This window comes from Pleurodeles waltl, chromosome 8 (genome assembly GCF_031143425.1).
Source record: "Pleurodeles waltl isolate 20211129_DDA chromosome 8, aPleWal1.hap1.20221129, whole genome shotgun sequence".
NCBI lineage: Eukaryota > Metazoa > Chordata > Amphibia > Caudata > Salamandridae > Pleurodeles > Pleurodeles waltl.
In genome coordinates, this window is record NC_090447.1 from 1,007,128,860 (window position 1) to 1,008,036,509 (window position 907,650).

Below are 907,650 nucleotides of genomic sequence, written 5' to 3' on the forward strand. Positions count from 1 at the left end.
TGTTGTTAGTTGTGGGGGAGGAGGTGGGGTTCTGCCGCCAGCCCGCTGAATCACGATGTTGTGCCTGGAGACCCCTGAACACACCTTCCCCCGTAGGTCGTTCCTCCTGTTCCTGACGTCCTCCTGATTTCTTGGGTGCTGTCCCACTGCGTTGACCCTGTCGACGATTCTCCGCCCTAGCTCCATCTTCCTAGCTATAGAGGTGTGCTGCACCTGTGATCCAAATAGCTGTGGCTCAACCCGTACGATTTCCTCCACCATAACCCTGAGCTCCTCCTCCGAAATCCTGGGGTGTCTTTGGCGTGCCATGGGGTGATGTAGGTGATGTGTGTGGGGTGTATGTGGTGATGAGTGTGGTGATGTGTGGTGTTTTGTGCGTGGATGTTGTGTGGGTGATGGTGTTGTGTGCCTCTGTGTGGTGGGGTTGCCTATTGCTGTGCTGTCTCTCTGTCGCCTTTGTCTCTAATTTTTGGTCGTAGGGGTTTGTGGGTGATGTGGGTGTGTGTTTTATATTGTGTTTGGGAGTGGTGTTTGTATGTGTATCAGGTGTGTGTATTTTGAATTGTCCAATGTGGCGGTGTTTTGGAGATGTGTGTGTATATTGAGCGCGGCGGTGTGTACCGCCAATGGAATACCGCAGTTTAAAGATGGCAGTCTTCTGCACGGCGGTAAGCGGCTTTTACCGCCAATATTGTAATGACCGTCTTAGGGTCGCAAAGGGGATTTATGATGTCATCAGGCTCCCCTATTCGAAATGGGGAATATGTCATGAAATTGTTGGAAGCATTGCAGTTGCTTAAACAAAAAGCAGTGTTAAATTGTTAGGCGCACAGGAGTGGAAATGACAATGTAACAGTTGGCAACTGTTATGCTGTATTATGCTCATGGGTGTGGATCCTTTAATGGAGAATATGTAAGTGAATATGAAAATGAGACCAACTACAACATTTATTGTCAGTAGCTGAGACGTAGGAAAAAATGAAGAGATTGGAGGAGGAAGTACCGGAGGCACAACAGCAGGGTTGGGTCAGAGCAGGTTGTGTCAAAAGAGATGATGAAACCGGAGTGTCAGCAGGTGGAAGACCTGTATTGCTGGATAGCTTATTGTCTCCTTTGGCTAGACATTTTCATGGTCCTGCACACATTGGGAGGGATGTGATGGTCAGGCTATTTTGCCAGAATTGGTTCAATACTCAGTTCAGGTTGATGGCTTAAAGTCTGTCATAGGTGTGTTATGTGCCAGCAGATGAACGCAGGGAGAAGAACACAAGTTACACTGATTCCACATTCAACAGGATACAGCTGAACTTTATTGAATTGCCTGTGTGTAACGGGCTGAGATATGTCCTGGTGAGTGGGTGTATATTTCCATGCTGGGTTGAAGCTTACCCGACTAGGAGAAATTACAGCCTTACTGTAACTAAGTTTTTGTTGCGGAAACTGATTCACGGGTTCGGTTTCTCGACCTTGCTGTAGTCAGAGCGTGAAACTCATTTTAATATTGAGATCCTGAGAATGTTGTGCACAGCATTGCAAATGGTACAGAGATTGCACTGCAGCTCTCAGTCTGAGGCTTCTGTAATTGAAAGCATTTAAATGTCATGCTGAAATTGTTACCATGAAGGCTAGGGACTGTTATGTTTGCACTCAGTTACTTGCCTCAGCTGCTGAGGGGATGATCTACCACCACATTCCCCTCACATACAGCATCACTTGTAGTCTTTTATATGGAAAAGGGCATTTCCAATACCATTTTTCAAATTATGATTTCTGAAGTCCCTATGTTTTAACCCCCATAAAAATGCAAAGAAAATGGATACTGCTGGGAGCTTTTTCAAGGCTAGATACTGCTAATGCTTATAAGAACAATTTGGCTTGTACCCTAAATGAGATTGAGAAGACATTTTTAGATTCAGTGGAAGACAGGAAAAGAGCAATGGATGAAAGATTGAGAACAGGTAAACATCAAAAGTACAAAACAAAAAGGTTAAGGAAGAATTAGAGCATCAGGAGCCAGGGCTTTTGCCAGCATTGACTTTAGATTGGAGACGCAAGGGCAAGCTGTTTGTGCTTAGGGTAAAATCTGTGATTCACCCTTAGCTTATGGGAAGGAGTGATTGCAAACATATTTTTTAATATGGAGGAAATTGGGATCAATTTATAGGGAGGGCAATATGCTGTCACTCCTGGTCTTTGTTATGTTTGGGGGAGCATGCATAGTTTACCTTGCCCTAAGGTTGGCATGGCACTTGCTTTTTGGCCATAGTTTTCCCAAAGATTTATCACGTAGAGCATTTGATGACCTGGTGTGGGAATCATATGCTAGGCCAAAGAGAAGTAGTAATGCCTCCAAACTAGTATGAGATATATTTGGTGCAATGATTCCTTCTGTTTGAGTGATACTGAATGATCACAAGATTAGAAAGTTGTCCACCATAGTATATAAACTAGTTACTAGAACAGCTAGGTCACCATTAGCCATCAACAAGGAAATGATAGCTATCAGGTCTATGGTTAAGCAGAACCACCTGGTGTTAGACATCCTTCTCGCAAGGGCGGAGTCTGTAAGATGTTGAAATCCAACAATGTTGCACCTATATACCCTACAAGAGTGAGGTGATAAAGAAACTAATTGAGAACATTACTGGTTTGAAGAGACATCTGCAAGAGTTAGAAGCTATAGGTGCCTGGGAAGCAATCGGGAATGGATTTGCTGCAGTAGGCAAGTAAATTGGAAACATAGGAAGTGGAATATTAGGCTCCATATTGAGACTCCTTATCATAATTGTTATTTGTGCCATTTGTTTGTTATGTTTTATTGGTACCGGAGACTAGAAAAAAATGAGGGACATTGTAGGAAGTGGCCCGGTGTGTGGTATCCCCTATTAGTGAGGTGTAGACTGTGTCTAGGAAGCCAGGGCTTTCTAGAGGTAGCTGTGGATAAGCAGCCAAGACTTATCTAAGAGACATTCAAAGCTTATGCAATACTACTGTAGTCACACAGCACTTACCCACATGAAAGAATCACACAGTGGAACAAAATTAAAGGTACTTAATTATATTAACACAAATACTAAAATACTGTATAGGCAATAACCCACAAGGAGGTGAGTAAACGCACTATTATATACACATAAGAAGTCAGTGATTAGCACAGAAAGCAATAGCAAATAATTAAAACAACAGAAAATACTGAAGGCTCTAGGAGAGAGATCAATCCATATACTAAGTAAGTGGAATGTGAAAGGCAGTCGCCCACCCAAGGAAGTGGAATCAGTAGAGGGGAGCTGGAAAACTAGGAACCCCAAAGGTTAAGTATCAGGGTGCCCCCCAGCGACCAGGAGAGAGGAGGTAACTACCTGTTTTTTCCCCAAAACCCACAGGTGAACTTTGGAAAAGGACTGTGCAAGCCCAAGACAAGACTGGAAGGAACCAAAAAATGGATCCTGACAGAACAGGAACTGCAAAAGAAAAGGACCAAGTCCAGTTACAGTTGGAGAGTCCGGCTGTGGCAGGAGCCACTACACACACTCCTGCAGATGCAGGACCAGGTCAATGGTGGAAGAAAGTCAGCAGTGCAGCACAGGAGCAGAAGAGGAGTTCCAGAAGTGATGCAAGGTATGTTCCACATTGGCGGTCATGTTGCAGTCAGTCAGTGGTGCTGGAAAACCACCAATAAGCCTTACCAAAAGCAAGAGTTGGAGAAGAAGGTTTTGCAAGGCTGAAGAGGACCAGCAAGGCCCAGAAGACTCCACCCAAGGAGGGGAGTCCGAGGTGACCCTCAGCAGCTAGGAGAGTCACAAGAAGAGGAGGCAGCGGACACAGGCACCAGGCACAGAAGTCCCAGTGAGGCCCACTCAGCACACCTGGAAAGAAGTCCCACGTTGCTGGAGCAGCAGGCAGGAGACTGTGCTTTGCAGGGAAGAATGCTGGAGGCTGGGGCTACACTGAACCTGAAGATCCCTTGGAAGAGGCACAAACAAGCTTTGGTAGCTTTAAGAGTCACAGTGCACAGGGGTACAGTCCTGCAAGGAGAGGCAAGGGCTTATGGTCTCCCACGTTGGACAGCTGGTAGAGAGGACCAAGGCGACCACTCCAGACTACCACCTGTGATGCAGGATCCATGCAGTTCCAGAAGAGAGAGAATCCACCCTGCAGTTCATCATTGCAGTTAGTGGCTGCGGATGCAGAGGAGTGACTCCTTCATTACAAGGGAGATTAATTCCCGCTTTTTGTGCAGGCTGAAGACTTGTCACCCTCAGAGGATGCACAGCCAGTGAAACATTACAATTGCTGGAAGGAGCCAGAGAAACAATGTTGCAGAACGTAATCGTTACTGGAGTTGCAGATTGTCGGTTCCTGGGGGGTTAGTTGCAGTCCCGGTGGCCAGAAGATGAAGTAAACAATGCAGAGGTGTCTTGCTGGAATCTTGCACGTTGAATATGAAGACCCACCAGGAAGGGGGACCCTAAATAGCCCAGTAAGAGGGAATGGTCACCTAGCAGGGTGACCACCTAACAGGAGGGGGCTGTGATGTCACCTGCCTGACCTGGCCGCTCAGATGCTCCCTGGGGCCTCTGCCTACCATGGATCCAAGGTGGCAGAATCAAGTGGCCACCTAGAGGAATTCTGGGCACCACCGCTGGGGTGGTGATGGACAGGTGAGTGGTCACTCCCCTTTCCAATGTCCAGTTTCTCGCCAGAGCAGGGACAGCAGGTCCCTGGACTGGTGGAAACCGGTTTATGCAAGGAGGACACCAAATGTGCCCTTCAAAGCATACCAATAACCTTCCAAGCCATGTAACACCTATTTCCAAAGGGAGAGGGTGTTGCCTCCCTCTCCCAAAGGAAATCCTTTGTTCTGCCTTCCTCTGCTTGAGCTGGTCAAGCAACAGGAGGGAAGAAACATGTCTGAGGGGTGGGCAGCAGCACAGGCTGCCAAGAAAACCCCAGAAGACTAGCAGGAGCAATGCTGGGGGTCCTCTAAGGAGCCCCTAGAGTACCTGGAATCAAACCACCAATACTGGCAACAGCATTGGGGTGTGATTATGACATGTTTGATACCAAACATGCCCAGGTTCGGAGTTACCATTACGTAGCTGGACACAGGTAGCGACCTGGGTCCAATGCACGGGTAAAATGGCTTCCCCGCACTTATGAAGTCCAGGGAAATGGAGCTGTAGTTCGTAAGGGCACCTCTGCTCTTGCAGAGGTGCACTCACACACAGGTACCTGCATCCTGCTCTCTGAGCTAGGAGGGCCTGCCATAGGGGTGAAATCCAGTGATCTGGTGCAGTGATCTGTAGTGAAAGGGTGCAGGCTGCAATGGCAGGCCTGTAGACACATTCTGATAGTGAGGCATGCGGAAATTAAGCTGGCTGCAAACTCAGAGTAATAATGATCTAATGAGGCCTTCTGTTTATCGCCTACCAGGATGTTGGGATGTCCAAGGTTGAATGCTGCAGCCCAGGTTTCAATGAGATAGGAAACTTAAGGAAATGTGCTGATGCTCTTCACAGTCTACAATTCGGTTGATTCCTGGAGGTGTAAGGAGAGATAATTATGCTTTTAAGCCAACTATTATATCTAATTGGTGCTCCCATAGTTGGTTGGGCAGACTTTCACTTGACTCTGGGAGGGAACAAAAATCTCGCTTGCTGGGCTTTCCGAGAAGTGTAAAGCTTTATGCTTAACACTCTCTTAGTTTCCTGAACTTCTACCAAAGTTCAACTCCCTGCTGCCAACGTCTACGCTCCCTGTATAGAAATCCCTTTTTGCAAATCTGTCCCCTATCCATGTTTGGAGTAGAGAGGAGATGTTTCTTTATAGAACACCTGTTTGGGACAATTTGTTTTCAACTTATTGAGATATTTCAGTCAGTAAGTCATATTTCTGTATTTCCTGAACTCATTTTTTTTTCTGTTTATATACTGGACTGATTAAGATTCTAAAATAAATCCATTTAATCTTAATTAATGATACCTAGTTCTTATCGTGGGGTCAAATTTGACTTCAAAATCTAGAAATGTATTTCTGATGTTTTCTCCCTTACAGTGTTTCAAGTCAACTAATAAAAGTCCATACGACCAGTGGGAAAATATTTGTGATGATTTTATGAAATTATTAAGGTGTAAGTGCCAGTGCACCATCAGTATGTGAACTGCATACACTGCAAAAATGTCATCAAAGGCCCAAATGTACACCATCCTATCCTAGGTGAAACAATTACATATATCAAGATCTCATCCACGTGTGGAAGTAGACACTTTATATGAGCTCTGATTTGACCAATTCGATATAGATGATAAAGTTTATTTTAGAATATTAATCAATCCAGTATATAAACAGAATACAAATATGTTCACGAGATACAGCAATATGACTTGCAGATTGAAATGTCTCAATTAGATGAGCCGCAATAATATGACATACAGAATGGTAACAGCTAACATGAGAATACAACAAATACTGTATATACATGATCTTTTGTGCGGTAAAGGATACATTAGTGAAACTTCTCAGAAAACTGAGATGTGGCTTTCAATATGCAAACGTAACACAACTAGGAATTAAAAAAGGACAAAGAGTGCTTTAATGGATTCACAATGTCCATCATGTAAACCAATTCAGATTCTAGATCTTGAAAACAACGACTTCTTTCACACGTGGAACAGATCTTGAAAAAGCGATTTCAAGAACAAATATTTATTGGATAAACTGGCTCAATAACTTACAACCGGTGTAGCTTAGCGATAGGGTGGAAATAAAACTGGATTTATTGTCCAGTATGTTCCATGCCCTAAAAGAGTGTTTACCATGCAACCCACATCCACTGATAATTAGTTAAAAGTTAATACAGCAGAATAGACATGTAAAAGATCACATATGCAACTGATAAATATAAAAGTATTATGGCTTTACGTACACCTTATATACATGTGTTTATCAACACAATTTGTCATTCAATTATTTATTAGTAAGATGTATACGTCACATATGCAACTGATAAATATAAAAGTATTATGGCTTTACGTACACCTTGTATACATGTGTTTATCAACACAATTTGTCATTCAATTATTTATTAGTACGATGTATACGTATTTATTGAGCCACTACTAAACTAAAAGTAACCTTTGTTAATATACTGAGTTCAATAATTTTGTCAATTGTTATCTTAAGCTGACACATTAACCATGACATTTACTTTGATTCACCATGCTAATTTTTTCACTAATTCACAGGTACCCATTTAGTCGGTACACTTTGCTATGTGCCACATAATACCAGCCTATAGAGAAGCTGCTGCTGTTTAGCTGTAAAACAAGACCCTGCTACCACGTGCGACTCCAAGAAGGTAGATTCAGAGGCAGATATCAAATGTGATTGCGTGAAGTCTAAAAGCAGGTAAAAAAAAAAAACTTACAAAAACTTATTGCTTAACAACATTCCACAAATCCATGGTGACCCCCGGTTTCGGGCAATGTGACAAGCAGGACCACTTTGTCTCAGCTGTGGAGGATGGCGGTTGTTTGCCTCTGATGTCTCAAGGTCTGACCTTCTATGGCTCTGCAAACTAGGACAAGTACACCACCAAATACACCCCATCAGTGCGCCACTCAGCGGCAGTGATGCTGAAAAGACATTTTTCTCAGTGAGGTAGCGTGGGGCTGTTTCAAGCTCAGAAAACAACAATCATAAAAGAAAGCAATAATTTATTTTTCAGTCTAACGCTTATCTGTAATCAAAAAAATACATTAATACACTCAAACAAGAAACACTAAGTTACAATAAGCAGATACAAAACCTACTAGTGCGGGCCACTGTACCCAAGATTCCCTGTTTCCCCCTTCCATTTTTCTCCTAAACTCACGGTTGGATCTGCTAAGCAAGGTTTCGGGCAGGGACAGGTGCATAGCAACCTCCCTCTTTTAATGTTTATGCACTCAGTTACCCGTCTCAGTCCCAATTTGCATATCTTACCAAGGCGAGATCTTTGGAAAGTTCCCACAGAACTTCTCTGGTTCTTCCACACTCCACTGGGAGGAGCTGTGCTGACTGCGAGTGCTCTGAAACGCAGGTCCAGTCCTCGCAAGCAGAATGGGAGGCTGCCACCCAGAGTATATTCTGGTGGGCAGGATCCAAGTACATTGATGGTCTCCAGCAGCTCAACTCATAGGCCTGCTTATGGAAATTGGGAGGCTCAAGTGGTCAGGTCAATCAATCAATCAGGAATTTGTAAAGCGCACTACTCACCCGTGAGGGTCTCAAGGCACTGGGGGAATAAGGGGAGGTGCTACTACTGCTCGAACAGCCAGGTCAGGTGAGGGATAGAAACATGGAGCTGCCACAGGCACTTGATTAGGCAGTGCAGCTCATGGTAATGGGACAATAGTGTTGTCAACACAGGTTCAGGCAGTCGTCAAAGAGGCACAGTCTACTTCGGCCACAATTTCAAGTCTTTTAGTGGCTCGGTCCACTTTAACACTCTTCAGGGAATGGCCATGGTGTAGGCCACTTCAGGATCACAGCGGCGCATTCTAGTCGGACGCACCTCAAAGAAGTGCCAAGCTGCTTACGCACAACTTCAAGTTTACAGTGACACCGTCCATTTAAGCACACTTTGGGTCGTGCCACTATGCAGGAAACTTGGGCGAGAGAGCGCGCACATCACTCTTTCTTGAGTCTCTATGGGCAGACGGACCCTCTACTTCCGGTAATGTGCGTATGCTTGCCTCAATCAGTCACTGCTCCTGTATGTTTGGTGCCCTCTCTTCCCTTTCTTCCTTAGGCAAGTCAGCCTCCAAACACTTCAGGACAAGGAGAAGTTCTTGTTTCCAGGTCAGGTTCCTGTTGATGTCATCTCACCTCTGGAGAGCAGGCTGTCAAGGTAGACACAAGATTTAATTGCACATCAGCAGTCCTCTGAGTACCCTGTGAAGCACTCCTAACCCAGGTCTCAGAGAACTTTGAAATGGAACAAGTGCGCCGGAAGCTTCCACTTTTATAAAATCAAAGCAGACAGGGAATGCGTATTCCGTCTGCACTTTCAGAACCAGTTTCAGTTGGTTCTTTTTTCATGTGTACTTTCCAGGCTGTCTACCACACACAGCTTTATGGATAAAATCTGTTTATTGTTATTTTCAATTATAAACATTACATATGCAACGCATCAGAATAATACAATTGCTTTGATATACAGCATTCTCCATGCGCAGTGATAGAAAACCTAAATACAACTTCAACTTTGTTTCCCTGCGGCTGGCATGTCATACAACAATCAATCGATCCCAGGCCTCGTTCCAATGTAATCTTGGCCCTACGTATACATCTCTACTGCCCATTCGCTCCCATTCGCTCAATTCAACTCCAGAACCCTCAAATAGGCCGGACATGTCAATTCTGTGAACTCCGCAGACAGTATTTGTAAGAATGGTTGCCAAAGTTCCTTAAAGTCACCACTACGCTGCTGTGAAGTCAAAGTGAGCTTTTCCATAGCGAGGATAAACCACAGCTTATGGAGCCATGATGTTACTGTCGGGATCTTGTCAGTCCCCCACACGGCTAATAGCAGCTGTAGTGCCGCATTCAAAGCCAAGGCCATCTGCCATCCTTTCAATGATCTCAGGGGGAAAGTGAGCGGGTTAGGCAGGCCGAGCAAAGTGTACGCAGGAAATCTGGGGTTCTGAGTATCAAACGCCGCGTCAATAATGTCTATTATATTCTCCCAGTACCGATGAAGCTTAGGGCAATGCCATAGTAGGTGAACAAGCGATCCTCCACCCCTGCACCCCCTCCAACAAAGGCTGGACTTAGTGGGATCCCAAGCATGAATCCTTGCTGGGGTGTAGTACCAATAGGAGGCCACTTTATAGGCTGTCTCTGTACCTGCCGCATTGTAAGCCGTGTGATGTGTCCTGTAAAAGATGCTCTCCCACTCCTCATCAGAGAGCTCCCTCTCCAGTTCCCTCTCCCACCTCAGCTGACCCTTAGTCTTAGGCGAGCGGGCCTCCCCCGCAAGAGAGCATAAAGCACCGAAATCACCCGCTTATCGTCCTTTTTCACTAGAATCCATTTTTTCAAATGGTGTTAATGAGCTATCTATTAATGCTCTATTGGCTGGTAGCAGGGCCCAGTGTCGTATTTGATAGTACATCATCCAGTCAGCCTCGACCAAGCCATACTTCTCCCTCATCTGGTCAAAGGGGATCACCCCCTGCTCATCAAAAAGGTATCCTACCCTTTTACAGCTCCCTTCATGCCAATGACGCAGTGCCTCCGATTGCAGGCCCGAACCAAAATCAGGGTTCGCTCCTAGGGGGGTCATAGGGGACGGGAATGTCATCAAGCCCATTCTGCTGGCCACCCCGCCCCACACCTTCATCGACACTTCCGTGACCAGGGATACGTACAACCCCCGCGCTCTGTGACAGCGCCTAAGCCAGGGCTCCTTCCATATATGGGAGCCCGCCACCGCCTGATCCATGAAGCACCAATGTTTCTCGGAAGACAGGCGACTCCATTCTAATAGGAAACGCAATTGTGCTGCCTGAAAGTATGGTAGAAGACAGGGGACCGCCAATCCTCCCTCCTGCTTAGGGCGATACAACACCCGACGTGGTAGCCACGTCGCCTTTCCCTCCCAAATAAATCTTAGAACCACTGTTTGAAGGGTTGCTATCCTTCGTGGTGGGGGTGCCAACGGAAGTGCCTGAAACAAATACAGTACGCGTGGTAGGATGGTCATCTTCACTGCCGCCACCCTGCCCAACCAAGACAGTTTAAGTGTCCCCCAGGTCTCTAAGTCTCGCTGCACCTCCCGAATCAGTTTCGTGTAATTCAACGTCGCCGCACGAGCAACAGTGGACCCTAACTCAACCCCCAAGCACGGGAGCTTTGAGGAAGACCATATAAAGTGGAATCGGGCCTTCAGATCTCTTTCATGCTCAGCATTGATAAACCTGCTCATGGCCTGCGACTTTAGCATATCCATCCGGAATCCCGAGACCCGTCCAAATTCCTCTAGTATACCCATTGGTACAGGCAGTGAGGTCGCGGGTTCCACCAATGTAAGAATCACGTCATCCGCGTACAATGAAATGATGTGCTCATCTCCCCCAAACTTCACACCCGTGATCCGAGGGTTATCCAGAAGCTGCTGTGCCATGGGCTCCATATAGAGCGCAAACAAGAGGGGCGAAAGCGGGCACCCCTGCCGGGTCCCTCTTTGAATTGAGAATGGCAACGAGAGCGTCCCATTAACCCGGACTGCCGCCCGAGGCGCCTGATAGATACAGCGGATCCATGCCATAAAACCAGGGCCCAGCCCAAAGCGCTCTAGCACCCTGAACAGGTATGGCCAATAAACCCTATTGAACGCCTTTTCGGCATCGATAGAAAGGAAGAGCGCCTCCCTGCGTGAGCGATCAGTTTTATCCAATAGATGAAGCAGTCGCTTGGTATGATCACTACACTGCCTATGCGGTATAAATCCCGCTTGGTCGGGATCCACAAGGCCCGGCATGTATTAATTGAGACGGTGTGCCAGTATACCTGTGAACAGTTTGGCATCAATATTCAAGAGGGAGATCGGCATGTATGAAGCGCACTCCTCGGGATCCTTCCCTGGCTTCGGAATATCCACAATAGTGGCATCCAACATGCTAGACGTGAGAGCCCCCGTATGTCGAAAGGAATGAAAGAGTCGCACTAAAACGGGTACAAGTTCCACACAGAAGGTCTTATAAAAAAAAGTGCGGAGAAACCATCGGGCCAGGTGACTTCCCGACCTGCAGGCGCGCAATTGCTGATATGACCTCTTCCGCCCTTATAGGTTGATCTAACGAAGTCGCCTCCCTCTCGGTCAAGGAAGTAATTGCTATACCCTCTAGAAAGGCCTCTGGAGTTGAATTACCGGTCTCCTCAGCCCCATAGAGTTCCCAATAGAATTCCTCAAAGGCCTCCGCAATTTGGTCGCTCGTGCGCGCTTCCGCTCCTGAGGGAGAGCGAACCATTTTTATCATTGACGCCGCGCGCTGCACTCTCAACCAATGTGCCAGTAACTTCCCACATCTATTACTTCCTATATAGTACTTATGCTTAAGGCGAACTACCACATACTCTGCCCTGTCCCAATCCAACCTCGTCAACTGCTTCCTTACTTTCTCAAGCTCTCGCCATACTCTTGGTGCACCGGTGTGCTTATGTGAACGCTCCAATACCATCACTCGCTGTTCTAAATCCTCTCTGAGTAGTCTCCTTGCTTTATTATCCCTAGCGGACAGCGACATCACCTCAACCCTAAGTACAGCCTTCAGTGCCTCCCACAGCATCGCCAAGCAAGTAGTCCCGTCGTCATTAAGGCTAAGGTAATCTATTATTGCACTACGAATCGCCTCTACTGTTGCACCGTTCTGAAACATTGAGTCCCTAAATCGCCACCCCGATGTGCCCACGCGCTCCATGTTCATGTGAACCTCAACTGTAACCGGGGCGTGGTCCGACAGGGCTCGAGGCTCAATCACTGACTCCCTAACCCGGGAAAGAAACTCTTGCGAGGCCAAGAAAAGGTCAAGCCTAGCGTATGTCTTAGTCGCTGCCGAGTAAAAGGAATAGTCCCTTAACGTGGGGTGCGCCCTCCTCCACACATCCTCCAGGCCACACTCACTCAGCCACTGACGACCAGCCACCGTCATTGACCCCGTCTCCCCATACCGGTGACCTGAACGATCCAGATCACCATCCATCACCAGGTTAAAATCGCCCCCCACCAGGATGGCACCGTCAGGGGATTGCAGCAGCGGGGTCAAAGCCTGTTTTAGGAAGATTTCCTGCTGGGAATTAGGCACGTATAGAGAAGCAATAGTGAAGGGAAAAAAAACAGTCTCATTCTCATAGCTAGAAGCCTCCCTTGCACCTCATGCAGTTTTGTCACCACTTCCCCAGGGAATGAGCGCGCTAATAGTATCGCCACCCCTGCATGCTTTGATGGTGCTGAAGACCAGAACTGCCTGGGGAACCACTTAGAGCGCATACAATAAATATCTTTTGGGACGAGGTGTGTCTCCTGCAGCAGGCATATGTGACTCCCCGATCTCTCTAAGGCGGACAGGATGGCTAGCCTCTTGGTGGGGTTATTGAGCCCATGGACATTCAAGCTTGTACATTTAATAATCATACCCTAAAATGAGGGCAGGATGCATGAAGAAAAGGAGCTCGCAAGAAGAACACCCCCTGTGTCAAACTCTACACCACCTAAAACACCAAGGCCTGAGAATATCTCCACAAAAAAGCCAGCATCGCAGGGAAACCCAACAACATTCAACCAATACGCACAACAGGTGCACACAACAAAGAAGTCCTCGGGCATCCATCTTCGCGAGGAAAAGTCTCCACAGGGCAGTAGGTGCATCCATGTTTTGTCAACCAGGTCCATCGCCCCCACCGCCCGACCCTCGTCAATGGCCAACATGCAGTTACCATCAAGGCCAACCGCAGTTCGGGACCCCCCGCCCCCCTTCTCTAAGCTGAAGTTCCGGCGGCCACGCTGTTCAGAACAGATTCACTCTCCGACCTCAGCTCCAAAGCCGTTGGGCGCTGCAGCTTCCTTCTTTTCTCCTTTCGCCGCCAGCATGGAGGACCCCCCCCTCAGGCAAGGTCGCCTTCTCGCTCGCGTCCTGGCATATATCCTCCAGACCCAGGATCTGACTTGCTTCCGAAACGGATTTCACCTGCCGGAGCTGCTCCTCCCAGCAGAAGACCAGGCGGAACGGGTGGCCCCAGGAGTAAGACACATTGGTCGCCAGCAAGTGCTCCGTGATCGGTCTAAATTCTCTCCGCCTTTGCAAGGTCCGCACAGAGAGGTCGTGGAATAGTTGGAGCTCATGCCCTCTAAAAAGTACTTGCTGAAGATTGCGAGCCCGCTGTAGGATCTTTTCTTTAAGGACAAAATTGTGGAGATAGGTTAGAATATCCGGGGGGGGCGGTCTCCAGGGCCACCAGCGCGGCCGACACGATGAACTCTATCCAGGACTATCTCCAGAGTCTCGTCCGGGCCAAGCAGAGAGTGAAACAGGCCCACCACATAGTCCCCAATGTCCTCCTTTACCGCCCCCACCGGAGCCCCTCTGATGCGAATATTTTGTCTCCTCGAGTGATTTTCCAAATCCTCGACCGCTGTCTGGAGGAGGTCCTGCTGCTCTCAGAGACAGACTACCTCCTGTTGCAGGCCCGCCACCTCTTCACCACGAGGAATCTCACCATCTTCCAGCTGCGAAACTCGCTCTCCCAAGGAGGTAACCTCTCCTCGCAGCTCCTTCACCTCCTGGGAAATGTCCCTACGCAGCTCCTGAATGTCGCTACGAAGCGAATCAAACAGGGAGGTCAAAAAGCCCTTCGTGACCGGTGAACCCTCATCCGGATCCATCTCTGTCCGACCCTGCAGGGGTCTCGTCGCCGGTGAGTCCTCAGCCATACCACCCGATGTCAGGCGGGCCCCTGTCAGCATTTCTCTCACTGAGCGCTCTCGCTTGGATTTGGATGCCACCATGGCACAGTCTCGGTTCGCCGGATCAGCCCCACAAGTTTCTCTAAAAGCTCCGTCTGAGACAGATCACCAGGTGTCGCTGAGTCAAAGATTGCGCCTGGTCCCAGCACTTGGTAGCCTCCTCTTGCGAAGCTTCGCTTTTGTAGCCTCTGCCTCCTCATGCAAGGGCCCACACTTACTTATATTCCTTGTGGGTGAGTGTAGAGACCTTGGGGCAAAGCAATGGCCTCCATTATCTTCGCCCGGAACTTCAGGCCTCTCCTCCGTCCTGTAGAGGCCTGCTAGGGTGGGGGGAGCCGACCTCCAGCCCCCGACCAGATCTTGTGTACGGGGGCAGCCTCCACGCCCAAGGCGCCTGCAGGTCCTGGGGTCTAGGCCCCCACTGCGGTCCCGCTGCTCGCGGGGACCAAAACGTACCTTCTAGGCCTTCGGCCCCTCTGGCGCTGGGCCCAGGAAGCCGCCGGGGGAGGTCCCGCCTCGCGGCTCAGGCCGCCACCCAAGCCGCTCCACGGCCCGATCGCGTTTCGGGGCCGGCTGCTCTTCTCCCAATGGGGGCAGCGTAGCACGCCTCGGAGCCTCTGCCGGGCGGCCAACAACCCACGGCAGCGCCTGTCGCTTCGGGGGGGCCTCAGGGTGTCCCCCCGCCGGGCCAGTCAGCGTTGTTCCGGGCCAGGGTGGCGGAGCTCGAACAGGCACGTCCTAGCGCGCCGCCATTTTGGCCACGCCCCCACGTCCAGCTTTATGTAGAATGATGCTCCCCACAATAGGATAATTTCCAGTTTGGAGCACCCACAACAGAGGTACAAAGCAGTGTGGGCATTCTGCACTCAAAAGCCACACTGAGCAGTTATCAGGAAAAAGGCTGACCTCCCCTCCAAAAGGCTCCTTCACTCTCTGAACAAAAGAGACTGCAGTCCCGCCTCTCATCCCTACCATCTACCAAACAGCTGTGTTCAGAAAGACTAATCGGCGGCCACTCTTAGCAAAAGAATCTTATTAAATTTCCAAACAAGCCCAGTCTCCTCTTTCCCAATTGCATCTTTAAGTCTCCCCCTTACGGCTTCAGGAATGTCAGCAATACACTTTCATTGTCTGGAAAAACAACCTCACCACCATAAAATCAGGGCTAGTAAGTTTCTACTCCAGCGACAAAGATAAAAAGATCTGGACACAACTATCGATTCACAAAGCACGACATGCTGCAATCACCGCTCTATGTGCTAAAGCCATGACAAGGTCGGTAGTCCATTGTCAAACAAATAAAGATACGCCTGTCCAAGTCCAGGACTTCTCATACCAAGTACAAGCCTAGGTCTTTGTGTGCACTCTAGATTAGTGTGAGGCCCGCGCCAAATTGAAAAGCCAGGATACGAGATACTCACTGTTGGACACTGAGGGCAGGGGACACTCCAGTTATAACAATCATTTTTATACAGCGTTCCTACAAATGTTATGAGACAGTTGTTCAAGACTCACTGTCCTGTTGCAAGACAGATTCACACAACTTGCCCAAGCCACAGGTAAGAAGGTAATTTTATTTAGCCTTGGGCACCATATTATAAATAAACATTGAGTTTCTGTGGTTCTTTTAGAGTTTGTGTATTACAGAGATTGGTCTGCCAAATATGACAAAGGTGCTAGACGCTACCCATTATATGCCAATAAAGACAATACAGAAACGAGTCAGATCCCTATAAGATGCCCAAGCCACCAGGCGCTGGAAGTAGTGGTGCGGGAGGTGCTGCAGCACCCCCAAAAATAATGAGCAATAAAGATGCTTTTAAATTTTGTGTTTATCTTGTTACATTTCCTGCCAGTGAGGCCACTCTGGTTTGTGACAGATAATCTATCTTGCCTCACTGTGTATTCAAAAGAAGAGGTTGGCAGAACGGATATGCTTATGGAAAGCTTTGATGTAATGCTTTAAAGAGTCATTAATCTCTACTTTTCCTCCTTTAAGTAATCTTTGACTGCAGCTGGTGGTACTAATGCACGTAGCCAGAGTATGGTTGATATGTCTTCCTCTTCAAAAAAGATGACTGTAACTCATGATATATATTTTCAGTTTATGATAGAAATTTTCTTAAGGGTTTTTAAAAAAATAGCTTTTGTAAGGAGAACAATGGTGCCTGGTATTTTATGTTGATTGTTAGAAATGGGTTTCTAATTAGCAGAGGTTTGCGCTGTGTCCAAGTAGGGACCACAATGCTAGTCAGGGTAAGAAAGATACACACTATAAGTTTACCTGTGCTCACCCTCTGGTAGATTGGCACAGAGCAGTCAGGCTAAACTAAAGAGGCAATGTGTAAACTATTTGTGCCCACACACACAGTAACACAGTGAAAACACCATACAAGGATTCCACACCAGTTTAGAAAAATAGCCAATATTTATCGGAGTCAAACAACACCAAAACTACAAACATCCAACATACATAAGTCAAGTTATGAATTTTCAAAGATTAAACCAAAATGCAGTGCTTAGAACACAATAGCTCTAACAGAGGCTACCTGGTCGCGCTGCACCAGGGCAAATCCAAAACAGCAGTCTGACCACGATGGAGCACAGGCCAGGTACAGGAGTCATGCAGACCCGCTGACAGTACCTTTGTTGAGTCGATGCTCAGTGACAATGTGTTTTATCCAGAGGAGGGGATGTGCCACACTTGCAGGCGATGCATCGTTTCCTGATCGGGAAATAATGTTGATGTGTCGATGTTCATAAGCGATGAGCACTGGTTCTGATGCGTCAGCGCTGTGTCAGCCAAGCCAGGGCTGCGCTGTGAGTCGGGGGTTCATCGAGTCATGCAGTCGTGAGTAGTGTCTGCAGCTTTGGTACTGGCATCAACAAAGCAGTATTTCTGCAGCGAGATGCATTGGTTCCAAGTGACGTGCTGGTATTTTTGCATCAGTTCTAGTGTTGCAACACTGCACCCTCCTCCGAGGGACCAGGACAGAATTTGGCACCACTTGGTAGGGCAAGAATCACAGTAGAGGAGCCCAGGTTCTGGTAGCAAGGTGCAGGTGAAGTCTTTGATATCCCTGAAACTTCAGAAACAGGCGGCAAGCTCAGTCAGGCCTTTGGAGAAAGTTTAGATTGCACGATGTAGAGAGTTAGATCCAGTCCTCTTGCTTCCAGGCAAGAAACAGCAGGCCAACACATCAGAGCAAACAGCAAAGTGGCAGTAACTCCTGACAGCACAGCAGTCCTTCTTCATGGTAGAATGTCCTCAGTACAGAAGTGTTATGAGTATAGGGGATCAGAGTCCCAGTACTTATTCACAAAAAGGCCATGGATGAAGTGGTAACTTCAAAAGAATTCTCTGAAGTGCACAAGTCCCACTTTCAACCCAGCCCTGGTTCCAGACCACTAGTAGGGGGGAAATCAGTCCTTTGTGTGGGGGCAGGACCCAACCTATTGAGATGTTAGTGTGAAGCGCTTCTCCCTTTCCCTGCCCAGGATGACTATCAGTATGCTCATGTATCTCCTGTCACCCCCAGCCCTTCCGGTTTGTGGCTGTCTGGAGAGAATGCACAAATGTAGCTGTCACCTTAACCCAGATGTGTATTCAGAGACAGGCTAAGGCACAGAATGGTTAAAGTAAGAAAAAGCCATCTTTCTAAAAGTGGCATTTTTTTTTAGACCTGAAATTTAAAAAAAAAAACTTTCCCAAAATATGTATTTTTAAATTGTGAGCCCAGAGACACCAAACTCAATTTTTCTATCTTTTCCTAATTGGAAATTAAACTTAGAAGATGCTCTAAGGTAACTTCAACGTTAGCCTATGGGAGAGATAGTCCATGCAATAGTGAAAAATGAATTTAAGAGTTTTTCCACTACTTGGACATGATAAACTTAAAAGTACATGTCCAACTTTTTAAATACACTGCTCCCTGCCCTTGGGGCTACCCAGGGCCTATCTTAGGGATGCTTTACAAGTAATAAAAAAGAAGGTTCGGGTCTAGTAAGTGGGTACACTTTCCAGGTCGGTATTGCAGTTTAAACTGCACACACGGGCTCTGCAATGCAGGTCTGAGACATGTTTGAAAGGCTAGCAATGGCAGGCCTGAGACATGTTTGAAAGGCTACCGTAGTGGGTGGCACAACCAGAGCTGCAGGCCCACTAGTAGCATTGTACTTACAGGCCATGGGCACTTAACTAGGGACTGGTAAATCAAAAATGCCTTGTGCACTTAACTAGGGACTTACTAGTAAATAAAATATTCCAATCATGGAGAAGCCAATGTTCCCATGCTTTAGACAGAGCATATGCACTTTAGCACTGGATAGCAGTGGTAATGTGTGCAGAGTCCTAAAGCCAGCAAAAACAAAGTTTAGCACAGTCAAAACAGTAGGTCAGAAAGCATAAAGTCAGAGGAAACATCCTAAATTATCCTCAAAAGCACAGCGCTAGTACAGAAATACTTCACTTTGGGTGTCCAAGCACGCATGAATGCCTCTGCGAAGAATAGCTTCAACAAATTTGTCACTAGGTAGTTATAGTTAGGACCTAGTTTCTACAGGAAAAAGTGTCTTTTACTTGACTATATGTAGGAAGCTGGCTCTTTATATACTATATCAAAGTGAGATATAGGCCTTCATTATGACATTGGTGGCAAATGCCGCCTACTGCCACAGTGACGGGCGTCAACATATCGTCGCCGTGGCTACCAGCCGCATTATGACCGTCAATGGAATTCCGCCATTCCATCGACGGTCATGGCGGCGGGCGGCGGTTAAGTAGCGTTGCTGCCAGCAGCAGCACCGTGCCAGCAAAACACCGCCTACCGTATCATGTTCCATGATACGGCTGTAGGAAAGTAGCCTCTTTCTAGCCTTGTTACCCCCACTTTTGGCCTGTTTGTGAGTATATGTCAGGGTGTTTTTACGGTCTCACTGGGATCCTGCTAGCCAGGGCCCAGTGCTCATAGTGAACACCCTATGTTGGCAGTGTGTTTGATATGTGTCACTGGGATCCTGCTAGCCATGACCCCAGTGCTCATAAGTTGTGGCCTATATGTGTTCCCTGTGTGGTGTCTAACTGTATCACTGAGGCTCTGCTAACCAGTACCTGGGTGTTTATGCTCTCTCTCTGCTTTAAAATTGTCACTGCAGGCTAGTGAATAATTTTACCAATTCTCATTGGCACACTGGAACACCTTTATAATTCCCTTGTATATGGTACCTAGGTACCCAGGGTATTGGGGATCCAGCATTCTTATGTCACCCATAGGGAGCTGAGACAATTCTTACACAGGACTGCCACTGCAGCCTGAGTGAAATAACATCCACGTTATTTCACAGCCATTTTCACTTCACATAAGTAACTTATAAGTCACCTATATGTCTAACCCTCACTTGGTGAAGGTTGGGTGCCAAGTTACTTAGTGTGTGGGCACCCTGGCACTAGCCAAGGTGCTCCCACATTGTTCAGGGCAAATTCCCCAGACTTTGTGAGTGCAGGGACACCATTACACGCGTGCACTACATATAGGTCAATAACTATTTGTAGCGTCACAATGGTAACTCCGAACATGGCCATGTAACAGGTCTAGGATCCTGGAAGTGTCACCCCAATACCATTGTGGTGTTGGGGGGACAATTCCATGCATCCCCGGGTCTCTAGCACAGAACCCGGGTACTGCCAAACTGCCTTTCCGGATGTGAGTCACTTGGAATGCATGTGTGAATGAATTAATGTGAGTGTACGTGAATGTTATGTGTTGTGAATGCGTGTGTGCTTCAATGTATGTTAGTGTGTGTTGCGGTGTGCATGCGTGGGTGGATGATGGTATGCATGTGTGTATGTGTGTATCTGTGCATGTGTGGGTGTGTGGATGATGGGAGGTCTGGAGGGGGAGGGTGCGGGAGACCCATATCAGTGCCAGAGAGAGAATTCCCTGGCACTGATGGTGCCTATGCAATGGTTTTCGTGGCAGTATGATTGCCATGAACACCATGGCGGTAGGAGGGGTCATAATCCGAGGGTGGGATTATGACAGCCGCCTGGCTGGAGACCGAAGTCTCCAGCCCGGCGGCCATTACCACCCTGGCGGACGGACTGGTACATTGGCAATACCTTTCGCCAAATTACCGCCGTCAGCCAGGGTCGTAATGACCCCCATAGTGTGCACAGAGTCCAGAGGTTCCCCAGCAGATTAACAGAGGTTAAAGTAGTTAATACTAATGCTCTCTTTGTGGTGGTGTGGTCGAGCAGTTAGGCTTATCAGAGGGTAGTGCAAAGCATTTGTTGTATACACACAGATAATAGAAGAAGCACACACTCAATGACAACTCCAGACCAATGGTTTTTATATTGCAAAAATATATTTAATTAGTTTATTTTTAGAACCACAAGATTCAAGTTGTATATAAGTACCTTAACTGTTTCATATTTCACACAGGTATCAACAGTACTTTGTTCAAAATAGGTAAGTAATGCAGTTTTTCAATTATTGGCAAAAAGTGATTTTAAAATGGACACTTCATTTTTCAAACAGTTCCTGGGGGAAGAAAAGTTAGATCTGTTTATAGGAAAGTACAACACTTAAAGTCCCAGTCTCCGGGTTTTAGAAAGTCCACCGGTTGGGGTTCAAGTTAACCTCAAACACCCACCACCAAAAACACGGGGCCGTCCGGGTGCAGACGTCAAAGTTATGAAAATTTTGCGTGGGCTCCTATGGAGGCAGGGAGTACTCGGAATCCAGTCAACCAGCAGGTAAGTAACTGCGACTCAGAAGACAGACCAGGGGGGATTAGAAGAGCAGTGGAGGGGACACAAGTAGGCACCAAACACACACCCTCAGCGGCACTGGGGCAGCTGGGTGCAGGGTGCAAACAGGACTTTGGGTTTCCAATGCTGGTCTATGGAGAGACCCTGGGGGTCACTCAGAGGTTGCAGGAGGTGTCCAAAGGGGTGCCTCGAGCACACCACCGGTCGGACAGAGAGGAAGGCAGCCTGCTGAACGATGAGGTGCCAGGGGTCGGTTTCTCCAAGACCTGGGGGCTGCGGGTGCAGTGTGTCCTTTAGGTGTCGGATATCTTCGTCTGGAGTTCGCGGTCGGGGGGGGGTCCTCGGGATTCCCTCTGCAGGTGTTGTCATGGAGGGGTGCAGATGTCAACCCAGGGTGGGCACTTGCTCGCAATCGCCTGGGGACCCTCTCTTGCTGGGTGGACCACCTGCATACGGGCTGTGGGCATAGGGTGCACATAGGGCAAGAATCATGCATCTGGAGTGAGATGAGAGTCCTTAGTTGTAGGTTTCATCAGACAGAACCACTGTCCTCTGGTGTACTTGGCCCTTTTGGGTGCAAGGCAGTCCTCTAGAGTTGGAGGAGGTCGATGGGCCTGCTGGGCGCGTCGCTGGTCTTTTTGCAGGTTTTCTTTTAAGCAAGAGACAGGCCGGTGGGGCTGGGGCCAAAGCAGTTGTCGTCTTCTCCTCTGCTGGGAGTTGCAGCTTAGCAGTCCTTCTTGTAGGGCACCAGGAATCTGGTGAGCTGGGAGCAGGGAGGTCCTTATATCCTAGATTTAGGGGCGTGTTAGGGCTCAAAGGGCAGTAGCCAATGGCTACTGTGCCTGAGGGTGGCTACACCCTCCTTGTGCCCACTCCGTTTGGGGAGGGGGACACATTCCTATCCCTCTTGGTCCCTGTCCTCCAAACTAAGATGGAAGATTCTGCAGGGAAGGGGTCATCTCAGCTCTGGACACCTTAGGGGTGGTCCTAGCTGGGGTGGTCACTCCTCCCTCTTTTCCCACATTTTCCCGCCGGACTTGCTGCCAAAAGTGGGGCTTTATCCGGGGGGGCGGGCATCTCCACTAGCTGGAGTGCCCTGGGGCACTCTAATCCAAGGCATGAGCCTTTGAGGCTCACTGCCAGGTGTTACAGTTCCTGCAGGGGGAGATGTGAAGCACCTCCACCCAGGACAGACTTCGTTTCTGACCACAGAGTGCACAAAGGCACTCACCCCATGTGGTCAGAAACGTATCTGAAAGTGGCAGGTTGGCAAAGACCGATCAGTCCTACACTATTAGTTGGGCTAACATACAGGGGGCATCGCTAAGATGCCCTCTATGTGTATTTTTCAATAAATCCCACACTGTCATCAGTGTGGGTTTATTGTGCTGAGAAGTTTGATACCAAACTTCCCAGTATTCAGTGAAGCCATTATGGTGCTGTGGAGTTCATAACGACAAACTCCCAGACCATATACTCAGTATGGCTACACTGCACTTATAATGTCTAAGAATGGACTTAGACACTGTAGAGGTATATTGCTCATGCAGCTATACCCTCACCTGTGGCACAGTGCACCCTGCCTCAGGGCTGTAAGGCCTGCTAGAGGGGTGACTTACTTATGACACAGGCAGTGGTTTGTGGGCATGACCCCTGAGAGGGGTTCCATGTCGACCTTGTCTTTGTCTCCCCACCAGCAAACATAAGCTGCAAGGCAGAGTGCATATGCGGAGTGAGGGGTCCCCTAGGGTGGCATAATACATGCTGCAGCCCTTAGAGACCTTCCCTGTGCACAGGGACCTTGGTACCATAGGTACCTTTTATAAGGGACTTAACTGTGTGCCAGGGCTGTGCCAATTGGGTACAGTTTTAGAGAAGGAACACTGGTGCAAAAAGTATGGGGGGGTAACCATGCCATCAGGGGCACTTTCCTACACTATATCTTTGGCGCTGGTTGCTAAATCTTCACAAAACTTTACAAAAATAAAGATTTGCCAATCATGTCAGCTGCTGTCTGGAAAGTTTCGGGGTGATCCGTCAAGCGGGAGCTGAGAAAAAGGGGGGGGGGGGGGGGGCCCAAAACGCTTTTTCCACAATACTTTTTTCCATAGGAATTTTGAACAGCAATAGCGCCGAAACTACTGGATGGAATTACACCATAATTGGGGGAAAGTTAGGTCCTGATACAGAAAGCAATCCTTTTGTGATTTGATGTGGGTCCGGTCAGTGGTTTCTTGTAATTAACTAGAAAACAAATTTGCGCATATAGAGGGCCGCGGATCTGTTGCGACTCCTACACAAAGCGTTGTGACTCCACTTGCGAGATGGAGCAGTGTGATTGCTGGTCACAAGCTGTTCAGAAACTTGCAGCTGTCATTTTATCGTCTGGCAATGGTCATGGGGGGATGGATTTTGAGAGACAAATTAATAGAAGGGGTCAGGGTAGAGGTTTGTGAGCTACCTATTACAAGTTTAAAAAAATTAAAAACCCCTTTTTTTGGATGATTATAGAGTCGTGACTCTGTCACAGTGCGGCCCCCCAGTATAACATCATGACGGGGCAGCGAATCCTGTTGATAAAGAAAAAATATATATATATTTACATACTCATTGTTACACACACTGTCAGACCCACTCTGACACTCACAGATCCACTGACACATACACACTCACACACCCAGTCACACACTTATGCACTTACTCATAGACCCACTAACACTTATACACTCACTCACAGACCCACTCAAACTCTTATGCACCCACTCACAGACCCACTCAGATCCTCAAGCACCTACGCGCAGACCCCGTGACACTCATATACCCACTCACAGACCCAGTCACTCACAGACACACTCGCATATCCACTCAGACACTCAGATACCCACTCCAAGATGCAGTCACACACTCAGATACCCACTAACATACCCACTCAGACACTCACACACACTCACAGACCCACTCAGACACTCACATACCCACTCACAGACGCAGTAACACAGATACCCACTGAGAAACCCAGTCAGACACTCATGCACCCACTCACAGGCCCACTGAGTTATACACCCACTCACAGATCCAGTCACACACTGAGATCGCCACTGATAGACCCAGACACTCATGCACCCACTTACAGACATACAGTTATACACCCACTCACAGACCCACTTAGACTGTCATGCACCAACTCACAGACCTACTCTGACACTCATATACCCACTCACAGACCCAGTCACACACTGAGATATCCACTGACAGACCCTCAAACACCCACTCACAGAAACAATGACAATGATATACCCACTCAGATACCCCTCACAGACCAAGTCTCACACACACACACATATATATATATATATATATATATATATATATATAAAAACCTTACAGATTCACTGGAAAAAAACAAAGGTTAGAAGGACGTTATAAGTTAGGCTTATATTTCACTTGTAAAAAAACCTTTGAAATTCAGCAGTTATAGTTACCAGAGCTAACCATTACTTACCCCGCCACAATTCACTGCTTCTGACCTCACATATTACATCACTGATGACATTGTCAGGAAAACCTACCAAACCTGTGCATTTTTTTAAAAATAGACACCTAGGGGAATCCAAGATGGGGTGACTTGTGGGGCTCTCACCAGGTTCTGTTACCCAGAATCCTTCACAAACCTCAAAATGTGACTAAAAAACACACTTTTTCCTCACATTTCGGTGACGCAAAGTTCTGGAATCTGGGAGGAGCCACAAATTTCCTTCCACCCAGCGTTCCCCCAAGTCTCCCGATAGAAATGATACCTCACTTGTGTGGGTAGGCCTACTTTCTGCAAAAGGAAATGCCCCAAAACACTATCTGGACACATCAAAATTATCAAATACAAAACTACCTGTTGCGTTTTTGGTCCTGTGCTCAGCAGCCATCTAGGGAAACCTACCAAACCCAGACATTTCTGAAAACTATACACTCGAGGGAGTCCAGGAGGTGTGACTTGTGTGGATACCCCAATGTTTTCTTACCCAGAATCCACAGCAAACCTCAAATTTAGCTAAAAAAAATAAAAGATTTTACCCACATTTCTGCGTGGGATCACCGCACCGGGACACATTTCCTACCACCCAACGTTCCCCTCAGTCTCCCTGTAAAAATTATACCTCACTTGTGTAGTTTGGCCAGGTACCTGTGACAGGGAAGAGCCAAAACCTTGTCGAAATTGAGGGGGAACCAAAGCTGGTCTAAAAGGGCAGTTTGAAAAAAAAAAAAAAACATTTTTAGGCTGACAAGTGCAGCACAATTTTTATCGGTATAGATGAGACAATGCTGGGTGGTAGGAATTTTGTGGATTCTTGCAGATGCTGAAAGGTTCCATCACAAAAATATGCGAAAAATGTGTGATTTCCAGCAAAGTTAGAGGATTGCAGGGCATGGTGGGTAAAACAATGGTGCAGGTGCATGTGAAGCACACCATCCTGGAATCACCCAGATGTTTAGTTTTCAGATGTGTCTAGGTCTTGTGGGTTTTTCTACATGGCAGCGTCCCAAAGACCAAAAAGTGCAGCCCTCACCATTCCAAGTGGGCCGATTTTAAGCGTTAGCCAAGCTCTCATGGCCCAAATGTAAAACCAAAACCCAAAATAATCAATTGTCCTCTTGCTTGCCGTGGGATAAGATGTTTTAGTGTGCAGAGGGAGCGCTGAAGGACTGTTACCCCCTTCAGTTTGGCGTGGGGGCATAACCAGGCCCATTCTGGTTGGTAGCCACCAGCCCACTATTTTTTTAATTCCCTGGCATCTAGTATGCCTCCTGCCCCCCTGAGGAGTGAATCTGGGGTAATTGCCTCCTCTTCCCACCGGTGGGCAGTACAACTTTGGCCCCATTTATTTGGGGTGGGGGTATGGCCATACCCCCACGCTTTTATATTGGAAAACAAATCTTCCCTGGTCTCAGGTGGGCTTTTGGGCCGCCTTTGGGGGCAGACAGGCCTTCCAAAAATAGGCCGATCTGTCCCCAGGGGGGAGCAGATATGGCCAACAGTAAGGTGCCCCCTATTAGGGAGTGGCCCTTGCCTAAGGGGCTGCCCCCCCAAACAAGACATACACATACACACACACCAATCCCTGGTGCCTAAGTGGTTTCTGCCCCCCCCCGGAGGCAGATTGGCCTAATAGAAATAGGCCGATCTGCCCCCAGCGGGGGCAGTAAAGGCATAAAAATATTTTGACCCCCTTGGGGCCAAGTAAAACTGCCCCCAAGGGAACGACCCTTTCCTAAGTGGTCGCCTAATAAAAATGTGCCCCACAGTGGAACACCCTTGCCTAAGGGGTCGCCCCCCCTTGCGTGAAATTGCCGCAAAATAATAAAAATCCCTGGTGTCTAGTGGTTTCTGCTTCCCTTGGGGGAAGATCGGCCTAATAAAAATAGGCCAATGTGCCCCCAAGGGGGGCAGAAATGGCCTAAAAGTTAAACGGTCCCCAAGGAAACGACCCTTGCCTAAGTGGTCACTCCCCACATACATAAACAAAAAAAGAAAAAGATCCCTGGTGTCTAGCGGTTTCTGTCCCCCCAAGGGGGCAGATCGGCCTCATTATAACAGGCCGATCTAAATAGCCTAAAAATGAATTCCCCCCCCCTGGGGAGTGGCCCTTGCCCAAGGGGCTGCTCCCCTTATGAAATTTAAAAAAACAAAAAAAAATAACCATCCCTGGTGTTTAGGGGCATTTCTGCTGCCCGATCGCCTTGCAGAAATGCTGAGAGAGACATGAAAGGAGAGGAAAGGGCTCTCCTCTCCTTTCATGCCTCTCTCGCCCCCTCTACGTGATCGGGGGAGAAATCGATCCGTGCTGGAAGCTGAGCTTCCAGTGTGGTGGGGGCAACCTCTGAGGTCAGTGCCGATCGCACGCTGACATCATCAGACGCCACAGGCGGGGGGACCAGGTGGGGTGGGGGTCAAAGGGGAAGCAATTGCCCTTCGACCCCTGCCCAGGGGAGGGAGGTGCCAGGCTCTGGGGGGAGCACTAGCGCTTCCCCTGTTGGCCCCTGTCTGGACGTAACGGTTATGTCCTGGGCACCCAAGCGGTGCTGCCCAGAACGTAACCGTTACGTCCACGGCACCCGAGGGGTTAATAGCGTTTACATTTTGTTTTAATTAATACAGTCTAATAGTCTTCTAATGTTGACTTAAAACAGCATATCATTCTTCAAGAACCTTAACTGTTCTCCTGCAGGTAGATGTATGTTTAAGGTACTATAGAGAGATTAGTGATTCTTACCACTGTAAAATAATGATTTTTTATACAAGAGGCAGGTTTTGGTACAGAGGCAAATGCATTCTCATAATATACTACACACTGCTGTCTGCTAGTGGAGAGGGAAGTTCTTTTGCACATCTTCTTATATAGGATTGTCACTCTGGAGAGAAATTTAAGCACAGAGCTCTGTCTTTTTGTACACCATACTACACATGCATGTCCCCATAAGGAGTTGTCTGAGAGAGAAGCGAGTGTGTCCTTACATTCAAATGTGCACACTGGTTGTGCAGGACACAGTTGTCAACAGAGAGGATAATCCATTTTACACTCTACTAATGACATTCATTTTTATGAAGAGAGGTATGACAGCAGTCTCTACCCACATTGTATTTTGCGCATGTGTTACTATGTAGAATATCTTAAATAAGAGGGCAGTGTTTTTTAATATCATAGGGCCAGATGTATCATCACGGCCCTTTGCGAGTCGGAAATAGCGATTTTTAAGAAATCGCTATTTCCCATTCGCAAAGTGCCATGTATCACATTTGCGATTCGGTAATAGCGATTTCTTAAAAATCGCAAATGCTATTACCAAATTGCAAATTGCGATACCGGCCCCATTCGCAGCTATGGGCCTGTTGGCCCATAGCTGCGAATTTTTTGCATTTCCAAAATTGCGATTTCTGAACCAGAAATTGCAATTTTGGAAATGCAAAAGCCCAGGGTGCTGGGGGCCTAAGGCCCCCGCTGCTGCACCCCAAAAATGTTTTGGGGGACATGTAAGGTGCACACATGCCAAAAGGGCTTGTGTGCTTTACATGTTCAATTTAAAAATGCATTTTAAATGCATTTTTATATTTTGCACCAGGTTACCACCTGGTTTCATATCATGGTATTTTGCATGCGCAAAATGCCATTCGGCGAAAAATCTCAATTTGCGATTTTTTGCAGCATCGCCTTGCAATGTGGATTTTGCGAATCGCAAATTGCGACTCGCAAAACCAGGTCGCAGCGCAAGAAATCGCAATTTTTGCGATTTCTTCTTTGTGGTCTGCGAATACCTTTCATGCATTGCAGACCACTTTTTTGCACTCGCAAACGGCCGAATTTTGCGATTCGCACTGTTTGCGAGTGCAAAAAAATTTCATACATTTACCCATAGTCTCTATAGCTGTTATGCAAGATACACTTATAAGTATAAAGGTAATTTCAACTGCATATTTTATTTGCACTTCTTTCATAATAGGGAGATGTGTCACCACAAAGAATAAGCCACTTTTCACACCTTATCTTGCACAAGCATTACCCAAGAGACACATCACAGGAAAGAGGCCAGTCTACAACACACAATACTACACAGAGTTGTCATGCAGGAGAGAAGACAGTTTCTCCACACAGCCTAATTTGCATACCGGTCACCATTAGAAGAGGTATTATTAGAGAGATACTTTTTATTCAAATCCTACTAGAGACACTTCTTAGCCTCGTAAGATGGGTTAGCAGAGAGATGACTTCCTTCCCAGAGAGCACTACATAGCACTGTTGTTCTAAGGAGAGGTATGAGGACAGATGCCACTGGTTCAATACACCATACTTTATCTCCAAGTTGTCATGGAGATAGGTGTTATTGCAGAAGTCAAAGTTCCCCTACATGCGGCTGTATATATCAGCCAGGCTGGGGAGAGCTGTGAGTGGACAGGGAATCCATTCCTATAGAATAATAAATATGGTTATTTCCCTGGGGAGGAGTGTCCGTGGGGAGGCTAGTACTTATACTTAGTATAGAATAGTAAGGTCTTACGTGTGAGGTGAGTACCATTCCCACTCTACTATGCATTCTACTGAGCCTGGGAAAGGTATGAATGGAGAGGCAGTGTCTCTTCACACCCTTCCTACACATCAGTTATAATCATGCAAAGTCTCAGTGGAAAGGCCAGTGTCTCCCCATAGTCTAGTAGCGGGGACTGTAAGAGGTAAATATTGTAATGTAGAAACATTTAAATTCTTTCTCTACAGTATTTTTACCATCTCGCAAGAGTCTTACAGGATAGTATTAAAAAAAAGGGTATTGAAAATCTATTGCATTTAAATTATACCTATAGCAACTTGATATGCTCAGTGAAAATGCAAATTCTATTATAAAAGTATGCTCTCAGAAGAGGCTTTCAAGTGTAAAGCAGCAAACACTGCTCCCTCACAGTGGATGCGAAGGACTGTGCGCCTGGCTCTGGCAAGAGGCCTGCCAGAGCCAACCACGTTATTGTGTCTCACAAGAGACAACTCTTGTGTCTCACAAGAGTTATCAAGAAGACAAAATAAAGGGTATATAGTACAAAAACATGCATAATGATAGTACAGGATAGCTCTGAAAAGACCTTTTTCAATTAATATTTTCAATTACAGTATTTTTATGTTTTTTTTTTTTAACATTGTCAACTGTTTTTTTTTTTTTTTTAAAGAGAAAGATCAAAAACAAGAAACTGGGAGTGAAACAAGCATCTCCTTCCAAATAAAAACGACCCACTTCCTATGTGGGCATTTATGATCCTGAACAAGGCTGCCCCATGAACCAGTTTGTCTTAGAAGAAAAAATAATCTCCATGCATGAACAGCAAAGGGCTTTGTTCAGATATGCCAGGTTATTATCTGCTTGCGCAGTAAGTACCTGGGCAGGCACACTGTCACCAGGCTGGAAAAATGTGGACGCCCCTGAGGAGTTCTCAAGTTCTGCAGCATGGCCTAGCTCAGCCAGAGCATGGGTTCAGAGTGCATAGCTCTCAAATGTCGCCACATCTCAGTGGAACTCATGAAATATTGCCTGTTCCGGCTCCCCTGCTGAATTATTTTTTTGCATGTTACAAATTACATATTTGGCAGACACTTTATTCCACCAGGCCTCATCTGAAAAAATTGCCCGACCAAGGCTCCCTGGGTAGCTGACTTGTAGGAACAGGAGTAGGGTTCTCATCTGAATCGAATGATGATGATAGTCTTGTTGTGAAGCCATTTTAGTTATAGCTCCATATACGTTACTTTAGCAAACTAGGACCTAACTATATTTTATTTAGCTTAATTTATTATTTTAACAGTAGCCACATTTGCAATCTTGTTTTATTTCTCTCTATCTAGCTGTTCTCTGCCTAGGCCAGCACTGCGTTCTTAAACAAGACATTTCTTTCACTCTGTGCTTTTCTCAAGGCTGCAGTAAGATAGGTTGCCGGTAAACGTGGTAACGCTTTGGCTCTAGTGTAAATAAATACATACACATCCATACATAGGGACATTTTCTCAGAGCATCAGCTCTTTTATTATAAAAACACTTCTCTGTCCCATACACGTTAGAGGGGGATTCCAGCCAGATGACCACGACTGTATGCTGATTTGTGAGTGCTTCGCTACAGCTGCTTATGTAGACTACAGGCCTCTTGCTCAAGTATGAGGGATGATGTCTTCCCAGGGGAACCTAAAGGGCAGAACTAGAGCTTAAAATGCTGTGCTCTAAAATAGCCTAGGTAGGAATTATGTTATTGATTCTAGTGACAATATGGCAGCGTTATTTTTATGCTTTACTCTCCTTGTCACTATTTCAATCCTGTCATGCTTCATTGTCCTAGTTATTGCAGTACATGCTTTATCATCTAAGATGCAGTTGCTTCATTAACATTAAAACCTTATAGAAACATATACTGCCTAAGATTGTCCTTGAATATGTGAGACTAATGTAACTGAGTGAAACAGATGCAATCTGAGTGACCACGATTTCCCTGAGGAGTCAATTGTGTCATGCACTTAGCTGCCCAATCATCCCTGCTCTTGGGTGGAGAAGAGGCACTGCCAGTTAGCCGGAGCAAACCCAGATTAGGCCGACAGGTGTCACCTGTAGTGGGTTCAGACTCAGTCTCCCACAATGCAAGTGATTCTGTCACCCAAATCCAGTAGTCTCATTAGAATAATGAGAGCCTGCGCGACATGGCGCCGCCAACATTTGGTCAGACTCTAATTTTCGGGTCCTCTTGAGTACCTCTGTCTCAATACATACAAAGACACCTCAGTACTATATACAGAGACGTCTGTGGTATTGAGGATTTTTCTCCTCAGCTAAGCAGGGAGTACCTACCTAACACTGTAGGTTGTTCAAGCGTGAACAATTAAAAGGATAATCCCCATTTGGTGTGCTTGTCTCTGAACAGACTTTACCATTCGTTATGGCGAATCCACAACAGGTAGCAATTGCAGTCAATATGCGACAAACCTTACTGCACATTTATTACCACATGGCCTAACGGCCCAGGGGGGTCCAGTTGAGGCTCATCCAGCCCATATAACAGAAATTGTTTATTCTTGGGTCACATTTCCAACAGCTGATGGGAACACAAATACATTTCATCACTATACACCTGCAAATATATCTGCACAATACACAGCGTATGGATATCTAAAAATACCTCTATCTTATAAAGAACATAATAATTGGCTTGATGGCACCCTACCCCACACAATTCAACATGTTAGGTTAGGTCCTTTAAGTAATGATGGTCCTACCTGGCCTTTATTGGCCACATATACACCTCACCCTGCTGTAGCAAACTTAACAGCAGCTTAAGTCTGTCGTTTAGAAGCCGATCTGATGGCAATAAACAGATGAATAGTACAGTTTGTAATGCAAACATTAAATACAAACCCAGCACGTGCTGCTCCAGGGCAACCACATGCAGTAACACCAGGCATCAATCCTGCGACTATACATTCTATCATGGTTAAAGTACCTGCCAAACGAGAAGAGATTCCGTTTTGGTTAGCTCAAAAAATAAACGCACTGGAAGCACTATTTCCCCATACGGGACCTCAGGATAATCATAGAATATTAACTATGTGCTTGCCATTTGGGATGGTTCCCACTATAGATAACTGCAATACATGTGGCACAGTATTCGCACACGGTACACCTACACCGACACTTGCCAATTTGCCGGAAGTGTTGAAACATATTCAAGATGAATACAGGACTTTGGGATGCAATAATGAGCAATTTTGCCACAGTATCCTCAATTATATTAAGTAACCTTAAAGGGGAAGCAGTTGCACTAACAGTACGAATGCAGCTCCGGGATGTTCCTCCACAGGTTCAAGAACACGAGCTGCCAAAGATTATTGAGGAGACCTACTCTAACATTGGTCGAGATAGTCTGAGGGCCAGACCAACAAAACTACAATTTCAGGGTAAATCTAATAAAGATTCTACCAAACAAGCTCCTGAGGGTACTAAGAAACGCTGGGATAAAAAACAACAAACACCTAAAAAAGAAAGGGGAGAATCTCCACATATGGAGACCCCACAGAATAGATATAATCTCAGAAATAGAGATAATATAAAAACGCCTGACAGATATCAATATATTGATACACGCCAATCTCGTTCCTTTCAGGACTCACCGGAAAAACCAGTGAGAGGTAGGCGGTCAGAGCGAAGAACTGAATACGTGAAACCGAGACAGGAATCACAACGCTCAACAGAAGTTTCTATTAAAAAAGAAGAGAAACTTCCCCAACAAAAACCCCAATTTAAAAAGAAAAAAAGTAGCAGAAGATGCATTTCGTCATGCCACTTAAGAAGAGGGCTCTATAGAAGAACAAGAAGTGAGCATTAGCGCTATTAGACAGCGCAGCAGAGGTCACAATAGTTCGCCGAAATCATCTAGAGCATCTGGAGGTGAAAGCAACTGATGACTTCCTACAAGTAGAAACTGCAGACATGCGTGTCTCCACGCCTGATAGGGAGTACAAAGTAACTTTACAGTTAGGAGACATTGGACGCACAATCGACGCAATCTTTTGGGACAGCGTCGTAAACATATATGATATTCTACTAGCCCAAAGGGATTGGCCACCTGAATTTGTCCTTGCTTGTCCACATGGGGAAGATGTTAACAGACGTTCTTTCTCGCACTTTGTTCCCGAGGAGTTTGCAGAATCCTATGCCATCGATTGGGCATTGGCGCAGGCACCTGCGTTATATCGCAACCACGTACGGTGGGATAAAGATTCCACCTGTCATGTAATTCCTATTAAAAATCAACCCCAATACCCAGTAAAACATGATGCAAAAGCACCTGTGAGTGAAATCCTCAAACAACTGGAGTACCAGGGCGTAATCGAACCCCGTGTCTCACCAATGAATAATCCCTTATTCCCAGTAGCTAAACCTGACCATTCGTACAGAATAGTCAGACTACAGACATTTAAACAGTCATACATGCACATATGCTATACAAAACTCACATAGCACAGCACTCATGAACAACATAGTGTGTAAAAAATACAAAACACTGGACATTTCAAATGGTTTCTTCTGCCAAAATATAGTGCCCAGGACTGATGCGGCGTGTGAGACCTCAATATTGCACAACACTGACCCTGAAGCATTGTCCTATGTAGATGATATCTACCTCACGGGTGATGAATTACTGCAACATCTAAGACGGGTAGCCCGCATTGTTGTAGGATTTGCCGAATTCGGCTATAAATTCAACATTTCAAGAAAACAAAAATAGCCTTCCTGAGTGTCCTGTTTCTGGGACACGAATTATCAAGTGAATGAAAGAGCCTAGTGCCACAATCCTTGAAAAATGCACACAGTTACAACCTCCAAATACAATTAAAAAACTCCAATCCCTATAGGGTTTCCTAAATTTTGGCAGAACTTACTTACCAGATAATGTATCACGCATAAAACCCTTATATGACTTAATACGACCTGACTTTTCCAGTAAATTCTGGACAGTCGAAAACACGTGCATTCTTAGAGCTTTGCAAACAGACATGCTTGTAGCACAACATTTACACACCAGGGACAACTAAAAACATCTGGTAATCAGAGTAACTGGTGGTGCAATTGGTTTCACCTATGTAACTTTCAATGATGGTGAGACAGTCCTGATTGCATACAAATCACATTTGTATTCAGCAGCAGAACAACCCTTTGCTCCCACTGAGAAAATGATCACTGCTGTTCAGATGGCTGTCATTAAAGAAAGACCACTAGCCCAGGGAAAACGCATTGTTGTCGTATCTCCAATTCCAGCCTTTGAGGTTGTTACCAAAGTGAGCGTTCCGAACGCTAAAGCACATCGACGTTGGATTCAACGGGCAACGGTTTGACAGCCACTCATGTTGACTACATTTTTGACCCAAAGTTACAAGCTCAAGAATTTTTGCAATATGAACTAGAATACCCAGTTCTGGCAAATACACTATCTATTGATCAATATCAAAGAGTCATATACACTGATGGCTCAGCACAACCTGCAATAGGCACAAAACATCAACACTCCACTGCTTGAGCAGTCCTAAGTGGCTACATAGAGGATAATGAATTTTCTCCCCTGCATACATTCACGCAAACCCCAGGGGATTGCACAGCACAACTAGCAAAGCTAAAGGCTCTAGTGATGGCACTGGAATACACAGATCCTGCACAGCTAACACTGATCGTTATATTACTGTGTCCAGTCTTTAAATGAATATCTGCATAACTGGCACAGAATGGGTTCAGAGATTCTAAAGGCAACACCATCAAACACAGACTTCTGTGGGGAAAAGTAGCAGATCTGAAGGAAACGCTACCAAACGTCCATGTTGTACATACACTTGTATACCAGCGCACTGGAATACACGTTGCTGGAAATACACTGGCTGATGAAGCAGCCAAATCAGCAGGAGCTACGGCTGCTGTTGCTGCAGTAACTTATTCTGGAACGAAACCAGACGATGACATATGGGCTGCCGTGAAAGCTAGGGCTGAAGGAACGCCCTATCCAAAAGCATTTCCTGCTAAATATTCCTACTGAATGGCAGGCTTCCTTGACACCAAAGTAAAGATACCAGGCGTGGGAGTTCGAGTAATTCCCAATAAATACATGAGACCAGAGTTGATTAAAGCAGCGCATGAGGGGGTTGCATCTGCCCATGCTGGTGTGGCGGCTACAATATCATTATTGCAATCATGTTATTGGTGGCCAGGTCTATACAAACCTACCAAGCTGTATGTCTTTTGTTGTGACATCTGCCAACAAATTAAGGGTTCCACCGTCAAATGCCCAAATGACCAAGCAGACACCCCTCCTTATTTCAAACAAACCATCACAATGTGTGAGCTTGGACCACTGTGGTCCCCTATCACCGGACAGTGCATACAAATACATCTTAGTCGCTGTTGAATCTTGCTCCAGATTTCTATAGGTGTGGCCATAACACTCGGCTGACTGTTATTAAAGATTTGCAAGTCTTTATCTGCACATATGCAGTTGAGGCTTTCCACTCGGACCAGGGCCCTGTTTTTGCCTCAGGGACAATCAAGTATGCCATGGCTTCGTTAGGGGTCCAACTCCATTACTCGCCTCCATTGCATCCTGATTGAAATAGTGTGGTGGAGCAACAAAACCGTGATTTAAAGCAGTCCTTAACAGCCAGAGTATTAGGTATGGGTTGTAGTTTGCTTAACCACCTGTATGGAGTCCAGAGAGCACTTTATCTGCCTAGAAGGTCCCTGGAGTGGGTCGTGCTTCATACGAGTGCCTGTTTGAACCTTGAACGTATGTTCCAGATCTTGATGGTCCTGGAATGAAGGCAGCAGAAACACCTTTTGACATAAATGAATGTGTCACTGTCTTGCAGGAGTTATAACAGTTCAGTGAGGACAACGCTTCTGTCAGTGCTGCCTCCGCAGGAATTAAGGATGTACCAGTAACATCTACCAGCTGGATTCCGAAAGTTGGGGATCTAGTACGTGAAAAAGTTGCTGTGAAAAAGGAGTTTGGTCCTTCTTATCGTGCACCTGTCCCAGTCTTGGGAATACACGGTAACAGAACTATCATTCTACCAATGTTGGCTGGTGCTCAAGAAAACCGCTTTGTATCTATCAAAGTTACACCATGTGGCCGATCCTGCACAGCAGACCAAGAGGAGCAGCTAGTAGTTCCCGAATCCATCTCACTACTGGTCAAGACGTCCCTTTACAAGTTTTGAGCAGCAACGCTGACACCTCTCCGAGCTTGGGAAGGGTGGAAAATGATCTTTCATTAGTTCCACTAGCATCTGTTACAACAAACAAGAAATTAGTGATCGATTTGACACAACTTCAACACAGACGGATGGCGGCATTTACTGAGAACCACCGAGTGAGACCCCTACAAGTCCTCCTCCTACAAATACGGCTCCAGTTTTTGCAAGAACTAGTTCTGGATACTTTGTCGACATCAACAAACACTTTCTCTTACTTATTTGCCTCTTCTACACCTGAACTGGCAAAAACACGTAAGCTGATAAACTGGCTTAAAACAAATTACTTTATTTTCCCATGGAACTATCTGTGGCTTTCTTTGACTGTATTAGCTTTCCTCCTTTGGATTGGCTTTGTCATACCATTCTTTCTATGAATACATGGTCATTTTCTTCCTGAAAGATCAACAGCTGAACTGGTGGATAAGGTCCTAAAACCCCATTTTTCTTCTCACCAGGTCCGCAGAGACTTGTCTTTCATGAACATTTCCACTATACCAATTCCTGATGGGATTATTTGGGATAAAGTCACATTTGATATATACGGCCCCACGGAGGTCATTCAAATACCATATGTGTTTAAACTTTCAATGAACAATGTAATAATACCCAGAGTTGTTTCTGATGACTGGGATGTGAAAACAGTTGATTCTATGATGACTGAATTGCAATATTTTACTGTATTGAAAGTGAGCATGTTTATCAATCTAAAGAGAATTATGGTGATATGTTTTGCTATAATTACTATGGACACCATTTCATTCACAGAGCTAGTACCCCAAAGACTATTTTTAATTACACACAATGGGAACATTGTCCAACTCCACCACAAGGGAGTATTAAAAACTATTCTGAAAAACGTGCATATTTTTACAAATGGCAAAAGTATATAAATGCAACTGAAGATCAGCTCCATGAATGGGTTCAGAATGGCAAGTTTAATGCTTCACTGTCACGTCCTGGCGGGTAGTTATTGTGGCCAATAGATACCAATGGGTGTCAAAGGTTTAATAAACTCCACGTTTTTTTTTACAACAAGTAGGAGGGACCCTCGCTATGTGTCATCCGAACATGCGGGTATAGTAACAACATACAGTGTAGGGAAACTATGCCAGCAATGGCTGAAGTGTTCCTCACTAGATGCTGTTAGAGAACACCTCAGTCTCCTGTCTAATAACACTGACTTTCAAGGTTTCCTGTTAGGCCCCAGAAAACAATGCAGAACGCGCTTCTTATAGGCAGTCTATAATGAAATTTTGAAGCTTTCCCAACAAGAAACTTCTGCCCGGTTAAGGCAAATAGATCAGGAAAACTTACAGAAGGCATTAAATGATGTAGATAATGGGATTAATACCCTCTCTGACTGGATATATACCTTAAACAACATAGTTTCTTCTGCAAAAGACATAATACAAAGTGGCATGTCTTTGTTACACTATGGACAGAGTCAACTAAGGTCCATTATGCAGTTGGGTTGGAAACTACAAACACTGAAGGCAGGTGGTGTTCCCTGGCAACACGTTAGCGCAAGGGATATTTTTTCCACCTTGACTTTAAGGCGACAACAACAACTAACGGCTAAGAAGGAAGCCGACTTATGTCATGTTAAATATTGAAAAGTTAGAAAAGTTGCCTTTTACTGTGGGTGAAATACCACGTGCTGAGTGGTTAAGACACAGGGTCATTAATCTGCCTATTTCAACGCTTCAATTCACGTCCTGCTTAAAACACATTCCAGTAGGCAGATATGAAAGGCTAGGAGATAGTTACATACGTAGGGTGTGGGAGCTGACCTTCTTGTACAAATGTTTCAGTGGCATGAAAGAGGTCTTTCTTAGCGGCAGTCAATGCAAGACTTCTGTCAGCCATTCAATGGTTTGTAAACAGCTGTCCTTGTACGGGCGTGTAACGCTTCGGCAGCGAACTTAGCTTGTTATCTGAAGGGAGTTCCAGTCCCCTTGATAAGACCTACATTCCAGGTGCTCTCAAATGTCAGCTATGTCCTCCTCAATAGTGAAATCTGTTGTGGGATGTGAGCCAGTATATTCTATGTTGTTTTGGTTTTTAAGATTGTTACATGCTGCAGGAACTTACTTTTTCCTCCCACAAGACAGAAGGAAGTAGCTGAGATTTGGCCCCATATCGCTATTTCTAATGTAAATTTTGACAAGTTGAGCAGACTCAAGGCTTTATTGTTTCAAAAACATGTGGCACTCACATCTGCACGCGAGACCCATGTGCTTCAGGTGGCAAGGTCATCAGCAGAGATACAGTCCATTTTAAGTTTCTAACTTTCTGAGAAACTTTGGTGAGCTCATGGGATAAGTACTACTGGAATGGCAAATTTATTTAAGGCTGTTGGTTCTGGTTTCATTCACAACTTCTCCTCTATATTCGGTTTAATACCATCAGCCATCCACTTAATATTTTCCAGTATTTTCAGGGGATTTCCGATAACTTTGGCTATGATAGGTGGCATCTTGCTATTGGTACTTTTTTTCCGCAATGGTTGTCCCGTCGCAACAAGGAGGACTGAAAATGCTACCACCAGCGCAGCGGTGTCGTGAACGCATGATGCAGTACATTGGAGCAACACTCATGGAGCAATTGGAGTGTGACTGGTCCCTGTCATTCAGACCGGTTTTGCACTGTGTGCAGCCCATGTTTTGGTGCCTCTGGTGCTCGATCGAACATGCACTGTAAGTTTGTCTTACTTCGCAGTGCTTGCTTTCATTGGACGCTGATCTGTTGATGTTCTCGCTGATCTGTTGATGTTCTCGCTGAGGGCTCATTACCAGACATGCGCGATGAGGGTGCATTTGCTAAGGGAAGCTGCTTATGAGGTGCCCTTCATGGAGGATGCAGCTCTAAACTCATTGTTGGGCACACCACGGAATGCTGCTGCCTTGGCTGGAGCTCAGGCTTTGGAACACGAATGCTCCTTGGTTTTACTTGGCGATTAAGTTCTTACTTTACCACCTGCCGAAGTCGAAGTTTTCTGTCTTCAATTATCCCGGATTCGATTGGCAACTTCCAAAATGACTCTGACTCTTGAAATTCGTCCTTTTTACGCCACAGTTAACGTTTTTAAATTGTCCTTTTTAGACATGCTCAAGTGTCTTTTTAACTTGTCATCATTGACATTCTTATACATATGCCTTAGGTTGAATTTCAGTAGCTTTTAGATATAATTAGACTTTGAACCACTGTTGAACCGGCAAGGGGAGGGTGTTGTGTAGCCATTGTAGTTATAGCTCCATATACGTTATTTTAGCCGTTGTGCACTTCAACCTAGAAATATTTTATTCAGCTTTATCTATTATTTTAGCAATAGCCACATTTGCGGTCTTGTTTTATTTCTGTCTATCTTGCTGTTCTTTGCCTAGGTTAGCACTGCGTTCATAAACAAAACATTTCTTTCACTCTGTGCTTTTCTCAAGGCTGCAGTAAGATAGGTTGCCCGTAAAAGTGATAACGCTTTGTCTCTAGTGTTCCTAGAAACGTACACATCCATACATAAGGACATTTTCTCAGAACATCAGCTGTTTTATTACAAAAACACTTCTCTGTCCCATACACGTTGGAGATTCCAGCCAGAAGACCACAACTGTATGCGGATTGCTTTGCTTATGTAGACTACAGGCCTCTTGCTCAGGTATGAGGGATGTCGTCTTCTCCGGGGAACCTGAAGGGAAGAACTAGAGCTTAACATGCTGTGCTCTATCAAAGCCTAGGTAGGAATTATTTAGCTTTATTTTAATGCTTTACTCTGCTCGTCACTATTTTAATCCTATCATGCTTCATTGTCCTAGTTATTGCAGTACATGCTTTATTATCTAAGATGCAGTTGCTCCATTAAAACCTTATTGAAACATATACTGCCTCTGATTGTCCTTGTATATGTGAGACTAATGTAACTGAGAGAAACTGATGTGATCTGAGTGACCACGATTTCCCAGACGAGTCAATTGTGTCATGCGATCGGCTGCCCAATCATCCTGCTCTTGGGTGGAGATGAGGCACTGCTAGTTAGCCGGAGCAAAACCTGGATAAGGCCGACAAGTGTCACCTGTAGTGGGTTCAGACTCAGTCTCTCACAGTGCAAGTGATTCTGACGCCCAAATCCAGTAGTCTCATTATTCTAATGAGAGCCTACGCGACAGTCTGATCACAAAAAAGTAGCAAGTCAAGGAGGTAGCCAAGAAGGTTAAATCAGAGAAATATCTTATAGGCAAATTAGGCAACAAGGAAGGAAGTTCAAGTTACTTACCTTCGGTAACGAAATATCTGGTAGAGACATATTCTAGTTGCAGATTCCTTACCTTAGAATTTCCCCCGGAAATACACTTGGGCGTAGGCAGGTGGCATCGGTCGACTCCGCGAGCGTCGTTGGCATCGTAGTCGCCGTGATGACATCAGGAGTAGTATATAGACACCGCCTTCGCATAGTGACGTCAGTTTCTTTTAACGACTTCCCACGCCAAAGCGCAGAGCCACTAAGAACACTGAGATTGGTGCGCCAGAGCTAAGGACCTGAAAGGGGAATACATGGCCCTAGAAATCTGTTTGCAAGCGGGGAGGATGGGTGGGCGGTAAGGAATTGGCAACTAGAATATGTCTCTACCAGATATATTGTCACCGAAGGTAAGTAACTTGTACATCTGATAGAGAATTCTAGCTGCAGATTCCTTACCTTAGAGTAGATACCCAAGCAATGCCATCCTCGGAGGTGGGCTGCGAACCAAGATCCTACTAGGACATCCTGCAGGACCAAATGACCAAAGTAGCCATCCAGAAGGACCTGACTGTCCAGGCAGTAGTGTTTAGCAAACGTGTACAGGGATGCCCACGTAGCTGCCTGGCAGATATCCAGGACAGGAACTCTGCATGCTAACACAGTGGAAGCATCAGTTGCTCTGGTGGAATGAGCCCTTAGGGGGTTGCTTCTTGGCCAAAACGTAGCACATTTTGATGCAAAGAAGCACCGATTCCTTTTTTCGCACCAACATACCCAACAAAGAGTAGATCGTCCACCGGGAAATCTTTGGTACGATTAAGATAGAATGCCAATGCTCTTTTTGGGTCCAGACGGTGGAGTCTCTCCTCCTCATGAGAAGGATGTGGGGGTGCATAGAAAGTAGGCAGGGTGATGGACTGGCCTACATGAAAAGGCGGAACCACCTTTGGAAGAAAGGAAGCCTTTTTGCACAACACCACTTTGTCAGGGTGCACAGACAAGTATGGAGGTTTAGATGAAAGGGCTTGAAGCTCACTCACCCTGCGAGCAGAGGTTATGGCAACAAGAAAGACAGTTTTGAAAGTGAGGAGCCGCAAGGGACAATTGTGCATCGGCTCAAAGGGAGTACACATTAAATAAGTAAGGACAAGATTGAGGTCCCACTGAGGCATGATAAATGGAGTGGGAGGAAATAAATGGGTGAGTCCTTTTAGGAATCTACTCATAATAGGAAATTCAAAAAGTGAGGGCTGATGAGGAAACCTAAGGAAGGCCGAAATGGCAGATAAATACCCTTTAAGGGGGCTCAAAGCAGAGCCCTGCTGGGCCAAAGAAAGAATGAACAGAAGAACCTTGGATGAAGCGGTAGAGACGGGATCAACAGATTTGTTGGTGCACCATGCCACAAATGTATTCCAACGATAGGTGTATACAGTTTTGGTTGAGGGACACCTGGCTGCCAAGATAACATCACAGACTTCGGGTGGTAGATCAAAAGTCGTCAACTGCCGCCGCTCAATCTCCAGACATGAAGGTGGAGATCAGACAGGTTCAGAGGAAGAACCGTCCCATGTTCCTGCAACAGAAGATCTGCCCAAAGAGGCAGTCTGAGTTGAAGATCAATGGACATGCTCAATAGCTCTGGATACCAGACTCTCCGTGCCCAGTCCGGAGCCACCAAGATGACTTAGGCCCGGTCGTTCCTGATCTTCTTGATAACTCTGGGCAGAACTGGTATAGGCGGAAAGGAAGCCGGAGTTCCACTTGAGACGAAAAGCGTCTCCGAGCGTGTGTCGTCTTAGAAACTCCAACGCATAAAACAGCTGACAGATCTAACCAAGGCTCTCCTCACTGCTGAAAGAGACCTTGCGCCACTTCTGGATGGAGGCGCCATTCGTGATTGGCTGTGCATCGACGACTGAGTCCGTCCACTCTGGCATTGAGGGAACCCGCTAGATGTTGAACCATCAGGGTAATGCCCTGATGTTCCATCCATGTCCAGCAATGTAGTGCCTCTGACAAAGGGTCCAGGACCCTACTTCGTCCTGTTTGTTGCCACTATGCACCAAAAGTGTCACAAAATCTCCACAAAACAGTCCAAGTCGTTCAAAAAAAGACCATGGTAGCTCTTCTCTGGATCAGCACGTGGCGCAGAAAGAAAAGAACGGACGTCATTGCGCGAAGCCGGCGTCTATATACTACTCCCAATGTCATCACAGCAACTACGATGCCAATGACGCCCGCGGTGTCGACCAACGCCACCTACCGACGTGCAAGGCTATTGCTTGAAAAAAAATCTCCGGATCCAGTCTGACACCTGGGCGAAATTCTAAGGTAAGGAATCTGCAACTAGAAGCCTCTATCAGATTCTTTCGTTGTTAAATAAAGACATCCATATAAACCAATCACAATGCGTCCTTGGCATGTCTTTCCTCTTCCGGGCATCTCTCGGGTGTCTCTAAATAGGGCTGCGAGATCGTAAAATACAGAAAACTTACTTAATATCTCAAAAGCAACTATACAACAACAGTGTTTGTACTTTAAACAACACTTCTCATCTCTTACTTTCTTCAAAATGACAAAAATACACTGCGATGAACTTAATTCCATAAGTACAGCCCCCTCGCAGTGTACGCAGGGGGTTGTGTGTCCGGCTCCCACAATCATCTCGTGAGACCCGTAAGTCGGTAAGCAAAATAGTTAATACAACATACTGTACTGACTTTATTATTAAACTTCAGCACTCAATAATAACTGACCAGGTGAAAAAGAACTCTGTTCTGTTAGAACAAAATGTATAACTCTGCAATCTTGCAAGCCTCTCGCAAGAGAGGTCACACACCTTTAAAACTAGAAGTACATTGTGAAAACACAGTTTACAGTATGGGAAAACTGATCCGTGTCTTATTGAAATATAAATATGAAGTTTATATATAGATGCATACAAAAACTATGAAAACAATGCTGGGAATATTTCTCTATATGTGAGTTACAAAAATGAATACGTTGAGCACTCTCAGCACAAACAATTTTGGAATACTTAGTGTATGTATTTTTAAATATATGTTTATTATAAAGGACCTTCGAAATTCACTGAAAAAAAAAACAAGGGTTAAAGTAACGTTATAGTTAGGTGCAATAAAAATATGAGTTTTGATTAAAACAAATCTTAGCCATTCACTAAAAACAGCAAAGGTTAGGGTAACGTTATATTTAGGTGAATTTCTTAGTGACAACATTAACATTTTGAACTAAAAAAAAAGACACAGAAATTCAGCATAGTTAGCAGCACTAACTATAACTTGAGTTCCCCACCATGCACTGCTATGACTTCGCATATGACATCACTCCTGAGATGGTCTATGACATCATTTATGACATCACTGATGACATCTCAAATGATATAATTGATGAGATCATCCAATGAGTGTGCTAGTTTGTTTTACAGTTTACATAGTGGCAAGTAACTACTATACCAATTCTATGTAATTTTGTACAGCTTGGTTGCAGAAATGGGGCTAAGTGTTTACCAAATGTGTGTGCTCCTAATGCATCATAGCTATGTGGAGGGACTGAAATGTTATAAATGCTTTCACTCATTACTAACTCTGTGCCCGAGTGACAGTTTACTTGTATTCATTAGGCTCCACACACCTTTTTGCTTCTGCAGAAAACGCTTTCAACAGGGGAAATATTCTACATAGTAGGTACTAACTTTTCTAAGCAGCCTTGAGTTATTAGAGAAAACTGTGTCAACATGATAATTTATAATACCACATGGAAGAGTGTGTGCACCAGGTACTAACCCATGTATGCATGCTTGTTTAGCTTTAGAAGAACACCTCTCTGTAAAGTATTCATCACAGTATGAAGGGTGCAGGTGGCATTACCTTTAGCACCTTCAGATCTTGGTTAATTTTAGCAAATAGTGTTTTAGTGACAACTGTTGTATAGAATGTACACTGTTCTTAGTGATTTATTTTTAATACTTTGTGGTCTATTTTTCCTCATGAGAGTTTCACTGTTTGGAAACAGTGTGATAGAAAGCACTTTCTCCATAGAGCAAACACTGTTCACAGTACTCTGTACTCTACTTAATTCAACTTAATTTCTTAATCTAGGTTCAGTGTGTACTAGGGGTTTTCATACAGATAAAAGCGGTCTGTAATAGGGCATTTGTTTTGGAAGTTGTATTCACTATTCTGGCTTTCTCTGAACAGTTGTACAGAGACTGAACGCCATACTCTATGAGGGTTTCCCATATATCTGTGGTTGATTGTGCATGTCAACTATAGTACATGTAAAGCAACAGCAATTTATACAACAACTTGCAGGATAACAATGCTTGGATGATGTCATCAATGATGTCAGAATGGCAGAAAGGGGGTCATCAGACTAGACTGTGTACTATGCCACAAATTTCTTCCAACAACAGGCGTTTACCATTTTGGTGGAGGGACGCCTGGCCTGCAAGATAACATGACAGATTTAGGGAGGATGGTCAAAAGCTGTCACCTGCTGCTGCTCAATCTCCAAGCAAGAAGGTGGAGATTGGACAGGTTTGTGTGCAGAACTCTTCCTTGCTGCTGTCACAGAAGATCCTCCTGAAGGGGCGGTCTGATTGGAGGATCGATGGGCATGCTCAGCAGCTCAGGATACTAGAGTCTCCGCGCCCGGTCCAGACCTGTATGTTCCTGATCTTATTGATCTATTCTACTTTGGGTAGGAGTGGTATGGGCGGAAAGGCGTACTGGAGGCCTGAAATCCACTCGAGTGAAAAGCGTCTTTGAGCCATTGCAGCCTTGGAAAATTCAACATGGAAAACTGCTGATGTTGAGTGTTGTCTGCAGAGGGAAACTGATCTACGCAAGGCTCTCTCCACTGCTGAAAGAGACACCATTCATGATTTGCTAAGCATTGTCAGCTGAGTTTGTCCGCTCTGGTGTTCAGAGTGCCCACCTGATGCTGAACCACCAGGGACATGCCCTGCTGTTCTAGCCACATCCACAGGTGCAGAGCCTCTTGACAGAGTCCACAACTCCACCCTACCCTGCTTTCTGCAGTAAGAAATAGCTGTTGTGTTGTCTGTGAACACCTGCACTATCTTTCCTTTGAAAGAGGAAGAAAGGCTTTTAATGCCAGTCGCATCGCAACAGAGCTCTAACAGGTTGATGTGGAAGCCCATTTCCGCTGGGCTAGATGCCTCTGATCTCCACCTCTCCCAGTTGGCCACCCAATCAGGAGGGATGCATCTGTGATTACTGTCCGATCTGGTTGGGGAAGGGAGAGGGATCTGCCTCTGATCCAATTATGGTTTGTTAACCACCATTGCAGATCTTTTGCGGTTCCCTCCGGGATCTGGACCTTGTCAGAGAGATTCCCCTGGTGCTGCCCCACTGGAACTTCAGGTCCCACTGCAGAGCTCACACAATCCATCTGGCATGTGTTACCAGCAGGGTGCAGGAGGCAATGAGGCCCACCAGACTCAAAATCCTTCTCACCGAAATCCAGGACAGAGGCTGAAACATCAGTATCATTGCCTGAATATCCTGGACTCAGCGCTCGGAGATAGACCCGAAAGTGCAGTGTCCTGAACAGCTCAGATGAAAGGAAGCATCTGAGAGGGAGTCAGGTGTGACAGTGGCATGTTTATAGTGAGCCCCAGCCAATGCAGGAGGTCTGCTCTAGTCTGGAGGTGGGAGATGATAGCTAGGGGTGAGCCCGACTTCAACAGCTAGTCGTTGAGCTAGGGGGAAGACAAACACCTGATCTATGCAGATGAGATGAAACCACTGCCATAATCGTGGTGAACACCCGAGGGGCCCTGGTAAGGCCAAAGGGGCGCATGGTGAACTGAAAGTGCTTGTGGCCTACTGTCAACCCCAGGTAAAATCTGTGGGCAGGCAGGACGGAGAATAAAAATAAGCGTCCTACAAGTCCAATGCTACCATCCAGTCTCCTGGGTCAAGGGCAGATAGAACCTGAGCCAAAGTGAGCATCTGGAACTTCTCTTTCTGAGGATGAGATTGAGGACCAAAGGTCTAGGATAGACTTTTCTGTTTCTGTGAACTAGAAAGTAGCAGGAATAGCAACCACAGCCTACTTCTGGCACAGGAACCCTCTCTATGGCTCCCTTGGCCAAGAGACCCATAACGTCCTTAAGGAGAAAAGACAAAAGAACCTCCATTATCCAATCATAGGATGGTGGCATAGGACTGGCCCAAGGTTTGGGGAGGGAAGCAGACTAAGAAGGTTTAGAGGCTGCTGCAGGTGGGGTCTGGCGGACTGACCAGACCGCTGCCCATCTGACAGACATGGTCAGTGGGTCCCACACCTTCAGCCATGTAGAGGCGGGGCAGCATGCCTGGCACTGTGGCTGATCGGGGATGGGTGTGGTTGGAGGCCTCTTCTGTAGCCACGAAAGGCAGACTGGGGAGCGAGAGGCTGCCAATGGGATTCTTGAAGTGCTTGAGCACAGAGTCTGCCTTGTCTCCGAAGAGATGGGTGACATCTAAGGGCATGTCCATCAAAAAAGCTTGGACATCCCCTGAAAAGCCAGACGTCCACAGCCAGGTGCAGCGCCTCAGTGCCACTGTTAAAGAAACTGAACTCCCTAGTGAGTCGGTCATGTCCAATCGGCAACAAATGATGAACTTTGCCACGTCTTTCCCTTTGGCAACAGCGTGAGAGAATACAACATAGGCCTCATCCGGGACCTGTGGCAGCATTTGTGCAACGGTATTCCACAGTGTGTGGGGATAATGGCCCAAAAAACATGCAGTGTTCACGGACCACAAGGCTGGCAGAAGAAAACATCTTCACACCAAGTGAGACTAACCTTTTGGATTCCCTATCCGGGGGGAGCAGAAGGCAACATGCCCTGGGAGGTACAGGCTTGGACCACAAAGCTCTTGGGGTGGGGTGTTGCATTAAGAACTTAGGTCCCCGGGTGCAAGGCTACAGCAAACGGCAATGGTCTTTTCACAGGAGACCTCCTGCAGGTTTGGACCAGGTACTCCGTAGGACATCAGTGAGGGTCTCCTTGAATGAGAGCAAGGGTTCTGAGGTAGAATCTCCAGTTGTAGCACCTGTCAAGAGATTAGTCTTGATGGCCACTGAGGGCAAATGAAGGTCTAGGACCTTAGCCGCCCTCTCATGAACATAGCATAAGAAGCTCCCTCTTCCATAGCCATGGTAGGTGGAGAAAGCATGCCAGTATCTGGATAAGTATCCAGTCCGCTGGCCTCACCCAAGTCTTCTTGTTAGTCCATTTCTTCATGGGGCTAGTATTCTAAATGGTCCAGCGACCCCTCCCATTTATCACTGAAGTCCGTCCCATAGGAAAAGGGTTCTGGATCAGAGCAAGAAGGTAAAGTTCCTTCTGGATTCAGCATCGTACGACGCCCAGCAGCTCCATGTCAAAATCTGCAATTACAGTGGGTATGATGCCACCCGTGGGCACGGGTGGCGCCAGGAGGATCGTGTCGAGACCAGCGTCGTGGAAGGTCACAGTGGCATGACCAGCGCCGGTCCAGATCCAGGACTGGATCCCTGTGAGCACCAAGGCCAAAGCCGCCAGCACGGAACCTGAAGAGCCCCCCTCTGACTCTGCGGGCCCAAATACACTCCAGCAGGGTCAGGCTGCCCAAAAAACGAGCCGCATGGCCTCATAGAACCCTCAGAGATGGACAAGGGTCACTCCAGCTCCCAGAAACTCCAGGAGCCACAGAGTCAGCCCAGGTGCAGGTTCCACAGAACGAGGCCTAGAGTGTTGATGCTTCCTCGTCTTGTCAGTTAACAGACAGGGAGAAGTCAAAGAGCGCTTCGACTTCTTAGATCCTTTTTATTCATGCCTCGGCTTACTCGATAATCCAGAGGTCTTAGAGTAGGACGACAACAAATTTGGACTCCGCGACCGACCCAGGGACTTTCCTCTGAGCCGTGATCTCGACTTGAGCTGAGTCGAGCTTGGGGCCACCATCAGCTTCAGGGACCACTCCCTCAAAGCCTTCTAATGCATGGCCCGGCACTTGGAGCACGACTTTGGGTTGTGGTCATGCTCCAGACACCGAGGGTACACATGGACATGATCTGTCATGGACATAGGCCGATAACAGGATCCCCAGGGCTTGAATTCCATCTTCCTAGAAGACATCCCTCGATGCACCAGGAGTAAACTTGAAAAAACACTTGGCAAAATGTTTAAAAAAAAAGCCAGTCAAAAATTGACTGAGGGGTAGCTCTCTTTGGATCAGTGCTAGCTGGTGCAGAAAGAAAAGAACTGAGGTCAGCTCACCCGGGTGATGCCTATATAGGACCCTGCTCAAAAACATCTTCCAGATCCATTCTGACGCCTGAGAAGAATTCAAAGGTAAGGCATCTGCAGCTATAAGTCTGTATCAGATGCTAAAGGTCAAGGGTACAGAGATGGAGAGAGCGTGCACTGGTGGGGCTTGACATCGAGAAAGCATTTGATACATTGAAGTGGGAGTATATGTTGGCAGTGTTACACCGGATGAGATTTGGACCCCGATTTATTTGTTGGATAAAATTGTTATTTATTAGGCTGATGGTGCAGGTGTGAATGGGGGGATTGGTGTCCGAGAGCTGGAAGATGCAGAGAGGCACCAGAGAGGAATACCGCTGCCCCCCTTATGGTCTTTGATACCATGGAGCTGTTCATGATACACCTGGGAAAAAAGACTCTTGACTGCTATGGCGGGCACACAATATCCCCACGAACCTTATAAGGGGAACACATGTCCTAAAAGACTGCCCAGATGTGGTCATACAGGACTCTGATCTAGGAAGCCATGCTAAAAATAGTCTTACAGAGGGCGCTAAATGTTTGGTCATTATTTACTTTTCGCCAGTGCTATAGGTTATGTGCAGGAAGATGGATGCCATACTTTGGGAGAGTTACATAAAAGGGAATACTTTATCAATCCTGAAGGGGCCAGGCAGATTTTATTGTGCGTCTGGGTCAATTTCTTCAGTTCACCTAATTTTCTAAAACTATGCACGAGATCTCTACTGATTTTCCCTCCCTATCCCAGACCTCCAAGATCCTGGAAATAATGCTGGATGTGGGTACTGGCAGAGCTCTGGTCCTGTGCCTATATGGGGTCCAAAAGAGATTAGGATGAAAGCACTACTGAAGGCTAAGTGACAGTGGGGTACTGACTTGATGGAGCCCCCGAGGGAGGCTGACCTGAACACTGGTGCAGGAGGTGGCCTGTAATACTAGGTTTAAATTGACACATTTTATTTTTAATACATGTACCACACTTACTATTCACCTCTGCAGCTTAGTCAGATATACCCAACCAGATTGGCCCTCTACTCGAGGTGTGAGGCTTTAGAGCCACCCTTTCTACACATAACTTGGTCCTTCCCTCAAGTGGTGGAATATAGGCGTTCAATAGTTGCTAGACTTTGTGGAGTCACTAAAGAGAAAGTGACTGGATTCCAGACACTGGTTACTGGGCATGATAACCAAACCTAGGAAATAGTGTAAATACAAGAATAGGTTTGCATCCTAGAGTTGCAGGTAGCAACAAATCGAGCTACATACTGGCTTGCATCCACAGCTCCTAGGGTACAATTAGAAAGACTGAGCAGTTGAATGTGAGCTTGGTCTGGCGACAGCGGGCTGAAGTGACATGGGGGTTACTGGCTGTCTTTATGATGTACAATAATTGTGAAGAAAGGCATTTGGATGTAGAGTTGTGAAATAGGACTAACTTACTGCATAACCATGTGGCTGTATTCCCACCTAAGTTGACATTATAGTGCTCTTTTTCCAATAAAGGGATAGATAAAGAATGTAAAGAAAATAATTTTGAGCTTGTTCCTAATCTATTCCTAGAGGAGATTATCATTGAGAATAAAAAAAACTGTATTCCTGCAGTGACTAGAACTAGTTGCAGGATCTATTCTGTGGTATGGCAAGTATTGCCAGGAATCTGAACATAATATTAAATGAACAGGATTCAGGAAATCAAAGAATCTGTTAAATTGCCAAGCTCAGTTTGAGAACATGACCTGACAAATGGTATGCTTTCATAATGGTGTCTTTAAGTTCCCAAATAAAAATCCAGGTGGGGATCAGCATGGGCTTTTGTGTAGGCCTGGGTTTATGGGTTGTATTCAATGTATCCTATAAGGAACAATGTTCAAGGTCTGTATTTTCAGTGGGAGGCCCTTCAGCTCACCAAATGCCCACTCAAATTAGTGATCTCCCAAAAATGTATCAATTTATATTAAAATAGAAAAAATCTAGCAAAAAAGGTCAGAGAATAGTAGGCAACTCACACTCGTATTTGAAGGATCATATATCAATTTTTAGTAAAAAGATCTTCGAAAGGTCATGAAGCACAATACAACTAAGAATTCAGTACCTGATCGACGTTTATTATCTGAGAAAATAAAATTCTATTAAGGAATCATGACAAATACAAGAGGAGAGATTTACAAACTGTGACATCATCAGAATCATTTCTGTAGCGATAACATGCTAAAGAAGAAGGAAACAACTACCTATTAAATTATTTCCCTGTGCTTGAGCATGGAAGACAGTTGATAAGCACTATATTTTTTAAGAGTAATGATAACTACCCTGACACTAAAAGGAATTATGCTTCTTCAGTGGCAAAGTGATAATGCAAAGAGTGATCAACACTGAGAAAGAATACATTAAATACGGCGGCCTTGTAAACCTGGAATGCTTCCCATGTAACCTCTTAATTAATGCTATTGTTTAAAGTGTAACACTCGAGGCACATTAGGATCACTCACTATTTAGCAAACTAGTTGGAGAGAAACATTTAATTTTAAGGTCCATTTTAAAATGCTTTTGAACTGACTGATTGAAATATATTTCATGGTTATTTTTTATCACTATCATGAATTATTGTTGCCTTGTAAAGTCAGTTATCAATAATAGTGCAATATATCATACAATCAAAAGTGGATGAGCCAACAATGCAAACATCGAATTACAGACTGTAGAATGAACATCTGTTTCTGAAGTATGAAATGTTTTAAAGCGGATTTATAAATCTGACAATAAACACATTGCAGAAACAAAAGACCAGTAATATCTGCTCTTGCATAGAATAAATTGTGCAATGTAATAACGGCTTCCCCAATTTTTGACTGGCCTATACCGGCATTAGCATGTTAAAAATATATCCAACATATCTCCAGCAAACCCCCAATGAAACGTCCTGATTATTGTCAAGCTGTCGGAACTCCGTACACTGGCATTGTCAATAGGATCACTTATTTCTTGGTAGTTAAGTAAGCTAAATGTAGTCTTTGGGGCAGTGGGGTTTGACATAGCAAATGTGATCTACATAGCGAGGTAAAATAGCCCACTCAAGCACTAGATGCTGATTCATTATTCATCAGCCATTGGTTGATGGTAAATGTCATTAATAACGTATTACGTTTCCCCACTGCAAGATCATGTGGGCCATTGTATTGGTACAGCAGACAGATATGCCCACAATGGAAGGCTCCCTGGCTACAAGTCTCTGAAATATATCACTGCCTTAGTTGCGCTGTAGCAACAGCGAGAGTTAATCAATATTTGAGGATATTTTGTTGCTTCTCCCCACCTAACCAGTTAGCTAACTGCTTTCTATGTTAAGTGATTAATTGTGATTTGTGAGGAATATTAAAAAAAGAATCTCAAAAATCCTTAATACCATTCCTTTTCTTGCATACAAAGTTATAAAACTTTTCCATTAAAGCATATTAATATATTCCTACACTTCAGTGCTTAATTTGAGCCGGTGGTTGTGGGTTGGGCCAACCAGCACTCATTTTTGGGGACTGGCATTTATTTTTCCTCAATAGACGTCAATCTAGAAAAAGAAAGAGAAAACCTACAAAAGAAGGACAAAGGAGAAAAAGATAGATTATAAAAACAGTGAAAAGGGGAGAATGCAGAAGTGAAAAAGAACCTGTAACCGTGAGATAAAGGTACAGGAAGAGCCCGGTGGTGGATTAAAGAAGCGTGAGGTGGAAGAGAGACTACACAACTATGACGGTCACCATCCTACCATTTGACAATGCCGGCTGAGAACTTATGAGCAAACTTTGGGCTCCAGTAGGTATTCTTTTACAAATTATCTGAGCACACTTAAACACATGCGCACTGTAAGGCAGGATATCCTCTCACTCATCACCGTAGAAATAAATAAATGGATGCGGAGGAATACATCCAGCAGACTCAAAGCTGCTGGTGCCAACATCTACCGTTCTTGGCAGTCATCCTGCTAATGGCTTATTACGTACAGGGGTGAATGAGGCTCTTTCTCTGGCAGCCTTACACTAGAGTTCGAGTGGAGCGTACAGTCTAATTAAGTGTGTGCCAGCAGAGTGGTTTATAGAAAGTGTTAACTCACTGTGCAGTTCCAGTTCGTTTTATCAACATGCAGTGCTCGAAACACAGAAACAAAATGGAAGGATGTGGTCTACTCTATTTCAGCCCAAAAAAGGTCCTCTTGAGCAAATAAAACATACCGTGCTCCTGCATGTGAAATATGGCAGCTGTAATGTGTTGGACAGTACTCTAGGAGTGATAATTGCAAATTAATTCCGTTTTAAACTGGCTTCACGCTGCTGCACAGTTCAACCCACCCCTTGCTGGGACATCTGGTCTGGTGCTAATAGGTGAATTAAACCACCGTCTCCCGTTTTCTCTAGCAGGGCTGGCTTTAGGAAGGTGCGACCGCACCGGGTGCTGGCCAGGACTGGGGGTGCTGACCTCAGGGGGGAGCTGTGTTTAGCAACAACTTACCAAACTTACGATTTAAAAGCACCTGCTGAAAAGTTCCATGTGCGTCCAGCCTTCAGAAAGCAATTAAAATGTCGAGATACCTCTTGTGATTATTGTTCCTGTTAGAGAGAGAGATCGGAGTTTTGTGTAGAGGCAGCGTTGACTCGCCATAAAGTAGCACAAAGGGTTAAAGCCTACTGCAAAGAACAGAACTATGTTTTATATGGATAGCTGAGTGGATTAGTAAAAGCCAGCCTTTACCAGCGCTTTAAATCAAATTAATGTATGTGAGAGAAGGGCTATGGAGAGATGAGGGGCACATTTGCCAGGAGGTTGGGGGGGGAGTAATTTGGGGAGATAGTCATAGGGTGGGGGGCGCATAGGACGCCACCAGCGCTAAAGCCGACCCTGCTCACTGGCATCATACTGCTAATGAAATAATTTACTTGCTACCCACTTAATCCACAGTCTCTTGCTGGTAATAATTGATCCAGTCTCCTGTTGGCAATCAATTAATGTAACCGGTATTCCCTGCCCCACTTACATTATAAATATCTCTTTGTTTTCCCCCTCTTCTACGACTGTGGATGTAATGTGTCTCTACAGAGTTATTCTACATTTAGATGTGCATGTATGCTGTATGCGTTGAATGTCTGCATTTGTTGGAAGTGTGCCTAGGTGTCTGTATTTTGTTTGTGCTCTTATATGCAGATTATGAACGTCAGATGTGTATGCTTGGACCTGTGTGTATCACGTGCATATGTGTGTATGTATGCCTTGATGTATATAGTCTGTAATCACATATGTATGTGCTGGTGCATGCTCTATAATAAATCCAGACCTACTCGTTTTGTCAGTGTTTTCTACTAGAGTCAACAGTGACAGAAGCATAGCTAAATAAAAGAAGGGAACAAACAGGACTGCAGTGAAATAAATGGATTAAAACCACACGTTTTTAATCGGCTGTCAATATGTAATACATAAGCTATATTATGTTTTTAAACCACAGGCACATTTCACAGCTGGATAAAAAATAAAGTATTGCACTGAGATTAAACTTTTAAATAAAAACTGTACACGTTCAAAGAGAATGTTATAAATTAGAAGAGGAAACAAATATGAAATCATTACTGATTGTTCTCCGAATTGTGAGTACAAATAATAACGATGACAGTTAATGCTTATTCAGAAAAATGTCTTCTCTGAAGAAATGTTCATGTGTTGACAATACTTGGACAAACGTTCATCCTGTTTTCTGCTTCGGCTTTATGTACCAATCAGGAGCTTCTTTATTTGTCTACAAACGCAGAAGAGATGAGTTGTGTAAGAAAACAAACAAAAACGTGTGTACATTAACATATGTATTTTTGTTAAACACTATAAGCTTGTAAACATAGTGTTCTGTCAAAATCTATGTCGTCGATAAAAAAAAAAAAAAAAAAACTTTAATTATGTCCTGGTCATATTTGCTAGTAGAAATAAAGGTTCTGAAAGTCTAAGTCAAGTTTACATACGCTTATCAAAGATCACGCATATATCTTTCGTGAGGCAAGCAGAACAAAAGGTTGGTTAGCACATTAATTTGAAACACATACTTTTAAAGTTTGTTTCTTTAAAAAAATGATCAGGTTACCGATATTCTGCATTTCGAGGCAGAGTAAAATGCTGATTGACAGTGAGCGCATTTCCTTTACCTGTCTTCCAGCTTTAGCCCTAAGTGAACATTTCACACTTGAGAAAATGAAAAGAACAGAAAAAATACTTCAGCAAAACGTTGCATTGAATTTCCAATAATTTAAAGTTAGGTTGAGTTTTTTTTTAGGCTCGCCTGGATTAGATTTCAGTTAGTTTTGCTCTGATTTTCATGTGTGTGACATAAGCCCTTACAGCTCTGGCCAAGTAGGTGGAGCATCTTTATCCCAGCATCCCAAGCACAGAAATACTCCCGAAAGACCAGTTACAGGGGAAGGAGGCCAGATTTCCTTTGCCATCAAAACTATTGAGCCCCAGATACAACCATATTGCCAGTAACATTATTCTTTGGGAGCTGCTAAATACCATTTTGTTACACAGTTTGTATACAGTGCATGTTCTGCAAGTCCTTGGTCTCTTACCACATTGGACGTAGATCTCTTATAGATGGAATTTCAGATTACGTTTCCTGCCACATTGAGTAAGTCTGCTGCAGAATGAGGGTTTTTCCTGAGATGGCATCTGTTTTAGGGGTGAGGGTGGGGGGTTGCTATTAACCTTCCAAACCTGTGTAGATTTGATGTGTGCTTGAGCTCTCTCTCCTGGGTGTATATCAGAGAATGGGAACAAATCGTGTAATTCTATGTCAGGACCATAGGCGAGGATTATGCATTATTTCTATTCTAAAATATTGCCATGTAAAAACAACCACAAACTACTTTTCCCATGAGACAATGGGAAAGGAAGAAACAAACAAACAGCCAGTGGCGACAGTGCCAGTACAATAACTGTCTCTTGTTTATCTCAGGCTCCCTCTTTGTTTACTCCGCGGCGCCAATACAGAATTGCGGGTACTGCTGTACGGAGTGATGGCTACCGCCCACTAGAGGGTGAGTTATTTCACGCAAGATGACGGAGATGCGCTGTTGGCTTCTCTCCACGGGTAACCTATAGTTACTTTCCAGTATGAAAACAGAACAGCGCCTGTGGAGAGAGCTTTGGCCTGCACTGCCTGGAGCGTTACGCCAGCAAGGGTCTGTAGGAGGCAGAGATCCACATCATTATTTGCCCGGAGTTGACGCCTGCATTAGGTCAGTATTTGTGCTTTCAAGCATGCGATTATCACTGCTTGATGCCCCCTTGGGGTCTGTACTTGAGCAGGTGGGCCTAAGTAGATAGCCCATAACTAAAAGGGCATGTGTCCCAGGGCCTTGACCCATATTTCATTTAATTACTCTTCCATATTGCTGCTCGCAGCACCCAAAAAAGTCTGTGCCTTGCTACAGCCCACATTACAACTTGCGTTGATCATGCAGCGTTCAGAGGCAGATTACCTGGAAGAGGGTAATGGCTCTCCTTACATCTCTTAGGATGATGAGTTTTGTAACCGTACAACAAGCTGTGTGCTTCGCTATGGCTCCTTCGGAACAAAAACGATTGCTAATGGCTTGCCACTATTCTGACCCCTATATATTCAAGAGATTGTCTCAGGCTCTTCAAGACCCTCACACATCACATGTACCGAATTCCATACAAGGCAGGGAGTAAGCAAAAAACATGTACAGGGCGTGGAAGTTCAGGCATTCGACTTCCTAAAACGTGTTTCTGTGACAAGTCACTCCCTCAGCTGCATCTGACCCCAAGGTCCTGTCTACGGCCGACACAACTCCAGAAGATGGGATCACTTCTTCAGATAAGGCACATACCCTGATTAATGTGAAAGCTGACACATCCCACAGAGACTACAATGGCAAACCAAGGCCTTCCTGGCCATGGAGCCCATCCAGGAACACAGCAGTACCCCCACTCTCACGCCACAAGGTGAAGACACGTCTGACATGCCGGACCCAGATGAGCTCATACGCCCCCGCTCCTCGGAGCGGTCTCCAGCTGAAAAAGTAGTGACCTATGTCGCCACAAAGCTCAGGAAACATCTGAAGAAGGAAATATGAGCCTGCCTTAGAAGGTTCCTGGGTCCTCTCTCGAGGACAAGTTGGTATTGACCCCAGATACTGATTCTTGTATGGCTACCATCCTGTGTAAATACATTTGAGATCCCAAAAAGGGTATCGACTGATCATGCCAAGATAAGCTTTTAGATATCTAAGGACCGCTCACAAAGATCTTAGACCTGGTGGAAGAGACAAAACTATAGGGTTACATGATTGCTCGAGATGTATTTTCAGGTTGGGCGTAACAGGCCATCATCTTTGTAGGGAATGCAAATTGTGCCTTATTGACAGAGCGCAGAAGGTCTCTGCTCATCAAAGTGGACCCAAACTTGGGAGACCTTGCATCATCGGAGGCTGGCCCTATTGCACAAGGGGGGGACTTTTCAGAGACCCTTTTTTTAAGGAGCTCAGGAATTTCGTAACCACCTTCACTTCATTGGGGAAGGCCCAAAACTCCATCAAGCATATGTTCAACTCCTCAGGTTTTCTCTAGGGCCGGTTGTGGTAAAGGGTGCTTGGCTGCCTGGTCCCACTCTATTACCCCCTCCAGGGGCAAAGGCTCTCAGAGAGGACGGTGGCAGGACCAATCAAAATTTGGCAACTTCAACACCTCCAGGGGATCCTGGTTCCAGAGGACGTTCTCTCATAAAGTTCGAAGGTAATTCCTATGGTAAATGGTCTCCATTCTTCCCGACTAAAAGTGGGGGGAAGGCTGGGTCAATGTACCCACAGTTGGGAAACAAATCACGTCAGATACCTGGGTCCTTCAATCCACTCAAGGATTTCAAATCTAATTTTATGGAACACCCCATCAAAAAAGGTCTCCCCAGCCCCTCCGGTTCTCCGAAAAGAGGCTCTCTCAATTATTGAGGACATCGACAATCTGGTAAGGAAAGGGACTAAAACTCCTTCCGTCACCCACCCATGTGGTTTCATGGGCAACCTCTTCTTGGTGGGGAAGAGGGATGAGGCCAATGCCCCGTAATCAATTTGACAGCATTCAACGAGTAACTAGTGTATCAGCACTTAAAGATGGAAGAGATACACCTCCTCAGAGACTTTTTGCAACCAGGCGATTGGATGGGGCACTGGAATCTGAGAGATGGCTACCTCGCCATGCCTGTTTGCCTCCACGCCGCAGATTCCTTCAGTTCATGTGGGGCAATCAAACTTACAAATTCAGTTCTCTTTCCTTCAGCCTTTCCTCTGCTCCTCGGTGCTTTACAAAGATTCTGTGTCTATCCATGGAGGCTTTACAGGCCCCGTGAATTTATTTGTTTGTTTACTTACATAATATCCTTATCATGGAACAGTGTCCCAAGAAACTTTGAGAGCACCTCCAAACAGCGGTGTCATTGCTGGAATGTCTCAGGTTTATTATCAATGCCGAAAAGTCTTTGCTGATATTGACACAAAGAACAACATTTCTGGGTTTGATCTTTGATTCTTGTGCCACCACTGAGTCTTCAGTTGAAAAAGGTAGCATCATGCAACAACTTCGCAAGACACTCTCAAAGGAACAGACCTTGTTGAGAAAAAATGCCCACATTGTGGGATTCCAGTCCTCTATTTAGGCTATCTTGCAGTTCCCCTGAATTACAGGGCCCTACAAAGCTTGAAAGCTCACCATTTCCGCAGGGGCCTGACATATGCGGATACAATTCAGTTGATGGCGGAGGTAAAGGAACAAATCGGAGGGTGGCTCACGCACATGTGAGTGTGGAATGGGTGAGCGATATTTGGATCTAAATCAGATACTTCTATTGAGTCCGATGCCAGCACAAGCTGTTGGGGAGATCAGTACAGTGCCTTATCTACAGGAGGCAAGTGGTCTGCAGAAGAACAACGATTGCACATCAATTGTCTGGAGCTGTAGTTACTGGCTTCCTATGATCCATGTTGCAGAGAACTGAATTGTCTGGCAGATGATATGGATTACACTAGAAAAGCAGAAGACAGGAATTCGTTGAGGATGTTAGGAAAGACAATTAAATGTCAATTACACCCAAGAAGGTAAAGTAAGGCTAACAAACAAGCAAAAAAGTCAAACCTCTCTAATCATATTAAATAACCAATTAGCTTAGGAAAATCATCTCTCTTTTGTAAATGGTCTAGATCAATGAAACTAAAAAGCAGTTGTGTGAATCAACAACAATGCATGCACAAAGACACATTTTTTACTCTAAAATTCCAGCTCCAGAGCATTCCCGCACATTGTGATACCACCTCCACAGTCAGCATCAAGATCTCCAATGGAAAACTTGGGTGTCACCAGTCTGCCAGTACAGATTACAACATCTGATCGAATGGTTGGTCTGTGCATTTAAAGTATAAGACTAATCTGTGGCGTTGTATGGATCTGAACAACGGGGCTCATATAATATGGGGAATTTAAAGCTCATTAAAAAAATTCTTAAGAAGCTGCTATAGTTACCATTTAGTTCACCAATAGTCCCCTCTACTTTTGGAGTTGGGATGAGGGATGTTGACCAAGTTGCTAAGTTGAGACCACTTTTATACTGAGTTCATATATGGAAGAATACGACTTTGATTCCCTTTTATAAAGCTCTATGGGAAATTATGGATATTGCAAGTGCATGTATTTCTCTTGGGTTAGTTGTCTTCGATTCATGTTTGAATGACTGGATAGTTCTCATTTCTGGAATCATCCAGATTCTGTATATTTCTCATCCATATGCCTCGTACGACAGTCTTATCTGACTTTTGTCACACATGCCATTAAACAGGTGGTTTCAAGGAGTGGCTGCTTGCTCGCCAGGCTATATGGAGACTGTCAGCTGGCACAACGTAGTTTACGTAGAAAGGCTCTAGTGTTTTTTAAATTTTTACCCTGAGAAAGGAGTCTACAATTCTGGTCACTATCCTATGATTTGCCATCTTCTGTGTATGGTAGGTTAGAACATGTGATAGGTATACAAGAGATTTATGTTTTATGCTACAAGTGTGAGTCCTTGTGCAGTATGGCCAGTATCCTCTAAGGATAGAATGATAACTGCACAAGATGGAGCATCCCCTCGAAGTTGCGTTGTGGATCTGTGCTTGCCACACTTTTCCATCTGCAGTAATCCACAGCCATGACTGAAGGTGTAGGGGATCCACATCAGGTTTTCTACCAGGTTGAGCAGTGCTCTGTAGAGTGAACTAAAAGAATCATGTTTTCATTTTTAATACCTTTGGTTGGTCTGCCCCGAGGATGCTTAGCAATGAGCTGCCACGGAAATCCACGATATGCTTCAAGTCCAATCTGCATCCCAGACCATCTGCAGCTTTCTACCAAAGTGCCTTGTCACAGACAGTTCAGAAATTGTGGAGATCTCTCTCACTCCGGGAGTCTTTAATTCCTTCATGAGAGTAAATATTCTCTTGAGCACTAAACAAGCCTATTAAGATCCAAGTTTCTTTGGTCAGTTGCAACTGATGTTCTTACACCGAATTTCCCACCAGTGTCCCCAGGTCGAGGGTAGGCAGGAACCTTACCCCACCACTTTCTTTTATAAAACAGCTTGTCTCATGGGTGAAGTACCAAATTATCTATCTAGAGTAAAATACACGATCCATACACATTCTAAGATGGTGTGGAAATATCAAAGTTTAGTGCACATTGCATAATCACAGACTTATGTAGAAGAGTGCTAGAAATGTGTACATCTCCCCTATTTCTTGCCTACATTCAACAATTGAGACCCAATGTGGTTTTACCCTTTTGCCAAACTAACACAGCTACTCTTTTGTTTACCCAGATCGCAGCTAGAAGTCAAGTTGCAATTTAAAACTTTCAATCTAGGACCTCACAAACAGCACAATAACAAACACTAAAAACATATGGAACAAGTTACTTATCTTTGTTAAGGCTCTTTCTGGTGCATTCTTCACCTTGTGAATATTACTAGGCTCCTGTGTGCTGGCAGGTGGTGCAGTGTGGCTGCGGTTCTACCTCATTCCACTGTGGCATTGAAGAACAGAGTGACATAACAGTGCCAACCACGCACACTGACGTCTGTTTCTTTTGGAAGATTGTCTGCGCCCTCAGATGCAGAGCCCATCAGTGAATTGTAAGAACCAATGTGCAGATGCCTAAATTGGAACCCTTTTAGATGAAAAAAGAAGACCATTTCACAGAATGGGGAGGTGGGAGGGCAGTGAGGAATTTGCAGGTATACAGAAAAATCCAAGTGCAAATGTACGGAGCACAGACTGTGTTCCACTGAATCTCCTATAGACAAAATAGTATATCAGGACACGTTAAGGAATTACCGTAAGATGATTAAAGCAGCACGGACAGCACATTTATCTTTGACTACTGCTCAAGTAGGCAACTCCACAAAGGAGCTATACAAAGTGTAACAACTTTTTGAAACCCCAGGCATGCACAACTGCTATTCCGGCCTCCCAAAAAACTCTGCAACTTCCTAGTGGAATGTTTTGGAGAAAACATTAACATCATCAACAAGAGCTTCCCACCTAGCTCAGTAAGTTCAGCGATGTATGTTAACCAGAATCAACTGCACCTTGATGCCATTGCCTGTGTGGAATACTTTGGCTTTTGCTCCACTGAACAGGTCCTGATAATGCTAACCTGTGCCAAATCTGGTTTCCCCTGCGAACCCTGCCCCTCCCCCAACACTCTATCCAGCTTAGCACACCTCATGGAGCCTTTCGCTGCCACACTGATCAATGTCTCTATAGGTTCTGCGAAAGTGGCAACTAAATGGGAATGCATGCAAGTATCCCTGCTCCTAAAAAAAAACCTACTTTAAATCCCTGTTATCAAATTAAAGACAATTTTCGCTACTACCTCTGCTGGCAAAAATCCTTCAAAGCTTCATCATGGACTAATTTCCTTCTTGGAAGCTCACAAGAGCCTAGACTCTTCACAATCGGGTTTCCGAGCCCTGCAGGGCACGATATGGCTCTGCTGGCAGTCACATATACTTCCCATCTCTCTTTAGATGCAGGAACCCCAGTAATGCTCATATTACTGGATCTATCTGCAGCGTTTTACAAGGTCTCCCACTCTAGTCTAATCCATAGACTTCATGCAGCAGCCATCTACGTCACAGAACTTCATTGGCTGAGGAACTTCCTTGACAATCATACTCAAAATGTATGTCTGGGTCCTAGCAAATCAAGAACAATGCACACAAGCAAAGAGGTCCCGCAGGGCCTGAGTCTGAGACCTACATTATTTAATGTCTATATGGCATCTCTAGCTCAGATTATGAGAGCATGCAGCACGGAGACAGTGTCTTATGCATCAAAAACCCAACTTCTTACTCCAAGTATAAAGTAAAAAAACTGAGATTGTGCTATTTGGCAGAGACCAAGGGCAACGGTCAGCTGACTGGTGGCCCTCAGATCTCGGCAAAGCCCCCCTCGCCTAAGCATGTAGTGAAAAATTTGGGAGTAAAAATCGACCACACACTGTCTACGAGAGACCCAGTTAAATCCACATGTGGCAAGTGCTGTGCCACAATGAGGCTTCTATAAAAAGTTTGCCCCTGGCTGCCTTCCACCTCTAGGAAAAGCCTTTTTTCAGGCTCTCATAATCCGCTGCCTTGATTATGGGAATGCTGGTCGCCGCAAATGACACCTTGCTGACCAAGCTGAAAGATGTGCAGAACACTGCTGCTCGGCTTATCTTCAACCTCCCTTCACAGACTCCTTCAGCGCCCACCCTGGAAAAACTACACTGGCTGCCCATAAGAAAACCTATTGTTTTCAAATTGTGCTTTCTAACACACAGGGCTTTTTATAAAATGTTCTCCTCCTCTACCACATTCCGGACTCAGACACTACCATCCTCGGAGGCAGCTACGTTCCTCTAACAAGGCTCTGCTACAGACTCCTCGCATTTGCATGGCCAGATTCGGTGGCAGGTCCTTTTCCTATTTAGACGAATTTCACTGTAACAAACTGTCTCTTCATGCTCGACTTCCGGGCCTTCAAGAAGTTGCTTAAAACATGGTTGTTCTGAATGCACCTGCCCTTGCCTGCAACGCGGTGACAAGACACTCCTTCGAGAGTGAGTTGTGTGCTACATCAAGCTCAATAAATGGATAGAGATAAGAGCATTATTGAAAGTAAGTAAAGTATTCTGATGGATATATTTACCTGCAGAATCCACACGTTGAGGACAGATACCAAAGCAGTACCTCCCACAGTAGTGGGTCTGTAAAATGGATTAGATCGAAAAGTCCTGCACGACTGAATAGGTGAAAAGCCCTTCCCCAAGGAATTGCCTCTCAAGGCAGTAGTGTTTCATGTGTGCACTGATGCCCACATAGTGGCCTGACAGATATCCAGGGCAGACAATCTGTGTGTCAACGCAGCAGAAGCAGCCTTAACTCTAGTAGAATGAGCCCTCATGTCTTCTGAAGGCTCCTTCTTAGTCAAAGTGCCACAGGTCCTAATACAGACAACTGTTCGTCTGTACCGCCTTGACCTTCTTTGCACCATAAAACCGCACACAGAGCTAATCGTCAACCTGATGTTCCTTGGTACAATCTATGTAAAAGCTCAGCACCCTCCTTGGGTCCAAGCCATGGAGTTGATGAAGCTGCACAAAGAAGGTCAGAGAAGTGATGGCTTCTCTGACATGAAAAAGCTTCATCACCTTCAGTCGGAACAATGTTCGAGTCCGTAACACCTGCTTGTCAGGAAAAAAAGATGGTATTAGGAGGCTTTATGGAGATTGTCTGAAGCTCAGTCACTCAGCACAGCTAGAAAAAAACATATTTAAGGTGAGGAGGATCACAAGACAAGTTTAAATTGGCTCAAAAGGTGCACACATGGGTAAAAGTGAGGACTAAATTCAAGTCCCACAGTGGCATCATAAGGTGCTTTGGTGGAAACATACATACATACACTGCAAAACCTTTTAGAAAACACATCACACAGATGGTATATTCAAGGACAGCTGGTCCCGTGAACATAAAGGAATGGCAAATAATTTAACAGTGCTCACCACAAGTCCTTGCTGGGCCAAAATAAAAACAAACGTCAATACAACAAACAGTTCAGCCTGGGTCAAGTCAGTCTGGTGGGTGCCGCACCAAGCCACAAACTATTCCTAGCATCCTGCATACACCGATTTCGTGGATGGACACCGAGCTGCCTGTATCACATCAACGTCTTTAGGAGCAAGGCCAAAGGAGACCAATTGCTGTCACCCACTCTCCACGCAGACAGGTGAAGTTTGCTGAGGCCAGGGTGCAAGGCCCTGCCCTGCTGCTGTGAAGGAAAATCCTCCAGAAGCAGCAGCCCGATCGGAGGAAAGATTCTCACGCCCAGAGGTTCAAGGTACCACACTCTCCTAGCCCTATCCACAGCCACTAGTATAACTTTGGTCCATTCATTTGTGACCAAATTCAGAAATTGGGGTATGAAAGGCAGTGGCGGGAAGACTTACAGACATTCACTGCAGGCAAAATAAGATAGAGGGCCTATTTGGGAACTCAAAGCGCAAAAGTGTGCACGCTAAGCATTTTTGCCAGTGACAAAGACAGCAAGCCAGCATTCACCCCATTGCTGCGCCACCTCTGGGAGTAACCGCCATTTGTGATCCGCTAGGTATTGGCATCTAAGCTTGTCAAACAAGTTACTTACCATCAGGTAGAGACCATCTAGCCGCAGATTCTTTACTTCAGAATTATTCCCAGACATTAGACTGGATCTGATATTTTTTGTGAACAGTACCTCTGCGCACCAGTAGGTGATGTCATTCGGATCCACGTAGTATAATCTGCGTCAGAAGTGATGTACACAGTGCCTAGACTGGCACCACCCCAGCACGCTGACGTCAGTCCCATTTCACAACTTTTCACACCAGGAGCGTGGAGCCACTATACTGACCACTAGAGTGGAAAACTAGGGCTCTGAAAGGGAACGGCGTTGTCCCTAGAAATCTATACGTAGAGCGGGGAGGATGGGTAGGTGTAATGCTATCTTTATTTAACCACAGACTCCATCTTGACCAATGTCCCTATTTTGTGCTTAGCTTACATGCTGTCACATTGGTGGCACAGGTATTTTTCTACAAAGCTTGTTTTCTACATTAAACATGTTTTTGCTTCTTCTCACCAGCACCGGGTTACATTGCACAGGAACTAAACATGGGGGATGTGGACATAGGCATGATGAGAGAGTCTCAGCCTGGGAATGGTTTCAGTGTTTTCACTACCGAAAAGAACTGCTCCTCTGCCTCTGAAATGCGCATTGAGGCAGGGCCTGTTCCTTTGTATGTTTTTGATGCAGACAGAGTAAAGCAGCGCTTGAATTTCATACCTTTTGCAAAGGGAGGGGGAGTTTGCCAGAACCTTCCTCTTGTTAGGGTATATAAGGTGGGGAAGCTTGGCGCTGGGGCAGAAGGAACTTATTTTGGGGGTGGACGCACTGCCCAGAACAAAATCCCATTGGGGAAGGTTTCTCCTGTCTCAGCTGTCCGGGTTCCACAACTTGACATTGGCACCATGAAGATGCTGGATTTCATGCCCATGGTAATGCATTTCACACACACACACACACACACACACACACACACACACACATATATATACATATATATATAGATATATTCATTGTGATGCATTGTACTTTTTATGCCCGGCACTGAATTTTGGTATTTACACGTTTTATTGTATTCAAGTTAAATGCTCATGTTAATATTTTTGTGTACTTTATTTTGATATCTGGGAAGTGCCTTAATAAATTCATTACTCAAACTAGGAGTGCTGCATTCCTTGGCATCGTCTTCCTTTTTTTTAACCAAAGCAGAACAGTGGGGTGGGTAAGGAATCCGCTGCTAGATAGTTTCTCTACCAGATAAGGCGTTACTGAAGATAAGTAACCTGTTCATCTGATAGAAACTTCTAGTCGCAGATTCTTTACTTTATAATAAATACCCTTGCAATACCTTGCCCAGAGGTGGGGCTGCGAAACAAGTTCACACTAAAATGTCCTGCTGGATTGAACTGGCAAAATGCCCTTCCCTACAGACCTGACTTTCCAGAAAGTATTGCTTAGTAAACGTGTACCAAGATGCCACATTGCACGGCAGATGTCCGGGACTGGAACTCTGCGCACTAGTCACAGCTGTGACTTCAGTGGAATGAGATGCAGGCCTTCAGGGGGTTGCTTCTTTGCCAGTGTGCAGCAGCTTGTAATGCAGAGCACGATCCACTGGGAGATGGTCTGCTTCTGCAGAGCCTTCCCCTTCTTGGCTCTGACATACCCTGCGAAGACTTGATCGTCCACCTGGAAATCTTTTGTGCAGTGAAGATAGAATGACAACTCTCTTTCCTAGGGGGGATGTGGCAGAGCATAAAAGGTTGGAAGAGTGACGGGCTGGCCTATGTGAAAAAGAATGACAACATTTGTCAGAATGGAAGCTCTAGTGCGAAGAACAAGCTTGTCTGGGAAGATTGTTAGGTATGGTGGCTTAGATTATAAGGCCTGGAGCTCACTGACCCTCTGGGAAGATGCTATAGCCACTAGGAAGGCCGTCTTGATGGTCAGGCGCCTGAGAGGACAGTTGTGCAGCGGCTGAAAGGGAGGGCGCATGAGAAATCTAAGTATAAGATTGAGGTCCACTGAAGAATGATCAAAGGTGAACGCTCCCCTGCTACTGCAACAGAAGATCCTCCTGAAGGGGTAGCCTGATCTGAGGACTGATGCTTGGGTCACCAAACTCCCCGAGCCCAGTCCAAAGACACAAGGATGACCTGGGCTGGGCTGGGCTGATTGCAGCAGTGGAATGGGTGGAAAGGCGTTCAGGAGGCCTGAGCTCTACAAGAGATGAAAAGCATCTCCAAGTGAGAGCCGCCTTGGCAACTCCAGTGGGTAGAACTGCTGACATTGTGCATTCTTGGCGGTGGCAAATAGATCTAACCAAGGCTCTCCCCACTGCTGAAAGAGACCTTGCACCACCTCCAGATGTAGACGCCATTTGTCATCCACTAGGCATCTTCAACTAAATTTGTTCACTCTGGCATTCAGACAGTCTGCCAGGTATTAAACCATCAGGGATATGCCCTGACATTCCAGCTATGTCCAGAGGCACAGGCCATCCTGACAAAGGGTCCACGACCCCAATCCGCACTGTTTGTTGCAGTACCACATGACGGTGGTGTTGTCCATGAAAACGTGCACTAGCCATTCAGTGATGGAAAAGGTAGAAAGGCTTTCAAAATGCTAGGTAGATCACCTGGAGCTCCAGTAAGCTGATGTGGAGTCCGTATTCCACCAAAGACCAGAGGCCTCTGATCTCTACCTCTCCCAGATGGCCCCTATCCTGAGTCACGTAACTCTCACCACTTTCAGATCTGGTTGGGGAATGGAGAGGGGTCTGCCGCTGACACAATCGTGGTTTGTTAATCACCACTGCAGATCTGTTGCAGTCCCAACTGAGGTCTGAACTATGTCGGACAGATTACCCTGATGCTGCACCCACTGGAACATTAGGTTCCACTGCGGAGCCGCATGTCCCAACAAGTATGTGCCACAAGCAGGTTGCAGGAGTACCTAAGGCCCAGCAGCCTCAGAGTCAGTCTCACTGAAACAAAGGATAAAGTCTGAAACATCAATATCATAGCCTGAACATCCTGGACCCGCCGTTCGGCAGGATAAGCCCGAAACTGCATCATGTTCATAACAGCTCAGATGAAGGGAGCGTTTGAGAGGGACTCAGGTGTGACATCGGCACACTGATAGTGAGCCCCAGAGAGATTGCAGGAGGTCTACCCTAGTCTGGAGGTAGGAGACGACTGCCTGGGGCGAGTCTGCCTTCAACAGCCAGTCATCGAGATAGGGAAAGACTGGTACACCTGATCTCAGCAGATGAGCTGCAACCACTCCATCACCCTGATAAACACCCGAGGGGCCTGGTAAGCTCAAAAGGCAAATTTAAAGTGCTCGCGGCCCTCCAAGGATAGCAGGTAACATCTGTAGGCAGGCAGGACCGGAATGTGGAAATATGCATCCTGCAAGTTAAACGCCACCGTCCAGTCTCCCAGGTCTAGGGCGGGCAGATAGGACTTGAGCGAGAGTGAGCTTTTTGAATTTTATCTTTTTGTAAAATACATTCAAAGGGCGCAGGTCCAGGATAGGGTAAAGGCCTCCATCCTTTTTGGGCGCTGGAAAGTAATGGGAATAATGGCCATAATATATTTCAGGCATCAGCACCTTCTCTATGGCTACCTTGGCCAAGACAGCCACCACTTCCTGGCGGTGTAAGGATAGATGGTCATCTGTGAGCCTTCCACAAGTAAGTGGCATGGGTAGTCATGAAGGGGATTAGTAGCCCCTTCGGACAATTTGGAAAACTCAGCCGTCCGATGTGATCGACTCCCAGTGGTGCAGGTGATGGCGTATCCTACCTCCCACTGGTTGCCCATGATGTTTGGAGGGTGAACTGAGGAGATTTGGAGGCTGCCAGGGCAGTGGTGGGCTGCCCCGACCTCTGGCTACCCAACACATTGGCTCTGGGGGAGCCATGCAAAGGCTGGGGAGCGTGCGTGCCATGGTTGCTGGGCAGGTGACAACATACGTGGAAGCCCCTTCTGTGGCCATGAAAGGGACGAAAAGCAGACTTGGCTTGGAAAGGGGCTTTGGATACCTAGCTGTATCTCTGCTATCCTTTTAGCGCTTGAGCACTGAACCTGCCTTGTCTCTGAAAAGATGGGAGCAATTAAAGGGCAATTATTGGACATCCCCTGAAAAGCCAGTAATTCTCAGCCAGGTGTGGTGTCTAAGGCCACTGATGAAGAAACCAATCTGTCTAGCAAGTCTGATGTATCCAGCCCACATCTGATCGTGAACTTGGCTGAATCTCTCCTGTCTTTCATAGCTTGGGAGAGTATGGCCCCAGCCTCCTCTGGGACCGTGGGCAGCACCTGCGCAACCAAATCCCACAGACTACGGGAGTAACTGCCAAAATGCATGTAGTGTTAATGGACTAGTGCCAGGCTGGTAGAAGAAAATAATTTCTTGCTTATGGTGTCCAGCCTCTTGGATTTCCTACCCATGGGAGGGGTAGCGAATGCGCTATGGTTTTACATGTGAAGAGGAGGCTTGGAAAACCAAGCTCTCTGGAGTAGGGTGTTGCATGAGTAAATTGGCATCCCCTGGGAGCAGTTGGCACTTGTCCTGTTCATATGAGCCCTTGTACTAGCCTTGAACCAAGTCCCAAGCAGGACATTCATAAGGGCTTCATTAAAAGGGGAAAGCGGTTCTGAGGGGGCCACTCCTGGCTGAAGCACCTCTGTCAAGACAGTTTTGACTGTCACTGAGGGCAGGCTAAAGCCCACAACCTCAGCTGCCCTTCTCACCACCATGGCAAAAGAAGTTCTCTCCTCTGTAACCAGGCCAGTATCTGGAGAGGTGTCCAGTCCACAGGCACCTGGCAATTCCTCACACCAGTCTATGTTGGTGTCTAAGGGCTGGTATTCCACAGGGTCCAGTGGTTCCTTCTATTTCTCCCTAAGACCCAACCTGAAGGAATTGGGCTCAGGCTTCGGTCTGGAGGGCAACTCTCCAGTTTGCCTCAAGTGATGCCCTCCAGCTCTGTGTCAAAGTCAGGATGGAGAATGGGGACTGCCCCACTGGAGGGTGCCAGAAGTGTCTACATCGGGACCGGCATCGGGGATGGTTGTGGTTGTACATCCAGCACCAGTCTGGATCCTTCCATGGATCCTAGGGGTCCAACTGGTACTGGAGGGCGGACCTTCTAGCGGAGAACTAGTAGGTGTCCCTCCCAAACAAACAGGACCCGAAGGCGTGCCAGCGAGAAAGAGTCGCCCAAATATGAGGTGCATGGCTTCATAAAATTTCAGAGTTACGTAGGAGTTTCTCCAGCTCCCAGAAACCCGGGTAGATGCGGAGCCGGCCCAGGCGCATGTTAAACCACGATGCCAGGCCTTGAATGACGCTCTCTCATCGCTTTGGATGGGGTGAACTCGAAGAGCTCTTCAATATATTACTTTTCTTCTTTTTGTGTGACCTACCCAAACAACTTCAGTGACGCTCAATGGATATGCAACCGATCTCGAGATCTTCCTCACAAATGGGACTAAGACAGCTGTGCCATCATACATCAAATAGAAAGCAGCTCGAGGAACTGCTCCCTCAAGTACTTGAGGTGCACAGTGCAGCAGTTGTGCGGGTTTTTGCATCATGATTGCGCTCCAGGCACCAGAGGCAAGCAAGAGGTGGGTCCATCACCGCCATCTGTCAGTGACGGGCACCGCAGGGCTTGAAGCCAGTTTGACTAGTGGACATTCCTGGCATACCAGGAGAATAATCTCAAAAAACTTTGACAAAAAGTTATGAAAAGGTCAGTCAAAAAATTACTGGGGGTAGCTCTCTCCGGATCTGTGCAGACTATCTCGGAAAGAAAAGAACTGATGTCAGCGTGCTGGGGTGATGCCTACATAGGCACCATGTACCTGACTTCCGGCATGGATGACAACACATGGATGGAAACTACACCATCTAACGGACCGCAGGGATACTGCTCATGAAAAATTTCTAGATCCAGTCTGACACCTGTGAAGAATTCTAAGGTAACTAATCTACATCTAGAAGTTTCAATCAGATCACCTTGGTGGTTGAAGATCCCACCAGGTGGTTTACAGCTACAGAAATGCCCACCTGACTGCTCAGCTGTCTTCAGTGGCATAGAGCCTCCTGGTAAAGGACTCAAACCTCACTCTGCCCTCCATGCTGCAGTACCAAATGGCAGTGGTATTGTTCGCGAGAACTTGATCTAGCTTGCCCATAGCGATCAGTGGGAAGGCCTTCAACATCAAGGAAACTATCTGTAGCTCCAACAGATTAATGTGGAGAGGGGACTTATGTGTGACTTTGGCAGGTTCATTAAAAACCACAATGATAGCAGGAAGTTTGCTGTAGTATGGATGCAGTCTGCGACTGGTTGTGGAGAATAGGCCTTCAACGGCAAGTCATCGAGGTAGGAAAGACTCGTATCCCAGACTTCAGAAGATAGGCAGTGACCACCACCATCAATTTGTGAAATATTAGTACCTGTGAGCCTGCAGAACGACGAGGTGAAAATAGGCATCTTACATATCACTCACAACCATCCAGGATCCAGGGGAAGAGAACCTGGACCAGCATGATCATCACAAATTCTTCCTTGCGCAGAAAGACATTGAGAGGCTTAAGAACTAAGATGAGATGAAGGCCTCAGTCCTACTTCAACATGAGGAAGTAGTGGGCATAACATCCAGTCTACTTCTGTGTCTGGGACCTTCTCTATGGCTCCTTTGGCTAAAAGAGCCTCCACCTCCTGCTACATAATGAATAGATGATCCACTGAGAGCTGCTCTGATGTAGATGGCAGGTATGGTGGGTTGAAAACGAGAGGCAGAGCATAGCCCTACTGGATATTTGGGGGGGCCCACCTGTCAAATATAATACTCTGCCACCTTGACAGGAAGTGACTGACCTTAACACCTAACAGACTGTGTGCTACTAAGGGAGCACTAAAGAGGTTTGGAAATTGGTATGGGGCTTAAGATGTTTGTTGCCCCTGATAGACTGGTCATTGTCTGTTGGACACACAGCCCAGACCTCAAAGGGATGGGATGCCTGCTGTGTGGGTGGCAGGGTGCTGTGATTGATACACCAAGTCCTTGACATCCTTAAAAAAGGCAAAAGCTGAAGGATCGTTGGACTGGTGCCAAAAGGCCCAAGGAGCATGCTGTAACTCAGCTCTCTGTAAAATCCTCCACTTTTGAGTTCACCAAACAGGCGGGTACCACTGAAGGGCGTGTCCCTTAAGGGAGCCTGGACATTCCCTAAGAAGCCTGCTGAAGCACCATGCTTGTGCCAATGGCCCTTCCTAGGCAATTGTTGGTATCTAGGGTTGAGCGGACGACAAGCTTCGCTGCATCCCGGCCAACCTGAATGGTTTAGGCCAAGGAATCCCATAGATCTTGTGGGACTTCCAGTAACATTTCATCAACCTTGTCCTAAAGGAAGGTGTGTGTGTAATGTCCAAGAAGGCGGCTATTGTCAACCGATCTCAAGGCAAGGTTGGCCGAAGAGAACATCCATTTGCCAAACATTTTCATGCGTTTGGAATCTGACAGGAAAAAACATCAGAAAGGCGTTGGTCCCTGCTGGTGGATACCTGAACCATAAGACTCTCAGGGGTTCAATGCGATGTTAAAAGGACAAGATAGTCTGAAGTTGATCTATAGTGACTGGAAAGCTGTTGATTGACTGCAGGGCCAGAGCATGCTTTCACCCAAATGTGTGTCTTTGAGAGCCTTGTTGAAGGATAGAAGAGGTTCGACTGGTGCCTTCTCATGGTGAAGGGCCTCTTGGAGGACAGTTGTTTTCACCTCCATGGTGGGGAGGTGGATGTCAAGGATCTCAAGCAGCCCTCTCAATCACAGAGGCAAATGATGTACTCTCTTGCATAGCTGGTGCATGGTGGGACACCAATCCAATATCAAGTGAGTTACCTAACCCACTGGCATCCTGTAGGTCCATGTACTATGTGTCCTCAACATAAGAGGGTAAGAGGATGCAAACGCTTCCTCATTGACTCCATTGTCATCACCATATGTCTGCCTCTCATCTGAGTCTGAACCAAAATGTTGGTGTATTGTCTCTGTGCAATTGTGTAATACAGGAAGATGTCAGAGTCTGAGTGGTTAAATATTGGCTCCATCACATCCAAATCTAGGAGCCGTCAAGGTTGAGATGATCTCAGCTAGGAGTTAAGCATCACAATGGGTTGGATCCCTTCCAAGGTGAAGGTGCACCAGAAACAGCTGTCCGCATGGCCTCTTGAAAGGACTGCTGCAACTTTGTTGACTAACCTGGGTACTCAAGGTCATCAAAGCCAAAGATGGAATTGGTTCCTCAGTAGAACAGGACTGAGACCTGGAGGCATGGTGACATCCTCACTTATTACCTGGGGACAGGGTTTGAGTACCGCTTGAACTTATGTTTTTTCTTTGACTTCCCCTAAGAGTTTGACTGTGAAGATGATCTGCTGCAAGAATGATTTAAGGAGCAGTCCACACTCTCGACTTCCACCTGGAGTGGCATTTGTGTAGAGTCTTGCAATGCTTTGCAACATAAAGCTTCACCTCAAGTTCAGGAATGGTTTGGGTTCTTCTGGGTGTAGTCGTCAAAGGCCTTAGAGTCATGCCCGAAACACTAGAGACACACTTTTATTTATTTATTTTTAGAAATGGGTTATAATTATAACATTTATATTTGCCAGTGGTTTGTACCCTGTCCAAGCAGGGACCCTCACTCTAGTCAGGATAAGGGAGCCCCCCAGCTAAGATAACCCCCTTCTCAAGCAGTCAGGATTATCGGAGACGCAATGTGTAAAGAATTTGTGTGTGTGTACACACACACACACACTTTAGAAAGATAGCCAATATTTATCTGAGTGTACCAAAACCAAAATGACAAAAATCCAAAATCCACAAGTGAAGATACTAATTTTCAAAAATTCAATCTTAGTAGAGCACTTAGAAACACAATATCTTTAACTGGGACTATCACAGCGTCTTGACGGAGTCACCTCCAAAAGTCCGACGCCACTCACGAGGGAGTGTGGGCCAGTTATAGAGTCGCATCGACCTTGTGTACAGCACCATGGAGACGATGAGGAGACAAAGACGTTGCACGGAGTCAGGAAGGTGAGGTGTCGCTGGAGCTGCTGCGGCATTGGTTCCTTGGTGCTACCGGATCGAGGAGGTGAGGCGTTAGTTCCTTATGGTTGCAGCTGAGGTGATGCGGTGTTGGCTGCAAGGCGTTGGTTCCTTACAACAAGGCAGGGTCAATGAATCCAGTAGGTCAAGATACGAAGCATCGACTTTGCGGTGTATTCTTTACACCACAGGGCCACATGTGCTGCTGCAGAGTCAGGTGTAATGGACATCGATGACACGGTACTCGGGACTCACACTGTGGTGGGACTTCAGAGGCACTGCGGTGGTGTCGGGTCAGTGTTGCAGAACACGGTCATTACACTCAGCGGGGACCATGGCTGTGGTGAATGTGGCAGCGTGGAGTCGGAGAGTGGTGCTGGTTCCGAAGATGTTCTGGAGTCGATATGCTTAGTTTGTTCCTAGTTGCACCAGAGCTCACTTCCAAAGGCTCATGAACTGGATTTGGCACTACTTGGCAAGTGAGAATTCTCACCAAGAAAGCCCAGGCACTGGCAAGTGAAGTCTTTGACGGCCCTGAGACTTCTTAACAGGGAGCAAAGCTCAGTTAAAGCCCTTGGAGAACCTTGGAAAGCAGGATGTAGAAAGCAAAGGCCAGACCTTTCACTCCTAGCACAGAAGCAGCAGGCTAACACAACAAAGCAACAGGCAGAGTGGTAGTCCCTCCTACTGCATCTAGCTAGTCTTCCTGGCAGAATTATCTCGGGCCAGAAGGATTCTAACTATGTGAAGTCAGAGGTCCAGTACTTATACCTATTTCTGTCTTTGAAGCAGCCAAACTTCAAAAGATAAGTCTTTGTAGTGCACAAGACACTGCCTTTCCCTGCCCTTGCCCCAGACACACTCTAGGGAGTTAGAAACTGCTTTGTGTGAGGACAGGCACAACCCTATTCAGATGGCAGTGTCAGATCCTCCTACCACTCTAGTTTAGGAGGACCCACCAGCCTGGTGATGGGCCATCAGGATATGCAGGGCACACATCAGCTCCCTTTGTGTGACTGTCTAGAGGGAATGCACAAACTGCTTACCTGTCATCCTGGCCCAGATGTGTAGTCCACAAACATGCAGTGGCACAGAATGGTTAAGCAATAAAATGTCCACTTTCTAAAAGTGGCATTTTCACACCTACAATTCAAAAACCAACTTCACCAAAAGATGTATTTTTAAATTGTGAGCTCAGAGATCCCAAACTCCACATCGCTATCTGCTCCCAATGGGAAATTACACTTAAAAGGTATAACAAGGGAAACCCCATGTTACTCTATGGGAGAGATAGGTCTTGCAATATTGAAAAACAAAATTAGTAAAATTTCACTTGTCAGGATTGCTATCTGCTCCCAATGGGAAATTACACTTAAAAGATATAACAAGGGAAAGCCCATGTTACTCTATGGGAGAGATAGGTCTTGCAATAGTGAAAAACAAAATTAGTAATATTTCACTTGTCAGGACATGTAAAACACACCTTTACATGTCCTAACTTTTGAATACACTGCACCTTGCCCATGGGGCTGCCTTCGGCCTACCTTAGGGGAGACTTGCAGGTAATAAAAGGGAACGTTTGGGCATGGCAAGTGGGTGCACTTGCAAGGTCGACATGAGAGTTTAAAACTGCACACACAGGCACTGCAATGGCAGGCCTAAGCTGTTTACAGGGCTACTTATGTGGGAGGCACAATTAGTATTTGATTTACAAGCCCTGGGCACACACCATGTACTGTTCTAGGGACTTACTAGTAAATCAAATGTGCCAATCATGGAGAAACCCGTTAGACAGAAAGTATATGTACTTTAGCACTGTTTAATAGTGGTAAAGTGCCCAGAGTCCTAAACCCAACAAAGCCAGATGGAAAAACATAGCAGGAAGAAGGCAAAACATTTTAAAATAACCCTGCAAAAAGGGCCAGGTCCAACACACTTCATGGGGATCTGTCACAGACATCTGTTTGTGACAGTCTATACAATGCCTGTAGTCTTAGGGGGAGACATGTTTTTCAACACAGGAAATTTTTAGAAGGAAAATCATTTCACAAAGTTAAGGAAAAAGATGAGTGTAACTACGGGTTTACACCTGAAGGCACAGAAAGAAAGAAGTAGATGTCAGCGAGCACAGGGTGGCACTTGTATGTGGCTCTGTTTGCCACTTCCAGAGTTGAATGAGGTCCGCATGGAGATGCATGGCACCGCCTGCTAGTGTACGATTACACTGCATGAGTATCTGGATCCAGTCAGGATCCTGGCAAAATACACAAGCGGAGAAATCTGCGATTGGAAGTATTCATCAAAAGGAATAGTTTGGAAGCAAATTTGTGAAACTATTACTGATTTAATGTAAAATAAATTTGTGTAGTGTAAAATACCACAACTACCCCCTAGTTTAAATAAAGACAGAGAATCGCTATGCAGAGAAACATCTTTTTCATAGTTTTTAATATGTTAACTGCACTACTATGAATATTCTTGTAAGTTTTTAATATGAAAAGGGTCATAAGAAAGGATATAATAACTTTCTGTGCCTGAAGGACATGATGAGTTAAAGAGAAAAGACCACCCCTAAGTGTGGAAGATGGCTGCTTAACAGATCTATCGGTTGTGAAACACGTGGAAGGTTGGAAGTGTAAGGAGAAGAAGACGATGACTGATGGAAAAAGATTACACACTAATACATAACAATTTCATTGAAATGTTGCTTAAAAAGAAGCTTGTGAGGTAAACCTGGATAGCCCTGGGGAGTGGAATGTTCTGAGACATGACTATAGAGTGAGAAAGAGGTTAGTCTTCAGGATTGTGTGAGGATAAGTGTCCTTTTTGGACAGTCTTACATTCTAACTAAGTACTAAGCTAGTCCATCAATTTGAAAATAAACAAAGAAAGTCAAACATCAGGATACTTTTGTGAGCATACTATCAATGTATGCTCAAATATTCTTGACAATACAAGAAATTCTTCTACATGTGTGGTGCATAGTACTAGCACAGGCTTAATATAGACTGTGGAACCAAGAGTTTATTTTTGACTTAAAAGTTTAACACTGGTATGATTTCAACTTCAATAGTGTACTAGTGACTGGGGGCCAGATGTACGACGGAGTTTTGCAACTTGCAATTTGCGACTCATTTGCGAGTCGCAAAAAAATATGTACAACAGAGTACCTCACACTGTTTGCAATTCCCAACGGGGTTGCAAATGACCTACCTCATGAATATTGGGAATGGCTATACTCACAGGGATTGTGGCCTGCTGGGGACAGCAGACCACCATGTCTGTGTCTGCTTTTAAATAAAGCAGGTTTTTTTTTTGTGTGTTTTTTTTGTTTTTTTAAATGCAGCCCGTTTTTCTTAAAGGAAAACAGGATGCGTTTCAAAAACAAAAATGTAAAGTTTTCTTTCCATTTTTTCAGATCAGGCAGTGGTCCGTGGGGCCACTGCCTGCTCTGAAAAAATAATTTCGCTACCATTCACATAGGGGAAGGGGTCCCATCGGGATCCCTTCCCGTTTGCGAATGGGTTAGCATCAATTTGAAATTGGTGCTAACTGCGATTGTTTTATGAGCGCATTCACGGTCACAAAATAATCATACATTGCACTGTGACTCGCAAAAAGGAAGGGAACGCCTCTTCTTAACTATGACTCGCAAAGCTATTTTGCGATTCGGTATATAGATTACGGAATACTAAAATAGGGTTTGTACATACCAAAATGCATTTTTTCTTGTCACAAATGGCCTGATTCTATAAATCAGGCCATTTATGACAAGAAAAAAAGGTACGTACATCTGGCCCTTAATGTACAGGAGAAGGAAGCCCTTCCAAACAGAAGTCAAAGGAGGTGTGGATAAGTGGAATATAGGGTAGAGGCTATTATGGACCTGGGAATCTTAAATGTAATCAAATTAACTATATGAAAGGTGTCTTATAAAGAATATATAGTGGGCGTTGTTACAGGAACTTATGTCCACTGATAAACAGTAGGTAGTTTTCGCTGTAAAAATGTAACCAAAATAAAGGATTATCAATGAGCCCAGCAGTGTTGTCAGTGGGATTGACTGGATGGAGAACCATTTGGCCTACATGAATGTTGGACCTGGCCCTTTTACGTGGTCATTCCCCAGACTTTTTGCCTTTTACCTCCTTATTTGTCTGACCTTTGTTGGCTGACGTTATGACTCTGAGCACTTTTTTTACTGCTAACCCATGCTAAAGTGCATGTGCTCTCCACTGTAAAATTGGTATGATTGGCTTATACCTAATTGGCATATTTAATTTACCTATAAGTCCCTTGTAAAGTGGTATCCCTATACCCAGGGCCTGTAAATTAAATCCTACTAGTGGGCCTGCAGCGCTCCTTGTGCCACCCACTGAAGTAGCCTTTCAAACCTATCTCAGGCCTGCTGGCGTAGGGCCTGTGTGTGCAGTTTTCTGCCACAGGGACCTGGCATCTAAATATACTTGCCAGGCCCAGAACTTCCCTTTTACTACATGTAAGTCACCCCTAAGGTACATCCTAACTTGCCCTATTGGCAGGGTGTCATGTATGTAGAAGGCAGGACATGTGCCAGGTTGCGTGGCCTGTCGTGGTAGTGACAAACAGCCTAACTTGGCGTCTCACTGCTGTGAGTGCTGCCTTCTCATAAGATTACATTAGAAATGCCCTGCCTTATGTGTACAGGGTATTGATTTATGAGGGGTAGTGTAGGCATGTTTCGTATGGCTGTGATAGTGATAAGAAATGCTGCTTATTGGTATAGGTGTATTTTCTATTTCCATTACAGTAATGCCACTTCATAGAAAGTGCACATTTATCTGTGCTTATGACTGGTGTTTTTGCAGTTTGACTCCAATCCACATCTGGGCAGACTGACAGTTGAGGCTTTGTGCATACTTTTCAGACAGCCTGTACACAGGGAGGGTGGAGGTGTCACAGAGATGCATCTACATATTGTATAATCTTCCTGGGCTGAGAGAAGGGAGAGGCGGGCACACCTGCATTTTGTAAAGCCTGTGCCCTGGCCTCGCACAATAGGGTCGTTTACCCCCCACTGATGTTTGGAGCCTGTGCTGGAGAAGAGAAGGGGCACTCCCTGAACCAGTTGAAACTGGTTGGAACCCCCTCTCCTCCTCATTGTAAGAGACACTGCTACCTAGTATAAGTACAAGGGACTTTTCCCGACAAATTAGACATTTTTGGGACTCCAGAAAACTTACTTGGAACTGGACACAGGACGTTGTTGAAAGGACTCACCAGGCCCACCTTGGACTGCTGCTGCTGTGCTAACCTGTGACCAGACTGGTCACTAAGAGGAACCTCTCTGGTTCTCTGACACCCTCAAAGAATCGAAGAAAACATGTCGCGCCCTCGAGAAGGCCTGGCGCAAGGACCACACCGCCGACAACATGACTGCCCTCAAAAACGCAACCCGCGAACACCACCACCTGATCCGCGCAGCCAAAAGGAACTTTTTCACCGACAGACTGGACAAAAACAGCCACAACAGCAGAGAACTTTTCAGCATCGTCAAAGAGTTATCCAACCCCAACGCCAACGCCGTCACGCCCTCACAGGACTTGTGCAACTCCCTCGCCACCTTCTTCCATCGCAAGATCAGCGACCTCCACGACAGCTTCGGACACCAGACCCAACCAAGCATCACCGAACCCACACCCCCGGCCATCACCCTCAACGAATGGACCCACATCAACACTGAAGAAACCAAAACCACCATGAACTCTATCCACTCCGTCGCCCCATCGGACCCCTGCCCTCACTTCATTTTCAATAAAGCCGACGACATCATCGCCCCGCACCCCCAGGCCATCATCAACTCTTCTTTTTCTTCTGCTACCTTCCCCGAAAGCTGGAAACACGCCGAAGTCAACGCCCTACTAAAGAAACCTACGGCTGACCCTAGCGACCTGAAAAACTTCCGCCCCATCTCGCTCCTCCCCTTCCCTGCCAAGGTAATAGAGAAGACCGTCAACAAACAGCTTACCACCTTCCTGGAAGACAACAACCTGCTCGACCCTTCACAAACCGGATTCCGAACCAACCACAGCACTGAAACCGCCCTCATCTCAGTCACAGACGACATCAGAACCCTGATGGACAACGGTGAAACAGTCGCCCTCATCCTCCTCGACCTCTCGGCTGCCTTCGACACCGTCTGTCACCGCACCCTAATAACCCGCCTCCGCTCCACCGGGATCCAAGGCCAGGCCCTGGACTGGATTGCCTCCTTCCTCTCAAACCGATCTCAAAGAGTTTACCTCCCACCGTTTCGCTCAGACCCCACCGAGATCATCTGCGGCGTACCTCAAGGCTCATCGCTCAGCCCGACACTCTTCAATGTCTACATGAGCCCCCTCGCCGACATCGTATGCAAGCACGACATCATCATCACCTCCTACGCCGACGACACCCAACTTATACTCTCCCTCACCAAGGACCCCGCCAGCGCCAAGACCAACCTACAAGAGGGCATGAAGTACGTCGCAGATTGGATGAGGCTCAGCCGCCTAAAGCTGAACTCGGACAAAACGGAAGTCCTCATCCTCGGCAACACCCCGTCCGCTTGGGACGACTCCTGGTGGCCCACGGCCCTCGGCACCGCAGCGACCCCCTCAGACCACGCCCGCAACCTCGGCTTCATTTTGGACCCTCTTCTCACCATGACCAAGCAAGTCAACGCCGTGTCCTCCGCCTGCTTCCTCACCCTCCGCATGCTCCGCAAGATCTTCCGCTGGATCCCCGCCGACACTAGAAAAACCGTGACCCACGCCCTCGTCACGAGCCGCCTGGGCTACGGCAACACCCTCTATGCTGGGACCACCGCTAAACTCCAAAAATGCCTGCAACGTATTCAAAACGCTCGGCCCGCCTCATCCTCGACATACCCCGCAACAGCCACATCTCCGCACACCTGAGACACCTGCATTGGCTCCCAGTCAGCAAAAGGATCACCTTCCGACTTCTCACCCACGCACACAAAGGCCTCCACAACAAGGGACCGGAATACCTCAACCGTCGCCTCAGCTTCTACGCCCCCACTCGTCTCCTCCGTTCCTCTGGCCTCGCGCTCGCTGCTGTCCCTCGCATCCGCCGCTCCACGGCAGGTGGGAGGTCCTTCTCCTTCCTGGCAGCCAAGACCTGGAACACCCTCCCCACCAGCCTCAGGACCACCCAGGACCACTCCGCGTTCCGGAGACTCCTCAAAACCTGGCTTTTCGAGCAGCAGTAACCCCCCCTTCCCCCTAGCGCCTTGAGACCCGCACGGGTGAGTAGCGCGCTTTACAAATGTTAATGATTTGATTTGATACCATCACCTGCACCCCTTGTTCTGCCCTGCTGTTGGGCCTGCCAGCCCTGTACTTCCCCCCACGACTTGTCTCCAGGAGCAAGGTGCTGTGGCCCCTGACCCCTGTTCTTTCTCAAGGCCAGAGAAGTGCTGCAATTTTCCCCTAAAGCACCTTCTAGCACTTGTAGGGGGACGGGCGCGCTTCATCCGAGCGCAGTGTGGTGGGGAAGAATCACCAGAGATCGTGGGCCGCAGGAGGGGCCTGTTATAGACAAAAGCTGAAGTGGCCCCCGTTTAGCACATAGGAGCACCGGGAGCCCTACCTTCCTTTTCCAGGCACTAGGAGTGCCTTCTTCTCATAAAGAGGTACTCTTTTTGCGAAACATATTATTTCCCAATGTTCCTCCTATGGGCATTGTTGATATATGTTTTCCCTGACTTGCCATAGGTTCCCTAATGTTCCTCTTATGTTCATGACAAGTACATATATTTCTTTATTGTAATTCCTGACTACTGTTTATGTTGCAGAATCCTGAGTACTTACGTGTTCCATTGTGACAACTGCTTATTCTTGCATAGTATTAGTAACTTGTGTAACATTCTGACAACTGCTAAGGTAGCAGGGTATTAATTGACGTGTAATGTTTTGTCTAATTATGTTTTGTGCAATACAGTTTATTTTTACATAGCTCAGTGTCGTGGTTACTTTGTGGTGTACATCTTGCATCAGGTGTGTTGTGTGTTGTGGAAATGCTTTACACATTGCCTCCGGGTTAGGCCTGACTGCTCGTGCCAAGCTACCAAAGGGGTGCAGCAGGGGTTATCTTGGACGTGCAACTCCCTTACCCTGACTAGAGTGGGTGGGTTCTGCCTGGCTTAGGTGCATACCCTAGTCAACCAGAAACCCCATTTCTAATAATGACGCAACATAAGATTACACCAGTTCCTCAAGAAGTAAAGGACAGCGATTATGTGCACACATCATAACGTGCCCTGCGCATCAGGTCACACTGTGTGTGCTTGATTGCCCATTTTCTATGTGAGGAATTCATCGGAATTGTCAAGGAAGTGACTGGCTTGTGCAAGTGTTTTTGAGACCAACCCTGCGCAGTATATTACCAGCATACATTGTTTGACACTGGGACATACAAGTTACTTACCTTCGGTAACGATATATCTGTTAGAGACATATTCTAGTTGGAGATTCTTTACCTTAAAATTTCCCCCGGGCGGCAGACTGGATCCGAAGCAATACCCTTATGCGTTGGTAGGTGGCGTTGGTCGACTCCACGGGCATCATTGGCATCATACTAACCGTGATGATGTTGAGAGTAGTACATAGACGCTACCACAGCACAGTGACACCAGTTTCTTTTCACAACTTTCCACGCCAAAGCGCAGAGCCGCAAAGAACACTGAGATTGGTGTGCCAGAGCTAAGGCCCTGAATGGGGAACCCTGTCCCTAGAAATCAGTTTGCAAGCGGGGAGGATGGGTGGGTCGGTAAGGAATCTGCAACTAGAATGTGTCTCTACCAGATATATTGTTACTGAAGGTAATTAACTTGTACATCTGATAGAGACTTCTACTTGCAGATTCCTTCCTTAGAATGAATACCCAAGCAATGCCATCCTCGAAGGTGGGCTGCGAACCAAGATCATACTAGAAAGTTCTGCAGGACCGAATGACCAAAGTAGCTGTACTGACGGACCTGACTGTCCAAGCAGTAATGTTTAGTAAACGTGGGCAAGGATGCACACGTAGCTGCCTGGCAGATATCCAGAACAGGAACTCCGTGTGCTAAAGCAGTGGAAGCAGCAGTCGCTCTGGTGGAATAAGCGTGCAAGCCCTCAGGGGGTTGCTTCTTGGCCAAAGCATAGCACATCTTGATGCAAAGAAGTACCCATCGAGAAATGGTATGTTTTTCCACCACCTTCCCTTTTTTCGCACCCACATATCCAACAAAGAGTTAATCGTCCACCCGGAAATCTTTAGTACGATTGAGATAGAACGCCAATGCTCTTTTTGGGTCCAGATGGCGGAGTCTTCCCTCCTCATGAGAAGGATGTGGAGATGCGTAAAAAGTAGGAAAGGGGATGGACTGGCCTACATTAAAAAGTGTAATGACCTTGGGAAGGAAGGGAGCCTTAGAGCGTAGCACCACTTTGTGGGTGCACAGACAAGTATGGGGACTTTGAAGAAAGAGCCTGAAGCTCACTCACTCTGCGAGCAGAAGTGGTGGCAACAACAAAAACAGTCTTGAAAGTAAGGAGCCACAATTGACAATTGTGCATCGGCTCGAAATCTTTAGTATGCTTGAGGTAGAACGCCAATGCTCTTTTTGGGTGCAGACGGTGGAGTCTGTCCTCCTTATGGGAAGGATGTGGGGGTGCGTAGAATGTAGGAAAGGTGATGGACTGGCCTACATTAAAGAGTGTTAATCACTTTAGGAAGGAAGTAAGCCCTAGTGCGCAACACAACTTTGTCAGGGTGCACAGACAAGTATGGAGGCTTTGAAGAAAGGGCCTGTAGCTCACTCACCCCGCGAGTAGAGGTGATAGAGACCAAAAAGACAGTTTTGAAGGTGTGGAGCCACAATTAACAATTGTGCATCGGCTCAAAGGAAGTACACATTAAGAAAGTTAGTACAAGCTTGAGGTCCCACTGAGACATGATAAATGAAGTGGGAGGAAACAAATGGATGAGACCCTTAAAGAATAGGCTGACAATAGTAGACTTAAAGAGTGAAGTCTGATCAGGCAACCTAAGAACGGCCGAAATAGATGATAAATAACCTTTAAGTGTGCCCAAAGCAGAGCCCTTCTAGGCTAAAGAAAGAATGAACCTCAGAAAGAGGAGCAGAGAGGGGGTCAACAGATTTGTTGTCACACCATGCCACAAATTTATGCCAACGACAGGCATATACCATTTTGGTTGAGCGACAGCCAGGCGTCTCTCCATCTCCACACATGAAGGCGGAGATTGGACAGATTCAGGCGGAGAACCGTCCCCTGCTGCTGCGACAGAAGATCCTCCTGAAGAGGCAGTCTGAGTGGAGGATCGATGGCCATGCTCAAGAGCTCTGGATACCATACTCTCCATGCCCAGTCCGGAGCCACCAAGATAACTTGGGCTCGGTCATTCCTGATCTTCTTGAGAAGTCTGGCAGAAGTGAAATGGCATAGACGGAAAGGAGGCGAGAGTTCCAATCAAGATGAAGTGTCTCTGAGTAAGTGCCGCCATGGAAACTCCAACGTGCAAAACACCTGACATTGCGTGTTCTCTGCAGAGGCGAACCGATCTAACCAAGGCTCTCCCCACTGCTGAAAGAGACCTTGCACCACCTCCAGATGGAGACGCCATTCATGATCAGCTATGCATTGACGGCTGAGTTCGTCTCCTCTGGCTTTCAGAGAGCCTGCTAGATGTTGAATCACCACCAGGGTAATATCCTAATGTGCCAACCATGTCCAAAGGCGCAGTGCCTCCTGACAATGGTTCAAGGACCCTACTCCACCCTGTTTGTTGCAGTACCACATGGCGGTAGTGTTGTCCGTGAACACATGCACTACTTTCCCTTTAAGAGAGGGAAGAAATGCTTTCAACACAAGCCTGATCACCAGGAGCTCCAGAAGATTGATATGGAGCCTCTGATCTCCGCCTCTCCTATGTGACCGCCCCATTCCAGAAGTGACTCATCCATAACTATGGATAGATCTGGATGGGGACGTGAGAGCAATCTGCAGTTGACCCACTGCGAATTTGAAAGCCACCACTGCAGGTCTTTCGCAGTCCCCTGGACCATGTTGAACAGATATCCCTGATGCTGCGCCCAATGGAACTTTAAGTCCCACTGCAGAGCCCGCATATGCCATCTGGCATGTGTTACTAGCAGGATGTAGGAGGCCATGAGGCCCAGCAGCCTCAGAGTCAGTCTCAACAAAACCCAAGACAGAGGCTGACAGATCGGAATATTGGCCTGAATATCTTGCACTTGCTTTTCGGGAGGATAGGCCCAAAACTCAACTGTGTTCAGAACTCCAATGCAAGGATCTGAGAGGGAGTCAGGTGTGACTTAGGCACATTTCTAGTGAACCCCAGCGTGTGCAGGAGGTTCGCCATAGTCTGAAGGTGGGAGATGACTTTCTGGGGCGAGTCCGTCTTCAGCAGCCAGCCGTCGAGGTAGGAGAAGACTGAAACCTCCAACCGGCACAGATGAGCTGCAACCACCGCCATTACTTTTGTGAACACCAGAGGGGCGCTGGATGGGAATATGGAAATAAGTGTCCTGCAATTCCAATGCTACCATCCAGTCTCCTGGGTCCAAGGCAAACAGAACCTGAGCCAGGATGAGCATTCTGAATTTCTCCTTCTTGAATTAGAGATTGAGATCCCGAAGGCCTAGGAGAGCATGTAAGCCCTTGTCTTTTTTGGGCACCAGAAAGTAGGAGGAATAACAACCACAACCTACTTCTGGTGCAGGGACCCTCTTTATGGCTCCCTTGGCCAAGAGTGACACAAATTCCTGGCGGAGACGTGCCAAATGATCCTCCTGAATATGGCTGACTGATGGAGGCATGGCTGGTGGTGCAGATTCAAGGGGAGGGAGTAGCCCCTTCGAACGATCTGCAAAACCCACCTGTCAGTGGGGCAGCTGATGGCGAATCCTGCCGCCAACTGGACCAGAGTTAGGGGACGGACTAGGAGGGTTTGTAGGAGGGTTTAGAGGCCGCTGCAGGGGCAGGGGTGGACTGGCAGAGCTCTGGTTCCCTGTCCATGTGGGATTCTGCATTCCCGGCCACGCAGCGGCTGAACAGCATGGGTAGCACGGTGGCTGGGATAGGGACGCAACAGGGAGCCCCTTCTGTGGTGACAAAAGGGTGAAAGGCGGACTGTTGGGGGCAAAGGGCAGTGGAAAGGTCGAGGAACCAAGCTGTAGACCGGGAGTCCTTGGACCTCTCCAAAGCCGAGTCTGCCTTGTCTCCAAAGGGACGGGAGCAATCAAAGGGCATGGTCATAAGAGTCTGTTGGACATCCCCTCAGAAACCAGATGCATGTAACCAGGCCTCAAGGTCACTGTCGTCGCAACCGATTTACCTAGAAAGTCAGCCATGTCCAGCCCACATCTGATAGTGAACTTTGCCGCGTCTCTCCCATCTGTGACAGCTTGGGAGACAATAGCATGGGCCTCCTCTGGTATCTGCGGCAGAACTTGCATGCCCCCTACCCACAGATAGTGGGTGTAGCAGCCCAAAAGACATGCAGTATTCACTGACCGCAGCAAGAGACTGGAGGAACAAAACATCTTCTTCCCGAATTGTTCCAGACTTTTTGATTCCCTATCTAGGGGTGCAGAAGGGAATTCGCCCGAGGATGAGGATGCCTGGATGACAAGGCTCTCAGCGAGGGGTGTTGGGACAGGAATTTAGGGTAATTTGGGGCAGGCTGATGGTGGCACGCGATAGTCCTGTTCACAGGTGCCCCTGTGTTGGGTCTGGACCAAGTACCCAAAAGGACATTGGTGAGGGCTTCATTGAATGGAAGAAGAGGCTCACATGTGGAAGCCCCTGGTTGAAGCACCTCCGTCAGGAGATTAGACCTGACCTAAACAGTAGGCAGCTCAAGGCCAAGGACCTCAGCCGCCCTACTGACCACCATGGAATAAGTTGCTCCCTCCGCCGTAGCCACAGTAGGAGGAGACAGCATGCCAGCAGCTGGAGAGGTATCCAGACCACTGGCCTCACCAAACTCCTGTGCCCAGTCCAAGTTAGGGTCATCCTGGTATTCATAAGAGTCCAGGGACCCCTCCAATCCTTACCCGAATTCGTACCCATAAGAAAAAGGGGCAGAATCCAACCTGTGGTGAATAGACCCCATCGAAGGAGACGGCGGCGACCAATGCCGGTCCGAATCATCGGGGATGGATCAGGTCAATGACGATGGTGGGCACCACCAACGTCATGAATGTTGACAATCGAACCGTGCCAGGGAAGGTCTCAATGGTACGACCGGCGCAATTTATCTTGCTATTTGTATTAAAAATAAATACCCCTAGGGCCCGCTGCATGCCCCGTGGGCAGCAGGGCCCTAATCATTAAAAAAAAGAAAGAGCCCCGGGGGCCCTAACCATTAAAACAAATAATGCCACGTGGGCCCACCCCATGGCCTGTGGGTAGTGGGCCCTAATCATTTTTTTTTTTAAAAGAATGTCCCTGTGCCTGCCGTGTACCCCATGGGCCTAAAAGGGCATGCAGCAGGCCCAAGACATTTAAAAAATGTAATGCCAACCTAGGCCCGCTGCGTGCCCCATGTACAGCAGGCCAAAAATGAGCAAATAAATAAATGCCATCCTGGGCCCACTGTACACAGGGTACATGGTGGGCCCAAAACAAAAAAACATGAATGCCACCCTGGGACTGGCACGTGCGCGGTCAGCCCAAAAGAAAAGAAAAGACACAGTGTGCCCACTGTACATAGAGCAGGCGGCAGTCTCAAAGTGGCATTTCATTTTTAACATATATATTTTTTTTAAGTTTTGGGCCTGCGGCAGGCCAAAAACATTTAAAAAAGTTAATGTTAGCCCGCGTTGTGCCCAGTGTATGGCGGGCTAAAAACAAGCAAAAAAAATAGTAAATGAAAACCTGGGCCCGCCTTACATGGGGAACAAAAGGGGCCCAAAACATTTTTAAAAATGTATGCCACGTGGGTCCGCCATGTGCCCCATGTGCGACGGCCCTAAAAGAAAATAAATGCCACCCTGGGTCCACTGCACATGGGACAGGTGGCAGGCGCAGAGTGGCATTTCATTTTTTGGGGGGGGGCCTGCAGCACATGGGGCATGCAGCCAATAAAGTTAATGCCACCCCGGGCCCGCAGTACAGGGGGCATGCAGCGGCCCCAAAACAAAATAAAAATGAACGCCACTCTGGGCCCGCAGCGTGACCCATATGCGACAGGCCCAAAACAAAAGAAATACCACCATGGGCTTGCCGCACACAGGGCACGTGGCAGGCCCAAAAAATTTTTTTTTTTTAAAGAGTAAATGTTACCCTGGGCCCGCCGCATAGCCCAAAACAACAGTAGGCAGGGCAGGTGAGATGTAAATAAACAACCACCACCTGCCTGCTGTGAGACCCTCCTTCTATTGGCCCAATGGCAAACCACTGGACCAACACAAGAGAGGGTTCCCATTCCTGCAGATTTCATGGCCACTTTTGTAAAAAGCATGTGAAATTCTGGAGGGTCTGACTACTGCCCATTATGGTAAGGTGTGCAAGAGGAAGAAGTACAAGCTAAAGTATCTTTATAAGGGAAGAACTTGAGTGAGAGCGAAGGTGATGAGGAGTCTCCTAAATCAGAAAATGGAAAGAATTTACAAGAGAAATGTATTCAGATTATTGACGAGAAGTGCACAAGAGATAAACATGAATGCAGTTTGTCTATAGGTGGTGTTGCCATTAAAATATATGCGGATTCAGGATCACCATTTACAGTAGTCAACAAAGAAGTTTGGAAGACTAAATTTGTAGAGAAAATTGGCACACATTTCTCTCCACCTGATATTAATCCCAAAAGCTTTATTGGCGAAAGGATCAACATACTGAGTTTCAGATGGCTACCCTTTTCTTTAAAGGCAGACATGCAAGGGGAAAATCATATGTGGCTAAGAGGGGGGCATCTGTTCAGAGTTGGCAGGATCAAGGTAACCTGCATATTTTCTGGATCCAAACAGTGTGGAGAAAGTCTTGGTGGTGGATGATGGAAGCTCTGATAAATGCTATAACCAGGGCCCGGCTCCTACTAACAAGGATGAGGTAAGGTCATTACTAGGGATGGCAGAGTATTGTGCTAAATTGATTCTTAATTTTGCTGAAAAGGTATTTAACATTAGGCAACTGCTTAAAAAACATGCAAAGTTTACGTGGGATCCGTTGTGTGAAGAACAATTCTGTTATATTAAAAAGTTCCAACTTTGAGTAGCTTTGACCCTGGTTTGGAGAGTTTTATAACGACTGATGCCAGTAACAAAGGCCTAGGAGTGGTCCTAAAACAGAGAGATGCATTTGGGAAGGAGATGATCACTCTATTTGCATCAAGATCTTTGTACCCAGCTGAAGAGAGATAGCCCACCATAGAAAAAGAAGCATTGGCTTGCGCCTGGATACTTGAACATTTTCATGCTTTTGTATGTGGTAGACAGATTATCATTCGGTGTGATCACAAGCCCTTTCAGTTACTGACTACAGAACGGAGTGTTACAGCATCAGCTAGAATTGCAAGGCTGTCAGTGCGGATAAAGGATTATATTTACAGCAGTGTATATGTTTCAGGGAAGGACAACTTGGTGGCATATTGTGTGTCCAGAATGCCTCATCCTTTAGAAGTGTGTGAGGACGACCGTTGGGATGTTAATAAAATTGCTTTGGTTCATGTTTCAGGTTCACTGGCTGTCAAAAAAGCAGTTTGGGAAGAAAAACAGAAAGAGGATAAAAATTTGCAACTGATTCTGAAATACATTTGTGATGGCTGGTCTAAGAAAGAATGTTTGCCTGATGGTTGTAAACAGTTGTGGGAAATTAGGTCGGAGTTGTCTGTGGACAGGGATATTGTTTTCAGAAGGTGCAAAATTATTCCTCCACTTGGGTTGAGGGACACCATTGTGGATCTTTGTCACAAGGGCCATTTTGGTGTAATGAGGACCAAGGCAGTTGCATAGGAGTCATTTTGGTGGCCCTGAAGTTGACAAAGCAGTGGAAAGGTTCATTCAGAAGTGTGGTATTTGTTCCTCATCTGATAAAACTTTGAGTATGTTGTGACCACGCATGATTAAGGGCTTGATGCCCAAACAACCCTGGGAAGGTGTAGCAGTGGACTGGTTGGGTTCGGTTGGTCAGGCACATGAGTGTGTAATTGTATTGATAGATCTTTTCATCAAATGGCCTGTAGTTGACATAGTGGAAAGGGCAGATACTGCCACTGTGTCAGAACTCTTGGACAAGGCATTTTGGTTGGAAGGGATTTCAGCGGTACTCCTGAGTGATAATGGAGTGCAGTTTGTTCCCAACGCGGCTAAAACATATTTTGAAAAGGGAAAATGTAAGGCATAAAGCCACTGCTCTCTATAATCCCAGTGGTAATGGCAGAGTGGAAAGATTCAACCATGTGATCAATGGGGTTATACAGGGCACTGTTAAAGAAGGAGGTGGTCGGAGGATTTCTGTTAAAAAAAAAACAAAAATAGCATTGTGGGCTCACAGAATAACTAAGAATAATTTGATAGGTGAGTCCCCATTTGTAATAATGAGAGGAAGGGTTCCCAGATGTAAATTTACACCAGAATGGTTATGTGGAAGTACAGTGGAGCAGCTCGTGACCTCCAGGACCATCCTGATGGGTGGTGATTTCAACTGCACAGTAGAGGTGAATGGACGCACTGGGTCAGACTCTGTAGGGATGGATGTGACGTCCAGGCTATTGTTGGAGATAAGTGAGGCATCCCTGCGGGATGTCATCGGGATTATGGGGCCAAATGCCAGGAAATTCTACTAGAGTAGGCCTGATGGATCCGTACGTTCACGGATCGACTTCCTCTTCACCTTCCCAACGGTAAAGCCTGGGCGGAGTGCCATGGTCGCCATCCACTTCTCGGACAACAGAGCAGTCAGTTTTGAGGGGAAACTTACAGGGAAATGCCCCGCTGGCCCCAGATTGTGGAAACTGAACTGCTCGTTGCTGGAAAAGATGGAGTTAGTGGTTAACCTCAGAGTCGTGTATGTAGAGTGGAGGGACATGAGGGACCTCTTTCACTCCGCCGGCGAGTGGTGGGAATGGGTGAAGGACAGGTTCCTGAGCGTTTTCCAGGATGCAAGTTTAGGCGGCTGCTAAGAAAACTGCAGCGCCTGTACGAACTCAAGCACAGGGGATGGGATGTGGATAATGAACTGGAGGAAACCGAAAATGGGCTCGCAGAGCACTTAAGGGAGGAATCCAGAAAAATAATCTTCTGGACCAGAACCTCGAACCTCGAGAAGGGCGAGAAATGCAACTCGTTTTTCTTCAAGAACGTTCACTTGGCCCAAACCCCGCTGGTGGAGCTTCAGGACTCGGAGGGCAACCTCGCGAGTGAGCACTATGGAGAGCTTTACTTACCAAAGTCATCAGCAAGATCCCAGGTGGACTGTTTCCTAAAGAACATCCCAAAGACACTGGGTCAGGAAGAGAGACAGGGCCTGAATGCACCCTTCACCCTGGCAGAGCTGCACTTGTCCGCCATGACCTCCAAGAGAGGCAACACCCCTGGAAGTGATGGTCATCCAGTGGAGCTTTATGTCAAACTGTGGGACCTGATCGGGCCGGACTTGCTGGACCTCTACGAGGAAATGGTGGGCAAGGGTAGTATGAGGCAATCCCTGCGTAAAGGCATGATAACGCTTTTGTACAAGCAGAAGGGAGAGAAGGAGGACCTCAAGAACTGGAGGCCCATCTCTCTGCTCAATGTGGACTACAAAATCCTAGTGAAGGCAATGGCCAACCACCTAAAGAAAGAAATAGAAACTATAGTCCACACTGACCCGTCCTGTGTGATACCGGGTTGACAGTTCGCGAACAGCCTGGCCCTGGTTCGGGACACGACTGAGTACGTCAAGAGCCGAAATGTTCAGGCAGTCTGGGTCAGTCTAGACCAGGAAATAGTGCTTGACCGCGTCTAACATGAGCTCGTGGACCGGACACTCAGAGCACTGGGATTGGGTGACTTCTTTTGTGACGTGGTGACCACAATGTATAGAGGTACCTCTAGCACAGTGTTGGTCAATGGATGGAAAACCGACCCCTTCCCTGTCCTGTCAGATGTTAGGCTGGGCTGTCCACACTCACCCCTTCTGTTCATTTGTGTTATAGAGCTCCTCGCTGAACACATCAGACAGAACAGGGCCATCAGAGGAGTGAAATTGCAAGGAAGCAAAGGGAAGGGCAAAGTGAAGTGCTCCCTCGACGTGGACGACGTCTCAGTATTCTGTGCAGATGGGCACTCCATAAAAGAACTGGAGAAGACTTGTATCGAGTTTGGAAAGGCGTCAGGAGCAAAGATCAACAGCTCCAAGTCAGAAACCCTAATCCTCGGCCACTGGCCACCCACCCAAGACCCACTGCCATTCCCCATCAAACAGGATTTCCTAAAGATCCTTGGAGTCTGGTTCAGGAGAGAAGGTACAGCAGAGAAGTAATGGGAAGAAAGACTGGCGAAGACAATGCAGAAGCTGGGACTCTGGAGCATCCGGAAGCTGATGATCGAAGGGAAGTCTTTGTTCCTGTCCTGCGGAACAAGACCCTGCTAGTGCTCCAGTACGTCACTCAAGTGTGGCCAGTGCAGCCTCAAGCGGCCAAGGCCATCACAAGAAATATATTCTACTTCATCTGGAACTCCAAGATGGATAGAGTGAAGAGGGAGGTGATGTTCAAGAACCACGACAAGGGAGGCAAAGGAGCGCATGACATCGCCACCACCCTGAGGAGAACTTATGTGTGCCACTGTGTGCAGAACACCCTGATGACTGAAGATGAAAGCCATGTTGGCTTTCTGATGCCATTGATTCTTTCTGCTGCCAACTTGGATGCACTGTGGATGGGCAGAGGGGGAGATCGCCGTCCCCTACAACTGGGAAACCCCATGCTTTTACAAGGAAGTGTAGATGTGGTGAGTGATGGAGTCTGCAGCTTCTTCTTCCACACATGCTTGCAAGAATGTGTTATAAGGAGAGCCCACGTTCGCACTAAAGTGATGTGACAGGGGTCCCAGATAACATTTTTTCAGATTTTCTCTTACTTTTCTATCATACTACATGTCCTTTCAGAATCAACTCCTCAATACGTGTGGTTGACAGCAAACGGGTCCAGCCTGAGTGAGGTCAAGTGGCACCCAAGCCCAATGGGTGCGCTGCATGTCTGTCTGCCAGATTTTCAAGAGCGCTTCTAAGACTGTTGGATAACTGCAAATCAGTTAGTAAAGTGCAATCCTATTTCAGGAAGAGAATAGCGGCCTCCGCTCAACATCCTGTGATTCTGGGGCAACCTTTAAATCTCTCCGTGCCCAAAAAAATATGTGTAATGTAAGTTTGCTTTTCTATTAGGTGCTCCAATGCTCTTGGGCAAAGTTCGTGTTCAATACAACTGCCACAAAAAAAATAAAAAATTCACAAAGCTTTGTAATTCTAAATGTTAATCTTCACTAAGACCTGCAACTACAGACTTTAGAACTGCACACAACAATATGAAGGTCTTTATCGACAGTTTGGAGGAGTCAGGAAAATACTTTTGTAGCCGATCAAGACATAATTGTTTCTGTAAAGCCAAGGTGCTATGCTCCTGCTCGTGTCCTTAAATCATTGACTGTAAATGTCACCATAAACCACATTGGACCCCGGCAGAAGCACTTAGAAGAAAAAAGTGCAATACCATGCCACAAAACATTTGTACTATTAACTTACAAAAAACGTCTGGGGCTCTGTGCAGGTTTTGTAGTGCCTTGTGATCAACAAACAGGAATACCAAGGTCTTCTCTAAATTATGACTTTTGGTATTTTACTGGAAACACAAGACATTGTGCCAGTAGCTGGTGACAGATATACTTTAGTGGTGGCAATTTTACCCTTATTTTCCCACCAAATAAGATAGACAAATATTTTATCAGGTATTCAAAACTTTTCAGAAGCGTTTTGAGGTCCCTGCCTCTGGGGCACCATTAAACAAAATATATGACATGATGCACTTTTCCCAATAACATTCCACCACCAAACTGTCTAATTTAGAAGATGTATAAACTCAAGAAGCAACATTGTGTCCACACTCTGTTGCCCACACCAGATTCCTGTTTACTTGGCATACGCCACCGTGCTAGAGCAGATAAACAGTTACACAGATTTATAGATCTAGCATTTGTTGTTTTCAAACGCCTAATAGCAACACACTGGAAAGCTCCACACGTCCCATCCTACTCGTCTTGGCTCCGTGACTTACATAGCCGTTCGCAAGCTGAAGCCCAGACACTTCACTTATTGCAACACAAAGGTCTTATTCAGGAGGGCCCCGAAGTTTGGGACACTTTTGTGGTGGTAATAGAAGCGAGGGATGACATATACCCCCCGTAAATGGGGCACCATATATATAACTACTATAGTCCTGGTCGACACCGGCAGCACGCTACTCTGAGCTGGCCCACTATCATTAATTTCCATTATTAATATCCTCATCCTTCCCCTTAATGCAACAACGTAAAATATAAGGATGCTTCTTCTACGGTTAAGCCTTCACGCAACCCATACCCAGTTTGCTTATTATCAAACTAGTTCTTCACCCCATCACGCCCCGCAAAACATAATCCACACCCCAATAAGGACCTTCGTCATATTTATACACATTAGCTGTATTCCTTCCTCTTCCTTCCCCCACCTTCTGTCGGGGACAGCCAACACTAGCAATGACATTAGTGTCTTTATTTCACAATTAGCTATTGAACAGTTTTAAGTTGAATGTTTCTTTTCTTTCCCCTTTATCTCGTTTTACGCCTGCTTTTCTTGTTCCTCTCCTCTTTTTTTTCTTGACAACTCATTGTGTAATAGTGCTGTGCAAGTTTATATATGTAAGAAAAACAGATCACAAAATTATTACCAGCCAATGTACTGTTGAGTGAATTTTATGATTAATAAACAGATAAAAAAAAAGAAAAAAAGAAGCAACATTGTGTGTTGACAAGCCTAAGTTGAAGAAAAACAGATTTAAGCACATTGAAAATGGCAACCAGAAACTAAATAAAATGTATGTGTCTTAGTTAATTCCAATATTTACATTAACCAAAGGAAAAAAATAATAATAGTGAATTAAAAGATAAAATTACCTTTTCTGATCCAGAGGGACCGACAAGGGCAAATAAGCATTAATTTTTTTTAATCTTTCACTGAAAATTGTGGCAGATCTGTGAAAATTAAAAAAAAAAAGAAAAAAAAAGTGTGGGCTCCTGCGCTTGTTTTGAAAAAGGAGGGGGTGTATGCGGCCCGTTCCTGATGCTCTTGGAGCCCTAGGGACCACCACCTCCCCATGGCTTTATATATAAAAGAGGAGGGGTGCACAGGGACAATCACCTCCCCAGGACAAAGAAAACAGTAATGGGGGGGTTGTTCAGACCTCTGAGCACCGGGGATCACTACCTTCCCAGGTTAAATAAGGGGGGGTAGACTCCCTCCAGGGCCACAGGGCCCACCATATCCTTGGGGTCAAATAGAATGGGAGAGGGGCCATGCACCACCTTCCCTATCCCAATCACACACAGCCTGAGGACCACCAACTCCACAGAGCCAGCCCTGAACAGTAAAGGAGGCGGATCGCACAGCCCCACTGCTGGAGCCAATAATGGCCCTGGGGACCCTCACCCCATGGCGGGCTCCTGCTGTGGCCCAGGGTGCCCACCCCGGGACATATCTGTTTGTCAGCTCCCACCAAGCAGAAGCAAATACTCCGGTTCCATGCGGGTGTGAGCTGTCAAAGCGCTCCTGCCCACTGGAAGCAGAAGTTTCATCTCTTTCCCTGCCAGCAGAGATGCTATAACTATAATAGCTGAATTTCTATGGTTTTGTGCAAGTGAATTCAGAACCTAACTAGAACATCCCTGCAACCTTTGAATAAAAAAAGGTTGCAGGGACATTATAGTTAGGTTCTGAATTCACTTGTACAAAACCACAGATATATATATATATACACACACACACACAAACACATATATGCATTACCTACTAGGGATAGCCAGAAGGTTGTTATAGATAGGACCTAGTTTCCAAAGGCAAAGCATTGTTTGTTTACCCTATAACTTTGGCACAGTTTAAAGGATCTTCATGAAATTATCACAACTTGTATGCAACTCACATCAGCTGCAGTGTTGAAAGATTATGGGGTGATTCGTCAAGTGGGGGCTGAGAAAAAGGGAGAGTCCAAAACATGTCTTCCCCACGCAATTTCCCATATGAATTTTAGACATGATTACAGCCCGAAACGCTGGACAGAATTCCACCAAATTTGGCAGAAGGTTGGATCTTGGTCCAGAAAAAGCGCTTTTTATAATTTGGTGCAAACCCATTCAGTAGTTTTTGTCGTAATTAAGGGAAAAATAAATATAGATATCTAGGGATGTGGAGGGTCCACAGATCCTAAAGACCTCACAATGAAAACTGATTGGCTGCTACCACTTCAACCAGGAAGTGGTGGCAGCCATCTTGGGACTCTGACTCAACCTAGTCACAAGAAAAAAGTTAAAGCGCAAGGGTATTGCTTGAAGAAAAAATATCCGGATCCCGTTGGACACCTGGCGAAAATTCTAAGGTAAGGAATCTGCAACTAGAATATCTCTACCGGATATTTTGTTACCGAAGGTAAGTAACCTGTACATCTGATAGAGACTTCTAGTTCCAGATTCCTTACCTTAGAATAGATACCCAAGCAATGCCATCCTCTGTGGAGGGCTGCGAACCAAGATCATACTAGAAAGTCCTGCAGGACCGAACGACCAAAGTAGCCGTCCCGACGGAACTGCCTATCCAGTCAGTAATGCTTAGCAAACGTGTGCAGGGACGCCCACGGAGCTGCCTGACAGATATCCAGGACAGGAACTTGCATGCTAACGCAGTGGAGGCAGTAATTGCTCTGGTGGAATGAGCACGCAAGCCTTCAGGAGGTTGCTTTTTAGCCAAGGCATAGCACAGTTTGATGCAAAGAAACACCCATCGAGATATGGTATGATTTTGCACCGCCTTCCCTTTCTTCACACCCACATAGCCAACAAAGAGTAGATCTTCCACCCGGAAATCTTCAGTACGATTGAGGTAGAATGCGAACGCTCTTTTTGGGTCCAGACGGTGGACTCTCTCCTCCTCATTGGAAGGATGTGGGGGTGCGTAGAAGGGTGGCAAAGTGATGGACTGGCCTACATGAAATGGTGTAACCACCTTAGGAAGGAAGGAAGCTCTAGTGCATAACACCACTTTGTCAGGGTGCACAGACAAGTATGGAGGTTTTGAAGAAAGGGCCTGAAGCTCACTCACCCTGCGAGCAGAGGTGATAGCGACCAGAAAGACAGTTTTGAATGTGAGGAGCCGCAAGGGACAATTATGGATTGGCTCAAAGGGGGGTACACATCAAATAAGAAAGTACAAGATTAAGATCCCACTGAGGCATGATAAATGGAGTGGGAGGAAATAAGTGGGTGCGCCTTTTTTAAGAACCTACTCACAATATTTAAAGAGTGAGGGCTGATCAGGTAGCCTAAGAAAGGCCGAAATGGCATACAAATACCCTTTAAGGGTGCCCAAAGCAGAGCCCTGCTGGGCTAAAGAAAGAATGAACAGAAGAACCTCTGACAGAGGAGTAGAAAGGGAATCAACAGATTTGTTGGTACACCATGCCACAAATTTATTCCAACAACAGGCGTATAACCGTTTTAGTCGATGGACGCCTGGCTGCCAAGATTTCATTACAGACTTCGAGTGGAACGGCAAATGCCGTCAACTGTTGCCACTCAATCTCCACGCATGAAGGTGGATGTTGGACAGGTTCGGGTGGAGAATCGTCCCCTGTTGCTGCGACAGAAGATCCACCCGAAGATGCAGTCTGAGTGGGGGTTCGATGGATATGCTCAATAGCTCTGGATACCACACTCTTCGATCCCAGTCCGGAGCCTCCAAGATAACTTGGGCCCAGTCGTACTTGATGTTCTTGAGAACTCTGGGCAGAAGAGGGATAGATGGGAAGGCGTAAAGGAGGCCAGAGTTCCACTCGAGACGAAAAGCGTCTCCGAGCGAGTGCCACCTTGGAAACTCCAACGCGCAAAACAGCTGACATTGCGTGTTCTCTGCGGAGGCGAACAGATCTAACCAAGGCTGTCTCCCTACTTGAGAAAGAGACCTTGCGCCACCTCAGGATGGAGACGCCATTTGTGATCAACTGTGCGTCCGTGGCTGAGTTCGTCAGCTCTGGTGTTGAGAGAGCCCACCAGATGTTGAACCATCAGGGTAATGCCCTGATGTTCCAGCCATGTCCAGAGGCATAGTGCCTCCTGACAAAGGGTCCAGGACCCTACCCTGCCCTGTTTGTTGGAGTACCACATGGCGGTAGTGTTGTCCGTGAACACCTTCACCACTTTCCCTTTGAGAGAGGGAAGGAATGCTTTCAACGCAAGTCTGATCGCCCGGAGCTCCAGCATATTTAAGTGGAGCCCCCACTCTGACGGGGACCAGAGGCCCCTGACCTCTGCCTCTCCCATGTGGCCCCCCCAACCAAGAAGTGACGCATCTGTCACTATAGAGAGATCTGGTTGGGGAAGGGAGAGGGATCTGCCGTTGAACCAATTTGGATTCGAAAGCCACCACTGCAGGTCTTTCGCAGTCCCCTCTGAGATCTGGACCATGTCAGAGAGATTCCCCTGATGCTGCGCCCACTGGAACTTCAGGGCCCACTGCAGAGCCCGCATATGCCATCTGGCATGTGTTACTAGCAGGATGCAGAAGGCCATGAGCCCCAGCAGCCTCAGAGTCAGTCTCACCGAAACCCAAGACCGAGGCTGAAAGATCGGAATCATAGCCTGAATGTCTTGGACTCGCTTGTCGGGAGGATAAGCCCGAAATTGCACTGTATTCAGAACAGCTCCGATGAAAGGGAGCGTCTGAGAGGAAGTCAGGTGCGACTTCGGCACGTTTATAGCGAACCCCAGCTTGTGCAGGAGGTTAGCCGTAGTCTGAAGGTGGGAGACGACTGTCTGGGGCAAAGGCGCCTTCAACAGCCAGTAGTTGAGGTAGAGGAAGACTGAGACCCCTAACCTGCGCAGATGAGCTGCAACCACTGCCATCACTTTTGTGAACACCCGAGGGACACTGGTAAGGCCGAAAGGGAGCACAGTAAACTGAAAGTGCTCGTGACCTACCACGAATCGTAGGTAACGTATGTGGGCAGGCAGGATGGGGATGTGGAAATAAGCGTGCTGCAAGTCCAATGCTACCATCCAGTCTCCTGGGTCTAAGCCAGACAGAATCTGAGCCAGGGTGAGCATTTTGAATTTCTCCTTCTTGAGGAAGTAGTTTAGGTCCCGAAGGTCTAGGATAGGACGTAAGCCCTTGTCCTTCTTTGGTATCAGAAAGTAGTGGGAATAACAACCACACCCTACTTCTGGCACAGGGACACTTTCTATAGCTCCCTTGGCCAAGAGAGCTGTGACTTCCTGGTGGATAAGCACCAAATGATCCTCCGGAAGATGATGGAAGGATGGTGGCATGTGTGTTGGTGCAGATTCGAAAGGGAGGGAGTAGCCCACCTGTCTGTGGTGATATGTTCCCAGTGGGGCAGGTCATGGTGGATCCTGCCACCAACTGGGTGGGAATGAGGGGACAGACTAGGAGGGTTTGGATACTGCAGCTGGGGCAGCGATGGACTGGACAGACCTCTGGTTCCCTGTCCCACGGCCAGGAGGGATTCCGCGTCCTCGGCCACACATAGGCTGGCCAGCATGCGTGGCACGGTGGCTGGGTAGAGGACGCGACAGGGCGCCCCTTCCGTGCCCATGAAGGGACAAAAAGCAGACTGTGGTGTGCGAGTGGCAGAGGAAAGACCAAGGGACCGAGCCGTAGCCCGGGAATCCTTGAATCTCTCCAAGGCCGTGTCCGCTTTGTCTCCGAAGAGACGGGTTCCATCAAAGGGCATGTCCATGAGTGACTGTTGGACATCCTTCAAGAAGCCAGAAGTGCGTAAGCAGGCGTGGTGCCGTAAGGCCACTATCGTTGCAACCAATCTACCCAGAGAGTCGGTCGTATCCAGCCCACAACGGATAGTGAACTTCGCCACGTCTCTCCCATCTTTCACTGCTTGGGAGACGATAGCACACGCCTCCTCCGGTATCTGCGGCAGGACTTGCGCAACCGTATCCCACAGGGAGTGGGTGTAACAGCCCAAAAGACATGCGGTGTTCACAGACCGCAATGCGAGGCTGGAGGAAGAAAACAACTTCTTGACAAATTGTTCCAGCCTTTTGGATTCCCTATCCCGGGGTGCGGAAGGGAACACGCCTAAAGAAGAGGAAGCTTGGATAACAAGACTCTCAGGCGAGGGGTGCTGTGACAGGAATTTTGGGTCATTCGGTGCGGGCAGATGGCGGTGAGCGATAGTCCTGTTCACTGGAGCCCGTGTGTTGGGTTCGGACAATGTACCCAGAAGGACATCGGTGTGGGCCTCATTGAATGGTAAAAGGGGTTCTTAAGTAGAAGCCCCAGGCTGAAGCATCTCCATCAGGAAATTAGACCTGACTTCTACAGTAGGTAGCTCAAGGCCGAGGACCTCATCTGCCCTACTGACCACCATACTGTAAGTCGCTCCCTCTGCAGTAGCCACGGTAGGAGGAGACAGAATGCTAGCGTCAGGAGAAGTATCCAGACTACTGGCTTCGCCCAAATCCTGTGCCCAGTCGATAGCAGGGTCATCCTGGTATTCATAAGGGTCCAGGGACCCCTCCAATTCACCCCCCGTATTCGTACCCATAGGAAAAAGGGTCCGAATCTGACCTCGGGCGACTAGGCCCCACCGAAGCCGATGGCGGCGTTGGCTGACGCCGCTTTGACTCCGAGTCGTTGGGGATAAGAATTAGGGGAAGGTCTCGAAGGTGCGACCGGCACGCTGCGGATCTGCGCACGGATCTGGAGGTGACTTCGGTGGCTGGGGCCGAAGCCGCCAGCGCGGAACCCGCAGGCCCCGCAGCTGAACCCCTTGTGCCCGAAAGGCGCCGTATCAGGGTCGGCCCGCCCAATGGTGAGGCGCGTGGCCTCATAAAACTGCTTCCCTTGATCGGGAGTCGACCCAGACGCAGGCTCTGAGGACGGAGGCCTAGTGCGTGGACACTCGTCCCGCATCGCATCGGCTGAGCGACGGGGTTAAGTCGGTGAGAGATGGGACTTCTTCGACTTCTTCTTACCTTGACCCGAGGATTTTGAAGAAGACGAGTGGTGATGACTCTGCGACCGATCTCGAGACCTTCCTCTCGAGCGAGACCGGGACCTATGCGGAGTTGAGTGTCGGGCCGCCATTAGCTTTAGGGACTGCTCCCTCTAAGCTTTTGGGTGCATGGCCTGACACTCGGAGCACGACTTCGGGTCGTGGTCGCGCTCGAGGCACCACAGAAAAACGTGATGAGGATCCGTCACGGACATCGTCCGATGGCAGTCCTCACAAGGCTTGAACCCGGTCTTCAGGGACATCTCGACGCTCCTAAGTCACACACAAAAACTTCGACAGAACAGTCGAATTTGGTAAAAAAAAATAGCCAGGGTAGCTCTCTCCGGATCAGCGTGTGGCGCGGAAAGAAAAGAACTGACGTCACTACGCGAGGGTGGCGTCTATGTACTACTCCCGACATCATCATGGTGACCACGATGCCTGCGGAGTCGACCAACGCCACCAACCAAAGTGCAAGGGTATTGCTCGAAGAAAAAATCTCCGGATCCAGTCTGACGCCTGGGGGAAAATTCTAAGGTAAGGAATCTGCAACTAGAAGTCTCTATCAGATAGAGCCAACACCCCGCTGCGCACGGCCTAGGTAGGATAAACATATGGTAATTAAATATGTCACGTTAAAAAAAAAAAAAAAAAAAATGTAGAAATTCACTGAAAAAAACTAAGGTTACAGGGATGGTGTATACCTATCTACTTAATTACCTAACTATACCTGCTGAGTTACTATGGTTTTGTGTGTGTAAAATGTGAACCTAACTTTAACGTCCCTGTAACATTGTGGGTTTTTTGTGTGAATTTCTAAGGTCTTTAAAATTCTATTTCCTAACTATAATGTCCCTGTAACCTTAGTTTTTTTTGTCCATACACACAGACACACACACATACATACATACTTAATCCAGTGGTAATAGTGGTTGTGCTCCTTATGGTAAGGCAACTGGATACAACAAATGAATGCACAGAAAACAAAATAACTCTTACATACCTCAGCCACCAAAACTACAGATGCGTCCCTCAAACATTTCCATACGAAAAAAGAAATTCAACAAGCTCAGTATAAATGAGAAGCACAGTAAAAGCCAACAAAGCCTGAACCAACTTTCAATGGTGATTTAGCCATCATTACATATTCACTTTAAGGGGTACTGGTGAACCATATTACTAGTATTGCAGGTACTAATGGGAAACTGAGAAAAACAAAGTGATGATATTCTTCAAAGTCCATTATTGTCCATTATTTGTGTTTACTGGGCCACTCCAGAAATAAAGCCACAATATATAAAGCAGTCTTAGCACTGCCCCAAAACAAATGGGACAACCCAAACTGACGTCCCCCTCAGAACAGGAATACAAGCAACCTCAGAATGGTTTCATCCTCGTTGGGCCTCCTCAGTGACCAGCAGCTTGACTCCTACTGCACAGCGAGCTACAGAATCTGTAACTAGGCATGCCTGCTGAACCTAAGTGTCAAGGAGATAAACACATGATGAGAAGAATGTTTGACTAATCCCAAATGAGACTGCTACTCTGGGCCACAATTTATTCCACTGTCTCTGTTTTGGCTCACTGAACTTCTCCAGGCCGAGAGAAACGACATACAAATCAGCTTCGGCCCTGCTCCAAAAGAGCAGTCTAAACCGAACTGCCTTGCTAGGTAGTCATGGGTAAACCACCGTACATTTCAACTACATGTGGAGGTGACACCAGTGAGCTCATTTTTTAGGTGGAAAACTTCGACCCACACACATTAGCTTTAACACGTCATCTACAGATGTCACAGAAGGACAATTCACTTAACAGACTGATACACAATATCGTCTGTGGAAGCCATCTTGACAATTATTACTATTTTATCAATCAAACCACGGCCACATCTACAGTCAATTTCGATGCCCTAATCAATGTGGTCTCTTCAAATAAAAGATGGAGAAACCTGCAAAGACCGCAAGTGAAAGCATACACAATTAAAACAGAGATTTAGCTAAGGGTGTTGAAGAGCACAGGCTCTGCTGTGCAAGAACATTCTGAAGAACAAATGGGCAGATAAGAAGCCTTCAATTCAGGGCAAAGAGTTAAACTATTATTCAGCATCTGCACTTCAACCAGAATGCAAATAAAACAAATAAGAACCAGTCTCTATGATCAACTGGTCTGGGGTAGTCAGTAGGGGGTTCTTTCACAGTATACAATCTGCTTGTGACATGGAGGCTGAAAGAGCTGTGTTGATAGCAGTCAACACCAGGATGTCTCCGCTATAAATTCTATTGGCAGCACAGTCTGTGCATGTTGCTATCATTTAATTAAAACAATATTAAAAACTTTTTGGAGCATAAAATATCGTCTCCGCCAATTCTTCAGTGCAGGACGTTTGTACACAACAGAAAGGCTCTCTTCAGGGCTTGGTGCCCGAGCACCGCATCAATGACAAGAATAATACTCCTATTCACTACAATAATGATCTGCATTTCATACAGTACTCCCCACCCTACCGTTTCAAAGTAATGAGTAACAGGTGTTATTTATCAAATTTATGGGCAAGCATGTTATATAATTTGCAATGAGTAGGGGATTCGAACTTGTGCACGCACAACAACAATCACAACCCTAATGGCATGCGTTCCAAAGTACATTATTAGTGATTTATTGATCACCGTTCTGCCCAGTGTGTTCAGGGGAGTGTGAACATTTAAAAAATGTAAGGCATAAATATGTTCAGACTCTCCTGTCATTTGGTAAATATTGTTTTTTTGTTTTAAGTACATAGTGCCTGAACGGTGCTATCCATTATGCTCTCCTCCTCCCCCCACTCGTGCCTCGCCGCCAGCCTAGGGGCTTTGCTTGTGACTGATTCGAACTTGTGAACTTCACGTCTTAATCACACTTCTGCAGCGCGCACTTAATGTGCCAAGATGAGCCACCTTTATAAAATGGCAAAGCTGGCACCTGAAGGCGTATTTTGATGGTGTGTACCGTCACTCTCATATGTCCCTTCACATGTATTTGTGGGTTTAAATTTCGGCCCAGGAACTCTGAGACGCGTGTAACACTGTGGTCTGATTTTTCTCGGATCAAAAGGCATGGCTTCTGGTGCCACTTAACCTCAGAAAAAACAAATGATTAACTAACAATAACACCTTGCCGGCTTTGTAATGCGCTACTGCAGAGAAATCGTTCCTATTTATAAAGTGTTTCTCGTTCACTCTTACCTAAAGAGACATTTTCACTTATTATTTTTCAAGAAACTACACGAGGTTCATAGTCATTGACTTTCTGTTCTGTTGTCTGACAAAAACTTTATTGTGGGAGCTGCCAAGTCCTCACCTATTGTAACAAACATTGGCAAAGAGCAAAAATATTTTCTGGTCTCAAAAAGCACCCAGTGTCACAGTAGTTCCTTGCACTGAATCAAACTACTTTGTGTGCCGATATGCTGCATTTGAAAGAGCAGACTGCTATCACTCATCATTAAGCCAGCCGACAGATGAAAGAATTTTACTAAAAACAAAAGGTCTTGATTAACACCAGATCTAGAGTCACAGTGCAGATTAACGAACTTCATGAATTCACAAGAATTTACAGACCAGGTAATCTTACTGCTTGAAAATATTTGTGAACTGTATTTTAGCACAAGCAAATATGCATGTGTAGATTGCTTAAAAGTTTACTTTCCCTCTAATTAGTTTTTTCCCCAACCCTGGAAGAGGTTTTAGTTCCACCCTTGTCACAAGCAAATTTCCAATCTTTCTCAATATGGGAAAATATTTATAAAGTAGTAGGTTTGCACAGACTCAAAAAGGGCATTCCAACCCCTCAACTATTGCTTACTGCTTCCTCCAGGCCCACTATGTAGAACTGTGGAAAGCTGGCAAAACAAGGAAACATGCTAGTATTCAAGCCCTATTATAGTAGTAGCCCTGTGATAATCAGAGAGGCTAATATCAGAGCTTTTATATAACAAGATTGTTGCCATAATTTGCTGCAGCACCACATGGCACCAAAGGGACAAGTAGATTTTTTACAAGACGAGTAGATTTATGAAGCAACCTGTTCCATGGACATGCAGATATTTTATTAAATGCCATCCCCCTTGTTTCTTGACCACGAGGCCTAATTACTGATCTATGCCGGTGACAAACAAGTCTCTATTAAGTTCTCAAAATGCATGTCAGCATTGCCTGTGTCCACCCTCCCAAACATTTCCAAATCTGAGTCCTTTACGTTTGTAAAAAAGCCTATAGCTGGACATCTCGAATATACAGATTAATGTCTTTGTCACTCAAAGTAAACCTGAGCTGTAATCATTAACCACTTGATTCCACTTATGAGCACACATCAGTATCTAAAATGTAAGAGAAAAAAACAACAAAAATGTGATGTCTACTTTGATTCATCTGTAATACTGAATGTAAAATTAGGTGCAGAATAGGCAACTGTTTCTACTAATTCAAAATAATTAAGACAGATTACCCTGCTACTATCAAATCCTAGGGGATTAGTACTAATGGGAGAAGCAATCAATTTATGCCTTGATTACAGCAATACAATGAACAACAGTCAGTCAGTTTCCCAGATCCATCGATTACAGAAGGTGTGGAAAGCCACCATTTGCTCAGATTGAGAACTGGGGAAAACAGATCATGCCAACAAAATCAGGCAATATCTACAATGGTTTCCTTTGAATAAAATTAGTTTTACAACCAACTGTCCAGTTAACAAATATCTCAACAATCTGGTTCAGATCAGCCCTACAGAATTCTTCCTTGTTACCCTGCTTCGGAAATAAGACACAAAAATCTTTAACATACTCACCATTTAACGTGCTACATTTTTCATCAAGTTGGTAATAACATTTTCCTTCCAGAGTGTATTTTTGGAACTTGCTCCCTTTGATGCTTTTGGCAGTCTTGGACACTAAATCAGCTTTGAAAAGCCTCTCCCAAATTGCTTGTAAAAGATAACTGTTTTCTAACACTGGTCCAATAAACTTTATTAAGATAATTAGCATGTTAAGAGTGCACCCATTCACTTAGATGTTACTTACTGGTTATGGGTCTCATTACGGCCCTGGCGGCCGGCGGTACAGTGGCGGTAACACCGCCAACAGGATGGCGGTGTACCGGCAGTGTATTATGACCGTGGCGCATTAGCCTCGGCCATACCCCCGGCCCCTCCACTTGACCGCTAGGCTTCCGCTAGGCGGTCATAATCCCCAACCGCCAGCCTGTCCATGGCGGTAAACACCGCCATGGAAAGGCTGGCGGTAAGGGGGACTCAGGGTGCATGGCATGAGCAGTGCAGGGGCTCCCAGGCACAGCCCCATCGAGCATTTCACTGCCTGAATTTGGGGCAGTGAAATGCGCCACGGGTGCTGCTGCACCCACTGCACATCAATATTGCCGCCGGCTCTATAATGAGCCGGCGGCAATGTTGATGTGACTTTTCCGCTGGCCCAGTGGAAAAGTCATAATAGGGGCCACAAGTACCACCAGCACTGGCGGTATAGTGGCGCCCGTGGCTTCGGCGGTCTTTTTGTAAGACTGCTGAAGTCGTAATGAGGGCCTATGTCTTGTGTACTGGTACATAATCTTGACTTCCGGAGGCTGTGCTCACAGAACTGAAAATATTCTAGCAGATATTGTGCTGTGAAATCAATCTATCAAGTCAAAAGACCTCAGTATTTCAGACAATGAGTGACAGGTAAGAACAATTAAAATACTCCTGCCATTTTCACGGTCAGCACATCATGTTGTCGCGTGGGCTCTCATTATTCTAAATGAGACTACTGGATTTCTAGGTAGCAGGGTCTATAACGGTGTGGGGGACTGAGTCTAACCCACGTGTAAAGAACTCTGTCACCCTAAATCCGGTTTTTGCTCCGGCTAACTAGCAGTGCCTCATTCCTCCCATTTGGAAGGAATGATTTGGCAGCCGAGCGCATGACATCTTTGGAACTTCTCAGGGAAGTCGTGGTTACTCAGATCCAAACCAACTCTCTTATTTCCAATATGATCTCATATACAAATGACAAAGACAGTATAAGTTTTATATAATGTTTTAATAAAACGACTGTATTTTAGATATTAAGGCGTGAGCCGCAATAACCAGAACGATACAACACAGTAGGATTGTAATAGTTACCAGGAGAGTAAAACATAAAAACAAAGCTATCATATTGTCAAACAGTTTCTACTCTCCCTCTGCTTGTTTTATCTAGAGCACAGCATGTTAAGCTTCTAGCTTGCCTATTAGAATCACTGTGGATACATCAGCCCTCATACCTGAGCAAAGACCTGTGATCTTGGTTCAGCATCTGCAACTAGGCAGTCAGCGTCAAGTTGTGGTTCCCTGGTCGGAATCTCCCTCTTGCGTGTATTGGGACAAGGAAGTGATTTTATAACTAACATGTCATCGTGATCACAAAATGTCCCTACGCAGGAATGCCAAGTCTAAACTCTTACCACGTCTATCGGCAATGTACCAGACTGTATCCTTGACTGAAGCACAGAGTAAATATGTTATGGAGAACTCCAGTGCTGAAGTAGGCAAAACAGTGTGATATGAATAAAAAACAACACCGTAGAACTGGCTATTTGAAAAATAACAGTACGAAGCCTAATAAAAAGCATGTAGAGCAAAGTGCACAGAGGCTCTAAGCTGTCAGCAAATGAATAAAATATATTCAGGGCAAAGTGCACAAAGGCCTAAAGCCTGAAGCTAAAGCGCAATGAATACGTAAAACTAACCACACTACAATGTGAGATGTCCATCATTAAACTTTACAGCTATTTAGATATTCTAAACTACACAATCCCCATTCTCATCCAAAGAATTTCTAAAGGGTTTACTAAAATGGAGGCAGGACAGATTGTGTTGGTTGAATGGGAATATGAGCACTAAATGAAAAAGTTTATTACCTTTGGTAACGCTCTTTCGCGTAGAAACTCTATCTAGCCACAAATTCCTCACATTTTGAATGTACCCCAGGTGTCAGACTGGATCAGGAAATGTTTCAGCAGTACCTCTGTGGACCGGTAGGTGGCACTACATGCCTCTGCACTGACGTGGCTCTAGTCTGTGAATCACCTGCAGAGTCTATTTAGGCATCATTCCTGCATTGCTCTCAAGAGTGTCAGCCTCCAGATGCAGAGCCCTAAAAGAAAATTGGTGTGACCAGTGTGCAGATTCCTAGAGTAGGAATCTTATTACTAGATACAGCCCAACCACAGAATTGGGAGGGTGCTGGAAATCTGTGGCTATATAGTCTCTACCAGAAATAACATTATCAAAGGTAAGCAACTTCTTCTTCTGATAGAGGCTTGTAGCAGCAGAATCCTTACCTTTTGAAGAGATACCAAAGCATTACCTATTTGGAGGTGAGTCTGTGGATGATCTTAAACAAGAAAGTCCTGCAGGACAGAGAGGGCAAAATGCCCCCTTAGTGAACCTGACTGTCCATGCAATATATCTTTGTGAAAGTATGGAAGGACACTCAAATTGCTGACTGGCAAATGTCCAGGATAGGGACTCCCCAAGCCAATGCAGTGGTACCTGCTTTGCCCTAGGAGAAAGAGCATTTAATCCTTTCAGAGGCTGCTTTAGTTAATGCAAAGCATGATCCAGAGGGAAATGGTTTCCTTCTGCAGAGGCTTGTCTTTTTTTGCTACAAAGAACCACACAAACGGCTGGTCGTCTAGCCAGAGTGCTTTAGTACAATATACATAAAGGTTCTGCGCTGTATTGGGGTTCCAAGCAATGGCATTTTTCCTCTTCCTTAGAGGGGTGAGGTGGAGCACAGAACACCAGTAAGGTGATGTGTTGACCATCGCGGAATGGCGCCACATTGTTAGGCAGGAAGGATGGCTATGACTGCAAACCCAGTTTGTCTGGGAAGAAGATGGTATATGGAGAGTTCACTCCAAGAGCTTGAAGCTCACTCACACCAGCTTTATGGAAACGGGGAACACTATTTTGAGTGTAAGAAGTTTTCACTGAGGGAACCCCTGGTTTCCAAGATCATATCACCACCGGCAGAGGACAAAATGAATAACAAAACAACACATAACTGCCTAGAGGGGGTCTATCTGCCAAGAAGCGCACCAACCCACAAATCTGTCCCAGCAACAGGCATGCAAAGGTTTCGTCTAGGGACCCCTGATTGTCAAGATCACACCACCACCTCCAGAAGAAGGTCAAAGGTGTTCAGCAGTCGCTGCTCCACCTCTTAACATGAAGGTGGAGATTGAGAAGGCCTGGGTGTAGAACCCTGTCCTGCTTGTGACAGCAGATCCTCCCAGAGGGGCAGCCTGATCGGATGAGCAGATGCTCAAGCCCAGGATTTCTGGGTACCGTACTGCCTGTGCCCAATCCGGGGTAACTAGGATGACTTGGGTCTAGTTGGTCCTGACCTTCTTGAGAACTAGGGGCAAGAGTAGTATTGGGGTAAAGGGCATACAAGAGTCCAGAGTTCCTCTCGAGGCAAAATGCCTCTCCGTGTGAGAGGAGACTTGAAAACTCCAACACGCAGGAGTGATGACATTCAGTGTTCGCAGTTGTGGCAAACAGATAGAGCCAAAATTTGTGGAAGAAACCTTGCACCACCTTGTGATTCACTAGGCGCAAAGAGCTAAGCTTGTCCACCCTGCCACCCTTGCCCAATGATCCTGCCAGGTGCTTTACCACAAGGAAAATTCCTTGGTTGTCTAGCCATTTCCTGAGGCCTCCTGTCATAGGGTTGGTGACCCCCCCCAACCACCCTTGCTTGTTGCAGTACCACATGGCGTTGGTGTTGTCTGTGAGCACCTGTACCAGCCTCCCTTAAATGAGTAGAAGGAAAGCTTTCAACACCAACCGCATGCCCCTCAGCTATAGAAGGTTGATATGGACCCTGCACTCTGCCAGAGGCCTCTGATCTCTACCTACCCAGATGGCCACCACAACCCAGATTTGATACATCGATTACCACTGTCAAGGTCTGAGTGGGGAAGGGAGAGGGGTCTGCCACAGACTCAATCACGATTCAGTAACCACCACTGCAGATCTTTGTAAGGGTGGACGAAATGTTTAATTCCAACTGTGGAACTGACTGAATTTGGTGCCCCTACGTTAAAGTTCTAGACAAATCCCTTGAGGCTCCAGAAACAAAGCCTTGCTCCTCCTACCTCAAAATGTCATCAGTCGCTCTTAGGAGGGGGGCTAGCGGGGGGCGGCAAATCAGTGGAATGTGCAGTGGCAAGTGAATAAAACCTAGGGCAAATCCCTGCCAAACAATTTTCAGGACCCACTTGTCCAATGTTATGGCCTGCCAACCTGGCAAGAACGATCAGATTTATTTCCCTCAGGGTGGCTGTTCACTGCTAAGGGCACGTTAAAGGTGTTTGGTGGGTGGGGCTGCAGGGAAGATAGTGGACTCGATAACCGTGGAAGCAGTGTGCACCACAGCGTCAACAGTGAAACTGCTAGACACCTTCTGGAGGTTGGATTGGCTGCTGGTACTGGGCACCCCTCCTGAAGTTGTAAAATGAGCAATAGGGCTGATGTGGCTGGAGAGGGGGGCAGAAAAGCCCAAAGAGTGCGCCATGGCCGTGCTCTCCTTGAATGACTCGAGAGTAGAACCAACCTTGTACCCAAACAGACAAGCCCTGTCGAATGGTATGTCCGTGAGGGGATGAATAAACACCGCCTGAAAACCAGTGGACTACAGCCCAGCATGGCTGCAAATGGCATGCTGATGCCAAAGGCCTGCTCAATGGACTCAGCAGTGTCCAAGCCACAACATCCAGTACAGCCTGTGTGCAGACACATCAGAGATCTTCAGGAACACCTGGGAGGACCGGAGTCACCGAATACCAAAGAACATGGGAATAGTGTCCCAGCAGGTATCTGCCATTTATCCATCAAAGCACCAAGCTGGAAGACAAGACCACCCTCTTTCTGAACATAGTCACACATTTTAACTCCTTCTTGGAGGGAAGTAGTTTAGAATGTGTTGTGGTTAGTATTACTTGCCGATGACTGCTTTCAAAAGGGCGGGGGGGAGAGTGCCGAGCTAAAAATGCAGGGTCACCTAGGGCACAGTGTTGGTGGTGTCTTGCTATCTGGCAGTTGACCAAGGAGCCAGAACTGGGTTTGGCCCAGGCCTTCCAACAAAGTACATACAAGGCCCTTGTTAAATGTGAAGAAGGGCTCAGTGGATGTTTGCCATTGCTGAAGGACTTCTGTAAGAACACTGCTCTTGACCTACAAGGTGGGGAGCTGGAGATCAAGGACTTTGGCTGCCCCACGCATTGCCATGGCATGGTGAAGGAAGCACTCTACTCAGTGGCAGGGCCAGGGGGTGAGAGGAGGCCTGACTCAGGAGAGGTATCAAGGCCACTAGTAGTTTCTTGTAACTCATCATACCAATTCTCTTTGTGGTATGGATAGCCACTCATCACCCATGTACTAATCTATTGTTGAATCCATGGCGTGTAAAAGGCAGCATCGGCATTGAAGTTTCGGAAACCAACATGGACCTTGGTGTCGGAAGTGGAGTGAAACTAAAGCTGGAGGCAGTCCTGTGGTGGGTTTGGAGGGTTCAACTAGCGCCAAAGGCGAACATGCAGGTGGTATTCCAGATGGAGGCCCTCTCAGCTCCATAGATAAGAAGGTGCATCAGAGGGAGTCGGCAAGGGTCCGAAGATTCAGAACATGGCCTCATAGAACTCTCCAATCTGTTTAGAGGTGGTGAACAGCCCTAGAAACTCACATTGTACTGTACTGGAATGATTCCTGCGACTTATGGATGTGTAAAGAGGCGGGGATCAAACATCTGACTTAGAGGGCCCTGTTGTTGAGTCTTTCAGTGCCTGGTGATAGAGTCTCGACTTGCAGTCTTGTATGGCCTTCGGGTTCATTGACGAGTAATCACTGCAGGCCTTCCGTGTTGTTACTCGACCTCAAGCATAACAGTTAAACTTGATGAAGGTCTGTTTGCGACAGTCTCTAAAGGGTTTAAACATGTTGTTTTAGGATCTGACATTTCCCTTGCACACGGTTTTCCATTTTTTGATGTAAATAAGGGTCTCAGGTATGAGAGGTAGCTCCTGATTCGCATCTGGTGGTGGGGGAATAAAAAAACAGACTCAGCAAGTGGAGTCCATATAGGATCCGCATGTCATTTCCAGAGTGGAACGGGGTCAGTGCACAGCCCCACAGTGATACTGGGGCATAGAGGTACTGCTGAAAACTTTCGAAATCCAGTCTTACACCTGGGAAATGTTCAAATGGTGAGGAATCTGCAGCTGGAAGTCTCTAAAAGAAAAAAAAATTCTACAGAGGTTCCTAAATACATTCCGATCTTTTTCAATCAAGGATACAAAGAAAAAAAGCGCAAAGATAAATAAAATGTATAGTCAGATCTGATACAGTGGCTAAGTCAGTTTGAGATTCTGTATATAGTAGCACAGATATTGTAGCTGAGAATTTTATCTATTGGCAATGACTTCGTAAGGAACTAAATGTATTGCATAGTTATTCAAAGACAGCTCTTTTAATTTATAAGGAAACTATGGAATAATCTGGAACATGAGAATTCCTAGGGGATGGAATAGGCTGCATTATAACCAAATAAATTGTGCTGTTTTGAAGTACTGTCAGACATTAAACTTGTGAGCTGAGCGATATGGAAGTCAGTCCAAGAAATGCCGACAAGCTGAAGCTTAACAATATTCTAGAAAAACGTTGGAGCAAGGTAAGTGGTTACCAGTTAGCCCTAGACTTCAACCTCAAAGATAAAAACTCACAACGCACTTAATGATAAAGGATCGCACTTCATTAAGACAGATTAAGGCTCACACAGTTCTGGCCATCGTACACTTCCTACAGAAATAAACAAAACTTTACTCTCTCTAAACGAGAACAATTTTGTAGCCTGGAAAATAAAATGATATTCATGGGTGGGCCAACTAGGAATGAACTCTCTTGAGGACTGCAAACAAATATATTTATAGGGATAGAAAGCTTCTGCTGTTATTGTACAAGTCATTTATCTTTGGTGACAAAATATCTGGTAGAGACATATTCTAGTTGCAGATTCCTTACCTTACAATTTTCCACCGGGCGTCAGACTGGATTCGAAGATTTTTTTCCGAGCAAAACCCTTGCACGTCGGCATGTGGCATCGGTCGACTCCGCGGTTGTTGCATGCGTCGTGGTCACCGTGATGACGTTGGGAGTAGTACATAGATGCCGCCCTCGCGCAGTGACGTCAGTTTCTTTTAACGACTTTCCACGCCAAAGCGCAGAGCTGCTAAGAACACTGAGATTGGTGTGCCGGAGCTAAGGACCTGAAAGGGGGAATCCCGGTCCCTGGAAATCAGTTCGCAAATGTGGGGAGGATAGGTGGGCGGTAAGGAATCTGCAACTAGAATATGTCTCTACCAGATATTTTGTTACCAAAGTTAAGTAACTTGTACATCTGATAGAGACTTCTAGTAGCAGAGTCCTTACCTTAGAATAGATACCCAAGCAATGCCATCCTCAGTGGTGGGCTACGAACCAAGATCATACTAGCAAGTCCTACAGGACCGTCTCAACAGACCTGACTGTCCAGGAAGTAGTGCTTAGCAAACGTGTGCAGGGACGCCCACGTAGCCGCCTTGCAGTTATCAAGGACAGGAACTCCGTGTGCTAAAGCAGTGGTAGCAGCAGGCAAGCCTTCAGGAGGTTACTTCTTGGCCAAAGCGTAGCATATTTTGATGCAAAGAAGCACCCATCGAGAGATAGTACGCTTTTGCACTGCCTTCCCTTTTTTCGCACCCACATACCCAACGAAGAGTTGATTGTCCACCCGTAAATCTTTAGTACGATTGAGGTAGAACGCCAATGCTCTTTTTGGGGGCAGACAGTGGAGTCTGACCTCCTCATGGGAAGGATGTGGGGGTGCGTAGAAAGTAGGAAAGGTGATGGACTGGCCTACATAAAAGGGTGTTAATCACCTTAGGAAGTAAGTAAGCCCTAGTGCGCAACACAACTTTGTCAGGGGGCATAGACAAGTATGGAGGCTTTGAAGAAAGGGCCTGTAGCTCACTCACCCTGCGAGCAGAGGTGATAGAGACCAAAAAGACAGTTTTGAAGGTGTGGAGCCTCAAGGGACAATTATGCATTGGCTCAAAGGGGGTACACATCAAATAAGTAAGTACAAGATTAAGGTCCCACTGAGGCATGATAAATGGAGTGGGAGGAAATAAATGGGTGAGCCCTTTTAGGAATCTACTCAAAATAGGAGATTTAAAGAGTGACGGCTGATAAGGTAGCCTAAGAAAGGCCGAAATGGCAGATAAATACCCTTTAAGGGTGTCCAAAGCAGAGCCGTGCTGGGCTAAAGAAAGAATGAACAGAAGAACCTCGGAGAGAGGGGCAGAAAGGGGATCAACAGATTTGTTGGTACACCAGGCCACAAATTTATTCCGACGACAGGCTTATACAGTTTTGGTTGATGGACGCCTGGCTGCCAAGATAACGTTGCAGACTTCGGGTGGAAGGACAAAAGCCGTCAACTGTTGCTGCTCAATCTCCACGCATGAAGGCGGAGGTTGAACAGGTTCGGGTGAAGGACCGTTCTCTGTTGCTGCGACAGAAGATCGGCCCAAAGAGGCAGTCTGAGTGGAGGATCGATGGAAATGCTCAATAGCTCTGGATACCACACTCTCTGTGCCCAGTCCAGAGCCACCAAGATGACTTGGGCCCAGTCGATCCTGATTTTCTTGAGAACTCTGGGCAGAAGAGGTATAGGCGGAAAGGCGTAAAAGGTGGCCGGAGTTCCATTCGAGACGAAAAGCATCTCCGAGCGAGTGCCGCCTTGGAAACTCCAATGTGCAAAACAGCTGACATTGCGTGTTCTCTGCGGAGGCTAACCAAGGCTCTCCCCACTGCTGAAAGAGACCTTGCGCCACCTTCGGATGGAAATGCCATTCGTGGTCGGCTGTGCATCGACGACTGAGTTCGTCCGCTCTGGCGTTGAGGAAACCCGCCAGATGTTGAACCACCAGGTTAATGGCCTGATGTTCCAACCATGTCCAGAGGCATAGTGCCTCCTGACAAAGGGTCCAGGACCTTACTCTGCCCTGTTTGTTGCAATACCACATGGCAGTAGTATTGTCCGTGAACACATGCATCACTTTCCCTTTGAGAGAGGGAAGGAATGCTTTCAACACAAGCCTGATCGCCCGGAGCTCCAGCAGATTGATATGGAGCCCCCACTCTGCCGGAGACCAGAGTCCTCTGATCTCTGTCTCTCCCATGTGGCCACCCCAACCCAGAAGTGACGCATCTGTTACTATAGAGAGATCTGGTTGGAGAAGGGAGAGGCATCTGCCATGGATCCAATGCGGATTCGAAAGCCACCACTGCAGGTCTTTCGCAGTCCCCTCCGAGACCTGGACCAGGTCGGACAGATTCCCCTGATGCTGCGCCCACTGGAACCTCAGATCCCAGAAGTTGTAATAGTAACAAGACATTTTTTTAGCTCCCATAGTAAAAACTTTGAGCTCATATATCAAGGATTCTGGAGATCTTCTCAAGATTCTATTAAATTTAAATTGGCACAGTAGCTACTTGTTGGTTACAATAGACGTAGTCTCTCTTTACACATCTATAAAACACGAAATTGGGTTAAATGCTTGTGAATATTTTCTAAAACAGCATAATATCTCAGAGTTAGAGCACTGAAAAATGTTACTAGACATGATTGACAAGTGTCTTAAAAATAATATTTGTATTTTCAACCATGAGATTTATCACCAATGATGTGGTACTGCTATGGGGATTTCATTTTCCCCAAACTATGCCAACCTGGTAATGGGTTGGTGGGAAAGAGAGATAGTGTGGAGTAAAAACAATGAGAATTATGCTGAAAAAACATTACTTTGGGTTCGCTACATAAATGATCTTTTTATCATCTGGAATGGATCAAGGCAGGAATTTATGCAATATTTTGACATTCTCAATAATAATGAAGTGGGTCTCAAATTCACTTGTGATACTAGTTAAACCTCGATTAATTTCTTAGACATTACGATTTATATTGAGAATGACAACATTGAAACCACAGTTTTTTGGAAAAAGACTGCATGTAATAGTATACTACATGGGAAAAGCTTTCATCCCAAATCTTTGATCAACAGCATCTCCTTGGGTGAATTTATAAGAATGAGGAGAAACTGCTCCAGTGAAAAAGATTCATTGTCAAAATGCTATCAAACGTATGAAAGATTTAAAACTCGAGGATATAACGAGAATATTCTCAAGAAAAATCTTAATTTGATTCAGTCTAAAAAACAAGAGGATTTTCTGTTTCAAAATAAGGAAAAAGATTCAAAAGAATCAATCAGAATGATAATGCAATATACCAAAGAAAGTACTCTTATTAAGAACATTCTGTGTAAAAATTGGCAGATTGTAAGAAAGGACCCGGATTTAGGATCCCTAGTTGGCCCTATGCCTCTATTCTCCTACAGGAAGGCACCTAGCATAAAGGATATGATAATTAAAAGTCATTTTGTCTTGGAGAAAAGCCACATTTGGCTGGGGGAAAGGCAAAAGGGTTTTTTCAAATGTAATCATTGTAAAGCCTGTAAAATAGGACAAGCTCTGAAAAAGGTCATATTTTCAAATGGACAAGAACTGGTAATCAAGCATAAGATCACATGTGATACAAAATTTGTGGTGTATGTTATTGCGGTTCCAAGTATATTGGTAGCACAATTTGTGCATTAAAGAAGAGAATCTTGGAACATATAAGAGCAATCACTCACAAGGATTTTACATATGCCACAGCTAGACACTTACAAACCCACACACAAAATGATTGGAGAACCTTGAGGTATTATGGTATTGACCATATCCCTGAACATGAGAGAGGAGGAGACAGAGTTAAAAGTTAAGGCGACTCGAATCTAGATTTATAATACAGATGAAAACGAGGGCCCCCTTTGGGATGAACAATGATTAAGAACTTTACGTCCATTTGTAGGTCCAGCCTTATTTTATAATGCCTAGCGTTAATGTGGAATTATAGACCCTAGTACACTAACATTTGGTTTGACCGCCTTTGCAGTGAGTAAGAAGAGCTAATTTCTATCCAAGGTGACATATATATTCTTTTGAAACCATTGAGCGTGGCTCCTTTGTATCTGTTTTACAATCAATGGCTGAATTGATTTACTTGAAAACCGATATGGTTACATATAATTTCAATTTTTGATACATTAAGAAACCAATGCTTATGAAGAAATGTAGTGCTATTTTTGGTAGAGTGATAGCAATGGCTAGTTTAAAATCTAAAATTTAAATTGAAAGTTAAATTTAATTTAATATAATTTTCGTTAAAGTAGTACGCACATTGATATATGCATTTAATAACAAGTTGTTCTCTTTTTGTACACAGTCATTGAGATTAGAATAATGTTGTTTGAATAGAACTGACTTATGCCCTCTTTTGAAACGCAATAACATTTATATTATTATTATTATTTTCTTTTGCTTGTTTTTTGTTGTGACATAAGATGTAGTGTTTTAGAACCACAAGTCCCAACATGCATTGTAATCAGCATTGAATGTCACTATAAATAGAAGTTGTAATAGTAACAAGATTTTTTGAACTCGAAAAAGACCAGACAGTCGAAAACGCGTTGTTCGTTCCTTGTTTCCAGTTTGAAATTAAATAAATGCAAGATTTATCACCCCTAATGGAGTGCACTGCTAATCTTTGATTGACACACATATATATATATATATAGTTTTAGGAGAGTGATGCATGGTCCATGAGCAGTAAACAAAAAGTCACTTTGCTGCACATACTGTAAGAACAATGCAAGCTCAGTGGAGTGCGACTGTAGCCAAACTCAAGGACATGGTTGGAAAGAAACTACCTAGTGATCTCTTGGCCTTTCTCAATTGTAATGAGCAGTGGATGAGGTGGGGAAATTGCATACTACTGTTATACATTATAACAAGCACAATAATTACACATCCGAGGGTAGGGTAAAATAGAGAACAGATGTGTTGGGAATAAACTATGCTGATGATAGAAGCCTGGTGAAGTAGATTATGGTTAACCCTGGCAGTTCAGAAAACATTGTACTTCAAAAAATAAGTTATTTCTAATATCTCAATATTTAGTCTCTGTAATAAGTTATTTGGAAATTCAGAACAATGAAATGATTTGTCAGCAAGGAATATCTCATGACAAAGAATTAGCCTAAAGGCACTAGTTGATAGTCCCACACTGCACGCATTTGGTTCTAACATATAGGTCTCTAATGACTGACTTACAGAGGTAAGATCTGCAACTGGTGAGGAACCGCTGGTATGCAAAGTTTGCAGGCATGTTAATAAGGTCTGGGTCAAGACTGATTTGCATATGGCTGGGTCCAAACTGGGGTGGCATGGTGAACAAAAGAACAATGGATTAAACCCAGATCTGTGACTAAGGGTGAGTGTTAAACATTTTCAGCACTCCGTTCATTATCCTCTTGAGTTGCTAAAGTTGCCAGGGTATGCCTAGACGTGGGTCCCTTGCTCACTGTGCCACTGGATTCAAGCTAGCCTGGCTCATGAGGGGTGATACCCTGAAACCGGTCCCAGGATACCTGTTTCCGGTCCAGGGAGGACCTGGCCTGGCAGCTCGAGCTGGACTGTTCCCATGGGGAACAGGGTCATGACTGATTTGCATATGGCTTGATCCAAACTGGGGCGGCATGGTGAGCAAAAGAATGATGGATGAAACATAGATCTATGTCTGGGGGTGAGAGTTGAAAAGTTTCAGTACTCCGTCCATCATCCTTTGGTATTGCTAACATTAATAAGGTCTGTCTTCTAGTCACGTTATTGACTTTCCTCAAATGCACTCCCAAAGTAAATAGCACAGCTGTGGACTCTCCCTGTTGTTTCAGTTGTCACAGCTCTATGGTTTTATTGATACTATTGCCTAATGAAGAAACATGACTACAAAAATCACTGTGAAAAAGACTTAACAAAGGAGCTTTTTTCAGGCTTTAAGTCCAAATTACAAATGTACTTACATAGTAAGGTCATTATTTCCTAATCAGCAGGAGTATCATGAAACACAGAACGGAATCCCTGCCAATTATTGTTCAGAGGCTACAAATTAAAATATTGTACAGATATAATGTATGAATATCTAGTACTAGATTTTACTTGCATAAGCTAGTGAAATGTTCCTTGGCACCTAAAAATACAGTTTACTCATTCAATAAGATTGCATGTGCTGTATGAATCTATTTCTCCAATTAGCACATAATTACAGTTGCCTACACGCTCAAAGAGGTCTTTCACAGTTCCTAGAGAAACCCCCTGGACACATTCAAAGTGAATATGGAAGACCAGCTTTCTCATATGGGTTTGTTTTATGGCGTCCACTTCTTCACAAACAGTCCAACATTTCTTTAGAGACATACTGTAATACATTATTGGTCACTAAGCCCACAGGTAATTCTCCTTGTGGAACTAAGATTTAAAATAGTTTTTTTACAGTCTTATAAGAATTCTAAGCTCCATTTGTGTTTGCTACATTCACAAAAAGCAGTATGCCCCCTACTTCTGGTAATCATCCGGCATTGCGGCACATCTCACTTACAGTGGCCACATAAAATACACTGCAGCTGTCATATACGTCAGCACTGTCTCCACAGTTCGGTCCTGTTTATAGTATACTATTCCTTACAGCAGTTTACACGTGTCCTCCTCCAGACGACCAATATTTTTCTCCAATTTTCTGTTTTTTTAATACCACATCCAAGTAGTCCATTTACTTTTCACACTTACACACAATTTGACGCGGTGGAGTCAAAAACAATAAAACAATTACAGAATCCTAGGATAGAAAAGGGGGACAATATCATTGAGCAGCTCGGAACAGAGAGGGTACACCTATTTTATGGGCTTGGGATTCTTTTGCTACAAGGATCTATTTTTCTGCTTTTGTATCATACACACTTTGAAGTGACAAATTCCTTTTCCACCAAGTCACAAACCACAATTATTCAAAATCTCACCAGGCGGACTTAAGGCAGCCTGTATTGGCCGAATTGGGCTTTTCCAAACATCAAATGATTACTTACGACTGTGCTGCTAAGCTACTTTTTCGCTAGTGCGGCTTACAGAGAAAACATAATAAAGGTTGTTCTTCAGTCACTCTTTTGAACTTTGGAATGAAGTTCTGCTTCAAGGTGAGAGCGAACAAGCACAAGGTTATTCATTTTGTGGATAAGAGACACATTTGGAAAATTAATATCTTTATGGCTGTGACGTCAAGTGAGCAGTATGCTGCTTATAGAAAGAAACACAGCACTGTAGCGTTGGTGGCTCTCACCTCCGCAAAAAAAAAATAACAGAGTGCAATAATGAGATGATAGAGGATGTGAGTGGAACCTGACTCTAGCTTCAGGAACACTCCACACGTGTGGTTCTTCCGGATGGCCTTCTATGCACCTTAAATCGTTTATCCCTCCCCGACGATCTGTGTGTTTGACTACAATGAAAAGCTTTTGCAGAAATGTAGACTCAAGTTGCTAGCATGATGTCCAATCTTTCTAAATTTTGCTGTCTTCACTACTCAAGTTATCAGAAAGGTGTGTAGAAAAGGTACTTCACAAATGTCAGTGATATTTCTGGCACCAGCACACAAAGATATTTGAAAAACATGGACACACACATTAAAATGTCATAACTGATGTAGTTGATAATTTAGTGCTGTCCAGATGCACTGATAAGTCATTTAAACTACTGTTAGAAACCTTGGTAGTATCACTTATAAATCAAATGTTTGAAAGATTTAATTGATATTATGTTGTAATTTAGACCACAGACTAACAAAATGTATTGAAACGATATTGAATTTCTAATGATTAATGATCTAAATACATGTGCAAAGATCGAGAAATGCAGTTATGGGTTATATTGATTGAAATGTTATATTAATGAAGCATATTAATGTTGAATTCAGAAGTTTGCATATTAAAATGTGTTGATTAAATGTGTTGCTTTAATTCACTTTTATTGGTCTGAGTGAGGCCTACTAGATTTGTATTTCATGACTTTGCATAGAATGCAGATTCATTTTCATAAAGTGAGCTTTCTTTCAGATTTTGTTCCCATTAGAAGACTAGCTTTGGTAATAGACCCATATTGTTTTAGACATAGAGAGAAGTGAAAGTGTAATTGAATGTGGAACATCTTGAAATTGTGGACTGATAAATTATACAATTGTTTCAATTCTGTGTGGAGCTACATGGATGGATGAGATTCCTATGAGAGACCTGGGAAGATATGTTGATGTTTAAACCTGGACTGTGTGATTGAATATTAATGGATGATGTCCCTTCAAGGTATTGTAAGCTGTCTCTCAGAGTGAATCAGAATACTGTATGAACTTTAATATGTTGGTGACCAGGTGGATTTTGGTCAGGCTTTCCTCTGGGGAGAGATCTTCCAGAACCCTTGGTGGTGAAGAACCCTGAATGCTGAGCTCATTGGAGAGGTATCTTCCTCTTTGCTTTGCCCCTTTGAGGTGCCCCAGAAAGATGTAGAGACTTACTCCCTGACTTCTTCAGAAGACTGTTGGACTTTTCATCCTTGGCGTAGTCTCCCTTAACTTTTTGTCTCTGTTTCCCAGGTTGTTGATGTGTGCTGGACTCTGTTTTTGCTGTTTGTGTTACTCTGGGCACTTTACCACTGCTAACCAGTGCTAAAGTGTCAAGTGCTCCTTTACAAAATATGTATGTAATTGGCTTAGCCATGATTGGCATATCTGATTTACTAGTAAGTCCCTAGTAGAGTACACTAAAGGTGCCCAGTGCCTGTAAACCAAATGCTACTAGCGGGCCTGCAGCACTGGTTGTCCCATCCACATAAGTAGCTCTGTAATCATGTCCCAGACCTGCCACTGCAGTGTCTGCGTGTGCAGTTTTAACTGTAAATTCGACTTGGCAAGTGCACCCACTTGCCAGGCCTAAACCTTCCCTTTTCTTACATGTAAGGCACCCCTAAGGTAGGCCCTAGGTAGCCCCAAGGGCAGGGTGCAGTGTATGGTTAAGGTAGGACATATAGTAATGTTGCTAAATTAAATTATTATATTAAATATTGCTAAATTAGTTTTTCCCTGTTGCAAGGCCTGTCCCTCTCATAGGATAACATGGGGGCTACCTTTAAATCTGATTAAAGTGTAGATTCCCTTTGGGAGCGGATGAACATGTGGAGTTTGGGGTCTCTGAGCTCCCAATTTAAAAATACATCTTTTGGTAAAGTTTGTTTTTAGATTGTGTGTTTGAAAATGCCACTTTTAGAAAGTAGGCCGTTTTGTGCTTGAACCATTCTGTGACTCTGCCTGTTTGTAGATTCCCTGTCTGGGTCAGTTTGACAGTTGAGCTGTTTGCACCTCTCCTCTAGACAGTGACACAAAGGGAGCTGGTGTGTAGCCTGCATATCCTGATGAGCCATATGTGCTGGGAGGGAATAGATGAGTGATCACTTACACCTCAATTGACTGTGCCTGCCCTCAAACAATGCAGTCTCCAACCCCCTAGTGTGTGTCCTGGGCCTAGCCTGGACAAGCCAGGATCTTACAAACAAGAGATACTTTCCTTTGAAGTTTGCCTACTTTAAAGGCAGAAAGGGGTATTAGTAGTAGACCCAAAACCCCTGAAAATTAGAACACTTCTGGAATCAAGAAGAACCTCTGCCAAAGAAAAGAGCTGAAGAAAAGTGCTGCCCCTACCTGTGACTGTGCTTTTGTTGGGCTATCCCGCAGTTGCTGGGACTGCCTGTGAAAGGGGACAAAGGCTGGACTTTGCTGTGCATTCTTGCTTGAGAATAATCTCGAAGGGCTTCAACTGAGCTTGCCTCCTGTTGTTGAAGTCTCGGGGCCATCAAAGACTTCCCCTGCCAGCACCTGGACTCTCTGCTGAGACTTCTGCCCTGCCAAGTGGTGCCCTATGCAGTCCCTAGGCCCTTGAAAAGTTAAGTTGGCACACAAGAACTGAAAATCCATGCACAGAATGCTATGCGGGGAAATTTACAATGCACCTTCCGCAACGTGGCTGATAATTGACGCCCGCCGGCTTTGTGGCAGAAATCGCTGCATCGCCCCTGGGCGTCCAAGTCAACCCGACTCTGCACGGATCTGAGGTGCCCCGTCCAGAAGTTGACGCATCGCTCTCTTGCGAGGGAGAAAAATGATGCATCGCCGACCCGACCAGAGAAGGAAACAACGCATGGCTTCACTTGCGAGTAAGGAACTGACGCATCGCTGACTTTTTCGACGCACGCTCACCTGTGCAGCTTTAATTTTTACGCTAACCAGGTACTATGTGTAAAAGCATTCTCACTGTTTTCTAAGGATTAAGACTCTTATTCTTTTGAAAATTAATTTCTTGACTTGTGTACGTTGGATTTTTGTTGTTTTGGTCTTGTTTTGTTTATCTATATATACACCCTATTTCTTTAAACCTGTATTGAATCATTTTGTAGTGGTTCACTGTATTATTGTGTGTGTTGGTACAAATACTTTACACATTGCTTCTGAAGTTAAGCCTGTCTGCTCGTGCCAAGCTACCAAGTGGGTGAGTGGGGGTTAACTGAGGGTGATTCTCTTTCACCCTGACTAGAGTGAGGGTCCTTGCTTGGACAGGGGGTAACCGGACTGCCAACCAAAGACCCCATTTCTAACAATCACCTTCTATCTCCAGTAAACAACCTACAGCAGTTTCACTGGTTGAGGAAAACTAGAGTGAATAAGACTTTAGAGAACGTAGTCGGTAAAAAGAAATATATTGTACGAATGAGTAATTATGTCAACCCTAATGGTGGTTTTACTTCAGGCGGGAGGTTGGTTGAGTTTTATTAATTATTTGGATGCAGCTGAGTTAGGAGGCTTATTTGTTCAACAAAGGTGACTAATATCAATCTTCTTTTGTGCCCCACCAATCTCATTACCAAGCAACGCCTCTATGTGTTAACTTCTAAATAATAGGAAAAACATTTTTTGGTCTAGACTTTGTTATGCACTGCTCTAGAAATTAAATGCATTTTTGTTATTTATTCTGAAGGAGAACAGAATCCTTGTCCAAGGTTGTCGAACACTTTCATTCAAAAGCAGTGGGTGGCTGATACCTACCTGTAGTACATCTAAATTGAGCGCAGCTTGGTTTCTCAAAGATCAACAAAACAATAAAAAATATATACCACCCTCGCCCAAGAAAACATATTTTTGTTCATAAAAATGTTTGGCCTTGAACAAATAAGTTCGGTGAAATATGGCAGTTAATTTTTTCTTGAAGTAAGGATAGCTCTCACTTGCGAGTTGTTGCCATAGATTATTACGACTCTAAAACCTCTATCAAGCAGAAGGAACAGAGAACATATTGAAAAAGATTTAAAAATTCCCCCAACAAAGCACGAGCCCATGGCTTTAGGAAGCCTTGGTTCATTCACCAGAAAAATAGTTTATCAGTGAAATGATTATGCTAATAAATAATGCTTTACAAAAAAAGAGTTCAGTCGTGCACCAGTATGGCATTTATGCCATTGTCTGATTATGCAAATATTGTCTATTGACTGATGAAAAGGAAACGCGTAAGGTAAATCCCACTTACCTTTTATAGTCTCTGCCTACACCCTATAGACCAGGATTTCAACACTTAATTATGTCCCCACGTTCCTATTTGCCATAGGGATATGTTAAAAATATATCAGATTGAAGAAATTTAGCCAGACTTTCTGCGAGCATTTGGTCCAGAAGCCATACAGTTGATTGGGTAACGCCCCCACCAAAGCCCCCCTTCCACACGCCCCCCCAACCACCACCACCACCAATGACTTAGCATTTTGCCTCGATACTCACATTCCACAAGTCTGTGGGGTAACAAGACTTAAGGAAGTACACTAACAGACAATAAAAGTATACACTCCTATTCAGATTGCTGTATCAAACACAATAACCATATACTGCTTGAAACAGAATATGAAAGAACTATCTCTCTGAGCATATCAATAGATTTAAGAAAACATTAACAGGGCATTTAGTTTAAAGGTTTAACCTTGCCTGTGCACAAGCACACCACATGTAAAACTGCAGATTCAAACTCATTAACACTCTCTTGGTTATAAAAAAAAATGGTGTGTAAATAAATATTAACAGTATTAAATAAAAATAATTCTGGCCTAATGCAAACAGTATTATGTGATCTGCTCCATATAGTGCTTGAGAACCACAGCAGACCTCTGAGAACTATGAACTACGTAGATCATGTACTATGGGAGATGAGATCACGAAACAAATACTTTAAGGCCATTTGTAGTCAAATATTTGGCACTTGAAATTCGTCATCTCATTGTATGAAGCCCTCACAAATTGTTAAAGGAGAACGCATTTCTTACCTGTTGCTACTTTTAATCCCTCGAAATTACCAGATTCTTTTAAATTAAAGACCTTACATCGCATGGGGGAAAGTAGACCTGAAAGTTGGAGATTCAGGGCCTTAATAACAAAGGTCAACATGCACTCTGTAGTATGCTTACTACTGTTTTGGTATTTAAAAAAAAAAATAGTATAATTTTACTACTAGTAATTTTACAACTGTGGAGACTCCGCCCCGAGTGAGGATTCTATGCAGTCGTAAAATGACTAGCAGTAAAAATTACACCCGTAGTTTGTGAATACCGAAACAGTAGTAAATTTACTACAAATGTTTGCATTTGAGAATCAGACCCAAAGGCAGCATCATTACTAGGCTAGGACGTATGCACAGGGTGTACGGTCACGAACTGTACCCTCTTCTCTGCAGGGGACCGGTACAGCCATAACAAGTTATGTGATCTTTCATTTACCAAGCCCGCCAGATGTGCATCTGTCTTCTGTACTCAATGCAGTAGGCTCAAAAGGTACAACAGGGACGTAATGGCCACAATGTTGCCAAAACCCTTCCTTGTAGCTAAAATGTCAAGTGATGTTATAACCTTCTCTGAGGGAGAAAGAATCTGCACCCAACTTGCTTTAGCTGCATTCACCCTGATGCTGACTTTTTACCTGGTCTGGCAGCACCCCAATATAGCCGGCTACAGGCGGAGGATTGGTCTCGCCCTAAGCGAAGTCCTTGCCCGACCGATTGAACTGATGCTGCATAGGTTAGGTCTGTTTAACACAGTATCACCCCACCCCTCCGCTGTGGTCGATAAATACTTAGCGTTCCCCTTTCCACAGTTGTTTGTGTTGTTGGAAACACCAGCTGCTGAAAAGTTCGCCACTAGGTTTTGTTAATTGTAGAACCCCCTCCCCCCCCCGGTGTGCTGAAACACCTCGGCGGCACTGGAGATGCCAAAATATAACCTTGTGTACCTTCTGAGGCCTGTGTGCGTGGAGAAGGTGGTTATTGGGCAGGAGGTTGGGTGTAGCACAATCTGGTGGTACCCAGACCGGAGGTCCATTTTGGAAAACCACTTGGATCCTGAGAGCTCCCCGATGATATAGTCTATGGTTGGCGTAAGGTGTCTCCCCTCTTGATGGTCTGATTGAGCAGGCGCATGTCCACACAGATCCGGACAGCATCAGGTTGCTTGGGTTTCCTTGCAACAACTACAGGGACACCCAAGGGGTGGGGCCTGACATCTTTTCGATTATGCCTGCTCGCTCCAAAAGCTGTAGTTCACGATCCACTCTTGGACGCAGATGGAAAGCCACCCTGTGTCTGAGGGCAACAGGGGCTAGGGAGTCAGGTTCGAAATGCGCAATGATCGCACCTTTCAGCGTGTTGTACGTGTGATGTGTTGCTTCTGCCACGGACTTGGATACTTTGTGGATGTTCGCCCCTCCCAATTGAAGGAGTAGAGGTCTTTTGCACTCATCTTTCACATATAAAGCCTCAAAGTAGGTTTCGAGGGGTTCGACCCATGCTTTCCACCTTGCAGCTTGGGTGGGGGGTTCCAATGATGGTAAAAGGCTCAAGGGCAGAGATACCAGCCATATCAAGGGGTGCACTAGGCTGCCAGCAGGGTTCAGAGTGGGATGCCTCAGACTCCGTGCCCCGGGGGTGTGGGCTTGTGCAGTGGCCTAACTGTCTCCTCACCTTAGTCAGTGCAACTGGTTCACCTTCGGCTTGCCCGCCTCCCCTACTTTCTTCAGAGGCAGCCACCTTGTAGGGCAGATCTTCCACAGGGGCCAACGATAGCAGGAGCTGATTGTTTGCCGGTTGGAACACGTGGCAGGCGCTCCGCTACACAAGGCAGGCCACTGTAGCATGCGTTAAAGCAGCTCCGAAATGCGGCGTGCTGGAGAGATGTAGGAGGTGCCGAAAAGGCGGGGCCGCAGCGCTCCGAAACGTGGCCTACAGAAGAGCTCCAGGAGGTGCAGGAAAGGTGGGGCCGCTCGTGTGGGGCAGCAGGCAGCTTGAAAGCGAGCCCCTACACCAAGCGTTGTCAAAGAGCACAGCGAGGGTGTGTCGGGCCGGGCAGAGGTGTTTGGGCGGGGCAGCCAGGAAGTGTGCCGCCGTGCACACAGGCACAGGAACACCAGGACGGTGTGCACGTGCAGACAAACCATGTCGCTACCTGTGGGGCTTTTCTGCACGGGGATGGTGCGGAAGGTGGGTGGGCCCCTATCGTCGCCAATTGTAAAGTTGCCAGCTGGAAGAACCACACGCACTCGGGGTGAGTTAACATTACATTTATTGCAGCAACTATACAAGCTAAAATCCCTTTCCCGCCCTGGCTCATGATATGTATGCACACTTGGCCACACCATCTCAGGACGCGGCCACAATGACCATCTGGAGAGAGGGGGTGGGGGTGAGGGCCTCAACAAAACACCTACAAAGCCTCGCAGGGTGGGCTGACCCAAACACAGGCCAACACTACACCAACTGATTCTGCCAGGCTCCGGCGTGGAATGCAGGCCTGTTCAGCTGAGCCTCTGGACCCAGGCTGCACCATCTACACCCCATGACTGGCCCGGTGCGGAGCGGCAACTTGAGCCGGAACTGGTGGTGACCGCTTGTTGGACTAATGGGGGCCCACGAGGACCTGGGCTGCTGTCCTTGTGCACCTGGCTCCTCTCTGACTTACCAACTCTAGTATGGTGGGTCCGAGGGCTGGTGGGCATTAAGCGCCTGTCTCCTCACCCCACATAGAGAGGGCAGAGGTGTCCCGATTGCTGAGGAGTGATAGAGATAATTGCCCACAGGGCCTGTGCGATTGCGACTTTGACAGCTTATATGTTGATGTTTGAAAACCTTGGGGAGACGCAGGAGTTACCGGGGCACTGCATACATGTAGCAGCAGACGCCTCTCTGACACCTGAGAAGGGTGCAGGGAGCAGTGAAGGACACGTTGATCAAGGCACATAGGCCACAACTGTTGGACATCGGATTACCTGGAGGACGGGAGCTGTCCTGATTGTCTGATCTGCATTGTGCCATAAATCTAAGTGGCATCAAAAAGTGAACACGTTCTCGAACTGGAGTGCCCCTGTTCTCCTGGGACTTGCATTCCAAACTGCTCTGCGATACTTGCTCTCCTGAGGCCCTGACTGTATTGCAGTACTGTTATGCCCTGCCCGCCACCCCTGTGCCAGAGGAGCAACTCATGAGCAACGTGCGGGGCCCTTGTTTAGTGAGTGCCCCATATTTTTCCACAGGTACTTTCACCACAACTCACTGAGCGCTGCAGCATAAGACCCTCCATACCATAGGCAAGTACCGCTAGCTAGGCTGCGACATCAGTGCCACTGCACTGCCGGGACACCAGCCACCAGTGTGTGTGTGTGGGTTTGTGTTACTATCCTTGTGGGGACTTGGGTGTGATAACACACTCACCCTGTGGATCTTGACTGCACTGTGGGGACCTGAACATATATATATATGTGTGTGTGTGTGTGTGTGTGTGGTGTGTGTGTGTGGTGTGTGGTGTGTGGTGTGTGTGTGTGTGTGTGTGTGTGTGTGTGTGTGTGTGTCACATATATATATATACATATACACACACACACACACACATCACCAGGTACACCCAGTGCAATACATTGGACCGGTCACTGGGGTGAGGCTGATGCCTAGCTCCCTCAACTTCAGTTAGAGAGGATTTGCCTGCATCTCCTGTCTGCACCACCTACCAGGCTTCATCTATGAGCAGCTGTTGTTCTAAGTGTGGTATTCCCTGCTCCAGCCCTAAGTACGCCATCATGGGGCACACCAAACCCACATGTTTGTCCTACCAACAGAGCTGTGGGCCCTCACAAAGAAGTCACACTAATGGCTCCCCCACTCACACACTGGAAGACTGTATTCCACACACGAACATTGCTCCTCTACCAGTCAAACTGGATATGATACTGCACAAAATACAGGACTCCAGGTCTGCCATTAAACACCGCATTGACACTATCAGAGGACACTGGCATCCTACATGAGGACCATTGCAAAGTATCCGGCAAGCTGAAATGGCAGAGACTACGCTCTCACTGCTGGTCCCCCAGCAGGCCTCACATACAACCATAGCTGAACTCTAAAAGCAACTTACGGCCTTACACGAGAGAGTTTAGGACGCTCAGGGCCACGCATTCTGCAATAATGTATTCATCGTTGGGATGTCGGATGGTGTGGAAGGCTCTAACATAACATTGTTTATTCAACAGTGGCTTTGGAAGGTAGTCGTCACCAGAGCCTGTCATCCTGCTTACTGTAGAGCATGCACACAGGGTACTGACTCGGCGCCTGCCCCAAGGAGCATCACCTCGTCCCTTAACAGCAGGGATACTTAACTACGGAGATCAAGATCATCTAATCCAAAAGGCCAGGAAGGTGGCGCCTATAACTGTGGACTATGACGCAGAATCCCTCTTCCCGGATTACACACTGGTGGTGCAGAGGCGACATGCGTTCTTCCAGGCGGTCAAGAGGCAGTTGTGCACAGAGGGCCATACCTATGCCTTAATGTTCCCTGCAAGTTTGAAGATCCTACATAATCAACTTTCCTTATTCTTTGACACTCCAAATTCTGCATGGGACTGGCTGGAGCAACAGTACCCAAATGAGCATCGGCCACTTGGGGGAAGCTGTGCAGGCCTCCTCGACGTAGCATACAGGCACGATAGGCAACTTATATAGCAGTGCCATCACCTCACCAAGCCCTGGAGGGCAGACAGGCAGTAATGGCAATGATGTCATTAACTCACAATATAGACAACCCTTATCTAGCTCTTCAGCAGGCATGGATTCTGACTCAGACTCTAATACAAGTATGGCACTTTTTCCTACTGTAAAAGCAGACCACTGATACAATAATTTGACCTTTGTGAAGAACAGGGCCCTCTCTGGGCACTTCGGGCCTGTGCCGGATGGTTGGTCTACACACACCACCATTAGTGTCCCTCCCTCATTTGTCCTCTGAATATACACCCCCCCTTCTCTGACTATACACTCCCCTTCACCTTCATCCCAGACTATCCCCTTCCCCTCCCTCTAGCTGCTACACCATGATGTTCCTCTGTTGGAACTGTGCGCCCCCTCCCCACCCTGGTTCTAGCGCACTTATTTGCTACTATATATCTGCTGTTTCTCCCTATACTTATTGTCACCTGCGATTCCTGGGTTGCCAATGAGTAGTACTAAAGTTTACTTACCCCTGTACCAGTGGGCCCCAATCTATGCTGTACTTGAATCCTTCTTAAGCGATTGCACAATGTGTTGTTTGGTTATTATGTCTTGTTTGTTAATTTGGTTGAACAATTGTTTCTTGTTGGACTCAGTAATGGGGAAATGTTTTTTGATACACCATATGTGTTCCTATGACATACATGCTCTTTATCATATCTGCAGTGTCCCCTCTGTTACGATCTCTTATGTGGTGCCACAATGCCGTCTGTGCAGCAACATTACAAACTACTGACTTGTAACATCAGGGGGTTGGAGTCACTTCATAAGTGTAAGGAAATGCCTCCTTGGCATGGTTACCCCCTGACTTTTTGCCTTTGCTGATGCCAAGTTATGATTTGAGTGTGCTGAGGCCTGCTAACCAGGCCCCAGCATCAGTGTTCTTTCCCTAACCTGTACCTTTGTCTCCACAATTGGCACACCCTGGCATCCAAGGAAGTCCCTTCTAACTGGTACCCCTGGTACCAAGGGCCCTGATGCCAGGGAAGGTCTCTAAGGGCTGCAGCATGTCTTATGCCACCCTGGGGACCCCGCATTCAGCACAGACACACTGCTTGCCAGCTTGTGTGTGCTCGTGGGGAGAAAATCACTAAGTCGACATGGCACTCCCCTCAGAGTGCCATGCCAACCTCACACTGCCTATGGCATAGGTAAGTCACCCAGCCCTTACAGCCCTAAGGCAGGGTGCACTATACCACAGGTGAGGGCATAGGTGCATGAGCACTATGCCCCTACTGTGTATAAGCAAAACCTTAGATATTGTAAGCGCAGGGTAGCCATAAGAGTATATGGTCTGGGAGTCTGTCATACACAAACTACACAGTACCATAATGGCTACACTGAAAACTGGGAAGTTTGGTATCAAAATTCTCAGCACAATAAATGCACACTGATGCCAGTGTACATTTTATTGTGAAAAACACCCAGAGGGCATCTTAGAGATGCCCCCTGAAAACATACCCGACTTCCAGTGTGGGCTGACTAGTTTTTGCCAGCCTGCCACACACCACACATGTTTCTGGCCACATGGGGAGACTGCCTTTGTCACTCTGTGGCCAGTAACAAAGCCTGTACTGGGTGGAGGTGCTTCTCACCTTCCCCTGCAGGAACTGTAACACCTGGCGGTGAGCCTCAAAGGCTCACCCCCTTTGTTACAGCGCCATAGGGCATCCCAGCTAGTGAACATGCCCGCCCCTCCGGCTACAGCCGCCACTTTTGGCGGCAAGGCCGGATGAGATAATGAGAAAAACAAGGAGGAGTCACTGGCCAGTCAGGACAACCCCTAAGGTGTCCTGAGCTGAGGTGATTCTGACTTATAGAAATCCTCCATCTTGCAGATGGAGGATTCCTCCAATAGGATTAGGGATGTGACCCCCTCCCCACCGGGAGGAGGCACAAAGAGGGTGTAGCCACCCTCAGGGCTAGTAGCCATTGGCCACTAACCTCCCAGAACCAAACACACCCCTAAATTTAGTATTTAGGGGCCTCCAGAACCAAGCAAGATAGATTCCTGCAACCTGAAGACGAAGACGGACTGCTGACCTGAAGCCCTGCAGAGAAGACGGAGAGGCCAACTGCTTTGGCGCCAGCCCTACCGGCCTGTCTCCCCACTTTAAGAAAAACTGCAACAGCGACGCGTCCCCCAGGGTCCAGCGACCTCTGAAGCCTCAGAGGACTACCCTGCATCTAAAAGGACCAAGAACTCCCGAGGACGGCGGCCCTGTTCCACAGAAACTGCAACTTTGCAAAAAGAAGCAACTTTCAAAGACAACACGTTTCCCGCCGGAAGCGTGAGACTTTCTACTCTGCACCCGATGCCCCCGGCTTGACCTGCGGAAAACCAACACTACAGGGAGGACTCCCCGGCGACTGCGAGCCTGTGAGTAGCCAGAGTTGACCCTCCTGTGCCCTCACAGCGACGCCTGCAGAGGGAATCCAGAGGCTCCCCCTGACCGCGACTGCCTGCTTCAAAGAACCCGACGCCTGGGAAACCCACTGCACCCGCAGCCCCCAGGACCTGAAGGATCCGACCTCCAGTGCAGGAGCGACCACCAGGTGGCCCTCTCCCTAGCCCAGGTGATGGCTACCCAGAGGAGCACCCCCCTTGCCTGCATCGCTGAAGAGACCCCTGGGTCTCCCATTAAAACCTATTGCAAACCTGACGCCTGTTTGCACTTTGCACCCGGCCGCCCCTGTGCCGCTGAGGGTGTACTTTTTGTGATGACTTGTGTCCCCCCCAGGTGCCCTACAAAACCCCCCTGGTCTGCCCTCCGAAGTCGCGGGTACTTATATGCTGGCAGACTGGAACCGGGGCACCCCTATTTCCATTGAAACCTATGCATTTTCAGCACCACTTTGACCTCTGCACCTGACCGGCCCTGAGCTGCTGGTGTGGTAACTTTGGGGTTGCCCTGAACCCCCAACGGTGGGCTACCTTGGACCCAACTTTTAACCCTGTAAGTGCTTTACTTACCTGTGAATCTAACAAATACTTACCTCCCCCAGGAACTGTTGAATTTTGCACTGTGTCCAATTTTAAAATAGCTTATTGCCATTTTTGCCAAAACTGTACATGCTATTGTGATGATTCAAAGTTCCTAAGATACTTGAGTGAAATTCCTTTCATTCAAAGTATTGTTTGTAAATCTTGAACCTGTGGTTCTTAAAATAAACTAAGACAATATATTTTCTATATAAAAACCTATTGGCCTGGAATTGTCTTTGAGTGTGTGTTCCTCATTTATTGCCTGTGTGTGTACAACAAATGCTTAACACTACCCTCTGATAAGCCTACTGCTCGACCACACTACCACAAAATAGAGCATTAGAATTATCTCTTTTTGCCACTATCTTACTTCTATAGGGAACCCTTGGACTCTGTGCATGCTCTTTCTTACTTTGAAATAGTACATACAGAGCCAACTTCCTACAATAAGAGACATAGGATTTTGGAACAACTCCACCACTGCAAAACAAATATAGTATAGTTGCAGGAGACCGACATTTCCGAACCCCCCCAACCAACTGTTAAACTGCGCATGAAATAGAGGGGGGCAACTATTTGCCACAACATGTTCAAGGTATGCCTGCGGGGTGGCAACTGGCTAAGGGCGGGGTTCCCCTTCGGAGCACAGGTCACTAAAATTGACATACAGGGACGCTATGTCCTTGTTAGAGGCTACTTGATGGTGAGATGATAGTTCTGGGCAGTGTATATATGGCCAAACACCGTACAAGACATTTCTCTACAACATTTATCCTGAGATAACACCTCCACTAAGTAGGCTCTGTCCCTTTCAAACTGGCTCTCACACTAGTCTTTGACAGATATATGGAGGGCTCACAATAGTGGTCTGCACAAACACTCCTTCTGCCACCTCATGGCTTTCATTTCCGCTTGGATCGGATTCTTAGCCCGGCATACATAGTGGGGAAATTTACTAATGCAGCCTACTTAGGCAAACCCTTCTCAGATCACAATCCCTTTGAGATGGTCCTGTCGTGGAGTAGGGTCCTTTCTCAAATACCCACATGGCGCAAGCAACTGACACTTCTGGAGGAAGTAGTTTTCAGAGACACCCAGGGCTCTGCCATTAACACTTACTTTACAGAGAATAAGGGCACAGCCTCCGTGCGGAACGCCTTTACGTTGTTATTTGCGGGGTATCCATAGCTACTGCAGTGGGAGCGAGGCACTTCACAATCTACAACACATTGAGTCCCAATTGGGAACCCTTGAACAAGGGAGAGCAAAAGATCTGACATGCTCAGAAGCTCTGCAACAAGTTAGGATACAGTAAGTGGAAACTATAGAGCGCCTGAGGCTTACTGATTATAAAACATATACACAGAAGCTGCATGCTGAAGGTGACAGAGCTGGTACACTCCTTGCCAGCATGATCCAACCTCCAGTTTCCACCACGCCAATTTTACCAATAATCTCACCTTTGGGGACACCTTACACTACACAATTAGACATTGATGTCACATTTTGTTCTTACTACGCTGACCTATCGTAGGCTAGGCCCCCACCCATGCGGAGAGAGATAGATGTCTGGGTGGATCTCAGAGAATACGTGTGCATCCCTGAAGGCTCCCCTGACTCCAGAAGAACTGGGCAAGGCCATTAGGGGACGGTTCGTAACAAGACACAAGGTATTGATGGTTTGCCCATCGAATTTTATTCAGCGTTTGCCACACATCTGATTCCCTGCTTAGAGAAACTTCATAAAGGCATCCTTAGAGGTGGGATCCTTACCCCCAAACAACCTGTCAGGCTCTTATTACCTCCCTTATTAAACTTGGCCGGCCACCAGACGACCTCTGTTCTTACAGTCCACTTTCTTTCTTGAACTCAGAATACAAAATACTCATCAAAGTACTAGCCCAAAGGATGTCTTCTTACTCCCAGATTTAATTCATGTTGACCACTGCAGCTTTGTACCAAGCAGGAACACTTCACTGAACATAAGGCCCCTATACCAAGTTATGGAGGCAGCACGTGAAACATTCCCTAAGGCGGGCTGCCTCCCCCTGGACCTTCAGCAGGCATTTGACTCCCTGGACTGGGAATATATGATCTCAGCACTGCGGAAATTCAACACCCCTCTCGACATTTATAAACTGGACTACACTAACCTGATGATGCGAGCCAAGACGGGCATTCATATCTCCTCACAATACCGGATATCCCAGGGCACTCAACAGGGATGCCAGTTATCTCCCCTACTGTTCGTGCTGGTGATGGAACCCATGGCCCCGAAATTTAGACACAAGACCATGGGCTGGGACATCCTACATGGGCCTCAATCACATGCAGTATCACTATATGCAGATTACATGATTATATAAACGCAAGACCTTGGAATGGATCTCACACCCATCACTACATTACAGACGTTTGGTGATTTATCCGACTTACGAGTCAACCATGCCAAGTCACATACGTTTTCCTTTCAGGTCAACAGGACACAAGACATGATACCCTTAGGAACGAGAACTGTCCAGATGGCCCACAACACGTTTAGATATCTGAGCACTCAAATCTAAAGAATGCACTGATCTGCTTGACAGGAACTTACATAAGACCATCTCAGTGCTAAGAGAGCCCATATTAAATTCTAGGTCACCCTATCCCTTTCAGTGACAGGCCGATTAGACCTCTCTAAAACGGGGATGCTCCCTAAATTGTTATTTTTTTGTTAATCTACAAATATTTATTCAACAGTCCGTTTTTTAACTTTGGGCTCTCTTCTAATTGATCTATTATGGGGCATGGGACATCGCAGTATTGGTCTTCCTAAGCTGCAGCTGCCACTGAAACGTGGTGGGCTGGTCACCCCTGATTTGGGGTCTTTTTACATTGCAGTCCAATTACTGTGGCTTTCATGCTGGCTGGCAGGTCTTCACATGCAAGAGATGGGGTATACACTGTCCAGACTGCGCACTGGGAGTTTATATGCATTACTATTACCCAGGTGAACAAGGCCCTCTAACTTGCCCTTACTACAGCATAACGCTCTTACATACTGGAATGTTGCACTCAGGCTAACATGCACTAACAATCCCTATTACCTGATAATCCCTCTTTGTGGACTACCCTCCCCGATGGGCACCCTACCTCTACCAAACTGTTACCCTGGATGACTGTGGGTGTCTCCACCATTTGTGATTTATTAGAGGATGGGACACTGTAGTCACACTGACATTTTATATAATTACACGGCTCCCGGGACATGTTTTTCTTACACATGCCAACATCCTACATTACATACATTAGTACTGGTCACAGATCGGGTCACAACTTGACATCCATGCACTGGTGGTGGCAGTTTACAAAATGGGCACAGACAGGCATTTAGTTAAGTGGCTATACAAGGGCCTATGCTCCCATTTCCAAGTAATATTGACTTTACTGAGAGATCAATGGGAGGCAAACCGCAGTCGACCATTCAATGACAAAGAATGGCAGTTCCTTCTGGAGTACCCACAATACACGGTTCAAATTTAATCGGTTCACAATATTATACAGAACATACCAGACACCCTCTAAATTACATAAAATCTTCTCTCCAGTCACATCCTCCGGCCACAGATACAACACTGAAGAGGCAGATTATACTGCACATGGATGTGCCCCACCCTGTCCTCTTAATGGGAGGAAGTATGCAGAGCACTTAGGTTCCTCTCAGGCACCAATCATTGGAATACAGAGAAGCACTACATACTGGGACCATATCCAAGACTAAAGACTTCTAAGACTGAATCACGTTTCATTGACCTAGCACACCTCCTTACCAAGCATCAAATAACGTGGCGCTGGAAGTCACCCACTACGCCCCTTGTACCGGCCTGGCGTGTGGAAGTATATAGATGGGAATTAGCTGAGAGATCAGCACTTCAGAGGGAGGAATACTGTCAGCAATGCAAATGACCTATATCTATGGTGAGGGGCACTTTGCTGGAACAGTTCAAAACTCAAATGTAAGAAACTGACTAAATCAACAAGTGCTTCCCTGCACCACACACTAGTGTGCTCTGGCCCTTCGAGTTCCCTTGATACTAGCCAGTGGCACTAGATGCCGCACTCTCTGGTTCTCATCTACATAGGACACCCCACATATTTAGGTCAACAAATTGAGTTGTGGTCATAGGATCAATATCATGTGAGTATTTAAAGGGGGAGTTAGTAGATTTAGATGCCTTCTCTTGGATATATAATGTACCAATTACAGCAGCATGATTTTATGTGTTATGCTAGCTTTGTCAGTGTCCATTAAACATGTACTTGTACTCCTATCCAATTACCTTTGTACTAGTGACATAATAAGGACTTGCTATATATCGTATCATGCAATGTAGCACAATATTAATGTTTAGGGAAATGCAAAAAAATATGTTTAAAAAAATGCATTGTTTCATATCAGGTACTTCCTTCTTCTATAAGTCCTGAGGAGGCCCAGAGTATTAAGGGCTGAAATGCATCAACAGTTTGTTTTGGAGGAGTCATTCAATCTTGAATACACTTAAATAATCATTTGAGATACATACCTAAGAGACAGAGGACAGGACTGTCATCCGTGTGATAATACTTTAAAGGACTACCTCCTCGGTGGACTGCATAACAAATAAGGAGGACAGCCGTATTGCACAAACCTTTTGAAAGATTGAAGCAAGACTCTACTTGTTACATTTATTTTGTTGTGTGAAAATTTTGGTGATTGTTTTCCTTTTGTGTGTGTTTAATATGATGTTTAATTTTCATAACCAATAGGAGACACTAGGTATCAATATCAAGAGTAAAGATTATTACGCTACCAATAAGTAAAATAAATCATACATGCTAAAACCATACTCTTATGCCAGTGAATAACTGAAATATTCATTGAGGCATTAATTGATACATGATCTTTTCCCACAATATACCACATTTATATTTAGCATGTTTCATGCCCACGTGTAGTGGGGTCATAAGGGCACACCACTAGCTATTGATGTATAGTGCATTCTTGGGCACTGTCTGGGGTTCCCCTTGGAGACCGGGAAACAATGAGTATGCCTATCCTAGTCACAAACACTGCCAGAAAGTGAAGGACCCCAATACCAGCACCCCAAGTGGCTCAGGGGCCTGGACTGGTGTATCCAAACAGGAGGAACCGATTTATCTTGCCAGAGGCAGTTCCCAGAAACATAACAAGATTTGGAGCAAGTGGCAGGACTACTACAGACTAGGACTCTACAATTCAAGCAGTTGATTGTTTCTTGTGAACCTTGGGACAACTATGTACTGCATTTCACTGGATTTTGCTGCAATGCGCTGTTATTCTGTTGCTGTTGTATCTCTCTCACAATTACTAAAATCAATAAAAACGTGTTTGTGAAAAAATAACTCTCTGAGAGAAAGGAACAGAGGCAACAATCTACAGTGCTGGGGACAGCTCACGGTCTAATATAAACCCAATTTCTTGCCCTTCTGCACCAATGCGTATGTCTGCAGAAGTCAATTTAACACTAAGGTGTTGGTATTCTCCTCCCTCTACCCCTATCTTTTTTTCTTCACCTTTATTTTTAGTCAACTTTTGCACATAATGGCTGCACGTCTATAAGCTCTCAAGGTTCAGGAAGTAGAGGTTTGACTACAACCCACTACCTGACCATGAACTTTGTATTGTTCACTTAAGTATAGTTTGAAAAGCCCAAAGTGCGGATGAGAGTTACAAGTGGCCAGAAGCAGATAGAGGTCAAACATCAGTGCCAAGAAAGAGGACTTTTTCAGGAGCCAGCCGGCAAATGAGACACAATACGAGGTAAAGATGACATTTTGCAGCCATGGTTTCGCTTGCTAGGAATAGATTAGACTACTAGACCTTGGCCTCTCTGTTTACCCATGTACATACCTTCTAGATATAGCAGTATCAGTATGCCAACTACTTTGCCATCCAATTCTTTGCAATGGTCACCCAGGATGGACAGAATGACTAGTAGTTTCAAAGGCTTTGAAAGGATCAATAAGGATATTGTTTTCTAAAAACCTACAAAGATGCATTGCAATGGCTGCCTCAAGTAACTCCCCTGGGGAAGGGGACATTAGAAACAAAACAGAAGTTGCTCTGATGCTCAGGTCCAGGGACATTTCTTTGCATGTACTTTTGCCAACAAAGCTTCTGTTGGTTGTGATACAACTCCGAAATTTGATTAACTGCCTGTTAAAGCAAGATGCAATGGAAGAGGATAGTGTTTTTACATGCTTGGGACTCTAAGTGGAACCACAACAATTACGGCTTTCAAGAAAAAACATGTCTGGTGGTGAGTGGTTCAATTGTATCTTCTCCTTCTTCTACTTATTATTAGAAATGTATAGAGTGCGCGGCTACCCGAAGGCCTCCCAGCTCTAATGCAGGACCATTAAACAGACAAAGCTGACAGACTATAAAGGAAAAAGAAAAGTCTTCAGCTTTTTACGAAACAAAAGTTCTGAGTTTTCTAGGCGGAGCTCCAATGGAAGAGAGTTCCATAGGTTACCTGCTTTAAAAGCAAAAGACCTGCCTCCCCATCTTGCTTTCTTGGCACATGTATATTAATCAGGAAAGCGGATAAGGATCTAAGTGATCTTTGGACTGTATAACTCGTAGATTCAAGAACCCCAAAGAATGAAACCTCATGAGTGGTCTAAACATGTTTAACCATCAAAGTTAACTCTCAATAAAAAAAAGTAGTAAAAGCCAATACATATGGCTTTTGTATAATGCAAGAACATATATGAAGAAACTAACACTACTACATCGATAGGTTTTTACAAGCTTCAGCAGATATACAAAGTCCCATGCAACCAGACCATTAAACATACAAGCATCATGCACACACAGTCCAACCATCATAAATAACCCTGTGCGGAAGGGATCATATGGTACTAGGCTTAAATGGACACAGAATTAACTACAACAGCAAAGCATACAATAATGCACACATGGGGAGTGCTGGATGATGCTCCTTGGAGGGGCTCTGGGTGATGTGTCTCAGGACAGGGCTGGGCCATTGGTCCCACAAAAGCGGTGGGGTAGGCGCAACAGGGAAACATGACCCAATTAATATTCCATAGCAAACACACATCAACCATCCTAAGACAATAACAGGGTCGCATTCTAGGACTTAAATTTGTTAATTATAAATACAGCATTACAATTAGATGTTGTCAAAGAAAAAAATAGTGGGATCAGATAAGTTACTCGTGTTTAATGCTTTGGAGACAATTAAGAGGCCAGGGGTGCGGATGGTAGATAGCGATTAACTTGTACGCGAATAAGTGCTGGAGCCAGTGCTTAATTTGTGCTTGTTGTTTCCGGTGCGGAGCACTGGAACTTCTTTTTGAGGGCCGGGACTTATTCTTCTGTCTCAAGCAGTTGCTGCGAGCAAAAGGCACATATGGGAAAGACGGAAGAAGGAAAAAAATGAAGAAGAGTCACAAAGGGAGACAGTAGAAAGCTGCAAGAGTGAGCTGAAGGGCAGGGAGTGGCTTTACATGGATTGATGAAGCCAGAGATGGCTTCAGGATTATGCTGCTTCAGTATTCCGTACTCGCACATTTAATTGTAGCAGACGCGTGTTTAAGAGTAGGGTTTTGGGCACCGGCACGTTTTTATCTACAAATTAAGCACTGGCTGGAGCCCAAAGTTTTGCTCAGAAGCCGGCAGCCGGCACTACTGAACGTCTGAACTGAATGAACACTAGGGGCCTTCAGATTACATCACTCCTTGAATAGCCCACAAAGCGTAACCATCACCAGTACACCTAAAAACAGCTTGGTGCAGATTGCCTTTGGGGTCGAGACATTCTTTGATCCTTCATAGCAATTAATAGGCCGAGCTCAGGGTTGAGTTTGGTGATGAAGCTAAATGAGCACCAAGTGAGAAAATATTGAACTTTTTTCGGTTTCTGTGGTGAAAAGGGCTATGGAGCAGGTTTTCCCTAAAAACAAATACCTAGGCCATGAAATAAATGTAACTGCTGTCCAATATGAGAAGGGAATCCTGGGACGGATTCTCTTAAAGGTCATTAACAATCGCTGACTAGTTTTATCTCTGAAAGTGACCATTCTTGAACCCACCCTCAGCAGAGAGCTTACAGGAACAGACAACTCTGTTGCTGAGCTGAAGATATCCGGACTACAAAACAGAGGCTTTTGAAAAGATTTGTCTCCCGTATTTTTCTTGAATCTCGAAAGTGTGGCCTGTCTGGAAGAATATCACTGGACCACTTACAATTGGAAAGTATTCCCGCCTAGTTCTATGTATCTTCTCACAAGGACATGGGGAATGCAGAAAGTCCTGTGAGTAATGCAAGTGCTGCACAGAAATCCGAGGAACTCATTAGAAACGGACACTTTGCTGTGGACCAACACTGAGGTTATGAAAAACACCCCAGCTACTCAAATCTGGTGACGGGCTTTTAAAGTTAAGTTACTGAAAACAACTTTTTTCCAAAAGCTGTGACTTAAAACAAATAACTTCTCTGGAGAATATAGACAAGGGGCCATACCTACTCAAAACGCACACCAGCTCAAACTTGTGATCTGGTTGTACTTCTGTTAATGTTGATCAGAAAAAGAGGTCAGTACCTTCCTTTCGGAGACTGACTCTCTAACTCTATACCTTTTGCCCATCATAAAGCATTTGGATTCCAAAGGAAAACTTGGCTCTTTACATCACTATAAAAACGTACAGTCCTGATCCTTCAAGCTGCTCACAGCACCATGAACCCAATTTGGTGGTTGGTGAGCATTACTGTATGTACACGTATAGCAGCTTAAACTCCAGCTACTTGGAAGATTACCAGAACAAAATCGCCACCAATCCCCAATTGTTGTCTTCCCTGTGTTGGCCCTAAAAGAACTGACATTCTACTAGGCATTTTAATAAAATCCTGTACAGTTGAATATTTTAACCCAAAAACCACAGGATTCCATTCTGCTTAATGAATACTGAAATACATGCAAATCACCAATCTAGGGGCCCATGATGAATGAACTGAAGTGTGTGATGAACCTTTTGTTCAATATAACAATACATGACAGTGTGGATATTAACATACAGTTAATATGTAAAAAGTTAACTTACAAATAATGTTGGCTTCGGAATGTATACATTTTCTTCTTCTGGATGTTGTGGTAGCATTTTAACAGGAGATTTAGGTTTTGATCGTGCAGTCAATTTTTTTTCTTGACCGTGAGTCGCACCTGGCCCAGCAGAGCGCTTGGTATGCAAACTAAGAAGAACCTGCTTCATAACTGCTAATTCCTGTTGGAGAGAAAATTATGAAAAATGACCAAGTTATTTCCTACACATTATACATGTTTTTATCGTAGATAGAGTTCATTAGAACACGGGGGTGGGAGATCAAGCAACACACTAGTAACACACTGCTCAAGACACATAATTTTCATGGCAAAGATGCACCACACCTACCTACCACATACAAGCCTGTCAATATATCACAATAAAGAACAAATGTGTGTTACAACTAAGGGTTGAACTTCAGACTAATGTAAAAACATTCTATATTCTTTGGAGAGAAACCGTGGCCAGAAATATAAACTCATTTCCTATGCAATCCATAGGCAGTGCAATATGCTTCCCCTCATCCAAAAGGCAATTCCTGTAATACAGAAACTAAATGGAGATCTTTTTGAAAATTAAGTTTAAAACTGAACTTGACAAATTCCATCTTCCTGTGGTTGTACCTAAGCTGTGGAACATTTGTTTAATTTGCATTTAAGTAGTTACGTAGAATTTCAGGAAAGTTATGCAAAATTATGCATTATGAAAACTGGCATTAAGTGGTATATTTTGAGTCTCTGAATGCAAGCATTCATTTTGCTCTAAAAAAAAAAGTGCAAAAACACAAGCGTGCTGCAAAACGCAGGCACTCTTATTCTGATCTTTCACATTGTTCCTATATGTACATGCTAAATTTTTGCAGAGAATGGCACATAATTATATGGTGTAGTGTAATAGCATGACTTCAGGAATTTCAAGCACAGAGCGAAATTACACTAGAGTACACTAGCGTAACATGAATTTCACCCAGGCCTAGTGTTCTCTTCAATTCTTTTTTATTTTGGATCTTTGGATTGTTCACCTCTGTGGTGAAATGAGACCTCCTGTCCAACTGATATCCTCTACCGTCAATCTGTGCAATCTCTTAAAATGAGGGTAAACTACCGCTTTAGGATAGAGGTGTCGGCTAGTAATAATTAGTTCTTTGTAGGTTATCCATAGAAATTCAGGGGATTCTCTTTTAATATGTCTAACTTTGTATGTGAAATTTTATAACTTTTCCACTCAATCGTGCATTCTCAATATGCTGTGTGAAGTACAGGCAAAAAGTTGACAAACTGTCTATTACCCAGATCTCTTACCAAATATGCAGTCAGGGCTGGTGGGAGATATATTTTGCATACTTACAGAGTTAATGTATTTTTATCCACTATGTGCAAGACTAAATACTGAATTTAATTAGCTCTTACAGGGGGGTTCGGGGGGATGGATTTGGGCAAACAGACACCCGCACCAAACAGATTAAGGAAAGAAAGTGTGATACTATTTTTCTGTGAACTAATAATTAAGTACATAAGGCCCATGCAGAGAGATCATCAAAAGAAATATTCCATCATACCAAATCAAGATCAGTGCAAATGGTATTTTAAGGTCTGTGCTCTCAGATGCGTATCTGATAAAATTAGTTCTACAGAGGTTCCAAAGAAATTCAGTCCCATAGTTATCCAGCTGGTCTAACACGGAGCCTAGTGCAGCCATCTTGCACCTGTCCAAAAGCCTTACTGTATGTAGTCTTTCAACTGAGCACATATTAATAGTACTAAATTGGGATAATAACGATCTACTGGGTGGTCCCTAAATGCTTGGCAGAAAAAGGTTCATCTCTCAATGATTTGCAGAGCACGTATAGTGTCAGAGCATATAGTATTTAACAAGTGAGTAATATTTAAGGCTATGGTAAAACGTGTTTTTTCACTCATGTTTCAATATGTTTTCCACTTTATCAATGCAATAATTGAATGGTGGACAAATACATAGTGTCTTCTGCAAAAAATATTCTCTTGGATTAGAGAAGAGACTTCAACTTTTGCAGAACCCGGTTGATAGTATGTTTTTTCAGTGAAATTGTTAGTGTACTATCGCCATTTGAGATCCCAAAAGGCAGATTTCATCAGGTCTGCCCACACAATCATACCTCTATCCACAACTAGAGAATACAAGAAGCCCTTTATATAGTGGCAGTTTTTTGCCAAATGTAGTGCAAACAAATTCAGCAGTTATAGGTATGGTTAGCTGAAGTAAGTATAACTCATGCCCTAGGGTAACTATAACTCGCACCCCCCAGCATGCGTTTTCTTCTTTAATAAATTTACAGAAAAAATTACATTGATATTATCAATGATGTTATCAAAGATGTTATGAGTGTTGTAATATGTGGGTCAATTTTTTTGGGGGTGATTCGGCTAAAGCTTCAACCAGGAAGTGTTAGCAGCCAATTAGATTTCTGCATGAGATCGGAAGAATTTGCTAAGTGCTCGCGCCTCTGGAAATACAAATTTGGTTTTCATTAAATAATTCAAACAACTGAACAGATTTATACCAAATAATTAAAAGGGTGTTTTCTGGACCAAAAGCTACCTTTCTGCCAAATTTGGTATAATTCCATCCAGTGGTTTGGGTTTCAGTCATGTCTAAAATCCCTATAGGAATTAGCATGGGAAGCACTTTAAAAAAAAACAAAAAAAACCAAAACGTTTTCACAGCACCCACTTGACGGCTCACCCCGAAAGGGCCCCATGCACCCCAGGCACCACCACCTCCCCGGGGAAAGATATTACATAAATAAGAGGGCTCACCCCGAAAGGACCCCCCTGTGCCCCTGGTACCACCACATCCATAGGGCGGTATTTAAAAAAAAAAAAATGATTAAGGGGTCTGTAGACCACCACCTCCCTGAGGCTACAATAACAATAAAGTAGGGGGTCAGTCACGGACCAACGGCCCCAGGGACCTCCACCACCCTGGGGCCACACTGAAAACATAGAGGGGGGGCCCACACAACCACCCCTCTTGGAGTGATACATGGCCCTGGGGACCAGTGCCCGGCTCCTGCTACCTCCCAAGGAGCCCACCCTCATAAGGTAGCTGTTTGATTTTGCTTAGCAGGAGCCGACAGCTTCAGCCAAGTAAAAGAAAACACTCTGGTTTCAGCAACCAGGAGCTGTCAAAATGCTCCCAATTGCTAAAAACAGTTTTTATTTCTTTCCCTGCCCACTAACATGCTGACAGAGAAAGAGATGAAAACATTGCTCAGGTGCAAAGGGAGCTGCTATTTGGCGGGGAGCAGGCTAAGACTGTGGGGGCCTTAAGGCTCCCCATGCAGTCCCGTCACTTTCTCTCTCTATCTTCCACCCCATAATGGGCTGGAAGAGAGTGATAAATTGTTATTGTAATGGTCTCTCCATACAATGACTTCAAAGTGTCAAACTAGCAAGTTGTTTGGTTGGAATGTTATAGTTACATTTTGATGCATAGCAGAGCAGAGTCAGCTCTAGTCTACTGGTAAAGCTCTTGTTACGTGACAGAGCTACTTCCCAATCTTCCTCCCTAATATCCATTTCACAATCTATGCTTCCTTATGGCTATTACCAATAACTTTATTTGTACCACAAAGGAAAAAAGCACAGGTCATTTCACTCTGCTTCTAGTGTTCTTTTACTAAGGTATTCTTAAACAAATACAAACAAAGAGTACACATTGCAGACCAAAAATCTCCATTTTACATGGAAATATATCCCTTGCTCGAGCACACAACCCCTCCCACTAGCCCTCCAAGCATTATTAAACAACACTGTTAAATACATAAGGAATTGCAGGGCACTGAGTGGCTTCTGTTGTTGTGTAGTGCAGCTAAGCACCACATGTTGCAACATGAGCACTGTTGCATTATGGCTGCAATAGTGCTCGTTCTGGAAGTTTTCAGCACTTTATTCTGTTTTTTTGCTTCCATTTCTGTTTTTCACCCACAGAAGTATGGTCTAAACTTGAGAACAAGTGCTGCGGACTGCCGTACGGATATTTACTATGTAAGACCATCTTCACAACTGTTTTCACAGCTTCAGGCAGTGCACAGGCTGTTCTGTTGAAGCAGAAAGAGCCTGTCCTGCTCACTTACTATTAAGTATTTGCATAACTCTGCCATGTGTGGTGGCATGTTAAAACAGATCAACTGCATGGCAGCTGTTGGCTGAGACGCATTGCTGATGCCAACATGTTACTCAAAGTGGTAAACTCTGCAAAGATGTTGCCAAGGGGATGCATAGACAGAATTTCTCGATGAAAATAGCTCAGACAAGTATATTACAAGTGGCACGCTCCATCCTTAGCAATTAAATGACATGTGAGCAATGTTGTGACATTGACAGGGGATATTATTTATACATCAAGCCACTTCTCATTCAGATTAGTAATGGTGCGCGAGAGCAGAAATGCAATGGCTACTTTGTTTTAGTTTTTATAATATGGGCACTTCATGTTAATAAATTTATGTAGGTACTTATATTTATCTTTGCTGCTTAGAAAACAAAGGAAAAATAAAAACAAATCTTTCTGTACCTTTAATCATTTTGGTAAAGTTTTCAATGGAAACCTCAGTACACAATACTTAGTATCCTAGTTTCGGTGTGGTCAACCTCTAGTAAATCCAAAGTATCTTTTATCATAACTACCTTCATAAAAAATGTCCTCAAAACATCTGTACGCCACATGCAACACCTATTTTTCAAGACTGAAGGATCCAGAAGCTTGATGGGAATGGACAGGAAAACATGCCGACTCAATTTACACAACCTGGGCTCTATGATTAACTCTAATCTCACACACCCACTTTACAGTAATTCAGGGAAAATTTAGGACTGATTCAAGATGTGCCCGTTCACATGGACACAGATGCTATACTATACCGTACACCACATTGTCTTTCTCACTTTACCCTTTCCCACACACTATCCCACCCCATATTGATGTAATTAACATATTACTTGCATAATCAACAAGGTTAAGTTAGCCTCCTTGTGTGCTACTTGTAAACCTATGCAGCTTGCGATAGACTTCCATGTTGTAAGTAAAAATCTCATCGACATACATCTTGGGACCTGTTCCACATTGTTATGCATCCATCCATCCATATCTCTCTCTCTATCACACTCTCTCTCTCTCTCTCTCTATATATATATATATATATATATATATATATTACATATGCAAAGGCACAGAGTGCAATATGCAATGTATTACCACTGTTGATTGTGAGGAGAAGCCCTGACACATGAAAGGCGAAGTGCCATGATGTCTACCCCTCAACAATGGTAATAAATGTCAGACTGAACTGCAGATCTGCATATATGGTTCATGCCCTGTCATGTTTTCAGGTGCATTTATTTAAACGAAAAGTTTTTCAATAAAACCAGGATGGAAGGGGCACAATTTGTGTAGTACAGTAAAATCCCAATGAAGAGACCTCAAAGCTGTTAAGAGTATGGTTTCAGTGTGTAAAGCATGTGCAAAGATGTAATCTGTGAAATAGGAAACAGTGTTTTTGCCCATGTCAGTTTTGCTCTACTGAGGTAATAAAGTGGAATTTGAACGTTGCACTGAAGTAATAGTAACAAATGAGACCAATAGTACATCTTAATCTAAATAAGATATACATATATATTGGCATTACAAACATTGTGCCTGGTGTTTGTGCCCCATTCTTCTCTATGGAGGAAACTCTGGTAGCAATTGACAGTCTGAAACCCTTAAAGGTCCATGGCCTGGACTGTATTCCTGGGGATTTATACAAATCGGAACACAGACCATAGACATGGTACATAAATACCCTATCAAATGTAATATCTGGAGTGGGCATGGTGCTGGACACTTGGAAAGGGGCTAAAATCATCCCAGTATTAAAAAAAGAAGATGCTAGCATTCTTGCTAATTGTCATCCCATTAGTCTACTGGATTATCTCAAAAAAATCTTTGCGAGACAAGTGCTTGACAAATTACTGATGTGGGCAGCCACAGAAGATGTGTTCTCGTCTCTGCAGGCAGGCTTCCGGACTATGATTAGTACTATTGACCAGGTATTCAAATTTTCTGTCCTTTACTGAAAACATGTCCTCCTACGACAGCAGAAGCTATATGCAGTTTTTGTTGATTTGCGAGCTGCCTTTGATTTGATCCCGAGTGATCATTTCTAGAGGGTCCTGAGGAAGATGGGCGTCCTGAGTGACCTTGTAGATACTTTGACTTGATTGCACACTGAAAACTATGCTAAAGACTGTGTGTGGGGGGGGGGGGGGATAGAGGGTGGTACCGGAGAACTGATGTCCAGAATCCCTACTGGCTGTGGTGTGCGCCAGGGCTGTGTGCTGGCCCCCACCGCTCTTCTCTCTTTACATGAATGACGTTGCTTAATACCTTGGGCAGTGTGAAAACGACTCCCCCACTATAAATTGAGGGAAAATTCCAATCCTTCTATTTGCAAATGATTGCTGCTAATCTCTAAATCCCAAATGGGGCTTCAAAATCTGCTGATAAGGTTTAGGTTGTTCTGTGAAGAGAGAGGACTGGTGATAAACTGTGGAAAAAATTAATTTATGGGTTTTGGCAAGTGCCCTGCACGATCGAAGAATGTTAGAGTGAGCAAGGTGTTTTGATTATCTAAGTTTCACTCTGTCCGACAATTTTAAATGGACCCCTAAATTTTAAACAGTTCTTTGATGCTGTTGTATAAGTCAAACGCCATTCTGCGTTTTTTAAGAACGACTACTCTATTTCACCCGTTCTCGAGGTTTACTGTGCTAAGCCTTGTCTGCCACTGAAATTTGGGGGTATACTAAATCACACAACCTAGCAGTAGCTGAAAATAACTTCTTTAGGGCGCTAGTAGCTGTCCCAGTAATTACACCACTCACCCCACTGTGCTATGATTTGGGTTGCAATGGGGTGACAGACCTTGTCCAGCTAAAAGCCCTTCTCTACTGGAGTTGTATTTGGTCCACCCCGGAACTGGCCTCATATAGAGCCGGTTTAGGCCATTTACTAAGACTGGATGCAGCCTTGAAAGTCCCCTGGAGTTTCATTTACACTTGGTGTAAGAAGCTGAAGATCAAGGCATTTTGGGAGCATCCTGGCCAAATCTGTAATTCAGATAAACAAGCTGTAAAGAAGGCATTTTGGCACCATATCTCACAGCATCAACAATCAGGGGCCAAGCATGGCCTTTTAAATTAAATGTTTATGGTGATCAAACCAAATGCCAAGGTTTGAAAATTGTTTAGATACTATAACTCCCCCAAGGGTGAAAAGTCTTTACCTGCATATTAGATATGGGTGTCTATTGCTGAATGCTTTTTGTAGTTCTTGGCACAAAGATGGCACACACGTTTTTTGTCTGTAACTCTGTGCCTGAGACAACAAATCATGTTGTTGTTGTATGCCCAGGGTATCGAGACATAAGATGGCCCTGGCTCAGGCCCATTTGTCTAGTTCTGGGAATTAGGGGTTACCAGGTGGCAATAAGCATATTCACAACAAACACTGAAGAGCCCATTGTTTATTCAATAAGTAATGTTCTTCTTAGTGTCTGGCATAAGCCAGCTAAGATAGTCAAGAGTAGTTAACCATTGGCCAATTGGGGATCAGGCAAGGTATTACTACTAGCCTTATTTATAGTGAAGGGATCTGGGGTTTTTATATACTTGCTTTGCACGCACCCTAGTGATTATTTTCATTAAAGGCTAGGGCAGGGCAAGAATGAAGGCAAGGCGGTGTTTAAGAGATTTTAAGGCTAGCATTATCTGTTTTTATTATTAATCTTGGCTCTTTATACAAATTTTCTGTGTACACAGGCTACTGTGGTGGGAATGAGTATTCTGTTGATTGGACCCTAAATGAATGATAGTTTCCCTTTTTTGATATACTGTTTTTACCCAGTGATTATTCATATATGCTTAATGATTATAGGGGCAACTATGGTGGAAATGAGTGTTCTTGCTGGGCCCCTGAACGGATGTTTGTCTTTCTTATTTACTGTATTTTTACCCAGCGACTATTTATATCTGTTCACTGCTTTTACTGAATTTTTATGTAATGGAAGATGCAATACTGTTTAAAAAAATGTATGTGCTTTTATTGCCATATGTGCAGAAATAAAGATCAAGAATATATATATATATATCAATAATACTTCTAAAAAAGAAGACAATGTCGCAGCCACTTACTTGCTACAGTCCAGATATCTTTAATCAGGCAGACAAACAGAAATGGCAAAAATATTCTCTAACGTGTTTCAGGAGACTCTGCTCCCTTGCTCACAGAGATATTCTAAACCCCTTTTCCCTTTCCATTATAACCAACACCACAAACATAAACACAAAAAACGGACAGTGGTGGAGTAAAAGACAATGTTTTAAAGGAATTTGACTTGATAGCCCAAGAGAGATCAATGGGCCAAGCGGAAAGAGGAAGAGAAGTTCAGCCATGACGAGGAGAGGAGGAAGACTAAAGAGAGGCTTCAGGGAATTAAAAGAGGGCTCAATGGGAGTACAGACAAGAGGTCAATCGTTAATGAAGTAAAACAAAAAATGACAGTTGTGAATCTCTCCAACAGAAATTTCTCTGACATAGAACGTGAAGTATTATCATTAGGGCTATCGTTTTGCCCAGTTATGCAATTTGATTACACACAAAGTCGTATTGATTTTTTTCATTTTGTGAGAAAATTAAAGTTGAAAAAGTGGTTTGAAACAAAAGTGAAGGATTGAGATAAAAGTATTATGAATAGGCCATAAAATTTAGAAATTGGAGATATTGGACTGTTACACACGTTGTGTGAACTTGATGAGAGTACAGTGGCTGAACAAGATCTAATTATAAATTTATCTCAAATGGGAACTGAAATTGATGAGAGATGCCAAAGTAATTTCAAACCTAAATCAACTTTTTCAACACCAGTAAATTGTGATGCAATTAATGTCTTTGAGAAGGGTGTAATTGGAAGTTTGAAAGCTTTAAGGTATATGAGGAAACCAAAATATGATAACTTATCAAGAAACATCGAAAAGCGATTGAGTCTTTACAAAGTGATGACAGCATAATATTTAAAAAGTCTGATAAAGGGGGTAATGTAATTTTATCTAGAGAAGATTACTTAAAGGAGGAATTAAGGCAACTGCAAGATAAAGAAAGCTATTCAGTGGTGGATAGAAATGAAATGTTAATAGCTAAGAAGAAAGTGTTCGACAGATTAGACAAATGGAAGGAATTAGGACGGATTGAATGGGAAGAATATCAGTTTCTGAAGGTTGAATTACCTAAAACAGCGGCAATTTATTTTTTACCTAAGTTACACAAGAATGCTAAAGATCCACCCTGGAGGCCCATTGTATCTTCCATGGGGAGCCTGCTGGAAAATGTCTCAAAGCAGGTAGATTACTTTTTGCGTCCCTTTGTGGAGGCTTTACCATCTTATATTAAAGATACAAGAGATTTTTTTATGGATAATTAATGGAATAGGATGGGAGGAGGATTACCTTCTCTTAAGTCTAGACGTGAATAGTCTATACACATGTATACCACATGAGAAGGGCACTGAGGCAGTGACACATTACACAAGGGAGAGCGGATGGGAGCAAGGGGAAAAAAACCAAAACCGCACTCGGCTCCCACAAGAACACAATCACAAAAAAGGGGGAGTGCGGGGTTGTATATAAAGTGGGGGGGTCAATAGTGTACTAATTGTGACGCTAGACCACTCGTAGTCCTCAACTAGAGGTGAAAATTGGGTGGACTGTGTAGTTATGTTAGGTCTGGGGGGAAGGAGAGGAGCAAATTCCATAGGTGGATCTGCAGAGTTTGGCAATTTTTTTTATTTATTTTTAAAGCATGGTCTCTTGCGCTTGTTCAATTAGCCTCTTGGTGGGACAGGACCCGGGGGAATTGCACAAATTATATTAAATGGAGGGGGCACGTTCTTGCTCTCAACTCCATTGTAGGCGGATAGGCTGCCTGCCTGTCCACTCCCTTCTCACTGCTTTCTCCTTGCCCTCAGCCCTATTGCGCGTGTGCTAGATGCCTGCCTAGCCCTCCTCATCGCTTTCTCCAGACTCTTAGCCCCATTGTGTGTGGGCCTAGTGCCTGCCTCTCCTTCCTTCTCGCCTTTTTCTCTGTGTTCTCAGCCCCGGTTTGTGTGACAATGCTGCCTGCTTTTCCCTCCTTCTCACCGCTTTCCCTGGCTCTCAGTCCTGGTTTGTGTGTGCCTTCTGCCTGTCTTTCTCTCCTTCTCATTGCTTTTTCCTGGCTATAAGCCACGGTTTGTGCATGCCTGCCTTCCCCTCATTGCTTTCTCCTTGCTCTCAGCCCTGTTTTGTGCGTACCTGTTCCTTGACTTTCCCTTTTTCTCACCTCTGCCCTGCTATCCATGAGGTTTCTGCTCTTACTGTTTTCTTCCGCAAATCTAGGAAACAAGATTGTATGCACATGCACCAGAGAAAAAAACATTCCCAAGGTCAGAGAGACACTGTCCTCCCGCACAGTTCTCCTTCAAAAAGCAGTGCGCGTAAAAGTGTCAGTGGAAAATATAGAATGTGGCAAAATGAGAAGAATACGAAAATAATTATGACCACCTAATTTTTCTCAGAAGATCGTGGTGCTCAATACCAAAACTGTGTAGTCCTGATTCCCTCTCATGCATCTTTAATCAATCACCTGACACTCCCTCTTACATTCACTCCTGTACTTTTGCTTTCACCTGCTTTCCCTCTTATCTGTTATCTCTCTCTTGTTCTGGGTCAACGTATGACGAAGAAAAAGTAAGTGCCCATGCCCAAAAATAGATGTTGTTGGGCCCAACAGCAATATGCGACTCAAGTTAAGCATTGGGAGAGACGTGGTGGGTGCCTGAGAAAATACACACATTTGCAGCTTGAATAAAACATACAATGGGAGAAACATCAAATACATCATGTGGGCGCTACTCACGGTTAATCCCAACTAACTTCTCTGAAGCTAACGCATGCATAGAAAAATTAAAATAAACCTAATGATCCATGATCATGTCAACAAAAAAAATGGTCTGTTGTGGAAACAGGGATGTGGAATTCCTATCGCCCGACGCCCGGGACATCTTGTTTGGGGTCAAGGGCAACAAGTTTTTATCTTTACTTTGTCCTTGGGACAAGTAGGCCCAACCCTCTGCAGCACAAACCCTTTGACTGCCTGTTTACAGAGAGTGGAACTCTCTACAGTTGAGGTAATGTGTTTCCAAAAGACAATGCTGTTCGAACTTGTATTTATGGTTCATTATTTGAAAACCTTCATTATTAGGGTGAGTGCTGTAAATAAATGTTTTAAGGTCACACTTCACTACTGACGTTGGTTCCAGTACAAATAAAAAAAACGTGTATACACATGTTTGAAAAGTTTAGGCTATGAGGCTAAGTATAATGCTCCCAGAATGCTCTCTGATTAGATGCAAATGAGGTGTCATTTAGTAAAATGTTTTGATGCATGCTAGTATTTCCCAAAAATATTTCTAATGGAAAATCAGTGTAACCATTTTCAACACGATTATGGGAAGCATGAAAATAAACAAACACTGACAAAGCCAACTGATCTGACATATTTTTATAAGTCTTTTAGTTTCATCAATGGGTGTCTTGTTTTGATATGGCTTTTGTAACACTTTATTGTTGTGGGAGCTACCAGGCCCTCAACATTTTAACAAACACTGGCAAAAAAAAACCAAAACGTTTTTGAACTCTAAAAGCACACGTTGCCACCAGTGGCATAACAAAGGCCACGCAGCCGCCCTCCAGGGGGCCCCTTCAGCACAGCACCTGCCCTGAGTGAGTCTGGAGAGGGGGCTCCTTCATGTTCTTTGCAAAGGGGCACCCTCCAGTTTCGTTACGTCACTGATTGCCACTGTAGTTCCTGACACTGAACAAAACTACTTTGTGTGCCAATATGCTCCTTGTGGAAGAGAAGAATGCGATCACTCACAGTAAAGCCAGCCGAAAGAGAGAGAAATAGAAGTTTAATAAAAACAAAATGTCTTTAACACCAGACCTAATTAGGGACCAAGACCCACATGTAGGTAGCTTTTTGCATTTCGCAAACAGCGACTTTCGCTGTTTGCGACGTGCAAAAAGCACATTGCGATGCACAAACCCAGTTTTGCGATTCGGTAACCTGGTTACCGAATCGCAAAACGGGTTTGCGACTCGCAATTAGGAAGGGGTGTTCCCTTCCTAATTGCGACTCGCAGTGCAATGTAGGATTGTTTTGCGAACGCGGGCGCAAACCAATTGCAGTTTGCACCCATTTCAAATGGGTGCTAACACTTTCACAAAAGGAAAGGGGTCCCCCTGGGACCCCTTCCCCATTGTGAATGTCACTGTAAACATTTTTTCAGAGCAGGCAGTGGTCCGCAGGACCACTGCCTGCTCTGAAAAAATGAAACGAAAACGTTTCCTTTTTCGTTTTTGTAATGCATCTCGTTTTCCTTTAAGGAAAACGGGCTGCATTACAAAAAAAAAAAAACTGCTTTATTGAAAAGCAGTCACAGACATGGTGGTCTGCTGTCTCCAGCAGGCCACCATCCCTGTGAGGCCGCCATTCGCAAGGGGGTCGCAAATTGCGACCCACCTCATGATTATTCATGAGGTGTGCATTTGCGAAGCCCTTGCGAATCACAGATTGTGTCAGGGACACCATCCTACATTCGAATTTGCGACTCGCAATTTGCGGGTCGCAAATCTGAACCTACCTACATGTGGCCCCAAATTCTTAAAGAAAGTCACAAAAGTGCACCCATGGTATATGTCGTACCCCTATAAAATATTTGTGAACTGTATTTTAGCATGGGTAAATATGCATGTGTAGATTTGCTCATGTGAAAATCTATTGAGCATTTGCAAGTTCATTTTCCCTCCAGCCACTTGCTTCCCAACCCTGGAAGAAGTTCTAATTCTGCCATTGTCAGGAGTAAATGTCCAACCTTTCTTATTATGGGAAAATATTAGAGAGAAGCTGGTGAAGATCTTTAAAACATGCAGGTTAGTAGGTTTGCAGACTCAAAGGCATTCCAGCCCTGGAACTATTGCTTACTGCTTCCTCCAGCCCCAGTATGCAGATCTGCAGAAAGGTGGAAAAATAAGGAAATTGCTACAGTAGGGATTGAAACTGCAAGTATGCAAGCCCTACTATGGTAGTAGCCCTGGCATAATCAGAGAGGCTATTATCAGAGCTCTTACATAATGAGATTGCTGCCATAATTTGGCGCCACACTACATGGCACCAAAGGGACAAGTAGATCTTTTTACAGGACAAGTAGATTTGAGAAGCAACCTGTCCCGTGGACAAGTAGATATTTTAATAAATTCCACACCCCTGGGAAAGGACCCCTCTTTGCACACTGATAGACGGAAATGTGCGTAAGAGAGGACATACATTTGAGTGTAATTTATAACAGTGTTGTTACTCAAATTCGGCACTACGACATCTGTGTGGGCATGTAACATTTTTGATTGTTGTGGATTTAGGGAAAGGGGCCGTGATGACTGGATATGTCTACCTGAAGTGATCAAACATTTCATGCTTGCTAAAGTGTCTCATGGAAATAGCAAATGTATGGAGCCACACCTACTCATTCACACACCAAAAGTCACACATTGTTGGAAGACACTAAAAGAAGGAAACTCGTGTATACAGGAGGCACGATATTATTCCCCAAGTCTACTCCTGGTCACCTTTGCCTTGAGACATCTTGGGGGCCGGTGCTAGGAAGAGATCATGTTTCAAGTCAATTTGTATGGCTTGACAATTCTATATTGCACAATGAACATCAGTCAAAAACAAGCTAGCACATTTTATTAGGGCGGCACAAGAACATACAATCTTTTGAAGTTAAAGCACATGACGCAGCATGACTTCAGGAGACTAAATGACTGCCAAAATATGCCATGCGCTAACGTACCTTGATTACCATTGTTAAGATAGTGGCTAACAAGCAGAAGGGAGTCAGGCGATATGCGGAGAGAGGATAAGCACGAGAACTGCGGTGGAAAACAGATGACTTACTGTATGTGACTGTTGTGTGTGTGTGTATACATATATTCACAAAAGAAAAAGAAAAAAAAAAGGCTACTGAGACGTTATAGTTAGGAAATAGAACTAAAGAAAACCTTAGAAAATCACTAAAAATCAAAGGTTACAGGGACGTTGGAAGTAGGTACTGAATTTACTCACACAAAACCGTATTTTAACTTAAGCAATGCCTTAGTATGAACCTTTAACTCACAAAATGTTTTTACACATTTACACAAACTAGATGATGTCATCAGTGATCTAATTATGTGAGGTCATAAGCAGTGCATGAGCTAAAGTTACAGTAAGGGCTGGTAACTATAACTGCTGAATTGCTATGGGAAATTCAGTACTTAACTATAACATTCCTATAACCTTCTGTTTTTTATTATATAATGATCCCATGACATGTTCTATGACATTCATGAGAACACTCTGCATGCAGGGGCACAAAATATACTTACTTACAAGTAACATATGCAGTCTTTCTATAAATGCAATGCACCAAGTCTTTCTTTTTTTTTTTTATTCGTCTTTGCACACATTTAATAATAAATACACATCTAATACAAATATTAGCTATCGTAATTTCCATACGTGTATCAATGGCTGTGTGAGTGGCTACATGCGTGCATGAGTGGGAGTGGCTTTGTGGACGTGTCAGTGGCTAGGTGGATGTGGGAGTGGCTGAGTGGGTGCGAGCGTAGGTGTGTGAGTTTCTGTGTGAGTGTTATTTTGAGTCTGAGTGAGTATTTGAGTGGTTGTATGGGAATGTGAGTGACTGTGAGGCTGAGTGGGTGCGAGTGGTTTTGTGGGTCTTGAGTGGGTGAGTGACTGTGTGGGTATATGTGAGTGGCTTTATGGGTCTGTGAGTGGGTGTGTGAGACGTTGTGTAGGTCTGAGTGCTTTTGTGGGTCTGAGTGGGTGTGTGAATGGCAGTCTGAGTACGTGAGTGGCTGTGTGGGTCTTTGAGTGGGTGTGAGTGGTTTTATGGGTCTGTGATTGGGTGTGTGAGTGGGTATGTGAGTAGCTGCAGGGGTTGTGACTAAGCATGTGAGTAGGTGTCTGGGTCTGTGAGAGGGTGTACATTTTTTTTAATTGGGGTCTGAACCTGCCCGAATCTGAGGATCCGGATGGATCCACGATCATCATGAGCTCAAAAAATATATATATTTTTGAACATTTTGTTGCCCCTGAGGGCTGTCTTGCAGACCCCTCTATCAGTCCACTGACTGATATTGCTCCCCCAACTCCCTCCTCCCCCAGTAACAGTATTGTGATGCACAAAGCGACAGCTGCAACTTTCCTCTCAGGTTGCGGCAGGCCAATCATGGAATACTGTTGGCACTTGGATCCACGTCTTTATATATACATTAAGGCCCTCATTCCGACTCTGGCGGGCGGCATTCTAACATTCCCGCTGGGCCGGTGGGCGCTAACCAAGTTAGCGCCGGCCGGCCCAGCGGGAATGGGGGCCGCAACACAGGAGCCGGCTCCGAATCGAGCCGGCGGTGTTGCGACGGGTGCAGTTGCACCCGTCGCGCTTTTCACTGTCTGCTACGCAGACAGTGAAAACCATCATGGGGCCATGTTAGGGGGCCCCTGCACTGCCCATGCCAGTGGCATGGGCAGTGCAGGGGCCCCCAGGGGCCCCAAGACACCCGTTCCCGCCAGCCTCTTCCTGGCGGTGACAACCGCCAGAAACAGGCTGGCGGGAAGGGGGTCAGAATCCCCATGGCAGCGCTGCCGTGGCGGATTCGCCCAGCCGGGGGAAAACCGGCGGGAAACCGCCGGTCCCGGTTTTCTGACCGCGGCTTTACCGCCGCGGTCAGAATGGGCATGGAAGCACCGCCAGCCTGTTGGCGGTGCTTCCGTCATTCGCGACTTGACCGCCAGGGTCAGAATGACCCCCTAAGTCTTTTGACCTTGATAACTCCAGAACTACTGAACAGATTTACACCAAATTACAAAAAACACTAATTCTAGACTGAGATATAGCTTTCTGCCAAATTTGGTGTATTTCGAGCTGCAGTCATTTCTAAAATCTGTATGGGAAAGTGCATAGAGGGGAAAAAGGATTTTGGGCCCCCCTCCCTTTTTCTTGCCCCCGCTTGACAGATCACCACAAAACTTTACATTCAGCAGCTGAAGTGACTGGCAAACTAGTGTCAAAAGTTTTGTTAAGATTTGTCAAACTCCTCTAACGTTATCAGCAAAACAAAAGGCTTGTCATACAGAAACTAGGGGCCAGATGTATCTAACAATTTTACATTCGCAAACGGTGCAAACTGCAAGATTCCACCATTTACGAATGCAAAATAGCCTTTCTGGATTTATGACAGGCATTCGCAGTGCAATTTGAAGGAATCGCTAAAATAGCGATTCCTTAAATAGGAACTCGCAAACAGGGAATACCTATTTGCGATTACCTATGCACATGTATCATGCATTTCCTAAATACAAACTGGGCATTAAGGAAATGCAATTACCACCAACTTCAAGTTAGTGGTAACTATGTGCAATTTTTGAATATTGCATTAGAAATGCATTTTTAAAAGTGTCATGTAGCGCACACATGCCCTTAGGGGCACATTTATTTTGGGGGGTGCATCAAAAGGGGCTTTAGGCCCCCAGCACCTTTGGATTTGCATTACCCAAGCTGCAAAATCCTAACTGGAATTCGCAAATTAAGAAATGCAAGACCATTTGCACTTATGGGCCTTCAGGCTCATAGGGATGAATGGAGTGCCATTCTGTAATAGTGATTCCCTAACAGCGATTGCAAATTTTAAGAAGTCACTTTTAGGGATTCGCTATTTTCATACATAACATTTTACATTTCTCAAATAGCGATTTCATAAAATTCGCTATTTAGGATATGCAAAACAGTACTATGATACATCTGGCCCTTGGTCCTATAATTACAGAAAATATATATATATATATATATATATATATATATATATATATATATATATTAAATGTTGGCCTCTGGCAATGGGCCCCTGGGGCCTCAATGAGGCACCTGCAGGGGAGATATGCGTCCTCCTCCCCTTCATTTTTCACAGCAGCCGCCATATCATTTTTTTTTTTTTTTTTTTAACCCCTTAGCTGCTGGGCCTTTTCCCCCCCAGTGCTGAGCCCTTTTTTGGCTATTTGGGGTAGTTCGCGCTTAGGGCTTCATAACTTTTTGTCCACATAAGCTAACCACGCCAAATTTGCGTCCTTTTTTTCCAACATCCTAGGGATTCTAATGGTACCCAGAGTTTGTGGTTTACCCTGGAGGAGACCAAGAAAATAGCCAAAATACAGTGAAAATTTAGTTTTTTCCAAAAAAATGGGAAAAAAGGGCCGCCGAAGAAGGCTTGTGGTTTTTTCCCTGAAAATGCCATCAACAAAGGGTTTCTGGTGCTGAAATCACTATCTCCCCACCTTTCAGGAACGGGCAGACTTGAATCAGAAAACCACATTTTCCAACACAAATTTGGCATTTTACTGGGACATACCCCATTTTTACTATTTTTGGTGCTTTCAACCTCCTTCCAGTTAGTGACAGGAATGGGTGTGAAACCAATGCTGGATCCCGGAAAGCTAAACATTTCTGAAAACTAGACAAAATTCTGAATTCAGCAAGGGGTCATTTGTGTAGATCCTACAAGGTTTTCCTACAGAAAATAACAGCTGAAATAAAAAAATATTGAAATTGAGCTGAAAACAACAGCCATTTTTCTTTATGTTTTACTCTGTAACTTTTTCCTGCGATGTCAGATTTCTGAAAGCAATATACCGTTTTGTCTGCTGGACTCTTCTGGTTGCGGGGATATAAAGGGCTTATAGGTTCATCAAGAACCCTAGGTACCCAGAGCCAATAAATGAGGTGCACCCTGCAGTTGGTTTTCATTCTATACTGGGTATACAGCAATTCATTTGCTGAAATATGAGGAGTGAAAAAGAGGTATCAAGAAAACCTTTGCATTTCCAAAATGGGATCAAGATAAGGTTTTGAGGAGCAGTGGTTATTTGCACATCTTTGAATTCCGAGGTGCCCATACTAGCATGTGAATTGCAGGGCATTTCTCAAATAGACGTCTTTTTTACACACTCTCTTATATTTGGAAGGAAAAAATGTAGAGAAAGATAAGGGGCAATAACACTTGTTTTGCTATTCTATGTTCCCCAAGTCTCCCGAAAAAAATGATACCTCACTTGTGTGGGTAGGCCTAGCGCCCGCGACAGGAAATGCCCCAAAACACAACGTGGACACATCCCATTTTTTCACAAAATACAGAGCTGTTTTTTTGCAAAGTGCCTACCTGTGGATTATGGCCTCTAGCTCAGCCGGCACATAGGGAAACCTACCAAACCTGTACATTTTTGAAAACTAGAGACCTAGGGGAATCCAAGATGGGGTGACTCGCGGGGCTCTGACCAGGTTCTGTTACCCAGAATCCTTTGCAAACCTCAAAAAGTGGCTAAAAAAACAAGTTTTCCTCACATTTCGGTGACAGAAAGTTCTGGAATCTGAGAGGAGCCTCAAATTTCCTTCCACCCAGCGTCCCCCCAAGTCTCCCGATAAAAATGATACCTCACTTGTGTGGGTAGGCCTAGCGCCCGCGACAGGAAATGCCCCAAAACACAACGTGGACACATCACAGAAAACAGAGCTGTTTTTTGCAAAGTGCCTACCTGTAGATTTTGGCTTCTAGCTCAGCCGGCACCTAGGGAAACCTACCAAACCTGTACATTTTTGAAAACTAGAGACCTAGGGGAATCCAAGATGGGGTGACTCGCGGGGCTCTGACCAGGTTCTGTTACGCAGAATCCTTTGCAAACCTCAAAAAGGGGCTAAAAAAACAAGTTTTCCTCACATTTCGGTGACAGAAAGTTCTGGAATCGGAGAGGAGCCTCAAATTTCCTTCCACCCAGCGTCCCCCCAAGTCTCCCGATAAAAATGATACCTCACTTGTGTGGGTAGGCCTAGCGCCCGCGACACGAAATGCCCCAGAACACAACGTGGACACATCACAGAAAACAGAGCTGTTTTTTGCAAAGTGCCTACCTGTAGATTTTGGCCTCTAGCTCAGCCGGCACCTAGGGAAACCTACCAAACCTGTACATGTTTGAAAACTAGAGACCTAGGGGAATCCAAGATGGGGTGACTCGCGGGGCTCTGACCAGGTTCTGTTACCCAGAATCCTTTGCAAACCTCAAAAAGTGGCTAAAAAAACAAGTTTTCCTCACATTTCGGTGACAGAAAGTTCTGGAATCGGAGAGGAGCCTCAAATTTCCTTCCACCCAGCGTCCCCCCAAGTCTCCCGATAAAAATGATACCTCACTTGTGTGGGTAGGCCTAGCGCCCGCGACAGGAAATGCCCCAAAACACAACGTGGAGACATCACAGAAAACAGAGCTGTTTTTTGCAAAGTGCCTACCTGTAGATTTTGGCCTCTAGCTCAGCCAGCACCTAGGGAAACCTACCAAACCTGTACATTTCTGAAAACTAGAGACCTAGGGGAATCCAAGATGGGGTGACTCGCGGGGCTCGGACCAGGTTCTGTTACCCAGAATCCTTTGCAAACCTCAAAAAGTGGCTAAAAAAACAAGTTTTCCTCACATTTCGGTGACAGAAAGTTCTGGAATCTGAGAGGAGCCTCAAATTTCCTTCCACCCAGCGTCCCCCCAAGTCTCCCGATAAAAATGATACCTCACTTGTGTGGGTAGGCCTAGCGCCCGCGACAGGAAATGCCCCAAAACACAACGTGGACACATCACAGAAAACAGAGCTGTTTTTTGCAAAGTGCCTACCTGTAGGTTTTGGCCTCTAGCTCAGCCGGCACCTAGGGAAACCTACCAAACCTGTGCATTTCTGAAAACTAGAGACCTAGGGGAATCCAAGGAGGGGTGACTTGCGGGGCTCGGACCAGGTTCTGTTACCCAGAATCCTTTGCAAACCTCAAAAAGTGGCTAAAAAAACAAGTTTTCCTCACATTTCGGTGACAGAAAGTTCTGGAATCTGAGAGGAGCCTCAAATTTCCTTCCACCCAGCGTCCCCCCAAGTCTCCCGATAAAAATGATACCTCACTTGTGTGGGTAGGCCTAGCGCTCGCAACAGGAAATGCCCCAAAACACAACGTGGACACATCACAGAAAACAGAGCTGTTTTTTGCAAAGTGCCTACCTGTAGATTTTGGCCTCTAGCTCAGCCGGCACCTAGGGAAACCTACCAAACCTGTGCATTTCTGAAAACTAGAGACCTAGGGGAATCCAAGGAGGGGTGACTTGCAGGGCTCGGACCAGGTTCTGTTACCCAGAATCCTTTGCAAACCTCAAAAAGGGGTTAAAAAAACAAGTTTTCCTCACATTTCGGTGACAGAAAGTTCTGGAATCTGAGAGGAGCCACAAATTTCCTTCCACCCAGCGTTCCCCCAAGCCTCCCGATAAAAATGATACCTCACTTGTGTGGTTAGGCCTGGTGCCTGCGACAGGAATAGATCACACAACGGTCAATGTTGGTCCTTACGTGAGGCAGCTGTTGACCCTGGGGTGATCCATTCCTGACACAGACACTAGGTGTAGGCACTCAAGTGGGGTAGTGTTTTTATCAGGACAGGTGAGGAGTCACTGGGTGGTAGGAATATTGTGGATCCCAGCATATTCCTGTAGTTTGTGTGACAGAAATGCGAGAAAAACTGAGTTTTTTTTTCAACATTTCAGCTTTGCAGGGTATTCTGGGTAAGAAAACTTTGGGGAAGCCACACAAGTCACACCTCTGTGGACTCCCCCGAATGTCTAGTTTCCAGAAATGTTTGGGTTTAGTGTGTTTCTCTATATGGCCGCCGAATCCAGGACCAAAAACACAGATGCCTGCCTTACAAAACCAGTTTGTTTTGCCATGGATAATTTTGATGTCTCCACAATATGATTTGGGTGGTGGAATTTGGGGCTGAACTAAATTGGGGAGCTCCCAAGAGAGCACTCTCTCTCTGCTTGCCGCCGCATTCACCTGCTCTCTGGGTTGACCTAACCCACTATTACCCAGTTGCACAAACAGCTTGCGAAGGGACAGCAGGACTGTCCTCATCACCTCCCTCATAATGTACTGGAAGAGGAGTTATCAAATGGGACTCCTCTGACTGAAAAATCACTCCCAGAGTCTGCGCCATTGTCCTATCCCTCAGATGCTGTCTCAGTATCTGATGTCTCAGTCTCTGATCCTATGTCAGAGCGGTCCTCTATAACCCGAGTGTAGGCAGCAGTCATCCATCAAGATGCCATCTCTGCTATTGGCTAAACTGTTGCTCTAAAACACTAGCCTACGTAGACAGTCACAAAATCGATGGTGTGTGAGATACGTGCAACAGTAGAGGCCACCTTACCTGCGCTTCTTCCCTCAATCAGCACGTACTTTCAAGACACTCAAAAAACACCTTGTCACATACCATTCGTCACAGTCTTTAGCAGCTCCTGCGCCCAGTCCAACAATCATTATTGGTGCTCCCACTCCCTCCTCCTCGGATTCCCTCATTACCACCCAGCAAAAGTGCCCTTCATCTCTCCATAGACTTTGCTAATGTACTCAGCTATTTACATAAAATACAGATTTGCTCTTTGCAGTAGGCATATAAACCTTCTGCGCTTCTTTATGGCACTAAAACTGCCACTAGACAAGTCGGACCCTTTTCCCCCCAGGGAAACCACACACATATTGACAAAAGTGATATATATATGACAGCCAATCACCTGAAACTCAACTCAAGCAAAACCGAAATAATCCTCTTTGGCCCACACAAAAACACCTGGGACCCCTCATGGTGGCCCACCACGCTAGGCCCTGCACCCACCCCCGCCAACCACGCACGCAACCTCAGCATCATCCTAGACTCCTCCCTCTCGATGACCCAACAAATCAACGCTCTCACCTCCTCATGCTTCAACACACTCCGTATACTGAAAAACATTCAAATGGATCCCCACAGAGACCAGAAAAACTGTCACTCACGCACACATCAGCAGCAGGCTTGATTACGGAAACGCCCTCTACGCCGGCACCACTCTAAAACTCAAGCGCAAACTACACGCATCTAGAACTCAGCAGCACGACTCATCCTCGACCTCCGCCGACACGAACACATCTCTCCACACCTCAAATCCCTCCACTGGCTCCCCATTGACAAAAGGATCACCTTCAAGATCCTCATCCTCGCACACAAATCACTCCACAACACAGGCCCTGCCTACCTCAACGAGAGTCACCTTCCACACCCCCACACGAAACGTCCGCTCAGCTGACCTCTCTCTCGCCTCTGTCCCCCGCATCAAACACACCACCACCGGGGGCAGATCCTTCTCCTACCTTGCACCCAAAACCTGGATCGCCCTCACAACCCACCTTCGCAAGACCCAAAACCTACTTCTTTTCAGGAAGGGCCTCAAAACCTGGCTTTTCGAACAGTGAACCTCCCAGCCCCTTTCCCTCCCCCGCCCCCCCCCAAGCGCCTTGAGACCCTCACAGGTGAGTAGCACACTTTATAAATCTCTTTGGTATATATAGATCTACCTCTATATATATATATATATCTATGTACATAGATATATCTATAGATATATCCATGTACATAGATATATCTATCTACATAGATATATAAATATAGATCTGTATATAGATCTATTTTTTTTAGTTGTTGTATGGTTTCCTTGGGGGCCAAAATGGCCACCAGGGAAACCCTACAACATCTAAAAAAAAAATTGCCCCCACAGGGGGTCACCCTGCCCACGGGCGACCCCCTGTCATTTTTTTATTTCCCCAGGGGGCACCTACCTTTTTTTTATTTATTAATTATGCCCCCGGGGGGGGGGGGGGGGGGCGGCCCGTTTTCCGAAGGGGCCGCCCCCCCAAAGTGAAATCCCTGGCATCTAGTGGTGTTTCCTGGCCCCCGATCGCAGCTGTGCTGCGATCGGGGGCCAGGAAACACTTTGAGAAGGCCTCGTAAGAAAGGGGAGACTCTCCCCCTTTCTTACGAGGCCTTCTCAAACTGTTTCTGGCCCCCGATCGCAGCACAGCTGCGATCGGGGGCCAGAAACAGTTTGAGAAGGCCTCGTAAGAAAGGGGAGAGTCTCACCTTTCTTACGAGGCCTTTTCAAAGTGTTTCCTGGCCCCCCGATCGCAGCTGTGCTGCGATCGGGGGGCCAGGAAACCTGAAAGTGTTTCCTGGCCCCCGATCGCAGCACAGCTGCGACCGGGGGGCCAGGAAACACTTTCAGGAAGGCCTCGTAAGAAAGGGGAGTGTCTCCCCTTTCTTACGAGGCCTTCCTGAAAGTGTTTCCTGGCCCCCAATCGCAGCTGTGCTGCGATCGGGGGCCAGGAAACACTTTCAGGAAGGCCTCGTAAGAAAGGGGAGACACTCCCCTTTCTTACGAGGCCTTCCCGAACGTGAGAAAGGCCGTTTTCCCCATCAAAGCAGGAAGCGGCCGCAAGGCTGCTTCCTGCTTTGATGGGGAAAACACCTTTGCAACGTCAGCGCGCCGCGAGGCGCGCTGACGTCACAAAGGGGTGGGTGGGGGGGCGGGGGGAGACACGGAAGCTTCCGTGTCTCCCGGGGGGGGGTTTAAAAAAATAAAAAAATCCTCGGGTGCAACGCACCCGAGGATTTATTGATACCCTTCCTGGTGTCGGCCACTGGTCGTGACCCGCACCTAACAGGTTAATTTAGCATTCTTGTGGGATTGCAGCTTTAAAAAAAATATTTTGGACTCAGAGGGATCCCTCTGCCCCCACACAAATAAGGCTGGCTGGGGGGGGGGGGTAGGATACCCCTGTCTAAACATATATATGTTTATACACACACACACATACATATATACACATATATATATATATATATATACACACATACATATACACACACACACACACATATATATATATATATATATATATATATATATATTTTTACGTAGCCTCAGGGGACAGCCAATTAGAGCAATTAGAGCGCTCTTTCCCATGGAAGCCTGAATTCCGTGGGAGCAAATTGGCCCAAGAGGGAAAAAAAACTCCCTCTGGGCCAATCAGAACTCTTTATTATTTCTTTTTTGGGGTTCAACTATCCAAATATTCTTTAACCCTTGTTTCTCAAAACTACAGAACAGATTTACACCAAACCACAAAAAGCAGACTTTCTTGACCACGGTCTAGCTTCCTGCCAAATTTGGTGTAATTCTGTTCAGCAGTTTTTGTGTCAGTGCTGTTCAAAAAGGTTTATGGAAAACACATGGGGATGTTGCGTTTTGGAACCCCCTCTTGTCTCCGTCCCTTCTTGACGGATCATCCCGAAACTTTCCATGCACTGCACGGACTAGTCAAAAAGGATCACTTTTTTCTAAAGTTTTGTGAAGCCTCGTCAAAAGCAGACAAAATGTTCGATTTCTTTGGAAACGCTGACCTACCTACAGCTATCCAAGTGGCAACTGCCACTGGGGTGTGTGAGTGTGGAGATATATATATATATTACCAAGTAGGCTGAAGCATCTGTAGAGTATCATCCAAGCATTTTATTGAATAGTGAGCAACAGCTTTTACCGTTTCCTGACACGTTTCGGCTCCAACCGCCGTGATCACAGGTGAAATAATCCAGGTAATCACAAAGCCAGTGCTTTTAAATTGCTGATTACGTGACCTGATAATCACAGACTGCGTGTCTCAAGACGCACCATTCAATGTTCTTAGACTCCGAAATCAAGCACACCGTTCTAAAAAATATTGCAACTATGGTGCCTTTAATGCTATTTTAAGTAGCACTAGGATTGAGAACTTAACAGCTAGAAGGGAGGTATAATACCTCCCTCCCATCCCTTGCTCATCTCCGTTCAACGTCCTGTCTTGGATAAATGCAGTAATTCTCATGAAGGCAAGCATGTCAGGCCACTTCAATAAAACTTATGCACAACAAGATATACATATATATATATATATATATATATATATATATATATATATATATATATATATATATATCTTGTTGTGCATAGGTTTTATGCTCAACACCAGTTATATTCCCACATGTGGTTGCGACTGGGTTGAATAGCTTTTGCACGGAGATGTTTTTTGGTTTGCTAATAAATTTGGCATTGTTAGACGAATCTTTCAAAAAAAAAAATTAATTTCAGCCCCTTCCTCGAATGTTTGGGGGTGATGATAGCTCAAGCAGAGCTGAGAAAACAGGGGAGGGTCCTAAAAGCAAAATTCTCCATGCATTTTCCATACACTTCTTTATGCAGTGCTCCCACAAGAACTGCTTGAAAGAATTACACCAAATTTGGCAAGTAGGTAGATCTTTGTGAGCAGAATGTGCTTTTTGTGATTTGGTGTAAATCCGTTTAGTAGTTTTTGAAAAACAAAGGAACAAAAATATTTGTACATCTGGACCATTGGGTCCGAGGGACTCCTGCAAGTCTCGCAGAAGCGCCAATTTAAAAATAAAGTGTTCTGATCGGCTCAAGGAGCTTTATTTTCCCTTGGGCCATCTCACTCCTGCAGAGTCAAACTTCTGCGGGAGCCAGAGCTAAGACTGGCTACCACCAACATGAAAAAAAATGTTGCTGGCAACCATTACAGGGACATTGCCCCTGTCCTAAAGTTTAAATAAAATATGATAGAAGGGGCAGGGTAGGGATACCCTTTCCTTCTAGGCCCATGGGGGTGGGTGGGGGTGTGGGGACTCAGAGGGACCCCTCCCCTGGGAAAATTAAACCAAAAAAATTAGGCAAATTTTGCCAAGTTCCTGCACAGTCCAAAAATATATAGAAAGGGAGATGTCAGTTGGGCCCCCAGCCCATTTAGGTCCCCCAGGACGACATCATCCAGGGCTGTCACTTTAAACAAAAGGGTGGGGGATCACGCAGTCTCCTTCCCTTAACATTTAAAAGCCCTGGGGATGCCATCCTTTGGGGCCAGCTCACTTATTGTGTCCTGGGGAGCCCAGGCCTATAACACTGTAGTTCCCCTGTCTGCACTACAGTGGGCAGGGAAACATGTTTGCTCCCATCTGTCTGCAATATTTTTAAATCACCTGCCAAAGAGGAGAGAACAATAAGTTCGCTCTCAGCCGGAAGGAGATTTAAAAATGCTTCCGCTGGGTGGAAGCAGGCTTTGTTCCGTATCCCTGCCTATAATGATGCAGGCAGAGAAGCAGAACCCATATTGCGCCCACCCCACCCTCTCACGAGTCTCTCACAAACTCAACCGTATAGATATCTATATATTTTTTAACCTTAATTTCCCGGAAACTACTGAGTTAAACCAAGTCACAAAAAGCAAAACCTGCGTACCAGTACCAAGATCTAGCTTCTTGCCAAATTTGGAGTAATTCCGCTCAGCAGTTTTTGCTGTACTCTTTCTAAAGAAGTTTAAGGAAAATGTATAGGGATTTTGTGATTGGGGAAACCCCTTTTTTCTCAGCCCCCACTGAACTGATCACCCCGAAACTTGCCATGTATTAACTCGTCAAAATTAGTACTTTTTGGAAAGTTTTAGGAAGATTTGTCAAACCAGGCCAAAGTTATTAGCAGTTCTGTGTTCACTGAGCCACTGGATTCAAGCTAGCCTGGCTGATGAGGGGTGATACCCCGAAAGAGGTACCAGTATGCTTGATTCCGGTTCAGGGAGGACCTGGCCTGGTAGTTCAGGCTGGACCGTTCCTATGGGGAGCAGGGTCAAGACTGATTTGCATATGGCTGGGTCCAAACTGGGGTGGCGTAATGAGCAAAAAAACGATGGATTAAACCCTGATCTGTTACTGGGGGGGTGAACGTTTGGTTTGTTCAACATTCTGTCCATCGTCTGTTCTCTTTTTCCTTCCTTTCTTTTTAGGGCAACACCTGCACGCCCCTTTTGTTCAACAAGGAATAAACATCTGACTCCAAATAAAGGTATGAATAGGACAGCAAATGCTGATCTAAGGGGGGTGGTTTGGAGGGGAGGACCACAAAGTTGAGGTATAAGCCTTGCATATTAGCTGGACATGTTCCAAATGATGCTGAAATTTAAGTTCTTCTCTCTGCAGAACGTTGGTAGCCTGTAGGTGGGAGCCAATGAGAGTTTGAGGCACCAGAGCCAGTGGAAGATGGATGGACTGTAGCTGCTGCTGTTGATGGTCACAGCATTCCTTAAATTCACCTCTGCCCCAGAAGAAGCAATATATATTTTAGGGTGTTTGGACTGGCTGCGAAGGCAGGAGCTGATGGGAATCTTGTGCCTTAGATCAACCGTGAAACCTTCTGTACTTCTGGTGGAATTATTTAGCTGTAGATGCCAGGCCTTTTGACTGTGCTTTGGATCTGCTATTTTTGAATTGACCCATAGAGGATTTCTCTCCAAACGGCCACTTGCAGTCGAACGGCATGCTCATTTGGCTTACACTTAGCAGAGGGAGTCTCAGTTACTAGGCTCCCCATTCAGGAACGAGGCTAACAATTTTGGGTCATAAGGTGCAGGACTGTGTTCTCAAACAATAGGTCGGTGGACTGCCGGGCCTGTGAAGGGCTTCTCCCAAGCAGACAGTATATGCTCCAGTGGTGCCTTGTTTAAGAGTAGAAGAGGCTTGGGGGGGCGTGGCCAAGATGGCGACCGGAGCGGAAGCATAAACTGCAGCTCCGATCCCTGGCCCACACAAGTATCCTGAGATAAGTGTCCTGGCCCCCCCTTTGCGTGGAGCGAGGATCACCTAAGGTGCCGTCGGGGGCCGCAACGCTGTCCGGTGCCGCAGAGTTTCACAAACGGAATCAAGGAGGAAACTCAGAACTGCTACCTCCTGAATGCGAGGTGAGCGCCTGGCCGACCGCGGCCCACACCTGACCTGTGCCCGGCGCGCTCGTTACGTGCTTGATGGTTGGTCCTCCGCGAACCGAAGTTGCTGCTCGGGATCGCGTTGGACCGCGTTGACGAACTGTCGGTGCCGGAACCTCATCGGAGGCAGTAGCGGCGCCGACCGCGCTTTCCTTGTGGCGGCGCCGCCCCTCTTCCCTCGCGTCTCTCCCGAGCGAGGCCACCAGAGATCTGTCTACCCCCCCGGACCTCTACCCCGCCTGCCGGGGGCTATCTTCAATATTGCGGGCGGCCGGGAGGCCGCGCCGCACACACAGCACTGCTGTGCGGCCCAACGAGCTGCGGCCGCCATGTTTTTTTTAATTTTTTATTATTATTTTTTTTTTTTTTTTGGGGCTCTAAATATCTGAATTCTTGCCCGGCGGAGTTGTCGGACCCTGCTGCGCCTGCTCTAACACTAAAGTGAAATACCCTACAAGGTGTTACACTGTACCCGGACAGTACCCCAACTGAGGTATCTCAAGGCATGATTGCGCAGCGGTGCTGACCAGTGGCGGTCCCACGCCCTGCATGACGAGGCCGCAGGAGTTGATATGCAAATTTAAGCTCCCTAAATTCGAGGACTCGCGGATTGTGCTGCGTCATCCTCTTGCCAACGAGTCGCGCTTCACCTCAGGAGGGGTGAGGCAACAAAGACTGGAATAAAGCATACGTAGAATTCGGATGTTTGTAAAAGGTGAGCCCTTCAGCGACTTTTATCGAGCTGCAGTGCGCCGCCGCGCTAGTCCTCCCCCTGCGTCCTAGGGCAACTGGAACCGTTATAATTCTCAACAAACTCTGCAGGGTTTCGCCTTCAACCCTATAGCACCATAAATCATTACCAGCGTCTTAGCTTCTAGGCTTTGTAAGCAGCATTCAACGCATTAAACTGTTAATCTTCCATATCACTGTCCTGCCTCTACCTCACTTGACCTCAACGTCCAGGTCAGACCGGTGTTACGCCTGACTCGTTCGTATACACTGCTAGGTGCTTGCTTGCTGCGCTTACACCCACGTATTCCTGCACTTACCAAATGGTCAAGCCAAAGACCCCACGTGCACCTCCTACCAAAATGGACCACACCACTTCATCCTCCTCAGAGGCCCAAGCCACCACACAAGCGACCTTGCAAAAGCTGGAACTCACCCTACAATCACATACGACACAATTTGATAAGATACTGCTAGCTATCCTGGACACTAGGTCCACCCTAGAAGCTAAAATAGGCTCGGTAACAGAAGAACTCAACATACTTCGCACTGACCATCGCGTTCTAGCAGAGGGTGGCCGAACTGGAAAAAGACACTGCAACTCTACCCCGGTCTGTGAATGATCTCCAATCACAACTAGCGCACCTATCATCAGAGGTGGACTCCTTAAAACGCAGAGCCAAAGATGCAGAGAGCAGGTCCCGCCGCAATAACATTCGGTTGGTGGGTCTCCCTGAACGTGTTGAGGGCTTAAGCGCTGAGTTATTCATAGAGCAATGGCTCACCGATACAATCCTCAAAGGCAACATCCCGAAGTTCTTCTCGGTTGAGAGGGCTCACAGGATCCCCGGCAGACCCCCCTCACCTGGTTCACAACTGCGCCCGCTCATAGTAAAACTCCTTAACTATCGTGACAGAGATCTCATCCTTCAGTTATTCCGCAAATCTGCTCCGGTAAGCTTTGAAAATGCGTTGATCTCCGCTTATCCAGACTTCACAGCAGAAGTACAGAAGAAACGTAATTCTTTCTACTGTGTTAAGACATGTCTCCGCAAACACAGCATCAAGTATGCGCTGATGTTCCCAGCCAGACTCCGAGTGCAGGATGACACTCGCTCTTTCTTTTTCACCACTCCGGAAGATGCCTGGACTTGGCTACATGCCAAAGGTCTAGCCGACCCTCCAGACACAAGCACTCCGGACGACAATAGTTCTCGCCCTACTCCGGGCCGCAAACAACGCAAAAAACGGGGAGCTAAACCTTCGCCTCAACAGGCACAATCCGAGCGCTCCCGGCTCCTGCAGGCCACATCCAGCTTCATTAATGCATCGCCCACCACCTCACTAACACAAATGGATGCGGTTCCGGAACAGGACGTAAACTCAGAGTCAGCGGACTCCACGCGTGGTCCTTCTCTCACACCACGAGCAGCGGACGACATCTGCTAGGCAATTAAGCTCCACCTACTCCTGTTACCTGGATACGTTGTAGCGTCTCCCCCTTTTTTTCTGGCTACCTCGTGGCTAACAGATGTTATCACCACACTCCTAACTGCGGCGCGTGGCCCGTGCGTGCCCTCCGGGCGGTATACCTTGCACCTTGAACCATGAGTAACTTGGGCAGGGTAAACCCATGCCTCTACACCAATGCCCTCTGGCACCCCCCTGTTCCATATGGACCATTCTCTCAAGCCGGCAATTGCCGGAAATGTTTCCTATCTGTTAGTAATTTTAGTGTTGTTATATTTCGTTTTAGTGTGCACCTCTCTGGTTGTTGATTGGTTTTGTTACAGCTCAGCTAACTGTAAATGCGGCAGCAAACGCACATGTCATATATATTTTAGCAATAGGGATACAGCTCACAGTGTAGTAGTCATTGACTGGCCAACCCTAACGGGTAGGCACCATAACACTCCCACACTGGTGATAGCAGATATTCACCCCTCCGGTTATACGAAAACCACAAAAATACTATGGCCACCCAAACGCACCAAGGTACCTTGAAATATAAGATACTTACATGGAATATTAGAGGTATGGCAACCCCACGGAAACGTCAAAGGGTTTATGCCTTTCTCAAGAGGCATCAAATACACATAGCTCTATTACAAGAGACACATCTATCTAAATCCACACTGGAAAGCACACGCTCAAAATGGAAAGGTCAACTCCATGGCACCACTTCCTCGTCTTTTGCCCGTGGTGCAGCCATTTGGATTGCCCCTGGGGTCCCATTTGCCCTATCTCGTACACAGTGCGACCCAGGTGGCAGACACGTGTTACTCGAGGGTACCCTTGATGGATCCCCCTTAGCCCTGATTGCACTATACTCCCTAAATGTAAATCAACGTTATTTTCTATCCACGCTTTCCACCAGTAATCTCAGTGATCCCACGCTAGAGTGCATCTGGGGGGGGGAGGCTTCAATAGTGTCCTCGACACTCACATGGATCGCTCGTTCCCCCCACTCGCCACGACCCCTTCCAATCGTGCCACACAAGCTCTAGCAAGCTGGGCATCAAATAATGGTCTGAGAGATATATGGAGGGTGAGCCATCCTGTCCACCATGAATACTCTTTCTACTCCCCCGTACATCAGCTACACACCAGAATAGATATGTTCTTTGTATCTGCAACCGTAATTCATAAAGTATGCAGCTCTGAGTACTTAGCGCGCACTATATCAGACCATAACCCTCTATGCATTACAATGGCATGGGGCCACACGCACACGCGTATACCAACATGGAGACTGCAGCCAGAAGCTCTTTTAGACCCACACTTCCAAACAGACATATCCAAAAAACTAGCTGATTACTTTCTATTGAATAAGAACACAACCTCATCCTGCGCAATAGAGTGGGATGCCCACAAAGCGATGATACGCGGACACTGTCTCGCGGCCACGGTTGGGGTGAGAAAAACACTTACCAAAGAATTACAAGAATTGGAGGCAAAACTTTGCGAAGCAGAGAATGAGAACGCCGGCGCAGAGTCCACACCAACAATATTGAACACGCTCAGAGCTGCCCATAAGGAAGCAGACAACAGACTGAGCAAACACGACTATAGACATTACATGGCAAGACAACATGCTGAGGGAGACAGGTCGGGCAGGCTACTGGCCTGGCTGGCCCGACAGCCCTTACAGCTCACACCCATCGGTGCGATACGTTTAAACCCGAATGTCATTGTTAATACTCAGGTGGGCATTAACGACGCTTTCTCTGCATACTACCGCACCCTTTACACGTCTCCTCCCCCCCTCCGGAGCGGCACCTCACTGACATACTACACTCTGTCTCTCAAAACCAACTTATCCTTGACAATACCGCTACCCTAGATGGCCCTATTACTATTGAGGAGCTGCGTTTAGCTCTATCCCAAATGGCACGCAGCAAAACCCCCGGCTCAGACGGGCTACCGGTAGAATATTTCAACTTCCACGCCTCCCACCTCCTACACCCACTCATAGAGGTATTCAACGAAGCACACCACAATTTACAGCTGCCAGACTCTATGCGCGAGGCTTTGATAGTCGTCCTCCCAAAAGCGGGCCGCGACCCTCTTGATGTTAAATCATACAGGCCGCTCTCTCTACTCAATACAGATTGCAAATTATTAGGGAAAATACTCGCAAATAGGCTCCTCCCCTACCTACCAAGCCTGATACACCATGACCAGTCTGGCTTTATTCGTGGCAGAAGCACCTTCTTAAATATCAGAAGACTCCTACACATAATGCATGGCAACACAAACGTTGAAGCAGTAGCCCTCTCCCTAGATATTGAAAAAGCGTTTGACACGCTAAGTTGGAATTATCTCCTACGAACACTTAAAGCGTTCTGTTTCGGTGACGGCTTCATCAGCTGGATCGAAACGCTCTATTCCAGGCCCACAGCCTGTGTCAAAAATGGTTGCATTATCTCCGAAGCATTCCCTATAAGTAGAGGCACCAGACAAGGCTGTCCACTATCTCCTTTGTTATTTGCTATTGCCATGGAACCATTAGCAATTAAACTACGTAGTTACGCACACATATGGGGCATCCCGGAGCTGAATGCCTATCACATTGTATCCTTATATGCAGACGATGCCCTAATATACTTGCGCAACCATTCGACCTCTATGAGAGCGGTATTACAGTTGATGGACTCCTTCGCCCTCTCCTCTGGTCTGCATGTCAATTGGTCCAAGTCAAGCATCTTCCCTCTGACCTCTATCTCAACTGACTGCGATAGGGTACTTCCACAGTATAAATTACCGTGGTCACATACAACCTTTAAATATCTCGGAGTGCAGATATACCACTCTATCACAGACTTAAAAGAGGGCAACATCGACAGGGTAGTGGGCTCTACCCGCAGCTTATTACCTTTTTGGAGCTCGCTCCCCTTATCCCCCATCGGCCGTGTGGCGATTGCCAAGATGCTTATTCTTCCTAGGTTTTTATATTATTTTACTGCCCTCCCGCTGTGCCTACCACGCTCGTTTTTTACCAAACTGCAATCAATATTAACCAACTTACTTTGGGGTAAAGATAGACGCAGGGTAGCGTTGACTATAACACAACACTCGCAGGAGACGGGGGCTGGGCATGCCTAATTTTGAGAGATACTACGCAGCGGCTCAGTTGTCGTGGCTGTCCGCATGGCTTCAAGAGACTCCTTCTGCTGAAAGCACAATGTTGCAGACATATATAGCCCCACAGAAGTTGCTGTCTACAATGCTATCGGGCCCTCCCCCCCATTCCCAAAACTAATACTGTTGGAAGCAGCTCGGTTCTGTTGGCGCAGATACGTCCAAGGTAAGACTTCCTCTCCCACTTATTCACCTTTACTACCGCTACTCCAATTGCCGGGCACCCAAATCCTCTCAATACATCACGACACTCGCGAAATAAACACACTGAAGATAGGCGATATATATTCTAGCTCTGTGATGCACTCCTTTGCGGAACTGGTATCTGCCGGAGTGTTGCACAGCGGGGCCTTCTTGACATACAGCGCCATTAGGCGACTACTTAATGACCTCTGGGGGCTCGGTAGCGCTGAGCCTCCTGAGTCCCCATTACTTACCATCATCCTTACCATGGGCTGCACAAAAGGCATCATAACTAAATTATACAAAGCATTGCGGGCGGCGGTTTGCACCACCATGCCGCATGCTAAGGCACGTTGGGACTCCGTTCTTCCCTCGCCACTACCTCAAAAGTCCTGGACCACAGCTCTTGCAATGATCAAATCAACATCCCGGAATCCTCGCCTGCGCTACACCCAATTCAATTATATTCACCATTCATATTTATCCCCAGCCCGCATTCAAAGAATATATCCGAACACAACTCCGACATGCCCAAGATGCGCCACCCTGGCAGCTGACTTTTACCATATGGTTTGGAGCTGTCACTCAATAAACTTGGCCTGGCTCCGAGTTACAGACGTCACAACTGACATTTCATCTCACACCCTGTTGCCCACACCAGACTCCTGTTTACTCGGCATACGCCACCGCACCAGAGAAGATAAACAAATACACAGATTCATAGATTTAGCATTCGTTGTTTTCAAACGGCTAATAGCAACGCATTGGAAAGCCCCACACGTCCCTTCCCACGTGTCCTGGCTTCGTGACTTACACGGCCGTGCGCAGGCTGAAGCTCAGACACTCCGCTCATTGCAACACAAAGGTCTCATTCAGGAGGGCCCTGAGGTGTGGGACACATTTGTGGTAGCAATAGAAGCCAGGGATGACATGTACCCCCCGTGAGTAGGGCACTATACACACCTACCATGTCTCTGGCTGATGCCGCCAGCGCGTCAATTGAGTTGCTCCAATTTGAATTATTCTCAATTACACCCGCCATAAACGCCCTCACCCTTCTTCATAATGCAATCTCATGTCACACTAGGATACTCTTCCTGCGTTCAAACTCACATGTAACCCATACCAAGATTATTCAAAATCACCTCTGCCCTGCAACCTACCACACTCCGTTAAACATAAGTCACTCCTTAGTTATGTACCCCGTCTTGTTCATACATAATAGCTGTATCCCTTTGCTTGTGTTGTTTTTTTTTTTTTTTCCTTTCTTACCCCTCATTCTGTGGGGGATCACCTACACTAGCAATGACATTCCTAGCGATTGGCTGCATCTTCAATTAGCAATTAGTTAAGTGCATAATTTTCAAGCTGAATGCTGTTCTATTCTCTCTCTTTCCATCTCCACGCTGTTTTATATCGGCTCTTTTTTCTCCCTGCTCCTGTGTTACATTATTGTGTGATAATGATGTGCAAGTTCATATAAGCAAACATACAGATCGTAGAATCATTGACACTCAATGTATCGTTATGTGACTGTTATGCTTAATAAACAGATTTAAAAAAAAGAGTAGAAGAGGCTTCAAGACTTCCCATCAAAAAGTTAGATTTTGTTCCTCTAGTGGGCAAGGTTCATAAAAACATCTCTGATGCTTTTCATAGGATCAAAGTGAACAAAAAGACTTCTTCTGAACGGGGGCCACAGGGCCAAAGTGTTGCGCCTTCTGGAAATAGATACAAACTACTTGCACTTTCTAAGTCCAGTGAAAGACCAGCATCTAGGTTTTAAGAGGGAGTGTGGTTATCTGCTTCCAAGTCGTCATCCTCTGTGCAGACCTAATCTTTATTTGGCATTGCCAGGGCATCGCAGTCTGACCAAAGGAGTTACTCCATACAGGTATACACCTGGCTAGGGAGGTATTATGCCAACGGTTCATGCCCAACTTTTTTCTTTGTCACCTGGATAAAGGGTTACAGCTTCGATGGTTTTGAGGGCAATGCTGAAAACAGCTCTGAGTGCAGCACTGGCAGTGTTGTGCCCACAGGGTGAAGTGGCACTTTGTAGTGCTCAGGCTATATTAGAAGCAGTGCCAAGGCCAGAGCTTGTGGAGGTGCGGAAGCACAGTCTCTAGGTGTCATGATGATAGCTATGAGAATTAACAAACCTTCAGGGGCAGCCTCACTCTTTGGTAGCGGTCCAAAGGGTTACTTAACAGACCTGAAGATAATTAGCCTGTAGGTCTTGACCTGCACAAGGATGGTTGATGGATTTGGGGATGCAGGCTTCATCTTTCTAAACATCCTAATTAACACCAACGCCGAGTAAGACCATGGCATTGTGAAGTGCCATAGGCACTCTAAATGGCCTCAGCAGCAGGACCCTTTCATAGAAGAAAAAGAAAAGGATTTCTGCTTTCCGTGTTTTTTTGTGCGGAGGTCTGCTGGGAGATCATTCCCCAATCAGGGATCTTAACTTCAAATGAATGGAAACACTTTTGCTCTTCTCTCTGGGGCGTAGCTAAAAAATTGCTTGGCCTCCTCTTTCTGGAGGCGTGTTCATTAATTAACAGGAGTCGTCTTCTCAAACAAGACGCTACTTGTCGATGTTGTGTGAGTCCAATGTGGCCATCATCTTACAGAGCATTCTACCGGATCTGAAACTTCACAAGACATGTGAGCTAGTTGCTGGTAAAATGCGAGGCATTTTGTTGGTGAAAGCAGCACAGACAGGATAAGAGTTTCAATTGCGGCTTCAGCTTTTACTTATTTTATGATCAGTCTTCGAATCCGCGCAAGATATTCTCGAAAGCTACAGTTAAACAAATCATGAAGTTGTAAGGATGCATGTGGGTGAAAGTCAAAACAATGGGAACCGCATTGAGTGTACCTTCCACTGCACTAATGGCAGCCCCAGTGTGTCTGTAGGCTAAAATCTCTCAAATTATCCCTTGGAAAAATTGTCTCATGCACATATTGATGTCACAATTTCGTGATATCACAAGTGCCCATAGCTGTGTGTGATTTGAGATGCTATAATGGCATGTGATCGCGTAAGTAATGTAATTTATTATGTAATTTGAGACGTCAGGTAGAGGAAAGTGCAATATCAGTCACCAATTTAAATGTATGTGCATTACATAAATATATATTTTATATAAGTGGCTTGCGATAAAGCATTTAAGTGCTGCATGAATGGAGGTTGTGCAACAGAGTGTAGCAGACATAAAAACACAAGGAAGGAAGCGGTGTTGCAGGCACGTCAGTGGGGCAAATGCAGGACATAATGAAATGGTCAAATATCAGGGAATGGAGTAATGAGTTGGAGTAATGAGTTAGCATAATGAGGACAGAGAGGATGAACGGGCCGTGTAGCAGGAGAAGAAATGGAGGAAACTGTTGAGAACACGTCTTTCAAATTGATGGTTACAAGAAGATGAGGTGCTACTTGAAGACAAGGGTCCTCAGCTCCTGTTGGAAATGCGGAGGAGCTGCTACTTGGTGGGTCTAGACTGGCACAGAACTGCAGACCTATACAGCACAGCAAGAGAATGGTAGCACTCTGCATCTTTTCACATTTCTTCCAGACCTTCTCAAACTTTACCAACCAAGAAGCGCTGCTGTTGAGAGTCTTGAATACTCCACCAGACGGCTTAATCTTGGTCACCGGGTACTGCGGGTCCCAGTGTTCACCTTGTATATTACGAAGTAGGTCTTGGACTCATGAAGGCAGAGTGTAGATGGGTGACTAAAACCATTCAAAATAGTTGCGAATTCTCACATGGTTTTGCTTGGTGCGGCTGAAACATGATGTACTGGGTACCAAGATCCATTTACAGGCATAAATGTGAAATTCGTTAAATCAGGATCTATGGAGTTGCACACAGAGACTTTTGAACATAAAATAGTACAACAGGATAACTAATTTAGATATTCCTAAATGCATTTGCGAATAGGCCCTAAACAGTTTTCTGCAATGAGTGTGGGACCTCATGATTTGGAAGAGCGAAAGGCAGGTTGTGTTAACAGTGGTGTAACAAAGGCCCCTGCGGTGCGGGGAAGGGGGGGGCGAGTTCCAGGGGGCCCTCAGCACTGTGCACGGGCAGCAGGCCCCTGACTGAGCCCAGAGGTTAGGTGGCCCCAACAGGTACTTGGCAGTGGGGGATGGTGGCTCAAGGTTCGTTATGCCACTGGTTGTGAACTTACAACAAAATAGCCAGTGAACTTTCACCTTGAAGTTACCAGTACCACCCTTTGCACTGAAGAATTATGTCTTTAGTGCATGTGTAAATCAATAGATCAACTGCAGCCACAACTCCGCTTCAACCTTGGAAAAGGAGCACTGAATATATTACAGAATAAACATTCTTTCCTACTCTTTAAATTACAAAGATCACAAAATAGCATGCATGCTACCAAATAGACATTTTTATTTTTAGAGTAATACTACAATTAGCGTCATCCCTTGACCTAAATAAATCATAGAAGAAAAGGGTTTCTGCTTTCAGCAAAGTAAAAGGTCAATAATGTAATAAAAGACTCCTTATGGTAAAATGTTAAGTAGTTTCTTATCTTTATGATATATTTACATAGAATTTGCTACCCATGTAGTACCTTAAAATTATATTGACTTTATTGGAACGCCCCACCCCTAAACAGCCCACCTGAAAGACGGGCACTGTAGGTAGTTTATAGAAAGTTTGAAGGACATGTATGTATGACTAGCAAGCACAGTTTGAAAGGGCAAGAATGCAAGCTTGTACATCATAAACAAAGACAAACATTCGTGTTTTCTTTGTTACTAGGGACACATAGCGTTTAAAGTAACCGAGCGCCCCGTGTATATTATAAGTATGAATCGCCCGATATTTGTATTGCCCCGCTGTAGAGGAATGCCTTAAGGCCTGATTACATTAGTTAACGCATTATTTATCGTCAAGGGAGTAGCCAGAAAATTAATATACCCCCAACTATGAACCAAGCTCTTATGGCACCAAGCAAAAGAAGCAAATCATCACAACCCTCCACCGAAGAGCTCTCCTGCCTCTCCCTTCCATGCATCTATCCATTCATTGTTTGTCATCCTTCCATCAATTTATCTACTATCTCACCATTACATTATTTCACCTATTCCTTCTTACATCCATCAATTCTATCCATTCAAGCCTATCAATCTATCCAAATCTATCCAAAGCTATCCATCTATGTTTTTTCTCATCATCCATCCACCCTTTCACTCATCCATCCACCCTTTCACTCATCCATCCATCCTATTCACTCATCCGTCCATCCTTTCTCTCGTCCATCCAGCCACCATCCTTTTCACTCATGTATCCTTTCTTTCTGTGATCCATCCTTTCATTCATCCATCCATCCATTTACCCATCCATCCTTTCACACACCCCACCTATCTAACTTTTCACTCACAGCCATCCATCCTTTCACTCACTTTTGTCTGCCAATTTGAAGACAGAAGAGGCCTATCAAGAACTTCACCCCGCTGTAGCTGCTAAAGTTGGGTGTTCATGATGCCCCAGCATCCATCCTGTTGCTCACCCATCTATCCACCCTTTCACTCTACCCAGCCATACTTTTTCTCAGCCATCCCTAATTTCAGTTACTCATGCATTCATACTTTGATCATCCATCCTTTCATCCATCTATCGTCCCTTTCATTCATCCAGCTATTATTTTACTTGTCCATCCATTGTTTTAACCATCAATCTTTTCACTCTTCCATCCTTTCACTCACTCATGCATCCATCTATCTATCCATCTACCCATCCACCCTTTCACTTACCCACCAATCCACCCTTTCAATCACTCAACAAAACACCCACCCGCCCACCCACTATTTCAACAATATTTATAAGCCTTTGCCTACCAAGTTGCAGGAGGAAGAGGCCCATAAAGAGCTTCACGGGGGTTTACGCATGGGTCGGAATATCACAGCCAAATCGTAATTAATCCCTTAGAGCCGGATTACCAATTTAGGCATTATTTACCACCCCTGATACATAACGATACCACGGGGTATGTTATTTATCAGGTGCGATAAATAAAACTACTATGAGTTTATGGGGAATAACATGCAGATTTTGGTATTAAACACACCAAAATCCGCATCCTACTGTACATACTATATGTTTTTCCGTCTTAAATTTCGGCAAGTTTGACCTACCGGAATTTAACAAAGATTGCGTTATTTTGGGCATTTGCGAACGGGGATCTGGGATGCGTTAAACACCTTCAAGCTCGTGATTTAGACCCATGTGTAAACAGGGGTTAAATCATGGGTCAGAATACTACCAGCCACTGGGCCATAGTCTCTTAAATGCTGTCTCCTTAGATGGTTTATAGCACACAGACCAACCTAACAGATGCAGTTTGTGGAAGAAACAGAATATTTCATTGGGACTGAATGTTTTAGCCTAACTTGCTAACACAGCCTAACAAATCTGACCTTAGAAAACAGAAAATGTTATTGCCTTTTAACAATGAAAAACTGATTTGCAGAGTTCAAAGATTTATTACATATGCAATTAAGCACTCCCACCTCGTGACATGGGTGAATCACCGTCTTTTCATTTAGTTTACATTATTCTTGGAGAACATTTCAAGTGAACAGAATGGAATCCCACTGCTATCTTAATAAATACATTTTTGGTTCTGTTTACATTTTGAGGTACTCCACTTCTCTGATAATATGCATGCCAGTGAAACACAGGTTTACACAGCTGGAAAAGTCAGCAGCGCGCTGTGATTGAACGATTCATAGCTATTATTGCTGAAAGATTGCATTCAATCTGTATTCAAATATTTGGAAGAACTGTCCAGAAAACGCTTCTTTTTAAAACTTGGCTAATACTTCGGTAAACTGCATCAAGCGGAAAAGCATTTGCAAAAATCTGATAGTTATATTTCTTTTACAAGAAACTCAGATGAAGATCAATTTCTGAACGGATTTTAATGGTAAAATGCATGCATTTTTGTATGAGCTTTTTCTATGCAAGTGTGCAAAACCACAAAAAGAAAAGTTACCTTCTCGAAATCAAAAAATACACATTCTCAAGTTATGGTGTATCCCGTGTCATGTCACTAACGTTTTTCCTAATTTCCACAAAGGACAACAAAACATTTACCCATTGTGTTGAGATGGTTTTATCATCCCGCTTCCACCATAAATTCAGAAAAATACAAAATCCAGGACAGGCCATAAAAAAATAAGTAAAGTAAAGTTCGGACAATACCAGAGAAAGCGTATCACACTAAAAACACTATTGTGAACAACACAGTGATGTAAAAGAAAGGTACCAGCGACAGTAACTCGGGCTCACTTAATCCATATATTGTATGTGGCTTCCCCTGGAAACCAATTTCAACCAATATCTCTTGCAGAAAAGCAGGTCTCAGAGCTACTGTCAGCCACAGTGAGCAGGTAGTTTGGCCCTCGGGGTCGGGCATCCGTGGAAGGCGAGAGATGCAGGTAGGATGCTAGGTATTGAGTGTTTTTTATTTCGGATGGAGTAAGGTCCTGAGGGAGGCTGGAGAGGTCAGATGTAGCTTAAAAAGGACTTGTTGGTGTAGGAAAGAGGCAATATACCAGTTACACTTTATTACAAATTTGTGTTAGATGGGTTACCAAGGGAGACGGGGTGGGGGTCGGAGGGAGGAGTGTTCAGTAGCTAAGTCTGTGCCCAGTCACAATGGATTTGGTACTAGTCTTTTGTTCCCCAGCCAAGCTAGGACCAGGGCAGGGAGGCAGGAAATTCCAAGCACCTCTGGGGGTGGAAACCTTCAGAATCTTCTCCTACTTCAAAGCTGGCACCAGGTACAACAGACTCAACACCTCAGTACACCACTGGACCTGTGGAATACTCAGAAGGACTACCCTGCTGCAAGATGGACTGCTACTCTGTTGCCTGAGTGAGGAGGAATGGACCTGCATCTTGAACCCAGTACCATTCAAGGGCTGGCCTCCTGATCAAAGCCTCAGAAACAGAAAAGGCTCCAACCACCTTGAATCAAGCACCTGGACTCTGTGCTGTGAGTTTGGCCCCCTCCCTGCCATAGTGCCACCCTAGTCCTTGAGCCTAGGAAAAGGGCCTGAAGGTGCTTTGCCAGTCCAGCTGTGGTTCTGTGTGCGGAACCGATGCATCAGAATACATCTCACCGCAGACCACATCAGAACTGCTACTACAAGACAGCCTCAATGCAGGACCTCCCATTTCAGCCCTGCAGCTTCCTCTGAACCACAGCTGCATGACAAATGCTCAATGAGTGATCTCACAATGCTCCGCAACCAGGATTGAAGGTTCTTTGTTCAGCAGACCTAACTTGGTTCCTGTATCTGCCCCACGCTGTACCATGGTCAGTCTGTACTTGTGAATTTGTCCTAGTCCAGCACAAACAGTCAACCATAGTTAGCACTTTGTGCTTCTTAAAACTTTAAAATTGTACATATCTAGTACTACTGACTGGATTCTTGTCATTATTGTCTCAAATAATGTATTACTTAATTTTTCTAAATAGGAGTAGGATTTTTCTTGTGCTGCGTTTTGTTTTTACTTTATTACGGTTTGAAGTGCTGCAAAAATACTTTACACATTGCCTCTAAGTTAAGCTTGACTGCTTTGTGCCAATCTACCAGAGTGTTAAGCATTAATTTGGAGTCTGCTTGTGTTTCACCCAGACAGAGATTGTGGTTGTCACCTGAACCAGTAACCCGATTTACTACTAAGACTATTTACAAAAAATGTGGAGTCTGAGAAACTGGTGGAAGTGTGGCTTCCCATGGCTCTGCTGCCCTTTTACAGAGATTCCATGGGATCTTTTAGCAGTGAGGTGAGTGAGTATGCTTGTCGACGTATTCACAACAATAAACTGTAGATTGGTACTAATAGCAGGTAGCGTTCAACTTATAGGTAGTGACATTATATATAACTGCAGCGTCACTGTCAAAGATGTTACTTGAAGCCCTTGTTGAAAACAACTGCATTCATGCATTCATCTATATTTGTTTCATCAATTTGTTAGACTCTAATATGGCATTGAAGTGCGCACAACAAATGTACAATATCATTTTTACATTTAACTGATTTTTATTGAGGCCAAGAAATTACAGTTCTCAAATTTACATATTAGTCATTGCTCAGTTTCAAAATATCACATCTATGTAGTGTTGTATAGCTATTTTAGCCATTTTTTAGACACGCTGTTTTAGCAAACTAGGCCTGCCGTTGTGCACTTTAACCCAGTTAAATTTTATTCAGCATCGCTTTATTTTTCTAGCAATAGCCACATTTGCTGTGTTGTTTTATTTTCTCTATCCCATTGTTCTTTCGCCTAGGAAAGCATTACATTCCTAGCAGAACATTCCTTTCAACGTGTACTTTCTTAAAGGATGGAGTCAGATAGGGTTGTTCGCAAAAGTGGTACGCTGTGTCGCCAACATTCACAGAAAACACACATATTCCTACGTGGGGACCCTATCTTAGAATGCCACCTGTTTTATTATAAAAACACTCTTTTGTCCCATGCACATTAGAGGGAGATTCCAGCCAGATGACCACGACTGCATGCTGATTGCTTCGCTACAGCTGCTTGCTTAGACTGCCGAACCCCTTGCCTACATGGGGCCGGTGTCTCTTTAGACTACAGGCTTCCTTACTCAGGTATGAGGGATGATGTCTTCCCAGGATGGAAACCTGAAGGGCAGACTAGGGCTTATTATACTATGCTCTAACAGAGCTTAGGAAGGAGAACTATATATTGCTCCTAGTGACAGTATAGTGGGAATGGTTTTGTGTTTCACTCTCCATGTCACCATCTTGCTTTTATTTTGTTTTATCATCCTGGTTATTGCAATACACACCATTTTATCTAAGATGCAGTTACTTCAATAAATCCTTTTTAAACTATATTCTGTCTCTGTATGTCCTTGCCTGTGTGAGAATAATGTAACTGAGGGACAGGGACGAGATCTGATCGAATACAATTCCCCTGAGGAGTCTTTCTTGTGATGCGTCTGGTTGCCACAATAATCCCCGTTCTTGGACAGAGGTGAGGCGCTGCTAGTCAGCCGGAAAACCTGGATTAGGCTGACATGGGTCACATGCTGTGGAATTGTACTTAGCACCCTACAATCTATGTGATTCTGCCGCCCAAATCCAGTGGTCTCATTATGATAATGAGAACCTATGTGACAGTAGAAAAGAAAGTGTAACCAAACAAGCAAAACAAAATATTCATCCACATCCAGTCAAGCTATAAAAAGAAAAGGAACAAATGGAAGAAGTGGATTTGTACTAGGGAAGTGTTCTACTTCCAATATCCATAGACCTTCCATAGGCTATATAGGATACTTGGAGACCAGGCCCATGCCGCTGTGTTCTCCTTCAACATGGAAAAAGTATTTGATAGGTTGTCCCGGACATATTTATTTAAGGACCATTGAAGCATGAGATTTAGGGGAACTATTCTGTCATGGATCTATGTCCTATATTTTAGCCTGACACCCGGATCAAAACAGGTAGAGAGACTCTGAATCAGGACAGTTAAAAGAGGCACAAGACAGGGTTTGCATTCTCTCTGCTTCTCTTTGCTGTTACAGTGGAGCCATTGGTCAGCCAGGTATGCCAGACTGGGGAGAGGCATGACATGGTTAGACCTTGCATTCTTGTCGTGGTTTCCACTAACTTTTTGCCTTCAGACCCGTTTTTGCTGACTTCGTTTTTGCTGGCCTTAAGACTCTGCACACTCTATCACTGCTTTCAAGTGCTAAGGGGCTTCTGCTCTTTCCCTAAAATGTGACAAGATTGACTTATCCCCAATTGGCATATTTAAATTTCTCATAAACCCTAGTAAGGTGCACTACATATGAACAGGGCCTGTAAATTAAATGCTACTACAGGGCCTGCAGCAACGATTGTGCCACACACTTAAGAAACTCTTTAAACATGTCTCAAGGCTGCCGCTGCAGGGCACGGTGTTGTACATCTAAAAACTGAGTGTGGGCCTGCGGTCTATTTATTATACAAGGGAGCCTCGATCCAAGCACATAAGGAACTCCTGAGACAGGAATAGGTGTGCAGGCGGCCGACTACCCTTGATGAAGTAAGTGGGATGGGGGGTTGGTTTTGGGCTCTGTGCCACATTAACAGTATCCTTTTGTAGACTTACCCACTATTTCTCCTTGTTAGTCTGTGACTACAGGGCTTGCCCCTTCTGGGGCTCCATGAAGCACTAAGTTACTGCTCAAAAAGTATGTAACGTATTGTTGACATGGCGCATGATTTTGGCAACCTGGTGATGGGGGTGTTTCCTACCATGGAGCTATATTTGGCTAACAAGAAACGATAGGCACTGATGAATAGCATAACATCTTGCATGTTTTGACTATACAGTATATGTGAACCTGACCATGGTGTAACACTTGGTCACACCTAACACCGTAACTCTTCATAAAGTCTAAAAAATTTGGGAATTCTTATGTCTTGAGCCACATAGGGTTATTTACATGAGGTGATTTTCAACACCAGCTCTCAGTGGCACACCTTAGGTTGCTCAGAGCATGTGATACATCAGAGAGGAGTGTGACTTTATGCTGTCAGTTCACAGCGTACACTTGTGATGGTGATGATGTAAGAGACTACCACACAAGAGAATAAGGCAGAGTTTTCTATTCTTTTCCACAGAAATACTCTAATGGAGTGAAAACACAAAAAATAAAATGGTAAATGATTAATTGTTAATCTTTCCGCATGCCTTAAGGTGCATGCCACTTAAGTCCTCAAGAAAGCCGTTCTGAACCCCATGGGCATCAAAGAGGATTTGGCTGAAACATGTCGAACAGAACCAGGGATGTGAGAGGACACTGATCCTCTGAGCACATCAATCATTGTTTTTAAACCTGTCATAAAGGCACCAGGATTAAAATACACCACACTGGTGGGTGCCCTTAAGACTATTTTAATTCACTTTTTGCACTGACTCTTTGAAAAACTTACTCTGATGTAATCAGGTGTCGAAACACACCCGAGGTGCCAAGCATCAGAGGTGGGATCCCTATGATGAAGCATGCCACCAACCAAGTTGGTGGGTGAAGGGTCTTTCAATAAGTACAAGGTACTTATATCACTAGGAGAAGAATAGTTAGGTTATTACTTCACTTAGATTCTGTGGTATGGTACCAACTCTATTTTGCTTATAATTAATGGGGAAACTGAGCGAGCAGATTTCTCACTCTCTGTTCTGTTGTTGTGTATCTAAAAAGTGCCCCAGTGGTGAAAAACTCTTAAAATATTTTTTCAATACTGCAAAGCCTATTTCTCCCATAGGAGAATATTCGAGTTACCTTATCACACCTCATTAGCGTAATTTACAAATAAGAAGAGATAACCTCTCCCAAAGTTTGGTGTCCGTGGAATCACAATTTAAAATCCTAACTTATGGTGAAGTTGGATTTTAAATTGCAATTCTGAAAGTAGCACTATTAGAAAGTTGGCATTTTCTTACTTTAGCCATTTGGGGCCTACTGCCTGCTTCTGATCACTCCTGAGGTGGGTGACAGCTGGCCTTTATGTATTTCTGCTAGACAGCCGCAAACAACGGGACTTTAGGTGTGACTTGATGGGCCATCCTGGGCATGATGGGAGAGAGGAGCTGGGCACAACCTCACTTACACCTGAATAGGCTGTGTCCTTTCCACACACAAAGGGCTGCATAACCCCCTGCAGTGAGTCTGGAGCCAGGGCACGAAGGGCAGGCACTCAGTGCACTTCAAAGGCATGTCTCTGAAATCTCTTCCACTTCAAAGACACAACTGGGTATAAGTACTGAACTATCTGACACCACCACTTCAGTACACTTCTGGACCTGTGAATACGCTACCAGGCAAGACTGCTGTGCTAATGAAGGCCTGCCATTCTGCTGGACTGCTGTTTACTGGACTCCTGCTTTGCTGTGCTGACCTGTGCTTGCTGCCCTCTTACCTGGGAGTGAAAAGGACTGGACCTGCATCTCTCCAGCTCAGAACCCAGAGTGACTCCAAGGGCTAGTTGGCTGGCCTCATGATCTGAAGTCTCAGGGACAGAAGAGACTCTCAAACAAACTGCTCCTGCACCTGGACCCTGCCCTCTGTCAGTCTGTCCTGCCAAGTGGTGCCACCTCAGTACTGGACACTTGGAAGCGACTCTAAGGTGTTTGCTCCAACAGAACTGATGCATCCTCTGATGCGCAAGCAGAATCGACATGTCACGCTGTTGCAAGGAATAGAGCCAATGAATCACCTCTACTGTCTGGGTCGGAAATGATGCGACCAGACTTGCATTGCCGATGTACCTCGCAACTTGGAACCAGCACACTGCCTTTGTAACCGACACTGCAGCGCTTTTCTCTGTGCAAAGTCCTCGCATCCCCATCAACAGCAACCTCAATGACAATGCTGAAAATCCGAATCGCAGCCTCTGCACTCAGAGTTGATGCATCATCTCGACTGCATGATGCATCCTCGACACTGTTCTTTGCATCGCCAGCCCTTTGCCTGGATCCTCCTAGTTGAAGCATTAGGAACTTGCACCCAATCTTGGAATTGACACATGACTGCTGCTGCATGGAGCAGAACTATCCTATCACCTGTGCTGTGTGGTTCGGAACTAGCGCAATATTCCGCAACAAGGATTTAAGGTACTTCGATTCAGCAGGCCCAGTTCAGTCCATGTAGCTGAACCGTGCTCCATTGCAGTCGGCCTTAACTGTTGACTTTGTCATGGTCTGGCGTGACCAGATATCCCCGGTTGGCGCTTCGTGCTTCTACGTGCTGCTTTACAGTTTATTCTTGAAAAATTCATAACTCAAGTTCTACTTACTGGCTGTATATCATTTTGGTATTCTTTTGTTTATTATATCAAGCTCTATTTTTCTAACCCGGTGTGGGATCCTTTTTGTGTGGTGTTTTCACTGTTTTACTGTTCGAAGTGTTGCACAAATACTTGACACAGTGCCCTTAAATTAAGCCAGACAGCTCTGTTCCAAGCTACCAGAGGGTGAGCTCAGCTTAATTTGGTGATTGCTTGTGCCTTACCCTGAGAAGAATTTCGGTTGCTGCTTGACTAGGGCTCACCCCCAGTCAACCAACAAACCAATTTCTCACACCTGGAAATAATGGGGCACAGCTATTCCATCTCTATATAGGTGAATGAGGTCCTGATAAAATGAAATAACATAGCTATAGTATCAGCACCTATCCTTCAGGATCCTGGAAGCCTTTGGTGAGATGTCATGATTGGTGGTTAACTGAGCTAAATCCAGCATAGTCACCTTAACAGATTTTTGTGCTGTGACACTGAACTAATTGAGGATCACTAAAATGTCCACAGAACTACAAATATTCAAATACCTGGGAGTCAATGTGTACAGACTGATGTCAAGGTTGGGAATCTGGACAGGGTCCTGACCTCAACCAGGGCCTCATCAGAATTCTGGAAGCAGCTTCAATTATTTTAACTAGAGCATATTGCTCTCTCCAAAATTGTGATTCTACAGTGGCTGTTGTGCCTCTTCTCCAATCTGACGCTCATCCTACTTAGACCTTTGTTCCATGATTTCCACTTCAGACAACCACACAGCACTCAAGGATGCCACACGCAAACACCACCAACTCATCAGGCTAGCAAAAAGATCCTTCTTCAAGACCTGGCTAGAAAACAACGCCCACGACTGCAAAGAACTTTTCAGCATCGTAAAAGAACTCTCCAACCCAAACGCCACCATCAACGACATCACCCCCTCCCAAGAACTATGCGACGCCCTAGCAACCGCCTTCCACCGAAAAATCACGGACATCCACGACAGCTTCAGCTACCCCACCCACCACGAACTCCACCCGCTCCAGCTGACTGACCTCCTGGACCATCATCAGTGACGACGAAACCCGCAAAACCATGAACTCCATCCACTCCGGATCACCATCAGACCCCTGCCCACACCATATCTTTAACAAAGCAGACACAGCCATCGCACCACACCAACGGAAAGCCATCAACATCTCCTTCGAAACTGCAAGATACCCAGAAAGCTGGAAACACGCCAAAATCAACGCCCTTCTCAAGAAACCAAAGGCGGACCCCAAGGACCTGAAAAACTTCCAGCCCATCTCTCTGCTCCCTTTCCCGGCAAAGGTCATCGAGAAAATCGTCAACACTCAGCTCACCCGGTACCTCGAAGACAACAACATCCTCGACCCCTCCCACTCCGGCTTCAGACGCAACCACAGCACCAAAACCACCCTCCTCGCCACCACAGACTACATCAGAAGCCACCTCGACAATGGAGAAACATCAGCCCTCATCCTCCTAGACCTATCAGCCGCCTTTGACACCGTCTGTCACCACACCCTAAAATCCCGCCTCCACACAGCAGGAAACCAGGACCAGGCCCTCGAATGGACCGCATCCTTCCTCGCCGGCAGAACCCAAAGAGTCCGCCTCCCCCGTAACAATCCAAAGCCTTCAACATCATCTGCGGCGTACCCCAGGGCTCATCCCTCAGCCCGACGCTGTTCAACATCTACATGGCCCCCCCTCGCACAAGTGGCCCGTCAGCACAACCTCAACATCATCTCCTACGCCGACGACACCCAACTCATCCTCTCCCTCACCAAGGACCCACACACCGCCAAAACCAACCTCCACGAGGGACTAAAAGCCATCGCCGACTGGATGAGAGACAGCCGGCTAAAACTGAACTCGGACAAAACAGAGGTCCTCATCCTTGGGCGCACCCCCTCCGCCTGGGACAACACATGGTGGCCGACCACACTGGGTCCCCCACCGACAGCGCACGAAACCTCAGCTTCACCCTTGACTCCTCACTCTCCATGTCAAAGCAGGTCAGCGCCATCTCCTCCTCCTGTTACAACACCCTCTGCATGCTCCACAGAGTTTACAAATGGATCCCAACAGAAACAAGAAAAACAGGAACCCAGGCCCTCATCAGCAGCAGACTCGACTACGGCAACACCCTCTACACCAGTATCTCATCCAAACTCCTACAACGCCTCCAAAACGCCTCCGCCAGACTCATCCTCAACATCCCTCACCACTGCCACATCACCCCCCGACCTAAGAGACCTTCACTGGCTCCCCGTCAACAAGAGGATCACCTTCAAGCTCCTCACCCACGCACACAAGGCACTCCACAATACCGGACCAACATACCTGAACAACAGACTCAGCTTCTACACCCCCCCCCAGCAACTCTGCTTCGCCAACCTCGCCCTCGCCTCCATCCCCCGCATCCGGCGCAAATCTTCCAGCGGCAGATCATTCTCGTACCTCGCCGCCAAGACCTGGAACACCCTCCCGTCAGATCTACGACAGACCCAGGACATTCTTTCCTTCAGAAAACTCCTCAAGACCTGGCTCTTCGAGCAGTAGCAGCACCCTCCCCCTCCCACCCCCTTGAAACCCTCACGGGTATGTAGCGCGCTTTACAAATTGATTGATTGATTGATTGATTGACTGTCACTTACCATTTGGTATGTGTGACCACATAGGTGTTGCTGAGGGGACACCAGTTTTTCAGTCACCATAGTGACACTGGCACCTATGTCCCTGTAGGCTTCAGCATCAACACATTTGATTGAGGGGTGCTGCCTGTACTTACCCATATTAAGGAGACAGGCAGCTGGATGGCAAAGTCAATGCCCCCATCAGTGGTCTTCCTGACTAGCCCAGACCTCACTAGAGTCCCCAAGGTGAGCCCAGCTACACTTTTGAATACTATTATGTCACCAGGGATATGCCCTGATGTTCCAGCTGTGTCCAAAGGTGCAGAGCCTCTTGGCAAAGGGTCCACAACCCACTCTGCATTCTTGTTGCAGTACCACATGGTAGTGGTGTTGTCCGTGAACACCTGCACCACTTTTACTTGGAGAGAGGAAAGGAGTGCTTATAATGCAAACCTGAAAGCCCTGAGCTCCAGAAGACTGATGTGGAGCCCGGACTCCGCCGGAGACCAGACGCCTCTGATCTCTGGCTCCCCCATGTGGCCGCCCCACCCCGCGCATCTGTCACTACTGTCAGATCTAGTTGGCTCGTGATTGGAAAGCCACCACTGCAGATCTTGTGCAGTTCCATCGGAGATCTGGACCATGTCAGAGAGATTCCCCTGTTGCTGTGCCCACTGGAACTTCAGGTCCAACTGCAGAGCCTGCATATGCCATCTGGCATATGTCACCAACAGGCAGCCATAAGGTCCAGAAGCCTCAGAGTCATTCTTACCGAAACCCAGGATAGAGACCGAAAAATTGGTATCATAGCCTGAATATCGTTGACTCACTTTTCGGGAGGCTAGGTCTGAAACTGCACTGTGTCCAGAACAGCTCAGATGAAATGGAGCGCCTGAGAGGGAGTCAGGTATGACTTTGGCATGATGATAGTGAACCCCAGTGAATGCAGAAGGTTCCCCATAGTCTGGAAGTGGGAGACGATATCCTGGAGCGAGCCCACCCTCAAAAGCCAGTCATCGAGGTAGAGGAAGACTGAAGACCAGTGTAGATGAGCTGCGACCACCGCCAATACTTTCATGAACACCCAAGGGGCACTGGTAAGGCCAAAGGGGAGCACGGTAAACTGAAAGTGCTTGTGACCTAACACGAACTGCAGTTAACGTCTGTGGGCAGACCACGTAGGTGACCTGCAAGTCCAACGCTACCATCCAGTATCCAGGGCAGATAGCACCTGAGCCAGAGCGAGGATTTTGAACTTCTCCTTTCTGAGGACAAGATTGAGGCACTGGAGGTCTAGGATAGGACGGAGGCCAATGTCCTTTTTGGGCACCAGAAAGTATCAGGAATAACAACCGTGACCTACTTCTGCCACAGGGGCCCTCTCTATGGCTCCCTCGGCCAAAAGAGCCATAACTTCCTAGCGGAGAGGTGCCCGGTGATCCGCCATCATCCGATCATAGGATGGTGGCATGGCTGGAGGGGTAGTCCTGAAGGGGAGGGAGTGATGGATTCCCAGTGGGAAAGGTGATGGCGGATCCTGCCACCAACTGGTCCAGGATGGAACGGCAGACTAGGAATGTTTGTAGGTTGCAGAGCGGGCAGTAGTGGACTGAGCAGACCAATGGCTCCCTGATCCAGGAGCACGTGGGATCCCATGTCTGCAGCCACACAGATGCTGTGCAGCATGCACACAGAGGAATGGATGCGGTTGAGTGCCCTATCCATAGCCACGAAAGGGGCAAAAAGCGGACTGTGGGGGGAGAGGAGAAGCTGCGAGGCCAAGGGACTGAGCCATAGCCTTGGACTCCTTAAAGCCTTCATGCGCCAAGTCCGCTTTGTCTCTAAAGAGACAGATGCCATCAAAGGGCATGTCCATGAGTGATTGATGGACATCCCCGACAAGCCAGATGTCCTCAACCAGGTGTAAGTCTGCTGTCGATGCAACTGATCTGCCCAGTGAGTTGACTGTGTCCAGCTCACAACGTATAGTGAACTTGGCTGCATCCCCCTGTCAGCAACAGCTTGGGAGAGAATGGTCTGGGCCACCTCCGGGACCTGTGGCAGCAGGTAGGGCATGGAAATAGCAGCCCAAAAAGCATGCAGTGTTCACAGAATGAAATGCCAGACTGGAGGAAGAGAACATCTTCTTCCCAAGATGATCCAGTCTCTTTGATTCCCTATCTGGGGTGCGAATGAGAAAGTCCCAATGAAGAAGACGCCTGGATGACAAGGCTCTCAGGCATAGGGTGTTGGTAAGGAGTTTAGGTTTGGCACAGGCCAGTGGTGGCAGACCATCGTCCTGTTCACAGGAGCCCCTATGCTGGGGCTGGACCAGGTACCCAGAAGGACATCAGTGAGGGCTTCATTAAAAGGTAAGAGGGGTTCTGCGGTTGAAGCCCCAGGCTGAAGCACCTCAGTCAGAAGGTTAGCCCTGACTGCCACAGAAGGTAGCTCGAGGCCGAGGACCTCAGCCACTCTTCTCACCACCAGAGAATGTGATATTCCCTCCTCCGTAGCCACGGTAGGAGAAGAAAGCATGCCATTGTCAGTAGAGGTATCCAGACCACTAGCTTCACCCAATTCCTGTGTCCAGTCCATTTTAGGGTCTTCCAGCTGGAATTCTGAAGGGTACAGTGACCCCTCTACCCTTTCCCTGTACCCCTACCCATAGGAATAAGGGTCAGGATCGAACCTGGGGAATGTAGGCCCTGTCGAAGATGGAATCTGTGTCGAGAAAGGTCAGTCCGTCTCCAGGTTGGAGTCAGGTGTAAGTATGGGTTCGAGGTTGACTGTGGGCCCGACCAACATGGGAAGCGTTGACGTCTTTGCTGGCACCAGGCAAGGTGTCTTTGCACGACTGGTGCCGACACTGATCTGACAACTGATCCCAAGGGGCCCTCCATAGCAGGGACCAAAGCTGCAGGAACAAAATCTGAGGGAGCCACCTCTGACCCAACTGAGCTCGAAGGCTTCACGGAGGGGCCGGTCTGCCCAAATATGAGGAGCATGGCCTCACAGAATTCTTTGAGTTGGGCAGCGGTGACTCCAGCTCCCGGAAACTCAGGGAGGTGGAGGCGCAGAGTTGGCCCAGAAACAGGCTCCGAAGACAGAGGCCTACAGCCTCAACAATCATCCTGCTGTGCATCATCCGAACAACAGGGCAAAGTGAAAGAATATTTGTTCTTCTTCGACTTCTTCTTGTGACCCAAATGACAGCACCTCAAGCGGTCTCGTGACCTTCCTTTTGATTGGGAGTGACACGGAGTTGAGCACTGGTCTGCCATGAGATTTAGGGACCACTACCTCAAAGCCTTTGGGTTCAGGCCCCCACACTTAGAGCACCACTTTGGGTTGTGGTCATGCTCCAGACACCACAAGCACACGAGGTGCCTATATGTTACCGACATCATGCGGTGACAAGAGTCACATGGCTGGAAACCGGTCTCATGACATTCTCGATGCACCAAAAAAGTCCCCAAAACTCGACAAAATGGTCAAAGTGAGTGAAAAAAATGGAGGGCGGCTGTTTCCGGATCTGCACGTAGCTGGTGCACAAAGAAAAGAACTGATATCAGCGTGCTGGGCTGGTGCATGTATAGGTCCCGCTACATCACCACGGCTAAGACAATGCCAATGACACACGTGGAGTCGACCGACGCCACCGGATGGCACGCAAAGGTACTGCTTGAAGAAAAATCTCTGGATCCAGTCTGACACCTACGGGAAATTTTAAGGTATGGAATCTGCATTTAGAAGCCTTTATCAGAAAGTCCTTGATGCAGAGTGCAATCCGGCAAGAGAAGATCCTTTTTTCACTCTTGTGAACCCGACAAAGAGCAGATCGTCCACACAGTGTTCTCTGGTACTACCGATATAAACGCTCAGTGCTCTTTTAGGGTCCAAGTGATGCGAGTCTCTCCTCTTCCTTTGAGGGGTAAGGCAGAGCAGCATGATGGTTTGATTGATGCAGAATGCCATCATATTTTTTTGCCAAGAAAGAAGCTTGTGTCTGAATAACCAGTTGTTCCGGGAAGAAGGTGGGTGGTATACACAAGACTGATAGAGAGCCTAAAGCTCACTCACTCACCATGCCAATTTTATGATGACAGAAAACACAGTCTTAAGAGTAAGAAGCTGTAAAGGGCAGCTGTGACGTGGCTCACAGAGAACACACATCAAATATGTGAAGACTAGGTTTAGGTCCCACTGTAACATGGCAAAGGGAGGGAAAGGACATAGGAAAGTGTTGCAGGCCTTTCAAAAAATGCATCACAACTGGTGATTTAAATAGTGAGTCCGGGTCCTGCAACCATAAAAAGATAGAAAAGGTGGAAAGATACCCATTAATTGTTCCCAGAGCAAAGCATTGCCGGGCAAGAGACAAGACAAACAACTGAACATAAGATAACTTGGCCTGGAGGCACTAAACCACAAACCTGTTCCAACAGAAGGCGCATGCAGGTTTTGTTGAGGGACGCCTGACTGCTAAGATGACATTAACCACCTCAGGAGAAAGTTGAAGGTGTTCACCTTCATGCTTGGAGATTGAGTGGCTACAGCAGAGATTGTGAAGACCTGGGTGCAGAAACCTGCCTCGCTGCTGTGACAGCAGTCCTCCCTGAGAGGCAGCCTGCTTGGAGGATAGTTACTCCTTGAGCTCTAGATACTATAATCTTCATGTCCAATCCTGGAAAACTAGGATGACTTGGGCCCAGTCGGTCCTAATCTTCTTCAGAACTCAAGAGGTATCGGTGGGAAGAGATACCAGAGTCCCGACTTCCACTCTAGGGGGGAGCGCATCTCCTAGTAAGAGATGCTTTGGAAACTCCAATGCACAGAACTGTTGTCATTGTTCATTCTCAGCTGTAGCAAAGAGATCGAGCCAAGGTTCTTCCCATTCGCGAAAGAGACCTTGCCCATCTAAAGGTGTAACTGCCACTTGTGATCTGCTAAGCATCAATGGCTGAGCCCTTCTGTCCTGGCATTCAAAGATCCTGACAGGTGGTTCAACACCAGGAAAATCAATACCACAATTCTAAATGGGGTTGTACTGTCGATAAACATCTCAGTAGGCTTCCCTTGATGGACTTAAGGAAGGCTTTCAACAGCAAGTGGATAGCCCTCAGCTCCAGAAGGTTGATATGGAGCCAGGACTCCGCTGGAGACCAGAGCCCTTTGATCTCCACATCTCCTGGATGGCTAGCAGATTGATAATGAACCCCTAAGATGACAGAAGGTGTGCCATAGTCTGGAGGTGGTTGACTACTTGCTTTTGAGCCCAACTTCAACAGCCAGTCTTTGAGGTAGAAAAGGGAAAGAATGGGACCCCTGACGTCCGAAGATGTGCTGCCACCACCGCCTCACTTTTGTGAACCCCGAGGGGCACTACTGAGACCACAATGGAGCACCGAGAACTGGAAATATTCTTGTCTCACCAAGAACTGGAGGTAGCACCAATGGGCCTGCATGATGGCTACATGGAAACAGATGTCTTGCAGTTTCCAATGCCACCACCCAGTCTCCACTGTTAAGGGCAGACCAGACCTGCGCCAGTGTAGGCATTTGAATTTGTCCTTCTGGAGGAAGCCACTGAGAGGACATAGGTCTAAAATAGGAAGAAGGAATGTAGGAATCTGGCTCCGTATATAATATACCAAAGTAAGGTATAGAATGCACAGAGTCCAGTGGATCCCCTGAGGCTTAACAGAGGCAAGATAATAATAATGCTCTCTTTTGTGGTAGTGTGGCCAAGCAGTTAGGTTTATTAGAGGGTAGTGCTAAGCATTTGTTGTAGACACACAGGCCCTCATTACGACCCTGGCGGTATAGAACCGCCAGGGCCGCGGCACGCGGGAGCACCGCCGACAGGCCGGCGGTGCCCCGCGGGGCATTCTGACCGTGGCGGCTTAGCCGCGGTCAGAGAAGGGAAACCGGCGGTCTCCCGCCGGTTTCCCGATGCCCCCAAGGAATCCTCCAAGCCGGCGCAGCTTGCTGCGCCGGCTTGGGGATTCCTACTCCCCCTCCCGCCATCCAGTTCCTGGTGGTTCTCCCGCCGGGAACCGGATGGCGGGAGGGGGAGTCGCGGGGCCCCTGGGGGCCCCTGCAGTGCCCATGCCAACGGCATGGGCACTGCAGGGGCCCCCGTAAGAGGGCCCCAAAATGTATTTCACTGTCTGCCTTGCAGACAGTGAAATACGCGACGGGTGCAACAGCACCCGTCGCACCTTCCCACTCCGCCGGCTCGATTACGAGCCGGCATCCTCGTGGGAAGGGAGTTTTTCCCTGGGCTGGCGGGCGGTCTTTTGGAGACCGCCCGCCAGCCCAGGGAAAAACTCATAATACCCTCCGCGGTCTTTTGACCGCGGAGCGGTATTATGGAGGGCTGAATTCTGGCGGGCGGCCTCCGCCGCCCGCCAGAATCAGAATGAGGGCCACAGTCAAGAAATGACACACACCCAGTGACTGACTCCAGGCCAATTGTTTATGTATCAAAAATATACTTTGTTATTTTATTTCTGGTACCAAAAGGATATTTGTTGCAGGGAAGTACAGTTTCAAGAATGTATCACTTCCAAGTATCAAATTAATTTGTTTAGAATTCACAGATAAAACAGTTTACAGGTAATACTTTTCAGTTTCAAAAGTGGAAACAGTTCAATTTCTCATTAAAAAAAAAATGCAGAGCTAGGGAAGGAAAAGTAACAACACAATTCACAGGTAAGGACTTGACTTACAATCCCAGTCTTCAGGGGTTAAGGTGCCCATAGGGCAAAGTTTAGGAGGACACGAATGGTGCACCACCAACAACACCGGGCCAGCCGGGTGCAGAGGTCGAAGTTGGTGTTGGATGCCAAATGGAATCCTATGGAGGCAGGGGGCGCTCAGAAAGAAACTGCTTTCAGGTAAGTACCCACGACTTCAGGGCACAGACCAGAGGGGTTTATATCAGCACTGAGGGGGAAGGTCCACAGGTCAGCACCAAATACACAACCTCAGCGGCATAGGGGCGGCCGGATGCGGGGTACGCAAACAGAGTTGGGTTGCCAATGCTTTTTAATGAGGGAACCCCAGTGGACAATGCTGGACCATTGGTTGAGTCATCCAAGGCAAGGAGGCTGGGGGTGCAGGGAAATTTTCAACTGAGCCAGTCACGGTCTGGGGGTCCTCTGGATTAAGGCTGCAGTCGTTGTCATGTTGGTCAGGAGGGCTTGGTCCTTAGGTAGGATCCAAGGCAGTTCTGGAGTCCTTCTTAGAGGTTTCTTTGTGGACAGGGCCACTATCCTCAAGAGAGCTTGGACCCTGGGTAGGTAGGGAGTCCTCTGGGGGGTTATTAGAGGTCACTGGCCCTGCAGGATGAGTCATTTTCTAGTAGCGGGATTCTTAAAGCTGCAGACAGGCCGTTAGGGCTGGGGCCAAGTCAGTTGGAGTCTTCTCTGCTGGTGCCGTTCTTCAGTCCTCCTTCTTGTTAGGTCACCAGGAATGTGAAGAGCAAGGATGGGGGTGCCTCTAAATACTAGATTTATGGGTGTTACAGCGGTCAGAGGGCAGTAGCCAATGGCTACTTTCCCTGAGGGTGGCTACACCATTCCTGTGCAGACTCCTTGTGGGGAGGGGGTACATTCCTAATCCTATTAGCTAACACTCTACAAGGCAAAATGGATGATTCTGCCAGGAGGGGTTCCACTCAGCTTTGGACAACCTAGAGGTGGTCCCAGCTGGGGTGGACACTCCTCCTGGTGACTACTAATTTTGCTGCCAGATCTGAAGCCAAAAGTGGGGCCCAATCCAGGGGGCGGGCATCTCCACTAGCTGGTGTACCCTGGAGCAGTGTAACAGGAGGCAGGAGCCTTTGATGCTCGCCGCCAAGTGTTGCTGTTCTGGCAGTGGGGAGGTATGACGCACCTCCAGCCAGAGGAGGCTTTGTTCCTGACCCAGAAAGCGCAAAGGCTCTCATCCAGTGGGGTCAGAAACGTGTCTGTTAGTTGCAGGCTGGCACAGACCGGTCAGACATACACTAAAGGGTTGGGTGAAATACAGTGGTATCTGTAAGATGACCTCTGTGTAATTTTTTTTTATAAATCCAACACTGGCATCAGTGTGGGTTTATTGAGCTGAGAAGTTTTCAGTGAAGCCATCATGGAGCTGTGGCATTCGTAATGACAAACCCCCAGCCTATGTACTCAAAATGGCCACACTGCACTCACAATGTCTATGAATAGATTTATAAAATGTAAAGGCATATTGTTCATGTAGCTTTGCCCTCGCCTGTGGTATAGTGCACCCTGCCTTAGGGCTGTAAGGCCTGCTACATGGGTGACTACCTATGCCACAGGCAGTGGTTTGTGGACATGGCACCCATAGAGGGATGCCATGTCGACTTTACCTTTTTCTCCCCACCAGCACACAAAAGCTGCAACGGCAATGTGCATGTGTTTGGTGAGGGGTCCATTAGAGTGGCATAATACATGTTGCAGCCCTTAGGGACCCTCCCTGGCCACAGAGCCCTTGCTACAACTGGAACAGGAGACTTAGCTGTGTGCCAGGGGTGTGGTAACTGTGGAAGCAATGGTAGAGTTTAAGGAATGAACACTGGTGCTGGGGCCTGGTTAGCAGGATGCCAGCACAGACTCAGTCAAGTTAGTATCCGATATCAGGCAGAAAGTGGGAGTTAACCATGCCAAAAGTGGCACTTTCCTACAAGGTCTCCGTCCTCCTTTGGCCACAGGAAGTAGCAGGAGCAGCAACCACCACCCACTTCCAGGTCCCCACTCGACAGCCCCTTTGGCTGACAGGGTTTGAACTTCCTGCCATGAGGAAGACAGATGGTCCTGCATCAGTCATTCCGAGGATTGCGGAAGGCGTGGTGGAGCAGCCAGGAAGTGTAGGGCATTGTGTATAATTTGCAGGACTCACCTGTGTGATATTATGGTATGTCAAACTGGATTTTGCTGCCAACTGGGTGGCTGCACCCCACCAAGGGCAAGCTAAAAGGGTTTGTCAGGAAGGGCCGCATAGGGGCAATGGACTGACAGACACAGTGTCCGTGATGGTGGTGGGTGTTATGGCCTTAGCCACAAGAGTACTGGGCACCCTGCCCTGCTGAGGTTTAAGCAGCTGGTTTCCCTACCAAAGCTTCAAAAGGAATGAATGCGGCTGGCATGACATAGCAAACAGACCCTAGAAGCAGGCTGTGGCCCTGCTGTCTTTAAAGCCCTCAAGGGCAGAATCATCTTTGTCCCTAAAGAGACAGGTCCCTTCAAAGGGCATGTCTAAAAGGGACGATTGCACATTGTCCGAAAAGTCTGCTGACCGCAGCCAGGCATGGCGGCTGATGGCAACGGTAGTGCCAACTGCTTGCCTAACTGAGATTGTAGGATGGAGGTGATATGAGGTTATATTCAGGAGAGGTGTCGAGAACACTGGCATCCTGGAGGTCATCATACTATTTATTTTCATGGTACAGTTGGCTAGTTTCATCACTTGCATCATAGTCATTAGCGGAATCTGACCCAAACAGGGAATTTAGCGTGTGGGTCCTGCCTTGTGGAGGGGGACACTAAATGGTTACAAGGTAGAAGACTGTGGTTCGGCAGAAACCAAGCACGGTTTTAGTCAAGGTTGCAGCAGCGCAGTCTCAAAACTGGAGATCATAATGGGCACCTTCGGCTTCGATGGAGTCTGCACTGGCGCTGACATTCCAGAATGGGTTGTGGAGTAAGAGGCAAGTGCCAGAGAATGCCCGATGAAGTGTTCGGAGAGTCCAACTGCCACAGAGGATGAACTAGTTGGTGGCATCCCAGATGGATGGCCTCTCGGCTCCAGGGGTCTCATAAGCGAGCCAGAAGGAGTAGGAAATGATACAGAGTCGGATCATGGCCTTGCAAAACTGTTGGATTTGCGCAGATGGCCCCAGAAGCTCAGGCTGTGCTGGTACAAGTTCAGGATGGTCTTGGATGCTGACCGACTTAGGAGCTAGAGCGAGAGGCTTGGGACCACTCATATGCCTTCCCAGGTGTGCAAGAGTAGCATGACGGGTACAAATCCTGTTTGGAATTTCATTCTTTAAAGTATGAGAAGATTTGGTGCACAAAGATGATCAAATTAAGAAATGGCTTAGACTGCGAAAAGTGACCGAGACCCACCTTGGAACTTGGTCTGGTCAAGGTATTAAGGGGGTGATTCTGACCCCGGCGGTACAAGACCATTCTGACCGCGGCGGTTCGGCCGCGGTCAGAAGAGGCAAACCGGCGGTCTCCCGCCGGTTTACCGCTGCCCTTAGAATCCCCCATGGCGGCGCAGCTTGCTGCGCCGCCATGGGGGATTCTGACACCCCCTACCGCCATCCTGTTCCTGGCGGTTCGCCCGCCAGGAACAGGATGGCGGTAGGGGGTGCCGCGGGCCCCTGGGGGCCCCTGCCGTGCCCATGCCAATGGCATGGGCACGGCAGGGGCCCTCGTAAGAGGGCCCCGCAAAGTATTTCAGTGTCTGCTAAGCAGACACTGAAATACGCGACGGGTGCAACTGCACCCGTCGCACCCCTGCAACTCCGCCGGCTCAATTCTGAGCCGGCGTCCTCGTTGCAGGGGCATTTCCTCTGGGCCGGCGGGCGCTGTTTGGAGAGCGCCCGCCGGCCCAGAGGAAATGTCTAAATGGCCGCCGCGGTCTTTTGACCGCAGTGCGGTCATTCAGCGGCGGTACCTTGGCGGACGGCCTCCGCCGTCCGCCAGGGTCATAATCAGGCCCTAAGTCTTCAAATGCTTGGCGATGCACAACTTCATGTCGTGGCTCTGTATGGACTTCACGTTCATTGATGCACAGTCACTGCAGGCGTTAGTCGTGGTTCGACCCCAGGCACCAGAGGCAAACCTGATGAAGATCTGTTCCATTTTTTTTTTTTTTGCGACAGTCCTTACAGAGTTCGAATCATCTTGTTTTGGAAGGTGACATTTCCCTTGTACATTGTAAAATGTTTGGTTGAAAAACTGTCTCAGAGATGAGCGGTAGCTCTGGATACACGACTGGTGGCACAGAAATAAAGGAACCAACGTCAGAGCAGGAGTTGTGCCTATGCTCCCTGCTCATAGCTTCAAAGAGTGGAACGGCGTCAGTGCGGAATCATGCGGTGCCACATATAAGCGCATAGAGGTTCTGTTCAAAAGTTTCCGAATCCAGTCTGACACCTGGGGAATAATCAAAAAGTGAGGACTCTCCCATTAGAAGTCCCTATCAGAAAGAGGAGTTGCATATGTTGCCACAGTCTGACAATGATCCCAAAAGGCGCTTGAGCTACAAGGCCGAGAATTCTAGAGAAAGAATGGTGTGGGACTTTATCCTGCTGGCACTAGCCCTAATGTCTGACAATAAGCAATCATAAAGTCATTCAGTACATGATCACAAACTTATACATACCAAAGGATATCATGTATTGCGATTCACCTAGCCTAGCTAATCAACTTGCCACTGGTACTTGCTGTTTTGCGGACCCAACCATTACAACATTAATGTGGCTGCACAGCAGCTCCACTAGATAGACGTATTTGTCAAAGCTCTGACATGGGATTTGATGTTAAAGTGGTCCTGTCCATCTGGCAACTATTCTAATCTGTATGACTATCTGTTCATTTAATAAGTGTTGGAAAAATGTATCACTGTAGTTCTGATTGCTCTGAAGAATATAAATGACCCAATAAAGAACAATTTAAAAAAAAGTTACAGAATAAAGGTTAAGTTTAAAATGTGGGAGTAAAGTACAAAAAACGAAAAAATTAATTTAAAAAAGCCTATGATTCAAAAATGGCAGAATGATTTGGGGGGCACACAACTTTAAGCTACAGATTAAGAAGCGTTTCCTCGTACTACAGTACTTAGGAAAAATGGTCAAAATACATATAGTAGGCTTAGTAGGTTTTTCAGCAGCATAACAATTAGCATTTAAAGGGTACACAAGAGCACAGTGATGCGCTCCCTTATTTGAATGCCCTGCAAGTGAGGTTTTTGAACTAGGTTTTCTTAACATTCTTTACAAACACGGTGTCTCCAACCACTGTACAGTGCCAGAGAGGCCATATGTAGGAAATAATATGAAACATACATACATGGCAGATTCACTGTGTACAGACTACTAGGTTAACAACTCAAGCAACAAATGAGTTCACAAAATGTTTTGGTTTCAGGCAATGACATTAGGGTAAAAGGGTGTAAATACACTGGGAAATGGGATACAATATGGCAGAAAGGCACAAATACTTCTACTGTGGGGTACGTGCACTTAAAAAGTCACTAACTACCGAGTACAATGCATCAAGTCTTTCTAGAATAGATTGTTAGAGAATGCAATATACATCACATTTCTGCAGTTTACTACTCACAAAGTGATTTCAGGAAAAGTAAGAAAACTGGAAAGTTAATAAATTATTGTAGGTGTGAAGTAAAGTTTAAATTCAGGAACAAAGTTATTAAAAGAAACATTTTAGGTGTAACATGAAAAGCCATTTGAGATGTACAGCATAAACAAAAGGCACTGGTAGAGTCAAGGGGTCTCAAACACGAGACCTATAGATTTTGTCAATTTTTTCTATAAGCATTTTTCATGAGAGATTTCAACTCCCACGAGAAATGTTTGAAAAGGACAGTGCCAGATGGTGCATTTTACAGCACATATTACTTATAAACCGAAGAGGGACACAGGTAATGCAAACACGTTTTTAATGTTGGGAAAATTAGTGCAATAACATGCAGAATTAACATGTAGGCCTCAAGAGATTTTTTTCTTTAAATTGCAAAGGTATGTACAAGACAGGCATAGTAACGTATATTAGGATTAAATAGCAGTGTTTTAATGACAAACTGATCTAGTTCAAGAATGTGAAATGTTATGTTTTCTGACCTTCACATCGGCATATTTTACATAAAATAGAGTTGTTGAATTAAAATGTCATTTAACCCTGCAAATGTTTCTGCTTACACAAAAAACACTGTATAATTAATGAATAGGTAGCGTGCATTTTAGTGAGGTAATGTAAATAATGATACTTTAAAATGAAATTTCATAAAGGCAAATAAATTGTGATAACAAGCTGAAGCCTGTACAATGTATTTCCTAAAACTGTTTCATTTAACGTTGCTGTCAGAGGACTATTGTATTCCTGGTGAGAAGACAAAGGAGTGTTCTTGTTCCCAAAAAGACACTGAAAGGTGATTGGCTGACTGAAGAAAGAAGAATCAGCATGTTGCAAAAGCTTAGATTATACAGTCTATAATAGTGGGTGTTCCTAGAGTAGGCCAACACTTGCTCTATTGCATTTGCCACTTTCCCCCGCCCGCATTTATGCTACTCATACTGAGACTCTGAGTTTCTTGGAACTTTTTTTATGGGAAGTTCTGCTTTGATTGATTTTGACTTTTGATAATGAATGTTTATGCTTTGATCTTTCTGATTGGAGCTCTTTATGGGTCCTGACACCTTTTTCCTCTGATCCCCTAAAAAGCCTAATTTTTAGAGCAGGAATTCTTTCCTTTAGGGATACGCTTTAGGCGTTTATTATTAATTATTGATTGCTTATTTTTTGATCACTGAATAAACTGACTCAATAAAGATGAGCTACTAAAAGATCTGGTGAATGAAGCTTTTAAACTCACATCCACTCTCATTATTGACTGAGAAGAAATTGTAATTGTGATGATAAATTAACTTATGTATAGCTTCTGGTTAATCTCATTTATCGCCAAAGACCCATGCGGCCCAGAAAGTGATAATTTCTCCCTAATGAATAGGTAAGCCTTTAAAAAAATATATATGTTTATTGCAAATGTGTATAGGTAACATATCCACATCTTGCATACAGTAACAACACTCCACAATGGAGGAAGGAAGTCAGTTACATTTCGATCATATTTGCTCATACCATCACCCAATACAACATGCATGGGTTTCCTGCTCCCACCACAAAGATTCCAAAAACATGAGGGGGGCAAGCATACCCAGCTGGGATAACAATAAGTAGCCTGTGACAACTGGATATAACCCCGTATTGCAGGAGTAAAGGTTACTGCAACACACATTCACTTTTCAATATCAACAATACAAAAGGAAAGAAACAAACGTCAAACACAGCCCAGAATCACATGTGTGGTTTCCTCCATCCCTCACCCTGCATCCCCTAATGCCCCATGCATTACCCAATCACATGTCAGAGTGTTCTTTTAGCCAGTGACATTGTGGTGCCCCTCAAGTCATGGTCAGCACACACGTCTATTGGGCACCATGCCTATTCCAAGCAGCAAACGACTGGGCAAGCTAAGTGTTGTCCCTGCGGCTCCCAAAATCGCACAGTGAGTGACAGTACAGGGTCATTTGTGCTTGCCTCCAATTTCTCCAAGTAGGTCTCCCAGCATTCTAGTGGATCCACCTCCCCTCCCAACTATGCAGCCAGCGCCCATTTGCGCATTTTGGTCCGCCATCATTGCAGAGGAGGTTCTGTGGCCGATTTCCATGTATATTGATGCAGTGCTTAGCTAAAATCAAAGCTAGGTTTTGAAATCTCATCAGGCCCTTCATTTTCCGAGTAACCTGCCCAACATCTAGTATCCACCGAACAGGGTGTAGTGGGAACAGGCATCCCGTCACCTTAGACACCATCTGCATGACCTGCAACCAAAAGGGGGATATCACCACACAATGTGTATGAAGTCTGCCTCCTCTGTTCCGCACCTGGGGCACTTACTATTTGCTTCTGCGAACATTGTCCCAATCCTCTGCATGGTCAGATATGCATGGTGTAGATACTGAAACTAAATGAACTGAACTGAGCATTGAATGTCACCTGCCTTACCAAATGAAGGCACTGGTTCCATACTTTGGCTGGGATGTGGGTTACATGGCTGTCTTCCACCAGTCTTTCTGTTTCTCAGTCCACCCCTGCGGTGTGCCACGGCAGTGTGGAGTTTAGGTGGGTGATGGTCCTAGTGGAGTTCTCGCCAATTAAAACAGCTTCTAAAGGGGACCCCAAGGCCAGAGGTTCACGGTCAGACCCCCTCATGTCCGCCGCATTGCCCTTCTAATGGCTGAGTACAGAGCCAGCTCATCAAAGGTGCGGCTTTGGAAGCACCTAATCTTTCCTCTTCCAAGGGAGCATTTAACTTGTTGAGGGCCACCTGTTGCTGACCGGTACCCCGTATCAGGTTCATCAATATATCCTGCAGCTCCCTAAAGAATGACGTCATTATGACCACAGGAATGGCCATGAAGAAGTACAACAATCTGGGCAATACCAACCTTTTGGAGATGGCGATCGTGCCCATCGGTGACAGCAGCAACCCAATCTGGAAGGGGAGTAAACGATGTATGGAGACCATCGCCCTCCCTATGTTTCCCTCCACCAGGGCATTTTCCTCATAATATATTCGCACTCCAAGATACTTGATGGAGCAAACTGCCAGGTCAACCCTCTATTCTGCAGTGCCTCCCTCTGGTCATCAGTCAGTGGCATCAAGGGAAACAGGCAGAACCTATCCCAGTTAATATGGAGTTCTGAAACTGTTCCAAAATTGTCTAACACTGTCATATCTCTCAGCAGCAGTACAGTAGAGTCTGCTTACAGGTAAACCAGCGTGTCATCCACATACGATATGATCTGCAGATGACCCTGTATTGCGAGATCCCATTGAGCTGCATGGTCCCGCAGAAAGCATGCCATTGGTTCCATGGCCAGGGCAAACCGCAGCAATGACAGAGGGCATCCCTGTCTAGTACCTCTAGCCACAGGGAATATGTCAGAGATTACTCCCCCGGCATGTACCAGGATGATGGGCTTAGTGTACAAAAGTGTCACTCAACTACGGAAAGGCGGTTCAAACCCCAGGTGTCTCAAGGTCACCATTAAGATATGTCAAAGCACAAGAAGAGGGCCAGTGGAGATTTATAGATCACCTGGTGTGTTGTTCCAAGTCTATGACGTTCATTCACCAACACCTGAGGGTCCTGAGAAAGCAATGAAATATAACCTAACTGATAGGGGATATTCCTTTTAAAGGATGAATTCCCTCACTCACCAAAGGTGCCATGCTTCATCATTGGGAATCTCTCACACTGTAATAGCTGATCACGGTGTGGGCTAAAACTCCCTCATCGAGAAGGAGGAGCACTGCGGATGTTTTCTGAGATAACGTAGACACTCTGTGGTAAGCTCGGTATAGATGTAGAGCATGCAAAAAGTGATGGTGAAAACTGAGTACCGGTGCACAAATGATTATAAGTGCGCACACAGGTCAGGACTAAAAACAGTTCAGCTGTCTATTAACCCTTCCTATGTGTGTCACAGAAATAAGGGGTGAACATGTTTCTGCCACTTCTCCCTCGAAAGAGGTGTATCGGCATTCATCAGGACCAATAAGGATTTGCTTCTGCTCAGAAAATACTCATGTGAGAAAATACAAAACCAAAAGTGGCCCACTGTCAAGGTCAAGAAGGATTCACTATCAAGCAACCCACATTTGTTGGGTGTGATGCAACAACTTGGGGAACCGTGATCAGCTGTCAAGGTGTGAAGAAATTCCCAATGATGAAGCATGCCACCTCTGGTGGGTGAGGGAATTTGTCCTTTAAAAGGAATATCCCCTTTCAGTTAGGTTATCTTTCATTGCTATAAGATATGGCCATCCTAGGGTGTCAAACGGCTTTTCTGTGTCAAGGGTTGAAGCTAACCTCGCATCTCTGTATGTCTTGCACAGTCCCTAGTGTGAAATAATCCCCTCAGGCTGAGCAATATGTTATGCCCTGGCATACCTACATGACCCCATTAGCCAACATTTTTAGATCTCATGGACTGAACATTGTTTCCTACGCTGACTACACCCAACTCATCCTCTTACTATCTGAAGACCCCGACACCATGTTAAAATACTTCCACAAGTGCATGATGAACATTGCTGACTGGATGAAAACCAACTGCCTCCAACTCAAAACAGACCAGACGGAACTACTAATCCTCAGACACACCTCCCAGTGGAACAACAAATGGTGGCCCCCCGAACTATGAACTTCACCAACACCAACCAGCAACGCCTACAACCTCAGCATCTTCCTAGATGATAGACTTACCATGAGGAAACAGATTAATGCAGTCGCCTCCTCACACTTGGCATGCTCCACAAGATTTTTAAGTGGCTTCCCGTTGACTCCAGACGCACAGTCACTCAAGCCCTGATCACCAGCCAACTGGACTACAGCAACGCACTCTATGTAGGGATCACGGCACAACTCCTAAAAAGAGTGCATACTATACAGAACTCGGCAGCCAGACTCATCGTCGACCTCTCCAAGCAGATCCACTTACCCCCACCTCAGAAAGCTCCACTGGCGTTCTGGGTAGAAGAAATGCCAGTTCAAGATGTTGATCCACGGCTTCAAAGCCCTACACAACCAAGGACCTGAGTACATTAACCACCAAATGAATTTCCACCTCCCCTCCCGACACCCACGCTCCACCTCCCTCTTCCTCACACGCAAACCCCCCGCATATGTCGCAACAACAGGGGAGGACGCACTTTCATCTACCTCACCACCAAATCTTGGAACAACCCCTCACTTCACTTATGGACCTCACCCCCCTGTTGGAATTCAGAAAAGGACTCAAGTCCTGGTTGTTCGAGTGAGCCCAGGCAGCAACAGGCATCAGCGCCTGGATACCCTCAAAAGTGATTAGGCTTGCTTTATAAATGCATCTGGATTTGATTGGATTTAAACCATTCTTGTCTGAGTGCACTAATGAGGGAACTACTTCAGTCAATTGATTGGCTAGGATCCTGCAAAGAATCTTGTAATCCAGATTTAAAAGGGATAAAGGGTGATAGGATATTATGTTCAGAGAGTCACAAGCAGGTTTAGGGAGCACAACTAACACTGCTTCTATCATGGAGTTCTTGAGTGACCCACAGTCCACCGCCTCCTCATATACCTTCAGTAACCTAGATGCCAACTGGCCTCAATAGTGAGCATAGAATTCAATTGGGAATTCATTTGTGCCTGGTACCTTCCCACGTGCTACTACCTCTTTCACTTCCTCCAAGGTTACAGGGCTATCCAATTCTTGCCTTTGGATGGGGCTGACCATGGGGGTACATATACGTGCTAATCTACCATCACCTCTGTAGACTCACTGTACAGTCCCCTATAGTATTCCTCAAACTCCCCCTTAATCTCAGTCTGTATGTTCACCACCCTCCCCGTTCGGAGTGGCAGAGCAGCTATTGAGCAGCTGGGTGGCTTTAATCTCAGTAACCAAGCCGATAATAAGCCGGCTTTATCCCTTGTTTGTGCTGACGTTCGATGTGAGAAGCCTATATTCCTCTAACACCTTTAGTGGTGGAGGCCCCAGGTGGAGGTGCAGGGGGGGACAGGGGTTGGGGTGGGGGGAGATGAGCTGTTACACATAACACACACATTTATTCAAACACAAACACTACCCTGCATTCCCTTTCCCAGGCCACCATGTAGTGGTGCTGCATAGAGCCACAAATCTTACAAAGCGTATGCAACAGAAAATAAAAGTCCCATGGATTATGTGGGGGTAGTGCATGGTAACTTTTACGTAAACTGAGGAGGCCAATGTTTCACCAGCGCCTCTTCCAATGCGAAGCCCTCCCCACCTCGCCGGAACTGCCCAAACATCGGCCAAGGAGATGTTCTGGAGGATGTCCCCTGTTTTAGAGTCCTTCTGTCTCATCATCATGGAGTTGGCTGAGTTGCAGTGAGATCCCCATCCTCATGTGCTCCCTACATCCTCAGCAAGTGAGTCTTCTGTAAGGCTTGTGCCAGCCCCTAAAACACCTTATAGGCCCCGTCAGATGTCTAGGTGCACTTGCAGAGGAGAGAACAATCGCTCCATTAGGGATGAGTCTCAGACCTCACTTGTGTGCCAGCATCTGTGTATGAATATGAAGGTCAGAGGGGATCACAAATATTCAGTGCTCCACAGAGGCAATCAGCAATGTCCTCTCAATACTCTTTAGAAATGGTAGATATCACCCATTTGGGGTTGGCACCTCCATTCAAATCACAGTCAATGCAGCAGTTTGCGCTTCATATGTGGGGGCAGATGTGTGCAAATAAACCAAGGAGGTTGGTGGGAAGGGATGTGGGGGGTCCCTGTCCTCATCACCTCCCCTCTGCAGGATTAGGGCCCAACTTGATGTGGTTGTTGGTGTTCCTGTAAGTCCTCTTCCAAGACTCCTCAATTGAGAGAAGTCACTGATATAAGGAACAGGGAGACCTACCCGATCCCATTACAGCCCAAGTGTCTGTGTGCCCCTCTAGGGGTCTTCTGGAGGTATGTGCTCTTGCTCCTGAAGCTGAGCTGCAGGCTTCCTAACCCCAGGGTCAGCTGACCTCCCTCAGTGTGGATGAGCTCTCATTAATCCCTGTATACAACCTGGCCTGGTGGTGTCGATAAAAGGGGAGGGGGCTGTCTCCCTGTTCTCCACCGTGGCCTCAGTGATGCTGTCCCACAGGGTCCGCAGGCCTCACTAATTGTGGGCTGTTTCAGGAGGCCTCCGCACACAACCGAGCTGTGTGGTAGCAATAGCGGGGGAAGGGTCAACTGACACTTCCAATCGCGCCCTCTGCTATGATTTCTCCCAGGGCCGGCAGGCCGTTCTCCTGGTGGGCACTTCCCCGTTGGCCACAGCAGGCAGCCAGGTGTGGTATTGTCAGCAGGGGGGGGGGGCAATTCACCGCCCCCAATTGCGGCCTAGCTGCAGTTCTCCCCCGATCTGCATGCTTGGCAGCTCCCCATGCGGGTGTTCTCTAGCCGGTTGTCACAGTCAACAGGCCTTGTGGTAATGTCAGTGGTGGGAGGGAGGATGCACCATTCTACGATGAAGCCTTTCCTTTTTCTCCAGCGCAGTGCGGGCTCCTGCCTTGGCAAGGTAGCTCTCCCCGATCTGCGGGCCGGTTCTCTGCTCCGTCCTCAGAGCTCAGGCATGCCTGCAGCGATCAATCACGGCGCAGCCTTCTGCGTGTTCAGCATGGCCCAGCTCAGCAGTCTCCGATATGTTCAGGACACCTACACTGGCGGCCCCAGTCCCTCTGCAGACCTGGTATGCAGGGGCCCCATGCTTTTGTATATTCAGCATGGTTGGAGAGGGCAATAAAAGCATGAAATCACAGGATTACTGCTCCTGCCACCATCTTGACCATGGCCTCCTGAGTTGGTAAGCCTTACCACATAAACCGCTATATAAACTGAGATCGTGCTCCAGCAGTAAGAAAGTGAAGAGCAGTACTCATGCATGGCATCAAGACGGAAGGGGCCAGACTCTGAAATTAGAAGTCAAAGGGACACAACAATGAACGGGCTGAGGAGATGGGGCAGAAAAGGGCAAATACATTCCTCACATCTCCTGTGTTTCAGTTCAGTTGGCCTCTCATTACAAGATAGCAAGCAGATATTTGTATAAAGAGAATCAAAGTGCACCCATTGCACTGAATGGGTGCTTAGTGAGCCAAAATGGGCAATAGATACACTCAGGTCTCCAAAGCATGAAGGGTGATTGCATGGCCTAAAGTTATGAGGAAGGACAGAGTAATCAATGTGGTCACTTACTTACGTAGACTTATTCTTCATGGTGTGCCATTGAGGTAGAAAAGAAACCATTTGACTACTGCAAACTAGCCTAGGAACATTGTCAATTTGTACCCTTCCCTTACATCCTTTTATATAAAAGCATCTCTCTTCAAACTATAGGTCATTGTAGGTTGTACAACAAACCCAAAAACATGAATCGCAAAAAGTGGTGGAAAATCACTTAAGTCGGTCGCCCTTAGTAAGAAACACTACAAATTTAACTCAAAGAACACTTTCATAGGTTCTATAATCCACAAAGGACATGTTTTACTCATTCAGGACAATCAAACATTTTAGCATCTCTTCTGCCTGCACTCGTAGTCCATTTGGTTTACAAAGCATCATCTTATTGCATACATAAGAAAGTTGAGTTTATTTTGTATGTGAAAAGAAATATAACAAAAAGCAGTGTGGACAATGTCAGCTCTGTGACAGGAAAATGACTCTGGCAAATGCTAGGTGTGTGGAACGTATAAATGTGTTCTTGAAATTTCATTTGGGGTGTGTAGCTTACTTACATTTGACCACGGTCGGTGACTGTATTGCGGCTTAATGCATACCCAGAATTCACAATTTTGTCGAGGTACCCAGATGTATACCTGTCTTTACTCTGTATGTTAACACGTGATAACAATGCCAGGCAGTTTTAGCCTTCCTCCAATCCCTACTGACTGACCTTAGGCGATATGGCAGAGTTCTCTCTTCCGACCCCAATGAAACATTGTTACAGTAGCAGTGCTGTATGTCCCATGTGAATAGATTGGGAGATAGCAAACCATTTTAAGCCAATTCCTCACTTATTATGTCCACGTTTGGGTATTCTTCAAACCTTTTCACAGTAACAATAGGTACACCTTGCATTTTTCGCACTGTCATCCTCAAAAGGAATCCCCTTCTAGTGTCCTTATGTACAAGGCAGGAAGAAGACAAATGTATTGTTCAGAATGAAATACCGAAGCATTAGTGATTCTTTCCCCTATGCTTTAGGAATAGAAAATAAAAAAAGAGAAAACCCATTAGGACATGGCTTCAGCTCCACCAACGATGTCTCTGGGAGTGTCTATTAAGCTCTTCAACACATTGCAAAGTTTGTTAGCTGTAAAAGGTTCCTAACTTTCTAACTGTTTAAAACATTCTTTAAAAGAATGTATACAATACAAATGGCATTAACACTTTTTTAAGTCTAGGTTACAGACTGTGGGGGTCATTACAACCCTGGCGGTCAAAGACCGCCAGGGCTGTGCTGGAGGAAGCACCGACAACAGGCTGGCGGTGCTTCACAGGGAATTACGACCCGGGACCGGCGGTTTCCCGCCACAGTGGTCCAGGCGGTTTTAATCTGCCCAGGGGATCAAGACTCACCTTACCGCCAGCCTTTTCATGGCGGTTTGAACCGCCATGAAAAGGCTGGGGGTAAGGAGAGTCGTGGGGCCCCTGCACTGGCCCCCTGCTACGACCCCATGCAGCTTTTCACTGTCTGCCATACAGACAGTGAAAAGCGCAACTGGTGCAACTGCACCCGTCGCACGTCCGCAAAACCGCCATTTGGAGCCGGCTCCTGTGTTGCGGCCAAGATCCCCGCTGGGCGCAAACTCCTGATGGCCGTGGCGGGAGTGCGGCCGCATTGGTGGCCGCCCGAGGTCGTAATGAGGGCCTGTATGTTTTAATACATAACATAGTTTTAGAATTGGGTCTCTGCTCTTAACTTTATGGCTTTCCTTCTTATTCTTGCGCTTATTCCTTGCATAAGCATTTCGATCTCTGTATTCTGATTGGAAGGGACGTATCCTTCCACTGCTGACTTGAGGGGACTTCAGTGCTTAATTTGAGCTGGAGGTTGTCGGTAGGGGCCCACACATTTTTGAGGACCAGCAGTTATTTTTCCACATCAGTCATTTACAGGAGCAAGAGAGGGAAAAACAAACAAGCTTCGGTAACACTTTCTTGTTAGAGACTCTAATAGCAGATTCCGCACCTTAGTATATTCCCCAGGCATCAGACTGGATCTGGAAAATCTTTAGCATTAGCTCTGCATGTTGGTAGGTGGCATTGATCAGCTCTATCTTGGCATCATCCGTGTCAGAAGTGTTGTTCCAGTGACCATATGACCACCGCTGAACTGACATCAGTTTCTTTCGGAACTACTTCTGTACCAAAAACGCAGAACCACATAAAAACCAAAGCTTGACCAGTGTACATTGCCTAACGGGATCTTTAGGGCAAAGAGCCCAGTTTGTAGAGCGTGGAGGATGGGAGGGTCGATGAGGAATCTGTTGGTAGATAGAATCTCTCATAGAAAAAGTGTTAGCAAAGGTAAGTAACTTGTTCTTCTGACAGACTTCTAAGCGTAGATTCCTCACCTTAGGACAGATACCCAAGCAGTACTTCCCTGGAGGTGGGTCTGCAAACTGGCACAGACCGCAAAAATCCAAAGGACAGAATGAGCAAAATGCCAATCTTGACAGACCTGACAATTCAAGCAGTAGTGCCTTGTGAACATGTGGAGGAACGCCCACTCAGCGGCTTTTCAGGTGTCCAGGGCAGGTACCCCGCATGCCAACACAATGGCGGCATGCGTCCAAAGGACCAGGGTGTGAGGGAAAAAGCTTGTGTATGTAGGATGAACTGAGAGCTTGAAGCGGACTCTCCAGGCCAATGTAATGGCCACTAAACAGACCGTTTTGATAGTCAAGAGCAGCTGAGAAGATCTATGTAGGGGAACACTTGAGTATTATGAGAACCAGACTGAGGTCCCATTGGGGCATCACAAAAGTGGTAGGGGGGAGCATTTGTTGCAAACCTTGCAGAAAACGAGCCACAACTGGTGACTTGAACATAGAGAATTTGATCTGGCAACCGCAGGAAAGTCAAAATAGCTGATAGGTAGCCTTTAACAATGCCCAATGCAAGGCTTTGCCGGGCTAAAGACAGAACAAACAGATTCTGACTTCCACTCAAGGCGGCATACATCTCTGACTGAGAGCCTCTTAGGAAGCTCCAATGTGCAGAAGTACTGACACTGCAAGTTCTCGAAGTTGGCAAACAGATCGAGCTAAGGTTCTCCCCCTTTGTGAAAGAGACTTCATGCCACCTCTATGCGCAAGGCATCATCAGCTGAATTAATCTACCTTGGAATTCAATGAGCCTGCCACGTGCTGCACAACCAGCAAGATGTCCTGGAACTCCAGTTAAGTCCAGAGCCGCAGAACCTCCTGGCACAGGGTCCAAAACCCTACCCCACACTCTTCACTGCAATGCCGCAGGGCAGTTGGGTTGTCTGTGAATACAACAACCAGCCTATCCTTGATTGATAGGAGGAAGGCTTTCAATGCAGAGCGAATTACTCTCAGCTCTAGAAAGTTGAGAAAAGTTGGAGCTGAGATCCTGCCTGAGACCATAGTCCTCTGACCTCCACTTCTCACAGGTGGGCGCCCTATCCCAGAAGTGACGCATCAGTCTTCCTTGGTCATCTCTAGGTGGGAAAGAGAGAGGGGTCTGCAAAGGACCCAATTGCAGTCAGCCAACACCGCAGATCTTCTGCAGTCTCCTTTGAAATCCGTACCAGGTTGGAGATATTACCCTTGTGCTACACTAACTGAGTTTCAGATCCCACTGCAGAGTCCCCATTAACCATCTGTCATGGTTCACCACAAGGATGCAGGAAGCCATCAAACATAACAGCCTCAAAGTCTGCCTAACAGAAATCCAAGATTGAAGCTGAAACATCAGGATCATTGCCTGAATATCCTTGACTCTCTGCTCTGTAGGACAGGCACGGATCTGCACTGTTTCCAGAAAAGCTCCAATGAAATGGAGCTCTGAGTAGGAATCAGGTGTGACGTCCACATGTTGATAGTGAACCAAAATGAGAGCAAAATGTTTGCTGTAGTCTGGAATGGGGTGATAAATACCAGGGGGTAGCCAGCCTTCCGCAGGCAGTCTTCGAGAAAGGGGAAAACTGGAACACCCAACCTCTGAAATGAGCTGCAATCACTGCCATCACTTTCATGAACACCCAAAGGCACTGGAGAGGCTGAAGGGGACAACAGCAAGCTGAAATGCTCATGGCCCACCGTGAACCTCAGCTAACGCCTGGAGGGATGCAAGATGGGGATGTGAAAATAAGAGTCCTGCAAGTCCAGCACTACCATCCAGTCTTCGATCCATGGCAGACAAGACCTGAGCCCAGTTGAGCATCTTGAATTTCTGTTTCAGTAAAAAAAGGCGTTGAGAAGGTGTGGATTTAGTATAGAATCACGTACTCCTTCCCTTTTCAGCCCCAGAAAGTAGTGGGAATGGCAACCACGTCCTACTTCTTGCGCAGGCACCCTCTTGATGACTGTTTTTGCCTGCAAGTCCTGATGGAGTAAGGAGAGATGGTCCTCCGTTACAATTCTTGGGATGGTGCAAAGGAAGAGCAGTTTCCACGAACGGAGGGGCATTCATCTTCTGCACAATTTGGAAAACCCACTTGTCACAGCTAACTGCAGACCTTCAGGCATCTAGTGCCTGTTCCTGCCACCAACATGATGGCTGTGCTGAATGGAGGGTGGATTAACAAGGCGTAGACGCTGTGCAAGCCAAAGGGGTGGGAGACTTGACAACATGCTAGGTCTGGCTCCTGATTCCTCTTTGGGATTTGTCTGCTCGTCCATGAAAGGAATGGGCAGGCTGCTGGTACGGCTGGTACTGCAGACGCCTATACGTGCCCTGACCACAGCTGTGACAGGGGGTAAAATGACTTCCTGGGATAGATAGCTAGAGAGAGCTCGAGAGACTCAACGGTGACCCAGCTCTCCCAAAAGAAATTGAGAGCGATCTCATCTTTATTACCAAATAGACAAGAGTCACTGAAGTGCATGTCAATCAAGGTTGCTTGGATATCCCACAGAAAACCCAGAGGATTGCAAATGGGTGTGGTGACACAGTGCCACCATAGAGCTGGTGGCTCCACCAAGGGAGCCTGTGGTATCCAGCCCACACCTGATCGTGAAATTTGATGCACCCCAACCATCCACTAGGATGGCTTGGCTCTTCTCAGGAAGCATTTGAAGCAGCTGCACAATCAGTTCCCACAACACATGAGAGTATTGGCCCAAGAAGCATGCTTTATTCACTGATGGCAAGGGTAGGCTGGTGGAAGTACCCAAAGGTGTCCAGCCTCTTGCATTTCCTGCCCGGTGGAATGGAAGGGGCCAATATTTCCATGTGCTGTGTACTGACCTTGGCTTTGAGGCTTGCATAACCAGGCTCTCAGGGGAGGGGTGCTGGGACAGGAATGCTGGGTCTCCTGGGGGAGGACAGTGGTGTCGGGCAATCATGCAATGCACAAGAGCCCCAATACAAGGTTTTACCCTGGCCTCCAGATGAAAGTCTGTGAGGGCTTCATTGAAAGGGAGCAATTGTTTAGCCGAGCCAGCTCCCAGTTGAAGCACTTCTGAAAAGGCATTGCTTTTGATCTCCACTGCCGGCAGCTGTAGGTCAAGGAACTCCAGTGCCCTCTGCTTCTCATATGAGTTGTCTTCTGGCTCAGGGTCCTACTCTAGGGGATCTAACACTTTTTCCCAATCTCCCATTCAGGTAAGAAGGATCTATCTAGGCACTATAAGACCAGGGGTTAGGTAGGGCATGGACAGAGCCCCCATCAATGTTGAACGTAGCTGGCTCAGGGATAATGATGGGCTTCTTGTCGAGCGGCGCCAGTGGCACAGGGGATGGTTCCGGATGGAAAGGAAGCAAGGTGGAAGAAAACACCTGTTGCAGCATCAGTCCATATCTGGGGATGCATTCAAAGGGCCTGGCTGGTGTTGGCGGCAGACTTGCTGGCGGTAATTCAGTAGGGTCACCTCTCAGCTCCATGAGGCCTGAAGACGGATCAGAGGGAGTCGACGGCCCAAAGATAGCATGGCTTTGTGAAACTCATTCAACTGAACAAGAATAGCTCCAGTTCAATGAAACTCAGAGAGGAGCATGGCCAAGCACTGGCTCTGCAAGTGGAGTGGGGCCTCGAAGAATTGTGTCAGTCGGGGGGAAGCAGAAGAACGCTTCAACACCATTTTTTTTTTTTTTTTTTTTTTAAACTTACTGGATTTCAAAGAGGATGTTTTTAAGCAGGAAGACAAGCATCTACCGGCTCCTGGAACATCACAGATAAGTCCCTCAGGAACAGTGAGGGGTCTTTTTTTTGCCATGCTAACAGGAGCTTCACTGACTGCTCGCAGATTGTCTTGGGGTGCAAACACTTTCACTCGATGCAGGACTCAGGGTTGTGACTTTAGCCCAGGCACGAGAGTCAAACCAGGTGAGAATCCAACACTGACATTTGTCTGTGGCAGTCCCTACAAGGTTTAAACCCACTAGGTATTTGAAGTAACAAGTCCCTAAGCACACTGGGAGCAAATGCTCAAAAAAGTGTGAAAAATTTGAAAAAAGTGGTAAAAATGCCTGAGGTAGCTCTCCAGATTTGTGCAGCTGGCACAGAAAAAGGAACTGATGTCAAGGTGAAAGGGTGGCGCTTGTATGGGCATCATAACATAATTTCCACTGCGGATGACACCAGTGCCAAGCCAATCAACGCCACTTATGCAGAGATACTGTTTGAGATTTTCCGAATCCAGTCTTACGCCAGGGAAATATTCTAAGGTGAGGTATATGCAGTTAGAAGTCTATCAAACACAAAAATGAAAGTCTGAGCAAGAGAACAACAGAAGAAAACTTCATAAAGTAATAGAGCAGGAATGTGCTGGAGTGAGTTAGACAGCAATTGGCTAATGGTGGATTAAATCAAATCAAATTAGATTTATTCAATTTTTTTTAAATCATAAAAGCACACAAAAAAGACAATTAAATATTTTTAAAAAACAACAGGTCTCATACAGCTTATAAGTATAAAATCTACCTCTCAGTCTTTGAAAGAATTTAACTTCCTATGTCTAAAAATGGCCCATAAAAATTTAGACATGATATTACAGGTATATATGGCTGGCAGAGACTGTAAAAAAATAAATAAAAATAAGCTGGTCAACACTGTACCAAGTCCATAGATCTCATTGGCAGCAAAAAGGTCTTTCTTGACAAGCTATAAAGTGTACAGAATAAAACTGTATGAAAAGTACTTTGCTCAGTAACTTTGTTGCACAGTCATTTAGCCACAGACCTCGACCAATCATTTGTGGTTGGAAAGCTCACCCAATGGTGTAAGAGGTCTAGCCTAGACCTGGTTAAAACAAATCTATGCTGTTCATTGCTCACCTCCTTTATATATAGTTGCATGCCGAATGAGGATTAAGATCAACTGATTTTTAACAACATTTGGCTTAAGCAGTTCAGCAGATAGACTTAGTTCTTCTAACAGTGGCAAACACTTTTTTCAGGGTTTTTCTTGTAACAACTTGTAGAGTTTCTGGTTTATATTAATAATCTTGATGCCCCAGATCACTCATAACATTTTTACATATCCTAACCATTGCACACTTCCTGTATGGGAGGACCTAAGACAGTCCCCTATAATTTCTTGGTTCAGCTTTTTTGTACTCGGAAGTCCATATCTTGTGCCATAGTGGGATCGGTTGTATTTTAACTAGGTTTGAAATGAGCGGGACTCCTAGTTCGGATTGACATACGTGTGATGGGCTGCTCTGTGGGAGAGAAAGAAGATACGTCAAGAAGGCGTTCTCTATAAGCTGTAGGAAGTCATGGTTTACATGCCCCCAAAGGCCTGACCCAAACAGGGCCATTGACATACATTTGGCCTTTGTATAGTGTTAGTAACTCCCTAGGGTGTTTCTTTCCCTCCTTGCAAGCAAAATTGTGCAAGGCTGTAACAGTTTTCTGAAAGTGTAGCCCTCTAGTTCTAGTTGACATCCTCCATGACCCTTTTTAATCGAACATGATCCCAGGTAGGTGAAGGATGTGACGTAGTAAATTCTAGTGTCTTATCATGAAGCTGAGAGTTTTCAATATCACTTTCCCACACCTCATGGCAAATGTCTTACTTTTGTATTAGCCCAGTTCCTCCATGTAGGACACAAAGAGCGTTAGTAACTGTTGCAGTGCAAGGGGAGTTTGTGCCATAAGAACAGCGTCATCAGCATACAGTAGGGTAGGAATGGGCCGGGACCCAATTTGGGGCAGGTTGTTACAGTCAGCAGATAGTACATTATCCAAGCTATTAATGTATAAGGAGAAAAGGAAGGGTGCCAGAACACAACCCTGCCTTACTCCCCTCTCTATGCTAAATGGCTGGGAACATACGCCCATTAAGCCATGATACACTCTGGCCCTGCACTCAAAATATGTTTGACAAAGGAATTGTACGGTCTGTGGATCCACACCAATGGTGCCCATAGTATCCCTCAATTTACTATGGATTACGCAATCAAATGCAGCAGTTAAATCAACAAAGACCAAGTACAATCTACCTTGTTTGACAGTGGAAAATCTCTCAGTCAGCATGCTTAAGTTCAGGCCCTCCTCCACGGTCCCTACTCCCTCCCAGAACCCATACTGTAAGTCTGATAAAACATTCTTCTCCTGGGCCCATTTCTGCAATCTGTTCAAGACAACACGACCTGCCACTTTCAGCATCGATCTAGGAGAGAGATAGGACGATAACAAGTAGGGCTATGTCTCTCTCCCTTTTTAAAAACTGGCACAATAATTGATTCCCTCCAAGACCTCAATAGGCCAACTTGACAGCATGCATTCAGGAATTGAGTAAGCAATGGCTCCCAAAGGGTAGTGTTGGCTTTAAACAGATCTACAGGGATAAAATCTGGGCCCAGCGCCTTGCCGGTTTTACTTGCGTTTAGGGAAATAATGACCTCTCCAGGGTAAATCCAAGCTTGATTGGGAGGTTAACGGGGGAAAGAAAGTCACTGTCAGGCTTCTCATCTTCTGCCAGGCTTAACCTATCAGTTGGATTTGAATAAATGGTTGAGAAGTGAGAGAGGCAGTCTCCCTAACTAATGACCATTTCAAGGAGTCGTCCGGTGTCTGACTGGAGATGGAGCGTATTAATTACCCGCCAGAAAGCTGCAGAATCCTTACTATTGCTGGCTTCTTGCAGTTTGCCCCACTGCATTAAAACATACTTGTAGTTTTCCTGGCAGGCCTGACTTCATTTACACAGCGTGGACGTTTGTGTAGGGCTAGTTTCAACAAGCTATGGGCCTTGGTACAAGATTCATCAAGCCATCCCATCATCCAGATATTGCTGCTGCCCCTACCTGTAATCACCAGTCCCTCCTTAATGTCTCCAGCAATCTTTTGAAAACTCTTGATGATATACTCAGGATTAGTACCCAAGTCTAAACAATTTTCGAAAGCATGCATACATCCACAGACCAGCCTTTTCAGGAACTTTTGGGGATCAATATACCCCTTAAGCCTTTTAATGTCCATATCACCCACCGTGCAATAGTTGGGAAGTGGTGCATGGGATCAAAAAAAACCTTGACGCTACATCCAAATCTATACTCAGTGAGTAGTGGTCACTGCATGCAATTGTATGGGTGATAAAGTTTCCAACCCTTGCGGCATGTCTATTTGTGATCAATATGTTATCTATCACGGAGTCTTTTTCCTTGACCATTGAATGTGGTTGAAATTGGGTTAGGTGGGCAGCAAATCTTATTGCAGAATGCATGGTCAGTACTAAATATAAGCTCATTCAACTGCTTCCCAAGGATGGAGTGTGCAAAGTGTGAGTGCCCAGCATTCCAGCTTTCACTTAGACCACAAATCTTCTCTGAACCCCTAGTTCCACATTCCAGAATGCTAACCTTATCTTCCCCTCAGGAACAATATTTTCAGAATTGGCCAGTTGGTCCTGAGTGGGTTGGTGGAGTCTGTCTATTGGGGGGAGAGGGTATTTTTAGGGTCAGCAGTAAAAGAAACACCCAAACCCAGGATAGTTATATCGTTTGGGTGGAGTGGTAGATCAACAGGGGTTTCAGATGGCACTCCGAGTCAGTCGCTCTCAGTTAAGGCAGAAGGGTTGCCTGCTGAATAGTTGGAAAACCTGGCCCCATGACACAGATAAAGCCTGGGATACTTACACTGAATACGGGAGTACCCTGGGGCGCTTGTTTCTGCATCTAGGGCCACCAGATTATCAACCAAGCTCCTGTCTCCAAGAGTCGGCTCAATCGTATCATAGCATGTGTCGGGGTCTGGCCTTCTAACTGCATCAATTATGTCCTTGCGTATTACGGAATAACAGCCCCTCACGTGGCGGATCCAATGGATTGCCTTGTTTCTAACAGAGTCTACCCCTTCCCTTTGGATCAAGAGATGTAATTTAGGGACGTTAACCATTAAGACAGTGTTGTTAGATGTGACCGGTTGGCAACAGACTGTCCAGCACAATTTGGGACATTATTTTTCATTATTCTAGAAAGTTGGTGGTGAAGTCTTGGTTTCTCGCCCAGGTTTAGACTATTATGTGTAGGAGCCTGACAAGAGTTCTCAGACCAACCGCCTACTGGAAGGTAGCCAGCACAGGGCACAAGACTGGCAGAGACAGGGGAAGGGGCGCAATTACTGTTCTTATTACTGGTGTTCAAAGGCAATTTGGGCAACTGTGTTGGAGGACCTGAGGGATTAAACGTGGAACTACAGTTGTGGTCCATAATGGACGTCACATCTAAAAATTTTAACTGTTTGACCATTGCAATTAAAGAATTGACCATGGATTGAAGCTCAGTCACCTCTTTCTTTAGATCATGTATACAAGAGATATACTGAGCATTAGGTAGGTCTGGATTTACATTTGTGTCTACTATCCCACCCATCAGGGCACTTAGGTCAGGATCATCGTGTAGGTCTGATGGATCGTTTAGAGGGCTGAAGCAATTGCTGCATTGAAGAGTATCACTATCAGCAGATGGTAGCTCACTCACTGATGCTAAGGGAATGTGAATAATAGCTTTTCTCGCTTCTCCCTGCCCTGTAGGAACTAGAACCTATGTCCCGCATTTTTTGTTTAATTTTTTTTTTTAACATGTCTGGGATTTTCTTATGGCCTTCACTTTGCCTAACTGGCTCGCTCTGGATACCTCTGGAGGCTCTATCCGGGGAGGAAGTTAAAATGTCCTCACAATCAACCAGGAGATTGTCAATCCTATCCATTACACAGTTGCTTCCTGCATGCTTCAGCCTTTTTTCTGTGTACCACCCCAGCCCCACCCTCGGTCACTTTACTTTTGCCCATCACAAATGTTTTGACAAAAAGATGGTCCCTTAAAGGTGAGATAAATCAAAGGAGCTGCACAAAGAGGCTGCAATAATACAGATGCACCAACAAAGCCTACTTGAAAATAGATGTTAGGGAGGTGGCCCGGCCTCCTTTGTGCTCAGACAGTGTGAACTGGCCCGCCCTTGGCCCGGGCTTTGACCAGGCGTGCTCCGGCCATGTCCCGTGCTGCGGTGTGCCCCCTTGCGCTTTATAGCGCTCATCGGAAAGGCAAGTGGGAGCAGATGATGCAGAAAATGGCCGCCTCCTGGGGCCACAAACCAGTTTGGGATATGTAGTCCCTCTTAGCAAAAGTTAGCGCTTCCCCTTTAGTAGTGGATTAAAGAGATATGAGGTGGATTTAGAACTACACAGCTTTGGTGCTCAGTGCATTGACATTCAATTGAACAGGCCACAAGCTACTGAGCAGAGCCCTGGGCACCAGTACTCTTTCTTTTTCACAAGATAACCCCTAGGGGACTCTCTCTCTTTCCCTTTCAGCATTCCAAGAGTCGCCCGTTTCCTTGTTCTTCATGCGTCCCTGCTCTTTCTGCTTTTTAAAACCCACAACCATTGCTACCTCATTCCTCTTTTTATTATCCAGTGATCCTGAAGGTGCTCCATTTTCTTTTTTTTTACACTCCAAAGCTCATTTGTTGCTCCATAGGGCTCTGTGATCCAGTTTCCTGTCCTGCTGCCCCTTTTGAACTGTTTATGTGTTTATTTTTAAGAGGGTTGTGCAGCTGCAAAATGCTGCTGGGCTGCTCACTATCTTTTTCACACTACTGTGAACTTCCTTTGTTTACTTTTACATTACTGCTATAAAATTAGTCAGCCATGTTGGAATGGTAAATTATAAGTGGCATCCGGTGTGTTGCATCACATGTGTATACATAATTAGCCATTTTGGAATGACTTTTCTTTAATACAAAACATTTTTCAAGGTAAACAACTACTGCAACGCACTAATGACCTTTGTGGAGTTAGTTAATGCCAACGCAGGAAGGCACTGGCAAAGCTAATAACTTATCCTTTTAATGCCAGGACCTACTAGCTGAAACTATGCTTGTTAATCAAATTGTTGAGGGTTTGTCTACGTCCCCACAGTATTGAGAAATATGAGAAACTGGGTTACTGGTTGACTGGGGTGTGAGCGTTGGTCAGGCAGGAACCACAATCCTTGTCAGGGTAAGGCACAAGCATACCCCAAATTAATCTGTGATCAAGCCCCTGGTACAGAGCAGTCAGGCTTAACTTAACCAAATACTTTACACAGTGCCTCTTAACACTTCAAACAGGAAAACAGTGATTACACCACAAAAAAAGCTCCCACACCAAGTTAAAAAAAAACGGATAAAATCGAATACATAAAACAAGATCAAACCCGCAAAAATCCAATCAGTAGAACCGGAGTTATGAATTTTTAAAGAATAAAAATAAAAATAGCACTAAAAAGCACCAATTGCAGCTATCTGGGCGTGCTGGGCCGCGTCACTGTCAAAGGTTCAGACAGACCGCAGCAGAGTACGGGTCATATACAATCCCCGATTAGTTCATCTGACGTTTTATCTTCTCATGTTTTCTGTCAAGAATCTTGTTGGCGCTGCAGAGGGTCACGCGAGGCAAGAAAAGTGTTGTGGGCAGCTGTAGGCGTGCGGCAAATATCAGGCTGGGGGTTGCTGAATGGTGGGTGCTTTGCGTTGGAAGTATCTCACAAGTGGTTGATGCCGCTGTGAGAGGAGATGTGCTGGTGGCAGCTTGTGCGGAATGTTGGTGCGAGCAGCATGGTCTCAGTGCAAACTGACCCATTTGCAGTGACAAAGAGCCCAAAAGCTTGCTTTTAAGAGCCTGTGAACCACACCAAGGGTCCAGGACCTAAGAGGCACCACCGGAACTCGCTGTAGCTGGGTCCAGGAGCTATTTGCCGAGCCTTTTACCTCCTTGAGGCTCAGGTCAGGAGGCCAGTAAACTAGCCTTTCGAGTCACTTTGGGGTCCTGAATTCAAGATGAAGTTGCAGGTCCAGTTCTTCTTCTCCAGGCAAGAGGGCAGCAGGTCAGCGCTGCAGAGTGGCAGCCCTTGTAGCAGCACATCAGTCCTTCTTCCTAGCAAAGTATCCACAGGGGGTATGCAGAGCTTTGTGTGGAGGCAGGACACGGTCTATTGAAGTGTAAGTGGGGCTGTGCTCAGCTCCTCCCTCTCATCCTGCCAGTGATGGCCCATTCAGTCACACACTAGGCTCTTACTGATTGTGGCTGTCTAAGAAAAATACACAAAGCTCAAATGTCACCCACATCCAGTCAAGTGACCCAGAAACAGGGTGCAGGCACGAAATGACTAAGGCAAGAAAATGTCAAATTTCTAAATAGGGTACTATATTATAGGGAATTACAATTTTGTAATCAGACTTCACCGTGAGTTAGGATTTTAAATTAGGATTTCAAGGAAACCAAACACGAAAATGTTAGCTTTTCCCATTTGGAAATTACACTTTTAAAAATGTAATAAGGAAATTCTAATGTTATCCTATGGGAGAGGTAGGCCTTGTTGTAGTGAGAAACAAATGTAAGTGTTTTTCACTACTTAAAAGTACATGTCCACCTTTTTAAATACATTGCATCCTGCCCTATAGGCTGTCCACAGCCTACCCTAGGGGTGAAAAGGAAGGATTGGGCATTGCAAAAGGTTTACTTTGCCATGTCGAAATGGCAGTTTTAAACTGCACATAGACAGGCTATAACGGCAGGCCCGAGACATGTTTAAGGTGCTACTTAAGTGGGTGGCACAATCAGTGCTGCTAGTCCACTAGTAGCATTTCATTTACAGGCCCTGGGAACAAGTGTGCACTTTACTTTAAGTAAATTAAATATGCTAATTGGGTATAAACCAAGTCTACAATGTTTTAAGGACAGCACAGAGTTCGAAGGTCAACAAAAATGAATTCATCAAAAATTTGTGGAGTGAAGGCAAAAGCTATAGGGATGGCCCTGCAGAAAGAGCCAGGCCCAATAAGAAAGATTACTGAAAAGCGATAGTTTGTGAAGGAAAGCTTATTAATCAGCCTTGTACAATATAGCAACAATGTTGGTAAGTTTCTTTATAAACAAAATACTGAAAATTCATAAATAAACACACTTTTAGCAAATCCTTCTCGTCCATGCATAGGCCCTACAAGATGCAGCTGAAGGCCTGCCTGAGCTCTAAATGTACCTATTTCATTCTGCCTGCCACGCATATCTGAGTGTTTGCAAGCAACCCCACCATGCCCAAGGGAGGAGCCACTGCCAGCACCAAGCATAAGGCAGTCAAATGGCAGAGCCGGGAACTGTACGAATGCAAACGCAGCCAGCGCTGCATCTCCATTTTTACGATTCCTACATCTCAGGCTGCAGTCGTGCAGTGAGCCTAAGGGGACTATCACACAATGTCCATCATGCTGGAGACAGTTGCTTGAAGGACAGGAAAGACTAGTGACTGTTATTTCTCATGAGGGAACAGCCAGTAACTGGCTCAGCTTACACAGGTAGGGTATGTGGGAAAACTGGCACAAGCAACCTACTGGACATGTACGAGGCAGGAAAAAGCAGAGCGATACCTGCAAAGCAAGTACTCATGCTCTGCACAGGGCCCATGACCCAAATAATGCACCAGCTGACAAAATCAAGATAGAATGCAAGAGAGACAAAGTAATGGAGCTAAATCTTGGAACTAGTGTGGGCAGCCATAACTTGGGGTCGCACTCCATTTTTTCATGGGATCAGGACATCACACTGTCATCTACCGCACATGGCAGTCATGCCAAAGCCTGGAGAGATGGAAACAAAAGCCAGGGACATGTTTCCCTTGATCGTCAAGACAGACACAGGCAGAATTTTCGTACATTTAACAGTCCTGAGAAACAAGTGCCAGTAGAGGTCACCTGTAATCACAGGCATAAATTACGGACAGAGTTCAGTGATAGTAATGAAAAAGCCTTTATCAAATTGTTCAAGCAACAAATTTGTCCGCAATTCTACTGCAAGTTTCACATTTAAAGACATAGGCCTTGATTACGACCTTGGCAAAGGGGATTACTCTGTTCCAAATGTGACGGATATTCCATCCGTCGTGTTACAAGTTCCATAGGATATAATGATGATATAATGGAACTTGTATTAGGCAGGCGTGATATCCGTCACATTTGGGACGGAGTAATTCCCTCCGTAAAGGTTGTAATCAGGCCCAGAGTTTCCATTATAACACATGGGAAATTATGTTTTGGCTATTCAATTATCTTTCTGCCCCATCAAGTTAATACCTTGATTAATTCAGCATCCCTTTTGTCATTCAAGAATGATATAGGTATTTATGTTGATGACCTGAAGTCTTGAATTACACAGTCACAAACAGTTTTTCTGAAAAATGCATCAAGGCAGAAGAACACAGAAAATGGCCCTCATTATGAGTGTGCCGGTATCAAGACCGCTGCACTCATGGATTGCGGTTGGACCGCCACAGACAGGGCGGTCCAACCACCGGCACCGCCAGGTTGCCACCTATCAACAGCATGGCGGTTTTGGCAGTTGCAATCCAGGATTACGAGTCCCCTTTCCGCCAGCCTTTGCATGGTGGTCTTACCGCCATGCATAGGTGGGTGGAAAGCAGATGTCGGGCCGCATGGGGACCCCTCTACTGCCCATGTACTTGGCATGGTCAGTGCAAGGGCCCCCATGCCCAGCCCTGTCGGGCATCTCACTGCCCAAATTACGGGCAGTGAAATTTGCAATGGGTGCCATGGACAGCCCCGTCGCGCATCTCACTGCCCAAATTACGGGCAACCCGATGCAACACAACATTGCCGCCGGCTCTTTCACGAGGCAGCATCAATGTTTTGGTGGGTTTTCAGGTGGGCCAGCAGGAGGAAATGCTATTTTCACACAATGGCCCAGCGGAAAACTCCTAATAGGGCGGGCAGCATACCGCCAGCACTGGCGGTATGCTGGCTGCAGCGGCTTCAGCGGTCTTTTAAAAAGATCGCCGAAGTCGTAAGGAGGGCCCCTATCTCTCTGAGCCCAGGTAGTATAAATGTATTTTATCTTCCTGTATTTATTAACAGCTTCCTACCATCTAGTCTGTAGGAATTGTGCCTTGTATATTCTCTGGCTGAGTTAAGAAATGTGAGAGACAGGAAACTTAAATGTAAGATATACATACATTTGTTTCAACTACATTTGTATTTTCAGCTCTATCGCCTTATGGTCCCTACTTTTGTATGCCATACACCCAAGGCATGGGTCTATCATTCTGGAACCTAACAAGCTCGGTGGGTCGAAGTAAGAATTAAACAATTCTCCGCTCCACTCCCAACAATCATTCTTTTAAAGTGTAAAACCTTTAAATACGTAGTTAAACTGAAGAAAGACAACTCTCAGAGCAGCAAGTAGGGAGGGACATAGCCTTGCTGCCCATAATATCAGCATATGCCTTTAGTTTGCACCTTTCTAAATCTAGGATTTTCCGGTTCAACAGTGGTTACAGATTACATAATGTCAGCCTTGTTTCCCTTTAGCACCAGTCTAATTATTTAGTGGTAATTGTGATTCTTCTAGCCTAGTTAAGTTTTACACTATACAATACAGACTAATAAGGGGCAATGATGTTTGCCCTTTTTCACCCTTTCCCAGAGAGTATATTTGAATTTCCATATTTATATTTCCAGAATCTTAAATGTCTTAAGTGCTAAATCTTGTAGAAACCAGATTACCAGGAGGATCTCTAAAACAGGAATCAATAAAGTTCCAAAGAACATATAATATGTAGTCCAGTACACCAATATTTATATCACATTTATTAAACACAAGAAGTCATAAAAATGAAGTTCCTGTCCTTATACATAAACCAAAAAGTCCAGTGTGGGGTTGTCATTTCTTAATACAATCCTCCGACTAACAAATGTTATCTCTGTTGGATGGATATATCTAAGACTGCCTCAGAGCTAAACCATTAGTCTCAGTCCTCTTCATATTGTAATGCTGATAACGCACTGAGGACAGCTGACATGGCATAGAGGATAATGCACCTCCAACACTAATAGGAATACTGGATCCACTATGCCCAGGTGGAGAAAGTATCTTAAAATAGATGAAATACCTCCATAAGAGTGATTAATATACCAAATGAGATTATGAATATGAAGAGGACAGTGAGGCTAATGGTTTAGCCCTGAGGAGGTGTTAGGGATATTGGCCCAAATGATGAAAAGCATGTTGGCTGTGGGATCTTTGGAAGAAATAATATCACACTTTACCTCCTGGTTCATGCAGAAGAAGATGAACAGAAGTTTTATGGACTTCTTGCATTTAATAAACATGATATAAATATTAGTGTGAGGGTGGTTATATTGCTAGTTAACATTCTTGGTTAGTCACTGTTCCAGTGCCATCTGTCATAGCTGTCCTAATAGGTAGCTGCCCAGGGGAATGTGTTCGGCTTTCATTGCAATGGCACTAGCCCTGCCCGCAAAGTATTTTCATTCTCCAGCAGTATGGCACTTTATACACGGTAGAGATGAGTTCTAGGATTATGTGACTTGCTTTTGTAGCATTGTAGAGGTGACAGTGTGGAGCAGACACTGTGGCAGCAAATTTGTCTCCTCAAAACAAACCTAGTTTTCTATGTCTAAGATATCTGAAGTGAGTTAGCGCCCTGCATTAGTTTAAGTGTAGGCATTCAAAAGGCATCTCAACTTCACTCTTTACACTTTGAAGCTGGGCATGATAGACTCCAGGACGCCTTTGAGGAGCCAGTAGATCGGATCGTCTTTGCTAGATTTAACAGGTGAAAACTAGACAGGCACAGTTTAGGGTGGCTTTATTTCCTTGAAGAACATGAGTGTGGCTATGTTTACCAACAAGTCAGGAAAGTGAGCCAAACGCAATTTTCAGTAGTATGGAATAGCTGAATACGCATTTGTTTCTGAAATGCTTTTACTCTCGTAGCTGCCCCAACGTGGAGCATCATGAAATCAGAATGTACTGTTCTTACTGCAAGCCTCTCATATGTTTTGTGAGCAATTCTTAACAAATTATTGCAATAAGCTTCAGCACAGATCTAGACTCCTTTTATATATGTGCTTTTCAAATGTTTATCTCCTTAAGCCATCCCCTACCTTCCACGAGCGTGCAAAAGTTGCAAGCTTCTCAGTTCCACAATGCTCTATCCTTTTGAAAGTGCACCCACCTTCAGTTGAATATTAAAAAAGGCTCTTGGGTCTTTCATATTGTTCCTGGAAAAATTGCTTTAAGGGCCAGTCACCTAATCCATTAGCAATAATCCAGTAAACGGATCCTTCTTTTAGCATGTCACTGAGGACATTTACAGGATTTATGTTCACATGCCAATAATTCACACACTGCTCCTACCCAACCCTACAACAGCCATTCGGTTTATGCATCCACTAACTACTGGGGACTTTTATAATAACACTGTAAGACAGAGGACTGGTAATTATTGCTATGAAACTTCAAATGTTGGCTAGCTACTTGTTACTCCTTACATCTTAGAGAGTTTTTACAATAAATACTGCAAACGTGGCCATGCAAAGAGCCTCTAGTACATAGACATTGGATCTACTTGAACATGTTTACAAAAAGTGATACAAACTAGGAGCTATGTTCTATAATAATACTTTTTTAGTTAGGCCTTATCAGTTATGATTTAGAGTGGTGTTTTTGCCACTGTTACTTGTGTATTCCATGACAATGGCTACCTCGCGTGGAAACCAGGCAGACTTTCTCTCGTTAGACACCACATGGACTCGTTTACGGCCTGGGTAAACTAAAGGAAAAACAGTGATCTAATGACAGTCTTTAAATGTCATTTGACCTTAAATTTAACAGGTCCCGCTAACACAGAGTGGTGTTAAAGTATGCCAAATATGATTCTGTTCCATATGCCTATAAAATACAGAATGCAATAAAGATATTTACAAAAAAACAGACTAGGTCTGATTTTTCAGACTAGTAACAATGTGGCAAATTATTTTAGAGGTCTTTAATACAAGAAATATTGCTCTGATGCAACATTTCAGTATAAGTAGACCAACTCCGTATGTTATGATTATATAATTTATATTGCACACAAATCACCCCAGAAGGGATAGCTTGGGGCCATTTTGCCACACAAATAAGGAAGACTGCAGAACACAGTCTTGAGAAATTTCCAAAATTTTATGTGGTCAGTGCACACACTGATATAGAGTACTTCTGCATCCCATTAAAGAGGGGCTAGGTATGAAATGGTCCTTACCTCAATCAAGACCTTCTGATCCATGGAACAATTAGCAAAGTTTTAGCGCTGGAGCTTAAAGATCTAACTGGGCAATAATGAGTGAGCTTCGAAGTTAGATAACTGTGCTCTTTCTTGATCACTGAGTTGTGTGTCAGGCAGCAGATTTTAAAAATAATACTCTTCCAGAGAGGCAGCCAATGAAAAGTGTGTAAAAGATGCTGTCCCCGCAGGAAGACTGCAAACGAGACACGCAACAGTATTGTGAACAACTTGTAATTTAGATAAGTGTCTCATTTGCAGAAATCAGTAGTGCATTTCCATAATCCAATCGGCTTATGACCATGACTTGCGGCAGAGTTTTTATCACTGAGAGTGAAAGGAGTGAGAAGATTCTTCTCAACAGCCGCACTGTATGGAAACAAATACCAATGGTACTAAGAACCTGTTCTTTCTTTCTTTGTATTATATCTATGATATAATACACATTTTAATTATTCAGTCAATGTATCTGTAAAAGGAACACAGAGCAGATAAATAAATAACCTTCAAGAATTATGTTTGGATTTCCAGCATTTAGGAAAATCTACACACAAATACCAGTAGATGGACATAGACCACCTTAGCAAACCTGCGCCTACTTACAATGTAGATTAGTTGGGGAGCTCGTCTTATTTATGTGTTCCAAGCTATGAAGCTCTAAATTCCACACACAAAAACATTCTTCAAAACTTCAAAAAAAACTTTTAGCAGCCAACTGACTAAAAAAAAGTTTGGCTACCCTCAAAATGCAGTTTAACGCCTCATAATTTGCTGATTGATTTATAAAGCAATATATAATCTAGTTAACACATGGAAACATGCTTAGTTATATAAAAGAATTAATAGCATAAAGTGACGTTAAATGGCGACATTAAAACAAATCTACCTCACGGTGATTTAACAGTCTTTCCAAGTCAGCCGCCATTTGATTTTTCATGCGCAGCAGGGCGGATTTTTCCTGATTTAAATCGCTGTAAGAAAAGTACAATTTTATGTAATAAAATCAAGAACAAACACGTTTTTTGTCTGGATTACAGAATAGGGATATTATTACTATATTTTTCATGCAACGGTTAAAACAAAATTTGCAGAGTGGTAAAGGTTAAAAGTCCTGTCCATCCTATCCTAGGCGGGACTTCCATTAGCTGGCAAAAGATATGGAATAGTTCAGCTGCTGTCACAGCAGATCCTCTTCCTGCTGTCAAACAATTCTTCCAGCGAACTCAACAAGCATTTATCACTATACTTGGACGCTGGAATGACCTAGGTAGGGCTATGTAATCATCCAAGTATTTCAAATGTAATTTAAAAAATATTTTTGAATTATCTCATTAATACGTTTTCGGGTTCCATCTGTTGTCGAAAGGGATGCATTTATTGTAGTTTACAATAATCGAACTGTCATTTAAATATACAGTAATGTTTATACTGAAATGGAAGGGTCTTTCTACTGTCCTCAGTGGAGTGGGCTCAGATTCCATGATTCCTAACATGAAAGTCATCTGAGGCATAACCATGATTAAAAAAACATCCTTAGACTGGAATGATTTTACAGCTATTGACACGGGAGTACCCAGTACATGCCATGGGCAGCTGTAAGAAAATTTGCATTTGGAGCTGGCGCCGACCCTGAGGTAAAGCGTTTCAGCTGATATGCACAGAGTATTTCTACCTGCTTTTCAGACTGTTCACTAGGCAGGGTTAGTTAACCAAAACCGTAAAAGTGTCTCATCACTTTACATGGTAAACAAAAAGAAGGAAAGCTTTCAATTAAATTGAGCACAGTCTGCACTCTAACAGAAGTGGATGGTGTTTATTTTTAGTTTCTCTAGAGGTCAACATTAAGCAGATGGAAGCTCGTGCAATAAAATGATTATTTACAGAAATTATTGCTTTAACGCAACTGGCTGTTGAATGCATAAATATCAAGGGACTTGAGATATGATTGTTTCAGTATAATACTATATCCTACATATATTATAAGGCACCCTTTGTCAGTTATTTTTGACAAACATTCATATATATACATTTTATATTATTCCAACAGCAGAAGGATGTTCTCAATCAAATTATTTAAGTACTGTTTTCAACTTAATATCTCAGAAATAACAAATATTTGAGTATGTCTTTATTTAATTATGCAGCAAGTTTTCACGTTTTTATATACATATGGCATTTAGAATGTACCCACTTTATTGGACTTTGTCGTACATGGTTTCTGAGTTCTTCATCACTCACTATAATTCTTCATATAAGGTTGAGGCACAAATGAGAAAATCCAGTATATTTATTTACAACTGTATAAGCGAAGTTCAACTGAATTGTCAAGCTATTTCTGCACTCTGGATAGTACACATAAGAAGGTACTGATTTATATGCTCCTGAGTTAAGGAGTTTGTAGCTTAGACAAAAACGTAAACATGCCCAGTTAACAGGGCAATGTTCCCTGTACGTCTTCAAGGTTTCAAAAAGGACCCTCACTGCCCACCCGACACACATAGACACCACCCACCCACCACGAAAGTGGCAAAAAAGGGGATTATATCTTCACTCATAACCTGATCAATCAAAAGACTCCAAATTACAGCTGAGAAGATGGAGGTTAAGAGGTGATGCACGTTTAGATCACCATCCTAACCAAGAAAAAAATATAAATATAAGCAGCCTCAAAGCTGAATTTTGTGAGGCATGATCAGTTACTGTCAGTATGTTAAATTCAGTCATAATTGTAAAAAGCAATGATTTCCAAAGCCTTGCAGCTGAAATTTGACAGCTTCCCATCATTAACATACGTATATAATTCAAACAAAGACTAGGGCAACTCAAGATCTTACTACCCGGATCTTTAATATCTATACATGTTTGCAGAAAGTTTGCACAGATTAGAACAGTATTACTACATGCTGAAACCAGCATACTAATACACATTTTTTGAATGTTCAGTTGTTTAATACAAATTATTCTGTGTCCGAAAACATGATACATTAAGAACTACTTTCTTTGTACTCGTTTAAAAACTGCTATTTGGCTTAGTGAATGTTCATGACACTATTGGGAAGACTCTCCTGATATCATTTCTGTGGGGCAGTGTATTCTTTTATTTTTAGTTCAACTGCTAAATATATAGTATGGCTGGTCAACGCACTAACGGAGTTTTATGCATGATAAAAATTGTGATTGCTGAAGAAAATGGTAGTAAATGGATAATGAATATTTTTAGGGTTGTATTTCTTATATGATTAGCTGATTGTGAGAAATGGGTTATTGGTTGCAGGGGTGATAACCCTGTTCAAGCAACAACCACAATCCTTGTCAGAGTGAACCACAAGTCATGATATTAACCCGGCTTAACACTCGGGTAGCTTCACACAAAGGCAGCCAGGCTCAACTTAGAGGCAATGCGTTAAGTATTTATGCAGCACACCAACAGTAATAAAGTGAAAAAACACAACATAAAAAAACGCACACCAATCAAGAAAACTAGTGTAAAATGTAACAAATTATTTGACACCAAAATGATTAAAAAACAATCAGTAGAACTTGAGATATGCAATTTTAAAGATTTAGGTAAGAATATTGTTTAAAGGAATACAGCGCATACTTGTAGTCATCTGGTCATGTTAGACCGGGGGAAAGTGAAAAGATCAGGCTGACCGCAACACAGTGCTGGACGGATCCATGGACCAGTTTAGTCCTGCTGAAAATGTTGCCTTCTCAAAATCCAGTCCAAAGTGTCCAGTTCGTGATGGGGAGAGGTTGTGAGAAGCAAGGAAAGCATAGCTGGTGGTTGAGAGCAGGCCAGGTGTTGCTGTAGCACGAAGATCCTGTCAGGCATTGTGGATGGTTGTTGCTGTGGCTTCGCAATGGCAGTCACTGCGGACTGTCAATGCTGGAGCATGAAGTGCAGATCTCATGTTGCTGGCGGTCGCTGTAGCATGAAGAGTTTGGTCCACCAGAACTTTGTGCTGGCACCCAAAGCTTAATTACTTGTTCTTTTCTTCTCAAGAGGAGATCAACTGATGCCAGCCAAGGGTCCAGGACCTGGGCAGGCACCTGCTGGGGATTAGGAACTCACTCCAGCAGGGCTCAGACAGGTATAGTTGCAGCTCCAGGCAGGTCCCCTGCAGCAGGTTAGCTGAGCAGTTGCAGGGAGCTCCCTGGAGTGTGTTGTATCCCTGTAGCGCAGAACACAAGGTCAGCCACCTGACCCTTGGAGTCACTGTCTTGGATGAATGGAACAGGTCTAGTCTTCCTTCTCAGACAGCAAGGCAGGGCTCAAGCAGCAGGGCAGTCCTCTGGCAGCAGGGCAGCCCTTTCTCTGTAGTATCCGCAGGTCCAAGAATGTACTGAAGGGATGGTCTGGGGGTCCTATTTTTATACCTGCTGACATCTTTGAAGTGGAAAAAAGTCTCTCCCCACCCCCCTCTGCCCCAGAAAGTTCTGGAATTTCCCACCTTTGTCCCTGGCTACACATAGTGTGGGGCCACAAAAGGCTAGTCTGAAGTTAATTCAGGAGCCAGACCCTACTGAAGTATAAGTGTGGTAGGTGACAGGTCCAGTCTCCAGCCAATCTTGTCAGGATTGCTCACCCTGCCCACATCCAGTCTCCCTTTGTGACACTGTCAGGAGAAATAGACAAAGGCCAACTACCAACTATATCTAGTCATGTGACCCAGGGCATAGGCTGCAGGCAACAAGTGGCATTTTCAGAACTGTGACTTAGAATTCAACTTTACCATTAAAGAGTAATTTACATTACAATTCCCTAGAGACCAAAAGATGATATTTCTACCTGTTCGCAAGCAAAGGTTATCGTGTATTAACTGTTATAGGGTAATCCGCGTTATCCTATGGAAGATATAGGCCTTGTAATAGCGAAAACTAATTTAAGAGTTTACTACCATCGGAACATGTAAAACTTAAAAGTATATGTCAACCTTTTAAATAAAATTCACCCTGCCCTATGGATACCTTGAGGGTGACTTATAAGCATTAAAAATGAAGGTTTAGGCCTGAAAAAAGGTTTGTTTTGCCAGATTGAATGGCAGTTTAAACTGCAGACAGGCTGCAATGGAAGGTCCAAGACATGTTTAAAAGGGCTATGCTAAAGTGGGTGGCACAATATGTGCTGGAGGTCAATTAGTAGCATTTAATTTACAGTCACTTGATACAAGTTGTACCACTTTACTAGGGATTTTAAAGTAAATTAAATGTGGCTATTGGGTCTATGCCAATTTTACCATGGAGTGAGCACTAGCACTTTAACATTGGTTGGCAGTGGTAACATGCACCAAGTCCTAAGGCTGCTTGCTTGCGGTTGGAAAGAAAGGATCTAATCTATTTCCACCCAGTGCCGACAATTCCTACTTTTTCCACTTTTTGCAGAAGAATGTCATGTGTCATCATGTCAAAAGCCGCTGATAAATCTAATAGAATCACAATGCTATTAGTGCCCAGGTCAAGGCAGGTTTTGATAAGCTCTGTCACCTCTATGAGTGCTGTCTATGTGCTAAAACCCCATCTAAATCCAGACTGCGAGGGATGGAGCACATTTTTCGGCTACATAAAATTTGTGCTCTGGCCATTAAAAGCAGATTCCAACATCTTCCCACAAACAGGAAGAAGTGAGGTCAGTCTGTACCTGGCAGAGCATGAGGGGACCAGATTATTATTATTATTATTATTATTTTTTAAAGAGAGGAAGGACCAGCACATAGGCACTGATCCAGTTTTAAAAGAAGCTAAAAAGAGCATTAATCTGTGGATTTAATGCCAGAGACGCCCTTGTGAGACTCTAAGGCAGGCACAGGTCAAGTGGCAAGACAGAATGAGCTTTCAGTATCAATCTCTACTAGTACTCGAAGGAGATCATTAAAAAAAAATTTTTTTACTATTCGACGTGTGAGAGATTGGTCCCAGGGTGATTAGGGGGGGTGTCTTCGGTATTAGGAAGCTCTCAATAAATTCTGAATAAATATTAAACGCCTTGTCGTGAAAGAAACCTGATAAGTTGTCAACAAAGTCCTGTGAGGCAGGTGCAGATTGATTTTAAACCAAATGTTTTACCAAGGAACTGACAGTTTTCAAAACTGTACATGGTACATGTTCTGCCTCGTTGATTTCTTGGTGAAGAAAGAAGTTTTGTCTTTTTAAATATTTTGTCAGGAACTGTTTGAGAGCACTTTTATACCTAAGTTTATCTTTCTTTTGCTTTTCAGCTTTAAGTGAAGCAGAGAACCAGAGCACAGATGTAGAAGTCCTTCTGTTTTTGCTAACTCTAAGAGGTATGAAGTCGTCGAAAGTGGTCTTGTGATTCAAATTGAAGGAGGATACTGTTGGCTCTGTCTATGCGTTGGTTAACCACTATTTGGAAGCATACCATGCTTAAGATGGAATCATCAATAGAGTGCCACCGGCGGTAAAACGATGGCTTCAATGGTTTAGGGGTATGAGAGAGAGGTAGATCTAGAAGACTAAAAAGGACTGGAGAGGGGTCAGTCCAAGCTAAAGGGATTAAAAAGCCAACTTCTAGAGCGGGGATTCTAGAAAAAATAACATCAAGTGTGCACCTCCTCTTATGCGTAGGACCCTTGAGTAGTTGTACAAGGTTAAGGTAAGACAAGGTTTCAATAAGTGGTCCTGCAGCTTTACATTATGATCATCAACATTTATGTTGGAGATGGAGGGGCATGACTGCCATGGACAGCAGATTGCGTAACTTGGTGTTGGGGTTAGGGGGACGATAGATGAAAAACAGGAGAAGGTATCTGAGATTGTAATAGTAAAAAAGAGAGCCTACGCACTTTGTGATAAGTCCAGGGGCTTACTGGTGAAGAGGAACTTGGACCAGTAAGTATTGGCTAACCCACACCCCATGACTACGCTATCTAGATAGAGATAAGGTATCCATTGGGAATAGCAAGAACAAGGTTGTGGCATGAGCATGAATTAAGTGAGGTTTCTGAAATAAAGGCCACTTCCAAGTAATTATGCTGTAGGATGCTCCATATCTTGATTTTATGTTTGAGACGTGATCTTACATTAATTAGGCATACTTTTAAAGTTCTATTTTTGGGCACCTTAGGATTAAGAGACTGGTCAAAGTTTAGGTCTTTGATGCTCTCAGGAAACGGGGAAGGATCGCTAGAGAAGGAAAAGCTGCCAGCATAGCATGAAAAAAAAACTGCCTAATTCCGGAAACCAGGCAGGGCGCTGTACACACCTGGATGGTTGCCTGCCAACCATGATGGAGGACATCTTTTTTTTATAAGAGATCAATCATACCTGATCAGGAGGTGAACAGACAGCATGTCTGATGCTGGTTGCAGCCTAGGCATGGATGGGTGCAGACAGGCTTGCCATAGGTGTGCCCACTTTCAACAACTAGAGTTAGCAGAAGGAAAAGCAGAGCTATATTAGACTCAGTTTTTCCACTACGAAAAAGTCAGCTTGTGGATAGGATATAAAGTATCTCAGTCCCCCGAAAAAAAACAAGTAACAGAACGTTTGTTAACATTCAAAAGTCTCAGGCCCCCAAAACTAAAATAATGCTGCAACATTAAACTGTGTACAAATTTAAAAATACAATCTTGTAGGAGCACTTACTGTCACTGTAGCATCCGCGCTTGTATGCCGATCTTATAGAAGGAGGTTGGAAAAAGGCCCTGCCCACTTCAACAACTAGAGTGGGCAGAAGTGGAACCCTAACAGACTCCATTATTCTGCCATGAAAAAGTCTTCTTGCAGACAGGCTACAAAGTACCTTAGCCCCCGAGAAAAAATGAACAAGTGCAAATATTAACGGCGCGGTTTGTGCAAGTCAAAACAAATAATGATCAGCCCCCCAAAATTAAAATGTCGCTGTAAGGGTTAACATGTACAAAAATTAAAATATAATCTTGTAGGAGCGCTCACTATCACCTTCTACTTTATGAACATACAAATGATGTCAGGTGTACTGTCAGGAGAGCCGGTAAAGGGAACGGTCAAACCAATAAAGAAATTGCACGGTACTCCCAAATACCCGCTTTGCTCTAAAGCAAAGGTGGGAATAAGACCTGTTAGTAGGTAGGTAAGGAGGGGGGGTGGTGGTGGTGGTGGTGGTGGTCTGTCTGTCTGTCTGTCTGTCTGTCTGTCTGTCTGTCTGTCAGGCCAGTCAAAAAACCTGGTAAAGACATGCAGATTTTGAAAGACCTGATATCTACTAATGCTGCTGAGATAACTAGTTTTCCTGCTGTGCGTCATCTTGTATCCCAGTCACTGACAAAAGGTTTACAGTTGTGGATGCTACCTTACTATTCATATAAATTCAGATAATTTGTTTTCCCATTTTGATTTTTGGGTCTAATTAACGTTGAGTTGACTCCCCCAGGGGTTTAATGAGTCACCATACCTTTTCTCTTTAGCCCTCAAGGATCTATTTTGGATGAATAACTCGATGAGTTATTGGCGGCAACTGACTCATTCGACGTATGCAAAACTGACTCACTGTACCTCCTTACTGAATTAGCGAACATGGGGCACACAGCTTCTAGAAAGGAATTACATTTGTGCCGTTCCTATATTTGCTAGTTAGGTCATGACAGAGGGGTAGGCACCTGTCTGCTGACCAAATTGGAGCCATCAGTGAGTTGGTCAAACCGGTCACTGTCCCTCAGGTACATCCTTTGTTGGGAATGTTGGGCTATTGAAGACAATGGATACTGTGATATACAATTATTGTTTTAAACCCCTCCAAGACTAGACAGTGACAAATGCCCTAGAGCCTTTGCATTGGACCGTGGAGTCAGAGAAGAGCATTATCATCTGTTCCTACATTAGGACAGCTCGATTATAATAAGCCATTTACCTAATACTGCCATGAAAAAATGGCTTTGTGTCAGGGGTGTTGTTACAAGATTACAGAGATCACACAAAACCTGTTACCTGTTACTCCACTGCCCTCGATGCAGTGGCGGTAGGATTCTGCCCTGTTTTTTAAATGTGGGAGCAGCTGCCATTCTCATAAAAACCTCTGAAAATATGGTCCTTGGCTCCACTCTCATAGTTGTACCTCATGCTCTCGCTACCCTTTTGCTCACCACTAGCACCCAACAATTGTCCATGGTGAAACAGCTGTGATATGAAATTATCTTGCCTCTTGCTTCCCACATTACTTAAATGGGGTACCTTGTCTTAACTTGTTTCACAATGCTCAGGATGGTGAAACATGATTGGCTCACTGTTAACACCCACCTGTCTAAGCACTGTATTGATCTCTCTGATGCACCAATACTCAATTGTGACCTTGTATTATGTTGATGGATCATGTCTCAAAAATGAATGTATGTCATTAGTGACTGGTTATGCCATATGTACTCAGTGTTAGGTCGACGTGTATCATCAGGCACATTCCGCTCAAGATGTTGAATTGCTCACTTTTAACAGTGCTTGTATTCTTGCTGCTCAAAAGATCGTTACCATATCCATTGATTTGAAATATACCTTTGAAGTAGCCCATGATTTTGGACTCCTCTGGATACAACAGGATTTCCTAGTCAGTCCGGGCCCCAATCAAAAGTGTTATTTATGTTAAAGGTTTGCTTGATGCGCGTAACATTGAAAATCACATTTATAAAATGTGCTGCACATCAGTCTTGTCAGACTATCTGTTCTAGGGGGAATGCTTTTGTTGATCAAACTGCCAAAAAGGATGCTTTATCACCAGGTTCATTAATCACTCTCTATGTTTCTCAAACTGTTGAGTCTTCCCTGCACACTGTCAAAGAGCTGCCTGAATTGCAGGAAACTGCCTTTGGGGTGGAGAAACAGATTTGGGTGAAACATAACTATAAAAAACGACCATAATGGAGTTTGGATGGATAGCAGCAGGAGAATGGTTGCCCTAAAGTTTGTCCTCACAAATTTTCACCCGACTTTACTGCTACATTGCCCACATCAGCAGAGATGTCATGGGCCAATGCTGCAAATAGGCAGTGGTTTGCTTAATTTTTCCTCTTCTATTAAACGGTATGGCCACTCTTGAGCTACATGTCAAGCTCACAAAATCATGAAGGTAACAAAAACCATCCCACTGCCTACCCACCCCTTCGGGCTCATTTGTCCACATCCAGATGGACTTCATCCAAATGTCTAAATGTTGCTCCTATAATTGTTTTAGTTTTAGTATGCTTTTTTTCAGGGAAGGTTGAGGCTCATACTTGCTCTCATGTGAGCGCAATTAGAGCTGCGAAAAGGATGGTTACGGATTTCATAGCTGTCTCGTTCAGCTCTCTATTTATGGAGATTACATGACCTTCTTTCTGAGAAATCCAGAAGATTGCCTTAACTTAATAATGCTGGAACTCATAAGATTTGGAGCCATATCAGGTGTAACTATTAATTGGACTAAATCACAAATCTTCCCAATTACAGCCAATATAGTCAGAGTCACACTGGAATGGTATGAGGGCTCCCTTAATTATCTAGGGATATTGAATAACCGGAACACTGAACTAATACTCAGGGAAAACTAAGGTGTCACCATGGATAAACAAACCAGATCACCTGATGGTAACCCCTTCTGCTGTCATTGGCAAGGCAGATAGCCCTTAAGGAAACAATTATTCTCCTGAAACTCCTTTAGCCATCTGTGAATATGTCTATCCTACTTAACAGATCCTTAAACCATACACTCAGGATGCTATTGATTAGGGTAGAATGCGCACAAGAACAATTTGCTTACCTCTGGTTCCACCTCCCTAACTGCCTCACATCACTATTTGATATGATAGTGCAGACCCTATAACACTACAATCACTGATGGGGAACCTGCACCCATGATGGGTGACATCTATAGACAATAATGCATGCATTCAAGGCCTGGGATGGTATGCGAGGGAGGGTTTATCTAGACGTTATATACTGCCCTGTGCTTTCCCTGCCTCATCACCCATGACTGCAGGACACACAAAGCAAAGGTGATTACACAGCTGGGGGAGGGGACAGCAGATAAGGTGTTGATGTTTTGCTGCACACAGACTGGCCTGCACTCCCCCAAGTAGTAGGCTCCACATAATCCTCTTTGAATTGCTGCACCTAACCTACTAAACCCCCATGAAACTAGGGAAATTTGATCTTAGAGCAGACTGAAATTGTACCAGATGTGGTACCCTGGAGACAGACTTCCTTTACTTGGCCTGGTCATGTCACACTGTACAAACTTACTATTTAGCAGTTGCTTCTGCTATAGCTACTATGACTGGATGTGAGATATAAATGGACCCTAGGACTGCTCTACTGAACTAGTTTAGGGGAATGTCCAATACTCACAAACGATTAACTGCTCTTGAGTAGTTGTTGGTCAAAAAAATTGATAAGAATCCCTCACACATTTTAAGGTGCAGATTGAAGTATATGCAGAGCATATGCCACCCACGTCCAGACTCAGTGATACGCGTGGACCCCTAAAATCATACATACTAAGCTTACATCTATAATCATGCCTGCTGGACCGCCTTCAACTGGGAATGACATGTCCATATTCTAATAACTGTCTATCGCTCATGCTTATGAGCTTCCTGACGAACAAGTTACTTACCTTCGGTAACGATTAATCCGCTATAGACATGTTCAAGTTGCAGATCCCTTACCTTAGAATTTCCCCCAGGCGTCAGACTGAAACCGGAGATTTTTCTTTGAGCAGTACCCTTGCGCGCCATCAGGTGGCGTCGGTCGACTCCATATGCATCGTTGGTGTTGTGGCCACCGATATGACATCGCAGTCATACATAGGCGCCACCCAGGTGCACTGATATCAGTTTCTTTTCACGACTTTCCAAGCCAGCAGGAGCCACGAAGAACACTAAAATTTGTGTGCAAGAAATAAGGGCCTGAAGGAGGAATCCCTGTCCCTAGAAATCAGTTTGCAAACGGGGCCGATGGGTGGATCGGTAAAGAATCTGCAACTAGAACATGTCTCTTCCAGATAGATTGTTACCGAAGGTAAGTAACCTGTTCATCTGATAGAGACTTCTAGTTGCAGATTCATTACTTTAGAACAGATAACCAAGCAATACCGTCCTCAGTGGTGGGCCATAACCAAGATCATACTAAAAAGTCCTGCAGGGTCGAACGACCAAAGTAGCTGTGTCTGCGGACCTGACTCTCCAGGCAGTAAGGTCTTTTGAACGTGTTCAGGGATGCCCACGTTGCTGCCTGGCAGGTGTCCAGGACAGGAACTCCACGTGCTAAAGCAGTGGTAGCAGCAGTTGCTCTGGTGGAGTGAGCACGCAAGCCCTCAGGGAGTTGCTTCTTTGCCAAAGCGTATCACATTTTGATGCAGAGCAGTAGCTATCGCAAGATGGTAGGCTTCTGCACTGTCTTCCCTTTCTTCGCACCCACATATCCACAACGAGTTGATCTTCCACCCACAAATCTTTAGAACTATTGAGGTGGAATGCCAACGCTCTTTTTGGATCCAGATGGTGAAGTCTCTCCCCTTTACGAGAGGGATGTGATGGGTGCAGAAAAAGTAGGGAAAGTGATAGATTGGCCTACATAAGAAAGCGTAACAACCTTAGGGAGGAAGAAGGCTCTTGTATGGAGCACCACTTTGTCAGGATGGACAGACAGAAATGGTGGCTTGGAAGGAAGAGCTTGAAGCTCACTCACTCTGCGAGCAGAGGTGATGGCAATAAGAAAAGCAGTCTTGATTGTTAGGAGCCGCAGGGGACAACTGCGCAGTGGCTCAAAAGGTGCACACATAAGTTAAGTCAGGACCAGGTTCAAGTCCCACCAGGGCATAATGAACATGGCCGGAGGAAACAAATGGGTGAGTCCCTTAAGGAACCTTCCAACAATGGGAGACTTGAATAAGGAAGGTTGGCCTGTCAATCTAAGAAAGGCTGAAATGGCCGATAAGTAACCTTTAAGGGTGTCCAAAGCAGAAACCTGCTGGGCCAAAGAAAGAATGAACAAGAGAACCTCAGCTAGAGGTGCAGAATAGCGAATCAATAGACTTGTTGGTACACCATGCCACAAATGTATGCCAACGACAGGCCAATACCATTTTGGTGGAGGGATGCCTGGCTGCCAGAATAACATCACAGACTTTGGACGGAAGGTCAAAAGTTAACTGCCACTACTCAATCTCCATGCAAGAAAGCGAAGACTGGACAGGTTCGCCGGAGAACCGTCCCCTCCTGCTGTGCCAGAAGATACTTCCGCATGGCAGTCTGATTAGAGGATCCTTAGCCATGCTAGGTAGCTCTGGATACCATACTCTTCGTGCCCAGTCCAGAGCCACAAGGATTACTTGGGCCGGTCGCTCTTGATTTTCAGAACGCTGGACAGAAGTGGTATTGGTGGGAGGGCGTAAAGGAGACCCAAGTTCCACTTGAGACAAAAAGCATTGCAGAGCAAGTGCCGCCCATGTCTAGAGGTGCACAGCCTCTAGACTGGGTCTGCGAACCAACTCTGCCCTGCTTGCTGCAATACAACATGGTGATAGTGTTGTCCGTGAACCCTTGCACCTTGCTTTCAATGCAAGACTGATTGCCCGGAGCGCCAAACTACTGATGTGGAGTCCGGACATCGCCAGAGACCAGAGACCTCTGATCTCCACCTCTTCTATGTGGCCGCCCCATCCCAGGAGTGACGCATCTATCACTACTATCAGATCTACCAGGGGAAGGGAGAGGGATCTGCTGTTGATCCAATTGCAATTCAAAGCCATTACTGTAGGACTTTTGCAGTTCCTTCTGAGATCTGGGCCATGTCGGAGAGATTACCCTGAAGCAGAGCCCACTGGAACTTCAGGTCCCACTGCAGAGCCTGCATATGCCATTTGGCATCTGTCACCACAGGATGCAGGAGGCCAGGAGGCCATGAGGCCCACCAGCCTCAAAGTCACTCTCACCGAAATCCAGGATAGAGGATGAAACATCGGAATCATAGCCTGAATATCCTGGACTCGCTTTTGGGGAGGATAGGCCCGAAATTGCACTGTGTCCAGAACAGCTCCTATAAAAGGGAGTATCTGAGAAGGAGTCAGATGTGACTTTGACACATTTATAGTGAACCCCAGCGAGTGCAGAAGGTTTGCTGTAGTCTGAAGGTGGAATACAACTTTCTGGGGCAAGTTTGCTTTCAACAGCCAGTCGTTGAGGTAGGGGAAGACTGAAACCCCTAACCTGCGCAGATGAGCTGCAACCACTGCCATCACTTTCGTGAACACTGAGGGACGCTGGTAAGGCCAAAGGGGAGTACGGTAAATCGAAAGTGCTCGTGACCTACCACAAATCACAAGTAGCGCTTGTCAGCAGGCAAGATGGGTATATGGAAATGAGCGTCCTGCAAGTCCAAAGCTACCATCCAGTCTCCTTGGTCCCAGACAGACAGGACCTGAGCCACAGTGAGCATTTGGAACAACTTTTTCTTGAGGGAAAGATTGAGGGCGTAGGCCTCTGTCCTTTTTGGGCACCAAAAAATAGCAGAAATAACAACCACAACCTTCTTCTGGCCGAGGGACCATCTCTATGACTCCCTTGGCCAAGAGAGCTAATTGAAAATGCTTGTAGAATGGCTTGTGAAACACGAAACAGCAGCACCTAAGTATGCCACAGCAACAGTGGTGTGTCCCTTGAGGCTAATCTGATTTCAAACTTTATCCTTATTCTGAAGTTCCTTAAGGAGCCCAGTATTCTCGCTGCCTCTCAAACAACTTGAACAAACTAGTACTTATTTTGGAAGCCTGATTTCTTTAACTCCGGGAATAGGAGCAAAGGTCACGCTGAAGTTATTCTTGGGGTTCTGGTATCAAGGCTGGGAGCTAGTCACACTAAGGGCTAAATAGGAGGGATAACACCCTTTCCTGGTAAAGATTTATTCCTGATACTAACAGGTGCAGGGACTACCTACTAATATCAGAGGTTTTTCCAAGGTTGCAGAAAAGATGCCAGAGAAAGTCAAAATGGAGGAGAGTGTCAAGTGAGGCTTATCATCTAAATGTATTTTTTAGGGTTCCACTCATAAACTGGCTTTGTTGAATATCTCACCGGAGTCAGTAACTATCAGAGTAAATCTCTGCGTCAGTCAGCTTGGTTCTTCTCTGGTCCCCAGGAGTAGTCAGTCCTCTGTGTCTTTCCTCTCTTCCATGTTGGTTATGATGGCACCCTCATCCTTACTGCTCTCTGGGAAGCCTTTGTCCCACTGCTGACTGAGGATGCCCTTCATGGTATCTTCCTCCTTATCTTCTTCCTCGGTTCACAGTAACATTCTGATGCCTGGTCTCTGCTCCATCTCTTCCAGAAAGTGAATCTTCATTTTATGTCACAGTCAACGAAGACACTGAGGACTGCAGGGACAGCAGACTTCCATTCTGAGTGAGGAAGTTACTGCCTTTGTAAATACTGCTGCCAGGTTTTAACGTGCCTGATAATCCTAAGCCTTCATGTCAGGAGAGATAGCAGAGAGTGAGTTATTTACTTTGCGAAAGCCCAATAACCAGAAAGCCAGGAATACATTTTTCAATGAAAAGACGGCATCCCACGCCTCACAGACATTAATGATATCCCAGGATCCTCTGATTGAGATGGGGTACAGCACAACACGAGTACCACAGATATCCTGAATTAAATATAATATAATACTGTATTTTATTTCACAAAGGCTAGAGGACTGAAAACAAGAATATTTGCCAACATAATGTTTTTTGTTCACTAACCAATCATGAACAAGATACTGTAAAAAAAATGGGGGTAGCAATGCACTTGACAAAATCCTGTTATTTTGTGTTTATGGCATACCTTTACTGTTTGTTGTCCTAATCATTAACACTAGAAAACTGTAAGAAACAAAATAAACACAGTGAAAACTGCTAAGGAAAAGACCCAATAGCTCAGTACAATGGGTACATTTCTCAGAATTCAGTCTTCGAAATAATGAATCTGGAAAACATGGTCAGACTCGCCATTCAGCCAGTCTGGCATTATCCAGGTAGGCTACAAGCTAGGGGACAGTTTGAAAGGCAGGAGGGGCTGCCATGACCCAACCATGCCCTCATGGTTCCATACTATTTGGGGGGCCTCCTAAGGTGTGAACACTTATACCAAGTCTGATTCTGGTTTCCAATCCAGCCCTAACCTGGAAGATTTGATCTCTGGCACTCGGGTTAGTGTTTGTCTGTCCTTTAAAATTAAATATGTGTCTATCAATGGGAACTCAACTCGGTGAAGGAGGACAAGTTGGCAGTCTGATAGAGAGGGCAAATGAGTTACTGTCTCAGAGTTATGTTATGTACTCTGTAGAAAGACCAAATCCTTGAAGCAGAGTACATAAAATAACTCTAGTAGCATCAAAGCTCTGTTTCTAACCTTGGCATGGGGCCCCAGACTAAAATGCATAATACGTGGATTGGGGCATCCTGAGATAATTTTAAGATCAAGATCCTCCACCCCTTTTCATTAAAGTACCACTCAAGAGCTCCCTTGAACTAACGAGGTTGAGCCCACCCAGATACACTTTTTATATTTGTAGCGAGGACTCGATGATTAGGCATGCCACTGAGTTAAAAAGCCGTTGGTAAGAGCCCTTAAAACAAAACCAACAGGGTTGCCAAAGTGGGTCTCAAGAAGAAAACATGTCCCATTAAGACATTGTTTCTCCTTCTTGATGTAAATGATACAGTGGAGGCAGAGCGAACCCACGTTTAAGCTTCTACCTCCCCCTTTGTGATTGAAAATGTATGCACCATTCAGTCAGCACTCAAGGTCTCCTGCACCTGCAGATATAAATTCCTCCTTCTACTCTCCTCTGGTCAAGTGAGAGAGCCCACTCTTAGATGTATTTATTATTTTGGTGCTGTGTGAAGATGGACATGCAGCCTTGATGTTGTTTCACTGCTTTTGGAGCAACACTGTTCAGAAACAGGCGATGGCGATTTTTTAATCACACCCAAGGTATCACACTGAATCTTTTAGGAAGATGCAAGCTGTAAGAGTGTGCCATAGAAGCTCCATTATGGGCTGCTTTGGCTACAAGTGGTATCTGAAGGATGGAGTGACGCCTGCACATTGGATGATACAGAGTGGTCTCTTCAACGTCGTTTGACTGAAAAGGGTGCTGTTGCGATCCTGTTTACAGTCAAAGAACTCTTTGAAGATGGTTGTAATGCCTTCCTCAGTCATTATGGGCTCTGTTGAGACCTCTGGGACTGGTCTGGTTCGTTCCCTCTAGCAAGGATTCCAAAATATTAAGGGGATCTTTACACTATGTTTCTAGGTTTTGAATCCAGAAGGATAGGCTGGACCAAATGTCCCAAGCGTGGCTAGCGTACACAGATATCATTTGTCAATGTGCCAGCAGTGAGTGAAATTCTTTCAAGGCTAGGGCTAAGTGCTTTACTTGATCAAGCATTTTTTTTCTTCAATGTTCTTATTCATCAAATAAAAATTATTAATTTGTCCTCTTTGTACTACCCACGATAGCTGTGTATGTTCATCCCCCTCGGCTGTAATCAGCACCCGCTCAGCATTTCACAGAATATTTATATATTTATTGTTTTCCTACTAATAGGACATGGTAAAAATCATTCTCTCTTGATCGTACACAAGTGAATCACTGCAGCTCAGGACAAGGATTCTGCTGAGTCATGTTCTTTCCATAAAGCCTTTATACAAGCCACAAACGCTGAGTGCATGAGGAAAATTGCTTTCAGTGAATTCTTTTATTGATGGGAATGGCCTGAACTTGGGAGATGTCTGATGACTAAGATGCTTTAGACAAGCTGATTTTTATTTTCTGTACTAGGATGTACTTTTAAACAATTAAACTGGACTGTTTGAGGAAATTGCAGTTTTCACATCACAAATCTAAAGTCTCTGCATCCCAAGGGGAGGGACAAGAGTAAAACAAAAGAGTCCTAACTGTGAGATAGTAGCACCACACACACACACACACACACACACACACACAATGGCTCATGAATGACCACCCCCAAAATGAAAGAAAACTCCTTTGACATTAATGATTATGAAATCAATGTGAGGAACAGAACTACTCAACAAATTCTTGTCAGTGAAGGATTTTATAAGCGGCGGTATATCTATTTTGACTGAAACAAGAGGGTCTAATGCCTCCTAGTTGGTTCTGTGGAACAGAATCTGCCTAAAAGGGGAAATGAGTTGTTTAGCATTTCTTAATTAATCAAAAAAGCAATAAACACACCAACTTCTTAAAACGCGAAAAAAACACCAAATAACCATTTTGAGTCACAAACTGCCATGCATTCCAGCGCTGTGATAGTGGCAACAATTTAACAGAAACTATGTTTATGGGTGCACGAGGGAAGGCCGTCCTTCATCCCATGAAGACAGAGCATATACCGTATTTATCGGCGTATAACACGCACCGGCGTATAACACGCACCTCTTTTTAAGAGGAAATTTCAGAAAAAAAAAACATTAAATTTTATCGGCGTATAACACGCACACATCATTTGCCCCCTATTTTCAGGGAGAAAAAGTGCGTGTTATACGCCGATAAATACGGTAATGAGCAATAATCTTATGAGCCTGTAGTACCTTATGTGCAGTACTCTTTATGTCTTTTCCTGTTCATGGAGTGGTACCGTGTGAAGAATCTATACTACAGTCTTATGATATAATGTGAATGGAATGTTGGTCTTTGAATATTGACTGCTGATGACAAACTGTGGAGGAGCTCCTGGGAGAGTCTTCTACAACTGTGAGCTATATTGTAGTACATGGTGCGCCCACTGGTAAAATGTTTTTTTTTTTTTTTAAATCGTTGTGGATAGGAATTGAATTCACATCAAAAATACCTTTCAGAAACCTAAAGGCAGGTATCAACAGATCTGACAATATTTAGGTCATGCATTCACTGCCTCTAACAGGATACTCTAAAACAGCTCCAAATTGTGTATTTCTTCAGAAAACCCTAAAAAATCCAATCTCTAACCTTAACTGTTCTATGTGTAACAGCTTCCTTCAAAGTTGGATTTTGGGTAAGCTACGGAAGTCCAAACTTCTCAATCCATCTGAGGAGTCATCATGTACAGTCTGAGAATAGCAGTTCACAGTAGTTACAAAATGAAATAAAGATAAGGCTACAAAGTCAATGTTTTCTTTGGCGAATGCTGTGGGGTTTAACAAGCCAAAAATGCTCTTCTACAATGTTACTGATTTCTCATAAAAATTTGCAGAACCTTCAGGCTTAATTCTCATTTTACAAATAGTTTAATCTTCTCATGTGTCCACAAAAGCAGCACAACTGCCAACTTGGAGAAACCTGTGGAATGTACTCACATGGTGAATTATGTTCTGTTTAAAGGCTGTACGGTGATGCAATTAAAATGGCATTTATCTTCTGGTTAACACCCAAAATGAGCAATCGATTCAAATGCCAGAGCACAAAGAGAAGGACATGTCCCAAGAAAAGTATAATTAAGAAAACAATTATTCTAAATTTTCTTCACTCCCAACATAGTAATTAAACAAATATTCGATACAAATAGTTTTGATTTCAGTAAAATACGTGTTTTCTGAATATGCAACGACTATTATAGTTAGTTCCATACGATCGATGCCCTTTCTAACTTTTCTAAGTTTTTCAAGCAAGAGAACTTGTAGCAGTTGATGGAATATGGTTTGATAACTTTGAGCTTTTGTTCACTGCACCCTCTTGCCTTCTTTCTAATAAATACTGAAGTTTGTGGATGACCTCAAACACAGTTTGTTGTCAGATTAGTACTTTGGCCGTAAATTATTTTTTGCTCTACGATCTGTCATTATTTAGCATTTGAATTTACTGATGTTTGTATGCTAATCAGCTGACTAAGTCACTTTCCATGTTAACGTTTGGCTAGGATTTTTTTTAATGGAATAAAACGGTGAGTTTTAAATAAACATGTGGCTGATATACTATAGCCATAAGTTTTACGGTGACTTTGAAGGGACGTATTTCAATTCTTTGTGGTCTGGCACGGTACTCAGGAGTACTAATTCTCTGCAGCAGCAAGTCACCTAGGTGCATGTTAAAAAGAAGCAGATTGCTGCTTTTGGGGCTAGGCAGTGCTGAAAACACCTCTAACCCATGAAAGCATGGTTTGATTAATATTTCGACTGCCAGAAATAAATCATTAAACAAACGTCTTAACTTAACAGAATTTGAAATTAAAACCTTAAACGAATCCATCGAACACTCCACGGGCTCTCACGACCTCACAAAACTGTGCAAACTACAATACGAATATAATCAAATATTAAACAAAAAAACGCAAAAATGGGTGGAGATCTCCAACATGAAAAATCGACCAACAGACACAGAGCTGGAAAGGCCCTAGCAAACTACTCGAAATACTCCAAAAACAGACCTACCATCTCATCTATCAAAAACAAAGCGCGTCTCACTCTCACCACCCCACAGGAGATTCTGGAGGTTTTTCACAAATTCTACTCCAACCTATACACTTTAAACTCACGATAAACCCGGAAGCCTGCATATCATATCTGAACTCTTGCTCATGCCCACCAGCATCCCCAGAAGACAGATCCCTCCTCAACGCCCAAATCACAGTGGGTGAAATCTGTTTAGTCAAAGTCTCTTACATAAGGAAAGTCATCTGGTCCAGATGGGTATTCTGTGGAGTTTTACAAAACATTCTCTGACCTCCTATCTGACCCACTCCTAGCCCTCTTTCAATCATACACCTCCATGGGGTTGTGTCATCGGCACGGGCTCTGAAGCCACTATAGTGGTCATACCGAAAGAGGATAAGGATACTACGGATGTTAAAAACTATAGACCAATATCATTAATCAATAACTACTTCAAATTATACGCCAACGTTCTAGAATGATGATTAGAAAAGGTGATCCCAAAACTCATCATTCCACCCCAAACTGGCTTCCTGAAAGGCCGTCTAGCCGCAGATAACATCTGGGTCTTCTGCCATTCACTTGATAAGGCTCAGTCCTCACACTCACCAACTGCCGCAATACCACTCAACGTGGAAAAGGCCCTTGACAAAGTCTCCTGGCTTTTCTTGCAGAAGATGTTCGACAAATTCTGCCTAGGCAAGGACTTAACTCGCATGGTTATGGCCATTAATGCGGAACCAGTAGTGAAGGTCAGAATAAATGTCAACCTGTCAGACTCATTCTATTGAAACAGGGCACCAGACGGGGATGCCCATTCTCCTCACTCTTACTCCATCTTGTGATTGAGCAGTTTCTCTTTTCCCTGAAACAAAACTGTAATATCAAAGGTGTTCAATTTCAATCGGGCAAACAACTAGTCGTGGCCTATGCCGACAAAGTGCTAATCTTTACAGAAAATGCAGATACAGCAATCCCCCACATCATGTCAAACATTTGAATATACTCCGGGGTTTCTGGCTACACACTTAACGGTTCCAAAACAAAGTATTCCCTTGAACATCTCTTGTACACCTTCGATTTAGGGCAACTCCGGCCCAAAACAGCAACCTGTTGCACTCCAATACCTTGGCATTTAGTTCAGAAAGAACCTACAATTTTCCCTCATAATCAACGAAAAGAAGACACTAACAAAAATCAAAGACCTTCTAAGCTTATGGTCTCCCACACATATAACTTGGTGGCGTAGATCAGAGACCTTGAAAATGATGGTTGCACCGCTGACCAACTTCCTCTCGTGTATGCCCCCCATAAACTTATCCACCTCCTTCTTCAAAGCAGTGTGCAAACATATCTTGGATTTTCTTTGGAAAGGGAAAAGGGCCAGGATCGCCGGTCCCATCCCTAAACTGAACAAGAAAAGGGGCGGCCTGAATATGCCCAACTTCCACAGATGCCAACACGCTTTCTTAGCGGCACAGGGCAGCTGGTGGTTTGGAAAGATAGATGACCTCTCCCCACTGTGGCTCAAAATAGAGTCCCATTTGCTATCTTCGTTTCCTCTGAACTCCACACTTACCATCAGAGGACTCCATAAACTTCCACTGCCCCCCTCGCTCTGCATAATAATCAACATAGCCTCTGCTCTCCTGCAAGTCAATGAAATTCTGAAGAATTGCCTCACTGATTCCACTCTACTCACCCTTTGGCATAATCACAAAATTAGATTAGATGGAAGAACCATGTTCTGGGAACAATGGCCAAAAGGGGTATAAACTCAGTAGGAGACCGAGGCACACCTGTGAACCCCATTCCGTTTGCTGACTTGAGCTCTTGACAAGACTCCTCCCCCGAACCTGATTGAATTCTAATTCTATAACTTTCTAAAACTCAAAACAGCCACTAGACCGCCTCCAAAACCACATTTTTAACCCCCCCCCAAGAACACATCTTTTCAAGAACATGAAAAATAAATGGTCCCACCACACATCTCAGAGGATCTCACATTACACTTTATGGACACTATCTGGAATAGAACCGGCATTCACCCTCCCTGGCAAAACTTAAACCTTCAACGGTGCAGACTAGGTTTTAGACGATAAACAAAACACACTGGATCCCCTCCAGACTGCACAAACTAGGGTACCTACAATCAGATATCTGCTGGCGTTGTGTGGAATCCACCGGAACCCTTGAACATATGTTTTTCACATGTAAAATGGTCATCCACTCTGGACTAGAATTCATCAAACGATTTGTGACATCTTTAAGATTCAGCTCACACCATCCTTCCTAACCTTCGTGCTTGGGCCTTGTGGCACACCCATCTAACATGGATCTCCCTATACATGATTCACTATGATTGGACCGAATGCTTGCCCTGGGCTCTAAAACAGTCCTGTTAGAGTGGAAATCAACTTCAGTAATTCCCTTTAACAAATGGTGGAATACCTTATGTACCACCTGGAGTGCAGGCATCGTTATGTACAATTAATTACATAACATCACACATTCGCTGCCAATGGAACATACTTGATTTATATCTACAAAAAACAGATCTCGGTAAGCCCAACACCCCTCCTGCTCGCACCATTTAAAGCACCAAGTCAGGCGTATACCACCAATATATGCTTAGTAGACCTGCACTCACTGCAATCCCTTCTGATCCAGTCTCCTCTTGCCTCTCTCTCTTCTTACTCTTTCCTCTTCCTCTCTCTCATTTTCTCTTTTCCCCTTTCTATCCTCTGTTCATTTGCCTTCTGCACACTCAGGGACCCCGACTACCATCATTGCAGGGATCTTAAACTCAGCTCTCTACCACACTAGATATGTTTTCAAAGCGCCACCATGCTTGGTAATAAATAATATATCCACTATTACACAAATGCACTTATCTAAAACCAAATATCCCAGATGCTTACGTACGAGGTCTTATAAGGTCACCTAATTTAACCTTTAGTGTACCTTCACTACGTGTTCTGTATTTGTTTTTTTCTCTGTAATAAAAGAGGTTTGGAAAATAAATCACCCATCGGTCCGCAGGCCTACAGACGATAGTTTGCTTTGTCCATTGTGGCCTCTGCTGTAGTGTTTTGAAGATTGTGTAAAACGTTTACATTTTTCCTCCTACGCAACTAAAACATTCCCTACTGAACTGTAAGATGTGTGCTTCATCTGTCTTACTGATATCATCTGGAACGTAGTGCTTACAAGAAAACGGTATCTTCGCACTTTCATTTTAAATTGCGTTATTCGTTAGTATGTTAAACCCCAACTTTAAAATCACTACAATTGAGCCAGCCATGTCTAAATACTTCAAAGCCAGTCAGGAGTCAATGCGGCACACTACTCCAGTTTCTCGAAACCAGGTCAAAACTTAATATGTGATGCCCATGACTAAACACTAGAGTTAATATTATGGAGGGTGGTACCAGCACCAGCAACATAGACAGGACCACTAGAATAATTGAGCAGCGGACGACCAATTTATATAGCAAGAAATTATGTAGGAGGGCTGACTAAAATATGTGGCAAGAAAAGGAAAATTATGTGGTGCAATGAGGCCATTTTGTGATAGCATTACTTTCTTATATTGTCACTTCTACACAGTTTAACACAGTCTGGGCAAACCTTTCAACTATTTAGTACCAATTTAACACAAAAACAGTATGAGCAACAGAAAGGGGACCAGTCAACATTTGTAAAGAGCCTTCCACTGTGTGGCAACAAGTGTAATTGTGTACTGGTACTAGTGAGGTGAAATCTTTGCCCAGGCAGTATAATCATGTGTGCACATTACAAAATAATGAGCTAATATTAAGAAAGTTGCATTATGCTGCATAAATTTGCCTTGCTTGGTGCATAACTTAGTCAACCTTGCCGCATAATTTGGTGCTCTCTTGCCACGTTTCCAGTGGCGAGACTATAACAAATGCTGTTAAATGCCGTAATAGCCTGTCAATTGTACAGTAAAAAGTGTTCGATTTACTTTCAGAGTTCTGCCTTAATGTGTTAGTATGTTAGGTGGTCTTATAGTATGTCTTTGTGGTCAGTGCCTTTTCTGAGCATGATAATGCCCAATAATTTAGAATATCTTTTATGTATTATGTAGACGTAATGCCTGTTATGAGTGGTTTCTAATGCATATTGTTGTACGCACATTCTTACCCAACTATAGAGCGCATCTGTGTAGTACTGAACATGGATGCACTGTTATGAATATTATAGTCTTTTTTTATTCTGGGTATTCGCCAGATTAAGTTCCATGCAACCAAAAAGTGACTATATAAGATTAATAACATGCTGGGTTAGCCTTGACAGCCTGCCTGAAGGTACTTCTACTGGGAGCCACTAAGAAAGTATGTACATGCTACACTTTAATAAGGACAAGATGGTCTTGCATTTTGATAACAGTAGCAAAGCAGATCATATTGTCTCTACAAGGGACTCAAGCGCTACATGGATGCAGAAATTGTAATGGATTTTGGATTTGAACAAAACGTAAAAATTATAGAAATTGGGTTTCTAGTTGGCAGAGGTATGCACCCTGCCTAACTGTCCAAGAGGGGACCACAATCCTAGTCAGGCTAAGTCCGTAACACTCTCTAAAGGAGCTTGTTCTCATCCTCTGGTAGCTTGGCACACAGTAGGCAGGCTTAACTTGAGAGGCCATGTGTAAAGTATTTGTGCAACACTTAAATTACAGTAACAGTGAAAACACCGCAAAAAGACCCCACACCAATTTTGGGGAAAAAAAATATATTTTTATGGATGTATCGTCATTGAGCTGCACAGTCGATGTGATGTCCTCGAGGTGTGGCGTTGAATCCCGTATGATGAAGACAATTCCTCATTGTTGAGCCGCGCAGCCAGTGATGCAAAGGTGATGCTCCAGAGCTGGTGGTGATGCATCGATCCTGAGCCATGCAGTCAGCGATGCAAAGTCCTCAACCTGAGCAGCAGCAGCAATGCATCGAGGTGGAGCCAGGATGCAGCTGCAGAATCCCCTTTCAAGGCCCAGGACTGGATTGGTACACCTCTTGATAGGGCAGGAGTCACAGTTGGCAGAGTCCAGCAGCTGAGCAGAGTTATATGAAGTCTTTGATGGCCCTGAGACTTCAGAACAGGTTCTATATAGGCACCACCTCGGCACACTGAAGTCTGTTCTTTTCTTTCCATGCCAGACACTGCTGATCCAAAAAAAGAGCTACCCCTAAGTCATTTTTGACAGAAGTGCAAGCCATGAAAAACACCAACCACAGGTGCGTCAAAACTAGGGTCCTGAAAGAGGAGTCCTTGTCTATAGGAATCAGTTTGCAGAGCAGATGGGTGGGTCAGTAAGGAATCTGCAACTAGATATGGTCTCTACCAGATAACGTGTTATCAAAGGTAAGTAACTTATCCATCTGATCGAGACATCTAGTTGCAGATTCCTTACCTTAGAATAGATACCAAGCAATACCACTACCGCAGGTGGATCTGCTAACTAAGATCATATTAGAAAGTCCTGCAGAACCAAACAGGCAAAGTGCCCAGCCTTTCGGACCTGACCGTTAAGGCAGTAGTGTTTGGTAAACATGTGCAGAGATGCCCACGTTGCCACCTGAGAGATGTCAAGGAATGGCACTCTATGTGCTAATGCAGTGGTCGCAGCTTCAGCTCTGGTAGAATGAGCACACAAACCTGAGGGTTGCTTCTTAGCCAGTGCGTAGCACATTCGAATGCAGAGTACGACCCATCTAGAGATGGTTCTCTTCTGCACTGCCCGTCGCACCTACATAACCAACAAAGAGTTGATCATACACCCAGAAGTCTTCAGTGTGATCAAGGTAGAACGCCAACGCTTTTTTTGGGGCCAGGTGGTGGAGTCTCTCCTCTTCCTCTGAAGAGTGCAGGTGTGTGTAAGAAGCAGGAAAGGTGATGCATTGGCTTACATTGAAGGGAGTAACCACTTTCGGCAGAAAGGAGGCCCTAGTGCGAAGCACCACTTTGTCAGGTTAGATGGAAGGGTAGGGTGGCTTAGATGAAAATGCCTGCAGATCACTCACCCTGCAGGCAGATGTAATAGCCACACGGAAGGCTGTTTTCAAAGTGAGAAACTTGAGAGGACAATTGTGGAGAGGCTTGAAAGGATTGCACATCAGAAATGTCACAACTAAATTCAAATCCCATTGGGGCATAATGAATGGAGATGGAGGAAAAATGAGTAAGGCGTTTAAGGAACCTATTTTCAATGTGAGACTTAAACTAGGAAGTTTGATCAGGCAACCATAAAAAAGCAGAAATGGCAGACAGATAACCTTTGAGAGTGCCCATAGCACAACCCTGCTAGGCCACAGAAAGAGTAAACAAGAGAGCCTCAGAAAGAGGGGCAGAAAGGGGGTCAACAGACTTGTCTGTACACCATGCCACAAATGTCTTCCAACAACAGTTGGAAACCGTTTTGCTGGAGGGACGTCTAGTTGTCAAGATTACATTACAGACTTCAGGAGGAATGTGAAAAGCTGTCAATTGTCACTGCTCAAACCCCGCACAAGAAGGCAGAGACTGGACTGTGACAGAAGTTCCTCTCAAAGGGACAATCTGACCGGAGGATCGATGGCCATGATCAGTACCCTGGGATACCACTCTTCATGCCGAGTCCGGAGCCACAAGGATTACTTTGGGCCCGATCATTCTAGATCTTCTTGAGAACTCTGAGCACAAGTGGTATGTGCGGAAAGGCGCACAGGAGGCCTGAGTTCCACATGAGACAAAAAGCATCACCGACTAATTGTCGCCTTGGAAATTCCAATGTTCAATACTGCTGATATTGCACGTTCTCTGTGGAAGTGAACAGATCCAACCATGTCTGTCCCCACTGCTGAAAGATACCTTGCACCACCTCCAGATCTGTGATCGACTAAGCATTGTTGGCCGAGTTTGTTCGCTCTGACATTCAGAGAGCCAGCCAGATGTTGAACCACCAGGGAAATGCCCTGTTGTTCCAGCCACGTCCGGTGGTGCAGAGCCTCTTCATAAAAGGTCAATGGAGTGGGATGACGAAAAGGTGGGATTCCTTGACCGATCTCAAGACCTTCCTCTCGACAGAGATCAGGACTTATGCTAAGTCGAGCGCCAGGTCGCCATCAGCTTTAGGGGCCATTACCTCAAAGCTTTCGGACTCATGGCCCGGCACTCGGAGCACGACTTTGGTTCGTGGTCGCGCTCTAGACACCACAAGCATCAGAGGTGCAAATCTGTTACGGACATCGCCCGATGCCAGGATCCGCGGGGCTTGAAGCCGGTCTTATGCGAAGAAATCCTCGAGGCACCAGGAGTAGTAATTACTCAAAGCAGTTTTGACAAAAGTAAAAAATAAGACTAGTCAAAAAGTGACTGAGGGGACAGCTCTTTCTTTGGATGTGACTTTGGCACGTTTATAGTGAACCCCAAAAATGCAGGATGTCCACCGTAGTCTGGAGGTGGGAGATGACAGCCTGGGGTGAGCTCACCTTCAACAGCCAGTCGTCGTGGTAGGGGATGACAAACTCCTGATCTGTGCAGATGAGCTGCAAAAAAACTGCAACACCTTAGTGAACACCCCAGGGGTGCTGTTAAGGCCAAAGGGGAGCACAGTGAACTGAAAGTGCGTGTGGACTACCGTGAACCATGCGTAACATTTAGGGGCAGGCAGAACAGAGATATGGCATACGCATCCTGCAAGTCCAACTTTACCATTCAGTCTCCTGGTCCAGGGCAGATAGAACCTGGGCCAGAGTGAGCATTTTGATCTTCTTCTTGAGAAATAGATTGAGAGACCGAAGGTCTACGATAGGACGGAGGCCCTTGTCCTTTGTGGGAACCAGAAAGTAGCATGAATAGCAACCACGGCCTACTTCTGGCACAGGAACCCTCTCTATGGCTCCCTTGGCCAAGAGAGCATAACTTTCTTTCAGAGAAGCCCCATATGGGGCAGGGACCCTGCCAGCGCCGGAGTTGCACGATGCCCATTTGACTCCATGTCAGAGTCAGCAATGAGGATGTGGGTGCACCTCCCGGGGTCACAAGCGGTGCTGGGAGCATCGACATTGGGGCCAGGGCAGGGAGAGGTGGAATGGGTACGACCAACATTGGTCCAGATCCAATAAGGGATCTATGGGTGCCACACGGAGCTGAGGATGAAGCAGCCGGTGCGGAACCCGATAGGGCCCCTTCTGACTCCGCAGGGCCCGAAGGGACACCAGCGGAGTCAGACTGCCCAAAAATGAGGCACACAACCTCATAAAACTTGAGTTGGACCGGGTTTGCTCTGGCTCCCGGAAACTTGTGGAGGCACAGAGTCAGTCCAGATGCAGGCTCTGCAAACAGAGGCCTAGAACGACAATGCTCATACTACTTCATCAGCTGACGGGCAAGATTAAGTCGAAGAATGCTTTCTTCGATTTTTTTCTTATGCCTCGACTTCCCCGATCATCCCAAGGGCTTGGAGTGGGACCACGAAGCGGGGGGACTTCTTGACCGATCTAGGGACCTTCCCCTCAACCGAGATTAGGACATACGCTGAGCGCCGGGCCGCCATCAGCTTTAGGGACCACTCTCCCAAAGTTTTTGGATTCGTGGCCCAGCATTCGGAGCACAACTTTGGGTCGTGATCCAAACACCAAAGGCACCCGAGGTGCAGATCCGTTACGGACATCGCCAATGGCAGGATCCGCAGGCTTGAACCCCTCAATGCACCAGGAGTAGTAATTACTCAAAGCAGCTTTGACAAAAGCTGAAAAAGGACAAGTCAAAATGTGACTGAGGGGCCATCTATGTACTACTCCTGTAGTCATCACGGCGACTACGACACCACCGACGCAAACAGAGTCGACCGACACCACCTACCAACGTGCAAGGGTATTACTCGAAGACAAAATCTCCTGATCCATTCTGACGCCTGGGGAAAAATTCTAAGGGAAGGAATCTGCAACTAGAAGTCTCTATCAGATACTAGGAAATTACAAATAAATCAAATATATCAATTGTGTAAATCCCAATAACATCATGTGTAGAGTACAGAGCACCTGCACTTTAGCACTGGTTAGCAGAGGTAAAGTGCTAAGGATCCTAAAATCAGCAAAAATGAAGTCAGCAGAACAGGAGGTCAAAAGGAAAAAAGTCGGGGGAAACCACGCCAAAGATGCCAGGTCTAACACTAAGGGCCATATGTAAGAACACATTTTCCCATTGACACAGAATGGGAAAAACCCTTTGATACATCTGGCCCTAAGTGTGCACATAAGCAGGCATGAGCCTTCCATAAACTGTGGGTCTAGTTTATAGGTAAGGCTCACCGTTTTCCGTTTTTACAGATGAATACAGACAGATAACACTGTGTTTACTGCCTGTATTTATTTTTAAAAGCAGAAAAATACTTAAAATTTGACTTTTTGTGAGAGACTCCCTGCGATGTATTTTATGAATACCAGGCAAAAGCTGAATAGGTAGATAGCTTCAGGAGTTAAAAAAAAAAAAACAGGATAAGGCTTCCTTAAATACAGGCATATGTTAACATACATTTGTAGTACAACTCTAATATGCACCTGTGGGTGAAGTGTTTTGTTATATGTGGATGCTTAATTTGCTAAAGCGTGACAGGCATCCACGTATGAGTACACATCTAAGATTTAAATAAATGTAGAAATATTCGATTTTAAGACTTCATTTACTCTCAAAATACAAAGTAAACATGGATAAATACCAATAATATGTCCAATAAATAAATATGGATAAATGCAAACGGAAATGTTAAAAAGATAAACTACCATAGAACTGGGATTCCTATTTATAAGGCATTTGGCCAAGGACTACAGGAAGCTGCAGTGCCAATATCAATTGTGTAAATCCCAGGGCAAAGCCAGACACCCTGCTCCAGCACAAGGGGTAGGGTATTCAAATGGATCTCTTCTGGACTTTACTATGGGAAATGTGTAGGCAGCCTAATTGGTGGGGGTTGCTGAAACATGGGTGGGCTGTGAAGGGGGAAGAGTGTTGGAAGTGAGATTATAGTATTGTTGGATGGTTGTGTATTAACAGATGGGAATGTCCAACTATGAGTTGTAAAAAAAAAAAAAAAAACTGCATTGAAATCAAAGATTAGCAAATGTGAATACTTGCAACATTTTGTTTTACATTGCAAATTCCTTCATTTTAGTGGCTATTACAAATAATTGCCTGCTTAGATCCCTGGGGAAAACAGTAAACTGCATTTTACCTTAGATTTCAAGTTGATCCATGTTAGATTTGAGACTCTATCTAGTGGTCCGTGTCACAAGGACCACTTTTAGCTAGACGTGGCTTTTAATGCAACAGCAGTATGCAGTAGAGGCCTTTCAGGCCTTTACTTGTAAAGAAAAAGTAAAACTACAGTTCCCAGAGAGCAAGGGTGCTGTTGGCTAAAAAGCCATGAGTGGTTTTCATGACATAGCATTTTGGCTGTCACAGCATACTACATACTGATGTGATTTAAAAAACGAAGACCTATGGTTATCCAGTATCTTATTTGGGGCAACTCTAGGTAGTTTGTTACCCAGCTCCCAATTGCCCCTGTCGCCTAATAAAGAGTCTAGCCTGTATACCACATATGAGCTCCCTGAGCATCTAATTCTTGCTGCAGAATTTCAAATGCTGCCTTTTTTGTGTATAGTTATTTAGCCAAAAAAGGGCTTATCCCCCACATCCCCACTAGGTTATCCCACTGCAAATTTCACTGTGGCGAGAATCTACTCATGTCACGGTAAGTCACATTATTATCACCTCTACCATAGCATACTCATCCGGATGCCCTCCAGCAAGAAGCATCCAGGGCAAAGTGTGATTCCCTGGGGAGACTTCTTTGTTTCGACCTATTTGAATCAAAAATGGCGACTGACCTTTAACTCTGCAAGTGTATTAGGAAATGAGACACTATCCCCCTCGTTAAGAGAGGCTCAGAAATCCACTGGTAAATCCACACCAGAGAGTTTACCAATAAAGGGCTCACAAACAACTCCAGGGCACTAAGATTACCAGGGAATAACAAGTGAAACCTTGAGATTTATTCTGAGGAACGTGGAATTACTGGGTTTCAAGGGCAATCAGTAATTCCGTGTCCGATTTACCTGGTAATTACTCACTTGTTCCTAGATTTAATGCTAGAAAATTCGTCTGCTTAAGAAAACCTGCTAAATCAGTGGACCTTGAAATCTTTTGGGGGTGGAAAAAGGCATTACACACCCTATCAGAATGTAGGTCAAACTCTGTCCCCTCATCTCTATCCCATATGTATCCTAAACAAATCACCCTCCTAAATGCACTCCCACATACAACCACACTTTAAAGTACAAAAGTCATTCCATAGACCTAATTTAAATCAAGAATAATGACCTACCGTCCCAATGCCACTCATCCATTACTGGTCCATTTCTCTCACTCATGCTCATCAACGCCATACTCACAGCCATGTTAATCAACTTATATTAATGCATTACGCACAACCCTGACATTCACTTTGTTTAAGACCAGACTCAAACCCATTGCTGTGCTATGTTCACACAACATATCCCTGATGGGTACACTATCTCACACTACCAGGCAGTGTTAGACTAGCCATCACTAATAAATCCACACTTCAGTTCACAGTCCTTCACAAGCTAACACCCTCCTTGCTTTAAATAGCTCACTTCTACGTATTCCTCACTCTCTTCTCAGAACCTCACCTTCACTTTCAACCCAATCTACCTTCCAGCTGGTTATAACACATCAGCGTTTGGGGCCTGGAAACAGCAGTACTCAAGACAGAAGAGCAAACTTACCAGAGAAAATCAAATGCGGACGGGGAAAACTGTAGAAGTGGGAAAACCGATGGATACAGGAAATGAGACTTAATATGCATCTCTAAGTTAGGAGATATGCTTGTTATGTTATGTTACTCCGTTTAATAAAGCACTTCTACACCCAACGGTTTCATGGAGCTGAGGGAAGCCAAAAAGAGGCACTGGGCAACATTGTTAATTATGAAAAGACTTGCCTGAAATGCCAGGTTTTCAAAGCTTTCCTAAATGTTGAGTAACATTGGCAGATCTTATCTCAAAGGGAAAGCATTTCATAGTTTGGGAGTGACTTCTGAGAATCTAGCACCGCCCAATCGATTTTCCTTAAAATTGGGGACTGACAGCAAGCTCAATTGGACAGAGCGTAAAGGACACTGGGGATTTCTGGATTAGGGAACCGATAAAAAAAAGGACTGTTGCTGTGAAGAGATTGAAAAATGATGCATCCAACCTTGAAGGTTATTCTTTGTTCTATGGGCAGCCAATGTAGATTTTCCATCAGAGGGGTGATGTTACTGTGTTTAGGTTGTTTATGGATCAGGCGGGCTGCCTCACTCTGGACTACTTGCAGCCTTTCGTTGAGGCCTTTCAGAAGGCCCGTATGGAAGGATTTAGCGTTATTCAGCCTTGACAACACTAGGGCGATAACAGCCTGCACAAGAGCATAAAAAAGTGAGGAATTTGGCAATGTTCTTAATTTTTACAGAGCTTAAGGAAAGAAGAGGAAATAACTGCTCCAATTTGAGGTTTCATGGATAGATCCGAGTCAATGCTGATCCCAAGACTTTTTTTTCTTTTTTTTGAGAGGGGAAATTTTCTCTCTCTAAGTTAGGAGATCTGCTTGATCAGAGTTCACTAAAACATTTTGCCAGACACAGATTATAACTTAAGCCACATGGAATTCTAGAATCCTCCAATTGCAACATCCCCTGTGGAAGTATTCCACTAAGGGTGAAGAGGTTCTTCAGAGCCTTCACCAATTAAGCCAAGGTGGCGATGGAAAATATCTCAAAGCAAGAGTCTTATGCTGCTCATGCTTACTATAATAGGCTTTCCCTGAAACATCACACCTCTTACAGCTAAATCAATCACCCCCCCCCCCAAAAAAAAAGACTTAGACTCTCACAAATGCTGCAGCATAGGCTGGTCTCTAGACCACCCTCTTACAGCTACCACAGCACTGGCCTCTACCCTAACCAAGCAAGTTGACTGTCAATAGTAAGCCCCCCCACTCCACAAAATGAACAGGATACTCTTTACTAGAGTATCAGAGAGGAATGGGAGAGCAGTTTTGCTCTCCCATTCCTCTGTGTCAGAGACCTTGTCCTACACCTCTGCATTGCCCACAGACAGGCAGTGCAAACTTTCTTTCAACCTAAGGTTTTGCTCCATGACACATGGCCTGTTCTTGTCCTCTGTGAAAGAAACAGACTCAGAGGGGGGTCCTCAATAGACTGGTAGGTTTCAAAAAGAACTGGGACAAGCACTAGGGAATGCCACAACTCTGTCACTCTATTGCAAGGCAGATAGGAAGGAATACTTCACAGAAGGTGGACTTAAACAGTAGTAAAAGGGGAAGGAATAAAGGTAATTTTTGGCTGCAGGACGCAGAGACGCCTTTATTTGCATTCCTCAAAGGTTAATGAATGATTGCTAAGCCTGAAACCCTGAAGGAATTTGTAGAGAGCCTCAGAAACATTAAACTGTGCTCTCAATATTTTGGAGCATGCATTGCATAAACAATATCCCTTAAGTTTGCTTTATGGATTCTTCTTTGGGTTCTCCCAAGCCAAGAAGGTTTCTGAATCCATCAACTTCGAGGCATATTTAAATTTGACTATTGCTTCTGCAAGGTTAACATTCATGTTGAGGTCCTTTAAAACTTAGGGCCCAATTTAGAGTTTCGCACATAAGGTACTGAACTGAGGGTTTGGTGAATGAGTAAACTATCCTCCCAATCCGTAGTCCACCTACCTAATTTTGAGACAGGCAGACCTTACGTTTTCTGTCAATGGAGCACACATTGGCTCCGTTAACTAAAATTTATTTAAAAAGCCTGATAGAGTACGGGGTTGTAATGCCCTTCCTCAGACACCACACTCCTTTTTTAGGGTTGACAGTGTAATGTCCTTTTCTTGGCTGTCATCAGCTGGAAAAAACGAGCAGGGAGAGACAAAAATAATAATGATCCCAGGTAATGGAAAAAACCACAATGGTGTGGGTGTGATTAGATTGCTTTCCATAAACACACTCCCACTTTGGGAGTTTCTTTCGGAAAAACAAAAATGTACATGTTTTTGAGGAATGGTCGACAATAAAGACTGAGGCCATCCACCAAATGTCTTATACACTGAAAGGAACTGTCATGACTGAGGTCATTCCCAATTTGCAGAGATGACCGCTGGTCCGGCAGCCATATTTAAAGTTGACAGATTGTAGTCTTCCACCACCCTGACGGACTATTTGTCAAACAGTAAATCAGGCCCATAGAATTCTTTATATCACACTTCCTCTTTTGATGTTCTACTTTCCAAACTCTATTCTATGAGTCTTTGCCAGGGATATGGTAATTAAAAGCTGTTGATTTAACAGAAGTCGAGCAAGACCTCCAACTGTGTCATCCGTTTCAAGATTGCTATCTCGGTCTTAAGCTACCGCGCCCCTTCACCAGGTTGTTTATCCTTGAGAGTAGCTACAGTGATCATATTTAAATTAAATTCAAAACAATGTGGGTGAATTGAAATATGTGCTGCTCCAAAAGAGTGTCTTTATAGGATACAAGATCATCAGAGAGCAGGTGCCCGCATGGTGTAGAGCCACCCCCCGCTTCTGCTAGTTCCAGAATTCCATCTGTAACTCAGGTTAGACAACATGGCTTTGCCTCTTGCCTCTAAGGCTGTTCTCAGCTAGGAATCTTCACGTCTGGGTAAGATGAAGAAGAGTAGCATGATAATACAGAGTTGAGTGGGAGTAAAGGTTAGAGAAGCCAGCGGGGTTATAGAAAATAAAAATCAGGTTTTAAGTAGTATTTCTGTATTGAATGTCACTACGTCGGAATGCCAATCGGGTATGTTTGAAATGCTGACAACTTCAAGCACAGAAAATACCGGTTTATGTCAACGCAATGGTGCCAACATTAGCAGCTTTAAAAAAAAAAAAAAAATCTGACTTTCAAATACGCTGTGCACTGTTCAAGAACTGTTTTGAAATCATTTTAAATGTTCATTTGCTTCATTTAAATAGTTTTTAAATAACCTGAAACGCTTTCAGTGCTGACCGAGTAGAGGATGATGTTCAGAACTACTTTCACTATATATCAGAAAGATAAGGCTATCCACTGCGACCTAAATTATACAAAATTACTGGCGTTTCAGAAATCTATTCTTCACACATCACTTGAGCACGTTAAAGCTTGTATACGTCTGAATATTTTTACAATATAGTTTGAAAACTATCAATTGACTCGCGTGGAAGATTAGGGTGGCAGGAGCCATGCAAGATTTCATTATGGTATACATTTAAACTCAAAGTCTAGGAGTAGACATTTTTGATGAAATAATGCACAACAGTTTCAATTGTAGTTCAAGATTACAGTTAATGATTACATATGTTTACCCTCTAAGCTTTGATCTTAATTACATGGCCAGTGTAATGCTAAAAGATTACAGGCTAAACGTAGGTGTGTTCGCTCTCACACGGTTCATTAACGACTGTTTAAGCTTTCGTACAAAAATTAGAGCCAGTATTACTGGTTGAAAACCACTGGCAAGTTGTTTATGCGGATTGAAAACTGATACAAATTGATTTACTTCTACTGTATCGCTAGGGTGGGTACCTTATTCCAAGGTATATTTTTAGAAACCGTAAAGACTAATCAATTATCATCTGTCTCAGGTTCACGCTTCTCAAACATATATACTACGTTATGCTGCTTACAGAGGCGTAACACAGGCCCCCTACAGAGCAGCCCCCCCCCCCCCCACCCTTCACAAGCCTTCAGGTACCGCCAAACCCTTCAGAAGGGCCCCATTCCAGCCAAGGGCAATTAATATGCCGGAGATATGTGAGCTCCTGGTCACGTTCTGTAGGGGGGCTCCAACATTTTACCTTCCATCACTGGCTGATGAGTTCCAAATAAGGCACCAAACATATGCGATAGTTAAGCACTCAATTGAAACAAGTCTTTAACAGGCTATAATTTGTTACATATACACAGTGGCACATCTTGGGAAACAGTACCGCTCTGAAAGAACATCTAAGTCAGAGAAGTGGAGCATTTTGAATAGACTGCTGAGTATCCATGCATTTAGTTCCAGTAACTCATTATTTGAGCCAGTGCAAGTGTGCCACCCCGAAGGCTTTGTAACAATGTGATGTTCTTCAGTGATGTAATTTGCTAAGCCAAACTTGCCTAGGTCCACCACCTCAGAACAGTGTCAGACCATTTGAACACTTCCAATAGAGTGGAATGGAAGGCAACATTACAGGGCATACATAACATAGGAAGGACTGGATCCCCTGGTCCAAGATAGCCCCCGTGCATTCCCCACATGAATGTGAGACAGAGAAGCTGGAACTACATAATATAGTTTGGGTGTACACATGTGCTTGAGTAGGGACACACAAATGAGAAAGAGATATAGACCAGGGTGTAGACAAAGGCATACTGCAGGCCCACCTGCTCTATCGAGAAGAGATAAAGGCCTAAAGTTCCTGCTACAAATAGATACACAATACCACTTACCAGTTAGTCGACAGATCAGCCGTGAGGTTTTAACATATGAGTGTAAATAAAAGTGGGGCTGACAGTAAGCACAACGAAGAAAGTGGACTGGGGGAAGGTGTGAGAAAAAAAATGAAATGTGCAGTCACAAAAACTCAAGAGTGGCCAATAAAGAACCGCAGAAAGCTTGGCCAATAAGGGCTCACATTTTTTAGCCCTCAGTCCGACTTTAAAATGGTAATAAAATCTCTTGTGCTGTCAAGACTGGACTCTGAAAATTCTCTTCTTTCAGGTATTCTAAAATTGTATCTTGGAACCCTCAATGCAGCCCTGCAAGCAGAAACCCCACTGGCGCTTCGAGTGATCATGAGTTCAACCTCATCTCACATACTCCAGTCACTCTGCAATGGCTCCCCACAGTAGCATGGTACATTTCTAATCTGGCTTCCATTATTCCACGGCAATATTGAGGGCAGTACCCAAGCACTTTGCCTGGAAACTAACTGTTTTGGATGGTCAAAATGTCAAAAACTCAACAGCAACCCTTCTATGAAAATTAACCTAAAGTATTTTAACTCCAACCCCTCCATGTATTAGGCCAATTCCATTCTACTTTGTCAAAGAAAGCAGTAATGTTTAGAATAGGTAGTGTGATAGTTGATTCCTCATCCACCCTAGCAACAGTCTCTTCACCCTATATTATTACTCATATATTATCACATAAATGTAAATGTACAAGTTAATTACCTTCAGTAACAAATTATCTGGTATAGACATATTCTAGTTGCAGAGTCCTTACCTTAGAATTTTCCCCCAGGCGTCAGACTGGTTTTCGGAGATTTTTTGTTCGAGCAATACCCTTGTGCGTCGGTTGACTCTGTGGGCGTTGTAGTCGCCGTGATGACGTCAGGAGTAGTACATAGACGTCGCCTTAGCACAGGGACATCAGTTTCTTTTAACAAGTTTCCACGCCAAAGCACAGAGCTGCTAAGAACACTGGGATTGGTGCACCAGAGCTAAGGACCTGAAGGGGGAATCCCTGTCCCTAGAAATCAGTTCGCAGGCGGGGAGGATTGGTAAGGAATCTGCAACTAGAATATGTCTCTACCAGATATTTTGTTACCGAAGGTAAGTAACTTGTACATCTGATAGAGACTTCTAGTTGCAGATTCCTTACCTTAGAATGGATACCCAAGCAATGCCATCCTTGGAGGTGGGCTGCGAACCAAGATCATACTAGAAAGTCCTGCAGGACCGAACAACCAAAGTAGCCGACCCAACAGACCTGACGGCCCAGGCAATAATGTTTAGTAAACCTGTGCAGGGATGCCCACGTAGCTGCCTGGCAGATATCCAGGACAGGAACTCTGCGTGCTAACACAGTGGAAGCAGTAGTTGTTCTGGTGGAATGAGCACGCAAGCCCTCAGGGGGTTGCTTCTTGGCCAAAGCGTAGTACATCCTGATGCAAAGAAGCACCCATCAAGAGATGGTACGTTTTTGCACTGTCTTACCTTTCTTTACACCCACATACCTGACAAAGAGTTGATCGCCCACCTGGAAATCTTTAGTACAATTAAGATAGAACACCAACGCTCTTTTTGAGTTCAGACAGTAGAGTCTCTCCTCCACATGGGAAGGACGTGGGGGTGCATAAAAAGTAGGTAAGGTGATGGACTAGCCTACATGAAAAGGCGTCACGACCTTGGGAAGGAAGGAAGCCTTAGTGCGCAGCACCACTTTGTCAGGGTGCACAGACAAGAATGCAGGCTTTGAAGAAAGAGCTTGAAGCTCACTCACTCTGCGAGCAGAAGTGATGGCAACAAGAAAGACAGTCTTTAAAGTGAGGCGCCGTAAAGGGCAATTGTGCATCGGCTCAAAGGGAGTACACATTAAGTAAGTAAGGACAAGTTTAAGGTCCCACTGAGGCATGATAAAGGGAGCGGTAGGCAATAAATAGGTGAGACCTTTAAGGAATCTATTCAGAATAGGAGATTTAAAGAGTGAGGGCTGATCAGGTAGCCTAAGTGGAGGATAAATACCCTTAAAGGGTGCCCAAAGCAGAGCCCTGCTGGACCAAAGAAAGAATGAAAAAAAAGAACCCTCAGATAGCGGAGCAGAGAGGGGATCAACAGATTTGTTGGTACACCATGCCAACGACAGGCGTATACAGTTTTGGTGGAGGGACGCCTGGCAGCCAAGATGACATTGCAGACTTCAGGCAGAAGATCAAAAGTCGTGAACTGCCACCGCTCAAGCTCCATGTATGAAGGCAGAGATTGGACAGATCCAGGTGGAGAACCGTCCCCTGTTGCTGCGTCAGAAGATCCTCCCGAAGAGGCAGTCTGAGTGGAGGATCGGTGGCCATGCTGAATAGTTCTGGATACCATACTCTCTGCGCCCAGTCCAGAGTGGGATAGGCATAAAGGAGGCCGGAGTTCCACTCGAGACGAAAAGCGTCTCTGAGCGAGTGCCACCTTGGAGACTCCAACGCACAAAACAGCTGACATTGCACATTCTCTGCGGAGGCAAACAGATCTAACCAAGGCTCTCCCCAATGCTGAAAGAGACCTTTCGCCACCTCCGGATGGAGACGAAATTCATGATCGGCTGTGCATCGACGGCTGAGTTCGTCCGCTCTGGAGTTGAGAACCCAACAGATGTTGAACCACCAGGGTAATGCCCTGATGTTCCAGCCATGTCCAGAGGCAAAGTGCCTCCTGACAAAGGGTCCAGGACCCTACCTCGCCCTGTTTGTTGCAGTACCACATGGCGGTAGTATTGTCCATGAACACCTGGACTACTTTCCCTTTGAGAGAGGAAAGAAATGCTTTCAACACAAGCCTGATCGCCCAGAGCTCCAGAAGACGGATATGGAGCCCAGACTCTGCCGGAGACCAGAGGCCTCTGATCACCGTCTCTCCCAGGTGGCCGCCCGACACATCTGTCACTATGAATAGATCTGCCTGGGGAAGGGAGAGGGATCTGCTGTGGACCCGATGTGGATTTGAAAGCCACCACTGCAGATCTTTTGCAGTCCCCTCCGAGATCTGGACCATGTCGGAGAGATTCCCCTGATGCTGCACCTACTGGAACTTCAAGTCCCACTGCAGAGCCCGCATATGCTATCTGGCATATTTCACTAGCAGCCTCAGAGTCAGTCTCAGCGAAACCCAGGACACAGGCTGAAAGATCAGAATCATAGCCTGAATATCTTCGACTCACTTTTCAGGAGGATAAGCCCGAAACTGCAATGTATCCAGAACAGCTCCGATGAGAGGGCGTGTCTGAGAGGAAGTCAGGTGTGACTTCGGCACATTGATAGTGTACCCCAGCGTGTACAGGAGGCTCACCGTAGTCTGAAGGTGGGAGACAACTTTCTGGGGTGAGTTCGCCTTCAGCAGCCAGTTGTTGAGGTAGCAGAAGACTGAGACCCCTAACCTGCGCAGATGAGCTGCAACCACCGCCATCACGTTCATGAACAGCCGAGGGGAGCTGGTAGGCTAAAGGGGAGTACGGTAAACTGATAGTGCTCGTGACCTACCACGAACTGCAAATAAAGTCTGTGGACAGGCAGGATAGGAATGTGGAAATGAGCATCCTGCAAGTCCAATGCTACCAGCCAGTCATCTGGGTATAAGGGAGACAGGACCTGAGCCAGGGTGAGCATTTTGAATTTCTCCTTGAGGAAGTAGTTGAGGTCCCAAAAGTCTAGGATAGGACGTAAGCCCTTGTCCTTTTTTGGCACTAGAAAGTAGCGGGAATAACAACCATGACCTACTTCTGGCACAGGGACCTTCTCTATGGCTTCCTTGGCCAAGTGAGCCGCGGCTTCTTGGCGGAGAACTGCCAAATGATCCCCTGGAAGTTGGCTGACTGACGGCGGCATGGCTGATGGGGCAGATTCGAAGGGGAGGGAATATCCCTTTCGAACTATCTGCAAAACCCACCTATCCATAGTGATGGTTTCCCAGTGGGGCACAGGTGATGGCGAATCCAGCCACCAACTGGACCGGAGTGAGGGGATATACTAGAAAGGTTTGGAGGCTGTAGCGGTGGCAGGGGTAGACTGGGCAGACGTCTTTCCTGTCCCATGCCCACATTGGATTACACGTCCCCGGCCACGCAGCAGCTGAACAGCATGGGTGGCATAGTGGCTGGGTGGGGGACGCGACAGGGAGTCCCTTCCGTGGCCACGAAAGGGGCAAAAGGCAGACTGTTGGGGGCAAGGGGAAGCGGAAATGCCAAGGGACCAAGCCATAGCCCAGGAGTCCTTGAATCTCTCCAAGGCCGAGTCCGCCTTGTCTCCAAAGGTGCAGGAGCCATCAAAGGGCATGTCAATAAGAGACTGCTGGACATCCCCCATAAAAACAGATGTACGCAAACGGGCATGGCGTCTCAGGGCCACCGTCGTAGCAACCGATCTGCCCAGAGAGTCGGTTGTGTCCATCCCACATCCGATCGTGAACTTCACTGCATCTCTCCCATCGTTGACAGCTTGGGAGATGATAGCAAGGCCCTCCTCCGGTATCTGTGGCAGGACTTGCACGACCGTATCCCACAGAGGGTGCCCAAAAGTTATGCGATGTTCACGGACCGCAGACTGGAGGAAGAAAACATCTTCTTCCCAAATTGTTCTAGCCTTTTTGATTCCCTATCCGGGGGTATGGAAAGGAATGCACCTGAGGAAGAGGAAGCCTGGATGACAAGACTCTCACGCATAGGGTGTTAGGACAGGAATTTAGGGTCGTTCGGGGTGGGCTGATGGCAGTGTGCGATTGTCCTGTTCACAGGACCCCCTGTGTTGGGTTTGGACCAAGTACTTGAAAGGACATCGGTGAGGGCTTCACACATATACACCCGAAAATTATTGTATTATATTTTATATTTATCTTACTTTTATGTTGTTTGTTGTCTTATGTTAAGTGCACCATCAACCACTTGGTCTTTTGTGCGATATAAGGATTCTCTAGTAAGTAAATACCAATACAATGAGAATACTCATAATAAAGTATTGCTTGTCACAAAATAGATTAAAGGGTGTCCCAGGGTATAATGATCATGTATTCTTGTAAACCCTAATTAGAGAGTGTCTCTCCATTAATCTTTAAATTGCACAGTACTAATAATCCGGTGGGGGTATTAAGAGCTATAAATCCCAAACAATTTAGCTTGAAAGGTCTCTCAACAGAAAGCAAACTCTCTCACAGCTATACAATCGAAAGATCACTTAGTTTCGGAAAACAATAATAAAAAAGCATTTTTGTTATTGCTTAGTAAATTATTGTGTAAAGATTTTGTACACATTTTGTGATACATTCGTAGTTTTGTCGAAAAACAGTAATCCAAATCATTATTTATATGATGCAAAAATACATTCAATGAATTATATTTCCACAGCAACCCTTGGCAGAACACATTTTTGTGATCAATCAAGTAGGAGGCAGCAAGCTGCCTTTTTATTCTGACTAAAGAGGAGAGATTTGTGTGACTGGGGCAAACCATCTTAATGTCCACATACTGCCGCGCACTGGGCGCTTTTAATTACATTTTGCTTCCATTATGGGCCATTCTGTGGTCACTGAGTGAGAGACGTTCAGTAGAGGTCGTTAGCGGATATTAATGCCCACAGCAGAAGGGCAGCGACACTTTAAAGTGCAGGCTCACAAACAGGAGGAAGAAATAGCATGTAGGCCCTGTGTATCTTTATTTCAGATAGAAAACAGTACATTCAAGTGGTTGGTGATAATGCTCACAAGAAAAATTATATATACTGTGCCACAATGGCATAATACCTCCGAGGGAAAGCCTACTGGCACACAACAGTATCCCAAACAACATAATTTACCATAATTGCTTTCTAGACTATCATACCTTTTGGAATATTCCGATGGACAGACATATATAAAACAAATAGTTGAACAAAGAAAACATTGAAAGGAGGTTGCTGGTGTTCGCAACCAAACTGAACTACTGTAACCACAATGCAATACATAATCCTTCTTTCCCACCCCAAAAAAATTGACGTGCCTTTCTGGGTCCTTCTCACGCTATCTTATGATACTAGTAAAGCAGTCCTTTTCAACACTTTTATTGGTACAATATGTCTGAGCTGTCAATGTGTTCAATGACGGATGTATGACACATTCAGTGCCCTTCCTGTGTCTACACGTGGTTTAGGCAGTTAGTCAAAGATCGACTTTTTGTTTGAATGAACGTGTTTCACAATAGCAGAAACCTTTTCTTCTCAAGTTCCACCGCATGACTCACGGGGTTCCCACAAAAGCCGCACATTCACTCAACCTGCGTGCAGAGATACCTGTATTGGCAGTTAAGCACATTTTATGATTCCATTTAACTATTTCATTGTTTAACTTCCACGCACGTTATCCGGATATCCCGCCCACTCTCACATACACCAACTGCTCCTTATCTAATGCACTGACGCAACAGTACCTGTAGCTGCGGCAACTTCTTTATACAGGATTAGCAATATTCATGGGATTAGGTAACTAGGAAATAAAATGTTAGAACAAGAACTGTACCTTGCTAAACAAAAGGATAATTTATTCCGTCGTCTACAACTGCAGTGGTATTTATTGTATATGTTTCTCGAACTGGAAAGGCGGAATAAGACGTGTACCCTCAAATTGACCGTTCTTTTAATGCATTCATATTATCTACAATCATTTTCGAAACCGTATTTGCTGCAGTTGTTAAGGCAATGTGTGTTTATAGTCAAGACATAAGGACTTACAACCACAGCTTAGTTTCTTCGTTTCAACGTGCATTTTTTGTTATTTTACCTGGACAGGAGCTGCCAAACTTGAATGACTAGGAAATATTGTGTCTGCTCTACACGTAATTAACAAGCCTCTCCCTCAACTGTAGCTCTCTCCCCCTATTCACGGAATTTTAGTTAATTTCACAGGTACCACCAGCAAGTCACTTTGAAAGAGATGGCATAAGCTCTGGACTTCTGGAGGGGAATCTAGGTAGCAGAGGAAGCTTCCGTTTTCAAGGGTTAAAAACAGCGCACTACTTTCTGTAACAGCCGGTAAAACATCTGCTCAATGCTTGTAGGAGTGACAAAAACAGGACTTCGTTTTTCTGTCCGCCATACAAAATTTTACACAACTTTTGGAAATGACCGTCCCTGCATGGCCACCCACAAACCATTTGCCTTTTTCCTCCACTTTTTGCTGATCTGTTTTTGTTGGCTTTAGGACTCTGGGCAATTTACAACTGCTAACCAGTGTTCAAGTGCATGTGCTCTTTCCTTAAAACATTGGTGCAGCCACAATTGGCATATTTAATTTACCTATAAGTCTATAGTAAAGTGTACTATATGTGCCCAGGGTCTGTAAATTGAATGCTACTATTGGGCTTGCAGCACTAATTGTGCCATCCCCTTACGTAGCCCTTCAAACATGTCTCAGACCTGCCAACTGCCGAGCTTACATGTGCATTTTCCTTGCCATGCCGAGCTGGCACTTAAAACCTCTTCCCAAGCCATAAGCTCCCCTTTTATCACACATAAGACACCCGTAAAATAGGACCTTGGTAGCACACAAGGCAGAATATGGTGTAAGTAAAAGGCAGGACAAACACTTTTTATTTTTACATGTCTTGGTAGTGAAAAACACCCACATTGGTTTTTCACTACTTGAGGCCTACTCCTCTCACTGGGGATTGTGTAATGCATTTATTAAGTGTAATCCCTGATTGAGAAGGAGTAGGATTGTCATGTTTGGTACATATGGACTTGTAATAATAAATCCTCCTCAATGTTATAAGTTTGATTTACGAGTACAACTTTAAAAAGGCTACTTTTAGAAAGTTGGACTTTTTCTGATCTTAAAGCAGAGTTGCCTGCTACCTGCCTCCAATACACGTCTGGGTTGGATGACAGCAGGCTCTGTGCATTCCCTCTAGAAAGTCGCACACAAGGGGAACTGAGGTGTGCTTGATGGGCCATTCAAATTCGGATGGCCCATTACCAGGCTGATGGGTCTGCCTGAGCTAGATGGGAGGGTGTAGTTGACACTTGCACCTGAATAGGACTGTGCCTGTCTCCACACAAAGAGCTGCACACCCCACTGTAGTGTGTCTGAAGCCAGGGCAGGAAAGGGAGGACATGTGTGCACTTCAAAGTCCATCTTTGAAGTCATCCCTACTTCAAAGGCACCAATGGATAGAACTGGACTTTTGACCCTACCAAATCACTAAATTTCTGGACCTGAGGATACTCTGCCAGGAAGGACGAACGCTGTGCCGCTGAAGGTACTGCCACTCTGCTGGAACTGTTGGACTTGGCAGGACTTCTGCTTTGTAGTGTCTGCCCTGCTGTCTGCTGCCTCCCTGCCTGAGAGTGAGAATGACTGGAGCTGAATCTCTACATCCCAGGTAAAAAGAAAACTCTTAAATGTGTTTTTCACTAATGCAAGGCTTATCTCTCCCATAGGATAACCCTGAAGTTGCTTTATTACATTTTAAAGTGTAATTTATAAATAGGATTAGATAATCAGATGTGTTTGGTGTCTCTGGAATCAAATTTTAAAATCCTAACTTATGGTTAAGTAGAATTTTATATTGCAAGCCTGAAAACACCACTTTTAGAGAGCTGGCATTCACTTGCCTTAGCCATTTATTGCCTGTCTCTGGTCGCATGGCTGGGTTTAGATGACATTTGAGCTTTTTGTAGCCCTCCTAGACAACCACACACAATAGGAAGCTTAGATGTGCCTGGATGGACCATAAATGGCAGGATGGGACAGAGGAGCTGGGCACAGCACCACATACACTTAAATAGGCTGTGTTCTGTCTCCACAGAAAGGGCTGCATGCCCCCTTTAGTCTGGAGCCAGGGTGGGGAAGGCAGGGAAACCTCTAGAAGCTTCTTCCCCACTTCAAATGCACAACTGGGCATATACACTAGACCTAAAGACCCAGTTTCTCAGTACACTTCTGTACCTATGGATTTACTCAGTGATATAACAGGCTTCCATCAACCTTACATCTACACCTGAATTGCACGATCTGTATGTCTACCCTGCCACGTGGTGACACCCCAGTCCCAGACCCTTGAAAGCTTTTATGTTGCTCTGCCAGCCTGTGTGGATCCAGCAGAACAGACTCATCTACTGGTGCAACCCTGAGCAGAACATCTCCTCTGCTTAGTGGATTAGAACTGTCTCAAAGACCCACATCACATCGCAGCTCTTTAGAACGATTGCATCGTCCCGACTGTATGATGCATTCTCAGTGAAGGCCCTTGCAACCATAGGCGATGGCAGCCTCGACAGCAACGCCGGACTCTGCCTCGTACCCTTGCAGCTCTTGGTAAATTACGCATTGCCCTGACCGTGCCAACTCCTTGACGCTGGCTTCACCTTGCAAGCCCCATTGACAGATTATCCATGATGATGCAGGCCCTTGCATCACAGCCTTGCCACATCTCGGAACTGATGTATTGTTTCAGCTGCACAACGCATCTTCGATGCAAATGCACACAACACTTCACAAACTCTGATTCAGGGGACTTTGTTAGAGGGACCTAACTGGGTCCCTGTAGCCAGCCTGCGCTCCTTCGTGGTCGACCTGAACTCACGACTTTGTCTCAGCCTTGTACGACCAGATATCCACAGTTTGCGCTTTGCGCCCTTTAGCTCTACTTAAGTCTTTAAATTTAATATCTCCGGTTCTGCTGGTTGGATTTTTGTCACTTTGTTTTTTGATTTATTTATTACATTTTTCCCTATTTTTCTAACCAATAGTGGGATCTTTTTTGTATGGTATTTTTACCATTTTACTGTTTGAAGTGTTTGCATGAATAATTCACACGTTGACTAAGTTAAGCCTGACTGCTCTTTGCCAAGCTACCTGGGGGGCATGGGGGTTGAGCAGAGGTTAATTTGGGGTTGGCTTGTGCCTTAGCCTGATAAGGCTTGTGTTTGCTGCTTGACCAGAGCTTACACATCAGTCAACCAGAAAGCCAATTTCTTATGTCTATCAGTCACATATTTATTTTTCCTAAACATGATTGGTTGGAAGAGTGGGGTGGGGTACAGCAGACCAGCATGCAGTGCAATGTCGTAAAGTGGAATAACGTACAGTGGAGTGCCATAGTGTAGAGTGACATACAGTGGCATAGCATAGATTGGAGTGGCGAACATTGTAGTGTTGTAGAGTGGAGTGGTGTACAGTGCAGAGTTGTAAAGTGGAGTAGCATGCAGCGGAGTGACATACACTGGAATGAAATACAGTAGAATAGGGTAGAGTGAAGTAGCATGGAGTGGAGCAGCATGGAACGGAGTTCATGCAGTGGAATAGCGCAGAGTGAACTAGTGTACAATGGCGTGCCATAGACTGGAATTGCATTCAGTGGAGGGGCACACAGTGTAATAATGTGGAGAGGCTTCGACTAGAGTAGCATGGTGTGGCATACAGTGGAACAGCGTTGAGTGAGTAGCATACAGTAGAACTGCATAGTGTGCAGTGTTGTACAGTGGAGTCGCATACAGTAGAAAAGTGGGGAGTGGTGTACAATGGAGTGTGGCACCGTGCAATAGCGTATAGTAGCGTAACGTTAATTGTAGTTGCGTACAGTGGAGTTGGGAACAGGGTAATGGCGTCCAGTGGAGTGGCATGGACTGGAGTAGCATACAGTGGAATAGCAGAGAGTGGAATGGCATAGACTGTAGTGGTATAGCATAGACTGTTGTGGTGTACAGTGGAATGGCATAGAGTGGAGTAGTGTACATTCAAGTGCCAGTGCAAAGGTGTATATTGGAGTGGCCTAAACTGAAATGTGTACTGTGGAGTAGGGGGTAGAGTGGAATACCATACAGCTGAGTAGCATACAGTGGAGTGGTATACAATGGAATAGTGTAGAGTGTAGTGGTGTACAGTAGAGTGGCATAGCATAGAGTGGATTTGGCCACAGTGGAATAGCGTAGAGTGGATTTTCATACAGTGTATAGTGGGGTGAGTGAAATATCATTGAGTGAAGTGGCCTACAGTGTAGTGTGTAGTCAAATAGAATAGAGTGGAGTGGCATACAGTGGAGTAGAATAGATTGGCGTATAGTGGGGTAGCATACACTGGAGTCGCATAGAGTGGAGTGCCATGGAGTGGCATTCAGTGGAGTAGAGTGACATAGAGTGGGGGTGGCATAAAGTGGAATGGCATACAGATGTAGATTAATTTTGCCAGGAATGTAGAATATGGTGTGCAGATTAACGTAAGACTGCGATTTCAGCTGCCTTGCATTTCTCCCAATTTATAAAGCAACGCAGAGCTAAGCATAGTGGCCCTCTGTTGCTTTGTAATGTGACTTAAGTATTGTCTTGCCCATGTGAAACCATGTGTGATGCAAGGGTAACACAGTGCAATAATACATGTCCCTTAGTTATATATTGTGCCATGATATACCATGGTAGGTTTGCAGCATATGGCGATACTTGACGATGAAAAGGCAGTATATAACTGGTTAATGACTGTATTGACAAAATTAAAAGGGAGGGATGTATTATTTTAATGCCCCTTATCTTTGTTCTGGGTTAGGACCTTAAATATGGCTAAGAAGTAGGTTTTGTTGTTAATTCCTACCTATTGCCACTTTATTAATGTGGTAATAAGTAGGAAAACAATTTATATTTTTCTGTATTTTATTTTTAATAACGTTTACGAAGTACTGCGCTGGTACCTAGGAAGTACAATTTATTTAAAGAAATGTAACTAATTTGTGCTTTGAAGTTGTGCTATACTTTCTCTGTATTTATGCTGTACTCCAGCCACTTTTTAAAAATAATTAATTAAATATGTTAAAAAAAAAAAAATATTTACTACACTGCATTTGCGAAATATAGTAGATTAGTCTTTTTTTTTTTTACATATGTCTTAATATATTTAAGTAATGCAGTACCTCCTTGGAAATACCGTGGTACCTCCTTGGAAGTACTGCAGCACTCCATGACAATTCTTTCAAAACTATATGGAAACTATATATAATTTTCCCTTCCTATTACCATTTTAATTAAGTAGTAATAGGTAATGGAATATTAGTAAACCTAATACTTACCTGTATCTAAGCCCCTAACCCAGAACACATAAAAATTGGGCTTAAAAACATGGCTACTTTTAGCTTTTCTAAAGGCAGTCATTAGCCGATAATGTAATGACCTGCCATCACTAGATGCCTCTGTACTTTCGTGAAATACTGTTAAATTACACCAACACCTGATATCGCTAAGTTAAAATAGTGTATACCTTAAAAAATACTTACCCTTCTTACCTGCAGTACTCAAAAGGATCATGTACACACCATAATCTATACTGCTGAATTTCATTCAACTCCATCCAGCCGTTTTCGAACTATGCATAAATCCAAAGTCTATGAGAAATTAATCTTTGACAAAACACGTTTTGGTACCCCCCTTTTTTCTTTGCACCTCCTTGATGAATCTCCGTGAAACTTTGCATACTCGCCAAAAGTAGAAAAAGGAATAAGTCTGCAAAGACTTGGGAAGATTCGTCAAATGGGTGCAAAGTTATTAGTGACCATTCCAATTAATTCTTATACCTGTAAAAACGAACTTTAGCTACAGAGTGGGAACCACTAAATATATATGACGGGGGTGAGTGTCTGCATTGTTCAGCACTCCGTCAATCATCCTTTTGTGTTGCTAAAGTTGCCATAAATGGGAAGGGTATGCCCAGACGTGGGTCCCTTGCTCACTGTGCCACTGGATTCAAGCTAGCCTGGCTGATGAAGGATGATACCCTGAAACCGGTCTCAGTATGCTTGTTTCCGGTCCAGGGAGGACCTGGCTTGGCAGTTCGGGTTGGACTGTTCCCGTGAGGAACAGGGTCAAGACTGATTTGAATATTGCTGGGTCCAAACTGGGGTGGCATGGTGAGCAAAAGAACAATGGATTAAACCCAGATCTGTGACTAGGGGGTGAGTGTCTGCATTGTTCAGCAATCAGTCAATCACCCTTTTGTGTTGCTAAAGTTGCCCTAAGTGGGAAGGGTATGCCCAGAAGTGGGTTCCTTGCTCACTGTGCCACTGGATTCAAGCTAGCCTGGCTGATGAAGGGTGATACCCTGAAACCGGTCCCAGGATGCTTGTTTCCGGGCCAGGGAGGACCTGGCTTGGCAGTTCGGGCTGGACTGTTCCCATGAGGAACAGGGTCAAGACTGATTTGCATATGGCTAGGTCCAAACTGGGGTGGCATGCGAGCAAAAGAACGATGGATTAAACCCAGATCTGTGACTGGGGGTGAATGTCTGCCTTGTTCAGCACTCCGTCCATCATCCTTTTGCTTTGCTAAAGTATTTTTTTTTGGTCATATGAAGCGCCCCCTAAATGCTCCGTGACAGTATTAACCAGGTGACATTAATGTCCTTTCCCACCTAAGTTGTAGTGCAGCACTCATCTATTCCTGGGATTTAATGAACTGACATAAAATGCAAAAATGAGTCTATACATTTTTGTATTTTTCTGAAAAATATTTTTTTATATCGCTGAGCACAATTAAAGAAATAAAAAGACTAATATTTTCAAGGCATTCTGTCTATAACATATTGATATGTGAAATTTAATTTTGGATTTGGTTAATGTGATATGTAACTTGAGTTTGGGGGATTGAAAGAGCTTGAGTTGTGTTAGAAATTGGGTCTCTATTTGGCAAAGGTATGCACCCTGTCCAAGTAGGGACCACACTCCTATTCAGGGTAAATCATATACACACCTTAAATTAAACCGTGATCACACTCTGGTAGCTTGGCACATGAAATGCAGGCTCCACACCAAGTTAGAAAAGTAGATCTTAATGTAATGAACAAAACAAGACCAAAAAGACACAAATCCAATAAGTAGAAGTCGAGATCCATTTTAAAAAAAAGAATATCTGCAGTTGTAGTGCTTAGAAACTTAAAGCACCGATTGGGGCTATCTGGTCGCACTAGACCTGGGTAAATTCAAAGTTCACGCCGACTGGGATGGACTGAGGGCCAGATACAGGGACCAACTTTGTCCTGCTGAAACAGTACCTTGTGTGGAGGGTTGCGTAAATGTTGAGGATCTGATGCGAGGAGCAGAGGATGCGATGCGAAGACGATGCGTTGGATCCCAGCCATGCAGTCAGGGAATGCGTTGTTGTTTTGCCACGTAGCCGGTGATGTGAAAGGTGCTGGGCCGATGGAGGTGTGTCGATTTGGAGCAGCGCACTCAGTGATGCGGAGTCCTCATTGTCAGCAGAGATGTGTCTGCGTCACGGAAGGACAGGGAGGTTACCACCAGCGCAGTGGCAGCGATGCGTCAACGTCAAGAGTTGCAGCACAGAAGAACCCACTTCCAGTAGCCGAGGACTGGATTGCTACCACTTGGCAGGGCTGAACTCACAGGTAGCAGAGACCAGGTTTTGTAAAGAAGATGCAGGCAGTCTTTGAAGTCCCTGATACTGCAGAACAGGAGGCAAGCCACAAGCCCTTGGACATGTAAAACTTAAAAGAACACATCCTACATTTTATATACATTGCACCCTGCCATCTGGGTAGTCCAGGGCCTACCCTCGGGGTGACTCATATGTATTCCAAATGAAGGTTTGGGCCTGGTGAAAAGGTTTATTTTGCCAGGTCAAAGTGGCAGTTAAAACTGTACACATACAGGTTGCAATGGCAGGCATGGGACATGTTTAAAGGGCTACTTAAGTGGGTGACAGAAACAGTGCTGCAAATCCACTAGTAGCATTTAATTTACAGGCTGGGCACACGTAGTGCCACCTTACTAGGGACTTATAAGTAAATTAAATATGCCAATCAGGTATAAGCTAATGTTACCATGTTTAGAGAAGGCTAGCAAAAGCAAGGTCAGTAAAAATGGAGGAGGAAGGCGAAAACGTTTGGGGGCAGATCACCCCAAGGCTGACAGGTCTAACAAAGTCTAAACGGCACAGAAATAGACATATGCTAACCCTTTGAAGCCCACTCAGAAACCTTTAATCAGTAACCGCTGAAGAAACTAAAAAAAAAAAAAAACACACTTTCTAATTGAATTTCTATTTTCATGTCAAGTCTGTTGTCAATCCATTGAGTGGTGTTCCTATGTCTTTTGGCACATTTACTTTTTTCCTAAGAGAGCTAAAATGGGACATCACTCACTTTTTTGTCCGCCCATTTACCTTTTTTTTTGTGAGATTACATAGTTTTATGAAAAACTGCCCACTGGGTTGGGTCAAAAGTTATAGGCAAATGAATAAATACATGTTTAATGGAACAGAGAGAGAGACCGAGAGAGAAAAAGTGTGTGTGTCTGTGTACACACACACACACATATATATTTATATGTATATCAATAACAGAGTGGTGGCCATCTGCAGATATAGTTAGTTACCAGATAGGAATTCCTCCAATATAATAACTTTGCACCCATTTAACGAATCTTCACCAAAATTTGCAGTCCTATTGCCCATGTTACATTGGTAGAGGATGGAAAGTTTTGCCGTGTTTGATCAAGGGGGCGCAAAGAAAAACCGGAGGTCCCAAAACAGGTTTGGATCTCAATGCATTTAACATAGAATTTTTGTATTGGACGTAGCACAAAAATCTTCAGTCAGATTTTGATTACATTTGACAGTATTTAAGATATGATGTGCAGAGGATCTGTTGAGGTTGCAATTAAAAAGCATAAGTATTTTTAGAGTTATCAGCTTGTTAAACTAGTGATGTCTGTGGGTGCTGTAGATTTGAGGTAGTTGCAAAGCAGTACTGCAGTACGTAGCAATGACGAATCATTATCTGAATGGATAATAACTGTCTTTACAAAAATTGCAAGTAGCCATGTTGTTTTATGGCCGCTTTGATGGTGTTCTATTTTAGGGCAATACATATAGGTAAGTATTAGGTTTCATGTGCTTGCCCTGCCTATTATCACTTAATTTAAGTGGTAAAAGGTGGGGAAATATAATTTTAACTTTCTATATTTAAAAAAAATATATTACCGAGCACCAAGGTACTACATAGGTATTACCTAGTTAGTACCACATTACCTTAAAACAACAACAATTGTACAAACGTTGAGAACACACGAATACACAATATTTTACAAATTTAGGGGGTCATTACAACCCTGGCGGTACAGGACCGCCAGGGCTGAAATGACAGAAGCACCGCCAACAGGCTGGCGGTGCTCCCCTGGTCATTACGACCGCAGCGGAAGCGCCGCGGTCGCACCACCAGGGCCGGCGGTTTCCCGCCACAATGGCCCGGCGGTAGTAATCCGCCAGGGCAGCGCTGATAGCAGCGCTGCCCAGGGGATTACGAGTCCCCCTACCGCCAGCCTTTTCCTGGCGGTTTGAACGGCCAGGAAAAGGCTGGCGGTACGGGGAGTCGCGGGGCCCCTTGGGCATGGGCATGGGCAGTGCAGGGGGCCCCTGACAGGGCCCCATGCGGCTTTTCACTGTCTGCTCTGCAGACAGTGAAAAGCGCGACGGGTGCAATTGCACCCGTCGCACGGCCGCAACACCGCCGGCTCCATTTGGAGCCGGGTCCCATGTTGCGGCCCAGCGGGGATGTCATAATGGGCACCGCGGGAGTGCGGCCGCACGGCGGTTACAACTTGGCGGGCGGCGGATGCCGTCCGCCAATGTTGTAATGAGGGCCACAGTGTACTACAGTGTCTTTACATTTTTTTACATATTTAATTATGTCAAAAAAGTCCATGCATCACTGCGGCAATATCTGCAAATTACTGTGTTACTTAATTTTTTTTTACAAAAAAGGTACATTTTGTAAATAAATAAAAAACAGCACAGTACCTACTAGGTACTGAATAAATGGACCTGTTACTTACCTTAGGTAATGCATTATCTGGCAAAGACTATGGGCCTCATTACGACCTTGGTGGAGGGGATTACTCCATCATAAACTTGACAGATATCCCGTCAGTAGTATTGCAAGTTTCAGGCTGTATGCCTCCGTAATTAGGCCCTATATCTAGTTGTAGGTTCCTTACCTTATAATTCACCCCAAGCAACAGACTGGATCTAGAAGATCTTCGTGAGCAGTATCCATGCATGCCGGTAGGTGGCATCGATCGGCTCTGCATCCGTCATCAGCATTGTCCACCCCAGAAATGGCATTGCAGGTCCTATATAGGCACCACCCAGACAGGCCAACATCAGTTTCTTTTCACAACTTTCCACGTCTGAAAAGCAGAGCTATGAAGAACATTGATTACAGCTGTAGAAAGAACTAAGGCCCTGAAAGGGGAGCCCATGCCCCTAGAAATCAGTTTGCAGAGTGGGAAGGACAGGAGGCTCAGTAAGGAATCTGCAGCTAGATATAGTCTCTACCACATATGGCATCACCAAAGCTTTTTCTTTTTCTTTTCGATCTGTTAAAGAACAAGATGGGTCATCAGCAGCTTTACTTGAGCCACCCGAGGAAGTTTGGACAGGGATCCCGATCATGCCACATATGCTCGAACACGCACGGACTGATTTTGAAGTATGGTTTGAATATGTGCTGCAAGTGTTTCAGGCAGTATGCCAAAGATATCGGCTTTGTGAAGTTGGACTAGCTAGTTAAAAAAAATGACAGCTGCGTGGAAGTCTAAGGGAAGAGCGGCAAAGACAAAAGCTATGGATATGCACAAAATGGACTATGCTCCCACCATGTTCACTTAGCAGTTGCCATACCCTGCATAAATGACAGTCAAGATATAACTGGAATGAAGAGGATACTTTTTGCTCCTTGAGCAGATTGGAAATACATGGTTGCAGTCTTAAAAAAAATAAAAAAATAAAAAATTATTAAGCCATTACCAAAGGTAAGTAAGGTGTCCACATGATAGAGTCTTCTAGCTGCAAATTCCTTACCTTTGAATAGATTCCCAAGCAATAACATCACCAGCAGTGGGCTGCGAACCACTTTCAACAAAGAAATTCCTGCAGGACAAAACAAGCAAAGTGCCCGTTCCTACAGACCTGACTGTCCAGGTAGTAGTTAGGTAAATATGTGCAGAGATGCCCACATTGCCACCTGACAGATGGCAAGGACTGGAACTCCTCCTGCTAACGGAGCGGTCGCAGCTTTAGTTTGGGTATAATGAGCAAGCAAAACTCAGGTGTTGCTTTTTGGACAGTGTAAAGCAGATCTTAATGCAGAGAAGAAGTACGACCCATAATGGGGATGGTCCGCTTCTGCTCTGACCAACCTTTCTTGGTACCTACATACCCTACAAAGTGTTTGTCATCCATCAGGAACACTTTTGTATGTCCAAAGAAGAACAGAAATGCTCTTTTTGGGTCCAGGCAGTGGAGTATCTCCTCTTCCTTAGAAGGATGCAGGGGTGCGTAAAAAGTAGGCAAGCTGATGGATTGGCCTTGATGAAAGAGCGTAGCCACTTTTGGCAGAAAAGAGGCCCTAGTGTGAAGCCACACTTTCTCAGAATCGACAGAATGGTAGGGTGGCTTAGATGATAAGGCCTGCAAGCTCACTCACTCTGCGGGCAGATGTAATCGCCACAAAAAAGGCTGTTTTTCAATGTGAGAAGCCCGAGAGGACAGTTGTGAAGAGGCTCAAAAGAAGCGCACATCAAAACCAAATTCAGATCCTATTGGGGCATAATAGATGGGGACTGAGAAAAAAGAGGAGTACCACCTTTGAGGATGTACGACAGGAGACTTAGACAAAGAAGGTTGATCAGGCAACCTCAAAAAAGCAAAAATAGCAGGCAAATATCCATTAAGAATGCCCAGAGCAGAGCCCTGCTGGTAAGATAAAAAGGATGAGCCACCAGACCACAGAGAGGGGGGCAGAAAGGGGGTCAACAGTCTTGCCTGTGCACCATGCCACAAATTTCTTCCAATGACAGGCTTAAACTGTTTGGTGGACGGAAGCCTGGCTTTCAAGATTTTGTTACAGACTTCGGGAGGAAGCTCAAAAGATGTCACCTGCCACTGCTCAATCTCCAAGCAAGAAGGTGGAGAGTAGACAGGTTTGTGTGAAGAACCCTCCCCTGCTACTGCAACAGAAGATCCCCCCGAAGGGGCAGTCTGATCAGAGGATCGATGGACATGCTCAGAAGCTCAGGATACCAGACTCTCCATGCCCAATCTGGAGCCACAAGGATTACTTGGGCTCAGTCGTTCCTGATCTTCTTGAGAATTCTGGCCCCGCCGGAAAGGTGTACAGGAGACCTGAACTCCATTTAAGACAAAAAAGTGTCTCCGAGCGACTACCGCCTTGGAAACTCCAACACACAAAACTGCTGACATTGAGCGTTCTCAGCAGAAACGAACACATCTAACCAAGGCTCTCCCCACTGCTGAAACAGACCTTGCATCACATCTGGATGGAGACGCAATTCATGATCCACTGGGCATTTTTATCTGAGTTTGTCCTCTCTGGCATTCAGAGAACCTGCCAGATTTTGAACCACCATGTAAATGGTTCCAGCCATTACCAGAGGTGCAGAGCCTCCCAACATAGAGTCTACAACCCCACCCTGCCCAGACTGTTGCACTACAACATGGCGGTGGTGTTGTCTGTGAAACCTTGCACCATCATTCCCTTGATAGAGGAAGAAAGGCTTTCAATGACAGCTAGATCACAGAGTCCAGTATGTTGCTGTGGAGTCCTGTTTCCACCGGAGACCAGAAGCCTCTGATGGCCACCTCTTCCAGATGACCACCCCATCCCAGGAGTGACACATCTGTCACTACTGATAGATCTGGTTGGTGAAGGGAGAGGGATCTGCCTATGGCTCAATCGCAGTTTGTTAACCACCACTCCAGATCTGTCACAGTTCCTCCGAGATCTGGACCATGTTGGAGAGATTCTCCTGATGCTGCGCCCAATGAACCTTCAGGTCCCACTGCAGAGCCCACATATGCCATCTGGCATGCATCACCAGAAGAATGCAGGAGGCCGTGAGGCCCAGCAGCTTTAGTCATTCTCACCGAAATCCAGAATAGAGGCTGAAACCTCGGTATCAAAGCCTGAATATCTTTGACTCGTCGTTCGGAAGGATCAGCACAAAATCGCACAGTGTCCAGAACAGCTCCAATGAAAGGGAGCAAATGAGAGAGAGTCAGGGGTGTCTTTGGCATGTTTATAGTGAACCCCAGCGTAGTCTGGAGGTGAGAGACGACAATCTGGGGCGACCCCGCTTTAAACAGTCAGTTGCAAGTTATAATAATTTGAAGGTGGTGTGTAAATTCTAAATTTAAATTATAACTGTAACTTTAGAATTTCCAATGTTTGTGTAGTTTAAGTATTGTTTTTATGGAAAGAATAAACAAAGTTTTCCTATCGATAACTTATCTCCCCATCCCTTGCCCAAAACAGTTAGTAATTTTTTTTTGTTAAACTCAGTGTCAAGTTAGGCCAGGCACTTTATATTAAGGACCACATCGGCACTATTGGTGGCATCTGTTTTTCCACCATGCAGCTACTTATGAAAATCTCCCCATGGCTACCCATTTCATCAAGGAAAACCCTTGTCTAAGACTTGATCATGAGCCGCCTGGACTATGGCAATGCACTGCAAGTAGCAGAAAACAAGACTACAACTTGGCCAAGCTTCAAGTTGTACAGAATACTGCAGCCTGACTAATCTCCTCTCTTGTTCACCTGCTGCTCCTAACTTGAAAGCCCTTCACAGGATCCCGATCAGAAAATGAGCCATTTTTAAACTGTGTTGCCTGACCCACAGGCATTAACCACACAACTTCCCTTATACTTGCATAACAGACTCAGGCTGTACCAGCCCATGCACCTGCTTAGATCTTAGAATCAAGCTTTTCTAAAAATTCACTAAATCTGCACTTCCAGATTTGGTGCCAGATCCTTTTCTTATCTTGCCCCTCTCCACTGTAACAAGCTTCCTTTGCAAATTCGAAGAAGCCAAGATTTAGCTACATTTAAATAACTTCTAAAAAAGTGGTTATTTTAATGGGTCTACCTGCACTTGCCATTGTCTGGTTGCCAAGGTCGAGATACACCTCTGGGTGTGAGTCATTTTGTGCTATATCAAATGGCAATAATCCCTAAACTTTGATATCGGTGTATATTTTCAACAACAAAAAAAAACAATGGTGACAGGGACATTATAGTTAAGAAATAGAACCTTAATTTTTTTTTTTAAACATAGAAATTCACTTAAAAAACCAAAGTTACTCAGACGTTATAGTTAGGTTCTGAATTTACTCGCACAAAACTATAGAAATTCAGCAATAAGATGTTGCATAGCACTAATATATATGGGTTGTGGCCAAAAAGGTGTGGCTTCTAGGCCATTTTTCATACTTGCAGTTTTTAAAAGAAAGAACACAACATCTGGTCTCAGCATCAGATGACATTAGGTGACAAGAACCAACTCATCACATTCATTACATGAGATATTGCAGTCCAAAAAAGCAAGTATGCAAACACCTCCATCAAGGTTTACTCAATTTTGCAACGTGGAAATGCAGGAAAAGACACTTGCTTTGCCTTGACCATGCGCAAGAAATTAGGATTATTAGTGCTTTACAGAAGTCAAGCTTCACGTTGGGCACCTGCCTTGTTTAATTATATCTATAAGTGCTTCCCATTGAGGTATCATTTCTGTGACAATCATCATGCCAGAATGAATCTTGCCTTGTGTATTTATCCAAGAGGCTGCTATTTTGTGCAGGATGTCTACTCAATCAAAGTATTTTCTTCTGGCTAATTAGTAAGTGCTACCTTGTTGGGTAAATGTATAGTGCATCTCCTACACTACAGATGGATAAAGGACGCCAAGGCAGTCTCCAGTGACCCTGTGTGTCTGTACCTTTGCCAATGTGACTGTTCCTCGAGCATCATCATCAGATAACTTATCAAGGACGGAATTACATCAAATTTAGCAGAAAGTTAGCTCCAGAATCTGTTTAGTAGTTTTGGAGATATTTCAAGTTTAAAAATATAGATATCTAGCAATGTAGACTCTCTGCACATCCGAGATTCCCTGTACTGATATCTGATTGGCTGCCATCTCTTCAACGAGGAAGGGTTGCAGCAATTGTGGGATTTAGACTCAGCCAAATCCCCCAAATAAAGTACAAAATAAAGAAATGAAGGCAAGGTAGGAATATCCTGACTCCCTAGGCCTGGTGCTGGGGGACCCCAGGGGCTCCGCCAGGGCCAAATAAATGTTTCCCCCCACAAAACCACAGAGGACCCATGGATAAAAATTATTATTATTTTTTTAAATAACTAATGCCATTTCTCACGCTTGTTTAAAGCTTAGTCCCTGGGAGGGCCAGGTCCTGGGGGCATGCAAAGCTAATATTTGTGTTGAGAGGGGCACATGGAGCCCCCCGAGGCTTTTGAAAGCCCTGGGGACCACCACCCTTGCAGGGTTTTATTTATGAATTGGAGAGGAGGCGTGCATCTCGAGGCTTGTTAGAGACCCAGGGACCACCACCTCCCTGGGGCTTCTTTACTAAATTGGAGGATTGGTGTGCGACACCCCTTCTGGGCCCTGTAGGGCCCCGGGAGCCATCACCTCCCAGAGTCACAAATATCAAATAAAAGGGGGAGTGGGGCCACCCCCCCCTTCTTGAGCCATATATGGTCCCAGGGACCATCACCTCCCCGGGGCTGGCCCTAAAAAAGAAAGGAGGGGGTCCGTGTAGCCTCCCTCCTGGAGCCATTTATTGCCCTGAGGATGGCTACCCCCCAAGAGTGGCACCCTATGTCCTGAGGTGCCCCCATCCTCAAGACATAGTAGTTTGCTGGTTCTTGGCAGGAGGATACAGGTCCTGCCAAGTGAGAGCAAACTATACGTTCATCCCAGCAGGCAGGAGCAGGGAAACTGCTCTCACTCGCTGGAAGTGGACTTTTCATCTGTTTTCCTGACCACAGTCAAGTGAGCATGAAAACAAATGAAACCATTGCTCCCGCACGCAGGGAACAGCATTTCTTGCTCCTCCCTGCATGCGGGAGCAATGAGATTATGGGGGAATTCTGTCTGTCCCCTCGGTGTACATCGAATCTGGCACCAATGCTTATGTATCAGTGCTGGATTGGAGCACAACCTTTTCTGCAGTGACTCTCACAAGAGGGATCTTACCTGACCTGGTGAGAGTGAGAGTCTATCCTTCATTCTTTCAAATATTACAAGCATGTAAATGCGCAAAATGGCTTAGAAGCTCTGTCTGGCTCCACCCCGTACTGCTTAGTGGTATGCATTGGTCCTCCCGCCTATTTACAGCATGATGGACAGCTTACCAAAAGGCCCGCGAGCATTCGTCATGCAGAGGAATATTAGCACATCTGCACCAAACAAAGAATCACTTATTTGATATCTGTAAGAGGCAGTATCTTTGTTCGGTGGAGATTCAATTCTTTGTAGACTTGCTATCTTCTCTATACCAGCATTCTTGTTAGCACAGGTTTCAGGAGGAAGACCCTTGAGGAACAGTCACATTGCCAAAATTACACCAGACATGGTCACTGAAGGAATTACTTTGTGCTCCTTTACACAGTGGTAGAGTAGAATGTGAACTATGCATTTACCCAATGAGGTAGCACTTACTAATTAGGCAGTAGAAAGTACTCCAGTCATGTAGACATTTTGCACAAAACTGTGGACTCTTCTTGAATAAATAAGCAGGTGATGATCCTTTCTGGCACCGATGCTCATTTAACAGAAAATAAACCTCAATGGGAAGCACTTACAAATACAAACATAGCAGGTGCCCAAGGACAAATCCTCCCAACTTATTGAACTTATCCAGCACAAATGAAGGGTGCTTTCTCTGCATTTCTATGTTGAAAAAAACCTGCGGCCAACCCCAGCTGAGCACAGGCAAAGGCTGTGTGTGACCTGAGTGCCGGGGAGGGGAGGTTTGGGGTAGGGGTTGGCCGCAGGCCATGCCCAGCGGCCAACCTCTGCCACAAAGTATCTTTGAATTAACATAAGGTAATTTAACTTACTTAATGTTAAAAAAAAAAAAACTCAGAAATTCACAGAAAAAACAAAGGTTACAGGGATGTTAAACCAAAGGTTAGTGGGACGTTATAGTTAGGTTCAGATTTTACACGCACAACACTATAGAAATTCAACAGTTATAGTTATACTCATCTCAAGACACTATAACTCGTGCTCTAAGGTAACTATAACTCACAACCTGCCATGCACAGTTTTCCAAGGGCTGGCTCCTGCTAGTGGGAGTTCGCTGTTTGCTTTTGCTCTGCAGGAGCAGTGACAGCTCCCGCCAAGCAAAAGCAAACACTAACTCCACTCCCAGCAAGCAGGAGTATGAAAACTGCTCCCGCTTGGTGGGAGCGAAGTTTTCATCAGTTTCCCTGCCCGCTGACATGCGTGCAGGGAAACAGAAGAAATATTGCCATGCATGCAGGGAAGTGCATATTTAGCAGCTCCCTGTGTGCGGGAGCATTGCTGCCTCCCACAGGGGGCTGGGAGCGGGCTGTGACCATGGGGCCCTTGAGGCTACCCCTGCGGTCCCTTGCACTTTTTAAGTAAACAGTGCCCTTAAAATGGATAAATAAGCAGGTCAGTATTCATTCTGGCACATTGGTCATTTCACAGAAATTAAACCTCAATGGGAAGCACTTACAGATCTAAACAAAGCAGGTGCCCAAGTTGAAGTTCTACTTCTGTGAAGTACTAATCATACTAACTTCTTGCGCATGGCCACGGGAAAGCAAGTGTGTATTTCTCTGCATTTCCACCTTGAAAAGTTTTCTGTAATCCTTGATGGAGGTGTGACTAGTGGGTTATTTCTTGTAATCTGCTTCTGAGACCAGAGATCATGTTCTCCACTTTAAAAACTACAAGTATATAAAATGGTGTTGAAGCCCCTCCCATTTGGCCCTGCACCACTTACATTAGTGTTATGCAATATCATTCCACCCTTTTCCCAGGATGATGGACAGCTTACTAAAATCCCTCCACCCCCGAGCGTGTTTCCCACTGATTTTGGAGACACGTTCTTGATGCACATGAATGTGATCTGATAACCCCCAAACAAAGAAACACTTCATGAGTGGCATGGGAAGTTATAGAAGGTAGGCCAGGCCCTGCGGTCAATCCCCACCACATGCGGCCTAAGGTCGTGTGTGGGAGCCTGCGACCAACCCCGCAGCGCAGGGCCAAGGGCTGTGTGCTGCTATGGTTGGACTAACAATTAAAATTACTTAACGTAAAAATAAAAATAAAAAAAAAGACATTCACGAAAAAAGAAAGGTTACAGGGACATTATAGTTAGGCTCACATTTCAAACATACAAAACTATACAAATTCAGCAGTTAAAGTTAGAGTTATCACAAGTAACTGACTCATGCGCTAAAGTAACAATAACTCGCTTCCCCGCCATGCACAGTTTCCTCTTTAATAATTTTACTGCTAATGTTATATCGAAATTTTTAATGATGTTAAAAAAGATGTCATCAGTACTGTAATATTTGGATTAGTAGTGCATGGTGAGGGTGCAAGTTCAAGTTACCTTAGGGAACGAGTTATAGTTACTTGAAATAACTAACTATAACTGCTGAATTTCTATGGTTTTGTACATTTGAAATGTGAGCCTAACTATAACGTCCCTGTAACCTTCGTTTTTTTCAGTGTGTGTGGAAATATATATATATATATATATACACACACACACACATATATATTTTTTTTCTCACAGTGGAAGTCTCCACTGTGTTCTTACTAGAGAGAGTGTGTGCATATATAATATTAATATTTTTTATGAATAAATCTATATGTATATTCGTTCATTCACAGTGGCAGTCTACAATGTGTAGTTATTTTTCAACCACATTTGCCATTGAATGCCATTTCTTCCTTTGCCAGTAACTTTGGCATCCATGGACAGATCTGCAACAAATTTGGCGTTTACAGAACATAGTCCACTGAGGTCTGACAGCCCAAATTTTCCTTCTGTTCCAAACAGGGGACAAAAAGTTTAAAGGTGGTGGCTGTTCAAAAAAAGATGCATTTTCCCCATTTTGTTAAACAGATTCAAACTAAACTTGACATGTAAGTACAAAATTACTCAAAACAACACTTCAGTAAGCAATTTGTTTAAGACAATAATATTTGAAAAAGGTGCATGATGGGCTTTGAATGGTAACACTTTTGTACTTCCTCTTTTCTACTACCGGGTCCAGAAACCACCAGCAGACATTCAACAAGGCAGTTTTTAGTTTCAGTCATCCATTTCAAGTCTGTACACCAAAACTACAGGCAGTGGACTTGAAGGCTCCAACAGTCTAACCACAAGAGAAAATTGTATTGTGGCTACCTTTACAGGATGTGGGTCATCCAATAAATGATAAAAAAGTTAAATAAGGGGCAGGGTGACACCAATGCCACACTGGGACACTACAAGAAAAAAAACAATTATAAAAAATGACTGTGCATATTAGTCAGCAAACAATTTCAGAAGATAGTGGATTTGCCACACCTAAAATGGTGCCCATAGTTAGCAGCCTTAACACCAGGCGTAAACTGTAAGTAAACAATGGCAGCTTTTACACATCACATACACCCACTCCCACCCCCCCAACCCCTCCCACACACATCTATATCACTGACAAAAACAAGGCAACATGTTACTTACCTATAGTAATGCTCTTTCTGGTAGAGACTATCTACCCGCAGATTCCTCAACTTTTATTTATTTCCCAGACATCAAATTGGAACCGGAAACTTTTCAGCAGTGCTTCTGTGTGCCTTTTGGTGGTGCCGTGTGGCTGCACACAAATGCCATTCCGCTCAGAAAGGACGTGCAGAACCTATGCAAGTGCTTCTCCTACAAGCTGATATCAGTTGGGTTCAAGAGTGTCCGCTGTCCAAGATGCACAGCCCCAAAACCAAATTGGTGTGACCAGTGTGCTGCTTCCTAGATTTGGAATCTTATTAATGGATAGAGTCCAGTCACACAATGGGCTTTGCACAGCCTTGCTTTTTTCACTGTAGAGAACCCCACAAAGAGTTGATCGTCTACCTGGTGCAACAGAGCTGCCTTGGGGTCCAAGTGATGGAGTCTCTCCTCATCTTAAGAGGGGTGAGGCGGAGCAAAGGAATGTCATCAAGGTGCCGTTTTGACCGACGTGGATCGTCGTCACAATTTTAGGCAAGAAATACGCCTGTGACCGTAAAACCAGTTGGTTTTGGAAGGTGGTGATTTAGGGTGGACTGACATAAAGAACTTGAATCTCACACACACACACACACTATGCCAAGCCAATGTTATGGCGATCAGGAACATCATCTTGAGAGGCAGAAGAAACAGCTGTGAAGCAGCTCGGAAGGAGCGCACAACAGAAATGTGAGGACCAAGCTGAAGTCCCCCGGTGGCATCACAAATGTAGTAGTAATCTTTATTGTTTAGTTAATAAAAAACCATAACAATCAACGCATTGTATACAATATATAAAATTCTGTAAAAAGAAGGCCAAACAAAAAGAGAGAACTCTGTAAAATCTTTGAAATAAAAAAACCTTTCATACATGAATCTGTTACCATATATATACAACTAAAGAGCAATGTGCCGGATTTTTTGATAGCTACAATTCTAAAGCAGTCGAGGGACTGGACTGACCATTAAACTAACTTTGCAAACACTTAATGTCCGTGGTGCGGTTGATGTTACATACTAACTGTTAGAAATGGGGTTTTTGGTTGGCAGTCAGGTTACCCTCTGTCCAAGCAAGAACCCTCACTCTAGTCAGGGTAAGCCACACACAATCCAAAATTATCCTGTGCCCACCCTCTGGTAGCTTGGCACGAGCAGTCAGGCTTAACTTAGAAGGCAATGTGTAAAGTATTTGTGCAATAAATCATACAATAACACAATATAGCACCACAAAAATACACCACACAGTGTTTAGAAAAATATATAATATTTATCTGGATAATCGTAGGTCAAAACGAATAAAGATGCAATGTGAAATTGTAGAGTTATCACTGAAAAGTGATATAAAGTGTCTTAAGTCTTTAAAAAGCAAACAAAGTCTCTTTCAAGCACAAAGTACCTGGTTTAAAGTGGAAAATCTCTGCAAAGGGCCGCAGAAGAAGAGATACGTGGAAAAATGGTGTGTGCGTCGATTTCTCCCCTGCACACACGGACTTGTGTCATTATTTTTCACTTGGAGAAGTTGTGCGTCGTTTTCCGACGCACGAACAGTCTCTTTCTGTGGGTCGCGGGATTACCAGATGTGCCAGGGTCTGTGCGTGGATTCTTCGGCTTGTTTTCCGGCTGCGCGTCGTTCCGGGAGGCTGTGCGTGGAATTCTCGGTCTCACGGCAGGCGTCGCGTCGATTTCCCCTCTGGAAGTCAGGCGGCGTTGTCCCTGCGAGGCCATGTGTCGAAGTTCCGGTCGCCCGAAGGTGTCGCGTCGATCAGCATGGTGTGCGGAGATTTTCTCGCCGCGGAGCAAGCTGTGCGTCGTAATTTTCGGCGCACAAAGAGTCCAAATGAAAAACAGAAGTCTTTTTGGTCCTGAGACTTCAGGGAACTGGAGGCAAGCTCTATCCAAGCCCTTGGAGAGCACTTCTACAGCCACACAAGAGTTCAGCAAGGCAGCAGGGCAACAGCAAGGCAGCAGTCCTTTGTAGAAAGCAGTCAGGTGAGTCCTTTAGGCAGCCAGGCAGTTCTTCTTGGCAGGATGCAGGTTCTGGTTCAGGTTTCTTCTCCAGCAAGTATCTGATGAGGTAGGGCAGAGGCCCTGTTTTATACCCAAATGTGCCTTTGAAGTGGGGGAGACTTCAAAGAGTGGCTAAGAAGTGACCCAGTTCAATCCTGTCTGCCAGGGTCCCAGTAGGGGGTGTGGCAGTCCTCCCAGCCCAGGAAGACCCATTCAAAATGCAGATGTGTGCAAGTGAGGCTGAGTGCCCTGTGTTTGGGGTGTGTCTGAGTGAATGCACAAGGAGCTGTCAGCTAAGCCCAGCCAGACGTGGATTGTAAGGCACAGAAAGATTTAAGTGCAAAGAAATGCTCACTTTCTAAAAGTGGCATTTCTAAAATAGTAATATTAAATCCAACTTCACCAGTCAGCAGGATTTGGTATTACCATTCTGGCCATACTAAATATGACCTTCCTACTCCCTTCAGATCAGCAGCTATCACTTCAATACTGTATGAGGGCAGCCCCAATGTTAGCCTATGAAGGGAGCAGGCCTCACAGTAGTGTAAAAACGAATTTAGGAGTTTTACACTACCAGGACATGTAAACTACACAGGTACATGTCCTGCCTTTCACCCACACAGCACCCTGCTCTAGGGGTTACCTAGGGCACACATTAGAGGTGACTTATATGTGGAGAAAGGAGAGGTTTAGGCTTGGCAAGTACTTTTAAATGCCAAGTCAAGGTGACAGTGAAACTGCACACACAAGCCTTGCAATGGCAGGCCTGAGACAAGGTAAAGGGGCTACTTAAGTGGGTGGCACAACTAGTGCTGCAGGCCCACTAGTAGCATTTAATCTACAGGCCCTAGGCACCTATAGTGCACATTACTAGGGACTTATAAGTAAATGAAATAGTCCAATCAGGTATGATCCAAGGTTACCATGTTTAAAGGGAGAGAGAATATGCACTTTAGCACTGGTTAGCAGTGGTAAAGTGCACAGAGTCTAAAAGCCAGCAAAAACAGTGTCCAAAAAGTGGAGGGAGGCAGGCAAAAAGTTAGGGGTGACCACCCTAAGGCTGTCAGGTCTAACACTAACTCAATGTGTACAGCCCAGGGACCTGCTGTTACGCCTACGGGCTTCTCTACCATGTTAGAAGTGCGCCTCTTTTACCTTATTAACTGAGTCATCTTAAAATATGTCCTTCCACGTGCTATAACATTGTCAAAACTTTGAAACGCGACTAATAAAATAACTGAACGCTTAAAGTGAGCCATCTGTCAGCTAAGGTGTGTCCTAAATAGCAAGTTTACGTTTATGGTGTGGACAGTCAAAATTTTGATGAATCTGCAGACTGACTGCAGATCGTGAGGGTCAAACATTGACATCACTGCTGGCAGACAAGAACGAGTCCCATTCCTCTCAAAAACTGGTTTTAACAGTTGTTGTCGTGCTTCTTTTAAGGCCGGGCAAATACAAATCAGGTGGACCATGTCTTCCTTGGGACCTTGACATAACCTACAGGAAGTTTCTCCTCCATTCTTCCAAGACGGTTGGTCCGCTCTAGATGGTAGAGCTCCTAGACGAAGAGCCAGCAAACGACGTTTGATATGTAGTGCGAAAGTTGAGATCAGATATTGTGATGGCGCCAAGGTGGTATAAGTGTGCATAAGAAGCCAGGAGTGCGAGCGTTGTGCAAATTTAGATTTGTCAGCCAGAAAGTACTGCAATCCTATTTCCTTTTTTTAGCGCTCGACACAACAGTGGATATGAGATGTTGGAGTCCCACAGGTGCATCATTTCTGTCTCTTGCAGAGAATTATACAGATACCTATTGTATACTCATTTTGAATTGTTGCTCACTGAATACCATAAAGCCACTACTACGGGGCTAGTCGTGTTTTTACTTATTTTGTACCAGGACTTTATTGTATGCGCTTTCCTGCCCAACTGCTGTTGTATTAGGCCAAATTCTAAACTGACCTGTGCGGGAGAAGCGGAGCGAGGAAGTTTAAAGATCTGCTTGTAGGTTTTTATTTGTTGCTGGTCCAGTAGCAGGGCGTCTTTCCCATATAGAGCTGCGCTTCCATATGTAGTGGCTGGGAGGAATTTGGCCAACATAACAGACAGTAACTGTTTATAAGATGGGCCTTTTAATCTTTTTGCTAGGGTACAGAAAGCAAACGTTAAAGCTTTGCACTTCTGTGCAATGTAGTGCTTCTGCGGCGCGAGATTGACCTTATTGTCTATAGTGAAGCCAAGGTATTTGTAGCAGCGAGTTGTTTCAAGAGTAATCCCGTTCAACTTTATATTGTTTGCTAGATTCAGAGGACATCCCATGGACATGTTTTTTGTCTTTGAGGTGTTAACTTCTAATTTGTTTGTCATTGCATATTCACCTAAGGTACTGACCAACCGCTGCAGCCCTATTTTCGTGTGGCTTAGCAGAACAATATCATCAGCGTATGAAAGGTGTGATAGGGACAGACTTCCCATCCTTGGAGAGTGTGAGTCGGTTGCGCCCAGCTTCAAGGAAAGATCTGCAGTGAAAAGGTGCGGGCCAAAACACAGCCCTGTTTTAGTCCTATATTTTTCGGTATCCTCCTAGAAATTTTTGATCCATCTGCTACCTTGACCTGCACCCAAGTTTTGTCGTATAGCATATCTATGCATCTAAGAGTTCACTCTTGCAGGCCCCATCTTCGCAATTTGCTCCAGAGAAGTGCTCTAGCCACTCGATCAAAAGCACTTTTGAAGTCCACGAAACATAAATATAGTTTTTTCTTTTAGCATTTTGCTCGGTTGGCAATGTCTCCTAGTGTAAGAATGTTAATCACTGTACCATATCCCTTCCGAAAACCAGTTTGATTCAGAGGAACCAGGTTATTTGAGTTTGACCAATTGAGCAGGTCGGCCAGGACTAAGGTGGCAAATTATTTGGCCTCGCTGTCAATTAGCGCTATCAATCTGTAACTGGCTGGGTTTGCTCTACAACCCCCTTTGTATATTGTAGAGCAAACTCAGCCAGTTACAGATTGATAGCGCTAATTGACAGCGAGACCAAATGTGGCATCACGAATTTAGAGTGAGGAAACAAATGTTGTACACCTTTCAAAAAATACAAAACAACTGGATATTTAAACAATGCAAGCTGATCAGTCAACCCCAAAAAGGCCAAAAGAGCAGAAAGGTACACTTTAACTGTACCCAGAGTAAATCATGCCGAGTTATGGATAAACAATAAATTTGTCAAAGGGCGTGAGGGGGGGTGGTCTATGTTTCGAGCACCACAACAAGCGACAAATGTGTCCAAATGACAGGCATATACAGTTTCTGTCAAGGACTTCAGGACATCAAAGGTGTTCAGATGGTGCTGCTCAATGTCCAAGCATGAAGGTGGTGATGGCAAAGGGACATGCGCAGAACCCTGACCTGTTAATTCAACAGTAGGTTCTGCCAGAGGGGGCAGCCTGATCAGAGAACAGATGCTCAAGCCCAGGAATCCTGAATACCATCCTCTCTGTGCCCAGTTCAGGGACATTAAGATGACTTGGGCACGGTAGGTCCTGATCCTCTTGAGAACTCAAGGCAGGAGTGTTGTCGGCAGGAAGGCATACAGGAGTCCAGAGATCCACTCATGGAGAAACAAGTCCCCAAGAGAGATGCCTTTCAAACTCCAATGCGAAGAAGTGCTGGCATCTCGAAATCTCTGCCATGGCAAACAGATCAAGCTGTGGTTATACCCATTCACATAAGAGACCTTGCGCCACCTCCGGGAGTTTTTGCCACTTGTGATCTGCTAGGCGCCTACTGCTGAGCTTGTACACACTGAAATTCAATGATCCTGCCAGGCTGTTCACCAGCAGGAAGACCCCTTGACTGGCCAGTCATTTCCAGAAGGTCTTCCTGGCAGAGGGTCCATGACCCCGCTCCACCTGGTTTTATGTAGTATCACATGGCAGTGGTGTTGTTCATGAGCAGCTGTACCAGCCTCCACTTGATGGATCCAATACCAAGCTGACTGCCCTCAGCTACAGAAGGTTGAAATGGAGCCAGGGCTTCACTGGAGACCGGAGGCTTCTGGATCTTCAGTCACCTCTTACAGATGGCCATCCTAACCCAGAAGGAATGCACTGGTCCTTACTGTAAGCTCTGGGTTGGGAAGAAAGAGGGGTCTGCCACTTACCCTGCTGCAGACCAGCAACCACCACTAAGGCCTTTTCCAGACTCCCCAAAAATTTGAACATGGTCAGAAGTCCCATTGATCTTAGGTCAACTCAGACCGCAGATACCACTGCAGAGCCCACATAGGCCACCTGGTGTGCTCGAACAACAGGATGTAGGAGGTCATCATTCCCAGCAGCCTCAGAGTCTACCTCACTAAAATTCAAGACTGAGACGGAAAGGTCGGGATCATAGCCTGTATGCCCTGGACTCTTTTGCACACATGAAATGCCTGACACCGAACCGTGTCTAGAAAGGCTCCGATTATGGGGAGCATCTTAGAAGATGTCACGTGTGACTTCAACACTTTACACTGGATCGGCAGTCAACTTTGAGCTTCACTGTCAGTCTGGAGGTGGTTGACAACTGCCTACGGCGAGCACACCTTCAACAGCCAGTTGTTGAGAAAGCAAGAGACTAGTACCCCCTAACCTCCGAAAGTGTTCTTCTACCACTGCCATCACTTATGTGACCACCCGAAAGGCACTAGTTAGACCAAAGGGGAGAATACCAAACTGAAAGTGCTCCTGTCCCATCACTATCTGCAGGTGGCACCCATGGACCTGCAGGATGGGTATATGGAATTAGGCATCCTGTAGGTCCACCACCCAGTCCACATGGTTGAGGGCAGACAAGACCTGGGCCAGTGTAAGCATTTTTAATTTTTCCTTTCGAAGGAAGGCATTGAGAGGGTACAGGTCTAAAATAGGATGAAGCCCTCCGCCCTTCTTCAGGACCAGAAAAAAGTGGAAATAACAACCACAACCTACTTCTGGTGTGGACACCTGCTCAACAGCCTCTTTTGCCAAAAGGGCTTGCACTTCCTGCCACAAAAAGGCTAGATGGTCTTCCGACAATCGTTGAAGGGGCAAGGTAGGTGCGGGTTGCAAAAAGGAACATTACAGTTTGCAGAACCTTCTTGTATGATGTTATGGCATGCCAATCTGGCAAGAATAATTAAATCCTGCCTCCCACCAGGTGTCTGTTTCCATCAAGGGAATAGTAAAGGGGTTTGGCAGGTGGGGCTACAAAGGGGGATGGTGTACTATGTGGCCCATTAACCTTGACCATGGGGGCAGTGGACATCACTTTCTCAACTGCCAAATTGCTGGATGCCTTTTGGGGGTTGGATTGGCGGGGGTACTGGATACCTTTGCTGAAGCAGCAAAAGGAGCAGTAGGGGTCATGTGGCTGACAAGGTGGGGCAGACAGGACCTGCTCTCCTTGAACTGCTCAAGAGCAGAGCCACATTGACCCCAAAGAGAGGAGTCATGTTGAATGGCTAGTCCATGAGGGACGACTGGACAGCGCCTGAAAAAACAATGGACTGCAGCTAAGTAGGGCAGAGAATGGCGACACTAGTGCCAATGACTTGCCCAGTGGAAATGGTGGTGTCCAAGCCACACCAAATTGCAAACTTGGCTGCATCACGATTGTCCTGTATGACATGGTGACTTGGGCAAGAATAGGTTAAGGATCTTCAGGGATATCTGGGAAGACTTGAGCCACCAAATCCCAAATGCTGTGGTAATAGCACCATTGCAGGCAGCTGGCATTTACTGACCAAAGCGTCAAGCTGTTGGATGAGAAGACTTTTCCCTAATTTCTCCATTCGTTTTGAGTCACTATCAAGAGGAATAGTTGGGAATGTGTTGGGTTAGTTTTGCTTGCAGAAGCCTGCACCACCAAGCTTTCAGTTGAGGGGTGCTGAGATACAAACGCAGAATTGCCCTAGGCAGGACGGTGGTGGTATGTGATCTGACAGTTGACTTGGGGAGGGGAGGGCAGAGTAACGTATGGGTCAGGCCCCCAACAAAGTATCTCTATGGCCCTTGTTAAAAGTTAAGAGGGGCTCAGTGGATGCTAGCCCTGGATGATGGACTTCTGTAAGAACATTGGTATTGATATTCAAGGTGGGGAAATGAGGGTCAAGGACTTCAGACACCCCATGCATTATCATGGCATAGGAATCACTCTCCTCTGTCAGAGGGGTGAGAGGTGCCCCCACTCACAGGAGTTATCAAGGCAACTAGACTTCTGCAGGTCGTCATACCAATTCTCCTCATATGTTTGATCAAACTCATCACCTGCATCATAGTCATTGCCCTCTATCTGTGCCAAACAGGGAACCCATGGCGTCTGTTCATCTTTGTGGAGGTGCATCAATTGGAGCCTCTATAGTTTCTGGGCACGGCCTCAGTTAAGGTCGAACCTTCACCTACTTGCAATCAGACAAATGGAGTCTCGTTATTGGACAATGATGGAATCAGTAAGGGCGTGGAGGCACAGGAAACCAAAGTGGACCGTGGTGCCAGAGGTAGAATCAAGACTGGAGCAGGAAGCTGCCCTGTTGTGGACTTGGAGGGTCGAGCAGGTGCCGGCGGCAGAAGTTGAGGTGGAGAACTTCTCAGCTCAACATGGTTCGGCAGGGCACCAGAGGGAATGTGCAAAACTCCAATGAACTGGAATACTGCTTCGAGAAACTCTTTGATCTATTTAGGAGAGGCCAATGGCCCAAAAACGTTGGTTGCGCTGGAACAAATGACTGGATCTGCTCTGAAGTTGAACAACTTCTGGAGCGGGATTGAGACAAATGGTGTCAACCTCCACCCTTTTCTCAGGGGAGTGTGAGTGGCAGAGCCCTGCTTAGATCTCTTGTGTTTTTTTCTTTGACTTACCGGAGGACTTAGATTGAAATGAAAACCCACCTCTGGACCAAATCCTGCAACTTCTGGACCTCAAAAGGGACCGGGATCAAACGTTTAACTTGGACTGGTCTTGTCGCAAAGTCTTCTTGTGCTTGCCAATGTAGTGTTTCGCTTGGCTGGCTTGTTTGGCCTTTCGGTTTATTGATGTGCAGTCACTGTAGGCCTTAGAATCACGGCTGGATCCCAGGTACTACAGGCTAATTGATGAGGATCTGTTACAGACATTTGTTTGTGTTTTTTAGTCCTTATAGGGCATAAACCTGTTGTTCTGGGAGGGGACATCTCCCTTGCACAATGAAAATTAATTTTGATCGAGTTAGGGGTCTCTAAGAGGTATCTTCGGATCTGTGTCTGGTGGTGTGGAAAGAAAGGAGCCTACCTCAGTGTGTGAAAGTTCCACCTATATAAGGTTCTGCACATCAATTCTGGAGCGGAATAGTGTCAGTGCAGACCTGCACGGCACCACCTACCAGCATGCAAAGATGCTGCTGGAATGTTTTCAGATCCATTCTGACACCTAGGGAATATTCAAAAGGTGACGAATATGCAGCCAGAAGTCTTTATTACAAATATGTTTTAAACACATGAGAAATTGATTTAATTACTGTTATAGTTACAAATGAAAAACAAATAAAGACAATCAAATTCCAAAATTATGGTCATCTTTGCAATCCATAACTTGCACAAAAGCCACGAAAATCATAACAAGCACACTAAATGCAATACTGAAGATGTAATTACAGATGTCATAAAACAATATTACAGATTAAATATTGCACTACCCTTAACAGAATGTGAGGAGCAAATAGTAGTGTAATACAATTTGGTGATTTAAGTATGTGTCGTTTTTTCATCTATGTTGTGCCTTTAGTTACCACTTATAGGTATAAATATTGTGAGGTCATAAGAAAGTGCTGTGCCTTGGGCTGTACTCAACAGGGACTGGACACAGGTCCATAGGCCCAACATGCCACAGGCTGACAATCTAGGATGCCCACAGACTTGTGCAGAGGAAATCGGCTGTAGGGATTGAAATCTGGCCAACCCTCAACAGGCAGGAAACCCTCATTCCACAGGGCCTTGAGGAGGCCAAGCAGAGGGCATACTCCAAACACACAAGGGCTCACAGGCCCTGCTGGAGGTCCAACAATGGCCCACAAATCCAAAACAGGAGTTCAACATGGAACCCAGAGCACTTGCTGGGGTTCACAAAACTTGCAGCAAAATGTACTTTGTTGGAGATGGCCCTTTTGTGAGGATTTCCCTGAAATGTTTTGCTTTTTCCTCTTGGTCTTTTGCGGACTCTCTCTGCGTGGCCTTAGGACCCTGGGCCCTTTCCCTACCCTTTACTGCAGTGGGAAAGTGGCGTTCTCTTCCTACATTTGCTTTGAAGGGGTGCTTACGTGATTGGTTCAGGTGCTGTAGCCTGGACTGCCGTGTAAAAAGGTACACCACATACCCAGGGCAGGTACAGCCCTGGCCGCTAGTGGGACATTGCACTGAGTGTACCACCCACTAGAACAGCCTGTTAAGTAAGCATCAGGCTGTGGAGGGGCAGTTGCGTCTGGGCTTAGGTTGGTAGTACTTATTTAGTAGCCAATCCTTAGAGGACCCTCCATTACGCAAAGAGCACCCCCCGAAGGGTGGAGCAGGTGGTAGAAGGAAGGCTGGGCAGGTACACACAGGTGTCCCATACCCGATAGTGAAGAAGCCCACATAGGTTGCCCTTACTCAAGGGGTCAGCTCTTCCCGTACGTTTTTGACAGTTCCCTATCCGGTGACCTTAGGGCCCTCAGCACTTTCCCACTATGAATGCAGTGTGAAAGTGGGCACGCCCTCCTACATATATGAGGAAGTGACACTGGCCAGTGCATGTGCACGTGCCCACTGATGGTCCAAATGCATGTTGATTCCCCCTTAGTGGCCTTAAGACCTGGGCACTTTCCCACTTTAAGTACAGTGTGAAAGTGCTTGTGCGCCTTCCCACATATGTTGGGAGGTGGCACTGGCCTGTGTTTTTGATATGTAACTCACCTGGCTTAGCAGGCCTGTGTCCGCACTTGCACTTATGGTGCTTTTAAACATGTGTTCGGCCTCCCAATGCAGGCTTGTGTGTGTGCAAGGGCATATATGTGTTTTCACTATATATGAGAGCTGCTCTGCTCATCTCTTAACATGGGGGGAGTGTTAAAATGACTCCTAGCTGCAACAGTGGCTTGCAGCAAAGCAGTCTCATAATGTTTACTATCAATGGATTTGTCCTTACAAACCCCTTTCTATGGTAAAGGTGAAATGTCAATAATCATGGAGAAATGCCACTTCTAGAAAGTGGACATTCCTCTGCCCTCAAATGCTGCCTGTGCCTTTCAATCTGACTCCAATCCACAATGGGGCATGGAGGAGCACACCTGTGCATTCCCCAGAGACAGCTATAAAACTTGGGCACACAATTGGAATTAAGACCTCTGACATTTGTGGGCCTGGCTGGGTAGATTGGAGGAAGAGGTTTTGACACTTGGCCTCTAGGAGCAAAAACATGGCCCCACTAAAGATTAGGATCTGCATTCCACAACCCCATGACACACAGGACTACAATTTAAGAGAAATATCTGTGGTTCAAAGGGGAAGCCACTGAACCTAACAACTTTAAATGCACACAACAGTATAACTATAGGTGCCAAACTGCAGCAAAGTAGAGATACACTTGCAGGAACGTGGGACGGAGACCCTGGACCATGTGGTGCATTACCAAAAGAATCTGTTGTCCACAAGGGGAAATTACCTCCCTAGGAAGAGACCGCACACCTTTCCTGCATTGTGATTCGCAGGGGCAAACTGGTTGCTGCGGTGTGGCACTCTAAAGTGTGTGCTCTCCAAGGCCTTTTTGGCTTGCCACCTGCACTCGGTGGAGGTCTCAGTGACATCGAAGACCTCCCACGAGTGCCCTCTTAAGTGCCTACATTGTCTGCTTGATGTAACCTGGTATCGGTGGTGTGAACGTGGAACTAAAGACTGCCCTGGAGTCCCAATTTGCCTGGTGCAGAGCCTTCAACATACTGCCCGCATTCAATGAGTGCAGATCTTCATTGTAGGGCCACGACATACATAAGCATCTTGTTGGTAGTGAGCAGATTCCCCAGTTGCGGGACCCTGCATGGATAACTTTTGTCAAGCGTGCCGCATTTCTCTCATGTGACACCCAACTGCATGTTCATTGTGTGTGGTGTCCGTTTCACTGGTTGGGACCCTTGGAGGTGGGGGCGCACCCGGACTAGTGTCACATTCTACCTTGTGCGGCACCGCTGAACTTCCATCTGTGTGTGTGTGAGATCGGATTTGATTTGTGCGGCTTCAAGTCATCAAGTACCAGATGTACACAATTGGTAATTTTCTGTGTGTGTTCAGAATTGCCTGGTGCGACTCAAGCCATCGTGCACCAGGCGTTGTGCCTCATTCCAGGAAGGTGCAGATTTGTTAACTCTCCGTGCACAACAGGGACTGTCCAGGGCGACAAGTCATTGCTCCCCAGATATAATGCCCCCTTCCAGGAAGGTGCCGGAATTGATAACTATTTGTGCATTGGAGTGCCTAGCTGTGGCCAAACATCCATTTGTCGATGGTGCCTGATAAGCCATTATCTCTTTCTTCCCCTCACCTTTGCCCCGGGTTCTTGTATAAGTGTGACTCTGGCCGCGAGCAGCCTAGTATCCAGGGAAAGGGTGCTTTCATCTCCAGGATGTGGGGGGGGGGGGGGGGGGGGGGAGGGGGGGGGGGCAGGGGGTAGCAGAAATTGATTGAAGGGTGGAGGAAGGTTTTGACCCATAGGGGTCTGTGAGCACAGTAACCACTAACCTGCCAGATATCAGTGCACCACATTAGGGTGCTGGGAGCGAGTGTGTGCAAGTGCATGTTATACTAGCCTCCCTTATCTCAGTGGCTCCGCATAGAAGTGCAGAGCGAGTGAGTGGGAATGATTGCCTGGGACTGACCACACCGCAAAGCGTGTTGCCATACATGTTGTTTCTTTGCCAGAGGACTAACGGTTGATATTGACTTTTACCTCTGCAGCCTAGACCTCAAAGCTATTTAATAGTGCTGCAATTCTCTGTATGTAAACATTGCTGCTATTGTTGTGGATCAGACTGCACCCTATAACTGTGTGATATTGCAATGGGGTAATCGCTGGGGTGGGTTTTGGGCTGACGTTTTAGCACCACATGAGGGTGCTGGGAGGGTCGTTCTAATACAGTTAGGCCTAGTACTGCTCGTGATATTTCTAAATATGGTTGATGCCCAGTTTTACATGATGTTCACGTGTTAACTAATGTGTGTGTTGAATACATACTTTATTTACTTACACCTTGTGTGAAGTCTCTTTTGTGAAATCAGTGTATTTGTTGTGTGGTAGTGCTGTGCCAATGCTTTACAAATTACCACACTGATAAGCCAAGCTTATGATGACTACTCTTTGCCAAGCTATCAAAGGGTAGTGCAGGTTACACAGTGAGTGTAATCACCCACCCCTGATGAGAGTGTTAACTTCTTCCTGGCTAAGGTCTCACCTCAGCCAACCAGAATGTGCCACCTCCAACATACTTGTTTTAAAAAAAAAAAAAATTAATCTAAGAGAGGGTTCAGTTAGTGCCCCTCAATCTGCCTGATGTAGATGGTCAGCTAATGCAATCCCTGACCCTTAATGGCTCTCTTTACTTTTTTCAGGACATAGAGACTGAGCCCCTTACCCTATAATGGTGGCCAAAACCATTTTTGGCTGTTGCAGACAGCCAATCAGAAATGGAATGTGAGGGCCCAGGGTGAAAACCTCTGTCATCTACTAACAGTCTAGAAAGCTCTACTTTTTTAATCCTTTTCAATCCATACTGAACATTTTTATTTACATTTTTCAAAATCTGCTTAACGGATTTACATCAGATCCAGAAAAGGCTTGGCCTTGAGTAAAATTCTACTTTCATGGCAAGTTTGATGTAATAGCGTTTAGGATTTCTTCTGTATGGAGCAAATAATTATATGGGAGATAAAATGGGAAAAGTCACTTTTGACCACACCCTTTCCCCTTGATAGTTCTGTCCTAAACAGTATGCTGACCACAAATCAGATACACTTTCTTTGGGAAACTTACATGCAGATCTATCAAATTACAAGTTATTAAGAAAAAATCCGGCATTTTCAATTAAAGGTCTGTCCTGACCATAAATAGTCATTATCAAAAAGAAAATGAAGTATCAGGTGGTACAAACACTAACATTTCTATGGAGAAAAAAAGTTATGAAAATGAATGAAAAATACCCACTTACAGTGACCAAAAACCTCTTTAGAGTCATTAGCTCCTGCCACTAAAAAATCATCCTCTACACCTTTGGACATGCATAGCACGCTTTGGGCACAGCAAGGTATGGCCACAAAGTGCTCACAGTGTATTGTGGTTGGCTGTGCAGTGTTGCACAGTGATTTTTGTTTTTTCAATTGTTTTCGTGACTTCCCAAAAATATATGGGGTGGGGGCATACTTTTTTTGTGTTTGAGGCAGCATCTGCCTTTCGAGGGACAAACCTGACACACACACACACTTTCTCCCTAGGGTTTAAGTTGGTATGCATTTAAGTATGTGGTACTTGTAAAGCATGTAATGTACCTGTCCAAAATGCAACACACGCACGCACTGTACAAGTCAATGATGAGAATAAAGTCAACGAGTGATAGCAGAGGTAGCTGGTCTGTGGATTACTATTGCATTGTGTTGGCTATTCTTTAAAGAAGTGCATCTCAACTCTTTCCTAAATTGGAGCAACAATGGTGCCATCCTGATGGATACGTGATGCTGTTCAAGATCCTTGATGCATAACTGGACAGGTCCTGCTGCTGCCTTCTTTTTTTCCTTTTTACACTTCTTAGTCTGCAGCCTGATGGTTGCAGATGTGCAGACAACCACCAAAGATGGTGAGCTTGTCTGCATGATAACCAGGGGTGCTGGTCTTGATGGCTTTGTAAATGATTCACCTAGTTTTGAAGATGGTGCAGGCTGGCAAAGTACGCCAATGGATTTCCATTGGATGTTATGTGTATTTGTAGAGCGCACTATCACCTGCAACAGTTTCCTGGAGCTAAGCAGGTGTGTGTGTGTGTGAGGGGGGGGGGAGGAAGGGGGGGGAAGAGAGAGAGAGAGAGAGAGAGAGAGAGAGAGAGAGAGAGAGAGAGAGAGAGAGAGAGAGAGAGAGAGAGAGAGAGATATATATATATATATATATATATATATATATATATATTTATGAATGATGTGCGATGGAGCACGTAGGATGCCCTCAAGGGGTACCAGTGTGGAATCTGGAAGGCCAGGAGCAGGGCGTTAGCACCATCCACATGCTGAAGTACGAGGACTTAAAAGCAGCTCTATATGCAGTCTCCTAGCAGAATGACTGTTACAGTGCTTTAGAGGAAAGTGTAGCATTGTGGTCACCCAGGACTCCTTGTTTTTTTCTTAGCTGAGACCCACACCCACCTATCAAAAAAGTTAGGGACGTTCATTTTCCAGAAGAGTGGAAAACCATTGTGCTCTTCATTCAAACAGATGAGCATTACCATCAGGGTCTTGATCCTGTGGCACATTCCCTTGGTACTCCAGGGGCTGCCCTGAGTGAACTCCTGAAGCAGCGGCAGGCACTCATTTGACAGATATCTGGGCACCATGCTCAGCGGCAGCAGGTGGTGCCCATGCCCCAGCCCATGGGGTTTCCTGAGGAGTGCTGCTGAATACTGGTGATAGTGATAGTATTTTAACTAAATTCACAGAGGCTCTTTATTCTGGAACTTAACTAAACTAAGCGTGGCGAGGAAATACAATTATATTACACCAATTCTAATAATAAGAATAACTTCAGAGTCCTACAAGTGATCCGTCCTCACCAGTGAGTGCACTTTATTAACAACTAGCTTTGGCATGAGGTTCAGGCTGGATGAAACGAAAACTCCAGAGTCAAAACCCAAACAGCTTCATAAGCTCTCCAACACTAGGTAACTCTCTCCTACGAGACATCAAGCTCTCAAACCGTTATGTTCACGTGCCATAATGCAGTCCAAAAACACATTTTGCAAATGAAATAAACTGAGAGACACCTATAACCTTGGAATTGTTTTTTCACTCCTGATTCCTTTGCTATCCTGTTGCGATATATGCCTGGTGTTCTAACTTCTACATTGCTCCGAGTTGCTCCATACTTTCAAAATGAATTGGTTTTGCAACACATGCTACAGTTAACCAATAAAAAGCAAGTAACTGTGCAAGGGACTGATTAAAGTCAATAGTTGGCCTGAAATACCCCAGTCTCAGGCTAATGCACTAGCTAACCAACGTGACACTTCAACTGTGTTTGTAAATTACTGCAAGAGTGGAATGCACTTACCTGACTTGCTTTTCAAGCTGCGAAATTCGTTCATTCAGGGAACTGATCTGAGTATCCCGCTGACGAACAGATTCAATAAGATACCTGTATGGCTGCTGTGCTTCATTCAACAAAGAGTTCGCCTTGTCAAGCTACAAATGACAAAAATGTTTATTTTGAAGAAGTGTTCACATCAAAGAACCAATGCAGAAGTTGCAAACTTAATTTTTGATATTTTTATCAGACATATCAACAACCAGACCCCAACAAGGTTATCCCCGTTACATGACAAACGTCTTTCAGTCCCTCTTGTGCATGAAAGAAGGTATTCAAGTAATTGTATTTTTCTGTTTTATAAAGTCCAAGCATGTCACTTTCTGGCTACTTTGCTGGATTGTGTGCGTCCCCACTGGTATTTCTAAGTAAGGGTGTTGACTTTAGGATAGGCAGTGTCTGATCACTTGTGGTGAAGACGCCAACCGGATTATTTAGGACTAGTGTTTCATCAGGTCTCCGATGACACTGGCTGGATTAGTCTAGGGAGAATATATGCGCCATGAAACTCTTTCCTCAGAAGAACTGCTTTTAGGTTCTTCTTAGAGTGGCCAAGTTGTGGAAAGCTCTCAACTGTGTGACCAACAAGTTTCAAAGTATGCAGAACTGTATCTTGAAGGGCTTGTCTTTGTGTTTGTATTGATAGTAGATCTTCTGGATGGTAGATCTTCTGGACTGCAGTGGCAAGGGAACATGGGTGAGTTGTACAGGGTCAGGTCCCAGGGGTAGTCCATCAATATACTACAATACATTTTAACATTAGACCTGGGAGCTAATCCTGAGATGAACTTGCAGACGTTTTAACTGCTAGTGAGGGAGCGTAGCTCTTATACTCAAAATTAACATGAAATATGTTTATGAACTAATGCATAATAATACCGCATAGAAAATGTATTAATGTGTTATTACTAAACATGCACTTGAAATGTGCCCAGGGGGAGTGGCCGTTAATATATACAATGATTAATGAAGCTGACTAATAATGAAATAATGATACGTTAATGTATGATTTTACACTAATATTAAGAGTTATATGTTAAGGATTTGTTAATAAATCATTAGGCCTTAGTTAGCATGAGTCGAAGCATAGCTGCCCGGTTTCATATTAAATGTGTTTTTCTAACGTGCAGTGTGCTGACTTGTTGAAGGACATGTACTTGTACTTTTCCAAAGCTAAAAGATGAGTGTAACCATAGTAGATCCGTTCTCATGAAATTCGACTTGCTCAAGGAGACATTTTTGCTAAATGCAACAGTGTAGACTAGTTACAGGTACAAGGTCGCCTAAACCGGTACAGACAATGGACCTACTGACTGAGGATGCGAGAGGACCACAAGAGTATGAAATCATACCGGACATTCTACCCGCTGGAGACGTCAATCACAAGAACCAATAAACTACGTGAGAACTGTTATGGGGTGACAAATTTGATAGTACCACTGGAAACCCATTGGATGGAGATAGTGGGATGCCAAACCTACACAATTAGAAATTAGGGGACTGTACAACAGAAAAGGGATAAAAACCTCTGACATGAGAAGCCATGGGGAGATGCCATTGCAAACATTTGCTATGACCCATACACTTTGTCACTCTGCCTAGAGACTTTGCTGTTTGGTTCTTCAAACCATCCTCGCCCTTATATTGCCTGTTCTATACTTCTCCTCCTTATGAGGGAAGTGTCCTTTCTTACCCGTCTTGCTGAATTCCCTGGCTGATGGCGAATCAATTGATGTCCTGAGGACGAAGACTGACTCTGTACGCTGACCCATTACGAAGGGTAACTATATGATGATGAAATTGTGATTGTCTGTTTGCCTTTCCTTTCTAGGTACCAACTGATTCTTTTGGCAGAGACAATAGATAGATGTTTTCCAAATTCATGTTGCCAAATTGTTTTGCATGAAGCCCAACATGCTAATTCATGCTAATTCGAGGTTAGTTAAGGGGTTCACTAAACAGACGCAAATAGACAAATGACTGAATCAGTGCTTTGTTGAATGATGCACTAATGATACTCTGCTAAGGTTAATTTATGTTGAAGTCGTGTTATGTTCTAATGTTCGTGATCTTTGCTTTGATGAAATCTTATTTGAGTTGCTATATTATGACAATGCTCTTGTGTTTCATGGTTTTGAGACTAATCAACTTACTAGTAGAATTGTAATCAATAGGGAATAAACATCACAAAATCGTACTAAACTGGTGTGGTTATTCATGACTGAAAGGTCATGGTGGTTTCCGAGTCTGATTGATAACGTTATTGAATTGTTGATTGACATGTTGATTAGTTATCTCGTCCTAAGGTGTCTTCAATCAGGGTCAAAAGATTCATTGGCCTAAAACGAGTCCCAGAGTGAATAATTTAACTAGATTGGAACGCGTTATCACTAGCATGGCAAAGGATACACTTTTACCATACTGACAGATATATTTATAGATCCATGGCTCCAGGATCCATGCCATGAAAACAGGCTTCTTCTCATTTCCTCAGAAGACACCTGCTGCTGGTGTGACAGAAGCAACCTTAAGAAATAAATATGTAATGGAAAGTCTACCAAGACCAATTAACATTGGTGGAATTGTCAGCAGAAATTAGGACACCGGAAATCAACCCCCAAAACTAAAGAGTACATTTCTACCACTCACATTTAAAGCTCCATCCCCTGCTGCAGATTTTCTCTCAGCATATCGGGCACAATTCCACTGAATATTCTACATGGTGGTTGTTAGAACTGGCATCCTTGTGGTGGTATCCCCTAATGTCTTGCCTCTGCTTCCCAGGTTGTTTTCTGTGTGCTGGACTCTGTTTTTGTTAGTCTGGGCACTTTACCACTGCTGACCAGTGCTAAAGTGCAAGTCCTCCCTACGTAAAATGTACATGTAATTGCCTTTTCCATGATTGGCACATTTGATGTACTAGTAAGTCCCTAGTAATGTGCACTAGAGGTGCCCAGAGCATGTAAATTAAATGCTACTACTGGGACTGCAACACTGGTTGTGCCACCCACATTAGTAGCCCTGTAAATATGGCTCAGACCTGCCACTACAGTGTCTGCAGTTTTAACCTGCTACTTTGACTTGGCAAGTGCACCCACTTGCCAGGTCTAAACCTTCCCTTTTTATTCATGTGAGGCACCCCTAGCCAAGTAGGCCCTAGGTAGCCCCATAGGCAGGGTGCAGTGTATGTTAAAGGTGGGAAATGTACTGATGCGTTTGACATGTCCTAACAGTGAAATACTGCCAAATTCGTTTTTCACTGTTGCAAGGCCTATCTCTCTCATAGGTTAACATGGGGGCTACCTTTAAATATTTCTAAAGTGCAGCTTCCCTTTGGGAGCAGATAGAAATATGGAGTTTGGTGTGTCTGAACTCACAATTTAAAAATACATCTTTTAGTGACGTTGCATTTTAGATTGTTATTTTGAAAATGTCATTTTTAGAAAGTAGGCATTTTCTTGCATAAACTATTCTGTGACTATGCCTGTTTGTGGATTCCCCGACTGGATCGGTTTGACAGTTGGGCTGTTTGTGCATCTCCTCTAGACAGTGACACAAAGGGTCCTGGGTGTAGCCTGCATATCCTGATGAGCCCTGCGAGCTGGAGTTGAGGGAGGAGTGGTCACTTACACCTTAATGGGCTGTGCCTGCCCTCACACAATGCAGTCTCTAACCCCTTGGTATGTGTCTGGGGCCAGGCCTGGGCAAGGCATGCTCCTGTAAACAACACAGACTTTCCTTTGAAGTTTGCCTACTTCAAAGGCAGCAAAGGGTATGAGTAGTGGACTCAAAATTCCAGATTTTTCAAGATCACTCCTGGAATCAAGAGGGACCTCTGCCAAGGAGAAGAGTTGAAGAGTTGTGGAAAAGTGCTTTTCCTGCCTGTCACTGTGCTTTGCTGGGCTATCCTGCAGTTGCTGCTTCTGCCTGTGAAAGAGGACAAAGACTGGACTTTTTTGTGCATTCCTGCTGGATGAAGAATCTCCAAGGCCTTGGAGTAGAACTTGCCTTCTGTTTTGAAGCCTCAGGGACAGCAAAGCCTTCACCATTCAGTTTTGAGTCTTCATGCTGTGGATTCTAGCTTGTCAGAGGGTGCCATTCCAGTTCCTTGGCCTCTGAAAGTGAATTTCTGGAGAAAAACCCGTCTAACAATGCTAGACGACGGCGTGCGACTTCTCTAAGGACGCCGCCTGCCCCGAAGCTGTGGACCTCGCAGAAGTGTGATGACCCCAACAACTCTGCAGGCCTCGCATCACCGCAACCGCTGATCCCGCACGACCTCGCTGAGATCGGAGTGCCGCAAGTCTGAGGTCCGTGACATCCGATGCCATCGCAGCACCTGCGGCCGTGTGACATCATCACGACCCCGTGAGGTCGCCCTGCAGCATTATGACTCTGCCGGATTTCATCTCTTCCGGAACCAAGGGACCGCCACCTTGCAACCGACGCAGCCTCACCTCCACCGCTCTGCAGTAAGAACTCTAAGCCGCTGCACGCTGCCTCTGCTCCTCTAGCCTGTAGCACCGGAACCGATGCCGCATTGGATCCAGCTACGCCTCACTCCCCGACTCTGGGCACTGGCCTGTTTTCTACTTGTTTTACTAAGGTACTGTACCTTGGGGTCTGTACGACTCCGTAAACACCACCAGTGGAGTCGCATTGTATGAAACGACTCCGTCACAACGCTGCTTTACATAAGGTTGCAGCATTTGTGCCTCTAGGCACTATTTTTTGTGCATTTAAGTGCTAAGATCATATTTCTAATGGTGTATTGTGGAAGTTTATCGTATTTGGTTTTGTTTATTTAGATTAAATATTTTTCCAAACCTATGCTGTGTCATTTTGTAGTGGTCCACTGTATTACTGTGTGTTGATACAAATCCTTAACACATTGTCTCTGAGTTAAGCCACCTACTCTTGGCAAGCTACCAAGGGGCTGAGCGGGGGTTTACTAAGGGCGATTCACCTTTACCCTGACTAGAGTGAGGGTTCTTGTTTGGACAGGGGGCAACATGACGGCCAACCAAAGACCCCATTTCTAACAGTGGTTTTCCACAATGGCGACAGTATTTAAACTGTTGAATCATAATGTTCCTATTGAGGGACCAGGTTAACGCAATTTCCAGCAGTATCACCACTGACAAGCTGATTTCCTGATGTCAGCGCTAGATGCAGCCTTCCCTCACCCATATCTTAGGTATTCCATATTAGGTGATATACAAAGTACAATGTTTTGAAAAATATATAAAGGCTATTAAGACTGGCAGGGTGACCAGGATATTTGAAGGTTCTTTATCTGAAATGCAGTGCTCTGGTTTATTGGTGACATTAGTCGCACATTCATTAAGAACCTTGATGGCAAGTCAACTTTGTTGTGAGTGCCTGGATTGGTGTGATCAGAAAAATCCACCCTTCTAGTACTTATCAGAAAAGCTTTTCAAAACGTGTAGCCAGCTATATGCTACCTCCTACAGAAGAATGGATCTCTTTCACCATTTGTCAAGGAAGTCTGCATTTGGCTATTCTCTCCCTCATTTTTGGTTTACCCTTCAGTGAAGTGGTTTCAGTGAGCACCATGCTATAAAAATGGCATATATGCCATGGAAATTCCAAATATCTTCACCCTCTGTTTCAAGTATGCTGGAGGGGGCCTCTTCTCTTGGTATCTACTAGGCAAGTGTCTATCCAAGTTAACTCTATTTCGGATTACTTAGATTTTTTATTTAAATTCATGCATCTTTTATCCTCTGTGCTGCCACTGTTCTCCCCTTACTGGTATTACCGCATCCAATTTGATTTAGGTCTGCTGCACGGATTAAACCACATCAGCCAGTGCAACTACATAATGATCTTCAGGAGGTTGGACCTTTCGTTAGCATCCGTATGTTTCCTTGTATAGTTCTACCTCTATTTCTAGAAGAATAGTGAATCAACAGTAGCCTGCTGGAGACATTTTAGACTTTGGTTCATAGGTCCATATCTGTATTTTGACCCATCAACAACTCCATCCTAGTGCATGCATTGTTTAGTATAGTGTGTAAACAATTATCAGGACCTAGGAATCAATTCCAGAAAGGACCACAACCATTGGAATTAATCAGTATAGTGGCAATTTGTTTGGAAACTGAAGGCTATTTCCAACCATGTAATTAATAGCCCAAATAAGCAAGATTAGATATAGAGGATTAGAAACTTGCTAATTAGGCAGAATTACTCTCCGCTGTACAGAGAAAATCAAGCAGGCATCAATTCAGTGTGGCTGAAAAAACCTGGGCATACATTTTTAGATCCACATTTCAGGGTGATGGGGTGTGTGCATGGAAGCAGAATGAGCAGTTTATGGAGGGAGGGGTACCTAAGGAAATTTGACAGTGTGGTGACACTGGAAACACATTATGGCCTGGCACAGGGCTACCAGGGAACAGCAGTCTTGCTTTACAGGGGTTATACACATATGAGCAGAAAGACAATAAAGGATAAACCATGTAGAAGGGAGAGGTCTCCAGGCCTCTTGGAAGGTGAAAAGGAATTGGTTATATTTTTGAGAAGTGTTATCCTTTTGATGACTACGTGGCACAGATGTTATGTAGAAATTGGTTAATTAAATATAAAAATGGTGATATATACTGTGCCAAGTTGGAAAAACAATAAATATTTTTAAGTGATGGGTGGTGCTTTGCTCCATAAGCAGTGATCCCTTTACCTTTAAGATATAAACATATTGTCACTATCCTAAAATGCTATGTTGATTTCTGTCCTGGAAGACTGTGCCAAAAGAGGCCATGGGAATTAGGATAGTGTCTTACAAAGTTTATTATTGAGCTAATTAGGGTTTGAGGTCTTATCACGACAACAAGAGACCACAATAATTTTTTTTTAAATACGGGTTGAGGAACTCAAGCTTCATGAGAGGCCTGAAGCAGAAGCAAAATGAAAAAGGCTCAGGGAGCGTAATGAGTTGGCACCATTTAAACAAGAAAAGCTAGTAGCCAGAGTTAAATCAGCTCCTATGACAATTGAGATTTTAATTTGGAGCAAATCAAAATAGGTGTTTTTTCTACGCTTAATGGAACCCTTTCCCATAGCCCTCTGACTTCCTGACATAACCAGCAAATTGAATGTGTCAGGTGAGCACTGGAGTTATGATTGAATCAATACTATTCTTTAAGTATTACAATTGGCACTAACCTTTGGGTTAGAGGTTAGGATTTGAGGGGTTGCAACTGCTTATTTGTGTAAGTAAATTGTGCTTATTTTCAATAAAACATTTAAAGCCAAAAGAAATGCTGATACAGTCTTCAAACAGATCAGATCCCCATATCAAAGGAACTTTGACACTAGGGTTTCATGTACAACGATGGAAGGTTGTGGTGGAGAATCCAGTCTTGAAGCCTGGAGAAGAGATCAGGACTGCACAGTACCTTTATGTTAGGCCTCTTTTAAATCTGGAAAGAGATCCAGGAACCACCCATGCTTGGCTATTTTTGAGTGATCAGAAACATCCTTGTTCTGGAAATTTTAGGGGTGGGATTAGGGACTCAAAGGCCAGCTCTTAAAAAGAGCACTCCCTCTCGACACAGTTTTGTGGGAACAGGGAGCAAAGTATGGCAATTTTTTGTTATCTTCATTTGCCAATTAGTTCGGCTGGGGAACAGAGCACTCTCGAGAAATGTTGTGCGGGACTGTTATTTTGAACCAAACCATGGTTATCTTGAAAGGTTCTGCTTCCACTTTTTACACACTGCACAGTGAACAGCTTCCATGCTACAAATCAGTGTCAGCTTTGAATTTAATCAACAGGTTCCTTAACCTACCTTGTCCCTCCTGCTTTGTTTAACCCCCTAGGTGCGGAGGTGTCCTCAGCAGAACCCTTTTATATTTGGTGCAGTTTTTTCTTTCTGACATTTTTCATATATAAGATATCCAGGGAGGAGTGGCTAAGGGCGTCAAGATGGCGGACGCACTCTAGAAGTGCTCCGGACCCCTCCGCCATCCGCCCTGTCAGGCTGGCCGCCCCAAGATGTTCTTTTGCCCTGATCGGCGCTCCGTGCGTCGAGGAGCGGCGGAGGTGAACGGCAGGCCAGGGTCCCTTGCGGGGGGCCTGGGTGCGTGTCTTGCTTGCAGCCTGGGGTCGGCACCCAGGGCCTGCCGGGGAGGCACGGGGGAATGCGGCGCTCCTGTAGGGGGGCGGCGGCGCTCCTGTAGGGGGGCGGCGGCCCTCGGGCGGTGCGGAGGCACCTTCGCGCGGCGTCCCGTGTCAGCGGGGCGACACGAGAGAGGAATCCGTGGCTGCTGCTCACCTTCCCCCGCTGGGGGAGGTGGCAAAGAGATCTGCCAGGGCCGCGGGAAGCGGTCCGTGCCACGGCCCGCGCCACGTGTGTGGTCGGACCCCTCTGGTTGGCTTGCTGGACCTGGCGGCCGCGCCCGATTAGTTGGGCAGGCAGCCCCCCAGGGAGTGTGGGGCTCTTTGAACATGGCAGCCTGGGGGAGGGGCGCAGAGGACAGTGCCTGCTCCCGGGCGTCCCCCACTCAGCGGAGAGAGGCAGCAGCGGACCCGGGGGCGCCAGGGCCCCCTCTGCCCCCGCCATCCTCCTCCTCCTCTCTCCCCCCGGAGCATAGACAGGGGCTGGGGGCTGCGTGAGACCTGAGGAGTGGGGGCCCGCGCCACAGGGCACGGTCGGCCCCAGGCATTCTAACTTCCGGCACAGCCTGGGCAGAGGAAGGCCTCGCCACGGCACCAGTGAAGGACAGGCGAAGTGAGGCAGTGGCAACGGCAGGTTTGGGCCGGGTCCAAGGGCTTTCTGACCCACAGTCGAGCCGGAAGGCTGGTGTAGTGGCGGCACAATCGGGCAGCGGATCGGGGGCTGCGCCCTGAAGACACCGGCGTGGAGTGAGGCGCAGGAGTGAGTGGGGCTGCTGGTGCTGCGAGAGGAGAGACACAGAGGTTGATCGTGATTTGGGTCGGGACCTGCGCCTGCTGGATTACCGCCAGAGCGGGGAGGGGTAGGACCCCGAGGGGGCCACAGCAGCCAGGACTGACCTGGAGTTGGTCCCTGCTCCCGGGAGCAAGCGGCCATCGGCTGGGCGAACAACGTTGGTGGCCTCTGGTGAGTCGGGCCTGACTCGGTGGAGGTCCCGGGGCTCTGTCTCGGGGTCTGGGATAGAGCTTGGCGTGTTTAGCAGCCACTTACCTGGAGACGACAATGGGGAAGGACAAAGCAAGTAAACAGCCTCCGGCGTCCCAGCAGCGTATAGACCATTTTGCCAAGCAGATCCCCTCGCGGGAGGTGGGCGCTGCGACCCCCGAGACGACGGTGGGGGGGGGCCATCCTGCAACCATCCAATCCTCGCAGGACGTGTGCCTGCTGTGGCAAGATCTGTGAGCCACGGTGGGTGGTATCAAGGAGGTGGAAGGCGTGTTTCCCAGGCCGAAGATGAGATCACAGAGCGGAAGACGTGGAAAATCGGGCCAGACGCAACAACCTGCGTTTTGTGGGCTGTCCCGAAGATGCAGAGGTAGGAGAGTTGGATAAAGTCGTGGGTCCCTGCTCAGAAACTCTCCCCCTGGTTCGCCATTGTACGTGCGCACAGGGCCCTGGTGCCCCGGCCCCCGCTGGGCGGACCCAGAGGCCAATTATTGCGCGGTTCCTCAACTTCAGAGATCGAGGCGCCATCCTTCGAGAGGCGAAGGCGCAACCGGACCTTCATTGGGACAATCATAAGATCCTCATATTCCCCGACTACACCCGGAAGGTGCAGGCCAGAAGGCGTTCATATGAAGGTGTCAAACAGAAGCTTCGGACGATGCAACTGACGTATATGCTCCTTTTGCCCGCTCGTCTCAAGATTCTCACCAGCGGAAAATCCTTCTTCTTTGAGTCCCCGGAGGCGGCCTGGGACTGGCTTACGGAGGAGCACCGAGTGGCCTGGAAGGTCTCCTAAGGGCCGAACGGGGAGAGGCGGGCGCCCGGTCCCAGTGGCTCCCCCGGGGACCAGAGGGGCGCAGGCAGACCCGGTCCCGCAGGAGTAGGAGGAGCAGCCTGCGTAGAGGGTCGACAGAGGAAGACCGGATGGGCCTGAACCAGCCATTGGAGGGGGCAACGCCAGAGGTCTTTGGAAGCGAGGGTCGGGTGCCGGCCCAGGAGGGCGAGTGCCTCAGCCAGTCTCCTCGGATTTCCTGTGGCTGATCTCTTGGGGCTCCGCGCCGGCGGAGAGAGTCTGGGCGTCGATGTTTGTACAACATTGGACTTGGGGCAGCAGAGGGCTGTATTGCAAGTCTCTGACATACAGGAGGGGTCCACCACTCCACGCTTACGATTGACAATCTGTATTTACAGTTTTGGGCGAAAGATGCTTCGGGGTTGGAAGTATGGGGTGGGGGGCACTTGGGGGGCAAGGTGGGACTGTTCCTACATTGTTGCCTACAGTTGGGCGCATATTACGTTTTTCTATGTTTGGTCCACTGGTCACAAAGGGAGGTTAAGTAGGGGCACTACACGGGAAGTTATTACACAAGTATCTACGCTGGAACAGTCTAAACAGGTCCTCTCATGGAATGTGAATGGGCTCTTAGATAAAATTAAACGGTCTGCAGTGTTTTCCTCTATCCGTAGGTCTACCCCGTCCATGGTTACGCTCCAGGAAACCCATCTGTTGGGTACTAGGTGCCCGGTGCTTATGAGGGGGGTATGATAGAGTCTATCATGCCGGATTTTCCAGGGGCTCGAGAGGAGTGGCGATCTTGCTGCATCATTCCTTGCCGCTGGTGGTGGCGGTTTCTGAGTCTGACCCGCAGGGGCGATACCTGGTGGTGCCCGGTCTGCTTGGAGGGTGCCAGATTAATCTCTTAAGTGTTTACACCCCTCCGGGGGCGCAAGAGAAGTTTTTTGTGTCCCTTGGGAGGTGGTGGCAGGACTTCCCCCGGGTCTGACTGTGCTGGGTGGGGACTTTAACTCTGTCGTGGACCCTGAGGTCGATGTCACGGGGCCCCCGTCCTTTCAGTCGTAGAGTGGGGGCATCAGGTTTGCGTAGATGGATGGATGGTCTGGGTCTTTGGGATGTGTGGCGGGTGTGGCACCCCCTTTTGCGGCAGTATACACATACGTCTGCAGCGCACCACACGCACGCGCTAATTGATCTCTTTCTAGCACCCACCCTCGACATACCCTGATTCACAGGAGTAGAGATCCTTCCGCATGGGGTATCAGGTCACGCACTGCTCCTCCTTCGTCTGGACGGAGGTAGCCCTGGAAGTCGACCGGAGTGGCGACTCAACACCTGGTGTCTGCAGGACGGCGAGTATGCCCAGGAATTGGGCGACCGACTTTCAGAGTTTTTTAAGCATAACCTGGGATCTGTGGCCTCACCGGGTATCCTTTTGGGGGGCCTGTAAGGCCACAGTTAGGGGGCACGCCAGGCAGCTCCTCAGAGGAAGAGAGCGCGCATGTAACCATAAAATATCGATACTTGAGGCGTGGGCGGTGCGCTTGGAAGGCAAACTTGACGGGTCTGCGGGGACGGAGGTGGCCCGGCAGTTGGTCCGGGTGCAGATCAAGCATGTAACGCTTGAGACCGCGAAGCATATGTGGCGGGCCTCCATAGCCCGTGTGTACGGGTGGGGGGGACAAGAATGGCAAGCTCCTGCATTGGATCGCCACCAGACCGATGGTTGACAGGGTGGACCCGGAGATAGTCGACGAATCGGGCACTGTCTTGCGGACCCGAGGGCGACTGCACAGAGCTTCGCTGCCTATTACCAGAGACTCTACGAGGTAAGGCCCAGACCTCTTGCTGAGAGGCCCCATTGTTGATGGAGGTGACCCTCCCCACTGTTTCCGATGTGGAGAGGTGTGAGCTTGATGAGCCCCTCAGTCTAGAGGAGGTTGAGGCAGCAATGACAGAGCTGGCGACAGGGAAGACGCCCGGCCGGGTTCCCCGCTGAGTTTTACCTGAGGTTCCGAGAGACGTTGGCCCCCCACCTTCTGGCAATGCATGAGGAGGCCGAGGATACAGGGGGCTTCCCTTTGGAATTGGATAAGGCCACTAATGTGGTGATCCCAAAGACTAGGCCTCCCTCGCGGGACTGCTCAGCTTACCGCCCCATATCGCTCCTCAACACAGAGCTCAAAATTTTCTCTACAGTACTGGCCCGGAGATTGAAAAGGGTGCAGCCCGCGTTGGTTCACCAGGATCAGTGCGGTTTCATGCCAGCCAGAAGTACCCGTCACTGTATCAGGCGTTTGCACGGTGCCCTGGCCCACAGGGCTCTTCTTAGCCTTCCACTGGTACTTCTGCTGGTGGGCTTTGAAAAAGCATTCAACACAGTTGATTGGTCGTACCTACGTTGTGTCCTCGCGAGGATGGGCTCGGGCCGTGGTTCCGTGCGTTAGTAGGCCTCCTTTATTGTACCCCGTCAGCCTGGGTGCAGGTCAATGGGGCAGTCTCGGATCGGATCCCTATTTGCAGGGGGACCCGCCAGGGTTGTCCCCTCTCCCCGCTCCTCTCTGGTTTGGCGATGGAGCTGCTGGCGAAACTAATTCAGGAGGACCCCCAGGTCGAGGGATGATCGTGGCCCACCGGGAGGGAGGACCATACAGCGTTGTATGCGGATGATGTCATTTTGTACATGGCTAACCCGGCCAGCAGTGGTCCCAGGGTGATGAGGCTTCTGGGACTGTTAGCAGAAGCGTCAGGTGTAGTGGTTATTCCTAGTAAATCTTTATTGATCCCGCTAAACCACTCTAAGAATTATTACGACTGGCAGCACACCATTCCTATCAAACAAAATAGCTTTCGGTACTTGGGGATCCATATAGCTCTGTTGTCGGAGTTGGCATGGGCTCTGAATGTCAAGCCTCTGTTCAGGCGGGTCAGGTAGGACCTCCAGAGATGGAGATCCCTTCCGCTCAATACCCTTGGGCGGATCGCGCTTTATAAGATGATGTTCCTCCCCCGGTTTCTTTACCTACTTCAAAACTTCCCCTATCACGTACCCGGTGATTCGCCGACATGGATGCAGCGGCATGACAGTTTTTGTGGCACAGTTCCCATCCACGCTTGGCGCTTCAGGTCTGCCAGCGGGATGTCTACGAGGGTGGAATGGGGATGTCCAACCTTCACCTTTATCACTTGGCAATGCACCTGCTGGTAATTAACGACTGGATGGGGGGTGGATGGTTGGACCCCGCCTATCAGCTGGAGCTCATGTCCATTGGTTTCCCGGCCTTGTTCGGGTTGCTCTATGGGGCCCCTGTATCCCGTGGGATTCCCGAGGTGACAAGGGTGGTGCTTATAGGGTGGTGGGCGGCGCAGCGCACGTCGTGGTGGTGGCGTCGGCTTACCCAACAAACCCCATTGTGGCAGGGTGCTTGGCTGAGGGAGGTCTCAGCGCTCCGGGGGTTCCATAGGTGGGATCTTATCGGCATATCAGTACACGGAGACATCTGGACGGGCACGCACATGCTGTCCTTCCAGGAACTTCAACAGCAATAATCGCTCAGCCAGACCAATTTCTATAAATACTTGCAGCTCCGTCATGCCCTTCAAGTACACCTTCAGGCAGGGTCGGTTCTCCCAGAATTTAGTCCTGTGGAAACCAAGACACTTATGGGACGCCTTGGCAAAGGGGGGGGTTGCGTGTATATACCGCATGTTGACTACTAATATATCGCAGCCACTTGACACGCTTCGTGCCAGATGGGAACACTGGGTGGGTCCGATGAGGGAGGAGGATTGGAGAGATGCCCTGATGGCTCTGAGACTGCTGACTATGTCTTCACGATTGAGATTGGTGCAGACTTATTTTCTTCATGCAGCATATCTCTCGCCTGGAAGGCTGCACGCGGCCGGCCTTAGGCAGCAAGCGGAGTGCCCACGGTGTACGAGCCAGTGTGCAGACTTTTTTCATATGGTGTGGACATGGCCCGAGATCATTGCCTACTGGCGCGCAGTGTTAGCAGAGGTGTCCAGGGTGTCGCGGGAGGAGATGGAGCCTGCTCCCATACCTGTCCTGCTGGGGGTTCTCAAGGGAGTGGGCTTCAGCAGGGCTGAACGCACTTTTGTAGGGATGGCTTGCTTGGTGGCCAAAAGGGACATAGCCTCAGGCTGGAGAGCGGCGTTGGCCCCAACGCTGGCGAAGTGGCGCCGAGGGATGGACTGGTGTGCCTCTCAAGAAAAACTGGTGTACGAAGCACGAGGCTGTCCGGCTAAATACGAGCAGGTGTGGCACACCCAAGACTTTATGCAGAATATATGGGGATTGTAAGTCCAGTGCAATTGATTTATCCGTGTAGTGCTCATTCAGAGGATGTGTACTGTGGCCAGTGGTGTTCTGCCATGTTGGCTTTTTGTTCAGTAATGAAATCAATAAAAAAAAATATTAAAAAAGATATCCAGGTCAAATGTGTGCCCTTTGTTCCCCACATGTTGGGATTCTAAAAGTATCCAGAATTTGTGGATTCCCTTGGACGGAACCAAGAAAATTTGCAAAATGCAGCAACATTTTTTTAACTGAAAAATAAGAAAATGGTGTAGTGCAAGAAAGTGTCCAGGTTTTTGTCTAAAAACCACTTCAACAAAAGGTCTGCTTTTGTAAGATCAACCTATTCCCAGCTTTCTGGAATAGGCAGTGCTGGAAAAATATTTTGTCCACCACTGTTGTTTTGAAGTGGAACTCAATATTTCCTATTTTTGCAATTTCTGCACCCTTATAGCTTTTGGGAAAAAGAGATGTGGAACTAATGGGTGAACTTTGAAAGCTGTATATTTTGAGAAGTAGACAATCCTGAAGTAATCCAGGGGGTGATTAGTGTAGGTAGATCAAGGTTTTCCTACAGAATCTAGGTGTTGAAATCAAAAGTCAATGAAAGTAAGTAGGGACGAAATGGAAACAGATTTTGTTTTTACACTTCTCCTGATAATAACAGCCCAGTTGACAGGAAAGACCCCAGAATGCAACATGGAGACAACAAGATTTTATCCTCAAATTTCAATCTTTTGATAATGTAAGTAACAGCTATATTTGGGCACAGTTTCAGCCAACGTCCACAGACATCTACCACACTAGACGTTTCTGAAAACTACAGACCCAGAGGAGTCCAGGGTGGAGTGGCTTAGATGAATACTCCCACTTTTACTTATCCAGTATGCCCTGCAACCACCAACGTTTAGCAGAAATCACAGATTTTCTGCACTTTTCTGACGGAACATTTAGGAATTTGCAGGGGTCACTAAAAGTCCAACACTTCTAGCAATAAAAATATTACAATGTGTGGGAAGGCCTATCACTCACAGCAGGCAAAGCCCCAAAACACAATGAGGATATGTTAGAAATTGGGTCTCTAGCTGGCGACAGTATGCACTCTGGCCAAGTAGGGAACACAATCCTAGTCAGAGTAAGTCAAATACATAGCCTAAATCAACCTGTGCTTACTCTCTGATAGATTGGCACAGAGCTGGCAGTCAGAAGGCAATGTGTAAAGTATTTGTGTGCCACACCTGTAGCAACCACAATGTAAACACCACAAAAAGACTCCACACAGTTGTATGAAAAATAGAGATTATTTATCTGAGTCGATCAATACCAAAACAATAATCCAATGAACACTCACCTTAAAAAGATGTCAAGAGTAAGAGCACTTTGTACAGGGCTCGTTTTAGAGCCTTTATCGTATTTTGGAAGAGTATGTGTATCCCTCTGTGAAGAGCACAGCGAACACCTGTCGGAGCCATTCAGGACCGACCCGAGCACTGAATTCAAATTCAGAAGGTGTTTGTTTTTTTAATGCAGGGAGTGCAGCAGAAGCTTTAAGGCCACTCGGGCCTCCATTGTCAGGAAATGCACTGCCACAGCCGTGGGTTAAAGGTGAGGCTTATCAAGGCAGACCAGCGCTGTGGCTGGAAGCACTGTTTTCCCCCGAGCGGGATTCACCAGCCGGTGAAGTGTGCAGCTGGTCTTTGTTACCTGGCAACACAGGTGGCAGGCTGAAAGGAAGCCACTCCAAAGTTCTTGCAAAAAAAGTGGAGGGCTGGAACGAAGCCCCTCTGATGTCCTGGCAAAGCGGGCAGTAGGCTGCAATGGAGCTGCTCTGATGTCCTGGCAAAGCGGGCAGTAGGCTGCAATGGAGCTGCTCCAAAGTCCTGGCAAAATAGGCAGTATATTGAAATAAAGCCACTCTGAATTTCTTGGAAAGCAAGATGCGGGATGAATGGAAGCAACTATGAGGTCTTGACGTCCCTGAGACCTTTAGCCGAACCAAGGGCTACTCAGCAAGCCCCTGGAGTCACTCTGGAAGAAGTTATTTGTTCTTTATCTGCAGGGCAGATGTCTGCAAGCAGAACAGCAGCTCAGCAAAGCAGGACAGCAGTTCCTTGAATTTGTCAGGCAAAGCAAACTGGCGATCATCCAGCACCGCAGCCTTCACTCCTGCAGAGTTCTGTCTTGGTTCCAGAAGTGTACTGATTTTAGGGGGTCAGAGACCCAGTACTTATACCAAAAAGTGCTGTTGATGTGGGGGATGACTTCAAAAGATCTCTCTGAAGTACAGAGGTCCCCCTTTCAGCCCAACCCCAGCTTCAGACTATCAGTGGGGGTAATCAGCCCCTCTGTGTGGGCGCTGGCCACTACCCTTTGAAATGTAAGTGGGAGCCCTTCTCAACCTCATCCCCAGGAACGTCCATCAGTATGCAGATGAATGCAGATGCAACTGAGTATCCTGTGTTGAGGCTGTTTGACGGGAACGCAAATGTGTAGCTGTCACCTAGCCCAGGCAAGATGTGTATTGGAGACTGGCTGTGGGTACACAGGGCAGTGAAAGCAGAGAAATACCCACTTTCTAAAAGTTGCATTTCTAAAATAGTAATAATAAATCTGACTTTGCCAGTTCAGGTTTCATCATTACGATTTCAATGATACTAAAAATGAAGCCGCTACTCCCCTCTGATCAAGAACTATAGCCTAAAGGTATTTTGAGGAATTCCCAATGCTAGCCTATGATAGGGGCAGGTCTCACAGTGATGAAAAACGACTCTGGAAGTTTATCATTCCCAGGGCATTTAAAATTTAAAAGTACATGTCCTGCCTTCTTCTTTCATGGCACCCTGCCCTACGGGTTACCCAGGGCCTACCTTAGGGGTGATTTTTATGTAAGAAAATTGGAGTACAAGGCTTGGCAAGAGGCTTTAAATGCCAAGTCAATGTGGCAGTGAAACTGCACATGAAGCCTCTGCAGTGGCAGGCCCAATACATGTTTACATAGCTACTTAAGTGGGTGGCACAAACAGTGCTGAAAGTCCACTAGTAGCATTTAATTTAAATGTCCTGGGTAAATAGTATACCATTTTACAAGGGACTTGCAGGTAAATCAAATATCTAAATTGTTGACACACCAATGTCACCATCTTTAGGGGAGAAGAACATACACTTACGCACTGGTTAGCAGTGGTAAAAATCTCAGAGCCCTAAGGCCAACAATAAGATACCACAGAAGGTAAAAGGCAAGACGTCTAGGGTCCGATCACCCTAAGGATGCCAGGTCTACCAGGATACTTAAAGATTTTCCAGTGGAATTTCATTTTTTCTGGGAATGTGGGTACCTGGGGTATTTGGGCTCGGGTATGGCTGGTATACAGGATCCACAAAAGTCCACAACCCTGGACGCCTCCAAGTCTCAGAAGTGCCCTTGGTTGGTAGGATTCCCTGGGTGACAGCTGGCCCAAGCCTGAATACTGCTTTTAATGTTTCTTGGGGTAGGTTTGACATCTGGGCTAGCCCAGAGGGGCTAAATAACCCATTTTGCCTTCCCTTGAGGGCAGAAATTCCCTATGGTGTCAGGTGGGTAGGGCCAACACCAAGACGGTCAAGCAACTAATTCCATTCCTTTTCTCAGGACACCTGTATTTAAAAAAAAATCCAGGGCATAAATTACATATTGGATGCACTTTCAGTGCGCAGCAGCTGACCTTCAGTTAGGGGGTGCCTGGCACAGATTGAGATCATGAGCTCACCTGCAACAAAAAGGTAAAGATGAAACTGCAGCTCTGTCTTCCTTTGAAGAGAACAAAAGGCATCCCCTGAAGGCATGTGCAGTGAATTACTGCACCTGCTTACATGGGTAGGCCAGGGGAATCCGGTGCTCACCTCCCAAAGGGCCCACTGGCTATACACCACCTCAATGTGGCACAGAGCCCATGTGCCCCAACAGTTTTTTTGTCTCTGTGCTTGCATCTAATACGATGGAAGCGCAAAAGCAAAGTGATGCCTCAGTTACATGAGGCCATGACTGTATGGCAATGAAGGAACATCCCTCCGTGACTGCGTTGATACAGGATGGTATCTGCAGCTTCTTCTGTAATACCAAAGTGGATGGCCGTGACTAGTGCACAGCACATTCTCCCATGAACCACACCCCCAGTTTTCCCTAGAAGATGATGAGGGTGAAACCCCAAGACTGAGGGTAGATCACCAAGGGTGTTTTGGTTGCAGGGTTGAGGGGTGTGACCGGATGCCAAGGCAAGCTACCCTACTAGCCCGCTTTTCTTTCACAAAACTAACTGAGGTGTCTATTGTGCCTTCAGCCCATATAGGGAGAGTGGTTCAGGGGTAAATCCCCTAATCTGGCCTCCAGCAAGAGAAAACAATTATTAGGGCTTCAGGGGTGGTGGAGTCTATACATCAGTGATTCTCTAACAGGGTACCACTAGGAAGAGGTATCACTGGAAAGGAGAGTGCCCCTCCCCCCCCTTTCCAATGATACATCTCCAGTTGTGATCAGCCATAAGGTGACTGAGCTGCACCCCCAGCATTGAACAGCTACTTTTATTTACACTTTCTAAAGTTATGTCAGTGCATAGACACTGCATGGGCACTGATCATCACTTACAATAAAGCTTCAGGCTGTTGTGGAAGCTCTTCCTCCGCAGATCGAGCTTTTTCAGTGGGAGGATATGACGATAATGTCACCAGAACTCTAAAGGTAGTGCGGAGGACATAAGCATCACATCATCCAAACTAAAAGGGTTAAGTAATACATTAGGGTCTCTCTGGAAAAATATAGAATTGTTGTAAAAGGAGGGGTATTAAAAGCTCATAGGCAGAAGACTGCCCTGCGCTCCATAAGACTAGTGTCATAAAACGACCACGTTCTGAATTCGAGTTCTGTCAATTTGGAGCTGTTGGCTTCCCATACCACTAGAAAAATATCTTCAGCAGCCTGTAAAGGCAGCTTCTGGTTGAACTGAGGTCGATGGGGTAAATTAAAGTGCTACAAAAGACATACTCAGTTCGTCCTCAGTTTCCAGAGAGTTGGCACCCTTGATCCTAGAAAAAAGAATAGTGGAAGTGAGAGGAATTTTAAGGGACAAGGTTACACCTGCCCAATGAACACTGGAAATGCAAAAATTAAACTAGTATCTACTCATGAAGCAATATGCTGTAGGTTAATGCTTTCTCCTCTGAGTAAGAAAAAAATATCTTAATTATCCACGTCGCTCCACGTGCTGTATTCCCATAGCTAAACAGGCTAGTTCTGAAAGTTTGGTTTGTTTTACTTAGGAAAAACATCAACCACAAACTTTCATACATTATAAGAACACCAGGAAGTACTTCCTTCTAACACTGGTTGCCATCATTCATTATAATCAAACATAGACAAGTTTTAAATAAACAGGGCATTGAACTAAGCCCTAGAGCAAGTGTATATTGGCATTATTTGGTGGTGGAATTGAGTTCTGATGCTCTTTCAAATAGTAACCACTTCCGGTTTGCAGGTCTCCTGTCTACTTAACAGAAACTCTTACCTAATATCCAAGGACAGTTTAAGGAGGAAATTATAGAGAAACTCCTAGAATACCAGGACTGCTAAAACTGACCACAGTTCATAACACACTTTAGGAGTCATACTAGTCAGATTAAAATAAAGAGGGCCTAATGCTTTATAAACGGGTCTTCTGCATATATTTTTAAGCATTTGTGTATGCCCCATATAGGGCAAAATCCCTGCCTTCTGCTAACATTTCACCTCCATGCCCAAATGTAGAAGCAGGCTTGCAATTAGGTGTGACAAAGCAGCTTACCAATAATCCAAGTCTGCTTGACTCAGTGTTTCATGAAGAGCAGAGAAAAGTTTTTTTTTGCTGAGAGTCTTAGGGCAAGAGGATTCATGAACAGAGTCCAAGTTATTTTTCGCATTACTAAAGATAGTAGAGACACTGCTGAAATAGTCTCACATTCTGATAAACAGCTGTAACAATAAAAACGCATTAAGCCACTGAATAGCAGCAAAGCTTTACTGCATCTCTAAAGAAAAAGGCATTTCGTCAATGTGACGAAAGACTTTCCTCAAGTAGTGTGGTGCAAATGGCTCTTAGATAGTAATTTATTTAGGACTAGAATTAAGGAATACCTCGGCTTCACCTGAAGCCCCAGAACGTAAATTAACTTAAAAGCTGTTTGTAAGGCTTATTGGCTGATCATATAAATAAATTACATACGACTGTAAATAAATATGTTCTCCCTTTCCAGATATGCTGCTCCCACATCCATGTATCAGAAAAAGCATATGGCAATAACTTTAGGCCAACAGGCATGACTGTCTAGGTTTGTGCCGCTCACAAATCATAGAAATCTCAAATAGTTTATTGCTATTGAAATGTGACGCTACATATCCTGTAGATTTATTTGATACATCATTTTGGACCCTTACATAGTGACGTACAAGCAGGCTCACTTTTTTGCTCTTTGTACTGCAATTTTGATTTGTGAGAAGAGTACAAATTTCCCAGCAGTAAGCCTTCACGAGTAGTATTCCTAAAACAGCACTTGCACTTACTATTTTGTTTACTTTGTTATTTTTCAAGTTGGCTTTAATAGGGAGAGTCTTAAACCCATTGATAAAATGTCTCACGTAAACGCCTAGTCTTATATGGCATCCCTAACGGCAAGGTCACCAGAAGGATCCAGCTGCGGCGGCAAGCATGTTGCTCCACACAGAGGTACACCTGTGGGTTTGCAAAGCTTTGAAGGGTGATGGGGATGGTTGTAATCACTTTCAAGTTTCTCGTTTTTTAGATCTCTCACTTGGGGGGTGTGGGATGGTCATGTGAAGGAGCCGTAGGCTCTGTGTTCGTGGTAGGCCTTCTCCGTGACTGATTTTGAAGTTGCAGCCATGAGCCAGTCTCGAATGCAGGACACCTTCTGGAATATTCTAGCTTGCTGGATAGTCTGATGTCTTCAAAACACTCATCAGAAAAAGGACACTCCTTTGTGCTGTGTGAACCAGGGGAACATGTCAAAAGAAGAGTCTGTGGGGTCTTTACACTTGTTTTCCACTATAGAGTGTTGCATGTCACAAAATGTAAAGGCAGCCTGCATGAGCGCAGCAAAAAAAGGGCAGAAAAAATAATTTCATATTAAGATTTGAAAATAAATATCTTGTCACGTAACGAAGGTTTTGTAAAGGTTGTTATCCCAGGGCTCTCAAATGCAGGAAACTGCCACAGCTGCGCATTATGCAGTGGAGGATTCCTGTTTTTTTTTTTTTTTAAAGGAACAGTGAACCTGATGTACAAAATAGCAGGTCGCAAATAGTGGGTACAAATTACTCATCAGCCTTTTGTGATTTGCTTTTCATTTTACATTGCAACCTATGTAATAATAGGCTGCACCACAAAATGTCCCATGGAGGGGGGTTGAAGAATGACCTGCCTAATATGAATTAGGAATATTGCATTTGTGACTCCCTGTCATTGGCTATAAACAGACAGCTGGTGCCCTGCAAGGTCGGGAAACCACCGTTGCTGTGTTTTACATTTTTAGGTTTCACTTGCAGACAGTGCTTGCAAAATATTTTGCAGACTTGAATGCTTAATGGGTTGTTAGAGCCCGTCCATTACTTACCATCACTTACCACTGGTTTCACATTTGAAATCTATGTGGCATTAATAATTTTAGACATATTGCACAGCAGCACGGGCTGCTGTACAACATGTCTTAAAATGAAACAAAGCGCTATGATGCGGTCAATGAACTACGAAGTGCTTTTTGAATGCCCTTGATAACATGATGTTGAACTTTCGTCAAACTATAAATATTAGGTCAGCTTTTCACTGACCATTTCAAACTCAGTTTATCAAAGAAGGATACATGTCAAATGTGACTGGAATCAAGTACATTTCCGGAGTATATAGTTAACTTGCTAAGGTGTCTTGATTTCATAGGTAAATAGAAAAAAGGTGTGCAAAGAGGCAGAAAAAAAACAAGCACAAGAAGACTGGTATTTTGGAGCAGGGAACATAACGGATGACAACGCAACTGCACTGGGTCAGCAACAGGAACAACAGTGAACATGAATAAAATCCAATAATCACACACCAAATTCAGAGCAATTCACCTGATGGTTTCACTTTCGTTTTAAGCAAATTCCATTGCTCGCGTTCTGGCACTGCTGGGTTCTGTAAGCTTTGGCGCTATTTTGGCTATTTCTTGGTACAAAGGATGTTCTCTTTTGCAGCTGACGTGATTGTAGTTTTTTGTGCTTTACCTTTGTCTGGTTTTGTTTTGGTGGTGTGGTTGTTTCTGGCACTGTTGCAGATATTTGCTGACATGGCAGGGGTTCCGCCTGGTATTGTTATGGCACAAGATAGGCACTGTCGTAGTAAATTTCCGACAAGGCTGTTTGTATTGCCAAGGTACTTGTGGTCCTTTTCTGGGACTGCGATGGCTTTTGCCTCACACTCGAATGATATTTGTATACACAGCTAGGTTTGCTATGACATTGTGCTGGTTCTATTATGGCTCTACGGTTCTGTTTAAAACTGCTATGAGTATAGGCGTACTGTTTTATTATTCTCCTTTTTGAGGGGCTTGTATTCTGCTGTTGTTACTATGTTGCAATGCACGCAGTCCCAACAAACACATCACACTTTTCTGTTTGCAGCCCTGTTCTGGTTCCGATCTTGTCTTTTACAGGCTGTGTTCTCTGCTCTCTCCCTGTCCTTAGATGGTACAATTATCCTCCTGTCGACTCACAGACTAGCTTTGGCAAAGCCAATACGTTTCACCGATACAAGATCTATAGGCTTTGTCAAGGCTTTTTTTTAGACATATTGCACAGCAGAGCGTGTTGATGTGCAACATGGCTAGAAGGGAAAAAAAAAATACTATGATGCAGTCAATGGTGGCCGCATCATATGACGTTTTTTATGTGGAATATAATTTTAAAAAAAGGAAAATTAAAAAACCGAGTCAGCTCTGTATTAAGTTCCCATGATACAGGGGGTCATCTTACAAGGGGTAAAAATCCCTTCATGAATTGATTATCCTCCGGGAGAATAATGATGAAGGATATTCCGCCTATCTCCTAAACTTAGAGACCAAATGAACTTTGACAAAGGAATATTTCACACCGTTTTTGGCTAGCTCAAAGTAGTAGGGCACCACCGGATGGGGCTCCATGGATACTGCACCAAGGTCTTTGTATTTGCACCACACGCAATACTTCCACTTAGAGTTAAACATTGTTCTTGCTGATGGTGTGCGTGCCTGTGACAACACTTCTCTACAATCCTCTAGGATGTGCAGATGATCAAAATCAAAGTGATCAGGAATCGAGCTGTCAGGCTGAAGTTATGTGAGATTGCGATTTAGAATTTCTAGACTGTGTCTAGAGATGAGCCTGGGATGGATCTTAGGCTATATTGAAGCTTATGCAGTCAGCATCACCAATCATTCACTGTATCAAACTTGACGTTTCCATCCTGTAGAACAGAGAACAGTGTCTAGCTTTTGTCTTCTTCAGTACTTTGGTAATGAGGAGAAATGGCAGAAAGCCGTAAGCTAAGACATTCAACGATGTAATTGAAAAGGCATTGCCCTTGGGTCCATGTTGGCGGACCCTGCTGGCAAATACTGGCATTCTTTGTTCCATAGGGCTGTGAACAGATCTAGCATCGCTTGGCCCAATTTCAGAAAAAATGTATTGAATTTGGTCTTAATGGAGCTCCCACAAAGTCTGGGAGTGTGCAACTGAGCCTATTTGCCAGTTTCCTGTGGACACTTGACAGATGTTCCACAAAAATATTCACCTTGTTCGCTATTAATCAGACCAAAAGCCTCTGTGTTTCTTCTGACAGAGAACAAGACCTTGTTCCTCTTTATTTTGCGATGTAATACATACATGTTGTGTTGTCTGTTCTGATCAACAGAGAGTGGCCAGCTAGCTGTGCAAGTAAAGCTTCCAAACCTAGCCTGATGGCCAGCAACTGGAGAATGTTTATATGGAGTATTTTCTTTGTTCCGAACTAGAGAACTCTTGTTGCTATTTCTTGCACTTAGGCTCTCCCATCCTTCCATAGATATGCCCATTCTCACTGTAATTATGTCCAATGTATGCTGGAAAGTGAGACCTGAGCTACGATTTAATGGAAATTTCCACCATATTAAAGCTTATTAGTGCCTCCTGGTAGCTTGTACTGTGCTGTTCCAAGAACCCACCATTTGCTTCCACTGCAGAACCAACTCTTGCCGTATCTGGCTTATTCAGATCCTACAGAAAGGGATTAGGTTGATGCACGATGACGTTAGGCCCAGCAGACATAGTTACATATTTATTGAACTCCTTCTTCAATCAAAACGCATTCGCCATCAAATCTGTTACCCTATCTGTTGTGGGGAAAGCTTTTCCTAGTTGAGTGTCTAGCATGGCTTCTGGGAATTGGAGTCTTGTGACCAGATGGATGAAATCTTTTGAAGATTTAGAGTCAGGCCCAGTAGATACAAAAGGCTGATGCAAGTGGCTGTACTGAACTAGGAATCTCCCCTGATGGAGCCTTCATGAGCCAGTTATCCAAGCATGGGTATACTTGATGTCTGTGTTTGCTCAGGAAGGCAGCTATTGGCGCCATCCATTTTGTGAAATTCAGGGGTATGGATTTTAGTCTGAAAGAAAGTGCCTTCAAATTGGTAGGGCTGAACCACCAGTAAATATCAGAGATAATGTTTGGTATTTAGGTGTGTTCGAATGTGGAACTATGTAGCCTGAAGTCCGATGGAGGTAAGACACACCCCTTTTGGCAGCATCAGGAGTTCCTGCAGGGTAATCATTTGTAAGGATTATTTTCTCAGAAACTTGTTTAAGTCGCAAATGTTATGTACAAACCTCAACTTTTCTGATTTATTTTTGACAAGGAAAAACCTGGAGAAAAACTCTGATTCTTCTGGGACTTCATCACTTTCTCTGTGGCTCCTTTCAAGAGAAGGCAGATAATTTCCTGTTGCAGCTCCTGCAAGTGCAGATGGTGTTTTTTTCCAGGGTGGATGTATGGGAGGCTTCTGTATGAATTCTAGAGTGGGTAAGATTCTATTATCCGAAGCACTCACTGATTTTGGATTTTCGTTTTCCAAGCCAAAGTAAAAATCAAATCTATTCCCCCGTCAATGTATTAGTCTACTTGGAGGTCAGCTTGAAAAGTCAAGTTTGCTTTTGGTTGTGTTGGAAGCACAACTGGCTAACCCAATTTCTCTTTCCAGATGCCTTGCTGTAGCCATGACATTGTTCCTTGCCAGAGGAGTAACCCTGATTGTATCCCATCCTTGACCCTATACTGGATAAATCCTCCTTTGCAGGCCTTAGTGTGTCTACAGCCACAAAAAGGAGCAAAAACAGTGCACCTTATTGCAAATTCCCTAGAAAGCATGCAGTGTTCTGTTTTGTCCACATGCTTGCCAAACCATGTCTAGCTGTTAAAGGGCATGTCCAGGAGTATGGCCTGCAAGTCCAGTCAAATGGCTATGAACTGAAGCCACTGTTGTCCCTTCAGGACTGCTGCTTCTCAAAGCTAGCAGAAACATGCACTGATACATCCATTGCAACTTCACTAATGGTGGTAATGTATCCACTTATTCCTTTACAATGGCCGTGACCTCCTCTATTCTGTCAGGATAGGGCATAGGTCTCTTCAGAGACTGGTCTTTAGGGGAAGATAGAGAATCAGCACTTCCACGTCATAGGCTTTTGGTTGTTTCAAATGAGGTAGATGTGCTACTAAACTACCACGTTACTTACCTTCGGTAACAATTTATCTGGTAGAGACATACTCTAGTTGCAGATTCCTTACCTTAGAATTTCCCCAGGCGTCAGACTGGATCCGGAGCTTTTTTTTCAAGCGGTACCCTTGCATGCCGTCAGGTAGCATCGATCGACTCCGTGTCTGTCTTTGGCGTCGTGGTCGCCATGATGACTTTGGGGTCATATATAGGCGCCGCCTCGGCGTAGTGAAATTAGTTGATTTTTATGACTTTCCACACCAAAGTGCTTAGCCATGAAGAACAATAAGAATGTGCACCAGAACTAAGGCCCTGAAAGGGCAATCCCTGCCCCCAGAAATCAGTTTGGAAGTGGAGAGGATTGGTGGGTCAGTAAGGAATCTGCAACTAGAATATGTCTCTACTAGATAAATCGTTACCGAAGATAAGTAACTTGTTCATCTGATAGAGGTTCTAGTTGCAGATTCCTTACCTTAGAATAGATACCCAAGCAATACCATCCTCGGTGGTGGGCTGCCAACCAAGCTCATACTAGAAAGACCTGCAGGACCGAACAACTAAAGTAGCTGTCTCTACGGACCAGACTGTCCAGGCAGTAATGCTTTGTAAACGTGTGCAGAGATGGCCACATTGCTGCCTGACAGATATCCAGGACAAGAACTCTGTGTGCTAACGCTGTGGTAGCAGCAATTGCTCTGGTGGAGTGAGCAGGCAAGCCCTCAGGGGGTTGCTTCTTAGCCAAAGTGTAGCACATTTTGATTCAAAGAAGCACCCATCATGAGATGGTACTCTTCAGCACCCCATTCCCTTTCTTTGCACCCAAAAATCCAACAAAGAGTTGATAGTCTACCTGGAAATCTTTGGTACGATTGAGGTACAATGCCAACGCTCTTTTTGAATCTAGACCGTGGACTCTCTCTTCTTCATGAGAAGGATGTGAGGGTGCGTAAAAAGTAGGCAAAGTGATGGATTGTCCTACATGAACTTTAGGAAGGAAGAAGGCCCTCGCACGGGGCACCACATTGTCAGGGAAAACAGACAAGAATGGGAGTGTAGAAGAGAGAGCCTAAAGCTCACTCACCATGTGAGCAGAGGTGATGGCAACAGGAAATGCAGTATTAAAAGAGTGAGGAGCCACAAAGGACAGTTGTGTAATAGCTCAAAGGGAGCACACATCAGATAAGTAAGAACAAGATTGAGGTCCCACTGAGGCATGATAATTGGAGTGGGAGAAAACAAATGGGTAAGACCCTTAAGGAATCTTCCCACAAGAGAAGACTTAAAAATAGAAGGCTGGTCTGGCAACCTAAGGAAGTAACCTATAAGAGTGCCCAATGCAGACCCTGTTGGGCTGAAGATAGGATGAACAAAAGCACCTCAAAGAGGGGCGCAGAGAGGGGATCAGGAGACTCGTTTGTACACTATGCCACAAATTTATGCCAACGACAGGCGTATACTGTTTTGGTGAAGGGATGCCTGGCTGCCAAGATGACCTTATAGAAATTGGGCAGAAGGTCAAAAGCCATCAACTGCCACCTCTCAATCTCCGCACATGAAGGTGAAGATTGGACAGGTTCGGACAGAGAACCCTCCCCTGTTGCAGCGACAGAAGATCCTCCCAAAGAGGCAGTCTGACTGGATGATTGGTGGCCATGCTCAATAGCTCTGGATACCATTCTCTCCGTGCCCAGTCCGGAGCCACAAGGATTACTTGGGCCCCAGTCATTCTTGATCTTCTTTAGAACTATGGACAGAAGTGATATTACCTGGAAGGCGTCAAGGCGGCCCGAATTCCACTTGAGACGAAAAGTGTTACAAACTCCAACGTGCAAAATAGCGGACATTGGGCGTTCTCTGCAGAGGCGAACAGATCTAACTGAGGCTCCCGCCATTTATGAAAGAGACCTTGCGCCACCTCTGGATGGAGACGCCATTCATGATCGGCTATGCATCGACAGCTGAGTTTGTCTGCTCTGGCGTTCAGAGAGCCCGTCAGATGTTGAACCACCAGGGAAATGCCCTGATGTGCCAGCCAAGTCCAGAGGTGCAGAGCCTCTTGACAAAGGGTCCAGGACCCTACTCCGCCCGGTTTGTTGCAGTTCCACATGGCAGTAGTGTTGTCTGTGAACACCTGCGCTACCTTTCGCTTTGGGAGAGGGAAAGAACATTTTCAATGCAAGCCTGATTGCCCGGAGCTCCAGAAGGTTGATGTGGAGCCCACACTCAGCCAGAGACCAGGGGCCTCTGATCTCCGCCTCTCCCTTGTGGCCACTCTATATCAGGAGTCACTACTGTCATATCTGGTTGGGGAAGGCAGAGGGTTCTGCTGTTGACATAATCCTGATTCAAAAGCCACCACTGCAGATCTTTCGCAGTCCCTTCTGAGATCTGGACCATGTAGGAGAGATTCCCCTGATGCTGCCCCCACTGGAACTTCAGGTCCCACTGCAAAGCCTGCATATGCAATCTGGCATGTGTCACCAGCAGGATGCAGGAGGCCATGAGGCCCAGTAGCCTCAGAGTTGTTCTCACCTAAATCCAGGATAGTGGCTGAAAGATCTGAATCATAGCCTGGCTATAGTGGACTCGCTTTTCGGAAGGATAGGCCAGAAACTGCACTGTGTTCAGAACAGCTCTGATGAAAGGGATCATCTGAGAGGGAGTAAGGTGCGACTTTGGCATGTTTATAGTGAACCCCACCGTGTGCAGGAGGTTCGCCGTAATGTGAAGGTGGGAGACGACTTTCTGGGGCAAGTCCGCATTCAACAGCCAGTCGTCAAGGTAGGGGGAACACTGAAACCCCTAGCCTGCATAGATGAGCTGCAACTACCGCCATCACTTTCATGAACACCCGAGGGGCGCTGGTAAGGCCAACACCAACATCCAGTCTCCTGAGTCCAAAAGCAGACAGGATCTGAGCCAGAGTGAGCATTTTGAACTTCTCCCTCTTGAGGAAGAGATTGAGAGCTCGAATGTCTAGAATAGGATGCACACCCTTGTCCTTTTTGGGCACAAGAAAGTAGCGAGAATAACAACCACAACCTACTTCTGGTGCAGGGGCCCTCTCTATGGCCCCCTTGACCAAGAAAGCAGTGACTTCCTTGTGGAGAAGTGCCAGAAGATTTTCCGGTAAGGGGCCATAGGATGGAAGCATGGCCGGTGGGGTAGTCTCAGAGGGGAGGGAGTAGCCCCTTTGAGCAATCTGGAAAACCCACCATCCGTCATGATGGTCTCCCAGTGGGGCAGGTGATGGTGAATCCTGCCACCAACTGGTAAGTCAGGGTGGTAGGGACTAGGAAGGTTTGGAGACTGCAGCAGGGGTGGGGGTGGACTGGGCAGACCTCTAGTTCCCTGTCCCATGAGCCAGAGGGATTCTGCATCCCTGGCCAGCGTGGGTGGCTCAGTGGCTGGAAAAGGGACGTGACAGAAAGTCCATTCCCTGGCCACGAAAGGGTTGAAAGGCGGACTGTTGGGGTTGAGGGGCAACCGAAAGGCCAGGGGACCGAGCAATAGCACTGGACTCCATAAACCTTTAAAGCACCAAGTCTGCCTTGTCTCCAAAGAGATGGGTGCCATCAAAGGGCATGTCCAGAAGGGTATGTTGGACTTCCCCTGAAACACAAGATGTCCTCAACCAGGCATGGCACCTCAAGGTTACCGTCAACGCAACCGATCTACCTAGAGGGTTTGTTGCGTCTAGTCCACATCGAATCATGAACTTAGCCGCATCTCTCCCATCAGCAACGACTTGAGACGATAGCCCGGACCACCTCCGGGATCTGCATCAGAACTTGCATGATCATTTCCCACAAAGAGTGGGTATAGCGGCCAAAATGGCATGCAGTGTTCACCGACCACAGCGCCAGACTAGAGGAAGAAAACATCTTCTTCCAAAGGTGGTTCAGTCTCTTTAATTCCCTATCCGGGGGGAGCAGAAGGGAATGTGCCAGATGACGAGGATGCCTGGATGACAAGGCTCTCAGGCATGGGGTATTGGGACAGGAATTTAGGGTTGTTCGGGCGGGCCGATGGTGGCAAGCGATTATCCTGGTCACAGAAGCCCCTATGCTGGGTCTGGACCAAGTACCCAGAAAGACATCAGTGAGGGCTTCAATGAAGGGGAGGGGAGGCTCTGAGGTAGATGTTCCAGGTTGAAGTACCTCCATCAGGAGATTCGTCCTGACCGCTACAGTGGACAGCTCTAGGCCAAGAACCTCAGCCGCCCTAGTGACCACTATAGAATAAGATGCATGCCAGTATCTGGAGAAGTTTCCAGACCACTAGCCTTGCCCAATACCAATGCCCAGTCCAAATCGGGGTTATCTAGCTGGTATTCTAAAGGATCCAACGTCCCCTCCAACCCTTCCTTGTATTCGTACCCAGAGTAATAAGGGTCTGAATCCAACCTGGGGTGAGAAGGCCCCATCGAAGTCAGAAGCGGAGATGTTCCAGCTCCGGGTTGTCAGGTATAAGCATCAGGGCTACGTCTATCTTGGGCACAACCCATGTCGGGAGCATAGACGACCTAGCCGGGGAATGGTACGACCAGCGTCAGCACAGATTCGGTAGCAGAACTGGAGGGACCCTCGGAAGCCAGGCCGAAGGCACTAGCGCAGAACCCAAAGGGCCCCCATCCGAACCCCCAGGCCCGAAGGCACCGTAGAGGAGTCAGACTGCCCAAATATGAGGGGCATGGTCTCATAAAACTCCTTGAGTTGAGCAGGGGCGCCCCGGATCCTGGAAACTCAGGAAGGCATGAAGCGGACCCAGAAGTAGGTTCCGGGGACGGAGGCCTGGAGCGTCGACGCTCCTCCTGCATCACATCGGCCGAGCGACGCAGTGAAGTCGAAGAATGCCTAGTTTTCTTCGACTACTTTTTCTTACCCGAATGACCCTAAAATTTTGATGACGACGAATGCTGGTGACTCGGCGAATGGTCTTGAGATCTTCCTCTCGAGTGAGGCAGTGAACCATGAGGAACTGAGCACCGGGTCGCCATGAGCTTTATGGACTGCTCCCTCAAAGGCTTAGGGTGCATGGCCTGGCACTCAGAGCACGACTTCAGGTTGTGGTTGCACCCCAGACACCACAAATAGACCAGATGCCAATCCGTCACTGACGTCATTCGTGACATGCCCTGTAAGGCTTAAAACCGGTATTCGGGGACATCCTAGACACACCATGAGTCACCACAAAACTCAACAAAAGCGTCAAATTTGCTCAAAAAATGACCAGGGTAGCTCTTGTCCGGTTCAGCGTATGGCGCAGAAAGAAAAGAACTGATGTCACTACGCCGAGGCGCACCTATATACGATCCAGACGTCCTCACAGCGACCACGACGCCAACGACGGACACAGAGTCGACCGATGCCACCTGATGGCACGCAAGGGTACAGCTCGAAGAAAAATCTCCAGATCCAGTCTGACGCCAGGGGAAATTCTATGGTAAGGAATCTACAACTAGTAATCTCTATCAGATAAACTCTGTTGTTGGGCCTAAGGCCATTTTGGCCCTTTTCACAGTTCAGGTTTCCAGGGATTCTCGGCCTGATGTTTGGAGAATGATTCAAGCATGTTAAAATTGAAAAATTCAATGCTAGAGAAGTAAACAGAGTAAAAAACCCATGCTCCTATCCTCCAAGGACGACACATCTAGGGTCCTTTGCTCAACAGTACATGAACCCTTGCCTTTAAAGTCAAGGTGTATCAGGGTTAACATCCTGACTTGTGGGCAGTCTGGTGAGGAGAATAGAAAGACTATGATAGTCATCCCAAGTAAGCAGAAGCACCCAATAATCCACTATGATTGTCTGTAGATTGGCGGTAAAGTAGTAGACAATCCGCCCACTAGAACCTGAATGAGAAGAAAAGAATCAAAGACAGATTGATTTGGTTTATCCAACAAAAGACAGGGGCGCTAGTGCCATTGCGTCCCTTACGTCCCTAATGTCCATCTGTGCACAAAAAGAGTAAAAAAGCCTTAGGGTCTGGGAAGTTGCCCCTCATGGGGAATGCCTTAAGAACATTACAAAGCAACAGTACTTTCGGTGTAACTGCTTTGCTAATGAGGTCAGACACAGCAAGCGCAGTGTGGTGCGACTATTTAAAAAAAAGTTCCAGTGAGGAGTTAGACTTGTACCAAACGAGATGCTCACTAGCAAATGACATGTCCCTCAATGCCATCTGGGTATCTTCTAAAGAGCCTGAGGTGCACACATCTTGGTATGCTATTGTACGGTGACGGTCATGGCCATAGACCAAGTCACTGAGTAGGTGGGGCAATGGTTTGTAGGAGCCCACACCACTGCTGACCTGGTCAGAGAAGGGCTTCTTCCTGTGGTCAGGGAGACTAAAATCGCCCATACTACTCAATTCTCTCAAGGCACGGGCTTATTGACCAAGAACACGTGTGACATTTATGGTGCAGAAATTTAGACTTTTCTACGCTTTGAACAAAAGTATTTTGGATTTAAATACTGATGGGGAAGGAGTAAGGAATTATCTTTGCAGAAGAGGCTTGTACCACCAAACTCTCCAGTAACAGTCTCGTGGACAAATATGTAGGGTCAGATGGCACAAGTCTATTGCATGGTATGATTTAACTGTGGACTGCTGTACTTGATTTTTGAATGCTTACCGAGCTGCGGATGATGGCTTTATAATGTAAAATGTAAAGGAACACACTTCATCTAAAGGAAGACTCAAGGGGAATAATGTTCCCTTTCGGAGCCACCTTCACCTTAAACATGCAGCCATGGGACTCGAAATCAAAGCATTCTAAAATGGCCGAGGAGGGGAAACGAGTTCCTTTTTTTTTTTTTAGGTGGTTCCTATAAAGATTTTCATCTTAGCTTTATATTTAATTTTCCTGTTTTGCTAAGAGGAGTGATGCCCATATGACTATGCGGTACATAAAAGGAAAAATATCACCCACTGAGGCTGCTACCTAAAATGAAAGCTTGCTCGGCGCTCACAAAATGAAAGCTCCAGGTCAAAGGACAGCTATGCCTGCATAACTTTAATATTTACACTAGTTTCTGGGGCGAGTGTGTGTGGTTATAATTAATAATAAGCATATATTTGTCTATTATTAGGTCAAAAGTTAACTTGTGCATGATGTTACTACAAATGTTGGAAACAAAAACAGGGAAAAATGTACTAGCACTCAGCATACCATTTTCCTTTAAACATCTTTATACATGCATATTTTTCTCTTCTAGGTTTTTCAATTTTATTTTGAATATTGACTTTGAATTGCGCATTTCTAGTTACTTGGCGATAAAAAGGGCATTTCAATACATAATTACAAAATATTAAGAAGAGACATTTATCTGAAATCACATCACTGCTACCCAAAAATACTAGCAATGTCTTTTTTAAAAGCAGCTCAAGAAACTGACTTAACAACAGGAATTGCAAAATCGAGTTGTTTATTAAGCGAAAAGCCTTCAAGCAACATGTGGTAAGAGATCTATCTTACATCAGATTTGTTTAATTTGGTCTTCAAATAAATATGTCCTTTCCATGGCCACTAAAAAAGTACTGGAATGTCAAAACTTCTGTTAGCAATCATTCTTCAGTCAAGTGTCCAAAGAGCAAATGTGCAAGTTCCCTGCCTGGGCAACATGGGGTTCCGAAGAAAGTTAGATTGTTATCTTTTGTCTCTAATATTTAGCTAAAGGCTGGATCTCGCTGCAGAGGTTGGGAACGGTCCACTCACTTGTTTTCATCCCGAATTGTTATGTCAGCAATAAACCATACCATACCGTAAAACTATCTTCAAACGCTGGATAGTCTCATGCCAGATAACTTTAGGGCAGTCTGAAACTGACCTTTACAATGTCCAATCAAAGCATCTAAATCAAAGGTCACGAGTCTTGTAGTGCTAGTGCTACACATAATTAATATACTGCTCTTAAGGCATTCTATCAAAAGTGTTTACCCAACTTCCCCTGTCTTTATTCTTAGGTGTCAAACACTGTAAAATAAACGAGCAGTCCTGTTAAAGAAAATGCCATTGTATTAAAGTGACATTCAACGCTCCTCTTTGTATCAGTTGTAGACTACAATAACCCTTCAATCAAGTCCTTCATTAAACAGTAGCACATATATATCATTAGCAAATTAGTTGAACACTTTGAAAGAACACCTTAAATGCAACTTAAGAAACTAATTACACGTGATATTTACTGTATTATCTGTGCAAAATAGACGAGGAATTTTCTCGTGATTTTTATTTTATTTATGTGACAGTTTTATGTCACGTCTCTACATCTTCAAAGTGAAAATGTTTTTAATTTAATGAACATATTCAGGAAAAACAAGTTGAGCTTGTATTATGATGCTCATATACAGAGACTTACACCCACACAAACCTTTGCTTACAGTTCACAAAATCCCCTTGAAAAAAATAATACATTTACTCACAGATTTAGAATACAGTTCCGACTTTAGAACTGGAATTCTGAAAATAATTGCATTGGCATTCTGGGATATCGGCTCAAGTGCAAGCTTTCCAAGAGTGCTCGAACGCGCAGTTATTCCACATGCAGAAATCAAGGAGACAGGTCCGCGAGCAAAAATGTAAGACTAAAGTACTTTGAACCTAGAATCTTTTGTTCCCGTTGCAGCTCCATTAAGCTTGGGAGCGGGACAAATGTGTTACTTAATCATTCCTTCCTAAAGCAAGTTTGCACACTGCCAGGGAGGGAAATCTATATTCAAAATGTTGGTGAATGCCTACAAACAAGCAGATTTGTAGGAGTTCACCACTTTGCAGGCAGGAACATTAAAGATCTCCTACACAACCTACTAGTGTATCAGCTCAGGTGGGAATTCATACCATCATCCAGAATTTCTGCATTCCCGCAAATAAGCTTCCTTGTCCTGCCTAAGTTGTACTTGGACAAGCAAAATCATTAGAGAATGGGCTCCTATGTTGTATAGTAAAACCTCAATCACTATAACAACAGAGATGTGATGAGAAAAACTGACTATAAATACACTGGTTTATTTAGGTCCTTTAATCCTGGCATAACAGAAACAGCTATCTACCCCTCCGGTAAGCCTCCTCACCTTTCAATAAAATGGAGTGGGTGCATGCAGACATCCATGCAAGGGATCTGCTAGTGCCTCAGGCTTAAGCTACAGTAGACAGACCTCACGAAAAGAGACAGAAATACATACATACAAATTCAACCCAAAGTCTAGCTTTGATGCTCAAATAATATGCAGCATACAATTTAGCATACATCTTACAAAGACTCGAACCGGTGCAACTTGCAGTAGAAAGCACAAACAAAATATATATATATCAATGACTTCCCAAAATATATTGGAAACTACTAAACAATCAGATGAAAAATGTAAAAGTAATAACAGTGCAGACAAGAAGCTTGTGCTTTCTTTTTACAAGACAAGGAAGCTTGCGAGCTCCTATATACAAATTCTCGAACTGCTGTTTGAACCCCTGGGTCCTATAATATTCAAGTATGATCTCTAGATTAAGCCCCTAATGAGACAAAACGTTGATGCTGTTAAAGACCAGCAAATCCTGATACACACATAGGAGCTTAAGTGGAGACATATTCAGAGGAGAAACCCCTGGGGTTTAGGTCATTACACTGGTGTGCTGTATTTGTGCCCTGGATTGCATCTTGTGGGCCTGTCTGCTCTTCCCGGCATTGCCATTAGTCAGTTACAATGACACAGTTTGTTCGCTGCACACAGAAAATTCCCAAAAGAACAGCATAAACCAGGAGGCACTTGTTATAAACTGTTCTGCAAGCCACACTGAAGATAACCTTGTTTATCCCAATGTGCTGATGTGTTACTTAAAGAGAGACATTCTTCATTTGTATAAAGGTAGAAAAAGCACCTTTAAAGTAATGTTGCTCATTGTCCCAGATTATCCTTTTTAAGTGAAGTTTATAACCTAAAGAAGAACTCAGCCTTATCATGACCACTTTCCTCCAGCCATTGTTCTTCTAAACGTGTCACAAATGTTGCTTGTGTACCTTCTGGTTCGGGCTTTCCCGAGAAGTTCAGGGGACACTTCTACCTACCATGAAGAATGGACAAAGTTATCACCAGCAGCTGAAATAAATTCACGCAACTGCTCCATCACCTTCTTGTTTGATAAAATATATGAGAATAATAAAAATCCAGCAGAAACAAGTAAAGCTACTACAAAATAGTGCATCCAGGCTAATATTAGGACTTACGATGCAATGTAATTCCAGTCTTAAAAATCCTACACAAGAATTGATTACATGAAACTCGAGAAAATAGCCCTTGCACAAACGACCACATCTGGTGGTAGAAAGCTGCACAAAAATCTCAATCCTCATATCAGGAGCACACTCCATGACCAGATAAAATATCAACCCGCCATTGGGTAGGGTATACTAAACATTCAGTAGGGAGTACTATACATAGAAATGTTCCCCTTGATATGGCTGCAACAAGAATAATAGCTTTTACTAGTGGGTGACCTCTTATTGCTTTTAAGGATATTTCCTTCTCTCCAATGTTCCAGGGTTGTGAATAATGATTTTTACATATCACTGAATAACATGTCTAGTGGACATTGCTTGAAAACCCATCTATACTTTTGCATAAGGATTTATGAACACTCCTTCATAAAGGCTCATTGTATTGTTGGACTGTGTTGTGCACCTACATTTCCCCTACCTATATTTGCCAGTCATCCCAGAAACTAGAAAAAATCCAGGGAAAGGGCAGTAAGTCACGAAGAGTGTCCACCAGAGGTCTCTATGCAGATACTGTTGTCCCACAAACACACTTAAAATGCCTTTTTACACCTCCGGGAGGGATTTAATGCACCCTGCGTAGAAAATAATCGTGTAATAAACATGACCACATGCAAAATAATGGTTGTAGGAAACACATTAAGTGTAGGAAATATATTTTGTCTTATGAGGAAGGAATTAGAACAGGGTTGTGAGTTCAAGTATTTGGTAATTTGTTTCTGGGTGAGCAACTCAACTCCTAATTTTAAATAATGCAAAGCGGTCAACTTTTACCAGTCTGAGTAGCTTCTAAGGAAATATGGTGGATCTGCAGTGACTGTCGATCTGTATACAATGCCAAAATGTATCCTATGTCATTTATGAGGCTGAATTGTGAGGGTTTAAAATAGTCAAGGAAATTTGCAACAGTTTTATTAAATGTCCGCCGATCCTCTCTATATCCACCCATAGGTCAGTCCTCCATACAGAGCTGGAATACCATAAATAGCCTATATATGGCCTTTTTGTACTGAATTATACTGTGGATTAACCCCAAATTGGGGTGTTTACAAAGAATTCCTAAAACAGTTGTTTGAATTAGACAGGGCAGGAACACTCCTGTGGCTGAGACACAACACAAATATCTGCCATCCCTTGTGTCTCAACCCTCTCTGGTACGTCACAAACTTCATTATCATATTTGACCAGAAGTTGGTATGGAAAAGGTTCAGGTAATATGTAAACAGTTGAAAATTGGGAGCAGTCAGATTAATGATAATATCAAATCATTTCTAGACAAGGCTGTCGTTTGGACAAAATACAGACCCTGCACTGGCAATATTCTTGCACTTGTGCCTTAGGCTAAGCATACTTCATGCAGCGGCATTTAATTTAATACAAATGTAGAAAAAATGCCAAACATTGGTTGGTCTCTTTATTCGATGAAGGCAGTAATGAAACAAACACTTTCTTATTTTTTGCTCTGTATGACTGTCCTTTTCCATTGGTACTGATTTTGGAAAACGATATATGCTATAGGCAGTCTCTTTCACCAAATCAAAATAGTGCTTGCTGCACCTAGTTTCCTCTTTTGATCCTAGTGCACAATATGTGGAGCATCCAATTTGTAATATCCATTATGCTTTTTTTGTCCTTTTAAATGTATGCATGGCATTCATTTTTTTCCTTTTAAAAATTAAAATATTGTGTGCCATTCTTAGGAATAACATTTTTAAGTGCAGTACTGATTTTATGGACTGGAAAACCAAAACAAATCGACTGATAAGACTGCAGAAAACCTTGTGCCACATGTAAGTATGCACGCTTTTATTGTTTCTTGGTATTTAACACCATAACAATGTAACAAGAAAAATTAAAATAGCTAAAAAGGGAAAAAAAAAAAAAATTACAAATGACCAGTTCAGACCGTACAACTGTCTATTCAGTGCATCATAAACAGCAACCGTCATTCAACTCCCACATTCATAAAATTACAGATTCAGGGACCACTGCAAAGAATAAAGTATGCAATCTTTACATCCTTTCCAAAGAAGTAAAACAATATATAATTATTACAACCTTTACAAATCAACAGTTAAATCACAATGTTTAATAAGCTTTTAGTAAAATAGAGCACTGTTCTACCAACTCAACCGCTTCACAGCACCAAGTGCGACAGGATTAAGAGCATTGTACTTTAACCCCTTTGCTGTCAGGCCTCCCGCCCCCCCAACCCCCTCAGGTGGCAGGCTTTTTTATGGCTATTTGGGGCAGAAATAGGTGTGAAACAAATGCTGGATCCCGGAAAGCTCAACATTTCTGAAAAGTAGACAAAATTTTGAATTCAGCAAGGGGTCATTTGTGTAGATCATACAAGGTTTTCCTACAGAAAATAACAGCTGAAATAAAAAAATATTGAAATTGAGGCGAAAACAACCCAGCCATTTTTCTTCATGTTTTACTCTAACTTTTTGCTGCAATGTCAGATTTTTTAAAGCAATGTACCATTACGTCTGCTGGACTCTTCTGGTTGTGGGGATATATAGGACTTGTAGGTTCATCAAGGACCCTAGGTACCCAGAGCCAATAAATGATCTGCACCTTGCAATGGGTTTTCATTCTATACCGGGTATACAGCAATTAATTTGCTGAAATATAAAGAGTGAAAAATAGATATCAAGGAAACCTTTGTATTTTCAAAATGGGCACACGATAAGGTGTTGAGAAGCAGTGGTTATTTGCACATCTCTGAATTCCTGGGTCCCCATACTAGCATGTGAATTACAGGGCATTTCTCAAATAGATGTATTTTTTTACACACTGTCTTACCTTTGGAAGGAAAAAATGTAGAGAAACACAACGGGCAATAACACTTGTTCTACTATTCTGTGTTCCCCCAAGTCTCCCGATAAAAATGGTACCTCACTTGTGTGGTTAGGTCTAATGCCTACGACAGGAAATGCAACAAGGACACATCACATTTTCCCAAAGAAAACTGACATGTTTTTTGGAAAGTGCCTAGTTGTGGATTTTGGCCTCTAGCTCAGCCGGCACACTTTTTCCTCACATTTCAGTGACAGAAAGTTCTGGAATCTGAAAGGAGACACAAATTTCCTTCCACCAAGCGTTACCCCAAGTCTCCCGATAAAAATGGTACCTCACTTGTGTGGGTAGGCCTAGTGCCCGCGAAAGGAAATGCCCCAAAATACTATGTGGTTACATCAAAATTATCGAATACTAAACTACTTGTTTTTGCGGGGTGAGGACCTGAGTTTTTGGTCCAGGGCTCAGCAGCCATATAGGAAAACTTACCAAACCCAAACATTTCTGAAAACTAGACACCAGAGGGAATCTAGGGAGGTGTGACTTGCATGGCTCCACCAATGTTTTCTTACCAAGAAACCTCTGTAAACCTCAGATTTAGCTTAAAAAAATAAAATAAAAAATAAAAAAAAAATCATCGCATTTTTTCCACATTTCTGTGTGGGATCACCACACTGGGCAAATTTCCTACCACCAAAGGTTCCCCACAGTCTCCTGGTAAAAATGATACCTCACTTGTGTAGGTGGGCCAAGCGCCTGTGACAGGGAAGAGCCAAAAACATGTAGAAATTGAGGGGGAACCAAAGCGGGTCCAAAAGGGCAGTTTGGAACCAAACAAAAAATTTTAGGCTGACAAGTGCGGCATAATTTTTATCGGTATAGATGAGACAATGCTGGTTGGTAGGAATTTTGAGGATTCCTGCAGATTCCGGAAGGTTCCATCAAAAAATTGTGGAAAAAAATGTGTGATTTCCAGCAAAGTTGGAGGTTTGCAGGGCACTGTGGGTAAGAAAATGGTGCGGGGTTCATGTGAAGCACACCACCCTGGAATCACCCAGATATGTAGTTTTTAGATGTGTCTAGGTCTTGTGGATTTTTCTACATGGCAGCGTCCCAAAGTCCAAGAAGTGCAGTCCTCACCATTCCAAGTGGGACAACTTTGAGAGTTAGCCAAGCTCTCATGGCCCAAATGTAAACCCAAAATAATCAAATGTCCTCTTGCTTGCTGTGGGATAAGATGTTTTAGTGTGCAGGGGAGAGCTGAAAGACTGTTAGCCCCTTCAGCTGGGGTGGGGGTATAGCCAGGCCCAGACTGGTTGGTAGCCAACACCCCACTATTTTTAGTTTGTTTTTTAATTCCTTGGCATCTATTGGACTTTCTGCCCCCTGGGGTGTGGATATAGGGTAATTGCCCCATATGCCCACTTATGGGCAGAACAACTTTGGCCCCATTTATTTGGGGTGGAGGTATTGCCATATTACCACCTTCTTATTTTGAAAAATAAATCTTCCCTGGTCTCAGGTGGGCTTTCTGCCCTCCTTGGGGGTAGATGGGCCTTTCAAAAATAAGCCCTGGGGGGGTGGGGGCAGATATGGCCAAAAGTAATGTGCCACCATGGGGAGCGACTGCCCCCCCCAACAAAACACACACATACACACACACACCAATCCCTGGTGCCTAAGGATGGCCTAATCGAAAAAGGCCGATCTGCCCCAAGGGAAGCAGAAAAGTCCTCCCAGGTGAGCGACCATTGCCTAAGGGGTCGCTCCCCTTGGTGAAATTGACGCAAAAAAATAAAAATCCCTGGTGTCTAGTGGTTTCTGCCCCCCTTGGGGGTAGATTGGCCTAATAAAAATATGTTGATCTGCCCCCAAGAGGGGGAGAAATGGCCTATAGACAATTTGCCCCCCATGGGAGCAACCATTGCCTAAGGGGTCGCTCCCCTTGCGTGAAATTGGCCCAAAAAAAATAATTCCTGGGGCCTAGTGGTTTCTGCCCTCCTTGGGGGCAGATCGGCCTAATAGAAATAGGCCGATCTGCCCCCAAGGGGGGTAGAAATGCCTTAAAATAAATTTGTCCCCCAGGGGAACGACCCTTGCCTAAGGGGTCGCTCCCCTTGCGTGAAATTGTCACAAAAAAATAAAAATCCCTGGTGTCTAGTGGTTTCTGCCCCCCTTTTGGGCAAATTGGCTTAATAAAGATAGGCCGGGCAGAAAAGGCCCAAATACAATTTGCCCCCCAGGGGATCGACCATTGCCTAAAGGGTCGCTCCCCCTATATAACAAAAAATAAAGTAAACATAAAAAATATATATCCCTGGTGCCTAATTTTAATAGGCCGATCTGCCCCCAGAGGGGGCAAAAAAGGCCTAAAAATATTTTGTCCCCCTGGGGAGAGGCCCTTGCCCAAGGGGCCACTATCCCCTTATGTATAACTATAAATAAAAAACAAAATTCCCTGGTGTCTAGGGCAGATTAGCGTAATAAAAATAGGCTGATCTGCCCCCCTGGGGGCCAGAAATGGCCTAAAAGTAAATTTGCCCCAAGGGAGTGACCTTTGCCCAAGTGGGTGGGGGGTGGAAAGGAGATGGAAGGGGAAGCGATTCCCCTTCCATCCCTGCCTGGCGGAGGGGGGTGTGAGGCCCCGGGGGGAACGCTACCATTTCCCCATGGGCCCTATCAAGACGTAACCATTACATCCAAGGCACCCAAGGGGTTAAATACTTGCAAAAGTTGTTGGGAGTTGCTGCATCACCAAGGAAAGGGAATCGTCAAATGACACCACAGAGCCGTTGGTACACTGATTTAGGCATTGCATCAAGAACCACCATTAATAGGACCTTTGGTACTAAAGACTTTAATCACCAAACAACAAAGCATAAGACCATAATGGACTGTACGTTGAGTGGCATACACACGGTTTCCAATCAAATTCATAAAGTGCATTTTACAATGTCAGAGGGCACACAAAACCCAACGTCATTCATCTCTGCACTCAATAACAGAAATACCATCAATACTTTTCACTGTGGAGTTGTAAAACTATAGAAAGATGGGACAGCGGGTGGCTGAGCACACACTGACACATTTTTCTCATTTCTGTACCCAGGGTACACAACCATAGCACACCCAAACAATATTTTGTCACTATTCTGATTTAAACAATGATTCGTTATCTCCAGGTTCTCTGTATATTGAACTATCTTTGGGGTCTTAACCCATTTGGGTTCACTTTACATATGATGTATTCAAAAGAAACTTTTTTGCATAGTTTTAACTTGAATTTGTTTGGTGTCTCAGATATTGCAGTTTATGGTTACACACATTCCTATACAGATTGTTTCCAATTGAACAGTCTGCACTGGGAATCGGAGAGTTGCAATATTATTATTTTATATTATTAATATTATTATTGTAATATTTTATAAAGGGGAAAAAAACTGTACCTATTACTGCAACGCGTAACTAAGAAGAAAAAACACTCGAACACGAGAATGCAGGACACATGAATACAAGAACTGTATTTACAAGATACAAGACCGAAAAGGGGAATACATTTCAAAGGTGAACAGAAGCACATATACCATGAGTTCAAACTGAAATAGAGGTGTTAAAGTAAGTTGTCAACAGCAACACAGTCTATGCTAGTGTACAAACACAGTACTTTCACTCTTTGGCCCCAGAGTATAGCTAATGGGGAGCAGAGATGTGGGAAAACAGCCACCAACTATATTTGCAGATTAAGCAATCGAATTCTGAAGTGATGGTGGAAAAATAGACATTTCATCTTTCTTTGAAGAGTTTGGAAAAGGGCTTTATCTGAACGGCCAGTGTGATAGCTTCACACCTTATTTGCATTCCCAGAGAGGAATGGCAGAAGATTTCTTTACCTTTTACCTGCTGAGAAATCTTACTGTGTTACTGTACCCTGAGAGTATCAGTTAGTTTCAGAACTAATTAATTTAGTGTCTCAGAGTGGAGAGTTTAGTTAATAATATATGTCATGTTTTGTATTCGCGTGGCCTCAATTCGGAGCCATTTCAATGAGATCAAGACTTGAACAGTGTGGTTGAATTTTCTAGAATCAGTGTCAAGACTAGCCACAATATGCAAGGAAGCCTTGAGATGACCTAGGTGTAATTTTTGGATTCTGGTGAATAAGATGTTTCCATGGTCTAATCTAGGTAAGCATACTGACTGGACTATCGGATCAGAAATCACTTGATTCCTCAAACCAGTCTGATTAGGAACTGCACATCTTTTGCTAAAGAAGTAATGCAAACTTGGAGTTTGAGATTCTAGTGAAATGAGAAGCAAAGTATTTGGTATAATTAATTATGGACAAACTATTTCCCAGTGTGTTCATTGTGCTTATCCAGTTCTGCGGATATCTGTGAAGCATTTGAGAGAAGTGATCAGCAATAATGATGCTTTTAGCGGGTTTCATTTGAGGAGGTGGTTTTGAGTCCAGAACTGGAGTTATTTTCACAAACTCGATTTGAGAACAAACTATCATCTGGGGAGGTGACCTTCATTTAGAGCAGAGTGCTTCAGCATAGAAGGGAGAGGACATGCAGGCACTGAACTGAAGAGCTCTATCTACAAGCGGAAGAAAGCTTCAGGACAGTTTGAAATGAGTATATTCCTTTTTGTAGGGTAGAAATAAAAGATAATTTGAGACTTTTATAAATGGACTTTATTTGCCCAGGTTTAGCGGAAACCACTAAGTACTGAACCTTGCATTCTCATTCTTCTATTGAGGATTTTTAAGAGTACAATTGGTTAATCATGCCAAACGCCTCAGACAGGCCAAAAGAGAGGAGAAGGCATGAATCACCTTTCTTCAAGATGTGGAGAGCGTTGTTGATAATTTGTAGCATTGCAGTCTACATTTTGTAAGCTGGCCTAAGACCATTTTCAGGAATATATTTTGTTTTAGCTTTTTCTCAAAAGGGCTTTACTGAAAAGTAAACTGGAAACATAGCCTAAATTAATTTATGTTTGGAATCTGCTCACTTTTGTCTTTCCAACATATGTGTAACTTGACCTATGTTTAGGCAGTCTCCTTGCATGAGTTAGACATGCTTTTAGGCTAACCCAGTGGTTCCCAAACTTTTTCGATCCCCGGCTCCTTTGACCTATTGGCCGTGTTGGCCACGGCTCCCCATTATGTTACTTTTTTTTGGCGGGTGGGGGAACGTAATCCCAGCCTGTACCTGTACCTACACTATTTACAGTTTGACTTCTTTATTCTCTCGTTCAGGTTCCTGAAAACCATTTATTTTAAACTATTTCTTTTCTTTTGTCATAGGGATATTATTAATGGTACTCTGGCGCCCTCCGCTGGTCACAATAATTAATGCAGGGGGTTTTGTTTCCAAAACCACGATGAAAAGCTACCGATTAAAAGCACCTCCGAGTGGTTTCCAGACTGTGTGCGGCGCCCCTGGCTAATTTTTACGGCGCACCAAGGAGCCGCGGCGCACAGTTTGGGAACCACTGGGCTAACCCACAATGGTGTCAGAGAGTAGTTGATATCTTTGATAAAGAAAGGAAGGATGGCCTCTATGAAGTTGGAGGATATCTACTTATGCAATGGCTATGAGCAACTCAGTAGATGATGTCTGTGGAGGTTGAACATGTTTACAAGATTTTCTGTATTGGAAGACTAGCTTTGACATGAGGCAGCTGAACAAGGAAGAATCTTTCCATCCTGTCGCTTTTCTCTTCAAAGAAGAGTAACAAGAAATGTTGACATTTGTCATTCTTTTTTACAATAGTAACATAAACGGGGCAATAGATGATTGTCTGGTGGGATAAAACACTTTTAAGATTGATTTTATCTCTGATAATCTCATTTCTAATACATGATGCTTAGGCCTTTGGTATTTTTCTCTCTCTCAATAGGAAGCTTATTCAGATTTTTGAACTAAAGATTAACTTCAAACTGACTGTCACTTCCCACAATGATGTGAATGGCCTTGGACCTTGTTGCTTCAAAAGTCAACCACATCGACTTTTGAGTCGAAAATGTATCTTGCAATGCTAGTGCATTTTAGCCCATTTGTGTAAAGGGCTATGACTGGAACTGTTTTAAAAAAAAACTTTTATTAAAGTATTTAAATGCTCAGAATACAACTCATCATTATATGGATAACAATTTGTTTTTAGATGAAAAGGGTATAGTATTTCAATCTGACATATTAGCAAGTTAGTACATTTATTGTTCATCATTCAATCCATTATTGATCATATATCATCAGAAAAAGTTCCCAATCAATGCTCCAATGTGTTCCATGGTATTGCCCTATGACGTGTATGTGGTCCTAGACCTCTATAGCTACGCCAGTGGGACCAGATTTTAATCGTACTTCTTGGTACAGCCCCTGCCTTTATAAATCTCCTGTTCGACTAGGTGACACCAATCTATGTTATGTTTCCATTCACTAACCAACAGGGTCCACTTGCTACCCTTGTTTTGGCTATGTCTCTTTTGGCCATTTGCGTTGCTAGCCTCAAGCATGTTCTTTGGTGTCTGGGCCAATTTTCCTATGCTGTGATATTTAGGATAAGCCAACTGGCCACTAGCAGCACCTCTAGGCCCGTCACTCGGGTCATCACTGCTGCTACCTGGGACCAGAAATCCTGGATGACTGGGCAACTGCACAAGGTGTGAAAGAAAGTCCCCACTAGGCCACAGCCTCTGCTGCATAAATTAGTTACTGCGCCCTTAAGATGTAACAGGGATTTGGAGTAATATGACCTATGCAAAAGTTGGATAAGGCGAAATCATGCCCAGATCATCACTTCACTAGGGCTCTGTAGGGCTTTCTGACAGTCATTGTCTCTAATGGGACCTATGTCTCCTTCCCAGGCCTCTCGGAGTGTAAGCAAAGGATCTGGGGTGTTATTCAATATCTTTTTATAGATCACTGATACTGCCTTGCCTGGAAGTGGCTCCAATAGTAATCGGTTCTCTAACGGGGATGCCTCTCGGGGTGATTCCCCTTCTTTTATGTGTCGTCTGAGTGTATGTCTCAGCAGTATATATCTATATCTCTCAGAGTCTGCCATTGAGAATTCAGTGTGCAGCTCCTCAAAGTAAATACATCTCCCATTCCTCCACACATCTCCCAGCCGCTCTATGCCTATGGAACTCCATCTAGTAAAACCCCCCAGTTTACCTAATTCGTTCAATTGGTCTCTAGTCCAAAGTGGGGTTGCATTTGTCAGTATGTTCTCCCATCCCAATACCTTTGTTGCCTCTCTCCATGCTCGTACCGTGGCTAGGGTATTCGGGGGGAAGGGTGTCGGGGGTAGAATGCCTGACTCTTTATTCCTATTATACAAGATTGCAGGGCATCCACTTTCTCCCATTTCAGCTCTATCTACCCTGTACGCTGGTTCTTCCCCTTTTGCAAATACCCACTCGCCCACGGTGGTCAACTGGGATGCCCAATAATAAGCTTGGATATACAGGATCGCCAATCCTCCCTCGTAAAACCCTCTCTGAAGCTTATGAAGGGCAATGCACAAGCTGTCCCCGGCCCACAGAAGGATGAGTATTTCACTGTTGATTTTGTTAAAGAACTGTTTGGGCACTTGATATGAAGTATTTTGTAGAACGTACAGTAATCAAGGGAGGGTCATCATTTTAAACAGAGCTGAGCGACCCATTAGGGATATCTGGAGTGTCCGCAAGTGTGACACATTGTTCCGAAGGTAATCTAGTTGTGGGTAGAAATTTCCTTTAAAAAGGCTTCTGGGCTCCTCATGACATATATTCCCAGATATGTAAACCCCTCCTTGATCAGGGGAATCTCACATCTGGGTGGCAAAGTTTGTTCGCCTTCAGTCAGCGAGAAGGCCCGGGACCTATCCCAGTTTATTTGGTATCCCGAATATTGTCCAAAGGTATGTAGAATGTGTAATAGCCTGTCTATTGAGCAGTTTGGTTTTGTGACAAATAGCAAGATTTCCTCCACATATAGGGAGATCCATGCTTTCCAGTTGTTCCCCTCTCGGATTCCCCATCCAAACGGATCTTGTCGTATCCACACTGCCAATGGCTCTATCACCAAGGCAAAAAAGAGTGGGGATAATGGGCATCCCTGGCTCATGCCTCTGTAAAGCGCAAGTGCGATATGTTTACGTTAACCCTGGCCCTTGGTTCATGACATAGTAATTGGACCCATGAGCAGAACTCTGTGTCGAATTCTAGTCTAGTGAGTAGAGCGAAGAGGAAAGGCCATTCTATATTTCCAAGGCCATTTTCACGTCCAGTGATAGTACCATAGTGGCGTCCATGCCAGATGCCAGTGTTGCATGGAGAATCCCATATAGTCTTCGAAGCTTAAGTCTGGTGCTCCTATTTGGCATAAAGCCCCACTGGTCCAGGTGCACCAAGCTTGTTATTGCTAACTGGAGTCTTTTACATAGAATTTTCTCCAGAACCTTTGCTCCTATGTCAATTAGTGATATAGGCTGGTAGGAGCTAAATGCCATTTGCGGCTTGCCCTTTTGTGCATCACTACAATCGTGGCCTCTCTTTGGTCTGGTAGGAGGGACCCCACCGTTTTGGCCTCCTGAAACATGGCTAGCATGTGTGGGGCCACTATGTTGGCGACACATTAATACAGCTCGACTGGTAGGCCGTTAGGACCCGCCACCTTGCCCGATTGCAGTCCCCCAATGGCTTCCTGCACCTCCTCCACTGTCAAATCCTGATCCAATGTTGCTCTATAATCTGACAATAGGATCTGAAGCTAAAGGTCTCCCAGGAGTTCCCCACAGTTCCACTGTGTGTGAACCGTCCTGGAGGTGAATATCTGCTTTTAGAAAGAGGCTAATACCTCTGCTATTTCTGGCCCTGAGGTGAGCCTCTCCCCCTCCTGATCCTGTATTTCTACCACAAAGTTGTAACCCATATCCCTCCTATGTAACCACACTATCAATTTGTTGGCCTTGTCCTCCACTTCATATAGTCGTCTCTGCACTAACAGAGCATGTCTCCTAGCTGCATTTTTGGCCAAGTCTTTGAGCTCTTGTTGTTTGAGCCGTAGTCGGTGACATTGGTCTGTGATCAGCTCTGCACCCATTGTCGTCATTTTTTTTCCCGGTCCGCGATCTCTTTCTCTATTCTGTCATATTTAATTTCTTTCACTTTATTTACTCCCCCAAATGCTGCCTGTGCCTTAATACTGCTGTAAATGCTTCCTAGAGGGTGCCGCTGAGTCTACAGAACCCATGTTTTCCATGAAGTAGTATTCCGCCCTCTCTCTAATTCTTTCTTACAGTTTGCTATTCTTTGAGGTGCCATGTAGCTATGCTAGGAGGTAAGGTTGTGACTTTCAGGGCTCCTGTTAGTATGACAGCCACTTGGGAATTATCTGAGGCACCCTGTGCCAAGTGTCTTGCCCTGTGGAATCTTTCCGTATCTGCCACATGTGTGAATAAATAATCCAGATGGGAAAGGCTGCTGTGTGATGTTGAGAGGTAGGTAATCTGTCGGGCTTGGGGGGTGTGGTCTCTCCACAGATCCACCAGTCTCATGGAGTCAGAGAATGATCTCAGCTGGCTTATGGAAGTCAAGGACTTAGCTCTGGTCAGTCTGTCACATTCTTGGTCGATGGTGTCGTTCATGTCACCCCCTCAATAGTAAGGTGCCAACTGGGATTTCCAGCAGTACTGTTCCCAGAGCTGGTGGGAAAAAAAAGAAGGTCCAGTTTAAGCTTCCTGTGTAAATGTCAGTTCACGGTTATAGTTACTTTTCTTGTGGGAGCTCAATTTGAGGGATTGGACCTTGGTCCCCCATGTATGTAATCCAACTTGTTAGAGGTGAGGTTTCCACTTTATTATACTTTTTTAAAGCGTCAAATCGCCATCAATAATATATAAATATAAATATACTTCATCCTTTAAACATGCAGTATTCCAAGTTGTTGTGTAAGAAAGAATTCTGAAACAATCGCCCAAGTTATGAATTATAGTGCTTTAATCTCAAATGATAGAGATGGTAATGAGCACAAAAGAAAGCTCAGCCAACACGTGTTTCGCCCTCTTGTGGCGAGTCCGCCTAGGGCTTTCTCAAGGCTGTAGAGGATGAAAAAGAATAAAGTAAGTAAAATGGAACTTAATTTTTAAAGATGTGCATACCAAGAGAGGACGAAGAACCCTGCCGTGCTAATAAATTAAGTATCATCATAGAGTGAAGATATATGATAAAAAGAATACACAAAGTGAAGGATGCATTATCAGAAGAGATCCTTGTGAAGTTAGTATGTTTAAAAGATCATGCATTATCGTCTATAGAAGTAGCTGATGTTTATAAAGATATGACCAAAATGGTAGCCGAAAGGAAGTAAGTAAGATGATCATACATAAGAGAAACATTAGAGAAGCAGTTGTTGGTGCTGGCTTTCACTTATTAAATCCATGCCTACGATAATTTTTAGTGATCTTGGGCAGACAATTGTGTTAAATAAATGTACCAATGAGGATTATTTTGCGTAAATAGACAGCTTTTACAATATTCCGTTGGAGAAATATAACAAAGCAATCTGAAACGACAAATATATACACGAACGTTTCATGTTTTAACATAATAAAGGTATGCATGGGTTAGAATGTAACATACGTTCTTCGAAACTGCAAGTTTCAGAAATATGTGTTGGAGTACCAAAATATTATTATAAAAAAAGGGGGCAAAATCTTGCGGTGAGCTGGTCTCAGTGAATCTAGAAGAGTCCTTGAATCACATTGCTCTTGTGCTGGAAGGCCATTTGACCAATCATAGTAGAGTATTAATTTAACTCATAAGAAAAGAAAAAGAAATAAAATGAAAAAGACCGGTCCAATATATTTACACTTAAGTCAAAGGTCGATAAGACCTACCCGTATTTGGGAATCATAACATGCTGGTAAGTACTCCGATTTCTCTTCTGTCCCGTCCTAGGCCGCTGCCATATTGGTGAACACCTAGAACATTCATCGGCCTACTTTTATGTTGTTGGTCTCCTCGCCAGGAGTCCTTCTTTTATGTTTGGTCAATCATGACCAAAAGAAAGGAAAAGTGAAAAGAGAAATATTGGCGCCATCTTGGAAGGGCTATAAGCTAGTCCGCTTTAAAAGCGTTCGCTTAGCGAACTCGGAGTTATGTTGTTGTAAGACATCGCAAGCATTGGTTATCGGGAAAGAATGTATGTCTAAGACAGATTTTTGAAAAATTATATGTGATGAGATAATAGAGGCGTACAGTGGCATGTAATATGTCAATAAACAGTGTAAACTAACGTACTACCAGTGTCCAAGGACTCAAATAGGACTCAAAACATTCTAATATATCAAAGGAAATGTTATTGATTTTGCTTATAGTGGTAATTAGCACCTCTAAAAAGTTTATAAACCTTAGTGACTTGTATCAATGGGTCAGGCTAAGATATTGGTGTTATAGTACAATACTCAATAGATTTATAATATAGACAATGTAACACTGGAAAAAGATTGACAATGAAGAATAATGAACCAGAAAGAGACAATAAACAATAGAAAGATACTGTAAAGTGATAAAGGAAAACAGAGTGGTACGATCATGTAAAGTTGTTAAAGCACCCAATAATGCCATTCTGGGTCTTTGTTAAGGCCATATCGTACTGTATCACAGCGAATGATCATACAGCTTTCTTCTTGGCGTAGTCTCAGTTCTAGATTGCCTCCTCTTGGCTGTGGTTTAAGTTGTAGAAGACCAAAAAAAGTGAAGGTATGTTCCTGTGGATGGTGTTCTGTGAAATGTTCTACCAGAGGGACCTTGAGATCATTCTTTTGGATATTCCGAAAATGTTCTTGAATCATAATTTCTAGAGCTCTAATGGTACTGCCTATGTATACCTTATTACAAGGACATGTAACAAGGTAGACAACATTGATACTCACAGTTAATTAAGTCATTTATTTTGTGGAATTGGTTTTACTCATCAGAGATTTGGACTTGGATAATCCTAGTTTACAGACGGAGCATTTGGTGCAGGTGAAAAAACCTTTAGGTTTAGGTGGTAGTCTTTGTTGAGGAGGCCTGTCTTGAAAGAAGGATGAACATAATTTGTCCCAAAGGTTTGGTGCTCTTCTAAAGCCAATTTGGGGGAAATCAGAAATGTGTTGGTTAATGGAAGGATTGTTTTGTAGGAGATGCCAGTGCTTTTTCAAATGTTTTCGAATTACGTGATGGCCATTATGATATTCGGTTATGAATCGAATTACCATATTCTTTTTAGATTTTGTCGATTTGTATAGCATGGTGTTACAATCCACTTTTTCCAAAGTTTTTATGGTTTTGTTCAAGGTATTTTGGTTATAGCCCCTGGCTAATAGTCTTTCAGTCATTTGAGTGGAAACTGTTATATGGTCGGATGGGCTGCTACAATTCATTTTTGCTCTCGTATATTCCCAGAGCTGGAAATGTTTCGTTCTGTAGCTTAGGTGCCACAAATACTGGGCAAATATGTAGTGTCTGATCGTTCCAGGTGCCAGTCTGTGCCACAAAGCGGCCCATTTTGTCAGTCCAGACGTGACCTGGATTGAATGGTGTGGATGTTTTTAATTCCTGCTACCCTTGAATTAGAGGTAAATCCCGCGTGTGCCAGTAGAGAGTATCCCATTCGGTTTAGCGCCCTATGATTATTGCCTTTTAGGTGGGTTTCCTGTAGTAGGACTATATCTGGGGCATGGCGTTTAAGAAATTGAAGGACTAAGGTACGTTTAATCTTGTTGCCAAGTCCACTGACATTCGATGTCATGGCCTTCAGGTGCCATCTGTTAGTTGTCTTCATAGCATGGGTGTCTGTATGGTGAGTCCCTTAGGCTGATATGATAACAGAGCACCACTTTCCCTTCCCTTTCCCCCTCAGTGCGCAACCCTCCATATAGCAAAGTTGACCTGAGTAAGAAATAATGAGAGATATCAACAATGAACATTTCCCAATAGAACTCCCCCCTCCCTGCAACCCTGCTTAGTAGGCTTGGAATTGCCCCCTCCCACTTGCAGAGCGCCTGTGGCCCACTTTCTAACATAAACTATACTAAGGGTTGGTTTGCTCTGCCTATGATAACTAAGGGATAGTTACTGAGATGTGTTGATTAGTTGGCAACTGGTAAATATCTACAACATGTGAGCTTAACAACTACACAGTGTTTGTCAGGAAATGCGGTCTTTCTGACTCAAGTAGGCATTTTACCATGTGAGATACCTCTAGTCTCTCTTCCCCACCACCCCATTATGTCTTATCTTTATTATGCGATATCCTGGGGTAACTTTCAGCCTCTGTCCCTGCATCATCTGCGCACTGTGTTGTGGGATTGTCAGATCTTCGGGTGTCATGTTCGCTCATCACCGTCTCCCCTCTTGGGGTTGTCCAACTTTCCACCAGCCTTCGTTCCAAACCCACGCGCAGCCTCGCTGGAAAAAGCATCATGTATTTGCTTTCTTTATTACACAGGACTTTCCTAACTTGCTTGAAGCTACGCCTCAGATTTTGGACCTGGCGTGTGAAGTCTGGAAAAGTTCTAATTTGGACATTTTCATAAAGTAGGTCCCCTTGAGTACGGCCTGCCTGTAGGATGGCGTCTCGGTCTCTGTAATTGAGGATCCATGCTATAATTGTTCTTGGTGGAGCCCTCTGTTTCAGCGGTGGGGTCAGTGCCCGATAGGCACTCTTCACTGAAAAGAAGTTGGATAGGCGCTTTGATCAGTTTGTTAAGAATAAGATCCTCCAGGAAGAGATCCACACTAGGGCCCTCTGCCTCTTCCAGTACACAAACCACTCTGATGTTATTCCTTCTTGCTCTTCCTTCCTGGTCTTCAAGCCTGGCCTCCATGGCGGGCTGTTGCTTGGTGAATAATTGGACATGCTCCTCTAAACGTTTGGACGTGGACTGTAGGGCCTGAATATGTGTTTCAGCTCTGTTAACTTTCTCTGTAATTTTTTGAAAGTCAGCTCTTAAAAGGAAGACATCTATTGTCATTGCGTCTAGCTTGAGGTCCAGTGTCTGTTTCAAATCTGAGATGGTAGCCTGGATTGTGCTTAAGGACGGTTCAGGTGTTCCAATGGTGTCTGGGGTTGAGATTTCCAATGGGGCCGTTACCCTCAGTATTGCGTATTGGTCTATTTGTCCATTTTATTAAATTGTGTCTTAGTCTGGCCCTTAGGTTTGACAATGTCTACCGGGATGCTCATGCACCTCTTGGCGGAGACCAGGGCGTCCTGACTCACTCCTCTGAGCCCTTTCCCACACCCCCAGTGCTCTAGATCAGAGGGGGGGGCACTATGCTTCAAGTCCAAAGGTCACCAAGGGGAGTTAGAGTATTCACCGCTGCTCCCATGCAGTGTTACCCCTGGAAACTCAGCCTCCGTCACACATTTCTCTGGATGACCTTCACTTCAGACTCTTTCATAGGACCATGTCCAAGTCTATCGTGGGGTCCCCTCTCCACGGGCCCGTCCAATGCTGCTGTGCCCAGCCACTGTCTTCCCCTCTCTGTCTGGTTGCCCCCGGGCCTCCCAGGGGTTTTGTGGGGTCCAAATCCTGTCTCTGGCAGCTCACCCCCGATGCTCCACTGCTGTCGCTGTTTGAATCTTGGCTTCCCCCACTGGTCCAGTTGGCTCCTCTCGGCAGTGTGGGAGAATCGCTAGGGGTGAAACACTCACCTCTCGCTGCAGAGGAGGCCCCTCTCAACCTCTCTTTTGTGGTCTCACCTGCCAGCCCAGATTGTTCATCTGTGGCAGGTACCCAGCTTGGCCTACTCGCAGTTCCACCGTTATCTCCTCCACCATTCACCAACCGTCCCGGCCTGGTCACGGCAATACCTCTCCACTCGAGTTGCCGGTCCAGTCGCCTCTTTCCCACATGGGAGTGAGAGTTATGAATGCCTCTCCTCCCGCCAATTTCTGGCCCCGAGCAGACTTCTTCCCGTAGCGGCTTCTTCGTGCTCCTGTCTCTGTCAAGTCGTGCGCAGACTCCTCAGTCTAACCCGGGGGCGCTCCTCGATTGTCCCGGATCTCAGTTTAGATGGGGATATCTTTTCCCCAGTCACCACCAGCAACTCCCTGCCATTTCCACAGGTGCTGCCTTTAAATTGTGCTCATAGATGCCCTTGGATTAAGGCCGGAAGGTGGGGTTAAGTATTTAGGCTTGCCACGCTTCGTCAATGTGCGTCCATTTTGTTGAGAGCTAAGCCACAACCCTATGACTGGAACTGTTAGTCTCAAATTCTCAGGTCAGGAGCACCAGCAATTCACCTTCCTCTACACCATTTACAGAACCGGGACCTTCCAGGTCCAAGATCTTGGGGTGTCGGTGGGCATAGGACATCATATAGGGGAGGAGGTAGAAGGAGAAGCACCAATCACATTTAAAACCTTTGCGTTTCGAAAATTTACCATACAAACAAAAAGGGCAAAATTAGTCTTACTTCCTGTATTCCAACACACTTGATTTGTACATCAAAACCATCCGGTGAAGTACTATCCAAATCCTTTACCAAATGTGTATTCATACAAATGTCACCCATCCTCAAATGTATTCTCATTCTACTCTCTCATTTTCTTACACCAGCTCCTCTTGCCTCTCGATGTCTATTATCAAACACCCCAAGTAGCTGCAGTACACCACGGTTCCTCTTATCTGATTCTATATGCCCACCCATACTGTTATCTGTCTCTTAATCTACATGGCAAAGTCCTTTTCCACCAATGTACTTTGGGAATGACCTATCCATCTTTAACAGAAAGCACCTAACTTCATCATCATCAAAATTCCTCACCCAATCATTAGAAAAGATCATACAAGAGCAGAATAAATATGTAAGGACATTCATATTAAAATTCACACAATAATATAAATATGATTCAAATCAACAATAAAAACAATCTAGCACCCAAATCAAGTAAGCGGATTTAGAATAGTAGTCTGTTATGAAAGCAGACAGCAGATTTAAGAAAGCAACGAACTTTCACACAAATCTAATGCAGGGAGCATGTGTAATTAAAGCAATGCAGGTCTACATTTGACAAATCCTAGCTTCTTTGCAACTGGGAAAAGATACCTCCTTGAAAAAGGAGGATACATTAACATAAAACAAAATGAAGCACGGTCTGGTGCGAGTCTATCACAAGGGCATACGCAGACCGATTCCAAATTAAATTGACCCAATGGAAAACACAGCTGCCTTCTAATAACACCCTATCTAAAGCTGGTTAATAATGTCCACTCCCATGTATGATTAACATATTTCAAACATCGTTCATGCCTGACGTGGTCTTTCTGAATATATAATTTTTAACAGACGGTATAATGAGTTCTACAGTCTCCCATGGACGTCATTTAGGGGTCGCAGGTGTGACCCCTGGCTTGACCCTTGTGACGCCTATTACCTGTATTTGCGACCTAGGGCCTCAGAGGGGACAAGCTCAATGCCAGGAACAATGGGGCTCCTCGCCCTCATGGACATCGGTTGGGGCTCCAATTTTCTTATTTTTTAAAATCTTTTTATTACAGTAACAGTGAGTAATTCTATTCACTATTATTCTAATAAAAAATGAAGTCCAATTAGCTGGTATGTGACCCTTCCTAACAGCTGAGGTAAGTAAGAAAAGCTTTTAAATGTATGTTGTGTGCATGTGAGAGACCATTTATGTGAGAGAGTGTTTGCATGTGTGACTGGTTATGTAGGTTTGAGTTTGTATGTGTGATTGGGTGTGTGTGTTTGTGTGTGGGTGTGTGTGGTGGTGTGTGTGTGTGGGTGTACGTGTACATGAAAGGGTCAAATGGTTCTGTGATGTCACTTTTGCTTTCCCTGGCCTTTCGGGAATTGACATTCATGCAGTCTACCATTCAGCAAATCTAACCTTCAAGAAATTCACAATGACCAAGGCCTTATCATTAGCAGACAACTTCTCAGGGTCAGTAAACAAAGCAGGTCTACCATGGCTTGCTATGGTGAATTTAATATAATGAAGGTGAGGAATAATATGGCCAAGATTGCATGAAAAATAATCCCTAATAATTTTCCTATTCAATTGTGTAAACTTATTGCACCATATAGAAAGCGATTTGATGCCGTCCTCAAACCCTAAGCCTAATTCTTCATGAATAGCATGATTACAGCTACTCAGAGGAATGCCCAAAAAGCATCGACAGACACGATTTTCCGCAACCTACAGAGAACTAGCCTCACAATATCCCCATATTCCAGCCCCAAATGTTAATAATGGCAAACACTTATGTTTGCAAATCTCCATAAGTAGCAAAAATATTTTTTTGTAGCTATGTTTGTCGCCAGGGAAAAAGAGGAGCCCAGATCTCCAATAAAGTGTTTTCTCCTGGCAAACAGACAAGAGTCTAAGTGTATCTTGGAATGAAAAGTAACTTCTAAGTAAGGGAAGAAAGGAGTTTTCCTAATGCTTTTACCCTTGATAGTTTAAGAATGATACTTCAAATTTTTAGTGTCACACCTCATGGTAAATTTCTTGTGTGAAATATGTCTCCAAATGTAGGTCATCCGTAAATTGCACAAATGATCATAGAAGCTTCTTCAGTCCCCATTAGGGATTCTAGACATCATAACTGCATCATCCACATACAAGATGACAGCCAACTTAAAAAAATGCATTTTCTCCCCAAAAATCGAATTTCTTTGATCTGCAAAACCACTCTCTTCAGCACCCCATTGCACACAGTCATTCTATGTCCAATCGGTTCTATAAACAATGATGAAAGGATAGCCCTCTCAATCCATTCCTAGATATACTATTCATAGAAAGAAACTTTTTAGATTCACAAACATTTACAAAGAAATGGCACAAATTTAAGTGTGCCATTTATATTTAGAACCTGAAGGGACTGCATCGAATTTACACCACATAATTAGTCCCTTTGCTCAACAACACAACAGATAGATAAAACAATTTGACAAAAAACAGATGCCTTAAAAAGCTCTAAGATTATGTGAGACTCGAGTGCTAAAAATGTGTCCGCTGAATCTGGTTTCAATGAAAACGAGTTGCTTTGTCATTCAATTATTAGATGAACAAAGATATATAATAAAGAAAACAATCCTATAATTTGTTCTAGATTAATGCTTGCTTGTTATATTTGTAATATTTGCATCAGGACCTTAGGTATCAGGTGATAAATTTACTTTAGACTAACATAAGGCAGGGGGGTTCAACCGTCTTTAAAAGTGTCTTTACTACAAAGCTAACAGCTCACCGTTCTAGTGATTTACCCAGTGGTATAACATCATCCCACACAGCCCCTGTGGTGTGGGGAGGAGCTCCAGGGGGCACTTTGTCACCTTACACTACATTAGGGTGACACCATGTTCATAAATTACATGAACTGTTCATAATTTCAGTCTGATATGTTCCTTAGTTGATAATTGACAATTTTGACACTGTCACTAATAGCTTTGTAACATGTTCTTCAATAGGCAGCTCCATGCAGATATCAGAACTGGCTTTCAGTACAGCGTCAAAGGGTTTTGAGCTCTGAAATCAACTCAGATAGTTTTACCAGCTCACATAACTTAGGGCATCTGAAAAGTTCTAGCCTCTTGCTTGTGTTTTTTTTCTGGCTTGAATTATTAGTATTTTCCCATTTCTTTTCTTTTTTTACTGTTTTCCTCACATATAATTGAACCTTTATTTACATAGCAGGTTTGCATTTATCTTGAGTATTTTTATGTTTCCATTATTATTGTTTGAGGTGGATAGGTGATGGGATTGATGGATGGGTGGATAAACAGAGGCATAGGTTGAAGAGTAGGTGGCTAATAGATGAATGGATGAATAGTATGGGTATGATGTGGAGGGTGTAATAGGAGGATGGCTGAATGGAAGGTTGCGTTAGTTGGGAGGATGGACAGAGCTTGATCATAGGTAGAAAGAGGAATGGATTGCTAGTAAGATAAATGGATGGACTTACCAGGGCACCTGTATGGGTGCATGAGCAGATGGACAGGCAGATTGACGAATGGGTGGGTTTATGAATGGAAGGATGATGGGACAGGCGTTTAGGCAGATATGTGAATGAATATAGGTAAATGGAAAGATCTATGTGGGTGGATGTATCGATAGATGGATGAATGAATGAATGGATCTTCTACAAGAGCAGCAGGCTCCTGGCCTGAGAGCTCCTGGCTTGGTCCGGAGGGGAGGGGCGCTTCCTGTACTTTGCAGGCCCCCCCTCACGTTTCGTTACACCACTGGATTCAACACGTGCTAGATGGAGTTGGGCCCTTCGATAAATAAACCACTTTGTTATATCATAGGAAATGTTTAATTGGCTCCCGTTTTTTAAATATTTATGCCTACATTTACCTGTATTTATTTTTGCACAAAATATCTGCATTTATCAATTACATTTTGTTCTTTAATGAAGTTGCACCTGGTATATTTCCACATGTATATGCATTAAATTAAGATTTACACTGATGCGTGTTGATTTTTACCGTAAACGCATCTCAAAAACAATCACTTTTGTGCAAGAAACTCTGTACACTTACAGGTTTGTCATTTTGATTAAACAATATCTCCACTTGTATTGATGTAACATCTATTCCCCCTCCTGCACACTTTATTCTAAGAGGCTGGCTTAGCCGTCGTAATTTAAAGCACTAAATGACACTAAAAAAATAAATAGTTCATTTCTGTTCGCATTAAAAATCCTACAGGGAAACATGGTTATATGTTTAAACCCGTCAGTGCATCGGACGGCTGGGAGCATAGTGCTTGTGTGGATCGGATGGCTCCCAGTCCTCCATGCACATGGCACAGAAAATCCCTTTGGTGCAGGCACCAGAGGGTTTCCCATCTGAAAAAAAACAGCCTCAGGAGAGGGGAAAAGCTTCCGATCTCCTGAGGCTGTTTATTTTGTTTCAGTGAAATGAGCAGATTGGCTCATTCCACTTTCACTGCCTCAGTGCTCAGGGGGCTATCTCAGCCCTCCGAGCACTGAGGCAGATGGGAGAGGTAACTTTCCAATGGTTCTCCTCCCTAGTGAGTCCTTGCTCAGAAAGCCCTCTAGGCAACAGGGATTTTGTTTTTTTGAAGTTTTACAGGCCCCCACGGCACAGATGGGGATTATTACCTCTGATCTGCCCCATACGTGGTCAGAAAGTCCCCGAGTCACCAGGGAAGCATTTTATTTATTTATTTATTTTTAAACAGAGGGTTCCGGTGCTGGTAACCACCATGGGTATGGTTATGCCCCCAACCGAAGGGGGCAGTCTTTCTGCCCCCCTACAGAATAAAGTATCTCATTCCAATGACAAACAAGAGGACCTTTGACTCTTTTGGGTTTTGATTTTACATATGGGCCAAGATAGCTTAGTTAACTCCTAAAATCGTCCCACTCGCAATGGTGAGCGGCTGCACTTTTTGGACTTGGGTAAGCTGCCACCTAGAAAATTATACCAGACCCAGACACTTCGGAGAACTAAATATCTGGGGGAATCCAGGGTGGTGTGCGTCACATGCACCCCACACCACTTTCTTTCCCACAATGCCCTGCAAACCTACAACTTTTCCTAAAATCATGCATTTTCCATACATTTGTGAGGTAAGCTTCCAGGATCCGCAGGAATCCACAAAATTCCTACCACCCAGCCTTGCCCCATCTATAGTGATGAAAATTCTGCCGCACTTGTGTGGGTGCCCAAAGCAGAGTCAGCCTAAAAACATAAGAAAAAAAAACCTGCCCTTTCGGACCCGCTTTGGTTCCCCTCATTTTCTACACTTTTTTGGCCCTTCACTGTTGCAGGGACTTGGCCCACCTACACAAGTGATGTATTCATTTTTTATTGGGAGGCCAAGGAGAATGCTGGGTGGTAGGAAATCTGTGCCAGTGCAGTGATCCCACTCGGAAATGTGAGGAAAACATTTTTTTAGCTAAATTTGAGGTTTGCATGGGATTCTGGGTAAGAAAACATTGGGTGATCCATGCAAGCCAGACATGCCAGACCTCTAGTTTTCAGAAATGTCTGGGTTTGGTAGCTTCCCCTAGATGGCCTCCACGCCCCGGGACCAAAAACGCAGGTGCCTGCCCACCCACCCCCTCACTTTGCAAAAATAGGATGTTTTGTGATAGATAATTTTGATGGGTTTTGAGCCCTTCCCTGTCGCAGGGACTTGGCCCACCCACACAAGTGAGGTAGCGTTTTAGGGGGAACGCTAGGTGGTAGGAAATTTGTGGCTCCCCTCAGATTCCAGAACTTTCCATCACAGAAAAGTGAGGCATTTGTGTTTTCTAGACAAATTCTGAGGTTTGCACAAGATTCTGGGTAAAAGAACCTGGTGTGAGCCACACAAATCACCCCATCCTGGATTCCCCAGGGCACCTAGTTTTCAGAAATGTACAGTTTTCCTAGGTGCCGGCTGAAGTAGGGCCCAAAAACCACAGCTACCCACTTTGCAAACAAAGGGGCAGTTTTGCGTGGAAAAGTTTCATGTATTCATGTTGAGTTTTGGGCTGTTTCCTGTTGCAGGCACTAGGCCTACCCACACAAGTGAGGTACCATTTTTATCTGGACACTTAGGGGAACACAGAATAGTAGAACAACTGTTTTTATCAATTGTCTTTCTCTGCACTTACACCTTCCAAATGTAACACAGTGTATAAGCAAGACGTCATTTTGAGAAATGCCCTCTAATTCACATGCCAGTATGGGTAACCCCTGCTATACTCCATATCTTGTGCTAATTTCGGATATAAATAGATTTTCTTGATACCTATTTTTCACTCTCTATATTTTACCTAATTACTGTATACCTGGTACAAACCTTTGCAATGTGAAGCTCAGTTATTGGCTCTGGGTACCTAGGGTTCTAGGTGAACATACAAACCCTATATATCCCCTCAACCAGAAGGGTCCAGCTCACGTAATGGAATATAGCTTATGAAAATCTGCCATAGTCAGAAGTTGATATAGATGAAAATGTAGACACAAGTGGCTGTTTTTTTCAACATAATTTCAATATTTTTTTAAATTTGAACTGTTACTTTCTTTGGGTAAACTTTGAAGAATCTGCACAAATGGCACCTAGCTCAATTCAGAATGTGCCTATTTTTCAGAAATGTAGAGCTTTTCAGGACCTACCATTGGGTTCACACCCATTTGCACCACTAACTGGAAGAAGGTTAAAAGCGCTAAAATAAGCAAAATGGGCTATGTCCCACTAAAATGCCAAAAGTGTGTTGATAAGTGTGTTTGTGTGATTCAATTCTGCCTGTGCATCCGCAGAACTACAGCCGGCGGTAGATCATTCTCGCACCTCACGACCATCCACCTGTGCCAGACCAAAGATCTCTTTACCTTCAGGAAACTCGAGACCTGGCTGTTCGAGCAGTAGCAGCATCCCCACCCCCCTCATTTTCAGCACCTTGAGACCCTCACAGGTGAGTAGTGCGTTTTACAAATTCCTGACTGACTGATTGATTGATTGTTCCGGAAAGCTGAGAAGATGCTGTTTTTAGCCATGCAAACCCTTCCTCGATACCATTGCATAGAAAAAACAGATGCTTTCTTGTGCAGCACTTTTTCCCATTTTCCCCCAAAGACTCAAAATATAAGCTGCATTTTGGTTAAAAGACACACATTTGGCAAGGATAGTTTATATGGACAAAAGGTCAGGGGGGCCCAAGCGTAAACTACCCCAAATAGCCATATAAGGCTTATCACGCGTGGAGGAGGCGGGGGAGGCTTAGCAGTAAAGGGATTAAAGATCAGTGAAAATTGTGAGCCTTAAAATTGCACAGCACATATTACAACGACAGTCATTCATAAGTAACACACTACCAATTTTGTTTCTCTACTGAATTAATCCAAAATACAATTGTGCAATTATTTATGGTCTTACACCTACGTAACAAATTTAAATGCATATTATATAATTTTTTTTTTTTTTTTTTTAGTTCAGGCACAAAGATTTATATAGTAAACGAGTCCTCTAAATTCCTAGTTTAGATATTCCACCACAGTTGCCTCTTCGAATCACCCTAAAGTTCAGAAGAAGGTTCAATTTACAGACTTAAATGCCATGGCTTGATTTACGAATGTAAGGAATTCACAAAAAATAAAGTTGTCGATCCATAGCTTTATCTCACAATGACGTAAAAGTGTGCGCATAGATAAATCATACTCAAGAGGCCAGCACTAGGCCTTTCAGGGCGGGCATGCCCACAAACATTTGTGATCCAGCATTGGGCACTATTTCTTAATCCAGAGTCTGATGATTTTTTCTACTCTGTTCCAAAGGGTGAGGAGACAACGCATCAAATAATTCAAATAAATTACAGTGTAACTCGATGGTCACACATTCAATTCCAGAGACCAACTTATATATAAAAAGCCTTATTTCTGACTAAAGGTCAAACTTAAATACATGAGTCTCGAAATTATAGTATAAATGTACAGAATAACCACTAATTCAGAAGCGAAAATACAGAAAATAAGGAAAAACAACTGATGCATTGAGTTTGAATCCATGTTTTCCTGCTTAACCATTTGATCTAAAGTCCTAACTATGCTAATATACTAAAGGTTCAGGAAAGTAGTCAGCACAACAACATATCTGTAGCCATTTCCATCAAGAGAGGTATGTGACCATGAAGCCACATAGGAATTTAAGTTCAAAGGATGTATCTAAGCAAGATTCGCTCTCAGCTAAAGACAATGGAAATCTGAAACTTACTACTAACTAAACCACACTTAAATCTTGATTGAGGTTGTTTATATAGGCAACTATCTTTCCCATTTCAAAAACAGTCACAAATCATAAGTTGCTAATTGACATTTGAGCCTTCAGAAGTTTCACTGTTGACCTTGGTACACCCTTGCACTTTGGAATTCCACAAGAGTTACAGCTGCCAACCCAGGATACTCCTATCATCCTCGATAAGCGTCCCTCTGGCCTTTGCTTAACTTCCGAAATAATTAGCTCCCTATTAACTCGGTCTCAGATCCTGACACCTGGAGCATTAGAAAAACATTAAAAAAGCAAGCTTCACATTGAAGTTTAGAGCACAGAAAAAAATATGGGCCTTCACTCTGGCCAAACTAATTAAGCATGAATACACTTTAAGGATGAATACATTTTATATGTCTCTTATGTCAACTATATAATGATTATAAAGAATAACATTTCTAAAATACTATAACAAATTTTTTTTTTCAAAACAATAAAATCTGGCATACATGAAACATTGCATTTATCTGTGCACTTTACTCATATGTCTCCTAGTGCAGCACGTTTAACTGAAAACATGTCTTACATTAAGCATAAAACAACCACAGCTTCATTTCATGTTTTAGAAGACATAATGACACAGCAAAGTTACGCTCTCTCAATCCTCCCCCGATGACTTTTAAAGTCATGATGAACCCCTTTCAGTCTTGAATGAGACTCTCTAAAACCTGGCTGTTTTAAACAGTTTTTGCCTTGACTCCTTTTAACGCTTCATATAATCATAATATTTACACTATCTTCCAATTCAACTTCTGCTCTCTCACTCTTCTGACCTCTCTGGATTTTCCTTTTCTGAAAGATTCGGTATCCAATCAACAAAACTATTCCCACTATTAAAATAACCAACAATGGTCTCAACACAAAACCAACAATTCCACCTCCCAAATTCCTACAAATTGCCTACAGCAGAAAATCCATCTGCAATTGCTTCACATGCACCAGTCGCTTCAATTCCTTCAAATCCTTCGTCAACCCTGAAATATTCCTCCAAATCCTTACTTTTATCCAAAATAAAGATACGACATTGTTGAACCTTCAGCATTTGACAGACTTCACCCTCTTTTGCGAGCAACAAATCTAGTGCAAACCAATTTTGTAAAACTATTGATTATATCGCAACCATCTCAGTGTTTACCAACAAAAAAGAATTTGCTGTGCTAGAAGCCAATTTATCAACTATTGTAGGCAGCTTTCTGATCTTCAGATCCTTAAAAACCACTCCCACTGATGGAATCAATGCACCAAAGATATCTCCCACTATTTCTGCAGCACTAGCTCCTCGTCTAGTTCTGTGTTTCATCTTCCACACAGGATCTTCAAGATGCTCCACATGATAGATCTTTGGAAACACTATTGTTAGATCACACATGCCATGCCATCCTTTCAGCAACTTACAATTGCATACTGTCCACAGATAAAATATACTCCAGGAATCACAGGATCCTTTCCATCCAAAAAGAATTCACTCTCTCCTCTGACATCAAAAACATACTCACAAATCACTCTTCCCTATAAACAAAGGATCTATATAACTTTGATCAATGTGCATGCACAGGTCCCCTTTATGCTGCTAGTCTAAAGTTAAAGCTGCTAAATTCCCTTGCTCTTGATGTTCTATTTCTTCCTTCTGCCATCTGTGTTGTGCTGATAGACCTTTATCTGTTTTGGATTCAGTTTTTAATTTCCTCCTTCGGTCCTCCACTAAATTCAAAAATGTATTTTCTACTTCAGTCATTGAACAGGTCAGATTGTGTCTATGTGCATATGCAGTATCTAAAGATTTTAATGATCCGAAATATTTTCCTGCAATCTCTGCCCCTTTAACCTCTTCGCTGCCAGGCCTTTTCCCCCTCCTGTGCCAGGCCTTTTTTTTGCCTATTTGGGGCAGTTCGCGTTTAGGCCCTCATAACTTTTTGTCCACATAAGCTAGCCAAGCCAAATTTGCATCTTTTTCCAACATCCTAGGGATTCTAGAGGTACCCAGATTTTGTGGGTTCCCCTGCAGGAGGCCAAGAAATTAGCCAAAATACAGTGAAAATTTATTTTCTTTTTTAAAAAATGGGAAAAAGTGGCTGCAGAAGAAGGCTTGTGGTTTTTTCCCTGAAAATGGCATCAACAAAGGGTTTGCGGTGCTAAAATCACCAGCTTCCCAGCTTTCAGGAACAGGCAGACTTGAATCAGAAAACCCAATTTTTCAACGCAAATTTCACATTTTACTGGGACATACCCCATTTTAAAAAGAAATTGTGCTTTCATCCTCCTTCCAGTCAGTGACAGAAATGGGCATGAAACCAATGCTGGATCCCAGAAACCTAAACATTTCTGAAAAGTAGACAAAATTCTGAATTCAGCAAGGGGTCATTTGTGTAGATCCTACAAGAGTTTCCTACAAAAAATAACAACTGAAAAAGAAAAATATTGAAATTGAGGTGAAAAAAACATCAATTTTTCTCTACGTTTTACTCTGTAACTTTTTCCTGCAATGTCAGATTTTCGAAAGCAATATACCGTTACGTCTGCTGGACTCCTCTGGTTGCGGGGATATATAGGGCTTGTAGGTTCATCAAGAACCCTAGGTACCCAGAGCCAATAAATGAGCTGCACCCTGCAGTGCGTTTTCATTCTATACAGGGTATACAGCAATTCATTTGCTGAACTATAAAGAGTGAAAAATAGCTATCAAGAAAACCTTTGTAGTTCCAAAATGGGCGCAAGATAAGGTGTTGAGGAGCAGTGGTTATTTGCACATCTCTGAATTCCGGGGTGACCATACTAGCATGTGAATTACAGGACATTTCTCAAATAGATGTCTTTTTTACACACTCTCTTATAATTAGAAGAACAAAAATGTAGAGAAAGACAAGGGGCAATTACACTTGTTTTGCTAATCTATGTTCCCCCAAATCTCCCGATAAAAATGATACCTCACTTGTGTGGGTAGGCCTAGCACCTGTGACAGGAAATGCCCCAAAACACAACATGGACACATCACATTTTTCGAAAGAAAACAGAGGTGTTTTTTGCAAAGTGCCTACCTGTAGATTTTGACCTCTAGCTAAGCCGGCACCTAGGGAAACCTACCAAACCTGTGCATTTTTGAAAACTAGAGACCTAGGGGAATCCACGATGGGGTGACTTGTGGGGCTCCGACCAGGTTCTGTTACCCAGAATCCTTTGCAAACCTCAAACTTTGGCTAAAAAAAACACATTTTTCTCAAATTTTGGTGACAGAAATTTCTGGAATCAGAGAGGAGCCACAAATTTCCTTCCACCCAGCGTTCCCCCAAGTCTCCTGATAAAAATTATACCTCACTTGTGTGGGTAGGCCTAGCGCCTGCGACAGGAAATGCCCCAAAACGCAACGTGGACACATCACATTTTTTTAAAGAAAACAGAGGTGTTTTTCGCAAAGTGCCTACCTGTAGATTTTGGCCTCTAGCTAAGCCGGCACCTAGGGAAACCTACCAAACCTGTGCATTTTTTAAAACTAGAGACCTAGGGGAATCCAAGATGGGGTGACTTGTGGGGCTCTGACCAGGTTCAGTTACCCAGAATCCTTTGCAGGGCTCTGACCAGGTTCAGTTACCCAGAATCCTTTGCAAACCTCAAAATTTGGCTAAAAAAACACTTTTTCCTCTCATTTCGGTGCCAGAAAGTTCTGGAATCTGAGGGGAGCCACAAATTTCCTTCCACCCAGCGTTCCCCCAAGTCTCTCAATAAAAATGGTACCTCACTTGTGTGGGTAGGCCTAGCGCCCACGAAAGGAAATGGCCCAAAACACAACGTGGACACACATCACGTTTTTTCACAGAAAACAGAGGTTTTTTTTTGCAAAGTGCCTACCTGTAGATTTTGGCCTCTAGCTAAGCCGGCCCCAGCGGGAGCAACCCTTGCCTACGGGGTCACCCCCCCTGCGTGACATTGGCGCCCAAAAAAAAAATCCCCGGTGCCTAGTGGTTTCTGCCCCCCTTGGGGGCAGAATGGCGTCGCAAAAATCGGCTGATCTGCCCCCAAAGGGGGCAGAAATGGCCTAAATACAATTTTCCCCTCCAGGGGAGCGACCCTTGCCCAAGGGGTCGCTCCCCATCTGTAAAACAAAAAAACAAAAAAAACAAAAATCCCTGGTGTCTAGTGGTTTCTGCCCCCCTTGGGGGTAGATCGGCCTAATCAAAATAGGTTGATCTACCCCCCAGAGGGGCAGAAATGGCCTAAAATAATTTCCCCACCCCGGGGAGCGACCCTTGCCTAAGGGGTGTCTCCCCTTGCATGAAATTCACATAAAAAAACAAAACTCCCTGGTGTTTAGTGGTTTCTGCCAGATTGGCCTCATCAAAATAGGCCAATCTGCCCCCAAGGGGGGCAGAAATGGCCTAAATATAATTTGCCCCCTAGGGGAGCGACCCTTGCCTAAGGGGTCGCTCCCCACACCTAAAACAAAAAAGTAAACAAAAAACAAAAAAATGATCCCTGGTGCCTAGAGGTTTCTGCCCCCCAGGGGCAGATTGGCCTAATAATAGGCCGATCTGCCCATGGGGGGGGGGGGGGCAGAAAAGGACTTCCAAAAAAATGCCCCCCCTGGGAGCGACCCTTGCCCAAGGGGTCGCTCCCTTATGCCAGTTTCAACCAAAAAAAAAAAAAAATCCCTGGTTTCTAGTGGGCTTTTCAAAAGCCGGATTGCAAGCAATCCGGCTTTTGAAACGCCCGGAGAGACTTCAAAGGGAAGGAAATACATTTCCTTCCCTTTGAAGCCTCTCCGGGCCTCCCCCAATCAAAAGAGAAATGCAAAGCATTTCTCTTTCGATCGCGCTGGAAGCTGAGCTTCCAGCGCGATGGGGGAGGCTCTGTGATTGTCCGCGCGCGCTCGCGTGCTGACGTCACAGGTGGGGGGGTCGGGGGTTGAAGGGGAAGGGCTTCCCCTCCCATCCCTGACTTGGGGGGGTGGGAGGAACCCCAAAGAGGGAGCGCTAGCGCTCCCTCTGGGCTGTGTGCCTAATACGTAATGGTTACGTCCTGGGCACAGCAGCACTGTGCCTCAGGACGTAACCATTACGTCCTGGGCACAGAACCGGTTAAAATACAGGTTCTTCTTTAAGTGCTTAAACAAAGGAACATCGGGCAACACTAAGTCATAATTCGAAAAATAATACTGAAAACATCCCTCATTGCAAAATATACTCAATATAAACTACAAGAAACACCATATGTTTTGTATATGTGATGTCTTCTGACACAGAAGCAGGTAACTGCGTACAGACATAGCAGACCCTAGCTTTCACTGTATTTACACATTCGTACAACAGCTTAAAATATACATTGTCTGAATAATCTCTACACTCATCTAAGTTTAATGCTTTATCATCTAACATATAAACATTATTATCCTTAACACTAAGAGTTTGTGGGGGAATACTAGGAGATCATTTTCTTCTCTTCAGAATGTCTAAAGAAAAACACTCCTATTAGCAACACTATTAATTCTATAAGGGAAAAAAGCAATAAGACACCAATTAAGCATCTACTCTTACTTTTCTGACTTGGGTCCATTATGTCTCTAGAATCAGATCTATTATCAAATTAAGTACTACTGCAGCAGCAAAATATATCTTTGTTGATTTCCCCAATGCAAACAGCAACAAAGTTCAAAGTTTGTTAAGCAATAACGTTTTATTCTTCATGGGACTTCCCTAGCCCTACTCTGTGTTCTTCCAAATGGCAACCCTCTTTCTTCTTCCATTGGAGCCTAGGAAATCTTCAAAATTCACTATCCCAATCAATAAAATTGTCTTTAATATTTACATAAAACAAGTTCATTGATAGCAGCAAAAATTCTAAATACAACTCAATCCAAATGTTCAGTTCATGGAGGTTCAGTCAAACCAGTATGTTCATACCAACATTCCCAGAACTTTTTATCTGTAACTGTCATTTGCGACGTAAGTCCACTCTGGTGAAGAATATGTACAACTAGGCACTCTTGTTCTCTTTGATTGTCTTATTGTTACACCTCCGTCATCTCTTTCACTCAGATCGGAGCTTTCAGTTTTTTTGGCAATCATTGGTGACACACGTTCTTTAGGCTGACTCACTTTCACACCACTGATTTTTCCAGAACAGGCACTGTCATGTCTAGGGGACACTCAACTCTGTGGGAAGCATGTATCCAGTTGGGGAGACCTCCACACTTTACAGCGGTCATTGTCACTTGAATCACCTGGTAAGGCCCACGCCAAGGAGGTTTCAAACACTTCTTTCTGACATGTTTCTTCACCAAGACCCAATCACCAGGATTAAGATCATGGCATTGTTCTTGATGCTCAAGTGTTATGGCTGCTCCAACATGATGAGACACAGAACGCACCAGAACATCTATATCTTCAGTAATATTCCCAAGTTCATTCGCAGGAATCGCTGGCAGACTCATCACTATCCCTATTATGATCTCATGGGAGGGACAGTCCAGTCTTTCAATCAGGTACACTCCGCAGACTCATTAACACAAGAGGCAAATCAGGCCATTTCAATTACTTTAAAGCAGGCACTTTTGACAGTCTGGATTACAGTGTGCCATTCACCTGCTCCACAAGACCCAAAGCCTCGGGTCTATAACTGTAATGTAATTGCTGCTTCATTTGCAAAGCTGCACACAACATTTTCATAACCTCATTGTTGAAATAAGTTCCTCGATCTGATTCCAAAGAGGTTGGGATACCAAACGTAGGAATGAGTTCCCTCAGTAACAGTTTCCCTACAATGAAACTATAATTTCTCATGGCTGGGTAAGTCTCAACCCAAAGGGAAAAAACACACTACAACCAGAACATCTCAATCCATTGCACACAGGCATCTCAATGAAGTCCATTTGTAACCTATTAAAAGGTCCTCCTAACATTCCTATGTGACTCAATGTAACTGCAGTTTTTTCCCAACAATGCTCTGTTGACAAACAACACATCTATGACACAACGCTTCAGCCATCAAACTGAATTTAGGGTTGAACCAAGTCTGCCTGAACAATCTCACCATAGTGTCCCTTCTAATATGAGCTGGACCATGGAAATGTCTAGGCATAGGGGGTAACAGACTACTTGGCAACCCCGGTCATCCATCCATTGAAACCCAAATGCCATCATATCTCGACACAACTTGCCCTGACCCAACTTTGTTGTTCCTCCTCAGACACTTTCCCCTGAAGCCTCTTCACTTCATCCCAGGTATCAACTATTGTCAACAAGTGGTTATAGTTAGTCTTATCCATTCCTTCATTTGTGAATTCACCATCAAATTGTACAACCACTGTGTGCACAGCATTTTGCAATCTCATCTGCGTACCTATTGCCCAAAGTCACATAATCATCTCCAGAACGATGTGCAGCGCGCACTTATCCACTGCGATCTGCTCAGGCAATTGTAGTGCATCAAGGAGGTTTCTCACTTGTTCATCGTTGCGGATCAGAGATCCTTAAGAGTCACAAAGCCTCTTTGAGACCACAGTTGTCCTAAGTCATGAACAACAGCAAAGCCTTACTGACTATCGGTAAAGATTGTCACTTTCAATTGATCAAAAACACAACATGCTCTAGTGGGAGCAATGAATTTGGCTACTTGGGCAGAGAACAGTCCTTGAAGCCAGGAAGATTCAACAACTCCAGAAAGAGTACAAACAGCATAAACTGCTCTCATACCTCATCCACTGTCTCTTAAGCATGAACCATCAACATAGAGAATATAATCAGATTCAGGTAATGGTTCATCTCAAATGTTTGGTTTCAGATTGGTGCACAGTTCAGTAACATCAAGACAATCATGGTCCCCTTCACAATCTTCAGCAATTTCCTGATTCTATATTGGCAACAGAGTGGCAGGATTTAAAATGCCACAATGGTTGATAGTTACATTCTCTGAAGCGAATATCACCTGCTCATATTTGGTGAGTCAACTGCGTGTGAGATGCTGTGTTCTTGTTCTAGTCAACAAAAGGTCAAGTGTGGCACGTACACAGTTAATGGGTGAACCATGACAATATTTTCACTCCTCTCTAGCTGATAGCAGCTACAAATGTAAGGCAGCTGGGCAATGCAGAGGCAACAGGATCTAATGTGGCGGAAAAATACACCACAGGTCTTTTAGCATTTCCATGTGTTTGAGTTAGCACAGAGACCACAGTCCTCCCTCTCACTGCAGAAAAGTGCAAAAGATTTGTTATAATAGGGCATCCCTAGAGCCGGGGCACTACGGACATTCCTTCAGGCCTAGAAATGCATCAGGACAGTTGTTATCCCATAGTAGCAGATCAGGCAGGTCCTTGTGTGTCAACCTCTGTAATGGCTTGCCCATCAGGAAAAAGTTTGGTATTCACTGTCTACAGTAGCCCACCATTCCCAGAAACATCCTGACTTCCCTTTGTATAGTTAGGGGGCTAATTTTCAATATGGCTGAAATTCCCTCTTGTGACACTTTCCTCACTCCCTTTTCAATGTGGTGTCCAAGATATTGGACTTCTTTTTGACAACTATGTAATTTTCCTGGTGATACCTTACGTTCATTCTCAGCCAGGTGGTTCAGAAATGCAATAGTGTCCTGTTTACAAGCTTTGTGAGTATTCAACACCACCATTATGTGATCTACGTATTGGATCAAGACTGAGCTGCAAGGAAAGACTAAAGATACCAAATGTTTGTTTAAAATCTGTATTAAAATAAATTGAGGTTCAGTATATCCTTGTGGGGCACAACACCATGTTAAGACCCTGTTGCCAAGCCGGAATGCAAAAAGGAACTGACTGCCCTCATGCAACAGTATCTAAAAGAAGGCCTGAGAAATCTATGACAGTGAACCACACAGCCTCACATGGATTCTGGAACAGTATTACAGCTCGTTTCGGTACCACAGAAAAACAAAGAACAATGTTATTTATTATCCTCAGGTCCTGTACAATCCTATATTTGCCACTTGGTCGCTGAAGACCCATAATGGGAGAGTTACAAGGACTTCCCATTATCTCTTTCAGAATTCCCTGCTGTATCATGGATTCAATCACAGAAATTATTCCAGCATTCATTTATGGTGTCAAATTATACTGTAGGATTCTTAGGAAATCAACATTAGGCTTAACATAAATCTGGACAGGTTCCATATCTGTAATCAGCCCAATATCCTTTCCCGCAAAATCCCACACCTCATGTTTGACAGCTTCTCTCAAGTCTGGGAGTAAATCATCAAGTGTTAGCAATGTCAGCATCATGCAACATGGTTCCTTTTTCATTAGTTTAAAGACAACATCCACATCATGGGTTTGCACTTTATTCCTGCAGGAGTGCAAAAGATAACACAACTTAATTTTTAAAGTAAATCTCTTCCCAAGATATTCACTGGACAGTAATCACATATGATAAACTTGTATTTATTCTCAAAAGATCCCACTTTCACTTTGACTGTGCGGTCCCAGCACGCGCTTTATGCTGTGATTCTCTGGCCATGAACACAGTCAGAATCAATACATAATTTTATGATGTATGAAAGGGATAATAATTACTGATGTTTATTTCCACCCAAAACGTAAACTGCTTGCAATCTGGTGGATCTAAGTGATTGCGAACCCTACCCTCCTATACTATCCTCCCTGGTGATTCTAACTTACATCTCCTCAGGTCTTCTTCTGATGAAGCAGTAGCTGCCCAAATCTCATGTTGGGACATTCTATCACAAGGACAAAGCACATGGGGACGTCCAACAAAGACTGGGAAAGGGCTATTGACCGACCGAAGCACCTTAACTTCAGAGCCCTTAAGGGCAGGTTTCCCAACAATTAACCCCCCAGTAGCCTCCTTTTACTCTTCAAGGGCCCAAACAACAATAGATTATACCTTTGTCTCTTTACCACTCTTCCACTGAGTTGCCTCTTATTGCTTGGGAGACAAAGGAGACTGGGATCACTGGCCTCAAGAAATTACACTGATAACAACCAAGACCATTCTTGGCCGGCTGCCAGTGGCCCCAATCACTGTCTACACAGTCAATTATAAAAGGATAAAGCTTGCTCAGGCGAAAATAGAGCAACTATCCAAGTCCATAATAGCGCTCCTTTACGACCAAGGTACATGGCCGCAAGCAACCTAAGAATGTGGGCGGCTTCCACCAGCAGTCTTGCAGAACAGTTCGCTTCAGTGCCGAAAATCAAGGCCTGAAACGCAATGGATGAAATAGGGTATATCTCTACAGTACACTGGATGGAGATAAGGTAACTTAAGAAATCCATAACTAGCATTCTAGGATCCATGCAACTTCACCCAGAGGACACTTCGCTTCGAGTTGCTCTATGTACGTATAATAGAACGTTAAAGAAGCTGAACTGGTCTGCAAACCAACTACAAGAGGATGACATCTGGGCAAAATTGCTTGCTGACACAAAACATAATGACGGGGCCCACACCTGGAGAACAATAAATAACTGGTGTACCTATCACATGGGGGTATATCATTGCATAGAGCAGAAGAAGACTGGGTGAAATTTGTATGGGGCAACTTCAATCAAGGAAGCTATGCCACCAGGGGGCATGGGGCAATCAGTATGGGGCTGCCCAATACGGTCAGAAACTCTTCCCTGCCTAAGGGGAACCCTCACGTACATCTATCACGGTCAGCAAGCGGGCAAGAGCTGATCCCCAGGTCCGCACATGTAAATGCAATCAGACGGCACATAGGCAATGGAAGGAAGCAAGGGGCACCGGGGCCCAATATTATTCCTCCAGCCCTTTTCAAACACAGAGCTGACTTGTGGGCTGAGGACAGAAATTCAGCTCACATACACAATCCCAGATTCTTGGAGAGTATCACTAGTATCCCCAATTCACAAAAGCTGGGACAAGTCGCTGCTAAAAAATTACCACCTAATTGCCCTAATTGATAACCAGGCGACATATTTCACAAGGACGCTGCTAGAAGACCTGCAGACCTGGGCAGAAGAAAAGTAAATAATTCCATTAAATCAAACCGGTTTCTTAAAAACATCCGTGACAACCACCAATATTATGACCACTGCACTACTTGCAGACAGGGCTAAAGCCACAAAACAATCACTTCACCTTTGTTTTATTGACTTCAAGGTGTCCTTAGACCACATGGACCATGCCAGGATGTGGAGCAAGCTGGGGGGATCCCACAACTTCTCCTAGATGTGCTAATTGTCCTGTGCGCCGACACATGAGTTCAGGTAAAGCTTAGGGATAGATGCACCTCTCAAGACGCATACAAACGACTAAAGGGCTAAAGCAGGGGTGCGTCCTCACCCCACATCTTTCAATCTGTTCCTGAACGATCTGATTACAAAACTTGAAAACTACAATTCTCATGCCCCAAGGCTGGGCAGCCTGTGAGTCTCGAGTCTCCTTTATGCTGATGATATAGTTCTCATTAGCCCCACCCCAGTGGGACTACATCTTCTCTGCACAGTACAGAAATTATCTGATGAATATAGTCTAAGTATAAACTTTGACACAACACGTACTATTCTTATGAATTACAACCGGAATAAGTCGCCAACTCATACTGGGGAGGACAACTATACTGTCAGCTGTGGAATACAAATATCTAGGAGTACTAGTAGACAAAGAAGGCAACTTCACAACACAGAGGGAAGTGACAAAGAGGAAAGGCCTGTCTTTGGCACTCTCACTTGGGACCTTGAAGGCAAAGTTGAATGGGCCAACATTCGCCATGCTTCTTCAGGTACTACAAGCGAAGCTCCTACCAACATTAACTTACGGTAGTGAACCCCAAAGAGGCAGGGATACAAGCATCCTAGACAGCTTAGTAGCAAAAGCCTACAGAATAATATTCAGCCTGCCAAAGTACATGTCTCCAGCACAAATTAGGTTAGAGTTTGGTTTGACAAAACAGGCCCTGGCAAAGGAAGGAGCCCTCATCTTCTGGGACAAAGCAAACAGGGCACCACCTGGCTCTTTCATTCACTATCTAAGGCAGGAGCTGCAACAGAGAAAGTCATCTCCTGCCAGCGTCTACCTAAACAACTCGCTGCTCAAGTCTGGTCTAACTGAGCTGTAGAAAACCCCGATCAGCCACAATGCGCTAAAAAAAAAGTAGTGTGGAAGACCACCAGGTTCAAATCACTGATGGAAGATAAGTCAACCACCTCGGCTAGAGCCCACACCTGGATGGTCTTGCACACTTACTCCAAGTTAGCAGCGCCCAGAAATATCTAAGTTTGGGTTTCTCAAAAGTGATGAAAGAAACATTCTTGAAATATCATCTGGGTCTGTTGCCCTGCTCCCATCATTTTCCAAAAAGGCAGACAGCTAACATGACAACAACCTGCAGACTCTGTGGCATGGCCCTGGAAGATATGCCACACATATTGTGCAGCTGGGTGGGTCTGACAGACGATCTCTGCTAAAAAGGAAAAACTCTTTAATTTAAGGAGAATTCGTTCCTGGTGGCAGACCCCCAACTGATCTGTCAATTTATAAAATACCTCTTGCAGGTCTCCAAGAAACTGCCAAAGATGGTCAGTTGAGCGTCCTGACCTGGTCTCTTGCAATTTTCACCTGTCTGCAGTGGCAACTCTATATGTGCATGTCACTCACACCGCTGCCACCCTACATGTGCTTTGCACATCGGCCTGGGCCACTGAAGTTGTTGCCATGAGAGCTCTGCACTAGTCACTTTTCCCCTCACATTTCATGTTGCACTCCCCGCATTATGTGATGCATATCCCACCAAACCCTTGCCACTACTCACACCGCTGCCCCAACACATGCACTCCACATTTTGGCCTTGGCTACTCCAGTAGCTGCCATAAGAGCTTTGTATAAGTCATGATATCCTCATACATTTCATGTTGATCTAACTGCATTATGGGATGGCCATCAACACGAATCCCCGCCACTAAACTTTAGGCTTACAAGGCCTCTGTAAGCCTAGGTGCAGGAGCAAGTTACAAAGAATTGATGCTGGTCTAGACTTGTTTGGATTGTTAAAAATATGAATTTGTTTTTAAAAGGTGTTGCATCACATTGCAGGGTGTAACATTGCATGATATGAATTGTATGGGATTCTTTTGTGCTATGCAATGGTTTTAAGCAACTATGCATTAAAATTTACTACTACTGCTACACTTTGACTGAACCAGTTTCTTGAGCAGCCCCCACCAACAACTTGAATTGTTTTTTCCGAGAGGGGTAGGTTTGGAATTTCTACTGTTCTCAAAGTAGAACTGGTGGCACCAGTATCGACCAAGAATGACACAGGATGGCCATCGACTTCACTGTATAAATGGTCCACTCTGGTCCACCTCTAAGGCTGCGCCAAGCACACAGTCGACCCAACAGCGTTTTGCTGTGGAATCGGAGGTTGAGGAACTTGTATTATTGGAGCTTGAGGCACATTCAAATTTTGACTTCTCTTTCTTTGCACATCCTGCATCTGATTGGAATTATTATTCGGAGAAGGTACAAATTCGGCATTTTGGACCTGATTAGCTGGATTTAAATGACATTCCTGCTTCCAATGTCCCACTCTATAGCAGTTGTGACACAGAGTTGATCACTTTAAACTATCCCTGTACCCAAATCTACAGTGACTCCTCCAGCTCTATCTTGCATGATTTTGTGGTTGCTGGTATACACCCTGCATCGTGACCACATTACTTACAGCTAGGGGCGTCTGCTAGGTTTTTGAGCTGCTTTCATTTGAGTGACCATCAGTTTTTGCTTAAGCTTTTTATGCTTCATCTCGATCTCATCAAGGTAGTATTTTGCATAGCGCAAAATTTCACCAATAGACTTATTCTGCCAACAGATCAAACGTTGTTCGACCATCATACTTATTTCTGGCCTCAACCCTGTCACAAACCGTGACACAAAATGTCTCATATCCTTTGCTACTCATGCTTCCATACCACTGTATTGCCTCAATGTCTGCAACAACTTCTCATAATACATCCAGAGCTCTTTCTCTTGGTGTCAATGGAATTGTTCCTGGACTCACCTCGGTACTTGTGCCCTCTTTAGATGGGAGTACTTGCATTAAAAAACTGTACCCATTTGTCTGTCTATTTTGTACTAATAGATCTACTGGAATCTTAGGTGTGGAATCATTTCCCTGAGCACCATTCCCCAAATTCAAAGGCGGTTCCCATACAGGAGTAGCATGAGTGGGCATTTTCTGATATGTACCTATTGAAGTACATCCTGACATATTCAAAGTCATATCTGCACTTGCTGCACATGGAGTGTTTACAAGTGTACCTAATACCTGAATATTTGGAGCATTTGTTGGTCCTGCAACACTATAGGGTACTGCCAAATTGTACGTACTTCTCGCAGAGCCTTATGGTTTATACATAGGGAACTACCAGACCAACAGTAACTGGTACTGTGTACTGTGAGAGCATCAACAGTACTCACTGTGGAATCAACTGGGACACATTCTCTCAAACCCTAACTTCTTAATTCGCAAGGCATACTAGTAGGAAAAGGTCCCACAGGACTAAGAGCCTTCCTATTCAGGGCAGTAAGGAAGATAAATATGCCACTGCCTCCAATAGTAGTGTTCCCACCCTCACCTCTGGCTTCATTATACGGGAGGACGTTCAGATAATACCACATCCAAAAGGCTATGTCCAGAATCATCATCACCGTCCATGCTCCTGTCATTGTGCTCTTTCTTCTTCTCCTTTTGTTTTCTGGTAGTCTTCCTTTTCCCTTCTCCCCCAGTGACATCTGTGGTCATAGCGGGATACAGCTAAACGCCTTCTATCATATCTGTTCCCCACCTTTTCTGCTCAGCATCCCATCTGCATTAGAACGCATAGCTTTCTTAACTCTACCTTGATCTCTCTCCCTTTTCCTTGCATGGGCAGCATGTTACCAAGCATTAAGTGCTTCATATTATGCAGGTCTACTGGGTGACTTACTTTCGTACAGCAAATTCCTAAACATTTTGATAATTCTGAAATTAAAGGTGCCGTATTGTGGGAATTTCAATGGGATATCCTTTTCTGTGATCTTGCACCACTGACCAAGCCAAACATATATGAAGTCCTACATTAATCTCTATATCATGACCAGGAGCACCTTAGGGAGGGGCCACTTCACCCTCTTGTTATAATGTATTGTGCCTTTATGATTAGAACCTTCGAATATTGTTATGGTAACGGTGACATTCTACCTCAGCGGTTGCAGGGAGCTGGCTGAGGTGGAAGTCAGACCTACATCCCGAACCTAATAAAGCAACGTCTTGGATAATATTGGAATTAGTGCATCCTTCACAACATAATTTTGGCGATGAGGGTGGGATCAGCTTCCATTGTGAAGGAGTTGTGTGACTTTTACCACGAGGACATCTGGTTGGTCTATGAACAAGCGGTGACTACCGTGTGCCGAGTAATCTGAAGCCTCTTGATGGCCCCTGGGAGCCACAGGATCCACCAGGGAGTTCGCAAGATCAGCTGATTATTTCATGCCAATTCCAGACGTGAGTTATGTATCGGGATCCACAAGTGCCCGTGAAAGCTTGTTACAGCGTGAGCCTTAGGATTCGAACTACCTTCAGTTCCGTGCACAGCTACTTGAAATTTCAACACATGTGGAATTCGAACGCAGGGTCAATGCAAGATAAGCAGCGCAGATAAGCAGTGCAGCACATTACCGTGATCTGGTTCACTCTGGGAGTTTTGTGGCGAACTAAGGAACTGCTTCCGAGTACGCTGTCATGGATTAAAGGACAAGTACTTCCGAGGCAGATACGTGAATGAACAAGGTCTGGCTGTCATCAGATATACCGGAAACAATAATGAGACGACAAAACGCTTTGTTGCGCACGCCTATTGTTTGGTTTGTTTTTCTGTGCACGGCTGGAGCGAACTGGATGCTGGTGCTGTCATCAGATGTACCGGAACCGTTGCTGAGATGAAGAAACGCTTGGGTGTGCACCACTGGTGCTGAGAACTATAGTGTGTACTGCACAAGCGTTCAATATACAGGACTTTGTTGGGACAGTGAGATGGTTTTCTGATAAGAAACATTGTATTGTATTAGTTGGTTTGCTGTTGGTGGGAACACTTTTTTTTTATTTTTGTTCCTAGATTTTGGGGGGTTTAGTACATAGACCACTGACAACATGGATTTACATGCCATTGCACCACCACCTCCATTTTTAGCTCAACCGGGTGAGCCATCACTTGAGTGGGAGGAATGGTTGGACATGTTTGATAATTATTTGGAAGCGGTAGATGGGGATCATTTTTCCCATAGTCGGAAAAAGGCAATTTTATTGAATGCTTTGGGAAAAGAAGGCCAACATATTTTTAAGTACCTATCTGCATTACCCATTCAGGAAGGTCAACCCGATGTTGATGTGTATACTGAGGCTCAAAAGAAATTAGAAATGTGTTTTGCAAAGGGTCGGAATATAGTAATAAGACGTCAAATTCTATACCCAGCCTCAACGTCCAGGGGAGTCAATTGATGATTTTGTTACTAGATTAAGATAATTATCCTTAAAATGTCAGTTTGGTTCAATGACTGAGGAGATGATATGTGACCAGTTAATTGTACAGTGCAGCAGTCGTAAAATACAAGAGAGACTGTGGGCTGCAAAGAATCCTACTCTAAAAGATGCCATTGAGATTGCTAAAGTGATAGAGGAATCCAAATACTGCATGAGGGAGATGGATAAGAGGGAAGAAAAAACTGGTGTGACAGTTGTTGAACAAGCAGATAGAGTGTTAATAACAAAAGAGGAGTAAGTATGAATAAAAGTAGCAAATGTGGTCAGTATACAAGGGTAACCAACAGGATGTGTAACAACTGTGGCAGCTATAATCACAGTACAGGAGCGAGAAACTGTTTTGCGAGAGGAAAGGATTGTAGGAAGTGTGGTCAAAAAGGACATTTTGCAAGGATGTGTCGGGGTATATCAAAATCAAAAGTGGCAGTATTGTCAGAAGAATCAGATGCCGCTTTGGGTTTGTGTGCAGATAGAGTGTTAATGGTAGGTCATCAGGAGAACAGAAGACAAAGACCGACTGCCGAGTTCCTTGTAGGGGGGAAAGAGATTCATCTTATGGTTGATTCTGGGTCTCTATATACCACTGTACCAAAGAAACTGTTCACAACAAACTGGCCTGATGTCAAATTATTGCCAAAAGATATCAATCCAGGTGGCTACCAGGGTGAGAAAATTGACATCATAGGATATATGGTTGCTGACATCACGTTTGGAAAAAGGAAGGTCAAGGGTAAGGTTTATGTTGTAGAGGCAGGTCCACCGATTCTGGGGTGGGCCCATCAATATGAATTACATATTGTAATAAATCCTTGTGCTCAAAATCCAGTTATGGTAGTACAAGAAGTGACGATAGAGGATATTATTAGAAGTGCGGATGAGGTGTTTCGTGATGAGATGGGTGAGCTCAAAGGTTACACGCACAAAATCAAGTTGAAACAAGGGGCAATTCCAATTCAACATAAGCTTAGGAGGATACCAATTATGGTTAGAGAGGAGGTCAACAAACTGTTACAAGAGATGTTGATGAGTGGGGTAATTGAACCGATAGAGACATCAGATTGGATATCTCCAGTAGTTATTACTTGTAAGGATGATAACAAGTTGAGGTTTTGTGTGGACTTGAGAAGTTTGAATCAATGCGTGATTGCGGACAATTTTCCACTCCCCAACATAAATGAGCTTTTGACTCTATTGAGGGGTGGGAAATTTTTCACAAAGTTGGATTTGAAACATGCATATCATCAAATCAAGTTGCATGAGGATTCCAAACCTCTCACAGCATTCATAACCATGGAGGGTATGTTTCAATTGACCAGAATGCCTTTTGGGTTATGCTCAGCTGCCAGTGTTTTCCAGAGAGTAATGACAGATGTTTTCTGAGATTTAGAAATTGTAATTTATTTCCAGGATGATATTTTGCTTTTTGGAGACATAGTGGAGAACCCCGACTTTATTTTGAAACAGGTATTGGACAGAATTTCAAACGTGGGGTTGATGTTGAGGCAGGAGAAATGTGTATTTCTAGTCAGAGAGATTGAATATCTTGGGCATACTCTCTCAGCGGAAGGTATCAAACCTTAGAATAACTTGTTAGATGCTATTAAGCTGGTTCCACCACCACAGGTTAAAGATCAACTAAGATCCTTTTTAGGAATGATTGAGCATTATTCCAAATTTGGGAAGAACTTTGCCTCTAAGACAGAGAATCTAAAAGTGTTGCTGAGGAAAGGTGTAAGATTTGTGTGGTCCAGTATGCAACAAAAGTGTTTTGAGGATATTAAGGAGGAGGTGCGTGATGCTGGAATATTAACCTCTTTTGATACAGGAAGGAGATCTGTAATTACGGTGGATGCGAGTGCATGTGGCATAGGAGAAGTGTTTGCGCAAATTCATCCCACTGGTGAAAAAACGGTGGCATTTGCTTTGCGTTCCTTAACAAATACTGAGCGCAATTGCGCAATTATTCGGTCATTGAGAGAGAAGCGTTGGCTGCTGCATGGGAGGTGGAGTACTTTAGAATTTACATTGGGGAACTCCGGTGACGCTGCGTTCTGACCACAAACCTTTGATGAAGATCTTATCTTCGGGTGGTGCTGGCAAGGGTTCGGCAAGACTAGCTCGGTTAGAGGCAAGGTTGCAAGAATATAACTATGTTTTAGAATGCAAACCTGGTTGGAGGAATGTTCAGGCAGATTGCCTATCACGCCTATCTTTAGACTGGAAATCAGTTGATAAAGAGGCTGTATTAATGTATGAGAGCGAAGGAGCAGTTGCAAGTGTTCATGATGTGGTTCACTGGACATTGGGGGCTGTAAGTAAAGAAGAGTGGGAAGATGCCATGTCACATGATGAAGTGTTAAAAGGAGTATGCAAGATGATCTTGGAAGAAGGAAGGAGAGAGAGTATGTTACCTGCAGCTCTTAGGACATTTGGGAAGGTGTTGGATGAGTTGTCTATTTTGAGCGATAAAGTTTTGGCACGGGGGAAAATTTGATACCAGCGTTGGATATCAGGAAAAAATTATTTGATATTGCTCTTGAGGGGCATCTAGGACAGACCATGTCCAAGAAACGTCTTAGAGCTGAATTCTGATGGCCAGGAATGGACGAAGATGTAGTAAATTGGGATGAAATGTGTTCTGAGTGCATGGAGAGTGAGAAAAGGTTGAAGGTGGGCAAGCAAACCTTGTGTGGGACCATTAAGGATCCAGGTATAGCATGGCACAAAGTCTGTGGAGACTTTATTGGTCCGATTGCAAGTGAGAATTATAATCATAGGTTTGCTTTTGTCTTGATTGATGTCAATACCAAGTGGTTGGTTGTGGAGTTTATGGCGGAAGTGACGACTACATCCACAATAGGAATTGTGCCTGAAATCTTTTGTAAGGAGCGATATCCGGACTGTCTCGTCACTGACAATGGTACTCAACTCACGTCGCATCGGATGAGACAATTTTTAAGTGAGTGTGGGGTGAAACATTCATGCACTTCTCTTTACAATCCCCAAAGGAATGGTGCTGTGGAAAGGGCTAACAGAATGATTAAGGGAGTCATTTAACTGGCCTTGGCGAATAAGCTGTGTGAGGACGGTTGCGAGTGATTTGGTGTGGGCGTATCGGACCACGGAAAAGAACACACTGTTGTCTTCACCTTTTGAGTTGATGCATGGTCGAAAGCCAAGTACTAAGTTGATGCCGTTTTGGTTGAAAGCATTGTTGGAAGGAAAAGGGCATGTATAGGAGAGTCAAGTGGAGACAGGGAAACAATAGTGAGATTGTGCCTGGTGATTGGGTAAAAATTAAGTCTGGACGAAGTTTTGGAGGGTTAAACAAGTTTCAAGGGCCTTTTCAAGTTAAAGAGGTTGGAAAATGGCATGTTGTGTTAAAAAATGGCGAAAGATGGAACTTTAGAAGGATAGCCAGATTTGGTACACAGAAGGATGGGTGTGATGGGTTTGTGATGATTGAGGATGAAGGGTTTGTCTCAGACACTGAAGAAAAAAAAGGTAGTGTCAGCCTCTCAGACATCTGAGGTTGAGACCGCTCGACCCATTGCTAGGGTTGTTCAGAATTTGGATGATGATGTGATTTCAGACTCTCGGGATTCTGGAGAAGAAGCAGTTTCAGCCTCTCAAACATCTTTGGTTGAGACCGCGCAACCCATTGCTAGAGCTGTTCGGAATCTGGATGATGGTTGTTTTTCAGAAAGGGGTGAGACAAAGACGTTGTCCCTTGTATTTACACGATTATATAAGATAGTTATGTTTATACCTTGTTATGTCTTAATGTTTTGTGCCTTCATGATTAGAACCTTTGAATGTTGTTTTTATTGTGTAAAGAAGGAGGATATGTTATAATGTATTGTGCCTTTATGATTAGAACCTTCGAATGTTGTTATGGTAACTGTGACATTCTACCTCAGACGGTTGCAGGGAGCTGGCAGAGGTGGAAGCCACACCTACTTCCCGAGCTTAATAAAGCAACGTCTTGGACAATATTGGAATTAGTGCGTCCTTCACAACACCTCTCTATTAAGAATATGAACATCACCTCTGAACAGGTCTCGCAAAACTTTAAAACATTTCATTTTTCAACAACTTTCACGAGACTTCAATTCAATAAAAACTATGTGGTAGCCACAATTTCTTGCTTGAACGCAACCACCAATCGCAGCATGGCACTGTTTTACGTTGCCCACAAATAGCATTTTGACACTCACCAACCGACCTATATCAGCACGGTATCCTGGGATGTAGACCTTACTCCTCACTCTCCTTTACAATATGCACACAACATGCTTGTTATGCAATGTCACACGCACACACAAAATACAAAACCTTGGTCTGCTCCACTAAAATGAATAGTTTCAAACACCCAAGAAAGTTTGCAATCACTTCAGAAGAAACCTCAGCCTGCAGAGCTTCATCAAGACCAGTACTGCCTCACTCTGCGCATTAAGATCCACTACACAAATCGCCTCACATTCACACAATTAAGTCCCTATCTGAACTATGCAGTTGATGTCTCACAATGACACAACCTCTGAGCAGACAATATAATACAGAGTCTTCAACACATTTTAAACTACCCTTGAATCTTAGGCCATGTCGAACCCAATAAGCTCTTCAACCTCTTCATAAATCACTGCACTCACACAGCATGCAAAAACATCTCTACAAGACACCACTTATTCACACAATCACCACAAACTAAACGCAACTGCTGCAATCTGCAACCCTATTAATACTCACTCATCTGCCACCAGTACAACTATCCTCTGAATCAACACGATGCTGCAGCTGTTCCACGTCTGAATACGAGCATCTAAATTGGACATTGGGGACTGACTGTTCTAAAGCCTAATTGCAGTTTGTCTCATTCTGGAAAGAGAACCATCCTTGTCCAAGCCATCTGATTTAGCACCGTGCTCTATTTTTAAATCTGGGGTCTGATGAATTTTTCTTTTCTGTTCCGAAGGGTGAGGAGACAATGCGTCAAATTAATTACAGTGTAGCTTGATGGTCACACATTCAATTTCAAAGACCAACCTATAGTTCAAAGGGCTCCATTTCAAACTCAAAGTCAAACTTACATATATGAGTCTCAAAATAATAGTATAAATGTACAGAATAACCAGAGGAGAATCAAAATGTTGCACAATATGAAATTTAACTAACATGTGAAGGACCACTAATTCAATAGCAATATTGCAGAAAATAAGGAAAAACAATTGATGCATTGAGTTTGAATTCAAGCTTTCCTGCTTAAGCATTTGATCTAAAATCCTAACTATGCTAATATTCTATAGGATCAGGATCGTAGTCAGCACTACACAGCTTCTGTATACTTTTTCATCAAAAGAGGTATGACAGCATGAAGCCACAAAGCAATTTAAGTTCCAAGGGTGTATCTAAGTAAGGTCCACTCTCCGCTATGGGCAAAGGGAATCTGAAGCTTACCTCTAACTAAACCACACTTAAATCTTGATTCTTCCAAGGGTGATCTCAAAGGCAAATACCTTTCCCAGTTCAAAACCAGTCACAAATCATAAGTTGCCAATTGACACTTGAGCCTTCAGAAGTTTTACTGTCGACCTTGGTATACCCTCGCACTTTGTAATTCCACAAGAGATGCAGCTGCCAACCCAGGATACTCTTTTCATCCTCAATAAGTGTTCCTCTGGGCTTTTCTTATCTTCCCAAACAATGAACTCCCTATTATCTCGGTCTCAGATCCTAACACCTGCAGCTTTAGATAAACATTAAAAAAGCAAGCTTTACATTGAAGGTTAGAACACAGAAAAATATATGGGCCTTCACTCTGGCCAAACTAATTAAGCACAAATACACCTTCAGGTTAAATAAATCCAAAACGTCTCCTAGGTCAAATATATAGTGATTATGAAGAATACCATTTTTAAAATACTATAACAAACATTTTTTCAAAACTATGATAAAATATGGCATACATGAAACATTTAATTGATCGATGCAATATACTCTTATGTCTTACAGTGCACCATGTTTGAGTGAAAACATTTCTTACATTAAGCAGAAAATAACCACCTCTTCATGTCATGTTTTTAAGAGACGTAATGGCACAGCCAAGTTACGCTCTCTCATGTGCAAACCACCATAATCCTAAGCACTTTTGCCCATCAATTCTCAATATGGAAAAGGATACATTCTCCTGCCAAGGATTGGAGTAGACTGCTTTCCAAAACTGAAAATGAACACCCAAAACTGCTGGGTGGTATGGCTGAAGGGGTATCTCAAGAAAGGTGCATGCATTTTTGTACACTGTGTGCAATTACATAAGCAGAAAGCCCTTTGCCCGGTAGTAAGTCATAAAACATTTCCAGGGGCACTCTTGAAAACCTTTGTGAATGCCATATATTTGTACATATGTACCAATAAAATCACATACAGGTGTACGTGCAGATTTACCCAGATCATTGACAATCAGGCCCAAGTATTTACTGTGGTTAAAGAAATCCACTGTCATAGTATCCTCAATAGCATTTCCATGTAATTAGGATGCCAACTATGTTTCACCTCACCAGATACACCACTCTTGCATGATATACATCACATGTAAAAAATACCACATGCTGACCATCAACGTAATCTACTAGCAGCATAAGTCAAGGTAAGTAGAAGTGGAATTAAGAAAAGTACATCTATACTGTCCATAACGATGTAGTGGTAGGCAGTGTAGTGAAGACAATATTTTTCTAGGTCAATAATAATGACATTGGTATACTGTGACACAACCCTACACCAGATAAGCCATTATACATCAGCCATGTCCCAGAGTAAGTCAAATGTATACAGCTTACATATGCCCTGCACAGAAATCTCACTTATATAGCAGTCTGTATCATTATGTTAGCCATTTTCCTATAGCTCACACTGCAAAGATTTGCTCTCAAAACATTCCAGCAGGAAGCAAACATTTTACATACAGCTCAAGTTCAAACTGATTAGGAGAAACAGAGTGTGAAGCTAAGAAAAGTTTCACATGTTTAGTAGGATGAAAGAACTTGAGGTTGGATTATAAAATGTCTCAACTTTAGAGACTCGTGGATGCAAATTGACAGTCACCTTCAGAGGCAAGATGCACTCCAAGAACCTAAAAGAGGAACACATTGAATAGCATACATTAGGTAGGCGTTTCCCTATTAAGGTATTTAAATAAAAGACTGCCAATATAAAGTCTAGCACCTGCCTCTGTTAGAAACAGTTCATTGAGCCAAATTGTTTTGTTATAATTGTGTATGCTTTTCTCAAAGTCGTCAATCAAGTAGGCGTATAATGAATACTCTGCACAAAAGTTATTTATTTCTGCAGAAACAATTGTTAAACTAACTACTTATTATCAGCAGCGCCCCCCCCACCGTGTTTAGTACCCCCCTATCCCCCATATTTAATGTTAATAATTTACAGGCGCTCTGCATTTTCTTTTTTATCACCCATGAGCCTGGTTGCTTAGTGATGAGCGGGCGGGGCTAAATACTAAACAGACTCATCTCGGTTGTTGACCCACTCGCACTTCAAAGTGCGCATGTCAGGTTGGCCGACTGCCTTTCTGCGGAATGCGCACTAAAGGCCTATCACAATCTATGCATAGTGAGGGGAGGAGGAGGGCGGCTGTAGCTCTTTGCACTCAGAATGAGCGCTGGGTTCACCTGCCCAATCCAATCCTGGCGCTGCTCTCAGCAATGGAGCAGCGTCTGGATTGGCCAGGACTTGCTTGCACACAGAGTCCGTAGAGAGGCCAGTCCACCAGTTTCTTCCTGACCGAAGGCAGGCCTCTCTGAGTCAGTGTGAGATGCCCACCACAACTGTGTTAAAAATATGAGGTAATTTAAGGCATTTTTTGGCTGAGGTGGTAATCGGGCACTGTCCGGATGAGTTCTGCAGTGTTTCACTGACACGTCTGCACGCATTTAGTTTAATCGTACATTTCCATTTTTTCATGCTCCGGATGCTCAGCCTCACATTACTTCCTAGAGGCATTTCACCAGTGCCCGGCATGTGGTTCAAGGAGAGCAGCGCCAAGAATCTGTGGCACTGGGACTTCCTATCACTCAGGGCAGACCTTAGCAAGCTCTACCAGTGCGGGGAGGGACAGGCGGCTAGACATCAAAGGAACCCCACGATCTCTTCCACGCCAACAATTTCCCCTTGACCTTCATCTACTGTTCAGCCACCCTTTATCCACCCAGTCACTCTCAGTTCTCCCAACACTCCTCTCATCCAACCACCAGTTTATTCACCTGTTGTGTCCACCCATTAATTAATTTGTTGCAAGTTCGTTCCATCAGTTATTTACCCCTCCATTAATCCACCTGAGTATACACTTATGCACTTATTTATCCATCCATCCATCCACTTGTTCGTACACACATTGGACTTGCGACTCATTGCTCCGCTTGTTCTTTTGTTTACTAATGACTCATGCATTCAGCTCATTTGTTAGCATGGTCCCCTTTCTGTTCACTCACTGAACAAGTTAATCATCTATGTCCTTAATAATTGATACATCCACTTGTTAAATAAGTTTTGTTATCACATTGAGCCATCCACTTAGCTTATTCGCTCTTTTGATCAGTGATGAATTCACCCAGTCGTTCATGTCTGCCTTTGTTTACCTGCCTCTTTCCTTACCCATCTCTTCTCTGCCCTCGTTCGATCCACCTGTTCATCCTTCACCCCCTGAGCACCCATGTTTAGCTGTACAATGCCTCCCATTCCCTCATTAAATCCACGTAATCCTGCTTTGAAATGTTTACTCGTTGATTCCCTCGTCCAACGTCTGTATACTTTGCCAATCGCGTATTCATTCATTTGTCTGCCACTTCAGTCTCATTCGTTCACACCCTGAGCAGCGATAGCAGCCATTCATCCGTGGCACATTTTTCAATGATTTCCCTTACAGGTTACGAGTTCCTAGGAGTTCAGAGCACCGCACTGAATATTACAAAGTAACCTGGTCGCATTTCCTGGAGACACGGAGCCCTGCAAAGTAAGAATGGTGTTTCTGAGTCGGTTTCATAAATCTAGAGAATTCGACCCTGATTATTAAAAACCTTGGGCACTGCATAAAACGTGCCTGCCTTTGGCTTCAGAAAGATGCTTACTTAGCATGTTCATATGCCTACGATTATTGAGTCATGATTCATTTTCTTGGACCCAGGGGTTTTAGGAAAGACTCTGCGTGTGTATGTATGATGGAACAAGGCATCCGATTTGTCACAGATACAATGCATGCGGCATTGAGTGAGCAATTATGTGAAGGGTCTGTTCAAGTGACTTCATGAAACAATCAGTCATGATAGTCGGCAATTGGGAGTGCTACTTCTGCCTAGCGTTGTGTAAAGGGATGTAAACTAAATACATTTTAAACTACATACATTTTGTTATGGGTGCCCTGCATCGAGAATTCACAGACTGAGAGGGATTCTTGGTTTTGTGTAGGGACCCCGATTGGAGGTTGGCGTGGGAGGGGTGAGTTGTGCATGTGGAGTATTCAGGGGTAAACATACAGACATGTCTGTTGCTTTTCTTTTTCACTCATTTTGGCACCTACGCATTTTTTCGTATTCCTTCGAGTTTCATTCATAATGGTCACTTCACATGTTCACTCATTGTGCTTTACATCTTGCATCGGAGGTGGCGCCTCTCCGTATTCGAGGCTTGCTTTTATGTCCAGAAGCGTTCAAGCTAAATTATCATTTAATCCATTCATGCTCCGTATGTTTTTATGTCCTCTACATACAGTGCCCTAAACGCCACGCAGTGGTTCACTCATGCACAAACGGTTGCCTGACGTTCTGAATACTGAATATTGTGTATTAGAGATTACAACTTTGTACCCCCATTACGACTCTCAGGCTTGCTCGCCACAAGGCACTCATACCAAACTTATACACCCCACCACTTTCAAATGTCACAAGCAGCCACAACTTATTATCAAGGAAAGTCTATTTTCTGGTCTGGCCCAGAGTCAGCCTTAGCTCTCTCGAGAGAGCCTAATGTAATTAAAAAGAATGCAGATTGGCTAAAGTAAAGGGTCAGCCTGCTTACACCAGTGGCTCTCTTGTACTGCGAATGGCAGCGGATTTCTTAGTCACACGTGGACTTCCACCTCAAAAAAGGAGTGCAATTCAGTGTAATGGCTGGTGTTCAATACTTTTGTTTTGAATTCTGTCCTTTTTTTATTTTTAACTTTTTTTGCAAATGTTTTTCTTTCTATTGTTTAATAATATGTTCGTGTGATCGGATTTAAAACCAAAACGGGTTTATTTAACAATTATAAGTATACCTGCCTGACTGAAATTACTAGTCTATTAAAATAATATGCAATGGCTATTTTTTTCTATTTAAAATTATTTATGCAAGCATATGGCCACCACGTTTAAGCGACTGTATGTTTTCTTTTTCTGATTTTTATTTTTGTGGCAGATGCATGCAATATAAAAAAATAGCAACTGCAACAGCTTACCAAGACTAGACCAGACCTGTTGGCTGTACCTCTGCCTGTTAAAATAAGGAGACAAAATGCTGACTGTTTTCATAAATTCTAATAGAAATTACATGATTTCACTAATTTGCCAATTAGGCTCATCAGAAAAAGTGCTTCCAACAAGATTTAGCATAGGTTCGCAACTTTGTGTGAATGACGGATCTGCAGATTGGTGAAAAAGGAACTGAGTGCTAAGACATTTTAGACCTAACAACACTGTGTTTGTTTCACACCATCTGTGTTATAAGTACTTACACATTATCCAGGCCATAATGCCTAAGAGGCATTTTGCAATTGTAATTAAGAAACAATGGATATTCGTCACCACGTGGAAGATGGCGTTATAACCCACACTCAATTAAGGATAAAACAAAAAACAATCATGCAAGTTAATAGTCCTAAGGATCTCAACCGAAAAAACATAGGGGCTATGTATTTAATATAGTCGGGCATACAATGTAAGCATAAATGCGTTGCATAAGGCAGTTTTTGGACAAATCCAAGATTGTAAGTGCTACTCCATTGCAATGAAATCCTCAAAATTGTTTAACAAACTTATTTAGCTCTAGCCCAGCCCATGTAGGCTTCAATTTAATAATGCTCACATAGAACAAAGAGCATGCCAATATATAACCATATTGATTGGTTAAACGGAGAACTCACTAGCATAAACTATCAAATGTTAACAGCCATGATTTGGGTTATTCTAAAACAAAAATAGCAGATGCAGAGTTTCCAAAGCACAGGGAAACTGTAATCAAAGAGAAACAAACAATTATATTTTAGAAAAAACGTATATAGCAACGTGGCAACCCATCCAATGCAAAATCATCCACGGTGAATCTTCCTGAAGGCAAGTGTGCAAATCCATGTATAATTTGGAGAACAAGTGTGAAACAGACGATTTACAGTTATTTCTCATATTTAGGAACCTACTAGGAATGGTTAACCAAATAGATATTAGGACAAAGTAAAGCTTTAGTACAAATTAGTTCTACAATTAGCAGAAAACACACCCTTAAAAACTGAAATGCTATGTACCATCTGGCAATCTGCAAACTCTACACTTGTCAGGTAATTGGCTTCCACAAAACAATCCTGCCAGGTAGTGCAACAAATGATCATCTTGTTCAACAATTAACTCCGGGAAGTGTAGTAGACACCACTTCAGTGTGTGCTGGCGCGCACACACAGACAGATACACATGTTCAATTTGTTCATGAATCACCTTTTTTGACATTAGGATGGTGATACAAGGTACATGGTGATGGCGTGTATCTCATTAAATATAATAACAATTGGAGATGTCCGGTATTTTTTTCCATTTAAAAAAATCTACCTTAGATTAAAAAAATTGTGGAAAACACGTTTACAATTGCTGGGGCAACTGCAATGGAGAGGATGTAATTTATGTCAATATGACTGAGCCACAAAACTAACATCCGAAAAAACAATGCCAAAAGGAGTACTTATACCTAACCCTTATTAGCACATGAAACGAAGATGTAAAGGGATTAAAACAGATATAATGCAACAGTCAACAGCTATCTCCTAATAAGTGAAGCTGAAGTCTACATATTGTAAAAAGGGACATGTACTTGGGAGCAAGACAATGGCCAAGACACGAGCTCAATGACAAGGGAATGTATGAACCCATTACCTTGGGGTAGAAGAGAGAGGAGGACATCTCAATCCTCTTACTGAACTTAGTATTGCATCTCCACCCATAGAATAAATGTGGGAATCAGTCCAAGACAGCAGAAAATGACTTCAGAGAGCATGTGAAACAGCCCTGAACTTGTAATCTAGGCTAGGGCATGTTAGTTTATTATTATTATTGTAGAATATTATTAAAACATGTTTCAAGAGTTCAGAAAACAAATGTGCTTTTTGTTCTGAACTGAACTTTATTTGATGTTGAGGTTAATTTGGGATAATCATGGCAGGGGTTAAGGTATGTCTTGTGACTGTACAACAGGCAGGGAAGTAGATGTTCATGTGTATGACATTTGACTCGCATTCCTACACTTCGGATGGGCAAAGAAAGTCAAATAATTGGATTTGCAATTGTAAAACGTCATTTTCCACTGTCCAGAAAGGCGAATAATTCTACTTAGAGCAAAGTTAATTTATACAACCAGGGTCTGCTCCCCACTACATAATACTGTTACGTTCTGACATTATGCAAAGCCCCGACACATGAGGACAGCAAAAATGGCATGTAAGAAGCTAGCTCTACATTTAATCCAGCCAAAATTCTGCATCAGCTCAGGTGTATATATATATTTTTGTGTGATGATATATATATATATATATATATATATATATGGTACCAACGATCCATCAATGTAGTTGTCTTTTGCACAGTTGTTTAAATAAAAGGAATTAAACAAATATGTGTGTGTATATATATATATATATATATATATATATCAGACCTTAGTTCCAGTGAGACACCTTAATTATAACAGTGAGCAATATGGGACAAAGACGTCACTGTCTTCCAAGAGTCTGCATACATACTGTAGCTTAGGCCAGTATGTTTATGTTCCTGCACATTTGGAACTTTTAGATAATGGCAGGGAGCAGGAAGGAGGAATTTAATGCATAGCAGGTGTCCACATGCACCAGAAAATGCTGCCGAAATTGCGGGCCACAATACTTAACAGATTCTCTGCTTTAGCAAATGGAGGAATGTGCCCTGTGTGGCTAAGCAATACGTTTGAAAGATAATCTGGGTGTAGCATGAATGTCCTGGAAGGACCATGCATTTACCTGCTAGAGGGATTAGGGAAAAAGCACTTGTTTACCTTCTTTTGAAGCAGGTCATAATTGTGATACATAGGGTGAACGTTGAATCCATACACAATGCATTGAATTTAAAGTTAGATGGATATATATTCTGAAGGGGGAGATGAAGGGGTGTTAGTCTATATATTACCCTTAATAATGACTTGTGAAAATGAAAGATTTTCAAAAACCACGAGGGCTATCATTGCATTTGTGATTGAATCAAAAACAGGTAAAACACATATCAAATACAAATTGAGTGATGAGTTTCATTAAAAATATTTAAAGTCTTTCTTATTTTCAAAGACACGTATCTGTTCTGTGCACAACTTGAACCTTGTAAGTAGATTTGAAATAAAGCGGTGGGAAACGTGGGGGCCTGACCTGGACATGAAGATCTAAGAGTATACTGTAGGTGATGTTCCAAAGAATAAAGCAGAGTGTATTGAAGCTGTCCAAATTGAATCTTGTCAGGCTGGAGGAAAACAACGGAGGACTTCCCTAAGGAGCCATAGAGATCAGGCCCCACACTCAAAAGACTAAGCAGGATGCACATACTCGACAGGAGGAGAGCATGTGGCAAAACACTCAACAAAGGCATGCAGGAGCAGGACATTTACAACTCTTTTGTTTAATTGTATATCCTGAAATTGGTTGGGAAACCTTAAGAATTATACATTTTTCACATAATCTTTTACAAATATGTCCAGGAGCACTCATATGAAACTAAGGAAGATAATCTTTTGAGCTTCAGGTAGAAACTAAAGACCTAGTTGTTTCTAGTGGTTGAATGCTAGCTATATATAGTCGAAGCCAGAAACATGTTTGATGGCCTGTTCTTGGAACCAAGATACTCAGTGTGATGATAGTCTGAGCTTCACAAAAGAAATACACATAAAATGGATACCTGTAACATTTGGCAGAACCTGAAATAATAACTCTGTTCCAGGATAATCATCCAATTCTCTTCATTTTGAGGTTATGCATAGACAAAAACGAAGCATCAATACACATTACATAACTTATAAGTAATAATAACCACTCGTTAGTGAAGCCTTCGCGTTGGACAAAGAAATAACTTTTGAAATCTTGTAAGCACATCCTAGTCCACAAAAGTGGATTATAAAAATGAGAAAGATTTAATCAACTGAATTCCAATGATTGTTTAAAAAGCCAGAAATGATACCAGTGATGTCTTGCAGCTACAGGACCACCTTGTTTGGAGACGCATCTCGTTACAACAGAGGCACTGAAAACATCAGAGATACAATTATCTAAAGGGATATGTGGATCCTTCAATCAGACAGACACACTAGAGAAGTCTTTCAAAACAAGACAGGTGGAACCTTTACTAATGGAACCATTTTACGTATTAGAAGAAATTACTATAAAAATCAGTTAAAGAGCAATTACAAATTGTAGAAATTAGTCTGTATAGCTTCACCAAGGTCCTCTTAGCAGTTATGTGTGAAATTCTTAAGCAAATGCCCTAATTCTATCAATGTATTTTAATTTGTTTAAGATTTGCTGAACCCTACTTAAGGGTCCTATTCACATGAAAAATCCTAAATGCTCAATGCGTAAACTGTGACTGCATAAATATGTTTTGGGAAAATGTGCATTTGAATAAATTCTTATAGCAATTGTTCTACAAGTGAAATGATCAACTGGCCTACAACTCTCTAATAAATGGACGTAAATGGATGTGTTGGGGGGCCTTTCTACCATAATTGAACCATTTACATCTGCTTTAGTTATGCCTAAATCCGTAATCTGTTAAGTGCAGGAATAATATATCAAATGTTTATTATATCAACAAAATTATGACTGTGGAGTTCACAAATTTACTGTTCACCTTTTCCCACCCTCAGACTATATTGTAGTATAAATTATATAGTGCTTGTTTCCCCTATGTGGGGCACGAAGCACTTGACCATATTGGTTGTGCGCTACATCGAATAGGGGGTGTAGTTGGAAAGGCGCTGTCTTTGTTTTGTCATACGTGGGAAAGTATTTCCATGTCACGCGTGATGACCATCGATAAGTGGTGCTTGTGTTATGGAACGCAGTACTGTTGTGTGATGGATAAAGAAGAGTGAGAGTAAGTTTACATTTTTTAGTAAGCTGGCAGCTTTGAACAGCTCTGCAGGTCCCTTTATCATATCTCTTAGGATCATACTCCACCTAGCTGGTTAACACCTGGAGTTGTTGATTCTGATCATTTTAGTTTAACACTTAAGATCCAGAACAATCTTAGTTAGTAAGAAGAGTTATACTATATAGCTAGTTGGAACTCGCAGTGGTGTACTATATTAGAGCCTCCGTTGCCCAGCGGTATGTGGCGAACTTCTTCAGTTATTCTATGCCTATTTATTTGGTGATGGGTAGTTTACTGCTGGGGACCAATGCAGTACAGGGTGGGTAATGGCCATGACCCATAGGTGGATCTGTCTAATGTGAGTGTAAAACAGTTAAATAGTGCAATCAAGTTATTATGCAGCCTGTTAGAACTAAGGTCAGCTGCATTACTAGGGAGTGTTATGCTACTGATATTAGTTAAGGCCAGGCAGGTTTTATATGACTTGACATTGCTATCTCATAACCAGGCTGAACATAGGTCAGTCATTCATAATTATCCTGACACAGAACATTGTGTAGACTAAATTATACTTGAGATAGCAATTATTATTGTGAATTATCTACCAAGATTACAGGATGATGTAGTTATCTTTTGAACAGGGATGGCTTCATCTCTCTTCTAAAGTGTAAATGCTCCTTAATACTTCCAATTTTGGCTAGCAGTGAGTTCCAGAGCTGTACTGAGAAAGATGATCAACCTATAAGGTAATGCAATATGTTATTTGTATTGCCTGAATTTAGCTTGTATATATAGTGGTCATTCTCCGTGGGAGTCTCAAGATAATGCAGTGCCTTCAACAATGCTCATCTCACTATACATTGCCAGTGGAGTTCCTGCAGGACTGGAGTTGTGCATTCTCTACGATGGAAGTGGATGAGAAGCCTTGCAGCAGAGGCTTGGATTAGTTATATTTTGCATAAGATAAAAGCGGGGGCTCCAAGGTGTAGGCTGTTGAGAAAGTCAACCTTGGCAATTGTAAGTGTGAGGAAAGCTTGTCATTTTTGTTAGTATCCAAGATATGGAAAGATACGCTGCAGTGCTTTCATTGTGAGGTAGCTGCTCCTTATGACCTTGTTGACATGTGGTATCAAGGACAGGTATGAATCAATGGTTACCCCTGAGCATCCTACCACTCGATGTCGTTGGTATGGCCTTAAGGTTCTTTGGGCATATGGCAGTAGGCTGGTGTAATTGTCATTGTCCACAGGCCAAGATCTCAGACTTTGTGGTATTGAGCTTTAGGTGGTTACTCATCATCCTTGCATTTAAGGCATGAGAGCAGGCGAGGTTTCATCTGTAGAGATGTTTAAAATGATTTGCGTATCAACTGTATAGTTATATCAGGTAAGTTTGAATGACCTAATCAGGACCAGCATGAGGGTTACGCAGATGTTGAATCACAATGCTGGAGGTGATTGGCTGATAAGAAACATTGACTGTATTTGAGGTATAAGCCAATCCATTTTGGACCCTCCATGGATTGTGGTTGACACCTTGATACCCTGGCTCCTTCTCTTTGAAGTCAGAGGCAGGATAGGGTTCCAATTTGCTGTTTCATGCTTGCGTTTGGACTTGGACTTAGCGGACAACTGATTAAGAAGTGGAGTGGTTTGGGGAACAGCTCCATTATGAGGACAGAGATGGGACAAGCAACATGGAATGAGGATCTACGCAAAAGCATTAACTACATCTTGTGTTGGGCAGCATACAAGTTCGCCTCCTGGTCTTGAATCACCGTTAGGTGCATGAGGGTGCCCTTATGTGGTTCAGTCATGTCGTGAGCCCAGGCACAAAAAGCACACCGCATGCACATCTGGAATACTGTCGTTTTAGATGGGGACACTGTTCCTCTACACACTGAAAAATATTTGGTGTTGTGTGAGAAGTTGAGAGCCGAGCTCAAGATCCGCACAGGAAGGCGCAGAAAGAAAGGAATTGATCACAGGTTTGGTACCTATATACAGCTCCACTCAGTGACTTACAAAGCAGTATTTTGAGGTGCATAAGAGTACTGCAACAAAAACATTTAAGGATCCGGTCTAGTACATGAGGGATATTCTAAGGTGAGAAATCTACGATTAGATATCCATCATTAATTCAAAAATATAATAAGAGCAGAACAATTCAAGTAGCTCCCCTACTTTGGAGATGCAGGAGACAGGGGCCCATGCACAACACTACAAATAACCTTGTAGGAGACAGATACTAAGGATAAAATTTGGAGGTTCTGTAAGCAATTGGTCAGGAAGGTGGGGTCAAAGACGAGGTACAGGTTTGGCAGAATCAGCACAGCATAAATCTAATACGTCCACATTCATGCCAAGGTCAAGATGTATAAGGAGCACACCAATCACTTGGCCGGCTTCTTCAAGGGCACAGTTTCAGATTTCAAGTTCTAAGACAAATGGGTCACATAACATGTTCCATGTGAATGCTGAATTTTAGCATTAAAGAGTGCGAAATGCAAGGTGTGATTATAGTGCCACTACTTCTTTTCTAAAATATTAAAACACAGCATTACGTTCGTCAACAGGTTTGTAGTTGCCACCTACCTACAATCAAGAGTTTACCTGAGAATGAGTGTTGCAATGATGTGGTCATCCTCCAGAAGACCCACCTCTTGTTGACAAATGCGGAGAAGTTCCAATGCAACTGGGTGGTGAGGGTGATCCACAATAGCCGTCCGACCTCACTGCCAGATGGGACTGTGCAACCCCGCAAATACAGAGTGGTAATCCTCCTGGGGAAATCATTGGCCCTTATGGTGCTCAAGACGTGGACCGATGAGGAGAGTCAGTAGACTTTCGTGAAACTTTGCCTTGGCAGTAAGATGCTCCGTGTGGGCTCTGTCTACGCCAATGGGACACAAACAACAGTTTTTTGCTTTAGCTAAGTCATGACCATACTGGCCCGCATGATGTGGGCAACAATGTGGACTGGGCCCTCATGGGGGACAACATGGCAGATCATAGTCTCATGGACGTCTGGCTTCTTTCTCACTATACGGATCAGGAGTATACCTTCCTTTCATCAGTACATGGCACGCAGTCCCATTTACATTATTTCCGGGTCTCGCAACCGTTGGTCACCCTCTCCCAGGAAGCCCTGATCCTTGAGGGAGCTCTCTCACACCATTCTGAGGTGCTCCTTTTCCTGGAACTGAGGCTGACCAGCCCAGGCTGTAAGACTTTTCTACCTCAAAATATCCCAGTACCGCTCCCCTTCGGGCAAAGCACAGCTCTGGTCTCATGCCACTAGGTAACTGGAGCACAACCAGGGATCTGTGGCCTTCCCAAGCACTTTGTGGGCAGCGGCTAAAGCGACCATCCGGGGTCAGCTGATTCTGCCTTTGCTAACAAGTAGCGTGCAGACATTCAAAAGGCCTGGGAAGCTGACATTGCCTCTCTCACCCACCTCTATAAGGAGGCCCCCTCAATTCCACCCCGGTGCCACCTGGAGGAAGCCTGCATGGATCTTAACGATCTGTACACCTCTAAGGTGGAAAATGTGGGCCCTCACTATGAGCAAAGGGAGAAGGTGGGGAGGCAGCTGGTGGCACAACTGCATCAGCAGGAGGCTGCGCTGGCCATCCCAGTCCTTCGGTCTATCGCAGGACAAACCCTTACTCTTCCCCAAGACATTGCGGACTAATTTGCAGCTTACTACTGGGATTTATACAACTCGGTGTTTTCTTTGATATAGTGCACCTCCTCGGCAGGGGCCTTTCCCGACGTGGCCCTTGCCCTCTCTTTGGATGTCAAGCAGGCATTTGATAGGATTGAGTGGGGCTTCCTCTTCGCAACGCTTCGGCAAAGATTTCATAGCCAAGGTCCACTGAATTCACGACTCGCCTTCCGCACAGGTCAACTGCAGGGGATTCCTTTCGGACCCTTTCCTGGTCACAAATAGAATGTGACAGGACTGCCGATTATTGCCACCTTTTTTTTTCCTTCTGGACATAGAACCTTTGGTGAGCCTCCACCAGTTCCCATCACTGACAGGCATCCCCTTTCCCGGGGGAGTGTTGACCCTTTATATTTAAGAGGACAACATTTTGCTCACACTTTCGGACCTCCCCGGTCACTTCAAACTTTTATGACCATCATATATGACTTTGTGGTGATTTCAGGGCACAATCAATTGGGGCAAGAGCGAGGCCCTACCGATCTCATGAGAGAAGACCTGACCAGGAAGTAACCATTACCCATCCAGTGGAAGCCCGCCTATCTCAAAGACTTGGGGATTTACCTCAAACAGGGACTGGAACTAATTGTGGTGGACAACCTTGACCGACTTTTGGACTGCACACAGCTAGACTATGAGAAATGGTCCCACCTCAGCCTCCTGTTATACAGCAGGTGGTCAAGGTGGTAACTGCTGCGCTTTACCTACATCCTTGGCATGTTAACCCTGCTTGTGCCCCTTTTGCTCTTGAGCTCCGTGGACAAGGACATCAGGGTCTTTGTGTGGGATGCCTCTCAACCTCGACTATCCAGCAGCCATTTGATGGCCCACTGCTCATATGACGGCCTGGGTTTGCCCTAAAGGAACATTATACCTTGGCCATGCACCAGGTGCAACTTGCCTACATGCTTCCCCAGACCCTGGAGACTCTGTTGTGGCTCTCGATAGAGCGTTTTCTCCAGGGTTGCCCCTGAGGGCTGTACACCAAATACCGCAACCAAACCTCTGTTCTAGAAACCAGATGATTCAGGACATGGTTAAGTCTTGGTCCCGCGTCCCCCTCCTCCTCCTGAAAGACGCCCTCCTCCACAACCAGACACCCTTGTGGGGCAATGCGGGTCTCTATATCAGGGGTGCGGTGCTTGACTGGGGTGTGTGGTGTACAGAGGAATAATACTCACCCTTTAACAGGTATGTGCCCATGGCACCATCAAAATCTTTGAGGTGTTGAGGGAGGAAGTTGGCCTCCCAGCCTGGCTAACCCTGGCAGTACCTGCAGTTGTGACACTGTCTCACCCTCAAGCTCTACTTGTGGCCCTGGGCTCTTCTGCCTTCACTGGTACTCTTGTACCTGGAGATATGAGGTCACTTCCAAAGGGCTATGTCCGGCTTCTACGGCCTCTTGACCCATCATTTATATTCAAGCACCCCATCTGGACAGCATTATAACCGAGTGGCAGGCCCGCCTCCTGGTGAAATACGAACCAGAGGACTGGGCAGAGCTCCTGGAGGCCCTGGGTGGCAGAGCCAGGAAGGCTTGGCTGAAGTTCTGCCTCTTCAAGTTGCTTCACGACTGGCACTGGTCTCCAGTGAAGCTGTAGTCAGCACGGTTGCTTCCCCACTCTGATTGCTGGCACTGTGCTGATACTTTTTGTGATCTGGTACATATTTTTTGTGAATGCTTCACTGTTCACACCTTCTGGGAGGCATTTGCAACACACTTGGCGAGGCGCTGTTGATCCCTCTTCCAATGTCTCGAGCCACGATCCTTCTTCATGACTACGCGTGTTTCCTGACACTCTCCGGATGTGAGTGCTGGCTGCATCATAGAGGCGGCAACAGCTAAAAACTGTTTCCTCCAACACTGGCATTTCCCCCAACCCCAAACACACAATGGACTGGCTCATGGCTATGTATCAGACGGCCATATACAGGGAGTGCAGAATTATTAAGCAAGTTGTATTTTTGAGGATTAATTTTATTATTGAACAACAACCATGTTCTCAATGAACCCAAAAAACTCATTAATATCAAAGCTGAATATATTTGGAAGTAGTTTTTAGTTTGTTTTTAGTTTTAGCTATTGTAGGGGGATATCTGTGTGTGCAGGTGACTATTACTGTGCATAATTATTAGGCAACTTAACAAAAAAAAATATATACCCATTTCAATTATTTATTATTACCAGTGAAACCAATATAACATCTCAACATTCACAAATATACATTTCTGACATTCAAAAACAAAACAAAAACAAATCAGTGACCAATATAGCCACCTTTCTTTGCAAGGACACTCAAAAGCCTGCCATCCATGGATTCTGTCAGTGTTTTGATCTGTTCACCATCAACACTGCGTGCAGCAGCAACCACAGCCTCCCAGACACTGTTCAGAGAGGTGTACTGTTTTCCCTCCTTGTAAATCTCACATTTGATGATGGACCACAGGTTCTCAATGGGGTTCAGATCAGGTGAACAAGGAGGCCATGTCATTAGATTTCCTTCTTTTATACCCTTTCTTGCCAGCCACGCTGTGGAGTACTTGGACGCGTGTGATGGAGCATTGTCCTGCATGAAAATCATGTTTTTCTTGAAGGATGCAAACTTCTTCCTGTACCACTGCTTGAAGAAGGTGTCTTCCAGGAACTGGCAGTAGGACTGGGAGTTGAGCTTGACTCCATCCTCAACCCGAAAAGGCCCCACAAGCTCATCTTTGATGATACCAGCCCAAACCAGTACTCCACCTCCACCTTGCTGGCGTCTGAGTCGGACTGGAGCTCTCTGCCCTTTACCAATCCAGCCACGGGCCCATCCATCTGGCCCATCAAGACTCACTCTCATTTCATCAGTCCATAAAACCTTAGAAAAATCAGTCTTGAGATATTTCTTGGCCCAGTCTTGACGTTTCAGCTTGTGTGTCTTGTTCAGTGGTGGTCGTCTTTCAGCCTTTCTTACCTTGGCCATGTCTCTGAGTATTGCACACCTTGTGCTTTTGGGCACTCCAGTGATGTTGCAGCTCTGAAATATGGCCAAACTGGTGGCAAGTGGCATCGTGGCAGCTGCACGCTTGACTTTTCTCAGTTCATGGGCAGTTATTTTGCGCCTTGGTTTTTCCACACGCTTCTTGCGACCCTGTTGACTATTTTGAATGAAACGCTTGATTGTTCGATGATCACGCTTCAGAAGCTTTGCAATTTTAAGAGTGCTGCATCCCTCTGCATGATATCTCACTATTTTTGACTTTTCTGAGCCTGTCAAGTCCTTCTTTTGACCCATTTTGCCAAAGGAAAGGAAGTTGCCTAATAATTCTGCACACCTGATATAGGGTGTTGATGTCATTAGACCACACCCCTTCTCATTACAGAGATGCACATCACCTAATATGCTTAATTGGTAGTAGGCTTTCGAGCCTATACAGCTTGGAGTAAGACAACATGCATAAAGAGGATGATGTGGTCAAAATACTCATTTGCCTAATAATTCTGCACTCCCTGTATGACTAATCATTTACAACCCGCAAGGTAACACAGACATTTATTCACACTTAGGCACCTTTCCTCCAGGGGCCCAGGAGATGAACGGTGGCAGGCACCCTGGCAGGACCATTGGGGTCACCCGGGTCCTGTCGTAGTACCCTGGGCCTCCTCTTCTTCTCCCCAACTCGGGTCTCATTCTCAGTACTGCACCTACATCGACATTCTACATTCACCCACATTCATCTGCATTCTCTGCTCCTTTGCCTGCTCCCGCCCCACAGTCCAGTTCCGCACTACCTTCTCGCCGTGCCCTTTCTTTCTTTCGTTTTTTTTTCTTTCTTTCTTTCTTTCCCTTTTTCGTCCTTGCTGCCTCCAACTGCTAACCCCTAGCATCCTCGGACCTATCCTCCCCTTTTGGCCCCAGTCCCCGGCTTGCACATCCTCCCTCGATTGCTCCGAGACCAGACCCGCTGATTGTATCTTGCACTGCACATCTACCATTTGAGCCTTGTATTTTCTGTTGGCTACAAGCAGCCGGTCTGGATCATTGCATTGCCTGTTGCACTCTATTAGCACAACCCCTTCACCTCGTAAACTTTGAATAAAGAACTGTGAAACAAAGCAGAAGCAGACCCCTGTGGCGGACTGGGTCTTAAAGAAGTAAGTCAGAATATTTAACCTTTGACCAGGTTGAACCTGGTGAGTCCATCCAACCTGCGCTTCATTGCAATCAGTCTAAAATTGCTCCTAGGTCCTGGTCTACTGCGACCTATGCCTATCAAGGTGCTTTGAGTTTTTTGGCATTATATCTATTTATTCATTAAAAGTTACTTTATGTTTCTAATTTGATTTACATTAGGACTTTATAACTGTTTTAGGGCTGCATAAATACTTTACACATTGCCCTAAGTTAAGCCTGTCTGATTTGTGGCATAGCTACTAAGATCCCACAACAATAATGTGTTACAAAAGCCATGTCAAAACAAGACATGCATTGAAGAAACCAAGACTCACAAATATGTTGAATCGGTTGACTTTGCGAGTGCTTGATTATTTTCATGCTTTCTATAATCTTGTTGAAAATGGTCACACTGATTTTCCATTAGGAATATTTTTGAGAAATACTAGCATGCATCAACACATTTTACTAAATGACGCTTCAGAGAAATTGCACCTAAAATTTCATACTAGCTAAACATATTTTTTTCTACTTGCATTTTTTTCTGAAAATTTTGGCGGTCATTCTGACCCTGGCGGTTGAAAACCGCCAGGGCAGAGTGCCGCGGAAGCACCGCCAACAGGCTGGCGGTGCTTCCGGGGGCATTCTGACCGCGGCGGTAAAGCCGCGGTCAGAAAAGGGAAGCCAGCGTTTTCCCGACGGCTTCCCGCTGCCCCAGGGAATCCTCCACGGCGGCGCTGCAAGCAGCGCCGCCATGGGGATTCCGACCCCCTTCCCGCCAGCCTGGTTCTGGCGGTTTTCACCGCCAGAACCTGGCTGGCGGGAACGGGGGTCGTGGGGCCCCGGGGGCCCCTGCAGTGCCCATGCCACTGGCATGGGCACTGCAGGGGCCCCCTAACAGGGCCCCACATTGATTTTCAGTGTCTGCGTGGCAGACACTGAAAATCGCGACGGGTGCAACTGCACCCGTTGCACACCAGCAACTCCGCCGGCTCCCTCGTTGCTGGTGCTTTCCCGCTGGGCGGGCGGGCGGCCTTTTGGCGGTCGCCCGCCCGCCCAGCGGGAAAGTCAGAATCACTGCGGCAGTCATTTGACCGCGCTGCGGTGTTCTGGCGGGGGAACTTTGGCGGTCGGCCTCCGCCGCCCGCTGAAGTTAGAATGACCCCCTTTATTTTGAGAGCAAAGAATCATGACTCTTTCTTACAAGCTTCTGCAAATATAGGCATCAAATCAGAGAGCATTCTCGGAGCATTATACTTGGCGTCATATTGTTAAACTTTTGAAACGTAGGTACACTTTTTTTTTTTTTTTTTTTTTCTGGAACCACTGTCAGTACTGCACTGTGATCTTAAAACGTTTATTTACAGTGCTCACCCTAATAATGAAGGAATTTCATTAATGAACCATAAATACAAGTTCGAACAGCATTAATATATGGGCACACATTACCTCAACTGCAGACAGTTCCTTTCTATGTAAACTGGCAGCCAAAAGGTTTGTGCTGCAGGTGTTTGGGCCTACTTATCCCAAGGACAAAATAAACATGAAAACCTGTTGCCCTTGACCCCAAACAATATGTCCCCGGCGTTGGGCAATAAGAATTCCACATCCCTAAGAGAAGAGAGATTAGGATGACACCAAACTGCTGGAAAATCCTTGCAGACGCACCCAAGCACAATAGTAGGGGCCCGAAACCCATGACATGGAGGACTTCCTGGAGGTATTCCTAGTCCACCGTGCCAAAGGCCTTTACCACGGCAATGGCCACTAGTGCCATTTCCTCCTCCTGGCGGTGTACCTCACGAAGGACATGAGATAATCAAAGCAGGTTCATTCTGGTGCTACAACGCGGTACGAAACCACACTGGTCCTCAGTGACCAAGCGAAGCATATAAGCAGCCAGTCGATAGGAGAATACCTTACAAAGGATCTTCATATGAGTAGATCATCATTTGGGGCCTATAAGATGATGGGTCAGACTCCTCCCTACCTGGTTTAAGCAGCATGCATATCTCCCCTTTTCTCATTGCTGGGGGCAGGACACTGGCATCTCTGGCCTCCAGGTAGACCTCAAAGAGTTGGAGTTAGCTATGTGCTGATAGCATGTGGGTCAATTGATTCTTTCAAAGACTTTTTAAAGAGGTACATCGTAAAAGTGGGGCTAAGAAGTCTACACTTATTATTAACAAAGGGAAACAACATGAATTCAAGAAACAAGATGCCAGAAATTAAACATTTTTAACAACCTTTTACAGACATTGTTTTACCTAACATCAAAAATGTGGTTAGGGCACAATAACACAAACATTTTCAATCCATTATCTGTAACCATTGAAAATGTTTGTTTTTTTACTCTCCTTTCTGCATAGCCAGCTGCTATCAAAGTAGATACAACGTCAGAAAAACAGACAAGAAAGGGCAAGATGGACACAAAACCACCAGCTCAGTTTCCCAACAAGAAGCTAACTGGAGACACCCTGTTATAGTTTTATGGCAGAAGTTGCTGTTACTAGTTCTTCTAAATAAAGGATCCTTGTGGCAGCCTTTTCTGTAATATGCTTTGCCAAATACATTTTTAATGACTATTAAAAGCTTGCCAGATATAAAAAAAAAAAATCAAGATTGTTACATTGTTTTGTAAAATTAGAAGCAACAAAGGGACTGTACAATATGTTTTCTCTTATACATTACAAGCTATAATTAGGTGAAACAAAGTTTTGCTGGAAACTGTGATTTGACGATCTACAGATACTTATGTGCAGTACAATAATACAAAAGTACATGATGTGCCATTAAAGTGGCTGTTTGTCTCTATAAGGAAAAAGCATATCTGCAATAGTACACACACGGCAATATGAATGTTTGTACAAACAAATATACAGAGGTGTACAGTCTCTAGGATCATATTTAAATTTGCTATGACAGAATAAGTCAGCCTGGCCAGTTTAGGAGATTGGTAACTTGGTCCTACACAGGTCGTAAAGAGGTAAGAAATGTCTCAATTGCTGGTATCAATTCATGGTTTACACAGGTTTGTTGTGATGTTGAAAATAATTTAAAATTGCCTTTTTACCATGAGAGGCGGATAAAGATTACCAGAGAACCAACCATTCTCCTGCTTCTCCTACTGCACTTCAGCTTTTCCAATAACACTTTCACATGCATTTTACAATTAATAATTGTGGGCAATGGACTGTCATCACTGAGGAACACCATGGTGGAGCTTGCAAAACACGCTATGATTTAAAGGACTCAGGCTCACTAAGATGTATCAAAAGTGAACATGGTTAACGCTTCACACATTTTTTTGCCACAAGCGTCCCTCTTTATTTAATCTGTCTGCTCAACCACTTTGATGTCCATTGTTTTCTGTATTATTTCTTGACTTCTTTCTTGGCCTGTTTTTGTTGTATGTTTTTTTGGTTTCTTTTTGTTATGATTAAATAAACTTATTTGGAAATACACATGCTTTGCAAAGTATGAGGGCTCCACAGGAAATATAATACACTTAAATGAGAGCTACAAAACAAATTTAACATATAAAAAGGTATCTAATTTTTTCACTACTGATACCTTGTTTTATTATAGTTTAACCAAGTAGCTGGGAACAGGAAAAATACCCATAGTCGATGTAATCTAGCATTCCTAATATGGAGCCTTTTAGAGCTCCTTTGAACAGCATTAAGCACTATTCTATTAGTTGTCCTATTCTAAGGAAAACAGAATGAACTGTTAAAAACAAATGAAACGGAAATCTACATATAGATGGATTTCCAACTATACCACTATAGTCTCTACCAGATATGGCATTACCAAAGGTAAGTACGTTTCCATCTGATATAGATCTCTAGCTGCAGATACCTTACTTTTGAATAGATACCCGAAATAATGCCATCCGCGGAAGTGGGCCTGCAAACTAGAAAGTCCTGCAGGACCAAATGGGCAAAGTGCCCGTCCCTAGGGACCCGACTGTCCAGGACCACGTTGCTGCCTGACGGATGTCCAGGACTGGAACTCCAGGTGCTAACGCAGTGGTTGCAGCTTTAATTCAGGTGGAATGAGCATGCAAGCACTCAGGTTACTTTTTGGCCAGTGCGTAGCAGATTTTAATGCAGAGTACAACCCATCTAGAGATGGTCTGCTTCTGCACTTCCCAACCTTTCTTCGCACCCACATACCCAACAAAGAGTTGGTTATCCACCCAGAACTCTTGTACGATCTAGGTAGAATGCCAACACTCTTTTTGGGTCCAGGCGGTGGAGTCTCTCCTCTTCCTTATAAGGATGTGAAGGGGGGGGTTGCAAAAAGTAAGCAAGGTGATGAATTGGCCTACATGAAAGGGCATGAGCACTTTTCGCAGAAAAGAGGCCCTAGTGTGAAGCACCACTTTGTAAGGATAGCTAGAAAGGTAGTACAGCTTAGATGACAATGCCTGCAGCTCACTCACTCTGTAATGTAATAACCACAAGGAAGGCTGACTTCAACATGAGAAGCCTGAGAGAACAACTGTGGAGAGGCTTGAAAAGAGCGTACTTCAAAAAAAGTCAGAACCAAATTCAAATTCCATTGGGGCAAAATTAATGGGGATGGAGAAAAAAGATGTGTAGGACCTTTGAGGAACCTATGTACAATAGGAGACCTAAATAAAGAAGGTTGATCAGGCAAACACAAAAAAGCAGAAATAGAAGACAAATATTCTGAAAGAGCAGAGCCCTGCTGGGGAAGGGACAGAATGAACAACAGGACTTCAGAGACAGGGGCTTAAAGGGGGTAAACATATTTGTCTGTGCACCATGCTACAAATTTCTTCTGACAGGCATATTTCATTTAGGTGGAGGGATGACTGGATGCCAGGTTTATGGGTTTATGTTACAGACTTCGAGAAGAAGGTCAAAGGCTGTCAACTGCCGCCGCTCAATTTCCACACAGGAAAGTGGAGAATGGACACGTTTTGGTGCAGAACCCTCCCCTTCTGCTGCGACAGAAGATCCTCCTGAAAGGGCAGTCTAATGGGAGGAATATTGGACATGCTCAGTGGCTCGGGATACCAGACTCTGTGCCCAGTCTGGAGCCACCAGGATTACTTTGGCCCGGTCGTTCTTGATCTTCTTGAGAACTTTGAGCAGGAGTGGTATGGACAGAAAGGTATACAGGAGGGCTGAACTCCACCCGAGACAAAAAGCTTCTCCGAGTGATTGCCGCCCTGGAAACTCAAGTGGGAAGGGTATGCCCAGACGTGGGTCCCTTGCTCCCCATGCCACTGGAGTCAAGCTAGCCTGGCTGATGAAGGGTGATACCCTGAAACCGGTCCTATGATGCTTGTTTCTAGTCCAGGGAGGACCTGGCTTGGCAGTTCGGGCTGGACTGTTCCCATGGGGAACAGGGTCAAGACTGATTTGCATATGGCTGGGTCCAAACTGGAATAGCATGGGTGGCAAAAAAACAATGGATTTAGGCCCAGATCTCTGTACTGGGGGTGAATGTTTGACATTGTTCAGCATTCCATACATCACTTGTTCTTTTTGCAACTCAATGCACAAACCTGCTGATCTTGTGCGTTCTCTGCGGAGGCGAATAGATCTAACCAAGGCTCTCCCCAACACTGAAAGAGACCTTGCACCACTTATGCATAGTAACGCCATTCATGATACGCTAGGCATTTTCGGCTGAGTTCATCCGCTCTGGCATTCAGAGAGCTCAGGAGATGTTGAACCACCAGGAATATGTCCTGATTTTCCAGCCACGTCCAGAAGCGCAGAACCTCTTGACAAGCCGTCCACGTCCCCACTGAGAACACCTGCACCACCTTTTCACTGACAAAGGAAGAAAGGCTTTCAGTGCCTGCCAGATCGCATGGAGCTCAAGCATGTTGATGCAGTCTCATTTCCGAAGATGACCAGATGCCTCTGATCTCCACCTCCTCCAGATGGCCGTCCTATCCCAGAAGTGAAACATCTGTCACTACTGTCAAATCTGTTTGGGTAAGAGAGAGGGATCTGCCTCTGATCCAATCATGGTTCGTTAACCACCACTGTATTCTTCGCAGTCCCCTCTGGAATCTGGACCCTGACAGAGAGGTTTCCCTGATGCTGCACCCACTGGAATTCAGGACCCACATGTCATACGGAATGTGTCACCAACAGGATGCAGGAGACCATGAGTCCCAGCAGCCTCAGAGTCATTCTCACCAAAATCCAAGACAGAGGCTGAAACATCAGTATCACAGCCTGTATATCCTGGCGTTGCCGCTTGAGAGGATAAGCCCAAAACTACACTGTGTCCAGAACAGCTCCAATGACAGGGAGCACCTGAGAGGGAGTCAGGTGAGACTTAGGCACATTTATAGTGAACCCCAGTGAATGAAAGTGGTCCGCCTTAGTCTGCAGGTGAGACATAACAGCCAGGGGCGAACTCGCCTTTAATAGCCAGTGGTTGACATAGGGAAGGACTCAAACCCTGACTCCGCAGATGAGCTGCCACTACTGCCATCACCTGGTGAACAGCTGGTAAGGCCAAAGGGGAGCACAGTGAACTGAAAGGGCTCATCGCCCTCCATGAACCCCAAGTAACATCTGTGGGCAGACAGGATGGGGATAGAAAAAATAGGTGTCCTGCAAATCCAACGCTACCATCCAGTCTAGTGGGTCTAGGGGAGACTAGACCTGAGCCAACTTGAGCATCTCCTTCTTGAGGAAGAGGTTGAGGGATCGAAGGTCTGGGATAGGGCTAAGACCCTTGTCCCTTTTAGGGACCAGAAAGTAGCGGGAATAGCAAACACAGCCTACTTCTGGCACTTTAACCCACTCTACAGCTCCCCTGGCCAAGAGAGCAGTAACTTCCTCGCATAAAAGGGACAAATGATCCTCCGTCATAAAATTGTAGGATGGTGGCATGGATGGAGGAGTAGTCTCTAAGAGCAGAAAGTAGTCCCTTCGGATTATCTGAAAAACTCACCTGTATGAAGTGATGGATTGCCAGTGGGGCAGGTGATGGTGCATCCTGCTGCCAACTGGTCCTCGTGGTGGGAGTCGGCGGGGGGCAGACTAGGGTGGTTTAAAGGCTGCTGCGGGGGAAGGGGTGGTGGACTGACCAGACCGCTCGCTACCTGACCCATGAGGTCAGTGGGTCCCATGCCCTCGACCACAGAGATGTTAGGAGGCATGCGCAGCCCGGTGGCTTGCCGATAATTGGCACAACTGGAGACCTCTTCTGCAGCCACAAAAGGGGTTCAAGGCAGACTGAGGGGATGAGGGGCTGCTGCAATGCCCAAGGACCTGGCGTAGCCCAAGAATCCTTGAAGTGCTCAAGCGCCGAGTCTGCATTGTCTCCGAAGACACAGGTGCCATCAAAGGGCATGCCCATCAAAGAAGACTGGCCTTCTCCCAAAAAGTCAGACATCCTCAGCCTGGCGTGGTGGCTTAGGATCACTGCTGAAGAAACTGCTCTACCTAGCAATTCAGTCGTGTCAGTTCTGCAACTAATTGTAAACTTTGCCGCAAGAGTATAGCGCGGGTTTGTCTAGGACCTGTGGCAGCACTTAAACAACTATATTCCACAGTGTGGGAATAATGGCACAAAAGGCATTCTGTGTTCACAGACCGCAATGCATGACTGGAGGAAGAAAACATCTTCTTCCTAACTGAGTTCAATGTTTTGGATTCCCTATCCAGGGGAGTGGAAGGAAATGCAGCATGGGAAGTAGAGGCTTGGACCACCAAGCTCTAAGGAGTGGGATGTTGCGTCAAGAACCTTGGGGTCCCAGGTAAAGGGCAATGGCGGCAGGCAACCGTTCTGTTCACAGGAGCCCCTGTGTTGGGTTTGGACCAGGTACCCAGTAGAACGTCAGTGAGGATGTCACTGAACTGGAGCAATGGTCCTGATTTTGAAGCTCCCGGTTGCCGCACCTCTGTCAAGAAATTAGTCTTGATGGCCACCAAGGGCAGCTGAAGGTCCAGGACCTCAGCTGCCTTTTTCACCACCATAGCTTAAGAAGCTCCCTCCTCATTCGCCACAGTAGGGTAATAAAGCTTACTAGTATCTGGAAAGGTGTCCGGTCCACTGTCCTCACCCAACCCTTCACACTAGTTCATTTCTTCACATGACTGGTATTCTAAAGAGTCCTGTGACCCCCCTCCCATTCATCCCTGAAGCCTAGCCCATAGGAGTCTGAATGAGGAGGCAAGGCATCTGCCAGAGTCGTACGCGCCCATCCGGCTCCATGTAGGAGTTGGGAATTGCAATGGGGATGGCGCCGCCCATGGGCATGGACAGCACATGGAGCTTCATCATCGGTGAAAGTCGAGGTGGTATGACTGGCACCGGTCTGGATCCAGGACTGGATTCCTGGGAGTCCGTTGTTGCCAGAGCCGCTAGCATCTAAAAAGGCCCCCTCCTACCACGCGGGGCTCAAAGGGGCTCCAGCAGGGTTGGGCTGCTCAAAAACGAGGCGCATGACCTCATAAAATTCTCACCGTTGGGCAGCGGTCGCTCTGGCTCCCGGAAATTCAGGGAGGTGCGGAGTTGGCCCAGGCACAGGTTCCTCAGAATGAGGCCTAGAGCGTTGAAGCTCCCACATCTCGTCAGACGAGGAGAAGTCAAAGAGCACTTCGAGTTCTTGGACTTTTTCTTATGTCTCAACTTACCTAATTGTCCTGAGGACTTAGAGTGAGACAATGACAACTTTGGACTCCGCAACCAGTCCCAGCACCACCCTCTCGACCAAGACCTTGACTTGTGCGGAGTCTCATGCCGGACCACCATCAACTTTAGGGACCACTCCCTCAAAGCCTTTGGATGCATGGCCAAGCACATGGCGCACTAATTCGGGTCATGGTCACACTTCAGACACCAAAGAAACACAAGCTGTGGATCTGTCATGGACATCGTCCGATTACAAGATCTGCGGGGTTTGAATCCTGTCTTCTTAGAAAACATCCTCGACACATCAGGACAGTAATCCCTCAAAAAGACTCGACAAAGTCAAAAAAGGCCAGTCAAAAATTGACAGAGGGGTAGCTCTCTTCAGATCAGCGATGACTGGCGCAGAAAGAAAAGAAATGATGCCAGCATGCCTGGATGGCACCCGTATATGACCTGACATTTCCGGCACGGATGCCGCCGACAATGGAAGCAGAGCCAGTCGACACCTTTACCGGTGCGCAGGGATCTTCCGGATTCCAGTCTGACACCTGGGGAGATTCCAAGTAAGGAATCTGCAGCTAAAAGTCTCTATCAGATTAGGTCAACACTATCGCTAATATAGGTGTTCGCAAGGGGAACAAATTACTTGATCATGGCATCTATGCATCAGCCCAGAGGTTCAACAAAGAAAGCCACAGCCTGAAACAATTGGGCGGTCGGGGAGGTCAGAGATGTTTTTATGAATATTTAGTAGTACACAGACCACTTGAGTTCTGGGGTCAGTTCCATTAAGAAATAGATATTCCAGATTAGAGATCATGCCTTTTCCAGAACTGACTGAGAAACCATTTCGATTAGTTACTGAACTCGCTGTAGAGGCTCACCAGGGAGAGGGAAATAATGGTTAGTGCAGGCAAGTTTTCACATGATCTCAGCACCATATCTGGCTTCATCCAGGATCAAAATGCCACCTCCCTCATCTGCTGTTTTAATAATACGATCATTGTTACTTTTGAGATGGATTAAAGCTTGTTTTTCTTGGAATTAAAGGTTACACGGCACATATTCAAAGCCCTGTCTACGCTGCATTATTTATTTTAGTACCAGGTTTTCAAAGGTCATGATCTCGGGTGGAAGAGGGAGGGTTGAAAGTAGGAGGCTTAAAGTGAGTAGTGCTAGCCATCAAGTGCGAGGTTTACCTGCAAGAAAATATTGAAGTCTAAATCTTCTGAAAAACTTCAAAAAGTCTTCATGGAGTCCAAAAAAAGTCACTTTCGCTATATAGTGCTTGTTATTCTGGGTAACGTCATTTGTAGAACTTCAAAAGGGTTTGTCGCTCACCTGGATGTTGTATCGGAAATTGCTTCCTCGGCCACGACCTCTTCCCTGATCTAAATAAAAACGGTTTGTTCGTGTTTGTTATGTATCTGAAAGTGTGCCGGTGCATCTGCCCTTGCCACGATAATATAAAGGAAGTAGTTTGCAGTAAAAAATAACATCTAGCCTTCTGCCCTCCCAGATGAGGAATACTGAGTTTCTCATTCCTTTCTTATTCTACCTTTTTCCCATTCTAGCGCAATGACACCTCGTTCCCTGAAGCATCTGTAAAGGTAACACTTTTCATTGCTCGAAGTTTTCAAACAAAAAAAAAATCCAAAATAAAGTTGTCATAAACTGCCTCTGATTATTTTGAGGTCTGTGTCAAATGGTAAGCAATTGAGCTGACAGGCTTCTGATGCACAAAACTGCAACTCCTAGCTTAGTTGCAAGGTTTTTTCCTTCACAGGTCTGAGGTACACAGAATGCATTAGGGTTTGTCGCATGTTTTGGGAAATGTCAGACAAGGTTACAAGAGACAGGTAGAATTTCAGGATTTTTTATTTTTTGGCTTGCCAGAACCACGCCAAAGACATTTATGCGACCTTTAAAGGATCACCTCCCTAGTAAATAATGTGATTATGTGTTTTTCACATCTTAATGGTTTGGTGGCATGCAATGAGATTTAAATTAATTGTATTTCTTTTCTTTTGTAAGGTCAATGAAGGCTCCACTTCAGAAGACTAAAACAAACACTGAACAGGTGAAGTGACATTTTTAGCCAGGAGATTCAGATCTGCAAGGAAGGAGTCTGCACTTTAATTTCTCCAGGCGATCAGTTCCCCAGCACAGGATTGCCCAGATTTTGAAGCAAATGTTTCTTGGTGGCGGGCTCTTTCAACACCTTGTCACGGGTAGTAAGCGCTATATAAATGCAATTTCAATACAGCTATAGTTTGACCACCTATTCACACAAAAGAACACTTCGTGAGCTCGTTTACAACCTGAGGTATTTTTCTTTTTAACCATCCATAAGCCCCTCCTATAATGTCTTAGACCATCTCTTGCTTTACATGGGCGCCGTTAGACCCCCCCACATATAGAGATCATCACCTCTAGTACGACCACACTGAACCTAACTGTGACTTTACTTTCCAATACAATGCACCAAAGTTGTTTTCAGCGAGGACAGAAAAACGTAATTAAATACAAAAGATCATTGGACACCCGAAGGGTCGCCAACAACATTTCTCGAAACGACAGAACCGGTTTGACTGGTTGGTCGTTTTTGCGTCTCACCCATGTTTGTGTTTAGTCTGAAAACCAATCTCTCCTTTGATCTCACATGGATTTACAAAACAATATAAATGCAGTGGAGAGGTTTAACATGAAAGCGTTTCGCAAAGCGATGGGTCATTTTGAGAAAGCCAGGAAATACAACTTAAGCTGCCTTTGGGAAGAAAGGAAAATAATCTTTCGAGGGATTGCCCTGTATATTTATGTCATCGCGGCACTTGTAATGTCTTTTTTTCGTTCAACTCAGTTACCTCTTGTGAAATCTGCGCGGCCTGGCCTCTCTGTTGTTCCAGGTCTTTTACAAGCAGCGAGTTCTGCTTTTCTAGCTGCAGCAGCCGTCTTGCCAAGTGAACGCTGTGCCAAGAGAAGAAAGCGAAGAAGTGAAGCGCGTCGTATTCCAAAACGTGCAGTCGTAAACATGCGCTCATACTTGCATGGCCAGGGCTTACGCAATGGTAAAAGAAACAGACAGGATACGACTTACATGGTACCACAAGGCCTAAACTGCGAGTCTAGACTCAAATGGTAAACAGTGGAAATCAGGTGTGAAAGAAAAAGGCAGGTTAACATGGTATTTATCAACCCCTTAGATAATACGGCATTATTCAACTCTTCCGCCATAAATGTAATCAGCCACAATTACTCGCGAGTGTATTTTAATTTCTACTTAGTTCTCCTGTCATCCTGTAATGTAATACGACTTTAAATATTTGCTCATTATGGGTATATAATGTTCGTTAGAAAAACTTTCTCTCCACTACGCGGTAACTTCCGCATTGTTTTGTCCCCGATTTTAAAATATGTGAGACTATTGCCACCTTGTGGGCAGTACTGTGAAATCTGTCAAAGTTCATGTGGGAGAGGAAATGCCGCCCACTCACTGCATCGAGCACGTGCATCAGGGTGACACTCAGCTCCCAAGATCGCTCACTATTACATAATTGTGACATGGCAGGTGCTGTGGGGATTAAAGGCGGGTTCTGCTAAGGGAGTTGAAAGCTTTAGGCACACAAGTTACGCTATTATGTGAGTAGTTTTAGCAGTGGCGTAGCGTGGGTTGTCAGCACCCGGGGCAAGGCAAGTAATTTGCGCCCCCTAAACCGTGGATTTTAGCACTCGCGAGTGCGAGCGCGAGCGCGCCCCCCCCCCCTCCCCCCCCCCAGATGTTGCACCCGGTGCGGCCGGCCCCCCCTGCACCCCCCACGCTACGCCACTGAGTTTTAGTGAGTGTGGATTTGTTAGGAATAACTCGCAAGCATCAAGAACTGGCAATTTCACTAGGTCTCGCCTTTGAGACCTATTGGCTTTTTTGGTCAGGCTGCACAGCATCCCCAATTCTGGCCGAAGAATTACAAAAAAAAGACCTTCGGCGCGCCGAGCCGCGAAGGACTGATGGTGTTAAGATCGTGGCTTTCCAGTTTACCACTGTACTGCTTAAAAACATGTCAGAGATTTGGTGGGGACTTTGTGGGACGACGAGTATAATTCAGAGAGTATTTGTGAAATCGGCCTTTATGTAAGATTGTGTTTCAGTGTTGTGTTTACGTTAAGATGAGCGCTGGGGGTGTGGACAGTGCTCACTTTGTTTAAAAAAACTAAACTAATTTTCTGTTCAGAATCCCGCAGCTGGCACTATTTAAGGACAGTGGGGCAAATACCAAAGCTTCATAGTATTGAATCCACCTCGTGCCTCTTTAATCCACCACCAGTCCCCCCCCCCCCTCACTCTTGCACGTTTTTCCTTTTCAGCTTTCTCCATTCCTCCCCCTTTCTGTCATGTGTTTTTCTCCCTCTCTTCCTCTGGAGGGAAGTGTAAGTGCTGGTCTCCAAAAGGGGGAGCCGGGGTGCCACGCCTGCAACCACCACACTAAAGCGCTGGCTGCGAGTCTAGCTCTAGCACCCTCAGTGCTGCACTCGACGAGGGGTACAGATTGGTAGCTTTATGAACTGTCCTGGTGCGCTCAGTGTTTGAGCTGTTAGATGAGGAAGGAGATGAGTGACTGATATTTGGGGGAGAGTATGTTGGAGAGTGAAAGGTTGCGTGTTTTGGGGTAAGAGGGGGCGGGAGAGATTCCGAAGAGGTGAAATAAGATTAGAGTTTAACTGAAACTGGAAGTGTTAGAGAAGTGGTGTAGGAAAACGCACCATTGCCTGACCTCCAGATGAGGTGGGGCATGGCGAGGGAGGGAGGTCGACAGGAACAACCACTTTTTTTTTAAATAGCTTCAGCAATATCAGCCACATTTAAACCAAGCGTTGAGTTCTTTACATTACAGACTAGCTATCGAGATGTAGGTTCCCGTGATTTCTTGTATTACCAGGTCATACAATCGCACAACTGTGGGTACTGCCAGTGACATGGACAACACTTATGGGTAACTAGTGCTAACAATGAATTGCCGTTTGGTACTCGGACACTACCCTTGCAACCCCTGGTCCATTGACTTCAGCATCAACAGAACGTAAACAGGACTCTAAAAGGATACAGCACAATATGGGCAAGTGATGATTAGACAGAACTCCCATAGGCACGGAGAATTACACCGGTTGCTGACAAGCAGACCAAGGCTAGAAACAATCAAAATCAATGTAGAAATCTAGGTAGACAAGAAGGTCCACAAATTGTCAGGGTTCTAAAGTTCATCAGTGCAGCCAGCTGTTCTCTGCGTGGATCTACAAACAGCATTGCTCTCTAAAGTTTTATTTAATTTTTGAACCAGATTTACAATTACCTTAATTTTCCTGGCATGGAGTGAGATGTGTACGATTATCACTCAGCACCAGCCGGGGCTTGGAACATCCAGCACCCCACTACCCTGTCTGATCCTCAGAGTCTCGTTGTGAGGAAGGAAGGCATCCATGCACCTGCAATGGAGTTCCCGAGAATTAAGCACACCAGGTAGCAACCCCAATGAACCAACAAAAGAAGATCAAGGTAAATGCCGCCACTAGCCATTTGGAGTCAGCGAACCCAGATGCCTCCACCTGAACAAGACAGTCCTGGTAACCTGAAAGAGTGGAGTCCAAGCACGGGGTTTCCTGCAGCAGATGAGAGCTTTCCAGAGCTCTTCAAGTAAAAGAGGGAGAAAAGCGCAATCCGAGTGGCAACCCTTAGACCCCCCCCAGGCAAATTAAATGAGAGGTTGATGGCTAACAATACTGCTATGTCTGCCTTCCCAATGGCCCTATTAGAGATTGCGTTCACTCCTGAATAGCAGAGACTCCTGTTTCCTAAGGCCTGGCTACAGCAGCATGCAAACACATCTTCATTGACTGGATTGGTGACTAAGGCATCCTTAATCATAGTCTGGGAAAAAATAATTCCCATCATCTCCATTGCCATCTCCGAAGGCTGGCTGACTGATCAGTCAGGAGTTGGACGCTGTAGCCGCCACCTACCAAATTGTGGTTGAAATATATTGAGCTGGAATGAAGGGAAGAGTCACATGAGGGTCAGGTCCGAAGTCCAGCAGATCCCACATTTAAAGGAAAGTGATGAGGACGAGAAAGAGCAGAGCTAACTCACACATGGAACAGGGAGGTCATACGTGAAGGCCTTTGAACTGACCATCTTGGAACGTTGTCCTGAAGCTGGTAACTCCTGAGGGGCTTAAAGAGACCATAAAAGGTGGAGGCAAGCACTATGTAGGCAGTTGCAGAGTTCCTTTTGAGGAGCAAGCCCCACAGCCACAGTAACAATAACTGTGGGCAGGGTAGGCAGATGATGGGCCCCACAGCTTCTTGTTGTGTAGTTGCCCCTAGGCAAACGGGCTGAGACTGATGGCTACCAATACTGCTATGGCCTGCTGTCCTAATGGCCCCATGACAGATTGCCTTCACTCCTGAATACCAGACTCCTGTTTCCTAAGGCATGGAAATAGCTGCATGCAACACGTCTTCATCGACTAGATTTCTGGCTAAGGCATCCTGCTCCGTGGCCCAATCGTTACTATGCAAGGATTACTAGATATGTCCCTTAAAGCATGCAGAATAGGCTTGCGTCTTACCAGCAACACACAATTTAAGATTGCACCTTTTTGTCTCCTTTGAAAAAAATAATCGTCAGCTGGCATTTCAGTCAGCAGGTAGTCTGTACTTGTGTCAGAGGGAACAAGAAGAGGGATCCTTCTGTTAAGGACTTGGTGGGCCTCAGAAGCAGGGAGGATGATGCCCTGAACTCATTTTCACCACTAGCCAAGGTTGCATGGCAAAAGGGGATCTCAGATATGGGTAAACGTTTGCCAAACTCATGGATTCCTTCTTCCATAAAGACAAATCAAGTGAACTAGACCATTGCAGAACTCAAGGCACGTGTGGAAGAAATCTAGATGGATGTGACAGAAAAAGGCAGACATGCTGATGACCTTAAAGGGGGGCTCAGAGGAATAGGCACATAAGTGGAGGATCTTTCTAGACCCAAAAAAGCACATCAGCCATGAGGAAAACCAGGAAGATTTAGAGAACATATCAATACAAAGTGATACTGAAATTCCAGGCCTCCTGCTGAGAGCAGATAACATAGCTGGAGACCCACAGAGCTTCTTGAGTGTCATTAATAATAAACGTGATCTGTCCATCCAGCTTAACTGAACCCATAGGGTTTTGTCATTCAGAAAACAAAAAGATCTCCCACTGGATATTCTTAGAAGGGTACATTTCTAGGAGGAGAAGGAGAATCATATAATCAGAAAACGGTCATTTTACATGAGAGGCACCATCTGCAGCTCTCCCGGGACCTCTTGGTGTGACCCTATGCAAAGTCTCACTTTAGAGCCTAGCACTGACTTTCTTTACCAACAAGAAAGGCTGTATCAGTTGGGTCTTCTCTTTAGTCCACTTTGCACTGGGCTTGTGCGACCAGTACTCAGGGTCATTCCTGATGTAACTTGCAGGGTACAGGGTCCTAACTGTGGAGATGGGCATAACGGGACGTAGACTTACTGTCACATTCATATAAGCTACCAATACAAACACGGAGACCTTAATACGCACAACTATCTGGCTTACTGAGAAAAACAGAGCCCTCACAGGGGGGTATAAAAGCCATCCAACAAATGGAGAAAGGGACAGGACCACAGCTAGGGACGGATTGGCTGAAATTCACGGGCCTTCAAAATATTTGGAGACTGCAACACAAAGAAGCCAAGGACTACACAAACTATTGTCTGGCAAAAAAGTATGCAAAACTTAATCACTTATTAATAAGGGATGACCTAACCGTCTCTTCTTGAGTCATATTGCCCTTTCTAGCCATAATCATGATCTAATGGAGGCGATTTCCAATCCCCCAGTAATCTGTCTAAGGTCCTGGAACTCAACGACAATCCTATTGCCTATCCATCAGCCGCGAGGGAACTGTGGAAAAGAGTTGCACACCAGGTATCTAAAAACAAAAGTTAGGGGTGGACAGTGTCATTGTATGGGATGTGTTGAAGGCCATCCACCTGCTATCATGCCAGGCCATGCTCTGTTATTCTGTGGCACATACTAAACTCTGTGTTGATCCTTAAAGAGAGAGTGGACCTTGTCATGACATGAGATGTGTTGACTGCCATACACCTGCTATCATGCAAAGCCATGACACTGTTCCTCTGTGCCACATACTGAACTCTTTGCGTTGGACCTTAGTGAGAGCAGTGGATTTGAGCTGTATAGTTTTGAATATATTTTACATCAGCTGAATACTGAGGTAAGTGATAGATAAGCTGGGGACCACCTAAGAGCAAATAGCATCTTTAATTAGGACAGATGGTCAGACGAGGCAGCCAGATTCCGCATCTATGACTCCTGAACATTTGCCTTGAATCCTGACACTCACTGGTAAAGGGCAATCCTGCATATAATGGGAGACGGAGAGGATAGTTTTCTAGAAATAAGTATTAGAACATCTTCACATATATTGTGAACTTGAAGACCCGACCAATCTTTACTCACCTAATATCCCAACAGTGCCTCTCCCTTGGGAGAGCAGAGAGGAGACTGGGAGGGGGAAACCCTATTGTGCTCTTCATCCAACTGAAAATGGGCACGAAATGATTCCATTAATCCTAATACTTCGGTGATAGATATTTAATCATGTCACAGGACGGGTTGGGGGCCTAATCGAATTGCTGTTAACACATGACCCATGAAGGCCCTGTAGGCCCAATAAATGCTTTCTCTGCATCAAGAGTGTGGATAACAACACTGTTATTTGCTTGTTACTACCGCATTGTCTGAGTTCCCGATACAAAGCATACTGGTTCAGGGTCTATAATGAGTGTCAAATAAAGATTTAAACAAGACCCAAATAGGCCTGTAAATATTTTCACTTTGTTGCTGAGCAGAGTAATGGGCCTGCATATATCACATTAAGTTGGTTTCCTAATAGGTTTGGGGAGAATTGTAATGACGGTGTTTTGCACAGTAACAGTGATAGATACCATCTCCAAGGCCCAGTCTCCAAGAATGAACTGAAGAGATCAGTGTGGGGTGCGGCCAGGCTGCCACAAACCTTTTTATAATAAAAGAGCACTGTAAATGTCAGACTCGGGGCCCTTATCCATCTTAAGGTTTGAGATGCTGCACATCACCTCTGATATTTCTCAGGCATTTTCCAAGACCTCAGTTTGGAATGTCACCTTTATGGTCAGTCCTGGGGTGTTTAAGCAATCTGCTACTGCCAGATCACCAGAGATGTCACAGCACAGAGACCCTAGAACTAACAGACTTGGCACGTAGTTCGGCTATAAGCATGCACCTGGACCTTTTTGCCTTCAACAAGTATTTCTGTTTAACATGCATGGACACAAACTTAATTTTGCCCCACTGCAGAACCTTGACTTTCACCCTTGATGCCAGAATTTGCCTCTAGACACACTATGCTTGTCCTCCAATTGTGCCAGATTATTAGTGAGATTACAGCATACATTAAAACCTCTGTTTATCCACGAAAAGGCTCCATAAACTCTAGTATCTACCTGAGATTATTCCAGTCTCAGTTCCAGCAGCAATCGTTAAGCACATCACCATGAGGGAAGACTGGTGAAGCCACTTTTATCAACCTTCTTCCACTCAGATAGCTTCACTTATCGGTTGAATACTGTTGCATGGAGCTTCACTGATCATACTATAGCTGGAACCGCTTTGTGGCCACTCATGGGATTGGAAAAGAAATGTAGGCCAACAAACCTGTCTCCCCTATTGTGCAGGCACTGTTGAGATTGTGTGACAGCACTGGTGTCATGAAGGGACACATACCTTTTCCCCTGCTCTAATCACACGGATAGGCTCAAATCTTAATGTCACTGCCACTCTCCTTGACAGAGAGATTGAACTAAGGAAAGAAAGAGTGGCTCATGATCAAGTATCTTATTGACAGGAGTAGGATTCCACCTTTACCACAGGTGCAACCACAGATAAACCATAGCTTATTCTAACCCAAGTCTGATTTTACGAGCAATCGAGTAATCAGAGTAATTAATATTCATTGCTGTGGTCACTTGCCTCTAAAGGACTTATCCTTGATAGACCAAGTCCCTAATTGTGCCTTCATTGCAAGTAGAGATTTATGCCCGACCAATTGCTGAGATTTTGCGATGTAATCTTGTAATATAAACGAATATATAGATATAGATATATATATATATATAGATATATATATATTTTTTTCAGAAAACATCTTTCTGTTTTAGCAAGAGAAAACCGCACTCTGTCGTTGTGCCAAAAATACCTTAACTTTTAATACATTAGTGAGATCATAAATAAACAAACAGGAATCCCCTGACGCGTTTCGGTCTCACCGGACCTTGTTCACATATACATATATATATTCATTCACTGGAAAAACAATGGTTACAGAGACCTTATAGTTAAGTGTGAATTTAACTCACACAAAACCATATAAATTCAACAGTTATACCTAAAGTTATACTTATGTTAAGAAACTATAACTTGTAGCCTAAAGTTACTTTACTGCACAAGTTATAGTTTCTTTAGACACCATGCCATCTAAGTTTGGACCCAGCCATATGCAAATCAGTCTTGACCCTACTCCAATGGGAACATACCAGGAAGAACAGCCAATCTAGGTCCTTCCTTAACCAGAACTCAAGCAACCCAAGACTGGTTTCATCATAGTTTGGGCTCATCAGACAGGTATACCTTGTTGTCAAGTAAGACTGTGCACAGGACCAACCTCTGGACATACCCACCCCACTTAGGGCGATACACTAAAGTATACAAAATAGTAACTGATGAAATGCTTGAATTAATCTCACCAACTGGCAATAACTCGGAGCAGTTCAGGCTGGATTGTTTCCACTGGAGAAGAGTCAAGGCTGATTTGCATGTGGCTGGGTCCAAACTGAGGTGGTATGCTTTACAAAATAAAGATAGATTGTGATGCGGCCCGAGGGTACCAAGTAAATATAGCTCTTGTCTACTGAGAGCATCAAAGAGTGCTCTTACCAGTTCACTAATGTTCTTGATGATGTTTTCCTCGCAAAAGTGTGGACTTGGTTGTGTATCTTAATGGTGAACATGTCGACATAGGATGGGTTGGACTAGAGTGTGACCACATTTCTGGCATTCAAGTCCTTGATATAGAATGTTCGGACATTAAGTGCTTTGAAGTTGACTGCATGAGCTTGCAAAGGCCTAAGTAATACTTATGTTTGTCTCACTTCCAAAGTGGTCTCAGAGAGCGATCAGATGGCAACAGTATCCACTAATCTATCATTGTTAGCAGACAGGCTCTGAAACATTCGCTGCCCCAGCGTGCACTTTAATATTCTCCTGAGAATTTGGTTTGAGGAGGGACACTTTCCACAATGTGTGAATGGGTAAGTCGAGGTCAGTTTTTTTTTTAGTTTTCATTGTCACTTCAGATTCACTTCCCCAACAGTAAAATCATAATGGCTGTGAAGTAAAAAATACAAGTGCAATAGGAAAAATCTCTAAAACCAGCTGAACGTTAAAGGGACACTGCAAAAATAACTAATGAAGTTAAAGTCAGTCAGAAAAAGTGGTTTGGAATTATAACTAGGCAGAGCACAGTGTTCAATGACCTGGACAGATAAGCAGAAAACCGAACTGCATCAGATTTGTAATTGCTGTGGTCGCTGGGTGAGTGGAGAGCATAACAGACCTTGAGAAAGACCATTCCAGGTTAACCATGGCCCTCAAAAGCCTTAATTATAAACGGAAGCACCTGCTTTGAGAAATTTCCTGCAGAAATATAGAATATATAAATATATAATTATAGAATAAGCACAGCAGATTCATAGGTTTCCCATTTTAGCATTTAGTTGTAAAGGGCAATCCCTGCCCTAGGTTTGAAACACACAAGAACTGAAAAAAGCGAGAGCGATGGCACTCTTGGACCACTGATCGGCTGGTTATTCCATTACTAATTTTTCTAACAATACGCGTTGGTGTCACCCCAAGAGCAGACGTCTTATACCCCAGCAGTGCTATTTCCTTTATAAAGATGTGACAAATGAATCCTGTTAATTGCCTTACCTTTGTTTTAATCGTCTTTTGGCTGTTGTGGGCACATTAGCTCCGTAGCCGTACGAAAAAAGAACTCTTTCAGCTTCATCTTCGCTTTCCACTGTAAAAGAAATAGTATGTTACCTTAATGTTTTAAAACTAACAACCAAAATCGCTCAAAGTATATATACTCAAAAGTAATCTACAATCTATTAGAATATTCTCGTTTGCTAATTTTGTAGGGGCCTTAAAACTGTACTCAGGTCCCTGCCTCCCCTGGCTCATTTTGCTAAAAAAAAAGAAAAGAAAAAAAAAAAGTCATATTTTTCAACAGGAGCAATAATGATAACATACCTAAAAATACACATCCTATTCTGGACCACTGACCCCGGCAGTCCAGGGAGAACAGCGACTTTTCCTCCCCTCCTCACCCCTCCCCTGTTAAGGAACCCCCCCACACTCCTCCTCCGACACAGAGCCAATGCTCTAGCACATCTAAGAATTAACAGATCCCCAAGAGCAGCAGGATTCAGAGGTGACGAGCACAATTAATCTAACAACACAGTCTTGATTCAATGCGCAAGTATCCTTCAAATTCAAAAGATTACCCATCAATAGGACACCCTGCTGCAAAGCAGCGGTGCCAACTGTCAGAGGTGTGAGTGTTAGCTCCACCCGAACTCTATCTACCTGAGGTAGCAGGAATATTTCCTGCTAGCAATAAAGCCCATTGCACTCTTGACACGCCTCCATTCAAATTACTGAAATGCATCAAGTTTAATAAATTCAGTATCGTAAGAGTATTTACTGCACACGGTTAGTCATATTTGCCGTGTCAGCCTTAGGGTAGTCTTCCGCAAAACGTTTTTGCCTTTTCCTCACCTGTTTTGCTGAATTTGTTTTTGCTGACCTTAGAACTCTGTGCACTTTACCACAACTAGCGAGTGCTAAAATGCTTGGCTCACTCTCTAAAACATGGCAAAATTGTCTTACACCTGATTGGCATACTTAATTTACTTATATATTCCTTGTAAAAATGGTATGCCATTTACCCAGGGCTGGTAAATTAAATGCTACTAGTGGGCCTGCAGCACTTATTGCCCCACCCACCTAAGTAACCTCTTAAAACATGTCTCAGAGCTGCCATTGCAGCCTGTATTCAGTTTTAAACAGCCAATTCGACTTGCCAAAATAAACCTCTGGTGAGGCCTAAAACTCCTTTTTATTACCTGTAAGTCATCCCAAAGTAGGCCCGAAACAGCCCATACAGTAGGGTGCATTGTATTTTAAGAGCAGCACATGTATTTTCTAGTTTTGCATGTCCTGGTAGTGAAAAACTCACATTCATATGTCACTGCTGTGAGGCCTATTCTCCCATAGAATAACATAGGGTTACCTTACTAGATTTAATAAGTGATACATTTTGTTTGGGGATAGGTAAAAAGTTCATCTTTGGTGTCTAAGGAATTATAATTTGGAATCCTCTTTAATGGTAAAGACAGATTTTAATTCGTAATTCTGAAAAAGCCACTTTTAGAAAGTTGTCAATTTCGTGTCCTAACCAGCCTGTTTCCTGTGTCACATGACAGGGTGTAATTGTCAGTTGGCCTTTAGGTAAGCCTCCAAGATCGCCACACAATAGGAGGACTGGGTGTCCACTGCAAAGCTGTCACCAGGTATATAATAGGGACCCTTAGGCATACTTCTGCACCAGCTAAGTACTTCAGAGGGTTGTTCTGCTGAACCAAGAGAACTGCCCTGCTGCCTGAAGCCTGCCCTGTGCCCTCAAAGGAGTGTCCTGCAGCTTCAGACCTGCTATTCTTCTTGAACCTAGGACTTATAGAGTGACTCCAAGGGCTAGTTAGCCAGCCTCCTGATTAGATCACCAGAGACACAAAAGGCTCCAAATATCTTGAATCCGCACCTGGATACCCACTGAGTGAGTCCTGACCCTCCAAGTGGTATCCCCCACTCCTGGACCCTTGGACATAGTGCTAAAGGTGCCCTGATAGCCCAAATCCAAACCTTGTGACTCAGAACATTTTAAACTAAAAAGTGCTCTGACAGCCGAGAGGAGACCAGGATTGTACCTGCTCGTCGATCCGGCCAAGGTGCATCGCCACTCAGATTGACTTTGCAGTAGCTCCCACTACATTCTTTTCCGCAGCATCAAATCCGGTTCAGCGACTCTTGTCCCGAAGGGTATCCGGCCTTATGGAGCCCAGGGCAGCTACAACCTGCAGCTTTGTCACGCTGAATATTTTCAACTTCCATAAAAGAGACTAAGACCAATCGCAGAAATCTTCACCATGACTTCCTTCTGCAGCTCCAAACAACCACGCCTTCTTCTCAGACACCGCTGACTGCCTCGCCGAACGTTTTCTTCACATACAATTATTTTCCCAATGTTTCTTCCAAGTTTGAAGAGAAGCGGGGCCTGGGCCAATCGACTTCGGATCTGAACCATGCTCCATTGTTGTCGGCCATATCTTTCGAATTTGCACTGGTCTTGTGTGACTAGATGTCCATGACTGGTGCTTTGTTCTTTTAGGCACTAGGTTTCACCTTAAACTTTAAAACTCATAACTCAGGTTCTACTGGTTGGATTTTTGTCATTTTGGTGTGAAATAATTTATTAAAATTGCATCTATTTACCCAATCTGGTTTTCTAATGTTGTGTTTTCACTTTACTGCTGTTTGTGCGCTGCATAAATAGTTTACACATTGCCTCTATGTTAAGCCGAGCTCCTTTTGTGCCAATCTTCCAGAAGGTTAAGCACAGGTTAATTTAATGATTTTTGTAGTTCACCCAGTAAGGATCGTGGCTGCTGCTTGAAAAGGGCTCACCCCTCTCTGACCCCCCAACGAAGAACCCAATTTATCACAGTTGTTTACAAACTTACGGCCAATTGAAGGTCTTTTTTCACCAAAACTGTTCTACAGAGAGACTGACAAAGGGATATTTGGAGGGAAGGCAAGCCTGCAAAGGTGCTAGAAGCAAAATGCTTGTTGCAATTTCATTCTAGCCACATTGCTCCCTGAGAACACCTAGAAATAAAGCTGTGTGGCTTTTGGTAAACAGTAAAAATGTGTATATACCCTTGAGTCTCAATTCTTCACTGGGATGGGCAGAAAATGTTTTTTCCCGATTTATGAGCAATGTACATCCTGAAAATTAGCAGGCCTAAATTACTCAAAAGAGTTCTGAGAGAACATAGTGTTTCATTATTGACATACTCCAGTTATGTCAGGTGGTTTCCAGAATGTAATTAATAGGCACAAGTACCCATTCTGTTAATCCAAAACAAGCATTTGACAAAGCAAACACTTCTGGCCTTATCATGCCTGCAAGTTTTTTCTTTCAAATATATGCAACATGCAGGGATGTGGAATTCCTATCGCCCCACGCCCGGGACATACTGTTTGGGGTCAAGGCCAACAAGTTATCATGTTTATTTTGTCCTTGGGACAAGTAGGCCCAACCCCATGCAGCACAAACCCTTTAGCTGGCAGTTTACAGAGAAGGGACTGTCTGCAGTTGAGGTAATATTAGTGCCCATATGTTAATGGTGTTCCAACTTGTAATTATGGTTCATTAATTAAAAACCTTTATTATCAGGGTGAGTAGTGTAAGTAAGTGTTTTAAGGTTACACTGCACTACTGACAGTGGCTCCAGAAAAAAAAAAGTGTACACACATTTGAAATATTTCACAATATGATGCTAAGTATAATTGGTCCCAGAATGCTCTGATTAGATGCAAATGTTTGCAGAAACTTGTAAGTAAGAGTTATGATTCTTTGCTTTCAAAATAAAAGGTTCAGAAAAAAATGCAAGTTGGAAAAAGCGTTTCGCTGCTATGAAATTTTAGGTGCTATTTCTTTGAAGTGTCATTTAGCAAAATGTGTTGATGCATTCTAGTATTTACAAAAAATATTCCTAATGGAAAATCAGTGTAACCATTTTCAACAAGATTATGGGAGGCATGAAAATAAACAAGCACCGGCAAAGCCAACCGATCCGACATTTGTTGTGAGTCCTTTGGTTTCCTCAATGCATGCCTTGTTTTGATATGGCTTTTGTAACACTTTATTGTTGTGGGAGCTGCCTGGCCCTCACCATTGTAACAAACACTGGCACAAAAGTTTTTTTGGTCTCAAAGAGCACACATTGCCACCAATGGTGTAACAAAGGCCCACGGCCCCTGCAGTGCACCTCCACGCCCCCCCCCCGAGAACCCCCTCAGCACAGCACAAGCGCCGAGTGAGTCTGGAGGGGAGGGTGGGCTACAGTTTCAAGTTTCATTACCCCACTGATTGTCACAGTAATTCCTGGCACAGTACAAAACTACTTTGTATGCCAATATGCTCATTGCAGAACAGCAGAATGCAATTACTCACAGTAAAGCCAGCCAATAGATAGATAGAGAAATAGAATTTTAATAAAAACAAAATGTCTTGATCAACGGCAGACCTAATTAGGGACCCAATTCTTAAAGAAAGTTAGAAAAGTGCACCCTTGCAATATGTCTTTGAATTAGTGGCTTTCATGAATTCACAATAACTTACAGACGTAGACCAGGAAATCGTACTCCTAGAAAATATTTGTGAACTCTATTTTAGCACAAGCAAATATGCATGTGTAGATTTGCTCATGCGAAAAACTATGGAGCGTTTACATGCTCACACTGACTCCAACCACTTTGTTCCCAATCTGGAAGAACTTCTACATCTGCCAGAGTTAGGAGTACATTTCCAACCTTTTCTCTGTATGGGAAACGATTATAGAAGAGCTAGTGAACATCCTCAAAGCTTGGTATTTAGTTGGTTTGCAGACTCAAAGGCATTCTTGCCCTGGAACTATTGCTTACTGCTTCCCCCAACCCCAGTATGAAGATCTGCAGAATGGTAGCAAAATAAGGAAATTGCTATAGTAGGGATTAAAAATGCAGGTATTCAAGCCCTGGCATGATTAGAGAGGCTATTATCAGAGGTCTTACATAATGAGATTGCTGCCATAATTTGTCACTGCACTACATGGCACCACAGGGTAAAGTAGATCTGTTTACAGGACAAGTAGATTTAAGAAGCAACCTGTCCCATGGACAAGTAGATATTTTATTAAATTCCAGACCCCTGAACACATATATGCAACAAGCATTAAAAGTCTTAAAGTTATATCAAGTAAACCTGCTGCCAGCTCAAGAGCAAGTCCATGTTTGTAAATAAATAAATAATGGCCGATCACAACAACAAGTTCACTAAAAAACATGAAATGAAAGCACACATAAAAGCAGAGATTGGCTTGCTAGCTCTGGTACCCAATTGCAATATTTTTAACCAGATGTGCACCAGCAAAATTAAGTCAATCACACGGAAGAGAGCCCATGGACAAAGCCATTGTTCAATTTTTGTGGAGGGTGGAAGCACAATATGAATGATAGATGAACAAACCAATCGATGAAGAGGGTTGACCGACAGCCGCTGTGTTTATATGTATGATTATTATCATTACTTAAACAGGAGCTTGAAAAGAAAGCCAAGTCTGTCACTAGGTCAGACTTAAAACAAAAACAGATGGCTAAGGCAGAATCACATAAATAATGTTTAGTACAGGTAACAAAACTGTGAGCTACAACTTTGTTTTAAAAGCCGTAGATGCAAGTACATGACCATTTTTAATGGTAATTATAGTGTAACATGAAAAAGCAAAAAAATTAACACAGTTTTAGACAAAAAACTGACTTCATTCTCTTGGTGTATTTATGCCATTAGACTGAAATGTAGTTTATAGGAAATTCTCACAAACTTTAGGATTATCCGTGCCTTGTGCTTTTACAGTTTATTTTAGATGCATTTTTGAGACAGATTAACACACCACACTACGCATGTTGTATATATCCCTAGCGATTTCAATAATTTTCCCCATTTAATTTTTTTATTTAAGTGTTTATGTGCTACAAAGGTTTGATCAATCCCACAATAATAATTAAGGCAATTAGAAACAAAATATAATAATCAGAAGAACTGCATTAACATAGCTTGTCAAAATACACATCCAATCTTTTTCGTATTGGACTGTGCATTCCATTTAATTGTAAGCAGACATGCAAAAAAGTGCATTCCAGAATCTCCAGAAATGTATGTGATCTGGCATCCTCGGCGTGGTTTCCCCTAACTTTGTGTCCTCTAACCTCCTGTTTTTCGGACTCATTTTTGCTGGCGTTTAGGATTCTGGGGTTGCCCCCTATTTCTGCAGTCTCAGGGACATCAAAGACTGCCTGTAACTCTCCTGGTGCTGCTGGACTCTGCACACTGTGAGCCCTACCCTTGCCTGAGGTGCCCCTCTCCAGTCCTGGGCCTCGTGAACTGGGTTCTGCAGTAGTCTACTTCAAAAATTGATACATTGCCCAGAGTGCATGCAAAATTCAAATGCATCGACAGCCTGCACGGCCCAACGATGATGCTCTGCCTGGCTTGATGACGCATCACATTCATTTCAGTGGAGCCCGACGACGACGCAGTGACCCAACTGCATGGGAAATTTTGACAAATCGTGTCCTCGACGTCAATGCATTGCTCCATCCCAGGTATTATTTTTGGCAGACCCTGCGTTGGTCCTGTCTTCAGGATCCCCTCTATCGCAGTTGGCCTGGATTCTGGATTGAAGTAACCCTTTGACCATTGTGACTTTGAAGAACTGTTTTCATATTAAATCTTTAAAAATTCAAATCCCGACTTCTACTGATTCGATTTGTCTCGTTTTGGTCTTGTTTTACTCAGATAAATATTCTCTATATCTTGCACTTTGTTACTGTAAATTAAGTGTTGCACAAATACTTTACACATTGCCTCTTAAGTTAAGCCTGACAGCTCTGTGCCAAGCTACCAGAGGGTGAGCACAGGTTAATTTAGGGTGTGTATCTGACTTACCCTGACTTCGATAGGGCGCATACCCCTGCCAACTACAGACCCAATTTCTAACAGTATGTAAGATGGCGTACGGCAGGGACTACATGCTCAGCTTCCGCACAACACAGCTAAATACAGAATCAGAGCCGCCTGGAACAATCCTCTTTTTCCTGAAAGGTTATACACTTGGGCAGGTGTATCAATGATTTTCTTATGATTTATAGATAAAGTGATTTGGAATTAAAGATCTACCATGAATGTTTTAATCAGAATGATTATAATGTGAGGTTGAGTTTTGCGTTTGGAATATCATCATAGAAATCCACATCCAAAAATGTGATCTTGTTATGTTGAGAATTGCATTCTTCAAACTAGAATGTTTTGGAAACCCACTTCTGTTAACACTGTTACATGAACATTCTGCACATGCACAGAAACAGAATGGCAATATACCTTATGAAGAATTTTTAAGGGTGAAGAGGAACTGTAGTAATACATTTGAATATAGGAAATAGGAGGAAGTCATCACTAAGAAATTCACACAGAGAGGTTATAAACCCAAGGTTGTGAGATAATGTAATACCAAAATGGAGAGAGAAAAGTTGACGTTTACAATAAATTACAGTTATGACATTTTCTCTATGGTTGTCTTGCCAGACATTGATAGATACTTATGTTAGATGAGGAAGAAAGTACTTATCAGATAAACTACTGATTACTTATTCAAAGGCTCCTCCCTTTAGGAACATTTTCAGTCCAAGTGATACTATCAGGTTTAATAAGGTTAAAATAAAAGATATTAGGTGGCTGCCTAATATTCCAAGTGCGGGTTATACATGTGCTAATTGTAATTGCTGTTAATATGTTTTGGATGGAGCCAAGGTACTTGCTGATAGAGAAAAAAGGCAAGAAATATCAGATTAAATAATTTATGAACTGCAACTCTAAAATGTACATTTATTTGATTATTTGCATCTGTGGGTTACAATATTGTGGATCAACACTCAGTAAACTCAAAGAAAGATGAAGTGAGTGCTTCAGAGCTCTTAAAAATAGAGACGAAAAATACCCTGTGGGTGTACATTCGCAAGAATAACAAGTGCTATGTGCTGAGGATACCTCCAGTTAAATTATTGGACATTGAACATATTCAAATAAATAGACGTGGTAGTGATTCTGAGCTGCTTTTACGATCCAGAGAAACAGTTTCCATAGATACCTAAGAACTGTGGCTAAGGGTCTTAATAAGGATGGTCAACTTTATACTTTATTATAGTTGACTCACAGTTGCCTTTTTCAAGCACGGTCTCCCTCCTCTTAAAAAGGATCTATATATGAACTAAAGGACTTGGATTAAGTGTAGAGGCAAAGAAGCAGGCTAATCTATCACAAGATGAGCAGGGTTTCTAACTCGCAGCCAGCGATTGTGTTCAGTTAACAATTTATGAGTTTTACCTGTGGATGTAATGGTAACGCAGGTACAAAGGAGGCAATCAAATGATCAACTGCATAGCCGGTGTCCAGGGAAACCTTTATGAGAAATTATATATGGCTACTTTAATTCAGTAAAGATATTCACAAGTGAAGAATCACTGACAATATAGAGGTACAGGATAGTAGCCTAGGGGGTATGATTAAGATTTGTTAACCACGGAAGTACATGGGTTTGAGCCCGTAGTCAGGAATTATGTTTTGGATTACCGATCATTATTAATTCCTTTATTTATGTTTCTTTTTTACAATGCCAAAATTATTAATTAATATGGCTACAACAACCACAAGCTCTGTGACAATAACGTAAGTATAGAATGTAAGGAAGGAGTATACAGTTTACTTATGTTTTGTGTTTATTGTTTAATTTTATTAGTTGTGAAAATTATTAAATTTGTAGGTATGATAAATGGTTATTTCTTTGATAATGGCTTATAAAATTTGAGTTTTCGAATATTTTAGAAGGATTTGTATGTACTGGTAGTTTTGGGAAAGGTTTATCTGAGATAACGGACTAAATTTGGATCTGTTTTTTGTAACATGACTTCCCCTTCCGGATTGTCAATTGTAACAACTCAAGAATCTTTAGCGGGCTCATTTGGCAATCTTATTTAAAGGTCAGACTTTGAAGCGTAGGATTTCAGACTCTACTGTGAGAGCCTGTTTGAGACTGGGAAATACAGTGAAATGCTATTGGTGAGTAGGGAAGATGTGGGTTTTTTGCGCATAGCGATTTGGTTATGTGTTGTGATTAAAAGATTTATAAATCCTATATTTGTAAAGTGGAGGGGAAGCGATTACTCCAGGACTTGTTTATTAATCATGTGCGTTTTGAGCTTGGAGTTGGTTATGTGTTGTGGAAAAACAATCTATCGATTTTTAGCTTTATTTCATGTGCCAGGTGAAGCTGGGAGAAACACGTGGTGGCTGTGTGGATGTATTTTAATTCTTGATGCCGGATTGATTTTAAACTGAAAAAGAATAAAGGAAATAGAAACATGACAACAAGGGTGTATATTGTTATTTAGAACATTTTTAGTTGTGTTGTATGAGAATTCTCCCATTAAGATATCATTTAATTTGGACATCACCAGTGAGGGTTTGATGTTTGAGGAGTGGTGATGGGCAATTATTTCCCTGACTCTCTGTATCTGTGGATTTATAATTACAGTACAACTCGAAGCATAAAAAGTGTCACCATCTAACGCAAAAGAATGTATAAAAAAGCACCAACTTCAAAGATGTTATGAGGAAACAAAGACACAGGACTGATCAGTGGGTGAGAGTAAATGCTTCTTGCAACATAGGACACAGATAATCAAAGACAGACATGAATCAAAGTCCCCTTATGGTATACTCCATTACCATCTGTTAGCTAGGCCGCGCTCAATGCCTAAATGCTCTATGAAACACAGCATATCAGTTCAACTAAAGCAGGTGCCAACTACATTAGAATCCTGGTCTCCAGCATGCATTATATTTTCATGATAGAGTAGGCCACAAGCTAGCGCTTATTGTTTTCTATCCATTAACCAAAATGCTGATACCATAAATAATCAGCTGAGGTTCCGCATTCTATCAAGGTGCTGCTCCAGGCTGAAAGCGCACATTGCATCTCACCATCATGAGCCAATTTGAAGATGGGTCTGCCTTTCGTGTGTATTACCACACTGTCAACTAAAATGGTCTCGCCATTCTCATGGCCACAGCATTTGTAAAAATACAGAAAGTTGATCATTTATTTTTTTTGGGCTGGGGTTGAGGGGAGCCAACCTGTACTGCACACATCATATTTTTGGGTTACAGTGAATACCCTTCGTATGGAATTGTTGGAATTGGTCTATTTCACTCCCTTTTCCTCTTGAGTACACCACCAGCACTTGTAAAACCAGGAAAGATTAAAAACAATTTCAAGACACATTTGAAAAACTCCCTAGAACCTCTGGCTTTGGCTCAGCTCTCAGAGGAGAACTTGCCTCATTCTTGAGTATGTTCAGCTCAATCATAGGGTAGAGTAATGACATTCCATCCGAATAATTGAGTGGCTTCAGACCAAGGGTTCTAACATTCTAATAGCCCTGTGAGGAATGTGCTCTCATTCTGTTATTTTGCCTGTGCTACCCAAATGTCTATACAATAGGGATGACACTAGCCACATGAGGGTGGGTGTGATTTTCTCCAAATATGCACACAAGAGCAGGCTTTCTAGACAAGACATGTAGCTGGAAAAGGGTACTACACATCTAGGCAAACATTTGTGTGTAGAATTACAAGGTTGAATGTGAGGTAACAACTGCACAGTAAAATAGAAACTCTCCTGAACAGGTTTTTACGTTCCACTTTATGGAAGTTGTTAAGTAGCAGTGTACGATCTGATTATTTAAGGGGCTAAATAATTTACCCAAAAGTAAAAAGGGGTACAAAGACTGCCTGCTGGGTGCAAGCTTAGGTTCTTACTTGATGCTACTAAAAAGCATTACATAGGCACTTACGTGTACTCTGCTAAATTATTGCAAGCATTTTACTAAAAATTGCGTCTTGGCATTGACAATTAATGAACAAGCTATTTACCTTTGGAAAAACTCTTTCTGATTGAGATTATCCAGCCACAGAGTCCTTACCTTTTGAATATTTTCCATCTATCAGACTGAATCTGGAAATCTTTCAGCAGATTCTCTGCATGACCGTAAGAGCGTCACTAGCTCTGCACAGAGGCTGTGCCGCTCCAGAAATGATGTGCAGAGCCTATGAAAGCACCACTCCAGCATGATGATGACAGTTGTTTTGAGACTGTCTGCACCCCCAGACACAGAATATCAAAAGTAAATTGGTAGGCCAGTGAGCATATTCCTGGACTTGAGATGTTTTTGTGGATAGAGTCCAGTCAAAGAACGAGAGGATGGGAGGGTAGGTGAGGAATATGTGGAAAAATATAATCGCTACCAGAAAGAGCATTACCAAAGTTACTTATTCTTCTGATAAAGACTTCTAGCCACAGATTATTCACCTTCTTAATACATACCAAAGCATTACTTAAGTAGAGGTGTGCTGTGCATGGACTCAAACCACAAAGTCCTGTAGAAACTAGCGGGCGAAGTGCCCCTCTTAGCATACCTGACTTTCCAGGCAATACTGCTTTGTGAACGTATGCAGGGATGCCCAGGTAGCCGCCTGAAAAATATCTAGGACAGGGACTCAACTTGGTTGCAGCTTTGGCTGGTAGAATGACTGCACAGTCCTGCTTTTTAGGCAGTTCATTATGTGTACATAATGTGGTATACAGTAAGAACAAATAAGCCAAAGATAAAGCAAGGATGAGCCTATTATTGGCTCCCCACCTCCACTCCAAAAACGCTTTGCGCAACAAAATATTTTACTTACTGAAATAGAGGTAATAATCCACATTCCTGTTCATTTATCCCTCTAATGCGATTTTTTCTTGGGGACTACCTCGAATACGGTCTGCTACTATATGACAAACCATCCTTCCAAAAAATATCTGGAAGGGTTGACAAAAAATTGTTTGTTGTAAATTTTGTGATGTATAAATTGTGGAGTGTTATGTGTAACAGTATTGATGTTTCCATGCCTATGTTTCCACATGTAAATACCAATATCTACAGAATAAATGAACTGAGGGACATGGATTATTATCTCTTTTAAAGTAAGTAACAAATATATTGCACAAAGCTTTTTTTTTTTTTTTTTTTTTTTTTTTAAGAGTGGAGGCAGGGAGTAAATGATAGGCTCATCCTTACTTTAATTTTGGCTTCTTTTTCCCTACTGTATACCACATTATAAATACATAGTGTTTGTGACACAGCTACAGTAGGAGGTATATGGGCATACACCTCTTTTAAAAAATAAAAAAAAGATTTTAGGCAGTTCATAGCAGATCTTAATGCAGAGCATGATCTAATCTAATGAGAGATGCTTCTTTTCTGCACAGCCTTACCTTTTTTCGCTCCAGAGAACCACACAAAGAGCTGATCGTACACCCGGTTTGTAGAAGCTCAGAGCTCTTCTGGGGTCCAACCAATAGAGTCTCTCCTCCTCATTAGAGGGGTGAGGCGGATCATAAACACCAGCAGGGTGATGGTTTGACCGATGTGCAATAGCGTCAAAACCTTTGACAGAAAGATGCCAGACTTCGCAGAACCAGTTTGTCTGAATAGAAGGTGGTGTATGGAGGGTTGACACAGAGCCTGCAGCTCACTCACATGCTGAACCGATCTTATGGGGATATGATGGTCATCAGTCCCAATAGCCTCAGAGTCTACCTCACTGAAATCCAGGACCAAAGCTGAAAGTTTGGGATCATGGCCTGAATATCCCAGACTCTCTTTACCGGAAAAAAGGTGCAAAAACAAACATTGTCAAGAACGGTTCCAAGTAGGGGAGTGTCTGAGACGGAGTCAGGTGTGACTTTGGTAGAGAACCCAAAAAGTGACAGGAGGTTCTCCATAGACTCGTGGTTGACGACTGCCTGGAGCGAACCAGCCTTCAACACTTGTTGAAGTAGGGGGAAGATTGGCATTCCCTGATCTCCAAAGATGTGCCCAAACCACCGCCATCGATTTTGTGGTCGCCCGAGGGGCACTGGAAAGACCACAAGGGAGCACAGCAAACTGAAAATGCTCCTGTCTCACCACAAACTATAGGAAAAGTCAGTTGGCTGGCAGGACAGGTATATGAAAATAGGCATCCTGCAGGTTTAACGCGACCGTCCAGTCTCCAGGGTCTAGGGCAGACAACAACTGGTCTAATGTGAGCATTTTTAATTTTTCCTTCAAGAGTAAAGTGTTCAGAGTGTGCAGGTCTAAAATAGGCGAGAGTCCTCCACCCTTTTTGTGCACCAGGAAGTAGCAGGAGTAGCAACCACATTCTACCTCCGTGCAGCCATCCTATCAATAACCCCATTGGCCAAAAGGGCTTGCACTTCCTGGCCCAAAATGGAAAGATGTGGACTGGTCGTCTTGTTGACCTTGAGTGTGGAAGTGGTGGGCACGACTGTGAAACTGCTGGAGGCTAGGCTGGGGATGGATCGGCTGCAGTACGGAATACCACTGTTAAAACTGCGAAAGGAGTGATAGGCCTGATGCAGCTGCCGAGGTAGGCCAGATAAGCCCAAACAGCGTGTTTTAGCTTTGCTCTCCTTGAAGCGCTTGAGAGCGGAATTTGCCTCGTCTCCAAAAAGGTGGGTCCCATCAAACTGCATGTCCCTGTGGGACGATTGTACACATACACAACATCCTGCAAAAAATGCAGACCTTCTGCTGGGATTCCATGAGTCACGTTTGAGAGAAGACTGTTTTCTCGTTTTCTTGTAAATGTTATGGAAGATGCTCCAGAACATAAAATGAGAGCATATTTTCTGTAAATTCACATTATCTTTCTCAGCCATGTGAGAATAGAGTCTGAAATTCTCAGTAAAATATGTACTTTTATCAGGAGCAGTTAGTTGATTCCCCTGTGTTCTAATGCAGCCTCCCAGAGTGTTCTAAAAAACAACTACAGCGCTAACAGTCTTACCTATGACAAAAGTGTGGCACAACTGAAGCTATCATGATTGAATCAAACTGATAAAAATTAAAACATTTACTTTAGTAATGAACAAAACGAGGGGGTTCATTTTGTCTTAGAAATTATGGATAGTGCTGTAGAAGGCAAAATTAGGTCACATTTTAAATGAGTTCTCAAATATCTTACCCTTCTTTTTCATTAAAAAATTCTGACATGCAGACTGAAACATCCACATTCAATAGCAGCAGCAGACTGCCAGTTAACTCCCTGGTAATCAGCAGCTTTACTACAGTGTTCTAATGAGCAACTAGAGAGCTAACATTCTGAATTTATGACAAAAGTGTGGCACACCTGAACATTATGCTGATAGAAGTGAAGTGGAAAAGTGAAAGCATTTTGTACTGAGGATGCTGCAGTAAATGAGGAAATTAGCTTCATAACAAAAAAAGTCTCTGAAGATGGCCACCAGAGAACATCTAGCACAAAATTCACCGAAATGTAGCCCAAGTCTTCCCCCAATGACAGAAGTGTACAAAACATTTTGTTTGCCTTTTTTTAGTGCGGACTTGACCAAAAGTTATCTGAGTGATTTACATGAGCATCAGTTACATTACACATTCATTTTGGTTTTAGGCATGGGGAGATTACGTGATTTCTCCAGAATCACAGATTGCTGAGCAGATGCCGAAACCCGAACCTGGCTCCCAGTTGCAAAGTCGGCAGCTCTGGCTGTAACGCCACATCCTCTCCCCCAATTGCAACAAATAATCAAGTGATCAACTGGATAAAGAAAACACAAATATAGCAAATAATTTAAAAGTGTTTTGTCGCTATATGAGAACTCAGAAAATGTGTCCTCATTTTACTTTTTTAGAGCACTAACCATAATTTCTAAGGGGAAACACCCTCATTTTAATGATTTTAGATTATGAGTTTAGATTACATCAAGATGACTTCAGGCGTGCCACACTTTTGTAATATATATATAGAATGTTAGTAATCTAGTTATTCATTAACACATTGTGGGGAAGCAGAGGCCATGGGCACGGACTTGGACAACTGAGGGTAGGGAGGATGAAGCAAAGGCCGCAAGTTGACCATGCTAGGCAGGCAGGAGGGGAGGTGGCATGGGAAAGGATGGGCAGGGGCAACAAACCAATTACATAAGACATTCAAGTGAGGCTGTGGCAATACAACAGATTATTGAGGGTAGAAGGGAAAGGCAGTGGCACCACAATCATACATGCCAACAGACCAGATTCAGGCAGGAGACTCCCAATGTTTTTAAGTCCAAAAGGGCTTTATTTTAGCCGCCTACCACCGAAAACCTTCTCTTTTTCAATTTAAGTCAATGGGGAAAATCCATGCCCCAGATTTTATTTCCAAAGTCTCCCTCTTACCAAGTTCAAAATGTTGGCATATATGGTAGGGCAGGAGGAATGGGGTAGAGATATGGATTTGGACAACAAAGTGCAGGAGGGAGGTGGGCAGGGGCACCAAACTGACCTTCCAGGGCAGGCAACAGAGTGCAGTCCAGCACAACAGACATTGGAAAGCAATAGGGAGGGGACAGAGTCATGCACATGGACAACAGAGAGCAGAGGGGAAGAGGCAAGGGAAGCACAGCGACCATACCAGATAGACAGAAGGGGCAGTTGCAGCACAACAGACCATGAAGGGAAGGGGGTGAGGGCACTCCAATGGACCATGGAAGTCAGATGGGGGGATAGGGGACTGCACATGAAAGAATGGTGGGCAGGGGCCAGAGCAGGAGCAGCAAGCTGACCATGCAGGCCAGGCCAGGTGGATGAGCACTGGAAACAGAAGACATCATAGAATGCAACAGGGAGACTATAATGGCATACACACAGAGAATGGAGGGAAGGAAGGAGGGGTGCAAGAGTAGCAAGCTAACCACATAGGGCAAGTGGGAGGGGTAGTGGCAGCACAAAGTCCATGAATGGCAAGCACGAGGGTTAGTGGCAGTGCAACTGCCATGGTGGGCAAGAGGGAGGGGGCAGGGCCATGCACAAAGGACCATAGAGGGCAAAAGGAAGAGGAGGGGCTAGACAAGAGAGGAAAGGGGGCAGGGGCTTCACCACAGACCACACGGGATGGGCAGGAGGAGCAGTTACAGCACAACAAAGAAGTATGCAGAATAGAGTGGCAGCAAAACGGACCATGGAAGGCACGAGGGAGGGGTAGGGTTATGGAACTCCGCTAACGGAAGGTAGGGTAGAGGGGGCAGGGACAGGCAACAGCCATATGACCACGCTGGGCAGGCGGGAGGGGCAGTGGCAGCTCAACAGACCACTCAGAGTAGGTAGGATGGGCAGTGCCAGGCCAATGGAACATGGTAGCCAAAAGGGAGGGAGAAGGGGCGTTCACACAGACAGGGTAGAGGAACGAAGGGTAGGAGCAGCAAGCTAAGTACAGAGGTTAAGCGGGAGGGCAATGGTAGGGGCACAGACTCCGATAACACAGGGCAAGATGAGTGGGCAGGGACATCAAGCTAACTGGAAAGCAGTGGCAGCACATCAGACCATGCAGGGCAGCACAGAGGGGGTAGGTGCATGGACCTGGGCAACGAGGAGGTGGGTAGGGGCAGAAAGCTAACTGTGCAGGGCAAAGTAAAGTGCAGCGACAGAAAAACGGCCACACAGGGCTGGTCGAGGAGGCATGGGTATGGACTTGGACAAGGAGGGGGCAGAGGCAGCAAGCTTGGATGGGGGAGGCATAAAGGACAATGCCAGGACAGACCCTGTTCCAGCCCCCCTGCCGTGCATTAAGACTGACATCTTACTTTACATTTAAAAAAAACGAGAAATTCACTAAAAATAAACAAAGGTTAAAGGGATGTTATAGTTAGGTGAAAATGTCACATAAAACATACCATTTGAAACTAACAAAACCACTGAAATTCACCACTTATAGTTATCTCAAGTAATTAACTCGTACCATAAAGTAACTATAACTTGTACATACACCATGCACTGCTTTTACCCTTGCATATTAAATCACTCATGACATGTTCACTGACTACATATATACTATCTCTAATAACCTCTGAAATGCTATCACTGTTAATATTACTGTGCATGGCGTGCGCGCAGGTTATAGTTACTTTAGGTTTAGGGTATGCGTTATAGTTACTGGAGAATCAAAATGACTGGTGAATTTCAGTGGTTTTCCAAAGAGAATTGCTTACTTTGTTTACATTACTGAAGGCGGTGCTTCAGCTATCTGTGTCCCTTTTTGCTCTGGACCGATACTCAATCAACGACTTAGAAGACTCTTTAGTTCATCTGTCATTACAGAAGTGGCAGTGCCAATCTAATTTGGCCACACTTTGCTTGTACATAACTGATGTTACTATTACCTAAGGGAAGTCTACGTCGACCTGGTTGAGAATAAAAACTGGGATCTGCAAATGACTGCGTTTCCGACTGGCAGCCATTTTATGTCACTAGGTCATCCTGCCAGCAACAACTAAATAGCTCGTTTAATTAAAAGTTTGGGGTTTAAGGGAGAACGCGACGGTAAGCTGGACATATGGGATATGGTATTAACGCCACATTTCATTAGCTTCATGAACATCTCACGATGCATAAAATATATCAACAAAAGAAAAGTACTTCTTATTGAAACATTGAAATGCATTGGGTAAATGTTATGTTCCTCAGTTAATTAGATTTGAAGGTTAGCAATTTCCTTTGTTTGATTTAAGTAAGCTCTGCACTGAGAACAATGAAATCTAATGTGAATTGATCATTGTTTTGTACTCTACTGCAGTGCACTTCAAAAATATTGTACAAAAATTAACCAAATACCGAACTCAGACGTTTTAACACCATGATAAGGCTTGGATGAACAGCGACTGCACATATGTTGACATTTTGCTTAAAGCACGAAGCAATGATGTACTGTTATACCTTTACGTTTTAAAATGTGCATACATTGCCAGAGACATACATACTTTCTGCAGCTTGCATGATTACACTATCAAGCTCTTGTTCCAGTTTTTCGTATGTTTCTAGTCTTGCCTGGTACTCTGAATTTTGAGCCTGGAGTTCTGTCACTCGCTTCTCGGTGGATGCTTGCAGAGTATAAATTTCCTTTGTTAACACCTATACATGAAAACAGAAGAGGGTACAAACATGAGTTTTAAAATAGGTTCAAATACTAGACAGTAAACAGTAACCTACTTTACACAGGGTACATTCTTAACTGTTGAACTGTTGGAAGAACAGAAACCACAGTCATTGGGGTCTTCAACCTTCTTAACCGTTCTCCTCACCGCCTAATTGTGGAGGAAACTCAAGGTAAAAATGTATATCAAATGCCTTTTTGGTGAACCTCCTCTAAGACTACACCAATCGCTGACACATTTCCAGCTTGTTTTCACTAACTGCACAAAGCCAAAACAAACAGTTTCGTTGCCTCTGCCTTGACTATCCAACTATAGACATATTATTTTTGCTCACTAAAACACTAATGCAGCAGCAACTTTTCTAACGGCGGCCATAAATGTTGCATTAGTAGAAGGATCGGTGTCAAGCAACCTTAACACTCTATCCAACGCACTCTACAAGGTCAATGCAACATTCTATCAAGAGTTTATTAGGCAATGCAAACTGCATCATCACAAGATATCTAAGATCATCCGGTCACTACTTTTATTACTCTTGTACCACCACTGTATTAAACAGCCTCTCTGCTCAGGACTTTGATTACTTTCACTCTAAAATTATCAACATCAAGTCCATCCAGCTTCTCTACAATGCTCACTGCCCCTCCCCCCACGTTGCCTCATCCCACAAAGACACATTCTGCATCTCTCACGGACTTCCACACATACCCTCCTGAAGGTATTTCTACCCTTAAAACGTCCAGTCATTCCCGCGCCAAACCAGATCTTTTTTTTTTTTTTTTTTTTTTTTTAACTCTTTCATCATCAAGCCACAGGTGCTCTCCTCATGTATTCTTTCCTCAACCACTTAACCGTGTCACAATTCTCTTTCCTACTGTACTTGCATCTAGTGCCTTAAATTAACTCGGAGTCCATCATCCACTAATAAAAACATCACAATTATTGTCCCACACCATGTTTAATATCACCAACCTCATAATTAGCTCCTTTGTCATGAGTAGATTGGACTAGGTCAAAGACCTGCTAGTAACACATGTTAAGTAGTCTTCTCTGCCCAGTATCATCGCCATTTAAATATCACACATTTTTCTCTCAGTCTTCTGCCGTCGCCCTATGTTTCGGGTACTGCTGTGTAGCTGGCAGCTAATGGTAAGGTTGGGACCAAACTTCTTACCTAGCAGTGAGCCCATCCATTGTTTTTCAGCCATCCAGAGGGGTAGAGACCCCTTTAAAGATACACATTCTGCTTACCTGTACCTTCTTACAGGACTTCAAACCCTCTAATCCCCTGTGTCCATGCTCACTTCTGCTCATGTCATCAACTCGAGCGTCGTCAATAGAATGCTCACCCTTTCAATGTCGGTGCTATAGGCGGGTGCCACCTGGCACAGAAAACACCCTCTTGGATTAACAACCGAAGGGCACTTATTAACTTAATAATAATATGATTCCCCTGGTTTTGACACTGTTTTTGCTATTCATTGTGTTGATCGTATAATCACTTGGCACATCTTTCTATAAGGTGGAATTACGCTTTATGTATCACGTACTTTCAGACTCTACTATGCACTTAAGTTAACCAATGGACATATGTAAGAACATATCTGTCCGAAAAACGTATGTTCTGGTGATGTACAAAATAGAAAAATTTAATTAAAAATAAAGTCAATTCTGACTTTAAAACAACTTAAAGGTACTCACGAATTTTAGAACATAACCCTAAATGCAAACTGAAAGACAATGAAAAGGTATTCAGGATCTTCACAAAGGGACCCCGAATTCCAAATGTTGTCACAGCTGCAGAGTAAAAGTTCAGTGCAAACGAAGGGTAAAATGTGGAAGAGCTAGTATTATCTTAGGGGAAAACAGTTCATTAATATTCACCCCGAGCACGAAACCGACAAGACAGCACCTGGAAGCACCTTCTAGCCAAGGGCCCAGACCTTCACTAGTGTGAGCTGATAGCTGTCTCATTAAGAAAGGCCAACTAGCTTTCATCACTCTGACTGTGGTACTCCATACTCCAAAGAACCATGTTTTCAAAAGAGCAAGATTTTTTTCTAACACCTTCGAATACAAAGCCTATTCTGCTCTATAATATGCTGAGAATTGAGATGCATTTATAATCACTCCATAATAAAAGGCAACGGTCAAAGAAGTAGGCATTCTCACTTTATACAACAAGTTTTTATATAGACTGTCTCACCTACATTTTTATCATGAGTCAGTAAACGCAACTACACCTCATTTACAATCTACATAAATATTGGGGGTCATTCTGCTGACCCTGGCGGTCCAAGACCACCAGGGCCGGGGACCACGGAAGCACCGCCAACAGGCTGGCAGTGCTTCCCAGCCCATTCTGACCACGGCAGTAAAGCCGCGGTCAGAAAAGGGAATCCGGCGGTTTCCCGCCGGATTTCCCCTGCATGGGCTGAATCTCCATGGTGGCGCTGCAAGCAGCGCCGCCATGGAGATTCCGACCCCCTTTCCGCCATCCTGTTTCTGGCGGTTTTTACCGCCAGGAACAGGATGGCGGGAACGGGTGTCGTGGGGCCCCTGGGGGCCCCTGCACTGCCCATGCCACTGGCATGGGCAGTGCAGGGGCCCCCTAACAGGGCCCCATAAAGATTTTCACTGTCTGCATTGCAGACAGAGAAAATCGCGACGGGTGCAACTGCACCCGTCGCACCCCTGCAACTCCGCCGGCTCCATTCGGAGCCTGCTTCATTGTTGCAGGGCCTTTCCCGCTGGGCCGGCGGGCGCTACTTTGGCGGGCGCCCGCCGGCCCAGCGGGAAAGCCAGAATGGCCGCCGCGGTCTTTCGGCAGCCTGATTTTGGCAGGCGGGAACCGCCGCCCCGCCAAAGTCAGAATGAGGGCCATTATGTCCTAGGGACTGAGTAAAATTAATACATTACATATATATATTTTGTCAATCAAAATTTAAATTCTGTGAATCACGGAAAGCAAGATGGTGACGCTGGGCTGAGTTCTTTGTGTTCATGTTGATGAGGTTTGGAAGTAGTCTGGCTGCGTAGCAAGCTAAAGCGGAGGATAATGTATAGGAGAAGATGGTAGTTACCCCTAACAGACACGTTTGCATTGGGTATCCTTAATGTAGATGCTACTTATGATTCAGGGCCGATCTCGATCTCTCTGTGGCATTCAGCGTGCCATGTCCTCATTGCTCAGTGTTTCCAAGACCTTTGCTTCACAGAAGGGCTTGGTTCAGATGCTCGGCAGAGGTAGGAACACTAGATTTGAGGAGGCCGCTCCACCGGTAGAGGTGCCTCACTGCGGCAAGGCAGGGAGACAGGATGTCCAGCTTAAGGTCTTGTTGGCTCCAGATCAGACACTCCTTTCGAAGCAGCACCTCTTGTTAAGGTGCTCAAAACACCCAAAACAGACAAGGTGTCCTATAGCTGGGAGGTGCCTCTAGGAGCCGCTACAGAAGATGGAGTAATGGCGGTTGAGGAATATACAATTGCAGGATAGGACGCAGTGCAAGCAATGACTGAAGTGACACAGAAAAAAGGCCAAACACTAATTAGTTTTACATGCAGTTTAGTGAGAAATCTGGGCATATCAACACTTCCATAGGCCCCCTGAAAAAGAAATGGTTGATAATTGTAGTCCCTCAAATACAAGGCCTAAAGAATTAATGCCCCCATAGGAAAAAACTGCCTTAGACAGACCAGACACTAGTCAATATGATGATCAAATTACCTTGGAATCAATAACTGCTACAATTAATTGCTGCATTTCTAACATTCCCTCTGACCTCCCTGTTGCTAGTACCGTTGACACTTGCTCCAGTAATATGTTCACAATAGACACTGCTGTAAGCACAGGTTTCCTTGTGGAGGCCGGGGAGAATATGTAGCCTGCCTCTGCCTTCACACAGATTTCAGAATACGAGATTACAGCTAGGGACACAAGTAACAGTATTTGTGAACCCAAAGTTGCAAAGCCTAGAAAATTAGGCAGAGATATACTCTCTGAGGCTCCCTTAGCTGATACTATGCCAATTCGATTATAGTTGGATGATAACACTGACTGCTGGGGCTCATGAAATGCAAGAGACTCTGAAATCCTTCTTTTTATCTGATCCACCTCGGATTAAGACACTTAACATGGCATTGAAATTGTATCAAAGAAGAAAAAAAATGTCAATTCTATGATAGGTTCTGGATCCCGCAGCTTAAGAAAACTGAAAGGCAGGGTTAAAAATGGGGCAAATAAGCAGGTCTTTGGAACAAATATATCAAACTGATAGCTTTGGAGTTGTTGGTACCAGTGATTTGCTGATAGTGGCAATACTGTTGGCTCCAAAAAGGACAAGCTGCTCTGGGTCCCCCGGAAGGTATTCAGCTGACCTTCACTAATTATCAGAACACAGACGTTCTCCTTCCCCATTCCCATGTGAGTTGGAACCCTAGAAGTTTCTCTACGATGCCAGCGCATCCTCTTCCTAAACAGGTTGGGGGAATGCTGAGGCAGATGTGGGGGCGGAAGCTCCCTTTCTTCGCTTTATGAGCTACTCCAATGCCACAGGCTGGAATACAAAAATGACCCTATGGCTTTATTGCTTTAAAGACATCTCACCTCAAAACGCAGTTGGCATTGTACACAATGTCTAAGCACATGGACATACTCTGTAGTCGCCTCAATGACACTGGATCATGATCAAGTGTTTTAGAGTCGGCACAAGCAACTCAAAATCAGGTGGCCCAAAATGAAGTAAAACTGAGGCATAAGGCCTACAAAATGGAAGACAGAATTGCATCCAGCCCAATAACCTTCTGGTTGTAGTTATTCCCAAGGGGAAAGAGAGGGACGATGAAAGAGCTTACATTGTATATTCAGACAGTCCCATTTATGAATGCAGGGTAGAGAGACTTTTTAAGGTCGGATTTTTTCAAGAGACAGCAGAATGGATATGGTGGATGTGCAAGATGACTCCATCTTTCCAGAAACATATTCCAACAAGATCTTGCAAAACCACAGGACCTTCTCTAACAAACAGGGGCACAGTAGCACTAATGATTCACACCCTGACTTACAGCCTTTGTCTGAATGTTTGAAGCATATGGCAGAAAGCTAAAATTGAGGAATATGTTTGGGGGACTTTTTTGCAATATGATATTTATGCACATAACATACTCCATGCTGGTGGGTTTTCATTTTTTCTCTTTTTACTCCTTTATCATACTTTTATTTTCTTGAATTCTTTGGCAGCTGCACCTGCCGTGTTGGCCACGGTAAACTCTCCTTAAAACCTGAGCACAAATGGGTACATAGGGAAATGGTTTCACTTTGATGGTTGAAATTCCCTTTTCCTGTCGGAAATCCAAACTGGAATGGTCAAGGGAGGGTGCGGAAGGGAAGACGCATTGCAATACGATCTGGGGTGGTGAGGGAGGTGATGTAGGATCACTAACTTAGTGTTTTTCCTTAAAGTACAGTATTCTAATGCCTTGTCAAGGGGGGAGAAAAAATTAGAAATGCTAATTTATTAGGTCATACGCAGTTAACTCAAGCTAATTTTAATGGTAGTGTTCAACTGTTTGGTAACTAGGATGTGCATATACTAAGCTGGAACATAAATGGCATGAGAGCAGCAGCTAAGATCAACTATAATAGAGAGGAGGTGAATACACTTAGCCCTCATGTCCTCTGTTTGCAGGACACTCATTTTACTATATAGAAGTCTCAAACTGAGAAGTCTTCCTAATAGGACACTTGTGATATCTGGTATTGATGTGCCAAAGCAGGGGTTTGCACTACTGGCCCAGGAGAATGATTAACGCGTAACATAAAAATTAACAAATCGGGCCATTGGCTGACAGCCCATCTAGGGAGGTGTGGTCTACATTTAACAAGTTGTGTTATTTATGCATCTAATATGGATGTTCCCTCACTATTCAGCTTCCTTCTTCCCAAGCTGAGTCAATGGCAGGATCCAACCCTTATTTGTGGGGATTTTAATTTAAATATGCAGCAGTGTCTCACTGGAACAGCTTAAAACATAATTTATCATCATATGAGGGAATCTAGGTCCACTGTTAAACAAATCATTTGAGTCACATGCCCTTGTAAATGTCTGGCGAGCATGCAGCGGACGTGAGTGCAGGTTCACTTTTTTCTGCCCTGCATTGTACGTCTTCTTATAGAGGCGTGTTCCATGCAAAGTATACCATTATTTCTGCTTTGGACATCAAAATTACCCAAGGATTGCATTAGATCATAATGCCTTATCACCCTTTTTAAATGTGAGTCTTTTTTTCAAATGATTTTTCCCCTCTCCGGTGGGCCTTTGATCGTTAATTACTATTGGACAATGCTTACTTTAGCTTCATGGGTGGGTGTCTATGTACTAATGCTGGCTCAACAGCTGTTACGGTGGTATGGAACAACTTAAAAGCTTGTGTTTGGGGTCAGACTTCGAGTTATGATATCTGGGAGAAGAAAAAGCAAAAAGAATGGCAGAGGCGAAGCTACAACCTGAACTTGTTCAACTTGAAGGTGAATACTTACTTAGTGTTAGAGAGCAATGGTCACCTGATAGTGTGTTTCTAATATCTGATCAGCTCGCTAATTTGTGCATTCTACTTAAAAAGGATTTGGTATAGGTCCTGTTTAAAGTATACGACTAAGCAGGTTTCCTTCTTTGAAAATAGCTGGGAAATGTGAAGTTTATTACCCTTCCAGATAGATGATAGGAGTAGCAGAAGTTCAATATAGGGCATCAAAGACTCTTCAGGGAAGACTGTAAGAGGGCATGGGGGCATCTTGTCGGTATTCAGGGAATTTCATTCTGTTCTCTATCAGGACGACTGCATGCCCTCACAGGAACTGGCCAATAGCTATCTTCAAGTTGTAAGCTTAAATCATTTAACAGAACAGCAACAAGAGATGCTAGATTCATCAATCACATGAGCTGAGATAGATAAAGCCATACTTTGGCTTACTGGCCACAAAGAAGCTAGCCCTGATTCAAATCCTACTGAATTTTACAAAGTGTTTACTAAAATAATCACACTGCTGGTGTACAAACTATTTAAGTACTCACCATTTAAGGCTTCTGTACTATCTTAATGTGGGGAACTTCTATTGCAGTCTTCCAAAAGAAGACTAAAGATCCCTTTAATTGTGGCTCATATCGACCTATTTCTTTGATTTATTCGGACTCTAATTTCTATACTCGTATGGCATATAATTGTCTTTCCAGCATTGTTACTGCATTAGTAGATCCTATGTAGCATGGATTCAGTCCCTCACAGGACACTACTCCCTCATATCAGTTTTAACATAACTACTTTTGAGGCTTCTAAAATACTGACCAGGCCTTTAGGGATGACTCTGCTGGATGCCGAAAAAGCCTGGGTCCATTAAGACAGACATGGGCTTTCATTCTTATTTTTTAACCAGCACCAAAGCTCTAGATACCACTTTCACCGCTTGAGTTGTTTTATTGGTGGTTTCTCAGATGTTATCCACATTAACTGGGGTACTGGGCAGGGTTGCCCCTCCCCCATCCACTTTCTGCCCTTCACTTGGATCCATACAATCAAGTTTAAGATTATCAATGTCAATTCCTCCCTTATGGTTGCTCAAACTAGAAGCCAAACTCTTAGCTTATGCAGATGATGTACCAATGATGACATTTTCCCCTGTTATTGCTCCTACAGCAACTGAATATGCCACACTACAATATGGTCACATTTCAAGATGCAAGCTGAACATTGAAAGGACTTGAGATACTGACAAGTATGCTTCCAAAATCACGGATGCCATTTTGTTAGAGATGTCACTTTTTTAGTTGTTTGGATCTCAATGAATATAGAAGAAACTATCAATCTTAACTAATAAGCACCTATTACTAAAACTCACTTGCAATGCTCTGAAAATGGGATAGATTACACTTGGGGCTCATAGGTAGATGTAATGTTATCAAAATGGTCATTATGCCTCGATATTTGTACAAGTTATTTACCTTTGGTAACTAAATATCTGGTAGATACATATTCTAGTTGCAGATTCCTTAACTTACAATTTCCCCCAGGCGCCAGACTGGATCTGGAGATTTTTCTTCAAGCAATACCCTTGCGCGTCGGTAGGTGGTGTCGGTCGACTCCGCGGGCGTCAATCGCCGTGATGACATTGGGAGTAGTATATAGGCACCGCCTTAGCGCAGTGACGTCAGTTTCTTTTAACGACTTTCCACGCCAAAGCACAAAGCCGCTAAGAACACTGAGATTGGTGCACCACAGCTAAGAACCCGAAAGGGGAATCCCTGTTCCTAGAAATCAGTTTGCAAGAAGGCAGGATGGGTGGGCGGTAAGGAATCTGCAACTAGAAAATGTCTCTACCAGATATTTTGTTACTGAAGGTAAATAACTTGTACATCTGACAGAGACTTCTAGTTGCAGATTCCTTACTGTACAATAGATACCCAAGCAATGCCATCCTCGGTGGTGGGCTGCGAACCAAGATCATACTAGGAAGTCCTGCAGGACCAAACGACCAAAGTATCTGTCCCGACGGATGGACCGGACTGTCCAGGCAGTAATGTTTAGCAAGCGTGTGCAGGAATGCCCACGTAGCTGCCTGGCAGATATCCAGGAACGGAACTCCGCGTGCTAAAGCAGTGGAAGCAGCAGTTGCTCGGATGGAATGAGCACGCAAGCCCTCAGGGGGTTGCTTCGTGGCCAACGCATAGCACGTTGTGATGCAAAGATGCACCCATCAAGAGATAGTATGTTTTTGCACGGCCTTCCCTTTTTTCGCACCCACATACCCAACAAAGAGTTGATCGCCCACCCGTAAATCTTTAGTACGATTAAGATAGAACGCCCATGCTCTTTTTGGGTCCAGACAGTGGAGTGTCTCCTCCTCATGGAAAGGATGTGGGGGTGCGTAGAAAGTAGGCAGGGTGATGGACTGGCCTAAATGAAAAGGCGTATCCACCTTAGGAAGGAAGGAAGCCTTAGTGCGCAATACCACTTTGTTAGGGTGCACAGACAAGTATGGAGGTTTAGATGAAAGGGCTTTAAGCTCACTCACTGTGCGAGCATAGGTGATGGCAACAAGAAAGACAGTTTTGAAGGTGAGGAGCCGCAATGGACAATTAGGCATCAGCTCAAAGGGAGTACACATCAAATAAGGACAAGATTGATGTCCCACTGAGGTATGATAAATGGAGTGGGAGGAAATAAATGGGTGAGTCCTTTTAGGAATCTACTCACAATAGGAGATTTAAAAAGTTAGGGCTGATCAGGTAACCTAAGGAAGGCCTAAATTGCAGATAAATACCCTTAAAGGGTGCCCAAAGCAGAGCCCTGCTGGGTCAAGGAAAGAATGAACAGAAGAACCTCGGATAGAGGGGCAGAGAGGGGATCAACAGATTTGTTGGTACACCATGCCACTAATTTATTCCAATGACCGGCGTATACAATTTTGTTTGAGGGACACCTGGCTGCCAAGATAATATCACAGACTGCGGGTGGAAGATCAAAAGTCGTCAATTGTCGCTGCTCAATCTCCACGCATGAAGGCAGAAGTTGTACAGGTTCGGGTAAAGAACCGTCCCCTGTTGCTGCGACAGAAGATCTGGCCGAAGAGACAGTCTGAGTGGAGGATCGATGGAAATGCTCAATAGCTCTGGATACCAAACTCTCTGTGCCCAGTCCGGAGCCACCAAGATGACTTGGGCTCTGTTGTTCCTGATCTTCTTAAGAAGTCTGGGCAGAAGTGGCATAGGCGTAAAGGAGGCCGGAGTTCCACTCAAAATGAAAAGCTTCTCCGAGCGAGTGCCGCCTTGGAAACTCCAACGCGCAAAACAGCTGACATTGTGCGTTCTCTGCGGAGGCAAACAGATCTAACCAAGGCTCTCCCCACTACCGAAAGAGACCTTGCGCCACCTCCGGATGGAGACGCCATTTGTGATCGGCTGTGTATCGATGGCTGAGTTTGTCCACTCTGGCTTTAAGGGAACCCGCCAGATGTTGAACCATCAGGGTAATGTCCAGATTTTCCAGCAATATCCAGAGGTGTAGAGCCTCTTGACAAATGGTCCAGGACCCTACTCCGCCCTGTTTGTTGCAGTACCACATGGCGCTAGTATTGTCCGTGAACACCTGCACTACTTTCCCTTTGAGAGAAGGAAGAAATGCTTTCAACACAAGCCTGATCGCCCGGAGCTCCAGAAGATTGCTATGGAGCCCAGACTCCGCCGGAGACCAGAGTCCTCTGATCTCCGCCTCTCCCATGTGGCCACCCCAACCCAGAAGCGGCACATCTGTCACTATAGAGAGATCTGGTTGGGGAAGCGAGAGGATCTGCCATGGACCCAATGCGGATTCGAAAGCCACCACTGCAGGTCTTTCGCAGTCCCCTCCAAGATCCGGACCATGTCAGAGAGATTCCCCTGATGCTGCGCCCACTGGAACCTCCAGTCCCAATGAAGAGCTTGCATATGGCATTTGGCATGTGTTACTAGCAGGATGCAGGAGGCCAGGAGGCCTAGCAGCCTCAGAGTCAGTCTCACCTAAACCCAATACCGAGGCCGAAAGATCGGAATCACAGCCTGAATGTCTTGGACTTGCTTTTTGAGAGGATAAGCTCGAAACTGCATGGTGTCCAGAACAGCTCTGATGAAAAGGAGTGTCTGAGAGGGAGTCAGGTGTGACTTCGGCACATTTATAGTGAACCTCAGCGTGTGCAGGAGGTTCACCGTAGTCTGAAGGTGGGAGACAACTTTCTGGGGCCAGTCCATCTTCAACAGCCAGTAGTCAAGGTAGGGGAAGACTGACACCCCTAACCTGCACAGATGAGCTGCAACCACCGCCACCACTTTTGTGAACACCCGAGCGGCACTGGTAAGGCCGAAGGGGAGCATAGTAAACTGAAAGTGCTTGTGACCTACCATGAATTGTAGGTAACGTCTGTGGGCAGGCTGGATGGAAATGTGGAAATAAGTGTCCTGCAAGTCCAACGCTACCATCCAGTCTTTCTGGGTCCAAGGCAGACAGAACCCGAGCCAGGGTGAGCATTCTGAATTTCTCCTTGTTGAGGAAGTAGTTCAGGTCCCGCAGGTCTAGGATAGGACGTAAGCCCTTGTCCATTTTCGGCACCAGAAAGTAGCGGGAATAACAACAACACCTACTTCGGGCACAGGGACCTTTTCTATAGCTCCCTTGGCCAAGAGAGCTGTGACTTCCTAGCGGAGAAGTGCCAAATGATCCTCTGGAAGGTGACTGAAGGATGGAGGCATGGCTGGTGGAGCAGATTCGAAAGGGAGGGAGTACCCCTTCCGAACTATCTGCAAAACCCACCTGTCCGTAGTGATGGATTCCCAGTGGGGCAGGTGACAGTGAATCCTGCCGCCAACTGGATGGGAATGAGGGGACGGAGTAGGAGGGTTGGGAGGCTGCAGCGGGGGCAGAGGTGGACTGGACAGACCTCTGGGTCCCTGTCCCACGCACACGTGGGATTCCACGTCCCCAGTCACGCAGAGGCTGGACAGCATGGGTGGCATAGGATCTCTTCAACTTCTTCTTCTTACCTTGACCTGAGGATTTTGAAGAAGACGTGTGGTGATGACTCCGCGAACGGTCTCGAGACATTCCCCTCGAACGAGACAGAGACTTACGTGGAGTCAAGTGCAGTGGTGGAACTCGAGACACCACAGACAAACCCGATGAGGATCCGTCACCGACATCGTGCGGTGACAGTCCTCACACAGCTTGTATTCGGTCTTCAGGGACATCCTTGACGCACCTAATAACTCACTGGAAAACTCAACAAAATGGTCAAATTCAGTCCAGATCAGCGCGCAGCGTGGAAAGAAAAGAACTGACATCACTGCGCGAAGGCGGTGTCTATATACTACTCCTGATGTCATCACGGTGACTACGACGCCAATGATGCCCGCGGAGTAGACTGATGCCACCTACTGACACGCAAGGGTATTGCTCGAAGAAAAATCTCCGGATCCAGTCTGACGCCTGGGGGAAATTCAAAGGTAAGGAATCTGCAACTATAAGTCTCTATCAGATATACCTGTTTAGATATATCCAATTTTGCCTCCCAAAAGCAATTTTAAAAGGGTTGATTCAAGTTGTGAAAACTTTATTGTGCAATACAGAAAATCACAATTTGCCATATGCTATTTGCCCCTTCACCAAAGTATGGGTGGTACGCGCTCCACTATGCCGACGATCTGCTACTGTATCTAAAGGATGGGCACAACATACCTGACACAGTTGCTCTGATGCTGGGCCGCTTCGTTGCCCTCTCTGGACCAACAGTTAACTGGGCAAAACTATGTCTATTCCCCTTTACAGCACAGTTGCCAAACCCAGATCTCCCTTTCAATGGCACAAAAATACTGTTGCAGCCCAGAATGTTCAGGTATCTGAGCGTCTGAGTCTATCATTCTCTGGTGGACCGGCTCAATGGCAACCTCACACATACAGCTACCTCTATTAGGTCTCAGCTGACCCTTTGGTGGGCATTACCATCATCTGTAGCAGGTCGGGTAGCCCTCCTAAAAATGGTGGTCCTATCCCATTTATTATATTACTTTGCCAATCTACCTCTGCATACCCAAACTAATATTTTTTGCTCTCTCGAAAAACGCATAAGAGATTTCATCTGGAACAAATCACATTGTAGGGTGGCACTAACAAAACTCTACTCATCCCCGGATCAGGGCGGACTTGCAGTACCAAACTTACTACCTTGAGTCTCAACTTCAGTGGGTATAAGTGGGTATCTGGCTTACAAATGACTGACCCCATCACAACATTGCTAGTCTGAACTCTGCCCGAGACCCTACACCTGTTTCACCCATGCACCCGAGCAAAAACACCTGACCGTATGCTACTGTGTGTGGCGTTTCGCTGTTATCCCCAGACCCTTTATATTATGTGAATAATAGTTTATGATTCACAACCTCTATCCCTATTGGGTGCATCCAGAAGCCTCAATTTCACCTCATTAACAGAACTAGCCACTTAGCATGAAGCTGGTCTACATACCTTAGGGGATCAGGATGGTGCCCTCATCCAATATGAGACACTAATGGAAACTATAAACCTACCAACCAGTCAATTTCTATTATATAAATCAGTAATCATGTCACTGACACACAAGTGGGGTGACAACTCAAACAACTGACCCACCTAACAGTACAGTACCTTCATGTAATGGGACAAGGCCAATACTTAATACATTGGTTTACAAAGTCATTGTAAATTCATAACACACCACAACTTACGGCCTTGCTGTTGCTGGGAAGACGATTTGGCCCAGCCCTGCACTGACAAGGAATGGACCACTGTGTTGGAAAGCCCCACATGTACTTTACACAATGCTATTTAATTTTTCCTTCTATCAGAGCCTACCTCACTCCTGCCAAAATCAATCTCTACTTCCATTGTATAGATGCTGCGTGCCCCTATGTCAGCTGGTTGGTGCAAAAATACTTCATATGATATGGGCTTGTCCATCTCTCCCACCCTACTGACAAGGTATCACAACCAGATTGTCCTTCTGCATAGGGTGACCAGCACTACACAAGTGTGAATTATTTCTTTGTGGGTCACTACCACAGAGACAAAAAAAAAGAAGGGTTACTTCTTTTTTTCTTGATCTGGGATTTTTGATGGCAAAACACTGCATCGACCGTCAATGGAAAGCACCCGAGCTTCCAATACTTGTGGCATGGCCGAAATCTCTGCTCACATGGGCACAGCCAGAAAGGTAACCAGGGAGGATGCCCTGGGACTGCACAAATAACCTATAGCCACTAACTGGGATATTATCCTGATAGATTTTTAAGTTACCACACAGCAGGAGCTTGGGAGTCGGGCAGTTTCACCAGGTGGTGGAGGAGATGGAATGACAGTTGTTCACACCCCTCACTAACTGGCTGTCATCCGCAGAGGTCTATCAGCCTCCCCATAGGCGTTCTTTCCAGTTCTTCAACTTGTATGTTCTTAATTGTAATTCACGTGCTCTTCCAATTAAACATGCTGCGTGCAGGAGGTGGAAGAGGGACTACAGTTGAGGTTTCTTTTCGTTCAATGCTGTTCTCTGTCATCATAATAGAACTGTTTTATCCAATTTTATCAACGTATGCAGCTGGTCTCTAAATGGGGCCAGAATGATCATCTTATGTCTGTTTTCTTATGACATGGTGTTTAATTCTGACAGAAATGAATAAACTGTGATATGCCTGATTAGCCACTAATATGTTATATCGGGGCTGTAAATGTGCTTGATGATGCTGCTCAACTATTCGTTTGCGATGTAATAAAAGAAAATCAATAAAAATATTCAAACCCAAAAATGGATGGTATGTGCTCCTCTCACTTTTGCTACACTATTTTATTTATTTATTTTTTAGTCTTTGTTTCATTGTTATTTGCACGCGTAACTGGCATATGGGGAGGGTGGGCCTTGCTTCCAGACTATCAATCTTAAGTCAATTTATTTTGCCTGAGAAATGTTTGATAAATACAGCTTACTTCAAACATACAAGATTTAAGACACTTCACAGCTATCATAAAATCTGACAAGTTATCAGGACTTTGTGTCACTTTTCAAGTCTTCATCAATATACTTGAATGTACCCTGAATTTGCAGTTTTTTGTGTGCATGCCAGTTACTTAGGTTGTTGGCCCGACTTACAATTTCAGACATTATGCCACTTGTATAAAGAACTATACAGTCATCTGAGAAGTTACAAAACAAATACGGAATACCTAGGAAAAAAATGTGTGAGATACTTGCAGTCAAGATACTTAATTCAACGCCTTCCAATAAATGAGATACACCTGATTACAATGAACTCTGAAGCAAATGCTGCTCGTGTGTTTGCTTCTTGTACAATTATTGTGCCTTGTTGGATTAAGGTGTTGGGCCGCCTTAGTAGCGTGTTGAAGACAAATAGTTGTCTTGAACTCAAGACTCTTATGCTGGGCTATTTGCCCAGTATGCCGCCTCATTTGATTGGGTCTCCTTTATCAATATTACTGTCGCCAGGCTGGGTATTGCGCATCTTTGGCTATAGAGGGAAGCTCCCAACAGATGACCCTCGTGAAGTGCTTTTTGAAGTTTCATTTTCCAATCTGGATCTTCTTACTATTACTTTTTGATAATTTCCTAATAAAAAGTAAACAAATAAACAAACAAATGAATAACTAAAACCTCAGGATCACTGGTTTCATTTTCAGACGGATACACCAAGGTAAACCCAGAGCCTTCATTTGTATACTCAAATGTCATTAAGAGTCCATGCGTATACAGTTCCTAAGACTGTTTGTTTAACTTCTCAATTGGATATTTTTTTAATTTTGCTTCGTAAAAGTTCTTCATAAAAGTTACGACATTAACTCTGCTTAAAGCCACATAACCCTCCTATGCTACAGGCAATAATTATGCTTCAATTTTGACTGTACATGTCGGTCCACTGTCTCTCTTTACCATTAGCACATCGGTCCCTACTCCTCTTCCGTGGGGTGATTCACATTTAAGTCTCAAAGGAATGTGTGTAATACAAGTAAAACATTTAATGGATTTATGCAAAACTAACTGAATTGCTTGGCAACGTGTGCAACATTTTCAGAGTCCTGTTGAAATGCAAGCCACTCACATAAGCCGCCTCCTGATACAAGAGGAAACAAAACTTTGACGGCAAACTTACATAATGTGTAAAGTCACTGCTACTAATAAGTCTTAAAGCCAGAAGGCCAGGCTTTCTTATCATGCATGCAAAATGAGAACAAAAGTGCACAGTGCCTCAACCAAATCACAGGCCAGTCAGTTTTAATTGACATTTATTGTAGTCAACTTTTCTTTATGGGTTCCAATTTTAAATACGTTTGTTAACGCTTTACGCTTTAATGTGGGTATCAGCCACAACATTCAATAAATTCGCTTTCTCCCTCTTCCTTGTCGAGCCGAGTCTTCTCTGTCTGGAACGTCAGTCAATCAGTTCTGTCACCTCTGGAGATCTCCCCATAATTCCCTTGGAGAAAATAAATACTGCACTTAAGAAGTCACTTGCTGCCACTATCTTAAAGTTCCACCACATTTACATCTGAGTAGTATTCTCACCAGTGTATGTTTGAACGCCATGCTCATCTGCTTTTCCTCCTTTTGTGAAATCCACAATTCTACCTTTCCCACTGTGCCACGATTTTCATGTGCCAATTTTGCTTGGGTTAGTCTATACCCAGTAGGCCACCCATAACCCTCCTACTACTTGCATGAGGCCACAGTTTGGCGCTGAAAATGTGGCTTCAAGGGACAGAGATTCTCTCCTACTAGTGTCTGGTCATAAATGTCTTGTTTGGTCAGGCATCTGGAGCTGGATTGTCTCTCCTGCTGTGGACCTCTGGTTTTCCTCCTGAACTCCTCCATTGCTAAAGTTGGCTTTTCCCACTGCCCTTACATTTGTCTCTGTACACCTTCCTTCCATTGCTACTTGCAGAATCCTCTTCTCTCCAAGTGTCAGCTCCTTGTCCTGCTTGGCTCATATCCTAATTAGTTCCTTTCGTATCACTTCCACTTCCTGTGTGTTGGTGCTCTCCTCTAGCCATCTCTGTGCTGTCTCCTTTCTACTTACACAAACATGGAAAGACATGGAGGAGAAATGTTTGTGTGAATGATAACACATGATGGATGGATGCGCGTGACTGATGTTGATGATCAAGCAAACTGACGCCTGAGGGTGTATAAGTGGGCATATGGGGGAGACTAAATGATGGGCGTGGATGGACGATGGACATTGATATATATCGGTGGATAAGTGAATTAGTGAGGACAGAAAGGAAGGGATGGATGCAATACCTGGTGGGCTGGTGAGTGGATTGATGGATGGATGGATGGATGAGGATCCTGCAATGGAGCAGTTGTATAGCTAAGGTAGTTAAATGCCTGAGCCTGGGAGGATAAATCACTGTATGTGGGCAGATGGATCCAGGGTGTGGGCAGATGAATTAATGTTTGGGGCTAAATTCTTGTGAATGTATGGAGGCATTAGTGTATGGATGTATGGGATTAGACAGATGGCTAAACAGTATTTATCTTATTATGAACAGGTAACATGTCAATTCAACACATCATGAAACGTTTCCTATTTGGCCAGTTAATGTATGATACTCAGTTTCCTTTATTCCCTTTTACCACATTCTTTACAGTTTCTATCTTATCCTCGTTTCTTCCTCATAGCCAGTTAACAATATTCTCACAATCAGCTTCCACCTTGCCCAAGTAGTACGTCGTGTTCCGTCTCCATCACAAATACTTCATACATAATTGCTTGCTTTCACTGTGTTCCCTTAGCACGTGCTGTGCTGTTCCAAAAAGCCAAGTTAGCACATCATGGGCATAGTTAATCCTTTTGAAATTATTATTTATTTTTAATTTGGGGGGACCGTGGGGAGCCTCAAGGAACCGAGGGAGGCAGGAAGAGCAGGCGGTCTCCAGGGCCATCTATGGCTTCACAAGGGGGGCTGCGCGGCTCCAACCAACCCCCCCCCCACCTCCCGCCCCATCATTTAATTTAACTCATTTAACTCCAGGGAAGAGGAGGGCCCTGGGGCTGGGGTTCTGTGACAGACCGCCACCCCCCACATGTATTTTAGCCTCGGGGAGGTGGCGGTCCATGGGCCTGTGAGGGGAGAGGGCTGCATGGTTTATGTGACTGCATCTACCATAATGGAATAGGGAGAACTGTGCTGGGATGTGAGGTAGTGTGCTCCCAACCCCTCTTCTGTTTAAAAAGCTCTACTGAGCCAGCAAGCTGATGAGCTTTGGAGATGTGCCTGTGAGTGGTACTATGTCCTGCGAAGATTTGGGCAGCATTTCCAGCAACCCCAGATGAAATTTCTTAGCTCTCTACTGATGAAGGATGAAACCCATAAATGTATGCATGTGTCTAGAGCTATACAGCACAATCTGCACCAACTTTGGTTTGAAACTGCAGTCAAATTTGAAGTTAGAGCTAATTGTTTACAGCCTTTACCATAATGGAAAGGGGTAAACTGTGCTGGGATGTGAAGCAGTGTGCTCCTAACCCAGTTTCTAAGTAAAAGTGAATATGTTGCTCAATGGCAGCTAGTTTATCATGAAGTCCTTTCTATTTGCAATGTTTTCAGAGACGACAAATTCAAAATTAATGAACCCTTGTGAAGCTGTTCCTCACCACAAACTTGTGGTAAAGAGAGGGAACATTTTAATCAACATGTTGCCAGCCTTCTTCATTTCATGTAACAGCAGGGAGACCCCTTTGATATGACTGAGCCTGTGCGACTACACAACTTTGTGACCAAGCAATATCTGGATAACGATATAAAGACACGTCTACTAGATTTCCTGGAATAGGGATCGAAACTATACGCAGAACTTAACAGGAGAGATTTGTATTGAAAGAGAAAAAGCTGTTTGCCATAATCCCTAAAGCTAAACTTCCACATTTTAATAGCTATAGTAAGAGTTTCGTCCAATCAACTGCTGCAAAGCAGGTTACAAAAACAACAACTTTTGCAAGCAGAGAGAGAGAGATGGATGAAGCAAAAGAAAGGGGTAAATTTATCATGGACATTCTGTTGCATGATCTCCTCTGAACAAACACATTATTTGATGGAGATGCTGCAACCAAACCATTAAAGCACAAACTCGTACAAGAGCTCGAAAAAAGATTTTCACCTGAAGAATTTCAATTCGAAAAGGTGTCCTCATTGAAAACTTGTGCTGTTGTAGACTATGTGACATCTGTTCTACAGATATCAAAGTCAGTGTGCACCTTGCAAGAAATGCACATTGCGTCTGACAGTTATCTTGAACTATGTGTCAAAGAATGTGACAGAATTAGACAAATGTCTACAAGAGGAACAACTGAACTTGCCTGCATCAAAAATTCGAAACCTATACCTGTGCAACTTGATAAAATTCTGGTCATCAACATCGAACAAGATGAACTTGGAGATGTTAACTCACCAAAATATTGCTGATGCTTCAGTGAACACTGAATTTCCAATTACTGCAAGTGGAATGATTGTCAATGAGGAGTTGGGGCCTGCACAGATATATTCAAAAGGTACAAGACATATTATTCAAGAACTTAGCAAATTGGAGGAAGCTGATCTTCGTGTTGTGCCACATGCTGAGTGGGCTGTTCAAAATGGTTCCAATCGAGTCATTGTACTGTCAAATGACACAGATGTAATTATTGTGCTACTTAGGTTTGTTGTAATGTTCATAAGTCAGGGATTGTCAGAGTTATGGATATGTTATGGAACAGGTGGGAATAGATACTTAATCCCGCTTCATATTCTGTACAAGAAACTTGACCCAGAGGTGTCCAGTGTTCTTATCTAGGCACATACTCTTATGGGTGATGACACCGGGAGCAAAACTGGACCAAAGCTTGGAGCTTCAACTGCTGAATCTGTGAAGTTTCTAAAAAGATTTGCTGAGAAAGAAGAAGAATGAGACTTTAAAGATATAGAAAAATACATGTGTGCATGTGCGAAAATGAGTTCTGACTATTACACATTTGGCGATCTTCGGTACAGTGAGTTCAAGAGATCAGTCCCGCTAAGTGGCTTTCCACCGACGTCATATTCTGTGCATTGAAACATTAAAAGAGCATTCTAATTGATCAGAAAATGCACAAATGTTTTGGATCGTGCATATAAAGAGAAAGATGTGTGTGAATTCGGTTGGGAAGCTATTGATGAGGTGCTAAACCCTTCAAAATTTCTAAAGCCGCCCACAGAACTCCCACTTACATGTGCTAGCGAAACCTGTTCTACAAAAAGATGTCCCTTTAGATATGCTCTTCTCAAATGTTCAACATTCTGCAAATGTACCACAAGCAATTGCTGAAACAAATAAAGTGAGCTATGAAACTATGTCTAGAAAAGATAAACATTTTATTTTCATATTCAGATCATAAACATTGTTTGGTGTATACTTGAAAGGACAAAAACACTAATATTAGTTTCATTTCTATATGTTTCTTTTTCCTCTATTATAGCCACCATTTTGGAAAATAGTGGAAGAGCTGCTCTGAAGCGTCATTTTCTCTATAAAACTACTTGACCCCCAGAGTCAAAATATAGACACCAAAATCAAGTATATATGTCTCATGGTTCCTGAAATATTACATCATCACTGCAACACATCCAACATTTTTTAAAATGTCCTCCAGAACAATTCAGCCAGGATCAACAATGTCTACCCCAAGCTAAATTACTTCTCTAATGATCCAAAAACACAAATCAAAAATGAAAATCTCTGGAAAACATTTTATTTTTACAGAGGAACACAAGGTGGCTGGGATTAAAAATGGGAGACTGATGCAGTCTATTTAGGGGTCCAAATATGTGGGACTGAGACAGATTTGATAGACGGGAATATTAACCCAGCTACAGCAGTGTTAAAAGTAGGGACAATTGTTAGGACTACACTGCTCTCTCCGTGGGAGTGAAAGTTGCCCTGTCAAAGATGGGAGCACTGCTCAAATTATACTCCTTTGCAGTGCCACGAGTCAGAATATCAAAATAACTATTTCACAACATACATGACTTACTTACAAACCTGATTTGGGGGACAAAGAGACACAGAGTAGCATTGACTAAATTCTGCCTATATGCAAGATGGTTGTACAGCTGTGCTTGATTTTGATCTCTTATCTAGACACTCAGATGGAGTGGGCAGTAAGGCAGCAGGATGAGTGACATTCCATTATAGCGGGAGAAAGGATTATACCCCTTGACAATAGGTCTCTCCCACATATTGCTAAACACCAGGAAGGGAGCCAAAGGAACATCAACCGAGCTGAGAGTGATTAAATACTGTTGGACATGCATTCTGCTGAGAACACATATGCACACACTATTGTGCCTCTGAGATACACTTAATAAGCACACAGGCCCTGCAGTGTGTGGAAGAACTTAGGGGAAAAATATTGTGAATAGAGATGGGGTAGCAAGCCTGGGGAACCTATATGAGGATGGGCATCGAACTATTTTAGGGACTCAGTGGGAGAATTTGGACTATGAAGGGGGCATTTCCTGTTGTATGGCTCAACAAGCGCAGTATTAAACAAGGGCTGAAAAAGAGGTCAGAACGAGCTACCCAAATACCAAGGATAATATGCAATACCAACAGTAAAAATAGGGTGATTACCCTTATGTATGAAGCATTTGTCAAAGCAGTCCAATTAATTCATGCAAACCTTAAAAAAAATATTGGGTCCTAGATAAAAGGTAAGCCCGTTAATGACGAGAATTATGGGACGGAAGATTGGCAACAGATTTATACGCCTGGCTTTAGAATTAGTAAAGAGACAACTTCTAATGAGTTGAAAAACAATCAAAGGCGCTAGTCTGACCTGATGAAATTGTGAATTAATACAATGCACTGCAATAGAAAACACTGGCCTGGACATGAAAACCAAGAGAGGTGTGAGAAAACTTGATTTCTTAGGAATATGGTATGCAATCCTGTCTTCAATATCTGAGGCGGAGCCTGAAGAGGGTTTATCAAGCCCACATTGATAGAGTAAAGGAAATAGAGTGAGGTAACTAGGTAGTAGACCCAAAGGGTCAAATCAGTGGGATCCCTGCACAGGTGAGTCAGGGAAACCCTTTGTCCACAGTACTCATCATTAAGATGCCAGGTTAAGTGGCTATTTTATACATGACTAGCGAGTGCATAGTGGAGAAATGATCCATCTATGTACTAAAATAAATCAATGTCAATGGTAATACACATGGAAGAAGATAGAGGATTTTAATAATATACTAAATGCAATACTAATGGTTTGAGATGTATATTACATCAATAAAACATTTAAAAAAACACACACGTCTAGAGAACGGCAATGACGTCCACTCTAGCTCTTTCGGGGTGCGCTCAGTCAACTGATGGAAGGTCTGCCCAATGCAAAAATTACCAGTCAGATGCAAGATGTAAACTATTTTCAGTGGTGGTATAATCCATTTTCAGCAGCATTGCCAGCAAAGGCTATCAATAGATCATCTATACTCTGTTCTGTCCAAATACAAATCCTGGGCCCAATTCACAAAGTGTTTCTGGAACTTCAGGACCATACACACCTCCTTCAGAACTGAGCCACAATTAGTCACAGAAAAGGTTTTGTGAATATGGCTCCGTTAAACCGGTTGGCCTTAGGGTGGTGCTCTCCTCAACATTTTGCCTACCTCCTCAACTTTTCTGATCTCGCTGGCTTTATGACTGTGCACATTACACTGCTAACCAGTGCTAAAGTGCTTGTGCTCTCTCCTAAAAACATGGTTGAATTGGCATATATCCAACTGCCACATTTAATTTACTTATAAGTCCCTAGTAAAGTGAACAACATGTTCCCCCAGCCTGTAAATTAAATGCTACTAGTTGGCCTGCAGCACTGATTGTGCCACCCATTTACGTAGCCCTTTAACCATACCTCAGGCTTGCCATTGTGAAGCATGTGTGTATAATGTTACACTCTTATGTCGACTCGGCAAAGTAACCCTTCTGGCAGGCCCAAACATTCTCTATTCATACATATAAGTCATCCCTAAGGTAGGCCCTGGACAACCCAGAGGGCAAGGTGCAATATATTTAAAAGTCAGGGCATGCACTTTTAAGCTTTACATGTCCTGGTAGTGTAAAACTTCAAAATTCATTTTTCACTACTTCAAGGTCTATCTCTCCCATAGGGCAACAATGGGATTACCTTATTACATATTAGAAGTGTAATTCACAATCTGAAAGAGAAACTTAAAGTTTGGTGTCTCTGAAATCACAATTTAAAATTGTAATTATTAAAATGGCACTTTTAGAAAGTGCATTTTCAGACTATTGCCATTTGGTGGGTGCCTGCTGCCTGTCTCTGATCACTTGTCTAAGGTGGGTGAATGCTGGGCTTTCTGTATTCCCTCTACACAGCCACACATAATGGCAGCTTAGGTGTGGCTCGATGGTCCATCCTCAGAGGAAAGCACTGAATGGAGCCTCACTTACAGTTGAACAGGCTGTGTCCTGACCCCACGCAAAGGGTTGCATAAACTCCTGTAGTGAATCGGAAGCCAGGCATGACATCTGTGCACTACAAAGGCCTGTCTTTGAAGTCTCCCCCACTTCAAAGGCCCAAATGGGTATAAGTACTGGACCTCTGATACCACCAACTCAGTACGCTTCTGAGTCGGTGAATACTCTGCCAAGAAGAAGGGCTGCTGTAATGTTGACGGACCTTCACTCTGCTGGACTCCTGCCTTGCTGTAGTGCCTGCTGTTTCTCTTCCTGGATGAGAAGAACTGGACCTGCTTCACTTGAACCCAGAGTGACTCCAAGGGCTAGATGTCTGGCCTTCTGATCTTAAGTCTCAAGGACATACAAAACTTCCAAACACTCTGTTCCTGCACCTGACTTCACCATCTGCGAGTATGCACTGTTTAGTGGTGCCACCCCAGTCCTGGATCCCTGGAAGTGGGCCTAAGGTGTTTACACCATTAGAACCGACATTTTCTGCTGAGGGAGCAAAATTGACACATCAGCTTCAAAACCGACAGTGCAACGGTTTTTCCAGCGCAAGGGCCTCGCATTCCAGTTGAAGGCAGCATCGGTAACAGATCTCTGCATCAAAGCTTCTGCACTCATCGGAACCAACGCTTCGCCTCGACTGCGCAACACATCCTCGACCCTGGTCTTCGCAGCGCAAGTCCCGGTTCCTGGAAGCTCTACATGGACACTGCAGGAACTTACACCCTATCGCCTCAGCATCTCAGAAAAGGCGCATCGCTGGCGTTGCATGGAAAAAATCAACACATCACCTCTACTGTGTGGTTCGGATCTGATGCAACGCATCACAACCAGCATTTAAGGTACTTTAGTTCAGTTGGCCCACCTGGACCTCTGTAGTCAGCCTGTGCTCCATCGCAGTTGGCCTGAACCTTTTACTTTGTCCCTATCCAGCGTGACCAGATATCCCAGGTTGGCGCTTCTTGCTTCTAAGAGCTATTTTACTGTTTAATCTTTAAAAATTCATAACTCTAGTATTGCTTACTGGATTTTTTTCGTTTTGGTCTTGCTCTGTTTATTAAAATAAGTTCTATTTTTCTAACCAGGTGTGGAATCTTTTTGTGTGGTGTTTTCAATGTTTTGCTGTTTGAAGTGTTGTGTAAATAACTTACCAATGGCCTCTAAGTTAAGCCTGACTGCTCTGTGCCAAGCTACCAGAGGGTGAGCACAGGTTAATTTAGGGTTTGCCGGACACCAACCCTGACTAGAAATGTGGCTGTTGCTAGACCAGGCTCATACCCTGGTAAACCAATAATGTCTATAATTTAGTGTCCTCCCGCAAGTCACAAAGTCATCAAAATGTGACAGTCTATGCTTTATGTTATTCAAAGCACAAATGGTTAAAAGCAGAAATTGTAGAGAGACGTTTTTATTAATATGCAATCGTTTCTATTGCACAGTTCGACTTAGGTGGTATTAGGTATACATACTGTACCACAACTAAGCATAAGTGTTGTTTATGCTTAGGTGGCATTTGAATTCAATTACATGTTAAAAGAATTACATCGGTAATACAATTTAGACTTTGGACTAAGAATATATTGAAACAATATTGTCACAGCCTGAGGTCTCTAACACCTATAGACAAGTCAAAGACATGTGGGCACAACACCATGGTAGGAGGGAGATTAAGTTTAGCCATAGTGATGGTGTGTCTTTGTCGCATCCTGCAAACTTTTACTTGGTTCAAACCTAATGGATTCACAAATAAATGCATATGCATTTAAAAGGGCACTTCTGAAATTTAATATAGTCCGATTTGTAGAAGAAGTTACTGAGGCAACAGCTGTGTCCGGTTCTGGACTAGATCTCGTATTGCAATTTACCTTCAATGTTTCCCCATAGGCGACTGATATCAAAATAATCAAACTGTTATTAGTCTGTTTAAACATAAAAATTAACTATGTTATTTCATCAAGTAACTTTGCATTCTTTGTAAGAAAAACAGTTTTGTTTTTCTCTTCAATTAGAAAGACATTACTTGCACAGGCCCTGTTTTACGAGTCAGCATATATTGCTGGAGGTAAATTATTTAACTTCTATTTGGCAGCATATTTTCTTACCTACTGGTACTATTCTATATTCAGGGTGGCTGGCCCTGCTACATCCACTCATGCTCGAGTCCCACAGGGTTCCGATCGCTGCTGCAAATGCAGGCATGAAATCAAGTAACCCAGCACTTAACCTAACGATGCACTTTGCATTTGTGCTGCTCTCAAGACCGTGAGACTGCCTATAAGACTGGTGCGCAGAATAGAACGCATGCAAAGAGGCCTGGTACCAGTGAGTTTTACTGCGATTGCACAATAGTAAGTGTGGAACCGAGGCAGTCTAAACCCGTGCAGCAAAACAATTTGCGTAGGAATGGAGACACAACTTACAGCCATGTAAGCAAGGTTAGCAAAAATAGAAAGACATTTTATAGTAAGTTTTAAACTGACAGAAATATGAGGACTTTGGGTTTCGGCAGGCCAGTCTGAATTATGGGCTGGCCTGGCCCTCGTCAGCTTCCCCATGACTACGGCCCTGAATATCTGAGGGATGCATACCCCTTCCTGAAGATACACTGTTTTTTCGTATGTGTGCCGTAGAAACAACACATACACTTTCTTTACGACTTCAGAAACGGTGGAGAGGCCTAGTCTACTCCACCAACTGCTCCACTTACGCCTTCACGGGGTTGGTGAGGATCCAAGCTGAAGTCCCGTTTATAGCAGACAACACAGATAAAGAACCGCACGGCTGCTACGTTTTCGTTGAGGGTCGGTTAGAGGGCCGCCGGCTGCTACTTGGTGTAGTTTACGCTCCCCTCCTAACAGGCAGAACTTTAGCACAGAATACCTGGGTTGCTTTTATGCTGGAGCAGTCTCCCATGCGTGACAGGAGGCGATTGTAATAGTGTACTTACACAGAACAGGACAGATCCTTTCACCCCTACCCCGCACTACTGCCACCTTGAACGTACAGGCATTAACAACCAGCTACAGCAATGGCACCTAACCGATGCCTGGCGCAAACCGAACAGACACACAAGAGTCTACTCGTTTTAGCCTCACAAATTAGACGCACTAATGGTCCGCCGTATCACCACTGTGGACATAATACCCCATATATCACACACATTGACTACCTGGGCAAGACACACATTGACTACCTGGGCAAGACACACTCAGACCACAGCCTACAAGCACATGTGCTTAAGTTGGGACCACGGTCCTTCACCCATCCCCACGTGGTGCCTTCAAGCAACTCTACTTGAAGACCCACCATTCAGGGCTTTACTAGTCAGGTGTATCTCCTAATACTTTGACACCAATATAGATACCACCTCTTTCCGCCTTGTTGAGGGGACACCTTTACCTTTAAGGTAGTGATAAGGGGACACTTTCTGGGGAATCCCCTGAATATGAGACGTCAGCTACATAAAGTCAAATTGGGTCTCTTTCCGTTTATGCAACTACATCAAACCCTGCCCTTCAAATCAATGGAGGACACAGCTACAACCTATCCCCCATGGGAATTACTCTGCATATTACACTTGTTCCAACCACATACCAGGGTGCGGTCACTTATGTTACATGTGACTTACGGCTGCTTTAAGAAGTCTATTTATCACAGATCGACTCCACCTTATGCCCCAGCTATACCACTTGTAGGCATGCCGCGTGGTGTTGTGGTCACATCACTGCAAGAACTGGGCCACTGGCATGAGATGGGGATGCACACGCTGGGTGATCTCTATTGTGATGGTGCACTCCTCTCCTTGGAGGAACTCATTACTAATACTGGCATCCCCCCCGGGGCAGTTCTCACTGTACACTTCCATCATGCAGTTGTTGAGAGCACAATGGGGTGACCTACAACAGGAACCAGACAAGGTGGATAGCTAGCTCCCTGCACTCGCATGTTGCCACATCCCTAGCCATGTTGCAACTTAACTGGGATGCTGACCTAGGCTGACCCTACACTGACAAGGAATGGCAATGCATTCTGGGGTATCCTCCACTGGTATACTGAAAGCTGTTTCAGACTTTTACAATATTACATATCGCACAGAACCTACTTCACCACCCCCCCACCCAAAAGCTCAACTCCCATTTACATCACACTGACTGCTCCCGCTGCCATACACTAAACGCTGACCTTTTGCATGTTTTTATCATACCCATTCCTCTCCACTACAGGCAAGAAATAATCCATCTGACACATTGCACGGCTCACAATACATTACATACCTGGGAGGTGTGCCTGCAGGGTTTGCTCAACTGCATTAATAAGACCAAAGCAAAAACGCAATTCATTTACCTAGCACTTCTCCTGGCCAAGTGTCAAATTACACGCAGGTGGAAATCACCTACCCCTCCCTTGTTCACCAGCTGGGCCCTCTCCATGGATGCCAGGGTGCAGGATGAAAGCAGGCATTGGGCCTGGCATCCTTAGGGTGGTCTTACCCCAGACTTCATGCCTTTTACCTCCTGTTTTGTTGCTGTATCTTTTTGTTGGCCTTAGGACTCTGATCACTTTACCGCTGCTAACTAGTGCTGAAGTGCATGGGCTTCTCCCCTAAACATGGTAACATGGGCACATTTAATTTACATGTAAGTCCCGTGTATAGTGTTATACCACATATACATTGCCTGTAAATTAAATACTACAAGCGGGCCTGCAACGCCAATTGTGCCACCCACATAAGTAGCCCTTAAAAATGTCTCATGCCTGCCACTGCAGAGCCTGTGTGTGCAGTCTCACTGCCACCCGACTTTGCATTTAAAACCTGTTGCCAAGCCTTAAACTCCCCTTTTCTTGCATGTAAGTCACCCCTAAAGTACGCCCAAGGTAGGCCATAGGGCAGGGTGCCATGTAGGTATAAGACAGGACATGTACTTTTAAGTTTTTCATGTCTTGGTAATGAAAAACTCCTAAAGTCGTTTTTCATTACTGTGAGGCATGACCTCTCTCAAAGGCCAGCATTGGGAATTCCTTAAAATACTTTTAAGCTGAAATCTCTTATCTGAGAGGAGTAGCTGCATCATGATTCATATAATTGGAATAGTAATTGTCAGAAATGGGGTCTTTGGTTGGCAGTCAGGTTATCCCCTGTCCAAGCAAGGACGCTCACTCTAGTCAGGATAAAGGAGAATCACACTCAGTTAACCCCCGCTCACCCCCTTGGTAGCTTGGACCAAGCAGGCAGGCTAAACTTCAGAAGCAATGTGTAAAATATTTGTACCAACACACATAGTAATACAGAGAAAACACTACAAAATGGACACCACACCAGTTTAGAAAAACAATACCAAAACAACAAAAATCCAACATACACCAGTCAAGATATTAATTTTTAAGAGTCTTAATCCTTAGAAAAAAGTGAGAATGCTGTTCTTACACAAAGTCCCTGGTAAGCGTCAAAGATAAAGCCGCAAGGGCGAGCATGCGTCCATTTCCAGACAGAGCACCCCGGATCCATGCAGAGTCAGGTGGACTTGGAGGCCCAGGGACGACGCGTTGGATATCCGGTCGCACAGTATCAGAAAACCGAGCCGTGTGGGGTTTGTGTGGGTATCAGCCTCTGTAAGCGGGTGTTGCGCCTAGTTTTTCAAGCCACAATGCTTCGATCTCCCAGCCGCAATGCAGGTGGAGCGTCACTTTCAGCCGCAAAGTGGGCGGCCAGTCGTTTATCAGCCGCACTGCAGAAGGTGCATAGAAAATTTTCCAGCACAGCGTTCTGTGCGTGGATTTTCAGTTCTTGTCTGGCAACGTCACCTTTCAAGGGCCCAGGGACTGGATAGGGCACCACTTGGCAGGGCAGGAGACTCAGCAGAGTCCAGGTGCTGGCAGGGGAAGTCTTTGATGGCCATGAGACTTCAACAACAGGAGGCAAGCTCAGTTCAAGCCCTTGGAGATTCTTCTTAAGCAGAAATAAACAACAAAGTCCATCCTTTGTCCCCTTTCACTGGCAGAAGCAGCAACTGCAGGATAGCCCAACAAAGCACCGCCACATGCAGGGGCAGCACTTCTCCTCAGCTATTCTCCTTGGCAGAGGTTCCTCTTGACTCCAGAAGTGATTTAATTTTCAGTGGTTTTGGGTCCGCTATTTAGACTCCTTTCTGCCTTTGAAGTAGGCAAACTTCAAAGGAAAGTCTCTCTTGTTTGCAAGTTCCTGCCTTGCCCAGGTCAAGCCCCAGACACACAGCAGGGGGTTGGAGACTGCATTGTGTGAGGGCAGGCAGGTGACCACTCCTCCCTTCCCTCCCAGCACAGACGGCTCATCAAGATATACAGCCTAGACCCCAGCTCTCTTTGTGTCACTGTCAAGAGGAGAGGTGCAAACAACCCAATTGTCAAACTGACCCAGACAGAGAATTCACAAACAGGCAGAGTCACAGAATGGTTTAAGCAAGAAAATGCCTACTTTCTAAAAGTGGCATTTTCAAACACACAATCTAAAATCAACTTTTAACAAAAGATGTGTTTATAAATTGTGAGTTCAGAGACCCTAAACTCCATATTTCTATCTGCTCCCAAAGGGAACCAGCACTTTAATAACATTTAAAGGCAGACCTCATGTTAACCTATATGGGAGGTAGGCCTTGCAGGCCAGTGAAAACCGAATTAGTAGTATTTTACTGTTACAACATATAAAACACATAAGTATATATTCTACCTTAAACATACACTGCACCCTGCACATGGGCCTACCTAGGGCCTACCTTCTGGCAAGCGCAAACACTTGCCAGGTCAAATTGACAGTTTAAAACTGCACACACAGACACTGCAGTGGTAGGTCTGAGCCATGTTTACAGGGCTACTCGTGGGTGGCACAACCAGTGCTGCAGGCCCACTAGTGGCATTTGATTTACAGGTCCTGGGCACCTCTAGTGCACTTTACGAGGGACTTACTAGTAAATCAAATATGCCAATCATGGATAAACCAATCACCAATACAATTTATACAGAGAGCACAGGTTAGCAGTGGTAAAGTGCCCAGAGTCATAAAGCCATCAAAAACAGGTCAGAAAAAATAGGAGGAAGGAGGCAAAAAGATTGGGGATGACCCTGCAGAAAGGGCCAAGTCTAACAGTAATGCTAAATCATCTTTATTGTTATTAGAAAGTGGGCATTTCTCTGCTCCCACTGCTCTGTGTGCATGCAGTCTGTCTCCAATACATGTCTGACAGGGGCTAGGTGACAGCTACACTTGTGCATTACCTCCAGACACCCACAACACAGGATACTCCACTCCATCTGCATTAATCTACATACTGATGGGTCTACCTGGGGAGGAGGTTTGGTAAGGCACACACTTACACTTCAAAAGGTAGTGACCAGAGTGCACACAGAAGGGCTAATTACCACTCACTGATAGTCTTGAGTGGGAGGACCTGTGCACTTCACAGAAACATTCTGAAGTCATCCTTCTCATCAAAGATGCTTTCTAGTACAAGTACTGGGCCTCCAACCCACTCAAATCATGAATTGTAAATAAAGTGCTGTATCACTGACTACAGTGCTGAGGTTAATAAAGAACACCAAAGGCCGATAGGTACCACACAAAAAATACCAATAGTATAGATCCATAGGCAGTTCACATATAAACTTGCTACTCTACAGCTGCCTACACCCAGCTAGTTAGCGGGCCAAGATCCCAGCCCCTCTGCACCGTTTTTGTCAGCTTTTTTAACTTGTACAAGGCAGTTTCCATATGCTACGTTTCTAACAGCCTTTATCTCCACATGGAAAATGTGGAGGGATAGGGGCTCAGCCACTCTGATGTTATAAACAATCGGGCGACAGCCGAGACTATGAATGAAAAATATGATTCCTGCCTAAGTGCTTCACCATCATTTGAACTCTCAGGCACCCCAAAACCAACAGTGAAGGGATAAAACAAAAATCCATATGCAATACTAAGCCCCAAAATCTCTCCATTTCCTGCAGAAACTGTGTTAATTTTGGACATGTAAAAAACATATGAATTATCTCAGCATCCACACTGCCACAACAATAGACCTTACAGCAAGATCTTCCCCACCACTTAGCCACTTTAACCGGGCCTGGTACAAATTAAATGTAGTTTTAAAATGTTGACTTTTGAGATTAGCCGTAAACAATGACCTTTTACACAAATCAAGGGATTCTTGAATCCATTGGCCCTCCCCACCCAGCTTGGTCTCCCATTTCCTATTCTGAAGTTCTATATCATCAGCAGAAGCCTGTATTAATAACTCATAAAGCGATCCAATCTTTTCTTTACAAATGACTGTCTCAACTAGGGGAATTTTCAGTAAAGCATTAATATCACTAATAGACTTATACAGGAAGTCTTGTAATTGAAGATATTTAAAAAAGTCACAGGTTGACAGCCCATCGACTGCCTGCAAATCACAGTAAGACCGAAGTTGTCCATTGCAGTACAAGTTACCCAAAACCAAGAGACCCTTATTAGCCCACTTAAACATGACTGCATCATGGAACACTGGTGGGAACATAGTCGGGACAGCCAGAGATGTATAAATTAATTTTAGAAATTAATAATTTTGGGGCGGAGCTTGCCTGGCCACAAGATGGCCGCGCTGTGAGAGCGCTCCGTCAGCCACTTAATATATGATCCTCTATTACAAACAAGGTAAGAAACTTGATTAAACACTGCGGTTGTCGGCGCGGCTGTCCCCGTGGTGGAGAGCGAGGTGGCAGCTGTGGGGATTGCCCGCGTCAGACGTAAACTGGACTGGGGCCTAAGGGGACATGGACTCCAGTGTGCCCGGGAGCATGACCAATCTGGGCGGCTCCTAATCTGGGCGCTAGTGGAGGTGTGACGGCATCCCACGGAGGCGCGAAGGAGCCGCAGAGGGGACCGGCAGCTATCACGGCCTGGGCGTCGGCCGGGGTCGGACACCAGATCGTGGTGTACCCTGAGGTGGCAGCGGCGGCGTCCCGGAGGGCGGCTGCTGCATGCTCTGCCTGGCTCCCCCAGCACCCCTTTGAAATCTGCCTTCCGGGGCTGGCTGTTCTGGGGCCACATTATGACTGCCTGTAGGAGGCTGGCCTGGTTTGTAGTGGGTACCAAAGGGTACTTACACTCTGCACTAGGTCCAGGTATCCCTTATTAGTGTAGAAGAGGTGTCTAGCAGCTTTGGCTGATAGAAAAGGGTAGCTTAGCAGAGCAGCTTAGGCTGAACTAGGAGACATGCAAAGCTCCCACTATACCACTAGTGTCATATGCACAATATCATAAGAAAACACAATACACAGATATACTAAAACTAAAGGTACTTTATTTTTATGACAATATGCCAAAAGTATCTCAGTGAGTACCCTAAGTATGAGGATAGCAAATATACACAAGATATATGTACACAATACCAAAAATATGCAGTAATAGCAATAGAAAGCAATGCAAGCAATGTACAGTCACAATAGATTGCAATGAGAGCACATAGGTATAGGGGCAACACAAACCATATACTCTAGAAGTGGAATGCGAACCACGAATGGACCCCAAACCTATGTGAGCTTGTAGAGGGTCGCTGGGACTGTAAGAAAACAGTGAGGGTTAGAAAAATAGCCCACCCAAGACCCTGAAAAGTGGGTGCAAAGTGCACTTAAGTTCCCCAGAGAGCACAGAAGTCGTGATAGGGGAATTCTGCAAGGAAGACCAACACCAGCAATCGAACAACAATGGATTTACGGATGAGAGTACCTGTGGAACAAGGGGACCAAGTCCAAGAGTCACACTCAAGTCGGGAGTGGGCAGGTGCCCAGGAAATGCCAGCTGTGGGTGCAAAGAAGCTGCCAACGGATGGTAGAAGCTGTGGTTTCTGCAAGAACGAAGAGGACTAGGAACTTCCCCTTTGGAGGATGGATGTCCCACGTCGTGAAGAAGCTTGCAGAGGTGTTCCCACGCAGAAAGACCGCAAACAAGCCTTGCTAGCTGCAAGGGTAGCGGTTAGGGTTTTTGGATGCTGCTGTGGCCCAGGAGGGACAAGGATGTCGCCAATTGCGTGAGGAGACAGAGGGGGCGCCCAGCAAGACAAGGAGCCCACTCAGAAGCAAGCAGCACCCGCAGAAGTGCCGGAACAGGCACTACGAAGAAGAGTGAACCGGAGCTCACCCGAAGTCACAAAAGAAGGTCCCACGACGCCGGAGGACAACTCAGGAGGTCGTGCACTGCAGGTTAGAGTGCCGGGGACCCAGGCTTGGCTGTGCACAAAGGAAATCCTGCAAGAGTGCACAGGACCTGGAGCAGCTGCAAATCACGCGGTACCCAGCAATGCAGTCTAGCGTGGTGAGGCAAGGACTTACCTCCACCAAACTTGGACTGAAGAGTCACTGGACAGGGTTGCTGAGTTCCAGGGACCACGCTCGTCGTGCTGAGAGGGGACCCAGAGGACCGGTGATGCAGTCTTTTGGTGCCTGCGGTTGCAGGGGGAAGATTCCGTCGACCCACGGGAGATTTCTTCAGAGATTCTAGTGCAGAGAGGAGGCAGACTACCCCCACAGCATGCACCACCAGGAAAGCAGACGAGAAGGCGGCTGGATCAGCGATACAAGGTTGCAGTAGTCGTCTTTGCTACTTTGTTGCGGTTTTGCAGGCGTCCAGAGCAGTCAGCGGTCGATTCCTTGGCAGAAGGTGAAGAGAGAGATGCAGAGGAACTCTGATGAGCTCTTGTATTCGTTATCTAAACAATTCCCCAAAGCAGAGACCCTAAATAGCCAGAAAAGGAGGTTTGGCTACTTAGGAAGGAGGATAGGCTATGGCATTGGGGTGACAATTCCTTGATCTTAGACATGTTACATGGCCATGTTCGGAGTTACCATTGTGACGCTGTACATAGGTAGTGACCTATGTACAGTGCACGTGTGTAATGGTGTCCCCGCACTCACAAAGTCCGGGGAATTTGCCCTGAACAATGTGGGGGCACCTTGGCTAGTGCCAGGGTGCCCACACACTAAGTAAATTAGCACCCAATCTTTACCAGGTAAAGGTTAGACATATAGGTGACTTATAAGTTACTTAAGTGCAGTGGTAAATGGCTGTGAAATAACGTGGACGTTATTTCACTCAGGCTGCAGTGGCAGGCCTGTGTAAGAATTGTCAGAGCTCCCCATGGGTGGCAAAAGAAATGCTGCAGCCCATAGGGATCTCCTGGAACCCCAATACCCTGGGTACCTCAGTACCATATACTAGGGAATTATAAGGGTGTTCCAGTATGCCAATGTGAATTGGTGAAATTGGTCACTAGCCTGTTAGTGACAATTTGGAAAGCAAAGAGAGAGCATAACCACTGAGGTTCTGGTTAGCAGAGCCTCAGTGAGACAGTTAGTCATCACACAGGGAACACATACAGGGCACACTTATGAGCACTGGGGCCCTGGCTGGCAGGGTCCCAGTGACACATACAACTAAAACAACATATGTACAGTGAAATATGGGGGTAACATGCCAGGCAAGATGGTACTTTCCTACACAACCCCCCCAAACGAAGGACAATAAGACTAGCCATGACCTGATGAGTCTTCATTGTCTAAGTGGAAATATCTGGAGAGTCCATCTGCATTGGAGTGGGTACTCCCAGGTCTATGTTCCACTGTATAGTCCATTCCCTGTAGAGATATGGACCACCTCAACAATTTAGGGTTTTCACCTTTCATTTGTTTTAGCCAAAGTAGAGGTTTGTGGTCTGTCTGAACAATGAAGTGAGTGCCAAACAGGTATGGCCTCAACTTCTTCAGTGCCCAGACCATAGCAAAGGCCTCCCTCTCTATGGCAGACCAACGCTTTTCTCTAGGGGTCAACCTTCTGCTGATAAAGGCAACAGGTTGATCCTGGCCCTCAGAATTGAGTTGTGATAAGACTGCCCCTACCCCTAATTCAGATGCATCAGTTTGGACAATGAATTTTTTGGAGTAACATGGGCTTTTTAGGACAGGTGCAGAGCACATGGCCTGTTTCAGCTCCTCAAAAGCTTTTTGACAGTTAGCTGTCCACAATACCTTTTTAGGCATTTTCTTAGATGTGAGGTCATTAAGAGGGGCTGCTATGGAGCCATAGTTCTTTATGAACCTTCTGTAATACCCAGTGAGGCCCAAGAAGGCTCTCACCTGGGTCTGAGTTGTAGGAGGAACCCAATATATATTAGTTTGGATTTTCCCCTGAAGTGGTGTAATCTGTTCTCCACCTACAAGGTGTCCCAGATAAACCACTTACCCCTGCCCTATCTGGCACTTTGAAGCCTTGATAGTGAGGCCTGCCTTTTGCAGGGCCTCCAAAACTTTCCATAGGTGGACCACGTGATCATCCCAGGTGGAGCTAAAGACAGCTATATCATCTAGATATGATGCACTAAAAGCCTCCAACCCATGCAGGACTGTATTCACCAACCTTTGAAAAGTGGCAGGTGCATTTTTCAAACCAAGAGGCATTACTGTGAATTGGTAGTGCCCTCCAATGGTTGAAAATGCAGTTTTTGCTTTAGCATCCTCTGATAACTTGATCTGCCAATACCCTGCAGTCAAATCAAAGGTGCTTAGATACTTGGCAGATGCCAGTGTATCTATGAGCTCATCTGCCCTGGGTATAGGGTGAGCATCAGTTTTAATTACTTGGTTGAGACCTCTGTAATCCACACAAAATCTAATTTCCCTTTTCCCATCTTTGGAATGAGGTTTTGGTACAAGTACCACAGGAGGGGCCCATGGACTTTCAGAGTGCTCAACCACTCCCAGTTCAAGCAGTTTCTGAATCTCTTGTTTTATGCAGTCCCTGACATGGTCAGGCTGCCTATAGATCTTACTTTTGACAGGCAAGCTGTCTCCAGTATCTATAGTGTGCTTACACCAAGAAGTGGTGCCTGGCACAGTAGAAAAGAGTTCAGAAAACTGACCCAGGCGATTTATGCAGTGGTCTTTCTGCTCAGCAGTAAGACAATCTGCCAAAACTACACCTTCCACTAGAGCATCTTGTTCTGTGGAAGAGAAGAGATCAGGGAGAGGGTCACTCTCTTCTTCCTGTCCTTCATCTGTTGCCATGAGCAGGGTGAGATCAGCCCTGTCATAGTAGGGTTTCAGGCGATTGACATGGAGCACCCTAAGGGGACTCCTGGCAGTGCCTAAGTCAACTAAGTAGGTAACTTTTCCCTTTTTTTCAACAATAAGGTGGGGTCCACTCCATTTGTCTTGGGGTGCTCTTGGGGCCACAGGCTCCAAGACCCACACTTTCTGCCCTGGTTGGTACTGAATCAGAACAGCCTTCTGGTCATGCCATTGCTTTTGCAGCTCTTTGCTGGCCTGAAGGTTTTTACTGGCCTTTTTCATGTACTCAGCCATTCTGGATCTTAGGCCAAGTACATAGTCCACTATGTCTTGTTTAGGAGCTTTTAAAGGTTGTTCCCAACCCTCCTTCACAAGTGTTAGAGGACCTCTTACAGGGTGTCGAAATAGGAGTTCAAAGGGGCTGAAGCCCACTCCTTTTTGGGGTACCTCCCTGTAAGCAAAAAAGAGGCAAGGTAACAGGACATCCCATCTCATCCGGAGTTTTTCAGGGAGTCCCATTATCATTCCTTTGAGAGTTTTATTAAACCTCTCAACCAGTCCATTTGTTTGTGGATGATAGGGTGTGGTGAATTTGTATGTTACACCACATTCCTTCCACATGGCCTTTAAGTAAGCAGACATAAAGTTGCTTCCCCTGTCTGATACCACCTCTTTAGGGAAGCCCACCCTGGAAAAGATTCCCAGGAGGGCCTTTGCCACTGCAGGAGCTGTAGTGGTCCTTAGAGGAATTGCTTCAGGATATCTGGTGGCATGGTCCACTACCACCAAAATAAACCTATTGCCTGAAGCAGTAGGAGGGTCAAGGGGACCAACTATGTCAACCCCTACCCTTTCAAAGGGAACCACAGGTAGTGGAATAAGGGGAGCCTTTGGTGTGCCACCTGTTTTGCCACTGGCTTGACAGGTTTCACAGGACTTACAAAATTCCTTTGTGTCCTCTGACATTCTAGGCCAATGAAACAAGGGAACAAGCCTGTCCCATGTTTTCATTTGCCCCAAATGTCCAGCCAAGGGAATGTCGTGGGCTAGAGTTAGGAGGAACTCTCTGTATGTCAGGGGAATCACCAATCTCCTGGCTGCTCCAGGTTTTGGATCCCTTGCTTCAGTATACAAGAGGTTGTCCTCCCAGTAAACTCTGTGAGAATCACTGACATCCCCAGTTTGCTGTTTGACAGCTTGCTGTCTTAGACCCTCTATTGTGGGACAGGTCTGCTGTGCCACACTCAGCTCCTCCCTGGCAGGCCCCCCCCTCCACCCAAAAGCTCAGCAGTGTCTGCTTCCAGCTCCTCTGGGGAAGGTTCTGCACAGGGGGGAAATTCTTCTTCCTCAGAAGTTGAATCTACTGTAGAGGTAGGGATAGTAGGTAGGGATTTACCTTTACTAACCCTAGCTTTAGGGAGCACTTGGTCCATTGTTCCAGGATCCAAGTCACCCTGTCCTTTTTGCTTTTTGGCCTGAGCCCTGGTCAAAGCAAAAATATGTCCAGGAATGCCCAGCATTGCTGCATGAGCCTCCAACTCCACTTCTGCCCAAGCTGATGTCTCTAAATCATTCCCTAGTAGATAGTCTACAGGTAAATCTGAGGCAACCACAACTTTCTTTGGACCAGTAACCCCCCCCTCCCCAGTTGAGATTCACAACAGCCATGGGGTGGCTAAGAGTGTTGTTATGAGCATCAGTCACTTGGTACTGGTGACCAAGTAGGTGTTGTTCAGGGTGGACCAGTTTCTCTATTACCAAGGTAACACTGGCACCTGTGTCCGTGTAGGCCTGAACCTCAACACCATTTATTAGGGGAAGTTTCTTGTACTTATCCATATTAAGGGGACAAGCAACCAAGGTGGCCAAATCAATGGCACTTCAGAGACTAACACAGCCTCTGTGGTCTCCCTAACAAGACCAACCCCAACTAAATTACCAAAAGTGAGCCCAGCTACTCCCTTGGATTGGCTATTAGTAGGTTTGCTCCCACCACCACTGCTATTACTAGGGGCACTAGGTGTAGCAGTTGGGGTAGTAGCGGTGGGAGGCTTGGTGCTTTTCTTTGGACAACTGGCATCAGTTGTCCAATGGCCTTTTACTTTACATAAATAGCACCATGGTTTCTTTACTTGATTAGAAGAGGATTTGAACCCACCACCCCCACCAGAGTGTTTTTGTGGGCCTGATGAAGACTCATTTTTAGATTTGTCCCCACCCTTGTCTGAAGACTTGCCATCCTTGTCTCCCCCTGTATGAACTTTTCTGTTCACTCTTGTTCTGACCCATTTGTCTGCCTTCTTTCCCAATTCTTGGGGAGAGGTCAGATCTGATTCCACTAGATATTGGTGCAACACATCAGACACACAGTTATTAAGAATATGCTCTCTCAGGATTAAGTTATACAGGCTTTCATAGTCAGAAACTTTACTGCCATGTAACCACCCCTCCAAGGCCTTCACTGAATGGTCAACAAAGTCTACCCAGTCTTGTGAAGACTCCTTTTTGGTTTCTCTGAACTTGACCCTGTACTGTTCAGTGGTTAAGCCATAACCATCTAGGAGTGCATTCTTTAGAAGTGTAAAATTATTGGCATCACTTTTCTTCACAGTAAGGAGCCTATCCCTACCCTTTCCACTGAAAGATAGCCATAGGATAGCAGCCCACTGCCTTTGAGGAACCCCCTGTACAACACAGGCCCTCTCAAGTGCAGCAAACCACTTATTAATGTCATCCCCCTCCTTGTAAAGGGGAACTATCTTGTGCAGATTCCTAGAATCATGCTCTTTTACAGGATTACTATCTGTAATACTGCTGCTGCCACCATGGGGTCCAAACCCCAACCTCTGTCTTTCTTTTTCTAAGTCAAATGCTTCCCTGTCTAGATCCAGCTGTTGCTTTTTAAGCTTCAGCCTGGACTCTTCCACTGTCAATCTATTGAGTTCCCTTTCTAACACTCTGTCATCAGGGTGGGTGGGTTGGGCATGCCTAGACACAGAAGAATGGTGTGAATGAACAGAGGGAGACCTGTCCCTAACAGATGGCACTCTAACAACCTGGCCTAAAGGAGTGACATCCGTACTGTGATGAGAGCTCACATTAGTACCAGCCCTCGTAGGTGGCCTGCTAAGGGGCAAGTTGGGAAGATTCTCATCTAACACTTTTGCTGGGACTACCCCAGAATCAGAGTGTGAACCATCAGCTAATCTGTCACCTGATGTGCCAGCTAAGGCCTTATCATCTTCTATGAGCATATTAACTAACAATTCTCTAGAGGGATTCTTCCCTACCCCTAAACCTCTATCAATGCAGAGACTCCTTACACCTTTCCAGTTAAAGTGGTCATAAGCTGTTCTGGCCAGATCCAGAGTTTGACCTGTACCAGACATGATAGAAAAGAGTTTAAGGGACAGAAAAAGAAAGAAAAAGTTTCAGGACTTTTTAAGGAACAGGAAAAAAAACTTTCAACTTTTTAGAACTTTTTGAAAGTTTTACAGGTACTTTTCAGCACTTAGCAATAGAGTAAGAGGAGAAAAGCAAAACTTTTTGTTTGGTTAGGTGTACATACACTGAACTTGTTTTGTATATTTTTCTCTTATGAAAAGTACAAAATGACAAAGTGGTAAGGAGTTGCAAGTACTTATCCCACCGCTGCACAACCAATGTAGGAGGCTAGCCTGGTTTGTAGTGGGTACCAAGGGGTACTTACACTCTGCACTAGGTCCAGGTATCCCTTATTAGTGTAGAAGAGGTGTCTAGCAGCTTTGGCTGATAGAAAAGGGTAGCTTAGAAGAGTAGCTTAGGCTGAACTAGGAGACATGCAAAGCTCCCACTATACCACTAGTGTCAGATGCACAATATCATAAGAAAACACAATACACAGATATACTAAAAATAAAGGTACTTTATTTTTATGACAATATGCCAAAAGTATCTCAGTGAGTACCCTCAGTATGAGGATAGCAAATATACACAAGATATATGTACACAATACCAAAAATATGCAGTAATAGCAATAGAAAGCAATGCAAGCAATGTACAGTCACAATAGATTGCAATGAGAGCACATAGGTATAGGGGCAACACAAACCATATACTCTAGAAGTGGAATGCGAACCACGAATGGACCCCAAACCTATGTGAGCTTGTAGAGGGTCGCTGGGACTGTAAGAAAACAGTGAGGGTTAGAAAAATAGCCCACCACAAGACCCTGAAAAGTGGGTGCAAAGTGCACTTAAGTTCCCCAGAGAGCACAGAAGTCGTGATAGGGGAATTCTGCAAGGAAGATCAACACCAGCAATGCAACAACGATGGATTTACAGACGAGAGTACCTGTGGAACAAGGGGACCAAGTCCAAGAGTCACACTCAAGTCGGGAGTGGGCAGGTGCCCAGGAAATGCCAGCTGTGGGTGCAAAGAAGCTGGCAACAGATGGTAGAAGCTGTGGTTTCTGCAAGAACGAAGAGGACTAGGAACTTCCCCTTTGGAGGATGGATGTCCCACGTCGTGAAGAAGCTTGCAGAGGTGTTCCCACGCAGAAAGACCGCAAACAAGCCTTGCTAGCTGCAAGGGTCGCGGTTAGGGTTTTTGGATGCTGCTGTGGCCCAGGAGGGACCAGGATGTTGCCAATTGCGTGAGGAGACAGAGGAGGCGCCCAGCAAGACAAGGAGCCCACTCAGAAGCAAGCAGCACCCGCAGAAGTGCCGGAACAGGCACTACGAAGAAGAGTGAACCGGAGCTCACCCGAAGTCACAAAAGAAGGTCCCACGACGCCGGAGGACAACTCAGGAGGTCGTGCACTGCAGGTTAGAGTGCCGGGGACCCAGGCTTGGCTGTGCACAAAGGAAATCCTGCAAGAGTGCACAGGAGCCGGAGCAGCTGCAAATCACGCGGTACCCAGCAATGCAGTCTAGCGTGGTGAGGCAAGGACTTACCTCCACCAAACTTGGACTGAAGAGTCACTGGACTGTGGGAGTCACTTGGACAGGGTTGCTGAGTTCCAGGGACCACGCTCGTCGTGCTGAGAGGGGACCCAGAGGACCGGTGATGCAGTCTTTTGGTGCCTGCGGTTGCAGGGGGAAGATTCTGTCGACCCAAGGGAGATTTCTTCGGAGCTTCTAGTGCAGAGAGGAGGCAGACTACCCCCACAGCATGCACCACCAGGAAAGCAGACGAGAAGGCGGCTGGATCAGCGATACAAGGTTGCAGTAGTCATCTTTGCTACTTTGTTGCGGTTTTGCAGGCATCCAGAGCAGTCAGCGGTCGATTCCTTGGCAGAAGGTGAAGAGAGAGATGCAGAGGAACTCTGATGAGCTCTTGCATTCGTTATCTAAAGAATTCCCCAAAGCAGAGACCCTAAATAGCCAGAAAAGGAGGTTTGGCTACTTAGGAAGGAGGATAGGCTAGCAACACAGGTAAGAGCCTATCAGAAGGAGCCTCTGACGTCACCTGCTGGCACTGGCCACTCAGAGCAGTCCAGTGTGCCAGCAGCACCTCTGGTTCCAAGATGGCAGAGGTCTGGAGCACACTGGAGGAGCTCTGGGCACCTCCCCTGGGAGGTGCAGGTCAGGGGAGTGGTCACTCCCCTTTCCTTTGTCCAGTTTCGCGCCAGAGCAGGGCTGGGGGATCCCTGAACCGGTGTAGACTGGCTTATGCAGAGATGGGCACCATCTGTGCCCATCAAAGCATTTCCAGAGGCTGGGGGAGGCTACTCCTCCCCAGCCCTGACACCTTTTTCCAAAGGGAGAGGGTGTAACACCCTCTCTCTCAGGAAGTCCTTTGTTCTGCCTTCCTGGGCCAAGCCTGGCTGGACCCCAGGAGGGCAGAAACCTGTCTGAGGGGTTGGCAGCAGAAGCAGCTGCAGTGAAACCCTGGGAAAGGTAGTTTGGCAGTACCCGGGTCTGTGCTAGAGACTCGGGGGATCGTGGAATTGTCTCCCCAATGCCAGAATGGCATCGGGGTGACAATTCCATGATCTTAGACATGTTACATGGCCATGTTCGGAGTTACCATTGTGACGCTGTACATAGGTAGTGGCCTATGTACAGTGCACGCGTGTAATGGTGTCCCCGCACTCACAAAGTTCGGGGAATTTGCCCTAAACAATGTGGGGGCACCTTGGCTAGTGCCAGGGTGCCCACACACTAAGTAACTTAGCACCCAACCTTTACCAGGTAAAGGTTAGACATATAGGTGACTTATAAGTTACTTAAGTGCAGTGGTAAATGGCTGTGAAATAACGTGGACGTTATTTCACTCAGGCTGCAGTGGCAGGCCTGTGTAAGAATTGTCAGAGCTCCCCATGGGTGGAAAAAGAAATGCTGCAGCCCATAGGGATCTCCTGGAACCCCAATACCCTGGGTACCTCAGTACCATATACTATGGAATTATAAGGGTGTTCCAGTATGCCAATGTGAATTGGTGAAATTGGTCACTAGCCTGTTAGTGACAATTTGGAAAGCAAAGAGAGAGTATAACCACTGAGGTTCTGGTTAGCAGAGCCTCAGTGAGACAGTTAGTCATCACACAGGGAACACATACAGGGCACACTTATGAGCACTGGGGCCCTGGCTGGCAGGGTCCCAGTGACACATACAACTAAAACAACATATATACAGTGAAATATGGGGGTAACAATCCAGGCAAGATGGTACTTTCCTACACTGCCCTACAGACTGAGGGGCAGTAACATTGGACGCACTCCTTGGGCAGCTGGTGATGCAGCACATCTGTTTGGAGCAAGGCTTGAGACAAATCCTGGTGGTGATGCAGCACTGCTTGACTCAAATTGATGGAAAGATAGACTCCCTCTCCTACTGCATGGACAGAATGACTGAACACTTGGACAAACATGCGGAGAGGCTGGACCAGTCGGAAAGGCGTGTATCCGAGGTAGAGGATGGTCAGATGGAATTGACTACTGGGCAGACTAAACTGAGCAAAAGTGTGAGCTACTTACAGGCCAAAGTGGACGACTTGGAGGCCAGGTCCAGGAGTAACAACTTATGGATAGTAGGTAACACGGAGTCCACAGTGATAGACAACATGGAAAGTTTCATTGAACGCTTGCTTGTCCAGCTGATGAGACGAACCACCTTCTCTGATCTGTTAGTGGTTGAAAGGGCCCATTGCTCCTTTGCGACCCGTCCGCCTCCGGGTGCCCCTCCACACCCTATCATAGAGAGACTGCTAAACTACAGGGACCGGGACGCAGCTCTGCACCAAGCTAGGGAACTAAAGACACTGCAATATGAGGGCATGAAGATCTCGCTCTATCCGGACTTCACACTGCAAGTGCAGGAGGCGAGACAACAGTTTATTGCTGGTAAAAAAAACAACTTAGAGACCTACATCTGGAATACCGCATGCTTTACCCAGCCAAACTGCGTGTGGAGGTGGACGAGAAACCGTTGTTTTTTTTCTGACCATAAAAAACCTGCTCAATTTGTTGAGCGTAGAACGGCAGGCAGTGGGGATTGTGGTGGTGAAGACATCGACTCGCAGGCAGCTGGTGATTGAATTGTCCATTTCTGATGTGTCTTTTGGGGGGGCATCTATAGCGTCATAGTGTAGTGAACTATGCTGTTGTGTTTTACATGATTTGCTGAATACAGGTGGGCAGTTGTGGAACTTATGCTCTGCTGGTTGCCGTCGGCACCATTGGTGCTTTTGCATTTTGTGGCGATAATGGAGGAGCTTTCTTGATCCTTGCTTATCATTTTTTTTGGAATATGCTTCATTCTAATGCTTGCTAGTTTGTTTGTCATAACTGTAGATGGCTGACACATAGGTGCAGTACGAAGCGGCTGGGTAGAATCCTCCTAAGCGTGTACCACACTTATTGAAGGGAACGGGGTAGTTTACTTAAGTAAGGGAGGGGGGGTAGTTGAGAGTTGGATGTCAGCTAGGCGTGTTGGGGTAGTGCCTGCTGTGGGAGGGCGGGTGGGAGTTGAAGGGTATTTTGTACTTTCACTGTAGGTATTGTGCTGAATGTATCCAATCAAACGACTGCAGACTTATGGGCAGGATGGGTCTGACATGCTATTGTGTTTGCTATGTAATCAATGACACATAATTATTTGCACCTAGACCACGTAGGGAGCCCAGGCCGTCTCAGACTGGTCACGTAAAATGTAAGAGGCTTAAATGATGCCCGAAAAGTTCAGAAGGTGGTTGCCTACTTACACAGACACAAAGTGGATCTTGCTATTTTGCAAGAGACGCACTTAGCGCCCCATGCTCACCCCTAGAAGTTTACAGGGGCAATTTGTAGCAGCAGGTTTCACTACTCATGCTCATGCACGGGATGTACTGATCTGGGCTTTGCGGTCCTCAGGGGTGGGCCTCAGGGAGGTTGTGGCAGATCCAGGAGGTATATATATAGAGGCACAGTGTGGTAGGAGTGCTGCTCCATTCTTGCTTGTGGGAATATGGGAATATATGGCCCAAATTTTGACAATCCTCCATGGTATTACGACTTGGCTGCTAAAGCGGGCTATTGGGGTTGGAGGGGCGGGGGGGGGGGTTGCCACAGATATGCGGGGGAGACCTCAACTGTAAGTTGGATCCTAGGCTTGATAGATCGGGCGGAGGCGACCGTAGACCGGCTGCTGCAGCTAGAGCAGTGACGGAGGTGGCATCTGAACTGGGATTGGTGGATATATGGCGAAATAGGCATCCGGGCGGGAGGGTACACACACTACTCGGCTGCACACAATTTACACACGTGCATAGATCTGTGGCTGGTTGCCAGAAGTCTCTTGGGGAGCTCACACCCAGAGGTTCCATGGCCGAGGACATATTCCGATCACTCCCCAGTCCCATTGACTGTGACTGTAGGTATGCAGGTGACCCCCCCCCCTTTCTTGTGGAGGTTCCCTCCCTATTCGCTATTAGACTCAGTCTTCCGAAAAGAGCTTGCCACGACGATCAAAGACTTCTTTCAAATCAATAAGGGTTTGTGGCTAGTGTGGGTACGGTATGGGAGACATTTAAGGTGTGTATCAGATGGGTCACAGTTTCCAAACATGCTGGAGTTCTGCGGTCGCTCAGGGGGCGTCTATGCATGCTGGATCAGAAGCTGGCGCAATTAGAGCAGGAACAGGTGCATGGTACTGAGGGCCGGACTCCGGGTCGCATACGTGCTAAATTGACTGAGTTTCAGGACACGGCCCTTACTGAGGTTCAACATCTGGGGAAATATGCCACGGGTCGAGCACATGGAGAGGGGGAGAGACTGGGATCGGCGCTGGCGAACCTGATTCATCCCAACCAAGAAAGAAACATGATTATAGCGGTGCAGGCAGACAATGGTAGCGCAATTTGTGATCCAGAGTTAATAGCCAGCAGATTCCGTGACTACTAAGAATCTCTTTACACTTCAAGGGTCGCTCCGGATTCGGAGGGATTGCGGGATTACCTAGTACATATTGAGCTGCCCAGATTAGTAGACGTAGACAGAGTCCCTAAGTGCACCCCTGACACCAGAAGAAATGAACAAAGCGATAGGGGGCATGGCAGATGGGCTCACTGTGCGGTTTTATAAAGCCTATAAAGACATACTGTTCCCCCAGCTGAAGGAGGTTTATTAAGAGATGGCAGTGAACAGATATATGCCCCCTACAATGCGCGAGGCACTACTGATCACGCTACTCAAACTGGGTAAGCCCCCAGTGCAGTGCTCATCTTATTGTCCGCTATCTTTATTAAATGTGGATGTTAAAATTTATGCTAACATTTTGGTGGACCGGTTAGCCAAGCTGCATCCGAAAATGGTGCCGCCGGAGCAATCGGGGTTTGTACTGGGCCACAGTCTCACTATGAATCTCCGAACACTGTTTAAGATCATACAGAATATATACTCAGAGCTTAAGTCTGTAGCGGTTTTCTTAGACGCTGAAAAGGCGTTTGACTCGGTGGAATGGTGCTTTATGAAGGCGGTTCTACGGCGGTTTCGTGTGAGAGACATTTTTGTCTGGTGTCCACACTGTACGGGGAACCATCGGCCAGATTAAGAATCAATGGGATAGTTACTGACGCATTCCCTATCACTAGGGGCACCAGGCAGGGATGCCCGCTGTCCCCTCTCCTTTACGCACTCGTTGCTGAGCCCATAGTGTGTGCCTTACGGGAATATCACAGTCATCGGGGTCTCCGCTTTTCCAAATATACCCTCCTACTCTCGACCTATGTGGAAGACACATTACTATATACTAAAGACCCGCTGCGCAATGTTGCTCTGGTCCTGTGGGAGATCGCGCGATATGGTACCTTTCCAGGCCTTAAGGTGAATTGGGGAAAATCCATTATGTTCCTCTTGACACCAGTGACATCACAAGTAGTGGGAGGCAGGCTCGGTCAAATACCTGGGCATCAGAGTCCATACGGACCCCAAGGTGGTGGTGACAGATAACTTCACGGTCGCTCTTGAGGTACTGGCAAGTGACAGAGAGGTGGATTAGACTCCCACTCTCGTTGATGGGCCACGTTGCTCTTATGAAAATGGTAGTGCTCCCTCGATTTCTTTTCCCATTTCAGAATATCCCTAGGTTATTACCGAAAACATAATTTGTGGCTTTGAGAGGTTTACTTATCAAATTAGTATGGGCGGGTAAACAGCCCTGAGTGAAGTGGTGCACCCTGACACTCCCATATGAGCTGGGTGGCCTAGGAGCTCCAGACCGGGAGACCTACTATATAGTTGTGCATGCTGCGATGGCTCATACCTGGGTCTATGGGTACAGTGACATCCCGTTTCTTCAAATAGAGTGTGAACTGGCATCCCCGGTACCGTTGCAGAGTAGGATATTCCATACTCCATACAGACGTTGTGGCGAGCTAGCATCTGTGAACTCTGTGGTGCACGCTTGGCATGGCTTACTACATAGGCAGGGATTAGCTCTACTATACTCTCCGCATATGCCCTTGGGGTGGTGTGCTTGGTTTGAGTTGTGGCGGGATAAGAGTCTAATACAGGCTATGGGCACCCTAGATATCACCACTATGGGGGATATGTTTGAGGGCGGTGTTATGAGACCATGGGAAATGATAGAAAAACGGATTGCTGGGCTGACTGCACTGCTCCAATATGAATATTACAGGGTGAGACACGCAATGGCAGCTCACTTGGGGGAGGATATGCGGGAGTCTTCAGATATGCTGGCCTTATCCATGGTGCTAGTGAATGACCAACCCCGGAGACTTGTATCAAGTTTATATGCGCACATACAGAAGACACGTCTCAATGAATTGAACAAAGCACAAATTGAATGGCAGAGGGATTTGGGGGTGCAGCTCACTAATGATCCGTGGCATTATTGCTGTTCTTTGATTTTCACAGTCTCCTTGAATGGTCGACATCGTCTGATCCATTTTAAATATCTAAACAGAGTATACTATACTCCCCTTAGACTTTACAAATATGGCTTGCGCATTAATGCAACATGTCCCAGGTGTAGTGAAGACCACGCGGGTTTTCTCCATATGTCTTGGGCCTGTGCCGGGGTGCAGCGATTCTGGGGGTCAGTTTTCAGGGAGCTGGAGGCGATATATGGACAGCAAATCAGTTGTGAGTCGATTTTGGTGCTTCTGGGTTGGGAAAGAGACTTACCAAAACCAATCAGACAATTGGTGGCTATTGGCCTGCTGCTAGGCAAGCGTCGAATTGCCATGCATTGGGATCGTGGTCCGGTGCTGACAGCGGAAGAATGGCACAGAAATATGGTGTATTGTAACACGCAAATGGACGTTTATAGCGAACTACTTCCACCAACTAATAACTCAGCAAAGTATTGGGACATCTACAAACAATATTTAATTGGTAAAGAAACAGCTAAACCAGAGGGCGTACGTGATGGCACTTGAGGGGAGAGTGGGGTTTGAACTGTGACGGCATGAGCTTGGATATGGATATTAATAGTAATGTGCAGGGCTCCTGTTAGAACTGTCTGGACAATATTGGGACTGTCTGGCTCTGATAATTGTCAATTATATTGTGATTGGATGCAATTGCCTTTTTTGCCTTAACTGTGTGTGAAAGTGTTTAAAAGCATAAATAAAATAAATTTTTTTTTAATGCATAATTTCCGCTTAACTTGCACCCCTACCTTAAAAGATGCTTTAATAATCTTGAGCCTGGTTTTCTTGCAATAACTTGGCGCCAGGAATTTAACCAGGCATCGATCCCAAGAGCCATCTCATAATTTGTTGGGCTTTCTGCTGCAATAATCCTAGTAGAGCCACCATCAATTAATATATGCATATGCTAAAGCATTCATGCCCAGTAGTAGATTAGCAACAGACTCCCTCCCATGACATCTCAGAAGAACCAAATATTTAGCTGCCCGCCTTGGACTCCTATATCCCCACATAAACCTTAAACATGCATTCTTTAGGCTAAGAAGCCAAAGCTTATTAATTTCCAGTAGAATGGTCCTGAAAATATAAAGAACTTTAGGGAGGATCAACATCTTCAAGATATTACACCTCCAAAATAGTGATAACATGGGGATCACAAAGTCCCGTCCTCTCGGTACACATGATCTGTGTTTTACCCTGTTTGTTCAACTTGTAACCAGAAACGGAACCAAACACCTTAGCTAGGTCTTAAACTGTGGGGAGCGCTGCCCGCATGATCAATCGTAACTACCGGTATATCATCAACATAGACCAAGCCTCGATATTTCACCTGGCTTTTAACAGCAGGTTTGATATACAAGCTCTTCTCAAGCATAGATCTAAATGGCTCAATAAAGAGGGCGAAAAGTAATGGAGAGTAAGAGCACACCTGTGGGGTCGCCCTTGAAATAGTTACCCTGTCGGACTTTTGGCCCATTATACCAACAGTAGGTCTTGGCGACTTATACAGCCCCTTAATGAAATGTTCCCCACTGCCCTTCCACTCCATTACTGCACATAGATATCCCCATGAGACTATCAAATGCCTACTAAGCATCCTGAAATGCAAAAATTATAGACTGCAGCCACATTTAACCATGTGATAGCCCTCTTAATATGATCAACTGTACTGCGGTCAGGGATAAAGCCGAAACTAAGGGCTCAATAACCCTGCAGAGTTTACTTGCAAGAATTTTGACATATATCTTCCAATCACCATTAATTAGAGGGATCGGCCTATACAATCCTGGAAGCTCTGCTGTTATATCTCTCTTTTTAAAGACAATTGATTTATAAGTCTCCCAAGACGGAGAGATAATCACTGATTGTGCTTGACGAAAGGTCTGCAGCATATCCTGCCTAAGTATACCAAAAAATGCTGCATAGAATTCTAAAGGGATATTATCAGGACCCGAGGCATTCCCTCTCGCTAGGGATTAAACTGCCTCTGATATCTCCTCCAAGGTAATTGGGGCATCTAACATCGCTTGATCATCTTGACTTAAAAATACTGTATCTAAATTATTGAGGAGGGTATCATAGCCCTCCCTCATGCCTCCCAGCTCTTCAGTTTAGAGCATTTCATAAAAATCTTTAAAGACCTTTAAGTGCCAGAAGGAGATTCATATAACCGCCCCTGATGATCCCGCATAGCAGGAATATTGCTTTCAATAATCCTCTGTCTAATGAGTTTAGCTAGCAACCGCTCTGTGTTCTCACCAAATTCATAACACTCTGATCTAAACAGAAATTTTGTAGCAACTTCCTTCCCCAGGTTTTGGTTAATTTTAGCTTTTCATATGGCTCGTTTTTGTTGATCTTCCTTAACATCTGATCCCTTGAGTAGCCCTCTAGTTAACTCCTCCTCAATTACAATAAGCTGGTCATAGAGAGTCTGACTTTCTTGATTTTTTGCTTCTGCTGATGCAGGCTATATCTCAAAGTCTCTCCTCGGATCCCTGCTTTCAGCGGGTCCCATACCAGCATATGCAGTCCCTTTAATAATTTTTAGAAATTGTTGAATCCACCTTCGCATATGATCTTGATGCATTACATCGGCTAAAAGTTTTCTGTCAAAAGGCTAATATCCAAGTCGAATGGGCTATGATCCGAAAGAATCATAGGAAAAAGCTCAATAGGAGGGACTCAAGGAAACTCTGCTGGAGTAAAGACTGCTGTGCTGGAGGATCACCACTTTGTGGTGCCTGACTGTTTCAAGGAACTTCTGTCCTGCTGCCTGCTGATCTGTGCCCTGCAGCCCAAGAATTAACAATCACCCCCAGATCGACTACAAGGGCTTGCTGGTTTGTACCCAGTACTATGAAAGGTCTCTGGGACATCAAAGACTTTCAAAGCGGCTTCACTGCAGCCTGCTGCCTGTTTTAGCAAGCCTTCAGAGCGGCTGCATTACAGCCCGCCCCCATTACAGCAAGACTTCGGAGTGGCTTCATTGGAGCCTGCCATACGTTTCATCACGACTTCAGAGCGGCTTCACTGCAGCCCACCACCCATGTTGCCCAGTGACAGAGATGCGCTAAACACACTTGCAGTTCCCCAGCTGATGAGCCATGCTTGGTTGCAACCCTGCTTCCTGCCCCCGAGCCAGCCCACCTCGAGATAACCTCGCCCATAGGCCACAGCTGCGGCTGTGGATTGCCAGACAACGGAGGCCCAGAGCCTGCGTGGCGCTCTCTGCATTAGAAAGGTAAACCCCCGTATTCCATACCCGGGCCAATCCCGAACAGTCTTGATCAGTCTTCAATGCGCACCTCGCAGAAGAACACCTTTACTCTTAAAAAATAATGTAAAAGCTCTAAAACGAGCCACCATACAAAGTGTGCTTATTCTTGGCATCTTTTTAAACAGGATGTTCATTGGGTTTTTGTCGACTTGGTCTTCATAATCTCTGTTTTTTAAAACATCTGTGTGGAGTCCTTTTTGTGGTGTTTCATTGTGATGGCTCTATGTGTGTTGCACAAATGCTTTACACATTGCCTTTTAAGTTCAGCCAGCCTGCTCTGTGCCAAGCTACCACAGGGTGAGCACAGGTTAATTTAGGCTGTGCATTTGACTTACCCTAACTAAAATTGTGGTCCCTACCTAGACAGCAGGTCACAAAGTTGCGAAGATACCAAAGGCCTGTGTAATGAAAAGAATGGCCATGCAAACAGTAAACCAAAATAGAAAACATTAAGGTCAAAATAATTTGCTCACAAAATATAAATTTCATTTCACTGCCTCTGCTTTTGCTAAACGTGAATCAATTATGCGAGTCCCACAACCTAGTCATAACCAAACTACTTTTAGAACAATGATAGAAATAACAAAAATCACTAAGTGTAGGCCAAAATTGCTGCATGGATGTCTACTCATATGAACAGGGTGTGCAAGGTAATATACTACATGCAGAATGAAAACCCCTGAGTGGTTCACATAAATAATATTTAAATCACTTGGACAGATCATCAAATCACTCTAGAGCAGTGAGATAGTTGTAATTTAGGAATTCTGCTCATTTTCACCTCCCGACCAGATGTGTTGGTAATATACGTTCTTACATCATCGAGGTGCCCATTTCAGATGTGAAATCATGTTTACTCGAGGAGTGCATTTGAAGAATAAGGCCGCGGGGGGAGATGGGACGGGTGCCAAGGAACCCATTGGAAGGTAAGATTTAAATTTAATAATCTATTACCACTCACTTCAAATGCACTTTTTTAATAAAATACTGTCTGGAAAACATTTACTCTTGATTAGAGAATGTACAATGAGAAAATTCCACTTCGCTATATTCCATGTAAGGCTGTGCTGATATTTCAAAGTGGGGCTGTCACAACTGTGTTTTGGAACCAATACATATGCACAAATGTAGAAAATAAATGAAAATGGTTTAGAGACCGACAGCCTGCGATCGGCAAACTCTTGGCATACCTCTAGTTTTTTCTGGTACTTCTCACATTCCAGCTGACACTGCATGAGGTTCCTGGCAGTTTCTTCTTCCACCATATGGGCACGTTCAGCCTCAAAGGCTTTCAGTTTCGACTGATGGAGAAGTTCAGACACCTTGCTCTCTGAAGTGAGTTGAAGTTGTCTGTACCTGTAATGACATGACCAGGGGGATAGTAAGCGCAAAGCAACAACGGGACCTATCTAAAATAGTGAAGCACTTTATTAAATCAGTGTGACGTAATATCTTAGCGACTTAACTAATAATAATTTATCGTCTAGAAGCTTCTTCAAAAACTCAACCAATACAAAGCAAGTGTTGCTTTCTATTCAAACGACAAAAGGAGCCTCGTTCCTCAATGCTATTTTGCGCTCTAATGTCCTTCCCCACCCACCTTTGAATGAGTTTATGACATGGCCAGAGGCAAGAATTATGTTTCTAAATTTCCAACTTAACAACATCAGTGGCAAAACAAAACAATCTTGAACTATAAAAACACTACATTTCACATTATACTCGCAGAAACGAATTACAAAACAACATTAAGTCAACATCCAATCATCACATCCAATCACCAATACAGTTCTTTTTCTGCCATCTTATTGTGCTTTTTGTCCATTATGTCAAGTTTCTAGATAGGTTGGTGGTACCCACCTTAACACTATCTCACATATACCTCACACATCAATTGTAGGTACTGAACAGATCACATCACGACTCCCTGATAGCTACCTGCACCCAACATAACAGACACCTCTGGTAATTATCCGCTCCTTCCACCTTTCTAAACATGCTAGCAGATGCTATTTCCAGAGATCTTCTGCATGCTTGTTAGGTACATACACACTACTGCAAGCAAACCTTTGGGATACCTAGACCCACCGTCCCACAAAACAACTAAAAGCACGTCCTCCGGCCATGGCAGTCATTTCTTACAAGTACCCACTTCATCATCCAACACACCTGTCTGTGAATTAAAAAATCCTGGCACTTCACTCATCCCTTAAAAGTATTGACATCCACACAGCCTCAATATGTGTTTGCACCATCCATCTCACAAATAACTGGTAGCCACCCACTTGTGCCAAAAACGCAGCCCTCAAAGGTGCCCCTACCTGTCATTCTTTGGTCAGTACCTGCTCTGAACAACTAAGTCTCCTCAGTTCAGCTTTATGACATCTTAGTATTACTGTTGGTATTTGACCTTGCTATGTCATCTTTGATAGGCACCCTCTACTTCTGCAATTACTCACACTCCTTGAAGTTACCTGCTTCTATCGCTCTACACATCTGCGACAGATACCTGTGCCAGCCAAACATCTCTGGTAGGTATCCTCTCCTATTCAGTGCACATCTTTGATATACACCAGTTCCTCCCATCTCTCACATCCTTAGTCAGCCTTCAAATCTACCATCTTGGTAATCTCTTGTCTGTACCCACACTCTACTCCCAAATCTCTTGTAGATATTTGCTGCTTCCATCTCACACTTCCTTTGTATATGCGTCTCAGGCATCCCCATTACTAGGCTGCTGCTTTTGGCACTTTGCACTTCTCTGACAGATACCTGCTGTCCCATACATTCCTGGTATTTACTTGCTCCCACAATCACAGTATTCCTCTCATGTTCAAGCGCACATGTCTAAACATCCCTTTGAAGTACTTGCTCCTGCTATCCCACTAACCCTTGGATAGGTGTCTCTTCCTGCTTTGCCACAAATCCTGCAAGACTTAATTAGCCTTCAATGCAGAGGCTGTGTGTTTGTAACCTGCATGTCAAATTTGAATTCTAATGGGGCAAGCTCAGCTTCTTAACCTTCTGAAGTAGAAAAATGGTATGCCATTATACTGTCCACTCTAGAAAAAACAGCTGTTTACAGCTCTTAAAAACAAGAGTTGGCTATTCTGAAAGGGATCCATTACAGAACCTGTACAGTCTTGTTGACAAATATCGAGTGCCACCACAAATTCTGGCCTGTCTATATGCAGATGCCCCAGCACTACAGTCGAATGGTTTAGCAAGAAGCTAGTCAGCCCACTCCTCTTACAAACACCCTCTTACTAATATTAAGAGAGAATCAACTGAGTAAGTGCTTTACAAATTCTCATTTAAGTTTTTGTATCGGGGTGAGAATTTGTCTACATTATCTTACCTATTTCAGTGTAATGTGCTGTGTGTGGATAGTCAAGTCTAGTATGAGTGTGTCTTGAATTCTCAGTTTCTGAGAGACCAGAAGATTCGACACAAATGCTTTGAGAGGTCAATGAACAGGTTGGGCTCTCTATAGCCCAAACCTGTTCTTATTGAGGTCGAACACACAGTTACCACACCTCTTCAGTTGGCAACCAGACTAGGAAGAAACAGAACTTGAGGCCTTTGTTCAGCACTGAAGCTGAGGGACCAATTATGTCTTACCTCATGTTTATTATGATCTTAAAAGTAGTGGTGCAGTCACACAGCAGGCTTAAGAGCTGATACAGATAACATCAAATCACCAAGTTGGAGCTCAAAGGTTAGTTACTAGTTATTCTAAAACTTCTTGAAATTTTCAATTCCTCTTCCTGAATTTCGGAGGATCCTTTTGGGGCCCCAGGGAGAAGTATATCTATCTACGATTGTGAGTAAACTTACTCCAACTAAAGGAATGTTCGTATGTTCTAAGCCTGCTGGCAAGTTCTGGACATTTCACAGCAGGATTACTTCTTCATGTAACAAGCAGAGGCAGTTGGCACCAACGAAAGGTAAACATGTACCTGGAGTTGATGACGTTGTTGTGTGGCAATAATGGTATAATCCCCATCCTCAATCTGTTCTTGAATTGCCAGATGGAGACATGGTCAATAAGATACCATTTTATTTATACCTGCTTTTGGCTGGCCAAGCACAAACAGCGGAAGTGTGAGTGGGGGAGCCCAATTTGGAATTTGTGTGCATCAGATTGTCAAGATAGCAGTGTAGGTATGTGCAGTTTTGGGAAGGTCAAAATTCTTTGCCAGATGCCCCCAAATGAGACCTTTCAAGGAAGAAACCATAAGCGAGATAACTTATATTAACTCATGTAAAAGGATCTCTGATGTTTGTGCTTCAGCATTTAGATAAAGGAGCCTTTACTACAGAAAGGAATAATATTTACAATTTCTGAAAGGGCTAAATCCAACACACATTCAGTATCTTTATCAAACAGGGTTACTGTGCCAGATAGATCATGCACAAAGTGAAGACAGGTGCTACCATATTAGGTGCCCATCTGGTCAGAGATTTCATGTCGTCAAGGTCTTTAGGGTCCACTGTAGGCCGGACGATATAAGGCACCATTAATTTTAGGGGAAGATTTTAGTTTTGTAAAAGATGAGATAATGGATAGACGTACCTCTTGCTTCACTCGGTTAAGGTAAACGCTAGACTGGCATGGTTTACTTAAGCAATGGGTAAATAGAGGGTAAATGGAGGGCTTCCCATGTGAAAGATATGCAGTTCTCCTTTTAAGACTTAATTTTAACAGTGACAGTTGCAAGAACAGTACTGGGTGGTCTGAATACTTAACAAGAGGAATTGCTTGACTTTCTTTTGATTACAAAACTGTCATGATCCTCAACCAGATACAAGACTTAACGGATGCTATGTACTTATCAACTGAGTGATACAGACAATTAATTGTTAATTACCAGACAGCTTCCAATATTTTGAGAAAGGCATAGGTTCCCGGGCCTCCAATGTATAAATATAGAAGGCCTTTAAACCTGACTGGGGGTAAAGAGGGTGGATGTAAGAGACTGAAAATGATGCATATTAGTCAACCAGATTTGTTGTAAAAAAAGAGACAGAAGTCCAACGTTTAAGTGCACTAAGGAGACTACATGATACAGGAAACAAGGCTGGAAAACTGATGCCTTTGCTGAGTAAAAATGATGAAGGTTTGGGAGAAAATGCAGAGGAGTAGGAGGACTAGTAGACAACTATATCAGTTGGCAAGCAGTGACGTACACTTTGGATTAATATTTTCAGACATTTTACAAGAAGCAAGAATGATGTTGAGGACATGGTGAAATTTAAGGATGTTGGTGCAATGCCAAAGCTTGATTCTGAGTCTAGTTCGGTTATAGAGGAAGAGATTACAACGTAGGTTAAGAATGCTAACACAACTCCAATAGGGGAAAATTTGGTCCAAATGGTTTGGCAATTCCATTTTTTTAAAACATGTCTTGTACTGTCTCAAAACATGTTAAATACGTTCCTTGAGGCTTAAGAGAAGTAGTCGCACCCCTAGACCAGAGATTAGCCTTTATAACACTCATACAAAAGTAACAGGAATAATACAGATGAGCATGCTTTCTATCGAAAGCTCCTTTATTAAACGCCAAAAATTAAGAGTCACAAAATGTTAAACAGATTACTATCAGTTTTCAAGGATTCAATCAATCAATCTGGGTTTATTCCAAAACAATCTATGGAGCCAAATTTTGTAAGTTAGTTCAAACTGCTCTATAGTAATATGGAGGTCAGGAATGGAGGAAAAGGCACACAGTCATTAGTATTCAAATTAGGTAGTGGCACAAGGTAGCAATGTCCTCTTTCCCAGTTTCTATTTGTGTTTGTAGTGAAGTTTTTAGCCTTCAAGACTAGAAATACTTCTGTAAGAGGGGGTTTGTGGTGATGGCAGGATATCCTCGAAAGGGAAAGAGATACCGCTCTACGTTGCATATCCAGATAATGAGTTGTAGGTGCTAATGAGGTATGGGAAATATTTGGATTTCAAAATAAACTAAGACAAATCTTCATTTTTTGCTGTGAAAGAGTGATGCCCAGCCTTTAGATCTACTGGCATACTAAAAATGTAGAAAGACGACTTTACCTCATCATATGGCTATCAGGTAGCATGGACAGGTTTTAGGAATATAACCTGGCCGATAGCAACAAAATGACGTTACAGAAGCTGCGTAATGGAAAAAGGTCTATCGTTTAGAATGATTTGCCATTTCAAGAGTTCTTCAAGTGCACATGAATGCATGTGTCAAGGTGTATGCAGATGTATGGCTGTCAGTGCTGGAATGGGTTTTCTATTCAAGAAAATCCATTTTATGATGTGTATGTATATCTCGTGGCAACTGCAAGTTATGATGCATGTGTGTTGTGCCAAATGCATTATGATAAGTGGCACACGTGTGCGCAAACATCATGGCACATGGCAGCCATTTTTAATTTACCGTATTGACATGGTGGACAGCCGTGTTAGAAAGGAAATGAAAGTGTGAAAAAAGTGCAAGTGAAAGAAATCAATCAGCCTGGTAGCACTCTGCAGCCTCTAGCCCCTCAAAAATGAATTAAAAAAAATTACATTCCCATCAGGTTGGGAAGCAGGACAGCGAACGTCAGGGAGCACAGGCATGAGGCAGGAGATAGGGCATGACAGTGGCTGGGAGATAAAGAGGCAAAGGGAGGAGGGAGCATGTAAAAACGTGAAAAACCATGGAGTGCTGAAAACAATAAAAGAAAATATGTTCCTCAAGTATGCCATGGAAGGATACAACTCATCTAACCAGAACACTAACATCAAAATGCTCCTGGGCAGGACAAATAAAGAGGAGAAAGAAAAGTCATCAAATCAAGAGCAGAGTACTGAGACATACAAAAAGAGGTGTCCACCCTAAGTCTGTCTAGAGACTGAAGAGATCTGACCAAGTAATTAATATGGTAGGTCAGAACGACCAGTATATCACTGTAGATAAATATGAAGAGGGGAGAGCACTGACAAATGTCTAAATAAATGACCGGGCGTTTGTTTCCCAGACAGACCCAACTTTTACGATTTTATTTGGGATAGATTAGTACTTGCAGGAATTGCATAGAGAAATTGAATAAGCTCAAATGCCAGATGTGATGTGAACAGCTTCAAACCACTAAAGCGGTGCACTGGAAAAACAGGAAAACCAACAAAAAAGTGCCACTATGACTGGGAGGATAAAACAAGGATAGTAATTGTGATCTCAACCTTGGGGAGCAAATAAGAAAAGCAAAATTAGAAAGTTTGAAAGCTACAAAGTGAAGTCGAACAAGATACAAACTTTGAGGTTCTTGCAACTAAGGCATGTCACTACAAAAAATATATATATATTGCTAGAAAGGGATATTTTGGACACCTCTCAATTAGAAACCAACCTCACATGTGAACATTTACAAAGGGAGGCAGTTTTGACTAATTAAATTACTTCGGGGAGCTACACGCGAGCCAGCTTGACAAAGTGAGATGAGATAAACATGTTGGGCCGCCTGATGATGAGTGGAGGGAGGAGACCCTAGCACATGCTTGAGACTTTTCATGCAGCTGGGCTCCATATGATACAATTTAAAATATTGCATAAAATACTTTACACCAGAATACCGTTCTTGAAGTTTGGTAGAGTGATGCGTGCTTGTGAAATGTGGACAACCGAGACCCTTCCATCGTACAATGCAGGAATTCCAAAGATTTATTTTTTTGTGGACAAATAATGCTAAAACTATTGAGTGAGTGTGTGTGTGAGAGAGTATATCAACAGAACTAGAAATCCCTACAAAGTTTCTGGGTAGCTGGATGACCAGGTATTGGCAAACTACTATTAATTATTTGTGAATGTGTGCCTAGTTCTGGGGAGATGGGAAATCACACAGAGATGGGGCAGTCTCCGGATAACTATAAGGGAACAAATGGTGTAATGTTGTTAACTGGTGTGTGGAGGCTGAGAGTGTTCTTTTGTTTAAAAAAGGTGCTGTCCTCTAACACTTGAGAAAGTGGTGGGTAAGTAAGTGTAAGTGTTGTCAATAAAGAGGGTACCGAGGTGGGGGAACTTTAAAGGGACTGGATTTGGCATCTGTAGATTTGCTGCCACGTGGGTAATTAGCAGTATATACTGAGTGAAATGGGCTGCCAAGGGTCCATGGAAGAGACTGAGCGTTACTTTTTCTTGAACAGCGGGTCGTGGAATGGTTTATCAGATCAAGTATATTTGTACACATTTTCCATGTTTAATAATTTAATGAAAATATGAGGCATGACTTTTAACGAGTTCTTGTACAAACAGGTTAGCTAATGTTTTGCCCATCCATGACCCCCCCCCCCCCCCCCTTTATTTGTTTGAAAGCTTGATAAACCAGCCTTGGTCAAAACATAAAATTTAACGGTTTAATAGGTGAGAGCTAGGGTGTATTTGGTATCCATGTTAATGCAATTAACCGATAAAATTAACGCGAAAATTGCTTAGCAGCGAGACCAACATGTAATTTAGTTCATTTATCTGGAGAGGGGTATAATAAACAACAGATGGAGGCTAGATTGTGTTGTAAAAGCAATAAGTATGAACTGCGTTTGTATTTACATTTCCCTTAACGTGAGCAGAATAAAACCAAATAGCTTAAATTACCTAAATATATCCTCGTGAAACAAAGATTATAAATCTTGAGTCAACGGACACGTTTTAACAGGCAAGCCCTCGCCAGGTGTTGCAGATGCCTGTTGGCAAGAACTGGATGTACAGTAACATTTTTACAAATTAGCCCAGATCAACCTGTTTTCTGTTATTTTTGGTTTGTCTGGAACCACGTGGGTATTAGGAAACCTCTGTTGCAAAATTCAAAACTTTTAAGGCAGTTGCTTCCTGGGTCCCTTTTCCGAGATCAGTAGGTCACGCTTGCTGCACCTGGAGCACTTTCTACCGGTATGTTTATAATGCGGCACCGAATTCAGGCTGAACGGGAAAGGCGTGGCTGTTCCAGCTGACCATTACCTCAGGGTCATTTCACCACAATCAAGAGTACTGTATTGTTAACCGAGAACGTACTGGAGGGCTTTTAAACAGAAAAGTTAAACCATTATGCAACTAGACTTTGTGGCAGAACGCCCAACATACAAAATAATTTCTCCCCAACACACAGCTGATTCTTTTAGTCTATCTTCTCACAAAATTCTCACTTGAATTCAATCAGAACCCTCTGGGCCTCATTACAACCTTGGCGCAGGGGATTACTCGTCCCAAACGTGACGGATATCCCGCCCACAGTATCACAAGCTCCATTATGTTCTATGGAACTTGTGAAACAGAGAACGGTATATCCATCACTTTTGGGACAGAGTAATCCCCTCCACCAAGGCTGAAATCAGACCCTCTGAGTGTCTCCATCACAGTGGTGTTTACCTCTGATCAGAACCACTTACCTCGTATCCCTCATTTGGGAGGATCTGAACATACAGCAGTAATACAAACAGTTAAATACCTTCTGAGCTCCAAAACACACAGAGCTAAAACTATACATCTTTCGACGGACATGTATTTTGTATTCTAAACTGAAGCCTACCTATTATGATCTCTCTCTAAAACAGTTTCAGAAACAGCAAGCACTGGGAAAGCCAACAGATTTCACTATTTTTAAATAAGAAATGACATTCCTATTTCAAGTGCTTCACAAGCTGCAGCCAGCATTTTAAAGATGCAAACTGCAGTATCTTAAGCCATAAAGACAGGCCCCAAAAGCATAACTTGAGCCTTTTCATAAAACCACCACTTCGGTAAAGGACTAAGATCTACACACTGCATACTTGGGCCTATGGTAGGTAGATATGATTGTAATGGTAGATGGGTATGGTAGGTTATGGACATTAGCTTAGGTATGGCAGGTACGAAATAGTAGGTACAGTAGGTAGGTAGTTATTGCAGGTCAGGAAACATAGGTGAAGTATGCTATATAAGAAGATATTGTAGGAAGCTTTAGCAGATACACAGGTGTGATACGGTAGGTATTGTAGGTAGATATGGCACAGTAGGTTTTGTAGGGTTGGTATGGCAGGATGATATTTTATCTGATATTTAAAAGTTTACACTATCGTTAACAAGGCGTAATAATAATGATTAAATGCAAAATGTTCTGCATGTAGATTATTTTTAAATATATTTTATGATGTAATTTATCTGTGTGTTTCTTGCTATTCTCTGCATGAAATATACACTTCCCGGCCTATAGCAGAACAAACAGAATCGTGTATTAATAGAATGAAGATGCTTTTCCCTAATAAAGTAGCAATTATAACAGTAACATGTACCATTATTGCTATTATAACCATTAATATTATCATTGATCATTTGGATGAACGTAGTGCATTAGCAGAATTAAATTGTACCTTTAAAGAAGAATGTTATGAAACCGAGACAGAAAATTAAGTTTTTATTTTCTAAGTGGTGAACTAGAAGGCAAACGCTGCAAAATATTGCAGAGTAGTCAAAGGTCCCAGATTTCTCTTGCATCTTTAAGAATGTCTGCCGCTCATCTTCACTAGTAGTAATCTTTATTGTTTAGTTAATACAAACCATAACAATCAATGCATTGTATACAATATATACAATTCTATAAAAGAAAGGACAAACAAAAGGGGAAAATTCTATAAAATCTTTGAAATAAATACACTTGCAATTCTAAAGCAGTCGAGGGGCGGAGTGCCCATTAAACTAACTTTGCAGACACTTGATGCCCGTGGTGCGGTTGATGTTACATGCTAACTCAATGTGTACGGTCTGAGAACCTGCTGTTGCGCCTACGGGCTTTTCTTTTACTTTTTTAACTGAGTCATCTTAAAATGTGTCCTTCCACATGCTATAACATTGTCAAAACTTTAATATGCGACTAAAAAAATAAATGAACACTTAAAAGTGAGCTAACTGTCCGCTAAGGTGTGTCCTAAATAGTAAGTTTACGCTTGCGGTGCAGACAGTCAAAAATTTGATGAATCTGCAGATTGACTGCGGATCATGAGGGTCAAACATTGACATCACTGCGGCCGACAGGAACGAGTCCCATTCCTCTCGAAGACTGCATAGCACCAGCTTGGGTGCAAGATCCTTTCCATGGGTGTAACTTGAGGCTCGACATAATGCCTGCTGTGGTACCCGGGGAGGCTGCTGCGAATTGTGTGGCAGCTGCGTGCAAAGTGGTGGCTTGGCAAGGTGATACTTGGGGCACAAGTTGCTTCTTGTTCTTACCGAATAGGGTGGCGGCTGATGCCGCTGCGTGTGGGACGTCCTTTGGTCTTAGTATTCCAGCTGTTATTGACCATAGTTGGTCCTTTATCGGTATTGGAGCGTCTGATTGGTTTGGAGATTTTTCGCTACTCATGTGAGTTTTTTCCATTGGGCACCTCTGTCGGGGTGCCTGGTCCAGAACTTCCCTCACCCTCAACTCCAAGGCGTGCGGGTTAGACGGAAATTGTACTGTCGACTGAGACATTTTGTGTACAGCTGACTTTGGTGAAGTGGCAGTTGGTGACGGACCTAAACCCTTGACTGCCCCATCCCTTGTGGCTTTCCCATGATTTGGGGCCTTCTGATTCCCTGAAGACCCAGAGCCTGGGGTTTGTGGTTTCTGGAGCACCGAAAATATTGGGTAAAGATTATCATTAACTGCTTTGGCACATGTTTGTTTCCTTGCCTTCCTGGCTCACTTTTTTTGTCTCTGTCTCGGTTTGCGAGCTGGGCGCTCATTTGTACACTCAGAATCAGCAGGCACTATTTCTTTCAGCTGTGACGATTCATCCGTACTAATTGAGTATATACACTGGGTATTTGCCTCTTTTTTTGTAGGACTACGTGCCGCTGAGCCTGGTGTCTTTTGAATTATGACTTTATCACCTGAATCGTGGTTTGTATTATTGAAAGTTGCTTCATCGATATTGATTGTTTTAACTTTCTGCAGTATTTCTTCACTATGTAAACAAGAAAAAGCTGTAAACCTATATGCTACTATAACACCAAAGCAGATTAAGTCTAAAGGTAGATTAGTGAATACCGTTATTTAGTGCAGGCTTAGGCATGCAAACAGCAAGCAGTAAAAACATCAACCAGTAATTAAAATGTTGTACCAGCAAAGGAAACAGATCAAAAGAGCACAACTGGGCCTCGATTTCAAACGGCATGCCATGATGCTCTAGCAGTTTTACAAAATAATCCCTTAATTCTATCAAGAAAAGATGCTATGAACACTATTGGGACAACGCAACCAGCCTCAGAATGTCATGGCCTTGATGGAAAGCCCATCCAAGCAATGGCAAAGCATGTAAGCACATGTAAACGGATTACTTAAGAGAGCTGATCCAAAGCCCACTCCCTCCATATCATTCTCTATGCCTCCTACTAATATATTGATGACAAGAGCTCTTGCAATAGACAGCCAAAGCAGTTTCTAGCGAAACCTAAAAATGTAATATATTTCCTATTTTCGATTGTGGACTAACAAGCAGTACATAAAACGAATTTTTGTTAGGGTTGAGATTAGAGTTGATATAGCTAAAAATCAAAAATATCTCTGCTAGTGGAAGAGTAGGCACACACTACACCACCAATGGAAATCTAGACTCTTACCATGGGCACAGCTGAGCAAGTCCCTGCTGACGATCAGCCTACCAGCAAGACTGTGTGGCAGATCAACATAAATTAACACACACAGGTGCACCCAAAAGAAAATCAGTCCAAAGACAATAATTCAAATATTCTTGCCTTTTGATATCCAATATGTGGAGTGCCTGTCACGACTTGAACACTGATCATGGTGTCACCATGTGATATAGCCAATCTGAGGCATGTGGGTAGGATTCGTGAATGACTGAAAATTAAATTGGGATCAGGTCATAAGATGGAACTGACTGGAATATCACTATGAATTATGACTACTGAATTTGTGCATTATTTCCCGATTTGAATTTGGAACGAAAATAGATTGCTTGGTGACAAAATCGCTATGAGGAAGTTCCACGATCGACTGAAATGCATTGGCTGAGGCTGTGGTTGTTCTAATCTGTGTGAAGTTAAAGACTTTGGAAAAAAATAAAAGAAGACACAAGAGTATTTGAACTATTCTCTTTGTACTGATTTTCTTTTGAGCGCACCTCTATGTTTGTAAATTTATGTTGATCTGCTATGCATTAGTAACCATTAGTGGCTAATACTAAATAGTGTGTGCACTAAACTTATTATTGGAGAACAGGGTATGCGATTTGGATTACCTGGCCGCTGCTCAAGGGTGTTTGGAAGACTTTGTGGCAGTAAGGTGCGACTTTGCCTTGAAAGGAGAAAAACATCAAATGAACCAATATGCCTAGGGCTTAGCGACACAGCAACAAGTTATGCAGGGTCAGATACTTTACATAAATATTCTCACCTTGGAATGCAACTATCTAGCCTTGGAAGGAAACTTTCAGGAATCAAGATCTCTACCTTCACAGCAAAATGAGCACCCATTTCTCCCACTGTGTTGCTCTTAATGTGAGAGAAGGTCATCTATTTTGCAGGACACCACTTTAAAGGTCATCTTGATCAAAGTAATGTGGTCCCAACGTTTCTTCTCATGTCCAGCAGCAAACAATGTAGCAACAACCTATACTTAACATTAAGGGCACCTCTGAAAACAAATCTACAAACTGAGTTCAATATAAGCAACGTGTGAAAATGGTGATCAAGGCATTAACTCGAGATAAAGGTTAGCTTACCTAGAGCACCCACAATTCTGGAATCTTTCTAATAACGAAAGCACACACATCACAAGATGTTCAGCTGGTGAATAGGTAAAGCACATTACATGGCAGGCTTTCTGGCCCATTCTCCCACCAACTCTCCCTTTCTCTGGATAGAAAAGTTATGTGTTTTGCATTCATTCACAATAGTGACCAGGCTCTTGGACAATATTATGCTGTAGGGCATGCCACTGAATGTAAGCATCTTTATTGCATAAGCAGCTTCTGCTCTGCAACAGTTTTGTTGGATCAAAGCAAAACCACAATTATGTGTGAGAGAATGTGGATATTAGGCTTCCAGGTGTATGCATAGTAACAAAGGTGAATTTTAAAATCAGGAAAGCAAGTTCTTTCTGAATCTTAGTCTGCCTTAGTTGTATAAATTAGCAACAAAACATAATGCATTTAAAATAGAGCGGACTAATTCTGGCAAACCAGCCCAGTGTTTATTCTACTCTCCCGGTCCTTATGAGTTGTGGTAACTATACGGGAAACAAGTGAGGGCTTACCAGCACTGGGATTACACAAACGTCACCTCAAATTTTACAAGATGGAAGCTGCAATAAGGCAGCACGCTAAAAGTCGACATCCTCCATTCATCCCAAGAAAAATAAATGGTAAGACGAACGTAGGGCCCGGAAAACTCAGAACCTGAAGGAAGGAGTTCTGTTAATTCATACTACAGAGCTAGAGAAAGGTTAATTATCACCAACCACAGCTTAAATTAGTTCAGCACTTCCTGTAAGCTTATTCAGATCATCACTGGATTTGTAGGGTAGAAGCACTGGAATCAGTTAAAGTCAGATCTCAACTTTCTGTTCTCAAAGCACAGACCCACTCATATATAGTCTCTTGTGACAAGAATAAAGCAGTCAGGTGTTCAGCCATGCCCAACACTAACAGGCAAATTAGAATTACTAGCTTCCCATTTGTCTAGCGCAGGTGTCTCCAACCAGCGGTAGCTTACAGACACCTTCTCATGGCCTTAAGTTTATTTTCAAATAAGCAAATAGTCACGTATTCCTTTTAAAGCTAAAGGAAGGCTGTGATTATTTTGCATTATTATCATCAGATTGCAGATGGCAGGGCATGATATTGACCAGTCCTCAATCAGATGTATGACTCAGGTTCTTGTTGGGAGAGAGGTGAATAAGTGAAGCACTGAGATATTTAACTCATAAAAGTTCTTGTCAACTCAATATTGGAATGTGAAAATAAAATGATGTTGCTGAATGCTATCAAATGGGAGAAAATGAAAAGTTACCTTAATGATTAATTTGACTCTTCATTTTAATTTTCTGCCATTTCAAAGTGTCAGATTTACAAACAGCAGGCCTCTTGCTCCCAGTGGGCAGTAGACACTGTGCCATATGCAAAAATTAAAAATACATTTTTTTCTTTTTTTAATGGGAGAAATTTCAAGCGCAGAAGAATGTCCAATATTTTCAACAATTTTGCAGAACCTTTTTCTAAACTTTAAATTTCTCATTTAAAAAAAAAATTATGTTTGTGTTATACGTGTAACAGTGCCATATATGGTGAAAACTGTGTCCTGTGCTGCCACAGTACATACAACACAGGCTCTGAGTCACCCATACACATATAGCCTATTCTTACGCACAAATATTAATACATCCCCAGACACCATGTTGTCATTGACACATATGGCAGCACTGTCATAGTGCCACAAGTCAAAGTATATTGTTCAAACCATAATATCTGGCTCTATGGATGTTAGACTTTTCATCCTTGCCGTGGTCTCCCTTAACTTTTTGCCTCTGTTCCCCAGGCTGCTGATGTGTGCTGGACTCTGATTTTGCTGTTTTTGTAACTCTGGGCACTTTACCTCTGCTAACCAGTGCTAAAGTGCAAGTGCTCCTTTACAAAAATGTGTATGTAATTGGCTTATCCATGATTGGCATATTTGATTTATTATTAAGTCCCTAGTAAAGTGCACTAGAGGTACCATGGCCTGTAAATCAAATGCTACTAGTGGGCCTGCAGCACTGGTTGTGCTACCCACCTAAGTAGCTCTGTAATTATGTCTCAGACCTGCCATTGCAGTGTCTGTGTGTGCAGATGTAACTGTAAATTCGACTTGGCAAGTGTACACACTTGCCAGGTCTAAACATTCCCTTTTCTTACATGTAAGGCACCCCTAAGGTAAGCCGTAGGTAGCGCCAAGGGCGGGGTGCAGTGTATGGTTAAGGTAGGACATATAGTGATGTGTTTTATAAGTCCTGACAGTGAAATATTGCTAAATTCGTTTTTCACTGTTGAAAGGCCTGTCCCTCTCATAGGTTAACATGGGGGCTACCTTTAAATATGATTAAAGTGTAGATTCCCTTTGGGAGCGGATGGACATGTGGAGTTAGGGGTCCCTGAGCTCACAATTTAAAAATACATCTTTTATTAAAGTTGATTTTAAGATTGTGTGTTTGATAATGCCACTTTTAGAAAGTGAGCATTTTCTTGCTTATACCATTTCTGTGACTCTGCCTGTTTGTGGATTTCCTGTCTGGGTCAGTTTGACAGTTGGGCTGGTTGCACCTCATACTAGACAGTGACACAAAGGGAGCTGGGGTGTAGCCTGCATATCCTGATGAGCCATCTGTGCTAGGAGGGAGGTGAGGAGTGGTCACTCACACATGAAAGGGCTATGCCTGCCCTCACACAATGCAGTCTCCAACCCCCTGGTGAGTGTCTGGGGCCTAGCCTGGGCAAGGCAGGATTTCACATTCAAAAGAGACTTTACTTTGAAGTAGGCCTGTTTCAAAGGATGTATTGGGTATAAGAAGGGCGCCCAAAACCACAGACTTTAGAACAGTTCTGGAAACCAAGAGGAACCTCTGCCTGGAGAAGAGCTGAAGAGTTGAGGAAGAAGAGCTGCCCTGCCTGTGCTTTGTGGAGCTATCCTGCAGTTGCTGCTTCTGCCAGAGTAAGAGGGCAAAGACTGGACTTTGTGTGAGAGAAAAACTCTCCAAGGGCTTGATTTAGAGCTTGCCTCCTGTTGTTTGTAGTCTCAGGGACAGCAAAGACTTCTCTCTGCCAGCACCTCGAGTCTTTGGAGAGACTCCTACTCTGCCCTGTGGCGCCCATCCAGTTCCTGGGACCCTGAAAGGAGAAGCTGGAAGCCTAAGAGGAGGAGATCCACGCACAGAGCGTTATGCGGGGAAAAGATCGACGTGACTCCGATCTGGGCCTGAAGACGACGCACCACCGGCTCTGTAGCTGAAAATCGACACTCGCTGGAAACACGACTGAAGAAGCGACGCACGGAGCTGGAGAAACGACGCGGAGAAGGAAACCTGTGCTGCGTGGTTTTTTAATCATCGTGCGGCTGGATTTCCGACGCAAGTACTGCTGGGCGTGTAAAAACGCAAGGCCTGCCCGGACCAGAGAGTGCTGACCAGATCGACGCATCGCTCTCCTGCAGAGAGCGAAGAAACGACGCGCCCGACGAAAGGAGAAACGATGCAAGGTCCTGCTCATGAGTGGAATCGACGCATCGCAAGCCCTTTTTGACGCACACTTGCCTGTGCGGGGTTATTTTTGACACCCCCAATTTACATTTACACGCTAACAGTGTTAGTGTGTGTTTTAAACTACATAAAGACTCTTTTTGCTTTTTAATTGATAACTTGTGTATTGTGGATTTTTGTCATTTTGGTCTTGTTTTGTTTAGATAGATATTATCTATTTTTCTAAACTGGTGTTGTGTCATTTTGTAGTGTTTTCATTAAGTTACTGTGTGTGTTGGTACAAATACTTTACACATAGCACTCTGAAGTTAAGCCTACTGCTCTGCCAAGCTACCAAGGGGCTAAGCAGAGGTTAGGTGAGGGTGATTCTCTTTTACCCTGACTAGAGTGAGGGTCCTTGCTTGAACAGGGGGTAACCTGACTGTCAACCAAAGACCCCAATTCTAACAATGCACTTAGGCTTAAAGTCAATGAAGCTGGCTGTGGGAGCATCTTCTAACAATGAGCGAGTTGTTCAGCCTTCAGCAGTTCAAGGATTTATTGATCAGATGTAGCTCTCACTACAGAAAAGGTTGAGGACTCATGGTCTAGTATAATACAAGAATGCATTGCAAGCTTTTCACCAAAGATCCGCACCTCAGCAGCTGGTAAACTGAAACTAGATGAAACCGTATCCGAGGCCTTTGCTAACTGTGAGGCCCTCATCTCAATCTCTGGTACCTCAGAGAATGAATGAGTGAATGCACCTTTTAGAACTCAGTGTCTCTTACATTCCTTTAATGGGAAATATGCTCCAGACAACCTAACAAGAGAAGGCAACTAGAAAATAAAATTCAACAAATACTGTGAAATATAGTACCAAATGAAGCAACTGTTATTATATACGCACATTCGCGAACATTTCACTGACAACAGACGTAACTCCCGAAATCACTCACAAGCAGAAACTGAGCTGTTTCAACTGTTATAAATCAATGGGCGCCACAGGGAGGTGGGAATAAGCAGAATAACGGCATGTCTATCCAGAGTGTTTTAAAAAGGAAGTTCGGTCTACTCTTCATAATATAACAATTTTTAAATTTAGACATTTAGAAGAACTCAGCAACTTCATAACAAAACTTAATTACCAGTCAGATCTTGTCACCATAATCATACTGACAGGCGTGCATGCTTTCATCGATTGCAAAAATTAATACACACTCAAAAATATAATACGTTCGAGAACACGGGCATTGTATACTCTCACAATGGAGGTGCACTTTAACTGGAGTATCATTTCAGGGTCACATACTTTCACAGCAAGGAAAGCCCTGCTTCACAGCCTGCAAACTGACACGCAATGTTATCTCTTTAGAATAATAAAAGCCATAATATGAAGAAAAAAAAACCAGCACAGTATAAATTAAACCTTCAACACTGTGCCACAACTGATGCTGTACCAACTAAGAGCCACAAAACCATTTATATCCCTTTAAAAAAATATACATAAAAAGATAAATAGGCTAAACAAACTGCGGTAATCATTTTAACTTTCAAAAGCAAATTTCTTTCAAGCAGGGTATTTATTTATTTGCATTTCCGTTGCCAGGTCACAGCCACCACATACATCTGCCACACAGACAGAGAATGCAGAGCATTCATCTTTCATTTGCAATGCGCTCTATATATAAAGGCGGAATTCCAACCATGTCCCTCTTCTTCGTTAATTATATTAGGAAAAGCGCGCTGACCTGGCACTCGGTTGTCTAACCGCTGCCACCACAGTGTGCATTACTGCGTGGGCACACACTTGTGCCTAGAGTAGGATGAGAGGAAGCGCTATCAAACGACTTTTCTTGCCGACAGAAATTCACAGATGACACAATTTTCATCTCCAATGTGATCATTCGAAAGGAGTTCTCCCAAAATCCTTAACTACAATCTTCTAGACAAGCTGTAAAATGTGCGTCAGGTCAGTCACCAAGCACCTTGGCTGCAAGTCGAAGTATGTTAATGTGTGTATGTTTATTTTGAACGCTGCAGGCCGACGTCCGAAGAGCTCCCGAGACCACTTTCCGTGTCAGCTGTATGTAGGCCGGCATCTGTCGTTCTTGGCTTCACAGATCGCTCTCCAACGAATGCATGCAATCTGGTTTCTGCTTGGTTAAAAAGCGACGAGTATGCCCAACAACTGTACACTGGATCTGCGAGAATGCCAGCCATGCATAGGGAGTAATTCAATGCATCCCGGTCCGCGAATGAACAAATAAGGCATGAGATGCCCAGCAGACCGCCCCGATGACGAAACCATTCGTCGAAGAGCTGCTCTTCACGGGACGTTTAAGTGAGCGCAATAGCATCAGTTGGCAAATACTAGTTGACAATGTAAAAATACTTTAGAAAGATCTTGCCCTGACTGGTGCATTTACATCTGAAAGTAAAAGTCCTGCAAAGACAGAGTCTGCAGGGGGCCTGCACGTGGGGCTTTCACTGCAGTGCACACAGGCGAACATAAAGTACACACATTTCTGCCACAAGCTTCAAAGGCCTCTGGGGATGTTACAACCCTTCAGATCACGCGTGTGTGTACCGGCCAGAGTGCACTTACAGCCATACTCCTTCTCAAACAGAAATACCCCATATATTACCAGGATAAGATCATGTAACAGGGGCTTCATCAAAACAAAAACAAATTGTTTAAAAGTAAAATTTACCTTTTCGTCTTAAAAGTACTCACAGCAGTCCTTGGCACTGAAATGAACTACTCAGTGCGTGGACGTGCTCCTTGCCAAAGAAGCGAATGCTGTTGCTTGGAGTGAAATTAGCTATTGGTTGAAGTGAACAGATCCACTGCCCTGTGCTGTATGTTGTAGTGGGTCGAAACAAAACCTTAATGACACAACAATATTATATCAGCAGTTTAACTAAAATGAACAGAAGGTGGCTAAAGCAAGTCATACAACAAATAAGAGTATTTCCGTACTCATTTGTGCAAGGCATTCCCTAAGAGGTGACAACTTTTGAAATAACAAGGTTGTGTGGGCCAGGACTCTTGACTTTCTCGGAAGTGCCATTCCTGGAAATTATATTTTTTACGTAGGACTGCGGAAACTAGTCTACAATTAGAAAATGTCTCGTTAACGTGTTTATAGCACAATACCAAAGTTCCCAAGAAGTTAACTAATCTTTAGTACATGGTCCCTTATTTCACAATTCTTAGTTATGATAAGGGCATAAGTCACGTGGTCGCAATTGCAAGTTCTCCTTGAGACCGCTATTAGCAGGCCGCCCGCATTGAGCCACATGCTTCCTTCACAATGATAGGAATAGCCTCAACCTGCTCTCCCTTTGGCACGAGGGCACTCTTTAGGGCTGGTGTTAGCCACAACCTTTTGATTTTTCTACAATTATGTGTATAATATACTTAGTTAAAAGGGGTTTTCAAGCCATTTCTCTTCCACTATCGGTCTGTTTTTGCTTCATTCACATTTTGCTTCCTCCCATTACACACATAAAGCATGGGGATATGGCCCAGCCTACTTCATCCACTGGTTAACTGCACTTTGAGCGACTGCATTCTGCTCTTTCCCAACAAGCACATCCACAAACAAGGTAGTTCCTGCAGTGCCAGGGTTTTTTTTTTCATTTTACTGTTCCGTGTTGCCTTTGTGTTTACAGCCGGATGTGACAGCAGGTTCAGTGCACTTTCCAGCTTGTTCCTTTCCTGCCTCCTGCTAATGCTGGTGTAAATGTCTTTTCAGGGGCCTTTCTTTATCTAACATGCTTTTTAACAGCATACGAAATAGTGTCGCTTTGTAAATGCTCTTTATAAAGTAATCCTCTTTTTAATACGCATACACTGAAGTGCATTTATAACCGCACTCGTGTCATGCAGGTATGTATTTTAAATAATGACTACGATTAAACTTGTAAAATAATTTAACTGGTTTGTCATACCTATAAGGCTTTCAAGATTGTTTTCCGTGCTCCTGTAAATCGGGCTAATATAGACATTTAACTATTATATTACTAATTAAAATTGAACTGCTTATTTCAATTTTCCATCTATCTTTGCAACCCTGTCTGTCTACCTAACTCCCACTCTATTTATCAGTCCTATCTGTCCTTCTGTCTATCTATCCACCTGTCTGTTTACCTACATGTCTATCTAGCTACCTGCCAGCTTGTCTACATACGCGTCTATGTATCTGTTGGTCTGTTTACCTACCTGGACATGTCTGTCCATCTACCTATATATCATTGAAGCTCTATCGGTCTGTCTGCATGGCTATCTGTATATCTATCGTCGCAACCCTATCTATCTATCCATCTCTCCATCAATCTATCAGTCTTATCTGCCTGTCTGTTTATCTACCTGCCAGTGTATCTATTAAGCTGTCAATCTATCTACCCATTGGTGTTTCTACCTACCTATCTGTGTGTCTAGCCACTTATCTGCCTATCCATTTACCGGTCCACCTATCCACTTATCTTCACAGCTGAATCAGCCTTCCTGTCGATAGATCTATCTATGCAACACTATCTACATCTATCTTAGAAACCCTAGCTAGAACTATCTTTACAACCCTCTCTATCTATCTGTCTATCTATGGATCTATCTATCTATCCTGTATCTAACTGTTTACCATCTTTCCTATCTACATGTCAGTGTTTCTACCTATCTGTCTATATACCTGTTGGTCAGTTTGTCTATCTAGCTATGCAACTCCATCTGTCTACCCATGTATCTGTCTACATCTGCCTATCTTAGCAACCCTATCTATCTTTATTATGACAACCCTATGTATCTACAATCTATCTTTTCAGCTCTACTTCTTTGCAAATCTATCTGTCTCTCTTTGCAAGCCCTTCTAGCTGTCTTTTGTTGCAAGTCTCTCTATCCGTCTGTCTTTGCAGGCCTATGTCTGTCTGTAATAAAGATTTACAAAAACATTACAAATAAAGCATTTGCAAAGGCAAGATGCTATGCTGGCAAACTACAATAAAATGATTGGCTTTTTAAAGTCTGGAGTGTATAACATAGTTATAGGGGTTTTCAGTCATACTTACTCCATTAGTCTGTCAGTCGTTCACATTTTTATTTGACCCACTCCAACATATGTCATGGGCAATGGGTCAGGCCACTTCAGCCGTTGACTAACTTCACTGTGAGTAATGGCATGCTTCCCTTTTGCAAGGAGCACATCCACATACAGTAGTTCCCTTCAGTGGCAGCGATTTCTATAGTAATTTGTGCTTTTTTGAGACCCAAAAATATTTTTGTCTTGAGCCAATATTTACTTTCTTTTTTTTTTTATAGATTGATGAGGGTCCGGCAGCTTCTCTAACAATAATGTTTTGCAAAACCCTGAGAGAACAAAATAAGAATTGTCAAAAGCGCCACACCTATTGGCTTTGCAAATGCTTGTTTATATTTGCTTATTGAAAGGTTTTAATACTATACATATCCGTTCAACATCTGTCTGACATAGTTCTTGCTTACAATCGCATCAGCTGTAAACGTACAGCTCTTTTTTTTTTTTTTAAATGAGAAAGTTTAGAACGGAGCAGCCAAGACGCAAATATATGGAAAAGGAAATAAGGAGACTTCCAAAGTGTTTTATATAAAAATACCTGAAAGGGACAAAGTAGAGACAGTAAACACACCTAGAGTACACTTTTGTAAATAAAATTTGTTATGGAAGTCATTATATAGCGTGTACTTGACTATGCTACATGCACTCTCAAAAACAGGCAAAAAATCAGTGATGATCTGTACTGTCAGTACATCTGCCAAAATGACACTTTCTTTCAGCACCATATTCTTCCTCAACAGCTCACTGAATGCTGAGTTTTTTGGACGCTTACTTTCCAAGCAATCAAAATAAATATCCAGTGTAGCATTCTGTGCTACAGTTTAGGGACAGTTTTCTGCTTGGGGGTCATACATATCACACTGGGGCAGGGGCAGAGCCAAGCAAGATGGCGGTACAGACGTATGCTTGCGGAGCTCCGGCTGGCCTGCCTGCATTATCCTTGCTATGGCATCCACGCAACAATAAATACCTTTCCCTAAGCAGGCCTTCGTCCCTGGTGGCCACTGGGGGAAGATGGGGAGGTAGGGTGACCACCTGGCATTGATGCAACTTCTGGACAGGACTGCAAACAATTCAGGGCAAAGGGTCAAAATTCAGGGCAAAAATTCAGGACAAAGGGTCAAAATTCAGGACAAACATTCAACAACAAACGTCAGTTTTACGCAAGAGAGACAATGCATCACAATGTGCATTTATACACTCTTTTTTAACATAGCACTATCTATTCACTGTGCTCTTTTTGTGATTGTCTCCTGGTATGCTACATTCAGGTGTCACATTACGTCCTTGTTCAGTAGTAAATTAATGCCCTTCAGTACTGCAGCAAAGCCACCCCACCTACCCAAATCTACCCATTCTTTCTTGAAGAGAAACTAACAGCAAATTTTTGATTATGTTTCTGAGCATTTTAAAACGGCTGGCATAACAGTTTAGGAAACATTAGGGTAATTAACCTTATGTTAGTTTAAACAAATTGAACAAAAACATCTGGCTTACCCCAACCCCCCATGGACTTTCAACCTTAAAAAGGCAGGGCAGATGGTGTGGGCGACAGTCTCACACCTAATGTCAGGATGTGAGGTACCCACAACTTGTCTGTAGTCTCACAGCACTAGAGTGTATGTCAGAGACTCTACATGTATCTTACATGAGTCTACTTTGCAATCTATGACACTGCATCACTCTGCATTACTGCACTATCTGCCACTCTATTGTATGCCACTCTATGCTACTTTATCCCATGCCACTCTATGCCTCTGCGCCAATACACTCTAAACAAATGCACTGTACGCCACTGCCCTCTTCTCTGCATCACTATACTCTATGCCACTGCTCTCTGTGCCACTCTACATCACTGCACTGACACTCTACTCTGCAACAATGCACTCTCCGCCACTGTACTGTACACCAATCTACTATGTACTACTGCATTCTATGCCACTGCACTCTATGCCACTGCACTCCATGCCACTGCACTCCATGCCACTGCACTCTACAGCACTATACTCTGCACTGCACCACTCTGTACTACGCCATAGCACTCTGCCACACAAGTGGACTCTGCCATCTATGCCACTGCACCACTCTACACTGCTGCACTCTCTGCCACTCTATTGTATGCCACTCTACTCCATTGCACTCTGTGCCACTCTACGCTGTCCTACGCCACTCATGCCACTGCACTCATAACCACTGCACTCTATGCCAGTGTACTCTAAACAGCTGCACTGTACCCTGCACCACTGGGCACTACGCCACTGCTCCTATGCCGCTCTACTCCAGTCCTCACCACTATGCCACTAACTTTTAGCCATGAAAAGCAGCTACTCTGGTGTATAACATGGCTAAAACACATTGGCAAGGCCAATAAGTCTTGCATAGACTAGACCTACTGGCTTTGCCAATGTTTGTTAGTTCTATGAGGTTCTGAGGCCCCTGAAAGAACTGTGAATGTATAAGTCCTTATTTTAAACATGCATATGACGCCTCGTCAGGAATAGTAAGCGCTATATAAATACAATTACATCATACATAGGCTGCTACAAAATGCACAAATACATTTTGGTTAAATAAAAAAAAAGTGCTTCTCAAATACAGATTTGAATAATATACAGTTTATACCTAGTACTAACATTTTTTATAACACTCCATTAAAACCACACACTCCACAACTCACCTTGGAACACCATTGCAGTACCTCTCTAAAAGAAAATATATTTGCCATTAGAAAGCTTCAAGTGACTCCTTTGGTTAAAGTGGGTTCGGGTTTTCAATCCCCTTTATATTTGCAGATTTACCAGTTGCCCACATTTGCATTTCTTTAGGGAAGGAGACACCCTGGCAAGAAGGTCTGTTTCTTATCTGTCTGCCCCTCCCTCAGAGTACAGGAGACTCCCTGAATTTCACTCCAGCTGGGGAAACTAATCTGCCTGTAGTTTCGCCCTGGCCGTCCTTTGTCCTTTTGGCGAAAGGCTAAAATTACGCACAAATACAGTCCGTTAAGCCTTTCATCACGGACAACGGATGGCAGGGCGAAATTACGGGTAGTCCGTGAAATTTACGGACGGGTGGTCACCCTATGGGGAAGAAGAGTGTATTGCTCTGAGCTTGCTGGTGCATGCCGGCGCCTAGTGACTCATGCGGCTCAGAAAGTGGTCCTGCTGACCCAGATCATCCTAAATGAAACTCCGGTGACAAGCTGGGCCAAGAGGCCCAGTGCAGATATCAGCCTGAGGAGAGGAGGCTTACCTGGTGAGGCACCCACTGAGGCTGTTTGGCCGCTGTGCACTGGGTATGTAACTGCGGCGGGCTGGACCTTGTGACCTGCGGTGGTGTGGAGGCCCGGCGCTACTGAGAGGAGCGAGACCTGTGGAAGTGACCTCTGGACTAGGGACTGTGGAGGAACCTGAGCAGTGCCTAATGAGCGGCGGGGAGTGACTGTTGGGGGGCAGGGGGCCCTGATTGCTTTACTGCTGGGGTGGGGATCTCCAGCCCTTTCTTCACCTCAGGCGTCTTCGCTGGGCCCCCACTCAGCTTATCAGTGGGCTGTGTGCTGATGTGGAACTGTTGGACCTGCTGCAGAGCCCTGAATTCCTATGGGGATAAATGAGAGGATCCTTTTCTTCTGCTTGCGTTGCAGTCGGGGTACGCTAGGACACCATAGATGGGGGGCTTTCTATCCCCTGGATGGACAGTGTGCTTGTAGTGCTTACCTCTTGGTGAATGGTTCCTGAGGGAAGGCGATACTGTGTGGGTGGCAATGCCACTGCGTGTGAGGAAGTGAACTGATCTACATCTGGAAACACTGGCGGGACCAGTGTGCGATATTACCCTAGGTGAGTGGAGTCGTCACTTGTCGGATTCCCCCCCCGTCCCCCGCCCCCCGCCCAGCTTGCTCTGGTCTCTGGGAGCTACTGTCTGCACATATTGCTCTGTGTTAGTTGCCCTAGCGTCAAAATCTCAAACTTCCCAGGGAACTCATCATGGCTAAAGATAAGCCAGGTAAGCAAGTGCAGTCCAACAGGATTGATAATTATACCCACCCGGTCACACCAAAGGCAACAACAGGGACAAGTGATGCGGTCCCTACCCCGGCAGATATTATGGTGGCCATCACCAGCTCCACAGAGGCAATGGTTGTAAAAATTGACACAATGGCGGTGTAGATGGCCCTACTTCATGCTAATCTCCAAAACAGGTCTGAACAAGTCACTGTAACTTAGGACCAGGCGGCCGAGCTCCAGCAGTAAGTTAATGTGCTGAAAAAAACTGTCACTGACGTACGTGCCACTGCTTCTAAGCTTCAGGACTATGTGGAGGACGCAGAGGTGAGGTCACAAAGAAATAATTTACGCTTCATCCGATTCCCAGAAGGGTCAGAGGGGCAGTCTGCCAAACTGTTCCTCGAGGACTGGATTACAATGGTATTGAAACCTCGTAAACTCTTTAATTTTTTCACATTTGAAAGAGCCCACCATGCACAGGGTCAGGAACCCCAGCAAGGAACACCACCACACGCCCGTTTGTTTAATGATAGAGATTGGGACTCCATCTTGCAGCATATCCATGTACATGGAGCCCTGAAATTTGAGGGGCAGAATATCATGATTTTTCCAGATTACACACGGAAAGTGCAAGACCTCTGCAAAACTTTCATGTTTGCAAAAAAAAAAAAAAAAAACGCATCAGAGTATAATATGAAGGAAAAGCCTACTTCCTTGACACCCCAGAGATCAACGAGTGGCTGGACATGTTAGGAAAACCTCGAGAGACTCCATCTCAAAGACTTAAGAGTGACCATCCTCCTGCCCCCTGGCGTGGTGCTACGGCACAGAAGAAATCTGTGCAGCCTAATCCCTCACTGAGGACAAACAAATTGGTTGCATAATGGTCCTTCCTAAAGGTTCACTTGCGGAATCAGACTATGTACCAGGCTCTGGAAATTCTCTCCTCCAACATAGTGGCAGCAGCGAGGACATTAGTGACAGTATAGATGGGGGGGGGGGGCTTAGCGCTCAGGTTGGCCGTGCTCGAGATGTACTTGGGCTATGGATTAAAGCCCTGTGGGTGCCCTGAACTCATACAAAATAAAGGCCCATTTGTGGGGGTTGAGCGGGTGCATCACTGGCCTGGAGAGGGATGGACAGTCTTAAGGGACTTATGAACTGTATCCTTTGTCCTGCATTATCTAGAGTTACATATTATCTAGAGCCACCTAGCCTAGGGAGTGGGAGGTACTGAGAGTTATGTGTACATTTGCCTATTCCTCTATTAGACAGGGTGTTTTGCTGCTACTGATACCATGGGTTACTGTTTTTCTGATTAACCTTACAGGTTTCTTCAGTGAAATTAGCAGCAGCCGGCTGCCTCCTGGAGGTTGAGGAAGAGTTAAGAGGGGCGAGGTCGTGCAGGTTCAACTTTGCTTGCTCTTGCTGGCATGAGGTTGAGCTCTCAATAAGGCAACGCTATGGTTGTTGTGGCTACTGCCTCACTAAGGAGGGTGGGGCGATGGGTTTGGAGTTTAAGCCTTAACCTTCAGGACTATGGTTATTTGAACACATTGCCCGGGGGTGGGGGGTGCATTTATGGTTTTTCTGTGAGGGATAATGTTCTTGGGAAGGGATTAGAAGCTCTACGTCGTTTGCCATGACATTGATTGGTTGTGTGAAATCATTAGGGAGCATCAGGAGTTATGTTTACCAGGGTGCTCAAATGGATTTTGACTGGAAGTGCGTGACCTGGAATGTGTGAGGTCTGGGACACCAACCAAACACTGTAGGATCCTCTCATATGTTAAGAGGTATAAGATAGCCATATTGCTCTTGCAGAGACTCATACATAAGGAGACTGCTTTGACCATCTGCATAGGCACTGGAGGGGAAAGCTATATGGAACATCTTACTCTAGTTATGCTACAGGGGTGTAATCTGGGTGGCTCCGGGTGTGTCCTTTACGGCCTTCAGGGTGTTAATCGACATTGAAGGTCGTTATGTAGTGGTGTCTCGCTCCCTGGATTCAAGGGCTTTGAGCCTTGTTAATGTCTGTGCCCCCAACCTGGACGACCCAAACTTTCTTTGGGGCACTCTTTAGGGCAGCCAATGGATACTTGGACTACAAGGTAATGCTAGCTGGGGACCTAAATTTCATGCTAAGTGGTGAATTAGATCCGTGACTCAATTAAGGTAGATATAAAACCTGTTATGACGGGAGTGCTCCAGACAGTGATGCAATGATTGGGACTTCGAGATATCTGGAGGGACCACAGTCCACTAAAACACTGCTATTCTTGTTACACTCCAGCGTCCAAGACATACAGCTGGCTGGATTACGGTTTAATTACTCACCCACTGGCCCTAGACAAAGTAAATGTGGCATACCAGGCATTGTATTTATCTGATCACTCACCCCTGTTGTTTTCTTGTAGGACAAATAGGAGAATCCCAGGGATTCCTTTGTGGAGGATGAGGGCTGAGGCCTTAACTGACCCAGCTTTTGTGCAGACTGTTGATGAAACTGTAAATCGTTACTTTGAGGAAAACTGGGAGAGCGCTACTAGTCAAGCGACTGAATGGGATGAGATGAAGGTGGTGTTGAAGGGGGAATGTATGAAGGTGACGTGGCTTGAAGACGCAATGGATGCAAATGTTGGACCTCAAGGGACACCCGAAGAAATTGGAGGAGGAGATGGTGGGTTCACCGCATAAGCTGGGTGAATGGAAGGACATGAAGAAGGAGCTATTGGATTCGTGGGATAGGCTTGACAAATTCATGCGGACCACACACAGGCAGCCTCTCTTTGTAGAGGGTGACAGGGCCAGCAGAATTCTGGCTCAGTTAATCACTAATGAAACTTGTGGACAGCATATAGCAGGGGTTACAGATGAATCGGGGCGGGTGGCGTCATTGCAGCAGGGGATTGCAGAAGTATTTGTTACCCACTTGTGTAAGGTCTACTCACAGTTGAGCCCTCCAGTTTGACTAAGCTTGGGACCTACTTGGTGGGTCTGCAGATTGCTAGCCTACCAGCATAACACAGGGAGGCCCTCAATGCGCCAAACACTAGGGAGGCGATTGTTGCAGCAATCCGTACTTTTCCTACCTCAAAAGCCTCTGGGGGTGATGGCCTACCAGCCGAGTTTTATCATAAAAGGGCCAAGTGCCTTGCAAAACGACTACTAGTGGTGTATCAGGAAGCCTTGCAGAGAGGGATATTACCAAACCCGATGAGAGAAGCCATCTTAGTGTTAATGCCCAAGCCAGGTAAAGATGCTAGCGAGGATTCTTCTTACCGTCTATTATCTATGATCAATGTGAACAAAAAGATACTCAGCAAAATCTTGCCCACCAGGCTCTTAGCCTATATACAGGCATTGGTCCATAAGGATCAATGCAACTTTATAACTTGCATCACTTACGTAGGTTGTCGCTGGTGCTGCACGCACCAGAAGTGTGGGAAGACCCCTGTGCTTTGGCATTGCTTGATATAGAGCAAGCCTTTGACTCCCTTGAATGGGAATATTTAGGGCTTGTCTTATGTAGGCTGGGAATAGGTCAAGGGTTCATCAAATGTTTTCAGCTGCTTTACCGTGAGCCTGTGGGGCAGGTGTGCGTGGGTAGAGCGGTTTCTGCTCAATTTCAACTACAGCGCAGGATCAGACAGGGGTGCCCACTACCCCCATTACTGTTCGCGCTGGCAATGGAACCCCTTGCCTGCCAACTACGTCCAGTGATGCAAGGATGTGGAGTGACAGTAGGTGCCACTACACATGTGGTTTCATTATACGCGGATGACACACTGATATACTTGCATCAGCCGGAGTATTCTGTCCCTATAATACTAGCATTATTGGGAGAATTTGGGGAAATTTCAGGCCTTCATATTGATAAAGCGAAATCTAAATGATTTCCTTTGGAAATCCTGAGCAAGACTTGCTCTTGTTTGCTCCCAGAACGGCCCATTCTGTAGGAAACTACGGGTACCAGCTATCTAGGTATTCAGTTAATTTCCTATGCTTGAATATGGGATACATCTTAGACTGCCTACGTTCCTCCTTTCAATTTTGGAACACCCTACTCTTATCCTTAATGGGCAAAGTGGCGCTTGTCAGAATGGTGGTCTTACCTCAATGTCTCTACGTCTCCCACAGTGCGCTTTGTGATTTCCCCAAACGATATAATCAGTAACTTGATAAGCTCATGGTTGAGCTGTTATGGACTTCTGGTAGAAAACCTGTGAGTCTAGCTATATTAAGAATACTCTGGAACCGTGCTGGTTTAGAACTGCCGGACTTAGAATTAGATTATCTTGCGGCCCAGTTGCAACATGTGGTGCACTGAAACACCTGCTTTAAGGTGTGCATGGTGCCACTCCTCTTCCAAAATTCCTCATGTTGGGGAAGAGGGTACAGACTGCTATGCTCTTTGTGATTGGTCAGGTAAGTCGAGCATGAGAGTGGGCGGTCAGAAGAGTGCTTAGGAGAGTGCCATATGCCCCTCACCTACCTTTATGACGCCTCAAACGCTTCCTCCAAATAACATGATTTATGGCCGTGGATAACTGGTGCGCAGGGGGTTGCCACACACTCCGGGATCTATACCCGAACGACAGGTTCGTCACACTACAGGAGGCAGTAGAAACATTCCAACTTGTTATGGGGCACTTGCAACAGTTTGCTGAACTGGCTGCTACTGCATGAGGTATATGGCCATCTTTTCCCAAGGCCCCAGCAGAGTCTAACCGTCTGCTTACTAGGTTATATTTGAAGGTGGGCAGACGCCCAGTTTCCTTTCTGTATTGTGCGCTCCGGGAAGATAAGCCACACAGCCCACTGCACGTACAGGAGAAGTAGCATGCAGTGTTGGGCAAACAATTCACAGATAAGGAGTGGGACGGACGACATTCAGCTGTCCAGATGTCTACTGCAAACACCAGATTCAAATTGATCCAATTTAACACACTGCACCTTGTATACCAGACCCTGGCTAAATTGAGGGTGATATATCCAGGATGCACCTCTGCTTGCCCTAGATGCTTAGTGTAATGGGCGGACTTCTTCCACATGATCTCGATTTGTGCGTCACTGGATTCTTAATGGCAGACTGTAGTAGGCAGCTTAAATCTGGCCACAGGTTGGACTTTACCTACGGCTCCTAAATTATGTTTAGTTGGCCTACTTCCCAACTAAAAGAAAGAAGTGGTTGATTAAGAAGTTTCTAGTGTTGGGCTTGATTTTGCCGTAGGGAAGGATTGCAATCAGCTAGTTGGCACCGTCACCCACTGAAGCAAGTGGGTGGGTGAAAGATATGGCCAAATGGGCAGTAGCAGAGGAGTGTCGTATGAGCTAATGTAGGAGGGATGACAAATTGGCTAATGATCTCCACGCGTGGGCCGCTATGCTTGTGGACTTGCTGGACCCAACTGCCGGGTACTAGACCCCTGTAAAGCATAAGCTTGTGGGATGACTGCGTGATCGACTCTCTGGTTGTTTCGAGCAGACTTGAACTGGGAGGCCCACACAGTTGGGTTGGCATAATATGATCTAAGCTAATTTGGTATCCGATTATGTTCACATATGGAGTGGAGCAGTTGTGGAGTAGGATACACAACTCTGTTGCTCTATTTTGTTTTTGAATTGACACTCTTCTTCACTGAAGTAGCACCTGGGTAGATTGGAGGTGGGGTGGGAGTGAGGGTAATTGGACCCTTGTTAGATTGTTTATAAACTGCTTTTGTGACAGATTTCTGACACGTTCAAATGCCAATAAAAATATTTTAGGTGACGAGCAGAGCACAGGGTGGGGTGTTTCACTACTATCCTTGCTTATCAATATTTAACGTTCTGTTCCAAATGGATTTAACTTTTGTGGTTTCACGAATTGTAAGATAGGATGAATATGGTCTGTAATGTTGCCTTTTATGCAAAAGGTGCATGGTGTTAAAATGTCAATAAGAACATGTCTAACAAACACTGGGGCAATGTGTCTACAGGAGGTGGATCAAGACTATTTGTCAGAGTTTCATTCAGAGAATTTCACACAAGAGCTGGAAATGCACCATGAATATAAAAATGTCACAAAAAGGAAGACTGACACATGAATCCTATGTCACCACAATCAAACATGTATTTCTGGGTACCTTAGCAGTTGTGGTATAAATACATGGACAATGCACAGCATGAGTACTGTCAGTTAAAGAAAGCAGGACCTCAACACGGAATGAAGAACCTAGTTTTTAATGCTTCCTCACAGTTGAGTGATTGGCTCTCAATTCACTGTTAACCCCTTCCTACCTTCTCTTGCTTATTTCTTCTTATTTACATGCCACTCTCCAAAAGCTAAAAAAAAAATATTCCCTTCAGTACACTCATTGAATTTATGATCACTTGGCTCAACAAAGATGATAAAAATAGACTTCACTGCGTTTCAACATCAATGGAAAAAATCTAACAACTAACTTGACAAAACTTGTTTCAAGTGACTTAACCCAATCTTCAACAAATTGCCTACCAAGACGGCAAAAGATGCCCCTATTCCAACTGCTACTATCTATGATACCAAAGATGCTACTGAGGAACTTCTCAGAATCATCATGAAATTCCACATCTCATGGAACATGATCTTTTAAAACCCATCCTAACCATCCAATCTCAAGCTTGTTGTAACATCACTCATTATCTTGTTTGAAAATTAAAGATGCAGGAACACTAGAACAGAAAAAAAGACTGCCATCCTCTTTGCTCAGACCGAGACAAAGTAGCTTATATCCACCAACAGACTACAGGCTCACCTTTCTCAATGAGCTCCTGGTCTCCAAATTTCAAGGATGAGACAAAAAAAAAGAGCTAGCTGGTTCACAGGAAGAACCCTGTCCTCCTCAAACCTTCAAGGACATTCTAATCTCAGTGACTTTTCCACCCCTGCAACAACCCTTGACAACAGGTCTCTAACATCAGGAATCTATCACTTTAATGGAAGGATTCCTACACCAGTCTACTAATGAAAAAGAGTCATCTAGCTAAGGCCCACCTCTAATGACGAACTCTTAGAAATACCGATGAAAAGAGCACCTGTCACCCAACTCAGTTAATTGCAGGATGAAGGCGGCTTATTTCCTGATCATCAAACTGGGTTCAAGAACAGAGAGGCACAATCTGACCACATAATCACTCCCTTCTAATGATATGAGGGGAAACACAGCCTTATAAGGAACCATCCTTAATGCTCACCCTCCTTGTTTTGACATATCTAGCAGAATTTCACTGCTGCCATTTATGTCACTATCCTTTCAGCGTATATACACTGACATACATCAAAACTATTTTCTCACCTCTTCGATTCTACTAAATTTCATAAATTCCTCCACCTTATCTTCAACCTACCTTCTACATATATGTTGATGACACTCAAATCACCTTAGATCTAAAATACCTAAGGTACCTTGAGTTCTCAGTATGAGGTCTCGTCCTTTCAGCTGTCAACCAGTGGACATGAAGTATTCACCTTAAATAAATTCTTCCTCAACAGAGATACTTACTGGCAGATAACATAACTAATTTCCTACAGCCATCAAGCATCAGGAACTAGGCCCCTTACCAGCAACATTGACGAAAGCAAGGTATCTGGGAACTACCGAAGATTACAATTTTTCCCTGATCCTATAAATGAATAAAGAAACAAGACGCCATTTCTACAGCATGCACACTCTTCAGTGCCTCTTCCTTCACCTTCGTTTCCCACAGAATCTGTAGGCCACCAACATCCTCACGTCTCGTCTAGTCTATAAGTGCTGACTGTATCTATAAGTCTACTAATTCTAATACAATGAATTCAATGTGATTCAGCAATACAACTGCTACACATGGCGTATGGGCCAGCACCTCACCAGCCTTACAAGCACTCCACTGCCTATCCAGAACCCCATGCAGTGTCTTTTAAGGAACTCTGCATTGTAGTTTGGTCCAAATCACATACTTACTCTTCATTCAAGTAAAACTTAATAGACACTACCAAAAAACACCACTGTACTCCAGACTGCCTCCTTGGCTAAGCATCCTCACTCAGAAGAAGAAATTAATCAGTAATAACTCCTGTTCAGGCAGCAAAGCTATGACACAATCCCAGGAAAGGCAAGAACCCTACAAAACTACCTGTGATTCAGTAAGGCAGTAAAGACTTTGTTTTTTCCCAACGGATTATGGAAGTTTGCATCAATTAGCAAAAATAACTATTCAACATTGTAATGAGTATGGCTCATGCAGACACAAGAATCATCTCTGCACTGGAACCTATCTCCTTCAAGTTTAAAGGCAGGAGCACATGCAAAGGTATCACTCACTGTACCTCGTTTCTATACGCGCACAACAGCAAAACACTCCCCTCAAAGGTTACACTGCATTCACTCAATATTCCAATTAAACAAATCAACACCTTATAATCTTAAGCATCTCATCCTTCACATCACTAAATGACAAAAGATGGAGACCAATAACATAACAGTACAACATTGATCCATCAAACATGACGCCCCATACAGGTCACTCTATGAAGCAACCCCTTTCTCAACAAGCATGTTCCACAAAGTAGCGTGCTGCTTGTCCATGAAGCACTACAGAGCCTCATCAGTGGTATGAAATGGTATATAAATGAAAGCACAATACAACAGCGCTCCTTTCATGTCACCAAGGACCTGCTAAAGCAAAGGGTTTTCCTTTGTTAATTTCTGTTTTTAAGGGTGGTAGTCCAAGTTGATTAAACTGATGAAGTAATACTTGTTTTTATTTAGAGTATGGCAGTGCACTTCTTATTTTAGTTGTTGTGGACACAAGATTTCACTACTGCCCAAACGAATGGTGCTCACTTTATCACCCTCTTATGGACGAAGGGCTGAGCTGACCTTACTATTTATCTTATCACACTAAGAGGAGTTATGTACTGTTTTCTTGATCCGAAATGTTTAAAAAATATTTTACTTATTTATAAAGGCATAAGTTGCTGATGCCTTCCCCCTACACAATATTATTATTTTTTTAACTTGGATTGTTTCTCAGTCCCTTATTATCTGTGTCTTATTGACTTCACAAATATTTGTTCCGTTTAACTTAAAGTGATAAAAAATTAAAATTAATGCCACAAAACGCTATATTTTTTTTTTTTACAACAGGACAACTTCAGATATTTATAGTGCATTCTACAAAGACAAGTTTACTCAGTCAGTACCACAAGGTCGGACATGAAATGCTACGGCTTTTATCAAATGTAAAACAGGGATTAAATATCCTAGAAAAAGCCCTGGTGTATCAAGACCGCCATGCCATAATGCAAAAAAGGAAAATGCCCCAACCCACAGTTGGGTTTAAAAGCCAACTATAACTAGAGAGCAGGGATCTCTCACGCCCCTGGGCTCAGGTGCCCCTGCACATGCCGCATTAATGATAAATAATACTCTCTACTGAGAACAACCTGGAGCTTTAAAAAAATAGATCTTAAACTGATGTACTGTAATTCGTATGTTCTCCAGGACAGTTCCTCAGACTGCTACATTTCTTTTGATGTCTCGGAGCCACAGATAAAAGCATCACATAAAATGGTAATGCAGCATTCAGTGACAGAGTACATGTTCTTCGAACCTAACCTACAGCTTGCATCAGTGCCCTCCATAAACTTGTCCAAATACCTTTACACACAATATTGTAAAGTACACTATCTCAAACTTGAGATTTCAAAAAAATACATGTCCCACTGAAGAAACCTTTAATTACAATTAACTTCTTCCGCAACGCAAAAATAAAAATAAATAAATAAAAAACAAAGAGGGAATCATAAACTTTGATAGTTCCCCAGTTAGTAAGAAGTCCTAACTATCAAGGGCGGCTCCTCCGCTAAGGCGGAGGAATGTCACCCCACTGGATTGAAGGGAAAGGAAAATTAAACTGATAATAACGCTACGTTATTATTATTATTTCATTTTTCTTTGGAGAAGGGGTGGGAAGGAGCTGGGCTGGAGGGAGAGGGGAGGAGGAGGACTGGATGAGGGGTATGTGCAGCACAAAATGCGCATTTCTGTTTGGACAGCTGTGTTGGGCTGGTCAAACAGACATGCACACTTTGCATGTTCTCCACCCGGCTGTACTGCACAGCCGAGTGGAGAACATGCCCAGGCTCCCACTCCCAGTCTCTGTGGTGAAGCAGGCCGCTCAGATCAATCACGACGCTGCTGTCATGCTGGCGACAGCAGCATTGTGATTGGCTAGGAGACTGTGTGCACCCGGGAACAGGAAGAGGACTCCCCCCCCCACACACTGTCCCACCCTGCCAACCCCGTTGAGTGGCAGCAGCCACTGCTATATATGCCCATGATGTACGGGGTTCTCCAACATTATGCTCGCCAACTAAGATGGACATGCAATGCTCTTTTTTTCCCCAATTAGTGCTTCACAAAGTATACATATTTGAAAATACAAATATTAACAGCCCCAGATTACATTACACTCTCAGCAATTAATAATAAAGAAACGCTGGCAAAACAATACATGATTACATGTTATAATAGTAAAGTGTTAGATTGCTTAGAAAAAGTAGTCTTAATATTTTTTTCTCACATTGTATTGATTATGATCTGCGAAGAAATACTTAAATCACAATTGTTTATGAAATGAGTGTGCATTGCGTGTCAGAGTGGAATGGCGAAGAGTGGAGTAAAGTGATATAGAGTGGAGTGGCAGAGTGTCATGTACTGGAGTGCAACAGTGTGGAGTCGCATAGAGTGGCATGCCCTGGAGTGGCACAGTAGAGTGGACTGGTGTAGAGTACACTGCTGTAGTGTTGCAGAGTACAGCGGCGAAGAGTGCAATGACATTGAGTGCAATGGCATTGAATTCAGTGGCATACAATGCATCGTAGAATGCAGTGGGGTAGATCAGAGTGGTGCATAGTAGAGTGCAGTGGCACAGAGTGGAGAGGCGCAGAGTGGAGTGGCGTAGAGTCCCGTGGTAGAGTGCAGAGGGCAGTGGCACCAAATTGAGTTGAGTAGCATAGAGTGCAGTGGTGTACAGTGCAGAGTAGAATAATGCGGCGTAGAATGCAGTGTGAAATTTGTGAATTTTGCGATGCCTGGATACGCTCTGTCGTAGTCACATCGCAAAATTCACAGATAGCTGCTTGGACACCACCGCAGAAAAATTTGTTTGAAGATGGGATTTGTCTCCATTGTTTGAAGAAGCTGACAATTACAAAGACAGAGAATACAGGAAGTCTAGATCCCAGTAAATGTACAGAGAAAGAAACACCATTAAATGTTCTAAGTAGAACTAGAAGAAATAATTAGGGGATATTTAGGATTTTGAATGTGTGAATCAATACCAAGAAAAATAGTGAATCTATTTGAGCAAAGAAATTTGTAGGCGCGCAGCAGCTACACATTATAAATTGACAGAATTGGCCACAAAATATGAAGTCAGTCTTTTGAGAAGTGTCCCACTGCAGAACATTTCAAGGTACAATTAGATGATACAGCAGATGAGACTATGCGTTCTTCAGGGTTGCAATTGCACATTACTGAATTAGTGAAATGCATTCGTAAATGGAGTGATTTTGAGAACTTAAAGCGCAATTGGGCAAATAAACAGAAATAAAACTAAACAATCATAGGTGGCTGAAGTAACAGGAAAGCCACCTCAAAGTCCACCAGATGAAAGCAAAGCTTCAGCTTAGCCATTGAGAGAGATACCAGGTGGAGGGTAAGTTCATGTGCCATGGAGTAGAGAAGATCTTGCAGCATTTACAATTTCCCAAAAGTGAGAGAAAACCCTATGCAGAAGTGGAAAGATTTGTTAAACTTTCCTAAGCACTGTGAATGGATTTCAATACATTGCTTGAAATTGTTGTTGCAAATGATTTATGGGCTGAAATGTAAAACTGCTGTACATTGGATAAATTCAGAGTCATTGAGAGGTAGCCACATTATTGCATCATCTCCTGTCATGATGGATAAATACAATGAGGTGATTACTTTCTTGAAAGGCAGAGCTCCTCCAAAGGATTTAGATTACGCGAGGATAAATGGAAATCATTGAAAGGTGAAAGAGCCAGTGCATGACTATTATGAAAAATTGTCTGAGGCATTCAAGCAGCACACTGGTCAATCGCATTTTGGGCCGAATGATGTGGGATTTTTTTTATTTTACAGGATGATATTGGATTGAGAGATTAGTCAGCATATGAAACAGAGTGCTTTGCTGGCAGACAGTCACTGGATGAGATTCTGAAATATGCAAAGTATTGTAGTAATGAACAGGAGATGAAGCAAAGAAAGCTTAAGAAAAAGTATATGTTATCCAAGACGAAAATGGCATAAAAAACATTTCCAAATCAGGCATTTGCAGGAAATGTCAGTACTATTCAAGGGAATGGTTGTCAAGCTGGACTTCAAGGGGCTCAAGGGGGTATGGTTGGTTCTCAGGGTAGAAGTCGAGGAGTTCAGATTGAGCCAAGTTCTGGTGTAGATGTTGTAATGTTGAAGAAAATTACTCCTCGTCATTTTTGTAACAAGATTGGGCAAAGGAAGAGGGAGTATGGACTAACTGAAGACTGAATGACTGAAAATAACCAAATGCAAAGAGGAAATAGGTTTCAGATGCAGAATGTACCGTTGAGAAAATGCAAGTACCATTGCAAACACTGGTTCCAATGATGCAGGTGTCAAAAGCCCAGATGACTTCACAGAGTGTAGGTAATTTCAGATTTAACATGAATCAGATGACCTGAGTTAAATAAAATTAATTTCAGACTCCAAACCGGAACCAGTTTCAACATTTCCCTTTGTTCTACAGTGAGAGCTTCGACTCTGACAATTCGCAATGACGTTGCCTGAGGAGGGAGGAGGATTGAGTACTTGGCACAGTCTTAGAGGTAAGCCAGAGTGGACCATTTGTAGAAGGTGAGCTAAATGGCCACCAAGTTTCATTTCTTATTGACATCGTAGTGACCTACTCCACTGTTGGAACAGCAGAAGTCCCTAACCTACCACCTCTCAGGCAAGAAGATTCAAGTTGTAGGATTTACAAATAAACAGATCACAAATCCAGTTTCAGAAAAGGTTCCTGTAAAAATAGGCTAATTTGAAGAGCAGCACCAGTTTGTTAAGTGCGACTCGAGTCCTGTAAACCTTCTACAAAGATATTTGTTGTACAGGTTCAATTGTACAATCCATAGTAGTTCAGCAAAAGGTGTTGAATTCCAAACACATGATGAGGATGTAGAATTTAAGTTAGCCCAACAAAAACGCTGGAGGACTGTATCCAATGAGAACAGTAGAGGAGTTGCCCCCCGATTTGAGAGAGACTGTGAACCCAGAAGTATGGGACCTTACAGGAAAAGGCATCAGACTAATCAAAGGTGTAGAACCAGTTCAGATCACAGTGAACCCCAATGTGGTTTCTCAGAATACACCACCATACAATTTGACCCCAGAGACAGTGGCAGAAATAACACAATTAATTGAAGAAATGTTGAGAAAAGGAATGCTGACTGAGATCGCTGGGAGCCCGGGTAACTCAAGAATTTATGGACTTGCAGAAACCCAACGGAAAGTACAGAATTGTACAAGATCTCAAAAGAATTAATGATATTGTTGTTCCATGATGGTCTGTGATACCAAATCCAGTCCCCCTCCTTTTCCAAATTCTGCGAACTTCAGAATGTTTTAACATTGTGGATCTTTGCCAGGACTTTCTCCATCCCACTGCATGAGGACAGTCAATGTTTGTTCTCTTTCGTGTTTCAAGAGAGAGTTTTGACATGGTGCCAGTTCCACAAAAGTATGCTGAAAGTCCTTTTATTTCCAATCAAATTATGAAGAAAAATCTTGAGTCTCTGCAAATGTCTTGTGATTCAGTTCTTGTACAGTATATCGATGACCTACTTGTTGCATTGAACACTATAGATGCTTGCAAACAGGATACCATTGCTTTGCTCAATCATATAGCTGATAATGAACAAAGTGTCTGCGAGCAAACTGCAATACTGTCAAAAAGAAATCCAATACTTGGGGTATAGAATTTAAAAAAAACGAGAAAGGTGTCACAGGAAAAAAATGGAGGCAATATGGAGGATGAGTCCACCCAAAGCACAGAGAGAAGTCAAGATCTTTTTGGGAATGGCTGGCTACAGTAGACAGTGGCTACCAAACTGTTACCTAGTGGCTAGGTATTTACTGAGGCTGACACACTAAGATGTGCCTGACATGCTTCCAGGGGACAATAAGTGCTTGAACACTTTCCTAGAGCTGAAAGTCTGTTGTGCCTCTGCACTATGAATGCTAGATTACTGAAAGATGTTCACATTGTTTTGCAATGAGAGGAAGGGTTGTGCTCCCTTCAGTGCTTACTGAGATGCATGGAGATTCAAGAAGACCCATGGCATACTTTTCACTTGCCCTTGCCCGATTGTCTTAAAACGGTGGCAGCTGTTAGCATTACCAGAGAGAGGTATGAAAGCATAGTGATAGGACATCCTGTAACTGTTAAGGTCCCACACTCTGTGAGGAAACGGCTTACAAGAATGTAAACCCAGTATATAACACATTTTAGACTTACAAAATATGAACAGCAAATTCTTGCTTCAGAGAACATCATTTTAAAACAATGTCAGATTGTAAACCCATCCACTTTACTCCCGTAGCTAGAAGGTGAAGTAAATAATTATGATTTTGAGCATGATTGTCTAAATGTCAAAGATGTATGCACCAAGCCAAGGCCAGACATAAAAGATTAAGCACTGATTGAGCCTTATTATGTAATCTTTGTGGATGTCTCATGTCTGAGAACCAATACAGGTGTCTTAAGAGCAGCTAGCGCTGTCTATACAATTCAAGATGTTGTAGAAGCTTCATGGCTTTGGAAGGGTCTGTGATTTTGGACACTTATGGTCCAAAGGACTTTAAAGACTTCATCTGGCTTGTCTATAGGAAATGGTAAATATGTAGGTGATTGTAAGAAGCACTGCAGCTTCCAACTGAAGTTGTTGTTGTTAAACGTGCAGCTCACAGAATTGGCAAATCAATATATCTCAGTTGGAAACACATACGCTGACAAAGTTGGATGTTATTGTGCACTTGTGGCCTGCGCATTTAATGTGACTTACACAGACAAATCTAAAGAGGACTCTGTTGTTTTCAATATCGATGTCTATAGCTGACACATGGGAAGAGCTCAAGAGATTGCAGGAAATGTTTTAGAAGCTGAACAACAAGGTTTGGATCAGAGCAGGATGTATGAAAAACACAAATTACATTTTAATTTAAGCAGATGGAAGTCGAGTGTTACCAAACAATCTATTGTCCCCCATGGCACAACATTTCCATTGCCTCACACATCTAGAGAGAGACGCAATGGTGAGCATATTTAGACAAAACTGGTTTAACCCAGAATCAGCAAGTTTACAAAAGAATTGTGCCACCGTTGTGTAACATGCCAACAGATGAATGCAGGGAAAACAATACCACACCGAGTCATGTAGGGACATCAGGTAGTCCCTTCAACAGGCTGCAGATGGACTTTATTGAGATTCCCATTTGTAAAGGGCTGAGCTATATCCTGGTTACAGGATAGATGCAGAAATGACAGCCTCACTGTAGCTAAATTGCTGTTGAGAGATTTAATACCCAGGTATGGAATGGTCGTTTCTCTGGAGTCAGATCGCAGGACTCATTTCAACAATAAGGTCCTTAGGATGTTGTGTGCACCATTACAAGTGGAGCAGAAACTGCATTTTAGTTATCGTCCAGAGGCATCTGGGCTTGTGAAGCAGCTCATGGAACAATAATGTCCCGGCTTAGGATGATCTGTGCATCCACTTCATTGAAATGACCTTATGCTTTGCCCTTGGGTCTGATAAAAAAAAGCATGTAAGGAAGTCCTGTATGGAGCCTAGGTGGAAAGGCCCCTACAAGGTGATTTTAATCACAAATACTGCAGTTAAATGTGCCGGAGTCCCAAACTGGGTGCATGCATCACATACCCAGAGAATAAGAGATCCATAAGAAGAAATAGTGTTTTTTGAACCATACACTAGAGCACTGATGACAGTAACACTGCAAATTGTACGAGGTCAAGGAGCAACACCACAAGAGGCAGAACTGCGGAGAGTCGCACCAGTCCATATTTCTGAGATCTCACAAAATTACACTGACGCTTCTAGTGAAGGAGAAGAAAGAAAAACAAGAGCTCAACCTGAAGCAGCAGCTGAGTTATCACCAGAACAACTAGAAGATTCAGGTGAAGGAACAAGTTCTGGATCAAGAAAAGTTACTTACAAGGCTGAATTGCCAAGAAGAATGTATATTTGAAAGAAATTGAGACCAAGTGTGTCAGTTGAACGCATACCGCCAAAAATGGCTCGGGAGACAGAGTCAAGCTGTATAAGTGACACAGAAGGAGAAGATCAACAGACACCCAGGAGATAAAAACAATAAAATCAAGAGTAATTTGTCAGAGGTATTCTGCACCTGAATGAACCTACTACGCGAACCAAGAGTTAAATGTCCCAATATCAGATTTGCTTGATTTGACAACAGAGCTGCCTGAACCACCTTAATGTCATATTGAGTCAGTAATTGGGAAAAGCTGCTGAAGAAGATTTCCGAAAGAAACCAGAGTTGCCCAAAAAGCTCTACTAAAAGAGAAATGCAGGAGACTGAAATATAACTATTAAGTTGCTAAACAAAAAGAATTAAGAAGATTTCCTTAGGTTCAAGGCAGCAGTAGAAGAGAAGTGCTAACATTTTAGAAGAAGACTGAATAGAGTGAAGGATGACTAAACGAAGATTGCTGTAAATAAAGGTAAAATAACTAACAGAACCATAAGAAAAGAAAAGAAAAATTGAAAGGCAGTGCAATAAAAAAAAACATTGAAAACAAATTATTAACGTTTTTGCTGCTACATTTTCTATTTGAAAAGATCTGACTTTAGACAAATGTGTTTGCTAGCCAGAGCTAGATGCAGGATTATTATGGACTATTAGTAGTAGTATTGGAAGCCATAGAATTATTGTTAGTGATACACTTTACACCAGAGAAAGGTAAATCTTTATTTGCATTTTCTAACATGACATCTGCAAATGTACTAGATGAGGATAAATTGAAAGCTTCATTTGTAGATTACATGAAAGAAGATTGCAAAACTAATGATTATTGCAGATTAGATAAAAAAAATACACACAATATTTAGATGCAGAGGACTGTTATGTTTGCGCACTTACATTTATCAGAGGAGGTGACAAACCATTGTCAGATGCTATTACATTTAGTATTTTGCTTAGTGTATAAGCAAGAACAATCTGCATATCATTATTCTAACTTTGACATGATTCTTTCAAAAGTACCTTTATAGAAGAGCATGAATTTACATCCACAGGCAAAAGACATGGAAACAGATTGGCATTTCCTTTCTGCATACGAAAACAATTTGACTTAATAAGAGCATTAAAGAAAACATTTAGCATGAAGTTAGAAGAAAGGAAATCACACATTTCACGCAGTAATAATAGAAATTAAGATGTTTTGAAAAATGTTTGGAAAAAGGAAGATGATGAATAGTAAAAGAGAATGATTTACCCAAAATTTAAATTAGACAGAAGGGAAAAATATGTGTCTTTAGAAGAACTTGCCACTCGGGAATAGTGAACGTGAACAAACATTTAAATTATCAGGAGGTTTATGGCAAATGTTACAAGGTGACGAATCAGTTATTCCTTCAGTTAATTTAATTTGTGGACAAGATGCTTATTTCTAATTACCTGCTGACTGGGAGGGTATTTGCCATTTAGATTTGCACTTTCCAAAGATGTATCACGTATATAGTATGTATGCTTTGACGATGACAACAGCACACAGACATACATGTGGTACTGGTGAAGGAACATAATTAGTGGGAGATATTTTTGGTACAATTATCCCACCAATAGGAAAGATTTTAAATGATGAAAATATCAGAAAGCTTTCAACAGGAGATGACAAATTAGCAACTAGTACTTCTGGAGCTTTATTAGTGGTTAATACAGAACTAGTAGCTGTTAGATCAATGGTTTTGTAAAATCATTTAGCTTTAGACATTTTACTTGCAGAAAAAGGCAGAGTTTGCAAGATGCTGAAAGCTCAACATTGCTTACATACATTCCTGTTGAGAGTAAGAACATTTTAGAATATGCAAAGAACATTACCGACCTAAAACCTGAATTAGAAGCTTTAGAAACAACTAGTGTTTTAGAACCTTTTAGCAAAGGAGTTTCTGCAATTGGCAATTGGGTTACAACAGCTGGAGGAGGAATTCTCAAAGCATTACTAGTACCCATACAAATGTTTTTGTGTGCGTTTCCTGACCTCATTAGGATTTGATAATGCTATCAAATGTTATCCTGAGGAAAGAAAGAACAGATGGAGAAACAAACCGATATAGAAACCATCAGAAGGGGTAGGGTAATGACCCATTTTTAAATATTTAAAATTAATGCAATAATGTGTAACATTAACATGCAGGTTTTAAATGTAAAACAATGCCTTTTTAATTCAAGTAAATGCAGTATGCTGTCACATACACGTATTAGGCCTGAATAGCTGAAGAAACATTTTCTGAAAAACTGACCTAGGTTAAGAATGTGAAATGTTTAATTTCTAACAAGCTGGCATATGGTGAAAGCCATGAGTTAAGGTAAAAGGAGTTAGTTTTGATCATCGCGTAGGCATATTTTTAATAGAATGAACTAATGATAGTATAGAAAGACGTAGTATAGAAAATGAATAAGTAGCTTGTGTTTTAGAAAAATGATGATGAAGCTTAACCATAAAACTGCAGTTTTCCTAAGAAAAGTAAATGATGAGAACCCTTGTGGATTTGTACAAAGTGGTTGATAAAAGTGATTCACTTAAACATTGCTGTCTACGGACTATTGTTTTCCCAGTGAGAAAATGACAAAATGTTCCTGTTCCCCTGTTCAGGGATTCACAGGCAACCACTATCGTTGCCACCGGGCAATCACGCTGGTGGCCACTGCCACACACCTGCGGTTCCCTTGACGCTTTCTTTGACATTCCGCACTCTCATCCACACTTTAAGCACTTGCACCCACATGGCCTTCTGTACACACTTTCAGTTCATCACAGTCTAGGGCATATAGAGAGTAGAGCTTGACACCTTAGGTCACCTTCTGGGCAAAACATTAGGGGATATGTTAACCTCTGTCTCAGATTTTACCACATGCCTTGGAAGCAGGCCTGAATACTGGTGAGACATTCACAGCAACATGAGACGGGGGTTGAATACTGGTGAGTCATCCTCAGCTGCTGAGTCATCTGCAACAACATGACACAGGTCTCCCACAACAACAGTGAATTATACTTAGCTGCTGAGTCATCACAAAAACAACTTGAGGTGGCCATCTTTAAAGATCCGAACTATAAGTAGTCTGGCTTCTGAACATTTCATGCCTTGCATCAAGGAATCCAAAGTTGACGCATCGCCTGCCCAGCCTACAAATTTGGATCACACATCTTCATCTGGATACAATAAGAACTCTATTTAGATATTTGATCTAACTTTGATATTAGTCCTGCAGCTGCCGCACTCATTAGTATGGGCTTTGTTGCCTTGCTTGGGCCTCTGGCCATAAACCTGGAAAAATGAAAGCTGGGTTCCTCTCCTGCCAGTGAGAACTCTGCGTATTCAAGCTGCCGAACATTCTAAAAACAGCTACACTAGGGTAATTTAGCAAACAAACACAAATGATTGACGGAATGCGGAACCAATCAAACATTCAACCCCAGTCACAGATCTGCTTTAATCCATCCAATCTTTTGCTCACCCCGCCACCCCAGTTCGGGCCCAGACCCATGGGAACAGCCCAGCCCGACCTGCCAGGCCAGGCCTTCCCTGGACCGGAAACAAGCATCCTGGGGCCCGTATCACACTTCATCAGCCAGCCTAGCTTGAATCCAGTGGTACAGTGAGCCGGGGACCCACGTTTGGGCATACCTGGAGCACTTAGGGCAACAAAAGCAAACTAACACAAATGATGGACAAACTGCAGAACCAATCAAACATTCACTCCCAGTCACAGATCTGGGTTTAATCCATCAATTCAGTATTTAGCTGCACAGCTTAGTTTGTTGTTTATTGTGTTCTCTTTCAACCTTCGTAGGAACTCTTAATTTTTGTGTAATCTGGTGTGCTATTGTGTGAGGAGAAACCCTAAACATCGGTGTATACTTTGTGAGCATACTAGTAAAGATCATGCAACTACTAGGTACTAAGGATGATACTTTACACGAGTTGTGATATATAATGTTGAGCTGTATCAAGCAATGTATGTGCACTTGTGATATTCATGTTTGTGTACATAATCGTGAGGTCAGTGTGTTGCCCCTCGCCGAGTATGCCTGATCAGCAGATGCAATATCTTGTTTCCCCCATTAGCAAATGCCAAGCACCGTTTTAGGTAGCATCTATCTGTTTCCGTTTTGGGTAATGTAACTGTCCTGCTATCTGTACTAACATTTTCCTTATGATTACTAGTTCTGTAGGTCCAAGAGGGACATCTGGAGGATAGTGAATCTTCACGTTTGCTTTTTTTGGTAAATTGTATTAGCCTTTTATTGCAGCTTGTTATTTTAGTTTGTTGTTTGTTCTCAAACTCCTTTCCCTTGTGTTCATCCCAACCCAGCGCATTCTTCTTCTACCAGTGGTGGTGCAGTGGATGCAGGGGAGAGATGATGCATGCTGCTCCCGCAACAGCTTGTGGATGTTGACCTAAAACTGCAACGGGCTCTGACATTTCCATGAAGACACCAAAAACTGATTTGCTTACTGGTGGAAGAAAAAGAAGCATGTTGCAAAACTTTAGATTGCCATATTTATATTAGTGGGTGTTCCTAGAGTAGCTCCACTCAGACACCATTGCTTCACTACATTTTCCTTGCCCAAATCCATGCTGCTCTGAGACTCTATTGAGTTTCTTGAACTTTTTTTTAATGGAAGTTATGTTCTGATTGATATCTGATATTTGTCTCTAAAGCTTTATGCTTTAACCTCTTTATTTGGAGCTCTTAATGGGTTCTGACTGATACATTTTTTCTCATTCTACCCAACCCATCTTTAATCCTAGAAAATTGATTCTTTCCTTTAAGGAACAACTTTGATGCACTTATTCTGAGATACTGATAGCTTATTTTGATTTATTAATTAATGATCAGTAATGGTGACATCACATGCAGATTTCAATTATTTAATTCACGTACAACTCTTTGTTTATCTCATCTTACGTCAAAGGCCCACTTGCTTGAGATGCAGGGATTTCTCCCTAATGAGTTAAACCAATATTTAACTGAGATCCTCGCTCCAGAGCCAGGGAGCTTTCGTTATGGGTATGGATTACTGGTAACCCAGGTTCTCAAGTAGCTGCACCTTCAGTCCGAATTAGTCAAAATTCAGTCTCAAAGGTGTCAGAGAATCTAACAAGAAAGTCACTATAAACATCCAATCTGATTTAGAAATCAGATACTTAAAGGCAAGGCAGGGTGATTTGGTTGCAAGCAAGTTCAGATGGCCACAGAGAAGCCAACACAGATTGGATGGCAGCTGAAAACCAAATGGACAAATATAGCAATAAAATGAGGAAAGTGATTCACTGGTTAAGCATTAGAAAGGAAGCCTCTAGACATGTAGCTTTGATCAAACTCTGATGAGAACTGGTGGTACGAGACCCTCATATTGCAAACTAGCTTGCTGGTTACTAATAGTCACTTTATGCCACAATGGCAATGTGGGACATGAAGGAATTCCATCAACGCCTCACAATAAAGAGACCCACTGAAAGAGGAATGTTATAGGCTCATCCCACCTTAGAAGAATGGATGGCTGAAGTCCTGGAGTTGTAATTAGGCAACATCCCTACTCTGAATTGTTCCCTAACAGAATCCTTCAAATTGCAGAGTAAAGAGTCAGGTATACACACACAAGAGGGAGCAAACTTATAGACGCTGTTCACACAGAAGCCCTCTCTCACAAGCCCTGTGTGAAGAAGTCATACCTGAGATGCCCAAGGTTTGGGGATTAGAGTTCCACATGTTATCACTGTAATCAACAGCGAAACAAAAATCCTTCTAAATGCCCCCTCCATCAGGCTATTACAGATGGTCTGACGTAAATGGGTTCATGCACGACACCTGGACCAGGCATAGTGCCCTAGCTATCTCTCACAAACCAGAAGTGGCCCTCAGTGTGTTACCTATAGGCACTGGAAACCATTTTATAACCAGTTCCTAGAACACAGCAACATGTTTTATGCACAGTCCACTGCTGGAATTACAGTAGATGGTGTGTTGTGACACTCATCCTTGAGAGGTGGGTGAACCTGACAGAATTGACCCTGCCACCTTTCCACTTACCCTAGTGATAAAGTTACTTGCAGAGTAGATTTAGCAACATATCCTGAGGAGGTATTTTCAATTGTGACCAAATATAGTGGAATCTCACTTTACCAAGACAACATACTTCTATAGGTGGGGTGTTGGCGATGGAGGGTGCGCAGATTAACACACAATCAATATGGCACTTTATATGGCCTGAAGGTAAACTGGACTAGAATGGATAGCTGACCACAGAAAATGTCTGGTTCGTGTTACAAGCTTTGTTAATATTCGGTCAGGCCATGGCCTTTGCCTACAACTACTGATACATATGGTGTGAAAGCATTTTAACTAATTTGAATTTATTAATCATTAACATGTACACAATGCTTAGTAGGCCTCAATTAAATACTGCATTTAAACATGGCTTTGTATTTGAGGCTTGCACAGAAATGTGTATTTAGTTTGAACCACTAACAAGAAAAAACTTTGTCCTTCTCTCTTCTTCATTTGCTCTTTACAATTTCTGACCTGTGTCATGGTCATAAGTGTTTATCTTTTCATGACATAATTGTCTTATTGTTACAAAGAATGAATACAGACAATGTAAGGTCTTAGCTTTCTAACCCATTTGACCTATGTAAAAAGTATTGCAATGTTAGCTTAATCTTAGAACGTAGTTTCTTTATGAATAGGTTCGGTCACTAAAGGCATAGGAAAACAGGAGTGATCTCACTGTGGAATGTACCGTACTTAGACCATGACTTGTTTTTGTCTTACAGAGCGTAACACTGGGAGAAAAGAGAGAAATAATTATTATGTTGTAGGATAGTTAAATGTATCATCTGTTTAGGATGTTCTTTGTTAAACTTGAGAAATCAATGAAAGCTGTCATGTTCCCATGATGACATCATCCCATTGGTTGGAATCAGAAGCTCTCTCCACGAGACTCCAAAATGCTAGTGACTGAAAATGTATAAATGTGTGTTCCTAGACTAGAGATAGGAAAGAAAGCCTTTGGAGGGAAGGAGAGTCTTACTAGAGTGAGAGTCCCTTTCCCGGACTTACTAGAGAGCACTTTGACTCAGATATATTCTGACTTAGACTCTTTGCTGATGCATCTCAGATTCACTCCGGGAGAAAATTTTACTCTTATTTGAATATATGCCATTTCTCAAACCTCTCTTTATGAGAAATTATGTTGCAGATTTTACACTCTCACATCGAGGCAAGAGCCTGCTATGAGTTCTACTGATGCTTTCCTTCACTCTAAAATAGCTTAGAATAGGGATTAGATTTTATGGAATGAGCTCATTGCTTTATTCTGGAATTGTATTTCAAACGTAACGAACTGCTAATAAATAATTCAAATAATAAAAGATAAGAAATACTTTAAAACCTAATCAACTCTCATTATTGACTCCCAACAAATACAATGATATTTAAGTGCTCATAAATTGTTTGAGTTGCAGTTACTGATTAATTTCTATCTACCTACAAGGTATAACCTCTTGGGCCCAGTGAGCTGCGGGAACGTCATGTTTCCAGTTGAAAGAAAATTATAAAAGATTCGAGTTTCCAATAGGCCCCCTTTAGCAATGGTAAAGAACGGAACAAAAATGACCGGAAAAGGCTATAGGGAACATTGAGTAAATGTGGTCACACTAAACTCTTCGCCCTTCAGTGGGACAGCCACTAATGGCCTTGGTGTTATTCCGTTCTGTAATTCCAGAAACAATAATGGACATTGGTCATGGGATAAATCTCTAAAGCTTATCTAATTACTAATCACACAGTAGGAACTGTGGTAGTTACTTACATTAATAAACTATCAATGAGTCTATGGTGTCATCAGGGGCCTAACTGCCCTAGGATGAACTCCCATTACTATTGGCTATAAACTGATACACCCTTTTGGCAACAGCATGCAGGTTCTCAATTAGAATGGAGCTCAGTGGGAATTGCCATGGGTCAGAGAAATTTTGGGGTAAGAGGTTACAGTTTGAGATCTTGAAAGACATTAAAATGTTGAAGCTGGTGCTTTTTAAACTTCCACATGGCAGTTTGCAAGCCTATCTTGCCCCCTGCTAACCTTTTCCCATCATGTTGTCATCTTTTCTCATTCAGCAGGGAAGGGGATTCGTTAAGGGATGAAGCACAAAGATACTTACAATACTTTATAGTCCCTGAATTACAACATACTGGTAAAAGCAGAGTGATAAGCGATCAAGCTCTCATTCTATGGAAGGAACTGCATTAGCCACAGGCCATGATGGTACAGTGTAGCGAGGGGTGGGAACACCAGTCATCTATTTTTGTCTTGGGAAGGTCCAACATCTTGGGGTCTGACTGCACCTGAATGACCTTGGTATGGAGCAATGCCATAGTCTTCTTTTTCAGGGCACCTCAAAGTTTACATCAGGAGGCCTTTGGACATTTGTTAAGATGAAGTTCTACATCCCGCATTTTCCAATTTAAGCAGTGATTCTTGAAAGTGGGGCTTACTGCAATGCACGGGGAGATCTTTTCACTCCTACAATCTCCTGAGACATACTATGCGAAAACATGAGCAGATGAGCGCTGCTATTCATCTTTTTCACTGAAATTAGACTGCTGATATACTACAACTGTGAAGATGTACAAATAAATTGCTTGTTTTTTAGCCAAATTGCCAATAGTAGAGTTAAAATGCATTTATGTACAGTAGTCAACATTTAGGAATAAAGATATGATGAGTGGGAAGTGATGCAATGAGTTCCTATTACTCTTTTGCATACCACAGAGGACCACGTGACTTCACAGCTTGAAACTCGCTAATGTGCTTGGAGTAACTGATTGAGGCTGCACTGGCAATCTTCATGAGAAAAAGCCCATGCTGCAAGAAGCCCTGGGCTCAGAGGTTTAAATGGAACTGCCAGAACCAGATAGAAGCCCCAACTCACAACAAGATGCCTAACTGGTGAAACAGGCATTATTACTGCACACATAAATGGCTGTAAGTCAGCTCGATCCCACTACATGTTGGAAAAGAACGATACTGTCCTCTGAACTAATATGTGAGCTGATTACCTGTGGTAGGGCTCAATAGCAGAATATCAACCATTTCCTGTTCTACTGTAAGTTGTCAAGAAGACATACTAGCAGCCACCAGTAGGATGATGTTCTTGTGGGTGGTGATTGGTGGGAGTAGGTGAAGGCGATTTGGTTTGGGGGTGGTTAAATCAAAACCAGAATAAAAATAATGACAAAGCATTAAGCCTTGCCATTTTTCAAGTGACTCTCTGCAGGGGGTAAAGGAGGCTGGTGAAACAATGCAGGGGCAGTCTCTTGCGAGAATGAGCAATTGAATTGCTTCTCGTGTTGGAGAAGCAAACTTAAAATTTGAACAACTGCACACATCCCAGTGCAGTGAAGTCATTTCTGACGCCACAAATAGACTCATCAAAAGACTATTACAAACACTAGATGAGTGGCAACAACAGACAGTCTGGAGTTTTTTTTAAGGCTACCCTGAAAAAAGTGCTGAAAAGTGGGGCAAAGTAATAGTCTATGAAGTGAAGAGTAAAACTTCCCAATGAAGCAATGCTTCAAAATGTTGTGAAGATGAGAACACATAGTGCTGTTCTGAGACCTAAGCCAAGACACCCTCTCAAGGAAGAGAACATACCTGCAGGTCAGCAAATCACTGGTGCTCAGGGACATGATACCCTTTGCAAGCTTGCCTGTGATGCAAAAAGTAGAATACTAGCAGAAGAAATAAACCCTAATACATGTGAAGGCTACTTGAACATCCACGGAGAACCTGAATGTGAGAATAGCCAACATGTGAAGACTTCACAATGTGGGGTTATCTGTGGAAGCCAAGCAGCACTGGTCTTATAATATAAAATAAAAAAAGGAGATCCAGTGAGCTAGCGTGCTCATTGTTCAATTTGTCCTCTGTTCCTACTCACCTTTCAGGTCCCATCTAGCCTCCTCTTATGTTCTATTCAGTTAACAGTAAATGTGAGTGTCTCTAAAGTACAAATAAAGGTTTTTATGTGAGTGTTGTACATAAACAGGCTGACATCGATGTTTTATAGCAGGTTATTGTGGTCCTACGAATTCAAACTAAAAAGATTGAATTATAAATAGGGAACCTAAAACTATGTGAAAATGTTCGCAATGCATGTATTTTAAATAATTATTATATTATATTATTTACCTTAACATACACATTTCACCTGAATGCTTAATTTTGTGCAAACGGATAAATTACGTGTTTTTAGGTTGGTCTCTATGTTTAAGTAAAAGTCTAGGAGTTACATTTGACGATGTCCTAACTTGATGCATCAAGAATCTATGAATTGGCAAGGAACTTGTAACTGGCAAGATGCACACCAATCCAGTTCAAGATCAAGCTAGTCCATTCAGACATGTTGGAACTAGTGGGGCATATCAGGTTTGCTCTAAACGAATAGCTCTTTGCACCCCTAGCATAAGACATAGAGAACAATCAATATATTCACAATTAAATCATTCCAATTTAACAATATGACCAATGTGGCCACACAAGGAAAATCCAAGTCAAATACAGCTACAGGGTTTTATTACATACTTAGACTTAGGTTAGTATAAACAATGCTCAAGATAAAAACTATAAAGATACAGAATCACCATCGGATGTCTAAGTCTTGGGAACAACCAAAGCTTAAGTAACATCCAACCGACTAAAAGTTCTAACAATGCAATACAAAACATAAGCACCAGAACCTGGTGTCCTGAGAATAAACTTTGACCAGTTCTTCTATGTATGAAGGAAATATAAGCAATCCAGTTAGTAGATCAAGCAAAAAAATACATAAAACTGACAAGCCACTAATTGACGAGCTGGTTTACAAAGCATGAGGACAAAAAGTAAACAAGCATTTGCAATGCAATGGGTCTTGTGCTTAGGCGAGTTAAAGCTATTAGCGTTGTGAACTCCTAACCGGACGTTTCTTGCCACATTAACTGAAAATGAAAAGTAAAACAGTTTCATATAAGCGAGCCGATGGCCGTCACGAGCGCAAAGCAAACACACAAAAGGAAACAGAAGTTTATTCGCAATGAAACTTATTGACCAAAGTGCAATTCTCCATGTAACAGGGTTGATGTCATATAAAGCGCTCTACTAATGCAAGCTTGCGCTGCCTACGAAATAAAGAGAAAAAATAGTGGAGAAACCATACGGAAAACATGGAGCCTCGTATGTTTTCAGTAGATGGCCAGTGCGCTCGAGGCCGGCTAAACACTGGAAAAGGCATGATGTATGCATCCCTTTCACTAATTAAATCAAGCTAATTTTAGCAGGCAATCCCACAAACCAACCAAACTGATGGACTTGACATGGGGGTGGTTAAAAGCCCTCAAAGAGATTACAACAGGGACAGAGCACTTTACTATCGACCTTAAAAAGGAAATAAAGGCCAAAAAGAATTTTAAAAAACAACATCTTGCGCAGGATAAACCTAACTAGAGTAGGCAAAAAGCAAGTAAAAGTGTCAGCATGTAAAGTCAAAGATGATGTATTAATCCATCACACCACGTGAATTGGAATGTTTAATTGTCTAATCATAGTCCATCAGCTAACATGCATCTGGAACATGAGGGAGGATTCTCATTACCAACATGGGAAAGGCAACCATCTTTCTCTCCTGTACAGTTTGAAACAATTGTATATTGTCCATACCCACAGTTTCTCAATGTGTTCCGATTCCAAGGTTACTTTTGCAGGCTCTCTATGCATAGAACAATAGAACATCAATTTCCAAACTAACATTATATGGTAACGAAGCCTGAAACAAATGTGAAAAAGCTATTTTTCTTTTGCCAACATGTCATTTCTCTCAAAATTAAAGGCCTAACAAATCAATATGGATGAACTAAAGCAAATGATATGAACATGGCATATTTATTCACTTTAAACTAAACACATAAAACAATACAACTGCAATGCCAATATTAATAATCCTTGTAAATGTTCATGTTAAAGTAATTCAATAACTATAATGAATAACTACATTTTCAACACTAACGTATAACATTTAAAACATTTTCTTCTAGAAATTAATTCCTGTTTTAGTGAAAATTATTAGTTCTCATTAGGAATCCCATGGAATCAAAACAAATGATTATACTTAGATTAAAATAACTCTACAGCATCATATTAGGTCACTGGTCTACAGTGAATGCTCCTTAATGGAGGCTTTCAGGGCACCAGGTCACAATTAACTTATTAAAACTTCAAACAATATAATGCAAATATGGCCACATATAGATGGTTCATGTGAGGTCAAAGGGAGCAATAACATAATTTCAGCTACATCAGAAGTCACAACCATGTCGGAAGCAGAGACCACTTCTTCCAAAGAAAGGAGTAGTCCAAGGTAAATCCTAAGTAATGGAGGCTGGAAAGATTCACTGACGCATTTACTGGTGTGGAAGCTTGGACTGCACTGGAGGCACAAGTAAAATCTCTCAAGACCAGAAATGAGGTGGCTAGCATCATGTGCTCCTCAATCCAATACTGCTGAGCATCCAAGTATTGCGACTCTGAGAACAAATGAATCCTCTGCAGGAATCTGTATTTGACCCCATAGTCACAGGTTTTAACCATGGTAAGTCCATTCAAGTCTTTTATCCAAGATTGATAAAAGAAATACCACTAAATTTGCTAACAATAATATTTGTTTTTAGTCAGCAACTCCAAAAGACCCTGCGGGAATTAAAGTGTTCTTTACAAATGCACCTTTCGAGTTAATATCCCTACAAGTTTTCTGATGGTTTTTCAACCAAAAACTTGGACTCTGAGAGGACGAGAGAATGGCTGTTCTGCTCCTTATGAGTCCCGTGCCTCAAAGAAAATTAAGACAGGCTTTTTTTGCTCTCTTTATTACTAGGTCGATCGACCGTCAATTTGTCTGCCTAAGCCAATCAGGAACTAGGCTCAAAGAGAGGCAGAATATGCCAGAGTCAGACAGGTATCATCAAGCTGGGAATCTAGCAGAAGGTGCCCCCCGAAAGAGTAAGGCCTTACTCTCCAGTGAAAATTCCAAGAGCTACCAGAACAAAATGTTGCTGAGACCCATAACGTGGACTGAGGGATGCAGACTCTCAGTGCAAGGAGTCAACAGCAAGTGCTAAAATGAGAAGGGCTCAATTCCCTGGTATAATGGTACCCCATGACCTTTGTGCACCTTTCTGGCTGATGGAAGTTTAGTCCCCAAAGGACCCTCGCATCCTATACACTTGGCATTTCTTCGATGAGCCCTTGACAAGCAAATCAGACTTAAACAAGCCGTCATGTAGCAGGGAAAAATCATCATGCAACCAGGTTATTTCGCCCTCATTAGGATTATTCAAACCACCAGTGTAAAGCAAGTGAAGGTGAATTACACACAAAAGTAAGATAGTCTCTGGCTAGGATACCTCATCGACTGAACAGTATCAGTACCATGCCCAGTTTCAAAGACGCCATCCTCACTTTTTCACTGATCTTCCAAGTGATTAAATCAAATGCTGCCAATAGAATCGTGTTGAAAATGGCCTTCTATGCAGGGTCACCCCCAAACATTTTGCCTTTTTCCTTCCAATTTTGGCTGAATTCTTTTTTGTTGGCCTTAAAAGTCTGTGCACTCTACCGCTACTAACCAGTACTAAAATGCTTGTCTCTCTCATTTAAACATTGTAAAATTGGCAAATGCCCAATTGGCATATTTAATTTACTGCAAACACACAAAGTGTGTGGGCTGGTGTAGGGGAGAACAAGTCTCTTATGGCCTGTTCAATGTACGCTGGTTAAGCGCTTGCCGTAGTGCAAGTGGACGCATGGGTGTGACGGGTAGCTAGACCTATGAGGGAGTTCCCTTTACAGACTAGGTGGTCACACACACATTATAGTGTCATGCTTCATTATATGACCACCTAGCCCCACCTATGCTCACCCTCTGGTAGCTTTGCACAGATTAATCAGGCTTAAATTAGAGACAGTGCGTAAAGTAGGTGTGCAACACTTCAAACAGTAATACAATATTAACACCACACAAAAAGAAACTACACCGTAATTTCTTTTTTAGGCCATCTTATTTCCTTTTTAGGCCATACCCCTTTAATATTTCCAGGTAGGCCTATTTTCTTTGAGCACTTACCTTTCCTAACGAGCATTCAACTCTGCTCCCCACCTTTAGGGATCCTTGACCCTGATGAATGCCCCAGACCTTTTTGGCTCTTAGTGTGGGCAGAAACATGTTGGTCCCCATTTTTTAGACCCCTTGAGTCATCATACTCAAAGGAGTCCCCATCCCCATTTTTACTCTTACCTACAAGCACCAATATTACATTTCTTAACTAAACAGGTGATTTGTAAGGTAATTTTATCTTTCACTTCTATAATCTGGATCCCTAGTATTATCCAGCAAGATTCAATCTCAGCACTCCCTCTGAAGTTCTTTTAACAACGAGGTTGAGTCCGCCCAGGTAGTATCATCTTACCTGGGTAGGGCTAGGTGCTTCATGATGAAGCATGACACTATAATGTGTGAGAGACCACCTAGTCCGTAAAGGGAACTCCCTCATAGGTCGAGCCACCCGCCACACCCATACGTCCACTTGCACTACGGCAAGCGCTTAACCAGCGTACATTGAACAGGCCATAAGAGACTCGTTCTCCCCTACAACACCCCACACACTTTGTGTGTTTGCAGTCTCTAGCTTAAATGGGAGATAGTGTGGGGTTGGGTTACTCCTGATACTCTCTCTTTGTGTTGTAATAATATTTAATTTACCTACAAGTCACTAGTAAAGTGCACTATAGTTGCCCAGGGCCTCTAAATTAAATGCTGCTTGTGGGCGTGCAGCATGGATTGTGCCACCCACTTAAGTAGCCCTTTAAACATTTCTCAGGTCTGCCACTTTGGAGCCTGAATGTAGTTTTGAACTGACATGTCGACCTGGCACAGTACACCTTTTGTCAGGTCCAAAGCTTCCTTTTTAATACATGTTGGTCACCCCTAAGGGAGACCCTGGACAACTTAGAGGGTAGGGTGCAATATATTTAAAAGGCAGGACATTAACTTTTAAGTTTAACATGTCCTGGTAGTGAAAAACTCCCAAAGTAATTTTTCACTACTGCAAGGCCTATCTCTCCGATAGGATAACACTAGGATTACCCCCTTGATGGGTCTTACTGGCAGGATGGGAGGAAGGAACTGGCCACAGCCTCACTTACACCTGAATATGTTGTGTCTTATCCCCACACAAAGGGCTGCATAACCCCTGTAGTGAGTCTGGAGCCAGGGCAGGAAGGACGGGACCTCTGTGCAATTTAAAGGCCTGTCTTTGAAGTATCCTCCGCTTCAAAGGCCCAAATAAGTATAAGCACTGGACCTCAGACACCACCAACTCAGTATGCTTCTGGACCTGTGGATACTCTGCCAGGAAGAAGAGCTGCTATGCTGCTACATGGGCTGCCACTATGCTGGACTCTTGCTTTGCTGTGCTGACCTGCTGCCCTTTTGCCTGAGTGAGAAGGAATGGACCTACATCTCTACAACCCAGAACCCAGAGTGACTCCAAGAGCTAGCTGACTACCCTCCTGACCTGAAGTCTCAGGGACATAACAGACTTCTAACCACCCTGCTTATGCACCTGGACTCTTCCATCAGTGAGTCTGTCCTGCCAAGTAGTGCCACCCCAGTCCTGGTTCCTTGGAAGTGGATCTCAGGTGTTTGCTCCAGTGGAACAGATGCATTCCGTGCAGCGTGGGCAGATTCAACACATTTCTGCCATTCCATGGGCAGAACCATCATCACTGCTGTTGAATGGACCAGAAGCGGCGCATTGCCTTTGTAACCTTACTGCGGCACTTTCTTCGGTGCAAGGTCCTCACGTATCTGTTGAAGACCGCTTTGATAATAACAACACTGTGCATCAGAGCCTCTGTGTTCATCGGAATTTTATGATGCATCGCGTCAATGCAGCCGGAATCAGGACCCGAACTCCACCGCATCTCGTCACTGATGCATCAGCATCGTTGCATACAGAATATCAACGCATCTGCTTGACTATGTGGTTCGGAATCAATGCAATGCTTTTGCCACCAGGATTAAGTTACTTTGGTTTAGCGGGTCCAACGGGATCCCTGTAACCACCCTGTGCTCCATCGCTGTCGGCCTGAACTTTTGACTTTATCCAGGTCCTGTGCAGCCAGATATCCCAGGTTGGCGCTTTGCGGCTAAGCGCCATTTTAACGTTTATTCATTATAAATTCATAACTAAAGCTCTGCTTATTGGATTTTTGTCATTTTGGTCTTGTTTTTATTTCTTAAATTAAATTCTATTTTTTTTAACCAGGTGTGGTTTCTTTTTGTGTGGTGTTTATATTGTATTACTGTTTGAAGTGTTGCACAACTACTTTACACACTGTCTCTAATTTAAGCCTGATTACTCTGTGCAGAGCTACCAAACGGTGAGCATAGGTTAATTTAAAGTTTACCCCACACTTACCCTGACAAGGATTGTAGTTGATATTTGACTATGGTTCATATCTCAGCCAATAAACTGAATTTCAAACACTGGTGATCAGTGGTGAGGACAGGACTTGGGCTTGTGCAATGCCACACAGTAATTAGTGTCACTATTATTGCATACCAAAGACCAATTTGAATTCTTTTCAATTTTAACTGACTGACATTTTTTTTCTTTTCCTAAATCATATTCCCATGTGGAGCAGGGTCAAGACTGATTTATATATGGCTAGGTCCAAACTCGGGTGGCACGGTAGGCAAAAAAAAAAAACGAGGGGTTCAAGACCAGATTTGTGTCTGGGGGTTATTGTTAGACATTGTTCAGCATTCTGTCCATCAACTGTTATTTTTGCATTCACTATTATTCAAGCACAGCACTCTACAATTGTGAGGTTACTGTTAATTCGCATTTCCGAACTGCACAATCTGAGATTACTGTGGCGTCGCAGCACCTTCGGGAGCCTTGCAGTATATTTAAAGCGGGTACTACCAAAAATCACTGCACTTCAAAAGCTTGCAACTTTAAAAACAAATTTCATATCAAGCTCTATATCAAGTGAAAAATGATTGAGCAGCACTCTGCAAATCATTACTTTCTGTCGAATGTCTGCCACATTTAAAGGGCCTAACTTGTGAAACGTCCCCCTCTTGAAAGCAACCACTTCCGTTCCCTGTCATCAAGATCAATAATTTTAGCATCTATTCAAGCATTTATTTAACGATGTGTCAGGGGGTACAGAATAGTTCTGTGGTGCCACACGCCTCAGCACGAATGCATTCTAACAACGAAGGCATTATATTTACCCTCCAAGCAACGGCAAAAGATCATTCATAAGGTTCAGTCTCGTTCTCATAAACGAAATATTACTTTTAAACCTTAAGTAAGAGTAAAGTAAAAACAGGACTACACTGGGGTAAAGCCGATCACGACCTCTTACCCTGGGGAGGAAGCTTTTAATCTGAGATGACAGCATTCACAACGTGCACAACTGCTGAAAGGCATGAGCCTGTGTCATGCCGCTAACAATCTGCTTTTTCTTCTCATGCCACCTCCAGGCGGTGTCACTTGTCACTCTGAAAACGTCGCAGCTGTGTTTTCCGCGAGATTCCACTGCGCTGCGCTGAAAACGGAATGTCCAGGCACGTGTTCGGTAAATGATCTCACTTGCTATTCTAGACCCATATTTTTTTTTACTTCTTATTTTTCTTCTATTAACACGTTCAAAGATAAACAAAAAAAGCAGTCCCCCTCTGCCTCATCTCCTGCTGGAAAGCAGTATTGGAATATTGTGTTAAGTACAAGTTGGGATCCTCTGGGAGGCCGGAGACTTTAAACTCCATAAAATAATAAACCAGCAATAATGATGGAGCTGAAGACAACAAAGACGAGTGAAGATGGAAACACGAACTGCACTGTAGAGGGGCCCGTAAAAGAATGGAAAATAAAAAAAACGCAGATTCGACAGAAAACCACCCAAAACATCAGAAACTAGGAAAATGAATACACGGAAAGGCCCATAATGCACAGCCAGCCGGTATTTCACATTACGTTTTAGCTTGGAACTGACCCGTCGGCGTGAGGTTGTGGCCCGCTGTTAGGCCTGGAAAGGTACGTCTATTCCTTATATGGTACTGTTACACTGCATTCCAGTCACATTACACAACAGAGCTGATCCAAATCCATAGTGCTTTTTACACCACTCTGTTACATCTTGTTTTTAACAGCTGCCATTCTTTATAACTCCAAATCGCATAAATCTTTAATACGTATTTAAAGTAAGGATTAAGTATTACAGGTGGCATTAAGTTTTCAAGTTGGCACATACCAGGGTTTCTTTACATCGCCGGGTAAATTGAAACTGTTTACCCAGTTCGCAATTGTTATACAAGGAATAAAAAGGAGTTGGAAAAAATGTGGCAACCAGGTATGGGTCTCATCTACTCACTTCTGTTCTCCCTAGTCTCTACTGAAACACAGAGCACATAACGAAAAGTGATTTGGAGCAACATTTTGCATGCCAGGACTACACCATTTTAGGTCGAAGCCTGCCAGACAGCACAGATCCCTGGTTTGCTAACATCATCTTGGGGACATTCGGAAAAGCTTCCCTTGGAATGCATTCTACACACTGCTTACCACTGGCTTTGTGGTTTGTAACTCACATTTGTTGCCCTTCTACTTGCTGTCTCTGTTTTAGGTTGTCCAGCTTGAGTTTGTGCCTTCTGCTAGCCAAACCCTATTTACAGTATTCTTCCACCAGTGCCCAATTTCCACAATCAGGCCTTTAAATCATGTTCTTGTCATTCAAAGACAGAGGTAAAAAATCAGACTGTGTCTTCCTGGGAGCTTAGTGTTTACTTTCTCAGATGACAAAGTAAGAGGATTTTTGAAACAATTATGCTGGTTCATTGGGGTGGGCCTGAGGAAGGCTGTACGATGTTATTTTTTCCTAGGGCATAACAACATTTAAATGTCTGTAAATGAACTGTGCAGATATTTCAGCATATATCAAAAGTAGAAAAGCACAAATGAAGCACATTTTTTGGGAATTCTTAAGTGTGGCGGAAACATATTTTAATACAATCAAACCAACTCAATAAATTATGTGATGACATTTCCACAAATTACTGTTTGTGTGTTGTATACTTTTAACAGAAAAAATGTGCAAATGTAATGACCCTTTCAGTTGTAGATGTGTTTTCTGTAATGGCAGTACCCTACCATAGAATATATACTTCATTTTACCCCACTCAACTCTACAACACTCCACATCACAGCAATATACTCTACATTGCACCATTCCAGTTTACACCTTTCTACTCTACACCACTGCACTCTTCACCACTGCATGCCACACCATCCCACTATGCACCACTCCACAACAATGCACTCTGTGCCAGCGCACTCTACTCAGCACCACTCCACTCTATGCCAATGCAATCTTTGCCACTGTACTCTACCGTGCACCATTCTACTCCACACCACTCAACACTGCACCACTGCACTCTACACCACTTTGCTCAAAACCAATACACTCTGCGCTAATCGACACTGCACCACTGCACTCTATGCCACTGCACTATATGCCATTGTACTCTACATCACTGCACACCAATGCACTCTACTAGACACCACTGTACTCTGACAGTCTACTCTGCACCACATCACTCTATGCCGTTCTACTCTGGAGCACTGCATACTCTGCCAATAAACTCTATGCCAGTGTACCCTCACTCCACTCTACACCAATCAACTCAAAGAAACTGATCTACTCTTCTACTCCACCACACTGCCCTCTGCCACTCTATTCCACTCTGCACCATTCCACACCACTCTCTGCCTATGCACTAAACAGTCCTTTATTCAAAACCAATACATTCTATGCCAATCTACTCTGCACAACTGCACTGTTCTCCACTACTCTTTAACACTCTTCACTACTGCACCCTACACCACTCTTCTCTACACCATTGCACTGTAGTCACATTACTCTCCACCATTCTACGCCACTGCTCTCTACACTAACGCACTCTACTCTGTCTCTCTACTCTGCATCACTCTACTATACGCCAGTGCACTCTACCCACTTTACTATGCACCACTGCACACTTTTCCACTGCACTCTACACCACATCAATCTACTCTATAGCAATCCACGCCATTCTACAACCCCGCACTCAATGCCGCTGCACTCTACGCCCATACACTCTATGCCACTTCACCCTACTCTGAAACAATCTACTCTACGCCACTATATTATATGCCACTCTACTTTAAGCCACTGCTCTCTACGACAGTACACTCTACTCTGAAACAATCTACTCTACTTTACTCTGAAACAGTCTATAGTCTATGCCACTACACTCTATGCCACTGTTGTTCTATGCTACTGCAGTCTACTCTGCACCACTCGATGCCACTGTGCTTTCTGTCACTCTACTCTAAATCACTCCACCCTATGCCACTTCACTTTATTCTGAAGCAATCTACTCAATGCCACCTCACTCTACGCCACTGCAATCTACTGTGCACTGCTGCACTCCACGCCAATATACTCTACGCCAAATGCACTCTACACCATTTTACTCATAGCCAATGAACTCTATGCCACTGCATTCTATGCCAATTTACTCTGCATCACTGTACTTTATGCCACTTCACTAGTTCACTCTACGAAACTCTCCTGTACAACACTACTCAACTCCATTAAACTCTATTCCACTGTACAAAGCTCTACACAACTCCTTCTATGCCATTCCATGCCACTTTACTTCACTCTAGCCTATGACATACTACTCCACTCTTTGCCACTCCAGTCTACTGTATGCCACTCATGTCTACAACCCTCTGCGCTCCTCTATGTCATTCCATTCTCCTACACTACTCCACTCTACAACAACCTACTCTAGTCAACACCCTTTGCCAGTCCACTGTGCTCTACACTACTCCACGACAGTACTCGACTCATGACACACTACTCCACAACACTTTACCCCCTCCTTGATACCCCACAACTCTACACCACTCCATGACACTCCACATTACTCAATTCTGCACCACTCCACGCTACTCCTTAATAATAATGCCACTCTCTTACCCCACTAACTTTTAGCTGTGTTGAACAGCAGCCACACATGATGTCTAAAACATTGACAAAATCAATAGCTCTTGCGTAGACAAGACCTATTGGTTTTTGCCAATGCTTGTTTAACACCCTGGGAGTTGGCGTCGGCCACTAGCCCATGACCCGCACTACCTCCCTCGTGCGGGTCATGACCAGTGGCCGACACCAGGGAGGGGGTTAAAAAAGATGCAACGGAGGATTTTTTTAATTTAGAAAACCCCTGGGAGACACAGAAGATCTTTCTTGCCTCCTCCTGCCCGCACCTTTGTGACGTCAGCGCGCCACCTAGGGATTTTTTTTTTTTTAAATGGTAGATTTACCCCTTTTTTGGGGGGGGAGGAGGGGGGCTGAGGGGGCGACTGCACTCCCTCACAGGGCTTTAAAATTTTTGTAAAAAGATCTCTCTATATATAGATCTCTCTATATACATATTTAGATGTCTATATATATATATATATATATATGTATATATATATATATATATATATATATATATATATATATATATATATATATATATACATACATATATAGTGATCACTTTTGTCAACACGTGTGTGGTTTCCCTGGGAGGTGCGATCGGCCCCCAGGAAAACCACACCCCATATAAAAGTCTCTTTATATATTCGCCACCAGTTCTCTTGCAGTTGCGGCTTCAAAGCAATGTACATACTTCAACTGATGCGTTTCAGATGTAGCTTTTAGGCAGCAATAAAAAAAGTCAAGTAAGTCTTGTGATTATGTTTCTGCTACAAAATGATCTGACTTTTGTCTAGTGGCAGTTTTGATGCCATAAAGTAGCGCAGAAGGTTTTTATGCCTATTGCAAAGATCAAATATGTATTTTATGTAAATAGCTGAGTAGATTAGTAAAGCCAGCCATTACCTGCACGATAATACAAATGAAATGTATGTGCGAGGGGGGGTATGGAGAGATGAAGGGCACTTTTGCTGGGTGGAAGTGAGTGAATCGGAGGCAAGGGGAGTGGGAGCACCAATAATAATTGTTGGACTGGGCGCCAGAGGTGCTAAAGACTGCGACGATTGGTATGTGATAAGGTAAAGTAACAGTGTGTCTTTTTTTGAGTGTCTTGAGAGAACATGCTGATTGAGGGAAGAAGTGAAGGTAAAGTAACCTCTACTGTTGCACGTATCACACACACACACACACCAGCAATTTTGTGACTGTCTACGTAGGCTAGTGTTTTAGAGCGACAGTTTAGCCAGTAGCAGAGATAGCATCTTGTTGGATGACTGCTGCTCAAGCCCTCACTCGGGTTATAGAGGACCGCTCTGATGTAGGATCAGAGACTAAGACAGCAGATTCTGAGGCAGCATCTGAGGGAGAGGACAATGGCATAGACTCTAGGAGTGATTTTTCAGTCAGAGGAGTCCCATTCGATAACTCTTCTTCCAGTGATTATGAGGAAGGTGATGAGGACAGTCCTGCTGTCTCTTCGCAAGTACAGTCTGTGCAGCTGGACAATAGCAGGTTAACCCAACCCAGAGAGCAGGTGCATGCGGCGACAAGCAATCAATCAATCAATCAATCAATCACATTTATAAAGCGCGCTACTCACCCATAAGGGTCTCAAGGCGCTGGGGGGGAGGGGGTCAGTGCTCGAAGAGCCAGGTCTTGAGCTGCCTTCTGAAGGGGAGATGTTCGGGTATGGCGCGAAGGTGACTGGGCAGGGAGTTCCAGGTCTTCGCTGCCAGAAAAGAGAAGGATTTTCCTCCGGCGGTGGTTTTGCGGATGCGGGGAACGGCTGCCAAGGCCTGACCGGTGGAGCGCAGAGTGCGCGGAGGGGTGTAGAAGGAGACGCGGGAGTTGATGAGTTTGGGTCCGAGGTTGTAGAGGGCTTTGTGTGCGTGGGTGAGGATTGAGACAGAGAAAGAGACAGTGCTCTTTTGGGAGCTCCCCAATTTAGTTCAGCCCCATATTCCACCGCCCAAATCATATTGTGGAGACATCAAAATTATCTATCACAAAACAACCTGGTTTTGTAAGGTAGGCACCTGCATTTTTGGTCCTGGGCTCAGCGGCAATATAGGGAAACCTACCAAACCCAGACATTACTGGAAACTAGACACCCAGGGGAGTCCACAGAGGTATGATTGTGTGGCTTCCCCAAAGGTTTCTTACCCAGAATACCCTGCAAAGGTGAAATGTTGAATAAAAACTTAATTTTTCTTGCATTTCTGTCACACAAAATAAAGGAAAATGCTGGGATCCACAAAATTCCTACCACCCAGTGTTTACCCACCTGTTCTGATAAAAACGCTACCCCACTTGAGTGCCTGTACCTAGTGCCTGCATCAGGAATGGATCAGCCCAGGGTCAACAGTTGTTCTCATGTAAGGACCAACATTGACCGTTGAGTGATCTATTCTTGACACGGGCACTGGGCCTACCCACACATGTGACATACCATTTATATCGGGAGACTGGGGGGAATGCTGGGTGGAAGGAAATTTGTGGCTCCTCTCAGATTCCAGAACTTTTTATCACCGAAAGGTGATGAGTGTTTTGTTGCCAAATATTGAGGTTTGCAGAGGATTCTGGGTAATAGAACATGGTGAGAGCACCACAAGTTACCCCTATCCTCGGTTCCCCTAGGTGTCAAGTTTTAAAAAATACACAGGTTTGGTAGGTTTTCCTAGGTACCGGCTGAGCTGGAAACCAAAATCCATAGCTAGGCACTTAAAAAACAAAAAAAACGTCAGTTTTCAATGTCAAAATGTGATGTGTCCATGTTGCATTTTGGGGCATTTCCTTTTGCGGGCATTAGGCCTACCCACACAAGTGAGGTACCATTTTTATCAGGGGACTTGAGGGTACACAGAACTGCAGAACAAGTGTTATTGCCCCTTGTCTTTCTCTACATTTTTTCCTTCCAAATGAAAGACAGTGTGTAAAAAAGAAGTCTATTTAAGACATGGCCTGTAATTTATATGCTAGTATGGGCACCCCGGAATTCAGAGATGTGCAAATAACCACTGCTTCTCAACACCTTAACTTGTGCCCATTTTAGAAATACAAAGGTTTTCCTGATACCTATTTTTCACTCTTTATATTTCACCAAATGAATTGCTGTACACCTGGAATACAATGAAAACCCATTGCAAGGTGCAGCTACTTTATTTGCTCTGGGTACCTAGGGTTCTTGAGAAACCTGCAAGCCCTATATATCCAGAGTCCAGCAGACGTAACGGTATATTAGTTTTGAAAAAATGACTTTGCAGGAAAAAGTTAGAGAGTAAAACGTGGTGAAAAATGAGTTTTTTTCACCTCAATTTCAATACTTTCTTATTTCAGCTGTTATTTTCTGCAGGAAAACCTTGTAGGATATACACAAATGACTCCTTGCTATATTCAGAATTTTGTCTACTTTTCAGAAATGTTCAGCTGTCCAGGATCCAGCATTGGTTTCACACCCATTTCTGTCACTAACTTAAAATTGGCTAAATGCACAAAAGTTTTTTAAAAATGGGGTATGTCCCAGTAAAATGCCAAAATTGTGTTGAAAAATGTATTCTGATTCAAGTCTGCCTGTTCCTGCAAGCTGGGAAGCTGGTGATTTTAGCATTGCAAACCCTTTGTTGATGCCATTTTCAGGGGAAAAAAAACACATGCTTTCTTTTGCAGCCCTTTCCCCCCATTTTTCTGAAGAAAAAAAAAGAAAATTAGCTGTATTTTGGCTAATTTCTTGGTTGTCTCCAGGGGAAGCCACAAACTCTGGATACCTTGGGAATCCCTGGGATGCTGGAAAAAAAGGACGCAAAGTTATGAAGGCCTAAGCGCAAAGTACCCCAAATAGCCAAAAAAGGGCTCAGCACTGGGGGGGAGGGGCAGGGGGGAGAAGGCCCAGCAGCTAAAGGGTTAAGTATGGCATGTCTCGCCACTCATGTATCACAAAAAGCAATGCAGACAAAATACATATACACAGAGTGGCTCTTGCCTAGCCCTATTCATCCCATTTGACTCTTCAACTGTGATTCACATTTAACTTCTTCCCACCCCCTATAGCAAAACTGAATGGGCGGTGGGTCAGCCCATTTCAGCTACGGGCTCTCTTGCACTGCGAGTAGCAGTAATTTGTTACAATCACATGAGCACATCTACTGAAATATAAATGCAATTCAGTGCTGGGGCTGATGGGTTAATGTGTTACTTTGCCAGATGTTTTTCTTTTCAGTTCTTTCTTTTTTTTTTTTAACTAATCCTTTTAAGTTTAAAATAGGTGCTGACTGCAAGAGCTATTGGCGTTTTCAATATTTTTGAGCCATGTTGTACAACATCACAGCTGCAGTTCAGAATGGTTGAAAATAAAGCACTATGACATGGCAGTGCTCCATATCATGGCACTTTTTTTTCAAACTTTCAGCCATGCTGCTGTATAACATGACCAGAATGCTTTAATGACAGATAGCAATGCTGTTCCAATTTTGTGGCTGCTGTGCAACATGGCTGAAAGTTGTGGAAAAAAGACAGTATGACAATGAGTACTGCCTCGTCATAGCATTTTTTTCTCTTTCCGCCATGTTGGAACAGGGCTAAAAAAGTAGACTTGCTCAATAGATCTCGTAGGCAACACCCAGAGCAGCACATGTGCAGCGTCAGGCGAGACATAACAAGGCATTCTATGCCGTTTTACGTATATTGTCTGCAAGGAAGCATCCGTAATACTCTAGTAAAATTCTATGTTATTTTTTTTTCTAATTCAAAAAAATTCTAGCAAACATATGTCTGCCACATTTAGGAGGCAGCATGTTTTTTGTGGCACCTGTTCTCAATAAAAATATAATAAGTAAAAAAAAAAAAAAAAAAAAAAAAAAAGCTCGGCATGTTGTCTTCGACTATGCCTGTTTAGAAATGGTAAAGATACCCACGTGAGCACATATGTTTTCGCAGACATCGAAGAAACAACTAATGTTAACTAAACAAATGATCTTGGAAACTAAATAGTGAGGAGACATGCAAGGTTTTACTAATGGCACAGGTACAGCGTGGGCCGCCACACTGCAAGCGGTTACAATACAAGTTGGAGCTTACCGAAACGGTTTAACTTTTCAGGTTGTATGCAACCAATCAAGAGGGTGGGGAAAGCTCGGATGTTAAGCGAGTTCGCCTAGCTCTTGACCCAAGAGAACATTTTGAAAGGATGCATAGTTTGACCAGTTGTGGCTGTCTCTAACTTCTATTTATAGTGATACCAGAGGTGTATGTGCTGCAAACGTTTGAATAAGAACTCAAGGGAATTATCAGTTAAGGAGGGTACATTGATATGATACCTTTTTCATATATTGACTCAGCTGTACAATGTTGTGGAGAATGATTATGTATGTCTGTGATCTGGGTATAAGCCAAACATTAAGAACTTTTTTTATGTACATTAACCTCCAAGGTTGAGCAGCTAACACTTCACTAAGAGATTCTTCGTCCGTCAACTATAATGTCTATCAGGAGAAGGAATACTGAAATAGGTTTGTGAGGAAAGTTCCAACAGGTCACTCCTGAAAGACAGAATACCCATCATGAAGAAAGCTCATCAAAATGTAAATGTAAAAATGAGGCCTGCTGTTGCACCTCAAAGCAGATATGCTACTTCAGGAAGATAATTTCAGGTAATTTGAACACCCTATCTCTCCACCCAGAAACCTGACCTGAGCAGTAGGATGCGCATATGTGCTGAAAAGGGGAAAAAAGGGGGTCACCTAGCGATCAAAGTCTTTAATTCCTATGGAGAGACAGTTAGTGCGTCAGACCTTAATAATTAAACTTACAAAGGGACGCGAATAGGTCGATGAACCTTTTGACTTGCAATTAAGAAGTTCTTACCATAGCTCCAGTACAGGAAACAATTATCAATACACAATAATCAACAATCATTAGTAATCAATGACATCAATAATCAATGGAGTCAATAATTGTCACGCACCATGACTTTTCAGACATGAATATCCACACCTTTAGTAAAAGTTTTGAATGTTTATTTGCCTATACTAACAATGCTAAGGCCATGTAGATTAATCTCTAAATCAAATGAAGCACACTGGTTGTCCAAAGCGGTTTAATCTAAATCAAAGCTTGAACTACAACACATTCTAAAGTTACAATGCAAATCAGTAGCAAAGTCAGCTGCGTCAACGAGATGAAATACATGAAGTTAAGCAGAGAAATCCATCAAGCATTAGTCTCTTTTATCATAAATCATAATCCTCAACTAACATCAGATTAGCATCAGCATGTTGGGCTTCATGCAAAACAATTTAGTAACACCAATTTGGAAAAACATCTATCTATGGCAGAGCCATAGACAAAACAGCGCAGTTGGTACCTAGAAAGGAAACGCAAATATGCATAATAATCACATTTCAATTTATACCTATATGGGTCAGCAAGCAGAATCAGTCTTCGTCCTCAGGACATCAGTCAGCAAGGCATCAGGCTCTCAGTCAGGGAATAGGAGCCCAATGAGCCAGAATATTGAAAGAATCTCTCTCTCTCTCTCCAAAAATCTCTCAGAATCTGCAAAAGTCTAAAGTCTTTTCCCTCTGCAGCATTGTTATATCAAAGTCACCTAAACTATCCCCTTATTTGCTATTGGTCAGTTAATCGTATGTTCACACTGTGTCCAATAAAACTACTATAGCAAATCTATGAATTCTAATATTTCTCCATTCTCATATTGTTGATTGGTTTGTCTTATGATGTTCTCATCATTCGGTTTCTCAGGTAACAATATTGTTGCAGCTTCCACTCTAGTCAGTGTCTTCATTGTTCTTGTCATGGGAAAGTCAGTTTCACACACATTACACATAAAATGTTGTATTAGAGAGAACATCATCTCCTAGCAGTCGGTTCTCACTAAAAGCTTCCGTTATGAGCACATTTAGACAATACAATAAACATTTCACAGTTTAATTCTCTTGGTCAGCATTTTCATTAAATGTTAAGAAACACATCTCCTGCATGAGGCCTGGCAAAATAGGCCAAGACAATCTCTAAGTTAAGGCCTACAATTAATAAAGCTAAAACATACTTCATAGCCCTTAATATGATATATTACTGCATTAGTCTAATACATATTCAATAAGTATAAATCATTGATTAGTACATTTCATTAACATTGGTGGCCACTCTTCGAGATCACATTTTCAAATGTGTGCATTATTTTTCTAAGTTATTTCACTTTCTACATAAACTTATTATTCAAAATACATAAACACTCATTAATCATTTTTATTAGAACACCTGCGCTAGCAAGACAGAACCATGCCCTGGTCCTGAGGAGACCACAGAATCCCTGGAGAGTGTAAAAGTGTCAAATAAAATCACTGGGAGTGAAAGGTGTGTAAAAACAACCAAAGAGCACTTACAAAATGTCTTTAACTTACAAAGGTTTGACAATCAAGCGCTTCAAGGTTATGTCCTTGTTAACACAAATGTCGTAATTAGAAATTATTAATGAATGTTTATGTGTTCTGAATAACGAATTTGGTAGAAAATGAAAAAAAATAATGTGCACGTTTGAAATTGTGACCTCGGAGAATGGCCATCAGTATTTATGAATTGTACTAAATGAGTGATTAACATACATGGAATATTGAAAATGTATTAGATTAATGTAGTAATATGTTATATCGAGAGTTATAGCCTATGTTCTGTATAATTGTAGGCCTTAACTTAGTGAGTGTCTTGGCCTAGGCTTGCCAGGCCTCAGGCAGAAAAGCTGAATTTCTTAACGTCTAATGGAAAAATGCTGACAAAATGAACTGACCGTGAACTGCTCTTTGTTTTAATAAAATTCTTAACTAGAGCTTCTATGGGAACCGACGGACAGGAGATGTGGACTCCTGAAAGTATCGAAAAGAGTATAATGTGGGCTAGATGTACTTTCCCAGGACTCAAACAATGAAGACACTGACTGGAGAAGAAGATGCAACATTTTTGATACCTGACGAGCCGGATAATGAGAACTTCGTCAAGCAGACCAATCAACGACATGTGAACTGTGAAATATTAGAATTCATAGATATGGTACACAGACATTACTGGTTAAGATAATAACGTACGACTAATTGACCAATTGGAAATTAGGGGATAGTCTGGGTGACTTTGATATAACAACAAGACAGAGGGAAAAGACTTCAGACCTTATTCCGATTTTCTGAAGCGATATTGAGAAGAGAAGAGATTCGAGGGTCTGTCATTGGGCTCATACTCTCTGATTGAGTGCCTGATGTGATGCTGATCGACTGATGACCCTAGGACGAAGACGGACTCTGTTGTTGACCCATTCCGTGGATAGGAAGATATGACAATGTGTCTGAAATGCATTTTTGTGCCTTTTCTTTATAGATACCAACTGCGCTGTCTAATAGTGTTTTAGCTAGATGCTTTCCCCAAATTCTTGTTTCTAAATTGTTTTGCATGAAGTCCCACATGCAAATTCTAATCTGGGTTAGTTGAGGGTTTCCTTACATAACATTGACAGATTACCGATATAAATGGTTGACAGACTGTTTTGCTGAACTTCATGACTAGGAAGGATTATTTGTCTACGATTCTCTTATTGACCTATGTTAATGCTATGGAATGTACTCTGATACAAGCTTTGATTAGTCTATGCTCGGTTTTAATCAAATTGAATTGCATTTGAATTAAAACTTATGACTCAGTATTGTAATCAATAGGGAAATAAAGTTACTAAAACATATACTGAGGTGTGGTTTATTCATGGCTGAAAGGTCATGGTGTGATGTTTATTGCTCATTTTGACTATTGATTGATTTTTTGACTCATGTTTATTGAACCTTCTGCTTCTATTACCGAGAACATTGGTCACACCATAGCTGGGATACTCCATGCGAATCAAAAGGTTCATCGACCTATACGAGTCACCTTGTAAATGTACTTATTAAGGACCCACGCGCTAACATCCTCAGTCTCCCTGTATTAACTATACATCAGACAGCTGTACACTACTAAAAGTGCAGCATTTTGATTGGTTCCTAGTTGGTCATTATCTATCGAGGAGATTCATAACTAATGCCTGAGACAAGCTCCATTACATATCAACCTACATGCAATTACCCCCTTGTCCCATAACAGCAGCCTGTAAAGCTCACAGTGTTCTAATGAAGAACTAGAATGTTCACCTACCTCACAAAATGTGCCTGCACTGGGAGACATACTGCTGGAGAAGGCAGCTTTACAATCATTCATGTTTTTATGCAAAAGGCTCACTATGCACATGGAAATGGTTCTTATGTCAGCTACTACACGTTCCTGAAGGAAAGGTGTCCCCAAAATTATATTTTTCACTTTATTGTAATTTAGCGTTAAAGTGTTCCAAGTCTTGTGTGGACCAGTACAGTTTTGACTAAGTTTTGAAAAAGCAGCCTCAATGTTCTGCCAGATTTTAAAATGTTACTTAATTTTAAATATATGTTAATTAATTTGTCTTTGAATTTAATCATTTACAAGGTATACTGTGCAACACGTTTATGGACACTTTTTTAAATGTGTTTATTAATTTCATTACATTTAACTCACAATAAAAATAATTTTAAAGCCAGTGCACACTTGTGTAGGGAGATGGAACTACTGTCAAAGGGAAGAGTGGGGAAAAGTCAAAAGATAAATTAAATGTCCAAACAGCAACTTCGTAAGTGAACACAAATCTATTCATTTTTAAATATGAAAGGAGAAGGCCAGTATTTCTCATGTTTTTAAACCCCCTTTTTACACGCCAAAATTATCATCATTAGTATGCCACCACCAACAAACTATTTATGTTATTACTAAAATCTGTTATCATTCTATCTGCACCTTTTAGAAGCCTCGAAGCAAGACTGATTAAAATGGTTGTTAACAGGACAAAATCTGCAGACTTATCACCCACAAATTCCAAAAGCTGTGGTTGTCGTCATCTTCCTCCTAAATTGTCTTATGAAAAATACACCATCAAAAACAATTGTGTGAATTTCTCCCAAAATTTTAAGGGTCTGATTTACAGTAGCAATATTGTCCAAGGGCCAAGGAACTATCAGGTAGCTATGAATGGTGGTGGATTAGGGCCCTCAAGTTCACATTGGGACCCTCTGACTCTACCAGGGTCAGTAACTACTTGGAAGTGCCCTCTCTCTTAGATGACATAGCGTAATTAATACAATGTTTCATAGATTTTAACTGATTATGTGGACAGGAGGCAGAATTACCACACATAAAAATGTGTGCATGCACTTTTCTTTTTAAATGTTTCTCAATGCTCAACATTTACTAAGCAAATCACTTTCTTGGGGGTGTTTCCTTTCATCAATGCCTATATTATTATTGATCATGATGACAAGTTCTTGTGAATGATTACATTACCTATGCGCTGTTGCGTGGTCAAGCAATGTGATGATATAAAGCAGTTTTGGTTTGTAATGCACTGTTAGAATATTTTTTGTAAGTGTGTGGCAATATGTGATCACTAACAATATAGGTGGTGCAACTGATTAAAACAACTGTCCCTATCAGAGATCTTAATTTAACACATTATCGGGGGCAGGGGTAGGGCGAGGTCATACTATATGCATCAGCATCACTGTTCTTTTTGGGCACCAAGAATTAACAGGAGTAACAATCATTTCCCCTCTCCATCTCTGGCAATCTTTCTATTGCCTAGCCACTTTGTCCAGAAATGACTAAACCTTTTTTACAAGGATGGAGGCATGTTCTGCTGAGATCTGAATAAGATCAGGAGCAATAGTGTGGGTGAGAATTGACAAAAAGGGAAGGGCAAAACTATGACAACCTGCAAGACCCACTAGTGTGAATTACTACCACATAAGCTGTGCAGGTAAAAGTGTGTTCTGAACACACATGCTCTGAGCCTGCCACCCCCATAACTCCCCAACACACCCCTCCCTCCAAGCTGCCCTCCTCCCCCCCAAAAAACCTTGGGTGACTTCTGAAACAGGATTCAGGGCAGCTTGGTGAAAGTAGCTGGGGACAGCGAGCTGAGAACTGGTCATGTTGATGGTGCCCTGTCATCGGCCACCAACACTCCCACAGGTGCCTAAAAAAGGCTAGACATGCTGCTGCAGAGGCTGAGATGGATGCACCTGGCACAAATGTGGCCCCATGAGTAACCCTTCAAATGGCAGACCAGACAGAGTAAGACCAAGGATCAGGCCATTACGTGGCTAACATTAAACCACTCCTAAGACGAATCCACCTTGTCACCAAACAGCCTGCACCCATCAAAAGGGATAGTCATGGGGTGCCTCTATGTCCCTGGAGAAACCTACGGCACCCATCCAGGTACAACCATAAATCACCAAACCAGAGCCTACATCACAGCCTACACAGGCTGTGGTGGAATGTTTGGCCGGCAAAATGTAATGGCATGTGTTCTATTCGTCATGGACTGTTTGTGCAAAGGAATTTTGAAACTCCTTATGAAAGGCAGGCAAGATCTAGACCACATTCAGAGATCACAATACAAACCTGGCAGAGGAGAGCACCCTCAATCCTCGATCAGGTGGGGCAGTAGGGAAGACATTCCGGTTTATTTTGCTCATCAAAGCCTGCATCACAGGACTGTACTATCTTGAGTGCTGAGTCAAGAAGGCAGTCTCGCTCGAAGTCGGCCTAGGGCACGTAGCAATGGAGTGAATTAACAGTACCGTTAAGCTAGGCTGCATCCACGCCAGAGTCTTTCGGAGCCTCATGGAAAGGTAGAAAAGACTCAAGTTAAAGGGCCAGGTTGCAAAATTTTAGTAAGCAGATTTGTCTTAGTTTCCAGAGTAGGCAAATGTCGTTCCAACACCGCTACTACCCTATTTACTATTATAGCAAAGGAGGCACTTTTCTGGATGTGGGATCCTAACAGAGTCCAAAACCACACTGTTGAGTTATCAACACCACTCGCGGTTTGGAATCTAAATAGTCGTAATATCCTCAGCGTAGTGAAGGAGCAACAAAATGTCCGTCTCCTCCACCTCACGCTCTTCCCCCTGTGAAACGTTCTGCTAATCTTGTACAGCATCTTTGGGTCAGCAGAATAAGACAAGGAGTTGAAAATATTGATTGTCCATGAGTAAGAGGTGTGATAGGTTTACCTGGATCTTCAGAAGATGAACTGGCCTGATGCCCATTGAGAGCGGCATATGTGTGGTTCAGGGATGGCTTGTAGAGAAAAAGGTTACGACATTAAAAAGTTGTTAAGTAAAGAAAGTCTTGTCACACTGTGATCCCCAAATGCATGGCCTACTGCCTCAGTTCCAGTAGATGGATTGTTTGCATGAACCTTAGTAAGAACACTAACATGAAACAGAAGGAATGTATTTATGTGTTTACCTACAGTAGCGTCATACACATGCAGAACGGACTTTGATGAATTAACGTATGAATTATACTTTGCATTTCTGTCGATTACACTATGAACTGAGGGGAACGTAAAATGATTATATATGTTACAGTAAAAAATGCACGAAGATTTTCTGAATTGAGAAGCACTCACAAAAGCATATGTGCAGTCACCTTGCTACTTACATACTTTTCAACTTGACAACCGGCTCACGCCTGCCAGTTGAAGCCAAAGGAGAGCATTGCTTGTCTTCAGAAGCCCATTGTCTTGATTACCGTTCAGGTAGAAAGTTGATTAAGATCAGCGCACCAAAAACACAAAACAACAATTGTTTACTGGGAACATGTCCTTACATATTATTTGTTTGGGGCATGCCAGATTACTGTCTGTCCACTGAATAATATAAATTGCACCACAGCTTAATGTAGGCATGTTTGGGAATCCCATCGTCGAGCCTGGTGTGCAGTTTTCAACATTGGGGGCACCACTTCATCCAAAACTGACATGAAAATACACACACGGGCATCACAAGAATTAAAAAAAAAAACATGCAACAGAATGAAACGATTTACTATGAAATCATCAATACTTTAGAAAAAAAAAAGTCAAAATGCAGAAAACCACAGAAAGCAGAGCAATGAGAAAAAGCAAATGGCGGGATAAATAAATAACAGACGCCATGCATGATGGTGTGATGAAGTTCCAGAAATAGGAAGGGACTACAGGGAGCTATTCACTGTAATAAGAACCCATATTTGGGAAATGTCACACAAGTCTGATAAGATGACACCTGTAACCACAACGATCCCTTGCACCTCTGGCCATTAGGAAACAGCCGAAGCTTCATTTCAGCAGGCTTCCAAGGACAATCTACTTAGCAACTCTGTCCAGTAGATCGGAAACTAATCAAAAACTCAACACTCATGATACTATTAGCAATAATTATCAGCGTTTGCCTACTTTTGAGAATTTAAGAGAGAAAAAAGAATCTCTAGAATTTAGCAGTGGCACCGCGCAAGCTACTTACAAAACACTGCAAAATCTTTATGGGGCATCCGCAGGCATCACTGCACCGAAAGCACAATGGACAATACAAATGTGTATTTATGCTAATATTATGAGTCTAATCCCGCTTGCTTCTCCACAACCCCCTTTAAAAGGCTTTAAGCAGGCTTCCTGACTAACTTAAGGACTCTACATTTCACACGACTTTAATATCTTAGCATTTTTTATCATGGTCATCACTTCTCATGAAGTAACTACTCATGATGAGTGAACATTTGGTCCACAGGAAAATCTAGCTTTTTGTTTACACCAGTTGCTTTCTGAATTCGAAAAATATATTTGTTGCAAAAGGCAAATGTCTGAAAATGACATTAGCTGGTCTCATACATATTTAATACGTTGTGGTATGATGTGTCGACCACTTACAGGAAAAGGCAGCAAGTAATCTGGATACTGGAAAATGCTAAAAGTTTAATGAGTTTATTCAGTCGGAATGTAGATGTGATGGAGTTTGATAAAATAAAAGGCAATCCGACTGATCGGCAATTACAATGAAAACGTTTAGTGCTCTATGCACACCTCTGAGCAGGACTGCACAGTAAAAGTTTGATACTGCAATAAACTCACTTCAGTTGAAGTGCATCTTGGCAAGACATTTGACAGAAGATGGGTCTTTATATAACTCACGACTGCTGTTTTCACTCATAAGTCGGGAAATACAAAAATTTCCCTTAATGGCTTGGCATAACATCAACAGTCTTAAAGGCGCATACCACTGTTGTCCAATAGATCATACAGTGTGGTTATGACCTACAACTAAACTAGATCACAAAGAACAAATTACTTCTCTTCAGTAACTATCTTTATTGGACATACTTTATCTATGTGCAGATTTCTCAAATCTTGAGTCTCACCCAGGTGCCAGACCAGATCTGGAAAGTTGATATAGTTCCTCTACTCCGAATGGTGTTGGATGACTCTGGCATCTACTCCAAATTTTACATCAGGAGTCATAAGATGAAACCCTGACATCAGTTCTAGTTCTATTTCATAGATGAGACCAATGAGACTAAAATAATTTGTGGTTCACTAAAAGTAATCTGGGACCTTACTAAAAGTCACATGACTTCTCCTCAGAAAGAGGGGAGCAGGTAGAATTGGCGAAGAACTTGCATGTAGCTAGAGTATCCAACATAAATATTATGCTGTAGGTAAGTAACTGTTCTTCTGATGGATACTTCTGCCTACAGATTTCGACTCACTTGAATCAATACCAAAGAAGTACCTCCCAGATGAAGGGTCTGAGAAGACAGTCAAACCAAGAAGTCCTGCAACACTGATCTGTGAATATGGCCCTCTCTGCGGACTTTTGAGTCAAGACAGTAAGTACTTCCTGGAGAAGGTGTGGACACAAAGCAGTCCCAAGTTATCCAGAACAGGCACAACCTTAGACAACGCGGAACAAGGGACCTTCACGGGAAGGGCTCTGATGCCCTTTGTAGGTGCCTAACAGCATAACATATGTTAAAACACAGCATAATCCATGGGGAAATTGTCTGTTTCTGATCATCAACCTGATACTTGTGTGTCTTGTCAACGTAGACATAAAGGCGATACAAGAATCTAAGTATTGTCGTCTGCTATGTGATGGGATTTGGTGGTAGAAAAAACGAGTGAGTCCACTGGCCCAAGTGAAATGGGGTAACCAACTTCAACAGGAAGGAAAACGTCGGTCGAAGCACCAGACTGTCTTGGAGTAATGAGGTAACAGGAAGACCAAAATATAAAGCCTGCAGCTCGCAAAGCAAAGGTAATGGCAATCAAGAACACAGGTTGTCAGGGTAGTCAGCCACAAAGGCCAACATGCATGGGTTCAAAAACCAAATCCATCAGGGGCGTGCTTTAAATGATAGCGATGGTGCTGCAACCCGATGAAAACTGGGGTCGTTTAATTATAAGCAAAAAATGTGTTCTCAACTGGAGAAAAAATATCTTTAGCCTCTTATCTATCGACATAAGTGTTGCTGCATACTTTTCAAGTTCACCCTTCTGCTTTTTAACCTTCATAAGGTATTAGTCACCCTTATAACTATTAATCGATGCCATAAATACCACTAATTTGTTTACTTTCATAAAATGTTATTGAACTCTGCTAAATTCAGTATTACAAAAATACAAATACATAAAAGCATTTCTCCATTCCATATCTAGAAAGTCCTTTTAATGCTTTTCCACCTAAACACCCCCTTTCTCAGTCTGGCGTTTTTGTGTGCAGATAGTTGAGGTTTTATTAAGCAAATGAATTTAATTTGTTCCTTGCCCTTTACGTTTTAACTGGCAATCAACAGTAGTTCCTTTTTCTAAAAAAAAACCCTATCTGTGTGATATTAACGCTTTACATCCATTAATTAATTTAAACGCCTTCTCACGGTAATATTACAAGGAACTGTTTGTCGAAGTTTTTGCTGTCAAAATCAATACTGTTTATATCTAACAAGTAGCATATTTAGTACATTTTCACTGGTCTCTTTTGGACACCCTTTGCTGTCATGTCTTCCTCCGTCATTTATTATTTCTAGTGGACCGTAATAATGGTGCCTATATATAAAATAATGTAGTCCTTAAGTGCAGGCAGTTTGTTACTGCTGCAGTCTGGATCTGAAGGCAAATCCCAAGCTATGGACCAGTGAGGCATGACAAAGACAGAAGGAGGGAACAGAAAGGTCTACCCCTTCAGATAATACATATCGGTTGGAGACTTTCACAATGAAAGGCTCCCACAAATCAGATACATAATTCAGAACTACCTGTACCTGTAACCTCAGACCTTCAACTACTCGCACCATTCTGTCACACGTGTCTTATGGGCTGGTGGAACCCCACGGGTTTTTATTTGCCAAGTGTACACAGGGAAAATACGATGCTGTAGATAAAGCATTTTATTACCATTTCAAACCATATTAAACATTATATTGTCAAATTATGTAGATGATAGATGTACCTATGCATTTCCATAACAACGCTTCCAAAGATATGCCCCAGGAAAAGCCCCCGAAATTGCACTACTGCCTGTGAAACTGGTAAGCAGGGAAGCCATAGCTCCATCTTCCTTAAAACACTACAGTGCAGGCTGTCTTCTCCACAAACAGCCAAGCTCCATTAAAAGGCATGTCCATAATACAGGACTGCACATCCCCTGGTAAACCAGTGGAAGACATCCAAGCATGGCGGCAGATGGCAACTGAAGATTCCACCGATCACACAATCCACTGTATCCATGCCATAGCATCCTGCCCACAACACTCAACTGACAAAATAGTCACAGAGGTGGTTGAGGTGGTTCAGTGATCATTTGCACCATTTACCATAGGGTGTGGCTTGAAGTCAAGTCACGTTCGTGGAGTGAACGGCACACCTCCGCAAAGAAAATACCTCATTTCCCATTGCCTCAATTCTTTCTGACTTTCTAGGTACAGGAGTACAGAGAAAAGGGTCAGGATTCTGCTTAGAAATGGTGGAAGCCCGAATTTAAAAAACAAAAACTTCTCTACAGAGAGGTGAGCAATCAGAAATTGCTGGTCTTTAGAAGCCATACAAAAAAAAGTTCCTCAAGCCTGCCAGCATACTCGTGTGTCAAAAGCCAGTAAAATGACATTTCCTCCATCAAGGGTTTTCTGGTCTCCTCATCTGATCAAAGTGACCATCGCCTTAAAAAAAAAAAACTGCCACTTTTTTTAACTCAATTGAAAGTGGCGCTGGTGGCATCGAAGACTGCTGGCAGCAGAGCAACCAGCAAGGGCTATGGGACAGGTTTGACTAGTCAGGGCTCGAAAAATCTGCTCCACTCGCACTGGCGAGTCGTATTTGATCAGGTCGAGCTATTTTTAAAACATACTCATCCCTGCTGGCGAGTTGACACTGAACAGATGTTCTGTTCAGTTGAAAAGCGGAGGGGTAGTAAAAGATGCCTTTAAATCTTGTTCTTATATCACATTTGGTCGGTGTTCACAGAAAGAGGTCAAAAGTCAGTTTTTCTTACAAATAATTTTCCTTCGGATTGCAGAGTTCCAGGACTTTGTAAGGTGAACTGTGTGGCCTGCTGCTTAGAATGTAAAATAAAATGATATAGGGTGTTAGGTTTTTCCTAACACACAACATTTAAATGACTAAGTCAACTGTCCAAACATTTCAAAATATATTTCAGTAGTTGTGAAAGCCCTTTTTATGAACGAGCGCAAAGCTCTCCGTCCCATTCTGTAATCTCTCTCTGGGCTTCAAACCACGTCCATGTCACGTCAGTCACTTACATCAGTTTGTGGGCTTGACCTTTAAAATCAGCTTGCTTTCATTTGTGAAAGGCATGCATATGTCATGCCTTTTCAGGTGTTTAGCCCACCTACACAGAACCGGTAAATTACTAAAAACATGCGAGGCTCGATGTTTTGAGCATGGTTTCCAGACTACTTTATCTGTTTATTTTCCATGCAGTATGATTGCGCTGCATTTTACATAGCTTTTTTTTTCCTTTTAATTTGTGTGGCAAAAAAAGTCCGGTTAGGAGTTTACAACGCTAATAGCTCTAACTCGAGCAATGCAAAACCTCTTGCATTGAAAATGCTGGTTTATATTTCTGTATGATGAAAAAATATTTTAGTAGGATGAAAACAAATCAGAATACTTTACATGTTGATGTGCAAAGGATATGTTTTATGAAACCCAATTTTTACATATTGTTAATACACTATATAGTTTTATCAGTAAAGCTGCAAGTTAGTGGAGAGGTTTTTGGACATTTCTTGAAAAGTTACTGTGTGTAGATGACAATATGTTACCACAGAGAAACACTCCTGTCCTGATGGCAATGTTGTTAGTATACTAAAAGAAGTCCTAGGGTATGTGGGCTGGACCTCATAGTTATGTGGACTAGATTCTTATGATGCACGCAGCAAACTTTAATCTACTTAGTCAAACAAGAGGTTTTTTTGTACTGCAGAAATGCTGAGCTCACTTATTTGAAGGAGCAATCATATGTGAGAATTAAGAAAAAGGCAACTCTTTAAACTATTTGCCTAGGATCACACAATTTGAGACCCGTTTATGAGTCAAGTACATTATAGTTAGGTCGAGTAGATTATGTAAGTTACTTGACCTGCAGGTTTAGTAAGATTTTTATGATTTTTTGAGCCCTGCTTGTGCATTAACATGATTAGGAAGAGGCTGAAAGGGGTTGAACGTGGACAAAGCCACTGGCAGAGACTGGGTCAGTAACACCAAAGACTCCTTGGTACTCTCCTGATTACCATAGGGAGCTGAAATGAAGTTTAGGCGGGGGCACCATACCCTGGAAAAAGATGTAATATGTTGTGGTCAGCACCAGGGACTGAAAACCTCGAAATGGGAGCAAGGATCAAATCCACAGCAGTTTACTCACTGAAGAGACTCAAAAAATGACTAGGCCAGAGCCAGGAAGCAAGGCAGTTTACTGTAAGATCTACCCCCAGCAGTGGGAACGATGTTGAAAAGCCAAGAATGAGGTCTTAAGAGGTTTCTTGTGCTTGTTCTTGGAGGGCTTGTTTTTCAAGTGGCCTCCTTCAAAGATATGCACAGGACCTAGGGCGATGAAAGGCTCGGTTTTCGTCAAGAGCCCACCCTATGAAGAGTTCTGCTTCCCACTTCTTGATGGCCAATGTGATCATGATGACAGTTCCAACACAGTGTGTTTAGGCCACAGACACAGGTTTGAAAGTAACTTTTATTTGTGACAGGACCAACCCAATATAAACTCTAACATTTTCAGGGGACACACACTGTCAAAAACACTGCAAAACACAATGTGAGGAAATGGTCCACAGAGAGGAACTCCAGATCCATGATTAAGGGCGTGAAAAAAAACGGAACTGATGTTAGTGTGCTGGAAGCTTATAGGACTTAGCAATATCATATTCAGGGTGGACCGAGAACATAATGGGAGCGGAGGTTCTAATTAGCAGCACAGGAAGGCTACTTCAAAATTTCGGATCGAGTCTGGTGCCTGGAGGGGATGAGAGGTGAGGAAACTGCAGGAAGAAGTATTCATTAAACAAATTATATAAATCATGGTACTCTAAGTGTATTTATCCAATGGACCTTATGGGAAGGGAGGCAATGCTCACAGAACCAGCAAAATCAGTCATACCTGTACATTCGTTTCCTCAAATACAGTCATTCCTTTTTTTGCGAAAAGAGCACCTTTGTAACTTTTCAACAGTCTTGGAGGCAGGCACCGATGGAGCCATCTTTTCTATATGTAATCTCACTGGTAGCATTTGAGGGTGGTGTTCACCGGACTCAAATATGCATGCCTTTGAGATATTACTGAAAATCACATCTTGCCACTGATTTTGTGACTCGTGCTTCTGCTGAGTCACAGCACCCAGAAGTTGATATTGAATTTACTGTGGTATGACAGGTACCAATCAAATCGGAAGAAGGTGAGCACCTTCCTCAGCATCACTACTATTACTTAAGGTTTATTCAGAAGCACAGCTAACAAAGAGCTGAACAAAAAAAATGAAAGCAGAGGGCCAGATTAATAGTTACAGTTACTGGATTAGCACTCTAGTCTGACAAAACACAAACAGTGGATGCCACAGACCCACTGTCCCACGGGCAGTGGGTTGAAGTGGTAGCTGACATTGAAGAGGTGCTCGCAGCTAGGAAAAAATGAGTTTTTTATCCCATGTATAGCCACAGAAAAAAAGCAAAGAATGACTTAATTATTTAATAGCAACTTTAACCAATACCGTCATGAAGTATCTGATCATAAAACTTCAGTTGGATGATGTGCCATCCTAGCACTTCTTTCTAAGTTCCATTGTTCCATAGGACAAGACCCAAACACTGGAATACTAACATCAATTGGCAATATAATCTAGTTCTGACATCTTAGGCTTCCATCAGTCACCAAAGTAAGCCAAACAGGGGTGAGAGAGTGCATAGTTAATAATCTCCGAATGGTGGCTAATAGGGGCAACATCATGACCCTGGTTTTATTAAATCTTTCTGCCTCCTTTGAAACAGTTAGTCATACGATCTTGACATCAAGATTAACAAAAATTGCTATCAGAGGTTCTGAACTGAGATGGTGCTGTTCTTAATTGGAAAACCCATGGTTAGTGATACATCTACTACTATTATGATCATATCTCAAGGCCAGTAGTTTTTTTTTTGTTGGGGGGGGGGGTATGTTGGCCCAGATGATATGCAGCCAGGGAATCTCAGTATGAGTTACAGAGATGACACTCCGCTCTATCATGTCTTCGGACCACTTTTCGCCAGGTATTTTTGAGTCTTTCTACTCCTATATACACAACATTACACCGTGGCTCAATCAGAATTCCCTTAAATGTAACTGGAATAAGACAGAGGTGCTATACTGTCCCACTAGAAAGATTGCCAGACCACTGATGGCTGGGTTTTGGCCTTGGCCCATGGATGTCTCCCTTGTGATAGTTTCAGCTGTCATAAGTCTGGGGTTCTAATTTTGTACAGACTTACCTTTGATTTCTCAGGTCAACAAATGGTATATTCTTGCCTTGCCTTATTGATAATCTTAAGCAATACATTACCTTTACTGCCACAACATCTACAGTCATCGACTGTCCAGGCAAAAATCTTGAGCAGGCTCGATTACAGAAGTTCATTGTTTTTAGGGGTCCATAACCACTTTCCTAATCACCTCTCCAGAATACAGACCACATCAGCTCACTTGTCTGTGTCCCTTCTCCATCTGGCCTTAGCATCTACTGCCTTGGCCAGGTTACACTGGTTTCCTACGTCCAAAACAGTTGTCTGTAAATCACTCTGTTGGGTAAACTGAGCAATACATCGGATTGGCACAAAACTTCTATGTTATCACCCTAGTCATCTGTTGAGCTCCGTTAATGTCTGTCTTTTGATTATAACAAAGTACAAGCACACATGCATTGGTGACGGGTCCTTTAGGGTCCAGTCCGGTCATCTGTGGAACAACTTGATTCATCACAGATCTACTGAGATTACCAGAGACTTGTCTTTATACCTGTTAACAATGCCTTTTTTGGTTACAGTATCAATATAGAAATAGTTAATGTAACACAGTGACATTATAGGTATGCCTTACCCTGCAGGTCTTTAGCTTCCGAATAATTACACATTCATAGTCATCAGAAGGTCAAGTGCTAAAAGACCCTAGGATCATTCTTGAAGTTTACTCCAAATTTGTATCAATAACCTTCTGTTGTTAATCATTTAGATGAGTTCATTATTTAACTCATTGAAGATGTGCATGTCAGCAGCACTAGGTTGCAGTTTTTGAACAGTGGACTGATTCAACATTTCATGCTTCTCAGGATGCCTGAACACATAATATTAAGTAAAACACGTTAGATGCAATATCAAATGTAATCTGCAGTTTATACTTTACCAATAGTCCATGCCATAATCTTTCATGGATCTCAATTAAATAAAATATATCTACAGAAATAGTAGGCTCAACATTACATCAGATGGGAAGGAAACAAAGGCTGAGTGAACCATAACACACTGATATTCCCATTCAACGGGCAGTCGACATTTTAAAAATTATTCCATTCAGAAAAATACGTGAACATAACAGCAAGAGAGAAAGGGACATGAAGTCCAACACTGCATTGTCAGTGCTTCAAGCTGTACCTAATGAAATAATCAAAAGAAATGAAGACAAATGGTACCAATTCAAGTACTAACAAAACTTTGATGCCCATGGGTCTTTCCTAGCCTACGTAAGTAACACAAAAAACGTTAAACGACATACAAGTGAACCTCTGTGGTGAACTTTTATGATCATTGCAAATTACGGATTGGGAATAAAAGGGACACAAAGGAATGATACTAATTAACTCTGAGAGTTTCATGAAATTAACAATTAGAATAAGACTACCACCGAAGCCAATCAATATTCAGCTAACAGTTCACCTTGGATTAAGTTCCGCCAAAAGGCTACCTAGCTGAACGGGAATAAACGTAGGTGCAAAGTAAGTCCCTCCCCCCAAGACTGCACACTTTCGACCTTGCTTTCTCTCTGAAATATAGCGAAGGTATTACTCAACTACGAAACCAGTGAAATAGGGGACAGTAACCACACTTGGCAGGAAACTGAAGTATCAGCTCTGTTTCTTACAAGAAGCTTAACCACCGTTCTGGGAAGACAGCATTCCTTCTACTTTCCACATGTTCAAAAGGATTTGTTTATGCAGAATGCACATGCAGTAAACTTGACAGTGACTCATTCTCCTTCCAATGGAACACATACAACTTAAACATTACTATGTGAGGGAGATAAAAACAAAAATTTAGCAACAAACAAATCAATCATTTAATAACCAACTTACAATAAACCAACATTTCAAACAAATTACTTTATTCAGCAAAATAAGGAAAGCTTTTCGTTTCATTGCAGTATTCTCTTCAGAGGTGAGCGTGGCGAAGAGTTGAAAGCATGGCATGGTATACTCATTGCAGCATACATTTGTAAACTCATTACAACATATATTCTGAAGGCGGGGAAAGTTAAAACTTAACAAACGGATGAAATGTTGCATTAAATTAAGTCCTAAGTTCTGCTGTCAAACGTTTTACAATTTTCAGTTGATTAATACAATGTTACCACGCCGGCACATACATTTATGCGCAGACCAATGATGTCCACTGAAAGAATTAGTCATAGATACTCATAGAAAAAATTATCTGCATGTAGCTACTCTGAATATGGGGATATCCGTTATTTAAAGGGGATAGCTTCAAACAACTGTATCTGTATAAGAGTACAGCGAAGAAGCTAGTTATATTACCCCAACAAAGGAAAGTACCATTAAATTACGTTTCCATCACATTTCAGTGGAAAATATCATGGTATGCTTCTTCTTATTTACACCCATATCCCAAAATGGACAATCATGCTACAGCTTATGAGCATATTATAATTCTGCCAATCGATAGTAACCTAAGTAGGAGAAAGCTAATTCGGACTTCTTTATTGCAAGCTTAATTATTTCCTTTTTTTTTTTTTTTTAAAGGAGCTTACTCCTAAGTGGGGTATATATTAAACAACTTCTCTATAAAGCAGGCAGATATGTCTTCTTCTACTTACGACGCGTAAGACAAAATGAGCCAGACTCTGTATTACAGTGTCAATCACTAAAAAACATCATATATGACAAGTATATCCTTCCCCGTAAGATGACAAAAATAAGCTTTATTAGTAGTTATAGATATTATATCTATTGACACTTCGAAACAGTGCTATCCATTGAATGCTTTGACCTTTCCTACACTCCAAATTATACCACAAGCAAAAAGAGACTGGAGACATTTAAAAAATAGTTTCCAATTGCAAATAACCCTTTCATACCTCTTGATCCTTAGTACCACCTACAGATCTAGTCTAGATATGAAAACTGTCAATCCATACACCGAAATATATCAATTTGGCAGAAGCACATCAACATTCTTTTGAAACCTCTTACACTTTGGGTTGTTCTGGGTATTGTAGCTGTCCAGTAGAAATGTTATATCAAAATACAATAAGCTTTAAAATGAGTTGGAAAACCTTTTTTTAAAATCTAAATCCTCAAATGATTAAAAGACACAATGTAAGACATGAGACTTCGTTAAGTCTACATGTTTGTACAAATTGGTGGAATCACAACTGAAATAGGGAATACTGTATAGTTATATACAACAGACTATAATTTATAATGCCTGCACCGGTATCCTCTTGAATACGCATTCTTAAGCAGGTTGTGTACTTGAAAATAATATTGGGCCATGACAGGGACTACATGAAGGCCTGCATCAACACCATTCAAGCATGAATGCCAAATTCTTCCTCAATTGAACCCCACCAAGATAGAAATTGCATTTGTCACCAATGGTTGTAAACCAAAAGTGGAACATGGCTTTTAAAGATGGACCTGGTTGATTTTCTTCATTATTGCACAGATAGGGCAATGTTCTGGACAACCACACTAACACCGAACTGAGTTTTAAGGTTCACATTGCAAACACATTTAAGTTTTATTAATTTTTGGTGAAGGTAATGTCTCATTGACCACTAGACTGAGAGCCACGCTTGACACCACTGAAAAATGCTGGATATGCAGCAACCCATTCCAATAAGGCTCTTCATAAACATAACAGAATAACTCCAACAACTCAGATAATCCAGTGGCTTCCACATCCTGCATGCATCACATTTAAGACCTCCTACACTGTCCATAAGACAAAACGATCCACCATACAACAGCAGCATCACCAAACTGGCAGAATACATACTTAAAACACTGCTTTGTTTTGTCAAATGCTTCACACTGACCCATAGATAAATGATACAGAATTTGTGATCGGCTAATTTTAAATGTACTTACTGTTCTAATATCTGATCATATTTTGCCAAGGCATCTTTTTCAGCTACCACAGCTCGTTCTTTTTCTGCCACTGCGTTTTCCTTTGCCTCCCTCAGATTTCTACAAAAAATAAAGTGTCATGGTGTGAAAAAGGGGAACAGTTGATCTCTAATATACATTTTGACTCGTAGAATATCATACATATTGCCACTAAAATGAAGACAACTGAACCTCTCTGGTCTGAGATTTGGAGGTCAATTGAATGAAAAATAGTAAGCAGCAAAGCAGATAAAAAGTTATATTAATATAGATAGTAGAATGTTGCAATCAAGTGTTTCAGTTTATGTAAAAGTTCGAATATTTATTTCCCTATATTAACAATGCTAGGGTCACGTAACTCATTCTCAAAATCACATGATAAACATACAGAAACAGCACTGGCTGACCGAAACGGCGAAATAATCACAATCTAATCAAAGCTTAAGTTATTACACATTCCCAAGTTACTGTGCAAATTAATAACAAGAATAGCTGTGCAAACAATATTACATACATTTAGTTTCAGCAAAAAAACAGACATCAGCTGTTATTTCATATAGTGAACTTCATCAGTGAGAACCCTAACTAACACCAGATTAGAATAGCGTGTTTGGGCTTCCTGCAAAACAATCTAGTCACACAAATTTGGAAAACATCTAACTATGGCTATATCAAAATAGCGGTTGGTACCTAGAAACAAATATATATAGCAAACAATATCATAGTCATTATACCTATCCTCAATTTTGATCAGCAAGCTGTGACCGTCTTCATCATCAGGACATCGGTACAGTTAGCTAGACATCATGATTCAGCATCAAAGTTTAGAAAAGGCAAAGTCTTTAAGCGGTAAAGTTAAGCACGTCTCTTCTCAAGACAGTCGAAAAAATTATTGTGCAGTCTGGCTAAGTTAGATTTCCTAAAACTACTTCCCACATCCTAATTGGTTCACGAATCGCATGTTCACCCTTTGTCCAATAAAACCCTCAAATCTAAATTTCAACTAGCACATGGTTCCCATGTCGATGATTGGCTCCTCTCATAAACCGGCTGGTCAGGTAACAATATTGTTGCAGCTTATACTCCAGTCAGTATGGTCTTTGTCTTCTCTTGGGAAAGTTAGCCTCACACACATTACTTTAAACAATGTTGCATTAGCAAGTACATCATCTCCTAGCAAGCAGATCTCATGAGAAATACTTTTAGCTACGAGCACATGGACAGTACCGTGGAAAATCACAATTTAATTCTCTAGACAGCCATTTTATTAAACGCCTAAGAAATGCAGCTTGACATGAGGTCGGGCAACTAGGCCAAGACCTCCGCTAAGTTAAGGCCTACAATTAATAAAGCTAATACATGATGCTTAACCCTTAATATGGCATATTGCTACATTAATCAAACGTAAGCTCATCATTTCATATTAATGAGCCATTAATAAGTACACTTCGTGAACATTGGTGGCCACTCAGGTAGTCGCACATTCAAATGCGTGCATTATTTTTCCCTACGTTATTTCATTTTCTACGCAACTTCAACACTGAAATTACATGAGTATTCATTAAGAACTCCGCGGTAACAGCCACCCAAGGAACCTTCATACTGTCTCCTTTGCTGTGCGTCCGGGGTTATGCCCATTTCAAGAATATTATTAACAAGACATCTAAACCACTAATATGGCTTACCTCCTTCCTCCAAAATGGAACTTTCCAAGTATGTGAGGAAGTCAGAAATTCGTTCCCTAAAATGTAGGGTCCATCAGGGCTCCTCACTGAGCCAATCTGTATGTCCTCCATTGGTAAAAATCATAAAGGATCACGGTTTCTCCTCAATATCCTCTGCTGACGGCACACAGATTATCGTCTCCCTTTCTCATCACATGGATAGGATATCCATCCACCTGAGCAACAGGTTTAAATATGTTACAGACTGGATGGGAGCAAGCAGTTTTAAACTAAATGGGGAGAAAACTAAGGTGATGGTGGTGTGAAACAATCCTGCCAGGTGGATAGAGATGAACTGGCCAGATTATCTTGGCAGCCAACCCACCCCTATATCGGAGGTCGACAGTTTAGGTTTCTGGCTTGACAATAAGATTTCTATGGCAACCCAAGCCAAAAAACGGGAGTCAGCATGTTTTGGTACACTAAGGACTTTGCAAAAACTTCTGAGATGGCTACCTGGCCCCTAGCGTAGAGTAGTGGTGCAAAGCTTAGTCTTATCACGACTTGACCTGGGAAGTCACACGTCTGTAATAAAAATACTCCAGGTTACACAGAATGTTGCACACCATATACTGTTGAAAATTCCTAAACACCAATTTGCTTCCACTGCCCTTGGTAGCATGCACTGGCTACCAGTGCTCAAAAGCATTATTCATCGAGCAACCCAAAGACTACTAACACGCTAGGATCCTACAAGAACATTGTGCTCCACCAACCAGCAATTGTGTGCAGTATCCAGGACGAAGAAAACTAGGAGTGAGGACGTTCCTTCACTTTCCTAGTCCTCAAGCTCTGGAATGCTCTCCCACAGCAAATAAAAACTACAGAGTCAGAACCAAAATTCGGAAAACTGCTAAAAAAAGCCCTGTTTAGCTCACTAAACTCAGCACTGATTACAAAAAAAACTGTAAGCTGCCTTAGCGCTGGAGGCCCTTCTGGGTAGCCATGCGCTCAATAAATTCTCATGAATAGAATTTAAGACATTGTGAGTACACGGAGGTGACTGTATGGGTTGTGATTAATTGTTTTCCCACCACTTGTTATCGATGTTAGATCAACAGGTAGAGTGGTGGATCAAGAGTGATCTGCCTTTCCTTGCTTACTACTGTTATGAACTGTTCTAACATTTGGAAGCTCTGGTAGAAATTATTTTCTATTAGGAGTCTTCTTTGGACATTGTTATGCTCGTTTAATTTGTAATGTGCATTAATCAACCCGGGAGGGGTATCTCAGCACCACGCAGATCACAGACAGGTAATCGAACTAAAAGGCCACAAACAACACTGTTTTGAAGCGTTTCCTAAATTTACAGTGGTCTGTACATTGACGTATATGGAGTGGAAGCTTAATCCAAAACAGAGGGGCTAAATATGAAAAGGATCTGTCTCCTGATCTAGCCTTCCTAATCCGTGGGACTGCGAGGAAGGCTTTGTCACTTGACCTTAAAGATCTGCCTGGCTGATAATAGACGAGCTTTGTTGATAAATAGCTCATCCCTTTCTGTTCAAGGACTTGTGTGTCAGACAGCATACTTTGAAAACAACACTCATATAGATTGGCAACCAATGTAGAGAAAGCAGAAGGGGAGAAGAGGCTGTCCTAGCTGGAAGATTGTTGATGACACCTGCTGCTGCATTTTTAACAACTTGCTGTTTACTCAAGACTGTCGCACTGGTAGAGGCCAATAAAACATTGCAGTAATCCAAACAGCTAATAACCAATGCTTGGGCCAAGGTCTTCCTCACAGAACGTGGGAGGAGGGGAAAAACTCTCTGTAGGAAATGCAGCACTTGAAAACACATGCCAATTGTAGTCTCAACCTGTTCTTTCATAGTAAGAGATTTATCAAGACGAATGCCCAAGTTTTTTTTTTTTTTTACTACTAATTTAGGAGTTGGAGCTGGGCCCAATTCGGAGGGCCACCAGTCAGGTGTCCAAAGCTGTTATGCATTGCCAAACAGCATAGTTTCTGTTTTATTGGCATTCAGCTGAAGACAGTTATCTGTCATCCAAGCCCTAATAGCTGTCATAGCCGCTGAGAAACAAGCCTTACATTATTCAGATCTTTATCAAAAATGATAATTAGCTGCGATATTGACTCCCTGTATTGAAACTCGAACTTTGGACTTACTTTATTTTACTAATCACCTTAGTTTGTTGTTTTATTTTAGTAGTTTATTATTTTTGCAGACTAGCAGATGTGTAATGGGAACTAAATGGTGACTACTAAATGGTCACAATACCCTCCGTTCTTGAATGAGGCTGATGAGCCACTTCTTCCTTGCAAGAGGTGGACGAAATTATTTGACTCCCACAAAGTGGCCACTGGGGAAGGGTGCTTTTTTTGTCTATAAGTAAACAAGGTGTTATACTGAATAGTTTGTGGCTTGAAGGGTGGCACATTTATAACAGTCAAGATGAGATCCCAGTTGGGAGAAGGGTTGGTGGACCTAATGACATTTAGGGAAACATTTTGGTGCTCATATTAATGTTGCTCCAGAGAGGCATACATTTCTTTCACGGCCACAGTCAAAGACAGAAAGGGATGGAAATTATGTAGCCAATATAAAGAATCTCTCTAGAATTTGTGAGTTTGGTGATCTCACACAGATTCTTTTATAAGAGATCAGCTGGTGGGAAGCACAACTAACCCGTGTGTACAAGAGAAGTTACTGGCAAAGAACCCGTGTCTGAAATACATAGTTCCCATTGTTGAAGGAATGGAGCATACTATGGGATGAGTCAAGGAGATGAAGAGCGACAGTACTGACAAGTTTGATGTGGCCAGGGTGAGGGAATCCATGGTTTAAATTAATAAGATGGAAAGATGTACTGTTTCTTTAAAAACAAGTGGGAGCAAGTTTACAAGTAGGAATGGTAAACATGGAGCTAATAGTACGAACTGTCCTGTTAAAAATGCTGTGTGTAGAAAAGGCGCAAAAAGGGCCACTATGCTAGAGTATGAAAGAATGGGGAGGAGACGGGGTGAAGTGAAAGCGTGGTACTTCGACAAATTCAGGATGTTCCGGAGCACGAGAAGAAATTAGTGTTTCTTATCATGGGTGTGAATACCTTGAAAGATGTTGAGTGTGAAGTGGGCCCTATTAAGATGCCGGAGTGTAAAATCACGCTTGATGATAAAGTAATTGACATCTTAGCTGACTCAGGATCACCTTTTACTTTGATGGGTGATGAAAACTGGGAGAAAGCATTTGGGGAGAACCACATAGTTTTGAAGAAACCTAATATAAACCCAGTAAGTTATGGTGGGAAACTATTTAATTAGTTTACACCTATGAGGATTCATTTCTGAAGAAGAGAAACCTTTGGTAAGGTTTACGTTCCAAAGTAGAGTGACAATTTGCTGAGGTGGCGTCACGTGGAGATAGGAAACCTAACCTTAACTCCATCCTATGAAGAGACTCCATTTTGTGCCACTCAACCAAAAAAGAGTGCAGAAAACAGAACTATTAAGTATGTGCTACGCCCTGAGTTTCAGTACATTGATTAGTTACAAGGAGCAGGCAGAGAAAGAGCACAGACAGATCCATGAAACAGAACAAGTTATCCTAAAGCAGCAGAACGCCCCCAGTCCAGGGAGTGTATGGCATCACTTACAAAAAAGATAAAGACTAAAAAAGAAATCACATGATTAACAGATGTGCTTTCCGAATAATAACATATGCATCAGATAATATATTTAACGCCTGCTGATCTTTGAGACCTTTCCTTATACATGACTTCGCATGCAGCACTACAGTGGGTCTCCCACCCATGAAAAAGTCTATTCTGAGAACCCAAGACGGAAGGCTGTGGCAATTTCCAAGGGTAGAGAGAGGGAAATTGTCAGAGCTGATACTGGTGAGCCAGCCAGGAGACCCCTTGGAGCAGGACCTGTCTGGCCCAGGGCACCACGATTGATGCCTCCTCTCCGGTGATCAGCACCCATACAGGTAAGCAAATACCAGCTTTTAATCAATCTGCGATTGGGGAGGGGTGCGGGGCTCGCTGTTCGGACAGACGAGTGATCCCAAGGCGGCCTCTAAAGTTTTAGAACTGTCCTTGTTTTTCCTTTCCTCGAGGGTCTTATAAGGTTAATTAAAGTGCATATTTTGAGGTGGACTATGAGTCGGATCATATTTGTTTTTATCAAAAACGTCCAAGTGTCTGCATAGAAGTTAGTCATAGGAAGCAAACCCTTTTGCGTCATTGAGGTTAGGCGGAAAAAAAGTGCCACTAGAGACGTAGCAGGAGTGTAAACAGATGAAGGAAGAATTGAGATATCCTGATTTATGTTGTGTTATAAGTGAATGTGTATTTTATGAGACTAATATTATTTTATTTTTATACAACTATTGAAGATGTCCTCTCCTTTACAACACATATTAAAAGTATTTATAGGAAACTGGAAACAGAATTGCTAAACATTGTGAGGAATGGTATCAAGGGACATGCAACAGTCTGTACCAATAGTCAAAGGAGGGATCATTTGATTCAGTGACACTTAGTCACTTGCAAGCATATATCTACGGGGCTTCTAAGGGTAAAACATTAAAGAAGCAAATTACGTCTTTTTATTTTTATTTTTCTAAACTGTTTTTATTGAGTTTTGGTAACGTAAAACCAACAAAAGCATACATACAGTGCAGATAATAGCAAGACATTACATCATCCTCACATAGGAGCACCGGAGGTTGACAAGTCCAGATTCAAGTCAAGTCATGTGAAAGACAGTACCCTCTATTCTGCCATCCGAACCCAGAGCATTGTGTGGCCAAACATTAAACGCCTTATGTAAACAGGAACATATCCATACCATAGTTGGCCGCCCCCTTTTCATATAGCTCAGAGGGTGCCTCCATCCCCCTCATCTTCTGCACTACTTTTGAAACTTGTGTCCTCCCCCCCCAGTAAACCGTTCCAGCAAGGTTCCCCAAGCCGCTACATCAGCGAGTACCTTTTCATCTCTCCGTGTCAGGCGCATATGCTGCTCTCCAGCTGTACCCCATTCCAATAAGTTCCTGAGCCAATTGGAGACCAATGGGCTCCGGGAGCTCATCCAGCAGATTGCTACTTTACGTTTGGCCAGCACCAGCGCAAGCTGCGCCAGTTTATATGGAATGCTCTGACCTCGTGGCTTTCGTAACACTCCCAGAAGATAGGTCATTGGCACTACTTGTAACCCCAATCCAGTGGCCCCCACAATCGCTGCCACCACTTCCTGCCAAAAGTCATGTACTGCCCCGCAGGCCCAAGCCAGATGAAGGAAGGAAGCATCAAACATACCACACCAAGGGCAACACACTCCACGGTAAGGGTCGATCCTATTTGGTCGACTTGGTGTAAGATATGTTCGATGTACAAAGTTAAAATGTAGCAGCTTAAATCTATGATTGCAGGAAACCGCTCGCACCAAAGAAAGAGCCAGGTCCCAGTCAGCATCCGCCATGGGCTCCCCAAGGTCAGCCTCCAACAACTTGCGTCCCACACTAATCACACCTGGTTGATCATCGCGTAAAGCTTTATAAAATGGGGTAATCAAATGCGTCCCCTCGCCCGAGTTGATCAGACCGTTCAGCACCGATGAGGCCTCAGGGGCAACTGGGAAACTACTCCAGATCTCACGGACCACAGTCTTGATTTATACATATTGCAGGAATTGACCCGGACCCAGATCAAACAAATCTTGAGCATCCACAAAAGAGAGAAACTCTCCATTAGGGTAAAGATCCCCAGCCACCTTGCATCCTCCCTGTCTCCAAGCCTCTAACAACATTAACTTTTCCATGTCCCAAAATGGGGCTAAGTCCCACAACTTCAGCTCCCTATCAAAGGGGGCACATCTAAGTACATTTTTAACTAGCTGCTCCCAAATCCCAGCAGAGGTCTTAACTATGTAGAGGGCAACGGGGTCAGATCTACCTCTGACATCAACATCTGCACCAATGACCACCCGTCGCACGATCCTGCATACAGTCTCTTCTCCCAATTGTCAGTGTCTGTTATCCACTGAGCAGCATACTGCAGGCTTGCTGCGTAATAATAGTGTCTAATGTTAGGGATCGCCAACCCACCCCCCTCAAGATCCTTCTGCTATACCGGCAGCGCCACCCTACTTCGCCTACCAGCCCAGACCAGAAAGCTTAGCAGACTATCCAAACGATGAAAGAGCCGGGCAGCCAACGGAAATAACGAGTTCTGAACCAAGTATAGACACCGTGGCAAGAACACCATCTTAGCCACCGCAGGCATGCCCATCACAGAGAGAGGAAACCTGTTTCAGAAGGAGACCGAGTGGTCAAGGCCAGCTACTACTCACTCGGCATTGTGTTTCTCTTGAACAGGCATAGTATGAGTGACCCATATGCCCAAATACCGAAAACTCTCAACCTCCCATCTAAGTCCTACTCCAGGCAGGTCAGAACACGAAATCCCACGAAGAGGCCCCAAGGGGAACAGAAGCAACTTCTTTCTGTTGACTCTAAGACCAGAGACAGTTCCAAATACCTCCAGCCTCCGCAGCAGCATCGGCACCGAGACGCGAGGATCCCGTACATAAACCAATGCGTCATCCGCATACAGGGAGATTACATGTGTAGACCGTCCCACCTGGATCCCTCACGGCTCCATCTCCTCACAAAGCCAAAAAGCTAGTGGCTCCACCACCAAGGCAAACAAAAGAGGCGAAAGCGGGCATCCCTGCCTCGTGCCCCTCCCAATCTCCCAGGAATTCGAGAGCTCTCCCCCCACCCTTACTTGTGCAGTAGGAGCAGTATACAGCAGACGTACCCTACCACCGAAACCGGGGCCGAACCCCATGCCCTGCAAGACCTCTAAGCGGTACCCTCTCAACTGTGTCAAAGGCCTTTTCCAGGTCCAAGGACACTAGCGCCAGCTCAATCTCCACATCTTCAGTCTTGTGTAGGATATGTGCCAAACTGCACAAATTATAGGGCGTACTGCAACCAGGGATACATCCACATTGGTCCTCGTGCACTAGACTCCTAATCACCCCCCGGAGACGGGTGGCCAAGATCTTACAAAGTATCTTAACATCACTGTTTATCATGGTAAGCGGGCGATATGAGGAGGGGTCTCCAGGATACCCCCACCCGACTTAAGCATCAAACAAACAATACCCTGACACATGTAGTCCGGCAACCTACCGCACACTCGAGCTTCCTCAAAGACCTCCAGGAGCCTCTCCCGTAGAGACAAGGAAAACGTTTGGTACAACTCAACAGGAAAACTGTCACTACAAGGGGATTTGGACTTAGTCATTGCAGAAACTGCCTCACTCACCTCCTCGACAGTAATCGCAGTCTCGAGGGCATCCCTACTTTTCAGGCACAAGCGCAGAAGGAGCATCTGCTTCAGAAACCCCCCCCCACACACCCTCCTCAGATGAGGCAGCACCAGCTCTCGAAACCCTTTGCAGGTGCGCCGCCAGTTCTCACAGACGTCCTCGCGCTTCGTGAGCAATTCGCTGTCAGCATTCCTAAAATGCAGAATAGGAGGGGGTCTCCTCCTCCCGTTTCACAATGCACGACAGAAGTTTGCCAGATTTATCTCCCTCACGGTGCAGACGCTGTGTATACCCTCTAATAGTGATCCGGCTTAAAGTATACCAACAACTATTAACCTCCTTGTACAACGTAAGTGCCTCCCGTTCTTTCATGTTCACATCTGGTGGTTGCTGTTGCATAACCCTCAATTTCTCCTCCAATGCAGTAAGATCCTGCTCCAATTGTTTATGTACCCCACACGCCATGCCAATACACCCCCCCTTATGACTGCCTTCATAACCTACCATTACAGGCCCCCAGTCTGTGTTGTGTTCCAATTCAATTACATATACTGTTTAATGGCCTCACCCACCCGTTCACGACACCCCGCATCCATAAGGAAGGCCGCAGGTATGTGCCAACTATGCACTGGAGAGGCAGCCTCTGCTCCCCACTGAAATTGTAACCGCACCAGTGCATGATTGGACAAGAATCTACACCCATATGTGTAACATCTAGTATTTGTGAGCTATTAAGACCTCCCAGTAGGAACCTGTCCAATCAGGTATGCGTATTATGTGTTCTGGAATGACAAGTGTATTCCCTCCCCTCTCGGTGCAGCTCCCTCCAACTATCCCATATTCCCAAATGTGTCATCACCTTCCCAAGGGACTTCAGCATCAAGTGCTTAGTTCCCTACCTTGGTGGGAGGAGGTCCAGATCACCGTTCAACACACAACTCTAATCCCCTGCCCAAACCAAGGGCCCATCTACACTGTCCCCTAGGATCTTAGGTATTCTGGTGTAGAAGGAGGGATCATCAGTATTAGGATCATATGTGTTGGGGATAACTATGTGTATGACATGCAGCATACCTTCCACCAGGACATACGGCCCTCAACATCTACTTTGCTGTATATGTGGGTGAACGGAACCCCCGGTGCTACCCATACCAACATTCCTTGTACATGGGAAGAAAAGGAGGAAAAAACATCTGACCCTGCCACTTCCTAGACAGCTTGTGTGTTTTCTATTTTGTCAAATGTGTCTCCTGGAGGATTTTATGTCTCCTCAGAAATGAGGGTACCCTATAGCGCTTCAAGCCCCAAACAGGAAACCATTTGTTGTTAACCCCAATCCCATGAGGAAGAACACAATGACACCCTAAACCTCCTGGACCACAGTTAGACCTGCACAGGAGCCCCCCCCCCCCCCAGGCTCCTCACCCCAATCCCAACACCTAGCCAAACCAGTAAACACTACCGCCATTGTTCCACCCTGTTTTATCTCCACTCTGTGACTGGAATCCTGTGACAGCCCACTAGTCCCGCATCCGTTGGCTGACCGGTCTCACATGATCTCCAATCCGGGCTTTCCGCTCCAGAGACCCAGGGAGCGACACCTCCAGCCCTCTCTGTCCTCCCCAGAACTGCCTTATCCCTCATCTGCAGACATCGCCACACCTCCTCCAGGCAATCGAAGAAGTGAGATCTCCTGCCTGAGATCACCTTCAAACGTGCCGGGTACAGAAGCATATATCACACGTTCATGGCTCGAAGTTTTGCCTTGACCTCCATGAATCCTTTTTTGAGAACTCTGCACCTTGTTTGTGTAATCAGGATAAATGGATATCTTGCAGTTCTCACAGATGGCCCTGTCTGACTCACGGGCGGCCCTCAACACACAGTCCCGATCCTTGTAGTCCAGAAGTTGGGCTATGATAGCCCTGAGCGGCACAGCCAGGCCGCGGAGACAGAACAAGGACCCTGTGTGCACGCTCCACTACAAAAACCTTGGACAGCCGAGAAGGCTGCAACACATCTCTGATCCAGTTTTCCACAAAGGATTCTGAAGCAGACCCCTCTGCATGCTCCGGGAAGCCCAGCAGCCTGACATTGTTCTGCTGTGACCTCCCCTCTGCATCCTCCAACCGCGCCTCCAGCCGTCCAACCGTGGAGTTAGCCTGCACCATTTATTTCCGCAGAGCCCCATCTCAGTCTATAGCTCCACAATGGATCCTTCCACCACTTTGACCTTGTTGGGCACCTTCTGAAGGTCAGCCCAAAGCAGGTTCACTGCCACAGTCTCTATCTTTCCCTCCAGCGCCACCCGAGAACCCTGGATGGCCGCAAGGAGCTCTGCACGTGCGGGCTCCTCAGGATTCGCAGGTGCCCTCATGGTATCTCCCTTCTTGTCCGATCGGGCCGGGCGCTGTGGCAGGGGCACCGGGATAGTATAGTGCTCCATAGTGTTACCCTGCGAGATATCTGTTCACTTGTGCCGCCACATCCCGTCCTACTTCCGGGGCCCCTATCTAGTCCCTGTTGCGGCAAGGGGCCACCAGTGAAGGCCGGATCACGAAGTACCTCAAAAACTTAGTCCGCCACTCTCCGGGACGTTAGGCACCACCATCCACCACCATATCCCAGAGCATACAGTGCAGGGACCGCAGGTACTCCGAATGGGAGAGGATTCCTCGCAATGTACTCACAAGTATGAGCCAGAATTCTAAGTCCAGGGGCCTCCTCAGCTCACGCCCGTCCGGGCACGCGCCATCCAGCCACTGCAGTCCTCCAGTACTCAATGCGACCCCAACGGGGCATGGCCAACTCCCCCAGCGCCTCCACCAGGCGCCGCCTCATATCACCAGGTCCAGACAGCTAGTGCCACATGCCGGGGGCCACCCGGCCGACAGGCTCGTCCAGGCCAGCAGTATGGGAGATGCTGCCCGTCCCCAGCAGCCGCACCCAACAATAGGCCAAGCAGCCAATCCACATGCAGCCCAGGGAAGGCCTTCACCATGATCACCACTCACTGTAGGCCCCGTGAATACTGCCAGGACCCAGCCATCACCATCGGGTCCGCCAGGGGCGTCGCTGCACTCCCCGCAGTCCAGGGCGTCCCACGAGCAGAATAGAAGCCGCTGAGTCAGAGAGCCCTCCGCGCCGCGGATGCGGCCGCCCGCCGCTTAACTCGAGCTCCCTGGGCCCATCTGCCGTCTCCAGCCCTGCCCAAGAGGGGCGCGCGCTCCCGGCTCCGCTTCATTGCCAAAAGAGGAAACCATGCAGTGCATGACCTCTCGGCACTACCTCCGACTGCCAGAGAGGGGTTCCCACAACCTGAGGCACCCCACGATCATTAAAAGAAGTCGCTGGGCGCGGGAGCTCACTAGGAGCGGGTCCTGTCGGCCATGTTCCTTGGCCATGGCCCCCAATTACGACTTTAAACATGTGGCAAGCATTTCAGCCCAATCAAAAGGAGCAAAAACCAAAGGATACGTGGCCCCTGTGGCATACAGCACCTCCCCCTTATTAGGATACAAAAGACCTGAAAAACCCATATCGAGAGGTAAAATATCATTAAAAAATGCAGTTGTGGGCATGCATACTCTAGGGAAGCCACAGGATCTTCAAATACCATCATAGGGGAAACCTTACCAACCCATTTTCCCAGAGTAGAGGGTACAAGTATTACAGATAGTAGTTTGGCTGAGGCGTCCGTGAAATCAGTACCTCACAGACAGACCGAACCACAAAGATGAAGGCACACCACTAAAAGGATATGCAGGGCATGTCGAAGCTACGTTTACATTAAAGTTAGATGACAATAAACAAGAAGGACAAGTTACTTACCTTTGGTAATAAATTATCTGGTAGACACATATTCTAGTTGCAGATTCCTTACCTTAGAATTTCTCCCAGGTGTCAGTCTGAATATGGAGATTTTTCTCAAGCAGTACCCCTGCGCACTGTCAGGTGGCGTCAGTCCACTCTGCTTCTTTCGTTGGCATCAGTGTTCGCCGGATATGACAATGCAGGTTGTATAAAGGCAACCCTGACGGGCTGACGTCTGTGTCTTGTCACAACTTTCCACGCCAGTAGCACAGGGCTATGACGAACACTGACCCTGGGTGCATCAGAAGTAGGGCCCTGAAAGGTAGTCCCTGCCCCTGGAAATCAGTTCGCAGTAAGGGGAGGATGGGTGGGTGGGTAAGGAACCTGCAACTAGAATATGTCTCTACCAGATAATTTGTTACCGAAAATAAGCAATTTGTTCATCTGATTTCAAGTTGCAGATTTCTTACCTTAGAATAGATACCTAAGCAATACCATCATCACAGGTGGTCTGCAAACCAAGATCATACTAGGAAGTCCTGCAGGACGGAACAGGCAAAGTACCTGTCCCTTCGGACCTGAGTGTCCAGGCAGTAGTGTTTGATGAATGTGTGCAAGGATGCCCATGTTGCTCCCTGGCAGTTGCCCAGGACTGGAAGTCTGCAAGCTAACACAGTGGTTGCAGCAGCTGCTTTGGTGGAGTGAGCGTGCAAACCCTCCAGGGGTTACTTCTCAGCCAATATATAGCACATTTTAAAGCAGAGATGGTTCTCTTCTGCACTGCCCTTCCTTCCTTCACACCCACATAACCCACAAAGAGTTGATCATCTACCCAGAACTCTTTGGTACAATCACGATAGAACACCAACGCTCTTTTTGGGTCCAGGAGGTGGAGTCTGCCTTATTCCTTAGAAGGATGTGGGGGTGCGTGAAAAGTAGGCAAGGTGATGGATTCGCCTACATGAAAGGGCATGACCACTTTAGGTAGAAAGGAAGCCCTCGTACGAAGCAACACCTTATCAGGATGGATGGAGATGAAAGGCGGATTTGAGGAAAGATCCTACAGCTCACTCACTCTGCGGGAAGAAGTGATGCCTAAAAGGAAGGCTGTCTTCAGAGTAAGAAGCCGAAGTGGGCAGTTGTGAAGTAGCTCAAAAGAAGCATACATCAGGAAAGTAAGAACTAAGTTCAAATTCCATTGGGGCATTATGAACAGAGAAGGCGAAAACATATGGGTGAGACCCTTCAGAAATATACCCACAATAGGAGACTTAAACAAAGAGGTTGGTCAGGTAATTTCAGGAAAGCTGTAACCTTTGAGGGTGCCCAACGCCGAGCCCTGCTGGACCAGAGAAAGAACAAACAGAAGGACCTCAGATAGAAGGGCAGAGGGGGGGGGTCAACAGACTTGTCTGTGCACCATGCCACAAATTTGTTCCATTGACAGGTGTATACCCTTTTGGTGGAGGGACACCTGGCTGCCAAGATAACGCTGCAGACTTTGGGTGGAAGGTCAAAAGCTGTCAAAAGCTGTTAATTGCTGCTCAATCTCTACACAAGAAGTTGTGGACTGGACAGGTTCGGGTGGAGAACCTCCCCTGCTGCTGCGACAGAAGACCCTTGCAAACAGGTAGGCTAAGCGGATGCCTCTGCTCTCCGCCTCTTCCATGTGGTCGCGCCATCCCAGGAGTGACGCATCTGTCACTTCTGTCAGATCTGGTTGGGGAAGGGAGAGGGATCTGCCTCTGACCCTATTGCAGTTCAAAAACCACCACTGCAGACCTTGCGCAGTTCCCTCCAAGATCAGGACCATGACTGAGACATTCCCCTGATGCTGCGCCCACTGGAACTTCAGGTCCCACTGCAGAGCCTGGATATGCCATCTGGCATGTGTCACCAGCAGGATGCAGGAGGCCATGAGGCCCAGCAGCCTCAGAGTCATTCTCACAAAAATCCAGGTTAGAGGCTGAAACCTCAGTATCATAGCCTGACTATCCTGGACTTGCACCTTGGGAGGATAGGCTTGAAACTGCGCTGTGTCCAGAACAGCTCCGATGAAAGGAGGTGTCTGAGAAGGAGCCTGGTGTGACTTTGGCACATTTATAGAGAACCCGGCAAATGCAGGATGTCCGCCGTAGTCTGGAGGTGGGAGACGACAGCCTGGGGTGACCTCGCCATCAAAACCCAGTCATCGGCATTCGAGCTGATGCAGGATGCAAGAGGTGTCTGGCTCCCGAGACTGGCTTCTTGCATCTCGCATCGAGCTGTGCAGCGCTGCGTGAATACAGCCGGCGGTGTTGCGGGCTACTGAGGAGATGACGGGACTCCTAATGCCGCACACCGTGCCATGTCGAGGGGATTTATCCGCGCATCGGAGGCTGGTGGGACTGCTGCTGCTGCTTGCCAAGTGTTGGGTCGCAATGTGCTTGGAGCAACGGCGGGCCCCCCGTTGTTGTGACTGGTTACAGGATGCTGCGTACTGTCAGGAGCAACTACTGATATACTGGGAGCATGCCTGAGGATTCCCAACTGAGAGATATATGGCCCCGCAATCTTATTTGGAGTCCCATGTATTGAACAACATGCGGTTGCCAAACGCTTACCACTGATTATGCATTAGATGCGCTCCCCTTCCATGCCATTCAATTACTGCTTACATTCCAGTTGGTGATTTGTGGCTACGGTGTTCGGTTATCCCCTTCATTCCTTCCTTTTTTTTCCCTCCTATTTTCTCTTTTTCCCTCTGCCTCCTCTTGCTCTCTGCTCCTCCTCCTCTCTAGCTCTCCTCTTGTCTTTCATTGATCACATCTGGATGTTTTAATGATGCAGCTCTGTTTACACATCGCCTCGCAGCAGTATGCCGCCTTCTCCTTGCTGTATACTCCTGATGGTTCTTATGTCGCCAGTTGTGAATTGTACTCTTTGCTGACTTTCATCTGTCTTGGTTGGCTTTAGAGATTGGCCCTGTTTGGGTTTTGATATCAATAACTGCAAAAAAAAATATATAAAAAAACAAAAAATAAAATTAAAAAAACAGCCAGTCATCAAGGTAGGGGAAGACTGAAACCCCTAACCTGAGCAGATGAGCTGCAACCAATGCCATCAATTTGGTGAACGTCTGAGGGCACTGGTAAGGCCAATGGGGAGCACAGTAAAATGAAAGTGCTTGTGGCCTACTGTGACCGCAAGTAACGTCTGTGGGCAGGCAAGACGGGAATATGGAAATAAGTGTCCTGGAAGTCCAACGCTACCATCCGGTCTCCTGGGTCCAGGGCATATAGGACCTGAGCCAGAGGGAGCATTTTGAACTACTCCTTTTTGAGGAAGAAATTGAGGGACCAGAGGTCTATCATAGGACGGACGCCCTTGTGCTTCCTGGGCACCAGAAAGTAGAGGGAATAACAACCATGGCTTACTTCTGCCACAGGGACCCTTCTCTATGGCTCCCTCAGCCAAGAAAGCTGTAACCTCACAGAGAGGTGCCAGGTGATCCTCTGTCATCCGATAGTAGGATGGTGGCATGGATGGAGGAGTTGTCTCAAAGGGGAGGGATTAGCTCCTTCGGAATATTTGCAAAATACTGTCTGACATGATGGATTTCCAGCGGAGCAGGTGATGGCAAATCCTGCCTTCAATTTGGCTCTGATGGGGAAGCATTAGACTAGGAAGGTTGGAGGCTGCAGCGGGATGGGTAGTGGACTGGGTAGGCCGCTGGCTCCCTAATTCACGAGGACATTGGATCCCACCACTCCAGCCACGAAGGGGCTGGACAGCATGCGCTGCACGGTAGCTGGAGGGGAAGGACGTGGTCGGTGCCCCTTCCGTAGCCACAAAAGGGGCAAAAAGCAGATTGGGGGGCAGCTGCGAGGCCCACGGACTGAGCTGTAGCCCAGGAGTCTTTAAAGCGATCAAGCACACAGTCTACTTTGTCTCGGAAGAGATGGATGCCATCAAAGGGCATGTCCATAAGCGCTGCTTAGATATCCCCCCGAAAAGTCGGATGTCCTTAACCAAGTGTGGCGCCACAACGCCACCGTTGATGCAACTGATCTGTTCAGTGAGTCTGTCATATCCTGCCCACAACTGATTGTGAACTTAGCTGCATCTTGTAGTAAAGTACCCTCTTTTTGGCATGGTTACCCCCATGTTTTGCCTGTTGTCAGTATGTGTTGATTGTGTTCACTGGGATCCTGCTAACCAGGACCGCAGTGACTGTGCTCTCTCTTTATATTTGGTTGCTGGGACTTCACACACCCCACATTTGGCATACTGGTGCCCCCATATATGTCCCTAGTGTATGGTACCCAGAGAATGGGGGCACCAGGGTTTCCCCATGGCTACAGCATGTATTATGCCACCCAGGGGAGCCTGTGTAACATGGGGGTAGCCTCCCCAAGCCACTGGTATGCTTTGAAGGGCACATTTGGTGCCCTCCTTGCATAAACCAGTCTGCACCAGTTCAAGGACCTCCAGTCCCAGCTCTGGCGTGAAACTGAACAATGGAAAGGGGAGTAACCACTCCCCTGTCATCACCACCCCAAGGGTGGTGCCCAGAGCTCCTCCAGGTGGCCACTTGATTCTGCCATCTTAAATCCAAGGTGTGCAGAGGCATCTGGGAGCATCTGAGTGGCCAGGTCAGGCAGGTGATGTCACAGCCCCCTCCTGATAGGTGGTCACCCTGCTAGGTGACCAATCCCCCTTCCAGGACTATTTAGGGTCTCCCTCTTGGGTAGGTCCTCAGATTGGACGTGCAAGACTCCATCAGGACTCCTCTGCAATGTTTACTTCGACTTCTGGCCACTGGAACAGCAACTGGACTCCATAGGAACCTACAATCTGCAGGTACATGAACGACTCTGCTCTGCAACATTGTGTCTCCAGCTCCTTCCAGCAACTGCAACATTTCCTCGGCTGTGCATCCTCGGAGGGTGGCAAGTCTTCAGTCTGCACCGAGAAGCACAAAGGAATCTCCCTTGGAGTGAAGCAGGCACCAACTGCAAAGGAGCCTGGCTGCGTGGATCTCCTCTCTTCCTGAGCTGCGTTGATCCTGCAGCACGGGCGGTGTCTGGAGTGGCCCCCTTGGTTCTCTATGCCAGCTATCCAACTTTGGAGATGGAAAGTCCTTGCCTCTGCACGCAGAACAATACCTCCAAGCCCCACGCCTCTTGCAGCTACCAATGCTTGTTGGCATTTCCTCTAAGGGATCTTCAGGCTTACCTCTTCTCCTGGTCGCTGGGGGGCACTCTGGTACTTACCTTGTGGGTTTACTAGTTCCTCCAGCTCCCCTCTACCGATTCCACTTCCTTGAGTGAGGCCCGACACTCGCATTCCACTTTATTAGTATATGGTTTGGTCCCCCAGTACTTACTATTGCTTTCACTGTTTTCTATTATATTCTCTGCTAATTTCTGACCTCTAATGTACATATATTAGTGGGTTTGACTTACATCCAGTTGGGATATTGTCTATATAGTATTTTGGTATTTGGGTCACTAAAACAAAGCACCATTATTTTTGTAACACTGTGTTGTTCTTTCATGTGTGCAAGTGTTTTGTGACTATAGTGGTATTGCATAAGCTTTGCATGTCTCCTAGATAAGTTTTGGCTGCTTAACCACAGCTACCTCTAGAGAGCCTAGCTTCCTAGACACTTACTACACCTCATTAATAGGGGATACCTGGACCTGGTATAAGCCATTGGTACTCACCACACATCAGGCCAGCTTCCTACACATCTCTTCAGTCAACAACAGCTTGGAAGAGAATGGCCGGGGTCTCCTCCAGGACCTGTGGCAGCACTGGCACAACCACGCCCCATAAAGTATGCGAGCAGTGGCCCAAAAGGCATGCGGTGTTCACTGACCGCAATGCCAGACTGGTGGATGAAAACATTTTCATTCCAAGCTGACCCAGTCTTTTGGACTCCCTATCCGGGGATGCAGATGGGAATGCGCCTGAGGATGTAGAGGCATGGATAACCAAGCTCTCATGGGTTGGGTGTTGGGTCAGGAAATTTGGGTCGTTAGGAGCAGGCCTATGGCAGCAGGTAATTGTCCTTTTTAAAGGAGCCCTTGTGCTGGGTTTGGACCAAGTACTCAGCAGGACATCAGCGAGGGACTCAACGAAGAGCAAGAGGAGTTCAGAAGAATAAGCCCCAGGCTGAAGCACTTCAGTCAAAAGATTAGTCCTGGTGGCCACCAACGGCAGCGGGAGGCCCAGGACCTCTGCCGCTCTCCTCATCACCATGGAATAGGAAGCTCCTTCCTCCGTAACCACGGTAGGGGGATAAAGCATGCCAGTGTCAGAGGAGGTATCTGGCCTACTGGCTTCACCCAAATCCTGAGCCCAGTCCACAGGGTCATCAAGCTGGTATCCTTAAAGGTCGGGCGAGCCCTCCCTACCCCTCACTGTACCCAAAAGAATAAGAGTCAGAATCCAACCTGGGAAGCAAGGTCCCTGTCGAAGTCAGAATTGGTGTCCAGCAACGCCGGCTCGGCTACAAGTCAGAAATAATTATGGGATCGATGGCGACCACAGGCCTGGGCGGCATCATGAGCGTCGACGTCTGGAAGATTGTCGAGGAAGGTTGCGGTGACACAACCGACACTGGTGAGGATCCAGAAATGGATCCCTGAGTGCCCTCCGGAGCCAAGGCTGCCGGTGTGGAACCTGAGTGAGCCCCTGCCAACCTCCCAGGGTCCAAAGGTGCTCCAGCAAGGCCGGACTCCTAAATATAAGGCACATGGCCTCATAGAACTCTCAGAGTTGGGCAGGGATGGCTCTGGCTCCCGGAAACTCAAGGAGGTGCAGAGCCAACCCAGAAGAAGGCTCCGAGGAGGGCGGCCTAGAGCAGTGATGTTCCTTTTCCCACATTGTGTCATCCGATCGACAGGGTGAAGTTGAAGAACGTTTGCTCTTCTACAACTTCTTGTGCTTACCTGAGCTTCCAGAAGATTTTGAATGGGACGACAAAGAGTGTGGACTATGTAAGTGGTCTCGGGACCCCACTCTCGACCAAAACTGGGAGCCATGTACATCCGAACGCCGGCCTGCTAGAAGCTTTAGACGCTGCTCCCTCAAAGCCTGCAGGTTCGTAGCCCGACACTCGGAGCATGACTTCCGGTCGTGGTCATGCTGCAAACTCCAAAGACACACGAGGTGCGGATATGTCACTGACATCATCCGATGACAGGAGTCGCAGGGCTTGAAGCCGGTCTTCTGTGACAACATACTCGACGCACCAGGATGTCAAAAAAGCTTTGACAAAAGCCAAAAAAAACAGCCAAAAAGTGACTGTGGGGTAGCTCTTTGGACCTGCGCGTTGGCTGATGGGGAAAGCAAAGAACTGACGTCAACGCACCATGGTGGCACCTATATATGACCCGTGATGATATAGCCGGTGAACACAACACCAACGACGGAAGCAGAGTCAACCGACGCCACCTGACAGTGCGCAGGGGTACTGCTCGAGAAAAATCTCCAGATCCAGACTGACACTAGGGGGAAATTCTAAGGTAAGGAATCTGCAACTAGAAGTCTCTATTAGATCTACAGTTATAATCACAGTCACATATGCATACATTCCTCAATGAGAGGATATTGGAATCCCCACAGATGTCACACAGCTATGGGGGGGGGGGGGGTGACAGTCATTTTGATGGGAATAGATTGGCCTTGCCCCTTGTGACCTTAAAGGAGACTATTGATCCTGTGGGATTGGGGGCGAGTTTCTATTTTCTATTTCTCTATATTTGTTGCCTTTGTGTTGCTGGTGCTTACCCTCCTAAAGGATAAGGACCCGCTAGGTAGTCAAAAGTTGCTGCCCCCCCCCCCTTAAGAGACAATGGTCTGCCAGGTAGTCTGATTAATTAAATGCTGTTGACCCCCCTCTTTTAGAGACAAGGGTCTGCCAGGTTGTCTGATTAATGAAACACAGCAATTACCAGTATCCCCTTGGGAACCTACAGATGCAACCGACAAATTATTAAGGTAAAAAAGAAAAAAATCTTAACACTCTATGCATCATTTGTGGCACCAGAACATGTGGTACAAAAGTCCACATCCAACAGTTACAGCACATTTCAATGCATCATACTTTGTTTGTACCCTCATACCACATGCTGTTGATATTCAAGAAATAGGAAGGGTTCAAGAATGCCCGTTCCCCAACACTGATGTCATGTTACATAAAAGGAAGAAGGCAATTTCATGGCTGGAACTTTTCAACACCAAAATGGAATTCCTTAGCAATATTAGAGGAACAAGCTCAATCAATGTTTCAGGATTATAGTCAGTTTGAAAACTCATGAATTATCAGACAACCAAAATCAATACTTAAAAAAGTGGCAGATGCAGGGCAGAAGATTAGGAAATGTAATAATTAGAGGGACTCCACATATGAACACTGGCCTCAGTTAACATTCCAGGCCCAGGCTTATGTCAGGGGACAGTGGTGAGGGAATATGATGCTGGACAGCCCTTTAAAGGTGTTAAAGGAAAGGTACAATGATGATAGAGCATACAGTTAATGTACCCATATACAGGATTCTGAGGTAGTCTCATACACCTTTTTGAATCCAGTTCCTCCTGCTACTTACATTTTGTCTTCCAAATTAATAAGAACTGCAAACAGATTATATATACGACATCCATACAGGAGGGCCTTGCAGCATTGATGGATACCTATTGGGTATGTGGTATATTTGCAAATGTCCAGTTACCATATAGCTGAAAGGGCCTGTGCTCTGTTAACATATTGGTGCCCCAGATATTGATAGTTCCACTACATGACAATATAACAGTGGAAGATATCTACGCACATGTACAAGAGCAACCACATGCATTAGAATATAGTTGGACGAGGGATGTACGCCAATACTTTGCTCTAGATGTACAATCAGTGCCGGATGAGTACAGGTTGTAGAATGGAGCTGAGGTATGGCTTGGTAGCATCTCTCTGGGAGGATTGATGCCTACCCCACAATCTATAGTCAATGCTTTTTGGTTACAACTGACCAGATTATGAGTTAATGCTACTAGTAAATGGCACAGGGTGAATTCAATTCCTTCAAAGAGCAGCTCTGGGCTATGAGCATCACAGTTATGTAAAACAGGATGGTGTTCGACATGCCAACTGCCTTTGAAGGTAGGGTGTGTGCCAAAATTGTTATACGTTCATCCCTGGAAGTGACGCAGAACACTGACCAAGACTATTCAGGCCTTACATACTTTAAGGGACACCATGATGGGAGCACAAGGCCCCCCAGTGGTTGGTTTTCCAGCTGGTTCTCATAGATATCATCCTGGCTATCAGGCCTGTTAAAAGCCTTATTACCGACGGACCCTGCGGTTAGCAGTCCCCGTTGTCTCCACATACATAACCTTTTTGGAGATATTTCTGGTCTTCAGGTAGACCCGAGTAAAACGGTGCTAGTTCTGTTGGGCTTGGGACGGGACTGCTTTGACTGGGAAGAGACCATCCCTATACAACCTCTTAGCTTCAGGTACCTGGGCATCTGGGTGATGCATCACCCGGAGCTCACCTGGCTGGTCCCTTAACATGGAATCACTAACTAGAAAGGCAAAAGATAACCTTGATAAATGGAAAGCCATTCCATTAAATGTGATGGTCCGCATTGCCTTATACAAGATAATGATCTTACCAAGATTTCTTTACATCTTCCAGAACTTCCCCATCCCAAGAGCCTGGCTCCATGGTGTGAGAAACTGGGTTGATTGTAGAAGCCCCCAAACCTTTTGCCCCCGTTTGTCACTCATGCTAGTATTTTTCTGACTCTGATGGTGCCCTAGGCACTGCCAACCAGTGTGTGCTCTGATTAAAATGATTATGCAAATTAGGCTACGTATAATTGGCTGTGTCATCCTACCTATAAGTCCATATAGTATATAGTAGGGCATGCAGGTTTAGGGACCCCAGCATAGGTAGTGCACCCATAGGTGCACTGCTGTGGTGCCCAGGGTCATTTTATAGGCAAGCCTGACTTGCTGGCTGCTTTTAAGTTAAAGTTAACCCCAAATTCGACTTTGGAATTAAAAGTACTTCTAAAGTCTTAAGCTACCTGTTTTTGTTTCACATATATCTCACCCCTAAGGTGTGCCCTAAGTGCCCCTATGGCTGGGTGATATGTAACTATAAGCAGGGACTTTATAAAACAAATATGTTTTATAAGCCCTGGTGATGGAAAAATAACCACATTAGTTTTTCCTTCACTGTAGTGAATGAGCTCTGTAGGCTAACTTGGGGAGACTTTATTTTTAATTAATAAAGTCCCACAAGGAGCTAGATATGTCAAGTTTGGAATCAAACTTTAAAAAAAAAAAAATGTTATTGGCATTTTGAGGATTTTTCAAGTCATGGAAATATATAAAACTTTGTTACAGCTATGTCATCATGAGCGTACACAACCTTCTGTTTTCATAAATGTTCTTATACACAGAGCTCAGCTCTTTGCTACCATATATGACTTCTATGCAGAGACTCTAGCTATTATGGTCTATAGCAGTATGTGAAACCTCTACAAAATTTCCCAAGTACTTGATGTCATGTCCTCGGGTGGGGGCCGCCAACTATCCAGAGCACACCCATGCCATTTCAATCCATACAGGAAAATAATCTTTATGTGACTAAGGTATAACTCTTCAAACTAGTTAACCATGTCCTAATAGTGTGCGATCTCTAGTGACTCTGTGGTGATACATGAGCAACAACTGCTCGTCTGTCCCCGTTGAGCTGGCAGACATAAGTTCTATCATGCAAGCACAATTGTCTTCCGGGAGGACACCCCAGTCTTAATTTTAGGATCCTACCCCAGACCCTCCTCAATTCTGGACTCTGTATGGGCGTCACAAGGGAAGTCAATAGCCTCCCACTCCTTTGCGATTTCAGCCCAAAGATGCACTATATGTTGGTGTAGAAGCCCCTGGGATTCTTCTCTCCTCAAAGTCCTCTCCTCCACCCTGGCCCAGCCTGTGACTTTGTGTACCGATGTAGTTAGCCAGGATCCCTCAGGTATTTTCCAACCTATCACTACCCTACGCCACACTAAAAACTAGAGCCAGATCTATAAATCTGTTCCCTACTTCTTTAGGGGGTGTCCTGACCAGTAGGCCCAATAAGCAGACCTCTAGGGTCCCAGGCAGGGTCCTATCTAAGGGGAGGTTAAGCTGCGCAATTACTTCAGCCCAGTAAACTCCCAGGATAAGGCACCCCCAAACCATATGCCCGAAATCTGCATCCTGGGCTTGGCATCTAGAGCAGGCCTGGGGTTCCCCACCATGAATGAACTGAAGTCTGTGTGGGGTAAGATAGGTCCCATGTATGAAATTGAACTGAATCAGTTTAAGGCGTGTGTTCCGTGAGACATGATATGCATATGCAACTACCCGTTCCCATTCAATCTCCGTCAGTTCCCTGCCCACATCTGCCTCCCATCGAGCGTTCAGGGAATGCGGAGGCCTACTCGTCATTCCATTCAAAGCCGTGTACAGCCATGTCAACAAGTGGGATCCTCCACCCATCTAGAGCATTGTCTGGAGCACTGCATGGGTGGGAGGCTCCTCCGTGCCCTCCCCCCACAATTCTCGTACCACTCGGGCCACTGCCTCGTACCTCAAGAACTGGCCATGTGTGGGTCCATCCGTTCCAAACGCTCTGAGAAAGAGGACCACTCACCCTGGGCATAACAGTCACCCACAGAAGTCATCCCCTCCTCCATCCAGGGAAGCATCTGTCTCTATGTAAGACAGTGAGGGGGTCCACCAAGTGGGAGTCCCTCCAATGGGATCGCAGGGGCATAGGGTGTCTGGGTCCCAGTGAACCTAATCGCTCTACGCCAGGCCTTGTAGGCCGCACCCATGACAACCCCATCTCCCTGGGAGAGGAGTCTCGGCTAAAAATAATCCAACCATCAGTTTGTCTGTGTGCTGTCCGCCGCCTCCCAATGCAGTTTAGTCAACCCCTGAATATTCAGCCACCATGCCAGTCATCGCAGCTGTGCTGCTAGATAATAGAGCTTGAAGTCTGGGACCCCCAGCACTCCTGCCTCCGGACACAGACGGAGAGTGGCCAGTGCAACCCTGTGGCGCCCACCGTTCCAAATTAGGACTCTGAGAAGAGTATCTAATAATCTAAACCAGTTTACCGGAACAATTACCAGCAGATTAACAAAGAAATATAGAAGCCGGGGAAGCATAATCATCTGGGACAGTGATAAACGTGCCATAAAGGGCAAGTTAAGGGAGAGCCAAAAACCTTCCCCAGTTCTAAGGGATCGCAGAGTTTTGCCCAGATTGCCCTCCAGAAGGTTGACTACTTTGTGGTAAATTTGAATCCCAAGATATTGGCATGCACTAGGGGCCCATTTAGCATCTGCTGGCCAGATGAGGGGGCGGGATACTACCCACAGCAACCAGGAAAACTCACATCTTCCCCCTGTTAAGGTGTAACCCCGAGTAGGTCCCAAAATCTTCAAGTGTCTCAAGCGCCCAGAGCAAGGCCCTCTCCCCATCTCTTAAATAAATCAGCAGATCGTCAGCGTACAACGATATATGTCCCACTCCTCCCCTACATATCCCTCTAGCATGCCCTTCCTTCCTCAACCACTCGGCCAGTGGCTCCATAGCCATGGCAAAGAGCAATGAGGAGAGCAGACACTCCTGTATGGTACCATTATGTATGTTGTATACGTCGGAGAGCTGCCGCCCAGTTTTGACTCTTGCGGTTGGGGAAGCATATAGCAGCCTGAACCATTTAAGCCATGCTTCTCCTAGTCCTAACCGTCGCAACATAACTTCTAAGTAGTCCCATCTCACTGCGTCGAAAGATTTCTCAAGGTCTACCAACACTACCACTGCATTTGAATCCATTGGGTGGGGGAGCCGTATAACACTGTGTACAGTTTATGGAGATTTTGTGAGGTGTTCCTGGTAGATATGAACCCGCATTGGTCGTCCTAGATCAGGTTCTGCATATATGGCAAGTGCTCAGTAGCCAATACCTTACTCAGAACTTTACAATTAGTATTAAGCATGGAAAGGGGCTGGAAGATTTTCACCTCCCTATACCGATCAGTAGTCATAGGGAGGGGGACCACCAGAGCTTCCCTCAGTGTCACAGGGAGATCGCCCCGCCTATAGTCTTTTGCATACATTGCTACTAGCCTTGGGGCCAAAATATCTACAGTCAATTTATAAAATTCTGGGGGGAAGGCCATCCATCCTAGGAGTCTTATCAGTCGCCCAAGTCTTTAACTGCCAGTTTCAATTCTCCCTCCATCACCTCTGCACCCAGCAGGGTGGCGGCCTCTTCAGTGAGGGCCCTCAGTTGCATCCCAGCCAACAGGTCACCAAGCATGTCTGGCAACGAAGTCTCTGAGGTGGCATACAGCGCCAGGTAATAGTCACAAAATGCTGCATTTATATTGAGGGGTTCATGTACCAAGGAACCAGCAGGCAGTGTAATCCCAGTAATCTGGGTCCCTGCTGTGTGAGGGCGAACCACCCAGGCCAGCAACCGTCTAGCCCTGCCTTCCTCCTCGTGTACCCTGCGCATATACCCTGTATGGTCATGACATTTAAGTTTCTCAAAGGCTACTGTGTATTCCTCCCAAACGTCCGATAATCGGCGGATAGCCTCAGGGCCACGGCCCTGCTCACTGTCTAAAGCGTGCACTCGATCTTCGAGATGTAGGAGGTCTCCCTCCAGTACTCACTTAATGCCTGTCTGGCGTATACAGTGACCCTGTACCACCACCTTGAGGACCTCCCATTCCACCCCCCTCTACGATGCTGAGCCCTCTTTACAGGAACAGTACTTCGCCACTGTCACGGATAACATGTCTCTAAAACTGGCATCTCCCTGTGCCACCGGTTGGGGGCGCCATGTTGGAATAGGTGGTCGGAGCTCTGCCACTTGCATATGTATCAGAAGCAGGCTGTTGTCAGAGAATGTGCGGCCGAGATACTCTGAGTAGGCCTTATCTGCCCACAGTTTGACTCACTGCATACAAACCTATCTATTCTAGTATGAACCTGGTGGATATGGGAATAATGGGAGCAGTCCTGATGTAATGGGTAATGTGCTCGCCACACATTCTCCAAGGAACAGCTAGTCAGCCAGGTGGCCAGCCCCGCAGCTATCCTAATTGAGAGAGCTCCTTGCACCAGTGGGGAAGAACGGTCGAGGTCGGTGTCTAGGACCCCATTAAAGTCACCCCCAGTGAGGTATACCCCACCACCCCCGGGAAGTCAGCCATGTGTGCAGTCAGGGTGTGAAGATAAGCCACCTGGTCCTGATTAGGTGCGTACCCAAACACAATGGGTTTAACATGTAGGTGCCCTTCCACAAAGACAAACAGACCCACATCATCGACCACCACCTTTGTTGCTTCCAAGGGCACCCCCGCCCTAACCCTGATCAGTGTACCCTGGGCATACGCAGACAAGGTAGCCCCGAACAATTTTCCTCTCGAAATGCCGGCGGAGGCGCTCAGCTCCTGTTTGTGTGAGGTGCATCTTTTGCAGCATTGCGATGTGTACCCCGCAAAGTATTAATTATGACAGAATTTTATGTCGTTTAGCCATAGATACTAGCCCCCGGACATTTCAGGTGATCACATTAAGTACAGACAACTGTACAGGCATTATGTAACATTACTCGTTCGTCTTCAGGAGCCAGAACCCCCAGCAGCCCCACCACCTCTGCCACTCTCTGCAGAGAAATAGGCACATTCTCACCGGAGATCACTAAGGACAGAACGAATAAACAAAACCCCAACTCCCGTCCCAAGGACAGTCCAGCAACAGCTGCCGCCCGAACAGACCTCAATAGCCATAATAAGTGTCATAAGATACCGCCTCTACGAAGATGAAGAGGCAGGAATAAGTGGGAGGGCGAGGCAGTAGTTGAGACATTGTCTCTTAGTCCGGCCCAATCTTCAATAACTACAAACAGCCTATGGAATCGACAGCAGCTTCAAGCAATTCAGTGAAATCCATTTAAATGATGTCTTCAGATGATTGTGTGGTCACATGGGGGAGATCTTCTTGTCCGAGTCGGAGTCTGACATGCAGGTTTCTGAGTCATGATCCTGACCTTTTCCGGCCCCTACCCCATCCGAAAGTTCAGGCTCTGTTAATGAGGCAGCAGCTCGAAGCGCTAGCTACTTCCACTCCTCTGACTGGGTTGGGCGAAAGCTTGGTGAGCTGGGGTTAGCGGGCCTGGCTCCGGGATCATCATCTTCTCTTTCGGCGCTGGGCTGTCACAGCCACCTCTTTTTGGGACCCAGAGGTGCCCAAACTGTAATGTTCCAGTCATGCCCAGTCGGGGTCTTGGCAGAAGTGTGCAGTCCCATCCACCATGAGTTTCAGCCGGGACGGAAAGAGTAGCACATATGATATCCCTTCCTCTCTGAGCGCCCTCTTTACTACCGTAAAGGTGGCCCTTCTGGCCTGCACAGCCACTGTAAATTCTGGGAACAGACTTGTCTGGCCTCCTTCCACTTTGAAAGGTACGACCGTGCAGGCCCTCTGCAACAGCAGGTCTCCATCACAGTAATGAAGAAGTTTGCCCACAACAGGCCGAGGCGGCCTACCAGGTGGTAGTCTCCACACCGGGATGCGGTGTGCCCTCTCTAGGGCAAAAAAAGGGCGCAAGGCTATTCTCGCCCATAAGAGCACGCAGCCATGGCTCCAGGAATTCCACAGTGTTTCTCCCCTCCACTTATTCTGGCAGCCCGACAAAGCGGACATTGTTGCGACAACCGCGTCCCTCCGCATCTTCCGCCATTTGTTCCAGGCAGTACACTCTGTCCGCTAAATGAGATACTTGAAGTTTCAACGCCTCATGGGATGGTTGAAGGTTTGTGACTGGAGATTCCACATCACGCACTTTATCTGACAGTTTTTGATGGTCCGCATGAAGCGAACCCAATCCAGTCAGCGCCCCACGCCTCTGGCTCCTGGAAGTCCCACAGGCCCGGACCTCTAACCTCACCTCCTGTGGCGATGCACCTTCCCTGCGTGCAGGCAACAATACTATGGGGGCGTCCTACGGCCTTCCATCGGCCCGCCCCGCTCATCGAGGCCTCTGCCTCACTCATGCCAGTGCACGTCACTCGGTACCGGGCCCCTTCTCCTGTAACTGCAGGTCTCGCGCCATGCACTGGTTCCTCCGACAAGGGAGACCGTGTTGCGTGGAGACTGAGAACGCTCCCCAGGGCCCTGCCATCAGCTCCCCAAGTTTCCGGCTCCTGGGAGATTAGCGCAAAAAATATAATCTAATTTTATAAATTGGTTTTGGATTTTTAAACTGTTTCCTATGTTTTATTTTATTACTGTTTTGGTATTTTGAATGATGTCCACACTGTGTCTCTTACGTTAAGCCTTGTTGCTCACTGCCAAACTACCAAGGGTTGAGCCAGGATTAATTTATTGAGACCCTGACTAGACCTAAGTGGGGCATTGTGGCCTATTGGTAAGTGTAGGTACTGATAACCCACTTTTTAACATGTGGCCTAGAAAAAACAGCAACCTCCTTCCTCTGGCGAGGATCTAGGTCCCACCTAGCGATGACCCACTGCCGACAAAGCTCGTTCTATGGTGGTCTGGGAATGACTCATCTGTACTTATACTATGTTGCCTCCCAGCTGCTAGTGGTCCATGACTAGTTCACCAGGGGTGGTCCAACCCAGCCTCCCATTTGGAGGTGTTGACGTTGAGGTTCCCCCGGATCCCAGCCTTGCTGCATGGTTTCCCCGACCCCAGTCCCAACGGTAACAGGGTAGTCTTTCTTGCGTGGCAGGCATCCCTGCGACACACTTGTTGGGATGGGTACCTCACCCAACAGACTCCCTTTTGGCACAGAGACGGGCTTAGAGAGGTGGCAGCGTAGGAGGGTTTTAGGTTTTAGGATCTTTTTGGCATAACCCTACCCGTAGATGCGTGGACCGGGATCCATATGCACTTCTTCCTGGACCTCCAAAGTGTTTACACGCTAACAAACATGCAATTCTATACATACCTACAGCTACGCCATGGTCTCCAGACACACATGACCAATGAAGACCCTCTCCCTGAATTCATTCCACTAGAGGTCAAGCTCCTAATGGGCATGCTGGGCAAGTGGGGAGGGGGGGGGGGGGGGAGTATCCCAAATTTACCATACCCTAGTGTTTAACTCCCTGGGGGTCACTCGATCATCCCCAGACTCTCTGGATAGCTGGGCCCAATGGATGATGAAGCACTGATGGCCCCCCGGGGCCCTCGCCATCTCCTCCAAGCTGCATCTGATACAGACATATTACCTCCAGCATGCATAACTGGCCCTAACTTGGTAATTCCATGCGGGAATCCTACCCTCCCCCACTTGCACTCGTTGCAGGCAGGTGCCTGCAGGCTTCTTTCATATGGTGTGATTCTGCCTCAAAATCCAAACCTACTGGACAGCCGTAGTGCCAGATTTGAATGACATTCTGGGATTGGAAGTGGAGCTCTCGCCCTTAATTATTTGGAGGGCACTGGTGATTTGAGGGCAGGTAGGTCCTTTTTGGTAACAGCGCTTCTGCTAGCCAAAGGCGACATTCCTGCCGACTGGAAAAATCCTGTTTGTCCAACTTTTTTGTATAGGTGGCGGCTGGGGGTGACTGGTGTGCCAAGAAGGAGAAACCTATGTACGAAGCCCGTGGCTGTCCAGAGAAACACGATTGAGTCTGGAGGAAGCTAAACTTCTTGCACTGTGTACGCTGCCATCTGTACTCCTCTTGTCTCTGTGGCTGCCTCATCACGGTCTTTATAATGCTCCATATGGTGTTACTAATTGCATGTCATGCAAAGCACTGTGGTTGTGTTCTTAAAACTCAATAAAAACTTGTTTAAAAAAGCCTTATTACCAATAGTCTTATTATTATGATGCTGCTGCTGCTTCCAAACAATTCTGCAATGCTGCCAGAAAGGAGTAACAAAGATAGGCACTCTGGGAAAGAACATTTTAGAGGACAGAGGGATAGATCAGAAGGATACAAGTGTTGAAAATTCAAGAAACGGGAGGAATGTGGAGATAGGAAACAGAACCTTATCCCCATCTTGTGAAGAGACTCTGCTTTGTGCCACTCACCCAAACGAGTGTACAGAAAATAAACCTATAAAGTATGTGCTATGTCCTAATTAGTTACAAGGCGTAGGCAGAGAAAGAACACAAACCATTCCAAGAAACAGAATGAGTTATCTAGAAGCATCTGAAAACCCCCAGCCCAGGTAGTGTAGGGCGTCACTTAAAGATAAAGGCTGACAAAGAAATCACATGACTAACAGATATGCTTGCTGTATTGTAATGTATGCATCAGCTATTGTATTCAATGTCTGTTGGAGTGTATAAATAATGGACAGAGTCTGATGATCTTTGAGACTCTCCCTTGTACGTGATTTTGCATGCAGCACTACAGTGGGTCTCCCGGCCGTGAAATAAAGTCTATCCTGAGAACCCAAGATGGAAGGCTGTGATAATTTCTAAAGGCAGAGGGAGGAAAATTGCTCAGAGATGACAATCACCAACATGATTTGGGTAGTACATTAAACCTGAATGCTCCGGACCAAATAATGATGATCTCACACATCAGTGAAGACAATGATGTTGTCCAGTTGTTTCCAGGTGTGTTTTGGCAATGTGCCGGGACTGTTGAAACATTCTGAGTGCAAACATTTACTCAAAAAGGGTGTCAAACCAGTTTTCCTTAAAGTCAGGAAAGTTACTCTTTCAATATTGGAACCTTGGAAATGTGAGTTGGAGAGACTTAAAAAGCTGGGAGTAATTAAGTAAATAGAACGTTCAGAGTGGCTGACACCTAAAGGTGGTGGCAAAAGCATCTGCATGTTTGTGGACTTGCGTGATATCAATGAGTTTATTTAGGTGGACAGACAGCCTCTACCTAATCTTTAGGAAAAGCTCTCTATTCCCAACAGTGTGCAAGTTTTAGTGTGATGGATCTGTCATTGGTATACTATGAATTTGAAATAAGTGACGAGTACAAGCCTTTAACCTCGTTCACCCCACTTGGAGCGTATTGCTTTGTGAGGATGCCACTTGGGACGGCATCTGCTGCTGCATGTTTCCAGAGGACAATGGGTTGTTGAGAGTGCAATGTTTTCAAGATAATAATCTTGTTTATGGGAAGGACCAGATTGAACATGAGACATTGTTCAAAGTTTTAAGAGAATGCAGCTGTACGAGTTGGCTGTTGAGAGAGAGAGAAAGGCCTGTTTAGATTGGGCACATAAAATATTCCGGATACACAATTTCTGATGAGAGAATTAGCCCTAAGGAAGATCTTCCTGAACTGACTGTTCATGCAGCAAGTTCCTTGTGACAAGGAGCAGTGAGATGTTTTCTTGGGCTGGTGGAATATCATTGTAAGTCTGTTAATAAATTTGCCTCTTGGGTTCAGACTTTGAAGTCACTTTTGAAAAAAGGTGAGAAATGTATTTGGTTAGAAGAATATGCTATTGCATTCCAGCAAGAAAAAGACCAGCTTGGAAGCAAGCCCACATTGGGACATTTTGATGTGCGGAGGAATACCATTCTGACAACAGATGCCATTTTTAAAGGTCTAGCAGCAGTTCTTTCTCGTGTTGATGATGGTTTTGAGGGCTTTTGCGTCCAGAGCCCTTAGGGGTGCTGAAGTCAACTATTCTGTGACTGAGCAAGAGCCTTTAGCCTGTATATGAGCTATAAGGAAGTTCAAGTTCTTTCTACGGTGTTTGCCTTTTGTTGTTAGGAGTGATCACAAGCCACTTGTTCAGGTCTCTTCCTGCAACGATAATCAGTGTATCACTCCTAGAATTGCTAGGTGGTCCGAAGGTGTGGATGAGTTCAGTTTTGAGGTTCTGTACTTACCCGGATTGAAAAATGTTGTAGCGGACTGTTTTTCAAGGTTGCCACCTACCCAGTTCAGTTTTGCTGGAGGTATTGGTGTGGATAATTACGGGATATCTGTGAATCTGAATGTGTGGGTGCAGTCAGAGGGGTGGAGGGGAATGTGGGGTTGGAAAAAGAAGAACAGTTAACAGCAATGCTAAAACTATAAAGGAGTATATCGTATATGGTGGCATTCCGAAAGGGAGAGTTGTGTGGTAATAAAGTGTCACCGAGAGTTGTACTTGTTGGACTATGTAGTTTGTAGAGGGAATAATAAAGTAACACCTTTAGCAATCAAAAGCAAATTGGTCAATTTGGTCCATGAGGGGCATTTGCTAGAAATATGACCACAAGACTCCAAGATATGTATTGGTGGACGCCTTACAAGGACAGTATGGTTGAAAAGGTTGTCAGGAATTGTTATCCTGTGCTAGGTCAGATAAGTCAATATGTGTTCAGAGGCACCTTTGTCATTGGTGTCTCTTCCTTTGGATCCGTGGAGGAAACATGGACTTGTTATTTTGGAACCTTTTGATCTTTTACAACAGAGTAAAAGGTATGTCATTGTGTTGATTGATTATGTGATGATGTGGATTTCCATCAAATGTGTTGGTTCCACTACCACACTTTTTAGTCTTGGCTTTCGTAAGGAGGAATTTTCCAGAGAAGGTATCCCAGAAACGATCATAACAGACAACAGGCTAAAATTTGTTTCTGATGAACTGTGTGCAATCCTTAAGGATCTAGTAATAATGCATTGGTGTATGGTGTTGTACCAACGTCAAGTGAAAAGACTGGTAGAGGTTATGAACAAGTTGGTGAAAGCCAGTGCATAGAGAGCTTTGCAGGATGGGTAGCTGTTGAGCAGTGTCCTTAGAAACATGTTATGGGCTCATAGGGCTACTCCCGATCAGGTACCCTAAGTGGCTCCATTTGAACAAAATGTTGAGTCCCATACTTACAGTCCCAGATGATGTCCTTACACATTTATGTTGCTGTAATCTCCCACTGCAGGACAAGTTACATAGCAACTCCATTAGGTTTTCTTGGTCTACATGTCACAGTAGACAAAAGCTCAATCACTGGGCGCATGGCCAGCAAGTTGACGGAATGGACGTGAAGCTGCAGGGCTCCTTGCAGACCCTACTTAAAGTGGCTATAATTCATTAAGCAGCCCCTCAACCCTAAGGCTCAACCCACACCAAAAGAGGAGTGACTGGTGGGCCGGCCCGGAGGGCATTACTGTGAGAGGTACAGCCCTCTGAGATCTTTGGTGGCCGGGTGGCATGGTAGGTGACAGGGTCTGGGCATTGGGCTGCCATCTTGCAAAGCAGTAGACTGAGACCACATTGTACATCAGCTACAAGAAATGAGGTGGAGGAAATACAGGCCTGGGGCACTTTAAAGTGGGGGGGCATGTCACCTGGGCCTGACTTGGGGCAAGGAAAGATCCCTACTAGAAGCCTTGGCACACCGGATCAGGGACTGCCATCTTGTGAGGAGCTGCAATGCTACAAAGCTGAGTCGCATTCTGGAAGAGCACTGGACCTGGCTTATAGCGATAAGGCCTATATTTGGGGAACATGCATGTTAGCACCCCTCCCCTCCTCCATAACAGACTCCGGAAAAACACAGAAAAAACAGTATGATGCAGCGAGCCCACGGCAGGGAGGACAGGCTCACAGCAGCCTAGAAATGTCTATTGAGGAGAGATCTGCTAGGCTGTGGGCGCTTCCACGTTAAGTCCCAGCGGCGCCTAAGATCGTACATTCAGTTCTGACTGGTGCACAAACATGCACAGAATAACAAGGCAGAGACATTAAATAATTTGCTCGGGGAGCCAGAGGGGTGCAAATGGCAAATGGCCAATGAGAGTAGCTAACACAACCTTGCCTAAACATTCAACAAAAACTTCACGAATATGCTGAAGACTCCATTACGATCTAAGGTAAAGTCCTTGACACCAACCAAGGGTGAGTATTAAAGTAGACAAAAGGAGAAAGCATTAGATAACTATATAGCAAAGGCCACAGGCAGAGCAAGGAGGGAAGACTCAATTCATGACATGCTGGACCTCTAAAAACAGCAAATCGGACAAAGGAGATAAAAGGCACACACATGAAAGGCTCTCTCCAGAAAGAAGACAGCTGTGATGTGATGCTCAATATTTCCCAAAAGTTCCTCCAACAGTTTTTACAGGAAATCGAGGGGGAAGTGCAATGATCAGAAATGATTTGAAGGAGTATCTAAAAGACATGCACAAGGAGGTGCAAGATCCAGGCAGCCGTGTCGATCTCAAGGTCACAGTTGATGACAGAGCAGAGAAACTGCATTATCTTATCAAAACGTGGTGTCATTTGAGGAATATTACGAGAAGCTGTCTCTGAAACAGTAAGATAGAGAAAATAGATTTGTTAAAACAGTATTGGTATTCCACGCTTGTTGAGGTGTGCAGAGAAGACTTACACCTGCACCTGTTTACAACAGCTACTACACCGCTCTTTTGACTGGCTGGGTGACCCTCTCATTCGAATTAACCAAGCACACAGGTGGCAAATACCGGTAATGAAAGACAAGTCTTACCAGTGTCTATTGTCCGAATCCACTTGTAGGAGGAAAAGGAAAAAATCATGGAGAAGACCTGTAATGGTAAACCCATCAAATTCAAACACAACAAATTCCTCTTCTTCAATGAATTGGCGGTCAGTACGCTTTGATGCCAGAGGGCGTTTAAACCCAACAAAGAGCAACTGAAATCCTACAAGATACCCTATCAATGATGTCATCTCTTCCATCTCCTATTCACCTGGAACTCTCAAAGAGAACAAACCAGATCATTAAAAGAAGCAATGGAAATCCTAGGTCTCCAAGGAGACGATATGCAGCCAAAGTCTGGCCCTTAGCCAATGGTAGTGGATGTAAAGTTGTCTGAAATTAAAGAAGGGGGCATCGTCCACTGCATTGAAAATAGCACAAGCCAAGAAAGATGCAATCACAGAGATGGACAGACTTCAGGACTGTGTAGAAGCAAATGGAGAGGAACATTGTGATCCGGGACATGAGAGGGGGCTGCTGGGGATGTCAATGGCCATAACAAATAAATTACCTGTTGGGTGCATCTCCAGGGAAGTAGAAAGGGGGTGGCAACTGAGCTTACAGAGAAGAGGGGGGAACCTCCAACATGTAACGACTAAAGATGACCCACCCCACGGATAAAGGGGACCAAACCGAGCATTTCATTTCAGTACAATTGGTGTTTAATGATGAATATTTAAAAGGTTTTTTATTTACTTTTGTGTGGGGGGATTGAAATCCTGGCATTTTCAAAGATTTAGCAACAACATGGAGGAATCAAAGGTACTCATCACTCCTATATTTTATCATGGGCTTACAGGTATGGTTGCCAAGCACACTACACATGACAGGGTACTTTGAACAACACGCTGAAGAGTACCAGTCTTAATATCCAAAGCTTAAACTCTCCCCCGAAGGCAATTAGAGGTATTACATTTCTTAAAAGCAACAGATACAATTATATACTTGCTACAAGAAACACATCTTTTGCTTAAGGACCAAGCCTGACTGTCCTCTGAGAACTTCCCAGAACAGTTATTTTCTGCTTCTGGTTTGAAGCTGGCGGGAGTTGCTAGCCTGTGTACTAAAAACTTACAGAGACACAGTACAGCACTGCACTCAGATAAGGCCGGCAGACGGGTGGCAGTTTTGTTTTCCATAAGGAATCACAAATACACAGTGGCATCAATATATGCATGTAACTCCTGATAGGAATCATTCCTTAAAAGATCCATCTCAGAACCATTCACTCACGCTTAAGAGGACATAGTAACTGGAGGACATCTGAACATGGCCCTGAACCCCAGTGTGGATCGTAAACCAGGTTCCTTTCTATGGAAGGTCAAACACCCTCCATGGAGTGGAGGTGAGCCTGATTGATGGGTGTGGACACTCACACCCGGACTACACATTATATTCAGAGGCCCACAGATGTAACGCTAGGCTTGACAATTTTTTGGTATCCGACACACTTAAGGGTCGGTTGAAACAACAGACACAGGCAATATAACAATTTCTAATCAGGCACCCATCCATGTACACCTTAACATTTGGAACCTAATTTAGAACTCAGCAGACAGGTTGCTCAGTCACAGAAATGGATATAATGGGTTTTAGATTTTGGTGGACAGGATATTTGTCACCATTGTGACAGAGTAACCCATTCCCCAAGTACTAAATCAGGCCCTTAGTGTACAGGGAATACACTCAACCACATAAAAACTCAAGGAATTTGTATTTCAAGATCCCATCATTAGAAAGGAATGGGGGCTAAACTCAAGGAATAACTGACCACGCAGATCTCAACTGACACCCTTTGAGATGCATTTAAAGCAGTCATAGGGAGGCACCTCATAGCAATCGCAGCAGCAATGTGAGACAGAAAGAAGAAAGCTAGAGTTGCAGCTAACATGGCTCCAAAGCCAGCATTAAAAAAGGTCCAATAAAATATGGAGGGAAATGGCAGCAGTACAAGAGCAGATTAAAGCTGTGGACCATGATAAGGGTAAATATGAGTTTTTACAGTGTGCTTCTATGCCATGGGCACCAAAGCAGGCAAGCTCCTACCTCCCCAACTGAAAACTAAAACTACATCTACAAGAGTGTAGGACATCAAAGATGAAGAAGATTGTCTAATGGAGACTGAAAGAGATCAACAATGCCTTTAGCCACTGCTACTCTATACTCCAAGATGGAAGATAAAGATGCATCAGAGACGGAGGTTTACCACCAACTACAACAAATGCAGCCTGTCCCACAAGCTTGGAAGGACAAGCTAGATAGATCCATTGAGACAGAAGAGGTGATTAGCACCGCAAAGACTAAAAGTGCATGAGTCCCCAGGACCAGTTGGGTTCACAGGAACCTTCTACAAGATGTTTTGTACCTTGATTGCACCCTCCATCACCAAACTATTCAACAGAACAGGCAAAACAGGTTATATAACTGTTTCCATGAAAAAGGCATCTATTATGGTGATCCCTAAGCCCAGCAAAGATTCATCAAAATGTACATCATATATACTAGCATTCTTGCCGTTCGGTTACATCAGTCACTGCCAGTATTATTCATGCCCATCAATCTGACTTAATTTCTGAAAGACACTGTGGAGATAATACTAAAAATTGACTACCAATCAATGAAAATTCCCAGAGGAGACTCAAAAATCTTTCTTCCTCCCCCTCAATGCTGAAAAAGCATTCAGTAGAAGGTATTGGGGATGGAGGATGGGGGTCGAGCAGCCACTGGGATTGGGGCCTCGGTCTTTGAACTGGGCACTGGCAAGATGTAAATCACAGAAGGCTTTCATTAGGGTCAACAGCATAAACTCAGCGCAATAACCAACAAGCGTGGACAAAGCCAGAATGTCTCACCTATGGAAGCAGTACTGGCTTTGACAATGTGTTTTAGCCATGTGGCACACCAGAGTGTTCACTGGTCAGCATGGCTAAAAGTATGTGGCAGAGGAGAGTAGCATGGAGTATTAGAGAGAGACATAAGTTGGCACTGAGTGGTATATAGTGGTGTGTTGAAGAGTGGAGTGTCAGTTGCAGTATTGGTGAATGCAGTGTCGTAGATTAGAGTGGTGCAGAGTAGACTAGAGTCGCCTGTAGTTCATTGGCGTACAGTGCAGTCGGGCACAGTAGTGTAGCACAGAGTACATTGGTGTAGAGTGCAATGACGTAGAGTGTCCTAGAGTGCAGTGGCGTAGAATGTCGAAGAGCAGAGTGACGCAGAGCAGAGAATCATACAGTATCAGAGTGCAATGCCCTAGAGTGTAGTGGCATACAGTGGTGCAGAGCAAAGTAGACTGGAGTTCTGCAGAGTACAGTGACGTAGAGTGATGCAGACTGGAGTGCCATAAAGTGCACTGGTGCAGAGTGCAAGACAGTGGCATAGAGTTGAGTGGTGCAGAGAAGAGTGCAGGGGAATAGATTGGCGCAAAGTAGAATGGCACAGAGTGCAGAGGTGTAGTGTAGAGTGATGCAGAATAGAGTGGCACAAAGTACAGTGGTACGGAGTAGAAAAGAGTGGTGTAAAGGTCACTGGTGTAGAGTGCAGTGCATAGAGCAGAGGTGCACAACAGAGTGGAGTGGCACAGAGTGGAGTGGTGTAGCACAGGGTGGAGTGGTGTAGCACAGGGTGGAGTGGTGCAGCACAGGGGAGCGACTCCTTGGGCAAGGGTCGCTACGGGGGGGGGGAAATCATTATTAGGCCATTTCTGCACCCCCTGGGGGCAGATCAGCCTTACAATCTGCCCCCAGGGGGAGCAGAAACCACTAGACACCAGGGAATATTTTTTGTGTGGGCTATTTCAATTAAGGGGAGCAGCCCCTTGGGCAAGGGCCGCTCCTCGGGGGCAAATTATTTCTAGGCCATTTCTGCCCCCAGGGGGGCAGAAAACCACTAGACACCAGGGCTATTTATTTTTTTGTTTACTTTTATTTTTTTATGTTTGGGGAGCGACCCCTTAGGCAAGGGTCGCTCCGAGGGGGGGGGGGGGGGGCAAATTATTATTAGGCCATTTCTGCCCCCCCCCCCGGGGACAGATCAGCCTAATATAATTAGGCGGATTGGCCCCCGGGGGGCAGAAACCTCTAGACACCAGGGATTTATATATTTTTTTATTTACTTTATGTTTTTATGTATGGGGAGCGACCCCTTAGTCAAGAGTCGCTCCCCTGGGGGGCAAATTGTATTTAGGCCATTTCTGCCCCTATTGGGGGCAGATCAGCCTATTTTTGTAAGGCCAATCTGCCCCCTTTGGGCCAGAAACCTCTAGACACCATGGATTGTTCTGTGTGTGTACGTGTGTGTTTTGTTTAGAGGGGCAGCCCCTTGGGCAAGGGTCTCTCCCCATGAGGCACATCATTGTTGGCCATAACTGCCCCCCTTGGGGGCAGACTGGCCTATTTTGGAAGGCCCATCTGCCCCCAAGGGGGGCAGAAAGCCCACCAGAAACCAGGGAAGATTTTTTTTTTCAAACTAAGAGGTTGGGGGTATGACCATACCCCCACCCGAAATAAATGTGGCCAAAGGTATTCTGCCCACCAGTGGGCAGACTGGGCAACTACCCCCGATCCACACCTCGGGGGCGGACAGAAAGTCTACTAGTCTACTAGATGCCAGGGAATAAAAAAAATAAAAGAAAATAGTGAGGGGTGGCTACCAACCAGTATGGGCCTGGTTATGCCCCCACATGAACTGAAGGGGCTAACAGTCTTTCAGCTCTCCCCCGCACACTAAAACATCTTATCTCATGGCAAGCAAGAGGACAGTTGATTATTTTTTGTTTTTGTTTTACATTTGGGCCATGACAGCTTGGTAACTCTCAAAATTGTCCCACTTGAAATGGTGAGGGCTGCACTTTTCTTTTTTAACTTTGGGACGCTGCCATGTAGAAAAATTCACAAGACCTAGACACATCTGAAAACTAAACATCTAGTTGATTTCAGGGTGGTGTGCTTCACGTGCACCCCGCACCATTTCCTTACCCACAATGCCCTGCAAACCTGCAACTTTACTGGAAAGCACACATTTTTCCCACATTTTTGTGATGGAACCTTCCGGAATCTGCAGTAATACACAAAATTCCTACCACCCAGCATTGTCTCATCTATACCAATAAAATTTCTGCTGCACTTTTCAGACTAAAAATGTTTTTTTTCAAACTGCTCTTTTGGACCCAATTTAGTTCCCCCTCACTTTCGATGTGTTTTTGGCTCTTCCCTTTCACAAACACTTGGCATTTTTACCGGGAGACTTAGGGGAATGTTGGGTGGTAGGAAATTTGTCCCTGTGCAGTGATCCCACACAGAAATGTGGGAAAAAAATTATTTTTTAGTTAGATTTGCGGTTTGCTGAGGATTCTGGGTAAGATAATATTGGGGGATCCACGCAAGTCACACCTCCCTTGACTCCCTCGCGTGTCTAGTTCTCAGAAATGTCTGGGTTTGGTAGGTTTCCCTAGATGGCTGCTGAGACCTAGCCCAAAAACGCAGGTGCCCCCCGCAAAAACAGGTAGTTTTCTATTTGATCATTTTGATGTGTTCAGATAGTGTTTTGGGGCATTTCCTGTTGCGGGCACTAGGCCTACCCACACAAGTGAGGTACCATTATTATCGGGAGACTTGGGGGAATGCTGGGTGGAAGGAAATTTGTGGCTCCTCTCAGATTCCAGTTCTTTCTGTCACCAAACTGTGAGGAAAATGTGTTTTTTAGCCACATTTTGAGGTTTGCAAAGGATTCTGGGTAACAGAACCTGGTGAGAGCTCGACAAGTCACCCCACAACTTGGATTCCCCTAGGTTTCTAGTTTTAAAAAATGCACAGGTTTGGTAGGTTTCCCTAGGTGGCAGCTGAGTTAGAGGCTAAAATCCACAGGTAGGCACTTTGCAAAAAACAGCTCTGTTTTCTTTGAGAAAATGTGATGTGTCCACGTTGTGTTTTGGGGCATTTCCTGTCGCGGGCACTAGGCTTACCCACACAAGTGAGGTATCATTTTTATCGGGAGACTTGGGGGAACATAGAATAGCAAAACAAGTGTTATTGCCCCTTGTCTTTCTCTACATTTTTTCCTTATAAATATAAGAGTGTGTGTAAAAAAGACGTCTATTTGAGAAATGCCCTGTAATTCACATGCTAGTGTGGGCACCCCAGAATTCAGAGATGTGCAAATAACCACTGCTCCTCAACACCTTATTTTGTGCCCATTCTGGAAATACAAAGATTTTCTTGATACCTATTTTTGACTCTTTATATTTCAGCAAGTGAATTGCTGTATACCCGGTATAGAATGAAAACCCACTGCAAGGTGCAGCTCATTTATTGGTTCTGGCTACCTAGGATTCTTGATGAACCTACAAGCGCAATATATCTCTGCAACCAGAAGAGTCCAGCAGACGTAACGGTATATTGCTTTCAAACATCTGACATTGCAGGAAAAAGTTACAGAGTAAAACGTAGAGAAAAATGGCTGTTTTTTTCACCTTAATTTCAATATATTTTTATTTCAGTTATTTTCTGTAGGAAACCCTTGTAGGATCTACACAAATTACCCATTGCTGAATTCAGAATTTTGTCTACTTTTCAGAAATGTTTAGGTTTCTGGGATCCAGCACTGGTTTCACACCCATTTCTGTCACTGATTGGAAGGAGACTGAAAGCACACAAAATCGTAAAAATGGGGTATGTCCCAGTAAAATGCCAAAATGGTGTTGGAAAATTGGGTTTTCTGATTCAAGTCTGCCTGTTCCTGAATCCTGGGAAGCTGGTGATTTTAGCACCGCAAACCCTTTGTTGATGCCATTTTCAGGGAAAAAACCACAAGCCTTCTTCTGCAGCCCTTATTCCATTTAAAAAAAAAAAAAAAAAAATCTTCACTGTATTTTGGCTAATTTCTTGGTCTCCTTCAGGGAAACCCACAAAGTCTGGGTACCTCTAGAATCCCTAGGATGTTGGAAAAAGAGGACGCAAATTTGGCGTGGGTAGCTTATTTGGACAAAACGTTATGAGGGTCCAAGCGAGAACTATTCCAAATAGGCAAAAAAAGGCCTGGCACAGGAGGGGGAAAAAGCCTGGCAGCGAAGGGGTTAAAATACTAGTTTCCACCACAATTCAGAATTACAAAAAAAATTGCTTTATTTGCGCTTTCGTATTTCTGATGTATTCTGAGGTGTCTGCACAGATCATTAAAGACATTTAAACTTTGTTGTGTGCTAGAAAAAAAAAGCCTTTTACAGCAAGATTGTCACATACATCCTCTCACTTTAAAGTCAGAGAAAGAAAAGTAATCACCAAGCTCACTCGGAAGACAGATTCTGATATTTGACCCTGGTCTCTGAATGCACAACAAATGTGACAAAATAAGAACAAGATGTAAAGGCCTGTTTATAGAAAGGGGGCAGTTGGAAGGATACAATAAATAAGGAATGCTCTTTCCAACGGACAAACTCAAACTAGACAGACAAAAACAAATAAAGCCAGGAAACATAAAGCAAGCAAATGTGATTTACAAACCACAAAGTCAATGGTAAGAAGTGGGTGGAATGCATTGCCAGGGAGCTTTCTGAATGTCCCCAAGATGTCTTTTGCAAACAGACAGCTGTGCTGTCTGGTAGTGTCGTAGTTGGACTCTTGTTCTGGGAAAGACTGCTGGTTTAGGGATGACAGCCCTTATGTTTGCAGGCGACTAGGCCAATCCTACAAGTTGTGACTGTCAGCCCAACCCTCTCGGCTCACAAGCAGTACCTCACCAAAAACCCAAACTATAAAAGGTGATCTCCGGCAGCCTTGACGCATGGACTCAAGAGTGTGTCATCTCAGGGGAGTCGTGGTTAAACGGAGATTACCCTTTTCTCACATGAGCAATAAGTCTCATTCACACACAGGTAATGAAGGAGATTCAGTAATGTTTTCAATGAGTTTTATTAAGAAGACTGCAATCTACTGTAAAATGCATGAGCTGTAATGATTAGGATAATGAACAACGCAAGAAGCAGAATGGTAAAGATGAGTTGTGAATACAAAGACACCCCACCATATTGCAGTAACATGGAATGTAATATATCCCTAAACCCTAGCATGGAGAACCTAATTTCTAACCTAAAGAGAGTGAGGTGTGATAAACCTAATTTGCCAGTACTGTGCCCATGAGAAGCAACCCCCCAACCCTCGTTAGCTTGGAATGAGGTCTCTAGATCAGACTGGGGATATGAAGGCTGGGTTTGCATAAGGCGACATGTAGCATAGATAGTCTTGATGGCATCTGCTAGGAATCTCTCGGATAACCTTGTCTGCGTGACATGTATTTATACAGATCTTGTGGGACCCCTGACGCAGGTATGTTCCCAAACAATAGATAAGAAGGCATGCTTGGGGCGGCAATTACACAAACAGTTCCTTCCAAAGGTACATTATGTTCCTATCACACGTAAGTGGGAAAGGGATATGATGTGAATACCTACGTATATCACTTGTCTTTGACTCTGATTGTGACGTCTTCACAGAATGTCAATGATAATGTGAAATCAGAACATCTTCCTAACTATAAACATAGCAGTCATCTTTGAAGAAATAATTAAATAAATGTGCTAAAACAGAGGAGGCTAAGCAGGTTGAGTCACTAGGTGATGGGGGACAGGCCTGGAAGCCAGAAGGCTAAGCAAACTCCTGATTCCCAATAAAACTAAATAGGATCCACTACACCCTCCCCATTGTTGGAACAAGTATGACACCACAGAAGGTGGTAGATCCCAAGCTAAAAATGCTCTGAACTAAAAACAAGCTAAAATATTATTAAAATAGTACTAAAATCCTATGAAAAACTAGTTAAAAATAGCAAAAACATACAATGAGATAAAATGTCGACCATGACGAGCAGAGCAGGTCAAAGCTAATTCGGTCAAAAAGGCAACTTTTGGCATGACTATGACATTTTAGAATAAAGCCAACTGTCAAATTTATTTAGTAGTCATGATCTTAGAGAATGTCTCCAAAGTCACCAAAAAGAAGGACATCCAGGAAATAATCCACATCATCAGGTGTCAGATCGATTACAAGATTGGCAGATGGATCCATGGAGCAGTAGTGTGCAGCAGCCTCAAGGACAGGATCACCCGTGAGAGCAGCACCATCCAAAGTGACAGAAGGGACCAGATAGTTCACCTAGGGTGGCTCATAAGTGGCCTCGCAAATCAGCCTCAGTCTCATGAGGCATGACTGCGAATGAACCCTCACTGGGAACATTAGCAGCTGTTGGTCCACAGGAGGCACTGGTGGAACAACAGCAAGGCACACCGGAGGCAGATGCTCGAAGAAGCACCAGGTGCAATAAAAGACTGGTTGCACACACTATAAGCCTGGTCGCAATGACAGTGACCAATCATGCTCCAATTCTTCCATCAACGGAGCAGCAAAGAACTGTACCATGCAATCACGGCACAGCTGGGATGGAGGTAGTAGCTCCATCACCCCGCTTAGCTGGGAAGGAACAACCACTGCATTTCAGGTATAGCAGCAGCAGTATCCCGCCAATCAATGACAAAGTCATAGGAAAGCTGCCAAACACACTCAAAAAGAGTGAATGGATGGCTGAAGGAATGACTCAGAAGACAGTCTGGAAGATGGACACAAATCCAGACCCGACAGCCTTAAAGAAGTGCACAATCCCTGGAGTGCTTGAAGCGTTGAATATTCTGCATAAAGGCTCTCCAAAGTACTTGGAGAAGTTTGTATTTAATAGGGATTGTATCTCAGCTGATGATCTTGCTATATGGAGAGCATACGTCTCTCTAGCTGCTGTCAGCGCAACTTGTTTCTGAAAGCAGTAGCTCCATTTGTCTGCTCAGCTTGGCATAATTTACATTAGTAGTATCAATCTGAGGCCACATTTATGGCTCTCTTATCTCTTGTGTGAGGGGGTTGCGGGGGGGGGGGAGTACAACATGTCTGCAACAAGTCACAATATTTAAGACTGAAATTGCGTAGGCAATTCCTGGTCTCATACTGCAACAGCTATGTTCGTTCAGGACCACAACTTCCATTCGAAAGTATATGAAGTGCTGGATGTATCAAAGGGATGGGAGTACCCTTTAGAAAACAGGCCAAGTTCACGACCGCCGCATTGCAAAGGACATTATTAAGGGACAAATGTTTGCAAATCATAGAATGACTAACAGTAGTCTCACGTTTGCTTCCGCTGAGAAAGACCTCTGTTTCGTTGTTGAGATATTTATATTCAAAGGGCACCTCCCACTCTTCTTTAAAAAAGCTATCTCCTAGCTGCTCGTATCTGCCCACAGCAAGATGTTTCAAGCATTTAGTGAAACTAAAAGTGTAAATAGGTACATTTATAATGCCAAGTACGAGCCATATTGTTGATGGACTTTCTGCAACTGTGAAAGGCAGCTTTTCTAATTTTTCTATATGAAGCATGGTGAAACTCGCTTCTTCCCTTATAGCCATTGTCTGTTGTTCCTTGGATAAATTAAAGGCAGCAAGCAGGTCACTACTGTTTATGTATTTTGATGGACCGCGGCCATTCTTCAGAATCTGTTGCGTCCAGCCTAACTGCATGGCGGATCGCAGCTGATTTTGTCCATGATGTAGAAGGGACATGTCATTCTGAATTATGTCAATCGCAGATGACACTGTTATTAAGGGAGTATATTCTGTTGCACAGAGTATTCATGCCATTATCGACAACAGCTAAAGCCTTTTCAAAATCTTCCTTAATTATCTGTTTCAAATGTGAAGCCACTACTATTTGCGAAAGCTTCCAGTTCTCTTTGTGTATGGCGTACCAGAATCTCTTATAGCAAGGCTTTCTGGGACCTAGCAAAAAATCCTTCAAGTACATTTCCTCTGAAAGGAGATGAAGATGTTCTTTATCTGCTGCTAAGGTGTTCGGCTGTAACCATTGTTGGCACAGTTTACCCACAGCTAATCTTGAAACCCCTGCGGAATTAAAAGAAAATGCACCTGACACCCATTTGTGGCCACAATGACCACCCACTAGGACTGGAAAGTGAAGAATTATAGGTACCATCCTGAACCTTTGCATCTAATTCTTCCTCAGTGATATTTACCAAGGACTGCCAATAGGTAAATTTGGGCAGTGTGAGGATACTGGGTGCATTAATTACCATAATTTTTGCTAACCTTAGGCAGGACGTCTGCTGAAACAATATGTCTGCTGAAAAAATATAAAATGAATGGGAATAAGGTATACTCTAAACCAAGCTTCCCTTCCATGAATTTCTTGTGTCCACCGTACAATTATTACACCAATAGTTTTCTTCCAGTATTTGTATCCTTCAAATGCAATGCGGGAAACAAAGAAATCAGAATACATTAATTTAGTGTTTGTTAGCAAAATCTACCTAATTGTTGAAGGTGGTACCTTGAAGTACTGTAACTCTGCATTTTTAAGGTCATGCCCAGAAAAATATGCAAATTTATCTGAATAGTGCTTTGGGCTCCCCCACAGGTGGAGTTGAACAGTGTTCCCATTGTGTGTAATTAAATACTGATCTCTATCTAGTGACTCGGTGCGGATAGTACATTTCCACATAATTTGTTCTTATTGTACACATCATCACTTTCAAGCACTCCAGCTCAGCAAGCATTGAATCAACTGTTTGAACATCCCAGTCATCAGAAACAACACCAGGTGTAATCACATCGGTCATCAAAATTTTAAATACCTATGGAATTTAAATGACCTCAGTAAGCCCCAAAATATCAAATGAAGCTTTATCCCAAACAATCCCATCTGGATTTGGTACTGCTGAAATGTTCACAAGGGACAAGTCTCTTCAGACCTTATGTGAGGAAAGATATGGAGTTAGAACTTCATCCACTGGCTCGACAGAAGAGCGTTCAGGAAGATAATGACCATTTATCAAGAGAAAGAAATAGTCACTAAACCAATCCATAACAGAAAGGCAAGCAATGTTTGAAATATCCACAAATAATTCCATGGATAAACTAAATAGTTATTTTTAAGTCATATGTGCAGCTACCGTGTCTTTGAAACAGTTTCAGCTGCAGGTTAGGACGAAGTTGAAGAAAAGTCATCAAGGTCGATGAAGTAACCAGAAGCAGTCTCTGCAAACACAGGAGCCGGTGCACTACTAGTGGATAAATCCGTTTCGCATGGAGGTTCATGGTAGATGGTATTGTCTGTTTGTGTTGAGTTGGAGAAGAAGACAGCCACATCTTGGGCTGGTGTTGTCAGTGAAGTGTTAACTGGAAACAGCAAAGGCTCGTTTCCCACCCTCCCCATGCTCAAGGAACCATTTGTAGCACCGTTATACATGCTGGTGTAGTTAGAAGTGTTATTATTTCTTCTTTGAAGATGTATGTCCTGTTTGGTGGTGAGAGGGGGCCAGGAACTACCCAAGGGACCTCTGGGTCTACTGTGTAGGATCAGTTACGATATAAACAAATCTGTTTGCTTTAGAGCCTGCAACGATGGTAAGATGATTGTTCTGGTGCATTGAATTCCCAGGACTGGGACCGGTGCTCTGTAGGATGGGCCAAATTCCTTCTTCACAGCAATCTTCTCACAAACCAGATCCCCGACTTGGGGAATCCAGCCTGTAAAAGTTGTTGGAAAATCCCTTATTCCTAACGTGGCAGCACTGGCAGATTAATTATCACAAAATTGCTGAAGCTCCTGTAAGTCGGTGAGACATTCATTTATGTCAAAAGGTTTGTCTGCTGCCACCAAACTAGGGCCATCTAGATCTAGGACATACATAGGTATCCCAAAGAGGAACTCATTAGGAGTGCATCCTCCCAAGGCCCTTTCTGGCAGATTGTTCAGTGCTCTCTGGACCCCATATAAGTGATGAACCTAAAATCTTAGCTGTTAAGGCTGCTTTAGATCTTGATTCCTCCTCTCTATGACCAAATTACCCTCAGGATGATAGGGTGAGGAGTAATGGAAGTCAACACCCAACGTCCTCATGGTGTCCCTGAAAGCCTTCGAGGCAAAGGAGGGCACTGGCCCGAATGGAATGTTGCAACCGCACATGTACTGATAAAGATCAGCAAGTCTTTTATAACAGTTTGAGCGTCAGCCAACCACTGTGGCCATACCCACAGGAATCCAGAACAAGAATCTACAGTGACTAAGACATATTTGTATGCACCATCAGGTTGTAAGGGACCAAAAAGGGCCAGGTACACAAAATTTAGAGGCCTGCTGGACACTAAGAGGGATGTCTGCGGTGGTCATTTGATGTTCGAGCCCTTATATTCTGGTAAATGTCACAGCAAAAGACGGATCGCTTGGTCTGTTTGTATAGACCTGGCCACCAGAAAGGTTTCTGCAAGAGTGTTATTGTGGCTACAACACCAGCATGAACAGATGTGACACCCTAATGCGCTGCTTTGATGAGATCAAATTTCTGGTCTTCGTTTGGGGACCACTCAATCTCCAACCCCAGAAATTGTGGCAAAGGCAACATTATGTGCACTGATATGGTATGAATATTTTGTCAGGTATGGGAGATGCCTGCCTTCAGCCGAGGCTTTCACAGCAGCCAAAATGTAATTATCCAATCTCATCTGGGAACGAGTCACTGCAGCAACAGATACCGTAGCTACTGCGGATTTGGCCACTCCATCAGCCAAAGTGTTTCAAATATCGTGTACTCCTACATGTTGGTGACCCAATGTATGGACTAAATGAGCATCAGGTAGCTTATCCTTAAAATCAGCCACCCTCCCCCGCAGAGTTCTGTGTTTTATGGTGTTCTCCTTTGAGTCTCTGAACCTGTTCAACCGTCACTGATTAAGATAAACATTGTAGAACTGGACACAGTAGTACAAATCACACACTATCAATGTAAGGGGTCTTTGATCCGTATGTTCCAGTGCCAGGATGAGGGCTTTGTGTTCAGCAATTGTGCTGTGCAGTCCCCTAGGTTCTACGTGTAGGTGTTGTGAGGGTGGAATACACTATCCTTCATCACTTTGCTCATGGCTGCACAAGCGGCTGAATATTGATGTTTTGTACCTACAGCTGGTTGTGCTGAACCATCAGTGTAAATGACAGTGTGGTATCAGTCAAGTGGCAAGATGTTAAGAGGTGTGGGGTACTCCTGTTCGTATTGGAGAAATTCTTGTCTTTGAAGTTTTGGATCAAAGATGTATTCAACATCAGTGGCAGTCGGGGAAATTGCCCATTGAATAGAGCGTGGATGTAATGCTTTAGCGTTAGGAATACTTGCTTTGGTGACAGCCTCTAAGGTTGGCACTGGGGTAATGACAATAGTGCACTTCCCTTAGACAAGTGGCCTTTCCTTGATGACAGCCATCTGTACTCAGTCAGAATTTTTTCAATGGGTGCAAAGCGTTGTTCTGCATTGGAGTATAAAAGTGATTTATATGCTATGGGCACCGTGTCGCCTTCATTTAAGGTGACATACGTGAAGCCAATGGCACCAGCAATTAATCCAATGACCAAATTTGTTTTGATGTCAGGGGTGTTTTAGTGTTTTGCTCCTAGCATGTCCTGCTGGAATTCTTTAAGGATGCGTGTGTGTTCAACTGTCTAGTGTCTGTTTGAGAAATCTGGGTGTCTTGATGCTTTGCGCATAGTCAGTGATGTAAGTTATGCCAAAATTGAAAAATTGCAGGGCCAGGCTCTTGCCTTTATTTGATAGCTCATACCTCAGGAACAATACACTATTTTAGTTTTCTTGAAATTGAATTTATGGGCAAGGGCTGCTAATCCTAGAACGATCTGATCTACCCTAGCAAGCTTTATGTTGAGATTGTCATCTGTGAGATAGATGTCATCCACATAGGACAACGCCTCGAGGTCAATATCATGCAATATCGATGTTACACGTTGTAAGACCTAGCATCTTTTGGCATTTCCCTTCTTTTTGTCTTCTGAACTCCTGCTGGAGGAGCTGACACGTACACCTGAAAGAGCTGTGCCTGTCCTCATACAACGCAGTCTCCAACCCCCTGGCGTCAGAGTCCTGGCCTTCGCAAGGCAGGATCTTGTCAACAACAGAGACTTTCCTTTGAAGTTTGCCTACTTCAAAGGCAGAACTGGGTATACGTAGTGGACCCAAAACCCTCGACTGGTAGGACACTTCTGGACCAAGAGGAATCTCTGCCAAGGAGAAGAGCTGGAGGAGGAATGCTGCCCCTTTGTTGTGGTACTTTGCTGGGTTGGCCTGCAGTTGCTGCTTCTCCCTTACAGAAGACACAGATTGGACCTTACACTGTGTGTCCTGCTTGTGAAGTTTTTCCAAGGGCTTGAAGTAGAGCTTGCCTCCTGCTCAGAGTCTCACAGATATCAAAGACTTCAACGTCATCTGCCTACAGCACGGTGAAATGTGCGTTTTGTGCTGCAACAGAAGAAAAAACACTGCAACGCCATTGACTGCACAACCCTTGTATCACCTATGTCACCACCTGACGCCATCACTGAGCCGCTGCCTGCACCATGGCCTGGGGTCCCGCACTGCGCATCGCCCTGCTCACACCCCAGCCTTGGCATCCCCTATGATGACACTCCACAGTGACACCGCTGCCTGCATCGTGGCCTGAGGTCACCGCTCGTGAGGTACACTACGCACTGTCCCATCCCGCACCACAGCCCCGGTCCACCGACACCACCGCCATCAACTCCAGTGTCAACAGATGCCCCTGTCTGCACCACAACCCGTAGGTGCTGCACGGAACCCGCCCCGTGCCACGCTGTTGCATTGGGCCTACCAAAGACAGCGCTTCAAGAACAACAATGCTGTTGCCTGCACCATGACCTGGAGACACTGCACATCGCAAGGGCCCGCTTCACACCGCAGCCCTGGTCTCACCAACACCGCACAACACTGTCATCGAGCCACTGCCTGCACCGTGACCTGTGGGCACCGAGCGTTGCATCATCCCACTGTGCACTGGAGCCCCGACGCCATCCACGCCAGCGCCTCTGACTTAGTCATCAGCCCGCAGTTCAGTCTGCAATGCGTGTGACTTTTAGGGCCCGACTACCCCCACACCGACCTTTGGAACCAACACCCGAGATGCTGCACTCCGGATCTCATCGCGAGGATCACAATGCCCTACATTTCCAAGGTACTGTTTGCAGGACTTCCCAATAATGTAGCTGGTCCACAACGCCACAGCCAGCCTGAACTGTTGTATTTGTTGTTCACGACACTGTGATAGCCGCAGACGGAGCTATCGACTTCAAGGAACTATATTTTTTTTATGTTAATTCTTGCAAAATTCATATCCTTATTACTGTATGTTGGATTTTTCTCATTTTGGTCTTGTTTTACACAGAAAAATATTGGCTATTTTTCTAAAACTGGAGTGGTGTCCTTTTGTAGCCTTTTCACTGTATTACTAGGTATTATGTGTATATGCTTTACTAATGCTTCTGAGATAAGCCTGGCTGCTCATGCCAAGCTAACAAGGGGGGGAGCAGGGGTTATCTCAGCTGGTTATCTCCCTTATACTGACTAGAGTGAGAGTCCCTACTTAGACAGGGTGCAAACCAACTGCCAACTAGAGACTCAATTTCTAACAAGAGCTGAAAATAACCCTGGCTGTTCTTGTAGTCTTAGGACAATAGACAGAAACGTTTTTGTGAGCCAAATGAGAATGCACTCAGGTCTCGACATTCATGTGTTAAGTTCTGGTAAACAAAACGTTGGGAATATCCAACATTATTTTGTATTTTTTTTTACACATTATGTTGTTAATTAGTGCGGTGCTGTGTGAATTTTGTATTGCCTATATGTGTGTGTGACTGTTTAAGTGTCAGTAGTCTAAGACTATTTTATACGAATGGTCAGGTTTTGCAACTGGGAACAACAGGTTATTCATTGCAGAGACACAGGGCTCAATTACACCCTGGTACTCAAGCTAAGTGAGGATCTCCCTCACTGGAGCGTTAGCTTTGTGTTTAACAGGATATTGGGGCTGGGGTGGAGACCTAATCCGTGTTACACGGTAAGGAGAATCCTTATCCCAACCTACATGGTTCGCTAAAGCCCAGTTGACAGAGTAGGCTTGTTTAACCAGGTCTGGAAAAAGATCAGAGAAAGACTACAAAATGTCTTCCCCATGTGGGAGCTTGTGGGCGTGTTCAGGAGGCCAGTCTCTTTCGGCCAATAGGATAGCACAACTAGGTTTATCCTAGAATATTACACTAATGGTGCATTCTATGTCTCCCTCAATTTGGATATTTAAATCATAAACCCAATCGGGTGGGAGAATGCGCCCGTCCGCAGTATCAACTGCAATACCGTTGCTAGTTGCTGTCGCATCCAGATCTGTCAGACACTGGCGACATATTGTGACTTCTGCCGCACTGTCTAGCAGGGTCACTGCCCACACCTTGTTCTTTAGCAGTGTTCTCAAGTTTGCAGGCATTTTTAATTGAAAGTGCTGCCACCTTTTCCTTATTAAATTGTGGCTTTTATTATGGGGACTGTCTTCTTTCTTATCAGAAGACCACTGTGAGTCTTTCTTCTGTTCCACATAGTCAGGACATGAGGACCAGTGGATTTACAAAATTCTGTCCCTGCAGCATGTACCACATAATCCATTGATTGACAGCATTTGCCATATAATTTACCGCAGAACTTGCAAATTTCAGAAAAGATTGCTGCTGCTAGCTCAGATAAAAACAGTGTCTAAGAACATGTAGCAACATCTATTTTTCACTACTTAATTTAGATAACCTTGCCACATTCTCCTCCAACGCCACATAACTCTAGCAGCTCTGACAATGCTAACATTCAGCAGAGCAGTTTGAAGGCTGATGATGAAATCCATCAGGGCACAAGCTTTTGTGAATCATGAATTCAGTTTTTTTCATTTAAAATGTTACATTGTCACTGAAATTTTCATCTATGACGTCACTTTAACCTTTGCTTTTCCAGTGGATATCTAGGTTTTTTTTTGTTGTTTTTTTTTAATGTAAAGTAATATTTTATTACCATCCTGCAGGAAAGCACCCTTTTTGACATGGTTGGCCCCCACTTTTTGACTGGTTTCTGGTGTGGCTTTGACTGTAAGTGCCCTGGGTCCGTACTAACCAGTTCCCCAGTGCCAGATCTCTTTCTCCAAAACTGCACAGTTGTTTTGCACAATTGACAAACTCTTTAGCTACCACTTTGAGTCCCTAGTAAATGGTACCCCTTGTACCTAGGGGCTGGGGTACAAAGGAAAAACTCAATTGGGCAACCCTCAGAGGCCCCTCACGAAACCCACACAAGTGCTGCCATTGCAGACTATATGTGTTGGTGCATGTTAAATTTAAAACATGACCTGTCACACACACCATTGTGCTAGGTCCCCTATCACTACATGTGCCAGGTGTAAGTCACTCCTAAGGCAGGATGCATCCAGGCACATGTGAGGGCATATATGCATGAGTAGATTCTGAGACATACTAAGTGCACAGGGAAGCCATTTGAAATGTATGTGGTGGGCACTGGTCATTAATAGTTCCCCGGGTACATGATGGCTTCTCTGAATCCAGGGATGTTTGGTATCAAACATCTCAGAATAATAAACCCTCACTAACCCCAGGGATGGATGTATTGAAAAATACACACAGAGTGTATCTTAGAGGCTCTATCTGAAACCTACCAGCTACTAGTGTGCTGACTGACTGGTCCTGACCACCTCAGCGACCACAGACGAGTTTCTAGCTCCCCATCGTGCGAGCAAGCACTCTAAAGGGCCTGAGACAAAGGCCAGCTCTGGGCAGAGGTGTAACCGCCTCTCCCAGGCACGATGGCCATTCCAGGGCAGGGAGCTTTAAAGGCCTTGCCCCCTTTGTAATGCGACCCAGGTCTCTTCAGATAGTAGAAATGACCAACCCCCTGTCCTGACCAGACTTGTGGCACCAGCATAGGTGGGAAAATGAGTTAAATTAGGAGGAGTGCCCAACTTCATGGCAGTTCCACCCCTAAGGTGGACAAACTGATGTGGACACTATTTTTCAAATTCCTCCATCTTGCTTGGAAGGAATTAGGCCACTAGGGTTAGGGATATGCCCACTTCCTAGTGGAAGTGGTCATAAGAAGGGTGTAGTCACCTTGAAGGTGGTCAGCCCACTGGTTACCACCTGGCACTCCTGGTAACGTCCTGAAATTGAGTATTCAGGTGGCACCCTTGAACTCTAGAACTCAGATTTTGACAACTAAGAAGACCCGTACAAACAAGAACTGCACCAGCAGAAGAGGAAAAGAATAAGCAGCTGGCCTGGAACCAGCCCCTCTGGCCTGACTGCTGACCTCGAAGGATCCTGCACAAGAAGCCAACTCGTCCGACTTTCAATATAGACCCAAAGTCTTCTGTGGGCAGTGGACTTGCCATGCAACAAAAAACTCCAAAGAAAAGACTCTGCAGCATCTGGAACCCCAGAAACCAGACACCAGAAGTGACCACTGCACCAAATGTCCACGACCCAAGGTGAAGCAAACTGACGGTGCCAACACGGGGCCTCAGCTGCAGAGAGACAGAGTCCAGTGTGGTCTCTTGAGGGCTTGTGGAGAGAGAAAGTCTGACAGATGCAGCAACCACTGCACCCCTGACCCCAGCTGAGGTGGGTCACCAGTGCCAACGAAGTGCTCCTAAGAGCTAGAGTTCCCTTGCTGGACTCCCCCATGACACCTACAGCCTAAACACACAGGACCCCATGACCACTAGTGCTCCTGGACGTGAAAAACTGATGCCTAAAGACACCCCTACATCTGTCGCCCCCTGGACACAGAAGAAGAGGGCCAAGGGTGCACCTATGTCGCCGAGCACCCCAAGTCTACAACCTACCTGTTTGATGTCCCCAACTGGCTTCCTAGCCAGAGCCTGCAGCCTGTTTGTCACAAAGTTCAACTCTGGCAGGAAACGATTGGGCACAGACTTTTTACTGCACTCGGCCGCCCCAATGCCGCCCGCTGTGAGCTGTTAGTGTGGCTCTGATCAGTGCCAATTAAGTTAACTCCCTGAGATTGGCTTTGTAAGTCACTGTTAACCCTGTGTTTGCTGAACATTGTTTTTCCTTCAAAGGATAATATTGAGTGAACTCTGAAAATTGCACTGTCTATTTTTGAAATTGTAAGGTATTTATACTTAAGTCTACTTGCCTGACAACGCAGTTCTTGGGTTTGAAATATGTATAAAAAGAATTGTTATTTTTCTAAATTGGTCTCTGATTTAATCATTGAGTGCGAGTCTGATGTATTGCCTCTGTGAGTACAACAAATGCTTAGCACTACCTTCGGATAAGCCTAACTGCTCACCCACACTACCACAAATAGAACATTAGTCCTATCTACTTTTGCCTCTGCAATAGCAATTGAGGTTCCACTGGACTCTCTGCACAGTGTACTTCATTTTAGTGCACCATGTAGGGAGCCAGCTTCCTACTCATAAATACATGTAATCCCTGGCCAGAGGACCTGGCCTGTAGAGAGGCTCTGTGACCAACTTCCCGCAGGCAGCCAACCCCACGCAAAGCGCGTGCTTCAGCCATGACCATTGTAGGGTTGCTTGAAGGATGTGCGGTTGGGTACAGGGCCTGGTCTCCACCCGGGCAATATGTCCAACCCAGTAGCGCCACTCCCTCGCCCCCAAGCCACTTTGGGCTAGAGTATTCTTTTTGTCCAAATAGGGAGGGGGATATGCCCCCCTCCCCAAGCCACTAAAGGCCCCATCCCGTGGGGCCTTGTTTTGTTTTTAAATTATTAAGGGGAGGCGGCCCACAGCCTCCCCCCGACCACCAAAGGCCACATTCCTCGGGAAGTCTGAAGCTATTTCCTAAGGGAAGGAGGGTGCACTGCCCATTCCCTGAACCACAAGCTGCCCCAGGGATTCCACCACCCGAGCCCAGGGCCTAAACTGAGATTTTAAAGGAGGAGGGGCATAGACATGCTTTCCTGTAGACAGGGAAGGCATGTCTGCTTCCGCCCGGAGAGAGCTTTGAAAATGCCCGGGTAGGGTGGGTGCAGACGTGCTTCCCTGACCATGCTTTTGCAGGCAGGAAAACAACTCTGTCCGGGGGATGGGCTCCCTGGAACACAGTACCTGAGCCAGCCCCGGGGGATGGGTTGCTTGGGGTTTGGACAGGCTGAGGGAAGAGGGGGCAACATGCTCCTCTCCCCTGCAGTGACCTGCTGACCCCAGGTGATGGGGTACCCAGGGATCATTGGTGGCCCGTAAGGAGGACCACGTGCCTCCCCCACCCTCTTTTTTTCCCATGAAGTGGTCCTGGTGGAATGGGTTCCCCCCGGGCCGTAGCTGTGCCCCCTCCGCTTAGTTGTTAATGGCAGACCTTGACCGTCATTTCATATTTTTTCTTTACATGCCACAATCCCACAGGATCCTAATACATATATATAAAATATATATTGACTCAAGGTGGCATCCCTGTGGGAGCTCCATCGTACCCCCCCCCACCCACCCACCACAGGGCCAAGACGAGAAGGATATCCATTCCTCCTTAAATTACAGTATTTATAATTAACTCAGGACTAAGTCTGTGAGCTCTGTAATGGCTGCCTACAACATTTTGCTTCATGTTGCAAGCAGCCAATCAGAGTGCCCCTCCTGCTAGAGCATAATCTCCTGTGGGAACAAACTGGGCGAAGGCCAAAAAAAAAAAAAAAACCTGAGACAAAACGCTCCGTTTTTTTTTTTTTTTTTTAAACTGGGTTTGAGGGATGCTCACGAGGGTCCCTCAAACGCAATCGTAGAGATATACAAATTTTGCATCCCTAATAGAAAACCACTGAACAGATTTACACTAAATCACACAAAACATGATTCCTGGACCACTGTCTAGCTTCCTGCCAAATGTAGTTTAATTCTGTTCAGCAGTTTTCACAATATCACTTTCCATTGAAGTCTATAGAAATGCAATTGCAGAGGAAGATGAATTTGTAAAATACAGCAGAGAAATCAGCAGAGATTCCAAAACAGAAAATATCCCAACAAAGTCATCTGAACAGTCATCTGAAGATCGCAGAACAAAAATGACAAGAAATACTTCTAACCAAAAACAAAGTTATGGATGACTAGGATGATAATGGATTCTTCCACAGTACTAAACAAATAAAACACCATGAGGAAAAACTGTCATATTCTCACATCTGAGCCATCCATCTCAGCTTGATAAACAGCCATTTTATAGATCCAGAAGAGAAAAAAAAGCAAATGGAGTGGTTAACTACTAATAGATTCTGGAAGTCTTCTAGTTGGAAAGCGAATTACATGTCAGTACAAAGGAGTTTACAACTAGAAAAGGACAACTAAGAATATTAAAACATAATTTAACCTGCAAAATCAAATTTGTGGTAGATGTGCTGATTTGTTCATGCAATCTGAAATATATCGGCAGTACAACGTGCCAAATTAAAAACAATGAATTCTAGAGCATATATGTCCAATCACAAAAATTTACACGGAAGCTATGCCATAGTGAAACACATGGAGAAAAGCACTGAGGAACAGCATAAGAATAATTGGTAAAAACTTTGGTATTTCACAATTAACATTGCAACAAAATCGGTAAAGAGGAGGAGTTTGCAAAAAAAGGATTTGCCAAATGAGTTCCAGATATATAAGTGAATTAAGAAGCAAGACTCCAAGAGTGCTTAATCAATATGAAGAACTTTATGTTTTGTTTTCATTTTTTTTTTTTTTTTTTTTTTTTTACATAAAAGAACAGCATCACAACAACTCAAAAATGAAAAGAAATTACTGTTTAATCTTGGCAAATGAAGCACATTCAAAATGTTCAATAATTCCATCATACAAAATCGGACACATGGGAACTCTACCAAGTAATATTTACCATGAGAAAAAAGTAAAATGGATTGTTTTGAGATACATAACCAAGCAAAAACAAGCCCACTGGAATGCATGAGTAAATAACTGAATGAAATCAAACACTGCCTGAGTAGATGCCCTGCTGTAATAATTTAATGAGCATTCCTCAATAACAATCACAATTAACTTGGCTAAATAAGGATTCACAAATAGCTCATGTCACGCATAAACCAAACACTGTTCATACATTTGAAAAGTTGATTCTCATCATTGATTGAAAATATAACAATGAGAATACCTTTTCCCGTGTGGTATCTATAATAAATAAAGTAGTAACAAATATATAGTGAGATACTAAAATGCATTTGTAGATAGACACATTAAAATGAAATATTGTCCCCAAATGCAGTGCATTGATCTCAAGAATCATAAAAATAATTCTGGAAATGAATTCATTGAATAAGTGGAACAAGGTTGCCCACAAAGCAGTGCGTGGAATGCGACCAGGACTTGAATCATTCATTGAGAACTGAACAAACTGTAAATAAACTAATAGGATCATTTAAACAATGACTTGTAAGTATGACAAACTACAAAACGCTACAGGAGGGCAATCAATTTATTGAGCAATAAATAACCAAATAAAGGATGCTTTGCATTTTTCGTTTTTAAACAATTGACCACAAACACAAATTTCGCCAGGTGATATTGAAACCAGAATTCCCCTGGCACTCTAGTTTCCAACAAGAGTGGATGTTTTCACAAAAACTGTTTAATAAACTGAGTGGAAAGACTTCAATTGATGTCTCGTGATCAAGGCTGCAACAGGTCGAAACTCATCTGGGTTAGGCAGTACTGTGTAATGCACTAAATAAATGAATTAATCTCCACATGAGTGCAAGGGTTTGTTGTTTTCCAAAGAGCAGCTAAAATTTGGACAAGAGCGGGTTGGCTCTTAAAGAGAAATAAATATGTATACCAGAGGGCAAAAGTACATAAACAGAGGAAAACGCATAACAGCGAAAGGGAGGGGGACCCATCCACAGAATAGCGATGAAGAATTCCTTGCGCTTTACCTCTTTGTTAGGTGGACTCACAACAATTCCAAGATGCTGATTGCTATGTCCATGTGACCTCTAGGTTGAAAAACACAATGCACATGTTAAAGAATATCAGCTAAGGGAGCTGTGGGAATATGATGTCAAATGACCTGTGGGTTGGACTGTCACTAAAACGTTTAACAGAGAGAACTCACTAGTGTATGGATGTATGACAATATCTGCTTTTATCACACTGTTACAATTGTGCATGGAAAAGTCCCTATTTAGCTTTGGTGCAGGTTTGTTGGTGCAATTAATCTGCACGCTTTGCTAAAAAAAAATACTGATATTGATATTATGACTTAGTCTGAATTCAAGCGAGGGTTCCATTGTGCATACTACATCAAAATCAAGTTCAAGTTCCAGGAGTCTCCAGTGATTTGAAGTGATGTGTGATTTATGCTGAAAAATACTATAGTCAGTTCTGCAAGAAAATAAAGTTTAAATATTATTTGATATGTGACACACCTGACTTGTTTGTTCAAATATTAAAAATTATATTTGAAAACCTGAAAGAAAAATAAAATAAAATGTGAGGAGTACGAAGACAACCCTAACAGGCCAAATAAAATCCCAAGTGACTAAGGGCCACATGTAGCAACTTTCAGATTTGCGACCTGCAAATTTCGAGTCAAAGCGACTCGCAATTTGCGAGTCGCAAATCCGAATGTAGGATGTAGGATGGTGTCCCTGACACCATCTGCGATTCGCAACAGGGTCGTAAATGCCCACCTCATGAATAATCCCTCACAGGGATGGTGGCCTGCTGCGGACAGCAGAACACCATTGTCTGTGACTGCTTTTCAATAAAGAAGTTTTTTTTGTTTTTTTTTGTAATGCAGCCCGTTTTCCTTAAAGGAAAACGAGATGCATTACAAAAACAAAAAATGAAAGGTTTTCGTTTAATTTTTTTCAGAGCAGGCAGTGGTCCTAAAAATGTTTACAGTGACATTCACAATGGGGAAGGGGTCCTATTGGGACCCCTTCCCTTTTGCGAATGAGTTAGCACCCATTTGAAATGGGTGCAAAATGCGATTGGTTTGCAACCGAGTTCGCGGGCACAAAACAATCCTACATTGCACTGAAAGTCGCAATTAGGAAGGGAACACCCCTTCCTATTTGCGAGACGCAAACCCGGTTACCAAATCGCAAAACTGGGTTTGTGCATCGCCAAGTGCTTTTTGCACATCGCAAACAGCTAAATTCTTTGTTTACGACGTGCAAAAAGCTACCTACATGTGGCCCTTAGTCCCTTAATGACATGAAGCAAAACACCTGTCAAATTTCAGTACCAAATGCAAGAAGTCATCCTCCAAATACAAGCTAATACAAACAGGTCGGCACTGCTTTTATAGCCCAAAGCATACTGGATTAGATGTCTTGATACCATCATGCCAAAAAGTCTAAACAAAAGCCTTGATTTTAGTAAGAAGTTAGTTTTATTTATTTTGCAAAAGCTAAATACCAATACGCAAGATATATTAACTTTCAAACATGTAGTCACAAATATACCCAAAAACCTAAATGGGCTTAAGACTGGTGGCTAATGTAGACATTTTATGGCATCTCCATGATGCAAGGGAACAACGTTCTCTGAAATGTTATTCATGTTAAAGAAGGTGCACAGTAATCTTTCAATTACTATGAAGACAGACTGAAAATCAATTATTGTTTCATAATTTTTATTTGTCATGGTTCTTCTTGTTGTGTTGTCTTTTGTTAGATTATAACAGGATTTGATTACAGATGGTTTGGCCTCCAAATTATGTGCACGAGTGCACAAAATGCATCAAACAAATATTAATATGACCATCTTTCAGCAAATGCTCAAAAATGAAAAATGTTTTCAGATGTAATTCCAAACGAAATATATTCATAAATTCTCAGAAGGCATGGAAGGAGCAAACCAAGCAAGTTGGTGGACGTAGCTTGCTAGGGCACCACAACGTCTCACTAAGCCCATAAAAATCAGATGAATGGAAGCAGCATCGCCTCTGACAGGATCCAGCATGCACGGCTGAAGAAGCACGCAGGAGCAAGACCGGGAAACAAAGCTGAAGAGGCTCACTAGGATGCAGAGAGAGAGTGTTGTGGCCTGACTGGCCTACAGCAGGAAGCATGAATGGGTGCAAAGCCAGGACTGCTTTAAGGAGAAAAGTGGGAAGCGCAGCTAAGGGAAGTAAGAGGTGCAGTAGCAAGACAGACAGGGAGAGGTGGTGACAACAATGAAGAACCGCCAAAAAGACCTAGGCCGATGAGTGGGAGAGGCAACAAGAGGCTCGGTAAGTGTGGGGGGGGATGTCCACAGGGAATCGTGAGACTGGGGTAGATCACAGGGCCAACAAGATGTGGGGTCTTGTGTTCCAGGCCCACCAGCACCCTTCCTGTTCTGAAGAGGCCAAAGACAAATGATCTCGCAGTGTATAGAGCCCAGTAGGAAGAGAGGTTTATAACACCAGGGCAACAAGTAGTGCAAGGGGTGAAGATGTCTGCTGCAGGGCCAGAGAATCCCACTGAGCCGGACAGGCCTGTGACATAGGGGTAGAAGAAAAAGGCTCAGGCAAGACTGACTGGAAATACAAACCTCCCCTCCCAATGTGACAATATGAGAGTCCCATGGCGGGTGAGAGTGCGGGGCAAGAGCTGGGGGACACACCCTCTGAGGCAAAAAGCGAAAAAATCCTGGAGAGAAAAGTTAACTGGAAGAGTCTTTCCAGGGACTGAGACAAGCCGTTCCTGAGTTGCAAGAGAAAGGTCCAAGGCACAGTCATGCATCTCAGCCCTTTTGCACCCACAACAAGAGGAGGGTGGGAGACACGCCAGTTGAGAATGAGCATGGACAGAAATGCTTACTTGAAACAGCCAAACAAACAACTGATCGGACTGCCTGATCTGCCTCAATATAAGACGTCCAAACACAGAGATGCAGGGAGGTACACAGATAGAAACAGAGTAGGGAGAAGCACTGGGCCGCAGCATAAAGGAGTAGCCTATAAACTAGTGCTGTGATGGCAGGGGGACAGGAAGATCAGTCTCCTACTCCATCAAAATCAAAAACCACCATTGCCAGCCCCAAGAATAAGGCAAGACATACCTAAGATATAGACATGACAAAGGATAAAGAGGGGCATACCCCCAAAAACAGGGGAAATTCGAGAAGAACACTGGAGCTCGAGAACTGCCAGTGAGAAAAAGAAGCTTGAACTGGTAGAAACAGGGACCCGATAATGGACACTACTTTGCAGGTGATAAGGGAAACAAGGCTGGGCCTGGAAAATAAAAATCAGAGAGGTAGACACAAATGTCCAACAAGGCCTGTGGAATGCAGCTGAACAAGGTACAGTGGAAGAGGGGAGAATATCCAACTCGGACTACAGATTAGGAAACCTGAAGAGGAAGCTGACAACTACTGGTGACCACTAAAGCACTTGAAGGAGAACAGAGAGGGGGCACCCCGAGGACATTAAGTCTGCTGGAAGGAATGGAGGGCATCACTCTGAACTGTTTCATGAAAACTAGCTGAATACAACAGTGCTTATAGGGGGAACTAACACAGGGCTTCGCGGTGGAGTGAATGCAAAGATTTCTGCTGCAGAGGCCTCCTCTTAAAGACTGATTCTTGCTCCCAACAGACCATTCATTGCCAATTGCCATTAATTTTATGTTGCTGCCCTCCTTACTCCGCACATGCCTGGTCTGGTGTTCTCCTCAGAACGAGAAGTCGGGTGCTTCAGCATCATCTTCATAGAAAACCTGCAACCTTGATGTTCCATGGCCTTCATGGCTACTTGAAAAACACATGTCTGATACCAGAACTCCGAGGGTGGCCATCTAATGAGGGTTACCCCTCTGCAGGCCCAGTACTAAGAAGTTCCAAGGAAATTCTTCGCCTCCAGGATCCCTCAGTAGGTCCATTCATCTGCTGTCCCTCAGAGGGTGTAAGAGACCAGCGCAATTAGCTCTGGAGGGATGAATCCACAAAGTCCTATCCAGGCTAAATCCAAGGAGCTCCAGCACCCCAGAAAGGAGTAAGACAGACTTCAGGGTCCTGAGAAATCCATATTTTATCTCCCTCTCTCATCCATGCAGAGGTTTTAAGTGGGGACAGACATTTCCAAGAGGTAGGCACTTCTGTTCAATTATCAGATTACACATCATCATTCCACGACTGCTACAACTCTTGTACAAAGCATTTAAAAATATGTTTTAACGGTGGCTTGAAGAAGTATTTTGAAAGGCCTTTGTGAGAGCCTCAAGCCACGCCATTAAATGCCACAGATGCCTGGTCCCTTCCCACTGAAATGTTAAAGGAGCGCATCTCCTGTGATTGACTCTAGACTTAATGGGCTTTCCCATTCGTCCTCCTTGGCAGTATTCTTTCCAGCCCTGGTGCTATTTAAAAAGTAATTATAGCATACAGAGTCCATCACCACCCTTTCATGTCCTTGAAAAAAAAACAAAGCACCTTCAGATGGTCTTACTGTGTATGGAGGCTTTTTACTCTTCAGCAGGCAAGCAGAACTAAGACCTTGGCCCAGCAGGGGGAACAAAAGTGAGGATTCTAATTATGAGCAAAATCTGAGAAATGAGAAATCCTCATTTGCCAGTGGGAATCGCAAAAGTGTAACTTAATCTACACCTGGAAGCAGTTTTTCCCCTATGATCAGTGAGTCACATTTGTATTTGAGGGTTGACCGCCCAAGGTTTCCTTGCCTATATACTCTTCTTAACATTCATAAGGAGCTCCCCTTTCCTCTGGGTAGACCAACTGTATCTGGAATTTCAGGACCGACAGAAAGGCTATCTGAATATGCGGATGTGTTTTTACAGCCTTTGGTTAGTAATCTTCCATCTTATATCAAATATACAAAGCACATATTGGGTTTGCTTAGTGTTGTCCAGTGGGAGGTGGGTATGATGTTGACACTTGATGTAGTTTCACTATACACTAGTATTGGACATGAGGTGGGACTACAAGCACTACGTCATGTCTTGAATAGGAGATCTGCAAGTTTGTGGGAACATACAGAAATGTTGTTGGAAATGACCAATTTAATTTTGGATAATACTTTTTTTCTGTTCAACAAGAACCGGATTAAACAGAAACAATGAGTGGTGACGGGCTCCAGTTTTTCTCCTTTCTTTGCTAACCTCTTTATGGGTTGGCTAGAGGAGAAGTGGATCTGGGGACCGGGATCTATACATCAGTAAACATATATTCAGTTCTGGGGCCGTTACATTGATGACTGTCTGATGATTTGGACAGATAACATGGAACAGTTAGAAGATTTTTGTAATTATTTGAATTTAAATTATGAAAAATGTTAGATTCACCTATCAATGCAGTCAGAAGAGGATTGAGTTCCTTGATGTTGAATTGTACATTGAGGATGACAAGATAAAGAATAGACTTTTTTGTAAACCAGCCTCTTGTAATTCAATTTTACATGCTTCAAGTGCACATCCCAAACACCACATTCGTGCTATACCATTTGGGGAAATGCTTAGGGCCAGAAGAAACTGCAGTAAAGAACATGAATTTAAACAATGTATCGGGAACATGGGTCAGCAATTCAGTTTGAGAGGGTATCAAACTCAGGACACTGAAATAGCACAACGAGTAACTAGATGTCTAGACAAGACACACTGAAGCCCCTTCCCACTAACGTGGCTGATAAAAAGAAAGATAAAGTGAGGATGGTGACTGATTATACCGAGGCGTCTGCTGCTCTGAGAAGGGTGATGAGCAGTCATTGGAGAATTTTGTCTCAAGATGTTCATCTCAAATAGACCAGAAATTACGTATCGGAGTGGTAGATCCCTAAGGATCCTCCTCAGCCCCAGCTATCCAATATATCAGTCACAGGAGCATTGATTCTCCGAACATAAGAGGGCTTTTTCTTATTATTATTATTTATTTATTTTAAGTGTGGTCAAGGCGGAGTCTGCAGTTGGGCATGCCATGGCAAGAATGAGTTTGGGAATGCTGGCGGTCGTGTTTTCAAAACTGAATCTAACATCAACTGTAATACAACTTTTGCAGTTTATTCTTTACTTTGCAAGTACGACCGTATATATGTAGGTAGTGCAATCCCCCCTCTTAGAGTCAAGATTAGTGAACATCTGAGGGCCCTTAAACATGGTGACGACTAGTACCCAATGGTACAGCATATGACAGCATGTGAGGAACAAGGTGGGAGTAAGATCTTCACACTTTTTGTAATTGAGAATGTATCAATAGTTCCCTGAGGTGGGAACAGGGAACTGGCTCTTAGGAAGAAGGAGTCATTATGGATCATGCATCTAAGATCTGAGAGCAGTTGAGGATGGGCTGAATAGAGATCAAGAATGGAGTATTTTTTAGGAAATTAAGAATATATTTCACAATGTGGGAGGATGGATGGTTATATGGATTCCAAATTGAAACGATTTTGAGGGAAAGTAGAATCACTGATAATCAGATCGGTCTAAGTTGATAGTGTGGATGTATATATTAGTAACAAATGTGTTTTGGAACTATGTTAATAAATTTAATGAATGATTAGAGGTGCATACACATGGTTGAAATGACTATGGAGTTTACAATTGTAATTTCAACAGAGTTCTTTGTTTATGTTTACTAGGGGTTTGATTATACAATAGTTCGATGACTGCACTATGGTACGCTTATCATTGTGTTTATCATAACAGCAATCATTCCACAGGTAAGGGATGGTTACCCGTGGGAATCCTGGACATATGAATTATGTCTTTGGGGTGATATAGGAGCTATGAGTGTGATAACTTTGTAAAAAGTAAACACTTTTGTGAATAGACCTCTTGCAAGTATGCATAACTTGAACTGCACAAAGATGGCGCCTGCCCTAATCCAGAGATCAGGGGTTAGGTAAGTCTTTTGTTTTTGTCTACTACTGTAGTAGAGAATGGGATAGCAGTCCTCTGTTTGTGTTTACTTCCTGTATTTAAGGAAGTAGTGGAAAAGGCACTATCCTTTGAATAGATATTATGGCAGAGTACTCGCAGCACATGGAGCTTTACTTCCCTCTGGGAGTGCTGATACTAGGGTAAGCATTTATGCCCTCATTACAACATTGGCGGTAACTACCGCCATGGCGACGGCCGGCAACATACAGCCGCTGTGGCTACCAGCCGTCTACGTGTATCATGACCGCCGACGGTATACCGCCAGAATGCTGGCTGAACACCGCCGACTGTCATGGCAGCGGACGGCAGCACTGCTGACAGCAGCACCGCCACATCAGCACAACACAGTTGACCGTATCATGTTCAATGATACAGCCTGGCGGTGTTTTTGCTGGCAGACCGTCTCCAGCCGGAGGACCCCCCCTGCAAGGGGGGGGGGGGTCTGGGGTGATTAGTTACTAGGATTTGTCTAATATTGAATTAGTCTTTTATCAGCTGGTACTATGTGATAGCGCATTATGTTACTCACCAGTCACAGCGGTGGTCACAATGGGTTTTTATATACATCAACTAATTTCAGATTAAAATGGTGCACATGGATGCATGCATTTATATGTTCCAGATAATGGAACTTTTGCAGGAACGAATCGTGTTTGGTTTTCACGCTCGCAATAGTTGGTGATGAAGTGATAAATCTGTTTGATCATATTCCTGAGGAGGTTGTTTTAATGATATTTTCAGCCCTGACGAAGTTGGCTGATCGGAGGCTGATTTGAAACCGATAAAAATCGACTGAACTGCACTGAAGGACTGGAGTTTCAATTTGTGATAGGCCGAATTGAATAGAGCCTATTGGAGTTTGGATATGGAGCTTAAGTGTCATCGGATGAATGAACATTACTTTATAAATGGACTATCCACAACATCAGTGAATAATGTCTTGGAATTGTGTGACTTAAATGTAGACTTCACATTAGTCTCTAGGCCTAACATGGTGAGATTTCACCCATAATGTATTGTAATGTTAAGCATTACAGACTTACACAGTGAATGCCCATTCACATTATACAGCCTCAATCAGGTCAGCACCATCCCCTGAAAGTCTCTTCTGCGTGCAGATTCCAAGCTGAGCTGGACGTTAGTCTGACTTTCTAAGCGTGCACAAGTGTGTGCTTGTGTCCACATGTAGCAACTCCAGAGTCTCCAACCCAAGCTGCGCAGCAGCAGGCATGGTTTTAACAAGCAGATTGCGGAGGCTAGCAATCTCAATTCATTTTAACAGCGTTTACATTGATTGAGGCTCAGTCAGATTTATTAACCATAAATGGTCAACAACAGGGGAGTCCAAATTAGAAAAATCCAGGGGATCTATTTTTCTACAATAAAGTTTAAGTCGGCCCCTGTAAAGTGCTCCCCTGATTACAGGACGCAGTGGAAGGCCTTTGACAATGTGAGAGGAAACTAAAAGCCAAGCAAATACAATGTATACTAATATCCTTGACCAAAATAAAAGTACTTCCTCGATCAAGACTTTTCTTCTTCAAGACACACAAGGAAGCATGGGAATGAGAAACAGAGAGAAGAGACCTAAATAAGGTGAATAGGGAAAAGTGGGAAAGAGGCGGGCTTTAAGGAGGCAGGAACCAGACCCAAAGAGAACTGCAAAAGTGAAGACTGAGTAGAAGAGCAAGAAAGAAATGAATAACAGACCAAAGGTGATGGAAACATTGGAAGAACGCAGGTTGGTGGGAATTGGGGGGTGTTTGGTGAGAAAATCCCTCTCTTTAAAAATCACGGAAACACAGGTATGCATGAATGGCTAGTACACAGTGGCTACGGGCACATGGGAGAGACAATCATACATAATTATTAGTGTCTACACCTCCCTCCGACTGCACTCCAAGAGAGAATATTGGGGTAAGAAGGTCACACACTGCTAGAAACACCCGAGACTCACAAGCAACTGTAATAAAATGATGGACACCACAAAAGATAGAACAGAGTGTCCAAACAAGGAGAGGGAGGAGACAAAATTAGCTACATTTGTGATGTATTTTGTCGGACAGACATGTGGAGATAACTGCATCTGGAAGAAACCCAATTTCCTTGGCAGCTCACTGCTACCAGGATTATTCATCCCAGGGATGGAACTCCCAAGGATTTTAAGAACTGAGTACAAGGTGAGGAGAATTTCTGACCACGTTGCACTGACTTTTACAATACAAACAGTCTAAAAGAAGAAAGGACTGGTTCCAGGAGGTGCAGAGCAAGGACTGCACTGAGAGGAGGGACGAGCAGGGAAAATGCCCAGGCCTCTCCATAGTTTACTAAAACCTATATGGTACTAGAGGGGAAACAGCTAATCAGAAGTCGAGGTTTTCTAATGAATAGTACTACTGAGACTCACAGAAGACCTTAATGATTAGTAGGAAAGAGACCACTAACATTGGAAAAGGTGGAGAAAGTGATAAGCTAAACAAGGACGGACAAGATTCCAAGACAGAAGGGTCTGGCGGGGAACTAATGAAGAGGAGTTCCTTCACACCAGGGACTCACTTGCTTAATATGTCTTTAGAAGCCAAGAAGAACAAGCATTTGCAATGCACTAGGGTCTCGCATTTGTCGGAGTTACAACTGTTCACAGTTGTAAACTCCCAACCGGATTTTCCCTGCGCTAAAAGGAAAAAAACAGCGCGATCGCGCTGTACAGTTTACCGGCAAAAGTGCATTAACGAAGCGCTCGACTTCTGCCCAGCGAGATCGCGCTCCAAAAATAGAGAAAAAGTAGTCCACAACCCCAGCGAGCCTCGAATGTTTTCCGTACTTGGTCACTGCGCTCGAGGAGGGCTAACCACGGAAAAGGCATGACGTATGTGTGCCTTCCACTAATAAAAAGAAGCAGATTCTAACAGGCAAGCCAGCTTGCCAATGAAAGACACTGACGTGACGTCGATGGGGCTCCGAGCCCTTTTCTAATACCTTAAGCTTCTCGCTAGCGCATGCGACGCAGGCTCGACCCCAAAAAGGCAATCTAGCCGATGAGATCTGAAGAGCCACAAGAGTGCGGGTCTAAAAAGAAGGTAAATTGAAGATGAATGCTCTTCCTAACCTTCAATATCTATTTTAATATGGAAGTGAAAATAATAACCAAAAGCCTGGCAAACACACTCATTACCTCACTCATCCTAGAGTAACTGTCACGCTTGACAATGGCTAAAGACTAACTAAAGGTTACCATTAAAAATACCTAAAAAATAATTGGCTACTTAATGCTCATTTACCAGAGAAAGCAGCTGCATACACAACCACAGAGCTACTTCCTATATTTTAGGTCATATGTTTAAGAAAGAAAGTCCCATAAAATGTAGTAAACATTCAGATATTTGTAGAGTCATGAAATTACAAATTCAAGTATTTCTTCTCACAAAAAAAAAAAAACCCTGCAAGCTGCATAAAGAAAAGTACATGAATGACATTATCAGTATTTATAAGGCTAGAAGAGCTATAACCATAAAAATAGGTATGTATGGTAGGAATTTAAAAGAGCTCTTGAACTGTAAAATACTCCATAACTAAATGTCACAACGTTAAAGTCAGTCAAACGCTTTTACACATACTCGTAAATCCTTTAAATGATGGCTCAAGTTATGCATACTTGCAAGAGGTCTATTCATAAAAGTGTTTACTTTTTACAAAGTTGTCACCAAGAATTAAAGGAATGTTGGCGGCAGAGAAACTTTTTTTGTCTGCCTGCACACAGAAATGTATTTCTGACGTCTTTAATCCCACACCTCCTTGCCCTCACGTCACTCGCCAACACACAAGCGTCAACCACGTGATGTTTTGCTAGCCTTTTCCTAACAAATGCAACCTGCTAGTTGCAGCATTATTTTTATGTCACTGTTACTCAATGTAACTAATGCTGTGTTTTCAGAGAAAACAAAAATAGTGACAAAAAAGCAAAACATTCTTGTGAGGTCTGAGAAATGATACAGAAATAGCACGCAGGTGACGTATCCCCAGACACCTGTGTCGCATTTGTTGGATACACAGCATTTGACTGAAGAGCTAGCGAACTCAAAATTATCGGTGCCATTACGGAGGGCTCAAAGGCAAATGTTGCAATTTGTACAATAAAGCTGTAACAATTGTTGCGAGGGACACAGCACATATATCGACCTGGCACCTCTAATGTGTCACAAAATATGCCCCGCACTCACTTGCCAGCTAGGCCACGTACATATTTTTAGGTTAGCAAACAATAAACCGTTTGCTGGAGGTGCACCGGCACAGCACAAATGTACATTTTAAAATAACAAAAGCGGTACTTTAATGTAGCGCTCTAATTGCCCTAACATAGACTCTATAAACATATGGTCTAATAATGTACACCTCCTATTTCCCCCCCCCAAACATTTCAAATGTTGTTGTTCCCCTGTCCCTAACACCATACACTCCCATAGTCAAATTTCAGATCGTATTATTTCGTTAAACCAATTTCTGACCTTTGTGTTCCAGAAAAATTAAGAAATGGAATACAAACGTAATGTTTTTCCGGAAGACAAATTCTAGAATTCATAGCTTCTTTGCTGACCAGGTGTTATACGCTAGGAAGTGCTATTGATCTTAAATTCGGTGCCTTTCTGTATTCAATTACGGTCGTTCAAAAAAGATTTAAAACAATGAAAAATCATTAAGAATACATACTATAAAGAAAAGTTACAAACGCAGGGCTGCATGCTTTCTCCACATATCATGACGTCAAGGCCAAGGAAACGTAGGGCAGATGAGCCTACTGCTCGACAGCGGAAAGAGTCTAACAAGCATTGGCAAAGCAGACAGACCTCGCCTATGTAAGAGCTATTGGTTTTGACAGTGTGTTTTAGCCAGTATCTACACTAGTGTGGCTGTTGTTCAGAGTGGCCTAAAATTAGTGGCGTGGTGTGAGGTAGATTGGGGTGGGGAAGATTGGAGTGGGGTAGATTAGGGTAGAGTGGAATGGGGTAGAGTGGGGTAGATCGGCATAGAGTGTAGCAGGGGTTGAAGTGGGGTAAAGTGAAGTGGGGTAGATTGGCATGGGGTGGAGTGCAATAGATTGGAGTGGAGAAGATTGGGGTAGATTAGATTGGGGTAGATTAGATTGGGGTAGATTAGAGTGGGGTAGATTAGAGGAGAGCAGATCAGGGTAGAGCGGAATGGGATACATTGGGGTAGAGTGAAATGGGGTAGATTAAGGATGAGTGGGGTGGATTGGAGTGGAGTCAGGTGGAGTGGAGTAGACTGCAGTGGGGTAGATAGAGGTGATGGGGACCAAACTGGGATGGAGATTGGGTAATAGTATAGTGCAGTGGATTTGGGTATATTGGAGTGGGGAAAATTGGAATGGAGTGGGCAGATATGAGTAGAGAGGAGTAGGCAGTAGTGGGATAAATTGGGTGGATTATGGTAGGGTGGACTAGAGAGAAGTGGAGTAGTTAAGAGTGAAATAAATAGGTGTGGGGTAGGTTGGAGTGGGGTAGATTGGAGTTGAGTTGGATAGGGTGGTTTGGTTTAGATTGGGATGGGGTGAAGTAGACTGAAGTAGGGGTAGACTGGGGTAGGGTGGGGTAAACTGGAGTGGAGTAGACTGGAATGGAGTAGGTTGGGGTAGATTGGAGTGGGGTAGATTTAATGGGTAGACTGCTGTAAGGTAGACTGGGTGGAGTGGGTAGGGTAGATTGCATTGGGGTGGAGTGGGGTAGACTGAACTGGAGTGGGGTACATTTGGGCAGCATGTGGTAAATTAGAGTGAAGTGGAGTGGAACAGAGTGTGGTATACTGAGTGGGGTAGATTGGGAGGATTAAAGTAGGGTAGACTGGAATGGAGTGGGGTGGAATGGAGTGGGGAGATTGTAGTGTAATTGGATAAAATGATGTTGGGTACAGTGGATTGGAGTGTGGTAGACTGGGTTAGGGTGGGGTAAACTGGAGTGAGGTAGACTGGTGTAGGGTTAATTGGGGTGGAGTGGTTTAGATTGGAATGGTGTGGGGTAGATAGGTGGCACAAGGTATATTAGAGTGAGGTGGAGTAGGGTAGACTGGGCAGAGTGAAATGGAGTGTGGTAGATTGGGTAGAGTGGGGTAGATAGGAGTGGAGCAGAGTGGGGTAAGGTGTGGGTTGGAGTAGACTGGGTAGAGTGGGGTAGACTGGAGTAGGGTAGATTGTGGTGGGGGTAGGGTAGACTGGAGTGGATAGAGGTAGATTGGGGTGGGGTAGACTAGGGTGAGATAGAATTGGGTGGGGTAGATTTGAATAGTATAAACTGGGGTGGGGTCAACTGGAGTGGGGCAGACTGGATGGGGTTGATTGGAGTAGGATAGTGTGGGGTGGAGTGGGGTAGGGTAAATTGGAGTTAGATGGATTAGGGTGGATTGGGGTTGCGTAGTTTAGATTGGACTGGAGTGGGGTAGATTTGGTTGGCATGTGGTAAATTAGAGTGAAGTGGAGAGGGGTACATTCGGGAGAGTGGAATGGAGCTTGGTAGATTGGTATAGAGTGGGGTGGGGGTAGTTTGGGTGGAGTTGAGAGGGGTAGAGTGGGTGGATTTAAGCAGGCTAAACTGGAATGAGTGGGGGTAGACTTGAGGGGGTTAGAATGAAGTGGAGTGGGTTGGATTGGATTGAAGTGGTGTAGAGGGGGTGGGGTAGTCTGCAGTGGGGCGAAAGGGGTAGAGTGAGGTAGACTAGAGTGGAGTAGATTGGAGTGGAGTAGATGGGGTAGATTGGGAGGAGTAGATTGAAGTAGGGTAGACTGGAGTGGGGTAGACGGGGATGGAGTGGATTAGACTGGAGTGGGTTGGATTGGGGGTACACTGGAGTGCAGTGGATTGGGGTTGATTGGAGTGGACTGGGGTAGACTGGGGCTGACTGGGGCAGACTGGAGTAGATTTGAGTGGAGTGCAGTTGATTGGGGTAGAGCGGGGTAGATTGGAGTAGAGCGGAATGGGGTAGAGAGGATTGTAAAGTGCATTGGGTTAGAGTGGAGTATGGTAGATTGGGTTAGAGTGGGGTAGATTGGGATGGGGTGGGTAAACTAGAGGGGAGTAGATTGGAGTGGGGTGACGTAGCCTGGAGTACACTGAAGTGGCGTGGGGAAGATCAGAGTGAAGAGGGGTAAGAAGTGTGGAGTGAAGGAGTATAGAGCAGAGTGGCATGTTGTGTTGTGGAGTGGGTGATGTAGACTGGAGAGGCGTGGTGTAGAAAGGAGTAGAGTTTAGCAGAACGGAGTGGCGTGGCACAGAGGGGAAGGGCATGGATTGGAGAGGCATGTGTGCAGTATGCATCATGTGGCAGCACACTGCTGTTACAGACAACACGTTTTCAATTGAAATGACCATTAGATTCGCACAGAAATATGGTTTTTACTGCACACAACGATAAAGTGTGCAAACATCATCTCCTAGTGCATTTATGTGTTTTGATTTTATTCAAATATTTGTTTGTACCACACTTCAGAATTACAAAAAAAATCTGTTCCTTTTATTTGTACTTATTCTGAATTATCAGCACAGTTCATTTTATTTGTTGCTGTGTTGTACGAAAAAAAAATCCTCACCCTCTTCTCTTACATGGATCCCCAGCAGGATTGTCACAAATTGTCTCACTTTGAAGTCAGAGAAAGAAAACTAAACACCAAGTTCCTTTTAAATAAAGAGCTAGACACTTGACCCTGTATTTGAGAGCACAGTAAATGTGACAAGATAATAAGTTTTAAAGGCCTGTTTACTGAAAGTAAGTTTGAGTACGTTTGTGAAAGAATACAGTAAACAAGGTTCGGGCAATGGGCGGGGTGAACTGAAGCTGAACAGTCTAAAGCAAATAAAGCCAGCATACGAAAGGCCAGAAAATGCGCCTAGTAACAAATCACAAAGCCAATGGTAATCAACAGGCAGAATGCATTCCTAGGTTAGCTTTCTGAATGTCGCCAATATGTCTTTGGCAAACCAGACATCTGTGCTGTCTGGAAGGCTTCAACCTAAAAGGGTATATCACGTGCTTTTTAGGGGCATCGTTCTTTACAAACATTTGAATTAATAAATAGCTGCAGTTTTTCGCTCTGGGGTCGGCTGCACCCACAGAAACCTACAAATCGCAGACATTTTTGAAAACTGAAGAACTGGGGGAGCCCAGCGAGGTATGCCGAGCACGAATCATGCCACCATATCTAGTGTCCTGGAAACATAGAATGATAGCTAAACATACAATGTCAGAAGAAAATGAACCTTACTGTCAAATGTTGTATCTTCTACTTTCACATTCTTTGGTTAAAAAATGTGAATGCTCATGGCTTGAGAGAGGGAAAGGGCAAAGCCACCACCATGTAAAGGGCATTTTGGAAGCACCTTTGCTATGAAATCTGGCTTGTGGATTGACTACAATTTAGCCCCAAGGACACCCACAAGCAAAGGAAACCTACCAAAGTCAGACTACTCTTAAACACCAGAGATGGAGCCTAATGCAGAGTTATGTGGATCTCATTACATTTGCTAAGCCAGAATGACCAGCCAACTCCACACTATGCCTAAAAAATCAGATTACTTCCTCACCCATATGTGCTGATACCAGCAAATGTACAGTTATGCCGTCTATTTAGGCTTCTCTTAATAAAAAAACTGAACCATTATGTGCAGGTGGAATGAGTACATTGGAGAATAAAAGGACTAAACAGTGTTCCTTTTAAGTCAATACCCATACAAAATTACCTTGATATGGTTGAGGCTTACGTAACTTTCTCTCCCACACGATGTGCTCACCAACATGTGGTGTACTCATTTATATAGAGAAGTACAAGAAGGAAGGGTGGCATTTTATTTGGTAGGACATTGTTTTTATAGCAAACACACTTGTAGGTACATTATTTCTACTCCTAGTTTGTCATTTGTAGGGCAGTATAGTTGAGGAAACTTTGCACAATCCATATATAAAATATCTTTAGACTCTGCTTGTCTCTTGTGTTCAACAAAGAGTGGGGAAGGTATGTCTGAAAGGTAAACATGGAAGCAAAATCCCTAAATATTCAACTAGTCAAATTCTAGGAATAAAACAGAAGAATGTATCCAAAAGCAGCTCATAAGTTATTGGTCTATTCCTAAGCCTTGCTGAATACTTATTAACGTAAGTCAGGTATACTGTTTTTCCAGGGGCGGTTGGAAGAGTAAGATGAAAGAAGATTTGACACCGGTAGGTCATTCTGGTGCCTACCATTACTCAAATGTGAGGAAATAGAGCTTTTTCAAAATATTTGACATTTGGGAGCTATTAGGGCAAGCAAGAATTGTACAATTAACAGTGCTTAATTTGAGGCTGTGGGCGCCACCGGCACTGACTTTTGGGGACAGGCACTATTCTTCCTCTCTAGACATTTCCTAAGAGCAACAAAGAAAAAAACAAAGAAAGCGGAAAGACGAAGGAAGAGAAGCACGGGAAAAACATCCCAACAGGAGAAAGCGGGAACCCACAATAGTGAGATAAAGGTTCAGGGAGTGTCTAGCAGTGAATTAAAGAGGCCAGGTGGGAGGGAGAAAGGTTACGCAGCCTTAGCATTCAGCGTGCTGGCATTTAATAGCAATTGCAACACGTCCGGTGGGGTTCAGGCAAGCATCCATGGGTGTCGGGCAAATCCAGAGCCAAAACCAACAGATATCCCACTAGCCAGATTTCAATAAAAAGAGTACCTCTAACACTAGCTAACATAACCCCATCATCAGGCTTTTCCTCTCCTTTGGGATATGACCCACCTCACATTTGGGGAACCATTTTATCGGAATGAGTGAGGAAACACAGAACAGAAGAATACTTGCAGTTGCTTACAAATACTTGCAAATGTTATTATGTGGCACTACATACATCTGAGAACATAGTGTCAACTTCCCCCAGCAATATTTAACACTTTCGAAGCCTTACAGGCAAGAAAGCTTGCACATTTCATCCATTATATACTTTTTTTTTATTTTTTTTAAAGATTTGCCAAATTCGCTCCTCGATACAATTATCTGCTTAGTTTTGTGGGAGTAAGGGAGCACTGAACCAAAAACTAGAGAAATACCTTTTACCAGATCTCAATGACAAATCTCACATCCAAAATGCTATACACATGGATAAAGTGTGTACCTCATCATTGCTGTATAGTCTCTCCAACTTATGGGCCATTTTGACAGAGTGAGATGTGGAATAGAGGAGTGGGAGGTGTATTGCTGTGAGTCTGTGCGCGCTAGGACTCTTGCGGTTCTCAGCAGCCTTCAGAGTGCAATTACATAACTTGCTGTGAGGTGATAGGGTGTGATTATTAACAATTATGACGTGATCCAAGAACGTGTGATGGTATGCTGAGGAATAAAGGCGTGTGGTATAGAGCTCCATGTGTGGCGTGAGCCTTTACATGCTCCAAGGCTGGGGAGAACGCTAAATTAGGCACAATCAAGTCAGACATCTATCACAGCACTGAAAATTCCCAATTCAGAACAAAAATAGATTATACCTTGTAGTTCATGGATTTTGCTTCCTTAGACTGCAGGATGGGAGGCAAATCTCATCTCCTCACTTAAGGGAGCTCAAATACAGATGGTGGGTAGAGAATGGTAGGCCTTTCGCCAGGAGGCCCAGCTCACCATTCTGTTTCCACTTTTTTGTCTGACAAACAGTGCTCTCCAGAGGCCAAGTGTCTTTTCAGGTCCCCTCAAGAGGCAAAGAGGAGTAGAATTTAGGCATGGGTAACAAATGTTTTCACAGAGTAATGGTCAAACAAAGAATCCAAAACCCCCAGAAGTTCAGTGTCCATTCTCACTCCATTTTATGTATAATAACAGTGGATAGTGTAACTCTCCTCCTGGAGGAGTGAAAGGCTTTGAGAGCCAGTCCCTAGGCTGGACTTGGATCCTACAATATAACCCTATACATATTTTTAATTTCCAACCCAAGTCCAACTGAGTAAGAATAGCAAGCATGCAGTACCTCTGCAAAATGCAATGTTCTCATCCAGCATAAAGAGGATTTCAAGACTTCCAGCGCTACAGCTCAACAGTTCTCATTGAGGGGGAACAGTCATTTACAAGTGCAAACAGAATAACTGCATGAATGGGCAATTAAAGGCACTCAAACATATTAAGTGAACTTCACAGCACCTCCACCAGACATCTTGCTGATAGCCCTTGATGGAAGACCTTGATGGCCCATGATTCAACTCTTGTGGAAGAAAGGGCTTGTGAAAGGAAATCAGTAAGATCAAATAAAATATGTAGAATTGTATCATCAAAATGTATGGCAGAAGTCAAAGGCCCTGTACACATGGTGTGGTGAACCCTTCTTCATTGGAAGCCAGTCAAGGGCTCATTCCAAAGGTTATCTGTCAAATGATGAGCTTGTAAGTTTTTATCCTACAGAGGACCATTCACTGACACAGGCAGGAGGACAAAATAACTGAAGATATGTATGAAACTGAGAGGTTTTCTACTGAGCAATGTCTTATTACAGAGACTAAAGTGTGTATGTTCCAGTGGTTTGTGATCACTGAAGAACTGAGGAGTTGTCGTCTAATGGGTAAATTGCAAACTTAAGGAACAGAAGTTCTTCGTCTGAATCACTGAAACCTGGTTTCACTGACTGATCATACTGTGTGAACCTGGACAAAAGGCCACTTCATTGTGTTTCCTTTCTCTTATTTGCAAATGAGCTGTGGACACCTGGTGGAAATTCATTTTGCTGTGTGCCATGCATAAGAAAAGGACTTCATTCATTTGTACAGCCTCGATTTTAGGAGGAAGGAGGTCGATCAAAAGGGCATCTCAACTATTTATGGATCATTCAAACAAAATGACCTATTGTGCAGCCAAGATGAAAGTGAGAAATTCCCTTTGTGTTTACAAAGAATAAAAAAAAGGCCTAAATGTTATTGACACTTCCAGTAGAAGTATATTACCAAATGAAAAACAAACTTATGAGACAGCAACAGAGGGTCACTGACCATAAATTAAAAAATGCTTTAGAAGTATTTTCAACCCAAATGTGTTTTTGAGAAACAACTACTATAAGTGCTAACCTTATTGTATGCATAGTAAAGCTCCCACCATGGGAAATATTGTTGCTAGGACAGGAATGTCCTGTGCATTATTTACAGATATGTTCCCCTGTCCTAAATGCCCAAATGCATATGTATCTAGTATCCTGACTTACTTTTCGTCCTGGTGTCATACTAGCAGTGGCATATTGGCTATGCCTGACCCTGAATATATTCAGGGTCTTTATTTTGCTTTCTAAACCTGTTAGGGTTGTAACTCAGGATCAACTATTAAGCAGTAACCCCTTCGCATAACATTAGTCCCTCCACTCTGACTTACAACATTTACAAATCAAATAAGAGGCGCAACACGTGGCAACTCTTTGTGTGCCAATGTAGCCTCTATTGCTGACTGTGTCCTGCCTTAAATGAATTCCCCTCCCTTCCACCACGTTACTGCTGATCTCATCCCACCGCCCCCCTACTCTCAAGTTCCCCTCGTGCTTCTCCACCCCGTCTGTTTACTCAGAGTTACAGACTCTTATTGCTACACATAGTGGTTCACAGAGATTCAGACCCTTCTACCTTGTGACATGCCATATTGTGCTCTGGAAGAAAGTGGGCAACCACCTGTCTTCTCTTTCATCTAACTGCATCACAGAGTTAAATGTGTAAAGTGTATGGTATACTTGATTTCCAAGTTATGTAACCTTTACCAGAAAATGCAATAAAAACTATTTTACAAAGAAAAATATTAAAAAGTAACCTGCTGTCACATTCATACTCAATTGCTCTTGCTCACACAAGTCTGCTTCCTCTTTTTACCTCTCCTCAGTTTCTTCCTATACATCTGCAACCCAACACTCAAATTGTTCAACAGAATTCTTTGCCATTTCAAAAAGAAACTTAAATTCCACACATTATGGATGAAAGGCTCCAATGAAGTACGTTGACAATAACTATCCTCATATTTTAATAAAATACTATTTTAGTGTTTGTACGCTACCTTGTGTTGTTTCACTTGCCTGTCCAGTATATGTACTAGCAATGCCTCATGCCGCTTTTTAATTAATGTGTATATTTTTGTATTGAAATACTCACTGAACACAGTGCCGAACGTAGATGTCTCCTGATCACCAGTTTCAGAAATGTATTTCCAAACCGAGATTTTAACACATTTCTCCATCTGCTAAACATGACAAATGATGCTATAACAGTGATCAGAATTTGATAAACAGGAATCAGTCTTTGCATTTAAATGAAACCAATGTAAGCCATATGCTCTTGATATTCTTTTAATCAGAATTTCAATGGGAAGAAGACAGCGAATTACATTTGTACTGTACCTGTTCTCTCTTTCATACATCTCCTTTGATGCTCCCCGGAGCTGATCGATTTCTTGATTTGTTTTCAGTCGGATTTGCTCTAACTCATCACGAAGCTTATTTTCATACTCAGTCTTGTATTGATCTCTGCAAAAAATTTAAATTTATAAATTGTGCACCTAAACGACTTAATATAGAAAATGATGTCAAAAGAAATGGCAGAAAAAGCAATGGTTGCTTCTGAGGCACCAAATGTATATTTTTCTGCCACAGATAGAAATAATAAATTCTTGCATAGGTTTGTAAAATGGGTAAGAAAGTGCTAATTGTCATACAGCCCCTCCCACCCCCACATCACCCTCTTTACTTAGGAGTGTGGTGCTTTTCCTATTTTAATTTAATTTAATAGCCCTGTCACCCAAGCAACAAACCACAGAAGAAGAACTCTCACTCTTGCAGGTTGGGTTAAGATGCCCTTCCACTGTGGTGGGAATTATTTCTGAGGAGATGGGTGTCATTACAAAAAAATAAAAAAATAAAATTCTGTGAATTAGCCTGCCTACAGATCTACATTTAACTTGAGCTTTTGGTTAGAATTTCTTATAACACTGAAATTAACTTAAAAAAAGAACAGTTAAAGTACAGTTATGTGTATAGGCACTGCCTGTGGGGTCCGCAAAACAACTGTAACAGGAACTGGGAGAGTGCACTGGAGGTGTTGCAGCACCAGACCCCGATAACCAGAGAGGTTGAGCAAGATCAGCTCAGACTGTTAAGAAAGCCAGTAGCTGCTGGGACACGCTATATAAGGTCACACTTCGATAGTATAGACAGTGCCCCGATAAAGGAGGGAGACAAGCTTGGTAAATTACTGGCATGGGTCCTGAAGCGGGAAGCTGAATCTCCTCCCATCCTACGCACTGAAAACACTGAAGGTGTGCAGGTTACTAATTGCAGAGATATTACTTTGGTCCATAGAAGAGCATTTGCAGGATGTGTCCAGTGCTGGTGCGCCAGTCCTGGCTTCTGGCTTAGGAGAGTTTCTGCGGCGGATGCGACTTCCGCGGCTGGAGCCAGAGAGTATGGAAAGTCTAGAGGCAGAGATAACAGTTGAGGAAGTGGGTGCGGCGGTGGAGGCATTGTTGGAATCTAAATCGCCTGGTAGGGATGGTTTCCCGATCGAGTTGTACCAAACATTTTTTCTTCATTTGAGAGAGAGGTTGTTGGCGGTGTTTGAGGAAGCCCAGGAAGGTGGGTATTCTCCCAGAGACCATCCTTCAAGGCGTTGTCTGTTTAATGCTTAAGCCTGGTGGGGATTCTGATAACCCTTCCTCCTATCGCCCGCTCACTACACTCAATAGTGATGTCAAGATTCTGTGTAAGATTTTGGCTAATCCACTGTGTCGAGTGATTTGGGGATTGGTACATGATGATCAATGTGGTTTTATTCCTGGTCGAAGTACGACTTACAACTTACGTCATTTGGCACATGTTATGCATGAAACCCTGGGGGCGGTGGACAAATTGGTTTTTGTATCGCTGGATCTAAAGAAGGCTTTTGATACGGTGGAGAGGGACTACCTACTGGCAGTGCTGCAGGGAATGGGATTTGGCCCCCATTTTTGTGCTTGGGTTAGTTTGTTATACACTGCTCCCACTGCAAGAGTTCGGTAAGCTGAGAGCTTTTGGAATCCTGGGTGACTAGGCAGGGATGCCTACTGTCGCCACTCCTTTTTGCTTTAGCTGTGGAACCACTGGCGGTCTGGCTTCGTGAAGAATTGATGTCCTGGGGCATTCAGGTGGGACAGGTTACTCATATCATCTCCTCATGCGCTGATATACTTTTGAGAGCAACACATTTTCGTCCCTTTGTTGTTACAGTTGTTGGAAGAATTTGGGGCTATATCTGGTCTTCGGGTGAATAGGAAAAAGTTGCTCCTATTTCCTTTATTGTCTTTATGTGGTGCCCAGTTGGAGGATTTGCCGGTGGTGGGGCTCAGGTGGGAGCGCAAACATTTTAGATATCTGGGCATATGGGTCACTCATACGACGATGGCACATGTGATGCACAATGTTGAGTGGGTGGTGACTGGTCTGGAGCGCTCTGTCTCGTTCTGGAATAAGCTGCCTCTCTCAGTGATGGGAAGGGCGCAGCTGTGGCCAAGATGGTGTTCTTGCCGCGGTGTCTTTAACTTGTGCAGAATTTTCTGTTTTAATTGGCAGCTCGGCTTTTCAATCGTCTAGACAATTTGTTGATTTTATTGGTCTGGGCTGGCCGTCGCAGCAGGGTGGCGTTATTCGCATTACAAAGGGGCATGGAAGATGGAGGCTTGGCACTCCCTAATGTTAGACTCTATTATTATGCAGAACATTTACAACATGCTCCAAAGTGGATTACTCAGTCGGGTAATTGGGAGAAGCGACTGTTCGCGAGCATGTTGGGAGGAGAGGCGTTGGTGCATGTATTGATGACGGGTGGTCATTCGGAGACTGATGTCCCCTATCTGGTCAAAACTACTGCAGGGATCTGGGAGCAAGCTGTTAAGAAAGTACTTAGACGTGCCCCATTTGATAGGGAACTAAAGATTTGGAATCTAGCCACCTTTAGGAATAAGGGCACTTTAAGGTCAATGGATGCTTGGAGAGTGGGAGGCTGCCTGGTGGTGGGTGATTTATACCTCAATGGGGAGTTTATCTCCTTTCAAGAAGCACAAAATACGTTTGGATTAAGTGCTGGTCAGTTTCTGCAGTATGCCAAGATAGAGAGTGTGGCTCGAAATCTGGTCTGGGTTCCCGATGGCCCCCCGACATCAAAGTTGTTGAGTGGGTTGATAAATTGGGGTGAGGTTTCCCACTTGGCTATCTTGTTCTATAAAGCGCTGAGTACGGAACGTGCAGGAGTGGAGTGTGCAACGGTTTGAGGCTCAGATCAACGCCTTTGACTTGTCTATTAGGTGTACTATGGAGACCACGGGGTTGGCGAGTCCCATATAGATTTGCACAGCTCGCTATGTTGCTGGTTAAGCGTAGGGTAGCTATAGGCTGAATGAGTACACGCAGTCCATCCTTTTCTAGCTGGATCCATGATATACTGGAATGGGGTGTTTCTGAAGAGCAACACATGAGGATGACACATAGGGAGGACGGGGCACGTGTGGACATAACGGCTTGGAGTACACTATTAGAACGCTTCACAGGGGTAGAGGAGTCCAGCTCTGATTGGAGAACTGATGATGATTGTTGACAATGGAATGTAATGCTGTCCATAAAAGGTGACAGCCAACTGTGGTGATATTGTAACGCTGGTAACCATTGTATCTGAACGAATTGGTTACATGCTAGGTCCTTGGGTAGGGGAGGTGGTGTTATCTATGATTGCAATGATTGGATATGCTCCATGTTTCTGTCTGTATGTCATCTCCCTCCGTTCAGGGCATCAACAGATATTGTGGTATCTCGCAATGATATGCACTGCTCTGTTTTTGTCTTTGTTGTTTTATATTAGAAACTCAATAAAATAGAGTTATAAAAAGAAAAGTACAGTTATGCAAGAGCAAAACACAAACAATCACATAATGAAATTCAGTCATGGATGCCTCAGTAATGCATTACCAAGATCTGGTTTGCGTGGCTGTTTTGTGAGTTATGGATAGTGGTTTAACATAAGTTACAAAATTCTGTTTTCTTCTGTTTTAATTGGTAACCAAAATGCACTTTGACCGTGGTCTTTAAGTGAATACACAAGTTTTTTTTTAACGTAGGTTGATGTATGTAATGGCAGGTTATCGGCCACCTCAAGACATACACCATTTTCTCAGACAAGTGTATTTCTTCACTTCTATGCCTTTGGCTTGCTCAGATTCAGTATTAATATTAACAATACATCTGTTTAGTAAAAAACATTTATACAAAGAGACAGATTCAAGTCAGTTACGCATGGTTTACTTTCCCACATCAACCCAATAAAAGATTTTTAGAAGTCTAGGGGAAACGGAGTTACATTTCTAGCACTTCATTCGTAAAAGAGAAACATCACTTGTGTTACAATGTACTTTTTTAAGCTGTTTGGTAAATACTGAGTTACCTACAGTAGATCACCTCCCAACCCCTTAGGTGCTATGGAGGTGACTTCTATGTCCACAGTGCTCACAACCTGGTGCACTGAGGTTACATCCAAGCTCCAGCTCTGGAGCAGCCGCTGTTGTGGCTGCTCCGGTGATTCCACCCCACCTCCCGTATGTCACATCCTCGAGTCGGAGAGGCCCAGGTGACACCACAGCCGGCTTTAGGGCAGTGCGACCCGTGCAGTTGCACTGGGTACTGACCTGGAAGGGGAAGAGCACTGACCTCAGAGGGGCGCTGTGATGAGCAATAACGTACGATTTGAAAGCACCAGCTGCAGAGTATCCTTGTGCGTCCAGCTTTCAGGCAACAATAAAAATGTCAAGATAACACTTGTGATTAATGTTCCTGCTAGAAAGAGAGAGGGATGGAGTTTTGTCTAGTTTGTTTAGACTAACCATAAAGTAGCGCAGAGGGTTAATATTCCTTCTGCATTGAATATATATGTATTTTATGTGGATAGCTGAATGGAGTAGTAAACCCAGCCTTCACCAACGCTTTAAAACAAATTCAATGTATGTGAGAGAGGGGCTATGGAGAGATGAGGGGCACTTTTGCCCAGTGTTGGTGAGGGAATCAGAGGAGGAGGCCGTGGGAAGTACCAAAAAAGACTGTTGCACCAGCAGTTACCAGTGCTAAAGCTGGCACTGGATGTGACGGTCCTGCAAGTGACTCGATCACGTTAGTGATGTGATAAAGTCAGTTATATGACAGGCAACCAGGAATCGGTTTCCTGCCTTTCATGCAAGTGTGAAGAAGGCTAACATTCCCTTTCTTCGCATTCACAGGGAACAGCACCCAAAAGGAGGTTTCACTGGAAAGCTGAGAAACTAATCTTTCCAGAGGTACTGCTCTTGGCCTGCAAAGCCCCAGGCGATCACAGTGGAATGTGATTACCTGGTGCTGCCACTAAAAACGAGGACGTTTCTGACAGAAGGAACAGCCCCTTGAGCAGGAGCCTGTGATCCTTCAAACATCCCCACCCACCCCAAACGGCCAGTATTTTCAGTTTTTCTGCCCCCTGGTGGTCCAGAGATAGGGTTTTTCCCAATTTGCCCCATGGGGGAGGCTAAGAAAGCCAACTGGATGACAGAAATATTTTTTTTAAATTAAATAATGGGGATCTTTCCCATCTTGACACCTGGTGCCACCCATATCCAAAAATTATATACAGTAGTTCTGCTTCCCTGAGGACTAAAACATCCCCACCCATATAGTAAGAAAAAAACAATTTTGACTCTTCGGAGCATAGTTTTGACACATGGCCCACCAAAGTAGGGGTAAATCCCAATTTCATTCTAGTTGGCATGCTGAATGACTTCACTTTTCGGGCTTGGGGTCAGCTGCCATCTAAAGAAACCTACCAAACCCAGACATTTCTGAACATTAGACACCCAGGGGAGTCCAGGGAGGTGTGCCTTTCGTGGATCTCACAAGGTTGTCTTACCTACAATGCACTGCAAACCTCAAACATAGCCTAAAGTCACTTGTTTTCCTAAACAATGCATAGACATCAAATATTACAAAGATACTCTTTGCTCACAAACAACCAAACACTGAATGTACATTTTTTTTTTAATATTTTTTTTTTTGGACCAAATAATTTTCAAGGGATCTAAAGGAAGACCCGGAACATAAGGCATAAAATTCTAAGCTTTGGCTCTGTCCTCGTGATAACAAAATTGGCTACATTAAGCACTGTCAAGTTGGCAATATCCATGCCTGACCTTACACAGTGGTTCATGTCAAATGTTCCCTATGAGTCAAGAATTCAGCCAAAAAACATTTTGTTCTAGCTAAAACTTAATGTTTCTGCATCTTTTCATAGTTAAGCAATTAAACTTGCTAAGGAAAGTGTTTTGGTGTCAGTCCTTATTGTTCACCAATATGCTGTAGAGGGAACGGCATCACACACCAAATGCAGCCATCACCGCTCTACAGGGACCTAGTTTCCTCCTTGTCAGCCTAGATCCATTTGGTGAGGCAGCCATCGCCACAGCCTGTGGTGGGAGACACGCTCCCTCACACATCTTACGGCCCTCTGGTGAAGTGCCTTTCTCAGATTGAAAATGATTGTGAGCCTGCCCTGGAGCTGCAAGGCCCCCACGATTACCAAGGATGGCAGAGTTTCTTTGAATGAAGGACTAAGACCTGCCTAGTGCAGACTTTGTGCTGCACGGTTTATCGCTGGTGGCCAACTGCACCTCGTGCATACCCACGGCAAACACCAGGGCCCGCCCTCTGCAAAACATCAGAGTAGGATGAATCAAGCCTCTTATTGGAGAGTGTACTCCAACAGATCCTGCCAGGCGCCTCTATTGGAGCATCTGTTCTGGGCTCCTGCTCTGGGCCTTGACCACCATCAACCTCCCCCGCTGCAGTAGTGACTAGCTCAGCTCCAGGTGGCCCTGTATCACTGCTCTGCCACATTGTACTATAGTTGAAGTAAGCAACAAATGGACCTCAGCTGACAGAGCGTGCTGTTCACAGTACCTCCAAGGCCGATAAATATGCAGTGAAACTTAAACTGGTGCCCTAGTCCCACATTGTTTGGCCTCCCCATTTCTCCCCAAGCACATCACCAATGGTATTTTGTCCTGTTGTAGCCCTGCTATTGATCGACAGAGGTTCTGAGGTACCTGTATACATCCACGACCACTGAAAATATCTGCCTAAATAAGGTTTTGATTGATCGACCTTCCCTCCTCCTTACTTACTAGGCTGATCTTACCCCTGGTTTAGTCGACTATTGCCAAGGCCAGGCCCTCAAATGGGTGTGGCGGGCCAAATTCTCTTTGGAACCAAGCAGGCACAACTAATCTTGTACCTACAAAGGCCTCTCACTACTCTGAAGTGACCCCCATCATTAAACGAAAACATTTTGGTACTGTTTTTGTAAAATAGCGCATGTGTGTCCTCCGTCCTCATGACACAGCATCCAACAGCAAGACCGTCTACATCACTGGATGTGAAGACCAAGCATTACCCGCACATTGTAACTAGAGGATCAGCAACAAGGGCCCTCAGATACACACTCGACAATAATGCAGGATCCAGAATCCCTCCTGATTGCCCACGAGCCACAGAGAAACACTCCTCACAAGCTGGAACTGATAGTAACGGCTACCGCTGAAGCTTGCACGCTCATGGAGGCCAAAGTGGTTATGGGATGTGTATTTGTATAGTGCATGTTAGACCTGGCATCTTTGGCGTAGCTTCTCCAGTGTTTTTGTGTCTGCTTCCTGTGTTTTTTGACTAAGTGCTGGACTTTGTTTTTGCTGGTTTTTGGTACTCTGGGCACTTTACCACTGCTGACCGGTGCTAAAGGGCAAGTTCTCATAGTGTAAATTGTGATTATGATTGGTTATATTTGATTTACTAGAAAGTTCCTAGTAAAAAGCACTTGAGGTGCCCAGGATTTATACATCAAATGCTACTAGTGGGTATGCAGCACAGATTGTGCCATACCCTGTAAACATGTCTCAGAACTGCCACTGCAGTGTCTGTGTGTGCAGTTTTAAAGAGCCAATTCGACCTGGCAAGTGTACCCACTTGCAGGCCTAAACCCACCGTTTTACTACATGTTAATCACCCCTAAGGTAGGCTCTAGGTAACCCCATAGGCAGAGTGCAGTGTACTTAAAAGGTAGGACATGTACTAGTGTGTTTTACATGTCCAGATAGTGAAATACTGCCAAAGGTGTTTTTCACTATTGCAATGCCTATCTCTCCCATAAGTTAATATTGGGACTGCCTTTAAATATCCTTTAAGTGCAATTTCTCATTGGGAGCAGATAGAGACCTGGAGTTTGGGGTCTCTGACCTCACAATTTAAAAATACATCTTTTGGTAGAGTTGTTTTTTAGATTGTCTGTTTAAAATGCCACTTTTAAAAAGTGGGTGTTTTCTTGCTTAACCATTCTGTGCCTCTGCCTGCCAGTGGAATCCACGTTTGGGTCAGACTGACCGTTGGGCTGTTTGTGAATTCCCTCTAGGCAGTGACAGAAAGGGAGCTAAGGAGTGTCCTGCATACCCTAATGAGTCTCCTGGGCTAGTGGTAAGGGAGGAGCTGACACTTACACCGGAAAGGGATGTATCGGTATTCACACAATGCAGACTCCGACATCCTGGTGTATGTCTGTGGCTAGGCCTGGCAAGGCAGTATCAACGGAGACTTTCCTTTGAGGTTTGCCTACTTCAAAGGCAGAAATGAGTATAAGTAGTGGACCCAAAACACCAGACTTTTAGAATACTTCTGGATCAAGAGGAACCTCTGCTAAGGAGAAGAGCTGAAGAGCTGGAGGAGGAGTACTGCCCCTTTGCTGTGTGTGCTTTACTGGGTTGGCCTTCAGTTGCTGCTTCTGCCTTAAAGATGGCAAAGACTGGACCTTGGTGTGTATCCTGATTGTGAAGATTCTCTAGGGGGCTTGGACTGAGCTTGACCCCTGTTTTAAAGGCTCAGGGCCATTAAACACTTCATCTGCCAGCACCTGAGATCTCATGCTGAGACCCCTGCCCTGCCAAGTTGTGCCACATCCTGTCCATGAGTCCTTGAAAGGAGAAGCTGGTGAACCCAAGGTAAAAATCCACGTACCAGAGCCCAGCAGCAGAAAAAAAATTAAAAAAAATAAAAATAAAAAATGCAGCGTCTGCACCGTGGCCGAAAAATTAATGCATCGCCGGTAAAATCAACGCATCGACAGTTCAGAGCGTACTCTTCACTTCTGTGCGTCCGGATTTTCCACCCATCGTCCCTGGGCATCAAAACCTGCAACGTCACCACGCAGACCGGAGGCAGCTTGTCCGGAAATCGGCGCATCTCTTCCCTGAAATGAAAGAATCTACGTATCCTTCTTCAGGCCCAGAATACCTTCCAAGGCGAGTTGTGCACTGTTAGAAACGGGGTCTCTGGAGATATATATATGGAAAATGTCACTTACCCAGTGTACATCTGTTCGTGGCATTAGTCGCTGCAGATTCACATGCTGTGCACATCCCGCCATCTGGTGTTGGGCTCGGAGTGTTACAAGTTGTTTTTCTTCGAAGAAGTCTTTTCGAGTCACGGGACCGAGGGACTCCTCCCATTTCGACTCCATTGCGCATGGGCGTCGACTCCATCTTAGATTGTTTTCCCCGCAGAGGGTGAGGTAGGAGTTGTGTATGCTAGTAATAGTGCCCATGCAATGGAGTGAATATGTATGTATATAATGAATTTTAAAGTAATATATTTACAAATGTACAAATGTTCAAGATCTACTTCTAAACGGCTACAGGCTCCCAGGGAGGTGGGTGGGCGCATGTGAATCTGCAGCGACTAATGCCACGAACAGATGTACACTGGGTAAGTGACATTTTCCGTTCGATGGCATGTGTAGCTGCAGATACACATGCTGTGCATAGACTAGTAAGCAGTTATCTCCCCAAAAGCGGTGGCTCAGCCTGTAGGAGTTGAAATAGTTTGAAATAATGTTCTTAGTACAGCTTGACCTACTGTTGCCTGTTGTGCAGTTAACACATCTACACAGTAGTGCTTGGTAAATGTATGAGGCGTATACCATGTTGCTGCCTTACATATTTCGTTCATTGGAATATTTCCTAGAAAGGCCATGGTAGCACCTTTCTTTCTGGTTGAGTGTGCCTTTGGTGTAATAGGCAGCTCTCTTTTAGCTTTAAGATAGCAGGTTTGAATGCACTTAACTATCCATCTAGCAATGCCTTGTTTTGAAATTGGATTTCCTGTATGAGGTTTTTGAAAGGCAATAAATAGTTGTTTTGTCTTTCCATTTAGTTTTGTTCTGTCAATGTAGTACATTAGTGCTATTTTGATGTCTAATGTATGTAGTGCTCTTTCAGCTACAAAATCTGGCTGTGGGAAGAACACTGGTAATTCTACCGTTTGATTCAAGTGGAACGGTGAGATTACTTTTGGTAAAAATTTAGGATTTGTCCGTAGAACTACTTTATTTTTGTGTATTTGAATAAATGGTTCTTGAATGGTAAATGCTTGAATTTCACTCACTCTTCTTAGAGATGTGATGGCAATAAAAAATGCAACTTTCCACGTTAAGTATTGCATTTCACAAGAGTGCATGGGCTCAAAAGGTGGACCCATGAGTCGTGTTAAGACAATGTTGAGGTTCCATGAAGGAACTTGTGGTGTTCTTGGTGGTATAATTCTCTTTAGGCCTTCCATAAATGCTTTTATGACTGGTATCCTAAATAATGAAGTTGAATGCGTAATTTGCAGGTAAGCTGAAATTGGAGTAAGATGTATTTTAATGGAAGAGAAAGCTAGTTTTGACTTTTGCAAATGTAGTAAGTATCCTACTATATCTTTTGCAGATGCGTGTAAGGGTTGAATTTGATTATTATGGCAGTAATAAACAAATCTTTTCCACTTATTTGCATAGCAGTGTCTAGTGGTAGGCTTCCTAGCTTGTCTTATGACCTCCATACATTCCTATGTGAGGTCTAAGTGCCCGAATTCTAGGATTTCAGGAGCCAAATTGCTAGATTCAGCGATGCTGGATTTGGATGTCTGATCTGTTGTTTGTGTTGTGTTAACAGATCTGGTCTGTTTGGTAGTTTGACATGAGGTGCTACTGAAAGGTCTAGTAGTGTTGTGTACCAAGGTTGTCTTGCCCATGTTGGTGATATTAGTATGAGTTTGAGTTTGTTTTGACTCAACTTGTTTACTAGATATGGAAGGAGTGGGAGAGGGGGAAAAGCGTACGCAAATATCCCTGACCAGTTCATCCATAGTGCATTGCCCTGAGACTGATGTTGTGGGTACCTGGATGCAAAGTTTTGGCATTTTGAGTTTTCCTTTGTTGCAAATAGATCTATTTGTGGTGTTCCCCAAATTCGCAAGTAAGTGTTCAGTATTTGGGGGTGAATTTCCCATTCGTGGATCTGTTGGTGATCCCGAGAGAGATTGTCTGCTAACTGATGCTGAATCCCTGGAATAAATTGTGCTATTAGGCGAATGTGGTTGTGAATTGCCCAATGCCATATTTTTTGTGTCAGGAGACACAACTGTGTCGAGTGTGTCCCTCCCTGTTTGTTTAGGTAATACATTGTTGTCATGTTGTCTGTTTTGACAAGAATGTATTTGTGGGTTATTATGGGTTGAAATGCTTTTAGCGCTAGAAATACTGCTAACAGTTCTAAGTGATTTATATGAAACTGTCTTTGCTGTATGTTCCATTGTCCTTGGATGCTGTGCTGATTGAGGTGTGCTCCCCAACCTGTCATGGATGCATCTGTTGTTATCACGTATTGTGGCACTGGGTCTTGAAAAGGCCGCCCTTGGTTTAAATTTATACTGTTCCACCATTGAAGCAAGATGTATGTTTGGCGGTCTATCAACACCAGATCTAGAAGTTGACCCTGTGCTTGTGACCATTGTGATGCTAGGCACTGTTGTAAGGGCCACATGTGCAGCCTTGCATTTGGGACAATGGCTATGCATGAGGACATCATGCCTAGCAGTTTCATTACCATTTTGACCTGTATCTTTTGTTTTGGATACATGACCTGTATTACCTTGTGAAAGGCTTGTACCCTTTGTGGACTTGGAGTGGCAACCCCTTTTGTTGTGTCGATTGTCGCCCGTAAGTACTGCTGTGTTTGGCACGGCTGAATGTGCGACTTTGGGTAGTTGATTGAGAAACCTAGTTTGTGTAGGGTTTCTATGACATATTTTGTGTGTTGTGAACACTGTATTTGCGTGTTGGTTTTGATTAACCAATCGTCTAGGTACGGGAACACATGTATTTTCTGCCTTCTGATATGTGCAGCTACTACTGCCAGACATTTTGTAAAAACTCTTGGCGCAGTTGTTATTCCGAATGGCAACACTTTGAATTGGTAATGTATCCCTTAGAAAACAAACCTTAGGTACTTTCTGTGTGAAGGATGTATTGGTATATGGAAATATGCATCCTTTAGATCCAGTGTTGTCATGTGGTCTTGTTGTTTGAGCAGTGGGATTACTTCTTGTAATGTACCCATTTGAAAGTGGTCTGATTTGATGTATGTATTTAATGTTCTGAGATCTAGTATAGGTCTTAGACTCTTGTCTTTTTTGGGTATTAGAAAGTACAGTGAGTAAACTCCTGTGTTTAATTCTTGTTTTGGTACTAATTCTATTGCTTCTTTTTGGAGCAATGCTTGAACTTCTAATCCTAGAAGATCTATATGTTGTTTTGACATACTGGGTGTTTTCGGTGGGACTGTTGGAGGGAATTTGAGAAATTCTATGCAATAACCATGCTGGATAATTGCTAGTACCCAAGTATCTGTTGTTATCTCCTCCCAATGTTTGTAAAATTGGCTTAGTCTCCCCCCCCACAGGTGTTATGTGATGGGGATGTGTGACTTGTAAGTCACTGCTTATTTTGAGGAGTTTTGGGGCTTTGGAACTTTCCTCTATTTTTGTGGAATTGTCCCCCTCTATATTACCCCCGAAAACCTCCCCGCTGATATTGGCTTTGGTAAGTGGGCCTTGTTTGTGATGTTGTGGTTTCTGTAGGTTGCCCTCGAAACCCTCCCCTAAAAGGTGTTTTGCGAAATGTGCCTCTGCTCTGCGGGGAGTAGAGTGCGCCCATGGCTTTTGCTGTATCAGTGTCTTTCTTGAGTTTATCAATAGCAGTGTCGACTTCCGGCCCAAACAACTGCTGTTCATTAAATGGCATATTTAGCACGGCTTGTTGAATTTCCGGCTTGAACCCTGACGTGCGCAGCCATGCGTGCCTTCTTATTGTTATTGCAGTATTTACTGTCCTTGCAGCCGTATCTGCTGCATCCATTGAATACCGTATCTGATTATTAGAGATACTTTGTCCTTCTTCCACCACTTGTTGTGCTCCTTTCTGGAACTCCTTGGGTAAGTGTTCTATGAAATGTTGCATCTCATCCCAGTGAGCTCTATCGTATCTTGCCAAAAGTGCTTGCGAATTGGCAATGCGCCATTGGTTTGCTGCTTGTGCTGCAACCCTTTTGCCCGCAGCATCAAATTTGCGACTCTCCTTGTCTGGAGGTGGTGCGTCCCCCGAGGTATGAGAGTTCACTCTCTTACGAGCTGCCCCGACAACTACTGAGTCTGGTGTTAACTGCGTTGTAATATAAACTGGATCTGTTGGTGGTGGCTTGTACTTTTTCTCCACCCTTGGAGTTATGGCTCGGCCTTTAACAGGATCCTGAAAGATTTGTTTTGAATGTTTTAGCATTCCTGGGAGCATAGGTAGGCTTTGGTATTGGCTATGAGTGGAGGATAGCGTGTTAAACAAAAAGTCATCCTCAATTGGTTCGGAATGCAAGGTGACGTTATGGAAAGCAGCTGCCCTTGCGACCACCTGTGTGTAAGATGTACTATCCTCAGGTGGGGACGGTCTGGCAGGGTACGAGTCTGGGCTGTTGTCCGATACTGGAGCATCGTAAAGGTCCAATGCATCGGGATCATCTTGACTCATTGTAGTAGGAGTTGGGGAGTGCGTCAGTGGAGGAGTTGCTACCGGTGATGTGTGCACTGATGGTGGTGGAGACGGTGGTGGAGTTGTTTTCCTTGCTACCTTTGCCTGTGGCTGCTTGTCTTTTTCTTGAAAGGCAAGTCTTCTTTTTATTTTAATTGGTGGAAGAGTGGTTATCTTCCCTGTGTCTTCTTGAATGTGGAGCCTTCTTTGAGTATAGTCTGGCTCTACTGCTTCAAGTTCCTCTCCGAATCTATGCTTTTGCATTTGGGAGGACAATCCTTGTTCCTCTGTATAGGAACCTGTTTTCAGCTCCGAGGCTGGATGTTTCGGAACCGCAACTTTTTCGGACGTCTTTTTAGGTTCCGAAGAAACCTTTTTAATTTTCAGCGTGGTGGTGTCTCGGTGCCGAACTTGTTCGGTGCTGCTGTCCCGGTGCCGAAATTTCTCTGAGCCGATGTCTCGGGTCCGAGATTGCTGTGTGGCGGTATCTCGACCGGAGTCGGATGACTTCGACACAAGCGTGCCCTTTTTCGGTGCTTTGGATCGGTCACCATTTTTTGGGTTAAGCCATGGCCTGTTGGCGGTGGCTTCCCCTGGGCTTTTGTTGACTTCTCGTGAGTCTTATGTTTCGACGTCTTACTCACGGTTTTCGGCATTTCTTCGTCCTCGAGCTCTTCCGAGTCCGACTCGTGGATAGAGAAAGCTTCCTCTTCCTCCTCGAAACGCTCTTGTCCTGTCGGCGTCATCTGCAGTCTTCTGGCTCTTAGGTCTCTTAATGTCTTCCTCGACCGAAACACTCGACAGGCTTCACAAGTATCTTCCTTGTGCTCTGGAGACAAGCACAAGTTATAGACCAGATGCTGATCTGTATACGGATACTTGTTATGGCATTTTGGACAGAAGCGGAATGGGGTCCGTTCCATCAGCCTTGAAGTCACACGTGGCCGGGCCGACCAGGCCCCGACGGGGGATCGAAAAAAAACCCGAAGGGCCACCGGAGCTCTTCAAAATTCGGTGTCTATCTGTTGTAACTAACCCGATACCGAACACAAACAATACCGACGTTTTTTCCGAGATTCTAACTAACTTTCCGACCCGAAACACGGAGCGAAAAGGAACACGTCCGAACCCGATGGCGGAAAAAAAACTATCTAAGATGGAGTCGACGCCCATGTGCAATGGAGTCGAAATGGGAGGAGTCCCTCGGTCTCGTGACTCGAAAAGACTTCTTCGAAGAAAAACAACTTGTAACACTCCGAGCCCAACACCAGATGGCGGGATGTGCACAGCATGTGTATCTGCAGCTACACATGCCATCGAACATATATATATATATATATATATATATGAGAATAAGAGTCTGGCTGAGCATAGGCGTCTGGTAGATTTGTGAAAGTTTATACGGTAGGTGAGGTATTTTGAGCCAATGTTGTGCAAGTCTTCGTATGTGTGCGTAAGGAGGTTGAAGAGTGCTCGTTTGTGGTCTGAGAGCCAGTGAAGCTCCGATGTGCGGGGTGATGCGAGTCCCGGGTGAGAGTTTGAGGGTGAACCTGGCTGCTGAGTTATGTATTGTCTGCATTATTTTGTTCAGTGGTTCCCAACCTTTTGACTTCTGTGGACCCCCACTTTATCATTACTGGAACCTGGTGACCCCCACTGAATCTTTATTGGAATCCGGGACCCCGACCACTGAGTTCTTACTGGAAGCTTGGTAACCAGGCCCAAACATGGTCGATGATTTGAACTGCAAAACAATATGTAAAAAATACAAAACTAACCTATTAAACACATACAAACATTATAATTTATTTAATTTGCATAGAAATTAAATAAAAAAATACACATTTTAATTTATTAGGAAGGCTGGAGCATTTTGAAATTCAATTGAAGCCACACATCATCCATACTATATTCTGTTTGATGCACCTGCACTGTTCCCTTGAATCAATCTGAGCATACTAATTAAATTTTTATCCTCCAATTTTCTTGACATTTATGGTACGTTTTAAAATGTCCAGTAGTACATTTAGAGACTTTATTGATCTTCACTTTATTAATCTGTTAGTATGCATTTTCTAAGCAGCCGCGGACCCGCAGGGGTCCACGGATCACAGGCTGCGAACCACTGCTTTTGTTTACTTCTGATTCAAACACAGGGTGCATTAATTTTTTGATGCTACTGGAAAATCAGCACAAATTGCTGGAAAGGGTCACCAACAACAAACTTATGCTGGATGAAAAATGCCCCAATTCTATTACCCTCCTGAGGAGAGTTGAATCTCTGATGGAAAAAGTGCAATATATGGCAAGCAGATTGGACGACTCAGGGCACTGAGGGCCTAAAGGGCAACAATCCTACCTTCTACTTTGAAACCTGGCTGAATACCAATATTGCCCTCGAAACCCTCCCAGAATACTTTGCTGTACAACTTACAGTGGTGGCAACCAACCAGAGTGCAACCACCTTCTGACTCTCTTCCATGCCGCATTGTGGCACGCATTACAATCTTCAGAGACAGAAGTATCAGATTAATTGCAGCCAGGAAACTGGGCCACATTTGTCTTGAAAACACTCACATAATGTTTTACCTGATTATACACTTTCACCCATTGCAAAAGGTCCTCTTTCGCACAAGGTAACTTCTTGTGTGCTACCGACATGTTGGAAACATCCATAGCACCAGCCCTCATGTGCTGAGAATGTGTCCAGGACAGCCAAGCATACACCTGTGAGGAAATAGCGGATGTTCCCCGGCCACATATCTTCAGCAAAGATGACAGAGGAAGCACTTCCACTGCCACCTCGACCCCTCTTCCATCGTAAAATGTCAGCACATGCACAGCACGCCAACATTATCATTACTGGAAGACATTTGCTTTGGCCAGGCAAGGTGAGAATGAGGTGGGAAGAAAGACAGCAGCAGCAAGGGAAGAGATTTTCCTCTTCCTTGGTTTCTCTCTTCAGTGCATTCTTGAGTACATTTCTGCTGTGAGATCGCAAGTGGAACCCACTCCCAAAGCAGGAACGCAGCCAATAGAACCCAAAGGGGCTGATAGGCTTAAAAACAGCATAGGGTTGGATCCCACTAGACACCAGGGATACATATAATAAATATGTTTATAAAGATTAGCCCTTTAGGCAAGGAGGCAAGGGTCGCTCCCCTCAAAGGAGCAATTTTTGTTTCCACCCTATGAGGCAGATTGCAATTGTTTTTCCAGCGCTCTGCCCCTCCAGGAGTGTGGTAACCCCCTAGACACCAGGGAATGTGTTTCTCTATGTGGAGGGAGCTGCCCTTGGGGTAAGGGTAAGTTCCATTCTAGGGTGCCAATTTTTTGCCTTCACTTTGTGCCCCGCTTCAGGATAGATCAGGATTTTTTTAATACGATCTGCCCCTCAAAGCAAACTTTGTGTTTTATAAAATGTGCTGTTTTATTTACTATCATGTGCATTTGTGACCCTAATGTTTTTTTCTTTTTATTGCAGTGCTAATCTTTTGCTTTTCATTGCATCCTGTTTGCGGTTTTGGAACAGCAAGATCTCCAGTTTGTATAGTTTCATGTGTTTGGTAAGTAAACTCTCTTTTGCAATTTTTACTTAAAATGTTTATCATTGCTCTGCTTGGATGTGTTTTACTGTTGTAATAAATTTAGCATATTTTGCTTAGGCTTCATTGCCTTTCAAATAAACATTTGGATTTGTGCAAGATCTACAAGGTGTTGTCTTGTATGTATTTTTTTGTTCTTACTTTCTAGTGTGATATTTTTGATGCTTGCTATATCTATGCAGAGTTGGTGCAGTTGATCCTCAGACTGTCGTGGCATATAAAAAGTATCTGGGTAACTTTATATAGTAGTTCATTGTGTGATTTGTATTGATAGTTTCTTTCCAGATTGTTATATTTCAATTTAGTGTTTGATGCAGATGTGAGTGCTGTAGAGTTCTAATTTGATGCAGTTTGGTGACTGACTGACTATACATTAGAGGCAGAGGACCAAGTGCACATTTCTGGCGCTGAATTTTCTGTCAGAGAGAAATCATCTGATGATCAATCTACTATTAGCGTGGCTGAAGTGCCTCATTTCGAGGAGGACATGGACGTGCCTGTAGTGCAGCATGACCAAGCTGGACTGCAGCCAGACACTGGAAGGCTTCCCATGGTCACTGATGAACCACGGGTTGCCACTGGCAGAGGGCATCCTGTTTTGACTGCCTTTAGTGTTGTTGCAAGGTGTAGAGTTAATACAGAGAACATTTTGCTTATTAATTTATCCCAGCTTTTTATTAATTATGTGTTTTTGAATAATATTGTTGAGCAGACCAATTTGTATTGAGAACCGTTTTCACGGCACAACAGTAACACAATTCATTCTCACTCTAGAACTACCAGTGGACTCCTATTAATCTCCATGAGATAAATCAGTTCTCTTGTTCAACATTTTTGATGCATCATTGTCTTTATATCCGTCTACTAGTCCCTTGACAGCAAGTGCTATTTTTCCAGTAACCATGAGCAGAGATTGTTATTTCTTCAGCAGTGGATGCTGCATTTTGTTAACAATGCTATAGCATTGCCACAAGATCAATCTGATTGTGACTGTCTCTTCAAGATTCAGCCTGTCCTTGACTTTTCAGTTGATCGTTTCTCAGAGATCTATGTTCCAGGTCAAGATACATCTGTGGATGAGTCTCTGGTCCCGTTCACGAACAGTTTGGTTTTAAGAAAATACATAACCAGCATGAGAGCACATTATGGTATCAAGCAATATGGTGAGTGAAATTGACACTGGAAATCTATATGAATTCAGGGAGTAGACAGGTAGGTAGTCCTCAATTGACCCTACCCCCGTTGTCTTTTCACTTTTTAAACCAGTTAAACAATTGTGTGGGAGATCTTGCCAGAAAACTTTTTCACAAAAGGTCACCATTTATACACTGACAATTTCTACACAGGATGGGATTAAGTGAAGAAGTATTTAAAGTGGGGACTGTGGCATGTGGCACAATTTGTTCTAGTCTTAAAAATTACCCTAAAGAGCTTGTGTGTAAGACTCTTCAAAGGGGACAGGGGAGTGCCTTGCATAGCAAGGAACTATTTGCGCTGACATTTTCAGACAGAGGAGATGTCCACATGCTCACAACTACTCATGAACAAAGCACTTCAACTGTGACTGCTTGGGGTCAGGTAGCAAAGTGCACAAATTAGTGTGCATTCTAGAATACAACAAGCACATAAGAGGTGTAGATAGTGTAGACCAAAAGTTGGAGCCTTACAATGCTGTTCAATAATCATATATCCAGTATAAGAAAATCACTGTTCACTTGTTTCATTTGACATCCTTCAACGTTTATGTTATTTTCAAATATCGTTTTCCGGATTCAAACGTGACTTTTGTAAAGTTTCAGCAGTCTTCCAATACAGCAAGCAAGTGTTTCTAGAATTGGAGTGGTTAAGGATGTGGCTGGGTTGAAAGATCACCACTTTCCTGAGTATATGCTTCCAACAACCAAAATAGACTTTTCTTTTCAGAGATGTGGTCTGTATCCGAAAAGAAGTACAAACGGAGGGTCCTACGTACTGTCCTAGGTATCCTTCTAATCCTGACCTACCCATGCCCACATGTTTTAAACTGTACCATATTCAACCCAAGCACTGGGAGCAACCATGAGAGTAAAAGGCAACTGACACTATGGTCTATGTTGCTTTATATTTTCGGTTTTGACACCTGTTGCTAATTGTTTGAGGTGTTTGGTAACACTTGTTGCATATTCCAACACAGTTGGTATTTCATCTCCTACCAACAGGTGGGTTATGATAATTTTGAAAACAAAATTAAAATGAATGTGCTGTCTGAGTTTGAATATTTTTTTTCACAAGCTTTGTGTGTAATATGTTCATTCTGGAAGTTTTTTTAGAAATGAAAGCGGCATGGAGCTGCCTGGTGGTGTCTCAGTGGCAGCTGATGGTGTGTGCGCGTGCTGGTGGAAGGCTAGAGGTGTATGTAGTGGGGTTGACTAGTGGTGCGTGTGTAGCGACTTGCTACTGGTGCGTTTTTAAGTTGGTTGACTGGTGGTATGATCAGTTTGTGCCATTCATGGGCCCTTCACTTTCATATGCCCACTGACAGTTTGTTGATTTGAGTGTTGTGATGTGTTGGGCCTCCAGCTGGTGGTGCGAAAGGCATGTACTCCTTGATCTCACTCAATAAAAACTACGAGAACAATGGGAAGCCCAAATATCCTGACCCTTAAACGACAAAGAATGTATTAAAATACTTGAATATCTCTCTAAGATGTTGCGTAACACGTGTTTTAAATTGATCCGGTTTTATATACTTAATAGAGCTTACTTCACACCCTGAAGATTACACAGAATATTCCCTGGGATATCCTCAAATCAACCCCCCCCCCCAATTGCAACCTGCCAGATGCAGATTTCCCTCACATGATGTGGTCCTGTATCTCACTGCAGCTGTATTGGGACTGGGTCACAACTGCACTAGCACAGTCCACAGGGCACAGAGCACGAAACACTCTTCAGACGTCCATGTTGGATTTATTTGCACATCCTATAAAGATGAAGCATTTGGTAGGTTTGTAAATTAAGCTTTATTATTCACACAACGTACCATTACTATGAACCGAAACAACACCTCTCCCCCATCGGCTGTAAGTTGGCATACCAGGGCTATTAAATGGTTATAGATGGAGTGCACATCTTTATTGCCCAAAGCAGGGATCCTATGCTTGATGGCTTCCAACTGTACAAAACAAATGTTGATTTGCCCCGCGATAACTAGTACACAAAACTTATCTTTTACGCTGGTTCTACTTTTACTACCTACAACTTACACTGGGGAGAGAGCAGGGTAAGGGAGGGAAAAGGGTGGGGAGAAGAGAGGGAGAGAGATGGGGGGGATGGGAGGTGGCTGTGACTGTCTTTACAATGTTACGTTTTACATGACATTTATCTTATTGTAAGCTAAAATACGAAAACCCAGGGTTAGAAGTATCCTGGTCCTAAATTATATGCACATGCAGTATAATGGGATGCGTTTCTATAGGAAGGAAAACAAGTAAATGTATATTTGTAGTGTTCCTTGTTGCTTTCACAACCAATAAATGCATTTAAAAAAAGAAATCACTAACCAGGGTGATTACAGCATGGATCTGCAAAGTCCTATTAAGGGTCCTATATGGCTTTTTCTTTAGGAAACTCTTCCAGTCATGCAAGGATTTGCACCCAAAAAGGAGAGTGGAAAGAGATACTTGACCACAGAACTACTTTGTGAGTACAGACATGGTGATCAGTCCTGAACGTAATTCAACTTCAAAAGGTAGCGCTTAAAAAATGAATATTTGTTTAAAAAAGCATCACTCACCTGGAGGCTACATATTTCTCATACATTTCCTCTCTAGCTTTTTTTGTATCTTCGAGCTGTGCCTGAAGCCTTTCCAGACGATCTTGTTCATGTGCACAACGAACGCTTAGCTCCATGTTTTGACGATTTAGGTATTCTTTATCTTTTTGGAGCAGAGTGACAGACTGTTGTAAAATTGTCACCTGGTTAACACATAAAAATACGTTTTTATGCAAAGTGTACCCATATTTGTACAAATCACTTCGTTGTAGAAATTACAGAAGAAAAAGAATAATTAATTTATGTGCATGCAAATAAAAAGATACTCATTCAGAATTGCATTTTAATTTGCTTACACTCCCACCATCTATTTCAGACCATTCTTTATTGTGATGGTTCCACAAAACATATAAGCTTTCAGCATTGTAATACGTGTAGATTACCATAATATGGACTGTCCTCATGAGTAAATTGGAATTTAAAAAATGGGCTAATTTCAAAAGCTTTATCTGATTTAGCAAAATGTATAAATCCAAAATACAACGTACAAAAAACAGACAAATGTGAATCCTATTAGCATAAAAAACAGGGCTAGTAAATGGGTTTCTTCATCCACCAGTTGGACACTGCTAAACCATTAGTAAAGTGCTCATCAAGTAAAAGCACGCCATACTGACCACGTTCACTTGAGCACTGAAAGACAGATCCTGGTCAAAAATGTCCCCAAAAGATTGTTCTTCAGAGGCGAGAGAGACTGGCAAGAATGCTGGCTCTTGCTGTTCTAGCTTGCTATTAGCAATAGTTCCATCAAATTAGCGTTGTGTTTAAGGAAGTTATGGATAATCCACTGTTCGAAGGCCAATAATTATTTACTGAGGTTGAGCTTGTTTGCTTAGCTAGATAAAATGGCTGCCATCTACCTAAGACAGATCCTGTCAGCCAGAAAAAAAGATTGTACAAAGGCCTCACACCAAACATTGAACATGTTGATGGACAGGGAAAGCTCTGCTGGAATCCACATTAGATAACCAATCCCTTGAAGTGAGAAAAGGAATGCCACTAAAACTGACCTTCTAAAAATACATTTAAACCAGAACAGAATGATCTCCACGATTCCCACTTTTGCAAGTCTGTGCATCATTATAAAATAGGCCATATTTTCAACTGTGGTAGAGGGGTCCAAGCAGTAGATTACTTCTACCACTTCATCCTCTTAAATAGCTCTTATGTCATCATTAATTGCCAGAGAAGTTTCAATCACTTTTCCAGGACGAAAGGCAGAAAGCAGACTTGGCTCTAGTTTCTTTCCCGAAAAGGAAGTGTTTGGAAGAAGGTAATCACAAGATGGTAGTTAACGTCCCCTACATCAAGACTGGCTTTTTAGCAAAGGCATCAACCACTCCTTTCGATGTGGCAGGCACATGCCCCAAACGCAGGTACCTACCCCAAACAAAGGTAAGCATCTATCAAGGCCATCCATGTTTATACAAAAGTCGCAGAACAGCCTGTTAAACGTAAATCTCACTTTTAAGAATAACTCAAACACTTATTCATCTGTAGGCTACTTGTACTGTCCATTTCAGAAGGATTAAAGACTGAATCGTTTTACTGCAATGATAATCTGTGACCTAGAGGTTACTCAGACAGTGGTAATAGATGTATTCATTCACTCCCCTATTTTACACTGACAAACACATAAATAGATTGATTAGCACTCCCACAACAGAATTTAAACATGAAGGAAGTGGAATCCACATTTTTTTTTTTTTGGATAAAGAAATTTTTATTGATTTTGCATGAAAACAGTAATAAATACAAATCAACATGATGCCAACGGGCATTTAAACAATGATGGTCGAATCCTAGGTCCCCCCACACACCTTGTTGATACATACAATATACAATCTTTAAACCTAAAAGCCTGCCGTGCCCTCCCACCTCCCCCATATCTTGTTATGCTTATTTAAGCAACCTCTGGCCTCATATATAAAAGTTTCTCACGCTGCGCACACCAATCCACCCCCCGTCTCCACTTAATCAGTGTCGGCGCATTCTTTGCCTTCCATTCTGTCATTATATCCCTCTTGGCCACCAGGCATGCCACCCCTAAAAAGGTCCGGTCTGATCTTCGCAGCCCAATGTCACCCATGACCCCCCAGGAGGAGGGGCACTGACAACCTCTCCACCTCCTCTTGTAAGACCCCAGAAATCTCCTGCACAACCGCACCCCAGTAGGCCGCTATTATCGGGCATGCCCATACCATGTGGAAGAAGTCAGCTGTGGGGCTCCCACAACGTGTGCATTCCGCCGAGGAGCAGAGGCCCGCTCTGTGTAGTTTGTCGGGCGTGAGATATGCGGCATGCAGAAAGTAGGTTTGTATTAATCGGAGGCGAGTGGCCATTGTAAGAGAGCGCGGGGCCATCAGTGCTTCTGTCCAATCCATGTCCTCCATGGGACCCACCCAATCCTCCCACCTCTTGCGAAGTCCTCCCAGGGGGCCCGCCGCAACGGTAGTTAGGGTGCGATATATCTGGGAAACCCCTCCTCTGCCCAGGTTTCCCATCAGAGCCTTGGCTTCCATGGGGCTATGCTCGGGGATGATGTCCCCAGTCTGTACGTGGACTAGTAGGGCATGACGCAACTGAAGATATCGGTAGAACTGTGTCTTGTTCAAGGCGTATTGTTTCTGGAGGTCCTGAAAGGACCGCATATGTGACCCTTCCCAGATATCACCCAGAGTGGAGATACCTATGTTGTCCCAGGTCTGAAGGCCCTCCAGGCCTGCCACATGTTCCAGCTGCCTCCCGTGCCATAGCGGGGTCTGTTGGGTAAAGCGTCCCCACCACCCCGTCACTTTCTGAGCCGTCCGCCATCCCTGTAGTACCACTTTGGTTACATCTGGGGTATCTCGAGGGATCGGATTCCCATAAAGGGTGCCGAAGATCTGTGGGTAGCCCATTGTTTGTAGTTCTGGTTTGTATGCGGGGTCTGACCAACCACCTACCACCCAGTCATTAATTACAAGTGTATGCATCGCTAGATAGTAGTATTGGATATTAGACATGCCTAAGCCCCCCTCGTATATGTCCCTCTGACATGTTTTAAGTGACAATCGTGCGCGAGTTCCGCCCCATATGAATTGGCGCGCTAAGGAATCCATCTCTCTGAACCATTTCGTGGGGACGGGAAGTGGGAAGTTCTGTAGGAGGTATAGGAGCCTGGGGAGGATCATCATCTTGTACAGCGCTATTCTGCCAAGTAGATTCAGGGGGAGCACCTTCCAGCGCAGGAGGTCGAGCTTGATTTTCTTTGTTAGTGGCGTGATATTAAGTTCCCACGCTAACTCTGGAAGAAGTGAGATATGTATTCCTAGGTATTTGAAGCTGTTTCTCCGAACTGGGATGTTTCGTTGCCAGTCTATACAGTCGCGAGAGCGGTGTAGGGGGACTAGCAGGGACTTGGCTGGGTTCAGGATCAGTCCTGAGGCTTCTGCGAAAAGTCTCAGGATTTCTAGGACGCGTGGGCCGCTTTTGGGTGGGTTGGAGATATACAGGAGAACATCGTCTGTGTATAATGCCACTCGGTCTTCCGAACCGATGGGCCAGTGCCAGCCCTCAATCAATGGGTCGCTTCTCAGTAGTATCGCCAAGGGTTCTATTACTAGCGCAAAATGTAGAGGGAATAGCGGGCATCCCTGTCGCGTTCCACGGCCAAAGGGGAACGGGTCAGAGACTACTCCGTTCACCCGGACTCGGGCAGTCGGATTAGAATATAGGAGTTTCACTAATCCTCTGAATTTCGGTCCGAGCCCATTTTTATGCAGGACCTGTTCGAGGTAAGACCAATCCACTGTATCAAAGGCCTTTTCAAAATCAAGTAGAAGTAGTGGCAAGTATTTGTGTGACAGAGTTTTGCGGTGCGCCAAAGCCAGATGTAACCGCCTGATGCAGTGCCTGGTACTACGGGTAGGCATGAAGCCACATTGGTCAGGGTGAACCAGAGTGTGCATTACCTCCTTTAGTCTGGAGGCAAGGATCGAGGAGAGTACCTTAATTTCGACATTTAGGAGAGAGATGGGCCGGTACGCTGAGCAGTGTCGTGAAGGGGGCTGGGTTTTGGGGATCACCACAATTGTCGCTTGGTCAATCTCAGTGGGGAAGCGGCCTTGGTTTTCAGCTTCGTGGTACATGTTAAGTAGGTGGGGACCCAGGATGTCACTGCATTTACTATATAGTTCTGCTGGGAAGCCGTCCGGGCCTGGGGTTTTGCCCGTTGCCAGGCTGGATATTGCACTGCTAATCTCTGCAAGGGTAATGGCCTCCTCCAATCTATTTCTCGCCTCTGGGGACACCCTCGGAAGGGTAATATCGTTTAGTAGTGGGGTCTCTCTCTCAATGGGGGGGCGTGGGTGCTTGGCATATAAACGCGTATAGTAGGAGGCGAAACTATGTGCAATTTCTGCAGATGTTTTAACAAGGGAGCCCGAGTCCTCTAGGATCTCGGGTATAATTCTGTTGGCCATGGGGCGGGTGGCTAGCCAGTGCAGCAGTTTCCCGTTTTTATACCCCCATCCATATATTCGGGCTGCTGAGGCTCTCCACATGTGTTTGGCCGACTCCAGCATCATATGTTTGATATCCTCTCTCACCCTAGTCAGTCGACTCATGGTAGAGGCCGAAGCCGAGTTTACATGCTGGCGCTCCAGTCTTAGGGCCTCGGTTTCCATTACAGAGATCTGGGAGTTCTGGTCTCGCTCACGGGACCGAAGAATGTGTTTTGCGTGCCCTCTAAGAGTAGCCTTACAAGCGGCCCATATTATTCCCGGGGATTGAACCGAACCTACGTTAAGTTCAAAATATTGACTGAGGTGATTCCTGAGCTCCTGCGTGTAATCTTTATCCTGCAGGTGCCAAGCGTTCAGGCGCCACATAGGCCGCTTGGTGGGGTCTACTCCGCCTAGTCGGATACGTATTGGCGCATGGTCCGAGACCCCTCGGGGGAGAATCTCTGCCCCGGTGATGTTTAAGAAGTCCAGAGCGGGCATAAACACAAGGTCTATTCTGGATTGCGTCTGGTGGGCCGCGGGCGTGTGCGTGTACTGGCGCTCTCTGGGGTGCCAGGTGCGCCACACCTTGCACAGGCCAAGGCTTTCCGCCCAATTGCTTAGGGCTGAAGCCCTCTGAGATCTATTGGTGGTGATTTCCCCAGATATGTCCAGAGTTGGGTCAAGGACCGCATTGAAGTCGCCTCCCAGTAGGGTGGTCCCTTGGGGAAGTCCTGAGGTCACTCGGTGGAGCGAAAGTAGGAAGGTGTCAAGCCCCGCTGGAGGAGCGTAGGCACATACAAGGTTTAACGGGTGCCCCTGAAGAGTCCCTGTGACTACTACGAATCTACCCTGTGGGTCGGACTGCGTGGCTGTGATCACCATGGGTAAAGATAGGTGTAGTAGGATAGCCACCCCTCTAGAGCCTCTGGAGAACCCTGCGTGGTATACTCTATCATATCCTCCTCGCGCGAGCATAGGGCATCTGGATCCTAGGAGGTGGGTCTCCTGGAGGAGGACCACGGAGGGGGAATATCTACGGAGAGTGTGGAATACTGCTGATCTCTTGATCTTGTCTAATAGGCCATTTACATTCCAGGAAAGGACTTGGGTCATCGAGGGCCAAGCGTGAGGTGTGTAGGTGTTACGCCAGATTTAGTGTGCGGGTGTAAACCCAGGGACGACCATTTCAAACAATTTGGCGAAATCTTAAAGTTACAAACCAGGCTGACTAACTCGTAGCCCTTTAAACCCAACTCAAACTCCCCCCCCCCCCGATCTCCCCCCCTCCCCATACTCCCACCCCGGAAGCATCTGTCGCCCAAAAACTCAACCAAAACCAGACAGCCAGCATTGCTGTCGTTGGGGTGGAGTGGTGGATCCCTCCTTTCTTTCGGATCAATTGCAATTAGCGGTCGCAAAACGAGCATTCAACACCATACTTTAGAAAGTCTCCGGTGTCGTCAACGGCAGTCCCACCGGGGCGTGCCCGAGCACATCAGGCGCGGCCAGTCTCTTCCCGCGTCCAACGAGGGGGCCGCACACGGCTTGTCAGCCGAGCACCGGAGATTGACTTAGGCGACCGTCTTCTGTCACTAGGGCCGGTGTCTGAGGCCCCGGAAGAGCGTCTGTTGTGATCTCAGTCTGTGAGCCTGAGTCTTGGGCCGTCTCACCGTCCGCAGGAGTGTTCAGGTCTTTCCGCCTACCTCTCCGAGATCTGGTGCGTCGCCTGCTCCTCCGGGGCCCCTCTGAAGAGGGGGGTACGATACAAGGGGTTTTCCCGGCAGCCCCCGGGGGACCCCTCTGGGCCCCGATGCCCTCCTCCGTCAGCCAGTCCCACGCCTCCTCAGGTGATTCGAAGAAGTATGCTTTCCCAGCCATGAGAACTTTGAGGCGAGCAGGGAAGAGGAGCATGTACGAAAGTTGCATTGCCCTGAGTTTTTGCTTAACCTGCTCATACGACCTGCGGCGGGTTTGGACCTCTCTGGTGTAGTCCGGAAAAATTAGGATTTTGTGATTTTCCCATTGAAGATCTTCCAACCTCCTCGCTTCTTTAAGGATGTTGTCTCTGTCTTTAAAATTAAGAAATCGTGCGATCATTGGGCGCTTCGGGCCGCCCGGAGGGGGGCGAGGTGCGAGTGCCCTGTGGGCTCGTTCAACTGCGAACAGGGGCGAGATGGATTGGTCCGGCATCCACGTTTTGATCCATCTCTCTAGGAACTCGGAGGCCTTGTCATCTTCTATACCCTCGGGGAAGCCGATAAAGCGTAAGTTGTTGCGTCTTGCCCGGTTTTCAGCATCCTCTGCACGGCGGTGAAGCTCGTTGGTTCGGGTCTGCAGTTGGGCCACTTTGATTTTGAGGTCAGACAAATCAGTATCATTCTGAGAAACTCGGGATTCCACCTCAGTGATTCGGTTTACTGCATTTCTAAGGTCTTGTCTGATGAGGCCCATATCCACTCGTACTTCTCCGATCTTGGTTTCTACGGCTACCTGCGATGATTGAATAGCTTGGAGAATGGCGCTCACTCCGTTCAGGGTCGGACCCCCGCTGGCTGTGTCTCCCCCTCCCCGCTGGCCCGTCGTCGTCGTGAACTGATCGATTTTTTGTTGGGAGGGTGGAGGCTGTTTGTTCGACTTGTCCTTTCCCATCGTGGTGCCCGGGGCGGGGGCCGGGTGTGTCACACTCTCCGTATTTATGTTTTCAAGCCCAGGTTTTCAATTTGTTTTCCGGTGTCTTGGACCAGGGAAGGTATCGCTGTGCCGCTCCGCGCAGGGACGGTGGGGTGTCACTGTCTCAGGGGCGTCGTCTGGACTAATTTACTCTCTCTTGGGCTCTGTGGAAGCATCTTTTGCCGGTACCGTTGAAAGACCTGGTCGTTGGCTCCCATCCGGTAGCTCCCCTCTTCTCACCCTCTGCCTAGGCGAAAGGGACTCACTATAGATCCGGGCTCAAGTCTCACCACACCCAGGATCTGGTGTTTCCGTAAAGGGCCCCGTTTCGCCACACGCTGGCCTCTACTTCTCAGATCTGTCTCGACAAGGATCAATTGTCTATAGTTCGAGGCCTTAAAGTTCAGACTGTTTTGGGGTGTGTGTCTCCACTTCTCGGATCCTGGTCTGCTACCAGCTCTAGGTGTGGGCCTTGGCAAACCCCCTCTGGACGGAGATCTGAATGGGATCCGGAGGTGGGCCACTGCCTGTCCCCTTCACCGTAGCAATGACAGGGGAGGGGGGGGGTTCACGACTCGTCGACCCCCTTTCCTTCCTTCTCCTCCACTCCTGGGCCCCGGATAGTGTCTTCGTCCTCCCGGGCGGACCCGCCCGACCTCCAGTCGAGTCCCGACCCCCTGCGTGGCCCCAGCCCCTATTACGTACCAGGAGGGGGCCACGGGGGGAACAAGCAGCGGCGGCGGTCTTCCCGTCCTCGCCCGGCCGCTTCACTTCCGTCTCGCGGGCCAGGCAGGATGGATGGATGGATGGATGGATGGATGGATGGGGGGTCCAGGCCTCCCGGCCTGCAGCCGCAAGTCAGTGCACAGGGCGGGGCCGCTCACCTGGTGCCTTCTTCCTCGGCCGCCCGGCCACAGGGATCCGCCGCCGGGGCCCGGTCCAGGCCCCCCCAGGGACTCTCTCCGTTCTTTCAGCCTGCCGCGCACGCCATCAGCTCAGCTATCGGCCTGGCCTCGGCCCAGCCGGGCGCGTCGCAGTCGCCATCTTGTTTTCCCTTCCCGGGATCGGCCCGATCTCCGCGCGGGCATAAAATGCAGGATCTCCGGGGTTTTTTGCCGTGCGCGACCCCCGCGAGACCCAGGGTCACAGGGGTGTCCGAAACGGCGTCTTTCAGCTCCCTTGGACCGCGCTAACTATGGGCGGATGACGGAGGGGTCCAGAGCACTCTCAGAGTGCGACCGCCATCTTGACGCCCCGGAATCCACATTTTAAGTCGTAAGAATAAACCATAACGCCATTACTTTCAAATGTGGAACAACTCACTACCTAATACATGTAATTAGCCAACACAGAGCCACAAACGTATAACCAATCTCAGTGATTACATTTTATATCAGACGTACTGTTGTCATGCTTTACAGTAACACAACTTTTTTTTAAACAAAATTGTAGCTACTATTCTAGTGTATAATGTTCTATAAAGCATTGTTCATCATCTCAATATTTAATAATTTCATCATATCAATTTGTAATTGCATATCTAGTTCGCAGTATATTGTCCATGATATGCAATATAATACTTTTAGGGAATAATGCAATAATGCATACATTTGCAGTTGATACTCTTCTGTGTGGTGGTAAAAAACTTTTCCATCAAGCAGCCCATATGTTAGTGCACTAACATTTTAAAGTAGAATTATCGGAGAGGGTTGGTTATCATTTAAAAAAGAGGGGGTTGGGCAGTGAGAACATCTAGATTAAGTTTATATAAATTCTGTTCCAAAAAAGTTGTGAAATATACGGCATAAAAACAATACTTTTTGATTAAATAAAATAAATCATTAGATTGGTTAAAGGTTTGTGGCTATGTATTGGCTAATTACATGTATTAGGGGGTGAGTTGATCCACATTTGAAAGTAATAGAGGGTGACTGTTTCATCTTGCAACTTAAGGTTTTGACTCTCCTGGTTGGTTCCCCATATTGGTAATTACAGAGGTCTTTGTTGGATACAGAAAGAAGGGTCCATGAAAGGATGCGGGTATAATCAAACCTTTCATAAAACCAGTGCTCCTACAGAATCAAAACCAATCATATACAGCTGTAGTTATACTGAAGAAAACTACAGCTCAAACATATACACTTGATATTGTCAAATTCAATAACAGAATGGAATTAAATAGGCTGCTTAATGGAAAATTGCACATTAATATTACTTAAAATAATTGATTGGCCTAGTTGTGGACATCCGATCCTCTTTTATTACCTCAAATATATATAATCAGGTATAAAATGTTCAATGCCAGTCTTTCAAAAGTAATATCAACAGATAGAAACTCTGGCAAGGAAACAAACTATCCTTTGATTAAGACAACAGTGACCTTGAAAAGGGCAATCTTCGGTGAAGGAACCAGACATGTCTGCCGATCTCTTCAAATTACATATGAGGGATGTGATCCAGGGCTTTTAATGAAAAGATTGTGTGGTGATCTCATACATTCTACAATCCACGCTATACATGGAAGGTGGAATGAGAGATCCTCGGGGAGGGGGGACATTCTAGCGGGGACAGTGGTAGAGAGCAGTCAGACCGGTTAATGACTGTGGCTAATAAAGATCCAACTTCATTGAACTGATCATCGGTGTTCATTCACATTTTTATCACCACAAATTATGGCGACGAGCTGGCCACAGTCAAGAACCCACTTCCAGTTTTTCAGGACCTCGAGGGATTCTTTTTCATTGAGCGCGAAGAGCTTGTGGACTGCGCTACCCGGTTTCAGGCCAGTTGCTTGTTTTTGTTGAGAAGTTTTGACAGGCTCCGCATCAGAGACCCGTTATCTACGTTCATTTCGCTTAAATGTTACACCTTTATATGTGATTGTTACTTCCACTCACCAACGGTCTCCTCCGTGCGCTACCTGGCCTCACACACGTCCAGCATCACCTGCATTGATGGGGTTTGGGCCCAGATACATCCACTGGGTAAGACTTCTCTATAGAGAGCCGCGAGCTAGAGTGAAGCTCAATAGCTGCCTCTTCTGGGAAATTCCAATTGAGTGAGGGAGGAGCCAGGACTGCCTCCACTAGCCGATGCTTTTCACGCTGGGGATGGAGGTGCTGGCTGAATGGGTGCGCATAGATGTGCAAATTTGGGGATGGACCGGGGGAGCGAACTAGGGGGAGTGAATATCACTTTGCGTAGATTATATACTTTTGTATCTCAAAAACCATGACCCGTTGCTTGCCATATTGCAGGATATCTTGCGTATTTATGGGAGATACTCCAGCTTTATGATCAACTGGAGTAAGTCTCTGCTGTTCTCTAATGGCTGGTTGGGCACAAGACGGCCAGCGGTCCCTTAGGGTCGAGCCCTATAAATTCAAGAATCTGGGTATTTGGGTGACCAGGGGAGCTGAGACTCATTACTGCAAAACTGGGGCCACTGGTAAAGGCACTGGGGAATGTTGTTAGACAATGTAGCACACTACCGCTCTTCATCCTAGGTTAGGCAACAATGTTTAAAATTATTGCATTCCTTTAGGTTCCCCTATGTGTTTCAGAACAGCCCCCACTTTATTACGGATGCCTTCTATACCAAGCTGTAGGCCCTGCTTAGAATGCTTCTGTAGGCATGAGGGTCGCCCCATACTGCTATGTCTGTGCTGCAGCAATCAAAGTTTGAGGGAGGTATAGTGCTGCCAAACGTCAGGAAGTATTGTGAGGTCTTCCTGGTTAGAGCGGTGAATTACTGGGAATATGCACATGGGGACAACCTGGCTTTCCGAAGGGATAGAAGGGAAATGGGCGATAAAAATTACTTGCATCAGTTGTATGGTTAGAACGTAGCTCCCACCGACTGTCCAGCAACGTTGACAGTGGTGTCAGTGTGGCGCAGACTGAATAGAGAAACAAAGTGAAGTAAACGGTTGACCCCAAACACCCCACTGTGGGAAGGGATTAGGCTGGGGCCTGTTAGGAAACAAAGACTTCCAAAGGTGGGATGACATCGGCCTTTTGATGCTGGCTGATGTGTGGGATGTAAAATAGATTGCTCCATTAAAGCTCCTGCAAAGGGTGTATCAGATGTCCAGGACGCAGTGGCTTATGTATTGGTAACTGAGACACACACTCCAGGGCAGTATTCTTAGGGCGCAGGAGACATTAGAGGGCTCTCTGTTGGAAAGGAGGTTATTAGATAGACACCTCAGGGCCATCTTAGTAACATATGGGATTCTGCTAAGGAATACAAGGGGAGCTGGAACAACTGAGGGATCGCTGGGAACAGGTCTTATGTGCGCTAGACAACGTAGACTGGCAGTCAGCACTGGGCTTCCCTGTGGAAGCAGCAATTAAGGCAAGTCACAACTTAAGGTCCTACATAGGACGTACAAGACTGGGTTGTTCAAAATGGGGAAGGTGGGACATGCGGGATGTCTCAGACATAGTGGGATGGAAGGCTCACTTATGCATACTTTGTGGTACTGTCTGCAACTGAGAAACTTTTGGGAGTTAGTTGCAAGCTTGCTAGAGGAGGCAATTTAGACTCGCACAGAGTTAAAACCCCAACTCGCTCTGCTTGGTATTCTGACACGCTATGAAAAACTCCTGGTTAGCATAGGCTGAATGATGGCTATTAGTGATATCGCACACAAATGGGGGATTGAGACAGCTCCCAGGGTGCAAGACTGGGAGATGGGTAATGATAGTTGCATGCTGTTGGAGAGGGATGTCTACAAGGACAAGGGTTGCCCACACAAGTCTGATACGATATGGGGTGGTGGGGGAACAGGAACTGTAACTAGAGGGGACAAAGGTGTGCCTGGGGACTTCGTAAGTGGGGATGAGAAAGATGTTTAGGGCTGTTCAGTTAATACGAGGTGGTAGAGATCACAAACACAATCTCTAGGTCAGGAGAGCCTGGAATCTGGGCTTCCTGACTGAGGGCCTGCATAGGACACTGCTACAATGCTTGACTGATTGGTTTTGCTGCAAGGGGACGGTGGGATTGAGACAGACTGGGGAAGTTCTGAAGGATGTGTTGTTGTATGGTTATAATCTGTGTTTATACAAAACAGTAAAAAATGTTTGTTTATTTTTAAATATATATGAAGTATGGATCTCACCATCAAAGGAAGACTGAAGTTAGCACAGTGCTTCTAGGGAACAGGTTTAATTTCTAGGGCACCTCTGTCTTTAAAAACAATTTTAATGCCCTCATTATTTGTCCAACTTGATGTGCTACTTGAAACCATTAAACAATACATCATGTGTGGCAAATGACTGATGTTGTAGAAGGAAATCTGCATGAGGAATATTATCAAGAACTTCCAAAATGGATTAAAAAGTTACTTTTTTCAACAAAAATGAAATGCAACTAATTCCAATTCCAGAGCAGACTTAGACCACTATCCGGGCGCATTTCATTGACAAGCAATTGAAAATAAATTAGGAAAGGGGGAAAACAGTTACTAAAGGAAATGCAAGTATTGAGAATGTTAGTAATATTTTCCCAATAGAAAGCACAGTAGCTTTCTAAAATTGGGTTTTAAAGGAAGAATAAAGCATGCAACTTTCAGGCTAAGATCTCACAACTATTTTTCCTTTTAAAGCAGAGATAGGCAGAGCTACACTCTATGTTTTCAATATCTTTCTTCGGCAAGTTACTGAAAACTTTAAGGTACAGAATTCTCGACATGTTTTGTTTTTCTTTGTAATAGGAAAAATGAAAATTATTTGGCTTGTAGTCCAAAAGCCACGCCTCTCATGTCACCCAGAAACTAAAACCACTACTACGTTCAGTGTAATAAGTTGGAATGAAAATCTCATTGTAAGAGGAAGAATGTGAAAAGGGCTCCCGTTTAAAACGAATGGAGTAGATCTTTCAGAAACGTTAGCAGAAGCTCTTTGTAAGACCTTCCTACATAAGAAAAAAAAAAAAAAAATGCTCTCTCCTACAGAAATATTGCTGGGTGGGAAATTATTTTTGTGGTAAGCACTTTCCGAAAAGAAATACTGAAACTGGAAATCAAAGGTAGCTGGCGTGGTCAAGCAAGTTCCTAAATCACCCATTCCGTGCAATCAAGAATCAAATACTCTTAGTATGCCCTTTAAGTTACTACAGCAGAAGTATTGATCAGGCTTTTCAGAAGATCAAAATTGTATATATTGAAACACCTTTCCTGGATCGAAGGCAGGTGCACAAAGTCCAAATGGTCAGACAACCTTTTGACAACTTAAGACAAACAATCTTCAAATAATATAATATATTCATGTAATACATGAACTCCCTCTAATGCAGCATAGTGAACTCAAGTCTACGTATTATGCTGAGGATACACTTGAACAATTACCTTTGTAATCACTATCCCACTATCAATGGTGACAACTGCACCCTTAAAAATCAGACTTAAGCTGGACACGTATTGAAAAATAAAAAATGAAAGAACTGATGGTAGATCCTAAGACCTTTCAAAACTGATGACCACGTTGTTATTCTGCATAGCATATGATACATGATTTTTTTCATTTGCTTGTATCATCTTCTTATTATGTATTTACTTTCCTCTTTATATATGACATTGAACACAAGGATATTCAATAACGTGATATTTGCATAGACTGATATACACTCTTGCACTATTTGCGGACAAGAAATGTTGCCAAATAAATATTTCCCTTGTGAGTTGGAGGAAGCTTCCCATTCCCAGGGTATGAATGGAGGAAACAGGACTGGCTGGTCTAGTTATGGGTCTGAATTTCTCAAGACAACCTTATATTCAGATTGCTTTTCCCACGGACACCAAACTAGGTGAAAAGTGTGGCAAGCAGATTCCTGGAATACTGCCAAAAGTTTAGGGATACAGATGATGCTGAGGACTACTTTACCCTTGATGAAGAGGATTTGGAACCCACAGTAGGGAAAGTCACAACTGGTGATAACCAATCACCCTAATGGTAATCACTAGGCTCAGCTTTATGATCCCTGTTGTGTACCAATCTAATCTAATTTCTAATGTGTGTGGTAATTTATTTAGTTTATTTAATAGAAGGCAGGCCAAGGTAGCTCAGACATACTTCTGAAAATAAAACACAGGTTCAAATCTACAACATTCGCTGTAGATTCTGCATGTCATTTTTAGACGATGAACGGCTGCCAAAAATGTGAAAAACTTTTCTACATGTTAAATGTATCCACGGCGTAGGGGCCTATAAGTGACAAAATGTTAACATCATAACATTATGAAAGATGCTAACATACTAGAAATTTTCAGTTAGAAAAATAGTATTTATGTAATAGAAAAGGAAAAAGAAAAAAGGAAAAATCTATTTGACAGCTCTGGTGTTATAAATTGGGAACATTTAGTAAGGAGCACAGGAATAAACAAACAACTGAGGGTGCAGCCTTCCACCTCTTGGGACAGACCAATGTACCCTAGGGCAGGAGGGGAACAATAGGCCTAAATGATACTAATCAACACATCACTGTCCCAGTTTGAATGTCAAAAAACCCTGAACAGAGAAGTTGCATGTAGGGAAATAAGATTTTCAAAGAGTGGGACCCTGCAGTCACCATATGGCCAAGTAACCTTGTCTGCCATCCATTTACCATGATCTACACAAGTAAACTTGTTCAGAGTCCTCAAGCAGGAAAGAAATACTTGGTTGTGTTAATCACACTTCAAATGCATTTCAAAAAAATATTATTGAACAAGGTACATGTAAGTCACATTCATTGTCTAGATGGTCCCTAGAAGGGTCGGGCCAAAAACTGTAGAAGGAAGAACAGCTTTCATTGCTCATTGCACTGAGTGGGATACAGAACTAATTTATTTATGAGCATCTTCAAACATAGGTCTTGCAGTAGGTAGGAAACACTTTCCTTCAAATGAATCTTGAAAAGTCAGGATCCCAAGCATCAACATCTCAAACTCAATAGTGGTCCAACGTTCAGGAAGATTTATACATGGTCCAATAACCATATTGCATATCTAATAACAAACTTTTTCACCCATTCACAGTCATTTGTTGACAAACCGACAAATTGAAGAGAGCTCCAGGATATCAGATTTACACAAAGCCAAGTCAGACAATTGAATCTGGAATAAACAGTTTGTGAGCACATGAGGACAACCCATATTTAAAACATTTTGAGAATCATTCTTAAAAGGCAATGCTGAGCAGGCGCTAATCAGTAAATTGTGAAGATGAAAATCCTTGTCTAAGTATCTTTAGTGGTCTTTAGACTTTCTTAAACTCCAATACAGAAAATCAATAACACTGCTTAAAAACTGAAATCAATTAGAAATGTAAAAAAAAACCACTAACAGTTGAGCACATGCAATGAAAACAGTGGAAATCTTTCTTCTTTTAACATAACTGGAGTCTATAGCAAAGAGATATGCAATACAAACCATAGCTCTGACATTGCACGAAGGAGATTTCTATTATGTTAGTCTAAGAAAGAAAGTGCTAAGATAGCAGTGAAGTAGAGCTGAGAATATTAAAACACAGAGCATTTTATAGAGAGCGAACGTAAGCCCTGTTACGTTAGTTTTCATCCATTAGCTCAAAGAAGACATTTTCCAAAAGATGACTGTGATACAGGCCTCAAACTAGATGCTAGAAAATAACAGAACACTTGAAAACTCACCTCTTTTGATATCTCATTTTTATCTTTCGTTTGTGCTGTGTGTGAAACTTCCAATATTTCAAATCTCCTTCTAAGTTCTGATAATTCATGGTCAAATGCATCACGTTCACTGTTAAAATATAATTAACCATAATAAAATACACAAAACATTTAGTGATTGCTTATCTTGATAAGAAGGCTCTGCAACAGTGTCTAGCCCAGATAACATATTGAAAAACAAAACGAGAACCAAATATTTGAAAAATATATTTCACTTAAATATGAATAAAGAATGTATACTAGTAGATTTGGGGATAGGGGAAGCTTCAGGTTCAGAGTTATTGTAAAATTTAGGTTCAAGCATAGGCTTGGTTCAAACGGATAAAATAGCAATGGGAAGCAAAGCATGATTCTATTTTCCCTGTGAAGGAAGAGATATAAAAACTCTGTCCAAAGCTACGATTATATTACATAAGGTCTGGGCAGCAGACAGTTACAAAGAGGATGGGGTTAAAGGGTAGAGACAGGGTAGAGATTCTTAAAAGACCCATCTGTGGTCAGGATCCAGGACTTAGGAAGTGAATGGACTGAAGGGACATTGGAAGTGGGACATGAGGGGATATCTACATAGAGTGATATGCTAGATGGAAAATAAATCATATTGTTGTAGTCATGAACACAGAGTTTATCGAACGGTCAGGCATGTCTTGTTAGTCCCACTAAAGATACAGGCTGGAACTACAAGAACCTTGGAAAGTGATCATACAAATTAGTCTCAAGACTTTATAGGTGAAGTTTCTACAGAAAATATATTACCACAGATCAACGTTTTAAGCAGTAGGGCTCATCTGTATTTGAAGTTATAAAGGGGAAGGGTATTTTTTTTTATATCAATTAGCAGCTGTGCCATTGTACGGTTATTTTGGGAAGAGCTGGGCTGTGAACTGCTCATAGGCTTGCCCCCATTTCTCTCCAATTTGTCAACAAGGCACGATTAGTGACAAATACAAAGAGACACAAATAGTATCTCTATATTCATGGCTTAATACTAACTCATAGATACATATCTCAGTGTGGCAGGTTCATTCAAAAAATATATACACTAGATGGAAAAATCTTCAATTTATTAAATAGTGAAAAAAAGTTCTGCAAAGGATTTTTGCCAACAATGACTGATAAATGAACTCCTAAAAAGGTGTTCTATTGCTGTTCCTGTTGGGGTCACACTATTTAAGTACCTTCACATGCAACAGAACCAAATGCCCAATGACACAAAACGAAAATTAAGAAAAATGTCCCCACCTTGAAAATGAAGAGTGCCAATACCTTTTATATTGCAACAGATGAAAAAAAATCTCCCATTTGAGGGAGTAGCATCTTCTTGTGGAAGGTGTTTCCAATTTTTCAGGATGCAAAGTTGATGCAGACTTGAGTATTTATAATATAGGACACCAGAAGCCCGGATCCCAATTTCAATGATGTCAACCCCCTTTGATACAATAGCTTGCCTTAAACTAGATGGAAGAACTGGTTTGCTTGTCCGACACCAATTTTGCCAATCTAAATTTTGCAGATCAGCATTGGTGTGGCTTAAACCTCCACCCCAGTTTTCCTTATGCATTAGAACAGTGGTTCTTAATCCGAGGTCCATGGAAGCCTAGGGGTCAGCAAGGCCCACTCAGGGGGTCCACAACTGTTTTACAAAATTAAATATTACGGTTAATACATTAACATTATTAAAATATATACAAATAGAAGGCAAAATTCATCATGTTAAAACTTTCTATATTTTATTGTGAATGTCTATACTTTTTTTTGTATTTTTGTGCATCGTTTTGAGCTTCAAATCATAGAAGTTGCTTAGGCAGGAGGTCCCTAGGGTCCTAATGATGACTTAGTGGATGTCCCCTGGATTCCAATAATGATTCAGTGGGGGTCTACAGAATACCTTTGTAAGTCTTGTATTTGAAAAATGTGAACTAGATAAGAAATTTAAAACATTGGAAATATGTATTGATTTCAGAATCTGTGAACTCTAGTACATCCATAACAGGTATTGTTTTCCCCTCTTGTGGCCAACAATACACTTGTCAGGGTGAGCTCTAGCTTCTTGTCTTTTTCAGTACTTTTTTTGAGTCTGTATCATGCCACCACTAGTTCACACAGAGTTCAAAATGAGCTAATGAAAGAAAAGTAAACTACAGCAGAGAGCACAGATCACATCAAGATGTAATGAAATAGTTTGGAAGACCCATACACCAAAAAACAACAACAAAAACTGGATCTACTAATGTCCGAAACAACACAATTCAGCTACCCCATAGGCCCCTACAGCAGACAAGACCTAAAAAACCAAAGCAATTGAAGAGGGGAAATAATGTTTAGAGGAGATACATTTATGTGGTTGTGCTTGCCTGCCAGACTTGGATGTGAGGTCAGCCTGCACTCAAAGAAACCTACCATTCAAAGACATTTCTGAAAACTAAAGACCTGGAGAGTCTGCGGGAATGGCTAGCTTGGAATCCTCTGCAGTTTCATAACCTAAATGTGCTGCATATGTCAAAATTGATGTGAAATCACTGAAATTCTTAATTCTGTGAGAGGAACTTCTGAGTTTAACAAAAATGCTACCACTTATAATTCCTGCTCTTCTCTCAATAGAAACAGTACCCTCTTGTGTAGGTGGGCCTACTACTTAGGACAGTAAAAAGCCCCACAATGCACTGTGAAATTTCAAAAACCTTTTCCTATTACAATTATTCTTCTGGAGTATCTGCAGTATTTGGGCATGGGGTCTGCCAGCAACAAGAGAAACCTACCAAGACCAGCAATTTCTAAAAACTAGACATGCGGAGGAGTGAAGAGGGGTGTAGTTCTATGGACCCAAATACTTTTTTCTTACCCTGAAAGCTCTGCACACTTTATAGTTATGCTGGGATACATATATCATACTACGTTGACATCCCCTGGGTCTCTATTTTTTCAGAAATGCCTAAGGTTGGTAGGGTTTTAGAGGTGTCAACGACACCAGACCCAAATACTGTAGTCAGCCTTCATGGTAAATTAGTTTTATTTTTTATTTTTATTTTTTACATATACTGCTGATTTCAGGATATACACAGAAAGACAATATGCAGATTTCTATGGAAGCCAAACTACCCTCAATTGTCCCAAGTCTGCATTTTTCAGAATTGCCCAGGGAGAAGTGGGCTCACCTGGCTGATCTCAAATCCAGATACTGTAGCCATCCATTTTGGAAACTGAGAAGGAATTCACAGCAGTTAGGATAGGTTTAGGCACTCCAGTCACTGACTACAACCTGTCCCACAAGAGGCAGAAAGACTGACTGTGCCCTGGGAGTGAGGGCTTGTGGGCTAGCACCGATCACCGATGGGGACAAAATGTTTTATGGCCCTAGAAAGGGATGGGAGGAAACAGTTCATGCAGGTAGTACCCCACCCAATAACACAATTCCAGTGGTATCCATAACCCCATCTGTGGACCTGAATAGGGATAATGTCACAAAATGTGCCACCAGAAAAGACTGTTGGTGCCGATGGGATGAAGTTGTAAGACTCAATTACAATCCAAACCACCATTGCCCACCTTATACAAACGGAAAATTAAACTAACCCCTGACTTCTGAACCATGTGTGGGCAAATTGAGGTCACACTCTGCCGTCACAATCATCCCTGGGGTCTAGTGGATGGAAGCCGGCGTGGGGGACGCCCCCCTGTGGCAACCGAAGAGCAGGGATACACCAGGATAAGATACCCTTGGAAAGGAAAGAGCCTCCTTATATCACCAATATCTCTCCCACTGCAATCAGAACTCATGGGACTGAGCTGTGTTCCCTGAGCATCACAAAGTGAAAGCAGAAGCAGCCAAAAAGGGTCCTTATACTTGCACATTCTGTAGTCATTACATTACAACAGGGTGCATGGTGCACTGATCACTAGTACCAGGAAAAAAAACAAATCACGCTGCAGAGAAAGCTCTTCCCAGCCTCTGTAGAGGGCTGTATAAGGAAGCCCTCTGATGTGAGCACCAGATGGTTACCATGCTCTGGGTGAGATGGCCCGATATCCCCAACATCTGCCCTCTAGACATTGTGTGGAGCACATGGACATTCAGTTCTCTGCACTGAAGGGGTTAAGCTGAGCTGGAGAAAGGTCATGATGGCTGCAGGCTCACTCACACCAAGTTTATTTTTTCACTTTCACTGCTGTTCTCTTTGCATCCATGTGCATCAATGCTACAGTTGGTGGTCTGCTAGGAGGTAGGATTTGTTTAATATGTGGGAGTGTTTTATTTTGATGCTTCAGTTAGGGGCTGGGGATGAGTTGAAAGGCGTCACTTGATTGAAAGCATTGGTTAATTTCTATTCAGTATGTCTGAACATTCTAGTCCCTGTAACAGGTGAAAGGAGAACAAACTTGTATGCGTGGATTTTGTTTAAGATCTATAAAGGAGGATCTGCAAACCTTCAGTTAGTTGACTTGCCTTACAGTTAAGCTCCTTTTGATGATAAATTCATTAAGACCTAGTTGGAAGACTAGAATGATGGATCAGGAAAAGCAGATTATCCAGCCTGTGGCCTTTTGAAAAATGCGGTTGTTACTCTGGGTTAATCCCATATTTTCAACGTCATCAATAATTCCTTGATCCCACAATGATTTCCCTCTTCAAAATGGAGATCTAAGCAGAGCATATAGTATGAGAGAATAATAGGCACTTCTCCGTCGTTCTTTGCAACTGTACTTGGCTATGGTGTTCTCGCTTTCAGGAGGAATGTCCCCGATAACAGGGACCAATACATCACTGGATCAGTACTAAAAAAGCAACTTGGCATGTGAAACTGTTGATGATTAGGGCATGCACATGTGCTACATTTTTTATTGCAGACCTTGCATTCATTTATATATGTGGGTGGGGGGGGTCTGTCCTGTATCTTAAGGTATGGGAGTAGGTGGAGGGTTCTAGGGGAGCTAAGGGCAGTTGTTATGGTGTAGTAGGCACAGCAGTTTCTTTTTGTTTAGAGCATCCCAGCAGGGAATTATCTAATGTATCTGTTTGAGACTTCAATGAAATGTGGTAGAGCGAGAAATGGCTTTGTGGAGCAGGAAGGTGGAAGGGGGGGTGGCGGGGTCCACGGACCAACTTGGTTCCAATCAGGATCCTAGTTGGTGCCATTGTCTCTGGCCATGCAACTTTAAACCTTTGTCTTATTTCCCATAATCATTTAGAGTTGGGGTCTGGCAGTCACTATAGTTGAAGGTTATTTCTTCTTGACTGTTCATGTCAAGATGATTTGATCTTCCACTCCAAAGAATTTTGAGTGACTGCATAAATTGTTCATCACTCACTGACAAAGATGCTTGGTTTTCTTAAGTCATAATTTTTTCACTTGTGTAAATATTCATGATGAGTGCATGTAGTTGTTGATATGACAACCCGCAGGTGACACACAGGGATGGCATTACATAACCATATAAGAAAGGACTATCTGAAGGTCACATCCCAAAAAAAGGTGGAGGTTAAGTTACAAAATGCAATCAGTGTTCAAAGACCCCTGAAAATATACACTTAACGTATCTACACCAGAGTTTCTTAACGCAAAAGAGTAAAAAAAAAAAAAGTATAAATAATAATAATAAAAATGGCACACCGTACTGAAAATTATAATCCAAACCAAGTAATTCAAACAATTTTAACACCTGGAACACTGATAAGTGCACATTCCATTCTCCTTTACGTGTGGTGTGGTTATCTCTCAACATTGTATTAGGCCAGCAGAGGTTTTCTTGCTGAACATGTTGCATCTCATCTAATTAATGCAAGATTTTGCAATTTAAAATGCCGGTGACATGTGGAACATGCATTCTGTTAACTGAGTCATCCTCCCAGCTGAACTTGTTGATCAAAGACCTAAATGTGTTCTAGAGACTGCTTTACACAATTTTGAGAATTTACCTTTGTAGAATGGAATACTCAGAAATGAGAGTAGAGCCTTTGCATTGGATATACAAAGCACTGTATTTCTTGTCCATGGGAAGACAGTGCATGGCCCCCGGTGTTGAGTGACTGATATGCCTATACTTTGACAGGAACGTCTGGGTTGGAAGAACGTTAGGGCGAGCTTTAAATTGACTACTAACACATGAACACTGCTGAACACCAAAGGGTACATCATGATTCTGGTTTTCAAGGTTTTTTCTTAAATAAATTATCTAGCTGAGGGTGAAAAGAAGTCCTTCAGTATAGACAAAGCTATACTCCTTTAGCACGGATAACCTCTTTCAGGTTTATCATTTATAAGTAGTATCAATCTGCTATTTTATCACATAATGTGGAAACACTTGATCTCTAGAGAAAGAATGTAGTACCTGAAAGAAAGTGGATCCAAGTTTCTATCCTGAGACCGGTTTTAATAAATCTTCATCTGGTTTAAGTACACCCAGGAATCTGGCAATGTCACATAAAAAGGACTGATCAATTTGTGGAACAATATGTTAGACGATGGATTGGGATGCGGACGGACCAACTGCCTGTGCCAAGAGTAATTCAAGCATTCCATCCATCACCTTGCTGTTTTAGTATTTGCCACCCTACGTTACCTGGGTATGCCCAGACATGGGTCCCGGGCTCACTATGCCACAGGATTCAAGCTAGCCTGGTTTATGAGGGGTGATACCCTGATACCAGCCCCAGGATGCTTGTTTCCAGTCAAGGGAGGACCTGGCTTGGTAGTTCAGGCTGGACTGTTCCTATGGCTGAATGATTTGCATATGGCTGAGTAAAAACTGAGATGGAATGGTGGGCAAAAAAAACAATGGACTGGGATGCGACACCAAGAGATTGCCAGTGGCTGAGATTAATTTAATCATTCCATCACCTTACCGTTTCTACAATGTTAGACGGTTACTGGGCTAAATTAAAACGGTTTCAAGAGAGAGAGACCCATTATAAAAAAGTACAAGTACTGCCAGTAGTATTTGAGAAAACAGTGGTGCTAAATTGTTATCCAAGTTGGTTTTAAAAGAGTAAAAAATAAAACACTCTCCTTAGGAATGACCTGACACGGCGGGAGGGTGTACCTCTATCACTCCCAATGAAGGCAAAGGTTTTTAATGGAGGAAAAAATAGAAGGTGCTAGATCTTGAATTTATAGCAATATTCCAAGCAATCTATCTGATGCCTATCAGACTCTAAGGAATAAATCGATCCAAACTGTTTGCTACATTTTATTTATGTTGATTTCATATTATGAAATATCCATAAATATGCACCTGAAAAAGAGAAATATATACAAGGAATAGATCATGCACAAGTATAAAATACTTATGAAAGCTTATAAAACAATTCAGTAGTCATACTTTATATCACGCTTAACAGAATTATAACAAATTCTCCAAACTATAATTAAAAACAATGATATGGCGTGAATAAAAAGAAAGGAGACATCAAATTTAAACTGCCTTAGCTTGAGCTCCAGGCTATCGTATCCAAGACTTGGCAGAATATATATATTGTTAATAGGATTCTTATTACCAAACAGGGTGCATTTAATCTCGGCATCTGGTACTTTTCTGCAGTAAGTTCCTTTGTTCCTTTTAGTACCAGGTGAACAAAAAAATGTCACATATCCTGTGTGCGACTGAGACACCAACTCTTCACATGGCTAAATTTGGGGTACTAAGTGAGTGATCTTCAAAACAAAATTGTATAAACTTGTATTCTATGGTGACTAGGAGAGATATGGCTTGTACAAGGTGCAGAGGCAGAATTCTCTTTTTGGACAGATGGAGAAAGGATAGATACTGGTACATTACCAGGAAGAAAGGGTCAGGGCTGCCCGAAAAAAAGTAGTCGACTTGGGAGATGCCAGAATGTGATATGGATGCCAACTGGCAGACTATTTGGTCACAAAACAGGAATGGAGCTCATGCTTGATTTCAGTTTATGTAGACATGTCGTTTGAACCATGATCTGCTTCTACTGAAACTAACAGATCATGCTCTTTCACACTAAAAATGCCCCCATTGTAAGTTTTCAATAAAATGAACGCAATCATAAAAACATTTAAAAAATAAATGAAAGAGCGAACGTGATGAAAACTGAGTGATCCAGACACAGCTCGTCAGAGTTGGGCTTCTTGGAAAGTGTGAATTTGTTCTGACCATGTTTTGCAGAGATTTTGTATGTGATAACAGTCCCATGTCGTCTGCAGTGGTGGAGAAAGTGGGGGAAGAGAGGGCAATGTAATTTCGGTGTATCTTGATTGTTATGATGTGAAATTTGAATAAAACAGATTAAAAAATATAAATGAATAAAAGAGCAAAAAAAAAAAAAACACCTTTAACCACTTGCGTGCATCTGACAGTCTAGAGCCGTCCAATGCTACAGTACTCATGCGAGTCGGACAGCTCCTGGCCGTCCAGGCACACAGTACTGGAAATCTCTCTGGTGCCAGCACCAGAGAGATTTCCTCTCTTACAAAAAACAGCCTCGGAAGACAGGGAACAGCTTCCCCATCTCCCAAGGATGTTTTTTGGTTGTTAGAAAATTGGTGGCACGCTGACATAATTTCTCTGAAACCTAAAGTGAAATGAGACGATCAGCTCATTTCACTTTCTCTGTATTGGTGCTCATAGAGCTATCTCAGCCCCCTGAGCACCGAACCAGACGGGAATCTCCCCTTTCCAATAGTACCTTTCCCAAGTGGACCCTTGCTTGGGGATTGCCAAGAAGGGTGATCCCCAAGCAGGTATCCACTCCACTCCACTAGACACCAGGGATGGGGAGTGGCCCCTTGGGCAAGGGCTTTTTCTACCCCAATACTTTTATGGTGCAATTCAGTCTTTCTGCCCCCGCAGGGGTTCAAATGGGAGCAACAGCTCCTGATCTTCCTTGGGGGAGGTGGGCAGAAAGCCCACTGGCACACCAGGGATTATTTGATTTATTTGCACATCAGGGAGTATTTCATTTACTTAGTGATGGGGTGAGGGCTGCTCAAGATGGGAGTGTCAATGCCTGCTCAGGATGGGAGTGTCAATGCCTCAACACCCATAAAAAAAGGGCACAGTCTTTCTGCCCCTGATCAGCCCCCCGGGAGCAAAAAGCCCAATAGGCATCATGGACTATTTGTTTTATGAGTGTGGGGCCTTCCCCACTTGTGTGGCTGGGCCTAGTGCCAGCGACAGGAACAGACCGAACCGAGGTAAAAAAAAAAAAATTTAAAAAAAGAGTCTCAATGCAAGGCTTCTTATTGTCCTTGGTTTGAACCGTTCATGTCATGGCATTGGGCCCAGCCACATATGTTGGGCAGCATTTTTATTGGCGCAGGTGGGGCAATGCTGGGTGGTAGGAATTTTGCACATTACCTGCAGATTCCAGAAGCTTCCATCAGAGAAATCTAAGGAAAATGTGTGATTTCAGGAAATGTTTGAGGTTTGCAGGGCACTGTTAGTAAAAAAAAAAAAAACTAATGAGATCCACGCAAGTCACACCATCCTGGATTCCCCTTGGCATCTAGTTTTCAAACATTTACAAGGTTGTTTAGGTTTCCCTAGCTGCCAGCTGAGCTAGGGCTCACAATCTAGATACACCCACATTGGAAAAAGAGGGTTAGTTTTTAGTAGAAAAATATACTGCATACATGTTGTGTTTTGGGAATAATTTCTGTTGGTGGCACTAGCTCTACCCACACAAGTGAGATACCATTTTTACCAGAAGAATTGGGGAATGCCGGGTGGAAGAAACTTTGTGGCTCCCCACACTTTCGGGAACTTTCATTCAGAGAAATGTAAGGAAAATAGGATTTTTTGTCAATGTTTGAGGTTTACAAGGGATTCTGGGTGAAAAAAACGTGGATAGAGACACACAAGCCAGCCCACCCTTGATACTCCGAGATGTCTAGTTTTAAAAAAAATGTACAGGTTGGGTGAGATTCCCTAGGTGCTGGCTGAGCTAGGGTCCAATATCGAAAGCTACTAACATTGGAAAAAGTATCAGTTTTCTCTGGAAAAACATGATGTGTCCATGTTCTGTTTTTAGCCGCTTCCTGTCGAGGGCACTAGGCCTACCCACACAAGTGAGATACCATTTTGATCTGAAGACTTGTGGGAACATAGAATAGTAGAACAATTGTTATTACCAATTAGATTTCGCTGCATTTGTGCCTTTCAAATGTAAACCTGTGTATAAGAAAGATGGAATTTTTAAACATATCCTCCAAATCATACGCTAGCATGGGTATCCACAAATTCAGAGATGTAGAGATAACCACTGCTCCTAAACTCTATATCTTCCGCCCATTTCATAAATACATAGGTTTCCTTGATACCCATTTTTCACCCTGCCTATTTCGCTATAAGAATTGGTCTGTACTTGGTACTCAATGAAAAACCATTTTACGGTGCAGCTCAGTTGTTGGCTCTGGTCACCTTGGGTTCTTGGAGAACCCGCAAACCTTACATATCCCCGCAACCAGAAGCATCTAGTAGATGTAATGGTATACTGCTTTTGTCAAGCAGCCATTTGTGACAAAAAGTTACAGAAGAAAAAGTTGTTACAAATGCCTCTTTTTTTTCCTACTCATTTTCAATTCTTTTTTCAACCTTTATTAATTTCCTTGGTAAAACTTTGAGGGATCTACACATTTGATCCCTTGCTGAATTTGGTGTACCTTTCAGAAATGTATAACTTTTCTGGATCACCTATGGGTTTTACATTGGTTTCCACCACAAACTGGAAGTCGGTTTGGAGCACAAAAAAATATGGCAAATAGGCTACCTAGTAGAAAAATTCTAAAACTGTGGTATTTTTTTTTTTTTTTTATTCAGCTCCGCATGTTCCTGAAAGATGGGAAGATGGTGACTTTAGCACAGCAAACCGTTTGTGGATGTCATTTTCAGGGGGGAAAAAAGAAGACATTCATCTGGAGCACCTTTTCCCTATTTTTCTCAAAAAACTCAAAATTTTGCTTCACTTTGAATAAGCGTTCTCCCAGCAAAAGTGTGGTAAAAAAACACTCCTGTGATGACAGAAAAGGGTTATGTTCTGTAGGGAACTCATATAATCTACTGTACTCAATTGCATTTATTACTGCCAGGAGTAAATGTTTAATTTCAAGCATTATTTAGTTTAGTGACAGAAAATTCAGTAACTGAAGACAAAATGTTCCACTGGCTACTTATTTTTTTTTTTTAATGATCCGTGGCATTATTGCCACAGGTGGAATTAATGTACTGTTGGCAATAATCCGCAATTACACTACCACAGAAGTTACCACTCGGTAAACTGGTAATCTGGACAACTGTCAGTTTATCACTGGTGATATTTTCCCAACTACATGACCTCTGGAAACTCATGCAAGGCTTCACCATAAAATGCTCAGCTAGTTATCATAAGGTTACCTTTTTATACAATCCGAGAAGAATCACACCTAAATCAGTCGGGAAAAAGTGATCCTGATTCATGAGACACAGATTCACTCTGACACCTATACAAAGATTCTGTGTACAGTATAAGGCTATATTAGATGAGGCGGGCAATCGCTTATGAATAGGAAAACAATTACATTACTTTCAACCAGGGATCCATAAGCTTTGCGGTGTACAAACTTTGCTATTCTTTGAACAATATCCATTTCTCAAGATCAGCAAAACAGTTAGATGTTGATGTTTACATTCATTACAGTAGCTGAACCTACTGCTATAACAGAAGGGAGGGTGCAATGCACCCCATTGTTCCAATACTCACCTAACATGCTCCCTAAATTCTTGCACTCTGCTGCCTTACATCAAGATGGATTCTAGAGGAAGCAAGCTATCATCAAGACAATATAAAAAAGTGGGGAAGGGCTAAAGACTAGAAGGATTTTAAAATGAATGTGACACGGCCACTAACCAGCTGAAACTTACACAGTACATGGGCAACATAATCCGCCGACTGTAATGCATGGCAATCCAGTTTCTGTATGTAGGGACCACACACTTTCTAACCCGAGGACAAATAGTGCAAACCAACAAGTATTACTTTAATTTCTTGAGAGGAAATAAACCAAAGGACGGAAAATAAAGTGGGCAGCTTCATTTAACAAAAACAAACAAAAAAATAATATCTAAAAACATTTCAGTCTAAGTGGTCTGTTTTAAGAGCATGTTTGCTCTTTTTCCCCTTTTTACTAAGAGTTCAGAGGTGTACAGCCTTACTGTTCAAGCAATATAACTTTGCCTTTGTTAGTAGGTGGTGCCATATTAGTCACTAGTTTTGCTGTTGTTAATAAGGGGGGGTGGGGCAATGACTGTGCACCATCTCTGTGGTGCACAGTCTATCAGCCTCCCAACAGTTTCTCTACCTCTGTGCCCATGTCTGTAACTTAGTGCGGGCATAAAGGCTAAGTGTTCCCTCATTGGCAGGAGAATCACACCAACACGCAAGTGAAAGAATGGCCCCCACCATGACTGCGATGGCACAAAATGTGCACGGGCTAATCTATATTACAGAAGGGGCCACACAAGCAACTGTTGCACCTACTATAACACCAAAGTGCAACAGAGGTGCAAGAAGAGGGCACAAATGGCTGTTGAACCCTAAGGGCATTTTTAGTAAAATGGTATTAGGTTTAAACCTGGTTGATGTGAAACAATCTACAGAGTGTGACTCCAGTATTCATGTTCAATTACATTACTTTCTACTTTCAGGGACGACCTTGATGCATGATTAGAGGTCAACTATGCCTCTTCTAGATTATTTCCGTCTCATGCAGGTTATCTGGTAGGAAATTAGGAGGTTTATCATGTTATGCAGTAAGACCTTCTCATATCTGGAGGAAAACTTCAGAGACGTTAACTACTTTAATGGCAAGGCACATCATCATGATATTTTCATGGATATTTTGATGGACTCTGTCCATTTGCTGTGTATCAGGGGAAAGGAAAAAAAAAGCTGCAGAATTTAATGAATGGGTCTTGGCCACAATGATAAAATGCTTGGGTAAATAGTTACTGTACCTACGTGTTATCATCCAATTTGACCACAATATAATCAATTTCTGCTGAAACTGGATATGGATAAAGTCATGTATTCGCATGAGGGTGGGTTCGTGAGTATTATAAGACAGTCAGTTGTTAAATAAATCCCATAACCAATCCCACAACTCCCCATCATCTTGAGGCTAACTGTCCATATAACACTCATATTTGTCATTCTCACTTCTGTGTCTCCCTTTAGCAAACGGTACATTTCATTTTGTTTAGCCTTACATGAGGTAAAACATATATATATTTTTTTGAAAATCTACCAATTCTACAAACATTCATCAGAGGAGAAAAGGCACCTTCATCACTCTTGCAACGTTTCCCCTATTTTGGAATTCTTTCAGGGTGTAATGCAACTGATTAATGATAAGCTCAGTAGTGACCATGATGGCATGGCACACAGACCTCTGACAAGCAAAGTTGTAAAGCTTGGGAAATTCTGCCGCAGGGCGAGGCAATGACAACTTCAGGAGGAGACGACAAATTGTCTTTGAACAGTGACAGCAAGGGAGCAAACTTCCGATTGACAGAGCATGCAATGACATTAAAACTGTGGCACCATTTTGCCTGCCTGACCTACCATCTTCTGGCTTTGCGTTTTGTGCCCTGGGGTCAGTTTCAACACTTATAAATTTGCGAGAGGAGCTGGAAAGGCTCCTTACCTCTGAACCCAGAGATATAGCACTGCATGTAAGCTTTTTTGGTGAAATTTCTAAATTAAGGTATTAATTTTATTCATTTTAATTAATAGAGGTATTTTTCCAAATAATTAACAGTGGCTCAAATGATATGCAAAATTAAATCAGGATCACAAACTTGCAAGTGAGACAGGGGCTCCTTTGACCTTCAGACGGACAGGGTTGGGTTTGAGCAGATGTAGGAAGTTGGCTCTGTATGCACTATTTCAAAGTAAGGAATAGTATGCACAGAGTCCAAGGGTTCCCCTTAGAGGTAAGATAGTGGCAAAAAGAGATAATACTAATGCTCTATTTTGTGGTAGTGTGGTCGAGCAGTAGGCTTATCAAAGGAGTAGTGTTAAGCATTTGTTGTACATACACACAGGCAATAAATGAGGAACACACACTCAGAGACAAATCCAGGCCAATAGGTTTTGTTATAGAAAAATATATTTTCTTAGTTTATTTTAAGAACCACAGGTTCAAATTCTACGTGTAATATCTCATTTGAAAGGTATTACAGGTAAGTACTTTAGGAACTTTGAATAATCACAGTAGCATATATACTTTTTACATAAAACACAATAAGCTGTTTTAAAAGTGGACACTGCAATTTTCACAGTTCCTGGGGGAGGTAAAGTAATGTTACTTTTTGCAGGTAAGTAAACCACCTACAGGGTTAAGATTGGGGTCCAAGGTAGGCCACCGTTGGGGGTTCAGAGCAACCCCAAAGTCACCACACCAGCAGCTCAGGGCCGGTCAGGTGCAGAGTTCAAAGTGGTGCCCAAAACGCATAGGCTTCAATGGAGAGAAGGGGGTGCCCCAGTTCCAGTCTGCCAGCAGGTAAGTACCCGCATCTTCGGAGGGCAGACCAGGGGGGTTTTGTAGGGCACCGGGGGGGACACAAGTCCACACAAAAAGTACACCCTCAGCAGCGCGGGGGCAGCCGGGTGCAGTGTGCAAACAAGCGTCGGGTTCGCAATAGGATTCAATGGGAGACCAAGGGGTCTCTTCAGCGGTGCAGGCAGGCAAGGGGGGGGGGGCTCCTCGGGGTAGCCACCACCTGGACAAGGGAGAGGGCCTCCTGGGGGTCACTCCTGCACTGAAGTTCCATTCCTTCAGGTGCTGGGGGCTGCGGTCTTTTCCAGCCGTCGGGATTTTAGAGTCAGGCAGTCGCGGTCAGGGGGAGCCTCGGGATTCCCTCTGCAGGCGTCGCTGTGGGGGTTCAGGGGGGACAACTTTGGTTACTCACAGTCTCGGAGTCGCCGGAGGGTCCTCCCTGAGGTGTTGTTTCTCCACCAGTCGAGTCGGGGTCGCCGGGTGCAGTATTGCAAGTCTCACGCTTCTTGCTCCTCTGTAACAAAGTTGCAGTCTTTTTGGAGCAGGTCCGCTGTCCTCGGGAGTTTCTTGTTCCTCTTGAAGCAGGGCAGTCCTCTGAGGATTCAGAGGTCGCTGGTCCTGGAGAAAGCGTCGCTGGAGCAGGGTTCTTTAGAAGGCAGGAGACAGGCCGGTAGGACTGGGGCCAAAGCAGTTGGTGTCTTCTTCCTTCTTCTGCAGGGGTTTTCAGCTCAGCAGTCTTCTTCTTCGGTAAGTTGCAGGAATCTAAATTCTTAGGTTCAGGGGAGCCCTTAAATACTAAATTTAAGGGCGTGTTTAGGTCTGGGGGGTTAGTAGCCAATGGCTACTAGCCCTGAGGGTGGGTTCACCCTCTTTGTGCCTCCTCCCAAGGGGAGGGGGTCACATTCCTATCCCTATTGGGGGAATCCTCCTTCTACAAGATGGAGGATTTCTAAAAGTCAGAGTCACCTCAGCTCAGGACACCTTAGGGGCTGTCCTGACTGGCCAGTGACTCCTCCTTGTTTTTCTCATTATCTCTCCTGGACTTGCCGCCAAAAGTGGGGGCTGGGTCCAGGGGCGGGCATCTCCACTAGCTGGATTGCCCTGGGGCATTGTAACACGAAGCTTGAGCCTTTGAAGCTCACTGCTAGGTGTTACAGTTCCTGCAGGGGGGAGGTGTGAAGCACCTCCACCCAGAGCAGGCTTTGTTTCTGTCCTCAGAGAGCACAAAGGCTCTCACCGCATGGGGTCAGAAACTCGTCTCTCAGCAGCAGGCTGGCAGAGACCAGTCAGTCCTGCACTGAACAATTGGGTAAAATACAGGGTGCATCTCTAAGATGCACTCTGTGTGCATTTTTTAATAAATCCAACACTGGCATCAGTGTGGGTTTATTATTCTGAGAAGTTTGATACTAAACTTCCCAGTATTCAGTGTAGCCATTATGGAGCTGTGGAGTTCGTTTTTGACAGACTCCCAGACCATATACTCTTATGGCTACCCTGCACTTACAATGTCTAAGGTTTTGCTTAGACACTGTAGGGGCATAGTGCTCATGCACATATGCCCTCACCTGTGGTATAGTGCACCCTGCCTTAGGGCTGTGAGGCCTACTAGAGGGGTGACTTACCTATGCCACAGGCAGTGTGAGGTTGGCATGGCACCCTGAGGGGAGTGCCATGTCGACTTAGTCATTTTCTCCCCACCAGCACACACAAGCTGGCAAGCAGTGTCTGTGCTGAGTGAGGGGTCCCTAGGGTGGCATAAGACATGCTGCAGCCCTTAGAGACCTTCCATGGCATCAGGGCCCTTGGTACCAGGGGTACCACTTACAAGGGACTTACCTGGGTGCCAGGGTTGTGCCAATTGTGGAGACAATGGTACATTTTAGGTGAAAGGACACTGGTGCTGGGGCCTGGTTAGCAGGGTCCCAGCACACTTCTCAGTCAAGTCAGCATCAGTATCAGGCAAAAAGTGGGGGGTAACTGCAACAGGGAGACATTTCTTTACAGCAGATGTAAAAGAAAAGGCTGTTCCATTTTTGTGGGCAAGTAAAAGAATTTTCGGAAGAGAGGTTCGGCACAGAAGAGGAATGAAAACAAGACTAGGTTGAGAGGCAGAACATTACTAGATGGAGTATAGGCAAAGACAACAGAACAAGAGCATGGACAAGAACATGTGTCGTAGTTGGACTTTCGCTCCTTAGTGAGACTGCTGGTTTAGGGGTGACACCACTTTTGTTTGTAGGCATCTGAGTCACTCCTGCAAGTCGCAACTGTCAGGCCAACCCTCCTGACTCTCAGAGGCAGTACCTCACCAAAACTCAGAAAGTAAAGGTGATTTCTGGCAACCTTACGCATGGACTCTAAATTAGACCTCTCAGGAAAGTCGTGGTGGAAGAGAAGTTACCCTTTTCTCTTGTTAGCAGTAAGTTACATACACACAAAGGCAATGAAGGAGATGCAGGAGAGTTTTCAATAGATTTACTGAAAAGAGTGCAATCTACGACATAATGCATGTACTGCAATGATTAGGATAATGAACAGTAATAAAATCAGAACGGTGAAGATGAGAGTTGTGAATATAAAACCCCCAACCATCTTACAATAAACATTAGATATAAAATTCCTAACCAAGGAAGCCTAATCCTACACCTAACGATAGCTGGGTGTGATAACCCTAATCTATCAGTACCATGTCCATGAGACGTGCTCCCCAACCCTTGCTATCTTGGAATGAGGTCTCTAGGTCAGACTCTGTGGTGACACAAAAGCTGAGTTCTGCAGCAAGGTGACGGGCAGCATAATGGCACCTGGAAGGAACCCCTTAATGACCTTGTCCATGTGAGATGTATTTATACAGATCATATAGGATCCCTGACGCAGGTATGTTCGACTTGTGTCAGCAATTGCATAAACAATCCCTAACAAGTGCACATGATGTTCCTATCACACGTAAGTGAGAAAAGGACAACAATACCTACGTGTTCACAGATAGTGACCCTGATAATGACACCTTTTCAGAATGGCACTGATAACGAAAATCAAAACAATCCTTATAAAATGCAAGCAATGAAAAATCTAAACGAAATAATAAAATTTATGGAATAAAACAGAGAATGCTAAGTGGGTTAAAGGTCACTAGGTGACTGGGGGCACAGGCCTGCAAGCCAGAGGCTACACTTCCATGTCCCAGGGGAAAACTAAAATGGATTCACAACACATGACCACAGCTTAAAATGATGGAGCAAATGAAACCAGTTGAGAGTGTAATTGTATGGAGAGAGGAGAATCGCGTTCATCCTCTGAAGGCGTTTCATTATCATAATAGAACATAAAACAGGAGCTCTTTCCTAGCTCTCTTTGGAGTTGTTACTGAGAAAAGGGTAGTGATTATTTCATAATTTGCAACATCAGGGGTATGCAGACAGTCTACATTTGGATCTTGATCAATAAGTTACTTCTGGCCATACCATCTAGACTCTAAAAAAAGTTTTTCAAATGTACATTGGATGCTCAGCCTTGACTGAATTCCAAATATAGACTCTTCTGTGAGAAGTGGCACTGCTTGATGTGGCAGGCATCGCGGCTACGTCAGGAACCTCTCTCAAACTTTAAAATGCATTTCCAAGTGTTAGAAGCAACAAGATTTAGCTCATAATGACAGTTGCTGTTTTCTTTTTCAAATGTAGCAGACACTGTTTTCCGTAAGAGCTTACAACAGGGGCTTTCAGGATGAGGGGACCATTAGCAGCTAAGCTGATGCAGCCTCACTTTGACACACATGAATCACAAACAGACCTTTTGTTAGGTAATATGTAATTTCCAAGATAACAATGTCAGTTTAACATGAATTTAGTGATAACATTTTGTTATATCCTATATCCAGGTGGGAGCGCGAGAAGGTGAACGTGAGAATGTGTGTGCTGTGTGTGCGCGAGGAAAAAGGAATGGAGAATGGTGAGCGTGGGATGGAATGGAAGGTGCGTGAGAGGAGAGAGTGGACGGCTGCGGAGAGAGAGGGAGGTCGGGATGCTTTCTCTACGGAAAGAATTACTGTTTCTTCAATAAACTACACGAGTTACTTCTGGAGCTGTGTCCTGGTTTTACGTATGCTTCGATATTACACATTTTCAAACATCAATGTAACAGAATATGATGGAATATAGCACTGACCATGCAACTATGCATACCTTTTGACTTTATCATAGTTTTCTTGTTTGTAGTCACCTCGTTTAATTAATTGTTTTGTGTCTGCCAATTCCAGTGTTAATCGCTGACATCTAACTTCCAGGTCTGAACGGCTTTTTCTTTCATCTTCATAACCCTAAAGCAAAACTCACTTTGTTAACAATGTTTTCAGAGATAATAGGATTATTTAGACAACAAACAATGTCGCTGCTGTGTTTCACAGCTTTAAACTGAACAATGATCTAAAATAGTGTTTTAAACTGAAGAACGATGATCTAAAATAGCACTTTAAACTGAATAACAATGATGTAAAATAGTGGTTCTTATCCTTTGGTCAAAGTACCCCTGTGGATCTGCGAAGCCTACTCACCGTTTGTGACTACTCTGAAAATGTAACAATATTAACAGATTAATAACGTGTATATATAACCAAAATAGAAAAATGATTTTTTTAACATTCTGTAAATGTAAACTGGAGGCTAAAAATGAATTTGGTATACTTCGATTGATTTGTGGGCATCAAACAGAATATAGTATAGCGAAGGGTTACCCTAATTGACTTATGAAAAACTCAAAGCTTCTAATTACCAAGATAATTTTTTTGTATTGTGTTTGTGAATAAAAAAAAAACATCATCATTTGTGTATTGTTTTCCGGTTCAAATCAATGACATTGAAGGTCCCTCAAGTAGTAATAATGACACAGTGGAGGTCGTGGAGTCCAATAATTATTCACCTTGGGTCCCGAGACTCCAGTATTAAGTGGTGGTTCACAGAAGTCAAAAGGTTAAGAACCAATGAGCTAAAAAATACATTCCATGTTACTCTTGATACCGCCGCCTTATTGCTGTGGTTCGCTCAGCTCAGCTATATTTTAGGAGAAAGGGCAAAACGCAATGGAGCTTTCTCGCAGTCAATGCTGACAGCAGCTTCAATTATGCTCCAGATGTGAGAAAAGGGGCCCATTTCTGTGTTGACAACCCGACCAAATAATCTGCCCTTACTACAAACAATAAATTGAGCCTTCGCCGCAAGAAACTGTTCCAGACAAAATGCGGAAAGGCCGGGACACACACGTGTGTGTCTCAGCAACTGCGCCATACAGTGTCAGGACAGCACTGATCACATGAGACCAGATGATCTGACATGGATGTGAGAAAACCGATTTCGAGATTTTCCTGACGTTTCCTTTTGTCACTGGGGCGTCTACCTGGTACTGCCCTGCATAGTATAAAATACAATAAAAACATTTAAAAATATAGTTGACTGCTTAAACCAGTTGTCTACTAGTGTAAAGCACTTGCTTGGTTTTCTTCTATTTTAACTTTGAGATGCACATGCTGTTGTGCCCGAGCACAGCGCCTTAGGGTGTTACTGTGCGTTCGGTATTCCCACTATTCCAGAAAACAGCCTTGGTTAATATAGCGAACACAACAGGGGCAGCTGGTGTTCAAGGGCTAAGGGGCTGCGCCCCTAGCCTTTTCTGGCCTCTCTAGTGAAGCATATATTTAATTACATGATGAAAGTAAAACATTTTCTGCACAACAGTTTCCGAGTGAAAGTTGTGCACTTTCAAAAGCCCCACTGCGCCTGCGTCAGTATGTGGCTGAAAGCTGCACAGTAGGGCTGACAGGGCTTGCCCGCGCAAAGCCCTTACGTTTTCTCAGAACGCAGTGACGTCCCTGGCTCATCACCTCCTCCACCAGAAGGCCTGATAGTAAACAACCTGGAGCGTTTTTTGTTCAGCCCGGGTTTCTTAAAACTGCATGCCACTCCGATATTATTATCCACCCTTTCCTAAAACTCATATGGTGGGGTGTGATCAGAAGGCCTTACTGACCACACCCCACTCTAGCATGTTATGTACCAGAGGTCACGTTTTATTAAAAGAATGTGGCGTTGGGCAAACAAAATCCCCTTTTCCTGCATTACAAGCAGTCTGTGGCAGATTTTGAGAAAGTAGCCTCTTTCTAGCCTTGTTACCCCCACTTTTGGCCTGTTTGTGAGTATGTGTCAGGGTGTGTTCACTGTCTCACTGGGATCCTGCTAGCCAGGGCCCAGTGTTCATAGTGAAAACCCTAAGTTGTAAGTGTGGTTGTTATGTGTCACTGGGATCCTGCTAGCCAGGACCCCAGTGCTCATAAGTTTGTGGTCTATATGTATGTGTTCCCTGTGTGATGCCTAACTGTCTCACTGAGGCTCTGCTAACCAGAACCCCCGTGGTTATGCTCTCTCTGCTTTTTAAATTGTCACTAACAGGCTAGTGACCAATTTTACCAATTCACATTGGCATACTGGAACACCCTTATAATTCCCTAGTATATGGTACTGAGGTACCCAGGGTATTGGGGTTCCAGGAGATCCCTATGGGATGCAGCATTTCTTTTGCCACCCATAGGGAGATCTGACAATTCTTACACAGGCCTGCCAGTGCAGCCTGAGTAAAATGACGTCCACGTTATTTCACAGCCATTTACCACTGCACTTAAGTAACTTATAAGTCACCTATATGTCTAACCTACACCTGGTGAAGGTTGGGTGCAAAGTTACTTAGTGTGTGGGCACCCTGGCACTGGCCAAGGTGCCCCCACATTGTTCAGGGCAAATTCCCCGGACTTTGTGAGTGCAGGGACACCATTTTACGTGTGCACTATACATAGGTCACTACCTATGTATAGCGTCACAATGGTAACTCCGAACATGGCCATGTAACATGTCTAAGATCATGGAATTGTCACCCCAATGCCATTCTGGCATTGGGGAGACAATTCCATGATCTCCTGGGTCTCTAGCACAGAACCTGGGTACTGCCAAACTGCCTTTCCGGGGTCTCCACTGCAGCTGCTGCTGCTGCCAACCCCTCAGACAGGTTTCTGCCCTCCTAGGGTCCAGCCAGGCTTGGCCCAGGAAGGCAGAACAAAGGACTTCCTCAGAGAGAGGGTGTTACACCCTCTCCCTTTCGAAATAGGTGTGATGGCTGGGGAGGAGTAGCCTCCCCCAGCCTCTGGAAATGCTTTGATGGGCACAGATGCTGCCCATCTCTACATAAGCCAGTCTATACCGGTTTAGGGATCCCCCAGCCCTATTCTGGCACGAAACTGGACAAAGGAAAGGGGAGTGACCACTCCCCTGACCTGCACCTCCCAGGGAGGTGCCCAGAGCTCCTCCAGTGTGCCCCAGACCTCTGCCATCTTGGAAACAGAGGTGTTGCTGGCACACTGGACTGCTTTGAGTGGCCAGTGCCATCAGGTGACATCAGAGACTCCTTCTGATAGGCTCTTACCTTTCTTACTAGCCTATCCTCCTTCCTATGTAGCCAAACCTCCTTTTCTGGATATTTAGGGTCTCTGCTTTGGGGAATTCTTCAGATACCAAATGCAAGAGCTTACCAGAGTTCCTCTGATTCTCCCTCTTTACCTTCTGCCAAAGGATTGACCGCTGACTGCTCAGGATGCCTGCAAAACCGCAACAAAGTAGCAACGATGACTACTGCAACCTTGTATCGCTTCATCCTGCCGGCTTTCTCGCCTGTTTACTGGTGGTGCATGCTCTGGGGGTAGCCTGCCTCCTTCTTGCACCAGGAGCTCTGAAGAAATCTCCTGTGGGTCGACGGAATCTTCCCCCTGCAACCACAGGCAACAAAAGACTGCATCACTGGTCCTCTGGGTCCCCTCTCAGCACGACGAGCGTGGTCCCTGGAACTCAGCAACCCTGTCCAAGTGACCCCCACAGTCCAGTGACTCTTCAGTCCAAGTTTGGTGGAGGTAAGTCCTTGCCTCCCTACGCTAGACTGCATGGCTGGGTACCGCGTGATTTGCAGCTGCTTCGGCTCCTGTGCACTCTTCCAGGATTTCCTTCGTGCACAGCCAAGCCTGGGTCCCCGACACTCTAACCTGCAGTGCACAACCTTCTGAGTTGTCCTCCGGCGTCGTGGGACTCCCTTTTCTGACTTCGGGTGGACTCTGGTTCACTCCTCTTCCAAGTGCCTGTTCCAGTACTTCTGCGGGTGCTGCCTGCTTCTGTGAGAGCTCCCTGACTTGCTGGGCGCCCCCTCTATCTCCTCATCCAAGTGGCGACATCCCGGTCCCTCCTGGGCCACAGCAGCATCAAAAAACCCTAACTGCCACCCTTGCAGCTAGCAAGGCTTGTTTGGGGTCTTTCTGCGTGGGAACACCTCTGCAAGCTTCTTCACGACGTGGGACATCCATCCTCCAAAGGGGAAGTTCATAGTCCTCTTCGTTCTTGCAGAACACAAAGCTTCTTCCATCCGGTGGCAGCTTCTTTGCAACCTCAGCTGGCATTTCCTGGGCATCTGCCCTCTCTCGACATTGTTGCGACTCTTGGACTTGGTCCCCTTGTTTCACAGGTACTCCGGTCCAGATATCCACTGTTGTTGCTTTGCTGGTGTTGGTCTTCCTTGCAGAATCCACCTATCACAACTTCTGTGCTCTCTGGGGGTTATAGGTGCACTTTACACCTACTTTTCAAGGTCTTGGGGTGGGCTATTTTTCTAACCCTCACTGTTTTCTTACAGTCCCAGCGACCCTCTACAAGCTCACATAGGTTTGGGGTCCATTCGTGGTTCGCATTCCACTTTTGGAGTATATGGTTTGTGTTGCCCCTATACCTATGTGCTCCTATTGCAATCTATTGTAACTTTACACTGCTTGCATTACTTCCTTTTGCTATTACTGCATATTTTTGGTATTGTGTACATATATTTTGTGTATATTTGGTATCCTCATACTGAGGGTACTCACTGAGATACTTTTGGCATATTGTCATAAAAATAAAGTACCTTTATTTTTAGTATATCTGTGTATTGTGTTTTCTTATGATATTGTGCATACGACACCAGTGGTACAGTAGGAGCTTTGCAGGTCTCCTAGTTCAGCCTAAGCTGCTCTGCTATAGCTACCTTCTATCAGCCTAAGCTGCTAGAAACACCTCTTCTACACTAATAAGGGATAACTGGACCTGGTACAAAGTGTAAGTACCCCTTGGTACCCACTACAAGCCAGGCCAGCCTCCTACACAGATAAATTGAATAAATACAATAAATAACTCGGTCCAGGGCTCTCTAGGAGACAGGAGTGTGACCTGAAGACCTCAAGTCATAAATATGCCAAGGACAACCCTGCACACAAGTAAGTTGGAGCTCTATCTTTTTTTACAGACAATAAGAAAAAAATCTGTTCTCTCAGCTCCCTTCATTGCCACTGTAGGTGATTTCGTCTCTCAAAGGCAGTAATGGTTCCAGTAATTTGTCATGGCTAGTTATGCTCGTTTTATTTCTTCTGCAGACTAAAGACGTGATATGTCATATTAAACATGTAATCTGCAGCTCAAATAAAAGCGCAGCTTTTATCACTGAAACTGCTGGTACTGGATGGGTGAGGCAATGTGTGTTTGTTTGAATAAGTGTTTGCAGGGCTTGACTTAGTGGCTGAGAAATGTGGGTGTCTGTGTATAAGAGTTGTGTGAATGGGTAGGCGACCAAAGGCAGTGGATGAGTAGGAGAATGGAAATACGTGGGTAGTGAGGCTCACTCACAAGGTGCAATTCCGTGTTGTATTTGTGCCCCACCACTGCTTTCAGTCACCAGCCACCACTGGAACACAACTATAACAGAACTTTGTTCAAGAAGTCAGTCCGTTTAGGGGCCGTACAAACCTCCATCAGGCTCTTGAGTTGACGTTTACAATCACTTAATTCTTCCGACAGGTTGTTGTTTTTCAACTTAAGGTCATTAAGTTGATTTCGTAATGGGTGCACCGCTTCAAAGAATCGAATCTACAACAAGGAATACAGAATGTCGTTACATTAAAGAAAAGCATCGAATACATTCAGAACAAGCTTCACTTTCAGCTAAAACGTTTTCTGAAGAGACAATCTGAATCAGATTTATGGAGCATTTAGAGATTCCGATTTCAGAAGATTAAAAAAAAGCACACATTCCTCGGGTAACAGTTATAAAATAATGAACACTTTAAAAACATATTTAACAGTAATACTGCTTACAGTGCCAATTTCCTGTTATGCAACATACATGCACTTTAAGGGCTGGTGTGAACGTTTGCACAAGTGTATTTATCTGAGCTCCTGCAAGCAGACCCTATGGTGACTGTGAAGTTCGAAAGTCAGTGGCGACGCCTCTTAGTTGAGGCCCCTGATTCAAGACTACTCTCACTAGGTCTGTTCTCGGAAACTTACGCTCCTCCATTGCATTGACATTTCTTCTGGCCTTCCAGAGCTACCCAGACCGGGACCGTTTAGGGCAGGTGGTTGAAAAGTAAGTTGTGCTAAGGTGCTAATAGGCTCCTGTGTTCCGTTTTCTCAAAGGCTACTTAATCTGTATAGGTGAACATAGCCTACCTTATTACCAATGGTACTCCAAGTTCATTTAACTGAGCCTATGGTTATTGCGTTGGGTCATCAGTCCTTGTTATATGTGTAACCTTTTAGGTGCGACAATTGTCTTGTAAATAATCATGGCCCTCCGCCCCACACATCACCACGGCACTAACAATCTATCCTAAAATACGAATACCTCCAGAAAAAAAAAAAATCAAGATTTACTCAAAATACCATTTTAACAAAACAACTAGTCCTTAATCTTCTCTAAGACTGTTGATGCTTTCTTCTACAGCAAAACTGCTCCCTAGTACAACGTTCAAGCCACACTGTCTTCCACCAGCACCACTAGCCTTCAGCCCCCCCTCACCTATCATCCCTTCTCCTAGCCCTTTATGGATCACGCAACTCGAAAATCCTGTATCACCAGAAGCTATCTCTGCACTCCTCGTTCCATAAAAATGCTGACCTGGCCATCTCCCTATTAAATAGAGGTGATAATAGGATTCAGGTTTTTGAAGATAACCTGAAAATATCTGACTAACACTGGCCAATTATTCACCTTCTCAATGGTCCTTTCATAAGCCCAACCTTTTTCACTATTGCTTTTCTACATAATTATTTCCTCCAGTGCTCTTAATCTCAATAACTGCACCACCTTTCACTCTACACCCTACCACTACTTCTTAGTAATATGACTGCTCTAGCCTCTGCAACCGCTAGCAACATTATCCCCAATGCTCTAACTACTTTGTCTCATATCTCCTTGTCCACCTCCAGGCAGTCATATAGTCATCTTTTAATTGCCAAATGCTTCATTCAACCTTGATGCCTCCAGTGACCACTACAGTTTGACAACTCAGCTAAACCAACTCCTCTCAAACATGCCCTTTCTGCACACTTCCACAACACAATGGGATAATATACCCCAAATAATTAGATTCAGTCCACTGCATCATCTACAGAAATGCCTGCAACAAGGTGGCTAGATATGGAGCCAGATCCAGTTTTGACATGTAAGTCCCAGACACTCAACAATAATCTACATTCATCTATGAACAGGCACTAACAGCATAGGTCCATCATATGACAACTGTTGGCATTGTACACTGTGCCTGGAAGGTACCAAGATCTCTTTTCTTACAGATGTCTGATCTCTCGAACAAACACCCCGCCAAGTGTTCTCTACCCTTTGCAATCACACCATACACTTCTTTTCAGCTATCATATTTCAATTTGTCTCAGCTCTCAGACATTCAAGCCTTTAATTCAGCAAGGAGAGTTGAGCACAACATCATACAGATCTCACTGAGCTCCACTCACATTCGTAGCTTCAGAGTGGAGGGCTATTCAGTGTGATATCTCCCGCAAAACTGGAGGCCAGCTGTCAAATATAAAAGAGACTAGTAGCGATGTAACTCGGAAATTTTGTCCCTTATCTGTATAACTGTAAACTTATAAAGCACTATGGATTTCCTACTTCACAACTACTCGGTCATTTGTTTGGACTATTCAGCAGACCCTCCAGCTTCTAGCTATTTCACAAATCACTATTTTATTGCCAAATATGTGGCGGTATGTGATGGTCGCGATTTCAGAAACGTTGCTAAAAAAAAATAAAGAATAAACAAACAGCCTCCGTGTGCTGTTTTTAGATCGAGGGTAAGCTTTCGACCTCATGTATATTTATGGTATGCTTCTTATGGCTTCAAACAATTTAATTTGTTGGTTGCAGTGTCCTTAAAAAATTCTTGCTCGCTAGTGATTAATTCTGCTTTTTTCTCCCTCCTTTTTCTGTTTCAGAGCAGTGATAAACTACTGTATTATTCCACTTTAGTTTCTTTATCAGTTGCTTTTACAGACTATTACCTTTGCTGCTCCCATTTTACTGTGGGTGATCAGGCTGATAGCTGCTTGCATTTTATTGCAGTATTCCATCCCTGCTACTTCCTAATTGGTTACCTTTTACACTGCTCATTTAAGCCGAAGCTTTTTGTGGTTTTGAGCGATTTCATAAAGTTTTCCTTTTTCGACATGTCTACTTGAAAAGCTTTAAGATATATACAAAACTTTATTGTCAGTACGCCGCCACAGAGTGAAGTGTTTGCGAGTCGTGAGCCAAACTCAGTGTAGTGACCACTCCTGCAGGTGCAGCGCTCCCATAAGCTCAGAGCACGAGCAGTCCAGGCTGTGCTTGTCAGTGTCAATCTGCACTTACATTCCTCGGCTCTCTGGACCCACAGGGGTTAACGTGCTTGCAGCCTTCGTGAAGTGTTTGCGAGTCGGTCATTAATTTGCGATTTTAAAATGGGTGCAAACCTTATTCGGAACATAGGGCCAGATGTAGCAAAGGTTTTTACCCATTCTGTGTCTATGGGAAAAAGTGTTCGTACATATGGCCCATAATTACTTAAAACTTATTTAACATCGTATGTAACGTCGTAAAGTCAGTTTGTGCTTGAGATCAGTTTATAAATAAATTTTTTCGTATCACATGAGTGCACATTTGAAAATTATTTTATTAAGTTTAAGCTTTTGTTTTTTTAAAGACTGCTTCTGGGAGCTTGGTCTGGCGGGTTTGAAGAGCTGTGAGGAGGCTGATCCCTCTAGGAAAACTCTCCCCTGCCATAGTGTCAATGAGCTGGGTGATGCTTGATGCCTAAGAAAGCAAATTAACCAAAGCCTTTCTCAATCTGGAGGGTCTGTTGACAAACTTCGAGGACCTGGCTAATTGGGAGTTCACGTAACATTAAGTATTTCCATATTGCTTAGAAACTGAGTTTTACAAAGCTTCGCCTGTGTGGTTACAAATGTAGCCTTTTTTGGGCTCTGTCATGTTGTTTGCTTTTTTATCAAAACACGTTCATTATTTGGAATTTTCACCATTTCCATGCAATGTGAATAACGTTTGATCTGCTGATTTTTTATGGTAATAGTCATGTCCTAACACTGCAGTCTATAGCATAAGCCTTTATGGAGTTGTGTAATACGAGCTGCATTTCGTGAAGGAGAGGGACTTTTCTTAAGTACATGCACTTTGTATATGAAAAGGCCTGACTTGCTCCGAGTGCCGTAGTAAACAATGTAGTAAATCATGTTCTACGGCCGGGGGATGATAATGAATTCGAAGTCCCATTGAGAGACTCCAGTTCATGGATAACGGCAAAGCTGGAAAGCTTTGCCCTGGAGGAAGGGGTTAGAAGTCTGCCATAGTGTCATATGTGCACTCAACACATTTCTTTTCAGCAGCGGCACGGCACCCCAGATAATGTGCTGCAGAAGGTAAATGGAAGTAATTTAGTTATATGCAGGGCCATTGGAATTATGTGGCAGGAAAGGACCAAATTATGCGGCAAGTTTGACCAATTTATGTTGCAAAAAAGTCCAGTCATGCATTTACAACGCCAATAGCTTTAACTCTCGCCAAATACGAGATCTATTACATTGCAAATGCTTGTTTTCTACTTGCTACCGTGTGTTTAATGTCTTAACTTGCATGTGCGTGCCACACAGGACAACAGAAAGGGAACGAAAATTCATCCCATAAGCAGTTAATCTAAGGGGTATCAAAGTGTCATGGAACAGGCATGGAAACCGACCGTTCTTACACTTCCTTAAACTGCAATAATCCATTTGTCTGCCTGAGGTAGGTACCTAGGAGCACAGAAAGCTGAGTTTTCCTAAAAAAAAAAAAACTAAAAAAAAAAAATGTCTTCATTGAGAATCAATGGGAAGATGGTGGTAGGTGACGATGTCACAGCTATAGAAGAAAGAAAAAAAAGACTGAGAAGAGGGAAGATTATGAAAAAGAATGCATATCTATTTTGACAGGGCAAATAAAAATTAATTAATGTCCTACTTTTAGGTATCTAACCCCCTTCATCTTCTCCCTACATTCTTACTTTGTTCTTGTGTTTTTAACTACAACACTTACAATTACAGCCTTACGTCACTGCTGGGGGTGGAAAATCAATAGTTGCTGACATCCTGAAAGAGGTAAAAGTTCAGACCCTTAGAACTCAAGACCACTTTAGCAGCAGCGGTGAGAAGGCCCTCAAAAACCCAATGAATAAGGAAAGTGCACAAAATGTAGAGGATCCCCCACACAAAAGCAAAAATCTCACTGAAAACCACTCTTCCGGACAGGAAAGGATTTCGAGCAACAGAGGGTAGATCATGTCTCAGCACACAAGAACTAGGATCGACCATGGGCGGATCGAAGGAATCAGTTGCTAACAACTCAGTAGTGGAGGAAACCTCGCTCACGAAAAGGGAAAAGAACAATGGAAAGCACTGAAAAAATCAAAGGGGATCCAGAAAAATAGTATATGGAAATCATTCGCTAAATTCAACTGCTTGCAGAATAAGGAATCAGGAAGAACAGATAATAGTAACAAGGTAGCAAGCAGGATAAAATCCAGACGGATGAGGGAAGAGCAGCCGGCTAGCGAGGTCAAATCCACGTTTGAACTAAGGGCTCCTAGTAATCAATTAGTATTACAGCAACAGTCACCTAAAACCCCTTTTTTCAGCGGTGAGCGGGCGGTAGCCCCTCGTATGGTGAGGTGGCCTCAAGAGAATCACAGGGAAAAAGAACAAAAATTATTTGTCAGTGCCCTGAACAGGGAATCCAGCTGGTTAATGACAGGTTGGAAACTGTCAAACTCCGGGAATATAACCTACAATGTGCAAGCACCGAACATCATACGATCTCACTAAATCAGTCTGCGGGAAATAATAAACAGATTTCAGATCAAGTTTACTACCCTTGGCCAGATAATTGCACAATCAGTGCGGCACAAACAAGAATTCTAGGACTTCAGACATCGTATGGCAAGGTGGCTTCAGAAGACAATAAATTACTTCTAATCTCTTGTTATGATTCGAAGGGGACATTCAACATCTTAAACAGAGGCACAATATTGAAGTTAATAAAAGCGATTCAGCCCCTGGCTCATATCCCAATGACAGAATTGATGACTGTGGAGTTCTCTCCACATCCGAAGAATAAAGACAAAGAGGAAACACTGACATCCTGGGCCATGCCTGCCATAATAGACCAAATTCTAGTAAATCAAGACACGTTCAGCGCATGGGGCATCGCTCTGCAAAAATTAGAACCGCTTCAATATCCCAATCTCTTGATACTGGAAAAAAAGAAGGGCGGCTTGTTTTTAAAAGGGGCGGTGGAAGTAGAAACTTCCACAAGTAGAAGGGAACATTTAACAATAGTAAAGCACCAAAGCATGCTTCATCATGGCACGTACCAACAAGTTTTCATTGGTATGCCCTCATCAGTCAATCTGACAGAAAGGTAAAACTTAAACGACAACAGTCGCAACTGGTCCTGATGAAAATCCAGTAAACATCCACATATGATCCTGGAACGCTCATGGTTTAAAAAAATCTGGTTACTGACGAGATGGTTTTGAGCTTCTGACAGCAATTCGAAATCACCATGTTCCAGGAAACATGGTGTCTGGAGCCGATTCAAATCCCTGGATATACTGGGATAGACGTTTCCACAAAACAACCTCAAAGATACCGACACACCAAGGGTGGCCTCACAACATACTGTTCTATGAAAATCAACTGGATGATCAAACTGATAGACATGGAAATCGACTGTCTGCTACCAATAAAGTTGGAACACCGGGTTTCATCAGGCACCAACAGTACCTTACTGTTGATCAATGTATAGAGTCACCCAAACAAAACTCAAGACAGTGAAAATACGGAAACATTGATCAGTATTTTAAAAATGCTGCAGAAGCGAAATAAGGATGCTATCCTCATTGTGTCCGGCGATTTTAAACTAGATTTGAAAAAAGGCAGCACAATAGCCTTCAACGAAACACATCGGAATAAAAGGCTAGAAAATCCTCTAAGTACCAGGGATCATTTTTTTTTTTTTTTTTTTTTTTTTTAGAGGTGGGGAGCGACCCCTTAGGCAAGGGTCGCTCCCCTAGGGGGCAAATTATATTTAGCCCATTTCTGTCCCCCTTGGGGGCAGATTGGCCTATTTTTATGAGGCCAATCTACCCCCAAGGGGGACAGAAACCACTAGACACCAGGGAGGTTTTTTTTTCGTGAATTTCACGCAAAGGGAGCGACCCCTTAGGCAAGGGTCGTTCCCGTGGGGGGCACATTTATTTTAAGCCATACAGCCTATTTTAATTAGGCCGATCTGCCCCCAAGGGGGGCAGAAACCACAAGGCACCGGGGATTTTTGTTGTTGTTGTTTTACAGATGGGGAGCGACCCCTTAGGCAAGGGTCGCTCCCCGGGGGGGCTTGGGGGACATATTTATTTTAAGCCATTTCTGCCTCCCCTGGGGGCAGAAACCTCTAGGCGCCAGGGCTAATTTTTGTTTTTTCTATTTATTTTTTTTAGAGATGGGGGAGCGACCCATGAAGCAGGGGTCGCTCACCTGGGGGGCAAATTTTATTTAGACCATTTCTGCCCCCCTTAGGGGCAGATCGGACGATTTTAGGTCAATCTTGCCCCAAGGGGGGGGCAGAAACAACTAGGCACCGGGGTTCTTTTTTTTTTTTTTTGGCGCCAATGTCACGCAGGGGGAGCGACCCCGTAGGCAAGGGTGGGGTTGGGGGGCAAATTTATTTTAGGCCATTTATGCCCCCCCTGGGGCCGGCTGAGCTAGAGGCCAAAATCCACAGGTAGGAACTTTGCAAAAAACACCTCTGTTTTCTGTGAAAAAATTTGATGTGTCCACGTTGTGTTTTGAGCCATTTCCTTTCGTGGGCGCTAGGCCTACACACACAAGTGAGGTACCATTTGTATCGGGAGACTTGGGGGAACACAGAATAGCAAAACAAGTGTTATTGCCACTTGTCTTTGTCTACAATTTTTCCTTCCAAATGTAAGGCAGTGTGTAAAAAAGATGTCTGGGGCTCTCACCAGGTTCTGTTCACATTTAACTAAAAAAAAACAACAACAAAAATAACACACATTTTCCCCACATTTCTGTGTAGGATCACCACACCAGGACACATTTCCTACCACCCAACGTTCCCCTCAGTCTACCGGTAAAAATGATACCTCACTTGTGTAGGTGGGTCAAGTGCCTGTGGCAGGGAAGAGCCAAAAACATGTTGAAATTGAGGGGGAACCAAAGCGGGTCCAAAAGGGCAGTTTTGGAAAAAAACATTTTTAGGCCGACAAGTGCAGCAGAACTTTTATCGGTATAGATGAGACAATGCTGGGTGGTAGGAATTTTGTGGATTCCTGCAGATTCCAGAAGGTTCCATCACAAAAATGTGGGGAAAATTTGTGATTTCCAGCAAAGTTGGAGGTTTGAAGGGCACTGTGGGTAAGAAATAGGTGTAGGGTGCATGAGAAGCACACCACCCTGGAATTGTCCAGATGTTTAGTTTTCATATGTGTCTAGGTCTTGTGGATTTTTCTACATGGCAGCATCCCAAAGTCCAAAAAGAGCAGCCCTCGCAATTCCAAGTGGGACGATTTGGAGAGTTAGCCAAGCTCTCATGGCCCAAATGAAAACAAAACCCAAAATAATTAAATGTCCTCTTGCTTGCAGTGGGATAAGATGTTTTAGTGTGTGGGGGAGAGCTAAGACTGTTACCCCCTTCAGTTGGGGCGGGTTTATAACCAGGCCCATATTGGTTGGCAGCCACCACCCCACTCTATATTTTTTGTAATTCCCTGGCATCTAGTAGACTTTCTGCCCCCCCCCCCCGGTGTGGATCTGCCCATTTGGGGTGAGGGTATGGCCATATGGCCATACAGCCAACAGTAATGTGCCCCCATGGGGAGCTGCCCCCCAAACAAAACACACACACACCAATCCCTGGTGCCTAAGTGGTTTCTTCCTCCCTTACCCCCCTCCCGGGAGCAGATCGGCCTAATATATTTGCCCCCAGGGGAGCGACCCTTGCTTAAGGGGTCGCTCCCCATACATAAAAACAAAAGTAAATAAAAAAAATATATATCCCTGGTGTCTAGAGGTTCCCGGGGGTGGGGGGGGGGCAGAAGAGGCCTAAAAATAGTTTGCCCCCCTGGGGAGCAGCCCTTGCCCAAGGGGCCGCTCCCCTTATGCGCAAGTTAAAAAAAAAATCCTGGTGTCTAGTGGTTTCTGGCCTAAAAATTACTTGCCCCCCCCGGAGCAACCCTCGCCTAAGGGGCCGCACCCCACATATAAAAAAATAAATAAACAAAAACAAATTATCCCTAGTGTCTAGGGGTTTTCTGCCCCCAGGGGGTGCAGAAATGGCCTAAAAATAATTTGGCTCCCCACATATAAAAAAAAAAAATCATATCCCTGGTGGCTAGGGGTTTTCTGCCCCTCCCGGCCCCCCGATGCGGGGGCAGAAATGGCCTAAAAATAAATCGCCCCCTGGGAAGCGGCCCCTTGCCCAAGGGCCCGCTCCCCTCATGACAATTACCCCTGGTGTCTAGTGGGCATTTCGGCGATCGTGCAGCGCTAGCTCCCCCCAATACATGTACATGTTATTCGTTTGCATGTATAGAGTTCGAAATAAAAAAAAGTATTAGTCTGGACGTTGATCTATTGTTCGAACTGTTTGCACTTTGAGCTATAAGTCGTGTTCACTTACCTTAATCTATACTGCCCCCCAAATCCCCGTGATGGAGCCTTTGACTGCTTGCCCACGGCTACCACTGGAGTCAAGTGCACAAAGGGTACTTGGCCCAGGTCCTCAGGATCTATAGTAAGTCAGGACCAGGGACATGAGAAGTAAAAGGCTTCAACCACCAGGTTTGGGCCCAGTCATCCCTGCGTGCCCGTGGTCCTCTGAAAGGTGTTTTGACAGCATATGAAATTATTTTTTCAAAAATAGATTCTGATAAGCTGCACAAGGTTATTTTGTTGTAGTCAATCAAACATGACTTTATGTTCAAGTATAATCTAACCCGACCTGTGTTAATTAGCTCAGCTGCACACCATATTCCGTGGGCAGAAAAACTTTGTGCCCTAGCACTTCAGAACTTTTAGTTTGATAATATTTGTTCTTGCCTTAACTCGGTCTTGGCTTGATGTTGTTACTGTTTGCTTTTGTCATCTGAACCCTTGGTTCAAGGATTTTCTACATTTACACATGCAGACTGCAGTAGCACAGATCAATCATGCATTTAGTTTAGGGTGCTGGTTCTAAAAGTATTTAGTGTTGATGTAATGCTACTTTATAGTGCTATATTTTGCATGAATATCACTGAGAGCCCAAGTGATAAAATTAAAGCAATATGCATAGTTTATGTGTGGTGGCCGGGATGCTCTTCTCATCAGTATAAAGTTTAATGATCAGAAGATCAGGCAAGCATAGGAAGCCTTCTTTTGTGAAGCCCGAGCATGGAATACTATGGTCCTTATCTACTGGTGCGAACTCAGCAAGAGCTCACAAAGTCACAATCAGTTCAGACTTCATCGGACTGAAGACACTGTACAATTTCAAAACACAAAGTCCTTTTGCTAGGAGTTGCTAAAGGTGTTACTAGTAAGCACTTGGTCGGGTATTTAGAATGGATACCATAGGTTTCAAATGAAATCACAATTCATAAATATGAATAATTGATGATTAGCAATATCATAAAATGATGTACATTTGCCACAAAAAAAGCAACAGTGTGCCGCAAATTTTCAAAATCCATGCGGCAACATCCTGAGCGGTCTTAATTTAAGAATGAAATGGTAGTTGGGTGGCAGTGAACGGCAAAGACTCCCTGCAATTCAAGAACACTGTTAGTGAATCTTAGTTCAATTTCCTATTCATGTTGGTACAGCTGAACTCTGACCGCTCTTATGCCATTAGAGTTAACATCATATCAACCCCTTGGTGACAACTCCACAGTAGTCAAGGAGTGAACTGAACATACTGCCTCCACATTCATTCTGTCTACCAAACCATGTTTTTCTGAGATATCAACTTATATTGCAGTGACCAGAGACACAGCTTTATCCCATTTTATCCCTTTCCAGCAAAATTATGACCTGGTTCAACACTGCATAAATCCACTTAGGATAAGGGGTTTCTGCTGGAGCTCATCAGCTCTACAAGTGCAGTGTTTGAGCTGAGGATCCCATACCACTCGACTGATCAGAGCACCTGTATTTCTCAAAATCATAGCTAACATACAAAACAAGAGGCTCAGTAGGGTCTCGCCCTAGCCCCAGCCAGGCTCTCAGGCCCCACACTCTACAGACAGTTCATCAATAAGGAGTCTACACAGGTCCAAGTTCAAAAGCAGGTCAGAGAGATACTAGGCAGTTTATATATGAAAAGGTGGGCAGTTGGTAGAAGACCAATGCCTAATTAGTACTAATACATCTTTTCAATCCAAATGTGCCAGGGCTCTCTGTCAGAAGCACTCATCATCCTTCTTTCTAGTACTATTCATAAGTTATGACAAATGTTACAGAACATATTTGGGAAAACAAACTAAAAGTACAGCTACAGCTGCATGTTAATGTTGACAAACATTTCAGTTAATGTAATAAAATACACATGAAAGCATAGCTTCTGCCTGTGAAGCCTCTGGACTTCAATTTACACATGCAGACTAGAAGTTAGCTCCCAAGGGTGCAACGGGGCCGATTAACACTACGAATCAGCTGGAGCAGCAAGGTCTCTGTCGAGAGATGAACCCCCACTAGGACACAGGACAGGAGAGCAATGGCACTCTCACTGGATGGCTTAAGAAAACAAGAGTTTCTGTTCATCTGTATACCAAACTACAAATTTCTATCCATATATGGCTAGATTCCAATCCAATTTGGAATGCAAGTGAGAGAGCGTAGCTTATATAATCTATATTAACATGACATTTTTATGAATTAATGTGTGATAATGCTGCATAGAAACTGTAATAATAATTTTGCCTAAACGTGCACCTGAAATGTGACCACTGGGAGTGGCCACCAATGTATCCGTGGACTAATAATGGTGATTAAGATGTTTATGTATCAATATATTAGATAAGTTTATACTAATTAGCACTAATTGTGTTATTGAATTTGTGTTGAAATCCTTATAGGCCTTAAGTTAGCATGAGTCGAAGCTTAGCTGTTTGGCTTTCATATTAAGTGTATTTTTCCTATCTCGCAGTGTGCTGACTCACAAAAGGACACAACCTTATTATTTTTTCCTCCAAACTAGAAGACAAATGTAACTATGCTAGATCCGTTCCCATGAATTTTTCCTTGCTTGTAGAATAATGTTAAAACAAAATGAAACAGTGTAGATTAATGTAATGTACAAGGTCATTCAAACCGGTGAAGACAATGGAGCTACTGACCAAAAGATGTGCAAAGAATTACAGAAGGATGAAATCATACCGGACGTGCCACCTCTGAAGACACCAAATAAGAGGACCAATCAGAGACTTGTAAATCAATATGGGGTGAAAGAGTAGGTGACCTAATGTGTTTTCTGATAGGTTAAAGATAGTGGGGTATAACAAATGTCCAATAAAAGTTTGGGGGAATGTACCACGAAAAAGGGATGAAAACCCATGACACTGGGAGCCATTGGGAATTAGGTAGGGAATGCTATTGATTTGATCCAGAAACTTTGTCACTCAGTTCGGTGACTTACTTGGTTTACTTAAACCATCCTTGCCCTTAGATTTGTCCATTTTACACTTTACCTCCTTATGAGGGAAGTGCCCTTTTGCCCCACAGCCGAGTTCTGACAGATGGCGATTTGACTGATGTCCTGAAGATGAAAACTGAACCTGTGCGCTGACCTAAACTTTGGAGGGTAATTATGACAATGCATTTGTGATTTGTCTGTTTGCTTTTCCTTTCTAGGTACCAACTGCTTACTTTTGACAGAGACCATATTTAGATGTTTTTCCAAATTGGTGTTCTAAATTGTTTTGCATGAAGCCCAACATGCTAATGCTAATCAGTGGTTAGGACAGGTGTTCACTAAACTGACGCAAATAGACAAACGACCAAATCTCTGCTTTGTTAAACTGACGCGTTATTGACACTCTGCTAAATTGATGTATGTTCAGGCCCTGTTATGTTCTGATGTTTGTGATATTCGCTTTAATGAAATCTTATCAAAGTTGCCATATCGTGACTATGCTATTATGTTTTGAGATTAACGCACCTGCTCTTAGATTTGTAATTAATAGGGAATAAAACTTATAAAATTCTACTAAACTGGTGTGGTTATTCATGGCTGCAAGGTCATGGTAGAATCTTGAATTGATTAATGACTTTGACTAAAGTGAAATATGTTGTCGTGATAAATATTGATGACATTATTGACGTGTTGATTGACATATTGATTAGTTATCTCGTCCTAAGGTGTCTCTCAACTGGGTCAAAAGATTCATTGGCCTAAAACGAGTCCTGATGTGTAATAAATTATCATAGAGGGACACGTTAACACAAGTTTGTCATCGGAAACTACACAAAATTTTTAATAGTGCCTTGACAAGCATATTAACCTACACACCAACATAAATATAGTGATTAGGACTACCGGATTCGATTTTAAACTCCTCAAAGGAGTACAAAAGGACATTTGTGAATACGACCTTAGATTAGTAGTACAGTTCTTAGTGTAAAGGCCCATCTGATGGCTGGAAAATACAATAATTTTTCAGTGTCACACAAATTCTTAAAACTAAAATGACTGCATATTAACGCCAGGAGCATTTAAAAATGTCCTGCTTGGCTGCATACTGGCTGCCCTAGTGCCTAGTGCAGAAACTGAACAATTCAGGGAAATCTTCTTGCAGCAGCACATATACACTCCTCTGGCGAAAACAGGCTTTAAGAAGACTCCACCACAGAGCAATCATTACAATGGTGGGCAATGAGAATCGGGCATTCCCTCCCCCGAAACTCAAGACCTAAAACTCTTCCCAATCGGTTGACAGCTATGTAGGTGCTCTTAATAGATAGTTTTATGCCAGGTATGTAGCTGCTATAAGCTAAACCTCTGGTTCCCAAAGATGCTGCTTCATGGCACATTTTTGCTCACTGTTAGACAGATGTAACCTACACGTTATTTGTGTATAACATGGAAGTGTGCATATTAATAACTTAGTATTAATGTCAGCTAAGCATATGTTACTATTTGCATGGTTCTTGCTGAACAAAATTATAAATAAAAAATAAATACACATATACAGATAAATTCCAAACCATCCATCAATATTTCTTAAACAAACTTCTTCCACTGCTGAAAGTTGGCCACAGGTGGCACTACAATAAATGCAGCTGTAAGAGTGCACTAACATTTATCTTTGCTTTGTATGGGTAGTCATCAAGTAAAAGTATTCTGTGTCGAGCAATTGATACAGCTTTGCAGAACAAACCAAGCAAGTCCTTGTTTTAAAAGAGCACTCAAACTACACTGAAAAATAGTATATTGGCTGATAAGTTCCAAAGTCACTGGCTTTTTACAGAACAATAGCATCCTCAAACAAAATTAGCAATTAAGCCTTTCAAATATATTGGGAGGAATGGCAAGACAGGTAAGGTGTTAAAGACAGCAGACATGGCAATGGCTACATCGTCCACCCATCAAGTACATTTCTATCCTCCCTGTACATCTTACCAAACCCCACAGTTCTACTGCAGTGTGCCATCCTTATACCTCACCTACCACACACATCTCCACTCCTCTTTCAATGGTCCACAGTTACAGAAGACGAAATGGAAACCATAGATAAAATGGAGGAAGAGGCACAAGAAACAAATACAATGGAGAGAGAAAATAAAGAACAAAAATAAAGGTAGGGGGGTAGAATGGAAATGAAGAAAATTAGAAGTAGAAGGTAAAAGGGATAAGATGTCTGAAGTTGCGGGCTCTGAACCAGAATGTGTGTTACAATACTAGGGACCGGGAGGCGTGGCCAAGATGGCGGCCGGAGCGGACGCCTGATTCAGGAGCTCCGCTCTCGGCCCACCGATTATTAAAATATCCTGATCCCTGATGCGCAACACCGCAAGGAGGCTCCCCCCTGTTTTCTAGGGGAAGCCCAGCACGCGAACGCCCTGGACCGGCGGCGTCTCTGATGCGGGGAGCGGAGCGGGAAGGGCGCGAGGCTTCCGGCACCGAGAAGCGGCCGCACCGGAGGAGGTGAGGGGAGGAGAGCGCCGCCCGTGGCCCGCGTGGTGTCCGCTGCCGCCGCTGCGGCCCCGATGCCTGACGGGACCCGCGGGGGCTGCGCGCTGCCTCCCGGAACGCGCTGATCGCTTCCGACACCCTCTGCCCCGGTCACGGTCGACTGGGGTGGTTTCAGCCCGGGGCGCGAGGGGCGGACGGGCCGACCCCCGGGCAGGGAGCTGCGACCCGCAGACCTCATTGTCTTCATGCGGGGGTGGCGCGCGGGCCCTGGTGCCTCCGAGGGAAATCGGGCCCGGGCCGCACGCGCGCCCAGCTCTGCCCGGTCGGGGCCGCTCGCCCCTGGAGTGGTGCTGAGCTGTGGAGGGCCGTCTGCGGGGGGCCCGGGCCCCCAGACACTCTGCGGCGCGCCCCACACGGACCGGGGCGGCCTGAACTTTGTTTTTTGGGCCCGCTACGACTAGGCCGGAAAATATGGCCTACCTGAAGTGACTGCCCCTCCCCCCACACCGAGGAAAACAAGAGGGCCTGTCCACGGCCTAGGATAGCAACAAGGAACGAGCAAATACAATCCTGAGGCGGAGTCCGTGGGTGCACCAGGACTAGTCACAAAAACTACTTTGGAGAAACCCAAAAAACAAAGAAAAGCACGAAAGGACAAAAAAAAAAAAAAAAAAAAAAAAAAGAGAGTAAAGGTGAAAAAAGGAAAAAATCTTTAATTAGATACCAGAAAAACAAAATTCCTTAAGTAGTAAGTACTTGACTACAATAAACACCTCAGGGCGACTTTCCACAAAGAACGATATCGCATATATCAAACGACTCACTCTCAGCATGCATCTGGGGTGGGGATATGAACTGCGTCCCACAGATAGACATGGATAGATCACACACCCCCATAGCGGCCACCCCGGTAGCTAAAAACTCTCAAATTCTGCGACTATGGATGTCGGATCACCGCTTGATAGACTCTTGGAGACATTTACATCCTCAAGACAGAACATACTCCTATTACTCCCCAGTACATCTTCTACACACTCGCATAGATCTCATTCTCACTACACAAGACTTGATACACAGAATCACAAGCACCGAATACACTGCCAGAGTAATTTCAGATCATTCCCCACTTATTGCACATATCAAGTGGGGCAAGCCACGCGCTTGTATCCCAACTTGGCGCCTGCAAACACAGTTATTACAGGACCCGCCATTCAGAAAAGAACTAGCCACACATATCTCCTCCTATTTCACTCACAATGACGGATCAACGAGCACAAGAGCAAAGGAATGGGACGCCCACAAAGCAGTTATAAGAGGTGCTTGCATATCAACAACGGTAGGGGTACGCCAAACATTGTTACGTGAGCTCCGCAAGCTCGAGGATGAAGTCCACTCCTCGGAATGTAAATTTGCCTGTGGCACAATTACCCAAGCTGAGCTCACCAGAACGCGTACACAATGGCATGAAACGGATAAGCGACTAAGGCGCTTCGATTTCAAACACGACACGGCGCGTGCGCACGCGGAGGGAGATAGGTCAGGCAAACTCCTATCATGGCTCACGCGTTCCGAACCAAGGAATTCTCCTATAGGGGCCATCCGCCTCGACACAGGACTAATAGTAAACACGCAAGTTGAGATAAACTGCGCCTTCAGAGAGTATTACAGTACACTATACAAAGCTCACCCACCACCTCCCACAGAATCACTGAATTAGTTTTTTAATGATTTCACACTGACCTGCCTGACCGCCCCACAAACAGCTGACCTTGATAGGCCAATAGACATTATGGAAATACAACAGGCTTTACAACAACTATCACAAGGCAAGGCTCCCGGCAGCGATGGGTTACCCCTAGAATATTACAGCACGTTCCCGACTCAAACATTAACTCCATATCTCGCTATGCTATCTGAAGCCCTGAAGCGCGGCCACCTCCCTGACACTTGCTGGGAGGCTCTAATAGCGGTACTCCCTAAAACGGGCCGTGACCCACTAGATGTACGATCATACAGACCACTTTCGTTACTGTAAATTATTAGGTAAACTGGTACTCACCACCCTCATTAATGAACTTTCATGTTTTCAATCCAGAGCAGACCTATGCTGGGATGGTGACTCGTTACTCCCTGGACATGCGGAGTACTGACTGTAAAGGCATGATTGGTGACCCTGGAGACCCCTACCTGGTTGATTACTGCCTCTCGCAAGTCAATGAGAGTGTGAAGACACCAGCCGCCTAAGAACACCCTGGGCAGTCTTGGGTTACCCTAACACGTCCCTGGGGAACTCAACCGCCTAAGCAGCAACAGAAAAAATAGAAAGTCACAATATTTAGGTCGCACTGTGGAGATTAGAGGCACAGCTGGAGAGGCTGCATGTTAGGTGATTGTAGCGCATGGTCTTTAATATATATAATAATCCCCTTACAGTAGCTATCAAAGCAGTTTGTGTGCAGCCAAAATTGCGCTCTGAACACTGCAGTCTCAGCGCTCGCCAACATGGGAAAAGCAGACAAGCACCATTCATGCTTAACGTTTTAGGATAAATGTGCATCCAAGACCCCATGCAATAAGTCCCCTGAGGCTGAAAATGATGGTCTGGCGGCAGCAGGGGCCACCTTGGAAAGCATGCTACTTGCTATGCAACAAAGCTTACAGTCCTTTGATAGCAAAATCGACTCATTAAACCTACGCATGGACCAAATGGAAACTAAATTAGACCAACAAGGCACTCACATATCATAAGCTGAACAATGCAGGTCAATGGCAGGAGACATGCTTCACAGTACGAGGGAACCTTTTTTAAACATGGACAAAGTCCTTGCCCTCATTCAGGCTAAAAATGAAGACCTTGAAGCGTGATTGAGACAAAGAAACATACAAATTCTTGGAATACCAGAAGCCCCTAACACTGGCAAGATGGAATTGTATGTAGACCAGCTACTCCGAGATGTTTTTGGTGCTGAACATTTCTCCAATTTTTACTAGTAGAACATGCCTATCATCTTTGGGGGCTAAGCCCTCTTCTGGGGCACTGCCAAGGCTGGTCATTGCCAGCTGCTCAACTATAGGGACCAGGATGTGGTGCTGCGGCTCTCCTGAGAGAAGATAATTCAGTACCAGGGCATGGAGACTGCATTTTTCCTGGATTTTACTGTGGCAGTTCAAATGGAATGGCAAGAATTTACTACTGTGAAAAAGAAAAGAAACCACAGCAGGCAGAGCTTTGAGACCCTATGGGTGATTAGCCACATTATACAAATCCTTGATTGATTGGACTGTCTTATGCCATGCTGTACCTGGCCTGGTTGGGGCGGCCAGGCTTGGGAGTACTGGTCATTATATTTGAGCACTCAGGTGTGGTTGACAATGGATATTGTGGTATTTACTATGTTCCTAAGGTATACTACATTTATAAATGGCTGGGTCACCCCGCTCATTGGGTTGGTCGACTGTTTCTGCCCCCCAGGGGGAGTGTCCCACGTGTTCCGGCAGCACCTGTAGGGTGTGAGCGCGGCGTGGCACATTCATGTTCTGTTTGTGGGGGAAGGGGTATGTGCCTTTAGTAAGCAGGTTGTGCTAAAGTTGGAGGTAGGAGGGAGGTGTTGGGGTAAGTTGTTCTGCCCATATCTGTGTGAACCTTGCAATACAGTCTGCTCAGGTCCTAACATGACATTGTTTAAGTTTGAGAAAGACCGCTTCCTGTGAGTCCTGAAAGCAGTCCAAAGGTTGCCCTCTTAGATTCCTAACCTGGAACGTCAAGGGACTGAATAACCCAAAGAAGATTAGGCAGGTTTTAGAATATCTAGAAAGGCAAAAGGCACATTTAACTGGGCATGCTGCGGAGATATTGGGGACCCGATGGGCAGGATTTCATTTGGCCTCCTCCAACTCTACATATGTGAGGGGAGTTACGATTTTGGTAAAAAGGGAGTGCAATTTGAGGTGACATACTCTGAAACTGATGAGCAAGGTCATTACGTTATAGCACAGGGCAGACTATGCATCACCATGGTTACCTTACTGAATTCCTTTGGGCCTAATGTGGATAATCCAGACGTCTTTTAACATCTATGGGATCGCCCACATGCAGAGACCTCAATATATGCCTAGATCCTGCATGAGATAAGTCGGCCCAGGTGGAGGGTAGAATAAACATGCTGCGAGGTTAATTAGGGAATCCATGGCTCAATATGGTGTTTCAGATGCATAGTGAGCGCACCACGCGGGCTTTAAGAAGGTACCTATTTTCCTCCAGTACATGGCTCATGGTCGCGCCTTGACTACTGGTTGACTTCTGATGAGGTGCAGAGATGGGTACAGGGAATCCGACATCTCCCACGGAACCTTTCAGATCATGCACCACTACATATGACTGTACATGTCCCCACCTATATCCCCCATCAGCATTCACCTGGCGTCTTCGCAATTTAGCCTTGCTTGATTAGGTATTTTGTAACACAGTCAGGGAGGCCACAGAAAATGTCTCCTCTTAGATAAAGAATCAGTACAGATTGTAGGTGTCCTGTGGGATGCACTGAAAGCCACTATAAGGGGATATGTATTGAAGCGCAAGCCAGTATATTAAAGGCTCTTCGATCTCATCTGCGCTCACTGGAAGACTTCTTGAAAGATCTTGAAAGGGATCATGCTTCTGCTCATTCTGTAAATCTACTGGCGTGGATCAGATAACATGTATCTGAATATAATGAAACTGCAGAGTAGGAGGTTCGACACCTAGGTAGATGGCCAAAGTGCTTCATGGCCACCAAACTTAGTTCGCCTAGAGCTTCGACCCACACTGTATGCATTATCGGCTCGGAAGGGGAATCGTGATGAAATAATTACTCTATTCTAAACAGTTTGTTTCCTTCTATTCTGCACTGTGTAGACACAGGTAATCCGCCACAGCGCCGGAGAGAGCACCATATTTAAATGAAATTGCGTTAGCGTGGCTATCGTCGGGCCAGAGAGAATTTCATCGCCAGACATTTACCATAGAAGAGGTTAAGGAAGCCATTCGTGGGCTTCCTATTGGCAAGGCCCCAGGTATTGATGGGATACCAGGAATATTTTACAAGGAGTATGCCGATCTTCTAGCCCCCACATCTCCTGCTATGTTAGAGGAAGTGTACACAGAAGGACGGCTTCCACCCTCCTTAAGAGAGGCCCTAGTTGTTACATTGCTTCGTATCGACCATTGTTTCTTATCAATTCGGACACTAAAATCCTGTCTAAATTGATAGTGATGCGTCTGTTACCGCTGATGCCCAAAGTGGTTCTCCGAGATCAGGGAGGGTTTGTTCCCTCATGCAGCACAATCTTCGGACCATCTTTGCATTGCTCCATCTTCTATACCCATCTTTCAAAGCTGTTGCACTCCTTTTAGACGCTGCCAAGGGGTTCGATTCTATTGCCTGGACCTATGTGTTTACCATTCTGCAGCAGATGGGCATTACCACTGGTTTCCTCTCCTAGATTCAATTATTGTACACGGATCCAGTCGCCAGGGTATGGCTAAAAGGAGTGACCTCCTATCCATTTCCTGTATACAGGGGCACCCGTCAGGGCTACTCCTTATAGTCACCTTTGTTTGCCCTAGTTTGTGAGCCCCTAGCAAGCATCATTCAACAGCGCCATGCAGCACCAGCTCTTCGGTTCCGGCTGCACCCTCCAGCCACATCCCTCTATGTCTATGCAGATGACATGGTATCGCATGTGAGAGACCAGAGACTCACTTGGATACCCATGTTAGTGAATATTTGAGATTTAAATGGTATTCTGGCCTGAGTATTAATTGTGAGAAATCTAATGTGTTCCCACTTACGGGTAGCACTACGTTAATCCACAACAAATTCCTGTTACAATGGTGCATGGACCCAGTGAAGTACCTGGGTGTTTGGGTGCACAGGGACCAAGAGATAGTCCTCTGACGTAATTATGGTATAGCAGTCGCTAAATTAGAGGACCAGGTGCAACCCTGGTCTCGCCTTTCCTGATCCCTAGCTGACCTCTTGCAGTGATAAAAATTGTATTATTGCCACAATTCCTCTACTTGTTAATAAATATTCTAATCCCTCTATCCCCACACTTTTAAACATTGCAGTCCCTGCTGACGACGTTGACCTGGAAGTGGACTGGTCGATGACCTCTGTATGCTCCGGCGATGCCGCTGGCACAGCACCCTAACCTCTCTGTTACACAAGAGTCGAGAGCACTGGCTATGCTTTAAGACAAGGGGTTGCGAACACTTGGGGACTTATTCCCAGATGATAACTTTGTAGTATTCTCGAACGTGCCACAGGGCAGTAGGGAGTCTCCCCTCATGCACTTCACATATCTGAGATTACGGGCTGCTTTGAAGAAGGACTACCCTTCCTTTACGCCTGATCCCCCTGTATCCGGCGCTCTCCAGGCAATAGTGGTAATCAGACCTGCACGGGAGCCCTTAGAGAGCTAAGGGCTCCCGCGCAGGTCTGATTACCAGTCTTTATAATATAGTGTAAATAGAGGCATGTCGCTGTACTACGGGGCCCTTGGACAGGTGGAATGCGGTGCTCTACCCCCCCACTGACACGTTCAGAGTGGTCATTCGGCTCCGCTTTGACCAGTAGACTCACAGCGAATGGAAACTTGCGCATTATTAATTTTAAGTTTCTGCAGCAGATGTATTATACGTCTATGCAGCTGGCCAGGTATGGGTTCCGGCAGAGTGACTGCTGCCATCGTTGCAGGGCACCAGGTGCAGATTTTTGATACCTTGCTTGGGGATGTCACCAAATTGATACATTTTAGAATTCTATTTCACGTATACTTACTGCAGTCATAGCTGAACCGGTCTCGTGTGACCCTCGCATATGTCTTTGAGGGTATGTCAAATTGCTGCAACCTCTGAATCAAAAGCTGGCAGAAATGGCTATTCTGCTGGCCCAACACACAGGGGTTTGGGGGGGCGGGGTGGGGTGCATGTCTGACTGTAATGCAATGGTATCAAGACATTGCTTATTGTAAGAACTAATTGGAAGTGTATGCAGAGGAGTTACCTCCAGTGTCACACCCGAAAGAGTACTGGGTGCCTATAACGTGGTATTTGATGTTAATACCTGTGGGGGGGAGAAAGAGAGAAGAGAGTCCAGCCGAATGACTTCTTGAGAATGCCAAAATTGTGGAGAGGTTGTAGGAACTACAAACCGGAAGGCCTGGACCCTTAACCTCCCAATAATTACAGTACTAGGTTAATTGGAGGTGAGTTCCCACATCAAGAATCTCTATTGATAAGCACTATGCATAGTATTGGTGAATATTTAGCAGTTATTTATTTTAATTAGGAAAAGAAATCATGAGTAGCTACAAGGTAAAACATTGCGCTAAATTCCACAGTTGCCAGGGGTTTCGCTGATTTAGAGCCCAGTTGGTTCTTGACAAACTTGAAAAATGTTAAGTTCCAAGGATCGGCAAGATTACAATCCAATAGAGTAATGCCAAAGTTGGAAAGAGATCAGGTAGCAGTGTTCGGAGGAGTAGCAGCCAACACGTGTTTCGCCCCTTTAGCGGATAAGCAAGGGCTTTCTCAAGGCTAATTCAGTACACATTGAAAGGCTTCTGACATCAATTGTCACAATTATGGGATAGATCTGACGAAACGGGAACAAGTAAATACAGCCGAGAAATCCCGGCGCATCCTGCGGTGAATCGCGATTCTTGCCGATCCTTGGAACTTAACATTTTTCAAGTTTGTCAAGAACCAACTGGGCTCTAAATCAGTGAAACCCCTGGCAACTGTGGAATTTAGCGCGATGTTTTGCGTTGTAGCTACTCATGATTTCTTTTCCTAATTAAAATAAATAACTGCTAAATATTCGCCAATACTATGCATAGTGCTTATCAATAGAGATTCTTGATGTGGGAACTCACCTCCAATTAACCTACCTGTGGGGGGGGTAACGGGACTACACTGAAGTTATGAACGATATACTGCTCAATTGGGCTCACATGTAATTTACCAGGCATGTTACTGTTAGTTGTATGATATATAAGGATATCCACATATTAACTTTTGTAATATGAGTAGAGGCTACTATGTGTTGTATGTTACTGTTATGATCCAAATGCCAATAAAAAAAACACTACATTTGTGAGCTAGGGCACAACCTGCAGACCTGCTGTTTTTTCCAGAAGAAAGGTGAGTTTAGAGCCTACCTGTAGTTCACACTCTGTAAAACATAAAAAGTGCACTGGTGTTTTTTTCTGAGAATTCACCTCTGCAGAGGTGAACAATCCTCCTGCTGGAGAGCTTCAGGAAGGACTACAACTGTCACCAGACCAACGCTGGCAACTATTAAGGGGACCCTGACTGTTCTCCTACACAATGACCAGTCAAAAACTGGTGTCAGAAAATCCCACTTCAGGAGAAACTCCGCTACCTCCAAAGTATAAGGATTAATGAGGTTTACAGTATGAGACAACTGTTTGCATTGCCAGTGATGCAATTCATGGAGGGATGAGTTTCTGAGGCAATTGGTGCCTTACACTATAATGAAACTCTTTGAGAGCGCATTCCTCTCCATCCCTTGACTGCGGTGTAAACAATCTGGCCGTGGAACTTCAAGGGAAAAGGACATCTGTGAGTACCAGTGGCAAAGCAATGGTTGCCATCTAGTAATCAGCTATCTGCAAACAAGATTGACAGAAACTAAGTTCATAAACAAATTCACTTTAAACACATTTGCAAATTAATTATAAAGGAAGACTCTCTTTCCAAATATCTTGCATCATGACCATTAAAGAGCACTGAAAAGCAACGTTTACTTGCATTTGAGAAATAGGTGGTGTTCAGTTTCCATTTCGTCAACAGACGTAATTGATACTTGGAAGGAGTCTTACACTTTATGGTAAGTGATGCAACATTACAGAAATCTCTAGGCAGTAGACCCTGAGGCGAAATACAGAGCTGACAACATCGCAGAAATCTGTCGAAATGCTGCATTGCGTGCCGTGGTGTACCTTTCACAGACTGGGACATCAGACTGTGAAGAGTCTGCCTTATTTCAGAAGTGTAGCACGTTTAAAGGATTTGCAGTACACCTTGGAAAAATGTGCACGTCACTTGTGCAAAGGTGAAGTGGCACAGCATGATTATGATGTACTTTGAAGTTCTCCGCTGAAGGCATTACAGTGCCAATATAGACATTTGAAGGTGGATAATGGCATTGATAGGGCACATATCCTGGCAGTCCAGAGTAGACAGAGTTGGTGTAGTTCAGACTTACGCTTACAAGAGAGCAAAATTCTACTGAATAGTCCTTTGAGGGGGTGCGTGAGTAGATTGAGGAAGGTTGCTATGTTCTGAGCATCAAAACTAATTTGTAAGGAAAGGGTGGCGTCTCTGCTTTTCAACTTGAGAGTGAGGGTAACTGAGGAGTCTGGGATGAGGAAGAGAGCATGATTCGAAGCAAGTTCGGTGCCAAAGCAAAGCTCTTAAAAGCTAGAAGATCTGCCTGTATGCCTCAAGCCACCTTAAGCATTTTCGGATTTAAAAAAAAGAAAGCCACCTTAAGCATTTTCAGATTACAAAAAGATACTGACTTAAAATGCAGTTTCTTACACACCGTCTAATGAGTCGAATTAAAAGTCGAACCTATTAAGACGATACCCACAGAAAATCAGATAGTGCTCTTTGGTCATAAAAGGGCCTCATAAAAAATTACTGAAATGTCGCAAGGTTAGGCATTTTTATTTCCGAGCAGCAGGCCTGCACCATTCTTGTCAACCTTCAAGTACAAAGATCATCAATCAACCCACGAGCAGTTAAAAAACGAAACTTAACATATCTTTCAAAATATACAGGTATCCTGCAGCATTTTTCTGTTTCTGAAAGACCCCTTATGATTTTTAGGTATTCTTTTATTTTACTTATAGTTTTCAAAGGAGGTAGGTAAAACCGGAAATCACAGTTCTAACAAGTTCTTGAGCCTTATGAGGGAGAATATACGGCACTAGTTCTGCATTTACCAACAGGAGACTTTAGTTTTATGTGCAACAAAAAGGGAATACAAAAAAAGTGCAGTATTTTATTTCAAACAAAATTGTCATGTATACACACCATCATTATGGATCTCTGAAGAATTGCCCGTGGTGAATTACACTAGGGACAATTACAGGTGAAAAACGTAGTCCTATTTACTTTCCTTGGGCACGTTTATTCCCGCAGTGGGACAGGTTTAATATTTTAGGCACTTTATTTTCAGGACACACGTGGGCCCGGTCTACCGAAATATATCAGGCCGTTTTGGAAAATCAACACATTTTATCAGCAGTGGCGGTCCGGCTGCACTTCCGAGTGCATCAGGGTTTGTGGCAGTGGCAGAAAGTGGTCAGTGATGTTTAGTTTGGCAGACACTAAAAAATACCTTTCAGGACCAGAAGCAGAACACGTTTTCTTCCGTCGACGAATATCCTTCTCAGATAAACTACGAAGAACCCTGCAGCACGCTTGAGCGCTAAAGGTCTACTGAGGCAAACGTTCGCGCATCGTTTTCTCAGAGAGAACCTCTCATCTTTATCCTAAATTCATATTCGCTGAATACCCAATGACCATACCTAAAAAATAAACAAGAAAGCTGCAGGAAACGCATACGTTTGGAAAATACTTAAGTATTTTTTTCCCCCTCAAAATAGGGTTCTGAATGTTAAAGGAGTTGCTTCTCGCTGACATTGTTAGCAATTCAATACATTTTCGTACCCCATCAGCAACATTTTCTGAAGAGCTCATCTGTTTCATGTAAAAACACGACCTTAAATACATCTTTTGCATGTAACCCACAAAATCTAAATTGGCAAAATGTCAACTAAATAGAACTATCTTCTTCCCGACAACGTTCACAAGCTCTTAATGACAGGCTACCCGTGAACCATATGACTGTTCGATTTACTAATCTACCTCCGCCATAGCACAATTGAAGGCAAGTGCTTACTAGTGCAAGTGGGTTCAGGGATACAGATACGCACGCTACAGATTCTGGCAGCCTATGCTTTAGAATCTGGCTTCTCACATACAGCCCTGACACCACACATACACATACTAAGGAACATTCGAAACATAGCACTGCAGCAACGCGGAAGACAGCCTCACACACAATTACTCAACGATGGAACTATTTGTAAGGAAAGTTACTGCTCATTTTAATCATGCAGAAAAAGTTCGTTTACAAAAACCACAGAAATATCATTAGGCTAAACTGCTAATTTTCTAACACGAAACTCAAAGGCCACCACCATTTGCTAATTATCGTAGGCTACAATAGCTTAACTCCTAACATGCCATTCATTACTCAGGACTGCATGCATTACCATCAAGGATGACATCGCACTGACATTGATGAAGACATGACTTACATACGGTTAGATAAGTTAGAACTTAGATTTTAGTTAAGCTATTGTTCATCATACCTGTATATGTTAGAACCACCTAACTCACATTATTTGAAGCACGAAGAGCAGCAAAATGGGCTGTCATTTATTTTGCCATGAAAAATTATATTATCCATAGAGAACATCTCAGGGGTCTAAGTGAATGATGATTAACACGCATAGAATATTCTGTATGACCAAAAGAACTGTATACGAGTAAGGGAGGGGTTCCATTGGTTTCACTAACCAAACTGCTGTTTTCTAACGTACTGAACGAAAAAAAATCATATACATATTTTTGCCATGACGGTGAAAGTAAATGTGGCCCAATACGCGATATCAACTGTACGACTAAATTCATATTTACGCATTTATTATTCCAATGCAAAAGTCAATGTCGAGTTGATTACAACAGTCCAGTAGCACATTTGCTGCGAGGCAGTAAAATGTGCGTTTCCAACGTCAGAATAACTTTACACATGGAATAGCTCGTACAGTGACATTTCTTGGGTATAATTTTACCTTGCTGCGCACATTTATCCCCTTACATTCTGGTTTTGGACAAGTACATTAAAAAATACACAAGAAAAAAATACAATGGCCTAGAGAAAATATGCAGATGTGCAGAAAGTATGATGTGCTTTTATTTTTACCATTGTTGTGGGGGGGGTAGGGGCATTATAATTCATTCAAGGCTTAGCCTCTCATGAATCACGGGACCCTTTCACAGTAATCATTAGTACTAAATAACATATCACACTCTGCCCACCGGCATCCATATGATACTTAGTACGCAGTGGCCACTTAGTTATGGTTAAACCACCCTTTCTGTCAAAAAAAACATTTTTGATTTGCCTCTAACATTGGATTCCTGTAGGAAACTGGCACTTGTTGCAGTTACCCCCTCCCACTTTTTGCCTGATATTGATGCTGACTTGACAGAGTGTGCTGGGATCCTGCTAACCAGGCCCTAGCAACAGTGTTCTTTCCCTAAAAATGTACCATTGTTTTCACAACTGGGACACCTCTGGCACACAGCTAAGTCCCTTGTAAAAAGTACCAGTGGTACCAAGGGCCCTTTGACTGGGGAGGGTCCCTAAGGGCTGCAGCATGTGTTGTGCCACCCTAAGGGACCCCTACCTAACACATGCACACTGCCATTGCAGATTGTATGTGTTGGTGGGGAGAAAAAGGCAAAGTCGACATGGCATCCCCCTCAGGGTGCCATGCCCACAAAACACTGCCTATGACATAGGTATGTCACCCCTCTAGCGGGCCTTACAGCCCTAAGGCAGGGTGCACTATACCACTGGTGAGGGCATAGTCGCATGAGCAATATGCCCCTACAGTGTCTAAGTCCATTCTTCGTCATTTTAAGTGCTGTGTGGCCATATTATGTATATTGCTGGGAGTTTGTCATTATGAACTCCACAGTTCCAGAATGGCTTCAATGAACACTGGGAAGTTTGGTATCAAACTTCTCAGCACGATAAACCCCCACTGATGCCAGTGTGGGATTTATTAAAAAATGCACACAGAGGGCATCTTAGAGATGCCCCTTGTATTTTACCCAATCCTGTAGTATAGGACTGACTGGTCTGTGCCAGCCTGCCACTAACAGACGAGTTTCTGACCCCGTGGGGTGAGGGCCTTTGTGCTCTCTGAGGCCAGAAACAAAGCCTGCTCTGGGTGGAGGTGCCTGACACCTCCCCCCTGCAGGAGCTGTAACACCTGGCGGTGAGCCTTAAAGGCTCAAGCCTCATGTTACAGTGCCCCAGGTCACTCCAGCGAGTGGAGATGCCTGCACCCCCAGACAAAGCCCCACTTTTGTGTGTGTTTGGTGCCTACTTGTGGCCCCTCCAGTGCTCCTTCTATACCCCCTGGTCTGCCCTCCGAGCCGTGGGTACTCACCTACAGGCGGGCCCGATTCAGAGTACTCCTGGTCTCCATAGAAGCCCACATTAAAATTGCTCATCTTTGACCTCTGCACCCAGCCGGCCCCGTGGTGCTGGTGGTGGGTGTTTGGGATTAACTTGAATCCCAACCAATGGACTTCCTAAAACCCAGTGACTTAAATTGTAAGTGTTGTACTTACCTTTAAACCAATCAAAATGTTCTCCCCCCCAGGAACTGATTCTGAAAATTGCAGTGTCCATTTTTAAAACAGATTTTTGCCAATATTTCAAGAACTAGATTACTTATCGATTTCAATCAAAGTACTGTTGATACCTGTGTGAAATACAAATCTTTTAAAGTACTTACCTGCAACTTGAATCCTGAGGTTCTGAAAATAAATTAAGAAAATATATTTTTGTTATATAAAAACCATTGGTTAACTGCTCGACCACACTACCACAGGAGAGAGCATTAGTATTATCAACTTTAGCCTCTGTTAAGCTTCTGGGGAACTCCTGGACTCTGTGCACACTATCTCATTTTGATATAGTATATACAGAGCCAGCTTCCTACAAATCCTAAAATGATCTTAATCAAAGCTGGCATTGACTTGGCATAGCTAGTTAAGATTCAGCATTCCAACTTTCATGACGATCAGTACAGTGGGGAAAAAAGTCAAAACGATGGGGTGGGGGCATGTCAAAACATTTGCATTTTTTAATTTTAGTTTTAGCACTAATTATTCTCATGCCTATTACCAAAATTTAATTGTAGAACAGATTTAAGTCCAACTTGACAGTAAAGTAGAACCTTACTTGGATACCACGGTTTCCATTACAGTAAATCTGCTCAGTAGTTGTGGAGATATAAGCATTTATAAAAGATGCTGAGTAAGCTTTGAAGAGAGAACAATGTGCTGTTTAAAATCACAATTCAGGAAAGTCACAAAAATGTCAACTACATTTGAATTTTTTTTAGGACAAGAGATAGGCTTATGAAGGGGAATTTTTCCAGCCATCTTGAAATATGTGCTAAAAAAAAGAAAAGAAAATCACAGTATTTAAAGTATCCTACCCATCTGCAGTGGTAAAAGGAACTAAGAGGTGTAGAAAATGTGACAAAAAAGCTTTGAAAGTTCTAGTGAGTATAGCAATCTTTCTGCTGCCATTAGGCAAGTTGAAAAAAGGTACTATTTTCAGTAAACTGCAATTTTTAATAAGATTTCGAATTTTCACTAAAGATAAACTATAGGACAATAATTTTCAGATGAAAAAATAAATAAGGAAAAACCAAAGGCAGCGTGTAGCAAAAGATGGCTACCCAGGGGCCATGTGCAATAGTGACTGGCTGCCAGTGGTGGGTTGGGCACAGGTTGTGGTCCTTACAACAACTTAGAAATTTGTAGCCATCACTGTATTTTAACTTTCTAAGGTATTTCAAGCCTATGTTAATGTGTAACAACCAAGGCTAACCACTTTAACCTGTTTTCCCTGTGCAACATATTTATAATATATATATTTATATCTTTCTTCACTGAATAAAAAACAATGGTATGTTATAGTTAGGAAATAGAATTAAAAAAAAAAAACAGAGGAACTCACTTAAAAAAAAAAAAACCACAAACATTACAGGGATGTTATAGTTAAGCTCACATTGTAAACGTACAAAACCATATAAATTCAGTTAGAGTTATTTCAAGGTAACTCTAACTCACGCCTTTTCCATGCACATTTTTCTCCTCAATATATTTACTGCAAATATTTCATTGATATTATCAATTATGTTACCAAAGACGTCATGAGTGATGTATTATGTGGTGTAATTGGCAGTGCATGGGGAGTTGTGTAAAGTAATTTTAATTACTATACTTAAATCCAACCACCACTGCCTGAGGCCAGGCCCTGCAACCAAACCCTACAACCACTCAACCCCGCATCATGCATGGTCAGGCCCTGCATTCAACCCCCTATAACTACCCAACTCCTTGCTACTCAGAATTAGAAATGTTCTGAAAAATTTGAAAAAAAATTATTTGACAAGTAAAAAGAGTGAGATCACCTTTCTGTATGTACCTTAAAGATTTGAAGTTGAAAGGAATTTAAAGATGAGAAATGACAACTCACACACACTCAGACTGGAACCCTCAACCTTCTGTGTAAGGGTCTGAGAACCTAACCACTAGGTGACAGGTGACTCCTTACTACACACTGTCCTGGCATCTATGAGAGTCAATCCAAAGATGGTGATGGGAAAAAGACGTAAATGTTCCATCACTTGGAATGTTTAACATTTAAAACAAAAGTAAATAAACAGATACTGCCATGAGATACAAGGTCTTGAACCTTCAACCTACTGAGCGACAGTCCAAAAGCTTTACCAGTTGGCCAGAGGTGACTCTGTTCTGCTGTTCATTAAAACGTAACTATAATATTTGTACCTAACATCTTGCTGGTGTGACCCTTTCAAGTCATTGTTTTGAAAGTCCATTGCACTAACAATCTCAGTAATAATCTCTCTCTCTCTCTGTTCCATTCTATTAAGAGGCAGGACCGCGGGGGGAGCATGAAGGACCCCCGCCTCAGCAGGCATTGCTCTAGCATGCAGGGAGCTGTTGCAAATAGCAGCTCCCTGAGTGCGGGAGCAATGTTTTAATCTCTTCCCATGCTCACATGTTAACGGGCAGGGAAGAGATAAGCTGTACATTTTGCCCCTGGGAGGGAGTGGTCCCTGGGGCTTTAGTAACCCCTCCTTAATATTATAAAAAAGTATAACCCCAGGACCTGGCCTACCTGGGACAAATTTAATAGCAAGCACAAATTTCACTGTGCAAGTGAGACTCTCACCTTTGTTGTTACATTCCATTTCAAATACTAGGTACTCTTTGATTCCATATTACAGGATTGGATAGATCTAGATATCGACCAGTGCTCTCCTGCCCCAATGAATGTATTAGCCCTATAGTATCTGGCCTGCTCAGTAATATAGGCATAGAATTATAACAATGTCATTGTCTACTATAACGTCATCTCCTAACTATTACTTACAAGTGCATTCAATATACTTTTAGGAGAATATTTACTTATAATATATCATCTTCATTCAGATTATTCTCAATGACCCATAAAATTGACTCTGTTTGATTAACAATATTAGGTATGATTTCTCTTTGCTATACTTACTCCCGGATGCTATCTACTAACCTATATTAATGAACAAATAATAATGGGATAACAATTCGAGTTACTCTCTGCCAGCACCATTCTCGCACATCTGGGTGGCAAAATTCCTCGTGCATGAACCTTTAACACCTCTTGACATGAATTCCTACTTATTAACTCTTCACCACACTGTGTTAGATCACGGGACTATTAGTTGGGAAAAGATTTTCTTTCTAAAGACCAAGTGACTTTCCTTTTCCTCCTTCTTAATCACCACACTTAACTAACGGGCTATAATCCAGTATTTCCTCTAGTTACCCAAAACTATGGCACCCTCACAATTTCATGTTTCACTACTTGTTTCTATTACTATGTATTATTTACAGTCTTGACAAAGCTCCAGGTGAATCCACCACGAGGGTGTGAAACACGTGTCGGCTGTCCCTCTACATGTCAAAGAAACTATTTTTAATAAAAAAAGACATCAACAAGTGTCCTTGATCCCCAGGCCATATGGGCATTAATAAATGCACTTGGACTTAACGTTCTGACTCGTTGTATTAATTCACTGCAATTTTGATATTTTACAAATAAGTGGGTTTTCAACCTTCTTTTATCTCAAATTTCTAACCTGGGGTAAACCGGTCCACACCCCTTTTGACAACCCACTATATGGCAGATAACTGGGCATTCTCTAGGAAGGGAGAAGTGGACCTTATTAACTCTGCTGTTTGAACGAATTTCACTGTGAATATTTTTTTTAAAACTTTTTTGCTCTGGCAGAGTATCAGGGGTACCCCTGCACCAACGCTAGGGGGTTAGGTTAGCGGTTGTCTGCAAGGGGGGGGAGAGGAGTGGTTAGCAACAGGATCTGGCTGCAGACCAGACACAGTGGCCAACCCCTGCTCTGTATAGGCAAAAGCTGTGTGCACCATTCAGCCAAACCCATGACCGAAGGCTGTGTGAGGCGTGGGGTTGGCTGCCCCTGAGAGGGATGGCCGCAGAGCCTGGCCACATGCCAGGCCTTGGGGGGGAATGCACAATAGCTCACAACCAAAGGCAATACATGGCAGGAGGTTGGCTTTACGTATGCTAACAAAATATTACTTTAAGTAAAACAAAAATCTAGAAATTATCTGAAACAAACATAAAAGTAAAAGTGACATCATAGTTAGGTGAATAGGTCAGTGCCAACATAACGTTTTGAACTCAAAAGCCACAGAAATTCGGCAGCTAACTATAATTTGCGCATCCACCATGCACTGCTTATGACCTCACATATTGCATCACTCATGGTATGTTTTATTACATCATTTATGACATCATTCAAGCTTCTTTTGTACACATTACTCTATGAACGAGTGATAAGCATCATTAATGCCATCACACATACAACCTCCTTAGGTGAAGCACTCTTCTGTTACAGTTCACCTAACTAGAACGTCACTTTAACCTTTGTTTTTTTTCAGGATTTTTATATATATATATATATATATATATATATATATATATATATATATATATATACATACATACACACACACACACACACACACACACACACACACACACACACACACACACGGTACCACTACCATAGATGTGATGCTTGTACAGCGTGTACTGCTGTACCTAAAAAGATTTAAAAAAAATAAAAAATACAATGCGAGCTGGGTATCTACAGAGGATTTGGGGCAGCGCCTGTCTGTGTGCAGCAGGGTATTGACAGCCCGCAGAAGGGTGGGCCACACAAGCTGGCCTCCAGCAAGCCACAGCTGTAAACAACCAAATTTGGGAGGGGGTAACCGGAGTCGATTTTGGGGGGGAGGGGGTGGGGTTTGAGTGCAGGGCCTGGCAGAAAGCCATGTTCTACAGCTAAGCCCCGCCTGCCGTCCACACAGGGGTGCTGGATGCAAGATCTGGCTCAAAGCCAATACCTTACTACCAAATGCCATATGCCAGGTCCTGCTGCAAACCCCATGATGAGTGCAGGCAAGGCTGTGTGCAGATGAACTGTGTGCTGGTGTTAGGGCGCAGGACCTGGCCACCTACATGAGGTTGGCCACGTGTGAGGTTGTTGGCTGCAGGACATTTTCTAGCTTTTTGTTGGGAAAGGTGGTTCTATCCAGAACCTTAGTGATTTTTTGGGCTTTTCATTTTATTTTTTCTCTGTATTTTTTCTTTTTTGTGTGAGTTAACTGAAATTATTTTTGCTAATGGCTTTGTGATCAGCCAGCCACTGCATGTCGCAATCTGCAGCACACTTTTCTACTACACACAGTAATTTGCACAAACCATAATCCAATCTTTGAGTAGAACCAGTTTAGATCCGTATGTTGAGCACTACAACTGTTGAAATACTATCGCCAGCTTGGAGATTCTTGAGAGCCACGGAAGTTGTAGAAGGTTCCTACTCTTCATCATGCCTTTGTTTGCCATGTTGAATTGGTGGAAATGTCATGCTCTGAGATGGTTGAGCATTCCATAAGTCGTGAATGAATATTTTTTTATGGTCTCATGACTAGAGTCACTCTTCCATAAATTGTTAGTCACAGCTTTGGCAGACACTTTCTTCTCTCTTCAGCGGTAGAGAAGAAATCCCACACTACAGTTTGAAGCATGGTCCTCTCCCTTAAGTATTTTTGCTGAAGCTATCAATGTTCTCCTTGGTTTCTTCATGATGCTATAATTATTCACCAAAACAACTACCAGAAAGAGTGCAATAGATGTGAACTCTCTCAAGTGCATATCTGTAATCAAAGTGATGAAGTGGGAACAATGTAAAGAGGAACAGAGACCATAACAATCAATAACAGAAAGTTTTGCTTCGAGTTGCGTGTACCACAGCACCATTTTTATGCTCCGACTTCCCTGAATAGTGGTCACCAGACAATCATGTGAGCATTACTAGAGAGGGTCTTTGGCTCCACCTACATGTTTTTATTAGACAGAGGTTGTGTGCTTTCATTAAACAAAAACAAACAAAAAAAAGAGTATGCCCTCCATGTAGCTTTGATCATTTTGTTATATGTCCATCTGGCTTGGCTTGAACTTTAAGGGCACATCCATGACATTTTAATGCTATTAGTGTGTCTTAGATAACTAGATAATTTATGTTCTTTTTGTCTGGCAGCAGCACAAATGGGAGGAAGGCAGTTGTTAAATTACATGGATTTTTAGATGTAGCTAGTACCTGATCTTTAAACATACGCCAGTATTACTCAACAGTTCTTTGCTTCCACACACATACATTCATATTTCTATGTTACTTACTTGTAATGTAGCACAATACTGTACAACATTTCTTTAAAGCCAGAACTATTTGCATTGCCAGTGCTTGTCAGACATTGTGGCACATACAAACTCACAAATTTCACAAACAAATGCAACATATGCCTGGGGGGAATCCCCTAGGCTCAAAGTTTAAATAAAAGGACCCTTTCACATGATACCTTTTAAAAATGTTTTTGGACCCAGAACAAGATGGAAAACTCACGTGGTATTCCTGCTGTACTTTCTTATTGGCTCTAGGGATTCCACTAGAGTGCTGCACGACCAGTGGGAGGTCAAAAAAAGGTAGTGCACAGCGGCGGAGTTGGCTGAATATAATCAAAACAATACAGAAATTCCATTAAAAAAAGGTTAAAGTGTCTTTACAGTTACTGAAATAAGATAAAAATTAATAGTTAAGGCTAGGCACTTTGGGGACAAACCGGTATTCCATAAATGGGATCTCATTGGAATTGTAAAGGTAGGAGACCTATGGACACGAGGTGCCATCATTCCATTCACAGACCTACAAGCTGATTAGCAGTTTGCGTCTACTAAAGCTTTACGGTACCTCCAAGTCTGCCATGCACTACAAAAGGTATTGCCAAAGGGAGTGCCCCCCGAACCTTCCCCATTCGAGGATAAACTGTTGATTGAATTTGGTTGAATATGAACTCCAAAATAGCAATTCCCCTTACATATCGTAAGCTAATTAACAACTTACCAGATCCACTAGTAAGCTTAAGAGAACACCGGAAGCATGACCTTGGAGAGCTGGACAACAATGAGTCGCTGGAGGCCCTGGCCTCCCCGCAAACAGTGGCCATCTATTCTAGGTTCAATTTACTGCAATTGAAATTCCTCCATAGAGGTTACTATGCCTGCACTACTCTAGTGAAGATGGGCAGAGCAGCCATACCCCACTGTCCTCGAAATTGTGGGCAAATTAATACATTTTACCACATGCTATGGAGTTGCCTGGTCTTACAGGGGTACTGAGAATCTGTGATGACTTGTTTAAATAATGCTTGTGGGAGCACTGTTGAAAATGGTGTTTGTTAAATAGCTGGGAGAAAACTGATCTCACCCGCATGGACCAAACCTGGATGACTTTGGGGTTAATGGTGGCAAAACATAATAGTGCTCATACTTGGAAAGCATAACTGCCGTCGGAGTTGGTGGATTGGAAGCTTGATTTAGACTGGTACAGGTTAGCTGAAAGGGTGCTATAGGCGGGTAGGGGCTGCCTGGAAAGTGGACCAAAATCTGATGGAAATCGAACGACCACAGAGGTGGACTGTGTACCACACCTGGACTTACAGGAGCTAATGTTCATTGCCAGGTACAAGCTGATGCTACGGATAACTTAACTCGTATGCGGGCTGGGCAGAGGGGCGGAGAATTACAAGACTACTGGGAAGAACAATGTTGATGTCTTGTGACTTGAAGTTGTCAACTCCGATGCTGCAATATTCTGCCTTTTTCTTTTCTTGAAATAAAAGAAGAAGTTGGAAAACAAAAAAACACTGAAATGCAAATGTTATAATTTACTGAGCTACCTATAACTTTTGCCTTCACCATGCACTGCTAATGACATTAAATATTACATCACGCATGACATGGTAAAGGACATAATTGATGACATCACTAGCAAGACCTGAAAATAAATCCATTACTAATGCCACCTTTAAATTTCAAAAGTTCATTTTACTCCTTTGACAGACTTTTTGGAAGGGTCCAGTAGGTCCACAGACACTGCTACAGGGTCACACGCTTCCCCCACCATAGCTTGCAGTGCTGTCATTCTCACATGGGCACAAACTGCAGTGACCGCGATCGTAGAATAGTTACCAATACTTTTTCATTGGTTTCCCATTCCAAAATGGCTGACACATTGCTTGTAAATGGGTCTGTCATCTTGGAACACAAAACAATTAAATAAGTACGGTTAATCGTTCAACAATCACCGGCCCTGCTTATATTTGTATAGGTAGCAACCATTCTCACTTGTTGTGTTATTGTTGCAGAATTGTGGCGTAAAGATAGACCTATTTTTCTGGTGATGGCCATCAGAATGTTAGACTTCATTCACATTCATTTCACTATGAACCTAAAGTTCTCAAAAACGAATTGCCTGGTACACTACAGTGTATCAGAGGTCCTCTGCCGCTGAAATGTTTTCATGAAAATTCATTTAACCAATGCATTAAACCCGATTTGCTGATAATATCAAACGGAAAAATTCAAATTTTATTAATTAGATAACACATGCATTCTAGAATTGTAGTAAATATAACAGTTTTTCATTAACCTTTTACCCACATTGAGGAACTGATTTTTTTTTATTTAACATTTCGTGATTATAAAGAACAACTAATTACATGACAATATTATCACAATGGACAGATGGAGCGGGGAGGAGTCCCTAGGTCCCTGATCCCCACTTTGGACGTCTGATCTTAGCAAGAAAAGTAAAAAAATAAAAAAAAAAAAAAAAAAACGCAAAATCAATAACAACCCCTAAAACCAGGACGCTAGACTCCGTTCTTTGCTGACCTGTGCACTATGTTGCTTAGCATGCAAAATCATATTTAAAATGTGCAGAAATCTTGTTTAATCCCAGTTCAGAATCTTTATGTATAATTTATATACTAGTGCCAGCACTTTTATGCCTTAATTTACAGTCTGGTTCTTTTGTTTTGATACTGTTATCACCCGGCCAGTCTTTTCTAGCTACTGTCCAACACGGTATGCAGGGCCTTGTCAGTAGTCTTTGGTAACCGGAATTACGTTATTGGGTCATTCCTTGTCCATTGACTTTCTGGATATCAACATATTAAAAAACAAATTATAGGCAATGTGGCTGGCCACGTCGCACGTAGTGCGACTATAGGGTGGACAGCTTTCTAGCGTCGCTCCCCTGTCCGTTAGAAAGATGGTCTAGAGGGGCCTCTGTACTCGTGGAGGGTGGTCCACCTGTGGTTTACGGCCCCCAAGGTGTGAGGAGGGAGGAGTGAGGAGTGAGGCCAGAAGGTCTCTTAAGGGGTGACCTGGCAAGGCTGGGCCTCTTTGGGGTAACGGCGATCGACCAGTGCAAGCCTGCGAGAGTGTCTCCAAATCAAAATTTCGGCACCGGACCAAATCAGCACCGAGATGAGTCGGAAGAATTAGGGTCAGGGAGGGGGATTGCCCTGACACTAGGTAATAATGTTAGTGCCCGGACTGCCGAATAATTAAAAAACAAAATAAAAAAAATTATTAATTCAAAACATGAGAGTAAAGTTTGTAATAGCATTGCGAGCGCTCCAATCATGGTTCTGTAAATCTGGATTGTGATTTACCACGAATAACTCCAAGGATCAGGCCCTATATGATATATGTACATGCCACAGTCCTAATTATTTGGAGGAAAGTAAGTCGGCCACAGCCTAAGAATGCCATACAGGAATTCAACTTGTGTAATCCATTATGAGATAATGTAGTTAAATTAGAGTGATGATGAAAACATCCAAGTACATTTAGAAGATATCGCGCGAGCGGGTATATGGCCGTGCCTGGCTGCAACGCGTAGACGTAGGTTTCCAGGAGTGGGGGGGGGTATGTCAGAGTGACCAGACTGAGAAGGGGCAGGCACTCACTAGAATCCCGTGGCATGCGATCTAAGCGTGCAGAGGGGTAGCCACCATCAAGTCCCGCCGGCGGGTAACACAGTAATATGTGGCTGAAGCTGGCCCCGCTCGCTTCCACATGACGGCTGAGGTAGCGGCCAGGAGGTCAAGTAGAGAGCGGCACCGCTGAATTGGCGCTGGGGGCAGATGGTTGGCTGGCATGGTCAGCCTTAATGAGTAAAAAAACAAAATGAATCAGAATAGGGGAACGGAAATGGGGGGAGCGCTCAACTAGCTAGGGCTGCATTGCCAAGGACGCGATAATGAAGGTGTCTTATCTTATTTGCAGACCTGCACGCATATCGGCTACGATGGAAGTCCACGGTTCCCCTTCACTTTTTTCTGCCGAGGAGAACCAGGAGGAGGCGGAGATCTGGGCGAAATTTATGGCCATGGGGCAGGCGAATGGTTTGGAATGGGCAAGGAAGATGGTGGCGGCGCAAGGAGCACAGCAGCAGTTGGAAAACACCGGAGTGACGAATACTAACGAGGTGCAGTCATCAGACTCAGGCCTCTGTCTCCTAAGAAGGGAGAGTGTCGTAGCGCCTGCCAAACGGAAGCAGCCGGCAAGGGCCATGGTGGGGAACAAACTCAAAGGGGCCAAAAAAGATGCGGCGGACAGCAATTTAGCGGAAGGCCCCGCAGCGTCGCAGAAGGACAGAGGGACGAGGAGGACTAAGACAGACATTCTGGAACAAGAGGTGGCTGGTGCTAGTGGGGAGCACCGATTAGCTGGGGCGTCACGCCACGGTGGCGACCATGCGTCCCGAGCAGTCGCAAACTGGACAGCACGCAATGAACCTGTCCTGCGGCCCCGCCCCAGGAGCATGGGTTGCAGGTGGAACTGGGTAAGATGATGGAGGCGATGCACAGCTTCATGGCGTCAGCAAAGGCGCTAGCGGGTCTGGGCACGGATGACCAGGGCTCTAGTAGCAGTCGAGCATGCGCAGGGCAGGTGTGGGGCCAGGGCTCGAACTCTCCGCCGAAGGGGCAGGGCGAGGTTCAGGTGCAGGGAGTCGAGGGGTCAGTCGGGCCTGCGACAGACACTTTAGCAGGTGCAAGTGAAAAAAGGGAGATTGTTAGGCCGGATCCCCCCTTGTTATCCGGGAGGTCATCACTGGCTTGGAGGGTCCCTTTAGAAGCCAGGGAGAGAATATGGAACAGGGAATTCACTGTTATTTTCTCTCTGCTCACATCTGCCAAAGAGGGCGCAGACATAACGGTACCCACCAAGGAGGTAGAGAAGCATAAATGGAAGAGTAAGGTTAAGCCAGAGGAATCAATAGAAAATTGGCTAGAGGCGTTCGCAATGCTGTCCACAGTGATCATGGAGAAGTTCCCCGAACAGGGACCGGCTCTATGCAAGTATAACCGTGTCATACGAGGAATATACCCGCAATGGGGACACAGGGTGGCTGAACTACGACAGGGAATTCAGGCAAAAGATGGAGCAGGCACCAGAGATGGCATGGGATTGCCGCGAAATTGAACTCTGGGTGCAGTACATGGGCAATGGCAGCAGGCCAGCGACCAGCGATCCCCGTTTCGCTAGACACAAGCAAGCAAGGCCGTACTATTTTAAACAACAGCTGAGGCCCTCCTTTAGAGGGAAGCCCCCGCAGAGGGGGAGAGGAGGTCATCAGTATAGGTTCAAAAATACTTTGTGCAGGCTATACAACGCAGGGACATGCTCATGGGGTCCTGCCTGCAAATTCACTCACAACTGCTCCAAGTGTAGCAAGGGGAGCAAGTCCGACAAGCCAATGGCGACCTATGCCGGGGCCAAGCAGCACTAATTATCTGCAGTCACATCACACTTCATTAGCTCCTTCTCCCATAGTTTTTAACACCTTAGCACGTATCCTTAAGGGCTACCCAAGAACAGCCGAACGGGAGCTTCTGTTCAGGGGTTTCAGTGAAGGTTTTAGGATCCCTTACTCCGGCACGTTAGTTACGAGGGGAGCTAATAACTTACGGTCAGCCATGGAGGCCCCTGGGGTGGTGCAGGAGAAGCTACAGAAGGAGCGTCAATTGGGGAGGGTGGCTGGCCCCTTCACCCAGCCTCCACTTCCAAATTTCATTGTGTCACCACTGGGGATTGTGCCAAAGAAAGAGCAGGGCAAGTACAGGTTAATCCACCATCTATCTTTTCCCAAAGGGTCATCAGTGAACGACTACCTCGAGGAGGAAACGTGCTCAGTTTGCTATGCGTCATTTGATGAGGCCGTTGACCTAGTTCGCGCAGTGGGCAAAGGTGCGCTCATGTCGAAGGCAGACATTGAGTCCGCGTTCCGCCTTCTCCCATTCCACCCAAGTAGCTTTCACCTCTTAGGTATGCAGTGGGATGGTCAATACTTTTACGACAAGTGCATGCCCATGGGTTGCGCGGTGTCATGTTCCTTATTCAAAACCTTTGCCTGCTTCTTGGAATGGGCTCTGAGAGAAAGCACACCCCCGGGGAGCTCACTGCACTACCTGGACGACTTCCTATTTATCGGCAAGGCTGATTCAGGCGACTGCAGGGCAACCTTTAACGCATTTGAGCACCTCAGTCAGTCACTGGGTGTGCCACTGGCTCCTGGAAAGACTCTGGGACCTACAGTGTGCTTGACTTTCTTTGGCATTGAGATCGATTCAACGGAAGGGATGTGTTGATTGCCGAAGGACAAGGTCACGGCTCTGAAGGCCGACATCAGGCAGGTGCTGAGTAAGGATAAGGCAACGCTAGCCACAATTCAGAGCCTACTGGGCAGGCTCAACTTTGCAGCAAGGATTATACCAGCGGGCAGAATATTTGCCAGGCGGCTAGCAAGGGCTACAGCGAAGGTGAGGAAACCCCGACACATGGTGCGCCTCAGTACAGGCCTGAAGGAGGACCTGCGCATGTGGCTGTCATTTTTGGAGGAATTCAATGGTTCCTTATTGTGGCGCTCGGCATGGTGTACCAGTCAGCAACTCCAGCTCGCCATCGATGCTTCAGGCAGAGAGGGGTTTGGGGTCATACTAGACCGTCAGTGGTGTGCGGCGAAATGGCCCAATGCATGGGTTAGGCAAGGGCTCACAAAGAACATTACCGTAATGTCCTCTCTCTCTATTTGTGGCTACAAGTGTTAGCCAACAAGACGATTACATTCTGGTCGGACAACATGGCAGTAGTGCAGGCCATCAATTGCCAGTCCGGGAACTGCCCACTATTGTTAGGGCTGTTGAGGGAGCTAGTGAATGGTTGCCTGTTGAGAAATGTGGACTTTCGCACGCGACATGTGCAAGGGGTGAAGAACCTGGCCGCTGATGCTCTTTCTCGTTTTCAGTGGGCGAAATTCAGGGTGGCATGCCCCCAGGCGACGGAGGAGATGACACCGTTCAAGGCAGAGTGGTGGTGCTTGGCTCAGTGGATCAAAGGATAGGGGCGCTGGGAGAGTTATCATTGGCCCCTGATACCTGAACCAAGTACAAGGCGTGCTTCGACAGGTTCACATCAGTAACACAGTCATGGGGAGTTGGTGACGCCCACCCGACGGCCTCAGGGGTGCATCGCTTCGTACTATGGGCGAAGGACAACGGGAAATCGCACGCGTGGGTCTCTAGGCACTTGGCGGCCATCGCCCATTTCTCAAAATTAAGTGGAGAGGGAGACCCTACGGCCGGTTTCCCGTTGAGGGCAGCACTGAAGGGATGGGCCAGACAAGAAGAAAAGACACCCGACCATAGGGGCCCTATTGATCTAGACATGCTCAGGGGCTTGGTGGGGGCACTCACAGCCATTTGTAACACAGTACGAGGAGCTGTTATTCAGTGTCACATTTTCCCTAGCCTTCTTCGGAGCGTTCAGGACCTCAGAGTTAGTGGCAAGGTCGAGGAGCGACGCGTCCGATAGGGCACTAATATGCGGTGATCTCAAGATGGGCCAAGAAATGGCTGAACTAAAAGTTCGGCGCTCAAAAACTGACCAGAAAGGGGATAGGTGTGGTGGTGCATTTGAGAGTACTAGGGGACCCCAAATGTTGCCCAATAGAACTCATCAGGAGGTACATGGCATGCCGTCCCTCAGTACCAGGATACCTATTGCTCCACCATAATGGCCAGCCTTTGACACAGTTCCAATATAGAAGGGTCTTGAGATGGGCAATCGCAAAGGCGGGGTACCAGGGGCGTAAATGGTCAACGCACTCCTTTAGAATCGGTGCGGCCACCACGGCCTATGAGGAAGGCCTGCAGGCGGAAGCCATTAAGAGAATCGGAAGGTGGCAGTCAGGAAGATACAAGCTGTACATCCGGTCCTTGGATACTAAGGGCTGTTAGCATGAGAGCACACTTCGCCGGGGGGTGGGAGGGGGTGCTAGGGTGCAAAACGTGTTGAGTATATTGTAAACGTTATAAAACCGTAAACGTGTGATCACGGTTGTCAATAAATAGTGTGGTAATGCTTACCTTCTTGCCCGTCTAGGGGCTAAGACAATCTGGGTGATGGGCCACTCATTGGTGGACAGAGCAGGACACTGGGCCAGAGAGAGTGGTTGGAAGCACGGTTTCAGCAACATCAAACTCGCCTGGATGGGGACCACAGGAATGACATGGGCCATGCTGGAACCTAGAGTCCGCCAGCTGGTGGGGGAGAGAGGGCTTAAGCCGGACATTCTAGTAATCCACCTGGGCGGGAACGACCTCACTACTTGTGGGAGGGGCCCACTGCGGCAGGCCATGTCACAGGGCCTGGCCAGATTTGCCACCCTGATGGAGGGCGGTGAAATAATTTGGTCTGAGTTTATCCCAAGGGAGGCGTGGCAGGGAGCCAGGTCTCCTGCCGCGATTGAAATGTCCAGGAGGAGAATCAACCGGTCGCTTCAAAAGTTTGCGAATCAGCACGGATTTGGTTTCATCAGACATACCCTGCTGAGTAGACGCCTGAGCGGTAATTTTGAGGCAGATGGGGTAACACCTGTCAGACGCAGGCGCAGATCTTTTTCTAATGAATATCAGAGACGCTCTCGAGAGAGAGCAGGCTGTGATTAGCATTTAAAGGGGGAGCACAGGTGGGGGGCCCGGTCATCGCAAGATGCCATCCCCGAGGCTTGGCGGAGTTAAAGGGCGATCCTAAAGCTTTAAAATTGATTAAAAGGCCTCCAAATGGTGATTCCTGGAGCCAAAGATATTCCTCAGGGCACTGGGAGCCTTTACGGCGGGGCCTGGGATGATGCGACGGCGCTCCTTAATCCCACAAGGGACAGTTGGAATCCTGAGCAACTGTGGAGACTGGCCGGGGTCTCGCTCTGACTTGTCAGGAGCATGACAAACTAACAAAGTGGTAAACCACGATAAAGGAACGAGCTGAGCTGTAAGATGCTAAGCACGTTGGTTCAGAGAACACCAGACGGAACAGCTCTAGCTTTCTGAGGATGGGTGTCGCCCAATCTTAATAAACTCATCTCCGACACCGGGATTGCCCGTAAGCTAACCCTACCTGTGTAATCAATAAACTTGCAACATATTATACCCACAAATATTGTCCTGGCATTATTATGTTGCATGCATGGTATTGTGATAAAACGCTAATTGTACTCACCCTAAAGGGCTAGGGGTAGCAGCGCTAAGATAACTTCACACCTACACATCAGTGCACAAAAAGCAGCCTTGGTGAAAGCAGTCTCACTTTGTTATTGCTCTTAAAATAATGTATACATAGGTAAGAGGTGACTAATTTCGAAGGTGTTCCAAGCTAAAGCCTCATACGAAAGAGCAACCAGCCACAAACTTGGTTCTTGTAGACGCTTTCAAACTTTTTGCAAGTAGATTAACACTCAAACTGTCTAAAATCTACTGAAATCAAGGTCTGTTATCATCCTCAGCTATCAATCAGGCCCGGTTCTAGAGTGTGGGCAGGTCCTCCTAAAATAACCCCGCCGCCCACTCAAAACCCATTCTCAAACGGAAAGCCATAATCTGTCCTTTTTCTTAATAAAAAAAAAAACATATAGACCTGCAGGATGGCAAGGCACAACTGTGCAACTTTCCTCTCTAACACCAATGCATTGGGGTACATTAAGTGCATGGAGACAGGAGTGAGGTATTGGGGCATGTCTCCTATTACTGCGCAAATGTAAACAGAAGGGGCAGCTGAGACACATCTGATATATCGAGAGGAGAAGCTACTGTCACGCAGTAAGAGACAAAAACAGTTCATGGCAGAAGCAGTGTGAAGGGCTTTGCCACTGCAAGAAAGTAAGTGAAAATAAGCATACAACCATCGTAGTAGTGATTTGTTATATTTTCTTTCCGCCGTGACATTATTACTAATTTATGGCTAGGGACACTGGAATTATGGGGTTTGGGAAAACCAAAGTAAGTGGCATGCTTGAGTAAATTATGTTTCAAAAATAGGCAAATTACTTTTCATAATGTGGCATATTTTCTGATACTACTATTTAATTATTGTTACACATGTACAAGGACTCGGAAAAGGTTAAACCCCCTTAAAACCAGTTTAACACTGAAATACAGCAACAGGCAAAATGAAAGGTGGCCAGTCACCTTTACCATGGGCCTTCCACAGTGCAGCAGCACATGCTGCTGTATTTTTAGTAACTTTTAACTAACTTTTTGTTTTGTTAAAATCTGTAAATTATGCAGATGAATTAAGTGACAAATGTGGCAAATCTATAATTAGGAGGGAATTACTGCCGCAGCAGAATCATATAACCCCAGTGGTCCTGCTTATGGCACTATATTAAGCAAAACAAAACACTGATAATCAAAGTTTTGACTCAAGTGAAAGAAACTGTCAAGTTATGGTAATTTAATACAAGGTACAACATGGAAAGGAGCAGCGCAAATGACTATTAAACAAAAAAGCAATGTCAACAATTCCAAGCCAGCACTGGCAACATATGCTGCCACCATCCTGGTCACTCAACTTCCTGAGGTTTACACAGAAGGCGGATCTCGACAATATAATTAAAAGTAACCGTAACCCCTTCGCTGCCAGGCCTTTTCCCCCTCAGGTGGCACGATTTTTTGGGGCTATTTGGGGCAGTTTGCACTTAGACCTTCGTAACGTTTTGTCCACATAAGCTACCCATGCCAAATTTGCATCCCATTTTTCCAATATCCTAAGGATCCTAGAGGCACCCAGAGTTTGTGGGTTCCCCTGGAGGAGACCAAGAAATTAGTCAAAATACAGCAAGTCTTTTTATTTTTTTTCCTCCAATGGGGGAAAAAGGGCTGCAGAAGACAGCTTGTGTTTCTTTTTTCCTGAAAAGGGCATCAACAAAGCATTTGTGGTGCTAAAATCACCATCTCCCCAGCTTTCAGGAACAGGCAGACTTGGATCAGAAAACCACATTTTTCAAAACCGTTTTGGCATTTTACTGGGTCATACCCCATTTTTACTTTTTTTCTGCTTTTAGCCTCCTTCCAGTTAGTGACAGAAATGGGTGTGAAACCAATGCTGGATCCCAGAAAGCTATACATTTCTGAAAAGTAGTCAAAATTCTGAATTCACCAAGGGGTCATTTGTGTAGATCCTACAAGGTTTTCCTACAGAAAAAAACAGCTGAAATAAAAAATAACATATTGAAATTGAGGTAAAAAAACAAAAAAAAAATTCCTGCGATGTCAGATTTTCAAAAGTAATATACCGTTACGACTGCTGGACTCTTCTGGCTGCGGGGATATATTGGGCATGTAGGTTCATCAAGAGCCGTGGGTTCCCAGAGTCAATAAAGGAGCTGCACCTTGCAACCGGTTTTCCTTGTACACCTGGTATAAAGCAATTTATTTGGTGAAATATAACGAGTGAAAAATAGGTATCAAGGAAACCTTTGGTTTCCAAAATGGGCACAAGATAAGGTGTTGAGAAGCAGTGGTTATTTGCACATCTCTGAATTCCAGGGTGCCCATACTAGGCATGTGAATTACATGGCATTTCTCAAATAGACTTCTTTTTAACAGCCTGTCTTACATTTGGAAGGAAAAAATGTAGAGAAAGATAAGGGGCTTGTTCAGTTATTCTGTGTTCCCCCCCCCCAAGTCTTTCGATAAAAATGGTACCTCACTTGCGTGGGTAGGCCTAATGGCCGCGACAGGAAACGCAACTTGGGCACATCACATTTTTACATTGAAACAATGTGTTTTTTGTAAAATGCCTAGCTGTGGATTTTGATCTCTAGCTCAGCTGGCACTTAGGGAAACCTACCAAACCTGTGCATTTTTTAAAACTAGGCACCTAGGGGAATCCAAGATGGGGTGACTTGTGGGGCTCCCACCAGGTTCTGTTACCCAGAATCCTTTACAAACCTCAGAATTTGGCAAAAACACTTTTTCCACACATTTTGGTGACAAAAAGTTCTGGAAGCAGAGAGAAGCCACAAATTTCCTTCCACCCAGCCTTCCCCCAAGTCTCCCGATAAAAATGGTACCTCACTTTTGTGGGTAGGCCTAGTGCCCACAAAAGGAAATGCCCCAAAACACTATGTGGACACATCACATTTTGCAAAGTGCCAAGCTGTAGATTTTGGCTTCTAACTCAGCCGGCACCTGGGAAAACCTACCAAACCTGTGCATTTTTTAAAACTAGACACCTAGGGGAATCCAAGATGGGGTGACTTGTGGGGCTCTCACCAGGTTCTGTTACATAGAATTCTTTGCAAACCTCAAAATTTGGCAACAAAAACAACACTTTTTCCACACATTTTGGCGACAAAGTTTTGGAATCCGAGAGGAGTTACAAATTGCCTCCACCTAGCATTCCCCCAAGTCTCCTGCTAAAAATGGTACCTCACTTGTGTGGGTAGGCCTAGTGCCCGCAAAAGGAAATGGCCCAAAACACTATGTGGACACATCAAAATTATCAAATACAAAACTACCAGTTTATTATATTGGGGGTGGGGGGGAAGAGAGGTGGGGGCACACCTGCATTTTTGGTCCTGGGCTCAGCAGCCATATAGGGAAAACTTCCAAACCCAAACATTTCTGAAAACGTTCCCAAGGGAATTTAGGGAGGTGTGACTTGCGTGGATCCCCCAGTGTTCTCTTACCCAGAATCCTCAGCAAACCTCAAACTTAGCTAAAAAAAAAAAAATCACACTTTTCCCACATTTCTGTGTGGGATCACCGCACCGGGACAAATTTCCTACCACCTAACATTCCCCTCAGTCTCCCAGTAAAAATGATACCTCACTTGTGTAGGTGGGCCAAGTGCCTGTGACAGGGAAGAGCCAAAAACATGTTGAAATTGAGGGGGAACCAAAGCGGGTCCAAAACAGCAGTTTGGAAAAAGACATTTTTAGGCTGACAAGTGCAGCAGAATTTTTATTGGTATAGATGCGACAAGGCTGGGTGGTAGTAATTTTGTGGATTCCTGAAAATTCTGGAAGGTTCCATCATAGAAATGTGGGGAAAATGTGTGATTTCAAACAAAGTTGTTGGTTTGCAGGGCATTGTGGGTAAGAACATGGTGCAGGTGCATGTGAAGCACACCACCCTGGACTCACCCAGATGTTTAATTTTCGGATGTGTCTAGGTCTCGTGGATTTTTCTACATGGCAGCGTCCCAAAGTCCAAAAAGTGCAGCCCTCACCATTCCAAGTGGGACAATTTTGAGAGTTAGACAAGCTCTCATGGCCCAAATGTAAAACCAAAACCAAAAATAATCAAATTTCCTCTTGCTTGCCGTGGGATAACATGTTTTAGTGTGCAGGGGAGAGCTGAAATACTGTTATCCCCTTCAGTTGGGGTGGGGGGATAACCATGCCCATACTGGTTGGTAGCCACCACCCCAATATATATATATATATATATATATATATATATATATATATATATATATATATATATATATATATTTTAATTCCCTGGCATCTAGCAGGCTTTCTGCCTCCCCGGGGAGTGGATCTGGGGTAATTGCCCCATCTGCCCACCGGTGGGCAGAACAACTTTGGCCCCATTTATTTGGGGTGGGGGTATGGCCATACCCCTACCCTCTTTTTTTGAAAAAAGAAAGTCTTTCCTGGTCTCTGGTGGGTTTTCTGCCCCCCTTCGGGGCAGATGGGCCTTACAAAAGTAGGCCGATCTGCCCCCAAAGGGGGCTGATATGGCCAACAGTAATGTGCCTCCATGGGAAGCGACCCTTGCCCAAGGGGCTGTCCCCCCCCAAGCAAAACACACACATACACACACACACACACACACACACACACACACACACCATTCCATGGTGCCTTAGTGATTTCTGCCCCCCTCTGGGGCAGATCGGCCTAAGAGGGGCAGAAATGGCCTAAAATAAATTTTCTCCCCAGGGAAGCAACCCTTGCCTAAGGGGTCCTCCCCTTGCGTGAAATTAGCACAAACAAAAAATCCCTGGTGCCCAGTGGTTTCTCATTCTAATAAAAATAGGCTGATCTGCCCCCAAAGGGGGCACAAATGGCCTAAAAACAATTTGCCCCCCAGGGGAACGACCCTTGCCTAAGGGGTCACTCCCCACGTCTAAAAAAAAGAAAATAACATTTTTTTAAAAATTATCTCTTCCATCCCTGCCCCTTTGGCTCATAGGGTGAGCACTAGCAACACAGCAACCGTGGTCGAGGGCGAGACCAGCTTGTCCAAGGCACCGTAGGGGTTAAGAACAGACACCCCCACTTTGGGGCAAGGGTGACTGCATTTATTCTCTCTCTTCCAACAAAGTACCCCAATTTGTCACATAAATAAACAGAAATGGATTATAGTGAGAGCCACTGGAATTATGTGATTATATGCATAATAATTATGGGTGTCACATTTGCCACATAATCCATCATTTGGGCATAATTTGCATATTTTAAGAAAAAGCCATCTTAAACTTGTCAAAAGTTACTAAAACGCAGTGACATATTGCAGCACAATAAAAGGTCATTTCGCAAGGGTTAACAGGTCAACATTTTGCTACCCATTGCTGTAGTTTTAAACTAGAACTAATAAGATGAAACTACTTTCCAGACAGTGTTAACATATCTTTAAAAAAATGACAAAAATAAGAAAGTAATACTACACTGCATTACACTGCATAATTTAGTCAACCCTGCTGCATATTTGGCACCCCCCCCCTGGTTGTTTAATTCCAGTGGCCCTAATTGTAGTGCTGCTGTTACTCCTTGGGTCCTAAACTGCTAAAATAATATACTGAGGCACATGTTAACATGTTGTGCACTTGAAAGGGATGAAACCGGATCAGATCACAATTCTTGTGTATCATGTATCTTTGTCTTACCAGGTATTTCACTCATTTTTTTGTTGTAGGTCAAAGGCTTGCTTTTTACATTACTTTAGGGTTAGATTTGGAGGACACTAGTCCTTTCCATAGCACATTTCCTTCCCTACACACCATCATCTATAAGAGTCCAAGTTTAAGGTGGTTGAAGAATTAAGCCATCTTGGAATCACCATGATACAGGTTTGGGCCTGCTTACAGTAAGGCAAACAGAAACTACTGAAAAAAGTTGGGAGGCAACTTTTATCCCACCCAGGAGTCACCCCAACAACTAGACAGTCCCAGCCATAAATATGGCACCCCAAGGCACTATCCTCAGAAACTATTTGGATCCCGTGGAAGATAGAAGAGGGACTAGAGCTACTCCATCATGTCAGCTGGCAGAGCGGTTTGGCTACAGGGACAGACCAAGTTGCAAGAGGCCTTTTCCTTAAAGTGCCCAGCTGACCAGTCCCAGCAGAACCTCAACTAAACTTTGCAGTTGGTCTCTGAATGTCACAGAGTCTCTAAGCACCTCCCCCCCTCAATGTCCTGGGGGCCTAAGAAGTGTTACTATGTGGTTGTTTGGGCACCAGAACAATTTGGAAACTTCTGAAAACTTTACCTTCAGGGCTCCAGTGTGATCCGCTGATGTAAGTATTCAACTGGGACTTCCACGGCATCAGACTGAATTTCAGCTTCATCCCCTGCAGAAATCACTGCACAGCCCAAAAGAAAAAACTAACTCCATTCTGAGTTGGAATTTAAAACATTTTGAACAAGATATCTCAAAAGCTTAGGACATCAACAGTGGTAGCCTGCTTCAGGTATCAGGTTCGCTGGCAGCAGTTACAGTTTTAGCAACACCTGAAGGCAGAGGAGTTTCCTTTAAAAAAAGTGACCCAAGTCCCTTTCTGAAGTGGAACTTTCAAACCTTTTTGAACTTTGACTTCCAGACTTTCACCAGAACCAATTGACTTGGTTTAATTGGCCAGAGCTCCACTGTGGTTGACCTCAAATTGCATCTAGGTCCCAGTCTACTGCAACCATTGAAACTTTGTGCTTTTGGTGCCATTTTCATTTAAAAACTTTAGAAACTCATAATTACAGTTGTCCTTGTTAGATGTTTGACGTTTTGGTGTCATTTTGCTTATTACATTTTACTTTATTTTTCTAATTCAGTTTAGGATTTTATTCCTGGCTGTTTTGGTTATTACAGTTTTGGCATTGCATAAATACATTACATAATACTACAAGTTAAGCCTGTGTAGTGTCACTACCAGGGGGGATGAGTTAAGATAAATTCAGTGACTGATTGTTCTCTTTGACAAAAAGTGTTGGTATTCATTGAGGTGGGCAGCAGCCCACTATAAATAATCAACTTTCCTACAGACTACAAGAAAAAAAAATGTTGATATCAATATCAAAACTGAATTGCTAGATGTCCCTGATCTTCAAAATAACACTTATTTGAGCTACAAATAAATGTGATGCTTTGGGGCATTTTGAAAGGTAGACTGCAAAACTCACTTATAACACTAATGATGTTAGTTAAAGATTAACTCACAGCTGTGGTGTCATTTAATTGGGAGTCCTGAAAAACCCAGGGTCACCTTCAGAACCATGGCTCGAATGGGTAGCAAACACGATCAAAGATTCTAGAATCTTGACAAGAGGAAAAGAGGATTGGTTACAGAGCTAAGAGATAGAGGTTGATTAGAGGACAGCGTGAGGACTGAAAAGATGAGTAAGCTAAAAAAGGAAGGATAAGGCGAAACCGGTGAATGAAACAAAAACGAAGAAGAGATAAGGGAAGAGAAGAACTATAACAGAGTTGATTAGCACATAGTGGGGGTGATGACATCAAAGTAGAGAAGGTGGTGAGAGAAATGGATGAATGAGGATAAAAAAGGAGTCTGAGGAAGTAGAATGGATGGAGCAGGGTATTGATGAGCAAAATGAGTGGCAAGAGTAGGGCGATAGGTAAGCATTTACTGAGTTGGGCTAATAAGAGGCAAGCGGAGGGAAATTAATACAGAAGGGTGAAGGTGAAAGATAGCACTTGTGAAGGATGGGATGATGATAAAGGAACTTGGTCACATAGAAGGATCACATGCAAATGATAAGTTGTGGGGGAGGATCCAGAGAAGGAGTGTGAAGAGATTGGTTGGTAGAGGCAGAACAGGAAGCAAGAGAAAATGATGGACAGGGAGTGTTATGTGTAAAAAAAGGGGGCAATGGATGAAGCACGCCAGTCATTATTTGGAGAGAAAGTTCAATTTTGAGGTACTTACATGAGCTGTACGTTTCCTCATAGTTCCCATTTAGATACATTCTGCTCAAAAGACTGACAACAAAATAGTGGTTGAGAAACTAGCCATTGAATTACAAGACGTCAACCTCAGAAGTTGTACTCTTGGCACAGTGGGCAGATGGGGTAGAAAAAGGCCCACATTTAATTTCTGGTTTGGTTTTATTGCTCAAATTGCCACCTTTTATTGCTCTTCCAAATGTTACCTTGCTTACTTCGTTAAAATAATCATAGCCTCAGGTCTTTATAGATATTATGAGTGCTCATGAGTTGGTGCTAAACAGTGCAATAAAATATAGGCCTTATTGTTTCCAGTGTATAGAATATGAAAGCTACCAATGAAGAACAGATCCAGAGACGTGCCAGACCAGATTTTGCACACCCTAGCACCCACACACGCAAATGCACACCCCTCACTTATTTACGTGCACAAAGTCATTAACTATAGGCGGCAGTAATGAAGGAAGGCCTGACAGAAGAGAGTGAGGTGGAGAGAGATAGGTGAGGTGAAGAGAGGGGAAGTGGGAGTAGAGAGACAGGAGGGCAATAGGGAGGAGACCGAGGGAAGATGGTGAGAAAAAGGAGAATGGTGAGCGGGAGAGGAGGATGAGTCAGAAAGACAGGAGAAAGACAGGAGGCTGAGCAAGAGGAGGGTGAGTAACAGAGGGGAGGGTAATTGAGAGAGAAAGTTGAGGAAGAGAGAGAAGGGTGCAGTGGAGAGGGAAGGGTGCAGTGGAAGGAAGGGTGCAGTGAAGAGGGAAGGGTGCAGTGGAGAGGAAGTGTGCAGTGGAGAGAGAAGGGTGAAGTGAGGTGAGAGTGAGTTGAAACACAGTGAGGGGATGGTGAGGTTAGGAGAGAGTAAAATTAGGGTAAGGCGGAAAGTGAGGGTGTGGTGAGAGAAATCAGGGTCAAGTGGAGAAATAATGACACAGCAGCAAAACAGGTGGATAAGTTGGAGCGAGATTAGCCATTAGGATGAGGCGAAGTGAAGTAGAGAGTGAGATGAGTGGGACAGTAAGGTGATGTGGAAAGAAGAAGGGTGAAGAAAGGTGAGATGATGGAAAGAGAAAGGCGTAGAGAGCAGAAAAGATGCGTATACAGAACCAGGCATTAGGTATAGTATGCAGCTGCTTGAGCGCCCGCGGAGGTCTTTTTCCCGCCTCGGGTTCAGAAACCACAAGTGCTCTGGTGAGACACCGTTCCTTATCCCACCTATTAGAAGTCGACTAGATCTTTGGACTCAGCGAGGAGTGTGGTAATCAGATTCATTCAACGCAAATCAATAACATAAAAAACATTAAAAAAATTCTAGACACCATGAGGGATTCAAACACAAATCAAACTCCAAACTGAATAAAGTTTTAAAGCTTTATTACGATCCCAAAATCAATGTAACATATATGGTGCACAAAACTACGTTATAAACATACATGAAAATCATTGGCTGACCAAAATGTTTAAAGAGATTAAGTCTACTAAACATCAATACTGTTAAACAATCCAAAAGAATAACACCAAATAGCAAACTATCATGTGCACATTAATATCTGATTTCAAAGCCAATGATGGTGACATCAGTAAATCATTGAAATTCAAATTAATAATCAGTTTTCAGGGCTCGCCCATCCTTATCACTAATACGAATTTGGACTTGCATGTGTGGGGTGGAGCTAACGCATGTGGGCAAAACAAAAGAAGAGACAAAAATAATAAGGAAAAATCATCTAACAAGGGTAATTCACTATAAAAATACACTGGTGTAACCATCTAAGCTGAAAAGGAAACAAAACCACATTAAAGATTATACCTCTCCTCATGGGACAGCAGACAGGAAAGTTTTGTCAAGCAGAGCTTTCACAGTTTCGCATCAGTAGAGAGCAACATCAGGACAGTGCAGATCATGGGCTGCACATAGGATACGTCAGCAGTTCAGAATTATTGGGTATATTATTACTGAACAGCCTTAATAACGGAACATATAAAATTAAAGGAAACTATTAACATAAAGACTAAATATGGCAGAAGAGTAGAAGAGACAAGAAGTGACAACATCAAAACCCAAGAAAGAACTCCAACAGACTCACTAAAAGTTTCAAAAGTCTCTCCCCAATTAGAAATGTCCACAGGTTTCTGATTGGTCTTCCAGGTGAGCTCATCTTGCTCACGATAACTAACATCCAATGGTAACCGCTGACACCATCAAATTTGCAACTATTCCACATTTTCTCAGGGAAGATGTGAAGTCATCTTCATGGATTTTTACAGTTCCGTCAAAATAAGATACATATTTGTTTACTGCAACTTTGGGATCCTTTCCCACAGTACACAGGATGAGTTAAGCAATTCTCATATGAAATTAACAAGGCCTCCTGTCTTCTTCGACAGCTAGAACAAATACTGTTACATTTGTTAACATCGAAACGTGTTCTTGGTCTTTAATGCAATAGGACATTCACCAATACATCAGCAACCTAAGATTTAATTCAGGTCAGAGGGAACAGGCAATTTTCCTCTACTACTGCAAAACTGAAACGTCAGGCCTAGTTTAGCTAAGAAAGCCTTAATACATATTAATACAATTAGTACACATAAATCCTATTGTGTACCTTACAATTTGAATCTAATATGCAAAGCAACTTATTTAGACTGTAAACGTTATTCACAACATATTAGGAACAATTTAAACGTGCATTTATTTTTCTGCACATAAGTAACCTGTAATAATAAAACCATCTAAGTCAATGTAAGTATGACAAGCATATTATGAGTATTAAATGAACATGAGCTAGTCATATCTACTTATTTCACTAAATAATGCTTTTAATATTAATTCATGTCAATAGCTCACTGAAATATAAATGCACAACATATTTCTTAGCAAAATGCAATGTCAAATAGGAATGGAGGCCACATTATCCACCATAATTCAAATGTGCATATTTTATATTTCCTGTTAATTTCTCAGTTAGGCTTTTAAATGAAAGTTTATAAATTGCCACATGCTAAATTCTATACCACTAATGTATTAGTAAAATTTGATCTCCATCACAGCTCACATCCATTCAAGAACATCCTGCATTCCTCAGCACAGATTTCAAGACAACTGAGAGACTATGGACAACCACACTCATCTTTATGGCTCATCCATGATTCTTCATAGGCCCCAGACCAACAGTCATGAAGCCAGGTCTACAGGAAGCATATTTTCACTTCTTTTGAATTTCCGTTTCATAAAATTAAATTATAATTCAGTTTATTTACAGTCATTTTATATTCTTTTAAACGTGTGCAAGAAGGCAGGTGAATTGTACACGTCATATCTGTATATCTATAGCTGCTTACACAGAAAATAAACGGAATGCAGGTTAAAACGGCACTAGATACCTCTGCGATTTCTGTCTGCAACATGGTCAACTTTTAGACAACATTTTCCAAATCTACTAAATTTAAATCGCAGCAAAATACTGCCACCCAGTGGATGCTAACATAAATTCGCGTCGTTATCTAAGAAACCTAATCACCTCACCATTTAAAGCAAACTAAACATTCACATAACATGCAACATTTTCATTTAATGTTTCGTCACGTACAATAAAAATATACAGTTAGGTAAATATTGAGTCAGAATTATTCAGACAGCCGCAAATGCTGCTCCCCACTTACACACCCGGTTGAAAAAACAAACAGAATTAACTGCCTCGCATTTGGTTTCCTTCCACTTTGAGGCACTCTCTTCAACCAAAGTGAAGACCTTTTGAGCTTCACCTGCGCTACATGTTATGATCAAACACCATTATCCGCTAAAATGCATGGATTTTCGCCAGTTTTGGTGCCCAAATCTTATTTTACATTTTAAATGTGTACCGACATTGGATAAACCAACTGTTTTAGTGAAAGCCGAGAACAATCCTTCTCCATGAGTTGAAGACTCCTGGCTAACTTAGAACAATTTTTTAAAGTTCTTCGTTCACAATGTGAAATCGGTTGAGCAATTATTGGATTTCTCTGAGTCACATCTGAATTAGATTTCTACCTACAAATGCATGGTTACTTTGTAGAACCGTGTCTATGTCTTCGCTGAAAACTTGGTAAAACTTATCAAACACTAAACCCTCTAACCATTTAATGGATCCCATAATGGGAAATCCCACCAAAGACTTGCCTTTTCAGGTGCTGCCCCATTGGGCCAATCTAGTAATCCTATCGCTAAGAAAAGCACTGGCAACCTCAATAGGTCTGGCTTTCAAAGAATGTATGGTAATGTGAAGCTTTACAAGTAAACAGAATGGGAACGTGATATGTATTTGTGTGGAAGCCAAGAATTAAAAAATGATATTATTTAAGGTTAAAAGGTCAGGAGGCAGTTGTATTGTCAAGCCAGAGCTAAAAAAAAAAAAACATGCACATTAATGACTCGTCCCATCGGTGCTGCTGCCAGAGAAAAGAGCACTATATTATCTAGGTATCCAAGACACTTTAACAGCTTTACAGTGGCATGTATATGGGCCCGAAAGCTGAAGCTCAGGCAGCTGGATAAATACAATGATCACAGCTATGTGCAGGGCAAGCACTTTTTGTGGAAGCACACAACTCCTGCTGCCCAATCCAAACATGTATTCCTGACTCCAAAACAAGTGGGAGGATCCAAATCGTCTCTCTTGTAATGCTCCCATAATTGTCTGTCGAAAGCTGTGCTATCAAACCAGACAATAAAATGGAGAGCCCCTGATTGCCTTAAGATTGACCTAGTCAACTCACTTCTGAAAAAGCCCTCCACCAACACTGAAAGCAGCACGCAAAGTACCCAGGGACACCTTGCACCCGCTCACTCAGTGTTCAAATATTAACAATCGCAAATATAAACCAAAATAAAACATACAACATGCACTGTATCCCTGAAAAGCTTGCACCCGCTATTACGCACAAATATTTTAGACAAGAGCTCGCTTTAATTTGATTACAGAACGCCTTCAGCCAAGTCCAGAACACGTCCAACTAACTTGAACTAAAATATGCATACAATTTCCTTATTTCATGAAAAACATAATTGTTCATGAAAACTATCACCGTAACGCGCTTGTAATTCACGCTAAAAATCCTTCTTAATAAAGTGCCATTCTAAATACTACTAAACTATCATATTAAAAACAAAAAACCTACTAACGACCAACATAACTCCAACCCTTCAAACAGACTCCTCACTTCTGAAAATTAGAAGACAGTCACAAAATAAACAACATATCCATCTCCGTAGTAAATACAAAAAATGAGGCACTTATCTGAACAGGAGCAGCATTTAAAAGAGGAGGACTGTTATACTACTCTGTTACTAATGGATTGTTAAGATTCTAATTCTGGAATATGTCTTGGTCATGTAAATGCTTTAAAGATGCTGCTACAGGAGTGGCAATTAAAAGGTTATACATAATGGTAGCCACAGGTCTTTTAATTAAATTATGTCACAACACAACGTACTAAACACATTCTTAAGAATTTTCTCTTTAATGGCTGACAGGTGAGTTTTACTCAAGGTTACAGCATGGAAACTACCAAGCTCCAGGTAGTCTATACATTAAACTGCACATTACCGATTTGGTTGGCTCCTGTGTCCTTGTCCTTTTTGGCAGATAGGCTGCTTTTGATTATGTGAATTGCTGTATGCCTACTGAAGCCCTCAAGAAATCCATGGAGACTGATTATGAGGTCCTCCAGTAGCTCACCTATTAATTGATAAACAGGTCATAGCGAAGCAAAATTGACTTGTGTCTTTCAAACTCATATGCTTTCATTCAGTAGGGTTCAGAACTGAGCCTTGTGTCCCCGTGTCTTTAACGTCTCTAATGAATTACTTGAGGCCATACTAAAGAAATCTATGATTTTCTATTAATAATATGTGCATAATACATTGGAACATCTTAAAATCACCTCCCAATAATGGTAACAAGTTTTTCCTCATCCTTTGCAGGACTGAAATCCCCTCCCGATGGGATCTTTTGACCTAGTGAAGTGTGGTAACCATACACAACCAATTTAAAAGCCAACAGCAAATTTAAAAGCCAACAGCAAATTTAAACACCATAACCCAAGTGGCCACAGTAGAATACTCCAATCAATAAAAAGTTTCAAAACTTTATTTTATAACCACAAAGTCACGTAAATAGTGCTCAAAATCAAATTCTAAAGGTAAATAAACACCATAGGGTGCTACATCTATGAAACAAGTTTAATCTACTCAACTTCAACACCATTAGACATTCACGAAGAATAACGCTGTTGATAAAGCAATCACTTAAGAGACAGAAACATGCTTCAAATCAGACTGTGAATACATTAGTCAATGCCAAATTAGGAGAGGCATGTGTGGGAACAGACTAACACATGCTGGCAAAAGTTAAAAAGAAAGCAAAAAATAATTTGGAAAAGCATCTATCTCTGGGTATATAAAAATAATCAAAAACAAAAGAGGCAAGTGTCAGCATACTAACTTCTACTCAGAAAAGCAGGGGAAATAATATTTGCATTAGGATACACCTCTCCTAGGGTCACCATTCAATTCACTTTAGTCGTCAAAGTATGTGGATCATCAGCAAAGTCCATTAGCAAGCACCAACAGCAGAAAATGCAGAACACAGGCTGCACAAGGAAAATCAGGAAACATCCAAAGGGCAAGTTAACAGAACAAGATTCTAAATGGGACTGCCTCAAACTTAGAAAGTCCTTCCCTACTTGGGAATACTCAAAACAGTTCTATTGGTCAATTTGATGAGTCCACATTATGCAAAAGGGGCAATATCCAATCAGATTATTAGCACAAATCCAGTTTGAAACATCATGTTAAATTCCAAGGTTTGGTGAGAAGTCAACTCTCCTTTCCGGGGTGAATCTACTAATAGAACACTTTTATACATCACCTGTTGCAATCCATATTCATTCTCATGATACAAGATGATTTCCACAGTTCACATGAAAAACGTTGTACTGAACAATGGCACTGCTTCAGCTTTCAGTCTTCAGGTCTTGATGTACCAGAATCAAGGTAATTGGGAAACAAATCTTACACATAATACAATAGGGCTCTTTACTATTCATGAGAAACAGCGTAATAGAAAAAATCATGTTAGATGAAAAGAAATCATTCAACACTTTTACATGGCTGCAAATATGAAAACTTCAGGCCTAGTTATGGTAAAACAAGAAAAATAATACATTAATATCATCATTAATAAAACACAAAATAAGCAAAATTATAATTTCAGCATTAATAATATATTATCAGAATATGTGAAAGCATTTCATTATTTATTGCAATCTTTAAGGCATTACATTAAGTATGACAGAGAAGTGTATTTAATTTTATGCACATGTAACCTTATACTAGTAAATCACATTAGACGTTATAAATCAAATTAATGTGACTACTAGCAGTTACCCTAGTGATTAAAATATACTTGAACATTGCTTCAATCATGTGAGCACATTGTCAGTTCTGGTAAGCACAATGTCCATCGTATATGTGAAACGTGAGCACTTTTAAAATACGTGTCAGTGCAACTTTTTCTCTACATTAGGCTTTTTAACATGGATATAAATGTCACCAAATGTTGACATTTGGTGCACTAAAAGCATGACTAAAATTTACGCTCTGACAAGAATGTCCAGTACTCGTCTTGCTCATACTCTAAAATGTGGTCAAGACTGGATGGCTGTTAATCATCTAAAATTAAATCCATAAAAAATGAGTTTATCCTTAACTCATCCTCCTAATCACCAGTCCCAGTTCTGTTGGGTTGGCAAACCCAGTCAAACTACAATGCAGACAAGCACAAGACCATGCTGCTCTAAATAACACATTGTCCAGGACTGTAAATATAGTATGGGATGAAAGCAGCAAATGACATTTCAGAACTTGCAGACCACAAAGGCTGTGGCAGTTCTAACCAAGTACAATTCATCTGAAGTGGAACACTAATGAGGTGTTTTCACAACAACCTTGTGTATCATTTGTAGCTTTAGCAAATATGATATATGCCCGCTAGACAGATGGTCGGTAAATAAACCAAATCCAAATTATATATATATATTTATTTATATATATATATATATATATATATATATATATATACACACACACACACACATACATACATATATACATATATACATACACACACACACACACAAACAAACACATACATACAAACACACCTTTTCCAATTCTTCTATTCAACTTCTGGTGGAAAACATTTTTGTAAGCAAAAGGCCCTAATCATAAAACAAGCACTATAACAGACATAGTTTCAATGTCGTGACATTATGGATCAGTCTAAATGTGCTGAAACTGCATCTGTGGAATCAATGACTATTGTGTGCCAAACCACTCACTGTGTACAAAAGGTTTCAGATATGGATTTGATTTTCTGTACCACACTAATGTTCAGTTTTCGGATACTGATATCTTTTCTAACACAGGGTAAGAATTCCTTTGAACACTTCTCCAACTCGACAATACCTCCTCATCCTCATAGATGAGAGTTCAAGCTTTCTGTGCCAAGCACATCTACTTAAAGGTCATTGCTCCAGCACTCAGAGACTTTTAAAAAATTGGGACACCTAAAAACGTACAGACTCAATTCTTCCTGGTCAAAATGTATTTATGGCTTTTGTGAAGCATGTGGGCTTTCACCCAAGGATTCACTGTTGTCTAAGGCCAACAAGACTGGTGAACATTAAAGGGTCTTGTGCACTGCCAAGTTTGCATGTGTAGGGTGGTCTGCAAAATCCTACAGGACCACAGGTACACATGACAGCACAACTGGACAGTCGATACACTTACGTTTGGTAGGGTGAGAAAGGTATGGCTTGCCCTTGTAGACGAGTCTAGGTGCCACTCCACCACAAAGAAGTTAGACAAAAGGATCAGAATAAGAAACCAAGAATGAAGTCAAATGCAGTCAAGAGAAGAGCCAAACCATCATAACTGTGTTAAGGAGACTTTGTGAGGGCTAAGGTGAAGAGCACATATAAAGAAGACTCACCTTTTCTACATAACCTGCACACTGTGATCAACTTTAGCAAATCCGTTTTCAGCACATGCAGCAAACTAAAACTTTTTTACCAGTTTTTCAGCTTGCTTAACAGGGCTCCGAATATAGAATCATTGTAGAGTGAGGAAAAAAATTTATGACTTCCTGAACATGATTTGCAAGTAAATGATTTCACATCTGATTCACCCAGCTCACCACCCACACCCTTCCTCCCCTTCAGTCCTGAACCATCGGTATCTCATGACAATTACATCATTACCACCCCTTCCCTGAATGAGTCATTTCGGTAAAGACTAAAACACATATTGTAATTTGTTTAATAATGTGTGGATGGGGTGATGTAGTACTGTCATTTACGATGAACGAGTCTTTGACGCATGAAGCAGTGGGCGGGTTACAGACTGACTGACTGCAGAAAAGAGCAGCCACACTCCAAGATGCCCCAGCTTTATACTGCGATGCAATAAAAAGTGGCATCGCTAGAGGGGAGCCAACAGTGGCATTGTTAGAAGGGAGCTGGGTGGGGCAAGTACCCCAGATGAAACTGTCATGATCCCCCAACCACATGGCCCCTTCATAGCAGATAAATGCTGCTGCAAGCACACTGTGCAGAGGCCTATTCCGAATTCTAGGAAGTGTTTTACCAGAATTCACATCGGCAGCGGGGACGGCTTGCTTCCCGCCAGCAAGGCTCCCAGCGCTGGAGTATAGTGGCTTGTTTCTGGCCAGTCTTCACGAAGTTCATTCGTTCACCTGCTCAGATGAGCAATAACACTGCAGAGGCTAGCAGTGCCATGATGACCACTTGGAGACAAGATCCGCAGCATCTCCATTTGTAATTTGCAGTTGCTCTAACTGCAGGTGATGCTGTGGCAGAGACCAGAGCACCGTCGTCCTAGCAGTAGGAAGCGCAGAGCCACCAAGAATGGGGATGGTCTTATGGGAGAGGCAGTTGGCAGAGAGCCCCAGGAGATTCAGTGCCTGCATTGGGAGTCTAGAGTGAAGAAATGTCAACAATGGGGACTTAAGGAGTAATGAGTGCTGACAGAGAACCAGAAAGGCGAGCAGAAGACTGCAAGGTGTGTAGTGTTGGCACTGGGGATGAACGGGAGGCGTACACTGGGTGTCCAGCACGAGGGGTGGAGTTCTGACACTGGGGCCTAAATAGAATTTGTGCCAACATTGACTAAGTCAAAGGAATAGAAAGCTGAAGGGATTGTGCGCTCAAACGAGAGAGAGAGAGAGACTTGACGGATCATGCAGAAACTTTTCATCTACACCAAGAATCACCAGCACGCTTTCGCTTTATCAGGATTTTTTTTTAAAGATTTGTCAAATGGTGACAAAGATATAGGCAAGTCAAGAAACTTTTTTTTATGGAAACACGGTCCTAACTATAACTCCACTAGGTAATTATTCAATTATACGTGTGTAAGTATATATCTCAGTGTTTATTACACAAATCAACGGTATGCAAATCTGCAATTACAAGTTTAAACAAGTTTACAGTGTTAAATATGCTCATTTTGGCACTGTAGCTGGAAAAAATACTCTGGCTATATAATTCATATATTTAGGGTACTCTGAACTAAAGAAAAGGGATGCACAAACACGAGCCTCAAAAAAAGTTACATTTGTAGTACATATGTGCTTAGCTATTACAGGCCCCCCGGGAGATCCAAAGGATATTTGTAGCCAAGATGCGCTAATCGATTCACGACCCAGGAGAAAAAATAAAATATACGATTTAGGATTAATTAAGGTCAATTACGCGTGCTGGCTTTGGTGTGTCCCAATAAACACGGGGCTATATTTGGAGATGTGAACTACAGATGCACATATTTCATATGCAAACTTGTAGCACCATCTAGTGGACAAAATATATTGGAAACGATTGGTCATTAAACTTGTTTAGACGCCATACATTAAAATTAAATCTTGACTAAAATAATGGTGCATTCTCCCAGACCTAAACTGCGACAGATCACTATCGGAAATATGTTCACATAAAAGGACAAGTTAACAACAAAACAGTAAAGAGTTGTTTTTGCGAGGTAACGTATTGGACAAGCCTCGTGCAAGTCTGTGGCCGAGACACTATAAAAATAGAAAGCATATTTCTGTTCCAAAGCTCACTTGAGAAAACACATCACTTTGATATCAAAATACCAACAATATATGCAAGATATTGAGTAGCATAAAGACGCAACTAGGTTTTTCTTTTTCCAACCAAAAACCCTTGATCAGTTATTTCACGGACAGTAGTGGAATGGGTAAATAATTTTTCATGTAATTACTGCCACCCCTTAAAAATTGGTGTACCTATATTCTGCATTACAGCACAGATCAACACAAAAAAGTACACGTGTGAAAGTTTAGCAATCCAAAGCCCAGAATAGTATTTGTGTACAAGGGTTAAGCAATGAAGAGTGCAGGGTAGACGCAAAACGCAGCTTTAACATCAGGAAATATTACCCCGCATTAAAAGTGCAATGTTCGGCAGACGTCAATATCACTTGTAAAGGCCAGTCTGAATGAATACATAAATAAATAAATAAATAAATAAATAAATAGGTCAAGTGTATATTATCAAAAACATGAATTCTCCCAACTCACCCACTGTCCTTAAACTCACTTTGCCTTTCACAGACTCTTTAAAAAATGTGCACGGTCAGGGGGAGTTCAAACAGAGGCAGACACAGGGCCTCATTACGAGTTCGGCGGATATCCCGCCGCCGTATTACAAATTCCATTATATGCTATGGAACTTGTAAAACGGCGGAGATGATATCCCTCACTTTTGGGACGGAGTGATCCCCTCCGCCAAACTCGTACTGAGGCCGCCAGTCTTCTGATGTTATGTTAAAAAAGGAACACTGACAAGTCTATGTCACACCATGGGAGATGTTAGAGAGGTTTAACCAGCAGAACGTCATCCCAGCCACCGCAATATAAGGCGTTCATAAGTGGCAGAGGCTCTGTACTTGTCCTAGACCCGGAGGGGCGCACTAACTGAACTACTCATACTGACAGCTGCACTACTGTTGCTGTCACGGATTCCACATGTATAGCACGGTGGTGGCAGTATAACGTGTTTTGTAGGGATTATAGTCTGAACAGGCCTTTTCCTCGGTAACACGTGAGCGGGAGTCTACCGGTCCACTTGCCCAAAATTCTGCTGCTCAAGATGAACCCCGAATCATGGTACCAAGATCCTGCGTGTGCATGCATGCTAGCGGCGTGGTTTGCCACTAAGAGTGAACCAGAGTGACACAGTCTTGTGGGTTCCATTTCAGAAGTCCTCGGCCTGTTTGTAAGCACAAGATGAAAGTGATGTTGCTTTACCGGACAGTGAAATTGTATTGCCGATATTTCTGGGACAGGAGGCAGAGAAGACACTGAAGTGTCAGCTGAATAGTCAGCACACTGACGGCTGGTGATTGGTCTTCCTGAAACTGTCCTTTGGTGAATGTCAGGAGTGAGGTCTAGGCATACACTCTCTCTTGTCAGCGTGTGAAGTGTCCTTTGGAAGTGGAGCAGCTCTGCCTTCCAGATTGTGGTCGCTAGTCAGGGTGCAGACTGCTCGCTTCTTTGTGCCTCTGCTGTGAGTGCTCCAGCCTGGAGACAACACTACTGAGAGGAGCATCACCCAAGGCGAAGGTGGATTCTGGAAGACAGCCTGGTGAAGGACACATACAGGGAAGTGACCAAAACCGGTTCTGAAAAGGCACATATCCAGTCTACCAACTCTGTGTAGAAGTGGGCGAAGATGACCCACTTTTAGTTCCATTTCGAAGGTCTCTTTATCCAAGGAGGGGGTACTCTGCGGAGGACTCTGTGGACTATTCTCTGACAGGCAACCAGTTCCCAAAAGATGAGAGGACATCTCCTGAACTCAGATCTGAGGGAACAATTGCTAACATTTCCTGGGACTCAAGGATCCTTGCCTGAGTAAGAGACACGGAAATTGCCAACCCTGCATGAGAAGCAACTGTTTGGAAAGGCCTGTAACATGCAACCTAGGTGCAGGGGTATATCCAATGGAGACTAGCAGCCTAAATATTGACAGCGGTGAAGAGCCTTGATTGGTTGAAACAGCTTCAATAGAGAAACTGTGGCACTGCCAAAGTGTACAAGGCATTCCAGCACTATCCTCTTCGTGCCACCAGGGCACTGTAGCTTGTGCATCCTTCTAACTGAAGAAGGGACAGGTATATAGGTCTGTGGCATCCGCTGTGCATGTGTCAGTAAACGTGGCCAGTGTGACCATAGAACTGTCAGCTTGTGTCTTACAAATATGACAGACACAAGGCAGTAAAGACTGTAATCTAAGACGTGACCTCCCAAGTCACCCCTCTGTGAAAAGAGAACCTGGTACAGCCTCAGGCATGCCAAGGAGCAAGCCTTACTCCTAAAAGCCTAAGTCATTGCCTTGTGGCTCTATGTGCCGAAGATGTGATGCCGGAAATCTCAAAGCCCAATTGGGGTACTGCCAATAAGAACCAGGGCATCAGAATCGCGGGGCTCTGCATCTGGAGAGCAGATCTACTAACCGCCCCCACCCACAGAGGCTTCAGAATGACTGGTAAGACTCACAGGAGTGACTGCACCACACCTGCTGAATCCTCGGTGCTCATGGAGCACTACTGTCAGAAACCAGAAGTGGGCCTAGGCCTGAAATATCTACTCCTGCCTCTCCAGGACACACCATGCAGCCAGCAGCTGCTCACCAGCAAAATGACTGGTGCATGCTGTGTGGGAAGGCTCTGCCCCCGCCATAGAACACCCGGCACCCCTCACGTCCCCCGGACTACATGAAGGTTCTGTGCTGCTCCTGAGTCACACCAGCAGACCAGTGTAAGACTGAAACAGGCCCAGAGCCCTTGAGCCTGTATTCTGAAAAAGGTGGAGGGGGGAGGGAGGGAGAAGAACTTCTCCCATACTAGATACTACACCAATTAACCATGAGAACCACCAGAGACAAAGGGATGAGTAGCGTGTTGGGAATTGGGGTGGGGTGGGAAAAGGGATTGGAGGGGAAGGCAGTTGGTTGAAGTCCCATTTTGATGTATAAGACACTCACACTCTCAAGTAGAGTATTCCAACATTATTGTTGTGTATAGTTTTTTGATTGTCTACTAAGGTACTAGTCTCCTATAAAGAGAAGCAGTGCGCGGGACAATTATATCATTGCGCTTTTGTGGGTGGGGTTGAGTGTGGAGCCAAGTAACCCAACACGGAGCACCCGAAAAAGCCTGACTGCTCATCATCGCCATCACCGAGGTTCATGTGCTGAAACTGTTGTACTTGGCCCAGTTTATTTATCCATAGTAGAACACGTTCCGGGAAAGCAGAGGAAAACAACCGCAGCCCCAATGGCTATGGGCCAGTAGCCCCTGCCAGGTCCTTCGTCTTTCAAACAGGGTCTGACAGACATCTAATGAAACCTTTATAAACCCAGGGTGAGCACAGTAAACCTCAACCGTACATGACTGCTAAGTGGGATGTGTGGTGGGGAGTTTGAACCTTTTTTTAAAGGGGAAAGTAAGGCCCACGGTGAAATCAAGCACCTGTGCCCTCTGAAGAAAATCAGTTTTTACAAGGTTACAGGACCAATCAGGACTGAAAACTTCCAAAGAGACATCCTTTCTAAATGGACACATCTGTCTGAGTGAAAAAGTAGTAGCCCTAAACACAAAGCTGTACTGCTTACATACCCACTCCATAACTATGTCGTCTAGCATATAAAGAGCATCCATATGCAATGGCACTGTCAAAACGGGCAATCTATTAAGAGTTAAACTTGGCGGACAACCTCAGTTATGGTGTGTGTTTTGTACATTGCATACCATAACTGGCAAATTTAAGTGGTTTTGCTCGTTTGAACTAAAACCAAACTAATTTATGTTTTGAAAAAACATAACAATATGCTTCCCCTTCATTGGCTTAGCCACCATATTCAGATGTGCTTGTCTCAGCAGAATTTCAATCAGATATCATCTATCAGAACATTATTAATGAGAATGTCTTAATACCACACAAACAGTCCAAACGCCGGCCTCTTCTGGTCTCCTGAACTGCCAACTTGATAACAAAGTAGCACTCAGCACTGGTTCCAGAGTAGAGGGCAGAGCAGCTCGGGTTTATGCAGGGAAGATGCTGAGTGTTAGAGGCTCAGTAACACAAACCAATACTTAATACATCACTATCCCGTCAGTGCTTTCACTTTTAAGAATGAAAAGAGCCGTGTAGTACTGTGTAAGTTATTTAGCTGTAGTTTACTTGTTGAATCCACGACAGACATCGACACCCTCACAGGTCCAGAGCCAACCTCCAACTGCCTTCACACCAAGCTCCAGAACCCAAGGGCACCGATGTCACATGGAACTTAGAATTCATGAATATTACAGTTCTAAAGCAGAAAACAAAGAAAAGCCATACAGAGAATGCATGCGTCATTGAACAAATCCCAGACCCAATAAATACACAGTTAAGCAATAAATACAAAGTAAACACATATTACATTATCTTCCCCCTTCACAACAAAAACGAAGTAAAAAAAATAAAACAAAAACAAGAATTATTCCAAAACAAAATCGTTAAATTTGGAAGGCATTTTAGTCATCCGTTTACTCCGTGTACTTTCCAAACCTTAAGAGGTAAGAACATCCCTGCTACAATTATTGTTGATAATATGAGGAAACACCTCACTCTCACTAGAGACATGTGGAGCATTAATTTCTGATCTGTCTTCACTACCTGATTTGGTCACATTTGTATATGGGAGCTCATGAAACATAGCATGACTAGAGATGTCTACCTCCCTATTAGCATAAACCCCTTTGAAGATGTCAGCTTGTGTAGCAGAAATAGGAATGACACTGTTTCTGTTCCACCACCCTCTGCCTTCCAATAGGACCAAAGCCTTGGTTACTTTCAGAATTCTAACAGCAAGAGAATATTTAGATTCTCATTTAGAAACTTTCTGAGGTTTTTTAATTAACACCCAATCATTAATATTTAACTCAGTTTCTTTAACTTTGTTCCTGGAGTCATAATTCTCCTTTTGCTTAAATTGTTTCTTCAATACTTGTTTTCTCAAATCATCCAATGTCACATCCGATTTGCCCAATTTGTTAGGTAAGTAGTCGGTCAACCATGCTGGCACAAGTTTAGACCTCAACTCCCTCCCTCTAAGAAGAGCAAAAGGGGAGACCCCTGTGGTGGAGTGAGGAGTATTGGATTAAGCCCAAACCTTCTCTTTGAGAAAATCATGAACACTGTAATTATTGGCTAAAGCTGTTTGAATGCCTTCTTTTAAAGTTCTATTGGCCCTTTCTACTAAGCCATTAGAAGCTGGACTATAAAGAGCTACCTGTAAATGATGAACATTGAATTTCTCCAAGAAAGTTCTCATTTTCTTTGAAGTGAAATGTACCCCATTATCAGTAACAATTACTGACGGGGCTCCCTCCAGCATAAACAAATTTGACAAAAATTGTATTGCAGTGTCCGTATCAGTACTTTCAACAAAGGCAAAATATATCCACTTTGAAAAGTAGTCAATTACAACAATTAGATATCTCATATCCCTAGACAGCATGTTGAAAGGCCCAGAAAAATCCATGGCAATTTTTTCCCATGGTTTACATGGCAAAGGAACACTGTATAAAGGTTTCACACTGCTTTTCCAATGTTTATCTGACACTACACACGTTGGGCATTTATCAATAAAGTCTGCCACTTGTTTATCAATGTTGGGCCACCAGTATTTTTCTTTTAAAGTCTTACAAGTGGCAGAAACACCCAAGTGACCCTCATGCGCAATTTTAATCAATTTCGATCTCAACACACTAGGTGGAACACAGACAGAACCTCTCATACAAAATCCATTTTCACAAGATAATTCCATGGCTATCTGTTTGTACGTGTTCATTTCACCACAATATTTTTTATTATTAGGCCAACCATGTCTAATGTAATGTAAAACCTGAGATAGTAAGGTGTTATTAGACATGGCCAATTTCCATTCTTCCTGTGTAAACAAACCATCAGATGCCGAGACAAGATCTAAAGCACCCACTACACATTCTGTGTATTGGTCGTCATTAGAATCAGTAGAGTGTGGTAGTGGTAATCTGGATAAACAATCTGCTCTAATATTTTTCCCACCTTGTACATACTTCACCTCAAGATTATACTCTTGTAATTTGGATAATAATCTGACAAGTCGGGCAGAGGCTTTACCGAGACCATTACCACTCATTAAATACACTAGTGGTTTGTGATCGGTGTAAATCTCAAAATGGGTTCCCCATATGTATGTTCTAAATTTTTGGACAGCCCAGACACAAGCCAGAGCTTCCCTCTCAATAGTGCTGTAGTTACTTTCAGCATGAGAAAGTGTCCTGGAAGCGAATGCAACTGTGTGTTCTTGGCCGTTAAGCCATTGTCCAAACACCGCTCCTAGTCCTTTGAGACTAGCATCCACTGTGATAAATGACGTGGCAGTGGGGATGAAAGATTTCAATGTGGGTGCAGACAACACCACTTGTTTGATGTGCTCAAATGAATCATTTACATGTTTATCCCAAACATATTTGCTACCCTTCTTTAACAGTGATCTAAGGGGTTGTACTAATAAGGCAAAACCAGACACAAACCTCGAATAATACTCGCAGAGACCAAGAAAGGAACGTAGTTCATCTTTGTTGGATGGAGGAGGAGCCTTCTTTATGGCTTCCAAATTACACATTTTGGGTTTGATGCCTTCAGCTGAAATAGAATGGCCAAGATATTCCACACTGTCAACCAAGAATTTGCATTTCTCAGTTTTGATAGTCAGACCATAACTTTGAAGGATACTAAACACTTCATCTAAAACTTCTTTGTGCTTTTCAATGGTTTCAGTATGTATTAAAATATCATCCTGGAATGCACAAACATCTCTGATATGACCAAGCAATGTATCCATCATTTTCTGAAATACGCTAGCAGCTGAAGCAAGACCAAAAGGTAGTCTGAGGAACTTAAAAGCTCCATAAGGAGTAATGAACGTAGTTAATTCTTGAGAATCTTCACTAAGGGGAATTTGATGGTAAGCTGAATGCAAATCTATGGTAGAAAAGAATTTAGAATTTCCCAAAGTGGTTATAAGTTCTTGTATGTGGGGTAGTGGATGGCAATCTACCAGAATGTTCTTATTAAGTGATCTCAAATCAACACATAGCCTAAGGTCACCATTTTTTTTCTTCGTAACCACAATAGGAAAAACCCACTCAGAGGCATTAGTAGGGGCAATTATTTTGTCAGAAACTAATTTATCAAGCAATGCTTTAAGTTGATCTCTGATAGATAAAGGAACAGGCCTAACTTTATGTGAAACAGGGTAGCTCCATCTTTGAGTCTAATGGTGTGTTCAAACCCTTTAACTGTACCCACTTTATTAGCAAAAATATCCGGAAATTTTAACGTAAAGTGTTCAGGAACTCCTTTGTTGGGTGTGATATGTAAAACAGAATTACCATCACTGAGGAGAGGCATCTGACTTAAAACAATGGGATTCTTCCGACCAGGACATAATATAATTCCCAACAGTCCTAGGTCTTTCCACCGACAATCTTTCTTCCTTTTACAGCTACATAAATTTTTGTATACACCGTCCTTCCTAAAATCTCCAAAGAAGCATGGAAAAATCCTAACAAATCAATGTCTTGATCGCCAAACGCTTTAGGTGCAATGTCCGCAGTTTCCAACTTTCGTTTACCTTCCCACAAATTAAAGAAAGTTTTATTGCCTAAAATAGTAACTGGTGCTCCAGAATCAGCCATAACCAGGACTGCCTTGGAATCTATTAAAGCTTCACAAAATGGGCCCTTAACATGTCCCATGTCACAATTTTTTATGTTATCGCTTGGAATATTAACTGTGAGAATCATGTTGGATAGACTGCTAGAACAATGGATTAAACCATTAGAATCAGGCGTGTACACATTACTGATTCTCACCTTGTTCCCGGAATTAACATTGTGGGTAACCTGTCTACAGACTGCCTGAAAGTAACCTATTTTGTGACACTTCAAACATTTTTTCCCAGTCGCAGGACAGGTAGGATTGTTACCAATGTGATTGTGGGAACCACAACGGTAACAAAACTTAACTGTTTGAGAGATAACTTTCTTTTGTTTAAACGATCTTTCTTTAACATAATTAACTCCTAGTTCTTCACTTATCTGTCCAACATTCATTTGTTCATTTGGCACACACAAAGCTCCCTGTCCACTCACAACTCTAGAAGTAAGAATAGATCTCTCGATGGCCTTAGCTAAATCCACCACTTCATCTAAAGATGGGTTGCGACAAGCCAAAAGACGTTCTTGTATCTTCTTTGAATAGCAATGAAAAACAAATTGGTCTCTCAGATATGTATCTACTATGTTGCCAAAATCACACCTTGCTGCAAGCACCCGTAAATTAGCCAAATATTCATCATCCGACTCATCAGCAGATTGTCTGCACATAGCTAAATTAAACCTCTCAAGCAAAACATTTGAGTCATCTGAATATTGTTTTCTGAGTCTCTCTTTTCCTTCAATGTAGACGTCCCAAATAATGTCCTCGCCCCCGGGTGGCGGAATAGTTGGCAAGTTGTCAAACACACGTTGACCAGCAGTTCCAAGATGGTTAAAAAGAAGAGCCAGTTTTCTTACCGGTGGATATCTCATAGCATCTATCGCCGATAGATAATTTTCAAAAATTCTAAGCCACTCATTCCACTTTATTTCCGGCTTATCAGCTTTTTGCAGGAAAGGAGGCGGTTGGACTACTAGTTGGCTCGTTGACATGTTATTTTTTTTAATGACGCTTAATTTGCAGCAATAAATGTACGAACCTTCAAATGTATTTCGTTCACATAAAATTGTACATAAAATATATATATATTTTTAAAATTTTTATATCATTATATATAATGTTTCCATTTTTGTTGTAAATGTTCCCTTTAAATGTTCCACTGTCGATGTAAGTGACACTTCCTGGTGTTAATCTGTTTAATCTGCAACCAAATTTGCCAAGAAAAAAAAATAACACGAAGTTGTCGGCCAAACGGACTTTTAAAGACAAGAGGTTGCTATGAAGTTGCTAATAACAAAGCGTCTCCAGAGAATAACCTGAGTCCAAGGTCGCTGGGCAACGCGATCAGCATAAACTGGGCGTGGCGCGCTCACACAGCTCGCACGCGTCTCACATTAAGAGAGTGCGCACAAGTGCACGCCGTCACTGCTAAGCAACGCGCCTTAAACGTGCTCGCACAGTTCCTGTTACGGATTTCTCTTGAAGTGCGCTAACTTCGCGCACAGAATGTCACGTGCGCTAAGAATGGAAAAACACTTGAGCGCTATGCGGTTTCTTTCTTTCCCAAAAAAGAGGCTCACCTTGTCAAAACATGAAACGGAAACAGAAAAGAATAATACACAGTCGATGTCAAAATTTTTCTTTCTCTTAGTCAGGAACACAGGAAATTGCTGATGGGTCGCATCCGGTAGGTCGGTGGATCCAAACAAAGACTACCCCACTCCTGGTACCAAAATTGTAGTACACAGAGGCAGAAATAAAAGCAAGGGATTCCACTCACACTCCTGTGTAAGTTATTTAGTTGTAGTTTACTTGTTGAATCCACGACAGACATCGACACCCTCACAGGTCCAGAGCCAACCTCCAACTGCCTTCACACCAGGCTCCAGAACCCGAGGGCACCGATGTCACTTGGAACTTAGAATGCATGAATATTACAGTTCTAAAGCAGAAAACAAAGAAAAGCCATACAGAGAATGCATGTATCATTGAACAAATCCCAGACCCAATAAATTCACAGCTAAGCAATAAATACAAAGTAAACACATATTACAAGCCGTTATTTCAAATAGTACAAAATACCATGCACAAATGACAACTATATACAGACCTACTGGTGTAAATGCCAATGGGAGCGCCTCGTGAACAGTCACGAAGTACGGGTGACTGGGAAAGACGACAAGGAAAGGACACACGCTTCAAATAACACCCTCATCGTGGCAAAGCAACCTCTAACAGTTTGCCCACCAGCAGACCCCCCACCCTCAGAAACACCATACCCCCACAAGCGCCAAAACAACATGTGTTGTGCAGCCATAATTAGTCAGGCCTTATAGTTTGTCAGGATAGCTCCACGCAGTCATTTTTCAGAACTTAACTCCTTTAATAATTAAACATTTCACTAGCCTAACAACCTTTAAGATGGTACCAGAAATAATCGATTATTTTAACTTTGATTACCATGACTTTACTACCATAGTAAATAATAAAACACTGACTTTTTAATTGAAGAGTCTTAATTCTACCTTAACTAGGCTGCCTTGCTGCTACTAAGGCCCTGATCACAAAAGACACAACAAAGATCCACACACCCCAGAGCCTCTGGATAAAAGCACCAGCTCCAGGAGTGCTTTATTATCAAGAAAAAAAATATCACTGCAGGGTCTCTTTCATCCGACTTAAGGAGACTCGCTTAGTAGTGCAACTGCTCCTTCTTGGGTACCAAAATACATATGCAAATTAACACCGCAAGGCCCTCTGATGAAGCCACAGGCTGCTGCAGTTTTTCTCGTTTCCTTTTGCTTTGACAAGGCAGTGTAAATTAGGGCAGCAGAAGATGCTTTCTGCATTTTTTGAGGAGATCCACAGCCCAAGTGGTCAGTCTCGCTACCCCCTCACCTAGCACATTCCTTAATGGCGCCATCAAGCAGGGGGAGCCATCTTCTCCCACCTTCCTCTCTTTCTGCTCTTCTCGACCAAGCACTGTGCTGCTGCCACGGCAAGTGATGGCATCCTATCTCCACTCTCCCAAGTCAGGGAAGCAGGGCACAAGCATGAGGCAGCGTATACAGCGCGGGGGAGGTCCCCACACTCACAGGGACATTCCTCAGACACTGGAGCGTCTAATGCCCCAACATGGATCATGCCACTTGCCCCTATAACTAGTGAAGGAAATTTACAAAATGTAGTGGCACTTTGCTGACGTTTATCCAGATCTCCCGAGGGAAACCAGCACCTGATATCTCCCGACCCCTCAGAACCACTGGAGAATATCTGCAGAACCGCCGAGCCTAGTAGTGATTTACTGGTCCCTGCAGCCCCAGGATGTACTGCAGATAAATAGCTTGGCTTTGGGACACATTCAATGGGGGTTCCTGCTGCAGACTTTTGGTTGCACACTTCAGCCAGCAGAAGTATAATTTGAGGGCCTCCTGGGACCTAAAATGTTTTGCAATTATGCTTTCAAGAAATATTGGGACCTGCCCTTCTGCCCCACAACCCATGGTAGACTCTTGGCCTCAAATCTTCTAGTAAGTGTACCTACAGCCCTCATGGCAGACTAAAGTCCCTGCCTGCACTCCCAAGGAAACAAGACTTCCTAAGCACTTGCATGTCTTGCAGGAGTCTGGCATACCCCTTCCAAGGGCACCTTCAGCCAGAACTAGTACACAGAAGCCCCAGCAAAAACCATCCTTCAGTGTTCCATCAAGTGCACCCTCTACTGTTCCCCAGAGGGAATGGGAACCCTGTACCATTGACCCTAGATTAAGATCCCCATAAACTCCAAGGAAAACAAACCCTGAGCTGCCATGCTCCAGGCAGGAGTTCGTTGGTAAGCCAGTCCGTTCTTACTCTTCCTTGCTTCCACTATTGTAAAAGTCTCTTAATCTGTAGAGGGCTTTAAATGGAGGTGAGGAATTCACTAGAATGGGTAGGTGGGTGTCCCTACCCAATCCGGAGTTGCCACAGCACTCCTAACTTACCTTTCTGGGAGCAGACCTTAGGCTGGCCCACCCCCTGTACAACTTACTGGGATTTTCCAAGATGACAGGACAGAGCTAGGACCTGGAAGACCTTTTCCTTGAGCTTTGTTCAACCCACCCAAAACTGTTTTCTCCCTGTGAGAAAGTAGCCTCTTCCTAGCATGGTTACCCCCACTTTTGGTCTGTTTGTGAGTGTGTGTCAGTGTGTTTTTACTGTGTCACTGGGATCCTGCTAGCCAGGACCCCAGTGCGCTCAGTTTGTGGCCTAATATGTATGCCTGTGTAGTGCCTAACTGCGTCACTGAGGCTCTGCTAACCAGAACCTAGGGCTTATGCTCTCTCTGCTTTTAAATTTGTCACTGTAGGCCAGTGACTTGATTTACCAATTTCTACTGGCATACTGGACCCCCCTCATAAGTCCCTAGTATATGGTCCCTAGGAACCCAGGGCATCGGGGTTCCAGGAGCTACATATGGGCTGTAGCATTTCTTTTGCCACCCATAGGGAGCTCAGACAAACCCTTACACAGGACTGCCACTACAGCCTGCGTGAAATAGTGCACACACTATTTCACAGCCATTTTCACTGCACTTAAGTAACTTATAAGTCACCTATATGTCCAACCTTCACTTGCTTAAGGTTAAGTGCAAAGGTACTAAGTGTGAGGGCGCCCTTGCACTAGCAAAGGTGCCCCCACATAGTTCAGGGCCATTTCCTGGACTTTGTGAGTGCAGGGGCGCCATTACATGCGTGCACTACATATAGGTCAATACCTGTATGTAGCTTCACAATGGTAACTCCGAATATGGCCATGTAACATCTCTAAAATCATGGAATTGTCCCCCCATTCCAAATCTGGTATTGGGGAGCCAATTCCATGCATCCGGGGGGCTCCACCATGGATCCCCAGTACTGCCAAACCAGCTCTCTGAGGCTTGCACTGCAGCTACAGCTGCTGTCACCTCACAGACAGGGTTCTGCCCTCCTGGGGTCTAGGCAGCCCAGTCCCAGGAAGGCAGAACAAAGCATTTAATCTGAGAGGAGGGTGTTCCCTTTGGAAATAGGTGTTACAGGCTGGGGAGAGGTAGCCTCCCCCAGCCTCTGGAAATGCTTTGAAGGGCACAGATGGTGCCCTCCTTTCATAAACCAGTCTACACCGGTTCAGGAACCCCTTCTCCCCTGCTCTGGCGGGAAACTGGACAAAGGAAATGAGAGTGACCACTCCCCTGTCCATCACCACCCCAGGGGTGGTGCCCATAGCTCCTCCAGTGTGTCTCAGACTTCAGCCATCTTGCTTTGCAAGGTGTGGGGCACTCAAGAGGGCTCTGAGTGGCCAGTGCCAGCAGGTGACATCAGAGACCCCTCCTGATAGGTCCATACCTGATAAGGTAGCCAATCCCCCTCTCAGTGCTATTTAGGGTATCTCCTGTGGGTTCTCTTCAGATTCTGCTTGCAGGTTCCTTCAGGAATCCTCTGCAACAACGTCAGACTCTTTTGACCTCGGATCAACTGCAGCCTGCTCCAAGAAATGCTGTAACTGCAACAAAGTGTCTAGAAGAGACACTTTTCTTCAGCAACCTCAGCTCTAAGTCAGCAACTGCAACAGTTTCCACTGTGTGCATGATCTGGGGACCCCCTGTCTTCATCCTGCACCAGAAGAACTGAAGAAATCTTCCAAGATAACGACCTGCACCCTGGGACTCCTCTCACAACCACAAGCTTGCTCTTAAGGACACAGAGGGTGGACATCATCGACATAGACTGTCATGAGGTCCTGCTGACGCAATTTGGAGGAGGTAATACCTTGCCTTCCCCGAGAACTACGGTACCCCTGTGTACTGTGTCTTCTTCGCCTCCTGAAGCCTCTGTGCACTCTTTGCAAAATTCCTTTGTGCACAGCCTGGCCCAGGTCCCCAGCACTCCCTCCTGCAATGCTCAACTCGCTGAGTTATTCTCCAGTGGCGTGGGACCTTATTTTGTTGTGCTGCATCAACCACATTTTGCACCTCCTTTGAACCCAGATCCTGCGGCTTCTGGGGGTGCTAGCTGGCACCCTCAGGGCTTTTCAGAGTGCTGAGGGCCCTCTCTACCTCCTCACACAGAGTTGAGGCCCCCAGGTCCCTCCTGTGTCCATTCAGCGCCGTTTTGACAAAAAAAACACTTTTGTCGTAGCCAAGGCTTGTTGGCGCCTTCCAACACGAAATCTTATCTGCAACGATCTTCACGCTGTGGGACATCTTTTGCATCATTTCTGCAGTCTTCATCTAACCAGGGACTCTTCTTTTGCACCCTCTTCTGGGTTGGCAGGGGCTCCTGTCCTTCCTGGAACTTCTTTCGATGTCTGGACTTGGTCCCCTTCCTTTGCAGGTCTTCAGGTCCAATAATCGAGCAGTTGTTCTTTGCAGACTTGGTTGGCTGCTGCAAAATCCAAAAAACTAGGTGTTGTGTGTCCTAAGGAAACTTGCAGTACTTTACTCCTGCTTTTCTGGGCTCTGGGGTTGGGTAATTTACTTACCTTTACTGTATTCTTACTCTCCCAGCGATTCTACACACACTACATTTGTCTAGGGGGGAATTCGTGATTCACATTCCCATTTCTTAGTATATGGTTTGTGTTGCCCTTAGACCTATTTTCGCCCATTGCATTCTATAGGATTTCCTACTGTTTGCATTGTTCTATGACTATTTACTTGTCTAATTTTGGTGTCTAGTGTATATATTGTGTATAATACTTACCTCCAGAATGAGTATTGTCTCTAAGATATTTCTGGTACTGTGTCACCCAAATAAATACCTTTATTTTTGGTAACCCTGAGTATTGTCTTTACTTGTGTATAAGTACTGTGTAAATATAAGTGGTATTGCAGGAGCTTTGCATGTCTTCTAGTTCAGCCTTAGCTGCTCTGCTAAAGCTACCTCTATCAGCCTAAGCTGCTAGAACACTACTGCATTCACTAATAAGGGATAACTGGACCTGGTGTAAGTACCCAAGGTACCCACTACAAACCAGGCCAGCCTCCTACACTACCCCACCCCTCCAAAGATTTTAAAATGAACTTCTAGGGATTGGGGCCAGAGATCTGCTTTGTCATCCCTTTTGTCTGTGAGAAAGTCATGCTCAGGCTTAACAGAAAGTGGCAGCTAATCACCATATGCAGATTCCTTCTCTGTACCCCTCACTTTTCCAAACTTTAGAAAAAGATATTGAGAGACAGTTGAATAAGCAGTTGGAGAATGAGATACATGGCACACCCAAGTAGGTTTTATAACTATGCACGGTACAGAAACTCCATTGGTCTGAATTGTAGTTAACTTTAGGATGCCGTTGGATAGTGGAGGCAGTGCAGCACTGATTCTACTGGATCTTACTGCAGTATCCCACAATGTCCTACTCCAGTGACTGAAGACCTCAGGAGTGCAAAGAAAAGCTCTGCATTGGTTCTCATCTTTTTTTATCTCACAGATCTCAGCCTGTAAGAATGCTATCTTTAAATCCAGGATTTGTAAAACACTGCAAATCACCCCTGATGATACCCTACCCGCAAGGTCCTGCTAAATCAAATGCATTTCATGGGAATGCATGAAAAAACATTTTTTAAGAGCAGGCAGTGATCCAAGGGACCACTGCCTACTCCTAAAAAAATGAAAATAAAACTTAATTTTTCTTTTTTAAATGCATCCTATTTTCCTTTAAGGAAAACGAGCTGCATTTTTAAAAAAAATGCCTTATTTAAAAGCAATCACAGACATGGTTGTCTGCTGAGCACAGCAGGCCACCATACCGGTGATTTTCAAGTTTCCTATTGGGTCGCAAATTGTGACCTACTTCAGTAATATTAATGAGGTAGGTCAATTTGCAAGCCATTGGGAAATGCTAAATGAAACTCCTCGAGTTTCATACATTCAAATAATGATTACCTAATTGTGATTCACATAAAATTACAATTAGGTAATTGCTATTTCAAATATTGATACATCTTGCCCTAAGTGCCAGGTGTTCAATGGTGGTAGTACGAGTACCCCAAACAAGGGTCCATGGCCTTGGGGACCAAACTTGGAGGGCCAACACTCACTCCAGAAGGGTCTAGAGAAGGTCCAATTAGCACTGGTCAGGTGGCCGGTTGTAGAAAAGGACTCTTATAGCTTGTTGTGTCCCTGTATCGTGAAAAGGAGGTCAGCCTTAGGACCACTGGAGTCTACATCTTTATCCTGCGAACAGCAGAAAATAGGTCCAGTCCTTTACAAATTTTCCTAGGTCACTGACAGAATTGGAGGAGGACACAACCTGCTTTCACAGGTTTAGTAATGTTTTGAAAGGGTACTCTGGATGTCACACATATGTCTGGCACCACCCTTTGGGTGGACAGGACACCTGGTCCCTCTCTAAACAATAAGATAAAAGATCCCACGGATAACCTACCCGGTTTTGCAGCATTTCCTGTTGGCCCTACTACAAACACTTGTACAGTGCCCGTTGCTGACCAAATCCAAAAATTGGGAAACCTTTCTCCCACTGTGCAGAGCCTATACGACCAACCCAAACAGATGTGTGGCTAGGGAAATGAGCAACCCTCCTCCTCTGTAGTTACTCTAAACCAGTTGTGGCGGCGGTCGCCTTCCGCTATGATTGCAGCCTGTCTAGCTAGAGGAACAAATAAGGACTCAGTCTGGGTGCCAGCTAAGATTGGCCTGTGACAGTGTAGGCCTTCTTTGAAGTTAATCAAGTTCCTGGGCACAGCTCACTAGTCATTGTGCTAAGGCAACAATAATACTTCCTCACACCCAAGGCCTTTGTCTCTGCTCTGGAAGCAGTTTTAACACTTCATAAAGGGGACTATTCAGTTGCTGGGTGACAGTTGGAGCTTGTGCAAATGGGCCTCTAGAGGCTTTAGGCATGGAAAACTTAACTTTCAAAAAGTACATTTTTCTTAATAATTCTTTTTTTTTAAATTACAGTTAAAGTGTATTTTAGATAACTATTAAAAAGAGTCCTGGAAGAGTGCATAAAGGCTACTGAACTTTCATGAGCATTCACACACAGCCACACACCTGGTGAAGCCCAGAAAACCTCTGCCCAATGGGGGTAAATAACAGTTGGGAAGGAGTTACTGTGATGCTACCCCAAACTTATAAGTGCACCCAGATCATGTAGAATTTGGGGGGAGTGCCAACCTGTTATTTTGGTTAAGCAAAAACAAACCGTGAAAAAATGTTTTTTAAAAAGGCCTTGAATTATATTCCTAGTTGATTCCTAACCACAAATTATCGTCATTCAAATGTATTAATGTAACTCAGTGTTCTCTAATGGAGCAGCCAGCCTTGCTACAATGAAAATAGTTTTTGGGACCTTTTCTTTGTAAGGACATGTTCGACAGAAAACTGGTGGAAATAAGGCCTACCTGGCAGTCACTTATAAAGTTTTGAGCTGGCAAAAGGGATTATTTTGACAGGCTGAATTTTCTGTTTTAAAACTCTTCTAACAGTCAGGCTAAAATGGTAAGCCTAAAGCTATGCTTATACTGTCACTGTACTGGATGGCACAATGGGTGCTGCAGACCACTGGTGACATTTAACTTACAGACCATAGGTACACTTGCAAACAGATACTTGGGACTTACACGTACATTAACCATGCCAATTCGAGGTATACCAAACCCATCATGTTGAAAGGGGGAGCACAGACACTTTACCACTGCTTATCATGGTTAAAGTGCACAGAGTTCTACAGTCAGTAAACATAATTGAGGTAAATATCTGGGGGTATATCAAACAAAAGATAGTAATTACCTACAGCTATCAGCAACATGATGTGTTCTACTGCAGAGAACTCAGACCTGGCAGGGAGGATGAAGATGGGAGATCTTGGCAAACAGTAATAATAACAACTGACTATGGGACTTCAATTTTTCTTATAAGCTTTAATATGTATTCTTAGCCCCCAATTAAGAATTACGACCACAACAAAAAGTCAACAGCTCACCTTTTCTGCAAGACATGCAGTCACTCTTTAAATTTCAATTAATCAACTAGGAGGTTAGCTCAATTGTTTCAGTCTCCAAATGTCACCTAATTAGTTTAAAGCAGAGTCATGTCCTGCATTCTCTATGCAGATAAAGCCTCTCATGCAGATGGTTGGTTCAGATAAGTCAAACACACATATTTGTAAAATTATAGCACTGCATGGTCCTGTTCAGATTTTTTAAGTGATTGCATACTTCTATTACTCTTCAGGTTTTATTATCAGGTTATCTCTCAGTCCTTCATTTTGCGAGGGTAAAAACTAAACCTGTACAAAGATATTTTTCTCCTCGTTCCCACTGCACCACCAACTTAAAGATTTAAATCTTCATGAGTGGCAAATGTGCGAAAGGATGCCCCCAAAAATGGACACAGATCTGGTGTGCACTGCAGACACAAAGGGAACCTTGAAGGTAGCGGTGGATCTAAGTAAACAAGTTAAAAAGATTGAGGGTGAAAGAGGATGGTGAACTCTGTTAGGAGAGAACTTCATCTTTGGCATAAAAAAAATGTGGACTGTTGTAGAGAGGTGTCTGTTTAAGACATTGTTGTTTTATAAAAGAGGTTAAAAAAATTAAAATGCTAAAAAATGTTTTTAAAAAAACCCTTTCCCATGTCATATCTCTTTGTTGAAACGCACAGCCAATTCTAAACGTGAAGGTCTACCACTAGTAAGTAGAAAAGCATTTTGTAAATCTCCCGTTGATAAGCAATAAAAATGGTATATAAAGTCCCATCATCAACTTTGCATGACTTAAATCTATGTATTCAATGACATGTTTATCCAATTTACCTACAAAAGATAAAACATTACCTCGAATGACCAATTAAATGCAAAGAACTGAAATGTTCCCAAAGAAAATGAGAATGGAGTGCTGAAGGACCAGGGCTTCCAGGAAAATCTCACATTTAAAGGTTGTAGCAAACCTCTACTAATGAAATGTGGCCAACTGTAGAGGTAAATTCGGGGAGACATTAGTTACGGATGGCCAGCAGGATAGTACTTCTAAAACACTGCTACACACCTTTTAAAATATCAGGTCTTTAACAGACATCGCAACAGAAAGAAAATACCATAGTCAGTTCTAAAATTATGCCCTGAAAATGCTCTGGATTGCTAAAACTTGGCATTTCTTGAAGCAATCTTGATAACAACTAAACGTCCTCATAAATGTGGTAACATAAAATCCTCGTGCTCAAGTGATAGAAAAAGGCTTGATTTCAAGACTTTTGTCAATCCGAAGAGCAGCAGGATATGTAGCACCAGTCAATTTGTATGTTCTATTAGCAACAGAATCATTGGCACACCGATCATAACTGAATACTAAGATTAAGACCTCTTTTAGAGTTATAGGAATTTGTTTTGCCCAATATTATCAATAGGTTTTAAATCAAAATGTAATATCACCTTACTGAGCTTAAGAACGTTGGAAAATAAACAGCAGCTAAAATACCTAATTTGGTTTATAAAAATCGAGAAATGTATTGAAGAACATAAGTCTGACCTCAAAAAATATTCATGACCAGTCTAACTCAAAATAATGCATTTTTTGGCATAGGAAAACAAATCCGAAACAAATCTTAATTTAATACTTTGAGGTAATTGCCCAATAATGCAGCACTCTTATAATATCTGGAAGGATATATCACAGAAATCACAATACCCTCACAGCAATGGCTAGTTAGGGGTATCTGCAATGTACGGCAATAGAAAAGAATCTTACTGTTCAATTACAGAAGTAGTGGGAATTAGAGATACTACTGATTTCTACCAAGGTAATATGTGGCCCTTATATGAGCTATTAACTGAAACGGGCACGTATTTGAGCACATTCATCTATATGTAGAACTGGGATTTATTGTGAGGCAGCTTTACAATGCCAACTAAGAATGCCTTCTTTGAAAGGGCACTAATGCAAATCACTATTATAGAGAACACTATTTTGGAAATTATGCAAGTCTAATGGATGCGCTACAGGGCGATGAGAACTTTACATGGGTGTGGGGCTAATTTAAAGCTTCTCTTGTAAGTTAGGTACATGACAAATTGTATTAAATAGTTCTTATTTTGATCCAAATGCAATAAACATTATTATTGTGCCAGTCTTAAATTGTATTATGAACAGGGACTAAAGCCATCTGAATATATATCGGCAAAATATCAGGGAACAAATAATTAACATACTGGAAAGAAGAGGTAAAGCAAACCCATTCTGAATTTCTTTTGTTTATTTGAAGAACTGGTGTTTGCGGGAAATGTATTTATTACTCATTCACCCATATCGGCAGCTTGAATTCAAATTACATCTTTAAAGCTGAGCCAAAAAGACAGCCCAGCTCTCAACATTTGATAAGGTCAGCTTCAATCTATAGTGAAATATGAAATGAAGAATACTTTTAATTAGCATGCTGGAATACAGGGCTGGTATACAGGGCTTTAGTCTGCACTATTGACATTTAACTGCCAACTATAAAATAACTTGGGAAAAGAGCAGTGATTACAAAATTCTGGAGGAGGTAGTACTGCTGCCCTCATTGACTAGTACACTATTGTCCATTATACTGATCTTGTGTCAATGGAATGTTAGTAACTCATCATATGTGGTCACATTCAACATCTTACTCTTTCCGTTTTGAACATGCTGTAAGAAAGTGAACATGATGTAAGATCTCAAATCTATTTCTGTTCTTATTTCTTCCTTCACCAATTACAGGAGGTTTTAGGTTGGATAAAGCAAACACACATTTTATTTGACAGAGCAAAAGTAAACTCCTATTGTGAATCTACTCCCATCCCTCAAAGAATATCTGAAATTGTAACTTTTTTTTTTTTTTTTTTTAAGACAAAAGCGTTTCACGATTAAAAGGATACCTCTTAAGACTACAAATAATAACATTTTTGGACATTTGCAAAATGGCAAAAGGGTTATTATCTTGCATACAGAAAACCTACACAAAATAGAATTTGGAGTAGAAATCCAACAATTACTCACAGAAACATATTCAGGTATGGAAAGTTGCTCATCGGGCACAGTCTTGAGCTCCTCGTACTGATCCACCGTTAACTCCAGATCACGCAACGTACGACGGATATCACCTGCACGATTCCTTAATTGTTGATTTGTTTCTTCCAATTGCTTCTGCCTCATCAAAATGGTTTCCATTTCTTGTTTCATTAGTTCTTGATGTTTTCTGTGCCATAAAAAATGTGTATAAAAATAAACTGCCGATAACCAACGGAGGTAATGAGTGTTTGCTCCAGATCACAATCACACGAGTCTTTGAAAACAATGAAAAAAAAAAACCTCTCACTAGCTTTAGGTAACAATATTTCACCATTGCTCTTGGAATGACAAAAGACATACTGTCCCCTTTTTCACTGTATGTTTCTTCCCCTCTATCTATCTCAGACAGCTTTGTTTTTTACTTTTGGCATCAGAAGGCTTTACGATCAGCCACCAGCAGTGACAGAGGTAAGCAATGATGTAAATTACCTTTTTATCCTACGCCATTGTGATTCATGGTGCCAAACTTCAAGACACCAAGTGCATTGAGCAGGGGAAAATGGTTTCTAAAACAGTTGAGTCCCTTCGCCACTGGAGTAACTTTGTGCCTCACCCTTGTCTCCAGTTTTGCCGTCATACTCAGACACATTTTTTGTTCTCAAAATGTACCAGCAGGACAAGGCTGAACACTATTTTTCGACGACGAGCTCCACGCGAATGGATACCTTCATAGTGAGACTGGCCCTACTGAAGCCATTTTTTCATGATAAAATACTCTGAGTGGAGCTGTTTGACCTTGAGTCCGCCAGACAACCACAGTTGACAATTCACAATTGTAAAACACAAATATTTCGGCACACAGATTAGTTGAGTGAGGTGATGCATAACACTCCTAGATTTGCAGAGGATCGTAGTTAGGATGTCAGGCAAGGTAGTTTTACTGATGGATCGGAGATGGGGGTTAAGGGAAAGTTATATTGGTTACTTTGTGTGTGCCTCCTTCGCTTTTTGTCCTTTTTTGTTTTTAATTATTATTGGAACACTGCTGTTTTAAATTAGTACGTGACATGCTCTCCCATAAGCTACTTGCTGTGAAATTGGCTTACTACTGTATTACCATGAAAATAATTTAAAAAAACATAATATTCTAGGAAGGCGGAGCCACTCTATTTTCCCGATATGAGAACAGGATTCTCTCCTGTAAGAAAGAGAGAGTAAGGTGTAAGAGGGCTCTTATGATAAAAAAGCCAGGCCTCAACTTATATCTTTTGTGTTAACAACTGTTCCTGCCCACTTCCATGTGGCGCATCCAAGACAAGTGGTCAGTAATTGTCCAACCTTCGCCCCACTCAACTTTTCCTGCCTTTGGAAGTTTGTCTACCTGGTTGAAAGCATATACATAGCTTATTTTAACGCTAAATATCTTTCAGGCAGCACAAAGTATGTTGTTTCTATTTTTTTTTTTAACTGTCTTTCCACCACATATCAAAAATCTACCTGAACCACAGAAAAATATGATTTTTGATTAATAGTAAAAAGACAAAAATAGCAAGAAGTAAACTAAGCACGTTTCTAGCATTTTCCTGGCTAAAACTGGAGCCGAGTGTGATGCTTTTTGCGCGTTTGTGGCACTTTTGTGCCAGGAGGGATCACAGATGTTTGCACAGCCCATTCTGTAATAGATTGGACTGGCGCAATGTAGTGCTGCTGCAATCTCAAGGGGGAATTCTCTTAATACATGGGCGTGGTTCCCATGCAAAAGAGGTACACTTTGCTTCTGTGCAATACTATAGACACATCTGCGGGGACAATGGAGTTGTGAGGGGCACACTTTGGAAGAGAGGACAGGGGTTCTATTAAACCTCTAAAACAGTTTTCTGCAGCCAGGAGCAGTTACTTACTGAACCCACTTGCAGGGGGGATCACTGCCCACTTTTAAAATGAAAGCCAGGTTGCTGCCTGTACAGTGAAAGGAGGACCAGAAGCTTCAAACAGCTGGTCATTCTTTCACTGAAGCTCACCTCGAGAGTAAGCACAAGCTTAGGGATGCATTGAAGACAAAACATTTCTTGTGAAAGGGCACGTTGACTCGGTCTTGAGCACGTATTTAACTGTTTGCCCTGGGGTAATGTAGACCCAAGTCTGCATAAGAAAAAGCCGTTTTACTTTGACATTGAAAACTGAATTTAGTCGCCACTGAGACTAGGGTTATAGGTCATTTTGAAATCTTCTTGTCCAAGCGACCAAATGCTACAAAAAATAATTACACGTCCCGTAAAAAGATCGACTTATCCACTCTACGGTCCAAACAAATTAGATGGGCTGTCGATGCTACTCACTATAGGGTGATATAAACCCATTCACTTCAGGTAGACTCATAAATTCGATACCCCTTCCCTCCATTATTACTGTATAGTCTACATGCCCTTCACTCTCCATTTTCTAACTAAAGTATCCATGTTCGCCACCTGCTCTCATACAACAGACTACGTGCTCCCTTTATGTCATTCTCTTACAAGGCAGCCTTCCACTTTCCCTTCACTCTCCAACAGTTTAGAATACAATTCTTGCACTACTCATTTTCAATTCGCAGGCTCCTGGCTTGCCCTCCAACTACCAAACAACAGGCCCCAGTTCCACTTGTCCTCCAATCTTTGACTACAAGCTGGGTCCAAAGCCTACTGATTTCAACCGCCAATCACAGCTTAGAGTGCAGGCTCAGGCTTTCAGCCAATCAGAGGCAGTCTAACATTTCCGCTTCCACCTTTCCTATTGGCTGTGAGCATAAAGATGTACAATGCTAGTTCTGCTTCCCGTAATTATGGGCCAAAATAGGTTATTGACATGGACTGTACAAATTGACAAAACTCACAACCAGTTGATGACAGCTGCAGGAGAGACTGTTAGCTTGTCCATCTGACAAAACAATGCTTAAAATGTGTTGTGCCTTACAACATTCCATATGGCCCATATGAAGCATGACAGAAATGCTACAACCCTGCCCAAGGAAATATTTGTCTTTAATGTCATACATGTCTTGCATTCATATATTAAGCAACCAACTGTGAGGGATGGAGGGCAGAATTAGCTGTAAATTATCTACTGAATAAACATATCGTTTTTTTTCTTACATTGCAGGGCATGCTTCTCGGAAATGTGGTGCTGCAGTCTTTTAAAATGAAGTTAATCATGCTACAATGTTATACATGCAGCCATATCTCTTCATAAGTGTGGGTGACGTAAATATACACTGCAATCTGCAAGGAACTTTCATGTCAGTTGCACTTTCTGCACCACCATACTTTGACCTTAATGAAAGGTTGAAAATGCCAATTTGTTGTAGTCAATTTTTCCTCATGTGATAACGACACAGCACAAGCACTGTGGCAAAGAATTGCAGAGTCATAGTCCATAGTATCCAAATATCACCAAAACATTCTAAAAAGTGAGGAAACCACTCTCATACACGGCCTTTCTTTTACTACTCCCAAACGATGCAGTAACGGTCCATGGGAGTCTGGAGAGGATGAACTGATACCCTAAGGCCACGATGGGGCAGTCAGGCTTGCGTTAGGCGTGCCTTAGGCAGAATATTAAGGTGCATGCAGCCAGGTACCCATAAAGCATTTGGTTGACTACTTGCCAAAAGACCATGGTTGGTCATGAGTAATGTTGAGAAAGGCACAAATAATGACTGCCAAGCTCAGTCGACTCTCAAAGATTTAAAGGGTGCACAGTACTTTGACCTGCAGCTATCATACAGTATTAGTGCAGACACCTTCAAATGTTTGTATTTTGTTTTAATCAGCCCCATTGGTCAGTGGACATGATGCATGTGGGAAGTGCTCAAATAACAATTAATCCTAGAAACCGGGTTTTCCCAAATTTACATTTCAGTCTACACATATATGCCAGACCCAGTGAATTTGAAGACTACTAGTGGAACCAGTAGGACAGGAAAAGCAAATGATGTATTGAACACTCTATTACAGACATGAAGCTCTTAAGCGCTGGGAATCAAGTGGATGCAGAGCTGAGAAAAGGCAAAAAATCGGATGAAAGGCCAAGTTACAAAGATATAAGATGTACCATTCCATTCATAATTTAAAGATGTAAGCAGTGGGTAGCGATCATGGAATTAGGACCACTTTCCTATAAAAGTATTACTACTTTCAAAATTAACAAAAAATACATCATTTGTATGGGATAGTCGATAGTGAGGAGGTGTTTCGCTCATGGTGGACACTAGTGACTCAGCTGTATGAACCCAGGGTGTACTTAATCTGTATGGGATTAAAATTATCACTGATCAGCAGGACGGATGCCAGGAGGAAGAAAAGCGAAGGAAGCCTTGGTGCCTCAATTATAAGTGGTCTTAGAGAGTAAGCCTCATAAGTGTTAAAGGTAACCCCTGTTACGCATTGGTGGGGGTGAGCTGGTGTTGCCATTACAGGATTGAGATGACTAGGAGCATAGGGTGTGAAGCCCTTATGGTCTAGGAGACAGGGGTTATATCAATCTAGAGAACAATAACGCCCAATTGTGGGTCATGGGGTGGTTGCGTTAGCCTCATACTGACTCTCTGGACAAGCATGTGGCTTCAGCTCTAGCCCACCAAGGCAACGCATGAATCAAGGCCTCGATGGACGGGGGAATTAGAAGCTTTCTTTTTATGGTTACGGTCCTTCTGGACAGAGTGAAGGCAAGATCAATGAAACGTTCAGCCATTTAAGGTCTATGAAATCACTTGGGTCCTCACCTCCCAGAAGCCCGTTACCCATATACCTGTGACCTCATCAAATCTCGACAGCACTGCCTCTCAGAAAGGGCAGAGCCAGGGGCTATCCTACACCATGTGTTTAATACCTCCTGCTGCGGAGCCGCATCTGGCTCACAATTATGGAGCTCCAGGTAAAATTCTGGTGATCGCTGAGGGGATAGATATGCCTTGTGTAGTATATACAACTGAACTCACATTTGGCTGGACCTTCGTCAAGTACCCGAACATCTTTTGCCACTGTTTAATGTGGAGAGGTCTGGCAAAATCTGCCTTCCATGTAGCCCATACAGGGCAACAGCGAAGTTTGTGTTTGATCAATTAGGGCACTAGTTAACCAGCTAACCAGTCCGCAGCCACCACCCAGCATGTGCAGGGCTTGTGTGAGCTGATAGGTGGCTGGTTCCGTGATCGGAATAGCCCAAATTTATACTAGAGGGCACCTTCAAGAAGACATATGGAACAGATTGACCAATGAAGGTCATATTCATCCATCAGGATCGGAAATGAGTTGCACTCACCATTCTGGAAAAGGTCCCGTAAGGTAAAGAGCCCGGGCTGTCCCAAGACATGCAGCTCCTGCCTAGGAATGTGGCCTTGACAGGTTCGGAAATGGAGTAGGGGTATCACTGGTGAGCAGGGAGACAGGTGCGTAGTGATACTCAATGCAATATCAAGGCAGTTTAGTGCCAGCCAGGTAAGACAGCAAAAGCCCTGTTTAGGCAAAATCTGCATAGTCATGAGGGTCAGCAGTTCGGCCCGAGTAAGTGGAGGGGAGGGCCAGCTGTGCAGGATTCTTCAAGAAAACTACCTGATAACCAGTGTGAGAGCCATTGTTATAGGGTTTCCATATAGTGATATTGCAAGCTGGATGCCCACCCCCCGCCCACCGAGACCTCCTTGGTTCAGCGGAAGCTCAAGTTTACAGATGGCTATTCATCTACAAGAGTAATGCCAATCAAGGTACCCCATGAGCTTGTGCAACTCTCAGGAAAAAATAAATCAGAGTGTAGTACCTGGCCCTTTCTACAGGGTCATTCCATAAACGTTTCGCCTTCTCCTCCTAATTTTCCTGACCCTTTTTGGCGTATGTTATGACTCTGGTCACTTTATCACTGCTAATCAGTGCTAAAGTGCATGTGCTCTCCCTTGTAAACTTGGTATGATTGGCTTATAAATGATTGGCACAATTAATTTACCTGTAAGTTCCTTGTACGGTGGTATCCATATATCCAGGGCCTGTAAATTAAATACTACTAGTGGGCCTGCAGCGCTGCTTGTGCCACCCACAGAAGTAGCCTTTCAAACCTGTCTCAGGCCTGCTAGTGCAAGGCCTGCGTGCACAGTTTACTGCCACAGGGACCTGGCATCTAAATGTACTTGCTAGGCCCAGAACTCCCCTTTTACTACATTTAAGTCACCCCTAAGGTAGGCCCTAGCTACCCCGGTGGGTGGGGTGCTATGTATGTAGAAGGCAGGACATGTGTCTACTAGTGTGGCCTGTCCTGATAGTGACAAACCGCCTATTTGGTTTCTCACTGCTGTGAGTGCTGCCTTCTCACAGGATTGCATTGGAAATGCCCTGCCCATTGTCTAGGGGGTATTGTCTGATTTATGAGGGGTAGCGTAGGCATGTTTGGTATGGTTGTAATGGTAGTGAGAAATGCTGCTTACTGGTGCAGGTGGATTTTTTATTACCATTATAGAAATGCAACTTCTAGAAAGTGAGCATTTCTCTGTGCTGATGACTGGCACAGAGAATACAGGCCCCCCAGTTCAGGCACAGGCCCCAGGAGGGGCCCCTGGATAAGAACGGAGGGGGTGCGTGCCACCCCTCTTCCCCCCAATCATAAAGCGGCCCCCGTTTTAGCACCAATGAGTGCTGGGAGCCCCCCATTCTTTCGTGGCACTCGAGGTGCCGTCATCATAAAAGATTGGTACAATTTTAGTGACAACATGTTTGTTGTGGGCATGTAAACTAATATGTTTCCCTGGCTTGCCACATGTTTTTCTGATGTTGCTTTTATGGGCATTCTGAGAATGTGGTGCTAACCTATTTTTATGACTTGCCATGTGTTCGCCAATGTTCTAATGTTCCTGATATGGGTATTTATGAGGATATGGTGACGTGCATTATTGTAGTTATGTTTTGACTGACTACTGCTTATAATGAGTAACCTGTGTGTTATATGTGACTACTGCTTGTTTTTTGCAGAGTAGCAGTACTGTGTAATGTTCTGACAACTGCTTGGGTAGCAGGGTATTACTGACGTGGTATTTGGTCTAATGATGTTGTGTACAATAAAGTTTATTTTGATGTAACTTGGTGTTGTGTTTCCTTTGTGGTGAGGACAGTGCGTCACATGTGTTGTGTGTGTTGTGCAATTGCTTTACACATTGCCTCCAGGTTAGGCCTGACTGCTCGTGCCAAGCTACCAAGGGAGTAAGAGCAGGGGTTATCTTGGGTGTGTAACTCCCTCACCCAGACTACAGTGGGTGGGTTCTGCCTGGCTTAAGTGCATAGCCCTAGCCAATCAGAAACCCCATTTCCTACACAGAGGAAGCGCAGTACAAAGATTTGCTAGTAATTAAGAAGGCGAGGGAGAGTCACCATTTTGGAAACAGCCATGCTGCCCATCACTGACAACTGGAGGGACCGCCAAAAGGTTGCCTGCGGTCTAAACGACAACCCTGTCTCTATCATATTACCACGAAAAAGTTCTTGAACCGCATAGTACCTGCTGCTACCCAGGTATTGGAAGGAGACAGGCTCCCAGAGGATAGGGCCTTGCACTAAGAACCAAAGAAGAAACACAAGATTTGTTCCAAGTCACACGAAGTCCATAAACCATGCCAAACTCTGCCTGGAAGGCAGCTACAGGGGAGTGTAGGAAAGTGCCCCATTTGGACATCATCAACCCTGTTTTTAGCTCACTGGTACGGAGGTTTTTCAACTGAGGTGCTCTAGGTTCATGATAAACAGGTCCCCCGTGCCAGTGCTCTTTCCCTAAAACGAGGTAAAAAAAACCTAAATTGTGTACAGTTGGCACACACTCTAGTTCCTCTGTAAGTCCCTGGTAAATGGTATGCCAAGTACCCAAGGCCTGGGTACTAAAGAGGGTCCCTAAGGGCTGCGGCATGTATTGTGCTACTCTAAGATACCTGTCTAAAAATTGCACACAGCCTGCCATTGCAGACTGCATGTCACGGTGCAAGTCATGAGAGACAACACGACAGGGCACACTCATTGCGTGCCATGACCCAATCACTTCACCTAGGTATATTTAAGTCACCCCTTCAGCAGGCCTTAGGGCCTTAAGAGAGAGTGCATTATACTTGATATAAGGCATGAGCAGACAAGCCCCTGTAATGTCTAGTTTGATTAATAGATGTTGCAAATGAAAAGGGAAGACATATTGAGGTATGTACTGGGCACTCATCATTATGAGTTACCCAGCTATATAATGGCTTCAATGAAACCTATAGTATTTGCTATCAAACAGCTTGTCTTAATAAATCCAAACTGATGCCAATCTAGGAGTTATTGTAACATGCATTGAGAGTGACCCTCAGAGGTGACCCCTGAAACCCACCAGACCCCTAGTGTGATGGTTGACCAGTATCAACCAGCCTGCCACTACAGACATGTTTCTGACCCCCCTGGAGGTGAAAGCTCGTGCTCTCAGAGGCCAGAAACAATGTCTGCTCCAGAGGAAAGTGTTATCACCTCCTCAAGCAGGATGGCTAGTGACTATGCATACCAAGGTCAGGGACTTCCAAGTTCCTGCTGCTTTTGATTTGTGACCCCGGCTTCCCTCAGACCTTGGAGAGCCAACCCCCTTCCCTGAAGCCTATTTAGCACTAGGACAAGCAGGACATTAGCTATGCATGTAGGCGTGGTGACCTACCAGGCTAGTCACACCCCTAAGATGGGAACCCTGATGTGCTCCACGAAAGAAGGGTTCCACCATCTTGTTTTTGGTGGATCTAGGAATTCTGGGACAGGGTTATGCTCACTCCCCACAGGAAGTGGTCATATAGGAGGTGTAGTCACCCAAAGGGTAAGTAGCCCTTTGGCTACTATTCTACACTCCCCTAAATGTCCCAAAATTGAGTATTTAGGTGCCCCCGACACCAGAAGGACAAATTTGTCAGACAAAAGAAGTAGAAGAGCCAAGAAGAGCCAAAGAAGTGAGAACTGTAGACTCCTGTTGGACTTTGCCACAAACCCTGCCTACCTACCTGCTCCTGTCCCAACAATTGCGACAACATGACATCCTGCAGCTGTGTATCCTCCAAAAACCTCTGACAGCCTCCAGCACTTCACCAAGCTGTCAGCATATACCCTGAATTGGAGGAGCCAATCCCCTGCAGGCACCAACCACAATGTCCGGCTGACAGTTCTGCTGACCACCAGGTCTACAGACACAGCAGCCACCCAGGAGGAGGTCACCATGCTCCAGGAGATCAAATCCATCTCCTCTCCGAGTGAGAAGACCCCAGAACCCATTGGAGCCATCCTGCAATGATACTCGAGGTACTGGGCCCCTTGCATCAAGCAACGCTGGTTTGAAGTCTGATCCAGACTCCAAAGCCAAAACCAAAGACCAGCCATTGAGGGACGTCAGCAATCTGCTCCCAGGACCCTCAACAAACAAGCTCCACTTTGGGATCTCCCGGACTTGTCACCAAGTCCCCCTCTGAAGCCTTTTTCCAGGTGCCCCCTTTGCTAACCGCGTAGTGCACAAAGCACCTGACTCGAACCACACCTGTGCACCTGAGCACCCAAGGAAAGGTAAAACTGTACAGCTGGTGTTTCTAGTGACCTTGCCTACCTAGCATCATGCAATCTACAGGAGACCCAGGGAACCGACTGCACAGGCCACTTTGCAGTAAAAGTACTTTGAAAGCCATTACCGCGTAAAAACGCATTTTTGTTTAACTTGTTGCTTAATTGCAAAAATTGATGGACTGCAACAGTACTTCCCATCTTTGAAGGTCTCTGGTGCTGAAACATTCTATAAAAAAGTAACTAAGTTTACTAAACAATGGTCTCTAGTTTCTTCTAAAGTGTGTGTCTCATTTATTGACTCTGTGTTCAATAAATGTTTAGCACTTCTTATAAGCCTAAACTGTTTGCCCACACTACCACAAGAGAGAATTTGGATTATAAATTTTAACTGCTGTAAACCAATAAGGGTCACCTGGCCAACTTGCACAGTGGCCCCTTACATTGGTAAACTACATAGCTAGCTTCCTAAATTGGAGGCTTAGCGGTGGGATAGAAGACTTCACAGTTGCTGATACCACTGGTTCCACACAAAAAAACCTCACAACCGACATTAGACCAAAAAGTATTTTTTGTTCCAATCTTTCAGTTGTTTTCCAAATTTCTAATCTGAACTGTTAGCGCCTTGTGTTAAGCCCCCCAGATCTACTGTGTTGGAAATGTAAAATGTTACTAGAGAGTTAGGCCCCTAAACACTGTTTACATTTTTTTTCCTTCTAAAAAAATGACCCAACTTCTTAAAAAAAAAAAATTAAAAAAAAAAAATCAACCTCAGAGGATAGAGATGAGGAGCTCAACCTCACCACTTACCTGCATCTTAGTCTGAAGCAGCTAAAGGATCTCTGCAAGGCTTGCAAAATCATACCTGGGGTTTGACCAACAAAGGCAGAGTTCCAGGAGCTGCTTGCTGAGCTCGATAAGGCCCAGGCATTACAAGAAAACACCAATGATGTGGATGAAGATCTAGTCAGCGTGGATGGGCCTCTTTTCAATAACCAGAAGGTGGGGAAAACCTCTACCTTAAAGCTATGCCTGGAGGTAAGCCTGGCTCCTCCAGGTCCACAGGAGAACTAGAGGATCCTGGCTTAGAACTGGAGAGACTAGCCAGAAGGGTAGACCTTGAGGCCAAAATCCTTGCCATAGAGAAAGAAAGGGCTGAATAGGGTTAAGCACCTATGAATGGTGGCAGCAACAAATAGGGAGAGAGAGGAATCTTTCGACCTTAAAATCTCGAAAGGGATTGTCCCAAATATATTGAGGGTGAAGATTCCACCAAATGGTTTTCAGTGCTTGAGATGCACTGTAAGATGAGAGCTTTTCTCAGGTAAATGCAGGGACAGAATTCTGACACTTAGTGAGGAAGATGCTGAGTTCTATGACCTTGAGAGAGCGTAGTTTAAACGTTTCATATTATAGACGTGAAATGCTTATGTTTAACAATGCTGTATTAATAATATTATTCATTGAAACGTATTCGTAAACATGGAAAATTGTTCACCTGTGTAAACTAATGTCAACTGTAAGAAATAATCATTTATATTATGCCCAACTGAGCACATTAACACGTATAAAGCTGCATTCATTAGAACTCGTATATCTTAAGTTAGCGAGAGTCGATAATTAGCTGTGTAACTCTCATATTAAAGCGTATTTTTCTGTTTCTCCAGTGTGCTGACTTGCAAAAGACCATGACCCAGCGATTGTTCTTTTTCTTTACTTATTTGCAACATTTCAGGATTCTCCCATTCGCATGCTAGTAGCTTTTAGTATAAATTATGAGGCTTCGAAACAAACATGGACACTTTTCAAGGACAATAAAGCGTGGAGAAGAGAACATTTGACCTGACGTGTGCCAAGGAAATGAAGTAACCCCGGATATGCCACCTACGAAAAACGTCAATTATGAAGACCAATTAGGAGTTAGAGAAATATCATGAAATGATAAACGCATTACTTAATGTATAATTTGATTGGTTACCGATAGTGGGGTGTAGTGACTAACCAATAGAATTTTGGGGGAATGTATTTTGGAAAAAGGGATAAAAACCCATGACACAAGAGACAGACACATTTTAGGTAGGGAATGATATCGATTGCATCCAGAAACTCTGTCACTCTATTTGATGACTTGAGACTTAGACAACCATACTTGCCCATAGACTGCCCAGTTACCCTTTCCCCTTAAGGGGAGAGTGTCCCTTGCCTTTAACTTAGACTGACGGTGATTCAACTGATGTCCTGAAGACGAAGACTGATTCTGTATGCTGACCTATCAAGAGGAGGGTAATTATAATACTAATGAAATCTATTTGCCGTTTCTTTCTAGGTACCAACTGCTGTATGTTTGATTAGAGATCTTAGTTAGACGTTTTCCAAATTGATGTTCTAAATTGTTTTTGCATGAAGCCCAACATGCTAATGCTAATTTGAGGTTAGATGAGGTATTCATTAGACGGACGGACTGACGTGACTGACGTAGTGCTATGCTGAACTAAAAATCCCTTTAGGAGGTATCATGTATTGCGATCTGTTCTTATTCGCATAATTATCTTATGTTCCTGATCTTTGCATTATTGAAAGCTCATCGTAGTTGTCACCTTGTGATTATGTTCATATGCTTCTTGGTTTTGAGATTAATGCATTTACTATTAGATTGTAATCAATAGGGAATAAAATTCACTAAAATCTCCATTAAGGTGTGGTTATTCGTGACTGAAAGGTCATGATTGCGCCGAAGGTTTATTAATGACTAAAGTGAAATATATTTTAGTATTAACTGTTGATGTTATTGACATATTGATTGACATATTGATCAGTTATCTCGTCTTACGGTGTCTCACCACTGGGTCCAAAGATTCATCGGCCTAAAACGAGTCCTGATGTGTATAAATTAACATAGACGGACGCGTTAACAGTTCTGGTAGCAGAGCAACGGTTTGGCCCTTGGGGGCCCTAGGACGGAGTTTCATTGTTTAATTTGTTTTTCTGCGATAATGAAATTTGAAGAGATGATGAGTGGTTAGGTTTGCCATGGGCTTTCCCGGGATCTCGGAGCCTGCCTAAATGAGTTGGGAATGTTCTCGGCGCCATAGTATGCGTGGATAGGGTCTTTGCGCTTATTAAATCTTATGCATCTTGCAGGTGGTTGTGAAAAAATTTGTGTGTGTAGGACAAATTTAGTGTTAATTAGAAGGAGTGTGCGTACTCCACAGTATGAGAGTAGGGAAGTCGGCGTACTTCATGTGAATGCAGCGCTTATTGCTCAAAATGATCCACGTGGTTGGTTGTTGTATACGGACCTATTGAGGTCTAAGACTCCGGAGTATGATGATAAGTGTGGTCTATGTCGTAATCTGTGCGGTTTAATAGGTCAATCGGGCGTGGTTGACAAGCCAAGTTTCGAGTTATGATTCATGTGTGAAACCTTCGATGGAGATTTGACAAGTTCTAAAGTGCACTAGAAGGAGTCATTGACAAGTCGAGAGTAGGATTTGCAGGTCGAATTCTGCTTGCGTATGTGGGAACTGAGAAGGAGAAAGTAGCGGCCGAGGCTTCAAGTGAAATCTCTGTAAAGTTCTGAAGCGAATGTGTTACCTTTCCTGTAGTAGACCGGCAGATTTGTGTTGTCATTTTAAGGTGCTCACAATAATTCGCATTAGTTTGTATGAGTTGTAAAGAGTTAGCGAGGTGTGGACAAGCCGCAAGACTTTGTCAGCTGCTGTGTGTGTGAGTGTGACGTCAGTGGTGCCGCGCTGAGATAGGTCAGATGCCGAGAGGGGTCGCGCACGGATTGGCTGCCGTCCGTGAGAGGCAATAGGTTAAGAAAAGGGTAGGTGAAGAGTGTCCTGGGAACTAAGCCGTTTTCTGATTAAATACGAAATAAAAAGAATTGCAAAAATGAATTTTGTGAAGGCATTCAAAAGCGCTTTGAAAGGAGATGTATACATTGTTGCAACCGATGGGGAACCTACACCACCTGAGGGTACTCCAGCTTATACAGTTATGGAGGGAAAGGGTGTTGCACCTTGTTTATGGATAAAACAATGGCGCAAATTAACAGAGAAAGAGGGGTGTCTAGCGTTTCCAGAACATGGGACATTCAATCCAAAGGTATTAGAAAATTTGAGGTGGATGTTAAGTACGCAGAAACCACCTCCGAGACCGGCACAATACGAGGCTTTGGCAATTTGGGACCTGATGGCTCTTAAACATAGGCAAGAAAGGTTTCACAGAAGATTGACAAGAGCAGAAAAATCCTATGCAGAGGCTAGATGGGACAATGAGAATAAAATGTGGAGACGAGGAATAGTAGATGGGTTAAAGCTGTTTCCAGGAATAACACAGGGAGAAGAGACACAGGGAAAGAAAGCTTCTTGTAAAACCAACAAAGATTCAGATAAAATTAAAGAGAACAAAAGGTCCTGGGAAGAAGAGGATGATTCAGATGATAAGGCGTTTATGGATAGATTACTACATGATCGTCCACCACCGTATGCGGTGAGCGACAGTGTCCCGAGTACTAGCTTGGATCCTGGGAACCAGACGCAAGAGAAGGGAGTTACTGATACGGTACAGACTAGCGATACAGCCTCGATACAGAATGGTGACAGTGTACCCACTGCACCAGACTTGCAGATACAGTTGCAGCCTCCACCGCAGATAAAAATAATTTATCCTGATGTTCCAGTGCTTGAGACTACTACGAACTTGGTGGTGCCGCCAGACCCGATATACACAAAGTCAAGGCTGATTCAGATTGAGTCAACTCCAAAGCTAGTGTCGCAACCACCACAGCGGATACCTGGGTATAACCCTGTAGCAGGACCACCGTTAGTACCTGTACCGGGTACATTAGAACAGACCTATGGTGTTGCAGCTCCAAGAAGCTTGGGACCAGGTCAGACACCTGCCGCTATATCACTACCTATTACTGTCGGTCCCCCGGTGCCGTTATATGCCCAAGAGAAAACAAGGACATGTGAACAGGGAGTTATGACTCATGAAGCGACAAGAGGAGGGCCTATTAGAACTCCACAAATAATGGCCCAGGGAGGACAGGTATGCGAACAACCGATACCCTTAATGGACCTTAGTCCAATAGGGGCACCTCTTGAAGCAATGCGGCAAGCAGGGTTGGGAGTCTTGACTCCCCAAACTATGAGTGCAAATACCTCCCACACTCCAATGATACATGCAGGGAACATTTCACTGCAAGGCTTTACAGTACAGCAGTTAAATGAGTGGTTAGAGAAAACTTGTGCTTCACGAAAAACTACAGTGATCGAAATCGGTCCTGAAAAGGAAAAACAAGATGAATATCTGAATCTTGTACGTCTAGGAGCAGAAGCTGCTGAGTTGGTGGAAGCAACAATGGGAGTGAATAGGTTGGAATCATACACTGAGGCAGAATTGAGGTACTTATGCCCTAAGATTACCAAAGAGGTAGGTAAAGTACACCAGAGATTAACGAATTTGGCAGACAAATACAATATTGATATTGGTAACACGAAACATTTGAGAAGGAGCTACAGATTAGATTTTGACACTAAAGATTTTGAACACATGAGATCTGCAGGCATGAAGACACACTTGAAAGAGTTGTTGCAAAGTGCACAAATTTGGGGAGCCCTAGAGAAATGGGAAGGCCGGTGGGCAAAGAAAAGAGATAAAGGGAAAAGAGATAAAGGGAAAAGAGATAGCCCAGGGTCTAATGAAGTAACAACAACACCCAATCTAGACACGGTAAAAATCCTACCTATGAGAGAAACAGCTGGTGGTGTCTTAGTGCATGTGCCTTGGTCAAGGGGAGACATTTGGTCCTTTACGAATGATTATCCTAGGTTAAGAGAAAAGCCGATCGAGTGGTATCAACAGACAGATAGATCCGTGAAGCTTGCGAAGTGTCTTTGGGAAGACCTGAATACTTTATTTGAGATCATTGTTCCGCCAGACTTGTGGCTCGAGTGCAAGAGAGGGGTAGATTGGCCCACGAAGGAGCCGGCAAGGGATAAGGTGACTGGAGCACCTTCTGAGGAGGTGATTAAATATTATCATAAAGTAATTGAGTTTTTTAAACAAAAGGTGTCACCGAAGGTGACTGATTGGCAGAAAATCGACCGGACTTCGCAAGAGGTTAAAGAATCAATACATGCGTATTATGAGAGACTGTTGAAAGCATTCAAACATTACAGTGGTACTGAGACAATCGAACCAAAGGACATGAATCATCTTGTGTTTAGGTTCGTCGAAGGGCTGAGACCAGAGGTCAGCCAGATGATTAAAAATCATTTGATTTGCTGGCAAGCTAAACCGATTGATGAAGTGTTGCAGTATGCGAAATACTGTAGTGATGAAATTGAGTTGAAGCAGAAAAAGTTGAAGGAGAAAGTGATGGTGATGCAGATAAGGGCTGCACAGGCTGAAATACAGGGAAATGGTGTTCAGCAGATGATACAGCAACAACCGCAAATGAATGGTGTGTTTCAGGCACAGCCGAGAGGTGGAGGTCGAGGTTTTGTGAGCCGTAATTCGGATATGAATCAAAATGATTGTCAGGTAATGAAGAAGATGTCACCATGTCATGCGTGCGGGGGCATGGGGCATTGGAAACGGGATTGTCCGAATGTGGTGCAGGATGGTATAGTTCAGCAGAGCATTAATGCCGGTACACTACAAAATTCACGAGGTCCAAGAATGAGACACCAGAACCCGAATTTTCAGAATAATTTGGTGCAAATGCCAGGGGTACAACCCATGCAACAAATGCAAATGCCGCGTTTCCAAACAGTGCCAGTACAATCAATACAACAGCAGATTCCTATGGTGCCTAGACAGCAAATGTAGTTACCCCTAGCTCCGATGGGACAGCAACAGGTGACGCTTCCTCAGCAGGTCACAGGCCAGGTAACAAACCAAAACACTGTACAACAATTCCCATTACGAGGTGAAAGTGACATGAATGAAGAATGGTCAGACGATAGCTCAGACAGTGAAGAATGCAGGCTTGCAGCCTCTTTAGAGGTAGATCAGAGAGGCCCATATGTAGAGGGAAAAGTAATGGGATATAAGGTTTAATTCTTAGTTGACACAGGAGCTACACGCTCTACAGTTCGCAGTGTAGAAGTACCGAGATTACCTCTTTCAGGGCGCACCATACGAGTGGTTGGTGTGGCTAACCAGTACCTGACAAATCCAATTACTGACCCAGTGCAGGTTGAAATTGGAAATTTCCAAGGCCTGCATAGATTTGTTGTATGCGATTCAAGTCCAGTGTCCTTACTAGGAAGGGATTTACTATGTAAGACCAAATGCTCAATTACCTGTTCCAACGATGGAATAGAAGTTCAGACAAACAGTGATGATGAAGGAGATGAGGGTCAATTCATAGAAGAAAGAGGAGAGACGAACGAAGATTACCCTCTAATTACTCTATTCCCAGTGTTCACACTAATCGATCTACCTGCTGATCTACAAGGGTCTGTAACAGAGAAAGTGTGGGATTTGACTGGAAAAGCGGTTGGATTAATCAAGGGAGTAGGGCCAGTCAATGTGCAAATAAAACCCAATGCAGTGTTCCCACAAGTACCACAATACCACATGACTCAGGATGTCCTCATTGAAGTGACACAGATAATTGCAGATTTTCTCAGACAGGGAGTTTTGAAAGAAGTTCTGAGCAGTCCGTGTAACTCACCTATTATGGGTTTAAAGAAGCCCTGTGGAAAGGTTCGAATCGTGCAGGATTTGAGAAAAATAAACGAAATTGTGATAAAATGCTGCCCTGTGGTACCTAACCCGGCGGTAATAATGTTCCAGGTTCCTTGTGATGCTGAATGGTTTACTATAGTAGACCTATCACAAGCATTTTTCTCAATACCTCTTCACGAAGATAGCCAATTTTTGTTCAGCTTCAAATTCCTGGATAAGGTGTACAGCTGGTGCAGAATTCCTCAGGGGTTTTCGGAGTCACCATCCATCTTCAATCAGATATTGAAGAAGGATTTGGAACCTCTTGTGCTGCCTTTTAATTCGACTCTTGTGCAATACTTTGACGATTTGTTGATTGCATCCAAAACCAGAGACAGCTGTAAATACGATACCATTGCATTGTTGAATCATCTGGGAAAGAATGGACATAAGGTGTCACCTAAGAAGTTGCAATACTGTCAAAAAGAAGTGAAATATTTGGGGCATTTGATTGAGAAAGGGTCCCGAAGAATATCAAAAGAAAGAATAACAGCTGTTTTACAAATGAATCCCCCAACAACAAAGAGAGATGTCAGGATGTTTTTGGGAATGGTGGGTTACTGTCGCCAGTGGATACCCAATTTCTCGATCATCTCAAAACCCTTAATAAAATTGACAGGGAAAGAGGTCAAGGATGAGCCGTACACAATCACTTTGACAAAAGAAGAGCTTGAGTCATTTTTAGAGCTGAAGGAGTGCATGTGCAGGGCTCCAGCATTAGGAATGCCTGATTATGAGAAACCTTTTCTGTTGTTCTGTCATGAACGTGATGCTTGTTCTTGGTCTGTTTTAACACAGGTCCACGGAGATGCAAATCGCCCGGTAGCATATTTTTCAGCTACTTTGGACCCTGTCGCAGCAGCCTTACCGGGTTGTTTGCAAGCAGTCACAGCAGTTGGTCAAAGCCTTTCACAATGTGAGGGCATAGTCATGGGATACCCTTTGACAGTATTGGTCCCACATTCTGTCGAAATTTTGTTGACACGAACTAAGACGCAACACATGACAAATGCACGGCTTACCAAATATGAGACGATTATTCTGGGGTCACCAAATGTTACACTAAAAAGATGCACTGTGCTGAACCCGGCAACTCTACTTCCCAATGAGAATACAGAAATCAAAGATGGGGAAGAATTTGAGCATGATTGTCTTGAGGTGACTGAGCTCTGTACCAAACCTCGCCGAGACATACAGGATACCCAGTTAAAAGAAAACAATTACATTATGTTCGTTGATGGGTCCTGTTTAAGAGATTCGACAGGAACATTGAGAGCTGGTTACGCAGTATGTACCATATCTGGTATAGTCGAGGCCTCCTGGCTCGAAAAAGTGTTTTCCGCACAGGTGGCAGAATTAATAGCTCGTACAAAAGCCTGCCACGCTGCTGTGAATTTGAAAGTCACAATCTATACTGACAGCAGATATGGATTTGGAATTGTGCATGATTTTGGTCAACTCTGGTCACAGAGGGGTTTCATGACATCCTCTGGTTCACCAGTGAAAAATGGAGAACAAATAAGAGATTTGTTACATGCGATTCAGTTGCCTCTTGAAATTGCCGTGGTGAAGTGCAGTGCTCACACCAGATCACAAGACTTTGTGTCAATGGGGAATGGTTATGCAGACCAAGTTGCAAGATTTTGTGCATTAAACTGTATATCATTTAAAGAGCAGTGGGAATTGTTACCACAACCTGAGAACGACATGACCTTAAGCCTAGCATTACGAGTGGTTGATACCTTAGGCGAATTAAAGACATTACAAAGCCGTGCTAGCAAAGAAGAAAAACGTTCCTGGCAGAAAATGCAACGTGTACAAAGAGCAGATGATATGTGGGTTTCAGAGGAAGGAAAATTGGTCCTGCCAAATAGTCTTCTGTCACAATTTGCCCGATTGTATCATGGGCAGGCACATTTGGGAAGAGATGCCATGATCAGATCTTTTAAAATTGATTGGTTCAATCCAAAATTCAGACATGCCGCAGAAATTACTTGTCACAGGTGCATCATCTGTCAACAGATGAACGCTGGAAAGGGAACAGTGGTAACTTTGAGCCACATTGGAAGAGCTGGAGGTCCATTTAAGAAAATGCAAATGGATTTCATTGAAATGCCTGTTTGTGGAGGATTGAAGTACGTGTTGGTGATTGTGTGTGTTTTCAGTCATTGGATTGAGGCATACCCCACACGTAGGAATGACAGTCTTACAGTTGCAAAACTACTACTCAGAGAGTTAATACCAAGGTTCGGGTTTCCGGTTTCTATAGAATCAGATAGGGTGAGACACTTCGACAATGAGGTGATCAAACTTCTGTGTGCCGCACTCAACATTGAGCAGAAGTTGCACTGTAGCTATCGCCCTGAAGCATCAGGACTAGTTGAACAGATGAATGGTACTTTAAAATCAAGAATAGCAAAAATGTGTGCAGCAACAAACATGAAATGGCCAGATGCATTACCTCTAGTACTGATGTCTATGAGAAACACGCCAGATAAGAAAACGGGACTGTCCCCCCATGAAATCCTCATGGGTAGAGCAATGAGGTTACCAGCGGTACCTGCAAATGCACTAGTGAATATTACAGATGATATGGTGTTGGATTACTGCAAAAGTTTGGCTGACGTGATTCGCTCTCTCTCAGCAGGTGGAAGCTAACACATTGCCACCAATCGGCGAACCAGGACATTCTTTGCAAGCTGGAGATTGGGTGGTTGTCAAGAAGCACGTGAGGAAATCGTGTCTTGAGCCACGTTGGAAGGGGCCATATCAAGTAATATTGACAACCACTACTGCTGTGAAGTGTGCCGGGGTTCCCAACTGGATACATGCCAGTCACACAAAGAGGGTAGCGTGTCCTGTTGAAGAGGAGCTTGAAGATTCCGGTACAGCAACTTCAGGAGGAGAAGTCTCAGAGTCAGAGATTAGTCAAGAAAGATCTGAGACTACTGGAGAGCCCACTGAGAACAGCCTTGTCCCTCAAGCCGACAGTGAGTTCGAGAGAGGTGACAGAGTGCCTATCTCAGTTGAGGCAGCAGGAGAACTAAGACAAGGAGAGGTTCTCCCAGAAGTAGACGAATACAATTCAGAGCCTGAATACAGCATAGAACCGGAAGACAACAGAGAAGGAGAAGTTGTAAATTCAAGTCGAAACGGATCTGAGTCTTCTGAACCGATTACAAGTCCGTCAAGAGAAAACACCATATCACAAGAGGAGGGTGCTGTCCAACGTCCTGAAAGAAAACACCGAAACAAAACACACAGAGGTGATAATTGGCCAGACAAGTCACATCTTAGAATAAGAGAAATAGCAAACAAGACAATAACAGAAGAAAGCGATACTTCACAGGCAGATGATCTGAGTGAAGGAGAACAACAAGGTGAACGAAAACTAAAAAGAAAGAGAATAGCAAACCGAAGATATACAGGTCCTGAATGGGCATATGCTACAACCTCTGAATGGCAACAAGAATTCTTAGCATTCTGCTTTGATCGAGAAGTGCCAGGCCAATACTACGGCACCTGAAGGTATTCTACAAGGAAACCTGGATAAAATTGAAATAGTAAAAGCTTAAAAGAGAAAGAGACTTTAAAAACTACCGGAAAGAGACATTAAACCTGGATTTGACCTCAAGAAACCTGATTACGACAAGCTGCTAACCTGAATTGACGAAAAGGGTCCTGGAGTGAGTGAAGACGCTGTAAAATACACGGAAAGAGTTTGCCTTCTTGAGTTGATTGTGTTCTGCTATTCTGATTCTATACAAACATGGCTCATAGTAGCAAGGGAAGTAAGGTGTGTGGTTGGTTAGGACTTATGATAGGTGTTGTATGTGCGATAATGATCGTGGGAGTGATTGTAGGAATGCCATGGAGAGAGAATGAAACTATGAATGCAACTTCAAAACCTGAGACTACTACTGCTAGTAAACTATCACCGTGGGAGAAATTTGAGCAAGATGCCAGACATCTACATGAGGGAACTAATGCAAAAGGGGAACTTTCTACTAATGTCTTCTATCGCTTACTAAATGAGTATGTGGAAACTATGGATGCGAAAGATTGTTATGTGTGTACTAAAATTCCTTCATCTGTGCAGGAGGGAGTTACTTATCATAGCCTCCCTCTTACTTATGGGATTAGCTGCAGCTTGCTGTTAACAAGATTTTATAATCAAGAGCATGTGCAATACTTTTATTCAAATTTGGATGTTGTGTTTTCTTTTGTGCCTGTGATTGAATTCTTAAATAAGTTATCTAAAGAGCATGATATTAAAATAGTTAGAGGATTCTTTGAGCCAACACTTACATTTGGAACTGCTTATGCACATCGCAATAATTTGACTTGCTTACTGTCTCCTGTAGAGAAAAGCTTTTTAGATCACACAGATGATAGACGTAAAGCATTAAAAGAAAGGTTAGAAAAAGGCTTAGAAAAACGTACCTATGCAAATGATTATGCTTACACAGCAATTAAAACACAAGGCAAATTAGCTATAGATGCATTACACGTAGGTAGACTGTGTATATATAGGCCAAAGTCTGATCAAGACAATCTATTTGTGGGTACGAGTGAATGTAGACATGTGTTTTTGTTTCAGAGTAAGTGGACCTTTATGTTAAATGGACAAGACCCAGCGATTCCTGGAATCTATTACATCTGTGGGTTAAATGCATACTACAGTCTCCCTAAGGGATGGTATGGGACATGTTATTTGGGAATAGTATTCCCAAAGATATACCAGATTGATGACTTAAAACAAATACCTAAAACGTCTGAATTACAACATACTAGACAAAAGCGAGAATCAGTGGCGGCTGTCATTGGTGACATATTTGGAGCTATAATCCCATCAGTGGGGGTTATCTTGAATTCTATGAAAATTCAAAAGTTGTCTACTATTGTGGATAACATGCTGACAAATTTTACAGGAGCTATACTTCTGATGGATACTGAACTTGCTGCAGAAAGAGGTATGACTCTTCAAAACCGGCTTGCTTTAGACATTCTTTTAGCAAAGAGTGGAGGTGTTTGCAAAATGCTTAATGAACGTCATTGTTGTTCATTCATACCCGATAGCAGTAAGAAAATTAGAAGCATGCTTACTAACCTTACTAGAGATAGTACAGATTTGAAAGATCTAAAAGAACCTGGTGTTTGGGAAAAATTTGGAAAAGGAATTGCCCGAGTGGGAAGCTGGTTTACCAACATTTGGAATGGGTTACTTGCAAAAATTATGATAGGTCTATTAATTGTTTTGATTTGCCTATTAGGATTATGGGGGACATGCAAAATTAATGACAAAATAAAAAGAAATTGGTCTAAAAGAGCCCGACAAAATGAAGAAAGTGAAAGAGAGAAAATGTTCAATGAAATATGGGAAAGCTCACATAAAGGGAAAGATGTTGAAATGCGCATCATGCGCAAAGTGAAAAACTAAGATCAAAAGATTATGTGATGACGAGCGTCATCAGAGGAGGGACTGAGAGAGCGTAGTTTAAACGTTTCATATTATAGACGTGAAATGCTTATGTTTAACAATGCTGTATTAATAATATTATTCATTGAAACGTATTCGTAAACATGGAAAGTTGTTCACCTGTGCAAACTAATGTCAACTGTAAGAAATAATCATTTATATTATGCCCAACTGAGCACATTAACACGTATAAAGCTATATTCATTAGAACTCGTATATCTTAAGTTAGCGTGAGTCGAGAATTAGCTGTGTAACTCTCATATTAAAGCGTATTTTTCTGTTTCTCCAGTGTGCTGACTTGCAAAAGACCATGACCCAGCGATTGTTCTTTTTCTTTACTTATTTGCAACATTTCAGGATTCTCCCATTCGCATGCTAGTAGCTTTTAGTATAAATTATGAGGCTTCGAAACAAACATGGACACTTTTCAAGGACAATAAAGCGTGGAGAAGAGAACATTTGACCTGACGTGTGCCAAGGAAATGAAGTAACCCCGGATATGCCACCTACGAAAAATGTCAATTATGAAGACCAATTAGGAGTTAGAGAAATATCATTAAATGATAAACGCATTACTTAATGTATAATTTGATTGGTTACCGATAGTGGGGTGTAGTGACTAACCAATAGAATTTTGGGGGAATGTATTTTGGAAAAAGGGATAAAAACCCATGACACAAGAGACAGACACATTTTAGGTAGGGAATGATATTGATTGCATCCAGAAACTCTGTCACTCTGTCACATTTGATGACTTGAGACTTAGACAACCATCCTTGCCCATAGACTGCCCCGTTACCCTTTCCCCTTAAGGGGAGAGTGCCTCTTGCCTTTAACTTAGATAGACTGACGGTGATTCAACTGATGTCCTGAAGACGAAGACTGATTCTGTATGCTGACCTATCAAGAGGAGGGTAATTATAATACTAATGAAATCTATTTGCCTTTTCTTTCTAGGTACCAACTGCTGTATGTTTGATTAGAAATCTTAGTTAGACGTTTTCCAAATTGATGTTCTAAATTGTTTTTGCATGAAGCCCAACATGCTAATGCTAATTTGAGGTTAGATGAGGTATTCATTAGACTGACGTAGTGCTATGCTGAACTAAAAATCCCTTTAGGAGGTATCATGTATTGCGATCTGTTCTTATTCGCATAATTATCTTATGTTCCTGATCTTTGCATTATTGAAAGCTCATCGTAGTTGTCACCTTGTGATTATGTTCATATGCTTCTTGGTTTTGAGATTAATGCATTTACTATTAGATTGTAATCAATAGGGAATAAAATTCACTAAAATCTCCATTAAGGTGTGGTTATTCGTGACTGAAAGGTCATGATTGCGCCGAAGGTTTATTAATGACTAAAGTGAAATATATTTTAGTATTAACTGTTGATAATGTTATTGACATATTGATTGACATATTGATCAGTTATCTCGTCTTACGGTGTCTCACCACTGGGTCCAAAGATTCATCGGCCTAAAACGAGTCCTGATGTGTATAAATTAACATAGACGGACGCGTTAACAACCTCATGAAGAATACCCCGATTGAGGGCTTTGGACTCACAACTGAAGAATACAGGATTAAGTTCAGGGAAACGCACAACATCTTGATTCTGTCCTAGGTAGACTTTGTAGACTTTTCAGTAAAAACACTAGAAGCTGTTTGAAGGATAGTAGGGTGCATGATTATGAAGGGCTCTACAATTTAATTATGAAGGAGCATCTGTGGAGTAACAGTACCTAAAAAAAACTGCATCAGCACCTAGTGGACTTAGGACTGCTCTCTCCTCAAGGGCTGTTGGGGGGGGGGGGGGGGAGGGGAAGAAGGTAGACACTTGGTCAAAACAAAGGTGTTAAGCATGGCCCATGGTGGGGGAGACCAAAAGAAAGGGGCTGCTAAGCGCCCTCCCAAGGGAAATATAGAGGGCGCAAAGGGGAAACATCTAATGAGATTTCTAAAGACCCCCCAAAAATCTACTCAGGGAGGTGGGCCAGAGACTCTTTCCAATTAAAGGGTGGGTACCAGGGTAAAAACTGGGATCCCAAAAAGTCTTGGTGTTTCAATTATAAGGCCAAAGGACATTGTACTGGGGACTCTACTTGTAGCAAAAAGGTCCCCTCTAGTAACCCCGCAGTTACTACTGGGGTGGTGAGTCTTCAGATGGAATTCTTGGTGTGCCCTGACCAAGAATGAGAGCACGCTGAAGCCACTTTGATCTCGGTGGTAGGGGGTTGGGGGGTCGGTGTACCTACCCTGGCTGTCTGGCCTAGTAGGCTGGAGAAATATAGACAAAAGCCTTACATCAATGGGGTTGAAGTGGAAGCACTGAGGGATACAGGTGCAAGTGTCACCATGGTGACTGAAAAACTGATATCGCTTGGCCAATACATAACTGGACAAACTTATCCAGTTATCCATGCTCATAACATTGCCATGGTTAATCCGATGGCTATGGTGACCTTGAAATGGGGAGGGGTTACTTACCAGAAGCAGGTGGTCATATCCTCTGCAAATCCTGTAGAATGTCTGCTAGGAAATTATCTGGAGAGCTCAGCATGGGCTGAGGTAGAGGTATAGACCCATGCAGCCATGCTGGTTATACCTGAATAGGTGTGTGTAAAAACCAGAGAACAGAGCAAAGCCAAGGGTTTAAAAAAAGTGTTCGAGCCTGGAATAATGGCCAAACACTCCAAGAAAAAAGGCAAGAAGTCTGGGAAACCAACTTCTGAAGAGATGCAAGCTCAGGTCCCCTCTCCTAAGATAGAAGACCTGACAGCCCTTGAGGGAACTGAGCCCCAGGAGCTCGGGCCTTATGCGGTAGACCTCCTAGACCCATGGGGATCCTCTAGAGAAAATCTTTGCCAGAGACAGAGGACCGGTCAGACTCTTAAAAGCCTGAGACAGCACGCTGCTAACCAGGAAAAGGGAGAGGTCAGTGGCTCCAACAGGACATACTGGGGGAGGGGGAGAGACTCCTTTACACAGAGACCCCAAACCTGGTGCCACAAGAAGAGTGTGAGTGGTAGTGCCTCAGCAGTACAGGGAGTTCTTATTCGCACTAGGCCATGATATCCCCCTAGCTGGGCATCCTAGTCAGACAAAGACATAGAGTAGGCTATTTCACCACATCTACTGGCCAGGTATGTCACAGAAAGTGAAGGAGTTTTGCAACACCTGCTGTAAAAAAAAAAAAAGTAAAATTGGGCATATTACATTGAAAGGTTAGGGCCTTGTCGTGCAGTAAACTCGTATTTATCTCTTTGGGCTAGTGACTGGTAGCAGGGAAACTTCCACAGTGGCTACAGCTCTGTCATTTTCGATTCTCTTTACTCTTGTGACCAGGAAGAGGATTCAGGGGGGGCAGTCAACTGATCATTGGAACCTCTGCAGTGGACTGGGGATTGGAATCAACTTTTTTCCAGACCAGGCACAAAGCAGCAGGTGCAGTCGCTCCAGCGCCACAGGCCCTCTACGTGCACTTCAAAGGGGTGCAGAGTGGTGATCTTGTCCTTGGTCCAAATCAAGTGAGTACGAACATCTAGGGTGCCTGGGGTGCCCATAATATCTCAGTAGTGTGCCCCAGGAGGTGGGTTTGGGGAGGTTTGCGACAACATGATCACTAGCTAATGGGCTAGGTGGTCCCCTCCTACCGGTTGAGAGTTCTGGTGATGTGTGCCATCTGTCTATCCAAGAGTGCACTTTGCATGGCACATCCAACATGGCTGAGGCCTTCGAGTGTGAGGACCTTGATAGTCCACTGCTGGGGTGTGGCTACCACAGACAGTAAGCCCATGGAAATCTGGTTCTAAAACCTGTTTTCCCTCCTTCAGCCCTGGCTCTACCCTGTCTGGGGGGGGGAAAAAAGGGGCTGTCTGCTCAGTAATGCTGTCATAACAGCCCTTCAGGAGCAGCATCACCCTTTGATGCTTGCCTTTTGGTCTAACGCCCTTTGTAGTCCATCCTGTGGGTGGGAGTAGCATCTTCAGTGCAGCAACAGCCTTTGTTCTCAGCCTTGGAGTTGTTAAAATGTCTCCCTTGGTGGGCAGAAACCTGTCTCAGTCCCTTTGACTTTGAAGTCACTAGACTAGCTGGGTCAAAGTGTGGTTACTTTCGCAAAAGTGTCCAGCAATAAAGTGGGCATAAATGTTGACTGCACCACTGAGTCACATCTGACGTCCCCTTTAATTTGATACCTTACATGATAGAGTTAGGTAGCGTCTGTCACATATTAGACGCATTGGAGTGCCAACCGTTAACTCTGCAATAACCTTATAAGGCTACTCAACCATCCTCAGCAAACACCAACAGTTTAGGGCTTTGCTGCACAGACATACAGCTCCTTTCCAAAGGGCTACATAGGCCTGCCTTAGAGGAGACTTACATATATGGTTAAGTGACCCAAGGTGACTGACATTAATGGTAATGGTAAAGTCGGGTGTGCAATGCATGCACAGTCTTTTCAGTCTGCAACGGCAGATGAATGTTGTGTTTTCACTTTGTGTCACCCAGAGTGTCACAACCAGTGTGCATTTCTCGTGTGGACAGCTAGCCTTACACGCCCTTTGTTCCTGGTTACCATGTGCTAGGGACTCACAAAGTATGTCAGGACATGTCAATTGAGGGTATTCAATTCAAAATATACTTTTCAAAAGGGAAGGAATACCTGCACTGAGGTCTGGACAGCAGGCCTCAGTAAACTCCTAAAGTCAAAAAAACAGAAACTAGTAGTCTTAAACGAGACAAAACGTAGGGGGAAACTGCAAAAAGCCTGTTTTCTGGCACCTCTCAATCCAGTGGCACGACAGATGGCAAACCAAAGGTCCCTTAATTCCACTTTCAGTGGTTGTGGTCCCCTTTGAAAAGGTAGGGATTGACACTGTTGAGCCTCTTGACACCCAGACAGCAGGGAACATATTTATACTGGTGGTAGTGAATCATGACACCAGGTACCCTGATGCAACGCCCCTTAAGACTGCCACTACTCCTATTGTTGCAAGGGCCCTCATTCGTATTTTAACTATAGTGGAATTCCCTAAGGAGGTGGTGCCAGACAGAGGTAGTAACTTCATGTCTGCTTACCTAAAAGCAATGTGGAAGTAATGTGGTGTAACTTGTAACTTCACTACCCCATACCACCCACAACAATTGGTCTAGTTAAGATATTCAACAAAAAACATGAAAGGTATGATCGTGGGGTTCGCTTAAAAACCTCAAGAGATGGAATGTTGTTTTGCCATGCCTGCTTTCTGCCTACCTAGAGGTGCCTCAAAAGGTAGGGGGCTTTAGTCCCTTCAAACTTTTGTTTAGCCATCCTGTTAGGGGACCACGGAGACTAGAGAGGGAAGGTTGGGAGATCCCTTTCAAAGAGCCCAAACAAGACACTGTGGATCATGCCTTCATTCAAGAATGGCTGAGTACATGGAAAAAGACAAAAAAACCTTGTTGCAAGCCAACAGCCCCAAAAGCAATGCTCTGACCTAATGGCTGCTCTGGTGAGGTACCAACTAGGGTAGAAGGCTGTTGCTCCTAGGGCCCTCCACTACATATGGAGTGTACCCTGCCCTACCCTTGAGCGAAAAGGGGAGGTCACCTAGCTGGTAGAACGTGGCACTTCCAGGAGCTCTTCAACCCTACTATGAAAGGGCAAATGTGACCATGATGATGGTCACTGATGACAGTCAGGAAGACAGGGAACCTCTTCCTGGTCTGCTCTCCCAAAACCCTGTAGATGGGTCTGTTGAGAGTGTTGTCTTCTCAAACACCCCCAATGCCCAACAGAAGACTGTCAGCAGTCCTGAGGCAGTATGCTGACCTCTTTTCTTTGAGCCCTGTTCAGACTTCAAAGAGTTCCCATGATGTGGACACTGGAGACAGCATGACTTTCAAAAGCTAAAATTACAGACAGCTTACAGACAGTCTGAACAAGTCAGAGAAAGCATCAGAGTTGAAGTCAGAAAGATGCTGGAACTTGGAGTGACTGAGCCCTCCGAGTGTCCCTGGGCCAGCCCAGTGGTCTCAGTCCCCAAACCTCGTTCCAATGGCGGTAAACCAGAGGTGAGGTTTTGTGCGCACTACACAGGCCTCAATGTTGTCACTAAGACAGATACACACCCCTTTGAATGACAGATGAACTTATTGGATGCAACAACATTTCTCAGTACTTTTGATTTAACATCATGGTACTGGCTGACTGGTTTGAACCGAGGACCCTGTTGTGGATCCATTTTAGTTGCTTGGATATAGGAGTTTAGCTTAGCTTCGGTTTGCAGGCCTGTGCCCTTTTATCTAGATAAGCTTGCTCTGTTTTATTATACATTTTTATTCATTTCAGCAGTACTTGCAGTTCTTACATTTTTATAAGAAATGTTTTATTTTGTAATCAGTTGCCATTCCATAAAAGCGTCATTATCAGTAATGAACTATTTGATTGTCATTGTGCACCTTTTTTTCACGTTGGACAAGAACAGTATGTGAACATGTCAGGCATTTTGTTATGATATTGCCGAACCAAGTTTGCGCACACAATCTAATGCTTAGTTACATACTCTCATCAGAATGTCTGTATGGACAATAACATGGGCCTTCTTAAAGAGTATTTTTATAATAAGGTCATCAGAGGGGTTTCCACCGAGGAGATTGCATCCATACTGAATGTCACTTCACAGCAGACCTCAGCCTTTGTGTCTCTACACTGCCTGATTTGGAGACTGAAGGCGAACCTTGTTCTAAGGTTCGCCTTCTCATGGACATGGCATGGGTAGATTAGGTTTATCATACCTTGCTCTCTTTAGAGTAGGCAATACGCTTTAGGGAGGAATTTGTATATTCATGCTTCTACCGAAATGTTGTGCTTGTTCATCTTTACATCGCTTATTATCACAATCCTGATTTTGTCTGTTGTCATTATCCTAATCATTGCAGTTCATGAATTTTAGATTTTCCCTGGGAGGTGTCTAGAGTTCATGCGCTAGGCTGCCAGAAATCACCCTTACTGTATTGTGTCTTGGTGAGGTGGAACTAGAAAGCCGGAAGGGTTGGGCCAACAGCCGTCAACTATTGTGGGGGTGACTCAGTCGCCTAAATTCAGAGGTGCGGCCGCCCCTAACCCAGCAGTCTCATAGCGATACGAGAGTCCTTACGGCATGGCACCACCTCCAAAGGTGTAGGCACTATTTTATGAGTCTCCTGAGTATCTCTGCCTCACACACACTAAGGTACCTTAAAGCACCATTATATGGAGACGTTTGGGGCCTTCGAGACAATCCTCCTCAACTGAATAGGGAGTACCTATCTAGATTGTAGGTTGTTCAAGCTTGAACCTTAAAAAGGATTTGATCCCCCATTGGTGTTTCCAACTCTGATACCCTCTCCTCAACATGGCAAACTCCATAAACATCCCAGACAGCTGTAGAACAAGCACTTATGCTGTTTCTTCCTGGCAATGACTTAACTGATAATGGCGGGGAAGTCACATTTGTTGTGGTAGCTCATGAAGCATACCAAACAATCATTTTTTCTTGGGTCACCTTTCCTGAACTGAATGACAATTCACACACATTTCACACTTCCAGAATAGCAAACGTACCACAGCGGTACCAGACTTATCAACATTTAGAAATACCATTTTCTTATTAAGAACACCAAAACTGGTTCAATGGCACCCTTCCACATGTAATAAAACCCATGAGATTAGGTCCTTTAAGTTATAACGGACCAATCGGGCTTACATTTGCCACGTATACACCACATCCCGAAGTACAGGCTATGCAAGTAGTAGACGTATGCACACTCTACAATGAGCTAGTAGCAATATACAGATGACTAATAAAGTTCGTAATACGGACTTTAAACACCGCTTCAACAAGGGCTGCTGCTCCAGTTATCCATCAATTGGTAGTTACAGGAATTAATCCTCAAACAGTACACTCAGTAATGGGCAAGGCATCCACGGAACGGGAAAATATTCAGTTCTGGATCCCACAAAAAACAAATCAGCTGAAATCAGTGTTTCCCCATACGGGACCCCAAGATATACCTAGAATTCTCACAATGTGCTTGCCATTCAAAATGGCTCCCTCAGTAGAGGGCTGCGCCACTTGGGGCATAGTCTTTGCTGCAATTTAAACAACCACACGTTACCCCGACACTTGCCATTCTGCATGAAGTGTTAAAACAATTTCAAAATGAGTACGGGGCAGCTCCGGCCTTGGATTTTTGGATGAAACTGATATGTAACTTCGACACAGACTCCTCAATAATATTAAGCAACATTATAGGGGAGGGAGCAGCACTGGTCATTTGTCAACGGCTCTGGTAGGTTCCTCAAAAGAATCAGGAGCACAAGCTGCCAAAGATGATCTCTGAATCCTATATTACTATAGGTCAGTATAGTCTAGGGTTCAGACCAAAACCTAGTACCTTTAGTGCATTAGGCTCACAGTGATACTTTGGCACTTGCCTCAGGAATGTAAGAAATAGCCCAGGGTTGTTTTCAGCCCGGGTAACCTCAATATTACATGATACTGATCCGAAGCGTTGTCATATGTGGATGATATTTATCTCACAGACGACGACCTCAACATTCATCTTACCAGGGTCGATCAGATTCGCTGCCCAGGGCTATAAATGTAATTTCAAGGAAACAAAAATTGCTTTTGTCAGTGTCCTATTTCTAGGATACGAGCTATCAGATGAAGGCAAGTGAAGGGCCCCACACGTTCTAGAGAAATGTGCACAACATCAGCCACCAAATACCATCAGGAAAACTACAATCATTGTTGGGTTTCTTCAACGTTGGCAGAACATACACACCTGATTATGACTTAATTTGTCCAGATTTTTCAAACAACCATTGGGCACTTGAACATAACTGAATTCTCAGACAACTTCAGCAGGATATGCTAGAAGCTAAACATTTACACACACACACACACACGCACAAAAAAAAAAAAAAAAAAAACTTGGTCATCAGAGTAATTGCTGGTGTCACTGGGTTCACCTATGTGACTTTCAATGAGGGCAACACATTACCCATAGCATACAAAACAAATTTTTATTCAAATGCCGAACAACGTTTTGCACCCACTGAAAAAATACTGACTACTGTACAGATGGCTGTCATTATGGAGAGGCCACTAGCCCAACGCATCCTTGTCATTACCCGGTGCCAGCCTTAGAGGTTGTTACCAAAGCAAGTGCTACTAACGCTACAGCATTACATCCACACTGGATTCAATGGGCAACCTTCCTGACTGCCACTGATGTGTATTACATTTTTTACCCAAAATTACAAACACAAGAATTTCTCCAATATGAGCCAGTGTACCCCATACCTACTAAAATACTACCACTGGATCAATACCAAACTATCATTTACACTGATGGTTCAGTACAACCAGCTGTAGGCACAAAACATCAATATTCAGCTGCGTGTGCAACCATAAGCAGGGTAATGAGTGATAATGTTTTTCACCCTCAAAATACGTACACGTAGACATCAGGGGACTGCACTGCACAGCTGGCAGAGCTTAAGGCTCTAATCTTTTCACTGGAACATATGGATCTGGAACAGCCCACACCAACTGTGTGTGATTCGTACCACTGTGTCCAGTCCTACGATGATTATCTCAATCATTGGTGTTTGAACATGTTTATATACTCCACGGGGAACACCATTAAACACAGAACATTGTGGGGGAGGGTAGCTAATCTTAAGGGCACACTACCAGATGCTCATGTACTACATACACTGGGCTACCAACGTGTAAGAGTACACATTGTAGGAGATACTTTGGATGATGACGCTGCCAAATCCACAGAAGCTATGGCTTCTGTTGCTGCAATAACTCGTTCTAATACAAAAATGAGACACTGGCTGCAGTGAAAGCTTCGGCTGACAGACAGCCTTTGCCAAAAGCATACCCTGCAAAATATACACACCTGTTAGTGCTCAGAATGTTGCATTTGCAACCATTTCTGAGGTATGAGATTGTGCAATTCCTAACCAAGATCAAAGACCAGATCTCAAAGCGGTGCAGGAGGGGGGTCGCTTCTGCTCATGCAGGTGTGACGGACACTATTTTTCTTTTACAAAAAAGCTTTTGGCAGCCAGGTCTATATACACAGACCAAGCAATATGTCCTTTGTTGTGACATTTACCAACAAATAAAAGGATCTCAATTAAACGCCCACGGCAGACATCTTTCTTAGTGGCAAACAGACCACTACAATGTGTGTACCTGGACCATTGTGGTCCTTTACAACCTGGTAGTGCATACAAATACATCTTAGTCATTGTGGACTCTTGTTCTAGATTTCTGTGGGTATGGCCACAATGGTCAGCTGTTATTAAAGATTTGCAGGTCATAATCATATGCAGTTGCAGCATTCCATTCAGACCAGGGCCCCGCTTTTGCCTCTGGGGCATTCAGAGATGCCATGAAGACGATGGGTGTTGACCTCTATTACTCCTCTCCATACCATCCGAGGGTAATTTGGTTGTGGAGAAGAGGAATCGAGACTTAAAGCAATCCTTAAAAGCAAGAGTATCAGGGTCAGGCCGTAGAGGGCTTAATCGCCTACATTGGGTCAAGAAAGCAGTAAGTAATCTACCCAGAAGGTCCTTGGGAGGTCGCATCCCTTATGAGGTGTTATTTGGGATGCCTATGTATGTCCCAGATCTTGATGGTACTGGCGTAGTGCCGATGGACACACTGTTTGACATGAATGAACGTGTCACTGTTTTACAGAAGCTACAACAATGTCAAGAGGATAATTAATCCGCATGTACAGCCACCTCGGGAATAAGGGATTTGCCAGCAACATCTACTGGCTGGATTCTTGAAGTTGGGGATCTGGTTCATGAAAGACTGCTGTGAAGGAGTTCAGCCCATCCTACAGAGCACTGGCCCCAGTCCTGGGAATACCCAGTACCAGAACTGTCATTTTACCATCCCTGCCTGGTTCCAAAGGAAACAAATGTATCTCTATAGACAACGTCAAATTGCACCATGTGGCCGATCCTGCACAGTAGACGACAAGGTCCCTTGGGTAGTACCCGTTCCCCTTTCACTACCCAACTGGACATACCTCTACAAGCAGCAAGTAACATTTCTGCAAGCACCATGCCTCCTCGAGCATGGGGAGGGAAGAGAATAAGCTTTTGCTGATTCAAGTCACCACTCCATTGACAAGACAAGTCCAAGATGTGGAACTATGCTACACTAATTCAACAAAGACAGACAACATTGTCTACTATGAACCACCACAGCAGGTAGATTCATCCACCAAGCTCTGCACCGGCTCCTGTGTTTGCACAGACTGCTTCTGGGTACTTCGTCGATATTGATGACTTGTCTTCTAACTCTTCTGCTTCTACAACAGAAACTATATCAAAGACATGTAAGCTGCACATATGGCATAGACATAACTGTTTGGGTTATCCATGCTGTTACCTGTGGATAATGATGACATTGCCTGCCTTTCTGCTTTGGATTTGTTCTGTCATTGTTTTCTTTAGCTTGATTAATGGTCATTATCATCCTGAACGCTCCGCCGTTGAGCTGGTAGATGAGTTAACACCTTTCAGCCGCTCTGATTCCTGATGGGATTGTTTTGGATAAAGTGCTCTTTGACATAAACAGTCCCACTGAGGTCATTTGAATTACATTTGTGTAGAAAATTTCAGTAACTGATGTTATTAAACCAGGTGTTGTTTCCGTTGACTAGGCTAGACTACAACACTGTTTTTGAAAGTGAATATGTGTATATGAACACAGCAAATTATGGGAAAATGTTCTATTACAACAATTGGGGGCATTACTTTCAGCACCAGGCTAGTAAACCAAGATCATTCTTCAATTATACACAATGGGAGCACTGCTCAACTTCACCTGTGGAGAGCTCCAAAACACACATATAGAAAAGTTTACATATTTCACTAGGCACAACATTAGGAATGCCGAGGCATATTATTTCAAATTACCACCTTCCAGAATGAGGAAAATATTGCTAACTGACACAAAACTGATTTACTCAGACTCCTTTGTTTCCCAACTTGCTGTTGAAGGTTATGAGTACTGGAAGAACACAGTTCATGTGAAAAGTGAATGGGGAACAAATAACTGGTAGATATGGGATAGGGGAGCTTTGTTTAGAGCATGCCTAACTCCCTTACAAATGATATTCTTAAATGAAACAGTTCAGCACAGATCATGCTTGAGGTTAGCAAACAGAGGAAATTAATGCACCCAGCATCCCCACACCAGCTAAATTTCACAATTGGTAAACATTCAATTAACAACTTGGGTTCAGAATAGTACCTTTAATTCCTTACTTTCAAGTGCTGGCGGGTGGTTATTGTGGCCAAGATACACAAACGGTTGTCAGGCATGTTCTGTTAATTCCTCAGAGGGTTTCAAAGCATGCAGGCCAGACCCTCGCTATGTCTCGGGGAAACACTCTGGTATTGTTACCACATACAGTGCAGATAAACTGTGCCAACAATGGTTTCGTTCCTCCACCTTAGCAATTCTAAAACAACATCTTCGTCTCCTTTCTGAGGAAATAGACTTACAAGATTTATTGTTAGAACCTAGGAAACCACGTTTAAAACATTTCCTGTATGCCATATATAATGAGATTTGGAAGCTTTCTCAGATGGAAGCTGCTGCACATTTAAGACAGATAAGAAAACCGCATTCTCAACCCCAGATGGACATTACTAGTTCACTGTAATGCAGCTTGACTTAAAGAATGTTCCTGTTAACCAGGGCTCCAGTGCTAGTGCTCTTTCCCTAAACCAAGGTAAAAGGTCTAAATTGTCTACAATTGGCACTCTAGTACCTCTGTAAGTCCCTGGTAAGTGACATCCCTGCTACCTAGGGTCTGGGTACTAGAGAGGGTCCCTAAGGGTTGCAGCATGTATTGTGCCACCCTAAGGGACCGGCCTAAAAAATGCACATAGACTGCCTTTGTAGACTGCGTGTCATGGTGCAAGTCATGAGAGAAAATACGACAGGGCAACTCATTGCGTGGCATGCCCCAATCACTGCACTTAAGTATATATAATTTACCCCTACAGTAGGCATTAGAGCCCTAAGAAAGGGTGCATTAGCCTTGGTGCAATGACATATCGGCACAAGTTGCTATGTCCCTGTAATGTCTAGTTCGATTACTAGATGTTGCAAGTGAACAGGGAAGACATCTTGAGGTATGTACTGAACACTCATCAATATGAGTTACCCAGCTACATATTTGCTTCACTGAAACCCATGGTGTTTGGTATCAAACACCTGGTCTTAATAAATCCAGACTGATGCCAGTCTTGGGTTTGTGACATGCACCCAGAAGGCACGTTAGGGGTGCCCCCTGAAACCTACCAGAACCCTAGTGTTCTGGTTGACAGGTACCGAACAGTCAACCATCACAGACATGTTTCTGACCCCCTGGAGGCGAAAGTCGCCCTGGTAGTATTATCTCACTAGGGTGGATTGAGGTGGCAGATGATGAAGCATGTCACATTAAGTGAGTAAGCCTACCTTATCCAATTCTTGGAATTGCCAAGATGTTGAGAAGGGAGATAACATGGGTAGATAGTGATATTTTTAGATAGGTACTAAGAGAAAGGAAATGGTGCAGTTTGATTTGATTGCTGCATCACTGTGAGCATATAAGAATATCACATGAATTCTATCAGGGAGAGGTATACCATAATCTTTACCACCCTGCCTGTCACAGGTCACCAGGGGATCCATTGGTAAAGTGACAAGTGGAGAGTGGGCAGCCCTACCGGAACGCCTTGGAAAGTTGTCCCAGTAAACCAACGCAGACTGTTGGGTCCATATTAGGTATGCAGTTTAATCTAACAATATGTTGCTGAAGGCAAACTTTGACAGCACGCAAACAGGTAATCCTGACTTAGATCTGCACAATGCATTTCACACCCTAACACTAGGGCAGTATCACCTCCCCTGGACATCCTGCATGATGCTAAAGAAAACACAGGCTATTCAGGAAGGTATTCCTACATGTCTGTTTTGGTCTGCATGCACTGGGGTGGAAGCACTTGTTGAATACTGTTGGCCAGGATCTTGCTAAGGATTTTGTAAACCATGCTTCGTATAGATACGACGCAAGGTCTGTGGGGTTGTTCCTGGGTTTTAAGAGAGAAACTAGCAAGGCCTCACAAAACATGTCCGTGATGTGTCTGGCCTCCTTCATGGCCCTGTATGACTCAGTCAATTTTGGAGCAAGAGAGCATGTAAAAATCTTATAAAATATGGCAGGGAGACTGTCCATCCCGGTGAAGGGAGGGGGGTTGAGAAGACCGACATCCCTGTAATAGGTGGTGAAGGCTTTATGGCTTATTGTGAATGGAGAAAGGTGCCATCCGGACTGAGGATGGACACCACCTGGGCTATTTGGATTCCTTGTTGGTTAACCATGCTAAGAGGCAGCCAGACTTATCGCCCTCCAAATGTGTGCATGCTGTAAAAGAGGCATAATCCAGGCAGCGGAGCTGACTCATCAGGCAAAGCTTGGCCTCACAGAGATAAATCACCCAGGGATAGATTTTTTTTTCGGGGGGGGGGAGGGGAGCAGGCAGCAATCTGCTGTTCTTCTCTCTATGGCTATGTATTCTTGTTTGGTATTATCCATTTCTCAGAGCATTGTTTTATGTACTCCTGAGAACATGTAAATGTAAAGGCCTCTGACAACTACCTTGAAGGCCTCCTACTGAACATTAGGCAGGAAAGTAGATCTGTTGTTGTGCACCAAGTATTCAAGAATTTGATTTGATAGAGTATCACTGAATGCTGGATCCTTGAGAGTGGTGGCCTGTAGGTGCCAAGTGTGGATGGGCGAGGGGGGTTCTGCCTCAACCAAGGCTCAGTATCAAGGGACTATGGTTTGACAATTCCATACTGAGGTAGTCAGGAGAGGAAATGGAAGGGCAGAGTGGGGATGAGCAGACTACTATATCCAGGCATGGATGCATTTTGTGCACTGGGGAGCAGTAGGAAAAAGGTTTTATCCCAGGGTTTTGGCGACGCTCGCCGTCCTCCAAGACCATTTTAGGAGCCAAGTTAACACTCCATTTTTTTGAGGCTAAAACGCCATACAACAGCAGAATCACTGTTAAGCGGGCACTTTTACTAATCTAAATAAAACAACTTAATTGTTTTGATGAGGTGAAGAAATACATTTAAAAAATGATGAGTTTGCTTACCTGGAATCTTCCTGCTGTAGCTTGGATTGGCTGTCCAGTCGTAATGCTAACAGTTGTTTCTGATGTAATGTATCATTAAGCTTTTCTTCTAACTCCTCAATCTTAAAGGAAAAGCAGTAAATAGAAAATAAATTTAATGGCTCTCATCCTTACCGTGCTTCATTCGTCAATCCACATCGCAAGATGTAGAAATGCAAAATTGAAATCTGGCAAAATATCTAATCTGGTAAGGTAAATAAACCAATGCTTGAAGCTTTGTTTACTATGTAAACAAAGTAGAACAAAATGTACACAATCAAAAATAAAAGGAAGGAAAGAGACAGACAAGTGAGTGTGCAGGTGAGAACAAATGGAACATCACAAGAGAGAGTGTCAGAGAATATGAGAGCATCAGTGAGCTCACAAAAGTGAGAGAGAGAATGAGAGAAAATGAGAAAGTGAGCTGTGGAAAGGAAATAGGCATTTTTGGTAACTGCCCAGGAGGGTAAGGACTAAAGACCTGATTTAGAGTTTGGCAGAGAGCTTACTCCAACAAAAACATGATAAATACTCTGTCCACTGTATTACAAGTGCATTTGTGACATAGTAACCCAGTTGTCAAACTCTAAATCAGGCACATAGGTTTCATTTTGCGAGTTGCAAATTGCGAGTACTAGCGACTCGCAATTTGCAACTCGCAAAATGAAATGCAGAAAGGTGTCTCAGACACCTTCTGCGACTCGCTATAGGGTCGCAAAGACCCACCTCATGAATATTAATGAGGCGGGTCGCAGTTTGCGACCCCATAGCGAGTCTAGGCACTCACAGGGATGGTGGCCTGCTGGAGACAGCAGACCACCATGTCTGTGACTGCTTTTAAATAAAGCAGTTTTTGTTTTTTTCTTTAAGGAAAACGAGCTGCAAAAAGAAAAAATACCGAAACCATTTAGTTTCGGTTTTTTCAGAGTAGGCAGTGCTCCATAGGACCACTGCCTGCTCTGAAAAATACTTTTTTGTGGCATTCACAAAGGGGAAGGGGTCCCATGGGGACCCCTTCCCTTTTGCGAATGAGTTACCATCCACTTCAAGTGGATGGTAACTGCGAGTTGGTTTGCGACCGCTTTCGCGGTCACAAAACAACTCAACATCGCGATGCGGTCGGAAATAGGAAGGGAACACCCCTTCCTATTTGCGAGTCGGAATCACATTTTGCGAGTCAGTACCGACTCGCAAAATGTGACTCTGCATCGCGTAAGGTCTTTTGCGCCTCGCAAAATGCGTTTTTCACCGTTTGCGAGGCGCAAAAGGCTTCCTACATCTGGCCCTTAATTACAATCTGAACTCTAAACTCAATTTCACCTGCTTGAATAGATGTAATTAACAGTTGTGGTGAGTACCAGCAATGTACATTTGTTACTGTAATAATAGGCCACTGTTGAATGCCCTTTAAGTTGAAATTCCATTTTGTATTACACTTGTGAGAATGTAATGTGTAAACACTGCACCTCACAGAATATGTGGAATGTTTTCTATTTACGGGATGTTGGCATCCGGTGCCCTGAGTAAATGCATACTCTGCTGCCTGTGCACAAAATATACTATTTTCCTTATAATTTAATAATTAAACCACTGTCAGGCTTTTTACTCCAGATCCTGTGGGGAGCATTCGTTACTGGGAGCTTCTTTTATAAGTCTTTTTTGCCAATAGTGTCCCATGGCCTTTACAGCAACTGCACTACTAACTGGACAGCAAGCACTCCTGGGTTGTGACTCAAGAAAGATCAATCAAGAAAGCATGGATTATTTTGTAATGCAATTAAGACTTGAAACCTTAGTACATTAAACAAAATAATACACCTCAACAAAGTTGTCATCTGGGGCATATATGTAGATAATATTCATTTTTGTGCTTTCATTTTAACAATGGTATTTAACTCCATATTTAAAGCATGCCCCTCCCAACTTATTGGTCAAATCCATCATCATTGTTCTTATTTTAAAAAAAGGGTTGTAAAGTGCATCTGAAATGCTATTGACCTATTTCTCTCCTCAACATCTTGGTCAAGGTAATGGGGTGTATTATCCTTGCCAGGTTGGAAGACAGAGCTAAGCAAATAATATCCTTACTGACATTCAGTATGGTTTCTGTAAGGGAAAGGGTACGGTCAACCAAGCTCCCAACCTAATGTTTGTGAAAAATAAGAAGGCTAATAAGGGAACACTTCATCAGGTGTTCATGAATCTCACCTGTGCATCTGATTGTGTATCACATTGCAAACTATGGGCTATCACAAAGAGACAAAGGGTTGACGAGGCAATCATTAATTTCTTAATGACCTTATGTCACAACTTGCTGCCAGAGTTAGATATGGGTTGAATGGTGAATGTATCATTAAGATTATTATAGAAAGAAGGGTAAGACAGGATGTATTTTGGCCCCTTTCCTTTTGAACTTTCACATTAATAACTTAGAAAACAGTCTTCTTGAGAAAGGCACTGACATGCCGCAAATCAATTTGTTTTGATTTTACTTAATACAGATGATGCTGTTCTAATATTGAGGACCACAGTGGGCCTGCAAAGATGGTTGGATGTATTTATCAGTTACATGAACAACCTGGGCCTGAGAACCAACTTCAGGAAGACCATCATCATGTCTTACGGCCCTAGACCCACTTAGAAGTGTTCCTTTAGTATAGGAGAGGAGCCCATAGCGAAGGTAAATACTTTCTTGTATCTGGGCATCCTCTTAGAGTCTAAGGCCTCAGGAGTTCAACAAAGACCTATTAGAAGTCTTTATTTAGGAGCTCTATTGAAAGCATTTTTTAAGTTCTCCTATAAGTTGGGACAGAAACCCATGAAAGAAATATACATGATGTGTATGACTAACAGTGTCTCATGACAACATAGGCTGCTGATGATTGGGGCCTTGTAGATTGTGGAGATTTGCAGGTTGTGGAAAATTGCTTTCTTAAAAAGCTTTTAGCTCTTCCATTGCATTGCTCTAACTTTATAGTGCATAAAGAAGTTGGACTTACTTACCTGATTGATTTTATCAAATCCTCTCCGCTACTATTTTGCCATGCAGCGAGGACCAAACCAGAGCCTACATTCGAACACTCAGTGTTACAAGATTGTATGTCCCTTGAGTATGCCTAACGTATTCCACGGTTGTCATACACTGACTCTCTCTGCAGAAGCTTGGGGAGACCAGAGTTCTCTAGCAACCCGGATTCATTGATTACAGTTCCTAAAAACAAAGGGGGTCATTAGGACACAGCGGGAGTTCCTGCCCTGTTCATGTTGGCGGTCATATCATAGACCGCCAGCCTCCTTGAGAACCCGCCGGATGAATAATTAACATTCCGTTGGGCAGGCATGCGGAAACAGTGTTTCTGCCAGCCAGCCGGCCCAGCGGAATGCTGGGCCTGGACATTGCTGTCAATGCCGCAGTGCGGCAGCACGTCGCGCAAGTCACTGCCCGTAAATCAGGCAGTGACCTGCACGACGGGGCTGTGCACGGGGGCCCCCGCACTGCCCATGCCAAGAGCATGGGCAGTGCAGGGGCCCCCAGGGGCGCCCCAGAGCACCGCTTTCGCCAGCCTTTTCCTGGCAGCTGAAACCGCTAGGGAATGGCTGGCGGAACAAGGGTTCTTTATGCGGAGGGCAGCGCTGCTTGCAGTGCTGCCCAGTCAGATGAAGAATTCCGCCATCATCAGGCTGCCTGTTGGCGGTAGCCTGGCGGTGGTGGAAGGCCGCCTGTGGCAGTCCCCACTGTGGACATTATGTGGTGGTCAAGATCGCCATGCCGGTGGTGGAAATTTCCGCCTCTGCCGGCATGGCAGTCTCAACCGCCAAGTTCATAATGAGGGCCAAAATCTCCCATTTATGTATTCAAATGCCTGGAGAGATCTCTGTTGGAGAAATTAATTACACAAACTATTTAGGCTTATTCTTCAATCTTAATCATGTAGGGGACGTAGGCACACCCTCCTATAGTTACAAATTTTGAATAACTTTGAATGAGTTATCTTCTGTATTGTTTTTGTAAGAACCTTATACATTTTCAGGTTACATTTCCCAAGATGGGCAAGTGGGTCAAAACCTTGCTATCCTGCCCATGTAATGATCTGGCACCACAGAGCACGATGTGTTATGTTCTCTACTGCAAATTTCATGAAAAGCCTACTTGTTCTACTTTTAAGAAGAAATTGTTTCAGGACTTGTAAATCAGCCATGACATTTTTCCAGATGTTACAGGTGGTTTCCACTTGCTTAACTGTGATCGCATTGTTTAAACAAGCAATGCGGTTAAGAAAGTGTATTTCTCTTAATTAATATTGTAGGTATCCTTTTTCCAGTTTCTTCGAAGGGCTCTTTTTATGTACCTTAATCATGTGTTAGGAATCATCTATTGTCACTGTTCTATCTTTTGTGGTTGTTAAAGATGAATAAAGATTGATGTATGTTATATGCAAGACAGGCCTGAGTATGTGAATTTTATTGTGTAACAGAATGCATGCAACAGGTTTGGGGTCTACAGTATATTAATTGTTTGAATGGTAATTCTAACAAGTATTGCCATATTTTTCAGTTCAGAAATGCCATTCTTTCTGATACCTTTCAAACTAACAGGACAAGAGGAAAACATTCCTCTTCACAGGTGCACGCATTTGTAATCACGGAGTCAAGGAAGGGTGACCCTGTAGAAATCCACCTCAGAATGGGAAAAGTAGCATTAATCTTCATAGCTTCAGAATACTTATGCAAAGGGACATACTTGACACATTTTTGTAGCCATGTGCTAAATAAGAAATAATTAGTGCTAAAAGGTATTAAATGTACAGGCACAGGGAAAGTATTGAACACTTGGAGCCGTTGCTGACCGGAGGTACTGAAAGGCTGACGATGATAGTTTAAGATGTGTGTGGAAACTTGTACCTCATAGATCCACTATATTTTTCATTTCCCAATCACAATCAGGTTAGATAAAGACTTTAATGTCGAATCTCATTTTGGGGTTCTTTGGCGTGTTGTTAAATCTAGAAGAGTGACTAGCAAACCTGGCACATCCACACACCCTGCTGCAAGGGTTCTGAAGTAAGAGGAGAGTGCGAGTCTATGAAAGATGGCTTCCGCAAACATATATCAAAATAAACTTACTTGACATGTTTAAAAGCCACGATCTAACATTAGCTAAATCAACTGTATGTCACGCCTTAGAACCCTCACAAACCAAGTGCTTACTGTGTAGAAGGGAGAAATAACAAACAAGAGCCTAGCATGTCTCTGCAGAACCAGGATTTAAAAGTGTTATTTACTGCATAGAGTGGCATAGACTTTCTATTTTTCTGAAGGCCTGTTTAAGTGTTAAACTACTGATCACATTATCTAGTTTAAGTAAAAGCTAGAAAGTAGCTATTTGTCTTATTGTGTTATTCATTAACATCAGATTGGTGAACTGAGGGCCTGCAGATGGGTTACTCTTTCAAAAATGTGACTGATGTCCCATCCGCCATATTACAGGGGCCATTGGATATAATGCACTGGTAATACAGTGAATCCTGCCCGTCGAACTCTAGATCAGGCCCTAGGCCTTTTAGTATTCCAAACATTACCCTTATAAATGTTGGACTTCCCTGAATAGACCTGGCAAGCCTCTAGATTCAATCTACTGGGGCCCCCACACCCTACAGGGACTATAATTAAGATTCCCCACTTCAGAAAAGGCATACTGGAACACAAAAGTCCTAATGGGGTGCCTACCTGTTTGAAGATTCCTGGCAAAAAGACAGAGGGAGGTTAGATACAGAAATAGTAAACTCTGTTTATTTCAGGATTTTAGGTAAGAGAACGATACATTAGATGACTACACAAAGGCAAGGAATAATCTCTAACTTTGTGGGAACTCAACTCTCACTCATCCCCCAGTTCATAACTGTGATTATCACACGGAGGAACAGTGGTCATTTCCTAACACTGTTTGTTGTGTCCTTCTGCTAACACCTACGGAATCACTTTTGTCAGAACGTCCTTGTGTGCAAATAAAACAGTCTGGGTCACGGCCTAAACTGTCACATGCTATACCTTTAAATCGTTTTATATTCTGATTGTCAAAAATGCAATAAAAAGATTTAAACAAAAGATAAAACAGCCTGGGAAGTTTTCCAGCAATTGCAAGCCTATTGGTTTCTGGATTACATTCCCAAATCCATTCCAACTTTGATAATATAAGGGGGAGCATTATCTCAACTGTTCCCTCCTCAGTGCTTCCGAAAGTTCCTATTAATAATATAGCCTCTCTAGGAATGGAAGGCAATTCCACACGCACTCAAAACCCTGTATCTTCAAAGATGTTAAGCAAATCACACCTAAAGATTCATCATATAGGGCAAGGATTCTGGCATAAGTTTCATATTTTGACCTCTTTATCAATGGGTCATTAAGTGAAGGGGTTGTTTCAGAACTAATTAAAAGTGCTGTGGTCATCCCATATAATGGATAAAAGCCTGGGCAGTTCTGGTCCCAGCAATTATAAACCTGTTGCACAGTGTCCTGAGGTTGATGGGTTGTTGAAGAAGACAGGAACCATCTATCTCAAAGCATATTTAGATCATCACTGGAGTTTGAACTGTGACATGGTGAAAATCCAGATACTTCAGTCTAGAATTAGCTTTGATACCTGTCTGGAAATATTGGATATGGGGAAACTGGCTTTGCTTACGTTGCTTGACCTCTACCTTACGTTCAATACCATCCTTCAATTAGCTTTGCTTAAAAACATTTTTTTTTTTTATTCAATTGTTAAAACAATCTCCCTTCATGTTAGGGTGGCACTTACAATAAAACAATCAAGATTAGTATTGATGTTCTACCTAATCAGGTGATTACACACAGCTGGAGGCTTTAGGGTTGTTAATGCCTAAGTATAGCTTCCATCCAGCGTGCTTTAGAAATGTTAACATTTGATTTCAAGATTAAAAGGCTTCCCAATGTTTAAAGAGACTATTACCAGCAATCAAATCAGCATTATAGGTAAGGTTCACAGAAAAAAAGTGGAAATGTGTATTGGATTTAGCTCATTTCCGTTGTAAGCATTTTGTATCCTACAAACGTAAGCCACAAATATTACAGTGCACCACCATGCTACACTGCACATCACTCAACTATTCTTTTATTGCAACATCAATAATATTTGTTGGGGCAATCACAAGCACATCGATACAAAAATAACACAATACTATCTACACAAGGATGGTAGAAGTTGCAGACCACATATATCTCACACCGTCACTGAATCTATTGCGCAAGTCATCTTGCTCTACAGCAGTTTTGAGCTGGGTGCAGATATTTTACTGTAGGCCAATCGTAACAAGAGCTAGAAAGAATGATTACAACGGTTGGTCACTATAACAAATCATACGCTTTGGATATTGTGTGTCGTTTCTAAAGTATTTTGTACTACGATACTTAGAGAGTTTGAAAATTCTTTGTATTTGGCCCCATTATATCAGTCACTGTCCATGCTTAATCTCACTTAATTCAAACAAAATACCACATCCCACAGTATTTCCCTCAAAACAGCAGGGAATTCACATGGGTGTTTTTCTCCTCCTCAACAGGAATTCTGAGGAGCACTATAAAAAAGTAGCACTAGTTTTTTTATTTTTCTCCACTGGGCTGGAACTGAAACAAATATATTATACTTTTCAGAAAACAAAGTCAGTACGTTTTCTTTAATCAGAGAGAATGAGAAAATCTACAACTTTGATCGTTAACACTTTGTGAACTAAGACAATATATATATGGTTTCTCATATTAGCAATTAAAATATCACATTTTGAAGATCTGCATCGTCAACATTTTTTTATTTTTTTTTTGTTTTTTTTTTTTACAAATGAAGTTTGTACAATAAATGTGAAACATCTTTGAAAAACGTGCCTCTAGCCTACTACTTTATTCTAAAGTGTACTTACTTTTGTTAGGTATTCCACTTTCAAGTTGTCTATCATCAGATTCTTCTGGGACAGTTCGATTTTTAACAACTGAAGATTATGCATAAGTTCCTTCTTCTCAATTAGCTGTCGAGTAATTTTTGTCCCGTCACCTCTCTCATCGGATGAGGAAATGTCATCAGTTGGAACAGAGGTTTCTAAACTGATTTCCTCAGATTCCATGGAGCTGGAGACATTTGTCTTTTTGGAATTTCTTCGTGCCATCCTTCCTCTATACTTCAAAGTAAAGACAGACTTTCAAGTTTCCAATTTCCTCTTCCACTAGGAGAAAGAAAATATCTGAAATTATTTTTTTTTGCGATTGCAGCTCTTAAATTGAAGGTATTTTATCGAAACAATGAAACAGTTCGATAAAACGTCGGAACAATATTTCAACATGCTCATGCGGAAATGAATAATGTGACATCTAGTCAGTTCTTTATCTGTAAATTGCTCTGTGGAATAGATCATCATGTAACTTCTCACCTTCAAAAAACAAAACTACATAGATTCACGAGAGGGCAAGAGGATGTTAACCCATTTAGATATAGCTGCTTCACAGTAATCTCAACCCTAGACATTCAACAGGACATTATCAAATACAATTCTACAATTCAGGTACCACCAGTATTGAGACTATTTGGCTGAGGTGCGATTTACCAATATTTCATTCAGAAACTCCTTTGCTGTTCCAACCTGCTAGAACAACAATTGTTTCAACCTCTATTCTCTCGAGGCTATATCCCAGGAATTAGTGGCTTCCATACAAAAATCCATTTGAAATACAGTTATTTTCATCTGCAAACTTCCAATGTGTAAAACTGATAAAAAGAAAACAACTTGGCCTCTGAACATAATCTCTTTCTGCAGCATTTTCAGTGTCAGAATCACCCCCTCCTTGTGCACTTCCAAGAGTCCACCCCTACTCACTTGCTACCAGCTCATCAGCTAGTCCCTTGAAGAGGAATGAGAATTCCAAGTGAGTATGCTGATCCAATTGAGAGGCACCCAATTACTAGGTTTCAGCATTTTGTGGTAAACATTTATCTAAGAAAAATGCACTCAGGCTCTCTTTCAAACCCACACCACACACATAAAAACTTGAATATTTTCCAAAAACCCAAGACCCGCCAAAAGACTTGGTGTTAAAAGAGATAGTGTCAGTTTAAGACTTGACTATATCTTTAGTACCGATTGGCGAATCTTCATGAAATTTTCCAAAAAGAAGTGTCTTGTTAGATCTTCTGGTGCATGGAATGTTCTGGGGTGATCCTTCAAGAAGGGGCAGGGAAAAAGATGGGGGGGGGGTCAAAAAAGTGTGTTTCCCATGTTAATTCCTATAGAGATTTTCGACACAACTGCAGCCCAAACTGCTTAACGGAATTATACCAAATTTGGCAGAAAAGTAGCTTGTGGTCCAGAAAGCGCTCTTTTTCTATTTGGTAGAAATCCATTCAGTAGTTTTTGCAATACTAAACGAAATCCGAATTTGCATGTCTTGGTAGATCCTAAACACAGATCTCATGGTGAGATCTGATTGGCTCCACAACAAGATGATGGATGGAGTGCTGAAACGTTTCAAACACTCACCACTAGTCACAGATCTGGATTAAATCCATTGTTCTTTTGATCGCCACGCCACCTCAATTTGGAACAACCTAACAACACCCTCCCATCCCTACATTGCATTTATATTCTACGGCATTTGAGGATGAGGTCAATCGTGATGCACTGCATCTAGGGTAGATGAGCATCTTGCTACTAATGATGGAACGGCTTCGGCCAGGAGCACTGAGTGGAAAGCCTTGAAGGTGGTCGTGCAGGGGCATTGCCCAACACAAACAGTGGGGATTGGAAGACATCTAGTCTTAAACATTACAAGCCTTGAAGCTGATTTACATAAATGGGGTACAGCCCTTGGCACAGATCCAGGGGGGCAAAAACACCTGCTGGAGACCCGTGATCACCATACCGAAGCAATGGAAAGTCACAGTTGCCATGATTTTAAAACATACACATAAAAGCACATGAAGAAAAGGGTAGGGCTGGTAACTACTGGTCTGGCTGATATGCCCTGAAGGTAGGGGATCCCCATCACACGTTTAACATCCCAAGATGGAGAAACTTTGTTCTCACCTGCAAGGATTAATGACAAGCTCAGAGTCTATTTTGTGACCCTGTACTCTCCTCCGCGGGCGGAGCCTCTGGACACACTGGGTGACTTTTTGGAGGCCCTACTGCTGTCGACTCTGGCTGAGGCGGACCGGGAGGCCCTGGGTGCGCTGATAACAATCCAGGAGTTTTTTGTTATTTGGTGTAAATCCATTCAGTAGTTTTTGACATACTAAAGGAAATCCAAATTTGCATGTCAGGGCGGAGTCTAAGCACAGATCTCATGGTGAGATCTGATTGGCTCCACAAGAATATGATGGACGGAATGCTGAAACTTTTCAAACAGTCACCACTAGTCACAGACCTGGATTAAATCCATTGATCTTTTGCTCTTAGAACACTAACAGTCTTACCTATAACAAAAGTGTGGCACACTCAAAGCCATCTTGACTGAGTCAAACTGATTAAACTGGTAAAAATATAAACATGTTATTTAGAAAAGAATAAAATGAGGGGGTTTCATTTCATCATACAAATTATGGTTAGTGTTGTAGAAAGACAAAGTGGGACACACTGTGAGCTCTCAAATATCTTCCTCTTCTATTTCATTAAAACATTCTGACAAGTAGATTGAAACATGTATTTTCAATACCAGCAGCAGACTGCCAGTTAACGCCCTGCTGATCAGCAGTTAACTGCAGTGTTCTAATGAGCAACTAGAGTGCTAACATTCTGAATTTATAACAGAGATGGCACATCTGACAGCCATCTTGATAGAATTGAGGTGTAAAACTGAAAGCATTTTCTACTGAGGATACTGCAGTAAATGAGGAGATTAGGGAGTTTCAAAATAATAAGTCTCCCAATGTGGTAATCAGAGAAAAAAGAGCCCAAATATAGCCCAATCACAGAAGTGTGCAAAACACATGCAAAGTGCTGTAGGCTAAAAGCAAGCACTGACCAAGCGGGATGGGGTGAGTCACAGAAAACATGGGCACCCCTTGGTGTCTTATGTATTTAAACATTGAAAATGCCAATTTTTCTGCTCCGCCGCTCCTGTACATTTTTTTTTAGGCCTGCTTTGAGTGCGGTGTTGTATGTCACATTTTGATGCCATTTCTGTACATAAAATAGACAAAGGGTTGGCTTTGGCACCACCCAGAGCAGTACGACTCTCTCACCTTATGACATTGGCCAATTGTTATATCATTCCACATTACAGCTCTCTTATGGCTGGAACTTTTGTTTTGCACCTGGGAGTAATTTGTGTTTTAAGGGCCTTATTTCAAAAAAATATTCCAGTAGGCCTACTAGCCCTTTAGTCATACGCAAGGCCACTGGAATTATGTGGCAGAAAGGACCAAAATATGTGGCACATGTGACGCCCCAGGCGGTGGCCGGACATATATAAAATACCACCACATAAACGGCAGTAGACTGACTGCAAGCTAGAAGAGGCTCGGGCCACATGTTCGGGCTGGTCTGGATCACTGACTGGTACACAGTAGCCACACGGAGAACCTATCCCCCCCAATCATCCACCAGGCCACCCGGCGAGATGATGGAACTGAATTCCCGATTATTGCTTTTGATGGTTTGGGTGGCCAGCCGTTGCTGTGCTGCCCTGGCGAAAGGGAGTTTGCTTGTTGTTAATGTAGCTTACACCCAGATTTGCCACTGGTTCATTGATGCAATACTTCTGTGTTGTCGTGGTGGGTGGGGAGGCAGCGGGGGTGCTGGTGGGGAATTGGTTTCTACTGAGGACTCATGACGAGCACATATGGGTCCCTTAGGCTTATGATATGGAATGTCCGAGGGCTGGGTTCGCCAGGTAAACATCACAAAATCCTTCAATTCATGAAGAGAGCAGTGGTCCAGATCGGTATGTTGCGAGAATCCCACCTTACAATATCCAAAGTGGATAGTCGCTGTAGCCACTGGTGGGGATAAGTGTTCGTAATGGCACACTCTGGACTGCATAACCCTCCCGCTACGGGGACCTGCGACAGCTAGGGTTGTGGCAGGACTGGTGACGGGCTTGTCTCAATGGGATATGGAGGACATTTGGTGTTCCCAACACCCACATAGCACGGACTATTCCTTCGACTCCCTCCTGTACCAAGTGCACACTAGAATAAACCAAATTGTATGCTCTAGGTCCTTCAGTGGCTCGTTTACACATCCTTAATACTTGGGCCATATGGTGTTTGAGCACAGCCCCCTAATGGCGGCTCTGCTAACAGACGAACAACACCCTTTCATCCCTACATGGCGTTTATATTCGACGGCGCTCGAGGATGAGGTCAATCGTGATGCACTGGCGTCTGGGGTAGCCGAATATCTCACTAATAATCATGTAACGGCTTCGGACAGGAGCATTGAGTGGAAAGCCTTCAAGGTGGTCGTGCAGGGGCATTGCCCGAGACAAACGGTGGGGATTAGAAGAGATCTAGGGGGTCATTCCTACCCTGGCGGTCATGGACCGCCAGGGCAGGGGACGGAGGAAGCACCGCCAACAGGCTGGCGGTGCTTCAGGGGCCATTCTGACCGCGGCGGTAAAGCCGCGGTCAGAAAAGGGAAACCGGCGGTTTCCCGCGGGTTTTCCCCTGCCCCAGGGAATCCTCCACGGCGGCGCTGCTTGGGATTCCGACCCCCTTCCCGCCATCCTGTTTCTGGCGGTTTTCACCGCCAGAAACAGGATGGCGGGAACGGGTGTTGTGGGGCCCCTGGGGGCCCCTGCAGTGCCCATGCCACTGGCATGGGCACTGCAGGGGCCCCCTAACAGGGCCCCATTAAGATTTTCAGTGTCTGCAAAGCAGACACTGAAAATCGTGACGGGTGCAACTGCACCCGTCGCACACCAGCAACTCCGCCAGCTCCATTCGGAGCTGGCTTCATCGTTGCTGGGGCTTTCCCGCTGGGCGGGCGGGCGGCCTTGAAGCTGATTTACATAAATGGGGTTCAGCCCTTGGCACAGATCCAGGGGCCCAAAAACACCTGCTAGAGACCCGTGATCTCCATACCGAGGCAATGGAAAGTCTCTATTGCCATGATTTTAAGACATACACTTAAAAAGCACATGAAGAAAAGGGTAGGGCTGATAAACTACTGGTCTGACTGATATGCCTTGAAGGTAGGGGTTCCCCATCACTCGTTTGACAGTCCAAGATGGAGAAACTTTGTTCTCACCTGCAAGGATTAATGACGAGTTCAGAGCCTATTATTTGACCCTGTACTCTCCTCTGCGGGCAGAGCCTCCAGATACACTGGGTGACTTTTTGGAGGCCCTACCGCTGCTGACTCTGGCTGTACTGATAACAATCTAGGAGATGCTATTAGGTACCTGGCGGCCAGGAAAACACAGGGGACGGACGGACTTCCATTTAAATTTTATAAATGGTTTATAGGAGAAGAGTCACCCAAACTTACGGAGATCTATGCTGAGGCTTATGAGAAGGGGGTGTTGCAGCGTTCGACCAGGGAAGGCTTGTTGGTGCAGCTCCTTAAGGGTATGGGCCCTGATGCTATAATCTCGGATTCCAGGTCGCTTTCTATGCTAAACACTGATTTTAAAATACTCAGTAAGGCACTGAATGCTGCTCATTGAAGACGGCAGAAGCCTTTTGGCATACCCTACTGCCCTTTATGGCGCGGATTTCCCCCTTTTAAAATGGTGATGTTCCTTAGGATTTTTTTGTATTTTACTAATTTACCAGTGGTCCTACTGGGGTCATGGTTTAGGGCACTGGATGTGCTCCTACAGGGGAGCTACTGTGGGATGGAGAGCGACACCGGGTGGCACTGTCTACCCTCCGCCTCCCTCGGGAGAGTGAGTAGGGGGGGGGGGGGGATGGGAGTTCCCAATTTTGTGCTTTGCTACACAGCCGTTCAATTACAATGGCCAGCGCTATGACTCCATGGGCGAGGCTTGATGGAAATGGGTTCAGATAATGGGTCCCAACACAGCGATACCCTCATGGCACCGCTGCTTACATCGAGTCGTGGCGACCCTAGACCAAAGGTACTGTGAAGACGGCCATGACGGTCTGGCATGCAGCACTTAAGAAATCTTGCACAGCTAGACCATATGCCCCAGATATTCGGTTGGTTGGTCTACTGCAAAGAGATCCTTACTCCTGTTTTACAACTGAGTAAATGGAGCCCTGGACAGATGCTGCTTGATGACTCTGGGGGACTGTTTTCCGTAGGGTATAATTGCACCATTCAATGTCCTGATGGACCAGATAAGACTCACCCCCCAAGGGCAGTTTTAGAAATAAGAGGTGGTGGTGCAGACGGTGTGGGACCTTGAGGGTGGGAGGGTGAGGGGGGAAATAGAGCCCCTCAACAGCGTGGTCATCCAGACCATGCTGGGACTGGGGGTGTGGGGGGGGGGGGAATAACACATTTAGTGACCTGGCTGTACAGGCCATTGAATGAAATGATGGATCGATGGCTGAGCGACATCCGACTTAAGTGGGAGCTAGACCTTGTGAGGGTACCGACGGACCTGGAGTGGCCCGGGTTCTTGCATACGCACACAAGGTTTCACGGAACACCCTCCTGAAATATATATATAATATATTATACACATAGGACCTATCTCATTCCCTGCATAATCAACCTCATGTATGGGGGAACAACAGGGGCTTGTCTCCGCTGCCAGTTGTTAGATGCAGACTTCTGCCACATGACATGGAAGTGCCCTAACCGGCAACAATATTGGGACAAGGTACTCTCTAGGATTAACCGCACCCTGAAAAGACAATTGGAGAGCACACTAGCGCTATGACTGTATTTTTCAGTAGACCGACTCCTAATATAGTGGGTAACAGGTTCATAGAGTTAGATCTGGTTCTGGCACAGAGGAGGGTGGCGATGGCCTGAAAACACAAAATTGGACCTAGACTGGACACCTGGGTGACGGACGTCAAACACTGAGCACAAGCTGAGGAGAGGGCACTAGGAAGGGAGGTACAGAGAGGAATCAGATGTAGACTAATAGCCCCCCTCTGGATAATTGTCATTGAGACATGGGAGACACTAGACGCAGTGGCTGTTGCAGACCGTCCGTCTGGAGCTCCAGTGGAAGACTCACAGAGCGAGTCAGGGAGGGACCCTGCGTCTCCATAGTGTGTTATTGAATAGACGCATATCAATCGAGTGCATTATGCATGAGTGCGATGTCAGGGGGTGCTGCTCCCTTCCTCCAACCCTCCCCCCCCCGGGGCACCTCCCCCTGGGTCTCGAACCCTACCAACACCAGCAGGAAGCAGTAGGCATATGTTTGGGCAAGGCTTTCAATTAGTTGAACTAAACATTTTACACACTTGTTTCCACCTTCTTTGAACATACAGTTTTGTATGGTAATGGAGAGCCCCCGTCGTCCCAACCCTGATGATGGTCCTGGCATACCTGATTCAATTACTGGGACTAACCTGTGATGCTAACTAAAACACACTGTGCCAATGCCAATAAAACAACAGTGTTAAAAAAGAAAAGAAAAAAAAAAAAAAAAGTGTCAGGCGTGCCACACTTTTGTAATAAATATATAATGTTAGTGATCTAGTTGTACATTACAGTACTGTGGTGAGACAGGGGCACGGACTTCGACAGAGGCAGTGAAGAGGACGCAGAGGCAACAAGGTAACCAAGCTGGACAGGCCAGAGAAGCAGTGACAGCTATACTGACCATGCATTATAGGCAAGAGAGATTGTGGCAATATAACAGACCATTGAGGGTGGAAGGAAGAGGCAGTGCAGTACAACCATACATGCCAAAAGACCCGATTCAGGCAGGAGACTCCCAATGTTTTTAGACCCAAAAGGGCTTCATCTGTCTCCTGCCTAAAATGTCCTCTTTTTCAATATAAATCAATATGGAAAATCAATTACCCAGGTTTTATTTTCAAAATCTCCCTCTTACCAAGTTCAAAATGTTGGCACGTATGATATATTGGATTACAGAGGGCAGGAAGAATGGGTTAGGGATATGGACTCGGATAACAGAGGGCAGGGGCTACAAAGTGACCTCACAGAGCAGACATCGGGGGCTGCTGGAGGACAATACACTACACAGGACAAACAGGATGGCAGCGCAGCACAACGGACCATGTAAGGCAATAGGGAAGGGACAGGGCCATACACATAGACAACAAGGACCAGAGGGGAAAGAGGCAAGTGCAGCAAGCTGACCATACCGGACAGACAGGAGGGACAGTTTCAACATAACAGACCATGACCGCCAAAAGGGAGGGTCAGGGACACAACAATGGACCAGACAAGGCAGGAGGGAGGGCATAGGGGCCTGCACATGGAAAACAGAGGACAGGAGAGAAGGGGGCAGGGCTGGAGAAGCAAGGTGGGATAGGCATCAAAAGCACAACACACCGTGAATGGCAACTATAATGGCATACACACAGACAACGGAGGGAAGATGGGAGGGGGTCGGGCAGTAAGCTGACCACACAGGGCAGGAGGGAGGGGATGTGGCAGCACAAAAGGCCAAGCATGGCAAGCATTAGGGTTAGTGGAAGCACAATGGGCAAGGTAGGCAAGAGGGAGGGACATGCACAAAAGTCCATGAAGGACAGAGGGCATGGGTAGGGGCTGGACACAGGCAAGAGAGGGTAGATGAAGGGGCTTCACAACAGACCACGTGGGGTAGGCAGGAGGTGCAGATGCAGCACAACATAGCATGGAGGGCAGAAAGGAGTGACACCAAAATGGACCACTGAGGACAGGAGGGGGGGGCTAGGGGGCACGGAACTTGGACAGGCAGGGTGGAAGTGATAGGGGCAGGCAACAGTCATCGGACCATGCTAGGAAGGTGGGAGGGGCTTAACAGAACACTCAGCATAGATAGGAGGGGCAGTGGCAGGACCATGGAAAATGGTGAGAAAAAAAGGAGGGAGCAGAGGCAAGCACACAGACATCGGAGGGCGGGGGAAGGAGTGTAGAGGCAAACTAACCACAGAGGCTACGCAGAAGGGCAATGATGGGGCACAGAATTGGGCAACAGAGAGCAGGAGGATTGGGGAGGGACAACAAGCTAAATGGAGGTCAGTGGTAGCATATCGGACCATATAGGAGGGAGGGGCTGGTGCATGGACTCTAGCAAAAGAGGGCAGGGAAGAGGTTGATTGGGCAGCAAGCTAGCTGTTCAAGGCAAGCGGGAAGGGCAGTGGCAGAACAAAGGTCACACTGCTGTAATGAGAAAGCAGGGGCATGGACTTGGACAATGGATGGCAAAGAGGAGGGGGAGCGGGAGCAGCAAGCTTCGGTAAGGGCAGCACAATGCCAGGCCAGGCCCTGTGCCCACCTCCCCTCCTCCACCCCGTGCATTGCGACGGGCATTTTACTTAATGTGAGGGAAAAAAAAATCTAGAAATTCACTAAAAAAAAAAAATTTAAAAAAACACGACGATTACAGGGACATTATAGTTAGCATATACACAAATACAATTTAAAAAAATACATAAAAAAAAACGAAAAACTTTAGAAATTCACAAAAATAAAAAACAAAGTTTGTAGGAACATTATAGTTCGGTTCAGATTTTACTCTCAGAAAACCACAGAAATTCAACTGTTATTGCTAGAGTTATTTCAAGCAACTATAACTCATGCCCGAAGGCAACTATAACTCGCATGCTCGCCATTCACTGCTAATTGCCCGATGTAAATTTACAGAGCAAACTCAGAGGAGCCTTGGGAAATTAGCAGATAAGACCATTAATTTTAAGCCAGGCAGTAGCATGGTTTGCTCAACATCTGGAGTGCCACACTCCAGAGTCATGGTACCAACGGTTGATTCCTCTAGCAGAGACCAAACTAGAGCACGACCTGCTGATGAGGAGGCATTTACTGCAGCAGTATACAACATCGTAGCAGAGACACCAGAGAAATTGGGTTGGGAAGGGAAGTTCAATTGCCCAAATAATTCCTTTTTAGGCAACAAGGACAGGACTCTGGACTATCAGAAGCAGAGGTAATATTGCAGATAGAGGCTTTGGAACAAAACACCCACCTATGGTACCTTGACAGCCAGCAACCATAATGGTTCTCTGTGGGCATATGTCATCTTCCTTGAGCCAGGAAAGACGATTAGGGAGATACTGGGCAACAAGCTATTTGATGACAGCCTCAAGAAAAGGATCATACTTTTCCAGGATGAATATCACTAAGAACTGTGCTAGAAGTCAGAACGCCCACACCAAGCAGAGCTTTGGACTCAGTAGAAGAAACCGAACTATCACAGCTGTCAAGCGTTCTATGGATGCAGGGCCCTCACAATGTCATCTTCATCAGCACTGCTGCACCATTTCAGATTCCACTGAAGTAAGGTGCCATCTTACCCAGAGTAAAACAATACACCTTGTCCAAGAGGCAGATGAGGGCATTGTTCCCACTATACAGGTGTTACTGGAACAAGGAGTAATTTACCCTGGAGTGTCACCTAGTAACACCCCTGTATACCTGGTTAAGAAAGCCAAAGGCAACAATTGGCGCATGGTTCAACTCCTGCGCCTGTTTACCAATACTGTTCTACCCAAATTCCCAATTGTTCTGGACCGCTCCATCATCCTCACACGCATCCCGCAGGATGCCAGGTACTTTTCTATAATCAATCTTGAGAATGCTTTCTTCAGCATTCCTGTCCATCCAGATAGTCATTATCTGAGAGCATTCTCATACCGGGAAGTCCAGTATTTGTACTCTTGTTTGCCCCAAGAATATTGTGAATTCCCCAGAGTGTTCAACAGAGCAATAAAAAAGAGATCTGTCAAATTTTCAATGTGACAGCACTCTGTTGCAATATGTTGATGAGATATTGGTTTGTAGTCCTACCAAGCAACAGTGCAGAAGAGACACAATATCTGTTCTAACCACTCTTGCCCAGAGATGATACAAAGTGGGGAAGGGGAAAATGCAGTACTGCAAGGAAGAAGTCCAATATTTAGGACAATTACAGACAGCATCTGGTAGACATGTAACACACGAAAGGGCAGCATCCATTCGGCAAATGTCACAGCCAGAAAGGGTCAAAGAAACAAAGAGGTTTCTGGGCCTCTGTAACTACGCAAGACAATGGGTATTTCATTATAGCACTCTAATAGACCCATTGTTGATAGCCATCAAGCAGACAAGAGATAAGGAGAATAAGTTAATTTGGACACGAGAGATGAGGGAAAAGCTTTCCAAAAACTGAAGGATGAGATAACAACTGCTCCTGTCCTGGGAACTCCAGATTATTCCAAGTAGTTCTACCTATTCTGCCACTGCAATGGTCAAGTGATGACAGCTGTCTTTACACAGAAGTACCTTCTAGGACACAAACCAATCACATACTTCAGTGGACTGCTGGACTCTGTCATGAAGGGACACCATCCCTGTGAACAAGCCCAGGCCACTGCAGCATTTGCAGAATAGAAAAAGCACCCACATAGTTATTGGGGCACCAATGACGCTCTATGCAAAACATGCAGTGTACGCTATACTCCAGAAGGCCAGGACCACTCTGACTACACAGAGAGCGTCAGGAAATGAGGCGATACTGTCACTACAGTCCTTCAATCCTGCAACATTCTTCATCCACACAGTATACAACCCACAAGAGGAGAACACAACTGTTTGACATGTAGTCTCAATGAATGTAGTCAAGCCATAGAGGACCCTAGACCAGACAGCGTTGTCTATTTTGTGAATGGTTCCTCCACCATCGACCAAAAATAGGGATAAGACAAACAGGGATAAGACACACAAGGGCAGCGGCAGTCAGGATTCAGCAACACAGCTCCATGGATACACTACAGGTCATAGAACCCCAAATTCTAATATCTTTCTTGTCAGAAGAGCACTCTCTAGTAACAACGTGACCCCCAACGCTCATGATAAGTTGTCAGACAATATATCAGCACATCAGAAATAGGTGCATAAGCCACAAATGAGTCATGTTTTGTGTGCTCCTTGATTCACTTAACTACTGGTTCAGACAGACTACACTCTACGAAGGAAGTACCACCAGACATAGCTCACTGCCTGTTACACCTGTACTTGTGTAGAATAAAAGACCAAATGCAATTGACGCACATCAGAGTACTACACCTTCTAGTTAATGCTAGAAGTTATGACATGTTGCCAGAAGTACTATACATCCGTAAAGACAGATAAGAGATAAGAGAGGAAATAACACGCATGTGAAAAACAGGATGCCTCACCACAGTAGATTGGTCCCAGATGGTCCAAGAGCTAGGTTTAATAGGGATAACGCACACCATCCGAGTCTAACAGCTACCTTGCAAACCCCTTGCCCCCAGATTGTGTCCACAGGCCCGGGCTCAAAGTCAGAGGATCAGTGATTGCTTTAAACAGTGGCATCCCTAGTTTTCCTGTAGGGCCATGGCTCTGTGGGATGGCACTGATGTTAGCCAGGATGCCATAAGGAAATGTACTACCATCTGGGACAAAAACACTCCACGCTACCCCTAGGTAGACAGGATTGTAAATCCCCAGACTGTTATGAAACTAACCTCTCTCTCCTTAGGGTTCAGGAGAAATGGGACTGTGGACGTAGGATGGAATATTGGTTGCAAGGTCACGGTCTTGCATGCTGATATGCAAGGGGGCACCTTCATCCTTATGGATTTCTTCTGGCAGTGTGGAGAACTACTGTATGCCCAGTTACCACCTAATTGGGGAGGACTTTGTTCCACGGTAACTTTGCAAGCTCCAGTTTTAGAGATACCCAAAATAAACATATTCACTTTGTATAAGCAACCCATGAGCTATCCAACGACCTTAAAACATCAGAGTGGAAGAAGAGAACTGCAGAATATTATGACACAAGCTCCTGGAATGAATTACCTCAAGAACACCGCTTGTTCAATGACAGAGTTTTTCTTTGGGAGCATCTTGCCATTTGTCCAAGCTAAGATAACCACTTGTTGGCTCCAGCTGACAAGGTGGGAACTCGCCAAGGCCACAAAGCAAAGGCTTAAACACCATAAAGGAAGAAATATGTGCCCCAAGGATAATGGTGCTGCAACATTGTTATGTACTGGACTATGACGGCCATGCAAGGGGTTGTTTGTAAGAAGATAGGCACGTTTATTCCAGCAAATGACGTAGAGAAAGGAATTTCATTAGAAGCAATATGGACACTGCATAATCTACAGACTAATATGATAGATGAAGGAGGTGCCCCAGATAGTTGGTTTAGTGGTTGATTTTCAGCACTACCATTCTGGATGTCAGATCTGTGGGGGCTCTGTTACCTATGGCTGTGATCTTACTACTAATATACTGTGTATTACAGGCAGTACTAGCATGTGTTAGGAAACTAGGCACCAAGGCGGGAGAGATGTTTTCAATTAGTACACCATCACAAGCAATGGATTTTCAAAGCAATATGTATCACCAAGTACCAAAGGCAGACCAAAATTTATATAAGGTAGTTGAAATATCAACTAGAGGGGAATGTTGAATGGAATGTGAAAAATAAAAGCATTACCGCAAATATGAAATGTGAAAACATTGCCCACCATCAAGCATAAATCATGGCTACACCACTGTTCACAATCAAAAAGCAGTTTAGGCCAAACCCTCACACTGACAAGAGCAAGGTGAAAGGTTCATTCAAGGATGTAGCAGAGTAAGAAACATGAAAGGGTCATCTATTACAGGCTAACTCATGTCCGACCAACTTGCAGGTATTTACAACATTAGCATACAAGTCCCAGACACACTCTCCATGCTGACAAACAGATTGGAGACTGAGTAGATGCTGGACACATAACTGAATTAACTCAAAGCACACAGGTGCACAGTTTACAATGGGTGCAGGGAAGAAACCAAATTCCAAACGCTTGGGAATCTTGGACCCCCAGTGGTGTCAGCACACACTTCAAATGAATAACATTTACAAAGGAGCGCGTACACATTCATAGGTCAAAGAATGCTCAGCCATAAACCTTTGTCAAATGTATAGTAAAGAGCAAGACATGTCTCAACCTAGGAATTCAGGGGTTATGGGGTCACATGGTTTTCCATGTAAATCTGTAAACTTGCAAGTTATCAATTGTTAATCATGTGTAATAAAGTATTGTAATGATTTTTCTATAAGATAAAACAGCCATTTGAGAAAAAACATAGGGGAGGGCATGCAGGGCTGAGGTGCAGTCTACAGTTTTTCTCTCTGTCACAACAGTTTGTAAACACTCTTTAGAACTGCCAATAAGAGTCTGCACGGTCATTTCTGAGTCAAGAAAGCGTACTGATACACCAATCAACAACCCAATTTTAAAAGGCACAACTTGTAGATGATCATCATTGCACTTTTTAAATTACAGTCCCCTGGGTACTGGATTTCAGAATGTGCAGTAATTACCAAATCCTAAATTGGGCCACTCACAATGCTGGATGAACACCTATCAAAAGGTTAGATCACAATAACTGCACTTAAGATTTCCCAAATTTCCAAGGAAGTACTGTATGATATAGGCAAACTATCTTCTCATGTAGCTATTGTAAATTACACGGGACTAAGAAAACAGATGTTTAGTCTTCATATTTTAATGTCATCTATGTTGACCTTTGTATGATGGCAATGGTTTAGTTAACAAAACAAACTTACTTCAATTATATTATTTGAGAAACGTCATAATTTAATGTTACAAAATGTACTACCTAGAAATAAAGGTCAGCGTGTACAAAGAACAACAACAAGCTTCAAGTATTTTGCCATTTCCACCAAATAAATTAACTAGTCATGTTGGTCTACCATGCATAAAATAAAATGCAAGATACAAGAACGAGGAGCTGGACATTACCTTAAGTGGGACCATTCTTTACTACAGATCAATACAGACATGAGCACTTTAGGGTATCAAATTAGTGCATTTTAATGTTTATGTAGCATGTATTCCCTATGTGGGGTACTGAAGTGCTTGTCTACATGGTATTTCTTATGACCACAGTCCTTGTAGGGGGTTACTGTGATGGGATGTCCATTCCGAGATATTTAGTTCAAAGTTTACGGTCCTGAACAGACATAGGTTTAAGGAAGACGAAGTGGACAGATCTGTTGAATTAGACTTTGCTAATGTTATCCAATAGCTGACTGTCTTTGTGAAGTGTCAATAACACGGCTTAGTATGTAGCTTGTTGGGACCTGCTGTGAAGGACTAAATTAAAGTCCTCTGTTGGACAGCGGAATAAGGAAGATCACTTCAGTTATTTCATGCCTGTTCAGTTTGAAATGGGTGGTTTACTGCTGTAGAATGGTACAGTAAAGGCTGATGGGCATGGCCTATGACCACTTCCTCTACACCGCTTGCTACTCTTACACTTACATAAGACAGAAGTCTTATGCAAGTGTAAGAGCAGTAAGCAGTGTAAAGGAACTAAAATGCTGCTGCTGCTATGAACTAACATTGACTGCCAAACCACATTGTATAATACTGTAATTGTATTTATATAGTGGCTACTGCCTCAAATGAGATCAAGAGCTTTAAACCAGGCACCATGCTGCTCTGGAACAAAATCCTTTGATGCATTTACTCCAGTTTCATTTTTAAATATATTTTTATTGAACATTTTCATTCTCATTTTCATGACATTGAACAGAGTATCAATAAAGAAAAACAAAAAACAACACAACATTAAAAGCTAAGGGTTCACAAAATGGCCAGACCACATCCGCTGTGTCGGATTGGGATCCCCACCCTCCCTTCCTATACGGATGTATCAATATCACATTCTACAACCTTTTCCGGTTTTTGTATTCAGGCCTATTGTTCGTCCTCCCCTCCCCGGCGCCACTCACTGCGTGTCCACAGTTAATTCAGTCCATCGTGAATGGGTGTTCTGTGGGTTCCCTTTTCCATTAGTGGCTTGTAGCACCATTAGCAATGTAGCCCAGGCCACAAGGTCATCTTGTAATTTGTCATCTTGCCCACTGGTCCTCATGTGCACTTCCTCTTCAACCACAGAGCAAACGAGAGGACTATGTAGTTCAACCAGCTTATTGCCACCCACCTTTTAGCCCGGACCAATGCCAACTGTAGGAATTTACAGGATATTCCACCCCCCCCACCTGTCTTATAATAGGCCTTGAGCCAACCATGTTATTGGTACCACTTGGGGGGGGTAGGTTCTACTATGATTTTTTGGCAAGGTATTGACACCTAGAGAAGAAAAATATGTGATAGTAAGTCATACCTTTTTGGCTTTTTTGAGTTACCACTCAACTCCCAAGGTACCTTGGCGTAAAAGGAATTTTTCTTTTTAATTTTTATTATTGTGAATTCTATTATTAAAAATTACAATTACAGTAAATGTGATTATATAAATTAATAATAGCAATTATTATATTAAATACACTAAGTAAAATTAAATGTTTAAATTAATTTATTTTTCCAGAGCTGGTGGTGAAAGACCATGCAGCATCATGGAGAAGACTGAAACAAGCACTTCCTGTCCCTCTGATCCCCAGTGTATAATCCATTTATGGTCAAATGTCCAACATAGAGGTAGGCTGACAAGCCTACAGGACCACTCATCAGGAAAAATGTATTAGATGCTGCTCGAGTAACAAATCACATTTCACGGTTAGACGGGCTCCCAAGTATTTTACCACAGGAAGTGCAGGAGCCTGTTTCCTATGAAGAGAGATTTAGAGACTATTAAGTGAAATGCTCAACCATGTGTCAGTGAGGATGCTGGAATAAGCGAGAGTACGCAAGTAAACGCTTAAACAGAAGAACATCATTAAAGTCAAACATGTATGCTGAAGAATGTATATTTTGTGGAAAGATACAATGCTACAAGGGAACATCAACACGTGAGTTAATCAAGGCCACAGAGCTTAGAGTTGACAAAAGGCTTCGAGAGTATGCAGCCATTAATTGTGATTCAAAGATCTTAGCAGTTTGTAATAGGGGCTTAGTGGCTGCAGAAGCCCATTATCTTGCATCTTGTTATAGGAACTATACAAGGGTTAAAGCAAAGGAGGAAGATCATGCACCTAACATTCAAACTGATGATCACTACAAAAATATTAGAGATGAAACATAAGATGAACTATTTCAATACATCAGAACGATGATTATTCCTAACAAAGACGTAATATGTGTGACAACGCTCACTGAAAGGTTGAAACCCTCATGACATGCAAGGAATACAGGGAATAGACAAATCAACCAAGAGCATATTAGAAGAAAATTGGACTCAGAGTTCAGTGACAGCCTCCACATGTTCCCAGGCAACCAAGAAAAATTATTAGCCCAACCTGATAGTGTCATGCTACAGGACATTGTAAGAGAAAATTAGAGTTTGAAAAGAGAATTGTCAGTTTAAAAGGTTAAAGCAACATACATAAACAAGATCATTGATCAATCATCATCACACATAAGACCAATGATTAAAACAAACTTGACATCAACACCATGGCCATATCATCCAATAATTGTTGATAAAGATTCATTTACAGTGCCTGATTACCTTAAACGGTTCCTACTAGGACTTCTAACTGGAGATCCAGAAAACAAAAAGCTGTGTAAAAGTGTCACTTTACTTATGCAATCATTCAGTCAGGACATTATATATGCAGTCACAAATTGCTAGCAGAGACCCCTAAGCAACTGTTGCTCCCATACACCGTAAAAACACCAACAACAAATGTTGAAATCATTCGCACTCTAAACAGACTTGGTCATGGGATTTCATATTCGCAACTAGAACAAAATGATACCGCCTTGTGTCTTCAGAAACTTGCTGCTATGTTAAATGAGCAAAATGGTCTTCCAGCTGACATTCAGGCTCATATCTTCACTAACCTAGCATGGGATAACATTGATAAGCTGGAAGAGACTCTTACTGGTAAGGGGGCTAATCACAGAGTCAACGGTATAGCTCTGCATCCCAAGTTGTTAGGACCACAACCTTTTAAAGCTCCTCTCCAAAGCAATGAGAAATAAAAGCAAAGAACAATGAACACCACACATACTAAAAATTGTTCATGTATTTTTTGGGTGAACAAGTTGGGCCTCAGCCATTGATGACAAGAACCAAAGTCATGCCGGAATGTATTGCCAAATTGAAGCTTGCACAAAATAAGATTATAATCTGGGTTGTGACAAGACAAGAAGCGAGTCTTGCACAGATAATACCAAGCTGGACAGGATTTAACATCAGTACTACAGACCTAGTTAGTCTATCACAGGATTCCACTGGCTATTCCACTGGCCCACCATTAATACCCTTGCAACTGAACTAACAACTGTTTTTGAAATTTTGAAACAATCAGAGCTGAAAAGGGAATCACTGCTTTTGGAGAAATTTGTAGTGGTCATGGATGAACCTCTCAACGCAAAAGCAACTGAGATCGTGTGGAAGCAGAATACAACGTACAATAGAATCATTCTTTGAATTGGCACCTTTCACACCATTTACAATGTCATGTCCATTCTTGGGAAATGATTTAAAGATGCTGTAATGCTATTTGTATTTAATCACAGATTCCATCTTGACCATTGACTCCATTTTGTGCGTAGCTTAGCTTCAAATACAGTCACAGTTTTTTTTCCATGCATAGCTTATTAATGTGTTTTCACTTCTCACCAGGTAAGGGAACACCACATGGGGAATGCAACGTTGATAACAGTGTACAAGGATGAGAATGTTTATGGCAGAGAAGGTTATAGCTCGGTCTTGGAAATACACCTTGGGATCTGGCCAGTCTTTTGCATGTTTTTTTCAACACTCACTCAGTTCAGCCAGCTTTTGAATGTGACAAATTTACTCAAACGGAGGAGGTTTCTAGAACATTCCTCCTAAGTTTGTTTAAAGTATGTCAGGTGGGGAAGAAGGAACTCATTTCTGAGAGTGGACGCATTGCTCAGAATAATCCCGTTGGGGAAGTTTCTCCCGTCGCAGCTGTCACTGGTTCCACAGCTGGACGCTGGCAGGCAAGGATGATGTTAATTCGATCCCCATGGTGATGCATTTTTAATTCTTAATATCTAGCTTTACTGTGTGCATGCATAATTAAATGTATTCACTGCATATATATTAATTGTTGATTTAATGCATTTTCTCTGATTATTATTATCCAACTGCTGTGATTATTTTAGTGGCTGCACGTGCACAATTAATTTTGCCGTGGAAGTCAAGGCATACACTTCCCTCTTTTGACCATATATTGTTCTTAACACCTTCTAAAAGTGGCATTTTTAAACAGACAATCTTAAAATCAACTTTACTAAAAGATGTATTTTTAAATTGTGAGCTTGGAGACCCCAAACTCCAGATGTCCATCCGCTCCCAAATAGAATCTACACTTTAATCAGATTTAAAGGTAGCCCCCATGTTAACCTATGAGAGGGACAGGCCTTGCAACAGTGAAAAACAAATTTAGCAATATTTCACTGTGAGGACATATAAAACACATTACTATATGCCCTACCTTAACCATACACTGCACCTTGCCCTTGGGGTTACCTAGGGCCTACCTTGGGGGTGTCTGATATGTAAGAAAAGGAAAGGTTTATGCCTGGCAAGTGGTTAGACTTACCAAGTCGAATTTACAGGTAGAACTGCACACACAGACACTGCAATGGCAGGTCCGAGACATGATTACCGAGCTAATTATGTGGGTGGCACAACCAGTGCTGCAGGCCCACTAGTAGCATTTGATTTACAGGCCCTGGGTACCTCTAGTGCAATGTACTAGGGACTTACTAATAGATCAAATATGCCAATCATGGATAAGCCAATTACATACACATTTTGTAAGGGAGCACTTGCACTTTAGCACTGGTTAGCAGTGGTAAAGTGCCCAGAGTAACAAAAACAGCAAAAGCAGAGTCCAACACACATCAACAACCTGGGAAACAAAGGCAAAACGTTAAGGGAGACCACGCCAAGGATGAAAAGTCTAACACGTGTCCCCCACCCCCCAGCTGAAAGTGGGGAGCAACTACCCAACCGCATGGGAGCTCTCATCACTAGGGCAGAAGAACCTGGACAGACCATCAGCATTGCCGTGTTCTGTACCAGGACGGTGTTCCAACGTAAAGTCCATCCCCTGTAGGAAAATAGACCATCTCAACAGTTTTGGATTCTCGCCCCTGATCTGCATTAACCATCTGAGGGGCCTGTGGTTGGTCTGAACTCGGAAGTGAATCCCAAACAAGTAGGATCTTAGCTTCTTCAGTGCCCAGACCACAGCAAACACTTCACATTCTATGGCACTCCACCTACGTTGCCTGGGTAGTAACCTCCAGCTAATGAAGGCTATGGGTTGGTCTAGGCACTCTTCATTAAGCTGTGAGACTACTGCTCCAATACTATGCTCTGAGGCATCTGTTTGCATAACAAACTTCTTGGAGAGGTCAGGTGCCTTCAGCACAGGTGCTGTGCACAAGGCAACCTTCAGGGCATCAAAAACGTTCTGGTAAGCCTCTGTCCAGATTACTTTCCTGGGTTGCTTCTTCGAAGTCAACTCAGTTAAGGGGGTAACAATGGTACCATATCCCTTAACAAACCTCCTGTCGTATCCTGTGAGACCTAAGAAGGCTCTTACTTCAGTCTGGGTCTTGGGAGACTCCCAAGCCAGAATTGTATCAATCTTAGGCTGTAGGGGTGCCACTTGGCCACTCCCCACCTGGTGTCCTAAGTATACCACAGTACTCTGCCCTATTTGGCACTTGCTTGCCTTAATAGTGAGGCCTGCCTTCTGCAGGGCCCTTAACACTCTCCAGAGGTGTTGCAGGTGTTCCTCCCATGTGGAACTAAACACAGCAATATCATCCAGGTAGGCGGCACTGAACTCATCCAGCCCAGCTAACACCTGGTTGACCAACCTCTGAAAGGTGGCAGGGGCATTCTTCATCCCAAATGGCATCACTTTAAATTGAAAGTGTCCATCTGGGGTAGGGAATGCTAACCTCTCCTTGGCCCCCTCAGTTAAGGCAATCTGCCAGTACCCAGATGTTAAGTCAAACGTACTGAGATACTTGGCAGCTCATAACCGGTCGATGAGATCATCAGCTCAGGGGATGGGGTGTGCATCAGTCTTGCTGACTGCATTGAGTCCCCGGTAGTCCACACAGAACCTGAGTTCTGGAGTGGCACCAGGTGCAGCAGCCTTCGGGACCAACACCACTGGGCTGGCCCAAGGACTGCTGGAGTGCTCAATAACCCCTAGGGTAAGCATTTTGGATAGCTCATCCTTAATCCATGCCCTGTCCCGGTCAGTCAGTCACCCTGTAAACATTTTGTTTAATAGGTGTACTGTTTGACTCCTGGGATCAGAGAAAACAGTGAGGAAAACTGCCCCAACATGTGGCGACAGTCACCTTGCTGCTCTTCAGTCAGGGAGGGGGAAAGGATCACTCCCTCCACTGACCCAAAGCCTCCTTCACCAGACTCAAAGGTCCCCTCACAAGCTGGCCATAAATCAGCTCAAAGGGACTAAACCCAAATCCCTTCTGAGGCACCTCCCTGTAGGCGAACAGAAGGCATGGGAAGAGGACGTCCCACTTCCATCTCAAGGGCTCTGACAGGCCCATGATCATGCCTTTCAAGGTGCGATTGAATTTCGCAACCAGACCATTACTTTGGGGGTGGTAAGGGGTGGTGAACTTTTAGGTTACCCCATACTCCTTCCACAGAGACTTCATATACGTGGATATAAAATTGGTACCCCTATCAGGTACCACTTCCTTGGGGAACCCCATGTGGGGAAAAAACCCCAAAGCGCGACCCACCACAGGGGAAGTGATTGATCTCAAAGGAATGGCTTCTGGGTACCGGGTGGCATGGTCCACCAAGACCAGGACGAACCTGTTGCCCATGGCTGTCTTGGGATCCAGAGGCCCCACAATGTCAATACCTACCCTCTCAAAGAGAGTACTGACAACAGGTAAAGGTTGGAGGGGAGCCTTACATTTCCCCCCACTCTTGCCACTTGCCTGGCAAGTTTGGCAAGACCTGCAATGTGCATCTGAGTGCCTGCGCATTAGGGGCCACTAAAAGTGGGTAACAAGCCTCTCAAAGGTCTTGTCCTGCCCCAAATGTCCAGCTAACTGCACATCATGAGCCAACCCCAGTAGGAAGGCCCTGAAGCACTGGGGTACCACCAGCACACGGGCTGACCCAGGCTCAGGAACCTTACTCGCTATACAGGAGGTCATCCTTCCAATAAATCAGGTGTGATCCCGGCTCCTTACCAGCCACCTGCTGCCACAAACCCTCCAGAGTAGGGCATGTCTTCTGTGCTGCACAGAATGTTTCCCTGGTGGGCCACCCTTCCTGCTGCCACTGAGACATCTCGGGGACCTCCCCCAGTTCAGCCACCTGTTCCCCTATAGGCTCCGGGCGTCACCTTCAGGCTCCGCCTCCTCCCGGAACATGGGAAGTTCTGGGACCGGTTTCCCGCACACCCTGCCCTTCCTCTTCTTGGCGGTCTCCTGGGCCACTGTTTCAGGCTCCAGGGGCTCTTGATTACCCCGACAGGCTGACATTGACCGCATGGATACGCATACCCATCCAGGCATACCCAACATCTCCAAGTGAGACCTGTGTTCCATCTCCTTCCAAGGGGAATCCTCCAGGTCACTGCCTAGCAAACAATCAACAGGCATGGTTGGACTCACAGCTACCTTCAAGGAACCTGAGCCACTCTGCACAGGCGCTCTGAGTCGTCCACTGCATCTACTTGGTGCGGTACCCGGGGATCTATCAGCTCTTCAGACACCCTTTGACTCCGCACTATAGTCATACTGGCTCTTGTGTCTCTCAGACCCTCCACCCTCTGTCCATTAATGGTCACCCACTGCCTGTACTTCTTAGTGTTTTCAGGCACAAGGGTTCTCTGGACCATCTCACTGTCCCCTAGTGAGACAAAGCGTCATCTCAGCTGGTTCCCACCTGGCTGAAACCAACTCCTCCCCAAGCGCTACACTGGCGAAACCCTGGGACGGTGCACCAGTCAGTGTACTTTTGGGGCATTTGGGGTCCCCCCTTCACATGACCCACCTGGTCACATGCATAGCACTTACGTGGGGGACCACCTGCCACTGGCTTCAATTTGGGGCCCTTTAAAGATCTCCCCCTGTTTACCCTCCCCCCCCTTTCTTCTGAGAGGGACCCTGCCCACCCTTGGCGTGGTCTCCCCATTACCTCTTCTGGACCCTGGTGCCCTCCCAGCGGTCCGCTTTCTGCGCAAGCTTCCTGGGGTCAGTCAGCTTGCTGTCAATCAGGTGCTGGCGCAGCTCTGGAAAACATAAACTGTACAAGTGCTCCCAAGCAATCAGAGTGTAAAGCCCCTCATACATAGTTACCTTACTGCCCTTCACCCAAACAACCATCCAGTGACCTGCAATAAGAATCAAGACATTCCAACCATGTTTGGGATTCCTTCTTCTTGTAGGCTCTAAACTTATCCTTGTACTGCTCATGGGTGATACCATACCTTGTGAGTAGGGTATCCTTCATGCTAGAGTAGGTGAGATTCTGAGTTTCCCCTAAGGCTGTCAGTGTATCCCTCCCATCTACCTCTAAGTGCTTCCACACACCCGCCCCCCAATGAGCTTCAGGGACCAGATTCATATGGAGAGCAGACTCATACCCCTTAAACCACAAGTATATGTTGTCCTCCCTTTTATAATCCTTCACAAGATCTTTAGGAATGGGCACCCTCCTCTGAGGCTGCACTATGATGTGGCTGCCACCATCCCTACTAGACTGGCTCCTCTGATCCAGCTCCCTCAAGCTGAGCTCATGAGCCAACAACAACTTTTTCTCTTCAATGGCCATCCTAATTTTCTCCAACTCCCTCTGGTGCTCCCTCTCTGCCTGTCTGTCCTGCAATTCTTCAGGGGTCAGACCCTTAGATGAGGCACTGCTACCTGTCCTGGAGACCCTCTCCCTGGACGTAACAGGCCCACCCACAATACCATTGTGTATGGACTGCCCTTCCTCCTCCTCAGCCTCTGGGTGCCCTTCAGTGCTTTTGGCTGTCACCCAGACCCTCAGAGCCTTTTGCAGCTCCTCCTTCTTGGATGAGCTCTTAATGGGACAGTCAAACCTTTTACAGAACTGCTTTAACTGAGCCTTGGTATAGCTTTCCAATTTCTCCAGGTCAAAAGCAGCTCCAACTGATGCATCTCCAGATTGGGACATGATGAAAAGTCAACAAACGTGCAAAGTTCCAAAAAGAAGAAAACAAGTTCCCACATGAAGTTCAGAAGTCAATCAAATATTACCACAAAAATGGATGTAGGGAAAATCCAAGCAAAAGAGAAAAATCAAAGATCACCAAACAAGTAGTATGTGGTCACGTAGTGGTCTGCACTCAAAATAGTAGTGTACACTTAATTACTGTATGTCAAATACAAATACAAGTCCAAATCCCACCGCTGCCACCAATGTTAGAAATTGGGTCGTTGGTTGCCAGTCAGGTTACCCCCTGTCCAAGCAAGGACCCTTACTCTAGTCAGGTTAAAAGACAATCACCCTCAGCTAACCCCTGCTTTCCCCCTTGGTAGCTTGGCACGGGCAGTAGGCTTAACTTCAGAGTGCTAGATGTAAAGTATTTGTACCAGCACACACAGTAACTCAATGAAAACACTACAAAATGACACAACACAGGTTTAGGAAAATAGAAAATATTTATCTAAACAAAACACGACCAAAACGAAAAAAATCCACAATCCACATGTCAAGTTATCAATTAAAAAAAAATCGAAAAGAGTCTTTATGCAGTTTGAAACACACACTAACACTGTTAGCGTGAAAATGTACCTTGGGTGCATCAAAAATAACCCCGCACGGACGAGTGCGCGTCAAAAAGGGCTTGCGATGTGTCGATTTCACTCACTCACGAGGCCTTGTGGCGTTTCTCCTTCTGTCGGGACGGGGCGCGTCGTTTCTTCTCTCTGCAGGAGAGCGATGCGTCGATCCGGTCAGCACTCTCAGGTCCGGGCAGGCCTTGCATTGTTTTTACATACCTAGCGGTGTTTGCGTCGGAAATCTACCCGCACGATGATCCGAAAACCACGCAGCGCGGGTTGCGATCTCACCAGCCTCCGTCAGCGATGCTGCGCGTAGTTTCTCCAGCTCCATACGTAGATTCTTCGGTCTCATGGCAGGCGAGCGTCGATTTTCAGCCGCTAAGCCACAGATCGGAGTTGAGTCGATCTTTTCCCTGCACGGCGTTCTGTGCGTGGATTTCTTCCTCTTTGGCTGCCAGCTTCTCTTTTCAGGGTCCGCTGGGCCCACAGGGCAGAGTAGTAGTCTCTCCAGAGACTCCAGGTGCTGGCAGATATAACTCTTTGCTGTCCCTGAGACTTCAAACAACAAAAGGCAAGCTCTAACAACCCCTTGCAGAATGCTACCTTTGCCAAAGTAAAACAGCTTGGGGGTGTTCTTCATGATGGGATCATCATCAAGACAATGGAGATCTCTCTGCATTTTGGATCTCCTATGTGGATATTGTTGAACATGTCTTGCTGGCTCTGCTGTGTGCTGCTCAAGAAGGAAATGGGTATTTACATCTTACCGCCATGAGCTCTATGATCCCATGATGTTTTGCGTACAAAAGGGTGAACTAAGCTAGATATCTTCCTGTATACTATGCGGATATTACATGAAGAGATACACCACAACTTCAAAGGATGCTTTTCAGTTCAACAGTCAGATGTTAATCCATTTGGACAAATTCGGGTTGATCAAGCGATAGAGTTAACAGTCAACAAAGACACACATACTCCTCGTGGTCCAACAAGGTTCAACCTCAAGGTGGGTGCTGTGAAAAGATATTATAAGATGGCTGAACAAAGAAGTGCCTTTTTGAGTCAGATAACAGAAATGGCTCATAACAACAGATCAGATCTTACTCACACACACCTACATAAATCACAAATTGAAAAAGACAAAGATACTGTTACGAGGGCTGTTAGTCCGGTCCAAAACTCAATAAACCCATTTTGTAGGCCACATGATCTCATTAGTAGCTCCATGGCAAAAAAAGGCACCTCAAGACATAGTATCCAAAATAATGAAGGTGTATGAAATAGGTGAACAGTGCTATAAAGACTTCAAACTTGAGAATAATCCATCTAGTAAGAATTTTCATGACCCAATGAAAATTAAACTAAAAACCTTCACTAACATAATCAAGAAGAAGGCAGTGAACTGCAATTGCAGGACAATCACCATGAAAGCAGACAAAGCACTATTTTGTCGAATCATTGTGACAGTAGAGAATCGGTACCTTCAAATGGTGGATGTACTCTTTCATCCCTTAGGACCTTTACCATAGGCTTTAGCAACTCCAGAATGTCTGTTCCGAAGGACAAACAAACAAAGCTGTTTTAGCAACATACTTGCAGAAAAACATTACCCCTCTTGAGGAAATACCTGGAATTTCAGTCATGCTGATTGATGGTATGGTTCTTGTTTGGAGAGTAAAAAAAGAGGAATAAAACTTTTGTGAGGTGGCTATGTCCGTCTTGTCCATGGCTTTGCTCAAAGGAAATAGGAGTCAAAGAATCGATGTTCTTTTTGATAGGTACAATGAAACATCTATTAAGAATAGTGAAAGGACAATCAGAGGGGCAGAACTTGGGCACCAGTTACAGAGCATCTCAACTTCCCAGATTCTCAGACAGTGGAAGAAATTCTTAAGCCACGTAACAAATAAAACAACTCTCATGGCATTTCTTGTTAACAAATGAAGGGAACCAGAGTATTTTGTAAAACTTGTGAATACAACTCTGTTAGCAGATTGTGAAGATAAAAGCTACAAAATCACATCTGAAGAGAGCCACGAAGTGCCTGATCTCAACAGTACACACGGAGAAGCAGATGTTTGTTTATTGCTGCATGCTGCTTAAGAGGGTTGTGAGGCAGTAATGATAAGCTCAAATGACACCGATGTGTTTGCTATGTGTTTGGGATTCCATGACAGAATCATGGCTAAATTGTTTCTGAAATGTGGTACTGAAATATGCATGCAAATCCTTGACATTGGGAAAATAGCTTCAACTGTTGGTGAAAATGTTTGTCTAGCTATGATATGTATCCATACATTTACCATTTGTGACTCAGTAAGCACATTTGAAGGAAAAGGAAATACATTCAAAATCATGTCTGCAAACAGACATACACAGGAAAGATTTTGGAGGAGATGAACTGGATCTCGCTGAAGAACTAATTGGAGCAATTTGTGTGCTTGCTGTATGCACCAAAATCTTCGATTAATGACTTGAGATATCACCTATTCTGCACAACGAAGGTTGAGACAGACAATCATCAACTTCCACCTTGCAGGGACTGTCTGAAGAAACATGCAAAATATCAAGCCTCTACAGACAAGAGAGGTCTTCTGAATGATCAACAGACACCTAGTCTAATTGGGAGAGGGTGAAAGTTGGAAAAGCACGAGGGAGAAGAGCAACTGGTAGTGGAATGGGTGGAGGGGCAGCCAGCACCTCAGGCTGTGTTAGATCTACTAGATTGAAACTTCCGACATGTGTATGATGTATAAACGACCTCAAGTGAACTGATATGCTTCCTGCCTGTGAAAATCAAACAGACACAGAGAATGATGACCATTCAGAAGAAGATGACGATGAATGTGAATTATAAAATTGTGTTTATGTTCACTCATGACATACATTGCCTACATAAGATATGATTTATTTGAAATTGGGAGTGAAAATTATGCATATAATCTGTATCAATATAGGAAGAATACAATGAAGATGTATTGTTATTTTAAGGACTAGATTGTTAATATTACAATTCATAATCATAATTATTTTAAATTATATTGAATTTAACCAATTTGGTAAACTTAGATTTATTTTTCCACATATTATGAGGAATTTCGAATATGGTTGCTAATCCAATGATATCAGACAGAAGGCAAAGAATGATGACTTGTTTTCACATATTTTCCATCTCTAGGCATCCATACCTTGCACAAAAATAAAGTTAGAACCCATCCCCCCTCCAAGAGGTAACCTTGCTAATGGCCTCTGACCCCCAGCAGGCAGGTCAGCAGTGCCACCATAAATTCTATTCTTCTTGCTGCTTTCAATGGCATGGCCACTTCCAACCAGAACCTGTGCACCGCGGGACATGTCTAGGCCAGGTGTAGGAGGAAGAGTCTCCTCCCCCACAACTCAGACAATCTATGCTCCTGCTCCTGTACATACTGCGGAGCTTAACTGGTGCTAAGTATGTGAAGTGAATATGATTAAAGTGTGTCAGTTTGAACCTGGCATTGCATGAGACCTGCAACACCAGCCCACAAGTTATGAGCTACTTGCCATCTAACAGGGGTGCATCCAGGTCTTCTCCTCACCACTTACTTGCCTCAAGATCAACCCTCACTCTGTCATCCTTGAGGGCCCTATATCATAGCGCCAGCAAGCGCTGTGCTCTCCCTGCCGTCAACATCACCTGCAATGCTTCTGTCTTCATAGGTGTGTTAGGAAAATGAGTCCAGATTTTCTGTGCCGTTTGGCTATCTTGGCGTATTGAAGGAATTGGCCGTCCCCACATGTAGAAAATATATACCAGGCCTCAGCGAAAGTGAGGAACCTCTGCCCTGGGTAGAGATCTCCCAAGGTCCTCTAACCCCCCCCCCCCCGACCTCTTCCAGCATACAACCGACATAGCCGCACTGACACAGGTAATGTCAGTAGCATCCACAAAACTAGCTCCTTGGTAAAAAGGTTTTTTTTCCAGCACCCTGGTGATTCCCATCTCACACACCTCTTCGACCTGCCGCACCACAAAGGGGACATCTGTCAGCACCTGACCCTCTCATCAGCAGTTCCATCAATGGAAGAGTGACACAGGTAAAATGCAGCAGTAGTTTTACACAGTTGACCTCAGCCACCACACAGTGTGTTGCGTGTTGCAACTTAAAGGCATAGTAGTAGAGTTTTAGATCAGGGAGGCCTATGCCTCCCTTTTGTAGGTCCAATTTGAGTAGCGCAGCGTCACCCTACTTCACTTCCCTGCCCAACCAATGAAGCCATAAGTCTAATGTTTTGAAAAAGTTGCAAGGCAGCATATACAGCGAGTTTTGAATCATGTATAGGAATCTGGTTAAAAACTCAATCTTTGCCTGGGCTATCCTCAATGTCACTAAAAGCTTTAGTGAGTTACTGAATTGGGTTGACTTTGCCAATCCGTTCTGCAGAGGGTTAGTGCTATATTGTCACAGACCCTCTAGAGTGTGGGTTACCATACTGCCCAGATACCTAAAGGTTTTGTTTCCCAACTGTAGTCCCAGCTCAGGCAGGGCCTCATCAGGGGTCTCACACAGTGCATCTAGTGTAAACATAAGTGATTTGTATCTATTCATACACAGTCCTGCTACTGCTCCCAAATCTTCGAGATGGAGCAACAACAGCTGCACTGCCTCTGAGGGTCTTTGTAAATAAAACAACATGTTGTCAACGTACAGCGAAATAAGATGTGTTGAACCAAACACAATGACAAAGGGCTCCAGATCTGGTGGAGACTGGTCAAGAGAGGTTGAAGTGCCAAGGCAAATGGGGGACAGTGGGCAACCCTTGTCTCACCTCCAATTCTGTGGAGACCATCCCTCCATTCCACACTATGGCCCTGGGGACTGTATACAGCAGTCTCACCTAACTACAAAAGTTAAACCTGAATCCCATCTTCTGTAGAACAGGCATCAGGTATGCCCAATCAAGTATATCAAATGCTTTAGTGATCTCCACCGATGCAAGGACCAATTCATCTCGGCACTGCAGCATTGAGTGTAGCTCACGAGCAAGCCTCTGTAAATTCAGGGCCGTGCTGCATCAAGGCATAAAGCAGCATTGGTCCTTGTGCACCAGCGACCCCACCACTCCACGCAGCCTTTCGGCCAAGACCATGAAAATTATTTTGGCGTCCACATTAAGCATATTAAAGGGGTCTATAAGAAGACAGGCTTGTCTCGTCAACCCCCTGGTTTAGGTACCATGCAGATCATTCCCTCTCAGAGGGTGGGGGCAGTATCCCTCTTTTCCTCCCAGAACACCTCCAATAGTGGCTACACCAACTGTGCTGCATAGGTCTAGTAAAAGTCCACAGAGCACCACTGATATCCTCTCGCCCTTGTGTCCTCTTAGAGCTTCCATTCGGTCATGTAGGGTCTCTACATTCGTGTGGGTCTTCTCTACAGAACTGCAGCCTCAGATCAGGATGTGGGGGGGACCAGGATTCTCCTGGGAACTCCAGTGGGCCTTTGAGGGGTCCTCGTCAGCCAGACCAGCTCCAAGCACCACTCACACACCCCCTCCGCGGCACACCAAAAAGCCTCAGCATCAAGCCCCCGCTGCTACGCACCCATCCAGGCCACAGTGATCACTTTGTCCCTACAGGTATGTCAAAACCATGATTTCCGAGGAAATGCAGGTACCCTGGAGGTGCACGATGTCTGTCGACCAAAATTTGAGGCAGCTATCGTCTCAGAGGGGAGGATCATGCAGGATAATTACATGAGGTTGCGGAGCTTGGGCTTAGTGCATCCGACCAGCCATCTTGGATGCAATTTATTCCAGTTTCTAAGTGTTAGAATAAATTATAGGCTTTGGGTGTGATCTTTAATTCGAGGGGTATGTGAATTCATGCAAATGGTTGGAGAGGTATTAATAGGTGAGTGCCTTGGTGTGTTCTTCCCCCTAACATTTTGCCTTCATCCATCCCGTTTTCTGAATTTGTTTTTGTTGGTCCTAGGATGCTGTTCACTTTATGCTGCTAACCAGGGCTAAAGTGCTTGTTCTTGCTCCCTGAAACTAGGTAAAATTTAATTTACCTTTAATGCCATAGTAAGCTGGTACTACATGTGCCCAGGGCTTGTAGATTACATGTTACTAGAGGGCCTGCAGCACTCATTTCGCCACCCACTTAAGTAGCACTTCAAAACACGTCTGAGGTCCACCATTGCAGCCTGTAGTGCAATTTTAAACTGTCAATTGGACTGACAAAATAAACATTTTGCCAAGCCTAAATCCTTATGTGCCATGCTATCAGAGGGTTAAGTACAGATTAATTTAGTAGCTTTTGTGGTTCACTCTGACAAGGATTGTGGTGACTAACAGAGTAGGGCTTCCACATCGCCTCAACCATTAACCCAATTTATTACAGGAGCCTAATGCAGTGATGGCCACCTCTAGTCTAGAGTATAAATGACATTTTATGTATCAAGGTTAGCAACACCTATGGGGTGTCACCCATCTGCAAGCATCAAACAATCTTGCCCATGGTTACCCACAGGAATAAAGCGATTTGAAATGGACGAACAAGTTTCCGCATCAGAAAAGTTATTTTATCCCCAATACCTTTGTAATGAGTGTAGTATTAATTAAGGAATGCCCACTCCTAGTGAGGTCCTTATCTAATTTACAGAGCAGATAAGTACGTTCTTTAGTGTGCCCAGCAAGGCATCCTTGTACCATGCTTTTTCAAAGACGTTTATAATTCAGGGAAGTATGTGGAGAGGACAAATACAATGGCCATGGTAGCACATCTAGCTGCTCTTGTTTTATTTGCCTTTCTATCTAGTTGGGGAGGGAAGTTTAGTCCCTTCAAGAAAGGTCACAGAGCCCCCGAGATCATAAGCACATGACAGCGCCTGAAAGGGACCTTTCTACATCATAAACGAACTTCCACGGTTAGACATACCTCTTAACCTTTAGAGTATCCAATGGGGGCAAGGTGGAGTAGTTCTAAGGAATGAAACCCGTTTTAAGGTCGGTTGATGGCACTGAAGGCCACAAAGACATTTTGTTAATCTGGAAGGCAAAGAGGCCAAGGAGAGTGATCAACTCCAAATGAGGTTGAGAGGGCTGGTCCGGACAGGCGTGTTTAGCAGCAAAAACAGGTACTTCTTGCTGCTAAACACGGTTTGCGTGCAGCACCTATAATGTCTTCTCGGTACATCTTACTGTGCAAGTTTTAGGACAACTTTCTCTCCTAAAATACCTCTTTGCGATACAAGACTTCCGTAATGAGATTATAGACCACTTTAATCACTTTGAACCTCTCCCTCGTCTGGATAGTGATCCCTCAGGATGTATTCTATGCTTGCAGTTAATCATCGTCTACATTATGCCGATTAGATGCAGTACCCTCAACTAACTGTAGTCTTTTGCTTTTTGTTTTTTTCATCCACTTATTTCTCATTCTTGTCGAAGCCTGGTCACTTGAGCATCTTTTTCACACAGTATTTATTGCATAAAACGATATATTCTGATATATCCTTGTATCACCTTACTGTGTTTGATAACCAAACATTGCTTACTGACGACACGCATGTAAAATGATAAATTATTAAATCTCTAAATGTAAGAAATAAGTCGCTGCTGCAGACATAACATGTTGATTAATTCAAGGTCCTGAACTATATAGCTCATGTTTTATTTTCTCAAGTCTGATGCATCCGCTACTCTCTCCGGTACAAACCACACACCCTGCCTCTCGTGCGTGATCAGCACCATATAATATGCTAAACGTGTTAGAGACTTTGACCACAACTTGACGAGTGATGTGCCTCGATTGTCTTATGTTTTCCACGCTTTGTGAACTGGTTCCTACCACTAGTATACATATCAGGATCAAAGACGCATACCTTCTCTTACTGGCTAAGCACCACCTCTGCGTGCCCCCAGCCAACAGACTCTCCTGGGGCCGGTGTACCATTTACTGGTTATTCGTTGACTGCAGTCTCCACTATGAAGTTCACAGCATACAAATGCAGTTGAATTTATTTATCATAAAATGTACTTTTTATAAACAATTATTAATACCAAACCTAAGTTTACACTTTTATCAACTTCGGAAAATTAAACTTTGGGATCAAAGTTTCCGGGAACCGCATATGCACGTACAGATCTCAAAGCGAGCGCTCAACTCATTTATTTTATTTATTTATTTAATGCGTTTTTATATAGCGCGGACTTTACCCGAAGGTGTCAGAGCGCTTCACAATAGGCAAAGTAAAGATACAAGAGGAGAGGAATTACAAGTGAGCCTGTTACAAACGCAAACGTTACATTACATGAGGCAATACGAAAGGAAAAAGTGACGTGTGCAGGTTACAAGAGCAAATAAAATTGAGTAATAGTGCCTTAAAAATAAATAAATAAAAAGCTTACATGCGCATACCACGCCAACATTTTAGAAGTGGAGTTATACCAATAATAGTATGTCCAGTGACACAATAATTGAGGACATAGTTGATACGTATCTCACATTATATAGTTCAACATACACCTCGGAGCAGAGGAGAGCCTTAGGCGGAAGAAAACTAACAGCAGGGCTCACAATGCCACAACCAAACCCTTCCCCGGGGAGCAATATAGGTCTTCCCCTGCACTCTTGGTGACTCTGCGGAAACAACGTAAACAACACCATGACAACAGCGCACTGTTTGGCTTGACAACGGCTTAACGAAACCAAAAACAAGTAAAGGCTGCGACCCAGTATTTTCCATCCATTTAACAGTTTTGTCCGCAATTGCTCAATAAAGACAAATGGAATCTCCATAAATCAAATTAGCATGGCGCAATTTCTCCATGACTCATGAGCCTAGACCAATTAGCACAGAGGAACGAATATTTGCTAATAATGCCAGGCCCTGCAGAAAAGCGGCGTAAGATGTCTGTTGCCTCTCTGCAATGGTCTTCAAGAAGCGGAGAGCTGCTGTAAAGTTTAGCGATAAAGTAGGCTGGACATCAACAAACTATCACGCCTCTGAGAAATTCCCTGGACAACCAGGACAAATGCCGAATAGCAGCTGACGGGAGTAGTGGGTGGTCTAGTTACATGTTGAATTGCTTCTAACAAAAAATCCCAAACAAGTAAAAGCAGGCTATTTTAATCAACAACTGTCTGGCTGCTCTTTACTAACTTTGCTGATATAAAACACTTATGCAAACATTCCATAGTACACTGCAAAAGAATATTTAGATATCATCACATGTCAACATACCGGCATAAAAGGCACGTCTTCTAATACAGGTGAAAAGTTCCCGGGACTTTTACATAGAATCCCGCTTGAGTTTTCTTTAAATTCTAATTGTCACCGCCTTTCTTACGCAGACCATTCCTAACTCAAAAGGGAAAACACAAAAAGCCAATAGGAAAGCAAGATTATACTGATCGACATACCCTGGCGGTCACAGAAAGCTCTGCCCAGGCGACTGTAAATCTGCGATTGGGTAAAAAGAGAAAGAGTCCACCCACTACCCCGGAAGTGATTGTTCAGCACAGAAATAGTCAAATAACTAGAGGGCTAACCAACCTCACACTATGAAACGATAGTGGATGCCATGATGTTGTGCGAAGCTGCTTTAGAATTACCAGACACTGGCGTGAGACATCCTGATTGCCCGCTTTCAAAACTCATACAGTCGCTCTCTCTGTGTCAGTGTCGTCGTTAGAGGGACGAGGAGTGTGTGTGTCTGGTGGGTTCCGTATGGCGACGGTCCCATACTAGCTAACAGACCCGATTCAAGCAGAAGACTCCTGATATTTTATGCCAAAAAGTGTTTATTTTATCTGTAACACGAATGCAATTACTTCTGTTTTAATGTATGTCAGTGGATAAAATGCATCCCCGGATTTTTTTTCAAAGTGTGCACTGTCCAGTTTAAAAACGTTGGCATGTAAGCAGTCCTTCTGGCCCCTCTGCCTGTTATACAAACCCAGAGCTACAGTGCTAAAATAGAGCTTTAATATATCCCATATCTATGTGGGGTAGCTCGTCCAGTCCAGGTGTATTCTTTTATTCTGGGACTCGCAATCCTGTGTTCATAATGGGTACTGTGATCACTGTGCCATTGGCACCAAGCTACCAGGCTGATGAGCTCTAATAAGAGCAAATCTGGTCTTGAGTTGCTTGTGTTCCGGTTCAGGAAGGAAATGGCCTGGCCTGGCTTTTCGGGCAGGGCAGTTCCCACTGGAGTCAAGACTGATTTGCATATGGCTGAGTCCAAACTGAAGTGGCATGGTGTGAAAAAAATGATGAATTGGGAACCAGCCTCGAGTGATTGCCAGTGGCTGAGATTAATTCACACATTCCATCCATCACTTTGTTTTTGATGCCTTAAAATGGACATTGTCATCGAAATAACCAGTGAAGTAAATCTTTCTTCCATTGAATGTCACAGCTCTTATATCAGGTTTCGTCAGGGTGTCAACCATAAGCGCAAATTTAAAGCTAAAGATTTCCCCAATAATTATAGTATATGGTGAACCTGAACTTCGAAGTCACTGTTTAATACCTGCAATGTGCACACTGGGGGCTTGTCTATAGATTTTCCGTGTAAATTTTCCATCTCCTGGACAACCAAAACGATTCATTTGAATGCCTTTTGCTTTGGTTCAATTGCTTCTTGTTCATTAAGTTGCATGTCTTAATATTTGAGCTATTCTGGGCCTTTGTGAGTGACGGCCATCCTCGCAAACACTGCTGAAATGCCCAGTGCTTCCACAGACATTATAATCTTGCTCAAAGCAGGACAATTCTTGACATAAGCTTTGTGTCTGAGACTGACACACCAGAAACAAGATAACATAGCATCATTTTTCTTGGGCCTGTTCATCTCTGACTCCATACATGTTAACAACACTACATACGTCCCCATGTTTACTCTGAGATTTTTCATCCGTTACTTCACACTCCCATTAAACTGATTATTCTATTTTTTGGGTGGATTTGATTAGTTCCTCAAGTATAGGATCCCCTATGACCCACAACTATTCCTGTATATGCTTTCTAATGGTATTAACAATTATCTGGTGATGAATCTTCTGATCCGTATGCATGCCAAACATTACATGTTGTAGATAATCCTTAATGCTGTTATAAATGTGTCACTTAACTCTCTTTCTCTCTGTTTTCTAGTATAAAAGGGATAACGTTCAAAGTCCTCGCCGCCACCTTTTTCTCCCCCCCTTCAACGTTATCTCTTTAATGGGTTTGAGCGGCCCCTGGTTAATGTGCACTGCCCTTTTGGTATTTAACCTATTAATGTTTGCACATTTTGTTTTTTACCTTAGTGTTCCTCACTGTTTTCTTGCACAAAAACCAAAATTGCAGGCCTCCATGCAACTAATAATCTGTGAATCCAGGCTTTCCTCACTCAGCGCTTTTCATTGAGGTGTCCTGGTCCACTACAATACAGTATCATGACCCCGCTAAGGTATTGACCTAGAATGTGCACGGTATCCACACACCCAGTAGGCGCGATGCAATCTACTCATGCCTCCGGCGGCATGCCATACACATTGCCCTGTTGCAAAAATCCCACCTGCCAGACTTCGACAGTGCTGGTGCAGCCAGATATCTTCTACTAACTACTCTTCCTATGCTCGCGGGGCTCTTATATGGATCCGGGCTGGGGTCCAGTTCGCAATGGAAGATGTGGTAACAGACCTAAAGGGCAGATATGTGTTCGTGAAAGGCCGTCTAAATGGCAACCATGTCCTCATTGGCAACATTTATGCTCCCAACACTGACCTTACCTCTTTCTTAAGGCAGATATCAGGAACTCTATCTCGCTGGGGAGGCATACCCTGGCTACTGGGGGGGATTTGAATAATGGTTTAGATGTGACCCTTGATCGCTCCTCTCCCCCTCTATCCCGCACAGTAGTGACCTCTAATGCTCATTCCCTCACTAGATACACAACTGGGGCCTCCTTGACATTTGGCGCACCCATAATGTCTCCACTAGAGTTTACTACTTTTATTTTTTTTATTCAGCCCCACATGGACTGCATATACGTATCAACAGGCTCCTTTGTACCACTAACCTTCTACAATATATAACACAAACTAATTATCTGGATCGAACGCTCTCAGATCGTAATCCAAGCATCTCCAACTAGACTGGAACCCAGTACCCATATGGCAGTTGCAACCAGCGGCATTTGAGGACCCGCATTCCGAGAGTCCGTCAGTCACATGAGAGCTGACTACTCAGACATTAATGAGGGCTCTGTAAACACACACGCCACGTAGTAGGACACCTTTAAGGTGACCCTTCGTTATCATTGTATAGGGCTGACATGTAACATATGTAAGGAATTATATGGCGAGGTAACAAAAGTGGAGCGACAACTGATACATCTGTAGAATGAAGTAGTACAAGACTCTAACAGGCGCCCGGCACTTGTCACGGCCCAAAATAACATACAATACTCCTAGAAAAATTAGGTTGTCTGAATTACGCGGCGCACTTAGCCAGGACACATGCCACAGCTGATAGGGCTGGTTCCCCATTAGTCTAGTTAATAAAACAGAATAAGCCCCAGTGCCCAACAGAAGAAGTAGGAGACAAGGCTGGTACACACGCAACCCGAAATTCATGACAAGCTGTACTATCACTATACTGGCTTATACTGACCCGCACAGAAATCTCACCAGTTACTATGGACTCATTTCTATCTGAGCTACCCTTACCTGGACCAGCGGTTGGAACTAAATGGAGATTTTCTTAGCTTTAGTGAAGGAAAGTCTTGATTTTATTAAACACACGGAGGCGAGTATTATGCTATCTTCTCTTGCTTTAATTTGAATAGCAGCCAAGATAAACTACAAATCCCAGCAAACCCAGCTGGGAAACTACTGAAATATGTCATACAGTGGGTAACCAATCAGAGTCACAGATGAGTATAAACATATTGGCTGAGAGCAAAAAGTCCTCTTTTCTTGCAGAGCAGTTAAGCCACTCTGAATAACGGAACAATCAGGAGTAAAATAGCACATGCCAATAATATTGAAAATAAAGCTTCAAAACGATATACAATATGAACAGTCTTTTGATCAAGATCCGGGATGAAAAGGTCTTGAAGTAGAGTCCTTTTCTGAATCAAAGAAGGTATGTCCATCGGAGTATCCTGGTAGGGTGACGAAAGAACCTTAGGATGTCTGGTTGGTAGCGGTAGCTGTACCTGCTGAGAATAAAGGGAGGGTTAAACGGAAGAACAATAGTGGTGGGATAATACTCGCCTCCGTGTGTTTAATAAAATCAAGACTTTCCTTCACTAAAGCTAAGAAAATCTCCATTTTATTACAAACACGGAGGCTCCTATTATACTAGTTCAAAGCATAGAAATTACTGAATTAGCTACATGGGAAACAGGCTTACAATAAAAGGTTCTAAAGGTTGAGACATTTGACCAATCAGCTGATTTGAGAATGTCGACTAAACTCAATCCTGCCCAAAAGGCCTTGGAAGCCATAGCTCCTCTGGTGGAATGGGCCCCAAAAAGGGAGATGTTGATACCGGCCAGGTCCATAATCCATTTTACCCAACGGGCTAGAGTAGTGGAAGTGACAGGATTATGAGGGGATCTGAATGAGATGAGGAGTTGAGTTTCGGAAGGCTTTCTCAAATCTCTAGTTCTTGAAATATATTCTTTCAAACAAGTTCCTACACATATATTAGCATGATCAGGGAAATAAGGATAAAAAACAGACATTAAATTAGTTTTTGTTCTTCTTCGAACCTGAAAGAAAACACCTTGAGGAGTATACTGTACAGAAGTCACATCTAAGGCTCTAACATCAGAAATACGTTTAAGAGAAACTAGACAGAGGAGAATGGTTAGTTTAGCTGAAATAAATTTTAGGGATAAAAGGGAATTAGACGGTTGAGATAAAAGAAATTGTAAGATCACATTAACATCCCACATAGAATTGTACTTAGGTAAAGGGGGATTGCTAAAACGTACTCCTTTTAACAGTCGACAAATCAGAGGATGCTCGCCAATGGGTTTATTATTGATTCGGTCATGTTCCGCGGAAATCGCGGACCTGTACATGTTGACTGTTCTGTAAGCCTTGCCCTGGGCTGCCAGGGAGGCTAAAAAATTAACAACTAGGACTACATCTGGTGAAGAGGGATCGGCACCCCTGACCAGACACCAATTATGCCAGATTGACCAGGCTGACTTGTAAGCTTTAGTTGTGCCGGGAGCCCAGGCTTGACGTATGAAGCTTGCAGCTTCCTGCGAAATTCCTGGGGTTCTCCAGGCAGACCCGAAACCATCCATGCGACTAACTGAAGAGAGTGGTTGAGTATCAAATCGTGAGGTTGTCCTTGAGGATTCAACAAAAGGGAGGGAAAGAGTGGAAGAAGAACAGGGAGGTCTACGAGTAATTCGAGAGCTGAGGGGAACCAAGGCTGACCCTGCCAGAGGGGGGTAATCAAAAGCACTTTGGTGGATTGACGGCAGACCTTCGCCAAAAGTCTGGGAATCATTATGAAGGGAGGAAAGGCATATTTGGTTTGGTTGGACCAATCCTGTTGGAAGGCGTTGGTGGCCAAAGCCTGAGGGTCTGTCCGCCAACTGTAGAATTGAGGGATCTGAGAGTTTAAACGAGAGGCAAAGAGATTGACAGAGAAGGGACCGAATTTGGAAGAGAGATTGTTGAAGATAGAAGGGTGAAGACGCCAATCGCTGGAGTCCTAAAGATATCAGGAGCACCAATCTGCGATTGTGTTCATATTTCCCGGAAGGTACTCTGCTCGTAGGGAAATCTGGTTTTGAAGACAAAATTCTCATAGACTTTTCGCTAGTTCGGCGAGGGGTTTTGACCGAGTACCTCCGAGGTGATTTATATACCGAACTGCTGAAAGGTTGTCCATCCGGAGGAGAATAGAACTTCTTACCCTGTCTTTGGCAAAGGTTTGGATTGCAAAGGAACCTGCAAGAATCTCTAAACAGTTTATGTGCAGAGATGACTCCTCTCTTGACCATAAACCTCCAGTCGAGAACTGAGCGCATCTTGCGCCCCAACCAGTCCGACTTGCATCGGATTCTAAGACAAGATCTGGTGCTGTAGAGAATATTGCCCGGCCATTCCAAGCGTCTAGGTGGTCGAGCCACCATTGGAGTTCGATCCGGGATTCGTGATCTAGCAGGATTAGATCCTCGTATGTGAAGCCTTCGCGGAGATGTCGAATTTTTAGTTGCTGAAGCGCTCGATAGTGAAGAGGACCTGGAAATATGGCTTGAATAGATGAGGCTAAAAGACTGATTATGCGGGCAAGACTTTTGATCGTAAGCTGTGATTTGTTGAGAACCGAGTGTACTTCCTTTTTTATGTGGGAAATCTTTTGAGCCGGAGGATGAAGTGTAGCCTCGGTAGAGTCTATGAGAAACCCCAAAAATTCCATGTGATGGGACGGAATGAGGTTGGATTTGTCTTTGTTTATAAGAAACCCTAGATTCTGAAGGAGGGAAACAAACATGTCTAATTGTTGTGTGAGTAAGGATCTGTCCTGGTGTAGAATTAGGAAGTCGTCTAAGTATACTATAATTCTGACCCCTTGTGCTCTCAAGTGAGTTATCACTGGCTTTAATACCTTGGTGAAGCACCAAGGAGCTGAAGAAAGGCCAAAAGGAAGGCACGTAAAACTGTAAAATTGGTCCTTCCATTGGAATTGTAGAAATTTCCTGAAGGAGTGATGAACGGGAATGGAGAGATAAGCATCTTGTAAGTCTAAACGAACCATCCAATCGTTTGTCAATAACGAATCTCGAAGATGGAGAACAGTCTCCATTTTGAAGTGGTGATAAACCACAAATTTGTTGAAAAATTTGAGGTTTATGACAGGATGAAAATTTTTGTTCATTTTTTGGACCAAGAATAGCGTACTGGTGAAGCCTGAAGGATGAGGGAAACATGGCTCTATCGCGTGCTTGAGAATTAGAGAATGAATCTCTTGAGAGAGAAGAGTGTCTTGTTTGGAAAAAATTAGGGGGTTCGGAACATGATGTTGAAAAGGAACGGAATAGAGTTCTATATGATAGCCTGAGACTGTCTGCAGGACCCATGGATCTGCGGTTAAAGACTGCCAGTTTGTCATGAATAATGCCGCCCGGCCTCCCACCAACAATGGACCATAAAAAGGAGCGCTTACCTGAGTTTTGTGAACCTCTGGATCTGAAGCCACGTCTGAAGGAACGATACCTTTGTGGGTAAAACTGTGGCTTGTATTCCTGTTGATAGGAAGTGGAGCCTCTGGTCTGGTTGACCGCACCTCTCTGGGTGTATCGGCCAGCAAAGCGGCTCCTGCCTTTGCCGGCTCTTCAAAAAACACGAGTATGAAAAATCTTTTGCATGGAAGACTGCACTTTGTCCATGGAGGTAAAGGTTTGTACATATTTACTGAGTATTTCGAGTTCTTGGGCCTAATTAGCATGATAAATCTATTTTGCTCTCGTGCGTGTGAATGTGCGCTTGATGTTTAATGGCATATACATGCTGGCATTTGAATCGGCTAGACGCGCAATTCTTTTCTCGTGTACAAATCTTGATATTCATTGTGCGCTACCATTTTATGGCATTTACAAGGTAGCATTCGAATCGGCAAGACGCGCGATTCATTTCCTGTGCTTAATTGATGTTATTCATTGTACGCTACCATTTCATATGATGGTATTTGAATCGGCAAGACTAGCGATTCATTTCCTGTGCTTAATTCATGTTATTCATTGTACGCTACCATTTCTTGGCATTCACATGGTGGTTTTCGAATCGGCAAGACGCCCAATTCATTTCTTGTGTTTAGTTCATGATATTCAGTGCGAGCTACCATTTCTTGGCATTCAGATCGTGGACTTCGAATCGGCAAGAAGCGCAATTAATTTCTTGTGTCGAATTCATGATATTCATTGTGCATTACCATCTCATGGCATTCACATGGTGGGATTCGAATCGGCAAGACGCGCGATTCATTTCCTCTGCTTAATTCACGATATTCAGTGTGCGCTACCATTTCTTGGCATTCAGATCGTGGCCTTCGAATCGGCAAGACGCGCGATTCATTCCTTGTGTTAAATTCATGATATTCAATGTGTGCTACCATTTTTGGTATTCACTTGGTGGCCTTCGAAACGACAAGACGTGCGATTCATTTCTTGCGTTTAATTCATGATATTCATTGTGTGTTACCACTTCATGGCATTTACTTGGTGACCTTCGAATCGGCAAGATGCGCGATTTATTTCTCGTGCCTAACTCATGTTAGTCATTGTGCACAATCATTTCATGGCATTTATAAACCTTTGTGGAAATCTGCAATGTGCGCAATTTATGTTCCTGCATTTTAAGAAAACTAAAGTGTTAGCATTCTAGATGTTATATTGTATGTGCATAATAAGTCCCTCAAGTACAATTCATATGGTGTTAAAGAAATCTTTCAGATTATTTCCTGGTCCTCATGCAAAAGACTATTCTTGAATTTGCAAGTGTAATGCTAGAACGTTCTGATGTTTCTAATCTATGTGTAACATTTCATTCAGTGGTTCATTAGAAAGTGGTACTAATCTTTCTTGATTCCCTCACAGGTATCGAGACATCTTGAGGCCAAGTTATTTAAGTCCATGCTTAAGTTATCCGTGTTTCCAGTATGACAATGTTTAGAGTCATAGCCTAGTAATGATTAATATGATATAATCTTGATATTGTGTGTTTTAACCTTTTTGCTTCCTACAGGTCTCCTGCCCAGCAGTTCCCTTCCTAATCCCTTTTTCCCCACTTGGACTCTCTTAGACTCTATGACATTCTACTCAGAGTATTGGAGCTGTCTTGTGGTGAACGTGTTGGGAACGTGCACAGACCCTGAGGATCTGGTGACTCTGACACTAGTTTGCAAACCTCATGTCAAGCTGTAATGTTTAATAAATGGTGGAAAATATTCTAAGACTAGAAAATTAATGCTTCATTGTTCACGCTAGGCTGACAATTTGAAGATGTCCTTAACTTTCTCATGAGAACTGTTTGTAGAATCATGCTGTATTAGAAAATGCAACAAAGTACACTTGATGTGTGAGACTAAAATGTTCCCAAGAATTAACAATGGATGCACTGACTAGAGTATGAATTGCAACAAAGAAGATACCTGACGAGCCCGACGATGGGAACAGGAGAAGAGGAGCCAATCATCGATGTGTGAAAGACAATTTGGTTATGTCTTAGATTTGGGTTTTAGTTTCCATTGGATCAACTGTAAATGTACGATTTTCTGACCAATGACGATGTGGGAAGATGCTTTTGGAAATTCTAACTTAGCCTAACTGCAGAGAGAGTTCTGGGCATTATCTTGTTAATATGGGGAAATCAACTTTCTAACTTTTACTAAAAGGTGTGGTTCATGGTGCATAAATTTTACTGACTCAAGTTTTGACAAATCGATTGTTTATATATTATGGGTCCTAAATTGTTTATGGAGAAAGTTGAGTGGAATGATGGTGAGATTCCTCTAAGCATAGTCAAAAGGTCCATAGAACCTCTAACGCGTACCCTTATAAATAAATTATAAAAGACCAACTAAGGCCAGGCTCGTAGACACTATCAGTGTCTTGTAAATCAACAATGTGAAGGGTGGAGGGAGTCCCGAAAATTCAACCTCTCTGTTGGGTGGACCAAATTTAATGGAAATGCCTTTTGAAGGCACATTCTGAGGTGCTTCACGTTTCTTTCCTTTTTTAGAAGGA

The 907,650-nt window shown here is 44.2% G+C and overlaps 2 protein-coding genes across 3 annotated transcripts; one reads left to right on the forward strand and one right to left on the reverse strand.

Annotated features, from left to right (window-relative positions):
* Positions 1-54,536: 54,536 nt before the first annotated feature.
* PIBF1 (progesterone immunomodulatory binding factor 1) lies at positions 54,537-898,373 on the reverse strand. 2 transcript variants are annotated; one of them, XM_069205285.1, is made up of 18 exons: positions 898,128-898,261; positions 863,975-864,274; positions 856,020-856,120; positions 817,980-818,178; positions 734,393-734,512; positions 728,723-728,856; positions 709,996-710,104; positions 694,147-694,328; positions 673,194-673,319; positions 593,617-593,715; positions 506,167-506,332; positions 454,029-454,179; positions 436,159-436,249; positions 426,909-427,011; positions 312,649-312,779; positions 233,623-233,707; positions 142,608-142,787; positions 54,537-54,901 (listed from the first exon to the last, which is right to left on the reverse strand). In XM_069205285.1, the coding sequence occupies exons 2-18, from the start codon at positions 864,215-864,217 to the stop codon at positions 54,848-54,850; spliced, it is 2,274 nt and encodes a 757-aa protein (XP_069061386.1). In that variant the 5' UTR covers positions 864,218-864,274; positions 898,128-898,261; the 3' UTR covers positions 54,537-54,847. The 2 variants fall into 2 exon arrangements, with proteins under 2 accessions (XP_069061386.1, XP_069061387.1); XM_069205286.1 differs by lacking the exon at positions 898,128-898,261 and adding an exon at positions 898,307-898,373 and having other exon boundaries at positions 54,716-54,901.
* Positions 287,079-287,249, forward strand: LOC138249183 (small ribosomal subunit protein uS14-like). The gene has a single exon (XM_069203178.1). The coding sequence runs from the start codon at positions 287,079-287,081 to the stop codon at positions 287,247-287,249; it is 171 nt and encodes a 56-aa protein (XP_069059279.1).
* Positions 898,374-907,650: the final 9,277 nt, after the last annotated feature.

Excerpts from the sequence above, each read along its gene's own strand:
- LOC138249183 (XM_069203178.1), top strand. The coding sequence starts at position 287,079 with ATGGGTCATCAGCAGCTTTACTTGAGCCACCCGAGGAAGTTTGGACAG.
- PIBF1 (XM_069205285.1), bottom strand. The coding sequence starts at position 864,217 with ATGGCACGAAGAAATTCCAAAAAGACAAATGTCTCCAGCTCCATGGAA. Across the intron at positions 856,121-863,974 it reads AAGTGGAATACCTAACAAAA|ATTGAGGAGTTAGAAGAAAA; the intron begins GTAAGTACACTT and ends TTTTCCTTTAAG. Across the intron at positions 436,250-454,028 it reads AATCATGCAAGCTGCAGAAA|TGGAAAGCGAAGATGAAGCT; the intron begins GTATGTATGTCT and ends TTTCTTTTACAG.